The 1,044,996-nt window shown below is 42.7% G+C and overlaps 2 protein-coding genes, 2 long non-coding RNA genes and 1 other non-coding gene across 11 annotated transcripts; 3 read left to right on the forward strand and 2 right to left on the reverse strand.

Moving 5' to 3' along the window:
• Window positions 1-92,007: 92,007 nt before the first annotated feature.
• LOC112648545 (uncharacterized) lies at window positions 92,008-95,187 on the reverse strand. Its single transcript, XR_003129120.2, has 6 exons — window positions 94,989-95,187; window positions 94,643-94,749; window positions 94,034-94,084; window positions 93,228-93,429; window positions 92,555-92,662; window positions 92,008-92,194 (listed from the first exon to the last, which is right to left on the reverse strand). It is a non-coding gene; the product is annotated as an uncharacterized LOC112648545 (long non-coding RNA).
• A 199,384-nt stretch (window positions 95,188-294,571) lies between these two features.
• On the forward strand, window positions 294,572-294,678 carry LOC112650003 (U6 spliceosomal RNA). The gene has a single exon (XR_003129865.3). It is a non-coding gene; the product is annotated as a U6 spliceosomal RNA (small nuclear RNA).
• Window positions 294,679-361,510: 66,832 nt separating this feature from the next.
• LOC118351546 (uncharacterized) lies at window positions 361,511-369,843 on the forward strand. Its single transcript, XR_004807123.2, has 3 exons — window positions 361,511-361,580; window positions 363,914-364,000; window positions 369,579-369,843. It is a non-coding gene; the product is annotated as an uncharacterized LOC118351546 (long non-coding RNA).
• Window positions 369,844-381,853: 12,010 nt separating this feature from the next.
• On the forward strand, window positions 381,854-721,219 carry MGAT5 (alpha-1,6-mannosylglycoprotein 6-beta-N-acetylglucosaminyltransferase). 7 transcript variants are annotated; one of them, XM_049097328.1, is made up of 19 exons: window positions 381,854-382,039; window positions 427,525-427,565; window positions 459,687-459,786; window positions 502,496-502,878; window positions 520,527-520,691; window positions 579,051-579,127; window positions 580,066-580,155; window positions 596,176-596,247; window positions 597,879-598,040; window positions 603,644-603,813; window positions 607,060-607,194; window positions 613,707-613,840; window positions 628,666-628,799; window positions 674,071-674,220; window positions 684,722-684,868; window positions 692,246-692,362; window positions 697,545-697,619; window positions 709,115-709,272; window positions 715,163-721,219. In XM_049097328.1, exons 4-19 carry the CDS (start codon window positions 502,638-502,640, stop codon window positions 715,359-715,361), a joined length of 2,226 nt encoding a protein of 741 aa, XP_048953285.1. In that variant the 5' UTR covers window positions 381,854-382,039; window positions 427,525-427,565; window positions 459,687-459,786; window positions 502,496-502,637; the 3' UTR covers window positions 715,362-721,219. The 7 variants fall into 7 exon arrangements, with proteins under 7 accessions (XP_048953285.1, XP_048953286.1, XP_048953283.1 ...); XM_049097329.1 differs by having other exon boundaries at window positions 502,499-502,878; XM_049097326.1 differs by lacking the exon at window positions 459,687-459,786 and adding an exon at window positions 473,475-473,601.
• A 1,014-nt stretch (window positions 721,220-722,233) lies between these two features.
• TMEM163 (transmembrane protein 163) lies at window positions 722,234-946,541 on the reverse strand. Its single transcript, XM_025430327.3, is given in 10 exon segments — window positions 722,234-723,289; window positions 724,442-724,583; window positions 731,505-731,616; window positions 762,944-763,040; window positions 809,911-810,002; window positions 811,406-811,449; window positions 940,338-940,457; window positions 946,313-946,379; window positions 946,415-946,493; window positions 946,495-946,541. Coding segments are annotated over 10 exon segments (861 nt in total). The 3' UTR covers window positions 722,234-723,228.
• Window positions 946,542-1,044,996: the final 98,455 nt, after the last annotated feature.

Here is a 1,044,996-nt window from a genome sequence, read left to right on the forward strand (position 1 = left end):
ACCAACCACCCCTTAGAATTTATATATGCACTTAAATACAAACCACCATTCTCAAATACTTCCTTAGGTCTTTCTTGCCTAAAACTAATGTGAACAGCTTTCAATAGGGTTGTCTCTAGAGAACTATCTGAGGTCCAAAAAAGGAAAAGCTCATGACAAAATGACATTTGCTTGAAGGGCCTATTGATACCATTTGCAAATGAAATGTGAGAAGAGAAATAATTGTCTCAGTGTCGCCTCAAAACTGTGTTCTATGAGGGAATAGTCTTTTGAGATGCTACACACACATGCACACACGCACATACACACACACATGCACAGGCACACAGGATTCTGAAATCATTCAGGGAATTGCTGGATATTATTCACTTCATGAAAATTCTTAATGCACATTAACATTTTAAAGGTCTGAGAAAATCTACATTGAAGAAATATGTGTTTGTGTTTTTTTTTTAAGATTTTATTTATTTATTCATGAGAGACACAGAGAGAGAGGCAGAGACACAAGCAGAGGGAGAAGCAGGCTCTCCACAGGGAGCCAGATGTGGGACTGTCCTGGGACCCCAGGATCACGCCCTGAGCCAAAGGCAGAGGCTCAACCACTGAGCCACTCGGGTGTCCCAAGAAATATGTGTTTGATTAACCTATGAGTTCTTAAAAAATATAAGGGAATTTCCAACTTTAATCTGACCTTTATTTTGGGTGTATGGTGCCCTCACTGATGGATACCCTCATGGTAGAGATTCCATCTGATTCCAGAACTTCTTTCTGCTGAGCTTTAGAGTAGTCTGTAATAAGCTTGCGGACATCTATAAGAGTAGTCTCCAAATTTGTTCTGATCTGGTTGTCCACTCCCTCAGTAAGATTTTTCGAATGTCTTTACTTATTTATTAATTTATATTTACTTACTTATATATATTATATATAGACATTCAAAAATGTTTACTTTTCCAAATTTCACATGTAAATTATACATATATATGACTGTACTAATATATATATAATAAAAATTAAGTAGGCATTACTTTTTACATTTGATAATTACTGTTGCTTCTATTATCAAGTTAACATCTCAAAGAAAAGTGCATTACTGTTGTCTTTACTGAATCTGGCTGCAAATTCATTCTATCAACTAGTTGTCTTCGTGATTTTCAGAGCGTTGGTCCATTACTTGTCAGGTCTTATAAGATTATGGATGCTTTTACTTCACAATGTCATTGAAGAAGTACTTACCCTAAAAGTGGAAGCATCGTCTCCATTTTCTAGTGACCTAATTAGGCTTGCTTTTATCATCTTGGATCTATGATGTGTTCATGTTGTTCATCTTATTTGATTGCTTTGAAGAACTCATTTCATATAATTTATTCATTTTGTGACGATCAATTTAGTTAAGAGAAGGTAATAGGTAATTGTGGTTAAACCAGCACATGTAACGTGGTACGTGAAAACAAGTGAGGGCACTATTGACAAGCTCCCTACTATAGAACACCCTTGTTATCTCAGCACCTTGCCTGGCTCAGAAAGCAGAGGACCTATTGACATATAGCCCAAATCCATATATCTATATCTCAGATATTAGTAATGATTAATTCCTTTCTCCCACATTTTATAAAAATAAATAAATAGGAGTTCTAACATTTTGCTCCTGAACCCAACTGGTTTGTGTTGCTCACTGTCTAGGAGTTCTCTGCATATTCCATGACTATCTTTCATCCTAAAACTGCAGCTGTGAATTCAGGGAGGTCAGGGTTTAAACCCAAATCTGCTGTTCTAGCCCATTTTAGAGTTTCAAGGGCAAAATGCTCAGTAGCGCTCCCATGAAGATAAATACTGGACTTTTGTTTGGGAAGATCAGTCTTAGGAAGTTGGGGGCAGGCCTGTCCTAAGAGGCACTGATCTTCCCTGGGAAGACTGCACTCCATTGCTGGACCATAGACTTAATGGTTAACCCAATGTGCTAGGACAGAAAAAAAGGGGGAGTACTATAGAGAAGTATGTTCCCTTAGGCCTCAGGTCCCAAATGGAGAGATACTCATGAGGGTACAATCCTTAGTTTCCCTTGAGGAGGCAGAGTGAATTGCTGGACAGGCAGATTAGAGCACAGAAGCTGAGAGCAACAGCTTAGCCCTTACCTTTCTCTTGAGCACCTGCCTGGCCTGCAAATGAGACACATATTGAGGGGTGGGTAGTCTTCACCCCTACTTGAGGAGCCCCTATGCTGGGGCTGCCTTTGGATACATGTGCACATTTGTCAATTCTGGAGTTCCATATTGCATAGCCCACTGTTGCCACATACCTAAGTCACATTCTCTCAGATATCTCAATCGCTATCTGACTAGCTCCCTTGTTTATTTCTAAGTGATTCCAAAGTGAATCAGGAAAATGCAACACAGAAATATTGTGGGATCGTGGGCAAATTTACTCCATGTCTCTGTTTCTATGCCTGCAATATGATGTTCGTGATGCCTGCCTTTCAGGGATTGCCTGGCCCACACCTTAACCTTAACTGGCTATTTTTTATGTGCAGACACGTGCTAAGTCTCTTTCTTATATTTCTTCATATAATATTCACAATAGGTGCATAGGCAGGGATTATTATATCCCTATTTTAAAAGCAGGACACTGGTACTCAGAATGTGAATAAGAGCACATGGACCATGCCCTCATGAACTTATTTTTTAACAGAGAAGCAGAGAAAGCATTCAGAACCTACACCTCAGTTTCCTTTCTAAAATAGCAAAGCAAATGGAGGTAATAGGGTTTAAATCAGGAACTTTATACAAAAGTGATTTTTCAGCTACCAACTAGTTATTCTTATTCCCCAGTGATTCTTGGGGTCCAGAGTCCTGAAAGCCTTACTCCTGAACCCCAAAACTTCTTTGTATCAGTGTGCTTCAAATCACAACTTATGGTCCATCAGTGAGTCATGAAATCAATTTGTGTTTCAAGGCCAACATTTCTCTGAAGGAAAGAAGAGAAGGGAAGGAGAGGGGAGGGTTGCTGAGGGGAGGAAAGGGAAGGAAACAACATGGAAATGGAAACAGTGTCTACCACATAAGGACCACATTATAGTGTTTAATGAAATGGTTGTTGTTGGGACATCTGGGTGATTCAGTGGTTGAGTTTCTGCCTTAAGCTCAGGGCATGATCCCAGGATCCTAGGATCTAGGTCTGCATCAGGCTCCACAGAGAGCCTGCTTATGTGTCTGCCTCTTTCTCTGTGTCTCTCATAAACAAATAAATAAAATCTTTAAAAAAAAAAAAAAGGAAGGAAGAAATGGTTGCCATTGTGTAAGTGTGCGTGCATACTAGGTTGCAATGCAGAGTATTTTCTATTGTGGTTCATGATCCCAAATATTTTAAATTCATAGTTTCATCTTATTTAGCTTATCATAAGCTTGTTTTCATGGCGTTAAGCTTGGTTCTAACCTTGCTTAAAGCTCCCATCTATTTTTCTAAGCTGCCTCTGGAAGAGAAAAGGGAAGGGTTATGTGTGCATAAGACAGTAGTGAGAAGGAATGTGGCAGACTGTGGAGAGGGAAGTAGGAGAGGTGGAGGGGTCATTCATGACTTGCATGGACTTTGTTTTTAAGCATAAAGGAAAGCTTGCAGGGCTTTTGATTAGGGAAGTGATGTGATTCCATTTACATGAAAGGCAGTGGATGGGAGGGGGCAAGAATGGAAACAGGTGAGAAAGGTGGCATGTTCCAGAACTTTAGTAGTTGAAATGAAGAAGGAAAGTGGAAAAAAGCAGTCAGGGTTGGCTCAGAGGAATAGAACAACTAGGAAAAATATATGATAAAGACAACACTAACACAGTGGGGCACAGTGTATGTGAGACCATTGTCCCTGGGCTTGGTGCAAGAGCCTGAAGGCCTCAGGGCCAGCAATTGGGAAGGGAAACAGCCCAGGTAGTGGAGGAAATAAGGACAAGCAGGAACCTGTGAGACAGAGCTGGAAGTCACCAGGAAAGATGGCAATCTGCTCTGTCTCTTCCTACCTCCTGACCTTCAATTTGGATGATACTAGGTTCCTGAGTGAGAAGCTAGACCTGTAATCAAGGTGCTCAGATGCACCTAGCCCCAGACTCCCAGAAACTAGAGTACAAGATCTGCAGGAGCTGGAGGCTGGAGGCCTGGCCTTTTCCCAAACCAACAAGGTGACACAGCAATCACATAGGTGAACTATAATAGCCCTTGTGCTCTGCACCCACATGCTGAGTGTTAAATAATAATAATAATAATAATAATAATAATAATAAATAAAATAAAAACAACACCAAGTCTTGTGCAAAATTTTTCTTGAGGCCTGTGATAATGGGAATTACACAGGAAGAGAATTCTGAAAAATGTGTTTTCAGCTTAAATTTATGCAAAATGAATACATCAGAGGGACCTTTCCTAAAGCACAGAAGAGGGAAGCTTTAATTTTGTGCTTCCTGGGAAAAAGATGACTCCTCGGGGGAACGTAGCTAAACAGCCTGCATAAACAGTGACCCACAATATCAGCACTCAACACACTACAGTTTATGTCTTCCACAGTCTACTGTAGATCTCAGCAATTCTGCAATACAGCTCTCTGCCACACGGTGATCAAGTGATCTGGACACACCTACCTTGTGGACCCAACATTCCAACTCAAGGCACCATGGTCACTGTAACAGAGAAAAATAATGCACCTTCCATCCTTCAAACTAAAGCATTAATTGTACTTCTGTTCACAGCACTTTGACCATCAGAGGACATTTTGGAATAACAGAAACAAATTATTAATTCCGGGTTTATCATCATCATCATCATCATCATCATCATCATCATCACTATTGTCCTGAGATAAGTACAGAAGATACTCTTACCACTTGTATTACTCTTATCAGATGATAAGAGAATATGTCCCCATCAATGTCACTGTATTAAGATGGCATCTCCAAGGGTTCTGCTATACCCATTGCCATTGTTGTATGATTTCTGCATCATACATTGCCTGCCCCAATTCATGGCCTACACTAGTTTGCCACACTGAAGATGCTTGACTATTGGGAACACTTTGAAATAAGGTTTTTGAGAGCACCTGGCTGAATGTCAATTTCTTACCAGGGAAAAGAAGAGCTTCACATTGAGATTTTAACAATTTTAATATAAATCAAATTGGCCTTAACAGGTATCTGGGCTTGTCCAGTGTTTTCAGAAACCAATCCTGATACCAAAAGTGTGGCATCTGAAACCAACCAATTATCCAATTCTCTAACACCTACTGGGTTGTGGGTGTCCCTTTGTTCACTGCAATTCTGACATCTAGAAATAGCATGGACCCCTGCAAGTTAAGGACTCAGTCCCACAAGACCGCCCCAGTGCAGATACACCACAAATAAAGTGCCCACACTTCCACTTGGCCAACTACGAATTTGAGATTTCCCATGATGCCCCCTCCCTAAGATTTGATAATTTGCAATAAAAACTCACAGGACTTATTAGAGTGTTATATTTACAATTAAAATTTATTATAAAGAATGCAAATGAACACCCAGATTTTAAGAGGTGCGTAGGGTTAGGTCCAGAAAAGTTCCAAGTACAAGAGCCTCTGTTCCCCTTGGAGTCAGGATATATATCCCCTTAGCACATGGAACTGTTCACACACTTGGAAGTTTCCTGAACCCCAGTGACAAGAGGTTTTTATGAAGGTTCCTTTAGATGGGCATGATTGCTTAAATAATTGCTCACTGATGATTGAACTCAATCTCCAGCCCCTCTCCCTGGAGTCCCAGGATAGAGCTAGAAGTTGCAACCTTATAATCATGACTTGGTATCTTTGGGGAATCCCTGTCATAAAACTATCTAGTCCCTGACTCCCATTTCTTCACCCCCAAACCCCCACCTCCCCTCATGTGTCATCTCATTAGCATATAAAGACATTCTTATCACTCAGGAGATTCTAAGAATTTTAGAACTCTGCCAGGAACTGAGGAGAAAGAGCAAATATTTGTTTATTTCTGTTGTTTTATAAGATCTAAAGATCATATAACAAGTGGAGAAGAATCCAGAGCCTGGATTATTGGCCATAGGACAGAGGGTAGTGGAAGAACACCACAGTATGGGTTCGTGGAGTACTCAAGTACCATGGAATCCGGCCAGCAAGTACTAGAGAGGCAAAGGAAATGACTGATAGATGACTGCAAAGGGACATCCTACCAAAGACCACCTAGAATAGAAAAGTTGGTATTCTAATCTCTTTTAAACAATAGCTAGCCAGGTGTTCTATAACACTCAGAACTGAGCACCGCAGAACTGAGAATCCCATGTATGCAAATCCCCCCAGGTCCTCCAGGGAATAAAATATTCTAACCCAGGGTGCATTTCCTCAAAGGAAAGAAGTTTATTTTGGCTATTTTCGCTCTGAAGAATAAATAAGGAATATAATATAAGCATTTATTTAAACACTAACCTCTGGTATAGTGGATGTAATGAAAGTCGGGAGCGTGTATGTACATGTATAGGAATGACAGAGAGGAGAGAGAGAAAGAGAGAGAGAGAAGAGAGAAGAGAGAATGGGTTATCTGGAGCTGGAGAACTATAGAGAGCTTTGGCATTTTCTAATTGATGTTGTTTCCCTGGGAGCTAGAACACTCTGTAACTACTCAGGTGAGTGATAATGGACAATTAGCTTAAATCGAGTAACTAATTAGGTGCTTTCATTGTAAATGCTATACAGCCATGAAAGCACTGCAGGACAGGCAAGAAAATAAAAAATTGGAGAGGGGAGGAGGAACCTGTCTCTAAGACTAAGAAGTGATAACACCTAAATGATAGAAACAAAAGTTTTTAAGAGCTAACACGAAGGAACTCAATTAATACAAGGACTACACATTATCTATTATTAAGTGAAAAGTGTTTCTCAGTTTTAGTTAAACATTTCTCCTTTAAGAACCAAGTGTTAAAAAAAAAAAAAAAAAGAACCAAGTGTTTTAGGTGTTTTATTCCTTACCAGGACAAAGACGGACTTCACAAGTATGTGCAGGGGGTCATCCGATTTGAGGCATTTCAAGAAGTGTCTCTTTCCCAATATATCTCTCCTAACCATCACTTAAAATTCACTCGTTACCTTCTATCATTTCCAGGCCTATACTTAAAATGCAAACACCTCTGGGATAAGTGAGATACAGCTGCTTTTATTTTTTTTTTATTTTTTTAAATTTATTTATGATAGAGAGAGAGAGGCAGAGACACAGGCAGAGGGAGAAGCAGGCTCCATGCACCGGGAGCCCGACATGGGATTCGATCCCGCGTCTCCAGGATCGCGCCCTGGGCCAAAGGCAGGCGCCAAACCGCTGCGCCACCCAGGGATCCCTACAGCTGCTTTTAAGGAGACCACTGCCAAAGTAGTGATTGGACACCATTAAGAGAAAGAGGAGCACCTCTTCAAACCTTCCATCATGCCTTGAGAAACTAATCTGCTGGAACAAATCTAAGTCCTAATTTCTCTGTTTTGTTTCTTCCTGCATCCCGGCTGAATCTGCCAAATGTTCTTCATCACTGGACTCTGCATGTTTAGTGCAATTCTGCTTCTCCCTTCATCCCTTGGCCCTGACTTTGGACCTGGTGAACTTTCCCAGTTCCCTCAGCATCTGCTCCCACTTTTTATCTCTGATTTGATTACATCATTGGCTCAATTTTCCTTTCCTTCTCACACTCATGGGAAGAAGGAAACACTGGTCACGTATGACCACATGAAGGTTTTTAAATCTACACCAAGTAAATGAGGTTGGCTCTAGATATAAAAGAGGATCTGATATGTCCATCTATTGTGTCTCACAGACCCACTGATGCACTTCCTTTATGTTCATTTCTCCTCCAATGGGGGGCTTTACCTTAACATAGAAATAATATCAATAATATCAAATGGATTGATTTTATGGGAAATTGAGTTGCTGAGGATGGAGCCACTACGTTGTCCAATGCCAAGGGTGTCATCTACATCACAGTGTATGTGAATGGTGCCCATGTAGGTGTACAATGCACAAATCTATGTGCTCATAAGCAGCAGCCATCCCCAAGGGAATAAGATATTAATTTTAGATGTAAATTGTATTAAGTTTTAAATCAAAAAACACAAATAAAACTCCTCCTCATATCCTGTATAAAACTAAAAGGGCCTAGTGGCCCAGTTGGTTGAGCATTAGACTCTTGATTTCAGCTCAGGTCATGATCTCAGGGTTATGGGACCAAGCCCCATGTCAGGCTCTACACTGAGTGCAGAGTCTGCTTGAGATTCTCTCTCTCCTCCTGCCCCTCTCCCCCTTGCATGTATACTCTCTCTTTCTCTAAAACAAACAAACAAACAAACAAACAAACAAACAAATCTTTAACTAAAGGGCCTAGCATCAGTTTTAAGAGAGTACCCCTTGATAAACAGCAAACTATTAACTCCTGGGATTTAGCCTGGCTCTATCACTAAATCTTTGTGAGATCTGGTTAACACTGCAGATTCCTTATGCTTGCTGATGGCAAGTATCTCAGAGCTTTTGACGATCTTTTAATTCCAGACTCTACCATCCAGATGACCTCAGAAAGAGCAGATGGCTTGTTGACCTGAATCACAACATTTATTAACTATATCAGAACAAGCAGGCAAGATGCCAGTGCTCTGAAAGCCATTCCCACTAGATTCTGAGGTCTTTGAGGGGAGCATTCTCCTACTTTATTTTTGTTCCTCCAGGAAAAAGTGAAGTTGTTAAAGTTACTCTGTAAGTGAGAATAACATAAGAGAACATGCTAAAGCACCTGCAAACAACAGTGACAAGCACAGGTGGGTAAGATTACTATCTCAGGAACCACTGTCATGATTGGGCCCTAATAAGAACCCAACTCTTCCTAGATATGTAAGCATGCGCAAGCTACTTAAACCTTATGCTTCAGTTTCCTCTATGTAAAGGAGGGTAATAATGGAAGCTTGGAACAAAATAGTAGCACTAAGAACAGAGCCTTGTGAGTAGCCCATTTATGACCAGTACTAGTTACTGTCATCACTTTCCAAAGATTAAAGTGGTATAGGTAAAATCTCAGAGCTAAATGTCTATTTATATAAGAAAGAGTGTGGTTAATACTGTATTGTCCCAGCTTGTAGGTGATTTGATTTACTGAAATGGATTTAAATCTCACTTCAACTCAAATGACTATTTCTTTGAGCATGTACCACTGAGCAAGCTCACCATTTAATAGGGGAGACCAATAATCTATATGTGGTAAATGCCTCAAGAGATCTAAGTATAAGAGCATGTGGCATAGAAAAGGGACTAGCTCTGAAATCAGGCCAGCATCACCTTAATTCCAAAACCAGACAAAGGCCCCACCAAAAAGGAGAATTACAGACCAATATCCCTGATGAACATGGATGCAAAAATTCTCAACAAGATACTGGCCAATAGGATCCAACAGTACATTAAGAAAATTATTCACCATGACCAAGTAGGATTTATCCCCGGGACACAAGGCTGGTTCAACACCCGTAAAACAATCAATGTGATTCATCGTATCAGCAAGAGAAAAACCAAGAACCATATGATCCTCTCATTGGATGCAGAGAAAGCATTTGACAAAATACAGCATCCATTTCTGATCAAAACTCTTCAGAGTGTAGGGATAGAGGGAACATTCCTCAACATCTTAAAAGCCATCTACGAAAAGCCCACAGCGAATATCATTCTCAATGGGGAAGTACTGGGAGCCTTTCCCCTAAGATCAGGAACAAGACAGGGATATCCACTCTCACCACTGCTATTCAACATAGTACTGGAAGTCCTAGCCTCAGCAATCAGTCAACAAAAAGACATTAAAGGCATTCAAATTGGCAAAGAAGAAGTCAAACTCTCCCTTTTCACCGATGACATGATACTCTACATAGAAAACCCAAAAGTCTCCACCCCAAGATTGCTAGAACTCATACAGCAATTCGGTAGCGTGGCAGGATACAAAATCAATGCCCAGAAATCAGTGGCATTTCTATACACTAACAATGAGACTGAAGAAAGAGAAATTAAGGAGTCAATTCCATTTACAATTGCACCCAAAAGCATAAGATGCCTAGGAATAAACCTAACCAAAGAGGTAAAGGATCTATACCCTCAAAACTATAGAACACTTCTGAAAGAAATTGAGGAAGACACAAAGAGATGGAAAAATATTCCATGCTCATGGATTGGCAGAATTAATATTGTGAAAATGTCAATGTTACCCAGGGCAATTTACACGTTTAATGCAATCCCTATCAAAATACCATGGACTTTCTTCAGAGAGTTAGAACAAATTATTGTAAGATTTGTGTGGAATCAGAAAAGACCCCGAATAGCCAGGGGAATTTTAAAAAAGAAAACCGTATCTGGGGGCATCACAATGCCAGATTTCAGGTTGTACTACAAAGCTGTGGTCATCAAGACAGTGTGGTACTGGCACAAAAACAGACACATAGATCAATGGAACAGAATAGAGAATCCAGAAGTGGACCCTGAACTTTATGGGCAACTAATATTCGATAAAGGAGGAAAGACTATCCATTGGAAGAAAGACAGTCTCTTCAATACATGGTGCTGGGAAAATTGGACATCCACATGCAGAAGAATGAAACTAGACCACTCTCTTGCACCATACACAAAGATAAACTCAAAATGGATGAAAGATCTAAATGTGAGACAAGATTCCATCAAAATCCTAGAGAAGAACACAGGCAACACCCTTTTTGAACTCGGCCACAGTAACTTCTTGCAAGATACATCCAACGAAGGCAAAAGAAACAAAAGCAAAAATGAACTATTGGGACTTCATTAAGATAAGAAGCTTTTGCACAGCAAAGGATACAGTCAACAAAACTAAAAAACCTACAGAATGGGAGAAGATATTTGCAAATGACATATCAGATAAAGGGTTAGTTTCCAAGATCTATGAAGAACTTATTAAACTCAACACCAAAGAAACAAACAATCCAATCATGAAATGGGCAAAACACATGAACAGAAATCTCACAGAGGAAGACATAGACATGGCCAACATGCACATGAGAAAATGCTCTGCATCACTTGCCATCAGGGAAATACAAATCAAAACCACAATGAGATACCACCTCACACCAGTGAGAATGGGGCAAATTAACAAGGCAGGAAACAATAAATGTTGGAGAGGATGCGGAGAAAAGGGAACCCTCTTACACTGTTGGTGGGAATGTGAACTGGTGCAGCCACTCTGGAAAATTGTGTGGAGGTTCCTCAAAGAGTTAAAAATAGACCTGCCCTACGACCCAGCAATTGCACTGTTGGGGATTTACCCCAAAGATACAGATGCAATGAAACGCCGGGACACCTGCACCCCGATGTTTATAGCAGCAATGGCCACGATAGCCAAACTGTGGAAGGAGCCTCGGTGTCCAACGAAAGATGAATGGATAAAGAAGATGTGGTCTATGTATACAATGGAATATTACTCAGCTATTAGAAATGACAAATACCCACCATTTGCTTCAACGTGGATGGAACTGGAGGGTATTATGCTGAGTGAAGTAAGTCAGTCGGAGAAGGACAAACATTATATGTTCTCATTCATTTGGGGAATATAAATAATAGTGAAAGGGAATATAAGGGAAGGGAGAAGAAATGTGTGGGAAATATCAGAAAGGGAGACAGAACGTAAAGACTGCTAACTCTGGGAAACGAACTAGGGGTGGTAGAAGGGGAGGAGGGCGGGGGGTGGGAGTGATTGGGTGACAGGCACTGGGGGTTATTCTGTATGTTGGTAAATTGAACACCAATTAAAAAAAAATGGGAAATAAAATAAAATAAAATAAAATAAAATAAAAGGCAAAAAAAAAAAAAAAAAGAAAAGGGACTAGCCCTGAAATCAACACTTGTGATATTTATGATACATAGTATATACATATACATATAAGTGCATGTGTGTGATACATAATTTATATACATATGTGTATGTGTGTGTGTATATATATATATAGACACATACACACACTCTGTATATATAGACATACATACACACACACACACATATATAATGTATCATATATGGTGTGGCCCTACAAGCAGCAAAATTAAATGAACAAATCCACACTGGTACCTTTCCATTATTTTAGATGCAAAGATCGGTTGGGATAGGGACCTCCTCTAACTATGCTTAGTTGCCTATTTCACATATATATTGGTTTTGTTTTTCTTATAACTTTTCTTTCCATGAGTAGCCCCAGGGTTGAAAAAACAATGACTTTATCTTTACTATGATTCTTTAGAATTTTACTAATTATGTAGTTCATAAAAACCATTCTGAGTCCTCCCTGAATGACCCTATTCTAGTAAAAATCCTTTGAATGAAGAATTTCAGAAACTGTAACTTGGAATTATGGAAAACATTTTCTACAAACATATAGCATCTTAAATTGTGCCGTGCACCTCTTGCAGCTAACTAAATGTTAAATGCAAGAAATGTGTTCTTAGAATTCACTCTTGTAAAACATTATAAGTACTAAGAGAAGATCCTTTGGGCAAGAAGCATTCAAGGAACACAGAGTCATGAGGGTGGAAAGTGGACAGTTAACAAAGTAGAATGGGCTAGGACTGCGAGAGAAGTACCAACATTTGCACTCATGGAAGATGTGAGTGATTTTTAATTATAGAGTCAGAGAGAGCTTCAGGAAAATGGGATACTGGAGCCACTTTGCAGGGTGGAAAGGATTTTGACAAGTGCAAGAGGGAAGGGAAAGACATTGCTCGAATTGCTGGTAAAGGGAACCATGTGGGTAAAGTCCTGGAGAACAGGGAAAGGGAAAGCTGAGCAATTCCATCATCTGGGCTGACTCCCAGTGTGCAGAAGTGAAGCTGGAATTACAAAGTAATTGAAGCCCCAATATGGAGCAGCTAGGAACTATTCTGCAGGTCCTGGAAAGTGTTCCAGATGCTGAGAGTACCAGAGTGACATCAAGAGTCATATACCCTTATGGTTCTCAGGTGGAAGCTGCAATCAAGCAGACCTCAGCTTGAACCTCATTTCTTCCTCTGAATATTTAAACTTCTCTAAGTCTTGATTTCTTCATCTGCAGAATAGGAAGAATAATGGCAACTAACTAAAGGGATTTTATGAGCCGTAACTGTGATGAGACACATGAAAGACATTAGTCCAAGTGGCTCCTATAAAGTACTCAAGAGATGACAAGGATGACAGTGACCACCATGATGGTGAAAGAGGACGAGGAGGAGGAGGGCAAAGAAAGAGAAGCTTGTCAACAATGACGATAATGTTTGAATCCATTTTTATGTCCCAACACCTGGTACATAAAGCCTGGCCTGCTGTTGGCACTCAAGTGTTTGTTGAATTACACTAAAGAGCAAATTTATCTCAGGGAACCTTAAGTACAATTATGATGTCTTTTCTCTAAGATCCCCAGTAGATGCCTTAAACCTCATATGTTCCTGAACCTTATAGGGACCAGGTTTTTCCTGGTACATACCTACCTATGATAAAGTTTAATTTAGGGATCCCTGGGTGGCGCAGTGGTTTAGTGCCTGCCTTTGGCCCAGGGCGCGATCCTGGAGACCCAGGATCGAATCCCACATCGGGCTCCCGGTGCATGAAGCCTGCTTCTCCCTCTGCCTATGTCTCTGCCTCTCTCTCTCTCTCTCTGTGACTATCATAAATAAATGAAAATTTAAAAAATAAATAAAGTTTAATTTATAAATTAATCATAGTAAGAGGTTAGCGCAATAACTAATAATAAAAGAATAATTATAACACTATACTGTAATCAAAGCCATGTGAATGTGATCTCTCTCTTTCAAAGAAGGATGACATAGACGCTGTGACATAGTGGTAGGCCACTACTGACCTTCTGACAATAGGTCAGAAGGAAAATCATCTGCTTTCCAAGCATGATTAATGACAGGTAAACGAAACTGCAAAAAAGCAAACCGTAGGTAAAGGCGGAGTACTGTATATTTGTTTGATATATTCACCAGGCTTGGGGGAATGAAGGGAAAAACACGTGTAGGTAGCGAGAAGCAGTCTGAAAAAGAAAAATGTAGACTGGATAATTTGAAGTGCTTATTAGAAAACTCTATGATGAGAATAATTACTAATTATGCTAACCAAATTTATTATCTTTATATCACAATTGGGAGAAAAATGTCAAGGTCAGTGAAAACCACAGGGCTGAAATGGAAAACCTGGCACCCTTGAGAGGTAATTGGGTGTTCTTACTGGCTTCCCTCTCATTAGATTTGATGTAATTGTTTTTAAAACGTCAAGACATAATGACAAGTATGTATTTCAATATAACCCTGATGCAATAATCAAAAGGGCACTTAAAATTCACTGTACAATTACAGTCCCATTAAATCGAAGTTAACTGCCCATTTGAGTCACTAAATCTAATCTGTTACGTTGCAACACACATGCAGTGTGTCTGTGTCACAACTGAATCATAACCAGACTTTGTCAGTGACGCTGGGAAAAGTTCTGCAATAACATTTTAACAAGGGCCAAGTGAGGCATACATGCCATAGCAATGTGCCCACAGAATCACTGGGAGCCCAGTACTCAGATTGTCACATCAGGAGTGGGAAAGGGGCAGGACCACTCATGCAGCAACAGGCAGCCTGACACATGCCACTTACGCTCCTGCTTAGGACGAGGAGGAATTTGAAAGCATTGTCAGGTCTTTGCACTCAAAAATCTGACTTCAAGCCTACCCCATTTTGTCCGTGGGCAACTTCTGAAGGAATGGCCAAGATGATCCTGTCTGCATTCCTCCACCTACCACAATAAAATGACTTCAAAAGAGTCCAAAGTGGGACTGGCCTCAGGGCATTCAAAACTTTGTGCATAAGGGGTCTTAAGAGGAAATAGCTTTGAAAAGACAGCCATCAAGTGCTCTGGGGCAGGCAAGAGAAAGAAAAGATCCCGCAGGGAGGCAGCTGGCCCATCCAGCTGCAGAGGGAAGTGGCATGATGGATGGCTTCCATTGGGGACAATGGGCGGCCGTGAGGGACAAGTCTTTGTTCCAGGGTTCCTGCACCCTCTCCTTTGACCTGCCCCACTGACCTGTGAGCTTGTGCACACTGTAGGGACGCCTGGCCCTCTCCAACTTAAGGCCTAGCACGATTGCTCATGCACAGGGCCCACTGCCTGCTGCTCCCCGCCCCCCATTTCCATGTGGTCCGGCCAGATGGGGACAGGGTTGGAGGTGGGCTCTTGGACTACAGAGGCCAAGGCTTCCAATCTGCAAACTCATTTCAGGATTAGCACAAATCAATTGCACTGAAAGCTAAGAGCTGGGCGTTGGGAGTAGGCACTAGCTCTCCTCCAAAAGGGGGAGTAAGTAATCACACCCAGGTGGTTCCTGAAGGCATAATTAATTTGTGTTCCCAGAGATGTTTTCCAATTCAAAGTAGAAAGCGGGCAGATCTGGGAATCTGGGGAAATTCAGCATATTCCTCCCACAATTGCATATTTCTGGTCAACTTTGTGGGCGTGAAGGGCAGGCCTGAGCTTGTGGTGTCACTGTATACCTCTCTCACTCTGGCCTCAGGATCCTTGTCCATAAAACATGTTAATGCTTCCTACCTTTCTCAATCATGAGTACCTCACTGGAACAAGACAATACCACAGAGAAAGAAAAATACCGCATATCACTTCTACGTGGAATCTTGAAAAGTTGAGGAGTTCATAGAAGCAGACAGTAGGATGGGGCTGGAGCAGGGGATGGGGAATATGTAGAGATGCCAGGCAAAAGTACAAGGCTGCACTTACGTAGAATGAACGAGTTCTAGGGTTGTAATGTGTAGCATGATGATTATAGTTAATAATCCTATGTTGTATGCTGGAAGTTTGCGAAGAATAAATTTCAGATGTTCTCACTACAAAAAAAATTGAAAGGCAACTATGTACGGAGAAGGATATGTTAGTGAGCTGGACTATAATAAGCATTTTGTAATGTATATAGATATCAAAATATGTTGTACACTAAAAAGAACTTATTTTTAATTTAATTCATTTTACATTTATAAATTTTTAAATTAAAAAAAATCTTAAGTGAATGTAAGTGGAAAAAACATGATCAGAAACACAAGGAGGACTCATCCAATGACTTAAAATGCACAGTATTTCAACAAATATTATAATCAGCTGTGAACACCAAGGTCTGGCAATAATAAGAGTAATAGCTCTAATTGCTATGCACCTACTTGATGGCAGGCAACACGGGCACCACAGAAATCAGGCATCACTAAGCCTCATTACCAGGCTAGAGAGCAGTATTATTAATCTCATTTTACACACGAGGAGACGCGGACTCACAGGTGTTAAGTGACCTGCCCCAGGTCATGCAGCTAGTAAACAGGTGAGCTACATTTGAACTTGGTCTCTTGGCCTGAAAACCTATACTCCTCCCACTGTGCCACATTGTCTGTGTCAGACTCCAGAACCTTGAGGCTGCCCTGGAGCTCAGGTTCAAGTATACATGGAATATAAAGACCTTTCCACCCAGGGCACATGAACATGTCGTGTTGCCATTGGCAAGCTTCCATATTCACACGCTGACCTCTCCCCTGCAGCTCCATGCCTGTATCCCATGACTTTGGATCACTGCTTACAGGTGTCCCTTCTGTGCTCAAAATTACCATGTTTAAAAGCGCACACATCCTCTCTCCTCATCCTACCCACCCAACCAGAATCTCCCATGATTCATCCTCATCCAATCACTCAGGTGGAAACTCCACACCATGCCTGCTCTTGTCTTGCCTTTTCCACTCGGCTCATGCAGCACACCGCCGCACCCCCCACCCCCCCACCCTCAGCAGTTAAAGCCTTTATTATATTCCAGCTATATAGTTACCATAATTCCCTGTCCTATTTATCCTAGAAATAGTTCAACATCACTTCCTCAAGTGCAGCTGGGACCCTGTCATTGCCTCGCTCAGAAAACAATCCCTCTGTTACCTCCACAGTGAACCCTTTAACTTTTTAACAAGCATTCAAGACTCTCCTTGATAGGACATCAACCTACATTCTGAGAGGACACCTTCAATTTTCCCCATCATATACATTAATCTACTACCAGAACCAGTTAATCAAAATTCAATTGCGCAGGATTTGCTAGGGCGAAGACTATATACCAGACAGATATTCCATAGCTGAGCTGGTGGGGAGTGTGGCGAGGGGCGGGCAGCTGTACTGCAGACACCTGGTATGGCTAATGGCCTGGAGCAAATAGGTCTTGCCAAAACAGTCACACCAGGCAGTGGACCCATGTTCCATATCTGCTAAAACCAGGGGAGGTGCAGGTCTGGGGAAACGTGAACACCAGACAGGATACAAACCAGACAGGAAGGAACAAGACAGGAACACGGGACAGGAACTGCATTTCCAGGTGGGAGTTGAAGTGCGAAGAACCAGGTGAAAGAGCCCAGGTACTAGAAGAGGAACAACCTGGCAGAGAGGAAGCAGCAGCAAGGCGGCAGGTGTAGAGCTGTCAGGGAACCTGCCCAGGCACCTTCAGTGTTTCTTAGCACGATGGTGTTCATAGGTTTGTATGGTTTTGGCTTTTAATTACTGAGGTTTAAGTTACGGCAGTGAATGACAGACATACTCATTCCCCTTTCCCCTTCAAGGTGGGGGACTTGTGAGTGGGGAGGCATGAGCTGAAATGGCAGTGGTGGGGTCCTTCCATGACACGTTGGAGTATAGTTTACCCCTGCTTTTTGCTTCTTCCATGGTGAAAAACTTGAGACATTTACTGGGTCCCTGAGAAACTTAGGACTGCAAAGCAAGTTTGATAATCTGGGTGGCTGATTTTGAGCACTATTATGTGTCAGAGTTTCCTGGTAATTCTATACATACATATTTTATTTTGTCCTAGTGTTGGCATATTACATCTTGGTATGGGGAGGATAGAGAAGGCATATTATAAACTAGGGGAAGATCTGGGATTCTTTGTACCACTCCCTTCACCCCCCACACTATGACACTGATAGAACAGTCATTCTCATTTTGGAATTTGGGTTTCCGTCACTCAACAAATTCTTTTGTCACCTTCATAAACCTCAGAGCTACAGAGCCCCAAAGACATTGTTAAACACAAGGCCCTTGGCTGGAGGTATCAGAGCTGACTATTGTGTCTGATATTCTCGTGTCTGATTTCAGTAAAACAGGGTAAGCTGATAGACGCAAAACCACCTCCAACAGAAAGAAATGATGACTTTAGTCTTAATTCTGTCTGGACGTGATATAAGCCCTCCAACACTGCCACAAAGAAGGAGACAGCTTGCAAGTGCCTTTTTTCCCAGTACTGATGTAAATTAGAACATTTCCTAAGACAGGTCAGCCTGGAGTAATTTTCCAGTTGACTTGTCAAATAACCAAGGGACAAGCTCCCACATCTCAGGGTGATGCAGAAGAAAACCCCTTGTAATTTCTCTTGGGTTTTCACATTTGTTCGTTTATGGTGTGGAAAATTGTTTGGCTCATAGTATAAGCAGGCTGGTGGGAATCCATCCAAAGCTAGGCCTGGCACGTAGTGGGTGCTTAATAAATAGTTGTTGATTACCACTGTGAAAACCGAATGGTCCTTCTGGGCACTGGACACTCAAATACCCAGCAGATGCTTTTGAAAATTTCAGCCACTCTGGCAGCGCCAGGAACCCCCCTATATGTAGATTCTCCTGCCAGATAACATATGAAATAAGGGTTTGGGTCCATTTTAAAGAATTTTTTAAGTGGTTCTATTTATTTATTCATGAGAGACACAGAGAGAGAGGCAGAGACACAGGCAGAGGGAGAAGCTGGCTCCCTATGAGGAGCCTGATATGGAACTCGATCCCAGGACCCCAGGATCATGACATGAGCCAAAGACAGATGCCCAACCACTGAGCCACCCAGGTACCCCCATTTTAAAGAATTTTGAAAGAACAAATGAAGCCTTTTATTTCATTCCCACAACGTATACGTGTTGCTCAGTATTTATTCAGGCTTTGATATTTAATCATCTCTCCCACATTTGGAGACTGTGCTTCATTATGAGCCCTACCTCCTCAGGTAGATACCAGACACACATACTTTTCTCAGGCTTGGACTTCAAAAATCAGATGCACTCACAAGTGATGTTCATGTGAAGTGAGGCTAAGAAGGTACAACCCAGCGTCAGGCTGGGATCTGAGATATTTGTGCCCAGCAATGAAGGCAGTGGGGTCTTCACCGACTGACCTCATGGGGGAGAGGGGGTCCGACATTGCTCCCAACTACAGAGTCTCCAAGTCTACTGTTGGCCCTGCCGTAGATTCTGTGGACACTAAACTAACCTATTTCATTTGTCCCCCTTCTGCTTAAACCACAGGGTTAGGATGCGCTCAGCTGAGAACAATGGCCGTTATGCGTCCATTGTGCTAAACCCAATACTCAGGGTGGAGATACGAAGGCAAATAAGACATGAATGCAGCTCCCAAGATTCCACAGTCTAGAGACAGGTACAGACTTGAGCCCAGCAGTGTAAGACAGTATGTGTCACCCGGTGTGATCAGAGTTGTGGGGTGGGCTCCCAAGGACACCCAGGGTACGGCAGGGCAGAGAGAAGGGAGCAGACCCCTGTGTACCTCAGCAGTAGATCCTGATGGTGCCATCCACACCCCCTCAGAACACGCCTTTACAATGGGCTGGGTCCTACCCTGGGACTTGGGACAACAGATACTTGGATCCTATCACCTCGTGGGCTCACATCTATATACAACCACAGCCCGGGCGTGCTGGGACGCAGCCTCAGTGGTTGGACTCTTGTGTTCTTCCTTCTATCTTACTGTTCACTGTATCTGGATGTTGGACTCCCCTCCTGTCGTGGACAAGCGGTGGCCACAGGGACAGACACCTGCAGGCAGCTCTGGTCCCTCAGAGTAGCATGCAGCATAAGTGGAATCGGCTGGCGCAGCCCGTTCTCAGCTTCAGGAGGAGCAGGAAGGGGGCTGTAGCACCAAGGGGCCTGAACAGTCTTTCGGCGGGGGGGGGGGGGGGGGGGGGGGGGGGGGGGGCGGGGAGGCTAGCACTCTTCCAACACTTCCAGACAGAACTGCACAGAGAAAGAAGAGGAGGCAGAAGGAGGGCCACAGACTAGGGGCAGAGTCACCAAACTTCATTCAATAGCCTTCACGGTTCCTGCCTTATCTGTGTCCTAATAATTTTTCAATATTCAGTTTTTCTATGTTACATTCATTTACTTTAAAAAATATATTGAAAATTGGGGCACCTAAGTGGCTCAGTGGTTGAGTATCTGCCTTCAGCTCAGGGTGGGATCCTGGGGTCCCGGGATCGAGTCCCATATCAGGCTCCCCACAGGGAGCCTGCTTCTCCCTCTGCCTGTATCTCTGCCTCTCTGATTGACCATCCTTGTTGCAATCATGTTTGATTCTGGTTGTTTATACAATAATATCAACAAGTTTATAGTCACAGGGTGGGGGGGCAGCACAGCAGGGAGCCAAGAGGTTGCCAAAAGTCGGCATCAACCCTAAAGCCCCAAGTGTAGGCAGAGCAGGAAACGCAGGTGTGAAGGGGCTGGGAGGAGGGACAGAAACCCACCTGTGTGCTTCCAGGACCAGGTAGGCCCGGAGCAAGCTCCTGTACCTATCTTTATCCTTCTGTCCCGGTTGGATCCCCATCTGGGCTGCCCACGGGTACCCTTCTGGGCCTCAGGGGAGACTCCCAGTGCAGAACTGACCTGCCATCCAGAAGCCCGCTCTGTCCATGGACAGTGACAGCTTTGCCTAAACCAGCAGATGAAGTGCCCCGGACATGGTAGCCAGTAATCCTCAGCAGCAACAGCCTCCAAATTCGACGGGTTCCCAAGGGTGCCTCTGCTAGAAGAGAGAGGGGCTTCCCAAAGTACACGCATCGGAGGGGAAAATAACCCTACATCATGGTAGGAACGTGGGGCCCATCGTTTCCCTTCCCCTTCTCTTTCTGTCCCTTCTTATAGCAAAGGAGCAGTCTCAGCGAGGTGCTGGCCTGTCTTGAACACCTCACCTCACCTCCCTATTAACCTCCCTTCATAAACAAGGCCAACGGTCTCAAGGTCAGGATTTCCACTGGCAACAATAGCTAGCTAAAAAATAATAATAGTTCTGTTTTCATTGTACCGATGCAATCAATCTAAAAAACTATGCCTTTTTTCCATTTAGGGTAATAATACTGATATTAATTGCCCTTTTAATTTTCCATTTTTTTAAGGATTTTATTTATTTATTCACAAGAGACACACAGAGAGAGAAGCAGAGACACAGGCAGAGGGAGAAGCAGGCTCCATGCAGGGAGCCTGACGCGGGACTCGATCCGGGGACCCCGGGGATCACGCCCTGAGCCGAAGGCAGATACTCAACCACCGAGCCACTCAAGTGCCCCAATTTTCAAAATATTTTTAAGGTAAATGAATATAACATAGAAAAACTGAATATTAAAAAATTATTAGGACACAGATAAGGCAGGAACTGTGAAGGCTATTGAATGACTGAAGTTTGGTGACCATGCCCCTAGACTGTGGCCCTCCTTCCTCCTCTTCCTTCTCTATGCAGTTCTGTCCCTGGTCAGGGGAGTGGGGGGGTCACACCATGGGCAGCCAGCCAGAGCTGGGGTACTTGCAGTCATTGGTATTTGATTCTTTTCTCTTTTTTAAATTGTTTTCATCATTGTTTGTCTTTCACCCCATTTCCCCATTAGGGGGCGAGTTCCTTGAGGGCAAATACAATGTCACTGCTGTCTTTCCAACTTGCTTGCAGCTGCCAGTTGCAGTATTAGGCACTCAGTGGGCGTTCCATAAATGCTGCTGTCCGACATTCAACACTCAGGCAACACCATCATCCCCGCTCACACCAGACACTGGAAAAATAGGTCATCTGTTTGGCAAAGGCAACAGGATTCATCAGGACAAGATCTATGAATGGCGTAAATTACCAACAACAACAACAAAAAGAAACACATCAAGCTCAGCCTTTTGGAAAAATGACATCTCTGTTGTAAAGATGCCAGGATGTCTGAAAATGGCTAAAACCTGGGGATTTTCCAGAGATTAGTCATGTGGTTTAAATAATTAGAACTGAAGGCCCAGTAGGAGATTGCCCCCAGTGAAACACGAGCAGGTTCCAGGGTAAGTTTAGTCATGTGTAAAAAGGAGAAGCTCCACAGATTGACAGCCAGGAATTAAAAAGAAGGAAGAAATCAAGAAAGAACCTGCAGCCCAGAGAGAATGCATGCATTATGTGGGCTGGGCCTCAAGAAAGGGGTGCAGAAAACTCAGGCAATGTGGTGAATATATTTGCAACTTTATGGAAAGACCCCAGTCTACATCGAAAGCATTTGGGGTGTTTGTTTTAATAACATTCTAAGTGAAAGCCTTTTCTCAGGTAATAGAATTTCTTTCCATTTTTATGAAGTCAAAAATGAAAAATAAGCTAAAGCAAAAGAATCTAATTTCCTATAATAAGGTTTTGTTTTTAGTTACTTACAAATGCGAAATCATGGGGCCTTCGACACCAGAAGGCATATGTTGGTCACGAAAATAAAATAAGAAAAATAAAAGAAAATATTAGAAACCCACTCATAAATATTGACCTTCCCTTTTCCCTCCCTCCAGCTCCTACCTCCAGCTTCACACGTGAGTGCCCACAAACGCACACACACACTCACTCACACACCCTGGGAGAAGTAACAACACTGGCTTTCAGAGGCTACGCAAGACAGACTGTGAACTGACCTGTTCTCTAGATAGAACACATTTGTTCAATAAATTCATCACCTCTGGGTGGAAGTCCTTGGAATCCAATACTGCTGCCAAAAATGCCCATACTTAGAAGGGATCAGGAATACCTTGTGGTCCCAAGAAGCCCACGGGACACTGAGTTATTGGGGGGCCTTTGACGGGGTCATCAGAACTATACACCATGCTCTTTCTCAACAAGGTCAGACTACCCAGTGAAAGGCTATCATCTTATTGTAGGCTCTGGAGTCAATGACACAGCTTCTGCATATCTGTTCTATTTTGTCAGCAACCTAAGCCATGTATCCTGTAGTCCTTTAGTGTGTCTTCTGTCCAGCATATTATCAAAAACTGCTCATGAATCATCAGTTGCCCTCAGTTTTTCTTGTTCCTGAAATAGCAAAAGTCACACTTCCCATTTATACATATTTGAAATTGTCATCATGAGCTGTGAGCCATGTTCCTCTCATTTTTACATCTCTTTGGGACCTCTAGTCTGCCTATTTCTAGCACAAGAACTAATTTTGCAGCCTCATCCTATGAAGCCACAGGCCTCTCTCCATATTGACTGCCACACACTAGAAATAAGTATCAGTTAGGTGAAGTTGGCCAGATCTGTGGCCCCACATAGCATCCTCCAGTCTTCCCTCATTGGCTTGGCTGGACAACCTTCTCCTCATTGGCCTCCACTTGACCTCCTTCTTCTAGAGGCTCTCCAGCTTCTACAATACCCAGGCTTTGGAAGTGGTTCATACAGATATGAGGGAAATGAATCCTTGACCCTCAGAAGCCTAGACTAAATTTTGTAACTTTTTTCTACTTTTCGCTCATTTGATCCTTTATCCTTTTCTCTACTTGGGGTCAATATTCACCCAGAACTATGTACTCAAATAAAAAGAACGGTTTAGGATGACTTTTTAGAAAACTCTTTGGAAACAATTGCCCCTATGAAGGAGCCACTGGAAAAACTGGATGGATAGGAATATCAATATTCTTGTGTATGTACATTGATGTTTAAATTCATAGAGTGCCATGGAAATAGTGGTAGTTCCTAACCAGCCATGCTGAGATTGAATCGCAGCTCCACCAAGAACCTCAGGCACCATCATCGATCCTTCTTGGCTTCAATCACCTGATCCCCAAAAACCATGGAGATTATAGGAGCTATTTCAGTAATTTGGTATAAATATTAAATAAGTTCCTTTGCATCAAGTCTGTAAGCTCTCAATAAATGCTTGCAAGATGTTGGGAATATTATTATTATCCTCCTCCTCATCATCATCATCAGTAGTAGTATCATCAGCAGCAAACATTGCTGCTGTTTGAAGTGAGAAGACCTGGTTACCAAACTAGTTTTGTGAACAACTCATTTTCCTACAATAGATCTCTGAATGTTCTTTCTTCTTCTGTAATAGAGCATGAGGGTTGAGGCTGTAGATTCTAATTCTAACTCCTCACCCTCCTCCATTTAGGAGTTGCACAATGTTGAGCAAGCTACTTAACAGCTGTGAGACTGAGCTTCTTCATCTATAAAATTCAAGTGATAATAGCACCTACTCCAAAAGGCCATTGTAATTATTAAATGAGTTAATGCATGTAAAATGTTTAAAAGTGCTTGGCACATAGTAAGTGCTCAAGAAATGTTTTCGAAATCTGTAATAGGATGTATTGACATCCACCATTCAGATTATGATGGGGATTTGAGATAATTTATGAAAAGTGCCCATACCATCACACAGTCTGGCATAAGTCGTTCTTAAGCCAGTGTGTATCTTAAGAGTTACCTGGGGATATTTTAATAAAATTAATGCCTCTGTGTTGTTCCAGACCAATTACATCAGAATCTCTACAAGTGAGGCCAGGGCGTTTTCGAAACCTCTTTGTATGATTTTAATGTGCAGACAAGGTGAAAAAAATCACTTGTCTAATGAGAGAAGTTGCTAAAAGGTGGTCATTATTAGTCTCTATACACACACATGTATCCAAACCTACAAAAAAGGCAGAGCGCAGTGGGGGTGGAATATTGCCTGATTTATAGAAAGATTAAGCACTTAATAAAAACACTCTGAAATTATTCCACCTTCACCCACATTCCACCCAACCAAGTATTCATTTACTAACCAGGAGGCAGCTGCCAGATAACAGTAAGAAGCTGACAAACAATAAAGAAAGCTTTAGTAGCCACAACCAAACTATAGAGGCACACAACTGCCTTATACATTTTCGGGGCTCAACGGCTGTTTGCTAAATTCAATTGACACCATGATGTAAGCCAACGGGAGAAAGACTGATCAGTAAATGATGCTATGCTCAAAGCAAGATACATGGATGCAAGCACATGTACACAGTCTCCCCCCACACACCTCTCACTGACCCCTTTCACGTCACTGGGATTTTCCCTCCCCTGAACCCTTCTCAGCCAGCTTGACAGTAACACTCCTGCCACACAAATAACCAATATGAGGGAGTCATACTTTACCTTATACTCCTAAGCATTTATGCCAACTGTTCTTTAACATTATCTTTTTCTGCAATACACTATAAAAATTGATGCTCTTAGAAATGAAAACTTATGTCCGCACAAAACTATGCATACAAATGTTCATAGCAACCTTATGAATAACAGCCAAAAAGTGGAAACAATTCCAAAGTCCATCAGTAGATGAATGGACAAAGAAAATGTGATAAATCCATACAATGGAATGCTGTTTGGTCACAAAAATGAAACAGTGGTACATGCTACAATGTGAGTGAGTGTCAAAAACATTCTAAGGGAATGAAGTCACACACAAAAGACCACATATGATGTGATGCTCTTTATGTGAAACATCTAGAGGAATGAAATTCATAGAGGTAAATAGTAGACTGGTAGTTGCCTAGGGCTGAGAAGGGCGGGGGTGGGGTGGGGTGTGAACAAGTGCCAAAGAGCAGTGATGGGGAGTAACTCCTGATGGAGTACAGGCTTTTTTTCAGGGATGATGAAAATGTTCTACAATTAGATGGTGGTGATGGTTACACAATGCTAAATATACTAAAAACCATCAAATTGTGCAATTTGTGGTATGTAAGTTACATCTCAATAATGCTGTTAAAAAAGCAATGTTCTTAAAAGATGACCCTGATCCACCCAAAATAAGAAAAAGGCTTAAAATATTTCCTAAGCTTTAGCTAAGAAGGGGGAATAATATATAGTTTAGGAAAAATTATTTAATATTTTAGCCTTTTAAATTATGTGGACATTTTATTCATGTAAGTCAACTTCATTTTCCAGTAGCATGAGAGGAATGAGGCTGGTGGATATGGTCTTTGCTGAGCAGGGGATCACCTGCAGCTTCGCCTACTCCCAAAGGAAGAAACTGGGAGGGGAGCATATCTCTAGTTTTTCCCAAGAAAGTTCTGCCTACTAGAGTTCTCCAGCTTCAGTGGAGCTGGTCTGGGAGTTAACTCTCACCTGTCTTGTGGGCAGAGGCAGATCCCAGGAGGTCTTGCATCCTGGTAGGTTTCTCTAGGGTCACTGCTCAATAGTTGACCTGCCAGTTCTCATGTTATTTTTAAAATCTCTTAGGGAAGTCTATTATGTTACCCATCCAGGAATCACTTACTCCTCCTCCCCTACTTTCAAGAATCTGGATTTTGTTTAGGTTGCAAAATGCACAATGTCAAGGGATAGTTTGTGTTTTGCTCTTAAGTCAATTATCAATTATGGTCATCCATTTCTCTGTTAGTGAGTGGTCTAGATTTCCAAGTCTGGCTAATAAGGGGAAGTTTGCATGAGAATACATTAGAAATATGTATTAAATTAAAATTAAAATTAAATTAAATTTTAAAAATTTAATTAAAAATTTAAAAAATTAAATTAAAAAAAAAAATCATAGGGATGTTTAAAGCTAGTCCAAACTCTTTGCTCTATTCATTGAGTATAATTGTGTATAGATACTTTGAGACTATGAGGGAGCCATTTCCTAAATGCAGAAGTTGGAAGATCAGAAGAATGGCAAGAGCCTGGGTCCGTGATGAGATTACCAAGCTGTTGAATCAACTTTGGAATTGTCTACCTTCTAACTCCCTATTATATAAAATAATTAACTACTCAATTACTTAATCTATCATTACTTAAATGTGTATTACATGTAATCAAAAGGATATTAACTGCTACATCTGCCAACCTAAAGATTCATAGTTTCTTCTAGACAAAGGCTTTCTGACAGCATCAGTCAGAATTAGGTTTGATAATACATAAGTGTAGCTGAAACAAGTAGCAGAGAAAGAAGTTCAGAGGTAGGGACTAGAGATCTAGTATGACAGCTCCACAGTCATCAAGGACTCAGGTTTCTTCTATTATTATGCATTATCACCCCTAAACTGCCATTTTCAAGATCACCTCATGGTCTCAGGTGGCTGCTGGAGCTCCAGCCTCCACATTCACACTCTAGAACAAAAAGAAAGGGAAAGTATGGAAGGACAATAAAGAAGAATACTATATATCTGAATTTCCCATAAGGAAAACCCTTAAGTACCACACAACACCCTTTACAAGTCAGGACTAGGCCAGCTGATCACATTGCATTGCAAAGAAGGCTGGGAAATGTTTTCTAGCTAGCTACATTATTATGAGGCACCATTTTAAGAAATAAGGGTAAAATGGATATTGTGAAAACAATAAGAAATCTCTGCTACATAGGGGATATGTCCTCAACCTCAGTATACTCTTCCATTAACTAAAGGTGACAAGATGCTTGATGCAGACTATCCAAAGGCATTCGGCTGCTGGATTGCACAGTCAGTGGATCAAATGTGTAATAAAATGCATGTGCGTTTTAAGATGACACATTGAAAATGGGTCATATGTTTTTAAATGAAATCCAAATGAAACTCTCGGGTAACATGAAACTCAGACTGAAAACTAGTGAAATGATGAATCACTGATAGTACCCCACTTGAGATGGGGAAACGATTCCAAAGAAGGAAATAGCACCGGGTACCATAGCCGTAACTAACCAAAGAATCAGTTTATGAATTTTAATTTAAAAAAAAATGGCTCAATGAAAATAACTATATATTGAGTTGTGTGCCAATAAAACTTATTCTTAAGAAAAACTTGGGATAAAAAAAAAAAAAAAAAAAAAAAGAAAAACTTGGGATAAAATATCTTCTGCTATTTTTGGTTAATTAAATAGTATCCTGAGAATCAAGAGTAAGTTACTTAAAGACACATCTTTTACTACCCCTTATCTGTGTAAACCACCATTTTCTCAAATCTGTGGTAACAGGGAGAAACATACTGGAATTGATAAAAGACTGCAACAGTATATTCAAATTTCAAATTTTATGGATATCAGAACAGTCCCACAGTTATCCCTGATGAACTTTATATAAAATAAATGTTATACATTTATACTGATAAAATACTGAATTGTCTATTCAATATCATGGACTCTAAAACAAGGTTTCTTTTTTTTTTAATTTATTTTTTATTGGTGTTCAATTTACTAACATACAGAATAACCCCCAGTGCCCGTCACCCATTCACTCCCACCCCCCGCCCTCCTCCCCTTCTACCACCCCTAGTTCGTTTCCCTGAGTTAGCAGTCTTTACGTTCTGTCTCCCTTTCTGATATTTCCCACACATTTCTTCTCCCTTCCCTTATATTCCCTTTCACTATTATTTATATTCCCCAAATGAATGAGAACATATAATGTTTGTCCTTCTCCTACTGACTTACTTCACTCAGCATAATACCCTTCAGTTCCATCCACGTTGAAGCAAATGGTGGGTATTTGTCATTTCTAATGGCTGAGTAATATTCCATTGTATACATAAACCACATCTTCTTTATCCATTCATCTTTCGTTGGACACCGAGGCTCCTTCCACAGTTTGGCTATCGTGGCCATTGCTGCTATAAACATCGGGGTGCAGGTGTCCCGGCGTAAAACAAGGTTTAATCTGAAAACAAAATTCTAGGGACAGCCCTGGTGGCCCAATGGTTTAGCGCCACCTTCAGCCCAGGTTGTGATCCTGGAGACCCAGGATGGAGTCCCACGTCAGGCTCCCTGCATGGAGCCTGCTTCTCCCTCTGCCTGTGTCTCTGCTTCTCTCTCTGTGTCTCTCATGAATAAATAAATAAAATCTTAAAAAAAAAAAAAAGAAAACAAAATTCTGTTGCTAAAAAGTATTTGAAAGCAATTGCAAAAATGATTTGAAAGCTACTGTCTTATTCTAAAAGTGAAAGTCAGTCCAAATGTGGTTTTAACTTCTCTTCTTGAGTTCCAAACCAAAAACATTAAAAATAAGCATCACAAATCTTATAATTGGATGAAAACCTTATCCCTGGCCATATCCTAATTTATGAGTGGATATGACTTTATAGCATATCTCAGACCATATGTTTGGATTTTAACATCCTCCCCCACAAATCACTAGCATTGCACAATTTCAGACTCAATTGATAACAGGGATATTCCCTTTAATTCCCCCCACACACAACCCAAGCAAGCAGATACATGCCTCGAAATCCACCTCCTCACCATCATCTCCTCTCCATTCTATCTACTAGGCTGGCCATGTCCTCTCCCAGACTTGCAAACACAGGCTCCTAGACACCGCCCCCTTCCTCACCTTCATGTTCCAATACCGATTTCTTACTATTCTGTTGCTTGATGATGGCTCAAAGTTCTCCTGCTGCCTGATAACCAAAATCCAGCGTTGTATCACAAGATTAACATTTTTCTTGCCTGCAGACATGGAATCTGCTTTCTCTTGGAGGTTTTCATTCCTTCTCTGTGAAACTGCCTCAGGGACTGCTGTAAACCAGGAGACCCTTCCATCCCCTCCTCTCCAGCAGGTCCTCTTGATTTGTCCTATGTATCAAGTGTTCACATACGAAGTGCCTGGGTGGCTGAGGCAGTTAAGCATCTGACTCTGGGATTCGGCTCAGGTCACGACCTCAGGGTCCTGGAATTGAGCCCGGAGTCAGGTTCCACACTAAGTGGGGAGTCTGTCTGAGGATCCTCTCTCCCCCTCTGCTTCTGCTCCTCTCCCCATGCTCACACACACACACACACACACACACACACACACACACGCTCTCGCTCTCTCTCAAATACATAAATCTTTAAGTAGTTACATAAAATGTAAGAACAAAAGCTACACATTTATCTGTAAGAACATTGGAAACAATAGCTTTTCTCAGAAGTGGCTTGAGGAAGGACAATGTACTTGCTCTTCCTGAAACACTGAACGCATCCAGTGCTCACGCCAAATACCAGCTATGAGAAACATGTCCCTCTTTGTGTTCTAGAATGGGAGGGCCACCTATTTATCCTCTTCAGAATTTTGAAAGAAAAAGTTGGCGTTCACGTCGTCCAAACCCAGTGGTTGCTTTCATGGATTTGAAATAATATTCCAATGTAGTCTTTAATCTTTCTAACTGAAGATTATTTTTAAAAAAATCAGTCCTCTGGAGAAAACCCTTCGATCGTTCCAGCTGTATGTCTCATGACTATCTTGGACTGTACAACATCGGTCTTAGAGACTAGCATCAGCAGCCAGGCATGGACCCAGCACACTATCCCTCCTGGTGCCTCTGGTGGCATCCTGGACCAGCAACACACTGTCCTGTTCTTCTTCCAACAGGTGACTTTTAGCAGGCCATGCTTTGCTTTAAAGACCTTCTTCGCCTCTTGGTTTCCTTAAGAGGCAGTCACGTAGTAGCCACTGAGTACATGAACCCTGGCATCATCAGACTGCCTGAGATTAAAGCCCCACTTTGCCACTTACCTGATGTATGACCTTGAGCAATTGCTTAACTTTGCTAAACTCCACCTTTGCCAGCAGCAAAATACAGATTAAAAATATCCCCTACCCCTTCATAGAGTGCTGTGAAAAGATAACACAGAAGAACAGCTCAGCCTGTGTCTGGCAATGTTTGGTCCACATTAGCTAATGCCACAAATGAAGCCAATGTCTGTGCCTCCACTAAAACCAAAGCTACCCAGAGTCAGGGACCTGGAGGCTCCCAGTAGTACCTACTTAGCATGTGCTGAACAAATGAATGGAAGTCTCCTTCTCCCCAGGCGACCTTGAGTACAGGGAGCTAAGCCCAGATCCCCTTGGGGTCCAGGGAACACAGGCTGCTTTGGGAAGGAAGCAGATGCATTCTTAGCATAATGTAGCCTGGGTTACAGTTCTTAGGAATTAGTGTTAAAACTATGTGAATAGGGGGTCTGTGAAGGAGAGTCAGCTGGGAGGTTTGCTGCATTAGAAACATTTTAGCTGAGAACAAGCTGCAGCCAGTGTGGAAGTTCTCTTTTTGCCCCTCCCTCCCCCAATGGTCAGTACTCACCTTCTTCCCTCCCAGCCCCTAACTGGGGAGACCCTGAAACGGTGCTTCATCATCCAGACCACATAGCAGCAGAAACTGCAGAGAAGTGTGTCGGCAGTAAGTGGATAACCAAGGTTGGGAAATGTGTCAGATGCAAGAGAGAATGTGGAACTTCATGGTTTCTGAGGGAGGGTAGATGGACCCAGAAGTCTGGTGGGAGCCTCTGGAGAGGAAGAGAGGGTTAAATAGGAATTTGGTGAGGGGGTTGTGATAGCCATGGAGGTGCCACTAAGATCTTTTCGAGAAGAATTGCTGTCCGGCTTCGAAAAGAGCCATTAGCTGATGGCATCCAGCTGCTGGCATCTTCAGGCTTTGTCTTGGCTCTTTCGCAGATGCCGCATTTTTCGTAGGCATCTGCCAGCCAGTGATGGCAAAGGAATCTGACCATTTATGCCCAGAGCAGGACCCCACTAGTGGGGATCTTTGCTCCAAAACTCTCAATGGCATCAACCGAGATGGGTCAGAGCAGCATCATGGCCTGAGGTCCCCTGGCACAATCTTGCTCTTCTTTTCCCTTTCACCTTTCACAGATATTATCTCTTCCCCTCCCCCTATCAAGATCCCTTGTGCTCCGAACTCTGTCTCAGCAACTGCTGTCTGGAGCACCCAAGTAACCAGGGAAGGAATAAGAATCATTAGAAAAAGACAGAGGATACCCCTGGAAGGCCCTCAAGAGGCCTAAGATGCATCTACACTGGCTAGGACCTGCTTCTCTGTTCCAGAGAAGGTGCTTAGGTGGTCAGATTTGGAGATTAGGGCCCAGTGCTCAACTGCATATACAATATGTTTTGAACATACTGTCTGAACTCTTGAGTAGAGAAGCATTGACCTCTTCTGGTGTGTTTGTGTTGGCCTCAGTGAACAGCCAGAGAAGAACTACCTACCACAGGGTCACTAGCAGGCATAGCAACAGTACGACGGAGAACTGTCAATTGTCAAGAGGATCTCCTTATTGAGATGATAGGATGCCAATTTCATCAGCTCTGGCCATGCTCAACAATAGCTTGAGACATAATGGAGGGAAAGAAAAGGAGGTCTCGATGGAATACATAGGTCAGTGTCTGACAAATGGTTGATGCTCAGAAATTACAGTTTTTTACCTTATCCATTAATTGACCTGATCCTATGTTTCCAAGTTCATCTCCTAAACTATGTTTGATTTAGGTTCTCTTGCATGTAACCGGGTTCCTGTGTAACAGTGACCTAATATAAAAGTTTATTTTCTCGCTGGAAAGGTGTCTGGAATTGGTATGGTAGCTCCATGTTAGCAGGGGTCCAGGCACCATATGCCTCTTTCCTCTGCAATCTTTAGCATATAGTTTCCAACCTGAAAATAACCTCATGGTCATAAGATGGCCCTGCAGCTCCGGGTATCATATCGATGTTCCAGGCAGCAGAAAGGAGGAAAAGACAAGGACACAAAAGTGCTTGTTTATGGTTGCATTAGGCCCTGTCCTGGGAGTCCCAGTCCTAAAAGATTTACGCTTCTACCTCATTGACCATTTTTGCTACAAAAGATGCTGAGAAATGTAGTTTTCAGGATGGACTTATTACCTAATCTAATAAAGTGGGAGGTTTCTTATGAAGGAAAACAGAAGGTAGTAATGTGGAGGCAACTAGCAGTCTGTACATCTTCTCTTTAAGCTGGTTTTCTCACAGTTCCTCATCCCAAACAGGTCATTCAGATCCAGGACTGCATAGACTGTGCCTCCTGTGCCATCTTACCTAACTGTCCAAATCAAATCCCCTATCCAAGGTCCCAGACATGCCTCCTTTCTCCATGAAGCCTTTCCTAACCCCAACCCACCCCCACGACCTCACCTCTTATTGAGAAGTTACTCTGTTGGTTACTATTTTTTATTTATTGGTCCTACACCTCCATGAGGATATAATCACCTATAGGGCAGAAATAGCAGATTATCATCAGCTCTTAAATCAACAGCAAGTGCTAGGCACAATTTTAGGTGCTGCATGAACCATATACTAGATTAATTCAATTATGAAGCATTTCTAACCAATTTCTTATAAAGTTTGGATTATTTTCCCCTTACATGCACTCAAGTGACATTTTCTTTATCTTCATGGAGTTGCATGAAGTCTTCCTATTGCTTATTCCCATTCATTTGGCATTTCTTCTCACTGAGGGACTCTGTGTAATACATAGCCTGGAGCTTACATCCAAGCAGATGTCCTAATCAGACATAGATTTCTAACTACCTTCAGGCAGGAGATGGGGAGGCTCTCATCTTGTGCTAAACACTACCAGCTGTCTACGCCATATCTCAACTTTGTTCCTCTGATAACAGAACTCTGATTTAAGGTAGAGGGGGGATGGAAGGCAATGATGTTTCCAGCTAAAACACACACACACACACACAAACAAACAAACAACTACATTCTCACCCCTTGCAGCCATAGATGGCCATGTGACAGAGCATACACAATCATATGGATAGGTGGCCATGTGACACAGCTCTAGCCAACTGCATGGATAGATGGCCCTGTGACACAGTCCTAAGCCAATGAGCTACAAATAGGAATTGTTACAGCCTCTGAGAAAGTACTTTTAAGTTATCTGGCACTCACATTTTTGCCTTCCACCCTTACCCTCCTCTCTGACAAGAACACAGACAAATGGTGGTGGCACAACCATCTTGAAATCATGAAATAAGCATCACGACAAAAACCACATGGTAAAAATGACTAAACAGAAAGAAGCAATTGGTCCCTGCTGGCACAGAGATGCAGCCTCAGACTGGCTACCTCTTGACTTCACTCTGTGTGGTAGAAGAAACGCCCTCACAAAGTTTAGCAACTCTTACTCAGGTCCCTGTAAACTTTAGCAGAAAGCAATCCCTACAGGGAGGAGTTTCCCAGCTGCTAAATGTTCTACTTAAGCAGGAGGTCGCTTCTGGGCTTGGACACTCTCAGAGCACAGTATTTTATATGCAAACTTCATGGAGCCCTGCTCCTTTAATTGGAATTTGTGGCTGTGTTGGGCACTGCACTGCTGCTGTCACATCGCCCTCAGACATTATAATTTCTATTCCCTTCAATTTGGCATAATGTACAATAAGTTTTCATTATTAATGACGCCCCAAATGTCAACAACTTCTGTGTTTTCATAAAATCTTCAAATAAATGCAGGGAGAACAGCAAACCATGCATCGTTCAGAAGGTAACAAAGGAAAAGCAGCTGAAAATGAGATGCCATCCCAATTACCTCCTATTTATCAAGACTCACACTTCTCACCTCGATGTGACGTACTTTTGAAATGGCTGTCTTTCATCACATGATGACTAATCCAATTCTGATATGTTCAGAATATAGCATAAATCTTTTGGCCTCACTAAATTATAAGAATTTTTTTTCTTAATCATTCTAAGTAGGTGCTGACATTAGCCCGTCAACTTTCAGAAAAATTCAACTCTTCCTTAATCTGCTTCCTGATGAGAACTAATGGGGTGAACAATCAGTGGTCCTCATTTGCCGGGACTCTGTGTTACTTGTAACGCAGAAATACACTGTTACAACCAGGAAGATCCCAAAGATGGGCTGGCCACCCTGCCATAGCAAGCCTCTCCACAAAAACAGAGAGGAAACCAAAAGGGTCACTGTTCCCCTTAACTACAATTCACAATTCACCCCTTGGCCTTGTACTCAGTGCCTGTGGTAGTCACTTAGTGGACTTTTAATAAGCCTGGTGCCTTTGTTTTTTCACTCATGTTGCAGGCATTGGTATATGCATAGCCGTGTGTGTGTACACACACATGCACATCTTAGACCAAAAAAAAAATAACAATTGGTTTTGTAGTCACCCTCTAGCCTCTGGGATGCCTGAGGATTTGACTCGTGGTCAACATTACCTCAGGGAATCATCAGGCTACCACCTATACTGTACCCAAGGTGAATGGGAAACCAGAAGAGGAAAGCACACCATTCTAAGCCCCTGTGCCTCATTATTGAAACTTTATTGGAAATGGAGGAACCAATATTGATGACATACAGCTGCAGCAGAGAAGGGGCATAAGTCACACATCGCTAAGGGTCCCTGAGTTTGGAGAACGGATTCTGAGAAGGAGACTCACATGATGGAAGTTTCTGGGAGAGGGCTCCCAGGATCTGAACATACCTATGAGGGAGTGAAGGCAAGGGAATCAGATAGAGGGAGAAATGAATTGCTATTTATTTGCAAAAGAGGCCTCAGCTGATCTCCTGGAAAAGAAGGGATGGTTCTTTAGAGATATCCCATAATGGGGTAATCCCTGAAAGAGACTCAGCTATCAGTCATCAGTAGCTAACATCCCTCGAGTAGATGGCAGGGAGAAGTGCCTTGGCTCTGAAGTGGGGGATCTGAGCAGAGTGCCCCCAAATCCACCACAGAAAATATATTACTAGTTATTCATAAAGCTGAAGGAACCCCAAGGCTTATGGTTTTCTGTAGCTGAGATGGTCCCTACTCTCCTAGCCCTGTCTCTTGTGACCATACACAGTATTTTGTGTTGTTGCCTGTCCATTGTGCTTGTAATGACAACTGGTGCTTGTAAGTGTGAATATCAATCTGAACCCAAAGCCACTGCTGCTGGTCCACCAGCTGGAACATCAAAGGATTCCATTTGTACTCGTACTCCAGGCCCAGGGAGGTCAGCGCAGTCCTCAAGAGTAAAACATACAATCAGGAGGCTGGGGCAAGGCTCTCAGAAGAGGTTATAATGAGAAGTAATATATGCAAAATTTTCTTAGGTAGCAGAAAACATTGGACATAAGAGAGAACGTTACCAAATTTGACTCGGAATTTCTTTTTTCTCAAAACACATTACTAAGAGAGTGAAAAGGCAAGGTAAAGACCAGAAAGTGATAGGTGCAATACAAGTGTCTGACAATGAAATCATATCCAAAATAGATAAAGAACTTCTATAAGCTAGGAAAAAAAAAACAAGTATCAAATATTGTTTTTGAATCACAGAACACTTGATTGGCACTTTACCAAAGAGCCTATCTAAATGATCAACAAGCATATGCAATGTTGCTCAACATTATTAAAATTAATAATGCACATGAAAACCTTGATGAGACACCACTCTGCACTTCCCAGAATGGCTAAAATTAGCCAGTCAGTTCCAAGTCCTGACAAGGACGCACTCTCATACACTGAACGGAGCATTCATATGCTGCTGCTGGAAGGTACACTGTACAACCACTTTCAAAAACTGTTTGGCAATACCTACTAGAGCTAAACTTCCTGCCATTCTCTGGTGTAACAGTTCCACTCCTAGGCATATACCCATCACAATGTCCATAATAGTGCAAGTCATAATAACCAAGAACTAGAACTAAATGTCTTTCAGCAGTGGGATGGATAAATAAATGCTAGTATGTCCACCCAGTGGAATACTACAGAGCAAAAATGAGTGAATGCTGATATAAGCAAAAACCAGAGAGAGTCTCATAGACACTACATTGAGCAGAAGAATTCTGACACAAACATGTACATGTTGAATGACTGCATCTATATGAAGTTCACAAACAGGTACAACTACTCTATGGTGATAGAGCTCAAATAATTTTTTGGCCTCTGGGGAAGGGGTAAGATATTGACTGACAGGAGCCCAACTGAGCCTTCTGGGGCCTGAAGAGGCTTTAAATCTTGATCTGGGTGTTTTTTTTTTTGTGAGTGTATACACATGGAAAATTTCATCAAGTTGTGTGCTTAAAATTTGGACCCTTTAATGTATGACATTATAACTAAAAAAAAAGTGAAATACTTTTAATAATAAGGAGGAGGAAGAGAAAGAGGAGAGGAAGTGCAAAAAAGAATAATAGGAGGAAAAGGAAGAAGAGAGGGAAGAAGAAAACCATGAGCTATGAGACCATTCGGCAGAGAGAACAAAGTATTGAGTTCCTGACGCAAGAACAAGCTTGCCATAGATGGCAACAGGAAGACCAGGATGTCACAAACAAGGAAGGGAATGGTATCTAATGAAGCTGGGAAAGGAGACAGGGATGCTTAAGTAGGACCTGATGGTTACAGAAGTCTGGACTTTAAGGGCAATGGGAAACAATTGGCTGATTTTAAAGCAGTGAGGAGTAGGCTAGCACATTATCTGATTTATGGTCTTCTTCTAGAATCACTTTGGCTGCTGGGGAAAAGGGAGGTTGTGTTATAAGGGACATGCAAGCACAGAGACCATTCACAAGGCTATTGGAGTGAAAAGGCTCTGAGATGCAGACCTGATAGCAGCAATCAGAAGATGTTCATCTTTCATTCACTGCTTCACTCTCTCACCCTTCACACCCTGTCCTACAGAGGGAGCCTTTAGGTAAGTTGCCTTGACCTCTGACTACTGGTTGTCTCTGCAGAGGAGAGGTCTGGAGGGGAATGAGAGCACTGTTTATTCCCTGGCTCCAGCCCTGATGGATTACCAAAGGTTGACTGAAGAGAACAGCTCCTGTCAGGCAGCCCCTTCCGCCAGCTACATAATCTATGTTCCGGAAACTGCTCCCTCTCTCATCCCTTCAGAGATGCCTACACTTTTCTTGTAATCTCCCCCAGCTACCCCATTTGAGTGTGCCATTTGTCTCCTCCTGAATATGAATTTCATGCAATATTAAAACAGAGACCATAGCTGGATACCTCAGAATGACCCAGACAAGGGTCAAGACAAGGTCAAGACAAGGATAATGTGGATCCCACATGCCCCTAATAAAGCAAGGAAATATGTTTATCCACTTCAAAGGCCTCTTATATTTCTCCTCAGTAGTACTGATCACAACTGAAGTTAGTTACTTGTGATTTTTATGCCCATCTTCCTTATTAGACGCTAAGCTCCATGGAGGTAGTCTATGGATATGGTCCATGAAGAGGTCTTATTGCCTTCCGTATGTCCAAGACAGAATAATACCTGACATAGAATTTAATAAGTAAATGTTGTTGAAGGATGAAACTGAAGGAGGAAGAATAAGAGGATGGAGGGAAGAGGAAGAATGTGGAATTGAAAATTGGGAGAAGAGGATGGGGACCCAGCTCCCCCAATTACCATTAGCTGTGTGCTCACATGCATCTCACTCCCCAAGGCTTCCACGTCCATATGTATATAAAATTAGGATATGAACTCCTTCCCTATCTAATATTTGTGAAGAGCAAATGAAGTACTACTTAATAAAAGTAAATGAAGGAGTAAATGAGATACGAGATTATCGTTATAATAAAAGCATCAGTACGATGGGGCAGGGCCTGGTTTTTATGCAGCACATCAGCTGTTTCAGGGCATGAGAGATATTATGATTTTTACAGTTTTCATTTAAGAATGTTTCAGCTCAAGAGGCTGCAGTGTTTGGAATCTGGTAACGTGCATCTAGGTGTTAAGGAATTCAGACAAGCATGTACAAAACATGGCAAGATAACATGGGCCTTTTTCTCCCTGATTCCTGAAGCAGTAAAGTGAAGCGAGAGGCCAAGGGATGCAATCATTTCAGGCTCCAGGAACATAGCACACAGTCAGCGCTCCTCAGTTCCATCATGTCCACAACACCACTGCCAGAGGGCTATGTAACCAGGGCTGAGACTGGAAAAAAGCTGAGAAGCAGTGAGTTAACAAAAACAGAGGACCACTCCAACAGTAGAGCTTACTCTCTTCTGGAAGACACTGAAACTAAGAGCATATCTTGACGTTGCAGGTGAACATTCATTTCTAAATAGGAGCAAGTTCTCTCGAGTTTATATTAGCTTTTAAATATGAATTGCACGTCTGTGTTAGTGAGGGTGTCCAAAGAAACAGAAAAAAATTTGAATATATTTTATGTGTAGATAGACATGATATTTGCATGTGTGTATGCATACACATCCATAAATACATACAATTACGGAAGCTGGCAACTCCAAAATCTGCAGGGTGGGCCAGCAGGCTGGAGACCAGAGAAGAGCCAAGTCACAGTGCTCTGTAGGCATGTCGCATGCCACTGCCCCTTTACTGACACTATCCGTTCTTGCTAGGATGTTCTTTCTTTTTCCACTTATCAAAATTCTGTTTATTCTTTGAGATACTCGAATGTAATTTTTTCAATGAAATTTTCCCTAATATCACATTCATTCATTCTCCTCATTCCTTTTTCCTAACCAGAATTAATTACTCCCACCTTTGGGCTCTAAAGCATTGTTCATAATCCCCTGTTGAGAGGTCTAAACATGGTTTTATCTGACTTACTTAATAATTTGCTGGGTAGATGTCCCTCTCCCCCCCTCCCCTTCTCTACAAAGTCATAAGCTCTTTGAGAATAGGAACTTGGATTTCCTCTCCCTTTCTTTTCATTCCCAGTAGATAACACAATGTCTAGTGTAGAATAAATACATTTATTTAGCATTATTCTGTGTATTTATCTATCATACAATAGATACATTCATTTAGGACCAACTTTGAGCTAGGTACTATACTAACTATGCATGTAGTATCTCCAAACCTTATAAAAAACTGAGAGTTAGATATTATCCCAATGCTACAGATAAAGAAACTGAGGCTTATAGAGGTTTAACTGATTTGCCTAAGACTACAGAGTAACTTAGGTTCCAGCCCAAATCTGTCTGAGTCCACTACAGGCCTCCAGAAATCAGATGCCTTATTCATGGCAAGCACAGTGCATCTGTAAAACAAAAGAGACTAAACTCACATGAAGGGCATTTGCTATTTATTACTTTATAGTTCTGGGGAATGAAAATAATCATTCTCCCTCCCTTAACAAAACAAGCACAAACACATGGATACAATTTTGCTTTACAAATTACTCTAAAAGCAAAAATACTGCATTTTCTCATTTTGTATTATTGAATAGGAAATGTTTTATGGGTTAATGAAGTTGAGGGATGAGGAGCTAGTAAATCTAGCCATAAAAGAAGACATTCTAGATCATAAAGCATATTTTATTCATCTTGTCAGTTGTAGTTTAATTTTAAGTATTTATGATATGACTTCATAGTAAATATGTCTAATTCATGGAAGCTAGGTAATATGAGATCCAACTTTGGAAATTTGCTCAAGCTTTTGCCATTAAACTACATGTAAATGGATTTTGTGCTAAGAATTATGGTTTTTATGTAGTAATGACATGAAAATTATCCATATTCCACTCTACTATAAAAGCACTACTTCCACAACTTGTACCATTACCATTACCAAAACTATACTTGATTTTGTGGGAGTAAATCAACTAACATATCCTCTATTATATATCATTTGGGCTGAATATGAAAAATGCCACAATGGGGAGTCATTATATTAAAAAAATTTTTTACCATTTGAGCTTACTTTAAAAGATTCACGTGATATAGATTTTGTAACCTTAAGAATTACATTCTTATGTCAACAATGTTTTTACTTTTAAAAGTAGTAATTGATTCTTATAGAAAATCCTTTTTTGATATTGCACATCTTTATTTTGGGGGCTAGGGAGAAAGCAATGGGATTTTAAGTGATTTAAATCTTAATAAAGACCACAGTTATGATTCCCTACCAGCTGTGAGGGGCCCTAGTCATTGGGTCCAATGGACTGTGACATATTTACAAAAGAAAGCAGAGAACGTAACCTTTGGCTTCCCTGAAAAATCCTCACATGAACAATTTGGCTGTAATTTAGGGAGAATCAGTGAAGAGTCGTCACGGGGGTTTCTGATCATGCTCATATTTATGAACAGTTGTTAGTCATACAAACCCACTGAGACGCTCCACAATACCCATAATTCATATCTTGGATACCAAAGAGGAGAGCCCCAGAGCATAGAAGAACTCTATTTTGAAAACACAGCAAAAATTAAAATAAGAGAACTTTTGAGATTGAATTTATACCTTGTTGAGGAAAAGAAAGAAAAGAAAAGGAATATACAAACAAGGGTCCTGGTGCTCTCTGTTCACATCCTTTTACCTAAGAGATTTTCTGCATTAAATTACTTCGGGATTCCTAACCAAAGTCTCTCCATCAACACATTAGGAGAGCACCCAGAAGTTTTCCTAGTACTTCATCACTAATTCACTCTATGGGCCAACTTCACATTTTAGTCCCAGGGATGAGAAAAGTGGGCAGTGTTTGCCAACAGAAGAGGGCCCTGTTGGAGACGCTATATTCAATTCTGCCCACTTGTGACAGCACCTGGAGGGAACGGGCCAACAGTATACTGGGAACTGTATATGGGAACTGAGGTGGCCCATCCAATCAAGGAGCAGACCAATAACATTCTCAGTGGATAACTTCTCCAATTAAAAAAAAAAAAAAGTCCACTGTAGCATGTAGCTAGGCCAGAAGAACACTTTGAGCTAGGCTTTGCATTCTCTAGGGGCTTTCCAACTTAGACTTTGGAAGCCATCTTCAAAAGAGGCTTTCAGATAGTTAGAGAAATACACTGAGAAGACTGGAAAGTGAATATGAGCATCACATCTTTAATATTTTGCTCACTGGCTCAACTACACCAACAACATTAATGAGCAATGAATTGATATGTTGCATGAATCCCATGATTATCTTTTATGTTTAAGTATTTGTTTTTAATTTTAAAACTAAAAAAACATACTGTTTTAATATCTTAATCTTTTAACAACAGAAACTTAAACAGGTGAAAGTTGGGAGATCAAGAAAGACTAAGAATTGGAAAGAAAGGGAGAAAGGGAACTACCTGCATGTCCCTCTTCCATCCCTACCATGGCATAGAATGTCCTTTTCCATCTCAGTGCCCTAAGCCCTACCCAGCCTTCACATGATTCCAGCTGTCTGAGATACAACTGAATTGTATTCATAGCACATCAGAACATTAGGAGTCTTTATTTTAGCATGCAGCTATTTGATCTTTCAATCTTGTCCAAGAGACTTCGACTTCCATGTTAATTCCTTTCTTCTTTTTTTAAAAAATTTTATTTATTTATTTGACAGAGAGAGAGAGAGAGAGAGAGAGAGAGAGAGAACAAGCCCAAGCAGGGGGAGAGGCAGAGGGAGAAGCAGATGGCCTGCTGAGCAAAGAGCCTGATGCAGAGCTCCATTCTAGGACCCTGGGATCATGACCTGAGTCAGAGGCAAATACCTAACTGACTGAGCCACCCAAGCATCCTAGTTCATTCCCTTCCTGCCCAAGCAAAGTCCTACTCATGCTTCAAGACTCAGGCCAGGCACCACCTCCTCCAAGAACTCTTCCAAGACCCACTTCCCTTCGCCCCTCATCCCATTCATGGTCTGTGCTTGTGCTCCTTCAGAATCCTTAGCACTCCTCTGTCTCTGCCCCTTCCACAGCAGAGAGATGATGCCTACATGCCAGCCTCACTGGGCTGTGATCCACTCTGAGTCAGGGATTCTATCTTAGGCATCTTTTTGTCCCCAGCAGCTAGTACGGTGCATGGTACAGAGCTGGAACTCAATAAATGTTGAACTTCATGAATTACTTTGAATTATTCATTCCAATTTAAGTCTTATCTCCCTTGTCTGTCTCTCTGCTCCACAAGGGTGGGGTAAGATGTATATCTGATCACATGAATATCTCTAACATTTGGTGCATAATGGGACTTAATAAATATTTGTTGAATGAGTGAATCAATGTGTCCTGACCTTAGCCTCTCACTACAATTTCATGTTGCAGCAGAAATGAGAACATGATAATTCCATCTGTGAAAGTATTTTTCTTATTTACAACTGTATTTTATTTCTAAATTCACTGTCAAGAGGATGCCATAGATCTCCTTTCTTTGGTTTTTGCCAGAAGAGAACATCTGCTGTGGCCTAGAAGGAAAATATACCTATGGTTAAGGGTGGGACAGAGACTTGAGAGATTTCCAGATGTTTTCCACAAACTCCTGCTGTTTAACTGTCCACGGAAAGTCATCAATGAGACATAACCCATGTAGAATAAAAGACTTTGCCAGTTTCATTCACATAGTCTCTCAACAGACATTCACTGAGCGTCTTCTCTGGGCCAGGTGAGGCCATGTACCAGTTGCCAGGGAAGCAATGATGGGTAATAGACAAACCCTCTTCCTCCAAGACTTCAGAGCCCAGTAGGAAATTAAGAGCAATTAAATTAACAACCCCACATCTGTATGAGCAGTGCTGTGTTAGCAGTAAACACAGGGTATGAATGAAGCAATGGTAAGAGTTAATTAATTGACTCTGGAAATTTGTCTTTACTTCCTGAACAGGCAGGGCCACATGTGCGACCGTAGGTACGAAGAGCTGTGTGAGGCTGGCAATTACCTTGACTGGGAGGCTGATGGCGCTCAGATGACCTGGGGCAGAGTGAGACGATTACAGAGAATCATCTACGTGAGGATCTTGCTTTCCCATCCACTGAGTATAGACTAGAGACTCTAAATAAAACTTTCTTGCACATTTGAATCATCTGGAAATCTTGCTAAAAATTCAGATTCTTTTTCAGTGGGATTAGGGAAAGAGTTGAGATTCTGCATTTCTAGTAAGTTCCCAGTGATATTGATGCAGCTGGCCCGTGGACCACACTTTAAGTAGCAAGAATACTGGAGAAAGAGCACTAGCTTTCAAAGGCTAGTGGCCTGGATATCAAATCCCACCTGTAACGATTAACTATCTGCAAGGCTCTTGCTCAATTACTTTTGCTTCCTGATCCTCAGCTTGCTGCATTTGTAAAAATAATAATAATAATAAAGTCCACCTCATAAAATTGCTGTAAGGATTAAATGGAAGCATCTGAAATAGGTACTTAATAATTATTAGCTATTATTTGGAGGATTTTCACTCTTCCCTAAAATGTGTACGGAGATTATCAGAAAAAAAGTCCAAATCTCCTATGGCCAAATACAATGCTACTTATTTTTGATCAGTATTCTCAGTTTCTCCCCACGTGGGCTCACTGTCTGTTTAGGATTTCTTTTTTATTCCCAACACCTCTCAATTTAATATCAGATGCTATTCATGAACTAGCTGGCTTGTTTATCTGGGTTATTAATGAAGCTGTTAAGTGAGCCTGGAGGGGAAGCCAGAGCCCCCTGCTCTCTGCTTCCCCATAAATCACCACCCTGAGCTGAGAGGGCTTCTGCCGCTTGTCAGGTCCTATCATCCCACACATCTCAATGAATTGGAATGAATTTCATGATTAAAGTTTCATGAGGCGCCACATCAAACATTCTCTAAACCTCAAGGTCTAACACTTCGACAGCACTTGCTTTTGTCTTCTCATCCTCTGGTTTTATCATGGAAAAAGCATGCAGGTGCACCTTGCAGGATAGGATTTTTTCCTTTAGACGCCCCCACAACAGATTCCTCATAAAGCTGTTATCTCCTCAGTGGTAAGCAGCTTGCTTTCAGCCTCAGCTCCCCACCTGACAGGTGACCAGCTGGCTCTGCACATAATATATGCCTTTTACCTTGGTAATAAATCTGGTGGCTGTACGTCTGACAGCCTGCCCGTGGCTCCAGTCACCTGCATATGCATGCTGCTGGACCCAGACGGGCATTTCTCCATCCTCCTCCCACACGTGCACAGTCAACAAGCTCCTCTGCATACAACCATGTGCTCCCAGGCCCACAAAAACAACTTTGCTATGTATGATTCTGACTGCTTCGGTTCACATGTTACACAGCAGAGAAATAGGGCTATTTTCTTTTGAAAATCAAAATAAAAGGCTCCTTGCCTAGAATCTGCAAGGCTTTCCACCACTCAAGTGTATTTGCCTGTTAACATCATTGAATGACTATTTCTTGGGGCTCCCTGAACAATTCAGTATTAAGTGAGTTAACAGTCATGACCCCAAACTCTTGAGACACTTAATGGAACCCTTCAGAAAAGATCAGAGAAATGTTAAAATCCACTCTGAGAATGTTCCACCTTGGTATCTTTTCGGCTCACTTTTTAAAGGAAGCTCATTTATTTCCCAGAAGGGAGAAATTAATATAAAGGTAGGTCACTGGGTTTGCAAGTTTGCTTTAGCCTTTCTGAAAAAGAGATACGTGGTATGCAGAAAAGAGGTGTGGTCTGCAGAACCGAGGCAAGAATGCAGTTTAAAAGCTTGCAGAGGGGGATCCCTGGGTGGCGCAGTGGTTTGGCGCCTGCCTTTGGCCCAGGGCGTGATCCTGGAGACCCGGGATCAAATCCCACATCGGGCTCTCGGTGCATGGAGCCTGCTTCTCCCTCTGCCTGTGTCTCTGCCTCTCTCTCTCTCTCTCTGTGTGACTATCATAAATAAATAAAAATTAAAAAAAAAAATAAAATAAAAGCTTGCAGAGGAAATACTATTGACCAGCAGACTCATTCTTTCCCATTTGAGAGTCCAGGAATCTCAAGGCCAAAAATGCATCCTATCTTTTGTCCAAACTTTATTTTTTTCCTATCCTTAAATCATAATAAGATACAAAATTGCACTTTTTCTATAATTTCACTATTTCAAATGGAAAGCATTTGGCTATACCCCTTGCATTCTCTCTCTCTCTCTCTCTCTCACACACACACACACACACACACACACACACACACTCTGCTGCCATTTCACCATCTTCTATAACCACACTGCCCTGTATGGTAGACAATAGACACAAGTAGCTCTTTATTTAAAATTTAGGGTTAATTAAAATTAAATACAATTTAAAATTCAGTCCCTTGTGGCTAGTTGCTGCTGCGTTTAATGCACCTATAGAGAACATTTCCATCATTGCAGTTTTATTGCCTAGTGTTGACTGGTAAAATATATATCATATGACAAATATTCAGGAAATGTGTGTTAACTAATTGGGTAAATATACGAATGAACATGTACTATGGTTCTTCCAAATATATGTTATTTCCTTGTCTTTCACCAACTTCTCTAAAACTTGCTTATTTATTTAGGGGTACATGAAGTTAAATTCCCTACCTCACACCATATACTTAGAGAGCTATCCTATTTGGCATAACTTTCAATATTTTTTAAAAAGCTACTAAAAGGGTATACCTGGGTGGCTCAGTAGTTGAGCATCTGCCTTTGGCTCAGGGCATGGTCCTAGAGTACCCAGACCGAGTTCCACATCGGGCTTCCTGCATAGAGACTGCTTCTCCCTCTGCCTATGTCTCTGCCTCTCTCTGTATCTCTCATGAATGGATATATTTTAAAAATCTTTAAAAAATTAAATAAAATAAAAAGCTACTAAAAGAAAATATCCAGTGAGGAAAAGATTGGCAGATTTGTCTATTATACATTTCAAATTTCTATGAGGTAAAAATCATTAAAAAAATGAAAAAATCAACAAACATGTAATTACTTTTAATATACGTGACTAGTAAGAGATTAAGATCCTAAATAAATAAAAATTTTTAAAATCAATTCAAAAAATGCTCCAATAAAAAATGGACAAAATATAAGAACAGCCTAATTCACAAATGACTACAAAGAGTCATTTCACTCATTATAAAAGCGTAATCTTACTACTAATTAAAGAAATGCAACCAAAATAATAATAAGATATTTTCACCAACAAGTCTGATAAAGATTAAAAAATACTCTCCTAGTCAGCACTGGCATGATTGTGGGGAAATAGGTATATCCAATCTTGACATTCTGAAATTATAAATTGGTATGACCTTCTGGGAGGGCACTTTGGCAGTTTCAAGCAAAATTTTAAATATGCATCTATCTTTATCAGCAATTCCATCTATAGAAATTTATCCTACAGCAGTACTCAGGCAAATGCATGGAGATGTATGTACCTAGAAGGTTATTAAAACATTGTTTATAAGAGCAAAAAATAGAGACATCTAAAAGTCTACTATCAGGTTACATGTATCCTTTGGAATATTGTATTATTTGTTTTTTAAAGCAGTTTTACATGACTAAAATAATATATTGCTAAGCCAAAGATACAAGATGTAAAATAATTTATATATCACCACTTCCGTGTACAGGTATACACACAGAGATATAGATCTAGGTAGCCCACTTATTGAGGGTTTACCTTGTGCCTGTCTCTGTTCTCACTGCTTTATATATAACCATGTGTCATCTTCACAAAAACCTATGATATATGTACTGTTACTATTTTCATTTACAGATAAGGGCACTGAAGTATGGAGAAAATACCAGCACAAAAATCACTTAGCTAATAAATGGCAGAATCAGGATTTGAATCCAGGGAGGCTAGCCTCAGAGTCTTCCTACCGAACAATGCCAAGGAGTGTTGTGGAGGGAACTGGGGAAAATACAGATAGAGACATAAAGAGATAAATTTCAAATTTTTAACCTCGGCTACATCCAGGAAGTATAATTAGGCTTAGAGGTAGTTGAATGAAGAGGAATATGGCAAGAGAGTTTAAAAAAAAACAGCAACAACAAAAAATAGAGAAAATTTTCATACAACTTCATAATATTTAAATTTTATTATAAGCATTTCATACCTATAATAAAAAATTAATATCCAAAAAATGTCCTATCTGATTTTCTCTAAAGCATTTAGGAATATGACATTTTAAAAATGAAAAAAGGATCAATGTGATTCATGGAGAACTTGGAAATGTTGCATACATCTAGGAAGCTGGAGGGAAATCAGCAATCTCCTGGCAAAGACTGAGGCTGAGTGGAGTCCTCTGGTTTAGGGGACTTAAAACAGTCAAGAAAAACCCAAAGCCCAAGGGTGACACTCCAGCAGCTGCCTGCACTGCAAGCTGAGCTCTGCCACACATGTGTCTCTATCCTTGGGTGTTGACTTGGCCAAACTAAGCTTTAGTTTCCTCAGCTGCATAAAAGCAATAATGATTGGTCCTCCTCCATAGGCTTGTGGTGAATATCGAATAAGGTCTGAGGTAAGCGCCTCAGGAAAAGCGTGGTGCACCATTGGACTCAATCATCATTGGCCACCATGGTCATCACTGACACAGTGAATTCTCATCGTCCCCTTCTCCTTACAATTTGGACACAAGAATGCAAGTTGACCAAGTCATCTGGAGCAGCCCAGAGACCAGAAGAACGAACTTGGCACACAGAATAGGGGGTGTGACTACAAATGAGAGACTACTGATGAAAAATATTAAAAGGCCTTTATGAACACCTCTTGAAGTGCTACAGGCATTTAAGTGCTGGAAGTCCAATCTGTGTCTATCAGCTCTCAGAATATGCGAACAGTTCTGTTCAGAAAGATGGGATCTACCATCACTCTCCTGTTTACTCAGCAAGGATGAAAATTTCCCAATAACCTTATAAACTCTTCTCGCTTTCAAAGTTCTTGCTCTCAGTTCATAGCTCCTTCCTTTCACTCACAAGCAAGAATATGTATTTAGGAAATAGTCATGGCAAAATCCATTTTTAAAAAAATATTTTTAAAGAACAAAAAAAAATTACCAGAAACTCCTTTTAAAGGCAAGGGCCCCAAAAAATGCCCATTCACAATTTAATTGCCATAATGAAATGATAGTTTTGAGAATGACTATGTCAACAAACTACACCTTCTGCCCCATGGCCATCCTGCTCCACATTGCTTCCATGTGGCAACACATACATATTTGCACAGACACACACACACACACACACACACACACACACATACACAACTTGTCTCCCACAGTTTCAAAGACTGCTTTGAAACACAAGGCACAGCCAGGTTAATAAAACATGCTTGAGGCTGTGTTCTGTGTGTTCATTAAACTATAAAGCGTCTTAAACCTACAATTAATTCTAGGTAAATTAAAGGCATGACACAGCCATGGTACTACTGCAAGAGCATTTGTGCTAATATCTTACATTTTTTACATTAAATCACCCTGCTGAAAGGTTTAACAGTCATTCACATTTATAACTGCTTTCCAGATTTTTTTTTTTGCCTACCTCAGTTGTCAAAGCATTAACGAAGCTGGCTTTTGGGAAGAATTCCAATTCAGAGTTATTTTTCCATGAGGTACTTAAGACTCCACACAGCAGCTCGTGATTATGTTGGCAGTGGCTTTGCATAACTGTTGGTTTCCTGTAGTATAAATAAGTGAACAGCTAAGAATGCCAATGTTTTGCTTTGACCAAGAAAAAGCTCTCAATAAATGACAAGGAATTGTCCTCATTGGACTACTTAAGTTTTCGTGGTGTTTTTTTTTTAAGGGGGTAAGTTAAAACCAAAGCAATAGAGATAAGTGATCATATAATACATTTGACCACTTTGAGATCATGCTTCAAGTTAAAAAAAACTGAATAGTTTAATTCCCAAAGACCTTTCTAGTTGACACTCTCAACTGGACAGAGGTCATGAGGGTCACTGATGAACTAATGCAGATAGTCCAGTTGTGGCTAAATGCAATGCAGAAAAATCAGAGCCTTTGCCCTTCTGAGATTTAGACTGAGAAGAAAGAAAAAAAAAGCCTGGATAGGACAGAGGATAGACCAGAAGGTCAACAAGGGAAGCTGCAGAGGAGAAAGCTTGGTAGGAAGGGAGTGTGCGAATGGAATTCTGAGGAGCAGCCTCTGAGAGGGAGAGGGGCTTTGTTTCACATCAGCTGTCATGGTCAAGAACAGTATAGAAACCGTGGGGTGAGATGTTAAAGATCTTGAAAGAGCTTGTACCTTTTGCTTCTCCACATCCTCCAAAATATCCAGCACTAAATGTTCCCCACCAGCATCTGTTCTCCTCACTCTTCCCTCACCTACAACAATCCAGCTATGTTGAGCAAAAGCCAAGTAAATGTCTTCCCAGAACACCCTGCTCTCATTACTGCCCTTCCACCTTATCTCCTCCCCTGTGCTTTTTGGTACCCTCAAGATCAGCCTTCCAGCCAGGATACCCCTTCTTTCCAGGACCAGTTGACTGCATGCCCTTGGTGTTATGAGCTGTGTCTCACATGGCTGCTTTTCTGTTGTTCTGTGGGTTTTATTTGTCTGTCTCCCCCTCTAGAATGAATTTCTCCAGGATTGGACCATGACTTAGATGATTTTTATTCTTAGAGATCAGCCAAGTGCTGGCACATAGTGGACTCTTAAGAAATGTTTCTTGGAAGAACAAATTAATGAATGAAATTTCTGTTTTCCACAATTGGAACTACCCTTATTACGTGTTACCGGGTGATGAAATAGTAACAGGTACTGCATTAGGCAAACCCTTTTAGCTGATTATTTAAATATGTTTAAATTATTGAGATAATCTGGACAACTAGATAATACCTGTATATTATAATATATATTATAATATATGAATAAATAATTAATATTATATGCACCCCAATGTTATAATATTAAGTTATATTATACATAAAATATTATTTATATATAGTCATAGGTTCACATAAATGTTTCATAATGAATGATACAGTCATAAGTCACGTTTATCTACCTTTGAAAGAACTAGTTGAACAACCACTGTTCTTTTTGCCAAGATAGTCATTAAAAAAATTTTTATAATACCCATCAGTCAGTCATACACAAAAGTTGAGAGAGAACAATAAAATAAACCCCATGAACTTATTACGCAATAATGTTCAACTTAGAACCAGTCCTATTTCATCTCTATCCTCAGCTAACTCTCTGCCCTGTACTACTTTAAAGCAAATCCCAGACATATCATCTATAAATATTTCATTAAGTATCCCTAAAGGGTTCTTTTTAAAATACAATGTTAAATCACACCTAAAATCTTAATAATTCTTTTTTTAATAATAAATTTATTTTTTATTGGTGTTTAATTTGCCAACATACAGAATAACACCCAGCGCTCATCCCGTCAAGTTCCCCCCTCAGTGTCCGTCACCCATTCACCCCCACCCCCCGCCCTCCTCCCCTTCCACCACCCCTAGTTCGTTTCCCAGAGTTAGGAGTCTTCATGTTCTGTCTCCCTTTCTGATATTTCCTAATAATTCTTTCATATCAAATTTCTAATTGAAACATAGATATTAATCATTTATTTTAGTTTGTTTATGGAATCAGAATGCAGATGAGATCCATATATTATGGATAAATTTAACTTTTTTTCAATTCATAGGTTCCCCTCCTCATCTTCTTCTGTCTGACATTTATTTGTTGAAGAAACAAGCTCATTTATCTTGTAGAGCTTCCCAGTCTGGATTTTGCCATCTCCATTCAAGTGGTGTTGCCTGATGTGATCGTCCATCCTCTGCATTTCCTATAAATTAGTACTTGCATCTAGAGGCTTGTTGAGATTCAAGTTTCACCCATTGGCAAGACTACTTCAAAGGTGGTGGTGTGTTCTTTAGTCAGAAGGCACATCACATGTGGTTGCCTCTCTTTTTTTGATATTAGCAGCCATTTATTCTCAATGTCAAGATCCACTCATTCACTAGTGGTTCTGTCATGGTATTATTCCAATGCTATCATCCCTTCTCCTCTTATTAGCCAGATACTTCTTTAAAAATAAATTTCCCACTATTTACTATTTGGTTACTCAGTGGTACAGTTTGTATAGGAAAGACAGAATTAACCTTTGATTCTTTCTCTTTAGTGTTCATTATAATGAGTTGGTTCCCTAACATCCATCAATGGTGAGCAATTAGAGTTTTACTCCCTCAATGTCATTCTGAATTTATGGATTTAATTATATTTGATGAATATCAATCCATTGAAGTTAATGTCCTTATTTGATCCTCAAGTTGTTTCATCTTTGACCAGTGGATCCTGGTTAAAGTTGGCTCTTGAGTTCTTTTGATATGATCCTAGTAGCCCATGACAGTTACATTAAGACAAATTAAAACAGCCACAGAATAAAGATAACTTTCATGCAAATAAGCACCTCTCTTCTCTCCCAGACGGCAACATATCTAACAAAATGCCATGCTACTCACTGAACTGCACTTGGTTCAGAGATTTCCTTGAGAAATGCTACAGGAAAAAGACTAGAACCCAGGGGCTAGAGCCATGTCCTTTAACCTTGCAGACTGTCATCAAGCACTCAAGAAGTGCTAGGGTATTTTGTTAACTATGAGGCTTATATTACTGTTTTCTTGAGACTACAAAGCTGCATTTGGGCAGATGATTAACTTGTAAGAGTATATAATTGCAACAGTCAATTTCACAATGATTCCTTCTGGAAGTCAAAATAAATATAATGCAGATAATGCCCAAGTTCCAAAGGTAAATGGAATTAGTCAAGATGATCCTATGAGCTTGAGTTCTCTCTACCTCCTTCCATCTAGCAGTGGGCCATAATCATCCCTGGGGGAATGGCCCAGACATCAAGAGCTCAAAATTGAGAACCACAAAAGGACAAAGAAGGCACCAGGCCACCACTGCTAAGTGTGCAATATCCATTCCCGAAAATGTTTACAAAACCATGGAGAGAAAACTTGCTTTAGATTCCTTAGGGTAAGTTATAATTTACAATAATAGAGTGGGTAGACCAATTTAAAGCTTTCTTCCCACTAATATGGGACTTATGTTGTCCGACCAGTTAAGCAGAAAGCACAAATACAGGCATACCTTGGAGATATTGCATGTTCAGTTCCAGACTACCAGAACATATCAGCAATAAGGCTTTTTCACTTTCTTATCATTTGTGTGTTCACTAGAGTAGGACTTTTAATTTCCTTCAAGAATGTGTCCTTTGCATTCACAACTCGCCTAACTATTAGGCACAACAGGCCTAGCTTTTGGCTTATCTCAGCTTTCAACATGCCTTCCTCACTAAAATTAATCATTTCCAGCTTTTGATTAAAGTGAGAAACATGTGACTCTTCCTTTCACTTGAACACTTAGAGGCCATTTTAGGGTCATGAACTGGTCTAATATCAATATTGCTGTGTCAGGAATTAGGGACACCCAAGGAAAGGGAGTGAGACAAGGGACTGGCCAGTCAGATCACCCAGAGCATTTATCTATTAAACTCTCCATCTTATATGGTTGTGGTTCATGGTACCCCAAAACAATCACAATAGTAACATCAAAGACCCTGATCACAGGTCATCATAACAAATATAATAATAATGAAATAGTTTTAAATATTTCAAGAACTACCAAAACATGACACAGAGACACAGAACACAGGCTGTTGGAAAAAAGGTATCAATAGATTTGCTCAATGCTGGGTTGCCATAAACCATCAATTTGGAAAAAACAGAATACCTGCTGGCTCAATAAAGTGAAGCACAATAAAATGAGGTGCACCTGTATACGTATATAATATATACACAATATACATATCATATATATATATATGATCATTCTGTTTCCTATCAGTCACTAAGCATCTTCATTGTCCCACTTTAAACCTTTTCAAACCCCCTTCCTTCACCATTTTTTTCCACCTTCAAGCATTCACTCATTCATTCATTCATGCAATAACTAGTGACTGAACAACTTCTATATGTCAGCAGCTGGAGATACACTGCGATGAACTAAACAAGCAAGATCTCTACTTTCAAGTTTCCTTTCTTGTTGGAAAAAATAGTTAAAATATAAGTAGATTACTCAACAAGATAGTTTAGATAGTGCCACATGCTTGAAAGAAAATGAAACAGAATGAAATGAGAGAGCCACTACAGTGCTACCTAAAATGGCTGATTATAGGGGGTTGCAGATAAACTAGAATAGGGATCAGTAACTTTTTCTGTAAATTTCCAGACAGTAAGTTTGCAGGCTATATAATTGCAACTACAAAAGTTCTTTGATCCAGCTATAGGGTTATTATCCTGATAAACTCATCCTAAGTTGAAAATATCACAATCCAAAAATGCATGTAATACACCTCCACTACTGACCATCAGTAGTGGAGCTTAGCTTAGCCCTTCTTAAGTGTGCTCAGAACACTTACATTAGCCTACAGTTGGGCAAAAACATCTAACATAAAGCCTATTTTCTAATAGAATGTTGACTATCTCATGTAACTTGCTGAATGTTATACTGAAAGTGACAAACAGAATGGCTGTATAGGGACAGAATGATTTTAAGTGTATAGATTATTTATCCTTATAATTGCATGGCTGAGAGCTGCAGCTTGCTGCCACTGCCTAGCATTATGAGAGAACGTCATACAGCATATCACTAGCCCAGGGAAAGATCAAGCTTCAAAGTTTGATGTAGGATTTCTACTGAATGGGTATTGCTTTTGTACCATCATAGAGTCAAAAAATTGTAAGTCAAACCATTGTAAGTCAGGGACAATTTGTACTCAGCTCTGCTATTGCAGCATGAAAGCAGCCTTAGACAATATGTAAATGAATGGGTATGGCTGTGCTCTAATAAAACATTATTTACAAACACAGGTGGACTTGGCCTGTGGGCTGTAGTTGGCCAATTGCTGAACTCGAAACTATTTCATTGATGTCTTGATGGTCCTACTCAAGAGACCCAGCCATCTTTCCAGAATAACTTCTGTAGACACACTAAAGCCAACCTATTTTTATAACCACCTTGCAGGGGATGTTGGAGGTCTTGAGCTACATGGACCTACTTGGCTCTTGTCTTACTACCCAAGTGTATAATAACTGAGGATTGTGGATAGTACCCTTAGGAAAAGAAGGGATAATTACATCTTGCCTTGAGCTCTTTATTGGAATGTTTGAAGTATGCTCCTTTAGGAAGCCTGAAGATGCCACCCAATGTGTGAGCTATTTAGCAATATCTTGTACAAAGCCTTTTGGAAATCCTAATAGTTTAAGTCTATTGCCTTACAACCCTCTGCTTTCCACATTATCGCCTTCATTCTTGTTCTCTCTCCTCTCTTCTTCCCCCACCACATTTGTCAAACAAGATTTACCCTATACAAAACCACAATGGCTAGTTTTTTGTCAGTTCATATTTCTCCAGATGTTTTGTGATCTCATTGCTTCTTAATATTTCTCAGATCTTCCTACCTCTGAGGTTAGGCTGGATGGTCTATAATTTCTCATCCCCTGCCACTCTAAATGGGTCCCGGGCTAAGCAAAAGCCCCCTTCAGTGAGGTCAGCCAGAGAAAGTCACACATATCATAAACATGCCGTGAGCTATTCAGCAATAACATTCAGTGGAGTTTGCTTTAGTTCAGAGGCCAAGGGGATTTGGCAGAAAAAAAAAAATACACAAAAGCCTATTCTATTGGAGTAAGCTTGACAAAGTCAACTGCTAAAGAAAACTAGAGCCAGACTCTTGGCATCTAGAAAGGGAAGAAAAGATATTCTTCCCATCCATTTCTCTGAGGTCCCCAAAATAAGAAAACGATACTATATGTGGTTGCCTGTGCTTTCATTATGATTTCACTCTTCCATTATTAAACCACAGTGTCAAATCCAAGTTCGACAGTGACTTGACCCAGAATTATGGGTTGATTTGCTGGAAGCACAACCTGCCCCATCTTTGCGAATGGATCTGTCCCATACACACAAACTCTCATGAAAATGTGCAAAACCCAATGCTGAAGGAACACTTAGGGGATGTGCCATCTGTTCATTTCTTCCCTCTGTTTCTCATTTTCATCTTCTTTCCTCTAAGATACTAACCCAACCTGACAAGACCTAGGGACTTCTGAAATTGGTATCAGCCTCCTTGCTCTTCCAATCCTGGTTCTAATCTTCACCCTCTGACCCTACATGATGTGGTTGTGGGTAGTGGTCCTCTTGCTTTCCAATGGAAACCTGAAAGAGTTGGGCCAGCCAGGCCAGTGCCACCAGATCTCCACTGTAGAAACTGGAGGGGTAAGAAAATCTGTTACCAGAAGTTGATTTATAGGAGCATGAGAATGAGTGAAAATGTGAGACCATACATAAGTAAACCCAATTCTAGAAAGTCACATCAGGGCCAGAGCTTAGGGCTGGTGCAGTTTCAAAGAACATCAGTAAAATAGGGCTGGAAGTCTTCTAGGAGGTTGTCTAGGGCAGATAAAACCCAAAGACATTGGATATCATTACTAGGAAACCAAACCCAGGGACATGGTGGCAGCGTGGTCAGAAAACTGACTTGAGTATAGACCAAGGCAAAGCTTCGGAAACAGGGTTCCTTCCATTAGTCTAATCTACAACCACATGGGGGTCCTTGAGTAAGCAGTACAGTAGGAGACAAACTGGGGTGAGCAGAACATGATCTTCAGCTGTCCTCAGCCTTCTAGTCAGATGATCAAAAATTCTCTTTCAGCTTCATGACAAGGCTTGAAGGAAAAAATGCTTTGTCTGTGCTTGGGTCAAAGCATTCAAGAGAAAGTAGCCCTGGGTTACTTCCCAGCCCTGCCCAAGACAAAGCTGGTACTAGTTTGGGGGGGATGGGAGGAAGAAGAGTGGAGGCAGCTCCTTAACTTCTTCCAGTGCTACCCTAGGCCATCTCAGTTTTCTTTTTAAGAAAGAAAGCATTTCTTTCCCAGTGTGGGAGGAATGTGGGGTGGAGAGTCTCTGTCAGGGGAGCGTGTGAAACAAATGACTTCACCCAGAGAGACAAAGAGTTGTCTTGAGTCATTATCATTCTGGTCCCATATATACCTCTTGGTGTCACAAGCTGGCTGATTGGGGTTGAAAGGGTAGCCCAGAGTCATGAAAACTATGTTGGCCAATTCACACTAAAATCGAGCCCACAAATGCTGACCCACAGCATTGAGCAACAATGACTGAAGGTGACTTCTTAAATACAGCCCCCAACTCCCAAATCTAAAATAAAATGACTTTGTCAATTTACTCTAAAGGAGGGTGGGGGGACCTAGGCACTCATAAAAATCAAACTGTTTTTTGTCAGCAGCACATAGAGGAGAGAAGATTCCTAGAACAATGCTCAGCTGTGTAAATCAAAAGCATGATGTTCCAATCAGCAGTTAGGTTCTATCATTTAATGGAGATGAGCCACATTCAGTGTATTAACAGCACAGGACTGAGATATAACACATCATCCTGAAGCAGCATACAGCCAAATAGAAATGTTTTGGGACTAGAAACAGCATATCCTCTTTTCAGGACAGTGTCCCTATGAGGATGACATGATCCCTTTCCTCGATGCTTTTCCAGTGCCTGAGCTACTTGCCTTCCCTCTGATCCATTCTCAAATAAAGCCTTTGCCTCAGAATCTAGAAGGTGAAACTAATCTGGTCAAGAAATCCTCTGTGAGGCCAAAAAGACAGAGGCTTCCCATCTCATTCCTCTCAAAAGAAACATTTGCATTTTCACACAGCCCTTCTGTGACCTAACCCAGAAAATGCTAAATAGACGAAGAGAGGTATTCACAGGGCTTTCTGAACATAACAATTAGGAGGAAATAAAACACTGGATTTAGAATTGGACAAACCTGGTTTCAGAGCATGTCATTCTATGTGCTTTTGAGCAAATGACTTTTCTTTAAAACCTGTTGCTCCTCTTTCCCCCATTATTCACTTTTTTTCTTCTTCACAACAATAACATTTTGGTAAGCACCTTCTGTCTACTAGGTTCATGAGTAAATTGAGGAAGATAAAAACCACTTGAAAGAATTGTTGTGGGAATTAAATTTCAGATTCTACATAAAGCATGTAGTCTAGTCCCATGCCTAGCACAGAGGAGGCATTTAGAAAACATATTCCCAGCAAGGGCAGCCCCAGGCAGCTGAATGGAGTACTCAAGTAGGTCAGAAAACAACCTCATTGTTCATAGGACCCCAGACAGCCAGACACCCATCTCTTGATTCCAGCGCTGGAATATCCTAAGCACAAGTGGGTGTTCTCTACATCTGGGAGAGCATGAGGAAGCTAAATGGGTTGAGCTTTTATAGGTTGGTCCAGAGAATGAGGTGCAGGTCATGTATGGGTGTTTGGGAAACCCTCCCTTTGTGTGATAAACTTCAGGATAACCAAGGGCAGATATTAGGTATATAAACTAACTGGGGAAAAGAATGGCCAGAGGGCTAGCGTCTTGCCAACAGTTTGTGGAAGAACAGGAGTTAAAAAGCAGATCTCAGGACACCCAGGTTCTATGATATGATATCCAGCTGGCTTCTGCAATTCCTCAGGCCAAAAAAAAAAAAAAAAAAAAAAAAGAAAAGAAAGAAAAGTGACCCTGTCTTCCAGCTCATTCATAGAGGAAAAAGAAAGGGTAGATTGGTATGGCACAAAGAACATAGACCTAAAAATCCAGCCTATGGAGTCCAAGCCCCAAATCTGGCCACCAGGCTGAGAGATTGAGTCCAAGAAATATCACCGGCCTCCACATCTGCCATCAGAAGCTACTGGGCAGCTGCTGAGAACTCTCTCCTAGCTCCAGATATTACAAGCATGCAACTCTCTCCAAAATAGTAATAGAACACCCAGGGTACACTTGGCTAACAGACTCACTTCAAGTTCTTTTCCTCACTCTGTCCAAATAAAGGCAACCGCTCTCTGTCCATCTTTTGTCAATAGCATTTTTGTGCTATCGTCCCCAGGGTCACTGGTTGTTTGTTCTAGGAGTGTTTTGTGGGAAGCTTTTTTACTGCCATGCTGAGCCTCTGCAGTGAACTTAGAAGAGCCCCAATCACACAGAACATCTCAGAGAATAAGAAAAGAAAAGCAAGAAGAAGAAAAAATTTAAACTGCAATATTAATATTAAGCTGGTCTATCCCAAACTGCATGGTGTCACAAGTAGGCAAATGGGGGACGGCTAGATGGCTCAGTGGTTGAACGCCTGCCTTGGGCCCAGGGCATGATCCTGGGGTCCTGGGATTGTGTCCCACGTCAGGCTCCCTGCATAGAGCCTGCCTCTCTTTTTGCCTGTGTCTCTGCATCTCTGTCTCTCTCTCTCTCATGAATAAATAAATTTAAATCTTAAAAAAAAAAAAAAAGCAGGCAACTGGAATTGTGCCTTCTTTTGGCTCCAAAATCCCCTGTCACTAAAGCAGAAAAGAACAGGTGAAAAGCTCAACTCTTTGTTGGCTGAGACAAGAGAGTGAGTCTTTGGATTTAAATTCCTCTTTTTTTCCCCTTATATTCAACTCAACTAGTACACAGTGAGCAGCTCCTACAAGATATGCTAGTCACTGCATTAGGAGACAAAGGTAGAGAAATGTCATCCCTGCCTTCAAGGAGATTATGGTTTGATAAGACTGAAAGCGGATGAGAACAAGATTACAACCTAATACCTATAACATCAAGAAGAACATAAGTAATTCATTCAGTCATCTAAGCCTTCTTCCATTCCATAGACATGTATTGGACTATCTGTTAAGTGTCAGGGCAAAATGCTTAGCACCGGGAATTTAAAGCATAAATAAGCCAAGATCCCAGCTTTCTAGGAATTCATAGTCCTGCTGAGGACACATATATACCTAGAGCTATAAGACAAAGTCACAAGAATTCAGAGAGAGGAGAACTTTCATTATGAGTGATTAGACCAGCCCCAAAAACAGAGGTGACATTTAAGGGAGAACTTGTATATTTTCTGTCCCAGATTTGGAATCAGCCATGTCTCCAAAGACATCTAAAAAACAGAGGTCAGGAGAGGAAGCAGTCCAGGTGAGTTCAGAGCATGAACAACAGCACAGAGGCAGGAAAATAGGAGGCAGGCTCATGAAACAGCTAGCAGGTCAGTTGGGCCAGTGTATGGCAAGGCACACAGGGGAGCAGCAAGGTCACAGCTGGAAACTCAAGTTGGACCAGGCTGGGAAACACATCTGGAATGCCCAGCTGAGGGACCTGATAGATCAGAAAGGCCAATGAAATGGCTACATGAAAGCATGACATGACTAGTTCTAAGCTTCAGGAAGATCTGGTAGCAAAAATGCAGCAGTTGTGAAGATTATAGGAATCAGAACTGCTATATCAAGTTTGCTAATCGCAACTGACATTCAAAGTAATGGAAAACCCTAGTACCCAAACTGTGGTCTTGACATATATTTCCCACTACAAGAAACCAGGAGTCCTTGGAGACATGGTTGCCTCCCAGTCTGAGGCAGGAGATATACAAGATGAGTGTAGAGTATCTTGTTATGTCAGATAACAAAGAAGTTATCAAAGACTATTATTAGGTTGTGTAAAAAGAACTTGAAACCTACTTGAAGAAGCTACCACAGGCAAACATAGAGCTATTCAAGTACCACATCAGGATCATAACTGAAGGGAATCGAAACACATCATATATATTAAATCTACAATCTTGTATTTAAAAGACAAGCATTAATTGGTCACTGTTGGAAGATGCTGGAAAACCAAATGTTAAGTAAGGAAAAGGATCGTGCACTTATCTTGCCTTTCCTACTTGAAATGTACCACTGGGAACCCACACATTCAATAAAAGGAAGTTTATCTTCTTACGTTGACAAATGCATAAGGAATGATAGAATTTATAATATCACCATTTTGCCACTTCTTATGAATGAAGGTTCTAAGCATCAATGATTGTTATAAGAGAGACAAGCAAATGTTATGTGCCTTCTATACCATTCTGAAGCACTCTTGCCAAAAAATAATCTGTAAATCAAATCTGGCATTTGTACCAATCAATTTATGGGAAATACAAGGCTCAGAGGAACACATCTAATGACATCACAGGATACAATTGGCAAGATTCGGACCATGGAGAAAACCTAAAAATACAAGACCTGGTTTCTTCAACAAATACATTGCCAGGGAAAGAAAAAGAGAGATGAATAGAGAACCTGTAGCTTAAAAGACACTTAAAAGTGCTATCAACCATTCACAAATGTGGTCTTTAAATGGATTCAGGTAGAAACAAATTGTGAAAGATAAAACCATTTATGAGATTTAAGCATAATAATATTAAGAAAGTATTCTTAATTTCTTGATTGAACTGTAAATGATATGTTGTGGTCATGTTTCTTAAAAATTTACTTTTGTGTGTGTTTTAAATGTTCCATAACAAAAGCTTAATAGTAAAATCAAACAAATAAAAAAGCAATGAAGGATTGAATAATAAGGAGCAGAGGAAAGAGAGACAAAGGGCCAGAGACATATCTGTGTAGGCCTGCAGGGAAACCTAGCCCCTGGCAGAGTGCCTGGCTGGGCAGTTGCTCAGGTCCTGACAGCTCTTGGCTGTTCCTCTTCTCTTGTGTTGGCTGAAATTCTCCTTTGTTTGTATTTTCCTACCTCTTTTTTTAATATCTTCTCACCTGTAACATTCTGGTCAAGCTTCACCTCTTTCTTGCAGGCTTTCAGAGTGCCACTCCCTCCCCAGGTGTATCAGGCATGCCCTCAGTCTCCTCCTCTACCTTTGTGCATGCTTGCTGAAGTTTTCCACCACTACACCTACATCTCCCTAGCCCAAGGACTGTGTCAAATGCATGCTTGCATTCTCCATGCCTAGTGAAACTCTTGTCCCACCACAGACATTGAAATAATTGGATGGACAGTGAACGGATGACTCTGAACTTCAGGGTGATCATGACAAGCGTGATGCCACTTACAGAAGAAAGGAGACATGAAAAGTTAGATTGAAAGATGGGTGACACATTTTGCTTCAGACTTGTTAAGTCTAAAACTCAAAGGACTTGAACTCAGAAAGGAAAGTTGGGGCCAGAACTACAGCTTGGAAGCCCCCTCCACAGGGATGAGCAATGAAGCTATTGGAGAGGAGAGGAGCATTCCACAAGACAGCTATTGAGGACAGACTCAGGAATTAAGAGGATGTAACAAAGAAAAGCATGTTAAGAGAGAGAGAGAGAGAGAGAAGAAGAGAGTGATACAATTTTTAAAGAAGGAGGTAGGGTGTAGGACAGGATTCCAGATGGATCCTCGGGAGGACAGAGCCCTGTGAAAGTCTGAGCCAATCCTGAAGAGGAGGCTCCCAGTGCCTGACAAGGATGTGGCTCCATCAAAGAGCAAGTGAAGGTGGGCAGAGGCTAGAGGTCAGACTTCAAGGTCGATGGAGGCAGAAGTGGTTGAAAAGGAAATGTAACTGTGGCTCCCTTTTCATGAAGCCAGTGATAAAGAGACAGAAAGAGGAGGTAGCAGCATAAGACATATTTTTTAACACTGAAAGAAAGGTTATGATACAAAACACTCTTGGGAGAGACATGAGGGAAGGAACTTCTGACTTCCAACCTCTGAATGTCTATTCTTTGTTTTTATCCTGTGTGTGATGGAGATAGCAAAATGTTATTATTACTGGCTCTTAGAGCCATGGTTAAACTATACAAAAGCAGATATTTATGCAGCAGTTACCATTGCTGGTTTGTTCTGTTTTACTGACATTGGCTCACTGAGCCCTTCCAGTCAGGCCTGATGGGCATGGCACTGGTATTGTCATCCCATCTTATGGGGAAGAAATAAAGGCATCACAAGGCTAAGTGACCTGTGCAAGATCAGGTTGTGAAAAAGAAATCTGGACCTTGAACCTGATGATCTAGCTCCAGAGTCCATGTTCTTCACCACCACGCCCTGTGACCTACAATGTGAGGTAAGTATTATTAGAACCATCTTGCAGAGGAGAACACTGGTTCAGTGAAGATGAGGAATGTGCCAACCGGTCAGAGGCAGAGCCAAGACTCAAATCCACATCTTCCTGTGCCAAGTCCAGCATTCTTTCCATTACCTACTATTACCTCTTCTCAGTAAAGAAGACAAGATGTTACCTATAAAAAGAGAGAGAGGATTCTAGGGGAACTGGGATCCTGGAGAGAATTTTTAAAAAGAAAGCTTTAAAAAAAAAAAAAGCTTTAAAGAGCTTTTGTGTGTAATGTGATAATGAGTCAACAATACGTACAATTTCAACACATATGCTATAACCAAAAAATAAATTCAACAGAAGAGTTATAAGTAAATATTTGCTGAATTAATGAATAAATGAAACTAATAGAGACATCCCCTTTTCCTCCACCCATTGGCCTCCAAAACTATCACCCAAAATCAGCTATATCAAAATGATGGCTAGCATTTTATTGAAGCTTGTTTTGTTCCTTCCACTGTGCCTAACATGTTAAATGCATAATCTTATTTAATTTTCATGAGAATGCTATCAAGTACCATACTATTATTACTACATCCATTTTACAGAGATAGCACATATGCCTTGCCTAAGGAAGCACGACTAGTAAATTGGAGACCAAGATTTAGGCCCAACTTTGGCAGGCTCAGAGTCTATGTTCTTAATTACTAGAGATGTCAGTCAGTGTTCGCCCTGTCCACAAGGATTCTAGGAGTCTTGGCCTCAACCTTGGATATCCATGTCTCTGAGTCCCTGTTGAAACCACCTAATCCAAGTCCCTAACAATGGCTAATGGCTGGAAAGTGAGCATTTAAACCAAGTGTTGTCCTACTAGAGGCTCACTCTTGACCTATGATTTGATGTAAAAAGATAAGCTGGAACAATCAAATTGACGTTATGGAAATTTAAAAATGGAGAGCCAAGTCACTAAGCAGTTAGAAGAAAAAATAGTTTTATGAGCACGAGTAGGGTTGGACCACAGTGGCTCTTGTAGGACCATGTGTAAGCCAACTGATGGTATGAGAGAAAGTCAATGGTGATGGAGGTGGATGGAACAGATACGGGGAAAGTAGCAGCAATGATATGAACAAATAGACCAAATAGCCCCTAAAGGAGTCAATTAAAAAGTAGATTTGGTACCTTTTGGTCTTCCTGTTCCTATTCTAGTGAGGTCTGGATATTGTGTGTTCATTTCTCCAGAAGCCAGACTTCAAGATGGCACCCAGTGATCCCTACCTCCTGGTATTCATACCCTTACACAGCTGTCTCCCACAGGGTTGCCATGTATGATCATAAAACATGGCAGAAATGATGGCATGTCACTTCTGGGATTAGATTATAAAAGACTGTTTGATTTTAAGGCTAGGATTAAGTTATAAGACTGTGGCTTCTGTCTTGGCTTTCCTCTTTTGGATCACTCACTCTGGGGAAGAGTAGCTGCCATGTGATGAGGACACTCAGCCCATTGAGAGGTGTGCCTGGAAGAACAGACAGTGTCAGCCAATAGCCAGTGAGGTAAGACCTGTCGACAACCCCATGAGTCAGCTTGGAAGCAAATCCAACCTTAAGATGACTGCTGGACAGCAACTTTATAAGAGGCCTAGAGCCAGAACTATCCCGTTAGGCTGTTTTTGGATTTCTGACCCACAGAAACTCTGAGATATAAATGTTTGTTGTTTTAAACTACTAAGTTTTAGGGTGATTTGAAATGTAGCAATAGATAGCTAATACACTTTCTTAGCTCTTAGGAGATCTCTGCTCTATATATTTCCCTATAAGCTTCCTTCTAAAAAGCACCTACTTCCTTGAAATGGTTTGAATATGACTTTGTTTCTTTGGGCTGAAAGGACCAAATAGGAACCCAAGTCACTGCACTCAGTCCTTAGAGACAACTCTCCCTGGAGCTTTAGTAACTCACCTTGATTCCTGAGCCTATTTTCATTCCATCTGTTTTGCTCAAATAACTGCCTGGGTTAGGACTAATTTTGTTCCCTTCTTGTATCTGCGTCCATGTGGTTCCAAGCCAGTTTGCCAACTTTGACCTACTGACAAGCTGCATACTTGGCTTCCAAGCTTCAGCTAACTGGCCATCTAGGTGCTCCATTGGCCTGGCCTTCTAGACTTTTGTGAGTCTCCCAGAACTGACTTCAAGTAGGTCTCCTTTTTCCACCATTGCCAATGTCTCAGCCTTTACAGTCAGGAATGAGACAGGGATGTCCACTCTCACCACCGTTATTCAACATAGTACTGGAAGTCCTGGCCTCAGCAATTGGACAACAAAAAGACATAAAAGGCATCCAAATTGGCAAGGAAGAAGTCAAACTTTCACTATTTGTAAATAACATGATACTCTATGTAGAAAACCTGAAAGACTTCACCAAAAAAATATTGGAACTGATAAATGAATTCAGGCAAGTCACAGAATATAAAATCAATGTACAGAAATCCATCACGTTTCTATACACCAATAATGAAGCAGCAGAAAGAGAAATCAAGGAATCCATCCCATAGATGGATGCACCAAAAGCCATAAGATACCAAGCAATGTCCCATTCACCTTAAATGAATTTTCATCAACACCTGCAATATGGCAGGCATGGGAGACGTAGAGATGAAATAAGACATAGCCTTGGCCTCAAGGAGTTTTCAGTCTAGTTAGAGAAACTGGTGCATGAATAAATAATAATTTAATGTGATGTGAAGATCTCCATGGAAGTGGTGACATTTGAGTGGTTCAGAAAAGCTAATAAGGGATCCTCCAATTAAAGAGCAGGAAAAGGTGATTCCAGGCAAAGGGAATAGCAGAGAAAAGTTTTACATTACCAATGGAAATGGAAAAGTCTCCTTAGAGTTTGCACTGGCTACTTAGAAATGAGGCATTTCATATGCATACCATTTAATCAAGTAATTCTAAGAATTATACTTTATAGATATCTCAGAGCCTACCTAGAAATTATTTTGTGGATAAATTCAAAATGTACATGAAGACATAGATACACAGATGTTATTACAACTAGTTTTTTCAATAGAGGAAAAAAAAACATAGCCTAAATGCTCATTATCAATGAAATGACAGAAATAGACTGTGTACATTCCTACAATGAAATGCTAGGCGACTGTTAAAATAATGAGCCAACTCTACAGGTATAGCTGTAAAATACACAAAATGAAATGAAAAAAGTGCAGAGAAATATAAATAGTATACTACTGATTGTGTGTATGTGTGTGCTTACATTTCTGTTTATTCATTAACTTATTTGACAAATACTTGTTGAGCTCTTCCCTGTGCCCAGCACTATTCTAGAATCTGGGATTCAATAGTGAACATGACAAAATGTAGGACATCAAACTTATATTCTAATGCACTTCGTCTGCTATACTATCTCCGGGATGACAACAGAGAAACAGTCACAATCTTTGCCTGGGGACAGGTACACTGCAGAGCTGAGCATCAGGAGTACGAGCTTCACTGATCCTTTGTGTATTTTTTTGGTCCTATTTGAAGTTTTTACAATGCTCAAGAGTTATCTAGTCCTCCCATGTTTTTAATTAGAAAAAGACAATAATCATTTCATAGAATTAAACTACTTTCAGTAAGTCAGATTTAATGCTGCTCCAAAGCACATTCATTCTACATTCCCTACTCATTCAGTTCTCTCCATAAAGAAAAACTCAAGCCAAGAAATGCTCCTGGAAAAATCTTTCAGACTGATGGTTTCTGGTTTGAGTTTATCTCAATACCAGAAAAGGGTCAGCTGTAATCAAAATGTGTGATTTTTTTTAAAGAAGAAATTCCATCCTAAAGCCACAGAGAAAAATAAATTGATTTTTGTCATAGGCTCTGAGTTGGTTACTAACACACAGTAACCTCCTGTGAAAGAAATAACAGAGTTGGACATGATTAGTATCATTCTACAACATTGCCACAACATAACTTTACAAATGATTCCCAGCAATGAGGGAGAAAGAATGTGCCAAGATTCCGGTAGCAACCCTAATAGCGGAGTTTGGGGCTGGTTCTGGAAGGGGGCACTTGCTGAAATATCAGACATCATGCTTTCATTCAGGTCCTATGGAAACGCCCAATGCTCCCTCCTCCAGCTGAGTAGCCTGCTAACAATATATTACCCTCAGCTCAAACCAACATAATTCACTAATAACATTGCTGGTCGAGAACCATGTTTAGGCATGTATTTGGATTAGGCGTGATCTGTGATGACAAAGGTTTCAAACTAAGCACAAATAACAAGGATAGATTTATGCAGGCCAGGATGCTCACTGTGGTTATTTATCACAATTACATCACTTTGCTTTGCGGTGGAAAGAGGGAATATGAACCTTGTGAAATGAGCCTCTGGACCCCTCACACTGGATCCAGCCAGCACACAGAGAAGCACTGTTTGAGTGGCCCCCCCTGTCTTGTCAGGGCTTTCTTGACATCCTACATCATCCTGGCTGGTCCTGTCAGACATTTGTCTTTAAACAGAGGCTACCATTCAGACCTGGTCAGATGAGAGTCTTGTGATACCTATCATGTCTCTCCAGAGCAAAATGAGGTCACTAAGTACCTGGGAGTGTCACCTCTGGATTGGAGGCAACAACCTGACCTAAGATTCCAGAATTTGAGCCTCTATCTGCCAGACTACATTGAAACTCCCTCTGAGTTATACTGGCTTCAATGTCTCTTTTTGTTCTTTTCCACTGTGTTTTATGGGCAGTGGGTTCCCCTCCCTGCTGGATATGAGGTGTTGTGGCCTCCCTGGGCCAAAAAACCACTGTTGGCTTAGGAGGCTCATACTTGGCTTTCAGACAATCTTGGCAGACGCTGCCCACGATTTGGCCCAGGGCCTGCCCTGCAGACTTTGCAAAGCAACGCAGTCAACACAAGGAGACCGTAGAACGCAATGGCTCAACGTTGCAGGTTCAGTTCATCCAATTCAAAGGATAAGAAAAATATTACAGTCCATGTCAACTGTCTTACATCTACATGTAATGTACAATGCTTCTAAAGGTCTGGGGCATTTCAGAATCTTTGACATCTTCCCCTGGATCTCACAGTGTCTGAAGCATCCACAAAAGCACCATCATTGTAAGGTGGACACAGCAGCCTAAGAGAAGAGACAGGATTTGCCCTTGTCTGGGAGAGCCAATGTTTACAGCACAGCCAGGCACCAGCGCCGGTCAGGCACTCTGAGACAATGTTTGTAGGCACATGACAGTGTACACTGCCTCGCCCCTCACCATAACCTGGGTGAATAGGCCATAGAAAATATCCCTGTTTCAGATGAAAAGCTAAGAATAAGAGAAGATTGATGTTTTACGCAGAAATGTTCATCCCGTTAGCCTTTGTGGATCAGGGTTTAAAAAGCCACTGACTGTGTTTCTGGTACACAGAGATCCTGCCCAGGAAACACACATACTACATACACAAACCCATGCACCAGTTCCTCTACTTCCCCGAAGTCACTGATCAATCGCTACCTCCATTTTACCAAGAAAAACCTTGGAAGGAAAAGAAGGGGAATTCAGGAAAAAAAAAAAAAAAAAAAAAAAGGAATACAAAATAACTATAACTAGTGGAACACAAAGCTGGGGAGGCTAGGATGGTTTAATCCTGAAATTGGAGGGATGCCTGGTGGCTCAGTGGTTGAGCATCTGCTTTTGGTTCAGGGTGTGATCCCAGGACCCTGCATCAAGCTCTCTCTATAGAGAGAGAGAGAGAAAGCCTGCTTCTCCCTCTGCCTATGTCTTTGCTTCTCTCTCTCTCTCTCTCTCATGAATAAATAAATAAAATCTTTTTTAAAAATCCTGAAACAGGAAGGTTTACAGTCATATAATAAATAATTTTCAATTGAGGAGTCAAGATGTATCTCAGGGTGATTGTGCAAAAGTCATGAGAGAAGCCAAGAGGCCCTTCCACCACAAATTTCTTCCTTTAAGAATTTGCCACATGCACCTAAAAATTCCATTCCTGGAGCCCATGCTTGACATTCCTTTGTATCACCTTATTAAATTTTATTGCCTTGTCACGGATTAAAATTCACCATTTACACATAAAAGCATGGTGGTGCAGAGAGCAAGGCTATGTGAGAATGGGAGGCTGGCTAGAAAGAGAAAGGCAGGAAGGGACTGTGGGTCTGGGGGCATTGAGAGTAAGCAGGTGGACGGTAGTGGCCGACAGGGTCCATGTCATTCGTGGCAGTGGCAGAGTGATGGTGATGCTATTGATAGGCACAGAAACAAGGAATTTGGTCATATGGGACTAGCATAAGCACCCTGGAGCGTGCCCAGTCAGCCCAAGTGGTGCAGAAGAGGAGTATACATGTGGAACATCTTGCTTTCATTTTTATGCATTCATTTTAATATATATTAGAAAGATTATAGCCAGCCAGTCATTTCATAGATATTAGTGCTTATAACAAAGCTAGGTTTCTAAAAAGTGATTTGATTTAAAATCACTTTGATGAGGGGTCTGCAGACATGGCAAAAATTATGAAGGGGACGTCAAAGTAACGGACGTTTTGAAAACCCTGATCTAGACCCCCTGCCATGTTCTCAGCAAACACTGAGCACCTCCTTGGCTCCAAGCACCAGGCCAGGTCTAGGAGTACCTGCCCCTGGTGAGTTCACAGGCCAAGGGTAGTGAGGCAAGAGAAGCATTGCATAAGAATGTGCCCTGGCCACTGTAAATGCAAGGAGGCCAGGGCCCGCCCAGGGAAGCTGCCTGGGAAAAGGAACATGGAAACGGAGTCCAGGAGCATTTGTCAGCATTAGACAAGCATGGGAGGAGCGTGGAGTTGCAGGCAGAGCACATCTACATCAAGCCTCAGGCATCTGAAAGCCGCTGTTGCTTTTTGCCTCCTCTACCTCCATGAAGAGTAGTTGCTGGTGATGGAAAGGAGACAAGAAGGCAAAAGCAAGAATTGACCTCCTAACCAAGGGGACCAGATCCAGCACATACTGGAGGCCCACAGATGCTCTCTGTCAGCTGATTCTAGGTTCCCCCACTTCTCCAGTCCTCAAGTCTGGACTGTGAGTTTCCCTGGGTGCTTCTGGTACTGATCTCCAAGAGCCTTGACCCCACTTTTTGCCATTTGGGCTACTTCCATAGAATGACCAATTCTGATATTCTTAATACCACAAGCCCTGTGTCTGCACTGCTTGTATGTTTGATTATTCAGCCTTTTGTTCTTGACCTTGGACTGTACCACTAATCCAATACTCTCCCCACTGTGGCTCAGGAGTGAGGGACCAGGGGTACCTGGGTGGCTCAGTCAGCTAAGCATCTGACCAGCTTGGGTCATGATCTCAGGGTCCTGGGATAAATAAATAAAATATTAAAAAAAAAAGAAGTGAGGGACCAGATCCTTTCTCTTAGTGCCTCCTAAAGCCAGTGTGCATCTTGTCTGAGGATAAAATCACACAGACTTGAACAAATTAATGGTGGATTTTTCTTTTCCAAAACTACCATGCCTTATATTTCAGAAACATGAAAAGTTCACAATTAAAAAGTAAAATTAGGGGATCCTTGGGTGGCCCAGCGGTTTGGCACTGCCTTCAGCCCAGGACGTGATCCTGGGGACCTGGGATCGAGGCCCACATCGGGCTCCCTACATGGAGCCTGCTTCTCCCTCTGCCAGTGTCTCTGCCTCTCTCTGTGTGTGTCTCTCATGAATAAATAAATAAAATCTTTAAAATAAAATAAAATTAAAGTAAAATAAAAAGTAAAATTAATTAGAACACTTAAAATCCACCAACAGCTACATTCACAAAAGAGCAGCCAAATATAAAGCAGCAGTCACCACAGCCACTGCCTCTGACGGCTCCACCAGCTAAGAGAGATAGGCCCCAGACAGGGCCCAGGAGGCCAATAAAGGACCATATGCAGCCTTAGGATGCTGTAGGAAACTCGCTGCAATTATGAGCTGATGCATTTGGGGCAATGATGTAACTCAATACCTTTAATGAGCACCCAAATACACTTTTAAAAACATTTTACAATCATGCCATTCTTACAACCAATTTTCTCTATTTCTCCAGCCCTAAAAAGAAGGGGAATGGGGAATCAAAGTAAATGTGTAATAATAAATATATTGAATAAGTTTGCATCTCTTCTGCTCTTTGGTAAAAAGAAAAGGGACTTTATACATCATAAGTGCTGAATAAATACATGTTTCATAACATCAAGGATCTAAAGGAAACAAAAATGCAACATTTGATCCAATGCTAAGAGGAGTGTTTTCTTATAGATGTTTTAGGAGGCATCTATTTATCTATTTTTAAAGATTTATTTATTTATTTTAGAGTGTGCAACTCCGGGGAGAGGCAGACAGAGAGGGGAAGAAGCTGACTGCCCACTGAGCAGGGAGCCTGACACAGGGCTCAGCCCCATAACCTCAAGATCATGACCCTGAGCCAAAAACAAGAGTCAGATGCTCAACTGACTGAGCCACTCAGGCACCCTTGTTAGGAGACATTAAATGGAGATATTGTTCACACGTATCACAGCCTTTTATGAATATGATACTCACCTTATTGTGCATCATCTTCACACCTCAAAGAGTTTGTTCTCGCATTTACCACTCCACAACCATGCAGTCAGCAACATTGGGTAATGTCATTGCCATTCACAGATGAACAAATGAAGGCCTAGAGGAGATGATGCACCACTGCCTCATAACTCACTGAAACAGACCTCCTGACTCTGATGGGTCCTCTCCCATACTTCATTTCATGTACTAATTGTGCCTCACACCTGGTTCTCCATCATGTGAAGATGCTTCATTCTGATTTCCCAAATGGGAATAACCTTGAGAGGAAAGAATTTAAAAAAAAAAAAAAAAAAAAGAAGGGGAAGGAGAAGGAAGCAAGGAAAATAAAGAAAAGAAGGAGGAGAAAGAAAGAAAAAAGAAAAGAAAGGAAAAAAATCAAAATTACCTTGAAGCTCATTTCTAAAGAAAATCTATTTCTCAAAGATCCACTAAGCACTCACCCAATGGCTCGGTCTTGAGTGGGTATGCCTGCATGCAAGGCATCATGCTTTTAAGAAGAAAGCATTAGATAAGAGGGCCGAGAACTGAAAACGAAAACCCTACTGAGATCTCCTTAGAGGTGAGGAGCACTCCCAGTTCTAGAGGTAAATTGGTATGCTCAAAGAAAGACAATTTTCACCCTAATGTTAGCATCTACTGTGGGGACTCCAGAAATCAACAGGACATCCTCTCTTATATGTCATAACTTCATTGCTGAATCTTCAGAGCTTCCATGTTCCTCCCCAATACACAAGTTCCCCCAAAACTACCATGCTCCTGGGCTTTGCCAGCCCATGGCTCTCTCCTCCGTTTTACAAAACTTGAAGTCCGTTCCTACTGTGAACCTTTCCATCATTAATACTGTGAACCTTTCCATCATTAAACCTGTTTCTCTTTAATCAGGTCAATATGCAGCCTACTAGCATTAGGTACACACTCTGCTTTGCCCCGAATTAATTGACATTTGCTTCTGTAGATCTTACCAAATTACTCCTGACATTTTATTTCTCTCCTTACACTGTAAATTCTCAAAAGCAGAAATCAGAAACTCCTCTTTTCTTTGTGTCTGTTTTCTCAGTTCTCTGCTCCAAAATGTCTCATTCACATGGAGGCACCATTGATTCTTTATTCTCTCTCCCTCGTCCTCTTTTCTCTCTTTCATCGTAGTCGTTTTCTCACCTAAACACAATTTTATCTGACCATCAAAATTACAATTTAATAAACAAGACCCACTTGTTCAATGAGACAAATGTAATTTAAAATAGCATTATTAGTTTAATTACACTTTCTATTTTATAAATTACTTTCACGTATATGATCTCCTCATTTGCAAATTCCAGGTGCTCTTTCTGATTGAAATTCCTGTATCCAAAAGGGAAATCAAGAAGGAAAGTATCTTTAATTGCTTAATTCATTTCAGCTCTTTAGGTATTAATCTAATCTGCACCATTATGTTGGTATCACTTAAGAGCCATTTTTAAAACTAAGTTCAAAGTTCCATTTACCCCCGTGGGAAGATTATATTTCAGGACTAAAAGGGAGTGTGGGGGGGGGGGTGGGGAGTGAAGAAATGAATGCTGTCTCATCAAGAGAACTAATGTAAGAATTTCAACAATTTTTGCTTGCTGGCTAATTATCTTATTGAGAATTAAGAAAACACGAAAAAGTGTTTAAACTATTCCATCCACCAATTGTTTCTAAAAGCTCTTAACTTAATCCTGGGAGGTACCTTTTCACACCAAGTAATCCTGTTGAGAATCCTCTTTGTGTATTTTATGCGCTGCTTTCATTCTTCTAAACCTATGATGAAGAATCTAAAACTGTGGGCACAGCTCTATCTAGTGGTGGGAATGGGTAGGTCAGGAGCTTTGAATCCCTCGGCTCCCAAAAGGCTTTTGAGATCAGTCCTGCCTGCAGCTCAGCCCAGAAGCTGCGGAAAACTGAACTGTTCCCTTGCTTTGAGATACACAATATTGTTAGGGCATCTAATTAGCAGCCAACTCTTTTTTTTTTTTCTTTAGAGGAGAGGGGATGGGTAGAGGCAAAGGGGGAGAGAGAATCTCAAGCAGGCTCCTAGGGCAGGACAGAGCCTGTCATGGGGCTCCATCTCAGAACCCAGAGATTATGGCCTGAGCCAAAATCAAGAGTCAGGCACTTAATCAACTGAGCCACCCGGTTTCCCCAAGCAGCGAATTCTCAATAACAAGAGTCTCTCCTACCCATCTAGCTCTAGTAAGACTTTCTCTTTAATTACGGAGGTAAATCCTAATGGTATAGGTAAGGAATTGCTCAGGAATAGGCAATTAAGAATGGAGGAAGGAGAAACCAGGCCCTCTCAATAAGGTATGATTAGTTCATGAACAAAACACAATGTTGATCCTGCTCAGATCATAATCATCACAACTGATGATGATGGTGGTGATGGTGATAGTAATAGGTAACATTTATCAAATGCTTCTCATGTGCCACATCCTAAGTACCTATAATAACTTTATTAAATTCACTCAGCAACCCTGTGAAACCCATTTCTCTGACGGAAAAACTGAGGCAGAGAGTGGCTAAGTCAATTTGCCAGGGCCAAACAGAAAGAGGCAGATGTGAGATCTGAACTAAGGCAATTCAAATCCAGAACATGTTCCCTTAATAATGATGTTAAGAAAAGTACTAGTTTTCAATATGGATAAAAAGGATTACTTCCTGGAGTAGCATACCACCTTCAAAGTCAGAATAGAGAAGAGCAGCACTACAGATCTAAGAACCCACAGTGTAATTTTGCAGATTTTATCCTGTTTCACATTTGGCTATATATATTCAAGGACACTCCAGTTAAATCTACAATAACCTAACTGAGAATAAGTTATTAACACATACATGCATCAGAGACTTATTTTTAACAAAATAATCCTACACTTTCCATAAGTCCCTGTGTAATAAGAGACTTGTGTTCTGGTGTGGGTCCTGCCTCAGGTAAAATTCCTTTGTCTCGGCATCCTTATCTTCTACTGTCCTCCCGAACTGCTGACACCCTTTGGTGTTGGCTCTCCCAATTTGCCTATCACAGCCACTCTCCATATCTGCACCTTCTTCCTTGCCCTGGCAAGCTGATTACTGACTGATTGCTGGACTGAACCAATGGTTTCCTTGCTCCAATAGTGTTTGGTTAATGGGATCCATAGCAAGAGAGCAGAGGAGAGAAGGAAATAAAGGCCAGGCCATCCCTCTGTCCTTACTCACTGCAAGCAGATTCCTCCCTCCACCTACAGGGAGTAATAGCTCCAAGAGCCCTCACTGTCTCTGAGTTCTGGGGACTGCTCACTGTCTCACCCCGTCAACCTTTCCAGCCCCAAGGACTGCTCTTTCCTATGGTTTCCCTACACCCTGTTTATACCTTTGAAATAATCCCTTCATGAAACTCTCCTCAACTGGTGCCATTTTGTCATTCTGGGGGTCTGGTGGACAGCATAGTCACTACTTCTCATTGGCTCATGTACCCCTCCAGTTTTGCCTCCAGGCAAAACTGCTTTGTCTAAAATCCTACTCCCCATAAGCCATGTATTGCACTGTGTGAGTTTTCTGCCCACTCAGCCACAGCTGTCATCTGATAGAACATTCCATAACAGGCTGGCTATTTACCTACAATTGCAGCAGAGGGGCTCAGCCAATCAGATTCTTCTCTTAGGGATGGAGGCCTGTGAGACAGAGACAACAGAGCAACATTTGTGGCAAACTTCCAAGTTACGAGGCAGACTTGTGGAAATATTCAGGATCGTGTGCAAAGAAATGTTATGAGGCACCTATGAGCAGAATGAGAGAAAATAGCAAATGCACAGAGAGGCATAGCCATGCTGAGAGAGATAGGGAATGTTCCCCAGGACTTCCTCGGTTCCTTAGTTATGGAGTTTCATCTCCATGAAGCCCAGCCGGCCCTGAACTTGAACTCCCGTGAGATCATTATATCAGTACAAAAATATCCCTTTACTTGAACCAACCAGAGTGTCTACTGTGTGCCAGGTGCTATACAAAGCACTGAAAACAGAAGTGAACAGAACAAACAAGGTCCCAGCCCTTAGCTTACATATGTGGGTTGTTGGTGACAAAATGAGGTGGGTCAAGGGAGATACAAATGTGAGATGTCAGGATTAAAGTGAAATCAAAGAGCGGTAGGGTCATCAGCATCTCTACAAAATGTAGAGATGCTGTACAAAACATGGGTGCTAAAACTATTGAGTAAAACTATGATAAAAAATAGGATATTAATGAGGTGTCAAGGTGTGTTCTTAAAAGTTACTTACTAAAAAGGGGAAAATAATCATTTTATAGCCAGAAAACCTGGATGTCACCACCTAATCCAATGATCCAAGTCACTGTCATATTGGCAAGATGTGGACACCAAGTGCCTCCTCATGTGTTGCCCCAGGAAAGTCACAGCATCACTTCCAGGGCAGCCCAGCCCAATATGCAAAACCTGTGTCTAATCATGAGGAAACATCAGAAGCAAATTGAAAGTTATTCCATAAAACAAATTCTCTGTACTCCTCAAACTGTCAAGACCATCAAAGTCAAGGAAAGATGGAAGAAATGTTTCATGTTAAATGAGACCAAAGAAATGTGACAACAAAATGAAAAGGGTGATCCTGAATTGGATTCTGCATGAGAAAAACATTTTTTTTTTTTTCTGTTTGCTCAACAGACTCTTGGGTCTCTTACAGAAGAGGAAAATGAGATCTGGAAACTTACCTATAGACATGGGGTGAGAGCACGGATAACCTGCTCCTCAAATTCCCCTCTATCATCCTGTCTCCAAATAGCTGCAAGTTTTATTTCTAATTTTATTATTATTTCTCTATTATCATCAGCTCACCTGAAGATGATCTATTGCAATAAAATCTTAGTGATGACTCTCCCTCTGGTCTCAGGGCTTCTGATGCCCTCTGATTCTGTGCTGCTAAACATACCTATTAAATAATAACACATCACTGAGCTAAACCTAGTAAGTTGGATGAATTTCTCATTTCTGTTCAAATCCATTGTCTGATGATATTTCAGAAATAAAAACCCAGGCAGTCAATAGTTGCATTGTGGCAATATCAGTTCTGGCTGAAAGGTCTATATTTTTGGATTTAAAAGTATTTCAAGGGGCAGTGAATGTTTTGAAAACTCTGGTAGATGTTCTAGGTAGCAAATGTCTATTTGGTAACTGAGTATAAAGCACTGATAGATAGCTTAGGGTGGTGTCCAGTAAAGATAAAGGAATAAAAGCAAAACCTTCAGCTCACATTAGGCCTTATGGTGGGCTGCTAAAGCTTAATTGAGACACAGTGAGCCATACAAAAAGGTGTGTATTATATCATACAAGCTTAAATGAATAGGCATCACCAATGACTGAGAAAGAAATGAAAGTGCTTCTTGTAGTGACAGATTTACTGATTTTCGGAGCTTTTGATTTTTCTCCAAGATGAAAATATATGTTTGATCTCTGTTTTGCTTATTGGTTTTAAGGAGGTGTCCATCACTTTAATTAACTATGAGCTTCTCTTCTTCCATTATGTATTCCTAACTTCCAATATTGGGATGTCCTCAACTGCTTGACATTTTATTTTACTCTGTGGTTTTTTTTTAATATTTTATTTATTTATTCATGAGAGACAAAGAGAGAGGCAGAGACATAGGTAAAGGGAGAAGGAGGCTCTCCATAGGGAGCCTGATGTGGAACTCCACCCCAAGATCCTGGGATCACGACCTGAGCCAAAGGCAGACAGTCAACCACTGAGCCACCCGGATGCCCCACTCTGGGTACTTTTTAAATTAATTGCTTTCAACTTAATAAAAGTACTTTGCCACTTAATAAAGTACCAGATATGTATAGTAAAAACTTGGTCCTGTTGATCATTTTCATCTTTGACTTAAAGATAAGAATAAAAAATACGTCCACTGAATGCAGGGGAATACTCAGTGCAGTGTGGGGTGCTCTTAAATACACAACACAAGACTCATCTGGTGAAATAAACTGTGGTTAGTAAGAAGTCACTTTAAATAGCACATGAAATGAAGATAAACTTTAAAAATGTGTAATGAAGATTACCATATTGTCAAAATGAAACAAAGATAAATATTGAATAATAATATTAACAAATACTGGGTGCCATGGCATAATTCTAAACATTATATATATATACTTATATTTATATATAGCACCATATATATTAGCATATGCAAACTAATTAATATATATAAACTAATTTAATCCTCACAAAATCTCCAGAGGTACATGCCACTATTATCCCAATTTTACAAATGGAGAAACTCAAGACACAGAGAGATTGAGTAATTTGGTCATGTTCTCATGGATCATGAGTGTCAGAGCTGGAATTTATACCTTAGCAGTCTGGTGCCAGAGTCCATGCTCCCGACCACATTTAATCAGGCGGCAAATATTTCATGACTATTTCACGGTACTGTGTTTTCACTGGAGTGTGCTGGTCAGTTTTTGCTGTAGTAACAGATAAGTTCCATTTCCTAGTGACTTACTACAATGAATGTTTTTATCTCTTGCCCACATTACATAAGAGCTGTAGGTTGACTATGACTCTGATCAGTTCTTCTGGGCTTAGCTTGGCTCCACTGTGCTGAACAACATGCGTCTTTTCCATGCAGGACCAGAATGAAGGAGGAGTTCCTCTCTGGGACATAGAGCAGACAGAAATTTAAGAGTAGTAGAGAAAAGTTCAGCAGAGCCCACATTTACTGCCTCTTCTTGAACATAGCAAATATCCAGTCTGCTTACATCCCACTGGCCGAAGCAAGTCACATGCCCAAGCCCAAGGTCAATTAGGTGCGGTTGCCTACCTCTCCTATGGGTGGCATAGGCTAGTCACATAGTGGAAGTGAATGGTTGAAAACAATAATCCAATAGCTCAAGAGCTCTTCACCCTGCCCAGGTGATCTCCTAAGTAAGAAGGCAAGAGTAGCATAAAAATAATTAAAGAAGGTTGGGAGATACAGACCATCCTTACTTTGCATGGTATCATGGTAAGTGAAATTCAAGCACACAGAACCAGGTCCTTGCTTTGCAAGATTCTATAGTGACTGAGATTTGATCATGCAGTCCTGTGCAAAGCAAGGGCTCCTATAATTAATGATAATAATTGCTTAAAAATAAATGTTAAATTGTGAAATTCTCAGGACATTTAAAATGAAATCTAAACCATGCCTGCAAGGCCGTAAATCATTTGTCTTCTGCCCACCTTCAGACCTCATCTCTCTAGCCCTAGGACCTCTGTATATGCTATTCTCTGCCTCGTGTCCTCTCCCCCCAGATCTTCACAAGGCTGGCTTTAGGCATTGAGGTCTCACCTGCAAGTTGTATCTTCAGAAAGACCTGCTCTGACCAGGCCACCTAAATTAGCCACCCTATCACTCTCAGGTCAGCTATCCTGATTTGTTTTCTATGTAAGCCTTATCACTGCTTGAGACCCTCTTACCAGTATATGTGCTTACATGTTAATTCTTTATCTTTTTCATTGGAATATAAGCTCCAAAGAGCAAATAATTTCTCTAACTTACATCATTCTATTCTTTTTGTCTAGGTTATTAGCTGGCACATACTAGACATGAAATGAGTACTGTTGAGTGAATGAACAGGTGTGAACAAAGGCTAGATCATCTGAGGACTTGTAGCTATGGTTTGGATTTTATTACAAATGCACTGAGAAACGTGCACAATTTTCCAATTATAAACAATCATATATGGGTTCCCTGATTGTCCCTTGTGCTATCTTAACACAAATGTGTTATTTGGGACAGAGATCAGCATCCCAATCAATACTTCTCAATCTTGGTTACATTTTGTAATCAGCTGGGGCAAGGGGGCAACCTAAAAAAAAAAAAAAAAAATCCTGCTGCCTAGGTCCTAATCCCCAATAATTCTGATTTAATAGGTCTAGGCCGAGGCCCAACATAAGAGCTGTAATGATACCTGATATTCAGCCAAAGTTAAAACCCAGAGTTCCTATGGTACTAAAGTATGGTAGAGATTCCAAATATGTTCCTTGGCTCATTAAGTGTGGCTGATTTGAGTGTTTGGCTTCACTCTGACAATGTCTAACAACACATAGTAGGTGCCCAATCAATATTTGTTAGTTGTCTAGGAAATACTTGATAAATGAATAATTGAATGGTTTAGCTAAAATGGATAGGAAATTAGTGGAGGCAGGGGTCAGTGTAAGCAGAAGTTGTTAGATGAAGCTCCATCACAGGCAGTGGGCATGAAGTGAATGTGACGTCCACTTGCTGTTGTTATAAAATGTTCTAGAAACCTGGAACATCCAAGTTGGAATGGGTTATGGAGACCATCCAATACAGAGGTTCATTAAATTGTTCTGGCCACAGGTCTTTTAGATTTTAATGAAGGTTTTAGGCACTCTCTTCCCAAAAAGATACATTCACAGTTGTGTATCCAATTCAAGTGGGTTCAGCAAGCTCCTAGACAGTGGTTTCTCAAGCCAAAATCCTAAGGTCCATCTTAAAGTCTCCACTGATAGAAAATGAAACTGAGGCCCACAGAAGGTGAAGAACCTGCTAGAAGCACAAGTCAAGACAGGGACAGCAGCTGGACTGGAATCTATTTCTGGCTATGCTGAATGTGGTTGCCAATCTTGACTTCACACATGCTGAGGACAAAGTTAAGAGAATGATAGTCATTTTGTTTCCTCCTCCTTTCACACTGACATTCCATAAAATTCCAATAGGTAATCTAACCCCACAGCTGTGCCACTTCATTAAAAAGTGGAAATTGAAATTCTAGAGCAACCCAGTCTTCCAAATCTACCATGTTTTCATGCCAGTTAAATCTTTGGGAATAGAGTGCTGGAAAATGACTCCATTTAAAGCAGAGTAACCTTGAAATAACCAGGCTGTGGCTGATTTCTAGAGTAGCCTTCTTAGCCAGTCCATGTCTATGAACACATACAACTGAGGGGGGGGCAAAGGCTGAATTCCATCATGCCAGATGTCAGGATAGCAGTTGTTCTGATCAAATATGAGCTCAGAAAATAATAGGAACAAATGTAGTCAAAGGATCCATAGATTTTAGGAGTAAGAGAAGAAACCGGTATCTCCTTGTCCTGGCTGGGCTTATGTGAATTATATAGCAGAGCACTACCGCTTAAGGATGACAGCCTGAGCCTACGGAAGGTTTATTAAGCCTCATCTAAATAAAGTAAGATTCATTTCTGTCTTGGAAAAGACCATATATGGAACACACTGTCAGTATCTCAAAGGATCCAGAAATGAATCATACAATTCGGTAGCCCCCCAACCCTACCTGCAGAGAATACATTCCAAGACCCCCAGGGGATGCCTGAAACTGTGGATACTATTGAAACTTTTATGCATTCTTTTCCATACATACACACCTATGATAAAGTTTAATTTACAAATTAGGCACAGTAAGAGATTAGCAACAATAAACTAATAATAAAATAGAACAATTATAACAATATGCTGTAATAAAAGTTATATAAATGTGGTATCTCTCCTTCAAAATGTCTTATTGTACTGTGCTCACCTTTCGTTTTCTTCTTGTGATGATATGAAATGTTAAAATGCCTGTGTGATGAGATGAATGACACAGGCATTAGACTGCTATGACCTGATGACAGGTCAGAAGAAGAATCATCTGCTTCCAGACCATGGTTGACCCCACGTAACTGAAGAAAGCAGAACTTCTGGTAAGTGGGGACTACAGTACCTGGTTCTTCCTCTTCCTCCTCTCTTCTGCTGCTCTTCTTAGGGAGTCACATTTGTTACCAGCACCTGCTACAGAGGACAGGGTAAAGAACAAAATCCAAATTAATCACTTGATAGTTTGTGAGAACCATAGGAAGAGAACTAGTGCCTTTGTCTAAAATGGCCTTTGAGAATGTCACATGAACATGTCTTCTACTTACTATTATATGTTCTTAAATCACTGGGTACAGTATTAGGACTTACTACTGTAAGTACAGCATTAGGACTCAAAACACAAAATGAAATGGTCAGATTCATGGTCCACTCTGCCCAAGAAAGGATCATGGACATAGTGAGGCAATGTGGTAGATGCCCTATTTATAAATTTTCCTTCATTGCCCTTCTGCGATGCTGTGGGCCAGTCATCTAAGATCTCTATTTACCATCTTCAAACCTTTTTTTTTTTTTTTCAGTTCAGTAAATTGTTTTCAACATGTGTACTTTTGAATAATTAGTTCCACAGATTGGTTTCCCTATCTCATTTCCTTAATCACATGAAACTTGGGATTAGATTAATTAATAGTGTAGGATACTTAATCTACTAGTGGAACCCATTACAACATTAAGTACTTGTAGCCACTCCACAGGTAGACTATCTGTTTCAGCTTACAATTAAGAATACCCTTCATTTGAAATAGCTGAGCTCCAAAACATGGCACTTAGACAAAGTGTATAATTTGTCATGAGTTCTAAATATGAAAACTATCTCAATCAACATTTTGAGATATATAGATCAAATATTTCTATCTACTATGAGTATCCAAAGGTTATATCAATATTCAGAAAGGGCGGCAAGTGTGAGGGTCACATGGTAAATGTGAATTTACCCACACTTTATACCTGAGCATAAAAAACCTTACCCCATACCTTGGTAAATATATGGCATTTTATTAGAGGATATTAAATGGTAAGCCTTTACTGGTTGAGGCCCACAATCCTGTTATTTCTAAGCTTTTATTTGTTCACCTGCCACAGCCAGAGACAACTTGTTTGTAAAAACCTAAAGCATTATTGGCAAACCCCTGCTGTGTAAACAGTAGCAAAGGCTTTGGGGACAAAGCTTGGCACAATTTCTACCTGGCAAGCTCCCTAGACACCAGGCACTTGAGGCCTGAGGAGGGGCCCATTCACCTAGACTAGAGGCAGAGGCCAGCCTCAGGATCTTACTCAGTGCCTGCTTGCTCAGACCCCATACCAGCTCCTGTTCACCTTTCCAACAGCAGGATCATATCACCAACTACAACAAGATGCGCCCTGAGAAAAGAACTCAAAGAAAGCATATGATTAAGAGATTATATCTTAAAAGCTCTCATCACAAGAAAATAAAAAATGTGTAACTTTGTGGTTATGTATGTAGACTAGACATTGTGGTGATCATTTTGCAATATACAAATATCAAATCATTATACTGTATACCTGAAACAAGTATATATCAATTATATCTCAATTTTTAAAAATGCATTTGCCACTCACGGTTTCACATAAATTTCGTTTTTTCCTCCTCCTCCCCAGAGCTCTTCTCCTAGAGAGATAGCCTCATACACATCCCTGAGATGCTCCTAGAAATGGGTAGTCACCAACAGTGACATTCTACACACAGACTTGCAGTAGTGAATTGAAAATTATTAAATTTTGGTATTCCCATCTCCCCCACACCCAAACATAACTAGTAACTGGCTTTTAAACCAATATTCAGACATAAAACACTTGGAGTAACCTGGAACTTCCTGACAACTGTGTAAGTCATGATCCTTCCAGAAGGCACAGTAGGAAAAAAAAAAAAAAAAACAAGGCAGCAAACTAGCCACAATCATAGATTTTTCAAATCCCTGAAAATTGATATCCAGCCTTCAGGCTGAGAAATACTGCAGAAAAGAAGCCATTCTTGTAATATTCTTTGCATAAAGAGTCCAGTTCATCTGCAAGTGATAACAGGAAGCATTTCGGTCTAATTTTCTCAATCATTGGAGATAGTTCCAAGTCCCTCCTTTTATGAAAGTTTCTCCTTGATATTTGTCTGATGAGAATGTAAGCAATAGGCTAATTAATGTAGGAACCTCAAGGAGATCTCAAGGGGCAGAAATATCTGAAATGTCTGAGGCTCCTGCTGGCCGCCCTGCCTGGTAAGGAGCCGAGAGTCCTGTTAGTGACAAGCATCAGTAGACATTCCCCACTTTGAATCATTTTCATTCAGGCAGAGGGAGAGGACCTTTCTGAAGGGCAGACCACTGATTCCCTGTAATTTAAAGGAGAGAGCCACATTATGCAGCCCTCTCATTTGAATTATGTAAGACTCAGAGATAAGCATTTCCTCTCTGTGATAAGAGCAGCGGCCTATAATAGCCACGGAACTATTTTCATGAAAGAGTCTCATTTGCACGCTTAGCAGCTGCTAGGAAAGACATGAGCAGCCGGCCGAGGTCTAAAGTGAGCCTGACTCCCAAGCTTAAAGCAAAGACTTGGAGGCACAGCTACAGGGGAAGCCGGCCACTGATTAGACGCCAGCGTTAGTTATGCTGCTACTCTTCAGTGTCAGACCATTAGTTCCAGGATCCTGCTGAGACCCAAATGAAGCTAGAATGGGAACATTCTTAAGAACGCAGTCTGAGAGAAAGACTCACAAATGTCAGTTGTTTGGGGTGACAACTTTTTCCTACTTGAAAAACAGAGCAGCCAGTGGGAAGGAAATTATTTTGTAATGGTACCAGATATGGGTAGACTTCTGACTTGGAAGCAGAGCAGCTCTCTCATTTGTGCATCCAGCCATGACCTCAGCAGGATTGCTATGGATGTAGGGTTATGGGATCCCTAGGGAGCCTGAGAGTATGGCGGGGAAGGGAGGCAGTACACCCAGCTTCACTGCCCCATCATGACTGGGAGGTCAAATGATCAGATGTTCCCTTTTCTTCCTTTTTGCATTCTTCCCTCTTTGCAGGGATTTGAAAAATCTATAGGAAAAGGACAAAATAGATCTGCCAAATTAAAAAGAGCAAATGTGGGTATTCAAATCATGAGGAGACTTCTAAAATATAGGAAGGCACTCATTAGAGACTGGCCCACAGGAAATAAATCTGAAATGGACTGGGAGCAAAGGAAATCTGAGGGTGACTAGGAACGAAGTCCATGAACTGCATGGACAGGAGAGATCTTGGCAATCACATAGGGCAGGGAAGGCCAAAGGCTTTGTGATTCATGGGTTCATCAGACTACTCTTTACACACAAGATACGGGAAGATACTATGAGACAGCAACCAACAAAAAGGTGATTAAATAGAAATATCTAAAATCCCTAAGACACATCAACGAAAAAAGGTTTTGGATTGCAAATTAAGTAGTTGTCTATTATTCTGAATGATCATTCAAAACCAATAGCTAAGCACTTCATGCTTTTACAAAGTGCCACAACATGCATTATCGTATTTGATGCTCAGAACAAAGATGTGTGTGAGAAGATAGTTAGGATGGTTATTTTTATGTGTCCACTTGACTGAACCACAGGGTTCCCAGATGTTTGGTCAGACATTATTCTGGATGTTTCTTTCCATTTCAGGTTATTTTTTTAGATGCCACTGACATTTAAATGGATAGATTGACATTTAATAAGGAGATTACTCTCCCTTATTAATGTGGGCTTTAGAGTTTCTCAGATTTTCCTTTTTTGGTTTTTTGTTTTGTTTTGTTTTGTTTTGTTTTTGTTTGTTTTTTGACGACTGAGTTTTGAAATACAATCAGGGATTTTGTAGGATGTCCCCTATGGGACATATCCCCTATATGATACATACAATATCCCCTATATGATATTTTCTCATGATTAGGACTGGGAGGTTATGGATTCGGGAGAGGAAGTAAAGTGCCATTTTCAATACATCACATCAAGGGTATATATTCTCAACATGATTTATGACTGTTGATGTTAACCCTCACCTGGCTGAGGTGCTTTGTGTCAGGTTTCTGCATTGTAAAATTACTCTTTTTTTCTCTTTCCATACTGTACTCTGTAGAAGGAACTCATTTATGCATAGCCCACATTTAAGGATTGGGGAATTATGCTCCTAGAGGCTGGAATAGCTACATAATTTACTTGAAATTCTGCATAGGAGAATGATTTCTTCCCCCAATTTATTAATGCATTCAATGTAATTTGGGCCCATGGACATATAGATATAAACACAGATATATGCATACTTTGGGTTATAATCCAGTATTGCTTTATTTTGTTACAAAAATTTTTCCAGCTTTGGCCATTAGGAACTTTTTCAGTTCACTTCTATGTCCCTTTGACATACCCCGCCAGTGAGTTATCTTTTCGTTTTGTTTTTTGTTTGTGTATTTCCTTACTTTCTGGAACAAGATGGCCCAGGTTCGTCTTATATATTTACTGTCCCAGTCCTAGAATCAGCCATTTCTCTCTCCAAGGAGTCCTGGCACTTCTTATTAGAGAATGATATTAGAAACCATGATCTGGAGGCACCTGGGTGGCTCAGTCAATTAAGTGTCTGCCTTCAGGTCAGATCATGATCTCAGGGTCCTGGGATTAAGCTCAGCATTTGGCTCCCTGCTCAGTGCGGAGCCTGCTTCTCCCTCTCCTCCTGTTCCCTTCCCCTGTCCCCCCCTCATGCTCTCTCTCTTTCTCGTCCTCCCCTCAAATAAATACATAAAATCTGAAAAAAAAAAATCAGAGAGAAACCAAGATCTTGGTACTAGGTTTGCTCATAGTTACTGTGGTGTCATTACTTCTAGAACTTCTCAGTGGGCAAAGAAATACATGTGTGCATACTACTATCTATACACTTTTCTATATGTAGCCACTTATATCTACATTAAGTCAAACATTAGTTCTCACTGATGTCTTCAATTCTAGTCTACATGGATTATTCTTTTTTTAATAATAAATTTATTTTTTATTGGTGTTCAATTTGCCAACATACAGAATAACACCCAGTGCTCATCCCATCAAGTGCCCCCTTCAGTGCCCACCAACCATTCCCACCCCCTACCCCCCTCCCCTTCCACTACCCCTAGTTCATTTCCCAGAGTTAGGAGTCTTACATGCTCCGTCTCCCTTTCTGATATTTCCTACCCATTTCTTCTCCCTTCCCCTCTATTCCCTTTCACTATTATTTATACTTACATGGATTATTCTTTTAAATTTTTAAATTGAGGCATAATGGACATTTAACATTATCATAATTTCATGTGTACAACATAATGATTAAATATTTGTGTACGTTGTGAACTGATCACAATAAATCTGGTAAACATCTATTACCATACATAGTTGTATTTTTTTTCTCCTGTGGTGAGAACTTTTAAGATCTACTCTCTTAGCAACTTTCAAACATACTATACAGTATTGTTAACTACAACCACCATGCTGTATGTCACATCCAAGGAGTTATTTGTTTTTTAATTCTTTCTTTATGTATTTATCTTAGGAAGAAGGCAGAGAGAGAGGGGAGAGAGAATCTTAAGTGGGCTCCATGTCCAGCACAGAGCCCTACATGGCGCTCGATCTCATGACTCTGAGAGACCTAAGCTGAATTCAATAGTCAGACACTCAACTGACTGAGCCACCCAGGCACATCATGGATTTATTTATTTTATAACTAGAAGTCCATACCTTTTGACCACCCCACATGGACCATTCTAAGTTCCTGCCCTTGCTTATCTGTAAATTTCCACTCTAACAGTGAGAAATCTTGATCCCACTAGCCACCATCCATTTACTTAATTGTTCAATTCCAGTATAGTTGTATAGCAGTATACAACTCCCCCTTGTGGAAAATAACTTTATCAACTACATTATATCTCTTCTTTGCAGTTCCTTTGTCTTTAATCGACAGATTTCCATTAATTTCCAGAGTTATTTAGGTCAATATCTTTTCCTTCATCCCTTTCATTGGACTGTTTTGTATATTTCTAATGCAATTATATTCTTTTATTACTAGAATCCACTGATTTCCTAAACTAGTTTTTAACTGATGTGCATTAAGCTTCATTTTGTGCTATAAATTTTTATGGATTTTGACATATGCATAATGTTACATCCAAAATTCCAGAATCATACCGAATATTTCAGTTCCCATAAATGCCCTATACTTCACTTCCCCCACTTCCCTCTGGCAATCATGAATCTTTTTACAATCTCTATCATTTTGCCTTTTCCCATGTTTCAAACAGTTGGAATCATACAGTTTGTAGTCTTTTCAGACTGGCGTCTTTCACTTATCAATATTCAATTAAGATTTCCCCATATTTTTTTGTCACTTGATAGATCATTTCTTATCATGGAATAATATTGCATTTTAGAAATGTTCCACAGTATATTTCTCCATTCAACTGTTGTTGTTGTTTTTTTTTTTTTAAGATTTCATTTATTTATTTGAGAAAGACAGAGATAGTGAGAAAAAGCATGTGCAGGGTGGAGGGGCAGAGGGAGAGGGAGAAGCAGGCACCACACTGAGCAGGGAACCCAACATGGGACTTGACCCTAGGACCCCAGGATCATGACCTGAGCTGAAGGCAGATACTTAACAACTGAGCCACCCAGGAACCCCTCTCCACTCAAATGCTGAAGGACCTCTTGGTTCCTTTCAGTTTTTGGATATTGTAAATAAAGATGCCATAAATATTTGCATGCAGTTTTCAACTCAATTGCATAAATACCTAGGAGCATGACTGCTAGATCATATAGTAAAACTATGTTTAGCTTTGTAAGAAGCTGCAAAACTACCTTCCAAAGTGAATGCACCATTTTACATTCCCACCAGCAATGAATAAGAGTTCTTGTTGTTCTACACCCTCATCAGCATTTGGTATTTTTGGTTTTCTGGATTCTAATAATTCTAACAGTTGTGTGGTGGCATCTCATTGTTTTAATCCATACTTCCCTAATAAAAAATTATGTTGAGCAGTGGAATTCTTTATATACTTTGGATACAAGTCCATTCTCAGATAAATATTTTGTAAACATTTTCTCCCAGTTTGTGACTTGCCTCTTCCTTCTCTCCCAGTTTGTGACTTGCCTCTTCCTTCTCTTAACAATGTCTCAGAACAAAGGTTGCCTTTTAACAAAAGCTAACATTTGTTTCTTTCATGTATCATGCTTTTGATATCATATGTAAAAAATTATTACCAAGCCCAATGTCGCTCATATTTTCTTGTGAAAGGTATAAGGTCTATATATCTAGATTTATTTATTTATTTATTGGGCACATGGTTGTCTAATTTTTCTAGCATCATTTCTCAAAAAAGTCCTTCCTTTCTCTGTTGAATTGACTTTACTCCTTTTTTTAAATTTTTTTAACAATATTTATTATTTATGATAGACAGAGAGAGAGAGAGAGACGCAGAGACACAGGAGGAGGGAGAAGCAGGCTCCATGCCAGGAGCCTGACGCGGGACTCAATCCTGGGACTCCAGGATCACGCCCTGGGGCCAAAGGCAGGCGCTAAACCACTGAGCCACCCAGGGATCCCCTGCCTTTACTCCTTTATCAAACATCAGTTGACTATATTTGTATGGGTCTCCTCAGGGCTTTCTGTTCTTTTTCCACTGATCTATATGTCTAGTCTTCCTCTAATACTATGCTTTCTTGATTAATGTAGCTTTATAGTGAATCTTGAAGTCAAATACTGTCAGTCTTTCAATTTTGATCATTAGTGTTATGTCAGCTATTTGGGGTCTTTTACCTTTCCATATAAACTTAGAATCAGTTTGTCAATATTCACAAAATATCTTTCTGGGATTTTGACTGAAATTGTATTGAATCTGTAGATAAATTTGGGAAGAATCTGCATCTTAATAATGAATCTTCCAGTCCACAAGCACAGAATACTTATTTAGATCTTTGGGGATTTTTATTGGAGTTTTGTTTTCTGCATGTTTTGAATATATTTTGTCATGATTTATACCTATTTCCTTTTTTGACATGAATGCAAATTGCATTGTGTTTTTAATTTGAAATTCCAATTGTTCATTGCTGACATATTAGGAAAGCCAAATGACCTTTGTATGTTAACTGTGTATTTTCTCACTCTTGATGTAATTGTTTACTAGTTCCTGGAGATTTTGTTGACTCTGGGATTTCCTACATGGACAATCATGCCAACCATGAGCCGAGTGGTTTGATTTCCTTCTTCTCAATCTTTATACCTTTTATTTTTTTCTCTTGTCTTAATTCACCAACTATGGCTTCCTGTATGATGCTGAATAGGAGTGGTGAGAAGGGACATTGTTTTCTTGTTCCCAATTTTAGGGAGAAATCATCCAGTTTCTCCCCATTAAATATGATGTTAGCTGAGATTTTAATCAAGTTGAGAAAGTTCCTCTGTACTCCTAGTTTGCTATGAGTTTTTATGATGAATACATGGTGGATTTTGTGAAATACTTCTGCATCAATTGCTATGATCATATTTTTTCTTTTTAGTCTGTTGATATAGTAGATTACAATAATTGATGTTCAGTTTCAAGTATTGAGCTAGTCTTGCACACCTAGAATAAATTTCACTTGGTTGCAGTGTATAACTTTTTATACATTGCTGAATTTGAGATTCTGTAGCTTTTTAAGACACACCCAGGAAATTACTAGTTTCATTCTTTTTGGAATTAAAAATGGTCACCTTGGTATCATTTTTAAAGCTTTTTCTTTAGTGAAATATTCAATTTTCTGTTTTTCATTTTGTTAAGAACTTCTTGCCTCCCTAATTGCCTTGCCCCCATCTCCAGACTTAGAAACCACCGGTACAGAGGGGAGACTTCTTAAGAAGTTTGCTATTCTTTCCCATCACCTCCTTCCTTACTCATTACCAAAGATTTTGGGCCACTCCTGTGTGGGCCTGGGCTTGAGGGAAAAGGAAGAAAGCCCAGTCCCAGATGGTTCGCACAGTAGTGATGAGCCTTGAGCCTTCCAGATGTATCACATTGCAAAAGTGCCAAATCTCTCAAAAGACATTCAGAGAACCAGTTCCATACTGGGGGCTTGGGGGCCTCCCACTTGCAGTGCCTCTGCCATGAGTGATTATTCTTCTGTCCATCCATTTCTGATGATTCCCTCAGCTCTCTATAGTTCTTCCTTTTATAGGGGATTACCTCACCTCCCCAGATGGTCCCCTTGAGTCTTGAGTAGAAACCTTTATTAAAAAAAAAAAAAATGGTGCCTGTATCCCTTTCCAAAAATCCACAATAGGCCCACAGGAAGCATATATGTACACATCCTTGCCCCATCAGACTGCAGAGTGTTTCCAAGGTCATCTTGACATTCACTCTATAGAATTCAACTGTAAGCTTTAAGGGTATAAGTCAGATGCCTGTTTTTGTATCCTCAATTCCAAGGGAGTTACAGCAATCTCTCTAATCCATTTTCTCAAATTTGGCGTAAGGGGAGGAATTCACCCCTGCCCCATCTCATCTTTTCCCCAGTCAAAATGAAGACAACATATGGGACATGCTGACTGCTTCTTTCCCCTGACATCCTAGCTCCCTTTGTGTAGCCTGGAGGCAAGTGATGGCCCCATGGAGGCATATTCTTTTTTCAATAACCTTAGTCATGAGGGTACCTCTATTCCCCAACCTGCTTCTCTCCAAACCTTAGAAGTAGGCCAAGAAAAAGGTGATGAGAAGCCAGAAAGGACACCATGGACTGGAATTAGATTTCCCCTAAAGGAAGTAAATATTCCTATCATCAGTCTTTCTTGAAAGAAGTCAATACAATGGGGATAAAATGAAAACCCCTGGAGTGAGACTGAGACTCAACAAAGGGAAATCTTCTGCTCTCTGGTCCTTAGGGCTGTTGGGACCAGAGCTTTAAGGTACAGACACCATAGAACATTCCCACTGAATGGGGCAGCTGGCGCCTGACATGGGAGGCAGGCTAGCAGGCAGGCCAAGGAAGGTGTGAAAGGTAGTGTCTGTTTATGGACCCTCTGAGAGTGCTCTCATAAGAGCTCCCAGTTATTACTGAGGTATGTGACCCTTCTAGGTTACCTAAACCTTTAACTTATTATTATTAAAAGTAGGCTGCCTTGGCTGTGCTGTGAAGAATCCAGAGAAAGTTCTGTCCCTTGCTTCGAAAATGGTGGTAACAGGGAAAGCAATAGCCTCTCCCTGCCCACTGCCCCCTCTCTGAAACAAGTTGGTGGTGATAGCAGAAGCCGAGCCGCACAATGAGGAGGCTAGAATGGAAAGCAAAAGCCGGGATCCCTGGGTGGCGCAGCGGTTTGGCACCTGCCTTTGGCCCAGGGCGCGATCCTGGAGACCCGGGATCGAATCCCACGTCGGGCTCCCGGTGCATGGAGCCTGCTTCTCCCTCTGCCTATGTCTCTGCCTCTCTCTCTCTCTCTATGTGACTATCATAAATAAATAAAATTAAAAAAATTTAAAAAAAAAAAAAAACAAAAGCCAGCAGTGACCTATTCCAAAGGTCCCATGAGACAGCACCAGCAAGGATTTTTGGTAATAGCCTGGGAAGGCACAGGCTGGAAGCCAGTCTCTGAGTATGAGTAGAAACATAGCCTTGTTGATAAGCAAGGGTAGGGAGCCTCAGACTGATCAGTTATGGCACAAAGTGGTCAAGAACTTTAAGTCAGAGACCAAAACTATGTGGACTATGTTAGGCTTGTGATTTCCTCAGTGAAACTGCCATTGTCTTTTGCCCATCTTTTCTATGATGATTGGCAGTAAACTCAAAAAAAAAGTTTCTGAGTCCGTCTTTGAGGCAGCAGTAAAAGGTAGAGGGAAAGTGAAGGAGACAGATATCTCTGCTAACCAGTTTTATAGGGAAAAGAATTCCAAAGCAAAGGAGAAGGGATGCCTTCACCACTGAAGAGAGGAAAGTGGCTATCTTCAGACAGAAAAGGAGCGTAGGAAGAAGGGGCTGGGCCTGAGAGAGTCCCTATCTTCTTCAAAAAGAATTTGAAAATGGCACCCCCATTCTCCCACAGAAAATCTGTGTTTTGTGATCTAGCACTGTAGAATTCATCACCCACTTCTGAAGCTCATTAGCTGTGTGTCTTTGGGCAATTTGTCTCAGAGCCTCAGTTTCCTTACCTTTAAAATGCAGCTAATGCCTACCATTGAATTATTATAGAAATTAACTGAGGTAAAACATATAAAACACTTGAAACAGAGCAAAAATTAGTGTGGTATTTTTAAAATCTTATTTTATTCAATATGCTCTGGAGATAAGACTTATTGCCACACATGAGTGGATGCTCTTAAAGGAGATCCTGAGTTCTCAAGAAAGAGTTCACCTTAAAAAGTTTGGTACTTGAAGTCTTCATCAGTTTTCCAAAAAAAAAACACAAACAAACAAAAAACACACCAAAATCCTTTATTTGAAAGGTTTGTTTAAATGACCACAAACTTGGGATGCCTTGGTGGCTCAGTGGTTGAGTGTCTGCCTTGGGCTCAGGACATGATCCTTGAGTCCTGGGATGAGTCCCGCATCAGGCTCCTCCAGGGGAGTCTGCTTCTCCCTCTGCCTGTCTCTTGTGAAAATAAAATCTTTAAAAAATAAAAAAATAAATGACCACAAACTCTTTTATAGCATTCACATCAAGTGTTAGGGTAAGGGCACCTGGGTAGCTCAGTTAGTTAAGCATCAGACTTCAGCTCAGTTCATGATCTCAGGGCCCTGGGATCAAGCCCCGCTCTGCATCAGGGTCCCAGGGGTGCTTCTCCCTCTCTCTCTGCCTCTCCCACTGCTTGTGTGCTCTCTCAAATAAATTAATAAAATCTCTGAGAGAGTTAGGGTCTATGTCTCTCTATCCTTGTGTCTTTGCAGGCTTATAATTGCTTCAACAAATGGAGTATGATGCTCTCAGACTTCTCAGGCTGGATCGTTAAAGGCCACGCAACTTATACCTGCTTGTAAGATGGAAGGTAGAAGGTGGCCATCATGCAAGAAATCCAACTTTCCTGAAACCAGCATTCTGGAGAAGTTACGTGTAGGTCTTCAATCAACAGCTGTGGCTGGAGGAACATTAAAGGCTCTTTGGGACATCCAGCCCAGGTAAGCCTTCAGATGACAGCAGCCCCAGCCACCCTCTGACTACGACCATATGAAAGATCCCCACCGAGAACTTCTAAGTCAGTAATACCTTAAATTTCTGATGTACAATTTGGTGAGCAAAACAAATGATGGCCAGTTTAGATAACTAATGTTTGAGGTAATGTTTAGACAGGAATAGCAACAAGAGCACTTGTATAGAATCCCCATCAGCCTATGATGGACAGACTCGATGTGACAGTCTCTCATCAGACCATAATGAAAATTCACCTACAAGATTAAGAACCCCATAAATACAGTGCTTCCAGAATCTTCCCATATTTCTCCAATGCCTAATTGGTCAATGGATTCAGAACTTTAAAAATAAAATAAACCGGTGGGCGGGAGGATGGGGTGGCTGGGTGATGGGCACTGAAGGGGGCACTTGATGGGATGAGCACTGGGTGTTATGCCATATGTTGGCAAATTGAACTCCAATAAAAATATACAAAGTAAAATAAACCTCTTTCTCATGCCCATTTCTGTCACCTGCTTGATCATTTTGATGCTGATGAACGATAATTCTGTGTTTCTTATGTTCCTCCATATGCGATGAGTGTCTCTCATCCTTCAAACCAGGACAGAGCACCTGTGTCCACTTGCAGGTGGAACTGTAGTCAGCAGGAGATGTGCAGACTGGCAGCCACAGCCCTCCCATCATCAGCAGGGCAGCTCCTCTGTCAGCATCCGTCTGCGTGGAAAATAGACCATTGTTAGTGGAATTTGTGAGCTACCAATTTGTCAATAGCAATGCCTTTGAAGGGAGGAGGGTGAAGGTAGAGAGAAGAAATACAAATCCTATTTTTTAATCCTCTGGGGTTTAATGTCTGTTTCACTGCTGTTAAGATTCTTGAGAGATAGAGCGTGCCTGAGAAAAATACTATGGCAAAAGGAGAACAGTACAAATTGGTTTCCATAGCAACTTCCCAGATAAGAGTAATGGCTGTACCCAGTCTGGAGGGAAAATTGGTAAGACTAAAATATGCTCAAAATAAACACTTTCATGACTTTATTTTTTCCTTAAGTATTTAATTTTATGTGACTTGCTTGATGCACATATTAGAACCCTGACCATGGGGGAATATTTCACCATGTTCCCCCATTTCTGGGGAACTCATAAAATGCAGAACTATACTCTGATGCATAATGATCTATTGTACCCTGTTAAAACAACAATGCGTAACATTTATAATATAAGCAAATTTCAGAGCCCCCAGCCCCAAGACCTAAAGTGACTTAACAAAATCATTCTTGATTGAATATTTGACAGTTTAGTTTGTGCTCTGTTTACTTACCTGGAAATGGGTTCATTGATGTCCTCCTATCTCACAGGTCTATTGTGAAGACTAATTGAGACAAAGTATATAAATATTTTTGTGCAAATCTAAAATACAGAAGTAGTATTAACAATAGCAGCAACATGAGTAGTAGTCAGAGTGGAGGCATTATTAATATTGGCAGAACTCAAACACAAGTCACAGAGTATACCACCAACCCTGGTTTTTTTTCCTACCATCCTCCATTATTGAAGTCAGATCCTCTCAACAAAAATTTAATGGTACATGGGGTGCCTGGGTGGTGTAGTCAGTTAAGTGACCGACTCTCGGTCTTGGCTTAGGTCATGATATCAGAGTCATAAGATCGAGCCCCTCCTCAGACATAACACTCAGCATGCAATCTGCTTAAGACTCTCTCTCCGTCTGCTCCTGTGCTTCTCTCTCTCTCTCTCTCTCTCTTTTTCTCTCTCCCTCTCTCTCTCTCAGTAAAATAAATGAATGTATCTTTTTAAAAAATTTAATGGCACAGAATCTATCCAACCAAAGCCTGAGTCCCATCCCAGCCAGATCCAGTCAGGGCTTAGATAACGTGATAAAAGAAGAGTCAAAGTTTGGTGAGGTACTAACCACATCTCCTGCCATATATTGCTTCTCAGAGTTGGCCTATTGTTAGCAGTGCTTGTCTCTACTCAGAGGACATTTTAAACACCACAGCTAATATGACCCAAGGAATGCTAAATGGATTAGGGGAAAGAAGAGAGAAAAGGTGAATTCCAATGAGGAAGAACAAGAAGTTAAGAAAAAAATACTTTCAGCCCACACTAAAGACCTAAACTTGATATTTAAAAATAATTTTAAAATACACAAATATGTATCATATATAATATTAACATATATATCATAAATATATATATATATATATTTTAGGTTTTTGTACTAAAATCAATACAACACTGGACTTTAACATAATCACCACTGAGGGGGCTGTGATTTGAGGCTTAAACCTGTTAGGGCTGTTATTTTTCTAACTGACTTCAGAATTAGAACTTAAGTTCTATTACTTTAAAATTTAAAACTGTTAATGACCAAAACTGTGTTATCTCTCCTATTCCACTTATCATTCACCAAATGTGGCTATGAACTACCTTCAGTTGTTGCCAGAATTCACACTCACTCTCAAAAGGTAAGTCACCAACAGTGAAGATAAGTTAAAGTATGTGCTCTGAATACAATTAATTCCTACGGGAGCTTGAAACTGCCCTGGGAAATAAAGATTCTATGGGAATAAATCCAAGATGATTACTTTAGACAAAATTCTGGCTGTGAATACACCAGTATATTTGCTTTCCCTTTTAAATTGAGGTATAGTTGACATACTATGTTATATTAGTTTCAGGTGTACAATATAGTGATTCAACAGTTCTCTAGAGTACCCAGTGCTCACCATCATAAGCATAGTCACTATCTGTCATCATACGACGTTAATACAATATTATTGATTATATTTCCTGTGATGTGCTTTTTATCTCTGTGACTGTTTTATAAGTGGAGGTTCAAACCTCTCAATCCCAAGATTAATTATGCTACTTTGTAGTTAGAACTTGACTCATTCATTTACTCATCAATTTGTTCATTTAACAAATACTAATCTTCACCCCTAGTATATAGGTACTAGAACATGAAGCTGAATGTAGGACAGTCTTATCTATATACTGATGATTTCCATACTTGTATTTCCATCCCCAACCTCTTCTATATTTTAGGCCCATAGTTCTATCTGCCTTCTGGAACTTCCCCCTTCATGTTCCATAGATACTTCAGACTTTATGTATCAAATTTTATATCTGGCTACCATCAACGAGGAGACAGAAAAGCTTTTTTGTTTGTTTGTTTGTTTATTTGTTTTTTCTAATTAATCGCTGGAGCACCAACCTGTTCTTACCTGTAGGAAGTCCAGACACTCCTTCCTAAAACATTACTATAATTCCTTGAGATCCTGGAGCCTTTTTCAAACCCAGCCTTTTTCACTCAATGTGACTTCCAGTGTCAAACATGGAGATAGTTTTACGTTTCCATTTGCCCACCACCATCTTGAATATGGACAGACTGAACTCTGGTCCCAAGATCAATGGTGATTTGCCCTGATGATGCTTTTGAGCACAGCCATGTTCTATACACAAAGGGATACTCTCAACTTAGGTTAGGGTTGCAGCTTGCTCTGCTGTATCCTCCCATGTTCAACAAGTTTTTGAAGTATGACACCACCCCAGCATGTCCTACCAGTGTCTACTGGCCTCAGCCACACACCAGTTCCCTCACATGCAAACCCTTAAGCAGCCCAGACTCCCCTTCTCCTGTGGTATTTCTCTCCACTGTGCTGGCACTATGTCTTTTATCCCTCTTTTCTTTGTATTACAAGAGCATCTTAAGAGTGCTAGTTTGTCAGTACCCTGACCTACACATTTCATCACTGCCCTCATAGCTAAGGATGTTGAGTATCTGCTATGCAGCAGACACAGTTAGCCATAGTTAATCATAGTAATGAAAGGAATCAAATCACTATCATCAAGAAACCTGGCATTTGGAGGATATAACTGATAACTGAAACAAGAAATAAACAGGCTAGGTGCTTCAGCAAATAAGGTGCTGTGAGAACCAGAGGAGGATGTCAACTATGTCAGAATCTTCCAGAGGCCAGATGCTATATTGCTCTCCTTTTGGCTCAAACCCTTAGGCCTATGATCTTTGAACAAGACAGTTTTAGGAAAATGATCTGATACATTAGAGTCATTTTTCCAAACCAGCAAACTTATAGGGATTCCCTTAGCATATTGGAGGGGAAAGGCAGTGGCTATGACCTTGTTTTCCCCTTTCCTGAAGACTTCAATGTTCCTATCTTTAGTTCCTTTCTTTCCCCTGTGAAATAATTTAATCTTGTATGCACAAAAATGGCTTGTCAAAAATATAGCACGTGTAGGGCTGATAGCTCCTGTGAGGGATTACACCTGAGCAAAGGAGCTAACGGTTGTACACAGCGAGTGGGTTGAAATGTCTGTAGCCATAAGCTGTCTCCGAATCAGCAAATTCTGAAGTATCAGCTGTCAGGCAGTAGAATTCTGGTTAATTGGGTGAGCATAAACATCTGCAAAATGAATCTGATTCAAATAGACTCTAAAGTTGATACCATTTTAGAAAGGAAAGCATTAACTTCATTCATTTTGCTCTCCATATACTGAGGTCGCTTCTTCAGTCACATTCAGAATTTTAGAACACACGTAGCTTACGCTTAATACACATGCACAAATACCCACTGATCTCTCTCACACCACCTTTGGAGAGGCCAGAAGACCCTTCCCAAGGTTTTCAGGAGCATTGAGACTACAGCCTCCATCCACCCAAGCACAAGGAAAGAAGCTCCGTACAAAACTACCACGTCCTAGGCACCTGCTGTGGTTTGGGAGATGTTGAAGTGATAAGAAAGCTTAAAGAAAAGAGAAGATGGGTGGATGGAGGGGGAGTAAAATCAAGCCTATGCTATAATCACACAAGGTGAGCAGCTAATTGTGGAATGTCACAAAAAGTGCATTTGACCTGAAACACTACCCAACAACCGGATTGCTGAAGAGCGCACATGTGGAAATCACTCCATTTGGATCAAGAAATGAAGACACTTGTCTACGAAACTTCCAGCACAAGGTAACATAACTCATTTGTACACACTCTTGCATTGTCTTTATTTGGAATTTCAAATTAGCCAGTCATCTAGCAGGACCTTGAAGAATCAATGAAACATGCAGGTAAGCTTTCACAACAGGTAAGAACTAGAACATGGTGGACACAGAGGGAGGCAAGCCTAAGTAGGCCAACTCTATTTAGTCATTTATGCATGCCACAAACATGTATTGGCTTCTTACCATGTATAAGACACTATGTATGGAAATATGAAGATGAACAAAGCCCCACATTAGTGTGTGTGGGAACAGACACGTGTGTGACTATAAAGCAGAGGAAGTGAATCAACTAACAACCTGTTGTATGACAATATGAAAAGTGCCCTAACATAGGAATATGCCAAGAGCAAAGGCATCAAAGATGAAGAAACAATTGATTCAGTTGTGAGAAGGGGAAATAGGCACAGGTCTGAGAATGTTATTAAGAGAAAAAAGTGACTTAAGAGTTGACAAGATAAAAGCAGTGGACAAAGAGGACCAAACTCAGTTCTCAATCAAAGGAAGGTCCTTTCATGTGAATACTCAGCACCCTTTCCACAAAAGAGAACATCCTTTTTTCTCAACAGATTTCCAGTCAGAAACATATTTGCTAGCCCCACCCACCTTCATGTTCACAACTCCACCTTTTAGCTGCAACAGATCAGAAAATCTCATTCTGACTGAGGATGGAGACAAGGCAGTGGCCAACAAAGCTGCACAGCCATCAGCTCAGGAGCAGTTTCGTGGCTGGAAAAGCCTGTGGGGTCCTATGCCCTGTGAACTCCATGCTGTTGGTGGTTTCCAGGTTCTGGGTCCCTCTGTTCACTCTTACCCCTAGGCTTCTACAGACTGCCCCCCAAATTTACTATTTACACAGACTTTGGACAGCTATGTAGTTATGCACTCTGACTTTGGTTACATAACTGTCTCCTGACTAACCTCCACCTAGAACCAAGCCCCCCTCCCCTTCCAGCATCCCAATAATTCCCTCTGTTAGTTGCTAACTACAGCTATGCTTGATAAAGATGGTTCTTTTAGGAGCATAGCAGGAGAGCTTTTATGCTGGATGCTTTCCATTGGTCCTTCCAGACTTACTCTCCACACTCTGCACCAGACTCTATGCCCTAGGGGCTGACCTGATAGACCACGTCAGTGGGCTCCTTTGTCTTCTGATTCCATTGGGTTTAATAAACTTGACAGAGAAGACAGGTGACCAGGGCCTTTCTTCAGGTTGCCGGAGTCCCTTGTCCAAAGATCACACTCCTATAAAGCAAATGACTACAAATAGCTATCCTTTAGATTCTGGGAGTGGCTCCTATCTCCTGGTTCTTTTAGGCTTAAGGGTGGTACAGCTGTTGCTAGTTTCACATTTACCTTATTAATGTCCTTCAGCCCTGCCCACAATCCTACTTCATTTAAACTTTCCACACATCACCCAGCCTGAAGTGCTGGGTGTCCCCTGCTGGGGCCCCGCCTGACAGAGCTGTGTGTTCTATGGCAGAAACAGGGAAAGACCAACTCTCCCAGGATTCTTGGCCCAGGATTCAACAATTCCACAAATCCCTACTGAGAGCCTACTGAGGACCACACCAGAATGCGATGATGAACAAAACAGCAAAACATCTTGCATTCACGGGTTCTGCATCCAATGAAGGGAGACAGATGTGCTATAGAAATGGGGACAAAGGCGAAGGAGAATGGAACAGAGAGGCCAGGGGTTCTACCTGATATAACATGGCCAAGGAAGGACTGGTTGTCTTTGTGAAGGGTGTGACCATCAGGCTGCAGAGAAGAAAGAAAAAAATCCCAAATTCAAAATATGTGAAGAAATTCCCTGTGAGAAAAAATTTGGCTAACTGGTTGAAAGCAGCAAGCAAGGATTTAACATGTTATTATCTTTAGAGAGAACCAAAAGAATATCAAAATTGGCAACGTTAAACATTTTAACAAAAAAACTTTAAGTACTTTAAGAACTTCATTTACCTGACTTTGTATTCCATCCAAAACAGCACTTTGTCCTGAAAAGGTATGAGGAAAACAGGAAATTTTATCCCCATTAAAAAAAAAGGCATGAAAAAATTAAGAAATTGTTATTTCAACAGATAATTCAGAGCAAAATGGGTTTTTCCCTTTTTTTTTTTTTCTTTTTCTGATAAACTCATTCCCTCCTCTCTATTTAAGGAGATAGAGTAGTTATGGGTTCATTGCTGCAAGGGTGGTAATGTGTCAGAAAGGAAGTATTTAGTGGATCTTATGGGATTTGGATGTAAACAAGATGTATAACTGGAGAAGCATTTTTAAGAACAGCCCCTCTCCTCGGAATGCCTCCACACTTGAAGCAAGTAGGATCCTGAGTGAAGAGGTCAGTGCCGTGAAGGGAACTGGATAGCTAGGCTCCTCTATGGAAACAAATAATATTCCACTGCACCTAATCATGCAGAAATAAGGACCCAGAATGGCCTATATTTCATTTTTCAAGAGCAGCCAGAAAACCAAATCTTGACTTGAAACCCCCTGATTTTCAAATTCTAGCAACAAATGAAAAGGTTTATGTATAACACTGGGCCAGCCAAGCAGTACTTCTATAGAAGGGCCTTTGTTTTCTGGCCAGATTTAACTTGTTGGCCATAAGTTTGCTACCTCCACTTCAGAAAGAGAGGAAATGCAAACAGCAACATGGAGATGTGAAAACCCTCCCTGGCCGCAATCCATCAGTGCAATCTGCTACAAACAAACTCTATGTGCAAGAGATGCGAGCCAGAAGAAAGCAGAAGAACACTTACAGGAAAAGGAAATAAAGTGTAGGACTGTAGAAAGACTCATCTCTTGAACTATATGGCAGGCACAGGGGCTCAGAATATACTGAGAAAGCCAAAGCAATCCTCTCACCTAAAATCTGGAGGAGTGTGGGCCTCCCACTGCACAGCAGACCAGATTTAAGCCAATTTGATTTGGAATACAAAGACAGGGTATTGGAAAGCACAGGAGGGTCAGTAAAATATCCTCCAAACTGAGAAGGCAGCTTAACACCGAAAAATGAAGCAAACCACTCCACACCATTTACACAGCTTTATTCAAGATAACTTACTGACAGTGGGGGAATCGGGCAGACAAGGATCCAGCTGCCACGCAGCCATTCTCCATCTAGTTTGGACCATAACTCACAATGTCTACAGAGAGGCATGGTGGTGAAGTCAGAGAATAGTCAGTCACCTGAAGTGGAGCCTTCTGGTGCCAGTCATCTCTCCTGGTTATGTAAAGCGGGACCTTTAATGCACCACATTAAGGAAGAAGAGAACAAGCATTCCCACATTCCATTTAGGGCATACATTAACCTTCATGGGACCTGGAACACATAGCCCCAAGGGAGATCATTGCATGATCTTCTGTGCACACACAGGATGGAGAGCCAGAGATGGAGTCACTGCTGTCAGCACTCGCACTCTTACACAGAACTGGCAACTAGATTACTTAAAGATGAAGACATTGTGCTCAGAGGGATGATTTGTCTGGACTCATAGGGTTAAAAGGTGGCAGAGATAGGAGGTGAGCACTAGTCTAGCTTCCTGGGAATTGGATGCTCTTTCAGTAGCTAGGAATCCCATAGTTAGCAAACTCATCAACTAAGAAAGACAAAGATGATGAGGTGACAGAAGAGGAGGAGAAGGAAATAAAGGATGGGGAAGGAAAGACAGAGGGAGAAGAAAGGAAACAAATAAGGATAGGAAAAGAAGGGAAAGAAAAGAGACGAAAATAAATGAAAAACAGCAAGAAAAGGAAAAGGAAGAAAATCAATGAAAATGCAAAGGGGAAATGGAGAAGAAAGAAAAGTCAAAGAAAACAGAGAAAATGAGGGAAAGGAAATAAAAGAAGGAAGCAGGAAAGTTTAAGCAGGAAAGTTTAACAAAAAATGCAAGAATAAAAAGAAAGGAAAGAAAATTTGGGAAGAATGGCAATAAAATGGAGGCAATAATAGGGAAGTAAGAATAGGAAGTGAGAAAGAGGAAAGTGGCAGGAGTAGGGGGAAGGAAGGGAGAGAGGGAGGAAGAAAGGCTATTTTCAGATACACAGAAGAAAATTCAGTGATGACCACCATGTACGAACTCAACTCTGGATAGTTCTCCCCAACTCACGGTTCCTCTGGGCCCAAACCAAAGGGCAGGAGAACTGGACAGAACTCGGAGGAAGAGAGAACACAAGGAAGGACAAATGTCCTTGGCTTTCTGTGCCCGAGGACACTGTAAGGAATGGCCTTGAGCTGCCTGGGGCTGAAGGGAAATCCAACTAAGGAAGGATTGTTGTCATTTGAGCCAGGTTTAGCAACTCCATACAGTGAAATCTTTGTTATCCAAAGCATGAAAGAGTGAGGGAATTGACTGCATCCATTCATGTTTCTCCAGGTGGCCAAGGCTCTGGTTGCTTCCCCTCCCTCAAAGGGCGGGGGCGGGGGGCTGCATAGGGGCGTGTGCAGCTATGCTGGACAAGCTTTGACAGAAACACTCTTTACTCCCAAGCTGCGGTGGCTTCTAAAGAAAGTTTTAAGGTATCGCTCAGGATGTGAAAGATAAGCGCAGATCATTCCTGCCCTAGTATTGAGCACCCAGCCCACTTCTGCCTCTAGGATTTACATGAGAAGAAACAGAAAACACAGACTAAAAACACTTTCTGCCCCGTACTAGGCTCTTAGCAGGTAAGGTACTAGTGGACTTGGATGGAATGTTACTCTCTCTTCTACTTTTAAGGTCCTGGCGTTATCAAAGGATCGTAGCTGTAGTTTCTAGTTGTCTTTGGAAGGTTCTGCTTGATGGCTTTCTGACTCTGGGAAATGAAAATACCATCTATATCAACTGGAGGTAGAGTGAACACACCGTCCTCTGTTTTCAAAAGAAATGAAAGGGGGTGCATGAAGACTCCCATTTCTTAAGTACACCAAGGAGAGTTTTAATGACTTGGTCCTTACAGATAAATGAGCATGTGGTATATCCCCCACAATACCTAAAACCTAGCACAGAACTTGCAGGGTACAGATGTCTGCTCAAAACTGAAGTGGTGTGGTGTACGGGAAAGAGCCCTGGACTGGGGTGTTTTCCCTCCAGTTGGACAATAACCAAAGGTGAATCATCAGGCAAGTTACCGAACAGCGTGTTGTAGATTAGTTCTACTAACTAAATCTAATTGATTTAGGTTAGGGGGTCTCAAACTGGCAGACCTGAAGCTGAATCTGACAAGCAGACATGGTATCTGTGGCCAACACTATGTCCCCAGATTGTCCCTTGGTCTGCCTGGCCCATGAGTTGTGTGGGTGGCGTGTCCTGGGTTAGCCAGTCTGAAGTCCTTACCGTGGCAATTTGGCATCCATCCTCCCAAGTGAAAAACAGACTAGCATGGTGCCATGTTCCTTCCCACCTCGGTGACCTACTTGCCCAGGCTTCTTTGGGAGCTGCACTTCCTCTGCCCATCTCATAACTGTTGAGGTTTCTCGGGGTGCTTCTCATCCCAGTCTACACGACACAACCTGGGTGTTTGCTTCAACACCCAGTGCTTCCCTGGCTGAGCACCCAGGACTCTCCTGCCTACATTTCTACCTCTGGGCTGCTCCATTTTCCTCCTGCCTGTCTCTGCTTAGATGCTTCAAATCACCACGATCTTAACAAGTTTGACATGTAACCCACATCTTCTGCCTCCTTCTCTACCGCACCACACCTAGCTGCTCTCAGGGACCTCTGCTCTTCCAGCCTCTGAAATTCGCTGTCCTTCCATTTGCTTGGTATAACCTCTTCCACCTCTCTCTCTGCCTGGAGCCCACTTTCTCATCCTTCAGGTACCAGCTTACTTCCTCAGACAAACTCTCCCTGACCACAAGAGAGCTTCTCGGTGCTCTCATAGCAGCTATCCCATCGGGGCAGTCCTAATCTACTCACCTATGTACTATCAACCCCTAAAGACAGGCTCAGTGCCTTGTTGACTGCTGCTTCTCCTGTATTTAGCACTGCACTTGTCCAGTAAATAAGAAAATCAAATTAAAGACAGATGGTGCTCCTCTCTCCTAAAAATGTGTAATCAACCTCTCAGGATCCTTTTATTCATTTCTTTCTCCTAAGCTTAGCTCATAAATCAATGACCTGCCATGATGCATTCTTTTCTAGTTACTATCCAGTGATGTAATTTGTGCATCGAAGCAAAAACTGTTGTCTGTGTGGATTCTCCTGCGTTTAAGTCACTGTCTCTGTGATAGCAGAATGTTCACTACAAGAGAAATGTTTGCCTAGGAGGGGAGTAAAAGTTTACCATTTAATTCACAAGTGAGTTGATTTGATGGAATGGAATTCCACAGGAAATTAGACCTCCCTTGCTAGGAAGGTCTTTCTGTGCCTGGTTAACATGCACAACATGTTTCTGGTGTTCCTGAGAGTTGGTCCATTTGTGCACATTTGTGGAGGGTGGACCTCTCTCTATCTCTCTCATCTCCAGCTTCTGACACCTCAACTCTCTTTGCCACTTCAAATGGCACTGGCTTGGGGATCGTGTTTTGTGTGCATGGTGACATATTTGCAATTCACCCGCATCCTTAACTTGACCTTGGCAACAGGACTAGATGGTTGAGGTGAAGATTAATGAGACAATTATTTTTACAAGGAATATAAACAGCCTGACTTGGCTGTGTTAACAGCAGCCATGACATTTGTTGCTCCTTTAGCGTCAAGAGTTTGCTCCTTGAATTCTGAGCAGTGGAAAGTCAATGCAAAGTGTTCTTTGAGGTAATCACTTATAATGGAGAAAAGTAAATTAAGATATGGCCTGATATCATTACAAGAAACACTATTAACATTAAAGTCTCTTAAAAAATAGAAGGATAGAGGGGAAAACCTTAAAATGAGCACTAAGCACCCCTCCTTGCTAGCTCCGGTGCTCATACAAACCATTTAAAGACTCAGAACCTCAGCTTCCATATCTGAAAAATGGAAATAATTACTCATGAAAAGGGAAGGAAAAATTGGTACTAATGTAAGAACCAGCTGCAGCCACTTTTGCAAAATTAGTAATTCAAATCTGGGAAGACAGTACTTTATTTAGGAAAATACCTTAATAAGATTCTTTGAGAATAAAAGCCAGGACCCTCCAGAGCATGGTCTGAAAAACAAACAGTTAAAATAATCAAAGTGAGAGAAAATTTAAGCTCAGAGCAAAGGGGCAGAGAGCCATTGGAAGCGAGAGAAAGGAAAGATGGAGTCTGTATAGGCAGCAAGAAGGCTCCTACAATATGGCAGCAGGTGAATATGAAATGCCCTGTGGTGAAAAGTGCTCAGTGGATTTGTGTGAACAAGAACATCTGAATGGAATTTGAAGTGGTTTTCTGCCTGTGGTGTAATTACCTTCCATTTTCCCCAAACTTGAATAAAGTCTGCAACACACCACAATCTGGAATAAGCAGTGAATTGTCAGGATGAAGAAAGGCTGCTGAAGGGATAGCAGGGAGGGAAGGCCTGGCGCTCTCACAGATCATGCAGCATCCTGAAGCAGACAGCAGCCGTGTATGGTGATCAGGGGCTATGAACCTCCCTCACAACGACCCCAGAAGAAGCTCATCATCTCTCCATCTCCAGCCTCAAGCTTGCCTCCCCTGGAAATTCATGGAACCATTGGGGTGGGCCTGCTGGCAACAGACAGAAGGGAGATCCGCGCCCTCTTATTTGGCTATTCTAGTTAGAAGGTGACCCCAAAAGGCTGGAGGACCCAGACGCTCTTGGGGTCATACCTGTCCTGAGCACCTCACAGAGATGCAGTGAGGACTATATGGGCATAATAGACATGAAAGTAGCTACACAGAAACAACGTTCATGAACTAAAACAGCCATTGCAAGGAAAATAATTGTTATAAGTAGTTTCAATAACATACAAAGCAGAACACTAATATGGTAACAACTGACTATTGGATTTTGGTATGTGACCCATTTCTTCCAAGCAATTGCAAAGCAACAAGATTCATAGCTCACTGGGGTTCCTTAGAAAGGACGAGAGTAAGTTCTTTCTTGCAGTTCTTCTAATATTCAGATAACCATACATGTAGCTCCCAAGCATATTTTATTAATAAAATAATAGTATTGTGAGAGCATGACATGAGAAATGCTATGGATGGATTTACAGAGAGGAAGTACTGTTTATGGCCACTGAGCCCAGAGATTATAATGAAGAAAAAAAAAAAAAACTGACAGAAACCTAGCAAGCAAAGCATCTGTCAAATCTGAGTTCCAAGACCAGCCTTAGCACAAACTAATTGTAACCTTGAACAAACCACTTAGCCTCTCTGGGCTTCTTGTCCTCAGCTGTAAAAGCAATAAATATATCTGCTCTATCCTACCTACCTCTCAGCACTGTTAAAGGGATAGGATGAGACACTACATATGAAAACCCTTTAACAACTATGAAGCACTCTGAAAAAGAAGGCATTACTCAGAAGAAGTGGTTTTTATGAGTGCTTACTTCTTCATCTGTTTTCTAGGTGTTTTGGTGTTAGGTGAACTCTGCATTAGCCTGCTCATGCTGCATAAAATGTCTGATCTCTTTAAAAATACTCAGTGATAAATTATTCACCCGCCGTCCTCCAAGGGTTGGTTCTGCTTCCCTCCCTTGTGCTGGAGAACAGAAGGGCAGGGAACAGCCTGGAGGGAAAGTGATTCAGCTCAGGATCACCCTCTGATTGTTTTTATATGGGTAAGAACTGGAAGAGAATACAAAATACCAGAAAATAATAACTGCATGAGTTAGCATCATGAGATGGCAGGTCCCTGTTTTACATCCTCGGTGCTTCCTTTTTTATAGCTGTAATGTTCTTATGCAACAATAAAAACGAGGAAGAAAAAACTCTGATATGCACTTTGCAACATTTTGCAGTCACAGAGCATTTTCACATACAGCGATGGGATTCTGACTACTGTTCCGTGATATCAGGAAGGCACGGTCATTGACCCCATTTTACAGCTAATGAAACTGAGGCTTGGAGGGATAACACAGGTTGCAGAACCAATATATTCTTTCCTTTCTCAGGCTTTACCTCCCTGAAGAAAAGGAGACACTGTTTCAGGGAGGAACTAAAGGAGGTACAAACAAAGAGTTGTTCAGAGGACCATTCTAGAAAGAGGCTGTGACTCAAGATGAGACAAAAGCTCTGAAAACGTGGTGAAGATGGCCGGACACATGTAAGACAGTGTTGAGCTGGCCTGAGAAAAACTAGCAAGTCTTGTATTTTCATGAGTACAACAGGGGAAGTAACCCTTCCTCTCCCTAGTCTCAATGCACGGGGATGTGGTAGGGATATTGGGAGCACTGAGCTTTCCCACCTTTTCTGGGACTCATAAAATGTTTGTTGTAATTTGATGGCTTGAAAATTGGTCAAGATATTATAGAAGAGAGAATTTTCCAAGAAGAGTTGCCTTGAGACCATATCAGTAAGCAGGGCCGTCAGGGCGGCAGGTCTGAACAGAAGCCAAGCACCTCATATCCAGGTTCATTTCAAATCCAAGACTCAGGAAACAGAAAGCCTGGAACATCCCCTGAAACATCAGACCCTGAGATAAGGTGGAGGTGCAAACTGGTAGGCCACAGACCAAACCCAACCCTTGGATATGCTCTCTGGAGTCCCCAGAGCTGTTAGCACAGGTGCTGGTGTTATATTAATATGAATCAGTTGCTGACACTTTAATATTGTTGAATTTCACACAAAAATCTAAGTCTCCCACTTTTCTTGAAAATATAGGATGTTCTGGTTTCCTAAACCCAGGATGCCAGCAGGGAGGCAATCTGCTGGAACATTCTCTGCCCCCACCCCCTGGATATCTCCAGCCAAGGGCATTCATGTACCTTATCTAGATGGCCCTGTAAGTCAGGACTCTACTCTAGTGCTCAAGCAAAGATTTGGAGGGCAAGCCCAGATAGGCATGAGGTAGCTCCAAGAACCCAGGCAGTCAAGAAACTGACTCTGCCTTATGTTGTTCAGACTCTGTTTTCTTAATTACCACCTGCCTCAGACACCTAGACTTAAAGGTTGACTGTGTCCCCCTCTAAAGAGAATCAGGGGTCATGGCTGAGTACTGGTGCAGGAGCACAGTTGGAATGTTTACCAGGAGACCTCAAGCAGAATGGATGGGCTCTGGGTCAAAATCATCAGGGACAAATAAATAGACAAGAAGCAGCTGCAAGGGCTCAGTCAGGGGAGGTATGGGGTAAATCCCTTCAACTTGGGTGATTCTCACCAGCACACCTTGTGAAGGCTCTATACCATACTCCTATGGGGGTACTCTCATCCATTAAGACCAAAAATGATTGTTTCTGAATCCAATTCCAATGGAAAAGGAGGGGGCCAGGAGGTGAGGCTTCCATCAGGCTCAGCTCCATGCTTGTCACACAGAAGACCACAATCAAAGTTATTTAAGAACTGAATGATTGGATCAAGTCTGCATCTCAGAGATTGATGGTGATAGAAGCTCTAGGGAGGCCAACTTGGCCATAGTTAGCAAAACCACCAGAAGATTGACTTTCACTACAACCCATCAGACCTACTCGTTGGAGTTTATCTTATAGATATACATACAGAGGCACAAAATGACATGTATACAAGATTATATCATTTTGCTTATTCCAGAGAAAGATTGGAAAGAATCCAATGTTTCCCAAGAGAAGACTAGTTAAATAGTTTGTGGTACAGCTGAGGAATGGCATACTACACAGCCATTAAAAAAATATGATACTAAAAAAAAAAAAATGTGATACTCTCCATGTACTAATGTGAAAAAATTTCCAAAAACTGAAATGCAAAAAGCAAAGTATAAAACAGTACATATAGTATATAACCTTTTCTACATAAAAGGTAAGGAAAGATAAAAATCTATATTTCTATTTGCTTTTCAAACTTTACACACAAACCCTATAAAATAGGACGAATGGTTACCTATTTGGGGCAGTGTGGGAGGACGGGTGGATGGAGGTAGAGGCTGGGTGGGAGAAAGCCTTTTCACTGTCCCCATTATTGTTTTGCATTTTGAACCACATGGACATGTTACTATTTAAAACACAAATGTAGTGGTGCCTGAGTGGCACAGTCAGTTAAAGGCTTGACTCTTGGTTTCAGCTCAGGTCAGAATCTCAGGGTCCTAAGATCAAGCCCCATGTTGGGCTCCATACTCAGTGTGGAGTCTGCTTGAGATTCTCTCTCCCTCTGCCCCTCCCACCCATGTTTCAGTCTCTCTCTCTCTCTCTCTCTCTAATAAATAAATAAATCTTTAAAACACACACACACACACACACACACACACAAATGTATTTCTTTTCAAATGTCAAGTCAGGAGGTGGAGGCATCAGTGGGCCTGGCATCAGGTGGCCTGCTTTGATACATGGCACCAGTTCCCTTGGAGGTAAATGAGGAAAGGTGAAGACCCAGAAGCAAATTTAACAAACTTCTTTAGGACACTCATGTTATTCAGGATTTGTTATATTACAATGACAGAACATGACATTCTTATAGTTATTAAAAGGGAACTAATTATTTACATATACTGATAATCGTCAACATCCACACAAAAAACTCCATTGAATTTGAGGGAAGCAAAAGAGATGGTATTGAAGGTATCACGTGTTTGTGCACAAAACACAAATACACTGTGGCTACATGAAGATATTTTTAGGTAACTTCAAATATATTTCTCACCCTGTGACTCCTTGCTCCAGGAGCAACCTGGCCATGGTCTCGATGCTTTAGGGGGGAGTCCACTCCCTGTAGCACATAATCACAATAGATTTTGGGTTAATACGAAGCTTGAAATCCCAGCATTCTTCAGAAAGAAAGGAACATCTAGATTCAACCAGGACTGAAAGAACCAGAGGACAGAATTTCTTCAGTGGTTGTGGGAAGGAGGAGGGAGAGAGAGGAGAAGGGAGAGGTCTTCCTCTTTTATACTTCTCTGGAAGGTGCAGGCAGTTTAGAAACATCCAGATAGGTAAGGAGGACAGAGGAGGCAAGACATGGCAGCAAGTAGCAGCTCCCACAGGTGCAGAGCAAGAGACCCACAAGCGTCCAGAAGTCCTCTGTTATGGACTGAATTGTGCACCCTGCAAAATTCGTATGTTGAAGCCCTAACCTTTAATGCCACAGTATTTGGAGTTAGGACCTTGAAGGGAGTGATTAAGGTTAAATGAGGTTATAGGGAGGGGCTTTAATCCAATAAAACTGGGGTCCTTAAAAAAAGAGGAAGAGATTAGGAATGTGTATGCACAGAGAAGAGGTCCCGTGAGTACATGGTGGGAAGTTAGCCATCTGTAAATCAGAGAGAGGTCTCACCAGAAACCAACCCTACCAGCACCTTAATCTTGGATTTCCAGCCTCCAGAACTATGAGGAAATAAATGTCTGTTTTAAAAGCCACTGGTCTGTGGAATTTTGTTAGGGCAGCCCAAGCTGACTAAGACACCTTCCACTTGCCCCTTGTGTCATTGTCAGGTGCGATGTCCCAGCTCTGGCATCAGGATTAGCTTTGTGTGTCCCCCTCGTGAGACATGTATGGGCCTCAGAGGGCCTAGTGGGGTGTGGCGGGGTGATCTTGGAGATGTTGCCAGCCCAGGTGGCCCAAAAGAAACCTGGGGCCCATAAAGATGGGTTGGAACTTTGAAATCAGATACAAAAGGTGGGAGCCAGTATCTACTGCATGAACATCAAGTCATCTGGACAACCTCATGTCAGCAGTCAATGGCAACAGTCCCACGCATGCCAGTCCTGCCTGGGGCCAGGGAGCTCCCGGAGCACGCCCTGTGGATGCACCCCGTCTCCTTGCACTGCCCTCAGGTCACCTATCCCAGACGCCTCCCTCCACTCACACAAGGGCTTTGTTGTTCAAGAGAAGGTGAAGGATGGAGGCAGGTACAGAAATAGGAAAGGCAGCATTTATCCCAGAGAAGCAAAATTACCTGGAGAGACTGTTCAAACTACTGACTCAGGCTGAGATTACCAGATGGGACTAAATTAAGTCTCTTCCAGGACTTCTCACCTCCCATAAGAAGGGGCCTCATCAAGGATATCATATCAGTAATGGGCAATATAAGAAAACCATCTGCCTGCATATCTATGTGTGATAAGAGTAACCTACTACTCCACTAGGTATTTTTAGGAATACGTACATCTCTAAGTATGTGTACATGCATGTATTTTGTAAAAGACCATAAAGTGTTTTCCAACAGAGCATTCCATTCAAAGGAAGGATTGATTGCAGCCTAAATTTTAGAAAAGTTTTCTCCCTGATTTAGAATTGCCCAGGGAAGTCTCTGATAGCATATTCCATCTATGTCCAAAGCACTTACCATCTTGTCACATGCCCTGATAAATACAGCCCTTCCAGGGATATATTCACCCTTCCAACCGGGCAAAGCTGCTCTTCTCATTTCCTTGGACCATCTTCCCTCCCCTTCACAGGGGAAATCTCACTTCCTAGAGACCACACTGCCCATACACTGAAGACTGATGAGTGACAGCACTTATCTTACCGTTTAACTTTGCCACAAAATGCTACTACTGCGGGATACAGTCACATGATGGCTGATGGTCCTCACTTACATGTTAAAAATAACAGAAAGGGGAAAACAGATTGGAAGGACAGCTTAGATGCCCGTGTTATTTATTTTTCATTTTGTTTTTTCCAAAAGTGACTGCATGCATTTTACAGCTGAGAAGCAATTCGAAACAAACCAGTAATGTCTTTCTAAAATAGACTTTTTGCCAATATTAAGCAATAATCAATAAGTATTCATGGGGCCCTACACCTCATGGAAGAGGCGGACAACCCCAGAGCCCCAGGTACCTCACAGGACCTGGCTCTGACTCAGACATTAGGGGGACACCTGTGCTCACCACCAAGAGGTCAGTTCTCTGGGAGGCACAGTGGGAAACTCACCAGGTCCCGGGAACTGGAGAAGAGGTCCTAATGTGGGAACTGAGGGGGAGGGTCAAAGCCAGGATATATTAATAGGAGAAACAGGACAATGGAGAAAGAAAATTAGGGGTTCCAAAAAAGTAAGTAGAAAGGAAGGTGAAACGGGGAGAGACATGGGTGCAGAGCAGATCCAGGTGGGTTCAGGATGAATTTTACAGCCTATGCTTGCAGCCTTTCTGCTTTGTTTTTGTCTAAGTTGGTTCTTCTCCCTGTGTTGGAATGGGACTTGCCAGTAGCCTGGTGGTGCCACACCCTTACAGTCAAGGGAGATACAGAGCATACAGGGTGAAAACTAGCTATTCAGGGCAGCACACACAGGATTCGAGGAGAGTGGCACAGATGACAACTTGGGAGTACCTAGAAGGGAGAAACACTTGCACCCGGGAGAACAGGAAAGGCTTTGTGACCCTGAGACTTTGGCGTGGCTGAACAAAAGAGAGCCAGTGGGCATACTGCAATGATGTCTATCATAACCCAGAGAGGACATGATACTCTTCCACACGACTTCAGCCAAGCTCCAAACACCTTGGTCCTCTGATAGCTTTCCCATAGAATGGTCTAAACCTGCTCTGTCCAATAAGGTAGCTAATGACTACCTGTCCTATTAAAATTGAAATTAATTAAAATTAAATAAAATGCAAAACCCAGTGCCACACGTGGCTAGGTGCTACAGACAACACAGACAGTGGACATTTCCATCATCACAGAAAGTTGTATTAGACAGAACTGAGTCAAAAAACCATTAGGGAGTCAATGGCAATTCAGTAATATCAGCTTTGTTTCAGTGTAGATGGAAACTCTGGGCTGGGAAAACATAAAAGTAGTTTTAATCTAAAAAAGTCTTAAAGTTTAAATAACTTGATTAGTTTAAATCTAAACTAAATTTAATCTGATCTAATCTAATCTAAATCTAATCTAAATTTAGTTTAAAACTAAATAATCAAAATGAAGGATTATCCCAAGGAATTTCAAGTCCAGAACTCACGTGTTAACAAATTCAGGTGGTACTAACGTTCCTACAAAATAATACAAAGAAGTTCATTGATTTTCCTTGATTCTGTCTTACTGTGTGTATGGCAAATATGAAAAAAAGTTATTCCCTAACTGGCTTACAGGAATCACAAAAATTGCAGCCACTCACCAGGGAAATTTTGAAAATATATGCTTTTTTTGTCTTCACCCACACAGTCACTTAGTGTAGAGAACACAGCTGTTCATTTGTAAATGCTTCGTGGTGTTTGGGTGACCTCTGGGGAGCTCTGTGAACATCATGCCCATTAGCAATCCTAAATGTTTTGATAGATATCTGACTGGGCTCTTGCTTAAAGCAGGCAAGGCCATCCTATGGCCTCAAATAAAGACCTAGAATGTACCTGTCACATTTCACATTCCTAACCAGCCAAAAAGGTTTCAAAACTTCCACCTTGGAGCTGACAAAATATGTAATAGAGAAGAATAAATGATCACATCACTGTTCAGAAAGCCACCCTCAGCTCATCAGCAGCATCGACATCAGCCCTTCAAAGAGCAGCCCCTGATCTCAGATCAAAGAAGAAAAAGTAGAGGAAAAAAACCCAGACAAATCTTTCACTCCATTGTCTGTTGACTTCCTTTAAAAAAAAATAAATAAATAACTTATCCAATGACATGGTGGCAATATATTATGTCCTCAGTCTCTTTACAGGGCTCTCCTTCAATCATTAGATCTCTGACTAGTGTGTATTTCTTCCATGAATGAAATAATTTATCTTTTTGAATATGATTCTTCCCCCTTGTCATGAAGATGCAAAATAGCGATCAATTCTGAACTCTGGGGTCTGGGTTATCTGGTTCTCTTTTTGTTGTAATTCTCCAGGAAAAAAAAAAAAAGATAAGAAAAAGAAGTAAAAGATTGAAGACATTCACTTGGATTCTTCCAAAGGATAGTGGTTATGATTACTAGCTAGCTAACACTTAATTATTGCTTACCATGTCCCTGGCAGTATGCTGAGCACTATTTACATGTATTATTTGATATTCACAACAACCCCATGAGGAGATGCCACTATTATCCACTTGTGGAGAAAGGGGAGCCTGAGCAGGAGGGGTGAGGCACCCCTTGTGTGTGTCTTGAGGCACAAGACATACAAGTGACAGAGCTAAGGCTCAACCCAGGTCTGTTAGGTGTCATGCCCAGGCTCGTGCCCACCCAACTATACTGATCTCCTCCTCCATGAAGCTGGGAGATAATCTCTCCCCAGGAAAGAGGAAGGCAAAGAGAATAAAAAGAATGGAAATGAAGCTGGTTGCTCCCAAGGGGGTGCCTTGAACATGTCTGAGAAGGAGGCTGGACAATTGAGATGGGCACCCTTTACACTTCAGGAGGTACGATGCCCTCTATAGCTCCTACGGGGTTCCTATAATTACATAATTTAGCAAATAGTTCACCTTTTGTTTGACCTTCTTTTCTATTTCTCTGTGGCATAAAGAAATCAAAGGGGTTTTTGTAATTGTTTCAAAGGCAAGAGGATGGGAGAGAAAGATGTTGCATTCTCTGTTAGGATCCCATAAAAGAAGGGTGGGCCAGTGTCCAGCAGAAGAAGGAAGAGTGGGCCTCTCAGAAGGGCCTCAGGGGCAAGGGGAGCTGTGCATACTCCTACTTCCCCAGGGTACCTCTCTGGGCAGAGTGAGTTTACAATACTACTAGAGTCTTATGGGTCAAATTAACTCTCGTTGATTAGTTAATCTCCTTACCTACCTTGTTGATGCCTGAAATGCCACTATTAAGGCTTTCTTTTTAGTTCAAGACTTTACTTCCTATTAGAAGGAAAATGTGACAGGTAGGATAATAAGATTTTAGACCAGGAATAGCAAACAGGCTATCTGGTAAGCAGCCCGTCCATAACTAGAAAGAATAAAACAATCCTTGGTACAGATTTTGGCTCTGTGACTTAACCAATGTGATATTTGGGGTGGGTTATATAATCTTTGGGGGCATCAGTGTTCTCATCTGTAACTGGAGATGCTACCCACGTGCCATCATTTTACCATAAAAACTAATGACCTGACATATTGAAAATGCCTGGTCTCTCATTGTTTGGGCGGGAGAATAAACATGCATTAATTGCAGCCTACTATGGGCCACATTGTTTCACAAAAGTTCTCTAGTTTCCAAAACAATTTTCCATTTTAAGGAAGGGTGGAGGATTAGAGAAGTTAAATCATTTGCCCAGGTTTATATATAGAACCTAAATTCAAACCTGTATTTTTGACTTCTGGTGGAGGGCTCCTTCTATATTAACATATAATCTCTCAAATATGAAAAAGTAAAGACAAGGGAGAGGTCTTATCTGATTTTATCAAACTAGGCCACATAGGCAGTCCTCTGCCCTACCTCCAAGGAATACAGATTCTATTGTAAACACACACACACACACACACACACACACACAAACCCACTAGGGTATCTTCCCTTTTGTTACACTACAGCCCTGTTGACCTCTTGAGTGTCTCAACATCCCATGGAATCTCTGTTCCATGCCAAGTGGGCAGTATCGATTATGTTATTACAGGATAACAAGCAGATCCATGAAGTAAACACCTGAACTAATTGGGCCTGGTTTGCTATAGATTCAAGTTTTCTGGCTGAGCAACTTGTGAATTGAATTAAACAAAAATATGTGACATTTGTGACTTCCTTGGGTCTTGGGGATTGTTACGGTTTTTTGAAAGCCTTCTCTGGGCATTTGGGATCATGAGCCAAAGAGCTGAAATGCCCAAGGCACACTGCAATGACCTTTTTAACTAATACAAGAAGAAAAAATAGAGGGCAGGGGACAAAGACGAAAAAGAGAAGGAGAAGGGAATTAATATTCATTTGATGCCAACCATGTGCTAGGCACTGCATAGGGCGCTTTATATCTTTACATTTTTTGGCACCATCTGAAGCCATTTTTATTAGACCCTTTTTACACAGTGCATAATTTGAAATGCTGATATTTCTAATTTGGCCTTTAATCTTGTCAAATGAGGCCGGTTTTGCCAAATATGAAGGGAGCTCAGAATGATCTTTAGCTGGGATTCAGACAGGTCTGACACTCCAGCAGGGGAGGCCTGCCCGAGCTTTTCTGCAGTAAGACTGAGGAGCTTCCCGCAGAGAACTCATGCTCAGGGAGGTGAAGGAGAACAGGCATGTTTGTTGAGTAGCTAAGATCCATTCCTCACCTCTTTCTTATTAAGAGAACCTAAGTATTGGCAGGAATATCAATACGTGTAATTGGACATTTGTTTCCCTAGCCTTCCTTGAAGGTAAAAGTGATTACATTACTGAGTTCTGGCCAATAAGACATGAACAGAAATCTGCAAGGAAATTCTGGGAACTTCCACTTTCCAAAGAAAAGGGGATAAATGAAAGTGGTGCCTCATTCATCTGTTTTTATCCTGCCTGGAATATGGACACGATAGCTGGAGTGGCAGCAGTTACCTTATGACCACGAGCCAACAGTATAAAGTAAGAGGAGCAAAAGACTAGGCAGGGAATTTGCCTGATGTTATTACTCTGCTCATCTGCACCAACAACCATCTACCTCCAGGCTCCTTGTTGTATGACAAAATTACCTATCTGTTGATTTAATCACCTGTTGTTGGATTTTTTTTCTGTTACTTAAGATCAAACATATTCATAACTGATAAACCCAGCAATAAAGCCTTCCTTGGATTAGGAAGGAGGTTCTCATACAACACAGGTCTATTTCTTCGATTTCTCTCCCTTTCCCTTTGCACATGGGACCATCGTTGAAGTATTGAGGAAAGCAGGGCACTCATGTGCAAAATAAAAGTTAACAGAGCTCCTCCCCTGAAATTACTACAGCCCTCTCACAACCTAACTTCAAAGAGAGAGATGTGGTATGAGTTAGGGCTCTTCAGGTTCAAAGTGTTAGGAAAGGTACACAGATTGGTTTGAGCAAAATGAAGAACCAATTGCCTTGCATGATTGTCAACCTGGGGGATGGTCAGGCTTCAGGCACACTGGATCAAGAGGCTCAAATGACATCATCAGGACTGGATCTGTCCCAATTTCCCTACTGTGCTTTAGTCTATGTTGGCATTTCTCTCAGAAAAGCTCTCTTTTCACTGCAGCCCACTAGCCCCATCTTACATTCTCAAAATTGCAAACGCAGCAGACAGGGAGCACCTCTTTCCTGGTCACGCCACAAAAAAGTTGATCTTCATTTGCCTGACTTTGGTCACATGCTGCCCCCAGAACTTGTGCAAGAAGTAGAAGAATCAGGCCTACCCAAATTACATGGACTAATTATGGGTATAAGATGGTTTCCCAAGGAAAATATATTTCTAAAAGGTATAAGGAATTCTCTGCAGGCAAAAGCAATGCCATACTGCTGAGATGCTCTTCCCAACCCTAATATTTAATACTAAAAAGGCTGGGTTTCAGGATATCTCATAATTCAGTTGTGGTGGAACAATAACACTCCCTGAATTAAAAAAAAAATCAGACAATTTCAAAAAAAAAAAAAAAGAGAGAGAGGGAGAGAGACCTCAGACAGTAATGGTAGGTGAAATAAACTTTTGAGGGAGCACCTTTAAGGTATCACCTAGAGATATTACCCGAGTCTGGTGTCTTATATCAGTAAATAGAATTTGAACCGTGGCCTCTCGGGCTTGTATATCACCACAGCTTCTTTTGGTCTCAAAGGCTAGTAAGAACGATGAATTAGCCCATCATCTGACAACTACTGAGTGCTGCCACACACTGGGTAGTTGGTAGGTTAAGGAATTGTGGGCAAATCAAATACTAGAAGACGTGCCAGTCCTCACAAATTTTACAAATACATTCATTCAAGCACAGCTAATAATGCAAAGCAGAACATGCAGAGAACTGATACTAGCTGTGCAGGAAAAGAAATTTTAATGAAGGCTGAGCATGTCAAGGAAGAAACCACAAAGAATGAGTATTTAGGATGTGAAAAGAGGTATTTCCTTGTTATGAAAAGAATATTCCTCTACAAATCAAGACTTTTCTCTTACTACTTCTACTTTCTCAGCATCTCTGAGCCAGGAAGTACAAAGGCCATGTTTGACTTTCCAAAAGTTACCTGCTCCTCAGGATTGACCCAAGGGAGGGCAGGCGGAAATGACCTATAAGGACTCTGTGGAAGCTAGAGCTCACCACAGTGGGTGGGCTGAGATGGTGCTTCCCAACAGGTACAGAGTCCCGATGTCATGGGAGCACACACAGAGCTGGTCCGCAGGCCATCCCACTCTCATCTGATTGATCAAACAAACAGCAGCTGCAGGAGGGAGGTGGGCCCTACTCACAGGACAGGACGTGTGGGGTAAAGGGAGGGTACTTTGTTTTCTTAGGACACTTGAGTATGTTCCTTGAGTATGTTCCACTGCTGGGTAAAAAGTTCCATTTAAGAGGCAGACATGTGCACGCAAGAGGGATAATTGATTAGAACAGGATTTCTGAGGAGGCGGGAAGGTTTCCAGGGTGCAGAGGAGGTTTGGCTTCAGACTGAGGAGGGGATGTGTGAGTAACTCTCTTGGAAGAGGAAAGCAGCTCTAGCTGGCCCAGCCAGACTTGGTGGTCAGGAGCAGCAATTCCAAAGTCAAGCAGAAATTTCAAATTCAAGTAGAGCTAGGCTCAAATCCCAGGTCCCTGCTTCTAAGCTGGGTAAACTTGGGCTCCATTTCTTCACCCCCAAAAATAAGAATTTTATATTTCCATCACAGTATTATCTTAAACACTGTGTGAAATAATGTACACAAAAGGCTGGCCTAATAGGGAAGAGTCTAATGTGAATCCTAAGACACAGTAGCCATAAAAAATGAGGTAGATCTTTGCATGTAAGCCTGATAAAATCTGCAAGACATACTTCTGAGTTTTTAAAATAGGAAATTACAAAGTAAAATATATAGGAGCACCTGGGTGGCTCAGTGGTTGAGTGTCTGCCTTTGGCTCAGGGCATGATCCGGGGTCCTGGAATGAATCCCGCATCAGACTCCCCACAGGGAGCCTGTTTCTCCCTCTGCCTGTCTCTGCCTCTCTGTGTCTCTCATGAATGAATAAATAAAATCTTTTTTTAAAAGTAAAATATATATTAGTTGCCCATAAAGTTCAGGGTCCACTTCTGGATTCTCTATTCTGTTCCACTGATCTATGTGTCTGTTTTTGTGCCAGTACCACACTGTCTTGATGACCACAGCTTTGTAGTACAACCTGAAATCTGGCATTGTGATGCTCCCAGATAGGGTTTTCTTTTTTAAAATTCCCCTGGCTATTCGGGGTCTTTTCTGATTCCACACAAATCTTAAAATAATGTGTTCTAACTCTCTGAAGAAAGTCCATGGTATTTTGATAGGGATTGCATTAAACGTGTATATTGCCCTGGGTAACATTGACATTTTCACAATATTAATTCTGCCAATCCATGAGCATGGAATATTTTTCCATCTCTTTGTGTCTTCCTCAATTTCTTTCAGAAGTGTTCTATAGTTTTTAAGGTATAGATCCTTTACATCTTTGGTTAGGTTTATTCCTAGGTATCTTATGCTTTTGGGTGCAATTGTAAATGGGATTGACTCCTTAATTTCTCTTTCTTCAGTCTCATTGTTAGTGTATAGAAATGCCACTGATTTCTGGGCATTGATTTTGTATCCTGCCACGCTACCGAATTGCTGTATGAGTTCTAGCAATCTTGGGGTGGAGACTTTTGGGTTTTCTATGTAGAGTATCATGTCATCGGCGAAGAGGGAGAGTTTGACTTCTTCTTTGCCAATTTGAATGCCTTTAATGTCTTTTTGTTGTCTGATTGCTGAGGCTAGGACTTCCAGTACTATGTTGAATAGCAGTGGTGAGAGTGGACATCCCTGTCTTGTTCCTGATCTTAGGGGAAAGGCTCCCAGTGCTTCCCCATTGAGAATGATATTTGCTGTGGGCTTTTCATAGATGGCTTTTAAGATGTCGAGGAATGTTCCCTCTATCCCTACACTCTGAAGAGTTTTGATCAGGAATGGATGCTGTATTTTGTCAAATGCTTTCTCTGCATCCAATGAGAGGATCATATGGTTCTTGGTTTTTCTCTTGCTGATATGATGAATCACATTGATTGTTTTACGGGTGTTGAACCAGCCTTGTGTCCCAGGGATAAATCGATAAAGGAGGAAAGACTATCCATTGGAAGAAAGACAGTCTCTTCAATAAATGGTGCTGGGAAAATTGGACATCCACATGCAGAAGAATGAAACTAGACCACTCTCTTTCACCATACACAAAGATAAACTCAAAATGGATGAAAGATCTAAATGTGAGACAAGATTCCATCAAAATCCTAGAGAAGAACACAGGCAACACCCTTTTTGAACTCGGCCATAGTAACTTCTTGCAAGATACATCCACGAAGACAAAAGAAACAAAAGCAAAAATGAACTATTGGGACTTCATCAAGATAAGAAGCTTTTGCACAGCAAAGGATACAGTCAACAAAACTCAAAGACAACCTACAGAATGGGAGAAGATATTTGCAAATGACATATCAGATAAAGGGCTAGTTTCCAAGATCTATAAAGAACTTATTAAACTCAACACCAAAGAAACAAACAATCCAATCATGAAATGGGCAAAAGACATGAACAGAAATCTCACAGAGGAAGACATAGACATGGCCAACATGCATATGAGAAAATGCTCTGCATCACTTGCCATCAGGGAAATACAAATCAAAACTACAATGAGATACCACCTCACACCAGTGAGAATGGGGAAAATTAACAAGGCAGGAAACAACAAATGTTGGAGAGGATGCGGAGAAAAGGGAACCCTCTTACACTGTTGGTGGGAATGTGAACTGGTGCAGCCACTCTGGAAAACTGTGTGGAGGTTCCTCAAACAGTTAAAAATATACCTGCCCTACGACCCAGCAATTGCACTGTTGGGGATTTACCCCAAAGATACAAATGCAATGAAACGCCAGGACACCTGCACCCCGATGTTTCTAGCAGCAATGGCCACGATAGCCAAACTGTGGAAGGAGCCTCGGTGTCCAACGAAAGATGAATGGATAAAGAAGATGTGGTTTATGTATACAATGGAATATTACTCAGCTATTAGAAATGACAAATACCCACCATTTGCTTCAACGTGGATGGAACTGGAGGGTATTATGCTGAGTGAAGTAAGTCAGTCGGAGAAGGACAAACATTATATGTTCTCATTTGTGTGGGGAATATAAATAATAGTGAAAGGGAAAATAACGGAAGGGAGAAGAAATGTGTGGGAAATATCAGAAAGGGAGACAGAACGTAAAGACTGCTAACTCTGGGAAACGAACTAGGGGTGGTAGAAGGGGAGGAGGGCGGGGGGTGGGAGTGAATGGGTGACGGGCACTGGGTGTTATTCTGTATGTTAGTAAATTGAACACCAATAAAAAAAAAAAAAAAAAACCCAAAAAAAAAAAAAAAAAAAAAAAAAAAAAAAAAAAAAAAAAAAAAGTAAAATATATAGAAGCATAACATTTACATTTAAAAATACATAAAATCAATCAATCAACAAATAAATAAATAAATAAATAAATAAATAAATAAATAAATAATTTAAAAAATAAAAATCAATGTAACTGCAATGGATTGAAAATCATGATATATGGATAAATCTCTGAGCTCATTACTACAGAAAAAAAAAGTGTGGTAAGAAAAAAAAAGTGTTTAAAGAGAAACTTTCAAGGATACTAAGAAACCAATTTATTATTTTGAAAATAAGTAAATAAAAAATAAAATATTTCTCTTTGAATTCCCTACACAAACTGTACTTCAGGGTAAGGGGATAGGTTGATAAGGGGAAGGTTCTTAGAATATTCCAGCTAATAAAGAAGAAAAAGCAGAATTTGAATAGTACCATTTGGCAAGCCACAATAAATTAATGTATCTGACTATCGAGCATCAGTAGATGCCAACATCACAAAAAGAAAAACATACAGAAAGTAGGCACCTACTTACAGAACAATACAACACCTCCCGTAAAGGAGTTCTACAAAAAACTCAAGTCTGAATCTAATCCCACCTCTAGAGGCAATGACCAATTTATAGGAAAGATAAAGACAGAGAAACATGATAAATAGCACCAAGGAAATGCCAGCATTCAAATCCAGACTGTGGAAAACTCTCAAGACAAAGCCCAATTTCTCAAAAAACAAAACAAAACTTAATGGGAACAAAAAGCAAGGAAACCTGAAGCTTGAAAAGAATTTTCAAAGTCACCCAATGATATGTGTAACCCACATTTGGATCCTGACTAAACAAGCAAACTGTTAAATAAAATAATGAACACTAGAGACATTTTGATGCAAACTAAATATTTAAAATACTTAAGAAGTACTATTTAAAAAAAAAAGAAGTACTATTAATTTTTTGGCACCTGTCTGAGGTTGGGGTCCCTAGAGCCAGGCCCTGAGACAAGAATCCACATTCCAGTGCTTCATTAAGGAGCTCCTCTCCCAGGAAATATTGGTAAGGGAGTGGAGGAAGGAAAATAGGGAAGCAGAAAATGGAGCAAGGGTACAATTTGAGGCCAATTCCCAGCCTCAGCCTGACCTCTGATCCCATAGGGAGCTCTGAAGGGCAAATTACATTAGTTTGATCCACTATGAGGTAAGGGATCTGGTGTTCATAGTCAGGTACCAGTCACTGGCCGTGAGAGGGGTGTAGGATAAAAAGTACTTCTGGCTCTTGGTCAATCTGGGATGGGGACATAGTCCACATCACCCCTTCTGGAGGGCACAGTTTTTAATGTGGAAAGGCCTTGGGAAGCCTGGGTGGCTCTACAGTTGAGCATATACCTTTGCCTCAGGGCATGATCCTGGGATCTGGGGTCGAGTCCCACATCGGGCTCCCTGTGAGGAGCCTGCTTCTCCCTCTGCCTGTGTCTCTGCCTCTCTCTGTGTGTCTTTCATGAATAAACAAATAAATCTTAAAAAAAAAAATGTGGAAAGGCCACACAGGATTTCCCCAAAGCCTAGAGCCCTCTATGCAAATCAGACCCTGGAGCAGGCCAAGAGTGTCCTGGAGCTCCCCGAAACACTTATGCAAATCTACAGCTAAAAGTGGCATTTCCTTAAGCGTTTTTATGGATATATCTCTAAAATGCATCACATCACAAAACTGAGGTCAATGAAGAAAATATACCTAATATAATTTGAATTTTTCTAGATGACTTAAGGTGACTAAAATATGTCCCATAGAATACAAGTTCCAAAGAATGCTGTAGGAGACAAGCAAACAGGGCTTTCTGACCAAGGTCCCGGGAAAAGAGAACCCACTCAAAGTTAAGCAGGTGCCTTTCCCGCAGGCCCTCCTAGAACTGTTAATATGCTAATGAGCAGTATCTCAAAGGTAAGGATTTCCCAAACCAATAACGTACATCCTCAATTGTAAGATACACATTTTTCTCCATTTTAAAATCCCTGAAATCTGGTACATCTTACATGGATCTTATGAAATAGGGATGAGTGGCTACAAAGCTAAATTTTTCATTTACAATCCAGCTTCTCATGCCCCAAGTCCAAGTCCCTGTGAGGAGCCTGCTTCTCCCTCTGCCTATGTCTCTGCCTCCCTCTCTGTCTCTCGTGAATAAATAAATAAAATCTTTTTTTTAAAATAAAATCTTAAAAACAAAAACAAAGTGGCTTCCACTAGACACAGAGGAACTGATCTCTTTGTTGTACCATAAGGAATTTGGGGTTGTTTTTTTTTTTTAAGATTTTTTGAAATTTATTTATTCACGAGAGACACAGAGAGAGAGAGAAGCAGAGACACAGGCCGAGGGAGAAGCAGGCTCCATGCAGGGAGCCCAACGCAGGACTCAATCCCGGGTCTCCAGGATCACGCCCTGGGCAGAAGGCAGGTGCCACACCACTGAGCCACCCAAGGATCCCCAAATTTGGAGTTTTATATAATTTACCAGTGCCGGACATTGGGGTGGACACCTGAACTCCCGGGTTAGTCTGACATACACCTACCTCGGTAGCAGGAACCAGCCTGCAGAGGCTCCACTAGAACAGCCCTCTCAGCCTTCACGGACTGGTTGGGCCCTGCTGACAGCCCATCCATGGGGTACAGGGAGCCTCTCAGCAGTGTCCTCACCACTGTGACTCAATGCCAAGGTTCTTCGGTGTTCTTGACTTCTGTCACCTTCTCAACTATCCCTTTTCCTTCCAGATACCTTCTGTCCTGCTTTACAATGCATTGTTTTTCATCTGCTGCAGGCTGTCAGGTAACCAAACCTGCTAGAATGGAGTATAATCTGTGAATCGAAACGTTCTTAATAAAGGTCTGAGGTCATGATGAGGGTTCTGGGCTTGCTCAGCTTCACGGTGTGGTCAGTGCATAGGGAGGGGCAGGGATCATGGAGCAGAGCCAGGAGAGCCAATCTTGCTTTCGGGCTGGCCCCTGAGAGGGTGCGTATTAGCCGTCATCCAAAGGGGTGTCCTAATGTCAGTCTTAGGTCAAGCAGATCTCCTCTGTGAGGAGCTCCCACCCCAGAGGGTGGGCCTCAGCAGGAAGATAATCCAGACAATCGGGAATTCCCGAGGTCTTTCTGGGAGGGGCAGCAGGTTCCCAGTGATGAGGACCTCAGAGTCCACAGCCAGGTGGAGACTGAGGTGAGGGGCACCCCTGCCCCAGCCTGGAGGCAGGAATGGACTGGACTCTGCGGGATGCGCAGGGACTAAACAGGAGAGACAGAGGCCACGTGTTTGGGCCAGCTCGGCTGCCACTTGGTGAGGATCACCCAAGATTCTGGGTCTCCTGCACCTGAAGGTGCTGGTCTCAAAGGCCTCAGGAGCCAGGCAAGTCCTCTGGAAGCCAGATGATGGACCCACTAGTGACAGAGGATGGCTGAGAGAATGAGAGCGATTCCCGCCACACACTCTCACAGCCTCCCAATTTGAATTTTTGAAACCCAGTCTGTCAGAGCACCACAGCCCCTCTGGGGACCGGCACCACTAGGGAAACAGATTCAGGTAGGAGAGGGCCCCAGGAGCACCCGAGGCAGGCTGGGGTGCCAACAAGTCTGACGGAGGCCTCAGCTGCACAGGAGATAGCCACAGACCTCCCCCGGATCTTCCTTGGCTCATGTCCTACGTCTGGGTTCTGGGTCAAATGATCAGCCCAAGGCTTACCTCAGTGGCAAGAGGACATTCCCACGTGAAGTTCTCCAGGGACCCAACCTCTCCCTTGCTTGATGACTGACCTGGGCTAAGGACCCTGCGTCGCCCTGGATGATGAGGGTGATGACAGTGGCATGTCCCTTAATCAGTCTCTCCTGCTGGCTCAGGAGGCCCACCTGGGAGATCACACTTCTAGTTTCAGGTTTCTTGGAAAGAATCATCTTCCTGAGGCGACACTGGACTTGAAGTGACGAGGAGAGAGACAGACATTCTATCAAGCAATTTGACCCTTATCGGACTGGCACAGCTCTTTTCAAGGAAACTGTAGTAAACTTCCCTCTTTTTTGCCCTCTGCTCTGTGGGAAAGCAGCACATGGACAAGGGTCCTCATACGCTGTCCTATTTGTAGAGCCAGGCAAGCCAAAGCACTCTCTCCAGGTGTCGCCTAGACTTTACTTCCTGTTTGATTATTACATTCCTGGTCCCCGCTCGGGGGTAGGAGCCTGCCCTTCAGTGAGAACACAGGCCTCAGAGGGGCACCCTAGGCCAGCATTCATGTATTTGGGAGGAAACACTTAATGCTACACTTACCATGTGCCAGGCCCTGGCCCAAATCCTTCTTAAATGCTAATTCATATCATCTTCATAATAACTCAGTGAGGAAGGTACTAGTATCATCCCTACTGACAGATGAAACTAGGCACAGAGTAATTTATCCAGATTGCCCCAGATGCAGCCCAGGTGGCTCAGCGGTTTAGCGTCGCCTTTGGCCCAGGGCCTGATCCCGGAGTACCAGGATCGAGTCCCTCTTTTCCCTGCATGGAGCCTGCTTCTCCCTCTGCCTGTGTCTCTGCCTCTCTCTCTTTCTCTCTGTATCTCTTATGAATAAATAAATAAATAAATAAATAAATAAATAAATAAATAAATAAATGAATGAATGAATGAATGAAATCTTTAAGAAAAAAAAAAAAAAGAAGAAGACAAATTGCCCCAGAAGCCAAACCTTGCATGTTGTAGGTCCTCATAAGTTTTTGATCAAATTGAAATCTTACTGATGGGGTGTGTGTGTGTGTGTGTGTGTGTGTGAGAGAGAGAGAGAGAGAGAGATAAGAGAGAGAAAACTCACATGTGGGGTACATATACCTGCACCCACACTATTACAAGCAGAATTTAGTGTGTGCATATAGCTTCTCTTTAAAGTCTTGTCTCCATCCGGGTACCTGGGTGGCTCAATCGGTTAAGTGTCTGGCTCCTGATCTCAGCTCAGGTCATGAGCTCAGAATCCTGAGATGCAGCCCTGTGTTGGGCTCCATGCTGGGCAATGGGCACACAGTCAACTTAACAATCTCTCTCTCCCTCACCCTCTGCCCCTCCCCACCCACCCCACCCCCACCCACTCACTCTCTCTTAAAAAAAAAAAAAAAAAAAAGGAAAAAAGACAGTTCTCTATGGCTTGAGTGGAGGTTTGCTTAAGGTAGGAAACAGACCAGATGTTATCTTAAGGACTCTTTAAAAAGAATATACTGACAGTGCACGGTATACCAAGCACCAGGCTACGCACTTCCCTACCTTACATCATTTTAAATCCTCATCAATCCAGTGATGTCAAGACTCTTTATTGCATCCATTTGGAATTTGAGGAAACTGAGTCTTACAGGGACTAAATGATTTGCCCAGGATCCTGTAAACATGGTGTAACTGCGGACCCCTGTTTCTCAGCCCTTCGCATTGAATGCCGAGGTGGTAAAGGATAGGGATGTATTTTAAGTGAGGAGAGTGGTTTATTGCCCTTATTTGGTAAATACAAAAAATGCACTTATCAATTTGGCCATGATGAAAAATAATAACAATTTTAACTGTTGAGGAGAGTTTGGGGAAATAGCTGCTTGAAAACCTCTGGGGAGAGAGTAAATTGGTACACATTTTCTGGAGTGCAATTCAATGCAGAAACCCTTAAAAAGTGACTATGCTTTAATTCTGTAATCTTGTTTCTAGGCATTTTGCCTAAGAATATAATTGGACAATTATACAGACATATGTGCAAAGCTGTTTATTATAGAAGTTATTGCAATAGCAAAAATCTGGGAAAATGAACCAACAATAGGCAATTATTTAAACAATGGAAGGCGTGACAAAATACTTACGCATCCATGGGAAGTGCTGTTGTAAACCTATATGCTGACAAGGAATGACACACCTGATTTATTTAGGATGAAGTGAGCAGGTTACAAACCAAGAATAATTTTTTCATGAAAAAAGTCTGCAGAACAACCCACCCACAACATCAGTAAGGTTATATCTGATTAGTGAGATTTTAAATAACATTTTTTTCTCTTCATTAGCTGTATTTTCCCCTATAAAATAAATAATATGAAATAATAATTGTGCAATTCTCCCAAAAATAAAATATACTTTCATTTTTAAGATTTATTTATTTATTTGATGATGGGGAGAAGCAGAGGGAGAGGAAGAAAGAGAAACTAAAGCAGATTCCACACTGAGTATGGAGCCTGACGCAGGACTCTATCTCATGACCCTGAGATCATGGCCTGAGCCAAAACTGAATGCTTAACCAACTGTGCTACCCAGGTGCCCCAAAATAAAAAATATTTTTAAAAGGGAGCCCTAGAGCATAGAAAGATGAAGTCAATGGAATGGTCTTGAAGAGTAAACAGCAAGCCTTATGTCCTGAGTCCCATGGGAAATCCTATATGGCACAAGGGCTAATTGCCACCAAGACTCGTGCTCCCCTGGAAGTCAATGTGGATGAGAAAGACATAAAAGAACATATCAACCCAAGAACCATAAAACTCTTGATATTAACCAATCATGAAAGCAAATGTAGCAGAAATCAATTGAGAGGGAGCTCTTTTCTTTCCACCTGTATAAATTGATCCTAAAGCGGTAACTGCCCTTCCAGCAGAGAAGCCTGAACTTGGGAGGTCCAGCTGACAGGGAAGGGGATCATAAACATGGCAACCTGCATGACCTCAGATCAGAGAAGCAGCACCCAGCACGGACAGACACTAGGAAACAGCCTCGGCTCTGGAGTGACTTAGATACCCGGATGGATACCAGTAAACTGCCAACAGCCCCACCCCATCTCCATGGGAGCCCCATGCTTTTGGCAGCAGAAAGCGCTCACTTCCTGGGATGCTAGGGGATTAGACTCCAAGAATGCCAAGATCCCCAGGGGCTTGCAGGGAAAGGGATCATGTCACTTCTTGCTAGTGAATTGTGATGGCCTTTTTGTAAAACTGTCTGGAAACAGCCATCAAAATGAACTGCGTACATGTCCAGCAGTTTTACTGCTGGAATCCATCCCCCAGAAATAATAGCACCGGTTCAGGAAAATGCATCTCAGTAGGTCTGGTACAGTGTTGGCAGTGCATACTACAGCCAGGGTCCTGATTTCCAGATGTTGCTGGTACGGGGTTATCCAATAAGGTGACCAGAAACAAATTCCAAGGTGGGGAGGGCGGGGATGGAAATTCCAAGTTGAAAGTCAAGGAGATAGGAGGTGTCCCCACACAGGACAGGAAGCCCCATGAACTGTGGAGGCAAGGAGCATGGTCCAATCGCACTTCAGGGGTAGGAGGGCTGGAGGTGTAAAATGTGCCTCAGATTTGTTTCAATTAGGTGGGGTGAGGCACAGAGACAGGGCATGTCTGTTGTGAAGGAAGGGGATTTTATAGTCATAGCTCCCTTGAAACAGAAGGCACAGCATGCCACACAGGGCCACACAGGGCAGCACCAGAGTCCGTCGGGAGGCAGAGGGAGAGAGGAGAGAATGTGGGTGAGAGCCTTCCCTGTGTTTTTCACAGGGAGTAACTGTGAGGCAAAGGAAACGGCCTACGATTGGCCAGTCTGAATACTTACAGCAGGCTCTGGGCATAGAGGCTGTCCCTAGGTGGCGAGAACAGGGCTCTAGTGTGATTAGGGCAGGAGTGCAGTGGCCCTGGAGTATAAAAGTCTGACAGAGGAGATGGGGGGGCGTGGTATGGGCTCTGGATTGGTTGGTTTGCTTATGACAAGTGCACTCCCAGGCAGGTCCTTTACTATCCCTGGGAGTGTCAGCAAGGTCTCAGATATCAAAACATCAGGAAAAAAAACAAAAAACAAAAACGACCTGCTTAATTTAGCTGGCCAGGCCCACAGTCCGGTGGTTCAGAAAGCCAGGGGAACCAACTAATCAAGCGGCAGAGACAGAATCCTAGAGAAGTCCCCATCCTGCAGGGACCACCATGCAAGGAGAGAGAAAACCAGAAGCGATGGCTGGCTGGCTGGCTGGCTGCCGAAGTATCAAGTTGTGCATGAGAAACTCAGAGGCGCACAGAGGAGACTCCGACTGTTGGGAACTTGACTTCTAGAGTTGGGATTATGACCTCCTTTCAGGACCCAACATGCCCAGCAGAGGCCCAGGGTGACATTTCTCTCCAGGCAGTAACCTGGGAGAGACACTGGAGCCTGAAGCCCCCATGGGAATAAAGGAGGCGATAATAGAGAAATTCTTCCTTTTCTTTGCGCCAAGCCTAAATTCCAAGGACTTGGGTGGTCTTGGAGTCTCAGGGGTAGGTCAGGAAATGGAGCATGTTCTGAACGGGAAGTCTGACTTCTAATGATGCATGTGCATATGAGAGAGAATGAGTCATCGCTTCCACCACCCGCACTCACCTGCACTCCCTCCCCAACCTAGGTGGACCACGGCTTCCGGTGGGTAGACCCACCTTACTCTGCCCAATTACTTAACAGTGGCAGTTAATATTGAACTAATCTGAAAATTTAATAGAGAGAAGTTTGTCTTCCTTTCAGCCAAAAGCTGGATCCTACTTCAAAGCACTTGTAATATTTGCACAGAGGCAGATACCGGCCTCTCCTACATGACTGGCATTTGAGATGGTTGGGGGGGGAAATGGGAATAACCAATATCCTTATCTAATGGAATTCTCTTAACTGTAAGGGCTGTGCGCCTGCATGCTGTCTCCATCTGACACCTAACCCAGCCAGCCATACTGTCCCACTCAGCACCTCGAGTCCCCACGGCACAGTCTGAGGCAACACTGGAGCCTCGTGGCTACGGAAAATTCTTGATGTTCTTGGATTGTGCCTGAAAAAGTCCCAGCTTGAAATGCCCAACCCACTCTCATTTAAGGAGACATCTAATGACCCCAGGTGGTCTTTGGCTGCCTGGATTACCGTATCTGTGCCGAGACCTCACTGTTTTCTGGCCCTTTCCTGCCACCTCTCCTTCCAGGACACTCTGAGCCCACTAAAATTAATGACATGTAGAAAGAGGTAGCTCTTCCGATAATTTACACCCTGAAGTCTAAAATGCCACAGACATGTAGCCCCTGCTTGTTATTACCTGAGGAAATGTGCTAGGGGCATCTGGGTGACTCGGTGGGTTAAGTGTTTAACTTTGGGTCAGGTCGTGATCTCGGAGTCCTGGGATCCAGCCTCTTCTCAGGCTCCTCACTTAGAGGGGAATCTGCTTGTGCCTCTCCCTCTCCCCCTGCCCCTCCCGTGGCTTGTGCTCTCTGAAAGAGAGAGAGAGAGAAAGAAAGGGAGGGAGAGAGGGAGGGAGGAAGGAAGGAAGGAAGGAAGGAAGGAAGGAAGGAAGGAAGGAAGGAGGAAGGAGGGAAGGAGGGAAGGAGGGAAGGAGGGAAGGAGGGAAGGAGGGAAGGAAGGAAGGAAGGAAGGAAGGAAGGAAGGAAGGAAGGAGGGAAGGAGGGAAGGAAGGAAGGAAGGAGCTAGTACCCACTAAGTAGGCCCCTTTTCTCTCCTCAAATGGAACAACAGGACAGTTCCTGGTGATTAATAATAATATTACCCCCTCCCCACTGTGGGAGGCAGGGTCCAGTTCTGTGGTTCTCCCAAGCCTACCGGACTACTAGCCTATTAGAGTTCGCTTTAAAAACAGTCTCACCGGTGATCCCTGGGTGGCTCAGCGGTTTAGCACCTGCCTTTGGCCCAGGGCGCGATCCTGGAGACCCAGGATCGAATCCCACGTAGGGCTCCCGGTGCATGGAGCCTGCTTCTCCCTCTGCCTGTGTCTCTGCCTCTCTCTCTCTGTGTGTGTGACCATCATAAATAAATTTTAAAAATTAAAAAAAAAAAAAAACAGTCTCACCGTACTGCACTTCTCAGACTCTGAAGAACCTACAAATCTGCTGGGGATCTTATTAAAATACAGATATGGTGCCGTAGGTCTGGGGTGGCCTAACATGGTGCCTTGTCTCACAAGCTCCCTGGTGAAGTCGATGCTGCTGGTGCATGAACCACGCCTTGAGCAGCGAGGGCAGAGGAACTTGCAGCTCCAAGCTTCAGTGCACGTATATAGCTTGCACTTGCTAAGGCGGACATCAGCAACGTGAAAGGGGACCCTGCACCAACGGTCTGTTTGTGTACTTCCGAATTGGCCTGCGTTAAAGATCTCTAAATTCTCCGGATGGCTTTAAGGTGCTACCATTTTGATGACAATTTATAACCACATCTTCTAAAAAACTTCTCGCACCCAAGCCAATTTCGGAAAGCATCTGAGAGAGGGAGACGCCTTTGGGCTGCTGGGTAAATCCCCAGTGGCTGTAGGTGAATGACTGATTTCTAGATGTGGAAACTGAACCCGAAAGGGCTTCAGAAATAACAGCAGGTAGCTGACCTCACCCGGTGGCTCAGGGGAGCCCCCAGTCCAGGCTGACACTGGCCACCCTGTGCTGGGTGCAGCCGGCTGCTTTCAACTTAAGGCAGGGGGAGCTAAGTTGAGGGCCAACCTGCATCTTTGCTCATAGCCATTTTAGAGGACAAATCTTAGTGTAATTTGATCATCCCCCCCCAAAAAAAATTTTTTTTTGTTTTAGAGTTGGGTGCTTTTCTTCTTCTTTTTTTCTAGCTTTGCCTCAAGAAGAGAAGCACTTGGGGGTGATAACCGTTCAGTGCCCCGTGGCTTTTGTAGGCCGTAGACATCCTAAACATTTAGGTAACGCAGGATGAGACCGCAGGGAGCTGTCACAGTGGGAGCCACGTCCTCACCGGATGAAGCTGTTCGTTTTGTTGTTTTTTCCAACTGTTCTGCAACCAGCCTTTCCATTTTCAGAAGGAAGTCTTGCCCGTGAACAGACTGCCCCCTTCCCCAGCACCTCTGCACCAGGGCTGTGACTCTCAGAGGGCCGTCGTCTGGAAACCACGCAGGGGACCGTGAAGGGAGGGAGACAGGTGACGCGCAGGTGGCGGGACGTCCGCTGGGTCCTCCAGGAGGCTCACCTGGGCCCCGGGAGGGGTCCCCGCAACCCGGTTAGCGCTCTCCGCAGCCGATTCGAAGCTCTCTGGCACCATCGCCTGGAAACGTGCAAACACGGCAAGAGGAGGATGGCCCATGTGAGTCCCAGGGGACAAGAGACACCGCTTCAGGTCCTTTCGTGGTTGTTGCCTTCACAGATTATTGCCTGTGTTTCTGCCTCTCGTATTGGGCTCTGTGTGCTAAATTTTCTTGAACCTGAGCGAGTGCATAAGTCTTTTCAAAAGAAACATGGTTTACTGGCACAAAACTGATGCGTTTGGGGAGATCGTTAATGCTCTTGAAGCTGTCTTTGTGGAGATGAAACAAATGATGAGAAATTGGTCCCTCTTATCAGAGTATTGGAATTAAGCCTATTTATCAAGTCATGTTCGTGCTCTGATTTTATATACTGGTATCTATCAATAAATGGGATACTTGAAAAAGATAGAGAGAGAGAGAAATTCCTATTTGCTCTAAAAAGTTTACCAGTACTTGGGATCCCTGGGTGGCTCAGTGGTTGAGCATCTGCCTTCGGCCCAGGGCGGGATCCCGGAGTCCTGGGATCGAGTCCCACCTCAGGCTCCCTGCATGGAGTCTACTTCTCCCTCTGCCTGTCTCTGCTTCTCTGTGTGTGTCTCTCATGAATAAATAAAAAATATTTTAAGAAAAAAAAAAGGTTACCAGTACATTATGAGGTTTGCATAGTGTGGTGGGAAGAACACCGCATCTAGAGCCGGCTCGAACTCAGGCCAGCCACCGTAAGTGTTCCAGGACAAGTTGCCCACCTGTTAAACCTTAGCATCCTCAGTTGTACAAGGGCGATGACCAACTGCCTTGAAGGTTGTTATCTAAGTCAAATATGTTGAATATATAAACCTTCTGGGAAAAGTTAGTCTCAGAGATGGGATAAAATTTTACTTATATGACTCAGCCATGACTTTATTAAATTCTGTCTAAAATCTTGCTATCATGATGCTCGCACCACCTCAAAAATGATTAAGTTCTATCACTATACATGTGGCTCAATTTTTTTGCGGTCTTAAGATTATCTCTTTACATGAAAAGGACTTTCCCTTTACCCATATTCTGACCCCATTCTATGATTTTCATATGGATAGATAATGACTCCACTGATCTCTAGAATGATTAATATTATTTTGCATTTGTCCAGAAGATAGGAAGTAAAAAGCACGCCCTGGACACCTCCCCTTCTTTCATTCTGACTTGGCATCCTGTGGATGTAAATGTCTTACTCACCACTTGGAGGTCTTATGGTTCTAGAAAAAAACCTTTAGTGGTCCTGGAGCCATCATCTCAGATGCTGAGTGAGCTGTCACTTTATAGGAGTTTGAGCTGTCAGACGAAGTATGATTAAGGATGGAAAGGGCATGAGAGGCCCAAAGATGCTGTTTCTAGCCTCTGCCACTACATGGCTGTATGACTTGGCCTCTGAGCCTTCCAATTGTTCCTTAATCCACACCATGTAGGCAGCAATGAGTCTGTCTATGCCTGCACCAGCCCTACACCCTCTCTAAGAGTTACTGGAGTGACTATATTCGCTGGAAACAGTAAACCAAAGCTCAAGATGCATGCCCCTCTTAAAAATATATAAAATTTTCTCAGCTCCCTTTTGTGTTTATGGGTGAATATGTGACACAGCTCTGGCCAATGGAAAGCTAGGGGATGTTAACAAGTGAGAATACTGGGAAAGCTCCATTTAAGGGGAGATGTGATGAGCATTAAGGAGGGCACATGATGAGATGAGTACTGGGTGTTATATGTTGGCAAACTGAATCGAAATTAATTAATTAATTAATTAATTAATTAATTAATTAAATTGACTCAGCTAGCATGTTCCTTTCACCCCTTACCGATTCTCTTCTTCCTGCCACAAATGTAAATGAGATGGCTGGAGAATGGCAGCCATCTAGTGGTCATGAGACAAGTTTGCACTAAAGATGTTTGGAGCGGAAAGATTATAGAAACCTAGGTCTCTGATGACAGCCTGGAGTGGCCTGTTCAGTCCTGAAATGACTATATCCGGACTTCACACTATGTGAGAAAAACAAAAGCTTTAATTAGAATAAGACGTTATATTTTCAATACCTGATATTTGTAGCTGAATGTAAGCCTTAAGTGATACAGCATAGTTATTAAATAACCAACTGCCTAGTCAGTCACAAAAGAAGGAAAGTTTTTTTTTGCATTTTCATAATCGATATTATTGCAGGTACACAGTAAGACTGTTCGGTGCTAGGCACATGGTATTTGTCTACCAATTCCAAATTGATACAGAGGAGCTCATGCCTTGTTTGGTTAACACCTAAATTTTACTTCCTGGTTGCAATTGTATCCTGGCAGTACCTAAATTTGAATCATTTTTTTGAATCATTTTTTTAAAGATCTATTAATTTATTTGAGAGAGAGAGCATGCACAAGTGGGGGGAGGGGCAGAGGGAGACACTCTCCAGCAGATTCCCCACTGAGTGCAGAGCCTGATGTAGGGTTCCATCCCTTGACCCACGAGATCAGGACCTGAGCTGAACCCAAGAGTTGGATGCTTAACCAACTGAACTACCCAGGCGTCCCATGTTGTTGGGTTTTTTAGGATTTCATTTTTAAGTAATCTCTACACCTAACATGGGTCTTGAACTTATGACCTTGAGATCAAAAGTTGGATGCTCCACCAACTGAGCCAGGAAGTCACTCACCTAAGTTTGAATCTTGATAATAGAGTGAGATAAAATATGTAAAAAAAAGGCTTAGCACAATTCATGGCACATAACATTTAATGCTGTGAATGAATGCAGAAAGCTAGAGACTTAACTAAATCTGTACAGTGAAGGGATGTTATATGACAATCCCAAAGAAAATGTGTTCCTGAAATACTAATTTATTATATATTACTAAGAATTATGGGTTTACTTGATTGTATAAACTATGGTACAAATAATAAATACGTAAATAAAAATGTTAGATATATAAAATAGACAATAATAAAAGAGAATGATTTTTATTAGTTACATTCTTATGTGGGGAACTGCATAGTCCCAAAGTGGCAAAAGGAGCTACATGGGGAGAAAGCATTGGGAGTCATTAGGTGATAAATAATCACAGACTCAGGTTAGACTTTGCAAAAGCATGGTCCTCAGCAAGAGTATGAGACTGTCCTTGGTGACTGTGCACCCTAATGCACAGTTCTTTTCTCAAGAGTTAAACTGTCACATAGTTCCAATCAAGGTCACATTTATCCATAGTGAAGACAAACCGAGAAGGTGGATGCCAGGCTCATGGATCCTTGGAGCACTGGGGAATCTAAACACAGCTAGCTGGTCAACACAATCTCCCTTCCTGCCCCTTTTACTCTGTGTAGGTTCCTGCAGTGTTTGAATCTGTCAAACCAACCAGGTATGGCTCCAGATATTTTTGTTCATGGTTCTTTGTTTTGTTCTTGGAGGTAGATAAAGAAGCTCTCTGATATCTTCTGTATGAAGAGCTGCTTATAAACTATGACACTTCAGAGCTGGGATGGTGGTTGACATTGCTAGATGTGGAGACTGACATAGCCAGTCTTTTAAGACCCAGTGGATCCTCTACCTGTGTTTCTTTCAGACAGGCTCAGCCCCTTAAATGACACATTTCTTTGTTCAGTAATTATGTATCGAAATGATTTACTAAAACACCAAATAAATGGCAGAAAGAGAAGACTACAGAGGAATTAATAATCCTCTTTATGAATATACTCAGTTCAAGAAAGTGAAAGAAAAGGGCCCGTTACCATGGAAGGTTTGCATTACAAGTGCCATCTCTCCCTGCTACAGTGCATGCAGGACAGTTTCTGCTCTCATGTATTTTGAATGAAAGTATACTGAGCATTCAGAACATTGGAGAAAATATGTAATGGTAAACTACAAGGGACTTCTTTTTTAAAAATTGTATTTACTTATTTACTTATTTCTTTTGGGGGGGGTGCAGAACACAATTTGGAGTATGGGCAGAGGGAGAAGGAGAGACTCTGAGGCAGTCTTCACACCAAGCACAGAGCCTGACACAGGGCTCCATCTCACAACCCTGAGGTCATGATCGGAGTCGAAATCAAGAGTCAGACCAACTGAGCCACCCAGGCACCCCTACAAAGGACTTTTTATACATACACATTTCCATCTTTTTTCTAGAGAAATAAGTTCAGAGACAAATAATGTAATAAATTATTACAACGTAGATCCCATTAAATGAAATATATATGTATTGGCTCTAAAAAACGTATTCACTCCTCTCCCTTCCTAACAGATAAACACTATATTCCTCCTTTCAAAAACATTTCTTAAAGTTTTGCATTGTGTCTGGTCCATTGTTAGAAATTAGAAATAAAAGATGAATAAAGATAAATGCTACCTTAAAAGGGAGTAGAATAGTATAGTGGTTGAGACTCTAGAGCCAGATTGCCTAGTTGTCAAACCAGCTCTGCCATTTATGAGACCATTAGCATGGGCAATTACACCTCTTTGTGACTCAATTTTCTCCTCCAAAAAATGGGCATAATAATAATACCTACCTCACGATATTGTTATGAAGAGTGGATGAGGAAAATGACATCATCAATATGGCAAAATAAAGTTTTCTATCTTCTTTCCCCCAAAGAACACTGATTTTGACAATCATCCATGGATAATATGGCCTTTGTAGGAGTCTGGGAGTCCACCAGAGGAGTCCCAACACACTGTTAGAACAAAAATAACTCAAGACTGGACAAACCAATGAGGGTAAGAGGAACAATTTCACCTTCCCCTTGTCTTCCCTTCCCCCAGGCAGCACAGCTCAGTACTAAGAGAGAACATGATTCCTCCCACAGGGAAAACCAAGAGTATATAAATGAGCCCTCAGCTTCCCTGGATGTGTTATACATTGCCAGAGAGTTCCTTTTGTCTCTCACCTCACTGAGAACACTGAGTTGTGAGCTACAGGACTGGGGGACACTGAGTGGCTGGGAGGACATCAGCCAGGGCTCAGAATAAAACATATCAAGTAGATGCAGACCCTACTAACCATATCAGCGATTCCTTGGGAGGTCATGTCTGTGGATCCCCCACCAGCTGGTCTGCAACCAGCCCCCTGAGATTTCACATTCTTCACCCACAAGCCCCCATCCTATTACAGTGTGCACCACCTTACCAATGGTGGTAAGAGTGAGCCTTTGCAGATGGCTGGTGAGCATGTGCAAAAAGCCAGCCCAACTCTGCAGGACTGAGAGAAATCACACAGACCTAAGAATACAGCATTTCCCTGAGGAAAGCAAGCAAAGGGAGGCTGTCAACACTCATCCTGGCTTTGCAGCCATACAGTCTTAAAGTACTCGGTAAGAATTACCCCCTCAAAAGAAACAAGAAATGTGAAGCAGGTAAAATCATAGAAAAGATCTGAGAAGGCCTCAGAATCCCTAACAAAGCTGAAGTATTTCTCTCCTGAAGCCACTCAGTAAAGACTGGAGAAGATAATTGCTTCTTCTAATACAAAAACAGCAATGTAAAACTCCAAGGAAAATTTAAAAATCAAGGAAACCAAAGCCACCATCAAAGGAATACAATAATTCTCTATTATTGTCCCTAAAGAAATGTAGTTTTCAGGCCTACTGGGGAATTCAAAACATCTTTTTTAAGGAACAAAACAAAGAATCAGTACTATCTGCCAGAGAGATACAGAATTTGGATTACAATTCAATGTCAGAAATCCAATTCAGAAGCACAATTATAAATATACTGGTGGCTCTGGATAAAAGCATAAAGGAATCAAGAGACTTTATGACTGCAGAATTTAGATCTAATCAGGATGAAATTAAAAATCAATTAAATGAGATGCAATCAAAATGGGAGGTCCTAACAATGAGGGTTAATGAGGTAGAAGAAAGAGTAATATAGAAGACAAGTTGATGGCAAGGAAGGAAGCTGAGGGAAAAAGGGGGAAAACAATTAAAAGACCATGAGGAAAGGTTAAGGGAAATAAATGACAGCCTCAGAAGGAAAAATCTCTGTATAATTGGGGTTCCAGTGGACGCCGAGAGGGACAGAGGGCCAGAAAGCATATTTGAACAAATCATAGCTGAGAACTTCCCTAATTTGGGGAGGGAAACAGGCATACAGATCCTGGATACAGAGAGATTGCCCCCTAAAATCAATAAAAACCATTCAACATCTTGACATTTAATATGGAAACTTGCAAATTCCAAAGATAAAGAGAAAATCCTTAAAGCAGCAAGAGTCCAGAGGTCCCTGACTGACTTATATGGGGAGAAATATTAGATTAACAGCAGACCTCTCCACAGAGACCTAACAGGCTAGAAAGGGCTGGCAGGATGTGTTCAGGACACTAAATGAGAAGAACATGCAGCCAAGAATACTTTATCCCACAAGGCTCTCATTCAGAATAGAAGGAGAGATAAAGAACTTTCAAGATAGGCATAAACTGAAAGAACATGTGACCACCACACCAGCTCTGCAATAAACATTAAGGGGGACCCTGTAAAAGAAAGAGGAAGCCCCAAAAAAATAATCTACAAAGACAAGGACTGAATAGGTATTACAATGACATTAAATTCATAGCTTCAATAGTAACTCTGAATGTGAATGGGCTAAATGATCCCATCAAAAGACACAGGGCTTCAGGCTGGATAAAAAAGCAAGGCCTATCTATTTGCTGTCTACAAGAGACTCATTTTAGACCTAAGGACACCTCCAGCCTGAAAATGAAAAGGTGGAGAAGCATTTACCATTCAAATGGTCCTCAAAAGAAAGCTGGGGTAGCAATCCTCATATCAGATAAAGTTTATCCCAAAGTCTGTAGTAAGAGATAAACAGGGACACTCTATCATACTTAAAGGGTCTATCCAACAAGAGGACCTAACAATCATGAATATTTATGCCCCTAATGTGGGAGCTGCCAAGTATATCAATCAATTAATAACCAAAGTAAAGACATACTCAAATAATAATATACTAATACTGGGAGACTTCAACACAGCACTTTCTGCAAATGACATATCTTCTAAGCACAACATCTCCAAAGAAACCAGAGCTTTAAATGACACGCTGGACCAGATGGATTTCACAGATATTTACAGAACTTTACATCCAAATGCAACTTAATACACATTCTTCTCAAGTGCACATGGAACTTTCTCCAGAGTAGACCACATACTGGGTCACAAATCAGGCCTCAACTGATACCAAAAGATTGGGATTGTCCCCTGCATATTTTCACCATAATGATTTGAACTTGAACTCACTCACAAGAAGAAATTTGGAAGAAACTCAAACACATGAAGGTTAAAGAGCATCCTGTTAAAAGATGAAAGGGTCAACAAGGAACTTAGAGAAGAATTTAAAAGACTGATGGAAACTAATGTAAAGGAAGATACAATCATTCAAAATCTATGGGATTCAGCAAAAGCAGTCCTGGAAGGAAATACATCACAATACAAGAATCCCTCAAAAAATTGGACAAAACTCAAATACACAAGCTAACCTCACACCTTAAGGAACTGGAGACAGAACAGCAAATAAAACCTACATCAAGCAGAATAAGAGAGTTAATAAAGATTCGAGCAGTACTCAATGAAATAGAGACCAGAAAAACTTTAGAATAGATCAACAAAACCAGGAATTGGTTCTCTGAAAGAATTAATAAGAGATAAACCCCTAGCCAGACTTCTTAAAAAGAAAAAAGACAAAAATGGAAACCAAAACAAAGCAGGCATAGAGACACTTACATTAGACAAAATAGACTTTAAATTAAAAAATTGTAAAAAGAGACAAAGAAGGGCAGCCCAGGGGGCTCAGCAGTTTAGCGCCACCTTCAGCCCAGGGCATGATCCTGGAGTTCTGGGATCGAGTCCCAGATCAGGCTCCCTGTATGGAGCCTGCTTCTCCCTCTGCCTGTGTCTCTGTGTCTCTCTCTGTGTGTTTCTCATGAATAAACAAAATCTTTAAAAAAGAGAGAGACAAAGAAGATGATTATATAATGATAAAGGAGTCAACTTAGATATGATTGTAAGTTTACATACACCCAAATATCAGAGTGCCAAAATATATTGAGCAAATACTGAGAGATCTAAAGGAGAAAAAAGATAACAACATAATAATAACAAAAGCTATCAATACCCCATGTTCAACAATGGTTAGATCACCCAGACAGAAAATCAATAAGGAAATACTATATTTGAAATATACTTTAGACTTGAAGAAAATGGACCCAACAGATATGTACAGAACATTCCATATAACAGCAGAAGACACATATTCTTCTCAAACATGCCCAAAACATTCTCTGGGATATATCCTATATTAAGTCACAGAATAAATCACAGCAAATTTAAGAAGACTGAAATCATACCAGGTTTCTTTTCTGACCACAATGGTATGAAACTAGAAATCAATAATAGAAGGAACACTAAAAAACTCACAAATATGTGGAAATTAAACAATATCCTCCGGAACAACCAGTGAGTCAAAGAAAAAAAAGCAAAGAGAAATTTTAAAAATCTCCTGAAACTGGGGCTCCTGAATGGCTCAGTCAGTTGACCATCCAGCTCTTGATTTCAGCTCAGATCATGATCTGATGGTCCGGGATTGAGCCCTTCATTGAGCTCCATGCTAGGCAGATGGCTTGTGGATATCTCTCCCTCTCCCTCTGTCCCTCCCTCAGCTTGCACACATTCTCTCTCTCTCTCTCTCTCTCTCTCTCTCTCAAATAAATAATTCTTTTAAAAAAATCTTGAAACAGATGAAAATGAAAATATGAGATACAGTAAAAGTATTTCTAAGAGGGAAGTTTATAGTGATAAAGGCCTACATTAAGATAAAAGGGGTTCCAATAAATAACCAAATTTATACCCCAAAGTAGAAAAAGAAGAACAAGCTAAACCCAAAGATAGCAGAATGTCCATACTTAAAGTCATCTACAGATTCAGTGCAATCCCTATCAAAATTCCAATGGTATCCACAGTTAATATCAGCCTAAATGGAGAGAAACTGAAAGCTTTTCCACTAGTCGGGAATAGGACAAGGGTACCCTCGTCACTTTAATTCAACACAGTACTGGAAACACTAGTTACAGCAATCACGTGACAAAAAGAAATGAAAGGCATCCAGATCAGTAAGGAAGACATAAAACTTTCACTCTTTGCAGATAGCATGACACTATACATAGAAAACCTGAAAGAGGGATGCGTGGGTGGCTGAGTGGTTGAGTGTCGGTCTTTGGCTCAGGTCACGATACCACAGTCCCAGGGTCGAGTCCCACGTCGGGTTCCCTGAGTGGAGCCTGCTTCTCCCTCTGCCTGCGTGTCTGCCTTTCTCTCTGTGTCTCTCATGAATAAATACATAAAATCTTGAAAAAAAAGAAAACCTAGAAGACTTCAAACAAAAAAAAAACAAAAAACAAAAACCTGCTAGAACTAATAAACAAATTCAGTAAAGTCGCAGGATACAGAATCAAATGCAGGATCACGCGGCCGCCGGGGGTGCGAGGGTGGAGGATGCACCCAGAGGAGCACTCGGGAAGCCTGGGGACCTCTCCTTCTGCAGAAGCTCGACACGTTCTCCCCCAGCCTGGTGGGGACCCACGTTCCCCTACCTGCCGCCCTCGGGATGGAGAGAGGAGATTCAAGAGCATCATTACGGATGAGGGTGACTGCAAGGCCGCACTCCAGGGCTGCAGGGCAGTGCACTTCCCCGCGCCCTCCTGCCCCGCGCGGTCCCTCATCTTGCGCAGCAGGTGGTGGCCACCGCTGGCTTGGACCCTGAGCATACAGGCGGTGATTTCAATGAAGAACCAGCCAATCTCAGTCTTATTCCACTCCTCAAGCACCTAGTGCAGACGGAGAGGAAGCCGGTGAGAGAGAGCAGGGGCTGCCCAGAGGCTCCCTTCCCTGGCTCCCCGCCTTCCTCTGCGATAGAGACGCCCGCACTCCATCTGCTCCGCGCGAGGCCCCCAGGCTCCAGGTGCACTGCTCAGGAGCTGTTTTCTGCTCACCACCAGTCAGCTGTATTTGACTTCAGGCTGGTTATGCCGGGTGATTGCCGCAGAGCCGAGCACCCCTCCTGTCACAGGGTCGCCTCCTCAGAGGCCTTCCCTGCTCCCCTGACCTCCTCCTTCTGTGTAGCAGTTACTGCCAACGAGTTTTATGTTTGCATAATCACTGTCGTGGTTCCCAGCCCTGTGCAGACAGGGACTTTGGTTTTTTCGTTATCACATCCCCCAACGTTTAGAACAGTCCTCTGTATTTGTTGACTAGATACATTAAGTTTTAATTTAGTGACATTTGAACACACACACACAAAAGCACTGTTTCAATGAAAATAAAGTTAAAACTGTTTTGGAAAGAACAGTCAAGGCAAATCAGTGAAGCCACGTGGGGACTGTCAGGAGGAGAGGAACTGGGCAGGCTGAGTCAGTGGAGGGTGCAGATCATGATCTCCAGGTGGTGAGTTCAAGCCTTGCATGGGGTAAAGAGGTGACTAAAAAAAATAATAAACTTTAAAATGAACAAACAAATAAGGGGGAAAGCCTGTAAAAATAATTCTGGAAAGATTCTGCGGCAGGCACCTCGCAAGTAAGCATCCCTAAATGTGTTCCACGTGAAGTCACTGGAAGCAGAAATTCTAGATGGTGAGAAAGAGGACTACAGTGTTGGCCAGCAGAGCCACACTTCAAGAAAAGGACTGGATGGGTGATGAATGTGCCTTCCTCTCTCTTCAGTTAAAATAAATGTTTACCTACTAACGATGCTGACACATATCTAGAAAAGGGAGTCCTGGCGTTTACCTCGACATGTATTTTTAAAAGATCAAACTGATAGAGGGGGGACAGATAGTTGATCAAGTATAGTAAAATGCCAGCAGGAAAATCTGGGTGGTGCACACACAAATGTTCACTACCCAATTCTTTCCACTTTGCTGTATGTTTGAACATCTGGTTCACAAATAAAATGTTGGGGGAAATGTCTGTTTCCCCTACTTTGACTTTTTTTGATTAACTGTCAAACAGCCGGTCCCAACCTGACCAGGGAAGCAAGTTTCCATTCCACCTCCCATGGGGAATGATGACGGGACCAGTAAAAGGCCATAGGCCTGACATGGGAATGGTCACTAAATGGTGAGAATGACTGCTGCCAAGATAACCTGGGGACTCAGCCCAGACCAGCTATCCTATCTTACAGTATCCCTTGACTCAGGCTGAGTCCAACCTGCCACCAGCAGTGACCACATGAAGGAGGAGGAGGAAGTCTTCACTGTGGCCACCAAGTCCCTCTTGTCCTAGCAGGGTCCCCGCTGCAGCTGGGGACAGGGCCTGGGACGCACCTCTGCCATCTTGTTATGCTCCATGCCCAGCACATCTTCCATCAGGTGGTAAGCCTCACAGATGAGCTGCATATCGCCGTACTCTATCCCATCGTGCACCATCTTCACAAAGTGTCCTGCTCCTTCATCTCCCACCTGTTAGAACAGTGGGTAATACCCCAGAAAAGCCCACATCAACTTCTTTGGCAAGCCTCCCTCTCCCTATAAAAAATGACAACTGTGAAGCAAATATCTGCAGTATTTTTAAAATTAAGAATCGCTCCATAACAACTCCACACTAGCTCAGTGCAGTCCAGGGCTTACTGCAGACCGACTCTGAATTAATTTCTCTCAAGGTTTTTCCAATCATCCCAATTCACTGTGAGTGCCCACAGCTCCTCAGCCACCATCTCCCATCCTCCCCTGTTACTAAGGGCCCCGCACCCCCAGCCTGCCCACCAGTGAAACGAGCCCTCATGCTCCTAAGGTCACCGCCCTCCTAGTCACTGGGGTTACAGTAAGTTGGCTAATTAAATCACTTGTACTTTTAAAAATGTATAAATGTGTTGTAGTTGTTTCTAAGGCTACCAATGGGTAAAATGACTGTAGATCCAGGTCTGGCCCTCAGCCTGGTAGGCCCAGAAATGTGTTCCTGCCAGGGTCTCACAGCAGCCAGGACACTGACTTATAATAACCCTGGCAAGATGTATACAGTCAGAATACCAGTCTACGAATTTAGAGCAAGACACTTAACTACAGATCCTTAGTGGCTACAAGTGTTAGTCCCATTGTTCGTTCTGTCCTTGCAGATGAGCTGTGTGGGAAGCCAAATAGTCTGAAAACTGTCTAGTGGGCCAGGAGTCAGAGCAAAGGGGGTATTGTGGTCAATTATTCGGTGGCATCGGATGCTGCAGTCAGGTGCACCCATCCCGACGACAGGCATCCCCCTGCGATGTTTGCTCGACCTGCACAGTCTCTGCTCTGGCTGGCACCGCTGGGAGCTGTACTATGGATGTTTACATCACAGACCTCCACCCTCTGAGCTGCCACTGCTCGCCTGCCCCCTTAGGATTTTGACACCTTCTGCAGCTGCTAAGTAACATGGCTAAGAACATCTTACTTCACTGCATCCTTCCTGTAACTTCAAGAATGAATTAAGGCATGCCTGCTTTCAGTATCTCTACCAGGTTTTTCAATATCCTGAGACTGTGGAAAGTCAATCCCTGACTCTATTAGAACACTTCAGGGCCAGTACTGGTTTTTCTTCACAATTCTGTCTTAAGCATGTCTACAAAGAAGCAAAAGTTGAGGTCCTGTTACTGTAGCAATCAGCTACCAAGGCCTGAAAGTTCCCTTCCTAATCCTTCATACTAATGAGAAAATCCTCAACCCTCCAAATCTGGCCCAGTATCTCTTGGCCCTAAGCAGACTTTGCCCGAACTCAGTGACCACTGGTTAAAATGTATGGACCAGTGTGGGGGCCCCGACTGCCACCACCGAGCATGGCCAGGCCTCCCCTATTCCTCGTACACCTCAGGCCTCTTCCATCTCACCTCTTATATCCCTCATACAAAATAAAACTAATAAAGGGGGTTAGGAGCTAAAGAGACCTCAGAGACCATCCAGCCCACCCCCCATAGTTTATAGACAACACTGAAACCCACATACTGTTCTGAGTCGCTAATGTCGCACAGTGACTGGAGAGACAGAATTACAGGCCAGGTCCCCCAGCCTAGTGATTTTCCCACCCATGGCATGGACCGAGGCTGCGGTAGTGATAAAACTGATTTTAGCAGCAACACAAAATGCAGGAAGGGAGGCATACAGGAGTCAGCCTAGGCCTCCCTCCCATTTCATGAAGGCAAAAGGCCATATATAATGTGCTCTGTTCAAGGACAGAATACCTGTGTCCCAGGCTACGGGAGAGAGATTTTCCATATCCATGGCCAGGACATCTGATAGCATCAGCCATTCAATCTTCCTTCCATGCAGGCAGAGAAAGCCCACTTTTGATTTTGACATTTTCTTCATTTTCATGAAGTCACACAGCTAAAACGAATCTCGCTTCATCTCATCCTTGCTGTGCCTTCTTAAAGAATCCAACTTTTAGATGAAATGAGGAGGCCTGTTTTTAATACCAGCCTCAAGGCTCTGAAATATTCAGTTAAGATGCAAGGACACGTAAAACAGTCATGCATCTTGGGCCTTAGCTGCACTAGCGACTTTAAGATTGAGACGCTTGTCACACAACTAACTGCTGCCACAAGGTGGTCCTGGCTCTGTGCACTGTGTCATGTCTGCACCCAAGTTACAACCTGGTTTGAAAGAGAAGCCAGAACTTGCCCAGTCACAGCAGGGATCCGCCGATCTGACCTTAGCAAGGCCTTGGAAGATTGTCTTGATGTGGAGCCTGTGGGGTGGAACCATGTAGGTTAGCTGCTGAAAAGAAGGACTGAGATCTCAATTAAATATTCAAGGACCTCCAGCCACCCACGATTTTTTTCTCTGAATGGGAGGTGGAGGCACTCCCCTCAATGGAAAAAGTAATGAATATGCCAAGTCCATGAGGTAAGCCCGTGAAAGGCTGCACACTATCTGGTTAGAGAAGATAGATCAGCTGGAAGGATCAAAGCACCAGGAGAAATTTATTCGCACTATCAAAAGGAGTTGTGTTTCATGGGAGTACATAACTGTGCAGGATTTCCTGGAGCAGCATTCATTATTACTCCAAGGAAAGGGTACTGTGCTTCACCCCACTGACCCCCAGGACAGGTTAGCTCATGACTTACTAATAAAGCCTTCTTTACAACGACAACAACAACAACAAAAACCAAATGTACAGAAATCCATTTAAATAATGAAGCATCAGAAAGAGAATTTAAGGAATCAATCCCATTTGTAATTGCACCACAAACAATAAAATACCTAGGAATAAACCTAACCGAAGAGGTGAAAGACCTGTACTCTGAAAACTGTAAAATACTGATGAAGAATTTCAAGATGACAAGATGAAATTCAAGAATTTCAAGATGACACAAAGAAATGAAAAGACATTCCATGCTCATAGACTAGAAGAACAAATATTATTATAATGTCTATACTACGCAAAACAACAAACACTTTAATGCAATCCCTATCAAGCTACCAACAGCATTTTTCAGAGTGAGAACAATCCCACAATTTGCATGGAACCACAAAAGACCTTGAAGACCAAACCAGTCTTGCAAAAGAAAAGCAACATCACAATTCTGGACTTCAAGTTATATTACAAAAGTATAGTAATCAGAACAGTATGGTACTGGCACAAAAATAGACACAGTTCAATAGAAGAGAATAAAAACCCATAAATGAACCCACAACTATATGGTCAACTAATTTTCAACAAAGTAGAAAAGAATATCCAATGGGAAAAAGAATGTCTCTTCAACAAATAGTTGAGAAAACTGGGCAGTGACATGCAGAACAATGGACCTGGACCACTTTCTTACACCATACACAAAAATAAAGTAAAAAATATTAAAGACTTAAATGTAAGGTGTGAAACCATAAAAATCCTAGAAGACAACATAGGCAGTAACTTCTTTGACATCAGCCATAGCGACTTCCTTCCAGATAGTTCTCTTGAAGCAAGGGAAACAAAAGCAAAAATTAACTATTAGGAATTCCTCACGGAAAACAAAGCTTCTGCACAGTGAAGGAAATAATAAACAAGACTAAAAAGCAGTTTATGAAAGGGGAGAGGATACTTGAAAATGACATATCTGATATAGTGTTACTATACATAATATACAAAGAACTTATAGAACTCAACACCTAAAAAAAAATTATTCAATTAAAAAACAAGCAGAAGACATGAACAGATATTTCTCCAAAGAAGACATCCAGATGGCCAACAGACACATGAAAAGATGCTCAACATCAGTTATCATCAGGGAAATGCAAATGAAAACCACAATGAGATATCATTTCACACCTGTCAGAATCGCTAAAATGGATTAACACAAGAAATAACAGGTGTTGGCAAAGATGTGGAGAAAGGGGAACCCTCTTGTGCAGGTGGTGGGAATGTAAACAGTTCAGCCACTCTGGAAAACGGTATGGAGTTTCCTCAAAAAGGTTAAAAATAGAACTATGCTATGATCCAGTAATCATGCTATTAGGTATTACTCAAAGAATACAAGAATACTAACTCAAAGGGCTACACACACCGATATTTATAGGAGCATTATCTACAATAGCCAAACTATGAAAAGAGCCTAACTGTCCATCAACTGATGAATGTACAAAGAAGATGTGGCATATATACAGAGTGGAATATTACTGTCATTAAAAAGAATGAAATCTTGCCATTTGCAACAAGATGGATGGAGATAGAGTAATGCTAAGCAAAATACATCAGTCAGAGAAAGACAAAAACCATATGATTTCACTCATATGTGGAATTTAAGAAACAAAACAAGTGAGCAGAGGAAAAAAAGGAGAGAGAGAGAAACAAACCAAGAAACAGACTTTTAATTATTTAAGAGAACAATATGATGGTTACCAGAGGGGAAGTAGGGGGCAGGGAATTGGATGGGGATCAGGGAGTCCACTTATGACGAGCACCAAGTGATGTATGGAAGTGTTGAATCACTATATTGTACACCCCAAACTAATAACTAATATTACACTGTATGTTAGCTAACTGGAATTTTTTAAGATTTTATTTATTCATGAGAAACAGAGAGAGAGAGAGAGAGGCAGAGACATAGGCAGAGGGAGTAGCAGGCTCCCTGTGGGGAGCCTGATGCAGGACTCGATCCCAGGACTCCAGGATCATGACCTGAGCCAAAGGCTGATGCTCAACCACTGAGCCACCCAGGTTTCAAACTAACTGGAACTTAAATAAAAACTTTAAATGAATTCCAATGGCACTTTTCACAGAAATAGAAAAAGAATTTTAAAATGTATATGGAATCACAAAAGACCCCAAATAGCCAAATCGATCTTGACAAAGAACAAAGCTTGAAGCATAATGCTTCTTCATTTCAAACCATAGTACAAAGCTGTAATAATCAAAACTGTATGATATAGGCATAAAAGCAGACACATAGTCTAATAGAGCAGAATCAAGAGTCCAGAAATAAACCTTCCAGCATATGGTCAATTAATATTTGACAAGGGAATCAGGAATATTCAATGAAGAAAGAATGGTATTTTTAATAAATAGTGTTGAGAAAACTATTTCACATGCATAATAATTTAATTGGACTTCATTGTTACACTGCTCACAAAAATTGACTTGAAATGGAGTAAAGCTTGAATGTAAGACCTAAAAACTATAAAGCTCCTGGAAGAAAACACAGCGAAAAAGCTCCTTGACACAGATCTTGACAGTGATTCTTTGGCTATGTCACCAAAAGCAGAAGCAACAAAAGCAAAACTAAACAAATGAAACTACATCAAATGAAAATCTTCTGCAAAGCAAAAGAAACAATCCACAAAATGAAAGGGCAATCTATAGAACAGGAGAAAATATTTGCAAGCCATATATCCAATACGGCATTAATATTTAAAATAGATATGGAACTCATGCAACTCAATAGCAATATATATATTATGATAAAAAAATGACCAGAGGACCCAAACAGACATTTTTTTCCAAAGAAAACATACAGATGGCCACTCAGTACATGAACAGGTGCTCTACATCACTCATTGTCAGGGAAATGCAAATCAAAACCACAATGAGCTTTGGTCTCACAACTGTTAAAATGGCAATTCTCAAAAAGAGAGAACAAATGCTAAGGAGGCTAGAGAAAGGGAACTCTTATACACCGCTGGTGGAAATTGGTGCAGCCATTATGAAAAATTATGGTGGTTCCTCAAAAAAAAAAATCAAATAAATAAATAAATAAATAAATAAATAAATAAATAAATAAATAAGTAAATAAAAAGAGAACTACCATCTGATCCCACAATTTATCACTTGTGGATATTTAACTGAAGTAAAAGAAGCAATAACTCAAAAGGCATCCCCATATTCATTGTAGCATTATTTACACAGCCAAGACATGGAGGTAACCTAAAAGTCTGACGATGGATAAATGAGTAAAGAAGACGAGGTAGATATTTATAATGAAATGTTATTCCAACTTGAGAAAGAAGGAAACTGTGCCATATGCAACAATATGGATGGATCTTAAAGGAATGCTAAGTGAAATAAGTCAGGCAGAGAAAGACAAATATTGAATGATCTCATATATACATGGAATTTTTAAAAGCTGAACTCAGGGAAGCCCGGGTGGCTCAGCAGTTTAGCACTTGCCTTCAGCCCAGGGTGTGATCCTGGAGTTCCGGGATCGAGTCCTAAGTCAGGCTCCCTACATGGGCCTGCTTCTCCCTCTGCTTCTCTCTCTATCTCTCTGTGTCTCTCATGAATAAATAAATAAAATCTTTAAAAAAAAAAAAAGCTGAACTCATAGAAAGAAAGAAGGGTGGCTGTCAAGGTCTGGGGGTGGAGGAAATAGACAAATGTTGGTCAAAGGGTACAAACTTCTGGTTAGAAAATTAGTAAGCTCGAGGGATCTAATGTACTACAATGTGACTGTGGTTAGCAATGCTGTATTGTACACATGAAAGTTGCTGAGAGAGAAAATCTTGAATGTGCTCACTACACATGCACACACACACACACAGGTAATTATGTGAAGTGAAGGAATTGTTATCTAACCGTACCTTGGTATTGTTTTACAGTATATGTGATCAAGTCACCTTGAACACCTAAAACTTACAAAATGTTGTACCTTGATCACCTTTCAATAAAGCTGGGGAAAAATAATAAATAAAGATTAACTGAATTAATATTTGTTAAGCACTTAATGTTAAAATGTAGGGATGCCTGGGTGGCTGAGAGGTTGAACATCTGCCTTTGGCTGAGGTCATGATCCTAGGTCCAGGGATCAAGCCGCACATCGGGCTCCCTGCTGAGAGCCTATTTCCCCTCTGCCTATGTCTCTGCCTCTCTCTGTATCCCTCCTGAATAAATAAAACCTTTTTCTAAAAAAAGAGTTAAAACCTATAGGGTTTTTTTTGTTTATATATATATATAATATATATAATAAAAAAAATAATAATAAAAAAATAAAAAAATAATATATATAATATATATTAAAATACATATCTTTTAATTGAAGTTTGATTTGCCAACATATAACACCCAGTGCTGCTCATCCTGTCAAGTGCCCTTCTCAGTGCCCACCTCCCCTTGCACTGCGCCTTGTTCAAATCCCAGAGTTAGGAGTCTCTCATGGTTTGTCTCCCTAACTTTTCCCACTCAGTTCCCCTCCTTTCCCTTGTAAGCCCTTTTACTATTTCTTATATTCCCCATATGAGTGAAACCATATAATGTTTATCCTTCTCCAATTGACTTACTTCACTCAGCATAATAACCTCCAGCTCCATCCACATTGAAGCAAATGTGGGTATTCATCCTTTCTAATGGCTGAGTAATATTCCATTGTATACATAGACCACAGCTTTATCCATTCATCTGTCGATGGACACCGAGGCTCCTTCCACAGTTTGGCTATTGTGGACATTGCTGCTATAAACATCGGGGTGCAGTTGTCCTGCCATTTCACTGCATTTGTATCTTTTGGTTAAATACCCAGTAGTGCAGTTGCTGGGTCGTGGGGTAGTTCTATTTTTAATTCTTTGAGGAACCACCACACAGTTTTCCAGAGTGGCTGCACCAGTTCACATTCCCACCAACAGTGCAAGAGGGTTCCCCTTCCTCCACATCCTCTCCAACATTTGTTGTTTCCTGTCTTGTTAATTTCCGTCATTCTCACTGGTGTGAGGTGGTATCTCATTGTGGTTTTGATTTGTATTTCCCTGATGGCAAGTGATGCAGAGCATTTTCTCATGTACTTGGTGGCCGTGTGATGTCTTCTTTGGAGAAATGTCTGTTCATTCTTTGGAATGGACATTCCAAATGGAAGGGTCCATGTCATGATTGGATTGTTTGTTTCTTGGGTGTTGAGTTTGATAAGTTCTTTATAGATCTTGGATACTAGCCCTTTATCTGATAGGTCATTTGCAAAAATCTTCTCCCATTCCATACATTGTCTTTCAGTTTTGTCGACTGTTTCTCTTCCTGTGCAGAAGCTTTTTATCTTGATTAAGTACTGAATGTTCATTTTTGCTTTTGTTTCCCTTGCCTTCATAGATGTATCTTGCTAGAAGCTGCTGTGGCCAAGTTCAAAAAGAGTGTTGCCTGTGTTCTCCTCTAGGATTTTGATGGATTCATGCCTGACATTTAGATCTTTCATCCATTTTGAGTTTATCTTTGTGTAAGGTGTAAGAGAATGGTCCGGTTTCATTCTTCTGCATGTGGCTGTCCCATTTTTCCCAGCACCGTTTATTGAAGAGACTGTTCTTTTTCCAGTGGATAGTCTGTCCTGCTTTTTAATATTTTCGAATATTAGTTGACCATAGAGTCGAGGGTCCATTTCTTGGTTCTCTATTCTGTTCCATTGATCTATGTTTCTGTTTTTGTGCTAGTACCACACTGTCTTGAGGATCACAGCTTTGTAGTAAAACTTGAAATCCGGCATTGTGATGCCCCTGGATCTGGTTTTCTTTTTCAATATTCCCCTGGGTATTTGGGGTCTTTTCTGATGCCACACAAATCTTAAGATTATTTGTTCCAACTCTCTGAAGAAAGTCCGTGGTATTTTGATAGGGATGACATTGATCATGTAAATTGCCCTGGATAACATTGACATTTTCACAACATTAATTCTGCCAATCCATGAGCATGGAATATTTTTCCATCTCTTTGTGTCTTCCTCAATTTCTTTCAGAAGTGTTCTGTAGTTTTTAGGGTATAGATCCTTTACCCCTTTGGTTAGGTTTATTCCTAGGTATCTTATGCTTTTGGGTGCAATGGTAAATGGGATTGATTCCTTAATTTCTATTTCTTCAGTCTCATGGTTAGTGTATAGAAATGCCACTGATTCCTGGGCACTGATTTTATATCCTGCTGCACTGCCAAATTGCTGTATGAGTTCTTGCAATGTTGGGTGGACTCTTGGGTTTTCTGTGTACAGGATCATGTCATCTGTGAGGAGGGAAAGTTTGACTTCTTCTTTGCCAATTTGAATGCCTTTTATTTCTTTCTGTTGTCTGATTGCTGAGGCTAGGAATCCTAGGACTAAGTTGAATAGCAGTGGTGAGAGTGGACATCCCTGTTGTGTTCCTGATCTTAGGGGAAATGCTCCCAGAGTTTCCCCATTGAGAATGATATTTGCTGTGGGCTTTTCATAGGTTGCTTTTAAGATACTGAGGAATGTTCCCTCTATCCCTACACTCTGAAGAGTTTTGATCAGGAATGAATGCTGTATTTTGTCAAATGCTTTCTATGCATCTATTGAGAGGATCATATGGTTCTTGTTTTTTCTCTTGTTGATGTGATCTATCATATTGACTGTTTTATGAGTGTCAAACCAACCTTGCATTCCAGGGATAAATCCCACTTGGTCATGGTGAATAGTCTTTTTAATGTATTGCTGGATCCTATTGGCTAGTATCTTGTTGAGAATTTTTGCCTCTGTGTTCATCAGGGATATTGGTCTATAATTCTCCTTTTTGGTGGGGTCTTTGTCTGGTTTTGGAATCACGGTGATGCTGGCCTCATAAAACAAGTTTGGAAGTATTCTATCCCTTTCTATCTTTCAGAACAGATTTAGTAGAATAGGTATTATGTCTTCTTCAAACGTTTGATAGAATTCCCCTGGGAAGCCATCTGGCCCTGGAATTTTGTGTCTTGGGAGTTTTATGATGACTGTTTCAATTCTGTCACTGTTTATCGGCCAGTTCAGGTTTTCTATTTCTTCCTGTTCCAGTTTTGTTAATTTGTGTTAATTTGTTAATTTGTTGTCCAGAAATGTGTCCATTTCTTCTAGATTGCCTAATTTGTTGGCATATAGCTGCTCATGATACGTTTTTAAAATAATTTGTATTTCCTTGGTATTGGTTGTGATCTCTCCTCTTTCATTTATGATTTTATTAATTTGAGTCTTTTTTCTTTTTAATAAGTCTGGCTAGGGGTTTATCTCTCTTATTCTTTCAAAGAACCAACTCCTGGTTTCATTGATCTATTCTAAAGTTCTTCTAGTCTTTAGTTCATTGAGTTCTGCTTGAATCTTTATTATCTCTCTTCTGCTTGGTGTAGGTTTTACTTGCTGTTCTTTCTTCAGTTCCTTTAGGTGCAAGGTTAGCTTGCGTATTTGAGTTTTTTCCAATATTTTGAGGGATGCTTGTATTGCAGTGTATTTCCCTCCGAGGACCTCTTTTGCTGTATCCCAAAGATTTTGAATGGCTGTATCTTCATTTTCATTAATTTCCATGAATCTTTTTAATTCTTCTCTAATTTTCTGGTTGACCATTCATCTTTTAGTAGGATACTCTTTAACCTCCATGTGTTTGAGTTTCTTCCAAATTTCTTCTTGTGAGTGAGTTCTAGTTTCAAAGCATTGTGGTCTGAAAATATGCAGGGGACAATCCCAATCTTTTGGTATGGGTTGAGACCTGATTTGTGACCCAGTATGTGGTCTATTCTGGAGAAAGTTCCATGTGCACTTGAGAAGAATGTGTATTCAGTTGCATTCATATGGAAAGTTCTGTATATTCTGTGAAATCCAACTGGTTCAGTGTATTATTTAAGGCCCTTATTTCTATGGTCAGTTGTGCTCAGAATATCTGTCATTTGCAGAAAGTGCCATGTTGAAGACTCCTACTATAAGTGTATTTTCTAAGTATATCTTTTTGGTTATTAATTGATATACTTGGCAGCTCCCACATTAGGGGCATAAATATTCATGATTGTTAGGTTTTCTTGTTGGGTAGAACCTTTAAGTATGATAGAGTGTCCCTCTTCATCTCTTACTATAGACTTTGGGATAAACTTTATCTGATATGAGGATTGCTACCCCAGCTTTCTTTTGAGGACCATTTGAATGGTAAATGCTTCTCCACCCTTTCGTTTTCAGGCTGGAGGTGTCCTTAGGTCTCAAATGAGTCTCCTGTAGACAGAAAATAGATGGGTCTTGCTTTCTATCCAGTCCAAAACCCTGCAACTTTTGATGAGATCATTTATCCCATTCATGTTCAGATTAACTATTGAAAGATATGAATTTAGTGTCATTGTAATACCTATTCAGTCCCTGTCTTTGTGGATTATTTATTTGGGCTTCCTCTTTCTTTTACAGGGTCCCCCTTAATATTCTTGCAGAGCTCATTTGGTGGTCACATATTCTTTCAGTTTCTGCCTATCTTGGAATCTCTTTATCTCTTCTTCTATTCTGAATGAGAGCCTTGCATGATAAATATTCTTGGCTGCATATTCTTCTCATTTAGTGCCCTGAATATATCCTGCCAGCCCTTTCTGGCCTGCCAGGTCTCTGTGGAGAGGTCTGCTGTTAATCTGATATTTCTCCCCATAGAAGTTAAGAATCTCTTTTCTTGTGATGCTTTAAGGATTTTCTCTTTATCTTTGGAATTTGGATGCTTCACTATTAACTCTTGAGGTGTTGAACAGTTTTTATTTATGTTGGGGGGCGGGGGTAACCTCTCTATCTCCTGGATCTGAATGCCTGTTTCCCTCCTCCAAATTAGAGAAGTTCTCAGCTATGATTTGTTCAAATATACTTTCTGGCCATCTCTTTCTGATGTCTTCTGGAACCCCACTTATCCATAGATTCTTCCTTCTGAGGCTATCATTTATTTCCCTTAGCCTTTCTTCATGGTCTCTTAACTGTTTTTTTTTTCTCAGCTTCCTTCCTTACCATCAACTTGTCTTCTCTGTCACTCACTCTTTCTTCCACCTCATTAACCCTGGCCATTAGGACATCCAGTTTGGATTGCACTACATTTAATTTTGGCCTGATTAGATCTAATCCCTGCAGTAACAAAGTCTCTAGAGTCCTTTAAGTTTTTTTCCAGAGCCACCAGTAGCTTTATAATTGTGCTTCTGAATTGGCTTTCTGACATCAAATTGTAAACCATATTCCGTAACTCTGTGGTAGACAGTACTGTTTCTGATTCTTTGTTTTGTGGGGAGTTCTTTCTAGTCATTTTGCTCAGTCCAGAGTGGCTGTATGAGTGGGCTAAGTCAAGAATATCACACATGCCTTAAGTAAATTTCACCCTAGATTATTCTGATGAGGTCAGAGACCAGAAAATGAAAATGAAGACAAGAACAAAATAAAAGGACCACTAAAGTGAAAAACATATTTTAAAAGAAAGTAGTAAAAAATAAAAGGCCAAAAATCCCAAAGAAGAAAAAAAAAAAAGTAAAGAGGAAAAAAAAAGAGAAAAAAGGGAAAAAGGGGGGGGCAGGGGACTGGGAGATGGTGGTTAAGAAGTTGTAGTGGAGGGAGAATGTAGTCTAACTGAGCAGTCCTAGAGGGTGATCCTCTTGGTTGTGAGTGTATTAAATTCTGTATGTTAGAAGATGCTCAATCTGAAACTTATGTAAACCAGCAATACTTGTAGAAAGCCCCAACATTGACCACCAAAACATAAACAAGATAAAAGAGGGGGGCAGAATGGGAAGGAAGAGAGAATATAATCTCACAGAATGAACCAGCACAGTGTTCCACTTCGTTCTGGGTGTTCATGGTTTAGAAGGTATTAACTTCTGCCCTTATAGAACAAAATGAGGCAGAGAAAACAAAAACACAAAACAAAAACCCATTATCCCATATATCTCCTAAAATTAAATTGAGTATGTTGAAGGGAATTCAGAAGTGAAAAATATATCTAGGACCTGTAATTGTAGATTTATGGAAGTCAAAAAGGAAGAAACTTAAAAATGAAGAGGTGCTAAAATATTGTAGTTAAGGCAGGAAAAGAGAAAAAATATTGGAAATTTTTAGTCTGATATAAAAAAAGAGTTGTAACGGAAAAAGGAAAAAAAAATTAAAAGGGGGGGAACCCTCTAGTTGTACATACTTTATTCCCTCGGTCCTGGAGTCTCCCAGCCTGCTGGGTCCGGAGCTCGCCCTTCCCCGGTCCTTCCAGCGGGTCTCCCGGGGGCGGGGCCTGCGGTGCTGCGTCTCAGGTGCGCGCCCCTGGGGGATGCCCCGCCCCCGCCAGGTGCCCCCCAGGCCCGTGTCCTCCTGGGATCGCTCCCGGGAGCCCCCGAAGGCAGCAGGGCGCAGCCCCCTCCCCGGGGCCCCGCCCGACCCCCGGCTTCCCCCGAGGCCCCGGGTGCGCTCCAGCCCTGCCCCGAGATGGGCCGCGGTGGGGGTGCGCTCTCCCCCGGCGCCCTCCTCTGCTCGTGACCCCGGGACCTGGGGGTCCCCCGCCCTCCTGCCGGCCTCCCCGACCCCCTGCCGACGCCCTGGAGGCCTTTCCCTCCGGGGAGAGGAGGGCGCTTCCCGGGGGCTGGGTCTGCCTGTCCCGGAGGCTTTGCTCCCCTACTTGATTCTTTATTTTTTTCCATCTTCCTACCTTATTGGAAGTGAAAACCCTTCTCTCTGTAGTGTTCCAGCTGTTCTCTCTTTAAATCTCAGGTCGAATTCGTAGGTGCTCAGGATGTTTTGGAAGTTACCCAGGTAAGTTGTGGGGCCCCTACTCCTCCTCCACCATCCTGCCCCACCCTCCAACCTATTGTTTTTAAGTAAGTCAAATAAAGGCACCTGTGGTTTAGGGGCAAAACCAGGCAATCTGAGCAATGTGAAAAGTGCTGTGATTGAGATGTGTTCTAGAAACCAAAAAGGAAGAGACCTACCCTGATGGGAAGGTCAGGAAATACTTCTCAGGGAAGGCGTGGGGGAGAGTCCTGTAACTGCATCTTGCAGGATAAACAGAAGTCCTCCAGAGACCAAGGAGGAAGCAGAAACTCCGTAATATCCAGGCCTGAGTTTCCCTTCTCAATTTGTCTTGTGTCTTCACCCCCCCCCAGGTCCTTCCAGACCCAGGAAAGAGGCAAACCCCAAGGCATACCACTCGGGCTAGGCTGAAAAAGGAGAGCTCAGGAGTTTCACTTTCAAAACCTCATCCCTGACTGGTCAGTCCTCAGATGATTGGTCAGCGGCCTCCTAAATGCCCTCAGGTATCATAGTGACCAGCCTGAGCAGGCCAATTTCAACCAGAACTGGGCCGCACCAGTGAGCCCCGTGGAGCCTACAGAGCAGCTGTGTTCCCGAAGTCTGAAGGGCCCCACTCTGCAGGGATGAGGAGCAGAGCTGCGTCGAAGCGATGGAGGAAGGGCAGCCCTCGCTGAATTCCAGCCTTCCTTGGCTCCCCTGGAAGAGCTTCCTTCCAAAGAACCGAAGCCCAACCTGAAAGAACCAGGTCTGTTGTGTACAGGATGATAAGGACCAGAAACCTCTACTTTCATCCTAATCCTCCTACCTGTGTGTCTGCATGAAGAGAATTGTCCAGGCCAAACAACAACAGGCAGACCTCACTTCCTGATCTGAAGCCTCACAGGTAAGAAGACTCCAGCTTTTCTCCTTTGTAGCAGAATTTTTGTCACAAGGACTGTGGTCAGACTCCATTCCATTCCGTATTGGGGCTCCCATCTTCTACCTACCATGTCTCCCATTTATGTCAACTGGCTTCTTTTGTAACAGTCCCTACGTCAATTAACTAATGTCCCAAAGCAGCAGAGATAGGGGGACAGATGATCAGTAAGTAAACACAAAAATAGAAAAGTCTATCATTAAAGGCTTGGCTTCTTCTCAGAGAAACTGGTTTCTAGAGCTCAGAGGCTGGCATCCATGAGAGAGAATACCAGATTCACAAGTTCACCCAGAATTTAGTAATTGTCTAGTTACAAGTTAGTACCTGCTAACTATTCCTAAGGAATGTTTGCCCTTGGGTGCTGCATATTTATAGGATTCCCAAGCCCCCGCAAGTGGAGGGAGTCCTTTTATAGCCAACCTTATTTATTGAGTTACCCAAATTCGTGCAGCATGAATTCACTAACTATAACATTAGTAGCTTGGTTCTGGGTGGCCTTGGGATATATATGTATATATAATATATATATAATCTCTGAGGCAGAGTCCTTGAGAAAGAAGCACATGAAGTACCTCTCTCCCCTACCCTGTTCTGGAAATTGAAGAACAGCTCCATGCACAGCTGGTACCCATTCACTTCTATTCCCATTGGAATTTGTCTCCTCAGTATGTCTTGCCAACTATAAGCCCTAGTCTATGGTTCTCAGCTGCATCAGCATCAACTGGATGGGACTTGATAGGAATGCAGATTCATGGGCTCCACCCTAGACCTATTGAATAAGAAACAAGGTAGTGCCCAGAAATCTGTATTTTAACAAGCCCACCGTTGATTCTGAGATGCATGCTCAAGTTTGAGAAATACTGATCTCGTGGTGAGACTGGTTTTCTATTTGCAGTAGTGATATAAAATTTCCATTGTAAAGACCTTTATTTAAGTTAAAAAAGAGTCTAAGGAAAAATGCTAAATAAAAATACAGGTGGCATGCAGACGTAGCTTAGGTATGGCTATGTCTTGGCTGTCAAGGACCAAATCATGGGATGTCTGGCTTTGTGCACCGTCTATTTTTGTCACAACCACTTCACTCTGCTGTTGTACTATGAAAACGGCCATAAACATAATGTAAGATGAATGAGCTTGACTGTGTTTTTAAATGAAACTTTATTTACAGAAATAAGCAGGAGGCCAGATCTGGTCCCAGGGAGGGAATCTGCCAACCTCTGAGAGGTTTATATAGTTTCATCAATCAGAATTTCTATTTCAGCTTATCTTGGATCCTGTTTTGTTTTTTGTTTTTTGTTTTTTTTTGGCACTGTTATTCTTTGCGTATGTTCTGTAGAAATTCTATGTACCCACAATAAAAAAAGAGAAAGTATAACTATGAAGAAAAGTGCAAAGCATAGCCTTTCCAAAGGCTATAATAGCCCCATTTTACCCGAAGGAAACATGTAATAGCCCCATTTTACCCGAAGGAAACATGTAATAGCCACATTTTACCCGAAGGAAACTGAGGCACAGGGCATGATTGGGGCCTCCTATGCCACACAGTCAACCCTGTGTTCCTTGAGCACGAAAGGCTCCATTTCTATAAAACATGACAGAAACAGTACCTACCAGAATTGTTCGATGGTAACCCAAGACCTGCAGTTGAATTCAACCACACTGCTCCTCCCAGTTGAACTTCCCCTAGGAAAACAATTTCACTTTCTGTGATCTAGATATCCAAATTATGCTACCTCTCTTATGGGGGGGGGCACACAACCAAGAAACAATAAAAATGGGCAAAGTAGTTAATTACTGGCTTATGTATTTCCCTGGATTTTATCAATCAATGATCCATCTGGAGATCCTATTCTGTTTAAGGGAACAGCTGGTACGCCTTCCTCACCATTAGTAAAGTATGAACATTTTCAACAGGATAGGGACAGGTTTGATCTAGCCAGGATGGCATCTAGGTTCCATCTGAAGGCTTTTGGGGGAGGGGGTTGGGGGTGAGGCTTCAGGCCAAAAACATAATTATTAAGAAAACTAGAAACGAACGTGCCTCGGTTCCTATACTAAATACAGGAGTGGAATGCTGGGTATGAACTCCTGATGCCGGGAAAAATGTGAAAAGATATGTAGCATTTTCTCATTGCTTTTTGAATTAGCATAAGCTAGGTTATCTCAGCAACAGCTTCCAAACTTCGGTAGCTTAATGCAGCAAAGGATTCTGGGTGAGGCAGGTGCTTCTTGAAAGCAGCTTTCCTTGTGTTACGGCTCAGGGGTCAGGTGGTTTTAATCTTGCACGCAGCTCTGCCCCTAAATCCAGAGCCTCCTGCAGGATCGCATGCCCAGGCAAAGAGAGGTGAGTGGGCGACTACCGCCTCTGCTCACAAGTCACCCAGAACTAGGCACGTGGCCCTGTCCAGGGCAGGGGGGCCTGTCTTCCCCGGCTGGGAGGGGAGGAGAACTGGGTGAGATACCATCACTGCTGGGACTCCACAGCACCGAAGGGAGGTCTGCTTACACGAACGCCAATCACACCTTAGAGGAGGGTTAAATAAGGAGTGTTGTTGTTTGTTGTTGTTTTAATTGAAGTACAGCACACAATGCAGCATATTGGACAATTGTGTACATTACTCAGTGCTCACAAGGAGAAGTGTCGCCACCATCTGTTACCCTATAATGTCATTAAAATATTATTGACTGCAGTCCCTATGCTGTACTTTTCATTTCCGTGGCTTACTTGTTTTATAATTAGAAATTTGTATCTTTTAATCCCCTTTAGCCATTTCGTCCATCTCCCCGCCAGTTTGTTCTCTGTATTATGAGTCTGGGGTTTCTTTTTAAGTTTTGATTTTAATTCCATCTATCTTACAGCGCAATATCAGTTTCAGGTGCACAGTATAGTCAACACTTCCATACCACACCCGGTGCTCCCCACAAGTGCACTCCTTAATCCCCATCATCTGTTTCACCCCCCCCCCCCGCCCCATGCTCCTCTGATAATCATCAGATTGTTCTCAATTAAGAATCTGTTTCTTGTTTTGTCACTGTTTTTCTCCCCTCCTTTCTTGCTTTCTTAAATTCCACATATCCGTGAAATCCTATGGTATTTGTCTTTCTCTGACTTATTTCGCTCAGCCTTATACTCTATACCTCCATCTGTGTCCTTGCAAATGGCACAATTTCACTTTTATGACTAATATTACGTACAGTTTCTTTATCTGTTCAGTCGATGGACACTTGGATCTTGGTTTTTGTAAATAATGCTGCTATAAACCTTGAGGTGCATATATCCCTTTGAATTAGTTTTCTCTTATTCTTTAGGTAAATACCCAGAATTGGAGTTGCTGGATCAGTGGTGGCTCTAGTTTTAACTTTTTGAGGAAAACTCCATACTGTTTTCCAGAGTGGCTGCGCTGTTTGCACTCCCACCAACAGTACAAGAGGGTTCCCCTTTCTCCACATCTTCGCTAACGCCTATTATTTTTCACATTGTCGATTTTAGCAATTCTGACAGGTGTGAAGTGATATAGCTCATTGTGGTTTTCATTTGCATTTCCCTGATGATAACTGATGTTGAGCATCTTTTCATGTGTCTGTTGGCCATCTGGATGTCTTCTTTGGAGAAACGTCTGTTCATGTCTTCTGCTCATTTTTTAATTGAGTCATTTGTTTTTAGGTGTTGAGTTCTATACCTTCTTTATATATTTTGGATAGTAACACTATATCAGATGTGTCATTTTCAAATATCCTCTCCCCTTCCATAAACTGCCTTTAAAGTCTTGTTTATTGTTTCCTTCACTGTGCAGAAGTTATGTTTTTGTTTTGTTTTTTTTCCTGAGGAAGTCCTAATGGTTAATTTTTGTTTTGTTTCCTTTGCCTCAAGAGACCTATCTGGAAAGAAGTAGCTATGGCTGATGTCAAAGAAGTTACTGCCTATATTGTCTTCTAGGATTTTTATGGTTTTACATCTCACATTTAAGTCTTTAATATTTTTACTTTACTTTTGTTTATGGTGTAAGAAAGTGGTCCAGGTCCATTGTTCTGCGTGTCAGTGCCCAGTTTTCCTAACCATTTGTTGAAGAGACATTCTTTTTCCCATTGGATATTCTTTTCTAGATTATTTGACCATATATAGTTATGGGTTCATGTATGGGTTTTCTAGTCTATTGATCTAAGTGTCTATTTTTGTGACAGTACCATACTATTCTGATCACTACAGTTTTGTAATATAACTTGAAGTCCAGAATTGTGATGACTCCAGCTTTGCTTTGCTTTTTCAAGACTGCTTTGGCTCTTCAGGGTCTTTTGCGGTTCCATACAAATGGTGGGATTGTTCTAGCTCTGTGAAAAATGCTGTTGGTAGCTTGGTAGGGATTGCATTAAAGTGTAGATTGTGGGATGTCTGGGTGGCTCAGTGGTTGAGCATCTGCCTTAGGCTCACGGCATGATCCCAGGTCCAGGGATCGAGTCCCGTATTGGGCTCCCTGGGAGGAGCCTGCTTCTCTCTCCATCTCTGCCTCTCTCTGTGTGTCTCTCATGAATAAATAAATTCTTTAAAAAAATAAAGTGTAGATTACTGTTTTGGGTAATAAAGACATTATAATATTCTTCTAGTCCATGAGCATGAAATGTCTTGTCTTTTCTTTGTGTCATCTTGAAAGTCTTCATCAGTATTTTACAGTTTTCAGAGTACAGGTCTTTCACCTCTTTGGTTAGGTTTATTCCTAAGTGTCTTATTGTTTTTGGTGCAATTACAAATGGGATTGATTCCTTAAATTCGCTTTCTGCTGCTTCCTTATCGGTGTATGGAAATGAAGCAGATTTCTGTACATTTGATTTTGTATCCTGTGACTCTACTGAATTTATCAGTTCTAGCAATTTTATTGGTGGAGTCGTTCAGGTTTCCTATGTATAGTGTCCTGTCATCTGTAAAGACTGAAAGTTTTACTTCTTCCTTACTGATATGGATGCCTTTTATCTCTTTTTGTTTTCTGCTTGCCATGGCTAGGACTTCTGGTACTGTGTTATATAAAAGAGGTGAGAGTGGATATCCTTGTCTTGTTCTTGAGCTTAGGGAAAAGGTTCTCAGTTTTTCCCCCATTAAGGATGATGTTAGGGCACCTGGGTGGCTCAATTGGTTAAGCATCTGCTTTGGGCTCAGGTCATGATCCCAGGGTTTTGCAGTGGAGCCTCACATTGGGCTTTCTGCTCAACAGGGAGTCTGCTTCTCCCCTTTACACACCCCTAACCCCTGCTCATGTGCATGCACTCACCATGCTCTCGCTCTCTAATAAAAGAGTCTTTAAAAAATTATGATAGCTGTGGGCTTTTCATAGATGGCCTTTATTTTTTTAGATGGCCTTTATCATGTTGAGGTATGCTCCCTCTGAGCCTATTTTGTCGAAGGCTTTTTTTTATCATGAATGTCAAATGCTTTTTCTGCATCTATTGAAATGATCATATGGTTCTTATCCTTTCTTGTATTGATGTGATATGTCACATTGATTTGCAGAATATTGAATCATCCTTGCAACCCAGGAATAAATCTCACTTGATCATGGTGAATAATTTTTAATCTATTTCTGAATTTGCTCTGCTACTATTGAGAATGTTTGCATCTTTGTTCATCAGGAATTTTGGCCTATTTTTTTACTGGTATCTTTTTCTGATTTTTTGTATCAAGGTAATGCTGACCTCATAGAACAAATTTGGAAGTTTTTCTTCCTTTTCTATTTACTTGAGTAGTTTAAGAATAGCTAGTATAAATATTCACAGAATTTGCCTCTGAAGTCATCTGGTTCCAGACTTCTGAACTCGTCTTTGCTAGTTATTGGTCTGTTCAAATTTACCATTTTCTCTTGTATCAGTTTTGGTAGTTTATATGCTTCTAAGAATTTATCCATTTCTTCTAGGTTGTCCAATTTGTTGGGATATTGTTTTTCATAAGTCTCTCGTATTTCTTTGGTATTTGTTCTTATTCTGTCTCATTTGTGATTTTATTTGGGTCCTTTCTCTTTTAAGTATGGCTAGAGGTTAATCAATTTTATTGACTTTTCCCCCCAAAGAAGCAGCTCCTGTCTTCAATGATCTGTTCTATTGTTTTGTTTTATTTTTAGTTTATATATCATTTATTTCTGCTCTAATTTATTATTTCCTTCCTTCTTCTGGCTTTAGGCTTCATTTGCTGTTCTTTTCCTAGCTTCTTTAGGTGCAAGGTTAGGTTCTTTATTTGATACTTTTCTTATTGAGGTAGGCCTGTATTGCTATAAATTTCTCTTAGAACAGCTTTTGCTGCATCCCAAAGGTTTTGGACTGTTGAGTTTCACTTTCATTTGTTTCCATGTACTTTTTTTAAAAGATTTATTTATTTATTTATTCAGAGAGAGAGAGAGAGAGAGAGAGAGGCAAAGACACAGGCAGAGGGAGAAGCAGGCTCCTTGAGGAAGCCTGATGTGGGACTCCATCCCCGGTCTCCAGGATCATACCCCGGGCTGCAGGTGGCGCTAAACCACTGTGCCACGGGGCTGCCTTCCACATATTTCTTTGATTTCCTAGTTAACCCATTCATTGTTTAGTAGCTTGTTATTAATTTTCATGTATTTGTGCTCTTTCCAGATTTTTTTCATGTGGTTGACTTCTAGTTTCATAGCATTGTAATCAGAAAATATACACTGTATGATTTCAAGCTTCTTAAATTTGTTAGGTTTCCTTTCTGTGCTAATATGTGGTCTGTTCTGGAGAATGTTCCTATGCACTTGAAAAGAATGTGTGTTCTGTTTTAGGATGGAATGTTCTGAGTGTATCTGTTAAATCCATCTGGTCCAGTGTGTCATTAAAAGCCATCGTTTCTGGGGCACCTCGGTGGCTCACTTGGTTAAGTGTCTGCCTTCAGTTCAGGTCATGATCCTGGGGTCCTGGGATTAAGCCCTGATTCTTGTTCTCTGCTCATCAGGAAGTCTACTTTTCCTTTGCCCTTCCCCCTCCTCACCCCCACTTGTGGTCTCTCCCTCCCAAATAAATAAATAACATATTTTTTAAAAAGCCATTGTTTCCTTTTTAGGTGGTTTTCTGTTTAGGTGATCTGTTTAGTGATGTAAGTATGGTGTTAAAGTTCCCTATTATTATATCAGCAATTAGTTCCTTTTGTTTGTTAACTGTTTAATGTATTGGGTATTATTATTTTCTAGTAAGTGAAATCATATGTTGTCATCTCAGTGTAATGCTCTCTATGTCCATCCATGTTGTCAAATGGCAAGATCTCATTCTTTTCTATGGCTGAATAATATCCCATTGTTCGTGCACACACACACACACACACACACACACACCCCCCACATCTTCTTTATCCATTCTTCTATTGATGGACACTTGGGTTGCTTCTATAATGTGGCTGTTGTAAATAATGCAATAAACAGAGGGGTGCATATATTTTTCATTTTGTTTTGGTAAATACCCAGTAGTGGAATTACCAGATTATAGTATGTCTATTAACAAGGAGTGTTTTTTAGTAGCCCTGAGATACTCTGCATATATAATAAACATTGTCATTCCCAAACACCTATTAAACACTGGTCCCTGATGTCCTAGTTAGCAGCACAGGCCTATTTGGGTTTTACTAGGATTTCCTCTACTGTTTGTAGGGTTCAGATCAGCTGATAGATACAATCAGACAGGGTGTCTGTGTAAGAGGCCACCAGTGAATTAGAACCACTAAAACCAAACACAAAGTGGAAGCAAAGACCAGTTTGTCGTCTTGAGTCTTTCCACTTCCCTTGGCCCTCTCCCTTCAGACAGGACACATTTACCCTCTAGAGTCTCCTGCTTTATCCCGCTTCAGTATCTCAAATTGAATGGTAATACTGAATAAGACCCTGAAAGACAAAGGCTCCAGAACTCCCCTTCATATGTCAGTCCTCTGCCTACTTACCTACCAACTCCTCATCTGTCCAGACAATGGTTCTTTCATAAATATCATTGCCTGAGCATTTACTATGTGCCAGGCATGGTGACAGAAGTTTTATATGTATTATCTTACTTAATACCACAATAGCCCTATGAGAAAGATGTTGTATTATTTTATAGATTAGAAAACTAAGAAAGAACTTGGTTAGGTAATTCCTATACAAGTTTACACAATTAGCAAGTGGCAAAGCTGGAACCTACTCTCAGATCTGATGACTCCAAAGTCAGACTATGTTATATCTGTTGTGCTATGTTGTCTTCCTAGTCATTGATTTTATTTTTGTTTATCAAACATTTAAAGAGTGCCCACAATGTATCCTGCACTTTCACAAGGATCAGTCAGGCAGAGAGAGATGCCCTTTGGTTGCTCAAAGTCTAATGCTACAAATGTGGTGGTCAAGATGTGCATACAACTTTTGGGGAATCTCAAGATGATAGTTGTAATCTACCTGGAGAGGATGGAGAAAATTCAGAAAGGAGGTAACGTTGACTATTCTAAAGAAGAAATCTGGAGATTTAGAGTAGGATAAGGCAGAGGATTTTTACTAGGCACTCATTTGTGCCTTTTGAAATCAAGATCCCAATGTGACATTAGCAGGCATGTGGAAATTGGTGGTTAACAGGTTCCTAGTGGGGAGACCTAGATCACAAGTACTCCTGGCTGGCCATGGCCACCACACCACATCACACTTAGAGTGGTGCTTGGTTTCAGGCCGGCAAGGCCAGGTATTGGGACTTTGGTCAGGATTAACTCTTCACTCAAGTGCCCATAATGAGGATGAGGCCAGGGCTGCTGAAAAGGAGTATAATTAGCCCTGGGCCTTAGGCCAGGAGTGCTTCCAATATCTCAGGTGAAATTCATCTATAAGACTTTCCCCTGAAGTTGAGGAAGGCTGGCTCTTCCACTCCAAGAATTTTTTTCTCTCCCCAAAAGACACAGGAACTTGGAAGGCCTACTAAAGTTGTCATTTAACCCTTACATAGGCCTCTGCCTCCTGCCCCAGTTCTCTAGGACCAGCCTGGACCACCTCTTGACAACCATAAATTCTCATTGCCTTCTGGGAAACCATCACATGGCATAGTACAATTTGAGAAAGAGCAAAATAAGAACTGTCAGGTGTATTGACATGTAGAGTGATGGGCTATTTGCTTGGAGAAGAAGCTAGAAGGAGGTGAGGGGACAGGATATTGAAAAGAGAGGCAAAGAGAAGAGGTATCCTGGTGTGGACACTAGAAGGTTACTTTTAGAGGGGTTCCACAAGAACAAAGTCATGCTCTAGGCCTTGTCCTAGGTGCCAAGAGGGAGTGGCAGGTGACAGGAAATACAAGAACCCCAACAGGGAAGCAGTTAGACAACAGAGCACTTCAATTTACCCCACTGGTTATTGAACATCTACTCTCGACCAGGCACTCTAAAAGCAAAGAAACAATACTGAGGAGTGGCAAGAATTTAGACCCTGCAACTGCCTGGCTTTACATTCCTACTTGAGGTACTGTTCAGCGAGTGCTACCTGCTTTGTTAGCATCTGTTCTGAGTGGTCACAGCCTTGCCTCTGGTTTCCCAGGGCCTGGATCATCCTAGTTGTTAGATCTTTTGACCATCATCCATGATGTCGCTTATTACAGATAGAATTGAACAAATTATTGAAGTCAGTAAGCCTCTCTAACCCTCTCCTTCCTTATCTGTAAAGTAGGAACAGTATAATAATACCTCAAATGTTAGGAGGATTAAATGAGTTAACTCAAGGACTGTGCTTAGAACAGTGCCTGGTGCATAATAAGTTCTCAATAAACACTAGTTATGATAATTCTTTTTTCCCAAATCAGAAACAGTGCTTGAGTAAAGGCCAACTTCCCAGAGTTAAGGTGTCCAGATAGAGTGGCCTGAGTTGCTAAAAGCAGAAACTTGCTTCCTGTAGTGACTTAATTCAAGGGCTCAACACCCACAGTCATGTCAGAGCAGCAGGTGGTAGCTGGACAGCCACATGGCGGGAATCATAATACCATTGCTTGCCTCTAGCCAAAACAGAGCCACTGCACATGCAGACAACCCTGCTCTCCTCCAGAACATGCAGATGCTCTGGCCCAAGTGCTGGAACAGGCGCTTGGAGCCCTTTCAAATGTGGAGAAATATTTAGATCCAATTGAAACCACTCCAGATTGTTGGCTCTTATTTTAGATAAACAGGATAAGCAAACTTGGCCTAAATGAGAACTGGTAATAAATACTCTCTTTTCCTGTTTTTCTAATTCTTCAAAGTCAAATGCTCCAAGTCTAAAGGTCTCATGGGGAACAGCTGACGGATTTCTGAAGCTTATTTTTATTTGATTAATAACAAAAATTCTTTACATTAAATGGACCTTTCACATATGTGTGATGCTCACAATATTCCTGAGAAGAAAGTAGGACAGGTGACCTTACCTTCATACTGGACAGTTGGAAATTGAGGCCCTGTGAATGTAGATGGTTCGTCCTGAGGCTTATGGCCATTTCTGATGGGGAACAAAGGTTATGAAAACATCGCTCTAGACATATATAGTCCTTTCACTGACCGGTTGGATCCCTTTTTCAGTACATTACTCTCCAAAAAATCCATACAGCACAGATTTTCTTGAAGATACCCATGGGCACAGACCTCCACATATGTCAACAACAGCAAAATGTGGTTTAAGGTGGGAAGCAGAGTGACTTATCCCAGCAAAGACTGCAGACCCCTTATCATTCAACTATGACCACTACCTCCCTTCCACACTAATCATTGATAACTGGTTTAATACATATTTTCTTTGGTCACAAAAGTGAGAGATAGGTATATATCTTCAGCTTCCTAAGATAGGTATTTGAGGAGGGGGCAGGATGAAAAAAAACTTTAATATTTAAAAGACCTATGTACATCTCTAAAGACACACAGTCAACTTCATATATTAACAGGACAATATGCAAACATTAAAAAGAGAAAGGAATGAAAGGCGTAATGTGCAACTTTTCAAGCAGACATGGGCAAAAAGGTATCACAATCATGGAGAGCCACCCAGGTGCCCCTAAAACAACTATTTATCAAGAGGTACCAAATATGTATAACTTTATATTGGTACTTCTCCACTGGAGGCAGGGAAGGACCCAGTAAGACCACACAGTGCCTCTCCCTTAGTCCAATTAGGCATCCAATTGCAGCATATGATGGCATGAGAACAAGGAGTATGGCCAACAACCATCAATTCTTCCTCCCAAATAAGTGTAACTCCTTCTTGGTCTTCTGATACCACGCAAAGCCCTAATCCAGGCCCTCCTTCATCCCTTCCTCCTGTCTTTTTTTTTTTTTTTTTTTTTTTTTTTATGATAGTCACAGAGAGAGAGAGAGAGAGGCAGAGACACAGGCAGAGGGAGAAGCAGGCTCCACGCACTGCGAGCCTGATGTGGGATTCGATTCTGGGTCTCCAGGATCACGCCCTGGGCCAAAGGCAGGCGCCAAACCGCGGCGCCACCCAGGGATCCCCCTTCCTCCTGTCTTAATCAGCCTCCAGTCCTTTTTCTTTGGTTCCCTTGAATGGACTTTGGCCAGATTAATTTTCCTAAACCATACATGAGCAAACCATTCGGTGGCAGCCAAGCCTCTCTGCTGCAGGGAATCCTCTGTGCGCACTAGCTCTGCTACCCTTCAGCTGCATCAACCATTGCTCCCTAGCAGAATCTGCCACTGCAGCCAGAACAGCTTTGATGTGACTGCCCTGTCCACCTTAGTCTACCTAAAAATTCTTGCCCACCTAATCCTCACTTTTTCCAAGTTCCTTAAGCTCCACTTCTTGACTCCTCCATGGCTCTATTTGCCACCATGCTGAGGGAAAAAGGTATAAGAGAATAAAGCCAGGGCACACAGAGAAGTTGAGATGGGAAGTGTGTTTTTTGTACAAGAATCTTTCGATCCTTTCTGAAATTAGGCAAATTGATGAATTTTTTTTTCTGGTCATTTCATAAATTTATTTTTTATTGGTGTTCAATTTGCCAACATACAGAATAACACCCAGTGCTCATCCCGTCAAGTGCCCCACTCAGTGCCCATCACCCAGTCACCCCCACCCCCCGCCAACCTCCCCTTCCACCACCCCTAGTTCATTTCCCAGAGTTAGGAGTCTTTCATATTCTGTCTCCCTTCCTGATATTTCCACTCATTTTTTCTCCTTTCCCCTTTATTCCCTTTCACTATTTTTTATATTCCCCAAGTGAATGAGACCATATAATGTTTGTCCTTCTCCAATTGACTTATTTCACTCAGCATAATACCCTCCAGTTCCATCCACGTTGAAGCAAATGATGGGTATTTGTTGTTTCTAATGGCTGAGTAATATTCCATTGTATACATAGACCACATCTTTATCCATTCATCTTTCCATCAATTTTGATACAACCTTCCAACCACAATAGCTAAAATTTTTTTAAAAAGTTTCAGCAGAAGACAAAACTATTGTAGGCAAGAGTATTAAGCAAATGGATCTCTCATATACAAATAGGAGGGGAAATTGCTTGATCATTTTGAGAAAATAATAGCAAATACTGAAATTTAGCATACACTTGCTCCCTGAACCACCAGTTCTGACTAAGCCAGTGCTCATATGCACCAGGAGAGACACATTGGGATGTTCACAGCTACACTAACTATAATAGCCAAGTACTAGGAACCTTGCAAATGTCCATTGACTGCAGAAAGATTAAATAAATGAGTAAATACAATGACTTAAAATACAGCCATGTAAATGAATGAAGTTAGCTCATACTACAACATCAATTAATCTCATAGAGATAATTGAATGAAAGAAGCCAATCCCACAAAAGAAATAGAGGAAAAGTTAGAACATGAAGGGGTTTCTGGTAATATTCTATTAATTGAACTGGAGGCTGGTTACGTGGACATGTTTGTTCTGTGAAAATTGAAACTGCACTTCTGATAAAAACAATTTCTCTTATACATGTTACAAGTAAATTATATTTAGGTGTATGTGTGAGTGAGAAAGGAAAAAAGGGAGGGAGAGGGGGAGAGAGAGAGAGAGAGAGAGAAAGATAAAGGGAGAGGGAGGGAGACAAAGAGAAAGAGAGACCTAGAGCCAGACCTAGCCAGAGCACAGAGAGAAGGAAATGGTCCGGAGAGCAGGAATAGCATCCATAAGCACGGAGGGGCTGACTTCATGGGCCTGGGAGCTGTGCATTGGTGCAAGACACCGTACGGATAGAATCCTGAACTTGGATCAATGCTCTATTATTGATGTCTTACAACCCTTAATAACTTTTGAGCCAGGGACCTGTATTTTGTCCTTACCCTGAGCCCTGTTGATTTCATAGCCAATTCTGAGCACAGGTTTCTTGCCAGCTTCTAGTATCTAGTCAATCTGAGAACAGGTCATTGAATTGAATAGATTCAATCTCTAAAAACACTTTTGGATACCTTTTTGAGGAAACCATAACTTCACCATAAAGTCCCAGAGAAGTTTATGAAGGTCAAAGCCTGTAGTGGGTCAACAAGGAGTGGGGGAGGGGCTCAGTGGAGGTTAGCTGCTACCCTCTGAGTCCTGAGAAGGTTCCTGAATGAACCAGCAAACCACCCTTTGAACCAGATACTAGAAGGGAGAATTTCTTCCACAATCTTCTGGTTACCACATTTCTGGCTTCTTTTCCTATTAAGGAGCAGAATTACAAATTTAAGAACAATTGGACATGCTTATCTTAGCTCCCCCTTCTCCCTGTAGGGAATAAGCTGCTCTTGTGGAGCAGGTGGTTTCTGGTACCTTTAGGGGAAGCATGTGAGGGAGGGGGCTACCTTTTCAACGGCCACCAATTTCAGAGGAGGGATGAGTGTGCCTAATTCTGGGGGGGAGGGCACTGTCCTCCATTCTGGGGTGTTTTACGTGTATTAAAAGTTACAGTTGGGGGCACCTGGGTGGCTCAGTGGTTGAGTCTCTTGCCTTAGGCTCAGATGGTGACCCCGGGGTCCTGGGATCCAGTCCCTCATCAGGCTCCCACAGGAAGCCTGCCTCTCCCTTTGCCTATGTCTCTGCCTCTCTGTGTCTCTCATGAATAAATAAATAAATCTTTTTTTTTTTTTAAGTGACATTTGGCTGAGACCTTCCTCTCCTTTGTCTTATTTCTCAAATCATTCAGAACCTGGGCATGAAAAGGGGAGCTGACCAAATTTCTGATATTCTAGAAAATTATTATGCTTTGTCTTCTCTTTAAAAATGGCAGCAGAATTCTCGTGCAAGAGCAACTCACAAAGTTTCGTGACTGCATTCACAGGTTAAAAACCTGCCTCCAGGCTGGCCTCTGTGTGCTTGTCTTCCAGGCAGGAAGCCCTGCATCTCAGATAAAATAACCTCTCTGCAAATACTAATGAGCTTGCTTCTCCTCTCCTCTCCTCCCACTGTTGGGTGCCTTTGCAGAGAGGAATCCAGCCTCTGGTCACCCGGCAGCCAGGCCACCAAGGTTACTGACTCTGCTTCAGTCCTGGGAGCCCAACCAGTTAGGCAGCTCACCGCCAAATCACTCTGCTAAATTAAATCCAATTCCCCACCCTGGGTTGAGCAGCTGATACCATAACCTGACCGTTGCCTCTATTTTCTGCCTGAATTTTGCTCAGAGTTAATCTCCACAAGGCCCAGGAGATTTTCTGGGGTTATTCCGCATGAAAGGAAGAACTCTGATTTTCAACTGAGAATAGATAAAATTCCCAGGGTACACCTCAAATAGCTGCTCTTTTTGACTGCTGTCTGTCTGGTGGTGGTACTCAATTTCCATTTGCTCCAAGGAAACCTTTTCTTCTCATGTGATGGAAGCAATAAGAACTTTTTTCCTTCACCTGCTATCAACCTGCAGAGTTCCAAATATGAGCCCTGCATTTTGTCACTCGCCCATTTTTGGAGAACCTGTCCTTAGTGATTTACTCTATTCATGCGAACTTCAACCTGCATAATTTCATGCCACCTTGCATTCCTTCATTATCTGCTTATTCATTCAACCATCTAGCACTTAGTGGAACATGCATTCCCTCTACCTACTGTTCCTCTGTAAACTTTTCTTTTTTTTTTCTTTTAATTTTTATTTTATTTATGATAGAGAGAGAGAGAGAGAGAGAGGCAGAGACAGGCAGAGGGAGAAGCAGGCTCCATGCACTGGGAGCCCGACGTGGGATTCGATCCCGGGTCTCCAGGATTGCGCCCTGGGCCAAAGGCAGGCGCCAAACCGCTGCGCCACCCAGGGATCCCTGTAAACTTTTCTTTATGTTCTTCAATGCTTTCTTCATAAGACTTCTCCCAAAAAGTCTTCCTTAATTCTGTCCTATTCTGATCAAAGCCCTCTGACCTGATTGATTTCTTCTATGCCTACTCAGTACTAGCTGCTTAGTCTGAAGCAGATGATTTCATCTGCTTAATACTGAACTCCCAGTTCTAACCCCCAGGTATCCCCACATAGATAGCTTAAGCTGTACTCCTGTCCAGTGATTTGCAAATGGGGAGAAGGATTGGCAGTGAATCAGTCTAAAGAGAGGGTCCTTAAAGGTCCTTTGTAGTTTATAAAAAGCATATCCAATATTTTACTGCATTTCAGATAATAGCTATTTGTATTGATTTTTGCAATACAAGCTACATGAAGTGTGGCTTGATAAAATATCTCTAATCTATGGAAATACAGAGAAAATCTAATAATTCTCAGTGGGGACTTGTCTCTGCAGGGAATGACCAGACCCTGAGCCAGGAGAAGGCAAGTTGTTTCTATCTTTCTGTCTATGCTAGAAGTACTAGGTCATCTCTGTCACCAGAACAAGATCCATGTTTCATACGTCTTTGTTCAGACTCTTTACATGGAATGCCCTTCCCTCCCCATGATGAAACTCCACTGTTGTTCTCAACAGTGTTCTCAACAGTTGTTATGAACATCACTTCGTACTTTGACTTTCTTGATTCTACTAAGTGGAACTTCTTCTGAATGCCCTGTAAGATGCTTCACCTATGACACGAATTGAGCAGTGACAAATATCAACACATATTTATACACCCACCCTCATGACAGAAGTTCCTTGAGGGTAGAAATAATCCACAACAAGTTTGCCTTTTACTCTAGAACCCTAGGATACAACAAAGATCACTTGCTTCTTCCTCTAAACCAACGTAAATTAGTTCTTAGGTAATTAGGTAAAAAGCTTTACCATCTGACTGGAAATGCATTATATTTGTCTTTGCTGGGCTCCCTCCTCACATCTTCCCTCCTCCACCACCACAAGAAAAATACAACACTATTGGGTTTATATGGGACCAGGTAATGCTGATAAGGGCTTCTCCTTTGAGTAAGGCAGTGTCATCTTTGGTGCTTACTTTCCAAGCCCATGTGGGCAAGTTGAAAGAAGTGGCCCCACCACCTCATGCTTATACTCAAAGTCTAGGCTAAAGCACTGTCAACAAGGCCTTCCCAACCTTTCCATCATGCAAAATCTTTGTCTCTTCTTAACCCCATCTCCTTCACCCCCAATTTGATATTGAATGCATTTCAGCATCTGCTTTGGCATCTGTTTTGTACATACTTACCCCTCAGTGAGGCCCACCCCCCAGTCCTAAAAGGAAGAAATCCTCTTAATCACATTTTTATCCCCTACCAGTAGCTAATGTAGTACCTTAAAGTACCGAATGAATGGTTGATCATCTTCTGTTCTTTTCTCTTCAATACAAGAGATACTTTCTGGGGCGTACAACCTGTACCGTAGAACTCAGCCCAAACATGCCTCCTTCAGGGAAACAGTCCCCTGTCAGTCAGTCATTGTCACGGCACCCAGTAAATTTCTTACCTGTCATCACAGCTATTTGTGTCATTATGTAGTCATGTTTATCTGTGCCGTTATCTGTGCCACTAGAGGCCACAAGCTCCATGGGAGCAAGGGTAACATCTGTTTTTGCTCATTCTCTGTATTCCCTAGCTAAAGGTCTGATATCTTGTACCAAATAAATAATGACTTCAATAATAAAAGTCTTGCTCTCCTACCACCAAGGTGCTTCTCTTCCAGCTGTGCTTTTGTTTTCTGACGTGTCTGAAGCCACGGGACAATAGTTCTCCTCTAAGGTAAGAGCAGAGGCTCCAGGACCTCCCTTGGGAAGCAGAGAGCATCAAGATCCTCACCTAGCTGTACACCATATTTTATCACTCCACCTTGCCTTCATGCCCCCTGTCCTGTTAGAAAAAATTCTTACCCCTTTCAACTTTTTCTGCTTCTGAGAGAGATCCATGCAAACCTGAGCAGGAATGACAATTCTCTCAAATTTCCACATGAAAGCCCATTAGGAACCATTCAGGTTATTCTCTAAATACTATTTCCTACCATTAGCATGTGTAGCAATAGGGATTTTTACGTATTTGGTTGAAAACAGCAAAAATTCAACTAGTTAATGTTCTTGACACTTGAGAACTAACAGCTGTGTAATTCTAAGTGAGAATGACATTGATCACATTGTAGATTAGTCTAAGGGACTGTGAGGAACCTAGTTCTCAGTACTCATGGAAAAAATATTTGTTATTTAAGGTTTAAATTAACTTCTAGTACGGTCTAGATCTGTGCTTTTCCATACAGTAGCTATTAGTCACCTGTAGCTATTTAAATTTCAATTAAAAATTTCTCAGTCTGGGGATTTACCCCAAAGATACAGATAAAACGAAACGCCGGGACACCTGCACCCCGATGTTTCTAGCAGCAATGTCCACAATAGCCAAACTGTGGAAGGAGCCTCGGTGTCCAACGAAAGATGAATGGATAAAGAAGATGTGGTCTATGTATACAATGGAATATTACTCAGCCATTAGAAACGACAAATGCCCACCATTTGCTTCAACATGGATGGAACTGGAGGGTATTATGCTGAGTGAAGTAAGTCAATCGGAGAAGGACAAACATTATATGGTCTCATTCATTTGGGGAATATAAATACTAGTGAAAGGGAATAGAAGGAAAGGGAGAAGAAATGGGTAGGAAATATCAGAAAGGGAGACAGAACATGAAGACTCCTAACTCTGGGAAACAAACTAGGGGTGGTGGAAGGGGAGGAGGGCAGGGGGTGGGGGTGAATGGGTGACGGGCACTGAGGGGGGCACTTGACGGGATGAGCACTGGGTGTTATTCTGTATGTTGTCATTTGAACACCAATAAAAAATAAATTTATTATTAAAAAAACAAAAAACAAAAAAAAAAGAAAAAAGAAAAAAAATTCTCAGTCACATTACCAAGCACTCAGCCACATGGGACTGGTGGCTGCAACACTGAACAGTACTATATCACATGTCAGTACAGAAAGTCCTAGGGAACAGCACCACTCAAGGTGTCTTGAGCACACACCAAGTTGGAAACTGGTTCTCTACTTTTAAATAGGAAATGGTCAATAAACGGTCACCTTTTTTACTATGTGCCAGATTCTGTTGTACCTATTTCACACATAGCATATCATTATATCTTCATAACTTGGGAGAGAAGTAGTATATCACCATTCCTCTAAACTCATTTTCTAGTGCTGCAATTGCAAAACATCACAGACATGGTGGCTGTGTTTGATGGAAAATAGAAGACCAGTAAAATGAGTCAGACGAATAACTCTACTTACCCACTTCCCCTTTCTTCCTCCTTGACCATTTGACCAAATATGTCATGATGAGATGGGTTATAATTCCCAACCCAGTTCTCCTTCACAGAGATAAAAATAGCATGCAGCCAGCTCTCTATTAACCACAGAAACTAGAGCCATGAAAGCATAGGCAATTGGAGTTATAGATAAATCCTGAGCTTTTCTCTAGCAAGTGAGCTCATTTTCAGAGGCTTCAAAACCAATTCTAATGTAATAAACAGAGATAGAAATTTTATGAATGCAGCACACATACACACAGCTTGACTTGGGAGGATCCCATGGGAACCAGCCCAGATATCCATTCAGGCTTGACATGCTCCTGCTGAGCCTTTAGACTTTGTGTTCATAAACTCACCACTCTTTCAGGACCTTCGGGCTTAATGCAAATTAATTAAACTGCCATGCAGCTCATTTGACCATTATTGAGGTTTTAAAATAATTAAGAGTGAAAGCAACTGATTAAAGCCTTTCCAGGCTGCTGTAGCAGTTTATGAATTATATAAATTCCATATTAACATGACTCCTTGGTGACTGCAGATTAGCTGGGGGGATATTCATGAAGATGGAATAAAAAGGCAACAGTAGCCATAACATCTTTTTGTTTAATATCCCCTGACAGCTTTCCAGGGAGCTCATTGTGAAGGCAAAAACATACTATATTTCTATAGCATTTTACAAATAGGATAATATCATTTGCTCCATTTGATCCTCCCACTAATTCTATGAACTTGGCAAAGCTGGCATTACTCTATTTTACTTGATAAGAGACCAAAACTCAAACAAGTTAAATGCTTCACATAGTAAAAGTGGGAATGTAGTCAAATATCCCGGGCTAACTCCCAATCCAGTGTTTCTCCAGTATGCCATGGTGCCTCTCTTTCTTAAGGATCATGATTCTCCAAAGACAGTCCCACCAGTCTGAAATTTCTAAAGAGAAAGTTTCATTACTTTGGCTTAAAGCAAGGATTCACATATTAAAATAGAGCAGAAGGAATTTCAATGAGGGGAGAATAGAATATTTTTGTTTTCTCCTTCCACTCCATTACAACGACAGAGAGAAAAGATAGAGAAATAACACCATTTTAACTAAGGAAGCAAGGGCCTAAACATAATGAAGTGCACCTTGTAAATATTATAAGATCTGAGTCTAGTTGAGGGAATATGGCAAGAGTCAACCCCAGACAGTGGTGCTACATAAGTCAGGGCTATAGGTACACTTAGGAGGAATAAAGAGGTTGTTGAATGAGCAGATACACAAAGGATACTTTTAGGATGTTCGAAACATTCTTTACCTCGTTAATGCTTAAATAGGTGTGTTCACTTTGTAAACTTAGGATTGGTGTACTTTTCTAAGTCTTAGATATACTTCCATAAAAAAATTTCATTGCCATAAAAGTCATAGCCATTGATCATTACCTTAAAGCCAGTGATCTTCCCATTAAAAAAACCAGGGTCAAAGACAATCATAGAATAGGCAAAGGTCACTTCTATTAATTGAACACCTATTTAATTGACCTCTACAGAGTTCAGTTCTTCAGAAGGGCGAGGAGAGGGGAATCTGAAAGAGAAACCCTGCTGATAAACTATTCCTATTTCTTAATCTTTTGATATAAATTCTTAAGATGTAATTGACATGCCTGTAAGAGTAACTCTCTTAAAGTGTACAGTTCCACGTGTTTTGCACATATTCTTTCCCATTCAGTAGGTTGCCTTTTCATTTTATTGATGGTTTTTCTTGCTGTACAGAAGGTGGTTAAGTTTAATGTCCCACTTGTTTATTTTTGCTTTGGTGACAAATCTAAAAAAAAATCATCACCAAGACACGTGTCAAGGAGCTTACCACCTAGGTTTTCTCCCAGGAGTTTTGTGATTACTTTTAAGTCTTTAAATTATTTTGAGGTTTATTTTTATGGTATAAAACAGTGGTCCCGATTCATTCTTTTGCATGTGTCTGTCCAGTTTTCCCTTTTATTGAAGAAACTGTCTTTTCTCCATTGTATATTCTTAATTCCTTTGTCATTAACTAATCATATATTCACAAGTTTATTTCTGGCCTCTCCATTCTATTCCATTGTCTTTGTGTCTGTTTTTATCACAGTACCATACTGTTTTGATTGCTATCACTTTGTAATTCAGTTTGAAATCAGAAGTATAATGTCTCTGGGTTTGTTTAACTTTCTCGAGATTTCTTTGGCTACTTGGCATCATTTGTGGTTCCATACAGATGGTAGGATTTTTGTTTTATCTGTGAAAAAAATACAATTTTTTATAATAGGGATTGCATTGAATCTGCAGATTGTTTTGGGTATTATGCACATGATAAAAATATTCTTTCAATCCATAAATATGGAATATTTTCCCATTTATTTGTGTTTTCTTCAGTTTCTTTCAACAAGTTCTTACAGTTTCGGAAAACAGGTTCTTCCTTCATTAAATGTATTCCCAGGTACCTTATTCATTTTGATGCATTGGAAATGGGATTGTTTTCTTAACCTCTCTCTCTGATAGTTTTTTTAGTATGTAGAAATATAATTGATTTTTATATTGATCTTGTATCCTCTAGCTTTACTGATTTCTAGATATAACAGTTTTTGGTAGTCTTTAGGGTTTCTAAATACAGAATCTTGTCATCTGCAAATAGAATTTTACCTCTTTCTTTCCAATTTGGACAACTTTTATTACTTTTTCTTGCCTAATTGATCTGGCTAGGATTTCTAACACAATGTTGATGAAAGCTACAAGAGTCAGCATCCTTCCTTATCTTATTTCTGACCTTAAAGAGGAAGCTTTCAGCTTTTTATCATTAAGTATGAGGTTAGCTATGCGCTTGTCATATATGGCCTTTATTATGTTGAGATATATTCCCTCTATACCCACTTTGTTGATAGTTATTATCATAAATGGATGTTGAATTTTGTCAAAGGCTTTTTCCATGTTTAGACAATAATAGGATTTTTATTCTTTATTTTGTTACCGTGGTGTACTATTACATTGATTTTTCTGATGTTGACCATGCTTGCAACCCTGGAAAAAAAAATTCCATTTGATCATAATATATGATCCCTTCAATAGATGGTTGAATTTGGTTTGCTAATATTTTGTTCAGGGCTTTTGTATCTGTGTGTGTCAGGAATGCTAACCTCTAATTTTCTTTTCTTGTGTCATCTTTGTCTGGTTTTGGCATCAGGATAATGCTGGCTTCCTAAAATGAGTTTGGAAGAGTCCTCCTCTTCTTTGTGTGTGTGTGTGTGTGTGTGTGTGTGTGTGTGTTTAAAGATTTTATTTATTTATTCATGAGAGAGGCAGAGACACAGGCAGAGGGAGAAGCAGGCTCCATACAGGGAGCCTGACGTGGGACTCAATCCCAGGACTCCAGGATCACACCCTGGGCTGAAGGTGGCGCTAAACCGCTGAGCCACCCGGGCTGCCCATGTGTGTGGTTTTTTAAAAAGAGTTTGATAATGATTGGTATTAATACTTCTTTGAATGTAGGGTAAAATTCACCAGTGAAACTCTCTGGTCCTGAACTTTTGTTTGGAGATTTTCGATTACTGATTCAATCTCTTTACTAGTAGTTGGCCTTTTCAGATTTCCTATTTCTTCATGATTTAGTCTTGGCAAGTTGTATGCTCTTGGGAACTTATCTGTTTTTTCCAGGTTGTCCAATGTGTTGCTATGTAATTGTTCATAGTTTCTTATGATCCTTTGTATTGCTGTAATTAATATCAGTTTAATGTCTCCTCTTTCATTTCTATTTTTATTTTTCAGTCTACTCTTTTTTTGTAGGTTTAGCTAAAGATTTGTAAATTGTATTTATCTTTTCAAAGAACAAGCTCATAGTTTCATTGATTTTTTTTTTCCTATTTTTTTTTTTTTTAGCCTCTACTTCATTTACTTCTCTAATCTTTGTTATTTCCTTTCTTCTACTAACTTTGGGCTTCATTTATTCTTTTTTTTTCCTTGCTGTATAAAGTTAAGACTGTTTATTTGAGATTTTATTTGTTTCTTGAGGTAGGCATTTGTCACTCTGACCTTCTTTCTTAGAACTGCTGTTGCTGCATCCCATCAGTTTGGGTATGTTCCATTTTCACTTATCTCAAGGTATTTTTAAATTTCTCTTTGGATTTCTCCTTTGACCCATTTCATGTTTAGTAGCATGTCATTTAAGCCCACTGGAATTTTTCAGTTTTCTCCATATAATTAATTTTGAGCTTCATACTACCAGGGTTGAAAAAGATGTTTAATATTATTTAAATCATTTAAAATTTATTAAGACTTGCTTTTTGGTCTAACATACGATCTCTTGAAAAATGGTCCATGTATACTTGAGAAGAATATGTAATCTGTTGCTTTTGGATTGAAGTGTTCTATAAATATCTATTAAGTCCATCTGTTCCAGTATGTCCTATAAGGCCAATGTTTTCTTATTGATTTTTGGTCTGGATGATTTATCCATTGATATTCATGAAGTATAAAGCCCCCTACAATGATTGTATTCCTGTTTACCTTTAGGTCTATTAATATTTGCTTTACATATTTAGGTGCTCCTATGTTGGGTGCATATATATTTACAAATATTATCTCCTCTTGTTAGATTGACCCTTTTATTGTTGTGGAATACCCTTCTTTGTCTATTATTACAGTCTTTGTTTTAAAGTTTATTTTGTCTCATGTAAGTATAGCTCTCCAACCTTATTTTGCTTTCCATTTGCATGGGACATCTTTTTCAATCCTTTCACTTTCAACCTGTATGTATCCTTATATCTAAAGTGAATCTCTTGTCAGCAACATATAGATGGGTCTTGGGGGGGGGGGTTGTTTTGTTTTGTTTTTATCTACTCAGTCACTCTATGCCTTCTGATTGGAGAATTTAAGCCCAACTGGCTACCAGAACCAGATAAACAAGAGATATCCCCTGATTGTGGCACCATTCACAGAACTGGGGTGGCCGGCATAAAAACTTGGGCAGCAGACATGTGCTCTCCAGGAGACACCAGTGTGTCTAGAGCATGTCAGAAAGAAAGTGCAAAGATAGTACTCACCCTCCCAGGTCCCTGGAGAGAATTCCAGTCAGCCTATAGGTGTGTGCCCCTTGTGGTGCAACTATGAAGATAAGCTAATAGGCCTCTTCCACAGAAAGACTGGGTACCTCATCTGTTGTTTCTTTGTGGTGCTCTGAGGGGTAGTAACTACGTAAGAGCTTTTTCTCCATTTGTTTCAGTGTTTTGGGACCTACAAACATGAGCCACCACAACCAGGCTATCTAGAGGTGTTCCACGGGTGCCAGCTAAAACTCAAGATGCCAGACACCTGTACAAACTCCTTTCTAGGAGATATTGGAGACCTGGAGTGAGACCGAGGGAAATTGCAAACCCACTAGCCTCCATTGGCATTCAAAGCTAGATATTTTGGGGGCTTAGCTCACTGGTGCAGGTCATTAAAGCCTGATGTGGGGCCATTTTATCTTCATGGAGAAGCTTCAGTTTGTGAGTTCTCTCCTGGTTGTGGATTGCCACACCAAGGCCTCTGGTTTATGGCAAGATTATGTCTCAGCTTCTTCTACCAACTTTGATGTGGGTTTTCTTTTATTCATCCAATGTGTAGGAGTTGCTCAGCTAGTGCTTGGATTTTTTTCAGTGCAAATTGCTTCATATGCAGCAGTAGATTCAGTGTTTCCATGAGAGGAGGTAATTTCAGGACCCTCCTATCTTGAATTGGAAATAATTAGTTTTTTATAATTGCTAGATTAGTTTGATAGTATTTTGTAAAGGATTTTTTTAGTCTATATTAATAAACGATATTAACCTACAGTTTTTCTACATTGTCTACTTTTAGAATGACTTGAGAAAGTATTCCTTCCTCTTCTACTTTTTTGGAAGACTATATGAAAAATTGGTGTTAGTTCTTGTTTAAATGATTGATAGAGAGGAGCACCAGGCTGGTTCACTTGGAAGAGCATACGACTCTTAATCTTGAAGTTGTGAGTTAGAGCCCCACAATGGGTGTAAAGATTACTTACTTACAAACACACACACACACAGACAGACAGACAGACAGACAGACATAACAAAAAAAGTAAAATAAATAGGGGCACCTGGGTGGCTCAGTTGGTTAAGCCTCTAGCTCTTAACTTCTGCTCAGGTCATGATCTCAGGATTGTGAGATCAAGCCTTGCACCTGGCTTTACACTGGACATGGAATCTGCTTAAGATTCTCTCTCCCTCTGCCCTATCCCCACTCTCTCTAAACAAATTCAATAAATATCTATAAATGAATAAATGATTGGTAGAATTCAGTGAAGCCAATGGGTCCTGGGCTTTTCTTTGGGGGAATGTTTTTGATTACTAATTCAATGTCACTATTTGTTATAGGTCTATTCAGGTGGTCTATTTATTCTTGAGTTCATTTTGGTAGTTGTTTTTCTTCTAGAAATTTGTCCATGTCTTCAGTTTTCTCATTTGTTGGCCTCCAGTTATCATGGCCATATAATTTTTATTTTTGTAAGATCAGTACTGAAGTCCCCCCTCCCCCGTCCCTGATTTTATTAATTTGAGCCTTCTTTTTTTTTCCTCAAGTGTATAGCTGAAAGTTTATCAATTTTGTTGGTCTTTTAAAGAGCCACTGGAATTTTAAAAAAAAAAAAAGTAACATTTATTTACTTACATTGTAAGAATTCCCCGTGTAGAGAGGCTCCCTGTAGGTTAATTCAGCAGCTGCAGTGTCATGGAGGATCCAGGTCACTTGCATTTATCTGCTGTGAGATTCTCATGTTGTCTCCGCTTTGGTTTGCCCCTCCTCGTGCCTGCCAGTCCACAGGTACCTTGCAGATGTGATAATGTCCAGTAGAAGAGTATAAAACAACAAATATTTTTAAGACTTTCCTGCAGACCCTTCCTAACATTTCATTACGAGAACTGAGTCACATGCTTATCCCTGTACAGTCTCTAACAAAGCAAATGGGACTAATAGGTAGTTAAATGTAATGACTCTAATTCCTGACAGCTTTTCAGAATTTTTAAAAGATAAACTTCAACATCCTAAAAAGGAGGCTTGCTGTTTTTAAGAAACTGAAATCTCTTATGCTAGACGAAACACTTAGCTAAAATTCAGTAATTGGGATTCTTTTGCTTTGTTGTATGTAACAATATTTTTTTATTTTAGTAATATGCATACTGTAACCCCAGGTTTCTAAAAAAAAAAAAATCAAAAAGAACAAATTCATAAAGGGTAGCTATTCTTACTTAAACATAAATAACCCTAGGAACGATTATATTACATAAATGTAAACTGCCTCTAGTTATCTATGTCATTATCAGCCCTCAATATCTTGGTCTTAATTAACCCAAATCAGCTTATCTGTCATACTGGAAAGCAAAAGAGAGAATGGTGTGGGAAGAAAGAAGAGTTCAGAAAATTTATAGAATTGAAAGGATGGCAGTTCTGGGGAGGCATGGGAGTTCCTGAGCAGCTCTCAGGTAGCAAGGAGCCATTCAGGGCAGGCACATGAGGGCTGGACAGGCAATTTTCCTGTATCTCTCCCTTCCAAATGCACAGAAAGCCTCCTGTGGAACGTTCAAGATCTGAACCACAGTATCTATTTAATAATGACAATATGGCCTTGGGCCAGAAGTTGATGATACAAGGATGAATACGACTCAGTTCCTGCCCTCAAGCACTCACAGTCTAATGGGAAAGATGAACTCATAAAAAGCAATTTTGAGCACAACAATGGAGGTGCAATGGGATGAGCAGTTGCCCAGAGGGGATGGTGATTAATTCAGTTTCAAAAGGCAGAGATAACTCTATAGAGAAAACATAAAAATCACAGGATGCGTTTGAGTTCACCAAGTATACAGCAGAAGACAGGATTTTCCAGAAAATGAGAACAGAGATTTGAAGCAGCGTGACCTGCTTGGGGTACCCGAAGATAACTGATGCTGATGCTGTGTGGCTGTGGAGCGTAAGAAAGCTAGAGCAGGGAGTTGGGGACCAGACCTCAGATCACCTCTCTTGCCTTCCCAGGGACAGTGAAGCTTATCCTGTGCATTGTGGGTGTTAGTGAAAGTTTTGAAATAAAGAAATGTCCCAGTTTGCATTTACAAAGAACATACTGGATCAGGTCAAATTGGAAGGCCAAAAACCTATTAAAAGGGTGGTGCACATGGTCGATGTTGGAACTAGGAAAGTGACAGTAAGAAGAAACAAAATATTCACTGTGTATGAGGGTTGGTTGACAGCCATAAAATATGCCATAGCTCTCTGGTTTGTTCAACTAGGTAGGTATATGCTGGAAGTAGGTTCAGCCCAAAGCATGGTGAACTTGAGGTATCAGGGGGCAACCCAGTGCGGACACACATTTAGCAACTGAGCATAGGTCTCTTCCCAAAATACAGATTTAAGAGGCTTGAGGTGGCATCTTCTGAAGGTACAGCGGGGAGGTCAGATTGCCTGGGGAGAGAAGACAAAGTTTGAAGGGAAACTAGAAGGGCCTCCACAATTCAGGAATTGAAGTAAGCAGTCTGCAAAGGAGACTGAATGGGGACAGTCAGAGGGAGAAAAAAAGCAGTGACTCTGTATCCAAAGGGTGAAAAAAATTCTCAAAAAAAAAAAAAAAAAAGGACAAAGAGAAGGAAGGTGAGGAGGAGGAAGAGGCTCAGAAGGAGGAAGAAGCAGAGGAGGAGACACATCTATGGATCACTGGCAAAATGTGATCATTAGGTGTCCCAGAACTCTGCTGCTGGTTTTCCCTGCCTTTTCTCTGGGGGAAAGTGGGATGTGGTCAGATGAGGCCCACGCATCGAGGTTCTGCAGGAGGGAGCAGCAGAAGCCTGTGCTGCTTCTAGCGATCCTTCCTTCCCCACCTACCTCCTCTTGAGCAGGGGAGCTTTCTCGGTCAGCTCTGCAGAGAAAGTGCATTCTCAAATGGAGGTTTCCAGCAACTAAATATTAGGAACTTTTCAACCTACCTCATGATGGTCCTCGTCCTCCATCTAACTTTGTGAGATGAAAGCCTGGAGCCCTCCCAGAGGCAGAGGGGAAGGCCAAACAATTGCTTTCACTTTGATTTTGTTCACCTGCTGGCTCTGAGCTATGGAGAGAAGCTTCACGCAGCCTCTAGCCCAGCCAGCCTCTTAGTCTGAAGGTGGACAAGTCTCTTTAAAGACCCCCACACACAGCCTACAAACACACTGAAGACACCATCGCAGTCAATGCCTTGGGGAACTGGGGGAAAACATAGTTTTACTAAGAGCCAGCTCAGTGCCAGGCACCAGGTTAGAGCTGCATGCCTCATAGCTCATTACGTAGCCCCTGAGGCATGTGCTCTCAGGCCCCTTGAAGCAACTCAGCCGGGCATCCTCCCATTTCAAGACCACTTCAGTATTAGTAAGTGGCGGAGACACTTTAATACGGGGTCTGCATGTCCCAAAGTCCAGGATTTTTCCCCCTATAAATAGTTTCTATTACGCATTTATCATAATAGCTCCTTATTCTTCAGATTCCAATATGCAGATGAATCTGAGATAGCAAAGACATGTGTCCCTGCAATGTTGTCTGCAAACTGGGGTTTCGTAGCTCCGATCATATTTCAAGTATCTTAAGTTTTGGGACAAATCGTCTTTCTATATAAAACAACCCTTTCATAGAGCAAAGAGCCATTCCCTAATTTATCTCGTTTCGTGTGTCAAGCTTCCTTAAAGTGGAGCTCAGTTCTGCCCCTAAAGAAACTATATACCCTTTAAAAGCACCGAATCCAGAGTCTCACTTTGCTTTCAGGGAGAGGTCTTTGCAGATGTGTTTAAGAGGCAGAGCTGGGGGCAGCCTGGCTGGCTCAACGGTTTAGCACCGCCTTCAGCCCAGGGCATGATCCTGGGGTCCCAGGATGGAGTCCCACATCGGGCTCCCTGCATGGAACCTGCTTCTCCCTCTGCCTGGGTCTCTCCCTCTCTCTGTGTGTCTCACGAATAAATAAATAAAATCTTTAAAGAAAAAAAAGGCAGAGCTGGGGAGCTGTCACAGCAGCCCCTGCATAGGACCCCCTATTCTCATCTCAGGCAATTTCTCCTTACCGAGGAGCCAGCGAGACTCCAGGCCCTCCTCCTGACCCCGACTTTGGTTTCTACACATTCTCAGGAGTGCTGGGGAAGGTGTGCAGAGCCTGGTTCAGCACAGACCTGCCCCTTCTTTCTGGTCAGGTGAACCTCTCAAGCCGAGATAGGAAACTGAGATCCATCCCTGGGATGTGTCTGTAGAACTGACTCCTGTGCTCATGCTTAACTTCTCAAGTTTGTAGGCAGGTGTCTCCTTCCCTCACTCCACCCCACTTCAGGAATTGAATAGGTAAATTTGATGGCGAGCATTGACAGCTGCTCCCAGGGCCTCCCTCTGTTTGCATCTGTCCTGAATTTATGAGGAAGCTTGTATAAATCCCTGTATACTGTAATGGGCTGAGCCTGGGCTTACCTGGACAGATGCTGTCCTCTTAGCTTGGACTTAACTCTACAGTAGGCTCATTTTTTATGCTGGTCGTCTGTGTCCTCCTGAGCACAGTCCCGTACTTCCCAGCCCCTTTAAAGTTAGACATGGACATGTGACTGTTTCAGTCAATAAAATGTAAGCAGGGGTGGCGTGTGTCATTTTCTAGGTGGAAACTTCAGGAGCAAGCTTTAGAAGCAGTGAGATAAAGCTGTTGTCAGCCTGGGTCCCTAAAAAATAGCAAACAGAGCTATTTGCCAAACTCTGGTGTTCATGAAGCCAAAAGAAAAAAAAAAAATAGCCCATTGATGCCATGGAAGTCCCCAGAAAACTCAAGGAACGGGAGGCTGGTCAGGGAATATTTCTTGGAAGAGGTGCTGGTACTGGGCGGAAGTGGAGGCTGCATGAGAGTAATCACAAGGCAAAGAGACTGCCTGTGTAGAGCAGGGAAAGAGGTGCTACAGGAAGAGGAAATAGCCTATACAGAGGCCCACAGGATCAGCAGCCGGGGGGGGGAAGGGGGGGGCACAAGCTATCAGCAGGGGCCACCCATCCTCAAAGGCCTGGCTTGCTTAAGAGCTCTTCCTTTCCTGGTAAAGTTTGGTAGCACCCCAACTCCAACCAGAGGAAAGAGAGGGGGAAAAAGTAGAGTGGAAGAGAATGAGAGAAACCAAAAATTTAAGGAAAAGAGGACTGAAAAAGAACCCAAAAGAGCCCAAAAAATTCAGACCAGAGGAGACAATAATAAACAAGATGAGGCGGGGAGGGTGGCGGGATAGTGACCCCAAGGACATCAAGTCTGCATCCCTGGAACTTGTAAATATGACCTCATTTGGAGAAAAAGTCTTTGCAGATGGGTTTAATTTCATGACTTTGAGTTGAAATTGCCCTGGAGTATCTGATAGCCCTTCATGGCATCACAGGTGTCCTGACAGGAAAGAGGCAAGAGGAAACCCTCACAGAGGAAAAAGCCACGTGGCCACAGTGACAGAGAGTGCACTAATGTGACCACGAGCCAAGGGGCACTTGGTGCCAACAGAAGCTGAGAGAGGCTAGGAATGGATTCTTGCCTAGTAGCCAGCGGGAACCCAGCCCCTCAGCTCCTTGATTTCAGATGTGGTCTCTAGAACTGTGAGTGGATTCATTCCCAGTGTCCTCATCCGCCCAGGTTGTAGTACTTTGTTCGTTGCCAAACTCAATGCACAGAGTTGAGTGCATAAGAGGTAATTAATTAATATTTGCCAGTTGACAGGTAATATGGACTTGGTTATTTTTACTACAACCATTTATGAAGTGCCTGCTGAGTTCCAGGCACTAAGTAGTGAGAATAATAGTAATGACTATTGTGGGGCACTGGGGTGGCTCAGTTGGTTAAGCTTTGGACTATTAATTTTGGTTCAGGTCATGATCTCAGGGTCATAAGATGGAGCAGACCCAGAGTCAGCTTGAGTTTCTCTCCTTCTGCCCCTCAATCCACCCCACCCCCTTCTCTCTCTCTCTCTCTCTTTCTCAAATCTTAAAAAAGTAACAATGACTATGACCTACAGGCTGCTACTATGTGCCAGCTACGTGATGTGCCCTGGAAATGCATTATGTTATTTAATCCCAGATTATCATCATCTCCCTGTTACCGATGACTCAGCCAGATGGGGGTAATTTGTCCAATGTCACCCAGCAAGCAAGCCTCAGAGCCAGAGTTCAAGTCCAAACCGGACAGACCCTCAAAACTAAGCTCTAAGTAGAGTCTTTTGCGGGGGCGCAAGAAAGCCCAACGGTTTTAGATGGCCATGTCCTTGGCTGCTGCCTTAGGTGCTGCTTCAAGTTCTCACACATTTGGAGTGTTCCTTAGAGTGTGAATCCGGGTTTAGAGCCAGACAGGAGTGTCTATTCCAGAACCTGACATCAGCCACTAGGTGGCACTATTAAAGTGTGTCTGAGACCCGAAAGCCAGCCAAGCCAGGGTGTTGGGGCTTCAAGGGGTTCCTAGAGGTGAGCTGTTCCCACAGACAGGAGAAGCCTGCCCAGAAGGAAATAAGCCAAGGGTCAAAGGAATGGATTGGAAAACCTATTTCCTGAGGTGTGCTGAGTGCTGATAGAAAAAGAAAGCAGCAAATCCACGGGCTTGTGTTTCTGTGAAAATCATAATCCTGAGAAATGCAAACTATTTAAGTACATCTGTTTACCAGAAGCACACAGATATCCCCACGGGGGCCCCAAAGAAAGGAGAATTATAGGCACAATCACTGACAGCAAGGATGTCCAAACACCTTAAAAGTCCCTGTTGAAATGGCAGCTCTTAAATGATTCAACTGCCTCTTAGCCAAAACACATAGCAACAGCCATAAATACTCTGTAATTAACATCACACTCAGAGCAAAGGGAACTTGGAAAATATTTCATTTGGTATCTCCAAGGAGTCGTAGATACTCTTCCCCACGAGTGAGGGCATTGTCAAATTATTTATCTACAGCCAGCTGTGCATTGTCTGAGTGAGAAAACACCTCGAGATTGCCGTGTGTTTAGCAGGAAGAATGACAGCCCCCTGGGCAGCACTGCCTCCCTGACCTCGGGGTCCTGCTGGAGGCCTGTGTGTGTGCAAGATGTCCTGGCCAGGACCCCTGCTCCTCGAGCGTGGCTCACCGACCACATCCCCGCTTTGGAGTGTTTGCTACCATTGCCCAAGGAGAGAAGCACGGGACATGAGTGTGAGCACTGGAAACGTGGATAGCAATCAGACCTTGCCCTGACTTCAAGGTTGTGATCAGTTCAACAGGGTTGAACCAGTTGAAGTACTGCAGACATGCTGCTGAGTCACCTGTGGCACGAGATTAGGAACCAGTTCGGTGCAGGAACCAGTCCTGTGCGGTACACCCACTCTCTGATCTGAAGCAGAATGGAAGGGAGTTTGAAAAGCCCCATCCCAAGGAAGATTTCTCCAGCTCCGCCACCCCAGGGCCCCAATCTTGAGAGGCTAAGGTTGCTAACTGGGGGGTGATCCAGGGCCTGGCCCACCTGCCACTGGTAGTTACCAGCTGTGTGGCATTAGGTACAGTACCTAACCTTGTGGGTCTTTAGTTTCCTGAAGTGGGGCTAATAATATATACCTTACGGAGTGTTGGGAGAACATGAAACAAGAAATGTGGTGAGATCGTGAATGCTCAGATGGTTTTCATACCTCTTTCTCAGTCTCTCTGTGTAAACAATGCTCTTTTTTGGGAGAGTTTTCGAGAATGAACCCTTCTGGGTCCTCAAGAAAATAATGTTATCAGTACTGCCTTGGAGGTTCAATAGAACCAGAGCTCTAGATTTTTAAGATTCTATTAATTTATTCATGAGAGACACAGAGAGAGAGACAAAGACACAGGCAGAGGGAGAGGCCAGCTCCCTATAGGGAGCCTGATGGGGGACTCAGTCCCAAGACCCGGGGATCAAGACCTGAGCCAAAGGCAGAGACTCAACCACTGAGCCACCCAGGTGCCCCTCTGGATTTAATCAGCCGTCAAATTCTCTCATGAAGAGAGAATTACAGATTAACAAAAGAGGAAAGAGGAGGTCTGGGGGTGAGGAATGACATGAAAGGGAAAGGAAGACTTCTCTTGGACCCGAGAACAAAGAAAATCTTCAGACCTGACACAGAGGAAGTGAAGGATGAAGAAGGCTGGGGAACAGCTCAATGCTGTTTCAAGGAAGGTTAGCAGCAAGGGCTCAGAAAAGTGGAAGGGGTACCCTGGGCCTCGAGCTCCCAAGACAGTCTTGGCGGGGGGCGGGGGGGGTCCTTAGAACCACAGGGGAGCCCAGCGGCCCTCACTCGACTTAGGCCCTGCCAATACTTGTGTTCCCAGGGAGGCCTTGACTTTGTCCACATCCAAGACCGCATCCGGTGACCACTTGGGCAGGTGAGGCCATTCCAGGACACATGACCTTGCTGCTTCCATGTTATCCTGCCATCCAGTAAATAATTACTGAACACCAGCTAAGTGCCAGGCACTGTGTTCCTTCTGTCCTACAGCTCATCTTCCACATGTGGTGGGAGGAAGAACTAAGAAATATGAAATAGATGACAGTTCTGCCGTCATGGAACAGTGGCATATTGCCACTTCTGCATAGACACTGTGCCCCATGAGTGTTTCACTTTATACTCTGGGACAGGGCTTTCCCTGCTGAGGCCCACAGAGAGAATTCAGGGGAGTTCATGAACTTGGATGAGGAAAAAAAAAAAAGGCATCTTTTTTTTCACTACACCTAACTAGAATTAGAATTGGTTGACAAACATAGAAGTTCCTGTGACTTTGTAACCAGTAAAAGTTACAGATACTTGTATTTTATAGTACACTGTTGCAGGTGTTGTGAAATGTCATTTTTTGCTCATCACTGCTGCCAAAATCATGGCAGTTCTGAGACATGCCACCACACTTTAACACTTAACTCAGTAATAAAGAAGCCCATGTATTATTATATGGCATGCATCTGATTTTCAGAGCTTTGATGACTGTATTCAATCCAACTGGTTTCCTCCATTTGTAAATACTATTTCTAAACATTATTCTGGGAAAGGGCCCCTGGGTTTGGCCAACCCACCAAAGAGGTCCAAGGCACAGAAAAGGTTAAGAACCTCTGCTCTAGGGCCTGTTCTTTCTTAATGTTCAAAGAGCCCTTATCAGGAATCCACCCTCCAGGTGGTGTTAGCACATGAACAACCCCAGTCAGGCATGTACACTCTACAGTTCTGAGGCCGCTCTCCCACTCTGGCTATTTCCATCAGTGCTAGAACATTTATAAATTAGCACTGGGGATAGTAAAACCCATGTTTCCTTGGTCCAGTAGTGGTGTTCAGTATATGTTGAAAGAGAGTAAATATCCACAGACACGCTTAACCTTGTATGACGAGGAATAGAAGAGTTTAGTGAACCCAGAGGCCTCAACCCTCTGGAGTAGGGCACAAGGCCTGAGACTCCCATTTGATCCTGTGGTGTCCAAGAGGAATCTGTCTCTCTTGTCTGGAGCATGATCTCATTGACTTCAAGCTGAAGCTCTGTGCAATGTGTTGGGAAAGTACTCGGGGAACTGAGGGCTGAGTTTCCCCCAACATCCAACAACGTCGTATGAGGGCTTGTGTGCACTTGCTCCAGTATTTGTGTGAGTGTTAGAATTTGTCCTGAGACCTGCTTGCCTTGTGCCAAACTACCCGGAAGCAAGGTGACGGGAAGGAGACCAGAGAGAAATGGAGACCACCCATGTGAGAACCCACAGAGACTGTTTATTCAGAGCCTGCGGCAGCAAGGGGTCAGTCAGCCACCCCACTTGCACTGGGCTGAGACTCAAAGGCAGGCAGAGGGGTGTGGGAAAGTGTCCTGTGGGGAAAGGCAAGGCCTCAGGTATGTCTGACTGCTGGTCGTTGCTGCGAGGAAGCCAGAGGGAGGCTAACCAGAAGCAGAGGATCTCATGGGAGTGGTTGGAAGAGAATCTTAGGCATTCTCCACTTGGTCCTGGGTGTGAAGTGAGAACACAAAAGGGGTGTGTGTTTGGGGGGGGGTAATGTGCCTGAGTGGCTCCATGGCTCAGTCGGTTAAGCACCTGCCTTGGGCTCAGGTCATGATCTCAGGGTGCTGGCATCGAGCCCCACATTGAGCTCCCTGCTCAGCAAGGAGTCTGCTTCTCCTTCTCCCTCTGCCCCTCCTCCTCGCTTGTGATTTCTCTCTCACGTTCTCCCTCTCGAATGAATGGATAAAATCTTTAAAAAAGAGAAGTTGGTAGTCATTGGACAACTTCCAGGATTAGTCGCTACAGAGGGTGTGGGTCAGTGTTGTAGGTATTGTCATGTATGGCCTGGCCATCCTGTGCTGCGTGTCCCATCTGTCAGGGCCTAGCGAGCCCAGCAGTAAGATGCGAGGGATGTTTGCCAAACCCGACCTCATGGCTCTGAGACACCGTTCAGTTTAGGTCTGTTGACAGCGGGGACATATGCACAAGAGCATCTCCAGCCCAATAATGGTCTTGAATACCTTGTGTGGTAATGTTGAGCCAACTCCTTATACTTTTACCTGGGGCAGCTGTAGTAAACACGTCTTATCCCCCTGAGCTGATGTTGTGATGTGGCTAATGATACCTAATCCATCAGTAACGTTCTGGACACAGTCCCTGACACTAAGCACTCAAGGAAATAGTTGAGGTTTTTTTTTTTCTTCTTTTTTCTAAGGAGTTGGGATCTATGCCAGTACTGCTTAACCAGGAGTCCCCCGAGGAACATTTGACAGTGAGTGGAGACATTTTTGATTGTCACGATGGGGGTAAAAGATGCTATTAGCCTCTAGTGGGTAGAGGCCGGGTTGTTGCCAAGCATCCTACAATACACAGGACAGCTCCGCAGCAAAGAATTATCCAACCCAAAGTCAATCATGCTGAGACTACCTATCCATGGAGAAAGATGGAGGAGGTGTGGGTAACAGAAGGGTGTTCTGCTGGCAGGACAGCATAGTGATCAGGAGAGGGGACTCTGCATTGAGAGTGTGGCTGGGACCGTGCTCCTGCCACTTCCTGGCAGTTTCTTAACTCCTCTAGCAGGGGTGGCTCCCTGTTAGGATTGATTGTGAACTAACCTAAGCCAGCTTCATCTCGCATGTTTCTGAGGTTCCTTTAGGCAGATACCAGTAGGGCAGGGATGGACAGCTCTTTCTCTACTAGCTAGCTATCGGTTTAAAAAGGAAGGAAATTTCAAAATCCTGCCATGCATATAGACATTTATTAGCAAGCAAACCCCGAAGTCCTCACGGTGTCTGTCTGTAAGGCCCACGACGTCCCAGCTTCCAGTCCCTTAATGGTCCAACCCACTCTGCTTAGGGGAGTCCCCCAAGGGGGATGCACAGTGACCATGGAAGCAGAATTCCATTCATGGTATAACCGGCCTCAGGACCAGAGTCTTCCTCCTCACTCATGGCTGGAGATCAGGGATGTAGTTCTGAGTTATTTCTAAAAACTCAGGCTGGAGGTCTCTCTGCATCTTTATAAAATCTGACTCATGTGAGGGTGGAGAACATCTCTAAAATATTTTATCCAGCCCAAATATCTTGAAGATCTGCCTGCATTAGCTTAACTGCAATCTCTCTCTCTCTCTCTCATACACTCTCTCTCTCAAACATACACACACACACACACACACACACAAATACATTGTTTTATTTTTTTTTAAGATTTTATTTATTTATTAAGACACAGGGAGCCTGATGTGGGACTCGATCCCAGGACCCTGGGATCACGACCGGAGCCGAAGGCAAATACTTAACCACTGAATCACCCGGGTGCCCCCAAATACATGTATTAATTCGAGTTTCAAAAGCATCACTTAATATTTCCTGAGTATAATTGGAATTTAATATTGAGTAAATATTAGATATTATTACCACTGCTGAGATATGAATTAAAGGATACTAATAGAAGGTTAAAATGATATATTAAAGTGGATCTAATTAATTTAACTTGACAATTTATCCACAGCAAGTTGTAAAAACAACTAAAATACCAAGTTGCTGGAATCCCTGGGTGGCTCAGCGGTTTAGCGCCACCTTCGGCCCAGGGCGTGATCCTGGAGACCTGGGAACGAGTCCCACGTCAGGCTCCCTGCGTGGAGCCTGCTCCTCCCTCTGCCTGTGTCTCTGCCTCTCTCTCTATGTCTCTCATGAATAAATAAATAAAATCTTAAAAAAAAAAAAGTTGCTGTTTCTCATTTATTTTTTTTTAAATAATTTGACTCAGCTTCAATCTCAGTCTGTAGTGAGGACCCTCCCTTCCCAGAGGTAACAGAATCGAGAAGGCTTAGACAGTGTGTGAAAAGTGGTGTGGGTCCTCTAGTGTTCTGTGTGTCATGGGTGCTCCTGAGAGTATCCCTTGAACCTGCCAGTTCTTCTGCTTCCTGGCGAGGCTTGCGGTCTGTGAACCTGGCAGGGAGGGGAGGGCTGGGACCCTGATGCCAAGTGCCCAGCCTCTCTGGATAGCCAAGCAGTTTCTCCTTCCACCAACCTGATGCCTTCTTCTGGAGGCCTCTGCACAGCTGTATGAGGGGTGACACTACCAAGGGAGCCCTCAGAATTCTGCTTTCCATTCAGGGCACCACTCAGGACTCTGCATTTATAAATTCCCCCAAGGAATCCTCACTTCAGGTAACGCTCCCCTAAGGGAACGTATTCTGGATTCCTGTGTTCATTTGTTCATTCACTCATTCACCAGGTGTTTAGTGGCCTCTGCTCTGTACCAGGGACCATTCTAGACACTGAAGAAGCAGTGATCAACACAGTCCTTACCCTCACAGAGCTTGCATTTCTCTGTCGTAGGCAGATAATAAGCTAGTAAAGAAATGCATGCGCCACAGAGTCAGGTGGTGATGGGGAAACGGCATGCAGGGTAAGCGTAAGAAGGGGCAGGGGTGCTGCTTTCAGAAGGGTGATGGAGTTTCCTGGAAGGGATGTCCTCTGGGGCAAGCTCTGGAGGGAGTGAGAGCTCTCTGGCAAAAGGGTCCCGAGCAGAGCTTAGGATTTGCTCGGGCTGAGGCTAGGGTGTGTTCATGTCTCTGAAGGATGGTGGGGAGGACAATGTGGCTGGAGCAGAACAGGCAAGGCAAGACTGAGTTACGTAGTGAGGCAGGGTCAGCCAGGAGGCCAGCTGGGCCAGAAGAAGGACCTGGGTTTTTCTGGATGTTGAAGGGTAAACCCCTTTGGATCTTGGCAATGACCACCGCAGTGCATGCTGTTGGTGCCCTGCCTGGAGCCCCTGGGATTCCTTATTTGCTGCATGTTGGTCTCCCAGCTTCTATGTGTCTTCAGAGGACTCCCAAGTGCACTGGAGCCACCACTCCAGGGTAAACTGGAAATGCCAGAAGAGTCTGAAGAGCTCAAAGCCTGCCTGGGAGGCCGCACCACCCTAGGCCAAGGCTGACTGGTACGATTGTACGCAAGTTGCCCTCCTCCCCTTCCCCAGCCTGCTGACTGGCCCTCCTCTCTGTTTTGTCACTTGCACCAAATCTTGGTTCAGGTTCTGCTTCTGGGAGAACCCACGCCATGACAACCCCCAGGAAGCTGACACCCTGTTGGCTCTCCATTGATCAGACCATGTTCCCTTGTGCCCCGTGGAGAGCTTGGCTGGCGGCCTCCAGCCGTGGTTCTGTGTAATTCCCACTTGCCTCCTCCTCCAGCTTTGTGTTCTTGATCCTCCTGAGTCTGAATGTCTCCCTATCACTGGGGGTTCACAGCACGATTCTGGGGAGGCAGCAGAGGCTACTACAGACTTTCCCATCTGAGAGAGTTTCAGTCTTGGCTCTGGCACTTACTGGCTGTGTGGGCGAGCTGCCTGTGCCATCTGAGCTTCAGCTTCCTCATATGGGGACTGGTGATAATCGAGCCACCTGGCCAGGTGCTCGTGCCAGTTAAATGCCACGTGTGAAGTGGGTAGCTTCGTGGTAGCTGCTCAACAAATGCCAGAGCCTTCCTTTCCTATATTACTCTTAGATATTATAAGTGTCCTCCCTTTCCTCAAGGAGCTGGAGGGAGGCTTTAAAAAATGATCACGTTAATAACAAGCGTGTATTGTATATTTGCTAATATTCCAGGAAGAGTGCTAAATGCCTTGTACCTGTGATCTCTCTGAGCTCTCTTGTGTTGTCAGTGATTTACTTTAGAGTAGACAATGTATTGGGACGCCTGGGTGGCTCAGCGGTTGAGCGTCTGCCTTTGGCTCAGGGCGTGATCCTGGGGTCCTGGGATCAAGTCCCGCATCCCGTTCCCCACAGGGAGCCTGCTTCTCCCTTTGCCTATGTCTCTGCCTCTGTCCCTGTGTCTCTCAAGGATAAATAAATCTTTAAAAAAAAACAAACACATTTTTGAATTAAAAGATGAAGTAAAACTATTTATGTCACCGGAATCAGATTTATTTTGATACAGAGAAAAATTGATGCAGATGTCTTTTGTTTCTAACCGAGCTACTTTTAATATTCTGGGAGTGGAGATACCTTTTAAATGCAGATTCGTGGGCCCTGTCCCAGGTCCACTGAGTCACAGCCTCTGGTGGCAGGGCCCTGGAATTTGCATTTTTACCACACAAAATTCTAGCACCATCTATGAAGTTTGAGAATCCTTATGGCGTCTGCCCTCTGGTGAGTGGGAATGTCAGGATAAGCGGAGGGGAGGGGTAAGAGCTAGGCCCCTGCCACCCTCGTGCTCCAGAGCACTTGGTGAGGGATCCTGTGATTAAAAGCCCATCTCCCTGTCCCTTGGACATGGAAAAGGCAACTGCTCCCAGCTCCAAACACTGTATCTATCTCTAGAGGCCTGCTGAGGTGGCTAATTAAACCAAGTCGGGGGAGGCATTCTTGACTTCATAAGAAGGGTGGACAAAAAACAGAAGGAAAACAGAAGAATTGCCAAATAATAAAGGTTAACACTAAGAATGATGTCACTTAAGATATCTTTAGGACATGGTGGAAACGGTAAGGAAAATCTAAACTTCTTGGCAAGCGGGCAGTCTACGAGCTGGATCCAGAGAAAAATCTCTGGCTTAAGGGAAGGAGTACGTGGCTGTGGCGGAGATGCCTTGGTTTCACCCTGGCTCAGCCACACCTTTGATCTGTCCCTCTGGGAGAGCCATCTGTCTGTGCCTTGGCTTCCTCATCTGTAAACGCACAGTCCTCTCTGCCTTTCCCCTTGACCTTGGGAGAGGTAGACTGGTGGAGTCCGCTGAGAAAAAATTCTCACCCTGGCCAGTCATGCCTATGCTTCAAAGGATGAGCAGAAACAGGTGTGTCCCCAGGTGCCAGGCCCATGGTCTACTTGCCGTTGCTTGACCATGGCAGGTGCATGGCCACCAAGACTTCTTTCTACTTGGACCAGTCTTTCTCCTTACCTCCTTCTCTGCCTGGAACATTCTTCTATCTCCACATGTTGCCTTCTCATCTTCCACATATCAGCATAACCATCACCTCTTCAGAGAGGCCTGCCCAGGCCTCCTCCCGCCCAACCCCCACCCCCCGCACACTGTTGCATCATTCTCTTGTCTCTTTGTCTTAGGACTTGGCACTCTCTGAAATCATCTAGTTTGTCCCTTTGTTCACAGACTTATTGTCCCCATCTTGACTGGCATGTGAGTTCCTTGAAGGAAGGAGCCTTTTCCCACAAACACGTTCCCTGAAAAGACGCCCATACATATCCAGAGAATGAATGAACAAATTACTTGTTCCCCTCAGTCCACCTCCTCTCTGTTCCACTTTCAATTCTCCCTTTTGTCTATTGATTTTTTATCTCTGCCCTTCCCCCAGCCACCTCCCCTCCCTCTTTGGACTGTCACAATTGTCCTAGATGATGATGGAGGGGAAGGTTTTGGGGATTTCCATTCCTTCCAGGATATTGGTCTGATACCTAGTCTCAGAGGGAATAATTGAAGACAGTCACCACTTCTCTAGCTAACGCTGCTAACACAATGACTCTGGGTTGTATTTTGCACATGTTCTCTCCTTTTTTTTTTAATTTTTATTTATTTATGATAGTCACACACAGAGAGAGAGGCAGAGACATAGGCAGAGGGAGAAGCAGGCTCCATGCACCAGGAACCCAACGTGGGATTCGATCCCGGGTCTCCAGGATCATGCCCTGGGCCAAAGGCAGGCGCCAAACCGCTGCGCCACCCAGGGATCCCAATTTTGCACACGTTCTCTCCTCATCGAAGATGGCCTCCTGGCCACTCAGTCCAGGAAGGGAGGGAATGGGGAGGTGGAGGGAGGAAACTATCCTGTCTCATTGTCTGACAGGCATTAGGAGCGATATGTGGGAGCTCAAAGTGAAAAGCCCTCCAGGGGACTGAGAAAGGTGGAAAATAAGATTGCCTTCAGACAAGTAAGCAGGAAACCCACCAACATGGGATCAGGGTCGCAAGCTGGGGCCAGTCCTCTAAAGGAAGAATCTCTCTCAGACAGATGTTGGTCAGTCCTCAAATTAGGTAAATGTTTATTTAGCCTCATTACTTGCCAAACACCTTGCTGAGAGATTTCCTGGCATTATCTCCTATAATCCTCCCAACAGCCTTTTCTTTGCTGCCATTGGCCTTATCATCAATGGGAACAGGAAGCATGTCTTTTGTTTCTCATAATTCTTTTCCATAATATTTTGTCCAAGCATCACAGCGCAGAACACAATAGTAGGAGGTACAATCACCATTGGTGGATTGATTCCTGTAGCCAGAGGGTTCCTCCCTTCTCAAATAATCTCCTCCCATGGCTTCTCTATCTTCAACAGCAGTATTGCCCTTAACCATAGATTCTTCTCTTTCCCTCTGTGAGGAATACCTCTTTCACCTTTCTTTGACAAACATCATGTATTTTAAAGCAATAGAGCCTGGTGGATGGGTGAAGGTGGTCAAAAAGTATAAAGTTCCAGGTACAAAATAAATAATTCTTAGAGATATAATAAACACTATGGTGGCTGTAATTAATAACACTATATTGTATTTTTGAAAATGGCTTAGAGAGTAGATCTTGAAAATTCTTATCACAATAACAAATGTAACTGTAGGGATGGATGCTCACTAGTCTTATTGTGGAAATTTTGTAATAAATACAAACATTGAATCTTCATGTTGTACCCCTGGAACTAATGTATTATCATGTTAATTCTGTCATATATATAGATATATAGATATGTATATGTGTGTGTATGTACATGTATATCTTGGTGGCTGGGGTAATGGACATTTGAAATTAAGAAACCCACGTTTGAATTCCGGTGCTGCCATGAAATAGTCGTGTGATGATATTGGGCAACTTAACCCCTCGTGTCTGTTTGCCTAAACAGAAATAGGTCTCAGAATAGCTAATCCTAGACTTATTCCGAGTTATTTTTTTTATTTATTTTTTATTGGTGTTCAATTTGCCAACATATAGAATAACACCCAGTGCTCATCCCATCAAGTGCCCCCCTCAGTGCCCGTCACCCAGTCACCCCCATCCCCCGCCCACCTCCCTTTCTACCACCCCTAGTTCGTTTCCCAGAGTTAGGAGGCCCTCATGTTCCGAGTGATTACAAAGAGTTGAAGTGTAAAGCGTTAATTATTATAAAGAGTTAAAAGGTAAGTAAAGACCAAGCACAATACCTGGAAGGAAAAATCAAGCCAGAGAGAATATTTTGGGAAGAAGATAGTAAGTGCTGACCAAATGATGGCCAGTAGGTTTTTTGTTTTCTTTTTTGTTGTTGTTGTCGTTGTTTTGTTTTTGTTTTGTTTTGGTTGTAAGCAAAAATAGCTGCCTTTAGCTAACATAAGGGGGAAAAAAATCATGAAGATCCTGGGTGGGTTGCTAACTGGCTCACAGAATAATTAGAATGGTCAGCCTTGGGGAGAACCTCAGCTGTTGAAATTCATTCTAGAGCCTGATTCTGGGTATCCCACTAAGATGATTTAGCTCCCATTACTTCCTGTTCTAATACTTGTCTCAGTTCACTTACCATTTGAAATCCAGGAAAATCTGGGTCAGGTGGCCTCTTCTTTTTGGGGAGAAGAAGGATAAGCCCATAACTGATAGTCCCCTAGATCATAGAGAACAGGGCAGGGGTTGAAATCCCGGTAAATTTCCTGCTGCTGCTGTAATGAATTGCCACACACTTACTGGCATAAAATAACACACATTTATTATTTTACAGCCCCAGATATGAGGAGGCCAAACTCTGTCTCAGTGGGCTGTAACATTAAGATATCAGGAGTGCCATGCCCCTGCCCTCTGCTGCAGCAGCCTTCCATAAATAAGGTCATCTTGGCCTGACTATACTATTACCTTTGCCATGTACCATAACCTGACAAATGGAGCGCTATCCCATCATTTTCATAGGTCCTGCCCACGCTCAACGGAAGGGAATGTACACACCATCTGTATGTCTAAAATGTACTTTCTAGTAAAGTGAGGATAGAAAGGTAAACAGATCGTAGTGCAGCATAGGAGACGTCAGCACAAAAGTGCGTATGAGACCTTATGGGCAATTATGAGTAAAAAGTGTCTAGAGAAGGAAGGGAGAAATCGGGGTTCAGAGAGGAAGTGAATTCTGAGCTGAGTTTTGATGGATAAAATTTGATCTCTAATGCAAGCTGCGCATATAAAACAAGGAAGAAACCAAATTCAGGTTTCTCAGTAAAAGACTAATGCTTTAATCTAGACCATACTTGAATTCCATAAATCCCAGAAATTAAATCTAGGCATAATTAATCACTTAATCAGCCAGTCATACCACCCTGACTTGCTTTGGCAATTTAAGGAAGCTTAGATAATGCATCTGGAGCCCATTTCTAAAGCTTGCTGAATCTTGAAATTCTTCTTATTTTAGGATTACAGGTGAATTTTCAGAATCTTTTCACTAAAAATAAAAATTGCCACATAGTAGCAGGCACATACGAAGTTGTTGGGAGGAAAAATAGTCATAGTATTGTCTAGATAGTATAGTAGTTGAATTTGCCAATCAGCCAGTTGCCCTGGGCTTATTAGCTCCTTTTAAATCTTACACTGCAATATAGAACTGCAGGATGGCATGAAATGTGAAGAAGAAAAGGGAGGGAGGGTGGGGAGATTATTGAAGCAAGCACAGAATTTAAAGGGAGTGAGTAGGAAGTAGTGCATGAAGTCCCAGCTGGCTAGCAGTGATTGATCATGGCTCCACTAGCCAGTGGAGGAGACACAGGGGTCCTTTTTCCCTAGCTGTTTCTTTAACCAAGCCTGAAAACCTGAAGAATTCAAAGTTTGAGTGTTTTTTTTTTTGTTGTTGTTTTTTGGGTTTTTTGTTTTGTTTTGTTTTGTTTTTGTTTTTGTTTTTTTGTAAATTTTAATCCAGGTAACTCATGAGCAAGTTTTTTTTTTTTTTAAGATTTTTATTTATTCATGAGTGACAACAAGAGAGAGAGGCAGAGACATAGGCAGAGGGGAGAATCAGGCTCCCTGTGAGGAGCCCGATGTGGGACTTGATCCCAGGACCCCGGGATCACCACCTGAACTGATGGTAGATGCTCAACCACTGAGCCACCCAGGTGCCCCCATGAGCAAGTTTTTAAGATCAGGTTTACAGAGGGATATGTGATGAAAGGCAGTCATCTCCTTGTATGCTCCCTCTTCTCATCCCTGTTTTCAGTTGTTTGGAATACTTTCCATACTACCTCCACGTACTGTGTTTAGATCTCTCTAGCTTTGTGTACTAATTTGAGGGGAAATCTCCTCTCTTTAGTAGATGAAGGTTTATCTCACCTGTAGCATCATACCAACCTCTAACTTCCGTGAAGTTTTGACACTATTTGCACTGCCTCTGTTGATTATTTTTATCACTTTATTATTATTTTTTATTTGGGAGAGAGCATGCACATGCAAGTTGGGTGGCAGGGAGGGGCAAGGAGGGAGGAAGAAGCAGACTCTCTGCTGAGTAGGGACACCTCCCCCCAATGCAGGGCTCAATCCCAGGACCCTGAAATCATGACCTGAGCCAAAGGCAGATGTTCAACCGACTGAGCCACTCAGGGGCCCCTTTAAATCAACCTTTATTTCTTGTTGCATTGTCCATTAATAGTAGTACCTCTTGACTTTCTCCTTTGTGTTGAAATGATTTTTTTTATAACAAAGATGTTGGCAAGTGAAAATAGTTACACAGGATGTTAATAGATGGACCATAAAAGAGATGTTTCATGTATAAATATGTTTAAGAAATCCTGAGTCAATAAATAGAATACGTTTCTCTGTAATGGATCATCTCAGAAGCTTTGATGTACAAATACATGATGTGAAGCTTCAACAGGACATGCAATATGTAGCATTTCTCAAACTTCTGATCATAGGAACTTTTTTTTTTTTTTTTTTACTGTGGGACATCTATTAATGTCTTAGGGAAATGTTTATCTAAAGGTGAAGGAGGCAAATGTATGGGAGGAGTATCAAAGTCTCCTTTTAGCAAAACAGGAATGACTCACTCACCCACCAAGTACCTGCTATTGCCAGTGTTACAGTAAGTGTTAACACATTGCATCCCACGAGCTCTGTCCTAGTAGCACCTCCATTTTACAAAGACAGGGACTGAGGAGTAGTAATGCTGAGTAGTTTGACCAGCAACCCACAACTAGTTAAGTGGTGGAATCAGGATTCAAACTGAGGCTCAGAAAGCCCTAACTATCCTATCTCCCTCATGGCCACCACACTGCCTGAGATGCAAAAGTACTTCTAACAGAGCTTAGTCATTTTAACTAGAGTTCCGTAATCATTATGGTGGTTCTTACCTCTAGACAGCAGGTTATAATACACCAATAGGATTTACTTTCATTTTTTCATTTGAGTCTTACCCAGCCTTGTCATATACGTGGAGCTTATGCATAGATAGAATTTGAAGGTGCTGGTCAACCCAACATAGCTAAGGACAAAAATGATCAGGAGTTTGCTTTATTACTGGCTATATTCAAAAGAGTCGACTTTCCAGGTTTAGCAAATAAAAACATAGGACTCCCAGTTAACATTAGAATTTCAGATAAAGAATGAAAAACTCTTTAATTAATAATTCTTTAATGTAAGTAGGTCCCAAGCAATATTTGAGACATACTAAAACATTACCCATTGTTTATGTCATTTTTATCTGCCTTTTATCTTGCAAGTGAGAATAAAACTCAGAACAGAACCATAGGGGTGGGGGTGGGTAGGGAGGGTGATGGGGAGGGACCAGAAAGCAGTGTGAATCTGTCCAGTCTCTGAACCACTGGTGTGTGCCAATGGTGTAAGATGGACCCTGAGAGAATGATTCTCCCAGCTGTCTGCATAGCCAAACAAACCTGGGGGGGGGGGGGGCAGGAACACGGGGTCAGGCACCTCTAGCCATGGCAGTCTCTTCCAGGGCTCCCCAAAGGGTGACCCAAGTGTGGCAAGGTCCAGTGGTGGGCCAATGCTTCTCACAGGTGGCATCCAGAATAGTTCCGTCTGGACCTCTATGTCAACAGCCAGCTGCAAGGCCCTCAGCCTTCCCATCATGAATAAGGGATTCATGGACCCACTAGAGTTCATATTCCAAATGCCTACAGAGGAGGGCACACAGCTCAAGGTGCAACTTGTTGGGATAAAGGTATTCAGGGGGCTCCTGGAGGGTGCAGCTCTAGGCAATGTAGCCTGAAATCTCTATTTCATATATAACAAGTAAGTGTTGCTTGGTGGCTGATTGCTCGAACTAGCGACCCAGCTAGGTTCCTGGTGACTGCTTAGCCATGCGTGTTCTGTAAATTGGAGCTTTGTTGTTATTTTCAAATACTTGATATGCAAAAGATACTTTGCATTTGAACTCTATTTGCATTGTTATAAAATTTAACATACCATTTGTCAATAAAAGAAAAGGGAGCCTATTAAAATCTTTAAATATAACTTTAATTCTTGCAAATATTTGAGGGATCATAAAATAAAAAAAGGTTTCCAATTTTTTATCACCTCTGTGTGAAACTGTTTTCAATGGTGATGATGAGAATGTGAAGAGAACACATTAAAAAGGCAATTAGGATTTGCTTGTAACCATTCTAACATAAAACTTGATAGAAAAAGCTATGTTGGCTTCCACTTCCACTTGGGGTATAGAAAGCCACGAGAGAACATTGCTCCCAACCTAACAATAAGAAGGAGCCAGATAATCTACAAAATCGTAATTCTTTAAAGCTTATAAGAGCATTCAGGTCGTAAAGAAACCTACTGAACCCAAATACAAAAAATGGTGATGACCTCCTAGGAGAGCTGCTTTTATGCTTGGCAGCACAGTGAATGGAAAGAGGCAACTGATAAGGAACCAGCAGCTAATCCCCAAGATCTAGGACACAGGGGTCTGCACCCACCCGCTGACTCTTTCCTTGGACTTTCACCAAGAGCTCACAAAACAGCTTGGGGATGGGAAAAGAGAGAAAGCCCCTGAGGCACAAGTATGAGGAGCCTGCTGACCTCTGAGCAGAACTGAAGGGCCCCCCCCTCCCACTCTAGCACTCAGAGCATGGCTGCTTATGAGGCAGCAGCTGTCTGCCCCCAGTGGGGAGCTAGAGAGCTGAGGAAGACCTGTTGTCTTTTCCCAGGCGCAGGTACACTTGACCTACCTGCATCTAAGGAGAACTGAGAAATTCCACTGGCACCTATGGACTCATCTTACTAGGGTAGGTCCTTTTCCCTATTCAGAGAAGGCCTGGAGAGCTCGTGAAGATACCCCTGCTGAAGTCCTAGGGCAGAACAGGGACATTGAGGACAAGGCCAGGGGCCATGTGTAGTGGGGAGAGGGCGAAAGGGTAGAGACAGGCATGAGGCAAAGGCAAACAGGGCGTGAGAAAGTCAAAGACAAGAAGAACTGATAAAATAACCCCAAGCATTCACATCGCAAGTCTCACTAGAGAGAAGGTTCTGATTCCTCTATCAAAAAAAGAATGTGGAGCCCTTGGCAAACTGAATCTAACTAAAGCAGCAAAACTTCAGACCAAGATCAACTACAGACAAGAGTGTCTCAAATCTTCTCAGCAGGAGCCTGCCAGACAAGAAAGATCTACTTTTTTCTAGATATGATTATTCTTTTCTTCAGATGCTACCATTTATATGTAATTCATGATATCTAAATTCAATCAAAACCAAACTCAAAGACCCATGGAAAAGTAAGCAAAAATTACTCTTCCTCAAAGAGAAAACAATAAATAAAACCAGACCTGTAGAACAGAACTATTGTTGGAATTATCAGATAAGCACTTTAAAATAATAAATAATAAACATATAAAATTATAGAGTGAAAAAAGTGAACAACATGTTTGAACAGATGGACAATATCAGAACCAAATGGAAATGCTAGAAATGAAAAATAGATCACAGATAAAGAATCCTTTCAATGAGTTTATTAGCAAACTGGACACATTGGAGGAAGGAATCTGTGAAATTGAAGACAATCAGTTTGTTTTTTAATTCTGTTTGCATTCAAGATATCTGATATATATATACACATACACATATATACCATATATATGGTATATATAATGTGTATAAATGTAAAAAATATAACATGTTCAGATAAACATAATTCAAGTCTCAGAAGAAATATTTGAATGGCCTAGCATTTTCTAAAATATATGGAAAATATTAACTGAAGATACAATAAACTCAGCATACCCAAAGAAGGATAAACACAAATACCAATAAAAGCACTTTAGACACATCATAATCAAGCTGCTGAGAAACAAACATAAAGAGAAAATCTTAAAAGCTGCCAGTGAAAATAAAGCATGTTACATAAAGGGAACAACAATAGAAATTACTGCTTCTCACTAGAAACAATGGAGCCCAGAAGACAGTGGAATGACATCTTTAAAGTGTTGAAGGGAAGAAAAAAATCAATCTAGAAATCTAGTTTTAGTGGAATTATTTTCCAAAAATAAAGGCAGTCAAAATAAAGATATTTTCAACAAGGCAAAAGTGAAGGAAATTGTCTCACACAGACCTCTACTATAAAGAATACTAAAATAAATTATTTAGGCTAAAAGGAAACCATGCCAGATAGAGATCCAGTTCTTGAAGAAGAAATAAAGAACACCAGAAAGTGAAAACATGTTAGTAAATATAAAGGACATTAAACACACACACACACACACACACACATTTGAAAGTCTGTTGACCTTTTAAAGTAAAATAATAACCATGCTATGTGGGGTTCTGGCATATTTAGAAATAGAATATATGATAAGATCACAAAGGGCAAGAAAGTAGTAATTAAAGAGCATTATTTTAAGATTCTTATATTGTTTGTGCAATAGTAGAATAATTTATTGTAGATGAGACAAGTTAGAGATGAATATTATAATCTCTAGATCAACCACTAAAAATTGCATTAAAAGATATAAATGATAATAACTAACACAGAAAATAAAAATACCTAAAAATACTTAATTCACACATACTCCTAAAAGGCAGAAGAGGAGGAACAAAAACCATAGAGCGGATGAACAATATAAATTGAATATCACTACAGTAGATTAAAACCCACATATATCAGTAATTACATGTGGAATAAAGAGCCAAATCAAAGGCAAGAATTGTCAAACTGGCTAAAAAAAACAAAAAGTGTATATTGTTGACAAGCAACACACCTCAAATCTAAAGACACAGAAAAGTTGAAAGTGGAAGAATGGAAAGTGGAAAAAGCTATAACACTCAAATAGTAGCCATTAAAAATCTACCATTATGGGGGATGCCTGGGTGGCTCAGCGGTTGAGCATCTGCCTTCCGCTCAGGGCATGATCCCAGAGTCTGGGATCGAGGCCCGCATCAGGCTCCCTGCGAGGAGCCCGCTTCTCTCTCTGCTCTCTCTGTGTGTGTCTCTCATGAATAAATAAATAAAATCTTTTAAAAAAAAATCTACCATTATGGGACACCTGGGTGGCTTAGTGCTTAGTGGTTAAGCATCTGCCTATGGGTCAGGGCATGATCCTGGAGTTCTGGGGTTGAGTCCCACATTGGGCTCCCTGCAGGGAGCCCACTTCTCCCTCTGCCTGTGTCTCTGCCTTCTCCCTGTGTCTCTCATGAATAAATATTTTTTAAAAATCTACCATTATTATATTTTATAACCAAAGTAGACTTCAAGACAACAAGTATTACCAAAATAGAGAGGCATTTCTTAATGATGGAAGATCCAACATGACTCAACTAACAGTGAGGGAGCACTACATCCAGCAGCAGAAAAGGATTGTGTAATCTTCTCAAGTGCACATGAAAAATTAACCAAAGTAGACTATTTTCTGGGCCATGAAACAAGTCTCAATAAATTTCCAAAGTCAAAATCATTCAGAGGATATTCTCTGGCTGCAATAGTATTAAATCAGAAATCAGTGACAATAAAATATTCCAACAGAACTCTCTGCAGTGGTAGAAATGTTCTATATCTATCTTGCCAAAGAGAGTCAATATCTGTGTGTGACTCTTCAGAACTTGAAATGTGGCTAAAGTGACTTAGCAACTGAATTTTTTATTTTAATTCATTTTTAATTAATTTAAATGTAAATAACCACATATGGCCAGTGACTGCTGTATTAGATTAGTACAAATCTAGAAAATCTCCAAATATATCACATACACAAAAGATTTCAAGTGAATCACAGATCCAAATTTAAAAGCTAAAACTCTAAAGTTTCTAGTATGAAACATAAGCGAATATTTTCATGTCCTTGGTATAAGTGGCCAAAATCATAGAGAAAACAGACAAAGCAGTCATCATAAAATACGGACAAATAGGACCTCGTTGCTAAAATCTTTAGCATGCAACAAAAATACCATTTAAAAAATAAGTCCCAGGTGGGGAGAAAATATTTATAAAACAACATCTGATGAGACGAATTATATCCTGAATATAAAGAACTCTTTAAAAAGACAACCTAAAAAAAACTGAGTAAGTTTTGAACAAACACTTGAAAAAACACTTTACAAAAGAAGATTTATAAATGGCTGGTAACATATGAAAAAAAAGTGCTTAACATAATTATTTATCAAGGAAAGTCAGACTAAAATGATAATTAGATATCATCACAAACCAACCAGAATGGCTGGAAGTAAAAGCTTTAATACTCCCAACCACTGAAATAGATGTGAAAGCAGCAGAACTCTCCTGCATTGTTAGTAGCCATGTATGATGATTGAATGATTTTGGAAAACTGAGAGTTTTGTGTAAAGCTAAACATGCATCTGCTGTATTACCTGGCCACTTTACACTAACTGTCTATCCATGGAAAACAAAAATATATGTTCACAAAAACCCTTGTGCAAGAATGTTTATAGTAGCTTACTTAGCCAAAAATTAAAAATAACCCAGGTATCTATCAACAGGAGACTGGGTAAATCAACTACGGTTTATTTACACAATGGAATATTACTTAGCAATTAAAAGTAAGAAATTACCAATACATGCCACAGGCAGAATGAGTCTTGAAAATGTAATGCTGGGGATCCCTGGGTGGTGCAGCGGTTTAGTGCCTGCCTTTGGCCCAGGGCGCGATCCTGGAGGCCCGGGATCGAATCCCACGTCGGGCTTCCAGTGCATGGAGCCTGCTTCTCCCTCTGCCTGTGTCTCTGCCTCTCTCTCTCTCTGTGTGACTATCATAAATAAATAAAATTTTTAAAAAAATATTTTAAAAAAGGAAAATGTAATGCTTAATAAAAGGAGCAAGACACAAAAGAATATATGCTATATTATTCCATTTATATGAAGTTCTAGAATAGGCAAAACTTTCTACAATAATAGATAGCAGATAAGTGGCTGCATCTAAGGTCCAAACATTCACTGAGAGCAGATATGAAGGAACTTTCTAGAGTGATGATAATGTGCTAGTATATCTTGACTGGGGAATATGTGTACACTTATCAAAAATGATCCAGCGTATATGCTTAAAATCTGTATTTCATTGGACATAAATTATGCCTCAATAATCATTTCTAATAAATAATAAAGGTGTCTGAAAAATCAGGGTTTAGTTTCTCATTAAAAAGTTTAAAATACCTTTATAAATGTAGTACACACTCAATATATAACACCTTCTATGGTATGTATTCTTCCTCATAATATCTTAGGTGAATTTTTCCACCAAGCCTTATCTACATGCTCCAAAATGCCTTGCTGTTTGTTGAGTGTGCTGAGCCAATGTTATGTTTTTCCACGTGTGCTACAATCTGAAAATGCTGGGAAGCTCTGCTCTACTTAGAGGGGGAAACAGAGAGGGGTGTGAGGCCACTGGGAAGAGGGACTTGTTTCAGAAGCAGGATGCACAAAAATGTGAAGGGGATGTCTATGTCATGGGGTTCTTGTAAGAATTAAAATGAAATGGAGTCTGTGAAAATATAATGAGATCGTGCATTGAAGGTTCTTGGCCCAATCCCTGGTCCCATAGCAGATGCTCAATAAATATTTCCTCTCTCCTCTTGGGCACTATTATTTGGGGGTGTGGATCTTGTCTCTCTATATGGAAATGTACAGGTTGTATTTGGAGATTTTTTTTTCATACCTTTATTTTCCTATTATACAAGGTTGAACTAGTCAAGGGATCCAGTTTGGTCTGCTCTTCAGAAATGAGCTAATTTATCAAAAAAGAATATTCTGAGTCTTCCCAGTTATGGCCCTTCAAGTAGATGCAAATAAGTCAGAATTCATTAGTCTTTGTGCAATCATGTGGGTTGTGAAAAGGACAGTGTTCCTTCAAAACTAAATAGTTGGTCAAAATTAAGATGACAGTAGGGAGCTTTTCAGAAATATAAAGACTTTTCTAGACAATTATCAAATACTTATTTAAAATATCAAAGTTAGAAATTCATTTATTGACATGCCAAGTGTTCAAGGAGAATTTTAAAAAAGTTTCTTCAAACAGTCCTTGTGACTTAATCTCTCAAATTAATTTAGGAAGAGTAAGTCACTGTTTGATGCAAATGTCTTTCAAGACAGTTTTAAGCCAGGAAAATGTAAATAGTTATTTTTTAAATGATACTGTTGTTTTAGACTTGGGGTAATGATCAAAACAATTCCCTGGGTGTTATTTCATGCTTTGAACAGGAGGCATGGAAAGTTAGGTTTCTTTTTGGCTGTGACCTATTCTGTATTTCTCCAACATTTAACTTTTATTTTTTAATTTTGGAAGACATTTATGGGACACCCATAGTATGCTATGTCACACATATTCCTGCTTTTGCTTTGCACAGCCCAGTTGTCCCCTTTTACAGATGGTAGAGTCAGATGGTTGGTTTATTAACCTAGAGTCCAGGGCCAATAGAAAACAGAGCTGGGGTTTAAGTCTCATGCAGTCCCTATTTCCCAGTGGTTTCTAATACCCTGCCTGCCCCTCTGCACCCCCTCCCTCCACTCTGTAAGCATGTTTGTCATCATATTGACACCATGATGTCAAGGACCCTCCACCTCGTTAGGAGCCCTGCCAGGCAGTGAGACCTCAGAGCAATGTGGCTGAGAGCAGAGGCACCCAGCAGGCACATGTTCCCATCAGGGCTCTGCTGGGTGGTCTTTCTGCCTTCCCCACAACAAAGTTTTGGTGATTGGCTTTTCCCCACTAAGTGCACCTAAGAGAACCTCTGGCCTAGGATCTCTGCCCCCCACCCTCCCTGCCAGGCACAGTACCACCACCTCCCCAGACACTAGGTTCAGACAACCATACATTTCCCCTCCTATCAAGGACTGTGAGTGGGGAATGGGCCACTTGGGTGTAAGAACAAGCAGTACCTAACCCATCTTGCATGATTCGAGTGGTACAAAAGGAACCCTTGAGAAAAGACATCACACGTAACGGTTTGTTACAAAGGCATGAAACTCTCACCATTGTATTCCCCTTTCCAGGGCCTTCTTGAACCATTTGTTTTAACTAGTTTATTTTTTTTAAGATTGATTGATTGATTGATTTGAAAGAGAGAGAAAGCACAAGCAGGGCGAGAGGGAGAAGCGGACTCCAGGGAGCCTGATGTGGGGCTCCATCCCAGGACTCCGGGATTGTGACCTGAGCTGAAGGCAGATGTTCAGCCGACTGAGCCACCCAGGCACCCCTGTTTTAACTAGTTTAAATGACTTTTAGCTAAGTCTCCTATCTCAGCTAATTCAGGAACTGGTGAATTCGGCGAAAATGACTCCTGAGGAAGGCAAAAGACCAACAGATTTTGCCTTTTTACCTTGAGGTTGACATTTGGGGCACCCATCCATTCTGCCCCAGGCAAAGCTCACCTTTTTCTTAACCTATGACTTTTGGTTTTACAAAATGGAAGATGGGGTTTGGAAACAACATCTCACACCGAGCAATGTGACATTAAGACTACTTATCTATGTTTCCAAGAGGTTAATATTTATCTGCAATTATCTGAGACTTAGTTATAGAACTCTCTGAACACACTTGACTTTTGAGTGACCACTTCTAGAATGTCAGGCACTTTACATTTCTCTTAATGATTACACTGTAACATAGATATCATTTTCCCATCTTCCCATTAAAGGAGCCAAGATCAGAGGTTAAATAATGATGAAAACAACAGAGAGCTAACACTTAGCAAGTCCTTAGTAGGGAACAAGTACTATGCAAAGTACCATGTAGACTTTACAAACAGTATTCATTCCTCTCATTTCCTCTTCACAACAACCCAGCAAGATTGCTACTATTATTATCCCATTTCACAGGTGCGAAAGAGAGGTTGGAGAGGAGAGGTCACTTGTCCAAAATCACATAATTAGTGGCAAACCTGGAACTGGAACACAGGTCAAATTGATATCAAAGTCTACACTCGAAAACTCCACTAGATAGGCTGCCTTTTCTAGAGTTGAGATTCCAACCCAAATATAATTTGGGTTATAAATGCCAATTTTCCTACCAAGAAACACCAACCACAGGAAGCCACTCACAGAGGTGGTTTGAAATCCATCTATATATATCTTTTATATGTAAAAGACATATAGAGGAAAATATTGCCCTTGTTTTTAATCATAATATATGATTGTTTTTAATCCTAATCTTGCTATTATCTAGCCTGTAATCCATTACATAAGTCCCTTAACCTCAGTTTACCCATGGATAAGATAAAAAACGAAGGGTTAGAGGATTCTTCACTTACCTTCAAATGCTAATATTTGATAATTCTATGGATGTGTGTGAAGTTGTCTTATAATCTAGATATTACTATAGAATATTTTATCACCACAATCACCTTTTTTTATCATGGAGTTGGGGAAGAGAAGAGTAAAATGATACCTCTTGACTGCTTTGTGTGTGCTATTTCATTTCTTCCTCACCATCTTCCTAAGGGACTGATATTTTAAGCCAAATATCACAGAATAATCTGAAGTTCAAAAATAATGACTTGCCTAAGTTTGGGCAGTTAAACAAGAGGAGATAGCTTTCAAATTTATATCATCCTGTCTTAACCTATATTCAGCCTTGAAAGTGACGTCTGAAGAGAACTAAGCTCACCAGAGACTTCAGGAACCAAGGGGAATTATGTACCTCTGGCCTAAACAGTAACCTCACCATGGCAGTGATTTTCAGGATTGTACCTTTCCAAGGATCTCATCCCTGGGGACCAAGGGAACCAGTGGGGAAAAGAAAGAGAAATGATTTGAGGGCCTCCACCTACCACCGGGTAACTAAAATACAGACCACGTGCTCCAACAGATGGGAGCACCCACACAAAAATGAGAACACAAATTTTCTTTGAAAGAATTTGCTATTCCACCCCAACAAAAGTAAGGACATTGTCATTTAGGGAAACAGAAATAATTTACAATTTATACTGTTTCAGTGGTGACTTATAATGGGGATACCATAACTTTTTTCACTTGCAATTTAATCTATGGACATGGGACACTATCAACTTTTTGAATAGTTTTTAGTTTTAAAATCAGTTAAGCTCACAGCAAAATTGAGCAGAGGGTACAGAGAGTTCCAATGTACCACTTGCCCCTACACTTGCAGGATTTCCTCATTATCAGTATCTGCACCTGAATGATACCCTTGTTGCAATCAGTGAACCTGATGGACACATCATCAGCCAAAGTCCACAGCTTACAATAAGGTTCACACTGGACATTCTGTGGGCTTAGGTAAATGTATCCACTATTATAATGTCATACAGGGGAGTTTCTCTGCCCTAAAAATCCCCTGTTCTCCACCAATTTATTTCTCCCTACCCCCAACCCCTGGAAGCTACTGATCTGTTAACTGTCTCCATAGTTTTGCCTTTCCCAGAATACACTGTAGTTGGAATCATGTAGTATGTTAGCATTGAGATTGGCTTCCTTCACTTAGTAACATACATTTCAATTCCTTCATGTGTTTTTATTGCTTGATAGTGAAGGGGAGGAAGAAATTTTTCTTTGTCCAAGGTTCTTTTAGCTGGAATAATAATTAAATTTATAGGAGACAGATCAACAGGAAAAAAACAAAGTTTTGTTGCGTGTGCGCAGAGGCCCAATGATAAAATTGAGACCCCAAAGAAATGACTGAGGCAGACGGTTTTCATATATTTTAAACAAAGAGACAATAAATTTGTGGTAAATTTACAAGATTAAAAAAACAACAACAACAACAACAACAACCAGGTGTTTAGGAGCTTTAACTAGTAAGGAATTCTAAGGGGAATTTGGCCTGAACTAGTAGATTAGTAAAAAGTGATAACGAGATTTGTTTCCACAGCTTTCTTGCTTTAAGGTTCCTGTCTCTGGTGATAAGGATATCTTTCTACTTCTAAGTATGGGGAGGGCACTTTTCATATGGGCAATGTATTTCCTACTTTCAGTGGGACAGAGAATAGTCTGAGTGTCCTTGCAGGGCTGTTTCCTGTGTAGCTTCAACTCAAAATAATCAGTATGCCATTGTGGTGTGTTTGGATGGCCTGCCCTTAGCCCCAATAATTGTTCATTTCCCTTTAGTGCCGGATAATATTCTCTTGATGTACCACCACTTATCTGTTCACCTACTGAAGGATATCTTGTTTGCTTCCAAGTTTTAGCAACGATGAATAAACATCTGTGTGCAGGTTTTGATGTGGGCAGGGGTACATACCCAGGAGCATGACTGCTAGAACTTATGGTTAGAGTATGTTTAGTTTTGCAAGAAACAGACAAAGTATCTTCCCAAGTGGCAGTCCCATTTTGCATTCCTAAGATTAGTGCATAACAGCTCCTGTTGTTCCAGTTCCTCACCAGCATTTGGTGTTGTCAGTGTTCTGAATTTGGCCATTCTAATAGGTGCATAGTGGTATCTTATTATTTTAATTTGCATTTCCCTAATGACATAGGATGTGGAATATCTTTTCATATGCTTATTTGCCATCTGTATATCTTCTTTAATGGAGTGACTGTTTAGGATCTCTTATCCATTTTTAATTGGCTTGCTCATTTTCCTATTGTTAAGTTTGAAGGATTCTTTGTATATTTTGGTAACACTCTTTTGTTAGATGTGTCTTTAGTGAATATTTTTCCTCATTCTGTGGCTTACCTTTTCATTCTCTTGACACTATAAACTTCTTAATTCTTAAAGCTTCTAAGGTTATGGCCCTAGCTTAATACCCTCTCTACTATGTCTGAGGCTGGGAAACTGTAAGGAATATATCACTAACACTGATGCTTCCTACTCCCAAATACCAAAAGTGTTATCAAGAAAAATTACCCAAGGGGCAACTGGGTGGCTCAGTTGGGTAAGTGTCTGCCTTCGGCTCAAGTCATGATCTCAGGGTCCTGGGATAGAGTCCTTTGCCGAGGTGCCTGCTCTGTGGCGAGTCTGCTTGTCCCTCTCCCTCTTACCCTCACCCTGATTATGCCCTCTCTTGCTCTGCTCTCTCTCTCTCAAATAAATGAAATCCTTTTTTAAAAAATGCCCTGAAATTTAGATCCTATGGCAATATTACCAAGTGGTAATGAGCCACTCAAATGACCATGGCCACCTTTTCTCAAATCTGTTTTTGAAAGAGCATTGGGAATATCACGAACAGACTGCTAACTCACAAAGCACAGAATACTGCTATAAGAATTAGCATTGTATTATATCAGGGGCTGATTCTGAGCCTTTGCTCTGACAGAGACTGTTCCTAGAATTATAGGCTGGTAGGCGCTGAAGATCAAATGTGTTTGGCAAATAAGCATTCATTATTCTTTCATTCTAATATTTATCAGGGGGCCATTGTGTCTATGGCACAAATGAATTATAATGACATATTTCTCAAGTTAATTATAATCTTGTAGGCATTATATGACATGTTTGTAGCTATAAGTAGGCTTTCAGGTGAAAGAGACAATAAATCTTGAGAATAACTGTGGTTTATTGTTCATAAAATCCCAGATTAGGGAGACAGCTCATTTCATCTAATCTTCTCAAAAGCATAGATAGGAATTCTGGTTTCAAATTGCCTAGTTTTGTGGCCATAGGCAAGTTATTTAGGATAACTTAGGACTTTGCCATCTCTTCTGTAAAGTGAATATACTAAACTCCTGGTTAGATACGGCTGATGGGACACACATGTTTGCTTCAACTCTCTCCTGAAACCCTTTTAAAATCACAGCAAAGAATTTTTTTAGCCAAAAGCAGCAAGAAAATGGGAGAGAAAAGAACCATGAGAAAAATGCCTGTCAGCAGATAGAAGCTAACTTCTTTCAGGGACGAAGCCTGGAAACCAGCCAATTCACAACACAGAAACTCAAGAGTGTTTTAGGAATTGAAAGGCAGATGTGGCATTCTGAAGGAGGGGGAGTAGAATGGGAGAGAAAAGGAAAAAGAATTAGTTAAGTAACAGGTAAACCTCTGGGTTGCTGATCCAACCACACGGAGTCCCACTGTGACCCCTCCCTTTACAACAGCAGAAGACTGAAGGAAAAACAGGATGTGGAGACTCCAGGAATAGCAGAAGTGGGACTGCTATATGAAAACAAAAGGATTGAGCGAAAGCCTACATTTTGGGTGATAAGGTCCCATGCCCCCCGGTGTTGTGTCAAATAAACAGCCCCTGGAGTGCCCATATCTTAATCCTCAGAACCTGTGAATGTTTTACATTATGTGGCATGGGGAATTTAGAAACTAGGTGTAAGGGGCATCTGGATGCTCAGTGGTTGAGCATCTGCCTTTGGCTCAGGTCATGAGATCCCTAACTTATATGGGGAGAAATATTAGATTAACAGCAGACCTCTCCACAGAGCCCTGGCAGGCCAGAAAAGGCTGGCAGGATATATTCAGGGTCCTAAATGAGAAGAACATGCAGCCAAGAATACTTTATCCAGCAAGGCTCTCATTCAGAATAGTAGGAGAGATAAAGAGCTTCCAGGATAGGCAGAAACTGAAAGAATATGTGACCACCAAACCAGCTCTGCAATAAACATTAAGGGGGACCCTGTAAAAGAAAGAGGAAGCCCAAAGAAATAATCCACAAAAACAGGGACTAAATAGGTATTATGATGACACTAAATTCATATCTTTCAATAGTTAATCTGAACGTGAATGGGCTAAATGATCCCATCAAAAGATGCAGGGTTTCAGACTGGATAAAAAAGCAAGACCCATCTATTTCCTGTCTACAAGAGACTCATTTTAGACCTAAGGACACCACCAGCCTGAAAATGAAAGGGTGGAGAAGCATTTACCATTCAAATGGTCCTCAAAAGAAAGCTGGGGTAGCACTCTTCATATCAGATAAATTAAAGTTTATCCCAAACACTGTAGTAAGAGATGAAGGGGGACACAATATCATACTTAAAGTGTCTATCCAACAAGACGACCTAGCAATCATGAATATTTATGCCCCTAATATGGGAGCTGCCAAGTATATCAATCAATTAATAACCAAAGAAAAGAGATACTTAGATAATAATGCACTAATAGTAAGAGACTTCAACACGACACTTTCTGCAAATGACAGATTTTCTAAGCACAGCATCACCAAAGAAATAAGGCCCTTAAATGATACACTGGACCATATGGATTTCACAGATATTTACAGAACTTTACATCCAAATGCAACTGAATACACATTCTTCTCAAGTGCACATGGAACTTTCTCCAGAATAGACCACATACTGGGTCGCAAATCAGATCTCAACTGATACAGAAAGATTGGGATTGTCCCCTGCATATTTTCAGACCACAATGCTTTGAAACTAGAACTCACTCACAAGCAGAAATTTGGAAGAAACTCAAACACATGGAGGTTCAAGAGCATCGTATTAAAGAAAAATGGTCAACCAGAAAATTAGAGAAGAATTAAAAAGATTCATGGAAATTAATGAAAATGAAGATACAACCATTTAAAATCTTTGGGATACAGCAAAAGCAGTCCTAAGAAGGAAATACATCGCAATACAAGCATCCTTCAAAAAATTGGAAAAAACCCAAATACACAAGCTAACCTCACACCTAAAGGAACTGGAGAAAGAACAGCAAATAAAACCAACACCAAGCAAAGAAGAGAGTTAATAAAGATTCGAGCAGAACTCAATGAAATAGAGACCAGAAAAACTGTAGAACAGATCAACAAAACCAGGAGTTGGTTCTTTTAAAGAATTAATAAGATAGATAAACCATTAGCCATTCTTATTAAAAACAAAAGAGAAAAGACTCAAATTAATAAAATAATGAAAAGGAGAGATCACAACCAATACCAAGGAAATACAAATGATTTTAAAAGTGTATTATGAGCAGCTATATGCCAACAAATTAGGCAATCCAGAAGAAATGGACGCATTTCTGGAAAACCAAATTACCAAACCTGGAACAAGAAGAAATAGAAAACCTGAACAGGCCACTAACCAGAGAGGAAATTGAAGCAGGCATCAAAAACCTCCCAAGATACAAAAGTCCAGGGCCAGATGGCTTCCCAGGGGAATTCTATCAATGTTTATGAAGAAATAATACCTATTCTACTAAAGCTGTTCCAAAAGATAGAAAGGAATAGAATACTTCCAAACTCGTTCTATGAGGCCAGCATCACCTTAATTCCAAAACCAAAGACCCCACCAAAAAGGAGAATTATAGACCAATATCCCTGATGAACATAGATGCAAAAATTCTCAACAAGATACTAGCCAATAGGATCCAACAATACTTTAAGAAGATTATTCACCATGACCAAGTGGGATTTATCCCTGAGATGCAAGGCTGGTTCAACACTCCTAAAGCAATCAACGTGAATGATCATATCAACAAGAGAAAAAACAAAAACCATATGATCCTCTCAAGAGATGCAGAGAAAGCATTTGACAAAATACAGCATCCATTCCTGATCAAAACTCTTCAGAGTGTAGGGATAGAGGGAACATTCCTCAGTATCTTAAAAGCCACCTATGAAAAGCCCACAGCGAATATCATTCTCAACGGGGAAACACTAGGAGCCTTTCCCCTAAGATCAGGAACGCGACAGGGATGTCCACTCTCACCACTGCTATTCAACATAGTACTAGAAGTCCTAGCCTCAGCAATCAGACAACAGAAAGAAATAAAAGGCATTCAAATTGGCAAAGAAGTCAAACTCTCCCTCTTCACAGATGACATAATACCGTACATAGAAAACCCAAAAGACTCCACCCCAAGATTGCTAAAATTCATATAGCAATTAGGCAGTGTTGCAGGATACAAAATCAATGCCCAGAAATCAGTGGCATTTCTATACACTAACAATGAGACTAAAGAAATAGAAATTAAGGAATCAATCCCATTTACAATTGCATCCAAATGCATAAGATACCTAGGAATAAACCTAACCAAAGAGGTAAAGGATCTATACCCTAAAAACTACAGAACCCTTCTGAAAGAAATTGAGGAAGACACAAAGAGATGGAAAAATATTCCATGCTCATGGATTGGAATAATGAATATTGTGAAAATATCAGTGTTACCCAGGGCAATTTACACGATCAATGTAATCCCTATCAAAATACCACAGACTTTCTTCAGAGAGTTGGAACAAATCATCTTAAGATATGTGTGTCATCAGAAAAGACCCCAAATACCCAGGGGAATATTGAAAAAGGAAAAAAGAGCCTGCAGCATCACAATGCCAGATTTCAAGCTATACTACAAAGCTGTGATCCTCAAGACAGTGTGGTACTGGCACAAAAACGGAAACATAGATCAATGGAACAGAATAGAGAACCCAGACATGGGCCCTCAACTCTATGGTCAACTAATATTCGACAAAGCCCAACAGACTATCCACTGGAGAAAGAACAGTCTCTTCAATAAACGGTGCTGGGAAAATTGGACAGGCACGTGCAGGAGAATGAAACTGGACCATTCTCTTACACCTTACACAAAGATAAACTCAAAATGGATGAAAGATCAAGACAAGAATCCATCAAAATCCTAGGGAACACAGGCAACATCCTTTTTGAACTTGGCTACCACAACTTCTTGCCAGATACAACTATGAAGGCAAGGGAAACAAAAGCAAAAATGAATTATTGGGACTTAAGATAAGAAGCTTCTGCACAGCAAAAGAAACAGTCAACAAATCTAAAAGACAACCTATAGAATGGGAGAAGATATTTGCAAATGACATGTCAAATAAAGGGCTAGTATCCAAGATCTATAAAGAACTTACTAAACTCAACATCCAAGAAACAATCAAATCATGGAATGGGAAAAATATATGAACAGAAATGTCTCCAAAGAAGACATACACATGGACAACAAGCACATGAGAAAATGCTCCACATCACTTGCCATCAAGGAAATACAAATCAAAACCACAATGAGATACCACCTCACACCAGTGAGAATGACGGAAATTAACAAGACAGGAAACAACAAATGTTGGAGAGGATGTGGAGAAAGGGGAACCCTCTTGCACTGTTGGAGGGAATGTGAACTGGTGCAGCCACTCTGGAAAACTCTGTGGAAGTTCCTCAAAGAGTTAAAAATAGAGTTACCCTGTGATCCAGCAATTGCACTACTGGGGATTTACCCCAAAGATACAGATGCAGTGAAAGACCGAGACACCTGCACCCCAATGTTTATAGCAGCAATGTCCACAATAGCCAAACTGTGGAAGGAGCCTTGGTGTCCATCGAAAGATGAATGGATAAAGAAGCTGTGGTCTATGTATACAATGGAATGTTACTCAGCCATTGGAAACGGCAAATACCCACCATTTGCTTCGATGTGGATGGAACTGGAGGGTATTATGCTGAGTGAAGTAAGTCAGTCAGAGAAGGACAAACATTACATGGTTTCATTCATTCAGGGAATATAAAAAATAGTGAAAGGGATTAAAGGGGAAAGGAGATAAAATGAGTGGGAAATATCAGAGAGGGACACAGAACATCTGGGAAACGAACAAGGGGTAGTAGAAGGGGAGGTGGGCGGGGGGTTTGGGTGACTGGGTGATGGGCACTGAGGGCGGCACTTGACCGGATGAGCACTGGGTAATATGCTATATGTTGGCAAATCAAACTCCAAAAAATATATATACAAAAAAAAAAAAAGAGTACGGTTTAAACTATATCAAAGTGTTTCTTTGTTGACAACTCTAGAAACTCTAGATTCCACAGTAGAATTACTATTTATTTCTAGTACTATTATGAAAACAAGTTGCTATTGGGACTTGAAAGAAGGTATTCCAGAATGATAGACTCTAAATTCAGAAGCATGGTTATTTCGCACGGTCAGGGTTGGGGAGGGAAGGGGCATTCAGGAGACCCCACTGTATTGACTACATAGCTCTTTGCTTGCTATGTTTTTAATATTGTCTGAAACATTTTTAAGAGGCTAATTTCTCATTAATCTCTATTGTACACTTAAAAAATCTATTTAAGATGACTGCGAGCACATATCTCAGACACATATCACAGCCTATCTGTATAGACTTGCTTCACTTGTGTTGAGGAAACATCTTAAAATACCCTTGAAGGTCATTAGTTTCTGCTTAAGCTTATACTACATGGTCAGTTCATTTACTGCAACCAGTTGTAAAGGCACTAACCCAAATTTCAACTCTGAGAGCTTTCAGTACAAGAAATACGGTATATATGTACAAGATTCTATTCGTACTTTAACCCATATGCAGAAAAGTTGATTATTTTAATTATCACCAGTCTGTAGGGAGTTGGAAACAGACTTAATATTATGCTGTCTCTAAAGCATAATTAAAGGATTTTTTTCCTTTAGCTGATGTTATAAATACTAGCATTTGTCCTAAGTATTAATTTTGAAAAGAAATTTTACAAATTGCAGTAACATCGCCTTCTGTATAGATATGAATGAGTGATTCAACTTAATTTCATTTTTACTTTGATTTCAAAACCTTCTTATATTTATTTCATTAAACAACTTAATTTTCTCCAAATGAGAACTAGTCCCTCTAACTCCATCTTTGTATCCCTCATAAGCACATGTTCCTTTGTTAAGCCAATTCAACCACCTGGTGCTGAATATTTAATTTGAAGAGAGTCTCCAGCATCTGGCATAAACTGTCAGTTTCTCTGCATCTGGTTTAGCTGTGATCTTTGTATATTTATGTTTAGTCTTTTCCCTGACATTTTATAAAGAAAAGGAATGTGGGACAAACTAGGAAAGTAGGAGGAGTAAAATTAAAGCAACAATGAGATGATACAGCAGAATTTTTATACTATCTGGTAAAAAATACAAAATTAAATAGATGATTCTAGAAAGCTTTAAGTTTCAAAAAAATTATAGAGCTTATTGTGATAGGGTTTCCTTATTTTAAAAATAATATGGTCGGTTGGACTAGTTGTCAAATGAGGATTATCTTCTAAAAAGAATGATCCATTCATTTTGATGTTAAGCAAACTTTTAAGTGGTAGTTTTGGAATCTTTATGGAGCAGATAACATTAAAGATTTTGGGATGATGAGCAACAGCAAAATAGAAAGTGTAACTGCTTGTGTTTCTCACCTATGAAAGACAAGTAGTTGGGTTTCACAACCTGGGGACAGTAAGACAACAAAAGTCAGTTTTCCTACTATATAATAAATGAAAAGACATTATCCACTAGGTCCTGCAAATAATACAGGGGGCTTCTTGGGTAAATACAACTGAATTAATCATAATGGAAATAAATGTGCTTTAGCTTGTACTTATCTGAAAATCCAGCAGGTCACCATTTACTGTAGACTTGAGTCAAATTGAGAATGATTTATTAACTTAAAATATGCCATGAAATGGTAAAATTATAAATACTTAGGACAAAGATTGAAACTAACTATTATGTAATTCCACAAGTTATCTTTTGCATTTAAAAAAATACTAAAATATTGCCCTTACGCACAATATTTGGTATTTTCATGGATGTGATGATACCTATTTCATATGATTTTTCTGAACATGAAGTGTAAATTTACATGAAGCACATGGCAACACAGTGCTTCACACTTAGAAAGCCTTCTAATAAATCATGGCTATGGCTATGAGTTGCTACCTGTTTGTCAAACTCCCAAATAAGGTGATATCCAAGTTCTGACCCAACTTTCCCTTTGATGGAGACCTTGATTCTTCACTAGGTCATCCATTCCATTGTCAGATAATTCTAATGTTTAGAAAGACAATTTTAATACTGATCAAAAGTGTTCTAACTTTCTACTGTTGGTATCAATTTTTGTTCATTGGAGCAGCATAGAGCATCTACTCTATCTTCTACATGGCAACCCTTTAAACAATTGTACACTGCTACATCCTCTTTCTCTAAGTCTCTTTAGAAAGCTGAACCTGGGAATGACCACAGTAGTCCATACGAGAGCAGCCAGGACAGTTTAGATTAGGGTTACCTCGGGATTTAGTGTGTCATAATTATCCCACTCTTATTTCAGGCACTATAAATGGAGCTTAAGTTTGTAGTTTACTTAGGACATTTTGCATTGCAGATGACAAACACATAATTAGCTTGAGTTAAAAGGGAAGTCATTGGGTTCCAGTAGGTTATTAGAATAGAATGATAAGAAGAGAGGAAGAATGCAGCTGAGCTACAGAAATAACTGAGTAAGGAACCTAAATTTAGATGGAGGTTTTTCCTTCCAACTCTCCTCTGTTCTGTTCTCCACAGACCAGATTCCTCTGCTGCCCTAGTGATGGAGACATTATGGCTACCCACAAATATAAAGCTTTTTCTTTCTTTAGGAAGAAAACAGCTTACTGCTCTCTGACTCTACAATCATCATCTTTTAAAATTAGATGACCCTAACAATTATTAAATCAGAACTTTAAAAAGTTCCTATTTTAAAATCCTCAGAAATGGGTTCTCATTCTTGAATCACATGTCCAATCCTGAACCCAGCAAATGTGGCCAGGGGACCAGGTTGTGTTTGGACTTAAGTGCTTTTGTTTTAATCATTTGGATTAGGTAAAGGAACAATTTCTAGAAAGTAGAAATTTTCTGGAACAGAATAGACAGGTCTGCAGGTTTTTGCTAGAAAATACACTGTTCTGGTTTTCATTTTTTGACTGGCAATTAGTTAAACCCTTAGATCATTTATTTTTAAATTGCATTGTAGTCTGATGTGTCCCATTCTGTACTTGCAATACTGGCTACCTGACCCCATGACATCATTTATGCTTACTGAAATTCAGCACATCTTTACAACCTATTGGAATTTTGTGCAATAATTTCTCATCCAACATACATTATTAATGTATTCCAATTGTCTGTCTGAAGTCTGGCTTTGACGTCTTCATGAGTAGGTGATAAAATGGATAGAGTCATGGACAGCATTGTTACAATCTACTAGAAACTTCTTTCAGGGTTGACCAAGATCCATTAATCAGTACCTTTTGGGTGCAATCTTTCAACCAGCTTTGATGTCTTAGAAATGAGTCTTTCCAGAAGCACATAGATGTAAATGTCAGAAACATTGAGGTTAGAAGATTCATCATATCCTCATCCCAAGAGTGGAAGCTATCTATGTGAAGAGCAGTGTTCCTACAACACCAAAAAAGACAAATTCTTAAACAGTGACCCAAAATACTGATTTACCCTCCAAGAGGAAGTGGTGCTTGAAATACCCTGTCATACTGTGCAGATCATTATCTCAACAAATCATTTTTCTTACAAAAAGAGCTCAGAAAGCAGTTTCCAAGAAACGCCATTCCTGACAAGAAGGACAAAGGCTCGAAAGACCCAGATAGAAGGAGTTGGGGCAATGCCTTCCGTGTGATGTCCAGGTGCTGGCCGCAGGGCAGATAGTAATCTAGACTATGTCTATTCTGTGTTCTGAAAAGCCGACAGCACTCAAATGCAGAGTCATGCTTGGAAACCTCTGATTAACCTGAATTTTTTCTCAGTAGACTTTGCTGATACCATCGTATTTTCTAGATACTTAGTTTTTAACTGGTATGTTAAATGATGTTATCATTGGCTGAATGAACTATGCAATCCATAAACAGTTACCTTCAACTCAGTTTTGATGCTAAATATTCAGTTTATTCTCTTATCCTTTCATTGATTCAACAAGTATTAACCAACCATTTAAAATGAGTTAAGCTCGGGTTCCCAGAGGGGAAGTGGATGGGGCGGGATGGGTGGAATAGATGATGGGGATTAAGGAATGCATTTGTGATGAGCACTGGGTGTTACACGGAAGTGTGGAATCACTATACTGTCCACCTGACACTAATACTACACTGCATGTTAACTAACTGGAACTTAAAAAAATTTTAAAAATAAAAAGAAAAAATAATAATAAAATAAAATGGGTCAAGCTCTGGGGAGAACTCAATTCATAAAAGAGACATAGTTCCTGACTTCTTGGAACTTAAAAAATTAACTCTCTTTTAGCCAAACTGGTCTGCTCACTGACCACTGAAATTTCTAACACTATCCTGACCAATCTCCCACCTCGGAGTTATTTCTACTACAATGTCTCCCGTTGAAACCATCTCAAAGATGCCTCCCCCACGAGGCTCCCAAAATAACCTGCAGTGTTCCTTCTGCTGAGTTCCTATAACCGAGTGTCCTTGTATGCTCATGGACAGCTCTCAGCTATATTTGATAGAAAGAAATGAGCTTGAATGGGACAGATCCATGTTTAGATTCTACCTCAGTGACTTACTAGATTGTGTATTCATAGATTGTTTGATATTTCTGAACCACATCTGTGAGGATAATGCCAATTTCACAGAAAAGCTGTGAGAAACAACTTGGTCCAGGTGACCTGTCTCTAAATCCAAACATAGTTGTCGAACAGTGGTGTAGAGAAAAGAGAATAGTACCTGGAGCTAGAGCATGAGTGCCTCTACACTTTTTGGCTCGACTCTTTGGGAAATATCACCCAATATATGTGAGTCTCAGTTTCCTGAGAGGCAAAATTGGAATAAGAATTAACTTCTACTTCATAAGGTTGTCGTGAAAAGGAATCAAGTGAGTATATAGAAAAGTCCTGCATGAGTTAGAAAGCACAGCACATGTGGCAGATTTTGTCTTGGTGACCATAAATGAAGGTTTCCTAACTGTAACTAGATTGTTGGGTCAATGCACCTCCCCTTTTCCTACAGTGCACAAGAGACAGCAATCCGGTTCATATTCTATTTTATAAACTTTTAAATAAAATATATGTATGAAAAAACTACACAAATCTTATTATAGTTTGATGATTTTTTTTACAAAGTTTATAAGCAGCTCATAGACATTACCAACAACTTGGCAACCTCAACCTCATACTCCACTCGCCCAAAGTTAGCCACCATTCTGATTTCCATAACCAAAGAACAGTCTTGCCTGTGTTTTTGTGCTTGATATAAATGGAATCATACAATACAAACTCTTATGTGAGTTCACACTTATTTCATTCAGCATTAAGTCTGGAGATAGTCTTCATTGCATGTTGCATTGTTTTCATTCCTCTGTGTTATTTATTATATGAATATACAACAACTCATCCATTCTACTGTTGATGAACACATTTTTTCCAGTTTGGAGCTATTTCAAATAATACAATGAACATTCTTGTATACTTTTGTATGTATTTCTATTGGTGAGTACCTGTGAGTGGAATGACTGGCTCATAGAATATGCATATGTTCGGCATTAGCAGAGACCACAACACATTTTTCCCAAAGTAGCTGTACCGATTTACACTCAATTGACCAGCAGTAAATGAGAGTTTAGTTGCTTCATTCCCTTGCTGAGATTTAGTATTGTCCGTCTTTCTTTGATTACTCCACTGAAAGTGTAATGGAAACTCATCATGATTTTAATTTGTATTCCCTGGTGATTGATGAGGCCAAACCTGTTTGCATAGGTTTATCAGCTATTTGGATATCCTCTTTGATGAAGTGACTTTTTAAGTCATTTGCCTATTTTTTATTGGATTAACTATTTCTTAATGATTTTCCATTCTTTATATATTCTAGGTGTGAGTCTTTTTATATGTGTTAATGGCATATTTAATATTGTTTTGCTTGTGTCTTCATTCTAAGATTTTATTTACTTATTTTGAAAACAAAATACTTAACTTTGAGAGAGGGAAAGAATGAGTGGGGAGGAAGGGCAGAAGAAGAAAATCTCAAGCATTTCCCTCCCTGAGCATGGAACCCAACACAGGGCTATGAGATCACGACCTGAGCCAAAATCAAGAGTCAACCACTTAACCAACTGAGCCACCCAGGCACCCCCAAGGATTTCCTAATTTTAATATAGTCCAAGTCAACATTTTGTGGTTGGTACATTTCAAATCCCATTTAGAAAACTTTATCTGAAATAATAAGGATATCTTCATTTTTTCCAAAGGCTTTTCTTTTGTTTAACTTGTGCATATGTAAATCTATGATCCTCCTGAAATTGATTTCTGTAAGGCAAGAATAAAGATTAGTTTTTCCCATCTGGATAGTCCAACACTATTTATTTTTGAAAAAGCATTCTTTCTATACTATGCAACAGTATCCTTTAGCAAATATCGGGTAACTGGACAGAACTCTGTTCTATTCCACTGTGTTTTTTTTTTTATCTATCTTTATGCAAACCTCAATCTGTCTTAATTTTAATCACTTCATGGTTGTCTTGACATTGGATAGTCTAAGTCCTCCAACTTCTTTCTTTTCACTAATGAACTCCTTAACCATTTTGACCTCTTAACATACTTGTATGAATTTTAGAATTGGCTTGTCAATTTCTACACAAAATCTGCTGAGATTAATTGGGATTGTATTGAGTGTAAAGATTAACTTAGAATTTATATCCTAGCAGTTTTAATTCTTATCCATGAAGAGGACAATGGAGGACTCTCAACTTAAGTGTTTTAAATTCATCTTGGCCCAGGGTTTTCTTTTTCCATTTTTAAAATTTTAACTTTATTTTTTAATTTGTTTGAGTATAGTTGACATAATGTTACATTAGTTACAGGTGTACAAAATAGGGATTTAACAACTCTTTATGTTATGCTGTGCTCACCACAGTGTAGCTACCATCTGTCCACATACAGTGCTATTGCAATACATTGACTATATTCCCTATGCTGTGCCTTTCATTCCTGTGACTTACTCATTCTATAACTGGAAACCTGTACCTCCCACTCCTCTTCACCCATTTCGGCCTCCCCCGACCCCTTCCCTCTGACAACCATGAGTTTGTTCTCTGTTTTTATAGGTCTGATACTGTTTTTTTCTGTATTTGTTTTGTTTTTTAGAACTCACATATGAGTGAAATCATCTGGGATTTCTCTTTCTCAATCTGATTTATTTCTCTTAGCATGAGCCATCTTAGATTCATTCAAGTTGTTATAAATAGCAAAAAACTTTAATTTTTAAAAAAATCTCATCCTTTTTTATGGCTGTTAAATATTTCTATGTGTGGTGTGGGTGTATGTATCATATTTTTCTTATACATCATCTATTGATGAACACTTAGGTTACATATATATCTTGGTATTATAAATATGCTACAATAGGACTGCATGTATCTTTTCGAATTAGTATTTTTATTTTCTTTAGATAAATACCCAGGAGTGGAATTACTGGATCATATGGTTTTTCTACCTTTAATTCTTTGAGGACCCTTCATACTGTTCTCCACAGTGGCTGCACCAGTTTGTATTTCCACCAACAGTGCAGGAGGGTTCTTTTTTCTCCACATCCTCGCCAACACTTGTTTCTTGTGTTTTTTATTTTAGCCACTCTGACTAGTATAAGGTAGTTTTTTGATTACCAGTTCAGTTTCATTGCTAGTAACAGTCTGTTCAGATTTTCTATTTCTTTCTGATTCAGTTTTGGAAGATTGCATGTTTCTTGGAATTTATCTGTTTCTTCCAGGTTTTCCAATTTGTTGGCATGTAATTTTTTGTCGTCTCATAATCCTTTGTATTTCTGTAGTGTCAGCTGTTAATTCTCTTTTGTCCTGATTTTATTTATTCAGGTCCTTTCTCTTTTTTCTTGTTGAGTCCAGCTAAGGATTTATCCATTTTATTTATCTTCTCAAAGATCCAGCTCTTGGTTTTATTAATATTTTCTGTTGATTTTAGTCTCTCTCATTTCTGTTACATCTTTATTTCCTTCATTATACCTTGCGCTTTGTTCTTTTTCTAGTTCCTTTAGGTATAGGTAACCTTATTTATTTGAGTTTTTTCTTATTCTTGATCTAGGCCTATATCACTATATATTTCCCTCTTAGAATTGCTTTCACTGTGTCCCAAAGACTTTGGACAAATGTGTTTCCATTTTCATTTGTCTCCATGTATTCTTTAGTATCTTGATTTCTTCATTGATCCATTGGTTGTTCAGAAGCATGTTGTTTAACCTCCACATATTTGTATTTTTTTTCTTGTGGTTGATTTCTAGTTTCATATTGCTGGGGCCAGAAAAGTAACATGGTATGATTTCAGTCTTCTTAAATTCATTGAGACTTTTTTTGTGGTCTGGCATGTGATCTGTTCTGGAGAATGTTCTATGTACACTCGAGAAGAATGTGTATTCTGTTGTTTTTAGATGGACTGTTCTATGTATATCTGTTACATTCATCTGGTCTAATGTGTCATTCAAAGCAATGTCCTTATTGATTTTTCTGCCTGAATGATTGACTTATTGATGTAAGTGGTGTGTTAAAGTCTCCTCCTACTATTGTGTAACTATCAATTTCTCTCTTTATGTCTGTTCATCATTGCTTTATGTATTTAAATCTCCACTGTTGGTTGCAAGATATATACAATTATTATATCCTTTTGTTGGATTGATCCCTTTATCATTATGCAATGCCCTCCTTTGCCTTTTGTTACAGTCTTTGTTTTAAAGTCTATTTTATCTGATATATGTATTACCTTGGCTTTTTTTTTTTTTAATCCATTCTGCCACCATGTTTTTTGATTGGAGTACTTAGGTCATTTGTATTTAAAGTAACTACTGATGTGTATATACTTATTGCTATTCTGTTATTTGTTGTCTGGTTGTAGTGTTTCTCTGTTCCTTTCTCTTGCTCTCCTTCTTTGTGATTGGTGAGTTTCTGTAGTGTTATGTTTGGCTTTGTCTTTTTTATTGTTTTGCATATCTGTTATACATTTTGGGTTTGTGGTTACCATGAGGTTCATATATAGCATCCTAAGTATATAGCAGTCTATATTAGGTTGATGTCATTTAAGTTCAAACACATTCTTAAAACTTTTTTTTTTTTTTTTTTTACTGTCTTCTCCACATTTTTTTTGTAGGCTGTCATACTTTAAGTCCTTTTATTCATAATTTTCTTATGTCAGATTATGGCCATTACTTTTCCACTTAAATTCCTTTAACATTTCTCATACGACAGTTTAGTAGTGATGAACTTCTTTAGCTTTTGTTTGTCTGGGAAATCTTTATCTGTCCTTCAATTCTGAAAGATATTCTTGCCAAGTAGAATATCCTTGTTATAAATTTTTCCTTTCAGCACTTTGAATATATCATTTGGCAAAGTTTTGTAGTTTTTAGTATAGAAGTCTTGATCATCTATTATTTAATGCCTTCCTAGATTTGAGAGGTTTTGTGCTAATGTAAATTATATCTTTTTAATTTTAATTTCATTTATAATATTTGTATGGTAAGTAAAAATACAGTTGATTTCATATATTGAACTGATTCCAACAGCCTGGATAATTTACTTGTCAATTCTGCTAGTTTGTCTCTAGATTTTTAAAAATATTTTTTATGTATACAATCATGTCTATGTATAATGTTAGCTTTCTTTTTTCATTTTTTTTTTTAAGATTTTATTCATTTATTCATGAGAGAAAGAGACAGAGAGAGGCAGAGACACAGGCAGAGGGAGAAGCAGGCTCCATGCAGGGAGCCCGATGTGGGATTGGATCCTGGGCCTCCAGGATCATGCCCTGGGCAGAAGTAGGTGCTAAACCGCTGAGTGTGTCTCTGTGTGTCTATAATTAATTAATTAATTAATTAATTAATATTTTTCTATAGTTATTAAGATAATCATTTTGTTTATCTCCACTTTATTAATAAAATATTGTTAGCTTTCCTGGAATAAACTTCATTTGGTTGTAATGCATTATCTGTTTTATATGCCACTGAATTACATTTGCTAATATGTTTATACCCTATTTTTACATATATGTTCATGCTACATATTGGTCTGTACTTTTCCTTTTTGTAATTTTTGTAACTAATTTGGCTATCCAGCTTATGCTGGGACCATAGAAAAACTGGGAAGGATACCTTCTTTTTCTGATTTTTGGAAAAGCATGCATAATATTGGACTTATTACTTCCTTTAATATTTACTAAAATTCACCAAAGAAACCATCTGGGCCAGGAGTATATACTTCGTAGAGAGGTTTAAAATAAAACATTTAATTTTTTTTAGTAGATATATGTCATTTCCATTACTCTCTTATTGTATTAGGTTTAGAAAGTTATATTTTTCAATGAATTTACTCTTTTATATCTTATTTAAATTCAATTTGCCAACATATAATGTAATACTCCTTGCCCATCCCATCATGTGCCCTCCTTAATGCCCATCACCCAGCTGCCCCATCCTTCACCCACCTCCCCGTCTGTGACCCTTTGTTTCCCAGAGTTAGGAGCCTCTCATGGTTTGTCTTTCTCTCTAATCTTTCCCCACTCAGTTTCCCTCCTTTCCTCAAGGAATTTATTTTATTTAAATTGTAATGAAGTTATTTATAATGTCTTCTTTTAAATGTGTATAGGAGCTATATACTAATGTCTCTGTTCACTACTGATATTAGTTGTTTCGGTTTTTCTTAAATCAGTCTTGCCAGAGTTTTATAATTTGATCATCATTTTTAAGGAACAAACTTTTGTTTTATTGATTTTATTTTCCTGCCTACTTTTTATTTTTATAAAAATAATTTTGACAATGTGCTGTTATTTTTTTCTTTCTTCTCTCTTTGGACTAATTTTATGTATATGATATTTTGGGGTTTTTTTCAGTTTTAAATATAGAAAGTTTAATTAATGAGGTATAGAATTTTATTTTCCTTCTTATATAAAAATATTTAAGAATATAAATTTCCTCTAAGCATCGTATGAATTCTTTCAGTTTCTGTTAATCTGAAGATATGCTTACCTCACCTTTATATTTGAAGGACTTATTTTTAAGATTTTATTTATTTATTCATGAGAGACACAGAGAGAGAGAGAGAGAGGCAGACACACAGGCAGAGGGAGAAGCAGCTCCATGCAGGGAGCCCGATGAGGGACTTGATCCCGGGACTCCAGGATCAGGCCCTGGGCTGAAGGCGGCGCTAAACCACTGAGCCACTCAGGCTGCCCTGAAGAACATTTTTTGATAATTATAGAATTCTAGATTGGCAGTTATTTCCTTGATCACTATTTAGCTGGTTTCCACATATATATGCCATATATTCACTATCATTTAGTTTAAAATATTTTCTAATTTATTTGATTTATGGGTTGCTTAGAATTCTAATGCTTTATTTCAAAGCACTTGGTACTTTTCTAGTTAGTTTTCGTTGTGTTTTTAGGAGCAGTTCCACTATGCTCAGACAGCATACTCTTAATGATTTCAATCCTTTGAAATATATTTTAGGTTGCTTTATGATCTAGCATATGGTAAATTCTAGTAGTGTTGATGTGCATTTGAAAAGCACTATGTAGTCTGTCATTGTTGGATTCAGTGTTCTATAGTAGATATTTAGTATACTCCCCAGTATTTTTGCTATTATAAGTAACTATATAACACATCTTTCTATATGTGTAACTTTTTGTTCTTGCTGACTTATTTTCTTAGAGTTTACTCAGGAGTGGTATTATTAGGTCATAGGGTTAGGAATATCTATATGGCTCTTTCTCTTTACACAATATTGCTTACTAAAAGTATTGTATCTAATTACATTGTCAGTTATGATACACAGATATTAGGTGTTATAATTGTTAATAATATGGATACTAAATTGTAACTCAAAGTTGATGGTAATTTTTATGTCTCTGATAACTAGACAAGATGAACTTTCCTAGGTGTTCATTTACTATTTCAATTTCCTCTCATTTAAATTGCTGTGCATCTGTCTAACGATCTACTGGGAACTTGATACTTTTAGAATAAATTTGAATGAGTAATTTTATAATATCAGCAGTTTGCCCTTGGCTTACATATTTGGTGTGAACGTTTTCCCAGTCTATTATCTTTTTAATTTTAGCTTTGCTATTTTTCACCAATCATGTTCAATTTGTGTAGATTTGAATCTGTTCATTTGTTTGTGACTACTCGTATCACTTCCAAACTGTGACAATATTTGGTTCTTTCCCAGCTGCATATTTCTTTTTTTCTTCTCCTAAAGTTTTTGTTAATGTATAACACAGCAGCACTGTCTAATAATAATATAATGCAAGTCACATATAGGATTGAAAACTTTCTATTAGCCATAGAAAGGGAAGCAAAATAGGTGCCATTAGTTTTAATCATATATTTTGTTTAACCCAATATCCAAAATACAAGCAGATTTTGCTTTGCATGGTTCAGTATGTTCAGTTAAATATTAGTTCTCCAGTAATCCAAATTTAGTTACTATGGCATATTAACTATGAATAACTGCATAAACTACACATTTTGCTACTACACTTAAGTCCACAAATAACTACATAAACAATAAGTTTATAATGATGTAGTGTGTATCATTATCAGTGACCAGTCATATCATTTCTTTCAAAGTCTGTTGGTGGTCACTGTACATCTGTTACTCAGTTCATGCATAGATAGCAAAGTATGTAGTTGTGTTGATTTCTTGTTTCTCAGTGATAAACCCATGGGACACTTTACAAAATGAATAATCTAGAGGCAGTTGGCTAACAAAGATGAAAGAGCAGCAAAGAAACAAACAAAAATCATATTGTTGGAATGCAAGGTAGATGTGATAAGAAGACAGATGACTATGGGAAAGATGAAACTTCTGCTGCTCAAGAGACTATAGATGTTCAACTGGAGAAACCTAGTGAAGGCAAACTTATCAACATAGTGAGGAACAGTTTGTGATGAAAAGAGTGCAGCTGTTCCAGAGGAGGTGACACCAGCAAAAAAAAAAAAAAAAAAAAAACCCACATTAAATAAAAAACTTTCAGAGATTTTTCACAATGTTGGGAAAGCAAAAGATAAGATAAATCCATTGGGAGCTGATCTTAGAAAGGAATATGACAATTCACCAGGACCTAGAAAAGACACTTGCTCTAGACTGTAACTTATGTGATCAGAAGGCAGCAAGCACTGTTCAAGCCACTCTTGATAAGTTTATTACAAACAAAAAAATCACTTTAATTCTCATGCTTCTCGTGTTTTTTAATTACTAGGTACCAAATAAGTTAATTTTACTACCATCTTCTTTTCTGCCAACATTTATAATGGACAGTAACAATTTTTAATATTTTTGACAAAACTTTTTAAAGGTCACATAATAATCACAGTTTCCCCATTGATTAGTACGGTCATCTGTATGGTTTCAGCTTGTGCAGTCCCTTTTATGGTTCTGCATAGCCATGCAGAAAACACAAACTGTATTATCATTTCAACAAGTAATCAACAAAGTTTGAGGCCTATTACATTCTTTTTTTCACAGTAGGTCTTCGAATCACAATAGTTTTACACTTAGAGAACAGTTCAGTTCATAGTAGCCGTGTTCTAGGTGCTAAATAGCCACACAGGCTGATGGCTACAGTACTTGACAGCTCCGGTCTAGAGTATTCTTTCCTTTCAAACCAGAGTCAAAAAGTGTTGCTGTTGGTTGGAATACAAGTAACTGACAAGAAATTTGCTGTCCAAACAAATCAAAGTTTAATAGAGGAAACAGTAAAGAGATACACTTTCTCCTTCAGTGGTAATGAAGGCATGTACGTTAGTCCAGCTCCCTCTGGAAGAGAGGCTGAGAAAATAAGCTTTGAATTGTTCTCATAAACTCGTTGGAATCAGCCTTGTTGGAATAACACGAGAAAAGAAGAAAGAACTAGTCTTCCAGGGAAAATATTGGCTCCTTAGTCCCCCATGTGAGCTGAAATAGCCTGGCTCATCTTAGCTCTGGAATTATCTGTAAGTGCATTGGGTTAACACATTATCTCCGAAATATCACATAGTCTGAGGGCCTCTAAATAGTGAGTAATCTCCTTGGAGTTTTGAAAATACTTCTACAAGTTAGTGAAGTCAGCAAATTATTTATTTGTTTTCCTCCTCAGTTTCACATTCTGGGAATTCCCAGCCGCTTAATAGTAATGGCAACAACACCTGCTTGGCTGTCAGGTTGCAGGCATCTTTCTTCCTAATATCCCCCAAATGATCACCTTTCCTATTGTCCTAATATCGCTAGATTTTTCCTAGGTGACCAAGATCATAACTTCTATGCCACTTTCTTTCCCAGCTCCACCTGAGACAATTGGCCCATAAATATTTGTACACAGTTAACATGTGAAGTTAGATTCAAAGTGCGTATGTGTGTGCACACACACTCAAGCTACTACACCTTCTAACACATTTCTTATTCATAAGGAAAAGAATGTAGCAAGGTGGTTTCAAGCACAATCTTTGAAGGCCAAACTGAGTCCAAATTTCTTTTTTTTTTTAATTTTTATTTATTTATGATAGTCACAGAGAGAGAGAGAGAGGCAGAGACACAGGCAGAGGGAGAAGCAGGCTCCATGCACCGGGAGCCCGACGTGGGATTCGATCCCGGGTCTCCAGGATCGCGCCCTGGGCCAAAGGCAGGCTCTAAACCGCTGCGCCACCCAGGGATCCCCCATGAGTCCAAATTTCAATGCTATCAGGGGCATGTGGGTGGCTCAGGCAGCTCAGCATCCAACTTGTGATCTCAGCTCAGGTCTTGATCTTAGGGTGGTGAGTTAAAGCCCTGCATTGGGCTCCGCCTTACTTTAAAAAAAAAAAAAAATCATGCTGCTACCACTTGCTAGCTATGTAATCTTGAACATATGTTACTTGATAGTTTTGTGCCTCAGGTTCCTCATTTATAAAATAAGAATAATAATACTTCCAACTCCATATAGCCAGTAAAGGAATTAAATGAGATGCGTGTAAAGTGCTTAGTTACTGTTTGTCACACTGTAAATGCTAAAGTAAGAACGATTCTTCAATATTGGTGTTGCTATTATTGCTATTATTTTACTATTACTCTGATTATCATTGTTACAAGTTTTGATTGAAAAGAACAAAACGGGGGCACCTGGGTGGCTTAGCAGTTGAGCGCCTGCCTCAAGGTCATGATCCTGGGGTCCTGGGATCGAGTACTGCATCAGGCTTCCTGCATGGAGTCTGCTCCTCCCTCTGCCTGTGTCTCTGTCTCTCTTTCTCTCTGTGTCTCTTGTGAATAAATAAATAAAAATCTTTTTAAAAAGAGCAAAACAAAAACACATAACAAAAGAAAAAGAGTCCAACTTCAAGGGTGGTACTGAGTAAAGATGTACTTGGGTGAGGGGCATCCTGGAAGAAAACCGTATACCACCCCAGCTACCTGCACCACTCGTCTGACATCCCCTTCTCCAGTGTATCGTCCAGTAGTCCCACTTCAGGACCAATCCCTCTGGCTCTCTGGAAAGGCCTGCCCACACCTGCATGCATCTTCTCTCCTTTAGCTTCCTCTCTTTAGCACCTGCCTCCCTGCTCTTTTCAGTTTCATTTTACTTACTCTTTGACTCATTGATAACTTCACATGGTACAAAAGTTTAAATATACAAAAAAGTAACAATAATATACCTTTCTCCCACTTCTATCCTCTATATCCAGATCCCCAAAAGCAACCACAGTAACTGGGGATATTCTATGTATACACACACACACACACACACACACACACACACCTATTTTCCTTTAGAAATCCCCGATAACTTTGTTTTTTCATTTAACAAAACAGAGTTTATATTGTACTGGTGCCTTAAAAATTGCCTGATTCACTGTAACAGCCACATTACTTTCCATAAGTGGATAAACCATAATTTATTTATCTAATCTCCTTTAGATTGTTTCAACATTTTATTATTGTAAATAATGCTATAATAAGTAACTATGTTCATATAGTGTGTATATCATTTCAGTATTTTATTATAAATTATAAGATTGTTTCAATATTTTAGTATCATAAATAATGCTACAATAAGTTACAATGTAATTATATAATCTTACACATCTGTGAGATAAACTCCTAGAAATTTAATAATTGGATCAAAGGGTAGTTGCATTTTTAATTTTTGTAGATGTGGCCAAATTACTCTCCATGAAGGTTTTGCTAATATAGGATCCCACTAGTAATGTAAGAGAGTATTTGTTTCCCCACACACACTCAACCCACGTAGGTTGTGTTAAATTATATGACCTTTTCCTTAGGCAAAGCAATCTCAACCTATTCAATACTCCATCTCTCTGATCATATGTTATTATGAAAAAAAATGTTTTTTATCTCTTCCACATTCTCCCACAGTGGACTCTTTGCAATGTACCTATGGTATCTAGGTCCATAGTCTCAGACCATTGATCCTTGTTTTCTTCCTCTATGCTTGTGAAGATCTCCTCCATGATGCCTTTGGGACCTGCATGGTCTAGGTCAACCCAGTTGGTGCTGGGAAACCTTAAACTGACCTGGGAGCAAATGGCTTGGGGTAGAGACTCCTGTCCCCCACCCTGAATCTGAAGCACCTGCAAAGGAGGCAGAGGATGGCCTTACCAAATATATTTCCCTGGTGTCTTAGCCAGATACCATTGACTAAATCATGGCATCTTTCTAAATGGGAATATCAAATATCCCTGAAAAATGGGCGACTTCATGAATCAACATGGATGAACCTCATGGATATATGCCAAACATAAAAGCAAACCAGATAAAATACCTGCCACATTATACTGTGTCTATTAAGTACTAAAATGAGCAATTGATGTAAAGTTTACTGATATTTACATATATGGTAAAACTATGCAAATTGCAAGAGAAAAATAAATACAAAATTCAGGATCATGGTATTCCGGGGGCAAGAGGAGCAGACAGGATGATCTGACCAGGTGTTTCACCCATGTCAGTGATAATCTTTGGCTTAATTTGTGGGTTCCTGGGTGTCGTGTCCATTTTATTCCCCCTCTTAACTTCTATGCTACATATATACATATATATGCTACATATATAAGATATGGATATTTCATAATTTTTAATGGAAAGTTAAAGAAGCATAAATTAGGTGGTCATGACATATTAAGTACGGGAAAACATAACAAAATAATGTGTACATTATTATCCTGCCTCAAACAGGACATACACACACACATATACATTCTAGATGGATATTGACCACAGTGACAATAATGGGTATCTAGCTGTGAAATTATAATATTTTAAGACTCTTTATATTTTTTCTGGTACATATTTCCCAATTTTTCAGCACTAAACATTTTTTCCCTTTTGCAATGAGACAGATTTTAATGTACCAAGTGCCACTACTAAGTATTTAATAATAGCTAACACTTACTGAGCTCACTCCATGCCAGGTTCTGTGTCAAGAGCATTACAAATACTTTCTTATTCAGTCCTCATGAAAAGTCAAGGTAATTGGCAATAATATCCCCATTCCACTTAGGAGAAAATAGAAGGGCTCACAGGTTAAGTAACTTGCTAACAGATACGCAGATAGTCAGTGCCAGGGCCAGGACTCAACTCAGTCTGTCTTCCTGTCAAGCATGTGCTCCTGGCCAAACTGTCATGCAATGCTCACTGGCCCAGGGAAGCCCAAAGGAGCCATACAGTATCAACAACCTCACCTTACTTTTCAAGCTAATAAGCTAGCCTGTTATTTTTTCATGGATATTGGCAAAAGGCACAAGATGTATAGGTCAGAGACCAAAGCCTTTGGCAGTTGCAACCAGGAAAACATGAACATTCTGTTGGTTTGTGTCTGTTTCTCATGCACCCCAATTCCCATGGGGTGACACAGGTGGGCCTAGATGAATGCCTGCATGCATGGTCATCATTGCCCCAAGAAAGGAGCTCTAAACCTGGGGGATCCACCGCCTTGGCAGTAAGTGGAAGCAACCTGCTCTTTGAGACAGAGGTTATCTCATATCCCAAGTTGCTTGATGCCAACACAATCCTGAGAAATGTCTCAAGAAAAGATCATTCGGGGTCTTGAATTTGGGGCATACCAAGCAGGAAGGTACGAGTCCTATGGCAGATTGCCGTATTAACCTATTGTTAAGACTCTCTGAGCTGCAAATCACAGAAATCTGGCTTAAACTTGTTTAAGCAAAACAAAAAGATGGAGAAAAACCTGTTGACTTAAAACTCCTCTTTTTTTTCTCTCTCTCTCTCTCTCACTTCCTTTCCTCTATGCTGTTCCCACTCACTGACAGGCACTTTCCTTGTTATCACTGGATGGCTACCTGTAACATCACCCCCAAACCAGAACATGCCTTGTTCCAGCCCTTCTAAGAGAAAACTTAGAATCAAGCCTCAGTGGCTATGTTTAATCTGCATTGGGTCCCATGTCCATTCTAAATCAATTAGGTGAAACACTGCCCTGAATGTCCATTCTTGGGTCCCTTGCCCTCTTCGAGAGCCAACAGTGGGATCAGTCCCACCCTAATCATCTGGACCAAGAGTGGGACTTTTCCCCACAGAAAATCGGAGTCCTGTTAACAGCAGACAAAGGAGTGGATACTCTGCAGACAAAATGCACAAATTGTCCAGGAATGGGCTATCTCTAATGAAACATCACATGTAAGAGACAGCTAATTGCATTCACAAGATGAAATAAAGGTACTCTGATAAAATTTGCAAGTCTCCACAGATCTCAGGGGTACTTCTGTTAGGAATGGTTCCCAACTACTGGTACTCCCCAGGACTTCTGACATTTGAATGAATTATCCGAAGGTTGTAGCAGCTTGACTGCACCCAAATGCAGTGTGCATGGGGATTTGCCAATACAGATGGGAGAAAAAAATAAAAAGAATGAAGAAACTATTCCAGGCTAATTGGTTTATAATTGATTCCAGAGCTCTGCTTCAGCCTGATGCATCTTCTCAACCCTCCTACAAGGAAAAACCAGGAATAGTGTTCCAATATGACCATACTCACGGGGAAAAAAAAATCAATCTGAAGAAAAATTATCTAAGTACCCACTGTTGCTTTTGTTAGAACACAGTATTTTTGTTGTAAGCGGGGTATACCCTTATCATGGCTTAGCTATCCTCAGCTAGAAGTAACCAAATCAAAAAGATTGTACCACTCCCATTGCTAGGACTGAGTTGAGGTTCTCCAAGGAGTAATGACAGTTGTCCACTTGACAGTTGTCCAGTTTCTCCTTCATGGCTACTGCTGCCACCATGATCCCATTTTCAATAAAGTAGCACCTAAATTTGTTATAACTGGAATGATGGCAGATGAGAGCCACTCACTCAGAATGCCCCACCTCACAGACGGTATAAGGACTAAGGATATTGCACATAGGTACAGCTTTTCCTATGAAGATGTCCTCAATAACGGTCTATTCAGTAGACTATAGAGCAGATAATGGGGCAGAAAATCTATAAATACATGAGATGCACATGAGGACATGGTGGGCACCCCAAAAATAGTTGTTAGTTGGAGCTAAATTCAATAGCAGAACAGCCCGGCTTTCTCATCTCTACCACCCAATGCTACTTCTCCAACTTCTGCCAACCCAACAAGTGAAAAATGCAAATATTGTCGTTTGAAGAAATGAACTTTCATAATTAAAGAGAATGTGTTGGCTAGAGAAAACTCATCACAGACCTCAAAAGTAAGTCATTATTGCCTGCTCAGGATTCTGAGTCTCCCCTCCTTGCTTTCCCAGCTTCTGAAGCCTAACAAAATCCATGTCCTTATGCCCAGCTCTTCAATCTTTATTCTCAGGGATGCTCTTTCTAAAGAAATCTCATCCTAGACCAATAGTTACTAGAGGGCAAGGAGCATGTACTTCTTATCTATTGCTACATAACTAATAATCCCCAAGCTTAGCAGTTTAAAACCGAACATATTTACAATCTGTAGTTTCTGAGGGTCAGGAATCTAGGTGGCATAACTGGGTGTCTCTGGGGAAGAAACAGCTCACAGCTGCAATCAAGGTGTCAACCAGGGCTGAAGCATCTAAAGATCCAACATGGGAAGAAGCCACACTCTCCTCCATAGCTATTGGCCAGAGACATCAGTTCCTTTCCATATTGGACCTATTTATGGGGCAGCTTGTGACATGGCAGCCGGCTTCCCTTAAAATAAGCCAGAAGAGTGAATGGAGAGAGCAAGATGGAAGTCACAGTCTTCTTTAACCTGATATAGGAAGTGGCATCCCATCACTTCTAAAGTTGTTTTGTTTTGTTTTTAGCTCAAAGTGAGTCACTAGGTCCGGTCCATACTCAAATGGAGAGGACGTGGTCATAAGCACCATGATGTAGGGATCACTGAGGCCTTCTTAGAGGCTTCTTACCACCTACCACACCTCAGTTATGTGGATATGCCCCACACCTAATAGAGAGCTAGGCAAATAGTTGGTTCAACAATATTTGCTACACCATAATTAGTCCAGTCCAAAAGACTCACGCCAAGTAGAGTAAGATACAAGGAATAGACAAAGAATGGTGTGGTGGTGAAGTACATATGAATTTTACTCTACAATTCAAGTGTACAAGAATTATAATATTTTCTATACTAAATTAAACTTTGAGTCCTCTTCCTGCCTGGATGGCAAAAATGTAGTCTCAGTCCATGGGACTGACTCCACTTCCCATTTGTGCAGGGTAGTTTTTCAGCTCAAAAGAGAGTATTTAGTGCCAAGGCCATGGGGGAGGGGAGAGAAGCTACAACATCTCATGGTCCTTGAGTTACATGTGTTGGAGGAAATGTGCCTCACCCCATTTGCTCCTCAGTCACTTGTGCACATCCTGAGATTCTTGTCATGTGTCCCCTATGGTGCTACACTTCCCTATTCCACTTATGACCCATTGTGAAGTTTCTGAGCCAGAATAGGACACAAGATTCTCAATCAGGCTCTCTGTGGGCTATCTTGTTAGATATCTTGCTCACACATCCCTCATCTAAGCTCTGTGGACTCCCAGGACCATGGTCACAAAGTCTGTGGAACCCCTCTGCTCATCAGCCCCTTCTAATTCTCTGCAGCAAAATGGGCTCCTAGGTCCTGCCTTTGAATTAGGGTGTACAGCTGTCTTCTCAGACATGCTAACTTTTCTGCTCTCATTGCCACCCATCTCCTATTCCCTCTCAGCCCAACCCTCAGGCCAGAAGACACTGTTCTACGTGTTGTATAGGGCAACATAGGGAAGACTCTCTTCTGTGTTAACCTTGGGCATTTTCTCTCAGAGGCAGTTTCACTTCCTCTATCTTCACACTTTCCTATAATCCCCCTACCCTACCCAGGGCATTTTAGCCCTCCTTCCTTATGGGTCAGTGTTCAGAAACATAAAGTCAGTGACTGGCAGACTACCTCACCTTTTCAAACACTTTCCTGAGGCAGCAGTCAAGGAATGGTATCTGGTTTGCACAGGAAGACGAGAGAGGGGAAACGGAGGGACTTTTTTTATTGGTGAGCCTTTTTATTTATTTTTAAGATTTTTATTTATTTATTCATGAGAGATGCAGAGAGAGAGTCAGAGACATAGGCAAAGGAGGAACAAGGCTCTCTGTGAAGAGCCCGTTGCGAGACTTGATCTCAGGACCCCAGGATCATGACCTGAGCCAGAGGCAGATGGTCAATCACTGAGTGACTCAAGTGCCCCTGATGAGCCTTTTTAAAACATTGCTTTCCACAAAGACAAATAGCTTGCACCATCCGGAGACCTAGAAAATATTAGTCTCTGAAAAAGAAAGGAGCAGAGTCAGGAAGCCAAAGGGCACACAGAGGTAAAAGCATTATTAGTTGCATGGACTGATGGGAAACTGAGAAAGGAAAGTATGCTCATCTCTCTGGTAGATGACTTTTTCAGTTCTCTTTCTGCTGGCTCTCTTGGTCTCACTCCACATGGGCTTCTGACCCACTGCCTTTGACCACTCTTGCAATCAGAAAGAAGCTCCTGGAGCCTGGCATCTCTTGAGCTTTTTACTATTTGGACACACTCTACTTGTCCACATAGTGGAGGTACACAACCTCCAGTTGTCCACATAGACTCATGCCTCTCAGGAAGTAGATGGCCCTCTAGACCATCTGGGAATGGTCTGGGAATCTCATGAGGTGACAGGCACAGTATTATTAATAAAGAAATAGTATCCTAAAATTATTTTAAAACCCAGGACTTAGGTATCCCTGGGTGACTCAGCGGTTTAGCGCCTGCCTTTGGCCCAGGGCACGATCCTGGAGACCTGGGATCGAATCCCATATTGGGCTCCCGGTGCATGGAACCTGCTTCTCTCTCTGCCTGTGTCTCTGCTTGTCTCTGTGTCCCTCATGAATAAATAAATAAATAAATAAAATCTTAAAAAAAAAACCCAGGACTTATATTACTAAACTACTTTATTGTCTTCAAGTTTCTCCTTAATTCTCACATCCAAAAGTTAGCTGTTACTAATTATATAATTGATCAACTGAGACCAGCAAGACAGGGATTCAAGACATGGACTCAGATATTCTTATGCCATAATCAAGGATTCTTGAATTAAATTATGGCAAATGAGTCTTTGCAAGTAAAAAAGAACAAAAAGTTGAATAATTCTTTGGACTAGTATGAGCAATCATTGTACTTCATTGATGTACATTCATTTTCTGTACTTTGTTTCAAATATTAAGAAAAGTGGTAGCAGCAGGGAGATTAGAATGTTCTCCTGTGATTTCTGTTTGCTTGTTTTCTGTTTTTATGAAAAAAAGGTAACTGGAGGTATCAAAGAAAAAATTTTAAGGTATTTTTGTGGTTGATTTGTTCATCTGAGAATTACTGCCAATTAGCTCAATTGTTAGAGCATCTTGAGAGCAAATATTCAAAAGCCAGGTGGAGGCAATCAGCATGGTCTGCCCAAGACAGCAGGGACAGCAGCTCAGTAAGGAGTTTTCTTCTGCCATAAGTAAATCCATTCATCACCAGTATTGGGTTAGTTGCGGGCTGGCATTGTTATTTAGTTCTCAGAGGGCATTTCTGGCCAAGCCCCCTTCTTCTGTGGCTGAATCCCTTCTGAGGAATTCTGTATAGAAAGATGGAACTGCTCATCAGAGGGACTTTCATGCTGACCAGGGGTTCTCCTAGTCGGAGCCAACAGTGCTTTTGCAACTAGTCCAACAGCCTTAAACATACCATACATTGTCTGAAGACAGAGTATTAACATTTCTTCACATTAGGCTGATTTCTCAATTGTATATGGATGCTATTATGAATTGATAAAATAACATTTGGATAAAAACATTTTTGAGTTCATAATAGTTTTTGTCTTTGTGTACTATTGTAATAAAAAGTTATTACTAGAAAAGTACAATTTTTATCCTTTGAGGAGTCAACAGTAATATTTTGCATTAAAAAGGGATTTTGATGCTCTAAATTGTTGGAAATCATTGATACAAATTACCCAGATGATCCATGCTCACACATTCTGGAAGCAAAATGACTGAAACTGATCCTGGAATACTACCCAAGACGATTTATGGATTAATATAATCCCTATCAAAAGCCTCACTGGCTATTTTTTCAGAAATTGACAGGGTTACCATAAAATTCACATGGAAATGTAAGAAACCCAAAATAGCCCAAACAGTCTTGAAAAAGAAGAACAAAGTTGAAGGGCTCACACTTCCCAATTACAAAATCCATTACAAAACTTCAGTAATCAAGACAATGTGGTACTGGCATAAGGATAGACATATGGATCAATGGAATAAAACTGAGAATCGATTAATAAACCCTGAAATTTACAGCTGACTGATTTTTCAGTGAGAGTGTAAAGATATTAATTGGAGGAAATAATAGTCTTTTCAACAAATAGTGTCACATGCAAAAGAATGAAAGTGGATCCCAACCTCACACTACATACAAAAATTAACTCAAAATGGATGATAGACCTCAATGTAAAAATTAAAACTGTAACACTCTTAGAAAAAAGAAAACATGATAGTAAATCTTTGGATTAGGCAATGGTTTCTTTGATAGGGCACCAAAAGCACAAGTGACAAAATAAAAAATAGATAAGTAGGACATCAACAAAATTAAAAGCTTTTTCTGCTTATAACAATACCATCAAGAAGTGAAAAGACAACCCACAGCATGGGGGGACATATTTGCAAATCAGATAAGAGACTAGAATCTATGATATGTAAAGAATTCTTACAACTCAAGAATAAAAAGTCAAATAATCCAATTTAAAAATGAGTGCAGTATTTTATAGACATTTCTCCAAAGAAAATGTACAACTGGCAGATAAACACATGAAAAGATCAACATCATTTATCATGAGGGAAATTCAAATCAAAACTACAATGAAATACCACTTTATACCCACTGAGATGACTAGAATTCTAAAAGACAGGCAATAATAAGTGTTAGTAAGAATGTGGAAAAGCTTTGTAAAACAGTGCCAATTCCTCAAAAATGTTAAGCATATAGTTATTGTATGAATTAACAAGTTCACACCTAAGTATATACCCAAGAGAATTGAAAACTTATGATCACACAAAACCTGTACACAACCCTTCATAGCAGCATTATCCATAGTAGCTCAAAAGTGGAAACAACTGAAATATTCATCATCTGATAAATAAAATATGCTATATCCACACAATGGAATATTATTTGGTGACAAAGGTGAAGTATTGATACATGCTACAACCTGGATGAACCTTGAAAATAATACACTAAGTGAAAGAAACCAGTCACAAAAGTCTGCATATGGCATTGTTCCATTTATAGGAAATGTCAAAAATAGGAAAACCCATAGAAATAGATAGTAAGTTAGTGGTTGCCAGGGGCTGGGAGCTGACTGCTAATGGAGATGTCTCCTGGGGTGATAAAAATATTCTGATATATGATAATGTAATGATTGCACGATTCTGTAAATATACCACAAACCACTGAGTTGTGCAGAGGTGGACAGTTTCTTATAAAAGGGCCAAATATTAAATATTGCAGGCCTTGTGGGTCATACAGTCTTTGTTATAACTACTCATCTCTGCCATTGCAGAGCAAAAGCAACCATGGGCTGTGTGTAAATGAATGGGGTGATTGTGCTCTAAGAAAACTTTATTTGAAAAAAAAAAAAAAAAGCAGCAATCATCAGCTCACAGATGTAGCTTGCCATTCCTTATTCTAGATGGTAAACTCTTTAAGGCAGGGGCCATGCTTTATTTTTCTCTAGGTCCACTGAGAGAATAGAAGGTACTTAATACATACTTACCTGAACTGAACAAGAATGCCCTTGCACCGTTTCCCTTCCATGAACAAAGGGGGTTGCTAGCATTTCTTATCCCGCTTGGCTTCTGGTAGCACATGGGGATGTAATAACCAGCTATTCTCTGTGAAAGAAGTACTGCAGCCTACAGATAACTGGCCCAAGATTGAAAAGAAAGGGATGGAAATAGGATAAAAGCAAATACTAACCATGTGATGAAGATTAAAATATGCAACCCATTTAACACTTGAGTAAAATGCACCTAGAGCATTTCTAGAGCAATAGCACTGGCCTAAATGTCTGCTTAGAGCCACAATTTAGTGTAGATCCATGCATCTCTAGCATGTCTATCACACTAAATTGAAATAGAGATTGTGGTTCTCTTCCAAGAAAGGACTTTGACCCATTGTTCTAAATCTAGCTAAGGCTCTGTTTCAGTCTTTACCTGGGAAGCCTACTTGCAACATTTATCCAACTTCTCCAAGGAGGAAGCAGGGCAAATGCATTACATTTGCCATCCTGACTTAATGGGGTTGCTTCAAACTGGGGAGGTCCCCAAACAATTTGCTCCAGCACAGGCTAAGAAGAGAGAGGGAGCAGTATGGTTGTGTTCCATTAAGGGCAGTAAGAGAAAATAAGGGCATGTTTTCCCTCTGGGTTTTCCCAGTGACGAATGAGGAGGATGCTGCATTGATCATCTCTGTTCCTCTGCATTCATAGGTCTCAGCACTCTCCAAATAACACAGCCCTGCTGTGCTCTCTTTGGGAAGACACCACTGAGTGAGCCGTAAGAACAAGCTTTGAGCTATCTCCCTGTGTTGGGGATAGATGCAAGTCACCCTCACCCTCTGATCTATTTAGAACTAGTGACCTCAATTCAGTGGCTTATTGTAGATATAGTCCAAGACAATTAAGAATAAATACTAATTTCTATATTACTGTCTTACAGTTGTTTGATATTCAAGTAGAGAATACACTGAGGATAAATTAAAGAATGTATTAAGGAATCTTCTGTGTCACAGAACATGTCAGACAGAAATGGTATTATAAGCTGTGCTTCTGGTTTTGCACAGGGCTAATTTGCATGTTTGTTATGCTAGAAAAAACAATATTGATATTTGGAAGGTACAAGTATTCAACATATTGATCTGTGTGTCTTTTATGTCTTTTCAAGTTTAAGCAGGTGTGTTAGGCACTGAGCTAGAAGGGATAAAAGAAGTATCTGATGTCTCCTCAAAGCCCTGTGGGAACCAGGATAAATGAGTATTGCTGACTTGGTCACAAGTCGACAATTGGAACCAATGGTCTGTCTTAACTCAAGACAAGCACACATAACCCATAATAATTCTGCATGGCTGTGATGCTCTGAAATGACCAGCCTGGCCCCTTGCTACATCCTAATGGCAGGCATTTCAGAAACTGGTACTCAGGGTACCAGGTCAGGAGAAGTTATGGACAATAAAGGTGGAGCCTCCCCCATTGAAAATGTGAAGTGGTTTACAAGCATTCTTACTTACAGAATTTCTACCTTGCAATAAAAGTGCATGGCATTTTGTGAATTTTACCCCCATAAATTAAAAACAAAACAAAACATAAGACTGTGTCATTAGGGCAGTTGCAGATGCCAATTAACTGAACTGAGCTGAGAAACTTGAACAGTATGTTATTAGATCACGTAACAGGAAGACCAGAGGCAAGAAAGGGACTAAGAATGTACTGCAGTTTAGCTCCTTATCTCTGGAAGTCTTATTTTACCTAATCCTCATGTGTTGACTTCCTCCACAGGCTTGTAGCTAGATGGTTTAAGCTGGCCAAGGCATCTGGACATTAACAGTGCTAAAAAGAGGAGGATTCTATCTTATAGCCCTTTTTTGGGATCAAGAAATTATAGATGCCCCCATGTAGGATCACCTTCGTGCTTCATAGGCCAATGGCTCAAGGGCTAATGCTGACCTGAGATGGGAACCCATAAGTAGGAGGCCACCTGTTTCATTTATCCAATGCTGCATAACCAACTGTCCCCAAATTTAGTGGCTTAAAAGCACCAATTATTTTATTTACTCATAACGCTATGCGTCAGGAATTTGGTTGGACACATTGAGAAGATTCATTTCTGTTCCATGATAACTGCTACTTCAGTTGGGCCACTGACCAGGACTGTTCAATCGGGGCCATATATCTGGGACCTAGAGTTTGGTTCTTGTCTGAGTTCCTTGCTTATCCTCCATGTTGAGAGCTCACATGGCCAACTTGAGCTTCCTCACAGCATTGTGATCTTGGAGTTCAAAGAGCATAATTTCAATGAGCCAATGCTTATCAGACCTCTAATGTATCACATTTGCCAATATCTCATTGGCCAAAGCAAGTTCCCTGGCTGAGCCCAGAGCCAATATGGGAGGGACAACAAGTGTGAATACTAGGAGACATGGCTTACTGGGGCCGTGAATGTAACAGTTATCACATCAACAACCTGGTTCATCCTGAGTCCTGTCCAGCCCTGATCTTGTGCCCCAGTTCTGATTATTGTGCTTCTCCAGTGAACTGCCATCTTTAGCAGCTTTCTCTCTACCCACAACCTAAGTCACAGGTAATCTATACAAAGCAACTACACGTCTCTTCTCTTCAGCTCAGGAATTTATCCAGACTCTAGCTCTTTCACTCCTCTTTGAAGCTCTTCTCTCTCATCTGCTTATCCATCTTTCTATCTATAAATATTATTATATTCACTCTCCCTACCTAGTGTCTTTCAAATGATTAACTACTATATAGGACAACCTATTTGAGTCTGCGTTTTCAACCCATAGACTATCTCCTCATTTCTGTATACCAGAGATTACTGGAAGTGCCACCCGTCCCAGGGCTCTGCCTGGGATTCTAGGTCCAGCACCTTAGATTAGACTCTGCTTGGCTGAGGGAAGCATTCAGGTTTCTGCATTTCACCTCATGATCCTGAGCCCTTGACTCGGAACACATTTAGGACCCCAGTTCCGCTAGGGCTGTCAGCTACCCCTGTTCTCTCCACAGGAGAAGACCAGCCCAGAAGTGGAGACTTCACAGTTGCCTGACATATTTCCATGGTACTAAGAGCTACCTATCTTTTAAGATGTCCAATATCCTCAGGGCCAGAGATCCCTTTAAACACTATCTGCCTGGAAGGACATCCCTGCTGCTTCATCATGTACGGGACACTCAAACCAGCTTAAGTAGGAGATGGGGACTTATGAGCTGACATAATCAAATCATGGAAAGGTGAAACCAGCCTCAGAAATAATGGATGCCAGGACTGGAGCATAGTCAGAACCTGCTTCTAGTTCCACCTCTCACCATTGATGTCTCTAAAAGTTGGCTTCACCTTCACTCTCTTAACACACCTTTCTCTAATGTCAGGAACCACGGCCATCAACAGTCCTGGAATGTCTAGTAGATATGAATTTCAAACTCAGAATTCTTTAGTTTTCTCTCAGAGCAGATGATTGTATGCCAAAGCTAGTGAGCAATAAAGGAAGAAGACAGACAGGTTTATAGCTTCTTTTCAAGCATTTATTTTTGCTTCTCTTCTCATCCTGTTGTGACCTATGGGAAAAAAGGGGGACTAGCCGCAGGTCAAGCCCACAGGTCCTCTGGGGTCTTCAGAGTCCTCACAGTATTCCTCATGGTGGTCCCAGGGGGGTCCAAGTCCCATGAAGCTGCACCACCTTAGATAGCTCAGGAAAAGCTTTTACATACTGGTAGATATATAAATTCAAAGACCCTTAGCCAAGACCTCTGGAGTCAGATGAGTTTTAGAGCTTTTCTGATTTTAGAAACATAATATAGAATACACACCATGTATTATATATCACTCTCAGTGGGGTGTGAAGCCACACTCCATAATCAAACTCATTAACTGTTCTATGGTAAAACGTATGAATATTCACACTTTTAGGATAAATGATGTTCATATGGATTCTCTTGTTAGGTTAAGTCAGCCTTCGCTACTAAATGCATAATGTAATACCTTTTGGGTTTTAGAATCTGAGGATTTTGGAATAAGAGATAAGAGATTGTGGGATCTATACGGGATTGTGGAAAGTGATAACTAATGCCTGGACTATTGGTTCCCAGTGTTAAAGATCATCTCAGATGGGAGCTGGAGTCTGTGATTAATTAAGCTTGCGTCATGTGCTTACTCCTATGTTCCATGCCTCTACCCTACCAATGTCATACCTCCACCATCAGGAATACTACAAAGCACCTGTTCCTCAATATTTCCTGCCTTGCTGCTACCATCTGCCTAAGAATCTACTTTCAAAAAAGAAGTGACACTTGCAATGGATTGTCCATCTCTCAGCAGAAGATCATCCCATCTAACCCTACATTCCTGTTTCCCTAGTTTCTCATTGCATGTCCGCAATCTCAGATTTTTTCTCTCCACCCGGACTCATCCCCATAAAGTAGAAAACATCCCCTAACCAAACCCAATTTCATGTTTCTTCAAACTCTTACAACATGTCTTCTGAACTTCATGGTCCATCATCTGCAAATCCTCAATTCTTAACCACTGAATGTTTCCTTCTTCTTACGCTGGTGAAGGCAGGCTCTTTCTGGGAACCCTCCCCTCAAACCCACAGCCCTCTCAAGTCATAGATTTACCTTACCCCACCCACACCATTAAGACTGTGCGCAGAAAATGTCCTTACTCCCCATTTCCTTTATTCAGACCCTTATTCCTCCTGTATAAGACACACATGCTCATACACACACAGCTTCTTTGAAACTTATGCACCATACTATAGCATCTGTTGCTTCTCCTTACTGGAGTAACCTAAAAGTCTTTGGGTTACTCCTCTTCGCTTCCCTTTCTCTCCCTCTTACTACTCCTACAACACTTGATGATTTTGGTCTTCATAGAGAAGATACCTCCAGGACCTTTACCTCTCAATTCCTCAGTCTTCTCATTTCATTTACATTGCCCACCCAACCTCTACTTATCCTCAGTTTATTCTCCTCATTACCACTTCCTGAACCCTTCCATAATCTGTGTTTCAAACATCCCATTCCCCAATCACAGTCTCTCAAGTTTCCTCCCTCTAGACTCCAATACCACTGATTCTTAGACCACATGGAGATCTCTAACCCTGCTCTTGTCTCACTGTCCAGTTGTACCCCCACCTCCTTCATTAGATCCCATGCTCCATTATTATAGACATTCCTTCACAGACATAATCCATTCATTTTCTCCTTTCCTCCTCTGTCATACTCACCTGACAGAAAACTCAGTCCTGGTTAAATCCAACTTTCTGCTTGCTCCATACCCACAGAGCTGAAAGTGGTCAGAGAAAAGCATACAATTAGGATGACTTGTCTCTCTAGTTAGTCACTCCAGTGAGCCTATAGTGCTGTGTGTCACTCCTACCACATTCCTTTAGTCAGCTCACTCCCCACTCAGTGATGAGTAATTCACACCTTCTTTTCTCAAGTTGCCTACCCTCTTCCCATTCCCACTCTAAGCTGAAGACCTTGCCTGTTATTTCATGGAGAAAATAGAAATAATCAAAAGAGAACTTTCATATGCCTCCATATGCTTTTCTCACCATCTCATACTCATACTTTTTTTTAAATCCTCTGTGGTCTTTCATTTCAACTTTTCTCTGTGTGTTTAATTCACTCTTTTCCTTCTGAAGATCATTCCCATCTCACTTTTTCACTATCATGAATTTCAACCTAGCTACCTCAAATAGGTAACCTCAGCCCCCAAGACCACTTGACTTGTTTCTCAGTTTTCCAACTTCAAATTCCCGGTGTGAAAACCTGATTGGCCCCAGCCAGTTCAATTGGCTGTGGCCAAGGAAGAGAGGTTACATGGCACGTGAAACTCTTATAAAAAGACCATACTCTGAAAAGATGGTGTAGGGAAATTGAAAATATAAGACAGGAAAGGGCAGCCTGGGTGTCTCAGCAGTTTAGCGCCGCCTTCAGCCCAGGGCTTGATCCTGGAGACCCAGGATCAAGTTCCGCATCAGGCTCCCCGCATGGAGCCTGCTTCTCCCTCTACCTGTGTCTCTGCCTCTCTCTCTCTCTCTCTCATGAATAAATAAATAAAATCTTTAAATATGAGACAGGGGAAAAAAGGAAAAGAAAATATAGGACAGCAAACAGCCAAAAACAAACAAACAAAACAGAAAACCCTTCCAAAACTCTGTCTTCCACTGGGAGAAAAAAACTATATGAATACAACAAGGCATCAAAAATTTAGAGAACAAGGCTTTATGGAAACTACTGAGGAAAAGGGGGGAGCATTAGATTGAAGAGGAATCTAAGGAAAACATGGGTGTAATGGCACAAATATTTCACTCTGTATCCCCTCAACTGTAAGAGGCCCAGAGCCCAGATCCCAGAACTGATACTGATATTTATAATATAGTGTGTAACCTGGTACCTAGCATCCCTATTTACTGGATTGAATAGAATCCCCTGGAAAATGATGGGGGAAAAAATGACCACATCGGGAGCACTTCAATTCTCTTCACTTATTGACAGGTAAAATTCAGGTTTTCCTGGAGAGTCAGATTTTTCTTTAGCACTGAGTATTATAAGGAATTACGGAGAGAAATCTTTATTTGGGTGATGTTTAGTCAAATAATGGACAATGGTTTCATCTAAGACTTTGCAAAAAATTTAGGCATACCCTTCAACTGTCTGTTTCTTATATTATCCTTCTCTAAAAGCCAAGGGCATAACGCTACATCATAACTCCAGAATGGCATTTCCATAGAAAGATGAGCTAATGTGGTGGAGTGGGCTGCTTTCTGACCAAAGGCAGGAAGAAAGCTGAGAAAATCTGGAGATGTGTCACTGAGCTATGGGTGGAGGACTGGGAGGCAAAGAAGTAAATCAGAATCACCTGGGAGATTTTTTTTAAAGTGTAAATCTTCCCTCCACCAAGATTCTAATATTACCTGGGTCCCTGAGAGTAGGTAGGGGTAAAGAAGAATCAGAAAGAATACTAGCACATATATTTTGGAAAATACAGCTCTCTTTTCCCTCCTGTCCCCCTCACTATCTTGAATACCAACGACCTAGAAGGATGCATTTGTATTTGAGATGTCTTTCTCAAATATCAGTATACATTTTATGTGTGCACTCTATGTAGGTATTTATATGCCATCTCATTCCAGAAAGGATGGCAGATGGCTTACAAAGCTACAAAAAATACAAAAAGAAAAATGAGCATAAAAAATAGAAACAAAATACCAAGGAGAAAAAAAAGTTGGAAATTTAAATGTGAGTAGCCCTAAGTGCATTTTCACAAAGTTCAGTTGGCTTCAATTAAGAGAAGCTGAGCCTACTGAAAGGAGACACAGGGGCTGAATGCAAGCTTTGTGTTCAGGGAGCACATGAGCTTTAGGCACTGGAGAAATGGATTATCTATTACCTGACTTGACTTATCACAAAATGGAAGCAAACTCACCTGAAAGGGAGGTGGGCAGCAAGAGTCCCATTTTATGAAAAGGGTGTTTCAGTGTCCCCATGAGAAAGCCTGGACAGGATAAAAGTTATAACTTAAAGAGTTAGCAGGCAAAGTCAAGGATTATTATTGTTACTTGGTCTTTCTATTACCTCTCCTAACCAGAGAGATGCCTCAGACCGAGGCCCCAAGAATCCAGCCTTTCATACTAGGATTCCATCTTGACCAATGGTTGAATGATAGATTAGATAGATATCTGTGTCTTCCTAATCCTGATTCTAGTTGATTAATTTAGCTTACTACATACAACAAATTTATACTTGGAACATGACCAGGCATTTATGTAAGATCTTATGATAGGACTTAAAACATTGGTATACATGTAGAATACTGGGACTGGAAAGGCACTTAGGTGAAGGAGGGTAAAACAATTAATTCCATCTGTGGATAACAATGACTATAGCTAATATTACTCAGGACTGGTTAAATGCTGAATGCAGAATAAACCAATCGTGGATATGTCTTAATGCTCCAGGAAGAGTACCTTCTGGTTCTCTCTATGATTGCAGGTCCTTCAAGCAGTTTTCATAAGGAATGGCATATAGGCATTAAAGATATAATTTGTTGATTACATAAAATTCAGGATACATAGAGAGCAACTGAGAGCAAAAGTGCTCTCAAAAGTCTTCATGCGAATAGGATGAGAAGAAATTTTTCTCTCATGGTTAGGTCTAATGAAAAGAATAGATACCAACTATTCATTAAGTGTCTACTATATGCCAAGCTCTTTACAATCTCTCTTAATCCTTACAACTTCCATGAGGCAGTACCCCAATCAAAGAGGAAGAAGCTGGAATCTAAGCAACTTTTCCTACAAAAAGGAAGGAATAGGAATAGAATGCAAGTGACAATAGCATCCTTTCCCAATTCTGTCATCTATTCTCCTCAGTGCGGAAAGCTAACAATGCAAAAATAAACTAATTAAGGTGAAAATTAGCTGGCTTGCTAGTGATGAAGGATGCCTTACTAATCTCTTTATGATGCAGTAGAATGTAATGATATAAATGGTGACCAGTAAGATCATTAAATCGTGTTGATTCTCTATCCTACTTTTCTCTTTCACTCCTACCTTAGTTCAGGTGGAAGAAATAGAAACTTGAATCGGACTAAATTTACTGCTAAGGGCTCAAAACTTACTGGTAATGGTTAATTTTATGTGTCAACTGGACTGGGCCACAAAGTGCCCAGATATCTGATCAGACATTATTCTGAGTGTTTCTGTTGTTGGATGAGATTAACATTTAAGTCAGCAGACTGAGTAAATCAGACTGCCCTTCCTAATGCGAGTAGACCTCCTATAATCAGATGAAGGACTAAATCAATCAGAAAGGCTGACCTCAGTAGTGGAGAGTTCTCCTACCCAAGAGCCTTCAAACTAGGATATCAACTTTTTCTTGTCTTCATACTTGAAATGAAACCTCAATTCTTCCTGAGTATCAAGCCTGCACACCTTCGACCAGAATTAAGCCATCACCCCTCCTTGGTCTCTAACTTGCCAATTTACCTTGCAGATCTTGAGACTGGCTAATCTCCGTAACTGCATGAGTCAGTTCCTTATAATAAATTTATTTATTTATGTGTTTGTGTATACATCTTATTGGTTCTCTTAAGAACTCAAATACAGGGATGCCTCGGTGGCTCAGTGGTTGAGCGTCTGCCTTCAGCTCAGGGCATGATCCTGGAGTCCCAGGATCAAGTTCCACATCGGGCTTCCTGCATGGAGCCTGCTTCCCCCTCTGCCTCTCTCTGTGTGTCTCATGAATAAATAAATAAAGTCTTTTTTAAAAACCTCAAATACAGGCTCACTGAGCAGAGAATCCATATTTGATGATTTAGCTTAAGGAGATGGGAATATGGGAATAGATCTAATATTATGCTTAGTTAACCAAAACATGTATCCAGTGGTGGTCTATAGTAAAGATGAAGATGAAATGCCATAACTTCCCTGGTGTACTGTATAGGAAGGTCTTCAAAAACCTAAGGAGATTAGGATGCTAGAATGGACTGATCACATAAGACCTCTTCATCTATTCTGGAAGGGTCTAGAGGACATACCCTTCACTAAGGCTATAATATATTCGTGAGGGGACCTTCTCCCCCAGCACCCTGGAAAGTGTTGGAGTTTGCTGTTCTCTGTAGGCCAGATATTAAAGTGTGACTTGTGATTCCTAAATACAGTAGGGATGATAGGATTCTATGGGGCCAAGTGACCGAAGAGTCAAACCAGTAATCAAAATAGTCTGGCTCACAGAGATCTTCGGCATTGGCTAATTGATCATGCTGTCCTTAGTACTAAAATAGTTAGGGAACTTAAAGTCGTACTTTATCTGTATAGGCAGAAAAGCTCTAAGTCTAGTGAACTGGAATCTGGCTTAAGTCCCCAAACTAGAATGATCAATTCCCATACTTGAGCCAATTTTACCAACCCAGAGTCAGAGGTCCTTTAAAAAACAGCCTGCTACACTGTCAAAAAATGTATGTTGTTTATCTACTTCTCTGCCTTCTCCAAAAGGACCTATGGCTATTTACCAAGGTGATTGTGCACTAAGGAATGAGAAGTAATCAGACTCTCCAGGTATTGTGGGACACAGGGATTGTCACTAATTCCTGAAAGTCTGAAGTATCATTGTGGCTCATCAGCCAGAGAAGGGGGTTATGAAAATCAAGTGTCTAATGGCTTTTTGGTTCCGATCCACCTCATAGTGGGCTCGGTGGGTCCCTGAAACCATCCTGTGGTTATTTCCTCAGTTCTGGAGTACATAGTTGGAATAGACGTACTCAGCAGAGTCCCCACATTGGTCCTTAATCTGTTGAGTGAGGACTATTATGGTAGGAAAGGCTAAGTGGGTGTCACTAGTACTCTGTACTTAGAAAAATAGTAAACCAAAAATAATACCACATGTCTGGAGAGATTGGAGATATTAGTGTCACCATGAAGAACTTGAGAGAGGGTGAGCACCACTACCACATCTTTGTACAGCTAGCCTACAGTAGTGTGCCTATGAGGAAAACAGTTGGGCTGTGACTGTCTTAAACTTAATCTGGTGGTGACTTCTATTGTAGCTCCTCTTCTAAATGTAGTTTTGTTGTTGGAGGAAATCAGCACATCTCCTGGGACTTGATATATACAGCTATTGGTCGAATGCTCTTTTCTCTATAACTATTAATAAGATCATCAGAAGTAGTCTTTTATTAAGATTTTATTTATTTATTCGTGAGACACAGTGAGAGAGAGAGAGAGAGAGATAAAGAGACAGAAACACAGGCAGAGGGAGAAGCAGGCTCCATGCAGGGAGCCGTATGTGGGACTCAATCCCAGGACTCCAGGATCATGCCCTGGGCCAAAGGCAGATGCTCAACCACTGAGCCACCCAGGGATCCCAGAAGTAGTCTTCTTTCAGCTGACAAAGCCAGCAATTCACTTCCCTGTTCTACATCAAGGCTATAGGAATTCTCCAGTCCTTTCCTATAATCTAGTCCATAGGGACATGACCACCTGGACAAGTTGATGGGATGGCCTTTTGAAGACTCAGTTACAGCTCTAGGTAGGTGGCAAAATATTGAAGGAGTGGGACAGTCCCCTCTAGGATGCAGAATATGCTCTGAATCAGCACACGGTACTATTTATCCATAGCCAGGATTCATAGGTATTGAAATCAAATGGAAGTAGCACCCCTTATTATGACCCCCAGTGATCCACTAGTAAAATTTTGCTTTTTGTCTCCTTAACTTTAGATTCTGATGGGCTAGAGAGATCTTAGTTCCAAAGGGAGAAATACTTCCACTAGCAGCACGACAATGACTCCATTGAACTGGACTGCCAACTGGCCATTTTGAGCTCCTTGTGCAAGTGAATCAACAGGCCAGAAAAAGGCAGGTGGGGAGAGTTACTTTACAGTTTGGAGTAATTGATCCTGCTTATCCAGGGAAAATTGGATTGCTACTACACAGGAAACAGCCAGGAGGAATATATCTGGATTACAGACAATCCTCTGAGCTACTTCTTAGTATTTCCATACTCTGAATTAAATTGAACCACCTAATTCAGGCAGGAGTACTAATGGCCCAGACCCTTTAGCAATGAAGTTTGGGTCGCTCACAACTTGGCAGGAAAGCTCAATAAGCTGAGGTGGGTGTTGAAGGCAAAAATATGGAATGTAGTAAAGGCAGTTATAAAAACCAGCGACAACTCTGTGACCAGTTGCATACAAGACTATAGTAGTTATGAATATTCCTTATTTTAGTATGAATTCTCATTTGCATATTAGCTGAATATTTTTCTTTCTGTGTTCCCCCTAACATCTTACATCAGCTGTATTAATAGATATTAACTTTCTATTTTAGTCCTTAAAGCAGAAGATATAAAAGGGGAGTATGAATCTCCTAGGGGAAGAATGAACATTAACCAGAGCCAAAAAAAGAACTTAATAGTCTTCTTAAAGAGTATTTCTGTTTGCACACTAGATAGTTGTACTATGTTAGATGGGAGCATGACTTTGTTACTGTCTTTATTTGGAGATCAGGTATGGTTTCAGGAGCATGCATGAGTGCCAAGTGGTCAAGAAGAGGACTATAGTGACTTTGTAATGTAGCAACTTGATTAGGGTGAGCTACATTTGCTAGAATTCCATTTCCTGTATGTTTCTGGTTAGGGTGAGCCACAACAGCCATTCTTGTGGGAGATCGGAGTGCAGTGGGTGGTGGCGATGGAAGGGAAGCAGCAGGTGCTTTGTAGCTTACACATGTTCTCACTTATCTGCTGGCTCATCTCATTGGTGTGAGGGAGTAGTCAGGCCTGTAACTGCTCTAACTTCTCCTAAATCCTACTTCAACTTATATGACTCCTGGGCCAGGTGTGTGTTTAACTCCCAGACGAAGAGCCTGAGCTTCTGCAGGATGCCCATACCACCAAGGCCAGAGGCAATAAGAACTAACATGACTTTCAGTTCGTCTTTATGAGGTCCCACTCATGCTCTAGGGCCCCAGCTTGTCCCTGCTCACTTGTACTTTATAGTTACATAATTTTATATGTATATATAATGTTTAAAGGTATATGACTCTATGAAGAACAGGACGGTTCCCATTATTTATTGGTAATGTCATATATATTTTTAATATAAAATATATTACATATATTATCTATAATACACACACATATATGTGTGTGTGTGTGTGTGTGTGTGTATATATATATATATATATATATATATATATATATATATATCCCTAGTGATTTTGCTTCTCTGATTGAATCCTGACTGGTCTGATACCAGAGATGGGGGAGTTCTTGGCACCAGAGACCACAACTACCAGCCAGTGCCAGGTTCTTGACTTTTCCAGAGAAAGAATTCAAGGATGAGTCAGAGTAAGTATAGCAGGAGAAGCTTTATTGCAAATCAAAAGTACACAGTAGAGAGAGGAAGTGCGGGTGCACTCAGAGAGAGGATCTGAGTCGCCCTGAGTGAATGTGGGGCTCTGATTCTTAAAGGTGGTTATAATTTGGGCATGGAATATTCATGCAAGCTTCTGAGAATAGGAGGGGAATTCCAAGCACTCTGGATATCATTATATACGATCTATGTTAGCTACTATGCACAGCGTGATTTTTCTGGCATAGACTCCAAATATACTCTAAATATACTATTGTCCCTCTAGAACCTCCAGTGAAGGGGTCATTCTCAGTCACTTGCAAGCTAACTGGGTCTGTGTGCACCTGCATGCTGTGGGCTTGAGCAACAACAGGATTCTTGCAACCATGAGAAACCACAGGCGTATCACAAGGTTGCCTAATGGCCACAAACGCTGCCAGGTGTCAGACTTGGTTCCCAGTTTTTTGTCCCTCCTGCATTTACCCAGCATTTCCCTATTTTACCCAGTTCAGGTGCATAGGTCTAGCTCAAAAGATTGGAGATTCATGACCAGCAGGCACACATCCCATGAGACTTTGAAGAGTTCTGTTCTGGGCAACTACCACCATAAAACCCTCAGCTCTGTGTTTAGGGGAGAAGACTTCACACTTCATGGTTTCTTCTAGGCTGATCCTGTTTCCCCATTGCACTGTCTCAGGGAACAGTTTATGATAGGGATGATTCCAGAGCAAAAAATGCTAAGGAAATGAGAAATGACTGCCAATACCCTTGAACTATGTCCCAGGACTAGAATAATCATGCATCAGCTGTGTTTTTCAAGGACCCAAGATTCCTTCCTTATCTCTGTCCATCTTGGGAGAATGTCATTCCTGCTCTTTCCCAGTGAAACATGAACCTTCTCCAGCCTTTCAGTAAGAAGCACATATTCTTGTCGTGTGAAACTGCACATATCCCTGCTCTTGTCTGAGAGAGGTCTGTGAGTTCCCATTCCAAAAGCCTCTGTCCTGCCATCCACTGTCTCTAGTGCCTTCTCTGTAAACCCCACCCTTCCTCTGCTCCAGCAGTTGCCCTTACCCTCCCAAAGGCTCAATGACATCACCCTCTACCATTAATCTTTCCACTCAGAGGTAAAGGGAAAAGTGGGGCTCCTCCCATATCTGCACCCTCACTCCGGGTGTCAGAGAAGAGTGATAGGAACCCCCTCTCTCTCTCCAGACATCTCTATCCCTTTGAATCCCTCACACTTCTCCTTCCTACAGGACAGTGCCACCCCTGAGTCATAGCCAGGGGCACCTGGGTCTCAGTGAGCCACCCTGCAGCCTGCACCCAAAGAAGCCTGAGAGACTGGCCAGAGGGAGAGGTGAAGTCAGAAGTCAAGGTGAGACCAAAGTCAAAAGACCTATTTGGAGGGTAAATCCTTAACACTGCCTTGCTTAGAACATAAGAGGCATTAAAAATACCCTTGCCTCCCATAAACAAGAAAGCATATGTAAGATGTTCGTCTCGAGCACTCTTTATTTATTTTTTTTTTTTTTAAGATTTTATATATTTATTTGACAGAGCACAAGCAGGGGGAGCAGCAGGGAGAGGGAGGAGCAGGCTCCCTGTGGGGGAGTTATTTAGAGTCCCATGTGAGGCTCAATCCCAGGATCCTGAGATCATGACCTGAGCTGAAGGCAAGTGCTTAACTGACTGAGCCGCCCAGGCGCCCCTCAAGCCCTCTTTAGAATTCTAAAAATGCCAAACAAGATGAGTGTTCAGTAATAGGATATTGAGCAGCTATGAAAAACCACATTTTCACTATCTTTAGTAAAAAGGAAGTGACCACAAAATGCTAGATCTTTTTTAAGAATAAATGGCAGAATGATATAAGGCCATTTGTTTATTTGCTTCAAATTTTAAATTACTGACTATGCTCCCCACCCCCTACCAAAAGTCTCCAGCCCTTAGCAGTGATATCCTTTGGGGAGTGCGTTTGGAAAGGAGAAAATTTCCTGTTATCTACGATTCTGAATCCTTGGGTGTACTTAACAGCGATTATTATTATTGTAATGAAAAAGTAAGGATTAAAAATCATGTTTTTGAAGATTAGAAAATGTTTATGATATAATGTTAATTTTAAAAAGCTGCATGCAGAATATATAAAGGCTAAAATCCCACAAAATATCACCTAAGAATGGGGATTGGGGAGAGGAAGATATTGGAAGGAAGGAAATAACTCTGCATTTAAATGCAGATCATTTCGGGCTATTAATATTAGAGGTGACTTATGTCCTCCAGGATACATTCTGTATTCTCAAAACTTCTAAATTGTGAATGAACTTTTAAATCAGAAAAGGCAGACATTATTTATTTTTGTAGTCCAGCTTATAGTAATCTAAAGTGAAGCACCAGGGCCAGGGCAGCTGTGTGGAGCTCACATTTCCTTTTTTTTTTTTTTTTCCTCCAAATCAAAATTCTTCAGGGACAGTTTTTCTCTTGGATGCTGCAGTAGTTGTAGTTTTGTAGTGAAGGTTAAGGGAAGAGGCTTGGAACTCCAAGCAGCTCCATGGGCCACGGGGACTGTTGGCTGCGTGGCCAACACTCCTGCTGCCATGGGGCAGCTACTGCCTCCACCTTACCAATTAGCTGGATGTTAATCAACCTTCCTTTTAGGCAGACCCCCCCCCCTTTTTTTTAGTCCAATCCTCTAGCTCATTTCTGCTTTGAAGCATCATTCCCTTTGTTTTACCAATAATAAATATCAAGTGGACAGTATGTTTTTTTAAAAGATTGTATTTATTTATTTATAAGAGACCCAGAGAGAGAGGCAGACACATAGGCAGAGGGAGAAGCAGGCTCCCTGCGGGGACCCCAGTGTGAGAATCAATCCCGGGACTCCAGGATCGTGCCCTGAGCGGAAGGCAGACTTTCAACCACTAAGCTGTCCACTCCAGGCATCCGAGTGGACAATATTTAACTCCCTGCCAGAAAAGCTAATTCAACAGCAGAGCCAGAACCAGACATCCAGCCCGATTATTCCCCCATTTGTTCAAGCTCCTAGTGTGTGCCAGTTACACTGGCATAATCCTTGTCCTTGGGGGGCTCAAAATAGGTGGGTTGGAGAAGGGGAAGGGAGCCAGGGGGGAGCAGGAAACAGTTTTAAAACTAAAAGGAATCGCTAGTAGTGATGCTAATGAGCAAAGGAAAACTAGAGTCATTGCCATAGAAACAGAGAGAAACCGGCAGATAGTGCAGGGGAGGAAAGCAGGGCTTCAGGTGGTCCATTTTCTGAGAGGTGTGGTTCCAGGACCAGGAGAAGCAGGATCTCTTGGGGCCTTATTAGAAACGTGTATCACTGGGCCCCACCCCAGTCCTCCTGGAAATGAGAAACTCTGGAGATGGGGCCCAGCCATCTGCATTTTCGCACACCTCCTCCTGCCCCGTCTCTCCAGTCCCTCAGCACCCCCTCCCCAGGCTGTGATTGTAACACCTGCTGAAGCTTGAGGCCCACTGATCACCAGTTCAGTGAATGGCCGACTCTAAACAACTCAGGAAGGCAAACCCACAGCAGAAATCCTGGCACAGAGGAGTCCCCTGTGCCCCCCAGAAAGGCAGCCGTGATAGAGGTTCTCTCAAGATAAGCTCCCCAAAATGCCCTGCTCCGGTTGCAAATTGAGATCTCGGACCCTCTGTGATATGCTAGTGCCAAAGGTAAGTTAAATGCCTATTGGAACAAGCCCCAGCGAGTGCTCTATCGCCTGTACTTGGGCCATTCCCGGGAGTGCTGAGCTCGATGGCGGCCAAAGTCCATGAATCTAGAGCATCATGTCGATTCCAACCTGCACAGGTGGTGGGATGTGATAAGTGCTTCATTAGAAATGTGGACACAAAGCCACCGAGCTCACGGGAAGCATCCCTGCTGCCTGGAGACGGCTAAAGGAAGGCTTCACCGACAGACAGCAGCTAATACGGAGCTCCGATAACCAGCAAAATGTTACCAGGTGGAGAAAAGATCGGGATCAAAGGTTAGGGAGGTCCCAGAGGCCTCTGCGTAGAAGGATAAAAAGGTAGACCTGGGAAGAGCCCGGGGCCTGACCAAGGAGGATAGACTTGCTTCTGCATCAAGTGAAGACCTTGCAGGGTTTTGAAACAGAGAAGTGGTGTGCTGAAATACAGGAATAGATCATTTTGTGCGGTGGAAACGGGGTGTAGAGGGGCCAGTTAAACGAGATACTGGGTGATTTTTATTTTTAGTTCTTTGTCTTTTTTTTCCAACCACAAATGTATTTCAACCACCACTTCCTTTGCAAGTAAGAAATGTGGCCTTGAAGAGAAGTGACCCAGGGCATGGCCACCCTGGAGACCCAGACTTAGGAGACAAGGAGAGCAGGGATCAGGGCCACAAGCAGAGCATCAGCGCTGGCAAAGAGGTGTGTGTGGGGGGGGAGCCCTACTGTCCTTTGAGATCAGAAAGAAGTAGATAAAGTTCATGAAATGTAAATTTTTGGAGTCAAGATCATTTGTACCAGAGGCCTCTGTTTCCTCAGCAGTGAAAACAGCAATGTCATCGCCTGAGAATCCAGGCTCAGGCTGGAGGTGGGAGCTGGGGGTGAGGGGGGGAGCTGCAGAGGTTCGGAGCAAGTAACTGCCAACACCCTCCCCGGCCCACGTGTGTTGCGCGTCAGGCACAGTCCTAAGTGTGTCACGGGTACATTGATGTGTCTAATCCTCTCAGCAATATCAGGAGGGGATGCTATTTTATCAGACCCATTTTACAGAAGACAAAACTGAGGCCTGGAGAGGTACAGTCACACAGGTGGTGGGAGCCGAAGGCAGGCGTGGAAGCCAGGCAGTCACCAGCCAGGGTCAGGGTTCGGAGGAGGCATGCCCAGATGACTGAACCATCGCCAAGCAGTGCTGAACCCTCAGCAGAGTTTAAAACCCATCTCTGCGGAGCACCTGGGTGACACAGCCGGTTAGGCATCTGACACTTGATCTCGGCTCAGGTCACGTCCTTGGGGTGCTAAGATCAAGCCCCTTGGGGCTCCATGCTCAGAGCCAGGTCTGCTTGAGACGCTCTCTCCCCCTCTGTCCCTCCTCCTGCTTGTATGAGCTCTCTCTCTCTCTCTCTCAAATAAAGACAAAAATTCATAGAAAAATAAAAAGTACAAACCCCAACTCTGCACCATGGATTCCAGCTGAAGTCCTATTTGGCCCCCTGTCCCCCGGCAGAGAAGCCTAGAAGGGCTGCAGTTGCTGTCGGCAGGAAAGGCCTCCAGGGCCACCCTGCGCCTCGCCTGGGCCGCCGGTCCCACGGGGAGGCCGCCTGTGGGCCGCGGGCCTGGTCTGGCACAGCAGGGAGCTGGGGGGCCGCCTCCCAGCCCCCAGTCCTGGCCTCAACCCAGATGCCGCATTGGAAGTTCTTCAAGTATTTGGGGGAAGAGCAGCTGCCAACTAAGCTGAATCAAAGGATCTAAAAATAGTTAAAGAAAACAAAAAGACAGAATGTGAAAATCAGATTATTTGGGAAGCCAGGCCAAACTTAGGAAAGCTATAAGATGGGTGGGGAGCAAGAAACCAGAACGGCCACCCCCGTCCCCCACGACCATTGCACCCCTGGTTGTTGTCCCTTCGCCTGGCTGTGCTCGCGCTGCTGCTCCTGGGCGGTGGAACCTCTCGGGCCACCTTCACTGTACCCCAAAGCACTGACGTCAGGTGAGCAAACTGCCTGCCTTGTCCAGTCCTGTGCTCGCATCAAACCAAGTCCTCGGCGTGAGAGGGGTCCCTGCACATTCCCCACCATCAGTGGGACGGACCTGCCTTATTTGCAAGGGGAGTATGTTGTAAACCTAAGCCTCTCCCAAAAGTGCCCAGGCCCCTGGTCCTGACAGGCGACATTTTGAGGTGCCCCGAGGGGACCTAGCCGACGTTTGGGTCAGTTAGGATCCATGTGGTTGCCACATCAGAAACCCCTCCAACACAGTGACTTCACCCGGGTATATACTCACCCTGCATCGTCAGTGCGTCAGTCAGCGCGTGGAGTGCTGGGGGACAGAGGTGGACATCCTCAGTGTCTGCCACCTGAGTCATAATAGAGGAAGGCTCAGTCCACTCAGGGTGACTTCTCAATCCTCACCCTTCCCAGGGGGAAGCCAACACATCTCCCAGCTATGACCTGTATGAGTCTCTCTAGCCTTCTGGAGGCCACCTGCACTCCTTGGCCCACGGCCCCTCTGCCCACCTTCAGAACACGTCACTACAACCTCTGCTTCATTGCCACATCTCTTACCCCCTCCTCAGACCCTTCTGCCTACCTCCTTATGGGGACCCTTATGGTTACATTGGGCCCACCTGGACCATCCAACACAGTCTCCACATCTCAAGATCCTTAATGACATCCAAAAAGTCCCTTTCCCACATAAGTTTTTTTTTTTTTTTTTTTCCACATAAGTTAACATACTCGTAGGTTCTAAGGATTAGGACATGGACATCCTTAGGAGGGCATTGTTCAGCCTACCACAGGGGTCAGGAAGATTTCTTTAGCTATGTTCTCATGCTCTCACTCTAAGGAAACAAGCTGCCCTTCCTCAAGATTTATGTCAGATAATGCTGGAAATTTCCACATGTGTTCCTTAGCCCTTTGGCTACCCCATGGCAGTTTGGTGGTCCCATGGCAGATATAATTGGGCTAGTGATGACCCTTTAATTTGGGTCACCATGGGGATCTCCTTGACGGTGTAAATTAGGGATTTTTCAGAGAAATAGAATCAGACACCCAGGGGTCTATATAGATACAGATATAAATATAGAGATATAGAGATATATAGAGAGATTTGTTATTAAAAATTGGATCACACAGTTATAGAATCCAAAATCTGCAGAGCCCAGTTTGGTCCAAAGGCCAAAAGCTGCTATAGAACCAGGAAGAGCTGATGTCCCAGTTTGAAAGGTCCCAGGAAGGAGAATTATCTCTTATTCAGGGAGGGTCAGCCTTCTTTTCAATTCAGGCCTTCACCTGATTGGATGAGGCCCACCCACATTAGGAAAGTCAAATTGTCTTACTCAGCCTGCCAGTTTCAATGTTAATCTCATCCAAAAATACCCAGAATGATGTTTGATCAAATATCTGGGTACTTCATGGCACAGGCAAGCTGACACTTAAAATTAACCATCACTCAGTGGCAGTGTCAGAGGTGGCAGCTGTCCTCTCAAGCCCCACTGAGCCTTGCTGGGATGGATGTAACCAGGCACTGATATCGACATACCACCTGGAAGAGTGAGCTGCTGCCGACAGACTGAGATCCTGCAAGGAAGACAGTATCATAACTAGTGCCATTGGCACCAACCCCTTTACTGGGGATCCCTCTTCCCGGCAGAGGCACACAACATGGCCCACCTCACTGCATCCCCTTCCTTGCCCTTTGAACCAAACTATACACTTGAACTTTCTCTTCCCTTGGCTCTTATGCCTCCAACCCCACCATCAGCTCTGCATGTGATCAGCAAGCCTGAACACAAAGATAAACACAACCCACAATTTCAGCCAGGCTGGGCAGCCTGCTGAAGATCTCCAAGTCTTCAGGAGGAGAGGAATTAGTTTCTGATGTCAGCAGTGACCTGAGTATGGGGGTGGAGGACAGAAAAGAAGTGGGAAGTTGGGGGGCATGGGATGTGGCTGGGGGCCCCAAGTTATACCAGATAGGCACTGTCCTGTCTATGGGCTGAATGGTTTTCCTAAACAATCCCATTTCCCAGCCCTCCCCCCCCCCCCCGCCCCCAGAACCTGTCCTTGGGCAGCCTTGCTGGTCCTGAGCTGCCCTGGAAACCCGAGCATGCTCAGCCAGGACTCCCCGCCTTCCCCACTCAGTAAAGAGCAAAGCAGCTGATCAAAAGAGCAGCTCTCCTCAGCCTGGCTTATCACTCAGCCCGGCTGATGTGGATAGATACAGATTTCCCAAGACCATAGAAAAAAGTGTAAATATTTCATGGAAACCTAATCTATTTGAGCGTGTGTGGAGGTTGGATAAGAAACCCCTGGGGATGGGCAAGCAGGATCAGCACCGTGCAGGTGGCACGCTGCAAGCTGTGAGGGCGAGGGCCCCAGGAAGGAGGCTGACTTCTTGGGCCTGGCCTACGAAGGTAGGGGGCAGCAGAGCCTTTGAGCGGGCTTCAGGTTCAGGGAGCATGAGCTGCTCAGGGGCCCTTAACAGGAACCTGTCAACGGGGTCAAGAAAGGGGCTGACTTTCAGCTCCACCCCAAACATACCTATACAGCTGGTTTCCCAAAGGTTGCCCATGAGTATTCTTGGCTCACAGCTACATAGGGTAGCAGCTAAGGGCACCGGTTTGGCATCAGATAGCCCTGGGTGTCTGGAATTCCTGCCTGGCCCTTCATAATAAGAAGAAGAAAACCAATTACTTCATCTCGCAGAGTTATGCTTATGTATCCATAAAGACCTGTCTCACGTGAGATTTAATAACAGCGTCTTTAACAGCTCCACAGTGTCATTAGGGACCTCGATTTATCTTTTTTACCATGGCTTCCTAGCATGTGGCTTCCATTCTCAAGGTTACTGACAATCCAAGATATCCTTGGAGCTTCTAAATTGCAAGCTAGAAAGAGGAGGAAAGTCAAAATGGTTAAAAAAAATTTTTTTTAAATAAAAAAAATAAAAAGAGGTCTTTCCAGTTTACTTAGCTCCTTTTAGGCAGCCTGTCCTGCTCATCTGGCATGCATTTATGCTTCTCTTTCAAAGAGGGGAGCCTGGTTTCATGACCAAGCTACAAGGTACAAAGGCATCTGGGAAATATCTTTTTATGGGATTTGTTAAACTAGGTTTATTGCTCACCGCCCCCAAATAAAAATCAGGCTCCTGTTATGAAGGATGAAGGAGAAATGAATGTTTGGGAAGGCAACAAACAGTTGCCACAAAAGCCTCCATCCTCCTGAGTCCCCTCCTTGGTCACCCCCATTACAGCCACCCTGCTCACTTCCCCTTCTCCTAGGGACCTGGGGGAGGCTTCCAGACAGCAGGAGGGGGGGGTGGGGGGGGCTGAGGCACAAGATTTAAGGAGGCCCTTACGCCCGGGTTTGTGCCAGGGCTGACACTCTATTTGTGTGAACCTGGGAGTGAGATCCTCCTTAAATTTTGCCTTGCAGGCCTCACCCTTGTCCCAGTTCTGCTGTAGAGTTGCCAGTGGGAAAATCTCCTCCCTTGTTTCTTCCCACTGGTTACGCAGGGCAACTTCTTCCCATTACATCTGGTTTCCCACATGGACAAACCTTCTATGTGAAGCTCAGAATTTCAATTAGTTTAGGGTTCTCAGAGATCCCAGTCCTCCTCAGACCCTCTCGAACACGCGGGCCTCACGCTCCTGGCCATGCACCCATGCCTCCCAGAGAACAGGTGAACATGGGTGGTTTGTCAGGCTGGCAGCAGCTTCACCAGGAGGGGCAAAGCCAATCAGCCCCACGGCACAGGTTCTCATTGCTTTGGGTTTCAGATCTGCTGCAGAGGCTTGAGAGAAACAGGGGCTGCAGCTGGCCTTGTTCCCCCCACCTCCCACCTCTTCTTTTAGTTCTTCCAAGAACACACCAACCACGCTAACGCTAGCATTTCTGCACCAGCTGGCCTAAAACAAGTTTGGATATGTTGTGGCTTCCATACAGTGGGTTAATTTCCAGTCCAATTATAATAATGGTAATAATTGGCCACACTCAGGGAGCTGGCAATTACTACTATTTTTAACTTGCATCACTAAGGCAAATGGTTTTATGTACAGCTGGTTCCAAGAGGGCTGAGTTTTCTCCAGCTGGGAAAATCATGCACTAGAGTTACGGTCCATCCTTCTTTTCTCTGATGTTCTTCTTCCAGTATGGCATCACCCACGAGTCCCAGGCCCATGGGACGGTCAACCTGCTTCCTCCTTCCTGCCCTTCCTTTCCAGATGGCTCTATAAGCCAGCAGAGATCTGATTTCTCCTGTTACTACCAGTGGATACACAGTGGCTCTTGAACTCTGAGCCCCACTCAGGAGCCCTATCTTTACCCCACCATTCCCAAAGAATTCAGAATAAAACTGGAATGTATTCCCAGTTTTATTTTGACAACGCTCTTTCTGAACCCTGGTGTGGGTCTCTTGGCTCCTGGTGTTTTCCTGACATCATCATGGGCCTGATCTCCTTTCTCACAACCTTTGCCAAGAGACAGGAGGTGTTGACAGAAAACCAAGAGGCCCACACCTACTGGGAATCAGGAGGAAGGGAACAGGGCAAAGGAGACACATCAGCTTTCATCTCTTGCCCCCATAGATGAGAAAGAGTGGGTCTAGAGAATTTCTTGTGAAGAGCGGGGAAGGATTCTGGGGGAGCAGGACCCTGCTTTGCACCGCCTCCTTCTGTGATGCTTGTGCTCTTCTCTCCCCTTCTATACCACAAAATCCTTAAAGGCAGGGATTGTGTATTTTTCTGTTGTCAGCCAGCAGTTTCTGACACTGTCTGTGCCTAATATGTATCTTTAAGTGAACAAATACCACTGGATGCTTCTATAGCCTGAATATGTTCAGACCTTACCAACCGAGGATTCAAAATAAGTCACATTAATATCATTCATGTATCGTATATGTCATATCGGAAGGAGCCTATAGACAGTTCTCCTCTGTGTGTTCCTCTTTGGGTTGTTACGAACAGGCAAAGGAGAGGCCAGAGGCAGCACTAGGGTGAGGAGAGAAAGGAACTCAACTTGGGTACAAAATTTAACACGGTACCAACCAACTCAGTGACCAAGATAAGTGACATTTTAATGCACTTGCATTAGTTTCCCAGGGATGCCATTGGAAAGTACCACAGACTGGATACCTCCAAACAACAGAAATTTATTCTGTCACAGTCCTGGAAGCTAGAAGCCAGAAGTCAATGTGTCAGCAGGGCCATGCTTCCCCCAACAGCTCTAAAGATGAAACTTCCTTGCCTCTTCCCAGCTCCTGCTGGTCGCAACAATCTTCAGCGCTCCGTTGGCTTGTCACTGCATCACTACAGGCTCTGCCTCTGTCTTCACATGTGGATCTTCCCTTTGTGTCTCTGTGTATCACATGGTCCTCTTAGAAAGATTTAGAAACCGCCCTGCTCCAGTGTGACCTTATCTTAATTACATCCACAGACTCTCTTTCCAAATAAGGTCACATTCTAAGATTCAGAACTTGAGGGGGACACTATTCAATCCAAAAGAGCATTTTTTTTAACCAAAATACATGCAAAAAAAAAAAAGAGGAAGAGCAAAATTTTTAAATGCTAAATAAAGATAGGATCCATCCCTGCACTAGAATGACGACCTCATTCATCTCCACTCAGGCCCAGCTCTGATGAAAGAACCTCTGGAAAAAAAACCTCAACAATGGTGTCTGAGAGCTAGAAAGACATGTAATCATGGATTTCTTCCACCAATTTGCCCTGCACGTGTTCTCCTGAGGAATTGTTTTCAGTGTCGGGGATTTGACCTCTCAGGTGTCAAGGAGCACAGGCACGGTTACAAACACTTCCTTTCCCTCTGGTGCCAGCTGTCCATACTGACATGACTCCATTCTTAATGAAAGAAAGACATTTCAGAGAGAGGTGGGGCCCACACGCTCTGCCAGATGAGATCTAATTATTGCCAGTGAGGGTCTGAGGGAATAAGCACCAATGAGGACAAGAAAAACCCTCCCCAAGGCTCCAGCCCTGTAAGGAATCCTAGGAAAACAGACCTGTGTTTACATGGTGGACTTTCCAGAATATCCAGAGAAGCCTACCCACCCCTTTACAGAACACACAATTTCTCCTTGTCCGTTGGTTTCTCAGCAAGAAACGTAGAAACAGCACTGTCTGCGTTGCAGTGATTCGAAAAGTAGGTCATAAATATCCTTGAATCAAATTACTAGGGCTAATGGCTGGCAGAGGACAGCAGAACATGGTTCCACATGGTTTATTTTTCTTCCCTTTCTGGAGTTGTGAAGACAAAAACACTGAAAACTTGAAGTCCCTCTCCCTATGAAAAAAAAGGGGGGGCAGATAATTCAGTATTTTGAATACCTATGGATTTTTAGTATTTATAAAATTCCATGTGCTTTCTAAATGTAATTTCCATGAAATCAAACTTCTGAAGGTTGATGCTGAATCATCTTTGTGTTTGAAATGAGCAAAGTCTCAGAAAAAGAGAGATACGTGACTCACTCAGTGTTTCCCAGGCTGTAAGTGTGGTGTGAGGATTTGAATTCAGTACCTAAGCATTCCTCCAAACACCGGAATCCTCTGTCTGGTTCCCAGACTACAAGCAAAGTAGTGATTGTGATAGATTCACGATCCTTCAGGTTGACTGTTCTTCTGGGAAAGTCAAAGGTTGAAAACAAAATTGTTCTACATCTAAGCCTTTGAAATGGGCATTCCATCACCCAAGTGATCCCTCTTCCAGGAATTTACTCCAGGGACACAATGAATAATATACTCAAACTTTATCTATAAGCTGTTTATAACAGGATTATGAATGATGGCAGAAAATGAGAAAAAATACCCCAAATAAGGGATGTTTAAATAAGTTAATATATAATTATGGTTAAAGTGTCCCAGGCTCTCCAGCCTTGTGTAGTTAAGTTACCCTGTTATTTAATACCCAAATAAAATAAGTAAACTTCTCATTCTTTATGAGACAGAGATTCCAGAATGTTTCTAATAATCCGTGGGAGTAGCTGGAGTGGTTGGAGGTAGTTGACACCGCCTGACTCATGCTGCCCCTGGTGTCTGTCTAATGTCTTTTGACCATATTTTTACCCTCCTTCCACTTTACTCCAAACATGAAAACATCCCCCTTCCTCCATTTCTCAAGTCATCAATAGGATGTGCAACTGTGTGTGCAAGAGTCTTTCCTTGATTTTTATGAAAAGAAGTACAAGACAGAAAAATAAAACTGAAATGTCAAAAGCCAGATATCAGTATTCCTAAATCTGTCTTTTGTGCTTTAGCCCAATGAACTCCTTGCTGATCATCTCACCCACCTTGGTCCTGGCCCACTTCCCCCTAATGGAGTTCATTCTTACTTGTATCCATGTCCTTCTCCCTTTCCTGAGTCCTAGGCTGCAACCCTTGACTCCACACTCCCAAAGGAAGCCAAAACCCTACAACCATCAGAACTCAAGGAGACCATTTTTTCACTGTCATTTATCTCCTTCATCTAAAGCTTTGGCTCCAGTGAAGGCATTAATTCTTGCCTTCATATAATCAAAAGGCTCATTAAAGCATTTCTTTTATCCCAATTAAAACAAAATAATAATTTCTCCCTTAAATAAATTGTGCTACCTTGCCCTAGAGAAGCCAAGACAAACTGCCAATAGCTTTGAAAATAGCAATGTATTTTCCTTGCCACCACATATTTAATTGAATTCCTCAGAGCCATTAAAAGTCATATTGTAGAAAAGTATTTAATGACATGGAAACAGTGTTCATGGCATATGGATAAGTGACAAAAAAAAAAAAAGACCCATCACAAAGTACGTGCAGCAGAATCCAAATTCTGTGAACGCTGTGTATATATTTGATTATGAAAAGAGGGTAGGATTTGGAAACATATTGTTGTGTTTTTCTATTTTGCCTTCCTACATCCATCTGCCTCGGGACCAGGCATTATTACAGATGCCAAGAGAAGGAATTACTCTTTAGCTTTTGACATTCAAAAATAGGAATTTACACCTGAGATGAGCTTGAAGGCTGAGAACCAGAAAAAGAGGGTCATTCAACACATCAGTGGCTTTGCATAAGGGATTAGGGGGAAAAGAAATAGAGACAGAGTTGGGGAGACTTCAGGGAAGAGGAAGCCATGTCCCCTGAGCTGGGGGGACCACAGGCAGACAGAACCTTCCCCTAGTCTCCTCCCAGAACTCAGGACAGAGACACTTGTGCAAGGCAAGCTCAAGTCACATGACCAATAAGGCAGAGAGACACAGCTGAGTGCAGCAAGCATCCTCTCAGGCCATGGACTCCAAGGTAGGACATGGACAGGTGACAGCATGAGGGATCCAAGTCAGTCAAGAGTAAATAGAAGGTGTGGCAGAAATTCAGCAGTCTATAGTAACCGTGGGAGCTATGGAAAGACATAGATAGCAGAGAGAGGCCCCTGGGCCCTGGACAATCTGAGAAAGAATAGGACACGTATCAGCGGTCACAGATGTCAGAGGCGAATGCCAGCAAAATGTCCAAGGATGAGACCAGGCCAGCTGTCTCTCAGCACTGAGGGGAACATCGACACAAGGCCAGGTGTCCCTCTGGCCCCATGGACATGGACATGCAAAGCCCGTATTCCCAGACACCTACTTGAGAGGAGCTGGATTAGCCTGAAGGGAAAGAATCTGAAAGACTGAGCAATTGTCTCAAAACGACAAAGTTAAACCTAAATCAACTCTATAAATTATTGGCTTGGACTAAGTTTAAACTCCAGTGAGCTAAACTGAGAATCTTTCCTAGCAATCTCATAGCACAGATAGAGAAGGGGTCAGAGTGGGGCAGTGGTTCAGAGGGTCAGATTAGTCATAAAGCAGTAGTTCTCTGACTTTAGTATACACTAGAATCACCTGAGAGGTTGGTGAAATCAGACATCTCTGGGCCAACCCCTGAGTCTGTGACTCCCAGGAGGTCTCAGGTACGGCCTGAGAATTTATATTTCTAAGAAGTTCCCAAATCATGCTTATGCTGCTAGTCTGAGAATGACACCTTGAGAATCACTCTTCTGGAGAGTCAAGGAACTCCGGTGTCTCGGCACAGCTAGATGTAGTGATGTTGTGGCTTGTGGGTCTACCTACCTGCCTACCTACTTACCGTCTATAACCAGTGCATATACCGAATGGCAGTGTGGTTATAACTAGGCTGTAGGATTACGGAGGATTTGTATATTCTGAAGTTAGAAAACTAACTCAATTAGAAAATTACTTGTATATTCTGAAGTTTTCTAATTACTTAAAAGAAGCATGTAGTACTTTTGAAATGCCCCCCAAAAGATATCAAGAGTGTTACCCAAAAGATAAAAAGAGTTGTTGGTTGGGAACCATCTGTCACAATCCAAGAAAACAAGGCTGACGCAAGGGTCAGACTGTCACTGTTCCTTCCAGGCCTGGGCTGGTCCTTCCCTTACCCGAACCTTGTTCTGCGGGTGTTTGACAGCAAAGACCCGTCTCTTTTACAGACAAAGAAAGCAGTCATGAAATAGGTGTGACTTAAGTGGTAAAGCAAGTTCCACAGGCCCTTAAATATCTCCCTCACCTACCTGCTGTGGTAATAGAACTTGCTCAGTAGAATCATCCCTAAAAACCTTTTGAAGATGTGGACTGTCACCGACTCAGTCTCTGTGTTACCTGGTAAGGATCATCGTTCACTTTGCAACCAGGAAGGCTGATATAACACAACACCTGGATTGGCCACAGGTTACCAGGAAACAACAGGAGTCTTAAGAGGTTAGGACAGGTGACATATTGATTTTTCTGGCAGGTTTAGTACCAAAGGTTCAATGCACCCAGCCCAGCCTGAAGGAAACAGTGGACAGCTGTGGGTATCCAGGACTCAGCCTGTGCAAAGGGAACCTAGAGAGAGGGAATAAAGACTTGCACAAACAATGTTAAAACTGAGAAGTTCCTGCCTCTGTTGGGCTGCCTGGGATTCACTGCAGTCCCAAGCTGGACCCAGTGCCTCCGAATAGCTGACACACACACACACACACACACACACACACACAGGGGTTTGGCAGGAGGCCTGCTGCAAAGGCCAAATGGCCAACGCAGGTGGAAGTAGTACATTTCACACACGATTAAATTTTAAAAGCAGTTGGAGTGCTTGTGCCTTGAAAGTCTTGGGACATCTTAGTTTCCAAAGGCAAAATTTTCTGGACAAGAAGTGCTGGAGACCCAAATCAGACTCATAATGAAAACCACAGGATGCGTGGCGATTCTTTTCAGAAAGCAGGAACCAGGCTTGCCCCCTCCAAGCACCACTGGCCCACTTTATTTTCAGTCTATTGCCTTTGTTTATAAAAATAGCTCAACTATAAGTTTCTTAAACTCTGCTTTGGGGTACCCTAAGCTTAGAGGCTGAGCAGACTGATGTATAAGTCTGAGCAGACCAAAGGGATCCATTTAATTAAGGAATTAGAATCTGTCTTGTAGGCTGTAACACTGTGTTGATGTTATTCCCCTCTGAGCCCAGGAAACAAATCCTTCAGTGGCAACATGAACAAGCTGTGCGGTGGTTCTTTTGAATTCTGCCTAAGAGCTAACAAACCAATGCCTCTGTCCACAAGGTGATGCATACATTGCACACAGGGGCACAGGTGGCCAGCTAACAGTACAGCATTTGTCCTTTCCCTTATTATGCCCCCTGCTTGTCGGTGAGCTCCATAGGACAGGGCGGAAATCAAGTCTGAATCTTCACTGTAAGCATGAATGCCTAGCACTGAGCCTGGTGCATCGGAGATTAATGCTTGTTGAATGAATGTACTATGAACAAATACATAATAATTATAATGACTCCCATAGTGACAGCATTTACCATGTATCCAATAGTTGTTAAATGACTTGTATTTTGTAATTTCATGTAATCCTCCCAACAATCATAGAGACAAAAATATGAGTGGAGATAGGGGAGAATTAAATAGGAAAAGAAAAAGAGGGAAGAAGGATGAAAGGAAAGGAAAGAAAAGAAAAGAAACGTTGAGAGGAAGAAGGGTAAAGGGGAGAGGGAATGGAAGGAGAGAATAAGGAAAGCAGGATAAGGTAGAGAAGAGATGGGAAGGATGGGACAAGGAAGGAGGAAAGTGGAAAAAGGAAAGGAATAGAGAGAGAAGGAGGAAGGGATGGAGGTGGGGGAGAGACTTAGAGAGACAACAGCTGGCATCTACACGAGGCTTTGCCCACAGGGAAGCCCTGGTCCAGTGCAAGGTGCTGGAGGTTTTCAGCAGAGCCAGCAGAGTGTACCATCCAGAGGGGCTGACTGCAGGAGCCTGGTGTGATGCCAAGGCAGCAGTCAGCATCAAGAATTTGACGAGAGTGACCTGCTGGACAGCAGGCACTGGCAAAAGGACTTGCCCTGCTGGCCAGATTTGAAAACCAAGCAGGCAGGCTTGGTACACGTAAATCAGCGAGTAGTGAAGCCAGAGATGTTGGTTTAGGAACAAGAATGTAATCTCAATGGTACAGACAGAGAGGCAGGAATCCAGTTCAGGACAGAAGCACAAGAGGAGACCACGCAAGGTGCCAGTCAGACTACTGAGGGAAGAGGTTTAATATACTATAGCAAACTGTTCACCTATTGGTTTATTTTTAAAGTAAGGACTTCCTTGTTTGGGGGTGGGGAGATGTGGTCATTATAAAATTAAACAATGTAAAATAGAACAAAGATCACATAGAACAAAGGTCAAAGAATAAAACTCATTAGATATCATTATCAAGGAGTAAACCTTGTTAGATGGATTTCATTTCAGACAACCCTCTAAGCACACGTACACAGAGAAACATAAGATACCTAGATGGATGGACTCCTAGATGGACACTTGAACAGACAGGTAGATACTAAATGTTATGTTAAAGTATTAAAGTTGATTTTACTTGATTTTACTTAATTTAATTTGAATTTTACTTAAATTTGCAGCCCAAATTTATACTTTTCCATGATTTGAAAAACCTTAAACTAAAAATGTGTTTGCAAATTATACCAGGCTGTGATATTGCCTTAAGGCATTGAGTAGAAGCAAATGCATTTCCTCTCTGAAGGACCTACCTTCATCCCAGGTCCCTGAGAATTTCTACAAATCAAGTTCTAAGAAAAAATGAGTAGCTTAGAATTTAATATCACAAAACAGAGAAAAACAGGGTGCTATGGTTGAGAGTAAGCCAAAATGAAAGAAGGCTGAAACAATATGAAATATTTCCAATATTAGATTTATTAGACATAGGGACGCCTGGGTGGCTCAGCGGTTTAACGCCTGCCTTCGGCCCAGGGAATGATCCTAGAGTCCCAGGATTGAGTCCCACATCGGGATTCCTGCATGGAGCCTACTTCTCCCTCTGCCTGTGTCTCTGCCTCTCTCTGTGTGTCTTTCATGAATAAATAAATAAATAAAATCCTTAAAAAGATTTATCAGACATATAATTTGTAATTATGTGTAATATGTTTGAAGAAATAGAGGAACCCTTGAAAATCAGCAAGGAAGTAGAAATATAAAGTATACCCAAACAAGAAGAACCAGATAGAACCTCTAGAAATGAAAACAAAAAATCTAATATTTGAAATTAAAATCTCAATGGCCACAAAGCAGATTAGTCACAGCTGGAGAGAGACATAGTAAATTATAAAGGAAGCATAGACAAAGAGATGGAAATATATTTTTTTTAAAAAACAGAACATGTTAGAAAGCATGAGGTTGGAGTATGAAGGTAAAACATATATATACTTAGAAATCCGGAAAGGAGAATGAAGCAGAAGCAATCTCTGAAGAAATGAGATCTAACACTTTCTAAAGGCTAAAAGTGGTAAGTTACTCTAGTCTGCAGATTTTAAGAGGAGAAGGGATAAAGAGAAATTCAGCCTGAGGATACATCATGATCAAACAGGAAAATATTCAAAACAAAAAGCATCATAAAAATAGCCAGGCAGAAAAGACAAATTCATTTCAAAGCAATCAAAATTAAGCTACAAATCTCTTCTCAACATAAACGAAAATGTAGTGGGATGAGGTCCTTCAGTAATAGAGAAAAGCAACTATGTAGTATCTATAATGTGCCTAGAAATGTTCTAAAAGCTTCACTTGCATTCACCCATTTAATCTTCAAAATCACAATGAGGTAGACACTACTATTTTACTATTTTCTCATTTTGTACCCAAGAAAACTGAAGCAAAATACTTAAATCATTTCTCCACATTCATACAGCTACTAAGAATCAGAGTCAGAATTCAAATTAAGTTAGCCTTGTTTCTGAAACTATGCCACTGACCACTACATTTAAATTAATTTTCTAAGTTAAGAGAAATAACTGAATTTTTTACCTGTAAAAGTATCTTTCTATAATGAGGCCATAGGTAGCTTCTTCCTCTGGTAATGACAGGCTACATAATTCAATTAAAATCTTGAATCTGTAATTAAAACCTTTCCCACAAGGAAGACTCCAAGCCCAGATGGCTTCCCTAGAAAATTCTACCAGATTTTTAATAAAAAATAAAGCCAAACTTACACAAACTCTACCAAAGTAAAGAAAACAAGAGAACATTCCAAATTCATTTTTGAAGCAAACATAATCCTGATACTCAAATCTAGCAAAAACATTACAAGAAAGCAAAATTATAAACCAGTCTTACTCATGAACATAGATGCAAACATCTTAATCTTAGTATTAGCAAACCAAATCCACTAGGACAGTTTGCAAAAATCTGTTCAATTAAAAATGCATTTACTCATACATTGTATACATATACCACATCTTCTTTATCCATTCATCTTTCGATGGACACAATGGAATATTACTCAGCCATTAGAAACAACAAATACCCACCATTTGCTTCGACATGGATGGAACTGGAGGGTATTATGCTGAGTGAAGTAAGTCAGTCGGAGAAGGACAAACATTATATGGTCTCATTCATTTGGGGAATATAAAAAATAGTGAAAGGGAATAAAGGGGAAGGGAGAAAAAATGAGTGGGAAATATCAGAAAGGGAGACAGAACATGAGAGACTCCTAACTCTGGGAAATGAACTAGGGGTGGTAGAAAGGGAGGTGGGCGGGGGGTGGGGGTGAATGGGTGACGGGCACTAAGGGGACACTTGACAGGATGAGCACTGGGTGTTATTCTATATGTTGGCAAATTGAACACCAATAAAAAATAAATTTATAAAAAAATAACAAATGTTCAATAAACATCAAAAGATTTTTAAAAAATGCATTTACTCTATGACCTGGCAATCACAATTCTGGGAATTTATTCTATAGATTTAAGTATCGTCATATAAAATGACAGTGTTACTGTAGTATTCGTTGCATCATTGTTTATATTAGTAAAATATTGGAGACAACCCAAGTTTTTAACAATACAGTCCTCATTAAATAAATAATTGTACATCCATATAGTGAAATGCTATATAGCTACATTGAAATAAATAACATTTTTATGTATTGATATGAAAAATTCTAAGATATACTGGTAAATTTAAAAAATCAAAGCATAGAACATATATTTACAGATTGCTGGCTGTTGTAAAAGAAAGTAGAAAAAATAAAAATTTATATTCATACCTATTTGTGTATGATTACTAAGAAACACCAGAAGATTACAAAAATCATCTTTGTGGGAAAGTGTGTAAGGAGGTGGGTTGTAGTCGGTGATGGAAGAAAGAATTTTTGATTGAACTTCCTTTTTATATTTTTGAATCATGAACCTATAATTATAAAAATTAGATGAGAGGCACCTGGGTGGTAGAGTGAGTTAAGCATCTGACTCTTGGTTTCTGCTCAGGTCATGATCCCAGGGTCATGAGATAAAGTCCCCTGTTAGGCATCACACTCAATGTGGGGAATCTGCTTAAGACTCTCTCTCCTTCTCCCTCTGCTCCTTAGTCCCCACTCTCTAATTTATTTATTTATTTATTTATTTATTTATTTATTTATTTATTTATTTAAAAAAAATCAAAGAATAATAAGGTCTTATGGGAGAAAGTAAAACAAGATTACAGTGAAAATATATGATAAAAGCATATAAGGAAAGAAGAGCATGACTGGGATTAACATCATTATTTGAGATATTGAGCAAACATATTGGTTAACTTTGGAATGTAATAAGTTAAGCATTCAAGTTTTGTTTTTGTTTTTAAGATTTTATTTATTCATTAGAGACACACAAAGAGAGGCAGAGACATAGGCAGAGGGAGAAGCAGGCTCCCTGCAGGGGAGGACCCCTCCCAGGACCCCGGGATCACGACCTGAGTCAAAGGCAGATGCTCAATCACTGAGCCACCCAGATGCCTCAGAATTCGTGTTTTTTTATTCTTGTTCATAAGCTTTCTGAAAGAATATAGTATTACTTAATTTCTGAATCCATAGAAAAAACAAAAATGGAATAAAAAATGCAATTTTTCCAAAAGAAGAAAGAAAAACTACAATGGAAAAGGCACAGTAAATACAGCACACAACAGAAGAAAACGAATGAATATATAAATAGAATGAATGTTCATTAATCCACAGACTGTCAGAATTTTTAAAATCCAATTATATGCTGTTTATAAGGGCATGTAAATAAAATGTGAGGATTCAGGAAGGTTGAACAAATAAAAACAATAGAATGGAAAAGCTGTGCCAGGTAAATATTAATCAAAATAAAACTAATGAAGTTATATTAATACCAGAAACTATCAATTTTAAGGCATAAAGCCTTTCTGGAAATAAAGTTTAACCTATAGAACATTTGATATAAGATTGACTTACTTGATGTAATATGTATCTAATAACATAGCCTCAAAAAATATAAAGCAAAATTTGACAGACTTGCTAAAAGGTATAGATATATATTCATAGTCATAGTAGGAGATTTTAATATACCCATCAGAAATGTATGGCTTCAAGCTGACAAAAAATAAATGAAGATACAGAAGATTTGAACAACATAAACAATCTTGACCTAATATGTAACTCCGGACCCAGTGATTAGAGGGAACACATGAAGCACACATTAAGCATTTGTAAGAATTGACTTAATACTGGGCCATAAAACACATCTCAGTGAATTCCAAGCAACTAGTGGCATCAGTGGCCTTCTTATTACTATGCTATTAATAAAAAAAGTTACTATTAAAATGCATAGTAATATCTAAAGAAAATTAATTCCAGTCTTACCTAAACTACCAAAAGGTTATAAAATAAGAATTATAGACTCCAACTCATGTGATGAGGTGAACATAACCTTGATTTGAAAGTAAAGCAAGACACCATAAGAAACTAACATTACAGGGGCACCTGGATGACTCAATCGGTTTATCGGTTTATCATCTGATTCTTGATTTCAGCTCAAGTCATGACTTCAGGGTCATGATCTTAAGGGTTACGAGATCAAGCACCCCCTCAGGCTCTGCAATGAGTGTGGAGCCTGTTTAAGATTCTATCCCTCTCCCTCTGCCTCCTCCCAACCTCTAACGCACATTCTTTCTCTGTCTTTAAAAAATGCATATATAAGATTACAGTCCACCCCCACTCATGAACATAAATCCGAAAGCTCTATACTAAACATTATACTCTAATAGAAGAGCAAGAAAGAGATAGAAATCGAAGTGGTTGAGGTACTGAGGCCAGAATAGGGGATGGCGTAATGGCAGCAGCAGGCCAAGGAAGAAGGTGTCCATAGCTCCTGCTTGTTGCTAGAAGACTTCAGCTCTATGTTTTGCAGAAGTTCTGGGTATCAACCCCAAACCCAACTCTGATATGTGTGATTTGGGTCAGGGTGCAGAGAGGAGTCCTCACCTTTCTACTACAGGATCAACTTAGCGATAAAATCTTTGAGTCATACTATCTTTCCCTAGGAACTTTGTAGGTATTATTTCACTGTGTTTTTTCACATTTTGTTCTACCAATTCTTTTTTTCCCATGGCCTCTCTGTCCACTTCTTGGTTGACTGGATTTTTTCATGAAGGAGTTGTTGACTTCTTTGTTTCCAGAATGGCTTGCATGTATTTATTCTGTTTCTTTAATATTTGTTAATTGCTGATGTAAGTTTTCACATCATACCTTCTATCATACAATTATAGATACTGTTTCACCAAAGTCTAAGGGTAATCTGACCCTTGTTAAAAAGACTTTATTCTTCATGGCAACCTAAAGAATGATTTTTTTCCTTTCCAATAACCTTTAAAAAATATACCTGAGTCTACCATCCAGGCTAATGTTTTTTCTACAACACACCTTGTCTTTTATATCCAACTTGGGCATTCCTTTCAGCGAAATCTTTCTTCTATTGAATCTCTTAATGATTGTTCTATTCCATTTGTTGGGTTATCTACTTCCTGTTTATCATCACCTGATTATTATTATTACCTTTCTGTCATAGCTGTTATCTTCTTCTTCTCTAATTCCTTTAGTCTCTTCCTAAATCATTTAAATTTATTGAAATTACCCCTAGCTTTTCCTGGATGTCAATGATTACACATCTAGCCACACTTATTATGTTCCTTCCTATTTCTAAGTTTAGTTATATTTCTATAGTGATACTGCTTTAGTCTTCGTTTTTTTCCTTAGCTTTGCAGCCTTTATTTCCAGCTCATTCAGATGGTCTATCATGTAATTTGTGAGCTCTTCTAAAAACTGAATTCAAATTCTTGTTAAATGGCATAGAATTTAAATGTATGCGGAGAATTCTCTTCTGTTCCTTAGGTTAATTTTCCCCAGAATGGAATCTTCAGCTGTCAACTGCATTCTGTGTTCCTTTCACTTACTGTTATTATTTATATTATTACTATTATTTTTTATTGCTATAGTAGATTGACTTAGTGTCATGTGGTTCCTTTTGATCTTGCTTATGCTTAACAGGGACACTTTCTCCTCTGATGGAAGGTGGATGAATTCTCACAGACACTTGAAATCTGTTTCCAATCGCTCCAAACTTTAATTGAAGAGCTGAGTATAAAACTCTGTCCACTTGAAGACAGAGGAATAAATCAGCTTGATCTGGGTGAAGTCTTGGTCAAAAAAATGTGTCTCTGACCTTTCTCATGTCAGATTCAGTTAAATGTGTTATAAAAGTGTTCATTCCACTTAATAAAGTAGGCAACGTTATTCCTATGTGTCCGCTCTGGATTATACTCTTAATTCAGTGTGACTCTCTGGAGACTGTGTGTCATATGAGACTGTCAATTCCAGTTGCTTACTTCCTCTTTGCACCAATGTCTCCCCAGCAGCTGCTCTTACTTCTCCAGATAAAGAAGATCCTAAGCTTCCTGTTCAACTCTTATTCTTTTTCCTTACCAATTTGAGGATATTTGCAAAGCTTCTCAGGATTTTGTTGATTAATCTTCGTGCTTCACATCCTACTTCTGTTGGAAAGAGAGGCATTCAGCTTCTCAATCACTACTTTATGATGGTGTTGTGGGGTTTTTCTATTGGGTTGCTGTTAAGTTTTGTATTTGTATTTGGTTTTAGATTTTTGCTGCTCTTATTTCTTTAGACATGGAAATAAATTATATGCTCCAACTTTAGTTTACTATATTCATGTGTAAACTAGCTGGATGCATACTGACATGGAGAGATAATATGTAATTGTTGAATTAAAAAGGTTATAAAATATTGTTTACAATTTTTGTTACTAGAACACATATTTGATCAATATAGGGGTGCATGTATATCTATATTGGTGTCTCTAGATATAGATACACAGAAATAGACTATATATGTATCAATATATAGATATATATAACTATTATATATATTTATATTCTATAAAATTGTCAAGGTATATACTAAAATGTTAATATTAGTATTCCCTAAATGAATAGTTTTCACTTTCTTCTTTATCCTTGTATACATTTCATAAACTTTCTATAATACACATATATTGCCTATCTTTGTATTGCTTTTTTTTTAAAGACATGCTGTTATTTGTTTTTTTTCCCCTTGATCTTATTTATAGCCTGCTTTTTTCCAAAATGTATTTTACATGGTTTTCAGCAGAAGTAATACACAATGAGGTTAATGAAATAGAAAATTGGGACCAAGGGAAAAAACAAAGAAAGCAAATAAGAAAAGGGGGAAGAGCAAAGGAGCAGCAAGGATGATTTGATTGTGTCGTGAAGTTGCTGCCATGAATAGCCCAGCTCTGTTAGTAAGTCAGTGGGATCCAGTTAGGAAAAGGAAAGTCTTACAAGGGAATGAAACAGAGACTGAACTTACATCTGCCCTTTAGCTGGAGGTTATTTTCCCATATATCCTAGCAGAAAGTACAATATGCAGGCACGCCTTCAATAAAGAAGCTGCTTTTTATACCTAGAAGCTGCCCAGCTGATGCCATCGAGAACTATATGTGAATGTGCTCACAAGGCAATTTAAAAAAATCAACATTTGGAATAATAAATAGGACATTAAAGCAGAAAAAACAAACTGACACAATTCAGAAATTGGCTAATTATTCTCCTCTGCAGGAACAACACCTTCACACGACTGTTTGTAATGTTTGAGGTACATTATTATCTAGGCATGCGGTTTGGACAGGCAATCCCATTGTCCTTCCCAGGTACAATACCTAGACTGTTCTTTTGTTTGATGCTGCCTCATTTTTGTTAAGCAAGGCAGAGTCCATTTCATCACCTACCACCCACCCAGCCCCAATCCTGATGCCTCCGCACTGTCTACAAGATGAAATACAACTTCTACAAACTGATTTTTAAAGCTCTCAACAATCACACCCTGTCCATCTAAATTATTTCCATCTCAATTAGCAAAGACTTACTTATACTGGTAGATGGGGGTGTATAATTGCATAAGCTGCTCCCTAGAATCTGATTGCCTCACAGGAGAGATAGATATGCAAATATCAATAATACAACATAATAGTGGAGCAATTTATTCCTCTCTGTAAGGTGAAGGAGCTGATAGACAAACTTGAAGTGGCTAGTAGTCATCTGAGTGGGGTCTTGGAATAAGAAGAGGAATTTTATCCATGGGTAAGCTAAAAAAGTTGTTCCAAATAGGATGAGAAAAGAGTACAAAAGTGTGAATATACATTTTGGGGAGGTAGGAGACAGAGAGCAATACAGAGATGGTAAAGTATAGCAGGGGTATTTCTGCAAAACTCCAGGACACTGATGACATCACATGCAACGAGAGGCCGTTTTTTATGAAATACCATGTGCATGGTGCCCCCATGAAGCTGTGGAGCATCAGTGGCCTCTACTCATCTAAGTGAGAATGATTGGACATGTGATTAGAAAGCTAGATTTAGACTAAATTATGAGGACTTTGAATTCTAAGTAATTTGTGCCATGTGGAAATTAAGACAGCTATTGGGAATTGTTAAGTCTTGGAGTAACTCATATTTGAGTATTCAAAAAACTATTTTTTGAAAGATCACTCTTAAAGTAGTCAGAAAGATTTGTGTGTGTGTGTGTGTGTGTGTGTGTGTGTGTGTGTGTGTAGAAGAAGAGAGTTGAGGAGAGACAGAGACTAGAATTTAGTCACGAGGTGATTTTAATAGTTCTGGACAGTGATCACAAAGGCCTTGAGTAGAGCAGTGGGAGAAGAATCAAAGAAATAGAATGTGTGAGGCTCCAGTAAAATCAGTAACCTTCTGATGTGGTGGTAAGAGAGGAGGAGTCAAGATGTCAGATCTTGGGTAACTGGGAGGATGGAAATGGTATTCACCAAGTACAAGAAATTCCAGGTAGGAGCCCGTTTGTGAAAAAAGATTATGAGTTCCGTGTAAGATATGTAAATTTAAGAGGCTTACAGAACATCAGAATAACTAGAGATAGAGATCTGGTATTCATTAGCAAAGTGCTGGCTCAAAATAGAGACTTGACTATTATCATGTCAGCAGTAGCTAAAAGTCAAGTAACTAGGTTTCCAGCTTTTGGTCTTGATGTAGACAATTACAGTGGATCATCACACTCACTGTTACTAGAAAAAAAAGTGGATATGACTTCCAAAAAGTGCATTTTTAAATAATATTAGAGAGTTGCAGAACAAAGACGTCTAAAGGAATAAAGTGCCAGCAAAGGGTGAGACCTCTCTGAGTGAGAAAAGACTAGAGTGTCCTTCTGTGAGTCTTGATACAAATCTGTGGAGAATCCAGCATATGGTAGGTAGAGGGACTTTACAGGGTTAAGGAGAAACCAGTGAAGCTTAGGAAAACTCTGTGGCTGGCAAGAGAAATTCCAATCCGTAAGAGCTTTAAATGCAGAACTAGTTCTCCATGTGCACCAATTCTTCCTGTGTCACTTTTGCTGGGTCTGCAGCCACAACAGTGAGGGAAGTTGGAGCTGGAATGGAGAACAGAGAGGCATCTGCAGTCATATAGTACATATAGTCATATAGTACATATAGTACATACCTAGAGTCCTTCTAGGGGAAAGGGCTTATAACATACACAGATCGGGACCTTAATCTCTAGCTCTCACCATATGCAAAAATTAATGTAAGATAGACATGTGAAGTGTGAAAGCTAAAATTATCCTTAAAAATTGACAAATTGGACTTGGTCAAAATGAAAACCTTTTGTTCATGACAAAACACCATTAAAAAGTTAAAAAGTAAACCACAGGCTGGGATATATATATATATATATATATATATATATATATATATATATATATATATATATTCCAGAATATATAAAGAGTACCTAGAAATCAATAGGTAAAGCTACCCAATCAAAAAAATAGGCAAAAAATTTGGGAAGGCATTTCACAAAGGAAGCTATCTGGATGACCAAAAAGCATGTGAAAATGGGCTTAAAATAATTAGCCGTCAGGAAATGCAAAAGAAAACCACAGAGATACTACTATACAACCACCAGAATGAGTTAAAATAAAAAAGTGACAACTGCAAGCATTGGTGAGGATGTGGAGCAATTGGAATTCTCATAAATAGCTGGTATGGATGTGAAATGTAAGCCATTTTAGAAAACTAGCACTTTGTAAAAAAAAATGTAAGCATAAGCTTCCTCTATGGCCCAGCAATTCTACTCCAAGCTAATTACCCAAGATATATAAAACTATATATCCACAAAAAGGCTTATAAAAGGTTTTTCATAACAATTTTATTTGTAATGGCCAAAAACTAAAAATATTGCCCATCAACAAGAAAATGGTTAAATAAATTGTGAGAAATTCATACAATGGAATACTAAATGACAATTTAAAAAGAGAATGAATACAACATGGAAGGATCTCAAAAAATTATGTTAAATGGAGGAAGTAAGACATAAAAGAATACCAACTCTGTGATTCCATTTATATGCAATCCAAGAATGTAGAAGAGTAATATATAATGATAGAAGGAAGAATAATATTTCCCTTGGTGTGGGGAGTGGGAGTAGGCATTGACTGGCAAGGGGCACAAGAAAACTTCTAGAGTGGGTGGAAATATTCTAGATTCTAATTTTGTTGGTTATGTGGGTATATGAATATGCAAAAAGGGCATCAAACTATACATTTATGATTCATGCATTTTCCTGCATATAAATTATACCTCTAGATGTAATTAATACCCTGGAAAGACAATAATTTCACCTATGCAATATTCTGGCAGAGAATGCACAGCCTCAATCTAATCACAAGGAATATCAGATAAACACAAAATAAGAAAATTTCTATTTAAAAAAAAAAAAAAGGTAATGTCACAAAATACAAAGAAAGGTTGTCGAAAAGTTACATAACATGACAAGTAAATGTAATACCCAACTCTAGGTAGAATCCTGAACTGGAAGGAAGAGTGCTATAAAAGACATTACTCAAACAACTGAGCAAACTAATCTGCAGGAGTAGATTAAAGTATATCCGTGTAAGTGTACGAACTTATGAATTGTACCACAGTGATATAAGAGAATATACTTAGAATATACACCCTCAAGAATTTAGAGATACAGGCTCATGAAATATACAACTTTCCTTCAAATGATACAAAGAGAGAGAACAAATAGATCTAGGTGGGTTTTCTTTTCATAGCATTGTCTTAATTTTTCAAATTCTTGTTAATGTAAAATTATTTCCAAATACAAAGATTTTTAAAACAAAACATTTTGAAAGATGCCCATAGTAAGAAAAGAGTAGATTATATTGGATATATGTTCAATGATCATCCCAAATTGTTAATAGTAGTTATTTCTGTAGGATGGGTTTTGTAAAGATAGGGGATAAATGTGATATTTACTCTATTATTTGGAATTTTCTGGGTTTTTTTTTAAAGATTTTATTTATTTATTCATGAGAGAGAGAGAGAGCAAGAGAGAGAGAGGCTGACGGAGAAGCAGGCTCCATGCAAGGAGCCTGATATGGGATTCAATCCTAGGTCTCCAGGATCAGGCCCTGGGCTGAAGGCAGCGCTAAACTGCTGAGCCACCCGGGCTGCCCAAAATTTTCTGTTTTTAATATTATCGGGAAAAAGCTATTTCCACCCTCCAGAGAAAAGGTTTTTTTTTTTTTTAAGGTGCAAAATGATCATTGAAATGTGACTTGACTCATTTTCTTTGGTAGCTCAGGCTTGGAGCAAAAGCTAAAACTTAAAACACCTAAGTCCTTTTCATCATTTAAAACTCAGCTCAGATTTCACCTCCTCTGCAAAGCCTTCAGTAAGGACTTTTTTAGTTACAAGTCACACATACCGAACCCAAACTAATAAATACCAGTGGTGAATATGTTGGCTGTTGAAATACAAGGAAGTCTTAGACAAACAATGCAAGTGAAGGAAGAAGTTACAGCTGGACTGTCTGAATTGGAACCGTGGGATAAAGGCCACCAGACTCCACTTCCTGAATCTCTCTTCATTTAGGCCCATTATTTCACTGCTGCTCATTTTTCTCCCAATGGCAAGAAATACACTGCTTACAGCTTCCTACAACTTTCCCTCTTAAAATATATACTCTCAGAAAAAAACAGAAACTCTCAGTTTTAGTTTGAAGTATCTCAGAGAAGGAAGCAGATTGGTCAAGCTTGGTCAAGTTCTTTTCCCAGATCCGTCAACTCTGAAACCGGGGGTATGGATCAACTTGAATGATGTCCCAAGAGTAGACCAAGAGTTAAAATTATGTACAGACATGGAAACTCTTTCAGAAACCATAAAAGGAGATAATACAATACTTTTCCATAATTCTTAGTTTCCAACTCTCAGATATTCTACTTGGATTATGCTATTTGTGTGTTTATCATGATTCATCAGTAGGCTGTAAGTTTCATGGGGTAAGGACCATGTCTTCTTCTCCATGGATATTCTCTAAATTGATGGCACAATATTTTCCATATAATGAATGAATTACAAGCTCCAAGAGGAACTCCAAGAGTTCATTGAAACTTAAAACTATGCCTGTAGCATGGCAGACAGTCAATAAATATTTGCTGAACAAAAGAATAATACATAATCTATATAAGATGAATGTGTGGATGGATGGATGGATGGATGGATGGATGGATGGATGGATGGATGGAAATACAAGTTTTCTTCCAGTAAAAATAAATTTGCCCTCTGGGAAACCAAGTTATGCTTCCTGGGCCTGTATTGGTGGAGCTAACTGTGGCCATGAGACCAGCACAGTTAATTAGCCCTTGGAATCATCAGGCTCCACTCTGAACTTCATTATCTGCAACCTGTGCCTTGCAGCCTTTGGACTGTGGGTGAACTGGAAGCTCAATCAGTCTTCTAAAACTTTATTTCTGTGAAAGATCAAAATATATCTAAAAACCCAGCTTAGATACATTGACATATGTATGAATTCAATTAGTGAATTCTTGGATACCTACAGTGGCCAGATCCTGTTCAAAGTTTGGGGGCATGGTAGAGAACCAGACAGAAGTTGATACACTAGTGCTATGAAAGAACTAACCAGGTATGTTACTAGGCTGTCTAACTACTCCCCAGAGGAAGTGACACTTTACGCTCAGACTCGAAGGAATACATAGCTTAGCCAATTGGAGAGTCTGGAGACAGGGAAATGTTTCAGGTAAGGGGTTTGAAAGCCACAGCTCAGCATTTAAGAGAATTGAAAAATAAACAAGTATGTGAATCAAGAATTAGCTATAAGGATGACCATTATAATATTTATGAGCATGAAAAATAAAAACAGCAGGAGAATGATTCATTAAGCTGTGCTGGAGTGGCTCTTTAGGGCAGTGAAAGTGATGGGTTCATGCCATTATATGTTTGTCCAAATCCATAGAAAGTACAAGAGTGAGTCCTAATATAAACTATGGACTTTGAGTGATTAGATGTGTCAATGTAGGCTCATCAGTTGTGACAAACATACCACTCTGGTGGGGGATTTTGATATGGGGGGAGGCTGTGCATGTGTTAGGTCAGAGGATATGGAGGAGTTTAACATTTATCTATTTATTCATTTTGGCAATCTCTACACCCAATGTGGCCCTCAAACTCACAACTCCGAGATCAAGAGTTGCATGTTCTTCTGACTGAGCCAACCAGGCACCCCAGTAGGAAATCTTTGTACCTTCCCCTAATTTTGCTGTGAACCTAACACTGCTCTAAAAAAAAGTCTTAAATTAAAAAGTCTTAAATTAAAAATCTTACATAAACCACACTGTCCATGTAATAGGATTCAACAAAGCATTAAAACAACACTACGGATGACAATGCTCAAGATATTAAGTTATTTAAAAAAGTACAAAGGGGTACCTGGTAGGTCAGTTGGTTAAGCATCTGCCTTTGGCTCAGATCATGATCTCAGGATCTCGGTTGAGCTTCTCCCTCACCCTCTGACCCTCCCCACTTATGCTCATTCTCTCTCTCTCTCTCTCTCTCTCTCTCGGATAAATAAATAAGTAAATAATCTTTTTAAAAAATAAATAAAAAATAAAAAAATACAAGGGTATACAATCAATATGACCAAAATTTTGCTCTGTCTCTATTTTATTGTGTGCACGCATCGCCTATACCGGCCGATCACCCCACAGCTCTACCTGTAGTCATAGCTGAGTAGTGGAATATAAGTGACAGTTTTCTACTTTGTGCTTTTCAGTACTTTTCCAAAACATATTTTAATGAACCTCTACTCCTTTCAATGTGGAAAAGAATTTTGAAGAAGAATCAGGCTTGCCTGCCTGATTTTTTTTGCTGCCTCTCCCAGTGTGCTGTCCCCCCAAGAAGGGCATCGGGAACCCTAACACAGGCCTGGCCTACAGCTGAGCTGAGCAGGACTGAGTTGTGCTGCACAGCAGCAAATCTGCATGCCTTGGGTGTCTGTGGTACCACATCCCACAGGAGGCCCCACACTAGGGTTATCTGGGGTTGAGCTGTTCCTGCTCCAGCCTCCCTGTGTGGGCCGTTCTGCTTCTTCAAGAGGCTTGGTTTACCTTCATTACGCAAGTGCTGCTGCTTCGAAAGTGCCTGGCACAATGAAAGGAGCTTTATGAAGGGGCTTGGAGGGGCAGGAGGAACGTGGGAGATGGAGCCAAGCTGCTCTTGGGGAGTAGTCTGGTAACAGGGCCTCACCCCTGTGGCCACAGCACCAGGAACGGGCAGGCCTACGTCTGTTTGCTGAGGGGTTAGGGGCTGCTGCTTCTCTGCCACCCATGGCCACATCCCCACCCAATGCAGGAGAAGCCCCCTTTGCCCCTAGACAATGGACTCCTTCCGAAGTGGGAAGATCTCATGGGTGAGGCAGGAATGGGGTGGGTAGACACATCCTAATGTGGATGCATGCATATCTTGGTTTCAAGCGTTTGCTCTCAGCCTTGTCCCACAGTTGGTATTACTTGGAAAGCTTTCCAGAATCCTGATGCCTGAGGGCTACACCTAGAGGTCCTAGTTCAATCTGTCTGGGGTGTGACCGGAGCCTAGGGAGCTGGTGCCCTTTTGACCTCCCCTCCAAGCTTCGTTCCTGCATTGCATCTTCCCCCTTGAGCTATTCCCTAGGCGAGAATGCCCTTCCCTCACCACTTACTGCCATGCTCTCTCCTTTCCATCTTTTAAGCCAGTTCTGAAATCCCATTTCCCAGAGAAACCTCCAGTTCTGCTGTTAAGACCATGTAGTATTAAGGCAAGCCTCTTAACTCCTCGAGTGAAGTTGTCATTATAGCCCAATGCAGCCATAAATTATATGCAAGGAAATGAGCATGGCTGTGTTCCAATAAAACTTTATTAGCAAAAGCAGACAGCAAACCAGATGTGGCCCACAAATTGTAATTTGCCTGCCTCTACTTTATTTTCTTTTTACCCATTCAGTTACCTCGTTAACAATTTTACACTTAGTGAGCAATTATCCATATTAAATTCTTATTGTTCGAATAACTATTGTTATTTCTATCTCCCAACTGGACTCCACGTAATACCACTTCTCGGACATATATTTTTTTTTTTATTTAAGTAGGGGAAAATTCTTTAAGTGTTCTCTTCAACACTACTGGATTGTTTGAATTTTTTCATAAGCATACTCTTTTTTGGAAAAATTAGACTTAAAAATGTGGTCTCCTATAATAAGTACTTAGTGCTGCCTTTTGTCTGCTTTAGCAGCAGAGGGAGATTATTTATGTTAAATATCTCATTTCATTTAAATTTTCCCTCTAAGGTTGAAATCGGCATATTCTCAGAAATATCATGGCCTATTCCCTTGTGACTGTTGGCTCGGATTCTGGCAAATTTTGTTTTAAATATATATTTTTAGGAGAAGAAGTTTAAAAAAAAAGTACACTCAACCCCAGGATGGCTGCAAAAAACAAATTAGGTACTAGATGGACAAAGAGCTTGCAGAAGTGAAAAGTGCTGTGCAGATATGAGGAGGTGGAAGAAATCACAAAACCCTTTCAGCCTTCCTAATAGCGGCTCTTAATGTACCTTAGGGAAATGTTTAATCTACTTATTTTGTGGTTTGTAAGTGCATTTCTTGTATAAGCGGATATTCATTATGTGTGCTTCCTAGTCACCTGCATTATGTGTGCACAAGAGGACCCAGAGGCCGCATCTCCACCCCCAGCAGGGCAGAGCCATGGGTCGCTGAGCACTTGGTAAATTCCCTGGGACTGAGGGTTGGTCAGAGATTGGGCCCCCATCCTGCTTCTTTGTCTTTGATGTCACGTGGAAGCAATGCATTTCAGCATCATCTTTGCTCCAGAGTACCTGGGGAAGGAGGGAATTGACATTACCCCCCAGAGCAGAGCTCCTGCCTAGGGTCTGTGTCCTTGGTTGGACAAAAATACTGAAGTTAAGCGTTTCCTTCCATTCTGAGTATAGGCAACAGTGTTGGCAGTACCTGTGGCTTTATTCCTGCCCGAGCAGAAATCACAGTCATTTTCCTATCACGTTACAATTGTTATATCTGGAAATATATCCTATGCTCACAGTTACTTCAAAATCCATGGCGGTTATCAGACCCACTGCTTTTTTTGTGTAAAGTGTAAGTGATGACACACATATCTCAAATTTGTTTCCTTTTTTATTTTTGATAATTATATTTCAGTATAACTGGTTTCCTTTGTAATACTATATATTTCATTTTATGCGTTTAGAGAGACCAGTGGTCTTCACTAGACTGCCAAGCAGTACAGGGAACATAGAAGGTTAAGAACCCTCACCCTAGGAAGATATGTTCCCCAAAAATGTTTTGTTCCCATTTTCTTCTCTGTAGATGTCTTCATCCTCATTGGGTATGCTCTTCAACTCCAGATTCTTATATGCACTCATCCCAACTTCAAATCCTTTACCCGACTCAACTTACGCAGAGCTTTTACCTCAGCAACCTTGTCAGGGTGCTTAACAAAATGAGGGTCCCTCTAGCTAAAAAAAAAACTCACCTTCCTTTGAAGATAGTTGATAAATTATGGGGTTTGTTTCCCTTGAAGGAGACCTTGAGGTCTTAGCTACTACATCACAGGATGGTTAAACTACTCTGCTCAAGAGTGATTTTAAGAAATTGTTGAAGAAAATAAGATTTCAGACTCCAGGCTTTGAGAAAGTCTTTATTATTTACCCAAAAGCCTCATACAGGAACAAATGAAGGAAAAATACAGACAACACATTGTGTAACACCCAGTTCCTTAACTGATCTTTCTACACATACAATTTAAATTTATAAAAAGGAACAACAGGTTCTTTTACATACGTTAAATTAAGAAGCAAAATGATCATGGCAACAAATTATGCCAACATGGCAATACAGTATAATCTCTGCTGTACTTTTAAAACAGAGCCTGGGTTAGTCATTTCTAGACAGCCATTCATAAAGCGTACTTATAACTAACTCTTAAAACAGGTCATCTTATTTGTTCAGAAGTAAAACTTAAGATTTTTATTTGTTTTCCAAGGTCTAAACCAGCAGTATGTGATGGGCAGCTTTATGGTTGGGAGGCAAAGCAAAAGAATAGATCTCTTCTGCAGAATGTTGTGTGTCCACCTTACTATACCAAGATCACGGTGCTCTCTCTCAATGACACAGGGAAATGTCACATGTTAACTATCAAGTTAATTTGTTGCAGGGCAGGGAGAGAACAGCTTTTCCTGACAAGCAGTAACAAGCTATAAAAATAAGCAAAGATTGTTGAGAACCATATGGGCTGTATAAAAACCCAAATGGGGACAGCCCAGGTGGCTCAGTGGTTTAGCACTGCCTTCACCCCAGGGCATGATCCTGGGGACCCGGGATGTTGGGCTCCCTGTATGGAGCCTGCTTCTCCCTCTGCCTGTGTCTCTGCCTCTCTCTCTCATGAATGAATAAGTAAAATCTTAAAAAAAAAATTAGTGCTCGCTTCAGCAGCACATATACTAAAATTGGAACGATACAGAGAAGATGAGCATGGCCCCTGCGCAAGGATGACATGCAAATTTGTGAAGCATTCCATATTTTTTCTGCTGTTTGAGACAGAGGAAAAGAAAATGATTTGTGTAGGTTACTTAATGGTAAGGACCATAATAAAGGTCTCTGATAATTTCAAAAATAAAAAATAAAAATTATATTAAAAAAAATTTAATGGGCCTCTGAACCCATAATATGAGACCTGAGCTATGTGGCCTGAATCTCTGTACACTTCACTGGGACTTCTTATAATTTTCACTACTGCTATAGTGGATGCCAGAAAACAACACCTCTTGATTTTGTCCTCATACTTGAAAGATATTTCCACTGGGTACAGAATTCTAAGTTGACAGTTGTTTTCTTGAACCACACTGAGGATATGGTTTTCTGGCTTCCATGTTTGGTGATGGGAAGTCAGGTGTCAAGTTTAATAGCAACTCCTTTTGTGTTAAAAGAGAGATCTTTTCTTTTGATCTATTTTTAAGATACTCTCTTTGCCATTAGTTTTCTAGAGTAGTGGATTTCTTTCTTTTCTTTTCTTTGTAATCTTTCTTAGGGTTTCTGATACTCCTAAATCTGTGGATTCAGGCAATATTATTTTTTTTAAGAGAGAGAGTGCATGCATATATGAGTGGGGAGAGGAGCAGAGAAATAAAGAGAGGAGAGAAACCTAAGCAGACTTTCTGCCAAGTGTGGAGCCTGATGTGGGGCCCAATCTTACAACCCGGAGATCATGACCTGAGCCAAAATCAAGAGTTGGACGCTCAACCAACTGAGCCACCCAAGAGCCCCTGGGAAATACTCTAAAAAAATTAAAAAATAAAACTTACAATATTGCCTCTGTCCCATTCTCCATCTCTTCTATTTCTGAAATTCCAATTGCATGTGTGTTAGACCTCATTCTATTCTCCTTGTCTCTTCATTGCTTTTTCGTATTTTCCACCTGTCTCTCTGTGCTGCCATCCTTAATTTTCCTTTCACTTAGATTTTGGCCTGAAAATTGCATGCACTCTTGTCATCTCTTCAATGCTTTTGAGAAGATTGTAAAACTGTATTTTGTACAGCATTTCTGGTAGTTTTCATCAGAATGATTCGTTTGTACCCTTAGTCCATCACAGTCCCAGAGGCTAATGTCTGTTTGGAATTTATGATTAAATCTATAGTTACATGTTGGAAAATTTGTCCCATTAAATGGGTCTAGGTGATCTGTGGGGAACCCAAAATGTGTAAATATTTTTTACCATATGCATGTGTTTATTTTTTGACTCTGTTATATTTCATTGATCTGTGTGCCTTTTTTTTATGCCAGTACTGTACTGTTTTGATAACTATAGGCACCTGGGTGGCTTAGTTGGTTAAGCATCTGTCTTCAGCTCAGGTCATGATCCTGGAGTCCTGGGATTAAACCCCACATTAGGGGTTCCTGCTCAGGGAGAAGTCTGCTTCTCCCATTCCCTCTGCCTCTTCTCTCCCCACCCCATCATGCCTTCAGTCTCTCTCTCTCTCAAATAAATAAATAAAATCTTTTTAAAAAAACTGTAGCTCTATAGTAGAGTTTAAGATCAGGGAGTATGATGCCTCCAGCTTTGTTCTTCTTTATTAAGGTTGCTTAATCTATTTTGGATTTTTTATGGTTCCACACAAATATTAGGATTGTTTTTTTTGTATACCTTTGAAAAATGCCATTGAAATTTTGATAGCAATTGCATTGAATCTACAGATGGTTTGGGGTAGTGTTGATATTTAATGATAGTAATTCTTCCAATTGATGAACGTGGAATATCTTTCCAATTATTTGCATCTTCCTCAATTTATTTTATCAATGTCTTATAGCTCTCAGCAAACAGATCTCTCACCTCCTTGGTTAATTAATTCCTAAATGTTTCATTGTCTTGGATGCTATTGCAAACAAAATTGTTTTCTTTATTTTTCTATTAAATATTTTGCTGTTAGTATATAGAAAATAGAAATGCAACTGATTTCTTTATGTTGATCTTCTAGCCTACAACTTTACCAATTTCTTTTATTCTAACAGTTTGTGTGTGTGTATGTTTAAAATTATCACTCTATAAGATTATATCATCTGCAAGCATAAGTAGTTTTACTTCTTCCCCTCCAATTTGGATGTATCATTATTTCTTCATGCCTAATTTGGATTAGGCTAGGACTTCTGGATTTGACTTTGATGTTAGCTATGGGCTTGTCATTATAAACCTTTATTATTTTGTATTACAGTCCTCTATACCTAATGTGTTGAAAATTTTTTTATCATGAAGTGATTGCTGAATTTTGTCAAGTACTTTTCTGCATCTCCTGAGAGGATAATATTATTTTTATCCTTTATTCTATTAATGTGGGGTATCATATTCATTGATTTGCGTATGTTAAGCTACCTTTATATCCCAAAGATAGATACCAGTTGGTCATGCTGTGATATTTAAACTGGAGTCAAATGTTTGCTAGAATTTGGTTCAAAATATTCGTGTCTGTATTCATCAGGGATATTGGCCTATAGTTTTCTTTAGTCTTTAATCTGGATTTTGTAATCCAGGGTAATGCTGGCTTCATAAAATGAATTTGGGAATGTTCTGTCCTTTTTAACTTTCTGGAAGAGTTTAAAAAGGATTACATTAATTCTTCTTTAAAATTTAGTAGAATTCACTGGTCCTAGGTTTTTCTTTGTTGAAAAATGCTTGACTATTAATCCAAACTCCTTACTCATTGTTCATCTGTTTAGATTTTCTGTCTTCCTGATTCAGTCTTGTTAGGTTGTATGTGTCTAGGAATTTTTCCATTTCTGCTAAGTTATCCAACCTCTGCTAGATGATTTTTTGTATTTTTGTGGTGTCAATTGTAATGTTTCTTCTTTCATTTACAATGTTGTTTTTTTGAGTCTTCTCTTTTTTTTTTTTTTTCTTGGCTAGTCCAGCTAAAGTTATGTCAGTTTTGTTTATCTTTTCTAAAAGTAGCTTTTAGTTTCATTGATTTTTTTTTCTATTTTCTAATTTCTATTTCATTTATTTGTGCTATAATCTTTATTACTTACTCCCTCCTGCTAACTTTGGGTTTACTTTGCATTTTTCTTCCAGTTCCTTGAAGTATAAAATTATGTTATTTATTTTAAATTTTTCTTTTTTCTTAATTTAGGCATTTATCACTACAGATATTCCTATTAGAACTGCTTTTGGCTATATCCTGTAAGTTTTGGTATGCTGTATTTTTATTTTCCTTTGTCTGAGGATACTCTCGGATTTCCCTTTGATGTCTTCTTTGACCCACTGGTTATTTAGTAGTGTGTGGTTTAATTTCCATGTATTTGTGGACTTTTTAGTTTTCCTCCTGCTACTAATTCCTAGTTTCATACCAATGTAGTTGGAAAAAATATTGGATATTTCAATCTTCTTAAATTTGTTTAGGGTTTCTTTGTGGCCCAACATATGATCTATGCTGGCCAATATTTCATGTGTGCTTTAGAAGAATATGTATTCCGGTACTATTGGATGGAATGTTCCATATGTCTGTTAGGTTGGAACTATAATATTGGATCTATAATATTACTGGGTCTATAATATTATTCGGGACCACTATTTCCTGAATGATTTTCTGTCTGAATCATCTATTCAATCTTGACAGTAGACCATCAAAGTTCCCTACTATTAATGTATTGCTGTTTATTTTTCCTTTCATTGTTTTTAATATTTGCTTTAAATAGATGCTCTAGTGTTAGGTGAATATATATTTACAATTATTATTATCTTCTTGATGAATTCACCCCTTTACCTCTACATAGTGGCCTTGTCTCATGATCAGTTTTTTTTTTAAGATTTTATTTATTTGTTTGAGAGAGAGCATGCAAATAAACAAGCTGGAGGAGGGGCAGAGGAAGAGGAAGAAGCAGACTCCCCACTGAGCAGGGAGCCCTATGTGGGACTCGTTCCCAGGACCCCAAGATCATGACCTGAGCCAAAGGCAGACACTTAACCAACCGAGCCACCCAGGTGCCCCACTTGTGATCAATTTTGACTAAAAGTTTACTTAGTCTGATATAACTATTCCTGCTTTCTGTTGGTTACCATTTTCATGGAAGACCTTTTACCCATCTCTTCACTTTCAACTTATACATGTCATAAAAACAAGCATGACTCTCCTGTAGGCAGCATATTGTTGGATCTTGTTTTTGTTGTTGTTGTTGTTGTTTTTAATCCTTAGCTATTCTCTTTTGATTGGAGAATTTAATTTATTTAACTTAAAGTAATTATTGATGGAAAAGAACATACTATTGTCATTTTGCTCATTGTTTTCTGATTATTTTTTAGTCTCTTTCGCTCTTACTATCTTCTTTTGTGATATATTTTCTACAGAGGTATGCTTTATTTTTCTTTATCTTTTTTTGATCTAGTATAGAATTATTCTTTGTGGTTACCATGAGACTTACATAAACATTTTATAGATGTAACAATATAACTGATAGCAACTTACCTTCAGTTGCATCCAAAAACACTATACTTTTACTGTTCCTCCTTTCAACATGTTATGCCGTTATTGCTACACTTCACATCTTTTTATAGTGTGCACTCGATATCAAATTAATGTAGCTATAGTTATTGTTAATACTATTTTTTTAACTTTTGTACTAGAGATAAAGTGATTTACACACCACTGTTACAGTATTAGAATGTTCTGAATTTGACTATATACTTACCTCTACCAGTGAATTTTTTACTTTTATATGCTTTCATGTTGTTATTAGTGTCCTTGCATTCCTTTTGTGTGTGTGTGTGTGTGTTATTAGTGTCCTTGCATTTCCTTTTGTGTGTGTGTGTGTGTGTGTGTTATTAGTGTCCTTGCATTTCTTTTTTGTGTGTGTGTGTGTGTGTGTGTCCTTTCATTTCATCCTGAAGTACTCCCTTTAGCATTTCTTGTAAAGAAGGTCTCATGGTGATGAACTCCCTTAGCTTTGGCTTGCCTATTTCTCCTTTATTTCTCAGGGCTGGTTTTTCTGGGTGCAGTATTCCTGGTTGGCACAGGTTTTTTACTTTCTTTCAGAACTTTGAATATATCATCCCACTCCCTCCTGGCCTGCAGAGTTTCACAGAGAAATCCACTGATAGCCTTATTGGGAGCAGGGATTCCCTTGTATATGAGGAGTTGTTTTTCTCTTGCTCCTTTCATAATTCTTGCTTGTCTTTGATGTTTAACATTATGATTATAATGGGTCTCATAGTAATCTTTGCGATGATCACGTTTAGGGTCCTTTGAAATTCTTGTACTTGAATGTCCACACCTCTCCCAAGATTTGGGAAGTTTTCAGTTGCTGTTTCTTTAAATAAACCTTCTGCTCTTTTTTCTCTCTCTACTTCTTCTGGGACCCCCATGATATACATGTTTATTTGCTTAAAGTGTACCTATAATTTATGTAGGTCTTCTTTACTTTTTTTTTCATTCTTTTTTCTTTACATTCCTCTAACTGGTTATTTTCAGATGATCAGTATTTGAGTTCACTGCTTCTTTCTTCTCTGTGATTATCTGTGGTTGAAGCTCTTTACTTAACTTTTCAGCTCTGTCATTTTATCCTTTAGCCCTAGGATTTCTGTTTGGGTCTTTTGTACGGCTTCTATTTTCTTTATTAAACTTCTCATTTTTATCATGCATTGTTTCTCTGATTTTGTTTTGTTGTCCGTCTTTGTTCTCTTGGGTTTCATTTGGTTTTGTTAAGATAATTATTTTGAATTGTCAGGTAAACCATAGGTCTCTGCTTCTTTGGGGTCCGTTACTGAAGCTTTATTACTTTTACTTGGTGGTATTATATTTGATGATTCTTTGGGATCCATGTAGCCTTGCATTACTCTCTGTGCCTTTGAAGGAACAAAAATATCTTCCAATCTTTATAGACTAGTTTCATCAGATAAAGACTTTCTCCTGTCTGTTCCCTGAACTGATAGTATCACCTCTGGAATCTTAGTTGTGCTGGGTTGGAGCTACTTATAATACTGTTGCTTGGTCTATGTTGGAATCCACAATTGGCCAGCTTGTTACCAGGGGCTCAACTGGGCATGGATCCTATCTAGTTCCTGGATGGATCTAGTTCCAGTACTTTGTTCCATTGGTGGCTCTAGGACAAGAATTTCCACGGTAGGGTCCTCAGTCAACCTATTACTATGTCCATGGTGGCTATGGATCCCACCAGTTTCCTGGGAATGCTGCTGACTGTCACTGCATAGGTTCCTGGGTTAGCAAAATGGCCTTGGACTATGGGTATAAAGGGCTGGAACAAAGCTCTTGGGCTATTTCAGATTCCATGGCCATGATTCATGTCTGTAGACCTAATTCTGTTGCAAAGGCAACAAAAATAAAAATAAACAAGTGGGACTACATCAAACTAAAAAGCTTCTGCACTGCAAAGGAAACCATTAATAAAAAGAAAGGCAACCTTCCAAATGGGAGAAAATCTTTGCAAATCACGTATCTCATAAGAGGTTAATATCTAAAATACACAAGGAATTCATACAACTCAATAGCAAAAAAAAAAAAAAATCTGATTTTTAAAAAGGCAGAAAATCTAAATAGATGTTTTTCCCAAATAAGACATATATATGGCCAATGAGTACATGAAAATATGTTCAATATCACTAATCATCAGGGGAATGCTAACCAAACCACAATGAGACATTCCTGCTGGAATGGCTAATATCAAGAAACTAAGAGATGACAAGTGTTGATGAGGATATGGAGCAAAGGGAACTCTTGTGCACTATTAATGGGAATACAAATTGGTGCAGTCACTGTGGAGAACAGTATGGATGTTCCTCAAAAAATTAAAAATAGAACTACAATATGATTCAGCAATTACCCTCTGAGGTATTTATCTGAAAAAAATAAAAATGATACATGCAGCCCCATGTTTATTGCAACATTATTTACATTAGCCACAATATGGAAGCAATCTAAGTGTCCATCAATGGGTGAATGGATGAAGAAAAGTGTGTGTGTGTGTGTGTGTGTGTGTGTATGCACACAATGAAATATTATTCAGCCATAAAAAGGAAGAAAATCTTGCCATTTGTGGTAACATTTGGGTGGGTCTTGAGGACATTATACTGAACAAGTCAAACAAGGAAAGATAAATACCCTATGATCTCACTTCTACGTGGAATCTAAGAAAAAAATACTAAGCTCATAAACACAGAGAACAGATTGATAGTCACTAGAGGCAGGGGGTGGAGTGTGGGAGAAATGGATGTATAACTATGTGGTGACAGATGTTAACTAGATTTATTGTGGTGATCATTTTACTATATTTATAAATATTGAATCATTATGTTGTACACCTGAAACTAATATAATGTTATATCTCAATTTTCCAAAAGGATAATAGGAAATATAACTGAGTTTAACCAGATAAAATACATTGTAAAATAAAAAAATACTAGAAAAAAGTGACAGATATTACACTATAAAATTTTACTCAGAACAAGATAAAGAACTACATATAAAAAAAAAGAACAGTTGTTTAGTGGGAAATTTTCAAAACCTATCAAGGAAAACTTTAAAACATTCCTAAAGTGCACAAGAACAAAAGATTAGAAACAGGGAGGTTCCAACAGTAAGAGGACAGGCAAACACACTATGGCAAAGCCACACAACAGGGTTCTATACAGCTAAACAGAAAGGACTGTAGAGGCTCTCTAAGTACAAAAACAAAAGAAAACAAAAATCTACAAGTTGTATAGGAAGTGAAGAAAGCAAAGTATTTAACAGTGCCTTTATTATGCTACATTTTTATGAGACAAAGCAGAGAAATAAGAATGTTCATACTTGCTTATATTGCAAAAACAAACACTAGGATGATAAACAAAAAATTAATGTAAATAGTTACACTATCGGGAACAAACTAGTTGGAGTGGATGGAAAAAGGGTAAGAGTAAACATCTAGTGCATACTTTTTTATGTTGTTTTGATTTGATTGAACCATGAAACTATATTACCTATTCAAATAAAATAAAACTTATCCAAAATGTTCAAGTGGAAACATTTCTCTAGATGCATATATTTTTCAGATTCTACTAAAAGTTTTACTAGCACCAATTCACAAAAGGCGCCAATTTTTACAATTGTAGCTAACATAACACAATTACAATGCATTTCAGCTGAAATCCCACAGTATGTTACATTTGCATAAAGCAATTACTCCTTTCTCTATGGAGAAAAACAACAAATCACATTTTTAATATTAAAGTAAAACATTAAATTTCCCATTCTCATTATGTAATTGTTTTTTTAACCACTTTTGGAAGTTTAAAGGGATATTATATAAACATCTCTCTATTAAAAAAAAATTAGAACAAGATTCTAAAAGTCACAGAAGTCCTTAAAACAAACCAACAAAAAAACACTTCCACATTGTTGCTGTATCTAGGACTAAGGCCCTTATTCCTAGGCTTCTATTCTCTTAGTAACAAGTTAATTCATAAGTTCAAGTTTAATTCAAGTAGTTTAATTCATAAGTTTCAAGCAGTTTAATTCATAAGTTCTAGTTTAAAAAAAATAAATTCCCACATTTTTCCTGTCCATGAAAGCACATATATTTTAAGATAATATTTAAACAGAGCACCTGGGTGGCTTAGTTATTTAAGAGTCTGCCTTCTGCTCAGGTCTTGATCCCAGGGTCCTGGGATCCAGTCTCACATTGGGCGACCTGCTTAGCAGGGAATCTGTTTTTCCTCTGCTCTCTCCTCTGCTCTCTCCCCTCAACTCATGCTTACTCTCTCACTAAATTAAATAAATAAAATCTTTAAAAAAGAAAATATTTGAATAGAAGCACTTATAACTTTATCAATGGCAGCTTCATATTTTCAATCAAGTATTTTTTAATTGTTTAGCTGGAAAGAATGTTCCCAGTTGTCAGTCATCCTTGAGACTTTGCCATCACGAAACACCATTTTTATTCAGTACTCAAAAAAAAAAAAAATCTGTGTTTATTTTGCTGAATAATTGGGGAATTTGCTATGATCCAATATGTTCTGTTAGTGATCAGTCATAGGAAATTGTGAGACCTAACAGTTATATGTGACTCTTGCAGAGCTTGCAGGGCCTATATGTGACCATACTGCTGGGTGTGCAGCATCTTGCCTGACATTGTTCCACCTGTATTTTTATCAAGAGGGCTCATCCAACCCATGGAATTGTTCCAAAATGGAATATTTATAGTATGGCCATGAAGAGAAGACTCACCACAACCAAGGAGGCCATACACACAGACCCATCACTAACTTGTGATGTGCCTCTGCTGGGGTTAGGGAACTGATTACAAGACTCTTTACTGGGGGTATTGGGCACAGATGATGCAGATGAATGAGAGCTCAGAAACGTGAGGTGAGAAATGAGAGATGAGGAATGCGGCAAAAGGGCAGGAGGAAATGTCCTTCTAGTGGCCATAGCCAACAACTACAGGAAGCAAAGTAAAGACAGTTAATAATTCTATGGGAATATGGAAATTCAGCATTTTCCAGTCTGTCTCAAGTCCTGAGGTCATTTGACCTGCATCTCCAAAGGGTTGTCTGACTTCTTTACCAGCCTCACATAACCTTTACTCAGTGGATGCTACCAGGTAACCCCTTTACTCTCTAGAGTAGGGCTCAGCAAACGCCTTTTCCAAAGAATCAGATAGTAAATATTTTAGGCTTTGTGGGTCCTACTATCTCTGTTGCAACTTCTCAACTCTGCCAAAGACAGTACAAAAAGAATGAACATGGCTATGTTCCAATGAAACCTTATGGACAATAAAATTTGAATTTCATATAGTTTTCACATTTAATGAAATAGCTCTCTTTTTTTTTTTCTTTTAACCATTTTTTTTTTTTCTTTTAACCATTTAAAACGTAAAAGCCATTCTTAGTTTGTAGGCCATATAAAAACAGGTGGCAGGCCAGATTTGACCTGCAGGCCATAGTTTGCCAACTGCTGTTAGCGGAAAAGAACTAGAATATAAGTTGGACCCATCCTGGGCTATGCTCTTACAGTGTCATGTGGGCTGAGCTCTCTGTCTGCAGAACCACATGTTAATTATGATAATTGGTAAGGCCTCAGACCATTTAAGGTCTTCATTGAAAAGTCTACCTAATTCTTGCTTAGTGTCATAATTTTTGCTCTCTGTCTTGCCCAAAGCAACTCAAGCGTATGGATTTTGTGGTTAGAATTTAATGTTTAAAGCTTTACATAAAAATTGGGAAACTTATCTCATAAAATTAGAAACTTAATCTTGGTTGATGTTGAGGAATGTGTTTTTAGAGCAATGTCTTGGCAAAGTAATAATGTCTGCTTTCCTCTAGGGCAATGGTTGTTAAAGTGTGGTCACCAGATCGACAGCATCAGCATCTGGAAATAGAAATGTAGATCCTTAGGCCCCACTTTAGACCTAGTAAAGGAGAAATTGAAGATGTGGCCCAGAAATTTGTGTCTTAACAACCCCTCAAATAGTCCTCATATATAATAACGTTTGGAAACTACTCTTCTAGGGAAAATCTTTAGACCCTCCAGAAAATAAGCATATTATAGCTAAGACTTGAGGTTACCACTTTATAAGAGAAGGTTGATGTGTTTAATTTGCTGGTGAGTGTAAAGGCACCCAATTCCTGGTCACGTCCAAGATAGTACTGGACCAACTTCCCTCCCTGCATTACAAGCAGAGAGCACACCTAGGACAAGGTGCTATACTTCACATGATAATTCAGGCACATGAGTGGTCCTGATTTGTTCTTTTCCTTCTCTTTCCCAGGTGTCCCCTCCAACTGATAATATTGACTAATAGAAGGGACATGGATGTCTGGGATGACTGTATGCATGTAAACAGGTTATAAACAGAGTAAAGGAGACAAACTGCTTTCTCACTGATAGACTTTTTCTAATCAGGGACCCCATTCTTCAAGTCATCTAGTTGCTTTAGGATTGGTAAGTGACAAGAGGAAATAGATAGTCCTTAAGAAAAGCAGCTTTTGGGATCCCTGGGTGGCTCAGCGATTTAGCACCTGCCTTCAGCTCAGGGCGTGATCCTGGAGTCCCAGGATCAAATCCCGCATCAGGTTCCTTGCATGAAGCCTGCTTCTCCCTCTGCCTATGTCTGCCTCTCTCTCTCTCTCTCTTTCTCTGTATGTGTGTGTGTCATGAATAAATAAATAAAATCTTAAAAAAAAAGAAAAGCAGCTTTTGTGGCTACAACAGCCTAAGCAATTTCCTGACTAACCTCATCTGTGTAATTAATGTGAGATCATGGTAGAAGTCATGGTCATGGTAGAAGTGCCAAAAGGCATTGGGAACGAGAGGAAAAATAATGCATCGACCAGGTGAAACAACAGAGACCTTAGTTGGGTTCCTGAGTTACGAATTATGGGATGAATAGAGCTGACATATGCATTAAGGTATAAGGTATAAGGTATAGGTTCAGGATCCCTGGGTGGCGCAGTGGTTTGGCGCCTGCCTTTGGCCCAGGGCACGATCCTGGAGACCTGGGATAGAATCCCACGTCGGGCTCCCGGTGCATGGAGCCTGCTTCTCCCTCTGCCTATGTCTCTGCCTCTCTCTCTCTCTCTCTCTGTGTGACTATCATAAATAAATTTTTTAAAATTTTTTTTTAAAAAAGGTGGTATAGGTTCTCAACAGAGCAGTAAACTCATCTGCTCATTTTGAACCCAGGTTTATAGTTGCCCACAAAGAGATGGGACTTCTACAAGGGTCAAATCCAAGCTGGACAGTGCTTGTTGTCTTAGTCATTGTTAGTTTTTGATGGAAGTTTATCCAGATAGGAAGATCTGTCCATATATGTCATGTTCAAAGTGCAGAACACTGCTATTTTAATTTACAAGATAAGTCTCAATTCAATATATATACAAATCAAGGAGAAAGGAATGTTCCTTCATGAAAGGTTCAGGAATCGTTTGAAGTCATCTAGTGAGATGATGGCTGACTGCTTTTCTTTGGTTTTTATAGCAATAATCACCTCACCAGAGAGTGGACAGCATATCCAAATGACAACATTTTCTTATCTTACAGGATAAGAAAACTGTATTTCTATCTGTGATGGGATGTAGGATTTGGCAGGTGAAAGGAGAACTTTTCCTAGGCTTGGTTAAAGCAAGCTGGAAGGATGTCCTATGTCCTGTTTTAATATAGGGCCAACATGTGGGAGTTATAGAAGTCTCCTAGGACACTGGTTTTTCCAAAGCCCTGATTTTTAAAATAGCAGCAATTTATTGGATGGGGTTTAAAGAGGAGTTACTTTTATAGTGTGAGGCTATGACCCATTGCTTTGTAAGCTTTCGACTTAGAGGAACTTGAAATTTAGCTTCCTCCCTTTCGTTAGGTTTTAAATCTTATTGTACCCATGGATGGCTGCTCAAATGAATTCAATACTCACTCTTGGCTTCTCATGAAGGGCTACATTTTGGATTCTTTCAGAAACCTTGGGAAATTGTCCATAGACAGAACTTCGGAGAATCTCCCCCAAAGGGCCTTCAATATTCTCTATCATGGAAAATTACCTATACAATTTCTATTTAAGCAACCCAAAGATACAAATATAGTGATCTGAAGTGGCACCTGCACCCTAATGTTTATAGCAACAATGTCCACAATAGCCAAACTATGAAAAGAGCCCAGATGAATGGAAAAAGAAGATATTATATAGATATAGATATAGATATACAGATATCATACACCCAGTGGAATATTACTTAGCCAACAACAAAAAAAATGAAATCTTGCCATTTGCAATGATGTGGATAGAACTAGAGGATATTATGATAAGCAAAATAAGTCAATCAGAAAAAGACAATTATCATATATCTCATATGTGGAATTTAAGAAACAAAACAGAGGATCATAGGGGAAGAGAAGAAAAAATAAAACAAGATGAAACCATAGAGGGAGACTAGGAAACCATAAGAGATTCTCAATCATAGGAAACAAACTGAAGGTCACTGGAAGGGAGAGGAGTGGAGGATGGGGTAACTGCATGATGGGCATTAAGGAGGGCACGTGATGTAATGAACACTGGGTATTAGATAGGACTGATGAATCACTGACCTCTACCTCTGAAACCAATAATACTTTATATGTTAATGAATTAAATTAAATTTAAAAATTTAATTTAAAAAATTTCTATTCAAACATAAGATTGAGATAGGCAGTTCCCATCCATAATGTTTGCCAGAGCCTGGGGAAAAAGTACAAATGGATATCCACACACCATTTCTATCAATATTCGAAAGTTATAAATCAAAGTAGCAAATTATTTAAATAAAAGACGTTCTATAATCCTACTTAGAAAAAAAGATACTCTCATAATGACCTAGAAGTGTGATTCAAGTTAAAATTCTCAGACTCCTCAAAATTCTTTATCAAACACGGGAATATGGAGAAAGTCAGGCTCAGGTCTGGCCTTCCTCTTCTCAGCCCTGCTCTGTTGCATAGTCCCAAGGACTGCTTCATACACAGAGATACCCCAGGCATCTGGCTAAGCTCCCACCTTATAACTGCAAAGAGCTCCCTTCTCCCCATGCACTTGCCATGGGCCTAGGCAAGTGAATACCAATGACACAACCAAGAGCAAACAGAAGAGAGGACAGTGCAGGTTCTGGAAGCCGGCTTAGGACCATTTGCGAAAGGAATTCTGGGGTCCTGGACACCCAGAGCATGATCTAAAAGATGGTGGTGGTAGAGGTGGTCTGGGCTCCTGGAAGACAATTAGGGTGACCAAACTGGTTTGTCTAGATCTGCCTTGCTTTTAGCTCCACAAGTCCCATGTCCTGGGAAATACATCAGGATGCTAGAAGTCCCACTTTTTAGTCTTGTGACAGAAGATGAAAGGGAAAGTACAAAATCCATAGGACAGCCCTCGAAATAGAAGCTGAAAGTAACTTTGTTTTTGGTGTCAGATGAATATGGTGTAGATTATCTGTCTTCCATAATCACTGTTACTGGTCTTTCCCTTCCCCCAAAAGAGGAAAACTCTCCTAAAATTATTCTGACTTCTGTTTATACCTCACTAATTCCCGGATAATTATCTCTAATATAAAACCAGTGGGTATACTTTCCTTATGTCATGTATTAATTCTTTTCTATTCCAAGCTAGCCTATCACAGAGCTGAGGAATTCCAAAGCAATCTGAAAGTTCTTCCAACTGGGGGACCAGGATGTGGCTGGTTGGCCTCAGGAAGAATCAACTCTTACCCTTGCTGAGGCTCAAAGTTCCTGCCAGAAGGGTTTTAAGCTTCTCCTCTGTAAGATCTGCTACATCCAAAGTGCTTTCAAGCTTTGTGGTGAGTCTTTCCAGTTCCTTTCTAAGTTTTGGGAACGTTGCAACCATGGATGGCTATTCCTTTAGACTCAGCCCAGGAGACACAGAATCCTGAGGGACAGGATAATTGAAGGATTTTTTTTTTTTTACAAAGGGGTTCTTAGTGTTTATCTATAGAATTTTCTTTTTTTTTTTTTTTAAGATTTTATTCATTTATTCATGAGAGACACAGAGAGAGAGAGAGAGAGCCACAGACACAGGCAGAAGCAGGGTCCATACAGAGAGCCGGATGCGGGACTCGATCCCGGGTCTCCAGGATCATACCCTGGGCTGAAGGCGGCACCAAACTGCTGAGCCACACGGGCTGCCCTAGAATTTTCAATATCGAAATAATATTCATTCAGTGACAGCCTCCATATCTGTGTCATAGGCACCCAAGAAGGACTTTTAGTCATTTAGTGTGAAAAATAGAACTTCCTAGTATTTCTGAATGATCTATCCCAGCTGTTAACTCAGAAAAGGAATGGATGAGCCCTGGCACTGCCCCAGCCAATTGCCCTGACCCAGGGAATCCCAAGAGGTCTGGACAAATCGGAAGCACAGTACTTGGCTGGGGTTGCCAGCAGTGTTGCCAAGCAAATTTGGATAAACTCGTAGCAAAAGAAGCCAATAATTCAAGAGATGAGGGCTTGGAAAAGAGAAAGGGAGAAATTTATTTCAGACCTTGGCAGCAGGGGAAGGTGCCAGTAACCCACCTCTCTGCCTGCAAGATGGACACTAGAGGTTTCATAGAGAGGTTTGGGGCAAGGGTGGGCAGTGCACACAAGAGAGCAGGCCCAGAGCCTGTGGTCGTGAGTGGGGGTCGGTGTGCGTTCAGCTCACATTCGTAAGCAGGGAAGGGGACATGTAGGGTGTGGTGTTCTAGGCATTCCATTGCCCTCAGGGCCTTTCTGGCTTGGCAGTGGAATGTTTTGGTCATTGCAAAACACCTTCATCAACGACTCAAGAAAACACACTGAAAAATAAGAACAATGGGTTTTAATCAGAGCATGAGTTAAGCAATCTTGTCCATGCCTGGTTTTAACTATTGGGGTCTATAGTTAAGTAAGGGGGTTTGCCAACACTGGAGCAAAAAGCTCTGTATTTTTTATTCATTTTATCTAGGTAGTCTTCTCTAAGGGTCTTCTTCAGCTCTTATCAAGGTGCAGATGCCAGGAAACAGTCCCAGGGCCATACTCTGGTGGGGCTGTGAGAATAAGCACTCAGAAGGCTTTTCCAAGGTACCTGAGAAGGCATTTTTTTTTTTTTTTTTTGAGAGTTGAGTCAGGTTTTGCACACTTACTAGGGTATTTGTGTGGGAAACACTCAAAAATGTTGTATGTCACATAAGCCTCTCTTCCTGCTTCTGTCTTAACTCCATCTGCTCAAGATAAATATCCCACAGGTTTTCCCTGGTTACGGCCCGTCAAAAGGAAATTCAATAATTTCAAGTTCTCCCTTTCCATATTTTAACTAACTTTACAGACCAGGTAATCTAGTGGCTTAGCATGAAGCTAAGCCGTTAGCTTCATTAGCTGTTAGCTAATGGCTAAGCCGTTATGGGAATCTTTTTAAAATCCTTGGGCCTGGCAGTGCCTTTTCTATGGTCAATTGATTTAGACCAGGGGTGAAAATTGGACACTCAAATGTTTTACAAAGTTATTGGGGAGGAAAACTTTTTCTTTACCTTTCAAGGTATTTTTGGCTGGTCTAAGAATTAAATTCATACGAGACAGATTAACAGGAGAAAATAGAATATACTTATTCTACAAGAATATGAGGCCCACAGGCAGGCTGACAATTGAGGCTTCTGTGCCATCCAGATAAGGACAAGTGGGTAGGGAACTGGGACTTTAAAGATAAGGGAGACAAATCATAGGAAGATGCAAAAGAGTAAATGTTTAGTAAACAAATGTTCGCTGGGCCATCCAGAAACAATAGGACTTAGAGAGGAATTTTAACAAAGGCGCTTTGCAAAGTTCCTCCCTGCTTCCCTAGTTCATATTATAATGTAGTTCTCTAAGGTGATGGCTCCCTTCCTAGGGCGGGTCCTCTATCTAGATTCTTTCAGGCAATTAGGGGGAAGGTGAAAAATTCTTCATTTTGTTTGGTAAAAATAATCAGCCTAAAATAAGCCACAGGCCAAAGGAACACATTTTGTTTCCTTACAGATTCTTCCAGAAAAGAGATCTTAGGTAGAAATGGGCGACAAAGAATAGAAACCAGGACAGCCTCACTTTCTGACCAGAATTGAAATGACCAGCCTTCCAAACGGAACCTGTGCGGGTCCAGAGCGGGCCCCCAGACGGTGAGGGGAAGTCAAGAGCAGAAACTCAGAGCCCAGCAGTGGGAGGCTACAACGCCTGCCCTTGGTCCCTGTGATGCTGTCCTTTTCACTGGCCTCCAGGGCCACCAGACTGCAGACCATGCTGAGCACGTCAGATTGGTGGGGGGAAATTCCAGTGCCTCGTAATTTTTGGTAAATTCAGTCATTCACTAAAATCAGCAAGCAGGGCAAAGGAGGAAGCACATTCTTTCCCAAAAGCAAGCACTTCATTTCCCTGGTCTTAGTACTGCTTTAGAGTTGGGGGGGTGGGGGGTCAGCAAGCCTTTTTTTTTTTTTTTCTTTTTTTTAAGCCTTTTTTATAAAGGGCCAGAGGGTAAATATGTTTGGCTTTCAGGGCTATATGGTCTCCATCGTGGCTACTTGACTTTTCTCCTCCCTCTCCCTCTCCTTCCCTCTCCCCCTCCCCCCCACCTTCCTCCTCCTTCTCTTCTTTCCAAGTTTCTTGCTTTGTGTGTCTTTTTTCCTCCTTTACTCATTTGTTTTGTTTCTTAAATTCCACATATGAATGAAGTCATATGGTATTTGTCTTTCTCTGACTTATTTTGCTTAGCATAATGCTCTCTAGCTCCACACAAGGCATTACAAATGGCAAGATTGCATCCTTATTTCTGACTGAATAATATTCCTTTGTGTACATATACCACATTTTCTTTATCCACTCATCAATAATGGACACTTGGGCTACTTAGATATCTCAGCTAATGGAAATAAAGTTGCTATAAACACAGGAATGCATGTATCCCTTTGAATTAATGTTGTTTGTTTGTTTGTTTGTTTGTTTGTTTTGTATTCTCTGGGTAAATACCAGTAGTGTGATTGATGAATCATAGGGTAGTTCTATTTTTAACTTTTTGAGGAACCTCCATACTGTTTCCCAGAGTGGTTGCTCCAGTTTGCACTTCCAGACTAATGGTTCATTTTTATGTTACATGAATTTCAACTTAATAAAAAAAGAAGTTAAGGGATGCCTGGATGGCTCAGTGGTTGAGCGTCTGCCTTCAGCCCAGGGCCTGATCCTGGAGTCCTGGGATCAAGTCCTGAATCGGGCTCCCTGTATGGAGCCTGCTTCTCCCTCTGCCTAGGTCTCTGCCCGCCCCCCCCTCTGTCTCTCATGAATAAATATCGTAAAAAAAAAAAAAAAAAAAAGGAAGTTAAGCCATTTTAGCTTATGTGCTATACAAAAACAGAGACTGGCCAGATTTTGCCTATGGGCTCTTGTCAATTCCTGCCTTAAAGATACAAACATTATTTTAGATACCTTTATGTGGAACTAGATTAATATTTAATATATTTTTTATTTAAGATCTACTAAATAAATTATGTGTGATAATCAATATTTCTTAGAGATAAAGTAACCAAGGTAATGCATACATTCATTAATGTCATAATGTCAAGATTAGGTCCCACAACCAGTCAATGACAATATCAGGATTTGAACCTTAGGTCTTTCTGCATAATTTTTATTTGTGAAAATTATAAAAGTTAGCATATGTTGAGTATTCAACATGTGCCAGACACTGCTCTAAATGCATTAGACCAGTGCTTCTTAACGAAAGAGACACTTTTGCCCTCTGGGGGACATTTGGCAATGTCTGGAAACGTTGGTTGTCACAGTGTGGAGAAAGGATACTTACTTGCATGAAGCAGGTAGAGGCCAGGGGCACAAGTATCCTGCAATGTACAGAACAGCCCCTCACAGCAAGGAATCATCCAGCCCAAAATGTCAATCATGCTGAGACGGGGAAACACTACCTTAGATGTATTATCTGAGTTAATTTTCAGAACAACCCTTAGAAGTAAGTTGTTATTATTATTCCTCATTTAACAGATGAAGAAACTGAGGTTTGGGGGAGTTAAGTAACCTGCCCAATGTCACCCTGCCAGCAAACTGAATTTAAACCCTAGCAAACTGGCTTCCCCATGCTATACTTGAGAGTCACTATTGAAGTTTGTTAACTATGCATTAATTGGTGGGATTATTTTATTCTTCCCTTAGACTGAAAGGGGCATGGACCATATTCTTATTCTCATTGTCTTATTATTGTATCCCCAGCACCTAGCTCAGGGCCTGCTCCACAGTAGATACTCAGTGAATGAATGAATGAGTGAATGAACGAATATATACGTTATACACAGGTGACATCAGAACCTCTACTTTTATCATCCCTGAAACTGTCCATTTCTCTTTCTTGATAGATAAGTAGGTACATAAAATGATAGAAAGAAAGAATGATAGAAAGATGGATAGATAAAATGATGGATAGATGATAGATAAATGATAGATAGATGATAGATAGATATCCACCACATAAGTAGATTCTTCACAGAACTGGAAATCATCCCCTTCCCCTCCAAATCTCTTTTCCCCTAGTTTTGGAGACAGCGTTTTTAAATCTTCCTGCACACATTTCTTCTCCTTAAACATTGGGCTGAATAATTAAACGCAAACATTTGCTTAGTCCTTTTGAACTCACAGAGGACTTTCTATCTATATTATCTTGTCTTCACAAGAACGCGGTAGCAGGTGTTCCGCTATGATTATACACCTCATCCCCATTTGGCACATGTGCAACGGGGACTCTGAGAGGGACAGTGACTTGCTGAAGGTCACACAGCCAGTACATGGTGGAGCTGGGGCTGACCACCATGTCTCCTTTTTCTCTTCACTTAGGCCTGCTGCTGCCTCCCATCAGCTAACTTTGCCTTGAGAATTCACGGTCTCCTTCTGCCCCTGGCTTGCCATATGCAGGATCCTCTGGGCTACAAAGCCATGGCAAGTGGTTATGACCCAAATGGCTCCAGGTCTTGTGTTTTCTGTGCATTATGCATGTCTCAGTTTGTTCTTCCCCCAGTCTTGCAGTTGGCGTGCCCGTCTTCCACAGCCTCCTCTGACACACACACACACACACACACACACACACACACACACACCCTGTACCAGCCAGGTTCTCTCTCCAGAGAAACAGAACCGGCAGGATGTGGATATAGGGAGAGGTTTATCGTGAGCAGCTGACTCATGTGATTACAGAGGCGGAGAAGTCCCACATCTGCCTTCTGCAGGCTGGAGGCCCAGGTGGGCCACTGGTGCCAGAGACTTGACAACCAGAGGGGCCAATGGCATAAACCGCAGTCCAGGGGCAGGAGAAGTCGGATATCCCAGGATTAAGGGATAGCTGTCAGGCCAACTATCAGGAGGAAACAAGGGGCAAATCCTTCTTTCCTTGGCCTTTTGTTTTATTCACGCCCTCAAGGGATCAGGTGATGCCCCCCCCCCCCTCCACACACACACACACTGAGGAGGTCTGTGGACATTACTGAGTACCGGATTTGAATGCTAATCTCCTCTGGAAACACCCACATGGACACACCTAGAAATGTTTAATCAGGGCCTCCCTTAGCCCAGTCAAGGTGACACATAAAACTAACCGTCACATACCCCAGGCTCTTCTAAATGGATGCTCCTAACCTGCTTCAAGTTAGCAGCTATTTGGACAGATCGAAGTCATACCTGATAAAAATTAGCAGGTGTGAGGGAAGGCCTGAGAGGTGCTCTTTTGAGTAAGGAGTGAGAGCTTTTGTGCCTAGTTTTCAGTTAGTTGTCACGTATTTGAGCGTGCAGAAAAAAAGACCACAAACTCTGTAATTGGGACGCTGGGTCAGGAGCCCAACGCCACCAAGGATGGGGCTTGGTACAGCTTCCAGGGCTGGCCACCGGGACACAGGCAGCTAAACAATGTGTAGCCTGGAGTCTCTACAAAGGGTAGAATTAGCCTCAGAGGCGGGAAATGTTCAGATCAGCTCTTGAGTCAGAGTCAAAGATTTATTGAGGAAATGCTCTCTGCAGCCTGGGGAAGCTGTGGGAGCAGAGCTCCAGCCTAGTTGTTTCTCAAAAAACAAACAAACAAACAAAAAAAACAAAGAAACCTGGGACTCCTGCTGTCTCCACAAGACAGGTCTCCTATCCTGTCTAGATTTAAAGAGACTTCTCTACCCAAAAAACTCCCTCCTTCCCCATCCATGTGATTCTGATGGAGGCAGAGGTCTCCCTTCGAAGAACTGACATAGAATCCATATGGCCCAGGGGTTTGGTTTGAATGACGGCGTTAGTGGCATACAGTTAGCATGAAGTTTTGGAATATAGGTGAGGTTTGGTGGGGTGAGGTCCGGAGCCAACGACCAAGAAAGAATTCTTGAAATGTCTTTGGTGCAAAATGGTGGTTTCATTAAAGCACAGGGACAGGACCCATGGGCAGGAAGAGCTGCTGCCCTGGGCCCGTGAGGGGAGGCTGATTATATACCTGGGAGTTGGGACGGGTTTGGGGATAGCATACTACTCTCTAAGGAATTTTGGAAGCAAGGTTTCCAGGACCTTGAGGGGGTAGGCAGTGTTGGGCAAAGGTCATTTACTGCCATCTAATAAAACCTGAGTCATGAGACCCTTCAGATGTATATCGGTGGGCCGTATGTTTGGGGGATGATTGCCAACACATATCTTGGGGGGGGGGGTGTAGAGATAAAGGAAATTTCTAAAGGAATTTTTATATGTTAAAGGAGACTCAAAGATGCCGGGGGTCGGGCTAAGATTGCCTTTTGCCCTTAGCAAAGTATTAACATCGAGGCAGTTGAATCCATAGAGGAACGTCCCTCTGCCTGTTTCAAGGCCTTGTCAGTGTGCCACCCCGGGCTTGTGCTTTGTCCCCAGCTAGCCCTCTGTGCCCCCATCATAACTACTGTACAGATCAGCTGAAAGTATGTACATGAAGGGCTCAGGACCATTCTTGAACATTCAATCAATGCCAATTATTATGATCACTGCATTTACTATTTTACTACTTACTATTCCATAGAGAACAGTCGATTAAGTCCATTCCAATAACTCCACAGCTTTCGAGCAGCTTCTGTTTTGTTTCTTGCAGTGCTGTATAAATAGGTGGAACATCTGGACAAATGGCCTTTATAAATGATATGTGCATAATAAAATATAATGTAAGCAACACACTAGCATCGTACGTTTCCTACGTACTGGGCACTTTTTGAAGAAAGTTTCACATGGGTTAACTCACTTAATCCTCACATCACTAAGAGGCAGGTAGAGTATTTCTACCCCCATTTTACAAATAAGAGAAGGAAGGCACAAAGTAACTCAGTTACTAAGTTGTGCTGTCAGCGTCCCAGGTTGTATTTCCTCCTCCGACAGCAGCCTCCTTTTAACCCCACACCTTTTCCCTCTTATCTACTCACAGCTGAAATCTCATTGAGATTTTCAGGTAGATTTCTGATAGCAACCTCCTTCCAAGTGGGATGAGGAGATCTTCCTGACTCTGTGAGTTCTCTCCTGTTGGGGAATCCTCCAGAACTTTCTGCCTTCCTCTGCCTTCTACCCCAAATCTGACTCTGCCTTGTAACATGGCAATTTGTGATTTTGTCTATATTCCACAGGAGAGTTTGTCAAAGCACAGATGTGAAGCCAATTAAAGTGTACTGACATGAGTTGTGGGATTGTGATTGGCATTTTCTGAAAAAAAAAAAAAAAGAATAGAATAGAAATAAGGGTATAATAGAATAAAGGAAAATATCAAGAGTGTGTGTGTCCCATGTAGAGAGAGCAAGAATCATTTTGTGAGATTTTTGAACCAGTGTGTGTGTGTGTGTGTGTGTGTGTGTCCACATATGCTGTGTTGCAACATAAAAGATACTTCTTTTATGAAAGGAGTATTTTATACCCATCAAACAATAACAAAAAGAGTTATTGTTTGATGGGTATAAAGTTTCGGCTTTGCAAGGTGAAGAGTTCTGGAGATCTGTTACACAACAACGTGAAGTACTACACTGGACACTTAAAAATGGGGAAGATTGCAAATTTTATATTATGTGTTTTTACCACAATTAATCATAAGTTTTTTTAAAGATTTTATGTATTTATTCATGAGAGAGAGAGAAAGAGAGGCAGAGACACATGGCAGAGGGAGAAGCGGCTCCCTGTGGGAAGCCTGATGCGGGACTCGATCCCCAAACCCTGGGGTCACAACCAGAGCCGAAGGCAGACGCCCAACCACTAAGCCACCCAGGCGCCCCAATTAATTATGAATTTTTTAAAAAGATATTTCTTACTATATATCAAGGCCTCAAAAGTTTGAGAAGCGCTGTTCTACTAGATGAAATCATTTTAGGGCTTAGAATATGTGCAATTTATCTTTTATTCTAAGTTACACATACCTAGCATGGCACAGCTCGGAGCAAGCTCACGAAGTGGCCCGAGTTGAATACATCACTCCTAATGAATGGGCGTCGATGGCCCATCATGTGTAACCCATGCTCTTTCCCTCCCCATAGTTACAGCTGCCACAACAGAGTGTCCTACAGCAAATAGTGGAGAAGGAAAATGGGGAGACTCAGGTGGGATCCTCGAATGGAAGACAGTTCTCTGGTCCTCTGATTGTGTCCTCTGCCTTGCCTTAGGGCAGGTAACTTCTTGCCTCTTTGGGGATCTCTTCTGTGCAGCCCTCAATATTTCAGGCTGTAAAAAAAAAAAAAAAATATTTCAGGCTGTGTGCTGGGCAGGGTCAGCTGCTTTGTGCTTCTTAGGAGTTTGTGTTGTCCCTGCCAGGGAGAAGGCGTGGCTTCCCCAAGCTTGGGGAGCTTCCTGAGAACAGACGCCTTAATTCCTCCCAGGACGGACCTCCAGCGACTGCCTTTCTGCCTGCAGAGCTGACAATGGGCATAAAGGCTGTGCCCTACAAAGTGCTTGGGGCTCTCAGGGAAAGTAGAACCACATGAAGCCAGAGAATGAACGTGCCTCCCCAGAGAGTAGCATTCTTTGTATTCCCAGTAGTGGATGAGGGGTCTCTCTGTGTCCCCATTCCTTCACAAAGGCCCAGACAAGACTAAAAGGATTGGGGTGGGGTGGGTGGGAAGAGTGTTCTCACATCATCATGTATTGTACTAAATAATATAATCCATTGTGGGGTGGGGTCAGTGCATGAATGACTGTCCTATATAAGGAGACATTTTATGTATTAATACAGATCAGAGAGATTGTGAGGTCTGAGAGAATTAGCATATGTCTGAGGGGGTTCAGTCCATAATTACCCCCAGGACAACAGAAGGAACAATCCGTGTGAGTAAACCCCACTTTGACAAGAAGACCTCCAAAGCGACCTGCCTAAAGTGCCAAGGCCCACAGAGGGCCAGAGGGGGGTCCTGCTCTGCCTAATGCAAGGGATGGCTGTCTGGGGGCGTTGGGTAATCAGGCAAGACCAGCCCTTGGGGCAGGGCAGTGGGCTTTCCTGAGGCCCCGGAGGTCTGAAGGGACTTCTGGTCAGGGCTCCTGCACTGCACAACTCCAGGAGCGCTGTTTCCACTACACCCGAAGTAGATGGCGCCTCCTGGAATTGGGTTGTGCATGTATGTAGCCTCTGATCCATCCATCCTCCTTCCTTCCTTCCTTCCTCCCTCCTCTCTCCTCTCTTTCTTTCTTTCTTTCTTTCTTTCTTTCTTTCTTTCTTTCTTTCTTTCTTTCTTCCTTCCTTCCTTCCTTCCTTCCTTCCTTCCTTCCTTTCCTTTCCTTCCTTTCCTTTCCTTTCCTTTCCTTTCCTTTCCTTTCCTTTCCTTTCCTTTCCTTTCCTTTCCTTTCCTTTCCTTTCTTCTTTCTTCTCTTCCTTCCTTCTTTGAAAAAGAAGAGACGGAGGGAGCCGCAGAGGGAGAGAGAGAGAAACTAAGCAGACTGTGCGCTGAGCTCAGAGCCCAGTGCGGGACTCAGTCTTAAGACCCTGAGATCATGACCTGAGTCGAAACCAACAGTGGGGAGCCCAACCGTCTGAGCCAGCCAGGTGCCCCTGATTCTCTTTCCAAGGAAGCTGACCCCAGGGGAGGGAACAAGGCTAGGAGCTGGGGCGCGTTGCCTCTAGGAAGAGCTAATGGCTTTTCTCGAGGTTACCAGAGGTGATAATATAAAGTACAGTGTAAAAAATGTTCCCCGCCGGTGTTGCCATTTCTTTCCTTAGGTCTCCCCACCCCTCAGGGCAATCACACTCCCCCAGAAGGCCTCAGGAGGGGTAGCTGTGAGAAAGGAAGGGCTGGGGAGGCACAGAAGGCTTCTGCCCTGGGTTCAGGGAGTGGCACCAGGGGCAGGGACAGGAGTCCGGGGCTGGGGGCATCCCTCAGGGGTTCACATTGGAAACAAGCTCCCCCCCACCCGCCCCAAATATTCCAGAGAAAGAGCCCCTCCAAGGGAAAGGCAAACACTTGGGTTGCACATGCCCTTTGGGTCCAAGAGGAGTAAATTCACTCTTCTCAATTTTTCAGAATGCTGGAATATCCTGTCTGGCTTCCGATCTGGAGAATCTTTGACCTTTTTTAGTTTTTTCCTTTTCTCTCTCTCTCTCTCTCTCTCTCTCTTTAAAAGATTTATTTATTTGAGTGAGAGAGAGAGAGAGAGAGCACACACTCCTGAGTTGGGGAGGGCCCGAGGAAGAGGAGAGGATCCTGGAGCAGACTCCGTGCTGCCCCGACGGGGGCTTGATCCCACAACCCTGAGATCAAGACCTGAGCTGAAACCACAAGTCACAAGTCGGACTCTTAGTGGACTGAGCCACCCAGGCGCCCCCCGTTTTTTTTTTCTCTCAAAGAGACAGGCTTTTATTTTTTTTAAGTGATAATCTTTTAAATCAGAAGAAAAACCATTTTTCCAGCTATTGTCTCTTGGAAGTCCATCTCTTGTTCACACTCCACTCCTTTACTCTTTCATTCAAACATTCATAGAGGAAGACTCTCACGAACTTCCCTCTTGCTAGGCCTGCTAAGTGGGAGGCCCCCACCTGGCGGACCAGGTCCTGCCTCGGGAAGTGCTGACCATCCATCCAGTAGGAGCCAAATAAAAGCAACCACGCGGAAGGCAGCAGTGGCCAATGTCAGCCTCCCGTAAATGAGAACTGAGAACGGGTCTCCCTTGCAGGAATGCTGTCCCTGGAGGGAGGGAGCAGTGAATCAGAATCCCAGTTCTAGGGTGCAACCGGGGGCTCTGTCACTTAGACACCTGCCTTTGGCTGGATCATGATCTCGGGTCCTTGGCTCCCTGCTCAGCACTGAGCCTGACTCAGCGACTGCCCCTCCCCCGAACCCGTGCTCATGCTCACTCTCTCTCTCTCAAACAAATAAATAGAATCTTAAAAAAAAAAAAAAAATCTCAGCTCTGAAAGGAATCCTCATATGCCCACCTGCAGGCACGTGTCCCTGTCCCTGTCCCAGCCCCGGTCCCAGTACCGAAGGAGGCCCACCCCCAATCTCTGGAGGAAGTGACAGCTCAGCTGTCTTGAAATAAAATAGATGTTTCTCAGGTAAGGAAGGCAAGGGTGTGGCCCAGGCAAAAGGACGGCAGGTGTATACAGAGGGGCAGGGATGTGGGAAAATGTGAGCTTTAAGGAAACATCTAGATGCCAGTTGATGGGAGGATACCCAGGTGGAAGACGAGTGGGAGTGATGAGCCCTGAGCCTGAGCAGGGAGGGCCAGGTGTCAGATCCAGGCGCGAAAAGCTAGAGAATCCCTTCAGCCCTAAAGTACTTCCTACGTATTTGCAGCAAATGTATTTTCCCCTATTTGGACAATATTAAGTGTTCAGCTGCCGGGGGAGGGGGGTGCAGGGAGAACTTTCAACAAGGCTAAAAGAAACCCATACCTTGACAACTCACTCTATCTGATGGGCACTAAATTAATTTCCATATTAACGCATTATGTGGCGATAAGACGCAGCAACACGAATTTCAAGAGACACGTAGGACTCTTATTAAATTTCCGAGGAATACAGCGTGTGCATTAGTGTGAAGCCCAGGAAACCTAATGCGAGCGAGATTTGCAGGGAGCAGCTGAACAGAGATGGATTACCCTGAGAAATAGGTTTGGCTCTGGAGCTGATGTTTTCTTTTCCTCTGTGAATGGAACAAGATAAGACACATTTCTTACAAAATGTAACCATTTCTGGCACACTTTCCTCCTGATTCCCACCCCCCCCCCAAGTGCTGCCAGGCACAGTGGCCCGCTCTCAGCAGGAACCAGAGAGTTCATTATCCAGCCCGGTGGGCCTCTCTAACCAGGGCCCCAGCGACCCTTGCAGACCAATTGTGCAAATCCAGGGGAAATGCCAGCTCCTGACAGTCTCAGGCTTGGCTCTGTGCTCTGTCAATCCAGCTTAGGATGATGGATTGATGAATTTCCTACGTGGCCAAAGGCATCAAGGCACCAAAACACCATGCCACTGCACTTCATCCTAATGCCCTTTTAACTGGGCACCAAGGAGAAAAGATTGACTTGAAAAAAAATGCCCTGGACAGGCCCACCAGAAGCCAGCAGGATGAAGGCAATGAGGGTAGAAGAGTCTTTAGAAAGTACCAGTACGGGCTCCAGGCCTCCCTGGCCAGGCTGGTGGCACCTTCAGGACAGTCGGTGGCCTGCCTGGTCCTCTCTACACTCCTGCGGAGAGTCCCTCATGTGCATAGCATGTGAGCTAACTTGCCTGGAAAGAATGGATGGAGAGAAGGACAAGGATTTTGTCTGCTGTGGCCTTGCCATGTGACCCAAGGCAAGTCATTGAACCCTTCATTTTCCTCATCTGTTCACTGAACAGGTTGAGCTCCATGACCTTTGATATCCCTGTACATGTTAATATCCTATTATTCTCATTATCTTGTTTATTAACAGCAACCTGTGCCTTCATATGGCGGTGGACACTGTGATAAGCCTCCCAGATGACACTTCAATGAAACCCTTAATTTCCCAGCAGTTGAGAGCGTTGTTGAGAAGAGCTGACACTGCAAACAGCTGCCTTGCCAGAGGCCCAGCCGGTCCTGGGACAGCTCATGCTGCTGGATGTGGGGTATAAAGGCCCAGCCCATTCACCCCTAATGATACTACCATGAGAGTATAAAGCTCTCCATGCGGTTGGCCAACGCTTTCATTGGGCCTCAGTTTCTCCTTCTGCCAATTGTGCTCCAGCCCCACTTCCACAGTGTGGCTCCTGCAACTCCTTCTTAACAAGCAGCCTGCATGCTAACCCCCTTCTCAGGGTCAGCTTCCTAGGAAACCCCACCTACCATGCCATTTCCCATAGGCAACAATCTGAGCCTCTGACCTCAGTCCTACCCAGTCCTCCTCCTCATTTTGCAAATGAGGAAATAAAGACTCAGAGGGTGGCTCACCATGTTCATTTCATTGGCAGAACTAGGGCCACATCTTTACTCTTGATCTTGTTCCTTTTCCATCACACCCCCCTGCCCTCCCCAACCCACCTCATCTTCCCTGCGCCGTGGGGAGAGATGTGTAGGCAGAGAGATGAATCAATTCATCCAGACATCCCCACAGCAAAGAAGGAAAATAAGCAAATGCATGAATTCATGAGTTATTCACTGCCTCTACTTTAAATAAATAAACCATCAGTTCTCATTTGGGGATTTTTTTTTTGAACCTCCTTGTGAAGCCAGATCACGTAAAGATACAAGGAGCTGTGGATAGGAACCAGGAAATGAGGGTTAGTCTCAGCTCCTCGTGCTCACCTTGCAAACATGCTGCTGCTTGACATGAGGCTCTTTCAGATGCCAAGACTGATTGCTGGGGTGGGGGGGGGGTGGGGGGGGGTGAAGGGGCTGGCGCTAAGGGTGAGGGAGAGGGTTAATCACACTGTAAAATAATAACTAGTGATGATGGTTATGTAAGATGTCATTGGGGGAAGCTGGGTGAAGGGTACACAGGAACTTGCTGTGTTATTTTTGCAATTTCTTATAGTTACAATTATTTCCAAAGAAAAAGTTTTAAAATAATAATAACCAAAAAAATGATTTCATTTAGTCTAACAAGAAATGGATGACTTGAGGCAGGTGGAGCGGAAGGATGGGACCGTTAGCATATTCAGAGTACCTAGTTGCAAAGCTAGTATATTCTAAATGCCACTCAGTGAGATAGAGGGTGAAGAAGATTGTACCAACAGGCATGTATTTTTAAAAATACATCCTTCATGCGGCATCTGGTTGGCTTAGGCTTAGGCAGTGGAGCAGGCAACTCTTGATCTTGGGGTTGTGAGTTTGAGCCCCACACTGGGTGTACAGATTGCTTAAAAATAGAATCCTAATTAAAAAAACTTAACAACATGTCCTTCGAGTCTGAAAAACCTAAGGACTGACATTCTTTAAGTCAAAAGCTTAAAAAATGCCTATGACTGCATATGCTTTCTGGCTTGGGTTGACTCTCTCCAGATGAGTCTCCCCTGCAGCCAGGGCCACCCTCCGCTGGGTCTCACAGGCTACCTCATAATCCAGGTGAAAACCTGAGAGGTGCACAGCTTATGCAGGTCACCCAGAGAATGGCTGATTTAATATAAAAAAAAGCAACAGTTCCAAGTTGTAAACAGACACCTGGCCAGTGGTTTGAACTGCATCACGTCCTGTTTCAAGAGCCCAGAGAGGGGGGAGCAGGAGCTACACACCGCAGGCACCCCTGGCCTGTGAAATGGCATGAGGACCTGTCCCCTCTGGCCCCAGGCTCTACCTGAGCACCACCAGCAGCACAGTCAGACAGGCCATCCAGGGCAGTCTCCTGGGACAGGCTCCTGAAAGCAGGAGCCATTCACAAATCACTCAAGAATTGAGCATTTTCAGTTTTGAAACCACACCGCCTTCCAGGGTACTGTCAGCTATAAATCAAATGTCACCTTAAGAAGAAAAAGAAACTAATCAACTGAGAGGAGACAGCCACCTCCTATCACAATGCCATGCAATAGAAGGTCTGTTTCTTTCCCAGTTCTAATTTTCTCCAGGGAAAGGGAATGTTTTTGCTATTACACGATGCACGTACTAACCAAAATTGCTGTTGATTCAAAATGCATGTTGCCTTAGTCGTGTTTAATGTGCAGGAAAATAACAATGACCTTTGTTTTGTGTTTCAAAGTCCAAAGTCCCTCTTCCTTAGGACTTGAGGTTTTACCCATGCACATTTGAAGGCATATATATTTTTAACCATTTTTTATTGAAGGATACCTTATATACAATCAAATGTACAAAACCAATTAGTTTATATATATTAGATACCTGTTAATGACCATCCTGGCCAAGGTAGAGAACATTTCCAGCACCCCACAAGGTTCCTGGGGTGCACAGATATTTAAATAACATGTAAATATTATATAAATCGAGGCCACCAGCCCCCCCCATGTGGGTGGCCAGCTCATCCCAGGCCTGGGATAAATACCTCCACCCCCCCAGGTAGTCACCTGGGATGGAAGGAAAGATTTATCCTAAAGACAACATTGAGGGGGATGCCTGGGTGGCTCAATCAGTTGAGCCTCTGACTCTTGTTTTCAGTTCAGGTCGTGATCTCAGGGTCATTCTCTCTCTCTCTCAAATAAATCAATCAATCTTTAAACAAACAAGCAAACAAAAACCCCAAAAACAAAACAAAAGAAAGACATTCAGGCGCACTATTCCAGTACTCACTACCAACTGCCTTGTCAAAGTGGCCCCTGCTCTTGAGAATATTTTCTTCACAAAGTAAAAGACGCCTTAGGCAAGGGGAAAGAGGTTGAGTGAGAATGGTAATGAATGTGAGGTTTAAGGAAAACCCAAACTTGGGGGACCACAGAAAAGTAACGGTGAGATCTGAGAGGTTCAATGTGTAAATTATGGTTTTCCATAAGGAATATTAATGCTCATAAGTTTGTTTAATAGCTACTGAGTGGTAGAAACATTGGTAGAAACAGTGGTAAAACATTGCTTTTATTTTTTTTAAATATTTATTTTGTTTTATTAGAGAGAGAGCACTCACGTGAGTAGGGGGTAGAGGCCGAGAGAGAAGGAGAGCAAATCTCAAGCAGACTCCCCGCTGAGTGCAGAGCCCCCACAGGACTTGATCTCATGACACTGAGATCAGGACTGACCAGAGCTGAAACTGAGAGTCAGCCACTCAGTAACTCCACCACCCAGGCGCCCCTTTCTCTTCTCAATTGTTGAATCAAGCACCAAGTATCAGCCTTCATTCCATTCTTTCCAGTGGGAGAAAGTCAAGATTGAATAGCACACAAATCTGCTGTCAAACCAGGATTTTGGATCTGACTTTACCAACCTTCCTCATTCTAGGACATGTTTTAAAATCCTTCATATTTAGAATCTTCTTGGAAGGTTTTCTCTCTACGAGGCCAAAACTATGTAGTCTTCAAATCAGAAACTTATCTCTATCTTCCAGAATTCAAATCCTACTTGACTAGGGGTTTTGAAAATAGGGGTTCAGTAGCTTCCTCTACCTACCAAAAGCACAGCCTTGTATTGTTTTTTATTCAGGACCTAGTTAGCTGATGATCTGAGCCAAGCTATCTGGAGGACAATTTTATGTGAGATACTTGGCACTGTGGCCTGGAGGGAGGCCTTTTGTGGGGTTCTTACCCCATGTGGGGACCCCTGACCCATGGAGAAGAGAAGACTACAAGAAGACAGCATCATTTCTCGGAGGAGCCAATGCACTCTTGTAATCTGTAAGCCTACTTAGCACCCCTTGCTGTCTAGTATAAGTGAGAATTTTGAGGAAATATCAAATCTCTATGAACTCAGAACTTTCTTTTTCTTTTCCTACAAATTGGGATTTGAATCATCTCATTTCCACAAGGGTGGAAGATTGTGTGTATGCAGAGCAGAGATCTCTGTGGAGCTCCAATAGAAGTCTGGCCCCTATTATGGAACGAGTGGGCTCTGGCCATGCCTTGGAATTTCTATTTACATTGAGCTGATGTAGAGAGAGGGATTTGTTTGTTGCTGGCTTCAGGAAGGAGGAAGAGCTCTGTGCACAGATGTCTGGAGAGAGAAATCCCATCTTGGCCTGAAGGCTTCCTTCCTTCCTTGCCATTTATACCTCCTTTCTTGCAATGTTTTTCTGATTACTGTATGCAAATATCACATACTTAGTGTAAATATTTCAAACAACTTATAAAAATGTAATACTTTTAACATATAATTAAGTGTATCATACCATTCTAAGATAACCAATGCAAATATTTAGGTGACCCTTTTGCAAGCATCTCTTTATGTCTGCATACACACAACTATGTCATTGTATAAAAACTGAATCTAGAACAAATGATCATTTTTCCTGTGGACACCTTTCCCCACCTCTGCCTGTCCTTATCCATCTCAGCAGCCCACATCCATCTTCACTTTCCCCAAGTAACCTCTGTGTCTTAGTCAGAAAGCAGAGCCTTTGGCAAGGGTTTGCATGCAAGTAGTTTATTTGGGGAAGTGACCCAGAGAATAGGAATGAAGAAGTGGAAAGAGCATAAAGCAGGGTAGGAGAAAAAAGCCAGTGCAAGGGGGTTTTATTGAGCTAGTTACTCCATTAGCATCTGGGGCTCAATCTGCCCAGGACGCTCTAAGGAGGATATGAAATAGACCCCAGACTTGTCCATCCGTGGGAAGGAAGGTAGAAGCATGTATTCCTTCACTAGCCTCTATCTCCCCCTGGTCAAGGATTGCCATATGGAGTATTAATGGTCTCTTCTAGATTGCACATGAGCAAGCAGATGCCAGACTGGTTTAGCAGTTATCTCATAGACTGGCTACAGAGAAGACCCCACACAGAAAGTGAGAAATAAGATGCAGCTGAAGGAAGATGCTGGAAGGTTATATCTGCACTGGTCACTGTAGTAATTGACAAAGTTAAAGATTGGCTGGCAAGATGTAAGGCAGGAGACATGGGAGATGTCTAATATGAGTTACTCTGTACACCATTCAGAGAGAGGCACTCATGCCCTGCCTGGAGTCCAGTCAGTCACAGGGTCCTTAATGTGGTAGCTAGTAGCAATTTCTACAAAAGGATTTGTGCAGGACAGTTAGCGGACCAAGCTCCAGTCCTCCCAGCCACACTTGATCCCAATACCACTGTTGTTGAGCATCGTGCCTTCCCCCACATCCATTTCAGACTTCCCTCAACTTCAGCAAGAACTTCAACCTTCTTATGGATGAAGATGAAGGCCCAGAGTTGGGCCTTAGTTCCTTTACCTCTATTGGGTCCTGGTTGTTGGGATGGCCCATTTATACTTTCCCCTTAGATCGAAGCACATTTGGAAGCAGTGTCTCATGGCTGCCAAACGTGCTCCTTTTTGCAGCAATGCTAGTATTCAGAGTCAATTATCCCCGCCAATATAGTTCTTTATGATCCACTGGCTCAAGGAATCTAAAATGACTGGGCAAGGGGTGCCTGCGTGGCTCATTTGGTTGAGCATCTGACTCTTGGTTTTGGCTCAGGTTATGATCTCATGGGGCGTGGATTGAGCCCTTAGCCTTGAAGCTAAGGGTTTCACACTTAGCAAGCAGTCTGCTTGAAGATTCTCTCCCTCTGCCCCTTCCCGCACTCACACAAGCACTCCCCTCCTCACATAAATCAATCAATCAATCAATCAATCAATCAATCTTTAAAAAAATAAAATGACTGGGCATTAGTTGTAACTTCAAGTTCAGCAGACCCCTCTGTTACAAGCATGCCTCTAAACCCCTTACCTTTGTCCTGGGAAACTTCTAGTCCAAGGGAACATAAAGGTGGAAGCATAAATTTCTTAAGTGGGTCACCGGGAGTAATGGTGAGAGTGGCTAATCTTTCTTTTATCCCTTGGTTCCAAGATCCAGGCATTCTAACTACTGGGGACACAGACCAGATCCTGGCCATTGGCTCAGCACATATAACACATCCTGAAAGCTATACTCCAACCCTGCTGAGTGTTGCGCCCATTATATCATCGTAAAGAGTCTTTGGTAAGTCTCTAATCTTTCTGTTGAGCTGTCGACTTCCAGATGATGTGCATTACGGTAGAATCAGAGACTCCTGTAGTCATGCATTCAATGGCATAGCTCCTTTACTATCAGATGGGTCCCTCACCCCCTGAGGCAATGTTATATATGCTCTATGCTAGTAAATCAGACCTTCGGTGGCAGTGGCCAAATCAGCCTAGAAGAGAACAAACTCATGCTGTTGGGCCAGGCATATAGCCTTGATCTTTTTAGTATGGAATTCAGGGGACTATAGAAGAAGCCCTGGGGGTGGGGAGCAAGGGGAGAGGCTGGCTCTTATTTACACAAGGTGGACATTCTCTGTGATAGATGCTCTCTGGTGAGAATTAACATGAGACCCAGAAATCTGCCACACTATGCCCACTCCTATGGGCACAAACACTTCAACTCCCGACCTCGACTCATCTTCCAACCTTGCTCCTTTCAGATTCTGACCACGCAGCCAAGGTACTTACCGCTGCCAGGAGTCTATGCGCCTCCATATCTCAGGCTATCCCTGTGTCCCAACAAATTGAGTAATCAATGTACTGCTTGTAGCTCTTCCAACGAAGAGGATTTCTCTTTTCACTGTCTGTCCCCCAGAATATGCCTGGGTGGGGCTACAGTTCAGAGGAGTCCATTTTCAGTTACTGCCAACATCTTGTGCTGATCCAGCTATGAACGGTGTTCGAGTTTTTTCCTCCTGTGTCACATGTTCATAAGAAATCCTCAGGAGGCTACAGGTGTAAATTGAGAGGAGACAATGGTACAACAAGCGTAGGTGGCCTGGAACTCAGGGCTACCACATGTAACTTAATGTGCCCTGTGACTCTTCATGTGCAATCCAAAATCTTCCTTTTTTTTTTTTTTTTTTTTTGTATCATGGATGGCTGCTCTATCTGTCCAATCTTATGATCCAGTGATGCCGTAATGTCCTACTTTTGATCAGCAGCTCCGGTCACAGGTGCTCGGTCTCTACTAGAGCCGAGTTGCACATAAGAGCTGCTTTTCAAATGGTGAATAAATCTCTGCTACAGAAGGCATGACCTTGCTCCAGAACCCTAGGGATCTCTGCTGTGATTTTCCTATTAGGGTTTTCCCAGGACCCACACAAATGTCCTTATCTACTGTGGCTAGTTCTAGCACTATTGGATCTGCTGGGTCATATGACCCAAGTGATAACAGCTTGCCCCAAAGCCTGACCCTGCTTGCTGCAGAGTCTTCTCCAAATTGACAGGATTCTGAGTTACCCAATCAATGAGTCACAGCAGTATTCCCAAGTGTGTTAAATGCAGCCTCCAAAATTGAAAGAAGCACATCAAATGTATTATCTCCTACTTGATAGTAGGATGTACAAGAAAAAATAAGTTGTCCTTTACAACTTATTGGGAGTATCTTTGCATTCCTCAGAGCACTGAGCCTCAAACATTTCATAATGCACTGGATGCCAGGAGTTGCTATCAGCCCACTTACTGCCAGCATCAGAATCATCACTGTCTGCCCAGTGAGTAAGCCAGCTCCACAATCCCATGCTGAGGTTCTACTTTCTAATGTCACATCTGGAACCCAGTTCTTAGCCTACATTTCCCTGTCCCAGAAAGCAGAGCCTGAGACCAGGGCTTACACACAGGGAATTTACTTTGGGAAATAATCCTAGGAAATAGGAATGGGACCCCAGGAAGAGTGAAATAGGGAAGGAAGGAAAGCCAGTCTTTCATTTATTGAGCTTGCCCCAACTTGGGCAACTATGGCTGGATCCAATTGTGAACATTGTGTTGGTTTCCTGTAGCTACTGTTAAAAAAACCATCCCAAACTTGTTGACTTAAAACAACAGATATGTATCCTTTCTAGAGCAGTAGGCTATAGATCTGAAATTGAGGTGTTAGCAGGGCCATCATCCCTCTGAAGTCTCTGGAGAAGGATTCTCCTTTGCCTCTTCCAGCCTCTGTTTGCTGTTGGCATTCCTTGTCTTGGGGCTACATCTCTCTCTTCTTTGTGTGTCTGTGTTTCCTCCTCTTCTATCTGTTTCAAATTTTCCTCTGCCTTGCTCTTAAAAAGACTCTTGTCATTGGGTTTAGAGTCTACTCAGATAATCCAGGATTATCTCATCTCAAGATCCTTATTTTTTCTTGAATATATTTGACATACGGTATTGTGTAAATTTAAGGTGGACAGCATATTAGTCTGATACAGGTGTATATTATAATAGGATTGCCATTGTAGCAATAATTAGCACCCATATCACATTAGTTATCCTTTCTGTTTAGTGGAATAATTAAGTTCTAGTCTCTTAGCAAGTTTGATGACTATGTTACCAAATTGTTGTCTATTTTCATTATACTATACATTAATTGACATACATCTGCAAAGACCCTTTTTTCAAATAATACTCATAGGTTCTAGAGATTTGACATGGACTCTTTGGGCAGGCCATTTTGGGGCCTGAGAAGTTGTATGGAATACACCTCAGAATTGCCCACCTGCAAGAAAGAAGAGGAGAGCATTAATCTACCAGAGCCTGAGCCCCACTGGTCAAGAGATGCCATATGGTGTCACCCACTTGGAACTTCCATGTTGTGTAGTCATGCATGATACTAGGTGGGATCTAGGAGGCATTGTGCACAGTGGACCCAGAAATCCTAAGTGAGAGCAAGCAGTGGAGCTGAAGGTAGTTACACCTGCATGAAGCTGGTGGCTACAGCAAAGTTTGGCATAAAAGGCAAACCGGAGCACAGATAACAAAAGAAAAAAGATAGACAAATGGGACTATATCACAGTCAGAAACTTCCGTGCATCAGAAAACACAATCAACAGAATGGAAAGGCAACCCACAAAATGAGAGAAAATATTTACAAATTACATATCTGTTAAGGAGCCTAATGTCCAGATTATAAAAAGAACTCTTACAACTTAACAATAACAACAGAAAGACAAACAACTGGATGAGAAAATGGGCAGAGGACTTGAATAAATAGACATTTCTCCAAAGAAGATATCTAATAGCTAATCAGTACCTGAAAAGATACTCAGTGTCACTAATTATTAGGGAAGTGCAAATTAAAATCACAGTAAGATACCATTTCATACCCATTAGAATGGTTACTATCAAAATAGAGAAAAGAAAGGGAAAAATGTAGAAAACAACAAGATAATGTGAAGAAATTGGAAGCCTTACATAATGTAAGTGGGAACGTAAAATGGTACAATTGCTACGGATAACAGTGTAGTGCTTCCTCAAAAAATTAAAAATGCAATGACTGTACCATCTGACAATACTACCCTCTGGTTATGCATCCAAAAAAATTGGAAGCAAGTTCTCAAAGAGATACTCCCAGCTTCACAGCAACATTATTCACTAGCCAAAAGATGGAAGTAACCCAAATTGGGCAAATGGATAAACAAAATATGGCATCTACCTATAATGGAATATTATTCAGCCTCAGAAAGGAAGAAATTCTGACACATGCTATGGTATGGATGAACCTTGAAGACATTATGCTAAGTGGACTAAGCCAGCCCCAGAAAGACAAATATTGCATGTTTCCACTTATATAAGGTCCAATTCGTAGACAGAACGTAGAATGGTGATTGCTAGGAGCTGGGGGGAGAGCACCAGGAAGTTATCAATTTAATGGATATGGAGTTTCAGTTGGGAAGATGAATGAAGTTCTGCAGGTGGATGATGTTGATGGTTGCACAAGGGGAATATACTTAATGCCACTCAACAGTGCATCTAAAAGTTGTTGAGATGGCAAATTTTATGTTATGTGCAGTTTATCACAATTTTTAAAAAGCTTTGACAAGTATTTTTTAATTTTTATGTTTTTTTTTAATATTTTTATTTATTTATTTATCTATTCATGAGAGACACGGAGAGAGAGAGAAGCAGAGACGCAGGCAGAGGAAGAAGGCTCCCCACAGGGAGCCTGATGTGGGACTCGGTCCCAGATTCCAGGATCACACCTGGGCCGAAGGCAGGTGCTCAACTGCTGAGCCCCGCAGGCGTCCCTAACAAGTGTTTTTTATTTTTTTTTATTTTTTTTTTTTTTTTTTTTTTTTTTTTGAAGCACTGGTTTCTTTTTTTTTTTTTTTTTTTTTTTTTTTTTTTATTTTATTTTTTTTTATTGGTGTTCAATTTACTAACATACAGAATAACACCCAGTGCCCGTCACCCATTCACTCCCACCCCCCGCCCTCCTCCCCTTCTACCACCCCTAGTTCGTTTCCCAGAGTTAGCAGTCTTTATGTTCTGTCTCCCTTTCTGATATTTCCCACACATTTCTTCTCCCTTCCCTTATTTTCCCTTTCACTATTATTTATATTCCCCAAATGAATGAGAACATATAATGTTTGTCCTTCTCCGACTGACTTACTTCACTCAGCATAATACCCTCCAGTTCCATCCACGTTGAAGCAAATGGTGGGTATTTGTCATTTCTGATAGCTGAGTAATATTCCATTGTATACATAAACCACATCTTCTTTATCCATTCATCTTTCGTTGGACACCGAGGCTCCTTCCACAGTTTGGCTATCGTGGCCATTGCTGCTAGAAACATCGGGGTGCAGGTGTCCCAGCGTTTCATTGCATTTGTATCTTTGGGGTAAATCCCCAACAGTGCAATTGCTGGGTCGAACAAGTGTTTTTTAAAAGGGGAACTGAAAAGATGTGAAGTGGGACACAAAAGGCATCTGACACCTTTATAACAACCTAAGTTATGTCCTTCCATTTTGTTTTTCATACTAAGAGAATCTTCTAAAGACCATATTAGGGGCAGCCCAGGTGGCCCACCCTGATCCTGGAGACCTGGGATTGAGTCCCGCGTCAGGCTCCCTGCATGGAGCCTGCTTCTCCCTCTGCCTCTCTCTCTCTCTCTCTCTCTCTCTCTCTGTCTGTCTCTCATGAATAAATAAGTAAAATCTTAAAAAAAAAAAAGACCATATTAAACAACTCCTTTACATATACACATATGCTAAAACATATGGGGGTTACACTGCTGTGCAAAAAGGGAATCAAATTTCATATGCATTTCTACATCTTTTACTTACAGCTCAGATCCCTCCTAGTCATCTGAAAGATTTCTAATTCACTCTAAGGTCTGCATATTATTTCACGGTACAGATATATTGCAATTTACTCAGTCAATTTCTTCTCCTGATAGAAAATCAGTTTGTTTCCAGTTCTTCAATATTAAAACACATCTACAACACACATTCTTGTGCACATTTCTGACAGCTTGGTGTTGAGCTCTATGGAGAGAGGGATTCAAGGCTGAAAGTCATAAGGACTTACTGGGACTGGATATGAGCACTGATACCTCAGGGACTCGATGATGAAGCACAAGAGCTCACCACAGACCACCCAAGTCTCATCTTCGGAGCACACAGGCAGCCCAGGGGTCCAAGAAATGGTGTGTCAGGAAGAGAGCATTCTTAGGGACACCACCAGCAGGCAGGACATGAGCAGATGTGCCTCTGAGCACAAGTGAGGCACCCTTGGAGACTTCCAGAAACCACCAGGGGAGACTATGCCCAAGACTTGCATTTCCACAATTGCCCCACGATCATTTGTACCATCAGGTTGTAGCAGCTGGGGGACATCTGGGTTAAACAGGGAACATTCCCATGTTCCTTTTCAAAGTAGCCATGATTCCCATCTTTGCTTTGAAAAATTCAAGGGATTTTGGACACTTGAAATCATCACAGGGGTTCTACACTTTGCAGAGCAATCTAGAGATTTGCCTACGCAGCTCTATTTCTCCTCAATAGTAAGAGTAAAATAAATCTGGCAGGAGAGGATGCTGGGAATATAAATGGCAAGTGTCTGAATGATAAAAGATTCCATAAAGCATGTGGTATGAATAAGAGAGAAGGAGAATTTGGAGATGTTATCCATTTCCCTTCCCTTTTATTGGCTCTTAATTCTTCACTTTATGATCATCCTTTTAAATTCAAATTCTCCGTGAAGGACTTGCACTGGAGGAACTATGTCTGGATGACCCTAACCAGGGACCCACTCCATCCAAGCATATCAGTACGCCTGGATTTATCCTTCAGCTCGCAGGATACTTAAGTAGCCAGTAGAAGAATGGTTAAGTGTTCACTCTGGGAACACTGTGTTACTGCTAAGTCACTTACATAATAACTTCCATGGATCTGTGTGTTGTCTTCACCTGATTCTACTCTTCTGATGCATCCAGACATAATTTCAACATTCTAGATATGCTTAAAACTCAGAGAGTGGAGGGAAAAAAAGACAAAGCAGAGCAAGAAAGGAAAAAATAATTAATTTCTGAAATGGTCACATAGTCTTGCCCCACCATCTGCTCTGCTGTCTTTGCTGCCTCCTCCTTTCAACTAGAAGCTTGCATCCTCTCCCTGGGGCTCTGTGATGCTTACAGGATCATGTCCAGCCTCTCCTGCCAGGTTTTCAAGTCCAGTCCCAGCCTCAACCCCCAGCTTGATTTCTCACGGCCCTGTCCCCAAGTGCAGTTGCTTTGGCCACTCCCCAAGTCTCTCATTGTCTCCCACTGTCAGTATTTCCTCCGCCGGGGTTTCATACTCTCTGCCCCCCCTCCGATGTCCTCTTCTCTCTGCCCGTCAAGGCTCTTGGTCTTCAGATCAGATGGAGCCCTACCCCCTCCAGGAATATTTCCAAGAATGTAAGCTCCCCACAGGGAGGGGCTTTTCCTTCACTGATCCATCCTCACAGGGCCTGATATATAGTAGCTGCTAAATAAATATTTGCTAAATAAACAAAAAGCTAATGTCTTTCTGACTCAGTCCATTTTGCCACCCACCAACTATGAGAACATCTGTCCCTTTTACCACCTGCACTTAGATCCTTCGTAGGGCATTGCCTCTTCTGACCAAGCAGCTGTTGCATGTTTTGTCTTCTTGTCTTCCTTGTAGACAGAAGGATCCTGGAGGGTAAGAATCTCTTTCAATTCACCTTTCCTTTGAGCTGTCAATCACTACTGCATCATTTGGTTAATGCTGTCAACTGTGTACTTTACTTTTAAATTCTGCAGCATCAACAGTGTAATAAATATACACATTAATTTTCATCCTCTACCACCCCCAGGGACAGGGGTTAGTTTGAAATTTCTAATCAGGCATCCACACACCATGAGCCTTCAACCACTTTTATATCCAATCAACACTAGAGGGTTTCCTGAGAGCTTAGGGGATGCTAGAAAGTATTTTTCATCTCTGAAATGCATAGTGTTCGAGGTATGTGGATTGCCTACAAATATTGTTCAGGCATCTCTACCATTACTTAAACAGAGCACCAGCCTCTCTCTCCCTTGGAAAACTGCAACAGCTTCCTCCAAACTCCATTTCTTGAACCCCACTCTCCTGTGTAGTCTTCAAGGAGACTATTCAACTCCAATCCAATCTTTGTCATGCAAAATAATACTCTTAAAACGCGAAGATGGCCATTGTTCACTCACTCTCTTAAAGCTTCCAGTGGCCTCTGTGTGATGAACAGAAGCTGAAGAATTCCAAGGCCACTGAGGACCCGCCCCCTGCCCATGTATGCACCCTCATCTGTCAATAGCTACACCCCGCTGCGCCTCCCCCACCACACACACAGACATACAACCATTTTATTCCACGTACACTTGGACCACCTGTGCTGTTGGGGGAGGAGAGCTGGGGACTCAGGCACGCACAATGTCCCACCGTATCTGCATCTGCTGAATGAGAATTGGTGTTATGTCTACTAAGCCTCTCTAAGGCACCTCATCTACAAAGAAAAAATTTTCCCACTGCAGATGCTCCCGTGCAGTGATTTCAACGAATCCATTGAGGATTCTGTAATTTTCATTTCTCAAGGGTTGGAAAATAGGGTAACTAGAAAAAAAGAACGATTGAGCAGAGGGAAAAGCTAAGGATGAACTCTGTATCTTTGCTTGAATGTAAATTCTTTTCAGCCTTGGGACGTAGAACAGCATACCAGTCAGGAGAAGCTGTATGGTTCGAGGTCAGATCCTGGCTTCCTCCCACACTTCCTGTGAGGTCAGGAGCAAGTTATGTGATCTCTCAGCGACTCCATTTCTGGATCTGGTAAATAATGGCAATTAACAGCATCTCTTTCTCGGGATTTTCATGAGAATTGAAGAAATTAATACCTGTACTTGGTTAAATGGCCAGCACATGGTGGGAAATCAATATGGCATTAATTATTATACTTACCCAGTTGGTAATCCAGAGGTTATTTTTTGTTGCTTTGAAGGCTTTTTCATGGACAGAGAGTGATGGAGCATGGTTGAGAGAGCACTGTCTTAGAGACCTAGTCCCGGTCTCCACTCTGCCCTTATTGGGTGACATTTGCTAAACCTCTTCCTAACTGTGGTACCTGGTTTTCTCCATGAGAGTGTTGAATGAAGCAATGCTCTTCAAATTTTAGCAGTGGCGCCCTCTTTCTAATGATACCTTTTAGGGGGCTGCCAATGCAGAAATCAGAATAATGCTGCTGCTAGCTCCCAGCTCTCCCTTGCCCAACCCTCCGAGATACCTCCAGGCATCTCCAAAGTTCTGGCCACATGGCTAATACTCCATAAATATTAACTCTTATTATTGTGGTGGTTGTTGAAGATGACGATGGAAGTGCTGCTATGCTCGGCATCCCGACTGGTCATTTATCTGTCAATGCATTCAACAAGTATTTTTCGGAGAGCTGGGTCGTCTGAAGCATGTCATCGTTCTAACACAAGGATGGTAAATTCTCTCCGGTTTTGGAGCTGCAAGTCATAATGAATCTAACCCAGTGATAGGCATCCTTGAGGCCAACAGCAGTCTCAGAAGCATTTCCACAGTCACTGTACGAATTGTTCCTAAGCAAAACCAGTCTCTGCCAACTAGTCATTTCCTTTGTTAAGAATAGCATTGCAGGAGGTAACACTGAGTAAATACCCTGAGTTGTCAACCAAGGAAATTCCTAGATGACTCAATGTCCAAATAAGTCAACCTTGGGTATGTGGCCCCATCTCGTTGCTTGTATACATCAGGGAACTGAGAAGAAAAAAAGCAATGGCATCTTTGGGAAGGGGGTTCTTAAGAGGAAGTAGAAATTCCTTAATGGCTGTCATTAGTAGGGAGACATTCTGGAGAGAATAAGTCTTTGGGGCCCGATTTCCAGGCATCCCTGCACATGTGGTGTTTCTCTTTTCACTCCAACCTTGTAGGATTGGATGGTAGTTTCCTCACAGATGCTACCCTTCACCAGGGCTTATCCAGTGTACTCCCCACAAAAGCTGTGTGTTTTCCACCTATTTCTACACTGGTCTGTGCCCTTCCCATCGCTTTCTTCAAAGAACTGGTTCATGCAGAGGCAGGTGGGCTGAGGGCATTGGCTGGCTGACCCCACAGAGAGAAGGCAGATTGGGTTCTCCAAAGTTCAGATTGAGGACACTGCTAGAGTGAATGATGTCCCCCTCACCCAAATTCGTATGTGGAAGCCCTACCCTCCACTGTGACTGTATTGGAAATAGGGCCTTGCGGAGGTAATGAGAGTGAGATGAGGTCCTGGGAGGGAGGGGGGAGGTGGGCTCTAATCTGATATGGGTTAGGGCCCTTAGAAGAAGAGATACCAGAGAGTTTGCTCTCTCGCCGTCTCTGCACACACACTCAGAGCCAAGGCCAGGGGAGGGCAAGTGAGGACACAGAGAGCTGCCACCCACCTCATGAGAAGAGAGGTCTCATCAGAAGTTAAACCCTGCCAACAACCTCGATCTTGGACTTCCCAGCCTCCAGAACTGTGAGAAAATCAATTTTAAGCCACAGAGTCTGGTATTTTGTTATGGCAGCCCAAGCCGACTAAGACAGAGACATTTGTGTGGTTTAAGGGGATGTCTTGTATGAGGCTTTGGGCTGCTGAGCTGGCTGAGAAAACGTATTGGGGCGTTTTATCATTCCCTAGATGGAGACTTTATGCTGGCAATCAAAGCGACTCCATTCCACTCTTTATAACTCTCTGGAAGCGTTCAGATCCTCTCTGGAAATGCGTTTGTTCCTTTGCCGTGTGGCAAATAGGACTGCAAAAGCCTCCATGAGACCAGGTCTTTGAAAACCTGGCTTAGAGGATAAATGAGTCTTGGGAATGGTCTGTGTGGCATTTTCCCGAGAACCAACTCGGAGCCGGCCCCAGGCTTCTCCTTGCTGCAGGGTGAGTGCCAGGTGGATGGTGCTGGAAACTCACTTCCAGTCCAAAACAAACCACATTTTAAAATAAATAGCAATGCACACACATAGGCGGGCTGCTTTTAATAGTAATATATGCTCAGTGCAGAAAAATTGAAAAACCCATCTGAGCATGAAGACATTTTAAATTACCCATAATTCCACTGCCTAGATGCATTTCCTTCCAGTCTTAGGTGTACCTGCGTGTGTATATAATTTTCTTAGCAGAATTGGGATTGTACTATATATAGTAATATATCTTCCTTTGTCATTTAATGTTATGTTATCACAGGCATTTTATCAAGCCGTTAAGTCTTCTCAAAAAATATTATTTTAGTGACATTTATAAATGTCATGTGATTTTTACCTAAGTCTCTACGTTTACTAACATAAAAACACTAAAGGGTAAAGGGAAAGGGGATGATTGTAGGGGAATTTCCTCGTGTTCAGCACTCCTTAGTAATGAACGTCAGGTACAAGAATGGGCTACCAAGAGAAATTGTAGAATCTTCTTTCTCTAGAAGAATTTGAGAACAGAAAAGTCCCATGCCACTGGGGTGGCTTCAGCCCAATTTTAAAAAAAATATCCAGGCCTACCAGGAATTTGAGATTATACTATATCACTTCGTTTCTCACTTTTTTCTTCATCATGTTGTCCAGACACGGCCTTGGGAGGATGCTGACCGGCAGCATCCTCCCAAGGTTCTCCTTGCTGCAGGCTGTTACCCAAGATCCTAAGGGATTGTTGAGAAAAACTCTTCATCTGGTGAGCCAGAAAATGAGATCAACAGAGCCAAGGGTGAGTGCATGCGGGGGCAACACTGAGAGCTCAGGCTTTGCCCTTGATGCTGACTTTCTGCCTCAGTCTATTCCAGCTGCTATAACAAAACTGCCACAGGCCAGGTGGCATATAAATAATAGGTAGTTATATCTCACAGTTCTGGAAGCTGTTAAGTCTAAGATCAAGACGCCAGGAGATTTGGTGTCTGGTGAAGGCCCACTTCCCGGTTCATAGATGGCTGTCTCCCTGTGTGTCCTCACATGGTGGAAGAGGGCAGGGACCTCCGTGGGGCATCTTTCATGGGCATTAATCTCATTCATGAGGGCTCCACCCTTATAACCTAACCACCGCCCAAAGGCACCACCTCCTAACACCATCCCATTGGGGGTTAGGTTCTAACATATGTAGCATAGATCTGGGGTCACATCCAGTCTATAGCACTCTCTCATTTTTTTTTTTATTATAATGAAAGCTTTTTCAGGCATACAAAAAAGTATAGCAAAATAAGGCGAGTAAGTTGTGGCCACCACTCAATTTCAGAAATAAATCTATAAAATAAACCTCCCCTGTTCCTTTTCTCCTGTCCTGCTCTTCCTCCCCACCTGACCCCTAAGTGGTGACCACTGGTCACCATCCTGAGTATCGTTCTTCATGCCTTTGAAGATTTCAGCATCTTTACTACATACTACATGTTAGATAGTAGATTTTCTGCATGCTTTACTTTTTATATACTCACTGTCATACTTTGGGACTCTTTTGCAACTTTCTTTTTTTTTCAGCATTTTTGTAAAAATTTGCTTGCATCTTAACACCTGTAGTATTCTATATTATGGATGTCTCAGTTATATTTACTTATTGTCAGGTTATGAACGTTTAGGATATTTTCATCATTATAATAGGGCAGCAATGAATGTTTTTGCACCGGTGTCCTGATGCTTCCAGTACTTTCCACTCAGCAGTGCAGCTTGAGATAGTAGTGACTCCACAAATATGTGTAGATTCTAGTAACATTCATACAGTCACTAAATGTGTGTTGTGCCATCCTAGAGAGGGTAGAGAGGGAACAGAGCAACAATGGAATGGATGAGCTGGACCCAGAACAATGTGGCAACTGGAAATATATGTAAGAAAAACTCTGCTAAAAAGTGGAACAGGGAAAAAAGCTCCAGAAAAAACTATGTCCCCCACCCCACCCATGATCAATTCCTAAACTCCTCTCCTGGAGGAGCTCTGAGGTCTCTAGGAGATATAGGGTCATGAGTCACTATTTATTGCTTGGAAAGGGTTGAGTCTGACTCTTTGTTTTTCTTTTGACCATTAAACTTAAAAAGTCATGAATGTTCAAGTTCTTCTGAAACATTTGACTAATTACCTGGATCTGAAATTTTTTGTTCCACTACGATCTCTGAATTTTTTCAGCATAGCTATTTTTTAAGAGAACAGATGCTCTAGAAGACTTCAACACTATCAAGTAACATTGATTCATCTGAAATTCTACCCCCACTCACCTTTCTGGTTTTTCATTTTATTTTGTTTTAATCCCAGTGTAATTAACATACAGTGTTTTATTAGCCTCGGGTGTACAATACAGTGATTCAACACTTCCATACATCACCTGGTGCTCATCATGACAAGTGTACTCCTTAATCCCCATCACCTATTTCACCCACCCTCTTATCTGTTTTTAAGATTGTCAGAGATTGTTAAACATTTATCATTTCAATTTGGTCTGCTTTAGCAAGTGCTAAGATTTTTGCCCTGAGTTTGGAGATTTTAATGAAGCTGAAATTAAAACTGCTCTCCTGACCCCACTACAAAGGCTCTTCCTTTATGTAATGGCCTTCACCCACATGAGAATCAAGCTTCTTAGTCAACCATCAACCACAGAAAATGAAATTCTCTAGATCCCAATGAAACAATGTTTGTCTTTGGCCCTCTCTAACTAGAAGAGAGAAGGATTTAGACACAAAGAAAACAGTTAAAATCTGGGCTCTTTTCCTCCCCAGAATGTGCTTGCTCCAAAGTAGGTCAGACTGTGGTGCTATAAATCTTAACAATTCTCTTTAATTCTTTCACCGGTTGCACTTGGGGGCTTGGAGGAAGGGGAAGCTTGTCTAATTAATTAAAGAAAAAAATTGCAGAAGAGAAAGAAAGGTTCCTGAACTGTTGAAGATCTTCATCTCCACCCCCAATGAGTTCATCAAAATGAAATTTATTATCATAAGAATCACTGCTGCAGAGGCAGTTATACAATGGATGCTTCAGTAGCCTGCCATGGTTGACCGCAAACATTCAATCTCCCTCCTGGTGTCTGAGAAGAAGGCTGACACAGCTCCGGAGAAGGGCCAAGGCTGAGCTCCAAGAAGGAGAACCTGTCATGAACCTCACTGCTCTGAGCTTGACGTCCTTCCCCAGAAAGCCCAGAGATGGGCTTTGCAAATGAAGGATTCAGTAGAAGCTTGCTAGAAAGCACAGAATTTTTATTTTATTTTATTTATTTGACAGAGAGAATGTGTGCACAAGCAGGCAAAGCAGCAGGCAGAGGGAGAGGGAGAAGCAGGCTCCCCGCAGAGCAGGGAGCCCAATGTGGGGCTTGATCTCAGGACTCTGGAATCATGACCTGAGCCGAAAGCAGAGGCTCAACCCAATGAGCCACCCAGGCACCCATAGAAAGTACAGAATTTAATGGAAGTGTGTGTGAGCGAGGTGAATACACTAAACACTTTCACATTCTGTGTATGCATATTTTTCCTGAATCCAAACCCTTTCTTTCCACTGGCCTCTAACTTATACTCCTACCTTAACCGTGGAGGGGTACAGTTATCAACCTTGCCAGAAAGTAAATAGTACATTTTCGCCCCTTAATCAAAAGGTTGCCAGTTTAAAGGTTTTTTTTTTTTTTAAAGGTTATGTATTTGTGTCTCTAAAAACTTTTAAATCTCTTTTCTAAATCATTACAGGCCAACAAAAACTGTAGGTTTTAAGGGATTTTAAAAAGACCTGTAGTTTATTCTCTTACCATGCCTGAGTCTGCATTATTCCAGAAAAATGACTCTTCATTAAGCTATCCTGGAAAAAAAATCTTCCAGTGTTCCCCAATTAGCCAATCTAGGACAACACAGTTATCATCAACAAATTCTTACTTCTGTGTATCTAAAATATAGAGAGGCTCTTTTTCAGTTCTCATTGAAAGGAAATATTATATTATTCTGTTTTACGTCTATAAAGTTACATTCTTAACTGTATCCATCAGCTGTTCCCCAAAATATGTTGCCTAATAAACAATCCCAAAACTCAGTGACATAAAAGAAGTATTTATATCTTGTTCAGGCATTGTGGGTTGTTAGATTGACCTTAACTAAGTTGGGATCAAGCTGTGGGTTGGGATAGGGCTACTCCATTTGTCTCTAATTCTCTTCAAATGGGTGGTTTCCAATGATCTCCTGATGGAGGAAAGTGGAAGCACGATAATGAGCCCATGCCTATCAATAGATTTAAAGTCTGTGCTCACTCTATGGGTGAACTGGGTTTCATCTGTTTGTTTTGTTTTGTTTTTCTGGTTTTGTGAGGGAGGGAGAGTTGGTATTTTAGTTTGAATATTTATTTTAAATTAAAAAATAAAATAAAGTCTATGCTTACTTTCCATCCCCAAATATTCCTTTGACCAAAACAAATCACATGGCTAAACTCAATATCATGGAGTAAAAAAATAAATAAATTCCACTTCCCATGATAAGAACTATGTACTCACATGTTAAAGGGTGTGAATTGAAGAACAAATGGGAAAAATAATGTCATCTATTGCTCTAATCTTTTCTAGTTTTTTAAAGTTTTTATTTTAATCCACCAGTGCTCATCAAGCAAGTGCCCTCCTTAATCCCCCTCACCTATTTCACCACTCTCCCTACCTACCTCTGTTAACCATGTTTGCTCTCTATAGTTAAGAGTTTGTTTCTTGATTTCTCTTTTTATATATTTTTTCTCCTCTGTTCATTTGTTTTGTTTCTTAAATTCCACATATAACTGAAATCACAGGGTATTTGTCTTTCTCTGACTGACTTTTTTTTTAAAGATTTTATTTATTTATTCATGAGAGACAGAGAGAGGCAGAGACACAGGCAGAGGGAGAAGCAGACTCCCTGCAGGGAGCCCGATGTGGGACTCGATCCCAGGACCCCGGGATCACATCCTGAACTGAAGGCAGACGCTCAACCACTGAGCCACCCAGGTGTCCCATCTGACTGACCTATTTCACTTAGCATTATATCTTCTAGATCATCCATATTGTTGCAAATGGCAAGATTTCATTTTTTTATGGCTGAATTTTACACACACACACACACACACCACATACACTATGTCTTCTTAATCCATTCATCAATTGATACTCTGCTTCCATATCTTGACTATTGTAAATAATGCTGCTATAAACAAACATAGGGGCACATGTATCCCTTTGAATTAGTGTTTCTGTATTTGGGTAAATATCCAATAGTATGTTTGCTGGATCATAGGGTAGTTCTATTTTTAACTTTTTGAGGAACCTCTATACTGTTTTCCAGAGAGGCTGTACCAGTTTGGATTCCCACCAACAGTGCAAGAGGAAGGTTCCTTTTTCTCCACATCTTGCCAAAACTTGTTTGTTGTGTTGTTGATTTTAACTATTCTGAGCTGATATCCCACTGTAGTTTTGATTTACATTTCCCTGGTTGATGAATGATGTTAAGCCTTTTTTCATGTGTCTATGGCCATCTGAAAGTCTTCTTTGAAGAAATCCCTGTTCATGTCTTCTGAGCATTTTTAAATTGGATTATTTGTTTTTGGGTGCTTGATCTTTTCTATTTTATGTGAAAACACTAGCATATCACCCCTTGAGGAATCTTAGTAAGCCCACAGAATCTGATACTCTGGATTTGAATGTTGGCCTTTCCATTGATTGACTAGGAAAACTCCAGGAGATTATTCATTTTTTATAGGCCCAGTTGCTGAATCTGTAGAATGGGAGAGTAAATAACTTTATATGACTGTTGGAGTGACTAAATGAGTTAATATATGCATGAAGTTTAGCATAATGTGATGTCCATAGTAAAATGTGTTTAGTCATTAGTAGGAGCTCCCATAGGGTCATTCAATAGATATATATTGAGAATTTACGATGTGTGAGGCATTTTGCTACTGTGTGTGATGATGCAGAGATAAATGACACAGTCCCTGAAGGTGAAGAGTACTAACTATCCTTGAAACAGGTAGCTAGGTCACTAGGATGGAAATGTATGGGAAGAGGCACCTGAAGCATCAGGAAGCGTCTCCTGGTAGACATCATGTGTAAATAGTCTTAGAAAATGAATGGGAGCTTGGCAGGTAGATGAGGAAGGAGATTCAAGGAGGGCCTCCCAGGCAGAGGAACAACCAAAAAGAATCTGGTATGCTCAGAGGACTGAATCATTCAGCGGGCATGCAAGAAGGAAGGAAAGAAACTGAAGAAGTATGGTTGGGATACGAGACAAGTTCAGTAATCAGAAGTTTGCTTTACTAAGAAGTTAGATTATATTCCAAAGTCCATTAGCAACCCCATGGTGTTCCTACTGGAAGTATTCACTTAATGACATCTTTTCCAATTTACATTAATGCTGCACTATCTCATTTAAACTCCTGTGACTTGATATGGAGAGAAGTTTGGAGTCTGCTGCAGGAGCGATCTTCAGTCATAGTTGGTGGGAGGGAGAAAGGATCCTGGCTGCCCCTTCAATTCCCTGAAATTCAGCAAGGGTTTAATGAAATGTCCTTCTGTACCCAGCACTGTCCTTGGCACTTGGGATAGAAGTTTGGGGAGGGATGAAAAAATGGAAACAGATATGAGCTCCACTTCTAGAAGTTCCAAACCTAAGGATTGGGTTCTAGCTAAAGGAAACCCAAAGTATGTCCCATAGAATTGCTGCAGCTGTCGCATGTGCCCCATTCCCTCAGCCCCCAACATGTTCCACCCACTTTAGGGGTGATACTTCCTGTAGTATTAAGCAGGGATCCCCTCCACTGAGCAGGATGCGTGAGAGAAATGCTTTTCTGGTTTCCATCCAATGCTGGCCCTTCCTCTCCTCTGCAGTCTCCACTATTTTCCGGAGGAAAGAAGATGGAGTCAGCAGGGGAAGGTTGAGGAAAAGAGGAGGCTTAGACACATGATGTGTTGCCTTTACTTTGGAAAGATAAACAGCTTGTAAACCCAATTCTATTCCTCATGAGCATTGAAGATGGGGATTCTAAAAAGCTGATTCTAGGAATGAATTAGTAATGAGTTTCTGCTGAATTTTTAAAAGTTATAGCTGTCACACCATTCAGTGGTCATTACTCCTTTTTGATGAATCCACAAGATTTAGTTTTATAATTCCCAGAAAATTCTGAGCTTTAAGTGAAACTCCGTATTGTGTGCTAATGAATCCCTCAGGCCAAGATTGTTCTTTCTCACAGTGGATATGCTGCTCCCCCTCCAGAGCACTCAGGTCCCTGAGACACCTCATGCTGGGGCATCTTCCCCCAGGCTCCACCTCCCTAGATTCTTGTCAAACTTTAGGCCAAAGCACACTCTGCTTCTGCCACCTGAGTTCATGCCCTTCTTTCTGTCCATAACTGACTCCCACTCTTAGTGCCTGGACCTCTAAGAAAATATTCCTGTCATTTCCTCTTATCAATACTGGGCACCATTTTATTTCCTCTCCCCTCAAGACATTGGGAGCAAAAGGTCAGAGACTCCTTCTAGGTCTTCTAGACCCTTTCCTGCTGCCCCAGCTAAGACCAATGGATGGGATACACCGTCTTTTATGGATGACATTGATGATGCTGACCGCACCAGGAAGACTTTGGAAGCAGGACTAGCCTTGACCTGAGTCAAGGAGAATTCAATTTTCCGATTCTGTTCATTTTCTGCTACAGCTGTAACAACTTACCACACACTTGGTGGTTGAAAGGGTCAAATGGATTATTTTCCAGTTCTGGAGATCAGAAGCCTTAAATGGATCAAACTGAGCTAATATCAAAGGTTGGATTCTTTTCTGGAGGTTCTAGGAGAGAATCCTCCTTGTCTTTTCCAACTTCTAGAGGCACTAGCAGCCCTTGGCTGGTGGCTCCTTCCTCCATCCTCTGGGCCAGCAATGGCGGGTTGAGTCCTTCTCACTCTGCATCACCCTGATGCTGACTCTTCTGGATCCGTCTTTCACATTAAGGACCCTGTGATGTCCCCTGGACGATCCGGGATAATCTCCTTTTCTTCAGGTCAGCTGATTGACAAGCTGAGGTCCATCTGTTCCTTTAATCCCCCTTGCCATCTTCACAGTTTCCTGGGATTAGGAAAGGGATGTATTTAGGGGACCATGGTTCTACCAACACCCTAGTCAATGTGAAGAAGTGCCTGGACAGACATTTCCCAAGCATGGTTAGTGGGACAGATACAGCCCAAAGCAGCCCAAGGGTGGGATGCTTCTAAATCAGAAGGGCAGAAGAAATACAGGAAAGCATTTCCTCCCGTCAACCTCTCTCATCCTCTCAGTATTTCAAGTTGCCAAAAAGGCGGGGGCCTTTCCCTTTGTTTGAAGCTGTTGCGCTGACACGTTAATGATGGAGAACTTCTCGAGCCTTCAAAGAGTGGGGAGGACAGATGAGACAGGAGCTGAAGCCCTGCCTTTCTGCCATCTGCCAGAGGTTACTTAACCTTGTTCTGCAGAGGTTTTCCTCGCATATTCCAAGAGGATTAGGGCCATCTGCTTCCCTATCTGTAATTAGTCGCACACTTGTGCTTCTGCTGCTAGTGTGCTCTGTTATTATGTTTGGGGTTTTTAGTATGATGCGTGCCTCCCTTATCTGAACTAAGACTTGCTCAGACAATGGCACAGATTTTCCCTTTGATTCTAAGCCTCTGCCCTACCAGTGCCTGAGAGAGGGCACCGAGCTTTGTGGATCCTCGAGTGGCTATGGCATTGGGTGGTTAAGGACTCTCTGGGGGATGTCTGGAGTCCTCAAGTGGCAGTGAGGCCACTAGAATGCTCTCCCCTCCTGGGAAGAGGCGTTGCCATAAACAGGAAATCATCTGCCATCAGTTCTCAGTCTTGTGCAAGCTTTCTAACCCAGGACAGCATGCAAGGGCTGCTAGTCATCTAGAGAAGGAGAGACTAGGAGAGGGAGAGGGGATGGTGAGCTGGGTGTGGTCATTCTCACACTTGGCCACAAAGGGAAAAATCCTGGGATGGGGGCCAAGCAGAGGAGTGGACAGGTTCCAACCTTAGGGGTAGGGACAATGAGGACACGGACTTCATAGCTGATGAGAGAGTGAACAGGTTAAAAATAAGAGCAGCAGGGCAGCCCTGGTGGCTCAGTGGTTTAGCGCCGCCTTCAGCCCCGGATGTGATCCTGGAGACCCGGGATCAAGTCCCACATCAAGCTCCCTGCATGGAGCCTGCTTCTCCCTCTGCCTGTGTGTCTGCCTCTCTTTCTCTCTCATGAATTAATAAATAAAATCTTAAAAATAAAAAAAGAAGATCAGCAACCCCCTTTGCCAACTTTGGTGTCCTGTGCTCTTGGCATGATTTTTTCCAACATAATACTAACAACTAGCATATCGACAAATTACCTGGTGGGAAAAAAAATACTGAAAGAGCTTTGCTTTTAGAGAATGTGCTCAGAGAAAGTAACTGCTCCCCCAGCACCTGCCCCCGCCCCATCTCTACTTACAGCTCTACATCTCTAGTTCATACCCTCCTACTCACCCATCCACTTGTGAGCATGCCTCCACCTGCCCACATGACCAACCCTCACCACCTCCACCTGTCCACACCCACTAACCTACCGCACCACCTCCATCCAGCATCCACCTGCCTGTGCGTCACTAACCCACGCCACAATCCCCTCATCCAATCTCCCACCTTTTTTTCCAAAAAGGAGACTGCCTCAGGAAGATGGCAGGATAAGGGGTCTTCATTCCCAATTAAGAGGACCGGAGGCCTGGGGAGCAAGAGGGAAGCCAGAGCACATAGTCTGTGAGTCTCCCAGAGGGACATGCCCTTGCAGTGCCAGGAGTCACACAACCTGCAGGGACAGGCATCTTGTCTGAGTGTACCTGCTGGGGAGAGCTGACATGGGATCTGCCCCTAGTCCCCATATCCTGTTGCCTTGCCATTTTTTGTTGTTGTTGTTGGAAAAGCAAGGGGAGGTCACACTGAGTATTCAGAACTCAGCTGTATCATGAGACTTTAGCTAAAGCAGATTCTGGGTGTGATCATGGTGTCTATAGGTGTGATATTTTATTTTTGAGTATATAGTCACATGCTATAAAATTTAAAAGGAACAAAAGGGTATGCAGTGAAAAGCTTTCCCTCCACCCCTGACTCCAGGTGCCTAATTATTTCACTGAAAACAACTAATAATTAATTAATGTAATTAATTTCTTACATATCCTACCAGAAAAATTAAATGCATACATAAGTGAATATATATAAATATTCCCCCCTTTTAAATCTTATTTTTAAAAAATTTTAATGGATTTTTTTTAAAAGTTGAAGTGTACTTAACAAACAACATTATGTTAGTTTCAGGTGTACAATATAGTGATTCAACAATCCTATACATTACTCCATGTTCACCACAATAAGTGTAGTCACCGTCACCATAGAACATTATTACAATATTCCCTATGCTGCCCTTTTCATCTCTGTGACTTATTTTGTAAGTAGAAACTTAGAGTATTTTTAGGTCCAGAGTAAAACTGCGAGGTAGGTAGGTAGGTAGGTACAGAAATTTCCCATTTTCCCCCTGCCCCCACACGTGCAGAGCCTCCCCTGTTACCAGTGCCCCCTGCCAGGGTAGTACATTCATTATAATTGATAAACCTACATTGACAACATTATCACTCAAAGCCATAGTTTAGATTAGGGTTCCCTCTTGGTGTGGTACATTCTGTGGGTTTTGACAAGTGGCTGTCATGTATCCATCTTTATAGTATCAAACAGAATCATTTCACTGAATCTAAAAAAAATCCCCTGTGCTCCCCTATTCTCCACTGACCCCCTGGGAACCACGGATTTTTTTTTTTACTGTCTCCATAGTTGGGCCTTTTCCAGAACATCATATAGTTGGAATCCTACAGTATGTAGCCTTTTTGGATTGGTGTCTTTCACTTGGTCATATGCATTTTAAGCTCTTCCATGTCTTTTTCATGGCTTGATAGCTCATTTCTTTTTAGCACTGAGTATGCCATTGTCTGGATGGGCCACAGTCTATTTATCCATTCACCTATTGAAGGACATCGTGGTTGCTTCAAAGCTTTGGTAATTATGAATAAAACTGCTATACACATCTATGTCCAGGGGCAGCCCGGGTGGCTCAGTGGTTTGGCACTGCTTTCAGTCCAGGGTGTGATCCTGGAGACCCGGGATCGAGTCCCACATCGGGCTCCTGCAGGGAGCCTGCTTCTCCCTCTGCCTGTGTCTCTGCCTCTTTCTCTCTCTCATGAGTAAATAAATTAAAAAACCTTGGGATCCCTGGGTGGCTCAGCGGTTGGGTGCGTGCCTTCAGCCCAGGGCATGGTCCTGGAGTCCCGGGATCGAGTCCCACATCGGGCTCTCTGCATGGAGCCTGCTTCTCCCTCTGCCTGTGTCTCTGACTCACTCTTTCTCTTTCTGTGTCTCTCATGAATAAATAAATAAAATCTTTCAAAAAAATTTTAAAAACCTTAAAAAAAAAAGAAAAACCAAACATCTATATCCAGGTTCTCGTGTGGACATCAATTTCCATCTCATTTGGGTAAATACCAAAGAGTATAGCTGTGCCATTGAATGGTCCTCCCTCCCTTTTTACCCAAACAACAGCTTTCCATGCACAATGTTCTTCTTACTCTTTTCACTTATATTTTGGAGACCACTCCATATCAGTTCCAGTGAATTCTTAATGGCAGGTTTGTTTTTTGTTTTTTTTTAAATACATGGCAAGGATCATGCATCTAAGCTTATGACAACCAGGACACCTTTTCTTTTTCTTTGGTGGCTTTCTTATGAGACGTAATCAGGAAGATGAAACATCCTGTATGGTGCAAGTAGTCCATCAATCTCCAACAGCTGGGGAGGGGATGACTTTCTGGAAGCATGGACATCATCACGGGGTATGCAGGATAGTAGCAGGATTTGAAAAGGATCTGGAGTCAGAAGCTGATTCAGACTCTGGCTCCCTCTCTTACTAGCAGTGTGGCTTCAGACAAGTCATTCATGAATCAGGACGCTCCGTTTCCCCATCTATATAATAACGCCAATAAAAGTAGTTCTCTCAGGTTTTTGAAGAATCAAATGAGAGAGTGCTAAATGTCTCTATTCATTCTCTCAGCAGCATTTGCCAAATGCCTGCTGTACAACACACAGGGTTCCAGAAACTGGGATGCTGGATAGAAAGATGGCAAATTCCCCCATGCCAAAGGAGATTATGCTCTCTTGATATGGAGAGATTGAAGAAATAAACAGATAAAAAATCTTGAGGTGTGATGCTATGAAAGAAATGGGGACTCGGGGACATGATACTCAGTGGTTGGATGGGGACATTTTAGGCTTTTTCATGGGAAGGTAAGAAAACTGGCCTCCTCCAGAGCTGCCTACAGCTGGTCCTCCAACCATACAAGGGAGGAAGGATGTCGAGTCTGTGAGTAAATTCTCTGTGCCCACTCAGTGCCAGGAGAATGCCAGCCTGGGTAAGGAGGGTTCACAGAGGGACAGGGTGTTCTCTCTTTTCTCAAACTGAAGCTTCTCTTTCTGCTAATTTCTCTGCCATGAGGCGTATCTGGGGCTGATGGCACCAAGCGGGGCAACAGAGGCTGTGTGCCGGTGTAACCTTACTCTTGACCGTGCACAGATCTGGAACAGGAGACCAGGGAGAGAGCCTGTCTAGCTATGCATCTTCCTCCCATGCTGCCTCTACAGCTGCACCAAGCTGCTTGTTTGTTTGGACTGTAGATTGCTTTTCCTGCTAACACTGAGAAGCAGTGCATTTGTGTATGTTTGTGCTTGTTAAATAGTGTGCATTTAAAGGGGGAGAAGCCAACTTTTATATAAATGTATACATGTATGTAGCAGTATTTCTGAGCTCCTGCTGTACTTTGAAAGTGCAGTGAGAGAAAACAGCTTCTCAGAGTCACCCTCCATTTAAAAGAAAGACTGGAGCAGCCCCAGGGGAGACGAGAGAGGCCTTTGTGGCTAATCCAAAAAGAGCCCGTTTGGACTCCTATCCCAAAATGCCCCCGAGGTTACTGAGAGGCTCCCAGCCTAAATCCAAGTTATTCCCTAGCAACCTTATAAATAGCAGTAGTAATAACCATCCTCTATTGGCCACATGCTATATACAAAGTTCTCAGGCTAAGTATAGTCCATGAATGTCTAATACTTATAATAAAACTGCAAGGATGGTACTTCTAAGGTGGGTCTTAGGAAATGGCAGGAAGGGGAGAAACCAACATGAGAATCTGTACCATTCTGCAAGGAAGGTTGATTGAAGTAATGAAATTTGACTAAAGACACAAGCTAGTCAGTAATAGAGCCGGGATCCCAACAGAGAGGATCTGCTTCTGGATACATCTCCCTACCTGTAGCACTCCATTCAGGCTCACGGATCTCCCCATCAAGGCACTGGAATTGTCAGATTGCTGGTCTGCCGCTCAGGGACCCCACTAGACCACCAGGCAGAGCCAGTTTCCTACTGGGTGTTTGCATTCTGGCTACTGGTGGTGAGAAGTTCCGTGAACCTCTGAGTGCTGCTTGCAGCGTGCAGGTAGACCTGGCACGATCTCTGTTGCCGCTCCCATGCAGAGTCTTGCCTCTGCACGCCTCCGCTGACCAGCCTTAGCAAGTGGAAGGCCAGGAGAGAAATCTATTCTGGTCTTTTCTTTCTCAATCAAGACTTACCTAACCTATAAAGAAATTAGTGGTTGCCCAAGGCTGGGTGAGTAGGGGAATGGAGGGTGACCACTAATGGGTATGGGGTTCCGTATTGAGATGATGAAAGTGTTCTGGAATTAGATGGTGGTGAAGGCTGTCCAGCACTGTGATTGTACTAAACACCACTGGATCGGTCTGTTGTACGGCATGTCAAATATACCACAATAAAGCTATTGAGAAAAAAATTCCTGACCTGCCTCATCTTTCTGAGGCTATTGGGTGATTAGGTGTGGTGAGTTTTAAGGATGTCTACAAATCCTTGATACTCCTCCATTCAACAGATGGAGTTCAACTACCTTCCCCTTGAGTATGGGCTGAACCTAGTGACTTCATCCCACCGAATGACGTATGCCAGCAGTGAGAGTATAACTTCCAGGATTGGGACGCTGAAGGCATCGTAGCTCCCTCATTCTCTGGGATCACTCACTCTCGAGTGAAGCCCACGGCCATGTTGTGAGGGTATTCAGACAGCCCCCCAGAGAGGCACACATGGGAAGGAACCGAGGTTTCCTGCCAAGAACCACAAGAGTGAGCCATCTTGGAAGCACTCAAGGTGTCACATGCAGACCAGAAGGCCCCATGAGCTTCCTCACCACATCCTCATGAGAGGCTCTGAGCTAGAACTGCCAGCTGAGCTGCTCCCAAATTCCTGCCCCACAGAAACTGTGAGACAATACATATCTAGAGGCTTAAGGCACTAAGTGTTGGGGCGATCTAATATATAGGAAGAGATGACCTTAGAGACAGTAAACTACTTTTTAGAGAATCCATTCGATTATATTGGCTAACGATGTGGACAAACGCAGGGTGGGGTACTGCTCTATCCTTCCAAAATAACACCTTTCTATTTTAACAGAGGAACCCTGGAGACGCAGTGCCCCAATTCAGAAGCACCATGACAATGGTGAGCACTTCAGTCTTGGTGACAGGCCTGTTGGGAGGTTATTTTTGGTCCACGGCCGGGAGGTTTATGTGACTTCTAATCACTCCATGCAGCCAACTGCCTGTTCCTTGTAGGAGTGTCCCTACCCATTCCTCAGGCGGCCCAGAGAGACAATTCCTGTCAGAGGCAACGTGCGCAGAGACTCAATAATGTCACTGCTGTCCAAGTGACAGGAAAATGCTCTTCCCTCTGCAGGCTCTCATTCCCCTTGCTTTTCATGGCACCAGCTCCTTTTACTTTATCTTGTCTCCCATGAATAAAGGTCAGTCATTCTCTCCTTTATCTCCTTCACTGAGGGGGTCTTTCTATGGCAGGTAAGTTAGGTCTTTGCTGCCTGCTGACTTTTTCTTTTTCTCATTTCTCCTGTCTCCTTTGACATTTGTGGCTGCTACAGTCCTTTGGAAATCCTAGAATTCCACTAACAATTACCCCAAGCTGTGGATTGGAGCATAAGAGCCCTAGCGTCCACAGCAATTACTTCAGAATTTTTTTCTGCCTGGCTGAAACAGAAAAGATGCGTGCCCACATGCACACAGTGCACCACCACCCAAACAACAAAAAAGGAGAGTGTAAGCCTCACCAGGGTAAGCCCCACCATTGACAGGCCTTCCTCCTCATACGGAGGCTAAGGGTTATCACTGTATGACAAAACCCAAAACTATTCGTAAAGGATTAAAAATCACCTCTCAAGTACATAATATCTCCTTTACTATAATTCTTACTTCCCAGTGTTTCACTTCTCCATCGACTCTGCCTATGTTCAAGAATTTTATGTCTTTCACTAACAACGTAAACAATTGCTCAGTCTTCCCAGTTACTAACTCCAGGTTTTGAGTTTCGTGATTTCTTGCTAAACTTCTTTAGAAACCATGAACTGTATTGTGACCTGAGGACCCCCTTATGGGGTTTTGAGGGGCTTCAGAGCACTGTGGGGGAATTCACAGGGGAACTCAGGATATCTTACTTGTTTTGACGGAAATGCAGCAAGGCTCAATGTTGAGGATGGTAGCTTGGGATAGTTCACAGCTTAACATTAGGCCCAACTATATTCTTTTTAATAACATCATGTCTTTGCAGAGCTGGGTTTTTGGTGGGCATGATAATAAAAAGGAAATATCACCCCAAATTTAGTGTGGAGCAGAAAATGAAATTGGCAATCCCCAATCTGATCCCAAGGTTTGAAAAATTATACAGTGTCCAACAGCTACATAAGTCCTATTCATAAAGAATTGTGATCTTTTTTGAATAGACTAATAATATTGGGTTTTCCTTTAATTTATGTGTATTTTTTTTTCAAATGGCAATAACTGGGGCATAAACACCTATTAAGCTACTTGGATCCACCTACTTAATACATGGTATTTCTTTGGGCCTCAAGGCATTGGGGAAAAGTAACTGACATACTAAAAGAGCAGTGAACTGAGGAAGTTTGAGAATCTCTGTTGTGGTTTGTTGTGACCTAGCCTCACACCAGCCCTTTCTAACACTCCCCTGCTCCCTGCATCCCATGCCTTACCAAAGAGCACTGGGTGCTGTTCCTTGCACTCACCATGCTTCCTTGCCTCTAGAACTTCATGCATGCTCTCCTCTCTGTTGGGAATGGCTCTCTCCTCTCTCTTCCCCTCACTGTGCACTCTCAGATTACTTGTATTTGCAATGATCACAGCACCTATCACATTGTATTGCACTGATGGCTCACACATTTGCTTTTCCACTAGGTGGTGAGCTTCTCGAGAGTGAAGAACAGGTCTTGCTCACCTTGGTATACCCAGCATTGGCTGACCAAAGAATAAGGGGTAAGTCTGTTATTGAGAACTTAGTTGAAAATTCTGCTGGTTAGATGTTGCCTCTTACTTTCTCCTCCACAGACATCCTATTATCCCCCACCTCCACTGTGTCATGTGTACTGCAAGTACAGAGACCAATCATGGATCAATTGGACTTCCTTCCCCTAGAAAGCACATCATTTAACATTTAACATATTAATGAGGTGACTCTCTGTCCCTCTGAGCAAGTCTCTTTCTCTGTTGGATGCTCAGTTGAATTACCTGTGAAGGTGAGTATAAAGATACTTTCCCTGCCCAAAGAGAGCGCAGAGACCAGTTTCCTTCTGAAGGTTTCCTCATACCAAGAATCCAGGATCGTATAGTGATTTATGAACTTAGAGTTTCTAGGCCGCTGAAACAGAATCTAGGCATAAGATAAATGGACCAATCAAGTGCAAAAAGAATTTGTTCTTAATTTGAGTGATGAAATTCATTAAATAAAGGAAGCCCCTTTTAATTGGTATGTCTGGATAATTGAGGACTCTGTTCTTTGTCCTTGACCTGAATCAGTAGGTATTTTGCATGGGTGTAGGGCAGGCCTGAATCTTCAGTGAGACCTTGCTGGGGTCCAGGTGAATTCCCAAGGCCAACTTTGAATCTGAATAATGAACTCTTCCTTATGTCTCTCATGAGACTTTGCTCTAAACCACACCATGGTCTCTGTCATTACTTTCTTTATATTTTGGATTGTTTACTCAAAAATTTCACTTTTTCTTCTGAACTACTCTCTCCTAGACCTTCTATTTCTTTTTGTTTCAGCCTTTAAGCTCTGTCACACCTTGCTATTTGCCTAAACTTGTATACATATTTAAGCCTTATCCAAAAGATAGATCCTATTCCTTGGATCCTACGTGATTCTTTAGCTCTCCCACCACCCCTTACACCTAAGCTTTAGAAAAGAGTGATCTGAGTAACTGGGTTTCTAGGACTTAACCCAATCTCCATCTAGAATATACCCTTTTCAGGGCTGATGTACCCAATCCTGTCCATAGCATTTAACCTCTGACCTCAGCCTCATCTATCTCGCTCTTCTCTGATACTACTGGTTCTCAAACTTCCCAAGGAGAGCTTGTTCAAACAAAAACCTGAGAGTTTCTGACTTAGTAGACCTAATTTGGAGCTCTAGCACAATCATCTCTAATAAGTTCCCTGATGATGCCACAGTTGCTGGACTTTAGGCCACATGTTGAGAAATATTACTGGGGATGATTTTGTCTCCTCCCTGAACCCTGACCCTTTAACATTTGGGAATGTCTTGAGACATTTTTGGTTGTCACAACTTGGAGGAGGGGTGGTACCGGAATCTAGTAGGTAAAGACCAGGGATGATGCTAAACACCCTAAAATGTCTGGGACAGCCATGTACCTCCCCTCAATAAAGAATTATCTGGCCCAAACAATAAGTGATACCAAGGAACCCTTGAGAAACCATCCTCTAGAGACTCTATCCTAGGCTTGCTGGTCTCTGATCATCCCCTCTCTGCTCACCCAGTTGGTTCCTATGCCCTTTGATTCCACTTCCTACGTATGCCTTATCTATCTCTAGCTTTTAATGCCACTATCCATCCTTATTTCAGACTTCATCACCTCCCATATGGATTACTTACTGCAGTAGCTTCTAAATTGGATTTTTTGACAATAAGGTCAATCTCTCCCAAATTGACATGAACTCTGAGTATGTGGCATCCTTAGTTAAAAGCTGTCAATGCCTTCCCTCTTCATCAGTGTCTCCATAAGAAGATATCAGAACCTTGGAACATGCTGACTCCTGCCAGACTCAGCAGTCTCCTCTGCCCCACTGTGACTTCCCCATACACCATGCTTGTACCCTGCAAAGCTAAATATAATTGCCCAAAGATGCTGACTCATCTCCAGACATATATTCTGTTCTTCTATCTAGTAAGATCTTTTCATAGTCATTGCTTGGCTAATTCTTTTCCAACCTTTAAGACTCAGCTCAAATGCCACCTCCTCCAAGGAACTTTTTCTGACCCTACTCACTGGCTGAGTAAGGTGTAATATCTGCGCATCTATCCTGATATTTATCACACAGGAAGGGGCAAGATGGCACAGTATTCAACACTAAGGCTTTGAGCTGAATTGTCATGATTTGAATCCTAGTTCTGATGCTTACTGGCTATGTGACCTTGAATGGTCCACTTACCTGTGTTTCATTTTTTGTGTCGGTAAAAATGGGGTTGATGGGTACCTACCTCATCCGGATGTTGTATTAAATGAGTTAATATACAGGCATACCTCATTTTATTGCAATTCACTTATTGTGCTTCACAGATATTATTAATTGAAAGTTTGCAACAATCCTGTGTCAAGCAAGTCTACTGGTACCATTTTTTCAACAGCATTTGTTCAGTTCATGTCCTTATGTCACATTTTGGTAATTCTCACAATCTTTCAAACATCTTTATTACATTTGTTATGGTGATCTGTGATCAGTGATTTTTGATGTTACTGTTGTAATTGTTTTGGGGCGCTGTGAACCACACCCATATGACAGTGAACTCGAGTGATAAATGTTGTGCTCAGACTACTCCACGAACCAGCTGTTCTCTCATCCATCTCCCTCTCCTTAGGACTCTCTATTCCATGAAACACAACAGTATTGAAATTAGGCCAATTTGTTACCCTATAATGGCCTCTGAGTCTTCAAGTGAAAGGAGGAGTCACATGTCTCTCATTTTAAATCAAAAGCTGGAAATGATTAAGCTTAGTAAGGGAGTCATGTCAAAAGCTGAGATAGGCCAAAAGTGAGACCTCTTTTGTCAAACAGTTGCCCAAGTTGTGAATGCAAAGGAAAAATTCTTGAAGGAAGTTAAAGGTGCTACTCCAGTGAACACATATATGATGAAAACGCAAAAACAGCCTTCTTGCCAATATGGAGAAAGTTTTGGTGGTTTGGATAGAAGAGCAAACTGGCCACAACATTTCCTTAAGTCAAAGCCCTAATCCAGGGGATCCCTGGGTGGCTCAGCAGTTTAGCACCTGCCTTCAGCCCAGGGCATGATCTTAGAGTCCCAGGATCGAGTCCCACATCAGACTCCCTGCATGGAGCCTGCTTCTCCTGCTGCCTGTGTCTCTGCCTCTCTCTCTCTCTCTCTCTCTCTCTCATGAATAAATAAATAATTTAAAAAAAAAGCCTAATCCAGAACAAGGCCTTCACTCTCTTCAATTCTCTGAAGGCTGAGAGAGGTGAAGAAGCTGCTGAAGAAGAGTTGGAAGCTAGCAGAGGTGGGTTCATGATGTTTAAGAAGCAGTCTCCAGGGCATCCCTGGTGGCTCAATGGTTTAACGCTGCCTTCAGCCCAGGGCCTGATCCTGGAGACCCAGGATTGAGTCCCACATCGGGCTCCCTGCATGGAGCCTGCTTCTTCCTCTGCCTGTGTCTCTGCCTCTCTCTCTGTCTGTCTCTCATGAACAAATAAATTTAAAAATCTAAAAAAAAAAGCAGTCTCCATAATATCAAAATGCAAGGTGAAGTAGGAAGCACTGATGTAGAAGCTGCAGCAAGTTCTTCAGAAGATGTAGCCAAGAGCATTAATGAAGGTGGCTACGCTAAACAGCAGATTTTTAATGTAGATGAAGCAGCCTTCTATTGGAAGCAGATGCCATCTAGGACTTCATAGCTAGAGAGGAGAAGTCAATGGCTGGCTTCAAAGCTTCAAAGCACAGGCTGATTCTCTTCATGGGGCGAATGCAGCTGGTGACTTCAAGTTGAAGCCTATGTTTATTTACCGTTCTGAAAATCCTAAGGTGCTTAAGAATTAGGCTAAATCTACTCTGTGTCCTATAAATGGAACAACAAAGTCTGGATGACAGCTCATCCGTTTGCTACATGGTTTATGAATATTTTAAGCCCAGTGTTGAGATCTTCTCAGAAAAAAAAAAAGATTCCTTTCAAAATATTACCAATCATTGACAATATACCTGGTCACCCGACAGCTCTGATGGAGAAGGACAATGAGATAAATATTGTTTTCATGGCTGCTAACACAACATCCATTCTGGAGCCCATGGGTCAAAGTGTCATTTGAACTTTCAAGTCCTACTATTTAAGAAATGCATTTCCTAAGGCTATAACTACCATAGATAGCAACTCCTCAGATGGACCTGGGCAAAGAAAATTGAAAACCTGTGGACATGATTCACCATTCTAGATGCCATTAAGAATATTTGTGATTCATGGGAAGAGGACAATATATCGGCATTCATAGGAGTTTAGAAGTTGATTCCAACCCTCTCGGATGACTTTGAGGAGTTCCAGACTTCAGTGGAAGAAGTAACTGCAGATGTGATGAAAACAGCAAAAGAACTAGAATTACAAGTAGATCCTGAAGATGTGACAAATTGCTGCAATCTCATGAGAAAACTTGAATGGATGAGGAGTTCTTATGGATGAGCAAAGAAAGTGGTTTCTTGAGATGGAATCTACTCCTGGAGTAGATGCTGTAACAGTTGTTGAAATGACAACAAAGGATTGAGAATATTACAGAAACTTATTTGATAAAGCATCAGTTGGGTTTGAGAAAATTGGCTTCAATTTTGGAAGAAGTTCTACCGTGTATAAAATGCTGTTACAGAGAAATTGTCCACAAAAGCAGGAGTCAATTCATGCAGAAAAGTTCATTGCTATCTTATTTTAAGAAATGGCCACAGCCACCCCAACCTTCAGCATCCACCACCCTCATCAGTCAGCAGTCATAAACATCCAGTCAAGATTCTCCACCAGCAAAAAGATTACAACTCACTGAAAGCTCAGATGTTGTTAGCTTTTTTTTTTAGCAATGAAGTATTTTTTAACAAAGGTATATATACACTGGTTTTTTGGATAATACTATTGTACATTTAATAGACTATAGCATAGTGTACCCACAGATTTTATGTATACTGGGAAACCAAGAAATTCATTTGACTCACTTTACTGCAATATTCACTTTATTGTAGTGTTCTGGAACTGAATGGTAGTGATCACCATTATAATTCTTATTTACTTGTTTCTTTACCTCACTGGATGGTAAGCTCTATGGGGACATCGGCATGTCTTTGATTTGACGCTTTGTACCTCAAGTAAGGATAATAGTGTCTCTCACTTTTCTCTGTCACCATAATGTTGTAAAGCCAGCAGAAGGTAATTAATTTATGAAAAGTATAGAACAATCATCAGTGTAAAACATTTATTTTTCTAACCCACTTTTTAAAATGAATCTGCAACAAAGAGCTAGTCTGATCTATGATTATTTGCATACTGCTCTTCACAGAAAAGTTGAAGTAGATGTTAAGTGAGAAATAAACTTGCTGAAGCTGTGAAAAACTAGAACACGAAAGGAATATCTTCATGTTACAAAATCATGCTGGACAGTGATCAGCATTCTCCAAGGAGTATATCAAATAGTAATTGTTCCAGGTGATACCAACAAATGTTTTTTTTTACTTTTCAGTTTGGGGTGGGAGAGTGATCTATAGTCAAATACATTTGAGAAATACTAGATTAAATAAATCGATACAAGTTTCTTTGTGGGAGAACTTTTTAGAGACTTTCCTAAGCTAATGGGTACTTCCAGGAATCTCCAGGAGGGACCTCAGATCCATTGAGGGGAGAGAATTTCCCAGAGTTTTCCAACTTCGGAACCCTTTTCCATCAAGTGTCCTGGGAAATAAATGTTTCACTGTATACACTTTCAAAACACACAACGGAAAACATTGGTTTGGGTCATCTCTCTTATAGACATGGAAGGTAAATTACAGAGATATTAAATACTGCCCAAATTAACATAGTCAACGTAAGAGTCTGAGTCCTTTCTGGACCAGGTTTTTTTCAAACAACCAAACTAACTATCTTCTAAATGCTCAGAAAATAGAGGCCTGAGGCTTCTGGTTTAGTTCCAAATTGAGTTTCAACATCAAATTCCAGAGGCTCAAGAAATTTCAATGCAAAGTTAGTGAAGAACATAAATGAAGTGGATCTCATCTCCTTTCCAGTAAGATTTTGAATATTTCTAACTTCTCTGAAGTTCGAAATCCAGTCTCTTTTAAGACCTCTTCTTTCAATGTCTGCATATAAGAAGAGCTCAAGTACTGCTCATTGAGCATTAAGTCTTCCATAATTTCTCTTATCAGTAGAGGATCATCTCTCTCTCCCAAAACACATTTTCTGCACTCCTCAAATGGAAGTTTTCATAACATCCCATATAACTGCTTACACACATTCTCTTTCCAACACTAGATTACAAAATTCTAAAAGAGAAGGTCTTTGTCTCATCTCTCCTTTGATAAATTGATATCAAAACTTGATTTCAGGCAAAGAGCTCCTATAATCCTTTAAACATTGCTGTGAATTAATGTTCTTCGTTTCTCATCCCATATTATATAAATTAAGTGTATATTGCATGCAGATTAAGTTTATGTTGCAGTAACAAAGAGCCCTCAAATCTCAGTGATTTAACCCAATAAAGTTTCCTCATACATGTTACATATCTCACATGGATCAGCAGAGAACTCTGTTCCATATAATCATTCAAGATCCAGGCTCATGGAAGGCTTGACCAGTGGCCTCATCAGTCACTACAGCTGGGAAGAGTGCTGAAGTTCTCACACTCAGCATCTCCTGTCTCAACCCAGAAGTGAAACAAGCTACTTCTTTCTGCTCAAAGCCCATTGGTTAAAACTAGTTAAATGCTCTTTCCCAACCATAGGGAAGAGGGGGGCAGAGAAGTCTAATCATTTCATGTGACCAAAAGAAAGGGAAAAACCAGATGTGGATAAACCCCAGAAGTCTCTACTGCACTGTGAGTCTGTAAAAATTAAGCTTTGTTCCTGATAGTAGAATGAAGGGCATTGTACCTGTAATAAATGCTTAAGGTAACGTTTGATTGATGAATGGATCGAAAATTAGAGGTATTTCAAAGAACAGGGAGTGTTGCTTGGAATCCTAGGTTCTAGATTGGAATCCCAAACCAACTTTGTTCCTGCTTTCTGACTGACCTTGGGCAAGTTTGATCACCACTCTGAGCCTTAGATTTTTTAATCTGTAAAATAAGTGATTGAATGACATTACTTCTATGGTCCCTTCTTGCTCAAATATTCTAATATTCTATGGTGTAGTGGGAGGTATTCATCTCCAGTATTACCCTCTTTTTGTCTATGAAAAAGATCTTGTTAACAAAGGCCGAGCCATCCTTGGCAGAATTATCCCTTGAACACCAGTTGGCTTTTTGTCCTAAATAAATGGAGAAGCCACATAGGAAAGAACAGTGCAGAGAGAAAGGATCCAGAAATAGCCTTTCCTTTCAAGCCAGAGTCAAGCAGGAGCCTTGAGCAGACTGGAGACGTCCACTTTGCTTTGGGGAGATGCCAAAGCTGTCTCTTCAATCAAAGAGGATTTTAAGAGGAGCACAAAAATTCTTTAATGTTCTCTGAGCTGCTCTCTGGCCCTGGCCCAGGAAACATTGTTATTGTAACTGAGACGCCAGGACATTTGGCAGTGTTATATTCTTGTTTGGCCCAGTGCAGCTCTTTATTTATTAAAGCCTCAGGTCTCTTCAGGCCATGGTTCAGTGTATTAATTTATGTAGTTTGCCTCCCTAGAGAGAAGACCAATTTGAATACCCTCAGCTTCATTATGACCCAGTCTGTTGCTGAGGTATTAACCCTGAAGCTTTTTCTTTCCTCTCCTTTCTTATTAAGCCTGTAAAAGGAATGTGGGGCCCACTCTAGGCAGAAGTCAAGATCCAACACCTCACCTCTCCCCTTTCAACTGCCCCTTTCTTGCTTCACTGTCCTGATATGAAATGGACTCTGTTTCACGGGACTCTGTTTAATTCAGTCAGTTGTAAGTTATCAAACCTGATATTTCTCAAGTGCTAAATATATGCAAGCCATACATTAGCTAATTTAAATGAGACCCAGTCCCTGCCTTCAAGAGCCTAGGAATGGACAGGCAGTCCCTGACAATAGTTCAACTTACAATTTTTTGACTTTAGGGTGGTGTGAAAGTGATAAGAATTCACTAAAAACTGTGCCTTGGATTTTTAGTTTTTACCGTATCCTGGCTAGTGGTAGATGGTATACTGTCTTGTGATACCGCAGCTCACAGTCAGTCATGTGATCAGGAAGGCAAACAAGGGATACCCTTACAACCATTCTGTCCCATGCAACCATTCTGTTTTTCGCTTTCAATAGAGTATTCAATTAATTATATGAGATAGACAATACTTGGTTATAAAATAGCTTTCTGTTAGATGATTTTGCCCAACCGTAGGCTGATATAAGTGTTCTGAGCACATTTAAGGTAGGCTAAACTAAGCTATGATGTTTGGTAGGTGAGGTGTATTAAATGCGTTTGGGCTTCTGACATTTTCAATTTAGGGTGAGTTTATCAGGACATCAACCCCATTGTAAATCAAGAAATATTTGTAGTGGGGAGCCAAATGTGGAGACAAACTTCTCCAGGAGAGTGTGGCAGGTGCAGTACTAGAGGCCAGTACAAGAGGAGGGATGCGGAGGAGGGAGTGGGCAGACCTGGCCAAGAGGCACAGGTGGGGCAGATTTCCAGAGAAGGGTATTTGACTTGGGTCCTGAAAGATAGGTAAGAGTTTACCAGATGATTATATGTCCGAGCCTAGGACAAAGTATGATGGGGTCAAACCACACTCCGTGCTTGAGGAACTTCAAATAATTTCAAGTGGCTCATGCACAAATTCACTCAAGCATGAATGAGAAGTGCAGCCGTAAGAAAGGGGCCTGATCATGGTGGGTCTTGTTATTTGAAAATAATTTAGGCCATCGTCCTTCCCAAGAGTACTTGTAAAATGGGTTCCCAAAGACCCAAATGTCTCCTGAGGTCCTAAAATAAACTATGCCAAGCGGAGTCCCAGTAGGAAATAGTACTCTCACATGTGTTGATTTATAAAGGGACCGTTGAGAGAAGCATGAGTATAGAACAGCCACAGAGAAAGTGCAGTGTCCAGGAGTCCAGTGGCAAAGGAGCTGTCATCACCAGAAGGGATGAGGGGAAGGTGTGGGTCTTGGAGCTTGGAAGGGGAGAGTTGTGTAGAAGAAAGACGTATAGGACACAACCAGAAGACAAACGCCCCAACTGCCATCTACTTTTTCCCTCTAGTCTCCTGTCCCTCACTGAACCAGAAGCCAGAGCCTACTGACATAGCTGGAATCTACTCTACAAGGTGTGAAAGACAAAATACACCAGGTAATTAAAGGGATGACATTATTCAGGCTACTGCAATAGGGGAGGATGTTCATTAGTGAGCAGTGACTAAAATAATGGGAAGGGGGGGTCTGTGTTCTGTAGAGGCAAGTAAATAAGAGAATTGTAAAGAACAGTAGAGGTGGGTGTTGCCTATATCAAATGGGAAAGGATAATTCTTTGTCTTTAACTCTATTTCCCTGAACACAAAAGCGTGGGAGAATTTCCTAACTGTTACTGTTTTTGGTTAGTGTAGGGCTCAGATGAAGTTCAACACTCTCGATTCCCCTATCATTCAAGATGAATGAGTACTATTCATCTCCAAACATCTCATAAACATTCACAAGCCTCCTGAATGGGGCAAAGTGAAATCTAAGAAAATAGTCTCTCTCAAGGACTGTTGTTGGCATTGTTCCTATAGAATCAGTTGAACCATCTGTTGTTGAGGAGTGGTGGCAAAACTCAGTTTGTTTTTTTTTTTTTTTGAAATCTCGGATATCAGGCATCTTGCATGAAAAAGAGAAATATTGCTATTATTAGAATTGTATTAATTACTATTAAATAGTCAGGAGTTGAACCTTGAGGGTAACCTGTCTGGTGGAATCCAGGTCAGTGGAGGAAAATCTTTCAGTTATGCAACACCACCCATTGGGTTTCTTAAAGCTAGAATGCCAATGATCTGATGATGTGCATGGTATTGGTTACCTATTATATAAGGACATGCATGACCTGAGCATTTCACTGGAATTGCTTCCTTAGGGGCCCCGACAGAGCTTGTCCAGGAAAAAATCTGGCCCATGCATGGTCTGCTGCAGGGATGAATCCTTCAAGGTTTATGTCACATCATTGGACTTTGACTTGTGGAGCTTCTTCAAAGGGCCAGAGCAAGGCAACTTAGAGTTCTAATAGACAGGAATTGGGGTGGCCAGGTTTTAGTTCTCCATGATATCAGCTCAGGTAGGAGGGAGAAAAACTGGAAAACTTAGTGTGGAGTATGGTAGCTAGATACAGAAGGAATCTGAAAGAATTGAAAATCTGGTATTATTGACAATGTGGGCAAAGCAACAGGATCCAGTCCAATTTGTAGGTAGATACAAGTGGTTTTTCCAAGGAATGGGGAAAGACAAAAGTCAACTAAATTTCTACTACAGATGACAAAGTTTGTGTATCAATAAGTTATCTGCACTTGACATAGAAGCACAAAATAGCTCAAAGGCAATGAACAGCAGGGCCAGAATGTGATAACTGTGGAAAAAGTGCTCTGGGAAATATACAGTTTTCCACTCACATAAAAATCTCTCTTTATAGTCACCCTCCTCTTAATAAAAAATAATTGCAAAGGAAAATTATTCTTGATCCCTAAATAAGGATAGTCTCATCAGATTTGGCCAGATGATTTACATAAATGCAGCAAGAATGGTGATTTACCATTACGTAGGTCTTCTTAAGTTTGCTTTCCTGAAAGCTTTTTTTTTTAAAGCTTTTATTTTTATTTATTCATGAGAGACACAGTGAAAGAGAGGCGGAGACACAGGCAGAGAGAGAAGCAGGCTCCACGCAGGGAGCCGACATGGGACTCCATCCCGGGACTCCAGGATCACGCCCTAGGCCGAAGGCAGGCGCTCAACCGCTGAGCCACCCAGGCATCCCATTCTGTAAGCTTTTAAAAAGAATCTCAGATTGGACTTTTAAAATCCTTGGAAGCTTGGACATCAAGCCAAAAACTTACCACAAATCTCACCTGCAATACCTATAAGTTTCAGTGAAATCCACTCTTCTTAGGGTTCCAAAAAAAAATCCTAATTTTCCTGAGCTTCCCATATGTATGACTTTTCTTACTTACCTGTCACACTAGAAACTCTAGTGTAAGGCAGATATAATGACAGTTTTTCCAAAAGGGCTTTGTAAACATGAGTTCCATAAAGTCAACCTTTGTTTCTTAAATGTGTTTGGTCATATCTGATTTAATGAGCATCAGACTCAAATATGTCATTCCAAGTAAGGCCATGGTTGCATAACTAATATTTCCAATTGTCTTGCTAGAATGGAAGACTGGTAATTATTGAACCTGTCCAAATCAGTATATTGCCATGAAAAGAGAACATTTAATAGTTCCTGAATTCTAGAGAAGTCAGGCAGGGAAAAAAGATAAATGTGTTATTTCTGTTTATAAAAGCAAATTCTATTAAATTGTTATGAGTTATAGTCAGCTTAAAAGAAAAGACAACTTAAGGGTTTCTTTATATCCAGAAAATAGGATGTTAAAATATGAACAATATTCCTAACACAAGCCACATTCATCTTTCATCATTCAGTCCTATATAATTAATTCTTTTTCCACTGCAACTTGGATTAGCAATCCCATGAACCCATCTGCTTTTTGACTAATGTCTTGGAAATTCTGACTCAGTCCTTTTTCTTTTCTTTTTTTTTTAAGATTTTATTTATCCATGAGAGGCACAGAGAGAGAGAGATGCAGAGACACAGGCAGAGGGAGAAGCAGGCTCCATGCAGGGAACCCAACGTGGGACTCGATCCCGGGTCTCCAGGATCAGGCCCTGGGCCAAAGGCAGTGCTAAACTGCTGAGCCACCTGGGCTGCCCTGACTCAGTCCTTTTGTCTCTACATTGTTTAAGTGAGGCTTTATGAAGCCTGTGCCCAAAAGTACCAAGCAAAGTCCCTTTCACAGAGCTCTGAGACAGTCTCCTGTTAAAGAAAATCCTCAGGCATATACCTGAGTGGTACAGGCAAGACCACTCATGGAAGCATCAAAGCAAAACTTACCTGTAGGTGACAAAAGACCGCAAATGATTGTAGTTACTTTATTACTGATCATGTTCAAAACTGAAAGATCTAGGGGCCTGTGGCTGGCTTAGTCAGTAAAGCATGCAACTCTTGATCTCAGGGTCCTGAGTTCAAACCCCACGTTGGGCATAGAGCATACTTTAAAAAAAAAAAAAATTCAAAAGTGAAAGATCTGATGAAGGTTCATTACAAGAATAATGTAGCTAAAGAGCAAATTGGAGTGTTTCTATGTAGTGTGAAACAAAGTCAATCTAAGACAAGTTTTAGATAAAATATCCATAAATATAATGATTAGTCCTATCTTCAAAGAATAGGACTAACTACTGAAAATGGATTAACATAATCTTTACAGAGAAAAATATCTTCAAATATGACTTGTAGTAATCCTGAGATTATAATATACAATGACTACTAAGCACATAATCAGAATATACCAAGAATATATTGATACCATCAAGTGAAGAGAGTAAGTCTGGAATAGGTCTTAAATATCTGCATATAAATAAAACTCCATAGGTTAGTAATGTGAATCCTCATTTGAAAACCATTGGCCTGGATGCTAGGTTCAAATTAAAGAAGTAAAATTGCTACCAAATTAACATTTAAGAAATAAATTATGACTAATAACACTTACTGTTTTTGTTTAATATTATGGAAAGTAGCTCCAGGACTTTCAGTAATAGAAGTATATCACAGACAGTGGGGGCACTGACAATTCTCTAGCAGCTTCCCATATAGCATATCATTTCTAAATATTTATATTAATAACATTTTACCCATATGGATTTAACCTAGGGAAGGGTAAGTATCTTTTCTGATCTAATAATGTTTTCCATGCAACTCATCAACAGTAACATCAAATAAATCTAATTTTTCCCAGCAGCTCTCTTTCTACAAGGGAAAATAACAAATCTCATGATTTCCTGGGGACCCTCTGGGAAATCTTAAAGACAAACTTAAGAGTAAAAGAAACCACTTAGGATTCAATTTAGGAAAGGCAAAATACCAAAAATTTTCAGGAGAATTTGAGCACTGGTTAAGATAGGTTCATGGGTTACTGAGAATAATGCTTGGCTACCAGTGTAATCAAAGTGATAGCAACAAAATAAATAAGTAAACAGAGGAGATACCGTGATGATAAGGGGCCTTAACTTAGCTCTTTCAAAAGTGAAAGACTTTGTTCTCTTAAATAATCACAGACATGACAAAGTCAACATAAAACACAGGAAATTACTCTTATAATACACAGAATCTTTGTTATCTGGACAAACGACACAAAAGGTATGAGTAAACCTTTGCAAACTCTTATCAGGAGCAGACTGATAATCTCAGATAATTTTGTCATTTCAATTGAGAACAAAATTCTAGTTTTCTTAAGTAGAACTGATGCTAAAGCCTTAAAAACAATCTTGCAAAAGGGCTCAGCTGGTTAAGCATCTGCCTTTGGCTCAGGTCATGATCTCAGGATCCTGGGATTGAGCCCTGTGTTGGGCTCTGTGCTCAGCAGGTAGTCTGTTTCTTCTTCCTCCTTTCCTCCTCTCTGTCTGTGATCTCTCTCATAAATAAATAAATAAATAAATAAATAAATAAATAAATAAATAAATAAATAAATAAATAAAATCTTTGAAAAAAGATCTTGCAGATTAATCATAAACCTTAGCCAGCTTTGATCATGGCAAGTAAAATTCCCTTTCTGCAAAACTTGCTATAAACTTTATTCCCATTCACGTTTGTCCTAAACTTTCCTATTTCTCATTCTTGAAGAACCATTTTCTTTTAGGACAAAACTGCTGTCTCTCCTCTCTCTTCCTCTCTCTCTCTCTTTTTTAATAAAAACACATCTCTTTAGCACAATTTCTCAAAGCGACAAAAAATAACCAAATTTATTACAGCCTCTCTGTAACCTACAGGAACCCTAGGAATATTCAATTCATGTGTTTATTTCTCTCAAGCCAATCAGAATAGAGCTCTTTTTAAGAGATTTGATAATCTAATTTGGTAATACCATCTGAATATAGGAATATATTATAAAATCACAAGCGCATATACATATGGATACAGTTAGACAGTTTACAAATTCAATTTTAAAATTTCACATAAACACAGAAATACAAAATTCAATGGTTCATATCAAAGAGCTCTTCTCTTCTCATTGGGTATAAATTCTTAATTGATTTAAGCTGAAGACTGAAAAACAGAAAAGAGTAACAAGATGGATTATCTGTCATCTCTCACCCATCAGAGACAAGATCTCTATAAACCATTGATCCATTTGCAGAAATCACAAATGATCAGATTATAAAACTGTTGAAGCTGGCATCAGAAATCACCAACTTCAGGGGTCTCCTGCTTCCTGAAACACAAGGTTTTGCCCTTGTGTTTAGCCGCTTCACTTTTTTTCTTTTTTAGGATTTTATTTATTTATTTCTGAGAGACATGAAGAGAGAGGCAGAGACATAGGCAGAGGGAAAAGCAGGCTCCCCACGGGGAGCCCGATGTGGGACTCGATCCCTGGACCCCAATATCACTCCCTGAGCCAATGGCAGATGCTCAACCACTGAGCCACCCAGGTGCCCACTGCCACTTCACTTTTATGAAAGACCTACACTAGTAAAATACCGGCTTTTCCCACAAAAGTGGAAATTCTCTTCAGATTTCTTCCCATTAGTAAAAACAGGTACTAATGTTAAGTTTTTCATAAAAGCCAAGTGGCGTAACTCAAACTTTTGGAAAGTGGCCTGTGTTCTTTGTTTTATGCCATTTCTGTTTACAAAAGTTTTCACAGGAACATTCTACTTTCAAATGGTGGGGGAAACCTGGACTCAAAAAGAATCAAACTCCTCACGGTACCATTAGTGGACAAGAGTCTGGAACACAGGATCGGGAGTCAGCTGTATCAATTGGCCCTGCAGTCACCAGTGAGGAACGGAGCACAGTGTGTCAACACAGGGGTATGGTTACTTGAGTGGAGTAAAAGAGAATCTGAAGGAGAAACCCAATCTAGGAGTCAAGGCCCCTGTCAAAGAAAAAAACGCACTGGACGATGGAGCAGGTGAGTTTCTTCAGGCTGTTGCAATAAGGAGGAAAACCTAGTAATGAGGAATCCCAGGGTGCCTGGGTGGCTCAGTTGGTTAAGTGTCTGCCTTTGGCTCAGGTCATGTCTCGGGATCCTGAAATGGAGCCCTTCATCAGGCTCCCTGCTCAGCGGGAGTCTGCTTCTGCCTCTGCCCCTCCCCCTGCTCCTGCTCTCTCTTGCTCTTACTCTCTCTGTCAAATAAATAAAATCTTTTTTAAAAAATGAGGAATTCCAAAGAAAAGGAAGAAGATCTGAGTTTTATAGAACCAGGTAAGTAAGTGAATTGTGAGGAGCAGTGGAGGTGGGTATGATCTAAGTCATATTGGGAGGCGAGGGTTCTTTGCCAGCCAGTTGGCTGAAACTCAAAAGGGTGAGGGACTTCAGAAAACCAAAGGATGGGAGGATTTCTTAATCCTTGCTGTTTTCCTGGCAAATAGGGCTCAGGTACAGCTTCACCTTGTGAGGGCTTAACAAGCAAATGCGTGTAAGCTGTGGCTCTGATTGTTACTTTAGGGGCTTTGACTTTGGCATCACATGGCAGTGATCACTGTGATCCATTGTAAGATGTATCATCATTTTTTTTTTTTTTACTGTGTATAAGTCAAACATGTTTGAAGGTTGATTCATCTTTCAAAACAGAACTCAGAGTTAGGTGGGAAAGGTGAGTCTAGAGAGACAGCCAAGGACAGGGTGAGGAGGAGCTTTGGGAGAACTTAGGCTCCAGAATGAGGGGTGTGATGCTGTCTTGGCTGAGAGCCTGAGTCTTGGGGCCAAACTCTCCGGATTTGGATGCAGATTTTACCTCTTACTGCCTCTGTGATCTTGAGTGAGTTACTTAGCCACAGTTTTCTTCCACTGTAAAATGATACTAATAGCATCTGCTTCCAAGGAATTTTGAGATTTAATACAAAAAAAGCACCCAGACTCGTGTCTGCAATGTAGAATTAGCTATGCCGACTACTAGAACTTTGCTTGCTGTTGTCTCCCTTTTCTACTTTTCTTGGCTAAGTGTTGCTCTCTGGGAGCACTATCACAAGACTGATGCACCCGTCTAGGAGTGACTCATTGGCCCAGTCGGGTTGGATTTAGGGGTATAAGGGTGGGTAAGGGCTCCACTTGATACTATATCTGCATAGCTTTTTAAGCAAGAGTGACTAGAGTCAAATGATCACATCAACTGGTGAGGTTTTGGAGGTTGGGGTGTGCGTCAAGTCCTTGCTGATGCCACCTTTTTTGCGAAACAAAGCTTGACTAAGGGTTTGTTTGCACTGTATAGTTCCAGGAAGGTTCCCTTTGCATCAGTATCTACCTGGTACCCCGACTGAAACTTGCACTACAGTCAAAGTGGGGAATTCGAGTGAAATGGGCAGGAAGAAACGCCAAGAGCCTAAATATGTCTGAGGCTTGGAATGCACACAAAGTCATAAAGCAAAACGTTCAGTATGTTTATCAAAATATATAGTGTGTTTCATGAAAATATGAAAATTCAAAGAAAAGCAGTATCTCAGCCTTCTCCTAAGGATGGACACATAAAAGGAGATTTTAAGATTCTTGTCTGATAGAGATTGTTCCAAACTTCATTAGCAATGCCAACTTGATTTGCTTCTAGTTGTCAGCCCCCAAGGGAGCTGGTGAACTATTCCAGAGCATAAGGTTTCTCATATTGCTGTGCAAGTGGCTGCTGGCTACAGACAAGGACCACTAGCGTGGTTCAAAGCCAGTTCTGTGTCCCATTTCACTCAAGAATGGCTCCACAGGGGTATGTTGCGTGGATTGAGAGGAGGTCGGCAGGGACTACCACTATCTTTTGAAATCATGCAAGCAAAATACCCATTCCATTCTTTCCCTATTATGGACATAAATTGCAAATTGTAGCCGGAAACATTAGGGTGAAATACACACACACACACACACACACACACACACACACACACACACACCCTGTCCCCCAGCTCCTGCAGCTGCATGGAGGACAAAGAGAAACACAGAAACTGAACGCCCACAGCAGAAATGTCCATAGAAAAATGCCCATTTCCAAATTAATTTGAGTAGCATCACCATTTGCTTTAGTGCCCTGTCAAGCCTTGCTTCCACGGGCAGAAATGTTTTACACAAATAGATTGTTAGTACTGCAGGGAGTTGAAGTTTACTCAATCACTCTGAGAGCCACGGTTTCACAGCGTTTGACCATGACCCAGGGTAAGAAATACACTTTCTATTATGACCCAGTGCACACATCCATAACAGAAGCAAGATATCTGTGATATAAAAACTCCCACCATGGCTCATTACTAGCTATCAGCCTGATGTCACTGAGCCACCAAACATGGAGTTGGGAAGAGATGCACACAAGCGGCTGGCAGCACACAATTGCTACCTATCTACAACAGCAACAACTTTAGTTGAGACAGCTGAACTAGTGTTGCAGAAAACACTTTGAAAAAAAACCTTTCAAATTTGCAAAATTTGTAAAACAAAGAAAAGCATCCATGTGCAGTACCTGGAGGTGCTCTTCACAAAATTTTCTGGTCTTTGGAAGCCTTTTTCTGGAAGGCTGAAAGGCTCCCTGGTTATTTAAACCTCTGTTGAGGTTGTTCCAAGAAAGATGATCCCTCTATTGTAAATCACCGCCTTCTCCAATTTTTCTCTGGTCCCACTTTGCTTCAGCCCAGATATTTTCTTTGGAAGCAGTTTTAACAAAGTCCAAAAAAAATAAGTTTGGTACGCTATAAAATGAAGAGCGTGTATGTGTGTGTTAAAATTCACATGACTCTAGGTATTCTGAACAATTGGTAATGGCCATTGGTAGTTTTTCCTCAGGCCTTAAAATTATTGTGCAAATAAAAGAATTATATTGCTGGGCAAAAACCACCCTAAAACTCAGTAGTATTCAAGAATAACTATTCATTTCTTACATCTGAGGGTTAGCTATGGAGACTATCTGCTCTTACCTGGCTACTCTTTTGTTTGTAGAGAAGCTGGGGGGCTTCACTCTAAGCTAGGTTTAGGGGGGCAGCTTTTCTCCACATGTCCCTCATCCATCTTGTGGTGTCACTGGACTAGACTGATAGAGACACTCCTTCGCATGGCAATGGCAATAGCTCAAAAGACAGGAGGAAATTTGAAACCCTTTGAAGGTGTCACTTTTGCCTCTTGTCTGTTAGCCACATCAAGTCACAGGGGCAAGGCCAGAGTTCGAGTTCTACCCACAGAGAGAGGGTGCTGCAAAATGACATGACAAGGGGTATGGTTCCAAGGAGAGGAAAATAATTAGGGCCTGTGGTAAGCTGAATAATGCATGCCAAAGATGTCACATCCTAATCTCTGAAACCTGCAAATATTACCCCATATGGTAAAAGGGACTTTTCAGATGTGATTAAAGTAAGGGTTTAAGATGGAGAGATGATCTTGGGTTTTTACATGGGTCCAGTATAACCAATGGGTCCTTCTAAGAGGGAAGCAGAAGATCAGAATTAGCAGAAGGATATGGGAAGCAGAAGGAGAAAAGGTGATGTGGTATGGGGCCATGTGCTGAGGACTGAGGACAGCCTCCAGAAGCAGGAAAAGGCAAGGAAACAGAATGTTCTCCAAAGCTTCCAGAAGGAATGCTGTCCTGCCAACACCTTGATTTTAGACTTCTGCCCTCTAAACTGAAAGGAATAAATTTATATTATTTTAAGCCACTAAGTTTGTGATAATTTTTTTTATAGTGGCAATTGAACACAAGTGGGGATTTGGGTATCTGAATGTTAGGTGCTGCTGTAACAAATGCTTAAAAATGCAGATGTGGCTTTGGAATTGAGAGCATGATATTGAGTTTGGAAGTTTGAAAAAGCCTTGAACAGACTGTTAGTAGAAATGTGGATGTTAAAAACTCTGACAGTGAGGGCTCAGGAGGAAATGAGGAACATGTTATGGGAAACAGGAAGAAAGGGGATTCTTGTCAGATAGTGGTGGAAAGGTTACCTAAATTATGGCCTATATTTGTGTGGAAATGATTGGTTAGTGATGAACTTGAATATTTAACTAGGAGATTTCTAAGTGAAGTGTTGAAGGTGCAATCTGCCTGAATCTTACTGTTTGTAGTAAAATACAAGAAGAAAGAGATACGTTGAGAAAAGAAATGTTAAACAAATGGAACCAAGAATTAATGATTTTGGAAATTCTCAGCCTATCCAAGCCACATAAAAGACCCAAACTAGGAGATTTGTCATCAAGAAAGAAAGCCTGAAGAGGTAGCTGAGTGTATGGCTGGATAATCTTTTGCTAGTGCCTGGGAAGAAATAAAATGTCATAGTATTCTTTTATGCAGAGAGCTCTTTGAAGAGATTAAGCATGTGACTCATGGATTTCCTCAGCCATATCATCAGCCTCTCCAGGAAGAATCTATAGAGGAACATTTTATCTAGTGGAGGGAATCTCTATAACATACATAGGAGACCCACAAGATTCCTGATGATGTGATATAAAAAATGTTGCCACCTTGCACAAACGTGGACACAGAGGGGACAACGTTGAAAGAGACTGCTGGGCTACCCAAATTCCAAAGGCAGAAAACAGGTGGATAAAAGTACTTTGGTAAAAACATGTTCTACTCTTTATGAGAAAGAAAGAATGACTCAGGATAAACTCTTGGCCTCAGGGATTTGAACCAAAAGCCACAGAGGTTTAATCCACAGACCTTGAAATAGTTTTCACAGGCACATTTCAAAATTGCTTGGCACAAGTGACTTCTTCTTTCCCTCTGTTTTATTACTTTTTGAGCGGGAATGTCTGTAACTGTTGTCCTGGGCCTGTCTTACATTATACTTGGGAGAGCTGATAAATTGTTTGCTGGCTTCACCAATCTATAGATGGGGAGGAATTTTGCCCGAGGATGGATCATACCCAGAGCCTCGCTCATTCTTTACATAGGTGAAGTAATTTGGGACTTTTGAACTGATAATATTGAGAGATATTTTGAACTTAGATTTGATGCTGTGATAGATTGAGAATTTGGGAGACATTGGAAAAGAATGTATTTTGATGTGGGATGGATGTGAACCTTTGGGGGCAGGAAGGTAGACTGTGGTAAGCTGAATAAGGATCCTCCAATATGTTCACTTCCTAATCTCTGAAACTTTTGGATGATTCTCTATATGGCAAAAGGATATTTGCACCTATGACTGTTAGGATCTTTAGATGAAGAAATCCTGTATTTTCTAGGTGGACACTAAATATAACCACAGGGTCCTTATAAGAAAGAAGCAAGAAGGTCAAAGCCAGGAGAAGGCAATAAGATAACATAAGCAAGGATTGGAGTGATGAAACAAGACGTCAAGGACTGCCAGAGCATCTGGAATCTAGAAGAATTAAGGGACAGATTCTCCCTCAGACCATCCAGAAGGAACCAACTCTGTTGGTTACTTGATTTTAGCTCCTCATTTTGGACTTCTGATCTCCTGAACTCCTATATTATTTTAAGCCACTACATTTGTGGTAATTTGTTACAGTAGCAATTGGAATATATAGGACCAATATAAGACAATTAATACAATCTTACATAGGAATAAGCCTACCTTCCCTGCTTTTATATACAATGCCATTTTAGGCATTAGAATTATTTTTAAAATGTATACAATTATTTTTAAGATACGTACTTTGTGAACATTTGACATTCTCAAATGTGACTTGACCTTATATTGAAACCAAGTCATCTTCCAAGAGAAGGCATCTTACTGTAAAGATGAAAGTGAGTAATAGGAATCTGAAATACAGAAATGTATAAGCAACTATAAACACAATTTAAAAAGTTAAAGTAAAAAAAAATGATACATAATGGAACAAAAATTATTAGTGTAGGAGCACTGAGAGTCCCTGAAAGGAATTTTGTAGTTCACGTGCTCCCTCCTCCCTCTTCATTGTTGCTGGTTGGAAGCCAGGATGTCTACCTCATAAAGGTTAAAGCACTGGGAAAAGAGCAAGGAGAAAATAGAGAGAGAAAAAGAGCTGGTGGCCTATGGAGCAAGATGCCCTGGAGTACTCTATGCTGTGATTAAAATAGATAGAATGAGAAAGGGATTTTTTTTCTTAATATATTGCTGTAAATGATATAAATGGATCCTTTTTAAAGTTTTCAGGAAAGACAATAGCAATATATGCAATATTTGGATTTCTTCTGGGTTTTGGAAGGAGGATACATAGTACATATCTGTCATGTTACTTTGGATCCTTCCTCAAGGGTTATTTTATACTTGAGGAATACTTTAGTTTGTAAGTGTTAGAAAAAGGAACCAACAATATCTTAACAGGTAGGGTTTTGTTTCCCTTATATAACAAGAAGCCTAGAGACAGATGGTTGTGGGCATGGTCCTTCAAGGACCCAGGCTCTTTTCATTTTAATGTACTGGTCATCTGAGTAGCTTTTACACTCCTGTTTATACCCTATGTTTGAATAATAGCTGTTACAGTTCCCAGCATCATGACCTTATTCAAAGGCAAGAAGTACAAAGTGGCCAAGGTGAGAACCTATCTCCTCTTACATCTGTATTAAAAGGAAACAATCTTTTTCAGCATCCCTCAGCACACTTTTCCTTAGATCTTGGCCAGAGCTGGTTGCCCCCAAATTCAGTATTGTAGACAGGAGAATGCAAGAATCTGGCTTTCCAGACTCTGAAGTGGCATGTAGCAAAGAAAATAGGACTAGGAATGGTTTTTGGATGGCTGTCCATTGGGGTTTGCTGCAAATGTCCAGTCTCTCTTTCATTCAAGGACTCCTGGTTGGCAGTCAGCAGATTTGGAAACTGAGTGATGGTTACAACTCTGAGTCATGAGGTCCAGCTTCCAGAGAAAAGCCACAGGACTGCTCTTCAAAAATGCTGGCATTCCCCCTCACCAGTGGGCTTCTCAGTGCTCAGGCAAGTTTGTGTCTTCTGGGCTATCTTGGAGAACTTTGTATTGGAATGCATAATTAAGTCACATGTGATAAATCTTTTATATCACTTCTCTAAGTTCTCAGATTGCTTTCTTTACATTATATCAAGGTATTTCCAGCATCACCCCTTTGTAATAAGAAGAACTTGTGCATAGATCTTAAAAGCCCAGATTCTAGAACCAACCTAACTGATTTGAATCTCAGCTTTCCCACTTAGAAGCTGCATGTGGGAAATTGTTGAACTTCCAAATGCCTCAGTTTCTACTTTTATAAGTAGGGATGATAATACATATCTCAAGCTTATTCTTAGGATTAAGTAACTTGATATATAATAGTATTTTAAAGAGTGCTTGGCACCTGGTAAGAGCTACATGAGTGCCTGCTGGCATTATTTATGCTGGTCCCCGTGAGTCTGGATTTTAGCACCAAGTGAGAAATGATTAATACTACCCAGAACTGCTCATGTGAACAGACGGAGTCTGGAATTTTGATAACTGCTTCCATATCAATAGATTCAGCTCAATCTAAAGCTGTGTTCTTCCTTCTTTAGTCTAGAATTCTTAGGATCTCTCACCACATGGAGTCCCCAGATTTTTGCTTTTGCAAGATAGCCAAATGTCAAACCTCTGTGTGATGGTTCAGTCTTTTTTGAGCTTTATCTTTTCCATTGGTTTCTTGAGGTGTGGAAGGAAACTACCTCATCATGGCCTCCATTTGGTAAGGGAAGCCAGAACAGAGCTTGAGGGCCATGGGGTACATTCAGTCATCTGGATTTTCTCATGTCTCCCCATCTAGTCCTCAGAGTCCTCCTTTGTTCTAATCAATGTCCTTGCTTTCAAGTAGGAGAGTATTTAGGCTGTGCATTTAAGTGATTTTATAAGTCAGTGACCTACAAGATCAAATTTTGGTTTTAGTTTTTTATCTATCTTGACCTCTAGCTGCTAGAAAAAAAGAAATGTTGTTATTGTTGTTTTTTGTTTGTTTGTTTGACTGTCTTAAAAATCATAGAAAAATCCCTGGTATATGTCCTTTGAGCTGAGAATTTAGGAATTAGCGTCGAGAAGCTAGGAGTTACAGCTCATCATTCTCTTTCTTTAAGCTGTCCAACTCCATAAAACAAGACAAACAAAACCACCTTACTCCTGCAGTCCTTATATTCCTCAGCTGCTACTTGGTTTCCCCAAAATTGATTTCAGTGGGTACTTTGTTCTAGGTGAGCACAGTGTTAATTAAATTAAACTCCTTTGCTGCTCTATGCCATAAGCTGCCTGCATGAAAACTCTTTAAACCAATTGGATTTTCAACCCTCAGTCCCTACTCAAGCCAGATAACCCATCCTTCCGTTTTCCTGATGGTTTGCATCTGTTGGTTCTAATGTTTGTGTTAGGCCACTTAACTATAAGCAACAGAAAGCTACTGTACTTGATTTAAGGAGAAAAGTAATTTATCTAAAGGAAAGCTTAGAGTCAGGCTCAGAGGCACATGCATTTAGAAACAACTCCTCACATCATGTCATAAACCTGGTAAGGTGAAGACACTGCCACCTCTATCACCATGTAGACATATTACCTTCTAGCATCAACATCACAGTCAGTCACTGGTACCACTGCCAGCAGTACCATCCTAAAAATTTGATCAACCACCTTTACTGTTGGAGGCTTTACCTTCCACTGGAATTACATTGCATAGTTCCCAAGCTGTTAAAGATAGTTCAGGTCCCCAGCAGGGAAAACTATGTATGTATGTGTGTGTATATATATATATATATATATATATATATACACACACACACACACACACACACATATATATATAAATAACTATACTATATATAACTATATATATAATATATAACTATATATGTACTATATATAATATATATAACTATATATACTAAATATATATAACCATATATACTATGTATAATATATATAACTATATATAACTATATACATACTATATATAATATATATGTAACTATATATGTACTATATATATAGTATGTAATATATACATATTTTGTATTTTACAGAGACATGCTTCAAGACTGAATCACATGGTCCCAGCCTTATAAAGTGTACACACACAATTGTTACTTTGTTGCTTGTAATTTTCATACAATTTGAATAGGTTAAGAAATGTGGTTTGTATTTAAATATCTTAACTTATTTTTAAATACCTTAATATCTTTAATTTAAATACCTTAAATATCTCTTTTAGTTTTTAGTGTACTTTTCAGAGTGATTTCTGCCCTGATCTTCATGTCTTCCTGGTTTCCTGCGGATGGGCAGCATAGTGTAATGGAAAGACTGTGGGCTCTGGAGGTGGGAAAACTGGATTCAATCCTGACTCTGGCCCTAACCTATAGTGCCTATTGATGGGCATATTACTTAACTTTTCCAAGACTTGGTGCCTTTTTCTGTAAAATGAGTATAGTAAATATGCTCCATGGGTTGTTACGAGAATCAGTATAATTCACATAGAGCTTAGTAAGAGATGCTGAGAAACAATGGACTTGCTTGGGTGGACAGAGTTGTATTTTCTACATTTGTAATTGGGGAATTATCTGAAGTATGTTACATGGAACAAATATATGGGAAGAAGTAGAACAGACTTAGCAATACCAAAAGACACTGTTGCATTGTTGTGAAGTGATCCAAATATCTTCCCTTTTTTAACCTAACATCCCTTGTTCACAAGTAGTGGAAATGCTAAAAATCATCAAGTAAGCATGACCTTGACCATCCACAGCCAAGGTTTTCACTATTGAAGTCCTACAGTGTTATTTTCTTCTTCTCTAAGTTTGTAATGAATTCTCTCTTGAGAGGGCATGATGAAATATACAACTCCATCCTAGTAAACATCTTTATGTCTAAAAGCAATGTTCTTTAGTAATTATTAATGTAAATTATAATCCTAACTCTGTAAGAAAAACAACTGAGATAGTATTAATTTCCTTCAAAGGCATTTTAAGTATATTACTTATACAAATAACTAGAATATGTATACTATAAATATATTTGTATCATATAAATACACATAATGTGTGTACATATGAATATATGTACACACTTTCTCTATATACACATACATTTTTAAACTAGATCCTGAAGTAATAACCATATGTAATGTTCTCTGTAGCAGTGGGTCTGCGATGTTTAAATGATCGATGTCTTTCAGAAATCTCTAGGCACCAGGTGGTACAGTTATTAACCACCCGCTGGAACTTGGCTTTGAAGCAAATCTATTAGGGTTAGGATCTGTACCATCCATAATCAAAGCACAGTAAGTCTTGGCCGCCAGATGTCACTATTCTTCTATTTCCCTCCCGGTGCCCTAAGAGCTGTGAGACCTTATTTTCTGACAAGGGACTGGGGAAAATGCGTGCCTCCCAACATCCCTGGGATTTCACCAAAAGGTCTTATTAAGAGGAATAATCCTGCCCATGCTGATTTCCTTGGGGCTCTCGAATATCACCTGGACAGTTTCTGACAGCTGAGGATCCAAGTGGCTGAAAATTTGGGGGCTCATCTGGTCAAAAAAATGTTAGAGCCATTTCCTTGAGCTTAAAGTTAAAGGTAGGACTGACCTCATGCGCCTTGAGCCAAGAACTAGCCCAATGTAGGAGAGGCCATGAGGTGTGTTCTACTAAGATCCTGCAGTCAGGAGGCCTCCCTAACCCTTAGATGGCCCTGAGAGCTCACTTACAAAAGGAGAAAGTTGGGCTAAGTCAATTCGAGGGTCTAAAAATTCCATGAGCCTCAGTTTTTAAGCACCTCTGTTGAGGAGCATGGGCTGCAGAGTGGGGTGATCTAAATTCAAGATAGAAGACTCCAGGGAGGAGAGTGAAATAGGGGTGGAGAAATCCCACAGGGAAGGGAAGGGGAAGTTGAGCATAATTGTCATACAGGAATCTGATATAGGACTGGTTACAGGGCCTAAAAGGTGCTGGGGTGACGAACCTTGTCGTCCTGACTTTTAGGTGATCTAGCAGGCCACTCCCCCTCCACTCCAGATCCTACTTAATGATCTGTAGTGCTCAGTGATGTGCCTGTACCACTGTCTCTCCCGGGGCTTGGTTGGATTTAACATGTCGTGTCAGTCAATGTTTGTGGTACCTTCAGGGCATGGGATGTGTTTTATTTCACTTTGAATTTATAATAGTACAATGTTCAGCTAGCTCATTCAGAGTGTTCATAGAAGCCTGCGGTGGGAGGAAGAAAAAGGAAGAGAAATGGAATTCACTTATTGAGCGCCTACTATATGCCAAGAATACCTAAAAGTACTTTACATGTGCCTTTTTTTTTCATCTTCAGAAGAGGCTCCTGGGGCAGCATATGCATGAGGCTCAAACGTAAAGAGGCTGAATTCATATGGTTAAGTGACTCATCCAAGGTCATGAAAATTAAGTGGCGGACTCACATGGCTATGTATCCATTCTCTGAAGAAGGAAACTGAAACTCTGCACTTATTAAAGATGCGCGCATCTGTAAAAGGGTGAAACCCCAGTCTTGCCTCACTGGGCCTCATGGCTAGAAGCCCCCCCCCCCCCCCCCCCCGTGCTTCGAGGCCCCTGGACTGCACCCCTCTGGAGGATGCTTCGTCGTATGAGCACTGGCACGCCCCCCACCCCACCCGACCTAGCTGGAATATTATTTATGGCCGCGATTAACCTGTCTCCCTTGCTGCTGTCTCCCCCCGGGCTGCGGAATTGAAAGGTTGCTGGAAGTCCTCTCCGACGGGGTTGAGACTTTGCAGACGGCCCCTGAGGCTGGGGCGTTCCGAATTGGCTGAGCGCTGCGCCTGGGAGGGCGGGGAGTTTGCCGAGCGTCCCCGGCCAGAATCCCGGCCTCCCAGAGCCGCGAGCCCGGCAGCGGGGAGAAGAAGTTGGGGACGTTGGGCTCGGGGGCGTCGGAAGAAATTGCGGGCAGGCCCCCCCGCGCCCCCCGCCCCCGGCCCCGCCGAGCCCGCGGAGCGTCGCCGCCGCGTCCGGGCTGGAGCGGGCGGACGTGCGCGGCCCCGCCAGGGCTGGGAGTTTGCAGACCGTCCCTGCCGCGGCCCGCTCGGCGGCGGCCCTGCGGCTCCCGCGGCGGCGGCGGCGGCGGCCCCGGGGCGCGATCCAGCCCAGGTAGCCGCGCCGCAGGCTCCGGGCGCCCGAGCCCGAGCCCGTGCCCCGCCGCGTCCCGGGCCCCGCGGGGTGGGCGGCCGGCGGGCGCTCCTGCTGCGGCGGCCGCTGTGCAACCAGGAGGTGAGAGCCGCGGGTCGGGGCGACCGCGTCGGGCTCGCCATCCCCGCGGGGAGATGCGCGCGGAGGGGACCGCGGGCGGGGGGCGCGGGCGCGGGCGGGGGCGCGGGCGGGGGCGGGGGCGCCTGCACCCGGGGCGGCGCGGCCGGGGCTGCCGGGGCTGCGGCCGCCCTGCGGGACCCGGGGCGCCGCGGGGGGCGCGCCCTGACGCCCACCTGCCCGGGCAGCCGCCCCCGGGGAGGACCGCAGGCCCCCGAGGCCCGGGGGGGCGCTCGCGTGTGGGCTTTTCACCGGACGGTCCGGAGGAGGCTCGGCTGGCGCGGGCGGGGGCGGGGGCCGAGCGGCGGGGGAGAGGGGCGCTCGGCCGCGGAGGGGCCCGGCGGGGAGGCGCTGCGGGCGGGCCGGGCTGGGGTCCCCGCGCCCCGGGCGCGCAGGGCGGGCTCGGCCGCGGGCCGGCGGGAGGGAGAGGACGGGAGGCTGGCCCCGGGCCCAGGAGAGGAGGGATGCGGCGGGCGGCGCTCGGGGCTGCGGACCAGGGAGGCTCGCGGCGGCCCCCGCCCCCGGGGACGGCCGTGGGCCCGCGATCGCGCGGGGGCCCCGGGGCCGCCGGCCGGGGAGGCTGCGGGGAGCCGAGCCCACAGCCGCGCGCCCTCCCCGAGAGCATGCTCAGTGCGGCCCTGGGAACTTCCTGCCGAGTCGCGAGCCGCCCCGGCCCCCCGCCCCCTGCGGGCCCCCCGACCCCCCCCGGCCCCCCGACCCCTCCAGGCCCCTCCCGGCCCGCGGGTGCGGAGTTGGGGCGGCGGGGCGCGGGGGCGCGGGGGAGGCGGGGGTGCGGGGGGGGCGCGGCGCCCGCCCTCTTGCCCCGCGTGCCCTGGCGCCCCCCGCCCCCGCGGCCGGGTCCGAGGCCGGGTGGGAGGCGGGGCGCGGGGGCGGGGGGCGCCGGGGGCGGGGGGCGCCGGGGGCGGGGGGCGCCGGGGACGCCGCGCACACCCGCGGGCGCACACAAAGCCGGGCTCGCAGCTCCCGCGCGGGCGGGGGCGGAGGGGCGCGCGCGGTCCGGCCGCGTCGGGGGCAGCGGCGAGGAGTCGGGGGAACCGGGCGGGGCCGGCGCTTCCCCGAGACGCGGGGTCGAGGCCCGGGGCCAGGCAGGTCCTCCAGACCCGTTGGCACCGGCTCGGCGGCCGGGTTAGGGAGGCTGGGTGCTTAGGGCGCCGCGAAGTTGCGCAGGGAAAGCCGAGGCTTGTGTGGGCTCCGGGTGGGATGACAGCGGCGCACACTCGAGTGGGAGCCCCAAGGATCCCGTCCTGAAGAGAGGCCAGTGGGGAGTTGGGCCCCCCCACCTCCCCGTGTCCGTTGTCAGGCCCCGAGGGGCTTGCTTGGTGTAGACTCTGAGAGCATCCCCGCTCCACCCGCAGCCGCCGCCAGCTGTGGCCCCCGCACCGCACCTTGAGCCTTGATCAGGATCAGAACCACCTCGTTTTTGATTCAAGAAATCAAAAGGCAGTTTTCCATGACAGGCAAACCCATCACAGATCCGTCTTGATAAGTGAATTTTCACACACACACACACACACACACACACACCCCCACCGCCTCCCCACTTCTTCTTTCCTACAAATCCTTTTTGTTGTTATGTTATTGTTCAGGGCTGAGATGAGCGGCCTTAACTTTGTTTGGCACTGTTGGGGTTAGGGCGCAGCTCCGTTTTCCAGAGGCCTTTTTAGTTTTCTCCACTTACCAACTTGCTGCCTGGGCAGCCAGAGTCCAGTGGAGGCGTCCTGAAAAAACAAAGTGACAGAGGGAAGGACCCCTTTTTACCCCTCTTAGGAGCTGGGAGGAAAGGAGAAGGGAGCTCCGGGGCCTACACCTGACTCTGGCAGAGCTGGGTGCCAGAACTTAAGGTCTAGGCTCCACCTTTGTTCCAGCTTGCCTGGGTTTGGATCACTTAGGGCCGGGGTCACTAGGCGAAGGGAGTCTGCAGTCCCGGTTTGGTTTGCGGCCTTGCGGGGTTTGCATCGACACAGGCAGCTGCCGCAGGGTGGTGTTAGGGTGGACTGGGGTGGCAGGAGGGCTGGGGGCCGCTGCCCGGATCTGCCAGGGGCATTTGTGCGCTCCAGCCCTGCTGCCGAGTAGCTCATGGGCTTTTTGATCTCAGCAGTGCCCATTTCAAGTGCTTTGTGTTTGAAGTGTGGATACAGTACATACATATATTCACACGTATGTATGTATATATACGTTTTTATAAAGAAGTATGCGCATATGTGATGTTCTTGGGTAGCATCTTGGAGCTGGAAAGGACCTCAGGAGATCATAGGAATTCGAATTTTCTCCCTTCCCATTCAGTTTTCTCAGTTTAAAAATAACTAAAGCAGCCTTCTGCCCAGCTGGCCTCCGAAAGCGTGGAAATGCCAGAGTCTCCCTATGATTCTAGCCTGGGGGAGGCCTTTGGCTCCTTCCCTGAGAAGTGTGGCTCCTCACAATCCTTTTAACACTACCTTTCCAAATGCTCCATGTGGCTTGGGATCTAAGTCATTGCAGGGTCACCCTCAGGTTGATTTTGGCAGGAGACACACTGTGACCGGTGCACCCTGCAGAGATGTCCAGAAAACCGCATAGAGCAGTCATCATAAGACTTGCATTGGGAAGTTCATGTCCTTTCTCACACAGTGGTCATCCAGACAGCCAGTTGCCCTGTTCCTCCCCAAGAGATATAAAAAGTGGCGGGGACTCATTTTATTCCTTCCTTCTTGTGTGTCTTGGCCTCGTGGCTCTAGAAAGGTGGGGTGGTGATGGTGGTGGCAGCGGGGATTTCTGTGTTGATATCGTTATAGTGAATCTCAGGAAAGCATATACTGTCAGGAGCTTTGGCCCCGGGGGTTTGTTGTGGTGTATGCCAAAGTTTGAAAAAGGGTCCTTGTGGCAGATGGAGGGTTGACAGATAGCTTTGGCTGACAGAAGATCTATGTGTTCCAGAATCCAGGTATTTTAAAAAAAGAGAAGAAATAATTTTACATTTGGGGGAAGGATACCTTGTGGGGGAGGGTTGAAAGGTTTGGGTCACAAGTAAATTGGGTGCTTGTCAGCGCAAGTTTTACTAGTGTGCCTTTAAAGTTCCTAAGTGCTTTGAGGCATAGAGTCACTCTTAATAACCAGAAGATGGTTGTACTTTTTAATGTGTTGGAAATTGAGTAAAGATCTCCCCAACCCTTCTTAAAGTTTCTAATCTAAGTCCTCTCCCATACTATGTGGCATCTTGTTTCAACATCAAAAGTCTGAACACCATGTGACCTCTCTGCCAGCTGCGGGTGTGTTCATTGAGTGTTTGGCAGCCACCACGAGCCATACCCTGTGCCGGTGCTGAGGATAAAGATGTCCTTCTTCAAAATTACCTTTTGAACTTTTAATTTATCTGACCTTCTCTCTCAGTGTGTTGATGCAAGCTAATAGCTCTTGGAAGGTCGCCAAGGTGGGTCCCAGGAGCCTTGATACTCTAACCATGTCCTCTCAGCTGGAAGCGTGGGCACTTGAGCTCTGTTTGCCTACTTGGGCTATTTTATTTGTTTGTTTTTTCAGTGCTACAGTCAAATTCATGTTTCCCCGGCTTTGTCACATCTGGAAAGCTGGAAAGCTATGTGTGCATGAGAGGGGTTGGAAGGATCACTGGATCACTTCAAAATCCCAGCACTCTCTTATCTGAACACATAACCTTCTGGAAAGAGAACAGGAGCCTTCCTGTCAAGGCCTTTTGTACGGCCTGAGAAATCTAGACAGGCAGGGGGGATAAGCTGTCCTGGCTGGCTTTAGGGGAGTTCTCTCTGTGAACTGCACTACCCCCACTGCCATGTTTGTATTGAGGCCTGCTGGACCTTGGCCCCGGTTGGGGTGGTTATAGGGGATGGCTAAGAGTATTTCTCTACACTGTTGCCCATGAACTTAGGAGTGGGGTATATCCAAGTACTTCACTACTTGTACGAGTTAGATACTGGTGTTTGCATTTGATTTATTAAAAAAAAAAAAAAAAAGCCAGCACTTCAAGGTTACCCCTAGATTAGAATAACAGCCTCTCTTTTGCATCCCTCTGTGATTTTTTGTGGCTGGCCCTGGAGGAAATGTGTGCCGCCCACCCACTCCTGTCTCAGCTGCACTCCTTAGTGTTGTAGTTCTGAGCACAGACAGCTTATAAGTCCTGTCACGCTGGTAAGATGCTTTTCATAAGTATCCTACACAGAACAGTCTTCCACTATAAAAATGTTGGATCTCTTTCACGGCTCCGTCCACCCATGGGAATGTGTTGTGTTGGCAATCGTGACAGATATTATGTGTCCTTGTGGAGAATGTCAAGAACTGGGCAGGACAATGGAGATGGGGTGGAAAGATTTACCTTCTATAATTGACATGATTGCAAATGCTTCCTTCCTGTTAACTTTTCCATTCCCTACCATGGTAAGGTGGACACTGGTCATTACCAGTTTGTATCTTGGGACTCGGAGGTGTTTGCGAGATTGTGAAACTGTGTGGTCACCCACAGCTAGCAAGTGGCAGGGCGAGGATGTGAACCCAGGTGGTCTAGGTCCAGAGTCCACACTAGCTGGGTTATGCTTAGTGGAGGCTAGCAGGCTCACCCTGAAGCAGCCAGCACTTTCTTTCCAACCAAAGCCAAGAGGCACCTTAGCCACTCAGGGGTTGATAAGTGGCTCAGGGAGATCCTTCCAGATTCCTTCTCTTTCTAGCCAAGGGCCTGGGTGTGCAGAGAGCGAGAAGGGCTTCCTTGAAGTCTCTTCAATCAGTGAGCAGCAGTGACGGAGCCGGATTTTCAGGTCTGACCCTTGGTCCCACAGGAACAATCGATAACAAATGATAACAGTTCTGTGTCTCCTTTGTCTAGAGACATGATTCAGGAAGCAAATGCGCTGGTCATTTGGCATCTCTCCCTCCTCCTCCTAGAACTTCCTCTGCCTGGGAGCTCGCATCCAACCTCCCCTTAGAATCTGGTGGGGATCCACTTCTTTTCTCCATCCCCAAACAGGAGAATCTGAGCGACTACGTTAATGCCTTTAAGTGACGTGTCCCCTTCCTCATGTCCTTAAATTTGACATCTTAAGAATACAGTCTGGGTTGGATTTTCCATTTCACTCTTAAGTTTTCTCTCTTTCTCTTTGTGTCTTTCTGTTTCAGTAAGTGTGCATGTGTGGGTGGGTGCGTGTGTATGTGTGCATGTGTGTGTGTGTGTGTGTAGGCTCCTGGCCTTGCTCAGCATCGATTTCCGCTCTACAGGAGCGTGGGGTCAGTAAGGGGTGACCTGGCGGAGGCCTCGGGGCTATTTCTTCACAGTTCCAATAAAGGGCCAGTGAGGACATCCCCACAGTGACAATCCCCACATCAGGTCCCCACATCCCCAGTGTCTGTGGGATCCTGGAAAGATTGCAGAAGATACTCCTCTGACCACGGGGATCACTGCGCTCCGTGGGATCTTCCAGCTGGGTGTTACAGCAAGCACCATTTCCTTTTATTTTATTCCTTACCCACTACCAGGATGGCATCGGGCCTCCTAGGGCGCCTGCCTGTTCCTGATTCTGAACATTTCTGGTTAACAGCCCCTCGCTGCTCACAGAGTTTAAAGTCTGGTCCTAGTGAGGGCCCACACCGAAGAGTTCAGTTCAGTTGGGAGGCAGTATGCGAACGAAGAACACATTAATTCAGCCCATGTGACCACGTTGGGCCTCAGTTCTTATGTTGAAAAGTAAGAGGGGATTGAATGAGCTCCAAAGTTCTGTTCAGTCCTAACGTTGTATAATCCTCTACATATGGCGAAGGAGGTGTGGAATAAAGAAAGAAGATTCCCTTACTGAATAAAAAAAGATTGAGGAGAAGCTCAAGTTGTTTTTGCTTTTGCTGGTAGGCTCCCTTCGGCAGACAGTTGAAATGCTTACCTAAGAAGAACCAACCCTTTATTATCACGATTCTTTAGGGATGTTTATTCTTGTATATTTAGAAGTAAAAAGCCTTGGTCCTTCTCAGCCTAAAAATAACCCGCTTCCCCTTGTGAAGCTGTGTCTTCCTTTGGGGAGTGGAGATCCTGAGAGCAGAAGATGACCAGGCCCCGGAGTAGCGTGGTGCCGTGGCCCGGTGCCCGGGGAATGTGGTCGCGGATTTACCCTGCCACGAACTGGGCCACGGTCTGTGTACACACCTTCGTGACCGCTTCCCTGCGAAACAACTTCGTCGAAAGAACAGGGAGTTTGATATCAATCTCCTTGCAGCTGCTTTTTTTTTTTTCTTCCTTAACCATCTGTTATTTTCAATTCCGATTTTTTTTTATTTACTAGCGCTCATGCCAATGAGTTTTCTAAATGACCGACTCTTTCTCTTACGCATCTTGTTTGGGAGAGCACTGTCTCTGCCTCATGCTAAGTATGATGTTCCTGCGTTCCTTCAGCACGTTTCTTAGTGTTTTTCTAATGTGCTTCTGTGGGATCAACCTCACCCCCATCTCCTGTAATTTTTCAGAGCCACCGGGGTTAGAGGCAGCACTAAGTGGGGATTTGGAGAGGGAGGGTCTCCAGAGGTGACGTTATATGGGTGATCATTCATCATCCATTATTTAGGACATAACAGATGTAATTCTCTCGTGGCTGAATGTTAATCATTGTTCTTCTGTAGATTCACCATTCCTTATGCTTTTTCCCCCCCTTCCTGTATTTGCTTTTCTGATGTCCAATAAACTTCAGAAAGGCCCAGTTTTTTCCTAGGTCAGTAAAAAAAAAAAAAAAAAAAACCAATACATCTGACCCGAGGGACTTCTCAGAAAGGAGTGTAGAGCTCTAGAAAGCATGTGGAAGCTCCATCGCCTGGCACAGAGCCTGTGCACATGGCCAGTCACACGATCAGCGGTACAGCAAGGGCATCATGGGTAAAGTCCCACCCTGGCAGGCTGGCCTCTGCACATAGCTGGCTGTCTTCACGCAGGCCAATTCAATGTTCTAGGATTCCGGTTCCTCATGTGTCAAATGAGGCATCTCTTAGCTTCTCCTACATCTGTGGGATTCTTCTAGTGTGCCTTCTTGGCTGAGTTCAGCCTGCTTATCTAACTCTGCTTTCTTTAATCTGCCCTTCATGTGCTTAAGTATTTTTCTAGTTGTGAGGGCCTGTTTGGTTGTGCTTGTTTATGGTTCTGTCATTTAAATTAATCAGTGGACTTTGTATAGATATCTTTTTCTCCCTTACTGAGAGCATGATTCATGGGCTTATGAACCCAACAAGTTGGGACTCTGTGTGAAATGGTGTGTGTGTGTGTGTGTGTGTGTGTGTGTGTCCGTGTCTATATACCACTAGGCCATATTGCCTTGTTGTCATATTATCTACAAAAGGAAGTGGGAGTGAGCCAATTAGAGCTGCAGATCTGGTGTAGCCATCAGTTAAAAGAAGTCTCTAGAAAGTTTATGTGGAAAGATTTTGTTAATATGGCTTTTCTGTAGCACATGCTTGTCAGAGTTCTAGCTACAGACGTCTTTGAAGATTGTATGGATGTAATTTTATTGCACTTTCCTAAGACTGCATAAAGTGTTTTCCATGATGAGTTGCTTATTCTATCATAATGCCTTTTCTCTAATTGCCCCTATAACCCAGAATCAGATGCAGCTTTCCATTTTGGATGCCATGCCTCGTAGTGTTCTCCGAGTTTTAGTTTCTTTCTCCCACTCCAGTGGCTTCCAGAGAGACTTTCCTGTTTGCTTCTTCTCAGCCTTCAAATAAAGATTGCAAGATTATATACTCCTGTTACTGCTGTGACAAATAACCATAAATTTAGTGGCTTAAAGCAATACATATTTATTGTTTTATAATTCTGTGGGTCAGAGATGTAACACAGGCCACTCTGGCTAAGATCAAATGTCCGCTCCTTCTGGAAGCTCTAGGGAAGAATCCGATTCCATGCCTTTTTCAGCTTCTAGAGACGGCCCACATTCCTAAGAGTGTGCCCCTTCTTCCACCGTCCAAACTGGTAATGCTGAGCTGAGTTCTTGTCCCTCTGCCATCAACCTGGCCCCCTGACTGCAGCTGAGAAAGGTTCTCTGATATCAAGGATCTATGTGATCAGATTGGGCCCACCCGGATAATCCAGGATGATCTCCTCATCTCAAGGTCCTTAATGTAATCCTGTGTATCCTGTAAGGTAACGTATTCACAGGTTCCAGGGATTAGGACATGAACATCACTGGGGCCATTTTTCTTTGCTCAAAACTCTTTGGAAAGAAATGTTTCTTTACTCTTTATGTAGAACTCTACCTTACTGTCTTGGAGCTTTAGTGTCATATAGGACGTTGGCCTGGCCCTCATCGTTTTTGAATATATTAAAATGAACTGTTTGCAAAATGGTATTTAGGATTTGAGTCCTGCTGTGGTGGGACATTGAGCTGTGCACGTTTACGTGTTCGGCCTGATGCAGTCCTCAGCGGACCTCCTGCAGTAAGGAAACCGAGGTGCAGAGGGAACTTGCCCAGGGTCGTGAAGCCAGAAGTGCCAGAGACAGGATATAAGAGTGGATCTCACTGATGCCAAAGCCTGGTTTCTTTTCACTTTCTGCCTCAGATGTGATAATGGAAAAACAAAATGAGAAATGGTAATGGGGAAATGTAAAATAATGTCAAATCTCTCTGCTTCTGCCAAGGTGATGACAAACAATAACTGTGGCCTGTAGTAAACTGATTGCACTAATGGCCGCAATTAATGGCCTCCCTGCATCTACACTTTTTGCCTTATAACTTTGTAGTCTCCCTCTGTCACCTCCCCCACCGCTGGGATTGGCCCGTGTGACACTTTGGCTAGTGGGATATTAGCAAATTCCCGTAAACAGAGTTTAAGAGAGGCTGTGTGTTTCCAGTTGCCTTTTGCACAGCTGGGCTTGCTGTCTCAGATCCCTGCCACTGCCATGAGAATGCGCCCAGGCTAGCCTAATGGAGAGCTCTGAGAGACATATGGGGATGAGCCAAGTTGTGTCAGCCGAGGCCACCCTAGACCAGCCAGCCTCCTGCTGAACTCTTGGGTGTGCAAGTCTCCTGAGCGTGTCTTGCCAAGATCAGTTAAGCCTGTCCTAGATCATCAGAACCACCCAGCAAACCTATGGAGTTGTAGAAACAATTGATGATTGTTGTTTTAAGCCACTGAGTCCTGGGGAGGTTTGTTACATGGCAACTACTAACTGTTACACACCCATATCAGGTGTTTGAATAGCATAATAAGTATTTTTAGTGTCCTTTTGAGATCATTTTGGACTGCTCATGTAACTAGTTCATATTCTCTTTAAAAATTTAATGCATTTTGGGGCACCTGGGGTAGCTCAGTCTGTTGAGTGTCTTCCTTCATATCAGGTCATGATCCCAGAATCCTGGGATGGAGCCCTGCATTGGGCTCCGCCTCCTTCTTTCTCTTGTGTGCTCTCTCAAGTAAATAAATAAAATCTTAAAAAAAGAATTTAATGCATTTTAAAGTACTCTTTTAAGGTTATACTGTAAGCTCAAGAATTTGCCCATTGTACCCTTTTTTTTCTTTCTTTTCTTTTTTTTTTTTTAAATATGAATGTCTTTTAAATTCTTATCAGTTTAAGTCCAAAGCAGACTTGCTTTTTCTCCTCAAACTATTTGTTACTTCTAGCACCATGGCTTTGACCCCAAGGTACAGCAAGAAATACATATTAACTCTTTAACTCACATATAAATGTATATAATGGCAAGAGTTTCAAGACACAGGGTCTACCCCTCTGCCTCTGATGCCCTCAGATGCTTTCCCTTCTGTTTCATTGACTTAAAAAATGCTGGTCAGGAGTCAGCACTATGGCCTGCTGCTTATTTCATAAAGTTTTATTAGAACCAGCCACTCCTGTTTGTTCATGGATTGCTTATGGCTGCTTTTAAGCTCCCATGGCAGAGTTGGGTAGTTTAGGCCTGCAAAGGCTAAAGTGTTCACACCTGGCTTTTGAAGAAAAAGTTTTCTGACTGCTGTACTGAACTGATTCCATAACCTATCACTTAGTTGCGACCCTCCATTTGGATGACACTGTCTTTAGGTCTCATGATAGTCTTCTGGAAATTACACTAAACAAAGCTGTCACATGTGAAAACTACCCCTTTCCCGTGTCCTACTCAGACTCTCTGTTCTATTTACTTAGATTCAACAATTAACGTTTTTGCGATTTAACATCCTACCTGTCTTACATAGGACACTTTCCAAGCATTTCTAAAATGTTTCATTTTAAGTAATATTATCTACCCCCCCCCCTTTCAAATTTAAATGAGGCTTTCTTGTGGAAACTAGCTGGAATTAAAATGGACACAGATTCCATTCAAGGGCTAGTTATTTATTCATTAGATTGCAGCAGTGCCTTTTTTGTGTTATAATGGAGTCCATTAGTGCAAGTGGTAGGGAAACAGAGGTAGCTTCTTTTCACCACACCTTTCTGGCAGTTGGTCTTTATTACTGCATTTCTGAATTAGGGTGGTATTCTTTCCAAACATAAGAAAATTTAAACACATTAAATCATAGACTTTGGGGGGCTGGAAAGACTTTGGAAAACATTATTTTTTTCATTCAGATCCCAGTTAGGCCCTTAAAGGCCAAATTTTTCTGACACCTAAATTTTCCAAGCCTGTCAAGGAAGGACGATGATGTTATTTATGTTGTTTGGCTAATGAGATTGATGGAAAGGAGCTGAGGCAGAAAAGGCTTCAGAATGACCTGGATATATCTTTCTAGAATCTGTAATACCAGGTAAAGAATGGTCACTGACTCATTTATTTATTGGGAGTGAGAAAGAAATCAAAATAAATGAGCTTCAACTATAGCCCAGAGATTAGGTAAAATCTGAGAAATGACCCCTAAATAAGGTAGCTTCTTTGACGCTAGAATAGATTCTTCTGATTATTTTTTAAGGTTTTATTTATCTGAGAGAAAGAGAGAGAGAGAGAAGGAGAGAGAGAGAAAGCGTAGAAGTAGAGGGAGCAGCAGAGGGAGAGGGAGAAAGAAGCAGGCTTCCCACTGAGCAGGGAGCCCAACGCAGGGCTGATCCCAGGACCCTAGATCCTGACCTGTGCTGAAGGCAGATGCTTAACGGACGGAGCCACCCAGGCGCCCCCTGAGTATTTTTGATCTTAGCTGCCTCCCCTTAGTTCAGGCAGGTGGATGGACTGTTCTGAGTGCTAGCAACAGAAACCTGATGGAGCTTGCTTCAGTAAAAGTGGAGAATTCACATTAGGGCCCCAGGAGCAGGAGCCCGGAGCCTCCAGCAGCGTGGGCCCTCAAGGCTCTGGGAACTCCAGGAACCACCTTTCCTTCCTCTCTGAATCCTCTGCTGGGTTGGTTAATTCTACTACCCATGTCTTGTGCCTTTTTTTTTTTTTTTTTCCCAAGGGCAGGACCCTGGATAACTCTAGCTACTGGGGAAGTCTTCCAGGAAGACTAATCTTTCTTGTAACACCAATTCCAGTTTCCTGGGGAGTATCTCCTCAGTGGCCCAGCTTGACCTGACCCAGAGGTGGGCATAGCTAGGAATTGCGTTTTGGATTTTGGCTAGCTCCAGGGAGTTTTATGGGTTCTTTTTTTTTTTTTTTTTAGAAATCTGTGGGGAAGTTTTGGTTGTTAATGATTGAGAATAGGGATGCTACCCATCTGTGGCGGGTAGAATAGTTTTGTTTTTTAAGACTTTATTTATTAGGGAGAGAGAGCGAGAGCACTATGCATGAGCATGAGCAGGGGATGGGGCAGGTGGAAAGGGAGAAGCAGACGCTCTGCTGAGCAGGGAGCCCAACTTGGGGCTTCATTCCAGGACCCTGGGATCATGATCTGAGCCACTGAGGCGCCCCTAGAGCAGCCTTACCCTCTGAAATGTATCCCATGCCCCACTTGGAGGTAATCACAGACAACAAAACCTGTTTACTGCCTGAACCTAGAGGCCCTGCCTTACATGTACAAAGAACATTTTTTATGTTTTAGGTAAGCATTGACTTTCTCAGCTGACGAAGAAAGGTTGTGCTTTGTTTCATCGGGAAATGTACCAAGAGATGTTTGCCATTTTGGAAGATCACACCACCCCTGGCATCACCACGTCACCAGGTTCAGTCCTCATTTGTAGCCGACCCATTTTCTGATGTTTACACCAGAACACAAGCAACTAATAACCCCATTATGAGTCCTAGATTGGTCTTACCCAACTATTTGCATATTGAAATACCTGTTAGGTTTAGGATTATTTTCCTTTTATTCTCATTTATATTATTCTTAGGGCAACAAGTAGATATGTTTGAAATTGTGTTTAGGGGGGTTATCTAAGAAGTTGATTTGAGGCAATAGAAGGGTATTAGACGTTTGCTATAAGCTGGGAGCTTCAGGGCTGATAGAGGTTAGAACACTGCATTAGGAGAAGTGATTTTGTAAAGTTATTTTTTCTTCTAGCCTAATGATCCAACTGAATTAAATACTCTTAACACTGACCATTTAGAAAATAAAACTGTCTCATGCATTTTGTGCAGCCGACTGTGAAAAAAGGAATAGACGTGTTGGCCCCATCCAGCTCCTCCCTGTGGATGGTGGACTCTCCATGGTGCATACTGCCCACCCTCCCCTATATGTGGTTTCTGGCTCCTGCCGATCCAGGGCTCGGTTGTGGGCCTCCTCATCATTCTCTCCCATGGAAGAGCCATAGGAGTAGAGAATGAAATCAGATTATCACATGAGTTTCATATAAACTGCTGCAGACCGCGCCGTCAGGCTTCAAGCTCAAGCTGTGAGCTTACACGGGAAATTCTACACCTTGATTTTCACTAACCTTAGCAGTGTTGAGCAATTCTTATCTTTTGAATGTTGGCCAAAAGTCACATTAATATTAGTATTGTCTGTGACTATTTCACCAGTAGAAATCCAATATTTTCATATCACATTATAGATGTCTGACAGATATCTTGAAATATCAATACTTTAAAATGGTGGTGGTGATTACACCTGCTGCTAGATAGTGTTATTTCACACATTAATAAACAAGCATATGTGTTGTTATATCACAATTTAAAAGATAATTTGGTAACTGTGCTTAAATATCACTAACTTTCTCCATAATCCTATGTATTTCATTTTATGTATTTGAAAAATCACAGGAAGGGGTCTATGGTCCTCCCCAGTCTGCCGAGGGGTTGGCGGTACAGAAATCACAGCATTGAGTGCTGCACACCCCAGCTCTCCCCTGTCTCTTCTGTTTGTTGAGAGTTAACCTCTTTGTAACCCGGCCTTTCCCCAAAACTGCCAGATCCGGGTGTGGAAGGGGTGTGGGTTTATCCCCAATTGGCTTATTTTCTTCTCAGACCGGAACTGGTCAAAGAATTGAGCTTGATTCACCCTCGGCTCATTCTTTTATCAGACATGAGGAGGCAAGTTTGTCAGAACATTCCTCCGGCAAGGCTGTATTGATCAGTACAAGGTACATGATGCATTTAAAGCCAAAACATACTGATTATCTGAATCCTAAACAGAAGTGTGATTTCTGGTTCAGTTTTTCAAGTGGAGAAAAACCACGGACATTCCGCAAGACTATTCCCTATATACATACCAACTTCTGTTTTCCTCTTTGTATGCTTCAGAGTTGCATAATCACAACCAACTCTAAAAAATACCCCATTGCTTGAGAAATATGTTGCACAAATGGCTACCAGGGGTGTTCTGTTACCATCTGGCTTGTGGGGGAAGGGCATTTCCTAGAAGTTAGCGTTTGGGTGGAGGTAGACAGCTCTGTAGGTGTCTGGTTGCCACCTTGCCACCCAATGAGTCCAGCCTAAAGGGTGCTGTGCTGCAGCTATGACTGGATTCCTGGGAAGGACCTCGACTTTTTTCTCTTTCTGGAAACTTCTCCTAATAGGAAATGACTTTGCCACAGAAGAGCCCACACTGCGCTGTTCCTTGCTGTCCTCCAGACACGGAGTCATTGTGCTGCCATGTGCATCTTTTTCCTCTCACAGCTTCTAAATCTATATTTAGAGCATGAAAATGCTGAACATTTCTTCTCTAATTTTTTAGAAGTTGAGCACAGGGAGGGTTCTTCACACATTCAACATTAGTATCTTGGACAGCCATATTAAATAATAATGGGAATATTTTTTATGCTTTGTTTCAAAAAATATGCTGAAGATTAGAATTGTGTAGTTTCACATTTTTAACCCCTATTTTTACATGGGTTTAGTTATTGATCAAATTTCTCAATGAGTAAAAGCCACCCCCCACCCCCCCGTCAGGAAGTAGGAGCAGCCCCATTATGTGATATTGTTACAGCTCATGTCAGACTAAAGAAAACATACATGTATTTAATAAGCTTATTACTGAAATGACAGCATCTCTGTCTTTGTAAAAGGGAACAGCAAGATTCTGTTGATCGTGAGCTACCTACTGTCCTTAGAGATTTATGTGCCAGATTGTGGGTACCACTTGGCCTACTTCTTTTTTTTTAAGTTTTAAGTATGTTTTTTTTCTATGTATAGCCTGTTTATTATGATTTTATCTTAATTCCAATGTAATTAACATGCAGCATTCTATTAGTTTCAGGTGTACAGTATAGTGATCGAACAATTCTGTCCATTATTCAGTGCTCACCACTAGAAGTTTACTCTTTAATCCCCATCACCTCTTTTCACCCAGCCCTCACCCACCTCCCCTCTGGTAACCATGAATGTGTTCTCTAGAGTTAAGAGTCTGTTTTTTTGGGCAACCCGGGTGGCCCAGCGGTTTAGCGTCTGCCTTCAGCTCGGGGCCTGATCCTGGAGACTCAGGATCGAGTCCCACGTCAGGCTCCCTGCATGGAGCCTGCTTCTCCCTCTCCCTGTCTCTCTTTCTGTGTCTCTCATGAATAAATAAATAAAATTTTTTAAAAAGTCTGTTTTTTTGGTTCATCTCTTTTTTTTTTCCTTGTTTGTTTCTTAAATTCCACATATAAATGAAATCATGTGGTATTTGTCTTTCTCTGACTTTCTTCACTTTGCATTGTACCCTCCATCACTTGGCCTGATTTTCAAAGTGAGATACCTCAGATCCTTTTTAGCAAGGAAGTGTCCTATCATTGGATCCATAAGGCCGGGTGTATTTTGGGGAAAAAACTTGAGAAAGCAAGAAATTCACCAACTTCATTGGCTGAGGGTTGGTGAATTTGCTCAGTTTGGAGACTCTTCCCTCTCTCCTCTATTTTGAGCCACCTTTTCTTGGTCTTTTTTTTTTTTTTTTAAGATTTTATTTATTCATGAGACACACACACACAGAGAGAGAGAGAGAGAGAGGCAGAGACACAGGCAGAGGGAGATGCAGGCTCCTTGCAGGGAGGAGACCCCAGACCCTGGGATCACGCCCTGGGCCGAAGACCAGATGCTCAACCGCTGAGCCATCCAGGAGTCCCTTGGTCTGTTTTTCATAGAGGTTTGGTGTGGAATGAATTTTGATCTTAATCCTACCTTTGTGGAGGGAGTAAACAATGTGCAGAAAATCTGGAGGATAAGCATTTAAATATCCGTGAGTGATTCATCTCCTGGTTGGGTGGACAACAAATAACAGAGTTAATTGTGCAGCTGCTAGAAACAGATCCCGTTCCCATTTTAGAGACCTTATCACAATGGAAAGTGGGAAATACAAGTGCTGTCCTCCAACTGACAATTGAAAGGTGAGGACCTCACCTGCAGAGTAATGCTTTTTTCCCCAAAAGTGGACCTTTTGAGCATGTAGCTGATGTTCAGGGGAATACAGGGCACTTCTGGGAACCAAGCCTGGGGCCCATTGTCTTAATTTCATGCTGATGATAGCCCTGTAAATTAGATTCCCTTATTTTCATTGAACACATATGAAACTGAGATTTGGCAAAGTTAACTTTCTTATCTGTGGTGACTCACATAATCATAAGGTGCCCATACAATTTTATCACCCAAACTTGAACACTTGAGAATAAAAGGGGATGCTGGTAATGATTATGCTGTGATAATAGGCATCAATGGTACGTATGGTTCCCTTGCTAATAGGGTGCAGATTGGGGGTATAATTCAGGTCCCTGGTTCCAAAGCCTGCTTATCCTCCATCAGATGTATTAGATCACACTATCTCATTCACAGATGAATTGGTAAGGCACACGCTGAATAACCTTCTGAAGCTGAGTTCTGCCGTAGGTATGGAGCCAAGGAGAAATGCCTCTGAGGCTAGGTAAAAGTTCCCTTTGGCAAGAGAAATGTCTAGGAGGGATGTTCTTTCATATAAAGATGTAAAAAGGGTTTTTTTGGGGAAGGCAGATGGCTTTTCTCTTCCTAAAAAGTGGTTTTCCATTTTTCGTTTAAAAGAATGGGCCTGCTTTAGCATTTACAAGAAAGATAAAGTGAGACTCATAAAATCTCATATCCAGGGCAAACATCTTCATAGCCAGTAGCTGGTATGATACAGAGTGATATAGTAGATTCTTCTATAGTAAGGTGTGTAGATGAAATTTACTACTCCTGTTTTTAGTACTCTATCTGCAATTCTTATTATCAAGGCAGATTTGTGTGGTGTAATCATTACTGTGAGATGTTAAAATGAAATCCCAGCACCTGAATAGATACCACTGGCAGCATTGGACACTCTGGCTTGTTGAGGAGCCTCTGTGCCTCCGTGAGCCTCAGACACACGTGTGAACACACTCAGCAGAGGTGCAGACATGAAGATAAATGAAGCTCAAGGTACTTATAACTGATATTACAGCCCAACCATGAAAAGTAATAAAGAACATCACATAGCTCTCCAGGATTTATTTGTTCCCGGTGTCATGTTCTCTTGCTGACTTCTAGGCCCGTTGAGGTGTGAAAGCAAAAGTTTCCTAACAGAGCAGTTCTGTGAACACCACAGCCTCTGAAAAAGTCCTGTTGGATTGCCATTCATCATCAAGTCAGCAGTGCCAAAGACTGATGTGCCACTCAAAGGCACTGCTGGAAACTTAGAGCACGCAGGCAGATGGGTGAGAGTTACATGTTTGGTTGGACATTTGGAATTGGACTTTCAATTGCAAGCTGTTACGTGGCCTGCCTTCTACACCTACGTGCCTGGGGGCTCTGCCTTCTGGACCTTGGGACACCCCAAAAAGACACTCACCAAGTCAGCAAAATGAAACTATCAGGAATAACCAGTGGGACCAGGAGAGAGACCTGCTCCTGTGATTTGTCTAAGCTGCTCCCTAAAGAATGCAACCATGTCCGGATAGTCTTTTGAATATCCAGACCATAAGCACCATAGGCCATAAGACTGAAAAAGAAAACAGGGGAAACGTGAGAAGGGGCAGCAGGGGGGTAAATGCAGTGGCCTAGGTAGCAAGCAGCAGCGTGTCTGCTGTGGGAAAGGGCAGACCGTGGAAGATGCAGAACAGCTGTGCTGACTCGGGTAACAAGGGTCTTCTTGGAGTGGGGCAGGAAACATCAGCTGGGAAGTCAGTGGTCTGGGTTCATGCTTTCCCTGCCACTAACCAGCTTCGTGAGCCCTCGCCTCTCCTGCAAAAGTGGGCGACTTGGGTCAGATGTGCTCCGTGTGACATCTGGCTCTATAAGTCTTTGATGCTCAGATCTTTGTTGGGCTCAGTAAACGTTTACTGAGAACTTCTATCTCAGGCATAGGTATACAGAGGTGAATGCAGCACCTGACCCTTTGTCTAGGATGGGACCTGTCATAAACACTCCCACTGGTCCAATAGTAATAGGAACAGCTGAGTCTTACAAGTGTTTATTATGTGCCAGGGAGTTGTGGGTGCTTCCCATTGACTTGTATCTATTAGCTCTTTTGATCCTCCCAACAACCTTGTGAAGTAGGTATGACTGTCCTAGGTTTAGAGACTAAGAAACGAAGGTACAGAGAGGTGAAATAATTTGTCCCAGGTTGTAAAGCTAATGAGTAGTGTAATGAGCATTTGAACCCAGGGAGCCTGGCTCTAGAGCCCACACTGTGCTGCACCTGTGCATGTGCATGCACGTGTGTGTGTGTGTGTGTGTCAGTGTGTGTGTGTAGGGGGGACTGCTGTACCTTCTTGTTGTCTCCCTTGCTGGACTGTCAGCTACTTGGAAGTAGCAACCATGTTCACTTTGTTAACCTGTATTCCTAATGCCTGGCCCAGTGCAGGCTCTGGGGCATTTTTGTTAAATGGGTGGGTGGGTGGACGGACAGATGAGCTAAAGAGGGTCTTCAGGGAGTCTAAAGAAGACGAATCCACAAGCACCTAATAGTGGTCACTGTCAGGCAGGAAGGGTCTTAGTCTAATCTGGGGTATCAGGGAACATTTCCTTCTGGGCAATGATACGTGAGCTGAGCCTTGAAAGATTTGCAGAATTTGGGATAATCTGGTGGGAAAGGCATGTGAAGCAGAGAGGTTAGGTGGGAGAACTCTAGCATTGCCTCAGAGGTCAACTATTTCCGGAGCACAGAGGGCAGGGTAGGGGCTGTTGGAGATGGGGCCAGGTCAGGAAATCTGTCCTGGAAGGCTATGGGGCTTGCTCCTGAGAACTGTGGAGAGCTCCTATGAAGGTTTGAGCAAGGGTATGACATGGGCAACATTTTTTTTTTTTTTTTCCAGGAGATGGTGAGTTTTATTGTCTTGTCTGGATAGAGGTTTGATTTGCTCTCGCATGTTCCAGGGTGGAGAGACTAGGAGAAAGCACAGGATGCAGAGGTCTATTCGGTGTAATCTCCCTCGTTCTCATCTTCACCATCAATGGAGAGAGCAGCATACTTGCTTGCAGAACTGAACTTGGAAGCTGGATTTTCTTCAGGTTTCTTTGGCTCAGGTGCAGATGGGGAGTTTTGATCCTTTTTGCCTTCTTTCCTATCCGGCTCCTTCCAGTGGTCTTTGTTCCCTCCATCTCCTGGACAACGGCTGGAGTTCCCACTGTGGCCTTTTGGGACACTCACCCCATCTACTTTGGATTTCAGATGGGGTGTTCTGGCTGCTGTGTGAAGAGTGGCAGGAACAGGGATGAAATTGGGGCAGGGGAGGATCTAAGACAGTGGTCCCAGTAAGAGATCATGGGAACTTGAAGTGGAGGTGGGGGAAGGGAGGCCAGACGGAGGGGTGGGGTGGGGTGGGGGGGTGACCCTTCACTTTGGACATGTTGCATGCAAGGCATCCTTGGGCTGTGGCTGGACTGTTCAGGTACTTCCACAGTAGTGCAAAGCTGGCCTGAGTCTGGGAGGCTGAGGACAGCGGTCAGTGTGGGTTTGGGCATTGCCCACACCAGGTGATGGTTAAAGCCAAGAGCATGGGTCATATCCCCCGGAAACACTGGTTACCTGGGGAGAGCTGAGCCCTGGAAGCTGAGCCCAAAGGAAACCCTGTGGGAATATCTAGAGAGGCTTGGTCCTGCTGGAGCAGAACATGAGTTTTAGCACGTGGATAATCCTCACTGTAGTGATAACATTTTTTTTTTTTTTTTTTTTTTGAGCCTTCCCGGTTTGTCTGACACAGGTATGAGCACTTTGGGCACTTTTACTTATTCTTCATAAAAGCCTGTGACATAAGTGTTCCTCTGACTCCCTGAGGAAAAGCAGACTCAGGGAGGTTAACTCATGGTTACCCAAGGCCACACCGCACTCTGTGACCAGAGGACCCTGGTGAGGATGAGGCCTCCTCGGAGGAGTTTTTAATGTGTTTGTCAATGTGGAAATCTCCAAAGGCCTTTGCAGATTCCATCAAAAGAATCGAGAGGCTGAGGAGAGAGAGGGAATAGGAGCTGCCTTGGGGGCCAGAGGAGGCAGGGTCAAGGTGGATGTTTGTTTTGGGTTTTAAAGAATGAGAGAGAGCCTGCTGGGAAGGGTATTTTGAAGATAAAGGCAGGGGCTGGCCTGGGGTCCCAGGACCTGTAGCTCAGGTGACTGATCTTTACCCTCAGATGGAGGGAAGAGGTCTGGGGGGTGGGGGGAAGGGGAGGGGAAGGAGTCAGTGGAGGGGGAGGCAGTGGCCAGAGGGAAGAAGCCAGGAAGAGCGGAGGTGCTGTCAGAATCTGAGGGGTGTAGGATTCCATGGACAGGAAAGGCCCAGGAGGGATAAATGCCCCCAGACAGAAGGCAGGTTAGTGGCTTTCGGGAGCCAGGAGGGGGGGGAACTAGGGAGCTAGGGAGTAATAACTTAATGGGCTTGGGGTTTCTCTTTGAGATGATAATGTTTTGGAACCTGACAGAGGTGGAGGTTGCTGCAACATCATGAATGTACCAAATGCCACTGAATTCTATATCCTTAGGGATAAATTCAGTGATATATGATTTTCAGCTCAATAAAAAAAAAAAAAAAAAAAAAAAAAAAAAAAAAGGAAAGGCGAGAGGTGGGAAGGAAGTGCAGCGGGTTACATCCGATGACCAGGATTTTTTGGCCCCTGCCTGCACCCTGTTCTGTACATAACGGCTCTACTTTCATTGACTCCTAGCAGTGGACCTCGTTTTGTTTATTAGAATGTGCTAGAATGCAAGCGCTGCTGTGAGATTCATTCAGCCCTGCCTCTAGTACCAGAAGGGCACCCAGTGGGCTCCAGGTGGCCGTGATGTTTGCAAGCCCAGGGCAGTGATTTCCAAAATCCGGTACTCAGGATAAACCTTGTAGTATGGGAAGAAAATGTGAGCACTCTAATTTATATGTTTTTTCATTAAAATTAATGACTGAGGGGATCCCTGGGTGGCTCAGCGGTTTAGCGCCTGCCTTTGGCCCAGGGCGCAATCCTGTAGTCCCGGGATCCAGTCCCACGTTGGGCTCCCGGCATGGAGCCCACTTCTCCCTCCTCCTGTGTCTCTGCCTCTCTCTCTCTCTCTGTCTATCATAAATAAATCAATCTTAAAAAAAATAAAAAAAATAAAATTAACGACTGATGTTTTAGTAACATACATGTTGATTATTTTAAAATAAGGTAACATATCTTAGGGGCGCATGCTCATATTTTACTAATGGAATGTCTGACCAAAGTATTTATGAAGCATATTGTGAAGACTACTGGTTTGGGAAGTTGGGCAGGTCCTTGGATGGCCATGTTTGGAGGTAAAGTCATATGAAAGACCAGGTTACATGACTTGCTGAAACAGAAGCCCTGTCTTCTGTGTCTCTGTCACCATTTCCTGATTGACCAACTAAGGGTGCCTACCACAAAGGGCCTAAGGTCTCCCTGGCTCTTTGCAAACCCATCATGTGTTATAGACCACCTTTTTTAAGTGACCACAAGCTATTTGCTCAGTATTCGTTGTAGATCTTTAATACTCACCAACTTCAATAGTTTCTAGAAATCATTTCCACCTTTGGATCCTGCTTTTATTTATTTATTTTTTTTTTTGGTTTTGAAAATTGGGCCTTTTTTTCCCCTTTGGACTTCCTGGATATTCACTGATGTTCCCTGCTTCTGACTTCCTGGATATTCACTGATGTTCCCCGCTTTCCCCCAAGAGATTATGACTTAGGAACGTTTTTTTTTTTTTCGGGGTGCAGGGGGAAAGGTGGGAACCTGAGATACCATTTTCCTTAACCTTGAAGTTTAAAAAAAAAAAAACCTTGAAGTTTTTTAAAATTTATTTTTATTTATTTTTTAACCTTGAAGTTTGAGCTGAAATTAACTCACAGGATCTGAGGAGTTGAGGGGAGGCAGGGCAGGGAGGAAGAGTCTGGTCTTGAACCAAGGTGATCTGGCTGCCAATTCTGACTCTGTTGTTCTGAGCTGTGCACTTCTGAGCAAGTTGCTGAACCTCTCTAACATCTGTTTCATTTTAGAATTGGAGAAGTGATTATCGATCTGTTAGGTTTGGGGAAAAATTAAAGAAGTTAAGGATAGATGTGGAAGTCCCTTAACTTGCTGGGACTCAGTAAATGCCAGTTCTTTCTCCTCCTTGACCCCCATCCCCATCCCCACCTCCAGTTTTCTCCTATGCTTGCCTCACATAGATTTCCACCCTGATGGAAGAGACAGATAAGAAAAAACAAAAGGGTATCTTGCTGAGACTTCCTCTTGGGCTGGCTTAAAGGTGCCCATGATGTTGGAGAGCCAATGTTTTTGCTCCTGAGCTCTGGTGTGTTCCTTGCCCCAGCCTTTATTCGGTTTCAAGGAGAGCTTGGGGCATCATCCTGAGCTCTGTTATGGTGCTTGGCTAATGTTGAAACAACTTATTAATTATGAACCTGCCCCACCTCATGAAATGCCTTCACAAGGAACTGATTTCATAGGGGGCAGAAAACAAAATAATGCTAGCCCCCTACCCCCAACCCCATTTCAGATATTAAAGGAAATGAGTTCGGAGAACATTTTGAATCAAAATGTTTGCGTAGCATCATTTCAAATGCCCTCTTGCAGGTTTGGAAGAGGGACCTTTCTCTTTGAAGACAGTGGGGGTGTTGGTGGCCAGGAGACCCTCCCCAGCCTGTTTGGGACATGATGTAGCCAGGCCCTGGGAGTGCTGGGTGCCTGCCCTCACAGCTGGGTCTCTCTCACCTCTGGGTGCTGGCCAGCCACATGCCTGCATGCTGGTCCTGACTGTGCTTTTATTTGGAGTATTGTTAATATTTTATGAATGGAAGAAGGATAGAAGTTTAAAAATCATTCTGGAGTCCTTAGAAATGTGGTTGTGAAGAAAAATAGGCCTGTGAGCTGCTTTAGCTCAGGCTTTTGCTAGAATAAGTGGGTGTGATGGTCCCTCCCCACACCAGGAAAATAGTTTATTGTTTAGTTAAAAATAACTACCTTTTCAACACAGATGTTAATGTATTTGGGCTCCCCCCCCCCCCCCGCAAGAGTGATAACATTAGGCTCTGTTTTGAAATTCGTAGTCACTTTATTTTTGTATTAGTAAGATGAGATAAGAGTACAGCATGCTTGTGAGCATCAGAACTAAGTCCGGAAGAGAGCCTAGCACTGTACCTGAAGTATAATGGTCATTCAATACACAGTAAATGGTATTTTAAATTCAGGTTAAAGAAAAAAAGCATTCTGGTTCTATGCAGACAGCGTAGCAACGTATGAAAAGGAACCAATTGATTAAACACTTAGAAAGTTTCAAGAAACCTCCTTTTAAATCCCAAGATATTGGCATTCATGTGATGGATGTCTTGAGGAAGATAAAACAGTTGGATCTTTTTAGTAGAAGAAACAGAGATCCTTTCACAGGAAGAGGTACTTGAAAAATATTGCTGTAATTAAAATATATAGTGTAGTCAGTTTTTAGGAAATGTACAATTTTCATGGCTTGAATGAGACTAACAGAGTTGCAGAAAAAAAAGGAACAGCCTTTACCAGCCTTTTTTCTTCTTTCCTTTTTTTTTTTTTTTAAGATTTTATTTATTTATTCATGAGAGACACACAGAGAGAGGCAGAGACACAGGCAGAGGGAGGAGCAGGCTCCATGCAGGGAGCCCGATGTGGGACTCAATCAGGATCCCGGGATCACTCCCTGAGCCAAAGGCAGATTCTCAACCACTGAGCCACCCAGGCATCCCTTTTTCTTCTTTTCTGTTTTGAGATCTTTCACCTGATAGTAGAACTGATGTTGGGATGAAGGGGTCCTGGAACTCTGTGTTCTAACAGCTACTCCCCTCCTCCCTCTATTCCTTGGAATCTGTGAGCTTGAGCATGAAACACATTCCATCCCTAGGCGCAATGAAGCTAACTGGAATTCAGCGTATTCTTCACTTGTGAACATAGGCAAAAACACCAAAGTTGTATTAGAAGTGCCCCGACCTCGTCACCAGTAAGTCTACATCACATTTCAGTGGTTGCTGATATCCTCAAATAGTATTTACACTCATCACTACTTCGAAATGGTGATGGATAACGGAGCTACTTTTAGATCTTGCTGCTTGGCGTCTTGATAAAGAGCTCCCATTCTTGTATCACAGTTAAAAAATACTGTGGGGGCACCTGGATGGCTCAGTCCATTAAAGTGTCAGACTCTTGGTTTTGGCTTGGGTTGTAGTCTCATGGGTTGTGGGATGGAGCCCAACAGGAGGCTCCATGCTTGGCAGCAGGGAGTCGGCTGGAAAGATTCTCTCCTTCTGTCCCTCCTCCCCCAATAAATAAATAAATCTTTAAAAAATATTGTGATAACTAAATCTAATTTGTTTACTTGGGAATTCCTTGAATTTTATTTTATGCATTTGAAAACATTATTTGGAGGAGACGTCCAGAGGCTACACCTGTGTGCCAGTGGGGTCCATGGCATACAAAAAGTTAAGACCCTCCTCTTCTCTTGGGCTTTAAATTTTATCCTAACAGACTGGGCCCGAGGGAGTGGCTCTCTGCAGCCCTGCCTGCCCATTAGAATCACCTGTTGATTCCCAGTGCCCGGGCCATAGCCCAGACCAATGTGAACTTCTGGAGATGGGACCTTAATGATTGGTTGAGGTTGAGAACCATTGGTCTGTATGTTCAGATAAACCACCCTACTTCCCTCTTGCCTTCCTTTCTCATTCTTTAAGTAAGAAATTGAGTTTCATGCTTGTGGTAGAAAATTCGAACAGTATAGAAGAACGGAGCTCTCCTACCTTTCTAGAGAGAACTGTTGCTAACAATTTTTGTGCGTAAACGGTCATTATAGATCCGTACATCCACAAGTACATCCTCAGTGGATTGTATGTGCGTGTTCCACCCTACGCACCTACTTTATACGTTTTTTTTTTTTCACTCATATCATAGAAAGCTATCATTACAATTTCTGAGCTAGGTTGGTCCTTGAGATTAAAATTCTCTTTCTTGGGTGTTTTTGATTTGCCAGAAACTAGGGAGCCTGATCCCTGTAGGCCCAGCTCAGAAGTCATTTGGAGACCGTGAATCTTCATTTCCTTCTTTTAAGAGCTAATGCAGTGGAGAGGAAAGAACAGCATTGGGGTCAGGCCCATCTGGGGTGCAGGACTCAGGGCATATTGCTTATCCGTGTTAACTTCTTTGAATCTGTGTGCTTATCTGTCACTTGGAGACAAAGAATGCCTACTCACAAGGCTCTTGTGAAATGTGTCCAAGGTCGGTGGCTATTATTGTCCTCTTTGCAGATTATATTCCCCAAAGGAGTTTGAAATGTTCCTTGGGCTCCTTAGAGTCCTTTTTCCTATTAGCATGCAGGTAGCAAAAAGCACAGAGTAAGTGAAAAAAAAAAAAAAAGAAAAGAAAAGAAAAATCCCTGTGTAGCTACTACAGATGGGGTAAAGGTCGTACACCCATATCTCAGGATTGCTATCCGCTGCCTGGATTAGGGCCATGGGTTCAAGGCCACACTGATGATGAATTAGTCTTATCAGCTCTTAGCCTGGTATATGTACCAGGTTAACAAACTCTTAGAAAGGCCCCCACAGGCTTATTGACCCACATCTTTGCATTTCATCTTACTTGCAGAAGCAATTATGTTTAGAATGAGAGCCAGTGTCAGAGCTCCTGGCAGGAAACAGAATTCACCCTAGATGGTTGGAAGGAAGACTGATGCAAGGGAGTCACGGAGGTGCTGGCCAAGCACTGTGAGGCTCCTAGAGACTAACAGCAGTGGTTATGATGAGCCCTGGTATCATCACTAAGGCTGAGGAGGCAAAAGAAGGATGTAGAGTTGCTGAAGCCCAGTAAGATCTAGAGTTGGAAAGGGGCTGCCTAGGGACGCCTGGGTTGCTCAGTGGTTAAGCATCTGCCTTTGGCTCAGGGTGTGATACTGGGGTCCTGGGATCACGTCCCCATTGGGCTCCCCACAGGGAGCCTGCTTCTCCCTCTGCCTATGTCTGCCTCTCTCTGTGTGTCTCTCATGAAGAAATAAATAAAATCTTAAAAAAGAATAAAAGGAAAGTGTCTGCCCAGCAAGAGTTGTTATCAAGAAGAATGGTGCCCAAAGATACAGCATCCAAGGAGAGAGGGAGCTGGGAAGAGAGACCTCAGGGTCTCCAGTTCCCCTCCTGGGCCTCTGGTGAGCTGACCCAGTGGGAAAGCCAGCAGGCGGTGGAGCCTAGGTGATGAAGTCTACAGCTGTCAGGGCTGAGAGTCTGTGGGGGCGGGACAAACAGTAACCAGGTACCCAGCACAGAGGCTGTTAGATGTCAAAACTGCGTAGAGTGCCTTCTAGAGAAGTGAGCACTTAGATGGTGCCTGGTAAAATTTCCTTCTCTTTGCTTCCTAGGAGTTGGATGGCAGCTTGTTTGCTCCTTTCTTAAAAGAGCCCCAACACGGCCATTGAGGCAGAGAGAGAAGGAGGAAGAACTTCACCTTCTAGAAAGCAAACCCTTGAGTCAGAGGTTTCTATCATATTTTTCTGAGCTCTTGCTCTCTCGTTGTCCATGCAGAGAAGCTGTCTATGTAAACTGCCCCCAAGTGCGTGACTGCCACGGGACAGGGAATGCCCCAAACATGTGGAGGTCCAGTTGAGGAACTGTTAATTTGGAAATTCCCTCTCTTGTTCCTTTTTTTTTTTTTTTTTAAGATTTTATTTATTTATTGGAGACGCAGAAAGAGAGGCAGAGACATAGGGAGAGGGAGAAACAGGCTCCCTGTGGGGAGCCTGATGTGGGACTTGATCCCTGGACCCAGGGTCATACCCTGAGCCAAAGGCAGATGCTCAACTACTGAGCCACCCAGATGCTCCTCTCTTGGTCCTCCTGATGCCCATGCTTGGAGATTTCTACTAGTCTGTTAGCTGGGATCACGCTGGCACTGGAGTAACCTCATCTCTGCTCTACAGGTTGCAGCTCAGAGGCTGGGCTGCTTCCATAATTTGAGCCTTCCAATTTATTTATTTATTTATTTATTTATTTATTTATTTATTCTTCCAATATATTTAAAAAGAGAAAATGCATATTCAGATGAGAAACAGCATGGGGAATCTTAAATGTTTACATGTGAGAACTGAACTTTTTTTTAACACAGAAACATAATACAACTTAATCACGCTTCTCACAAGATAATTATAGGGGTTACAGAAATATGGAGACAGCACCCTATAGGCGGTGTGGTCTGGTAATGAGGTATCAGTTCAGAGTCATACGACAAAATGCCTTCTGTTTCAACCCCATGCTTGTATCGCTGTGAGGCTCCGTGACTTCAAAGCTTCACAAGTCTGGATCTGAGACTGCTGTGAGTTGGGCTCTTGCCAGATCTGCACCCCACCTCTCCGTATTCTGCGTCCTTTGATTCTTGTCTCTGTGTCTTCTCTGACCTGGGTTTGGAAAGAGTCTAGGTCGGAGTGGGTCTGCACTTTGCATAATTATCAGGCTACTAGAGCATGAGGACATGAACCTTGCAGGAACCTTCCTTCTGTATGCAGATGGTGACTTTTTTAGGTCATTGCTAGTCCACAGAGACTTCAGTGAAGGAAAAGAAACAAAGTAAATGTAAAATCAATGTCTTTTTTACTTTTAAAATAATGAACTGCCTGTTGAAAGATTTGGGGCTGGAGACTTGGCTGATGAATACGGCGAACTGTGTTTTATCTCTTAAGTTTCATGAGTTTGTGATTGAGATTCTCAGTTTTCTTTATTATTTTATTTTTTTCTTGAGGCTCTCAGTTTTATTTTTTTATTTTTTTGAGACTCTCAGTTTTAAAAGTATGCATCGTTTTCTGACTTCAGCTGTTGATCAGCGGTGCATTAATCAAATTGGGCAGGGATTTGGAGCCTCAGTTGTATAAAGAGGACTGAAAGAGCTTGTTCAAAAGGCAGATCGCAGGCCAGTCCTCCGCCCGGGTCCCAAGGTACAGAGTCGCGTGCCCGCCAGCCACCCCAGGTGATTCAGGAAACAGCTCAGCAAACACTGCGACATGGGTGACCCCCTTCAGGCCTTTTTTAAAGATGCTGTTGCTGGACCAGATCTTTGGCCTTTTTTCTTTCTCCCCCCCAATCCGATTTGTAAAATTACTCCGCACCTTCTTCCAGACTACACCGTCTTGTTTGGTTCCGCAGTGACCCCCTGAACTTCGCATAGGCCGTCGGCGGCGGCAGGACAGATGCACAAGGACTGATTTCCCTGGAGAGGGATCCTGCCGTTGTCCCATGGTGGGAGATGCTGTCTTGTTTCAAAACAGAGAAATAAAACCCTCCATTGAACTCAGTGGTCTCCCTGAAGAGGTCGGAAAAGTAATCCGGTGGCGTGTGTTTGTTTCCAGCCTGTGTTGTTATTAATCCCGCTACAAATGATAATGCTTTCCGTTTACAGGCTGGCTGTCTCCGAGGACTTTTATGTATTGCATACTAGACCCTGCTGGGTGATTAAGCCACTCACTCGGCATCTTACAGGCCACTCGAGGACTGTTTGCCTATAGCCGACTTCTGCACTTGCGGGTGTGCTGAGTGGGGCGTTCACTCGTGCTTATGGCTCCTTGGGAAGGGAGCGTCCTCAGGGCCTAATGCGGTGGGGTTGAGGCCCAGAGAGATGGGGTTCTCCTTCGGATCCTGTCCCTTCGTCTTTCCTACATCATCAGAAGCTTCTTGGGCAGGAAGGGGACAGGGGCAGGGCTGTAGCTATCTTTTTAAGGCATGTTATCCTTAATATGGGACTCTTCAGCGCTCCCATCTGCAAACCACGTTCACCCCATTTGTAAAAATAAATCAGGCTCTCGGCCTTGGAGTAGAAGGGTGGGGTCTGCTGTAGGTGGGGGTGCCTCCCAGCAGCCAGGTTTGGCTAGACCCAAACTCCAGGCCAAGGCCGCCAGGGCCTGCTGCCCCAGGCAAGGCCCTCTTCGTGGCCACCCCCTTCCTGTCCACAGTAAGGCAGCAAGGAGGGGCGAGGCGGCCAGTGAGGGAGAGCCTGGCTCTGCCCCTCGGGCCCTAGCCCTTACCAGCTATGTGACCTGGGCAAGCCACTTCTCTGGTCTGAGATGCCATGAACCGGACTGGGATCGAGCCAGGAGCACAGAATGTTCTCAATAAAATGGCATTTACCCCCAGAAAAAAAAACAACAAAAAAACAGGAGGGAAAAAATAACAGGAGCCCTTTAAAACACAAGAGGTGGTAAATCCGATTCTTTTGTAAATAAGAGAAAGCCATAGCATTTTTCACTCACCCCCATGTTACAGTTTCAACCTAGAAGACAGAGACGTGGTGGCTGTCAAGGGAGTGAGTGGAAGGAAGAAGCCTATGGGACAGAGGGATGTTGGGGGATGGATGGGAAGGTAGGGGAGAGCTTCAGAGGGGCGGTGTGCCTGCTTCTGTAGCCTCTTAAGACAGAGCTGGTCAAAGCTATGAAATGCATGTGGCCCTTTTGGAACTAAATTGAGTGAGGCTTTGACTGACCTAAGGAACTGGTGCTTTCACTGCCTGCCTTTGCCCCTCATCGTCTCCCGAGGGAGGCCCACCTGCCTCCACCCTTGGCCTGTCCACGCTGTGTCCAGACATGCTGGTCAGAGGGCAAAAGCAAGGCTCAGGCAGGAAAGTGGAAGCCCAGTAGTACCTACTTTGACCTGCCCCGGGAGACAAGAAGCCCACCTGCTCCACTGGTTGGTCGGGGTGTACCCACTGCCGACATAGATCTCAGTCAGTGGCTTTGATTCTCAAGCTCTGCAAGATGACCCCCGTCTTTTTTTTTTTTTTTTTAAGATTTTATTTATTAATTCATGAGAGACACACAGAGAGGCAGAGACATAGAGGAGAAGCAGGCTCCCTGTGGGGAGTCTGATGAGGGACTCAATCCCAGGACCCCGGGATCACGCCCTGACCCAAAGGTAGATGCTCAACCACTGAGTCACCCAGGCACCCCTGTAAGGGGACCCTTTCCTTTGAGGTCAGGTAACACTAATCACACCCCTCAGACTCTTAATCTAACCCAGGAAAACGGCTGCCAGAGCCCTCCGAGACCTGTACCATCTTACCAAATCACGGGTGGGACTTTTCTGGAAATGCCAGCCGCTCTGACAAATGTGCTGTCGTCCTCTCCCTAATGAGCTGCGAGGCAATCAAGGCAGTTCAATGAAACCCTGCTTGCTCAAGTGCTCGTGAGAAGGCCTCTTTTTACATCTGAGTTTGATTCTGATCAGCGTTTATGAGGGTCCCGTGTGAGGCCATCTTGACCATGTGCGGCCTTTCCCAGTGGATCACAACATCCATTCTAAACAAGGAACAGACTTTTTCCTCAAAATGCTAAAGTTTAGGAATAACAGTGGCTCGGATTGAAGCGGCCAAGTGTGATTATTTCTGTCACAATGACAGCCCTGTGTTTCGGGTCAGCCCCACAGGACAGGCAGCCCTCTTTTCAGCCCTTATTCTAATTCTGTGATGGGAGATGCAGGGGTGGGTCAGGACGTACTGATTTTGTTCGGGACTTTTAGAACTTGTTGTGCAGCCCCTAAGAGAGAGCCTGTTCTTTCTCTGCTGCCGGACATTTCTCTTGCTTCTACGGCTCTTTTACCACCACCCTGGCCCAGGTCGCTGCCATTTCCTGCCTAGATGACACAGTCCCTCTCCTCCCCTCCCCTCCCCTCTTCTCCTCCCCTCCCCTGCCCTATTCTATCCCTGGACACAGCATGCACAGAGAGCTTTTGGAAATGCAAACCAGATCATAGGCCATCATTCTACTGCTTCAGTCTCCTGCTGAGAGGCAGCCTGTTGAGGTGGTTGAGAGCTTGAGTGCCGAGGATGGTTCAGCTCTGTTCTAATTTTTTACTAGCTGGATGACACAGGGCAACTTAATTCTGTCCTCATCTGTAAAATGGAGACGATGATAGTAATGGAACCTATGTATGAGTGGTTGTAAGAATTACGTTTTTATGTGGAGCATTTAGACTAGTGCTGACTATTAGTAATTATATTTGTTGTCAATAGTCTGCCTAAAATTCAGGGGCGTCCTTATAAGCTTAGACTCCAACTCATACTCTTGACCATGCCTATGAGGTACAGCATGATCCAAGGTCAGGTGAGTCTCTAGTCCGGTTACTCCTGCCTCCTACTGTGTTTTTTACCCACACTGGCTTTTGTTAGTATGTCTAAAGCACCAAGCTCTCTTTTACCCCAGGGCTTTTATACAAGTTTGTCCTCTACCAGGAATGTTTGCTTCCTTCCCTCTTTGCCCAATCCCCTGCTCCTCCTTCCTAGGCCAGCCCTAATTGTTCCTTCCTCAGGAAGACCTCCCTTGGATGACTGAGGTGAAAGTAGGTCCCCTTCATTCCCTGAGTGTCCCTCCTCCTTCTTTTCTTTCCTAGTGTCTGCCACAGTTTGAATTGAATTCTCTATTCATTTCTGTGTAGATTTGCTTGATCTTCGAGCTCTCCAATGCTTGCAGCTCCATGAAACCAAGGACGGGCCCAGAGCACGTAGCACAGGCCTGGCTTGTGACCTGCACTGTGCTCCCTAACTTGTGATGAATGAGTACTACTCCCCAGCTGGACTTGTGAGCTTCTTCCCTGGACCCTCTGTTGTTGCATGACATGGTGTTTATTTGCAGAGACCTTTCCAAATACATTTCTAGGTCCTAGGCCAGCCACGGATCTGGGGAGATACAGCTTAGTGGTTCTCAAACTGTAGCATGTATCAGTAACACCTGGGAGGGCTTGTTAAGGCACTGATTGGTGGGCCCACCCCTAGAGTTGCTGCTTCTGTAGACTTGGGGTGGGGCCCTCACATTTGCATTCCTGACAGGTTCCCAGGTGATGCCGGGGCTGCTGGCCCAGGGGCCAGACCCTGAGAACTACTAGTAGAGTAACTCTGTGTCCAGAGGCCTGCTAGATCATGGACTGCCAAGCAGGAAATACAGGCTAGGTGAAAAGTGAGCAGGTGGCTTGTTACAGGTGATCCAGGTGAGTTGGTCCTGGTTCTGCCCTACTTAGTGAGTATAGTTCTGTGTGAAGTTAACCTCGGAGTGGGAAAAGCTTTTCTTCTTGCTTCTCTTGTAGCTTAGGTGGTACTGTCTAGGGGCTATACAGGTTTGAGGTATTAGGATCCCCGGGGAGAAGAATGTTTTAAAGGAGCTCATTCTAATCATGCTGGTAAAGCCCTAAAGCTAGGACCCCGGTGGCTCAATTGAAGCTAGACTTAGCATGGTTACTGATGCTAACTCCTGCTGCTGCTCGTTCCTCCAGAAATGCTCATTGTGAAGGACACTTGAGTGAGCCCTCTTGGGTTCCTTTTCATTGCCTGAGAGTGACAAGAAAGCTCTTAGTTTGCAGTGGTCCTAGAGTAGGTAGGCACTTTCTAGAGGCACAGTCTCCTTCCTTGTCATCACAGCCACGACCATGTGTTTTTGGGTTCCAGGGGCTTTTCATAGGCTCCAGCAGCTCCTTACTGAGATGGGGAGATGGTGTTGCCAGAGCCAGGCCTTTGGAGTCAGATACATCCAGGTTTGATCTTGCTCCTGCTTTAGGTAACTAGTTTCTCACTTTTTGCAGTCCTATAAACCAGGGGGTGATGATTTGCAGGGCAGCTTACGGTGCAGGGGTAAAGCAGAGGAATCAAATTGAAAAGTCTTGCCATTGCTTCGCTATTGTGACCCTGAACAAGCGGTTGAATCTTATATCGTGTCAACATCACCCTTTATCCTTTCAGGGATACAATGGTGCTTGCCTCGTAGGGTTTTTGGGAAGATAAAAATACTTGTGAAAGCTGGTGGAATCCAAATACAATCTGTCATTTAGTCAATGGTAATGTACAGTTATTGAATTCTTGGTTTTGAGAAATGCATCGTGGATGTGTAAGATGTTCACGTTGGAGAAATCTGGGCGAACAATATACGGGGAATCTGTACCATCTTTGCAACTTCTCAGCAAATCCAGAATTATTCCAAAAGGAAAAGTGTATGTTAAAAAGTATTTGCAAAGCATGTAGGCCAAGGGCTTGGGATTTAGTAAGACCTCAGTAAATGGTGGCCATTATCATGACTGCTAATACAGTTACTATGACTGATAACCTTGAAGGGTCATTTTAACTAATGTGTGTTGCTGGCGGACCGTTTTACAAATGGGATGTTAGTTTCCTATTGCTGCTGTAACCAGTTGCTAATGGGTGGCTTTAAACACAAATTTGTTAACTTATGGTTCCGGAGGTCTGAGGTCCAAAATAGGTCTCATGGGGCTAAAATCATGCATGTTTTCTGGAGGCTCTGGGGGAGACTTTTTCCTTGCTTTTTTCAGCTTCTAGAGGCAGCCTAGTGTTCTGTGGCTCCATAGCTCCACCTTCAAAGCCAGTAATCAAATCCCTTTGACATCTGCTTCTCTGACTCTGAACCTCCTGCCTCCCTTTTATAAGGAACCTTGTGGTTACATGGGGGCCCATTTGGATAATCCAGGGTAATCTTCCCATTTTACAATCCTTAATTTTATCACACCAGCGAAATCCCTTTTACGTTGTCAGTTAACAGGTTCATAGGTTCTGGGGGTTGGGACAAAGGTGTCTCTGGGGTGCCATTCTACCCACTGCAAGGGGTACCTGTTCTTTTTTCCTTGGATGGAGTTTATGCCCATGGGCAGAGCGAGAAGCTTTGTTATCCAGCCGTTTGAAGTCTGTGTGGGTGAGTGTCAAAGGTGCAGGCTGCTGCTTAATGTCTAGTAGATGTGTGTGATGTACAGCTGAGCATGTTACTGAGAGAGCATGTGGTAATGGTCTCTGATTCTTCTGTTGTGGGCTTGATTCTTTGGGGGCAGAAAAATGACGCCCAGATAGGTCTTAGCAAATCATGCTAATGTATGTGCTGTTGGGTCTGAAAGCTGATTGCACCAAACCCCCTTAAAAGCACAGATTGTGGTTCATTGATGAGCCTGGACATCATATTGCCTTAGTTCTTTGTTCAAGGCCTTATTCCTACCTCTTCTCTTCCTTTTACCTACCCGTCTGTCTGGTTATCTAGCATGATAGCCACTAGCCGGGTGTGGCTGTTGAGCACTTGAGATGTAGCTCATCTGAATTGAGATATGCTGGAAATGTAAAATACACATTGATTTTTTTTAAAAAAGATTTTATTTATTCATGAGAGACAGACATAAGCAGGGGGAGAAGCAGGCTCCCTGTGGGGAGCCCGATGTGGGACTCGATCCCAGGACCCCGGGATCATGCCCTGAGCCAAAGGCAGACGCTCAGCCACTGAGCTAGCTGCCCAGGTGTCCTACACATTGAATTTTATCACATGAATGTGTGCTATTAAGGAAACAAATATACACACCAGAGTTTGGAGACTTAGTATGAAGAAAGGTATGTGAACCCTTTCATTAATGATATTTAAGATCAATGGCATGTTTTACAATAATACTTTGTATATATTGGGTTAAATAAAATACATTATTAAAATGAATGTTACCTGTTCCTTGTTACTTTGTAATGTGGCTTCCAGAACTTATAAACTGATACAGGTGGCTCCCATTATATTTCCTTTGGACAGTGCTGGTCTAAATCCTACTCATAATCTGTGTGTCTGTGTGTGAGGGGTCCCCGTTATTTCTGCCAGTGTCACATAGAAGGCTTCCTTCCCCAGAACTTCTGGAGGCTCCCTCTTTATCCTGGCTCACGAATTTAGGAAGTTAATCACTACTTGCAGCTCCTCTTACTCTTTCCACCCCAGAAGATAGTTTTTTTTTTTTTGGGGGGGGGGGAAGTGGGGAGGCTGTGGTGTTGTGTTTTAAAAGCTCCTGGGGCAGGTGGGAATCGAACATCCTTCCCTCACCTCTGCTTGAAAATTGCCTCCCTGGAGAAATGCGGTGGCGAGGAGGTCGCTAACCGGCCCCGGGGTCATCTGGGGAGTGACAGTGCAGATTCCCGAGCTCCATGCGGCTGGCTTTTGGCAGGAATGAGGATGCGTTTGCACCCCCCAAATCACCCCCCTATGCCTGACTGGCGTGGAGGTGCAGCCTGGGCTACATGTATGCCTCAGTTTCCCCTCGGGCCGAGTGCTGCCCGCTCGCTGCCGCTGGGAGAGCTGCGGGTGAGGAGGGCAGCGGCTGTGCTCCCGGCCCGAGGAGCCTTGTCGTTCTTCCTTTAGCGGAAGGACAGTCTCGGTCGGGGTGGCCGGTCCGGAGGTGATGGGTGAGGGCTCTGTGGTTAGGCCGTTGGGCTTCATGGCCTGCCTGTGCCACCTGTCAGCTGTGAGACGGGCGGCTGCGGTGCCGCGGGGGTCCCTCCCCCTTCCTGCCCGCCCCGGAGATTGCCGGGGAGCCCGGCCGCTGGTGCGCCTTCAGGGGTGCCCGCTGCTGCTCTGCTGCCTCCCCGTGGCCCCCTCGCGTCGCCCGTGTGACCCCCTGGCAACCATGTCCCCCCGTCCCGTGTCCCCCTAGCATCACCTCTGTCCCCCGTCACCTGTACCCCATCACCCGTGCCCCTCCCGCACCCCTGTCCCATCACCTGTGTCCCCCGTCACCTGTGCCCCCGTCACCCATCACCCGTACCCCCATCACCCGTGCCCCTCCTGCACCCCTGTCCCCCATCACCTGTGCCCCCATGACCCGTGCCCCCCATGCACCTGTGCCCCTCCCGCACCTCTGTCCCCCCCCATCACCCGTGTCCTCCCATACTTCTGGTCAGTGCCAGGCCCAGCAGTCAGGAGGGCCCCGCCAACTTCATGGTTTGAGCGAGGGTGGCCAGGAGGGTGGCCAGGAGGGTGGCCAGGAGGTGCGCTGCTGCGGCAAGGGGAGGCCGGGGCCGGGGCCGGGGCCGGGGAGGAAGCCGCGGCAGAGCTGCCTGTGCTGCTGCCGCTCGCCGCTCCGGGCCTCCCCGGGCCTGTCAGGAGAAGCCTGCCCCTGTACCAGCTAAGGGGGCAAGAGAAGGACCCGGACGCTCCAGCAAGCCCAGGGTGCTGAGGAGCCTGCTGGGCCCTGCCCCCCCCCCCCCTGAAGCAACAGGAAGGAAGTGAAGTCATTTTCCAGCTCAGTGGTCAGGCCGCGACACATATTTCTGGTGGGAACCTGGTTACCTGGTAACTCCTGTGACTTCTGAGGCGGCCTTGTGCCCTTCCTCTGCCCTCCAGCAGCCGCTGGCCAAGGTCCGCCCCCGTCCCGCCTCATGGGCCCCAGGACCGCGGGGAGGAGTGGAAGCCAAGAACCACCGGGTCCAAGCAAGGGGGAGAGTGGGAGCACCAGGCCTCTCTCTGCTCTGACCTCCCCCCTGAGTTTGCAAACACTTGCAAATGGATCTGAAGGGGAGACTTTAGTTTTCTTTCCAGGAAGGGCTTCTGGCTGGGGACTGCCTTTAGTAGGGTTGTAACATTTTATCCAGTTGTTTGAATATTCATTTAGTATCTGTGGATTTTTTTTTTCTCTCTGCACTTTGGCCTCTTTTTTGTTAGAGTGATTTCAGTCACAGACTCATTTTTAAAAAAGTAACCAATAGTACCAGAGTGTTTTCCTCCTAGGACTGGGCTTGCTAGTGTCATGTGCAAATATGAGCAGCTATGAATATGTAGAGATTGGCAAAGCTATAAAAATGAGGATGCACATATCTGCCTTGAGGAAATGAATCTCCTTGCAGCTCTCGGTGTGATTTTTTTTTTAAATGCATTCCCTGTGTGAGGACTCTGGCTGATGACCCAGGAGGTGGGGGTTGTCCCCTGAAAGGCCCTGGTTTATGAGCTTAAAGAATGTGACCGGAAGGAGATGAGAGACGTGAGCAAGGAGCACGAGGGTGTTTTTTCCAGTTTTGTTTGAATTGAAATCATACTTAGTAAATGCCACTAATTGAGCTGCTCACTATATACTGGGAACTTTAGATATATTCCCTCATTTCGTCCTGAGGCTGACCTTTCAAGGTTGATCATTTATTCCTTTTTATAGCTAAAGGCAACTGAAGCTCAGCAGTTGAATAATTTCCCCAAGTCTTACAGCTAGCACCTGAATAGAGTTGGGATTTGAACACAGGTGACTTTTATCCTCCTAACCATGTTGTTTCTACTATGCTACATGTCCCCTTAAGGAGACTTATTAATAGTAGGAGAAGGAGGGGCCAAGTAATATTTATTGACCATCTGCTGGGTGCTAGGCACTAAGCTAAGTGCTTTTCCTTTGTGTCTTGAATTCTCGGTGCCCCTGGGGTCAGGTGCAAATATTAACCTGGGTTTCTCAGAAGGGCAAAGGGAGGCCTAGAGGTGTTAAGTGCCTCACCTGGTACGTGGTGGAGCTGGAGGCAAGAGACAGGCAGCGGGAGTCCAGACCTGGGCTCCTTCTGCAGTGTGGAGCCTCCGTGGGCTCATGGTGAGTAAACTGTGTATTGAAGGAGTCTTAGAGGCCTGAGCCTCCAGTCACAGTAATAGGCTTACAAGCATGAATTGGAACTTTTTTTTTTTTTAAGATTTATTATTTATTTTGGCGGGGAGGGAGGTGGGGAGGGAGAGGGAGAGAGTGTTAAGCAGACTCCATGCTCCGTGCAGAGCCCAATCGCAACCTGAGCCAAAACTGAGAGTCACTTAACCAGCTGGGTCACCTGGGCACCCCTGGATTGGAACTCTTTTCTGCAGATGATCAAATATTTGAGAAGCGTCAGTTTTGTGTGAGATCCCGGGTCTGAAGTATTCCTCAGAGATATAGAAAACTCTGCCATGCCCTGCTCTCGAGGGGTTGACATTCTGGTTTTGAGTGTTAACCACACAAAGAGGGGAGCCAGCACTTCAGGCCTGGGAGAGTTTCCCAGAGCAGATGTTTGTGTTCAGGAAGGGTGAGTGCATGGATGTGTTGGGGGCAGGGAAAACTTAAAGGTGGCAGGGAGAAAAGAGCCCCGTTGGCTTAAGCCAAGCAGTCCTTCCTGAATTAGGAGGGCCTCGGAGGCCAGGGTTTGGTCTTCGAGATGGTGGCCTAAGCCACCTTGTGGAAGAGGAAAAGCTGGTGTAGGGGGGTGTTTCTGAGGTTCATCTGGAAGGTTATCAAGAATGGACTGGGGCGGGGGTAGGAGCATGAGGCTGGAGAAAGTTCCACCAGATTACAAAGCTATTGTGAGCCACTGGGCAGGAAGGGGTGAACATTGGCAGTTTCGTTAGGGTTAATACTTCAGCGGGCTATGGTCCTTGAGCGAAGGTGAGTAAGGCCCGGAAGACAGACAGGAGTGGGCTGTACCGATGTGAGTGAGGCGGGAGCTCGGAGGAGAGCGCAACATTTATCCAGGATTAGATGACTCTCAGAGGCTCTAAGAGAGGAACGTGTTAGTTTATCTCCTCTTTCCTCCACAGGGATAAGTTGATTTGCATTTTTATTGGAAAACTCTCCTACCTTGATTTCTTGTCCTGGTCTACAGAGTTCCCATTCATTACTTCTCATTGTGGTGAGAGAGGCCCATGTCCACCCCATATACCATCCTGAGCCTGGGACTGTCAAGGGGAATTATCTGAAGGGGTTGGCAGTGGAGGTGGCATTTAGACTTGAGTCCATCACTTTATAACTCGTGTTGGCAGCCATGAAGACTGACTTGTCTTGGGCCTAATGCCCAGAGAGCAGGGAGAGTGGAGAAGGAAAGCAATGAAGAATGAGGAAGGGAAGAAATACTATGTGCTGGGCACTTGTAGGTTGTAACAATCGAAGGTCAGATCAGTGACCTTGATGTTTATCACCTTGTACTCCAAGCTGTTCCAGTCTAATAGTAACCAACAATATATTTTAGGATCTTTGCCTACTTTGGAGCTATCCCCAGAGTTTCTCAAGTTTTTAATTCCTGGAAATCTCTGAGGTGACTCCTTTCAGATCAGGTGTCACCTAGGGGACAGAGGCTCTCTCTTCTAACTTGCTGTCAGACTGTCATTGTCACCAAAGTCTTGTCTCATTGCAGCTTATCCAGCTTTTAGTGAAGCAGTTAGGTGAGTATGATTTAAGAAGTGATTACTTTGCACTGATTTCTTTAATAATTAGAAACAAGAGACCAGATCTGGGGACTGTGCCTTGCCAAGGCAGAACAACAGAGATTAACTTCTCAAGGAGAGAGTGATTCAGTGAGGCCACGCTTCAAGCTTCAAGGATGCTACTGCATGGGTGGCCATGCGTATGTGTCTGCATTTGCTGCTGAGCCTGTCCTGGCCTACAGTTGCATAGGGTTCCTGAATGGAAGGGCTGATGATGATCGTTTCTTCTCATTTCTGTCTGCCTCCTTTCTGTTTTCTGAGGTCAGGCCATTTGCTTTATTGATAAGTTTACCGAATGACCTAGCTTATTGAGGAATGTTATCCCTTAAAGGATGCGATCTAAAGACACATAGGTAGGGCCATGGATAGTCTGATGGAACCCTTAATGAGTTCTGTGGGGAAGAGGCTCTGTCCTCCTGTGCAATTGTGGTAGGATATTAGATGAAAGGATGCTGTCCTGATTTATCTCAGCACCAGCACCACCCAGCAGTACTCTCTGCTATGATGGAAGTGTTCTGTGTCTGTACCATCCAATAGGATAGCCACTAGCCACATGTGGATATTGGGCCCTCAAAATGTGGTTAATGTGTCTGAGGAACTGAATTTTTAATTTTATTTGGCCGTAATTGATTTAAATTGAGCCACGTGTAGTAAATTGCTCCCGTATTGGACAGCACTGCTTGAGACAGTGGCCAGAGATGACAGATTGCTGCATTAGGACTTGGATATAGGTCTCAGTTGGACAGGCTTGTTGGTGAGGGGAGGGTTAAGACACAGTGTACTGTAGTGGACATTAGATGGCCTAACAGCATGGAATCGTGACCCTGTATTGAAGTACTGGGACGCGAACAAGACTTGGGTCAGTTGGAGCTGGAGTAGGCGGAGAAGTTTCTTAAAGGCAAATGGCATGTCTGTAGCTTTCGGGTCTTCTGGAAAAAGGTCTAGGCAGCCATAAATGTTCTATTTACTCTTGCTTCAGGGAAGCAGAGCAGTATGGAAGACTCCAGGACTTGGGAGCTCAACAGATCTATGTGAAGATGGGGGCCATTTCTGGAAGCTAGGTAGCTTTCTGAGCCTCAAGTTTTTCACTTGCAAACTGTGCATAATTGTACCTCAAAGAGCCATTGTTATGTTAGGTAACTTACACAAAGTGCCTAGTGTCTTGGTACCCAGCAGGTTCTCAATTAATGTAGGCATTATTAGAGGCAATATTTACGTGCATCTGGAAGCTGCTTGTCAAACTTGAGTTTATGCTTCTTGGTACCCTCCGCAGAAGGAAATCTGTTCAATACGTATTGAGCTAGGAGTCCTGCGACGGTTGCAGAGAGTCTAGAAAAGACAAGGATGTGAAGAGGCTAAGTAATACACAGAAGGACCCTTGGAAAATGGAGAATTGTAGTGTGGTAAATCAGTTTATCTCTTCAGTCAGTGGTAAGGGCACAAGTTGATGGGGGCGTAGTGCCGTATTCAGAACTCCAGCTTTTATTCTCCTCCCCTCCTGGAAGAGTCTTCACACTGGAGTTTACAGCTTCAATACTCTGCTTTTCTGGGCATTTATTTGCATGGCACCTTGGACACCTCCTGGAGACGATTCCATTATCATTTCCTTATCTGCGTTCTCTGTTTACTTGAACATGAGGTTGATTTAGTATCTTACAAGAATTGAACATTGTCTTCCAGACATCATTAATCTCACCTTTCTTATCCAGCATACGTGTGAAATTAATCAAAAAGGAAAGGGAAATTAATAATACGCTGGTGTTCACAATTCATCAGGAGACCTCACAGCAAGTATGAAACTTCTCCAAATTAATACACACATTAACAAATTAAAGGTATGGAAAAGGGTTACTTATTATTTAGGAAATGCTCCTTAATGCTTCCTGCTTTGATAATTAGTTAGATAATGGGTGTTGTCTGGTGATAAGACCATTGAGTATTGTGAGGTTACCTTAGGACCATAGAATGTATTAAATCAACCCCCCCCCCCCATTTCATTTAGATAAATGAGATACAGCCAGCTGGCTAATGCATACTTGTTTCCTGTCAATTGGAAAAGGTGTGCCCAGACACTTGCAGTTTTGATCTCTATTTACAATAAGCTAAATTTGATCCTGGGTTCTGTGTTTCCTTGTTACGACATGTGGCATGATCAGTTTCAAAGGGTACGTTATTGTGAACACATTATGGAAAAGAATGGAGTGTTATAATTATAATGCTCTATTACAGCTTTTGCTGAGGTTGATAAAGGACAAGCTTTTGTTACTGAATTGTTCCTGTAATTACAACAGAAATAACAGGCAGCAGTCACCTTCCATTAGGGGTGGGAAAGAAGGATTCTTACTATTTAAGCAATCACATAAGGTGCTGCATGAATCATCATCAGCCTCGTCATGAGGAATTAAAAATAAAAGGAACAGCTGACATCATCCTATAGCAGGTTTTATGGATCTGAGAAATGCCAGATAGTTTAAGGAAAAGAGCTGTCTGTAGTGATGCCCCAGCACACGTGTTAGTAGCCTATTGGCAGTGGTTCTCAAACTTGCGCGAGCATCTGAATCTCCTGGGCCCCAGCCTAGAGTTTGTGATTCAGGAGGGGTGTGGTGAGGTCTGAGATTTTGCATTCCCAGCTTCACAGATGATGTTGATACTGCTAGTTTGAAACGGCATGTTGAGAACCGTTACGCTTAGGGACAGAAACAGGTGTAACTTGGGGAATGTTCAAGAATCTGAATTCTAAATTAATTCCCCAGTACCTATTAAAACAGTCTTGATGAAAATACAAATTATTCTTTGAGGTGGTGTGCAAGCTTCATCCAGGGCACCTGCTCTTTGTGACATGGTGAGTGAACAGGAACAACAGGTGCAAACCTCGCTAAACGGTCGGTCTCCTGGCTCTCCTAGCTCACTGTCCTCCTGTCTTGGTAAAATTTTGGATTAACTTTGATGGATACCAATGTCTCTAGGATTCAAGTTAGTGATGAATTCTCAAGTTGCAAGGTATAAATTATTTTTTCTTACTTGTCAATCAAACACACATTACTTGGATGCTGTCTGTAGGAGGACAGTCCTTTCAAGTAAGGGCACTCCAAGTCCTGAGCCACTGAATGAATGTCATTGTCACACCTGTCTGGCAAAATAGCTGTTAGCAAAATGAAAATATGATGTAGCAAGTGCTACCAGTGGTTGTGGTTCTAGGCTTCTGACTGGTTCTAGAACTGGCTTTTATTATCCTATTAATTTATTATCTTGTTCTAGCAATGGCAGCCATAACCGTGAGAATCACTAATGTTTGTGGAGGACTCTGAGGTGGCAGCTGTGCATGTGGCTGTGCTGTATTAGTTCATATGAATCCCACCGCCATTCTCTGAACGAGGCACTGTGATCGCCTCTGTTTCAGGCACAAGAAGATGGAGGTTGGGAGAGCCACTTGGTTGTCCTCACACAGCTTGTGAGAGTCGGACTTCTGAGTCCAGGCAGCATGAGCAATGTGGGGCAGATTTAGATTTGGCTCTATTTTGGGAAACTTTCAATGGCAGTGTGATGAGAGGCCTCGCTGAAATGGAAAGATGCTAGAAAGTTTTGAAGTATGCTGCAACCAAACGTGTTTAAGGTTGTATAATTCTTTTTTTTTTTTTTTTAAGATTTTATTTATTTGAGAGAGAGAGAAAGCAAGCACAAGCAGAATAGGAGGAGCAGAGGGAAGAGGGAGAAGCAGGCTTCCTGCTGAGCAGGGGCCTGATGTGGGGCTCGATCCCAAGACCCTGGGATCATGACCTGAGCCAAAGGTAGATGCTTAACCGACTGAGCCACTCAGGTGCCCTGGTCGTACATTCTGACATACATTCTGATGTCAAGAATCAGTCTAGATCTTTGTAACTGGGCAAAATTTCACTGTGTGGTGATTTTAGGTGCTCTGCCCCACATAAGATGAAAGCCATTTGAGGCCAGTATTGTAATTATGGGTGTTGTTTTTTTTTTTTTTCCCCTATGTGACTATCTGATATTTGATAACAAAGATCAAATTACCTAAAGCTTATAAACATGTTCATGATGTGTTTCTTGCATGTACCAGTAGGTGGTCTTATCATTTGCAGTTATTTCTGTAGGCATGATGGTACTTTGAGCAGAGTCATATGCTCTCTTCTACCTATTTTCTCACAGGAGTAGGTAGGTATGCAGGACAGCTTTGGTGGTGTCCACGAGCCACCTTTGCCTATTAGGCTCTGGAAAAGGAGAGAGGGCAAGACTGCTTTGAGCTACGTCCCTAGTTGTTTTGGCATTAAGATTCAGATTCTCTATTTAGAAAGACATGGTCCATACGGAATGAGAGGGTGAGAAACTTGAGTGTAAATTTGAGAAAGGGGTCAATCTGACAGCTTCTGGTGCAGAAGGGCATGAGAAGTGAGGAGCTGTGGGGCCCTTACGTCTGAAACTTGCCACCATCGTCCTCTGTATTGGATCCAGAGGAGGTACTGTGGAGGTGGTCCTTGAAGAAACTCCAGTGCAGACTCCTCATAGAATGCCAGCCTAGAGTGCAGAGCTGGTGGTAGGGTATTTTGTGTGTGGGCCATTTATAGCATCTTTTCTCCAAAATAACAAAAGGGATAAAATGTTGCTTGAGAATGGGATTCCAGCTTCTCCTAGCTACTTTTTCACTGAATGTCCCTGTGATCGCTGCCTCATTCTTTATAGATTGAATTGAATTCCCATGATGCTTTACAAATGCTTTCATAGTTTAGGTGTAATTAAGAAAGGAAAGAAAGCATAAGCCCAAAAAGAGCATGAGGGAGCCTATTAATCCCCAGAAAATAAACTTTGGGGTGAAATCTTGGTGAAAGCTGTGGAGTGGTGTTGCTTTGAAAATGAAGAAGGAAAAAGGAGTTCCTTCAATGTTTTCTTGATCTAGAGACCTGGCTAGAAATGGCTATAAATTTTCATTAATGTTATATATCTGGCTCCTCAGGAAATGATATTTAAGATGAGTTGAACATTAAAGCTTTGCTGAGGATAGACACGAATGGCCTTTTGGTTTCATGGTGACCATGAATTTTGCTAATGATAGAGCCAAGGGTAATGCAGTAGTTTTTACATGACTCAGGGAGTAGCTTGTCTGATGCTTAAGGGGAAATCAAGATTGAGTCCTTATTTAATGGGAGTATTATTGAAGAAAAAAATTGAGATTTGAAAGCATCGAGGGAGGTAAAGTTAAACTTTTTTTGGGTGTAGGGGTGGGGAGGAGGGCACATCATAAACATTTTTCTTGAATCTTACGGCCTGACCACGTGATCCCAGCACTGCTTCGGAAAATCGCAATGTAATATACTGGTTATGATGTTGATGAAAACATACAGTGAAGAGTAAAAGCACTGAAAGCAAGCCTGTGTCCTTTAGGGCTGAGGCACCTGGGTATTCATTTTATTAGCCTACACCAGTACATGTGAATGAAGGTGTTTCGATATTGACCAAAATGCTTAGGATTGTTTTCTTAAAATATATCTTGATGACTGGACTTGCTGGAATTAGCAGCTTTTTCTGGGTCATGATAATTGCATTTTCAGAAACCATTCCTTCACCTCAGAGCTATGTCCAGAGGCTGGTATAAAGAGGGGGCTGTATGGTCACTGCCCTTGACGGCGTTCTTTCTCACCTTCCATTCTTCTTGAGTCAACATCTGTGAGGCAAGACTGTTGGTTGGAGTTGGTGGGTTTGCTATGACCCCAGGTGGAGTCTGCTCTCCCTGGTTGCCCTAGGGCTACGGCTCTCTGGTATTGCTCAAATAGTTGACGTGGTCACAATGTTCATGCTGCGAAGTTGTATGCAGTAGACCATATAAAGAAGGGATTGGCTTGTTTTGATTAAAAAAAAAAATAACACAACTCAGACATTTTTTAGCAGAAAATGTCTTCTGTTAGGTCCTTCAGTGCTAAGAGCAGTTGGCTAGCCTTAGAGTACTTATGGGCAGTTGACTCAGAGATGGATCTATGCAGCATGGTTTTTATTTTTTCCTCCCTCCTTCTTCCCCTCCCTCCTCCCCTCCCTCCCTAGTGAACTCTCTTTCAGTTTTATAATTCTCTGCTGATAAATTCCAGTAATATCAGAAAAAAGCTGAATATATCTATTAAAGGACATGTTCCCTCCTTTTCTTTTATAAAGGAGTATTATAAAAGGAAAATACTACCTTTATCAGAAGCATATAGTAAATCTGTTTCTAAAATGGTTTTCACGCTTTTTTTAAAGATAGTTTTATTTTATTCTTCAAGGTGAAGTTGCCACAAGTAATTTGTTGCATTTGAATGAACAGGCTTGTAATTCAGTTGGGTTTATCTCCTATTGCAAACTCCTTAGTTTTTTGTGATAGAGCTATTGGTTTTTAAAATTGAGTGTGTACATATACTTGGAACTGTGTGTGTATCTTAATGTAGTCTAGTCCGGAAAGCATTAGAATTGGTAAAACCTTGGGTTTAATGCCTCCTGAGACTTGGAACAAAGAACAGTTTTGTGCAGAAGCTCCATCTTTGCCAAATGTAGCCTTAACTCCTGCTAAACTAATGATGGATTTGGATCTTAACACATGAGATAATACAATTTTTTTTGAAGGTAAATGCCTTTGGTTTTAGGTATTTCTTTTTGGGAGACTATATTGAAAGGCAGGTGGGTTCCAAAATGGGAGAAGCAAAGTCCTTAGAAGATCTTTGTCAGCCTGTTTGCAATAGATCAAGTTGTTAAAGAGGAGAAACTTAAAAATGTCTTTGTCCTTGTGATTTCAGGAGTGATTACTGTTCTGAAGTGGACATTGGAGGAGGACCAGGTAAGCACTGCAGTAAGCAGATATCTATATGGCTTTGCCTAGACCCAGGATATTTGCTGTGGGGAGGGAGAAGATCAAGTAGTTGAGTCAAATGTTGCCATTTGGAACTGTCAAAATACAGACCCCTAGTCCCAAAGCACTGAAGGATGGCTCTAGCAGTGCCACCCCAATCCTAAGGGTGTCGACATCTCCATCTATCTGGGTAAGGCCTGGTGGAGTTTAACCTTTTGGGATAATTGGGCAAGGATATTTTATCTGTCTAGCATTAGTAAAGTGACTGGAGCAGAAGGCCATTGATCACTTTATTCAGTCATGATCCAACATGACTTTAGTTGAACATGGCCAGTTACCCTTATATAGAATGGCCGATTCCTTCAGAGCAGTCCAACCCAGACCTGACATAGAGGATCATGAGGTGAATATAAGTAAAACTGATGAATTGGAGAGTGTGATTGCTAAAGATGGCACAATCTCTGAACTGTGTCTGTATCAAGGAAACAAGTATTGCTCAAGAATACTTTCCTAAGTCCTCATTTATGAACATATTTTATGGCAGAAGAAATTTGCTAAGCACTTCCTTGTTTGAACAGTCTGAATAGTGTGTAGTGCTTAAAATCGCCTCCCAGGCCACTCTTGAGAGTTAACTTGGTAAATGAGATGTTAACTTGGGAGCAGAGTATCTGGATTTCACAGCCTGATAGGATTTGGGTGTCAAGGATATAGGGCGAACAGAATGAAACATTAAACATTCCTAATTCCTGTTTCATTTATGTATGTGGGTCTTTGAACAAACTTTGTCTCTAACATCACAGGCAAAAAAACCCAAACAAACAAACAAACAAAAAAAAACAACCCACCCCAGCAACTCATAAGCAGGCGAATGTCTGATGTGAATAAAAAGCCTTAATGTTAGAGCTAGAAAATCATGTGACCATGTGACTTTTATCAGCAGCTTCTCTCTAGCTGTCACCTTGAGAGTTTGTCCTGCTGGGAGAAACCAGAGAAACAGGAAGTGTCTCCTTCAGAACCTCAAAGCGATTTTGAATTTCTGAGGATGTGGGATTTTGTCTAAGATGGAGCAAGTGTATTTAATCCACCTCTTCCCCTACCCCCACCACGTACACACATCCCTTAATTGGAATGGGACTTCATTTCAAGGACTGTACAACCGAACAGTGTATCTTCAGGAGTCTGTTTTGGCAATTAGTTCACTATTGACAGATAGGGCAAGTTCATGCACTGCCCGCTAAGATTTGCCAGGCATGGCAGCTGGGGGCAGCAGGCTGACGTCGTGGAGACCTGGAGCTGGGTCTGCAGTCACTAAGACCCAGCTGCTGTAGCTTATGCTGTGGGAAGGATGAGTATCTTTCTGCCTTTCCTGTGCTGAGATTTTCTTTTTTTTTCTTTTTAATATCCATGTCTGCCCCCACCTCCTGCTCTCAGCTCTGCACTGTGTGGGGTTGACAGCCTTCATGGAGCGGGCAGACGTGTTGGCACCATGTGGCACTCCTGGGCTGTGTCTATCTGCCACCAAATATGTTGTCACCTTCCCTCTTGAGCATGCCATATCTAGCTGTCTTTGGAGGGGCCTCTTGGCTCCTTTGGGAATAACTATTGAAAGAGCAGCTGTCTGTCAGCCTCCTCCAGAGCCTCGAATTGGGCTATTGTCAACCTGTTGTTGGAGGAGTTCCCAACACAGCAGACTTGGCTGTCATTGACATTTATAACTTGAAAGCCATACCACAAATGAGTTTGCATTTCTTAAAATCCTTTAAATAGCCCTTAGAATGTGAAGCATGTGGCCTTCATACCCTTGGGCACCCCTCAGGAGTGTGGAAATAGTTGGGTGTTCCCGGAGGAGGGGAAGTGGGTTACCATTCTCCCCACAGCATCTCCTTTCTGATTTAGGTAGGAATAGGTTGTCCTGGCTTTGTGCTTATTAAGTTTATGTATAATCATATGAGTCCATTTAGGTCAGGATTATTGGCTTCTGAGAACAAAGAACTCTTTAACTCTGATTACCACAGAGCCTGTGATAAGAGAGGAAAATTGATGTCAGAAAAGGTTTTTCAAAGGGGTTGGTAGATCTCATACCTGTTTTCTTTTTTTTTTTTTTTTTAACGCCCTAATTTTTCAAAGAACCAGCTTCTAACTTTAATTTCTTGAGACATGACCAGAAGAGAAAGATGCGGTGTTTGTGGTAAAAATAAAACCAGAGCCACACCAGTGGATCTTGTGAATACATATTGCCAAAGAAATTGGGGAAAGTGCAGAATGGAATCAGAATGGTTTTTACTTACTGAGGGACTAGTTAGACTTTAAAACCTTGAGGGCTGGGACTGGCCATCCCGTTCTTCATACCACCAGTGGCTAGCACAGAACCTGGCCCATGGCGGCCTGGGGAGCCGAATGAATGAGTCAAAAGAAGGAAAGGTTTTAGGTAGAAAATGTCTGTCTGTCTTTTTTTAATCCTGGTAATACAGACATTGAAATATGTTAATCATCAAATCCAGATTATGGGATTTAAAGTTAATGATGTTTTCCTGTTGGTGTCAAGGTTGAGTAATCTTGGAAGAGGCGGGGGCTTCCTTGGCAGGCCTAGATGCGATTAAGATGACACCCCTTCACTGCTTGGGCTCAGATGTCTTTCCGTGGTTCCCAGGACGTTTGTCATATCTTAGGAAATATCAGTGCCTGACGTTGGCTGAATGCTGGGCAGCTCAGTCTTCTGCCATGGTTTGCTAGCTCACCTGGAGCAGGGTAGCTATGGGCTCTTGAGCCACCTGGATGGGGGCCGCAGGCTTTGGGAAGAATGTTAGCTGAGGGATGGGTGTCCCCTTTCTGGCTCTTGGCCTGCGGTGCACATTGGCATCTCCTTTTTTCTCAGACACCAGCAGGTGCCCTGGAGCTGGTAAGACTGCGTGCGGGATAGCCACTGTCCAGTACCGATAGGCGGGCATGATGGATTAAACCCTGCTTCCCTGCCAGCCCAAGGGAACGGGAAGGTGGGGACATGGAGGTAGAGGGCAGGGCTATGGGCAGCCATGTGTCTCGTCACCAGGCCACACGTGGAGGAGCGGAGCAGTTGTCTTCACGAGGCCTTCCCGGCTTTGACTGGACCTAACCAGCATCCTCCGTTCATGGCAAGAGGTTTCAAAACAACAGCATGTATCTTTTCTCTGATTTTACTTGAAAAAAGTAAAATGTTGAAATATTTCAAGTATTCAGAGAAGTGCAGAGACTTGGCTAAAACACTCGCTCGTGTGTCCTCCCACCTCCCCTTCTTTCCACCATATCTTTCGGGTTCCTTTCTGATGCTGCCAATGACCTGTGTCTTATTAACTGTGAAAGGTGCTTGTGCTGTTTTATGTTGAAATGACCAGACTTCTGTCCTTGGAAATTTTAAAAATGTGGTCTGCCAGGAATCTAGGCCTACACAGAGCCCCATCCTACCCACTCTCTGAGGATGGTTGGTGCTACCTGGATCTACCCTCACCTATGGTTCCTTTTGTTCATTCTCTTGTTCTGTGCTTGCTGTCCATCTGATTTTCTCTCCTTTCAGTTTCAAGGAGCTGTGTATGTGTTTAAATCCCTCTCTGCAGCTGGTTCAGGACTCTGTAAATGGGCAATTCAGTTGGTCCTGCTCGGCCCAGCTAATACTGTCTCTACATCCCATGCCCTTCCCATGATGAGGTCTGCTCACTTAATCATACCTGGTGCCATGTGCAGATGACTCTCTGTTCAGAACCTCTCCTTTCTCTCCAAGCCAATATGCACCTTCTTTGTGTATGTCAACCTCCCTGGAGGAGAGAGGCGAAGGCCATTTGATTTTGCGTCTCAGGCTTACAGCGATGGATAGACAGCAGGTGTCCAACCAGCCTGAGGCTCTCCCTCAGGTTAGTTAACATGGGAAGGCCCACTGACAGGTTTCTAGTCATTTATTCTCTTACTGTGGCCATTTTCTGGGTCCAGAGTTCTACGGTATTTTAGCCATGTTGATGGATGACTGACCACGTAACTCTCCGTTTCACTCTGAGCCTCACAATGGCTTACGGGAATCTATGTGGGCAGCTCACGCCTCAGAAAGGCTGATGATGAGCTACCACCCTGAAAGGGTAGGGGTGAGAGACTTGCTGGGCCGAGAGGCTGGAGGAGAACCCAGGTGAAGGAAGGATTGGGGACGGTGGGGCAGGAAACATTGGGAATTTGGCTGAAGAGTTTGGAGATTTGGGGTGATTGGAGGAACAGAATGGTCTTTAAAACTTACAAACTGGGATGGGATACCTGGGAGGCTCAGCGGTTGAGCGTCTGCCTTCGGCTCAGGGCGTGATCTTGGGGTTCCAGGATCGAGTCCCACCTCAGGCTGACTCTATGGAGCCTGCTTCTCCCTCTGCCTATGTCTCTGCCTCTCTGTGTCTCTCATGAATAAATAAATCCTTAAAACTTACCATCGTGGATTGGTACACTACAAATAAGTGACTAGGAAGGGAAATAAAAAGACCAAGGAGATCCAGAATGCAAGCCTGCAGTTTTATTAGTGGATTGACTCAAAGACGGAGAATTCTCCTGTCACATCACCATAAGAGTTTCCAAAATGTTTACTTTCCAGTTTGGTACTTACCCTCCATAGGCGAAGCACTTTGTGAACTGGCCCTGCTCTGGACTGCCCTCCCCCTCCACTTGGAGTAGCACTTATTTAGGAGATGTGGGTCTCTGCTAGCCCTCCCTCCCACCCTTTAAGATTGATTGCTTAGGAGAGGGAGACTCTCCAGCCGACTCCCCACTGAGCGCAGGGCTTGATCCCACCCACCTGAGCCAACACCAAGAGTTGGAAGCCCAACCCATAGAGCCACCGAGGTGGCCCCAGCTCCATGTCTGTTATGAGACCCACCCTGACCTCTCTGCATCTTGTTTTTTTATGCTATAAAGTAGAAGTTGGTTTGCACAACAATGTTCTCCCTGATAGGAAATGAGGGGCCAGAAACAGATGCTTATTCTTGAGTGTTCCACCCAAATGGATTTCCTTTTAGAGATCTTTCTAGAAGGGACATGCTGGGGATCATTTCATATACCTTCTTGGCTGCCTGAAATGTGTGACCAGCTCATTCAAAAGACGTGTGTCCTGCATTAGTGCCCTTCTGTAACAAGTGGATCTCTCTGCGTGTGTGTGTGTCTGTGTGTACAGTCAGGTTGCATCAAGTAGAAGTTTTTTCTAATTCATAGTTTTAGGCTGGTGGCAATAGTGTGGGGTAATGATCCCTTTTGTGAAGTGATTTACTGATGAAGACAAGCAAGGTCCTGACTCTGGAGACAGGCCCTCCACGATTTAGCCCACAGTGGCATCTGTGTGGCCTATGGGATGGTGGGTGGGTGGGTGGGGGGCAGGTGCAGGAGCCAACTTGGGAGGATGTTTCAGCCGGGCAGACCTGGCAATGGATAGTCCCTTGCCATTTATATTCCATTGTCTCAGATTCAGTCACCTGGCCACACCTCACCAGAAAATGTAGTCTGGCTGCGTTTCCCGGAAAGGAGAATGTGGATTCAGGGAGTTGTGAGCATTGTCCATAGCCTCCCTGACTCCCAATTTTCTGATTCACTTACCAAAGTCGTGTTCACTATTGCATTCTTTTATCCACATGAACTCTTTTATTCCTCTTTTATGCCCGCTTGTGACAATGGTCAGGCATTACGTTTTTATGCACCGGGGTGAGAAACAATGGAAAGAAAAGAGAATGGAAGGTCCCTCAATTCACGGACGGTGATTACACAGGCTGCTGTCAGCAGCCAGGAATGGCCAGTGCTGACTACAAAGGAATATTGGCTATATGCCATAGGCTGCATTTGGATTTTTTTTTAATCTAGGTATTTATGAGTTGAGAGTAATGCTTAGTCTTTAAAAAGTAAATAGCACTTAAGCAGAAGAAAACCACTGGTGTAGGGACAGCTAGTAGCTCCTGTTGAAAGGTGGCCGAGGTAATGTAATTTAATAAAAAGCTGAAGGAGCTCTAATATTTTCATAAGTATGCTGTTTTTTTTTTCCCCCCTGCGGCAGTGAATTAAAAAAACACACAATATCCCCCCGAACACCTTTATTTGCTTTCAATACAGGGAAGCCAGTGAGTCAGAATAAGACAGAAGTGAGACTGTGAGAGGGACAGTGAGTGTGCATAGGGGAGAGTCTTTGGAGAGTTGCAGAGCGTAACATCCTTCCGGAGTCTGTGTGTGCTAGAGTGATGGGACAACTGGACTAGGCCTTTTGCAGAGAACCTACTATAGAAAAGTGAACATATAAAGGGTGGAGGAGATGAGATACCAACAAGAATATGTGGCCACTCAGATCTCCAGCCATGGGAAGATATCCCCCCACCACCACCCCTGCATCCTGCTGCAGCAGGATGGATGTTTGTTGGGGTGGGGATGGGATCAGAGTGAACGTGGAGCCCTCTGGAAAGAGCTGCATCTGTGAAGGAGATGCTGCTGGCCTCCTCCCCATGTCCACCCTCCCAGCTTCTGCTGACACCTCCCGTAGGCCAACCCTATATGGAAACCAGATGGCAAGGGGGTTTGGGAGATGTGGTTTCCTATGAAATGTTGCATAAGGGGCAGGGGCATGCGGAGAATGCATTTGAGAGCAGAAGGGTAGATGGCTGGCACAGGGAGGGTAACCTCTTGGTGGAAAGGCAGGAGAATAAATAAATGAGAGATCACTTTAGGAAAGAAATATTTGAGTGGGTTTCCTTCCTCCGTGCCATATTATCTCCTCTGTGCTTCTCTGTTACCACCTGTGTTCCTTTTCATCATTTTGTTAAATGCTTTTTACCCCACGTGATATTTTCTGGACCTCTTTGACTCTGCAGTAACAGCTAACATCTATTGAGAGTCCACTGTGTGCCAAGATGGCAGAGTTCTCAGCGCTTTATCTGTCTTAATTCTTTGAATTACCAAAGCTGCTTGGTGAGGCAGGTACAGTCAGTGCTCATTGTTTGAGGATTCAGTATTTGAATATTTGCCTACTTGCTAAAATGTATTTGTAATGACCACATCAATAGTTGCAGTGCTTTCGTGGCCATTGACAGACAACACACAGTGCAGGGAAATTTGAGTGGCCGGACGCTCAGTTCCCAGCCAAGATCAAATGAGGCGACACTCTGTCTCCTCGTTTTAAGTCTCCTCCTGTAAATAAGTGTTCTCTTTGTGGTCTAATTAGCACCCCCTTTTTGGGCCTTTTTGAACTTGTCTTTGGTGATTTTATGGTTTAAAATGGTTCCTAGGGCAGCCCCGGTGGCACAGCGGTTTGGCGCCGCCTGCAGCCCTGGATGTGATCCTGGAGACCCTGCTTCTCCCTCTGCCTGTGTCTCTGCCTCTCAGTCTCTCTCTCTCTGAATAAATAAATAAATCTTTAAAAAAAATTTACAAAATAAATAAAAATAAAAAAATAAAATGGTTCCTAAGCAGAGCATTTAAAGTGCTGTTTGGTGTGCCGAGGTACAAGAAGGCAGTGATGGACCTGACGGAGGATATGCATGTGTTAGGGAAGCGTCTTCAGGCATGACTTACACTACTACTGGCTGTCAGTTAATGTTCATGAGCCAGCAGTATATATATATTAAATAAGGTGTCTTAAAACAGAAACACATAAAACACGATTATGAATTGATCAGTTGACGGAAAGGTTGTGACCAGAGGCTCACAGGAACCGAACCCTGTGTTTCCCCTGGGAACATTAGGTCAGCATTCCTGAATTCCTTGTTCCCCGTGACTTTATAGAACATAACAATGGCAAAGAATGCCCATCAGCTGTACCGCTGTTATCGCCAGTTTGTAGAAGACCAAGGCAAGTAGAAGTGAAGAAAGTTGCCCATTGTCACTGGTCGGATCAGGACCCAGGCAGTCTGGCACCCTGCCCGTCACTCTTAAACTCTTTGCTCTACTGGCTTTTTTATATGGATGCTCCCACCCTTTTGGACCTGCTGTTGATGCTGGTGAAATCAACCCTAACGCTATTTTCAATGATTAAACCCCTGTCGATAAAGCCAAGGATTATCTCGGGTTGGGAATCCTGATATGTAGAACCTCACGATAAAGGTAATAACATTTGACATGTGTATAAAAACTTGGGCGTATTTCATGTGAGTGAGTTCTCAGAAGCACTGTGAAGCGCACATCACCTCTCCGTTTCATAAATAAAAACTGGTGTGTGTGGGGGGTGGTGATTTGAGCAGAGCCCCAGGGTGAGAGAGTGATAGAACAGAGACTCAAACCCAAGCTTCCTGGCGTCAGATCCCTCACTCTTTTTGCCGTATTGAGCAGGCCTCTCAGTGAGGCCCTGGGGATTGGGATGCTTGCCTTGCCACTGATGCTCTGCTTTGCTCCTTTCATTCTGCTTTGTTCTGGAGAAACCACAGAAATGGAGAATTGGGTATAAAATGGCTGATTTCAAGGAAGGACCAGAAATAATTTCTTGAAAATAACTGTTTATTTCCATGTATATGGGAAGTCTTTCCTGGCCAGAATGACCTTTCTGGAAAAATGTTAATTTTTTTTTTTCTGTTCATTAGGGAAATATTTGAAGATAAGTAAAAAATAAAGGAAAAATAATTCAAGAGGGCTGTTGGTATGCTCTGGCCTAAACACGGTCATGCCTTGTCTCTTTAGTTACCTTTGTGTACTGAAATTTGTGTTTGAAAAGAAATGGATGTACTTGTTAGGAGTTAAAAGGATATATATATATATATTTTTTTTTTTAAAAAAGGTGCCCTTTCCCTGGGGCCAGCTGTGCCTGATTTCTTGTGTACTTTCCCAGAGGTGTTCCAACCTCTACCCCAGTGATTCTCAGCTGGTGGTGATGCAGGGACATTGGCACATCCTGGCGGGGAAGCTGGGGGAGTGTTGCTGGCCCCGTGGTGAGCAGAGTCCTGGGGTGCTGATAAATGCCATACTGTGCACAGGACAGCCCCACAGCATAGTATTCAGCCCAAATAGTCAGTAGTGCCGAGGTGCAAAAGCCCTTCCCCACCCTCAGTGGGCACTGCATGGGCTGTCTCCATGTGCGATATACAAAAGCTTTTGTGTTTGAACTTCGATGTTCATTTTGTGTCTTCCGAAGGCTTTTGTTTGCCTGGTTCTTGCATTGGTCATGCTGCAGCTGCTGCTCGCAGGTGGGGCAGTGGGCATGGCCCTCCCCAGGTGTGGCTCCAGGGGCTTGTCAGCGCCAGAGACTAGAAGCAGGGAGACTGACTTCAGCCGATCTGGTCTCCTTTTTTTTGTTTTGTTTTGTTCTAAACAAAACCGATGATAAAATACTTCCTGGGAAAAACTCCTGTTTGTCCAAGTTCTAAATAGTTGCTGCTGTTAATAATGCTGTGTAAATATGTTAATGTTTATATTTATGTATACACACTTAAGATTAAAGCACACTTCTGCCTACCACTTAATAAACATCGTATACTACATGAAAATTAATTTTGAGAATTTCCTATCTACCATTGGCCCTGACGCATGTGGACTGAGCTACCCATGTTGCTTGGAGAGTAAGTTCCTAACAGTTCAGAATGGATGGAGCTTGCTCCAAGTTCACCTCAGGCCCCCAACCCTTGTGGTATAGCCTATTTCTGTGTTTCTGCAGAGCTGACAATAAATGACACCGCAGTTTAGGATGAAAAATATGGAACTTGAGTTTCTTCAGTTCTTTCACTTGTGTGACCGTTTGGAGTTTTTATGTGTGATTAAAATGTAAAACCGTGAAAGATTGAGAACTAGATTGAATGTTGGTTGCTAAGTGTGTATTTTACTTCATGGAAGAAGTATTTTACTCAATTTTAGAAGTCACTTTAAAAATTGACATTAGGGGTAACTGGGTGGCTCAGTGGTTTGGCTCAGGTTGTGATCCCGAGGTCCTGGGATTGAGTCCCGCATGGGGCTCCCGGTGGGGAGCCTGCTTCTCCCTCCGCCTATGTCTTTGCCTCTCTGTGTGTGTCAAATAAATAAATAAATAAAAATAGACATTTTTAAAAATGTGGATAGGGCATCTGGGTGGCTCAATCTGTTAAGTGTCTGACTCTTGATTTTGGATCAGGTCATGGTTTAGGGTTGTGACAGCCTGCTTAAGATTTTCCATCTCCCTCTACCCCTTCTCTCTGCTGCACTGGCACATGTGCACTCTCTCTCTCTCTCTCTTAAAAAAGAAGAAAATCCCCCCAGATTGTTTAAAAACTAAAAAGTGACTCAAGAATATGGTGATGATTGATTATTGCATGCACATTGTTGGAAATCAGTTTCCTCATATGGAAGAGGGACTGTGTTAGGTAGTGAACCACCCTGATCATCCCCTGTGCTAGATATACCACTCTTAGGATGGTTGAGATCTTTATGAAAAATAAATGAAAGGGAATGAAAGTGGGCCCAGGAAAGCCCACAGTTGTTTCTGTTGATCTGGTTTCTGTCCATGCAGAATCAGTGCTCTTTGAAATGCCACAGTGGATTGAAATTCTGACCCAGTAGGGTCTTTGAGAAAGTAGACAAATCTTGCCCTTTCCCCCCTTGGATGTCTTAAAACTTGTTTGACTTATACATAATGAACAGTGTACACATTGTTGGTGTACCGCTTGATGAATGACCACAGCTACACATTGCTGTGTTGAGGTACCCAGATCAAGTATCAAATGTAAACAATAACTGGAACCCCCCCCAAGCATCTCATTCTAGTTGAGATTTCCATTCACCCCCATCCCAAGCATCACCACTGGCCTGACTCCTAACCACACAGATCAGTTGCACTGTTTTTGGATGTTACATAAATGGAATTCATTATACAGTACATAAAGCGAAGACTAATTTTAACCCATCTCTCTTGATTTTGATGGTGACTGGAGACATTTGAAATACTCCAAAATGTGGCATTTAAACATCTTAGTGACTTTCAGTGGTAGATTAACAAAATTTCCAGTCTACTTCATGTGTGGTTTCACTTGGAAGAGCAGTGGCCTTCGGGGTAGTAACATTTAATATACTTGCTTCTGTGATGAAGAACACAACCAACTTACTTATGATGTCACTTGCTGGGCTTCAGAATTTTATGTGGAAGGCAGATAATTGTACGGACATTAAATTGGAATTTCTGTGGTGGAGAACTTTTCTCCAGTTCATTTGAAGCTTAGGGTAGCTTATAGGCCTATAGTGTGGTCAATAAGTTGGATACAGTGTATAGAAGCTTATAATTGGATTTAGATTGGGAACCATAACATAGCAATGCAATTTTATTGTATCGATGTATTCATGCTACCATCTTCTGAGTAGTAAGTGTGTCTTGTCTATAGAGACAGAATGGATAGAGTGTTTAATAGTTGAAGTTTGGGCCACAAGGGTCTGAAATTGCCCTTCACGTAATGGGAGAAATTCAGTACTCAGTCTGAAGGCCCTTAGGATGTTGAGTTGTTAAATTAACATGAAAGTATTATTTAGAAAAAATAGCCTTCTCTGCAGCCATCATCCACAGTGAGAATATGTATTCTCAGTCGTTTCTGGATCTGTCAGAGGCTGGCTCATTCACCATGAGCTGTGGCGGCCAATTCGGGAGGTTGGTGTGGCTCCCACTGAGGTGTTATGTGGCAGCAGGCCACGTAAGACGTGAAAAGTGTTTGCCACGCAGCTTCTCTTAGTCCCAGCAGAGATGAAAACGAACAGTTTTTGCAAAATTGCTAAGTCAGGGATGTTTGTCTCCGGGAAGCTGCCTTTTGCTCACTTAATTTTTTGGTCTATAAAAAACCATTGCCTTCTTTCTTCCTTCCTTAGTGGTTTCTAACCATCTTCTCAAATTAAAATGGGGAAGAATCCTATTTGCCTTATTCCTTGAAGCTTCTCTATATCCATTTGCTAGCTGTTTGGTTTTTGTTTGTTTGTTTGTTTTTGTTTTTGTTTTGCATTTTCAAGCCCCTGATGCAGGAGAGGCAGTACTTGCAAATAAAAACCAGTTCAGGAGATTGGATCTGAGATGGGAATTAGATCATGTCACTCCTGGGCTTTGGGCTGTACAAAGTCATTCTTCAGCTACGGGGGAGCCCTAGGGCCTGCTGTGGCATTCAAGATCCCTGGTCACCTCGTCTTGCTGCCCAAGGCTGGACTTGGCAGGCCCCTGATTCCCCTTGCGTCCCAGGCAGCCAGGGGAATGTGACTGTTCACTGATGCCTCTGCTCCTCTCCCTGTCGGGGATGACTTGCTCTGCCATCCTCATTTTCTCTTTCAAGGTTCTTACTGGGGCTTTCTTTATCAAAGAAGCCTTCCGTGATCCTCCTGGATAGGATGAGAGGCCTGCCTTCTGTGTTCTTATGATACCCCGTGTATATCCCATACTCTTTTGTATGCATCTGTATGCTGATGTGTGTGCCCAGCATTCAAAACAGTAGCCTGCACATAGCAGGTGCTCCACAGATTCCTTGTTGAACTAATGTGTGGATTTCACTTTTATGTTCTAATGATGTATCAACGTGTCTGTCTCCCCACGAGACTTTGAGAGCAGGAATTGTACCTATTAATCGTCATATGCTCCATGCCTGACAGAGGTACTCAAAAATGTTTGAGTGGAAGGCCGGCCAGGCTGGCCTGTGGGGAGAGCATTGTGGAGGCAAGGGAGAGTTTTCCTTGTATTACAGTCATTTGTATTAAGTCGTGAGTGTGTGGGCAGAGTTTCATCCTGTGGCTTTGTGATCAGATGCATGGGAATCCCAGAATGCTGTGGGGGAAGAAAGATGCTCTAATACTCCCTCCCCACCCTCTCTCCACTCCCTTGTTTCCAAGTGGGAATGCCTCTGTGTATGGGCAGGTGTTGATGGAAGTGTTCATCTCCCGGAGAAAATGCCCGGCAGTGGTGATGTTGATTCACTTGCTGATGGCCAAATTGCCAATGCAGGAAAATACCAGTAAAAAATGAAAAACTATACAAAGGGGGGGGGGGGAGGGCTTTGTGTGTGGCGTGTCTTATTTCATTTTTATAGTAATTTTGGTATTTGGCCCCAGATCATTACAGAGGTATTTTTTCATTCCCAGAAAAAGCCATTAAGTGATGAAGTAGAGTTTTCCTCTCTTTGAGTCTTGTTTTCCCTGATCTGCTCAGATCTTTGGCCATCACTTACTTGCCAGTGAGTGCCAGTGGGTGTTGACATGAATACCTAGGGAACAAACCAATTCTCCAGGGAAATGGAGAGGTGGGATTTTAGTATTTTCTGCATTCTTCTGAGATTCAGAGGCCTCTGCCCACATGTGCCTTGTCCTGTCAGTTGGATTGTTCCTGGTTCAGAAGAAGGGATTCCATATTGCAGGGTGTTCTCTGTTGTCCCGAGAGCTCAAAATGGAAAGCGCTGTGCTGCCTTCACAAGTTTGAGGACCCCTGGATTAAGAACAAATGTCAAAAGGATATTTTCTTTCCAGGGCCTGAGGTTGGAAGGCTTTGTAAGTCACCACGAGCCTGCCCTCTGCATTACTACCATTGTCCAGGGAAAAGTTGGCAGCTTTGAAAGTATTGAAGGCAGCTTTAGGGGTGAGATTTCAGATGATGGTGAGGTCCTTTTCTCCCTCCCTCTCCCCCTTCCCCAATCTGTGATGAGACCCCCAATTTCCACTCAGACCTGCATTCTGAGGGAGGCCGAGTACACCTACAGCCAGAGCAGAACACCTTTCAGTTACTGATTCCTCACACTAAGGTGTAGGGATAGACACATTTTTCTCTCCAACGTGGTTTTAAAATACAAAGCATTGAGATTTAGAGGTGGTGGCTAAAAGATGGCCAGTCTTGTCTGTCTCCCCTACTAGACTTCAGGAAGCTCCTTGACCTTGGGTCTTTTGGGTCTCATTGTGTTCCCAGGGCTGAGCCCATAGTCACCACATCAGAGGAACTAAGTGAGCAGTGGCTGAGTCTGTGCATGAAAGGTGGCCACTTGGAGACATTTTCTACCTACTTGGAAATTCTATCTACCTGTCTACTCACAGAAAGGATTTGAATTGGTAACTCCTTACTTCACAGTATGGGTGAATTTCACTACCTAGAAGCTCTTTGGGGTCTTTTTGTATAAATGTTGGGTTGTCAAATAGTTTTATAGGGTTTCTCTGTCCTCTTAGTATCAGAATCACAGGGTAAATTGGAATAGCTGGTTCTGTAGAAGGGAAGATGTTACCTTCTGAGCTTTACAGCCAACAAGAACTGATCCAAAAATGGGCTGTCTCTGCACAGGTGGTGTGGACAGTTTGGATGCACAGGATTGTGGATCATGGGTTGGACGGCTTCATCAGAGTCATTCATTTCTTCATTTGACATATATTTGTTGAACTCTTCCTTTTGTACCTGGCTCCATTCTAGGCACCGGGAATACAGAGGTGAACAAAGAGAGGAAGTAGAGAAATTGGTGGATCCTAGGTCAGGTGGAGATTGGGAGAGGAAGAATCACACGGGCAAAGGGGTAGAGAACATGTGTTGGGTGCTACTTTAGATGTGGTGGCCTTGGAGGCTGCTTCAGGGAGTGGTGTTTGTGCAGACACCCTCATGACAACAGAGTCAAGGCAGTGTCCAGGGCAAAGAGAACTCCAGGAGGAGGACATGGCACATATGGGTGCATGAGATGGGAACAGATTGGACCTATCATGAAAGCATGTGGGTAGGGTAAAGGGAACAGGGTGTGAAGCTGAAAGGCAAGTAGTACTGGAACATGCAGAGCCTTGCTGGTCAGGGTACAGAGTGTGGGTTTCATTCTGTGATGTATGTGTTCCGAGTTTTGAGCCTGGGTTTGGGGGTGGGTAGCCTGATATTGTTTGTATTTGTAAAGGTCATTTGCCTTGTGTGGAGAACTGGGTGTAAGGGATAAGGGTGCGAGCAGAGAGGTCAGGTAGAAATGACCTGTGTTAGTAGCATGGACTCAGGAGCAGAGGGAGATGATGACAAGGGGCTGGGTACCTCAGGTCAGGAGGATCTGGCTCCTCTCTGTCTTCATCTCCTGCTACCTTTCCCAGGCCTGATTTTGCCCCAGCCATACATGTCACCTGGTACTTGCCTCACATCTACACTTACTCTGTTTTTTTTTTTTTTTTAAACATCACTTATTACTTGGAACTAGATGCATGTATGCATGTGCACATAAGTGCTCACACTTACTTGTTGCTTCTTTATTTCTGCCGTTGGTGTGTAAGTGCCATGCTGGCCGGCAGGTACTTTTTGTAAACATCATTATTGTGGAGTCCTAGGGCCTGAGTACTGCCCAGCATGTAGTAGATCCTCAAAATATTTACCAAAGGAGTGCTTCAGGTGGAAGGTCACCAGATGTTGACCTTACTATATCATTTCTATTGGAAAAGTTGCCATCACGCCTGCCCGAGGTTCTAATTGTGATGCTGAAGACACCAAGAACATCAAACTGTAATAGCAATTTAATGAAAATGAAGAAGTATGCTTAAGAATGTAAGTAATAAAAAAAAGAAGAGGAGAGAAGGGGGTCTCTGTTGATCATGGAGAGGTTCTGTCCATGGTGGGGGAAATAATGGAAAGGAACAACTTTGAACCTATTACTCATCTATTGTGGTGAAATTTGTCAGTGTCATTTAAATCTAGTACCCTCTAGCTGTTTTGTTTTTGGTAGAAAAGACTTTTGGGGAAATAATGAATCTCCTCCAGTGCAACCTATATCCTCAGTTTCCCTGAGCTATGTTGAAACTGGATACTTCTCCCACCAGAGTGCACATGTTTTACCCCATAGAAATCAGTGTATGCCCATTCTAAGGATGGAGAATGGGAGCAAATGGTGATAGAGAAGAGCATTTAACCAGGGGCCCCTCAGGGGCTGGCCAGCTTTCATGACTTTTCTGCTAGGCATGTGACTCAGGGGCAGCTTCTAGAGGCAGAGGAACTTGTTTTGAATGCTGGCGCCTCTACCATGTGACTTTGGGCATGGTCCTTAAACTTTGTATACCTCAGCACCCTCATCTGTAAAATGAGAGTAACAACAGTATGCACCCCTTGAATCTCCTCTGAGGAGTGAGTGAGTTAATACACGTAGAAGGTCTTAGAACCATGTCTGGAATAGCAATTACTCAGAATATTTCAGTTATTATTAAATGGGGGAAACTTTATAGTCATTGATAGTTGGCATAAATTTTAGCAGATAAAAGTGATGTCATTTGAACCTGGGTATTGAATCCATGTACAGCACTTGAGTCAGCTGGAAACGTGTGTGCGTGCAGGGTTAGGGTGGATTCTGACACCAAGTGGTGTACTGCAATAAAATCTAATGCTAACCACCTGGAGTTAGTGCAGATCCCATAAATTAAAAGGTGCAGTCCCCAGCCAGACTGCCTCTACTTCAGATGCCAGCTGCAAGTGGGGTCCCCAGACCACTAACACTTTTATTTTTAAGATTTTATTTATTGAGAGAGAGAGAGTGAAAGAGAACACAAGCGGTGGGGGGTGGTCACAGAAGGAGAGGGAGAAGCAGACTTCCTGCTGAGCCTGACAAGGGACTTGATCCCAGGACCCTGGGATTACGACCTGAGCCAAAGGCAGATGCTTAACAGAGTGAGCCACCCAGGTGCCCTAATACTTCTAACCAACTGACTTCTAATCTAGGTGTTCCATGACTCCCTCATGTTTGATAATTCACTAGAATGACTCACAGAATTTAGGATTATTTAATCTAAAGGACATAAATCAGGACCATCCAAATGAAGAGAGGTGAGGTCTGAGAGGATTCTAGATGCTGAGCTTCCATGCCCTCTCCTTTTGGGATTTGGGCATGGCACCTTCCTGGCACGTGAACATATTTACCAATTAGGAGACTTCATTGAGTTTGATGTCGAGTTTTTATTAAGCTTTTCATTTCATAGGCATGACTGAGTTCACCCACATTGCCAATAATTTAATGAGTCTGAGCCCCCTCCACTCCCCAAGATTGGGCAGGCTCAAAGCCCCAGTGTTCTGATCACATAGTTGGTTTTTTGGTGATCGGTTTCCAGTCCGAGTCTTCTCATCTCTAATCATAAATTCAGGTGTGATCCAAGGGGCTTGTCAAGAACAAAGACACTTCAGTTATTCAGGAAATTCCAAGGATTTAGTGTCCCTTTTAGGAACCAGGGACAAAGGCCAATCACATTCTTTACTGTACAAAGGAGATTCTGTTTGAGATAGCAAGACCTAAGATGGTAGCCTGGGAAGGGAGCCCACCTCTTGGCTTGGCAGTTACTGCTCTAATCCAGTGTCAGTTGGGCTGATGAGGAGACACTAGTAACATATATTAGCTTTGATAGTTCTAGCTTTCTTTTCCTTAGAACAATTTTATTTAGTCTCAGGGGAATGAAGCAGTCCTTTGGGATTTAATAGTGCCCTCCTGTTAAATAAGTCCCAAAGACAGCATTTCTGAATTTGAGTCTTTAAAAAAAAAATAAAGCTTTGAAACTATTCTGTGGTGCTGTGTGAATTCAGTGAGCTGCTAACTGGCCCTAAGTTGTCTTTTTGAATCCCAGAAGTGTCCTTCTCAGAAAGTTCACCCCAAATCTGGGTGGACATGGGGTGCCGGCTTTTGGATGGGCAGTCTTTCTGCATCTGATGTTCTTAACACCTGAGCTCTGTGGATCTACAGGCTTGTGCTAAGACCTTTTCCTGTGGTTTCTTTGTTCTCAGTAGTCATTTGTGAATGCTCACCTGATTCTCCCATTTGTTCTTGGATTCCTGTAGCAAATGCGGTTTTACAGTCTATTTGATTCTGTTTTTTCTTTGGTATTCCAGACTGCTCACTTAGTTGAGCACAATATAAGTTGGTCCCTGCAATTAAAGACTGTTTCCAGAGGCTTTTTCATCTTTTATTAAAGCATTTGTACCATGCCCCCTAACTTCTGTTGGGTAGCGTTTCCCAGAAGGGTCTATGAGGATCTGATTAGGGCCCAAGTGACAGAAGCACCCTAAATAGAAAGTTTATAGGAGGCCCTTTGCCTTGTGAATCTTTTCTTTTGTTTTTATTGTGGTGAAATACATATAATGCTAATGTTATCATTTTAACCATTTTCAAGTGTGCAATTCAGTGGCATTAAGTATATTCACACATAGCTGTGCAGCCCTCACCACCATCCATCTCTTGAACTTTTGCATCTTTTCAGCTGACACTCTATACTCATTAAACATCTCCTCATTCCTCCCACCCGTCGGACCCTGGCAACCGCTGGTCCTTTTCTGGTCTACAACTTTGCCTGTTCTAGGTATTTAACATAGATGGAAGCATATTCCATTTGCTTTGCAAAATGCAATTGCAAACTGCATTCCAAAAGCATTGTCCTTTTGTGTTTGGCTTCTTTCACTGAGCATAAAGTCTTCAGGGTTCATCCACGCTGGAGAACACGTCAGACTTCTCTTCCTTTCAAGGCTGGATGATGTTCCGTTGCATGTATATAGCACTTTTGTTTATCCACTCCTCTGACATGGGCACTTGCGTTTCTGTCATCTTTTGGTTGTCGTGGATAAGGCTTCTGGGAACACGGGTGTCCAAGTATCTGTCCCAGTCCTTTCAGTTCTTTGGGATATGTACCTACAAGTGGAATTCCCAGATCCCAAATCATTTTTTACACCAGAAAACAAATAAGCCCATTCTCTTTCATGTGATTAGTATAAACAGGCAAATAGTCATATGCCAAAATAATAAACCTGGGTCACTTTTTGATGAGTGAGCCAGTGAAAAGTTAAAGTCTACTTTCAGATTGGATTTGCTGGATCAGAAGACTGTGTCTGTCACTTATGGGACAACCCCACAAATGGTGATGTTGAACGTATGAATAAAGATGAGGGATTGATTGGCAGGATACATTTTCAGGGACCCCTCTATCATGTCTAAATCTTGTCCCTTCCTCTCATTCTTTCTACTAGTTCTCTGTGTAATTGTATGGTGTTATGATTCAGAGTCTAGACTCTGCCACCATTGACTATCTGGCTGCAGGTGGACATATCACTTCACCCTCCTGTCCCTCATTTTTGCCATTCATATGTGAAGTTAATACACTTGAAATATGTAAAATAACAGTATGTGGCACATAGTAAGTGCCTGGTAAACGTTGTGGTTTTAATTAGCAGTAGTCTTTTACACCTATTTAGTTGGCAAATTGCTTAATTACAACCTATCTGATAGGCAAAAAACTGTCAAATTTAAAGGACAATAAAATGCAGATAGTAGAAGCTTTGATAAGAGCCTATGGCACATGGGCATTCTTACACCCTCTTGGGGAGATGGTATAACTTTTCTAGAAGACGATGTGGGAATATTACTACATCAAAAGCTAGAAATCCTCTTATTGGACTAGGCAATTGCTTTACTCTGAGGAACCACCTGAAATGGGAAAGAAGGAGTGAAAGTTTATTGTTAATTTTTAACATAGAAAAATAAATGCCTAATGCTACAGGATTATTTAAAGTAAAACATGTATATGCAATGGGGTACTATTTAGCTTTTAAATTGTGGTTGAAAAATATTTATTATCATGGCAAAGTGTTTAAAATGTGTTAAGGCATAAAAGCAGGCCTTAAGAAAGCAAGCATAATGTGAGGCATACATATGTATATATACACGCACTGCACATGGTGTGTGTGTGTGTGTGTGTGAGAGAGAGAGAGAGAGAGAGAGAGAGAGAGAGAGAGCGGAGAGAGAGAAGTGGGGAGGGGGGGAGAAAGCAAGAAATATACCAGAATCTTACTAGTGATATCTGCAGGTGGTGGGATGATAAATGTTTTTTTTTTAATTTCTTTGTGATTTTCTGGCTCTTTGGCACTGAGCATATTTTTGGCATTGAGTAAGTGTTGCATTTCCATTAGAGAAAAAAAGGCAGCAACTTCACTTGGGAAAAAGAAGATTCTGGTTGGTTATGTTGAGGTTCAAAGAAAGCAAGCCCCAGAGGGAGAACTCTGCCAAGGGGGCCTTCCAGGGGTTCCTGGCACCCGGTGATTGTCTGGCCTTGTGCCCAGACTCTACTACACTTGCCCCCTCCCGCCCCTCTGCCCAGCCAGACTCCCGAGTCCAGGCTTCAGTGTGGGCATTCCGTCCCCCTCACCAGGTCTTCTGGCATCAGTGACCGCCTCCCCACCACCCTGCCCTGGAGCAGTCCTTTGGGTCACCAGCACTGCCTTGGAGAGCCCACCCCCTACCCTAACCTAACCTGCCCACCCTCCCTACACCCCAGCATTAGGTGGATACTGTGGGGAAGTGCCGGGGGTCAGGAGGTAGCAGAGGAATGGGGCAGTTCCTGGGGGCATTGAACCCAAGTATTATGCTTTGTAGCTGTATTTGCACTGTTCTGTTCCCCTGTGTTTGCATCAGCATATGTATAACATGCCTATCTAACAACAACAAAACCACTTTGGGCATGTAAGGGAGCAGTCTCTCCTCCCTTACATGCCTGAAGTCCTAGTGGTTTCTGAAGGAGTCACCAGTGGGGACGCTGGGGTTTGCTGGGATTCCTGAATGCTGGGAGGATGTTGTTTAATCAAGCACGATGAAAGCTGGCTTTTGCGGGATTCCGTTTTTGGATCTCATTATCCAGTCTCGTTAAGCCTTCCTGGCATGCCTGATGCCAACATTGATGTCCTTGTAGTTTTGTGCATAAAAGGGGAAAAAAATAAACTTGCTTGCTGCTCAGAAGTGATCCTGAGCAATAGATCTTCCGCTGGACACGGCTGCCAGATGGTGTTGCACCTCCTACTGGTTTAATGAATAGGCATTTGCTGCAAACCTTGAATTGCTCTTGAGTCCTTCTGTGTACCTTCAGCGAGAAACTCTGCCAGGGGCAATTTGCATTTGTTTCCTTTTTTTCCTCCCCCTTTTGATTTTAGGACGGAGAAAGAGGTGACATTGTCTCTCTGGAATAATTTGCTGTGAGATGAATTAGTTTTGTTGCTAGTGTTGTGTAGATATGTCTACCTAAGTAAACATATGTTGTGCCAACTTCTGGGAAAAGTAAATTTCTTCTCCGAGCTGTCTGCAATGGAAGCTTGAAAACACAGTTCTACTTCTGCCTTAGGAGGAACAGGATGCATTAGGTATGCATGAAGGGGCCAGAAAGAGTGGTGCCCAGGGCTGTAATATCACCTCTGTTAGGATGCTCCGCCTGCTTTCTGGGTCACTCATTCTCAGTAACACCTGGGGCAGTGACAAGGAGCCAAGGGGTAGAAGATGACCTCTTGAGTCCAGCTGGGTAGGTCATTGGTTCGCAGCTCGAATGAAGAGGAGGTGGCTGGGTGTTGTGCAGTAATAATAAATGTTTGAATCAATCTAATCTTTTGCTCGTAAGCTGTGAAATAACAATAGGGGGATATATAGAATCTGGGCGTTTTGGTCCTGCCAACATGAATTTGTTTCCTGACCTCCAGAGGTGTAGACTGCTCAGACTACATGTGGAGAGGAAATACGGTTCTGTCCCATTCATTTAAGCAGGTTCTGAAATCTTGCCTCTTTAACCAGTCCTTTCTAGGGTCTTCTGCAATATTTCTACACTGATTAAGGCCCTCGTGAAATACCTTCTGTGTCTGTCTCCTTGTTATCAATTGGTATTTTGTAGTTCACAGGGGCCAGGCTGCTGTAGGAAGTCAAGAAAGAGCTGCAGGTGGGGACTGTTGTACGATATCCGGGAGTCTTTTCACATGGCCCTAGTGGGTTGCTCAGGATCCTAAGGTCCAGCAGTATTTTATTAGTGGCTGTGGCTTTGAAGGTCACATGTTTGTTTTATTTTCATGGTCTTTAATCTCAGACGTCCCAGAACACAAGTTGCCATTGGCATTGTGCTTCATGGAGTCTGTCAACCTCTAGGACACTCAATGGTTTGGATTCTTTCAGGTTCCCGAACCAGTAGTTCATTTCTCACCTACTGAAGAGGGTCACTTTACCCTGAGTTAGCAGGTAATTGTACTACAGTCGATGATTCCTTGTTAGTTTTCAACACATTTAATACCATCAGCATTTTTGACCTTAGAAAAAAATTGTGAGTATGAATTTCCTTTCTTTGAAGAATGATTTATCTTTTCAAAAGTTCTGAAATAGTCTTTTGATTTCAGCCTGGGCATTGTGCATAACAGTTGTTACTTTTTCATTCATTTAAGTTAGAGTATAATTTTCTAGAAGCTACCCTAGAAATGAGAGGGAAGAAGGATCCAAACATTTTAATCATGGAGTCAGAAATGGCCCATCACACCCTGTTTTTATCTCCAATATGGGATGTGGCTTGTGGTTTTGTAATTTATGTATGTAGGCTCCATTTCCCCTCATGTACTAGGAGGTCCTTGTGGAAGGCATTCACTTCAGTCTCATTCATTCTTAGATTTTTAGTACCTGCTGCATTAAGTGAATCTCATTATAAAGTTTGCCCTTTTATTTTTATTACTACTACTTTGTTGTTGTTATTTTAAGTAGGTTCTACTTCCAGTGTGGAGCCCAACACGGGGCTTAAACTCACCACATTGAGATCAAGACCTGAGCTGAGATCAAGAGTTGGCAGCTTAACTGACTGAGCCACCCAGTGCCCCCAAGTTTACCCTTTTAAATGTCTCTAACCTGTTTTCTATTTATGGCTGGAATGTGTATGTATACACGTGTGTTGGGAAGACCTTCACAATGGGGTGGGTGATTGCCTCTCCCAGAGTTGGTTTTATTTGTGAAGATGATTTTAGGGGGTGCCTATTAATCTCTGCTGTGCTGGAAAAGATGGCCGGATTAGGTCTGTGAGCACCGCCAGGGGTCCAGGCTTTGCTATGTTTATCAGTGGCTTGTGTTCTCCAGCAAGTCACTTAATATGTCTGGGCATCCAAAGCAAGTGGTCTCGAGGGTCCCTCTGCCTTTAAGATGCAATGATTTGGGGCACCTGGGTGGCTCAGTGGTTGAGTGTCTGCCTTTGGCTGAGGGTGTGATCCCAGGGACCTGGGATCGAGTCCCTCATCAGACTCCCCGCAGGGAGCCTGCTTCTCCCTCTGCCTATGTTTCTGCCTCTCTCTCTCTCTGTCTTTCATGAATAAATAAATAAAATCTTTAAAAACAAAACAAAAATCTATGATTTTAAGAGTAAGAAAGGGGTAGCTGAGTGGCTTAGTGGGTTAAGTGTCTGCCTTCAGCTCAGGTCCTGGGATGGAACCCCACATTGGGCTCCCTGCTCTATGGGGAGCCTGCTTCTCTCTTTCTATCTCTTGTCCTCTCTCAAATGCTCTCTCTCAAATTAAATAAATAAAATCTTTAAAAAATATATAAGAAAGACCTGTTTTACCTTTGGGAGTTCCAGGGTAAAAGGTTAAGATGATCCTCATAGAATAAAAAATAACTGTCCCAGCTTATCACTCAAGGTGGCTCCTCTTATAGGCTCTTGGTTAATACCCTTGACCTGGTATTTTTTAATAGTTGAGTTTTCTCATTGTCCATATTGTTCTGTAACCTTTGTTGGACATTTGTTTAGTCCCCATGCCAAGCTGTATGCAAATAGCAGAAGTAGAAATTTCCTTTGAACATAGACTTGGTCCAGATTTGCCTTGTGCTTGGGAATTAGGACCCATGACCTAAGCTTCATGTTTGAAAGGGTATTTTTTCTTATCTTTGAAAAGAGATTTTAGGTTGTTGCTCAGGTACTAGCATGGCATGTATGTATCAATTTTCTTTTTCTGATTTTAGGATCAAAAAATTTACACAGTATCTAAGACAGCTTCTTGAACATTGTTTAATGTATATGTGTTTTCTTTTTGATTCAATATAAGATTTATTTCAAAGCAAAATGATCACTTAAAAAATGATAGCTCGGACTTTGCTGTGTGCTAATTGTTTTTCTATTAGGTGCAAAATTGCTTTTCCATTAAGTGCAGCTCCTAATAAATGATCGTTGAAAAAAAAATAAATAAATGATAGTTGATGCTCATGGATCTTTAGCTCCACATTTAGCCTTTAAAAGCTGTGTCTCCTGTCTTAACAGACTAAGGTGTAATAGTTTGTGGGGGATGCTTGTAGTTATTGGATTTCAAGAAGATTTCCTTAAGTCATAGGCTCTGCCTTTGAATTTTCAAAATTACTCTCAAGATAACACTATTAATTCAACAGTTTGAGTCATTAGTTCACTGCACATTGATTGTGTTCTTGCTGCTGCCGGGTACTGATATGCATGCGGTGGTGGGGGTTGGGGGTTGGTCAGGGATACAGAGAGTGGTTCTTGCCATCAAGAATCTAGCAGACTCAAGGGTTAAAAGGAAAATACACCACGATATACTTCAGTCTAATTTTTAAAAGTCCTCTAAGCCCTTAGGATTTGGGACATTTTTACATTTGAACGTGGCTGTGATGTTGAGGAATTTTCTAGGTCAGGTAGGGCCTTCTAGGCAGAGGGAACAGTATTAGCATTGGCAAAGCCATGCTAGTCTTGTTCCAGAAATTGTGAATAATTTACATGGTAATTATTGGTAGAAAATTCACTTCAGAAGGTAGATAGAGGCATTGGTTGGCCAAGAGAGGAAAGCTTGTATTTTTAGGTGGGTCTAACACTTAAAATCCGAGGTTTTGGGGATAAAGAGAGATCTTTGGATCTCCGGGTATAACTTGCTCTCCTTTGGAGTCAAGGACGATAGTATCTGCCATCTTGTGATGTAGAGGAAGAAGGAGGTAAGTATGGAGGGATTGCTTCTTGGTATCAGTAATTTTTACCATATTCCCTGTAGGAAAGAAAACCTTTGTATAGGACTCAGGTGCCACTGCTCTAACAGAAACCCAACAGCAGGGACTTAAGATAGAGTTACGTTAAACTTGCATGGGATGGCACTTGTTCTACTGAAGTCTCTGGCCCCAGCTCCTTCCATCAGGTTGCTCTCCTGTCTCTGGTACTTCTCCCTTTTGTGTGGCCCAAGATCAGGGAGGAAAACGAGTGAGTCGAAGGGCCAGGGGAGAGGATGGCCTGGAACCGGTGCATGTTTCTTCTGCTTCTACCCGACTGGTACAGTCGATCACCTTGCCACTCACCGCAGGAGATGCTTTGGCTCCGCTCCCTTTTTGATTCTTCGGAAGACAGGGAGGATTGGAGGGAAGAGTAGCAGTCTAACGGCCCTTTTTGGACCTCGTCATCTGTAGCTGAAATTGTCGATAACTAGAAAGAAAAGTTTCCTTAAACCCCGCGTAACCAAGACATGTCGCCAGAGCCTACTTCCTTAGAGTTCTTTGTATTAAAGAGTGAAACTGATTTGATTATCTCTGCCTCTTTGGACTCACCGAACCTGTTAGCTGTCCTCAAGCCGCCCTTCGTGAGCTTTACCATCACGGCCCAGGCAAATGCACCGCGGGACATGCTCTCAAGGTCGCTCTGGCTCTGAAGATTTCCAGCATTCTGACCCAGCGTCCTGCCCAACTGCCAAGCAGCTGGCGGCGGTGTCCAGGAAGTTTGCTGGAGGCTGCCTTTTGCTCTTGAGGCCAGCTGGATAAGGGACATGGCTGTCTTGGGCCATCTGGACTCCCTCCAAGGTGACTGAGGTCTCTTGGGCATTTCGGTACGAAGCAGCCTGTGAACCTGGTGTTCCCTTGGTGTGGGTGAACACAGTCTACCCACCCTTGGCACACTTCTCACAGCAGCTGCTCACAAACCCGTCTTGTGATCAGATCACCTGGAGGAAGGGCAGGTTATATTTGTGGGTTCCTGTGATCTACCGTTGTAGGCCAAGCAAAGCAGGTTCTCAGGGGTATGCCTCTTCCACGTGGGTTTGGTGGTGGGCCAGGTTTGGGAACCACAGCTTTGTAACTTTTCTCTTACTACTTATAACTCTTGGTAACTGCATCATATTTCACCTTCCATTGAAGAGTTTATGTTACAGCTTAACTTGTGTCAGGCACTGGGCTGTTTCTGACACTCAGTAAGTATGAAAGAGACCAAAGTTGATTTTCTGAATGAATGGTATTTGTGTCTAGCTCTGCAGTTGCCTTGAAATGTATTCTCATGGCATATTAAGTTGTCTTAAAACATTTTGGTTAACAGAAGGTAGAAATTAGCACACCAGGAAATGCTGCATGTGTATCATTTCAGAGAAATTAACTACTTTTCATATCTTCCAAAATTGGTGATAGATTTGAAAGTAAACATTAAATTCCACTCTGGAGTTTTTCTGTTAAGCCAGTGTTTCGTGGGGAAATCTTTGCCACAGAATTTGACTAAGTCCTTAGAGTACCAAATTCCCCTCCTTTCTGAACTGCGCGTCTCTGCCTCCCTTCCTCTGCTGCTCCTGGGAGGGCAGTATGTTTTCTCGGTTCCCCAGAGGACTGGGAAGCTGGTGTATTCCAGAAGCCAGTCTCCTAGGGTGGGGCCGGAGTCTTGGCAAAGTGGTAAAAGAGGTGGGACCAGCTGTGGATTGAAAGTCACTTTCTTGTTTGGACCACCTGTGGATTGCCGGGCTCTTCTGTGGAAGCTGGTTTTTCAGGGCTGGGTGCGGGGTGCTGGCTGCAGCTGTATTTTGTTTGCTTGTTCTGTTTTCTTTTTCTAAAAACGGTAGCCAGAACCTCAGACTTCCATTCACTCTGTGGGGATGGACTGTTAAATCTTTCTTTAGAAAAACTTAGTGGTTCTTACCCTTTTCTGCATGCTGGTCCATCAACTCTTTGATGTCCACATTCTCTGATTTTCTGTGACTGTTTGATCATTTCAGTCTTCATTCTGTGGTTTTGTTCCTCTAGTCATTCTGGAGTTTCTTTTTAGGGTTGGCCTAGAATCCTTTGCCCCTTCTGTTCCTCCTTTATTGTTGGAACTTCAACTTTGGGGAAGGTTATTCAAAAATCCCTTGTTTGGGAAATGTTTCTGTGCAGTGATTAGGACCCATTGTTGCTCATGAGTCCCGTTAGTACTTGAGGGGAGCATGTATTAATCGGGTACCAATTGGGTCCCTGCATGTAGAAGTGGCGCAGATGGCAGGATTAAAAATGGTCCTTGCCAACAAAGAACTTCAGGGGTCTGATGAAAAGTACACCTCATACACAGACTGTTAAAGCCACTAATTGACCAGAAGTATATTTTGGAATGTTTGAGGATTTATTTTCTGTCTCAGGCTTTGAAATTAAGAATTGATTACATAGTCCTATATGGATACCAATGTCTTTTGTTTGGACAGTGATGACAGTTTTAGCTGACTGTACTGCCCCATGATAAGGCTGAGGAAGTCACAACTTTGGGGAAATATTCCAGAGATATATGGTTGACTGATCTTGGTAAGGACATTACTAATAGTCACGCTTGAAGGGTTTCAAGAGATTTTGTGACAAAGGAATATAGCCTTTGGCCTGAGTGCTTCGACCAGGGCTGTTGGGAGGTCCCCTGAAATCATCTTCCTTTGTGAGTTCTTCTGGAAATTTCTGTGGTATCTGTAGTGATGCTGCTTTGGCAAGGGTGCACCTGTTCTGTTCCCCTGGACCATGGCGGTTGTTGCCAGTTAGTGGGTGCCTCTGGTCACTCTTTTTTTTCCTTTCTCTATTTAGATACTCTGTCCTTCACCCTTTAAAAGTACATTGGTACGGTCAAGTGTCCTTCAGTGTCACCTCTGTTATTAGCCCTCCTCCATTTATTCATTCACTTCAGGAACAGTTGAGCACTTAATGTGCAGTAGGCCCTGTTCTCATCACCAAGGAAGCAGTGATGAAGAAAACAGATGAGTTCTCTGTTCTCATGGAGCTTATCTTCTGGCTGGCAACCTAAACAGGGGAATTTCAGATAGTTAACTGCCTGTGAAGGAGAAGGAAAGGTCAAGAGAAATAGGCATTTCCTAAAATGGTCAGGGAAAATCCAATCTCCAGCATTGGAACCACGGAGTTGAAGAGGAGTCTGCATGGAAGGACCTTGGCAGGCAGAGGGGAAAGCATGTGTGAAGATCCAGTGAGGTGCGTGTGCAATGGCCCTATGTGGGGAGGAGACAAGGATGGAGTGATGTTGGCGAGATCGTGGAGGCCAGCTCTGCATAGTCTGCATATGGCCACAGTAAGGAGTTTGGAATTTCCTTTAGATGCAACAATAAGTCATTGTAATCATGAGGCAGCCCTAGGAAGGGCTTGTAAATGGCCTCACGTTTTCCGTCGCTGCCAATATCCTGGGTTAGCTGCTTTGTATGTGGACATTGGAGATCCAAGGGCCAGTTAAAAATGTTATTTCCTTCCTAGAAGTGACAAGACTTGCCATCTTCACTGCCTTAATACATTCGTCCCACACAGTCGAGGCCTTTATCTGCCACAGCAGAAGCTATCCTGTGTGATTGTCTTGACTAGTGGAGGTGCTGTGGGAGGAAACTTGGGGCCACTCTGACTGCCCATCTGCCCCAGCTTGCAATGAACTGGTGCTCCTTCTTAACTCTTACTGGTGTAGTGACAGTAAGGGAAGCACACCTAGAGCTGATCATCGTCACCTGTACTTCCAGTCCCGTGGCTGTCTTCCTGTATCCTCTCCTTTCCTCCTTCCCCAACTGAGGCTCTGTCTCATTTGTATCTCCTCCTCTACTGTTCCTGTAAATTTTTCTCAGGGCTTGTAAAGACTTAAAGGTCATGTGCCATGTAGCATAATAAAATGTGCGTCCATGGACTTTAAGTTAGGACATGGCCTGAGTTTCCTATAAGCTACTTTGGATTCTGAACACAAATTAAAAAATGGATGCATATCGGGATACCTGGGTGGCTCAGTGGTTGAGCAGCTGCCTTCAGCCCAGGGTGTGATCTGGGCCCTGGGATCAAGTCCCATATTGGGCTCCCTGCAGGGACCCTGTTTCTACCTCTGTCTGCATCTCTCTCTCTGTATCTCTCATGAATAAATAAAATCTTAGAAAAAAATGGATGTATACTTCAATTTCGGGGAGTTTCCATGTTGTATTTATTTGTACATCTAGGGCCCATTAGATCCCATAGATGTAGGTTGACCAGTGAGCCGATAAGTACAATAAAGTGTTATGTGGTAATATAAAGGCGGGCTCGGTGGGAGCACCACGATATGTCCTTGGGGAGCACTCAAGAAGGGGTTGTCTGCTGGCTTTGAACTGGTGGACTTGGGGGGTGGGATGTCAGAGTCTTCTCTTAGGCTTTGGGCATAATAAGCCAATTGTTTTTGACCTGTCCTTTCTATTGAGAAGCTTCTTTGCTTCCATATTCTTCTCTATCAGGGAACATCTGACTAGGGATGGTGGGGAGGGTTGGAGAAGAAAGAGTTTGCAGTCAGATGCCCCTTCGAACCCCCTGGAGGCCCCTCAGAAAAGAAGCCACTATCTTCTGCTGCACCCACTCAACCTATGACAGCTCCAGTCAGGGTGGAACAATTTTTATGATTTGTCTTCGGCTCCTTTTCTCCTTTTGCCTTCAGGGTGACCTGTGCTTGTCAGATCCCCCGAGGCGTGTGTTATTGTCGAGTGAGGTAACAGTTGCACAATGCTAATGAGAAAACCGAATGGTTGTTTGAAGTGGCCTTGGTGGCTGCCGGGCGCCAGCATCTTTATCGGCCTGACACACTGTTTGGGAGCCTCCATTCCCCGTGCCAAGTGCCTGTTGCCTTTTTTTTTTTTTTTTAAGTTGTTATTAATAAGTGTATAGTCACTACCCATCCCTCCAGAAGCTGCTGATTAACACTCAGGCTTAAACTGCTCCAGGCTAATATGTAGTTTGTTCTTTGTAATACAAGCTGCCGGCATTGGGTATGGTTGTTAAATTATTTCCCTTTCTATGATTATTAATAGTTGATTGATACTAATGAATACATGCAAACAGTTTGATAGCATTATTATTATTATCATTACTGAATACCCTTGTAACCACCTAACCCCGGACCTTGGAATTGCCAATGACTTGCATCTGTATGTTCCTCTTCTCTTCAATCCCCTACCTCCTGCCCCAGCAAGCAGTAGCCAGGATTTGAAGTTGATTGTGCTCTTGCTCTGCTTCTCCAGCCCTGTGGCTGACCCAGGGCTCAGTATCTGCACAGGAGTGCTGCTCTAGGTACCCACTGCTGGCTGCCAGCTTGTCGGGCCCAGCTCGCTTTTTTTCTTTCCTTTCTTTGAGGGTGGTAGGTGGGGACTGTCCTGGGATTTCCCCTACTTGTGAGATTAGCAACAGCATCTCAGAGATGACATTTGAGTCAAGACCTCCTAAAATCATTCTCAGTCCTGTAAGGCCCATCCCCCCCTTTTAAAGATTTTATTTATTTATTTGAGAGAGTGATACAGAGCAGGAATGGGGGGAGGGGCAGAGGGAGAGGGAGAAGAAGCAGGCTCCCCACTCAGCAGGGAGCCCACTAGGGACTTGATCCCAGGACCCTTGATCGTGACCTGAGCTGAAGGCAGATGCCTAATGACTGAGCCACTCAGGTGCCCTGTTGTTTCCTTTTATAACAATTTGTCTTGTAATGCTCTCTTTGACGTCCTGAATGCAGGCGGTAGATAATAGAACCTACTAGCACACACAAGTAAAAACAAAATTAGTGCCATTTCCTAACTAATATAAAAAAAGAAATGAAAGTAATGCATAATCAAATAGGTAGTTCATTATCTAATGCTTGGGCCTGACTATACTAAGAAGACAAAATGAAGTAGTCAATTAGATCCCTAGACCTACTGATAAAATCACCTATAAATGTAACAACTCCAGACACAGGGTTGATTTGGTGACTCATATTCCAGAAGTAGTCATCAGTGATTCAATTTTTTTTAATGGTTCATAGCTTGTGGTAAAGTTTAGAACAAAATATAGTGTATTTTTGTTTCATCATACATGATAGTTGCATTCTGGGAAAATTTAGATTATGTTAAAACTGCAAAAAGTAGTTTGTCCTCATACCTTCTTATCTATTGGGTCCTGGTCACAATAGATCAGAACCTCTGGCTGTCTTCCTCATTTATAATGCAGATTCCTGGGCTCTGCCCCTGTTTTTTTCAGCAGGTATGGGGTGGAGCTCTGGAATCTACATTTTTGGGGAGCATCCCAGGTCATCCCCATGCAATTAGTGGGTCCAGGGACAAGCTTTGACTATTTGAGATTGTCCGTCTTTATTCACCTTGAGTGCTCTGTGAGGGAAGTTCTAGGGAAAGGGGCCAGCTGGGGCTTGTTCATCTTAATATTTGTTAAGAACAGTCAGTCTTCCAAGTAAGCTATGGATCAGATTCGAGAGGCATGATCAGAATTTTGGTGAGTCTGTGAGATATGTTTCTCGCTCCATGATTCTTGCATTAAGAAAAGCATTTCCAAGAAGCTGTGGTGATTAAAAAACCTAGAGTATCCAGGGTTCCTGGGAGGCATGCAAGTATGAGGAGGCCAGATGGCATCCTGGAAAAGAGTGTGTACAGATCTGGACTCTGTTGTGCAGCACTTTGGAACTTGTGGTCTTGGTCTTTGCTCCACCTCTTCACAGGGAGTGAGGGGACCTCTTTGACTCTCCAGGGCCCAAGGGACTTTGGGCGTATGGGACTCCCTTCCATTTATAATACAAAGAAATCGAAAAATACTGCATGTTGGAAATTACATTGTATAATTGCATCCAAGGTGAATTATATTCTTCTGATTTTAGAGGAATAAGAGCATTTTTGTGGCCCCCAAAAAGTTTTGTGGGCCTTAGGCACTGTGTATGCTGAGCCCTGTGGATGAGTTGACCTTGTGCCTTCCTGAACATGGATTTCTTCACCTGAAGAAATGAGGTAGTAGTCACTTTGCAGGTATGTTGTAGGCATTAGATATGGTATGAGCAAAACCCTCTAGCCTATTTACTACCTGGCCCAAATTGGAGCTGTTGTATACGGGCCAAGAGGAAACATTCAGTGTAAGAGTGAGCCTTTGTACAGGCACTTAGAAAAGGATCAAGCTTGTCCTTGTGGTTAATTTTTCTTAATTAATCATGTTTACATGGAGATCCTTTTCCCTCCTAATCTTCCTTTTCATTCACGCCAGCACTCATTGCACATATCTTCGTGATTCCCACCATCTGTTGAGTTTGACACCCCTCCTACCTCTTTGGGAGGATCATGCGGTCACGTATGCATCTTTTAAGGGAGAGTGAATGGAGATACATTTGGTCTTACTACTGGTGGGAGGATTTTTTTTCATCCCGGTACTAGAAATTCTACTTTCCGCCTGACGGCTCTTGTTCTAAACCGTGTCTCTTCCTTCCCAGGCTGCTGACGTCAGCTCTCTGGAAGGTGAATTGAGAGACTCGAAAGAAAACTTGGGTGTTGGCAAGTGGCGTGGTACCCTGGGCTTACATGAGAACCTTGGTGAGCCAGAACCCGACGAAGGAACGGGAAGTAACATAAAATGGAACACTAGGGACCTAGCTAGCTGGTAGAACAGGGCACACAGAAGGTGGGGAAGCCAGGAGGAGGGAGTGAGGATGAAGTGCAGGATCCCAGGACGGAGGGCTTGGTGCCTTCCTTTTGGAGCCCAGGAAATCATTATTCCTCAAAAACAAAGGTACTGACTAAAACAGTACCTTTTACGATAATCTGATACTGCTCTTGGGTTGTAAGTCCACTCAGCAGCTCATGAACAGGTATCTCCTGAGCTCTAGATAGGTGCCAGGCCCTGGGGGACACTGTGGCACAGAGAGGTCTGCCCTCAGCGAGCGTGTATGGTAATGGAAGAGAAATGCACGCTGCATCAGCAAACCAAGACCACTTCTGGTATTCCTACATGTTTGGAAAGTGTCAGAGTAGGTAGGGCAAAATGAAAGCCTGTGACTGCGGGGTTGCTCTCACTAGGCAAAGGTGAGACACGTTTGAGGGGGGGCTTCAGGGAGGGAAGGGGATGGTCATGGATGGATCTGATGGGAGGGCAGCAAGTTCAAAGGGCCTGGATCCAGGAGCATATTCCAGGAGATGACCGGTGGCAGCTGTGTGTGCCTGCTAGTACAGAGGGGGAGAGAGGAAGGAGAGGTTGGGGGCTGGTCACTGGCTAGATCTCATAGATCATGGTCCAGTGTGGAGTTTGAAAGCCCCTGGATAGTGTACACTTGGGAACATTATCTGATCTCTCCTTGGGAAAGATGACCAAGTGTCCTGCACAGGCTGGTGGGTGGGGAGAGTGAGCACAGCCAGGGCCTTGTTGCTGTGATCTGGGTGGGAGGTGAGGGTAGTGGGTTTGGGATTGACATGGCAGGGATGGTGGAAAACAGATTTAGGATAAATCTTTGAGGCAGAGCTGATGGAATTATGGATGGGTTAGATATGAAAGGTGGGATGGAATGGAGAGAATGTACAGGTGAAGACTAGGGTTTTAGCGCTGGGTACCAGTTACCGAGCTGATGTGTGCAGCTGTAGGAGATGAGCAGCTCTGCTTTGGGCCAGCTACGTTGCGGGTGTGCCTCCACATTCCAGTGGAGCTGACGAGCAAGCACTTGGATACTTGGATCTGGTGCTCACCCACGTTGAGGGGTCCAGGCTGGATATACGAATTTGATATCCTGGGACAGAGAGCACATACTAAAGGAGAGGAAGAGATCAGAGGTCTGAGGACAGAGCCTAGGGGGATCCTGACATGACAATTCTTGGAGAGCAGTCAGCCGGGGAATTACTGCAGTGCCTGGAGGGCAGATGAGTAAAAAGGAGCAGTTCTATAAATAGAAATACCTATAGATGACAGAAAACCAGCAGCATAACATCATTAATAGGTGCTTAAAACTATGATGTTCTGGCCCTGGAATGCTAGGAAAGCTACCTGAAGAGGCTCTTCCTAATTGAGGAATACGGTCCTGTAGAGTGTTACATTGTCTTGTATTTGTGGTAGGGCTTATTGGCTTTCTGAGCAAAGCCCTTTGACATTTATGGATGGAGTGTATTCATTATTATTAAGAGGAATTCCCTGGAATGAGTATCAGTTCTTTTTTTCCCCTAAGCTCTACTCTCTGAATTACCATACAGTTTATTTAAGGAGCTTGTGATTGGTGAGAGGAAAGAGGGAAGGGTGATTTCTGAAGCTTCTAATGACCACTTCCTGCCAAATCTTGGCATTCTTTTACATCTCATGGGGAAGAGGAGTGTCATCTGGAGAGACAAAGGACCCCCAGGACGCTGAAGTGAATAGTAGGCATGGGCTAGCTCCTTCTACTCAGGCAGGCCCTCTCTTGATCTGTAGCATGTTTGGGAGGAAGGAGGTGTATTAGTCTCCTATTGCTGCCGTAACAAATTACCACGCTTAGTGGCTTAAAACCACATAAATCGATGTTCTGGTTGTGGAGGTCACAGATCTGAAATGAGTCTGTAGCGGCCTGAATGACGCCTTCCAAAGATGTCAAGCTCTAACTCCTAGACCCTGTAAGTATTAACTGGATGGAAAGAGACTTTGCAGAGGAGCAAGTGAAGCCTCTTGAGATGAAATGAGTATCCTGGACTGTAAGGATGGACCCTCGATGGCATCACAGGTATCCTTACAACAGAGCAGCAGAGAGAGGAGGGCTGCAAAGAGACAGCACAGGGGGAGTGTGGCCACGGAGGCGGAGGGAAATTGCGGTGATGGAGTCAGGAGCCAGGGAATGCTAGCAGCCATCAGGAGCTGGGAGGGCAGGGACGCATTGTCCCCGCAGGCCTCTGGTGAGAGGTGGGGCCCTCCTGACACTTTGCTTCAACCCACTAATGGTGATTTAGATACCTCTGAACTCTAGAACTGAGAGAGAAACATTTCTGTTACATTAAGCCACTAGGTGTGTGGCAATTTATTAATAGCAGCAATGGGAAACTAGAGAGTCTCGTGTTCTTTTCTGGAGGCCCTAGGGGAGAAAGTTATCTTGACTTTTCAAGCTTCTGGGGGCTCTTCCATTCCTTATCTCATGACCCCTTTTTATCTTCAAATCCAGTCTGTCTTGACACTTTTTGATTGATTGCTTGATCCTAAAACCTGGATCGAACAGTTGACACTTTTGAGACATTGACTTTTGTGCTTCCTTCCTCCACATGTAAGGGCCCTTATGATTACAGGGGACCTACCTGGATAATCCAGTATAATCTTCTTAAGGTCATAGATTAGCAGGCTTAATTCCATATGCATCTCTAATTCTTCTTTGCCATGGGAGGCAATACATTCACAAGTTCTGGGGTCAGGACAGGGGAATTTGGGGGGGGGGAGCATTATTTGGCCTACCCAGGGGGTAGTTACTCAATGGTTGTATGTAAGGTGAAGAAATAGATCTTCCTGGGCAACCTGACTCACTCATCTGAGGTTACCTGGCATGTGTATCCTCCTCCTCCAAATACAGTAGCCGGCCAGACTTTGACATTTTGGCTTCCAGATTAGGCTTTCTGAAGGCACATGACAAAAACCCCATGATGATACTAACAGGTTAAAAAAAAAAAAAAAAAAAAAAAAAAGTTGCCTTCCAGAGACACTGATCATTTGCTTCTGCTAGGCTCCAAAGTGATTTTAAGAGCCTAGCAATGAATGACCTTGGAAGGCCTTGGCCTTGTACAGTTGTCACTAAGCTCAGACACCAGGCTGCAATGAAATATATCATTTGTGCTTTGCTGTCTACTAACCCTTTCTGCCACCAAGCAGCTCTCCAGGGGTCACTGCCTGCAGGCTTGGCGAAATGACTTGCCACAGCTCAGGGAAGTTGTAAGGAGAGGGGCCAGCATTTTTTTTTACTCTATTGCCTTGTTGCATTGTAGTCAAAACTCAATAAAGGTTCATGAATCTTAGCTGGACTGTGGGCACACCTTGTTTGAAGGTGAAAAGACCTTGTGTTCTATTTCTAAAAGATTTCGTCTTTGTCACATTGCCTTCTAACCCTATCAGTTTTGTTGCTGTCATTCTAGAAAGGCCTGCCTGGGGAAGATAAGTGAGGGATGGCCAGGAACACAGCAAGTCAGCACTTAGAAGCAGTGCTTTCTGAATCTTGGTTGATTTATTATTTTTTTTGAAGTGGACCATTATTTTCCAAACTCCAGCCAGTTTTTACCATGTCTGTGTTACCACCTGTTACTTAAAATACTTGTCTCCAAATTTATTTTAAGTCATTTATTTTTAAGTTTTCTCTCATTCTCATTGACAACCTGTATAAACTTAGGGATTTGGTGTACTTGTGCATGTTAAAATAAATACTTAACTATTAGAGTGTGTATTTATGTGTACCATAGTGTCAATGTACCATACCTGGAAAAAACTGTATTAGACCATGGTGACTTTCTCAAGAGCCCAGAGTCCAAGGAAATTAGTCTTTGAGGATCAAGTCATCAGCCAGACTTCTGTTTGCTTCAGCAGCAAAGAGGGTGGCTGGCTAGCCAGTTAAGAACTTTTCAAGTAGGGTACCTGTGAAGCAGGGAGTGGACATACCTTAATTCCCAGCAAGCAAAGGGTGCAGCTTCTTATGCTAGTATTTATAATATAAATAATGTGTATGTGTATATACAGGGAAACCTTCATCTTTACCTCCTTTGGGGATAAAGGGAAGGAAGAACTTACATTACTTTTATATGAAATGTTTAAGGAAATAGGATCAAAATAGAGCCTTCGCTGGAGCCATGGTAAGCCATGAAACTCAATATCCAAGGGATGTAAAATTTTAATAAACATAACTCTGTTTTTATTTGTTTTTTCTTGGCTGGGCTTTAAAAATATTTTATATGTTCTTTGTCTTAATAAAATAAAACATGTTCTTTGTTTTAATAAAACTTTATCTAACTCTCAGCCTCTGGTGAAAATAAAAGAACTAAATAACAAAGAGGACCAGTAAGGAAGGACCCCGTTGTTGGAATCAATGTCACTTTTTCCAGATGTCTTGAGAGCAGGGTTGCCTGGTGGTCACTGTTCCCTCAGCATGGAGGAAGCTACATCCATGGAAAGACCATGCTGCATCCTACTACCCTGTGTCACCAGAATTTACCTGTCTTCCTCTTTTTATTGCTTTGGGGTCCAGGGGTGGGAGGCATTGTGTATGGCTTCTTTGTATATCATCATAAAACACTTTAAAATGATTAACTTGATTCCTTAGCCTCATCTTGCCTAGCTTTGAGAGAACGTAAAATCAGATTTCTCTGGAATTTGGGAGCATCTCCAACTTCCTCAAAAATTAAGGACCTTTTTTTTGTTTTTTTTTTTTTTTTTACCTAGGAAATTATGAACAAGACTTCAGATTTCCCATGTTAGCAGTCTGTTTCCCTCTTCCCCATCGTCTTTTCCAGAAATACTTCTTTATGATTCTATTGTAATCTATCAAACTACTATGTTTTAGGGAGCAGGAAGATGTCAGTAAGACCTTGAGATGTGTGTGTTGAGCGGTGGTGGTAAATGAACCTGCTGGAGTGCTGAGCTCCACGTGGCATAAATGCTGATTTGCTAAAGTGATGCTTGTGTAAAATATTTGACTCCTCTTCTTCTTGACATTGAGATACTGTTTTGCTCTTTGGAAGAGCTCTATCTGGACAAGCCTTTTGAATATTTGCATTTTATTTCCAGAGAGTCTTTGCTGCTGACTTGGGTAAAGGCATGACATTACATACCCCAATCACTTCATTTTCCTGGAGGAGAGAAAGGGAGCCAAGTGACAGGCTGGCAGCAAATTGGACTACTGGGCTGAAATCGCAGTGCGACAGATAGGTGGTTCAGAGATTGAAGTGCTGTTTTGTCTAATCAGATATTAGCCGGCTTTACAAAGGTTAAACACATCCAGGTAGTGAGACTTGGGAGTCTCTCCTTTTAAATCTTGCTTTCTGTGATGAGGAGGGTCATTGTCAGATGCTCTCAGGTCCCAATTGGGCCTTAAACCCCACCCTGGCCAACCTCACCTGTGATTCTATGATCCAGAGCTGCATCATGAAAACCAAGATGGAGCAATGGATGAGAACCTTAGAGTCTGTAAGAATTAAAGCTGGGAGCAAACCTGAGCCAATATTTCTACTTTAAAAAAGCAAACCAACAATAACAAATGAGGGGGATGCTCAAAGGGTGAAAGAATTTGCCCCAGGTTACACCACCAGCTGGTGCCTACTTTTTCCAGAGAAGGCAGCATCAGGAACCTTAGAGCCACCTAACAGCTGATCCACATTTTGATAGTCATTGAAGCAAAGTCACTTAACTAAGAAACTAGTGCCCCTGATTTTATTTTTAACTTTTTATTGATATCTAATGTACATGCAGAGAAGGACACCTGGCAGCTGTGTCGCCAGATGAAATTCTGCAGAGGGCACACACTCAACCTCACCATGCTCGTAGTCCGCACTTCCAAAGCTCTCTCATGCTCCTTTCTGGTCGCTACCCATCCAACCCAGCAGCCGCCGACCTGACCTTTAGCAGCACACATTACTTGGTCTGTGTTAGTGTTCTTTCTAAAAATGAACTCCTGCAGTGTGTCCTATTTCATGTTTCACTTCTGCTCTGTGTTGGTGAGATCCATCCATACTATTGTGTATAGTTGCAGTGGCCATTCTTTCTCCTTGTAGAGTATTCCACCGTGTGAATATGCACGTTTATTGATTCATATATTGACTTGTCGATCCATTCTGCCATAGGTGGGCATTTGGATGATTTCCATTTAGGGACAGTGCTTCTGAAAGCACTAGCATATTTCTCTCGGTGAGTGTAGGTCCACATTATAGTTGAGGATAGGCCTAACGGTGGAACATCTGGGTCACCATGGGTATGCATGTTCAGCTTTATGAGCTACTGGCAGTTTCCCTCAAAGGTTGTACCAGCTTGGACCTTGGCCAGCCGTGTTTGAGTGCCTTCCTCCCTTATATCCTCAGTGTACTTAGCATTTCCTGTCCTTTTCACCTTGGCCATGCTGGCGGGTCTGCATTGTTGTGATACTGGGATTTGGGATTTTTAAACTGACCCTTTACATTGGGTTCTGAAAGACTTGGTTGTGGGCTTTTGTTTTATGCTTACCGTGGACTTTGTAATCTTCACTGTTTTCAGACCGTGACCTTACAAAGGCATTATTATTTTAAGTTGCAAAAGAGGCTGATGCATTCTAACAGACTTCATGATCTTTCAGCTGTTCTGCAAGAGAGGCTTGTGGAGTTGGTGTCTTCGATGAAATAACGTGCTGCTCTCACCATATGTTTGGTCTGTTGCAGTGAAGATCAGAAATCAGGAACCAGGGCAGCAGTCAATGAGTTTAATTTAGTCTGGTTGAATTTGTTAGCATTGAACCTGGACACTTAAGATTCCTGCATAGGAGAGTCAGCAGGTGGAATGTGGTTAAGTCAGAAGCATGTGCACGTTGAGTTCCTGAGACTGGAACTCGATTTGCAGCTCTTGAGTAGGAAGACTGTTGCAGTCCCACATACATCCAGGATAGAGCAATTGCAAAGACAGAAAATGAAGATGAAGTGACTCAGAACCACTTGACACGTGAAAACACTACTACAGTGTTAGTTCTTTGTCCAGTTTTTTTGTTGTTGTTGTTGAGGCAGTTCCATGATCTAAAGAATTTACTTTGAAGATGCTGGACAAAAATTGAAGCTGGGCTGGGAAACAGTGCCAGTGTGTGAAGCATGCTGGAGAGACCCGGCTCCCCTTATGTAAGTGGGTAATGTGAATCATTTTCCGGCTATTTTCCTGAGAGTTTCACACCCAGCCTAGGAAGGTGATTCATGAAGACAGACTTGGCATTGTTTTTATGCTGCTCTAGCTGTTTCTGCTCTTCACCGAGGCACTGGCTCAGGTGTTCTGTGAAGGAGGGTGGTGGGGTGGGGGGCAAGGTGTCTGGAGATGTGATCCCTGAGCATGGTGGCCCTTGAGTTGACGGCTGGCTGAGTAGATTGGAACTCTGGGCTGCATAAGACAGGCATCTTGCTTTAGCACAGGGATGCTTTTGCCAGAAAATATAGCCACTGTGGACTTGGCAGAAGGTTGCCTTCAGTAGGATGATGGGATGATGCTGTTTCCTAGGACCCCTCTGACTTGTTTTCTCATTACCTACTCTGTGGATTGTGTTAGGAGGTTGTTAGCCCTTCTAGGAGGAGAAAAGTCCCTGGAGGTCGGTAGGATCCTCAGAGGCCCTGTGTCAACCATGCCCAGCATGGCATTGGGTAAAAGTTGAATGAATGTCTGTGTTTTTGGGATATGGCTTTCAGGACCTCGTTATTGCTGTTACTACAAATGTGATGTTTTATTAGGTGGAAGGGGATGAGTGTGCCTGAAGGGGGTGTGTGTGCTCGTGTGTGTACTGTAGTGTAGCAAGTGTGTTTTTGTAGCCAAAAGGAAGGTAAGGTGGGATGCCTGGGTGGCTCAGCAGGTTGCTCAGGTCATGAACCTGGGGTCCTGGGATTGAGTCCCACAACAGGCTCCCCTCAGGGAGCCTGCTTCTCCCTCTGCCTATGTCTCTACCTCTCTCTGTGTCTCTTATGAATAAATAAATACGATCTTAACAACAACAACAACAAAAAGACGAAAGGAAGGAAAGGAACATTTTTTGAGCACTGATAGTTGCCCAGGACTGGGCCAAGCCTTTGGATTTTAATATTCTCTCATTCAGTCTTACTCAATACTCCATTTTCTGTATGTGAAACTGAGGCTTGCCAGGCTTCCTCATTTGCTAGACTTAGAGGTTTCTGGGAGAGCGGTGGGAAATCGGTGTGCCTAGTGGAAAACTGAGCTGACGGTTGCCCTCCAAAGGAAATTTGTTACGAAAGACACCGCTTTGGCCACCAATGCAGCAGGTACCCTCAGCAAGGACGTTTATTGAAGTGTTTTATTTCCAAAATTTGGTTGAGTTCGGGGGCTTCTGCATTATCATGGCTACAACCTGCCTTAGTTGAGAAAAATCGCTATGATTTTTTCATTTTTGAAGATAAGCCCTGGGCTTCCTGACCTGTTAGGGATTTCTGACTTCTCTAGTCAGCAAAGAATAAAGTTGGGTTCTTATCTAACCTCTTAGAGAGAGAAGAGGTCCACCAGAGTGAATTTGCTAAGTACAGAAGACCTCAAACATGTGGAGCACAAAACTAGGCATTTTGTTGACTGAAGGGGGGAAACATGGAGGATTAAAGGGAAAAAAAATGACTCAAAACATGGAAAAATGTGTTTAAACCTTCCCTGTTCACAAAAGGATTTCACCACCAGATACTGTTGGGCAGGAGCTGGTTCATAGGCAGGCTGTGTGCGTACAGAGAAGATGGACAGCATAGGCCATCAATACACACTTACTGTTACTGCTGGCTCCCAGGAAGAGTAATGGGAAGCACGTTCCTTTTTTTTTTTTTTTTTAAGATTTTATTTAATTATTCACGAGACACACAGAGAGAGGCAGAGACATTGCAAAAGCAAGCTCTATGTGGGGAGCCCAATGCGGGACTCAATTATTCCAGGACCCCGGGATCCCACCCTGAGCCGAGGGCAGACCCTGAACCACCGAAGGGTCTCAAGGGAAGCAGGTTCTTTTTTATTTTTTTTATTTTATTTTTTTTTTTATTTATTTTTTTTTTTTTTGGGAAGCAGGTTCTTGATCATCCTTTTCCACTTCCTTTCCTCAAGAAAGCTTATCAAAATGAGCAGTGGTAGTGTTATCGATGAGGGCAATGATGAATACACACCAACTTCAAGTAAATCCCATGTACGATTCAGAAATAGTTTGTTCACAGAACAGGAGACTCACTGCCCTTCCTTACAGAGATGTCACTACCTATAAATTAGAATGTTCATTCATCATCATTTAGCTATTGCCACATGACACAAGCCACCCCAGCACTTAGTGGCTTGAAACAGGAAGCCTTTTATTGGTGTTCCTGGTTGTACAGTTGAGTGGTTCTTCTGGTTGCAGCTGGATTCACCCATATGACTAGATATCAGTCTTCTGGGCTTTGAGCTGGGCTTTCTCACATATCTGAGGGGTTGGCTGGCTGAGTCTGGTCTTGGATGGTGTCCACTGGGACAGATGGAGTGCCTTCCACATGTGGTCTGCCCTCTTGCAACAGATGAGCCCAAGTCATTTTTGTGGTTTTTAAGGGGGTGAGCAGAACTATGCAATGATGCCTTGGTTCAGAACTGATATACCTTGACTTGTGGTGCATTTTATCAGTCAAAGCAAGGTGCAAGACCAGGCCAGATGCAGAGGGTAAGGCTAGCAATTCTTCTTGACGGGCGCTATTGCAGACTCTCATTGCAGGGTGCATGGGTCCAGGGAGTCCCATGATTGAGGCCATCAGTGCAATCAGTCTGCCACATTCATCCTTTCATTTATTCATCCCATAATCCTTGGGGTTCCTCAACAGTCCTTTGTTCTCCTGTTCCATTCTTTGTTAAAAGTCAGGAGAGATTCTGTACCATTTACTGTACATAGTCTCTAAGGAAGCCACTGAGTTGAGTCTCTAAGGTCCAACCAGAGGGATGGGAGAGCTGGACAAGAAGGTGGCCAAGAGTGAGAGAATGGGAGTAATCCCGGGGCTCTGTATCCAAAATGGGCTGTGAACCTAAAGGAAGGAGTGTTAAGTCTGTGAGTGGGGAGCAGCTTCCCAGAAGAGGAACGAAGTCACCCAGGAACTGGGAGCGGGAGAGGATTGAAGAGAAGGGCGGAAAGAGGGTGTACAGCAGGTAGAACAGTGCCAGGGTGGGGGTTGGAGGCAAAAGGACCTTAGGAGCTGCTTCTGGAATGCTCGGTTTACTGGAAGGGTGGGAGTGGCAGGAGTTGTGGTCAGAAGAGTGTCCTTGGGCCAAGTTAGAAAAGCCTGTCATCAGGGGCTCAGACATAATTGATGGGCAGAAGGCAGCCGGTAGCAAGTTTTTTTATTTCTCCCCATTGCGGTGACTCATGTACCCAATGTAAGGAAGGAACAGACAGTATGATTATTGTACCCTGGTGCTCTTTCCTCATCAAAAGGAAGGCACGACAGCATAGTTCTGTGGATTCCAGATCGTGTGCTGTGGCGCTCTGGTGGGGGGATCACAGGGAAGTCACAGGGATGCCATGGGCTATCACCAAGTTGTGAGCAAAACACAGCTCCATCTGCCAGACGTCACTTAACTATTACTGTGAAGTTGTTTGGACCTAACTACCCAGGAAATGGAGCTTTTACTATTTCTTTTGCTCCTAGAGGTATAATGGGGGGGAAAAAAAACTGCATCACAAACAGCACTATAAAGCGACAAAGCTTGAGTCTGGGAGGCTCTGGTGAAGTTGGCCAGAGAACTTGGTTGGAATCTTGCCCTGTCCTGTTATCAAAGATGTGACGGGCGGTGTGTGACTTTCTCTGACCTGTTTCCTCATCTGCGAAGAGTGGAGATGGCACTCCCTCCCACCCTGTCCCCTCACCAGGTCATTTGAGAGGAATAAATGAGTTCATATAAGGAAAGGGCTTTATTTTATTTTTATTTTTAAAGATTTTTTATTTAATTATTCATGAGAGACAGAGAGAGAGAGAGGCAGAGACACAGGCAGAGGGAGAAGCAGGCTCCATGCAGGGAGCCCGACATGGGACTTGATCCCGGGTCCCCAGGATCACACCCTGAGCTAAAGGCAGGCGCCAAACCACTGAGCCCCCCGGGCTGCCCAAGGAAAGGGCTTTAAAGGGAGCCTGGCATGCTGTCCGCGCTCGGCTGGCAGCGGCCTTATTACCCTGGATGGTTCGGCCTTGCCCGGCAGCTGGGCGCTCGCCAGGCCAGTTGTCTGTCTGCGAGGCCCCGAAATACAGCGCAGGTACCCCTGTGGGGACAGGAGGGCGAGTAGGGAAGCTCAGCAGCCTTGAGCAGCGGCGAGGACTGGCTATTCCTGCATGTGATCGGAGCCTGAGGGGACACTGCCACACCTCGTGTCCTCATCCACGGGATCCCCGCAGCCTCTCGTTGCAGGAAACTTTGTTTCAAGCACAGCTCTGGTGTCACGTGCTGCGCTCAGGCCGTGCATTCAAATTCTGGCCCTTTCCGTGCGCCGCCCCTGCTCTGGCCCAAGCCAAATAACCTGTCTCTACAGAAAAAGGCTCAGCTGATGGGAATGAGAGGTGAGGCCTCTACTTTGTCACCTCGTGCATTAAAGGACGGGGCAGGATGGCCTGATGGGGCGGGGGCACGGGCAGGTGGGGAGGTTCTCCCACAAGTGCCCTCAAATCCTCTCTGCAGGCCGGTGGGCTTCTGTTCATAGGGAGAAGCTGGTTGTGGTGGCTCAGTGTCCCCCACTTCCAGTTGGTCTCCTCTCTTTTTCCGAAGAGGGCTTCAGGGTGCAGTGGGGTACAGTGCTTGCTCTGAGTGTGCATGCGTTTGCTGGTACCTCTCTGTGTGCCCGCGGGGGCGCGTGCAAGGGGGCCCATGGGTGCTGCTGCGTTTGGGATCTGCCCAGGCACCCCCCTCATCCCCCTCTCTCCAGCAGCCCGTCAGTCTCCTTTTGTCCAGGGAACATTTTTTTTTTCCATTTTTCATCCCACAAACGTCACTCTGCTCCTGTCCCTGACTTGTAGCCGGGAGTTGGCCTGCGGCCTCATTTCTCATTCTGGTCCTGTTCCTTTAGGAATCTGCCAAACCTCTTCTGCATTTGTTTTTCACCTCAGCACTCTCTTCTGTCAGCAGTTCAGTGAGCCCTTTCCAAGCTCATTTTTCCCCATTTGCTTCTTAATTAGTTTTCCCCTCCTGCCTCTCCTCTCCATGCCTCCATCCTGCCACCCTTCCAGTCCATGTCTCACGATTTCTGGCCCGCTGTTAAGAAAATGTGGGTCGGAGCAATGTCAGTCACGGTTATTGTTTCCAGGCATGTGGCTTTGTCTTGAAATTTTCAGTTGTATTCGTTTGTCATCTTGCTCTGGAATAAGGCCTGCGACCTGGGTGCAGGCATTGCATTGACCTGCGATGGTGGTGAGTTTGCGGAGGCAGGGACTTGGTCTCTCCCTGTGGAGCATTTGTGGGAAAGGATTTGCATTTTAAAAATAAAGTGCTCTGAGTAAGTGTTAACCTGTATCTTTAAGTCTTTCTGAAGCCAGGAAGCCAGGCTTTGTTTTATAGATGCAGGCACAGTCTCTGAAACTCCTGAAATGTTAAATAACCATTAGTGTTTGTGTGTGTGTGTGTGTGTGTGTGTGTGTGTGTTGGTTTTTTTTTGGTGGCGGGGAGAGTGCTCATAGCTTTTATCAGATTCCCATAGGAGCCTGCAGCCTCCAAATATTGGGACACCCTGCCTGGGTAATTTAGAAAGCCTAAAGAGGTTGGAAATTATAATACGTGATCTGGAAGCAAAGGATAGAGGTCAAAGGAGCACATAAGAAAAACATGTTTCGAGGGCAGATGAAGCCCTTCTTGGGGCACCTGGCAGTGCACGTGTCCAGGACCCCAAACTGTGATATCTATACAAAGAGTGGTAGTAAAGGAGGTTGAGATTGGTTTTTGAAAGGCCCCATGCCCCCCCCTCCCCCAACGCCGTACTGATCATTACCCCTTAGGGTTGACTTGTGATAGACTGTTAGAGGTTAAGTGGAATAAAACAAAAAGGTGGTTGCCCTAGGAATTTCCATTGTGCAGCACACCACACCAAGCTCTGTCCTCTGTGGCAAGTTAGCTCGGCCCCTCAGGTGCACCGTGTAGCTGCAAGGAACAAAGATGGTCATGGTCCTTTCCGGAGCTCCTAGGTCTTTGCTACTCAAAGGGGCTGCACCCAGCAGCCACATTAGCAGTAGCTGGGATCTCTATTAGATAAGCAGACTCAGAGCCTGCTGATTCACAGTCCGTGGAATAACCAGATTCCCAGGCGATTCATAGGTACAGTCAAGTTCAAGGACAAAATTCTAGTGCAGCCTGTTTCTTGGGCGGCAGTCAGAGCTCTCTGAAGCATCGTGTCCTGGGCATGTCCTGTCAGTGCTTCTGATGAAGTTCTGATTTCCTGTTATTTTTACAAGGAATTTCCATTCCAAGCAATTTAGATACATATCTTTAGGCCTGAATATGATTCTGTACCTTTCGGATTTGTACCCTTTTGCAAATGTTCACAGGCAAATGCATAGATCAGAGTAATCCTTTTTTTTTTTTTTTTTTTTTTTTTGACTATCCACTTGACATATAGGGATAGAAAGATACCATCATACCCGCCATATGCAATCACCATAGAAGGTGCGGAGGAGTCAAGCAATAAGAAACTGGTGCTGCCTTTGAGAAAGAAGTCTGGTCCCTGGAGATAAGCACAGAGAAGGGTAATTTCATCTCATTGTATTGTATCTTGGGCTGGCATACGGGACCAGGGAGAAGAGCAGGTGGTTCTTTGCCTATGCTGAGGTGTCACTATACACTGTATATACAGTGTATCAATATACACTGATAGGTATGGCATGAAGACATTTTTAGGCCTTTACCAGACTTCTGACCTCTTCAGGGAGCTGTCCTCCCTCATGCCTTTTCAAACCTTAAGTGACTAGCACCTTTTGTGTGTTCAAGTAAGTAGTTCGAGTAGTCATTTGTTTGGTTACCAGCCTACTGATATGTAGCCTGAGAGAGAGCATTGAGTACTTGTTCCGCTGCTTTGCCCCTTGGCTAAGAATCCCTGCTTCCCAGGAAGGGGAATGACTTCCCCTGTGAAGACTTCATGTCCTCGTGATCTCCATTTGAAGGCATGTTACATTTAAATTTAACGCTTTTCCTTCCTTCCGAATTGCCTAGCCGCAGCTTTGTCACTGATCCCTGTAGCAGAATTAGCCCCATTTGAAGATGGAGGAGGTGGATTTTGGCTCTCTCCATGCAAGGTTGTTAGGAGTTTTTCAGGAGGGAGAAACAATGATCCTACAATACATTTACTTTCTGTTGACAGGTATGGAACAAAAACTAGCTGGGAAATGAGAGTGTTTGTATCAGCCTATTGTGCTATACACACACACACACACACACACGCACATATACATATATGTGGCAAAATATAATATAAATGTACAAATATATATATTTATATATGTACAAGTGTGTGTGTGTGTGTGTATATATATATATATATATATATATTTTTTTTTTTTTTTTTTTTTAGTAGAATCTCCTTTTCTATACCCTAACTTGGTTTTCCACACTCTTTTGCTTGGAAGTCAAATTTGGAATCAAATTCTGTAATCATTTACTTGCTGGGTATGCTTTGGAAGTATAGTTAGCTAACTCTCTGAACCTCATAGGTAAAGTGGGGGAGCAAATATTGAAAAATGATAATTAAGGATGAAATGAGATGGTGTATGCAGAGGGTCTAGTAAAATTTATGCAATCACTAGTTTGATACTGAGTGCTAATATTTAGCGGGCATAGTTGCTGAAACCGTGTGCTCATCACCATGTTGAAATCTACCCCGAAGGAAAGCAGCAAACATGACCTGCCCTTGGGATCTTACAGTGCTTTACTGTATGAGTGAACTAAAATGTGAGACAAGGAACACAGATGTGTAAAGCAGCCTGCATTAGCTTCCATGGAAGATTGGAGAACCATGCCCCAATTACTCAGTTCCTGCCAAGGGCCCCTCACAGGAAGGAGTTCAGTGTTAGCGGCAGTCCCATTTGTCAGGAGATGTTAGAAACCCAGATTTTTATGTGAAATCTTGTTTTTCACATGTTGGTAACTAATTAAAAAAGTCTTCCTGACCTGACTTCTAGTCTAGCACCAAACAACAAGAGTGTATCCTTATCAATACAAGTATTTTTGATGCTCTGCCCTCTTTGATTCATTGCTTCACCACAAAGTATAGCCCTGATCTTCCACCCACCTTCCCTTCCATCCTTTCTCCCACCACAAGGACACATACCCAGGGTCTGGATCTCAGAGCCTTGTCTCTACTTTCCATGTAAATCATGGGTTGCAACAGTAAAAGACTTCACCATGGGTAGTCCTTGTCTATGAAACAAAACAGTTTAAAAGCTGGATTGAGTTCTAGGTATGGTCTTTTTACTATTCTGTTTTAGTCACTGTTTGTGCTCAAACCCAAAAATTAAAACCTGAAATGGTGAATTTTAGAGACAAGCTCTTCTTGGCAGGACTTGCACTTATATCCGTTCCCTGCGAGATGTAGCATTTATGAATCCTCAAGTTCTGAGCTACCAGTTTTGCCTAACACAAATAAAAATCGCACCTCTCAAAAAACATTGGCACCAGCCATTTGGTTAGTAGGATGTTTTTGATAGGCTATGTCCTGGAAAAGCTCAACTGTAATACCTCCTTACCTTTGAATTTCACTTTATGGTTTCTGGGGTGAACCGGGCAGGGAGGGCTTCCTAAACAAGACAAGGCTATTGGTGTGCTCTAGGATCCTAACTATGATTTTCTGCAGCATCTCATGCGGCCTCAGACTGTTTTTGGTTCATGATGGGTGGGAACTGCATGTTCTTTGGTCAGTCCATGGGCTCTGGAGTGGCAGCTGCTGGTGTTAACAGGTTGTCTTGGAAATGGCTGTGGAGCATCACAAGTGGGAGGGAACCATGTTTCTTTGACCTAGACTAGGCCCTGTCATTGACTTTCACTCACCGGCCACCCATTAGAGAGATGAAGCCCCGCCTGGCTTAAAGGCTCCAGGCAGGGAAGAAATGGATCTGGAAAATACCAGGCTCATGGTGGTGATTTCCAAGTGAGAATAACAGCACAAAATTGGAAGGATTTATACAGCGAGAGTAATCTTTCTGATGAAAGAGGAAAGGTCGGGGATATTTTAGTCATGGTTTCAGGGCATAATAATGAGAATGGTACAGAATTAGTATGGGATCAGTCCCAGAAGTAGCACTTGCTGTTATAATATAATATAGTGTGTGTGTGTGTGTGTGTGTGTGTGTGAGAGAGAGAGAGAGAGAGAGAGAGAGAGAGAGAGAGATTTTGTGTGTTTTTAGGAGGGTAGGGAAAGAAGAGCTGTGAAGCGGAAGGGCATTACTTTGAAGGGAAGTGGAGAAAGAGTCTCAGTATTACAGGGTCAGCCCTTGGCCCATTGCAGGGTACAGAAGGCCCCAGTTAGAATCATTGTTTTCACTGGTGGTAAAAGCTGCGTGAAGTCATTTAGCCAGAGGGTAATACACAAGTGCCTTTTCCTAGTTATATATCTGCCATTTCCCAAATGTATTTGAGAAATGTGTCATTATTGATCTGTGGCCCCTCAACTTGGTCCCTCTTGTCTGCTCTGTGAAACTTGATCTGGGTCCCTTAAATATTTTTCCTTTACAGGTGGCACAGTGTTAAGCTTTGCCAGTAGAGGGTGGGGGTTTTCCTGCCTCATTCTGCTTTCGGGGAGGGCTCTTCCAATGGCTTGTGACAGCCAAGAGCACATGGTGGCCAGCAGCCTTCCCTGCATGCCCTGTGCAATTTTGTAGCAGAGTGCCTCTGCTGAAATTTCTGTTAGTAGCTTTCTTGGTACCCTAGAGGACACATCTCTGGATTTGGCCACCTGACAGCATAGTGGCTTCTGTGTTATATAGCAAGTCATAGCCGTACCCTTTCCTAGAAAATCAGGATCTCTACCCTGGGGTGGTGCCTCCCCCTTATGTGTTCTATCTCATGCCCAGTTAGTAGCTGGTCCTCCTATATGTTTTAGAGTTCCTTGCATTATACTAGTCAGTCTCTTGTCACCCCAAGCCCCGGTGGGAGTTCAGAATTGTTTATATTAAGAGTTTAGTGGTCAATTTTCTTGTTCATTTACTCTGTGATTTTCATCGTCTGATGGGACTCTTGAGTGATATAACACACCCTGGAAAAAAAAAAGTATTCTCAGGAAACATTGTGAAAGATGCTGAAATAGGTAAAAAAGATGTAGTATCTAGTGCACTCTCTCGGGTTATCTGTGCCTTTCATTTTCTTTGAACTGTTTTTAGTTTGGCAAGTTATAGAAAAGCAGCTTTTTGGCAAGTGATCGTAATGGAAATGATTCTTGTTCATAGAAATTCAAATTAATTTTGTGCAGTGGAGGTACTATTGATTCCTACTCCCAAGGAACCAGTTTCATATGAACAAATTTATTTCAACTTTCCTGATTGCCTGTGTATGTGTGTGTTCTTTGTATTCTTTTGAATCCCTTGTAATACCCTTCTGGTTCCCTCTCAATTAATGAGCTAAATAAAATCTTTGATGGATGTTCATTTCATATTTGTAAGAGTCATGGTTTTATCTTTACAAAGAATCTTATGACAGTATGATGTATTAAGGAGCTCATGAGATATGCCCACTTAGATTTTAAAAATACCACAGAAAATGGTGATCAGAATTGCTAAAAAAAAACTTACTTAAATGCATTTTAATGTCTTAAAACTGGACAGAAATGAAGAAATAAAATCATTTATAAAGAACCAGGTTTTGAAATGGAAGATAAGATTCATAACATACCCATAGAATGAGAGCATTTACAAATTACATATCTGATAGAGAACTTGTATTTTTTTTTTAAAAAAAGATTTTGTTTATTTATTCATGAGAGACAGAGGCAAAGGGAGAAACAGGCTTCCTATGGGGAGCTAGATGTGGACTTGATCCCAGGACTCTGGAATCACGCCCTGAGCCAAAGCCAGATGCTCAACCACTAAGCCACCCAGGCATCCCTAATAAGGAACTTGTATTAAGAATATATTAAAAACTCTTACAACTCAGTGATAAAAAGAAAAGCAATGCAATTTATAAATGGGCAAATAATCCGAATAGATAATTACCCCCAAAGAAACACAAATAGTCAATTAGCACATGAAAAGATACTCACCATCATTAGTCATGGGGGTGTGCAAATCAACACAAGAGTGAGATACCTCTCTACACCCATGAGGATGACTGGGTTAAGAAATATAATATAGTAATAACAATAACAGGTGTTGGTGAGGGTGTGGAGAAAGGAGAACCTTCATACACCAAGGGTGGGAATGCAGAATGGTGCATCCTCTGTAGAAAGCATTTTCACAGTTCTTTAAAAGGTTAAATTTGGAGTTCCCTTATGACCTAGCAGTCCTCCCCCAGGTATAAAAACAAGAGAAATGAAAATCTGTTCATACAAAAAGTTGGCCTGGAATATTGATACAGTATCTTCATTCATAATAGCCATCATCTGATGAATAAACAAGATGTGATCTATCTGTATGGGGGACTAGGCAGAATGAAGTACCCATCCATGCTAGAAAAAGGATGAATATAAAAAGCCTGATGCTAAGTGAGAGAAGCCAGTCACAGAAGACCACGTGTTTTGTGATTACATTTGTAGGAAATGTCCACAATAGAAACACTTAGAGACAAACAGTAGGATAGTGGTTGCCTATGGCTTGGGATGAGCATGGAGGGGGTTCAAGGGGTAATAACTAAAGGCTGTGGGGTTTCTTTTGGGGTGATGGAAATGATCTAAAACTGTTGTGATAATTGTACAATTCTGTGAATATACTAAAAACTGGTAAACTGTACCCTTTGGGTGAGTTGTATGTGAATTATATCTCAGTAAAGCTGTTACCAAAAAAAAAAAAAAAAGATAATCATCAAATAAACCACATTCCTTAGTGGGGGTGGTGGTGGTGGTAAATGCTGCTTGTGCACAAACTGACAAATCTCTTGTCCTCATGTCAGAAGATCTGCCTACCTTTTCTTTTTTGAGGTCCTCCCCTGTAGAACTCTTCTTTTTAACTAGGGGCACCATTCTTTCAGTGGAGATTATTGCAAAGTGAAATGAACAGCTGCATGATTGCTTGATAGGTGTTCTTTCCACCCTCTACAGCATCCATGGGGAGTACCTTGGAGAACTGGTGGTTTATCTGAACTGTTATTTTTCCTGTTTTTCTATCACTACTTGAGTGTTTAATGTTTTATTTTAGATCTTTTTTCTCTCAGGATCTTGTGGTAGTGGCAACTGAAGGAATCTAAATTTAAAATTGTCTTAAGTTATGAGTGATACAGAGGCAAAAATGGCATCTAGAGCTTTGATCGACAAAAACAAAGAAAACCAATGGCCTAGAACAATGAACCACAGTAACAATACAGAATGTATTGGGAATAAATAGGAAGTCTTGCACCTAGGTTCAAAATAATTAGTTTTACTAACCCAGAATGATATAACCTGACTTGATGACAATTCCAATGATAAATAAAGCCATGTTGATTTTTCACCAGGGTGTAGTGAGTGAGGAAGGAGGTTGAATAAGAGCCAACAATTACTATGGGTTTCAGAAAACTCAGTTTTGTTCACACTCCAGGTCAACCACTTACTAATGAAGGGTCTAGGGCGGGCTGCTTAACCTTGGTGCATCTCCATTTTCTCACCCTGTAAGATGGGATAATAGTATTGACCATAAAGGATAATTTGAGATGATAAGCCAGGATAATATTTGTGAAGCCTTAAAGCTGTACGTAGCTTTAGTAGGTACTAAATGATGAGGGTGGAGATGATAGAAATGTTATAGAAGTAAGGAGTCCAGACTAAGAGAGGTGACAGTGCCAGTACTTGCAAGACTCAAATCCCCTTGGGAACACTGGGATCTGGTAACTAGGATCATCGACTTAAAGAGGGTGTTGGTAGAGGGTGGCCCTCATCGGGAAGGGACTGGGAGTTGTGAATGCAGTTTAAGCAAATAATTATTATTTTTCATAGCAAAGAACTTTTGTGTGATGGGGATGAAAACTTCACACTAGGGCTTGCCAGAAGTGACTGTCTGGGTTAGCGCAGAAGATAGGGGCTGTGCACTGTAGTAGTGTCTCAGTCTTATGTTCCTCATTTACAAAATGGATATTACACTGGCTGTGAGGATTAAGATTTACATAAAGCACTTAGCTCAAGAAATGGTCCTTATATAGCATCATCAATAACATAATCAGAGAAATAAGACAAACACAAAAGCAACTATGACATAGACATTTAATAAATGTCATAAGGGAGCTACTCAGTGCTCTGAGATTTGGCAGAGGGAGGGATCCTGTGCTTTGACGGCTTGAGGAGGCAGTGTTTTATTTGGAAGTGCCCTTTCAGACTATGAAGATTGGGGTGGAAAATGGAGAGCATGGTAGAGGCTGATCTCTGATCACAGTGATTTTGTAGAAGGAAACCTTCTGGAGAAGGGAGTAGGGACTTACTGTTTCTCCGTTCCCTTCTACCTCATGGTAGTTAATTCTAGGAATATTCCTTTGTTGAAGGGGTTCCTAGAGTTTTAGTTCTCTTCCTTGAAGAAATGCTTTTTTTTTTTTTTTTTTTAGAAAGAGAGAGAACATGAGGAGGGAAGAGGGGCACAAGGGGATGGAAAGAGAGAGAATCCAAAGCAGGCTTCATACTCAGCTTAGAGCCTGATGTGGGGCTGGATCTCAGGACCCTGAGATCATGACCCAAGCCAAAATCAAGAGTTGGACATTTAATCGGACTGAGCCACCCAGGTGACCCAAGAAATGCATTTATAAGTGAAACTTGAGCTGTGGCAGTCCACCTGGGAAGTGTTTGCATAGGACCTTCTTTCTGTTCCCCAGTAACCTAGACTCCTACCACTAAGAAAAAATGTGAAAATATTTGTTGTAGGGTGTTCAGTTTTGAGGGAAAAAAATCTCTTTAAATCCGATTCCTTTTGTGGCAGTTAGTTCCTTTTACAGGAATGCTAGAATCGAAGAACCTCTAGATCCTGTGGGGAATCTCAATTGGGTAGCCTTTTTCTAGCTGGATTTCTGTGGGGTCAAATGACTGGATATGTGGTTGGAGGTGAGAATGAACAGACCAGGGCCAAGTGGCTGCTGTGGCAGGCAGTGGCCACCCTTGTGACCTGCTGTGCTGAGTTGCACATCTTCAGGTACTGTATGCCCAATCTGATGAGGAAGGGGGGATTTCTCCACTCAAGGAAGAAGACTGTCCTGTCAGCAATGTATCATAGAGTACTGTTGCCCTGTAGAACCTTCAGGCAGGTTTCTTCATCTGCCCCCGCAGACCGGCTCCTCCCCTTTCCTGTCTTGGTGAATGACACACTACTTTGCCTCAGCTGCCCCAGCTGTAGGGCTCTCGGTCATCCAAGCTGCCTCCTCCCCCCATCCCTCCACTGGCCATTGTCCGTTGTCCTGCTGATTTGACCTCTTAAATGTTTCTGGCTCCTGGTCTCTACCTAGTATGACTGCCAGTACCCTGCTGAGACCTTTATCTGACTCATTTGTCACCCAGAGTTGCAAGAGCCGCCTCCCTGCACTCCTGGGCTCCAGCCATGTCTTTCTTCAAGTTCTCTACATGGCAGCCAAGATCAAATATGGAGTTCTCTCCATTTTGTTGTGGTTCTCATTGAACAGGGAAGGTTTTTCAGAATCCTCTGGAGACCCTTTTCAAAGTATTTAGGTATATGTCCCATGCTAGACCCATAGGTAGAAGGGGAGCACAGAGAAGGGGGTTTGGGATTCTGACATGAAAAAATCTTCCCCAATATGTAAATAGGCAATAATTAATGCTTTAAAAAAAAAAAACCTTTATTTTGAAATAATTATTTCATGAGAAGTTGTAAAAAGAGGACAGAGTGTCCTGTGAACCCAGCTTCCCCCAGTGGTGTCATCTTACATCGTCTAGTACAGTATTAAAACCCGGAAATCAGCAAGGAGATTTTACTGTTGAGTAAACTACAGACATAAGTAATGCATCTTAACGCCTCTCTCTCTTGCCAGGTTAGAGTGTCACACTTCCTGTTACATGAACTATTGGATTATTTCTTGACTTCACCGGGATGCATTTTAATTTAGGAACGGCATGGATGGACTTGATTCTGGGAGTGGTGGCGGTGTGAGTAAGATTTTGACAGCTACCACTTGTTTATCCTTATAAAGTGGATTATATCCCAAAGAGCTTGCCAAGAATAAATTTGAGCAGTGTAATTCTATCTAGTGACCTAAGGTCATAACTTTTCTTATGTGAAAAGTCGAACTGCCACAACAGGTTTTAGGCTAGAAGAATAGTACGGACATTTATTCTTCTTGAATCTAAGATGCAGTTAGCTTAAAATTATGTCCGCATGAATTGTTTCCCAGGCATGTGTAAATCTTGCTTTGTTTTATCTTGTTTAGATTGTAAAACATAAGGGCGCAGGGCTTATTTTATTGTTGTTGTGGTTATTTTTTTTTTAAGTCGTGTTTTGGTCATAATTCTAAAATACAGTGCTTCCCGGTGTGTGGCTCTATGCAGTGAATCATAAAAGTGTAGTTTTGCCGTGAGAGATGGAATATTCTTATGGGTTGTTATGAATTCAGTGGACGTCAGACTTTTAGGTGCTCACCAAGGAGATTCTTTGAAGTAGCTATCTTTACCAATACTGGGAATCTGTTCTGGTGACCGAGTTCAGCTCGGCCTCCTCATCAGAACCGATGGACGAGATAGAAGAATCCTTTGTATCCGCTTTGGTGACATTTTGCTGACACTTGCCTGCATCTTTTGTGTTTCACACAAATGTGCTCATGTCTTCTGAGAAAGGGAACTGAAGAGCGATAGGAAAACCACTATGTGCCTCAGAATAAAACTGGGTCAGGGAAGGCAGATAGAGGGTCTTAAAATCAAGCAGTAGGGTGAATTCTCCCACCTACACACAGAGGCCTTTGGGGCTTCTTTGAGCAGTCATGAGACTTCTTCTAGAACATGCACCTGTCTTCAGGCTAAGGTGCTGGACTAGACCATTTGCAAAGTAGACAGGATCTCTGTTTCTGTAACTTCCCAGAGGGGCACAGGGTCCTTTGTTCACGCCAGTGGTGAGATTCTAATCTGGATCTAATTCTCAAGTCTTTGAACTACTTCAGATTGCCTATATCCATGCAAGACATTCCAGGTTCAGCCTTCATCCTCTGGAGTAATTCTGAAGCAGTCTTCAGAGAGAGGATCTCAAAGGCCGACTTCTTTCATGGCTGAGGAGTTGCCTTATGATGTGTATCTCTGAGATACACAGAGATTCTCTGTATTCTCTCACAGAGAGAATTGGGAACACGCTAGATAGATGCTATGTCCCCTTGATGGTGGGTAATGACCTCATTAGAGGAAGAAGGAGACTTCATGGCTCAAGGAGGGAAGGAAGCAGCCAGCTGAAAGTTATTCATCTGATTCATTTCTTTGTCTTCCTCCTACTTTGTGTTAGCAAAGTGGTGAAGTAGTTATTGCGGGCCGAGGAGGAGGCTTGGGTGAGTAAGCAAGACCTTCCAGGTTCTTCAGAGAGATTCCCAGAGCAACAATACCTCTATTTTCCAAGGACAACACCAGCCAGGCAACTTCATTGACCAAGGGACTATCAGGACTTTTCCCAACAAATATTAAGCCTGCAAATATTGACAGAGGGACTTGAATCTCATCATCCAAGGAGTTTGAATCTTAACAAAGAACAAAGAATGTAGGGTGGACATTTGAGCTCAATGGTATTTGTGAAACTAAAATGTGTATATGTATCAAGAATTACCAGATTATGGGGGTGGGGGTACATGCACAAGGAGAGCAGTATGGCTCTGTCCTTCATCTAGGACAACCAACCATCCCACTCTGCCTGTGATGGGAGGGTTTCCTCTAGGAGATGTTTCCAGTGCAAACCCTGGGCAACTCTAGTTACCCTTACCTTTGTCAGTCTTTGGTGGCCTTGGGCAGGTCGCTTAGACTTTTGGAATACTAGGCCCAGTGTCACTCCCTAGATAACTTAAGACCAGTCATCTTTACTGCTTCTTAGGATTGGCAGTTAGTTGTGACTCATTCACAAGGTGGTATTGGGTAGAGCATGTGGACTATAAAAGCTAGTGCTCTAAAACAAACAAACAAACAAAAAAAACCTAGCGCTCTGAAGCCATTGACAGTGATGATCAGGAATTGGTATTTATTTTTTTATTTTATTTTTTAAATATTTTTTAATTTTTTTTTAATTTTTATTTATTTATGATAGTTAGAGAGAGGCAGAGACACAGGCAGAGGGAGAAGCAGGCTCTATGCACCGGGAGCCCGATGTGGGATTCGATCCCGGGTCTCCAGGATCGCGCCCTGGGCCAAAGGCAGGCGCCAAACCGCTGCGCCACCCAGGGATCCCAGGAATTGGTATTTAATTAAGAACAATATTGGCTGCTGTTGAGACGTTAAGAATGGTTAGACAATTAGGATAAAGTAACAGACACTCAGAATGAGGTGGACTGAGCAGGTAAGCCAGATTCTAAACACCTTCGAACTTAGGCCCACCTGGAATTTTAAAAAATCCCAAATGAGTGCCACCATTTGCAAACACAGATCTGACCCAGAACTCTGGGTTTCTGGATTCTCTGGAAAGACTGGGCAATCTGGCCACCCTAGACTGTCTTACATTACCAGTAGCTGGAGATGTGAGGCGGTCCCCTCTGTTGATGGGGCATGTGGTCTCTGGTTCATCACAGCCCCCCTCCTCCATCACCCTCCTTCTGGGGCTTGTTCCTCCTACTTTCTCCCTGATTTCTTTAATTCTCTGTCTGGTAGGGTGGACATTTGAGCCCAGTAGTTTTCAACCCTGGCTGTACCTTAGGGTTTTGGGGTATATTTAAAATTATAATGGTTTCCTGGCCCTCCCAAACCAACTGAATTGTAATATGAGGGGAGAGGTCTGATTGGGGCAGTCACAGTGTGAGTTTAATGTTAACTGAACTCACTGGGAAAAACCAGGGAACTTTTAAAATGTAAATATCCCAGTGGTATATTCATGGCACGTATAACTAAGGTATTAATAAACTCCCCCCAGATGCTGCTGTACTGCTGTAGGCATTTAAATCATTATAATAATGACCGTAGTTTTTTTTGCATGGAGTGATTATAAAAAATTTTTTAATGGGCTTATAAATCTAGTGGTTATGAGAGGCAAGTAACATGAATTTAGTGTGTTTGAGACAAGGGATAAAAGGAAGGGGGCACGGTTAAAATGAACATTGGTGGTTTTCTGTTTGCATAATGGCTTCATTCATCTATAATTCTTTCACTGTAAATCAATTTCTAGAATCTCTTGCCCCCACCCCCTTCCAGGATCATATTCTGGTTGTCCTGAATTATTGAAAAATTCAAGGAGCTAGCAAATAAAAATCGGTTTCTCGCATTTGATACTTAAAATGGTAGGGACTTAGCACCTATTTCTGCTGCTTCATTTTAAGGACAATAAAACTGAGCTCTGAGATGTCAGGTGACTGGTTCAAAGCACTGTCCCTAGTCTTGGAATTCTGCATCATGTTCCCTCCTTACAGATCAGAGCAATTGTCTCCAGGTCTGTAACTGCAGACAAGCTGGGTATCTCTCGCCCCTGTGTGCCCTTCCTTAAGCTTGACCCTTGTAGCCAGTGGCTTCAAGGACTTCTCTTATTCACCTTCTATCCACTGATGTCTAACCCAGGACCTGGCCTTAGTGTCTAGAATTGAAGGCTGATGAAGAAAGAAACCAGTTCAGGTCACAGGTCTCCATGAAATCTTCTGGGGCTTTTCTCCAGTCCCTGAGTCTTTGGGACCCACTGGGGGTGAGCCCTGGGTAGAGTCCTAATCAGCATTCTGTGCTGCCTGGTGTGAGTGATTGAGTTGTGGGTCTTCTCCCAGGGCAGGGACCACCTCTTGAATCTTCAGTGTTTTCTCCACAATGTGCAGGACCCTGGAGAGCACACATCAAGCCCTTCTGTGAATGTTTGTCTTATGGGGTCTCACTTCTCTAGTTGACCTCTCTTTGCCCTTTCATTCAGTTTTCATGCTATGGAAAATATTCTCAAATGCCACGCTAATGTCACTTTGATGGAATAGCAAAAGAAAAAAAAAATAAGATTGATCCATCTTTCTAAACTGGTACCACATGGGATGGCTGGGTGGATCAGTTGGTAAGCATCTGCCTTTGGCTCAGGTCATGATCCCAGGGTCCTAGGATTAAGCCCCACATTGGGCTTTCTGCTCAGTGCGGGTCTGCTTCTCCCTTTACCTCTGACCCTCCCCCCTGCTCGTGCTCTCTCTCGCTCTCAAATAAATAGATATAATTTTAAAAAACAAACAAAAACTGGTGACATGCATTAGTAATTGCTCATTTTACGCAGGGTAGCCTCTGCAGTTTAAGGGGTGGATGTGCCGTCTTGCTCTGTACCTGACTGGCTAGCTCTAGTAGCATGATTGTTCTGCTCACTGCTCTAATTTTATTTGTTGTTCCGCATATCTTCAAATTAAGTCTCCTCCGTGAAAGGGAATAGAGGGGAAGGGAGAAGAAATGGGAAGGAAATACCAGAAAGGGAGACAGAACATGAAGACTCCTAACTCTGGGAAACGAACTAGGGGTGGTGGAAGGGGAGGAGGGCAGGGGGGTGGGGGTGACTGGGTGGCGGGCACTGAGGGGGGCACTTGACGGGATGAACACTGGGTGTTATTCTGTATGTTGGCAAATTGAACACCAATAAAAAATAAATTTATTATTAAAAAATAATAAAAAAAATTTAAAGAAGTTCCAATACTCAACCCATTTTGGGTTCTTCTCTCCCAGGAGAGCCAAGACACCTTGTAGGAGGGATGTTTCACTGGTAGGGGTGGAGGAGAGAGTATGAGGGAGTATTTGTAGGATTACCTGGGAAGTTGTTTTCTTTTAAAAGTGCCCAACAGAAGCCTAACCCAAAATGATAAAAACAGAATTTCAGGAGGAGGAAAAAGAAGGCCTCTGCTCAGGGATATATTTTTTGAAAATTTTCCAGGTGATTGTTCTTTACCTCCCTAGCTCCTCATTTGAAAGTAGTGGGCGTACAGGGTTTCCTTGAAGAAATGGAAGCAAAAGCCCAACCCACAATGGAGCAGCTCATATTTATTAAGTACTTATTGTTATATGCCCAATCAAATGATTTAGTCCCTTTGGGTTTTTTTTTCCAGGGTTTCTCCATTTATTTATTTTGTAAGTTTGGGTACGTTCTAGATGTCAGGCTCTCTGACAGTTACTAATGCAACCTAGAGTGCTGGTGAAGAAGCTGGATAACTGTAGTCTCCAGCATCTCTACCACTTGGTAGCTGGGTGACCCTCAATAGACTGAGTAGTTCATGCTGCAGTTTCTCCCCACTGTGAGTGGGGGCAGTTGAATAGGCTAAGAGGATGTGTTCAGGTGGTAGCGGCCAGCTCTTAGTGCAGTGACGATTGGGACAGTCCCGCCTTCATGGAGCGGATTGTTGGATGACAGCCAGGGACCAGAGGGGAAGTCCCGTGGTCAGTGTACATGACACAGGGGGCATTTGACCCCATCTTCGCATAGTCTTCCCTCTCTTTGCACCCTTTCCTCCATCAGCGCCTCATTTATCTGTAGAGGAGGAGCTCAGCTATAGTAGTTTTTCTAGAAACCTTCCAAACTCTATACTACGTCCTCTTAATGAGGGATACTGTATCGTTATTATGAAAATCGGCTTTGGTGGGAACTGTAAGCAGAGCGGTGCTCCCAGGCCCTCCTGATATACCCTATTCCCCTCTGCTAACTGGCCCTCAACCACTGTCCTTTCTGCAGTACCTTTTATGCTCTTGTCTTCCTTAGAGAGCCCTCCCTACTTCTAAGATTCCTAATCTCTTACTTATTGGAGGAGAACCAGAGGTTAGCAGGAGAAACCAAATGACCAGACTTGTTAAATCAAGGTCCTTGGTTTACAAACCAAACAGCTTTGTAAATAGCCTAACACTCCCCAAGGAGAGACTGTGACGTTTTTGTGACCTACCCTCTGCCACTCTTTTCTACTTTCAAGGGCCCGGTGATCATGTGGAGCCCACCAGGATGGTCCAGGATCATCTCCCTGTGTTAAGGTCCGCTGGTTAGCAACCTCACTTCCTGGGGCACCCTTAATTCCCCTCGACCATGTCACATAAGAGGTCCTGGGGATCAGGATGTGGACAGTGTTCTATCTACTGTGGCTGTCTCGTTCTTTCTTAATTACTTATTATCATGTTCCAAAAAAGATTAGCAAATAATACAGGAAAATAAAAAAACACATCTAAAATTTAGTCCAGAATAAAAAAAAAAAGAAGCCAGGAGAAATACAGAGTAAGAAAGTAAGAGTCAAGAATGAAGTTCAAACACAAAATAGCTATCAGTTTACCTCCAGGAAGGAGACTGTGATTTTGGCTCAGAGCTTTTCCTAGCAGCGCTCGTGAAGAAGGAAGCAATGCCAATTATGTTTTACTGTGTCATCGAGTAAAATCTGACTAGTTGTTCAGATGTCCGGATGACTATTCTTTCTGTTAAGATGAGAGCTTTCTTCTCTAGATCCTCCTGGATGCATGAAGTATAATCAGCAAAGCCTTTGCCAGGATGATAGTAAATCCAGCAATAGGTTTTTACCTGCCCCACCTTTATTTTATTTATTTATTTTTAATTGCTTTCTATTTTAAGTCAACTATGCATTGCTCTGAAGACTTCTTCCAAGATGTGGTCATGGCCAGGCCAAATCCATGGATTAGAAATATCCAAAGCCAGTAGTTCCCATCTGGCATTTCTCATGCCCTGGGCATTCTTGAGTGTATCCTCCTGCCTGAGCTTTCATTCCAAACAGCAGTGATGTCGATTTTATATTTTTTATTTCTGAAGGCCATTAAATACAACATATATTTACATATACAATCTGATGTCTTTTTAAGATGGAAGAGTTTGAAAGCCTACCAGCATTTAGCAAGAGTTAAGATTGTGGTTAGTGGCATTCAGAAGAGTGTTCTGCACTAGTAGGCTGTAAGGCTTTTGAAATGATATAATGAAAAAAATGTTTATTTATATCCCTAATGGACTGTTGGTTAAAGGCGGATGCATTAGGAACATTCAGGTCAAAGTATAAATTATTGAGCATTGAGCTGATAATTCTGCTGATTTTCCTCCAGATTATCTTCTCTCTCGCCAAAAGTTGTATTCGTCTGATCAGAATTCTTTTGGCATTACTTAACAGTAGTTCTTGAAAAATCAATATTTAGAAAGAGAAAATATTATGACGGTTATAGTCATTTCATCTTTTAATTTATTAGGATTAAAGATTCATACACCTGCAATGTGTTGTTTTGGAGAAATGCTTTCAAATAGCTGCTGGAAACCACCTGTCTTAGCCTGATATTTAGAAACAAAATGGAAAAAATATAAAAATAAACTTAAGGGGGTTTGGAGATGCCAGTTAATCACACCGTTCCTCCCGTCTGGGTTCTGAACTAGAGGAAATAGAGGAAGCCAGATGAAGACTAAAGTGCAGTGCCAGCTCTGTTATAGCAAAGCAGAGTTGGAAGATGTGTCTTAAGTGCAAGACTTTCCGTTCTGCCCTAGACAAAATCCACGCATCTGTGCCTGGCAGCCCGGGGTGGGCTCCTGCTGGGTAGGGAAGCCCCGTCCTTTTAATCCAAGGGGGCAGGAAAAGAGAGTGCCTCCCAACCCCAGCCCTGGGGCAAGAAACCCAGACCCCTGCCTCGCTCCTTAAGCTTAGATGCTGTCCTTTCTCCCCCAGGAGAGATGTAGGAGCAGGAATAGTCTCCTTTGTCGTTTCTTCTGCAGAGTGGACCACAATATTCTTTAGGAAAACATGTCCAGAGGAAGTAAAGAGTCCTCCCTTTATAAACCATTTGGGTTGTTTTTAAATTCAGGTGTGAGAAATGCAAATATTGGACAGTTTCTTTCCTCATCTTGATGTAAGGACTGTTAACTAGATTGCTAGCTGGTCTTGAATATACATTGGTTCCCACACCACATGTATAATAATAAGGATGTACTTCTGGAATTGATTTTATAGACAAATCATACTTTTTTCTTACAGATTGGAATTAAATGCTATGTTGTTTCAGGCTAAATGGGCAAAAGGTAATTTGTCATTAATCATTTTCAACATGAACAAAGATAACAAAATGAGTGAACCTCACAAATTTCACTATCTTGTTTCAAAAATGAAATGTGATTTTATTTTAATGTTCCATCTTTGTCATATAAATATATATGTAAAAATTAATAGATGACTACAAAGTTCTAAGGCATGTGTATGTGTGAAAGAAGAGAGATGGAGGGAGCGTGAGGGGGAGAGGGAGAATGTTAAAGGAGATCATTTGTCACAAAGGGTTGAGCAAAGTCCATCTAGAACAGTGGATGGATTGTGTATCCCTTAAGTCATCCTTCAAATATAGTTTCTTTCAGCAAAGCTTTGCAAGGCTTTCAGTGGCTATAAAGTCAGTATGTTGCCCTGGAAAATGTCAGATCTGGAGGCGTTTCCAGAAACTCGGTATTAGTTGAGATCATCTTATGCCATATTGAGACACCTTAGGAATATGGTTACCTTATTTGGAGGCTATTTACCAAGAAGTCGGCTGGGAAAGTAGTATGCCTGGTAGGCAGGTATTCTAAAATGAGCACCTCAGGAATTCTAAAATGACAAGAACTCAGGCCCATTGATGTCCAGACTTGAGCAGTGCAAAATGTATCTTGAGAAGCTGCCTGGGGTGACTTGCTCTATGGAGTTATTTGCTATATCAGAGTTAAAAGTTGGAGGACGTGTATCCAAATTGTGCCTTGATTTTAGCTTAATGAATCAACACCCCCCAGCTAGCAAGCATGACCAGTTATCTTGTAGGTACTCGTAGTTCACAATGATAAAACCATACCACCTGCGTATATATATGCCTCACCTTAGCTGGATGTATCTTATAGTAACAGGAGTGTCTTTAAGACTGTAAGTCTTAGTGACCTGTGTCCACCTGATTCAAAAGTGCTATCAAATCATTGAGTTCCGTGTATGTTATGAAAAATGGAAATCGTGCCATAGTCTCTATCATCCCCACTGAAAATTCATGTCTGATTTGCCCCCATTCTTACTATCGCAGATAAGGTTGAAGAGCATGCATGCTAGGCTTTAAAGTGCCAACAAATACCTGGAAATCTTGTTAGGAACACCAGTTCTGATTTGTTCAGTCTAGGACTGGGCCTCAGATTTTGCATTTTTAGGTACAGTCATCCACAGACCAGATTTTGAGTAGCAAGGTGCTGATGAGTAGAGGTGCTGATGAGTAGAAGCTCTGGTAGGCACTGAGGCCAGTAGAAGAGACTCAAATAATTTCTCATCTTTGGAGGTGAAGGGCAAGGAGAGGTTAATAAAAGCCCTAAGAGTCCAGTATTATTCTCTGTAAGTCTTTCCATGGTCTGGTGGTGATCTAACCAGGCTCTGTAGTGAAGTAGCTCTTCCTAAAAGGCCGCCTTCTTGGGCAGGGTTCCTTGTTCTTTGGCCTGGGAGGACCAGTTTGTAGTTCTTTAAGGAGAAAAACCAGTGTGCCTTGCAGAGGACTGTATAGTAAGCTAGTGGATCTGCATTTGTAGAGGGCAGAGAGTTTATTTTTGAAAATACTGGGATAGATCATGTTTTGGGTCCCACTGGATAGGAACCACAGAGTTGATAAAAGGAGCATCTTTCCAAGGATATAATAGCTCTCATGTCTGGCTGGGCATTAAAATGATCGAGGCAACTTAAAAATAATAGCCCTGCTTAGGCCACATCTGAGACAGAGTGAATCATAATCTTTGGGGGTGAGACCTGGGCATCTGTATTTTCTAAAAAGGAACCCACGTGATCACAAAGTGAATCAGGATTGAGATTCTCTGGTTGAGGCAATCTTTAACTTGGAGGGCAGGTAACTCTCCTGAGATGCTTCGTTTTAGTTTGAATTAATCCACCATTTGTATAATCTGAGGGTTTACGACCAGGCTGCTGTCAGGTTGACCCAGCATAGTTGTGGTATTTAGGAGAGTTGACCTTGGTTTAATAATCGGGGGACAAAGCAGCTTACCAGCTAGCATCTGATGGTTGAGGTTTTAGCTAAGAAAATCCAGTCCTGGAGCATTTATGACCTGGTTCTGCCAAAGCTTGGGGTTCTGTGCTCCATGTGGATTTCCTGTAGCCCCATTTTAGAAGTAATGGGAAATTCATTATAAGATTTAAATTGGATATGATTGGTCACTTCAGATTGTGTGTGTTTGTACCTTCTCATCAGCTTGTTTAAAAAACAAAAAAGTGGAAGCTGGTGGTCTTTATCAAATCCAGTGCTTGGAGGGCCATCCCATTTCTGCAGATAGTGCCACTGGAACACTCATGGGTAGGCCAGCACCCAGCCTGTGTCCCTCCGGCTGGAGAACAAGGGGTCCTGGGGTAGGGTGATTGGTTTCTAGGGTTCAGGGAGCATTTCCTGAATGAACTTTGATCTTGAGGGCCTTGCCCCACTGTTTGAAAATGAGTTTGATGGTATTTTTGACTTTTTTTTTTTTTTTTAATTACTGGTGCCATTTTGGGCCTGTTGTCATTCATGGGTGTTTTCTAGATACAGGAAGTTGCCTGAAGTCTGATTCTCAGAGAAAAAAGTTTATTGTGCATTTACCATAAAAATCTGTTGTAGCTTTACTGTCCTTTGGCTTTGAGCGAAAGTGAGTCTTTTGAGCTTTTTCTTTCAACATTGAGGAGACCTACCTAACAAATTTACACACTGTGATCTTTTCACAGACCATTCCTTTCTTTCTTCATAGTCATTATCGACCTGTCATAATGTGTGTTCCTGGTTTCTTGGGCTGGAAGCCAGATACAATCCTGCTGTTTTTAAAGGCTGGTGGTAGTGTCGTCCAGTTTTTGTCCTCTCAAAGACTTCTTCCTGTGCCTGTTAATTTATAGACGAGGATCTTTGTGGAGCAGAGCCCCAATGCCATATACTAATTAGTAAATGGAGGCACAGCCAGCCTAGGAATGAGCTTCTCAGCCGGTGCCAAGAAAGTGTTGGCGCTGAAGGATGTGAAAGAAAATGAGGCTCCTCTGTCAGTGAGCTTGGGGCAGCACCAGGAATCAGCCCCCCTCCCTTCTCCCTGCGATCTTCAGCCTTAGCACAGGGTCTGTGCCTGCTGTCTTCAGGGCTGGTGCTGATGCCTGCATTTCCTTCTTGCTGTGCAACCGAGTCCTCTAGGCTGACCTTCTCTTGAGTCTTTTCCTACTGAGTAGAGTAGAGTTAATTGGTTAAGGCAGTGGTTCTTAACCAGGGTGCTTTTTACCTCTAGGGAACATTTGGCAATGTCAGGAGATGCCTTTTTTTTTTTTTTTTTTTTAATTAAAAAAATTTTTTTTTATTGTCACAGTTGGGAGTGGAGGGTTCTAATGGCACCTAGTGGCGGAAGTTCAGAGAACATCCTACACTGTGCGGGACAGCGCCTTGTGACAATTATCTGGCCCCAGATGTCAGCTATGCCAAGGATTGAGAAATCCCTGGATCAAAGAATCTTATTTCATTATTCAGGGAGTTACGCTTTGGGCTTTGGTGTGATAGATGTTTTCAGAATTCTTGGAGTTGCTGTGGTTTCATATTTTGCAGATGGGAAATTCTGTCAAACGTGAATAACCTACGGGCTTGGTGAATGAAACTCACAGAACCTGGGAAGATCTTCCCTGACCGAGTGGCGACAGTTTGCTCTCTCACTCCCCTGTCCTGCTGCCAGCTTGGTCCACCTGTCAGTGTTGTGCAGCCCTAGAGGCTCCCTGGTGTGAGATCAAGTGTTTGTTTCCAGCTGTTTCCCTTCCCCGCGGCGCCCTCTGGTGGGGATGGCTATATGCGGTGATGGCCAGAGGACGGTTGGGAGTGGGAGTTGGGGCGGCTGGTGGGGGGCCTGCAGCAGGGAGAGCCTGTTCTGGACACAGAGTCATTAGCCTTGTTACTGTATGTGAAAGTATTTGCCGTTGATGCCAGCTGTGGAGTGCTGAACTGTGCTCCACGGCCGTGTAACTGCGAGGCATATACCCACTTCAGATGGGTGGGGTTGGATTTCTTTCCTTTCCCTGCCCACACTAGGAATGCAGGTGGAGCATAATAAATGAAAACTCTGGGCAGAGGGATCCCTGGGTGGCGCAGCGGTTTGGCGCCTGCCTTTGGCCCGGGGCGTGATCCTGGAGACCCGGGATCGAATCCCACATCGGGCTCCCGGTGCATGGAGCCTGCTTCTCCCTCTGCCTGTGTCTCTGCCTCTCTGTCTCTCTCTGTGTGACTATCATGAATAAATAAATAAAATCTTTAAAAAAAAAAAAAAAAAAAAGAAAACTCTGGGCAGAGGCCTATCTTGGTTTGATCACTTGAAATGTCGAAGGGACTGGGCCATTAAAAACCCAGACATCAAAAGCAAAACAAAACAAAACACAAAACCAGACATTGAAAAATCTTCCCCTAGTATCCTAAAGGCGTGTTGTTGCAGTGGGTATTTTTCAGTTAGTGACTCAAAATAAGACTTGTTGAGCCGGGTCTAAGGGGAGCAGGCTGTTTTCATTGAGAATGCGTTTTTCCTATTTATAAAGAAAAGTACTAGAATGTGTCCGAGGACCAAGTCACGAAAGTGGGGAAGAAGGACTCCTCCTGTTTGCACCTGTTTGAACCAGCACCTTGGCTGGTTCCTGAGCTCCTCTTCTCCCTAGGATGGGGTGTTGGTGAGCTCAGTGGTTATCACAGCTGTCAAGGATTCCTACTTCACACTGGGGGCTGCTGCTGCTGAGTGGGCCCTACAACTGGTTTCAGGATGGTGGTACTGGGCCTGTGTGTCCGGGCCCTTCTAGGGAGTGAACAACCTCAGAGCAACTTCCCAGGACTTTGGACCTACTTTGAAAGAAAAATTGGCTTTGCTTTTCCTTCCATCTTCCCCCACTTGTCTTTTTAATAACACGAGACCTCCCTAGTTAGAGCAATAATGTCCCCCCAGACTCTCTCTCTTCCTTAAGACCAGTAATGCCATAAATGTGTATTTTTCTTCCTATCTTTGATTTTACCAAACCCCTGGTGGTTGGTGGGACCTGACATTAGAACTATAGTCTAAGCTTAAAAGACAATTCCCCAGACACTCGACATTACTCTTCATACAAATGGAGAAGTAGTAGGAAATTGTTTCAGAATTAAATTATTAACATTATCTAAAGATTCTGGTTACTGCTTACAAGTCCAACAAGAAGGCTCTGAAACTTACATTTTACAACTGACCCTCATCTAGCATTTAATTAGGGTATCAGTTCTCTGTCATATAGTTTTTTATGAGTAGATACGTGGCACTGAATTTTATGGAGCAAATAAGCAAATGAGACTACTGCCGAACGTCAGTATCCTGACCAGATAACAGAGATTCCAAGTTCAAACTCCACACTTACAGAGGTAGCTAGGGAAGTTTTGTTCTGAACCTCTACAGTGTAAAAATTTTTCTAATGGATTTTTTTTAAGGATTTTATTTATTCACGAGAGACACACAGAGAGAGGTAGAGACATAGGCAGAGGGAGAAGCAGGCTCTCCGTGGGGAGCCCGATGCGGGACTCAATCCTGGGACCCCAGGATCACACCCTGAGCCAAAGGTAGACGCTCAGTCACTGAGTCACCCAGGCATCCCCCTAGCAGATTTTTTTAAAGAACATATTTTAAGTAGAGAAACATAAAATTTCAATGAAAGCATCTGTGGATTCCCAGAGATAGAAACCTCTCTGGAACCCTGAAGTCCTTTGAGAACACAGTTTGGAAACCAGTAAGTAGGATCCTTCACCCCTACTCCTCCAGGTCTGACAGTGCTCTGTGCTTCTACAACTTTCCCGATTTCAAACATGCAGAAACTGAGACAGGAAGACTTGTCTGGGATCACACAGTGCCAGTGGGTAGAGCAAGCTGTAGAGTCAAGATTTCCAGGCCTGGGAACAGATACACTTTCCAGTTCTTTCTCACCATTCCTTCTGGTGTCTTCCTGTGATCATCTTGGATAACCAACGATGAAACCAGCAGCCTCCCCCAAGGACCTACCCACCATCACTTGTTCCCCTTCACATCGCTTGTCTTAGAGACCTTTTCATTCCCACAATTACTGTCCCTTTGGTTTTTTTTTTTTTTTTTTTTTTTTTTTTTTTTTTAGATTTTCTTCATTCATGAGAGACACACAGAGAGGCAGAGACATAGGCAGAAGAGAAGCAGGCTCCCTGTAAGGAGCCTGATGTGAGACTTGATCCTGGACCTGGGGATCATGCCCTGAACTGAATGAAGGCAGACACTCAACCAGTGAGCCACCCAGGTGCCCCACCCTCTGGGATTTTTGTCAGGAAGTTTTTTTTTTTCTTTTTCTTCTCATACCTAACTACCTTATTCTCTGTAGTTGAACCCCATTTACTCAAGGGCACAGTGATTTTCCACTACTGTATGACAATATCTTAGGGTGAAAACTTCTGACAGGTAAGGGACAAATACAGACTTGGAGTGTCAGGGTTCTTCTCTGTGGTTTACAGCAGGAGGAGGTCTTGGAGATCATTGCTCACTTGTATTTCTTCATCTCATTTCCACCATCCTGCCCTTCCATCTAGCAGACACTGCATGACCATCCACTGTGTGCAAGATGTGACCGTTCCTGGCGTTCTCCATCTTTGGGGGACTTACGAACCCTATAGGAGAGATGAAAAGGAAGATTATCCCATAGAGTAGGTAAAAAGCCTTTCAGAAGAAGCACAAACTGCTGTGAGTGTTCCAAGGAGGAGGAGCTGTCTTCAGTTTAGGGAGCCATGAGAGGCTCTGTGCAGAAAGTGGGGTGTATTTATGAGATCTGGGTGGGATTTCCCAAGGCAACGTGGAAGAGCAGAGCTGACTCAGGATTTCTTGAGTGTTACTGCATAAGATGAGGCAAAAATTAGGCAAAGAGCCTCCAGTTACAGATGGATAGGACGGGCTTCACGTGGTGCACAGCGAGGACAGAAGAGGTGTGTGGATGACTGTTCGAGCACAGCTGACCCATGTCAGTGTTGAGGAGCGGTTCTGCGGGGCCTTAGGGAAAGATCACATCTCTGTGGTTGGGGCTGGCATTGCTCCTGAAGGGACAGGCATTTCCAGCTTCCTTCATCATCTGTAGAGAACGCTCCTGATGTAAGAAATGTGCTCTCCAAGGATGTCGATGGGCACCTGCAGGCACTACTTGCTTCCTCTGTCTCCACTGGAACTGGGCTATTGTTCTGTGTGTTCTCCAGTGGTTTGCAAACTTGGCATCCAGCAGGCAAAGCAGACCTTGCCTTGAAGGGGGGGTGGTCTGTGAGGTTAATGGGGGGCTCACAAGAGCAGCCATATGTCTGGTAGCCAGTGGCAGATTTTTCCATGTAATTTCCATCACTTCAGAGGCCTGTGGTCAGCCCTTAGTGATGGCACAACCTGGCCTTGGCTGGACTGTAGGGGAAGAAGTGGGTCCTTGCTGGGGCTCCAGTGGCCTGTGAGGCTCATCTGCCTGTCCCCACATACCACTCCTCTTCATACCCCCAACTCTGGAGGTAGGCTTCCCTCCTTTTTCTCTTTTCAGTAACAGCTTTATTGAGCTATGATTCATATATCCTGTAATTCTCTCGTATAAAGTGTATAATTCAGTGTTTTTAACATATCTACACAATTGTGCATCCATCACAATTAATTCTGGAACGTTTTTGTTATTCCCCCAAAATCCTGCATGCTGGGCAGTCCCGTCCCAACTCCCCTATTTTCACAAGCCCAGAACAGTGACTGTTGTACTTTCTGCGTCTCTAGATTTGCCTCCTCTAGACATTTCATAAAAATAAACTGATACAATATGTAGGGTTTTTTTTTTTTTTTCTGACTGCCTTTTTTCACTTTGCAGAATGTTTTTAGGGAACATCGCAGAACCTAACTTAATCTCATTGGTTGAGTAGTATTCCACTGTATGTGTTTTTCTCATCTGTTTGTCAGTTGATGGACATTTGAGTCGTTTTAGTTTATTATGAGCAAGGTTGCTATGAACATTTATGTACAAGTTTTTGTGTGGGCATATACTTTCATTTCTCTGGGGAGAATTTTAGGAGTGGAGTTGCCTGGGTCACATGGCAGCTCTGTGGTTAACCATTTGAGGAACCGCCAGCCTATTTTCCATACAGCTATATTGTACATTTCCACTCGCCATATTACAAAGGTTGCAATTTCTGTACATCCTCACCAACACTTGTTCTGAGCTCCCTTTTTTGAGTGTAACCATCCTAGTGGATATAAGCTAGTATCTCATGGTGGTTTTAATTTGCATTTCCCTGATGGCTAATGATGTTGCACATGTTTTCATACGCTTTTACTTTTTAAATGAGAACCCGACACGTTTCTGTGCCAAAGATCTTCGATCGGTTTCGGGAAAGGAGGAAGCCAGATTTTATTGTGTGGAGTGAATGGGGAGGAAGGAAGTGAATGCTGCTCTTTTAGGAAGTACGGGAGTAGAGGAGGTGCATATCAGGATGGTTAGTGGCAGTGATGGACCTAGAAGCTTAGTTCATTGCAAACAGACTTGGTGCAGACTCCTTTCTGGAGCACAGACTGGGTCGTGGCCTTGGGCTGGCATTTTTCTGGTTGGCAACAGGGCCTGAGATAGACTGTGTCTTTGTGCCTTTTGGCTCCATTTTGCAAGAGGATCCAGCTAAGTTAGGACGTCTGGAGGCAGGCAGATTCTTAGCCAGACCCACCGCTGTTTGATCATGACTATTCAGCCTCTTGATGAATTTTGCAACCGTCGCTGCTGATGATCATTACGTCCTTTCATGGCCCTGGCACCGTCTGGTGAGGATTGCTGTCCCCTTGCCCTCCCACTCCCTGCCCTGTTACTGTGGGAGTTAGGGGTGTTTCCCAGGTACTGATTTTGATAAGTTTTTTAAGATTCTGAGCTGGTAAGGATTGAGGAGTTTTAATTCAGTTCTCTGTGTGTGCTGGGGGTATGCTGAGATAGTTGCTGATATTTCATACTGTAGATTCCATTGGAGAAAAGAATATTCCTGGCAGTTCTGTGGTTACTTAAAATCCAGGCCCTCAGTACTCAGGACTGTTCTCTGAACTTGGAATTAGGGATTTTTTCACTCCAAATTTGTATGTCTTTGAGCTGGTACAATTTAACGTTGGCTGAGTTTCTCAACCATCTTTTTGCTGCTCAGATGTGCCACCTGGGTGGTTCTGACTGTCCCCAAGGCAGAGAAACACACTACCTTCTGCTGAGGTCCTTGCCTCGTTCTTGGACTTGGCCTTGCCCTCGCTTTGTAGCCTTGAGCAGCTTCTTCAGGGGGTTCATTGATGAAGTGGAGTGGAGTTCCCTGTCTGAAAGTTAACAGGTAATAATTCCTGTATGCATTTGGGGTCCTCCTCTAAAATAGCAAAAGCAAATTGCCAGATGACTGTCATTTTTAGTATAGCGTGTAGTTTAGTTGCCTTGGGAAAATCCCTTTAGCCCTCTGGTACAGTTGACTCACTGGTGTGGGTTATCAAACAGGAAGCACAGACGCTTCCTAAGGACCTGGGGCAGCCCTCAGTGAAGAGAAGTGGCTTTGAAGCATCAGCCCCATGAGGCTGGGATCTCAATCTTGTTGTTTGTTCAGTCCCTAGGGCCCGATGGCAGCAAGTACTCAGTATATGTTATAGAGTGAGTGGAGGAAAGAAAGATGGCAGGGGCATCTGGGTGGCTCAGGGGTTGAGCCACTGCCTTTGGCTCAGGGCATGATCCTGGGGTCCTGGGATCGAGTCCCACACTAGGCTCCACCCAGGGAACCTGCTCCTCTCTCTGCCTGTGTCTCTGCCTCTCCATGTGTGCCTCTCATGAATAAACAAATAAAACCTTTAAAAAATAAAAAGGGCAGGTGTTGCTCAGCCAGCCTTCATTTGGAAGGGCTGGATACAGTGCCCTAGAGCCTGGAGGATGAGCTTGCTTGGTCATCAGGTGCCCCTGCGGCCACTGCCCTTCTCTGAGAATGTACATGGTGGTGGGGGGAGGGTCCCTTAAAAGATGTCGTGGGATCCCATACAGAAACTGGCAAGCAACCTATATAGTCAGACAAGTGTTTTAAACTGCCAACTGGCAAGGGATGTCGTAGGCTGGAACAGTAGGGAAAGCGGTCTAAAGCCAGTGTGACTGGAGCTGGGGCTTGGGTTTGGTTTATTGGTGTGTTGTGCAGAGGGCCAGCCAGATAGGGAAAGCAGCGTGAGTGAACACGAGGAGACCCTGAAGAAGGATGTGCAGGGTTACAGTGGTAGCTGACCAGCAGGTGTGGAAGGTGTGGCCAGGACCGAGGAATTTAAGTGACACGGTATTACGAGAGGGAGTCGGAGCCCTGCTGTATGGTTAGTGCAGGGTATGGCAGAGTAACGACATCCATCTGCCTGGATTAGAGGCGCTCAGAGTGGAGTGGCCCTCAGAAGCGCCTGGAGGGCTTGTTGAAACACAGGTTGCTGCCCCTTTCCCCCCAAAGTTGCTGATGAAGTAGGTCTGGGGCCTGAGAATCTGCACGTCCCACTGGTGTTTCTGCTGCTGTGGAGTTCGGGACCGTGCTTTGAAGAGCCACTGGTCTAGAACTAAGGAGTTGGTTATCTTTTTCTGTTAAAGGCCAATAAGTAAATGTTTTAGGGCTTTGAGCTCCATAGGATTTCTATCACAGTTTCTTCTTTGCAACTTCCGACAGCCATTTAATAAACATGTACAAGCAGATGTTGGCCATAGATAAGCAGGCTAGTGGGGACAGAGGGGTGGCGAGGGAAGGCAGTGCATGGGGTCCTAGGCTGTCCCGAGATTGTCCCTCTGCCACATAGCTGGTTGACCTTGGGCAAGTTAGTCTCTCTGGGCCTTTGTTTTTCATCTATAAAGCAGAACGACAATAGTAGTTCGGACTGTATAGGACTCTCCTGAGAATTCAGTGAGCGCGGGCACAAAAAGCATTTATCACAATGCCTGGGACATACCTAGAATTTATTTATCATTTATTAGGAGCGGTCCTACCAACTACTGATAACCATTCATAGGTGAGGAAAACAGAATGACCAATGCAGATCTGCCACATTACAGATTCTGGAAGCTGATTGCTCCACAATCTCACCCTTCATTCCTTCTTAACCTGTTTACAAAGAATACTTTGAATTGAAACATATGCACACTGAATGCATCCTGAGTTAGTGCCGCATAGGAGATCATTGCTCAGCTTTTCCCTTGGCACACTTAGAAAACGGTGCCAGTCTGTAAGCTGGCTCAGTTCTTGGGCCCAAGACTCTGGTTCAAGGGCTGGAGAGTTTGGCCTCCTTCTAATCCATTTGCAACCTCTGCTTCATGCCTCCTATTCTGGGAAGACTTGCTTGGCAAAGTCTTGTGGGCTTGGTATCCAACACCAAATAGGATCTGGCTGTTGAGTATTGAAACCATGCCTTTTATTTATTTTTATTTATTTTTTATTTTTTTAAGATTTTTAAATTTATTTATTCATGAGACACACACACACACACACACACACACACACACACACACACAAAGACAGAGACACAGGCAGAGGGAGAAGCAGACTCCATGCAGGAAGCCCAACGTGGGACTCGATCCCGGGACTCCAGGATCATGCCCTGGGCCGAAGTCAGGCGCTAAACCACTGAGCCACCCGGGCTGCCCGAAACCGTGCCTTTTAAACTCACATTTTGCCCCATGGTTGTGAGTGAAAGTGAGAGCCCTACAGGAAAGGAGGCTGTCATGTGCTCAACATTTCCTGTGCTGAAGTGTGCAAATGAGTGGTGAGGTGCCTCTTTCACTCGTGGTAGCTAGAACAGGAAGACCATGGGGGTGCCCCTGGCATAGCCTCTGCTCTGGTGCCAGGGGAGAGGCCACCTGGTGGCCCTGAGAGCTTCACTTCATCTCTCTCCAGACACTGCTGATGCAAGCGGGCCATGCTTACGTAATACGGGGGCTTGCTCCCCTTTCCTGGTCTACTGACCCCTGCAGAGGCACCCACATTCTGCAGTTGTGTGCTTGAATCCTTGTCAGAGCACACAGTCATGACTTTGTAAGCTCGAGTTCCAGATGCCCAGAAGTGCCCGGTGGTGCTATGACTCCACCCTCCACTTGGGTTTTTGCTGACATTCGGTGAAATATCCTTCCATCTCCTCCCCACCTTGCAAAACAAGCTTCCTGTTTTGAACTTGGTCCAGACTGGAACAGCCCTGCTACACCTGTTAACATAGTCAGACACGCATTTCCTCCTCTGTATTTGTGCAGCTCTTTGTCGCCCAGCCAGATTTCCCCTCTCAGCTTACAGATCTGGAATCATAACATAAAGATATTGAACCAGCAAATTAAGAAAAAAAGGAAGTCCGCGTTTTGGAGCTATTGGGAGTGAACACATGGCTCCCGGTGGGTTTCCCTGTGCTTTGCCACGACCACTCTGCTAACCTGCCCCTCTCTTCACAGCAGAATGGAAACGGGGAAAGGAAATCAGCTGACGCAGGAGCCAGAGTGAGACCGGTGAGCCCGCAGACCCAGCCTGCATCATGAACTTGTGTCTTCCTTCTGAGTTTTAAGAGCCAAGGGCAGGTGAAGTTGCCAGAGAGCGATGGCTCTCTTTACTCCGTGGAAGCTGTCCTCTCAGAAGCTGGGCTTTTTCCTCGTGACTTTTGGCTTTATCTGGGGCATGATGCTCCTGCATTTTACCATCCAGCAGCGAACTCAGCCCGAGAGCAGCTCCATGCTGCGTGAGCAGATCCTGGATCTCAGCAAGAGGTACATCAAGGCACTGGCGGAAGAGAACCGGAATGTGGTGGATGGGCCATACGCTGGTGTCATGACAGCTTACGGTAAGTGCTGTGCTCCCAGGGCTTGGGGCTCCTTGGTGCAGTGTGCCTCTGCCTCCAAAGGACTCCAGAGGCTCGCCGCCTCAGTTTTATCACAGATAGAGTGCAACTCTTGCCACTGCCTTTGCAGCAGCGAGTTGCATACAGAGGGACCCTTCTAGAAACCTAAAGCCATGCCCTTTGGGACACTCTGAGTTCTTGTGCATACTGACTGATGGTCAGCACTGCGAGCAGCCGGCAGCACAGTTAGCACTCTGTTGGTTGTGTTCGTAGCTAGCTCTTCTCCCTCAACACATGTCTGGATTGCATGATCTCATCTGGGAGTAGGATCAGGGAATGTAGAAAAATATTCTCATTCTCTTTCCCTAAACAAAACTTAATTAAGATTGGGTGGGGGTGAGGTAAGAAGGGTGGGGAGGACTGTGGGGAGGAATGAGGACTTGGGGGTAGGGGGTGGGCAGGGTGAGGTAAGGAGGGTGGGGAGAAACCCAAAGCCAAGTGTGTGCCTCCCTCCAGCCAGCATGTAGGACACTAGGGCTTTCGTGCTGGCTAACAGCTTTCATCTTTGGCTTCTTGAGAGTTGACTGTTCTTGTTTCTTGCCCTTATCTCTAACTGCCCCGACTTTGAAAGAAGTCTTATTGTACACGTTGTTTTTTTGTGTCGGTACCTAAAACTTTTAGAAATGAGGTTGAGTGGGAAAAAAAAAATTGCATACAGAATATTACTTATTTTTCTTTTGGCAAAAGTTATGCTTAATATAAAAAAAGCTGGAAGCCCTAAATGTGCAAAAAAAAAAAAAAACAACAACAACAAAAAAAAAACCAAGAATAAAGAAGATCACATATAAATCCACTCTAGAAAATAACCATAATGAACATCTCAGTGTATATCTTTGTGGTATTTTATATATACACGCAAAAATATACATATATATGCAAAATACTTTAAAAGGCATAGACGCACAAATAGCAAACAAAGATTGTAAATGAAATTTGGATGATACCGTGTGATGGGGAACCCAACTCCCAGCTCTGCTGTGATCACCGAGCATAGGAGTGGACTTAATCCACAGAAGATGGCCTGGCCTGTCTTGTTGCTCATTGACAAATCTAGTCACTGAACAGAGACCTCAGTGGCCACAGGGTTTGGGACTCTGGGGTATCCTATAAATGAGATGCAAGAATGGGATTGGCCGCGGTGGACAATGTTGGAGCTCTCCTTTGTGACACATCAATCCTGGGCTCTGAAGTGTATGGAATTCAGTGTATGGCATTTTCCTGAAAATGTACAGAGCAGCAGTTTGAAGCTTGAGTTCAAACGCAGGAAATCATACTTAATTTTACATAATTTTTTTCTTTTCAAAAGGATCCAGGAAATTTGGTTACTTGTAAATTTCATACATATATTTTTGGTAAGGAGAAAATGATTGTTTTGTTTTGTTTTTAAAGAGAGAGGTGGAACTGGGGGAAGGAGCAGAGGGGAGGGAGGGAGAGAATCTTAAGCAGGCCTCAGGCCCAGCGCAGAGCCTAAGGCAGGACTCGATCTAATGACTCTGAGATCATGACCTGAACTGAAACCAAGAGTCAGACGTTTAAACAACAGAGCCATGCAGGTGCCCTGAAAATGGTTGCTTTTAGCCTACAATGTGGAAATTCTTTTTCACTGCCTACTGTTGGAATGATCACACTGTCTGCTTTTAATCTATTTGATTTGGCAGTGTCTGTAGGCATTGGCTTTCAACTTGTCTAAATAAATGCCCCCTTTTGTGATCTGATGGATTACAAAATGAGAGACTCCATTTTGAGAACCCACACTGAAAAACAGCTAGGTAGATTTTCAGAGGATGTAAAATTACTCATTGGCTTCAGTCTTCTATAATATTTCCTGAATATCATAGATAAACCATCAGAAAGAATAAATAACGCAAACTGTCACTGTTAGTGTCACTTGTGTGCAAAAAGTAAATATAACAAATAAAATCGATGCCATTTTCAAGTTTCTGGTTCGGTACATCCCATGTTAAATATTTTGGGGGAGAGGCGAGTAATCCATTACTAATTTCCTCCTATTGATCGCAGTCTGTCAAACCTTTTCATGGGGAAGAAGAAACCCCATAAATGGTAAATTTATAGACTTTAAATTTTCCTAGTTGTTTGGAGTCTTGTTTACTGCTGAACATCTCCTAGGGTAGGCTTCTTCTACTTCCCCAGGGGCAGTGATATGGTCGTAGCTTTCAATCTTGCAGACTCGGTGTATTGTAAAAGGTTACCAGAACTCCAGAGTAGTCTGATAGAATTCTGGCCACCTTATATGCTTATGCACATAGGAGTGTGGAGCTTGGAGAAACTACAAAAATGGGTTCTAGCTTCCTCCTGTGTACAGGTGACCCTTAGCAAAGTCATTATTCTTTTTCTGAAAAACACCAAAGAAAAATGTTGGCAGATGTCACACACACTGCTGTTTTTCTCTTGCATCTCATCAACGCTGCATGTCAATCAGAGTGTCTTTGGAGCTGAGTTGGTGGAATTTAATTGGACCGAGCTTATGTGCTGGAGGCCCCAGGACCATCATTTGGCAAAATCCCACTAAAACAGGATTTGTCACATTGGAACTCTTGGCATTTGGGGCTAGACAATTCTCTGTTGTGGGGACTGGTCACGAGCTATAGGATGTTGAGCAGTATCTCTGGTGTCTGTACCCACTAGATGCCAGTGGCACCACCCTAGTGGTGACCATCAAAAATATGTCCAGACATGCCTCCCTCCCCACCTTGGAGGACTGTTGAGCTAAGAGTGAGACAGCAAATACAGCATCTTCTTAGAGACATTCTCAAGCAGATAGCTAGTTTTTGTTACTTAAAATTTGACAGCCTGGCCTTCTCCATTTCTTGGTTCTGGGCATCAGCAACTGGGATCGAGTGAGATGATGTGGTCCAGGGCCAGTCATGGGAAGCTGGAGAGCTGTTCTGACATTGCATGCTTCCCCTGGAGTCCATCAGTACCAGTTGCAGGCATGTCAGCAGCCAGGCTGCTCTGTTGGTTGACATCAGGAGATGCAAAGACCACAGGATATTCAGTGGTTTATCTGGGCTGGCACAGAGGGGATGAGGATGCCTGAGACATTGGTTTGCAATCTTTTTTTCTGCCACAGATGCAGCCCATGTACAGAGCACTGCCTAGATGCTTGCCCTAAGATAGTAAAGAGCTGATCCTGTATGGCTGGTATTTGTGTCTTCTCTGAGTCAGTCCCATTATTAGATCAAAGAAAGAAAAAAAAATCTTCTTTCTCTCATCCACATATTGGCATAATCAGAGGCTCTTAGTATGATGCATGCATGTCTTCTGTAGCTGGGGGCAGGCATTTGAAGAATCATAGTACCTGACTTCAGATTTTTACCGATTTTTTTTTAAAGATTTTATTTATTCATGAGAGACACAGAGAGAGAGACAGAGTCACAGGCAGAGGGAGAAGCAGGCCCCACGCGGGGAGCCCGATGTGGGATTCAATCCCGGGTCTCCAGGATCAGGCCCTGGGCTGAAGGCGGTGCTAAACCATTGAGCCACCCAGGCTGCCCAGATTTTTACTGATTTTTAAAGAATCCCTGGCTTGAGGTCCTAGAGCAGAAGGGTTCAGCGAACTGTGACCTGTGGGTCAAATTTAGACCTCTGTCAGTTTGTATAAATAAACGTTGATTGAAACAAAACCACTTCCAGTTGTTTATAACAACTGTAATAGCAGAGAAACATGCTAAAACCAGGATTTTAGAGGACATCTAAAATATGCTGACACCATCTTTCAGAAGTCCCCATAATTCAGTCTAAAATAGGGGCCCTGGGTGGCTCAGTGGTTGAACTCAGGGCATGATCCCGGGGTCCTGGAATCGAGTCCCACATCAGGCTCCCTGCAGGGAGCCTGCTTCTCCCTCTGCCTCTGTCTCTTCCTTTCTGTGTGTCTCTCATGAATAAATAAAATCTTAAAAAAAAAAATTCCGTCTAAAATACTCATGGATCAGGTCACATCCCTCCTTGACTCAACAGTTTTGCAGGACTCCCATGGTCTAATGCCTGGGCAGCAAGCTCGCCTTGGGCCGGAGCCTCCTGTTGTTATCATCGATAAAGTGTTTGGAACCGTCGGTGCCCCTCTGTTGTCTGCGGCTGTTTTTGTGCCACAACAGCAAGAGCTGAGTCGTTGCCACAGGGACTTGTCAAGCCTAAAATGTTTACTGTCTGGTCCTTCACCAAAAACGTTTGCCAATCCCTGCTCTCTCCGTAGGGCGCTCTTTCTGTGGGATTTTGCATGGTATCAGCTCTGCATTTGAATCCACTTTTTTTTTTTTAAAGACTTTATTTATTTATTCATGAGAGAGACAGAGACACAGGCAGAGGGAGAAGCAGGCTCCATGCAGGGAGCCTGATGTGGGACTCGATCCCAGGTCTCCAGGATCAGGCCCTGGGCTGAAGGAGGCGCTAAACCGCTGAGCCACCTGGGCTGCCCCCTGCATTTGAGTCCACCCTAAGACATCTTTGTGTAAGCTGCACCTCCAGGTGTTGTGTTTCTCTGTCCTCTGGAAATGCTGCTTCTCAGTGGCAGGTCAAGAGACGAGCACTGAGGAGCCTGGCCTTTAGAGCAGCCAGTGCGGCCTTGCCGCATTCAGGCTGCCTGGCCCGGGCCCCAGGGGTGACACACGGCTGTTGGGGTGCATATCAGTTCCCGCCGCACCACCCACCACGGGATTGTGCGGTGTGAGCGAGGTGCTGCGTGTCAGGTGGTACTGGTTTGACTAGTCCTCGAACAACAGGAGAACTTTCAAGCAGCAGCTCCTCCCCGTCCTGGTTCCGTTGATCTGCGCAGAGACTTCTGAACTTCTTTTGGGATTTGGTAATTGAGAAGCGGTGCCTGAAGATGTCCCGGGCAGCCTGTGTGGGGCAGCCGGAGGATTCCCTGGTGGGGTGTGGAGGGCGTTGGGGTGCTCCTCTGACACCGCGCAGAGGCTTGCGGGGAGCCAGGCCTCCGCCGTCTCCCAGGCCTGCACGGCCGGGCCCTGCCTGTCGGCGACTTCGCGGGCGTCGTGTCACGAATGCTGTCACTCACCCGGCTCAATGGCGTTCTTGTTTCTGAGGTGAATTGATCTCTGTCTCTCATGGCCTGACCCAGATTCTGAAGCCCAGTGATTACCTCTTATCTACAGCCCTGGCCCTCGTCTGCTTGTGCTCTCTGGGCAGTTGAGAGGCCGCCTCCCTTTGTGGCCCGTCCACACCTTATTAACCGTGACCTTTCTTGCCTGTTGGCTGCTCTGGATGCTGGGACCGGGCTCAAGCTGAAGCAGCTGGAAGTCTTCAGCTTTTCTGCTACCCCCCTTCCCCCTCCCATATCCTGTTTTCCCTCCTGACCTCCTACCCCGCCTTATCGCCTGTGTCCTGGTTCCCTCGACTTCTTGAACCTCAACTGTCCGCTTCATGGGCTATTATCCCTCCAGCCTGGCACTGTGGGAAATGTCTGTGTGCCCTGCAGGTATGGGGCAGTGCTGTCTGGGCTTCGTGCATCCAGCTAGAAAAAGACAAACCAGGTCCCTGCTCTCATGGAGGCTCTGTTCATTTTGGGAGGGAGAAATAATAAACAAGACAGCATCAGAGAGTAATAAATCCCAGGAAGAAAAATGATGTCAGGATGTGTGATGTTTAAAAAAAAAAAAAAAAGTGCATAACGAGTTGCTTGGAGTGAGGTCAAAGGAAAGCCTGTCTAAGGAGGTGTCTCTTAGCCCCAGTGACATTGAGGAGCTGCCGGGTAGGGTGGGAAGAGGGCGGTTGAGGCCGAGCATGCCAGGTGGAAGGCAGGGCCTGTGCCCAAGGCCTGCATGTGCATACTAGGGGCAGAACAGAGGTTGCTGTGGCTCAACAATGTGGGCAAGGAGCAGTGCAGAAGGTGGGCAGTGCATACAGTGGCCGTTGGGCTCTGGATCTCAGTGTGATGGAAGGTGGAGAGAGGAGTAGGAGGATGGATGTTGTGTGAGTGAGCCTGGACTGCCCCTGTCTGGGGACCTTGGCCCTGCCCTCACATCTCCTGTTAACCCTTGGGCCGAGGAACAGAGGTTAAGAGGAAGGGAGTTCCTCCATTTCCTTAAGGAGGCAAGGCTTGCGTACAGTAGGCCCTGGAGAAGAAGGCTAGGATGTTTGGTTGCTGGTCAAGGGGCAGAGGAGCAGTAACCGTCGGGCTTCAGGTGGTCCTCGTTGGCCTGAGGATGCCCATTTCTAAGGCCTTGACATCATTTAGGGTTCTGCTTATTAGCCGAAGGGAGACCCCCACCGTGATGTGGTCTGGTGGCCTGACGTAGCTTATAAAAGGTGGCCCGTGCTCTGTGTGGCAGACCTAGGTAACGTCTAGAGAGTTAGACGGGCTTGTACGCATGTTTCATCCCATCCCTGCTACGAAAGAGAAGCCAAAAAAAATCTTAGGTTGGAGATTTAAAAAAAACAAAAAGCCCGTGAATGTTTTTTTTTTTTTTTTTTAAATTCATTTATTTGCTTTCTTCTTTTTTTGCCTCTGTTCCTACAAATATGGTCAGGGTATTGTTTTCTTGGAGGGCTGGGGTGATGTGGAAAACCAGCACTGCCAAAGCAGCAATTCTCTGCCCTTGAGGGAAACACACTGTTTTGGAGTGACACCAGTAGAGGGGGAAAAAAAAAGTTGCTGGGCTGTTTGGTGTGTGAGGAGGCCATGGCTCCTCTACAGGGATGCGGCTGGTGTGATTAAGGAAAGGACTGTCTGCTTTAGAAAGTTTGGAACCGAAAACAGGCCTCTCTGGGCTTGGGACTTTTCCAGGGATGTGTGGTGGTGGTGCCGCCGCCCCTCCCCCGTGCCTCCCCCTTCCCCTTCCCCATCAACCCCCCCCTGCACAGTCAGGCCCAGTCCCAAGCACGCCCAGTGAGGCCTGGCTGCCTGTCTGAGGAGGGCCTCGGGGGCTCTGTAGATGGGAGAACAGAGTGTGTGTCCCTGGGAGGGATTGGAGCTTCTTCTTTGTCAGCAAGGCCTGTCCTTTCCTGCCTTGTTGCTGCTTCAAGTCCTGGCTTGAGGAGAGAATGTGCATGAGGGGGTGTGGCTCTTGGGCTCAGGGTGTCCTGGAACCTGAAGTGGGGTTGCTCGCCTCACCTGGGGGCTTGTCAGAACGGCCTGGGCAGAGCGCATGCCAGTGTGGCCACCTTCGAGAGCCGTGGACCTTCCCACATCTGTCTGGGTACCCCAGCTGTCCTCTGGGACCAGCTGTTGGGTGGTGGCTGACACTTTCCCTGCCCCAGTCTCTGCCTCTGCTCTTCCTCCCACCTGCATGCATCCTCTCCCCATAGCTCGCTCCTCCTCTCCTTCCATTCTCTCACGATTTCATTCTCAGTCTTACAACACTTAAATCACCTCTGTTCACGGCACTTAAACCACCTTTTATTACATATTTATTGGATATGTTCATCATCTCTTTCCCCCTTGGAGCCCCCAAAGAGCAGGGATTTAAAAAAAAAAAAGATTTTATTTATTTATTTGACAGAGAGAGAGAGAGAGCACAAGCAGGGGAGCAGCAGAGAGAGAGGGAGAAGTGGGTCTCAATCCCAGGACCCTGGGATCATGACCTGAGCCCAGGGCAGATGCTTAATCAACTGAGCCACCCAGGCGCCCCAAGAGCAGGGATTTTTGTCTCTCGTTCCCCACTGTACCCCAGGGCTCAGCGCCTGCCTGGCACTTAGTAGGAGCAAGGAGTGATCGGCAGCAGCCACTTCGCCCTGACGCTATCTGTGTGGGACAGTTCCAGCTGGGGCTAGTTTGTAAGTAATGTTTTTAGTGAGACGAGAAGCCAGAAGAGATTGTCCATGGGCTGTGTGTCCAGGTGGCTGGCTCCAAGTAGCTGTTGTGCTCATGATTCTGACACAGGAACAAGCGTTTATTCTGGAAGGTCGTTAGAGAGTCTATATGTAGCTGTGGGGTTCCTTGCTGGGTCTGTGACCTTGGGCAGGTAACTGAAGTTTTAAAAGCCTGCTTCCTCTTTTATAAAATAGAGGATAAAATAATATCATTCACCTCATAGGCTGGTTGTAAGGATTACATGTTACAGAGGTTATTTAGGCACCTACATCAGTGAAATACATTCATTATTGTGAGTTATCACCAGCCTTGGCCTACATGCACCTGCATCTGTTACCACCGAACCAAAACTGTTTATGTAAAGTGGATGTTGTTTATACGTTTGGACACAGGGCTTCAGGAATGTTTATTATGTAGCTGTCCTTCACAGGGGATAAGACTTGAGAGGAAGGAAATTCTCCTCCAGAGGGAGGCAGGCAGGCTTGCCTCTGTCCCCCTAGATAAGGACAGGTGAGGCTTGTCCACAGGAATTCCCTGGGCCTGGCAACACCGGTGCAAGGCCCCACACTGGCCTGGGTTGAGAACTGCTGCCCTCGGCTCCAGGGACATGCTGTTTGGCTCTTCCCTGGGTCCCTTTGTAAAAGTATGTTAGCTCCACAGAGTGACTTTGGCATTTTAGAAACAGGAGATGTGATTGTCACCGCCCTGTTCAAAAGAGAAGGCTTTCCTTTGTGGGCTGGGAGCTGAGCTGGGTTTGGTGAGCTCACTTTCTCTCTGAAGACGGGCACTGTTGGAGGGCACTGTTTCTGGTATAGGTGGTAAGAGAGAAGGGGTAGTGTGCGGGGGCTGCCTTTTCTCAGAGGGTGGTGGTGCGGGGGATGTGGGCCCAGAATTAGGTCAGGACCCTGCGTGACGATGGGCTAGACCTCTCAGAGCCTGAATCCATTTCTGTTCTGTAAAAAGGACTAAAATGCTGGACTCTGATTCCACGCAGCTGGCCGAGTGTCAGGAAAATCGAGAGAACAGCCCAAGAGCTCCATTCTGGATATTTACAGATTCCATAACACACTGGATGTCATCAACAGGCCAAGATGTGATTTTTTAACCTCACATTCTGCTGCCTAGAAAATGCCTTGAAATACTAGCGACAGCCTCTGTAGCACCTCAGGAATAACATTCATCTCTGGAACACATCGGAGTCAAAGCTGAAGTCTGCCCTTGCAGCCTGACCCAGGAGAGAACAATAGTCAGTAATACTGAGCATCTGAGCTGCCCTTTCTCTCTGAGGTGGTTATTCAGTATCCTGCCTGTGACAGCTGCAGGGGGAAGAACACAATTGTGACTTTAGGTGGCTTTAGGGATGCAAATGCAAGAAGTCGGTGAGGGCCTATCACTGAGATGTTTGGGGGCGGGGTGTGTCTTCTTACCTGACATCAGGTACTTGGGGCCAGTATCTTTGTGAGGGTGGAATTCACTGCCCAGGATGCATTTCCAAATAGCATTTAAGTAATATATATAAAATTGAGAGCATATAGACTGTAAGGCAGTGAAAAACCTTGGACTCTCGCATTGCTTGACCTGGGTAGGCTCGTTTTCTCTGCTAACGTGAGAGAAAGAAGTTCATTTTCAACGGAAGCAGCTGTCTGAGTCACCATTTCCAAACTATTGAGCACAAGAGAGAAGGTGCTGTCAGTAAAAGGCACAAGGGCCAGGATGATGCTACGCCCATTTTTGTACTCTTAGAAATAAAGAAGAATAAAAAGTAAAATACTCCTTACTCTCAAACCCAGATAAATTTTGATTTCCCTCCAGGCCTTTTTTAAAATGCAGATACATGCACATATGCTCATTTTTTTAAAATGGAATATTTCATATGCAGCTTTTTAGACTCTTTTTTTTTTATAATTCCTCATGCAATTAGATATTTCTAATGGTCATACACTTTTTTTTTCTCATCCATTGGATAAATAATCAGTGAACTCCTGATATTAGCAGCCAGTGATGATCAACAGAGATGACAAGACACCTGCTCTGCCCTCCCCGAGTTCCAATCTAGTGATTTATTCTATCTTATGAATGGATGGGCACGTGTAATTTAATCTTTTTGTTGGGCATTTGGGTAGTGTCCAGTTCCTATCTATAATAAATAACACTACAGTGTCCTTGTACATAATGAATGGACTGGATTTTGCTTATTACTCTAACTGTATTGTCTTTCTGTGGGAAGGTCACTTTGAAATTAAAAATATATAACTGATGAAACTTGACATTCTGGCAGTCTTTGGAAATGAGAGGTTGGGGCTAATTCTTTTTTCATTAGCACTTTCCTTTCTCATTAGCGCCCTGTCTTTGCTGGTTTCCACCGAGCAGCGGGTGAAGCCGTCCTTTATTGGCGCTCTGTCGCTTGGGGCAGCCGTGGTGAAGAGGGACTTGGAGTAGGAGCAAGCCCAGATGCAAATAATTTTTGCAGTTCAGGTGTAAGTCCTTGCTCATTGCACAGTTGGTTCTGTGCCAGCAAATCATGCCGGCCACACCTTAAACATAGCCCATCGTGGTTGTGCCCAGAGCCTTTGACTCATGGGTCCTATAGATTCCGACGGAGTGCCTTGAGGACAGAGCCAGGTGCAGGTGGCCTGGAGGACAGCCGGCTGGGTAACCACTGCTTTGAAAGCATGTCCCAGGGGAACAGAGCGGGCTCGCATTAGCCCCAAGCACCCCCTTTTTTGATCATTCCTCAAATACTGATTGCCTGTGTAATCTGGCCATTCGGGGTTTGCTGCTCTGTCTCACAGTTTTAACCAACAGGTTTATAGACTCTCGGACTTTTTATATCAGCAGGACCCTGTTTCTCCTGAAATCCCATCTCCTTGGGCTCCAGCTCTAGAGGCTCATCTAGCTGGCAGTAAAATCTCCTCTGCTCTCCTGCTCCAGAATATGGCAGCCTCTTCCAGCCCCTCCTCACCCCCCTGGAGTCGTGCTTTCTGGAAATGAAAATTTACAGAAGCTGTCAAGGCACCTGTTCTGAGATTTTTGTCGATCTCGCCCCTGATCAAAGCACCTCTAGCATGATAGAAAGCAAAGTGAACTTTCCCCAGAAGAACAGTATAAATGTTTTCAATTGCTTTGATCTCATCTTTATCATGTACAGTAAGTTTTAGGAATACAGAATTGTGGTAGTAATGTTGGGATTAAATTTTTATAGTTAAGGCTTTGAAGCACAAACAAAATTTTAAAAGCCTGTTAGTAATTGAAAATTGTAATCCTGCTGAGGACACATTTTACTGCTATAATAACTGTAAAACACAATGATAAATATAAAAATGTTACACTAGAATTTGGAGGAATATTTCTGCCCTAATTTCTTTATTAAGCTCTGTAGAAATTATCTTTGAGTGTACAGTCTTATTGGATAAATGGATTATCATTAAGACTAAAACACAAAAATGTTCTGGTATTTAAAATTGTAATAAAATACAGTTTTGCAGGTTTAACTGTACAATGCAAAGGTGAGAAATAGTTTCATCACCTAGAAAGGTATAATTTCTTCAGCCTGATTGGTGAGAAGACTGTAGTCCATTTATTTGGTGGTTCATTCATTCATTTGTTCACTTACGTAACACACACGTAACCAAGTGCTGTGATGTGCCAGTTTGTAAAGACACAAAGATGGGCTTGACATCATTTTTGCCCTTGTGTGTTTTATTATATTCTGTCGAACTGTTTTGAAATAGTGACTCAAACAGCTGCTTGTTGAAAATGAACTTTTCTTTCACCCTGGGAGAGAAAACATGCCTATCCAGGTAAGGTGCCTAGAGAGTCCAGAGTTCTTGATTGCTTTATATTCCATTTTCATTTTGTGGCAGAAGATATGGAAATGCAGACTCTTCATTATTTTTAGTGTTGGAGTTGATCACAGAACAGAGGCATCAGTGGGTCATGAGGATGGTTGGGATAGGATTTAACAAAAACACATGGCAAAAGCCCAGAGGTTAATCCCTGATAAGTGTGTTCAGAAGCAGCAGGTCTGAGACGCTTGCTGGCTGGCAGGTCCATAGTGGTTCTTAAGAGGCAGTATGGTATGGTAGGTAAGAGCCATTGGGTCTGGAACCTGACTGAGATCGAATCCTTGATCTGCAATCATCCGGGGCAAATTTCTTCACTTCTCAGTGTTGTGGTTTATAATTTATTAAATGGAGGTGGTAACTATAATATAGTCCTCATATTGTCTTGGCAGGACCACATGAGGTAATCCATGAGAATACTGAGGACAGCAGCTGGTGCATAGAACTCAGTCAGTGGCAGCAGTGGTGGCAGTGGTACGGAGTAGTAGCTGTGATAGTGAACGTCAGCATCCTTATCATCATGACTTCCCTTTGATGTACCATGTCCTATAGTCACAGAGGTCATTCTCTAGTAGGTGTGGTCACGTCAGCAACCTTATCATCATGACTTCCCTTTGATGTGTACCACGTCATAGTCACAGAGGTCACTCTCTAATAGGTGTGATCAACAAGAGATAGTAGGTCACCCGTATTGGTGACTATATTTTAGGAACTGAAAAAGAATGCCTTCTTGTTTTTTGACATTCTTTTAATAGAGTTGACACCCGATATTACATTAGTTTCATGTGTGTGACTTAGCAATTTGACGAGTTCATACATTATGCTGTGTTCATCACTAGTGTAATTACCATCTCTCCCATTACATCGCTATTACCATAATGATGACTGTATTCTTTATGCTGTGCCATGTATTCCTGTGATTTATTCTGTTCATAACTGAGCCTGTGTGTCCCACTCCTCTTCACCTATTTTGCCCATCCCGCACTCCCTTCTGTATGGCAGGTGTTCATTTTATGTATGGTCTGATTCTGCTGTTTTTTAATAAGGCATTTGTCTTTTTCAGTCTGATGTAGTTCACTTAGCATAGTACTCTCTAGCTCCATCCATGTTGTCTCAAATGGCATGATTTTATCCTTTTTTACAGCTATAGGATATTCCTTTGTGTACACACATTTTTCTTAGTCATTTGTCTATTAATGAGCACTTAGATTACTTCCATAATTTGGCTCTTATAAATTATGCTACAATAAAGAGAGAGGTGCATATATCTTTTTGAATGAGTGTTTTCCTATTCTTAGAGTAAATGCCCAGTTAGTCATATTAGTGGTATACTGGATCATTACTATATTTCTATTTTTAATTTTTTGAGGAACCTCTATAGTGTTCTCCACAGTGGCTTCACCAGTTTGCATTCCCACCAACAGTACATGAAGGTTCCTTTTCCTCCACATCCTCACCAACCCTTGTGGTTTCTTGTGTTGGTGATTTTAGCCATTCTGACATGTGTGAGGTGATGATGTCTCATGGTAGTTTTGATTTGCATTTCCCTGATGATGAGTGAGGTTGACCATCTTTTCATGTGTCTGGTGGCAATCTGGATGTTTTCTCTGGAGAAATGCCTGTTGATGTCTCCTGCCCATTTTTTAATTGAATTATTTGTGGGTTTTTTTGTTTTTTTTTTTGTATTGAGTTGTAGAAGTTCCTTATATGTTGTGGATATGAACCTCCTATTGGATATATCATTTGCAAATATCTTTTCCCATTCAGTAGGTCATCTTTTTGTTTTGTCTATTGTTTCCTTCACTGTGCACAGGCTTTTTATTTTGATGTAGTCCCAATAGTTTATTTTTGCCTTTGTTTTCCTTGTTTCAGGAGCTATCTAGAAAAATGTTATTATGGTCCATGTCAGAGAAATTAATACCTGTGCTCTTTTCTATGGTTCTTATGATTCACATCTAACATTTAGGTCTTTAATCCATTTTAAGTTTATTTTTGTGTCTGGTATAAGAAAGTAGTCCACTTTCACTCTTTTACATGTAACTGTCCAGTTTTCCCAACATTATTTGTTGAAGATCCTTTTTCCCATTGAATACTCTTGCCTCCTTTGTCATAGATTAATTGACCATACAATTGTGGGTTTATTTCTGGACTCTGTATTCTGGTTGATTGATCTATGTGCCTGTTTCTGTGCCTATACCATACTGTTTTGATTACTATAGCTTTGTAACATATCCTGAAATCTGGAATTATAATACCTTCAGCTTTGGTCTTCTTTCTAAAGATTGGTTTGGTTACTCAAGGTCTTTTGCGGTTCCATACAAATTTTAGGATTATTCTAGTTCTGTGAAAAATATTGTTGGTATTTGATAGTGATTACATTAAAACTGTAGATTGATTTGGGTAGTATAGACATTTTAATAAAATTCTTCCAGTTCATGAGCACGGAATATAATATCTTTCTATTTGTTTATATAATCTTAATGTTGATGTGGCAGTTTTATGTTCTCTGTAGGGTGTGCTCCACCAGTGACTATCACCAATAACCACGGGTTGGGGGGGGCTCTGTTCAGTAGTCCTCTTGCCTTTTAACAAAAAGACAAAAAGTTGCAGAAGGTTAGCAGCCCTTGAGGGACCATTGGCATGGAATGGGCCGCTGTCAGCTCCTGTAGGGAGGAGGGCCGATTCCTTCATTGGACTTCACATTGTATTTGTAGCGGTGCCTTAGCAAATGGAAGTCATACATAATGCAAATTCAGTGACTGTCCTCACACTCCTCCTATACAAAGGGGCGGTGAGGAAGAAAGGATTGAGAGAATATGCCTAACTCAGTGGTTCTCAAATTGGGACATTGGCAACATCTGGAGGTGTTTTGGTTGTCACATGGAGGGAATGCTACTGTCATTCAGTGCTCGAGGCCAGGGATGCTGCCAAACACCTTTAATGCCTAGGACATCCCTCAGCAGCAAAGAATTTTCTGGCCCAAAGCGTCAATAGTGTTAAAGCTAAGAAACCCTAATGAAGGGCTTCTGTGTATGGCTAATCTCAATCGCTGGTAATAGTTAAATGCCATTTTTACTTGTGGGCTGTTTGACTGGTTATAGAGCCTCCAGGCAAAAAGGCTAGAGGAGTTTGGTTTTTTAACACTGCAGTCACCTCCCAGTGGTACCACTGCCCCTGTCTGCATGGCTGGTCTCTGGCAATCTTCAGGTTTCTGGAGAAGCAGTTGATGCTTTTGATTCATTATATGAGCAAAGCTGGTGGCTCCTGCATACACCAGTTAAGGATGTGCCAGGGGTAGAGGGTGAGTCACGCTAACCATGGCACTGCAGCCCCTAGAGGAGAGCAAGCTCATGACCCTTTCGATAAAGTGATAAACTCCTTCATCACTTGGGAAGAGATTTCTTGAGAAAGGATGAGAGCGTTTTCCAGAGGACAGTTTTATTTTTTTACTTTTATATGTAGCAGGAAGTTGTATAGGGCTTACTATGCACCAAGTGGTATTCCAAACATTTTATAAATATTAACTCATGAAGTCAGTCCACGTAACAACCCAAAGAGGTAAGCTTATCCTTTTTTTTTTTTTTTAAGATTTTATTTATTTATTCCTGAGAGACACAGAGAGGCAGAGACACAAGCAGAGGGAGAAGCAGGCTCCATGCAAGGATCCCAGTGTGGAATTTGATCCCAGTACTCCAGGATCATGACCTGAGCCAAAGGTAGATGCTCAACCACTGAGCCACCCAGATATCCCTAGGTTTACTTATTCTTATCACTTTTTTTAAAGATAAGGAAATAGGCGTGAACAATAAGGACGTAAACCTAGAAACTTTGGCTCCAGAGTCTGGGCCCTTCACCACAATGTTGTGAATGAGAGACACTGAATTTCACACTTGAATTCTTTTTCTATCTACCCTGGCTCTCGACTTCTGGCTGGTCCATTGAGGCATCAGGGAATTAAGCCAACCTGACTCAAGTCCCCATTCCAGTTAATTATCTCTATAGCCATGAGCACATAACTTCATGTCCGGGAACCTCCGTGTTCTCATCTATATAAAATGAAGTCATGTACCTCACCAGCCTCGCAGAGGAGATTAAGATAACGTGGGGTTTCTTAGATTCCTATGTGGCATGTAGTAGGCATCCAGGAAACAATAGTTTCTTTCTGCCCTTCTCTGTTATAATGCTATTTTGAGCTCTGTTGCCATAATGTTGTGGCCAGCTGCTTCCCACCTGTGGGCAAAAGACCCTCTGAAGACCAAAAAATAGCCCCAGGTCAGGTATTTGTTAGAATGAATGAATGGACTGCTACAGAGGCTAACATTGTGAGAAAGTCTGATGTTCAGTTTGGGGAGAGTAGTGGGGAGGTTGTGCTTATGCCAAGCTCAGAACTCACCAGACTTTCAGGAGAAAGGTGTGGGTTTGGTTCTGCTTGTAATGTTTGGTCTGCTCCAACCATGCCTCCCATTTGTAAGCCACACTACAGACTTGCATGTTAATCCCACAATCTGTCTCTGTTTTAATGGCTTTCCTCTCCACTTGACAACATAGTACAGACAGCCTAGCCTGAGTGCCTTATGGCTGAGGGTCAAGGTTGGTTGGCTGTGTCTTGGGGTTGGTGAACTGATCTGGTGTGTGCTTTTTCCTGGCAAGATGAGATCACCTACTCAAAGCAGGTTTGCCCTGTTCCCAGTAGGAGGGAAAGTGGCAATTTTGCATTTGTCTCAGTTCAGGACTTTCCATATCCTGCTACCCACACCTATGCACTTTTCCCCTGAACCACTCCCAGCTCATTAATGAGGCTGGATTCTATTCACATGGGTGGCCAGCCTGTTGTCTTTCTGCCTTCCTCACATGTGCAAATCAATGTATCTTCTTTTGATTATGCGTTTCCAGAAGAGAGAAGCTTAATCTTCTTGTGTGTGTGGAATACCTTGTGTACAAACTTAGTAAATGCTTATGTATATATGAGGGTAAAATGTCTATAATTTTGTCTGAGAGAAGTGTAGCATTTAACCCACAGTCACACGTGTACAAAAGGGAATCAACTCTTAAATGTAAGCACCATGAGAGAATATCCCCAGCGTCTAGGACAGTGCCTGGCACACAGTAGTTGTTTAGTAAATATTTCTTGAATGAATGAATGAATGAATGAATCAATCTGGTCTTAATTTAAGTATCTTTCTAAATCTCCTTATAGTTACTTCTGAGTTATCCAACATGCCTGGAATTGGGAACTGGAGTTTTTATTAAGTATTATCATAAGTAACTAACAGAAATAAAAACAGGAAAAAATTGGGATGTACTGGAGGATATAGCGCTAAAAATAACAACTTTCTTTTCAAAGATTTTGTTTATTTGTTCATGAGAGAGAGAGAGAGAGAGAGGCAGAGACATAGGCAGAGGGACAAGCAAGCTCCCTGCCGGGATCCTGATGCGGGGACTTGATCCCAGGAACCCAAGATCACAACCTGAGCCAAAGGCAGATGCTCAACCACTGAGCCACCCAGGTGTCCCAATGACAAGGAACTTGATCCAGAAGCTACTTCAAGGCCTTTCTGCACTTTGGGGTTGTCATTCTCTAGGTCAGACTACTATGCTGTAGGAAGGAGGAATTTAACAGAGTGCTTTGACTGAATGCTAAGGAATACTGGGTTTTCTCGATCAGCCTAGTGGCTGGGAATAATTTTATGTCACCTACTGCCAAACTCACATCATAGAAAAGACCGATTTGTTTTGTACTGTCTTGACCACTTGAAGATGGTCTCTGTCATCTATAAGATAGGGTTTGTTAGGACATGTCTTCAGATAGTACTTCTTGACTGTGCTACTTTCTGTTCTCCATGTCCGAGAGAGACAGAGAGGAGGAGGAGGGAGAGCGAGAGAAAGAGAGCAAGCGCACGCATGCAGCAGACAAACATACAGAGGCCAAAGAATTTTTCAACTATCTGCATTTTCTTTTACAGATCTGAAGAAAACTCTTGCTGTGCTGTTGGATAACATCTTGCAGCGCATTGGCAAGTTAGAGTCAAAAGTGGACAATCTTGTTGTCAATGGCACAGGGACAAACTCGACCAACTCCACTACGGCTGTTCCCAGCTTGGTAGCACTTGAGAAAATTAATGTGGCAGGTAAGAACGGCACTTGTGTGTCCTGACTTGGAGTCAGACTCTGCTTTGAACCAGGAAGAGAATAAAGGAGCACAGTGGTTCTTCCTGGTATCAATGTCATAAACTTGGTACGGCCCCTCTAAAGCTGATTTTGAATTTGTTTTTGATTAACATGTTAAAAGACTTTTAAAGTTTCATCATGATTCGTAATCCTGGTGGCTTCTGTGACATATTTCACATAATGAGCTCCTGGAATTCACTTTTAATGAGAAGATTCATAGCATGGATAAGTGAAATAGAGAGGTTATCTGGGAAGCTCATGCCAGTTGGAGGTCCTTTCTCCTCATTTTTGTCAGTTTCAAAAAATCTGTTCCATATAATAGATTCTCTCCTTCCCATTGTTAAAGAAGAGCCACGATTGCAGAAAATGCCTCCTGTGTGTATATGGGGAGATGCAAATTCTGGAAATGGCACTGATGAAATAAATGGACCCCACCCGATCTTGGGCTGATTCTGCTGCCCACTCATGGACACCAACCTGCGTTTCTCCCTGGGGTGGATTTAGTCTAGTCCCTTCTTAAAACTAGACTCTTGGATGAGAGAAGAAGAATAGATTAAAGAAAAAGCTCAAATCACGTACAGTGTGTATTGCCTATGGCTTGTGTCGGATACCCCCATCGCACTGTCCTGGGGTTAGCCTCTGGGTCTCTGTATTTAGCCAGGACTTGTTCTTATTAGGATGACAAAGCAGAGCCCGAGGATTAGGATAAGGTGCTTTGGGTGAACGGTTGTAGATGAGTTGTCTGCATTTCTGGTGGTGGTATCCAAACTCTAGCAAATGGATAAAATAAGGGGCTGGGTTGCTTTCGGATACTTTGAAAATCTAATTTAGTGTACTTTTTGGTTTCTCTCTACCTCTGACTTGCATTATAGAAATGTACGGACTTTAGCAGGAGAGATTCTTCTCCTTTCCTACCTCCTAGTGTCAAAACATTTAATTGTTTCACATTATGCAAGCTTGTTGTATTACCTTTCTGTTATGTTCTTTGCCCTTTAGCAAGTGTTAAATCACAAAATATATTTCTAATAATCCAAAGTGTCCAACCCAAGAAAGGTATTAAAAATAACTTTTAATTACAACACAGAGGCAGTGTCATCTGGGCCATAAATCCTATCTTCCCTGCAGTTTTCAACAGCTTCTGTAATTAGACAAGAAAACCTCCCACTGTGTTGAGCTGCTTATTAATAAATGGAACCCATGCCTCTCCAACCTCCACTCCTCCACCCCCGTCCCCAGTAGGAAACGCTACTGAAAAGGTCCTATCTGATTTCCTGGCAGTTCTGCGTTTTCCTGTTTCCAGAGGTGGAGTGGGGTGCTCTGTCTGCCTTTACCTTCACTGCTTCCCACGGCCTCTGTTGTATACGGCCCATGTAAATAAGTCAGTTGTCATTCTCTACCCTGAGAAGGGATCTTGCTGACTCTGTCCTGTTTGTGTGCCAGGCTCACAGGGAGACTCACACTGCCTGGGCTTCAGGTGCCTGGGTTCAGAACGGTGGATAGAACTTCAGGAGTGAATTGGGAGGGAGTCGGTGGCTCCTTCTTTCAAGCGGGATCCTAACTCCATGTATTGAGTTAGTTAGCTTACTCCATTAACCCCTCTTGAGCACGATTTCTAAGTTGTTGGGTCTGATGGGTCTCCTTTCCATGTGCCACTGGTACTCTGTTTTTACTAGTATTTAAAGGACCTTTAGGATTTTGTGTGTTTTGTGGGGGTGGGCAGGAGGAGAAGGGAGCCAATTTAGAGTTGTGCCTTTAGTAATTAACCTCATTGTCACTCCTTTGCATCTTTTGTATATGCTACACTCTGAGATTTTTAATGGCCAATTAAGAAGATAGCATATATGCATAAAATCCCATAAAAGGTGGCCATGTAAGGGGAGGTAGCTATGAGGCTTCTCATAGGAAGTTACATTTTGAAAGTAGGTAGTATTGAGGCATAGGGTCCTCATGAAAGAGACACAGATTAGAAGTGGATTGTGACTCAGGAAATAATTGGCAGGAAGAGGAGGAAACTAACATCCAGCAACTATCCAGGAAATACCGGTCACTGTTTGTGATCCTTGGAGGCACATGATTTTACTCCGTCTTCTCAACGTCTATGATTGCATTACTGGTTTCACAGGTTTTATGGAGTTGAAGTGTTTGGAGGGGGGATACCTTTAGTGTAGGAATCCTCTGAGCTCAGCTTAAGACCCAGCACCATTAAGAGAAGAGGTTGTGAGTGTTGGCTCCATCTTCCTGGCTCTCGTTTGTAAATCATCACAAAAGGGCAACTTTAGAAAAATATGCTGCCATTTTCTTAGAGGCTCCTAGAGAGCTGACAGTTTCCTGGGATATTTAATAACCTGTCTACTAAGGAAGTTCTCTGTATCTTAAGGGTCTGTTTTTATGGCCAGCCTGTGTAAAAACAAGCTTGTCCCTCTGTGTGCACGGGCAGTCCTCCCTTAGGCCTTAATGGCCACAGTGGATGTAGACATGAGGGAGTGGGGAGGAGGGCTTTATATTTTGTCAGTTGAACAACCTATTTCTAAACTGTTTGCCCTGTCTGTAGATTAGGGTGCCAAAGAGAAGGATAAAATGTAAGTTTGTACACTTGTTCAGGAAAAAGCCATTTATTGCTTTTGTTGCCCTCTCTCCAATCCATGGCCATATTGTCCCCAGACCCCTGCTCTGGAGCCTGGAGAGCGTTCATTTTTAGAGGGTTCCAATTTTTTTTTAAGAGGGTTCCAATCCTGAGTGAAGTTTTTCTCTTTCTTTTTGCATTAAGACATGTGGTAATTGCTCAGAAATGTTCTCCCTGGTGTGTCTTTACTGCTTACTCTGGTGTCTTATTGCTCGCTGATGTTTCTGATTGCTTACTGTTGTGTCTTATTGCTTGCTGATATATCTTCTGGTTGGCTCTAAACTGCTTCTAAATTAGGTACCCATAGCAGTTGAAGAAGGGTTCCCTAAATTTATTTTCTTTTTAGGCATAGCTCTGTATACGTGTGTATGCGTGTGCCCTTCCTCTGTTTAGCTGTATTTTCTGTACCTTGTATCCAAAATGGCTTTTCTTTCTAAATTTATCACTCTTGGGCTTTTTTATTCTGTGAAAGCAACGTTCCCCTAGAGAAATCTCGCTGGAAATGAACTCCATTGAAATCAAGAATTAGCTCGAACTGCGTTCTTGAGCTTGGTTTAACTTCTGGAAGACGAAAATGAATCGAAGAAACAAAAATCTAGATTTTAAAATATCCCCACCCTTCAACCAGTCACATAGTAAATCAGTTTCTACTCCTTGAAAGAACTTGAATCTTTACCAAAATTACACACTTTCAGAATGAGGCATTTGTTTTTGGAAAGACCGATTCTGCTTTTCTCTACTTTTATGATCTTAAATTATGAAGCAGAGTGAATAGCATTGGATCTGTTGTTCTTTGCCGTGTGCAACATAGAGGAAAGGTAAAAAAAAAAAAAAAAAAATTGTGATAATGAAAGTGCTTGCCTTTTGAGGCCTGACAGTGTCCACTTGATCTTTGTTTTGTCCTTAGTGCCTTGTCCAAAGCCTACCTGTTGAAAGTACACAATAAACGCCCCCTGGGATTGGATTGTGCTGGAGGGGACAGCATGTGGTTTCATTGCTAAAAGGAATGTCTCCTTTTGGTTCCTCTTTTCCATTTCTGCTTATGGGATTTGCATGGAAGTGGGGCTTGGCATCTCATTTCCTTTACTCAAACCTTAGCAAACACCACCTATGAAGTAGAGTTTTGTTTTTGTTTTGTTTTGCTTTTTTAATCTGTCATGTCTGAGCTTCCCACAAATGCTTCCATGCTGTGGAGTCTTCATAGAATGTGATGGTTACAACTCTAGATGGTAGTATTTTAGGGAATGGGCACTCTTTCGATCAGTTGGGGCGGGGGGGGGGGGGGGCATGAGTGCGTGTGTACCTCTGCATTTATTTACTTATGCTTTAAAGAACTAGTTGTCATTCACATCAGCTGAATAAGTCACCAGCATTGAGGGTTAGCTATAAGGCACAACTTGATGATAACATTAAGGCTGATGTCCAATAGTGAGTCTAAACCAAACTTTAGCCAGGCCTACATTTCACAAATGTCAGTAATCACACACTGTGTAGTATGTGTAGTATCACAGTGTCTGCAGGTGACGTGCAATGTATTTGAGCTTGGATGCTGTTCTCAATAAAAAGAACCATAATTATTATTCTACCATTTAAAAACTGAAAATGAAAAATGTCCCTGCTGAGTTTCAGGACTTGCATTTGGAAGTGCAATTTTCCCCCTTTTGTGCTGCTAATGAACCTTGAAATTAACTTGCATCTGTGTTGTTTTCTCACTTGGGTCCCCATGTTACCAGTTGTGTTGGAGTAGCACCTAAAGTGCCTCAACCCCCTGCCCAGCTCCACAGGTGGCTTTTTGGGGATCAGGTAATGGCCGGTGTGTGGCACTCCAGATGGCTGGGCAGACAGGAGAGGGCTGGGTGCTTTCTTATTAACATGAGTGAGAAACACAGTTGTTTCTACATCTACATGTATATCTACATGTACATGTCGTTTCCAGTTTCATTCTTTATAAGGACAGCACTAAATACTTGGCTGCTTGTCAGAGATAATTCTTTTGGTATCTTCCTAGAAAAATGTATGTCATTGCTGGTGTGGTTTTCATTTTGTGTGGTCAGGGTGTTTTGATTTTTGTCATGAAGAAGGAGAAAGGAGGGCAGGAGGAGGAAGAGAAAGAGAACTATAGTTCGAGAGAAGTGATGCTAACCTTATGAGCATGGATATTTATAGCACTGATGCTCAACTGCTGGCAATTTTGCAAACCCCTCCACCCCCCTGGCCATGCTTAGCGATGTCTGGAGACATTTCTGGTTGACATCTAGGAGGTACTATTGGAATCTAGTAGAAAGAGGCCAAGGATGCTGCCAAACAATCTGTGGTGCATAGGCTAGCCCCCACAATAGCAAACTCTCTAGCCTAAAATGTCAATTGTAGGGGCACCTGGGTGGCCCAGTGGTCACATGTCTGCCTTTGGCTCAGGTTGTGATCCCAGGGTTCTGGGATTGAGTGCCAGCATCAGGCTCCCCACAGAAGCCTGCTTCTCCCGTTGCCTATGTCTCTGCCTCTCACTATGTGTTTTTCATGAATAAATAAACATTTTTTAAAAGTATCAATTGTACGGTGGTTGAGGAGCCCTGATCTACAAGGTAGTATTGGAATCTGGTGTTTCACTTAAGACCAGTGCAGAAAGATGCTAGGATGTTGTGCTCAGCTGATGGGCCAGCCAACACATAAAATATCCTTCTCTCGGGATCCCTGGGTGGCTCAGCAGTTTAGCACCTGCCTTTGGCCTAGGGTGTGGTCCTGGAGTCCGGGGATCGAGTCCCACATCAGGCTCCCTGCATGGAGCCTGCTTCTCCTTCTGCCTGTGTCTCTGCCTCTCTCTCTCTCTCTCTCTCTCTCTCTTTCTCTCATAAATAAATAAATAAAATCTTTAAAAAAAAAAATCTCTCTTCCTTGCAAGGCTGTTGGCAAGTCCTCAGCCCCAACCACTTTTAGCTTTGCAACTGATCTTTGAGACCTCCAAGAAAGAGATTTTTATAAACTCCCGGAAGGCTCTTGGGATCCTGACCTTTAAGAAACTCCTTTCCTGGACCCACTCCAGTAAATTTTTGGCAACATGCATTTTACTCCTGCTTCTATAGAAGGTAATTATTTCTTTTCATGAAAGAGCCGCTAATTCAGAATAATGATGGCAAAGTAGTCTGAGAGAGTAGATTTAAATTACAGGAATGGGTTAGAGGAAATTCTATTTTATTAATTTTTCTCAGAGTATATAATTATCAAGACATGAGAGAGTAAATTAAATAAGGTAAGAAAAACAAGACAGGTCCCCCAAGATCCACTTTACAGCGTGAAACAACTTACGTAGCATATTTGGAGCAGTAGAAAAGGAGATGATCCTGAACAAGGTAGGTTGAGGGAGTCTGTGAAGAGTAAAACTCAGAAGTTTGTATTGGTTATGGAAGCAGTGACAACTGAGGGGACTTTAAATAAAGCAGGAGGACAATGAGACGAGACCTGAGTTTTTGGAGAAGAATTAGTGGCCAAGTGGAAGTGGGGTGCTTTAAAGGGGGAAGCCAGGTGAGAGAGTTTAGTGGAGTAGGTGGGAGAAGGCTTGAAAGGAGGCATGTGCATGATGCCCAAGGGAAGGGGGATTAGAGACCTGAGTCAGGTGGAGGTGATGTCAGGACACTGGTGGACGACAGGAGAGAACAAGGCGGGGGGTGGGGGGGGTGCTGTCATCATGACCAAGTGATGCCTTTATTGAGGAAACAAGCCCACAAAGACAGGATCTTGTGAGGACAGTAGCCATGTGTTAATGTGGGTTGCTTTACTGCAAGCCATTTGTTTAAGGAAGATCAGTTTAAAGGAAGTTGGAACATTGGTTCTAGTGCTCAGGACTTGAAAGGCTTCGTGGAAGGCAGTGGTTTGGAGCCAGGCTGTCCTAGTTCAGATCCCAGCTCCACCACTTTAATGCCTCTGTGACCATGGGCATCTTTCTTAACTTTTCTATGGCCCTCTTTACTCATTTGTACAATTGGGGAAATAATAGTAGTGCCCATTTTCTTGGTAGTTGTTGATGGGGATTAAGTAAACCACCTCAGACATATGCCTGGTACAAAGTTAGCACTAAATGAGTGTTAATTACAGTTTACAAGCCACATCGATGTAGCTTTTATTTTGTTGATGTAAGAATGGAAATTGCAGTAACTAGTTATTAGAATATCACAAATAACTAATATTTGTGTAATGTTGTATAGATTAGAAAATAATTTTGTATGTGTTAGTTCATTTGAGTGCTTTAAATTTACAGTTCCCAAATGGACCTTTTTTGTCGGTACTTAAAGGCTTAGCAGGATACCCATGTGTTGTCAATAATCTCTTTAAAAAGAGGCAAAAAAATCTTAAATGGAAAGGGAGTTGGGGGCCCATGCAGTTGACTACTTCCAGAGATGATGCTGAGCTGCCCTGCCTTCTGATTTGGCTTCATTCTAAGGCCATCTTCTCAGGGTGGTGGTTGAAATGGTCACTGGGGGGTCTAGGTTGCTGGCAACATTCTTGAAGGGGTGTGGTTCAGATCATCTTGGCTTGCTGTATATGCCTATCCATGATCTAGTCACAGTACTCGATGACATCTTGATTGGGTCATGCAGGTCACCCCAGGGTTTCACGGTGGGGGGAAAAGTCCTTAAAGAGAGCCCAGGCAGCAGATAAAATAGGTATGACTACCAGAGACCCACGTCACATTATTGGTTTGGATTTCCAGAATTGTCCTAAACCGTCTGCAGCCATACCACCCCGAACACACCCAATCTCATCATAATTGTCCTAAGCCTGACTCAAACTTTTCTTTCCTTGGTGGTTCAGAGGACGAAGCTTCCAGAATGCTAACCTTCCTTCTCCCATTCGAAATGCTGCTGTTATGGCTGAATGTGGCACAGCCCTGCGGGGAGCTTGCCTCGCCTACACCCTGCTATTTATTTATGCTGTTATACATTTACCTGTTTCTGTCCTCGGCCTGGAATGCCCTTCTGCTTTCCTGGTTCTTCTTTATCAGCTTTTCCAAGACTCCTCTGAAGCACTGGCTCCCATAAAAAGCCTTCCTGAGATCCCCTCCAGCCTCAGGAGTTTCTGGTGCCCTTGCTTTGTGTTTTCACAACTGTTATTATGTACATCCTTGGACCTTCCCATACTTTATCTGTCTCCACAGCCAAGCTCTAAGCTCTTTGAAGGCATGGGCAAAATATCCTGCATTTTTCTTTTGAACCCAGTACCTAAGTGAGAGCCTGGCAAATAGCAGGATCTCAGTAGGAGTCCAAGTGAATGTACTTCTTCCTCTCCGGGACATGAACCAGGTCAGCTGCCGTCCTAAAACTTGTATCGTGACAGTGATGGCCACGTGGTCAGTTCTAGATCAGTGTGTCTGCCACTGGCCTGCTTTGACAATTAAGTGAATACTTTTGGAATCCCCCAATGCACCTGGAAAGTTGCATTGCAGTTGACTGTTATCTTGTTCAAGGGGGGAATTGCCTTGCTTTGCTACACTTTTAAGAAAACTAGGGCTACATAACAAGACTTTATTTTGTAACTCTTGGTGGCTGGTTATGTAAGTAGGATTTAAACACTTCTAACGAGCTATAGTAGAGATGACTATCAATGAGTAGTCCTTGCAGAAAAGTGGGAACCCACTAATCCTTTAGACTTAGTACTCAACCTTCAAGAAGTACATGGCTTTTTTTCATTTCAGTAAGTCAGAGTATGTATCCCAGTGAGGAATGCTGTTTTCCCCAGCCACTTGAGGTTGGTGAAGGACAGGAGCTCTTAGGAACCTGTACTATGGGATTGGCCGTGCACTTTGCTTTTGTTGGTGAAAATTCCTCTATATGGGGCTCTTCAGTGGATTGGAGATAGGACAGGCTGAAATAGTCTCGTTTTAATCAGAAGGCAACAGATCCCACTTGCTCTTAATTTGGCTAAATCGGGTACATGTATACAGTTGTACTATCAGTCTGCATATGGTATTGATTCATTAGACATTCCACAGCCACAGCATAGCATATGCTTTCCCACGGATACTCCCTTGTCTTTACCATTCCATCCTTTACCTGTTTTTATTGACACATGTCTCAAAAAGGCAGTCTGGAGCCTGAGATTTAAAAATTCAGAAAAAATTGTAGAATTAAAGTTGTTTCAATGGGAGCAGGGGGCTGTGTCTATCTCTGGGTGGTTAAAACAGTTTCTTAGGTATGAATGCTTGTGGGGATTTTGATGGATTTCCTTTTAAGCTCTGCTTTTGACTTTGCAGATCCATAGCTGCTAAAATTAGGCAACCTAAATGAAAATCAGTTGTTAGGTTTTGTTGATGTTTTTTGCCTTCTTGGTGTGTCTCAGAAAAAGAAAAGAGAAAGCAGCCTGTATTGTGAAGGTGATCTGAAATTGTTGGCTGAGTTTAAAAAGGAAGCAAAGGGGCATCCAGTTAGATGTGTGGCCAAGAGTGGCTGAGCCGCCCCACAGTTCTGGGCAGCAAATGTCCTTTCCATTACTGTCCAGAATGGTCTCCTTGACCTTTGGACATTCAGCACATCTCACGAGCAAGATCACAGCACCCAAGTCAACTCATGTCAAGCTGAGGACCCGTGGCATTGACAGAGGCAGCAGAGGGACTATGTGTCTGGGGTCGATGGAGGGTTTAAATTGCATTTTGATTTGCCTCGTCAGAGTTGGCCAGCTATACTATTAGCTGGTCTTAAGCTGTCTTGATGTTCCATGTTGGTGAGGTTTTAGAGTCAGCATTAATAGTGGGAACTTGCTCTCTACCTCCATGCAGCTAGAGATGGGCTCTTAAAAGTCATTACAGAAGAGCCACAGTGAGCATCAAGTAAAGGACTTGTCCCCCAACAGCAGGGGAGGCATTTGCACAAGATTGAATAGCAGCCATAGGATTGTGGTTCAGACACAGACTTTGGACCCTGCCACCTCAGGTTCAAATCTTAGCTCTACCACCACCTGCCTGTGTGTCCTTGGATAAACTCAGTTTCATCATCAGCAAAATGGGGATAAAGTACCTGTGCCATGGGATCATTGTGAGGATTGAGTTCATACATGGGAAACACTTGAGGCTGGGCACAAAATCAGAGCACAGTAACTCGTGGCCTTTGGGACATGCACTTCTTAACTTGACCTGGAGGCTTGGCCTCTGAGCCAGAGTGTAACAGCACATGGTTAGTGCTTATTGAGTGTGTAAACTACATAGTCATAATGTTGTATTTTATAGAGAAAATAGTATAGGAACCTGGGAAAAGTTATTTCTGTAAGTTACTTGACTGTCACAGGCCAGACCTGGTCTGGCATTATACAGTCTTGAACAGAACTCCTGGCTTCCTTTTTTACTCACCGTTGGCATCTTATTTACCATCACTGGGCTTCAGCTTCAAGCTCTGTGTGGAGATAGTGATGCCAACACTATCCTTATGTGCCCTTGAGGATGCAGTGAGTTAATGCATCTGAGAGTCTAGCACAGTTCTTAACCCCACTTACCTACAGATCCTGCTTTTTGGGGTTAAGACTTGTTAAAAGGGAGGAGGCACAAATATAATATGGCAAACATTGTATGTTTTATACAGCCAACATTGGATGGTGCCAAGACTTGTGTCAGGCAGTGGAAAGGCAGCCAGGTAAGAAACTAGAGTTTCTCTTGTAAACAAAGGGCCACACTGTGTAGCGGAGAAGGAAGGGAGTATTGGCAGTGCTTATAATACCTTTCCTGACCCTCAGCCTAGAGCTTCTTTCATACTAGTTCAAGAGGACCTGTTGGTTTTGCCTGACCTTTTGGCCTTAGGCACGAACTCCAAACTCTCTGGCCATCTAGGGATAGGAGAGGGATAGGAGTAACCTGTAGGAATTAGCATAGAAGGAATTTTCATAATCACATGGTGGAAGGCATGCAGCCCTCGTCACAGCAAACTGAAGAAGTCTGGAAACTGCCTGACCCCTCACGGTACCTTCTCACTCAGAAGTAGGGAGGGGAATTCCTGTGCCGTGGAGCTCAGCTCTCAAGAGAAGACAGTCATTAACCTGTCTAAACTTTATGCTAATAGAACTTTCTCAATAATTGCTTTCATTAAGCATGGTTAATATGAGCTGAACAAGTTGTGGCAAGATGAGCAGAACAAAGTAAATATTTAGGACTTTATTTCAGGGTTCATTTGGGTTAGGGCAAAGAGAAGATTAGTAAAAGCTGAATCTGATGGTATCTGACACTGAAATATAGGAGACTACTTGACTGAAGTTCCAGTGGTTTCTCTTCAGTAGCTCTCTGGATACCAATTGGGTGTTTTCCAGGTGACAGTTATGAGCTCTGGTCTCTCCTTACATTTTTGGCCCTTGTCAGACAGAGTAACATGGTGATGAAGAGAAACTGCCTTCTCTGTACTTCTGGGAATGTTGTGAGGATTAAGAAGGTGGCTCTTGGCCCATGACTGTGCCATGTAGGGAGGACTGTTGTTCCCTAAAGTAGAGGGCTGTTAGTAGCCACTGAGTTGGCCAAGAAAGCCCAGGGTGAGTGCTTGCTCATGGCTGGACATGCTAACCCGTCATCTGATAGTGCCAAGGGATTTACCTAGCCTTGGTTTTCAGGCCTCTTGGCTACCGGTAGCAAAAAAGCAGCCATAACCTCTGTCTTTGAGTCTATGTAACAATAGGGTAGAAGTTTCAAAAGGAAAGATTTGATAAATAGCATTTTTCTTTTGTATTACAAAAAAGTATAAAGTTTCCTGCAAAAAAAATGTGGAAATGAAGCAATAAATCAGGTGAGGAGAGAGCAGGGAGGGGGGTACCGTTTCAGACTGGGCAGATTGTCAGGGGTAGCCTCTCTGAAATGACATTGAACAGATAGCCAAGTGAGTGAGGAAGGGAGCCATGAGGGTACCTGAGGAAGGTTGTTCCATGCAGAGGGAGCAGGAGGAGACCCAGGTGTGTGCAGCAGACAGCAGTATACAGGCTTCATGCTCAGGCTCCTGGGGCTTGAATCTGAGTTCCAGGAGCAGATTGACTTTGGCCAGCATTTAGGGAGGTCACATCTTCATCTCCTCATCTGTGCTACAGAAACCAGCTCACGGGGCATTGGGAAGCCACATGAAAAAGTGTGTAAGAAGAGCTGGCACACAGTGCTTGGAAAATATTGGCCATTATTATAATGATCAAAATGTAGTTTCAGCAAATGGGTTTAAAAGGCTCTCTGTGAGACTTTGTTCCACAGACCTTTTAACCAAAGCTAACGAGCTTCAAAATTGTATTAGAGGCACCAAAGTGGGAGCAAGTTCTATTTGTTCCAAAGAATAAGCTAAATATAGTCAAGATTGTAACAGAAGGGTCACACATTTGGGGGGGGGGTGGGCTTTTGGTCATGAAGTGGGTACAGTGTGTGGAGATCAATTTCTTGTATATATGTTGCTGTCTATTCAAATATAAAACCCCTGTTGAGGACTGTTTTTACAGAAACCATCCTCATTTGGAGATTTTGGTGTGTGATCTTGAGTCCTCAGAAGGCCACAGTAAAGTTGTCATTAGTCCTGTGTGGTATGTGTGAGGTTTGACCTACATTATAGATTCATGTGTCCTGAAAGATAGTACTCAGGTAAGTAAGTCATAGTGATATGTCTGAATCCAGGATCCATCCTGAAAGATAGTGCTCAGATAAGTAAGTTGTAGTGATACGTCTGAATCCAGGATCCAGATTTTCTCACTGTTTGAGTCAACTCTTGTGCTCCCCTTGACTCAGGGTGATAGCTTGGAAACATAGAGCCATGGGGCGAAGGTCTGGTCCCACCTCCCAGGCTCTACAGGACTCCTTTCTTGTAGATGACATTCACTCTCTACCAACTACTCTAAGCTTGCAAAGGGAAGAATCATAGAGATGCCACTGGGTGGTCTGCGTGTGTCGCTAAGGCAAAAAAGACATGGGCGTCAATACAGGAAGGTCTCTGAGAAAGCGGTGACTGGCTAGTGATTGGCTAACTGGCATTTAGAAGATTTCAGAATGTCCACCAAGTTGAGGGATGCCAGGCCTAGGAGCTGTGAGCTCTGGTGAAGGAGGGTAAGACTAGGAACCAGGAGGTCTGGGTTCTAGGCCTGCTGCTGTCAGAACTGACTGTGAGATCATCTAGTTTTTCTATTTCTTTTTTCATAGACACCTTTTTATGGACTTTTAGGAAGACATCAGGATGACTTAATCTTTCCTCCAAAGGGAGGGACTGCAACCTTCTAAAATCCTTGGTGCACAATCCTCCAGCCTTATCTGAACAATTCTAGATGTCCCACAACCAGTCGAATGGACCACATTTGCATCACAGTCTGTATGGCAGGTTAACAGACTATGGCCCATGAGCCAGAGCTGGTCCATCGCCCATTTTTGTAAAGACAGATTTCAAATACAGTCTTGCCCATATGCTTTCGTTACATGGCTGCTTTGGTGCTACTGCAGTAGAACTGAGAAGTTGTGGAAGGTGTCATGGAGACCTTATGGCCCCCAGAGCTGAAAATAGTATCTTGCCCTTTATAGAAAAAATTGAAAAAAAAAAAAAAGAAAAAGGTTGCCAGCCCTTAGTCTGAGCGAATGGTGTTCCCTGGAGTGCAGCCTGTGTCCCTGGGTCCCTGGTAGGGATCAACTCCTCAGAAAGAGGATTCACGGCAACTCTTGCTGGGTGGTCTTGGCTTCGCCTTCCAGACCAAGTCCTACTCATCTTTGCAGACATGGGTCATGTGTCCTGTAGCATATTCCTCTGGAGGCAGATTGTCCTCACCACCCTCAGGTCTGTCACCGGTGCATTGCCGGTGAGGTGTCCTGATCCCTTGCCTTCTGGTCACCCTCCTCTAAGCATGCTCCAGTTTGCCAGTACTCTCCACTTAACTCAGGAAGCCAGAACTGTGTCTATTCTTCTGGAAACTGAGTAATCCAGAACTTGGTGGAAAAGAGGAGCCTTGCCCTTGAGTCCAACACACCGGGCTTGTTCTGTGTAGCCTGAATGCACAGAAGCCACAGCATGCTGCAGCTATGATTTACAGAATAAACCTTCCAGTGCTCTCTGTATGGACTGTTGTTAGACCAAGTTGTCTCCCTATCCCTATACCTGTTTTGCCTCCTGACAACTCATGCTTTTATTCCCGGAGTATGGAATTTTACCCTTAATTCCTATTCAATATTATTTTATTTATTTTCCATATATTTATATATTACATTGACTCTTAAAGGTTTTTGTTGTCTTTTGAATTACTTGGTTTTTTTCTTCCAAGTGGGTCACCAGTATTTCTATTTTGGCTTTCAGTCTGCACTAGAGACAGCTTCCAAGATGACATGGGTTCAGAGATCAACATTGTTTTAGTGCAATCACTCACACATACAAATACAGCTAGTTAGCCTGTCACTTTCCCATCTTACAAAGATACTGTGAAAAGGTGAAGTCAGGGTGTCATGTCACAGGACATTTCGTGTTTTTCCCCATTGCTGGTCTAGTGCTCTTTCAGAAAGGGAGGAGGAGGGAGTTGTGGACTTTAGTTTCATTGGTATTGTAAGTACTGTTAAGTCATCTGTTTAATAATTTTCTCTAAAATGTTGCCAGGAATGACCAGGAATCTTATTCTAAATTTTCATAATCTTACCCTTTGCCACACTTTAGTATGAGGAAAACTTTTACCCATTCTGGTCTTCTCAGCAGTTCCTTAAGAGTGGTGCAGACCTTCCTCCTCCTTCCGATCTCATCATACTTGCCATCCCATAGATTTTTGACAGTAGGAACTAAAGGCAGAGTTGTTTAAAGGCACTACAGAAAGGACTTTAAAGTAGTGCCTTTAAACAACTCTGCCTTTAGTTGTTTGAAATTAACAGTGGAAATAATCACCTTAGGTAATGCCTGGTATGGATGTAACACGCTGACCTCGGGAAATGCCAGTCCTGCTAACACAGCTTGGATTCACTTACTTTCCAACAGTATGGCTTGTCGCCTCACTGCTGCATGTCTCTTGTATCTCTTGAACCTTCTTTTTTTGTTCTTTGTAGAAGAGAACTCACGCATCCTTTCCAAGTTGGTCAATTTCCCTTTGAAATAGCTGCTTTCTTAGTAAAGGATGCAGTTGTGAATGTGAGACCAGGAAGCTAGTCATGGTGGTACTGGTATTTGAAGACGGTCTCCTCTCAGCCATCCTCAGACTCTGCACATATGGCAATGTTGAGTCTTAAGAGAAGGAGTCCATGGATGGATGGGTACATGGTACCTATTCCTGAATGTGGCTGAACAGATCAGATTTGCTTGTGTTTCCAAAGAACCAAAAAATAGCCACTGTCTATTGATGAGTCCATCAATAGACAAGTATGTTGTTATTCTTGTCCCAGAGCAGACCTGCAAAATAATCATCCCAATTTAAAAGCAAGATGTGGCAGGGTAGGAGATGGTGGAAAATCTGCCCAACCTGGTGAAAGCCTGAGCTGGGATTTAGACCCTAGTTGGCTTGAACCTGAGGTGCATGTTCAAAGATAACTGCCCACATCTGGGAAGATAGAATTTCACTGAATATCAGGCAGAAGGACCACACATGGGGTGTTTTTAAAGACAAGAATAGTTTAAGCTCAAGAGGGAAGATAATCTTAAGAGCCAAGACCTTTTTGGTGATTTGGATGTGATTGTAAATGTTTCAGGTGCCAAGCATACTTGGTTTTGTGAATTTTTGATGTTTTTGGCCTTCTTTTTGCTGTCATGTATTAATCGCCCTTGAATTTTCTTCTTACCATTAAATATTCCAAGTGAGATCATTTTCTCTAGAGAAATACCAAGAATTGTTTTCCAATTTTCATTTTTTTCTGCTTTAAAAATTTGAAACAAAATAAAAATGCTTGATAGAGTGAAGTTAAGTCATTGTAGGAGGTGGGGAAAATAGTAGAGAAAAGAATAAATAAGAAATAAAAAGGATCTGTAATCCTGTTATCTAGAGCACATGACTGTTAACATATGGTTATTCTTTCCTGCTCTTTTTTTCTTTTTTTTTTAATTTTTTTAAAATTTATTTATGATAGTCACACAGAGAGAGAGAGAGGCAGAGACACAGGCAGAGGGAGAAGCAGGCTCCATGCTCCGGGAGCCTGACGTGGGATTTGATCCCTGGTCTCCAGGATCACGCCCTGGGCCAAAGGCAGGCGCCAAACCGCTGCGCCACCCAGGGATCCCCCTGCTCTTTTTTTCTAAGTGTGTAGTGCATAAAAACAATTGTACTCGATATAATTTTTAAATCCCGGTTTTTAAGGGATCCTGCTTTTTTTTTTTTTTTTTTTGTTCTCTAAAAGCTTTATTTTTAAAATATCTACATAATATTATCTATTTCATTACCTAGGTCCCTATTTTTAAATCCCCCGTCCCTCCCTTTTTTCCTATTACAAAGATCATTGTAGTTAACATAAGTCTCTACATATCTGATTATTTTCTTGGGAGAAATTCTCAGGTATAAAATGGCTATGCCTAAAGTGTAAGCATTTTTTTTTTTTTTAGGTTTTTAGGTTTAATTTTTTTCCTCAAATTAGCACAGATACGTCATTTTAAAACTCAAATAACATGGGTTCCTAACAGCCACCTTCCCCTGCCCTACACATCTCTGTTTCTTGCCCCTGTCGCTGACTGAGGTTCCTCAAATGCAAATACCTTTAACTCCTTTTATTTTTTTCTAAAGATTTTATTCATTTATTCATGAGACAGAGAGAGAGAGAGAGAGGCAGAGACACAGGCAGAGGGAGAAGCAGGCTTCATGCAGGGACCCCAATGTGGGACTCGATCCCAGGACTCCAGAATCATGCCCTGAACCGAAGGCAGACGCTTAACCACTAAGCTACCCAGGCGTCCCCCTTTAACTCCTTTTAGTTGCCTCTTCTACTACATGTTTTCATATTTTTCATTAACATATTTATCTTGCTTTTCATTATCTTGCAGTTTTCAACATTATCTCCTATTTTTCTATAATGGAATTTGGGAACTTAGCTTTCTGATGCTATGTACAAATCCACATCATTCTTTGCCATTCTGCACCATCGCCAATGCTTTCTCCCACACACACTTCTCCCCCATCCTCCAGAACCCTAATATCCTGATGCTGCTTTTGTGAAATCAGTGATTGGTGCTTACTCTGTATACACACTGCTTAGCCATCTAGTTAAATGGTTAAATGGTATGATACTGAATTGCCTTTTTAACACATCTTTTTGTTTCTCTCAGGCTTAATAATTTACTGCTTAAATTTCTTAGTTTTAATTAATTGGAGCAATAAATATTTACTAATCACTTTCAGGGTGCTGGAAATACATCAGAGAACAAAACAGACAAACATTCTTGGCCTTACCAAAATTCAGCCTGAAGTTTTCTGTCAGAACCCCTCTTAATATGGCCAACAGATCAGAGACTCTATCAGATACGTTTTTTAGTTGACACCTTTCTTCCCAGAACCTCTGTCCTGCTACAGTCTGGCCTGGTGGCTTTCTGCTGCTCAGTTGTCCTGAGGCTGCCTGTTCTCATATCCTGGGAAGACCCTTTGCTTCTCCTATGTAGACTCTCCTATTTCCTGGATCTGGATTCATGTCCTCTTTATTGGTTTATTCCCTCATCCTGTAAAGGTTCATCTTCTAGCAGTTTCCTCAGAGTATACGAAGAGAGAACATTTTGAAATTTCTTGCATGTTAGAAAATACCACTTTAAAAAATTGAGGGATGATTGACCTATAACACTCTTTTAGTTTCAAGTCTACACCACGGTGATTTGATATTTGTAATAAGTCTAGTTCATGGATAATATCTTTATCTTGAATGGTACATTGGCTAAATGTTAAATTAGTTGAATGTAAAATTCTAGATTTAAAAACTATTTTCCAAAAAATAAATAAATAAATAAAAACTATTTTCCGCATGAAGACCTGTTTGACTTCTAGTTTTTGGTGTGGTTTTGGGGAACTCCAGTGGCATTCTCCTATCTGAATATGACCGGCCCCTCTGAAAGCTTGTGGAATTGGCTTTCTACCCTGTGTTCTGGCATTTCTTGAGCTGCTGTGAGCCTATTTCATCCCGATTTTGGTCCTTTCGTAGACTCCTTTGGTTGGGATGTTTATATCTTTCTTGTGTGGAAAGTTTTCTTGAACTATTTATTTGACAGTCCTCCCTCCTTACCCTACCCTACTTTTCCTTTTAGAATGTTAACTGGAATTTGCACTTAAATGATGATTTCCCTTCTCTTTATGTTTACTTTTCTCTCCTGTTACCCTTCTGTTCATCTTTTTGCACTGTTTTCTGGAAGATTTCTACAACTTTATAAGCTGCTCCTCTACTGAATGTGTTAACTCTTCTATTTTAGTCTCCATTTCCAACAGTGCTTGTTCTTTCAAGGTTCCTTTATTTTTTTGGATAGCATCCTGTTCTTGTTCTGGTTTTATGAATCAGTCTATTCCTTTGCTGATCTGTCAGATATTTATTCCATTGTTACAGTATCATCTCTCTCTTTTTTTTTTTTTTTTGGTTTTCTGTATTCTGTTTCCTCCATGTTTTTGTTCTTTTTCTTCTCTGTTCATGAGTTCATTTTGATTTCTTTCATGTTAGAATGTTTTCTCAAATGTCTGGTAACCTGCAGGTATTACTTCATATTTGAGTAGGAAGCTATCTAGAATGCTGTGGTTGGCCATGCATGAGGGTTGACAGCTACTAGGCCATCTTATAGGGAACAAAAAATAATATTAGAAGACCCCATATGTCTGTATTCCTCTTTTCTCTCTTGGTTACTTTAGTCAGAGATGTATACAGAGCCCAGGGGACCAGAAGTGTCACTGCTAAAACTCTGCTGCACAGCTAGACATGGGGGCCTTTTAAAATTAAGAATAGGGAACCTCACTTCCACTTCTTTATTCTCTCTGCTATTCTAGGTCTAGAATTTTTTTTTTTTTTTTTTTTGGTTAAGAGTCTCCAGAGAGTGAACCTTTGCTGTTTATGACTCAAAATCTCTAGTATAAGTATGTGAAGACTTGATAGACGTTACAAGTTATACTCTCATCCATAAAATGAGTATTCTTGTTTTACATTCTCTAAGTACTTGCTATTTTACTTTAAAAAAAAAACTTTGGGGAACCCTGGGTGGTGCAGCGGTTTAGCGCCTGCCTTTGGCCCAGAGCGCGATCCTGGAGACCCGGGATCGAGTCCCACGTCGGGCTCCCGGTGCATGGAGCCTGCTTCTCCCTCTGCCTATGTCTCTGCCTCTCTCTCTCTCTCTCTCTCTCTGTGTGACTATCATAAATAAATAAAAATTAAAAAAAAAAAACTTTGGTGGTGTCATAAATACAAAATGATATTTTACATGTGTTTCTGTGATTACTAGAGAAGGTGGATATTTTCCATCCATTTCATGGGACTTGTATATTAAATGAATTCCTATTCTTATTCTTTTTTTGTTTTTGTTCTCTTGAGTGCTCACTGAAGTTTGAATTCTATTGCTGTTGTCTGGAAATGAGGGCCTCCCTTATTTTTGCTGGGTTTGTGGATTGTCTCCCTGATGCGGCATTAGTAGCCTCCTGTGAGGATAAAGGCACTAAAATGCTTTACCTGGCACAGACGTGGCATTTCTTTTTGGACAAGTAAGTATCAGTTCAGGTAAAAGCCTCAGTGACCATCCTTGACCTGTTTCTGCCCTCTTAAAATGTTATATACAGATTATACCAGTGGCTAGGAAATGATGGTCCATAGGCCAAAATCTAGCCTATTGCCTATTTGTGTAAATAAAGTTTTACTGCAATGCAGCCATGCTTATTTTTAGATTTTGCCCGTGGCTGTTTTCACACCATAGTGGAAGAAGTTGAGCACTTGTGACAAAGACCATTAAAATTTAGAATATTTATGATCTAACCCTTTAAAAAAAAGTCTATCATTTCTTAAACTAGACATTTGTTGGTTGCTTAATGCCATATAAGTATTTGCAAAGGCTCATGAACACTGATGGTTCCTTATTCTCATGAATAAAAACTAGGAAGTGTGACTATCATGCCTTCTATAAGAGCTGATAAATAAACTGACACTGACAGTCCTCTTTTTTCACATGATATATGTGAGTGAAACCCTTGGGTCAATCTCCCCTTTTCTACATTCCTCAAGTACCTGATTTCCAGGAACATTGCTTTCGTTGCCACATGCTACCCAAAAGCCACCCCACTTCCCCTTTCACTCTCCTTCCCTGCTCCTCACACCTTGTAGAAATGCCTGATGTACAAAAGGGTGTAACTTGCCCATACCTCTCTTTGTTGCTGTATTCACAGCATTGCAAAAGCAAATTGTGTTTAAAAAATAATAACCAGCAGATAGATGCTGGTGGTTAGCGTGTGGAAGCTGAGAGACACTTCCTATGTTCAAACCACCATTCATCCTTCATCTCACTTGGCTGGAGGTCCCCAGTCTTTATCCTGTGGTTTCACCATGTGCACTCTTGGGGTTGTCACCTCTGTCTCCTTCAGAATCCAGAATTCTCGGGGGCTGAGCTTCTCCCTGGGCTGAGCACCCTGGCTCGGCTGTCCCCCGTGGCATGGTCTTTGCTCCATGGGGCTGCTCTTCTGCTGTGTAGAGCTGCTTCTGCCTCTCTAACTTTGGGAGGAGAATCACTACTGGGCTCCCTGCTCTTGGAGACTGCCTCCCTCTTGCTGTGTGCTCATGTCCCCTCTGGCTCTTGATGAGTTGATGCCAGTGACAATGCCTGTTGGTCGTGGTGTGAACCCCAAGCTGTCAGCTACTGCTTCCCACACACTCTCACCACACTGTGTGAGGGCGTGTTGGCATCAGCACGCTGTGTGTTAGTGTCTAGAGATGGGACAGACTTGGGCATGGTGTATGGGTTAGCACAGCAGGCCCAAGACTGCTGTCCTTAGCCAGCCCTGCTGGCAGGGTTGGCCCATGGCTGGTATCCGAGAAGTGGGATATTGGGAGGGTTCCTTCCATTCCCTGGTAAGAATTGCTCACTCTGCCCAAACTGCAAATAATACAGTTTATGCCAAACATCAGCTTTCCTTCTGGGAGTCAATTACGCATGTCACCCGTGAGTCTGCTGAGAGAGGACTCTAAAGTTTGTGTCTGATTACCTCTGGACTTTGGCCCCTATGCCTTTCCCTTTGCTGACTATCCTTTTGCTATACTAACTCTTAGCTATGAGTCATCCATCAAACTTGGGAGTGGTCCTAGCTACCCACTCTGTTTTAGGGCTTATTCTCAGGGCTGGTTCTCAGAATGTCCAGATCTCTGCAGGCTATGAATTGAGGCAAGACTATTCAGTTCTTTTTTTTTTTTTTTAAGCTTATATTTATTTATTCATGAGAGACCCACAGAGAGAGAGGCAGAGACCTAGGCAGAGGGTGAATCAGGCTCCCTGCAGAGAGCCTGATACAAGACTCATCCCCGGACCCAGGGATCACGCTCTGAGCCAAAGGTGGACACTCAACCACTGAGCCACCTAGGCATCACAGTGTCTGATAGTTCTACACATGTATTCTCCTGTCCATCCTCTTTTTAGAAAGCCTGAACTTGAAACCAGTAAAGTGACATCCGGGGGAGCTGCTCCCACCTGTGTTATCTCAGCCAGTTGATGTACTCTAGCGTGTTCTTCACTTTGACTCTTTGTTTCTAGCTGAAGCTGTATGTTCTTTCTGTCCCTGATTATGTTGCTTAGTAAGAGCCCCTCAGTTGTCTCTGGAGGTTTTGTGGGAGATTAAAGCAAGCGACAAACAGGTCAATTCCACTTAACAGTGCAATAAGTTGGGGGCTGGTGGTGTGCTCATCCTCTTCCTTCCTTCTTCTTGTGTTCTTTTCACACGCACACTGGCATCCCTTACCATCTCTGATCATGGGCTACACCTTGGTTTGTACTGATCTCTAACCATCTAAATGGTTCCTCTGAAACCTCCCCTGATCGTCTTCCAGTTCCCCATTGGACATGTGGCCTCCATGGCCGGTTTGGTATTCAGAGGGATGTCCCCCCCTCCCCCCTTAAAATGGCCATCATCAGGCTGGCCAAGCATAACTTCCCTGTGACTCAGGCTTGTCGATTCTGTGGCTTTTTCTCTATCAGGCTTCTGCTGTCAGCAGAGAAGAACATACTAAGACTGAACTGCAAAGCAAAACCAAATCCTTTAGTGCTTTACAGTGGTGATAAAAAAAAAATCTAGCAGAGAACACTTCCCTTAGTAGAGTCAAGCCGAGCGAGAACAATCACTTGATGATTACGTGGGGTACATGGAGTCTGAAAATTAATTACATAACTCAGTAAGTGTTTATTCAGCCTCTCATAGCTGTTGGGGGCATCATGCAAAATAAAGAGGACAAGAACATCACTTCAGGGAGCTTACATTCTACTTAGGGAAACGGGGCAGGAGACAAACAGGTTTGCATATGATGATTATGCCAAGTAGTGATAAAAGCAATAAAAAACATAAAGCAAGGTTAAGAGAACATTGCCTTGGACTGGTTGAGCATGCATTTTGCATGCTTGGAGACAGCCTCAGAGGGAATTCACTTTGAGCCCAAATCTAAATGAGCTGAGGGAGCCACTTAGCTTTAAAGGCACAGAAGACAGAGGAAATGGCCAGCTGGGTGACAGACAGTCCAGGACTTGGTTCCTTGGCATGTCTATAGTCCAGAATGAGGCCAGTGTGGCTCCAGGACAGTGGGCAAGGGCACAAAGGATATGAGTGGAGGTGGGGAGCTTTGCAGATGAAGTTAGGGTCATTCATTGGCTGCTGTGAGTATATTTTTATGCTAATTGTGATGGCAGTTGCTATGATTACTTATATAGTCAATTTTTCCTAGAAAATTATAAAACTTGGGCCTTGCTAGAATAGTCTAATGTTCATTTTTTGGTGGTCACTCAGGTAGCATCGGACATTGCGTTCGTGTCTCCCTTGGATCAGCATAGAGTTTGGTCCTCTGGAACCTTCCATGACTGTGTATCTGGAAGGTTCCCCTCTCAAATTCATTCACATGGTAGGCTGTGTCAGGCCAGGCTGGGTTGACATATGTGATTATATCATCTTTTTTGTTGTTGTTGTTTGGTTTGACATTTTTAATTTGTACAAGTGTCAGACCTACTTAGCATGAATGAGTAAAATGGAAACTTTCCTTCATGTTGGCTGGTAAATGATGCTTCATTTAGTGAGCCATTTTCAGGTTGGGTCTGTGTCTTCAGGTCAGAGTGTCCGCCAGAAAAGGTAGAACGGGAAGCAGTACTGGAATGCCTCTCTGGTTTCTATTTTGGGGAAGAGCAGTGATGAGTGTCACCTTTTCAAGATGCTCCTGCCCTTAAGTAGAACACCTGAAACCCTACTCCATGCTCTTTCCAGTCCATTGTGAGGTATCTGGTAATAGAAGGGATTGTTTCTATTGCCAGTGCTAATGAGAGAGAGAGAGAGAGAGAGAGAGAGAGAGAGAGATCATGAGCAGGGGGGAAGGGCAGAGGGAGAAGCAGACTGACGTACTACCTGATGTAGTACTCCATCCCAGGACCCAGGATCATGACCTGAGCCAAAGGCAGACTCAACCAATTGAGCCACTTGGGCACCCTAATCGGTAGTTTTAATTTAAGGATACACTCACTTCTGGTTTCCTTAACTTTGAAATTAGGAGGGTTTGGGTTCTGTCTCAACTCCAAACTTCTACAATTTTAACAGAATTCAGGTTGATTTCCCCCACCACCTCTACCTCACCTTGGCCAGTCTAGGGTCCCAGACATCACTGATGAGTGGGTTTTTCTTCCTCTTTGCCTTGGAACATAGCTGGGGGCTGAATTTCCATTTGAAGGTCTATGTTCTGTGAGCAGCTCTCATAACCAGTGGTTATACTGTAGACTTTCCATGACACGGAGGGAATCTTTATCAAAGTATGTGATTTCCTGCTCACACAGCTGTTTGAAAAGTTGCTGTAGTTGAGACAGATACTTAAGTTGATAAGAACTGGTAGGTACCTGGAAGGCCATGTTTCAGGGCAGGGTCTCCAAATAGCTTTCATATGAAAAAGGTTATGGGCCTCCACCCCCAACTTCCCAGATAATGTTCCTGGCTCAGGGCATATCCACTGTCCACACTGCTAAAAATAGCAAGCACACATGACTCTGGGTGAGCATAGGTCCTTAATAGACCTTTACACATGAGAGGTAGCCTGTTCTCTTTTAATTACAATTCGTTTTGGGCGCACTGTGTACCCTGGCCCCTCCTGCATGTTTTTATGATATGTATATGATAATAAGTGTTACTATCTATTGAGTGGAAAATATGCAGATTGAAAATGGATGGTGGATTCATTAAATTGCAAATGAATCCATTATCACTAGGCACTTGGTTCCAAGCACTAGGATGGTTACTCATGCTGTGACTTTAGTATAAAAAAATATGGAGGGAAATAATGTAAGCCTGGAGGTGTTAATATGAGTAAGTGCTTTGCTCCTTTTTTTCCCCTTCCCTTTTCTTCCACATGTCTACCCCTACCCTTCTCCTTCCCTTCCTCCTTATTCTGTCTTTCCTCTTTTCAATTGAAGAAAAGCCAAGCTGGAAAACTGTCTATATTGATAGTGGCCAAGCCTCTTGAAGCTAGAGTTGACTGACATGGGGCCACATAGCAGTCCTGGAGCTTTGGCTTTGCTAGAATGATAGGAGAGCCCCTTCCGGCCTCACTCTTGGTCCTTTCTCACACAGAGCGCGATGACAGGTGTAAAACACAGTGGAAGGGAGTGGGAGGGCTGGACCACACTCCCTGGAAGGCAGCTTGATCCCTCAGTTCCCTTTCAGCTCCCTGCCTGCTTGTTCTCTGGATGTTTCAGCATCCAAAGAGGTGGTTCTAGCAAAGAGTAGTACTTTGATTGCCTCACGCAGCATTTCCCATTCAACAGAGAGGTCCTGTTTGTCCTGTCCCCTTTCCTGGTGCTCTCCATTCTTTTGCCTCTGAGTGAGGAGCGAAAGAGAGAGATGATACTGTGTTCTCCCTCCTGCCTTTCATGGCAGCTGGTCTACGCTGTCCCAGGTGTTTAGGACAGTAGTGTCTTGTGTATGGCTCCATGGACCTTTCAAGCAGTGGGAAGGTCCCCCACGCTGGCAGTACAGTAACTGGCTGCATTGTCATGTCTTCATTTTTATTTTCATTGTTTCCAAGTCTTGACCTGGAGTCTTAACATGAGGGTTTTATCGTAATGTTAGGTGATTTTGCCTCAGAAACCACTAGGATTCAGTATTCAGGGTATGAGATTATACTTCAGAGACAAATTTAGAAAACGTGGTCTAACAGGATTTTTACCTGAGGTAAAATCCCAATGCAGATCAAGTTCTGTCAAAGGGCATGGTGGTCCTGCATGCTGAAGACTGTTGTTTTATAAAAGACAAGTCCAGATACATGGATTATGATGCCATATACATCAACTGACATTTGGTGGCTCTGAAGGGGTTTGAAGATGCCAGAAAAGAACAACTGAAGACTTGGAGTGGGCAGAAAAATCTAGAAATATGGTTAAGTTACATGTAAGTTGAATACAGTCATATACAGTCATAATAGAGCCAGATTGTGTTAGAAGGATCTCCTGAGGTTGGCAGTGGAATAGAGACCCACATTAACTATGTGGCTTTCTTCAGGCAGGCAAGGATAATGCAGTCATTCTGGGGTCATCTTTGAGTGGTTCCCAAACATTAGGGCTGTGAAATAGAATGTTATAAGAAAGAAAGCTTCATGGTGTAGAAAATGGATTTTCTTCTAATTGGCCTTCTATTTTGTTCTCTCTCTTTCTTCTCGGTCTTAATTTTAGTAGGTAGCTTTATTAACATTTTATAGTGGGTATTTATTCCATTTTGAACATCACATACAGATTCTCTCCAAGTATTACAAGAGCAACAGTAGAAGCCTTGAATGTAGCTTATCAGTAATGTCATGGGCTTCGAGCAAATAGGAAAAGGCTGTTCAACACTGCTGGGGCAGTGTTGATACCCAACAGGAGTGGTTTCAGGGAGCTTGAGTTACATCAAGGGGGATGAGTTGGATGGTTTTGCAACTTTCCTTTCAAATCTTAGGATTCTGGGTTTATGATTTGTGGTGCGACCTCAAAATGACTGCAACCTTATTTGAGAGGTGGAAAGCCTTTGGAGGCAAAGAATGCTTCATCTAGTAATATTTGGCAGCCTCACTCACGCATGTCAGTTCATTTTTTTTAATAAATTAATTTTTTATTGGTGTTCAATTTACCAACATACAGAATAACACCCAGTGCTCATCCCATCAAGTGCCCCCCTCAGTGCCCATCACCCAGTCACCGCCACCCCCCGCCCTCCTCCCCTTCCACCACCCCTAGTTCGTTTCCCAGAGTTAGGAGTCTTTATGTTCTGTCTCCCTTTCTGATATTTCCCACACGTTTCTTCTCCCTTCCCTTATATTCCCTTTCACTATTATTTATATTCCCCAAATGAATGAGAACATACACTGTTTGTCCTTCTCCGATTGACTTACTTCACTCAGCATAATACCCTCCAGCTCCATCCATGTTGAAGCAAATGGTGGATATTTGTCGTTTCTAATGGCTGAGTAATATTCCATTGTATACATAGACCACATCTTTATCCATTCATCTTTCGATGGACACCGAGGCTCCTTCCACAGTTTGGCTATTGTGGACATTGCTGCTAGAAACATCGGGGTGCAGGTGTCCCAAAATTTCACTGCATCTGAATCTTTGGGGTAAATCCCCAGCAGTGCAATTGCTGGGTCGTAGGGCAGGTCTATTTTTAACTCTTTGAGGAACGTCCACACAGTTTTCCAGAGTGGCTGCACCAGTTCACATTCCCACCAACAGTGTAAGAGGGTTCCCTTTTCTCCGCATCCTCTCCAACATTTGTGGTTTCCTGCCTTGTTAATGTTCCCCATTCTCACTGGTGTGAGGTGGTATCTCATTCTGGTTTTGATTTGTATTTCCCTGATGGCAAGTGATGCAGAGCATTTTCTCATGTGCATGTTGGCCATGTCTATGTCTTCCTCTGTGAGATTTCTCTTCATGTCTTTTGCCCATTTCATGATTGGATTGTTTGTTTCTTTGGTGTTGAGTTGAATAAGTTCTTTATAGATCTTGGAAACTAGCCCTTTATCTGATACGTCATTCGCAAATATATTCTCCCATTCTGTAGGTTGTCTTTTAGTTTTGTTGACTGTATCCTTTGCTGTGCAAAAGCTTCTTATCTTGATGAAGTCCCAATAGTTCATTTTTGCTTTTGTTTCTTTTGCCTTAGTGGATGTATCTTGCAAGAAGTTACTGTGGCCGAGTTCAAAAAGGGTGTTGCCTGTGTTCTTCTCTAGGATTTTGATGGAATCTTGTCTCACATTTAGATCTTTCATCCATTTTGAGTTTATCTTTGTGTATGGTGCAAGAGAGTGGTCTAGTTTCATTCTTCTGCATGTGGATGTCCAATTTTCCCAGCACCATGTATTGAAGAGACTGTCTTTCTTCCAATGGACAGTCTTTCCTCCTTTATCGAATATTAGTTGACCATAAAGTTGAGGGTCCACTTCTGGGTTCTCTATTCTGTTCCATTGATCTATGTGTCGTTTTTGTGCCAGTACCACACTGTCTTGATGACCACAGCTTTGTAGTACAACCTGAAATCTGGCATTGTGATGCCCCCAGATATGGTTTTCTTTTTTAAAATTCCCCTGGCTATTCGGGGTCTTTTCTGATTCCACACAAATCTTAAAATAATTTGTTCTAACTCTCTGAAGAAAGTCCATGGTATTTTGATAGGGATTGCATTAAACGTGTAAATTGCCCTGGGTAACATTGACATTTTCACAATATTAATTCTGCCAATCCATGAGCATGGAATATTTTTCCATCTCTTTGTGTCTTCCTCAATTTCTTTCAGAAGGGTTCTATAGTTTTTAGGGTATAGATCCTTTACATCTTTGGTTAGGTTTATTCCTAGGTATCTTATGCTTTTGGGTGCAATTGTAAATGGGATTGACTCCTTAATTTCTCTTTCTTCAGTCTGATTGTTAGTGTATAAAAATGCCATTGATTTCTGGGAATTGATTTTGTATCCTGCCACGCTACCAAATTGCTGTATGAGTTCTAGCAATCTTGGGGTGGAGGCTTTTGGGTTTTCTATGTAGAGTATCATGTCATCGGCAAAGAGGGAGAGTTTGACTTCTTCTTTGCCAATTTGAATGCCTTTAATGTCTTTTTGTTGTCTGATTGCTGAGGCTAGGACTTCCAGTAGTATGTTGAATAGCAGTGGTGAGAGTGGACATCCCTGTCTTGTTCCTGATCTTAGGGGAAAGGCTCCCAGTGCTTCCCCATTGAGAATGATATTTGCTGTGGGCTTTTCGTAGATGGCTTTTAAGATGTCGAGGAATGTTCCCTCTATCATTACACTCTGAAGAGTTTTGATCAGGAATGGATGCTGTATTTTGTCAAATGCTTTCTCTGCATCTAATGAGAGGATCATATGGTTCTTGGTTTTTCTCTTGCTGATAAGATGAATCACATTGATTGTTTTACGAGTGTTGAACCAGCCTTGTGTCCCGGGGATAAATCCTACTTGGTCATGGTGAATAATTTTCTTAATGTATTGTTGGATCCTATTGGCTAGTATCTTGTTGAGAATTTTTGCATCCATGTTCATCGGGGATATTGGTCTGTAATTCTCCTTTTTGGAGGGGTCTTTGTCTGGTTTTGGAATTAAGCTGATAATTCATAGAACGAATTTGGAAGTACTCCATCTCTTTCTATCTTTCCAAACAGCTTTAGTAGAATAGGTATGATTTCTTCTTTAAACGTTTGATAGAATTCCCCTGGGAAGCCATTTGGCCCTGGACTCTTGTCTTGGGAGGTTTTTGATGACTGCTTCAATTTCCTCCCTGGTTATTGGCCTGTTCAGGTTTTCTCTTTCTTCCTGTTCCAGTTTTGGTAGTTTGTGGCTTTCCAGGAATGCGTCCATTTCTTCTAGATTGCCTAATTTATTGGCATATAGCTGTTCATAATATGTTTTTAAAATCGTTTGTATTTCCTTGGTGTTGGTAGTGATCTCTCCTTTCTCATTCATGATTTTATTAATTTAAGTCTTCTCTCTCTTCTTTTTAATAAGGCTGGCTAATGGTTTATGTATCTTATTAATTCTTTCAAAGAACCAACTCCTGGTTCTGTTGATCTGTTCCACAGTTCTTCTGGTCTCGATTTCGTTGAGTTTTGATCGAATTTTAATTAACTCTTCTTCTTCTGCTGGGTGTAGGATCTATCTGCTGTTTTTTCTCTAGCTCCTTTATGTGTAAGGTTAGCTTTTGTATTTGAGTTCTTTCCAGTTTTTGAATGGATGCTTGTATTGCGATGTATTTCCCCCTTAGGACTGCTTTTGCTGCATCCCAAAGATTTTGAACGGTTGTATCTTCATTCTCATTAGTTTCCATGAATGTTTTTAATTCTTCCTTAATTTCCTGATTGACCCTTTCATCTTTTAGCAGGATGGTCCTTAACCTCCACGTGTTTGAGGTCCTTCCAAACTTCTTGTTGTGATTTAGTTCTAATTTCAAGGCATTATGGTCTGAGAATACGCAGGGGACGATCCCAATCTTTTGGTATCGGTTCAGACCCGATTTGTGACCCAGTATGTGGTCTATTCTGGAGAAAGTTCCATGTGCACTTGAGAAGAATGTGTATTCAGTTGAGTTTGGATGTAAAGTTCTGTAAATATCTGTGAAATCCATCTGGTCCAGTGTATCATTTAAAGCTCTCGTTGCTTTGGAGACATTGTGCTTAGAAGACCTATTGAGTATAGAAAGAGCTAGATTGAAGTCACCAAGTATAAGTGTATTATTATCTAAGTATTTCTTCACTTTGGTTATTAATTGATTTATATATTTGGCAGCTCCCACATTCGGGGCATATATATTGAGGATTGTTAAGTCCTCTTGTTGGCTAGATCCTTTAAGTATGATATAGTGTCCCTCTTCATCTCTCACTACAGTCTTCGGGGTAAATTTTAGTTTATCTGATATAAGGATGACTACCCCTGCTTTCTTTTGAGGACCATTCGAATGGTAAATGGTTCTCCAACCTTTTATTTTCAGGCTGTAGGTGTCCTTCTGTCTAAAATGAGTCTCTTGTAGACAGCAAATAGATGGGTCCTGCTTTTTTATCCAGTCTGAAACCCTGCGCCTTTTGATGGGGTCATCAAGCCTGTTCACGTTCAGAGTTACTATTGAGAGATACGAGTTTAGTGTCACCATGATATCTATTCAGTCCTTGTTTTTGTGGAATGTTCCACTGAACTTCTTCTTAAAGGGGAATTTTAAGAGTCCCCCTTAAACTTTCTTGCAGAGCTGGTTTGGAGGTCACATATTCTTTCAGTTGCTGCCTGTCTTGGAAGCTCTTTATCTCTCCTTCCATTTTGAATGAGAGCCTTGCTGGATAAAGTATTCTTGGTTGCATGTTCTTCTCATTTAGGACCCTGAATATATCCTGCCAGCCCTTTCTGGCCTGCCAGGTCTCTGTGGAGAGGTCTGCTGTTACCCTAATTTTCCTCCCCATAAAAGTCAGGGATTTCTTGTCTCTTGCTGCTTTAAGGATCTTCTCTTTATCTTTGGAATTTGCAAGCTTCACTATTAAATGTCGAGGTGTTGAACGGTTTTTATTGATTTTAGGGGGGGATCTCTCTATTTCCTGGATCTGAATGCCTGTTTCCCTTCCCAGATTAGGAAAGTTTTCAGCTAGAATTTGTTCAAATACATGTTCTGGCCCTCTGTCCCTTTCGGCACCCTCGGGAACACCAATTAAACGTAGGTTTTTCTTCCTCAGGCTGTCATTTATTTCCCTTAATCTGTCTTCATGGTCTTTTAATTGTTTGTCTTTTTCCTCAGTTTCCCTCTTTGCCATCAACTTGTCTTCTATGTCACTCACTCGTTCTTCCACCTCGTTAACCCTCGTCGTTAGGACTTCTAGTTTGGATTGCATCTCATTCAATTGATTTTTAATTTCTGCCTGATTGGATCTAAATTCTGCAGTCATGAAGTCTCGAGTCCTTTATGCATTTTTCTAGAGCCACCAGTAGCTGTATAATAGTGCTTCTGAATTGGCTTTCTGACATTGAATTGTAATCCAGATTTTGTAATTCTGTGGGAGAGAGGACCGTTTCTGATTCTTTTTTTCGAGGTGAGGTTTTCCTTCTAGTCATTTTGTTCAGCGCAGAGTGGCCAAAAACAAGTTGTATTGGGAAAAGGAGAAAAAGAGAGGAGAGAAAGAAGGAAAGAAAAGAGAAAAAGAAAAAAGAAAAAAGGAAGGAAAAAAAGGAAAAAAGAAGAGAAAGAGAAAGAAAAATAAAGAAAGGGGGGAAAAAAGGGTGGGGGAAGCAATCAGAAAAAAAAAAAAAAAAAACCAACACAGGGGAGTATCTTCTGATTCTGTGTACTTTAAGTCCCTTGACCTACCCTGGAACTTGTCCGTCTAGCTGGTCTTCTGGGGGAGAGGCCTATTGTGCTGATTTTCAGGTGTTAGCACTTGGGGGAGCTGCTCAGCCCCTGCCTGGTGCAGGGCTCAGTGTGGGTTGTTTACCCCGTGAGGCCCCAGGAGGAACAACCGCAGTGGCGGGGCCAGCTCTGGAAACCTGGATTCAGCCCCCGCAGTAGCTCCAGAGCTCTCCGTCTGCAGGGCCTGGAGGCTCCGGGGCGGGGCCGCTGATCTGCTCAGCTCGGGGCAGGGGCGTCCTCGCTGTCCTGGGCCCTCCCGGCCTCTGCCTGTCTTGGGGGGGAGGCCGGATCCTGGGCTGTGTCCCGGCGCCCTGTGCTCCCGGGGCCTGCGCTGTTGGATTCGCGCTCCCGCCCTGCAGCCCCCTCCGCGGAGCCTCTTCCTCTGCCCGAACCCCACCGAGCTGCTCCCGCCCCGCAGCCCCCTCCGCGGAGCCGCCCCCGAGCCCCCCGAGCTGCTCCCGCCCCGCAGCCCCCTCCGCTGAGCCGCCCCCGAGCACCCCGAGCACCCCGAGCTGCTCCGGGTCCCGCCGTGCGCGCTGCAGCCCTTAGGGAGCTCGGCGCACTCTCCCGGGGCGCAGGTGTCTGTTACTGTCCGGGGGAGCCCGAGGGCATCCCTGCCCTCCTGGGTCCTGCTCCACCTCCCTGCGAGCCCCTTTCCGCCCGGGAAGGTCGGTGCAGCTCCTGCGTCTCCGGGACGGGGCTCTCCTGTCCTGGGGTCACTTGCCCCGGCCTCAGCCCGGGTCCTCGCAGGGCCCCTCCCCCTTGGAGGCCTTTTGTTTCTTTATTTCTTTTTCCCCCGTCTTCCTACCTTGATAGAAGCGCGAACTCTTCTCATTGTAGCATTCCAGCTGTTCTCTCTTTAAATCTCAGGCCAAATTCGTAGATTTTCAGGATGATTTGAAGGTTATCTAGGTAATTTGGTGGGGACAGGTGACTTGGGGACCCTACTCTTCAGCCATCTTGCCACGCATGTTAGTTCATATTTAAATTTTGACTCTACAGAAAATACTATGATCTCTGCCATTTAGGCTAAGAGATAGGGTGGAGGGAGAATAGAGTAGGCAACAGACTTAATACTTTAAATTTCATGAGGCATGGTAGGCAGAGCTAATTGTATTTGAGTTGCTATAGTTTTCTGCATGGCTGTGTTCCAGCAAATTGGATAGACATGTAGTACTAAAAAAACAAACAAAAACAGATCCCCTCCTCCCCCACCCACTTTACAAATCCACCACTATTGTATATAACTAGGTGAACCTGGGAGTCAATTTCTGGAATTTGTGGACCCTAAGTAAACAGTGAATATTAAATTTCTTGGTCTATTAGGGAGTGGCTGGCTCATTGAGTTTTTCTGATTTCCTGTTCTTAATATCCTCGACATCAGGTTGTCATTGGTAGAAGGTTAAATATTTTTTTTTCCCTTTGCAGCATATGACTAGAATTGAAGGTTCTTTTGCATCATCTTTCTTTTTCCCCTCTTTTGTTTCTCCCTTTCACTTTTCAGAATTAATTTTAATACTTGAAAGAAAAACCACTTACTCTTTATAGCATATATGAAAGACAAAAATAGAGAATCTTTTTAAATAGCTGACCTTCTTCTTTACATGTTGTAATCTAGTTCATGTAACCTCTCTCTTCCACTACTTATTGTACTTGCTAAAATAGACTTGCTACTGCATTAAGAAAAGAAAACAAAATCTGTATTCAAATTGTTAGAGCTGTAGAATCCAGAAAAAGTAAGGCTGATGAAGATTGTCATTTCCTGTAATATGAAGAAATTATACTTTTACCTTGTATCATTTTGTAGCTCTTTCTGAAAATGCATTGTAGGTTAGGGACAGAACTTCCAGTATGGTGGAAAAAGTTGTTTGGCAGATCCTCTCCCAAAAAAGTGATGATAAAACTGATATATTTGTCAAGTATAACCATCTCAAGACTTTGGGAATTTATGAAAGGCCTAGCCAGGTTGAGAAGTGATCAGTCATCAGAAATTTATGAACTTTGTGTAAGAACATTGATAGTTGAGTTGATAGCCTTCTGCATGGAGTTGCTGCTATTTTCAACTCAGGTTCAGCAGGGTATTTTTCTAGTAGGGCAGGACAAACTGAAAAAGCCAGCAGATTCATTGACAGAGAGGGTTGACTTTGATTTGGAGCAGAGGATAGCAAAACCCCATGTCCAGTCTATGCAGTAGTGATCTTGGAAAACAATGGGAATACCTTTGGCTTAGGTAATTTGCTAAGGTTGCTTTCTGTTTGGGGCAACCAGTGAACCAGAAGACTAGCCATATATTTAGTGTAGAGATCTGGGAAAGAAGACAGGCATGAATCTGTGCAGGAAAGAACAGAGAAGGCCTACACTGTCTACTCCTCCTTAGCTGCCTTTGAACTTGTGTGCACATACAGAGGAAATGCAGGCAGACACAGCAGAGAATAAAAGCTTGCATAGATTTGAATACTGCTGAACATTGAATGTGCTACCGACAAACCAATCTCGTACTGATACTGGTTGACCTCTAAGTTGTAGAGACACAGAGGTGATCCCTAAGACTCTAGGCTTAAACATTTTAAAAACAAAGAATTAAAAACAAACTTGAGCACAGACATCTATCTGAATGGCCAAATACCACAGAGGAAACTCATTCCACAGGTTTATTCTAGGTAAATTGCTAAATAAGCAGCAACAATCCTAGGGGTGGAGTGAGGATCAGAATTCAGAACTGCTATAATATATATATCCAAAATATCTAGTTTTAGCAAAAATTTATGAGATGTGCAAAAAAAAAGTGATGTATACTTGGGGGGGGGGAGCAGTTACTTGAAACTGTGAGTGAGCTGAGATTTTGAATTTAGCAAAGGCTTAAAAACACCTTTTAGAAGAACTATAGGAAACCATGTTTTAAAAATGATGACTATGATGCAACAGTTCGAGAATCATGACAGAGAAACTATAAAAAAGAACCAAATGGAAATTCAAGAGTTTAACAATAAAATGACCAAAATGAAAAAAATTTGCCAAATGGACCCATGACAAAATTTGAAATATCAAAAGAAATAATGAGTTGACCAGAATATGAATAGAAATGATCCAATCTGAAGAATAGAGTATAAAAAAAATGATGAAAAGAGAGTCTCCAAGACCTGCATGAATTCAGGCTTACTAATATACATATACTAGGGGCCTCAGAAAAAGAAAGGAAAAAAAGGGAGCAGAAAAACCATTTGAAAAAATAATGGTTGAAAACTTACAAGATTTGATAAAGACCAAGGCACTTGATAAACCCAGAGGAGTAAAGCACAGATATTCACATATAAACATGTCATAGTCAAACTGTTGAAAGACAAGTTTTTGAAAGCAATAAGAAAAACAACACATGCCGTCAGAAACAGTGTTAACTAGAAAATAGTGTTGTACAAAGTGCTGAAAGAGAAAAACCAGCAAGTAATTCCACTTCCAGCAAAACTGTCCTTCAGGAGTGAAGTCAAGGGGAAAAAAAAAAACATGCTCAGATAAATGAAGACTCGATTTGTTGCAAAGTAGATCCACCTTACACATAAAACTAAAATATATATCTTTTATGCTAAAAGAAAATGACAGCAGATGATAACTTGTATCCACACAAAGAAATAAAGGGCATCAGAGAAGGTAAATGTATGGGTAAAGATAAAAGACTGTGGATAGAGATGAGTATGTTTTTCCTTTTCTTAACTTGTTTACATTGTTGGGTTTAAAACATGTATTATGATTTACAAGTTTAAACATTTGTATTGAGAGAAGAAAGGTTCCAATAGATAATTTAAGCCTCTGCACTAAAAAACAGAGAATGAAGAGCTAAGTAAACTCAAAGTAAGAAGGATTCAAGAAATAGAGTGGAAATCAGAGATATAGGAATCAAAACAATAGAGGAAATCAATGCAACCAAAAATTGATTTTGGGGGAAGATCAAGAAAATTGACAAACCCTTAGCCAGACTGATGAAAATGGAGATAAAGTTACCAAAATCATGAAGGAAAATGGAACATCACTAATGACCTTACAGAAACTAAAAAGATTATAAGGGAGTACTATGAATAAGTTTATGCCATTATATGAGACAATTATGATGAGAACAAATTTCTAAAAAGTCACAAGTAATCCACATTGACTCAAAACTGTCTGAGTAACTCAATAACAAAGAAATTGAATTAGTCCTGAAAACTCTTCCTACAAAGAAAAGTGCAGGCTTACACGGCTTCATTTGTGAATTCTGTCAAATACTTAGAGTGGAAACAATACCAGTCTTTTGCAAACTATTTCATAAACTGCAGGAGGAGGGAGTACTTCCTAACACATTCTGTTATTACCTGGTTAGACAAAGACTTCACAAATCACAACTACAGATGATGGACTCCTGTGAACATAGACACAAAAATTCTTAAAATCGAAAAATGTCAAATCCAGCAGCATTTAATAAGGATTATATGTCATGCCTAATTGAAATTTATCCCAGGAATGCAAGGTTGGTTTAACATTCAGTAATTATTAATATAATACACTGTATTAATAGAACAAAGGCTAGAAATCACATATCATCTTAATAGATGTAGAAAACCATTTGAGAACATTCAACATTGCTTCATGAAAAAGTTCTCAACATAGTAGGAAAACCTGCAAGTAACATCATACTATATAGAGAAGAACTGCTTTTTCTCCACTAAGATCAGGAAAAAGGCAGAGTTGGCAAATTTTTTCCAGTAAAGATTTAGAAAAAATAACCTAGATTATAATAAAACTGTCAAATCCTTAAGTCTGTTGTGTTTTCTGTTTAGCCAAATTGTTTTAAGTCATGTAAGCAATTATTTTCTCTTAGAGTATGAATGTATGTGTCTTTATATGTTAATGTTGAATTCTTTGTATAAATAATATAATTGAAAATTTAGCATTAGAATATTATTTCCATTTGTAATAAGTCTTATCCATATTTTTTTCATCAGCCCTAATAATGCTCAGAGAATTGCAGAGCTATTTTTTAGGGAACTGGATATCACACAAATCAAAATCTGTTGTTACAAATCCTTGTTTATCGGAATTTAACATGAACAAAATAAATTTCTCGGTTTCCAGATCATGGAAGCTATTGTCAGTGTGATATAAATTCAGGACCACAGATGAGTTTGTAATCTGTTTGAGTTACATGTTATCAAAAGTATACCAAAGAACTGAACTGGGCTGGCAGTAGGGAAGGGATGGTTTTCCATGGTGGTTGTCATGATTGATTGAGTGTTCATATGTGTATGGGGGCTGTTTGTGTTTGGTTCACAGGGGCCATGGGTTAGAATTGGGACTAGCTGGGTGTAATGTGTAAAAGCTGTGATGGTTGCAAAGCAGCAAGTGTGAATACAGGTTAAAACTCTAGCTTCCTCTGAATGAGGAAGGCGAAAGAAGAATGAAATAAGAAAATGACATTTAAAAAATGATTCTTCCCTTTTACTCTGAAAGAGAGATGTCCCCACTGGAGAATAACATTTTTACTGAGGTCTTTTTGACAGCACTTTTCCATCTTGCCCAGAAAACACATGAGCTTGTTATTTCTTCTTCTCCCTTGGGTTCATATTTGACCTTCCCCAGTAGTAGCACCACCATCACCATCTTTAACAAAAACTGTTATCAGTTGTGTGAGCCATTGTTCTCTCATTCTGGGGAATCCAAAAATAGAGTGATATATGGCCACTGACCTTAGAGAATTTAGTCTTTTTGACTTGCAGTATTTCTGAGTAATGCTCATATGCACAGACAAACACTCTCCAAGTGAACACAGGACAGGGTTCCAGATGGTGCAGTACAGACTAAAAACATTTATTTTTCAGACTAAAAATTTTATAAAAGTTCACAGCCTGCCTATAGGTATCTATTTGAGCTGAAATATTCTTGGAAAGTTTCACATAAAAGGGAGAGTTTGAGCTAGACTTGCAGGCTGGGTTGGATTCTGAAACTTACTTAGGTGACCCTCACTAAGTTGAGTACATGGAAACAAGATTTATATGTAAACTTCTGTAGCTCTTTGATTTTGTTTTATTTTGAAAAATAGGTTGTATCCGAATCAGGATCTTATTTCAGCATTAAAAGCTACAAGGATTGATAAAGGGTAGTTGCGTACTCTCTTCTGACTCCACAGTGGTAGGGCCAAGCCAAACAAGAGGAAAATCTAAAAGAACTCATAGAAATTCTTTCCCTCTCTTATCTAGTATTGAGATAATATTTAGATAAACATCTAATATTTATCTCCTCTCTCATCTTTTATTCCTTAAAAATTTCAGAGCGGGTATATAGAGGCTCCATTAAAAAAAAAAAAAAAGCTTCCTCTTCAAAGCTATCTTTCTCTGACCTCATAATGTGTGACCAAAATACCCTTGGGCAGTATCCCCTTCCTATAGCAAGCGCTCACCCCTGGAACACATAAATCTTGTCTTTTTTCAGCATACTCCTTCCTGGCTTTCTCTGTGCCATCCATGGGACTCTGGGAATTTCTCTCCATCTGGTATCCTGCAATTTTTGTCATATAATTAAATCATTAGTGATTACTTTATAAAATTTTTATTATCTTTAATAATAATCTTGTCTTACTTTTGTGATTCTAAGAAGTTTCATTCCGGGAAATGAGACACTTATTTTTTTTTATATTGCTAGAATCCTGGCTTTTACTCTTATAATTTATTATCACTTAATTTTTTTTTTAATTCGAGTTATGGTTAACATAGAGTTCTATTAGTTTCAAGTGTACAGTATAGTGATTCAACAGTTCTGTTCATCGCTCATCATGGTACATGTCCTCTTAAGCCCCATCACCTGTTTCATCCTTCCCCCCCTTTATCTCTTTTTATTTTTTGTTCATTTGTTTTATTTCTTAAGTTCCAAATACGAGTGAAATCATATGGCATGTGTCTTTTGCTGACTGACTTGTCTTGCTTAGCATTATACTCTCATTATACTCTAGATGCATCTGTTACAGTTGGCAAGGTTTCATTCTTTTTTATGGCTGAGTAATAGTCAATGGTATGTATGTATGTGTATATATACATATACACACACACACCTTCTTTATCCATTTATTTATCAATTGATGGACATTTAGATTGCCTCCATACTTTGACTATGCTGTTATAAATAATGCTGCAGTAAACATAGGGTGCATATATCTTTTTGAATAAATATTCTTTGGATAAATTCTCAGTAGTAGAATTCCTGGATCATATAGTAATTCTATTTTTAATCTTTTGTGGAACCTCCATACTGTTTTCCACAGTGGCTGCACCATCTTGCATTCTCACCAAGAGTACATGAAGGTTTCTTTTCCTCCACAGCCTCACCAGCACTTGTTTCTTGTCTTTCTGATTGTAGCCATTCAGGTAGGTATGAGGTGATCCCTCATTGTGATTTTGATTTGCATTTCCCTGATGATGAATGATGTTGAGCATCTTACCATATGTCCATTGACCATCTGGTTGTCTTCTTTGAAGAAATACCTGTTCATGACTTCTGCCCATTTTTAATCAGATTATTTTTTGTGTTGTTGTATAAGTTCTTTATATGTTTTGGAGATTAACCCCTTATAGAATATATCATTTGCAAATATCTTCTTCCATTCAGTAGATTGTCTTTTTGTTTTGTTGATGGTTTCCTTTACTGTGAAAAAGCTTTTTATTTTGATACGATCCCAATAGTTTATTTTTGTTTTTGTTCCCCTTGCCTGAGGAGGCATATCTAGAAAAATATTGCTATGGCCAATGTCAGAGAAACTTCTCTGTGTGTTCTGTGTTCTTTTCTAGGATTTTATGATTTAAAGTCTCAGATTCAGGTACTTAATCTATTTTGAGTTGATTTTTGTATATAGTGTAAGAAAGTAGTCTGAATTCGTCCTTCCTTCCTTTGTCATAGATTAATTAACCATGATTGTGAGTTCACTTCTGGGCTCTCTCTTCTGTTCCATTCATCTATGTGTCTGGTTTTTACTAGTACCACAGTGTTTTGACTACTACAGCCATGAGTATATCTTGAGATCTGGGATTGTGATACCTCTTCTTTTTCAAGATTGATTTGGCTCTTTGAGTCTTTTGTGGGTCCATACAGCTTTTAGGATTATTTGTTGTAGTTCTGTGAAAAGTACTGTTGGTGTTTTGATAGGGACTGCATTAAATATGTGGGGCATTTAACAATATTAAATGTTATGGACATTTTAACAATATTTGTTCTTCCAATTCATGAGCATGGAAAATCTTTCTATTTGTGTTGTCTTCAATTTGTCTTAACAGTCTTTTATAGTTTTCAGAGTATAAGTCTTTCTCCTCCTTGATTAAGCTTATGCGTAGGTATTTTATTCTTGGTGCAATTGTAAATGGGATTGTTTTCTTAACTTCTTTTTCTGCCAATTCATTATTAGTCTATACAAATGCAATAAATTTCTGTATATTGATTTTGTACCCTGCAACCTTACTGAATTCATTGATCAATTATAGTAGTGTTTTTTTTTTAAGATTTATTTATTTGAGATAAAGGGGGAGGGGTGGAGAGAGAGGGAGAAAGAACTTCCAAGCAGACTCTGTGCTGAGCATGGAGCCCAATGTGGGGCTCGATCTCAGGACCCCGAGATCACGACCTAAGCCAATACCAGTCAGACACTTAACCACCCAGATGCCCCAGTTCTAGTAGTTTCTTGGTGGAGTCTAAAAGGTTTTCTTTATATAGTGTCATCTGCAAATACTGAATTTTACTTTTTCTTACAAATTTGGTTGCCTTTAATTCCCTTTTTGTTGTCTGATTGCTATGGCTAGGACTTCAGCACTAGGTTGAATAAAAGTGGTGAGAGTGGACATCCTTGTCTTATTCCTCATCTAAAGGGAAAAGCTCTGAGTTTGTAAATGATGTTAGCTGTGAATTTTTCATAAGTGGCTTTTATTATGTTGAGGTATATTCCTTCCAAACCTACTTTTTTGAGGATTTTTATTATGAATGGATGTTGTACTTTGTCAAATGCTTTTTCTGCATCTGTTGAAATGATCATATGGTTTTTATCCTTTCTCTTGGTGGAGTGATGTATAGTGATTACCTTTTGATCTGTAAGGCAAAAGTTACTATAAAACTAGTACCTGTGGTCTGGTGAACAGAGTGGAAGTAAAGTAAGATTAATTCCTCACAGTATTGGTTGTTCACCGTAACTTTTGCAGGAGTAACCATTCCCTAGTCTTTGTTAACCTTTGTCTGATTGCTGAAAAATGAAAAATTCATAATTACTCCTATTTCCCTCACTTAGACAAACTGTCTTCCCTTTTCAGTACTTACTTAGGAGCTTAGTTTGAGAGGAAGGAAGCACGTCCTACAGACAGTCGGAGAAATCAGGGTTGCATATGATGAATTGAAGTCAAGTGATTTCTGTCAAAGGCCACAGACAGGGAGGAATGAAATCACAACCTTTGCTCTGTGTCTTCCGGGTGATTATGTCCTAGGACAGCTGACTCTTCCTGCACACATGCAGCTACATTTTAGAGTGAAGGCTGTTATTTAAATTCCTATTCAGCTTCAGGCTGAGCACTTTAAATACTCAATTAACTAATCCACTCCAAATAAGGGACACCTCGATGTAGTCAGTAGTTGAGAAAAACACTTTACCAACAGATTGTACTTAACTCTGAGATTCCAGTTTCCAGAATAAAGGTTTAATGTCGGTTCTCTCTGTACTTTTGTAACCAGTGTAAACTGAGGGAGCCCCCAGCACACTCAGCCCACAGCAAAACAGGTAATATGAAGGCCACTGAAGGTACGAATATTTGAGGTGCTTTAAGATGCATATTGGAGAGCCTTTCTTTCTGAAGGTGGTTGGCAAAGGGTTAATAAAGGGAGATTAGCAAAGGAAAATAATGTTTCTTCATCTGTATTCCTCAGTCACAGAGAAAGCGTACATTTTTAAAGCAACTTAGCTTAATTTTTATGTGAGAGCAAAATTACATATAATGTAAGGCACAGATCTTAAGTGTACCATTTGATGAGTTTTGATAAATGTGTACATCTATAAAACCAGCACTGCAGGCAAGATACAGAACGTATTCATCACCCCAGAATGTTCCCTCATGCCTCCTTCCATTCTGTCTCCATCCTCTCATAGGCAATCATTGTTCTGATTTCTATCACCATAGATGAATTTTACCTGTTCTTGAGCTACATAAAAATGAAATCCTGTAGTATAAACATTTTGTTGTGTCTGGCTTCCTTCCTATTCTTGAGATTCATCCATGGTGCTGCCTATATCAGGATTTTTAAAATCACAGAATAATATTCTGCTTTATAACTATAGCATAATTGATCTGTTTTCCTGATAATGGACATGTGAGTCATTTCCAGTTTTGGACTGATATGAATACTGCCAGAAATACACAAGCCCATCATTTCTTCTAAGCAGTAGACATATTCCCATAAGTCGTTCATAATTTTCTCTTATTCGTTTAACATCTGTAGGATTTGCAGTAACATCTCTCTTTTAATTGTTAATATTACTCATGTATTTTCTGTTTTTCATGATCATTCTTGCTAGAGGTTATACATGTTATTCATCTTTTCAAGGAACCAGCTTTGGCTTTATTAATTTGTCTCTCAGGATTAAATCAGAGAAGTAGAACACTTGGAGAGGATGTGTGTGGGTATGTGTGTGTGCAAGTATATGCACACCCTACTGTGTATATTAAGGGATTTGTTAAAGGGCTTTGACCTTACACAATAATGGGAGCTTGTTTAACAGTTTCTCTAAGTCTTTGTGTCTGACCCTGGAGCTTGAAATCCACAGGCCAGGCAGCCAAGTAGCGAGGGTAAGTAAGAACCTGCTAGAACCCACAAGTATCAACTGGAGCCCAAGCCAACAGAGTGACACCCTTGTGTTTTTATTTTTTGCCTCTGACCTTGGGTTGTGGATGTTCTACAGAAGATGAGGCCCTTGCCTTGAAATGAAAGAGATTTGGGCGGAAGTAAATCATCACTAGTCCACCTCCTAGATACACCTCTCCCCTCCCTAAAAAAATCTGTGAATAGTAAAAGTGACCAAAGGACTCTATAGGAAAGCGTTTGACAAACTTTTTGTGTAAGTGACCAGGTAGTAAATATTATAGCTTTGTGGACCAGTGATCTCTGTGGCAGGTGTTGAACTCTGCCATTTTAGTGCAGAAGCAGCTGTAGATGATGCATAAATGAATGGCATGGCTGTATTTCAGTAAAGTTTATACAAAAATAAGCAGTGGGCTGGGTTTGGCCTCTGTACTGTAGCTTTTACATGTTCTAGAGATTTCGATAGACTTTTTCAGTTTATCACAGTCTACCTAGGGTTAATATTCCAGTTTATGCTTAATCCCATTAATCCTATATCCTTTGTACTATTATTAAATATTTTACATCTACAAATGTTTTAAACCTCATTATACCCTATTATGACTTTCACATTAGTCAATTGATAAATTAAGAGAAGGAAAAAATGATAGTCTTTTATATTTACCCCCATATTAACATTCATGATGCTTTTCATTCCTTTCTCCAGTTATAAATTTCTGTTTGAAGACGTTTCCCTTACAACAAGGAGGACTTTTTTGTTTCTTGCCATGCAGGACTGCTTGCTGGTGGTGAATTCTCTCATTTACTTATCTGAAAATGGCATTTTGGGGGGCTGGCATTTTTCGAGGGCAAGGATAGAGACTGGTGGTAGAAAACTCTAGTTCTTTAGCAGTAATGTTCTTTGAAGACTTCAGAAACACTGTTTCTTTGTTGATTTTTTTTTTTTTTGTCCTTCATCTTTTTCTGATGAGAAGTCAAGTGACATTTCTGTCTTTGTACCCTTTCATGTAATATGTCTCATTTTTCTCTGGCTGCTTTCAACATTTTATCTTTGGCTTTTAGCAGTGTGATGCTGAGAAATTTAATTGTTTTTGTCTTTATATTGCTTGTGGTTCACTGAGATACTGGATCTGAAGTTAATGTTTCTCACCACATTTGGAAAATGACCGTTATTTAAATATTTTTCTTCCTCATTTTCTCTCTTTTCTACCTCTGAACATATGTTTAAACAGTTTAAGCTACATGATGTTGTCCCACCCTGCTCACTTTTTCTCCTCAATCTTGTGTGGTTTTCAGATTGAATAATACCTGTTTTTTTGAGTTTATTGATCCTTCTTTTGCATCTCCAATTTGTAGTTAATTCCATTCTATGCATTTTTCACTTTAGATAATGATCTTTTTCAATTCTGAAATTTCTTTTTTAAAAAGAAAAAGGTGTTCCTTTCTTTGTCTTTAGTCCTACTTTAAGTAGGACTTAGCTGCTTTAGTTTGTCAATTGCCACATTATTATCGTCTTGGGATATATTTTTTGTTTACTGCTTTTCTTGACTTTGGTTCACATTCTCCTTCCCTATGCCTGTGTAATTCTTTATTATATATTGGACGTGATAATGATATGTTGTAGAGTGTCCATGTTCTGTTCTCTTCCTCTGAGAAGTGTTGATTTTTGTTCTAGCCAGCAGTTAAATTACTGACTTACTACCTTGAACTTACCAAGGCTTGATAAGGTCAGGTTTGTTGAGTGTGTCTGTTTCACTTTTTGTCCTAGTCCTAGGAAGTATTAAGTCCTGAGGCTGATGGGAGGACTTTCTGGGGTTTCAGTGGAAGACCTGAAATGTAACCAAACCTCTCTGCATTGTTAGCATTTAAATCCAGACTCCCCTGCAATGAACAGCAGCTCAATCTTTGTATACCTTTAGAACTTTAGGGGGTCATGCAAGGATTGCAGGGTAGTCTATGTGCAGATTTTAGGGCTCCTTTTTGGTTCCTTCTTTTTGGGGAATATCCTATCTCAATTTCTAGCTACCTGGTTGCCCAAACTTAATCCCAAAGCATAGCCTTTTGCTTACCTTCTAGTTAGCTCCCACCACCCAAAGAGTCCTCCTCATGGGCAAAACCATATAAATGTGGATCTTATCCAGTGCAGTGCAGTTCACTTGTTTTAAGCATCAAATTCCTTTGACTGCCTTCTTTTATTCCTTCTCTTCATTGTCTTGTTCTAAGTATTATCTGTACAAAGATTATGCCAGTAGGAGCTTCTCTGTCATTGCCAATATAGAAGTTCTCAGTTTTTTTAATAACAAATCCCAAATTAAATTGATCATATAGTTCTTGCCTAAGTTAAGCAGTTGAACAGTCTGCCCTGGCCAGCAAACCGTTTGAGGTATTTCCTTTCACTGCTCTGACACTCCCCCGCCCCTGGGTATTTATGCCAGCTCTTTCTTGCTTTAAAGACAATAAACACCATTTCTAGGTTGGTAAGGAGAGTGTGCTCTCCCCTCTGCCCTGGACACCATGGCAGGGAGCAAGTGAGTGAGTGAAGTTTGTTTTGGATACTGGCCTGGTGGGATAGGCCTTCTGAAGGAGATCTCCAGGTAGTAATCCTACCAGCAGAGGATGAGAACCTTCCAAGGACTGATGTAAAAACTAATTCCAGTCTAGGAACAGACTACTTCCTGAAACAACTGCCCAGTAGTTTCAAAACCTATGTGTTTCATACTAAAAGGAAGCTGCAGTCACGTATTTACTAGGCTTTTCTATTGAGTAGATGAATAGCATTTCAGAGTAACACAACATTTAAGAATAAGTACATTGCTCTCTCAATTTCATAAGCTAGGTATCAGTGTCCAAATTTACATGGTCTTCACACCAGGCAGATTTCCTTTCCACAGGAAGAAAAACCTGCTAGGGGCGAGGAAAGTTAAAAGGAATCAAGTTAGAAGACAGCCTGGTTTTTGAGATACATCTCTAGCCAAGCAGGCATCCAGTAGGCATAGCCTGTAGGTTTCATGCCAGTGGGCTAATGGATTTCATGCAACTTTGAATAAATCAAATGAGACCCCAAAATTAAGCAGCTCTCAAGCTCTCAATCTGTCTTCAGACTTAAACCAAAGGGTTTGATGTACCTGTTTGTGTTCTCAGTATTCTGGGACTTTAGCTTCTTTTTTTTTTTTATTGAGTTTTGATTTCTTTTTCCAGCACCAAAAGCTTATTATCAGGGTGTCATCTTAATTCTAAATTAACTTAAAATTTATTTTTCCATGCTAAATTGGGAGAAGCAGGGCTATAACCAAGTCACCAAAAAAAAAAAAAAAAAAAAAAAGCAAGTAAATCTTGGTTTGTATGAGGGAGTGAAAACAAACATTTACCTTGATCTCCTATTAAAAGAATAATCAAAATACTTCATTGTTGCCTGTAGATATCTTGGGTGGCCAATTAGAATCTCTGTCTTTTACTAGCAGCTGCATAAAGGCTTGTGACAGGCGCTTCGAGAAAGGGGCATTGTGTGATGTGAAAATAACACACCTATCTATCTTTGACAGTTTGTACAATTCAAATAGCCTAGCCCATCTCCCACAGTAACTGTGTATTTCTGTCCTCCTTTAGTTTCAGCAAAGAAACACACACACACACACACACACGCACACTGTGTATATGTTTCTCTAGTTTCCTAACAACATCCAAACTCCAAGCACCTTTGGCAATTTGAGAGAAATAGTCAGAAATGTGTGTGCTTAAGTCAACTGCTGTAGAAGAAGAATGGAATCACCTGTGGGGATGAAGAGAGGGGTGAGTGCTCCACCTCCCAGGGGCAAGCTGCTATTCCTGGAGATGGGAGCATTAGGTTTCTTTTCCTCTCCCAGTAAACCCCGTGTGAGAGGAAGACAAGGGAAGAAAGGCTGTGCCCTACCCTGTTTATTGGAAAAAGAATAGGTGTAAAAATGGGCATAGACACCCAACTTGAGAATTTGATACAGTTTTTCAAGTGTAATCTTGAATTTTTAATGACTGCCACCAACTTCCCAGTGTATTTTCTTAAACATAAATTGACAACTGAGGATGCATCAAAAGCTGTCAATACTGTCTTATTTTGAAAAATATTATATATAGAAACTTTTTTTCTGGGAATATGACACCAGTGTTTTCTTTTTTCTTTCTTTTGTTTTTGTTGTATAAAAAACTAGCATTTTATACAACAGTTTAGTGACTATTAATGCCCATTTATTATAATATTATAACTGTGTGTGTGTGTGTGTATATATATATATATATATATATATATATATATATATAAAACCCATGTGTGATATTCAATGTCCCTTATATCATTACTTAAAATGCTGAAGAAGATTTTTGTTGCAGGAGAAATGAAAGCAGAAATTAAGTATAAACTTACAGAATATGGCATTTACATAGAGATGAATACATGTAGATTTATGCGTAAAAAGAACTCTGATTATCCAAATCATATTGCAAACTCAGTTTTATTTTCTAATCTCAGAGCTATTAGAATATATAATATATGCTGTTGTGCTATTTATTTAAAAAGACTTGAACTTTTTTCCTTCCATAAATCTAAAGCATTTTAGTCGCTGACTGTATCTCACACCCCCCCAAACATTGTGACATAAAATGAATCCAAGACGGGCAACACAGACACAAAACCTATACAGACAGTAGGACAAGTATACATATTGAGCAAAACAGACGAGTTGTGCAAATGAGAGCTAGCACGGAATATTTCAGTGTGCTGGAGGCAGTCTCTCTTTCTCATGACTTTCTTGCCGTCAGCATTCCACTTTCGACTTTGAAGGTCACTCTGAGGGTTATATGAAGCCGTTGATGAACACCTGGTGCAGAAATGATAAGCCAGATGTAGGAGGTTTTGTTGACTGTGTTTATTGCCTGAGGAAACATAGACACAGGATGGTTTAGCCACTTGGCCAGGTTGTCCAGCTGGTCAGTGGCAGAGGGGTAATCTCTGCTGAGGTCTCTTAGATGACCCTTCCTGCCCTGCCCTTTACTGTACAAAGTCTGTACTCACCTTTTTCTACCGTGGACACAGCTAGGGCTGGGTGTGGTCAAAACCTTGAAAAAAGCAGTGCACCAAAGTGCTGCTCTTTCTTGGAATGCTTTACTGTGCCACCTCTAGTTGCTTCATGGTGAGAGGGCATCCAGCATGGTGGCCAGGAGGAGAGATAGCCTTTTGTGGGAGGATTGATCTACTATTTGAAGATGAGAGAGGACAGATTTTTATAGCTTTATAACTTTAGCACCTGATGTACCATCCTCTTGGAAAGACATGTGAAAGTTTGCAAAGGATTTATCACTTACTTACAAACTAGGCGCCAGTGAAAGTTTAATTAAATGGAAATGGCATTTTCAGGGGCAAATTAAGAAAGACATTAGAAGCCACTATCAACAAAAAGAAGGGGTGGAACACTGCCGACTATATTTATAGACTGTGTTGGATAGTATCTCGAGCTTTCTGACCAGCGAAAAACACATTTTGACTCCTTGATGTCTTACTTTAGGTATCAACTTTATTCATGAAGCCTTTCTGCAGTAGCATCTTTTAAAGTGCATTTGGTCAAATTTTTATCTTTCAACTGTGGCTGGCTAATGCCTTTTTTTTGTTGTTGTTGTTGTTTTTGGATTTCACATTTTTCAGCCTGTGACTTCTCTGCTCAGAGGCTCTCAGTTATTTTCCCACGCCATTCTACCCAGCTACACAAGTGTGTGTAGCCACCTTAGCTGGAATTCACGACTTTGTAGTATGACGTGTAGTATAACCTTTCCAACCTTATTTCTTACCCAAGTCTTCTGCTTTGGCCACCTGGGCCCCCCTCTGCTCTCTGTACCCTCACAGACAGTGATGATTGATTGGTTACACTTAGCCACTGGAGGTGGACTTGCTTTCTCAGTAGAACACTCTGGGAGTTGCAGTAGAAGATAAAAAACCTGTTTTCCATTTCTGACCTTTCCTTGTGTTCCATGTCCCTACCTTATTTTAACATTTGCTGTTGACTGGTTCCTCACTGCGGTTGCCCATTTAGAATGACCCGAGGTGAGGGGAGCAGAAAAAAGGGCAGTGGCTGAATCACTGGCCAGACCATTTAAATCAGAATCTTGGGAGGGTGGGGTACCTTTTTAAAAGCTCTCCAAGTGATTTTGATGTGCAGAGAGAGGCAAGGAGGGCCAATTTGTTCTGTGACCTTGGCCAAGTTACTTAATCTTTCTGGGCCCCAGTGTCTTCTATGAAATGGGGGATAATGTGCATTGTCTGGGGTTCCTGGGAGGAGGATGTGTGAGATAATGCATGGGCATGAATGACAGGAGGGTGTAGTTGGTGCTGTGTCTGTGTTGGCTATTGCTTTTCTTGTTCTTCTGTGTGCTTAACTCTCAAACCCCCTCCTGGGTATTCCTGCTTGTCCTTTAATGCCAACTGAAATCCCACTTGTTCTGATAACTTCAGATACAAACTAAGCTGCTGTAACAAAGAGACCCAAGAGGAGTCTCATTGTGCTCAAGGGAGTGCTCGAAGGAGACAGGGTGGTGTGTCCTTGACTCAATAAACCCAGTAGCAAGCAATCCAGGCCTGCCCCAAGGTTCAAGATTCTCGATTCCCCGTGTGGCTGGGCCATGGCACATCCATCTACCAGGCCACAGGAAGAGGGTCAGAACTACAGATGCAGCCAGGCAGATTGTCCTGAAGTTGGAGCCTGCCTGTCATTTCCTCTCTCATCTCCTTGGCCTGAGCATAGTCCCAATGGACGGCACGAGAGGCCCCAACAGGGTGGCCAAGTGTTCCACTCCAGATTGTTACAGTGGTGTGAAGGGCGACAAGATCTGGGAGGTCCTGGCAGATGGGCTGAGAAGTACCGCTTCCTCCTCTCCTTGCCTGCGCATCCGTGGGCTGTGTTGCTGGAACTTACTCTGTGTTGCACCGCGTGTTAACTACTCTTCCTGGCGTGCAAGTGTGCAAGCTTTAGTTAACGTTCTACACTCCCACAAGGTAAAGGTGGCTTTGTGGCCCTCTGTACTGCTGAGGGAGGAACTAAAAGCATTACAGACGTTTGTATATGTGCAGGATTTTGTTGAATGAACCAGTAGCAGGCTTTATTTTTGTCTGTGTGGTTTTTTGGAATAGCTTTATTGAGAAATAATCCACATGTCATACAGTTCACCCTTTTAAAGTGCACAGTTCAGTGGCTTTGAATATATTCACGGGCTGGTGCAACCACATCCCCACAGTCAATTTTAGAACATTTTTATCACCTCAGAAAGAGATCCTGTTAATTTTCATCCCCCTGCTCCCAGCCTCTCCTTCCCCCGGCCCCAGGCCACCGCTCATCTACTTCTCATCTCCTTCTCTCTCTAGATCTGCCTCTTCTCGATGTTTCATATATATGAAACTATATAGTATGCCATCTTTGGCAACTGCTTTCTTTCACTTAGTTTAATGTTTCTAAGGTTCATTCATGTTGTAGCATGAATCAATATGTCATTCCTTTTTTGTGGCTGAGTAATATTCAGTCACATGGATATGACACATTTCATCTATCCATTGATTAGTTGATGAATGTTTGGGTTTTGCCCCCACTCTGGGCTCTTGTGAATCATGTGACTGTGAACATTTGTATATAATTTGTGTGGACAGATCCTTTTCATTTCTCTGGGTTGTATACCTGGGAGCAGGATTGCTGGGTCAGACGGTAACTCTATTTTTAACTTTCTAAGGAACTTATAGACCGTTTTCCAAAGTAGCCACACCATTTTCGATGCCCACTTGCTAGTGTTTGAGGGTTCTGATGTCTGCACATCCTTGCCAACACTTGTTTCTATCTGAACTTTTGATGATGGCTCTTTCCCTGGAGGTGATATTGATGTGGTATCTCACTGTGGTTTTGATTTGTGTTTCCCTGATGGCTACCGATGGTAAGCTTTCTTTTTCTAGTGAGTGGCAGGTTTTCTGCCTACTGTGCATATGTGCTCCTAGGTGTGTGATAACCACCTTCTTTTGCCTGAACATTCCTAGGAACCTGACATGTTTTTATCTATAGGAATTCCTGGGGGGTTATCAGAATGTAGGTTGTGTGTGTGTGTGTGTGTGTGTGTGTGAGTGAGAGAGAGAGAGAGAGAGACAGAGAGAGAGAGATTCTTATAGACTCTGCCTCTCATACTGAAAATCTTTTAAAAATTTATTTATTTATTTGAGAGAGAGCATAAACAGGAGGAACAGCAGAGGGAGAGAGAGAAGCAGGCTCCCCACGGAACAGGGAACCCCACGTGGAGCTCTATCCCAGGACCTTGAGATCATGACCTGAGCAGAAGGCAGATGCTTAACTGACTGAGCCATCCAGGCACCCCTCATACTGAAAATCTTAAGGCTAGTTCCCCTTTATAATTCTGGTTCACCAAGAACAGAGAAAACCTTATTAATGCTGACTTAAAAGCTTTATTTGGCAGATAATCCTGCTAAAAAAAAAAAGAGAGAGAAAGAGGGCATGACAAAGGGAAGCATAAATAATCTAGGGTTATTTGCGTGATACTGTGTTTCCTTAGTCCTTACAACTTCATTCTTTTTACATATTGGTTCCATTCTTGAAAAGTACATGGAGAAACTGTACTTTGAATACGATTTTTTCATTGACTTCTGGTATGTCCAGAGTATTTGTACATGGGTAATATTGTAGCTTCAGGTACTTAGCAAGTCCACAAAGTCCTTGGAGCTGTAGAGGGAGTGAGAATTTGTCATTTTATCCTTCAGAATGGACTCTTGAGATTACCCATGCAGAACTTGAAGGTGGTGGTGATGGTAGTAGTGTGGTTTTTTTTTTTATTAAGATTTGATGTATGTATGTATGTAAGAGCGAGAGAGAGCAGGGGGAGGAGCAGAAGAAGAAGGATAAGCAGACTCCCTGTTGAGTGCAGAGCCCAGTGTGGGGCTGGTTCCCATGACCCCTGCGATCACAACATGAGCCAAAAGTTGGATGAGTTGGATGCACAACCAACTGAGCCACCCACGGCACCCCAGTGGTGTGCATTTTAATACCTACAAAGAGTGTGGTGGAAATCATCTTGGCTAGAAGACAGAGGCCTGGGTTGAACGTGCAGAATGCCTTGTATATGGGAGATACTTAATGAATTTTCATTTTCACCAGTGAATGAATAGAGCATTTCATTTCTGTAAACCTTGATTTTATGAATCAGAAGAAGTCAACCCTGCTAACAGGGCTTCACAAATCCCTTGCAACCTTAAACATTTTTCATACAGTGATTGTATTTCTAGCTTCCTAGGTTAAAAAACAAAATACAAACAATTCTTTTCAAGGTGCCCAGTATCTATCCCCGGGGATCTGTGAGGGAGTTGAACTTGTTACCCATCGTTGGTCCCCGCTCCTTTTGGTGGGCAGAGAGCTTCCTGTTCCTCTGAACCCTGGGACTGAAACAACACAGTTATAGAAATTAAATCACTGTTTTTTATAATGCAAATGTAAAATGGCCCTAAATGAATATTTGCCAAGCTGAGAATGACTGGTGAGGTCATTTTTAATGGGAGATTATATTTCACCATGGCTGATTTCTGTCCGATTTATTGCTATTAACTCCTGAAGCCAGGCCAGCTGATGGAAGTGCTGGCAGGAGCTTCGTCTCCAGCATCCAGTGTCCAGGCCGAGTGCAGAGATGGAGTTGGTTCCCACCTGGCGCAGAACAGCTGGACCAGCGGCGCGTACACATGGGTGCTCTGCAGGGGCCATCTGACAACGGGGCCTTCTTGCTCTTATCAGATGTTCTGAGAGAAATGCTCCCTTGTCCTGCACACAAAATACAATCACTGGAGACCCTTTATCTTTTGAGAGGAAATACGTGTGGGGTGCCTTCGGGTGGAATTGAACCCTCCTTGTTCATGATGATGGTCATCTAAGCTGCTGGCGAAGGAACTGGACCAGGAGACTGACCTTATTCTGTCCCCTAAACCTTCCTGGAGTGGGCAGGTGGTCATGTTGAGGTTTCTGAAATATTATTTTTTTAAACCTACTTACTATTTTTTTTTCTATTCTATTTTTCTTTCTTTCTTTTCTCTCTCCCTCCCTGTGAAGTCACTATGAGGGAATCATCCTTTACCTGTCAGATGCATGTTCAGTTTTAGGTACAGCGTGAACAGTAGTGTTCTACAAGTGTGTTCCACACTTGAAAAGAAGGGCCATTTCCAACACTAGTCCTCTTTGCTATAATTCATCCACGGAAAAGTGAGCCTTGACAGAGGAAGCTCCTTGCTAGGGTCAGCTTTCACTTTGAAATAACGATCTTCTGTGTGGAGCCATATGAACACCTCTTCATCTCTCTCTCTCTCTCCTGCTCTCCCCTCCACCTCATTCTCATTGCCCAGAATCCAGGGACTCAGGTTTCTTACAGGCAGTGCTACCTAGAAGCATTGATACAGTAGGGATTAAGGATGGCACCTGGCTACAGCCTACCCTCCCTTTTAAATTTCTAGATCTCTTTTGTGCAACAGGAAGGAATAGTTATCATTAACTTTAAATCCGTTAGTATAGGTGGGTGTTTCCTGAGGCTGCAGTTAACAGTTGATGATGTTTTAAAAAACACACAGGACAGCCTCTCCGTGTAGGTATGTTGAAGTGGGTGGCTCAAACATAAAGATATCTCTGTACGGTACCCAGTGGATCTTGTATTTGACTTAAAATACATCAAGACACTTCACATAGGACACTTTCAGATCCTATATCACAAAACCACAGCCAGTCCTTTTAAATGCCAGTAAGGTGTGAACACCAGTAACTCACTTGGGGATAGGCCACGTGCCCTCCCTGCATCAGAAAGGAATCTTCTTTCCCTGCCACCCCTTCCTGCCATTTTTCCTGGTGTCAGATGCAAATCCCCTGCAGCTCTGTTGATGTGTAATCCAGAACTTTGAATCCTGGTGCAGTGATACTGAATGAGGATCTCCTACCCCCAGTCTTCTGTACTACTTTCTCCCCTCTTCCTTCCCCTGGAACTTGAGGTTTTCACCCCTTTGTAATATTTGCTCATTCATTTGCTTAAAAGAATACTCTGGAGCTGGCAATGTGGCAGGTGCCGTGTTGGGTGCTGGGCCACAGCACGGAGGGGGCCGTCCTGCCTCCCAGGGGGCTCCACTAATGTGTGTCTAGCTCTGCTGTGTGAGATCCCTTCTCCCCCCATGCCGGGATGAGCTCCGTGAGGGCACAGACTGTGTCTTGTTGCAGGGATACAGCCTTGACATTTCAGCACATGGCAGGCAGCACATTCTTGGTGACTGTGGGCTGAGTTGCAAGGTAGATGCTGAGGACTTTAGAATTTCTCCTTTCTAAGCTGTAAGATGAGTTAACTGCCTTCCTTTGCAGGAGAGTGTGGTTAATATGAAACGTGATCATGTATGTGTCCGCCCCTTAGAAAGGCAGGTAATATTTCAGGAGAAGTTATCACCCACCTTCGTTTCCCGCTCCACCTCTGTCTGTTCTCATGGTCTCTGAGCCCGTCTGTACCACTGGCTTCTGTCCTCCCTGCTCTGTCCTTCCTTCCTCAGAGGTGGGGGAAGCATGAGTAAAAATTCTCTGGGTGTCTAGTTCCATATCCGTTTGTCTCTGTCGCTTCCAAATATTTATTGAAAACACCACTGTCTTTCTCAGCATGTTCTGCTACTGCATGTGTGCAACAGCATGCCCGTTGCATGCAACATGTGTGCATATATGGGGACTGGCCCCTTGGGGAGAACCTGACTCCACACCCGCGTTGTGTGTGCTCATGAGCTCTCTTGTCGCTTCTGTTCCTCCTGCACGTGTGTTCTTTCTGAGTCATAAGCATCTTTGATCATAAGAAAAGTGGTCTCTTAGGTTAAAACCGATATTCGAGCCCCTGCTGACTTTGTGGGTCCAGGTGACTGGTCCATAAAACAACAGAATGTTCTTACCCAGGTGTCTGCCCTCTGTGTTATACCTGGCTGACAATGCCGTAGAATCAGTGCAGAGATGAAGTTTTTTGGTGAAAAACACAACTTGGGCTGGTTCGGGAGGGTGGGAGATGAAACTAAATTCTCTCTCTTTTTTTTTTAATAAATTTATTTTTTATTGGTGTTCAATTTGCCAGCATACAGAATAACACCCAGTGCTCATCCCATCAAGTGCCCCCCTCAGTGCCCATCACCCAGTCACCCCCACCCCCCGCCCTCCTCCCCTTCCACCACCCCTAGTTTCATTTCCCAGAGTTAGGAGTCTTTCATGTTCTGTCTCCCTTTCTGATATTTCCCACTTATTTTTTCTCCTTTCCTCTATATTCCCTTTCACTATTTTTTATATTCCCCAAATGAATGAGACCATATAATGTTTGTCCTCCGATTGACTAATTCTGAACAGCAGGAAGTGCTGAGCTTCTTTGCTCATGCTAACATCTCTCCCACCCGCCCACCAACCTTTGTACTTTCACCATTCCAAAAAAAAAAAAAAAAGATATTGGTAGAACTTCAGGTGAATGAATGGCAAGGAGAAGCTTCTAGTAACAATATGTAGCAGAACTTGGTCACCTTTTGAAGGGGCTTAATGTACAGCAAGCTAGGTCTCCCCTCAAAAGGAGTAACATTAACCTTTATTGACCTGAATATTATTTTTTAACCCACCGTAGATTGAAGGGTCTTCTTCAGGTAGCAAATTAGTCTATGTACACAGACTAATGAAGACATTATTTAGTGAGTTTCCATCATTCTGATGGCAAGAAAATGGGGAGCTGCCCTCTGAGATGTGCGGAAACTCCTCCGGAACTGGGAGGGTCATGCTCAGTTTACTGGTGGCAGGTTACTGGTGGTCAGATTCAGGGAGCAGCTCACCCCGCCCTGGAAAGGCCGGCACTTCCTATTTCCCCCTTTCACAGATCCCTCCTACCCTAGAGCCTTAAGTGTTTCAACTCCACTTCTGGACATCATTGTTTACTCCTCACTGTGTGACAACTGAATGGAGAGAAAATTTGTCATAAATTAATGGAATTGCAGAGAGAACCCTGTTGGGTTAGCTGACAGACTGCCAGGTGGAAGAGAAGGAAAAACCCTGGTCAAGCCCAGATCTCTGTGCTCAGTCTAGTTCTCTCGGAGCTGGAGAGTCCATCAGGGGAGTTGGAGCAGGACTTACTTATTTTTTCTGTGAGCCAGGACTTACTGAGTGCCTGGCGATGGGGCGGGGAGATGGAATGTTCCTGCAACATCCTCACATCCCAGAGCGAGAGATGAGCCATGTGGAGGAGAGAATGGGATTGCTCACTGCCCTGGGAGAAATGGGAGCAGGAAGGCAGCACTAAATCCTAACTAAATGCTGGTTTGGCATTGGTAAGGAAGGATTAGGCCTATTTCTTCCAGAGGCAAATCTTGAACTGGGTTTTTAAGAGGGTTGTTAACCAGGTGGGCACAGGGTAGGGGCAGAGGAATGCCTGCAGGTGTCCTCCAAAAAGCCATTTTAACAGGTCTTTGCAGAAACTACGATCCTCATCTTGAGACTCTCTTAGTATAGCAGAATGGGGGAGGGGAGGCGTCTGTTTTTGTAAATAAAGTTTTATTAGGACACAGCCATGTCTATTCATTCTCTTTTATATGTGGTTGCTTTCCTACTACAACCCAGAGTGGCATAGTTGTGGCAGAGACAGTGTGTGTGCCCTGCCAAGCCTCAGATATTTACTCTCTGGTCCTTTGCAGAAAAGGTTTGCCAACCCTTGGCATAACACATTGTTATTCCTTGAAAGTCTTTATGAAAAGGCCCCACACTGTCAGCAACCAGGCTTTAATGGCAGGCCTTCATGGACTTACTGGTTTATTTTACCACCCACTGATTTCTCTTCACCCCACACCACCACACTCCAACTCTGTAGTCTCTAATTCCCATAAATTCTGGCTCTGAATGTCTGGAAATAGAATAGTGCTTGTAGTATGTGAAGGAATGGGGGCATATCTCCCTAAGCATTGCCTTAAATGCCTGATTACCCCGACCCCCAGCTGTCTCAGACCCTACTTATGTTCTTGGAACCTGTGTGCTGATTATTTGCTTGGTAAATGTTGCCACGCAAAAACAGAAACAAAAACAGGCTCAGCAGTCATTGAAAAGCATCTCTGTTTTTTTAGTGAAGCATCTGTAAGTGTGTTCTGGAGTTCACTGTCCCCTTCAAGTGTGAGAGAAGGGGCAGGGGTGCTCTGGGGAGATCCACTGCGTCAAGCCTGTATTCATTTCAAAAACATGGAGAATGCATTTCCAGAAGACCTGTGCTTTCAAAATACTGCTCCCTTAGATATACTGAGTGTAAGTTGTGTGGAATTACATAGCAAATGCCAACTTTTTTTTTTAAAGGTTTTATTTATTTATTCGTGAGACACAGAGAGAGAGAGAGAGAGAGAGAGAGAGAGAGAGTGAGAGGCAGAGACATAGGCAGAGGGAGAAGCAGGCTCCATGCAGGAGCCTGATGTGGGACTCGATCTCGGGACTCCAGGATCACGCCCTGGGCCCAAGGCAGGCGCTCAACCACTGAGCCACCCAGGGATCCCAAATACCAACTTTTTAAGCACCTACTATGGTCTATGAGCCTGCTGTTGGGAGTGCCAGACCAGGCTTTTTACGAATGTTAACTTGCCGAGTAAGAGCTGGATGAAACAGAGATGCACTTATTTCAGTTTTACAGACAGAGAAACAGAGGCTCTGACAAGCTAAGTATCTTCCATGTTAACTACTAAATGATACTGCCTGCAATCCGTGATAAGGAGGGTATAGATTTTATGCTCTAGTTATCCAAGTGGCGGGTAGAATGTTCATGAAAACGCTGAGAGGTGAAGAATCTGTTTCAGACTGACAGAAGAACTAATTTTCACGGACAGGTACAGTTTCTGGTTTAACCCCAGCAGCCACCAATGTCGTTGAAACACCACTGTCAAATGATGCTGTAGTTTGGGATCTAATTTCTCATTAGCACTTTGTATAGAAAACTGTTGGCAGTAAGTAATGGTGACATTTTCCAAGCATGCCTGGAAAATATTGTTGGTCCCCAAAGAGAAGCATGTAGGTTTAGAAGTTGTCCCAGATTCCAGCTGAAATGATCATTCCTAAACATAAGTCCTGAGCATAACTGTTCCCTTCTTGAAAGCATTCAGTTAAAAAAAAAAAAAAAAAAACATTCAGTGCTCCGCCGTGCACTTTGCTTAAAGAGTAAAAGTCTTGGGGCAGCCCCAGTGGCGCAGCGGTTTGGCATGGCCTTGGGCCTGGGGTGTGATCCTGGAGACCCGGGATCGAGTCCCACATCGGGCTCCCGGCATGGAGCCTGCTTCTCCCTCTCTCTCTGCCACACGTGTCTCTGCCCCCGCCCCGTGTGTGTGTGTGTGTGTGTGTGTGTGTGTGTGTGTCATGAATAAATAAATAAAATCTTAAAAAAAAAAGAGTAAAAGTCTTTATCAGGGCACTTGCTGGAGGCCTTTCCAGTTTGGGGCCTGCGTGATCTCCTGTCTGACCCCCCCCCCCCCCCGCCCGGTACCTCCCACCTCTGCATCCCACTCAGCGTGTCCCTGCATTTGGAGCCTCCCCGGTTCCTTGGACACCATTTCTACCTTGCCCCTTTTGCCTGATGTACTCCTGCTTCATCTTCTCATCTTAGCTCACATGTCACTAGACCTAGGAAGCCTGCTTCAAGCCTAGAGACGGGAGTGGGTGTCTATTATACTGGTGTTCAGTGGTTTGCTTATTTTTCTGTTGTCCACTACTAAACAGTAAGCGCTTTGATGGCATTCTTTTTACTTTTGACTCTGTCATCAAAAGGAATAGGAATCCACTTGAGCTAAGTAATAGAAGGACATATTTGAAGCAGTAAAGAGATCTTCGCAGAAATTTAAGAACCAGGTCCAAAAGAAGCTGCACCTCGCAGACATGTGTGGTGGCTTTCTGCTTCTCTGCACACCGGTTCCGTTTGCCTGTCTTTAGCTGGCTGCTCAGCTCAAGCACATGTCCTGAAGCTGCTCCTGACCTCAATTTGTCTGCATAGCCTGGCACGGTGGTCCCTCCCAGTCCCGTGGCTTCATTTCCTGGTCTTGTTTGTCTGATTTCTTTTGCCCAGTTGCAAATTTCCATGCAAGCAATCTGGTTGGTGTTGCTCACCCTTCCAAGCTAGGCCACAGGCATCGTAGGTCTCTGGCCATCCAGCAGGCGGGCTGTCTTTGGGTCAGATCCTCACTGCAGACCGACTTGACCTGTGGCCAGCTGGAGGGGTTCCAGGGGTCCAAGCCTGGTTCCCAGCGTAGACTTCCTTTTTCTGTTTCTTTCCCTGCCCCTTGCTTGCAAGGATGTTAGGTTTGTGTTTCACAAACTTGATGGTATCCTCTGTTCTCTTTCATCTTTACAGATATCATTAATGGAGCTCAAGAAAAATGTGTATTGCCTCCTATGGATGGCTACCCCCACTGCGAGGGGAAAATCAAGGTAAGCCAGAAGTATTATCTGTCACTCCCCAGCCATACGATGGCAAGGAAGTCATTTAAGGGGTGCCTCCACCCTGCCAGTTTGGGGCTGTGGCCATGACAACTCGTGTCTGCTTATGCCAACTCCATGGGGTTAGTCAACAATGGCTCTAACTGGTCAGACAGAAAGAGCCCAGGCCGCTTCGGGCGCCTGCTGTGTCTTTGAAGCTGCCTTCCCCTGGCGTTCCCAGCCTCCAGCAGGTGATTCTTCAAGGGCCGTTGACAAGGGGCTGCCATTATGTAGGGTCCAGCTTCCCTCTCTCCCAGTCCCCCGGCCCCTGCCATGAGGTCTCCAGATTGTGATTTAAATGTCACATTAGCATTCGCTGCTGAGTAACCAGAGACACTTGGACACTCTTTCACTCTTAACATTTCTTTCTTTTCTTTTTTTTTTTTTTTTTTTTTAATCCACTCTGTAGGGCCTGCCCTTAAGGAGACCATTCCCCTGCTCAGTAGTTTTCCGAGATAAGTCTCGGTTCCAATATATGATTAGGGTGGTGAGGCCCAACCCCGGAAACATCTGCATGGATCCTGTTTGGGACTCGTGCGTGCCAGGCGCAGGTTGCACACCTGCATCCACATTCTCTCTTCCAGGCCCTGTACCAGAGCTCGTGAAATGGTAGCTCTGTGGGGAGAAGGGGTTTTGCTGCAAGGGTCCCCTTAGGCAGTCGTTCTTCATAAAAGTCCCCTGGCCACTGCTTGTCCTGGGCTTTATGGTCTTGCAGCCTTGCTCTATCCCGAGCACCTCCGCTAAGGCCCATCTCAAGCCAGAGTCTCCCTGTGGATCATCTGGGAATGACACTGAACCCCAGGCCCCAGTCTGAGCCACGCGCCCCTCCTTGGCCTTCGTACCCCTGTGGGCTGCTCATCGATGTCCTTACCGGGTTCCTGTCATTTCAGTGGATGAAGGACATGTGGCGCTCGGATCCCTGCTACGCAGACTACGGAGTGGATGGGTCCACGTGCTCTTTTTTTATTTACCTCAGTGAGGTGAGTCACTTCTTTGGCTTTGGGGTGCGAGAAGATGTGGTTGATCAGTGTTGCAGCAAAGCCTGGAATCTGAAGAGTGAGAGGCGTGTGTTGTTTCTATGTAGCAGATATGTGGCTCCCTTCTTCATTACTTTCCCCTGTCCCTAAATAGGGCAATTTTTTTCTTTTTTTCCTTGAGGGGTAAAAAAAACAAGTGGATGGAGCTATTTATGTTTTCTTCCCCCGATTAAAAAAAAAAAAAGATCTAGTGAAATACATGTAACATAAAATTTGCCATCGTGACCATTAAGTGCACAGGTGAGTGGGAATCCACGACATTGGTGTTGCTCTACAACCCTCACCAGCATCCAACACCTGAACACTTCATCTTGCAAACCTGAGACTCTGCCCAGTAAACTGTGACTCCTCATTCCCCCACTTCCTCCAGCCCCTGAAAAAACAACCATTCTGATTTCTCTCCCTGATTTTGACTACTCTCACTATTTACATACGTATAATTTATACAGTATTTGCCTTTTGGTGACTGCCTTATTTCAGTTAGCATGATCCATCCATGTTTCAGCATGTGTCGGAATCCCCTTCCCTTTCAGGGCTCAGTAGTATTCCATCGTATTATCTACCACAGTTTGCTTATCCACTCACTGTTGATGGGACGCTTGGGTTGCTTCCATCTTGTGGCTATTGTGAATAATGCCTCTATGAACATAGATGTGCACAGAACTCTTTGAGGGCTTTCGGTTCCTTTGGTGCACCCGGAAGTGGAGTGGCTGAATCATATGGTAATTGTTTTTTTATTTTTCTGAGGAACCACCAAACTTCTCCAAAGTGATGGCTCCATTTTACCTTCCTACCAGCAACGCATAAGGGTTCTAGTTTCTCCACATCCTTGTCAACACTTGTTTTCTGTTTTGTCCTCGTAGCCCTGCCAACGGGTGCAAAATGCTATCTCATTGTGGTTTTGCTTTGCATTTTCTTAATGATCAGTGATATCAAGCATCTTTTTCTTTTCTTTTTTTTCAAGCATCTTTTTCATGTGTTTCTTGGCTGAGTTAGCTATTTGCTTATAAGCTGAGTTATTAACTTTTACTCTTTTTTAAAAAAAATCTTTTTAACTGAGCTTTATTTTCATTTCTATCCTGAAGTTTAAATAGCAGATTTTTTTTTTTAAGGGTAGCAGGACATTCTATAGGCCACATGGAATTAGCTTGTTATGTACTTTGATGATTTCTGTTTTACCTTGAAGAAAATTGAGGGCATGGGGTAGAGTTAAGACTATATAGGACAAGTACAGGGGAAGAACTGAATAGGGAATCAGAAGCTGGCTTTCCCTTTATGGACAAAAGCAGCCCTATGGGCTTGTGAAATGGGTGCTGGCTGATTTCAGAGAGTGTACACTTTGGTGTGCTGTTGCTGTTTGACCAATAGTTAATAACAGCTCCCTGGTGCTACCTTACAGGAAAGAGAATGTCTCCATTTTGAGGCTAATGACATACTTCTACCATAATTTTTCATGTGAGACTCAGGCGCCTCTCCTCTCTGTCAGAAGGTGACAGGACAGCTTTGGGGGATGGAGACCAAGCCAGTATTGCCACAGGGCATGCGGCCCCAAATTCTGTGGGGGCTTGTCCCTTTCTTTTACATTTATGTCTCTCTTCTTTTTAAGAGCCACTTACACTTTTTTTTTTTTTTTTTTTTTTTTTTTTTTTTTTTTTTTTAGCATGGTTGCACCATGGCCACCCCATAGCCATCATGAGAGGCCTCAGAGCTAATGATAGTTAAAATATCTCTTGGAAATTCAAACCACAGGTTGTTGGGTGTGTGATGCTCCTTATTAGCAGGCTGCTGACAAATTAATTCTGTAGCATTTATGTGAGTGTGTTTTTGGCCGGGGTGGCCTGTGGCCCACCTTCTCATTTCCTTTTCCAGAAGAGTAAGCCCTGGGGCCCCGGGTGAACCTGCTGCTCTCCAGTGAGAAGTCAATTAGAAGCACCTTTCCTGCCCTGAGGAAAAGGTTCCTCATTCAGTTTAATTTTCAAAAGTTTCCTTCCCCTTTCCATTTGATAGAATTTAGCCAGAGTCCAACTGTGCTCCCTGATTGACAAGCTGGGCTAATTTCACGCCTTCTTGAGAGTTTGCATGTTGGCCTTACCGCTGAGGTACAGGTAGAGAGTTACATTCCACTCCAGCCTTCTCTCCGTCTCCCGAGCCAGAGCCAGGAAGGTGTGGGAGAACAATCCAGATGGGAAGGGACCGCGATTAGTTGTGACCTAGTTCCCTTCCTTTGAAGCTGCCGCCCAACCCCACTCACAGGGGAGGAAGGATGTAGCTAAGATGAGAACCCGGAGCCTCCGGTGAGTGTGAGACAGACGCGGCGGTGGAAGGGTCTGATGGATCACACGCTCTTACCACTGGAGCCAGGGGATTTCATTTCAGAACCTGTGACTATTTTTTCCTCTTTCCAAGGTGTGGTGCTTGCTTTGCCTTTTCCTTGGGCTCTTCTTTTTGTTAACCTAATGAATTCAGTTCAGTGGTCACTTACTGAACATCTGTTATATTCACTGGAAGTCACCAGTGGGTGAGAACCCCTTTTCTTGGCACCATGATGTGCACTCATGATGAGCCCTAATGGAAAAGGAAGGATGGAGGCAGGTAGCAGAGCCAGAACAGGGTAGAACAGTTTCCCTGCGGACAGAATTAGGAACTTCTTTTTTAGTTTATTTTTTAAAATTTTTAAAAAGATTTATTTATTCATGAGAGACAGAGAGAGAGAAAGAGAGAGAGGCAGATACACAGACGGAGGGAGAAGCAGGCTCCATGCAGGAAGCCCGATGTGGGACTTGATCTCGGGATTCCAGGACAACGCTCTGGGCAGAAGGCAGGCGCTCAACCACTGAGCCACCCAGGCGTCTCTCTTTTTTTAGTTTAAATCTGAAAATAAGCTTGAAACTCTGGCCTTTAAAAAAAATTGCATTTGGGGGCACCTGGTTGGCCCAGTCTGGTTAAGTGTCTACCTTCAGCTAAGGTCATGATCCCAGGACTCTATGTTGGGCTCCCTGGTCCACAAGGGATCTGCTTCCTCTCCTTCTCCCTCTCTCCACACCCCTCCACCCCCCCCCCCAACTCATGCCCTCTCTATCTCTCTCGCTTACTCTCTAAATAAAATATTTTTTAAAAAAATTTGCATTCTATCGCAGCATCTCAATAGGTATGCTGTAAGAGCTGGATGAAAATGTCACCACTGTGGCCTCTTGGATGGGAAGTACCACCTCAGAGACTCATCCCTGAGGTCACACTGTTGGTGATGCTTTCTAAACATTGTACTTGTGGACAAGTTACTTCCTTCTTGTTCTTCCTTTATAAAATAATAGTTTTAACTTTGTTTTTAAAGGATCCTGCTGTGAGGATTCCTGAGTCTATATGCTTAGAATAGAGCCTGGCGGATAAATGACACCCATTAAACACAATTGACACCTTTATGGTTTTTGATGTCACTATTTGAGGACCGTTATTTGATGTGGGACCGTGATTTTGTTTTACAATTAGAAGCAATTTCTGGTTCTAACTGTAATCTACTTTTGATTTCTGGTGGTGTACAGATGCAGCTGCTCTCCTTGACTTCTTTTCTCTGCTTTTGACACTTCTGTTTGCATTGGAACCATGAGCTGGATCTGTGGAGCAGCAGTGCATCCATGCCATTGTTAATTTGAAATTACCGGAGGCGATTTTTAAAAGCCAATTAATTTTCTGCTAGTATTTTTTAAGATCCTGGAGAGCATCTGTGTCTTCATAGTGCTGTTTTTGGTCTAGGTTTTTATTTTATTTTGTTTTGTTTCCCCCCTCTCGCTTTTTCTTAAAAACCTTCCTTCTTTTGTTACTTGATTTAATTGCATATCCTATGCCAGGTTTCTCTTGCCCCTGGGAAAACATCTAAGAGAGACATCTTCATCTGATTTGTTCAACTTGATCAACAGATAGGCCAGTCACTTTTATTCTTTTCTTAATCCTAATCAAAGAGCCAGTTCTGGTTTCCATCTTATATTGAACCTCAGGACTTAGAAGCAAGCAAACAAACAAACAAAAAGCCACAAAGTAACTCTGGTCAGTCACCAGTTGAATCCAGGGATTGAGATTTAGCCCAGTCCTAGGGGATGGCACTCTGCTTTCATTTGTCTTTCCCTCCATTGTCTCAGTGTGCCAACTTCCACTGAATTTCAGGGCTATGAGCTTCTGCTTGTGCCCTCAACCAACTTGCAGTCTACACGTCTTTCTTGGTAAATCCCAGAAATTGCAGCCAGCAGTATGATACCCAAGGATGCTCGCGGTATGTCTGACAGTAGACCCGGGACTGGATATGGTATGTGTCCAGGCATTGCCCCTGTTGGGTGGAAGACAGTAAGAGAAGAATGACACATTATTGAGCCCACCTATATGCCAAACACCTCAAATACACCGTCTCATTTACTGCCCCACCCATGCACCCCCATCTCTGAGTAATAGCCCCATCAAAGAGGCTCAGAGAAGTTAAGTGCTTAGTGCTTCTGTACTTTGCATTACTGTTGCCCCTTCATGTCAAAGAAAAACTGAACTGAGGTGAGTAGATGATTTATTGCCTTTAACTTTGCATTCAGTTCTATGCTCCAAAGCTATTGTGTTTGAAATATGGCTCTAATTTAGCTAGTTTGCATTAATGGATCCTCATTGCTAGTTTTCTAATACTTGAAGTTTGATACCCTCCCCCAACAAAGAGAAACAGCACTGATTCTTCTGGGGCCCGAACTCATGAAAGCCAGGTGTGCAGCCTTTCCAGGTGGTGGGAGTGAATGAATGATTCATTAGGCAGCCTTGCATTTCCAGATCATCGGGCAGTTTATTTTCTATATCTGTTTTTGCGAGCCATGTAACTACTCCCGTTATAGAGACAAGAACTCTATAAAGTAATTACTTTGTCATTGTTTCAGGTATATTAACTTAGCCCTCTGCAGAGCCTTTTACTGCTAACAGATTTTATGAAATTTAGAATGAATTTCTTTACCCCTATTGCTATTACACTGATAGATGGTGCTGATAAACCTGACACCCACACATTTTTATCTCTTTACACAATTATTCTAGCAACTATCATACCCTTCTAGACTTCTTAATGTGTTGTTGATTTTTTAAACACTTCTATTGCTGTTACACGAATAGTTGCTTGGAAATAAGCAAATTACCCAGCGATCAATGGCCAGATCTCAGGATCTATACAAGCTGTTGCTTCAGAGGCCAATTTGGACTGGATGAATGAGTGCGTGGTTATGTGCATGTGTGTGTGTGCGACTCCCTCACGAAGGAACAAAAGAAGCAATTTCATGCCTTCCTCATCAATCTGTGTCTTATATTTCAGGAACAACAGGCATAAAGGTCTTTGCCTCTTTCTGTTTTCCCTTGGCAATATGTAAAACTAATATTGGCTGAGCATGCTATTAACCTTGAGTTTAAATTCAGCGTACTTAATCCCTTGATTAATGCCAAGATTAATGCCCAACAGCAAAGGTTGAAAGCTTAAATGTTTGTGAATGCGAGCATGAAATGAAATCCTAATAACCAGTACAATGATTTGGATTTATGGGCTGTGTTGGCTGCTAGAGATAACTTGGAAATGGTGTTGCATAGACTAATTTGTCAGAGGGGGTAGTGATGAAGAATTGACTGCTTCAGTTGCAGGAGAAAACCTGAATGAAAAAAACATAACTAACATTTTGGGATGGGTCAGGGGAGTATACTTTAAAAATACCCCTCGACTATTGCCTGAGAATACTAACACATACCTTATAAAGGTCTAGCCGTTTGAGATAGGCAATTTCCTGTCCATAAGATAATATTTCTGGGCAGAAAAGGAGGTGGCAGAGATTGATGATCCTTTTCTTTTTACTTTTTTGAATTCAGCCTTTACTTGTACCTTTTTCATCCATGTGTTTTCATTGCTCTTATTACCTGAATTCTAATGCATCCTTAGAAAATGGATATTTTTCAGACTGACTCCCAAGTATACAGAGAAGTATCTTTCGGGACCTGAACTGATCTGTTGGCTCAGACAAGTTTATCTTTTCAATGGCCCCTCCTGTTTGTAAGTTTGATGTACTACATCGTTGGTACCCAGATGTCTTGCTCTGGCTGCCACCTTAAACATGAGAAGGGCAAATGACAGGACTGGCCGAACCTCATACCAGTACCTCTTGGCTGCTTGAGGCACATGTGGCCGACAGGGCTTCTGTGCAGTCGGCTCCAACTTGTGTTTTGCCAACTTTTAAGTATGTCTCTTATAATTTCTATTGTACACCAGTAAAATAGCTCTAAAGTTTTTATGTTTTCCACTTCTTTAATGTGGAAGATTTCAAACATACAAAAAAAGAAGAGTATAATGAACTCCTATGTACCCATGACCAAGATTAAACGATTGTCAATTCAAGGCCAGTATCTTCTCATTTACTCTCCTGGCCCATGATTTTGAAGCAAATTCCAAAGGTCTTAAGATCCACGAATGTTTCAGTATGTATCTTTAGGACTCCTTGAGATCTGTAACTACTCCCAGTGTAACGGATAATACCATTTCATATCTAAAATTGACATAATCCCTTAATATTATAAAATACCAGTTTAGTGTTTACATTTTCCAGGCAGTCTTATAAATAAAAGTTTATTTATTTGAACAAAGTTTCTTTTAAAGATTTTTAAAAATATATTTATTCTTGAGAGACACACAGAGAGAGGCAGAGACATAGGCAGAGAGAGAAGCCTGCTCCTTGCCGGGAGCCTGATGCAGGACTCAATCCCAGGACCCCAGGATCACGACCTGAGCCAACGACAGATGCTTAGCTACTGAGCCACCCAAGTGCCCCTGAACTAGGCTTCAAGTAGGGACCATATTCTGGAATGGTTGGTGTCTCTTCGGTCTTTGCTTAAAGTTAGGTTCCCTTTCATCTCTTCCTTCCCTTTATGTTTTGTTTTTATTTTTTTAAAGAAGCTTCTTCATTGGCCTTCGTTTGTTATACTCTGAATTCTGATGTTATATATGTATCCTTGTGTTATTGTTTATTCCTTGTAAATTGATAATTTACTTGGAGACTTGATCAGATCCAGGCATAATACTTCTTTGCAGGACTTCTTCATGGATGGTATTGTCTACTTCTGTCAGGAGGCACACAATGCCTAGTATCTGTTTTTGTGATGTTAGCAGCTATTGATGATCTGTGCTTCGGTTCATTAATTGATTAGAAGTTCTTTCTTAATATGTCAGGAATAGTTTTTTTTTAAGATTTTATTTTTAAGTAATCTCTACACTCACAGTGGGGCTCAAACTCACAACCCTGAGATCAAGAGTCATAAGCTCCACCGACTGAGCCAGACGGGCACCCCCTAGGAATACTTTTATGAAGAGAAGTGACTCTTCATCTGTATCTAGTAACTATGAGAGACAGCTCACATAGGAACCCTTGTTTCTGTGCTGATTTCCTAGTATCTTCCACTGGTGACCAGTGTTGTTTGTTCGTATACTTCTTGGTTTTTATCATTATGAAGTCATCAATTGAAGCATACTTGATGGGGCACCTGAGTGGCTCAGTCACTTAAGCCTCTGCCTTCAGCTCAGGACATGATCGTAGGGGCCTGATCAAGTCCCACATTGGACTCCTTGCTTGGCAGGCAGCCTGCTTCTCCCTCTGCCTGCTGCTCCCCTGCTTGTCCTTTCTCTCTCTTCTGTCAAATAAATAAAATCTTAAAAAAAAAAAAAACCTGCTTGATATGTTCAATCGACTTCAGTTATTTATTTATTTTTTATGATAGTCACAGAGAGAGAGGCAGAGACATAGGCAGAGGGAGAAGCAGGCTCCATGCACCCGGAGCCCAATGTGGGATTCGATCCCGGTCTCCAGGATCACGCCCTAGGCCAAAGGCAGGCGCTAAACTGCTGCGCCACCCAGGGATCCCTACTTCAGTTATTTTCTTACTGATTCTCAAACTCCCACTTCTTTGACCAGCAGGAGCCAGTTAGTATTGTCTCCTGGATCCTTTTGACATGACCTTCTTAGTTTCTATTAGTTTTTACCTATCTGATATGACAAAACCTTTCAGGTTCATCTTACACAATTTCTGCCCTAGAACAGAAATTAGCCAAAGGACCTTAGAATTTGCCTAAGGACCACTGGCTTCCTCTCAGCGAAGGACCATCGTCTGGGTGCCAGAAGCCTTCATTGCTCTTGAGTTTTGTGGGGTGCTGGGAGACATAACAATGAACAGAAAGATGAACTTTCCTCATTAAGGCTATGTTTTGTAGGAGGAGACAGACAAAAACAAAAGTAAAATATTTATCCTTTAGATTGCGATAAGTGCCATAGAGAAAAATAAAATAGGGAAGGATACTAAGAAGTGCTTACGAGGAATGATGATGTCAGTTTTACATAGAGTGGTCAGGAAATACCCTACTGAGAAGATGAGAGGACAATATTGGAGCACCAGTTTGAGGAAAGTGCGAGAGTAAGAAGTGTAGATGTCTGGCAGATGTTCAGTGGGCAGTGGCAGCAGTAAGTGCAAAGATCCTGGGGGTGACCATCAACATCCAACAATAAAAACTAGTGCAAGAAGCTAATCTCCAAGGAGATTTTTGTCTGTTTTGTTCACGGGGCTAATGGTGCCTGGCATACATATTTATTGAATGAAATACTCTATTTAAAGCATTTTCAAAAAGCAGGCAATAGATTTTTGTTTGTTTGTTCTGAGTAACTTCTCCCGACTATCACCTTTCTAACCTTGAGAAAAATGTTGTGAAATGTGTAACATTAAATTCTGCTGAAACATTAAGTTTGAGACATGAAGCAGGGGTATTTCAAGCACTTATTAACAATTTAATATAATGCTCTTTCATATTAGATCTACAAGGCATTGCAGGAGATCAGATTGGACTAAGAGAGTAGAATGAGCCAATTATATTAGAAGGCACAGCTTTCTTGCCCATTTTTTACTCTCATTGTCACTTTAGCATTATTTGCCTGGATCTACGCTTCAGGCAAAATTGCATATTAATACAGAAGTGGAACTCTATCCCCTGTGTCTAGAATGTGACTACTTCTATAAATTGGGTGCCTTTGACTATCAAACGTAGATGCAGCCCAGGTGTAGAGAGTTGGTAATAGGAAGCATCTCTGTGCATCCCCGTGTGCTTGGCTATAGAGGAATTCGCTTCCTGCCTCTCCTGTGAGAAGGAAGATTGATACTGCTTCCCCTACAGTGATTTGGGATGGAGTTTTGAAACTGTGACATTCAGCCATTAGCACCCAACTGATTTTTGGCTCATGGAATATTTACTGTAGCTTTTGTTAAAGTTTTGCCTTTTCTTTCACCACCAGAGAACAATGTTGGATTGCCCCAGTCCTTGGTTCTACCTTGTACATGTGCAGTCCTGACCTTTCTGGGCATAATATTCCTACCTCCCTTGGTAGGCAGCAGTAGTACAGTATTAGAGAATACGCATGAGGCTCCATCGGCTGTCTGGGTATAGCTGCCTATTTGGCCTAGAGCTTTCAGCCTTGTTCCCCTTCAGTGAGATGAAGGGAAAGCCTGCCTCGCCTGCCTCCAAGTGTTGTCAGAAGGTCCTCATGAAATCATCACAGTGGTGCCATCTAAGTGGAAAAGAGTGTCATCGTGAGTATCTTTAGTGCTTGAGTCATGTCCTTGAATAATTCATTCACCACTCCAAAGATGATTGAGTCCCTACTGTGTGCCAGGCACTGTTCTCAGGGCTGAGGTAGAGCACTGAATAGGCAAATCAGGGTTTCTCTTCTCAAGCAGTTTCATTCGCATGGAGCGCAAAAGAATTTCCACAGGTGCTAGGTGTTCCAAGGGGGAAAAAAGGAGAGTTAAGGATACAGAGCAGCTCGGTAGGTGGGTCAGGGAAGACTTCTGAGGAAAAGTTAGAGCATAGTGTAGAAGTAAGGGAGTGACACATGGAACTCTCTGGAAGGAAGAGTAGTTCAGGTAGAAAGACTAATGAATACAGAAGCCCTGAAGTATAGGGTTACCAAGTGAAATACAGGCTACCCAATGATACTTGAATTTCTGGTAGACAATTTTTTTAAACTGTAAGTAGGTGACAAATACTACATAGAATATACTTATACTAAAATAAAAATCATTATTTATCTGAAATTCTAATTTAACTTGGTATCCTTTTTCCATACCCTCCTGTGCCCCACCACACACACAAATTTGGCCACCTTTGTGAGTTTAGAATGTCCTGGTTGGACTTGGAAAGAGGGTGTTGTATGTAGGGCAGGGTGAGTGAGGCAGCCAGTATAAAGGTTCGGGTCATATTCTGTAGGATCTTGGTATAAATTCTGGGCTTTATTCTAAGTGCAAGGAGAAAGCCTCTGAAGGGTTTGAGTTAGCGTAGGATGTGATCCAATTTAAGCTTGAAAACAATCAGTCTTGCTGCACAGAACAGACGTTGGGGCCAGGAGTTGCCAGCAGGGAGTTCTTACTGCTTTCATTGCCCTTACCGCACTGCCACGCAGTAGGAGCAGAGCAAACTTGTTTTGAAGGATTTTCTATAGAAGATTTAGGCAATTATAGTCTAACATTGAAGAGTGGACTGTGTTGGCAGGACTGCAGGACACAGAGGTCTGGGTTCTGTGCACATCACGTGGTGATTAAGCGCAGGGGCTCTGGGGTAGGATAGATGGCATGTCAGTCCTCAGCTGTGGGTCCTCCCTGTGCTGTGTCTGCATCTGGCATGGTAAGTGGTCTTTCCCAGGGGATTATTTGAACCAAATGAGGTTCTGTGTGTCAAGTGCTTATCCTAGTGCCTTGCTCCTAGTACGGTGTATCTTTGATTTTTATCCTTAGTCTCCCTTACCCTGCCCACCATATACAAGCATTTCTTACAAACAGTTTGGCCAAAATATTAATCAGCTCAGGTGTTTGGTGCAGAGGACCAGTCTAGAGAGCTGAACCACTTAGCGATGTGTAGATGTCTTTTACCATTTGCATTGGCTTGTTGAGACCTGAAAAAGGAGAGTGTGGGGGGCAGGTATAAAGTGGGGTAGAGAATGCTTGCTCTCTCTTTTTTTTTTTTTTTAAGCATAGACCTTCATGAGCAACTTCATTTGATGCGTCATCAGTATGACAAATGCGTGTATGTAGGCGTCTGTGTATATAAATTCATATGAGTAATCAGTGTATTAAATGAATAGATACCTCGTCAACTATATCCTTGTGATATATAACCAACAAGCCTGGATGGGATGATGTAGAATTATTTTTTTCTGATCTTATAGTGTAATGCAGTTATTAAAAGGTCAACTAACTGAGGGGCACCTGGGTGGCTCATTGGGTTAAGCACCGCCTTCAGCTCAGGTCATGACCTCAGAGTCCTCGGATCCAGCCCTACATTGGGCTCCTTGCTCAGCAGGGAGTCTGCTTCTCCCTCTCCCTCTTCCTCTGCCACTCCCCCTGCTTGTGTGCATGCTCGCGCGCGCTCTCTCTCTCTCTCTCTCTCTCAAATAAATAAATAAATAAATAAATAAATAAATAAATAAAATCAAAAAAAGAAAAGAGGTCAGCTAAGCCAACTCCTTCATTTGGTAAATGAGAAAACTTAAAAGCTAAATGGTTTAAGTTTATATGCCTAGTTGTTGGTAGAGCTGGGCACTCAGCCTATTTTGGCAGATTTCAGATTCGATGCTCTTTCCCCACTCAGCAGCTGTCTGTTCTCCACTAAGCTTGGCCCTTAAGGGAGGCCCTAATGTATTCTGGTCAGGGGAGCGATAGACTCCACTTGTCACCCACCTTGCAGCTCGCTGGTGAGCTTAGCCCTGGCAAGTTCCCAAGCCTTTGGAGCCTCGACTTCCTCATATGTAACCTGATGATGGTACCCACGTCACACGGCTCTTCAAGGGATTCAATGATGTAATGCATACAAGCTTACTTGTTTTTTTTTCCCAGAGATCCTGACTTACTGTAAACCTTTAGTAAATGATTGTATGCTTATATAAGGTAACTCCTTTAGAAATAATTCTATCAATAAACATTTGTTGTAAAAAATCCTAATGTGCAGATAAGCATAGAGAAGATAATGAGAAGCACCCACAACACCATCATCTAGAAATAAGCTCACCTTTCTTATGCATTTTTCTCATTTAGTTTTGATTGCACTTACTATCTGAAAAATACAGCATGAAATTCTCTAGGTCAGTGATCCATTAGAGCCATACACTTCATATTAATCATGAGAGAAGAGACCATAACAGTACCTGATAATTATTCTTTCAAAGGAGTAGAATGTTACTCTAAAGTTGCACCAGTTACATATAAATTGGTGCATATATATATCTCCTACTCATTTTTGTTGTAATTTTATTCTTTTTCATCTTTAAATTCTAACTGGAGCTGTATATGTATCTTATCCGTGGTTTCTTTTTTCTTAAATATAATGAATTGTCCATTCTACAGACCTTGAAAGTAAATGTGACCTACATGAGTTGTTGAGAGATTTTGTTTTGATTCACACTGCTCATGATTAAGCTGCAAAACCTTCTCAGATCAAAGAAGCTTAAATCATGGGGAGGAGGCATGTCAAAAGTAAAATTGGTGATTTTATATCTCCTTATTCTAGAAAGGTGATTTATAGGTCTTTGTCTCCGTGGAATATGTGTTAATGCTCCAAAGTTCTAGCGTGGCTGGTCTTTTTCTGTTTTTCCTACCTCTTCATTTTGTGGCCTGAGGATAGTACACTAAAAACAATGGGTTCTGGGAGAGGAATTTTACCCTCAAGTAGAAGGTTATTTGAGTAATGGTTTGCCTATTCTATTGATTGTTGTGTGGATGTTGCCATGAATCCAGGGGGTTTTCAGTGCTTAGATGTATTCCGGTGATTTGTGGACTATTTTAAGGCCATCCAGTTCCTTCTCTGGCAGAGGTCTTGAGGCAGGGCTCCCCAACTCCCAGGAGCTTGGCAGGGGTGGGAGTGGATGGCAGGAGGGTGCCACCTCCATGGTGTCTGCACCTGGGGCAAATACAAAATCCTGTCCCAGGGAGAGCACCGAGGGTCACAGTTGGAAAAGTATGGCCAAAGGAGTGGGCATAGGAAGGCAGCAGGCTGAGGCAGGCCATGAGAGTTCTAAGGAGAAGAGATGGTAAGTATAAGGTGAACTAGAAGAACTTCCGGAGCAGGAAGGCAGTGGACTCGTTCTAGGGTCCAGCTTTCCTGGGAAGATACTGTGCTTGTGGGATGGGGGAGTGGGGGCGGGTCTCAATAAATGGTCCTGGGTAAATCAGGAAGAAAACAAAATTAGGGATTAGGAAGTTGAGTTATTAGCATTGAGCAGGGTTTTCCCTGAGTGTTATTAATGACACTCTTATTTAGGAAAATGTTGCTCATTTGAGGGCTGTTTGTTCCAGTACTTGGAGTTATTGCCAGTATTGGCTTTCTTCCAATCTTGGTAATCTTCTGAGGTTTAGAAAAAAAATATGCCCCCCCCCACACACACACACATACACACTCTTCCCATGGAAAAATTGGTTTGTGTATAATTTAATTATTTTGTTAGCCAGTCATCCTATCACTGTGTACAAAAATTGCAACCTTAAAAACCCCCCATCTTCATTCGGTGTCAAGATGTTCATAATTGGTTTTTCTTCCATTACAAGTGAATGTGTGACAGGAAGATTTCTTGCTAAAAGCTAAAATACACTGACTCCATATTCTGTCCTTTCAGAAATGCCCTTGAAGCCTTGCAAAGTATTATCCAGTGATTTAGAGTAACAAGAACTGAGATCAATGATGAGTTTCGAAGAGGAATTAAAGTCCTGAGTATTCTATAGGGAGGTCATATTTTAGAAGATCACCTTGGACAGTATTTTCATCAGACTGAATTTTGGAAGGTTCTTTTCAGGATGGGAGAATGAGGAGGGAACATACTGTCTTTTGTCAATGTCTTGTCTCACTAATGTCTCTCCTTTTGGTTGACTGTATTTATTAGTAGTCTTATTTCATCTTGCCCTAATATGCTATTTGTGGGGAAATTTTTTATCTTGACATGTTGCCGTGAACATTCGAGTTACTTAATTTAGTGTGAGGCTGACTTGAGATCTGCCCCCGGCTTGCTGCTCCTCATCCTTTTTGTGTGGGGTTGAAGGTCTCGCTGTGGAAAATGCTAGCTTCAGACCATTTGAAGCCTTCATGTTATAAATATGCTTTGTAGCAATGTTTTATTTAGTCCATTTACAAAAATTTAATTCGAAGTAAATAATTCATTCTGGCCTAAGAATGCAAGGTACAGATGTTTGCACTGCTGCTGGGACCAGCTGAGGCTTCATCTGCTTGCAGGCTGCCTTTCCGCTGGTTTTCCCTCATTTTTCACATTTGTGAAGCTCCAGATATTGCTTCTCGTGGTGATATTGCCGTAAGGTCTCTGTAATTAGACATGGGCATCCAAGGCAAGTTAGTATTTTCGTTCCTTGTGAGTAGAAACCATTTCAGCTTTCCTCCTGGGGAGTCCTTTTGAGTCTCTGAAGTCATTCACAAATACAGTAAAGTCTAATTTTACTCCACAAGAAAAAAAGAGAGAGAGAGAATATTGCTCTTTTTCTATCCAGGGACTCCACCCTCCCCCAAGCTTTGCTGCCCTCCGTTTATTGCTTTCACATCTTTGTAGTGCAGATGGCTTTATGCAAATCACGCGGTTATTTTGGTCGTAGTAAAAATCACCTTGCATTAAGAGCAATTTCTAGATTAGGGAAACTGCTGTGTTTGTTTGAAAATGTACCTGGGGCTGGAGGGCAAACTATCTCGACCGAATCTGAGTTACTGACCAAGAAAGAAGGCTGTGGCCCTGTGTGCACCTGCCTTCTCGGTGGCCCTCCCAGGATGGCCCCCACCCGCTTGCTCCCTTGGTTCCCATAGGCCCACCTGGCCAGAGGAGGATTGTAGATAAAGGTATTTTCTGTGGCTTTTCATTAGCCATCTTCAATACTCTCACTGTGTATTTTTGCACAGGTGATGTGCCACTGTGGAATTGTACGGTCAGTTTTAACAAAGAGGCCAGCAATCTTAGTGCGGTTTTTTTCTTTCTTTTACTAGAAATTGTGATTCTGCCTAATTTTTTCCAGTAACCTTTTGGAAGTAATTCAGGCGCTTTTTCCTCTTCCCCTCAACTCTCTAAACTTTTGTGCATTGACAGAACAATCCATCTTCTAGAATGGCTCTCACAAAATTGCTGGGGGTTTTTCCCCCCCTTTTTCCTTTTATCTCTTTCTCCAATACTTTTTACCATCTTCTTACCTGAGATGAGATAGTGTGGAGTGAACAGCCAGAAAATGAGGGAAAGCCTTGATCAATTAGCCTTAAACGATCAGCTGCTTTCCTAATTCTGAGATAAATGATTGAGCTCTGTGGCTCAAATGCCATGCTGCTTCTTTTCCAGTCATGCCACCCGCAGATAATGAATCATCCCTGTCCTTCCATTCTCATTCCTCTGCAGTCTCCGTTTTTTACCTTTCTGCTGTGAGCGCCCCCCCCCCCCCTTGTGGTATAGACGCTTGAGGGAGTCAGTGCCTGAGAAGTACTGTGAAGAACAGATATAAAGTGTAATTGTGGCCTTCTTTAGACCTTTGCTATTGTTCTTCTTTTTTTAAGATTGATTTTATTTATCCATGAGAGACACACAGAGAGAGGCAGAGACACAGGCAGAGGGAGAAGCAGGTTCCTCACAGGGAGCCCAATGTGGGACTCGATCTAGGACCCAGGATCATGCCCTGAGCAGAAGGCAGATGCTCAACTGCTGAGCCACCCAGGTGTCCTGCTATTGTTCTGTTTGAGAGGTCACCTGCCTCTACTGCTAGCTGAAAGCATGAAAATCTGATTAATCATAATAACAACGCACTTAAATGTAGTGCTACTCATGTGCCAGGAATGGTGCTTGGTGCTTTGTATGGACATTACTTGGTTTACAGATGAACCGACACACCGAGTGTCTCTCGTGTATTTTTCAGGTTGAAAATTGGTGTCCTCATTTACCTTGGAGAGCAAAAAATCCCTACGAAGAAGCTGATCATAATTCATTGGTGAGTGATTTTTGGAAACTAGGCTTGTGATTTGGTTCTGATACCAAGTGGTACATGGGGAGTCTGCTAGAAATGCCAGCTGTAACCCTGAAATAATGGTGAACTAAAGGACTTCTGTCTGCAGTTCTGTGGAAATGTGGATGATCCAATCAGTTAACCAATAGTGTCTGTTTCTTGAGCAGTTCTCTGAGGCCACTGATAGGAATAAGACCTGGTGCCAGATGTGGAGGCTCTCAGCGATCTAATGAGGGTGATGGTCAAAAAATAATGATCACACCCATGTAAAGGTGAACTGCAGGCCGATGGAAATGAATGAGAAAGTGGCGATCTCAGCCTGCAGGGGTTAGGAGAGGTTGCAAAGAGACGATGACATTGGAGCTGAATTTCAAATGATGAGTGAGTTCATAGTAGATCAAGGAGAGAAAGGTGTGTCTGATGTGTAGGGGGGAAGGTATCTGTACAAGAGCTTGGTGTTTTCAGGGAGTGGGGCACAGTTCAGTGGGCCAGGCCCTGGGGTGTTGGATGAGCTTTGGTGGAAGATGAGATGGGAAAGATCAGTAGGGACCGAACATGGTTTTCTGTGCCACACTAAAAGCTCTTATGTCTTTCTTCTTTAGACCAGGGGTCAGTAGACTTTTTCTGTAAAAGGCCAGATAGTGAATATTTTCATCTTTCCAGGCCATGAGGTCTCTGTTGCAACTGGTGAGTTCTGACCTTGAGCTCAGAGGGCAGCCCTAGACAGGATATAAATGAGTGGGTCATGCTCCCTGAGGCTCTGTGTTCCAGGAGGATCTGGAACAGTGTGCTGACCACCATGCTGTAGACCATGGGGGTCTTGGGAGAACGTTGGGTCAAGGAGGGATCAGGTGAGTGTTGGGAACAAGGTGTGTGACTGCTGAGAGATGGAGTTAGCATGTTCTAGATGTTAAGAGAAACAAATACAAGTGCTACTGTTTTCCTGTTAATGCGATCACTGGTTATATCCAGATACATTAGAAAAATGTTCCTCCTGGCTTTTCAATTATTCTGGCCTGAATTTTTAATTTTATTCAGCTATGGTAGGAAAATGGTATTGCTGGCTTTTCAATCTCTCAGAAAATAATGAACTTTTGTTGGTTTGGGACTGGGACAAAACTAGAAGATGAGTATTTATTTCCCTGCTTAACTTTGTGGGCAGACAGGCTTTTTGGACACTTGCACAGTGCCAAGCAGCCTGTTAAGAATTGACTTTTTCCAAGTAAAAATCTACTGCTTTGCAGCAGATCCAAGTGGCGGTAAATTCAGGTGCAGAGAATTTCAAGGTATATCGAGCATACTCATAGTAAAAAACAAAAAAAAAAAAAACAAAAAAAATGCATTTTAATATAACTCAGTGCTTTGCAATGGCTGTGCTGGGTCTTCCTCAATTTCTAATTTTTTAATGATGTCCCTGACAGCAGATCAGCAGTCAGAGGCCTTTAATTTATAATCCTGGGGCCTTAACATAAAGCTGCCTAGCAGACAAGCCTCACTTTTGAAGCTCTGTATTTAATTGACTAGCTCTTTCAAGTCTTTAGATGTCACATCATGACAACCATTATGCTTTCTGACTTTTTATCTTCAGTTCGTTTTGATTAAATTTCTGTTTCTAGGCGGAAATTCGTACGGATTTTAATATTCTCTACAGCATGATGAAAAAGCATGAAGAATTCCGGTGGATGAGACTCCGGATCCGGCGAATGGCTGATGCGTGGATCCAAGCAATCAAGTCCCTGGCAGAAAAGCAGAATCTTGAAAAGAGAAAGCGGAAGAAAGTGAGTTTCTGATGAATTCAGTTCAGTTAGATGCCAGTTTTCTTTTAAAATCTGATTTTGCTTGGAAACAAGACTAAGAGAAATGTCAAGTCTCAAATGATATTCCCTCAGGGTGAATCTGCTCAGTCTCTTGTATAGCCATTTTTTAGGGCTTTCTTTTCCCCGATTACAATAATCCTGCTTAGTAGGGACCAGCACACATGTTTCTTGGCTGGAGCCAAGTAGACTGTAAGATTTTCCTTTGAACCATCCTGACTATCTCTCCCCATGGCATCAGGAAGCTTAACCCTCTTGGCTTTACCCAAATACAACCTTGAACTTGTCGTTACGTCATCATGGCAATCTCCTGTTTGTGGTACTTGTCGCTTCTGGGGTTTGGGCAACTGGTGACTTCCATTGTGGCTATGTTGAGTTGGTGCTTTGGCTTCTGATCCTGAGGGAGAGAGACTGTCAACTAAACTGGAGCCAATTTATTTGAAGTTCATGAGGATTGGCTTAGAAAATCCCTAGAAATAACCCTGAGCGTGAAAGATTTTATATCCTATAGTTGCAGGTTAAATGGCCTTGGCTTTTGATTAACTGTTTGGATGACAAACGACAGAGCAAATTAAGCGATCTTAATACCCACATCTAAAAATTAATTTAAAATGACTTTGTTATTCCTGATTTGAGTAATTTGATATCCTTAAAAAAGGGAAATAGAGATGATGAGCTTGAAAAACCTCAAGTCATGGTTTAGCGGTTCCATTTTGCTTAAATCTGTTGATTTTATGAGATGGCAGATCCAAATGTTCATGCACCAGATAGTCCTCTGTAGAAGGGTACGAGGTCAGAAATCTAGGTGGGCTGTAAAAAGAAATTGAGTATTTCTACATATTCCTATGCAATAATCTCTAGGATATATTGTTAGCTCAATAAATAGTTGATGGGGAACAGTGAACGTTATTTTTAAAAGGAGGAGAGGACTTTATGTATCTATACGTGTGTACATAAAGATTTGTACATCTACACACCTGTATATATAATACACATTTATGCTTGTTCATATTTTAAAAATAGAATAAACCATGAAATTAAAAATAAAAGAGATGGATAGTGGTGCTTGGATGTATAACATTGTGGGTGTACTTAAGGCTACTGTCCACTTAAAAGGTTAAAATATTAAATTTTATATTAACATCTATTACACCACAGTGAAAAGAGACAAATACAGGGAAAGAGGGAATAGCGTGGAGCCAACAGGTGTAGAAACTAGACTTCTCTAAATATATCTTTCTTGGTAGATTTGATACTAGAATCACTTGACATACTGTAAAGCAAAATTGAATTACAAAAAAAAAAGGTATCTAAAAATTACAAGGAAAATAAAACAAGAGCTGACTACATAGTTTTACAGTAAACACCCAAAAACGAACAGTTCTTAGTGACTAGAACACAGTCAACTCAGCATTTTGGTTTTTTTTTTTTTTTTTGTATTTTCTTCTTTGTATATTTTTATTGGGGTTCGATTTGCCAACATATAACACTCAGTGCTCATCCTGTCCAGTGCCCCCCTCAGTGCCCGTCATCCAGTCACCCAATCTCCCTGCCCGCCTCTCCTTCCACTACCACTTGTTCATTTCCCAGAGTTAGGTGTCTCTCATGTTCTGTCCCCTTTTCTGATATTTCCCACTCATTTTCTCTCCTTTCCCCTTTAATTCCTTTCACTATTTTTTATATTCCCCGAATGAATAAGACCATATAATGTTTGTCCTCTTCCAATTGACTTACTTCACTCAGCATAACACCCTCCAGGTCCATCCACGTTGGTGGATATTCATCCTTCCTAATGGCTGAGTAACATTCCATTATATACATAGACCACATCTTCTTTATCCATTCATCTTTCGATGGACACCGAGGCTCCTTCCACAGTTTGGCTATTGTGGACATTGCTGCTACAAATATCGGGGTGCAGGTGTCCCAAAATTTCACTGCATCTGAATCTTTGGGGTAAATCCCCAGCAGTGCAATTACTGGGTCATAGGGCAGGTCTATTTTTAACTCTTTGAGGAATCTCCACACAGTTTTCCAAAGTGGCTGCACCAGTTCATTCCCGCCAACAGTGCAAGAGGGTTCCCCTTTCTCCACATCCTCTCCAACATTTGTGGTTTCCTGTCTTGTTAATGTTCACCATTCTCACTGGTGTGAGGTGGTATCTCATTGTGGTTTTGATTTGTATTTCCCTGATGGCAAGTGATGCGGAGCATTTCCTCATGTGCTTGTTGGCCATGTCTATGTCTTCTTTGGTGAAATTTCTGTTCGTGTCTTTGCCCACTTCATGATTGGATTGTTTGTTTCTTTGCTGTTGAGTTTAAAAAGTTCTTTATAGATCTTGGATACTAGCCCTTTATCTGATATGTCATTTGCAAATATCTTCTCCCATTCTGTAGGTTGTCTTTTAGTTTTGTTGACTGTATCCTTTGCTGTGCAAAAGCTTCTCATCTTGATGAAGTCCCAATAGTTCATTTTTGCTTTTGTTTCTCTTGCCTTCATGGATGTATCTTGCAAGAAGTTACTGTGGCCGAGTTCAAAAAGGGTGTTGCCTGTGTTCTCCTCTAGGATTTTGATGGAATCTTGTCTCACATTTAGATCTTTCATCCATTTTGAGTTTATCTTTGTGTATGGTGTAAGAGAGTGGTCTAGTTTCATTCTTCTGCATGTGGATGTCCAATTTTCCCAGCACCATTTATTGAAGAGACTGTCTTTTTTCCAGTGGATAGTCTTTCCTCCTTTGTTGAATATTAGTTGACCATAAACTTGAGGGTCCACTTCTGGATTCTCTATTCTGTTCCATTGATCTATGTGTCTGTTTTTGTGCCAGTACCACACTGTCTTGATGACCACAGCTTTGTAGTACAGCTTGAAATCTGGCATTGTGATGCTCCTGACTCTGGTTTTCTTTTTCAATATTCCCCTGGCTATTCGGGGTCTTTTCTGATGCCACACAAATCTTAAGACTCTTTGTTCCAACTCTGAAGAAAGTCCATGGTATTTTGATAGGGATTGCATTGAATGTGTTATTTGCTCTGGGTAGCATTAACATTTCACAATATTTATTCTTCCAATCCATGAGCATGGAATATTTTCCATCTCTTTGTGTCTTCTTCAATTTCTTTCAGAAGTGTTCTATAGTTTTTAGGGTATAGCTCCTTTACCTCTTTGGTTAGGTTTATTCCTAGGTATCTTATGCATTTGGGTGCAATGGTAAATGGGACTGACTCCTTAATTTCTCTTTCTTCAGTCTCATTGTTAGTGTATAGAAATGCCACTGATTTCTGGGCATTGATTTTGTATCCTGTCACACTGCCGAATTGCTATATGAATTCTAGCAATGTTTGGGGTGGAGTCCTTTGGTTTTTCTATGTAGAGTATCGTGTCATCTGCGAAAAGAGAGAGAGTTTGACTTATTCTTTGTCAATTTGAATGCCTGTTATTTCTTTTTGTTGTCTGATTTCTGAGGCTAGGACTCCTAGGACTATGTTGAATAGCAGTGGTGAGAGTGGACATCCCTGTTCTGTTCCTGATCTTAGGTGAAAGGCTCCCAGTGTTTCCCCATTGAGAATGATATTTGCTGTGGGCTTTTCGTAGATGGCTTTTAAGATGCTGAGGACAGCTCAGCATTTTGGATGATATATTACAAAGGACAAAAACCCTGCAAAATATCTAAGTTTTACAGAGTTTTACTAAGTTTACACATAGTAGGTGGATATTCTCATTCCGAATCCCTTTTGCATATTGGAATAAAGCAAAGTACTGTGTTAGTATCCTTGAGAAGTGGGATTTTTTTTCCATGTGGGATAGGCAAATAACATATGTAAGATGGATAATGTTATGCAAAGCTATTGTAATCCTGAGTTTGAATGGGAAAGACCAGTGTGAATTTATGATTTGTTTTTTCCTGGAGAAGAGAGAAATTTCCAGCTACCATTGAAATTTTCCATTGAAAATTTCAGGACTACAGGAAGTGACTAACTAAAGTGTCCCCTCAGCATCAGATCTTGATCTTGAGATGCCATTTCCACTAAATGGTATAAGAGGTTCTTGGAAAAATCCTTGGTTAAGGTCTAAGATAGAAGCTGTACATGAAAACCTGGGAACACCTGTCACAGCAGAGAGCAAAGAAAGGGCTACTAGAACTGTGTCAGAAGAACTTTGAAGCCAACTTGAACAGCCTCCCATTGGCAAGATGGGACAGTTTGATAATCCATAAGGATAATAACTACAGTTTACTGAAGCACATCTAATATACATCCATGATTTTATAATGATACCTTTAAAAAGCCTGTTGATAGTCATTAGAATATGCTAAAAGAACACATTTGTTATTTTGAAAATTGATAAATAAAGGGCAAGAGTCAAATATTTACCAGACTTTTTCTATGTAAACTATACTTCAGCAGAGCCAAATAGTTTATGGGAGGCGGGAGGAGTTGTTTCTCTTCATAGAAGCATTCCAGCCAATAAATGCAGAAGGAATAATAGAATATCACCATTTTGCAACCCCTAGTGGGTGAATGCATCCAGTTAGTGATCATCACGAGCTGCAGACATCACCAGAGACCCCAGACATTGTTTCCCCTAGTGGAAGTACACACAGTACTACCTATGAAGTAGTGTTGCCAAAAACATCAAATATGAATTTGATCATGCCTGCAGATCTAATGACGAATTTACTGTAAATATGAGGGACAGAAGAACGTGTTATGTAATGAACAAACTGCAAAGTGTAAGAGACTCTACCAGAACTACAACCAGTCTCTTTGACAAATAAATTAAAACTCTCCCCACTGCCAAAGGATGGGAGTAAAGGAGCCTAAGGAATAAATGAGATGATTCTAGTTAACGCACTTTATTTGACTTCTGGCTTAAACAAGTGCACTTGAAAAAAGGAACAATTGAGGAAGTATAAACATTAACTAGATATTAGATGATATTAAGGAATTAATAGCTATTTTAGGGGTGATGGCGATGTCATGGTTATGTTTTTTAACTGAAAGTTTTGTTTCTTTTAAAGATTCACACTCAGTTATTTGCAGATGAAAGGATATAATCTCCTGGATTTGCTTCAACATAAGCTTGGCAGGGAGGTTGGGAGAAAATGAGTGTGTACATTAAGATTTACACTGAGCTGCTAATTGTGAAATTTCTGTGATGAGCACATGGGAATCGACTGCATTATTATGTCTGATTTCAGATATGTTTGAAATTCTTTTATGTTCAAACCTTAACAGTGGTGGGGAAAAAAAACCCAATATTGTTAAATGCTACGTTATTGCACTGGCTTACCCTCCTTGAATTCTGATTTCCCAATTATATTCTGCTTTTTAAAAACAGATTGTCCACATGTCATGTTCATAGCCATAAAAGGGACAGTAGTGACTTTATTTTCTTCCATTTCTTTGTACCTTCTAGAAAAATCTTATGCCATGTCGAGGTTTCATTAGAAAATAAACATCACTTTAGAATTGGTTGATTGCTTTTGATGTGTTACTATGGAGTTTGTACTTGGTTCAGTGGGAATCAATATATGCCTCTCCTTTGTTTTTGTTTTTTTTTTTCAGGTCCTCGTTCACCTGGGACTCCTGACTAAGGAATCTGGATTTAAGATAGCAGAGACAGCTTTCAGTGGTGGCCCTCTTGGTGAATTAGTTCAGTGGAGTGATTTAATTACATCTCTGTACTTACTGGGCCATGACATTAGGATTTCAGCTTCACTGGCTGAGCTCAAGGAGTAAGGAGATTACTTTTCAATTTTAAAATCAGAATACAAAAAAGAAATTGTAAACTCTTAAAGCCCTCTATTAGTGTGTAATTTCTTGTGGAGGAAAATGAAAGTGATAATTCACTAAACAGGAGATAAGAAGATTATTTTCAGGAGCTAAATACATACACTGTGAAAAGGATAATATGTTTTCATTGTAGCTGCAGGCTCCAGAGGCTTCGTAAATGAATGCCAGAAAATTCAAAGTAAGGAGCTTATTCTTTGCTATTACAGGTGCTTCCAACATGTGCAGCACAAAACATTATTGACTTTCCTAATTCCCTGTCTCTTGCTGAAATTCATACCATTCCCTACTCAACTTCAAGCTTTCCAAATCTTAAACAGGGAAGGTTCCTGTTTATAATTTAATTTGGATAGAATGAGTTTCTTGAAAGCCCTGATCCAATCCTCTTTCAATAAAGCCAACTTTCCACTCTGAGTCTGTTAACTCTACCTGGCTTTTCTGTTTCCCTGCAGTCTGCTTCTGGCTCTAGCTCTCTCTTAATCTCTTATAGGCTGACACAGCTGGCTAGGCAGGAATGCTTAGCACCCCTTCACTCCTTTTGGTTAACTGCCCATGGAGACTTTCTACCCAGCAGCCAAGTTATCATGTTGCAGTATGTCAGATGTTCCAGAAGAAATATCTTGAGTGAACATTCTAGAGATGGGTGTTAAAGTATGTCCCACCCTGCTCCTATATTATTGTATGAGACATTGATGCCCAGAGAGGTCACTTGTGTTAGGGCCAAGGTCTACACACTTGATTAGTGGCAATGTTGAGATGAAAGCAGTATTATCAAATGTCATTTTTCAAGATGCTATGTGCTAAAACTGTGATAAAAACATCAGTTACAACAGTAGTGTCAGTGGTTAAGATGACCATAGTATTGATGACTCTTAATAGCTAAGTTTGCTGAGCACCTACTGTGCATCAGATACTAAGCGTTTTATATACTATTTACACAAAGTTGGAAGTAAGTGCTATTGCTTTCTGCCTTTTAAAGATGAGGAAACAGAGTTGTTTAAAAATACATGGAGAACACGTGAGAGAGCCAGGATTTGAATTCTATGTCCATCTGATTTCAAAGTCTATGCTCTTGACCACTGTACTGCACTGCTCCTTTTGCCTTCTGACCTCCTAAATACCACCTTTGTCCCTTCAGCATGCTGCCACCTGCTTGCTTTAAAACACATTATGTGCATGGCATGTGAGGTAGAGGCATTCATACGTTCAGCAGTCATTCTTTCAGTGCTCTCTGTGTACCAGTTCTTGGTGTGGGATATACAGATGACCAGCATGTGTTCAAGGAAATGTCAATCTTTTGGTAATTACAGCTAATACATTGCATAATAATTACACTAATTGCAATGTGATTAGTACTAATTGAGGCATGGATGCTAGAATGTAAGCCAAGGGAGTACAGAAACAGCGAATATTGTTCCCCCATGGTTTATGTGGCACCTCGAATAGTGCCTAGCACCCAGTGTGTGCTTATAACTAGTTAACTTGAGCAAACAAATGAAGGGATGAGTTAAGGAATGAGTGAGTGGGTGATTAAATGGAAAACTGTGGGAACTCTAGGGATAAGTGTTCCCTAGGGAGATCAGAAGAGGCCTATTAAGGCTCTACCAGGGAGAGACTTAATTCATTGGTCAAGAAGTCTATAGGGTTCTTTAAGCACTGGTAACAGAACAAGATGTGTTTATTTAAGAAGATAATCATGCAAGCAACAAAAAGCAGTGGTTTCTGAACAGGCCTGAACATTAGAATCACCTGGGGATCTTTGTGGACTGCCAATGCCCAGAACATATCCCAGACTAATTAAATCACAACTTTTGGGGATGGAACCCAGGCACGAGTATCTCCATGCCTCTAGTTCATTCCAGTGTGCAGTCAGGCTTGGGAACCGCTGAAGACAGGGTAGACTAGGAGTCCACAAACCCTGGCACAGTGGGCCAGGTGCAGTCTTCTGTGTGTTTTTGTCAGTAAACTTCCATGGGAACACAGCCACACCTATTGTGGATCTATTGCCTGTGACTGCTTTTGCTCTACAAGGGCAGAGCTGCATGGTTGAGAGAGAGGATGTATGGTCTACAAAGAGGAAAGTATTTACTATCTGGCCCTGTGTAGAAATATTTTCAAGTTCCTGGAGAGAAATTGGTTATCCAGAACCTGGTATTTTCAGAAGGCCCAATGAGAGGAGAAGGATACCTGAAGCCGTGGCAGGATGGAGCTACAGAGCAGAGTCCTGCTTTTATGATTCATTCTTTGAAGTTGATGGCCAGAATTCGGTAAAGGATGGTTATGGGACGTGGGCAGGGGTAAAAGGCATCATGATGACTGATTTCTGGGTGAGTAGAGGTGTGGTTTGGTGAGCACATTTTACTCCTGCACCCAAAGTTGGCATAAGATCAAATATGTCGATGCTGTCTGAGTGCAAGCGTGGGTTTGTATGGATGGGTTGAAGAGATGGGTGGCTCGAAGGAAGGGTAATGAAAAACTAGCTCAGTGCCAGTTATGTAATGCAGTCTAGTCAGAAGGAAACGTTTGACAGAAAAGATTAGGAAACAGTACAAGTCAATATAAAAGTTTATGTTGTAGTGGCTAGAAATTAAAGACATTGAAGAGGTCAGGAGGGGCTGCAGTAATGAGAACAGGTTCTGTGGCAAAAAGCAATAGCTGAGTATCTAGTATACATTGGGCACTTTTCTTTTTAATACCTCATTTAAGCACCTGAAGAATCCCCGACAAGTTGCAATCTGTCTTTTCTGACCTAAATCTTGTTTTGTGGGTAGGTCATTGTTCTGTTTCTCATGAGGAGGAGAGACTGGATAAGTTAGTGACTTATCTGAGATCTCACGGCTGCTCATGGAGCTAGATAATAGAGACTGATTAAGACCCGGCTCTTCCTTGGTTTCAAAGTGTGTGTGTGTGTGTGTGTGTGTGTGTGTGTGCGCACGCGCGCGCACGCGCACACATAAGTGCATGCGTGCACATGCCTGCCCACACCACCGTTTACTTTTGCCAGAATCAGAATCAAGGCTCTGGATAGGCAGTGATGGGTGGGCAGGATTCAGATAGGCAGCAGATTGGGACAGACTGTGCCATCCTCCCCGACAACCTATTGGGATGTTTATTTTCCTATTGATGTTGCTAAGTGTAGGATCTTGAAATAATTTTTTTTCTTTTTTGCCTCTCTTCTGCTCTTTTTCTAGGATAATGAAGAAGGTTGTAGGAAACCGATCTGGCTGCCCAACTGTAGGAGACAGGATCGTTGAGCTCATTTATATTGATATTGTAGGACTCGCTCAATTCAAAAAAACTCTTGGGCCATCCTGGGTTCACTACCAGTAAGTGCTACATGCTGTCCTAAAGTTGATAGAGGAGTTTGTTTGGTTTGAACAGGGGTAACATGGTTACAGGAAGAAAAAGCCTATCAAATATTGCCTGTTGGACTGTGGGAATACGTTTCTCATTCCTTTTTTTTTTTTTTTTTTTTTTTTTTAATTTTTATTTATTTATGATAGTCACAGAGAGAGAGAGAGGCAGAGACACAGGCAGAGGGAGAAGCAGGCTCCATGCACCGGGAGCCCGATGTGGGATTCGATCCCGGGTCTCCAGGATCGCGCCCTTGGGCCAAAGGCAGGCGCCAAACCGCTGCGCCACCCAGGGATCCCCACGTTTCTCATTCCTAATTGAAATTCACATTCTCCACAGTGACTTTTTACTTTCAAAGGCTATTCATTATTTTCATTGATTTCTGTTAAGAATAGAAAATAAGTGTCCAACCACTTCTTTACCTTCCCTAATACTCATCATTCCTCTCTGTGTGCCTACACCAGTCTCATTTGTTTAAGTAACAATTTGGATAAAATGTGGAAAATATCATTTCTTATGTTGCTCTGGTTTGAGATGATGACTGTCATTTTTGGAAGAAAAAGCTGTGAATACCTTGTATGAATGTTGGGGTCTTGTACTTTTTAAGGCAAGACCCTTGAAATGGGTCTTGCCTTAAAAATGCTGAGAATGACCTGAATGCATACCTTTATCATTTTGAAGAACCTGTTGTTTCCCTCAGCGTGCTTTTGGGACCATGCTACACTGTTTGAAATGATTTTACATGGTATACAGTCATGGCATTAAATAACAGAGAATTATATAATGAAATTTATTAATCTTGCAGTTTTCCTTCAATCTTTCTACAAAGGCTTAGTTTGGTGCTGTGATACCTCCAACACATCTTGTAACGCTTACATGCATTTTTAACAAAATAAGGGTAGCTGTCAGTTTCAGCCTTCAGGCAAAGTATCCAGTTTGAATTTAATAATAATGTTTAAAGAAGAGAAATATGCTATTTTTGGTTATCTTCCCCTTACTATAGTTGGTACTGGCTTTTATTTATGGCCTCTAGAAGTTTCTAATAAATATAAATAAATTTATTGTATCTAAATGGTGACAGTGGTACATTTGGGTAAAAATCATGAACTTAATACCAACCTGACTGATAGTGAATCTTGACTTATAGTTTCCAACCAATTTCCTAGAAGAACACTTGGAAAATCTTTCAAGTAATGTAACTTAGAAATCCCTCTATGTGTTACTTTTCTGTAAATAGATGTTTTGGTGTGTTCTTCTAATTTAACCAATAATTGAATCCTTAACAACTTGAACTAGGTCCTTTTCAGGCTAGTTTATAGTTTAATATTATTTATTAAATTTAATCTCCAAGCCTGTGTCAGATTGCAAGTCCTTTAGTTGAAATTCAAAAGAAATAAAAAGTCAAAATAATCCTCTCCAATCTTATCCAAAACATAGGAGGGAAAACACCCATTGTCTGTAGAATTTTCTTGCAGTTTTCCTGCCAATAGCAATAATTGTCTCAATACTCAGGAACAGAGGGAAGGAATTGGTTGAGAAGAGACTGAGCACTTTTCATTTCCCTTTGCATACAGTTTCATAAAAAAGCAAAATAAAAATCTTGGTTTGGGCCAGGATAGCACTTTACCTTCTGCATCACATTATTCCTGTTTTTTTTGGTTTGCTTTTTCCTTGAAATCTTCATACATCACAAGCCATCACATTTGTTCTCAGTTATGTGGAAATAACCATCTTTCTTTTTGGTTAATAAGCCATGTAAGTAAACAGTCTTTTTTTTTCTTTTTCTTTTTAGCTACAGCATTAAAGAAAGAAAGAAAGGGAGAGCTATTGTTCTCTGGCATTTAGCAAATGGCAGGCATCTGGTAGACGTGCAAAAGGAACAAGGCATTACGGGCATCCCTAGATTCACATATCTTCACCATTAAGAAGGGTTGTTTGGATGGAAAGATGTCCTCAGTGGTAGTGTTCAATTAAAAAGGATGATTTCATTATTAAAATGGTCACCACTGATTGGTATTTGATTCTTATTGAATGAAGAGGCATCATCTCAGAGAAGTTTTATGGAAGGGTATAATATTTATCCTCCCTTTTTTTAAATTTATTTATGTATGATAGTCACAGAGAGGAGAGAGAGAGGGAGGGAGGAGAGGAGAGGAGAGGCAGAGACACAGGCAGAGGGAGAAGCAGGCTCCATGCACCGGGAGCCTGATGTGGGATTCGATCCCGGGTCTCCAGGATCGCGCCCTGGGCCCAAGGCAGGCGCTAAACCGCTGCGCCACCCAGGGATCCCCTATCCTCCCTTTCTTAATAAATCATCTACGTTAGTGATATTAGCTGGCAGGAAGTCCGTTAGGACTTTCGCCCTGCAGTCTTTGTTATGTGATGAAGCTAAGATTTCATCAAAAAACCAAGCAGGTCCTCCAGAAAGTTTCTTGCCCACTTCTTTTCCCTTCGAAGGCGAGACATTGTCGGAGCTCCCTGAATTCATCTTGGATGATTGTACATGGTAGGAGTTCCATTAAATGTAAAGATATCTATCATCTGATCTTTCATATAGGAGCAAACCTTGAGTCCTGTCGATCTTGGAAAAAATATTTGTAAATTCTTTCCAATTTATGTAGGGACCCAAGAAATTGAATTAAACATGTTTTCAGTGCTGGCATGCAACCAGTATACCACTAGGGACTGCAAAACTCATACCCATTTTGCTTCACATAAGATCTTTGCTGAGTATTGAGGACACACAGCAAAACGGCGTGCACATAGTGCAAGATATACTATGCTTTACATCTAACTCCAAATTAGAAGTAGGTTCTGGCAAGGAAGTTTTGAGCATCCATCTTATAGTAGTGTGGCTTAGAGCAAAGAGAATGTTCCAGGAGTCATTTGGCATTGCCACAGCAATTCCTGTTAGAAGAGGGCCAGCTGCCTCGGGCAGCAAGGCAAATATCTTTTTAAGTTATCAGTCTGTTCCTGATGTTTCAGACACACAAAAGACATTAGAGGAACTGCATAAATATTAACATAAACCCAGTTCCAAACACACAGCTGTAGAATGTGATTGAAAAAGGAAAACTATAATGTTAAACCTCTTCTGCTGTACACAGAGATCAGTCCCCTGCCTCTGGTTTATAAAACAAACCCAGGTCAGCTAAAAAATAGACAATTCCCCAAACAAAGCTTAAGTATGAGGATGTCAAATTACAAGTTTCTCAGACATTTGATTGTTCATTCTATAGCTCTCTGTTGGGAAGAAGCCCGACATCACATAGCACTGTATCAAAGTCCAGGCTTGCAGGCATTAGGCTCCCACCAGGTATCTTGACTCATCAGGGTTTGTCTTAATTATCTAAATTTAAAATAAAACCAATAAAACTCCAAGTTAAAAATAAATCACAAGCCAAAGCTAGAAAGGAATATACCCCGTTAGAGTGGATTGCAAATGAGTGGAAGTAGCCAAAGCCTTCAAGACAATGGTTCTTATGACAAGGCTGTCCCATTCTCCCTGCTGTGCCTGCATAGAGCCTGTAATCTTTGAGTCTCAGCCCTGGCCATTGGGCAGGAGCCCAGCAGCCCCACCTGCCAGCGTGTGTCCCTCGGTCCCTTCCTGCTCTGCAGCAGCCTTCTACAGAACAGGCAGTGTCTTCCCTACTGTTCTCTGAACACTGCTGACTTCCTCAGAAGAAAATACAGTGGCTGTAACCAGTGGCTTTTGTATCTTATTTTAAAATATAAGTTGAAGAGTTTATAAATATAGGGGATTTTTATGTGAGTTTTTAATGTAAACTTTGATATTAAAAAACATATATAAGTTAAGGAATGGGGATGTTTTATTAAGAGGAGAGAAGAAATACCCCAAGCTATTCAAACTAGGGAAAACACACAGGGGATGCCTGTGGCTCAGTGGTTGAGCATCAGCCTTTGGCTCAGGGCATGATTCCAGATTCCAGGGATTGAGTCCCACATCAGGCTCCTTGCAAGGAGCCTGCTTCTCCTCCCTCTGCCTGTCTCTGCCTCTCTTTCTGTGTCTCCATGAATAAATAAATAAAGTCTTTAAAAAAAGGAAAGCACACACTGGTTAGTATCTTGGCTCCCCAGCTTTCTTTTTCCCGGACTGTGGGCTCCCATTTCTGTCCATCTATTGGTTTTCAGGCAGATAACATATTCTTGAGGATAATTGTGAAAATTGTCACTGTGATGGTAGCATGTTCCTTGAGAGCCACACAGAAGTCCAAAATAAGGAAATGCTATCTGTGGTCAGCTTGTATTCCATCCCGTCCTCTTTTCCTCCTTTCCTTGGGTAGACAAAGGGTGGTCATCTCATTAGAGATGACTAATGAGAAAATCATCACAGTAAAGTGGCAGTTTACTATTGATTTTTCTGGAAAATCTAAACTGGTGTTTGCCTTTTGTTTTTCTGAATCATACATTGGTGTAAAAAAAAAAAAAGTTGAAAGAACGCCTTTAAAATAATTGGAAAAGGAGGAAAGAAACTTAATCCAGTACTTAAAACTCACTTGCCATTATCTGATTCTAAGATGTGGACTTTAATATTTATTTGCGTTTATGCTTATTGGTCCAGTAAGAGCCGTTCGGAAGTATTGATGTATAACCACAGAAACCAGACTTCATTGGCCAGGCACAAGCTAAATTTATATCAATGTTTGGAGGATCACTGATGAATTGAAAGAATAAGTTAATTAATAATGAAGGTTTCAGCATTGATTTCTGTTTCAGCATTGATTCTTACTATTGGTAGTTGTTTCTGTACTCTAAAGCAGTGATCAATAGGCTCTGTCAAGACCATGTAGTAAATATTTTAGGCTTTGCTGGCCACATGGTCTCTGTGGCAACTCCTGAAGTTCTCTGTTACTGAGTGAAAATAGCCATAGATCTAAGTAAACAATTAGGTGTTGCTATGTTTAAATAGAACTTCATATCTGAACAATGAAAAGTGAATTTCACCTAATTTTCATGTCACAAAATATCCTTTTTTTTAAACTAACAAAGATCATTCTTAGTTTACAAGCCATACAAAAATAGGTGGTAGACCAGATTTGGGTGACCCAGTTTGAATACTTTGTTGGAAGAGCCAAATTAAACATCTTCATTTTTACTTCTTCAGGCTCTGGAAGAAAGCAGTAATGCTCTGGTACTGTCAAGACCATAAAATCAACACAGCTGATTACATGAGATTCTAAACTCTACCTAAAATTAAATACTCTTATTAATTGATGAACATGCTAAATGATTGTTGAAAGAGCTAAGGCATACCATATGCTGTAAGGAGAGTAAGGCCTCTATCTTAGTCCATTTGGGCTGCTCTAACAAAATGCCACCAACTGGGTGGCTTAGAAACATTTATTGCTCACGGTTCTGGAAGCTGAAGTGCAAGATCAGAGTTCCGGCATAGTCGAGTGAGGCTCTCCTTCCTCCAGGTCTCAGACTTCTTGCTTTGTCCTCACCTGCTGGAAGGAACAGGGAATTCTGTGGGGTCTCTCTCGTTTCTTTTTTAATTAATTTTACTTATTTTAGAGAGAAAGTGAGCCAAGAGCAGGAGGGGCAAAAGGACCGGGAGAGAGAGAAGCCTAAGCAGACTCTCTCCTGAGCATGGAGCCCAACATGGGGCTCTATCCCAGGACCCTGAGATCATGACCTGAGCCAAAATCAGGAGTTGGACAATTAACCGACTGTGCCACCCAGGCAGCCCTGTGGAGTCTCTTTTATAAGAACACTAAACCCATTCACAAGAGCTCCACCCTCACGACTTAACCCCCTAGTGCCCCATTTACTAGTACTGTTACTTTTGGGGTTAGGATTTCAACATAATTCGGGAGAGGAATACAAATATTCAGACCACAGCCACTTCTACAAACAGTAGTTCTTTGTTTCTTCAACAACTCTTCATTAGGCACCACTGTATGCTCAGCCCTCGCTAGGGGTACAGCAGTAAACATGGCAGTCTGCAATGCCAGCTCCCATGGGACTTTTTATTTTGCTGGTATTTGAGCAATCTTCTGTGACTTGTCTGTCAGCTAATCTGAAGCAAAACATATGTATGTGTGATGGCTCAGCCTCAGAAGTCACACATGGAGATGTTTGGTATATATATTCCATAGTCTCTCACTTCCTGCCCACAAGTGTTTCTGATTAAAAGTATTCTCCATTTTTGGTAGTCCTTGAAGGAGGGGTTAGAGTTTTTACCTTTTTTTCTTAAGATTTTATTTATTTGTTTGAAGGAGAGAGAGAGAGAGAGAGACCGAGCATGAGTGGGGTTGCGGGGAGGGGGAGTGGGTAGAGGGAGAAGGAGAAGCAGACTCCCTGCTTAACAGGGAACCTGAGACAGAGCTCCATCCCAGTAGCCTGGGATCATGAGCTGAAGGCAGACACTTTACTGACTGAGCCACCCAGGTGCCCCAAGTTTTTACCTTTTGAACTTTGGGGTCAAGATTGTAGTTTTATCAACATCGCTTTCTCCTTTCAGGTGCATGCTCCGAGTCCTGGATTCATTTGGTACCGAGCCAGAATTTAACCATGCTAACTATGCCCAGTCTAAAGGCCACAAGACGCCCTGGGGCAAATGGAATCTTAACCCGCAGCAGTTTTATACCATGTTCCGTGAGTATTCTCGCTTCACCTCTACTTTCCAGAATGCTACCGAAGGCAAATGGGAAAGGAAACTAGAACGGGTATTTTGGGTTATGAGTCTCCGGGCTTTTTGCTGTAGAAATGTGTGCTGTGGAACCTTTCCCTTGGGAATAACTGATTTGTTGTTGTTTAATTGGAATCGAAAGGCCATGTGAGCATTTTGTGAAAAGCCTTAGAAGCATCCTGAAGGAAAAAAAAAATGTTCAATATGAAGTATCAGTAAAAACCATTTGAGAAAGGACTTTGTGTGGATTCTGGATTAGCAGGTTCTAAACACATTTCATTCTGCAAATGGCCTACTTGATTACTGATGAGAAATGAGCTCTTTCATGTAGATAGATTTTTCCAGACAAAAAGTCTTAATTATTTAAGCATCAACCCTTGTAAAGAAAAAAGCTTTTTTTTAATGAAACTATTTTAAACTCTGTTCCATACTTAATCAGCTTTTAAGCACTAGCCCAGAATGAAATCTCATGTGCCCTCGTTCACAAGGTGTCATTGTTGCCAACGGCAGTGATAATTTCAGGAGGTGTTGTCACAGATACTTAAAAAATGATGAATTAACTGACCTCAACAGTGGGGGCTTCGCATTTTTCTGTTTCTGTAACATTCTCTTTCTCGCATTCACCATTCCTTACTGCTGTTATGAATTTACCGCCTCTGGCCTCGTTTCCTTAATAATTAGCTGAGGACTGTGAAGGAAACTCCCACATTTGGTAATGATCGTGCCCAAAACAAGCTTAGAGTTTAAGTCCATAGGCCTCGGTGATGAGGTGAAGTCCTATTCTGGAAATGTCACATAAGTTAAACATGACTTCATTTAGGTGCTCAGAGTGGGGAGTTCCCATTTTCCAAAGTTGCCAGTATAATTTTAATCCCAAGATTTTCATCATAGAATTAGTATCTGAGATGTAAATCTGTTTCCTTTGTTAAAGCCCAACAGACCCGTGGCCTACGTTTTCTCTGTGTGGGCGCCCCTCCTCCTTGTATGTAGTCACCTGAAGATGACCCTTTTCTCATGTTCACTAAACATAACAAAGAATACATTGGACAAATCTTTGCATGTGATGTATGAGACAATAGAATTAAAAAGGGTTATAGCAATCGGAAGGTAGTGATTTAAAACTCAGCTCATGGTCGCGTGTTCTTTTCAGCTCAGCAGGATTTTTAAGAGCATGTTATATGTATGGCAGACTTTTTTAAAAAGATTTTATTTATTCATGAGAGACAGAGACATAGGCAGAGGGAGAGGCAGGTTCCCTGCGGGGAGCCTCATACGGGACTCTAGCCCAGGACCCCAGGATCACGACCTAAGCCAAAGGCAAACGCTCAACCACCGAGCCGCCCACGTGCCTGACATTATTATTGTTCCTGGAGCTCTATCATCCTGCTATTGTAACCTGTCTTGGGGGCACAGTTTAGAGGACAAACTAATAAATGGCACGTTGGGTGACAAATGGCTGGCCAGTATGGTAAGGCATGATTGGAGTTAGCCTTTGGTTTGACTTTATTGTATAACTCTTGAGGGGCTGGAATGAGGTGGTACAAAATAATGTTAGAAGTGACCTCTTCATTACATCAGATGAAAAATGTTAGATGTTTCTAAAATGGCCAGAACAGCCTGAATGATATGCTATATGTATGTCCTCTACAAGATGGTGTTGCCTTGTATCTCGGGAGTAGAAATAGGAAATGTTTCCAGAAAGTATAAAGTTCTCTGCGAGAATGTTGAAATTCAGAGTCCTAAAAACCCATTTTGTTCTCCACGAATGGAGGATTTCAACAGTGTTGATTAACTAAATTGAAAGAAATTCATTGCTTAAAATGTAACTAAAGATGAAAACACAGATTAATTCCTATTAACCTGGGAAGGGGATGAATTTCCTAACTGATTCAGAATTCAGCAGGAATCTGGGGAGGAAACGGGTACATTCGACTGCCTTTAAAAAAAAATATATGGTGAAAACATAAGCAAAATTCTATCTTGGTGGGTTAGTATCCTTTAATATATAAAGAGCTTCTAAAGACTGAAAGAAAAGTTTCATAATCCAACAGGAAAATGGGCAAAGGCCATTATTCATTTTGAGGAAAAAGAAGCTTATTGCCCCAAACATTTGAAAACATATTACCCTCATTCACCGTATAGAGAAATGCATATTTTAACTGCACCAAGATACCATGTCCCAAACATCAGGCTCACCAGGATCCAGAAGTTAGTAGCATAGCTATTCCAATGGTGAGGATCTATCCATCTTTTCCTGCCCTACTAGTGAGAGCATAGCATGGTACTAACAGGGGGAAGCATATTTGTCACAATCTAGCAAAACTATCAGCACATCTTCCCTTTGACTGAGCAGATCATATCTAAGAGTTTCTCCCAAAGATAAGTGAGCAGAAATAAAATATAATGCGTGCACAGGTTATTTGTTGTGACACTGTTCGTAATAGGCAAAGACTGAAAATAACCCAGATGGTCATGATAGGGCACTGAGTGAATAACATGGTCTGCTGACAGAGGGAAGTACTTTGAAACTGGGAAGAACAGTGAGGACAGTCCACACAGCTCTGAGGGAGATGACTGGGGTACATTCAAGTAATGAAACAAGAATGCAGGGCATCTCGTCAACGTACTCCGTTTTGCATAAGAAGACAGTGTGTGTGTACGTTAGTGTATATGAATTTTCCTGTATTTTCAAAAGAAAAAAATGTAAGGTTAAATAACAAGCTGATGAAAGTGACTATCCCTGGAGGAAAGGTGTGCAGGATCAGGGACAGAAAGTAGATGTCCCTTTAATGCACCATATTTTGGCCTAGGAATCATGTAAACGTTTTACATAATTTAAGAGAGAGAGAGAGATGGAGAGATTGAGAGAGAAAGCATTCACTTACAACTGAAAACAAATTGAAAAAATGGAATAGGCCTAGTGCTCTATCAGATTAATATGACTATCCCACATAGAGAAAATAATTACTTGGAGTGACTTTAAAACTCCCTCTTTGGACCATACATTCACAAGAGGAAATATTTGCACTGTTATTTGAAACTATTAGAGGCATACTGTAGGAGCCAAGATTTTCTTTTTTTTTTTTTTTTTAAAGATTTTATTTATTCATGAGAAACAGAGAGAGAGAGGCGCAGAGACACAGGCAGAGGGAGAAGCAGGCTCCATGCAGGGAGCCCAACATGGGACTCGATCCTGGGTCTCCAGGATCACACCCTGGGCCAAAGGCAGCGCTAAACCCCTGGGCTACCCGGGCTGCCCAAGATTTTCAGTATACAAGAAGGTGGGTAGTATTTAAAGAATTTAAATAAAGACTGTATGATCCTCGGCTCAAAGAGGGCATATCAATGTCAACATACATTTCTCTTTAAAAAATAAATGTTTCCTAGCTCTGTACTTTGAAAAGGATCAAAAGTAAAGACGGCCCGTAGCAAGGAGTATCCTTGGCACTTAGATTGGGAACCTTATAAATATCTTTCCCTCTCCAAGGAACCTCCTGCTGGTTAAATAGCCAATTCCAGGTCTAGGGCAGGAAATGTCCGCAAAGGGATATCTCTACATGCCAGAAAGCAAGGAAGCTAAGGAAGACCCCTGGAGTGGAGTCAGAAGGACTGAAGAACCAAAGACGGGGTGGTCTGAGAATCAGGAAGAAGAAAAGCTATGGTGGATTACAGTCACATCAGTGACAGGCACTCCAGGAGTCCAGATGATCCTCCAAACAGGAGAAGCCCACAAAGTCCATCGATCCCCCCTTTGCTAGTTGCTAGGACACCACTTCATTACTCTGAAAAATAAAGGGAAAGAATCCAGCTTTGATCCTGCCTTTCTAGGCCAAGTTGTATTTGAAGATAATCAGAAAGTTGATGAAAGAAATTTGTTAATCATGAAGAAATCACAGCTAATAAATGCCAAAGGAATGAAGAATGAGAAAATCAGCATTTTAGTACTGGAACAAGGCAGGAATCATCCACGGTTGCTACAGCCTTCATGTCACAGGTTGATGGAAAGCTTTCTCATGGAGGACGCTGTCTTAATTGGAGAAAACACGGACCTGAAGAGGACAATTAAGTAGTTTGAGACCTTTGTCCTGTTGCATTGTGTCCAGGCTGGAGAATTGGCACAAAACAGTAACTCCCAAAGCCTGCCCACAGAGAACTTGGGTGCTGCCTTGAGAGGGGGTTCTTTCCTACCTATATGACAAAAGTGTGGGTCTGGCCCAATCCAGTCATCCCCACAGAACCTCCCATTCCCTCACCCTTCAGGTACACGTGGCTATTCCAGTGATCTGAAAGGGGAAGATCGTTGCTTTGAGCGTAAGAAGGAAGTGTCAACTTATATTTATGCATCGTTGATTTTTTTCAAACACAACATATTTACTAGTGTTTCCTGTGTGGGTTGATAGTAATCATTACATACTTGATGTGTAAACACGCACGTGTATTACAGGTGTACTAGATTGTGTTCTGATGGGGGTGCAAAATGGAAACTGTAGATCCACAGGAATAGGGTGTTGTACTTGTAGAGCTCTGTCGTCTTCCAGTCCAGCTGTCCTCTGACCAGATTTAGCAGTGTTCCCGCATGTGTGAAGTGCAGAGAGGATGGGAAAGCTGGTCAGAAAGGGCCCAGCTGGAGGATAAAGAAAGAGAGAAACGCACCATTGCTGATACATCTTTAGGGGCAATGCCATGAGGTTGTGCTGACCAAAGCATGTTTTTCCTTTTAAACTTAAATTCAGATTCAACACTTCTCACTTTAACACTGCTTCTATTTCTCTAACTCATCTCCTCACAGAGTTGGTGGAGTTTCTTGCAGGTTGAAAAACCTGATTTTTCTTATCGTTTTGCTCCAGATCTCAGAATTTCACTGCAACCATCCTCTTTGTGTATTCTGTTTGCATTTGGGCATTTTTGTATGTGTCAACATCGACTATTCATGACCCCTCCCTAAGTAGCTTCTATAGGGACCATCCAAGTGGTCAGACAATGCTGAGTCCCTTTGGCTACATCTACTGAGTGATGATTTTTTCCAAGAAGTTGAAAAGTCTGATAGTTCCTGCACTCTCCTCTTGTCCACACTCCAGGTGGCCTTTGGGCTAGGCTCTACGGCCATCCTCTTGCCACCAGAGCCAGCTCTTGAAAGCTCGGCTTGGCCTGAGCTATCCCCACTCAAAGACTGTAGTGCCCTTCTTTTGCCCTCCCCCCAGACACTCCCTAACTCCTCCCTGGCCCTGCCAGACAGCCTGCTGGTCTCTGCAGGTCCTGCTAGAGGCCTCCCCACTCTTGCTCTCTTCACATCACCCTGATAGCAAAACGGTATTCTATTTCTTGAAGGCTCTATTTAAAAGACTTCCTCTATCCTTCCAAATTGAAGAAAAATGTAACCCTATGGCAAAAATAGAGAAAGCCACTTCCTCCCATGGAAAAGACCCCCATACTCAATACAAGCATTATCGTATTTTTCATGGGTATATTTTTACATAGTTGTAAATACATAATAGAATTCCCGATCCCCCTTTTTTTCCCTTCACTTAATAGATAATTTTTTTTTTAAAACTGATTTCTAAGGCTGTTTTATCATCCATCAAGTGATTAGCTCCTCATTTGTACCTATTTTGGGAAACTTCTGTTGCTTCTTGTTGAAAATTAACTGCTTGCTTTTTCTGGGCTTGACAGAGTCTTGGCTTGACCCTACAGGTAGGTGTTATTTCTGTCAGTAGCCTTTGGTCAGCCACCCATACTTCTTTTTTTTTTTTTTTAAGATTTATTTATTAATGAGAGACACAGAGAAAAGCAGAGACATAGGCAGAGGGAGAAGCAGGCTCCCTGCGAGGAGCCTGATGTGGGACTCGATCCCAGAACCCAGGATTGTGACCTGAGCCAAAGACAGATGCTTGACCACTGAGCCACCCAGGTGCCCCCACCCTACTGCTTTGTCTGAGCCCCTGAAAGTGGTCTCTTTTCTATTTCTCAATTCCCAACAAGGTGTGTTATACCTCAATAAACAAATGCAAGACATTTGCCCATACTATTTACAAAAAGAGAAAAGGGAAACACTGAAGTCCCTGACTCACCCTTGAGTTAGCCCATGTGGGGATAGCTCTAATGACCTGTTCGACACCCTCTTTCACAACTTCCCCTGGCCTCTGTAAAAACAGCAGTGGTGGTGGTGAACTGTCCTTATCTGATTGTGTTTGCCCCTCCCCTTCGCTGGAGACCGGCTGCACATAACGGTAGCAGAGATGACCAGACTCCTCTCCACTGGGCTCAGGCAAGTGGTGTCCCAGACTTCTGCTGATGTCCTGTAGTTGGAAAGTTTCAATAACACTCAGCAACCTGCTGTACCACCTCACTTTTCATATCACCGTCCTAGAATGTTCTCTAGACAGAGTCCATTGCTATTGGTTTGTTTTTAATTAATTAGTGAATTAATTTTTTGATGACCTGCAATGTTTTGGCTGTAGTTCACAATCTGAAGACACTGAACGATTTGCCTTCTGGGTGCTTACACTGTCAGGGCTGGGAAGTATTCAGCATTTCTCGGTACAGGTGGAAATTTGGGGCAGAAGAGACAGGGAGCTGTCATAGAGTTGAGTGAAGAACAGGCTGTGGGGATTCTGGAGGTGTTAGTTGAGAGCCTTCCCGTTTCACCTCCAGCCCCTCTCCGTTCTGTATGCCATCTGGCCTGCCTCATGCTGCTTGGCTCCTCTTGGCTTTTACTCATCTTCCGGGGTGCCGTGTTTTCTCTGGCTTGCAGGCCATTATGTGTGTGCTCCTTGGTCTGGAAGCCCCTAGCTAGCTCTCACCCCCGACACACACACCCTTGCTCCTCCTTCAGGGAGATGTTCTGTCCTCCAGAATCCTCCCTTCCCCGAGTGAGACGCTCCTGTTCTATGACTCTTAACCTGTATTCCAGTCCTACGAGCCTGGTCACTGCTGAGTCCTCCATACCTGAAGCGTTAACATCATTGGTGATAAGTATTTGTTGTATAAATGAAAAAAGAGCAAAAAGACCCCATTTTCCCCAACTACAGAATGGGGCTAATTAAAACATAAGTCAGATCATGACACTCCCGTGCTCACAGTGCCACAGCATTTCATTGTAGGGAAAGACCAGTCATCCCAGTGGCCTAAAGCCACCAATACTTGTCTGGCCTCATCTCTTACTACACATCTTCATGCTCACTGCTCTCTATTCCCATACCTGTTTCTTAGGTGAGTCAGGCACACTGCTGCCCCAGGACCTTTGCATTGTTATTCCATCTCCCAGACATTCTTCCCTTTAGACGTCTATGTCTCTTCAGGTTTTTTGGGGGCTTTTAGCATCTTTTTTGAAAAGATTTATTTATTTTAGTGAGAGAGTGTGTGTGTACACAGGTGGGTTGGGGGTAGGGGCAGAGGGAGAGGGACTGAGAATCCCAAGCAGACTCCCGGCTGAGCATGAAACCGGATGCATGGCTTACTCGCACAACCCCGAGATCATGACCTGAGCTAAAATCAATCATGGCCTATTTTCCTTTCATGCAAAGGACAAACTTGTTGGCTTCAGTTAAGGATCACTCCCACGCATGATTTTATTTTTAGGGCCTGACAAGCAAAGGAGCTATTTGTGATTCAAACTGCCTTTTTGGCCTTTGACTTCGATCAGTAGGACTCTTGCCTTTTACTTCTGTGCAGACCAGTGAGTGATGGGATCAGCCTTACAGTTCCTTTATCTGAGTCTCAGCCTTCAGGAGTGATGTTCTTCTGAGGAGTCCATTCCCTCCTAAATTGCTTTTTGACACTTGAGAAATTTACTCCATTGTGCCTTTTGTCAACAGTGCAGGCTCTCATCTTTTCAGCCCAGCTGTACGTGATCGTTTCCCTACTTTGCATCCTGACCTCTTCTCTCTCTCTTTCTCTCTCTCTCTCTGTCTGCTCATCATCATCACCATCTGAAAAACTTGAGTTTGGGTAAAATTTGAAGTATAACATCACTGGCTCTGGTTTTTAAAGCCAGATAACTTCCTGTGTGATGTGACTGTATCTGTCAATAAAGTTCTTTCTATCATGCCAGTTACGTCATCAGAGTCAGCATCAACATCCTGAATATGATCATAGCCAATATCCTTCCCCGCTTTAACAAAGTTTTCAATTCGCAAAAAGGGTGAAAGAAATGTCTAATAGAACCCCACAGCCTAAACTCTGCAAAAAAGTTTCCTTTCTTTGCTCTCTGACCTCTCAATCCATATGTCTGTCTACTCATCAGTCATCATTCCTTATTTTTTTGATGCATAAAAAAACCATCGAAGTTCAGCATATCTTAACTACAGTTCAGGGTTGGTCACCAAAGTAGTTGGTTTTGTTTGTCTGTAACATTGAGTTATTTTACTGTTGGTCTCCTCAGATGAATATAAGCTCAGTGAAGGGAGCTTCATTCATGCAAGCTTTATTCACTCTTCAGCTCTTCCAAGTTGTTTTCTGGCTCATAGTAGTAAGTGCTTAATAAAAGTGCTACTGTTGAATGAATTGGTAGGACTTAGGAACCCATGATGTGGGAATTTTACCACTCTGCATCACTGGTTGGTTTCTCTTCTTCCCACCTTCAGCTCTGTGACCTAGATTAAAAGATATATTAATTTACCAATTAAATATTTATTGAACACCTGTCACTTAGTATGAATGAGCTAGTTTCCAGAATAGAGTGATGAGCTGCCTTGGTTAATGATTCATCCCATGAATCAGGCTTTAGTTTTGGAACTTTGGTGCAAAAAGCCTGATGCTGGGAGTAGTTTAGGCATGGCTTCTGCTGCTTGGTAATGTAGATCTACCTATAGAGTCAATCACAGCAGTTAATTAAGTATTTCCCATTGACTTAGTCATGCATGCAAAAAATATTTGCTGAATTTCCTACTATGCTCTAGGAGACGGCATAAAACATGGTTCAGCCTCAAATAACATATAGTCTGCCATCAAGATAACAATGTGTGAAAGGAACTGTAACTCTTCACGATCTAAGAGGAGGGCTACTTATCTCAGTGTTGGAAAGTTAAGGAATCCCTGAACCAGGAGGTAAAGTGAACTGTGCCTTCAAGGGAGGGGGAGGTGAGATAAGCCAGACATGTGCCAGCACAAGAGAAGATGGGAAATCTGCATTGCAAACCCCAAGTAGGCCGTCATGGAGAGCAGAGATATCAGAGGGTGACTTGAAATGTAGCTAGAATGACTGGTAGGCTGGCCGGTGCTTCATCCTGAAGGAGGTAAAGATTTTCAGCCAGAAACTGCCACAGTTATGTTTGTTGCAAAGAATGCCCTGTCAGGCAGCACAGAGGATGTGCTGGAGTAGGGAATAGGGAAGGAGGAAGGGCAAGGCTGAAGGTACGAGAAATCCACTGCCGATGTAACAAGAATGTGGTGGTCTATAGTACTAGTTGATTTCAATAGTCAAAAATCGGAGATGTCCTAAATGTCTTGTAAGGGTGTATTAGTTAGGATTTCTGTCATGTTGACTTGGTCACAAGGGTGTGTTGGTTCTTGTCCTTGGGAATTGTTGAAACCAGTTCTAAGTTGAGCTGGATTTGGGCTTGGAGGATATCTTTATTTTTCCCTATCTTGGCTTTGCATTTCTCTGGATTGGCTTCCTTCTCTCATGGGCACACAGATGACCTCTGCAGCTCTAGATTCTACCCTTCCTGGTTGGTGATTGTAGCAGAGACACCCTGACTTCAAAAGTAGCTCTGACTAGTGTTGGAGCAGCTGTGATTGGCAGGACTTGCATCATACCCCCATCTTTCAAATGAGCCATGGCCAAGCAATGTCTTCTGTATTATGTGCCCAGCCTTGGAGGCTGGGGAGTGGAGGCAGCCCACAAGTCAGGACTGGGTCAGAAACCCATCACCTGAAGGAGATAATTGCATGGCCTTAGAGAAGTGTGGTTCCATAAAGCAGTGCTGGCAGACCAGAACCATGGGGCATCCCAGCTCATGGAAAGAGTTCATGCACTAGAATACTATACTAATTTAACAAGCGGTGATGAGCTGTGGGTATTAACCCACAAAGATGCCTGTGGCACATTTGTAAGTGAAAAAAGTTTACAAAAAAGTAGGTATAATAGGATCCAGTTTTGATTTGAGTATAAAAAAAAAAAAAAATCCATGGGTGCCTGGGTGTCTCAGTCAGGTAAGCATCTGACTCTTGATTTCAGCTCAGGACATGATCTTGGGGTCCTGGAATCAAGCCCTGCATCGGGGTCCATGCTTAGCAGGGAGTCTGCTTGAGGATTCTTTACCTCTTCTTCTGCCCTTCCTCCTATTCATGTGTGTGCTCTCCCTCCCCCCCACTAAAATAAATATTTTTTTTAAAAAAAATCCACACAATGGTGATTATTTCTAGGTGATAAGGTGATGGATGATATCTTTCTTGTATCTTTTTCTATTGTCTAGAAAAAGTTTTACAGAGGATACATTTCTATTACAATGAGGAAAACCTAAATAAGTGATCGTTTCAATAGGGCAGAAGAAAACTTACCTGTTGTAGAAGTCTTGACAAGAATCAATGAGGCCAGGAGTACCTGGGTGGTTCAGTGGTTGAGCATCTGCCTTCAGCTCAGGTCGTGATCTTGGGATCAAGTCCCACTCAGTCTTCTCCCTCTGCCTGTGTCTCTCATGAATAAATAAATAAAATCTTAAAAAAAAAAAAAAAAGAAAGAAAGAAAAAAAAAATCGATGAGGCCAGAAGTAAGAAAGGTACAGAGGAGGGAGAGGGTTGAGAGATTTGGGGAAGCTGACATCCTCACGACTGGGTGAGGACTGAGGGAGAAGCCCAGGCTGGCTCTGGGGTTTCTGCCCTTGGTGACCTGCTGGCGTGGGGGTCCCCAACATGGTAGGGCCAGCTGTAGTTAAGGCCAAAAGACCACCTGTTAAAATGAGTATTTGCACTTTTTAGCGCAAGTGCTTGTGACTTAGTGGTGGAAAGACAGACCTCAGAGACTCAGGCGCTGAAAGAAGAGTCGATTTCACTGAAAAAAAAAAAAAAAAACTTTTGAATTACTGCTTGGTAGAAATAGCATGCATCTCATTTATTAAGTCTCTAATAAGCTCTGTGAGGACAGAAACCCATCTTGCTGTTGTCATTTCTCAGTACCTAGCATTTAACCTGGTTTTTTAGAAAGAATGCTCTAAAATGGTTGTGGTTGAGTGAATTATTCAAGCCAAACTCCCAGTAGTTCTTAAAAGAAGTTATCACTGTAATCTGCTTAGGAAGCTCATCAAGCTGATTTGTAATCATTTGTAAATAGGTGCTTCCAAAATACTTAAAATATGGCTTTTCTTAAAAAACAAAACAAACCCCTGCTTGTCCTGATTTAAGACTGTCAATGTTTAGCAAATCTCCTTCCGCTTGTCTCATGTTAAAAAATCAACTTGGTCCCACGTAAGTTAGCATAAGTCACTCAAGAAACTGAAGTAATCTCATAAACAGTTTTTTTCCCCCTGGGTCTCTCATGTGTATTTTGGTCTACCTTGTAACATTATTTTCCTCTGAAGTATGTTAACCACTGTAGTTCATGGAGCCCAGAAAATAAAATATTTGGACTATGAGGCTATATGTTAGGATGCTCTAAGGAGCTTGGGCCCTGGGACCAGCTGGTCTGGCTCTGAATCCTAGCGTTGCCATTTCCTGGTGTACAGACTGGAGTAGTTTAAGTGTCCCCCCCCCCCCCCAACACCCCGCCTCGAACTTTCTCATCTCTACAAACATGGTAAAAGGTTGTCATGAAGATAAAATCAAATGGTCACTATAAATATAGCGCTTAGCACAGAACTCCACACATAGAGCTCAAATATTAGCCATTTTTTTTTAAATCACATTTGTTTATCTCCTGGATGGATTGATTTCCAAATGTGCAGGATTTCCTGTGTTCCATTTATGATGAAATTTTTAAAATTTACCTTGACATGTGGATGCCTTCTCTTTGAAACCTTCCCAACACAGGTAAATTTCCAGTTATCATCATCATCAGAGAAAAAGACAAAGCTTGGCCTGTTAGATCATCCCAGAAAGGCCATTTTGGGTGGCATCAGCCTCTCTTTCTGTGGCTTTTGACTTATCATAAGTGATTTTAGGAGCACATATGTCGAGATTAGGGTCTTGAGGGACGATGTCACCAGGCAGATACCCAGCAGCTGGCCAGCTCCTTGGAAGGAAACCACACCAGGGCCACTGGTGACTTCTGAATCGCCTGCCAGACAGCTGGCAGCTGAGTGACCCCTCCTGACACCTTTGGCCAGTGTCCCGTGACAGGTTAGGCATTCCCTGGGCAGACACACGGGGAGGCCATGACCAGTGCTAGTGAAAGGTGGCAGTGCCAGGATTTCTCCCTCAGCCATCCATCGCTTGCAGCTTGTCCTTCCCCCAGCTAACACCTCCAAGGCAGAGAGAGGAGTTGAAATAAAGAGTTTGCATGAAAACTCAGGGGAAGAGCAGGTATTTGTAATTGTTCATACGGAGTCAAAATTGATTTTGTGGGCAGCCCAGGTGGCTCAGTGGTTTAGCGCTGCCTTCAGCCCAGGGCATGATCCTAGAGGCCCCAGGATCGAGTCCCACGTCGGGCTCCCTGCGTGGAGTCTGCTTCTCCCTCTGCCTGTGTCTCTGCCTCTCTCTCTCTCTCTCTCTCTCTCCTCTCTGTGTATTCTCATGAATAAATAAATAAAATCTTTGAAAAATTGATTTTGTGCCAAATTACAGTAATAAAGCAGTAAAAGCCCACCACTTCTCGCAAGGTTTTTTTTGACTAGATCATACGCTTCCTCTCCCTCTCACTGTTCAAGCCATGAGCTATAGGAATCTTTGACACAAAAATACATGCATATATGAGTTCTTTTCTTTTTTGGGGTTTTGTCAATTTTATTTTTGGCTCTACCCTAGTATATTACATTTTTCCCACCTGTGGTGTTGTTTTAGGGGGGAGGATCAAAACTCACCTTCTTAAAGAAGCACTCACGTAGGGATTAAATAACTGAGTTTCAGAAACAATCCTGTAAAGCATGGAGCTTTAGTCACCACATAACATTTTCCAAAGATTTAAAAAAAAAAAAAAAACGCAGTCTCAAAGTTTAAAGTGTCAGGTTCTATTTCAGAATTTTCACAGTTAACCAAAAGTTCTGCAAAAAAACTGTTTTTAGCTGCCTTATTGACATTTCGAATGCCCCAGGAGCTGTCTTCCCCTCCCTCCTCCTCCTGCAAAGCCCCTCACCACCACCTCCTCAAAAAGAAAGGAGAAGCAGCCAGTGCCCCCTTGTTGGCAGTAGAATTTATTCACTAATTTACTTTCCAGCCAACTGCAGCCATTGCCTCTGGGCACTTGTTCAAAAACGCAGAAATGAAATAACAGATTGGCCAGACCGAACACAACTCCCCAGTCACAACCCTATTATCTCCTCATTCTGTCACCCCCATTAGGCAGAAGCCCGGGAGACTGGACGGTGATAACACAGTGTTTATGCAGCTCCTTCATGTCCACGCCTTGCGTCTTTCCGCTGGTGTCCCCGGTCCCTCCGCGTGTGGGGCAGAGGGGAGTGAGACCCGGGGCTTGGCTCCCAGGCCTTTGCGCAGGCCTGGCCCTGCCCACCTTAGGGGGCTTCTGTGCAGGCCCCCTGCCCGGGAAAGAGCTCCTGCGTCCCGAGGAAACCAGAGTAAGACAAAGGAGCCAACTTGCCCCGTGTGCTTACCACCTACCCGTGAAGGAGTACGGACTAGGATGGGTGAAGCCGCATGTGTGGATTTTCTGAATACCCAGTATCTCTCCATTTAGGTTATTTATAGCTGCTCTATTCAGGTCAGAGTCAAGCAGAGCAGTTGCTTTATTTAATATTGTGGGGCCTCTGCAGGGTCATCTGAAAAACACGTTTCTCTGGACAGAATGAATGTGTAGCAGGGGAAGGTCTCTGTTTCTACTGTAGAGGATTGTTCTCGGATTGTTGCCTTCTTTGTGAAACTCCTCTTAAAATTATAGGCACAAGAGATAAATGTTTGAGGGGGCCGTGGGGTTGCTTCACACCCCCCCACCTTGACCAATTATTGAAATAGAGAAGTTTTAGAACTCACGTGATGAACAATCCAGACGAAATGCCTCACTCTTCTAGAATAGTCTACCCCATAGACTAGATACTCCTCCTTGCGGTGGTTGGCTTCTTGGGGTGGCGCACATCCCAGGGAGTTTCACCTTTCATTCTGTCTTCATTTCCTCCATCTGTTCAATGCAGCTCCATAATTACATCTCTCATTAGCAATTCTTAGGAGAGGTGTAGTGTTGGGGTGTTGTTGACTGGTTTTGCCCCCAAACCCCTCGTTACTTGGCTGGCATCAGATCGGATGGTGTGGGGCTGCCAACAACAGCCTCCCCCCTGTGAGAACCCTTGATTCAGCCCCGCTCTGGCCATTTGTTGCTCAGACCTGGAGGGCAGCATCTCTGTCAGGAGTTAGTGGCCTTGTGCTGAGCAAACAGGAAGGAGGAGACCCCACAGCAGAATGCTTTTTGGATGGGTACATTTTACTGGGTTGGGGGGTGGGAGGGAGGTAGGCAGGATTTCGTGCAGCATTTGGTTCAGGTTAATCCATCCTGGCGAGAATTCTCATGTGAAGGTTCTACTGAGAATGTGTGGGAGGAGGTGGTCCCCCGCCTCCCCCTCCCCGGGTAGGGAAGAGCAGGGTAAAACAAAAACATTTAATTATGTGCAAGATGGCTTACATCAAACTTGCAATCGTCGTTTCTTCTTGCTGATTAAATCCTAACTACCCTGTCCTTTCCTTTCCACATCAGCTCATACCCCAGACAACAGCTTTCTGGGATTTGTGGTCGAGCAGCACCTAAACTCCAGTGACATCCACCACATTAACGAAATCAAAAGACAGAACCAGTCCCTTGTGTACGGCAAAGTGGATAGCTTCTGGAAGGTGAGTCAGTCTGTGTGCATGTCGCTCTCTCTGGAAAGAAGCTTGTTGGGTAATTTAATTTAACTTCGATCCAGGGAGTAATCAAGCCAAGTGCCCAGGGCTTAATGGGATCTGCCTAGAAGTAAACAAGACTGTGCTGGGATTCGGTCGTGTAGCATTTGGGTATCTAATAAAGGCGGTACCCACTCGTTCACACAGTGGCTGCACAGCAAAGCCCTTCCCTCTTCACTGGGAGTGGCACGTTACAGCCTCTTTCACATCCTGTACTTGCTTCTGAAAGCTAAGGCCCCGCGGGGGCTGGATATCTTTCCAGAGCAAGGCATTGCACAGAGAGGCCCTGTGCTAAGTAAGTGAGTCTGCCTATGCCTTATGGGAGATGATGTGTAAAGGTAGGCAGCATGCTCTAGGCGCAGCCCCGGGGAGGGCAGTGACCTTTGCGTCCCCTTCGCTGCAGTCAGCAGCATCACTGTGGTCAGGGCTGGACTACCTGTGAAAGGAAAACACCCGCCAGGGCTGACTGCAGGCACTGCTCTGGGAGGTCTTGGACTAAAAACATACGTGGCCACAGCCTGTGGCAGGTTTCCCAAAAGCGTTGGACTTTGCAGCCTCCTGGACGATTTCCAGAGTCCGTCTGGGGCAGGTCAGTAGGAGAGGAGCCAGACTGGAGCGTGACCTGTTGACGTGACTTGCAAACCTTTTTCTATTGGAAAGTCTGCCTTTATATGCCAGTGCCGTAATTCTGATTGAGGGCATGTTCACGTAGGACTAGGGTCTCCAGGACTTCAAAACATGCCTCTTCCTAAACGTGAAAGTCACCCCTTTCCAGACTGATCACAGGTACTGTGGTCTTATGTTGTTGTGCCTCCCTCATTGAGGAAGTTAGGAATCTGACCGCTAGGTGAGCACACATGATGTCTAGAGTCAAGAACTCCCTGCTGTGGGTTTTCTGACCCCATGTTCAGAAAAGGAAAAGCCGTGCTGCCCCCTCTTCAGTTCTACAATGCTAAGGATGCCAAAAGGATAATTCCATCAGCCTCTTTCCAGGGAAGCTGATTTAATTCCAGGTAACTGTCTTTGCTATAAAAGCTAGAATTCTCTCTTCATTGAGTACAGTGATTCTCAGCTGAGGACCATTTCAGCTCCAGGGGACACTTGGCAAGTCTGGAGATAATTTCGGTCGCCACAGCTGAGGGAGGGGCCGTTGGCTTCTACTGGGTAGAAGTCAGCGATGCTGCCCAAGGTGCACAGGACAGCACCCCCAGCAAGGATTACCTCGCACAGAGTATCAGCAGTGCCGAAGCTCAGAAAGCTGGGCTAGGAAATAAGATTTATTTCCTGCAGATACTATTTTGCATTTTCTTCTCTCAAGTAGAATAAAATCATTCCAGACTACAGTCTGGTTATTTAGGACATTCCTATGAATTTATCCATCTTTACTTCCTTTGCGTCAAAACCTACCCCGTGTTGACAGCGTTTTTCAGCTGACTCTCAGCCAAGCAGGTTAAAAAGGACACGTTGGGTGTTCTCATTCTCGGCTCAGTTGTGAAGTAAATGAATCATGGCACCTGCTTTAGGAAGATATAGGTTCTTAAAAAAAAAGTCCCTTTTCTCTTCTGCACCTGCTCAAAGAAAATAGTTTGCATGTCCATGTGGACTTGACCTTGCAATTATATCACTTCTGTTTTGGAACCAAGTGCAGCTTCCTTTTAGGTGCCTCTGGCAGTTTTTCAGTTTCCCTAGAAAAACAAAATAATAAATTGGTTCTGAGAGTTTTTTGGTCACTTTTTTTTTTTTTTGGATAAAGTAATACCACTAAAAGAATGATTTTCTTAGTGCCAGTCAGAATCCCAGGAATGTTAGCCCAAGTGATTTGTGGCGTGCTTTGGAAGTCCCTCTGAAACTCCATGTATGACCCAACCTTCCTCTTACTGTGCATCGTCCAAGTATTAAAAAAAAAAAAAAAAAAAACTGAGTGGCAATGTGTCTACATTAGTCTTTGTCTGGATACCAAAATTCTGGAGTGTTTTTTTGGTTTTGTATATCATCATTGCCCAGTATTCTTTGGTGAGAAAGGCCCCAAAAAGTGAAATCTGTGAAGTTTTTACACAAATTCACATCTCAAACTTCTCAACACAATACAGGATGTGAGAATTGTTAACTTTTAACAAAACCTTCCTGTGCCTGCAGTATCCAGTGAATGCACAAGGAAGACAGGTGTGCCGTAAGTGTGATGCTCCTGCACCCAAATCCCCAGAGTTGCCTTCATCACTGACTTCAGCCAGCAGGAAGTTTTTCTTTTTCTTTTTTTAAAGATTTCATTTATTTATTTATGAGAGAAACACAGAGAGAGGCAGAGACATAAGCAGAGGGAGAATCAGGCTTCCTGCAGGGAGCCCAATGCAGGACTCGATCCCAGGACCCCCAGATCATGACCTGAGCCAAAGGCAGATGCTCAACCACTGAGCCACCCAGGTGTCCCAGCAGGAAATTCTGTATATTGTTTTTCCCATCCCTTGTCCCATTCTCTTCCCACCCAGTCTCCTTTGCCTCTAACCTCTTTGGGAAGGGGGAGTGACACTATCCATCCCAGGTGGTTGAGGATTTAGTGGGGGCATGTGGGCAGGCACAGGATTAGAGCTGACCTCCTAGAGAAGGAGAAGCTCTTTCAGTTTTTAGAACTCACTGTTATTCTGAAGCTATATGCTGTGCCGTCAGTCCTGTTCCATGTCCTCCCCTCTTCCCAGGGACTCCTCCCAGCTGCTAGGGTGCTTGAGTGGGGATGCCACCACATGTCCCCTTCACCCTTGGATGATTGGTTCAGGGGGCTGTCCTCTGACCCAGGGCAATCCAACTCATTGGTGGTTGGAAGCCATGATTCTGGCTCAGAAAGCCAAGCTGAATCAATGAGATTCTTCCCTTAGTGTTGAAAGATAGAAGGACAGTGAGCCATGGAGACGGAAATCTGAAGGATATGTCCAGAGTTGTGATGAGGCCAAGGCAGAAACTTCCCAGAAAAAAGTTTGCCAACTTCTAAAATATACCATGTCCCAGGTAAACCAAGTCTCTTGGAAGACCCATTTGGCCAAAAGTCCCAGGCATGTCTCATGAGAGGTCTTTTTAGCTTGTGTCCGGGTTCTTGATTATGTTCTGTATGATTGAGGCTGATGGATAAGCAGTGCATCGGAAAATAAAGCATGACTTTACCAAAATCCCTGTTACTCCATGACGAAACCCCAGGCCCTGAGCCTGGCATATCTTAAAAGATATTCAATAAAGTCTCCCACTTATTGAATTATTAACAGCTGGGTGATAAAAGAGGGCCTCGTATTAGTGTGATGTTAACATTTCTCTGAGCCTCTCACAGTCGTCATTTACGGAAGAGCTCGCCAATTCCTTCTGATGTAGTGTGGCCACAACCCTCCTTCACCATCTTGGTTTATAGATGAGGAACTGATTCAGAGGAGTTGGAGGGACTTAGCTAAGGTCCTGCAGCATGTGACATGACAAGTCCAGAGCCAGGATCATGGTTCTGTCCTCTCCCCTCCGGGGCACTTGCCTCCCTGCTGCCACTGCTTGAGGAGCTGCCCTCTGCTCCTACCCTGGAGGGTGATGGTTACATGGTGAGAGCAGCATTCAGAAGCCAGGCAGCAAGGTCCACGTGAGTGACTTCCATGTGAGCAGGAGTCCTGGGCAAATACTGGCATCACAGGTAAAACATTGCTCCTGGCTGTTCACCACACAAATGGGGAAGTCAGCAACTGCCTTGCAGCTAGCTCTGCAAAGAGTACGTTAACAGGCCTATTTGAGCAATTGAAATTATTGCTAGCTCCGGACCGCAGGGGCCTGGCTTGCCTGAGCCCGAACCTGCTTGGCAGCAAGCAGAATCATCTTGTCTCAACTGACTTTGGAAAGCTTCTTTTTATCCAGACATCAAAGACTGTGTGGTTCTAAAGCATCCCCTAAAAGGACACCTCATCCCATAACCACAGGCCTAAGAAATCTGGCAATAGGCCTTCCAGAAATGCGATGCAGCCTTTCCCTCCCCTCTGTCCCTAACTTCCTAGCCTTCTTGTTCTGTTCTCTGTGCCACATCAGTGGCAGCAGCCCGAGTGGCCTTTTTTAAAAATGGAAATTGGATTGTGTTACCCCTTTCCTTAAAACCCTCCAGTGGCTTCATTTTAAACTTTGAGCATCTGACATTTATGGTGAAATCCAGTCTCCATCAGCTGGTTTAGTGACTCTCTGCAGGCCAGCTGCATATGCTGTGCATGCACCTCTCTTGCTCAGCTCCCAGGGCTCTAGCTACACGGATTCCCACACACTGCTCCCTACACTGGCTGGCCCCAAACGCTAGCCCCCCGAGGGCCACCCTGACCCATGAGTGCACCCCCAGCCAAATGTCACCTCTCCCCATCTCTAGCTCAGCATTTTCTTGCTTTTAGGAAACTTTCATCATTTGTGATCATGTATTTCTTTCTCGGTCAGCCTCTTCTTAATTTTTAGACTCTAAACTCTTTTGAGGGCAGAACTCATTTATTTTGTTTTGCCCAACATGATGCCTGGCACGCAGTAGGCTCTCAGTAACTCCTGGCTGAGTGAATCCATCTCCTCTCAATTTCACTTACTTTATCTGGGACTTCTGAGATATGACTTGCAGTATGTTTTGCCTTGAGTGCTGCCCTGTGCTCACTGGTCCCAGGGACACAGGAAGAAGGGACGTGAGGAAAATGATTGGCACTACCTCTGTGCCAACTCTGCAGCACACATAGAGGTGTCAGGAAGTTTTCAGCCCCCCTGGTGAAATTAGCAGTGAAACGGCCTGGGAAGAGGATGCCACACAGGAACTCTGGGGGCCGGTCTGGAGCAAGCTCTGCTGGCATCTCTGTGATTTGGGGGCCGGCACCTCCAGCCACCCCTTTCTGCACTTGTATGCATAAAGGTATTAGGGAAAAGGAATGAATTACTGACCCACACAACATGGCACACCTCAAAATAATGCTGCGTGGAAGATCTAGTCATAAAGAAAGCCTATTTTGTGATTCTGTATCTAAAAAAATTCTAAAAAATGCATATTAATCCATTGAGGTAGGAAGCAGGTGGGTAGGTGCTTGGGAGGTGGGGAGAAAGAGGAGTGAGCATGTCCACTATGGTTGATGGTGGTGTGATGGGCTCACAGTTTATCTGTATGCCAGCACGTATCAAATTGTGTGCTTGAAATATGGGCAGTTTATTATATGTCAACTATACCTCGATAGGGCTGTTAAAAATAAATTCAAGTTGGCAAACAGTGACCTGTGGGGTAAATCCGGCCTATAGCCTACAAGCTAAAAATGGTTTTTACATTTTGAAAATCCTAAAAAGAAAAGCCAAAAGCTAAAGAATATGTGACCGACCTTGTATATTCCCGCAAGGCCTAAAATGTTTGCTGTCTGTTCCTTTATAGAGAAAGTTTGCTAACCCCTGGCTGAGAACTAGAATGATTCCCCTATGTTCTTTAGATCCCCGGGGACTGGCTACTGTGGGAAGTCAAGGGGCAGCCACACAGTGGCCCCACCTCCCGCAGCAGCTCTGATTTATCTGTGCCATAGGTTTGGAATTCCCGGTAGGACTTCACTGGGAAAAAGATTTAACTGCTATAAACAACCGAAAACGTTGAAAATCTCTAGACTAGTTGACTTCTGAGATAGAATCCCATTCTAAAAACTATATAATTATCCAGCTCACTAATTTAGTTGACTTGGGCTTAGTTTAAATTAATGCAAAATTGGAAATGGGAGTAGTCTGGAAAAATGCCATCTTATTTTGCAATAGGAATTAGCTGTTCTTAGTATATTGTTTTAATGAACCCCCTTAGACCTTTGTAATTAGATATATTGGAACCCTTGAAACGAACACATTTTTGTAGGTAGGTTAAATCCTGTCCTGTTTGTTTTATATATATATATATATATATATATATATATATATATATATATATATATATATTCTTTTCTCATTTTTCTGGCCAGACTTTTCTTTCCAGATAATGTAGAGATAAACCAGATAAATTTAAACCTACCTTGAGTCAAATTGGCATACATTTTGAAATAAATGAAATTGGAATCAGTTCTATTGAATTTGCTAGAAAATCGAATGTGATCACAGCTCTTGGTTCTAATTCCAACCAGAAAAGTATTCTAAGGCATCTCTGCCTCTCTCCCAGTGTATTACCCCTTGGGAGCAAACTCAAGTAGAAAAGACTTTGTCAGGATCCCTTGGAGGCCACATTTGGCAGAGGCAGGAAGCAGGTTGCTTTTCCCTGGGAAGAGGTCTATATGTATCTGTGGGATATAAGCCCCTGCAAGGCAGATACGCAGCCATCCTCAGTCACTTGTACACTCAAGGTTGGCGGGTAGGGAACAGAAAAAGGAAACCAAGTGCAAAGAGAAACATTAGAAACAAATCATTAGCTTTTAAGACTCCAAGGACGAAGATGCAGGGGACTTCAGGATCGTTCAGGTGTAATGTGGTTGTGTGCTAACTGTAACCAAATCCTGAGTGGTGTCCATTATAAGCACATCAGTGTCTGGTAAGAAAATGAGTGCAGGTTTGAACACTATGTTTGGAGCCCAGGGAAACCGTGGGCAGCCTTTTTCCCTGTCTCGTCAGCCTCGTGGTTTGTTTGGTCTATTGCCTGTTTGAGCAAGCTTTCTGCTATCATCTTAAACCCACTGAGTTTTACTTGTCCATTGGCAGGGAGAACACATTCTCCTTGTACTTCTGTCTCAGCCCGGAAACACTGATTAGAGACAGTCTGGAGCAGTTGGAGGAGCCTGGGTGGAAGAGCAGGAGCCCAGATTCTAATTTCAGCTGTACCGCTCATTGGCCACAGGTCTTTGGAACTCATTTGCCCTTGGGTCTTGTTTTCCTCATCTGTAAAATGAGGCAGAGGACTGGATGTTCTCTTGTTCTGCTCCCTAGAGTTCGATGATTCTATAATCTAAACTCCTTCTTGGCCTTCTCTAATTCCTTCAAGAGCAAGGGCACGGAGAAGATAGCCTACAAGACAACTTTATGGGCCATCAGAAATAGGGCAGAGGGATGATAATTGGGCCAGGCCAAGCACTGAGTCCATAAAACCAACTGTCCGAGGAAAGGATGAGGTTGCTGTGACTTAGCATCCTTGTGTGTAAAAGAGATTTAAGGGATTCACTGACAGTAAGCTCATGTGAGTCAACAGTGTGAGAAGCTGCCAAGAACTGATAATGGACATTCAGTTGAGGCATAATGTGGAGAATGAAGAGCCAGTAGTTCCCATCCATTTGAAAACACCTAGCACACTCCAGTCCCTCAACATACTCATGCTCTGAGTATATTGGGGCACTTCCTTGCTCTGTATTGGTGAGAATGGCAGTGCTAAGAGCATGGACTGTAGGGCTAGACCAGTGAGGCTCCCTTCTGGCTCTACCCTGCTGAGCTGTGTGGTGGCAGGCAAGGGCCTTAGTCTCCCTGTTATCTGTAAAATGAATGGTAGTAATACCTACTCAAGGGTTCCTATGAGGATCACATGAGTTACTATAAGCTATTAGTTTCTGTTTATACAATGCCTGGTTTTCATTTAATGTCTTCTAGTTTTTGCTGTTACTCATGTTATTATCTAGGCAAATTAGAGCCTTTGGATGGAAAGGAGTAAGATGTGGGGAGACTCAGAGCCAAGCTTTAGGAAGGCTGATGGAAGAAACTGCTATATCTAGCCAAGAAGAAAGGGCTTGATTGAGTTTGTGGGTGGGTGGGCGAGGACCTCAAAGGGGTGGTGAACAAATTAGGAATCAGAAGGGTGGGAAATGGGCTGATGGTGAACTTGCTGAGCTTTCAGAGAATAATAGAGGAAGTGTAATTCCCCCATCTGCCACCTGGGAAGCCATTAACCCCTTTTCTGTGTCAACTGCAGGGACCTTGGCAAGGCTTTGGGGGAGGTATCACTAATGCCAGGGTGTCCATGCCCTGCCTGAATAAGACTCAGAGGTTCTGTGTTTGTAGAATGCAAGGGGATAGGGGCAGAAGGAAGAGAAACAGGATGGAACAGTTATTGATGGAAAAGTGAGGAAAAGCTTATTCTGGTGCAATCCAGAAAACATGTTGACCAGTTGACTGCTCTTTTGTCAAGGCACAGCTTGATGGTGTAGTAACAGATACAGCCTTGGACCCCCCAGACCAGATCTAACTCACAGACATATTTCTTTAACCAGCACAGTATTTTTCAAATTGGGGAAGTTTTCCATTTGGGAAGGTTCATCTGAAAAGCCAGAACTCCCAGCTTGTCTTGAAAATGCAGATGGTGTGGCAAATTGGACTCTCATGCCTTACGTGCCAAACATTGGCTGGAGCCTAGTGGTGGCTGTCCCGACGTATGGGTTAGGGATTGTTCCAAGGATGACAGTCCTTTCATGGCCTTCTCTAACCCCAGTGTTTGGTCCTCAGAGGATTTGAGTATCACACCCTATACCGGGGAAAAAGCCATTTTTATCTGGTCCTCTCAGAGAATAGGTTGCCTCTCAAGGGGAGTAAAGTTAGAGAAGAAACTTTGAATGCAACCGTGAATGCCATGCTTCCTCCAGGCCAAATCGTCTTTTGAATGGCCCGTTCAGAAGTCTGACAATTTTTGAAGCATGTGGGTGGGCAGAGAGGATGACCAAGCTCCATTTTTACCTCATGGAGCTCCAGCAAGAACCCCATGTTCTGAAAATCTTCGTCAGACTCTGAGACTTTTCTTTTTTTCAGAGCCCAGCCCATGAGCACTTTTCAGTTGACAGCCCAACCCTTGTACGAGCTGCCGGAGCTGCTTCTGCCAAGTTGCTTTGTGGTTAAAACTAAGTTTCCTCCTCTGGGTTGGCAGTTGGGGTTGGCATTCCTAGGGAAGAAAGCATGGCAGTAGACTCTATATCTGGGACTTGGGAACCTGTTGGCTTATTGCTCTTGGATAATGTTCTGAAATAATCAGGTTACTCCCACCTGGGAATGGAGACCTCTCCTTAGACTGGAACTCAACTGACACATCCTGTCATGGCTGCCGTTGGAAACAGTAGCTCTGCTGAAAGTCTGTGTAAACACTCGGTATGGCCCTTTGGAGTGGCATTGATTGATTTGGTCTTTCGCTGAAATGCTTTCCAGCCTGTGTTCCAAGGAATGGCTCTAATGTTTATGTTGGTTCTTAGAATCCAGGTCGATGTTTAACAAATTTGCCTGATTTTAAGTTCCACCCAGGAACCTGTGAAATATCCAGATGCCAGGGAGAGTCCTCAGGCTCATATAACCAGAACCTCCAGGAAATTGTATATACAACAAGTGCTCCAGGTGATGCTTTTAAGAAGGCAAACTTGGAAAACATTGGACTAGCTACTCACCCATTTCCCTAGATCAGAAAATCTTTGATTGCTTTCCATGCATGGTGTATGGCTGCCCTGTAGTCACCAACCACCCCATGCTGTGAATGACACTTACTCCCTTGTTTTATGAGGCCGAATCCTGGGTCTGGGCCCTTGATTCCTAGGGCCACACACCAGTCTCGTGGCTTGTCCCCCAAAGAACCACCCTCTTATTCCCATGGTAATGGCAAGTCCCCTAAATTAAATCCATGCCAAGGATGTAGTCAGCTGACACAGGTTCCAGTGAAGTGTCTCTCAGGAATGCTTTCCTTTTAGTAATTCAGATAACAATTTGTAGGAATTTGGGAGGTTATACAGCACTTTCACATAGCCGCATGAAACAGCATATTAGTTTTACAGGTGGTAAAACAGAGCCTGAGAGATGTCTAGGAGAAACAAATCCACCCTAAGGTACAGATGAGTGATAGTCTTCTTTGACGACAACGCTTACATTTGAGAGAAGTCACCAATAGTCCATGAGTTTGGTTGATGAATGACAGGATTTGAGGCCCGGTCTCAGGTGGTTAGGGAGGCATTTGAGGGGCCTCAGGGTGGAGAGAAGTTTCTTAGTGCCCCTCTCGAGAGCAGCCAGCAGTTGCCTACTCTGTCAGGGACTGGCAGCCCTCCCAGAGGCATGAACAGCTGAGTGCGAATGACTGCAGCTGTGGGAAGAAAACATAAAAGTATCATGGGTGAAAGAAGGGCCCTTGTGCTCAGCAGAGGGTCTGCCTCCCAAAGCCAGGACTGGCTTGGGGAGCGGGCAGCTGAGGCAGCCAGCAAACATCCTGAGGGCGGGGTGCTTCTGGAAGGTTCCGAAGCACTGCCTGCCTGCTCTAATTGTGCTGGGATGAGTTCATTTGTAACTCTTAGTAAACACAGCTGTTGTGGTTGTAATTTGCCTCAAGGCTTTTTACTATTACTCCAGCCCTCACAGTTTGGCAGCCGATATGGGAACAATGGTGATTAGAGGATGGGAAAAGAAGTTGCTGTCTGAGAATGAAGGGAGAGAAGAGCGTGGCTGAGCCACTGAGCGAATTCAAATGTGTGAAAGCCGTGCTCTGTGGACAGTAGGGCAGCAGCACCCCAGGCCGTGACCAAAGGCTCTTCGGTGCCCATATGCTGGGGAGAAGCCAGATGATCCAAGCAGAAAGGGGTTACAAAAGCATTGCAAGACTGTTGGTTCAAAGAAAGGGTTAAGACTATTCTTGGAGGGAGAGAGAGACCTAATCCTCTGAACCTAGAACAATCTGAGAGCCCTGGCTTTCTGAATATGATAGGGCACAGATGTATAAAATAACTGAAATAGGGTATTTATTGACTATGTTAGTTTTCCTCCTATTGGACATTAGGAAAGCACAGCTTATAGGAAAACCGTTTCAGATGAGAATTCTAGAAATAGTCTGACTTTGTCCAGAGGCAGCTCAAAGGGACATACATCTGCTCAGCCACTCCGGGCAACAGGCGATTGGGCCAGGAGGGCAGAGATGTACTGTAGATGCCTGAGGTATTGAGACCTGTACCCACACACCTCCTCACAGCTTCTCAGCCCAGCTGGAGCAGTGGCAGTCCCAGGGGACAGGAGAGGACAGATTGCCCGGGACACTGCCACCCTCCCAACTCGAGGAAGGTTTCCTGGGGAGGAGAGGAACTTAGATGTCTTCATTCTTTCTTCGAGTCAGGACCACATGTTCCTAGGGCAGCCCCAGCTTTGTACTGGGAGAATGAAGTCCACTCCCCATCAGCACTGCTGGGGAGGAGTTCAGACAAAAAGTATGCCTTTAAATGAGGTTCCTGTGGTCCTTACATTAACCTTTGTGTGGAAACTCAGCAAAGAGCAAAATCATGGCAGGAGAGAGAAATTAGAATTGTGGATTTCTGGCTATTTCTGGGAGAACAAGCAAAGGAGCTGTATTGTTTCACAGTGGAAGTGGAGAAGCCACTTAAAAGCCTGGGAATGTGGAGATGGAGAAGCAACTCAAGAATCTGGGAATGGGATTCAGATAAGCCAGTTGAGCATGTTGGGCCAGTTGAAGTAAGTTTTGACATCTTTCTGGTGCTGTCTGCATTGCCATGGAGAATAGGTTCATGGTTTGCTGAGTTGGCACCCAGGTGGCTTCCCATTCCACCTGGAATTCTTGAGAAACAATCTTTGCTAGAAACTGGAACCATGGGTTTCTCCATCACCCCAGAGCCTTATCATTGAGTCCCTGAAACAGATCCTTGCAAGGACAGAGCTTGTGGATGGAGTTTTATGTGAAAAATGCTGACTGGGAGCATATTTTACAACGTGGTGTGGTTCTTGGAAACAGAATCCATCATTGTATTATAAGAAGGTATCATAACAGTGAGAAACCAATTTAGAAGAAAATTTTAAACGTAATGTGTGTGCTTCTGAAATCATATTTAGCGTCTATATACAATTTCGTACTTAAATCAAAATCATATAAGCAGCATATGCTCATAAAATCTGGCTGTGCAGCCCTAAGTACCAAGAGAGTCCATCTGTACTCAAAATAAGTCAGGACTCCCCCTCAGGAATCCTGGTCCAGCCTCCAGGGACAGCAGAGCTCCAGGGAACACTGGAGTTATCCCTGCTCGGTGAGAATTTTTACATCTGGCTGGCCTTTGCTTCTCCCTTCCCTGATTCTATTTCTGACTAGCTGGAGTTCTTGGGGGGCGGGGGGGCGGTGACGATGGTAACTGCCAATATTTGAGCACTTTCTATGTGCCAGGCATGATCCATGAAACAACTCTTGTCAAGTCAATACTGGTTTTAACCCCATTTTCTTTTTTTTTTTTTAAGATTTTATTTATTTATTCATTTATTTAGATGACAGAGAAAGAGAGAGGCAGAGAACACAGGCAGAGGGAGAAACAGGCTCCATGCAGGAAGCCTGATGTGGGACTCGATCCCGGGACTCCAGCATCACACCCCGGGCTGAAGGCGGCGCTAAATCACTGAGCCACCCTGGCAGCTCTAACCCCATTTTCAAGGGAGATAGCCAAGGCTGGTGGAGGTGAAGGTCCCACAGGTAGTAAATAGCTGAGTCAACATTTGACTTGAAGGGGCATATGCTGTAGCCAAGGAATGGGCTCTGGTGATCTGGCAACTTCTTCCTCTTTCCCATGTGCATCTCTTCAAATATCAAGAGACTGAATTAAATCCGTGATGGCATAGGACAGATTTCACAAAATAGTTCTGTAGGATTCTCAGTGGAAAAGCCAGTGACATTGAGTGGGTGAAACTCAGTTGCCTTCGTCTCGAATCTGAAGACCTCTAAAGGGAAAACCGGACCATTTTTATCATTTGCTGTGATATGTTGGAATGACTCTTGTCATCTAAGACCAGCTAGGAACCAGCTTGCATGTGAGGACTCGCAGAGACACGTTTGCCCTCTGGGAGCTTGATCAGAGATGGAGGTTACTGACCTCCATCAGTCATGAAACATAGGGGAGATTGAAAAATGAAATCAAACCCTAGGTGGTAGAGTACCACATGGTTTTGAAGGACAAGTCAGGAGTTTCCAGACAAGACTCATAAGGCATGAGTGCTATTCCAAGTGCTGTTGGTTTGGGGAAATCCACATTTCCTTAATTAAGTTCCAACAGGCATCTCTTCAAGTGAGAGAGAGAAGAGAGGGCCCCATGGTGGTGGCTGGTGGGAGGGAAGGAGCCTAGGAAGCTTTGACCTCGGCTTTGTCATCCTCCGTTCAGGCTGCTGAGGGGTCGTGACTGCTTACTGGGAGCCTGGGGGGCTACCCCATGGGGTCCTGCAGCTTGTCTACTGCACAAGCATGGAGGGCCATTCCCATGTAATGGAATGGAGTAAAGCAGTGGACACCCCTGTCAATCCAGACCAATTGGTGATCATTGCAGGTCCTCAGAGCCTGCTAAGGTTTGGCCAGGCCTCCAGATGGTGGCCGCGTGCTTGCCGTGAGTAATGCCAGGCAGGCAGGAGCTTCTTAGCAGCCTTGTCAGGCAGCATACTTTTACCAGGACAAAATCAGGGGCTGGGAGACCTGGAATTCAGACCTACTGCCAGAGAGAGGCTGTGTCCAGTGTAAAGGCCTCCTCTTATTTTTCTCTCTTTTCTCCTGCCCCCCTCCCTACTTTATTCTTTCCTTTCCTTTCTTTCCCCTCCTCCCTGCTTCTCTGTTTTCATTCTCCCTTCCCTTTTCTTTTCCCATTTTTTAAAAAAATTAGGTTCATTCGTTAGAATTCATGTAGATCATTTGCTGCCATTGATGCAGAGAATTTATCCTAAATCAGTGTCTTTTTATTTTGTTATTTGTAACTCTATGGATGATCTTTTTTGCGGGATGAATTGGCATTTGGATCATTTAAACCAGTGGCAGTTTGAGTAACAGTTCTGAGAAGCAGAAATATAGCTGCTTTTGTGGACAGATCCCTTAGTTTGGACCACAGAGTAATTGTTCCTCAGGGATCTCTAAACACAGCCCACCTCCTGGTCTGGAAGAGGCTTGTTGACGTGCCAAGAGTAGGAGGCAAATGATCCCTCATCCTCATCCAGTGGCTTATTGGATCTTACTGGAATTAGCAGGTCTCCTTCCTCTTTTCAGTTAAGGCCAGGGTCCAAAATATCTTTTTCTTAAGATTTTATTTATTCATGAGAGACACAGAGAGAGAGGCAGAGACATAGGCAGAGGGAGAAGCAGACTGCCTGCGGAGAGCCGGATACAGGACTCAATACTGGGACCCTGGGATCAAGACTTGAGCCAAAGTGCTCAACCACTGAGGCACCCAGGTGCCCCCAGGGTCCAAAATATTACATTGGTTTTGCTTACTTATATTTTGTGAGAACGTACTGGCTCTTGCAGGGTCATAATCCAATGGGTGGTGACGCCCAGCATGAAACTCAATTGTCAGCCGGGTGGGTCTTCCTACCAATACTGTCCAAGATGAAATAAACTCAATAGATCTAGACAGATATCAACTCTGATCAAATCATATCCATGCCTGAACCATGTCTTTACCCTTCACATGGGCTCATAGCACCTGTTAGGCCTACCTCGTGGAGTTGACATGAGAATCAAACAAGAGACACTTGTGAAAATACTTGTTAAACTATTCCAAGCCAGACAGTGTGCCCATGAACTATTCTTGGATCTACCGAAAGTACGTCCGGCTGAAATGAGCAAAATGCCTCACCTACAGTGAATCAGACAGGTTTACCCCCTCACATAACAAGGTCTAGGGGTCGGCAGCCAGGAACAAGGGCAGCTTCTCCACGTTGGAGCTGCTAAAGACTCAGGCCTCTTCTGTCCTTCTGCTTCGTCATTCTTAGCATGTTGGCCTACTGCCTACTGGTCACAAGGACTCCTGCAGCTCCAAGCAAGTACCAGATCTGTGGTCAAAGCAGAACTAAGGGTAAAGGAGCTGGAGCCAGACACGTCTGTTCATTTTATTAAGAAACAGAAGCTTGGGGCACCTGGATGATTCAGTCAGTTAAGCATCTGATTCTTTTTTTTTTTTTAATTTTTTTTAATTTTTATTTATTTATGATAGTCACAGAGAGAGAGAGAGAGAGAGAGAGAGAGAGAGAGAGGCAGAGACATAGGCAGAGGGAGAAGCAGGCTCCATGCACCGGGAGCCCGACGTGGGATTCGATCCCGGGTCTCCAGGATCACGCCCTGGGCCAAAGGCAGGCGCCAAACCGCTGCGCCACCCAGGGATCCCAAGCATCTGATTCTTGATTTCAACCTGGGTTGTGGTCTCAGCATCATGAAATCAGCCCTGCATCTGGCTTTGCACTCAATGGGAAGTCTGCCTGGGATATTCTCTCTCCCTCTCCCCTCCAACCTTAACACAAGAACTCGCGTGCGCACTCTTTCTCGCTTTCTCTCTCAAATGAAATTCTTTTTTTTTTTTTTTTTAATCTTAAAAAATAAGCAAACAGAAGCTTCCTCTGGTCATCTTTCCAGTATATTTCTCAGCATCAGACCTGGGTCACCTAGCCACCCTTGGCTGCAGGGAAGGCCAGGAAAGTGGAGGCGGGGACGGTTGTGACTGGCTTATCAATCAGATTCACTGTGTCCTTGAGAGTATTCAGATTCTTATAACAAGGTTGAAGGGAAAGGAAATGGATTTTGTGTCTGTGGCACATTCACTTAGTGCTTTCTCGTTTCTCAAAGCCAGATGATAACTGTGAATGCCAGAGCACATCAGAGACAGTACTGGTAGAGACAAAGGGAAAAGTCTGTGTCCTCTGGAGGCTCACCTTCCCCAATTGATGGGACTTGATTTTTCAGAAGGATCCCACCATCAAGACCTGATAATGTTTTCCTCCTCACCCTGTTTCCCTGCTCCCTGTTTTCTAGATCAGAACCACTGCCAACTTTTATACAGAGAACTGGCCAATGCTCACACTGGCCCTATCACCAAATGTGTGTCCAAGCAGGGATTTAAATCTAGCACAGTCTTCAACAAAATCCATGCAGCTTCTACACCCAACATACTCCTAGTCACTTTTATTAGCCCTCCACTCCCTGCCGGCTATTGGCTTAATTACTCTGCTGCTTGGCTCCAAATTCATCCTTTGTAATTGCTCGGTGAAAATGGATCTGAGCCCTAGAAATATTCTTTCTCTGTAGCTGGCACTAGAATGTGGTCGGTAGAAGGTGCTGGAAAGTCATTGCCAAGAGGAAGAGGATTTTGCACCCAGTTCTCTAGTGGCTCCAGATTCTGTGGCCACAGAAGGGAGATGAGGACCATGGGGCTGGGCCAGAGGGTATGAGCTCGGAGCTAATCATCTAGGAAGCAGAGACTGTGGCAAGGTTCTAATTTTTTATAGATAGTGTCTGTCTGTCTGTCTCTCTCTCATTTACCCTTACCATGGTCAGATTTATCAGACTATTCACATAGAAGTGTTTGTAGAAAACCCTAGAGGCAGGACATAGCAATTAAGAGCACAGGCTGTAGAGACAGACCAGGATTTCTTTCCAGCCTCTGCCACTTACTGCGTGCTCTTCTCCCTAACACCTAGTTAACCTAAGCCTCAGTGTTCCCAACTATAAAATGGAAATAGTAATAGTACCAACCCACAGGGTTATCCAGATGCCTTGAGATAATTCTTACCAATAACTTACAAACATTGAAATTTCTCCACAAATACTGACATGATTGCACAGTAGCTGTTGAGGCACCGTGGTGCTCAGTAGGCGGCTGGACTGGTTCGTTCTTGAGGCCTTACCACTCCGAATCCTCGCCATAGCGGGGGTGCACCTGCCTTCAGGCCACCTGCCCTGCCTCCTCTGCACACCCACTTTCTCTGCTCTTCCCTTTTTTTCCAGTGCTTGTCTCGGTTCTGTCTCCCTATATGTAGGCTTGTGCCATAATGAATGGACGATGTTTGATAAAACAATTTAGAAATGTTTGCTCAGGGCCTCGCAGAAATACATGTGCATTTGTTCTGAATATTTCATTATCTTTTGATGACTTGCTAGTATTACTTGTCTCCAGGGTCAAGTGTTCCCTTCTAGTTTTGTTCTTTCAGAAGTGAGAGAAGAAGGAAGCCTGACTCTGGCTGTGACCCAAAAGTCAGATGAGTCACGGCTCAGGAACAGACACAAAGGTCTCCGTGTAAGCAGCTTCTTGTCCTTTTGGGGAAACATCTGTAACTTTCGAGGGCTCCCCTTTGTCAGCTGGTGTCAAGTTCAAAGAATTAGGTTCCATGCAGGCCAACCAGCAACCCACCAGCACCTGAGACCCAGGGAAAGTGGTTCTGTGGGCGGCTCCTGCCTCTGATGGGGTCGGGCTCCTATGAGTGAGCAGCTGGGGCGGCACCCCGGCTTCCTGAGGGCAGGTGCTGCATGGTCTCGTTCATATGTGCATCCCCAGTGCCCAGCCAGGCTCCTGGCCATAGCAGGAACAAAATAACATTTGAAAAGAGTAAAATGTGAACATGTGAATCAGTGGACCAGAGAAGCCTGCTGTTGATTCCATTAATAGCAGCAGCTCCAGCCTTTTCCAGCAAAAGGGGGGGGGAGGGGGGGTTGGCACCCTGGAGCTGTGTTCCTATGGTGAAGAGATTAGGCCGTGGGCTCTGGACTTGGTACTGACCTCATCAGTTGTCCCGTGGCCCTGGACACGTTTTAACCTCTGTAGCCCAGCTTTGTCCTCTGTAAAACAAGAATGACCCTGACAGTGCTCGGGTCATAGGGCTGTAGAGATGCAATAGGAAGGGCTTAATTTAGTGTCTGCCACATGGTAAGTTCTCAGGGAAGATTTGCTGGCAGCTTCGCTCCCCTTAAGTCAAGGAAGGTGTCATTCAGGCTTAGAGATTCTTAGCACCAAGAAAGGGATTAAGAGATCGTTTTCTGGTCTCTCTCCCAAATCTCTGTACCCACCCACTTTTTTAAACTTCATCTTGCAAACAGAGGTAATAGTATGCATCTCACAGGACGAGTAAACTGCAAGTAGGGATGCGGTATAGTTCCTGGCACATAGCAAATGTGCAATAAATGGTAGCTATTATTATCTTATTACGTCTTAATACTCAGCACCAGATACTCATTGTTCATGATTGCACTTAAGTTGGAAAATAGTCTTATGCCATTACAACGCAGGTGCACCTGCCCCAGAATTGCTGTGCTGCAGGTAGTGTGGTTAGGAAGGCAGGCACACCGACTAGGGGCAGACCTCTCCTCTACCCCCTCACCACCTAGCGCTTGAGCTTTCAACAAGCCGCTTGTTTTTTCTGAGCTTCACTTTCCTTATCTACTTACTATCCAGCAGGTTTGCTTGGGAGACCTCATGAGAGAAGTGAGTAAATATTGGTGCCGCGCCAGAATGGGAGCCGTTGTTTTTGTGATTCTGTCTTAATTCAGGGTACTTTCGTGGCCATACGTATGGTTAGCCGTTGCCATCTTTAGCTATTTTGCTTTTGCCTTCCCCAGCCCAATGGGTTATATTCAATTTCTAACTTTCCAGAGGGTGAGAACCTTGGTTCATTTATTCAGAAATACATGAGTACTGGATGCCAGACATTGTTCTGAGGTCTAGGAGTGCAGGAGTAAATAGATTGTAAGTTTTCCTTTAAGGAGCATATATTGTAATAAGGAAAAAGAAGGCAATACATCACTAAATAAAATTACACAGTACACTGAAATGTTCTATAAACAATAATAAAACAAGGTAAGGGCTTGGAGCATGATGGAAGCCCCCCTCTTTTTTTAAAAAAAGATTTATTTTTATTTATTTATGATAGACACACAGAGAGAGAGAGAGAGAGGCAGACACACAGGCAGAGGGAGAAGCAGGCTCCATGCCGGGAACCCGACGCGGGACTCGATCCCGGGACTCCAGGATTGCGCCCTGGGCCAAAGGCAGGAGGGAAACCGCTGAGCCACCCAGGGATCCCCAGCCCCCCTCTTTTTTTGAAGAGGCTCTTCCTTTTTTTTTTTTTTTTTTTTTTTTGAGGCTCTTCCTTTTTAATGTACACCTGCCCCTTCTCCAAATTCTAGTCAAATCCTTAGAAATAGAAGAGCCTCTGTCATTCTGTGTGGAAATGAGTTCTGATTTCTCCTTGAATCATGGGAAGGTTGAACTCCTATCTTTGCCCTGATTATAATGACTTTAGAATAGGTGTGGTTCCAGGTACCCAGGTAAACGCCTGGAAAGAGTGGTTGGATTCAGAGATGCCAACATTTTTCGGAAATCTTGCCTGGGGTCCCTACTGCTCTTTATGGTCTGAGCAGTTTCAAACCTTGCAATTGGCTTTTGTGAACTTGGCCTTGGGAGGTCTGTTCTCTCAATCATTTCAATATGCAGTTCTTAGAAGTTGATATTAGCTGCCTGCATTCCCTGGGCCCTTCTTAAGTAGGAATGCAGGTCTTTTGAAATGCTCAAAAACACATTCAAAATACCTATTTTTAATGAAAACTCTGATTTGTCTAATAAATTCTGGTGATAGGAAACAAGTTTTGGTTTTCAAGAATGTAGGAGAGGCTATATGAACTGCCCCCATCTGTCATGTTAGCCCCGGGGTACTATGGTGGTCCTCAACCCTCGCTGCTGGTCTTAGGGTACCTGGAACACTGTTAAAAATACCAGTGCCCAGGCTCCACCCAGACTAGTGCGATCAGAACCTCTGTCAGCCTGATAAAAGCTCCCCAGGTGATTAGTGTGCAAACAAGGTTAACCACCACTGTTGTACAACTTCCTTGTATCTTATGGGAAGGTTCAGGCTGCCAGGTAAGCTGTTTCAAAGGGTGGTTTTCAAATGTAGCATGCATTAGAATCCCCAGGAACTCATACATCCGCAGAGGTTTGGATGCAGTAAGACTGGGTGGAGCCTAAGGATCACAGCTATTGGAGATGATTTGGGTACAGGCAGTGGGGGGGAACCAAACTTAGAGGTTTTCAGCTTCTGTACCTCCCACCACCACCACCAGCCCCATGATACTAAGGTGTTCCAAGGTTGAGAGCCACTGTGCTGGAGAAGTGAGAATAGACGTAAGGGTCTCTTGATCAACTTGCTTCTCAAGATCTTGTTGACCTACACCTGCCATTCCATTGCCAAACGTGCTGAGGCCAGCGGCCCTGAGAAAGTTGGAGCTGGGGAGCCTGGGTGGCTCAGTCAGTTGGGTGTCCAACTCTTGATTTTGGCTCAGGTCATGCCCAGAGCCCTGAGATCAAGCCCCGCGGCTAGCTCCCCACTCAGCGGGGAGTCTGCCTATTGCTCTCCCTTCCACTCTGCTCCTCCCCCTGCACGTGCACGTGCGCACACGCACGCATGCGCATTCACTCTTGCTCTCTATCTCAAATAAATAAATTAAAAAAAAAAGAAAGAAATTTGGAGCTGCCAGGCTGCCTCCTGCCAGTGACCATGAGCTTCACCCCGAGTTTGAATTGTGTGCACACCAAGCATCAAGTGTGTCTGCTACAGAACCTATTTATGCCACATACCTGTTCAGTGATTACATAGTCTCATTAACTGTTACATAAACTGATGTACTATAATGTGAAAATTAAGAACAGTTATTTCTATACAAACTTGGCTATAGCTTTGGAAGAATTTATTCAAGGTGAGTCTCCTAAAAAAACAAAACAAAACAAAAAACAATTGCTGCTAAATTATGGATGATTGAAAAAAAACAGTAAAAGAAAATACAAATTTTGAGGCTGCATTTACGTTGCTCTGCAAATTTTTTTAAAAAAGATTTATTTATTTGATAGAATACACGCAAGAGCAAGGAGAGGGGTGGGTGGGGAGGCAAGAATCCTCAAGCTGCTAAGTGCAGAGCCCGCGCTGCTGGGCTCGAGCCCTGGACGCTGAGATCATGACCTGAGCCAAAACCGAGAGTCAGCCACTTAACCGACTGAGCCACCCAGGTGCCCCTGCTCTGCAAGTACTTTTAAGTTTACATGACACTTTAAAGAAGTTTACTGATTGCATTATAGTTCTAGGTTAAAATAAAACATTCTTGACATATATAGGTATATCTTTGTTTTTGTCTGCTTTAAGGGGTTCTATTAGCTGATCAACTACTTCTCCCTCTTATGTTGACTAAGAAACAGCAGTGATATCTGTTGTGGGTAACTGAAAGAAGCTGTGGTTAGCGATTAACATTTTAATATATTATCAATTTTCTACTTGCTTATTGAAACAGCAGTACATAATTTACTGAACTTTCTAGTTGTCTTATAAAACAAAATACCTCTAATTTAAATCAAACTCTGAAAGAAGGAATCACCCAAGGATCTATTACTAATCTAGCTAGTGAGCTGTACTTCTTTAAAAGACTTGCTTTTGAAATATTCGTCTTCCTGGCCATCCTGGGCTATTTTCAGAACTGCTCATTTCCACTTTTGCCAGCTGGTATCCAATTGTTACTTATGATACAGTGGTTGATTTCATCCCTAACAGATGTCAAAGCTCTGAATCAGGAGTTGGCAAACTGACCCAGAGGCCCACCACCTATTCTCGTATGACCCATGAGCTAAGCATGGTTTTTATGTTGTTAAATGGTTGCAAAAGAAAAATCAAGGAATTGTGATATGTGAAAAATACATGTGATTCAAATTTCAGTGTCCTGTGAAGTTTTATTGGGACACAACTACACGCGTTTTTTTTTTTTTTTTGACTACTATCAATAGCTGCTTTCACCCACAATGGCAGAGGCTAGAATTTGGAACAGAATTCATGGTCCACAAAGCCTAAACTATTTGTTTAATTCCGTTTAAATTAAAAAAAAAAAAAAAAACCCACCTATTTCTTCTACCTCATTCACCCTCAGCCTGTAATCACCAGTCTGTTCTCTGTATCTGTGAGTTATATATGTACTTACATCTATGTTTCTCTATATAAGTGAGATCATATGCTATCTGTCATTCTCTGACTTATTTCACTTAGGATAATGCCCTCAGGGTCTATCTGTGTTGTCGTAAATGCCAAGATTTAATCTTTTTTATGGCTGAATAATATTCCATTGTATATCTATACATCGTTATCCATTCATCCATTGATGGACACTTATTTAAAAGTAGCCAAGATGTGGAAACAACATAACACTGCAGTGACCATGGGAGTACATATACCTTTTTGTATTAGTGCTTTTGTTTTGGATAAATACCCAGAAGTAGAATTGCTAGATCATATATTACTTCTATTTTCAATTTTTTGAGGAACCTCCATACTGTTTTCCATAATGACTGCACCAATTCACATTCCCACCGACAGTGCAAGAGGGTTCCTCTTTCTCCACATCCTTGCCAACATTCATCTTTTTGATAATAGCCATTCTAAGACATGTGGGGTGATACCTCACTGAGGTTTTGATTTGCATTTCCCTGATTAAGGATGTTGGACATCTTTTCATGTATCTGTTGACCATCAGCATGTCTTCTTTGGGAAGAGGACTATTCAGATCTTCTGCCCATTGTTTAATTAGATGATTTTTTCTTTTAAGTTGTATGAGTCATATACATATTTATATATACATATGAATATGTTCATATACGTGTGTATGTATGATACAAGCCCCTAACAGATAAATGATTTGAAAATATTTTTCCCATTCAGTAGGTTGCTTTTTTTTTTTTTAAAGATTTTATTTATTTATTCATGAGAGACAGAAAGACAGGCAGAAAGACAGGCAGAGACACAGGCAGAGAGAGAGACAGGCTCCAGGCAGGGAGCCCGATGTGGATTCGAAGCCGGGTCTCAGGAATCATGCCCTGAGCTGAAGGCAAATGCCCAGCCACTGAGCCACCCAGGCGTCCCTCGTAGGTTGCCTTTTCATTTCATTGATGGCTTCCTTTGCTGTAGAAGCTTTTCAGTCCAGTGTTACCTTACTTGCTTATTTTCCTTTTTATTAGTTTTGGTTTTGGTGTCAGATTGAAAAAATCATTACCAAGACCTATGCCAAGGAGCTTACCACATATGTTTTCTTCTAGGACTTTTATAATCTCTGATCTTACAAATCTGCAATACATTTTGAGTTAATTTTTGTGTATGGTATAAGAAGTGGTCCAGTTTTATTCTTTTGGATGTAGCTGTCCAGTTTTTTCAAGACCGTTTATTGAACAGAGTATCTTTACTCATTGTCTATTTTTGGCCCTTTTGTCATAAATTATTTGAATACACACATACATACACACAAGTTCTCTGGTCTGTTCCATTGATCTAGTGTGTTTTTATACCAAAAACATACTGTTTAAATTACTGCAACTTTGTAATAGAGTTTGGGATCAGGAAGCGTGATGCCTCCAGCTCTGTTCTTTCTCAAGATTGCTTTGATTATTTGGGGTCTTTTATGGTTCCAAACAAATTTTAAAACCGTTCTATTTCTGTGAAAAATGCCATTGGAATTTCTATAGAGATTGCATAAATCTATATATTGCTTTGGGTAGTATGGGCATTTTAACAATATAACTTCTTACAGTTCATGAGCACCAAATATGTTTTCATTTATTTGTGCCTTCTGTTTCTTTCATTAATATCTGGTAATTTTACATACCTGTCTTCTACCTCCTTGGTTAAATTTATTCCTAGGTATTTTGTTCTTCCTGATGGAACCGTAAGTGGCATTATTCTCTTAATTTCTCTGATAGCTCATTATTATTATATAAAAACTCAACAGATTTTTGTAAATTGATTATATATCTTTCAACTTTATTAAATTTGTTTGTTAGTTTACAAAGCCTAAGATGTTTTTTATCTGGCCCAAAAAGTTGTGGACTCTGATTCAAATGCCAGCTCTGCCCAAGACTCTTGCTCTTTCAGCTTTCCTTCTAGGCAACCACTGCTCCTGGTCCTACGTTGCCCCGCTGTCCTTGAGGGCTTGGTTGTAGCCTGCCTTTAAAGTAAATGTGTTGAATGTAACTGGGTCAGTTTTTCAGGGGTTCTTTTTCCACCTACTTTGGCCAATTCTCTGGAGTGTAAGAACCAAGCTACGGGTTCTCAAAACCATAAATTATTTGTAACATCATATCTCAAGTTTTATAAAGGCAGATGGTTTCACAACTACTTGATTTTTACAAATGTACATTTATTTTAGATTCCTGAACGTTACTTTTGGTGTCACCATTACATTTTTTGAAGTTTGATGTACAAGTACTTGAGATATTACTGATATTTGCATTCCTGAGAAATTTCAAATTATGAAATCACAAGACTGAAAATAGAACTTATGAGAGAAGCAGAGTTGAGCCAGACCACTGCAAATCTAAACAGCTTTGATTTACAGCCATTATAAAACATAACAATCCTAGTAAAAATGGTAACAGAGTTTAAAAAGACACATTTAAAGCCTAAAAAGTAAATACTATAGTAAATATACAACTTTACCGTTAAACAGATCCAATTAGCATGCTTTGGGTTGTGGGGGATGTTGGAATGATTTGAGGCCACTTTGACTTCATGGAAACAGAGAGTAGGACACAATGTGGCAAACCCCCCCGCCCCAGGAGGGGCGCCTTGGGTGGCTCAGTGGTTGAGTGTCTGCCTTCAGCTCAGGTCATGATCCCGAGGTCCTGGGATCAAGTCCCACATCATGTTCCCCATAGGGAGCCTGTGTCTCCCTCTATGTCTCTGCCTCTCTCTGTGTGTGTCTCTCATGAATAAATAAATAAAATCTTAAAAAAAAAAAGAACCCTTTAGGAGCATTTCATGACAGAGCCCATGGCCACACTGAGCCAGAAGGGAGAACAGGCATGTTGTGTACTATTATGGCCCTCTATGACTTAGTCCACACAGCTAGGTGAATGTATTTTGCATTAAGCTGCTGTTACAGAGTCTATGGAATATTAATGTGCTGGGGGAAAATAGCATGTGAACCAAAATGACTTATGAGCTTCATTGACATATTCCCTACTTGCCCTTCATGTATGAGCTTATTGATGTTGTAGAAACCTGCATTTTAACAGAACTGACTGTCCCTCCTCCTTTATTCTCTCTCACTTCTTTACTTTCTCCAAATAATATTATTCATGAAACATCAAGATGGGCAAGAGTATCTGAATCCCAATAACTGACCAAAAAAAACAATCAGATTTCAAATAAGCATTAAAAACTTCAAGTCAGCATTTATGTCAAGGCAGTGTGTATATACCACAATGTATATTAAATCCAAAGGGAATGGGGAATAATAGGGTGTCTGGAATGCCATTAATCACTTAATCCTTCTTGTGCCGCTTAAAGCCCCTCACTTTTGGCTCCCAATTTGGGAAACCCTCAGCTGCTGATTGAATAGTGTGTTCACATGGGCTCCATTATGTGCAAATACACATCAAAGGGGGAAGGGGGCAACTGTTTTTTAATGTCACCAGAATTTGAGACAGCAAGGTAAGCTTCAAAGATCAGGTTATAGACACACATGTATAATTTTTTAAAGACACACAGGAGGTTGAGTATTCATAAATATATGTCAACACATGTACAGGACATGACAACAGAAAATGAAAAATTATTAACAGTATGACACCAAAGAAAGATAATAAAACCACTGATGATAAAGAATAGTGAGCATTCTCAGGAGGAAGAAGAAATACAGAAAATTAGATTTTGATAAATGCTTGTTAAAGGGAAGACAAATCTAGCATTTTTTTACTCCTGGCATATAAAATGAGGTCATATTGCTCCTAATAGGTGGAGAAAATATGGAACAGCTAAGCAGCAGCTATGCTAAGCAACACCAAAGCCTCTTGGAAGATGGGATCAGGTGTGAGTAGCATGTTGTTATCGGCCAGAAACCCATCACAGTAAGCTCTGGGAACGTTTTGGTAGGCTGACAGAAATCCTTAAAAGGATGTCAAAGCAAAAATTTGTTGCAAAGTAAAGTAATAGGTTATTTTTAAATGTGCAAAATTAGCTTATGGCTGGACTATAGAGAATCAGTTCAGTGTCAGCATATGAGCTCCTGTCAGAGGCAAAATAAGAAATGTTTGAACAAGCCATTGATGGAAAATGCAGAAGGGAGGAATAACCTCAGAAGTGTTAGAAGAAATGCCATTCAAATAAGTGACTACATAGATAAAATGTTAGTGTTAAAGTTTCCCAAAATTAGAATGTTTCAATGGGTAAAGTATATCTGTTAAATTAGGAAGGACCTGAATTCAAATGTGAGTATTAGATTACACATGCACATACCTTAAAAATAAACTCGTTAAACAAATTAAATTTTTGTTTTTCTCTCACTGACAAAAGGCAGTTTGGGGCTGTTTATTTAAAGGCCTCTCATCAGGGTCCAGGGCTGTTTCTGTCTTTTATTCTGCTCCTTAGTGACAACACTAATCTTCAAAGTCACCTCTTGGTTCAAGATGGCTGCTGGAGCTCCAGCCATTATGTCCTCAGTCCACGTAGGATGCAAGAGAAGGAAGGGAAGGTTAGAAAGGATATACTTCCCTGCTGAGGCAGCCCACTTTAAAGAGCTCTTTTGGAAGCTGTCCCAGTCTTTGCATTACTTGCTAAGAGGAATGGGAAATATGATTAGCTGGGACTACTGCTGCCCCAGATAAAAGTATGGTTCTGTTGAAATAAGAAGATAGCCACCAGCTGTCTCTACCACAAAGTCCGTATGTGCTAAACTAATCTTTGTATTAAATGAAAGGGTAGGAGGATGCTAATGCCCAGGAAATATACCTGCATGGGACACCTCAGCAAAAGCAGACATTGGGATTAAAATTAAAAAAAACAACAAAGCTCTCAGAGCAGGATTATGTCAGAGACCATTTGGCCAGAAATAAGATATATATGATGCAGTCTCTTTACCAAGCTGGCGTAGAAACTCACTTTTTTTTTTTTTTTTTAAGATTTTATTTATTGAGCAGCCCAGGTGGCTCAGCGGTTTAGCACCGCCTTCAGCCCAGGGCCTGATCCTGGAGACCCAGGATCGAGTCCCACGTCGGGCTCCTTGCATGGAGCCTGCTTCTCCCTCTGCCTGTGTCTCTGCCTCTCTCTGTGTGTCTCTCATGACTAAATAAAATCTTTTTTTTTAATATTTTATTTATTTATTCATGAGAGGGAGGCAGATCACGCCCTGGGCCGAAGGCAGACGCTCAACCGCTGAGCCACCCAGGCGTCCCAACACTCATTTTTATAGAGCAGTGGTGAAGAGCTGTGTTCCAATGCTGAGTCTGCCACCTAATTTATTAGATGACCTCACAGAAGTTTCTTGGTCTCTGTGAGCCTCAATTTGTCCTTCCGTAGGGTGGAAACAGCAGTCCATCCCTCCCTCCTTAAGGTGGTCATGAGGATTAACTGAAATGCTACGTAGAAAATTGTAGTGCAGAATTGTGTTTGAGCTGAATGCACAGGGGCACCACACCCACTAGGATGACAGTGCCCGTTGAGCTGAGAGTCCGGTTTTGCTGCAAGTAAATCCCCTGGCAAGCTCTTGCATTGTGTCACCTTGTGCATGAGGGAAAGGGAGAAGTCGCACCCATCCTCATGACTAGTTCTGAAGAACACAGCCGAGTTGTCTGTGGAAGAGGAATAAGAAGGAGTGGGAAGAGTGGGGGAATACAGCCCCTTTATAGCTGTGGAGGGTTGGGGATTCGATTATGTACCCAAGAGCTCCAGAGCCAGAAGAAAAATAGGTCTATGAATAGAAGACCGTGAGTGGAAGGCCCCATCAGAAAATGGGTGGTTAGGGGATTGTCAGAAAATCAGATCACTTTCTGCACAGACTTCTAAAATCACAGCAATCCCATTGATGAGAAATTAGAAGAGTATGAAATTGGGTTTTAGAACAACACACAAAAAATGAGTAAAAGGGAGGCAAAGAACTAACCATAAGGTCAGAGCTGTCCAAAGCTCAGAAGGTGCCACCTCTTCCCCCAGAAGTCAAGGACAATAACAAAAAAAGAGTTCTCAGTTTTGAGAGTTGGAAGAAAGCTTTTCTCAGAAAAAATTACAGCAACTCTTCTTTTCTTTAGATGGAAAATGTATCCATTTATCCTGAAAAATTCCAGTATGATGAGGTTCCATGGACCCATCACCCAGTTCCCCATGGCTCATCCGTATCCTCTACCCTCTGATTACTTTGAGGCAAATCCAAGACATCATTTCATCCCCTACAGTTCAGCATTTGCCTCAAAAGTAAAAAGACTCTTAAAAAAAACCACAATACCACTATCACACCTAAAAATCATGAAGAATAAGATCTTTATCTTGGACGCCCTGCCCGCATTCAGATTTCAGAGATGGCCTCATAATTCCTTTTCATTGTCTTCCATCAGGATACATTCAAGCGCCACACACTGTGATTGGGTCTGTTCCTGAACTCTCTTTTCATGGGAGTCTGTTAAGGAACCCACGTATTTATTCCGGAGAGTTTCCCACAGTCTGAATTTTACTCCTTGTGCACCCATGGTGTGGTTTACTGCCTGCCTCTCCCCACTCTTTTTTTTTTTTTTTAATTGGTAGATAAGATATTACAGCTTGATCAGATGGAGATTTAATTTTTGTTCAAGCCTACTTCATAGGTACGGCTGGGTCCCAAGATCAGGAGACACAGAAGTCTCTTTATCTTACTTCCCTTGGTATTTCCAGCCATCAAGGTCTCTTAGCAGACATCCATTAGTTCATTAGTGCTTGCAAATGGTGATAGTCTCATTAGTGTCTTTATGAACTCACTTAATTTAAATATATTTGATGTTTTTCAGTCTGCCGAGGTTATTCTTGCTGATGTTTTATTGACTTTTAAATTTTGCCTATTTAAATTTCATAAATGCTAAGTTTGGGAACATCTGAAAAGTCACCTAAGGGAAAAGACCTGGCTAACATCTGTACTGAGCTAGCACCCTCTGCCTTTTCCAGAGCTGCTCCTTCTATAAAGGAGGGCTTTCTCACTTTAATTTTTTTTTTTTTTTTAAGGAGAGTAAAACCTTGGCCTCTGTGCTACCTCCATATGCTTTGCCAGATGAACCAGGAGACCCACCAGCTAGATGGGTTCCCCTCTGATTAATTTTTTCTCCTGGAGACCCCGAGGCCTGCAGTCGTGTGCATATGGTATCTAATGGCTTGGTGGGTAACTGAGTTAATGATGTGTGAAGGTGACCTGAATAAATTTGAAATCAGAACTAACATGGAATATGGGCAAGCTGCTCCTGTAATAAATTTGGAGTACTTGTATTTGCCCAAGTGGGTGTTAGGGGACTGTTGGAGAGAAAATACGGAGGCCTGAGCTCAGAAATTCTGTCAAAGATGCAGGAGACCAGATGCCTCCTCCTGAGAACCTTTTTAATGAACATGTTCACTGTCCCTTCCCACATCCTGCTAGAATTTTAAAGATAAGTGTCATTCCCCTAGTAGCATTAGTCTCTCTTGTTGAGAACTGCAAGTGACCAAGACAGGTTAGGCCTTGGTGTGGTATCATCAGCTTTTCCCAGCCCTTCCTTCTAGAAAAACTAGACGCCAGCAAAATGTGACTTGTGTGCTCCATTTTGCTGTGGACAAGCGGTTGTTTGTAAGCCTCTGTTTGGGGCTAGACTGCCACTTGGACGTCAGTTTGTTTTTGATTGTTAGAGCCATGTTAATGCAAAAAAAAGAACCCTAAAAAATGAAAAACTGAGTGGGACTTCCCAATCCATGGAAATTAATTTACTTAAGATATGTGTAGTACTGTAGTAATGTTATGTGTGTTATAAAAACATTGAGAACTGTAAGCAAACATTTTCGTATTTTTTTCCTTACGTCCCGGGGAATCTTCCTGTGCACACTGCACATTCTGCAGTCCACTTCATTAGTTAGATTAGGGACTGTATGAGGTTCCGGCAAAGCCCTGGTACCCTGCAATCAGACCAGACACCAAAAGCTAAATTCAGCTTCCACTAATTTTTTATAATTGGAAAACACGGAAAGAAATTAATTCTTTTCAACATGTTAAGTTCCTCTTGTTTTCAGAAATGGAATTTTATTTTGAACACCATGGCAGGGCCACCTGACCATTTCAGAGGGAGGATTTCTCGAAGGACCTCACTCTGACTCTGCTTCCTCTAGTATCTGTCTGTGTGGAGTTGTCTGGACTGTCACCGAGGACGAATTTAAGTCATGTGATGTGTGTTCCAGTCTCCGAGAATTAATTTCACCCACTCCCAAAGTCTAAGACTGTGGTCGCTGATTTTGGCTAAAATAGTCCCTGCAGAGTCCCTTTCACACATGAAATTCTTGGGGTCTGGGTCTGCACTGCGCTGTGCCACGTCTTACCCCCAGCACGTTTGTTTTACTGAATGAACATCACCTCTTCAGTCTCAGGCTGTTGCTGCTCTTTGTCTTGAGGCCTTGCTTCTAGACTCCTGACTGCTTCATTTAGCAGGTGTTTATTGAGCAGCTTCTAGACTGATGATCACAGGTGTATTGACTAGGTCCCCCCGGGGGAGCAGGGGGCTTGGAATCAAACAGAGTAGGAGACACATCTAGCTCAAGCAGTGTTTAGCAAGGTGGGAGGCAGTACAGAGGAGGGAATTAGGGGTCTGTTTGCAGGTGGCGGGGAGGGGGGCAGTGGTGCTAGTAGTGATCTGCTTGAGGAACGTGTCAAGAAGAAATGCCCCTCTGAGTACTGCAAAAGGGACTAGGCGCTGCCTAGGAGGGTCAGGGCAGGCGGCATTTGTAAGCAGGAAGGAGTCTCTTTAAACAAAGACTGGAAGTGACAGTTAAGTGAACTATGAACATGGGAGAGAGAAGAAAGGACACAAGGTTTAGAAGTCCTGAGAGGATCCTAACCATGGCACAGCTCTTTGTATTTCCAGAACCACATCTGCATCATCTCTGGAAGGGAGAGTGGTTATCACCTGAAGAACCTGGGTGCAGGCGGGTGAAGCCACTTGCCCAAGGGCACATAGGCAGAGCCTGGACCCAGGCCGGGATCTGACTTAGCCCCCTTTCCTGTACTTTCCTAGGAAGAGTGACAGCATTTGGGTTGGGGACAGACCTTCAGAACTCAGTGCCTGAGAAATGTGAAGGGGTGGAAGAGAAAGGTATTGATAGAGCAGGAGAGAAGAGTGTAAGGAAACTCTGAGACAGGTTTTTCAAAGTGATAGTTGACTAGGAGACCTCGGCTTTACTTGCCCAGCGTATTTTAGTTGTTTCTGTTTTCAAGCCCGTTTCTAAATTAGATACTTCAGCTGCTTTTCCTTCTAAAATTATTTATGTGCAGCATTTTAGATTCCAATGTGTATGAATTGGGCTTTTATTTTATGACTTTATCACTTTTATTTTGCTATCTTTATGTTTTTAAAAAGCCAGGAATGAAGGGATGAAATTTCAAGAGATGTGATTTATTTCAAAAAGAGGGATTTATTTCAAAAAGGGTGGCTCAGCAGTTAAAGTGCCTGCTTTCAGCTCAGAGCGTGATCCTGCAGTCCGGGGATCGAGTCCCACATTGCACTCCCTGCACGGAGCCTGCTTCTCCCTCTGCCTGTATCTCTGCCTCTCTCTCTGTGTGTCTCTCATAAATAAATAAATAACATCTTTAAAAAAAAAAAAACAGTCTTTCACGTAAAGGCCAGTGGTTAGCTGTCCTTTGAAGAAAACCTTCACCACTGTGCCAAAATCAGAATCTCAACCTGTACACTGTGTCTTCCTTAAAAAGTGCAGAGAGATGATGCCTGGAATTTAGAACAGTGTTCTTAGTTTGATTGGAGCAGGGGAAGGAAAGAGCCCAAGAGAGACTTGTGTTTTAAATGGCCTGGTTTATCACATGTCAGGTCCCAGCCTTTACAACAAAGATGTGTTGACACTTGCTATTCTGAGGAGAGAGATTATGCACATTATTACAAAGTGACACATCCATCATGATGAAGTCGTGGGTATTAATGGGTATGGCGCTGGGCTGAATGCCTTGGAGAGGAAATTTACCACGCACAGGCCTGATGCATTAGAGCTCGACAGTGAAGAGGTGCAGCAGAAGCCTGCCCTGGCCCACTCAGAGGTGGGGATCCCCTTGGTCAGGCCCAGCGTCAAGGACAGAGGCCTCCTTGGGGAGGGAAGGGTCTCTATACCAATGCCCTATACACGTGGAGGCATTGTACCCTCTGGGGTCTGTACCCTGTCTCTGACATGACTGAGTGCTGGGTAGAACTCTGTGAAAGGCACAGCGGACAGTGGGGTGTGTGATTTTTGTGTGTGTGTGTGTGACAGTGTGGTGGGAATTGTGACCCCTTCATATAACAATAAAAAAAAAATCTCATTTGTTTCTGTGGATGCTCCTGTGAGATTATAGGGCAGGTGCAATATTCCTTTATTTTACAGTTAAGAAACCTGAAGCTCCCACAAGAAGTTAGTCAGAATAAAACCCCAGATTGCTTCATTCTTGACCCCACACTGCCTACTAAAATTCACACAATTGTGGATGGATGCCCAGAAAGAGCCATGTTGCTTCAGGTTAATGTGGGGGGTAGGCCGTGACGTGGAGGCCAGTGGAAAGAGACCAGATCTTTCCTCTCTTACTCTAAATAATGAATCAGAACTGGTGACAGGTGACCCGGCTGTGCCATCCATTCTGGGAGACAGTGTTTACCCTGGATGCCTACTGCTGGTAAGAGCCCCCAAGCATAAGGCCCTCCAGAAAGTCCTCAGTCTTTTTGAAGCAGTGTTATTTACCCTGCGCAGAACCGTTCCAACCACGAGTGCTTCCTGGCACACTAAATCATTTGTTACTCAGAGATGTCACCCCTACCGTGCAGATTATGCATAGGGTCTGGGACCTAAATGAATCTCTTTAGTTGTCCTCGTATCTCCAAAGACGTGCTTTTTGTATTCATTAGGGCTCCAAAGAGAAGAACACCTCCAAATACTACCATAGCGTCAGATCATTTTATTAATTCTCTTCTAGCAAATTAAATGCTAAATGAAACCTTTTCCAGCCCAGACGGTGTGTTGCCGTGTTTCTTCACAATACGATAGCTTGGCTTTGGCTTTTCTTTTTTTTTTTTTCCTTCAGAAAAGGTAATTCAGAATCAAATTAATAGAACCAGTCACCCCACCCCCAACCTTTGCTTTTGCAGAGTCCAGGGAGACACACATGTGTCTTTGGTGCAGCATAAACTGCTGTCCTTTGTGTGGGGTTCAGCAAACTCAAGCTTTCCTCCTTATTCCAAGCTGGAAGAGGCTAGCAGGAGCATGAAGCCTGTGGGGGTACCACACCTCTATAGAATGTGTGCTGTCCTGCGGCAGTGGGCTCTGGCTCAGAATTCATTTTCTTGTCCTGGTTGCCCCCCAAAACATGGCCTTCTCCAATTATCTCACTTCCCAGACTTCTATATTAGTTACTACATGGGAAATGGGCCCCTTGGGGCTGCCAACTGTGATTTTGGACATAGGTGGGTTTTTTTTTTTCCTGTTTGTAAAGTAATTACTTGTGGAAAAGTTAGAAATTGCAGGAAAGCAATTACTTTCCCAGCATCAGCGATAACCAGGTTGGATGTGTTCGTATTCGTATACCTTGCTTCACATGAAAGAAACGGTTTGAAATTAATAAAAAGCATTCCTTGATAAAAATGTAAGTAAAGATAGATGGACGAACGTGGCTACACTGTCCATTACCGTGACTATAAGAGTTGGTTTCGATGGAGTCAGTGACAGATCTGCAGAAGCTAATATGTGAGAACAGAAAATGCAAGGTTGTGCATTACTGAAAGAGACCGAAATAGATGTTTTTTTTCCCTTTTCATAGAAGAATATGTTAAAGTTATTTTCGAACAGAAGAAATTGAAAGAATTCTAGATAAATAGCAGAATTTGAAAGAATTCTAGATGAATAGAAGTATTCATCTATTATTTTTTTGTTTTCTTTTCACATCATCTTTTTTCATTCTTTATTGGCATATGCAAAGTTCAGAAAAGAAGATGTCCACAGTTCTCACTTTCCCAGCCGTTATTCATTTCATAGCTATTCCTGAAAATAATCTTTGACCTAAAGGAAGGTGGAGCTAACAGATGGGCGTCAAGCCCTCCAGGTACTGCACGTGTTTGCAGTTGGAGGTGAGCCTCGGTCTGATTCTTTGAGGAAGTGGAGGTGGAGCGTGACTTGTCCCAGAGTTGGGCATCACCCCCACCCCCACCACATCACTGGGTCTCTGCGGCAGAGGGCAGTTTTCAAATGAGCTTAACAACAAGCACTAAACACCCAAGGACTGGTGAGCTGGGAGGAGAGGGACCATCAGCAGCCCTGTGCCCCATTTCCTTTGCAGAGTACTGGCTCTGTCACCCCTGGGAAAGCAAGGGGGGGCTGTGCTTTAAGTCATAAATTTAAAAATCATGGACTTGAGGGCTCAAAGGACCTTCAGATCAACCAGCCCTTTGTTCACTTCACCATTGAGGAACTTGAAGTTGCAAAAGATAAAGCAGGTTGTCCAGGCTTATCTAGGCGGTTCCAGGTAGGCTAAAGCTTGGCCCCTGGTCTCCTGCCTCCCAAACAGTTCACTCTGAATAGCCTTGCACATGCTCACCCGAGAAGAAGACTCCTCAGGTCTTGTGAGACGGTCATTCCAGGTCAGACCAGGGTGTGTGTGTGTGTGTGTGTAATTCACACACCGTGTTGGCTGAGGAGTGTGAGGTTGACAGCTGCCGCAGGTTTATGAGGAAGCTTTCCATACCCGGACTTTTGCAAAGTGAGACAACATGAGGTGAGAGTGGCTTACCACCTTTTCCTTTTGACTCTCTGACCCATCCACCGCACCTCATCCATCTCTCTGCACTTTGCTCAGAAGCATCTTGCCTCTCGCCTTTCTCTGTCCTGTTGTCTGATAAAGGGAGTGACCTGAGTCCTCTGTCCATAATCCTGCCACCAGTGTGGCTGGTGGGATGATGAACATGGCCCTTCCTCACCTCTTAGTGAAATGAAGGCTCTCCACCTCACCTTTCTTTTAAGCATTAGGTTCCAAAGGAATGTCATCTGCCCCCAATTCAGACCACTGTTAAATACATACCCCATCTAGACTATTAATTACTTCGTGTTCTTAATGGGCTCATTTTAAGAATAATTATTTTAACTTTGTCCAGGGTGATAAATGAGCATGAAATGCCATGGGTGTGTTAGTTTTTCTAAGCCATGTGTAAATAGACTTACAACTATTAAAATTAAAAATTTTTATCCGTGCTCCGCCTAAAATCACCTTGTATCTGTAAACATTTCATTGAGAGAGTGAGATGCTGCTGAATTCAGTTAAGAAACAGCTTTTTTCTCTCTTGAACTGTACAGTTAGTCTTTTTTGCCCCTTGGATACAGTTTTGGGCAAAACTGTATAAAACTTGCAAATAAAAAAAAAAAACCCTCTATTACTTTCAGTTCCAAGATCAGTTCAAGTGCAGTAGTTAAAATAGCCCCTCTAGCTTAATAGTGGAAATTCTGCACATCATCTCAAATTAAGCTCCTTTCCTTTTCCTCCTAAGTGTTGTTTTGCCTGAGAAGCCTGACAAGAAGGTGTGGCTTCCTCTCAGGGCTGGTTTCCAGCAGCCTACCCTCCCCGTGACCCCTTTGAACAGAGCCCTTCCCCGAAGACCCAGGGGGGCACATGTCTGTGTGGTCCACACCTGCACCAAGGGAAACAGTCCTCTGTCCCTTTGAGAAACCCTGGAAGCTCTGGCCATTCTGCAAGCAGGACCTGTTTCCCGATATCTCCTTCAAGGCATCCTCTCAGCCCAAGCTCCAGCCATGAGACGTTTCAGAGCTTGGATCTGGCACTAATCTGGGTGCCCCAGAAGTTCCCAGGGATGCATGTGAAGCTCTCCCGCTGGTCCCCTAGAGCCTTGCTCACCTGGTTAGCTAGAGGAGGGAAATGAGTCAACAGCTCCCCAGGGATGACCTCCCTCATCCCCTCTCAGGCTGTAGGGAGGTGGGCTGGCTCTCTTGGTTGCAGGCCTCTAGGGCCTCAGTTTCATTGTCAGGAAAAGCCCAGTGTTCACACCTGTCACACTGCTCATCAATGTGAATGTGATTCTCCAAATCCTTCTCTGGAAACCCAGAGGACAGTCTTGCCGAGTGGCCACCTCTCCTCTGCCTCTAGATGGCATCTGATTGTTGGCCACTGGCCTGAGCCATCAGGATCCCATCTCCTCTACTCTGGCAGGAGTGAATGAGACTCCCAGGTCACCTCCATTCAGTCCATAATTCGCCAGCCCCATGCAGGCTCTATAAAAAAACACAACCTCAGTTTTGCTAAGGCAGCCTCTTGGTTTTCTTTTCCTTCCATTGTGACACCGGAGGGGGTGGCAATGGTCTGTTTTCAACCTGTGGGCCTGTTTTCTGAGGGCAGTGGCATAGCTGGTGGGCTTTGTTGCTCTTGGCCCACAGCAATCAGCAGAGTGAGGGGCACCATTATCCCTAAGTGACTGCATTTGCATTGGCGGGGGGAGGGGGTTGTGAGAGAAGCCAGCTTTACAATTTGAAGACCTCCTCCCCTTCTCCAAGTAGAATGGAGAGTTCATTGTTTTCACAAACTGGCTGGCAGGTCCCCAGGGTCCTTTGAGAGGCATTTGTTAAATTGCAGAAAGCTCCAGTGCTAAGGCAGAGAAATCCCTGAAACCTGAAAGTGCTGGGAAAATGGGAAAGGATGCTAGCTAGCCAACTAGGGTTCAAACAGAAAGATCTGAGGGTGGGGTGGGCTTGGTTTCAGGTTGGGCAGTGAGGTGAAGGCTCGAAGCCCTCTTCAGACTCATTTCTAGCTTGTCCCATTTTACGGTCTGGGGGTAATGTGAGCACCATCTCTTTTTAAATAAAGATAAATATTTAAATAGCTTTTGTATACGTTTTACTCCCAAGTCTAACTCAGCACATACAGAAGGTGTCTAATATAATTTGGAAGTGATATTATCCAATATTTATAGATTATAGATCCACCAGCAATAATAGGGCCGATTGCTCTTTTCACATTAGCGATTCAGCCTCAGCATCTTTTGAATTTCTTCTGAGAAATCTTGGGAATCTCAGCCACCTAACTGGACAGTAGAGAATAAGTCAAGTACTGGTGAATAATCCCCCCTTTCACTCATTCTACATCCATTCTTTGCCCTCTGCCCAAAACTCAGCAGTAGGTACGTTCTAGAACCATTCATATCATACTTCAGTGTGGCATACATGCGACTACTCATCCATTGTGCTGAATGAATTATAGTTTATACCAGCGGAGGTCCAATCAAGAATAAGCGTAGAGCCCAGGACAGCAAAAGGAAGCAGATTCCCTTCTTTTTGTTGGCCTGGCCACAGACCAGGCTGGAGACAAGAGCACAAGGTTCCCCTTATTATTCCCACTGTAATTATTGAACATCCCTCTTTCTCCTTGAAAGGTCAGGATTTAGGGAGGAAGGGTCAGGGGTAGCCAGGCTTGGAGAATCTTAGCTTCCCAGAGTCTTCCAGAGCCCTAGGAGGCCCGAGTGAGGCACAAGCAAGGATCCCCGTCCGCACACACAGGCAACCCAACACACACCTTAACCTTGGGTGGTTACTTGCAATCAACCAACCAGGGACCTTAACATCTAATTATTGTGTAATGTAAGTTGTTTCTGCTTCACTGCTGAAATTCACAGAGATTTGCATTTCAGAACTTCTAATCTTGGAATAAAAGAATTTTTCATCCTGGTTGAATTTAGACTTCAGGAACAGGCGGATGAGGCAGGTTGTGTGAGTGTGTGCGTGTGTGTGTTTATGTCTCCCTCCCTGTCTCCTGTCCTTCTACCTCACAACTCCTGAAAGAGCTCGGTTATAAGGAAGATGACTCAACTATGAAATACATCGGGGATCCCTGGGTGGCTCAGCGGTTTAGCACCTGCCTTCGGCCCAGGGCATGATCCCGGGGTCCTGGGATTGAGTCCCGCATCGGGCTCCCTGCATGGAGCCTGCTTCTCCCTCTGCCTGTGTCTCTGCCTCTCTCTCTCTCTCTCTCTCTCTCTCTCTCTCTCTCTTTCTCTCTGTCTCTCTCATGAATAAATAAATAAAATCTTAAAAAATATATATAAAATACATCTTATAAGATCTGCAACTCCCGTTTTATTTTCATTAAAATATACCCTGAGGTAAAGTCACAGACCTTAAGCTCATTTACTGGGAGAAGGGTTTGTTGAGGAGGGACCTAGCTTCTGAAGCAGGGCGGGAAGATGGGCAGGACTGGGTAGGGGAGTCTCATCTCAAGGAGCCTGAGTTCCCTCTTCTCCAGGAGCCCACAAATGCGATGTGCTTCATGCATCTCTGTTTCCTCATCCAGGCCGGATGTGTTTCCTGAGCTCCTGCTCTGTGCCAGGCTCCCTGACAGGCCTCCTGCCTTTCATTAGTCCCCAGCCCTACAAGGTGGGCAGGCAATGACAGGGCAACCCAAAGAGGCCAAACAGGAAGTGGCTTCAAAGATAAACTGAGGCATATGGAAAAGCTTAAGAGTTTATTTGAACAAAAATCAGTTGGAGTGAGGCAGTGCCAAACCGGGAATAGTTAGGAGCACTGCCCTGGCAGGTGGGGGCACGGAGGACTTATAGAGGAGGTGTGGAAGCAAAGATATTTCATTGGTTGTGGCTGACAGCCTGGTGGGCCATTTGTGATGGGTCATTTGCAGCGTTTGGCTCTCATAACCTCGAGGTGTTAGCTTTATGTAGGCCACCGTAGCATGAGAGCCACCTCCGTCTGATGGCCTCCTTGTTTAATGAATTTAGCACAGCTAAAGGTGCGGACGAGGGGGCAGCTCCCTTCACCCGGGTGAACCCAGGCATTGCCAACTTGCAGAGAATGAATGGGGAGGAGTCCAGGAGAGGAAAGGAGGGAGGGCGGGCATTGGAGGCCAAGGTGGCTGCAGTGGAGATGTAGGTCAGTAGGCTGACACAAAGGAGGAGAGGGAAGTCTGTAGAAGCCCGCTCTGTGAAGGGTTTGCGTAGCCAAGTAGGTGGTCTCTCACTGCCGGGATGAGCCTTTGAAGACTTTGTATAGAGGGACAAAACCTTCAGTTTTGGAAACTAGCACTGAAAATGGTGGATTGAAGGCATGAGAGCCCCCAAACAGGGGCCTAGCCCAGGACCTCTAGAAAGCAAGGCCCGATGCAGATGCAAGTATTATTTGTTATAGGGGAAGGAGGTGCAAGCCCAGAACAGTTGGGGTGAGGAAGAGGGAAGAGAGGCCAGGGGAAATAGAGGTGATGTAGTGGAGCGCACAGTCACGCAGGCTCCAGACACCACAGCGTGGCCACTGCGCACCCGGCACTCCTGGAGGATTTCATTTTTTTTTTTTTTTTATGATAGTCACACACACACACAGAGAGAGAGAGAGAGAGAGGGGGGCAGAGACACAGGCAGAGGGAGAAGCAGGCTCCATGCACCGGGAGCGCGACGTGGGATTCGATCCCGGGTCTCCAGGATCACACCCTGGACCAAAGGCAGGCGCCAAACCACTGCGCCACCCAGGGATCCCTCCTGGAGGATTTCAAAGGAGGAACTCCCGGCTTCTCCCTCTACCTGTGTCTCTGCCTCTCTCTCTGTGTTTCTCATGATTAAATAAATAAAACCTTTGGAATAAAAATAAAATAAAAGGGGGAACTTGACTTTGGTGTAGTCTGCAGAAGACAGAACGAGGGCAGTTTCATTTGCCCCGCCGCCTTCTGTGTCCTGCTTCTCAGGGGCCCTGGGAACTAGCGCCCTGCACTCCTGGGATGCTCTTCAGCGTTGCGGGCCCCGTGATGTCCCCCCAGCTCCCCGTGCGGCTTCTTCCTGGTGTGACAGTGCAGGGCAGCCTGGGTGGCATGAGCAGCGACGGAGAAAGCAGAGGAAGGGCAGGCAGTGAAGGGAATCTGAGAAGGTTCAGACAAGGAGCTCCGCTCAGAGACTGTCACCAGCTCAGGCAGGGCAGGTGGATGCAGCTGGAGATCTTGGTTCAGCCAAATGGACCAGTCCAACCCTGGGCTTTCGAGGAGTTGGGTCACAGTAGGGGTGTGTAAAGCGTTTCCTGGGTAGTTTGGGGCAAGGCAAACTCTATGGACTCGTGCTTCTTAAGGTATGCGATTCATCCCTGTGTGTCCATAAAACCACGAAGTAAACCAATCTCTGTGTTTGTAGGGGAGGAAGCGGAGGCCACCACATTAAAAATGATTAAAAATCCATGATGGTCAAAATAAAAATCCGGTCACTGTGTGCTTATTGGGACTCTTTCGGCTGAAAATGGTAAAACCCCAGCTTTCCTAGCTTTGGCCATGGCAAGGACTGGCCTACTCTGGGTACCCAGGGAAGGGCCGGGATGCCCCTGAGACATAACTGAAACAAACTGTGGGTCGAGACTCGGCCAGAACATGCACTGTCTCGCATTTAGTCTCTTCTAAGCAAAGACTTCATTCCGTTTTCTCTGTCTGGAGCTCGCCCTCCGTGTGACAGGACCTGTGCTTGCTGGGGTAGCATGGCTTTGCAGCTCACCTCTCGGACTCTGGAGAGGGGCTGGCCCTTCCGCACCTGTCAGCTCTTCCCAGGGAGGATGCCCCCTGGCTCAGCACTCACCAGGCGCTTTTCTTGGACCAGCGAACTCCAGGCAGGGCTGTATAATTCTTTCTTTTAAACACTGACAGGACAAGAACAAGGGTGGTGGAAAGGGAGGTGGGCGGGGGGTGGGGGTGACTGGGTGACGGGCACTGAGGGGGGCACTTGATGGGATGAGCACTGGGTGTTATGCTATATGTTGGCAAATTGAACTCCAATTAAAAAAAAAAAAAACACTGACAGGTCACCAGGTGCCATGTTGATGAGGGGAGTAAGGTCCAGGAGAAAGGGTGTATGTGTCTGCAGTGGGGAGCAGGGGTGTTGCTGGCGAGAAGAGTGTATAATATCCAGTGCAACCAAGAGCTCAGCATACTGACATTTGTCAAAGAACATTCTTCTACCCCCAGTTCACTGGCAAGGAAAAGAAAGGGCTTGTGGTTCTCCACTGGTGCCTTCTGCCCCTCCCCCGCTGTAGAATCGCACTAGTATTGCTTTAGATTGAATTGTTTCCCTAAAGCTCTCTATTCAAGCTCTGAATATCTTATGACCAGTTCTGAAAATGCACCTGCCTCCAGCTACAATCCTAACCAGCTGCTGAACGGCTTCTCCTTTGCTCCAGTATGTTCTCTTTTTTCCCTTTGCATCTCCCCTTTCCCCCCACCTCCAAATGAGTTTAGGTAGATTTGAATTTTAATCAGTCTGATTGGTGGTTTTTAATGGGAATTTAAATTGAACTAGAGGCCGTTGAACAGCGTTCTGGGGCTCCAAGTTGCTCAGCTGGGAGGTATTTCTCCAGCCTCCTCCCCCACCCCAGGGAGGGGGCTGCCTGGGTCTGACATTCCGCAGGAGACACTTCCGACTGCATCTCAATAACGTGTGGGTGATGGGGTTTGGGGAGTCAATAATTGTCTTTGATCTTGTCTCTTAGGTCAGAGAGGGATATGTTGGAAAACATCCTCATGCCTGCATGTCCGCCTCCCCATTTTTGTCCCTCCCATGGGTTGGGAAGAGCAGGCAGGGCCATGCTTACTTTAAGAAACATCAGCACCCTATTTCTTAAACACCAAAGATAGCAGTGTACATCGAAGAGAGAAGGGCATCCCTTGAACCTCTCTTGGTGCCCAGGACGGAGCCTTCCCATGAGATGCCAATCCAGTGGTGCCAGCTTTGAAGTCCTACAGACTGGTTTCTGTTTGTTCTTGATTGTGTGTATTTTAAATTTTTCTACTTTAATTATCTAATATATCAAATACCCACCACCCAGGTATATAGATGTTACTATTTTGTGATTTTTTAACAGGGAAATTGTATATTACACATACCATTAAAGCTCATCCACCTACCCCAAGCCCTCCCTGCCCCTCTGTCAGTAATCTGTATCCAGAAGGTGGAGTATGTCATCCTCATGCATAGTTTTGTACTTCACTACAAATTTCTGTGTGTAAGAACATTGTCTGTAGGCATAATACTGCTTTGTGTGGTTCAAAAGTGATGGTGAGCCATAGAGCCATATAGATTGTACTGTGGTCGGTCCCAAAGCTGCTGCTCACTTGGAGAAATCTTGGACAAGCTGCATCATCTTTTTGAGCCACAGGGAGATGTTTTGAGATACCAGTTGTTTTAATCCTGGCCCAATCAAGGTGAGCAAGGATCAGGGCCTTGAGAGGAGACAGATTTGATATTATGGAGGCAGAATCAGTAGGGCTTTGTGCCTAATTTGATGTGTGGAACGACAAGGGTGATTCTGGTACAGGTACCTTATTGATCTGGTGCAGATTCCTGCCAGTCACAGTGATGAGAAGCACATAGGGTGATGCTGATCTGGGAACAGAGGATGATGGATTCCCTTTTTGACCTGTTGAGTTGGAAGTGCCTGTAGCACACCAAGATAGAGTGTGCTAGGTTCGGGAGGCAGTTGGACGTTTGAACCTGAAATTCAGGCAGTAGCCCTAAGCTGGAGTTGGCTCTTGGATTCCTGTAGCACCCAGGGAGCATTACCTTTGAGAAGGGAGGCAGCCCAGTGTGAGTGGTTCCTGTGCCCCTTCCCCTGAAATCTGTGATGTGACTCACCCTCACCAGATCCTGGCAGTACTCTTGACAAGTGGCAACAAGAGACCCAGGGTGAATCACCCAGTCGTCATGTCAGCTTCAAAGGTTAGAGTTATGTTGGAAACATTTGTTTTCCTCTAATAACCTGTTTGATTTTCTCACTCATGAAATTACATAAATTTTCTCTGAAGGTAATTCTTACTTTCAGACTTGACCAGGCTTTCATATTAATAAATTCACAAACGTTATTATTGGCCCTTGTGTGTGTGTGTGTGTGTATATATATATATATATAACACATACTTCTTTTTATTTGCCTGAGGTTGCCCCCTTGCTATATTTCAAGGAGCCGCCACCTCTTCTGGGACTGATGGCAATACGTGTGTTGTAACCTGTGTATCGTCACTCCCCAGGCATTTGGTCTGGGAGTCCTAATCCTGTCTGTCTGTAGTGAGTATTCTCCAGCACAGGAACCACCCAATGGGTGGACCATCCTCTGTTCTGTCACTCACCATAGATCTAGTCCAAGGACCTTTGGTCCATCTTCACTAGTTAGCAGCTGGCTTTTTCACAGGGAAATGTCTCTTTTTGTTTAAAGGAGAGATGCCTGCCCTGTCCCTGAACAAAACCCAACAAGGTGGACCAACAGGCCTCCTTTTGGATGGTAGGAATCCACCCAGAGTAGGTCAGGCAAAAGGTTGGGGGTACAATAGGGGAGAGTTTGGGAAGATGCTATTATTGTTGGAAGGATCCAGAAAGATCTGGGAAATTTGGGATAGAGAACAGCTGTGGATGGAGCAGGACCCAGAATACCTCTGGGGCCAGTTTTTCTCTCTTTGGTATCTCTGAGCTTTCTTTTCTCACTCGCTCCTTCCGTGGTCTTTCCTCCTCCTTCTCTCCCTCCCATGGCCCTGTTCTCTGTCTTGCTTGGAGGGATAATGTGTAGGTCTCACTCACTCCCTGGGTCCCTCTTATTACCAGCTGTCTCGGTCTCCCCTTGTCCTCCTTTCAACTCTCACCTGGCACTCTTTCCACCTCCACCCCCCAAAACTGGCAGCTGGCTTCCTGAGAACTTGTATCTGGCTCAGCATTACCCAGACTCCAACACCAAGCGACCTCTCTGCTCTATAGCCCACAGCCTTCTGGCAGAAATCTCCCTGTGTACAGCCTTCTGAGCTCCTGAGAGAGGGTCTGATTGGCTCAGCTCATCCTCCTGAGCCTGGCCATTCTGTCCCAGGCTCCTGGCCAGCCTAGAGGTGGGTCCCCCTCGGGTCAGACACACTCCAGGCCAGCCAGCGGTGGCAGGGGACCAAGGTTACAGAATTCCCTCCCTATCTACCAGGGACTGTGGGTGGGGATGGAGTCCCTGAGAAGGGGATTTTTTGGGACAGGAACTACCAGGTACCTCTGGCTCAAAACCTATGTCCTAGAACCCCCCTCCCCAATTAATATATATCAGGGAGGTGATCCTGAATTTGACTCAAGCTATGAATGGGAAGTCAGGGTTTATAAACTGTTTCTAGTCACCTCTGCAGTAATTCAAGGGTGTACATCTCTGAAGTGATGAATTTAGCATCTTCCAGCCATACCAAACATGGCATGAAATTAAACTTTCAGTCCAAGTATTCATTTTATTCATGGGTCCATTTAGGCACAGACTTGGTTGATTCTGAACAAAATCATCTTGGTGCATAAGATGGAGAATGGGAACGAGGCTGTTTTTTCAGCCATGAAGACTTCTAATATGTGATTTGAAACATGCATCCCACAGAATGGAGAGTCCTTTCTCACATTCTCCACCAGGGTAGCTCGTGGCCAAGGCCAGGCCCTGCAGCGGGCTCAGAACACTGCGAAGAGGCAGGCAAGCAGGCAAGCGCTGCCTCCCTCCCTGCAGCAGAGCCCCTTCCCCTTCTCTGAGCCCTGTGGCTGCTGGTGCCACACCCCTACATCCCTTGTGGTCTTTAGTCACGGAACTGGCTATTAATACATTTTCCTGGAGTGTGTGAAAACAGGCTTAGTATGAGAAAAAAAAACTTGTCCCACTTTCATACAACTGGAAAACATTACAGAACTTGAATCTTTCAAATTTCAAAAAAAAAAAAAGTAAAGAAAAAGCAACCTACAAAATCCAGCTTGTGCTACTTAGTCACACAAACGCGAAGAGGAAGGGAAAGTGAGTCGCTTCCGCTTCACAGGTGGTTTTGATTTAGAAAATGTGCCTCAAAATTCAGTACAGAAAAGAGGTTTTGTTTTGCTTCTAATAAAAATAAAGCTACTTTTGAATGGCTCAGGGTTCATCAGGGTTGCACATTTAATCTTTTTTCCATTTTTGTCTACCTGGATATGCTCATTATCTCACCAGCTGCCGAGTCAATCAGTGTATATTGTGGGAAACTCTCAATCTCCCCCTGATCCCAAGTCGGTGGGATCCAGTTCTGACAACATGCGTTAATCATCACTAGAAATACTGGCAAGAGCTGGGGATGTTTGCATTCCTTGGGGACAGCTTAGCATCTCCAGATAAATATTCCAGTCCAACTGACTGCCTTCTCTGGGCTTTCCTTCCCCAAACTTCCTCCCCCATAAGGCACAGGAGCCAAATGCAAAGTGTTGGGTCCCTGGTAACTTACAAAGCGAGGATAATACTTTAAAACAATTGGCCTTGAGCTGTCGTTGGATATTCAGTAATATATTGCTGCATAATATGTTCCTTCTTGCAGAATTGTACAGCGGCACTATGACTATGTTTGCCCTCAAAATCCAGTCAGATTACTTTTGAAAGAAATAATACGGGTTGGATTGGCGAATTCCTACAATCTCCATATTAAGAGCTCTGTCTCCGTGGCCTCCAGCTATGAGGCAGGTTGTTACAAGAATGAAAAGAAAAAAAGAAATGCCCTCCCTTTGTGTCTCCTCTTTAGAATAAGAAAATCTATTTGGACATTATTCACACGTACATGGAAGTACACGCGACTGTTTATGGCTCCAGCACGAAAAATATTCCCAGTTACGTGAAAAACCACGGTATCCTCAGTGGACGAGACCTGCAATTTCTCCTCCGAGAAACCAAGGTAGGTCTTGAGTGATGCTGTAAAAATCCATCAGCGATGTTGTTCACAGTTTGTTTCTGTTGGTGTTGCGGATGGGATCAGAATCTCTCATGCTGTCTTTGCAATGTTAAAGTGGCTCGTTGGGTCGTTTCTGGGCAGTGGTTTTCTAGATCAGCTGTAGCTTAAGAGTTAATTGCGGAAAGTTTAACACTTATTTAAAACTGATTTTAAGTCTAAAATTATTTTAAAACTTATTTACCAAAGACCTACGCTGTGCCAGGCATCAAGTGAGGGGCTGGGGATACAGTGGCAAACAGAAAAGGGAAGGCCTTGTCTCAAGGGTCAGGCCCTTGTGATAACTTAGCAGCTTTCCCAGCAAGCCTGGGCTACTTGGCTCCCCCACCTCCCTAAGGGCACCATTCAAGGAATCGGCCCCCCACCTGGCTTTTCCTCACACCTTCTCATTCAAAAAGTTTGTACTGGACACGGAAGAAGTTCAGATGGTAGAAGGGTAGAAGCCCTTCAGGCTCAAGCAGGAAAAGCTCTGTGAAAGACATAGGAGGTGAACGATGGGCAGGGTGTGGACGCACCTGGCACTCAGGGGAGACGGGGGAGAGTCACAGGGTGGGGGCAGAGAAGACACATTCAGGGGAGAGCCACAAAGCCGCTCAGCTGCTCTATTGCTGGGAAATAGTGAGAGGAAACATTTGATAAGGGGCTGAGGGGCCAGTTGTCACGGGCGTAGACAGACTTCAGACCCCATGGTCTAGGTAACTAGGGGAGCCCCCAATGGAGAACTGTATTTTGGTGGCATGATGAAGGCATTCTTTTGACCTAGTGCCTATAATTCTTCTGTAAAAGTACAAAATGACATTAGAGGACTTGCAAGTAGACCAAGTTTGGCTTTGAAGAGCCATTCAGGGGGCAAGGGATATCAGAGTGAAGAAAACAAGTGTGATCCTTTCCTTAAAGCACAGGGCAGCTTATCTTCACGGGACAGTGGATATTTCTGTTCAGGGCCCTGACTGGTGGGGAGTCTTCATTTTTAAGGTAGGGAGAAGGCTGAGTGGGTGAGAGGCTCTGTGGCTTACCAGTGATTTCTCATCATTGTGTGATATATGGATTTGGGCAAGTGTGTTCACATATGCTTTCCTGTTTAATTCTCATAACAGCCCAAAGAGGTAGCTAGAGAAGGTACTGTTGTTAACTTCATTTTAAACAGGAAAAAGAAAAATAAATAAATAAACAGGAAAAAGTAGGCTAGAGTGTTTGGCTTGCCCACAGTCACTTACTTTGTCTGGGAGGTGACCCTTACTCATGATTTTTTTTTTATTTTAATTTTAATTTTAATTTATTTATTTTGCAAATTAAAGCTCTGCTAGGCCCTTAAGGTACCATCCTTATGAATAAACACCCAAACTGGAGAACACTGAATGGACACTCACCAGCCAACAAAATATCTAGCTCCTTTCTGCCTCAGTTTCTCCATATGTGAATATATTTTATCATTTCTACCTCCAAGTCATTTGGTGATTCCATGAATAAAATAATTGGATAAATTATCTCCTTAGCCAGAGATCTGGTTTGTATTAATTAAGATCTCATTTCCTCGCAAGATCATATGTAGTCCAATGACTATTTGTGGCAATCCAGGAGTGAAGCGTGTTCCCCAGCTTGCACTCTCGGCTTTCCGTTCTTTTTCTGTCTCAGGATGACATTTTAGAATCGTTAGAATGTCCGGGCCCTTTAGTGGCAATGCTATTTTTGCCATTTGCCTCATTTTACTTTTCCCCACATCAGATGGTAGAAAAAGCTCAAGCTCCTTTAAAATTACATTTGGCAGCGCTGGTTTTCAACAGCGTGTCATTACTGTCTCGCGCACTCCTATTAACCCAGCTCGTGAATGTCTTACTCAGCCTTGGAAATTTTAAAAGAACCCAGACTTACCTACCACCCATTTACCCTGTCAGAAAAGGGAAATAGGCCGAAGCTGAGGTCCTCGATGTCCCGGGGAGGAAAAGAGAAGTGTCCTGGGATGTCCAGGCCATGATGTGAGAGATTGCCCAAGAGCCAAGGACTGCAGCTTGAATTTTGAATGTGAGGGGCATAGATTTATCCTTGAAAAACTGGTGCCTTCACAGGATGTCACTGATCCCATTTTGTATTGCCTGTTCATCCGACTAGAATGTATTAAAGCACTCTGACTGGAATTATGGCTAAAACAGTTGGCAAATACGATGAAAATGAGGCCGTGTGTTGCAGAGACTCCCCTCATACCCAGAACACAGCAGCAGGCACTAAAATGAATGGATCTTGGGCTTTGAAATAATGACACTAAAGACCAGTCAGGCTTTGCATTTATAACCCTTTCTGCCTCTAACTCCTTCCTCTGTGTCTCTGAGCAATTTAAAAGCGATTTATTCCAATCCACGTTGAAAGTGGAGAACTGGAGGTACAGAGAAGCAAACGTCTGGAGAATGAATGGGATTCGCACACTCCTCAGACTTACTGGAGAGGGAAGTGAGCCTGGTGTTCCTTCAGGTTTGGAGACAGGTGAACTGACTGATGCTTCATCAGTTCCTCGCTCATTATTTTTCCATATGAGCCATCTTTGAAGCCCTGCACCCAGGCCTAGGAAACCCTGTGCTTGGCAGAAGTTTGACCCGACATGCCGCAAGAGTGCACTTGTCGTTCGCTGACTCCAGCTGCAGGGAGTCTGTAAAGATGGAGGAATTGGGGCAGCCCGGGTGGCTCAGCAGCTTAGCGCCACCTTCGACCCAGGGTGTTGATCCTGGAGACTCCAGATTGAGTTCCACGTCAGGCTCCCTGCATGGAGCCTGCTTCTCCCTCTGCCTGTGTCTCTGCTTCTCTCTCTCTCTCTCTCTCTCTCTCTCTCTCTCTCTCTCCCCCCTCCCTCATGAATAAATAAATCTTAAAAAAAAAAAAGATACAGGAATTGGGTGCCACACTAAAATTGGGGCTAAAAAGAGCCTGGAAGTTGTTGAATCTAAAAGACTCTTCTAATCACCATATAAATTTGGATGAATTAATTATTTATCAGAGGATCATAGACAAGGCTTTCAGTCCAACAGACTGGGAATACAGTTTCAGGCAGCACTGGGTTGCATGTTTTTATTTTGGGGTTAAGTCCTCATCTTTCTTTTTTCTCTCTCTCTCTCTTTTAAGATTTTATTTATTTATTCATGAGAGACACAGGTAGAGGGAGAAGTAGGCTCCCTGCAGGGACCCCGATGTGGGACTCGATCCCAGGACCCCAGGATCTACAACCCGAGCCAAAGGCAAGCGCTCAACCACTGAGCCACCCAAGTGCCCCAAGTCCTAATCTCTTTTAATTTGATTTCTTACTGCTTCTTCCTAATTTTAACTTCTTCAGGTCCCCACCCTCCCAATCTTAGCATGGGAGGCTCCTTCAAAAATGAGGATTGGAGGATATGCAATGTATACTATCCCTGTTCCATCCCATCCCCTTGTCTGACCCCCCTTCCCCCCCGCCCATCAGCCATGACTTTGAGCTTGGATGTGGTCGAACAGTCTCTCTGAAGTCCGGGGCTTGAGGTGGCCACCACCCAGGGACCCAGACTCCTGTGCAGTTCCATGATGGCAGAGGAGCTTTGCCCGTTCTGTTTACAGGTACAATTTCAATGCCTAGAACAGTGCCTAGCTTGTATAAGGCCTTCAGGTGATTATATAAAGAATGAAGGAAAGAGTCAGGATGAAATCCATTAGCCATTTGGGATCTTGGGACCATGCCCATAAGAGTGACTTCTTGTTTTTCTCATGAATCACATACCTAAATCTCCAAGATTTCCACAGCAAATGACACTGTCCTTCTATACCCTGTGTCTGCCTCTCCATTATATTGCCTACATATCACCCAGGTGTGGCCTGTGAGAGAGCCTACGCACTTACTTAGTGATGGAGCAATCCATCCTCCATTTCAGACAGGGAAATATTCACCCTCAGATAGTCAAGGAAGCTTCATCCAAGTGGCTGATAACTAAAATTATTCCCATTCCAGCCAGATGGAAAAAAAAGTTGTATACACACGTACTCCTTTCTCCCTCTTCTCCTCTCACCTATGTGTGTAGAATGCAGAGTGTATAGCAAGGTGATTCAGTGACTTCTCTGACACAGGAACAGAAGTACATCCACACACTCATATATACACATGAAAACATTCAGCATCTCCTCCTCACAGAGACACTTGATTGCTGGAAAGATCTAATCTATTAGTATTTATTCTTTTGCTCATGTTTCTGACAAATGTGCATTCACTACTGAATACATTCCAGGCCTTATTCCAGGCGTTTGTGCTACAGGGATGACTAAGACAATTTTGCCCGTGAGCAGTATGCAGATGTAGTAGAGGGGACAAACAAGTAAACTGGTGACTACAGCGCATGAAAAGTACACAGGGAGAAGTAGTAACAATAATAAAGAGTGATGCCAACATAAAACTACTGTGATGCTATAAGCAGGGTCAACCATTTAGTCGTGCAAAATGTTGCACTGTGACTTGTGAAGTCCTTTAAATAAGAGCAGGAGCTTACTCTGAAGGACAGAAGCCAATGATCAGGCACATTTTAACAGGGCACATCTGTGTTACTGTGGTGCACATGATCATGGGGATTGTTACAATAGTGCCAGCCATTTTCTCTAACCCTTACCTATGCCCTGTTGGTGAACTACTGCTGTTTTTTTGTTTTTGTTTTTGTTTTTAAAGATTTTACTTATTCATTTGAGAGAGAGAAAGAGAGAACATGAGCAGATAGGGGCAGAGGAAGAGAAACAGACTCCCCGCTGAGCGGGGAGCCTGATGTGGGGCTCCATCCCAGGACCCCGAGATCAGGACTGGAGTCAAAGGCAGATGCTTGAATGACTGAGCCACCTAGGCACCCCCATGAATGATCTCTTCTCACAAAAGCCTTCTGACCTCAGTATCATGAGAGCCCATCCTTAACGTGACAGTGAATAGGCCTTTTGCGCTGCCTCACACCTTACAACAGTAAACATTTCATACTGGGCGGCTGAAGATTATCAGCATCTACAGTTAAGAACTTATCCCAATATTTTCTTACCCACCCCATCTCCAAGTTAACGCATTTATAATGAAATTGCAGCCCCCTGGATTTTGAACTGGCATTTCCAAATTACCGATGTGTGAACTTTTGGTTTTGGTATTGTTGTGTTTTTTTTTGTTTGTTTTTTTGTTTTTTTTTTTTTTGTATTGTTGTGTTTTGTTTCTTTTTTTTTTTTTTTTTTTTTTGTGTTTTGTTTCTAAAAGGCCACTTTAGGGTAGTCTGGGAGCCTACCCAGTGAGCTGGTCTCTAGAAAATAGCCTTTGCGATAGCAGCCAACTCTGACAAACTGAGCACTTAAACATACTTGACTCGTATCATTGTCTTGTCTCCTTTGCCCTTCTAGTTCTTTGCAAGAGAATCTTCTTATAGTTTAGGTTAGGGACGTGGGCAGCCCGTGAAAGGTTATAGCCAAACCTAATGGGAGAGATCTTGGCCACTGTTCTCTTCCTTCAGCATCAAGTGCGAAAGGGACAGACACATGGCCAGAGAGGGACCCTTGAGGTTACATGGCAGCATCATCTCTCAGGAGAATACATTTCCTCCATTCTCAGCTGCCATATGGATCCTTTTTAAAGATATAAAGATTCTTTTCAAAGATACATTACCAATACTACAGGGATTCTCCATCATTAAATGAAGAAGAAACAAGTAAGGCTTAGCAATAGCACCTGGCTCATGAAACTGGCCTCTCCATGAGGCAGCCACCATAAACCATGCCTTCTTGCTCTTCTCATGGATGTCCTTCCCCCCTTTTTTTAGTCCAGATACTTTATGAAATAGAGACAACTCATAAATACACATACAGGTGCCGAACATCTTACAAAACCCACAAGCACAGCTCACACACATGTAAACTCCAGCTAAACAATACAAGGTCATGAGTGTGCAGCTGCGTGAAGTTTCATCTGGATTCAGACTCCTGTTCAGTGAACATTTTACTTCAGCCCCAACTCTGGAATATATCATTTCTACGAAACATCTCATTTAGTATTTGCAGCAGCCTCATGCAATAAAGCACTATTATTTTCACCATTATATATGTGACAGGACGGTTTAGAGAGCTTGTGATACCCTGAGTAAGGTCTCACAGCTGGAGAGAGTATGTTGTCAATGGACCTCAGCTAATCTGTAGGAGGAGGCATTAACCATTTCCCAGAGTTACAGAACTAGGAAGTGATGCAGTCGGGATTTGAGCTCCGGTTGGCCTGAGTTAGACTCTGTGCTGTCAGGTCCCACATTGTCCTCATCACTTTGTGCCAGTATTCAATTTACTGCATAAGCTAAGATGGATTCATTGCCCTGACTCCCTCCTGAACCAGTCCACTAATTTAGCTAGTTCAGGCTAGTCAGAAAAGCTATTAGGTTCAATGAGTGTCTTCTATTTTGGATATTTTTGATGTTCCCCATCCATAGTGACTAGAAACAGACTGAACTCACGTGGAGTCCTCCTAGGAACCACCTCTATCCATGTTGAAAGGATTCTCTGTTAACTACTCCAGATTTAGGGATTTAAAACAATTTCCGTTTCTCCTTTCGCACAGAGGAAGACTCTGAGTGGCTTTACTGAATCGTTTGTGGACATGTAGGAATGTTCTGGTCCTGTGCCGTGACTAAAATCTGTGGTGCTTCCTCCCTTTTCTCTTGCTCAGTGTTAAGTTCAAAAATTTAATTTTAGAGCATGTGATTCCCCCAGTTTAAAAATGCTTACTGATAAGGGGAGGAATTGCAGCCATGAAGATGGTTCCTTCATCTGGAATATCTTCATTCGATTCTGGGCTTCTGAAGGCCAGATGAAGTATAAATAAAATACACCCAGTTTCCTCTTGAAAAGGTAAGCCTCTGCTTGAATGCATTCTTGTGGTGTGTCTGTTGCTCCTGTGCTGCGGAGATCTGTACGTAGCACAGTGCTGGGGACTGGGGGAAAGGAAATTGAGTATGGTTAAGGCTCTGATGTGTGCCAAGACCCTGGCACTCAGAAGTTTCTGGGATGCCCTTTGCTGGTGAGGTGCTCTCTCTGCCTACCCTTTTGTGATTCAAACCTCAAGTGTGCTATTTGACCTTAATGCGTCTGCTCCATTATAATGTCACAGGTAATGAGTACACAGGAAATGAGAAAAAATTGCTTATTGACAGAAGTGACAACTGTTATTTTGGTGTTTCTGAGTCCTGCATTTCCTGCAATCCTAATTAGCGTGACAAGAAAACTCATTGCCAAGAAATTGTATGGATTTGCGTAAGCTTCATTCTCAAATTGTGCAGCTTTGGAGAGTTAGCCCCAACTATTTACTTTCTGTGTACTGAGATATTTTCGATGCCAGCAGGGCAGCCGAGATGGTGCAAATTGTTACTCAGATATAATTAAACCTAGGTCACATTCAAGTCCATTAGGCAACAGCCTCAAATCCTTTTAATTAATGGGTTCAGATTGGTTGGTCCGAAGGAGCTAATTAAATTTTTTTCCAGGATTTTCCGCTTAAATAGTCATTGTGCATCCTGCATTTCCTCCAAAGTTCCTTGTAATTTAGGATTGATGGAGGTATTGGCACTTTATGGCAGGCCCTGATTTTCAGAGGTCAGGACACATTGTGGGCTCCAGGTCTCTGGTTAAACCCACAGACAACCCACCCCCACCCCATCTGTATCTTCCAGCACTTTTCTTCTCAGAGTCAAAAGGATTTGGAAGCCCTTTGCTTTCTTACACCCAACCACCACCTGAGAGAGGTCATCTTTCCCCTGGAGAGGCTGCATATCTTCCCCCAAAACTGATAGGGTGGATCACAGGGCTCAAAAGCCTGAATGATGGCAACCCTGGATTCTTCATATTTAGTAAAGCTGCAATGTCTTGGGACTAGTCCCTCCCAGTCTTGCCTTCCATTTCTTCTGCTGTTCTCAGACATCTCCCCCAACCCACCGCCCAGTCACATGCTCAGGCCACACCCTCTACACTTCAGTTCTCTCTGATAATTTCACTCCTGTCAGCTACTTATTAAGAGTAAGATCCAGAGGTGCCTGGGTGGCTCTGTCAGTGAAGCGTCCACCTCTTCATTTCAGAACAAGTCATGATCTCCAGGTCATGAGATAGAGCCCCATGTTGGGATCTGTGCTCCGCGAAGATTCTGCTTGAGGTTCTCAATCTAGCTCTAATAAATAAACAAATTAATTAATTAAAATATTTAAAAGTTAAGAGTAAGATACAGAAACAGGGCCTCCAAGTGGTGGTGGAGATGCTTCTCCTATCCTACACCCTCCAGGCCCCTGCAAACATGATGTTCCTCACGCACACATCCGCAGAGGTTCTGCCCGAGGGCTAGTGCCCCCAGCTGGCAGTGGGAGCTCTGCTGGCCACTCATAGCTGCTCTCCTCAACTCCTCCAGCGGAGGTCCCTGGCAGTTATATTTGGTCATCTCAAGGTTTTATAGGAAATGAAAGGCTATTCCTCCAAAACAAACAAGCAAGAAAGGTCAAGTACCCTGTTTCGTGCAAAAAGAACATACAGTCATAGGATAGGGAGTCTACCCAGAAAACCTGGGATTTTTGTTTCTTGTCCCAGAAGAATCCCTGTGGGGGCTCCAGTGTTTCCAGTGTGGGCCATGCTCACTGTTCAGTCCGGGTTTTGAGCGCTCAGGACAAACTATCTGGGGCTCTCAGTGGTGCCCAGGGAACCCGCACCTGGGACCCAGGTCTCTTGGCCCCACATCATTCTAAGCAACCATTCCATTGACACCCCCTGCGAAGACGGAATTGCTGAGGAGGGGCCCCAGAGAGGAGACTCGAGCCTGCCCTGTATCCACTTCACCAGTATCCTTCACTCCGGGGCCTGGCTGTGTGGGTGTTCCTCAGCCTGATGGCAGGAGGGAAGGATGCCGTGGGGCCCAGTTATCCTTCCGTGATCTGTGTGCCTCTGGAGGCTGGAGCCATCTCAGCACTGGCCTCTGGGAGCAACGGACCTGGCGGGTCACTAGCTTACAGCCCTCCAGCCCTGGGAGAGACCCTCCGTGGAAGGTGGAGGGGGTGGGGCGGAGAAGTGAAGTGACAGACCCAGTGGGTCACTAGCTTACAGCCCTCCAGCCCTGGGAGAGACACTCCGTGGGAGGTGGAGGGGGTGGGGCGGAGAAGCCAAGTGACAGACCCAGTGGGTCACTAGCTTACAGCCCCCCAGCCCTGGGAGAGACCCGTGGGGTTGGGGGGCAGGCGGAGTGATGGACCCGGTGGGTCACTAGCTTACAGCCCTCCAGCCCTGGGAGAGACACTCCGTGGGAGGTGGAGGGGGTGGGGCGGAGAAGCCAAGTGACAGACCCAGTGGGTCACTAGCTTACAGCCCCCCAGCCCTGGGAGAGACCCTCCGTGGGAGGTGGAGGGGGGGCGGAGAAGCGAAGTGACAGACCCAGTGGGTCACTAGCTTACAGCCCCCCAGCCCTGGGAGAGGTTGGGGGGGCGCGGTAGGCAGTGAGGCGTTTCCCTGAGATGCTGCTTCGGTTTGGGGCCGAGAATCCCGGCTGCAGCAAGGCCGCTTTGTCCCGGGCCCGAGGCCGGAGAGTGTGCGTCTGCTGCCATCTCTCGCCCGGCGGCCGAAGCGCGCTGGGGCTCGTGAGGAGGGAAGCTCCGCACCCGCTCGCCTCCACTGAGGGGGAGATCAAAACAAAGTTGTTGGTGTCCCCCAGTGAAAACCCCATTACGAAAACCCGTGTTTACTGACCTACCCTCATTTTAAAGCCGCTCCATTTGAACTGTAATCAAACCGCCAAGTGACCTTTCTGTCCCTCCACCCAGAGTCCCTGAAAGGGCCTGTTGTTCCTTTGGTTCAATGAAGAAACCTTCTGTTTAGTTAAGCAAGTGTTTTTCCAGTCTTGTCTCCTGGTGAGTTACAGAAAGATTATTGTTGGGTCTCGGTTTTTGTTGTTGTTGTTTTATTCTTTGAATACCCCTGCCTCCCTGCCCCCTCAACTGTCCCACCTCCACACTTCTTTCTTTTTGTTAAGATTTTATTTATTTATTCATGAGAGACCCAGGAAGAGAGGCAGAGACATAAGCAGAGGGAGAAGCAGGCTCCGTGCGGGGAGCCCGATGAGGGACTGGATCCCAGGACCCCAGGATCATGCCCTGAGCCGAAGGCAGATGCTCAACCACTGAGCCACCCAGGCACCCCCCCATACACATTTATTTCTTTACTTACCTCCCCCCCCCCAGAAGAGGAGGACATAATGACCTGAGCAGCTTCATGAGCCCCTAATGGTCCCCGGTCCTGTTTTTCAGTTCCTGATGTGAGCTGCCTTCTCTTCACCCTACCCCCTAGGGCCTGGGAATTTTCCAGAGTCTCTGAGGTTTCCACATGGGGATGAAGCACAGAATAGCCCCCTGTGAGCCAGGGCCACCGGGCCTGATTGCTGTGTTTATATATGGTGTGCTTTTTTGTCTTACAGTTGTTTGTTGGACTCGGGTTCCCTTATGAGGGCCCAGCTCCCCTGGAGGCCATCGCAAATGGATGTGCTTTTCTGAACCCCAAGTTCAGCCCACCCAAAAGCAGCAAGAACACAGACTTTTTCATTGGCAAGCCAACTCTGAGAGAGGTAAGCCTCTATACAAAACCATCCTGCTTCCAGCAGCCTGAATCCTTGCTGCTTGCTGAGTGCTGGGGCTCATTCAGACCTCCTGGCCTTGGACAGCAGGTAGCGTCAGCTCCATTTAACAGAGCTGGGTGGGAGGAGGGAGCGTGCAGGGGCCCAGGGAGGAACCGCTGATGCCACCTCCTAATGGGGTGGTGACAGAGCCAGGCCTCACCTCCAGTTCTGCCCCTCTACAAACTGGGGCATCATCTCACTCTGCCTCAGCTCTGTCCTGTTTCCCACAGACCTCTCTAGCCTCCTTAGTGGCTGAGCGCTTTTTGAATGTTTAGAATTGGTGGAATCAGGAAATCCACTGGCTAACTTACGGCATCGTTGGAGAGTCTGCTCTCCACAATGGGCTGAGGGGGAATAAAGAGTAGGCCCTCCGTCATGAGGTTCTTAACTGTCAACCCAGAGAGACGAGACATAGGATGGGCAACTGAAGTCACATGCCTGGTGTTCTAGGCTACCATCAGCAGACAGCATCCTGAGAAGTAATCCTGCCATTGCTCAAACTGTTTGCAGAAGCCTTATTTGAATTGCTTTCAGAGATCCTCTTAAAAATCCACAGCAGGAGATGAATCACCACTGAAGGCAGTTGGATTCGATTTGGGGCAATAAACAAGTCATTTAGAGCATGTGGGTGATCAAGCTGGTGTTTCTGTAGCTAGTCTGAGACAGGTGTGTGCAAGAGACCATAAGATTGATTTTCTTATTATTTCTGTGGCTCTGTGGGCTGCTCACAAGGAGGAAGCCCCTACAAGCTGGAATCCTGGCGGTGCCCCTGTCACTGGGGGCCTTCCCCTGGGAGATGGCACTGGTGGGCACCCATGATGGAGCTGTAGTATAGCAGCACTATGATTAAAGCACATGCTTTTCAGTCCTGATACTTTTTAACCTTCCTGAGTTGATTATCCCAAACTCCCCTTTCCCCAGAAAGAACACGAAATGCGTTTTCGTTCTTTCACTCATTCTTCACTGGTCAGTCAGAGAGCTTACCAATTCACAGAGCCGATTATTTTGAGAGTTCTCTTTTCTGGCCCTCCCTGTCAGTGGCAGAGAGGCCAAAGGAGGTGGAGGAAGAGGATGGAGATCCATAAAAAATCCTCAAAAAGGAGAATCTATGGCCTGCATGACCTGTGTGTGTGTTGGCTGGCATGCTTGCTTTTCGTTCTGCTGGTACAGTACATTTGAATTCTTCCTCTGAGGGAGCTGTTCCTTTGAGGGAAGTCACTCGTCAGCAATCCTTAATGCACACTTGTGTGCCAGGTGTTGTGAGAGGTGCCAGGGCACAGATCAGGAGTGCTCAGCCCGGCACTGAAGAGCTTACTCTTTGGATTGATCTGAAGAGACGTTCCCCAGCCGTGAGAACATCTCAGTTTAGGAATCTCTGCTCTCCTGTGTGACTAACTTCTTTGAAACTTTTGGGATAGAGTTTAGGATAGAAAATTTGGGCCAAAAAAAAGAAAGAAAGAAAAAAATTTGGGCCAATAAATCATCCCTACGTTTTCAGTTAGATGTAAGAAATCTCTGAAGTTTTCTGCCCACAAGACGATAATTATCTGTAGTTTTTTTTTACTTGTGATTAAATATACATAATTTAAAACTTAGCATTTTAAGCGTACAGTTTACTGGTATTAAATATACTCCCAGTCTTGTGTGACCATAACCACCACCCATTTCCAGAACTTACTCATCATTTGAAACAGAAACTGTGCTCATTAAATAACAACTCCCCACAGCCCCTGGTAATCTCCCCTCTATTTTGCTCTCTAAATTTTCCTTTTCTAGGTTTCCAGTGTAAGTGAAATCATACACTATTTGGTCTTTCATGACCGACTTGTTTTACTTAGTGTAACGTTGTCAAGGTTCATAGCACATGTCGGAATCTCATTCCTTGTAGAGGCTGAGATCCAGTCCAGGCTCCTGCAGTGCATTTAACTGCCATGCCTCCTGAATCTCCTCCAGTCTGTGGCCATTCTTCACTCATTGTCTTTCATGACCATGACACTTTGAAAGAGCACTAGTTAGGTGTTTTTTTATACCCTTGCCCACTTTGGAGCTGACAGGTGGTTGTCTTTGTAGTCAGTTTGAGATGACATTTTTAGCAAGAATGTCACAGAAGTTGCGGCTTTCTCACTGCACCCTACGGTGGAGGGGCATGATATCAATATGTCTAATTACTGATAGTGTTCATCTTGATCACTTGGTTGAAGTCGTGTCTGCTGGGTTTCTTCACTAGAAAGTTACTATTTTTCTCTATATTGGAAAAAATATTTTGAAACTACAAATATTCTGGTTCTCTTCAAATTTTTTTTTTTTTGCCCATTTATTTTTACCATGTGTCAGCAGATCTTGCCTACAACAGTTATTATGGTAGTTCTAATGGTGGTTTTCTTTTTCCCCTCATTGTGATTTTTTTTTGAATGCATGAAAAGCTAAGAAACCTGTCTTTTCTCACTGCTGTTTCTATGTATGAACCTTTGGAAAATGATCAGTCAAAAGTTTCTTTCTTTTTTAAAGATTTTATTTATTTATTGACAAGAGACACACAGAGAGTGAGAGGAAGAGACACAGGCAGAGGGAGAAGCAGGCTCCATGCAGGGAGCCCGACGCGGGACTCGATCCCAGGACTCCAGGATCATGCCCTGGGCCAAAGGCAGGCTCTAAACCGCTGAGCCACCCAGGGATGCCCAAAAGTATCTTAGGCTACATTGGCAACTGGCACCTTTCTGTTATTGATAATTCTAAAGATTTTGATGACACTTTATTACAACTGAGTATCTTTTCCTGAAAAACAAAAACAAAAACAAAAAAACTTTAGGACACTCAATCCACTTCCCAGGGAATGCTGTAATGTTAGAGATCAGATCCACCAGTAAAAGTTATTGAGGAAAGGATGTCCATCATTTCCTATCAGTTGTCATCACCTAGTAATTTGCTTCTCGTTGGGATGGTGGAAGCTTTTCATTCTTCATGGCTTAAAAAGAGACTAGGCATTAGAGCTGCCCACATGCCCTCTCCCCATGCTTGGTTCCTCCCATCCCTTTAGATGACTCCGCCAGTGCTTAAATGGGATTCCAGTTAGAATGGCACTGTGGGATCCTCTCAGTAGTTGCTGTGCAAGTGACCTCATACAGATGACTCCATCAGTCCTGGGTTCCCACAGGAGGGCTGGATGCAGAAGGTCAGTTGACAGATGTTCATTGTGTCCCCACAGGATCCATGGTACTAGCTGCCATATTGGGGAAACTTAATAAGACACATTTCCTGTTTTCCAGGAGGTCAAATTTTGATACAGAAAGAAAGAGCTAAGTCAATCAAGGAGGGGGTGTCAACTTGGCATTGTGCCAAGTGGAGAACTTGCTGGGTTGAACTGAAAAGGGGTGGATGGTGGAGCTGTGCTGTAAAGGAAAAGTAGGGGTTTCAAGCTGAAAAGGCATGAATGTTGATGAGTTGGAGGGAAATCGCAAGAGGGTCACTTGGCTTTATGCAGGAGGGCAGGTTCCATCTGATGTCTGTCTCCTTCTCTGTGGGAGACAGTGCAGAGAGCAGGCTGGGAGCCAGCAACATCACACAGCTTTGGGAAGACCCAATGAACTTGACTTCAGGGCCAGGTGGGCCACCCACTCTGCTCTTTCAGCCCACAAAAGCCCTAACCAAAGTTGCTTTTCACTGGAAGAGAGCTATCAAGAGTTCTATAGATGTCCAGGGGTCAAACATCCCTAGAAATCAATTATTCCTTTTTTTTTTTCACCCTGCAAATGGAGAAATTTTAACCAAAGTGGACATAACTACAAAGCTGTTTTTTCATGCCCCTGCTAGTCTTTCCAGTTAAGCAATGATCAATCCATGTAAATCAATCTGTATATAAATTGCATATGTCCCTCCTTTGCCTTGAATAGAAAGAAAAAAGTCTAAATATCTACATAAGAGTTAAGAGTTTAGGTTTTTTTTTTATTTTTTTTTAAGATTATTTATTTATTTATTTATTCATGAGAGACACAGAGAGAGAGAGGCAGAGACACAGGCAGAGGGAGAAGCAGGCTCCATGCAGGGAGCCTGATGTGGGACTCGATCCCAGGACTCCAGAACCACACCCTGGGCTGAAGGTGGCGCTAAACCACTGAGCCACCTGGGCTGCCCAAGAGTTTAGTTTTATTTTTGTCTTTTACACTGGACCAATTTTTAAAACCGCAATGTATATACTCAAGGGAAAACATTCCATATGCCTTTAAGTAATGTGGTCCGTTCAAGTTCTACTTTCAATGTGATACAAATTGGATTTTTATCATTATGTTGGGAAAACATTAGCAAGTTCTTAATCATTATTTGGACATTTTGTAAACCATTAGAAATTCTTTGGCTTCAGGGGTTTTTTTCCATAAAGAGAACTCACGTTCTCCTTAGAAATTTAATAGTCGCTCTGAAGTAATGTCTCATATGTAATAAGATTTTCATTACTTTTACAAACTATACTCCAGTAAATTTACTGATTGATATACAGAGAAGTAGCTCACTTCAGATAGTTCTCAATAAATTAACAGGGGGGAGCATATCATTCAGAGGGGAAATAATAAATCATGAAATGCCTTACTCATTAAAATTAAGTAACCCTCAATAAATGTAAATGAATAAAATGATAATGGCTCAGCGTTTTGTATTTTCCAAGTGCTTAGAGCAACCTTGCAAATAAACAGGGACCTTACAAAGGAGCGGTGGGGAGAGAGATTGCCAATATGTAAGTGGCTGCAGAGTGACAGTGACAGCAACTTTAATTTACCCTGATTCCATCGGAAGAATTAATCACTTTGTTCTCCAGGCCACCAAGTGAAAACGGGGTGACATTTTGCTCATCTTCAAAAAGCTCTACTGCAGGAATAAATTCAATCCTGGGATTTTTTTTTTTTTTAAGTTTTGGCAGGTTTTAGGAGCGTGATTAAAAGATTGGAGTTTACTTAAGGCTTTCTTTCCATCTTTGTCTTAAGAAGCCAGTAGATACTTGATAATTGTCATCTTCCTTTCTGTCAAAAGCTAATGCGTTGTTGAAGGATCTCAATTTGAATTTGCTCTGTATTTCCTGGCTGTGTGGTCTTGTGGAATTGTAAATGCCTGTAAATCTCAAAATTTTCATTGATACATAGGAAATGTAATAAAAAATGTGGGTGATTAGCACAGTGCCTGGGCCAGCCAGAGGCTTCACTGATACATGTTGAATCTAAAATGTGTGTTGAGGGGGAAAAAGGAAAATGAAGCTTCCCCAGCTCCATGAAGCTGCTACAGTCACTCTGTAGGTTCTATCGCTGAGCAAAAGAGAGTCCATGTCAGAAGAACAGAAATGAACAGGCCAATGAGGGGCGTGATTCTAGCAGAGGAGGGCAGGAGCAAAGTCTAGGATATTTTCTCCTCAGAAGCATGATTTCCAGGGGCACCTGGATGGCTCAGTCAGTAAAGCATCTGACTCTTGATTTCAACTCAGGTCATTATCTCAGGGTCCTAAGATATAGCCCTGAGTCAGGCTCCACATTCAGTGGGGAGTCTACTTGAGATTCTCTCTCCCTCTGCCCCTCTCCCTGCCTCTCTCTCAACTAAATAACCCTTAAAAGAGAGAAAGAGAGAACAAACGAACCATGATTTCCATGAGAGGATGCCAGTAATGGCCAGGAGCTGAGGCCTGATAAATTCTGGGTTTCCTGCTCTAAGTAGAGTGTGCACATAATTGATGAGATAGGATAGGAAGAATGGTGGCTAGGAGTGAGATGGAGAGGGACCAGTTAAATCATCCCATTCTCTGAGTATACTAGAGTCTAAAGAAAAAGGGAACCAGCTTAGCCTTTCTAAAGCAATAGCCTCAACCCTACCAGACCGAACACCTGTTTCTCCTACAACTATGTTGTAAGATCTATTTTTCTGTCCTGAAATAAAATTCATAAATAATATACCCTGTCTACATATGTAATTTCAAAAAAGAATGATTCCCTAACTCTAATATAAAGGAAAAGAATTTACAGTAAGAAAATACATATTTTGGTGTATATATAGTCAAGAAATACCATACCGTACCCAAGAACTATGGTAGAAAACAAGTCTCATTCCTCCTTACAATGAGTAAGTTTGTTCTTAAGAAGAAGAAAACATTCAGTTGAATATGGTCAGCCCTTTTTGCTCATAAGTGATATTATAAAAGAGAAAGGTAAGTTATAAAGTGCTTATATATATGCATATAATAGCCATTGCCATTAATATGAGAGCTACAAATAGAGACTAATTTGGGGGTGTTGTATTGGAGACTCATGTAATCTGAGTGACATTGACTTTGCTGCCCTGGTTTTTCCAAAGCAGTAACAGCTTATTGGTGAAGTTCCAAAGAAAACAGTACAAACATCCCTTGATTTACATGGTAATTATGTTTCTGAGAAATTCAATGTATATTAAAATGGTGCCAAACAGTTAGATTCTGTGAGCCCACATGGAAGCCCAGCAGGGTACATGCAAGCTGTATGGGAAGAGGACAGCCTGCCTCGTGTAGGACTATAACCAGTCATGAGGCATCTGCACCCCTGTCCCTCACTCACAGATTCACAGATCAAGGTAGCACCCCAGTCTTTGTGAGAACTGAGGATGCTCTTACCAATGTCCAGAAAGTTCCCTTCACATTACTCCCTGAAAGGGATACAAGAATAAAGGTGGAAGCCAGTTTGAGTGGTAAATTTAGCTGTCAAAGAATGGACTCTTCAAGTCTGGCCCCCACTTTGTTCTTAAAATAAAAGCTCTGAATTTAGGGTTTTGCTGAATCGAAATTGTCTTTATAAGTATTGATGCTTCGTTGTTATGCTAATGATTAGTCCTGAAACCATTACCGAATTCTCTGTTTTTCTGGTTGCCTTATTTCTCTTTCTTCATATTTCACTTGTGCCATTACGTGTCCTCCTATGACTTGAAAGCTTTTGGCTTTATTGTAATTTTCTTATGCTTAACTGTGTGTCCTCACCCCTGTTTTTTAACAGACACTAGTTTGATCTATGATTTTTAGGGCTGGGATATGACCAACAGTTAAATTTTCATTGTATCTTGGTGTCGCTTTGACAATTGAAGCCACCTGTAACAGCCAATGTGTCACCTGGTTTTGACATTTCCGTGGGATTTAAGATCTGGAGCTATCACTCTTTTATTGTTCTTCAGTTATGGGTCCTCAGGAGGTTTTGATCATCAGGGAGAGACAAAAATGTCTTGTTAGCTACGCAAGTACAATGCCATAAAAAGCATAACGCTTCATCTACCACAGAAGGTGTAGGGAAAAAAGTATTTGTGAGACTCAGGTGTTCTGTCTCTCTCTTCCAGCTGACTTCCCAGCATCCTTATGCTGAAGTTTTCATCGGCCGGCCCCACGTTTGGACGGTTGACCTCAGCAATCAGGAGGAAGTGGAGGATGCCGTGAAAGCAATTTTAAGTCAGAAGGTTGTGTCTTTTATTCCATTTTTCCCCATCTGTACAATCCCAGGGAGGGATTGGTGGGTGCTCTGGCAGATGGAAGTAGAGCTGCTGCCCCTGTGTGCGTGGATCCTACAGAATATTTTGGCATGACTCCTGGGTCGCAGATACAATAGTAGGAGTTTGAATTACACTTGTTTCACTGCCTAATTATGGAGCTTTCTCAGAGGTCAGAAAACACAGACTTGCTCCCCTACAAAAAAGTTAGGATGATAGGAACTATTAAAGAAATACCAGGAAATGGGGGTTTTTTGTCGTTGTTTTTAAATATTTTATTTATTTATTCATGAGAGACACAGAGAGAGAGGCAGAGACATAGGCAGAGGGGGAAGCAGGCTCCATGCATAGAGCCCGATGTGGGACTCAATCCCAGGACTCCAGGATCACTCCCTGAGCCAAAGCCAGATGCTTAACCACTGAGCCACCCAGGCATCCCTGGGAAATGTTTTTATATGGCCTTTATTTATTCGGCTTTTTTGCCTAAACCTACCTACCTATCTATCTATCTATCTATCTATCTATCTATCTATCTATCTATGATGGAGACATACTGAGCACAAGACCGGGGGTGGGGGGGAGAGAGAAGCAGACCCCGCACTGAGCAGGAAGCCCTACATGGGGCTCCATCTTGGGATCAAGACCCAAGCCAAAGGCAGATACCCAACTGACTGAGCAACCCACACACCCCTTAGCTAAACCTCGTAATATTATTTTGTATAAGTAACATTGCTGGATTCTCATCATCAATTTAGCAGACATTATGTACCTACTGTATGCAGAGCACCCTCTTACTGCCCAGTGAAGAAGGGCCACATTAACCTCTCTCAGCTCCCAGACTGCCTTCCACACCTTGGGGGCACCCTGCACTCTGAACTCCTACTAGGACACTATTTATACTCTCTTACAATTATTTAGAAGAAGCAGTATAGGCATGGTTTAAAGAGGACAAGCTGGAATTAGCTTGGGGTTGGGATTCTAGCTCTACCACCTATAAGTAGTGTCCCTAGGGCAGTTACTTAACCTCTGAGTCTTAGTTTCTTCATCTCTTTAAGTAGGCTAGGATTACCTACTATATAGATATTTGTAAGTATTCAATGAGATAATGAATATAAAGCACTTAAGAGGAGCATCTACCCCATAGTAAGTGTATAGTTGGTATTATTAAGTCACTGTTAGTATTACACATACAATATTCTTATTTTTGTTATTGACAGTCTGGATTTACATTAGACTGTCTGCAACATGAGAGCAGGAAATCTCACTGTCGTGAAAGTGAGTTACCTAATGGATTGAGAGAAGGAGGAATAGGTATTTGCCAAATATGTTTAGTGCCAACAATAACATGCAAAAATGGAGAAGTAGAAGTCGGGGGATTCTTTCTGGAAAATGAAACACTAGGTAAGTCTTTGAGGATGAGTAGGAATTGGCAAAGCTAATACCTAGAAGGACATGGGTTCAAGGCACAGTGTGAGTAAAGGGGAAGAGGTGGAGTGGAATGTGGCCCCACTGGGCTGACACAGAGTATCAGCCACAACAGCCAGAGCTTCACCACCAGAGAGTCATTCCTGTGGAGACTGATGCTAGGATAAATATATTAAAAGGTTTGGTGAAAAAGGTAGACGATATATGCAAACAGATGGGGAATTTCAACAGAAAGCTAGAGACTTTTTCCTCAAAGCCAAAGGAAAAAATGCTAAAGCTGAAAAATATATCAGAATGAAGAACTCTTTCAGTGGCCTTAGCAGCAGAGAAAAAATCAGTGAACTTACCAATAGAATTATCAAGAGAAATTGTCCAAATTGAAACAAAAAGAAAAAATGAAATTAAAAAAAAACATACGAGACCTATGGGACAATATCAAACAGCCCAATTTATATATCATTGGAATCTCAGAAGGAGGAGAGAATAGCCAGAAGACATATTTGAAAAGATAATGGCTAAGAATTTTCTGAAATGAATGAATGACATCGACCTACAGATCCTGGGAGCTCAGTGAACCCCAAGCAAGATAATTATGAAGAAAAACAAGTATATCTTATTGCCAAAGTGCTGAAAACAAAAAAAAAATATAGGGAAAAGATCTCAAAAGCAATCAGAAAATTTTATTCCATTTAGCCGGTTAGCAATATGAAAGACCACCAGCTTTTCATCAGAAATAAGGTCCTTCAGAGACAGAAAGTATAGGGCCTTTAAAACAGGTCATAATAAGGATTCTGGATTTTATGTTAAGTATGATTGGAAGTTTTGAGCAGGGAAATGGCATGACCTAGTTTACATTTTCAGTCATCAAGAGAAATTGCAGAATATGTCTGACTTAAAATCCTATGGTTAGTAGGTAGAAGAAATAATCAGGACTCAACTCCTGGCCTTCTGCACCTTCTAAAACCATCTGTCATTGAGTGATGCCAGGCCACCTCTGTCCAGGGTCAGCTGATCTTGAGGAATTGTACTCTGACTTAGAGCAGTGAATGGGTACTAGAAGAGACAGGACCTCTCACAAGACAGGAGGTAAATAGAGAAGAAAGGAAAAGGTAGGAAGATAATAGGTTTCCAAGGCCAGCAGGAATTACACAGTGCAGCCTGCAGGCATCCTTCCTGTGGCCATGAGAGTAGCGGTTCTTGTCCCACAAAGCAGGACGGCCAAGAACATTTCCCCCATTTCTCCACAACTGGATGTGGTCTCAGCATTCCCTTCCATTCCATTCCCCAAAGAGGCTTTGACTTGTTCCTGAAGGATTATCATGCAGAAATTACCGTGTGCCCCCTGCCCCAGTCCCCACAATAGCTCCTACATCAGAAGCTCATCAGTGTTCTTTTATATCCAAAGCCAGGAGTCTGGAGAACTTTCCCATACAGAGGGCCCTGTTCCTGTCCACAGCAGGAGGACTAGTGAGACTCACTGGCTGGGGTGGTTTAAGAATGCAATTACCTTTTCTTTCTTTCTTTCTTTCTTTCTTTCTTTCTTTCTTTCTTTCTTTCTTCTTCTTTCTTTCTTTCTTTCTTCTTTTCTTTTCTTTTCTTTCTTTTCTTTTCTTTTCTTTTATAGGAAAATCATTGGGCTTCATATTATTTAAAACTGTGAACAGGCCACAAAGCAATAAATGAATCAGCATCCCTTGGTTAAGTTTGGTTGGTAGGAGGACACAGGAAGAGCCATTTTGCCGTGTTTATTACCTTCAGCCTTTTGAATTAACTCCTTTCCATTTCTAACGGCTGCCCTTTGGAATAAGTTGTAGGTATGGCCCCTGAGTATTCAGGCTGCTTCCCACCACAAAATTGAATCCGTTGATGTCATGACAGATGGCCACCAATGTTTATTTCACTCCAGAAATTCTACTTGTCATCACATAAATGAGCCTGATATGCCAAGTCCTCTGTTGTAGTTTCTTTCTTTTCCTTCTGTGAACCTTTGAGAGGAGAACCTTTCTGTAGGCCAGTCACAGAAAGCCTCTGGAATCACCCAGAGGTTGAGTAAATAAATAATCTTAAAAGGAAAGAAAAATTGTACTTTTCATGTGAAGGGCTATATCTGGGTCTGAGAGGGCACAGCACTTGCAGAAGGTTGAGGTGAGAAGGAGCTGGCTTGCCACATGGAAGTCAGTTTTCTAAGTATTTTGAGCTCTTCTGTGGTGCTTTGTTGAGGAACAAGACGACCCGTGTTATTGCACAATAGTCCAGCCCCAGTAGTACAGTACCCTCAGCTCAGCTCCCTTTAGCTCTCCCTGGATAGATGTAGGCAGGGATGGCTGAGATAAAAACTCTGTGATGCATTATATGATTGTGGGTTTGAAAACCTATTATGAAATTAACAGTCATGGTTAAAGATTTCACATGTAATTTGTGAATCAGCACACAAAGAAAGGGGAGAAGGTGCCCTGAGACCAACTGCTTGGCTGCCCATGGAAGGATGTCTTCTCTGTCAACTGCCCCGTGTTCCACAGGCCTCAACCCACAGGTGTTCTGTCCAGGTCTCCACCCTGTAAACTTAAGATAAGCAAGTGTAGACCTAAGCAGGAGATGTTGATGGTGGCCCTCTATCCTGTTGCTGGCAAGTACTCTTGGGCTCTCTGAAGTCGTCACAGACTGGATTGCTAGTGATTTTATCCCAAGTGTAAAAGTGAAATTTCCATTTCACATTGGCAGTGCTTGCTGGATGCCAAAACACAAGCCTCACAGAGTTGGCACAGATGCTGTGCAGCAGAGATCAAACCCACATTTCTTCCCCTTCCCCAGGTGTCAGTATAGTGATCAGATTGTCTCTCCCACCCCAGAGAAGCACCTTCTGGGATTTCCTGCTGCCTTCAAATAAAGCTTAAGATCCTAAGTATAGAAACCTTTTTATGGACGTCCAGTGAACCTCTTCCCTCTTCTCAGCCTTGTCTCACCATCCTTTACAATCCCAAGCTCTACCCACCTGCTGTTTTTCTCATGTGTCTCACCTTCCACTACGTGCCCTACCACCAATGTCTTCCACATCTTGGTTTGCTAGAATCCCAGCTGGCTTTAAAAGCCCAGCATGAGCAGAAGTCTGCTTTTACCTTCTCGCTTCCTGGGCACCTTGGCTGAACTCTTGGAGGCACTTTATTACTCTGATTCTGCCCCCATGAGTTCCCTAGGTACATGCTAACTTTACTGACTAATGCAGACCAGGGCTTTTGTCACCATCATGGGTCCTTAAACCACTCATCATGTGCCCTTCTCATAGCATTGAATATGCAGTCATTTACTGGGTATTTGCTGCATTCCTGTGTGGCACACACAACCCAGCAGCCATGGGGCCTGCCCTGTGAAGCTTAACTTCTAACAAATTATACTCCCTGCCTTTTGTTGAATGCCTACTGTGTTCTGGAAGCTAAACTAAGCACTGTACTTTTTTTTTTCTTGTAATCTTCACCACAGCTTAAAAGAGGTAGATTTTTCTTCCTACCATTTTACACATGAGGAGCCTGAGGCTCAGAGATGGTAGGTAATTTGCTCAGGGTCCCACAGTGAATGAGGAGCAGAGGCAGGTTGTAAACCCAGGTGTATTGACATCCAAGTTCATAGTCTTTTCCCCTCTCAAGGCTCCTGAGTGAATCAGGGGATGATTGGGTAAATGTCCTAGGTTCTGTGTCATCCTCTTTCATGAGACTATGTTCTATTTCCACAGATTGAGCCATACATGCCATATGAATTCACATGTGAGGGAATGCTGCAGAGAATCAATGCTTTCATTGAAAAACAGGTAAGGCTCTGCATTACACCAGGGGGATCTCATGAGAAGCTAAGAGCTCACCATGCTTCTCTAGTTATTTTCCTACTTGTAAGACTCCAGAAGATGGATAATGGCTGGGTGGAATTTTGAAGCATGCACTGTCATGGTCCCAAGAGACTTAGTCTGTCCTTGGGGTAAGAATGTTCTTTATGATGGTGGAAGGTTAAAATGGAAATTTGGAATGGGATGGTGGAAGGTTAAAATGGAAATTTGGAATGGGAGGGACTTGGATGGTCAAGGTAAAGACCTCCTGGACCATCAGACCTGTGTTCCGAATGGGTTCATGAGGACTTGGATAGGGAGCGGGACAGAGAGACAGTTCTCTGGTCCTGCCTGGCTTTCATTTCGCACCCTACAAAAGGCGGGGGCTGAAACCAGGGGTTCCTAAGCATTCCTTTAATATACGTTCAATAATTCCAAATATGTTAGGACTTTCTAGTGGTTTTCAGATATCTTTTCAAACACGACCCCTTTTCAAATGAAACTTTACATGAAACCGAAGTATAAAAAAAAAAAAAAACAGATAAAAGGAGGGCTTTGGTTCTAAAGTGGGGGTGGAGGTCCAGGAGTCCACCACCCCCAACAGTGCTTGCGAACTATGGCTTGTGCTCGTGCCAGTAAAGGCCAAGAGCACCACTTCCATCCTTCTGTAATATTTTAATTCCTTAGTCTTCAAAAGAAGCTCAGAGCTACAAATAGACAGAGTCAGAACCCCTGTAGGCAGGGCAGTATGAACTCCTTGACCGTATTTCAGAAATGGGGGTCTCCTCTTAAAAAGCAAAGTAGAGTGTCTTCAGATGATCAAGAGATCTCTACACAATAGGGGATGAGGACCGTGCAGACTAAAATAGAAATGGTGTATTGAAAATATAAGTAGGTGTAGAATGGGGGTCCCAGGTTGGTTTCTAAGGAAATGTTTGAGACGACAGACTAGAGAGCCCCGGACAGTCCTAGAGGCTGCTGTTGGAGAGGGAGAGTGGTGAACACAGGCTTCAGGATGGCACGCCTGATGTTCTGGGCGCTTGTTAGTGGCCAAAGGACATGCTCTGCAGCCCCACCATCTGGGTTCAGTCCCACCACAATCTTGGTTGTATGACTTGGGGTTCATTACTTAGCCTCTCTGGGCCTTAGTTTCCTCTCCTGTAGAATAAGGATAATAATAGACTTCTTGGGGCACAAAGTGCTTAGAACAGGGCTCCTGGATAGTGCTCCATAAATGCAAACTAGTACTGTTGATTACTTATTATATGATATATGATATTATGTATCCTATTAGAGTATATAATTATATTGTGATATAACGTAATACAATATGACTCATGCAACTTGACCACAAGAGCTAAGCATCTGAATCATCGCTTCATTCAGTCTCTATATAATGCCTTGATTGCGAATGACCATATCAGCATCCTAACTCAAGCAGCCTTTTACGTATAGACTTCATGGCAGTGCATGCCAGGCATGTCCCAGCACGTCGTCTCATTCAGTCCTCATGGTGTCCTGCGAGGTGGCAGGAGTAACCTCATTCTCTGGATAACGGGGACCGAGATTTGCGATCGTGGGCTCGGACATTGTGGACTCAGGTTCAGTGCTGGTTTGGTCTGAGTCCAGGCATGTCCTAGCAGCATTGCCAGGGCCGCAGGCAGTGACAGGCGTCCTGGAGCTGGGCACGGACCCATATCCATCTACCTCACAGAGCTGCTGGCCCTTCCCGAAGGCGCTGAGAGGAGTGGTGGGTTCTCCTCTGGTGGTGAAATTTAAGCTATCACCGCTCTTACCACCGTCACAGGAATGAGCTGACATTTTGCCAGGACTCCCACATCTGCTTCTGAAACCCGCTTCCTCCTCTCCTGTCCACTTCCTTTCAGGGAAAATGGGTCCTCAGCACCACATATAAAAAGACTTTTTATCAAGTTTATTTGAAGGCTTCTTCCCTAAGACTCTTGAATCCTAGCCAGTCCTTAAAAGTTCTCCTGTGGCCTGTTGTCTGTGAATCTATTCCTAGCTTTCCTTTCAAACAGGAAGGTTGCATTCCCCAGAGTGACCTGGCTAAATGCTCCACGGTGCAGGAGCATGCCTGGTCCATGCGCCTCTATGTCCCAGGTGCCCTGCCTGCCACGCAGTAGGTATGCAATAACTCCCACTTGAAGGAGCGAATAAAAATGAATGAGAGTGTGTGCACATGCTTGCACTTTTTATTCATGGGTCTCAGGAGCCAGGAAGTTCATCTTGGACTTTATGATCTAGGATACATGCTAATAAAACTGCCCTTTCACACCAGCTCCTCAGCACAGACTCCTGCAGAGTCCTGCAGTTTGCAGAAATCCAGAGCTTTCTTTTTGGCCTGCTATGATCGACTCACCCATCCACCGGGTAACCGGGTAAATGCTTATCAGCTGGAGTGCGCTATGGACCATGCTGGGAAGTAGGGGAGATGTCAGGGGATGAGTCTCGTCCTCAGGTAACTTTAGGCCTCACAGAGAAGCCAGTCACATCCACAGGCAATGCCACCACCATCACCAACGGTGACGTGACCTGGATGCTTAGGGATCGCACCACCCAGCCTGCAGCGTGGGCAAGGGGGAGAGATGGGGAGAGTCTGTTCAGAAGCGTTCTGCAGGAGATGAATCCTGACAGCAAACTGAGGGGGGCCGCTGTACAGCTCAATATGTAGAGGCCTAGGGGAAGAGAGAGGGAGGTGAATTATTGGAAGTTTAGCTGTGGCCTAAGAGAGATGATGTGAGAGACAGGGCTGAGGAGGAAACACTTCCTGAGAAGATGCGGCCGCTCAGCCGAAGAATGCGGGTCTGATTCTGGGACAGCAGGAAGCTAAAGAAAGGCTTTAATGCAGGATGAGAGCAGTGAGACTCGCAGATTGGCATTTCAGGAAAATCATTCTAGGAATCTTCTGTTTGGGGCATTTTTTGTTAAATACTCTCTCGGTGCTGCCAGACGAGCCAGAAGGAGGCCAGTTGTGAGATTGTCCCAAGCCTCTGGGCGCGGTTTTGTTGAAGCCATACTGTTCACCCAACTTTAGAGGGGACATGGGAAGTCAAGACCCATTGATTCACAGGTTGGGTCTTCAGCCACATTCCCTCCCGGCCTCGGTATTTTAGAGCTCGGGGTGTTCGTTATTTTTGCAGCTAGAATATCATCAAAGAGCAGTGAGACTGGAGAGAGGGGTGTTTCTGGTCTGAACGGAAAAGCCGCAAGCTCTGAAGAAGTGGTGGCAGCTCAGGCTTCCCGTGCCTTCAGCTGTGGGAGTGCTGCAGCCCTAATTAGGCTGATCTCTGCCTTCAGAGTCTTCCGTGTGATCTGCAAGGGGAACAAGGACACTTTTATCTCAGAACCTTTTCAAGGTTGTCCATCATGCTCACCCAAGGCAACGGGAGCCAGAGGAAGCCAATTGACAGCAATTGAGAAAGCTCCAGGCTTCAGTGTCCCGTTGAGTGGTTGACAGCTGGAAACCTACCTCATACCCAGCCAACCCCGGGCTCACTCACCCAGTGGGAAAGACGCCTGACTTTAGGGAAACCACTCACTTTTTTCTCCTGATGACCTCCCCTACACACACCACCACTGCTTTGCTGTACCGGAAATGTTGATTTGGGGTTGCATGCGCTTCTAAATCGGCACTCTGTAAGAGGCGCTCTCTCTAGCAGCAGGGGAGGACTGGGGGGTGGTGCCAAGGCGAAAATCCCTTGTAATCTAAGATCAAGAGCATTATAATTCTTCCCTAACCCGAGTGTCCAGGCCTGTTAATCTTCTCATGATGCATTTCTTGGGAAAGGTTTAGGTATTTGCCTCGGGCCAGAGTGTAGAACAGGTTCTTTTGAAGGAATGGAAATGTTCAGTTTGCTTTCTGAAAACCGTCCATTTGTTCCTCATTCCTGTTTTCTACTTCCTGTAAAGACTCTGAAAATACACGGAATGATTATGCTCTTGTTATTTTGCAAAGAGCAGGTAATTCATGTGAAAAGCGGTCTGACAGTATGGAGGGGAAAATGAGTGGCCTCCAGAGCCACTGTGGAATCTGCTGCAGCTCCTGGGAAATCTGGCTTGCCTGAGCCCATCTTAAACTCTCTGGCAAGTGTTCTAGACGCAAGGACAAGCCTGTTAGTGAATCCGGTTAGTCCAGCATAGCAAGAAGTGGTGAAGGTGACAGGTTGTAGGGGGAGAGAAAGAGGAGCTGAAAAGGGGACAGGGATGGCCCTAGTTTGGGGAATGTTTGCTCTTTGTTTTTTTTTTTTTTCCTTTTTTTATTTTTTTTTTAAGATTTTATTTATTTATTCATGAGACACAGAGAGAGAGAGAGACAGAGACATAGGCAGAGAGAGAAGCAGGCTCCGTGCAGGGAGCCTGATGTGGGACTCGATCCCAGGACTCCAGGATCACGCCCTGGGCCAAAGGCAGACGCTTAACCTCTGAGCCACCCACGCATCCCTAATGTTTGCTCTTTGAAGAAGTGGACAGCTGCCGTTGGCCTGACCACCCCTGATCTCAGAGAGACTGGCTGCGTCATGTTTAAGTTCTGAAGCCTGGAGCCGGGTCCCACGCCCACTCTCTGTGATCTTAGGCAAGTTCCTAATCACATCATCCTGTTGCTTCTTCTGTGTGTTGGCAATAACACTACCCACCCCAAAAGGTTGATGGGAGGAATCAATAGATTACTGGGGGTGTAGGGCCGAGAGCAGTGCCTGACACAGAGTAGGTCCTCAAGAAGCCTCAGCTACTTGCTGCTACAGGAGCCCAGCGCCCAACCAAGGCAGGCTTTTTAAACAGCTTCATCCATATGTGAGTTACAGACCATAAAATTCACCCCACGTAAGGATACAGTTCAACGATGTTTTAATCACATTGATAGAGGTGTGCAATCACCATCAAGGTCTACTTTTCTAGCACTCCCATCACCCCAGAAAGCTCGCTTGTGCCTATTTGAGTCTTTGCCCCAGTCCCTGGGCAGACACAGATCTGAGTTCCGTCTCTGTGGATTTGCCTTTCCTGGAGATTGCTGGCTTCTCTGACTCGGCCTAACGTTAGCGAGGTTCGTGCAGGCTCATATAGCAATACTTCATTCTTTCTTATTATTGCTGGTTAGTGTGCCACTGTGTGAGTGTACACACTTGCCAGGGGACAGATGTGTGTTGTTTCTAGCTCTGGGCTGACATGAAGAGTGGATGAACATCCACGTGCCTGTGAATGTAGGTTTTCATTTCTCCTGGGTAGCGCCTCAGTACTAGAAGACTAGAGGATGTGGGAGGTCTGTGGCTACCTCCTTGAGGAGTGAGCTTCTTGGCTCATTGATGTGCGTGTGTAGAGATCATTCCTGGAGATAGGGTGCTACAGCTCGGCGTCACAGAGTACTGTGTTCACGGTACCTGTGGAGTCCCAGATCCACACCCACTGCTGGCCATCAGCCCACTGGCCGTCTGGGGATGAAGTCCACTCCTTTGAGGACAGCACAGGCTGAGAATGGGAGATACCAGTGGGCCGCTGAAATGTCTTTAATCCAGTCAGTATTTACTGAGCACCCTTTTGTGGCAGACCCTGGATCTCTCAGCTATAACATAAATAAACACGTGTGTTCCTTACTTCTCAAACAGCTGGCCGAATTTGGTCCAAACCCCAAATTCAAGGCCTAGAACCTGCCCCTTCCTTTTTTTTTTTCTCTTGTTCATTTTCCCCAAATTCCTGGCCTTACTTCCTCTAGATCCTGCCCCCAGACCTGTATCTACACCTTCTTGGCTATACACAGTGAGTCTCTACAGAAATCCACTTGGACCTGATATGTCGTGAATGTAGTAACTGTTAACAGTTTGGCCAGGACCGAGTAGGGCTGGAGGGTTTGTGGAGGAGAGCCCATCACAAACCATCCAGGAGGGAGGGACAGGCCGGCGCCTCCACCCCATGGGGAGGGGCAGGGGGGCGGCACCCCATCATTTTCTCTGCTCTTTGGCCATTTCTGGGAATCACGTTTTCTCTATGCTGTGACTTGGCCTTCACTACAAAGACAAGCGCCCTTACTTCTTTTCCACAGTAAGTTGTCTTCACTTGTTCAAACATTGCTTTTTCTCATAAATTTGTTGACAATAAACCTTTCTTATTAGATTCACTGCAGGAAAATTTCAGAATCATCAAGAAAATTTAGGGGAATTTGGTGACCGGTTGCAATAGTTGTCAGAGAGGAATGCAGATGTTTTGTGTTCTAAATGGGCGTGTTAACCACGTTGGAAATCACTGTGTCTCACTCAGGCTGTATAAAGCCTCTCTGAGGTAGAATATTGTCCCTTTCTATTTCTACTACTGTCAGAGCCCCAGGATGCTGAAAGCATTCAGTTCAGTTCAACAGCTCTATATTGTGCACCAGTTATCTGCAAAGCACCATGTTTGTGGGAAGCCACTAGCTCCTATTCCGCCTACGAAACCCAGCCCAGAAGTCCCTGTTTCCTGGAAGCCCTCCCTGATTGCTTCCACTGCCACACGTCCCATCCCCACAGAGTTGATCATTTACGTACTCTCAGTGGCCTTTACGTCCTATTTGGCCATCTGCTTTCTGCTGTTCTATAATTCTTTTAATGTTGACCTCTCTTACCAAACTGTGCACCGAGCCTTTGAGCCCAGAGACTGTGTTTCCTAGGTATATTCAAGTTTCCAGCACTTAGCACAGACTTCAAGAGGTTTTTGGTCAGGTTAGAATAGATGAGTGAGAACCCTCAAAGCCACCACATGATATGAATGTTTCCTAGAGGTGTGTTTGAACTCAGATACCTGGGTTAGTCTGAGGCCAGCCTCTCCCTCCTGCACTCCTTCAGGGCTTCCTAACTGCCTCTGCTCTTGCCTCTACTCCTGCTCCTGCCTCTACTCCTGCTTCTGCTCCTACTCTTGCCTCCGCTTCTGCCCCTACCTCTGCTCCTGCCTCTGCTCCTGTCATCTCTTCTCGGCACATCCTCTCACTCCTCTGCCCAGAACTCTCCAGGGGCTTTCATCTTACTCTAAGGAAAAGCCAAAGCTGTACGCAGTGACTCCCTAAGGCCTCCTGGACCTCACCTTTGCTACTTCTGGCCCCACCATGCACACTCTCTGCTCCATGTAGAACTCCCTGCTCCTCTGGAAGCCTGCTGGACATTCCCTTGTCACAGCCTCTCATCCTGATTTGCCTCTGCCTGGAATGTTCTTCCAAATACTTGCATGGCTCACACCTTTACTCCTTGGGTCTTTTCTTAAATGCCCCTTCTCAGTGGTGCTTTATCTGTTTACCCTCTCCCCCAGCAGTCTCAATCCTTTTTCTTCACCTCATTCTCTTCTAGAGATGTGGACCAGGGGGGAATTCTGAGCCCTTAGGCTTTTCTGCTTCTCAGCAAGTATTTTGTTGAATGAATGAATCAGTGGATTGGCCAGAGGAGGAGTGCCCTCAGTGAGATGAGGGAGGTGGACATCGCCACATTTATCTGTTCTGAGGCAGAATGAAACAGAAGGCCTCTAGCCTCTCACAAACGCCCAAAAGGGTCTTGCACCTAAACATCAGAAGACACTTGTGATCGGGGCTGCCAGTACAGTTGTGCCTTGCAGGTAGCTGGGCCAAAGACATGGCTTCCATGTCAGTTCTCATAGCTGATCCAGGCAATTCAGCATTTACCCTCTGGACCTGGTAGCAATTAATGGTCTACCTAGGAATATCATCTTTACCATCTCTAGATGCCTTCTGAAGAGTGAAGAGGTGAAAGCAGGCAGAGAGCTCGAGGGCCATCTGTGGATATCCCCTACCTGGAGGCCAGAATCGCATCCCTGATCCCCACCCTCCCTCCTGCCTCACCCCGCATCCTGCTTACCAGGACGCCTTCGGGCTTCCCAGAGGGTTCACCAAGCCTTAAAACGGTCCTGCTGCTATTTTCATTATTTCTTGTCCCACTGGCCCCCAAAACAGACTCCTAAGAGAATGCCAGGCCAGCGCCCTGGTGAGCCATGAGCAAGGGTGTCTGGAGCCCAAAAGCTCGCATGAGCTTCCATAGGGTGGAGGAGCTGTAGTGGTTGACTAAGAGATGAGCCAGTGGGGCAGCTCCGCCCTCCGGCAGAGCCTTGAGGGCACATCCCTTCGAGCAGTCCCCGCGATGCCATCTTGCTCTTTCCCACATGAGCTGCGGGGGCCCCATTTATTCAGGGCCGCCCCGCAGATGCCCTGCAGATGCACCACACCGCAGTGTCTCAACCCCATACAGGGTAGAGGAGGGCCCAGAGGAAGGACACGAGTGTCAGTGGAGCACCTGCTGCTGGCCAGTTTCTGTCAGGTCCATCAGCCCCAATCTGGGCCTTCCCACTTGAGGCGCTTTCCCTGGTGCATCACCTCCTGGTCTGACACAGCAGAATCTTTCTCCTTGTTTTCGTTTTACGCCCTGGACCGCTTCATATAGCACACGAGGCTGAGAATGAATGAGAAACCACTTCTCAAGAGTCCACCAGACTGACCAGGTATAGGGATACTCCCCTCAGCTCTAACTGCCTGTAGGTGTCATCCAGGGAGAGACATTCTGTGTTTTCTTACAAACCGTAAAAGCCAGCATTGGAGCCTTAGCTGTCATGGGTTTCTGGCCCCCAAGCCTAATCCAGGGACAGGCCAAGCTAAGTCCTGGAAGCAAGGAAAAAAATTCTCACTTGACCTCTTGTGACATGCCATGTAATCTGATTTGCTTTCCTATACGTCCGCCCATTCTGTACAGGTCACACACAGGCTTTGGTGTTGCATTTAAAGTCTCCTTTTTATAAAATTTAAAAGCTATAGAAGTTCTCAGATTGCTTTTAAAGAATTAGGAGCAAAGTTGCTTGCATTAGCCAGCCAGAGAAACAAACCGAGAAGCAACACTTAACCTTTTCCAAATATCTGTGCACCCGCTCAGCTCTCATCAATAACCCCATTGATCATGGGGTGTTTTCCTTCTTCCTATTTGATGACAGCCATCCTCATGGGATGGACAGCATGTCAAAGGTCAGCCGATAAGTTTCCGTATGCTTCCAGGTAAGAGAGCAGCAGCCATCAGCGAACACGGTGATACTATTGAGGGTGCCGTAGGTCTGTGCAGTCAAGCCGTCACCCTTAGGAACAGCATCCAGTCCAAGGTGACTGTGCCGCCCATGGCTTAGCAAGCACGTGGATTGTGCTCAAGATTCTTAAGACTGAGGAGTCAGACAGGGTCTTCCTGCCCGGCTCCTGGTGGCTTTGGAGCGGGACACTCTGCTCATCCTCCCATCATGCCTGTGCCTCCCTCTCAAAAGGTTAGGCTGGGCCCTAATGTCTCTCAATAATCCAGGGTATCTGTAGTATTTCTGCATTGTTAGGCTCTCTGGAATGTTCTGTCTTCAGCTGATGTGAATCCATCTTCGGGGTATCTCAGACACGCAGTGAAGGGTTTCTCTTCGTTTGCCACCAAACTCACTTAGGCTCTCAAGGAGTCCAGTGATAGAGTCATGTGAGGCGGAGGGCCACAGTGGGTTTGCCTTACTTGTTGGGGTCTTGTCATGGATTGGAGGAGACTAGAATGGCACCCAGCACTGAGTACTCACTGCCTGCCAATCGCCTTTCTCAGCACGTAACAGCATCACCTCTTTCAGGAAGGAGGTAGGGAGAGGCAGGAGCCATAGGAAGTCCTCACTATCATCATCTTCCTTGTCCTAATGAGGCAGGATGTGCCCTCCGTGCCATCTGCCCACAGAGCCTAGGGAACATCCCCTTTGCTCTTTTCTCTTATGCTCACTGAAACTAATACAAGGACAAACTTAAAAAATAAATAAGTAAAAACTCAAGCAATACAAAAGGGCCCCCTCTGGCCTGTTTTCCAGGGCTGCACCCACTTCATAACTAAGGACCAGGCAGTGGCAGGCCCCACCTGCAGTGTTCCACGTTACCAGACCAGGGGTGGGGATAGCATGAAGTATTTCCTCTGTGGGTGCCAGTTCTGGGAGCCCTGGACCCTGAGATTATAAATCAGCTCTTTCTCTACACGAGCAAGGAAAGGAAACATGAGGAAAATAAAAATATTCCAGAAGGGACATTCATTGAAAGGTGAATTTCCTTAGCACTCCAGACCACGTCACTCCATTCCCCTCCCAGTGGCATCCACACCAACCTGAGAGATTCTTGTAGGAGCCCGTGCACGTTTATAAGCACCTCCGCAGCTTCTTTCACTCCTCGGGATGTCCAGAAAAGGTTTCCATGTCAGTACATAGAAATCTGTTGTGTTTTAGGGTGTTGAGTTTAAACAGCTAATTAAAGACAGCTTTTAGTTTATTTCACGTCTCTAGCTTCTACTCTGACAATGCCACTGTGGTATCCTTTGTACCCTGTGTGTCCCCATATGTCTGTAGGGTGGATTCCTACCGGTGGAATTCAGAGCCCAGGATCCTGAACACCTCTGAGCACTCCCGAGGTCGAGTCCGCCCCCAGAATGGTCAGGCGAGCCTGGCTCTCCGGGTCTCCTACACGGACAGCACATTCTGCAGGGGGCCACCCCTGGGACTCAGAAGTTGGCTGGGGTTCCAAGCCCAGTGTGCTAGCAAAGCGAGCTCCAGGTGCCACAAGGGTGTGAGTTCCCTCCACTGGTAGCTATGCAGGGTTGCCTCAGGCACAGCCCAAGTGAAAGCCTGGGGTTCCAGGTCCCAGCTCCCTGTTCCTTGTTGACCTTCTCTCTGGCCCTGCTGGTCTGTCCTCTGGTCCCCCAGGCTGCCCATTCACCGGGTCACCCGCATCATGTCCTTTTGCCCACCCCAGGTCTCCCTGGGATGTGTTAGTTTCCTGCACTCCCTCTGGATCCTGGAAGGGACTGGCCCTGCCCCATTCTGGGTACCCGCACAGGAGCTGTGTTGCTGCTGGGGCCTCTCTTTACAGGGGGGCCAGCGTACTTCACCTCCGATCACAGGTCCTCAGGCTGTTTCCCTGGCTGTGGCCTTAGTGCAGCATTACAATCGTCTTCAAGCCCTGAGCCCCCACCAAGGTACCAACCCCACAGTGGGTTCCCTCAGCCGTGTCCCTGCAGACCCCTCCGCTTCACAGTCACAAACTGTACTCGCAACATAGCGTCATGCTAGGTAACTGCCAAATTAGGTAGACACTGAACAGGTCTTTGGAATTGGAGCGAGAACAGAAGAGCTGGTGAAGGTGGACCCGACATGGAGCTTCAGGGCTGGAGGCTTCCATAGCGAGGCTGATGGTCCTGACGACGAAGAGCCACTGCTCGGCACCGGCCCGGTGCTGCACCCGTGCCGCTGTTCCTCTCGCCCTCCAGTCCCTGCGGGCCCTACTGCTGTCCCCTCGTGGATGAGGCAGCCCCTGGGTAGAGAGAGGTGAAGGGACACATTCTGGCTGGGCCTGATTCCCACCGAGTCTGCCTGCCCCCCCTGGTCTGGGCAGCTGGCAGCCCGGGGAGCCCCCGCCCCAAATCCTCGCTCCCTTGACTGATGGCTCCTTGTCGTTTCAGGACTTCTGTCACGGGCAGGTGATGTGGCCGCCCCTCAGCGCCCTGCAGATGAAGCTGGCGGAGCCCGGGCAGTCCTGCAAACAGGTGTGCCAGGAGAACCAGCTCATCTGTGAGCCCTCTTTCTTCCAGCACCTCAACAAAGACAAAGACATTCTGAAGTGAGTCCTGTGGGTCGGGAGGGCTGGGCTGAGAAGGCCAAGGTTCTCAGGGAGCAGGTTCCCCAGGCCCCCAGAGCGTTAGCCTGGCGGCTTTGTTGTCAGGTAGGTGAGGTCACCTGGTGTGCCGCTATACTTAGAACTCCAGTGGGGATGTATTGGTGTAAATAGTGTGTGTTAGGGATTGGAGATTGCAGGAACTGTTCGGTTTGTCCATGGTACACCCAGGGAACTGCAGGCGTAGAGACAGACCTAAAACCACGAGCCTGGAGGGCCCCACCCCTGGGCTCCCCCTGGCAGAGGCTGGGTGTGCAGACGGCCCCTAGCAGAGCCTGAGCGGTGCAGGGGGCAGGTGGGAATCTCCAACCCGGGAGCACAGAAGGAATGAAAAATCCGCGTCAGGAGCTGGCATCGAACTGCCCGCAGTAAATCCCGTTACCACCTTCCCCTCCTGCACCTCCTGTCCCCGCTTGCTCTCAATGCCAGCAGCCTTGGGGCATGGAGCATTGCCCGGGCATGTCTACCGGGTTCCTCAGCAGGGAGGCGGGGGCGGCATGGGGAGCACAGGCCGGAGCAGCGCCCACACGAGGCCCTCTGGGTGGCTTAAGTTCTTCCCCGCATGCCTGCGCTACTTGCAGTGATCCTGTTCACCTCCCTTGGCATTGGCATGTGCAGATCCCACGTTTCTACGTGAGGTTTCTTCTGGCCTCTGACTTGTGACCCCATGTCAGCGCTGAATCTGTGCTCCCCATTTTTATGACACCCACCCTGGGCCTCCTAGTACTTAACTACCCACGACCCTGCATAGCTCTGGTTAAGTGCTTTCCCTTGAGGGACTTGCTGTCCCGACCTGAGGTATTCGGTAGAGGAGTGGTACTGTCCAGTCCTGAAGAGGAGGGTTGAGAAATGGGCTAGACTCACTGCTCATCACTGGCCTCTCTCCGCTCTGGCTTCATGCCCTGTTACGGCCGTTGGCCACTGTGGCTATCCGGGCACAGAGGCCTGAGCTGGTGGCCTGGTCCTGCCTGTACATCTTATTATTCTCAAGCATGGAATAAAACCCTTCTTAGAGAGCTTGGCCTCTCGCTTCTCGCCTTGCAGGAAAGCTCTCCTGAGGAGGGATGTGGAGGATGCTGGTTTTTCCCTTTTTTTTTTATGTGAAGATCAAGATCAGAGACTACTTGATTCCACCATCAAAACAAAGGCCAGAAGAGAGTCAGCTTGGCACCCTACTCTGTCACCAGTGAAACTTTGTGAGAGGGGGTGGTGGTCTAATATTTAGGGAAAGACTAATGGTATAGAAGCTTCCGTTTCCGTAGCACGGAAACCTGAATTCGGGGGTTCCAGGAGGGGCTTCCTACTGGCTCCTTTTGTGGAAAACTTCCGTAGCAAGGTAGCTTTCTGAGAACCCCTAGTATCTTACCTGTTTATATGGAAATCTGGATTCGCTGGGGCTAGACCAGGGACTGTGTTCACAGATCTGACTACGTGTGGTCTCCATCTCCACCTCTGCAGGGGGAAACGTGAGAAGGTGCATCCTGAGAATGGAACCCAAATGGGCCACCTCTAAAGCACGGCCCTTCCTTCTTGGCCGGGCAAGAGTCAGGGCTCCTGCCTGGGTCCGATGATCAGGGCCTGGCTCAGGTGGCACAGGGCCCCACACAGCTGGCCTGTCTCTGGAGCAAAGGTCTAGGTCCCGTGGAGGGAAGAGAGGGGAGCCCGCAGGTTAATTTCTTCTGTTCTTTCAAGTTCTAACCTATAAGATGGGGCAGCCTGTGTGATAATGAGGGAATGTGCAGCTGGTGGCCAGGATAGAGCAGAACAGCCCCTTCATCCAGAGAGACTTGGGCAGTGGATCAGGCTCGAGGCTGCCAGGCTGAGGCTAGAAAAGCCGATCCCCTCCCCATCCTCCCTGTCCACCTCCTCAAACCCTGCAGAGCCCATGAGGGCGATGGCCTCATGGGGCTGTCCTGTGTCTAGGCCCTGTGCCTTGGGATTGCTTCACACCTGTTTCCCAAACCCCACTATAGTTATGTGGGATTTCTCCCAAGGAGACAGCAATGAATGCTAATTTTGTAATAAAGCTGTCTCAAATTAATTCCCTGAATATAAGAGCCCTATTGAATACCTTGTTCCTGCATTTGTAAATACCGATAATGTTGTAAAACCCCAGCTCTCTGGTGGTCTGTTGAGTGCCTCCTCGGTATGAGGCAATCCTGGTTCCTCCGTATTCATGGCCAGTTAGCAAAATGAGTGACTACTACAAGCCCATGCTACTTTTCCTTCTCTAGCATGGGACCTGGTTCTCAGCTTAAGCTCCTTTTAGTCTTTTGGTGCCCATGACCTTGAAGAACCATTGAAGAACTATCCATCCCTGTTGTGTAGTAGGAACTTAAATCACATAGATCAGGCCCTTTGGAGTGTCCTGTGCTGTCGTCTTGAATTAGGGGCAATCAGGCAGCTGGTCATGGAGCTGCCTTTCACTCAGGGCATGAGGTAGGTGCTAGAGAGGCGCCTACAAACTCCTGTGCACAGAACGTGCATGAATCAGTTGTGCTAACACAGACCAGGGGGCGGGGGCCCAGAGGCAGAGGCCCCGGGAAAAGCCAGAATCAGAGCTGGGATGGCCCCCTAGGAAGGACCTTGGCTCCATAAGTAGGAACACATGTTAATGTGATACCTGATTTGTAATATTGCTACCTTTTCAAGTTACATCTTCTAAAATATGAAATGGTTGAGTTTGGCAGTTCTTTTTGAAGATGGGGAATTCTAAACCGTGAAGTCTAGACCATGAGCGCTGTGGCACCTGAGTCAGGTCACGAGTGAGTTTGGGGGACTTGGTGGACTCAGGGTCAGAATAAGCAGAGCAGGGTGGGTGAGGGAGGAGAGGAACTCAGGGGCAGGGAAGGGAGGAGTAAGACCAGTAGATGGGATCCTGCTTGCATCCGTTCATCCTGTGTCTGTCTGTCTTGTTGGGAGGGAGGGATAAGTTGTTTCTATCCCCACAGGATGTCGGCAGCCCCATGGGGAGGTGGGGCTTTGCCCTTTTAATCTAGGTCTAGAGCTATAAATGTAAACCAAGGGCTGCTGGCCTCAGAAGCCCCTCCCATCCTGTGAGAGGCCAGCTGGGGGGAGTTCAGCATGGCAGGGTCCTACAGAAGGGACAGAAGGGGAGCGGCAGTGTGCTAGGAGTCTCTGGGTGGGAGTGAGAGTATGTGTGGCGGAGTGTGTGTGTGTGTGTGTGTGAAAGAGACACAGACATCACAGAACAGGGAAGCAGACGCAACAATACGCATGCTCTGAGAAGGCAAGGGCTCCCCCGGTGGGGCGTGAGGACTGCTGGTGCATGGAGGCTGGTTCCCAGATGCACTCCAGCAATTGGGGAAAATCAGCTCACCCCCCTGACTTTTGCCCCCTAATTCAGCAAGGACAGCGCAGTGCTCTTCCTCACTGCCCAGGGCTGTGAAACAGGGACCTGCACACTAATGAAAGGGGGAGCTCCCTGGGGGCCAGGCGGTTGGACGGCATCCAGAAGGGTCTGGAGCCATATATGCCCAGAGCCCCACGTTGACCGAACCGTCAGGGAGCTGCCCTGTGACAGGTCACGTATAGTTCTGGGGAACAGTGCTACTTGAGCACTTCGTGGTGGTCTTTGGACATCATTCCCCACCAGGCTGCTTCTGCTGCGGCCTCCGTGGAGATGTGTTCGCAGACTTTGTACACGTGACCTCACATCCTGGGAACACGTGCCTGGCGCCAGCTGGGTCACCAGGGGCAGGAGGCTTTCCTCATGGCTCCTGACAGTTATACCCCTGCCGTGGGTCTGAGAGTTGTAGAGATTCCCACACCCCTGGGTAGCCGTGTACTCGGCAGGTGGCTGGAGTTAAGACAGAGCAAGTCCTAGAATTCACCTAAATAAGGAAATAACCTAAGCATCACCTTTATTCTAAAGCTGTGTTCCATATAGAAACCTGGAAGGCACAGATGAATTCTGGAGAACCCTTTCTGTGAGTAGGCCAGTGGGGGTATCCTGTGAAGGACCTGGTAGCCCAAATCTCTCTTTTTTTTTTTTTTTTTTTTTTTAGAGAAATCCATAAATCCCCACTTCCTGTCCTTGTTTTCATGGTCTGTGACCTTATCCGTCTGGGTGCCTACATCTTCCAGCTGCTACACCAAGACCAGAGGTGTCACGGCTTTGAGGGAGCTCGCTGGTGACTACAGGAGCACCCTAAAAGTGGGTGCTGCCCTCTGAGCATGAAGAGCCAGGCAGGCAGGCTCAGAGAACTCACTAGAAGCCCTAACTGATGTGCTGGGAACTGTCCAATTCGTGTTGGCAAGGGCAGGCGTGGGCCAGGCAGTTCGTTGGCTGGAGGAAGACAAGAGGGGGCAGGGGTAACAGGGAATATGGTGCTTTCCACCCAGCGTTTGGAGGCTTTCCAGAGGCAGCAGGAAACCTAGAGTGCCCCATCTGGATCCCCACCCTGTCAGCAAGAATCGAGATTTAAGTGTACAAAGCAAAATGGAGATGCTTGGCATGTGCATAAATTCACAGCATGGGGCAAGGGAGGGAGGTCGCAGAGCGCATCCAGGGCTGGGTGACCATGGTGACAATGACGATGTGCAGTAAGGGTAAGGGTTACCGCTGATTGCATACCTACCCAGAGCTGCGCTCTGCCAAGTGCTCTATAAGCACTGATTTAATTTCTGCAGCTCCCGCAGGGGTTCAGGATGATTTGCCCCCCACTCCACAGAAGAGGAAACTGAACCAGAGAGAGGCTCGCTCGTTTGTCCAGGGTCTCCTGGCTCATAGAGATGAAGTCAGGATTCAAACTCAGGGCTGGCTGGACCTTCCCCCCACCCCCCCCCCCACCCCCGCTTCTTCTCTTCTCTGGCATTGGGATAGCATGCCAGACACCTGATGAGGCCTCCTTGCTCTTGGGGCCACAGGGTGGGTGGGACCAGTGTACCCCAGGCCAGAGGAGAGGGTACGCGGCTCTTCTTGGAGCTAACAGGCCGGCACAGGCGGTGGCCCCAGCCTGAGGAAGCACAGCCACATGGCTCTGCAGCCCACAGACCTTTCAGCTGTGGGGGGAGGATGACAGAGGAGTAGCAGCGCGGGTCTGCAGTCAGGGCTTGGATTAGGAGTCCTGCTGTCTGTCCACAAGCCTCAGGCACTTAGCTCTCCGGAAGGGGTGGGAGGGAGCCTACTGCCCTGGACCAAGGGACTGCGGAGGCGCAGTGGACTGATGCCCGGGACCCCCCGCCCCCGGCCCCGGAGACCACTGATGGCTTTCCAGTGGGAGACTGAGGCCATGTCACATAAATCTTTAAACCATCAATAAAAACATTAAACATTTTTTAAAACATTTAAATAAATGTACGCCTTTGTCCCAGTTCTCACTCCCCTGGAGTAACCCTTGTGAAGGCTTTAGGGTGCAGCCCTCTCCTGTTTCGGGGCGCACACACACAGGCTGAGCCACTCTACATCTCGTTGTGTTACTTGCCTGCCTCCCTCAAAGAGCTCTCCGAGGTGCTTCTTGCATCTCTACCTCCTGCTTTCTCTAGGGCCACACAGACCTCCGAAAAGCGCAGATGTGCTACAAATTATTCAGCCCTTCCCCACTTGGTGAGAATTCGGGTTATTGCCATTTTTTTCCTCCATTATGGACAGTGTTTCTGGGAGCAGCCTCGAACACATTCACACACACACACCCCTTTCTCGAGCCTGGACTCCTGGAGGTGGGGAATCACTATGTCATAGGGTGGCTACTGGTTCCTTTTGAGGGCAGGTGAACTGTCCGTGCTCCCCATACCTCCGGAGGTGGGCTGGGGGAGCCGGTGACCAAGCTAGTCCCTGCACCTCCAGTCCTCATGCCTTTCTCTCCCTCTTCAGGTACGAGGTGGTCTGCCAAAGCTCGGAGCTGGCCAAGGACATCCTGGTGCCGTCCTTCGACCCCAAGAACAAACACTGTGTGTTTCAAGGTGACCTCCTGCTGTTCAGCTGCGCGGGCGCCCACCCCAGGCACCAGAGGATCTGCCCCTGCCGGGACTTCATCAAGGGCCAGGTGGCTCTCTGTAAAGACTGTCTATAGCGGCCGTGGCTCGGCCTCACACTCACTCTGCGGGGGGGACAGTGGCTCCAACCCCACTGGGGCAGCGCCAGGGGGCCCGACGTGTCATTCAGGGACTCTGGCCAGAGCCTGAACTGTACGGTGGGAGGTTTCGACGTGGTGTCGCTCCTTCTGCGGTGGGAGAGCCCCACAGCCGAGCTCCCCCCGCCAAGAACGGAATGAGCAGATGTCAGGCCGGGTGCCTGGCTTCTCCCTGGCACAACTTCATTTTTATTTCTCGAAGAGACTGTGTCGATGCAGCTGCTCCGAGGTAGAATGAGAGTATCAAGATTCATTTAAAACAGAACCAGAGGAGGAATTGGAGCTGGTCGGAAAGAACTTTATACGGGAACATTCCTAAACCCCATTAACTTATTTATTTGGGAGGGAGGGAGGGGGAAGAGGGGAGGGCAAGGAGGGATTGATCACACGTCTTGTTTCTCTGATTTCCCACTGTTTACTGTCCACCTTCACTGTATTATGACTCCTGTCTGCTTCCAGAAGGAAGCAGGAGGGAGACAGGATGCACTGTGGGGCCGGTGGCTCGCTTGAGGGCAGCTGTGGGGACCTAGCTCCTCCAAGTAGTCGGTGGCAGAGCAAAAGCAAATGTTGTGTGTGCTTGACAGCTGGCAGCTAGGGGACAGGTAGCTCCTGGGCTCGGGAGGACAGTCCTGTGTTATCCTGAGAGCCCAGCCGGGGACCAAAGATGGGGCTGCTTTGCAGTGAGAGCTCCTTTCCTCAACCCTCCCCCTCCTCTTCCCATCTCATTCTCTCCCCCCTCCCCCGCCCTCAAACACACACACACACACACACACACACACACACACACACACCCCTTGGCCCTGATTTCTGATGAGGATCCCTTTAGGAAAGAAACGCAGGATTGGGTGACTGACATTGGCTGGTTGGTGGCAAATCCGCCCTCCCTCAGATGGCCCGGGAAGGAGGGACGTAGAAACCCGGGACTACACGTCATGCTTGCTTACCCTTGAGGAGGGTTATCCGAGCTGGGGTGTGGACAGGCATGAAGCTGGCCCCTGAGAACCAGTGTCGCCACCAGAGCTGCGCGCCAGACCGGTGGGCTTGGTGTTCTGTTCCTTCTAATGTCTGATGTCACCAGAGTCCCGGGAATGAGGCTCTCAGCGGACCTGACGTTGGCAGGGGGAGCAGGAACAGGCCAGGACGGTGTGCGGTCCTGGCCTGTCACCTGTGGGGGTGCGTGTGTGTCTTGCACAGAATTGGAGTCTGATGCTGGCTCTTACCCAAGGCACGAATACTCTGAGGGGGACATTCTGAGCTGGCAGGTTGGCCCAGCCGGGCCGTGGGGTCCCCCGCTAGCCCCGTGCTAGCAGCGCGTCCGTGCTCTGGCTGGTGTGTGTGTTTCCCTTGAAGCCCCTGGCATCTCCATGCTGGTGACCGCGAGCCCGCTTCTCCCTCTTGCGGAGCGTCGCGCGCAGGTGGCGTGGAGCGCCTTGGTCACCGAGGCAAGCACGGGTCACCCCGCGCTTCCCAGCACCCCGCCTGCCGTCCTGGACGGCCAGCCCGGCCTCGGTCTGCCAGGACAGTTCGGCAGGGCCCCTGGCCGGGCGGGCCTTCGGGAAGTGAGCTACGTCGGGAATCCTGCCTCTTGAGGACCACAGGGCGTGTGGAGCCCTTAGGCGTGGGAAGTTAGGGTGTGCCTGCCTCTCGCCCCCCCGCCCCCCAGTGCAGAAGTAGTTATCAAGTGCACAGCCAGCCTGGGTTTTTCTTAGACTCTCAGTGGGTCTGAATTTCACCCCTAATCCCAGAGAGTGAAGGGAGTGAGGCGGAGCGGCCGGGGATCTCCTCCACCCCTCAGGTGACCCCTGACCTGAGCACGTGTGCGGGGAGAGCATGAGCAGGGGCCCCTCAGGAACTAGCTGAGAGCACCCTCTGCCTGGGCCCAGCAGCAAGGGCGTAAGTCCAAAGGGAATCTCGGTGATAAGGGGTGTGTGGGGTGTGTGTGTGTGTGTGTGTGTGTGTGTGTGTGTGAGTTTTGCAAGGGTAATTCCTGCTATAGGAGAAACAACCGCCTTCCGTGTCGGTAGGAACAGCTTTTCCTTATGAAATGAGTCTCCTGGTTTCACCCTAGGTGGTGGGAATTCCCTTGAGCTCCCAGGGCTGCAGTTCCTGGGTCAGTGCTGCCCTCTCCTGGGCTCTTCTGGAAGCTTCCAGAGGTGAGGATGTCATGCAGGCACTGGGCCAGCAGGGGGAGCCGGCAGGCTGACGCGCGATCACTCTAACAGGACCAGATGAACCCATTTTGCAGAGCTGTTTCAGTAAGCACAGGGACTCAGAGCAAGGAAGCTGCAAAGCAGCGTTCCCAGAAAGATGCTGTGTCTGCCTGGTGTTCCAGAAGCTGCAGGGATTGTTGGTGACTGGCCTGTTTGCTGAGCTCAGGGCCTCTCCACCCTCCCCATTCTCTCCTCTAGTCAGGACTCAGGTCTAGCAGCCCAACAGAACACTTTCCTGCACTTGAGGATCCCTGTGCCTCCCCCCCCCAGTCCAGTAGTGGCCAGGAGGACCCCGAGTTCTGCACATAGAGCTGCTGCTCCCGGGGCAGACGCACACTCCAGGTGTCTGGGGCATTAGGCGGCGACACCGAACGTATAGCGGCTCCCAGACCACCACAACCTTGGCCCAAATCTGGTCAGTGGCCCCCAAGAGGGAATTGGGGAGGGAGCCTCCATCTGCCCGGGGTGGAGGGGGCACAGTTCCTGGCTGCCCCCGGGAGAGGACGGTGCCTCTCAGTAGGATCCGGGAGCCTTGGTGGTTTTGCTGCTGCCAATCTGAACAGAATCCTAAACCAGTTTTTAATTGATGATTTCCACAGGGACAGAACTCCCGAGTCAGGATCAGTGTCTTCCTGTGTCCTAAGCATACCTTGCCTTGTCTGTAAGTTGTTTTTTTTTTTTCTCAAGTAAAATTTGGCTTATTTACCCCCACTGTGACCCTAAATTCTTAAACATGAGAGAAATTTATCTAATTTATTAAAAGAGAGAAAGCTTTCCTTTGAAACGTAAACGCTTTGAGAAGTAAAAACTCCTGAAAGGGGAAGCACACTTCTAATGCCAGTAAAAACCTCCTTTATTTCGTGTATATAATTTGATTTGCACATGTACAAATGGAGACACTTTTTTGCGTTTTTGCCGGGATTGGTTTTGTTTTGTTTTTTTGTTTTTTTGTCACTGCTTTAGTTTGCTTTTTTTGTGTTTTCTCTATGTTTTGAAATAGTGTTTCTTTGGTATTTATTGTCTCTCTGACGTGCCTTTTCACTTTTCTTTGGGGTCGGTTTTTAGAAGGTGGGAACCATTTAAGGAAGATCATAGACTCCTCCCGTTTGAAGATAGGACATATCTTTGTGTCACCATAGATGCTCTGGCTGGGCACAGAAGTGCCCTCCAGGCCCTGGGCCACAGCATATGTGCTCCCTCACCCCCGTGAGGCCATGAGAACCCCCAAGAGAAGGGCTGGCTTCCTCCGGCCCCCCCATGCCCTCCCAGGCTGCTCCACATTTTTGGATCTGAGGACTGCTGGTTGCCCGTGTGCCAACAGGCCTGGGCTCCCTGCAACCCAGGTACTTGGTGACATGTGGTTGGGACAAAAGACCAGTGCCATCTGAGAGGTTGCACTGGAAGAGAACTGTCTCCACTGAGTTCATTAGTAGCATTGACCCCAAAACTCGATCTGATTATCATAAGGGGGAAGCATATGCACCCCTGTTGTTTCCTTAGGGAACACAGGGTTCAGTAGAGGTGATAAAACCATATGCTGTGTATAGGTGGGTTTGTGCTTTTGAGACCAGACCAAGGTAGGCCACCCCAATTCTCCAAGGTGGTTGACCTAGATTGTGTATATCTTTGGGACAGTACTACCCTCACCAATGCCCCCCCCCCCAAATCCTTGATTTAAAAAAATATATTTTTTTTTAACGACAGGCTCGGTTATGTTCCTATCCCAAGCCTGGATTACTGTATTTATTTTAAAATATTATAATTTCCACATTGGCTTCATTCTAATCCTATCCATCCCATCCCTGTAGGGCTGCAGAGCCCCTCCCTGTGAAAAGATGGATGGACGGATGTAGATTCAGATTTCTTTAGGGAGGTGGGAATTTGCTAAAGCTGAGGATGAGTTCTTTCATGCTCGTTGGCTTCAACAAAAACTGGAAACTTATGTTTTTATAGCTAAAGGCCAAATTAGCTGTATAGTCTTGGGTGCAAAAAAAAAAAAAAAAAAAACCTTACCCTAGCTTTCTTAGCACCTAGGGTTTTTGTGAGGATTCAGTGTTTAGCCGTGTCTGGCACATAGTAAACCCTCGTAAATGTTAAATATTGTTATTATTAGCGTTTCATAAAATTTGAGAAATAAAGAACTAAGTAATACCTATATGAAAATGCTATTCCAAGTTGATGGAGTGTTGTAGGAATTTCTGATTTAGGATGTCCAAGTCCCATGCCCATCCTGCTGGTTGAAATGTTACTGTATCCCTGAATGCACTGATTTGCAAATAGGCCTGATGAAACTAGGCTGTAAGAATTTGTGAACGGGAGATGAAAAGGGTGACCCACGTGCTTGACCTCGCCCCACTGATGTCTTCTGGACCATTCTAGGGTTCTTCTTTGTAGGACTTTCTGAGCTAGAAATTAAGTTCTCTGACAGACTGTACCCCTCACATCAAAATTATCTATATTCCTCTGAAATGAAATAAGACTTTCTGCGTTTTGAGGAGAAAGGCTTGACCAGGTGACTTTCTCATTCCCCAGTAAGTCCCTTTGCTGGTCCCTGCTGGCGGGGCAGCCCCTCCACAGTCCAACCCACAGGGATCAGACCCTGGGCTGGTTAGCAGTCACGTGTTTGTTTTGAACCCATTCCTTGAGAAGACCCACCCCTCCCCCAGGCCAGCTCGGCTAGCTGGGGACCCCAAGGCTATCCCACCACCCAGATGGAGCAGTGGGGGGGCAAGGGGTGCAGTGTCTTCAGAACCACTCCCAGGAGGCTGCTCATGGTTCAGTGAGGTTTCCTCAAATCACCGAAATACTATTTGCTTTTTGTTTTCTTGGGGTTTTAGCCTCTTTCTTTCCTGTTGTAGAGTTTTATCTCCTATCTTGGCACTATTCTGGATGGGCTGCAGTTGGGCATATGGAGGAGTGTGCTGGAGTCCGGGTTCTTCCTAAGTTCCTTCGGATTCTTTAGCCGAATCCGCAGTCTTATGTGTTTGTGGATGTAAGGTTGGAATTCACCTTCTTCAGAGCATCATTCCCTCTCACCCCAGATTCTGTGGCACCTTAGGACCACCCCCACCCCCCCCCCCGGGCCGCTGGTGAGGCGCAGCAGAGGGCAGCTGTGTGCTCCTGGGGCGGGGGGGTGACCGGGGGGGCGGAGGCAGTAGTGCGAGCTCGGCCAGTGGCACAGGCCCTGAAAGCCTTGCTGGAACAGCAGGACAGCAACTCCGCGCAGTCCGCCACCTCCGCCGGAGCCAAGATGGAGCAGGCTTTGGCTCACTGTCATGCCCACATATTAACAGGACAAGAGCAGAACTATCGATGCCAAAGGAGATGGTGACATCCTTTCTACTGTAGTTGCTGTCACAGCCTTGATGTCCTTAAGCTAACGGCCGTTTGCGTGTGTGTCTTCAAACAGCTCCTGGTCCAACCATTTTCTACTGTTCACTTCCGGGGTTAAGTAGTGCAGGATCCTGCAAATAAGGTGTCGCTGTCCAAATGTACTGTACCTGCATAGAGAACACTGCTTTGTTTGCCAGTGTTGTAGAGAAAACTAGGGAGAACTTTATTTTTCAATAAACTTTTGTTGTGTGACAAGTGGCAGTGGTTTTTGGGGGGGTCTGGGTTGGGTGTGGGGTCACCTGCGGCACAAACCCAGCTGCATCCCCCAATGCTGGCGTCCACCGACGACATGGCATCCATGTGCCAACGCCCCGCGGGAAATGCTGATGAGAAGGTACGTTTAAGGAGTGGGGCGAGAAAGGTTTTAGGATCATGGATTCATTCCCTTATGTGGCACCCACCCATGCTAATTTCAGAGCACTTCCCCTGTCCTGCAGTCACCTACAAGGGAATGGAATTGGAAAGTGGATTGGGGTAAGTAAGTGGGCTTTTTTGGGGGGGTAGGAGATGCCCCAGAAAGGACAGTCACATCCATGCCCACACCAAAGGCTTGTCTGAGGTAATGCTGGAGGGCCATGGCCAGCCTCCATGAGGCCAGAACTCGCAGCTACTGCCTGCCTGGAATGCAGACACCCCGCAGTTCCCATCATGCATCTGTGGGACACAAGTCCCTAAAAGTGCCAGAGAAAACTCGAGTGCTTAAATTTGGGAGGGCACTACACCATTAGCTTCCCCTCCCTAAGCTTCTGTACTGTATGCTAGACACCGTGAGGAAAGAAATCTATTGAATCTTGCATTTCCCAGACCTGCTCATATAGTCAACCAACCCTTTCTTCCATGTGACGTATCCGTATCCCTTGGAACACTCTTCAAAATGCTGTTGGAGGAAGCCACGCAGGAGGTGTCGGATTGAATCAAGGTTAGTGACCCCTCAGAACGAACCACCTCCCCTCAGCTAGCCAGAGACAGGCCCCTGGGAGCAGAGGCAAGGGGGGCAGGGGGCAAGGCCCAGGGAGCATCATCCCGCAGTCCCAAGCACCACCAAATGAATGTGCAGCCCCTGCCCCTCACAGGGCCTGCAGCACCCATCAGGACGGTCCTTCGGGGTCTCCCCACTCACCACCCCCAGGCACCAGGGAGGGACCCCTTCCATGGCAACAGAAAACCTGCCCGGCACAGTGACCACAACGCTCCAAGATAACCTCCCCGTACCATACAAAACAGGTAAAGGTCTTTATTGGTCAGACACTGTCACCTGGACAGGCAGCAGTGCCGGAGGTACAGAATGTTGTGTGACGGGGGAACATTTGTACGGAATCTACACCTAACGTTACATGAACAGAGAACATCTTGTTCCTGGAGGGGCAAGCCATCTCTAACAGACTGTAATGTACCATTACCACTTAACACAGCATATAGATATATGCATATATGGATAGATTATATAATTATTTATTACAAATAAACTGTAGTTTCACATCTCTCAAAAATGGATCCTGTTTTTACATGTATGTTCAGGTTCTGAATGTACAAGAAAGGGTCATGTGCTTAGTTCAACCATGCAAAGCTCATACGAGTATCACTAAGTACTTTAAAAATAGAATGGTCTCCTTTTGAACAAATCTGTTTAGATTCAGGATTAGTAAAACAGTATGAAACTAATGAAGTACCTTGGTAGAAATTAGAAAGTGATGTGGACTGATGGATCTGGGTATGTAAAGGGGTGAGGGACGAAAGGTATGGTCTTCCCTTAAAATCTGCCAGGAGATAAGAGACTCTGGACCTGGAGGTGGCCGGGGGGCCACGGGGAGTCCCGCGGAGGTGGGTCGGCTCGGTTGCTATCCGTTTCAGGCTGAGAGCACCACAGGGGAACTTTCTGCCAAGCAGAGATCTTACCCTACCCACAAGAATCTTTTTTTTTTTACTCCAGAAAATAGAAAAGGTCAGTTCTTGCTGGAGGTGGGGAGACCTGTCCCCGCTCCCGTGCGCGTTGTCCTAACAATGGTTGACGGGGGGCAGTGGAGCAAAGGGGAACAGCGCAGACTGACCTGCCGGGCAGACCTTGTTCCCATGAACACAAACTTTCCAAAAAAGAAACTGGATGTTCAGTGAAATATTGGCACCATCTGCCTGTGTGGAAACCTCGTCGTCCTGACGGTCTTCTGCGGACACAGAGCAGCGGGCTCTGGCCCCGCTGGCCACTGTCACTCAAACATCTCGTAGTGGCGGGTCTGCCTCACCCTGGGCACCATGTCGATGAGGAGTCTGCAAAACAGAAGCACAGAGGTCACCCCAACATGGACCCCCTGTGGCCCAGGGGCTTGAGCACTGGGGGAAGTAAACAGAAGGCTCTTTGAAAACTGTAATTCATGTGCCATAAAACTCAACCTTTTAGAGTGAACAACTCCCTGAATTCACAGGTTGTACAAACCATAACCACCGTCTAATTCCAGAACATTTCCATCACCCCAAAAAGAAACCCCAATCCCACCTGCAGACATTCCCCATCTTCCCCTGAGGCCCACTGATCTACTTTTTGGGCTATTCTGGATATTTCCTCCATGTGGAATCATGTAACAGGTGGCCTTTTGTGCCTGGCTGCACTTGGTACCTGTTTTTGAGGCTCATCCACGTTGTAGCATGGAGCAACACTTCATTCTTGGGAGGGGCTGAGGAATATTCTACTCTGTGGCTCTACTATGTTTATCCATTCATCGGTTAACAGACACTTGGGTTGTGTCTGCTTTTTGCCTACCATCGGTAATTTCGCTGTGATCGTTCATGTGCAAGTCAGTACGTGAATTTGTATTTTCACTTCTCCGGAGTAGACAGGTAGCCAGGAGTGACAGTGCTGGGTCAAGTGGGGACTCCAACATTTAACATGCTGAGGAGCTACTCGGCTATTTCCAAAGGTGCCGTCCCATTGTACATCCCACCAGCAACGTCTGAGGGTTCTAATGTCTCCTCATGCTGGCCAACCCTTACTGTCCATCCCTCTTATTATAGCTGTCCTCATGGAACACAGGAAGCCCTTTAACAGTTAAAAACCCAGTGCCTTGGGGCACCTAGATGGCCAGGGGTTGAGCATCTGCCTCTGGCTCAGGTCGTGATCTCGGGGTCCTGGGATCGAGTCCCGCATCAGGCTCCCCGCAGGGAACCTATTGCTCCCTCTACCTATGTCTCTGCCCCTCTCTTTGTGTCTCTCATGAATAAATAAATAAAATCCTAAAATAAAAAAAAGGCAGACAAAAGTAAAACACTGCCCGCCACAATAATACCGGGCCCCTGCTGGGGGCTTTTCTAGTCACCTGACCTCACCCGGGCTCAGAAAGGTTCCAGGTGCAAGGTGTGACTGTCAGGAGTGGCCAACCGAGCATTCCCGGCCCCTGGGGAAGCAGAGACAAAAGGAGAACTTACTTGACCCCGTAGGCAAATATGGTGAGGCCGATCAGCACACCTATGCTGCCGTCCAGGTACCAGACCGCCGCGTTATGCTTGAACACCTCCGCACTCAGAAGAATGGAGAAGCCCATCACGCCACCCACGAGGGAGTTAAAGCCTGGAGAAACGGCAGAGAGAGGCTGACGGCAGGGCCAGGAGGACTTTCTTGGCCACCAGCGAGGCGACCCAAAGGCCAGGTGTGCCCCCACGACCCGGGCTTCCCCCCCTGCTGAATCTGCAGGGTCCAGGCCAGTGTCCGCACAGGACAGTCACACCCTGGGCGACTTCAACAGGTGGAGCGCAGTGATGGACGGTCCCGCCGGGCCCCGCCGGCTGAGGGTTTCCACTCCAGGAAAGGACACGCCAAGCCTAGAATTTGTGACAAGGCTGCAGAAAAGGCCACCGGAACGGGGCTGGAGCTAAGGGATGCTGATGCGGGGCCACGGGGCGGAGCCGGGGCTCCCCGAGGGCAGGGTCTAGGTGAAGAGCAGCGTCAGCACGGGGGCGAGGCCGGGGTACACCCCCTTGCTCTGGACTGGGGTGCAGCCTCCCGTGGGCTCCGCCGGTCCCGGGAACCCGCCGACACCGTCGTCCCGCGCTCCGGCTGCAGGCGATGCCGTTCCCTTGGGGAGCGCCCCCCCGCCCCCCCCTTCATCCCTGTGCCTGGACTCCTGCTCCTGAAGCTTCGCCCTGGGAGAAGCCGCCCCTCCACCTCCTCAGTCTCCTTCCTGGACCCACGGCACCCACACCCCCACCCACGCACACACACCTCTGCAGCCCCTCACAACTCTCGGAAGAGCCGTGTCCCCCATGCAGCCCGGCTCCCCCGCCCTGAGGTCACCAGTGGGCATGTTGCCACCCGCCCGGGTTCATAACCGGGGCCCCTCTTCGCATGGCTGGCTGGCGCCTCTCCCCTCCAGCCACCCCTTCCCAGTCCCCGCTGCTGGATCCTTCCTCTCTCCCCTGGGGGGGGGGGGGGGGGGGGCTGTGCAATGGTGGGAACCCCTCCGCCCTCCCCACACCGAAGTCGCCCTTCGGCCCCACCTTTCTGCTGAGCTGCGGACCCGCTCATAAGCATCTCAAACTGAACAAATTCAAAGCAAACAAAATCTTAATTCCTGCCCCCGAACACCTCACCCTCTCACTACCTTCTCTGTAAACGCTGCCACCATCCACCCAGCTGCCGAGGCCAAAAAGCTAAGAGCCCACCCTTGACATCTCTCACACCCCAGATCTCACCAGTCTGGCAAGTAGTGCTTACCCGCTGTGCCCTCCCCAGCTCAGCTCAGCACCCAACCCCGGCGCACCTGCCCCTTGACTGCACCCCTGCGACGGCCTGAGAACCCTCCCTGCTTCCCCCCTGCCCACATCTCCCGCCCGCCCTACACAGCAGCTAAAGACCTCCCCTAGGAAAGCTGCCCAAGTCTGAGGAACATCCAAACTTCGAGACCAACAGGAGCAGCCCCTCCTGCCCCCACCCCCCGCAGCCCGCACAGCCCTTCCCCGGGCTCCCACGCTGCCTCCTTCCCGGCTTGAACCCTCAGAGCCCCGAAGTGATTCCTCCTACGCGTGCTCACCCTCCTACCTTCTCATTCTTGCTGTTGGTTGGTCTCCAGGGAGCCTCACTTCCTAACATGGTGTTTTTACTATTTTTCTTTTTACAAACATCTCTTTCTTCTCCCACTAGAAGCACCAGCTTAAGGACAGGGGTTTTGTCCCTCTCGCTGTATTCCAAGCCCCAGAACAGTGGCTGGCACGTCTCAGGGGGCTCGGGTGATTACCGCATTAATTAATGAATTAACAGATGGAGGGAAGGAGGGCCTAGAACATGGCCTCAGCTGTGTCCGAGAGCTCCTATGAGCAGGAGCCAGGCTGATGGGACCCGAGAGAAAGGGCCTCCCAGCCCAGGCGGGGCCTGTGGCGAGGCCCTTGGAGGCACCACCTCTGAGGGGCAGGTTCAGAGCCCAGGGGAGGCTCAGGCCTCAACTGCAGGGCGCAGCCTGCGGCTCCCTGGAGGGTCAACGTCCCCACTCCCTTCTGCGGTCTGTCGAGGTTCAAGCCAGTGGCTTCCAACCCAGCTTCCCCTGAATAAAGGTGGTGGAGCCTGGGAAAGGCAAACAGCTCCGCGTTCCGCCCACCCGGGGGCCACATCCTGGGAGAGGGAGGCCGGACTCCTGGGGAGCCAGCAGCTACGAGGGCTTTTCCAGGTGTGGCCTGCACCTGCGCCGCAGCTGGGCCACCCCTGCGGCCACCCACAGCGCGCACCTCCGCCCCTCAGCCCGAGGCCTCCCCTGATGGCTGTCCAGCCTGGCTGGGAGCTCGCTGGGGGGGCCCTGAGCGGCCGCCTTGGCTCCCCCCACATCTCCACCTGTAACCGTGGAGGCGAGGACAGGCCGGCGCCCCTCGCCCCAGCGGCGCCTGCGAGCCTGACTGCGCGGCTTCGGCACGCTCCCCGAGCTCGGGACGGTGGGGGAACTCCGCATCCTCGCGGTCTCCGCGCCGCACGTGGCCCCCGCAGCCGACCCTTCCAAACCCACGTACCGAGAGCATCCTGGGCCACCTGCAGCCGCTCGTCACCGCAGGGGCCACTCTGTGCCACTGAGTCCGTCCCAGCCCCGGCTCACGGAGCTCCCTGCACTTCCTCCCTCTCTGCCCAGCCCGTGGCCTCGTCCTCCGCAGTCCATCCTCAGCTCTGCACCCACAGCTCCCTGCCAAGGGGGGCGGCCGGTTTCCCTCCTGTCCTCTGATCCATCAGGACCCGGTTGCCCTTCTCCCGGGCTGAGGAGCTGGCATTCTGGCCGTCCCTGGAGTCTTCCTGTCTTTTTTAACACACAGAATCAAAATAGTCCTCTTGGGGGGCGGGGGGCTCTGCACACAGCTTTTCCCAGAAGGCCACCAAGAGCACCGGCAGCGTCCATTCCTCTGTCACAGGCCACCTGGGCTAGTGTACGTCTTGGGCCTTCTCCACGTTGGGGGAATTTTATTTCAGGGTGAGTAGAAACAAGGGGAAGACAAGGAGCCGCCCACTGCCACCATTTGCTCCCCGCTCGTCTTTATGGGGGGCGGCTGGAGCCCTCAGGGAAGCCCGTGAGCTCAGGGAGGATGCAGAGAGCAGGTGAGGTCCCCTCCAGCAGCCACTAGGTGTCCACTCAGCCCCACCAAGTCACCCGGCTCTGCCAGCCCCAGCCCGGCCAGCAGCTAGCTCACCACTTGGGCTCTACTCACCTTTGCGTGTGACAGAGCCTGACCCAGGTCAGCTTGACCTCTCATAAGCGTGCAGAGGAACATGGGCCGAGCACCCAGGGCCAAGGGGGCCCTTCTGGACCTGCTGTGCCACATCCTTCAGAATTTAGAGCCTTCCCAGCCAGCCTTTCCGCATGAACCCCGCGCTCACAGCAATGCCCCCCAGACCCCCCATCTGAACCCACAGCAGAGGGGGTCGAGGGCAAACAGAGCCCTACCGGCCACTCACTTCTGGGTGCTGTGCCCGCCCACCCAGGCTCACAGCTGGTCCCCATCCGCCGGTTAAAACCAGAGCTGTCGGAAAGAGTAGATGCTATTGTCAGTGTGAGAACGCAAGGGAACATCACAGGCCATCCTGATTAGAGGCTCCACCGCTCTGACCGTAATGACCGGGGCGGGGGGGCCTGTAAAATCAAGCACATTTTACCCAGAAAGAACGTTCTGATTAAAAATTTTCATGTGCTTGAAAACCATCACAGGCTCTTAGGGCTCCAGAACTTGAGGGAACGCGGAGAGTGGGCCCAGAACCCCCCCTCCTGCTCCCCACTCACGCAGGCCGCAGGCGGCTCTAGAGCCCAGCAGCTGGCTCCCCGTCAGAACTTCCCCCAGGACCTCTCCACAGTCCTCCCCTGTCTGACGGCACCATGAGCTTGCTGTGCAGAAGCAACCTACCTGCTAACCCAAAGCCGACGTGGGCCTGGGGCTGACAGCAAAAGCCTCACGTTGCCTGAATATTCAAAACCCCAACACCGAATGGGACGAGATCAACCACACACCATGGCACGGAGCGGGAGCATCTGGAATCAGCCCGTCACCCCCCTTTCCCTGAAGGTCTGCTTCTCGGCTGTAAGGACATGACCCGGGGACAAAGGGTCTGGAGGAGTCAGCCTGGCCCAGTTCACACACAGCCTCAGCGTGGGAAGGGCCACCACCCCAGGTGACGGAGAAGGCCTGTCCCCCTCCTTCCCTGCACGGGAAGCAGTTGGCTGAGCTTGCTTCCCTGTTGGAGAGGAGCCCTCGGGCTGACCCCTAGCCCTGGGCCAGACCACGAGAGGGGTAGTCCCAGGGAGGCGGCCACGGGGTGCCTTCCGGAGCCAGCCTCTCAGAAAGCCCCTGAGATTATAGGCGGGCCTGGCTTCAGAGCCCCATCCTGCCCCCGCTTCCCGGAGGCAGGGACCAAGAGAGAGAGGAGATAGTTACACGTGGATCTGCTCACCGAAGGATGAGTACAACTGGGAGCTCAGAGAACACAACTGGCGGAGGCTGTAGTTCCTGCTTGTGGCCTGCGGGCACCCCCAGCAAGCAAGGCCCACCCTGCAAGGGCCCCTCATGGGTAACAGGCTTGGGGAGGGGTCACCGGCTGCCTTTGCTCTTTGCAGCAGTGCTCTCTGCCCTTTCAGGGGCTCTCTCATCAACCCCTGCGACATTTCGACCTTGAGCCCTGCTCAAGGTCCCTGCCACCCTCCACCCTCTGCCCTCACACTGTCCCACGGCGCCCTCTGCTCCCCACACTTCTCTCGCTCCTGCTCTCCTTCCCTGGGCTCTGTCTTCCACCTTGACCACTAGAGGGCTCTTTAGAAAACACCATTCGTGTCACCTTATGTATTAAATATTTAACAGAACATCCAGAATCCCACTGTAGACCTGATGTCCTGCAGGGTCTGCCCAAGCCCCTCACCCCTTGTGCCACTCTGACACCCCAGACTCTCTATGATCCCCAGGATGGCTCCCCAACCCCGCTTTCCGCCTGTGGGTGGGACAGTTTCCACTCAAACCATCCACTTCCCTTTGTCATGACCTCTCTCTGGTTCAGGACTGTAATGGGAACACTGCTTGTGTGTAGCCGGTTTTGTGTGTGAAAATTACAAAGTCAGACGTTATTAATCAAAAAAAAAAAAAAAAAAAAAAAACCCCAAAAACCTACTTCTCCTTGTGGTCTTCTCCATAAGCCACATAAAATGGTAGGTTAGAAGGACACAGAAGCCTAAATAGAAACTTAATACGTCGACTATTGAATGTGAAGACAGACCACCAGGCAAGGCAGGGGACCCTCATTCCGAGCCCCGCTTGTGGTGGGAGAGGGTGGGCCTGACTGCTGAGCCCACACCCAGGCTTCTGGGGGGGCGCCCCCTGTGTCTCCACTGTAGTCAAGGGACTAGACACATGCTGATGTTCTCCAGCTCAGATTTTCTGACTCAGGGGCCCAAATGAGGACTGGAAGAGGTGAGCCCGGGGAGCTGTGCTGATGGGTGCAGCCTCCCCCGGGCCCACCCTCCCTGGCCCTTGGGTCCCAGGTGAAGAGACGCGGAGAGGGAGGCGTGGACGCACGGCTGGGGAAGCCACGGCCCGGCCAGGCCTCTGCTCTGTTCAGCCTGCAGGGCCCCAGCAGAGCAGTGTCCCTCCGAGCAGCACTGCAGGACCTCAAGGGTGGCTGGGGAGCCCACACCCAGACACCCGGCTAATGCCCAGCCAGCCATCAGCTCTCGGCCAAGCGACCCTGAGCTCTTCACCCCCACGTAAAGGAGGACTCCGTGTCCAAAGGAGGCCTTTTCTTTCCCGGGTTAAAAAACACCAGATCACAGAGATCACAGGGAATGAACACTCCTCCTCAGATTCTGGGTCTGCCCCCCGAGAGGCGAGGGCACCCATACAGGCCGGGCTCCGATGGGACCCTGTACTAGGCTCGGCTTAATGCAAACTGCCTAGAAGGCCACGGCATCTCGGTGGGTGACAGAGGCCTCCAAGACTGGCACGGGCCGTGGCCTCAGGCCTGCGTGCGGCCTTCTCGGGGGACGGAGCCACACATCCTTTTGATCTGGCTCTGGGTGAAAGCAAGGGACTTATAAATTCAGGTTTACGAGACAGAAACCTCAACGAGGTGGTTCTGATGGTGCAGCGGGAGCTATCGTGGCACCTAACACGGCGCCAGGCACCTACCACTCCGTAGACCCCAGCCGGCCCCGCGCTGCCTCGGCATCCCGCTCTGACCGCAGCAGACCCGGGACCCCACGAGGGAGGGCCGAACCCTGCCCTCACCCAGCCTGCCCTGGGAGTCGAGGAGCTGCCTGGGCCACCCAGCACCCACACAGGGGCCCGCGCATTGCTTGAAGGCAGAGCAGGGAAGAGGAGGGCTCAGTCCCAGTCACCGATCCTTTTACTATTTTGAGCAGCTTTTACTGCTTAGAAAGCTTTGGTTTCATATGGGCCCATGGCCTCCACAGCCCAGGGAGGAAGGGGCCATCCTGCAGGGGCGAAAGCAAACAGCAGGCCCTGCTCGAAGTGGCACTTGAGAAAGACCAGAGAGCTGGTGCCCAAAAGGTCCCGCAGGAGTGCTAGACACTACAAGGCCCATCTTCCCTGGACCCTGTGACACTGTGTCCTGGCCCCTCAGATTGGCCATGGAGGCAGCATCAAATCTCCGTGTGCCTGGCATGGACGGGGGTGCTGGTATAATCAGGGCTTCCTGGGTCCCACCTCAAACTCGCAGAATCCGAATCTTCAGGGGTCAGGCTCGGGACTCTGTACTGTTAACAGACACCACAGGCTGGGGAACCCCAATCCCCCCTGTTAAGAGGTCAGAGTGCAAGTGATTCGTGAAATTTATTATCTTCCCGGGGTGCAAGACATCTGTCCTGACATGGGAACCCTGAGGATCACTAAACAGCCTGGGGAGGGGGAGGACAGTGAGGAACAGATACCAAATTGTTGAGCTTTTCTGCAGGACAAGGCCCTGAGAAGCATCTTCCCTCACCGTGAGCTCAGCCACCGGGGATCAGGCACATTGGCCTTAACTCACCGTCTGTTATGAGTGCTCTGCTGGTCAGAACCTTCCCCAGCATAAACTTCAACACAGCCAGGATGCTGCAAAGGATCCCGCTTAAAATGGAGACGCTGAACAGGAAATCATCCTAGGAGAGAAAGTTCCAGATTTCAACAGTTCACCTCCTGCTTGAATAGATGATCTGCAAACCACTTGCCTTCAAGATCACCTTTGGTCCCAGAACAAATAATCAGTTGGGTATGCTGCCACCAGGTGGGAGTATCTTGCTTATTCTCATAGGGCAGTTACCTGTGTCACCGGGAATTGGACAAGATGATCAAAACCAGATTACATTCCCTTGGAAACTATTTCTTTTTCTTATTGGAGATTCCCCTTGACACTCCTCTGCCAAAATGTTTGGCAATCACTGATCAATAACGTAATTGGTCAGAATGCTATAAACGGGGCATGCTATGTGTAGTTTTTCATAAATCATTCAAAAAGCAGCTGGAGAATATGGGAACATGTAAGTACACCACGTGACTACGAGCACTTCAACACAGAGCCCACTGAATCGGCCGCACAGTCAATTATGGCTAAAGCGACTTAAAACCATGTTTTTTCCTTAAACTCACACAAGGCTATTAGACGTTCAAATATAGGCTTCAAGGTGGGGAAAAGGCATCTAAAAATATAGTCTGCTATTGACGTTATCTTAGCACTTCCTATAAGTTTCTACCTTAACTTTGCAAGCAAATGAGTGAGTCACACATGCAAAAGCCAGCACCGCTATCTTATGACATTAGGGCCCACCATCCTCCTCAGCTTAGTGCTCCCGTGCATCACTCCCATGAGACACAGCCTCCAGATTCTCTCCAATATTAAAACGCAACTTCCAGCAGAAATCTGATAAAGCATCAAGATACAAAAGAACTGATTCCTTAAGCATCTTATTACCCAAATCCACTAGCCTAGTGCCAGAAAGATGGGAAGAAGGAAGACATGGCCTGTTTTCCTGGCTTCAAAACTGAACGAAATCATTTGAAAAATCACCTCCCTGGAAACAAGATATCTGCAAGGCATCAAAGCATCTCCCCTAGAATACTGATCAATGGTGGTTTTAACATATGTCCCCAGATCCTCTGCTAATCCTTCTTCCATGAGGTGCGGCTTAATTCCTTCACTGTGGGCTGGTATCTAACAAATGAGGATGGAAAGGGGGAAAAGAGTGACTTTTGAGTGGAGTGGTCTGGTGAGTGATCTTAGACAAGTGATCAAGATTAGGAAGACCATTAATAAGTGATGACGGTATCATGCGCTTCCTGATAAGATGTGACCTGACGAAAAGAACGGGTCTTGGTGTTCTACTCAAAAAATCCATAACCACAGCTGAATCTTGAAAAAACACTGAACAAACCCACATTGACAGACAGTGTACAAAACTTCTGCCCTGAGCACTACTCTTCACGCATGTCAAGGTCACGAAACGCAAGGAACAAGCAAGAAACTGTCACAGGTTGGAGACTATGGAGACAGAGGACTAAATGCAACATGGTGTTCTGGACTGGATCCTGGAAGAGAAAAAAAGATATTCAGTGGGAAAGCTGGGAAAATTGGAATGGAGCCTGGAGCTTTAATACCTAGTAATCTCGGAGTTTGGGCAAACGCACCCCGGTTATCTCCATGAGATGTCAGGGAAGGCTGGATGAAGGATGTATCGGAACTCTCTGTAACATCTTTGTGACTCTTTTATAAATCTAAAATTATTTCTAATTTTAAAGTTCTTTAAAATAATTACCTCAGCGAATATTATGATTACTATTTTACCTCCTCAAATTATCAACAGGGATGATGCCAAACCTAGCATCTTAGGGCAGATCCCAAGTCCCTGCTGTGCATGAGGCCACAAAGCAGAGCCCACGAGGGGTAGGGGGGCGGGGGGCCAAGGAGCTCCAAATCACAACTCCCGCTGTGCAGGAACTCTGGCTAATCATGGGTGTCGGTGCCCAAAGGATATAATGCAATGGGTCGACATAGACCCAGTTGCTGACAGGATTCAGAAAGCCTAAGCTGGGGGAGACACAGTCAAGCACTTGGGACTCCAAATTCAGAGGCTGAATTCTTGCTTTGCTCACCTCGCTTTCTCATTCCATTCCATCTCTCTGCTGGTAATGCCTTCATCCCTAAATTCCCAGAAGTGGTGAAAATCTGTATGCACCCCATCTAAGTCCCAAAGAGCTGGGGTACCCTTCCCCATGCATCTTGAGAAGAGCCACTGTGATTTTAGCGGTCCTCTCCTGGGTCTGCTATCCCAGGGAGCTCACTGCTGAATGGGGAGGGGGCTTAGCTGAAGGGCAGTGAGGCACCAGTGGACATTTGCTCAAATCTGGACCCCAGTGTTTACTGGGGAAACAGACCCAAGCGCTGAAATCTCAGTTGTCTCTTCCACAGGGGAAAGGGTGATACCTGCAGCCCCAAGTAAGCAAACGATGTGCAATAAATGTAGCAATTGGTGCTAAAGAGCCCAAGCACATCATCCATGCACTAACCTATCCCACCAAACAGCCACACTGAGTGCTAATGGCGAGCCCCAATTTTTTTCTATTATCTAGAGAAAAGTAGGCATGGTGTAATGGAAAGAAATATACGGAGGACTATGAGGGGACCCGCAGTGGCTTGTCAAGGCTTCACCCACATCATCAAGGCTGCTCCAGTGAGGGTCAAATGCAATTCCGGTCCACCTTCACAGTACTGGTTGTCCTTGCTCTGCTTCACCCTACACCCCACCGTCTCCCCTCCAGGCAGCCCTAGTGACTTCAGGGACAACAGTCTGCCAGATGCTGCTTCTGCAGCCCCCACCAGCCTGTAAACTCTCATCCCTGCAGTAAAGCCCTATTCTCTACCATCTAGAGTGGTTCTGGTTCTCTGCTTGAACCTGAAATACTATTTCAGAAGGATGCTTAAAACAGTGCCTGACTGCTGAAGAAGGTCGCTAAGAAGACACGACTGCTGGCTGACCTACCTGCAGGCTGGACTGGCAACTGGAGGCTCCCCGTCCCCGTCTGTCCTTGGAATGTGAGTCCCACTTGGCTTCCCCACTCCCAGAAGCTGCCCCAAGGATACAGCCTTGAAACAGAAACGTGGTATTGGGACTCTCTAGCCTGGGTATGTGACTGAACCCAGGTTAAACCTCTATATAAACTTTCAAGATTTGGTGGACAGGATCGTGGAAATCTAGTCATGTTGTGGTCAACCAAGATAAGCCTCACATGTAAGATCACTTACTTATAAAACCTACCATCTATGTAGGTTTGATGAGGACTCAAGTTTTGGAATGCAAGGTATGGGGCCTCTATTTGTGCCTGTATGTTTACATACGTCTACAGATCTATGGATCTATGTCATGTATGTGATGTTTTCATACCTCCAGAGGGCATTGCCAAAGGTACTCTGTACAAGAGCCCTATTTAATTGGCTTAAGGAAAAATAAGCTTTATTATCAAACATGTTCTTATGTAAAACTAAAACACGGTTTTCTTTCATCTGCTAAAAGGACAAAGTTTTCTTGGACTATTGGTCTTTTGATGAGATTATGAAAGGTTTTTCTTTACCTTTTAAGTAACCTGCCCAGAAAATGAAGATTCTGTTTTGTCAAAATAGTTTCCTGTGCCTCATGTTATCTTTATCAGGTCTTTGATTACTCAACAAAACTGAGTTTCTATTATAAGAGGTGTTTTTCACAACTATGTAACTTTCTTATTTGCCTTCAAAGTCTTTAATTAATCACTTTGATTAAATGGATTGTTTCACAGTGACCTGTGATCCTATTTAATCAAGTGTTTTTAAACATTGTATATTTTTGAGAAGCTTCCCAAAAATCAAATTCTCAATCAAGTCTTAACAATGAACTAACTTTGGGATTTTCCAGAGAGACCCACAGTATCTCAAAAAATGTTTTCTCTCTCCTTATGAAAAGAAGATGTTTAACTAATTAGGCTTATCTGATATGTTAAATTTCATGGGAAGCATTGTCAAATATGAATGATGCTAAACTTTCTTTAGGGCATACTTGTCTGAAATTCCTAAAAACCTAATATGTCCTAGTAAAATGTTATCAGTCATCATTTTAAAATGTATATAACACAGAAATAACCAAATTCTCTAGTCAATTACACTATAATAAACTCTCTTCAAATCTTTAGCCATGGCCATTTTTAAGTTTTTTTGTCATTTACAGTTTCTGTTTTATTCTGATGCTTTGGCAAAAAGTGTTCCTGTAAAAGTGCTTCATCATCAAGGAGATTCACGGAACAGATTTTGACTAGTAAAGGTTTCTGATAACTAAGATCAATTTGCCTTCATGTGGAAAGGACAATAATGAACATTTCAAGTATCCCTCAAGGTCACCTGCATAGCCCCACAATATGTCCTGGACCTGTCTCTCTGTCTTCCTTGCCCACATCAGTAAAATGGGCACATGACATCAATGTTAACATGTGAAGACTGCCTTTGCTGCAGGACACTGTACAGGCTTTGCTGGAATATCTGCAAGGGGAAAAATGGGCAGTGAACCCACAGAAAATTCAAGGCCAAGTGCTGCAAAAGGTTTAGAGAGTTGTTTGGTCAGGTAAGATGCTCATTGTCCCGGAAGCTATGATTGATAAGATGTAAGCCTATTTATCCCTTAAGAGTATAAAAAAGATGGAAGCCTTGGTAGGGGTTTGGATTCTTAGGGGACTTATATTCCCCACCTGGCACAACGTCCCTTTCTCTTATGCCACCTGGGAAGGAAAGGGCACATATGGGACTGGGGATTAGAGCAGCAAGCCACCTTTGAGAAGGCAAGAATATTAATGAAGCAGATTAAAGCTCTGGGCATCTCCCAAACAGAGCTATGATTTGAGTTACATGTGTCTACGACTCCAGAAAACAGACAAAGGAGAGTGCCCCTAGGATTTTGGTCCCAGCTCAGGAAGGGGACAAAACTTGATAGACCCACAGAGCAACAGATCCTAGCACTGTGCATAGCATTGTTCCAGGCAGGAATGAACCACAGCAACTAGTAGGCTGCTAAGAGCTGTTCACGAACCCTAGCTCTTAACTGCTGGCATCAGCAGTTGGGCTATCCTCAAGAAATTAACCCTATGGCTTAGAAAATGAGAAGCTAAGGGATGGATGACTCACAAGTGGGGTCATAATGTATGGAGGGACTTTTGGGTCTACCTGTGAGAACCTGAGGCAGCAGTTGCTAGTAAAGCATTGGCTATCCCTGGCAATCAAGAAGCTCGTGCCCTGGGTGGGGGATTGATACCTTACCTCAGAATAAGACCCAGCAACTGACCATTTAATAGATACAGAAGATCGGATCTATAGAAGGTGGCTGCCATAATGCCAACCTGAGATGGCACATTGCCAAGGATGCCAAATTGCACTTGAAATAGAGTGACTTGATGATTAGCGATCTAACAGTCATTATGTATTATGTCATATGTATTCTAAAACACTCAAGGCAGCCACCAAAGGAGTCCAAGGCCAGCTACCAGAGCTCCCAAATGGTGAGGGTGGCAAATTGATTATACTGGCCCCCACCCTCTGAGTGAGGGTTCTAAATATTCTCTGGTTTGTGTGGACCTACCCTAAGCTTTCCCATGTTCCTGAGCAAACCAAGCTGCCCCCAGTAGGGGATTTAAAAAGCCGAGTGCCACGTATGGATACCCTTGCCAAATATACAGTGATCAAGAGTCACATTTCAAAGGTCATGATGTGCAAGACAGGCAAAAGAACATGACATGGAATGCAGGTTCCATCTTTCCTATAACCCAAAAGTAGCAGGGTTGGTAGAAAAGAAAAAATAGAATATTAAAGCAGCAGATTAAATTACTAACAAGTAAAACCACCTTGACTGGGTGGACTGAAGAACTGTTCTAGGTTTTAATACATTTAAATGATCAACCAGAAGGGTCTGTGACCCCGTATGCCAGACCAGGGACCCCTGCTGAGGGCCCCAAGATCATAAACCTACAGAAACTTCATTAAACAGCCACTGCCCTGACTCTGTGGATCAACATGCTGTGCTGCTGAGACCACCAAGCCCTATCACACCATGGAAAGGAATTAACTACTAGAATTTGCAATGTAATGTCCTGCCAAGATGGCTAAATCACTTCAAAACCCTCAATGAGGGGGAATTGATCTCTACTGGAACCCCATTACCCTGATGCACATCGGACCTGCTGAAATGCACTACCTTGGATGGAATACGCACCACTGAAAGAGGGAAAACACTGGGGATCCTGGTCTGCCAAACCCGTCTCCCAAATCATCCATCTCCACAGGCCTGACAGTGTTGCCTTCCCCAACCAACACATATAATATGTACAACCAAGTCAAGTTTCTTTCTTTTTTTTAATAGATTTATTTATGTTAGAGAGAGAGAGAGAGAGAGAACACACACGCACGAGCAGGGGGTAGGGGCAGAGAGAGAGGAAGAGAGAATCGCAAGCAGACTCCACACTGAGCGTGGAGCCTCACAAGAGGCTCAATCTCATAATCCTGAGATCAAGACATGAGCTAAAACCAAGAGTCAGATGTTAACCAACTGTGCCATCCAGGTGCCCCAACCAGGTCAAGTTTCTAAAGTTGCCAACCTTGCTATCCTCAAAACTAGATGGGCAATTTTTGTTTCCCCCTGGTACAATCATTTGACTGCCATCTTTGTTCCTTCTGTTGGCCTGGAGTATGTTATAGCCACCCAGAAAGCCTTAAATGATAACCAAAAGGCCTGTCCTTACTAAAATATCTGTAATGAGAAACCTGTCCTCCGAAATCGGAGGGCCTTGGACATTACTATTGCACCATTAAGCAAACAAAAGGTTTTATATTCATATCTGATGAGTCTGCTAATGTGTTGTCTTTATTAAATCACATGAGGGCACAAATGAATACCCTCAGTGATCTGACCCCCAGCCTAGGGCACTTAATAAATCATTTGGATCATGGGGCTCTTGGTGGAAAAAGTTATCACTGATTATGAGAATTATTAACTTCTTTTTTCTCTTGCACATGTCTGCATGGTTGCTGTGGCATCTGCGTCCAATGCAGCCCAAGAGCTGCCAAATGAGCCACCTCCATGCTCCAGAAGCCCCTTGCTTGACCACTCATGGCAAACTGTGGAACAGAGGGCACATAAGATTGTAAAAGCTGATCATGAGAGGGGAAATGTTGGAAAAAGTCACAAAAAACAATGATTGGGGGCGCACCTTGGTGGCTCCAATTCTTGGTTTCAGCTCAGCTCATGATCTCAGGGTCGTAGATCGAGACCCGTGTCAGGCTCTACACCCAGCGAGGAGTCTTCTTGAAATTCTCTCTCCCCCTCCCCTTACTCTTTAAAATAAATAATCTTTAAACACACACACACACACATAGACCACCAGTTGACCTCCAAACTGAACCTGAGCAATTGAAGGCTCCCCATCCCTCCTCTGTCCTTGGAATGTGAGTTCCACTTGCCCACCCTCCTACTCCTAGAAGGTGCTCCAAGGATACAGCCTTGAGACAGAAATATGGTGTTGAGGCTGGACTAGTTATGTGACTGAACCCACTTTAACCTCTATATAAACTTTCAAAATTCTGGCAGGCAGAAATTACTCGTCTTGCAGACGCCCAAGACAAGCCTTAAAGTTAAGTTCCCATGCTTATCACACCTGCCACCTACCAATCTGGAGCAGGCTGTCTCTCTTTGGTGTCTCCCTGCCCTCTGCTTACGGGGGATGGTTTCAGATTATACCCGGGAATCTTCCAAGGGGATTGCAAACTAACACTGGCACAGAGTAAATGCTATATTTAAATGTAGAGAAGCCAATATGCAAAACCCAGGCTTTTCTGTCTGTGGATTCTTTCTACAAACCATCCTCTGCTTTCAGGATCAGATCTGAAGGAACAACTGCCTTCCCAAAGCCTGGGAGAACAGAGACTGTGGCCATCTCAAGGCCTCACCCAGATCCAGGAGGCTTTGCTCACTATTGCTGCACTGATCTGCCTCCAAAACAAGTAAACCCTGCAGAAGAACCCAGGAAGGACCTAGGCTAGCACAGGCCTGCCAACTCCCTCTTCCAAAACCAGCTTTCAATATCCTAGAAGTCCTCTGTAATTTCCCCACTCAAGCCCACCTGGCTCCCTGCTCCCCACGTAATGTCAGAAATGTAGTCATCAGCTTGCTGGAGACATTGAGTCCCTGCTATGGACTGTTTGTGTTCCCCTAAAATGCCTATGTTGGGCTCCTAACCCCAAAACAATGGTTTTGGGGCCAAAGGATGAGGCCTTTGGGAGGTAATTAGGATTAAACGAGGTCTTAAGGATGGGGCCCTCATGATGGGATCTGTGCCCTTCTAAGAAGAAGACGACATTTCTTTTGCTCTCTCTACCTGCATATCCTGAGAAAGGGCCAGGCAAGCTACTAGTGAGAAGGCAGTTGTTTATAACCCAAGGAGAGATCTCTCCTCAGACACTGCTCCTGTTGGCACCTTGACATTGGAGTTCCAGTCTCCAGAAACAGTGAGAAATAAATCCCTGTTGTGTAAGTTACCAAATCTGTGGTGTTTTGTTATAGCATCCCAAGCTGGCTGAGATGATCCTGAGTATAATAAAAAAGGGAGTTTCTGAGAGGATTACTTCCCAAGGATCAGGAAGCCAGAGCAGATACGGCTAATGATGAGAAATTGCAACCTGAGCGGGTACGTACCACTGCTGACTTCTTTCAGAGTCATGTCTCCATTAATTCTCACAACCCAGCCAAGTGGGAATCTGAAGTGGAGAATCAGATGCACAGAGGCCAAATGACTTGCCCAGGGTCACACAGCTAATGGGGGGACCTGGATTTGTTCCCAGCTATAAAATGTACCAGAGTACCTCCTTTATGGCCTCGTAAATATCTCTCATGTTCCTAAACTGTGGACTCTGTAAAAACAGAGAAATTGCCTTTTCCTGGTTAGGTATTCTGTTTTCACTGTTAACAACACTGAGCCCCCATGATTTCTCACAGCTGAGTCTTTACTTAATCTGAGCAAAAAGGTTCAAATAAGTCAGCTACTCACTCAGAAGCCGAAGACAAATACATATAGTCAAGTTAAGTGATACATAGATTATATCCATGCAGCCAAAGCTTCTTTATGGCTCTGTAATGATACAGGCCTTTTATAACCATCTCAAAGCTATAAACAATTGATACACTTGACTACACAAAAATTAAAACAGATGCAGGGAATATGTTATAACAAGTACAAACTCAGAAAAAATATTTTCACAAAGTGTTAACCTCCCTTATAAAAAAAAGAGCTCTTAGAAATCTGTAAGAAAAAGGCCAAAACAAAACTAACAGAAAAATGGGCAAAGGACACTTAGAAAATGATAATGAATTTTAAACACATGAAAGATACTTAAGCTCACTCATAAAAGAAAAACAAAATTATACGGCAATATCATTTTTACCTAACCAAAAGGATTATTAAAAACTTTTGCTCCTTGAAAGACATTAAGAAAATGAAAAAATAGTCCAAAAAATATTTGTTAAAGGATTTGCATCCAGAATATATTAAGATTTTCTATGACTCCCTAAGAAAGCAGATGAGTCGTTCTTAATAAATGAGAAGATTTGAATAAACATTTCACCAAACAAGATATATGACTAGCAAGTAAGCGCATGAAAAGACAGCCAACATCATCAGTCAACAGTCAACATGCAAAACTGCATACACATTAGAATCAGTAAAATTAAAGAGATAAGACCAACTGCAGTGAGGATGTGGAGCGACCAGAATTCTCATATACTGCTAGGAGGAGTATACATCCGTGTATGTATATGTCACTTTGTAAAAACAGATGGGCCACTCCTCATAAGTGTAGACTTACCACAGGACTCAGCAATTCATTGGTATTTCCAAAAGAAACAAAAGCTTGTGTCCACACAGAAACCTGTCCACCAGTGTTCTAAGCGCTTTTTATAGTGTCAAAAAACTGAAAACAACCCAAATGTCCAACAACTGGTGACTGGAGAAACTGTGATGCATCCATACAATGGCCTACTATTCAGCAGTGACAAATCATTATGCTAAGTGAAAGAGAACAGGCACAAGAGACTAAATAATTTATTATTTCTCTTATATCGCATTCTAGAAAATGAAAACTATGCTGATAGGAAGCAGATCAATGGTTAGGGAGAAGGGTGATTAATGACTTCAAATGCGTATGATGGGACTTTTCTAGACTGACAGTATTCTCTGTATTTTCATGGTGTTGGTAGTTCTGTGACTATGTATCAAGGGGCACCTGAATGGCCCAGTCAGGTAGGCATCTGACTCTTGGTTTCAGCGCAGGGTAGCCTGTAGCCTCAGGGTTGTGAGAAGAGCCCTGCATCAGTTTCCACGCTCAGCATGGAGCTTACTTGTCCCTCTCCCTCTGCCTCCTCATGCCCCTCTCCAACTCACACTCTCTCTTAAATAAATAAAATCTTTAAAAAGAAAAACCAAAACCTCATCAAATTCCATGGGTGAATTACTGTATGTACACTGTATTTCAATCAAACTAATTTTTAAAAAAGAAATTTATCTCAGGGATCCTTGGGTGAAAATTAGTATTATTTACATAATTCAGCTTATGCACATTATCATAACGTACATAATCTCCATTATCATAATGTGAGACTGAAGACAGAGATCAAAGCATAGTCATTATGAAGATTAAATCAGAAACTTAGAGAGGTCAGGGGTAGAACATGGACCCAAAGGGTCTGACTTCGAATCTCATGAATTTCCTACTGATGTATTTGCACTGTCTGAGTGAGTCAACACTCCTTTTTATAGACTTATCTCAAGTGTTTCCTCCTCTAGTAACTATTTCCTGACAACTCAAACTCTACCAACTGACACTTGCACTCCACACCCCCTCACTGTGGACCAGGTTCACATGTGTCTCGTGACTCAGCCTTGCACTTGCTTCCTACACTGTTTCTCTCTCCTACAAGCTCACTAAGAGGAAAGATCATTTCTCATTCACTGCAGTATCCATCTCTGTTGCAATAAAAAACGTTTATGACATGTCCCCATACCAGTTGAATGGCTAGTATCAAAAAAGACAAGAAAGCAAGTGTTGGTGAGGATATGGAGGAAAAGGAACCCTCCTGCACTGTTGGTGGGAATGCAAACTGGTGCAGCCACTGTGGAAAACTATGGAGGCTCCTCAAAAAAAGTAAAGATAACACACACACACACAAAAAAAGTAAAGATAGAACAACCCTATGATCCATAATTCCACTAATGGGTATTTACCCAAAGAATACAAAAACACGAATTCAAAAAGATACATGCACCTCTACATTTATTTCAGCATTATTTACAACGGCCAACATATGGAAGCAACCTAAGTGTCCACTGATAGATGAATGGACGACGAAGGAATAGTATACATATACCAGAATATTACTCAGCCCCAAAGAAGGAAATTTTGCCGTTTGCAACAAACAACACAGATGAACCTAGAGGGCATTATGCTATGTGAAATAAGGCAGAGAAAGACAAATATAAGGCATATGATTTCACTTATATGCAGAATCTATAAAACAAATGAACAAAACAATAACAGTAAGAAACAGACTCATAAATACAGAAAATGAATGAGTGACTGACTGCCAGAGGGAAGGGGAATGGGCAACACAGGTGAAGGGGAGTAAGTATGAGGTACGACCTTCCAGTTATAAAATAAGTAAGTTATAAGAAAAAAAGTACATGTAGGGAATATAGTCAACAATACTGTAGTAACATCGTATGGTACAGATGGTGTCTACATATACTGTGGTGAGCATTTGTAATGTATGTAATTGTTGGATATGTTATACACTTGAAATTAATATATGTCAACTATACTTCGATTAAATATTTTTTTTAATTTCTGATATGAACTTCGACACTATTACAGGGATGTCAAAATCATAATCCGCAAAGTCTTTGACAGCCATTTTATGAAAGACATAGAAATGTGTATCCACATAGTCACTGTCATCTTAACCCTCAGTGACAGTCAGGAGCAGAGTGTTAAAAACCTAACTCAGGGGACACCCGGGTGGCTCAGTGGTTGAGTGTCTGCCTTCGGCTCAGGGTGTGATCCCAGGGTCCTGGGATCGAGTCCCGCAACAGCCTCCCCACAGGGAGCCCACTTCTCCCTCTGTCTATGTCTCTGCTTCTCTCTTTGTGTTTCTCATGAATAAATAAATAAAATCTTAAAAACAAACAAGCAAACAAGCCTAACTCAGTAAAGGCAATCTGGGGTGAAGGGAGCACACAGGGGAGAGGCCAGGCTGACCGGTTCTCTAATGATTAAATGGGATGCTGGAATATACCTTGAAATGGGAAGGAACACCACCCAGGGAGTGTTCTTGAGCACCAGCTGTTTCCCTGGACTGTTGGAGGGAAGCAGGACATTGGTGGTGGCAAGAATGAAATTCTGTGAAGCCTGACCCTCACACTCATGCTCCCAGAGACCAGACAGACATGAGCTGGGTCTGAACATAGCCCCCTGCTCTCTGCCAGCCAGGGCTATGGGACACAGAGGCTTCATGGCGAGAACACTCCACCTGCCCATCACCAGGGCGGCTGAGTTCCTCCTGCCCTGTGGGCAACAGTGCATGACCCCCCAGCCCAAACTTCAGGACAGCTTAGAAGCCACCTTGACCTGCCCTGAACACGGCCTCTACCCTCCAGATCACACATGACAAAGGCCAACAGTCCATCTGAGTGGAGTGCCTTTCCACAAGCTAGTAATGCCTCTGAGATTTTCCAACTTCATTGATCCCCAAATGTGAAAAGCAACATGTTAAGTCAATGGAACAAAAAACAAAAAACAAAAAACAAAAAAAGGAATTCCGAGAATCTGACAGATCGCCATTGTACAAAAAACCTTCCACCCCCAACTCACGGGTCTGCAGCAAAATGAACCCTGTCTTGCCTTAGAGACCAAGTCACTGAGGCACATCCCCAGCATCTCCTTGGCCAGTCCCCCAAATCTGGCCCACAACTGGACAAGAGAGAGCATACCTTCTGTATACACATGAGGTGGTCTTAAAATCACAGAGCATCAGATCTGGAAGGACTTAGAGACCATCTAATCTACACGGCAGGTGGGGAAACTGAGGCTCTGAAAAAGCAGGTGGCTTTCCCCAAAGATATGAGAGAAATAGCAGCAGAGCTCAGAGGTCCCAACCATGCTCTGTGTCTCCCTGGACAGCGGACCACTATCAACCTCTTCCGATTTTCTAAGCCCAGCCTGGAATGTGATGAAAGCCACACAGCTAGTTTTAGGATTCAAAGGCAGATAGGGGAGCGTTGATAAATCTTGACCTGGGGAGGATCCTGGCGCCGATGTGTGATATTAGCTACTGTACACCAGCTCAGGAGAGTTTGGTCTGCAAGATCCGGACCTTGGGCCCCTCGGCTCCAGGAGAACAGGGGGCCCCTGCCCTGGCCCACACTGTCCGCTGACCTGGCGGCAGATAAAAGTCACCATGACCTGCTATGCATACACTGAGAAGATGAAGATGAAGGTCTTTTCACCTCCTCACAGTAAGCCAAGCCCAACCAAACCAGCTGGATGAAGCTGACCCCTCTGCCCTCAGCTTTTCCCACTCTCCCTTTCTCTCCCTCTGCTCCAGCCACCCCCGCCTATGCCTTTCTCCTCTAACATGTGCAACATGCTCCTACCACAGGACCTTTGTTCATGCTGCTCCCTCTCATTCCCTCACTTGCATCATACCTGTACTCAAACAGCACCTGCTCGGTGAGGTGGTCATTGACTGTAATCTCATCCTCTGATCTTTTTTCTTTTTTTTAATGGCACATTTCACATTCAAACACGTGTGGCTATTTAAATTGAGCAAAACTGAAAACTCAGTTTGACTAGCCACACTGCAAGCGCTCAGGAGTCACATACGGCTGTTGGTCACTGTGCGGGAGAATGCAGGCTTAGAACATTTCCATCATCACAGCAGCTTGATTGGGTGGTGGGGACCTGGAAGCAAGCAGGCCGTGCTCTCCGACTGGCAGAAAGCAGGCAGTGGCGGGAAGGTGGTCGAGACGAGGGCAGGCCAGGCGCGTGGTCAGAAGAGGCAGGCAGGGAGGGCATTCAGCGCCGCGTTCAACACACACGCACAGGGCTTAGATCCAACACGACTGACCACACCTGGCCTCAAAAGGCTCCCAGGGACTCGTTTTGCTCCTTTGAGTCATCATAGACTGTCTTGTTGAGGTATAAGTAACAAATGATAAAAGGCACAGCTTTTAGACGTTTGACAGGATACATTCTGCCAATGGTAGCACCCACCGAACCAGGCCCAAGACGAAACGCAGAACATTCTGCTTAGGTGGGAAGGATCCTTTGCATCCCTTGCTCTGCGGCCGCCTCCTGAGCACAGTCAGCAGAGCACTTTAGTCTATTCCTGAATTTTTTTTTAAGACTTTATTTACTTATTCATGAGAGACAGAGAGAGAGAGAGAGAGGCAGAGACACAGGCAGAGGGAGAAGCAGGCTCCACGCAGGGAGCCCGACGTGGGACTCGATCCTGGGTCCCCAGGATCAGGCCCTGAGCTGAAGGTGGCGCTAAACCACTGAGCCACCCGGGTGGCCTTGCTCCTGGGTTTGACATAAATGTTAGCACCGGCGTCTGCTGTTCTGCGGGCCACTCTGGCAACTTGCGGTGTTGGGGACACGTCGGCGGCCTGCAGGCGCCGGGCATGGCCTAGGGGACCGCGTTCACAGCCCGCCCCGTGGAAGCTCTGTCCTAAGTCACTCTGAACGCCTGTTGACACCGGGCTTTGTCACCAAGGTCCCGAGGGAGAGGCGGTCAACAAGGCAGGGAGCAGGTGAAGCAGCAGGGAGGAAGCCGGTGGGGGCGGTCCCCTCCCCTGACACGGGAGACCGCCTGCCATCAAGACAGCTGTGCCAGCAGGTCAAATCCTAGGGCGAAATGAGCTCCGGGGGGCAAGCTGCTAGAACGGTCTCTCCCAGCAGCCTCTACAGGGCCAGCCCGGTCACTGAGTGAGATCTTGGCTGTTGGATGGCCCAGTGCCACCCTCCAACAACTCCACCTACCCTCCCTGCTTGTGTTCCCCCCAAATTCCTTACGTTGTAGCCGTGAGCCCCGGTGGGATGGCGCTGAGGGGTGGGGGTTTTTGGGGGGTGACCAGGTCAAGAGGGTGGCGTCCTCTGAATGGGACTCATGAGGACACAGCCAGAGGGTGACCCTCCAGAGCCAGGAAGAGCAATCTCACTGACACCCTCTACCGACACCTTGATCCAGACTTGCCCACATCCAGAATTGTGAGAAATAAAGGTTTATTGAGGAAGCTGCCCAGTGTGTGATATTTTGTCCTTGTCACCCGACACACTAAGACATTCCCCGTCACTCCCACCACTTTCCTTTACCCCCAAACAGAGGTGTGATGGGAGTTAACACCTGTCAGCCGGAGCCAGCTTCTGATGGATTCACACTACCCCACAAAATGGATAGGCCCTGTCTCTGGCTGATGGCTGGCCAGCAGCAGTTGCCAACACTGCGACACTGAGTTTCTCCAACCTTCCTGCAGCCACCCCGTTCTTCCATACAGCCCCATATCAAAGCATTTTTATCCACAGTGTTGCTCAGGGGAAAACCTTTTGTAGAAATTATTATTATTATTATTATTATTTTGCAGTACCACTTGTCACCTCCTGTTTTAAGCTTGGTCCTTATCATAGGTGATACTGGTAGTTCGGATTCGAGGTCACAGTGAGCTGTGGCCACTAACACACTCGCCCCTTCCCCCAAGACCAACACGTTCCCTCCTCGTAAGATGTGTGACAGCACGTGGGAGAAAAGGGAGGCTCACTTGCTTATGCTTGCAGAAAAAGGGGCGTCCTTTGCTTTCCTAATGAGGACAAATTTCAAATCATTCTGACACTACATGGGTTACAGAATTACCCAGGGAAATGCTAGTGCTGGCTGAATAGTAAATGGGTATCGATTTACAGCCCCAGGTGGAATTAAAAGTCACTCTCCTTCTCAGGTCTTTTCAAGGCACCCCTCCCCCAACCCAGCAGATGAGAAAAACTGGCAGATGTGGAGGAAATCACACCAAGCATGAGCCCTCAATGTCCCCCTGGTGACAGGCACTGAGGGGGGGGGGGCACTTGATGGGATGAGCACTGGGTGTTATTCTATATGTTGGCAAATTGAACACCAATAAAAAAATAAATTTTAAAAAATAGGGATCCCTGGGTGGCGCAGCGGTTTGGCGCCTGCCTTCGGCCTAGGGCGCGATCCTGGAGACCTGGGATCGAATCCCACATCGGGCTCCCAGTGCATGGAGCCTGCTTCTCCCTCTGCCTGTGTCTCTGCCTCTCTCTCTCTCTCTCTCTCTGTGACTATCATAAATAAATAAAAATTTAAAAAAAAATAAATAAATAAAATAAAATAAAATAAAAATGGGAAAAAAATGAAAAAAATTTCCCCCTGGTTATTAAATTACATTGACAAATTGCCATGGATTCACATTAAATGACTTCACAATTTTTAAATCAGCATCGGACTGCTCCGATGTCAGGAGGGTCAGGAGGTGGGGTTCAAACACTCAAGCCAGCAGCCAGGCAGTTCTGCAGCCAGTGGACTTGGGGTCACCAGTGGGACTTATGGGCAGACTGGGGAGCCCTGGTCCCTTGTGATTTCTGGCCAGGCTGGCTCACCTGACCATCGAGGCCTCATCGAGGCCTGCAGTCCTGTGAAGGGAACAGGGGCCCAGTTCTAGGGCACCCCAAAGCTCGAATGCTAGGGTCACGAGATGCTGTAGAGGAGGGCAAGGCGGCGTCAGCTGAGGCACTGTGACTGCCTCGGGACGAGGGGGCACTTTCAAGTGCTTGGCTGCCATGCCAAGATGCAGCCTGGCTTCTGTCACGTGAGGCATCAAGTCTGATAGCTGTTTTCTGATGCAAGAGAACATGCAAGACGCACGGGGAGGACAAGCGCCCTGACCCCTGATCACTGCCTGCCATGGAACTGGAGATGAGCTGTGCTGGCTGGACTCACACACCCCTCTCCCCCTGTAACTATGGGACAGCTGAAAGAAGTAACACCTGCAGGGTTCCCTAAAACGTGAACAAAGCATGGGAGCCCTTCAGCTAACCCTTCGTGACCCAGAAGGCACTGCTGCATTTGAACCACTCTGTTCTGTAAAGGAAGTAGGATCTTCCAGCTTCCTGCTTTTCTGCCTCTGGTGGTATGAATAACATGCCACACGGACACCTGGGTGGCTCAGTGGTTAAACGTCTGCCTTGGGCTCAGGATGTGATCCCAGGGTCCTGGGATCGAGTTCTGCATCAGGCTCCCCGCACGGAGCCTGCTTCTCCCTCTGCCTATGTCTCTGTCTCTCTTTCTCTGTGTCTCTCATGAATGAATAAGTAAATCTTAAAAAAAAAAAAAAAAGTCACTGAATATCATGCCAAAATGCCAAAACCCCAATCAAACTAGAGAGTTCCTTACATAACAGGCATCACAATACAAGCAGTGCTACTATTGATGCCCACTGGAGACAAGGCTCTTTTCCAAAGCCTTCATAAACTATTTCATTTCATTTTCAACATAAGCAGTTCAAGATTCCTGCTAGGTAGAAATCATGAGCCACAAACAGAAGGCTAAGTGTCCCCCCTCGGGTCAGGTCACACAGCTAGTCAGGGACACAGAAGGTATTCAGACTCCCAGCTGTCTGACCTAAACTCTACTACTCTTCACACTGAGGAACATGAAGCACAATCTTCCTCTCAAGCTGCCTGACGGCCCTGACTTTCAATGGTGATTAAATAAAAGAAACAGAATAATGCATAATGCAAAGAACACTGCTTTATGTATCTGATAATGCCTTAAAAATCGGAAGAGATGCCAATTTAAGATACTGGAATAGACACACATATACAGGTCTTATAATGGCCACTACATGGCAACACGGGGGACTTTTGGGGTTTTTTGCTTTTGCTTTTTTGAAGCATGAACCCACAAGGACAAATAAAATAAGAACAACCGCCACAAAACTGTGTGAGTTGGGAAAGGAGACTGAAGATCTTTACCTGCCTGAAAGGTGCAAAAAGTGGTGGAATCCTAGGGCAGAGCATAAGGTTGAGAAGCAACGTATCAGAACCCCCGAAGGTTCAGGGATCAATGCCACTAGCACTCCTGGAATAGCAGTTAAAGAGGTAAGACTAAAAGGAGGAGGACTAATTGAGAATTTCTGTGAGAGCCCGGACCCCCTCCCCCGCTGTCCAAAGTGTGCTCATGCTGTTCCTCAACAGGCAGGAAAGCCTATTCACTGCAGAGAGCAAAATAAAGGGTCTCTGCACCCGGTGGGCCAGGTGCAGCTGAAGGCAGCTGTTGCTGCACTGAAAACAAGAGGGCTTAAAGGAATTTTCCTACTACCCTGCAAAGTTAACTAACCCAGAAGAATAGGAGAAATGACTTTAAGTGCATAAAATATATAGACTTATAAAAGAAACCAATTTATTAGCATGCACCTACTCAGATTTTTAAAAAAGTCTACATTTTAATAAGTGCTTCTAAATGAATGTATTAAATAGCAAAATAGTGGATGGATTAAGAACAGCAATGTAGTGGTAGGCACAAAAAATATTTTGAGATATCTGCCAAAACCCATCTTAGACATTATCTGATTTCCATGGGTAAACAAAATTACAAGGACTCTAATACTACCAAGTGTGATTTATTGCCTGATTTTATGATGGAAGACAACGCAAAGTTTCAGATAAAGGCTAAATGAAAATAAAGACTTGATTTCTTTTCAATTAAAAACTTCATGGATCCTCTAAATACCATCCATGGACCCAAAAACTAGGTTAAAAACTCCTGTCTCAGCATTAAGATCATATGTGAGAAGCCTCACCACACACAGTCATAAATATATTTTTCTTAAATATCATCAGACTGTCAATAATGGCCAGAACACTGAGGACAAATGGAAGATCTTATAAGCTTCCAGAAATGGGAGAAAATGCTTTAAAACAACAACAACAACAACAAAAACTGGTTATTAGAGGAGCATTAAACTCCTAAAAAGCAACACTAGAAATTAGAAGAGATTAATGTCTCATAAACTCTTTTCCATGCAGGCAAACTAACAAATAGAGTATAGAACAGCAACATTTCAGACATTTAAAGTCTCAAAAAAATGTTGCCTTCCTTATAAGTGTTCTTAGAAAGTTCCTTAAAGATGTGCTCCTCCCAAACTGTGGAGTAAACCATGAAAGACAGCAACATGGGATCCAGTAAGATACAACCCAAGAGAAAAACAAAGTGAATCCCCAGGATTAAAACAAATGAGATCTCAAGATGATATCTGAGGAGCAGACCCAAAATGTAGGTGTGTGTGTGTGTGTGTGTGTGTGTGTGTGGTTTATATTTCATTTTATTAGTATCAGGGAACAAACAAGAGTATGTGGTTCAGCTCTGAATAGCATTTACAATCATCATCATAATAATGCTGACTATTGATCTAATCAAAATACCAATGCAAATGTACTGGGAAGTAAACAGTCAATGGGGGATGGTTAAAGAGCCAGCCGGAGGAGGAAGTCAAAAAAATGATGCCTTTAACTGACAACGCAGGAAGCGGCAACACATGTGTGTTACTTAGAGAGGTGAAGGTTGAAAGCTGTAAATGGTTGCCTCTAAAGAGGAGGTTATTTTTTATAAAGACTCTTGCAGAATAAGTGGCTGTTTAAATCATAACACATACAAGTTGGATAAAAATCAAAACTCAACATAAAGAAAATACTTCAGGGCAGTAATTTGTGAGTACATTAGTCAGAAAGAGAATCAGTAGGAGATCAATATTAAGAGATGCACTACAAGGAACTGACTTGTGGGACAATGGGGGGCTGGCAAGGGAAGTCGGGAGATCCACAGGGAGGGCAGGCTGGGGTGCCTGCAGGAGCTGAACCTACTCTCCAAGAGCAGAACTTCCTCAGGAAAGCCTCAGATCAGCCTTTTTTTTTTTAAGATTTTATTTATTAATTTATTTATTTATTTATTTATTCATTCATTCATTCATTCATTCATTCATTCATTCGAGACACAGCAAGAAGCAGAGACATAGGCAGAGGGAGAAAGAGGCTGCCTGCAGGGAGCCCGATTCAGGACTCGATCCCAGGACCCTGGGATCACAACCTGAGCCAAAGCAAATGCTCAATCATTGAGCCCTGAAAGCCTGCTCAGCTCTGCTCTTAGAGCCTTTCAACTGACTGGATCAAGCCCACTCAGATGACTGAGCATCATCTCCTTTACTGACATTCAACTGACTAAAGATGTTAATCACTTCCACGAAATTCCTTCCCAGCAACATAAAGTTAGTGTCTGAATAACTGGAGACCTACAGCCTCGCAGCTGACACAGAAATCTGACATCATGCCTGGTAACACATTTCACGCCCCTGGCCTGCTGTGTGTGATGGTTGCCTAAGAGCCCTCACTCATGGTTCAGTCACTGGAGAATGCTCACACTTACAAATATCAGGGCTCCATCAGAGGACCTCATCTGGCAGATGTGAGGCCAGAATCTCAAAACTGCCCAGGACTAAAACGATACAATGTGAAGAACACACTTCTGTGCAAAATATTTTTGCCAGCTCCTTCCATAAATGACTGTTTTGTCTCTCTCTCAGTCTAAAAACACAACAGGAGAAAAAAATGAAATGTTGACAGCAAAAACTAAAAAGGAAAAAAAAAATCCCCATCAAATTCACTTACCCGCCCCCAAAAACCAAGTGTGAACAAAATAGCAGGAACTACTGAAGATGAGAGCTTACTGGAAAGAGAAAGCACATCAACATGTTCCACGAAATCAAATGGATGGTTTCTAAGAAGAAAAAACTTTTGGTAAGCTACATTAAGAGACAAAGAGCAAGGGGAGCCTGGGTGGCTCAGATGGATAAGGGACTGCCTTTGGCTTGGGTCATGATTCTGGGGTCCTTGGATTGGGGAGCCCCCTGTAGGGCTCCCTATCCAGCAGAGAGCCTACTTTTCCCTCTCCCTCTGCCTGCCTCTCTGCCTACTTGTGCGCATGTACTCTCTTTCCGTCAAATAAATAAATAAAATATTTTTTTAAAAAAGAGAGAGAGAGACAAAGAGCAAGAGCACAAATAAACATTAGCAATAAGACGGGGCACACAAGTACAGATGGATTCAAGATTTTTAAAAAATCTTATGCAAATAGTATGAGCACTTTAATAAGGTAAATTTGAAAGCCTAGAAAAAATGGGCAATTTTCTAGAAAAACAAATTTTGAAAATTATTCCAAATCTATAAACTTAAAAATGTTTGAGGCAGCAGGGGAAAAAAAATCAGTAATAGTGGCGATAATTACAATAGAAGCAAAAACCATTTTAGCACAGTGCTGAACACTTTTTAAATGCTTTTTTACATGCATTAACTGGGCTGATTCTTACAACTCTGTGGGGTAGGTACTAATGTTATGTTTATTAAACATATTTTAGAGGAGAAAACTAGAGCCAAAGAGGTGGGGTAACTCATCCACTTGTCACATCTAATTCACCAAGGCAGTCTGGCTCTAGAGCTCACAATCTTTATTTTTATTTTTTAATTTTTTAATTTTTTTTTAGAGTTCACAATCTTAACATAGAACATACTTTATTGCCTCTCCAAAAGGCAACAGGCTCAATTTCACAGGTAAATTCTACCAAAACTTAATAGAACAAATAATTCCTACATTACTACCAGTACTCCAGGGCACAGAAAAAGAAAAGCTAACGTAACTATGTGTATGTGGTGCCCAAGGACAGGGGCTTTAGACTCATGTCACTTATGAGCATAGATGCAAAAACCCTAAATGAAATAATAGTAAGTGAAAATGAGCAATGAATTAAAATAACAACACTTTCTGGCCAAATAGGGTTTATTCCAAGAATTCAAGGATGCCTCAAATATTAAAATATTAACTCAAAATATTAACTTCTCCAAGGAAAAGAAACATCTCCATATATACAGAAATAGTACTCAAAACTCAGGATTTGTGATTTTAAAAAATACCTCCTGGCAAACAAGAAACTGAACAGTTACTCCAAAATCAGCAGCAAATTATTCAATACTGTATTGAAGACCTTGGCTAATGAATAAGGGGAAAAATGGAAATATTTGAATTGGAAAGGAGAGACGAACTGCCATTATAAATAATATATCCAAAATAACCGATAAAACAAAAATCAGCAAGGTTATAGGTTAGTAAGAGCATTATCCTAATATAGTTTTATGCATTAATAATATAGAAAATTAAATAAATAATTAATCCTTAAAATAGCAACAAAGCTCACAAAATATAAAGGAATAATCTTAATAAAAATATACAAAATCCTCCTGGAGAACAAAGTTTCACTACAGGACATAAAGATTTTATGGAGAAAGAAGAAATGGAAGGGAGGATTCCTTATTGGGTTGTTGATCTTATTATCATCAAAATGTTCTTTATGTTTTCTGAATAGAAGTCTTTTGCTTGATATATATTTGCCGCCCATGCTGTCTTGTCATTTTCCTAATGGCGTCTTGGAAGAGCAAAGGTTTTTGATTTTGATAAACTCCAATGTTCAATTTTTTTAAATTTTAATGGTTCATGCTTTGGGTGGCATATCTAAGAAACTTTGCCTATTTCAAGATTTCCTCCTTTATTTTCTTTTTGAAGTTTTAAGGGTTTTCAATTTTACATTGAAGCTTATAATCCATTTTAAGTTAATTTTTATATAAAGGTTCATCTCCATTTTTGTCCATATGGCTTTCCAGTTGATCCAGCACCATTTAAACACCATACATATGTTTATACATATATACACACATACACAAACATGTATACTTATATTTATGAGAGTGAGAGTGAGCACGAGTGGGGGGCGGAGGAACGGAGGGAGAGAGAGAAACAGACTCCCCACTGAGTGGGGAGCCTGACACAGAGCTCAATCCCAGGACCCTGAGATCATGACCTGAGTAGACACCTCACTGACTGAGCCACCCAGGGAGCCCCCAGCACCACCTATTGACAGAATTTTTCTTCCCTCCATTGAATTGCCTCAACACCTTTGTCAAAAACCAGTTAACCAGATATGTGTGGATCTATTTCTAGATCCTTTACTCTCCTCGAACTCATTCAAGCAAATAACAATTCGTTTTCATCAGTGCTTAGTTTCTTGTGTTTAGAAGCCTATTGGTCCCTGCCTATCAGATGAATGAAGAGGTCAGTCTTGTTGAGGTAATGGAATTATTCTCAGGTAACAAGACTGGGACACCACTAATGTCTGACACCACGAATTTCTGCTTTTGTGCATTACTGAGAAGATGGTGGCAGAGAAGATGTCAAGGGCCTTGAATGTGTGTGATTTTTTTTCAAGTATTTGGTAATACAAATCCCAAATAAAATTCAGAGTTTGCTTGAAAGCATGTCATACTGGAGATGAATCTCTCTATTGCTGATGGGGAATCCAGAAATCATAGATAATTGCACAGGAAGGATCCTACAGCATTAAGCAATCTGAGCTAGGAACAGGATCCCTGAAGACACATCCTAGAAGGCTGAGCTTCCAGAACAAAAGGTCCACCAACTTCCTCAGAAACTTCTTCGGTCCAACGGTATCAGGCAACATTTATTCAATAGTTATATGCTAAGCACATCACCTACATCTTTTTGTTTTCTTAACAATCTTACAAAGAAAGTGCCGCTATCATTTCTGCTTTAAAAACAAAGAAACTTAGGCAGAGAAAGGCTAAACCACCTGCCCAGATTCCTCTAGTTAGAAAGTAGCAGAGTTGGGATCTGCATCCTTGACTCCAGCTCCCACACCCTTCACCACAAGACTATGCTCATTCACCACAGAATCTTTCAAAACTCACTCCCATGAGTGGGGTGCCTGTCTCAGGTGACCTGAGGCCAGCAAGCTGATGAGTGAACAGCATCTGTGTGAAGTTACTCACCTGGCCCCAAACCGTTATTGTTGGCTCCACCCTTCCTCATTTTCTTCTGTTCGACGTGTTTTGCCTCAAAGGGGACACCCTAAAGAATGGACTTGAAAGACGACCAGGAGGGGCAGCTGAGGGGAGGCAAGGTTTGCAGTTGAGGCAACAAGAAGAACGAGAAGAAGGGATGAATGTCTTCAGAGAACTTTCAAGAGCAATAGAAGCTGAAGGAGGGAAGGAAGCGCTTGAAAGAAAATGCCTGGATACGAATTGCAGGCGGGGCATGACTAAAGATGCCAGAAGGAACGAATGAGTATAGACATGAGATTTCCAAAGAGGTGGGCAAGGAGGGGGCTCAAAGGGTTAAGTGTGGGAGGGAGAGAAGCCCTGAGGGAGAGGGAAGGTGGTAAGGAGACTGAAAACAGATGGGCAGGAGACTAGCCACCTGGCTCCATTCTGGCAAGGACTGGGAAGGATAGAGCAAGGAAAGGAGCAAGTGAGAAGGGTTTCCTTGCTTTGTTAGAAGCTCCTTTGTCCTGGTGGGTGGGCTGGCATCAGAGGCAAGAGGTTAGCAGAGAGAGATAGTCATGGGGAGGCTTGAAGGACAACCTTGCTACTCAGTGAAGAGTCAAAATTATGCTAAGCAATCATTTCTGACCCATAACACATAGTTATTTTTCCCTCTTCCTTTCCCTCTTCTCCTTTGCATTTTCTCCTTTTAATTCCTTAAAATTCCTTTTAATTCTCCTACCCAGGGACACCGGTATACATCGGAAACAGAGAGGAGAAAGGTGGGGAGGGGTTAGGGAGAGAACAGGCTTGTTGCCCCTGCTGTGCCTGTAAGGACCCCTTCCTCCTGTGCCTCACGCCCACCCCCTTCACAGCTAGAGCTGCCTTGCCAATTCTCACTCTTCCATCAGAAGTTATATGAAGCGTCTCCTCCTCTGAGAGGCCCCAACACACCTCCTCCACCTCCAGGCTTGATACCAAAGCATTTTCTGTGTTCTCATGTGATTGTTTCTATCACAACCCTTATCACCGTGAACTGTATGTATCAGTTGGTGGGGCTCTCCCCAACTGTGAGCTCCCTGGGAGCAATAGGCGGCTCCCGTGAGAAGTCAAGGGCTTTGCAGGGCAATGAGAAAATTCTAGCCACTAGTGCTACTTGACTTTGCATCCTCAGTGCCCCAGGGTCTAGGGACTAGTAGACAGTTAGATGGTAATAATTATTATTATCAGCACATGACCATGCATCATTTATTGCCAATCTCTAGTTATTACTTTTTTAAGATTTTACTTATTTATTTGAGAGACAGAGAAAGAGAGCATGAGCCAGGGGAGGGGCAGAGAGAGAGGGAGCAGACTCCCTGCTGAGCAGGGAGCCTAACGCGGGGGACCCTGGGATCATGACCTGAGCTGAAGGCAGACACTTAACCAACTGAGCCCCCAGGTGCCCCTGTAGTTATTATTTTAATTATAGCTGCAATCACTATTACTGCCACATGACCACTGAAGGAGGTTGGATGCAGACACTGGCTGAGAGCTCCAGATGAAGAAGTCCTGGTCTACTATAGGCAGGAGAAGCTAGTGAGCTGGTCCAGCTGAACAGGACACTGACAGGAAGCTCATGGCCAAGAATGGGACTTCTATGGCCTTGGGATCAGAACCAAGATCACCTCCCTCTTTTGTAAAGCATGACAGTTTACACGGCATTTCCACATTCGTTACCTCATTTAACTCCCAAACTCAGTGGTACAGTAGGTGGCCTGACACCCACTAACACCGAGGGAATCTTCCCAGAGAGGAGCCATGATCTGCCACAAGTCACACATCTGACGAGTAGGGAGGCAGCCTTGGAGGTCAGGTCTTCCAACACCGTGTTGTTGTTCTACCAAACACAGCCCAAGACTGGCTACGACCGGGAGCCCGAGAGAGCACACTACCAGCTCCAGCCAGCCTGAGGGGAGAGCAGAAGCCAAGTGAAGGGGACTGAGGGGCCCAGTCTGAAAGGACCTCAGGCCACAACTTGAGGTAACACTGACCAGCACGCTCTTCAGAGACATCAAAACTCAGAGCGTTAAGGGCAGCAGGCACCACAGTGGCACTGTCTTTTAATGACTGTTATTTTAAATAAACGGCTCATTTCATCCTTACCCTAAACCCCTGACATTAAGTACTATCTCCATTGTACATATGCGGAAGTCCAGGGCCAGGGAGGCTAAGCGACTTGCCTGTGCTGGTCTCCTCGTGGGTAAGAAGAGGCAGAGAGGGGACCCTCCTCCAGCAGGTCAGCCTGCCACACCCACATACCTTCCGTGTGCTACGCAGCTCCCCTAAAGCGCTTCCCGCCATGTGATTCCACGCATCTCCTGACTCCCCTCATCCCATGCTTGTCCCACGGCCCTGGCCCTCTCCACTGCTTCAGGGTCAACCTGCCTGTGGCGCTTCCAGGAGACAAAGAGTGTGGACGGAGAATGGTAAGGGATGGAGGTAGCCGGCGTAGCCCGAAAGGCCAGGCATGGGGCCTGCGGGGGGCCTGGCCATCCTCTCTAGGACAGCCCTGTCAGCAGCCCCCCTGAGAATGAGAACACAGGAGGGCCAGACCCTTAATGCCAAAGAACAAGAGGACCATAGAAGCCTGACAGTTCCAGCAGCCAAGACAGCCCTGGACTAGGAGACGCCGCCTTAAACCTAAGCTCCGGGGATCCCTGGGTGGCGCAGCGGTTTGGCGCCTGCCTTTGGCCCAGGGTGCGATCCTGGAGACCCAGGATCGAATCCCATGTCCGGCTCCTGGTGCATGGAGCCTGCTTCTCCCTCTGCCTGTGTCTCTGCGCCTCTCTCTCTCTCTCTCTCTCTCTCTCTGTGACTATCATAAATAAATAAAAATTAAAAAAAAAAAAAAAAAAAAAAAACCTAAGCTCCGCCAGCAGCCAGCTGACCACCTCAGGAAGATCAGAGCCTCAGAGCCCCCACATCCTACCAAAAGGAGAAGAGGCCACCTGTCCCTCTTACCTACACAGGGGGCGGCAGGGGGGAAAAAAGGAAGAGGATGATGTTCTTTTCAAAGCGATCCACAGTCATAGGGCAACCACTACATGTGAGGCACTATTAACTCTCCTCAACTTCTAGAACCACTGTTCATATAACTTCTGAGAAGGTTCTTTTGGATCCTGATTCATGAATGCTCCGACGTGCTCACGTGCAGTTTGTGTGGAACAGACGTAGACCATTTAGTCATGAAGGCCTCCCAGTAGCACAAATTCCTGTGCTGGGGCCCCTGGAGAGCCGACTGGCCTGGCTTCTCCAGGACGATGCCAAGGGCCCAGTGACAGCAGCACAGCTCAGAGTCACTGTACTTCATGGGAAATTCCAAACCGCATAGCTTTCTTATTCAAAGCTTACATGTTCTTTCGATTATCCTCACTCTGAGAGGGTTGCAGCTGCATTAAAAATAAAAATAAGGGATCCCTGGGTGGCTCAGTGGTTTGGCGCCTACCTTTGGCCCAGGGTGTGATCCTGGAGGCCTGGGATTGAGTCCCACGTCAGGCTCCCTGCATGGAGCCTGCTTCTCCCTCTGCCTGTGTCTCTGCCTGTCTCTCCCCCCCCCCCCCATGAATAAAATCCTTAAAAAAATAAAATAAATAAAAATAAAAATAAAATAAAAAAGCCACCAGGAAACAGGCCCAGGGTCAGGTAAATGCTGCTTCTGACAAACCCACAGTAAAAATAACCCTATAGAAATCATACCTAAAAAAGCAGCTCTGTTTCTATAGTTTGGCTATTAGAAATCATGCTGCAATAAGCAGAGGGGTACATATATCCTTTTGGATTTGTGGTTTTGTTTTATTTGGGTAAATACCTAGCAGTGTGATTACTAGATCGTAGGGTAGCTCTATTTTTAACTTTTTGAGGAAGCTCCATACTGTTTTCCCACAGTGGCTGCACCAGTTTGCCTTCCCACAAACAGAGCAGGAGGGTTCTTCCAAGTGTCCAATGACTGATGAAGGGAATAACGAGGATGTGATATATATATCCAATGGGATATTACTCAGCCATAAAAAAGAATAAAATTTTGCCAACTTTCCTTCATCAGGCCAAAGATGCCTCTCTTTGGGAATACGTTCAGTCCTTAGAAAACGTTCGCTTCTCTCTCCAAACTGCATAATCTGGATTGGTCAACCCAGGAGGTGAAGCTGGGCCTGGACTATGGAACCCCCACCATGAACGTGGTGGGACAAAGCCTGAAGTTTGAAAATGGCCAGTGGATAGCAGAGTCGGGGATTAGTGGAGGTGTGGCCCGGAGGGAGCTCAGCAGCTCCGCAGGCGGAACCAGCAAGTGGAGAAAGACGACAATCTCTTGAGGCTAAAGGTGGACACCCTGCTGGACATGCTGAGACCGCCACTGAGTCCCACTTGATGGAGAAGCATGGAGCTACAGAGTATAATGCTAAGAGAAATAGGTCAGAGAAAGACAGATACCATAGGATTTCACTCATGTGTGGAATTTAAGAAACAAAACAAATGGACAAAAGAAGAAGAAGAGACAAACCAAGAGACAGACTCTTAACTATAGAGAACTGATGGTTCCCAGAGGGAAGGTGGGTGGGGGGATGGGTGAAATAGGTGACGGAGATTAAGGAGGGCACTTATCGTGATGAGCATTGGGTGATGTATGGAATTGTTGAGTCACTATATTGTCCACTTGAAACTCATATTACACTGTGTGTTACCTACACTGGAACAAACCTTTTTGTTTTTGTTTTTGTTTTTTTTGGTATTAAAAAAAAGGCAGTTCTGCGGTTGAGGGCAAGGCTGTAACTCAGACCTAAAATCATGACATGGCCCTGAAGACGAGTCTCCCTGATTTCAACAGCTACAGGCATACTTTATTTGACTTCAACGAAACTGCCCATCCACTCCTAACCAGGGTTTTCAAAAATATTTAATGAGTTGCCCATTTAGTTCACATTAAACATAGGCTTCCACTCTGAAAAACCTGGAAGATCTGACGGCCCTGACAGCACAGCAAGTCTGCCTGGCACCACCAGAGGGCAGGCCTTTCTTCCAGGCACGCTCCCGCAGACCACTGGCTACACAGAGCTTCTCCTGCTTTCAGGACTGGCTTCTGGGAGTATGTGATCATGCCTCCTGACTTAGATGTGGACAAACACTGGTGCCGAATTCCCACTGGCCAGGGACTGGGGGTCCGGCTCTGGCCTGTGGGCTTCTGCAAACCTCTAGAGCAGAGAGTGGGAACCCAAAGACTCCGGATTGAAACACTGTCAGCAACTACCTGGCAGCGTTTGTCTGGACCCTCGTGTGCCACTAAGCTGATTAGAAGGCCTTCTGTCTGGGGATGGGAGCTCACGTACCCTTGTTATCTTTCCATAATGCTGAAGACTTAAACCAAAACAATAAAACCACCTTATTCTTTTTGTCAGAGTTCTGAGGAGGTGACCATAAATGGGTCTGATTCTTAAATCCCACACCAGGGCTCATCAGAGAGGCAGTGGGTGTGAGTCCTCCAAGGACAGGGCCAGTGTTGGATAAAATCATGGAGCTCTTCGCCCTCTCTGAACCCCACGTGGTCAGGGCATCAGGCATTTGTACCTTGGTGTGGAATTTCAGTTGGTGAGCTTCTTCCCTCAGGAGCATTTGGACCACAGGATGTGAGACTGTTTCCAAGTAAAAATGGTTCCACTCTCAAGAGAAAGCCAAGGAGGGCCTGTGCAAAGGTTCATGAGCACAGCTGCTCACTCCTTATCAAGTTGGCCCTGCTGCAAATTAACTTTTAATGCCTAAATGAATGAACGTGTCAACTAGCCTTGTGCTAAAAATTCCTACCCATAAATATTTCTTTGAGTGGAGGCATGTCTCCATCCCCTGTAAAAACGCAAAGACGTTATCTGGCTGACATCTTAATTAATCATACTTAATGCTAAGACTCAGGTTCTGACAGAATGGAACTTAGGATGGCAAGTCTGGTGGAGGAAAGGATGGAAAAGTCCAGAATCCTGGGCCAGAGAGAGATCACAAGGAGGAGATCAGAGCGAGGCATCACGGTGGCAAGATTAAGAACACAGAGTATGAGATAGGACTATTCCCCTCAGCTAGCTCTGCTTCCGGCAAGGACCGAAGGCCACAGCTGGGTGTCCACCTTTCCTCGCTGTTGCTGAGATAGTAGACAATAAGCTTCAGGCCAGCTGTGATGACAAATAATAGGTAAGATCCCCGTGAGTTAGGAAAGGACTGGCGTCTGATCTCATTTCAGTCGGGAGAGGGGCTGGTAACTTAGAGCACCCATTTTCATAATTCTCCTAAATGCAGTGTCAGGTCCCACTTAATTTTATTCTTTCCCATAAATATGCAAATATCTCACCCCAGAATGGATTAACGCATATTTTTCTAAAAGTGCAATGAAAGGTCCACTAATTTAGGCCTGGTATATAAGACGGTGCAGGTAGCCAAACTCAGATCACATCCTAAGAGAAGAGCCCATATTTTTGCATTTAAATCACTATGCAACTTGTATTTAGAGAATCACTGTAATGCCAGTAACTCCATCTCTTGGTAAGTAAGTCAGCTGCCTTCTATGAAGATAACCTGATAAGAGACCTTCAAGTACTTTCCCTGCCCCCTCCCCACCCCATTCCTAAAAGGAGAGGGTGGGGAAAGAATCAGAGTGCAGGTAATGGCTCTCAGCCAAAGAACAAAGCAGTCAAAGACACACTTTAATATGAAATTGCATCTTCCAGTTTCTGCATCTGAATGTCAGCTGTGCCAGAAAATCCAATGTGAATGGATTGATACAAGGTGCAAAAGAGAAAAATAATCCTGATTACAATAACCATTGACTAGACAAAGAACAACAGATATGAACAGCACAGATTGGATCATTCTGCTACATAAAAATCATCCCATCTCCTTTTACATAAAAGACATCTTGCTTTAAAAATAGTCAATAGGGATCCCTGGGTGGCGCAGCGGTTTGGCGCCTGCCTTTGGCCCAGGGCACGATCCTGGAGACCCGGGATCGAATCCCACGTCGGGCTCCCTGCATGGAGCCTGCTTCTCCCTCTGCCTCTCTCTCTCTCTCTCTCTCTCTCTGTCTCTCTCTGTGACTATCATAAATAAATTTAAAAAAATTAAAAAAAAATAAAATTTGTTTAAAAAAATAAAAAATAAAAAAATAAAAATAAAAATAGTCAATAGATCTAAGGAGAGAGACACAGAACCCAGAACCCAGTACCACCTCAACTACTTGGAAGTTTTCTCCTGTCACCCAGGACCTCACTCTACCAAGTCATTCACAGTGTGCTGTGAGTTCTTTTGGACTCCTAAAATGCTGTATATTCTCCTTCCACCCACCTGACCTACCCCAGTAAATGCTTTGTCAGAGGCCGGTAGCTCCCGGAAAAATTGTTAAAGAAGAAGGAGGACCTTACCACTTCTGGGAGCAGCCTAGTCGAGAGGTCATGGATGGCTTTGACCACTATGCATATAGATGACAGAAGGAATATCACCCCCAAGATGACACAGGCTCTGCAAAGAAACAAAACATTGAGAGTCTTAATTGGGAGAAGTCCACTCTGCTCTTTACACAATAACACAACCCAAGGTACTGGTACTCACCCGTAATTCACCACATGCCCACCATGGCCACTCACAGTCCAAGAATTGATACTGACTCACCTCTAGGGTCCCAGGCCAATTTATTAGCAAAATCAACCCCATGGAAAAGGGCTCACCATCGTACATAATCTCAGAGCATCCCAAGAACACTGGCATGGAAGAAACTTCAAGGGTGTTAATTCCATCCCTTTGGCCTGGTAACACAATATGCTGGTCCTCCTCCAGCTGGAGGGTTCAGAGTTTAACAGCACAAAAGTGAAGGCTCTGGCCTGAGACATCCCAAGCTCTACCATTTAACAAGCTTGATCTTGGTCAAGCTACTCTTTTTGGCTTCTACATCCTCACCTATCAAAATGGGAGTAATATTTCCCACCTGAGGATGAAATTAGCATCAAGAAAATTAATAATAACCCATTAATGTTGGCAAAAACAAAGGAAAAGAAAAATCCACTCTGGATATCTCTAATATGATGTGATAGACACCATTGCATTTTCCCAAAGATAAAAAGGAAGAATAATTTGGTAATGACAAAAGATAGAGTATTTATGCCAAGAGGAAGCAATTATTTAAAAGGAAAGGAAAGGAGTAAAGAAAGAATGAGTTCAGGATGACTGGGTGGCTCAGGGCGTGATTCCGAGGTCCAGGGATGGAGTCCCACATAGGGCTCCCTGTGAGGAGCCTGCTTCTCCCTCTATGTCTCTGACTCTCTGTTTCTCGTGAATAAATAAAATCAAGAAAGGAAAGAAAGGAAAGGAAGGAAAGGAAGGAAAGGAAGGAAAGGAAGGAAAGGAAGGAAGGAAGGAAGGAAGGAAGGAAGGAAGGAAGGAAGGAAAGAAAGAAAGAAAGAAAGAAAGAAAGAAAGAAAGAAAGAAAGAAAGAAAGAAAGAAAGAAAGAAAGAAAGAAAGAAAGAAAGAAAGAAAAGAAAAGAAAAGAAAAGAAAAGAAAAGAAAAGAAAAGAAAAGAAAAGAAAAGAAAAGAAAAGAAAAGAAAAGAAAAGAAAAGAAAGAGTTCAATCTAGATATCAGCACAGGAGGTAGCAGGAGATAAACCAGGGGATGCACAAACAGGGGGTACGGGGTGTAGGCTGATAGAAAGTCTGGGGGTGCTCAGGACATTGTAGTTTTCTCTGGCAAACCAGACGGAAAAATTTGTGGGAGAAGCAAAGGTGAAAAATGAAAGTAAACACGAGGAAATGACAACAGTGATACAGGAGTCAAAACACCAAATGAAAATTTTAAAAAGGGGAAAAAATGAATGCCTACAGTTGCCTCTAGTTCATTCCTATCCCAACCTCATGTCCCTGTCACTTAGCAGCCTCCTCAGCCCTCAACTCTCAAATAAAACCATTCTTCATCGTCCACCTTGGATCCCCTTCTCTGGACGAACAGAACAGCCCAAATCTGCCCACATAACATTGAAGTAACATCTACTTAGTTAGAATCCTACTCAGCTCATGGACAGACATGATCCTCCAAACCTAAAAGTCCAAAATAAGCAGGTAAATAAGGCTGCTTGGAGCCCACTGCATGTTTCCAATGTGTCCTCTAGTTGTCCGGTTTAGTTTTTCGGAAACACAGACAGAAGAAGAGATCACTGAAGACTGGTGCAAAACACAAAATGTACAGATTGTAGGAAAAGTAATGAATGGGCTGGGGAGCTTGGTACAGACTTGAGCAAAAGAGGACCTGACCTGGTCCTGTGCACCACACAGGTGATCCCCTATAGGCACCATACATCCCCCAAATGAACATGGGTTGAGGGGAACACAGATTCAAGGAGGAGAAAAGGTAATTCAGGCTGTAAGTACTGACTGATTCAGTGGCAGGAGGGAAGAACGCTGGCATGAGGCACTGAGCCTGAGGCTGGTAACCCCAGTCCTGGCAGGCTATGGGGCAAAAGGTGCTGCAGCCAGGAGGGGCGCCATGAGGGAACGAGGTACATCTACTGGAGGCTCTGCAGTGACGAGACAGTAGAGAAAAACTGAGGAATCCCAGGGCCGGGGGAAGGAAGGCTCCCGAGGCACTGGCCCCAGACACCCAGCTGTGCTCATAGGGAAGGTAGCTAAGGGCTACTGTGACCAGCACCTGAAATAACCATTCTGTTCTGCACACTGGGAGGTCCTATTTATAGGAAAAGAGCCTCAAGTCAGGACAGGCCTCCCATGGAAGTTGTGCTTTTCTCCATTCAAAAAATTCCTGAGTGTGTACCAGAGACTCTCTGATTTACGCTTTCAGATAAATTCCACCACAAACTCAGTTTCTCAACCCAGGGACATACTGCACTCACCTGGGGTGTGTTTTTGAAGTCGCCCAGGGACCACTTCCAGTTCACCTGCACTGAAAATCTCTGGGGGTGAACCCAGGCATCTGTCTGCATTTGTTTCAAAGCTCCGAGGCAACTCCCAGAGGTACTGGAGCTGAGGCCTTCACCTAGGCCCAGGTGGGGCCCTGCCCTTAAGGAGCTTCCCCTGGGGCATAGAAAGCCACAGCTCCATGGACAGAGGGCAAGGAGGGAGCAATCATCGCAGCTGGCGAGGAAGGAAGAGGGTCTCATGGTCCCTAGGAGATGTGTCATGTATTTATTCAACTGAACAGCTCTCCCTCTCTGAGACACAAGAAGGGCAGCCATCGCTTGGGTGCTAGACCTTCTACAGACAAGGTATGACACTCAGGAAGTCTTCATCTCCATACTTCTCGGAGGGTGGAGGAAGAAACAAATGTCGGGGCTTCCTGCTGACAGGTATAAGTGACGCTGCAGGAAACTATTTTCTTCAGATCACTGTAGAAATACCATTACAGTGCACCAAAAGTGGATTTGAATTTTGCTTACATTTTTAAGGAGACAAATATAAAGGACGTAATGATCTCCTTACATAATATCTTGCTTATATATCTTGAATCAAAATTATGCTACAGATCCCTATAGGGCAAGAACCCATATTTTTGTATCTCAGTATCTACAAGAGCACATAGCAGGTGCCTCATATGCATCTGGAGAGTGGATATAGTCACCAATTAAGTAATGACTAGATAACTTCTAAGTGTCCCCCCATGGAGTTTAAGGGGCACTGACCACTTACCAATACAGATGGGAAGGGGAAGGACACACCTAACACTTTAGCCAAAATGCCTATTGAATGGCCCACATTACAAAACCACTCTGAAATGGAACAAAAATCAAAAATAAAAATAAAAATAAATTGATGGTTTGGTTTGCTGAAGTTGAATTTCACCAAAGTATAATCATATTTTCTTCACAAATATACATATGATTATGTTCAAAAATGTTTTAAAGCCTGGTTTTCATCTTCTTGCAAATTCAAAAACCATAGTCACCCTTCCTTCAACACCGCTGGGAGCTTGCGTGTCAAAGCTGCTCCCACAGCCTAAACCAGCTATTATTAGCAGAGGGTGTGATGCTATTTTTTAACATTTTATTAATAATATATTGTGTTTACACGGCAGCTTTGTCCTCAGGCACTCAGAGTTCCGCACATCAGCGCATAAATGCCCCGGAGGCTACTCACCAGATCTGAGATTCTGGTTTTCTGCTATTTTTCAAACTGGGAAGGAAAGAGGTGTGTTCCATAAACACAAGTGGTCAAAATAGGAAAGTCAAGGATTAGGAGACTTGCCCAAGGTCACTCAAAGGGTTTGAAGTCCATTTAGAAATACAGCCTGGTCTCCTGACTGCCTGCCAGCAGCCAGCCCCAGTCAACCACCTGGCCACTCAAAGACTCTCGGCATCCACACCACATCCTCACTACCTCCACCACCCTGGGACTGTGGTGGCCTCCAAGATGCAGGGACGATTTGGGTCAGGAGCCAACACTACAGATACGGCTGCTTCTTTCTGCAAGTGTGTGCTGCTTCCTAGTTTGAGAGGAGGCAAGAGGAGGAGCGATGGAGGATAACTGCCCTATTAGCCTGTCGTGGCCTTCACCAGGAGAGGCTGACCTGGCAAATGAAGGACAATGAGTCCACGGGCCTGACAGCACTGAGCTGCCAGGTCACCGGAATGAACACATATTCCTTCCCTCCTGCCAAATCCTCAGAGGTGAAAAACATTATGACTCAAAAAGAGGCAAATGCAATGCCTCCGTCAACATAATCCCCCAAATGAACACAGACTGAAGTTGAATTTAAACTCCCACAGGACCACTGGTTGTCAAAGAGTGGTCCACAGATCAGCAACATCAGCATCACCTGGGAACTTGTTAAAACAGCAAATTCTTGAGTCCACCCCAGATCTGCTGAATCAGAACTCTGGGGATGGGGCCCAGCGATCTGGGTTTTAATAAGTCCTTCTGGTATTTCTGATGCAGTCAAAACAGAGTCTTCCCCAAGACACATTTACTGTCTGACAGACGACTAAGTAAAATTTAAAGAAATGACTAAAGTCATTGCGCATCTCTTTTTCTTCTGTTAAAGGCTAGAGATTACTAATTATGCACAGCATTGTAATTCTATGAATAAACTTGCAGTAAAACATTAATTTTTTTTTTTTTTTTTTTTTTTTTTTTTGCCTCTGAAATTATAAGAGCAAAACCTACTGACAGTCTCACATCCAAAATGATGTCAGGTTGAAAATTTGGTCTCTTGTCAGTTGTAGGTTTTAAGGCTCGTGGTTCACATTAAGAAAGCTTGAATCCTATATCAGTTCTAAGATATTTTCTATCATATCCAAACAGCCAAACAGGAGAAGTTTTGTCTAGTCATCCCCTAATTTACAAAAGACCTAAAACACGGTAGTCCTGGCAATTAATCAGTTCAATCCTCAGCTTAAAGTGTCAATGTTTTATTTATCATCTTTCGTCCTGGTGCGCAAAGCACTTGTAATCTGGGCCATCAACCAAATGTGAAGTGATAAAAAATAAAAGACAGTCAAGAGATGAGCACATAGTACTTAGCAATGCACAATCTCTGGTGTATTTTATTCCAGCTAGGCTCTCTCTCCCTTCGTGCGCTCTGTCATTTTAAATAAAGCCACAAAGATAAAAGGAAGGAGAAAGTGAGCAATAAATGCTTATGAGCCATTTCTCATTCTCTATAATGCCTATGCCAAACATTTGATTCAAGACCACCATCTTCCTCCTTCCCTTGATTTTCTAAGCTCCGGACCCCACCTCCTTCCCCACCAACACTCCCATCTTTCTTCTCTACCTTCATCCTCATCTATCTGCTGCACTGTGAACAGGTTGTGGTGTGAATGGTTCCTCAAGCCAGAGCTCTCCAGGCAAGTGGTCCATATCCCCTCCATGGTAAGATTATCCAGCTCCTCAACATAGAACTACCAACTCACATGTAACCACCTTCCTCAACAAATGGTCCTTTGTTTATATCTGTATGAAGGTACCAGCTGACAAGAACACATCCAATTAAAATCTTGTTTACACAGGATCCTTTTTTCCTAGCTTCAATGCTAAGGGACAAAAGTCAACAGGAGTGATTTATAAAACAATTAGATGCTACAGCAATGCAGTCCAATAGACTTTTCTGTGTCTATGAAGTGTTCTATTCTGCACTGTCCAGTATAGTAGCCACCAGGCATATGTGGCTACTGAGTGTTCAAATGTTGCTAGAGCAAATGAAGAAATGAGAATTTAATTTTAACTGCTTTCAAAAAATTATAATTTAAATGGCCATGGGTGGTTAGTGAAATATCAGTGCAGTTCTAAAGGTTGCACTGAAAATACAGAGGTTCATCAGTGTATATACAGACACACATATGAATGCTTTCTCTCTCTCTATCTATCTATCCAACCTCTCTATATATTTTCTTGGTAAGACATGTTTTAAAAAGGGAGGGTGGAAGGGAGGGAAGCCCAGAAGCTACTCATCAGGATCAGGTAAATTTATGTGGGGCTGGCAGTGTCTGCTGTTGCAAAGGAGCATCATGCCTTTGGTATTTTCCACTAATGAATGCATCACTTCCTTCCATCCAGTAAGACCCTTCAACTCCCCAGTTTACATGCTAAGTCCCACTCTTGTTCTCATCTAATGTCAGCCAATCTCAGCCACAGCTACTGCTCCACAGGGGTAACAGCATTTTTTTTTAGAAGGGGATTTGTACTTTAGTCATTCACGTCTTAGGTTTACATGCCAAGCCTTGAGGCTAAGGAAAACATAATCTATTCGCAATCTCCTGAGAGCACAAATATAGGATGGGAATCCTGAAAATCATCACAGTAAGTCATTACTCATGAAGATGAAAATGGACAGAAACAAAATGAATACAGTAATATGGTTAAATACAACCTGGAGACAGAGTGGGAAGGAAAGATGTCTCTGTGGTGTGACATTTATTTTTTTAAGATATTTATTTATTCATTTGAGAGAGAGAGAGAGAAAGAGAGAATGAGTGGGGGAGAGGGGGAGAGGCAGAGGGAGAAGCAGACTCACTGCTGGGCAGGGAGCGCCATGCAGGGCTTGATCCCAGGACTCTGGTATCATGATCTGAGCTGAAAGCAGATGCTTAACTGACTGAGCCATCCAGCCACCCCTGCAGTGTGACATTTAAGCTAGGTCTAGAAGAATGGATAGGAAACATTAGCCTGAAAAAAAATGGAAGGTTAGGGAGGACACTCCATGAAAGGGGCATTTAATGAGCAAAAGTGCACTGTGGGAACCTGCTTCAGTGAAAATGCAAAGTAGAGGTGCTGCACATAGATATGTTCATACCCCTATTAAAGATAGATCATATTTTAGGCTACAAAACAAGTCTAAATAAGTCTAGTAATTCTGAAATCATATCAAGCATCTTTACTGACCAAAATGATTTGAAACTAGGAATCAATATAAGAAAATTAGTGGGGGAAAAAACATAAACACATGAAGGCTAACCATGCTACCAAGCATCTAATGGGTCAACAAAGAAATTGAAAAGGAAATTATAAAAAGACACTCAGAGACAAGTGAAAATAGAAACACAATGATTCAATATCTTTGGGACATAGCAAAAACAGTTCTGAGAGGAAAGTTTATGACAATACAGACCTACCTAAAAAAAACAACAAAAAATCTCAAGCAATTGAACTTTATACCTAAAGGAACTAGAAAAACCCAAAGTTAGTAGAAAAATAGAAATAATAAAAATCAGAGTGGAAATAAATGAAATAAAAGGAAAAATCAATGAAACTAAGAGCTGGTTATTTGAAAAGTAAACAAAACTGATAAACCTTTAGCCAGACTCATCAGGCGAAAAAAGACTTAAAAACAGAAATTAAAGAGGAGAATTTAAAACCAATACTACAGAGATACAAATGATTACAGACGATACTATGAAAAACTATATGCTAACAGATTGAACCCAGAGTAGATAAATTCATAGAAATGTACAATCTTGCAAATTTGAATCATGAAGAAATAGAAATCATGAACAGATTACTAGTAACAAAACTGAATTGGTAACCAAAAATTCCCAAAAAACTTAAGGACCAGATGGCTTCCTAAGTGAATTCTACCAAACATTTAAAGAAGAGTTAATACCTTTTACACTTGAAACTCACATAACGCTGTATGTTAATGATACTGAAATTAAAACTCAGTAAAAGTTAAAAAAAAAAGAATGAAGAGAAGCAACTTTGGAAAAGTAAGGGGGAAAAAAAGAGCTAATACCTATCCTTCTCAAATTATTCCAAAAAACAGAAGAGGAAGAAAGGTTTCAAATTCATTCTATAAGATCAGCATTGCCCTGATAACAAAACCAAAGTCATTATCAAAAAAAAAAGTTATAGGCCAATATCTCTGATGAATATAAATTTAAAAAATCCTCAACAACATATTAGCAAAGTAAATTCAACAATGCATTAAAAGGATCTTTCACCGTGATCAAGTGAGATTTATTCCAGGAATGCAAGGATGATTCAACATACGCAAATCAACAATATGATACACCACATTAACAATGTCAGGGTAGAAATCATATCATCATCTCAGTAGATGCAGAAAGAGCATTTGACAAGATTCAATATCCACTCATGATAAAAATACTCAAAAAATAGATTTAGAGAAAATATACCTCAACATGATAAGGGCCACATATGACAAACCTACAGCTAACATATTCAATGGTGAAATACTGAAAGCATTTCCTCTAAGATCAGAAACAAAACAAAGATGTCTACTGTCACTTTTATTCAACATAGACTGGAAGCCTTATCCATTGTAATCAGACAAGAAATAAAAGGCATCCAAATTGGTAAGAAAGATGAAACTGTCACTATCTGCAGATCATGATATGATATGGAGAAATCCTGAAGACCCCACACCCCCCCAAAAAAAACAGCAAAAAAAAACTCCTCTTAGAAATAATAAATTAATTTACTAAAGTTGCAGATACAAAACTAAATCAGAAATCTGTTGTTTCTATGCACTAATAATGAGATGGCAGAAAGAGAAATTAAGAAAAAAATCCCATTTATAAATAAATCAAAATGAATAAAATAGCTAAGAATAAATTCAACCAAGCAGGTCAAAGATCTATGCTCTGAGAACCATAAGACAATGATGAAAGAAACTGAAAACAAATTAAAAAATGGAAAGATACACCATGCTTATGAAAATAAATGAAAAGATATACCATGCTTATGAAATGGGAAAATACTGTTAAAATACGCTGCTAAAAGCAATCTAGATTCAACACAATCCCTATCAAAATGCTAACAGCATTTTTCAAAGAGCTAGAACAAATAATTCTAAAATTTGTATGGAAGCACAAATGCCTCAATAGCCCAAAAAAAAAAAAATCATTAGAAAGGAGAACAAAGCTAGAGGCATCACAATTCCCGATTTCAAAATATACTACAAAGCTGTAACAATCAAAAGAGTACAGTACTGGCACAAAATTAGACCTACAGATTAGCGGAAAGAATACAGAGACCAAAAATAAATTCATACTTATATGGTCAATTAATCTACAACAAAGTAATCAAGAATACACAGTGGGGAAAAGAAAATCTCTTCAATAAATGGTGTTGGGGAAACCGGATGGCTACACACAAAAGAATGAAACTGAACCATTTTTCTTACATCATACGTAAAAATAAATTCAGCATGAATTAAAGACCTAACTGTAAGTCCTAAAACCATAAAACTATTTAAATGAAAGCACAAACAGTAAATTGTAGAACATCAGCCTTAGCAATATTTCTCTGGATCTGCCTCCTCAACCGAGGAGAAATAAAAAGCAAAAATAAATAACTGGGACTACATCCAACTCAAAAGCCTTTGCACAGTGAAGGAAACCATCAACAAAACAAAAGGATAATCAACTGAATGGGAGGAAGTATTTGCAAGTGATATAGTCAATAAGGGGTCAATATTCAAAATATACAAAGAGCTTATATAACTCAACACCAAAAATTATACTCCAATTAAAAACAAGCAGACGACCTGATCAGACATTTTACAAAGAAGACATACAGGTGGCCAATAGATGTGAAAAGCTGCTCAACATCACTGATCATCAGGGAAATGCAAATCAAAACCACAGCGAGATATCAACTCATACCTGTCAGAATGGTTAGTGTCAAAATGACAAGAAAAAACAAGAGTTGGTGAGGATATGGAGACAAGAGAACCCTCATACACTGCAGGTGGGAATGCAAACTAGTACGGCCACTGCGGAAAATGGTATGGAAGGTCCTCAAAAAATTAAAAATAGAGATACCATAGGATCTAGTAATTCCATCTCTAGGTACTTATCCAAAGAAAATGAAAACATTAATTTTAAAAGATATATGCAGCCCTATGTTTACTGCAGCATTATTTAGAATATCTAAGATATGTCAGCAACCTAAATACCCATCAAAAGATGAATAGAAAAATCAGGTGTGCTATACACACAGACACACACACACACACACACACAATATGGAATATCACTCAGTTTTAAAAAAGAACAAATATTGCAATTCACAACAATATGGAAGACTCAAAGAGTATAATGCTAAAGTGAAATAAGCCAGTCAGAGAAAGACCAATACCATATGCTTTCACTTACATGTGGAATCTAAAAACAAAAAAGCAGAAACAGACCCATAAATACATAGAACTGGTAGTTGCCAGAGTGGAGGGAATGGATGAAATAGGCAAAGGAGATTAAGAGATACAAACTTCCCAATATGAAATAAGTTAAGTCACAGAGATGAAAAGTACAGCACAGGGAATATAGTCAATAATATTCTAATAACTTCACATGATGACAGATGGTAACCACACTTACCATGGTGAGCATTTTGTAGTGTATATCATTGTCAAATCACTGCATTGTACACCTACAACTAATTTGATATTTTGTCAACACTACTTAAATTTTTTAAAATTTTAATTAAAAAAAAGTGGAAAACCAGATAAAGACCACATCAAAAAGGAAAATTACAGACCAATATCCCTAATGAACATGGATGTAAAAATTCTCACCAAGATATAGCCAGTAGGATCCTACATTAAAGGATTATTCAGCACAACTAAGTGTGATTTATTCCTGGCTGCAAGGGTGGTTCAGCATTCACAAATCAATCACAATCTCATTATTAGCGTACAGAAATGCAACTCATTTCTGTGCATTAATTTTATATCCTGCCATGTTGCTGAATTGCTGTAGGAGTTCTAGCAATTTTGGGGTGGAGTCTCTTGGGTTTTCCACATAGACTATCATATCATCTCTGAAGAGTGAGACTTTCACTTCTTCTTTGCCAATTTGAATGCCTTTTATTTCTTTTTGTTGTCTGATTACTGAAAGGAAACAGTCAATAAAACTAAAAGGCAACCTACAGAATGGGAGAAGATATATGCAAATTACATATCAGATATGTAGTATCCAAGATCTATAAAGAACTTTTCAAATTCAACACCCTCCAAAAAACAAACAATCCAGTCAAGAAATGGGCAGAAGACATGAACAGACATTTCTCCAAAGAAGACCTACAAATGGCTAACAGGCAAGTGAAAAAATGCTCCACATCACTTGTCATCAGGAAAATACAAATCAAAAGCACAATGAGATACCATTTTATACCAGTGAGAATAGCTAAAATTAACAATTCAGGTAACAATAAATGTTGGCGAGGATGTGGAGAAAGGAGAACCTTCTTATGCTGGTGGTAGAAATACAAGCTGGTACAGCCACTCTGGAAAACAGTAAGGAGGTTCCTCAAGAAGTTAAAAATAGAGCTACCCTATGATCCAGTAATTATACTACTGGGTATTTACTCCAAAGATACAGATGTAGTGAAATGAAGGGGTACCTGCACCCCAGTGTTCATAGCAGCAATGTCTACAATGGCCAAACCATAGAAGGAGGCAAGAAGTCCTTTGATAGATACACACACACACACACACACACACACACAGATAGATACACACATACACACACACAATGGAATATTACTTAGCTACTAGAAAGGATGAATAGAATACCTACCATTTACATCGACATGGTACCCAACGACTCTTAGATGGTACATGGACCAGAGTGTTGTATTTAATAGGTACATAGGAAAAAACCCAATTACCACCCCATGCTTTCAAAGATATTATTCCTAAGGCAAAGTAAAGAATACATTTAGGTAAATATTGAGTAAATAACAGCATATGTGATATGCAAATAAGGCAAAAATCAAGAGGAAACACAAATCTCTAAGTAATGACAGGAAGTCACCGGAGGATTTTAAGCAAGGGAGGCCCATGGTGTCATCTGACACCAGGGGCCAGGACAGGTGAGGATGGATAGAGAAAGACACTGAGAAGCCTAAACTGATAGAACTTGGGAACCAACCGGATATTGTCAGCAGGGAAGGACACAAGGACAACCTTGACTTTGAGACTGGCCAAAAGAGGAGAGGTGATGCACATTCATGAACAGGCAATGCAAGGCTGGAGTGGGGGCTGGCAGTGAGTCTACTTGGGATTTGCTAAGCTTGAGGAAGAATGCCCAGACAGCCAAATACCTTGAGCCTAGCCAAAGAGGTATCTCCTGAGCCTGGCTTCCCAGGGCCATTTCCTGGAGCCCCCCAGGTATCACACTGTTGTTTCTGGGGTGTGGTGAGATGAAAGGAGAGAACAGGAAACAGCCATCCTAAGAGTTGCCAAACTCTACCCAGTACCTCTGCTTCCAATATACCCTGCAAGGGGAATGCATGCTGAGACGACCCGGAATCTTTCAATCCATCAACCAATACTGATCAACACCTATTATGCTCTAGTACAAGGATTCAGCAGCCTACAAGAAAGTAATCCTTGTTCTCATGGAGCTTACACAGGGAGAGTCAGACAATAAAAAGGGGAGCAAATAAGCACATGATGCATAAAGCAGCATGAAGGAAGAGAATAATGAGAGTGTTATTTTATATACAGCAGTCACACTTCTCTTTGATGACAGAAAATCTGACCAAAGACCTAGAAGATAGGAGAGTGAGCTGTGCAGCTACCAGGGAAGAGCACTCGGGACAGAGGGAACAGAGGGCAAAGGCTCCCTTCAGGAGCGAACCAGGTTTATTCAGCGAAGAGCTATCTGGCCAGCCTGGCTGGAATATAAGCACCCATGCAGGGCCTCAAGATCCTACCCAGAACTTGGGCCTATACTCTGAGTGGGAAAGGAAACTAATAGAGGATTAATCAAAGAAATGACTTCCATTTAAATAGGATGGCTATGGTACTCTGTTGGCAACAGGCCAATGAAAGCAGGGAAACCAAAGGTAAGGTAACTCCAATGAACCTCGAAAGAGGTGATGCTAGCAGAGGGCAAAAGTGGAGGTGGAGAGGGGCCCATTTCTACCAGTTCCTGTGTGGCCCAAGACAGATTTACTGTCATTTCACTATTTACAACCTAGTGAGGTAAGCAGTGGCCAGGTGGGTTTTAGAAAGATTTGAAAAGGACTTTCAGGGTGAACCTTTGTTTCTCAGGAGAATAAGAACACCCAGAATCACTATTTAGGCAAACTGATTATTCAAAGTAAGCCACTTAAGAATTTTCAATGTCAGGTCAGTTATCAATTTCAGCTTTTCCCCAAATATTTACTCAATGTATAACTACTTGTCTATGAATAGGACATGATAACAGGCTCTGCAGAAAATGCAGGGGGAAGAGAGGCTTGCTTTTTCCCTTCATACCCTATCATGCTTTTTGTTTATTTTTTAAACAATATGCAGGTACCACTTATTAAAATAAATAAACATGGGGATCCCCGGGTGGCTCAACAGTTTAGTGCCTGCTTGGCCCAGGGCATGATCCTGGAGTCCTGAGATCAAGTCCCACATCAGGCTCCCTTCCTGCATGGAGTCTGCTCCTCCCTCTGCCTGTGTCTCTGTCTCTCTGTCTCTGTCTCTCTCTGTGTGACTCTCATGAATAAATAAATAAAATCTTTTAAAAAATAAATAAATAAACACTACATCAATCTTGAGACGGAGGGAAATACTTCCTGAGGATCTACCAAGTGCCAAAAGTTATGCACTAGATACAATGACAAGATAGTCCTTTTCCTCAAAGAGTAGAGTGGCATTTAACTCACAACAGGAATCTTCTAGAGAAGTTAAGATTCAGGGTGACTTCGAAAGAATCAAGAGAAGCTACTTGGTGGGCAGGAGTGAAGAGTCTATTCCAGAAAAAGGGAAAGTATGTACAAAAGCGTATCAGGACTCACTTGTTCAGCACATTTTCACTACAAACCTACTTTGTGTCAGGCACTGTTCATGCAGACACATGGAGTTAGAAGCAAGGCAGAGGCAAGAGCAAGTCTTTGAGGCAGAAGACTGCTTGACATGATCAAAGAACATCAAAGCAGCCGATGGGCTGAAGAGGAGTGAGAAAGAGGACAAGTAGGGGAGATGAGGTCAGAGGGTAAGGGTCATGTAAAATCTCAGGGCCATTGAAAGGATTTAGCCCTTTATAAAGATAGGAAGCCCCTGGAGGCTCTGACTTGGGGATGCTGTGATGTCACATGTTCTAAGAGGATCACTGGTGCCTCGCAAAGGCAACCAGGGAGAGCAGTTAGAAGGCTGTGCAGTGACACAGGCGAAAGAGTGACAACTGATGGTTCCTGGACCAGGACTGCAGCCTGCAAGGAGTGAGCCATGGGACATATTCTGATTTCAAGTTTTGGTCTGGTCAGGGATACATTCTGAAGGTACAGTTGACATGTTTTGCTAATACATAGTTTTAAGTACACAAGACTCAACGATTCAAGTTTTGTGACTTGGGAAAAGTGAAGGATGGAGATGCCATTTCCTGAGCTAGGGAAGACCGCAGGAGATGCAGGTTTCTTTGGGGAATGATGGGGGTGGGGTGGGGGGGATCAGGAGTTCAGTTTGGGACACGTAAGTTTGGAATGTCTGCTAGGCATCCAAGTGGAAGTGTTGAGAAGGCAGTTAGTGATAACAAGTTTAGTTTCAGAGAATAGTTCAAGTGGGGACATAAACTGGAGTCATCAGCACACAGATTGTATTTATATCCTTGAAAGTGAACGAGATCATTTTTTTTCAAGAATCCCCCCCACACTTTTTTTTTTTCAAGAATGCCTGAGTAAGGCTGGAATAAAGGTTCCGTAAAGGGCCCTAGCCAGGAAGCTGTACAGGGAGGTAGGCAAGGGTCAACCCTGAAGAACCTCATATACCAAGCTAGGGTGTAAACCGTTCTTAGAAAAACCACGCAGAACCCCTGACTACTTTGAAAATGGTGGAATAAGAGGATTAGATTTACATTTTCTTTTTTTTTATTTTTTTTAATTTATTTATGATAGTCACACACACAGAGAGAGAGAGAGAGGCAGAGACACAGTCAGAAGGAGAAGCAGGCTCCATGCAGGGAGCCCGATGTGGGACTCGATCCTGAGTCTCCAGGATCACGCCCTGGGCTGAAGGCAGCGCTAAACCGCTGAGCCACCCGGACTGCCCAGATTTGCATTTTCAACAGCTGGCTCGGGCAGGACCTGTCAAGACATCTGCTGGGGCTGCTCTGCACTGCACACATTCTCCTTTCAGTGGAGCGGCCCTCAATTGTCCCTTCTACCCCCACTCTCCTCAAGAGGACAACTGACAGTCACTGCACCCTGCTCCTGAACCAAGCCACCCAAACCAAACTTGGGCCAATCAGATACTCTTCCACTGGCCTTTGAATCCAGGATAAATGATAATAAGGACTGAAAACAGAGACGCTTCATCCCACTATAGGGGTGACCAGGAGGTCAAGCTCAGCTGGGACTCAACTGGAGTGGTTAACCCACGCCCCTCTGGACAGTCAGGCTTCCTGTCAAGCTGCTGAGTGCCCTACAGCAAGCGTTCCCTGAGAATCAAGCAGAAGCTGCCAGGCCTTCCTTGCAAGTCATGCAGCATCTTTCCAGAGCATTCTGTTGGTTACAAGTGACCTGCTGAAACTAAAGGGAGGGGAGAGAGATGTCACCTCTTGGAAAATGGACACTTCATGGAAATGGACCTTAGGAAAATGACAGGAGAATATTAAGGAAGACTACATGCTAGGTTAGTAAATCCTCTGTTTCTGGAGAATTCCTTGCACTAGGATTAAGGTAGTTCATGCCAAGAGCCAGGTTCTGCATAGCAGTGGACAAGGGGATAGATGTCAGAAGAAACGGAGGAGGTCAATTCCCAGTAGGCTTGTGGTAGATTGTATCACTGTTCTCAACAACCTGATCCTACAGATTCTTACTCTTGCCACGTGCTTCTCGGCACCTCCGTGTAAGGGAAGTGTGCATCCTACCCACTGTCAGGCTTGGACAGGTGACTTGCTCTGGCCAACAGAATGTCAGTAGAGGTACCATCCACCACACACACACCACTCCTGAGCAAAAGCTCTGCGTGGTCGGCTTGGCCCTATTCTTTTCTGTGAAATAAGTAGAGCAATCCTCAGATAGGAGCCATCCCCAGCCCAAGACCTGGAGTATGAACTCATGTGGAACGTGCCTACCAGCAGACCACAGCTTCAGTGGGAAATGACTGAGAAATTAATATGTGTGGGGTAAATCACTGAGATTCAGAGGCTGTTTGTTATGCAGCAAAACTGACAGATAAAAGGTTTTTGAAAGAGAAAAGTCAGATGGCAGCAGCAGCGCACCTGCATGGCTCAGTCGGCTAAGCACCTGACTCCTGAGTTAGGCTCAGGTCATGATCTCAGGGTCATGGGATTGAGTCCCACACTGGGTTCAGCACTCAGCAGGGAATCTGTTCGAGACTCTCCCTCTGCCCCTCTCCTGTCATCTCAAATAATAAATAAATCTTAAAAAAAAAAAAAAATCTCAGAAAAGCAGTGCCTCTACCTGGATCAGGTGGGTGCCTGCTAAGAATCATGATAGAACAACCATCTGACGGCAGCTTTGTTGCTGCAGACAGGAATCCACTCAAGGTTTAGTCCACCCTGAAAAGCAAGCAATCCCACTGTCACAGAGATAAACAGAAAACCACTTCTGAATGAACATTCTCACCGAATCAAAAAAGTACATATATATACAAGAATAAATAGAAGTTTCCTTATGATCCCTGGAACCCCCACCCCTGTGGTGGATGCATCGGGCACCAACCCTTCTGTTCTGTCTCTGTGGGAAGGGGAAAGCTCCACACCTTCAGGACACAGGCTTATCAGCATGACTTGGTTAATTGAATCTTATTTCTTTTCATCCCTAAAAATACCCTATCATTTCCTCGGTAACGTATTCTCCAGTGTTTCTAGCCTACTTGATTATAGTATTTAATGTAATTGGCTTCAACTGTACATTCACTTTGATCCACTCCTGGGAATCTATCCCTAAAGAACAAGCTTTTTGCAGAAGAATGTTCATAGCACCATTATTTATATTGAAAAGTGCAGAAGTTAAATGTGCCACAGAAGGAGTGCTTAAATAACTGTGATAAATCAATTCAGTAGACTATTAGGTACTATTTAAGAGTGCTTTTGTCAATAACAACAACAAAAAAAAGTCCAAATAAATTAAGTAAAAAAGCAGGATATAAAATCTTCCGTATACAGAAATACATAATACAAATGTATCATAAATACATAATACAAATAAATCTCATCAAGAACAGATGAAAATTCTTGGTAGAAAACATACTAAAAAGTAACAACAGGGAGAAGATGGACTTTCTCCCCTTTACTTTTCTGCATGCTGTACTTTAATAATGAGAAAAAAATTTCTAAACATGCCTTCTGTGGGTACATCACTTTTAACATTTCCTTATAGTACATCCTGGTAAGACCTCAAGTGCAGCTCTCAGTCAAGTCTCAAACTTGGTGCAAATTATTCAGGTTTTAACCGAGTGTCTACGGTCTGTCCTGCACAGTGAGGGGACGCAGGTGGAAGCTGTGCTCTTGGGCGGGTTGTGACACTGCTGCTGGGGCAATGCAGTAAGCATCTACCCAAACCTAACTATTCATGTCGTCTCCTCCAAGACATGGAATTTCAGTTATAAGTGAGATAGGAGTGATTTTTAAAAATACTACTTCCCTTCCAAAACTGCGAACATAAATAAGATGATGGACAAAATGCTACATATCAGTAAGAGGATACTGAACATGGGTAAAATGCTAAAGATAATATTTCTAATTTAATCTTATAGCATTTTCCTCCTTTACTGGGGCTTCTGGTAAAACCCACCATTTAGCATCCCCTATCTGAAGCAGAATCTTAGGGCCAAGTTCTATGGACATGAATTCCCTGGGGCAAACACCCCCCTGACACGTGAGCAAGAATTTGTGACTTTCAGTGAGCTCTCACGGACTTGTGGGCTTTCTCATCAATGCTGCCTCTGACAGGTCAGAAGGGCTGAGGGAGGAGGATTCTGGGAGATTGCTGAGGAAGGCCTCAGAAAAGTCCTTAGGATTGTAAAGCTAGTCAATAGTCGAGTTGGGACTCAAATCTAAATCTGAGTTCTTGAAACATAGACAAGCTGGAGTTTTCTTTATCTGGGTGTTCAGTCAATTTTTTTTTAGATTTTATTTTATTTATTCACGAGAGACACACAGAAAGAGGCAGAGGCCTAGATAGAGGGAGAAGGAGGGAGCCCGATGCAGGACTCAATCCCCGCACTCCAGGATCAGCCCCGAGCCGAAGGCAGATGCTCAACCACTGAGCCACCCAGGCGTCCCTGTTCTGTCAATTTTTAACACACAAGCAAATGTTGTCCAGAGTTTTTTTTGTCCAAAATGTTTTAACTTAAGCAATAGTATTGCTGGAGTCACTAAGTTGGGGGTGCAGCTCAGGAGCATGGGTTCTAGATCTATCATTGCCATTAATTTAGGGAAGAATACAGAAATAGTCAAGCCTCTCTAGAGCCCAATCTCTTCATTTGAAAGTTAGCAACTTTGACTTCATTACCAAGGTCCTGACAGGCTAAAATTCTAGTCTAAGTGTAGCAGTGGAATTCTGGCTCACTAGAGCTTTTTATTTTAAATCAATAGGTTTGAGACACAGACTTATTTGCGTAACTCAAATATAAGTGAACAGTAGGTATTATTTACTTACTGGCAAGTTAGGAGGAAAAAAAATACAAGTTTCACACTGAGCACGGTGAGAATTATGGGCTTCCTTTCAGATATTACTACAGAGCTGTCAGGCAAAAAAGACTCACCAGGTTTTTGGCTGAAACTTACTTATTTCTGCAACTTCTTTGTGACCTATACACTCTACTATTTTGAAGGGCTGACATTTCCCAGAGTTAGAGAGAAAAATAGATAATACAAAAAGAGAGTATTTTAAAAGAAAATGTTATTCATCCATTCAGCTGGGAAACTGGTTTTCTAAACGGAAAAATGATTTTAAATTTATTTGAATATTAAAATACTATAGATAACTCTATTATAACTTGAGAAAAGCACGTTAATGGTTAATCCTAAAGCCTTCGCCCAAAGGAGCCAGTTCCTAAAAATTCTGGAACTTTAAGCTACACTGCTACCTCTTATTAGAATCACAAAATGCTAAGGCTTCCCTTTAATACACAGATCTTCATTTACACATATCATTGATTTGGTTCCTAAATCAGTAGTGCAAGCTGAAAACATCACCTGTCACACCATCTTAAGAGATAAACATTAGTATTTACACATCTGTTATCATCCTATTTTAGGAATGGGGAAATTAAAGAACCTAACTCTAACTTGGATTGCTGAATAAATCTATTAAATAAATTAAATCTATTAAATAAATATCTCAAAGTAAACATGGGGTGGGGTGTTTTTAATCACTGGGCATCCCCTGAAATACTGTAGGGGGATAGGAGGTATAGTGGATGGTTTGGAAGCCATACTCCATCCCCTGAGCCAGCTCAGACTACAGCTACTGGCCCAGGGATTGGCTCCATGCTCTCTGACAGGGTCACAGCCCAGGGGTTCATTCCAGAGGCCGGTGGCATCGAGCCCCCACACTGGAAGCAGCCACAAGACCACATCTTCACTGGCTCTTCCTTCCTCCCTATTTCCCTCTCCTCCCTCCTCCCTTCCCTCTCTAGCTTTGCTCCCTGGGATCTTTCCTAGAATCACTGCCCCATCAACCACCTGCAGCCAGGTCCTCAGAGAGAACATGAAAGATGAACTCAGAGTCTGACCACAAACATCCACATGAGCAAACCAAATGGAGATCCAGGACAGCAGCTTCAACACTCTCTAGTTTTTGTAGATTTAATCTGTCCAGGGCCCTCAGAACGGGCCATTCTTCCAGACTCAAGTGTCTAACCAACTGTTAAAGGAATTTATATAATTCCCTGTTATCCTATAAGAAACTCATAGACCTAAAAGCAAGGTGATGAATACACCAAGGTAAATAAATGGGATTGGATGCCCAATAGAAGGGAGACTCTCCCTCTTCAAGTATGGTATCTGTCTCTGAAAGCCACTGCCTTCCCCCTCCTCTGGGGGCAGTCTTTAAGGTCTGGTAGGGCCCCTGACTCAGATCAGCGCAGAAAACAAAGCTGCATCTCCCAAGGGCAAAGAGGCAGAAACAAGATGGAAGCAAGGAGGCATGAGCTTCCTACAGCCAGATGAACACAGAGGGTCTGGCCACTAGTTCTCCTGATCGCTAGCCCTGTCCCAAATGGTAGGGGGGACCTGAGGGCTCAGTCATCTGGAAAAGCTCTATCAGAAAGGCAAAAAAAGGGGATGCCTGGGTGGCTCAGCAGTTGAGTGTCTGCCTTCAGCTGTGACCCCGGGGTCCTGGGATCGAGTCCTGCCTCGGGCTCACTGCAGGGAGCCTGCTTCTCCCTCTGCCTGTGTCTCTGCCTCTCTCTCTGTGTCTCTCACAAATAAAATCTTTTTTTAAAAAATGGAACAGCAGAAAGGAGAATGATGTGAGTGATCTCTAAAACAACGAACTTCCACTGCACTGCATCAACCACAGGGAGAGGCAGGTGTGTGTAACCAAATGCTGAATGGCACTCGGGGCCATGTTTTGGCACCAAGTAGAGGCAAAGACAGTTCACATGACCAGTTCCACCCTCAACATATTCATCTGTGAAGCAGACTTGCCTGCCAGTGCAAAGGAGGGATGACGGGGTGGAGGCCTTGTCATAATTTATCTAGCTATACATACTATCACCTTAGAGAAGGGAAGAAGGGACCATTCTATTTTATTTTTTGAGGTTTTATTTGCAAGTAATCTCTATACCCAAAGTGGGGCTCGCACTTACAACCCCGAGATCAAGAGTCTCATGCTCCACCTACTGAGCCAGCCAGGAGCCCCAGAAGTGACCATTTTTATAAGATAACCTGTCATTCTGTAGTTGATACAGCCACACATTCCCCCAAAAAGAGAATCAAATCGACACTCTAGAAATGATTCAATTGTCAATTCTTTAATTAAGGATGTGAACACCTCTCGTTAAGGAATAATCATACACAATTTCTGTGAAATTCCGCCCCGACTTCTGGCAACAACCATGAAAGCCCTGGCTGAGCCATTAGTCCGAGGCAGAAGAGCAGATCCCCACTTGTCTGGTTATACTGCAGTGTTAGCACTTACTGGCAATTTATGACCTAAGAGAGAGCTACTTGACTTCTCTCGGCCACGTTTCTGTTGTCTGTGCAATGGGAGAGCAGTAGGAATGCTGTGGGTTGTTAACTCGTGCTACAGAGCTTATTAGCACAGTGTCTGGTGCAGAGTTTAAAAAATAAAAAGGGAATTATTTGGATGATGCACAAAATGTAACTGGTGCAAAAGCAAACTCCTCTCATGTTCTCGGCCCACACCCCAATTTACCTGTGATAGGGAGCCTGTAGCTCATCTCCTGAAGTCCAAAATGGCTCTTCATCTAGAATCTCACTCTCCCATTACTCACCCTGTGGCCCAGTAAGAGCAGATAGTAAGCTTACCTTCAGAATCAAATTGTAGGTAAGCAAGTCTACCCAAGGCCACTGGCAAAGGGACTGTGACAGGTAACCTCTTGGTTCCCAACTGGCTGCTCATCAGAATCATTCATGGGACCTTTAAAAATTCAGACTCCTGGGCTCCACCTTAAAATTTCTGATGCTCTAGAAGGGCTTAGGTAGGGGTTGTTACTTCCCAGTGTTTTATGTTTATTTTTGTAAAGCTCTCTGGGTGTCATAGGAAGCAAAGGGCTGGAGAACTTTTGCTCTAAGGTACAGGCAAGTCAGTACACCCAACCAGAGTGATTTTTGTTCCCCAGGGGATAAGGGGACATTTATCAATATTCAGAGATATTTTCTATTGAAGCAACTTGGGGCAGGGTGCCACTGGCATCTAGTAGCTGGAGACCAGGGATGCTGATGAGCTACTATACACAGGACAGCTCCATACCACAAAAGATTATCTGGTCCAATATGTTAACCAAGCCAACCAGGTACAGGACATGTCAGCAAGTGAACCCTGCTCTCTATACTCTTTAGGGTGTGGTATTCCCTTGGTAGTCCCCAGGGAATGGATACCAGGTTCCCAATTCCAATGGGGCCAACTCCCAGAACCATGAGAACCAATTGGGTAACACATGTTGGACTGACAAAGAACAGTTTTGAAGGAGCAGTAATGAGTTCACACAAAACCACCATAACCTCTGTGCACAAAGAGTTAACATCAACTTCATTTAGGAAGAGCATCCGGTCATCTCAACATTAAAGACTCATCAGATGACAGAGCTGCTCCTTTTAACCCATGAGTCCCAGCCCTGTGTGACAAAGATGACCTCTAAACGCAAGGCAATGGGGAGAAGTTTTGTCTATACCACCCCATTCAGTGTTTACAACTGTCCTTTAAGACAGATATTATCAACCACCAGGAGAAGTCGAGCAAATCAAGGTTCCAGGAGTTTAAGGAGCATGTTTAAGGTTGTCAGGCTGGGCTGCAGATCTCATCTGTCTGTGGGACTAGAAGCCCATGCTGAGGACCTCAGTTTCCGGCTTCTCATCTCATTCTGTGTCTTTATTTCCCCAAAACACAATCTGAGGTGCCTATTAAACCTTATATGCCCGGCCCCACCCTAGATCTGGGTAAAGTTTCTGGAGAAGGCAGGCACAGGTTCTGGGGTCTAAGCTTCCCAAAGGACTCCTGAGCACCCTTGAGACTGAGAACCAGACACTGTCCTTCGATGGGCTTTCTTTGAGCATCTTACTGAGACTGGGTATCTGGGCTTTTTTCCTACAGAAGGGAGAGACTGACTCTGCTGAGAAAGTCCACCACCCAACTCCCCTGACAAGAAAAGAACACAAAACAAAAAATGCTGGCTCAATTGATTAGAGAGAAGAAAATATTTGAATTTGCAACTCTTTATTTGCGTAAGCTAGCTCCAATGACAAGAAAGGAATGTCACCTAAGCAGGCTGGTCTCCTTAGCTATTATGGCACTAATAGTGTCTGAAGGGCCAGCATGTTGGGGTTCTGCGGATCCATGGATTGGATAATTTGCTCCCATAAAGTCCCACGATGGGGGCACATTTGCAAATAATCCACTGTGCCTCTGTGCAGGCCTCAGATCTAATAGAGACTTTATCCACTGCAACCATTATTTTGCCAACAACAGGAACAGTCTTGTAGGGACAAGTTGCCAGCCACATGAGGTGAATGATTATGGGAACAAAAAGGAAAGTCGTTTATTATTCCCACCATAATATTCTACTAGCTTATCTAAGGCTCATTACAATTTGCCCTACTGCTGTAAGTACCCTATTTTGCTCTAATTTGTCTACCCAGTAATTATGAATTAAAGTAACCTGCCACGGTTTTGTTTGTTTTTTTTTTTTAAACAAAGGGGAAGATACGATCAGATCCCATACGTGTTGACAGAGAAATGCTGTGTGGCTCTGAGCAGTCTGCAATGCCCACTGCCTTCCTAATTACCAGCCCATTGGCTTCCTGACAGATGGAAAAGAATGACAATGCCCCTCACAGAGCTTATATAATGAGGCCCTGGGTAATCACAACACCACATTCAAGCTGCACCATTAATGCCAGAGGTGGGTCAGCCAAATTAGAGAATTAGGTTCTGTGGGTAAAGAATGACACATGTGTACACAGTAATTTTATTAACCATTAATATGCTTTGTGAAAAAAGGCTTCCAATTCAAAATCATGAAAGACATGTGCAATTTGCACCCCTCACTGACTTAATAGCTTGTCAGTGGGTGTGGAGGTGGGGGCTGGAGCATGTGTGCTGTCGCTGAACTATGACATCACAGAATAAAAACATCACCAGCCAGTCAATTAAGAGAATTATTCATGGACTTGTTAAAAGGTCACATGCCAAAAACTTCACTTAACAGAGAGGAGCTGAGGTGTGGCTTTTTTTTTTTTTTTTTTTAACTTGGAGATCATTGCAAATGGGGAGAAGCAAATTCTCACTTAGAAATAAAGCTATGACTAATGTCTTTAAGAACCTAATATTGAGAAAATTACTAGGGCACTTCTGTGCCCCATCTCAACCATCCCCCCAAATTCTCAGGCACCTACTATGTAGTCACTATCCTGCCACTCTCCTCTGCCTTAGGCAAAGGAGTGGATGTGTAATTCATGTTGGTATGAAGAATTATGTGGCGTCTTCTAGGCACTTAAAGGACCTGTACGGAAAGGAATAAAAGTTCCATGTGCAAAGGAATAAAGTTTCTGTTAACAGAGAAATGTGAAAAAGGGGGAAGGATCCTTGAGTCCAGTGCCAGGAGTGACCTTTGAGTAAGTCATGTGACTCTAGCGGTTTTCACCCAGGGGAGATATTTATCCCACCACCACCCTGAGGAGACATTTGGCACTGTCTGGAGACATTTTTGGTTGTCACAACCGGGTGGAAGGTCCAAGTAGTGTCTAGTGAGTAGAGGCCAGGGGTGCTGCTAAATATTCCATGATGCACAGGACAGCTCGGCAGCAAATCTTTATCCAGCTCAACATGTCAATAGACCCGACATTGATATACCCTGTTCTATTCTGACTATGGGGTCAGAAATTTTAAGAATTTTAAGAATCAATTCAATTCTGAAGATAAGCTTATTATATGCCCTTACTGGGCCACAGGGTTTGTAATGGGAGAGTGAGGTTCTAGATGAGGAGGCATTTTGGACCTCAGAAGCAAGTGTGGTTCGTTGACCAACAGCATCGGCGTCACCTGGGAGCTCATGAGACTCTCAAGTCCTTCTCCAGACCTCCTGAACCAGAATCTGCCTTTCACCCTCCCAGAGTGATTTGTAAGCTCATTAAAATTTGAGCCATACTCACTTAGAACAATGGTTCTCAAAGTTGGCTGCTCACTGGAATCACGTGAGTAGCCTGATGAGCATCAAGAGTTTTAAAAGCTCCTTCAATGATTCTAATGTGTAGCAAATATAAGAATCACCGCCTTCAGATACATTAAATTAGTGCTACTCAAAGTGTGGTCCCCGGACCAGTAACATCAGCACCACCTGGTAACTTGTTACAAACGCAAATTCCTGATTTATTCCATCTCTCCTGATCAGACACTCAGGGGTGAGCCCAACAGCATGTGCTCTGACAGGTCCTCACAGGATCATGGGACCCTAAGCACTGCAGTAATATGCCCCCAGCCACCTAGCAGTTTCTTATCATTTGGAATTATATCACTGTGTTCTTTCACTCATTACAAAATCAGTCACCAAACGGCACCGTGTGGGCCCAAGTTTCCTTTGCTGTGACCCTGTAAATATTGTATGAAGGTGTGCCCAGTAGAATAGATGGTCTGCTTTTGACACTGACCTCTGAGTTAGAGGTGTACGTGTATACAATTTGGAACTACTCAAAGGAACTTTGACCTCTAAGTCTACATTTAGGGAAAATCCCACTGAAACCACAAGTGCCCGTGATCCTGCCTAACACACCAGGGAGCAAGGTGGACACCACTTGCAAAACACTGCCAAGCCTGCCCTGGCACCTGGTGGACTTCATGAGGCTCTCCCCTAGTCAGTCTTCCAGAGCAGGAAGGTGTGGAGAGTCCAGAAAAGCTCTCCAGAGGAGGGTGTGTCCTTCAGGGCAGTAAGGTTTAGATAAGTGGAGGGCCTAGCCAACAGGAAGGAGAATTTTATGAGAACAAGGAAGCAGGAAAGCTGTAGGTCTTGCATCCAGCACAACAAATCCATCCACTAGGACTAGAGAAAGGAATATCGCCCAGGTGTGACTGCTTCCGTGGCTACCTGCAGTTCTCGTCCGTTTCAAAGCTAGATTTGTTCAGCCTATAGTTGGTCAAAACTCATGGCTACTTAAAAAAAAAAAAAAATCATGGCTACTTTCACTCTTCACATTTAGCACTAGCCTTTCTGATGCCAGTAGGGAAGAAAGCCATTTTTCCCTGGTTTAATCAAAGAAAAGGGGACACTCCAGGATCATTTCGCACAGTGACAATTTCATAAAACTATCCCGAGTTGTAAAATATTTTAAGTAAAATAGTTATCCATGTCAACCATCTCTCAGAGAGGAGCTTAATTAAAATCTGCTGTATGACTTTGCTAGACAAATCGACTGGCTGACGCGAGCCTTTATGCAGTTAATAAAATCACAGTATCTAAAACCAGAGCTAACACTACTTTAGATACGGCAGTGAAAATAGTCCAGGCAATGCAGTGGGCTGATGGGTCCTTTAGGAAATCAATTCCAAATGTTATCATGCTACAGTTCCATCTGGTTCTGTCCCAGATGGGCCATTATAATTTATTTTAAGAAGGACATGGTTAATACTCATCTCCCATGACTTGTCTTTTACTAACCCCAAATTTTCGCTGGGAAAGCTAATGCTAAAATAAAATACCACTATAAGACAGCAAGGTGCAGTGTGTGTACTGGCAGAGACAGATGAACAAATGAAGTCTCCCATAATTCATGCTGTAAGCCCTGACCCCTGAACTACATCCTATAAAAATGCCTCGCCTCACTACAAAGAAGGAGCAAATAATTCATTTTCTAGTAAGCAACTGACTCCACTAAGTCTATTTCCTATGTTCCTCCTCTTTTCCAATCATAAACTATTTTTCAGACATGACTACACACCTTCCTGGACGTACAGTGGGGTTATGTCCTGTTAACTCTTTATAAGTTGAAAGGATCTTAAGCGGAAAATGCATTTAACATGCCTAACCTACTGAACATCACAGCCTATCTGAAGCATGGTCAGACACTTACCTTACCTACAGGTGGGCAAAGTCCTCTAATGCAAAGCCTATTTTATAATAAAGTGTTGACTCTCTCATGTGACTTCCTGAACGCTGTACTGAATGTGAAGATCAGAATAGTTGGCCAAGTACAGAGCAGTTCTAAGTGTTTCAGTTGTTCGTCCACATGATCACACAGCTGACTGGGAGCTGCCACTGCCTAGCATCACGACAGAGCATCGTAGTGCATATCCTCAGCCCAGGAAAAGATCCACATTCACAAATCAAAGTGTGGTTTCTACTGAATGAGTACTGTTCTCCCACTAATATAGAGTCGAAAAATCCTAAGTGGGGAGCTGTCTTCGCCATAACTCGGAATAAATCTCACCTTCTTGGTAATTAATTCATCATCACCTCACTTCCCCTGGCTCCTTTACATATTTCTGTACATGCATGTGTACATGCATATCTGTGTGCCTACATGTATGTGTGAGCACCTGTGTGTGTATGCAAGCACTATACAAAAAGACAGAGACAGACAAGGAGGGAGGGAAGAAAGAGGGAGGAAAAAAAGAAGGGGAAAGAATTTTCAAAAGTTTGGAGAGAAGCTTTAGAAAGACTTCAGAAAAATCACAGAAAATGCTCCAGAGGGAAATAGAACAAATCCTTAACATTTGTAAAGGATACTTGCCAAAAAAAGTCCCAGAGTCCCAAATCCTGATCTAATACGGCTTGAGTTTGAGGAGTGAAACAGAGGAGTAAGTATGAAGGGAAGTTTTCAAAGTATAAGGGCTTTATAATTTCCAGAGAAGTATGGGGCCATGAGACCACCATCTTCTCATAGGCTTTCCCATTCCTCCTCTTCCAGGATTCCAGGCAAGGTTACTGCTGTTACCTCTCCTAACTTCTGGACTTGTTCTGGTCCCAGCTGGAACCATGAATATCAGATTGGAAAATGTCAAGACCAAAAAAAAAAGAAAGACGCCTATACAGAAATCATCATGACAGCATGTGAAACTCAAATGAGGTGAGATTTAAGAAAATAATCAGTCAACTTAGTCAAAGTCACAATCAAAAGGGCACCACAAAGTTCTATGTTAGACATAGGTCCAAAATAGGCTGAGCTTTGAAAAATATCTTTTTTGATATTTAAGGCAAAAAGAAAGGAAATTTTTTTCAAGGGCTATTTGGAGCAAAATCCTCAGGTAGGCTACAACCCAGGAAAAATGGTCAATGTTAGAAGACAAAGAAAAACCAAAAAAGCACCATTTCTTCCATTTATTTCCCCTGGCTTTCCAACTAGGCAAGGCACAGAAAATAAAATCTGTTAGGAGGACATGGAAGTTCAATAGGAGAGATTTGAGTCTCTAACAAGACCCAGGTCCCCAACCCCCTGATCCCCAAAACAAAAGATCCCCAAAACAAAGATGTTACTGAGCTAAATCTGCCAGAAGTCTTTGAAAAAGAATCAGGGCAAAGAAAAAACAAATCTTAAAGTCTAGAGACAAGCTTCAATATTTTTAAATAGATCTTTGAAATTAAAGATTAATAAGAGCTACTTCAAAATCTTAGATGACTTAATTCAACAGATATATTACAAACATTCCAAAATGAACAAGATTTTTGTCCAATTAATCAAGGTTAACCAAGGATAAATCACACTGGCCTAACTTTATTTCCTTTATAGATGACTTTACTACCCTAGTAAACCAAGATATTGGTTTAGCTTGTACATTCTGATTTTATGAAGGTATTTGTCAAAATAACTTTTTTATATTTGTCATAACATTCTAACAAGATAGAGAAATGAGAGTACAGTTAGGTGAACTAAACTCTGGTTGAACAGCCTTTCCAGAAATTTTTATTAGTCAAACACAATCAATTTGGAATGAGGTCTCTAAGGTACCATTTTAGGGGGAAAAATTTTTTTTTGAAAAGTAAACATAATTTTAATGGACATCACTTTGTCTCTTCAAAAAAAATTAATGAAAATATTCACTATTAGTTGGAATATAAGTTGTCATACTCTTTTCAGAGAACAACTTGGCAATACAGATCACCCCTCTGACTAGCAATCCCATCTTAAGGAATTGTCTTCCTAAAAAGTAATCAGATACAAGCAAGAAGGTACAAGGTTCTTCACTGCTATGATACAATGAAAAAAAACAAAGTATTTAATGAAGGGAGCATCATTCCTAATGGTGCATCCATAAGAGGCAATATTAACAAACACTTAAAATGAAGTCCAAGATTTTTTAATGACAGCGAAAAAGTCACTCTGGGAAGTGGGGGATAAAGTTGGATATACAACAAAACACTTAACTCAATTTTGTAAAAATGCACTGAGACTTGTGCATGTGCATTAAAGAGATGGAAAGAAAACCATCGTCCCTAGGTGGTGGGATGAGAGGTGATTTTGATTTCCATATTTTGAGATTTTTCCAATTTTAAAATAGTGATCATGTATTAATATAAAATCATTAACCATTATTTAGTTTTTTTGTTTTTACTTGGTTTTCAAAAAACATAAAAAAAAAAAAGTTACAAGTATCCAAGCCGGAGCTGATGAGCCAGCAGTCAGCTTGTAACAGCAATGCAACAGGGAGGGTTTCTACTCTGGAATCCCAACACCACATCCCATCCAGAGGCTAATCCAGGCTTTCCTGGGAAAACTATAATCATGCAGGTTAGGAAGCCCCATATCCCTGTTGGAGTGCAAAATCAAAAGTAAGAAATAATAAGGGGGTGGGAGGAGAGGCAGCCCCAACACCTCCCTCTTCAAGTTCATTCTATAAAAGTCTCCATCTCTCTAGATGCCCAAGAAACAACTTCATTGTGGATATCCTTCTTTTAGAGGCAGTTAGGAGAAAATAAGATGGACTTCCCAACATGAAATGGGCCCCTATGAAATTCCAAAAGAAGTCTTCCTCAGTCATCTACCCAAATCATTTTTCTTCTGTAAGAAGAAAAAAAAATCATGATTTACTAGTTTAAGCCTTCTAACTCAATAACATATGCCATCTTTGGAACTAAATCTAATAACTTGGACCCCCACTGGGAGGGGAGGAGAGGTGAATAAATCAAAGTAATTATTTCTGGAAAGTAGCTGATGTGCAAGCATATTTTCTCCCACAATAAAATTTTCCCAACACACACACACACACACACACACACACACACACACACACACCTTTCCTTTGAAATGAGCCGATCAAATATTATAAAGCTTAGGATACAGAGAGAAATCAATTTATATGCTTTCCTACATTTCTTCAACTGTGCTTTGATTCTTTCTGGTCTCACCTCCAACAATTTTTATCAGCTTTTATGACAGTCTGGGTTTGATGCAGAAGAGGGGGTAGGAAGGTTTACATTTGTTCTGCTTTGCCATCAAAATCCCCCTTTGAAAAGACCATTGAAATACATATGTTAGCTAATATGCTAAATCTATCCCTGAAGAGTTTCTCATGGAGGTGCCCACCTCCCTTGCCCTGGAACACGCAGAAAGGAACAGTGGACAGAGCCAGACCACGGTAAGGTGGAGCACACCCGAGTGCTATGCAATCCCTCCCCAAACATTTCCATAAGGCCAGGCTTCTGGGATGGCCACAGACACTGGGTGGAATAAAACACAGAGAAAATAACTCTTAAGTCATTTCTTTCTCCCAAGATCTTTCTTTCATTAGACAAACCCGCCTCCCTAAGCACCTTTGCTTTTAATAAGATGTGATATTTGCAAAACGTAGATTCAATAATCAGGAAACATAATCTGCTTTGGTCCCAACCATGTTTGCCACTGCCTCCAACAATCACATTTCTGGAAATGCAGAATCGCAGGTTAATTATGCAAAGGGCAGACCTGGCTTTGCATCCCCATTGTTTGTAAGTCTGTCCCCGGCTTTAGTTACTCATGATATTCGGGGAAAGCAATCTCATCCAGACCTGCAGCTGTGCCCACACAGTGAAGGGCGCTTGGGGAATACTGCCGGCTTGATGTGCATATAAAAGAGGTGAGCTTACCCTTCCCTGCATATGTTCCTCATTCACCCATGCATTTGTGGCTGGCAGCATTTCCAATTACAGTGCCCACCCCATGAACAACCAAGATTACAGATCAGTGGCAAAAAACAGTCCTACCATACTGGAGCACTGACAGGTCTCCCATGTAAGGCACGCTCTTGCCAACAAACCATCTTTCACCCCCATTCAGAATACAGGTTGGGTGAGGATGCACTCAGGGATTGTTAAAAATCACAGTTTCGTTGTCTTCTTACAGAAAAAAGTACCCCATATTTCAAACACAGGGCTTAGAGGAACACACACAGAGGTGTGCATAAATTCAAGCATGAGCAGTTAACAACACAGCTTAAAACAGCAAAAGCCGAAAGAACTCAGGTCTCCCAACAGGAGACTGCAAAATAAATTACGGTAGAGCCAACAGCAGAACTCCATGAGGCCATTTAAAAAAGAATGAGTTGGATATATAGGCGGGAGATTTTTAAATGTCCTTTTTTTTTTTTTAAGATTTTATTTATTTATTCATGAGACACACAGAGAGAGAGAGAGAGAGAGAGATGCAGAGACACAGGCAGAGGGAGAAGCAGACCCCATGCAGGGAGCTCGACATGGGACTCGATCCCGCATCTCCAGGATCTCACCCTGGGCTGGAGGTGGCACTAAATCATTGGGCCACCCGGGCTGCCCATGTCCTTGATTTAGTATCAGGAGGAAAAAAGCAGATTCCAAAACAATATTAACGAAGAGATCCTACTGTCATTCACACCTAGTCGTGTATGTATATAAAGCACATGGGTGGTTACTGTATTTTTTCTTATAAAATATTCTGGAAGCACCTGTACCAAACTATTCATTGCAATTATCTTTCATGGGGGAGCGAAGAAAGGATGAGGTTAAGTATGCATGAGACAGAAAGCATTCCCTTTCCATTTTGTTAATTTGAATGTATAGTTCTGCAAATATGCACCACAAACACAGTCAGTGAAATGAATAAAAATATTTTCATTTGTAAAGAAATGACAAAGGAGGTCATATTAACAAGAACGGCGGAATTCCCTCACGAAGAGCCACCTGAGCTCGCTGACATTAATTACATAATCAGATTGCCTCACCCCCAGTTTAATGACTTGCCCGTGGCTTCCCACTGCTCATAAAATCAAAACCCTTCCCAAGGGTCCCCAAGCCCTGGCCGCCTCACAGCATCATCTTCCCGGCCCCTCACTAACTGGGTCCAGCCACTGGAACCTACTTTTTCGACCTCCAAACACACGAGGCTGGTTCCCACCCCTTGGGCCTTCGTTTGCACCAACCCCTCTGTCCAGGGATGGCTTTCCTCCAGGCTTCTTCCTGCCACCTGAAGTAGCAGTTCAAGAACCTTCCCTGACACCCTGCAGAGGACCCCTCCCGACAATCTGGGGTCACATCAGCCTAGATTTTCTTCACAGCTCTCTCTTCCCTCTGCAGTTCTTTTTTTTTTTTTTAAGATTTTATTTATTTATTCATGAGAGACAGAGAGAGAGGGAGAAGCAGGCTCCATGCAGGGAGCCCGATGCAGGACTTGATCCCAGGACTCTAGGATCACACCCCGGGCCAAAGGCAGGTGCTAAACCGCTGAGCCACCCAGGGATCCCCAGCCCTCTGCAGTTCTTTTATTATTTTTTTATTTTTTTAAAGATTTTATTTATTTATTCATAGAGACAGAGAGAGAGAGAGGCAGAGACACAGGCAGAGGGAGAAGCAGGCATCATGCAGAGAGCCTGATGTGGGACTCGATCCAGGGTCTCCAGGATCATGCCCTGGGCTGCAGGCAGCGCTAAACCGCTGCGGCACCAGGGCTGCCCACCCTCTGTAGTTCTTTACTGGCCATCTTCTCCTTTGAGGCTCATAAGACGGAGCTGGCCCGTCTCTTGTTTCCTGGTGTCTCAAGAAGCACCTGGAACACTGTGGGCTCTCGGTAACTCACTGCTGATCAGTAAGTACATATCACAGCTGCATGTTAGGAATCTGATCAGTAAAACTGGACTTTCTCAAAATAGGTTTGGCCTTCTCACTATGAAACAAAAGGCACACCGCCAGAACACCAATCCGACACAAACCAGATGCCTAGATCATCGTTCCCCAGCCTGAATGCAGACTACCTGAAGAATCCAGAATGAGGACAAGGTTTAGAGCAACTGTGATTTCATGGAAGTCCCATCGAGACTGATTCATGTGGGACTCCTCACCGCGCTTGGCAAAAGCAGAAAGGAAGTTAGTTTCTCCATGACCACCTTTCCTCAATTGTCAATCCCAACCGTCCAAGGAGCCCTGAGGAAGAGCAGGTATTTAGCCAGGCTGGTCGTAACTGGAGCCAACAAAATAGCTTGCTTAAAAAATGGGTAAAGAAGGAGACTGAGACCCAGGGGCCTACACAGGTCATTTTTTTCAAACTTCTGTTTTCTCAGACAGGGCTTATCAGCTGACTCTTCATACCGCAGCTATTATTTTATTTTAACGCTACTCTATTTCAGACTCTAACGCATGCCTTCATATTCTGGAAGAAAGGCATCTATGATGATCTACTTTTCCCATGATGTCAGCCTCAGTCACCTTGGGAGGGAGAATCGAAACTTTAATTTAAAATCAGATAAGGAAAAAAACAAAAACAAAAAACAAAACAAAAAATAAAAGCAGATAAGGTCAGCGTATGGCTTGTTTTCAGGGTACTTCCACACTACTCACCTAGCTGTCCTGCAGGTCTCCTGATTGAGAACACATGCCAGAGAAAGGAAACGATTTCTTGGCTGCAAATGCTAAGGAACAAATTCTGGTGGGTGCCGACACTCACAGTAAACAACCCCTTTGCAGCAACACACACAATAGAGAAATCGAGAGACACGGCAACTTTATCTGTCCTCACAGTCGCTGGAGGAAAGAAAGCTCCAGAGAGCAGGGGTTTAGCCCTCCCATTTAAAGCTTGTAACAGTGTTCCAGCCCAGTACCCAAGCCCTCCAGGGGAACTGCCCCTCTGCTGGCCTGTAGTTAAGCATTTAATTTATGGAAGGTGATAAACAGGGAGCTGCTCTATCAATAGGCATAAATTTTCATCACATAAGATGAACAAGTTCTAGAGATCTGCTGAACCACACTGTGCCCGTAGTAACACTGTTGTATTGTACACTTCCACATTTGCTAGGGTGGCTGTTACATTATGTGTTTTCACTATGATAAAAATAAATTTTTTAAAGAATTTAAGTCTATTAATTTAACTGTATTTAGAATATATATTACTTTTATACATATATTTTTATATTTACTTATATCATGTATATATGAATGTGTACATACACACACACACATACTTTTTAACTCTCCAAAACATATTCCCTTTTGATTCTTTTCCTAATACCTCCAAGGCAGATAAGACAGCAGTTTTCATCTTAACCTACCAGATAAGGAAATGAAAGCAAAGTATAGTTATACTATGTACAGCAGGAACAGACCTAAAATGTGGATTTTTTTTTCCTCTCAATTTGGGGCTACAATGTGGGGCTGTTCACAGCTGTTCTCCCCTGAATCTTCTTACTCCTGAACAGTCACACCAGTCATCGACACACAATGAATCCATGCGGCTTCTCACCTGAGCAGTACCAACATAGTACAGCCCTGAAATGAAGGCAACAGCAGGCTTCGGAGTCCAGCAGGACTTGGTGCAAATCACCAGCATGAATCCCAGCTCTACCACTCTGGGCAAGTCCCTGTACCTCTCTGTATCTACGTCCTCATCTATAAAATTGGAGTAGTAACATCTGTATCTCACTGGATTGTTCTGAGGATTAAATGGGATGAATCAGAGAAAGTACTTAGCACAGTCCCCAAAGCATGGTAAGAAAATCAATAGTTAAGACTGGCCTAAAAGTTTAACCTTTAGACCAAAACCTATCAGATTGGAACAGGAATTACACAAAAGCCCCTTGGCTCCCTACCAGACCATAAAATCCACAGCTGCACATCTAGTGCCTACAGGTAGTCTGAAAGTATGCCGTGAAAAAAAAAAATAAAAAAAAGAAAAGAAAAGAAAAGGAAGCCCCCACTGCTAGCAGATGCTGATAGTCTTTCTCCTCACAGGAAGAAAAATTAAGAAAACTATGAATACCCAGTCAAGTTTCTTATGATGTACATACCATGTACCCACTAATGAACTGGCATCCTGTTTTTACAGGTGAGTTCCATGAGCTTGACTAACCTAAGTCCCCTTTGTGCCATTAAACCCAAAATTTAGTCTGTAAGGCCCATAAGCCAGACTCTGCAGAGCCATAAGGAGGTGAGGACATCGCCAGTCACGTGAAGGGCCTCTTGAAGGAAGCTTCCTCCAGACACAAACTACTTTACTAGCAGGGGTAATGTAACTCCTAAAGGGTCTATGGGAATCAAGACAAAGAAACAAACAAGGGACTTTTCAAAAGTGTAAAAACCCTCAAGTATAAATCAAAACCACAATGAGATGCCACTCACACCCACCAGGACATCTAGAATCAAAAAGGCAGATAATACCAAGTGCTGATGAGGATGTAGAGAAATTAGAACCTTCAAATATTGCTGGTAGTGATATAAAATGGTACAGCCGCTTTGGAAAGTAGTTTGACAATTCTTCAAATGTTAGCCACATACATTGACGGGCCATTTTACTCCTAGGTATGAAGCCAAAAGAAATAAGAACATATTTCCATCAAACATTTATACACCAATGTTTACAGCAGCATTATTCCTACTAGCCCCAAATGAGACCATCCAAATGTCCACCAGCTGATGAATGGATCAACCCAATGTGGGACATCTATACAGTGGATTATCATACAACAAATAAAAAGAAATACTGATGCATGTCACAGTGTGGAGGAAGGCTGGAAGTATTATGCTGAGTCAAAGACGAAGTGAGGAAGAAAGCCACAAAGGAGCACACAGCGCAGGAGTCCACTTAAATGAAAGGTCCAGAGGAGGCTAAACTATACAGACCTACACATGAGGGACTGCCTAGGACTAAGAGGGGGGAAAGGTCAGGTGGAAGGAGTTAGAGCAGTGGAAGCTTAAAGGAGTGGGACTCCTTTTCACGGTGATGAAAATGTTTTCATGAAAATGATTGTGCTGATACATGCACAATACTCTGAACATATTAAAAGCCACTGACCTGTACACTTTAAATTCATGAACTGCATGCCATGTGAATAATATTTTAACAAGGTTATTTTTTAAAAACACTTTTTTTTTTTGGCCTGGAAAGCATGGTGTTAAAAATAACCCCCATTAGGGGCACCTGGGGGGCTCAGTCAGTCAAACATCCGAATCTTGATTTCAGCTCAGGTCTTGATCTCAAGGTCATGAGTTCCAGCTCCACACTGGGCTCTGTGCTGGGCATGGAACCTACTTTAAAAAAAAAAAAATACAAATCCCCACTTATGGAATACCTGCTATTTGTCAAACACCGTGCCAGGCAACTTACCTATATTATCTCATTTGCTTCTTATAACAATCTTATGAGGTACATAAAAACTATTCTAAAAGAAAAAACACAAACAACTCAAATATTCCTCTAGATGCCTTCTATTTGGTATATGAGTAAGCTAAATCATGTTACAGAGAGATGTCAGTAAAACCCATGCTGGCTAAAAAACTCAAAGGGTGCAACTATTTAGCGAAAGGTAGGAGATAGGGGAAAAAAAACACACCAGGTTCCATTCGGTGCAGTTTCATAGACTTCCCTGCCCAGGGAAGGTTTCATGCACTGTGGCAGGTCCCTTCAGAAGAGAAGTAATCTTATGTAAAAGCACCCGGTGGTGTTGATGCTGAGTATAATAGCACCCAGTAGGATAATCACAGGAAGGCAGTATAAACATAGAGGAGAGGAGAGCTTTATTCCTTGTTCCCGGACTGACTTGCTTTTTATATTCCCCCAAGGGAAAAAGTATGCCTGACAGGATTACAAAAATAACATATGTACTTTGCAAAATATTTTTCAGAAAATGCAAGAAGTATAAAGAGGAAAGTAATCATCAGCCATAATCAGCATCAACAATCGGTGTTGATCCCTAGTCAATGGCAAGTCCCAAGCAAAATTAAATTGAGTTTAAATTGTTCAACAACCAACACACAGGACAAGATCTGGAGACCAGAGGTAGAAAAAAATGCGCCATGAACCTCTGACCTTAAAACATCAAATACAGCTGGAAAAATTGAACCCACAGAGTTGTCCTCTGAAAATACAGCCACTCAGAGAAGGCAGAGCCTGCCACAATCCCACTGCCAAAGGTGGTCACAGAAAAGAGAAGGATCCTATTCTTATCTGTCCATCGCAAACCTCGCCACTTCAAGGAGGGTTCCTGCACTAAGTCTGCTCACCACAAAGCCCCAGCATTAGAGAAGAAGGTGGATGAATGACAACTATGGGGACTTCCATGCTCAGGTTTCTTTTTTTTTTTTTTTAAGATTTTATTTATTCATTCATGAGAGACACACACACACAGAAAGAGGCAGAGACATAAGCAGCGGGAGAAACAGGCTCCATGCAAGGAACCTGACATGGGACTCGATCCCAGGACTCCAGGATCACACCCTGGGCTGAAGGCAGGCGGTAAACCACTGAGCCACCCGGGCTGCCCCAGACTCAGGTTTCTAAAGGGTGACCATCCTCAAGGTGAAGGAGCTCCAGTCACAGTTTTGGGAGCTGATGTTCTTGGGGATAGAACCCTCTCAGTTCATCACATGCCTTGTTCTGGCAGCAGGTGCAAAAGGAGAGGCCATAGACCTAGACAAAGATGTGTGGCTCTTCCTTCATAGCAAAACTGCAGAGTCCTCAACCCAGGATCCAGCAGGCCCTGTGCAGCTACCTATGCAGCCTCCATGCTCATTGAAATGTCAAGAACCAAAGTTTCAATGAGCAGGGAAGCCAAGGCTGCAGTCAAAACAAATGATCTTCATTTGCAAGGCCTTTGAGACACAGGAGAGCTGCAGTGCTTGTCATGGTGGCCATTTGCCAAGGGACCAAGACATGAATAGCTGCTCCTGGGAATGACAACCCACCCCTAGGCAGCCCTAGCAGTTTGTCTGGTCCAACCAATAGCCAACCATTTCCCCACCTTCCAGAGTTAGAACCAAAGCCCAGGGCTGCACTTTCAGTTGTATCTTGTTATAGCTTTTAATTCTTCTGCATCCATACCACTTTCCTTCTCCAGCAAATTGCTAAGAAAGGGCATTTCCAGAAGGAAGGGGAAGGTGGCGGGGGGGCTGGAACGAAATGATGGCAAAACAAAGACACACAAATGATCATTTAAAGAGGCAGTGTTGCATAATGGTTATGCAACAAATTTCAGAGCAAGATGTAGGTTCAAACCCCAGTTGTATCCATTACTAGCCATGAGCCTTCAGAAATACTATTTACCTTCTCTACCGGGGGTCAAATAATATACCTCTACCTAATGCTGAGTCCAGCATGATACTGGGCACAGTAAATACTTATCATCTTAATAAAAGTTATCAAAAGTTTACATAAGATGAAGGGCTTCCATAACTCCAATCTTTCATTCTGCAACTCTTTAAATGAGCACCTAGTAAATGCCAGCTGTTTTTCTAGGGAATGGAGATAAAAAGATTAAGACACTTAAGGAATCCCCTTGCCCTCATGAGCTTAAATTCTTCTGAGAAAACAGTCAACAAACGCACCAATAACAGAAATTAATACAGGTATTTTAGATGGAAGGAAAAAACATGGCACTGCAAAAAAGAATACGGCGGGTGTGGGGTGGGGTAGATCGGGATGGGGAGCAAGCAGAAAAGATCTGGCCAGTTATTAAGTTGTACTTTCTTTGTCACCTAAGTTCTGTAGCCAGAGGCCAGAGTCTGGGAAATGTTTCAAAAAAAAAAAAAAAAAAAAAAAAAAAAGCTTCTTATTCCCATCTGAAATTCTGCAACCCAGGTCCCACAAGAAATACAAATACCAAAAAAGCATCAGAGAATTTGTTTAGACTGATAACTGAACAAATGCACGTTAACATGGAGAATTTAATTTTCCACCTGGACAAATAGCCAAGATCAAAGAGAGCTCTAACTCTTAGTGCTGGCCAAGGTAAGTAAAAAGACAGCCTCACCCCTACCCAAGGGGAATGGAAATTAGTATGACCTTGTTGGAGCACAGTTTGACACTGGCCATCAAAATTACAGGTTAGCAGATTCTTTGACCCAGACTTTCTAGTAATTTATCCCAAAGAAATAAGAAGACAAGCATTAAAATACAAACGTGTTTTAAGCCTTAAGACACTGGAAACAACCTACATCTTCAGTAGAAAATTACTTAACAAAATATGCTAAATCCATACACAGAATACTGCCTAGCTATCAAAAAATAACATACCTCTATTTATCCAAAGATGGGAAAATGTTCAAAACATGGTGGTTAAGTAGAGAAAAACCAGTTTGCAGAGGGTATATATAGATTATCTCTATGTAGGAAAAAAAAAAAAAGCTGTATATGTAACCATGCATATGCATGCAGGAAAACACAATACCCAGCGAAACGTTAGCTCTGGTTCTCCCTGGAAGGCCCTCTAACAATCACTATAGTCTTTGTTGGGTTTTTTGTTTGTTTGTTTGTTGTGCTTTTTAGAGACAGAGTGTGTTGGGGGTGGGGGTAGAAGGCAGAGAAAGGAGAGAGAACCTACAGAGAATCTAATCTTAAATCCCAAGGCAGGGCTCGATCTCACAATACTGAGATCATGACCTAAGCCAAAATCAAGAGTCAGACGCCTGACTAAGCCACCGAGGTGCCTCTTGCTATATTCGTTGTACCTCTATGAATTACCTTAACTTTTTACAATAATCATATGTTACTTTGTCTTGCCCCACACAAATGAGATTTTAGGGAGGGATCAAGAAATGAAATGAGGAAATCATGCAATCATCTTTTATCACCTCCCTGCAATATTAACTCATGTCTAGCCTGGGTCCAAAGCAACTTTCTCAATATGCCAGGGCATGTGTTTGGGTTTTAAAATTCTTTCCTTGCAACTTCTTTTATTCCACACTGTTCCAAAGCGAATTAAAATAATAATTTCAAACTATCGTAGCATGGCTAGCGAAAAAACATTTTCAAAACTCCAGGGATGGAAAATAAGGGATTTAGCTTTTTTAAAGATGATTTTATTTATTTTAGAGACAGAGAGAGCACGAGCAGGGAAGGAAAAGGACAAGGACAAGGAAGGCGCACAATGTGCATGGTGCCTGACTCAGGGCTCGATCTCATGACCCTGAGGATCATGATTTGAGCTGAAACCAAGAGTTGGATGCTTAATGGACAGAGCCACCCAGGTGCCCCACGAGCTAACATTTTTTGAGATCTACTGATGTCACATTCAACGTCAGGTTTAATTTTTGCCACAACACCATCTGGTAGCTACTGTGGCCCATTCCCTCTTTCACAGATGAGAACACTGAGGTCTCAAAAAAATCCATACATCCCTCAGGGTCACAGAGCAGATGAGTGCAGATCTGATGAAGACTCTTCTCAGGGACAGCTGCATTTTCCCACGGCTGCTGTGACCCAGCACCACACACTGAGTGGCTTAATGAACAGAAATTTTTCCTCTCACTGTTCTGGAAGCTCGAAGTTCAAAATCAAGGTGTTGGTGGGGCCTAAGCTCCCTCAGAAACCTGTGGAATCATCCTTGCCTCTTCCAGCTGCTGGTGTTTGCCAACAATCCTTGGCGTTCCTTGGCTTGTGGATACATACATACCTCTGCACTCTGCCCCCACTGGCCGTGGCCCTTGCCTTCCTGTGCGCTTCTGTCTTTCTCCAAGGACTCCGGTCATATGGGAGTGTTATCTGCGAAGACCCTTTTCCCAACGAGGTCACACTGTGTAGCAGTCAGGGTTAGGATTTCAATGTATTTCAGGGGGACACATTTCTACCTGTAACACAGACCAAAGAAGACTACACTCCTTCCCCTAACACATCCTGCCCAGGGCAGCATGGCTCGTTAATGTCTTGCCTGCATCATAGCAGGTTTTACATGGACTTTCCGTGACTATGGAAGGCAACTCTCCTCTGCCTTCAGGTAAGACTAAAACCAAACTGTTCAAGGCACATGAGCTCAGGTCCCGCTCTCAAGACTCTCTACCTTCTACACCAGCTCTCATTACAGAAGTTACTGGGGGACTCTCTGAAATTATTTCTTCTTCCAGTACAGGTTCCGCTCTTGAGTTAAAACACACTCAAGAGCTTTGTAGTGTTACTATCACAAGAAAGATATGGAGGAAATATGGTTCACTTTCCCAGAGTCCCTGATTTAGGGTCGGATCGAATGCCCATGAGAAGAGGGGGAGACATGACCCTAGTTCACTAGGTTCCCGGTATTACTCATTGTCTTCGCAGTCCACTTAGATCAGACACCAAAAGCAAACTACCAGAAAGCTATTTCTTGACGGGATTAGTTACTTTTCTTTTTCAATTTCGAGAGCTGTTTCCAAAAGCAACAAGAATGTTGCTGAAACCAGTAATCAAAAGCCATTCTGTCAACTGGTAGTTTCCAGGCCAAGGCATTTGGCTCAGCAAACGGGGCGGGGGGTGGGGACAGAGCAAGGACCCGGCACGGGTGAGAACCAGTGTGCCCCATTTATTTCGTATGCCTCTCTAAGAATATCTACTCCGGAGCTCTCAAATTTGCTTTCCAATATGCTGCTGAGCGTAATGCCATTTGGAGGTAGATTTGGAACAAGTGAGCAACCTCCCCGGCTGTGTTTTTGCCTCAGTGTTGCAGAATTTCAAGCCTGTAAAGGTGAACAGCCTCCCATCTGCCTCCACCTCTCCATCTCGGTGAGCTGACGGATGGCCCAAAGAGACAGCTGGGACTGGGGCGCATCACGGGCCTCCCACCTGTGCTGCAATTGTGCAAAATGGCAGAGGCCTCCAACGAGCGTCAGGCTGTACCTTCCGTGGCAAGCAGCCTGATGGCCCTCCACAGCTGATGGCAGCAGGAGGCTGTACTTCCTGTGGCCTTACATGGTACACAAGGCTGACAATGGCTGAGACAGGCGTGAAATGCCCTGTGTCATTTGGCCTTGCCAAGTTCCTCCTACGCTAATTTCTCACACACCCTCCACCTCCGGCATCTCCTACCTTCCCTCCGTATCTCTCATCAAGTCCCCGGACTTGGAATTTTTTTTTTTTTAATTGGTGTCCGATTTGCCAACATATAGAATAACACCCAGTGCTCATCCCATCAAATGCCCCCCTCAGTGCCCGTCACCCAGTCACCCCCACCCTGGACTTGGATTTAGTAACAACTTTGTTTTTTTAAAAAATGGACTAAAACTGATCAAACTATCTAAAGAGGCACTGCCCAATAGGGTAGCCACAAGCCTCATGTGACAATTTACAGTTCAATTAATTTAAATGAAATAAAGTTAGAAACCTAGCCACGCAGCAAATGTTCAATGGCCACATGTGGGTAGTGGTTTAATGACATTGGACCATTCGGCTATAGGACATGTCTGTTACTGCACAGAGTTCTACTGGACAGCTCTGGCGAAAGGCTGGAAAGAGCAGATCTCCTTCCTTTCTTCTGTCCCCAGCCCCCCTCTACTCTGTATCCTTGCGACCTTATTTATATGCATAAACAGTATGTATGGATGCAAACCTCTTTTGTTAAAACTGATGAGAAAAGACCCTAAGCACTACTTTGCTCCATGTTTTCTTCACTTTGAGGATGCTCAGAGATCACAATATAAGTGTACAAATAGTGCTTCATTCTTTCGGTGGCCCTGTGGCAATCCATGGTCACCAGGACAACTGTCACCACCCCCTCTTCTAGCCACGCTCCCCTGTGTCCCCTTGCTCCCATCCCTTGCCAAAATACTGTCACCCTATCCCAGTGTCCACATCCTCAGGCTCTTTTCCAACCCTTGCCCTCACCTCTGGGTCTCATAAAAACCTGGCTCCTTCCCGAAGAAGCTGTCTGCCTCTGCTCTGAAGCTGAGGCAGTGCGTGCTCTCTCAGCCGCATTGGCAAAGCCTCCCTTCCTTGGGGTGAATTCTAAACCAAGCCTCCGGCTTTTTCCCTCGACACCCCCAGTCACCCTCAGACTGAAGCCCCCACTACATCTCCTTGCCATCAGCCCACACTTCCTGGCCCCTGTCCCTCGGTGGCTGACGGCAGCAATGCCTGCTTCACCATGTTCAGCTCCTCCCCAGATCCTGCAAGCACTCCTTCAACCCCAGATGGAGCATCCAGCCAATAGCTGGCATCACACATGACCCTGACCTTTCGTTCTCACTCTCAGATTACTGCCCCACACCCATGACTGTCTCCCTAAGCAAGATTTCTCATCCCTGAGGACTCTTTACTGACCTTGCCATGGCCACCTACACTGAGTGAAAGCAGCTAGTTGCAGAAGAACACATACTCTGTGATTCTACTTATCTGAGGTACCTAGAGTAATCCAATTCAGAGTAACAAAGTAGAGTTGTGGTTGCAAAGGGCTGGGGGAGATGGACAAGGATAGTTGTTTAGTAAGTATGAAGTTTCAGTGTTGCAATGATGAAGAAGTTCTGGGGACTCTGTTCACAACGGTATATGAATATATTTCATTTTACTGAACCAGAAGCTTAAAATGTTTAAGATGGTAAATTCCATGTTACGTATTTTTTACCACAATAAAAAAATGCAAAACAAAACTAATGAGGATCCACTCTGTAGCTGGATACCTCTTAACAATCTAGGTGCAAAATGCAGTACTCTGGTGGTGCTAGAAGCATCCTCTCCTCCTCTGGGCATCTAACACCCTATCCCATGCAGCCAGCACACACAGTATCAGGTGACAGGGCTGATGAAACTCCCTCTCCTCTGGCACTGGCAATTCCAAGCTCAAGATTCTTTCTGAAGCATAGAGTCAAAGTAGGACAAATTAGAGGAATTAACTAAGGACCATTTGGATATTCCCCCATTTATTATTCTCCAGCAACTAACTGAAAGCCAATAGTTTTTCCAGCTATGCCTCTCATAATTCATTCATGCTCATTAATATGCAAACATCAGTTTCTCAGCTGGCAATGATTCCATGAATTTTTAATTTACATGGGATGAGGCAGAGATTAAAACTTTAAACTAAAGCCAACAGTACAAAGGACTGTGGAGTGTCACCTTGATCCCTACATTTAGATCCTCCAAATGAATTCATGGGCATCATTGTGTGAATGATCATCCAGGAATTATCAAAACAACTCTTCTGTAAGTTTTTGTCTTCTCAGTATCAACAGAGATACACATTTTTTTTTTAATGGTACCTGTTTGGGGATCACTAAAAAACAGTGAGACCAATGACATGTCTTGTCATCAATCTTCTAATCTTGGAAAAACTCCAGGCCACCTGGCAAATGCTCAGAGATCTCAACTCTATAGAAAAGCCACAATAATTTGTAGATTTGTGACTAATATGTAAGAAACTCACTTCAACATAAAGGAAATCAGATTTTTAAAAGCACATTAGAAGAGAGAAATTGAGAAACATGGAACTCAATTCCTTCTGGAATTGCAAATCAAATTCTGATTAGTAATTCTAAAGTAAGAGAAGATAGAGGGAAGAGCTTTCTATTTTGAGGACAAAGCCCAAAAGAATTATCATATAAGCCGCATACGTAATTTTAAATTTCTAAAAGCCACATTAGAAAAAGGAAACAGAAGTAAATTAATTATAATAGTTTAATCCAATACATCCAAAATACTCTTTTTTTAAGATTTTATTTTTAAGTAATCCCTACACCCAACATGAGGCTTGTACTCAGGAGTCTGAGATCAAGAATTCATGCTGCACCAACTGAGCCAGCTAGGCACTCCATATTCAAAATATTCTTACATTAACATGTAATCAATATTTTTAAAACTATTAATACAATGTTTACATTCATTTTTTATGAAGTCTTTATAATGTAGTATTTTACACTTAACAACACCTCTTAATTTGGACCAGCTACACACAAGTGCTAAAATAGCCACCAGCCGATACTGTACTGGACAATGCAACTACAGAAGCAAAGAATAGGGATGCGTGGGTGGCTCAGCGGTGATCCCAGGGTCCTGGGATCGAGTCTTGCATGAGGCTCCTTGCAGGTGCTTCTCCCTCTCCCTATGTCTGTCTCTCTCTCTCTCTTTCTCTCATGAAAAAATAAATAAAATCTAAAAAAAAGAACCAAAGAATAATGTCCTTCTGACAGGAAAAGGACTAGCTCTTGAAATGTGAGCATATCTCTAGGTTGTCCTCACTGTAGTCCTCAAATAATAGTTAGCAACAACTTTGGTTTTTATACTAGCTGCTCCTTTAGCTAGACTAGTATTAATTCAACTTTAATCATCATGGTACCATCATTTGAAAATTTACAAAATCGGGGGCAGCCCAGGTGGCTCAAAGGTTTAGCGCTGCCTTCAGCCCAGGGCGTGACCCTGGAGACCTGGGATGAGTCCCCATGTCGGGCTCCCTGCATGGAGCCTGCTTCTCTGTCTCTCTCATGAATAAATAAATCTTAAAAAAAAAAAAAAAGAAAGAAAGAAAGAAAAGAAAAAGAAAATTTACAAAATCGTTACTACAAAAACATTACTACAAATGTTTTAACTTTTTTCAACTATAAATTGACTCACTTTTTAAAAAATTAACTTACTCCTAAACAATATCTATGCTAGAACAGATCTGATACTTGACATTTTTTTTATTTTAATTTTTACTTTTTCTTAAGATTTTATTTATTTGAGAAAAAGAGAGAGAGCAAGCATGTGCAGGAGGAGGGGCAGAGGGAGAAGCAGACTCCCCACTGAGCACAGAGCCCAACCCCGGGCTCAATCCCAGGACTCTGGGATCATGATCTAAGGGGAAAGCAGATGCTTAACTGACTGAGCCACCCTGGTATCCCATGATACTTTGTATTTGTTAAAAGAGCTAATGCATGTTAAAATAAAATTTAAGACTTCAAAGAAGTCTCTGTGCTCCACCTAAAGCCAACAGTGAAATAAAATCTGCTCTCACTTGTGAATCAGTTACAGCATTATCTTTCAAAAGTTTTCCATTTGGCACGTGCAACCCCATTACTATCTGAGTCCCCTAGCACCTAACATTTATATCTCAAAATTTGTACATTAAGTATGACATAGCATCCTCATCAAGACTACCTTCTGTCTGGGCGCCACCACAAACACAGCAGGGGAGCATTAACTCATTTGTATTAAGCTGTTCAAAAGCCACAGAGGTGGGATCAAACTCTTCCCTTAATGACCAGTGGTGGCTCAGTCTCAAAGGAGCCTCATTAATAATTCCTTAATAATTAATAATGATGGCTGCTAAGGCTTCCTGAACTACATGCCAAACACTGCTCTAAGCTATATTATATATATTTTTCTAGTATCTAAACATATATGTTACAACATATATATTACATTAGCATTACGTATCATGCGTACATCATATATACAACACCTCTATGAAGGAGGTATTGTTGTTTTCCTGATTTTCCAGATGAGGAAACAGGGCATGGAGCCCTTAGCAGCTTCCTACAGTCACAGAGCTAGCAAGTGACAGAGCTTTCAAAGCCAAGAAATCTGACTCTGGAAACTGTGCTGTTATCAGCTTGGAGATTACAAATGAAACAACGAGATGGGAGTTGAGAAAGACGGGTTTTATGGCCACAAACTCAAATTCCTCAAAGACAGATCATTACCCACAGGATGGAGAGGCTGGGACAAGCCAGGTCCTCAAATAGAGAAAGGAATGGAGGACAAGTAAGGTAATTTAGAATATGCTCAAGATGCCTTCCATAAATTACAGTGGAAAACTTATTTTACTTAGAAAGAAAGGAAAAATGTATGGGAATCCGAGAGAACAAAGATTCCACAGACATAAAGAGGATGGGAGGATGGTTGAATTGAAAGATGGACGGATCGATGGACAGACGGACAGAAGGATAGACAGGCAAATAAGCATACAAACATTCACTCCAGACTCAAGAGCAGAGAACAGGAGAATTATAAAAGGACACCCCATCTCTTTGGTCATCCCAAAAGGTGCCTATCATATGTCTGATAGCACAGCAGGCACTCTCAAAGGCAATTTGGGTCCTTATGCTCATCCTTGGGACCAAAGCTGTAAGGTAAGCTAGACTGACAGCCTAATTACGTGGCCTTCCTTTGCAAAAGTTCTACCGCGCATAAGATAAAAATCCACTTACATGTATTCCCTATGGGCAGAGTGCACAGCCGCAGCATTGCTGTAACGCCACAGGACAATCGCCGATGACAGGACATCGAGGATGGCATCGAACTAGGAGAAGGAAACATGGCATTAGTGCTTTCCAGAATTAATAAGGCATGACTGTGAAGACACAAGACATGGAGGCTTTGAATCTGAGCCAGTGACCTCAGAGCAAAGTGGCTTCACATCATTACGATACAGGCTACTCCTCATTCTCACGTGGGGTCCTGGGAATCTAGAGCCAAGGCCACTGGACATGCCAGCCTCATGGCAGTGCCATGACTCCTCCTCATACCTCGTGCTGTCCCCACTAACTAAGGAAACACACTCTCTGGTGCAGTGGGCTCTGCTCTCTGGGCCCTGGCTCCTAGCACTCTGGAGACACGAAGGGACCTATACTGCTCTGACACCTATTTCCCAGCAGGCAAAATAATTGCAGCATTTCCCCCCACATGCCAAGTAAAAGATTCAGTATAAGGATTCTATGCCTCTGGCTTTCAACAGGATTGTTCTACCTAAGGTTCGGGGGGGGGGTGGCGGGGGGCACTCAAGGGTCCTGGGAAATCTGCTAACACTCCAAAATTGTATACAAAATTCAATGCTCTTGTTTGAACAAATGAAGGAATGTGTGACGGACAGGGACAGAAGAAAGAGGAGAAAAGAGAGATGTGTGTGTGGTGGGGAGGGAGAGAGAGAGAGAGAGAGAGTGTGTGTGTGTGTGTGTGTGTGTGTGTGGAGAGACTGTCCATACCTTTTTCAAAGGATTCTGAAACAATCTACAACTTCCAAAACATTAAGTTCTCACAGCAAAGGGAAGAAGTGGATTTGGGAACAGGAACATGCCCTCAGGTACAGGAAACCCTAAAGCTGCGTGGGAGGATGCTGGAGCTCTCTGGATGAGTCACTGCACCATATCGTACTTTCGATCTGGAAAACTACAAGCACTAGCAGTCTCTGGAAGGAATGTGGGGAAACTTCACCCATGCTTTAAATATGCCTCTCCTGTCAAACATCTCAGATCCGTTTTCTCCGACCAATTCCCATCAGGAAGCAAGTTTGCAGCCCCTTGAGGAGAATCAAGGGGCTGCAGTCTGACTTGTCTAGTACTAGGAGCCCTTATACTAACCGCCAACATCCCTGCCTGCACCAGCAAATTCTCCACTCCAGCATGTGCCCACTGTCACGCCTACAACCTCGAGGGAGAAAAACAGGCCATAAGACGCTCAAACATCTTCTCAACCAGGTGTGGAAAATGAGGTCCCCCTAATCTGTTCTGGAGACCTGTAAGGCATCGTTGCTGTCTACTTGCATGGAATTGTAATTTTTTATAGAAGCTATTTCCAGACAAGGTTTGTTTGCATTGCTAAGCTCTCATCTGCTAACCACCCTCTGAACGGCGAGCCCAGGGTGAGATTTGTGGGCTCAGGAAAAAACGTGCAAAACTTCATAAAAGTACATTTCAGGTTACTTACTGCAAACCCAAAAGCAGAGGCGCTGTACCTCATAACGGAGACAGCTAAAAAGAAAGAAAATATTATTCAGAATATTTTAAGACCTCATGGATATTTTTCTCTCATTTCTGAGTATATTCCTAGAATTGATAGGGCCTTTTTAAACATGCCCGGAAAAGTTCCCAGAGAATTAAGTTAAAAATTAACTGTACTTGTAACACCTACAAACTAAAACAGGTAAAGAGTGAAGTGAAAAGATTGCAGACTCCACCAGCAACAGCGTCCCTTCCCACCATGTCCTTAAGCACCAAAGGGCCGGCTTCATGATAAAAATGCCAAGCACTTGTCAATCAAACGACTGCTAAGACTTTGAAAATTTAGCAATTGGGGAACAGAGAGCTGGGAACAGCACAAAACTATCAGAGCAGAAGTGCAACCGTCCACGCTGTTCCCATCATAAGGTAAATAGGGGTGGTATCTATATGCACATGCCATTGCTAACACAGTTGAGAGAAATCTCTTGCCCATCAGAGCTTAAAATCCAGCATAGGCCTCAAGAAAACTGTTTAGGAAAACAATAGCAATGATCTTAAATAAGAGAGGTCTACAAATATAGATTTAACAGTTAAAATTAAAACACTGCTCCATATTCAAAAATCTATCTACTTTTGGGGAAGTTGACTGAGTAGCACAGTTGCCTAATTCTGTGATCTGTTCTGTGCCAAAGCCATGTCCAGGTTCAAAGACTATTCTCAGTTTGATTTAATAAAGGCAGTTCTCCAAATAAAAGCATATGTCCACCCTCCGACAAAGAATGAAACTCTACCCAATGGGTCAGCAGAGCTTTGAAGTGGACTGTCCCAGGCACAGCTACGACCAGCAGCTGACTCATGGAGTCCGTGAGGTGTGAGTGTGGAGCATGGAGTCAATACCCATTTGGAACCCCCATTCAGCTCACCACATGTCCCTTCTCTGGGGCCTATTCCCTGTCCTATCCATAACATCCGCAAATGGACTCTGGACAGCTTTGCAGCCCTGCCCCCAGCCCTATCAGGTCATATGACCCAATGTGAAGCAAGTATATTTCATTTTCTGTGAATTAGGAATTGAGACCAAGAGGGAATCTAGTTGGTCAGTTAATGTTGTTGGAATTGAAACCTGGGAACACAGAAGCAGAGTTGGCCATTGTTTTCTATAAACTCCGAGAAGCAGAAACATAAGCCCGGGTTAAAAACGACTCTCGGGCAAGGGAGTCACTAGCCTCTGAAGGTTTCCAAGCCTTTCCTGGGGGTTAGCTATATTCCAGTCCTCAGTGTAAGGCAAATGAAATTTATTACACTCCTGATCATCTTTGGTTCTTGCAAAAAAGTGCTCCAGTTGTCCCTGCTGTTCTTCTTACGGGCACAGGGAGAGAGAAGAACAGTGGAGTCCACTGTATATAGTGATGGGCCGTAGCTTTCATGGGCAATGCAGCTGTGCAATGCAAAGGGGCACTAGATCTGATCTTCCCAAAAGAATCCAACTCACAGGCCGTACTGACATGGGCCGAAAGGCAGGAGATCCTTTGAGGAGCTGCCCTGAGCACCAAGAGAAGCTAGAGGACGCTGAGCCTGACTTGCACTAACTACTCCACAACTTGTTAATTAAGCTCCACAAAATTCCATAGAAATGAGTATTGTTTTTTTTTTTCTTCACAGCGTATTTTTACAGTATCTTAGCCATGTGCTTTTTGTGGGTTACTCCTTTATCAGCAGTGGAAACTTTCCAGCTCCTACCATCTTGCATGGACCCTCGATATATAGAGCAGATAAAGAGGAGCTGCCCAAGCTGGAGCTCCCACACCATCTCTACCCACCCCATCTGGCTTGGGCACCATGGTACGCAGGCCACACCTGAGAAAGCACCCCATCCGCCGGCCGGAAAGACTGCCTGCTTTCCAAGAGGTAAACTGTTACTTTAAAAAGCTTTAATCAAAAAATTGAAAATTAAAATAAGCTTGAATCAGTTATCTGGTAATACCAGACATTTACACAGTGGACTACAGATTTCAAAGAACTGTATGCCCAGTTGATTATAATTAAAAACACAAGGAACTTTATCTTAGAGATTCTGGAACCCGACGAAGGAGATGGCCATTGACGACAGATTTCCCTGACTCAAATGGAGTCGGCATCTGTGATTTCAAACCCTCTCAGAATTACATGGCAAAGTTCTGCTTGTGTGACTGATTCAAGCCTGCCCAGTGGATGAACAGCTTAGAGCACAAGTGGACTATTAACACTGTTCTAACCCCCATGCACCAAGGAAAATGTGAGCAAGTAGGCTCTAGGTTAACCCAGAGTCCTTCAGAGAAGTGAAGGATTAACATGTATCATTTACTTATAAATTGCCTCTATCTAATCTCCTTAATGAGATGGAAAGAAAGAAAATGCCAGAAATTGCATGGGGAATCCAGGGGACACCGAAGGGCCCTGCACAAGGCCGTGACCCTGACAGCTTCCCTATTGAGCAGTTCCCGCTTGGAGAACCGCAGGCCTGGGCCAGGATGACCCAACCAAAGTAGGGTTTACAAGGCAGGTGCTCCGGAAGCCACAGACATACTTGGCCGAGCGTAGCTGAAAGCCACCAGAGGTCCAACAAAAGTCTTGTGGTGCCTTTAAGGCAGGTGCACATTCAACCATGGATGACAGATAAGGACCCTCTGGGCCTTGGAATTATGCGGCCAGCTGGCAGGATGCACCGAGAGCCAGGCCGGGGGGCAGCCGTGAGGCGGAGCTCTCTCCCCAAGACTGCTCAAGGTCAAGGCAGGGGCCACAGAGCTGAAGGAAACGAAGCCACCACGGCTGTCAGCTGGTGGTGTGGGGTGGTGCGGGGCCTGGATGACAAATGCCACCGCTGCTCTGGAATGGAGTGCCCAACTGTCAAAAGCCTCCAAATTCATCTGGAGAGCACTGCTCTCAGAACCCCCTTGAGAAAACCTCAAGAAAGTCCCGTTCCTCACATTTAGAACTTGTCTCTACCGCTCACAATTTAAACATGTAGTTCAGGAGCCAGTGGCCACCAGCAGCCTCCGGAGCATGCAGTTATAGGCCATTGGAGCCTCATTCCTCAGGGAGCTGAGGCCTGGGCTTCCCCTCCTTATGACGCTCTCCCTCCCCCTGGTGAGAGTGGCAGCAGACTGCCGTCTAATTAGGCTGGCCTCACACATCCAGAAATGCATGCTTACGCTGGGACTGGGTGCCCTGCATGCCATGCTTTTTTCCTCCCCCACTAAGGCACAGGGGCCCTAAAATGTTCATAAGTAAAGTGAAGATCTGCAGTTCTGGGACTTTTCCAGTATCCATCCCCCATTCATAGAAGAGCACCCTGGGAAGAGCTATCCCTCCTACGTTCGGAGTGTGTGGTATGGGTGGGATGACATCATCACCCCCACTCCCATATTTCCTTGTCTCACAGCCAGAGTTAAAGATTCAGGGTGCCACAATTCAATGTGAACCAGTGAGAACCTCTCCTGAGTTTTTGTGAAAATACTGGGAAGGGGCTGTCTAAGATGGGACTGTACAGTTGGTAGCATGAAAACAGGCAGCAATTTTCTCCTAAATGGGGAGAAGCTGCCTCAGAATGAAGCCAACACAGAGGAAAGCATATAGGAAGGATTAGAGACACAAATCAGACCCCTAGTAACACAGACTGAACCTCTAGAATCAGCCCTGAGGCACATCCCTATATTTTTCAATTACGTCAGCCAATAATTTCCTTTAATTTGCTCAAGCCAATAATTTTAATTTGCTCAAGTCAATAATTTTCTTTAATTTGCTCAAGCCAGTTTGAGTTTATACCACTTGCAGCTATGAGTCTTAATACAATTTACCTTGTCCAATAATCCCATGTCCAAAAAACTCTTTTAGTGCTTAAGAAATGGAAAAACGTTTTATACACAGAAGGTTCATAGTAGGTTTATGTAATTTATAATAGCAAAACACTGAATGCAATTTAAATGTCCAGCAGTAGGGTGATGATTAAAGTCCAGTCCATTAAAAAAATAAGCTATATGTAAGGTATACATAACGCATTTCAAAATGTTGACCAAAAATACGTTTAGTTAATGCTTATGTGAGCATATTAATTAGAGCGATAATGGTAATCAACATACACGTGGTATGATTAGTGCCATCAGCACGGGGTGCCACGAGAAAGGATGGGCCTGGGTCAAAAGGCATTTTGGCTAGCACAAGTGCAAACTCAATGGGGAGGTCAGCAGAGGTTTCACGGAGAAGGTGACATTTGAGCAAAATGAGGAAGTGAGGGAGTGAGCCATGCAGTCATCTGGAGGGAAGAACCTTCCAGATAATGGGAACAGTCAGTGCAAAAGCCCGGAGATGGAACACCTGGTATATGTGAGGCCATTTTGCCTGAAGCAAAAAGGAGCAAGACAAAAGTCATGTGAAATAACAGACTTCCCGTTTGAGGGGGAAAAAAATGAGGTAGAAAAGGGCAAGATACAAGATAATATACGTGATATAACTAGCTTTACAGTACAACCATGTTTTTAAAATGCATTGTAAACAATTAGGAAAAAAAAAAAACCTCAGACAGTAACAGTAGTCAATTTGTGCTGGATAGAGATATTTGAGTGGATTTCTTTCCTTTCTACCTTTTTTGTATTTTTTTTAAAGACTTTATTTATTCATGAGAGACACACACACACACAGAGAAAGAGGCAGAGACACAGGCAGAGGGAGAAGCAGGCTCCATGCAGGGAGCCTGACATGGGACTCGATCCCGGGACTCCAGGATCATGCCCTGGGCCAAACACATGCACCAACCGCTGAGCCACCTAGGCGTCCCTTTTTTTTTTGTATTTTCCACGTGTTCCATAACCACCATATATGACCATTCAAGTCAGAAAAAAAAAAAGAAATCCATTTTATTTGGGGGAAAAAATTAGCCAACTCCTAAAAACACAGCCAAAGATCTAAAACAGAATAGCAGAAATCAGATTTATGACGTCCATCGAGGAGTAGGCTGCAATGCTTCTGGCTAATCAGAAAACAGACTATCATACATGTCTTTAATATGGCTCAGTTTCTGAAATCCATCTCTCCGAGCCAGACCACCTACATGAGCCAGTTGCTGATGCCACAGGACACAGGAGGGTCACGCCAGCCAAGGTGTGGCACATCCGCAAAATGTCCTTCTCTGTGCAAGGGCCCTTCTGCCTCCCAGGATTTTGCTTGTCCTACACTCTACTCTCATTTATGTGTCCAGGGAGTAATAACAGCTACACTGCCAGAGGCACACACATACAACAGAAGTCTTAAATAAATATTTATACAGGTCCTGTTCGAGACCAGACCTTCCTTAACCGAGTCACGTGCAGGCCAGAACGCCCATCAGCTGGAAACTCAAATTCAAACAGAAAGACAGCTGGAAAGTGGAGTGGACCCAGGTAACCCCCTGTCAGGACAAAGCCGAATGCAGATCACGCAGCTGAATAAGCAGCAAGCTTTGAGGGAGGATTGTGGAGGTTCGAAGTGCCTTGGAAATGCAGAGAGGTGAGGGTGCCAGCAAGGCGACTGTGGTCAACGTGGTCAACGCTGGCTGCAGAGAGCCCTCGACAACGTCGAACAAAGAATGCCATTTCAATTGCAGGCTAGATTTACAGCAACAATGAGGTCCCATCTGTCATTCTCTCCTAAGTAAGGCAATAATTATCTTGAGCCTTAGCACTCTTTAGCAATACCCCAGGCCCCATAACACCTCCGAGTTTGCTAAATTATATGGCCAGTAAAGCTCCGTTAATAAATCAATCCCACTTTAATTAGACCACCTCTGTCACTCAGACGCCTGGCAACCGCCTTGCCCGCAGCCGGGTGACTAACCCAACCTGAGAAGCCTTCTCTCCATCACCACCTTCGTCATGCCTGCGGCAGCCCAGACACAAAAGGTGGCGCTAAGAGGGGTCAAAATTAATTGGTTTATGTTCAACTCGCTTCAACAGAACGTCCATAATCTGTGATAGGATGCTGAATTCAGTCATCACTGGAGGAAAAGAGAGGGAGAAGCGGTTTGAAAAACAAATCGAAGGGCACCTGCGTGGCTCAGTGGTTGAGCCCAGTCTGCTGTCAGCTCAGGTTGTGACCTGGGGCCCTGGGATTGAGTCCCCCCATCACGCCTCCTCTGCCTGTGTCTCTGCCTCTGTGTGTGTGTCTCTCATGAATAAATAAAATCTTAAAAAAAAAAATCAAAACAGCTTCGTCCCTTAGACTACTCATTCTCCACTGCAGCACAGTGACTTCACTTTGTATTTTATCTGTCTAGATCAGAATTTGCAAAAGGGCCACCTGTGGATGAAATTTGGAAGTTTTTGTGTGACCTATACAGTTCTAGTCAAATATCAGAATTGGCTACCACCATTGTTACATCAGGAGACTTCACAAATTAATACAAAGAAGTACACTTGGATTTTTGGCTTCTCTGGAAAACCTGAGATCTGCTGGTGCGGAGCTGTCCCTCCCTCCCAAAAATACCAGTGGGGGCATGGGGCATGCACCGTTGGCCATCTGCCTCTCCTACAGCATCAGACCCAGCTGGCCTTCGTCTCCCTGCCCGGCCCCCTCTGGCCTCTGGTTGACTCAGTAGGCTTCGGTATGGGGCCTTAGAAGCAGCCCACAAGCAGCATAAGGGAAAGGACAGTAGCTTCACCTCCGTATCTGCAGTTCTTAGCAAAATGCCTGCCACATAGTCATTGTGCTGCATGGATGGTGGTCTCCAATGTTTCCTACTAGAAGGTCTGGTTCTCAGCAAATTACAGTTAGCTCTACCATGGGTCAGGTTCTCAAAGTCTGTATCATTTTTGAAGAGTTTCTGTAGAACCAAGAACCATTAGTCAGTCCCAGGCAGGCTATAGGCATTGCCCACCCATACTCCAGGGCTCTGCCTGCCTGCAGGGAAGCAAACCCTCACCAAGACACAGCCTTGGTTACCCAATTTTCATGAATATTTATGGACTATCTTCCATCAAGTCAACGATCTACCCTCACTTGTTGGTACACTAACTCTAAAGATCTCATTGGCCAGAACTAACAGTAGGAGCATGGTTCTTGCTGAATATCAATTACATATTTTTCATCACATGTAATTTTACTCCTCTTTGTGTTGTGGTTCCCTGTGATGCCAGCACAGCTCTCAAGAAAGTAGTATATTACCCATGGGCAACAGGTGTGGCCGGGCATCCTCAGGCTACACTCAGCTCCTATCCTACAATCCACCCTGTCTAGTCCAGCTTGAGCCCACCAATCATCCTTACATTCAACAAATGTTTATTGATCATCTACTACATGCCATATACTATTGCACCAAGCTGGGGATACCACAGTCACTTGCTCAACAATTTGATGAAATATGCCTATGAAAGCCCTAACTATCCCTTAATCACAGAACACTTTTTTTTTTTTTTTTTTGCCTAATAAATAAAGCATTCATTCAGAAGAAAACAGAGATGGGTAAATTTTTATAAAACAGAACCCTCACAGTTTGTCTTGTCTAGCCTTCTGTTCTGAGTGTGGTTGCTGAGAATGTAAGCCTAAATGCTCACTCTCAGTCCATTCTAACTTGACTCCGCACCTCTCCTCTGCCACCCCTTCCCAGTGCCCTCACCTTGTACCACCCAGAAATGATCCTTGTCTTCCCCAACCAGCTTATGAAAACCTTAAGTCAGGAGTTACACAGTATTCACCTCTCTATCCCCAGGGTCTGTGAAAGCACCAGCACATAGTTGGTGCTCATTAATTTCTGAGTAATAAATGCCTGAGCAATCTCTAAACCTAAACAGTAGTGTCTGGGTAATCAGAGTTAGCCAAATGCATGGATGTTGCCACCTAAGGTCACTCTTTGTCAGATCACTAAGATGGTCCTTCTTCGGACACTGCTGACACCATACCACACAAGGGACCTCTCTGGCTTAAAGAGCTGCTAAAGAACTTTTTTAAAAAAAACAGAACATATCATGGAGAAGAGGAATACAATGAATAAGACTTCAAAGACTTGGCTTAAAGAAATGGTGCTGAATAAATATTTACTCAGTGGAACTGAATCAAAGTCATCAGAAGACCATTAGCCTTATCATTTGGACAATAAAAGTCAAACATAGTAGAATAAAGACATTTTCTCCCTTCCCTTCCTCCCCTTCTCCTCTATAAAACCCACCAAAGCAATGAGAAGCATGGAACAACAGAGAAAGAATATAATGATCAAAGAAATTAGAAAATGGTCAACCTCAAACTCCCAATTATAAAGAAAATCTACAAATACATTAAAATTTACCTTACACTGAGGAAGATGTTGAAAGCTGGTAACACACCTAAATCACATCTTAGGCAGAGCTCAGAGTGCTCCACAATTTCATGCTACCATCATCAAAAGCCTGAACAATTACCCTTTAAAGGCATAACAAGTTTGGGAGTAGCAACATCCACTTCCAAACCCTTTTCTCACAATCCACACAGTAAAGAGGAGGGGAGGTGAAACCAAACAGATGCTGAGACAGCCACCAGTGTAAGAACCAGGCAGCTGGAAAACCAATGGCATTTTCAACAAGAAGAGCAGAGGTTGTACTGTCAACCATGCGGTGTTCTCTTGCTCACAAGGAAGCGAGACGCTTGATGAGGTAGAGACTACCAAGATCAGAGGTAAAGCACCTGAGGAAAGATACTCAAATTAAAGCTGTATGCTGCTCCTTTAAGGCCCCAGGTCTCCATAAAGCCCCAATTTTTGAACAGTGAGGTACTGGCAGACAGTAGCAGGGAACCAAAGAGATGAAGATGTGCATTCAGCATATGTGAGGCTACCAGGCACTGAAGTCAATACACAAGACCAGTTATTCTAGAGTAGCCACCAACAGTGAGAAAATGAAACTTTAAAATTATACATTTTGAACAGAAAACACCAAATACCTAGAAATAAACTAATGAAAAATGTGTAGGACCTCTACCTAGAAAAATAGTAAAGTGTTACTGAGAGGAGTTAAAGAAGACTAAACAAAGGGAGGGATATACCGTGCTCATGGGCCACAAGACTTGACATTAGCAACCAAAATTCTAGCAGGTTTTTTGCGAGAGAATAAGATGATTCTCAAGTTTAAGTGAAATGTGGAGAGTCAAGAATAGCTAAGATAGGGATCCCTGGGTGGCGCAGCGGTTTGGCGCCTGCCTTTGGCCCAGGGCGCGATCCTGGAGACCCGGGATCGAATCCCACGTCGGGCTCCCGGTGCATGGAGCCTGCTTCTCCCTCTGCCTGTGTCTCTGCTTCTCTCTCTCTGTGTGACTATCATAAATAAATAAAAATTTTTTAAAAAAATTTAAAAAAAAAAAAAAGAATAGCTAAGATAATACTGAACAACAACCAAAAAAACCTGGAAGACAGTCATCACCATATATCAAGATTTATTTCAGGGGCACCTGGGTGGCTCAGTGGTTGAGCACCTGCCTTCAGCTCAGGTCATGATTCTGGAGTCCTGAGATCGAGTCCCACATCAGGCTCCTTTCAGTGAGTCTGCTTCTCCCTCTGCCTAGATCTTTGCCTCTGTGTGTCTCTCATGAATAAATAAAATCTTTTTAAAAAAGATTTCAAAGTTTCAGTAATTGAGATAGTAAAGTACTGGCCTAAGTATAAACAAAAAGACCACAGAACAAAATCAGATCCACACACATGGTCACTTGATTTATAACAAAGGCACTCCTAAAGAATACTGGGGAAAAGAAAGATCTTTTCAATAAATGGTACCAAGACACTGACTCTACCTCAAACCATACACAAAAGAACAACTAGAGATAAGCTGTAGTATATATACAATAAGTACAAAATAACCCAGTAGATACCTGAAATATAATATGGGAGAATATTTTCATAATCTTGGGAAAAGAAAAATATTTCTTAAATAGGACATAAAAGCATTAATCATAAAGGAAAAGATCAGTAAATTAAACTACATTATAAGACCCCACTGAAAGAGCAAAACAGCAAGCCACAGAGTGGAAGAAGATATTTATAATACTAATAACTACCAGTGGACTATATCCAGAATATATAAAGAAGTCTTACAAATCAATAAGAGAGAAACAACCCAAAAAGAAAACGGGCAAAGATTTAACAAGCTTCTTACGACAAATGATACACAAATGACCAAAAAAACTTAAGAAAACATGCTCAACTTCATTCATAACCATGGAAAATAAAATAAAATCACAAAGAGATACCACTACACAAGAGAAAAAGGCTGACCATTTAAAACGTTAGCAAGGATGTATTCCAAATGGGACTCTTAGAAACTGCCGACGGAAGTGCAAATTGGTACAAATGCTTTAGAAAACTGGCTGCAAATATCTATTTAAAAAAATGATCATACTCTATGGACCCAACCATCCCACTCCTAGATATACACCCAAAAGAAATGCATACATACGGATATGGGAAGATGCTTATAAAACCACTCACGGCAGCATAGTTTGCACACATTTCATAATCATCACAACTGGAAACAATTGGGATCCCTGGGTGGCTCAGTGGTTTAGCACCTGCCTTTGGCCCAGGGCGTGATCCTGGAGACCCAGGATCAAGTCCCATGTCAGGCTCCCTGCATGGAGCCTGCTCCTCCCTCTGCCTGTGTCTCTGCCTCTATCTCACATGAGTAAATAAATAAAATCTTAAATAAAAAAAAAAAAAACTGGAAACAGTCCAAATGTTCAACAGTAGCAGGAGTAAATTGGTGGTATCTTCACCCAATGGAATACTATACAACACTGACAATAAATGAGTTATATATTTATCTGTAATTACATGTATGAATCCCAACAAATAACGATCAGGGGAAAGGAAGGAAAAGAAAGCTTTCACTGAACAGATGATCTATTTATGATTCTGTTTGTATAACATTCGAAAACAGAGCAACGAAGGGTAGTAGAATTCAGGATGTGATTATTTCTAGGGTAGGGAGTGGTGGGTGGGAGTGGACAGGAGAAGGGCTTTTCAAGTGAAAAGATGAGGGAGTGTGAATGGTGGTTACACAGGTATGCTCATTTTGTGAAAATGCATCAAACTATAATTTTGATCTGTGCAGTCTTCCAGATGTCTTTTATAATTTAAAAAAATACTTACAAATCAGTTTAAAAAAAAAAAACCCTAAGCATAAAAGATATAAAGCAATTTTAGAAAAAGAATCTAAAACCGCCAAGAGGGCAAAAGTGGATAATAAAAGGAAACATCAGGAGCACCTGGCTGTCGGTTTCAGCTCAGGTCATGATCTCAGGGTTGTGAGACTGAGCGCCCTGTCAGGCTCCATGCTGAGCAGGGAGCCTGCTTTAAGAGTCTCTCTGCCCCTCCCTACCTCTAAAATAAATTAATTAAAAAAAAAAAAAGAAAACAGTTCTGTTTCACCTATGAGAATGGCAAAAATAAAAGAACTTTTTAAATGCCAAGTGTTGGTGAGGATATGGGGGTACAAATCCTCTCATTCAGTGCCAGCGGGAAAACCTCTTCAATGGTAAACTTGGGAATATGAAGCAGAATTTAAGACACACAGCTACTGACCCCAGCAGTTCTACTTTGAAAAATGTATTCTATGCTTGTACTGGTACAGGGGCAGAAAAATGCATAAAAGGGTGTTTGTAACATAACAGCAAAACATTAACCATGTAGATATCCATTCATAAGGGAGTGACTTAAGAAGTTATTGTACATTCATACTGTGGAGTCATACCATTAAGTTCTTGAAAAGATTTGTAGTGATGCAAAATGTAATGAGTGACTAAAACAAGGCAGTGAATAGAATGATTATTAAAGCTTACGTGTGTGTGTGTGTACAGAAATAAATATACACATATGCAGATAAAATGTCAGAAAAGTTGGGCGCCCAGGTGGCTCAGTGGTTCAGTGTCGCCTTCAGCCCAGGGTGTGATCCTGGAGACCTGGGATTGAGTCCCAAGTAGGGCTCCCTCCATGGAGCCTGCTTCTCCCTCTGCCTGTGTCTCTCATGAATAAATAAATAAAATATTTTTTTAAAAAAGTTATGCAACAGCCTATGGATGATGATCATCTCAAGGGAATGGGAGTGGAGGTGGGAAGAATGCCCTCATTCCACAGTAAATCCTTTTGTATGCTTTGGTTTTCTTACTCTGTGTATGTGCCGGCATATACTTCCAAGGTGGAGAAAGAGGTTCATGTGCCACAACTGAAGAGAGAAGTCTAGCCACCTGTGATACTGTCACCGTGAATCAGTTATTATGTCGCAGCTTGCCATCACGGGCTTAAAGTGGACTTGGCCAAAAAGGATTTGTGCAGAGATATAAGTGACTAACATTTTAGACTACCTGGGCCTCTTCCCTAGTGAAAAATCAAATAGACCTACTATTTGTCAACATTCACAAAATAAAAAAGTCAGAGATCTCCAAAAATCAAAGTCCCCACAAATAGCATCCTTCTCCATTTACAACAAAATGTTTCCTTTCTAGTTGGGAATGATGCTAATGGAGAATAAAAAGAAAGAGGAACAAATGCAAATAATCTTAATGCCACAACTGTCCCAGATGTTCAATGGTTATCTAGATACAAAGGTCAGAAAAAAGGGGAGGAGGGCGGGGGGTGGGAGTGAATGGGTGACGGGCACTGGGGTTATTCTGTATGTTAGTAAATTGAACACCAATAAAAAATAAAAAAAATAAAAAAAATAAAAAAATAAAAAATAATAAAAAATAATTAAAAAAACAAAGGTCAGAAAACTTATTTTGCAGTGATTGAGTAGGTCAGATCTCTATTCAACTGTATTGCCTCGTGTTTTAGGACTAAAAGACTTCTATGCTCTCTTTTTTAAAGACTATCACACCTGAGGTAGTGAACTGCATAACCTTAGCATCCTTATCACCACAATAAGAAAACTAGACCCAAATAAGATTTGTAGTAGAATAAGGTAATTTACTCAACAAAAATGATTCACTTTGTTTGAAAGCTTGTGTTAACTTATGTATTTTGGAGTACCCAAGGTCTATTATGTTCCAATACAATATCATCAACTTTCATTAACCTTAAGCATGAGTCGTTATAGCCTACAAAAAGGCAGAAACAAGAATAAAAGAAATTTTAAGTCTACTCTCTAAGTCAACAAATGCATTAGCTACAATATGTACCCTGTGAGCATTCTAGAGGGAGAATATATAAGAGTAAAGAAAAGAGATCATCAGATCCACCATACAGTCAATACAACTTCATGAGAGAAGCCTGGGGATCAGTCACAGGAGCGAATATGGAAGATACAAGCCTCCGAAGTGAAATTGTAGAGACACCATGATGTCACTAAGCCAAAGACCCATAGAGCAGCTGGTTACCCTGATACAAATGACCTGAACTGGGCTCTGATAGGATGTTATAGATGGAAAGCTGTGTTTTTGGCATTTTACATCAACTGGGACAATCTCCCAGTGATATTGAACTATAAATCAAAGATGAATCAGTGCTGATGCCCCCAGAAGAAAATAAAAGTAAAGAGTCATGGTTTTTCTTGATCCTATGACAATAATTCTTCCCTGAGAGGATCAACTTTGCTTTTGCTCAGTGCTCATAAATAACTCATAACTAGGCATCAGGACAGTGAATTAAACTCTCTGCCATGGTTGGCCCATCCAGCAGAGTTTTTCAAAATAATTCCCCTGAACACTGTAGATTTATGCTTACTTCCACTGTCTCAAGCCCACAGTGATTTTCACCCCCCTCTCCACCTCATCTCAGCCAGAGCAACATCCTTCTCATCTCTGTTAAGAATTAGGATTCTGGGAAGTCCTGTGGCTCAGTGGTTTAGCGCCGCCTTCAGCCCAGGGTGAGATCCTGGAGACCTGGGATGGAGTCCCACATTGGGCTCCCTGCATGGAGCCTGCTTCTCCCTCTGCCTGTGTCTCTGCCTCTCTCTATGTCTCTCATGAATAAATAAATAAAGTCTTAAAAAAAAAAAAGGAGTGGAAAGCTTTAAAAAAAAAGAATTAGGATTCTGTTAAAAACTAACTGCAAGGATTCAATTAAAAGCAACACCTGAAAAACACTTATAGGACCAAAGACTCCCTATTCATATCAGTAAGGGGATGGTCTTCACACTACATACCACCGTCCTTTGTAGGGAGGACTACTGTTCTAACCACTATCACATCCCCACTCCCTGGCCCAAATCAAGTCTCTAGTATAATTATTGCCCATCAGGAAAGGAAGGCTGGTTCCTTCCTTTCGGAAGTATGGAATATTCTGGTTCCGTACTCAGAGATGGTCCTCAAAGATGTCCATCAGCTACCACCAACCAATGGGACCCACAACACTCTGTTTCATGGATACCATGGAATTTTTTCCTGAGATCCTCACAGACAAAGACACTGGAGCTGTTTTTGCTTGTTCTGCTCTCTTTTTTCTTCTTATAAATCTCCTTTGGAGGGCTCCTTCCCATGCCAGGAGGGGTATCGTGCCTTCGGTGATAAGGCCAGGCCACCAAATATTAGAGAGCTGGCCTGAAAATGAAGCTGACATGGAAGGAAGGTGAGAGGAGGGAAAAGGAAGGAAACAGAGGAGACAAACAGAATTCTGACAACTTCATGTGAGGCCATGAATCCAGTCAGGTGTATTCTGTAACATGTTCTCCTTCAATTTGTTTAAATTAATACAAGGGCTTTCTATTGTTTGCATCTGGAATACCCTTGACTGCTACAACATATGTGCATCTCTTTCAATCAGAACCCTCAATGCTAAGTCTCACGCTCCTCCCCCACTCATGTTGGCTTCACTTCAAAGATAAATTAGGAATCAATTCACGGGAGGATTTCTTCAAACAATAAGCTCTCCTCAAATTATAAAGAGCCTCAGTCTTAAGAATCTAATTATATTCAGTTCAACAACATAGGAGGACACACAATAGGTAAAATATACAGCTAACAGGCTAATGGATAAAACAGTATTGCCTAGTTACTGTCTCACTTTGCACTGACTCTTTCTCCCTTGTGTTTATTTTCTTACAGTCGAAAGCACACATCTAATGGGCAATGAAGCCATGGTTGACCACGGAACGAGGGGACTCCTGTCAGCTCACTCTCATTTGCCTTTAACATGACCTTGTCTCACTACCAAGTTAAGGGGGAAAAAGCCTAAGGTACTGAAATAATTTTTACTCAGGAAAAAAAAAAATTCCCAAAATTCTACTTTATAGATTTTCAGAGAGTTTTGGAGTATCTCTGTCAGAGATCCTCAGGACCACCCACCCCCAGGTCTGGTGATTCACCAGAAGGACCCACAGGTATCAGCATGTAGTTATATCCATGGCTGAGATTTATTACAGCAAAAGGATTTGAAAGCTGAATCGGGGAAGGGAAAAGATGCATGAAATGAAATGGGGAGAAGACAAAGCTTAAGTTTTTAAGAGTCCTCTCCCAAAGAATCCAGGAAGGAGGTGTTTAATTCCTCCAGCAACAAGTTGTGACAACATGTGCCAAGTGTTGTCTACCAGGGAGGCTCTTTAGGGAGTCAGCACCCAGGGATTTTAACAGGGGCTCATCACATAAGAACCTTCTGTCTAGCACAAACCAAAATTCCAGATTCCCAGAAGGCAAGCAAGCAGGTGTTCAGCATAAACCACATTGCTCGTACAGAGTTTAGGCTCAGTGAGCCACTCTTACCATTGAGAGAAAGTTTAATACCAGGGTAGAAAACTGTTTACTGGCCAAGTCCCCACATGTCACCCTTGCAAGCAGACTTTTCCAAGGACAGGGAGTGCGCATCTACTATGTGCACACCTTGTCTGCACAGGACCAAAGCTTAAATTCCTCACATCATGGTGAGAGCTGAGCCCTGAGACATGGAGTGGCTTGCCCAAAATCACACAACAAAGCTAGAACTAACACCCAGGTCTCCAGATTCGCAGGGAGGGGAAGATACGGCCACCCTCACTCTCAGCTTCCAGACACAGGCACACACATCTTCCAGTGAAGTTTGCTTCAGAGGCTGCAAATGAAGACAACACCAAGGCAGCTGTGATTCTCAGGCCACAAACTCTCCATGGCAACAGTAATTACATCCATCGGCTAAAAGTTTCACCGACAGAATAAGTATCATGTTTAAGATGCTACTGCTATCCCTCCCTCTTAGCAAAAGACACCTTCCCAACTCAATTTAATTTGAAAACTCCAGGCTCATTATCACTTTAATTAAAATCATACATTTCCACTTAAAGCTAGCAGAGGTGGCCTAACAAGTCCAATATCTTTATTAACAGAAAAAGCACTGGGGTCCAGACAGGGAAGCGACTTGACCAAGGCCACATCATCGACTGAGACCTAGCCTGCTCTCCTAGCCTGCTCTCCTGACCTCCGGTCACGCAGCCTCCTAGGGCCTCTTGCTGTCCCAGCCGCCCAGGCTCAGAGCTCCGAAGACCATATGTTTAGTGTAGGCCCTTAAGTGTTTAATGATCTGAAATGTATTCCTCTTCATGACTTGTGCAGGGAAGTCGGTACAACCCTGCAAAAAAGCCAGTATTCTTCAAATACAAGAGCTAATTAAAAAAAAAAAAAATGCCACACTGGAGTCTATTTCATATGACATTTCGATGCTGTTTGTATGCATTTCCCTTTTAAATATTCACAGTTATCCAGACGTACAACACAGTGCTGAATCCGTGAAGATTCAACATGCCCGAGACATCTATGCCCCATAAGTGAAGTCAGTAGATGGTCCACCCAGGGGCCTTCCACACCTCATCTAGCTCCCGAGCGAGCCGTGCACAGACACACGAAAGAACAACATGGGGCTAATTTACACGGCTAGAGGAAACAGAGACTCTAGGCTTCCCAGCACGTTATCGTTACTGCACCACACACAGACAGCCGGCCACAAAAGCACATGAAGGCCAGTCATTGCCCTTCAGAACAGATTCTCATTGTACGCAATCCAGCAACTTGAAAAACCCAAATGATGAGAATGTTTCCATTGTCTAATATGAAATACACGTCAAATTTAAAAACTGAATTTTTTTTTTTTTTTTTATGATAGTCACAGACAGAGAGAGACAGGCAGAGACACAGGCAGAGGGAGAAGCAGGCTCCATGCACCAGGAGCCCGATGTGGGATTTGATCCCGGGTCTCCAGGATTGCGCCCTGGGCCAAAAGCAGGCGCCAAACCGCTGCGCCACCCAGGGATCCCAAAAAAAATTTTTTTAAACTGATGGGTTGAAGGAACTCGGTCTAAAAAGTGACATGCCAGGTGAGAAAAGTATCCACCCAGTGCTTCTCAACTGGGGGAGCATGTTGGCCTCCCAGGGGACATCTGGCAACCTCTGCAGACCACTGTCTGTTGTCACCACTGGGGGAGGGGACAGATACTACCAGCACCTTGTAAGTGGAGACCAGAGACCCTGCGAAGAACCCTATGATGCACACGACAGCCTCCACAACAAAAATGTTCTGGCCCAAAGTCTGGAAAGTACCATGGTTGAAAAGCCCTGCTTTCAAGAAATAAAGGCCAATTCATAATTCTTGGTAATATCTGAATAAATTAATTCTGAGAATTTTGTTTTAAGTGTCAATCAAGTATGATGCTACGTAAATTAAATTCAAACAGTACAATGGCACTGAAACCATAATTCAATTAACCGGAGGATTCCAGTTGCCATAAATCTTATACAGCATTTCAAATTATTTATTTCACTGTTTTAAGGCTTGTGTCCTTTCATTCTGCATAATGGCAATGCCTTTTGGCTGGAATTTGATCATTATTCTTGGAATGGCAGTTGCAGGTCTGCCTCCATTATTAGAGCCCAGGGAGTTAAGGACCCTCCAGTGAACTTGGAGAGGGAGCCACAATGCAGAGCTTGCCCAGACAGTGATCAGCTGTTACTTGGCCTTCATGCCAGAGCCTCCAGCTACTGCTCAGCAGTTTGTGTTTTTAATTACATTTCTAAGGGTTGAGAGTAAAATTTTCAAAACCACTATGAAAACACTGGTAAATCAAGAGGGCAATTAGGAGCGCGAAATAAAACCCATATTGCCAAACAGTAAAGCAGCAGCAGATCCTGGTAACTTGGGAAACAGAGTAGGTGAATACAATAAAGATAAATAAGATCTATACATGGCAAGTTTATAGGAAAAAAAAAAAAAAAAACAGCCAAGCATGAAGACAGCAAAAGAGTCAGGGCAGACTATACCAAAAATCTAAGGAGAGGTGTTAAATGTTACCAGCTCCAAAATAATTCACTACCTGCCAAGGATTTTTGGTGTTCCTCAAACGTGCTCCCAGAAAGAAATTTAAAAATTTAAAAAAAAAAAAAAAATTTGCACTCAGAAAAACACCGATTTAGATGAAGAAATTATCTGAAGACCAAATGGGAGGGTAAACTCATTAACAGGAGCTGATGTGCTTGCAGCTCAAGATGGAAACAGATTGCATGACAGCTCAGTTTGATGCAAAGCCCCACATACAGCTGTGCAGGCTGTTCACTGCCCAAGGGCTTCCTGCCGGCGGAGGGGGGTGGTCAGTGAGAGCAGAAACCCAGGCCAGTGGGCTAGCCAAGCTGAGCACCCTGGTATGAAGAGCACACCCACACTTAGGAAAGAGAACCTTTTTCTAATATGCCCAAAGGTGCCCCATGGCCTAGCAGCAAATACACTACATGGTAGAGAAAGATGCAGGAACTGTTTGCCAAGGTCAGCCCAAACGTGTGGGGTTGTGGAGACAAAAGGAGCAATGTAGGGTTCCTAAGCATCCAGAATGGGAGGCCAGATGTGGGGGAAAGGAGAAAGAAAATCATCTACTTGCCATTGGATTTTTTTTTTTTTCAGCATAGCCTGAGTTCCCACTCAAGAAGGAAATAATCATAAAGCACAAGTACTGATATCTGGGGATAACTTTATAGAGATGCTTGGCCTGGATTTTTTTCACCTACAGAATGGGAGCTGGTTAAAGCAGTCTGGAAAGAAATCCACCTCAACCATGGTCAGAGCTCTTCACCCCCAACCCCCACCATCCCTGCCTCTGTTCATCCAGGAGCAGAGGCTGTGAACTGCCCCTCTGTTGTCAGACAACTCCCCGGGGGTAAGGCTCACACCCGCCCTATACACTTTTACTGACTGCCTGCCTTGTGTGCAGGGGTGCAGACACTAAAGGGAACAGAACAATCCCTGGCCCTCAGCTCATGTTTGGTGGGGGAGACTGACACATAGGCAGTGTTCTTGGGATTATTCTGTGCCATGCCACCCCTCCATGTCACATTCCCCGGAGAGTGCTCTCTCACCACAGGGGGCCACTGCCCAGCACCTAGAAAGACACCATGAATTTGCTCTGGCAGTCTATCCAGTTTGGCTGGGAGGGAACACAGATTTCACCAAGGAGCCTCGTTCTATTTTCAGTTTGGCAAGATTTCAACAGGTGAGCAGGAGAGAACACCCCACGTCAAAACAAGGCAAGTGTGGGGGAGACAGGTTTCCAAGCAGCCCTGAGCCTCAGGAGGATCATGAGGCTAATGGAAGGCCCTGGGACATGCCCTCAAAGAGGCAGACCAGGGACATGGAGGGAAGTTCTCCACGTAAAGAAGAATGAAGAAGGACCTTGGTCAATGCCCATGCTTAAGAAGTGTGCAAAGATGAAAGAATCACGGAGAAAACAAAAGGAATCACGGGAGTGGACAAATGAACGCTGGAAGGTTTGGTGCCATAGTGGTGGAGGGAGGAGTTATTGAGGGTTGACCATCAACAGTGTCCACGGGTGGACAAGCCCCTGAGGAAAGGTCACCTGGGGGAGAGGGGGATGAGGGACTTAAAGTAAGAATAGAGGGGATATGAGGATTTTGTAATCTCTTGGCAATCTGAAGGACAAAGTCATGAAATATTAGGTAGGGGATTATGACCTACTCGTGAAATTCTACAAACAGGTTTTAGTCATCCAAGGGCCTGTTCCTATTATATTTCTCACTAAGCCCTAAATTAGGACACCAAAAATGCCAAAAAGGCCTTTTTGAGGCCATGTTTTTGCGAGAGCTGCAACCCCAGTTATAAGGGCTTCATCCCCCAAGAGCCTAATTTTAGCTTGCAAAGTAAGCTCTCCCAATATAAAAGGCCACCCATTAAGTGGCAGTAAGAATTTTAACCTTGAACAAATGGCTCAGCAGGACTCCTCACCAATCCAGACAGAATGCCTCTCAGGAGGCCAAGGTTTTCTTTTTTGGAGAGAAAGGTCTCCCCCACAAACCAGCAGGAGAGGCAGATAATGGCCTAGCTTCTCCGGAGCCACTGGGCTTGCAAAGCTGAGGCCTTAGGGCGGACACACCTTCGGAAAATCTAAGGCATCTGCAAACATTTCAAGTCCCAAACAGAAAGGGCCACGTGCAAACAGGTCCACCTCCATTCTTCTGTTGCACGTGGTCTCCCCCTCTTCCTCCCCCTGCTATAAATGCTGCCTGACTGAAGATGAGAGGTAGGAACAACCCTTTAAGAGCTCCTCCTTGAAGTAGTTAAACAAACATCTGAATATGCACTCCCTGCGGATATGCTGCACAACCAGCTCTTTCTAAACTTCCTAAATCCCTTCATCTGTGCGTGATAACACTGCATCTAAACTACCAGGTTACACAACTATCTCATTCCTTTTTGTAGACCCCTCCTCCAGCCTGGTCCCAGTGCTGGGCAAAGAAGCTGTCACAAATCAGTACCCAATGATAGGTGCTTTCTGAACTTAAGGCAGCTGCCATTTTTTACAGCACTTTGGACAGATATATATAGGTCATGTGTGACCTATATAGGCCATACATAAATACACTATACACCATACACACCCATACACACACACACACAGATGTCAGCATTGACTCTAAATCAACTTCACCCAAGAACCAAAATCTGTGCCTTTTATGGGAAACACATCATCTTTCTTCTGGATGGTCCTTTCCTTTCCCCTAGGAACCCTGTCTCTTAATCAAGGTCCCAACGAGGAACAGAAGTCACCCTCGATGGTGCAAAAGAAGAGACTTTACCTTGCAGGGCAAATGGAGCAAAACTAGAATGGTGGGTCACTGAGGAGCAAGTAACAGTCAGAAGCAGTTCCACACATAGGGCTGGAGTGACTAGGGAAGGAGGCAGCGTCCCCAGAGCCAGCGGGAGCTGGAGGCCTGCAAGAGCTAAGGCCCCAGAAAGAAGTTACCACAGAGCCGCTAAGCCAGCGGCTCAGAGCCCAGGCTGAGGGAGCAGCGAAGTGAACCTCCCTCCCTACACCCTGCAATCTCTTGCAGGTGTCCCCCAGGTACTCAGGCCACACCTATACCAGCTGGGAGGTGTTTCCCCAGCTCTGCCCCACCTGTCACTGGGAGCCGCTGTGCCTGGAGTATTTACGTCTACCCTCAGTAACAGGAAATTATGACTGAAGCACTCTTTTAACCCTCCAATGTTCCTACTTTTGATAACACAGTTACGTTAGTTGCGTAATTTAAAACTATGAGGAAGATACAGGATAGTTTTCAGATGCAGTGTGCAGTCTTCCATTGAAAGTCTTGATCACAGGATTCAACTAGGAGAAAAGTCCACATATAGATTCTTCTCACACTATTTTGGGTTCTGGATTTGCCCATTTCAAAACGAGTACTCTCACCAAAGCCAGCTAGGAGAACCCAGACTTACCCACCAAAGGGAAGAGCAGCTGTTTGGGTTATGTTAACGCCTCCCTTACACTGGTATAGCCTTTCTAGAACCAGAAATGTCATGGGTGACGTTCATGTCAGTCAATTATATTTCCATCTTGCTACCTGTGCAAATTGTGAAGCATTTACCACAGGGTTAGATTTTGTATGTGTAATGTTGTATCACAGCCATTTGGAGAAGATTAATTTGATAACGATTGCAAAAGGCATCAGACAACACTTCCCCATGACACAGCTAATGTGAAAAATACTGTATATATCCGAAATAATATTAATGCAGCTGTGACTATTCTCCTTTTGTCTTGTCCCAGTAATCTGACACACAGCCTAGACATGGCAATTTTGATCATGTAAAATCTCACAGCCTAAGTGGATTATAAAAAAACTGTGTGTGTCTCCACTTGTATGTGCATACAAAGCAACAATTTTCCTATAGCTTGGCCAAGTGGAGTGTCACCATGATCTAAGGGAAGAGAGTGGTAAAAAGAGACTGCTCGCTCTATTCCCCAACAACGAGCTTATTATATTCCCTCCATCCTTGATTCCCTAGCACAGAGACACAAACCTCTACGTTGGATCCATCCGATATTTGAAGAGCTGATCAGATAAGGAAATAAAATGGTTCAGTTATTCCTACAGGAAATCAAATGAAAGAGAAGTTTCCAGCAGGTACAGTGCCTCGAAGGAGGCCAAACAGCAGGATGGGATCAAGCCTCCCTGGAGCAGGAGTTTCTGGTCAGCCACCCCCACCCACTTGACTACAGCAGCATCAGCTTCCCCAGAATTCCAGCTCCAGCTTCACTCAGGTCCATTCAGGGAGGCACTACTATCTCCACAGAAGTGCAACTGGTCCCAGAAGAGCTTTCAACACAAGGATTACTGCTAAATTTTCCAGTTTTTCCAAAGCACATATAATGTGGACATACAATTCTTTTCCAAAACTCCATTTGTTTTGTTCACACTACAAAATGAAATGGACTTAAAACCACTCCACCATAAGCCTATTTACCTATAAGTAAGACTCTGATACTGTAATTACCTCTGATAGTTTTTCAGGATGATTCCTTAATGATATTTTTTTAAGGGTTTTTTTTGTTTATTCATGAGAGACACAGAGAGAGGCAGAAACATTGGCAGAGGGATCCAGGAACCCGGGACCACGACCTGAGCCAAAGGCAGACGCTCAACTACTAAGCCACCCAGGGGCACCATGATATTTTCTTTATAAGTAAATTTAAAGTTTCTTCTTCCCTAAATACTTTTTGAGGGGTTAAAAAGATGGACGGCCACTGAAATCACAAAGTTCTGGGTTTGTCCAAGTTCTAAATGGTCCTGCTGTCATCATCTGAATCACGTTCAACCCTTTTCCCTCCTCATTTCCCCCTTTTGAGGGGGCCAGTGGAAAGGGCAAATGCTCTTTGAGGGTAGTGTGGTGAAGTTGGCTTCACAGGGCCTCAGAGACAGACACCCCTGGATTTGAATAGTCATGAACCTACATCAGCCATGGGATAGGACAAATTGTTCAGTGTCTCCAATCTTCAGCCTTCTTCTCTGAAAAGTGAGATATTGACTTGCAAAGTTGTGAAAATTAGAAGGCAGAGATGTAAAATATCAATTACCTGTTGGTTAATAGCAATGATTTCTTACACATGGCAGTAAAGATCTCATGATACCAAATGGAGAAATCTAGTCTTTAAAAAAAAAACAAACCTCACTGGTACTGTAAGTGATGAATCATGGAATTCTACTCCTGAAACCAGTATTGTACCATATGTTAACTAACTAGAATTTAAATAAAAATTAATAAAATAAAATAAAATGACAAGAAACAAAAATTACCCTATTTATCAAAGATTAACTATTAAACCATTAGAGTTGGTACCTAAAAGAAATCTCAACTCCAGGCTTTACTCAAGAACTCCAAAAAAACAGAGCAGAAGTATTTCACCTGTCCAATTACTTAAATTGAGAAGATTCATTTTCACGGCACATTAAAAGCTGCTGCTTGGACCACAGTGAAGGAAACAAAGGTGAAAAGAGTTAGAATTCATTCAAGATTGAAAATTAATTAGTCCATATCAACCCCATGAGTCACAGCCATCAATTTTAGAGACATAACAACACCCACTGGATTTTAATTATGAGGGTTACAAAACTGTTTAAGAATCCAAACCTAATTGTCAAGCCCAATTAAGCAGGTTGATAGAACATACTATGTAAAGATACAATGTGTTCCTTTTGCAAAAGAGTAAAATAAAATCCTTGTTCAGGGCTTGCTTACCAGCTCCCCCCTCATATATGTAATGATATATATATGTAAGATCATTCATTCATTCATTCATTCATTCATTCATTGTGCAAAGGATGTCAGTCTTTGAGACAACAAGAAGTTAATCTGGAAGTGAGCCTAAGATCAATGCGTTTTTTAAGTCACTACATAACCCTGGGACAGAGGCAAGAAGTAGATGCTGGTTCTGGCTCAGTCTAGCTCTGGGCAACCTTCCTCCCCAGGAGGGGTTTCGTAAGATGACCACCAACACTCAATTCCAAGATCCCGTAATGAAGACAAACTTCCTGACCATTACCAATTGTGGTGCCAGTGAGAACAGAGTCTGCATTAAGGATCAGAGACACATTAGGCAAATCAGGTGGATAAGAGCATGGAGTCCAGAATGTACCACAGCATCCTGAGACACCATCTCTGATTGACCTTGGTCTTCTTTTTCTTGTTTTGTTTTTAAACAGAGCTGTCACCAAATGCAGCTATCTGAAAAATAACTCATGAGTTTTCTTCCCATTAAAAAGCCAATTATTTCTTAAAAATTAACTAGGAAATACATACCACAGAAACAATTTTCACACTCTCTTCATAAGTGTCTACATGCAAATAGCCTCAAAAACACATCATGCTCGCCTCTTTCAGAAAATATCTGAAATCCTCCACTTAACTTTGGTGAGAAAAACTGAATGTCAACATTCACATTCATTCCAGAACTCGGTCCATTTTCAACCAAATATAAAATAGTAGCTACCATCCCACTCTTACAACATTGCTGTTTTGACCTTCCCCGATCTCATCCTCCAACAACCCCTTACCTACAGGAGCTGAAAACATTCTTTGGAGGTGGGAAGAGCTTTCCAGGAAGGTCATGAATATTTTACTTCTAGATTCCCCATCCTTGCCCATTGTGTATATCAGTACATGTACACTAATCATTCCATATTAGCTGTGAAGAATTCATCTTTACATGAAGCAAAAGAATCGAAAAGGCAACTATCCCTCCTATCTTTGGATGCTGGGTCTCCATGTTAACTATTCAGTGGCTCATCCTAGGACTACCTATATTTGAGGACTTTACCCTTCCTAATAGTGTCATGAAGCTTGAGGGGTGTTTCTGTCACCCAGAGTAGGAGTGGAAATATCAAGAGATACTTCTATCAGAACTGCTTGGGTTTGCACACATACACACACACACACACATACACAGAGAGAGAGAGAGAGAGAAGAGCAGAGCTCTCATGACAGAGCATAAGAAATGCAAGAGCTTGAAGAAATCTTCAATGGGTTTCCTAGAAAATATCATTTCAAAAAGGGAAGAAAGATAGCTGCGTGCTGTGGGAAGCTGCCTGCTGAGACAAAAAGGAACTAATGGAATGGTTCTGTCTCAGCAGAGATTGGGGCAGGGAAGAGTAAGTTTTGCAAAGGCATGTCTAAGTTTTGCAAATGTCTGTACATTGGACTAATCAGAAAGCCCAATACAAGTTGGTCTTGCTGCACCATGATTGCATACAATCAATTAGTCATAATAAACGCTCGGTCTCTGGAAGGAGGAAGAAAATTAAACTCATGTCTCATTTAATGGCAACATTATGTCACTGGCAGCTGAAGATGAGGAGGTGGTGGAGCTTTCTCAGATGGGAATGGAGGGGCAAACTCCACCTTGAGTGGAGCGGAGGCAGAGGGCAGAGAAACTGCTTTTGGGATTCAAGGGGCCTAAGTTCTCTCTTACCTGGAAGAAGTAGAAAAGAATCCACCTGCTGGAACACATGCCATATGCCTAAGATATCCCTACTTCTACTTCCTCTAAAAATGGCACCAAAACATACATCTCTATTTGAGGGGGAATTTCTGTACAGTAATTCCTTGGATAAAAGGATATACTCATTTTTGCTTACTCCTATGGAAAAGAGAGACCTTGGAGCTTCCAAAGAACATTAGTATTGGCATAGCAGTTACTTGGACTGCCAGCTTTGAGAGCCAGCTGCCTATGGTTGAGTACTCATCCCCCCCTTGCTAAAGCATGTAAAATCAGACAATTTATTTAATATTTTTATGCCTTGGTTTCTCTACCTATAAAAGGAGAATAATAATCTCTAACTCATGAAACTATCGCATACTGAAGGCATTGCCACAGGTAAAGCATTCAGAGCACACAGTAAATACCTATTGGCATATAAGCTTTTAATAATTAGCTCTCATCATGTGTACCTCTGGACTCTAACATTTGTCACTCACATGGTAAAACTTTCAGAGGACAAAAATCTGATAAGAGTTTCCTACAGATTAAAGGGGAAAAAAATCAATCAAGCTAAACCCAGGTCTAATGAGGTCCCTTACTCAAAACACCATGGAGAAGGCCACAGACCCCTTGGTCTTCCATGGAGGTGCAATTCAAAGACCAATAAAGGAGATGAAGCTAATGGAATTCTTGCAAAAGGGCCTCATGATATCCATGGGAGCTATCTTCAGCCCAGGCTCCAAAGCCTTCAACAGGCTTTTATAGGCCAGTGCTCAGACTCTCAATTACCTCAGGTGACCTTTAGCCTCCTCATCTCCCATTCTTTCTCTCCTCTGCTCAGGCCACATTGGCTGCCCAGCTGTTCCAAAAAGCCTACTGCCCCTTCAGGATGACTGCCTGGTTCTCCTCTCTGTGTGGAAAGCACTTCCTCAGGTATCTGCTTACATGCACTGCACATGCGTGGCTTTCACAGGGAGGCTTTCTCTGACCACATTATTTAACACATATCTGCTACTTCTGTCCTGCATTCCCTTTCCACTCTCATTTTTCTTGATAGCACTACTCACCATCAGATATGTACTTTCTTTCTCTTGAGCTCTGTAAGGGCAGGGATTTCTGATCTCAGCCCTATCTCCAGGGCCCAGAATAGCACCTGGAACATAGTAGGTGCTGAGTAAATGGGCTTTGAGATGGCTGCCAAGGAAATGTATGCTTATTCCTAGAACCACAGGTGAAAGACACAGCAAACACATCACTCAACTCTCCCTTGCTCTTCTAGGATGAAATCACATTTTTGGATGCCCTAAGTGATACTATGTAAAATTGCTCAACTGTTGCTGGTAGAGCTTAGAAACAATGCAAACTCTTGAAATGAATAATGTAAACATATTCACACTGCCAAGAGTGGGCTGGATCAGAGCAGGGCATCACCTTCAAACAAAAATCAGAAGCTCACTGCCCAGCCATGGTATTCAAAGCAACACCCCTAAAAGTATGTATTCATGGGGCTCCCACAAGGTCATGGAACAAAAAAATCCAGAGAGCATTTAGGAGGGCTGCCAGGTGATGCGTACAACCCCCTCACTGTAGCTCATGTGAGAATCACAGGTAGAAAATTCCTCCCCAAAACTAAGTTTCAAGCAAGATATAATCCTCAACATTTATTTGGAAAGGCAAAGTACCCAGAATCAGGAATTTATAGACCATTTCATTTTAGAAGATCTGTCTGAAATTGCTTGTAAAAAACAATCCCAAAACACAGGATAAAAACCCAGATTCTTGCTAATGAAAGAAGAAAGTATGGGCAGGAACTCGTATTGGATTCACATATGAAAATTTGTCAAGTCTATCTATAATGCGAAAACTATCAACAACATACCTGAGCATTGTGCTTGGCATGCAAACTCATGGAAGCTGAGGTCCACCAGAGGTGGTGACTCGTCTAGAATCACAGAGCAGGTATGCTGCAGGGTTCAAGGCCCAGATCCGGACCCCGACTACCCCACGGATACTTCACAGCCAAGACACCTCCAGGACAGTTGAGTGTTCTTGCTAGGAACTGGAGAAGGAGTCTCCAAAACTGCATGTTTTGCCTGCAGACATTTACATTCTATTATAACCACATCACATGTAGAGGTGTTTATTAAATGTTTACGTTTTAATTTTTATACTTCTAGAAATAGTAGTAGAAAGAGTTAGCAACCTCATTTTCTAAACCTAATCACTTCCCAGGTAATGGCTACAAAATGAATCATCTGTAAAAACCCTTATAATCCCATCTCCACTTCCTAGCTGGGTGACTTTGGGCAAGTTACTTAATACTCTCTGTTCCTCTATTTCCTCTTAGAGCACTGATGTAATAAGAACTGAATGAGTTAACACAGGAAAGTGCTTAGAACAGTACCCGGCATACTCAACGCTCAGTAAGTGTTATTTATTATTGTTTCTTATAAACCTAAGACAAAATTGGGATATTTCATTAATGAAAAGTAACCACAAAAAGAAAGGAATAGCTGCCTTTGTTTTTATTAAATATAAACAAAACCAAAATTTTAGTATAAAAGCCTTTTATCATAAATGTTCCTCACAGGGAGGATTTTTGTGCACGGGCTTTTTGAAATAAGAGCTCAATGAAGTCTGTAATGAAGAGCAAGCAAGGCTCTAAGGACCTCTAAACAGTGTTCAAAATTCAGGTTGTCAATTGTAACAAGTTTTACAGTTGAGTCAAGGTACATAAATGCCACTGAAAGTCTTTGGATGATACTTGTTACAGATAGGGCTGTTTCCAGGGCAACTTCCTTTTCTTTGGGGATCCCTTAATCTCAGCCAAGCTTGTATTAGTTGGCTAGGGCAGCTGTGACAAAGCACCACACACAAAGTGGCTTAAGCAACAAATTTATTGTCTCACCGTTCTGCTGCTAAAAGTCTAGGGTCAAAGTGTCAGCAGGCATGGTTCCTTCTGAGGCTCCATGCCTCCCCCCGGCTTATGGTGGTTTGCAGGGAATCTTTGTCTTTCTTTAGCTTCTGTTATATTACCCCAATTCTTTGCCTTCGTCTTCACATGGCATTTCTCTCTATGTGTGTGTCCATGTCCAAATTTCTTCTTTTAATGAGGACACCAGTCATATTGGGTGTCATATTGGACACCCACCCTATTCTAATACAACCGCATCTTAACCAATTATATCTGAAAATCCTATTTCCAAAGAAAGTCACATTCTGAGGTGCTGGGGGTTGGGACTTCAATGCATGAATCTGGGGAGACACAATTCAACCCATAACATCTGTTGATGGAGTCCAGGCCTGGTTCCACCAGTAGGACTGGTGAGCCACCACAAAAAACTCCAAGCCCATCATGAGATGGCCAAACATACAAGTGCCAACTGTTACTGAAGGCTTTAATTAACCACAGAAATGTAATCAAGTGGCAGACGTTACTACAGTAAGCTATCTTAAGTCAAGATTCACCTATAGTTGGTAATTTAATTCACCATAAAAATCTAAAAGTATCCTTTTATCCTTGCCACACCTAGAAATGATAAACAGAGTGGCACTTCGTCTCCCATGAGATCTGGGCAAAATAAAAAGTTGGGACACCTGGGGTCTAAGAAGGGTCAACCTTTGATTTAATATCTAGTTCCAGTGACCTGAAAAACTATGGCCTTTAAAGCCCTAAGAAGAGGGCCCTGAAAGGTGTACCCTTGACCTTGAACCAAAGTACTCCCCATCATGCAGGCAGTTGGGTTAAGAGTACCATGTACACCAAATCTGCACCTCTTTACAACCCTCAATCCCAGTGCCAGCCTTCCCACGCATGTCCAGGTGCAGATGTTTGTGCCAAAGTCCAACAAAGACCACAGAAGACATCAGAACACACAAGAAAATCACACAGCAAGGGCACAGACGAACTCGGTCTCCTCACTGTTCTAATTCTGGAATGCTAAAACCTTAAATAAGAAAGTAGTTCCTAAAAAAAAAAAAAAAAAGAAAGAAAGAAAGAAAGAAAGTAGTTCCTTAAAAAAAAAAAAAAAAAAGTAGTTCCTTAACCAAAGAGGCTCAAATACTACCCCAAGGTTTCTGGCTGATTGGACTCCCTGTTTATCACAGACCTAGATTAGCCATATCATATCAAAAACCTGGGAGGTTCCAGAGACCTCTGAGGGACCAATGAAGAGGTATTCAAACACATAACAAGAGAGAATACACTCCAAATCCAATTACTATGAAGAGTCTACATCTAATTTATTTCCAGAAGGAAAGCATCTCATAGGGTTCTCTATTGCATTATAAGAAAAATCACCCTGTCCCGTACAGTCTCTGTAAATTGCCACATCCAAAGGTAAGTAAAAGTTATAGAAGCCCACAGAAAGAACACTGGACATGAGTGCCTTTAACATCAGGTAGATTTGTACCTGACTTGTAATATATCCATAAGCCAAAGTCCACTTACCTTTGAATTCTAGATTAGCACTTCTGGAACCAAGAGAATTCACTAGGTGAATATGAGGACTGTGGTCTTTCAAAACTCCTACCACACAGAACTCTGAGAAGAACCTGGACAATCAGTCAGGCCATAGACTGGAAAGCTGCTAATTTGTCAATGGAATTACTAATGATTCTCTGACAACTCCAAGAGAAAAGAGTGAGTCACAGAACAAGAAAGGAGGGGGAAGACAACTGTGATCCTACAAGGGAGACATCTGCCACCACATCTAAACTATGCCAGTCACATCATCATTTGGCCAGATAAGCAAAGCCAAACAAAAAAGACAATGATCACACTGAGGTCCAATCTACAACTCCTAAATCAGATGAGAATGGAGGGGCATTGCATCCAAGCGGGAAGACAAGGCCATCCCAGGGCACAGGGAGGGGGCACTCAACCAGCATGTGCCATCAGCCAAGGCAACAGCAGCATAGCTCCTCTCAGAAGGAGAATCTTCCATTCAGACAGTCATTAGATGCCTACTGTGTGCAAGGGCCATATTCTAAACGGGGCAGAAGAGAGCCTACCCGTGTGTATACCCCAGAATATACACAAGGACAATGAGGCCCAGAAAATCAATAAGGCAAATGTATCACAATCTGAAGTTTGTCTATCACAAGTATATAAAGGGCCATGTGATTTACCACTTGATGACAGTAGAATCTGGAAGGGCTCCATGGAGCAGGTGACACATGAGCCAGTGTTGGAAGGTGGCAATCAGCCAAAACTGCAAAATATGGGAGAGATATGCAAAAATTTGCAGAGGAGATCTGTTCCTGGCGGAGGGTAGAGAAGCAGTGAGAGTAGAGTGCCGAGTTCCATCAAGGGTCCTTACAGCAGACGGAGGATGGGCTTTATTTAGCAGGGAATGGGGACCATTTAATGTCACAAGGAAGAGAAGATGTGCCTTAAAAAGTTTACTCCACTATCCAGGAGCCTCTAGGATGGACTGGATGAGACCAAGGCTAAAGGCAGAGAGCATAATTATGAGGCTATCACAATAGTTCATGCATAAGGGCATGATATGCAAAACGGAGAGGCAGCATAAAGACGTCAGGGTCTCTGGTGAGCTCTGATATGCAGACGGAATACACAGGACCCAGGTCCCTAAAGGAGGACAAGAGAAGGCAAGCATCAAAGGAGACAACAATTAGAGGTAAATGACCCACTCAGCCCTCACTGAGCGCCTACTGTGTACAGTGCACTGGCGGTGCAAATAGGACTAGGACACACCCCTAACCCTCAAGAAACCAAAGAGAGAGAATCAATAACCACATTACTAATGCAACAGCTATATGATTTGGGCTTTCCAGATAAATAGACTTCCTTTTATTTGTCACTTAGACTTAAATTTCCCGTCATCTTAGAGGCCTTCTCTTACCCTCCAGTCCAAGCCTCATGATTCTTATTTTTTCTAAGAGTTTATTGACAACCTACACCCAAAGCAATCTTATGAAGGTTAAGGCTGAGGTCCCCATTTGGAGACAAGGACCTAGCGGAGATACAGAAAGGTTAAGTAACAGGTCCAAGGTCACATGGTCAGTGGCCAATCCAGCTTGTCTGTCTCTCAGTTCATGTTCTCACTGCAGCCCCACCCCCCGAACCTCTCATCCAGCCCTCTCATCTCGGAGCCCTCAACTCTGCTTGACCACGGTCACTTGCCATCTGAGCTACTGTGACTGCTCTTAACCATACAGCTCTAGTCTGCTTTCTCCCAGGTCTTGCCCAGTGCCTCCAGATAAATCTGCCTAACACCAGATTTGCATCACACCACTTCCATTTACAAATGTTCAACAGCTCTGCCAAATGAAGCCCAAATTCCATAGTCTGACATTCAGGGACTCCCACCATTGGTCAAATGCCACCACTTACAATATGTTGCTACCTCTCATTTAACTTCTAGGAGCAACAACCATTTTAAGTTTTTCTGCAGCCTTCACAGCCCATAAATGTGCACATCTAAGGCAGTCATTCAGCTACACACACACACACACACACACACACACACACATACCTCATATATCATTGGAAATGAGAGAAAAGCAATGTCATAATTATCATGTATTCTCATAGTGTGCTGCTCAGCTTTTTTCCCAAGTTACATAGTATTCTAAGGCTCCAGAAGCTTCCGTTTCTTTGAGAACACAAAATATGAAGCTTAGGAAGACAAGACAATAAGTGATCAATACCTGGGTTGTGTGGGAGAGATTAAACACCTGTGAGCTCAGAGAAGAAAGAAACCCATGTGAGCTGGCGGGACGTAACATCAAAGATGGATGAGATCTTGGGCTGGCTTTAAAGATGAGGGCAGAAATGAGACATATGGAGAAGAGATGGACAGACACTCTTAGCTTCTCAGAAAACACAGAAATTCCCCCAAAGTCCCCCTGTGATTCAAAAAGCGTTCATTTCAGATTACATTAGGAACTTCCTTTCTGTAACACAGAGCCTGACAGCTGATAAGAAAACCAGACCAACAGCAAGCCATTCCCCTGGGTCTGACTGCTGAAAAGAGCCCCCCAAGCTGACAGGTCTCCCACCCCCTCCACGAACATCTCCCGGAATCTGGCAGGACCGGACACCACCAGGGTCTTCACAAAGCACAAGCCCTGGTGCTATTCTATTTGAAAGAGATAAACCTAAGAAACTGCTCTGTTGAAAATCTTTATATGTGCAGAACTCAGGTACTGAGAAGGGAGTCTGCACAGGATGCAGGGGGTGGGTAATGAGGGGAGGGCTGGGAGGTAAGCCGAGGCCAGAACCGACTGCTACTGCTTCTCCAAATCAATCAGTCTGGGTACAGGCAGTTCAGAATGCTTCTACTGCAGGGTTAATAGTTTCTAGTGACTAAAAGCTTGATTCATAAAAAATTGAAGATGACTCTGACTCCAGGATTTTTTTTTTTTTTTTTATGTGCAGAGGTTTAACTCAGGAAGATGCTGGCTGCCTTGTAGTGATTAACCCCTATGAAGGCCACTCAGCTGCCATGCAGTCTTTCTGGAGCATTCCTGCCAGGGGAAGCATGGAAACCAACACTGGAGACAAACAGGAGGGTCATTTAATGAAGTGTTCAGGTCCTCTAGGTGGAGAATTCAAAGGTTGGGGTAACTTCTTAAATAAACAGGAAAGAAAAAAATCCAGTTTTAAGTGCAATCCCTGAACAATGGGAGAGCTAAAATGGCAGAACTTTTCCCATGCCTTCCAGAAGCCAAAAACAGGTGCCATCCAGTTCACTCCAAACATGCTTTTAATCTGCATCATTCCAGTTTGCAAGAAATGAAGGAAGAAAAGAAGGAAGGAGACAGGAAAAGAGGGAACAAAAGGGGGAAATACTGGACATTACGGCAGCCTACAGCTTGCCTATTTCATTGGGTGGGGGGAGGCGTTGCAGAGGGAGAGGGAAAATCATTTTTTTTTTTAAGATTTTATTTATTTATTCATGAGAGACAGAGAGAGGCAGAGACACAGGCAGAGGGAGAAGCAGGTTCCCTGTAGGAGCCCGATGCAGGACTCGATCCCAGCACCACAGGATCACGCCCTGGGCCAAAGGCAGATGCTCAACCACCGAGCCACCCAGGAACCTTGGAAAGGGAGAACCTTAAGCAGGTGCCACGCCCAATGCTGGGCCCAATCTCACAACCCCGAGATCAGGCCTGAGCCCAAATCAAGAGCCAGATACTTAACCGGCTGAGCCACCCAGGCGCCCTGAGCTTGTCTATTTCATCACCAGGTTTTTCTTCTTCCATTATATGTGGACCTTAACATTCCTGAGATTTTTAATGAGTGTGATGCTGCCTGACTTCTGCAGAAGTGGTAATTACATCCCATAACTTATTAAATAAGATCCCATTTCAAAAAAAAATTCATTACCACTAAAAATAAAAATGGAAGCTTGCTATTTATATGCTGCCTGTCACAGTGCCCTCTCACACACACACAGCAGGATGAAAACAAAGACATATGTGACACAAAAAGTTACTCTCCCGTTCCCTGAGAGCCCGGGATGCAGCAGAACTGTAAATGGGGGAGGCACACCCACTGGCACAAATTCTGCTTGTAGAGTTTATTAATTTAGATTCGTTTCCATCATATAAAAAATAGTGAAAGGGAATAAAGGGGAAAGGAGAGAAAATGGGTGGGAAATATCAGAGAGGGAGACAGAACATGAGAGACTCCTAACTCTGGGAAACAAACAAGGGGTAGTGGAAGGGGAGGTGAGCAGGGGAATGGGGGGACTGGGTGACAGGCACTGAGGGGGGCACTTGATGGGGTGAGCACTGTGTAATATGCTATATGTTGGCAAATCGAACTCCAATAAAAAAATATACAAAAAAAATAGATTCGTTTCCATCTACCAGTTTAGATGATCAGCAAGTAAACACCATTTCATCAAGCACGCAAATGCACCGAATTCAGAAGAAAGCATGCTGGCAAATCCTCTGAATCCCACGGAACCTGCAGAATGTCAACGCCACAATGCAACACGCAGCGCGGAGTCAAGGTCACTTGCTTATGTGCACTCTCTTGCTCTTGCTCTCTCGCAGGAGAATGATGAGAAGTTTTGGCAAAGTAGGAAGGTAATGCATTTCACTGAACCAAAAGAGAAAAAAAGATGGGTAATATATACCCAGGCAGCCTGATGCATGTTCTGAGTTATAGTACATACAAGTGGATGATCGATTATATACAAAGCATCACCTCTTTGAACTGACCTCCACCTGTACCCTTGCCAGAGCAGCAGACATTAGACCCTCCATCGTACTGACCATCGTACTGGTCCTCCAGAGAGGACCAGGCTGTCCTCTCTGGATGCTGGCTCGGTTCTACTTCATGAGTTCTTGGCCAAGAAATCGTGCTGTTCTCAAACCTGCTTCTGCCATTTATATTTGTCAGTACAATTACATAATCCTCAATATTTACAGTACTAATGATAGCCAACACGTACTATGTACATTGTTCTGAGGACTTTATTTGTATGGACTGTTATAATTCTCACAGAAATCCTATGAAGTACATCTGATCATTAGGCCTATTTGACCAATAAAAAAAATTGAGGCCACAGCCTGGGTTTAAGCTGAAAGAAGCAAAGCCCAAGCTTTAACTACTACCCTTTGCCACCCAAATAGAAGGTAAATGGATACCCTTGAAAGTAAAAATAAGTAGTTTCTAGAAATTAGATTAATGATTTAAAAAGACTCATAAAACTATTTTGTTGAAAAACAAAGCTGATGTCACACCAGGTGTGGGCAAAATAATTGTAAAAGATTAGGAGGAAAAAAAAATCACTAAACATGCCTAATTCTGGGCTCAGATGACCTGACAAGTATGTATGAGCTTGCAAGCAAAAGGGAATCCGAGATGGCACATTCTAGATATGGTTTCCAACCAATGGAATTCAGAACTCCTAGCGCTGAATCCATATTTGAAGAAAAGATCTACATGTTTTAGGTGCAGACATGAAAACTTTATACATATAAAGTAAAAACATAACATTAAAGCTACATATGTTCCCAGCTTTACACTTACTCCTCATCACGCTTGGTAGAGGCTTCTGCTGTGTGTAGGTATGTTGACACAAACACACCCCTACACACGTCCAGAGAGATCAAGTCCCTCAAAACAGAAAATGCTATCTGAACAAGGCTAGCATTGCCACAATTGGAAATCAAGCTCCTTGAGAACAGGGTTTGCTGCTTCACATCCATAAACCCTAGAAAAACACCAGCCACATAAGGCAATCAACTGATATTTGTTAAGTGAATGACAACATAATTGAATGAATAGGAATTATGGACAACTATAATATTCACTAGGTAAAATGAGTTCTAGATAAGCAAACTCATACAAGAAATTGGAAAGGTCCCTCACAGGTAATGAAGGTGAATGTGGTTTTTATGTGACTTAATTGTTAAGTGGTATAATTCTTCACTTGTTTCTGATGCAAGAGAACAAGAAACAATGGCAAATAATAATAATAATAATAATAATAATAATGTACAAAAAGGACTCAAAATGCTATCTCGTGGAAGGAAAGGAAGAGAATAATGCCTGAGGGCCTACTAAGTGCCAGATGCCTCCAAATACATCTTTACTTTAAACACAAAAGTCTACAAAATAGATCTTATCCCCTTTCAGAGTCTTAGCTATTAACCTACTAAGTCTCTGACTCCTTTTAAGACTTGGCTTATTAGCAACACAGTAAATTGTGTGCTATACACAACAAAAGAATGGAATGAACACAGCCACTCACAGGTGACCTCTTCAGAAACGACTAGGGGAGGAGCATCATTAAGCAACTGCTGAATAATTAAAATAAATGACATATACTAAGAAACTACACTCATCTAAGCTACTTCTTTGGAAGATTTTTTAAGAAGCCTTAGCCAGTGGCTCAGAAGATCTGAATAAGACATTAGCAGCTCACTAGCCATGTGGTTTTCAGACAAGCGCAGCCTCTCAGGGCTCCAGTTCCCTCATCCATTAAAGGGACTACACTTGCCCCAAGAATTTGAAGACAATTTTAGACCTAGTCCACCACATTCTGACCCCAGGCAAGTCATAACCAGGGCTGCACTATGACTTTGGTGGGCTTGGCACTTTTGCACCTTTGTCCAGCAATTAAATATTAATTACACACTGTATTTTATAACTTTATACATGAGTCTTCTAATATTGTATGTTAAAACATTTTCTTTGACCTAAATTAAAACATTTTCTATTGATTTTAAGAGAAATTAAAACATTTTTCATAGACACAATAAGAAAGCATCACGGACCCTAGAGAACACCAGTGGAGACTATAGGATAAGTCAACCTAAGCCTATTCCACAGTAACATGGAAACCAGCCTTTCCCCCTCTTCAATCAGAACATATACAAGAGCCGTATTCATACAACACTTGATCATGGGATCAGAGTAGCACCACAGGAACACCCACCTGGCTGCATGTGCAAAAAGACAGGAGACCGGGCAGGCACCTTGGAGGCAGAAGGCCAGTGAGGCAGAGAACAACCCAAAGGTATCATAGTAACTAAATGATGAGCATGCCAAGGAACAGATGTCAAGGCAACTAACTGCAAAGACAACTCTTCTGGCTTCATCACCAGCCATATCCTTCCTATCCTCCTACCTCCTCCCTCCTAAACTGGCTGCAAGATTTTCTGGTCTAAGTGCTTTAAATTCAAATCACTCAACGAATACTATATACAGTGACTATTCTTTGCCAGACACAGTTCAAGACACTTGATTTGCTGATCAGGAAATAAAAACAATGATCCCTGCCCTGGGGCTCATATTCTTCTGAGACAACAGCTGATAAACAAATAAGCACAATGAATAAGTATACCGTACATCCAAGAAATATGAAGAGGTAGGGCAGAAGAAGGAAGACTGGCAATTCTTAGTGGGGTTGGGTGTTGAATGGAGTGGACAAAGTCATCCTCATAAGAAGGTGAGGTTTCAGCAAAGACATCAGTATAGTGAGAGAAATACCTGGGGGAAAAGCATTCTGGAAAGAGGGCACAGCTTGAGCAAAGGTGGAGAGAGAAAAGTACCTCTCTGACTATTCCCCAACTTGTCCCTAAAGGACACAATTAAAATCTGTTACTGGAAGCTGAAAGCAATCTCTATGTTAGATGGCACTAGGGGGCAGTTAAGATCTAATTCGAGCAAGCAGAGTCTGAAATACCCACTAAGAAACTGAACATGTAGATCTCATACCCAGAGACAGAGGTGGGGGCTGTAGGTATGCCTTTAGTAGTTTGGGAGAGAAGAGTTAAATGCTCACCAATTCCGTTTCTTAGTCTTGGCTTTCCTATGCAATTGAGATCATGTGACACAGTTCTGATCGACAGGGTGTGAGTGGAAGTTATTCACGCTGCTTCCAGACCTGGCCATACAGCCCCTGTGTGCTGTCCGTACTCTCTCCACAGCATGTCCCCTCCACAGCAACTGCAATGAGCTCATTTTTAAGATGGCAGCATCCTGAGATAAAAGGCTCTAACATTCTCAAGTCACTGCGGGAGGACTGCTGCCAAGAAGGGCCATCCATATAGGATATGATGAGAGAGGAACTATGAGTTAATTGTGTAAATCCCCAGAGATTTCCAGGGTTGTTCTTGTTAAAGCAGCTAGCTTGACTTGCCCTGACTAATGCAATAGACATCTCTACAGAGCAGATATCTAAAGTGGAAAGCAACAACATACTGAGCAGTCATGCCTTTTTTGAAACTGCCCTGAAAAGCATAATGAAGACCTCCTTATTTCCAAGGATAAAGGAACTAAGTAAACCTTCATTTTATTCAATCCATATGTCTAAATTATTTTATCTTTTCCTGCTTGAAACTCTGTTTTACTTAGGCTTCTAGAATCCAGTTCTTCCCTGGTTTTCTGCTTGACTATTCAATTCTTTTTCTGCTTATCCCTGGGGCAGGGTTCCATCTCAAGCTAACATATCTTCTCTCTGGGGATACCATTTGCTGACAAAGCTTTCAGTGCTCTTGTACAGTCAAGAGTTTCCCACCTGTACCTGCAGTCTTCACCTATCTCTTGAGCTATAATCCCTATTGGACACATCTGTCTGATAGTTACATGGTTAATTCTATGTATCAACTTTATTGGGTCGCAGAGGGACCACATATTTAGCTAACGTTATTTCTGGGTGTGTCTGTGAGGGCATTTCTGGATGAGATTAACACTTTGAATCAGCAGACTGAGTAAAGCAGATTACTGTCCCCAATGTGATGTGATTGGGCATCATCCAATTAATTAAGGGCTTGAATAGAACTAAAAGACAGAGAAAGGAAGAATTTTCATCTCTGCCTGACTACAGAGATGGGACATTGGTCTTCTCCTGCTCTTACACTGAGACTTATACCATTGACTCTTCTGGTTCTCAGGCCTTCAGAGTCAGACCAAACTACATCATGGCTTTCCTGGGCTTCAAGCTTACAGACAGCATGTCATGCAATGTCCCAATTTCTAAAGAGCCAATTCCTGAAACTTAATCTTATCTGTGCATATATATACACATACATGCATATGAATATATGTGTATGTCCTATTGGTTCTGTTTCTCTGGGGAACCCTAATACATGGTGTATGGGCACCATAAACTTCAAACTGTATTCCAATATTGATTTATCTTGCCTCCAGAGCATGCTATCCATCTACAGTCATCTGGATTAGCAATACCAGTACCTTCTGGCCCCCTGAATTAAAACTCAGAAGCATTCTTGACTCTTTAATTTTCTTTTCCAGCCCCATATCCAACAAGAGATAAGGCCCCTTATCTCTTTCTGCTGGAAGGGATCAGAATGTCTCCTCAAAAAATTTTAATTTTTAAAATGATTTTATTTGTTTATTTGAGAGAGACAAAAATCATGAGAAGGGGTAGGGGTAGAGGGAGAGGCTGAAACAGATTCCCCACTTAGCAGGGAACCGAGCTCAGGGCTCAATCCCAGGACCCCAAGATCATGACCTGAGCTGAAGGCAGACGCTTAACCAACTAAGCTACCCAGGTGCCACAGATTTTACCTTTTAACAAGGCTTTTTCCTTTTGGTTACTAGCTTCTCCCCTAAATTAGTTCAAGTTCAAAGATTCTAAACATTATTTTAAAAGATGATGGAATTTCATTTTACTACAACACTGTGGATCTGACCCTAAAGGCCACATTTGAACTGAAGAACACGAGAGAGTTTAGTGAAGTAATTTAAGATGGTGAGTCAATGTAACCCATGAACTCCCAGATGCCCTAGTTAAAGAAGCCCATACAAGAAGAGGTCTTCTGGCCCTCTGCCCAGGGTAAGGTGAGGTGACTATGTGGTATCTTCTGGAAATCACTAGAATTGCTATCCCTTCCCTGACAAAAGAAAGCCACACAATAGTCCTCAGGATTCTAGGCCAGTGGGACCACACACACACACGCATGTGCTGCACACACATATATGCACTTACCCATGATCACGGCACATGCTGGGTCCTACCTGGCAGATGATAGCTGTAACTTGTTTTTAATTTTATTTAAATTCTAGTTAGTTAACACGCAATGCAATATTGGTTTCAGGAGTAGGATTCAGTCATTTATCACTTACAAACAATACCCAGTGACAAATGTAACTCTTTTTTTAAAAAAAAGAAAGATTTTATTTTATTTATGTATTCATGAGAGACACAGAGAGAGAGAGAGAGAGAGGCAGAGACACAGGCAGAGGGAGAAGCAGGCTACATGCAGGGAGCCTGATGTGGGACTTGATCCTGGGACTCCATGACCATGCCCTGGGCCAAAGGCAGGCACTAAACCACTGAACCACCCAGGGATCCCGACAAATGTAACTCTTAACCCTCCATAGGCTAAAGGTTCTCCCCTTCTTCCTCTGGGACCAACAGTCACCCACAGGGCTTGTAAAAACAGACTCCTGGGCCCTACCCAAGTTTCTGATCCACCCTAGAATGGTGGGGTGGAGGCCCAAGAACATACACTTCAAATGAATTCCCAGGTGATGCTGATGCTACTCATCTGGGAACCACATTTTGAGAACCCCTACTTTAATTTTTTCCCCAAAGAGAGTACTTGCATCCACAAGTTCACACACATGTTGAGAGTACTGCATTTAAAAGACCTCCAGGACACATGTAAGATTTCAGTCTCAACCTTGAATGCCCACCAGTCACCTGGGGAGTTTTGCAAAAGAGACCCATCCCTGGGGTTCCCCCTGAAAATTCTAATGTAATTTGTCTGGGGCAGGGGCCCAGGAATTTTTTTTTTTTTTAAGTTCCCCTGCTAAAAGTAATGAATAGCCATGGTTGAGAACACAGCCATAGGTGATCCATAGGAGGAATGTAAAGATCATGAAGAATCCTTAAATCCAAAGAGATTCTTAACCAAGACTGTATTTTCTATTCCCAAACTGTCTTTTGAAAGAGGCAAGTCAATGGTGTTCATAAAACTAGTACACAGGATGCGTGCACAGAGCTGACAAATTAGATGTAAATTATCAAATGAGCATTTTGAAAAATCAAACAATAACAAATTTTAAGGATACATTTACACAAGCATTTTGAAAAATCAAACAATAACAAAATTTAAAGGATAGCTACCCAAAATATATACCTGCGGCCAAAAGTCAGTTAGTATTTAACTCCATTAGAAGACAAACAAACCAACCAATGATGTCCACCCAACAGAATCCAGGCTATCCCAAAATGGCAAGAATCAGGATTATTTACCCATACTTGGGCCTCATCTAATTTTCCCACACATTCATTCAACATTTATTGAAAATCTAGTAGTTCCCCCAGCACAGTGATAGCAATGTAAAAATTAATAAAGGGAAATGCATTCCTTATCCATAGGGATTGACAGACTAGAGGGAGGAGACAAGTATCTAAATAAACCAAAAGTATAATGAAGTGTTAAAGGTGCTGTAACAGCTATTTCTATGGAGAACAGTGAAACCATAGAGGAAAGTGCATTGTATGTAACTAGGAGAGCAGGGATTGGTAAGTATGATTCCACTAGAGGGATAGACAACTGAGTCTTGAAATATTGAGAGGTATTTACTGGGAGTGGAATAGGGACAATACAAAGGAAGAGCATTTCAGAGAGTGAAAAGCAAAAGATTAAAAACAGGCCAGGGCAGCCCGGGTGGCTCAGCGATTTAGTGCTGCCTTCAGCCCAGGGCGTGATCCTGGAGACCCAGGATCGAGTCCCATGTCGGGCTCCCTGCATGGAGCCTGCTTCTCCCTCTGCCCGTGTCTCTGCCTCTCTCTCTCTCTCTGTCTCTCATGAATACATAAATAAAATCTTTTAAAAATTGTAATCCTTAATTATTAAAAAAAAACAAAAGTAATATATAATTCATTATTTTCCTGAAAATAATGCTGGACTCAACCCATTTAATGCATTTTTTTTTTTTTTTTGTAATCTTTAAGAGACTTGGCATAGTAGACTCTTCAGACTTCCGCTTTACACCAAGACTTCTCATCTGACTATTCCACCCCCAGTAAAGAGCACAATATCATATTGGAGTGAACAGGTATACACAACAGGCACTCGGAGAAAAATAATCCAAACAATAACCATAACGATAGGTTCATAAATGAACCCAGAAGTTTGCCCTCAAACACTGGCACATCTGGTGAGCAAGGCAAAAAAAAAGAGAGACAGAGAGAGAGAATGTCCCAGTATTTTAAAAACAAAACAGAAAATGCACCCAATCCTATACTAAGGCACAATGTAGCTTAAGGAACAGTATAAAATCATTGACATCAACGAACACTAAGTGCTAGTTTCAACACCACTCTAACAATTATAATCTAGAACTGCTTTGTATCCAAAACTCAAGTTCCTTATTCGAAAAATGGAGATATACCACCTTCTTCACAGAGTTTTCAAAATGACTAAATGAGGAAATGTATTTGAAGGGGTTTTGCATAATGCCCAAAAACTAGTTAGAAATGTTGATGGTAATAAGTATGTTAAGATAATAAGCTGATAATAAGTAAATATTGTGTGTGTCTCTCAAAATCCCTCAGGAAATATGTAACAATACAGAAAAAGTTTTAGAGGATGATTCGCTACCTTACACTAAATATAATCTCCCATACAAGAAGACCAGTGAAAACCTGACAATTTATGAAAAGACAATGAAACGATTAATATGGAAAGACAAGAATTGTAATAAATTCAAGGATAAATTATCCCTACAAAACAGCCATGAGAAATGCAGCTGTTTTTAATAGCTTTATTGAGATATTATTCATATAACATTTAATTCACTTAAGAGTGCATTTCAGTGGTTTTTAGTGTATCAAAAAAATTTTACAATGATTACCAAATCAATTTTAGAAGATTTTCCTGACCCTAGAAAGAAATCCTATACTCATTAACAGTCACTCCCCACTTTCCCCAAACTCATCATGCTAATCTACAAATTTTCTATACCTATTCCATTTCATATATTCCATTTCATGAGCACATATTATTTATCCATTCAATGGATGATCAACATTTGGGTCATTTCTACTTTTTAGCTTTTATGAATATGCTACTTAGATCATTCCATTCAAGGTTTTTCCTGTGAATGTATATTTTTATTTCTCTTGGGTATATATCTAGAAGTGTAACTGCGGGATTATATGGCAATTGCTAAACTGTTTTCCAAAGCAGTCTTACCATTGTATATTCCCACCAGCAGGTTCCAGTTTCTCCACATCTTTATCAACATTTGTTATTGTTTGTCCTACTGATTATAGCCATCTTGATGGATGTAAAGCATTATCTCACTATAGTTTTGATTTCCATTTCCCTAATAACTAATGATGAACATCTTTTCATTTGTTTGCTGACCATTTATATGTCTTTTCATGTTCTTAGCCCCATTTAAATGACTGTCTTTTACTATTGACTTGAAAGAACTCTTCATGTATCCTGGGTACAATTGCCTTATCAGACACATAATTTGCAAATATTTTCTCCTATTATGTAAGTTATCTTTTCATTTTCTCAGGGATATTATTTGTGTCACAGAAGTTTTAATTTTGACAAAGTTCAATTTATCTGTTTTTAATTTTGTCCCTTGTGCTTCTTTAGTCATACCTATGAAGTCTTACCCTAACCCATGGTCACAAAGACTCCATTTTTTAAAAGAGTTTCATAGTTTTAGCTCTTACACTAAAGTCTATGATCTATTTTGAGGAAGTCTCCATATAAGTGTGAGAAAGAGAGTCCAGCATCAATCCACCATTTGTCAGGTGTATATCCAGTTGTTTCAAAACCATTTGTTGAAAATGGTTTTCCCCAATGAACTATCTTTGCACCCTTGCAAAAAATCAATTGACTAAATATAATCAGAATTGAGAAATCCATTTCTCAATTCTGTTCCATTCACTTCTCCATCTACCCTGAGGCAAATATCACACTGTCTTGATTATTGTAGTTTTACAGTAAGTTTTGGAATTAAGACTTAGTCCAAGATTGTCTTGTCAATTCCATATCCCTTGCATTTCCACATGAATTTCAAGATTATCCCTTGTTAATTTCTGAAATCTCAATAGGGATTGCATTGGATCTTGTAGATTTGGGGAGTAATACCATCTTAACAATATTAAGTTTTCTGACCCATGAACATGGGATGTATTCTGCCTCTGTGTGTGTGGGGGGGGAGGGGGGTGTGTCTCATGAATACATAAAATCTTTAAAAAATTGTAATCCTTAATTATTAAAAAAAAGGCCAAAAGTAATATATAATTCATTATTTTCCTGAAAATAATGCTGATTTCAATAGCTTGTAGTTTTAAGATTCAAATTGTGTACTTCTTTTGTTCAATTTTTTCCTAAGTATTTTATTCCTTTTGATGTTATTATAAGAGGAATTGTTTTTCTTAAATTTATTTTCAAACTTTTCATTGTTACTGCATAAAAATAGACTTAATCTGTATATTTATCTTGATTGTATCCCACAAACTTGCTAAACTCATTTATTCTAATACCTTTTTAGTGGAGTCTTAGTATTTTCTATATACAAGACAATAGCACCTGCAAATATAGTTATATTTCTTCCTTTCCTATCAAGATATATTATTTTTATTTTATTTACTTATTTATTTTTGCCTGATCATTGTGACTAGAACCTCAGTACAATATCGAATGGAAATGGTCAGAGTAGATATCCTGATCTTAGGGGGAAAATATTCCATGTTTCGCCATTGCATATGGGTGTTAGCTGCATGATTTTCATAGTCATTCTTTACAACACTGAGAAAGTTCCTTTCTATTCCTAGTTTGTGGAGTGTTTTGATCGAGGAAGCATAGATTTTGTTAAATGCTTTTTCTGTGTCAGTCCAGATTGTTATGTTTTTTGTCATATTCTATTAATATGAAATATTGCATTAATTGATTTATCAGAAGTTAAACTAATCTTGCATTCCTGGCTATTGTGTTTAACACTTTTACAACTTGATGGGTTCAGCTTGCTAGTATATAGCCTATATTTAATGTTAAAAATAAAACAATTTTGCCTTTTTGAGAAATGATCTTTGAAATCTCTGTCAAAAATATAATACTGCATGGACAAATGACCACTGGTCTTAGCAATTTAAAAATAATATTGCATGTGCCAGGTTATTAATTTGTGTAGTAACTCAGAATTTCGAAGCTCATGGTAGTTTTCAAAGACCAAGTAACAAATTACTAAAACATTAGTATTAATTACATTATATAAAGGGCATTGTTAAGTTAGATTATAAACTACATTGTCTTCTGTAAATTCTTTTGAAGCTTGAAGAGTACAGGCTTGAATATTCCATTATTAATGTGTGAGCAAGTAAACCAAGTCTATTTTTAATAGTATTTAACTCTCTCTTATATAACTTCCACTAATTGTCCTATCATTACAGAATATCATAGAGAAAAATAAGCACAAAAATATTTTTCTTTGTTTCTCTAAACAAGATGTATACTACAATAATAGAATAAGCATCATACAGGATCCCATCAGCCTAGAGCAGTAAATTCACTTTGAGCTCACCTTATTAAATGATCACAATATATATAATTGAGAATGCCACACCCATGCTCGTTATAAACTTTGTTGTTCTTTTTTCCACTAAGTACTCACATATCTTCCACTGTACTGTTTTTAAATGCCCTACATATTCCAGACATTTTAAATCATAGGCATGACTTCAGGCAATGAAGGAAGAGGTCACTAAATCCTTTCTCTAAAATACAACACTGTAAGTGGATAAAACTGTCAAAAAAAAAACCAATCATTTTAGGTCTCTGGAAATCAACCAAAGACATACAATAAATTGAGTGGGAGTCTGTTAGATTCTTGCCTAGAGCTACTACCATCCTCCAGCCCAGCTCAATAAACAGTATGGTTATACAAAGGCAGAGCTGGCTGTGAAAACCAGTATTATGGCAGCCAGGAAGGGACTGACCTGATTCAGACCACAAGGTGCAAAAACCCATGCCCAGTGAATAATGGTGAAAGCCCAACTATCCTAGTCTGAGATTGCAATTGTGATTGGGCTATGCCGCACACTGAAAGATAAAAGCCAGGTATTTAACAGGAACTGTCTGTGCAGGACTTGCAGAATGGTGGAGGGAAGATCTATGTTAAAAAGGAACAGTGATATTGTCAAAAGTTGTCAAAATCAACTTTTTAAGAACTCTAGATACTAACCAAAAACTTCTAATAATTCAAGTAGCATTTACTATTTATGAATACATTGGCACAGGGCATTTTAACGCAACTTAGTCCCATCCTTTTCTCTCCAGCTCCACAGTAGCCTTAAAACCCAGCAGCCCTGCCACCATGATGACTAAAAATCAGCAAACCTGAAGCCACCAGGGGGAGCAGATTGGGCTGGGGGCTCCCTGAAAAGTCCATCCCCAAGCACTGCCACTTTCTGACCTTTGTCTCCTGTGCCATCAAATCCCCAGCACCAGAGTTCTAGGTACAACATGGGTGTTCAATGTACAACAATCTCCCTTTCTCATGGTTTTGCTTTCTCTGGTTTTGGCTACCCACAGGCAACCGAAGTCTGGAAGCAGACGATCCTCCTGATGTTCAAAGGTAGCCTAACACTTGGTCAAAATGCCTACATCAACCACATCACTTCATGTCATCATATAGGAATCTTATCATCTCAGGTCGCCACCAAAAGAAAGGTGAGTATATACAATGTTTTGAAAGGGAGACCATATTCACATAAGTTTTCATTATAGTATATTGTTCTGATTGCTATTATTTTATTATTAAACAATAACAAGTTAATCTTTTAGTGTGCTTAATTTATTTATAAATTAAGCTTTATTGTAGGTATGTATGTATGTATGGGAGAAAACAGTATATATAAGATTCAGTATCATCTGCAGTTTCAGGCATCCACTGCTGGTCTTGGGACTTATTCCCTGTGGATAAGAGGGACTAATGTATTTCTATATCCTGTATTCTAATAGTGAACAATCTGAAAATAATATTTAAAAACCAATTTCATTCAAAATAGCTTAAAAATAATAAAATAAGAACAAAATTTACAAAAGAAGTTTCAGACTTACACAGTAGAAACTATAAACATTATTGGAAGTAAAGATTTAAATAAGAGATGTTCCATGATGATATGCAGTAATGTCAAAATGGCAATTGTCCGAAAATTGATCTATAGATCTAGTAAGAAGACTATTAAATCCGAGCCAAAAAAAAAAAAAACATCCAAGCCATTTTTTAAAGAAATGGACAAACTGATCATAACATTTATTTAGAAATAAAATGGGCTTAGAAAAGCCAAAACAATTGTTAAAAACAACAAAGTTGGAAGACTAATTACCTTATTTCAACAAACAATGATATACAACTGCAATAATCAAAATGATGTGGTACTGGCATAAAGAGAGACATAATTTTTTTTGAGAAACAACTCTTCCAAGATTTTATTTAAATTTAATTTAGTTCACATATAGTGTAGTATTAGTTTCAGGGGTAGAACTTAGGGATTTATCAGTTGCATGTAACACCTAGTGCTCATTATATCAAGGGCCCTCCTTAATGTCTATCACCAATTACACCATCCCCCCACCTACCTCCCCTCCAGCAACCTTCAGTTTGTTCCCTATAGTTAAGAGTCTCTTATGGTTTGTCTCCCCCTTTGTCTTTATCTTATTTTTCTTTCCCTTCCCCTGTGCTCATCTGTTTTGTTTCTTATATTCCACATATAAGTGAAATCATATGGTATTTGTCTTTCTCTGACTGATTTATTTCACTTAGCATAATACCTTATAGTTCCATCCACATCATTGAAAATGGCAAGATTTCATTTTTTATAGCTGAGTAATATTCCATTATAGATGATTGATAGATAGATAGATAGATAGATAGATAGATAGATGATAGATAGATAGAAAGATAGATAGATATCTCACATCTTTATCCATTCATCTGTTGATAGACATCTGGACTCTTTCCATATTTTGGCTATTGTGGACATTGCTGCTATAAACATTGGGATTCAGGTGCCCCTTCAAATCACTATTTTTGTATCCTTTGAATAAGTACCTAATATAGTGCAATCACTCGGTTGTAAAGTAGTTCTATTTTTAACTTTTTGAGGAACCTCCATACTGTTTTCCAGAGTGGCTGCACCAGCCTTCATTCCCAAAAACAGTGTAAGAGGGTCCCCCTTTCTCCACATCCTAACATCTGTTATTTCCTGAGTTAATTTTTAGCCATTCTGACTGGTATGAGGTGCTATTTCATTGTGGTTTTGATTTGCATCTCCTTGATAATGAGTGTTGTTGAGCATTTTTTCATGTGTCTGTTAGCCATTTGTAAGACAAATATAATTACGAATTCAATAATTAATTGAAACAGAACTGAGCATGTAGGAGAAAAAACCTTAAATTCATGGCAAATTAATTTCTGACAAAGTTGCCAATGCAATTTGGTAAAGGAAATGTTGATCTTTTCAACAAAAGCCACTAAGAAAACTGAATATCCATATACAGAAGCACAAAAATGAATTTAGACCCTTTTTTTCACACCATATGCAAAAATTAACTGAAATGGATAATAAATCTAGATATAAGAGTCCAAACTATAAACCTAGTGAAAGGAAAGGAAAACCTCTGTGACCTTGAATTGTCAAGATATTTTTAGATAGGACACCAAAAGCACAATCCACAAAAGAAAAAGTTAATAAACTAGGCATGATCAAAATTAAAATCTTTGCTTCGGACACCATTTGGAAAATGAAAAGGCCAGCCAATACCAGGAGCGGGGATGGGGGTGGACTTGCAAATCATATTTCTGATAAATGACTTGTACCTAGAAAAAATATATATGTATATGTATCTCATAGCTCAATAAGTCAAATAGGCAAATGATGTGACTAGACATTTACCAAGAAAACATACAAATAGCTGATGAGGACATGAAAATACTCTCAGGGAAAATGTGAGTTAAAAAACAATGAGATGTTACTACATAGCCATTAGAATGGCCATGATCAAAAGACAAACAATAACAAATGAGTCTTAGAAAAAGTGGAACTCTCATGACTACTGGTGGGAACGCAAAATGGTACAGCCACTTTGGAAACCAGTTTGACAGTTTCTTAAAAGGTTAAACATAGAGTTGTCATATAATCCAGTAATTCCATTCCTAAGTATATGCCCAAGAGAAATGAAAACATACATTCACGCAAAGCCTAGTATGGAAATATTCATAGCCACATATTCACAAAAGCCCCAAAGTGGAAGCAGTCTGAATATCCATTAACTGAATGAATAAACCAAATATCTATACAATGGAATACTACTCAACAATTAAAAAGAACACACTGCCCCCACTTACACAGTCACCTAATACTCAACAAGGGAGCCAAGAACACTCTCCATGGAGAAAGGACAGTCTTTTCAATGAATGATGCTGGGAAAACTGGACAGCCATATGCAGAAAAAATGACACCAGACCCCTATCATACATTGCTCACAAAAATTAACTTAAAATGGATTAAAAACAGACATTAAAAAAGGCTTAGACATAAGACCTGATACCATAAAACTCCTAAAAGAAAACATAAGGAAGGGACAACTGGGTGGCTCAGCGGTTGAGCATTTATTGGCCTTCAGCTCAGGGCGTGATCCTGGAGTCCCAGGATTGAGTCCCACATCAGGCTCCCTGAAGGGAGCCTGCTTCTCCCTCTGCCTATGTCTCTGCCTCTCTCTGTTTCTCATGAATAAATAAGTAAAATATTAAGAAAATGTAGGGGGAAAGCTCATTGACATGGAATCTTGGCAATAATTTTCTGGATGTAACACCAAAACACAGACTGCAAAAGCAAAAATCAACAAATGGAACTAAATCACACTAAAAAGCTTCTGCACAGCAAAACAAACAATAAAATGAAAAGACCATCTATGGGATGGGAGAAAATATTTGCAGAATAAATACTGAATAAGGGGTTACTATCTAAAACATACAAAGAACTCCTACAACTCAATAACAAAAACAAATCTAATTTTTAAAATGGGCAGATGAACTATATAGAGGTTTTCTAAAGACATCCAAGGGACCAACAGAATAAAAGATGCTCAACATCATAACCATCAAAGAAATACAAATCAAAATCACAGTATCACCTCACCCTTGTTAGAATGGCTATCATCAAGAAGGTTAAGACATAACAAGTGTTGGCAAAGAGTTGGAGAAAAGATTTGATGGGAATGTGAATCAGGTTAGCTAGTATGGAAAACACTATAGAGGTTCTTAAAAAAATTAAAAATAGAACTACCATACAATCCTGCAATCCCACTTCTAGATGATATCCAAGGAAATGAAAACAGTAATATTAAAAAGAAATATGTATTCCCATGTTTATTGCCGTATTCCCAATAACCAAAATATGGAAACAACTTAGTGTCTACCAATGGATTAATGGATAAAGAAGATGTGGTACATTTGTACAATGGAATATTATTCAGCCATGAGAAGGAAATCCTGCCATTTCAGACAACATGGATAGTCTCAGGCTACATGAGACGAGTCAGACAGAGAAAGACAAACATCATTTGATATCACTAATATATGGAATCTAAGAAAGCCAAATTAGGGTGAAAAAAAAAAAGAATATTATGGTAGTTACCAGGGATTGGACAATGGGGCAGGGGGGATTGAAGACATGCTGTTTAAGGACACAAACTTGCAACCAATAGATAAGCAAGTCCTGGTGGTGGAAGGCACAGCAGAATGATTATAGGCAATGATACTGTGTTATAGACTTCAAAGTTGCTAAGAGACTAGATCATAATTATTCTCACAACAAAAAAATAATAGCAATATGATGTGATAAAGGTGCTAACGTTATGACAGTAATCATATTGCAATATCTATATATATATAAATCAAATCAGTTTTTGATACACCAAAATGTCAATTCTATTTCCCACACACTAATATATATCAATTATATGTCAATTTTCTTTTAAAGGAGTAAACGACCAATACTTGCTACAACAGGAAACTCAAAAACATCATGGTAGATGAAAGAAGCAAAACAAGAAACATTCATATTGCATGGTTCCATTTATATGAAATTTCCAGGAAAGGCAACACTAAAGAGACAGCAGATCTGTGATGATTTGGGGCTGAGAGCAGCCACTGAATGCAAATGAGCACAAGAGAACATTCTCCCGTGATGAAATGGTTTAGAACTGGGTCATGGCTATGTAACTTTATAAATTTTACAACTGATAAATTTTATATGTAAATTATACTTCAATAAAAACCATAGTTTGGGCGGTATAACAAATATGTTTGTTTTCTGTCCCTGCACTGTCTCGGTCACTGCCACAGCACAGAATCAATGGCTTCACTTCCTTACAGGGAAGATGCTAATTGCTGTGATGAAAAATGCCAAGGAGATCATTTTACTAAATTACAGCAAAGGCTATGTCTTTGCATCACCAACACATGCGAAACTGAGTGGGATTGAAGCATTTGGCTTCAGAGAGTGAAAGGAGCCAAGACCATATAGTCTGCTCTCCTTGCTGGGGCAAATGATAGTGGTTTCTGCTTATCCCACCAAATCAGAAGCAAATTCCCAGCAAAAAGTACTATGAGAAGAAAACTACAAATGCAGCACAGACACACACACATTTCAATTACAATATACTTTGACTTTCATTCTACTAAATCGTTTCCTCAAGCCCCGAGAAACTATCAGCCTACTTGCTGAATGAGGCACTGGTTGCATGGAAGCACAGGGAAGGCCCTTGTTTTAATATTAAACAAAGCTTCTTTGCCCACCATGAGAAGAAAGTACAAAGAACGAAGGCAGAACCAGAGAGGTGGTATCTAAAACACACAAATGAGCAAGAAACGTTCTCGAAATTCTGACCCCAGTGCCACCAAGTTCCTAAGAAGGAGTGTCAGTGAACTGCTCCAATACTTCTCTCCCATCCTGTTGTCTATCTCTCTCTCTTCTGAAGATTTCTGATGGTGGTGCAAAAAGAAAGTAGAATGGAAGAGAAACTTCATGTTCTGATCGACACTGGCTTTGTGTGTTTCTTCCTCCGTAACAACGCAGACCACAGACAAATTCTGCTGAAAGCCACTCGAATAAGTCTACATTCCCAGTACTATACCTAAATTCATCTTATGACTTCCATTTACACTTTGTCAAGTGCACTTATACCTAATCCAACTAAGATCTCTACAATGTTAGACAAGGACAGGACTAGAAAGTTTACAACATCCAAACTCCCACATTTTATTAAAAGGGACATAGGCACATAGGGTCAAGAGAGGGGAACCAAGTTTTATGAGGTTCTGTTAGTAACAGGCCTAGAGCAAGAATTCTGGCCTTCTGACTCTGAGTGCAGTACTCTTTCCATAATTCCATGTTCCACTCTTACGGCACAAAAGAGAAAACCACCCAAGACTGAAGATAACTGACAGTAACTGAACTGCTTGCTCTTACCACTGAACATATACAAACATTTTGCTCCACAACTAGAGTTTCTTAATCAACATCAAGACATCCAAGTAAGGAAATCACTGAATGAAAACAGTAGACAAGCCTTGGTCTATATATTATTTCATGACTGCTCAGAAACAAGAATCCCCAGGTACCACTATCTACTTCTTCTATAACATAAAAGTACGTCTTGAAAGAAATACCTGTACTCTACTGACACTAAGAGTGCTGAAGACCACAATCAAGTAATCGAGTTACATGGAAAGAAGCATCAAGTGTACATTGAAGTTTCTCTACTTTCCTTAGGGAAAAAAAAAATTGTGGGACACCGGTGGCTCAGTGGTTGAGCATCTGTCTTTGGCCTTGGGCATGATCCTGGGGTCCAGGATCAAGTACTGCATCGGGCCCCTTGCAGGGAGCCTGCTTCTCCCTCTGCCTATGTCTCTGCCTCTGTGTGTGTGTGTGTGTGTGTGTGTGTGTCTCATGAATAAATAAATAAAATCTTTCAAAAAAGAAAAATAGTGTACTGCTGTATTTAAAGAAATCAATATACATTCATTGCCAAAAGTAGACTAAAGAAACAGCTTTAGACAAGAAAATAGAAATCACCCCTAACTCACCCGCCAACAATCAGTCACCAACCTTTTTTCTGCCTAGAACAACAGAGTCACTTCTTAATGGAACCATGCTGTATACATGTATTTTCCCTCAGTGGAGGGTGCGGTGGGCTTGTGATCACATGTCACATGCAGTTCCCAGAGTCATGGAACACTATGGGGGAATGAACATTGGGGGGAATCAAGAAATTGGAGGCAGGGATACCAGCAGAGTGATTTGGACTTTTCCTTTATGTGAGATGTGGCCTTGCTGAGACAAACTTTACCTCAAAAACCAATTAGGTCCTAAATGGTTGAAAATACTGACTATTGATAAAAAGATCATTTCATATGTCATTCCTGAATAGAGACAGGAAAGGGACAAAATTAAGCCTAAGCTTCTCTAATCTGGGAAGTTTATACTTTTGGCAGACAAGGTCAACAGCTTATCAGAGAGCCTGTTGCAGGGGGAGCACTTCACCCCATGAATCATCTCACTGTGAGGAGAGCCTATCTTCTGAGCCCATTTACAGACCGTGAGCTTTTCCCTAGTGTATTGGTTTCCTATTGCTGCTGCAACAAATAACCATAGATTGAATGGCTTGAAACAGCGCAGATTTATTATTTCATAATACTAGAGATCAGAAGTTCATCATCAGTCTCGCTGAGCAAAAGTCAAAGGTGCTGACTGGGCTACATTCCATTTAGAAGCTCTAGGATCTATTTCCTTGCCTTTCCAGCTTCTTGAAGGCTACCTGCATTCCTTGTCTCATGGCCCCACATCACTCTGTCCTCTGGTTCTATCATTAAGTTACCTTCTCTGACCTTGACCCTCTTGCCTCCCTCTTAAGAACTCTGTGATTCCCATGAGACCCACCAGAAAATCCACAATAATCTTTCCATCTCAACATCCTTAACTGAACCACACCCAGTTCTGCAAAGTCCCTTTTGCCACGTAAGTTAACATATTTACAGGTTCTAGGGATGAAGAGATGGCCATCTTTGGGGAGCCAGTATTCTTTCTGCCCACCACACTTCGCATTAAAACATTCTTCAGAAACATGAATTTTAATGCAGGTTTAGTAATTCATCTTACAGGTAAGTCCAATATTCTCTTCTTATTGTTTCTGTTAGGTTGTTTCTAAAAATTTTGCTATTCTCAATAATGCTGAAATGGGCACTGGAAACAGGACTGAATGTTTGTGTCTCCCTAAAATTCATACGTCGAAATCCTAACCTATCATGAGATAGTATTAAGAGACGGAGCCTTTGGGGATAATTAAGTCTTGAGAGTTTGAATGGAATCAGTGTCCTTATAAGAAGAGATACAAAAAAAAAAAAAGAAGAAGAAGAAGAGATACAAAACCTTGCTCCATCCCTCGGTTCTCTGCCATGTGAAGGTGCAGAGCGAGAAGTTGGTTGTCCACAACCAGAAGAGGGCCCCGACCAGAACCCAACCATCATGGCACCCTGATCTCAGACTTTCAGCTTCCAGAACTGAGAAATCAATTTCTATGGTTGATTTCATCTCTTACAAGTGTATTTTACAAATATCCAGTTCTTCATTTTCTTTTTGTATTGCATTTATGGAAGTTTAGGACTAAGTAGTTAAATCCTCATTTAAAAAATTGCTTAATTATCAGGCTTTTCCCTTTGGTATATTTTGTGTTGACTTCCTTTATTGCTGCTAATAAGCCAAAACCAGAATATAATAGGACACTGAATTCCAAGTAGAAAATATCACATATTTGGGTTTTACTTAATATGAAAACATTCTCATATTAAAATCAGTTAACCATATAAGAACATAATGACTTATTTTTTTAATTATTTAAATAAGGAATCAGCAAATTATGGCCTGCTACTGATTTTTTTATGGCCTATGAATTATGTGAAGGGGAAAAAAGAGGGAAACGTGATATATTTACTACCTGGTCTCTTACAGAAAAAGTAACTTATTGGAAATGTCCCACAGTGGAAGGATATGGGGGAGAAATAGAAACCTCTTTCTTTCAAAGAAATCTGCAACTTCCTCAACGCTAACATATCATCTCTTTCTCTTCTAACTGACATGCCACGTCAACTCAAAAAACAGTACATATGACCAGCATATGTCATAAAAAAATGCACAATCCCCCTATTTACAATGAGTTGCAAATTAAATTTACACGATGTCACTCTCAGACTAGAAAAGACTAGAAAGGTTTGTAACATATACAACATTGGAGATAACGTGGGGAAATGTGAACCTGACTTTCTTAGGAGTGTGAGAGCAACCTTCTTGATGACAATATTACAGAACTATCAGAGGTTGAATTCTATAGGCTCTTTGACCCAACAATTTTTTTTTGACCCAACAATTTTAATTGTATTAATTTAATTTAACCACAAAAGCTCTCACAGAAATACATAAGACAATGTGTGTGTTCAACTACTTCTTGTAGTATTATTTACAAATAATACTAGCAAGAAAATTCCTAAATGCCTATCTTGTGGAATAGGGTTAACTCAACAGACCTGGATTAGGCCGTGGGCCACACAGTACTGACTTCATCAGTTTATACTAACAATATGACATGTGGCTGGTACTGTTTTTGTTCTTAAGGACTGGACAGTGATGTGCTGAGGCCAGTCGCAAGGGCACCACATGACTACATAGTGACGCCCAATAAAAACCCTGGACACCAAGGCTTAGTGAGCATCCCTGCTTGGTAACACTTGGCATGGGCTGTCACACATCCTTGTTGGGAGACTTAAATGCATCCATGTGACTCCACTGGGAGGTTATCTGGAAGTCTGGTTTCTCCTGACTTCACCCCATGCACCAGGTGACCTTTTCTCTTTATTGATATTTAATTTGTATCATTTCACTGTAATGAACTGTAACCACTAGTATAACAACTTTTGAGTCCTTCTTAGCAAACCATCAAGGCCAAGGCTTGGCTAATACAAGGCTAAACCATCAACACACACTACAAGAATTTTGATAAGTTGATACAATACAACAACATACAGCCATTAAAGGAATGAAACAAAGATGTGTGTGAGTACACACTCACAGGAGATGCCTACAATATTAAATGATCGGTTAATTGCAAAACATGACTAGTATGGCTTTATATTTTTAAAAGTTAACATATATTGAACGTTCATGATGTACACGAGGCTTTATGCAAATGTTTTATATGTATTATTACCTCATTTGATCCTAACAATACCATAAGTACTATTATTAATGTCACTTTAAAGATGAGAAAAACAGGCACACAGAGGTTAAATAACACATCTGAGGTCACACATCCAGGATTTGAAATCAGGCTGTCTTACATCAGGGTCAGTATTTTTAAAGAATACTCCATGCAGCCTCGCCCCAAAAATATGTGCATATCTTTAGGTATCTTTGTAATATGCCTCAAAAAATATTAATCAATAATAGTTTTTTCTGGGCAGCCCGGGTGGCTCAGTGGTTTAGCTCTGCCTTCAGCCCAGGGCCTGATCCTGGAGACCTGGGATCGAGTCCCGCGCTGGGCTCCCTGCATGGGGCCTGCTTCTCCCTCTGCCTGTGTCTCTGCCTCTCTCTCTCTCTCTCTCTCTCTCTCTGTGCCTCTCATGAATAAATAAATAAATAAAATCTTTTTTAAAAATTTCATTCATACATTAATCAGAATCCTCAGAATGATTAATTAATTAATCAGAATATCACTCAAGAAACTTATTAATAAACAGAACACCAATTCAGAATTTATGATTCCAAGGGGGCTGGTTCAAAGACGGACAAACTGATGGGTGCTTCCACATGGTTGTATAAACTAATAAGAAGAGCTACATCTAACACCTATGATCCACTTTTCTAATTAGAAAATATGCTCAACTTTCTATCAGTATCAGTAGCCACAGGTCCTCTGGGGACACTGTCAGTAGCACTGAATTCCCATTCAGGCAGCACGCATGCTAGTGCCTACTGTGCATCAGGGCTGCTCACAGGGCTTGACTAACACTACAGGCGTTGGTTACAACTTCTGTCACTTAGGAGCTGTGTGATCTTAGGCAAGTTACCTAACCTCCCTGATCCTCATTTTTTTCATCTGTAAAGTGAGAATCCTAACTATATACACCTTTGGGATTACTCTAAGAATCAAACTAGCACAGGATTAGTTTCTAGAACATAATAGATGCCTGAAAATTGGAGAGTGTCATCACTCCTAATGCCCCTGACACACAACCAGCCTATTTCAAAGTCATAGCTTATTCTCAAAAAGGCAAAAAAAAAAAAAAAAAAAGAGCCTCTAAATAATATTCCTTTTATTTCCAGTATTTCCTAATCAGTGATGTCTTACTATATATATCTGAATGTCCTTTATTAAGCTCCTTATCTCCAATGTAACACTGTGCAGAGAAGAAGAGATGCAGGAAAAGAGGAAAAGCATCGGATACTAGAAAGTGGCAGGCACAGGCAAATAACCCAGATATGGGCCCAGCCAACAAAGCCACCTCCACATGGACACTTCCATTGTGCTCTTTGAGAGTCAAACGTCCATCCTGGGAGTACCTAAGAAATAAGACATTTCTGCGGGACTGAACTGGGTCCCCTGACAGCCGGGCCCCCTCTCCACTCCCCCCCCCCCAGGTTTAGTTAGCTGTCACACAGTCACCATGGCAACCCTCTGTCAGAAGACACACCACCTCCAGTCTGAAGCAGGCAGCCTGTCCTCTTCAGCACTGTGAATGCCTAGAATGCTTTTCGAGACTAATTTTTTATGTCTGTGCTCCGTGTGGAGATGCGTGAGAGAGGAGGGGGTAGTTCTGGCTGTTAATGTGTGGCTCAGCGGATTAAACAAAAACCACTGCAAATACACACAATACGGAGCTAAGACACACTATGCTAATGATAGAAGTAAAACATTTTGACAGCCTCACTCAGCTAAGTGTCAAACACTTGAGAAAAAGAAAAATTGGTTTGAAAAAGAAAAAATCAGTAACCACGTGCAAATAAGAGCTTAAAAGGAATGGATTAAAGGCAACCTAGAGCCTCTTTAAGGCACCGAGAAGGACATCTCAATAAAGAGGAAAAAGCAAACCTGAAAAGAAAAGGTTTTTAACAGATCTTTGATGGAGATGGGCTAGAGATAGATCAAGGCAGGCACTGAGGTTCTGACTTTCACAGGCAGATGATGGGGCAAATATAAATATAGCTTGTTCAGTACTCACAGCTAACAATAAAGAACAAGAAAATGTGTATAAGGTGGGTAGGCCTGTATGCACGTACCTTACAGACAGCATTTAAGACCACACAGCATTTAAGCCTGTACCTATATAGCCATCACCACTTACCAGTTTCCACAAAGCTGCCACCTACTCATGGGTAGAAAATTCCAGAAACACAGGAAACCTGCACAGCTGGGTCCTCTTCCTCTCAGAAAACATCTCACCACACACTTAACCAACATAAGAGTAGAAAGGGGCACATGCCCCTCTCCCTAAATCAAAAAGTGCCCCTGTTCTATAGCTGCTCTCCCTGGAACAGCCTCTAAAGGCCTTTTAGCCAGATTGATGCCCCAAAAGAGGGAAGTGAAAATTTTAGTCCTGGCAGGGAAGTCAAACAGCACCATGATGCTACACACAGCAAAAGACAGTTTTAAAGTCTTTCTGGCAACAAAAAGGAATCATAATACAAGACAATCACTTTCAGCCCAGCCAGTGAAACAGAAAAGCAGCAGAAAAACACAAGGCTAAACCAGGGCATTTTTTTCCCCTCATCTTTCTCTCCAAGGCCAACAAAGGAATGAGTTTGCAATCTTTGCATGTGTCTGATGGATGAGGGGCAAGAGCACCGAGCAGCAGACACTCCCAGTGCCTCCCCCCAAGATCTGTCCTCCTTTACCCTTGCCATGAGAACTCCAGTCTGATGGGACAGCAATACGCCAGATGAGGCTGCCTGATTCCCAGCCTCCCTTGCAATTAGAGGTGGCCATGCCAACCACAGCCAGCCAGTGAGATGCTAGCTGGGCATGCGCTGACCTTGCCCCTCTTCCTCCTAACAGGCCCAAGGGCTGTCCTGCCTGGGGGAGAAACAACTATCCTACAAGCAGGACAATGAAATTCCCATACTGCTAAGGCTAGCGAAGCAAAAGCAAGAGGGCCAGGACCCCTGACAGCACTGTGGACAGCCTTCGATGGACTGAACTTATCCCAAAACAGTATTCTCCATAAATTAAATTATACTTTCCTCTGTTTGCCCCTGGTAGCATTCCAAAGGTCACCTGTGGACAAGAGGATGGAGTAAGGAAAGAAGCAAGAATAAATGGTCTTGTTTTCACAACTTGCTCCAAACACTTACATAGTAAAAGGCAACCCCCCCGCCCCCTTGGTGTCTGCAATTGGCAAGAAGTGCAGACTGGGTCTCTGGCATCCTAAAGGAACAAGAACTATCTGAGTCTGCTGCAGGATTTACCTTTGTATACTTAAGCCATCACGTGATCTCCACAGCAGCTCTCTTGCTTTAGTTGGCTCTAGTGTTTTTAACATGACAAACTCTCCAATCCGTAAAGTACTGCTAAACTAGGTACATATGCTGGTCCCAAGGAATGGCCTGGGACCATCCAAGCTACCCAGGCTCCACCCTCATCAAGCTTCACGTACTCCCCCAGAAGAAACCTGAAAGTGTGGTTCTTTGGGGATAAAGAGAGGGGAAAAGGTTTCCCCTTTTATTTAAAGGAATTAAAGACTTTTAATTCCTCTGGATATTTAAAGCCCATGCACATTCTGTCCACATACACATGGTTTCCATTTCTTTTGAACTTCCTTCCCATAAATTCTTTCAAATGCTCTAATAATGAGATAGAAGCCTGGAGAATTACTGACCCAATGTGATGAAGGTAGATATTATTTTAAATTACACACATTTTAAGCTTCCATAATGATGTTAATTATCCCCATTTGCTTAAACACTAAGAAAATGAAAACAATCTTGCATCTCAGAATGCCCCTTGAAAAAGAAATAAGTCTCCTACTAAATTAAATTATAATTAAAATATCAGGTTTAATAATATGCATTCAATTAATTAAAATAAGATTTTGAATCACAGTCTGCTCTATCTCAGGACTTCTCAACCTCAACGCTACTGACAGTTTAGACCAGATATTTCTTTGTTGTGAAGGCTGCCCTGTGAATGAGAGTTTAGCAGCATCCTGTGGTAAAGACAGTATGTCTCTAGACATTGCCAAATATCCTCTGGAGGGGCAAAACCACTCTCTGGTACTGCTGCTCTACCTGAAAAGGGTCATTATTCATATCAACTTTACAGATGATAAAACTGAAGCCCAGAATGGCCAAAAGGGAGGTCTAATGTCATACAGCTGAATGAGCAGCCAAGACAGGCTACATGTCATTGGACCTACTCCTTCATTCTTTGTGTTCCAAACACTGAACTGGCATGTGTTGTGAATTATGCTGAAAACAACAGTATTTTAACTTAAATGTTATCAAAAGCATGTTTTATTTGATCTTTTTCTAGTTCCTTTAGGTATAAGTTTAGGTTGAGATTCTTCTTATTTCTTGAGGTAGGCCTGCATTGCTATAGATTTCCCTCTTAGAATAGTTTTTGCTGCATCCTAAAGATTTCGAACCATTATGTTTTCATTTTCATTTATCATCAGGTATTTTTTATTTGCTCTTTGATTTCTTGGTTATTTATTGTTCAGTAGCACATTATTTAGCATCCGTGTATTTGCATTCTTACAAGACTTTTTTGCGATTGATTTCTACTTACATACCACAGTGGTTGGAAAAGACACATGACATGAGTTCAATCTTTTTGAAATTATTGAGACTTGGGGAACCTGGGAGGCTCAGTGCTTGAGCATCTGCCTTCAGCTCAGGTTGTGATCCTGGGGTCCTGCGATCAAGTCTCACCTCAGGCTCCCAGTAGGGAGCCTGCTTCTCACTGCCTATGTCTCTGCCTCTCATGAATAAATAAATAAAATCTTTAAAAAAATTATTGAGACTTGATTTGTGGCCTAATATGTGATCTATTCTTTTTTTTATTCTTTTATTATTATAATTATTTGAGAGAGAGAGAGAGCACAAACAGGGGGAGTGGCAGGAGGAGTGGAAGGGAGAGGGGAAGAAGCAGGTTCCTTGCTGAGCAGGGAACCTGATGTGGGGTTCAATCCCAGGACCCTAGAATCATGATCTGAATGGAAGGCAGACTGCTTAACTGGCTGAGCTACCCAGGTGCCCCACTGAGATCTATTCTAAAAACTGTTCCCATGAGTACTTGAAAAAAATGTGTAATCCATTGTTTTTGTATGGAATGTCCTGAATATATGTTAAGTCCATCTACTCTAATGTGTCATTCAAAGCTTATTTCCTGGATTTTCTGTCTGGAGGTGTTAACATCCCCTATTATTAATGTATTACTGTCAGTTTCTTCTTTTATGTCTATTAGTAGTTACTTTATATATTTTATATATTTAAGTGCCTCACATTGGATGCATAGGTATTTATAACTATTATATCCTCTTGTTGAATTGTCCCCTTTATCATTATGTAGTGTCCTCCTTTGTCTCTTGTTATAGTCTTTGTTTCAAAGTCTATTTCATCCTATGTAAGTATTGCTACTTCAGCTCTCTTTTCACTTCTATTTGCATGGTAAATGTTCTTCCATCCATCATTTTCTTTTTTTTATTTTATTTTATTTATTCATAAGACACAGAGAGAGAGAGGCAGAGACATAAGCAGAGGGAGAAGCAGGCTCCTCAGAGCTTGATGTGGGACTTGATCCCAGAATGCTGGGATCACAACCTAAGCACAAGGCAGACACTCAACCACTGAGCCACCCAGGCGTTCCCCCCATCCTTCACTTTCAATCTGGTATGATTGGTGACACTGCCCAAACACCCTGCAGTGGCCCCAGACAGACTCTCTAACAGCAGAGGGGCCAAACTCTGCCCAGTGATCCCACAACAGGCAAAGTGGGCCATTAAACTCAACTGGACTAAAGACAAATATGGCTCAGCCACAACAGCAAGGTGCACACAGCCCACATAGGAGATACCCCTGAAGTGCCTGGTTCTCGTAAACAGGAGTATTGCACTGGAGGGTACCACAGGACCTCTTCCTTATAAGGCTGTTACCATCAAGACCAAGAGAGGTAACTGACTTTCCTAAAATATAGAAACCAACAGAGAATTAGACAAAAGGAGGTGACAAATGTCCCAAATGAAAGAAAAGAATAAAATCACAAAGAGCTAAATGAAATAGAGATGAGCAATATGCCTGATAAAGAATTCAAATTAATGGTTATAAGGATACTCACTGGACTTGAGAAAGGAGTAGAGTATCTCAGTGAGACCTTCAACAAAGAGATAGAAAATAGAAAAAGGAACCAGCGAGAGATGAAGAACCCAATAACTGAAATAAAAAATAATAAGAAGCAGCGGAATGGAACAGCCAGTTGGAAGATGGAGTAATAGAAAGCAATTAAACTGAACAAGAAAAAGAGAAAGGAATAATAAAAAGGAACTCAACAATACCATCAAATGTAATAACATTTGTATTACAGGGATCCTAGAAGGAGAAAATGGGCAAAAGGGTGCAGAAATTTATTTGAGGAAGTAATAGCTGAAAACCTCCCAAATCTGGGAAGGAAAGACAAATACAGATCCATGAGGCAGAGGGATTCCCCCAACAAAATCAACCTAAGAGGGCCCACACAAAGACACATAATAACTAAAATGGCAAAAAGTAGTGATACAGAGAAAATTTTAAAAGAAGTAAGAGAAAAGAAAAGTTACGTATAAGAGAAACTCCATAAGACTATCAGCTGACTTTTTAGCAGAATCTTTTCAGGGCAGAAGAAAGTGGCATGATATACTCAACGTGCTAAAAAGAAAAAATCTGCAACCAAGAATATCCTATCCAGCAAGACTATCATTCAGAATAAAAGGAGAGAGAGTTTTCCAGACAAACATAAGTTAAAGGAATCAGTGACCATTAAATCAGCCTTACAAGAAATGTTAAAGGGAATTCTTTGAGTGGGAAAAAAAAGGCCATAATCAGGAATAAGAAAATTATGTAGTAAAGTATTCTACAGATAAATGCCAACATATGATAAAAGTAGATTAATCACTTATAAAACCAAAGGAATGTTTTGAAAAACTCAATACTATTAATCAACAATATTTTAGAGGTACTGGCATGAAAAGCTCATTAAATTTCATGGCCAACCATATGATTTTTCCCCTATGCTCTCATTCAGACTAATGCAATGAATATTTATTAAGCATTTTTGAGGCACCTTCAACATTAGTTAAGCAAAGAAGAGTTCCTGCTTCAGCACATTAGCAGTGCAGTGAAGTGACAGTGGGACAAGTTCACCAGTCACCATGGCACAAGAGCCAAGTTCCATAAGAGAGTTTCCAACAAAGTAATATGGAACCTCAGAAAGGGGAAAATTCACATGAGCTTGGATATCAGAGAAATCACAGAGGATATAGCAATGGAGATGGGCTTTGAGAAATGGTCAAGGTATTCTAGGAAGAAGGAACTGCATGGAGGTGGGAAGTAAGGAACCACTTACTGGACCACTGAATTACCTACCTGCCTAGAAATCAGTGAGTTTCTAAACAGATAAATGACATAAATACTGCTGCATTTCCAAGAAACTATTTCACTATAACTGCATAAATAAGTTTGGGAAGTGATGGACTGGAGTGCTGTCACTGATTGTGCTGAGAAGCCTTCTAGAGCACAGTCCAGTCTGGCCAAAAGAAGAGATCATCATGAGACAATCTGTCGTGCCTGCCCCAGAAAACTAAAGACAGTTAGAAAGCAAATATTCTACCAGTGTGAGCAAAAGGCATGTGAAGGCTGGGCTAGGCCTGAAGTGGCAAGAACGGGATGCACTGGGACAAACACTGACGAAGATGCAGACATGAGTTGATGGAAGGTGAGGGAAGAGGATAAGGAGGAACGTGACCATCACCTCCTAAATCTTTTTTTTTTAAGATTTTATCTATTTATTCATGAGAAAGAGAGAGAGAGAGAGAGAGAGAGAGGCAGAGACACAGGCAGAGGGAGAAGCAGGCTCCATGCAGGGAGCCTGACGCAGGACTTGATCCCGGGTCTCCAGGATCAGGCCCTGGGCTGAAGGCAGCGCTAAACCACTGAGCCACCTGGGCTGCCCACCTCCTACAACTTAATGAGTGGAAGAACTACAATACCATTAACAGAAACCTGAGTTTGGGGGAAGAATTGATCCTAGAGAAGAAAATGAGTTTGCAATCTCAGGGGGCACATCTTAAGTCTAAAAGGACATCTGAAAGAAGGGGATGGAGCTCTGAATAAAGATCAAAATCAAGATTTTGTTCATAAAGAAAAGCAGGTTACAGATTTGGAGTTTTCTGTATAAAGTTGGCTCTTCAAGCTTTAACCATACATAAGATCCCTAAGAGAGGAGTGAGAACGAATTCTTAAAGAATGCCTAGGTTTAAGATGCATAAGTAAAAGGAAGAGTAAGGAAAAGAAGCCACAAAGGAATTTTTCACTCTAGGTGGAGGAAGAAGGGAAGCCAAATGTAGGCAAAAGTCCAAAGGCACCAGAAAGATTAAGTAAGATGAGGCATGAACGTAAGCCTGTGGTTTACCAGTGAGGTCAAAGCTAGGTTGAGGCATTAACAGACCATAAGGCTAAAAGACTGCTATATGGAATCAGACGGGCTTTGACTCCTATCTGGTCTTTGGCACTTTGCCAGGTATAGGACCTGGGACAAGTTACTAACCTGTTGTCTGCCTCCTTTTCCTCAATAAAATCGGGATAATACCATTCTCTACACCTAAGCTGTGGGAGATTAAGCATGTAAAGCCCTTGGCCTAGTGATGGACGCTTACCAATAGCAACAGTTTTTCAACACCCCCACCTCCTCCTCCACCAACACCACAGAGGCCAGGTGAGGGAGTGACTTGGTTCTCCTCTCCGCCAAGATCTAGGTGAGGGAGGTGCTGAGAAAGGTAGATCTGTACTACTCCAGCTAGTGGCACCTGTTGTATGGTTGAATCTATGTTATGACATGAACACTGAGAAGCACCAACCAAAAGAAACCATGATCGGGGGGTAGGCATGGGAAAGGAGAACGGGCAAACAATTTAATACAATACAACAGGGATCAGCAAAACTTCTTCTGAGAAGTGCCAGATAGTAACTATTTTAGGATATGAGGGCCATATGGTCTTTGTCACAACTACTTGACTGTACCTTCCAGTGTGAAAGCAGTCACAGATGATACGTAAGTGAATGGATCTGGCTATGTCCCAATAAAGCTTCATTTATAGAAACAGGCAGTGGTTGGCCTGTAACCCACTGTGTGTTGATCTCTGCAATAAAAGGTAAAATAAGGCCAATATTCTTTTTTTTTTTTTAAGTTTCAGTTTATTTTATTTTATTTATGATAGTCACACAGAGAGAGAGAGAGAGGCAGAGACACAGGCAGAGGGAGAAGCAGGCTCCTTGCACCCGGAGCCCGACGTGGGATTCGATCCCGGTTCTCCAGGATCGCACCCTGGGCCAAAGGCAGGCACCAAACCGCTGCGCCACCCAGGGATCCCTTAAGGCCAATATTCTTAAGTCTCTAATTCTAGCTGCTAAGTTTAGAGAAGGTAACACATATAGGAGAAAAATATTGAGATTAATAAGACCAAATTTTAAAGAATCTCAACCAGCAGAATCTCAAGTATAACAACTGGTTTCATGTTTAGTGTTTCATTATTTCTGGAGAAGAGGAAGGAGGATGAAGAGAGTTGCTGAAAAACATTAAAAGCTCTCATAGAAAATAACAAACAAGGGACATCTAGGGGGCTCAGTGGTTGAGTGCCTACCTTTTTTTTAAGATTGCATTTATTAATTCATAAGAGACACAGAGAGACAGAGAAGCAGAGACATAGGCAGAGGGAGAAGCAGGCTCCCTGCAGGGGGCCCGATGTGGGACTCAATCCCAGAACCCCGGGATCACATCCTGAGCTGAAGGCAGAGGCCCAACTGCTGAGCCACCTAGGCTCCCAGATTCTTGGCTCAGGTCGTGATCCCAGAGTCCCGGGATCAAAACAAAAAACAAAACAAAGAAAATGCTTTTAAAAAAATAACAAACAAGTTAGAGAACTACAGAAGTAAAAACATCTATGAATGTCCATCTTCACTGTGAATTGAGACAATTTAGTCCCTGATTCCTTGCTACTCTTCCTGGGCTGATTTAGAAAACAGAAATACTACTACCTTATTTCCTGGTGATAAGAACTTGTACGCAATGCTCAGCGGAGGGTTCGTCCAGCCCTTGGTTCAATCAATCCCTGAATTTCTCCACTCTTCCACTCATACCCCAGAAATGTCCCTTAAGATGCCTCTGACCTCCTTTGCTAAAGGAACAGCAACTCATTCTTCTCTGTCTTGTCCCATCATTAATTAGTTGGGGGCCATCTGAGTTATCTCAGAGTGACAAAACCTTGCAACAAGAAGTCAAAATCATTGGACTGACAATTATTACTATACTTGGAAAGATCAGACCAAATATAAAATACTGCAAGAGTCCAGGTGATACACAGATGAATGACTAGTTTTATCAGCACGTCGTTACTGTCTTTAGCAGGAGAGATAACACAAGGAAACACACAATAAGCTTATGTAGAAAAAGATAAATGTGGAAACCCAGAAACTGATAGAGATCAGTTCCTGAAAGCAAAGGGCAACTACCTACAGTCAGGAGCAAGGGGAAATGAAGATCTCAGCCTGCCTTGAAAGGTAGGCAGGATCTGGAAAGACAGATTAGGAAAAAATGTACCAGAGGAAAAGACCACACAGGCATGGGCATACACTTAGGTCAGCAAGCAGAGACCATGCAAATGACAGAGGGTTGATACCCAGAGGAAAGAGAGCAGAATGGTGTGCTGATTGTTAAAATCTCCCAAAACCTCCTTACCAGAAGGTCAAAGGCTGCTAACCTGGCCCTCCCTCTCCTGCCTTATGCAACTCTGTCACCATCACCTGCTCACCACCCGCCTCTGTGCTCCCCTCATGGAACTTTCCAACTGTCTTCTCAATCCAGTAACTAAAGTGAGAAAACAGGGTCCACCAGGACCTGGACCAGCACCAAGTCCAATGTCTGTTCTGTCCAGGCTGTGCCCACACCACATCATACCAATGGTCAGCAATTTATGCCTTTATTTGCTGAGCTTAGGCTAATAAAGACCCTACGAAGTTTAGGAGTAAGAATGAGGCTTGAAATACCCATTGATACAAAAATCTAAAGGCATATTAACCAAAAATCTGGATCAGAAATCCAGACTTGCTTCCGCAGTCCATAAGAAGTGCTTATAAGTTCTGTTATTTTATGTATTAACTAAGTTTTCTTTAGGAAAAATGTAATACGCCTGCTTTAAAAATAAACTGTACAAAACAGTGTTAAGTAACCTTCTACAAACACTTTACGAATATTCAAAAGCACATATAAACCAATCCTTTTTTAAAATACAAATAGAAATATATTAATATATACTCTATTGTGCTCCTTACTCATTTTTCAACTTACCAGTATACCTTTGAGTTTGTTCCATATTCATAAATATATACATATCTCATTATTAATATTAGACACAAGACATTCTATTCCTTATATGGACCTACTGCAAGTTATTCAAGCAGTGCTCTATTGATGGACACAGAGGTTATTACCCCCATTTGCTATTACAAACAACATGATGACAGACTCATTGTGTCTTTGTGCATAGACATCTATGTAAATTTGCAAGATAAATCTTGCAGTATTTTATATTTGGTCTGATCTTTCCAAGTATAGTAATAATTGTCAGTCCAATGATTTTGACTTCTTGTTGCGAGGTTTTGTCACTCTGAGAAGTAGAAGTAGAAATGCTGGATATGCATCACTGAAGAGAATGTACCATTAAGGTTCCTGAGTAAGTAGGAGAGGCAGGAAGACAAAATGGGGAAAGGGTAAGAGACATCAGTATTTTGAGGTGGGAAATCTGGACTGAAGACTCTAAGGAATTAAAGGAAGGAAGATGATGGAGAGAGATACTTTCAGGCTCTAGCAATGTACAAGTGAGAGAAGAGAGGAAGTGGGAAGAAGAGAGGAATGGGATTTCAGGACCAACACAAGTGAAATCACAAGGGAAAAATTAACTGAGTTAATGAGTAATGACATGGAGATAGGAACAAGGGAAAGAATAGGTAGGACAGTGAAGAAAGGAGGGAGGAGAAAAGCAAAGGTTCATATAGTGCCCCCTAAGCCTGAGATACCAGGACATGGGAACCAGACAAAACTCTCAACCTGGGGTGCTCTGTCTTGAATGGAGAAGAGTTACATGTTGCACGTGGTGATGCTCAGATATCTATGGGACAACCAGGTAGGCTATTTTCACTGTGGCTGGAAATGTCTCACTGAGCTCAGGAGAGAAGACAGGGATGAAAAGAGGGATTCAGGCATCATCCACAGAGATGGGGAAATCAGGACCACCCAGGGAGAGAAGGGTGCAGAGTGCCAAATGCCACCAACATTTACAGAGCCAGGATGAGGCAATCAGACAGAAAGGGATGGGGCAGGGCACAATGGTGTGGCATGAAAGCCAAGAGAGGGGTGAGTTTAGGTTGAAGGTAGCCCAGAAGAGTAAAGTCCATAGCAGAGGAGGAACAGGATGATCTGGCAGCCAGGCCCACAGTTTTTCAATACAACTAGAAAAGACACCAAAGGAAGGAAAAGAAACAATAAATAAATAAATCTTTAAAAAAAAAGAAGGAAAAGAAGCAAGACTGGAGTTACATTCAATCAAGCTAGCACTAAGCAGAATGGACACAGGAGCTGAAGAATAGTAAAATGGAAGTGGATTTTTCTTAGGATAGTTCAGAATTTATAAGCTGAAAAGAAGGCTTAAGTGAAAAGAGCAGAAAACTGACAAAAAGACAAAGAAGGTAAAAGACATAGCAAAATCTCAGAACTACTGGCCCTGAGTGCGTCATTAGCATGACCAATAAGAAATTCTGATCATTTGAAAATCAGCCTTCTGTAACACTGTTTAGACACTGCCATGGTTTCTTTTTTTTTTTTTTTTGTGGTTTCTTGTTTCAATTTCAATTTCCCATTTCTGTTAGTCTTTTGCTACCAATGGAGATGCTGTGAGCCACTAATCCCCAGTGGTGTTTCTGCAGTAAGAAAAGCTTCTGAGAGGCTCACAGCAAAATGTCACTGACACAAGCTGCCATCTAAATGTGCTGTATTTGTGTATAATCTTGTTCATGGAGGACTCTTTTGTCCAGTTATAGCAAACCGTCTGCTAAATCAGAAATAAAGATCTAGAAAATGCCACAAAAACAAGCAGCAATGCAAAAGATGGCATGTAACTCTTCCCAAGCTCAAGGTATTAAATAACTTCCAAACTACTGCTGGAAATAAAATAAAATAAAATAAAATATTTAATATGCCTCATGTCTCCCAGGGAAGGCAAATGTTAATGTCTCTAGTTCATTCCTTCACTGTCAGGTCAGTAACATCATTAAATTTAGCAAGTTCCTTCTTTCAGATATTAACTCATCATGTTACTTTTTTTCCAAACACAAAGAGTGCAAGCAATTCAATTTTCCTTAAGAAAATCAATTCCGAAAAAAAAAAAAAAAAAAAAAGAAAAGAAAATCAATTCCAGGCAGCCCCAGTGGCACAGCGGTTTAGCGCTGTCTGCAGCCCGGGGTGTGATCTTGGGGACCCTGGATCCAGTCCCGCTTCGGGCTCCCTGCATGGAGCCTGCTTCTCCCTCTGCCTGTGCCTCTGCCACTCTCTCTCTCTGTGTCTCTATGAATAAATAAATAAAATCTTAAAAAAAAAAGAAAAGAAAATCAATTCCTCCAGATTATAGTTTATCCAAGAATAGTTCTTTAGTACTATCTCTACTTACTTTTAAAAATATAGCTCTAATTTTTAAAGTACCAGTTCTGCAATCAGTACCAAGGCAAAGGTTAAAATCCAAGTCAACAAAATGAGAAATGAAATGCAAAATCAAAAATTACAAACAGCTCAAACATAAAAAAAAAGGATGAGCATTCTCTGAGACATATGTGTAAAGATGGCAGAATTGAAGGACCAGGATGTCCCTCCCTTCTATAATACCTAACAAAATGAGGAAAAGTAGAACCAAAAAGGCAGAGCGAGTGAGGGAGGGAGGGGAAATTGGTAAATTTTCAAAAAAGAAATATTACATGCTATTTATTTTCAGTGTGGAAACATACTGAAAATTCTCATCAACAACCACCAATTTAGAGAGCAATTTAGAGAGAGGTGAGATGAGGAAATGGTTAACAGCCTAGAAGAGCCAAACAAACTGGCATTGGCAGGTATGAGTTTTAACCATCGCCATAATATCTCCAAGACCTCAGAGCTCAGAGCTCCAGGACCTCAGAGCTTGTTATTTGGACAGCTTTGTGTGAACTGGGAAAAGCTTTCAAGTCTGAGTGTAGCCCCTTTCCATGGGAACAGAAACATCCCTAACTCTGAGGGTGTAAATCCTGATTTAAGACATTTAACCAAGTCTCAGAAGAGAAAGTGCAGCTCAGATCACTTTAAAAAGCCTGTGTCCAGGTTCAGCCAAGCTCTATCTCCAGCCTCCTTTCACCTACCATGTGCTTTCAGATCCCAGAAATTTAAGTAAAGACAATACTCAATGTCCTCAAACAGCAGCTCGGAGAAGCAGGCAAGCAAGCCACATTTAAGATGGGAAGGTATCATGCAGAAATCAGCTTCGCTTTATTAAAACAAAGAATAGGTAGAGCTGTCCATGCCAAGCTGAGCAATATGACAAAAGGCAAGCAAATCTTCAAATATATTATCAACAGGAGAAAAGAAAGATTCATAGCATTCTTTAGAAAATTTATGAAGGACTCAATCCGAAAACATAACTAGAAAAATAAAAGGAAATTGCACATGAGTATAAATGTTCAGTAGTAACCAAAATTGACATAGGATAGTCATACAATAGGACAGAACATCAAAAACAGAAATAGGCTCACAGAAATGCAGTCAACTGATCCCCAACAAAGGTACAAAGTTATTTCAAGGGTAAAATAAAAACTGTTTTAACAAATGTTGCTAGAATAACTGAATATCTAAAAGAAATAAAAAATGTAATTCCACTCTTAACTTGAAATAGATTGAAGGCATAACCATAAATTCTACTATAAAACTTCTAGAGATGAGGGGCACCCAGGTGGCTCAGTCGGTTAAGCATCTGCTTTTGGCTCAGTTCATGATCCCAGGGTCCTGGGGTCAAGCCCCACATCAAGCTCCCTGCTCTGTGAGGTTGCCTGCTTCTCCCTCTCCCTCTGTCTGCTGCTCCCCTTGCTTGTGCACTCGCTCACTTTCTCTCTCTCTCTCTCTGTCAAATAAAAAAAAAAAAAAAAAACCCTTCTAGATGAAACCATGAGAAAATATATTCGCCAAGTGAGGATAGTCAAAGATTTCTTAAACCAAATACAGAAAGAAATTCTACCTTTAAAAACTTAGAAATTAAACTTTAAAACATCTGCTCAAAGATATGCTTAAGAAAATAAAAAGGTACACAGCAAACTAAGAAAATATATGTAACACATATATCTGACAAACTACTAAATAAATACACACACACACATATGCACACATACATATAATCAAGAACACAACAGTTAAGTTAAAATGGACTACCAGAAAATGCTCAAATAACTCTAAAAGGGTCAAAAAAGGATAGCAACAGACGCAGAGCAAATCAGAAAACAAATGGCAAATCAGTATGCTTAAAGAAAAGTTTATCAATAATTACATTAAATGTGAATGGTCTAAACACACCAATTAAAAAACAGAGATCATTAGAATTACATTAAAAAAAAAAACCTGAGACAGTACATATACTGTCTACAGAAAACACATTTCAAATATTATATCAAAACATTAAAAGTACAAGGCCAAAAATATGTGGCACATAAATCTGAATCAAAAGAAAGCTGGATATAGATACATTAATATCAAACACAGTAGATTTCAGAGCAAGGAATATCACCAAGAGGGACATCACGTAATGGTTAATGAGTTAATTTATCAAGAAAACATAACATCCTAAATGCATATGCACTTAACAATAGAGATTCAAAACACATTAAGGAAAAACTGAAAGGAGAAATAGACAAATCCACAATTACAGTAGGATACGTCAATGCTAGCCTCTCAGTAATAGGTAAAATTAATAAGAAAATCAGCAAGGAAGTAGAAGTGACTTCCTTCTTCCAACAGAAAGGAACTTCCAATATCCAACAGGAACTAATTGACTGATTTATAGAGTACTCCAACCCACAAAAGTTAGAATATACATTTGTTTCACATGCATACAGAACATTCACCAAAATAGATCATTATCCTGAATCATTTAACAAATCTTAATATAAAATAGTTAAAATCATACAAGGTACATTCTGACCATAATGGGATTAAATTAGATATCAATAATGGAAAGATGACAAGAAAATCTTTAAACATTTAGAATTTAAACAACACAATTCTAACCCTTGACTTAAAGAGGATGCCCCAAAAGAAATTGTCAAGTATTTTCAATTGAAAAAAATGAAAATACAACATAACAAAATTTATGGAATGCAGACAAAGTAGTGCTTCAAGGAACATGCAGGTAATTAAATGCTTATATAAGAAAGATCTCAAATCAACAATCTTAGTGCTCACCTTATAAAACTAGAAAGAAAATAACAAAATAAGCAAGGCAAGCATAAGGAAGGAAATAATAATAAAAAAATCAATGAAAATGAAGGAAAAATCAATGAAACCAAAGCCAATTCTTTGGGGGAAAAGAATCAATAAAATCTACAAATCTCTAGCAAGGTTGACAAAAACAGAGAGAGTGAAAAGACACAAATTACCATGATCAGGAATGAAAGAAGAGATGGTGGTACAGACCTCATAGACAATAAGGTAATACAATAACAACAACAACAAAAACCCTATATATATGAATCTTTCGATCTGAATGAAATTCATCAGTTCCGAGTAAACAAAAAACAAAAAACTACTAAACCTCAATCAATATTGTATTACAGTAAAATAGAAAGTATAAAAAGAGAAAACTATAGACCAATATCCCTCAGAGAACCCAGATGCAAAAACCTTCAATAAAAACTAGTAAAAAGTGGGATCCCTGGGTGGCGCAGCGGTTTGGCGCCTGCCTTTGGCCCAGGGCGCGATCCTGGAGACCCGGGATCGAATCCCACATCGGGCTCCTGGTGCGTGGAGCCTGCTTCTCCCTCTGCCTGTGTCTCTGCCTCTCTCTCTTTCTCTCTGTGTGACTATCATAAATAAATAAAAATTTAAAAAAAAAAAAAAAAAAAAAAAAAAAAACTAGTAAAAAGGACCCAGCTATATATATATATATATATATATATACACACACACACACACACACACATATACCACAGATAAGTGTGGCTTATTCTATGAAGGCAAGAGAGGTTCAATAGTCAAAAATCAATGTTATCCAACATATTAACGGCACAAAGAAGAAAAAAAACACGATCATATTAACTGACAACTGTGAAAATTCAATATCCATTCATGTCAAAAACTCTCAGCAAATTAAACAGAAGAGGATTTTTACTCTCACCACTCCTATGCAACAATATACTGGAAGTCTTAGCCCATGTCATAAGGCAAGAAAAAGAAATGAAGGGAAAACAGATTGCAAAGGAAAAAAGAACATGGTCTCTCTATCCAGATGAAATATTGTCTACAGGGATCCCTGGGTGGCGCAGCGGTTTGGCGCCTGTCTTTGGCCCGGGGCGTGATCCTGGAGACCCGGGATCGAGTCCCACGTCAGGCTCCCGGTGCATGGAGCCTGCTTCTCCCTCTGCCTGTGTCTCTGCGCCTCTCTCTCTCTCTGTGACTATCATAAATAAATAAAAAAAAAAAAAGAAATATTGTCTACATAGAAAATCTCAAGGAACCAGGACACCTGGGTGGCTCAGTCATTGAGCATCTGTCTCTGGCTCAGGGCATGATCCCAGGGTCCAGGGATGGAGTGCCATGTGGGGCTCCCTGTAAGGAGCCTGCTTCTCCCTCTGACTATGTCTCTGCCTCTCTCTCTGTATCTCTCATGAATAATAAAATCATATAAAAATATATTTACAATAGTTCCCAAAAATTAAACACAGGTAAATCTAATAAAATATGTGTAGTAACTGAAAACTGTAAAACACTGATGAAAGAAATCCAAGAAGAATTAAATAGTGAAGGAACGAACGTACTGTAGTCATGGACTGAAAGACTAAACATAGCAAAGATGCAATTCTTCCCAAGTTGATCTGTATCTTTTAACAAAATTCCAATCAAATTCCAGCAGGATTTTGGGTGGTGGTTTTTTTTTTTTTTTTAATAGACAAGCCGACTCTAAAATTCATACAGAAAAGGAAAGCAACTAGCTGAAATAGTTTAGAGACAGAAATACATGGTTAAAAAAAAATAAAAAAAATTAAAAATTTAAAAAAAGAAATACAAGGTTAAAGGAATTATACTACACATTTTGAAAACTTTCTATAAAGCTATAGTAATTATCACTTTAATTATTTCCATTGTCCTTTTTCTGACTATCAAAATCAGAAACTTTTTTCTACATAAAGAGAATGAAAAACAAGCTACAGACTAAGAGATATTTTCAAATCACATATCCAACAAAAACTTGTATCCAGAATATATTTCAAAATTGTCAAAACTCAACTATAAGAAAACATTCCAATTTTTTTTTAATGTGTAAAACACTTGAAAAGCCACTTCAATAAAGAGGATATAGAGACAGCAATTAAGCACATCAAAAGGTATTCATCACCATTACCCATTAGGGAAATGCAAATTAAAACACTGATGAGATACCACTACATATCTATTAGAATTGCATAAATAAAAAATACTGCTTATACCATGTGTGTAAGAGGATGTGAAGCAACTGCAACTCCTACAATGCTGGCAGAAAGATAAAATGACAACCAATCTGGACAATAGTTTGACAGTTCCTTACATAGTTAAACACATACTTGTCATATGGCCCAGCAATCTTGCTCCTAAGCATTTACCTTTGAGCAGGGTTCAGCAAACTACAGCCCTCAGGCCAAATCCAGCAGCAGCCCAAATTCAGCCAAGCTCATTTGTTCAAGTATTGTTTATGGCTGCTTTCTGCCACAAGAGCCAACTGTTGGCATGCAAAGCTGAAAATATTTACTATCTGGCCTTTTACAGAAAAAGTTTGCCAACATCTGCCCTGAAGAAAAGAACACGGAGGTTGACACCAAAACTCATGTAACAAATGTTTATAGCAGCTCTAGTCATAATTGCAAAAAACTGGAACCAACCCAAATGTCTGTCCTTCAACAGGTAAATGCATAAACAAACCGTGGTACAGCTGAACAATACTATACTATTCAACAATGAAGAGAAATAAGCTATTGATACAGACAATGATTTGGATGAATCATAAAGGCATTAAGCTGAGTGAAAGAAGCCAGCCTCAAAAGGTTATTCAGTATGCAATTCTATTGTAGGGCATCATCGAAAAGAGAAAACTATAGAGACACCAAACAAATTGATGGTTGCCAGGGTATAGGTGAGGGGTGAGGGTAGGTACAAAGGGACTTTTGGAGAGGTACTAAAACTGTTCTGTATCCTAGTTATAAGTGGTGGTCATACAAACCCAAACGTGCATTAAAAGTCACAGAACTGGGGCATGTGGGTAGCTCAGTCAGTTAAATATCAGTTCAAGTCTTGATCTCAGGGTTGTGAGTTCAAGTCCCTCACTGGGGCTTTAAAAATTAATTGACTTTAAAAATTAAATTAAAAAATAAAAAATAAAGTTATAGAAGGATATATACCAAAAAACGAAGGAAATTTTACTCTATGTTAATTAAGTTTTAAAAAGATAAGCTCTGCATCTAATATGATCCCTTTGTATAAGGTATTTAATTGCTTCTTGTAGCTAAGAATTAATATACAAAACATACTTTCAACATGTAAACATTTGTTACAGCTTTTTTTGGTGATGATTTGTTTGTTTTCAGCTTCAACCTTTATTCTACTTCTTTCAATTAAAAGAAAAGCCAGGGGGCAGCCTGGGTGTCTCAGAGATTTAGCGCTGCCTTCGGCCCAGGGCGTGATCCTGGAGACCCGGGATCGAGTCCCACATCAGGCTCCCTGCATGGAGCCTGCTTCTCCCTCCGCCTGTGTCTCTGCCTCTCTTTCTCTGTGTCTCTCATGAATAAATAAATAAAATATTTAAAAGAAAAAGAAAAAAAAGAATAAAATAAAAGAAAAGCCAGGGGCTCATTCATGATGAAGCCACACAAGAAACTGTGGGATTAGGAGCATAACCAACTGTTTATACTTTCTATCCTAAGGAGACCTTAGGATAATTCATATTTATAAACAATTCATCACAATTTCCATCTAACTGGAGTTGTGTAATTGCTAGAGGCAAATCAGCTGAAGTCCATTCCCAGCTTGGGTCCTTTATTCCAGTTTCTGAGAATGTTCTGTCGACACTGACAGAAAGCACAATAGGGCAAGGTTCCATCTTAAGAAGGAACAAAAAAACAATGGACTAGTCTGCCATTAATCTGTTGTCCGTTCTTGGCCAAGTCATCCAACCTCTCCATGGCTCAATTCCCTCATTCATAGAGGAAGGCCTCCAATATCCTCTACATTCCCTTCCAATTCAAATTGAGTTCATTCTGTTCATTAACTCATTAATCAAAATGTCTAGGAACCACATTTATTAAGCATTAAAAACTGAGGAAGCATTTATGCCCCAAAGAAAGTCATAGGAAGAATACCCTCAGCCTTTTTATAAAATTTAAAAAAAGAAAACTCCTAGGTTCCCCAGCAGCCCACACCTCTTAAAAGGAACTAGAATCTAATGGTCTCTGAACGTCCTATCAACCTCTAAAATAACCTATGGAGAGTTCTCTTCAGCAACTCTGGAGCACTCGTGTACAGTAGGTATTACAATTAGACCCTCATCACGCCCAAATGTACATTAAGCAATCAATTTCAATGTAAATTGTGGAGGTTGTAGACTGAGTCTCTTGGCATAACTGATAAGGGGAATTATGTTCTCTGTGCCCCACAGATGTTAATAACCAACAGACCAAAAACACTTCACCCCCCCTCCAGATCTGCGTGTTCAGAAAACTCTGCTGAGGAGGAGACGAACACCTACTAAGGATACGAAGAAGGATACCATCAAGCTGGTAACAACAAGAAATTATTATATTTACATTTCTATTTGAATCACTTGCTCAAAGATGTAAAAGCAAAAGACGACAACTCCACACACTTTAAACTAGTCAATCTGTGTTAGCATTACTTCTTTTTTTTTTTTTTTTTTTAATTCCTGAGAGACACAGAGAGAGGGGCAGAAACACAGGCAGAGGAAGAAGCAGGCTCCCTGAGGGGAGCCTGTTGCAGGACTCGATCCCAGGACCCCGGGATCACACCCTGAGCCAAAGGCAGACTCTCAACCACTGAGCCACCCACGCATCCCAGCATTGTCACTTCTAATTATAATAGGCTTTCTGAAATGGGCAGCATGATTCATGGTGCTAAGAATTTGCTTCCTGCCAATAGTATTAAATTGTGGTATTTCTTATATCCTTTTAGCCCTTGGTAATATAAAACATACCTGATTCACCTCAACCATTAGTAAACACTTCCTCAGGGAATTACTCGAGCTGATGAGTCATGGCAAAAACTTCCATGATGCTGAAGAATCATTTTAACCACTAAAGAATTGGTATGTACCCATTTATTTATAGAGGGACAAAACGAAATAGAAAAAAATGAATGTCAGAACTGACATGTCAGGGCTGAATGTCAGAGCTCTTGAGACATAACTCTCTGACCTATAGCCTATCAAGAGAAAACTTTTTTGAATCCATCAAATATTTTAATCTATCAAAGTTTGTACAACAACATAACAAGGCAAAAAGTTTGAAGAAAACATTTACATGAAATGTACCAAAGCATAATAGCTATAATACATAAAATTTTCAATCTCGTAAAAAAGAAAACTTCAAGAAATGAATGAACAAAATAAATACAAAATTAAAAGAAAAGTAAATAAACACTTGAAGTGTTCAGTCCCAATTAATAACCAAACAAAATTTGAGGGATCCTCTTGCTTAGAAGAATACAAACACTCTCTCCTCCTCTTCACCCTTTTCATGCCCCAGGGCTCATAAACAAAATCAGTGACCAATGCATCCTCAAAGGACTGGTTGCACTGGAAATGTTTACAATCCCTTTGGCAAACAATAGCACAATAATATGTGTTGAGGCATTCTCTATAGTAATAAAAAGGTGGGATTAGGAGCACAACAGTTGTATAATGTTTAGATGCTTTATGCATTGAAAATGTTACTCTTAAATAATAACTTAGAGGGATGCCTGGGTGGCTCAGTCAATTAGGCATCAGACTCTTGATTTCAGCTCAGGTCATGGATCTCAGAGTCCTGGGATGAAGCCCCACCTTAGGCTCTGTGCTCAGCAGGGAGTCTGCTTGAGAGACTCTGTCTCCTTCTCTCTCAGCCTCTCCCCTGACTCACAAACTAATTAAGTAAATTTTTGAAAAAAAATAACTGGAACAGAAACATGGACAAATGTTTATAAAGATGAAAAACTTGTAAGTACACTGAAATTACATTAAAATATAGATGCATATTTTACTAACCCAAAATTTGAAACCATGCAAATGTCAACCAGTATTGAAATGGGTAAAATAAGATATTTCTATAGAACATGCACCATGATAGAGAATACAGTAGATCTGTACTGCACTCATGTTCCAGCATTTAGTATATTCTTGAAAGAAAAAAAGAAGGTGTGGGGCAACATGCACAATATGATCATATTTTTTAATTTAAAAATTACACTATACGGTATAGAATTTATTCTGTGTATGTGCATAAATGGTCTAGGATTATATATTTCATATCATTAACACTTAAAGTGTAGAAGCTTTAATGTTTAACTTTATTCCCTGTTCTATCATATATATTAACATAAAGTACTTTCAAGTTAAAAAGAACAATTGTATATTCAAATATCAAACTGAAATCACAAAAAAATAAAATAATGCTGAAGCAGTGAAGTCACAGAGGATCATATAAGCAAACTTCAAGTTTATTTCTTAGTAAAAGTCTGTTCTTAAAGTCACTATAACAGGTAGGAATGAGAATCAAATATTTTATCATTACTTTTATTCATTGGCAGGCTGATCATAACTATCCACTTGCAGATTCCCAGAGATGTCAGAAAGCTGCCATGATATGTGGGTAGAAGCCTTGAGGGCACAAAGTGACGCCCCCAAAAGATCAGCAGAACTTGCAGAAAAAAAGCAGCTAAGAAGAAACTCAGCAATGTTCACCATCACAACTTAATGGCTCTAAGGCCACAAAAACTTAGTGTTCAATTCACAATTCCATTTGCTTCAGAGAACAAAAGGCCCCTGTGTAGTTTTATTTAAATGGTAAGATCCCCCACCAGCACTATGCCAAAAGGTAGTCAATGCATAAAACTAAAAAAATAAGTATTTTTAATGAGTTTTCAGGACAAATATCCTGGTCTGGTCTTGAATATTAGTACAAGCAAAATAACTGTCATGCTAACGGATGAAAAGTGAAATGCACAGTCCAAAGCAGAAGGCAACATAAAAATCATTTGTTTTTATGAAGCTCTGGTTTGCAAAGAAATTCAAAATACTTCAAAAAAAATGAGGACAACAGGCTTTGAAGCCTGAAACTCAAGAAGCCAACTGAGCCCCCTCCCCGCCCCCGCAACCAGCCCCCATACTGAGCACAGACCCTATGATGACTCTACAACTATGGCATGGGGTTGACTCAAAAGCAGCTCTTGGGGTGCCACCATCCAAGACACTCCATCAATAACTGGGCACAGGCAGCAAACTCGCTCGCTCCTCAACAGGAACACCATCACCTGCTGGTTTGTTAGCTTATTTATTCCACAAATATTTGCCATGTGCCTTTTATTCGTTCTAAGTGTTAAAGATGGCCTGGTGCAAGAGAAAAACAAGTCCCCACCACAGTTCAGGGAGCTTACATTCAAGGGAAGGGAAACAAAGTCAACGGGAAAAAAAAAAACAAAAACCTTTCACATAATGTTCAGTTTATGAAGAAACAGAACAGGGTGATTTGACCAAGCAATATCGGCAGGGATGTGCTTCTCTAGATGTGGGTCAAGGAAGGCCTCTCTGCATAGGGGCTATTTGAGTCAAGACCTGAATGATGGATGTGAACATACTGGAGGCCCACAGAAATTAGCTGTAGTTGGCGAGGAATGAGCAAGGGAAAGTGCTCCTGTAGGCCCAAAGGGAAGGCAGGGGTCAGACCACTCACCATGGTGAAGGGTTTAGACTTTAAGTGCAATGGTGAACCACTGAAAGACTATAAAGGAAGAGTGGGATGATTTCATCTATAATTCAAAGAAGTGGTCTAGCTGTTATGGCAGGGGAAGGGGTAAGCCAACCTGGAAGGCACTGGAAGCAGGGTTTGTGGGAGGTCCTAGGTATGGTGCCATCAAGAGAGAACAGCGGCCTGAAGAGCAGCAGAGATGGCAAGGAGTGAGTGGATCAGGGACACATTGTGGATGGCTGCTAAGAGAATCTGCAGATGGAGTGGATGCAGCCGTAGGAAAAAGGAGTAAATCAAAATCTCAAGATCATTCTGAAAGTAATTGCTTTAAAAAAAAAAAAAATTACTTCCCTGATGCCCAAACCAGCAGTTCATGCTGCATGATGTCTCTCTGTAATGGTACCGATTCACCTGATCTCCCAACCAAGTCCCCCTGGCCCCATGCAGCCTGCATTAGAAAGTCAGCCACCCGAGGTCTACCATGGAGCCAGTTCAGTTCATGTAAATCTTTAAAAAAAAAAAAAAAATGAAGAGGGAATCAAGAGAAACCAGTCGATTAGAAGAACCCAAGTCAGACCCTCTCTAGCTCTGGACTTGTAACAGCTGATCCAGGCGGGCACAGGCATGCCCAGTGGTGTTGCTGAAGAGCTCCACAATTGCCCACCCACTTAAAAAGGAGAAAGAGTAGTTTTTTCCTGGTGGTTCAGAAATAAAAAGACCTTCATAAACAAATGCATCGTTTTCGCCATGTGTTTGTTTCCAGAATTTACTTCATGAGGCTGATGAATGAAATCTGCAACCAGGTTCCCTGTTCTGTGACAATGGCTTCACTCGGGGGAACTGCATCGTTCCCAAGTGTTCCTTCAGAGCAGGTCTAGATGAAGCTCACACAACCAAACCCAAAGAGGGTTCAATTCTATGGCTCCTCAATTTTTCTGGTGGAACACAGCGACATTTGTTAAGTTTCAAGAGGCTCATAAGGATTTCAGGGGAGCCATCTGTAATACATACCCCATTTAAATTTTACAGGTTAAGTTTAATTTTTTTCATTTAGACATTAAGCAAATGTGTGCAGAGCTCACATGCTCATACATTTTTTCTTTTTTTTAAAAAAAATATTTTATTTATTTATTCATGAGAGACAGAGAGAGAGAGAGAGAGAGAGAGAGAGAGGCAGAGACAGGCAGAGGGAGAAGCAGGCCCCATGCCGGGAGCCCGATGTGAGACTTGATCCCAGAACTCCGGGATCACGTCCTGGGTCGAATGCGGCACTAAACCGCTGAGCCACCCAGGCTGCCCAACTTTTTCTTTTTTTAAGATTTTATTTATTTATTCATGAGAGACACAGTGAGAGAGAGAGAGAGAGAGAGAGGCAGAGACATAGGCAGAGGGAGAAGCAGGCTCCATGCAGGGAGCCCGAGGTGGGACTCGACCCAAGAACTCTGGGATCCAACTTTTTCTTTTTTTAAGATTTTATTTATTTATTCATGAGAGACACAGTGAGAGAGAGAGAGGCAGAGACATAGGCAGAGGGAGAAACAGGCTCCATGCAGGGAGCCCGAGGTGGGACTCGACCCGAGAACTCTGGGATCACACCCTGAGCAGGAGGCAGATGCTCAACTGCTGAGCCCCCCAAGCATCCCTTGTACACTCTTGAAGAAACATTTTGCCCGTTAGGATTTCCAAGGCTCTAGTCCTACATATTTTTTGGAGAATTATATGATTTTTAAAAAGGGTTGTTTTTTTTTTTTTACTGGATCTCAGAGTTGGTAATACAATGTCCAAGTATTTCAAAAAAGTATTCGTGGGTTTATTACTTTCCATTCAGTTTTCACCCTTCAGCCAAGTGCATCATATTATATAGTTCCTCTTTCTCTAAAATGGGTATCTGAACTGGCTAGAATGTGATCTCTTCCTACACAGAGATATAAAGAAAAGGTATATAATACAGGACAAGAAAGATGAATGCCAAACTCCTAAAAGTGGGTATCTTTACATATGCAAGAGCCAAGGCCAGAATGGGGATGTTAATCAAAAACAACTTTAGCTTTATCTGTAGTATTCTGTCCATGAGATAATTTTTCATGTAATTTCCATTTCTGCATGCACACAGGGAAAAAAAAAAAAAGACCAGCTACAAATATGATGAAAATGTTAACAGTGATTCATTCTGGGATTGTAGAGGTGAGTCATTATTCTCCCCTTTATATTTATCTCCTAGGAAAGAAGAAAAGAAGGGAGAAAGGGCACCATTTATTTGTTTTAATCTCTTGGCCTTGCTGACCGGAAATACACCAAGACTTCACAGATCTTGGGCTATCTAAGGAGTGAGGGAGAGCAAGGAACTTTCCAAGACCTGTAGTAACACATTATACATAATAACCAAATTACATGTCCGCTGTGCCAGGCCTGGCTGCCTGGGAACTGTCTGCCCAGCTGAGAAAACCTCCCTCTGGGAACCAGCATGCACCAAGCCCACTCCAGGGGGTGCCTGGTGGTGACATATCCTCTCGGCCACTGCTGACAGCGTGGCTCAATCCAGCCACCCGCTGCAGGCCAATCAGACTCTTGGGACTGGAAACCCCCAGCTGGCTCTGCAGGACCAGCTCATCTCCCTGGGTGACTGACACCCTCGTAGGCAGCCATACTTCACCCTGTGGCCTGGAGAGTGAAGGAAGCCCCCGGGCAGAGGAAGAAGAATTAAACCAACCCAGAGAGAAGTGGGAGATGATGACTGGAGCCCTAGCAGCTTCCTAGGGCCTGAAAGGGCTCCGAGCTTCCAAGTCCTCTTCCTATAGGAATAAGGTTTATGATTAAGCCCTGATTTGGGCTCAACACAGCTCAGGCGGGTTTCCATTACTTAGAAATATGTTAGTCCTACCATTCCGAAGCCTGCTGGGTGGACCCCAAGGTTCTTGGTCTGATTAGTGAGGCAAACATGCAGGACAGAATTCAGCAGAAGGGATCCCTGGGTGGCGCAATGGTTTGGCGCCTGCCTTTGGCCCAGGGCGCGGTCCTGGAGACCCGGGATCGAATCCCACATCGGGCTCCCAGTGCATGGAGCCTGCTTCTCCCTCTGCCTGTGTCTCTGCCTCTCTCTCTTTCTCTCTCTGTGACTATCATAAATAAATTAAAAAAAAAAAAAAAACAGAATTCAGCAGAAGTTCCAGAAGGTCTTCCAAATTCAAAATTCCTCATTAACTTCTTGCTACTTCCTAAAAATTCAAAGAAAATAAACCCCTACAGGAGGCCCTGGCTTTGATGATTCAGACCAGTATTGCACTGTATTCTGGGATGAATCTGGAGAGTGACATCTTCAAAGCTGTGGTCAAGTATTTTTCCTGATGGTTCAGAAATAAAGAGAGACCTTTGAAGCAATGGTCAAGTGCTCTAAATCCATGCACCACAGGTCCCTTTCAGCCCGGTGTCCCCGCTACAGTCTCAATTTGAAGCACCACCAGGAGGAATAAGCTGATCTTCCCTTCTGTTGGGCATAGACACTGGATGCTCCGCACACAGCCTCCCCCATCTTCCTATACCCCCCCTTCCACCCTGCACTGTAGGAACCCCCTCCATCCCACAGGTGAAGAGGGAAGATGCTGTGATGCTGTGACATTAGGCAGGATTCTCAATATCTGATTCCTGCCCTTGCCACCACATCTTCTCCTTTCTCAGATGCTCTGGAAGCTACCAGTGAGGAAATCCTGCCTCTGCAACTCCTTAAAGCCATTCTAACAAGTACACTCCCAACCTGGAAAACCTGCTGACCTTCAGTGACCCTGCAGGTATGGTCTTGCCTGAGAGACCAAACCATGTCACCTCTCCCATTTTTGTTCCATGGTTCTTCTCTTTTCCCACCTGCACTATGGCATTTTCATCTAGACCCATGTGCCCTTTTTCCTCCATACAACTAGGTCTGTTGTTTTCAGACTAGCTTTCCTCATGAGCAGCAAGGACAGGTTCTCATCGTGGCTGGTGCATACTATTTCGTGTTACTACTTTATATCCCTGTGGAGAAATTCATCAGGAACAACCGAAGATGCCCACAGCTTTAACTACCCCTTCTGAGCCCCTGACTCAGTGGATAGTTTCCAATTACAGGCTGAGCTGTGTGGGCTCAATGCCAACCACAGCATCCATAGTGTCATCTGCGGCGCTCGCTAAAACACAGATTGTTAAAACTCTAGGTGCCTCACACCTAGAGTTTCTGACTCGATAGCTCTGGGATGGAGTCGAAGAATTTCTATTTCTAACAAATTCCTAGGTATGGCAAGCTGCATAACAGCCTCCCCAAAGATATCTAGATCCTATCCCTGGAAACCTTATTTGTTACCTTACGTGGCAAAAGAGACTGAGTGAACGTGATTCTGGTTAAGGACCCTGAGATGGGGAGATTTTTCTGTTTCATCTGGTCAGTCATAAATGCAATCTCAAGGGTCCTAAGGAAAGGCAAGTTTCAATGACAGAAGAGGAGAAGGCACAGACTGCAGTAAAGTGGCCACAAGCCAAGGAATTCTGACACCGGAAGCTGAAAGAGTCAAGACTGGACTCTCTACTGGAGCTCCCAGATGGAACCAGCCCTGCTGATACCTTAGTTTTAGCACTCTAAGAACTAGCTCCGACCCCTGGCCTCCAGAACTGTTAGAGAATACAATTTAATCCACTAAGCTTTGATATTGATAACAGTCACAGGAAACGAATTCAGCCAGTGACTGATATTGCTGGCTGGGTTTCGCACTTTGAGAATCCTGCACTTCATCTATCCCTGACCACACCTAGGGCCACTCTGAAGATTAGGGTCAGCAGGCACGGTACCCTGAAAGATCCAATGACACGTCTAAACAGCATACTACAAAGTAAATACACACCACGCCAGCCCCTTCCCTTCTCTCTAACTCATACAGGGGGAAGGAGCACAGCAGAGTGGTTACAGAGCTGAGTTCAAAACATGACTCTGCCATTCATTAGCCCTGTGGCCTGGCCCATCTCCTAGCCTATCTATGCCCCAGTTTCTGCATCTATAACTTGGGGAGAGCATCGCCAGCCTCAAAACACCACCAACAGCATTCAAAGAGGTGACCTGTTTAAGTTCTGTCTAACTCATATAAAGGACTCACCAAACCTTATTTTACTTAAAGTAGCTGAACACATGTGCCCTACTCTGATCAACAGAAGCCTCTTTGATGAGGTGCTTTAATGGATATAAATTAGTAAGTAGCTTCCTCCACGATCTGAGCAGATCATCTATAAATTATCAGAGATAGTAACAAAAAATAGTAAAAAAATAAATAAATAAAATAAAAAAATTAACTCAGATCCTCTACCCTGACCATCCGGCTCCATCATGGGGCCTCTGCTGGTCTCTCCAGCATAATTTCTCACTGTTCACTCACACCCACACAGACTTTTCCAAACCTACTAGACTACTTCTTCAAAATCAACTCTTATTTCTGCTTCCACATGTGTCTCTTCCTCTGCCATGAAAGCCCTTCCCTGATCCTCACCTTCTCTACCTTCAAAACACCCGTGACAGGCTGACCATCTGTAGGGAGGAGCCCTCTGTGTTCCTGCTCACAGTTGGGAGGCAAAGGGAGGTCTAAGCCAGGCTATCACTGTTTGGAAACAAGTGGAGGAACACAACTGGGGAGTTTCACTGTCCAGAGGGGAGAGTTTCACTAAAGGCTAAGAACAGGAACTCTAAAATCCCATTCCACCACTTCCTCATTTTACGACCTTGGGCAATTTATTCCAGTTCCTAATCTATGAAAAGGAGATTAAAACAGTTTTTGCCTCCCATGTAGGGATTTTATCCCATATGGCAAGGATGACTGCCATAAATGTCAACTGTTACCAGAACTTGCACCTCTGAGCGTTCGTTCCCCCGCTGAGATGTCATCTTGAGAGGCCATCCTCTTTTCTACCAAAGCTTCTAGCCCTCTGAATGTTACTAAAGCCCCTTTGTGATGCTGCACCTTTCAGAACCAGTATAAGAGCCACATAGAAAAATCCATTTATCACTCACTGATGGACTCTTGTTTATCCCAGCAGGAGTATGACCAGTGCTTGAACATCTTTATTCGCCAGACTTGGCTCAAAGGGCCAAATGATACCCAAAATCAAACTCACACCCAATGACACACTCCTTCTGAGGATAATTAAAAATAATATTGTGGCAGAGGCTGCTGGTTATCCTCTGATTTATTGCCTCCTTCTTTCATAGTAATACAACTCTATAGTGTCCAGAAGAAAGATTTTATTTCCAGCCTCTCCTGTAGCTAGGGATGGCCATGTGAGGAAGTTCTGGACAATGAGATCTGAGTGTGAATTGCAGCTTCCAGGTGTTTCTGCAAAAGAAAAAGGATAATCTTTCTGCTCCCTGTTTCCCTTCATACTGGCTGGCATGTGGACATGATGGCCATAAAATGCATAATGTGGAAATCTCTTCTAAGCACACAGACACGATCAACATCCTAGAGTTAACAGAGCAAAAAGAAAGGAAAAAGTGTCTTTGATACCAGAGGGAGCATCATAGCAAACTTGGACTGCTTATGCCCAGGCTATATGTTTAAGCCACAACTATCTGGCATCTCTTATAGAGATACAACCGAATCTGTATTCCAACTAATTCAAACATGTAACAGCTTCCTAAGGTATCTTCAAAAGCTTAAAATATTTTTTTAAGCAAAGATAACATCATGTGAAATTTCCTAAAGTGACTACTTGGAAGGGAAGGAGCACTTGTTCTGCTAGCGTATTAGAGTATTATTTGTTTAATGAGTCATACTGTGTACAGTTAATCATTACATCTCCTGAGATGGGAATTAAAACCCATCCAATGGTCTAAATCCATCCAATATCACCCCAACACATCCAGTGATATTTACAATGGTTTTTTTTTCCTAACACACTTTTGGATCACGTCATTGGAACAGTGTGGACCGTTCTAATGAACACAGCTCTGGATCAGCTGCTGGGAGGCTCAGGCTGTGGACGCAGCCTTCTGGCCCTCATCTTCTATATCTGTAAAATGATGAGGCTGAGATGCTCAGAAAGAAGGAGGAACCAAAACTCCACAACCAAAGAAAGAAATGGCCCAAAAGTAGCAACTGGAAGGAGAAACAAAACTAAAGGACAAAAAAATGAAAACCCTGAACCTAAAAGAACGGCCCATCAAAACGATAAGCCAGTGCCAGAGTACCACCCATCCCTAGTCAGCACACAACCCTGCCCTGAAACAAGCCCAGAGATTCCATCCATGTTGATTACTGGACACATCTTCCTCTCACCCAGGTAACTGAGAAGGAAAGGGAATGTGGCGATGAGGTCTACAGAGTCTCATCTCTTGCTCACTGGCATTAACATTCTTCCAACTACTCAGATCCCAAATTCAAGCCTCTAAAACCCAGATAGCAGGTCCTTACCTTTTGTAGGGGTGCAGAGTCCTTTCCTGGTTCCTCTTTACTAGGTTTAAAGAACACAGAGATTATAAACAAATGGGCCTTCTGGAGCCCTCTCTTCTCTTCACACCATAATGCGGGCTTGTACACGGTAAGTACACAGCTAATTTATTTTCAAGAAATGACTGATGCCCTAAGAAACCAACCACAAAATAACCTACAAAGGAGGTTAATTGTATACATCATTTTCCTTTGGAGGCAGGATGAGGCCATGTCCGTTTCACACCAGGAAGGCCAACATCTACCACCTGGAGTCATGTCTCCACTTCAGTTACTAAACCACAACATTTCCGAAAGAAACTCTTACACCAAGACAGCTGGGTAGCTCACAGCCTCCAATGTGTGCTACATGAAAGAGACCATGACCAAGCAGGGAATCAAACAAGAGGCCAGAGCCCCCGTGGCTGCTTCCTAACCACAGCAGTATCCTGTGAGAGCAGAGCCTCAGGCTACTGCCCCTCACTTCTGAAGAACAGGATGGGGCAGTGAATTAAAAGTCTTTTGATCACTCCCAAGATATACTGGCACGGTAAGGACCAAAAAAGTCCCTCCCCAGAGCTAAGACTGTCCCCGTTTGAAGCCTGCTCATGTGTTCCTGAGCTGCTTCTTCCCTTTGGAAAGACTTTTCTTTGCTTGGTCAATGGCCACTAGGGGCTTTCAAGGTCCCCTTCTGTCCTCCCATTACATGGAAAAGAGTCAAGAATCAGAAGCTCTGTCCCCCTCTATGTCCTTTTTCTGTTCGCTCTCGCTTCTGATCACCTCCCAAGGGAAGAAAGAAACAAAAGAAGATTCCCTAACACTATCATCCCAAAGCTCAGCAGCTTTAATAAGGCAGTTTCCAACAAAATTCCCTGTCCAAGAGGATGGCAGATTGTATTTTCCAAAGACAGTTACACCAGTATCTTTCCCATCCTTTGTGTGCATCTCACAACATAACACTGACACTCCCCATTGAGAAGGGGGTCTGTGTTCCCTCCTTGAAGGTGGGCAGATCTTTCCAACTTCCTCGACCAAAAGAAGGCAAAGTGATGCAGCACAACATCCAAAGCAAGGGCATACAAGGCCAGTCAGCTTCCACCTGGTTCTCTTTCAGGACACATGCCTTCAGAGCCTTGTGCCAACACAGAAGTCTGGTGACCCTGAAGCCTCCATGCTAGAGAGAAGACATGCACAGACGATGCCGGGATAGAGCGAGATGTCCAAGGAGCCCCATTTGTTCCAGCCTCTTGCTATTCAAGGGTTCCCTGACCAGACCCTCACCATGTGAGTAAGGAAGGCTTTAAGATGACCCATATCCTAGCCATTCCCTGATGGCAACCTCACCAAGGACCCTGGGCTGGAAACTACCCAACTGAGCAGCTCCCAAATTCCTGACCCACAGAAAGCTTGAGCTAAGAAGGTAACTGTTTTCAAGCCACTATGCTTTCATGCAGCCACAGGGACTGGAACACAGGATCTTTAGAAGACATGGCCCTATTTCCCAAGATAGCAATTTCCCACCTCTGTGGTAGGTTTAGAACATCTCGTCAGTGTTTAATTTCACAACTCCATCTTCTGGTGGAATAAATGGGACTTTTGTTTTCACATATAAGAGTTTAAATTTTTACTTCAACGTGTCGAGAATTTCACAACACCTCTTTCAAGGTTACTTGAGAGACTTTGAAGTGTCTCAAACAGGAGTTAGGCAATCTCCAAGGCTAGAAGTGTGTGACCCCCCTGTGCTTCCCAAGGGCAGACCCACTGCAGGGCAGGGTGAAACAGAGCTGGGCAAAATTTGGACCTTCCCACTCCTCTTGAATACTCTTGCCCTAAACCACCCTTCCTCCCCCGTGACACCACACCAATGGAGCAGGCCTCTAAAAACCAAGAACCAAGGCTCACTTATTAATAAAGAACAGAACAGGACTGGCGACATTCACTGAATTGGCTACAGTTACAGGAATCCGATGGCTGTGGGCAACAGCCACAAATGACATGTAAGGGGAAGAAAGGCTTATTATTAAAATAAGCTGAGGCCAGAGCTGGGAAGAAGAGAAAGGAGCGTGTGATGGGAGTGGGGAACTTCCATTTCAGAAAACCAAAGCCCTTTTAACTGAGTTTGGCTGGAATCTGAGATCACCTGCTCCCTATTTGTAACTGGAAACCTTTCCATAAAGAGTCAATTACTTGACATTAAAGTCCCCGATTTTAAAGGGCTTTGAAACCAATACCACCTAAGTGCTTGCATCAACAAAATATCTGTCTGTGAGATTCTGGTTCATGTCCTTTCTTTCCAGCGCTGATCCCTTCTTCCTAATAGATGGTGCATCAGACTCAATCTGGAAGCTCAGTGCCTTGTCCTGTGAAGGGCCTGCCCTCTACACACCACACTGTTCGCAAAGGCTTCCCTCTGCAGAGGATTTCTTTCTGTCTTCTCACCAAGCAATGCGTGCAGCCCTTTGACTGGGATGATGTCCTTGTCTTTCCTCACCAGCAGTTTGTGGGCCATAAAACAAAGACTGGCATCAGACCCACTGTGCTCAGGCTCCCAAAGGCTGGGAATCCAGCCTGCTTTTCAGAAGCCTCACTAATAGCAAAGCCAGTACAACAGGGCCAGATACTACTAAGTTGATTCCCAAGAGCTCAGAGGCCAGCCCAAGGAGCTCCATCAGCGAGGAGACCCACCCCTCCCCGACTCCTGGTCCTAACATCTATCACTACTACTTCTTCCAAAACTATTTTGGATCCAAGGAGCTGCATGTCCTCCCTTGTGCCTGACATCTCTCTCTAGCCTGTACCGAGGAACACTGACCTTCCTGGGCTAACGTCCAGATCAACTCATCTGCCCGTGGCTGGTGACTGAGACCTCCCCCCAACCCTGTCATTCTGCAGATCCCGGGGATGCCTCTCTGCTCCTTGCTGACACTGCCTTCCCATCCTCTTCTGGAGTTCTTTCCTTCCTGGCACTGGCTATCAAACAGAAATATTATTAGCCTCCCTCCTAGAGTCCACTTAACTCACACCTCCTTGGAGAACAGCATGGCAAAATAGAAGGGGCACAGGAAGTGGGGTGATCATCATAAACACAGGCTGAGCCCCACCAGTGATGGGCCTCACAGAGGCTTTAGCAGTCACACTGACTGCGTTCAAAGCCGAGCTCCATCCCTCACTAGCTGTGTGACTTAGGGCAAGTTATTCAGCCTCTCTGGACCCTGGCTGCCTCATCTGCACAATGGGATAATAAACTATCTTACAGGACTATAGTGAGGATGAAAAAAGCTGATAACTAAAATTAAAAAAAAAAAAAAAAAAAAAAAGCTGATAACTAAAAGTGCTCAGAACTTGATTACACGTGGTAAATGCTCAATATATATTATCTATGATCATTATTTATTGTCATTATCCTCACATGTTAGTTACAGTTCACCCAGCACCACCCTTCACACAATTGCTTTAGGGATAAAATGAGATTTGGTTTGTGAAAAGGATCTGGTAAATTACAAAAGTTCACAAACACTATCATCGTTGTTATCATGTTGCCACTATCTCAAAAAAAATTCCTAACCTGGGTCCTGCTCATTTTTAAGGTTTAGTGCTACTATGGAGGGACAGAGTGATGGGTATCAGGCAGGAAGAATTTAAAATATAGATATATAGTTCAGGAAGATCTATAACTCTATATTACAAAAAAACTCTAGGCCTATATATTGTATTCTACTTACATCCTTTGTATGGCCTTGTAGCCCATATGATACAAATATACACATTTCCCTCCCACCCTACAATGACCCTTACACCTGATCATCATCCTATATTCCTGAAGGTCATTAACAGGGCCTCCATTCATCCAGGCCCTGGCAAATTGCATTTCACACCCTCCTCAGGCAATGTCATGCAAGTCCTGTCAACGTCACCTCCCTCACCTCCCAAAGACCAGTATCACTGCTCTGTTCCATCACCTATCTAACCTCATCATCCTCAGCTCTACTGTTGGAGTCTCCTAAGGATGCCTCTGCCTCTGCCCGTGTACCCCAAACTCCACACAGGACCAGTGTGCCAAGGTGCAAATTTAATCATTTCTCTACATAAAGTCTGCCCAGTCTCCATCCACGACAGCTGTGGCATTGAACTTTGGGTTCACAAAACCTCACTGCTAATCTGATGAACATCATGGACCCTCTCCACAAGAAAATGCACCCACAAGCTTGCACAAACACTAGCTGGCCTGCCTCCAGTTACCTGCCACCTCTCCTTCTAGCTCTTTCTTGCCTTGTGGTCAAGTGATACTCCAGCACCCCACATTCTTTCATGAGTCCCCTTCTCCTTTCAAAGCTCTGAAGCCCATTCATTTCTATATCCCAGAGCTCAGACATGGAAATAGATTAAAGAAAATAAAGCAGTTTGTTTTTAATTGTATGGTCGAAAGACTCATGCCCCCCAAAGATGGTCACATCCTAACCTCCAGAACCTGTGAAGATGTTACCTTAGTGGGAAAGGAGATCTTGCAGATGTAAAATCAAGAATGTAAAGGATCAACTTTTACTTTCCGTGTGCTAACTGTATTTTAAATTTGTATTATCAAAAATAACTATATTAATACATTTCCGTTTGAGGAAAAGACTCATTCTCCGAAAAATTTCATGCCAAAATTTCATTTTGATCATTGCACCAAGGAAAAGGTCATCCAATACTAGTAAAATTTAGGGAACACATCATCCTGCTCCTCTTCTTATTAATAAAAAATAGAACCATTGAGAGAAATCTGAACCATGCAGGCACAAAGAAAATTATGCCTGGGCTTAAACTCTAGTCGCTTGTACCACCTGAGGTCTTCCCAAACCCTCTAGTATTTGCACAGTTTCCAGTGTGGCTGGCTGTCTAATTACTAACCTCACTGAGAGCTGTTGACAAACTACACATGGGAACGGCACTAAGATATATCACACTGATTTCTCAAGGGACAGATATGCACAGCTCATAATGGGAAGGATATGAATAATTCAGATATTTCCTGTCTGAAAAAAAATGACTTTTAGGTATCTAAGCCTAAATCAGATAGAATTAATTAAAGAGGATGAATAAGAAAGAAAGTGGATCCTGGGCCTTGGCTTCACAAATTACAGTCGCAGATTTCACCAGGAGCTCACAATAGGGAGGGCAGCCTCTGAGGGAGAGAAGGGCGCTCATTAACAAATGTGCCCTCAGGATCTGGGAATCCAACCGTCTTCTTCCTCAAAAGCAAAAAGACCTGCTAAGGCAATCATCGCTTAATAGCAGACAGTCCACAGAGCACAGCTCCCCCCAGAAGAGGAGACCCCTCAGGTTCACCCCCAAATCCTGAAGAAACATGCTTTTTTTTTTTAAGATTTTTTTTTTATTCATTCATGAGAGAGAGAGAGAGAAAATGAGAGAGGCAGAGACACAGGCAGAGGGAGAAGCAGGCTCCATGCAGGGAGCCCAACGTGGGACTCGATCCTGGGTCTCCAGGATCACACCCTGGCCCAAAGGTGGCGCTAAACCGCTGAGCCACCCGGGCGGCCCTGTCAGATGCTTTCTGACAGAAGGAATGCAAGAGCCAGGAGAGTTCCACAGACTCAATCCTCCTGACCTCCTACCCTCTATCAAGACAATTTTCTTAAATCCAGCTCTTAATTCAATTGCCAGGAGGAAAGCTGACCTTGTTTGATACAAGGTACAACGGTCTGTGGTGCTATGGTAAATGTTTAACTGGCTCTCAGGGAACATAAAAGGCCCTGACTTACAGCTCAGACCAATTTCCATGGTGTAAACACACCCACCACTGCAGATTTCAAGCTACCAACCTGATGTCACCAGTTTATAAAAATCCTGAAAACCGAACAATTGGCTTTCACAAGCCAGCAAACTCCACTGAGTAGCTCTCTATCCATGCTTGAAAAAAAATAATAAAAAGTCAGTCTCTCACATCCAGATGCCTAAATTTCCACTCATTCTTATGCAAAAGGAATTTTTCCTTTAAGGGACATATCTTTCCAAAGGGTTATATATTAACCGCATTGTTTAGTACTGCAGTAGGCATACATAATTCATATTTTTTCAGTTTGAGACACAATTTACACAGCATAATTCACAGAGTTTAAGTGTACAATCCTATAGTTCTTGGTTTATTCAGAGGCGTTCAGCCATTACCACATTTAATTTTAGGACATTTTTATCACCCCAAAAAGAAATTCTTTACTTTGGGAGTCAACGCTCACTTTCCCCCACCACCCCCAGCCAAAGACAGCCATTAATCCACCTTCTGACTCCACACAGTTGCCTGTTCTGGATAGGTCACATATATGGAATCATATAATATCACATATAATATCACACATGTATTTGAGATGAACAGATAGATGATAATAAATTAATGCTGTATGAGGCAGTGGTAAGGAAAAGAAATCACCATATTCACATTATCTTACAGAACCAACTGATAAAACACCATAAATAGGGTAGGGGAAAAAAAGAGAATGTGACACATTCATGTTTCTGTCCACAATTGGTCTTCTAGAATTCTTGGAAAAAGGCATTTTAATCAGACTCAGGTACCTCAGAGAAAGATGCCAAGTACCATTAAAAGGTCCACATCCCACTAGGATCATGTGTGATGCTCCAAAATCAAAGCGGGCCAGCTTCTGGTGACCCTGCTTTCCATCTGTGTCCCGCAAACACCATGACTGTGACCTTGCAGAGAGAATGACAGCTCTGAGGCTGTTCCAGGATGCTCACATCCGGACAGAGTGTGCAGAGGGAGGGCACAGCCCCACGGGGCTGCCACGTGGGGCTATTTTTAAAAGTGCCTCCCAAGTGTTAGCTGCTGCTCTTGCCGTGCCCCACCCGCAGAACAAAATGCTATTCCTCGTAAGAGAATCACTACAGGCAAAAAACTTACTGCAAAATCTGTGCAGGAAAAGGCACGGGGATATAGAAAATAAAGGTGCCTTTTGAAACACACCACCTGCTTTCAGTACCTTTAAAAAAGAAACAAAAAAACAAACAAAAACACCTTACGCTGTATCACTTTTGTAAGCAGAGGACAAACTTTACATTTGAAGGGAAAAGGAGATAGTTTCAATCTCTGAAAAGTCTTTTTCTATAAAAAGTCACCCCAAACCAGAATACAAAAGTGTATTTATAACACGACCACAGCTAGGTTTCCTAAAATGGATTAAAAAAGTTGTAGGGATGAACCAAAAATATTAAAATGACTACCGTGGGCTATAGGAGAAGGGAAGATTATTTTCCAGGTTTTTCCAAAATGACACATTACTTTTGTAAAATTACTGTGCAATAAATACCTAAATAATCTTTATCTTTCTAACTCAGTTCACCCACTTGTCACCTGCTCCTAATGTAACAGGCAGCAGCTCCTCCAGTATCGCTGGACACATGGGGCTGAATGAATGAGGTCTCTATTCTCTGCATGCAGTTCGACAGCAAGGAGAGCACTTGGGCTGTAAAAAGTCCCTCCACCTTGGGAGAACCTTGCCTGCAACCAGATGCAGCAAAGGAGTGAGGGCCCCACTGCCCTAACTCAAACTGCAGGATGCCCTCTACGTTAGGGTTTCTCTCCCAGGAGAGCAGACTAAACACAGCTAATAGGCTACTGCTTCAGTTCCAGAATGCACATTTTGTAGAACTGCGCTGAGCTATTTCCAATGACTCTGAATACATTTGTGCTGTCCCCGGGTCCACGAGCCAACACCCACAGGTAAAGACAGCTGGGAGAAGCTCTGAGGAGTTCTGAGGTATCACATCCAGGGAGGAATGTCAATGCTCTAGAATCCAGGAAGATGTCAGATGACCTTGAGAATTCAGGCTCAAGGTCAAAAGGTGCAAAAGACATGCCCATATATCAGCACATGAATTTGTTGCTCTGGCTACCTTCTCAGATTTATAGGCTACAACTGGTCCTGGAGGGGGTAAAAATGTAAAAGGTTTTTGCCTTTTTCTAAGTAATGTAGCATGTGGGGACTATTTACCCTTCCGTCACGATCCTTCTCACTAGAATGAGATTCTATGGGAAAGGATGGGGCATTTCTATCTTATGAGCTTTTCATTCATGTCACTTAACAGGAGAGAAGCTAAAGGGTACCAAGGAGGTTAGAGCGGCAGGTCTGGAACCTTCAAGACCTGGGTTCAAACCTGGCCTTTGATTCTCCAAAGCTGTAAAAGCTGTACCACCCTGGGAAGTTTTTTCCCATCCCAGAACCTCTAAAACCAGAATCCTAGCAGGTACACTGGGTTGCATGTACCCGGAGCAACCACGAGCTCTGGCACATCCACATTAGGCAATCCCATGGTAACTGTTTTAGATAAGTTATTATTTTTCCAAGCACAAAGCAGGTGATCAATAAATGTCTGCTGAATAAATTAATCCTTTCGAGTTATTGGGTTTTAATTGCTTCAAAATGATTTTTTATTGAGCTGTTTTGTTCTACTCTAACTTCAAGCAAATCAACCACATTTTAATGAGGGTACTGTATTTGAGCCCTGTTACTTACTTCAGGAGTATGGCTGCTGTCTTTCGTGGAGTAAAAAAAACTTTCCAAGATCCATCTATTTACATGAAAATAATGGATTTGTGCACAGAGGCCACAATCAGCATATTTAAAAACTGGCAGAGGGCAGCCCCGGTGGCTCAGCAGTTTAGCGCCTGCCTTCAGCTCAGGGCGTGATCCTGGAGGCCCGGGATCGAGTCCCACGTCGGGCTCCCTGCGTGAAGCCTGCTTCTCCCTCTGCCTGTGTCTCTGTCTCTCTCTCTCTCTCTGTCATGAATACATAAAATAAAATAAAAAATAAAATAAAATAAAAAATAAAATAAAATAAAATAATAAACTAGCAGAACTCAAGCTCCCACCAGCCACAAGGGATAGCATCTGCTCCCTGGTTGGGCAGGTCCAGGAGGCCCACACCAGGCATTAGCCCTTTCGGCTGCCAGCTTAGTGCATATGACCAGAGGAGCTAAGGAGCAGGGTTTCGGAGGCGGGGGGGGGGGGGGGCGGGTATGCAAGGGTGGACTCGAGGCAGGTGGCTGATTACCAAGCCACTCTGGAATTTTAAGAACCAGCCCTCCTGGTAGGTACCCACTGACCACCAGCCCCATGGCTGGAGTCTGTTGCATACATGACTCTACATGTATGCCTACCCTCATTTACTCATTTCATCAAGTTTAAGGCATATTCACTCATTTGAGGTCACACATAACATTAGCAGAGGTCTCCATCACTTAGGGCAAGACTGGCATTTCAAGCAGGTGACAGGTGTGTGCCACCAGCCACCCCACCTACTTCACTTAGTGTCTCTTGTACCTGCCTGGCCCCTGTGAGAATTTACAATTGGAAAAAACAATTTTACCCTAGTATGAGAGTGAGCCACACAGTGCTCTGAGTTGGAAGGAAGAGCCCAAGGTGAAGAAATACAAACTAATTCCAGAACTTGCCAGTACTCTCAAAAGCATTTTATTTGATTTGTACGCCTATCTTGGAAGACACCCATGGTGAATATCACAATCCCCATTCTATAAGTGATCAAAGAGGCTCTGAGAGGCGCCGTGTGTTGCACAAGATCACAGACCTAGTAAGGGGTGCCCTGGCTAGAAACAAGCATCCTAACTCCCGGATGCTGGTCCCTGGTTCCCACTGCCGCCCTATAACTGACTAATAGAGCAGTGAGGGACTCACCCACATGACCCTCAGCACCCCTCACACTCCTACCCTACCCACCCGCAGGGTCCTCTTCTAACCACATTTCCTTCCCGCTCCCCTAACTACCCTGCCCTACGCCAGCCAGAATGAACCTATTCTGACTTGTTCCTTTTATCACCAGTTCCTATGAAAATACAAAGCAACCAACAAACCACAGAATGGGTGCAGGAAATACCTCTGGTTGTGTGGCTCTGTGCCTGAAGGCACAATAGCGAGAAAGGGGACATTGATGAAGTGACACTTCCAATCTGTTAAAGTCTCTTAACCTTGTCAACAGTTTCATGAGTAAATCAGTTTTTCTTTTTTTTTTTTTTAATTTTTTTTTTACAGATTTTATTTATTCATTCATGAGAGACACAAAGAGAGGCAGAGACACAGGCAGAGGGAGAAGCAGGCTTCACGCAGGGAACCCGACGTGGGACTCGATCCCGGGTCTTTAGGATCACATCCTGGACTGAAGGCAGGCGTTAAACTGCTGAGCCACCCAGGCTGCCCGTAAATCGGTTTTTCTACTTAACTTTTGGGACTAAAAGATTTAAAATGAGTCCTTAAAGGGGCACCAGAGTGGCTCAGTTGATTAAGCAAATCTTGATCTCGTCTCAGTCTTGATCTTGGAGTAATGAGTGTGGGCCCTATGTGGGGCTCCACGTTGGGCATGGAGCCTACATTTCATAAATTAAAAAAGAAAAATGTTTTTAAAGAATTTTTTATCATTTTCTAAATAATTCATTCCTGTTATCTTTTCTTTTCACTGAGTCCTCATCTTAAACAGATGTTTATCCTCAAGGGGTAGGTAAAAGGATTAAATAAGAAGACTAGAGCAAATAAGGATTTCACACACCAAGAAAAAACCCAAGTAGCCTTTAGAGCCATTGGTCAAATTTAGCCAAATATTCACCTCCCAGGAATCCTTCACTTCTTCACACACTAATCACCAAGGCTGATCATTCCCTTCCCGCCTGGTATTCCCAAATGCTGGTTAGGGATCAGATCCCAGCGGGAGCTTCCTATCAACCCTGGGACCGCGGTCTGCGCCTTGGGCAGCTGGCTCCTTGCAGTCCACGGCAAGGCTGTGGGGGGTCCCTGTCCCTGCTGTCCCCACTCAGAGAGTCAGAGAAGGCTTCAGGCCAGCTGGGCTTCTCCCAGGTCCGGAGACACACAGAACGACCACCCGCTGCCCCCGAGCAAGGGCCCGGGTTCGAACCCACGCCAGCAGGTGAGGGGTACAGCCGTTACTACAGCGCTAACAGCCTCTCCGGGCTCGCATCTCTCTACAGTTGCCGTGAGAATCGCGCAGAAACGTGGGAGCGCTCAGAAGACCGCCGGGCACACAGTAAGCGCTCAGAGAAGGTTCGCTTCATCCTTATCACCGCTACAACCGCTGCGGACGCTGGAATGAAAAGCAGTGAAACAAGGCATCTTTGATGATCTGGCCGGAAACGTCTCCTCTCCCCCCTCGATCGCCACTTCAGTCACCTGCCCGAGACAGCTACTGGAATGTCCCCAGTCCTCCTCTTGTCCCCGGCTCACACGGGGCTCGCTGTCCTGCCTGTCCTGCTGCACCCAAACGACGGCAGCAGCTCGCCAGCAGGACGCCCCGCGCACACCACCTGGCAGCGGCCATCGCCCGCCCCGGCTGCACCCCAGGCTGAGCCGTGCTCCAGGCGCCCCGCCCCGGCTGCACCCCAGGCCACGCTGTGCTCTCGGCGCCCAGGCCCAGCTGCACCCCAAGCTGAGCCGTGCTCTCAGCCCCCCACCCCAGCACCTCGGCACCCTACCACACAGAGCCCCAGCTCACACCAAGCCTGTGGCCCTGCGGCCCTGCGGCCCTGCAGCCCTGCCCCCATCTCCTCCCCCATAGCTTCTCATAGTCCTGCTCACGGCACCCCATGCCTGCCCTTGCCAGACTGATCTAACCTCCTGCTGTTCCCCAGAGGCACAAGGCTTTTGAGGAACTCAGCCCATCTGTCCCAACACACACACACACAGGAAAAGAAGAGCCCATCCCAATGTCCCTCTATTCAGCTTCCATAACTGGGCTCCGCCCTCCCTTAGCTGAGCAGCCTGACAGCACACAGCACACTCCGGAGGGGCGCATCATGCCTGCCTGCAGGCCCCAAGACAGCGACCCTGGTGTCTGGCACGCAGAGACCTCAACCAGGGCCTGCCGCGCAGACAGATGGACAGGTCACCAATAAGCACCTTTTTTCCTCTAGGAACAAAAAAGATCCTGATGGTCTTAATATGGCCATTTAGTTTTCCTATGTCCAAAAGCACCCTCATAGCAGGCATATTTTCTTAAGTGTAAATTTGGAACTCAGATATAGAGGGAACTTTAAAAAACTAATGGTTTGAGGAAGAGGATGTACATTACACATGGCAAATAATTTTTACTTCATCAAATACCTATTTAAGAGATGACAGAAAAAAAAATACAGATTCTACATGCTATTAACCCAAAAGATCCACTTAGCCTCATAAGCCTTCTCAACCAGGAGTGCTCATCTGAGCCACATACCACAAAAAATGATGGGAGTCGGTTTTCTCAGTTTCCCGATTCATGGTGTGCACCTACCATGGTTCTAGATGCACGGGTCAGAAGTGAATTCGTTGCATACATCCCTTTAGTTAGAGCATTACGGCTTACTTCTCTTGCACAACTGAGGTTGAAGAAGACTGGGGGAAAGGGACTTTCCTGCAAATTTTTATTCCCTTTCCTTTACCACTTTACAAAGACGACAACTTCTCTTTATGTCCGTGGAGGCCAAGAACATGCACCGTATGTATCATGCCAAGCTTATTTGGAGAGTCAAAACCACAGCTCAGTGAGCATTTTGTGCCTTGGCATCATCCACAGTAAACCAAGGCAAATGGGGCCCATCCCTTTGTAAGAGACATATGGAAAGAAAATGAGTGAGAAATGGGCCCAAGTCCTTAGAATCACTAGCTATGCAAGCTGGAGGATACTTGAGACACTCTTTTAACCTCAAATAAACCTTACAGAAGAATACGAAAGCCAAGGCTCCAGGAGCTACAGTGGCTTGCAGAGTCCCAGAGCTGGAGCCTCGAGCCTCCCAACTTTCCACTTCATACTCTTCCCACAGCTATCAACAATGAGAACAACTTTTCTGACGGAGTAAACACAGTGATTACAAAGTCTGAATCACCTGACACAAGAACCTAAATTTCTGTGTATTAAAGGTTCTAATATACTATTCACCAAATCTGTAATAAGTCACGCTTGTTTCTGGGCCTGCTGAACGGTAGGTGGCTGGTTTTCACGATGCCTGAGCCTCCAGCACAGCCCCTGCTTAAAGGCAGGTGCTTGGTAGACATGTGGGGGAGCAAGGAGGATGGGAAAAGTTTATCAGATTTGGTTATGAAAATAATATGGCTAAAAAAAAAAAAAAAAAAAGAAAGAAAATAATATGGCCAGTGGCAGGTAAAGGGCAATGAGAGCACTACAGTGACTTGCTTCAGCAACTCCCTAAACTTGATGTGTAAACACTAAAATCCTCACCACCGGAAACACAAGACAAACACTTTTTTCACACTATGCCCTCCGCTTCTACTGATCGGTCTCTAAAGGGTATGGTTTAACTCATGGTAAATTCCAAGCAGCAAAACAGGCAATTTATTAACAATGACTGATGATAACAGCTGCCACTTATTTATGCTATAACAACCTCAGCAGTGGTACACATTGACCCCAGTACTTGCTACAACCCTGGGGTAATTACCATTATCTTTACAGATGAGGAAAGCAAGACCTATAGGAAGATTCACTAAGTTGTCTAAGGCCACAGAGAAAACAAGCAATACTTGGTCTTCGCCTTAAGCTACGCCCAGCCCCCATTCATTCATTCTTTTAACAAATGTTGAAATGAGTAACTTCTATCCACTAGTAATTGAAAAAAAATGGTCAACACAAATCTTCCATTAAGGGGCTTCTCTCATGAGGGTTACATATCCAACTACCACCCACAAGGCAAAATGAAATGAGCACCAACTGATACCTTAAGTAGCAGTGCTCTAAGAGCATGAGTGCAGGGGAAATATAAGTAATTCTGACTATGAGCATGAGTAAAGGCTCAGACAAAGCTTTGAAGGAGAAGGTTCTCTCAAGGCCAGGGACAATGAGAAGGGGGTTTTCTCCTAAGGGAAGCCCATGAGTATGGGGCACCCTTGGGGAAGAGCCATCAGCTGGTGAGGCTGGAGTCCAGGGGTACCATATAAAAGGGCACAAGAACAGATGGAACCCTACAACCCTAGCATTCTGGAAACACAGAGAGATGCCATAAGAGCAGAATAAATCAGATCCCAAGAACTAAGTCTATACGAAACAAGGCACTCCAACAATTTCCACACCCTCCTGCCTAAAGGCAGCTTCCATATCCTCACCATGCTGGTGTTATAACTAAAATAAAACAAGAGCTACTTCTCCACACCTTCCCTTGGAATGGCTGAGTTGGCAAATTGGCTGAAGTTATGCCCAGTCAGGAGTCAAAAAATGGTATTATGTTTAAAGATCTTGGCTGAGCCAGCTCCAGAAATCAGTCATCACATCTTAGAGGTGTCTGATCCTCAAAATTAACCATTTCCGTAATTCCTGTTTAACTACCCTAGAATCTACCATCACCCCAGTACTCAGGATTTTCTCCCCCTACACAAGTCCTCAAAGCATGTGTTACATCCTAAGTAACACAAGAATTTCTGTGTAGTAGGTAGAAAACCACAGATCAACAAACCAATCAGTAACTGTAAGTTTTTACCATGAGCAGTTTTGAGGGGAACAATTTGCTCTTTGCTATAAAGAGCAATTCAGAATGCTAAGAATGTCAAATTATGGAAATTATTTATGAGTAATAAAGCAGCATTTGGCATCATGTTTACACCTCTATGAGTTATAAAGTAAGGAGTTTTCCAGAAAATTCACTGTAAGGTTTGGCAGAAGCTTAATTAGATCTGGAGCTCCCCCTACCATGGCCTCTACAAGCCACCTGTCTCCATCAGCATTTCACGCAATCACTACAAAACTATCATGAAAGGAGTATGTAGAAAGAAATAGTCAAAACAAGGGAAAGATTTCCTGTCTACAAATCAATCAATAATCATTAAACCTGTTTTCTGAAACTATCACCCCATAGATTCTTGAACATGATCATGGCTCTTCATTACCTATTCAGGGATGGCAAATAGGTTTTATATTCACTTGGACATTTTCAGTACAAGAGGTGGAAAATCCCAAACTGGCCTAAGTGAAAAGGAAATGCATTGATTCACGTTTAGAAAAGTCTAGAGCAAGACTAGCTTTAGATATGGTTTGAGTACACGACTCTACCATCCTGCGTACTCATCACTCCTGATCACAGAAATGGCTGCCAGGTATCGTGCCCACATTAAAGCCAATAGAAAAGGAATACCATCTGGGTCCTTTCTGTGCTTTTTTTTTTTTTTTAAATCAAAAAAGCAAAAACTTTCCCTGAACCCAGCACTGGTCTGATAAACCTCTGCTCCTGTATCATTTGCCATAAGTTCTGCACAGCCACCCCCCGCCACCTCCATTGCAAGGGAAGCTGGGGAAGAGAAGACACACTTTATCCAGTCTCTAAAGCAGACAGAAGAATGGAGATGAGGTTATAAGGGGGGGTTGGGAGCCTGCCATCAGGCTCAGCAAAAGCACCTATACAGCGCAAAACTCAGTACATACTAGAGCAGAACAGTCACTGCTCCAAGAAGTAGGTCTCCAGCATGAAGAACTGATAGATAATCTGACAGTTTACCCATGAGTTGTTTCTTTATATATTATCAAGTAGTTAGAGAGCAAAGGAAGAATTGACCAGAAGTTAAGGAAAAGTCATCAGCTGAATGTTTTTAAGACAAAATCATAACTGTAGGAAAATCGGGGATGTGAAAGTGAAAAACATCAAGGGTCTGAGATTTCACCTGACTTGCAAGCTAACAAGTTAACCTCCCAGTGTCATGGATGCAGAAGGCATGAGATTTGGGGCAGAGACAAAGGACAATTTTTTACTCACAGCAATAGTGGCAGCCAGGGAATCCACACATTTGATTCCCCGGGTTCCTGACCATATACCGAGGTCCTGGTGATACCTATACACCAGCGGGCTGTGTTATAGGAGAGGCACCCCACGCTGAGAGACGCTGAGTCTTTCACCGTGGGCAATACGTAAGCCCCGCTCTGTGCTTTGGAGCAAGACATCATCTCTGCCTTCCAAGGCCGTAAACCAACCTGCTCTCTGCTCTGGAGGAGATACTATATCCACCTTCCAAGGCTGCTCACTATAAAAATATCTTTGAAAAGAGATACTGAAACAAAAGGAGTTAGTACCTTTGCTTGCAAGGTATGTAGAAACATGAGACACCCAGGAAGAACTATCTCCCAACAGGGAAGAGAGTTAAAATCTCTACCTACTAAAATAAGTTCAAAGAACTTATTATTGATGACCTTTAGAAACACAGGGTTTACACAAAAGCACAAAAGAACCATTGAAAAGTGGCGGCCTCTGGAGTAAGAAGTAGCTGTGTGAAATGACAGGAGGGAAGGAGATACAATGGGAAGAGTTTTATTTTTATCAACCTCAGCACTATTTGACTTAAATCATGAGCATGTATCATTTTGATAAATAAACTTTATCTTCAAATATGCGTATTCATTCTCTGGATACAATTTCAGCGATGTTATGCAAACAGGGAAAACCAGAGACCTCTCTACAAGTGATACGGTGCGGCTGTGATCAAGTGCATCCAGAAGAGGTGGCAAGACTCATTCTTAAATTCATCCAACTGTGAAATGCATGATCCAGCTGACAGATAAAGCTATTACAATGGGAGGTCAATGCTTTATAAATCACACATGCTATGATCGACATTTATGTATCCCATGTTATTTTCATCAGAAAATGGATCATTGGTAAAAGGCATTTCCTAATTTATCAACCAAAGAACAGAACACCGAACTATGTGCCAAGTCCCATGGGATGATACGAGGAAGTAGCAAAACAATTCCCAACCTCAATGGGCTTATATCTAGGCTGCCAATACCACCCACCAAGTCTGATTTACAGAGAAGGGACTTGCCCTGGAAGGAGTTCAGAGTTCAGAGAGCGGACCAGAAGACTGACAAAACAAGCTCTGGCAGCTGGGGGAACCAAGGGAGGCCAGGTGTTGAGAACGTTGCTGACAGCATGGCCAAATCACTCAGGTGGCAAAGCCTCCAGTGGTTGCTCAGCACCAAGTACCTGACTCCTGGCTGGTACTGCTGTCATCCCCAAAGCCGGAGGGACTCTTAAAAGGCACGCCCACCAGATTCAAAACCCCACAGTGGGAATTTTCAATTGGTTCAGCCTCACTTAAGCCTCGGCCCTGGCAGCAAGCATCCTGGGAAAAAAACTTTCTTCAGCTTCCCAGAACCCTACCTCCCCTACCTACTACCCCCTTTGAGTGTCCTCAAATAGAGGAAATGGGTTCAGAAGCTGGCAGACAAAAAAATAAAACAAAAATGTCATCAAAGCAGGTATACACGACGCACCATGAAAAGTCAGCAATCGGGACGCCTGGGTGGCTCAGCAGTTGAGCGTCTGCCTTCGGCTCAGAGCATGATCCCAGGGTCTTGAGATCGAGTCTTGCATCAGGCTCCCCGCAGGCAGCCTGCTTCTCCCTCTGCCTATGTCTCTGCCTCTCTCTGTGTGCCTCTCATGAATAAATAAATAAAATCTTAAAAAAAAAAAAAAAAGAAAAGTCAGCAATCAACCAAGGACAAAGGAGAAGTTACAAACTCTCTAACCCCTATAAATTTCCTCTTTATACAAATTCCCATATTCTGCCAAATTAGAGCCAATGCGGGGCTCTATCTCATGACTCTGACATCATGACCTGAGCAGAAATCAAGAGTTAAATGCTTAACTGACTAAGCCACAAAGGAGCCCCATCCCAGTCTTTATATATGTGAATTTTACTCCTCAAAATACACTTAAATAAGGTAAGAATAATTAGTCATATTTCACTTGGAATTTAGGTAGGAAATAATTTTAGACTTCCCATCACCCATTGCTGTTTCTCCAATAGAAGCATTCATACACACTCTCCTTTACATATTTCCAGGAGAACAATAGACAGCAGCAATGGGAAAAAAAATGACCTTCAATTTTCATCAAAGTTTAATCCTACTCCCACGTATCTTGTAATACTGAACAATGGAGTATCGTCCTTCAGGAAGACACACTATGTGCCATGCAGTCCAACATGGTAACCCTTAGCCACATGTAACTACTGAGTCATGAAATATGGCTTAAGTGTAAAACACACAGTGGACTTCAAAGATTTAGCGTGAAAAAATGTATAATATCTCAACAATTATATTTCATTGCTAAATGCTGGTATGATATTTTAGATATATTGGAGTAAATTAAAAATATATAAAATGAATTTCACCTGTTTCTTTTTTACTCTGTGTAATGTAGCACCTGGACAAATCTTAATGGCATATGTGGTTCACATTTGTGGCTTGACTCTTGTTTCTATTAGTGCCACTGCAGACATGGTTGATCCAACCCATACCCCAAAACGACTGATGCTGTAACATCCCCTGCAAGCTGCCCCTTTCGAGGAACTTGCCACTACTCAGGGGAACACGGACCTAGAGGCTTTCAGGGGAGCCCTGCTCCAGGACTGGGAGAAAGAGTCAGGAGAATGTTTGCTTCCTCTTTCACGGTACAAAAGAAAGATGCAGTTTGAAAAACTACTAGTTTGAGCTTTTCTGACCAAATATTCTGGCTTCCTATATTTCAACAACCTAACACACCATAAGGTTACTATATGTTGACTTTATTTCAAACAAACATGCAAGTATAAGCCCCCCTCCAAAGTTTCTCCAAAGGGGAGCTGGGGTGGCTCAGTCAGTTAAGTGTCTGTCTTCAGCTCAGGTTGTGATCTTGGGGGATCTGGGATTGAGCCCCACACGGAGCTCCTTGCTCAGCGGGGAACCTGCTTCTTCTCTTTCCCTCTGCCTGCCACTCCCCCTACTTGTACTCTCTCTGTGTCAAATAGATTTTTAAAAAAACTTAAAAAAAAAAAAAAAAGAAAAGAAAACATTTCTCCAAAGAGCTGCATGTATAGCCCAAGAGTACAGTGCACCCTGTCCTTTTGCTTTTACATAAATGGAATATCCTTTGATTTATCAAACTTTAGCTACATCAGCAATTCATAAAAGAGTCACTAATCAAGTTGAAGGGTGGGTTTAATTCATCACAGGAAAAACCCCTGATTTCTTCAGTCTTGAACAAACGATCAGAAAACACAACCCTTACCTCAGCTCAGTACTACGAAAAATTTCACGATCTTGGCTCTCTTTACACTGCTATTCTCCAGACTACCTAATCAGACCTTGAACAATCAAGATTTGGGTTGTTCCTACAGTGTAAAGACTAATAGTAGCAAAACGCAAATACCAATGAAACCCAAGTACACTACTAAAATAAAGATAAAGCCCTAATACCGACTCTGAGAGACACCTTAATCATTAATTTATTCAACAAACCCTGACTGCCCATCCACCTCCTCCAGGCAGACAGTGTGTCCCAGTTGCTGGCAACAGAGAACAGATGAGAACAGGTGGCTGCTCTTGAGGTGCTCACGGAGTGATGGGGGCACGTGGAGGAGAGACACCCTGATAACCAAGGAGGGACACATTAGGGTGGTGGTCCGTACGAAGGGCAGGGAGGACCCATAGCAGGGTGAGACTTTTGGGAGAACAGGAGAGCAACTGAAATGCCTGGTGAGTTTCAAGAACAGGGGGGACAAAGCCCCCTCCTCTGCAGCAGGCCCCCCTGCGAGAAGCCTCTGAGTCAGGACCTCTGTTCAAGGATCCGGGCAGGGCAGTCTGCCTCCCCGGAGGAGGCAGCAACCAGTTCACTAAGTCGGTCTGGTTTAGGCACCAAATGTGAAGAAGTCATCATGACCATCTCCAAAGCCCCATTCTCCAGGCTGCGTGCATCAGCAATACGACTGATAGTTTGCTCTCCATCGACTTCTCTTTATCCTTCTCTCAACTGGCTCTGAACTTCAGAAGAGAAAAATGGAGGTTTCACTGGATCGCCAAGGAAAACTCTAACATAAACAACACACCCATACACACAGCCTTTTGTACACAACCTTGAGGCACCCTCAACTTTCTCCAACAGATAACACTGTGCTGACAGCGCCTCTCCTTTTCCAGGGCCCACTCCCATCTCTTGGCAGCCTGCCGTCCCAGGTTACCACTCTGACATCATGTGGCCTGCAAGGTCACTGGCTTCCTAAATACCAAATCCGATGGGCAGTCTCCTCAAGCTTCAACACACAGCCTGTCACATCACTAGACACATCTTCTTTAAGTGTTTCTTCAACATCTGTGTCCTTGTAAATAAAGTTCTTATTCCCCCATGGAAGGCTGAAAAATGGTCCCCAGAAGATACTCACATCTTATTGCCTTCAGCCTGTAAATATTATCTTAAATGGGAAAAAAAAGTTGAGGGGTGGTGATTAAGTAAAAATCATTAGATAAGGAAATCACCCTGGATTATCCAGGTGAGCCCTAGATGCCATCAGAAGCATCCTTACAAAAGGGAGGCAGAAAAAAAAAAGGAAAAAAAAAAAGGGAGGCAGAAGGGCACCTGGGTGGCACAGCTGGTTGAGGGCCTGAGCCTTGGTTTCTGCTCAGGTCATGATCTCAGGGTTGTGAGATCAAGCCCCACATCAGGCTCCACCCTTAGCACAGAATCTACTTAAGATTCTCTCTCCTTCTTCCTCTGCTCCTCTCTCTGCATGCACATGCTCTCTTTCTCTGTCTCTCTCAAATAAATCTTTTTTAAAAAAATATTTTTAAGAGGAAGTAAAATGGGACGCCTGGGTGGCTCAGTGGTTGAGCATCTACCTTCAGCCCAGGGTGTGATCCCGGGGTCCCAGGATCAAGTCCCACATTGAGCTCCCCAAAGGGAGCCTGCTTCTCCCTCTGCCTGTGTCTCTGCCTCTCTCTGTGGGTCTCTCATGAATAAATAAATAAAATATTTAAAAATAAATAAATAAATAAACAAACAAACAAAATAAATGAAATAAAATAAAAGGGGGGCAGAGGGAGACTGGACACACACACAGGAGAAGGTGGGATGAAGATGGAGCAGAGAGATCTGAAAATGCCTGAAGACTGGAGAGATGCCACCATAAGCCAAGGAATGCCAGCAGCTTCCAGAAATCGAAAGAGGCAAAGAACAAATTCTTTCCTAGAGCCTGTGGGGGCGAGCACTGTCCTGCTGGTCACAGACTTCAGCCCACTGACCCCAATTTTGGACTTCTGGCCTCCAGAACTGAGAGAGAATAAATTCCTGTTGTTTCAAGTGCCCCAGCTTGTACTTTGTTACCACAGCCACGGGAAGCTAACACAGTCTATTTCAACTCCTCTGGCCTCTGAGTCTTCTGCTATTTCCTTACTGTCTTTCCCAAAAGAGTCATTCTCCAAATTCTGTCTTCTCCACTATCCTCTCCTGTCTCAGTCAGTCAGCTCGGGCTGCCATAACAAACACCACAGGCCAGTGACTTAACAAGAATTCATCATGTCGGGCAACCCGGGAGGCTCAGTGGTTTAGCGCCGCCTCAGCCCAGGGCGTGATCCTGGAGACCCAGGATCAAGTCCCACGCCGGGCTCCCTGTGTGGAGCCTGCTTCTCCCTCTGATTGTGTCTCTGCCTCTGTGTGTGTGTGTGTGTGTGTCTCTCATGAATAAATAAATAAAATCTTAAAAAAAAAAAAACAAGAATTCATGTCTCACAGTCTGGCAACTCTCCCTCTCCCTCTGCCTCTGCCCCTACCTACCTCCTACCCCAGCTTGTGCATGCCCTCTCTCTCTCAAAAAAGAAAAGAAAAAGTCTCCATCTACAAATATGGGATGACAATGCCATCTCAGAGTGCTCTTGTGAGAATTAAGTGTAATCACATACATAGAGTCCTTAGCACAGTGCCCGACATGTGTGTGCTTATAAGCATTAGCTAAAAAAAAAAAAAAATTACTAAGAAGCAATAGTTAGAAAAAGGCAAATTCCAGCTGACCATTAAAAAATATTAACTTCAGGGGCAGCCCGGGTGGTTCAGCGTTTAGCGCCGCTTTCAGCCCAGGATATGATCCTGGAAACCCGGGATCAAGTCCCACATCAGGCTCCCAGCATGGAGCCTGCTTCTCCCTCTGCCTGTGTCTCTGCCTCTCTCTCTCTCTCTCTCTCTCTCTCTCTGTGTGTGTGTGTGTCTCATGAATAAATAAAATCTTTAATAAATAAATAAATAAATAAATATACTAACTTCAGATTGGACAACATAAACTGGATCTCACGAATTACTAGAATTCCCAATACTAAATATATTCAAACAAGGCTGGAGGACCCTTCGAATTCACCTAAACAGAGTTAAGAATCTCAGTGATGGCAATTTAGACATGCTGGTATCTGGAAAAAGGCAACTTTTCCAGCACCCTGTGGCAATGAAAATATTGGACAACTAGAGGACAAATGTCATTATAATAGTGACTTTATCACTTAAAGGTAATGAGATTTACTTATAACTAAGAACTTATTCTTATTTCACCAGAAATAAATCACATCTGTCCTTGTTTAGAACAAAAAATAGCTATCCTTTGTCATTTAAAAATCATTCCCTAAGAATGCTCTCTTTATGGGTCATGTAAAGTTTAAGCTTCTGCTTTCAGGAGCCTGGTACATCAATAGCTCCATGATAAATATCTATTCAGTTCTGATACTATATCTCTTCATTTGCACCAAAGAATAACCTGGGATCAGATCCAAACTGTCACAAAATGACTATATAGGCACATATTCTTTCTCAAAAAAATAGTAAAAAGTCTCCATTTTGAAAATGTACTTCACCAAATAAATCGACTTGTCACCTAAAACTGCTACTATGTCTGTAATTGCTATTAACAGGAAAGCTAGAAACCTCTCTGGATAAATAAAGGCATAATGGGAAAGGTATCAAGTTAAGAGACAAAATCCAAGATTTTCTGGAAAAAATAGAAATGGTGGTGAATTTTTTTTAATCTCCCTGAATTCCCATTAAAACATCAGAGAAAACTAGGATACAAAAATCAAGAACTCAAACATTTACAACAAAACTTAGGTGGACAGCATTGCCACAAAACAAAATATGACACTAACCTGTATACCACCAGCAATGTTCAGAAAGAAGCAGAGGGAAGGGAAGAAACCCCAAATAAATAGATGATTACTGGAATGAACAGGTCAATCTGAGAAAAGCAGCCAAAAATGATAGAAAGTTTTACAAGCTTCAATCTGTAGTCACGTACACAGGAGCGGCAGTCTGATGGTGCTGAAGCCGTCTGTGTACCCTGAACTCACAAAACAAACTCCCTTCTAGGACAGATTCCCAAAACTGAAAAGAAATTAGTAAAAGTAAAATCCAAACTGAATAGGCCAGAGACAATTGGGACCAAAGAAAGCACGCTCATAATGGAAAATAGGGAAAAGGAGCAAAACCAAAGAACAGAAGGCAGAACCAAAAAAAAAAAAAAAAAGAGGCCATATTTTTTAATTACTCTGTGAAAAAAAAAGGAGAGAAAAGAGTTCCAAAGCCATCATGCTCAAAAAGCTCTTCAGACTTACCTCTCCTTGTAAGAATACAAGACTCATTTCTCTTAAACAGTATTAACAAAAGAAGATCAAACTCAGATACTACACAATTAAAAAGAAAAAAAAGGAGAAAGATGTCCCTATATATGATGAGCACACACCGAGAAAAATATGCTTACAAAACTGATGTATACTGTAACACAGTTTCTCAAAGCAAGAAGAAATGAAGAAAATAATACATGTATGGAAATATACATATAAATCAGAAATTAAATTTCACAAATGTGTGACTGGAGAAATAAAACATTGAGGGAAAGATAAAAGAACTCAGAAAGGCTTAAAACCAAAGGAAAATGTGCAATTCAGCAACGAATATAAAACTAGAAAAAAGAGAGGAGCAAAAATATAGTACTACTTTTAAAGAGCTAATGATGGAAAGGAGGAAAATCCTTAAACTCAAAATGAAAGATTTGAGGAAAATGAACAGAAAGAGATGAAAGACAAGGAAGATCCAACACACATATACCAGAAACTCCTAAGGTGTAAAACCAAAGCAACAGAACCAAACAAATACTAAAAACTATAATAGATGCAATAAAACTTCTCTGGAATAGAAAGACATGAAACTATACCTTATACCTGGGAAAAGTTAATCCAAAACAGCCATCACCAAGACATTGTTTGGTAAAACTCTCAGACATTAAGGAAGGAAAAAGAAGAAAAAATTATTTGGATATCTAAGAAAAAGATCAAGTCACTTTTAAGAGAAACAAAAAACCGGTCAGTAAACATTGACAGCCGTGCTTTATGCCACAGGCAACAGTGTAATATTCTTAAGATATTTCTCCTCTTGGAGGAAAAAATGTGAACCAAGGATTTTACATTGCCAAAATCTCCTTCAAGTATAAAGACCACAGAAAAAAAACATATAAACATGCAAGAGCTCAAGAAATATGGTTTCTGTGAACTCTGAGGAATCTAGTGGATAAGTAGCTGAAATTAAGCATCAGTATAACAACTGGCCATGATTATTAAAAATATATTAACCTGTGGAACTAGGGCTAAGTGATAGTTATAAGGAAAGCAGCAGAGTGCGTAATGTGATCTGATGAGGCTATATACTGTTTTTAAAAAGGGGGAAAGCATTGTAAAGAGTATGTGAAAAGAAGAATATGTCCCCTGATTGCCTTATTGATATAAACTTTGAGTAAAAGGATATTATATATTTCAAATTAGATGCTGTGGGAAAAGGGTAGGAGGGTGGCGGAAGAAAGGGTTACTGACTCAGCAAGGAATTAAGAGACAGTAGCCAACTCTACTGGGGGAGAGAACAAAAGGTATTATCACATAAAGGTTTAGATACAATGGTAACCATTTGACATTTATCTTACTCATCTCTTTGCTTTGTTGCTTCACTTGAGATTATTCTATAAGGTTTTTAAGGCATATAATGACCTAAAAAAAAAAAAAAAAAAAACCAACACCAGTATATTCTCCACCTAGTTTTGACAAATCTTAACACTTTGCATATTTGCTCCAGAAATGGTTGGGGTTTTGTTTTTGTTTTTACAAACATCACCGTTAGGATTGTAGCCTTCTGTATCTCCTTCATTGATGCCTTGTCTTCACTGCCTCAAGACATTCACCATCCTCAGTTTAGCTTATCATTCCTATGATCAATGTTATTCTCTACTTATGTGTCCACAAGCAATGTCATGTTTGTTAAGGTTTCATTATCAATAGGGTCTTACAACTGTTTTATTCCTCAGCATTGTTTTTCAGATCCCTCCCAGTCAGAAGTACTACCTACTTTGGTGGTTCTCAATGAAGCAGTACTAGAGCCTAAGTGGGCATGTTGGAAATCTGCAGGGCTGTTATTGGTTGTTACAACTTGGGACTAGGGTGATCATGGTATTTAGCAGGTAGGAGGGAGCCAGGAATCTCAATATCCTAAAATTTCCAAGAGAGTCCTCTACCATGAAGAATTTTCTCTTGTCCTGCAGGGCTCTCAGATAACCCATGACGTACTCATTTAGGTGAAAATTTATGTGACCCTAGATCTCAACTCTGTTTTACCTTAACAGGAGAGTTTGATTTGTATTGCATAGTTTTATTTATTTTTTTAAAGATTTTATTTATTTATTCATGAGAGCCACACAGATAGAGGCAGAGACACAGGCAGAGGGAGAAGCAGGCTCCCTGCAAGGAACCTGATGCAGGATTCGGTCCCAGGACCCCAGGATCACGCCCAGAGCCAACGGCATATGCTCAACCAGTGAGCCACCCAGGTGTCCCTGTTTTGCATAGTTTTAAATATACACCGATTTTGTCCAGGAGTGTAACTACCAAGTAAATCAAGAGAAGAGTGTGTTTGGTTTTATTCAGACCTTTACAGAGAGTTATAAACTAATTCACCAATATAACCAATGGCAACTCCACTCCAGGTACTCAACACACAATACAAACCACTCATATCAATCTGTTCTTGCAGCTGTCACATGCATGATGTGACATATGTATACCAGTATACCTGTTTAGCCCATATTTCAAAATGTCACACAAAGGAAAATGTCAACAGTACACTCGGACTCTTTTCTTAAGATCCCAACTTCCTCATTATATAAAGGTGTAAGCAACTAACTACTCAGTTGTACCTAACAATATCATCAAAACAAATATTTATAGATTTAAATATACACTATTTTCTTTATAATTACCTTGCTTTGATATCTCCATTATATTGTATTTGGGATATAATACCGTTTTTATAAAGGGTATGTATTGATAAAAGTTCATTTGAAGATAGTAAAATTGGTATAAAATACTGGTTATAAAAAGGGTACACTGGGTCTGATAGAGCTGAAAACTTTATACATAGACCAACTATATCTAGCTCCACTATATTAAGACACTAAGACCCTATAATTTATTAAATCTCCTATTAATGGCCATCTGTCTCTCTCCTAGGTTTTTTGCCATTATAAACAAAAGTGCTGTCAGTAATCCGTTTATCTCCTTAAACATATAAAAGTGGCATGTTTTGCAAATATCTTCACCCAGTCAGAAGCTTATCTTTTGTTTTATATGGGTTTTCTCATGCTCAATGGTCTTAGTATGCTTGTCGTTAAATTGAATGATGTCTACTTTCTGGGTGTATATTTACTGATGTTAAATTTACTAATGTCTACTTTCTGGATGCATATTTACTGATGTTAAATTTACTAATGTGTTTTATTGTAGTTTTTTTTCTACACAGTCAATTGTTCCAGTATCATCATTGTCTTCCCTGATGTGTGATATGCAATGCTACGTCTCTCACATATCAAATTTCTGGATATGTGAGGCACCCTATTCAACTTCATTGGTCTATTAGAACCAACTTCCTTGGTCTCAAAAAAATATCATAATCTCAACTACTCTAGTTTTCAAAGTTTTGACAAGTACGTTTACACTTTGTTTAGGAATTGTACATAAATTTATTCCTTGTTTACTATAAGAAATAGTATCCTTATAAAAATTAAAAGGTTTACTTCTGTGTTGCCATTATAGAACACAATTGATTTTTGTATATTAAACTTCTATCCATCCACATTAACCTTGCTGAAATTTGTTTCTCCTAGTAGTGCCTACAGATTTCCTAGGCTTTTCGATGTAGAGCAGACTATAATATCCATGAGTAATGGTTACTTTTCTTCCCTCTCCATTCCATATACCTTTATTCCTTTCCCTTCCTTACAATACTAGGACTCCAAGAATAACTTTGAGGATAAGTGGTAATAGCAGGCATTCTTGTCCGATTTTAAGGGACTGCTTCTAATATTTATGACTTAACAACTGTTGATGTTTTAGGTTAGAAAATATCAGATTCAAACAATTCCCTTTTCTTAGTTTGCTTCAAGTTTTTATCTTGCCTTGAATTCTATCAAATACATGTTGCATATTTACTAAGAGATGCCAAAATTTTTCCTCTTCGCTTACAAACATGGTGAAGGATATAATATGCCAATTACACCATTCTTGCATTCCTAAAACAAACACAACGTGCTAATCACGGCTATTTATTTATTGTTTTGTCTGTTACATAAACAGAGAGATTCAGTTTGCTAATATCTTATTTAAGATTTTTGCATCTGTATGAAGGATACTGATCTATAAATTCTTCCCTATTATCTTTGGCTTGGGTATCAAGTTAGTACTAGTCTCAGAATGATGTAGGAAGCTTTCCTTCTTTTGCTTTGGAAAGGGTACATGAGGTTAGGATTATCCTGATCCTTGAATATTCATAAAAAGCACCTTTAAAACCATGTTGGCCTGGATCAATTCCTCAACCTCAGCACTGCTGACATTTCGGGCCAGATAACTCTTTGTTGTGGGAGCCTGTCCTGTACATTGTAGGATGGTTAGCAGCAACCCAGCCTCCGCCAACCAGATGCCAGTAGCATCTCTACCTCAAGTTGTGACAATCAAAAACATCTCCTCACATTGACAGAAGTCCCCTGGGAATGGAAGGGGATGCAAAACCAGACCCGGTTAAGAGCCATTGGCCTATATTAACTGTTTAAATCAAGCATTTTGGGGCATTTTTTTTCCCATGAGACAATCTTGGCAGATTATTATTCTATGAAAGTATGCAATTCACCTAAATTTTCAAATTTATAGACATAAAACTATATTAGTCTGATTCTCTAATTTTATTTAATTATGTACTTCATTTAATTTCTAATTACTTTTCATTCGTTGCTTTTCTTCTATGATCAGTCTTACGAGAGTTTAGCCTATTTTATTATTCTTGAATAGCTTTTAGTTTTGTTGACTCTATTGTATCTTTCTCTTTCGTTTGTACTCTTAAATGTATTATTTGCTTCCTTCCGTCTACCTTGGATTACTGTTTTCCTCTTAGCCTCGTGTTTTAAAGTTTTGCTCACCAATTTTCAGTTTCTCATTTTAAGTTCAAAATATATTTTATTATTTAATAAAACTTTTCTCCCTTGAAATACTTAGAAACGTGTTCTTCAATTTCCCAACATAAATCGTGATATACATAGTGTTATTTTAGCATATTTGATTTCAAATGATCATTGCATCATAGATAGAAAATACAGTCTATAAAATACCCATCTTAGTAATTTGATGAACCTTTCTTTCTGACCTTCAAAGTGGTCACCTTTTATAAATGTTCCATGATATTAAAATATATTTGTTGAATGTATGCTATATTGACCCACTGGGTTCAGTGCTTTTCAAACTAAAAGTTAAAACCCACTAGTGGAGCATAAAATCAATTTGATAGGTTGCAACCACCACTTTTTTAAATAAAAGGAAAAGTGATCATAGTACACACTTTTTCTCTAATTTTAACACCTCTGACATCAGGTCAGTCACACAGTGAATAGCATGATATAGTTCAATGGTAGCACTTTTTTCTTTTTTTTAAGGATTTTGTTTATTTATTCATGAGAGACACAGAGAGAGAAGCAGAGACACAGGCAGAGACAGAAGCAGGCTCCATGCAGGGAGCCTGATGCAGCACTCGATCCTGGGACTCCGGGATCACACCCTGAGCCAAAGGCAAGTACTAAACCTCTGAGCCACCCAGAGATCCCTCAATGGTAGCATTTTTAAAAAATTTCCTAGTGGCACAAAAAATCATGTTGCATGTTATAATCAAAAGCTTACATATGACAACATCTAGTATACACACACACAGAAGTTCATTTATACTAAGCCACATACACATTTCTCACTATGGATAGCAGTCAAAAATGTTTGAAAAACATTGAATTACAGAAATCAAATTTTCAACATTTCACTAATTTTTATCCTGTTAATTATCAGCTAGTAAAAAGATACAATAAAGTCTACCGTTATGATTATTTGTTCATTTTTATCTCTAACTCTATCAATTTTTGGTTGAGTGCTTTGGAGCTTTTCTGGTGCATACAAACTCACAAAAGTTTTCTCTCCAGGATGGATTGACCCTTTTGTTTATACAGTTACACCCTTTATGCCTAACAATGCTTTTTGTCTTCAAGTCTATTTTTCCTTATTAATGTAACTACACCAACTTGCTTTTTCTATCCCTCTACTCAAGCCATTGTTACCATATATTTCCAATTTATCTCCTATTAACAGGATAAAGCTAGATTTTAAAATCCAATCTAGTCTGGTTTTAACCTTTTGGATTTAATCCATTTATACTTTTTTTAACTACTGAAATGTTTGGATTTATTTCTACATTTTATTTTGTTTTTTCTGTGTCACCTTTTTTTTTTTTTTTTTTTTTTAATTTCAGCTGTCTACAGGATAGGGACAGGTTCCCAATTTATTTCTCCTTCAATGGCTCTGAGAAGTATGTATTCCATCCTTGAGAAGTATGTATTCCATCCTTCCCATAAACTCTGAAACAGTCCCAGATACTTGTCTCTATTTCCTCTTCTCTGCTTTTGGAATTCTTATTTGTTTCTATTGGAACTTTTCCTATCTCCCATGTCTCTTGAATAGAAAATATGAAAGGGAAGTATCACTTTGTACTATGTTCTGGTTAAGTTCCTGAGACTGTATTTTGGTTCACTATGTCTCATTGGTTGCTGATTCGCTTACTATATTTTTCATTACAAATTGCTCTGTTTAACATTTCAAGAGAAATGTGGCAGCATGGTTCCTCACGTTTACTTTTGCTTCCTCTAAAACACCCGCTAAACTAAGAGTAGAGGGATTTTTTTAAAGAAAACTCATTAGAAAAAGAAGATGGAAGAGGCAACAAGAACTATTTTTAGCAGCTAGAAAACATATGGGCAAGTAGTAATTGATTTAACAGACTCCAAAAAGCAAATTCCTAAGACAGCCCTGTGAAAGAAAAAAGGCAACCCAATTTACACCTCAGGACACCCAGAAAACTGAGAATTGGTAGCACAATGTAACGAAAAGAAGTGAAGACTGAAAATAGTGTGATTAGTTCAAGGCCTGTTGAAAAAGCAGTTCTCTAGAGTCCCTCTCCAACTCTGCACAGAAGGGCAATACCCTTCCCCCACCCCCAAATCTCCTATCAGATGACTGGAGGTTTACTCCCTGGATGAGGTATGATAGCTTCTTATGTGAAAGATGCCAGGCTTAGCTAAAGGTAGGAGGAAAATCAAACTGAAAATAGCAAACAAAGTTAAGAATTTCAAGTAGAATGCTGAGATCCCAATCCTACTGTCCAACACAGCTCCCAAAATTCAGGCAGTCAGGCAGGCGTTCACAATTCCAGGCAGATCAGGAGGCCCTTCTCTGGGCAACGTGGGCAGCCCAAGAGGATGGATCTGAAAGTATTAAACCAGAAACTCCAATGAAACAGTCCAACCATCTCACTCTACAGTAAAAAGCCATCACATGCTCAGAGCTCCAGTCAGTTGAATACTCACTGTCACCATGAGCAGAGCATCAAGGATCACTTCTCACAGGACCCCTCCCTAAATGAATGATGAAACCAAGGCAAACTGGAGGGGTCGGGGGTGACTCTTAGAGGAAGACAACGTAAGAAAGAGAAAAGATTTTTTTCAAACTGTCGTCTATAGTTTCTCAGAAAGACAAGATATATAAAAAGGTCAATAAGACAAGAGTTGGGGACGCCTGGGTGGCTCAGCAGTTTAGCGCCTGCCTTCGGCCCAGGGCATGACCCTGGAGTCCCGAGATCGAGCCCCACGTCGGGCTCCCTGCACGGAGCCTGCTTCTCTCTCTGCCTGTGTCTCTGCCTCTCTGTGTGTGTCTCTCATGAATAAATAAATAAAATCTTAAAAAAAAAAAAAAGACAAGAGTTGGGTAACTTTTAAAAGGAACACTCTGACAATTTAAAACAGAATTTGACAATAAGAATGGAAAGTTCAATAGAAAGGTAGGAATGTAAAGTTGAGTCAGTTTCCCAGAAAATGGAGCAAATGCAAAGAAAACAAAACTGGGGATACTTGTTAAAAAAAAAAACAAAAACACTGCAGTGAGTCTCAGGCAAAGGATTAGGATTTACGATAGTTTAGGACTTTAATACTAACACCAGAATGGAGCAAAACCTTTAAAACTCTTAAGGAACATTATCTCCTACTGAGAAGTTTCTATTTAGCCATCAATCAAGTGTCAGGATATATTAACGACATTTCAGGCTTGAAAGCTTCACCTCCCATGTGCTCTTTCCCAGGGAGCTAGGAGAAGATGTGTTCCCTCCCAAGGGATATAAACCAGAGAAGACAGGAGACAGGAAACTCAGAGGAGACAGATAAAGGGAATGCCCAAAGAGGTGGTGAATCGCAGGCAATCCTAGAAAGGGCAACCAGAACGAATCTGAGGATGTCAACTGGCTCGGAGCGATTTCTTGAAGAAGCAACTGACAGAGTAATCTCTGCATCTGAAAATACCACAAAGAAGATGAAGTTGGGATAGAAATGCTGAATTAGACTTTATTAAGAAATAGATTCAGAGAAAAGCAAACACAGGAATAAATAAAACATTAAAATCAGAGGGAAAAAAATGGGGCAGGCAAGAAGTAAGCATTCCTCACCATATGGCTCAGTGAGCAGGATTTATATAGTCATAATAATGCAAAGTAGGACTCATACCCAAGGATAAGAACTCAGAAAGTCAGCATGTTTGTGTGGGGCCTGGAAGAGGGTAGCAGAGTAGATTATCTTCTGTTGTGGTGGTAAGTCAATAAATAATGGCTAAGGAAAAAAAAAATCCAGAATCCTGTTATTTATCCATAAACAGTTGACCCTTGAACAACTCTGGGGGGGGCGGTGAAGGTGGGGGGGTCAAGGATACTCACCCACCACACAGTCAAAAATCCACACTAGCTTTTGATTCCCCCAAAACTTAACTACTAATAATAGCCTCCCCTTGATCAGAAGGCTTACCACTAACAAAAATAGTCCATTAACACATATTTTATACGTTACATGTGTTATATACTTTAATCTTATAAAATAAGTTAGAGAAAAGAAAAACCTTATTATGAAAATTGTAAGAGAAAATGTGTTCATAGTACTGTATTTCTCATTTTAAAAATCTGCATATAAGTGGGCCCATGGAGTTCAAATCCATGTTGTTCAACGATCAACTGTAGAAGTAAATAAGTCAACTAGAAGAAGTAAAATGGTTGTTGAGAGAGAGATAAGGGAGAAATAGAGGGGAGAGAGTATTTGTCAGGTAATTCTCTCAACTGGAATTTGACTTGTAATCAAGCTGCCTGAATGGCTCTCAGTCCCGCAGACCTGTTCCCAGGAGCTTTCCAATGACAGACTGTGAGCTCATCTTCGGGGGAGACACACTATGACATCCATGAGACACCGCTGGGACTTGGTTGAGGTTCTGTATGTGCTTCTTACGGACACTCCAGAGCATTTCCAACCTCAGACCACACCCATGTCGTGTCTCAGCTTGAGGGTTCCTTGGCTAAGTGGGTCATACAAACTCCTATAGGGAACACCACAGCCTATGTCCTAGATCCTCCCTCAAGACCTGGGTACTCATTCCCCCAGATGTCAAGAGTGAGGGTTGCTGATGGCCCACAACTTCTCCTGAACTGTCCTCTCCCAAGGTTCCATGTCTCCCTGGGGCAGCCCACACCAATGACTGGTCCAGTCCCCCTGCTTCGGCTGGACAAATGAAGGGCCATCCCAGCTTCTAGTCCCTATGGGGAAAGCCAACAAGGCAAGAGCATGGAAATCCAACTTCCTACTCAGCCCCATCCTGTTTTCCCTTGCCCCCTTTCATGCGTTATTACTGACAACCTCCTCCGGCCCCCACCCCCAATACACCTCCTGCAGTAAATCTCAATCTGAGTCTATTTCCCAGTAAAGTGACCTGTGAAAATTCCAAACACAAATTTATATGAAGTCAGTCTTGTGGTTGTGAATTCTAGTGGAAGGGTCCCACCCCCCCCCCACAACCCTTACTCCACAAAGAGCTAGGCTGAGACAACCTTCCTCACTGTCTTCTTGGTGGGTAAGCTTCTCATGATCCACCCTTTCGCTGAAGGTAAAGTCTTCCCATGCACTTACTCTACTCTGAGATGTTAGTTTCCTCTACCTACCTGGGCTGGCCAAAGCCATTGTTTCAGGTCAAATTGTGTCCTTCTTCCACCAACTCCCAATCATGTCCTCCGCAATACCACCAAATCCAATGTTGATGACCTAACCCCCAGTACCTCAGAATGTGAATATGTCTGCAGATGGGGTCTTCAAACTTCTGCCACTATGTCCCAGCCCCAGGTGACATCATCACCCAAGCCCCTCTGACTGAGTCCCGCAACCTTCACACACTCCCACGTCAGGGGAACACCTTATTCTGTATTGATAGCTCAGATTTTCACCTCATGCTTTTTGGGGAGCAAGGGGATTCCAGGGTTGTAGACTGCTCTTTCTCTAACAGGTCAGTTGGGTCCTTTCTTGAGCACTCTATCTAATGTGGGGCGGGGGGAGTGAGCAGGTTTCAGGTTATCTATCCTAATCTGTCCTACCCCACTGCCCTGTCATCTATAGGATTCATCATCCCTTTGGACCTGAACTCTTGGAGGGGACATGGACTGTCCTTCTTCCTAACGTCTTCTGCATCGTCTAGCACAGCAGACTGTGCTTCGCCCGCAGGCACTCAGTAAGGACCGGATGAACACATTCACTAGCTGGGAGGATGCACGGTTCGCCGTGGAAGATGGTGGAAGATGGTGGAAAGAGAGGAATGGGCTCCTTTCCTGAGGGCAGAAGAGTTTTCTGTATTGCTCTGGCTTCCTCTGGAATTTCCCAATCCCAATCCACCTGCACTTCAGGCCTTGGGGACAGGGCATCAGAAAATAATTTCCCATCTGGAACAGCTATGCCAGAAATGCACCTTCCAGAGGCACTTCCCCGAGGATGAAACCACAGCCCTGGAACACAGGCAGACCAGATAATCCCTTCTTGTCCACCTGGCTCACCAATGATGACTACAGAGCGACTGAGAGGCAATGGGAAAAGCCCTCCCGAACGTCCCCCCAGAGCACTGGCTGTATCCGAGTGGAACCCGGGGCCCCAGGGAGCAGGGGCAGGGATCCACTGGGCCCAAGTCCAGCTCCCCAGCTACTACTCAAGGATACCCCCTGTGACCCTAGCCACGCTTTTCATTAAATGCTGTGTGCAGAATGCCAAGAGAGAGAAGACAAGCAGGCAGCTGCTGAGACCCGTCCTCCGCTCCTGGCTCGAAAGAGCAGCCCACTGCGAGCAGAGGCGTCTGGGAAAGAGGTGCTCTCTTAACAGCAGCAAGGGAGGCCCGTCCATCCAAGAGGCGGCAGAGGAGATGTGGGGGGAGGAGACAATGGGCTCTGGCATCCCCACCACCTACAAAACTAAAGGTGTCCCTCTTATTTCCATTCACTTTAAAAAAAAAGCCACTATTCGTTTTAATGAGATCTTTATCTGCAAACATACGGCAGCCGCGGTGGCCTCAGCTCAGCTCAGGGAGAGCGCGAAATGAGGCCAGTCTACCGGCGTCTGAGTGTCAACTGTGCTGGGGCAGAGAATACAGGCTGGGGAAGACAGAGGCCCTGCCTTCGAGGAGGGCGCACTGTTGTGGAGCAGTAATTCAACAGTTCAAGTGTTGTGCCAAGCTTCTGACTGATGGAGGCCTGCGGGACTATGGGAGGCCGGGAGACCTACTTCAGCACAGAGGGCCTGGGAAGGCTTCCTGGAAGAGGTAGGTCTTCCATCTCAATTTGGAGGGGCAAGTGCAAGTTAGCCAGGAAAGCAAGGGGGTCAGGGACCGAGGGTATCAAAGGGCAGGGGCAGAGCAGGATGTGGGGCTTGGGGAACCACAGGGAGCCTGGAGCATGGAGGGAGCGGCAGGAAGCTAGGAGATGAGAGGAGAAGCGTCCAGCCAGGGAGGCGAGGCCGAGACCACCAGAGCCCCCTGGAAAGCCACAGGAGCTGACTGAAACGCCACTCCCCATTCCATGTGCTAGCAGTGCAGGGGATGGAGGTGACAGGGCATGGAGCCCTCGAAGGCGCGATCATGAGGGGTACGGAGGACCCCAGAGCACTGGGAGCCGGGGAGCACTGTCAGGATGAGGTCCCGGCGCGTTTTGGGGTGCTCTCCCCTCCTGGTTCCCACCCCTCGGCAGCAGCGTCCACGGTCATCATCCGGCCAACACACCTACGGAAGCAAGTTATCCCACTGAACACCCCCAGGATGTGGCTCCCAGACTTCCTGCCCACATCCTCCTCACCGCGTCACCCGCCTCGGCAGTGGCAGCCAGACGGTGGTTGGGAAGTTGCTCCTGAAGGTTCTCCACATCAAATCCACTTCACACAAAGCTGTGAAAACAGCAGCCTGTGAAGAGGCCCGTGCTAACTCCAAGACCAGCAAGGATAAGACGTCGCAGCTGACATAAGTAGCAACCAGAGAAGGTGCGTCTCCCTGGGCCTGGAAGTGCACAGAAAATACCCTGAAGAAGATACGAGGCGCTGGCACCAAAGCTCGTCCACGGGAGCAGGAATTGGGCAAGAAAGAATTTAGGATGGCACAGAGATGTGCACTCTGTATCTCTGGTCTCATGACCTTTTATAATGAGCATATACTGCTTTTATCGATAAAAAAACAAAACCAGCCAAGCCAACAGCACAAAGGATCATTCTGTGACCAGAACGTGAGGTGCCTGTTTAAGGGGCGCAGCACAAAAGACGAAGGCCTCACATCTGCCATTATCTAACACAGGTGGGGGTACAACGAGAAACACTGAAAAACACACAGTGTGGTGGGTAAAGCCAGTCCCAGGGAGGGGCGGGGGCGTCCAGTCTGTGTGGCTGGGACGCCTCCGGGAGGAGTCAACCGCGTGCAGACCTGTGAGGAGATGAGCTTGGCCGAAAGACGGACTCTCCAGCCCTGAGGAAAAGTTGAGGTGTCTGAGAAGGGTGAGGAGGGGCGAAGGCCAGGTCAGGCCAGACCTTTTTGGACACAGTCACTATTCAGATGTCACTCTCAAGGGTCATGGTATGCCAACTGAGAGATTACCCAAGAAAGTTCTCACATGCGCTTTGTTGAGTTTATGGAACACTGAGGTGATTTCATCTTATTTCTCTCTCAGCTCTTGTCCGCACGATTTAAAAATAAAGAGAATTAAGTACATTTAGTCTATCAATTTTTAAGGGATAAGAGTTTATGCTAATTTTAAAATATACTCTTTTTTAATTAAATTCCCCACATTCAAAAAGAAAACCATCCCTTTCAAAAACTTTTTCTGATTCTTAAATCTATTGATTCACTAAATTTTTGAGTGAGCTCTCTCTGAGAAGATCTTCATTTGGAGTACTTTTTTTTTTTTTTTTAATTTAATGGAGTTATGTATCTTAGGAAAGGTTTTCTTTCCCCTGAGAATGTTTCAAATATATCTTCATTTCCCACAGAGCATGTATTGAGTGACTAAAAATTAACTTGCTCTCATTCAAACCTCAAAAAAGAATCAGAATGCGTTTTCCTAAATCATTCTAACAAGGACATTAATAATGTCAAAACTCTGAGTTTTGAAACAGAACTTCTGTTCTCTTTCTAGATGTATTATTAAAATAGACTTTTTTTAAGGTTTGTTCATAACATGATTGCCATTTTCCATGCTGCCTACCGATTATAAACAGAACCAATTTTAAAACCAAACTAGGACTCTCTCCGCAATATTCAAGATGTATTACCATCTGGTTTTATATCAGCATTTTTAACAAGTCCAAAATCGCTATTTTACCAAGTATTGTCTGAAATGGTTCATATCCCTTTCAAAGCACATATTCTTTTCAAAACACTTTCAGGTCCTAATCTTTGAAAGTTCACTTAATTTTTCAGACATGTGAATGTCACAGTTACCTACACCCCTGATTTATCACGGACAACTCAGTTATACTGACCGAAGCTCATTTGGTCATTATGTCTTTTAAGAATTACTAATCTGAAAAAACACAGTATACCTGATTACCTGGAAGCCTACAGGAGGTGGAAGGGGGAGTCTTTATTTCCAACGTACACCCTATGTAAAAAATATGAACCCTCCTGTTGACTGAGAAAAGCAGCATCCCTACAATTCACACAATCCATCACCCTCCTTTCCAAATACAAAAAAAGACAACAGCATTTCTTTAGAAGACGTTCAGCAAAAATCAGCATCCATGATAACATAGAAAATGGCAGGTAAGTAGATGACAGAAACTCCACCTGACCCTGGCAGGTGTGGCTCCCAGATGCTGCCCTCAGCAAGAGAATGCCATAAAGACGACGCGATTGCCTCAAAAATTCTTCAATTGTTTGTAAAAGACATGAGCTCTAAGCCTGATACGTAAATAAACCTTTGGATCAAATATTTTTTTTCTAATAAATATTTTCCTTCCACCTAACCAGGAATAAAGGAAGGAAGGAAGGAAGGAAGGAAGGAAGGAAGGAAGGAAGGAAGGATCGATCTTTAAAAATCTCTCGATTCATTTATTCAACAATCTTGCACACGGATTGCATGCAAGAATGGATGCTCCTCCTTCCTCCCAGAGCTCACCATCTAGCAGTGGCAAGACGTAATGATCAATATGATCTTCTCCTCGCCATGATTATCAGCCCCTGCCAACACACACACACACACACACACACACACACACACACACACACACACTGCAAGGACTCAGCTGCTATCTCCAAGCATCACAGGTAGTAATTTAAAGGGCAATTCCCTTTATAAAGACTAAATGGGGGGAAGGGAGGGAAAAACTAAATGGGAAGTCATCAGAGAGGGAGAAAAACCCTGAGAGACTCTTAACTATAGGAAACAAGCTGAGGGTTGCTGGAGGGGATAGGGTTATTAGGTGATGGCTATTAAGGCAGGTGCTGTGATGAGCACTGGGTTTTTTGGTTTGGTTTGGTTTGGTTTTTTGCATATTTTTTATTGGCGTTCGATTTGCCCAACACATAGCATAACACCAGAGCACTGGGTTTTATACGCAACTGACAAATTACTGAACACTACATCTGAAACTAATAATGTGCTATATGTTGCCCAATTGATTTTAAATTTAAGAGAGAAAAAAAAAAAAAGACAAAGTGGTCCAAGCTAACCATTTCCTTGGATGGCACAAGTGTTCACCAAACCAGCCTATCCCATTTCATCCCACATCTCTGTCAACCACCTCCCTAGACAGTAAGACTGGGGGAGTCTTTGTGACAATTTTTCAATAATATATTCATTGCCATTCCCAAAACATACCATTTTCCTTTAGATACTAATTTAAACATAATTTCAAAGTCAGCTTATATTGCCTAATCTGTATTTGATCCTCTGTCCAGTTAAAACTATGAAAAAGACTGCACAAAAGTCTGCCAATATATAAATGATGTTTGAAAAGGGTTTTAAATATTTCATATTTCAAATTTACTTAGGAACCTAAAAGGTAAAAGGGGACAACCCTAAACAACACAGCCAGAGACCACCATAAAGGTTTAAAACATGAAATACACACACACAATAAAGCTACTCTTCATAGTTAACGTAGGGGAAAACGTAACTCCTACATTTTTTGGTTGAACTTGAAGCCAACTTGGGAAATAAATCATATTATAGAAAGTCACACAGATCATGATATTATAGGCCCATGTCAACATTTTACAGGCAAGACTTTAGAGTATTTAAATCAAATACTTGCTAAAGGGGTAAAATCATTTTTAAAGACAAAGAAAACCCTTTTCACAAAATGACGTTCTAATTCCATACGCATTATGCAACAGGCTTTTCCTATTAAAGGAAATGGAACAAAATTTAAGATAACCCAACTGGTCGGGCATAACATATGAAACCAACATTTCCTCATAATTCTTTCCTATTATGAGATTAAGTACATCAAATGTAGTATTATTCTCCCAAAGGAAAGGCTTGTTCAGTATTTCTTCACATTTGCGTCCTCATTCAAACACCCACAAGATAAAATCATAACAGCTCTATTAGGCCCACCGACAACTATTATTCCGTTGGTAAATCACCACCCCTCATTCCAGTCCTCTTTCTTTACATATGTAAATGATGGTGTCTGATCCAGAGCCCACCACCAGCCACCACAACTGAATTACCCTCCAGGGACATCAATCGGATTTGTTATTCTTGTTTCAGCATAAAGAAGAGGAGGCAAGAGGAAGGAAGAGCTATTTTCAGGAATCAGAGTTTCTTCTGATTAGATTTCTGGCTCGCTGGTAAATGTTTATACTCTGAAATGCATTACACTCTGCTTCTAAATGTTTGGCTTTTTTCTAGAGCCAAGATATGGCACAATGTTTCCAATATAAATTGTGTCAAGTAATATATGCCTAGTTTTGCAGGGAGCATTTGGTCAAATTCTAATATTCCCTCTTGGGAGCCAACACCAACTTCCAGCAGCAGGTCTAACTGTGCAGAATAGAATTTTAAACACACACAGAGCAGTATCTTCCAGCAGACACAGCCCTTTCTTCTCCCACTCTGAGGAATGTCACATGAGACATCTTGCATGCTACTTCTCACTAAGAATATAGATCTTTCTGTTAAGGTAATGAATTAATCACAAAATCCACAAGATATATTCCTCTTTGCCCCAGCATAAAAAAAAAAAAAAAAAAAACACCGTGGTTTCTACCAAGGTTAAGATGAAGCTTAATGTCCTTGCTTAAGCTTAGAAACCACTGCACGATTAATAAGAATAAATAGCACATGCACATTTCTTTAGGCTGCAAGTATTAGCTGAGAAAATGCGTGTAAGAGGGCTTGCTAACACCCAAACGGGATTATCCATAGACAGAAAGTAGATTATCCATAGGCACAAAGTGTTCAATTATCTTAGTTTTTCTTGATTGTAATAAATATTTTTGTTTCCCGTGCCACTGAAAACTGACAGAGGACCCTCCCATTTCTCTTTCATTAAAAGGTGCACATGATTTTCACCCAAACCTTCCACAGATATAATTGGAAGGTGGGGGGTGGGGGGATGTACTGCAATATTGCACTCATCCGGCAGCATTAGGCTCAAAATACAAATCTCAAGGATATAGATTTGTCACTTGTCAGCCCAAGCTGAAGGCATCCACCGAGAGGATATATCCCCTATTCAGCTGGTGGCCAGAGTCCACTTCCACAAACCCGAGTCCTGCTGAGAGCCACGGCTCCCAGGCTCCCTCCCCATTTCTCCTTAACCACCTCTTCCCTCTGCAGAGAAGAGAAGCTATTTTACTAATTTATAAGTGCCATGGCTCTCCCACCATCTAAAAAAAAAAAAAAAATTCTCATCAATAATAGTCAACTAAAAGCAAAAGCACATCCCACAGGAGTCAGAGAATAAAACAGACAGCAGCACCGCGTATTGACCGGCAGGACTCCGGAGACTTACTAAAAGCAGCCACCGCCAGGGCCAGTGTGACAATAATGGAGAACCAGGAGACCCACAAGGCCTTCTTTCTGTAGTTCTGGGCTTCATGAGGTTTGAGTCGAGTGCTACTTTCTAGTAAGCCTGGCAAAAACAAGGAGGAAAGGAAGTTAGACATTTCCTTATTAAGAAACCCACAGCCAGAGCTACACTTTCTTATCCGAGGACGGCAAACAGACAGGCTCGTGGGCCAAGATGTGTTTTGTTTGGCCCAACTGTGTCCTAATGATTAGGAGAGTTCATACAGCAATCGGGCCTTCTGGCACCTCTTGAAAAATCATAGGCTCTGGCTACGTGGGGCATTTATTCCTGCAGGGTGAAAGCGCCTGTACTCTAGAAAGTCCCCATAGCGTCGCTCACTGGACCTTGACCTGTCATCCCCTGTCCCTGGTATTAACTCAGCTGTGTAGGGGGTGCTCTAACAAGCCCCTTCCATTAGGAAAACAGCACAATTAGCCCACATTCAGCCGGGCATTCTGGCTCCTGAGCTACAGGCATTGATTTGCATTGATCCTGGCAGCAGTGGCCACAACTTGGTGAAAAGAGGCTTCACCCAAAGCAAGAGTCAGGGAACGCAAATACCCCCTCCAAATACCCCCTCATTGCTCCCCTCAACAGTTAACAGGAGGAGGAGGGGGACTTCTCTTCAATCACAACCAGTGACACCCGCCAGGCCTCAATTACATGCCACATTTTCTTCCCTCCTTTCGGCTCAATAGTATGCATCGCTTTGTACCAAACATAGGGCCAACAATTCTCAGATTATTAAAGGGAGGGAAACTTGATAAAACCGGGGGTAGCCTTCTGGGCTAGGCCAAGTGCAAGAAAGGTTTGATTTCTGTCTCCAGTGCTTTCAACATTGAGAGTCCATGTCACCAACTGAAATTCCTAATGTCTTAGAGGCAATGCCCAAACTCCACTTGCCTTGGGTGGAGGATCAAGACATCTTCAGCATGACCCTGATTTCTATTTTTTTCTTCTCCTTTGAAAATAGATCATATATGGCATCTCTTAGTTGCATGAAGAACCAAATTGTCAATCATGCATTCTCTATTGACAGGAGCTGATGATACCATCTTGGGCTAAAGAGCCCACAGCCTATCTTTCAGAGGTGGAGCAGCAGCATCAGGCCAGCTCCAAATGACAAAGAAACTGGTAGTCAAAGCTCGGGCACCCATTTGTAAAATACCACACAGCATGCCACATATCACACCTGGCACATCACGTACAAGATGTCATCCCATCTGACCAAATGGGCACCATGCTCAGCCTCTGGCAGCCAAAAACTGCCTCCTCTTCAAAAATTATAACAAGGACCCTGTTAAAACTTCTCAGTTCCATTTCCTACCCAGACTCAAGGACCCTCAACACGTCCTAAAAGAAGCAAGAGGAAACTTCGAGGAGGCTGCTTAGCAAACCCAGACTATAGCCCAGAGGTTTTTAAATAATCAAAACCCATAGATTTGCATAGAATCAGAAGGTAGATGAGATTGCAAAAGGTAGGTATAATCACGTCCCCATCACCTCACTGTAAAAATCTCCCCAAATCTTCCTTAATAAATGTACTTGGATGAAAAAAGAAAAACCTTCTCTCTTGTCACATTCTGCCTTTGGTACACGTGATTTCAAATTAAAATCCTTTCGTCCACCTGTTTCTGTCCCTTTGTCTACTTTTTCCCTAGCCACCAAACAACATCCCATTCAAATTTTCAACAACAATCAGCCTTGTCTCCTGTTTAAGTCAACCTAGAACGAGCTGGCCCCACACCCTCCCAATCATTTATTTTCTTTTTCCCAAATGATATAAAAATCTTCCTTTCATTCTGGCCAATTGATTTTCAGGAGAAGTGAAGCTGTAACATGTAACTACTGACTCAAATAAGCAGTTCATTTGCTGCGTATTTTGACAGCAACAATCTCAAGAGGTTTATCCACTGGGGGTAAAAACAAGATTCCTTTCAGAAGCAGATTTAATTTTCTAGGAGAAAGGACAATGATCTGGGTTTTTCATTCTGCCACATAACGTTTACTTTTTTTTCCTTCCAACACCAGCTGTTTACAGGGACGTGACTGGTCCTGACCACACAGACCACTACATGCCTCACCCCACTCTGGACCAGCACACTCATGAAGGAATTTGGGGTGTCCGCTCACATGGGTTGGACTGCCCCACTAAGAGGATACCTGAGTCCTCTAAGCAGCAGGACTGGTGGTTCTTCTCCAGACCTGATCGTGTCTGTGTGTGTGTGTGTGTGTGTGTGTGTCCCATGAAAGATTTTAAATTTAAAAAACAGGGGTAAATGTAATGTGAAGACCATCCAAGAAGGCAGGACCTTTCCTGTCTCTGTCCAATCTTTGCTTATTACCTGTTTTTTTTTTTTTCCTTTCTAAAACTCCAGCCAATACCAAGAATGGAAAACATCCCCCTCCTCAAAGGGGAGTATGACCACCTACAAAGACCCACAAATGACTCCTAAATGAGTGGTCCACATACAGGTGCCTCTACCTCGGCCTCCACATTGGCTTCATGTGTACTCACAACCAATGATGAGAATTCCTAAAGTTTTTTTTTTTTAATATTTCATTTATTTATTCATGAGAGACACAGAGAGAGGCAGAGACACAAGCAGACTCGTGTGGGGAGCCCAATGCAGGACTCAATTCCAGGACTTGATCCCAGGACCCCGGGATAAACACCTGGAGCCAAAGGCGGATGTCCAACCACTGAGCCACCCAGGCATCCCTAGAATTCCTAAAGTTGACAGGAAGCTGTGCTTCAGAAGTAGAAGGCAGCCCAGCCTAGAGAAACTAAGGAAGGCCACACATTTGCATGGAGGGCTGTGTCCCTCCCTAAACAAAGTGGGCCTCCACATTCAGATTTCTAACCTCAAATTCCACCTATCTGTAATCTGGGCCTGACATCAGTAAGCAGAACAGTTGTATGAATGGAAGACTGATAAGTTATTATTTGGGTAGAGGAGGGAATGCAAATACATGTGGTTAAGTTGAAGCCATCCGTCATTTCCATGCTAGTAAGGCATTAGTTCCAATTGCTTTCTCCTAATAGTCACACTTGGATTTTCTGAAGGAAGGGGATATTAGATAGGATGTTAGTCAGAAATGCAGAAACATGTAACACTGTAAGCCTACTTGGGGCTTAGGGCAGGATGATGAGAAAACCCTTGTATAGAGAAGAGTGGATATAAAAAGGGAGGAGGTGGAAAGATCCAAGATAAACATGACTTCTTTTTGGGGTGTTAATCCCCAAAAGCCTTAGACTACAGAACTCTTGCTCCCTGACCACAAGGCTCAGCCAAATGGCACTGCATTATCAGCTAGCTAGGTTTCTGGGAAGCAGCCCCTATCACTTCTAAGGGGAAAATATCTTTAAAGTCCTAAAACACTAGATCATAATACCTGCCTTTGATGGGAGTTAGACGCAGTCTGTAACCAGTTTTAATAGCTCAAAAGGAACTGAGGACAAGAAAAAAGGCCAAATATAGACACACATCCAGGGTACTGACCCCACACACACCCTATAGGTATTTAGGCCTAGGAAAAAAGCAAGCCAGGCGTGATGGAGAGATGCACAGCAGGCAACCGCTTCAGCTTCTTCCTCCCCAAATCCTCTCACCATTAGGAAAAAGGTACCTGCAGTCGAATCATTCCCAGGCGATAAAAGAAAAAAAAAAAAAAATCGATACTGGAAAGATGCAGCCCCGTAAGAAAAACTAACACACGCACAAAATATTATAATAAGGCTCCCCAGGTAACCTGATCTATTTAATAAAGATGATTTATTCGTCATTACCTCTTCGTTGTCAGCAATAGGTCAAACAAAAGAATGTCACACTGACTTTCAGCTTTCAATGCCACTCGGCACAGGGTTCTTTGGAGGACAGGGTTCATCCTAACAGAGAGGCTGTGTGTGATATGCAGTGCTTTCACACAGTGACAGTTTATGAACAGTGAATGCTTTCATGCTATCATATAATGGAAAATGAAATTCAGTTGACCAGTGAAAAATAACCCTAAGAATTAATTCAGAAGGGCTTTTTACACTTGAGCATGAGCTACAGAACGATGCTAAATATCAACTCCCCCAGCACTCTCTTCCCTCCCATCGGTTTGTGGGGTGGGGAGAAATAGGCCAGCTTTGACAAACGACCTGCAATGCTACAAAAATCAGCTCAGTCCAGAGTTCTGTCTTTCTTCAATAGAAAAATCTTTAGACCCGACAATATTGGTTGCAGAGGAAAAGGTGATTAACGTGACATGGAATAGAACTAAGAGGTTCTGTTAAACCCTCTAAACCTGGAAACCTAATAGGTTTCGTAGGGGTGCCTGTGATGTCACCCATCCTCGGCTCTATAGTAGTATCTAGTTATGTTGCAATGGGAGGAGAAGCCGCAACATAGGTGCAGAACTCGTTGCAACTGGAGGAGCTCCGGTCCTCCCCGGCCGTCCCCGCCGGTTCCCGGGGTTGCTGTTTCCATGTCATTCTATTTCACATGCTACAGTTTTAAGATTTCTATAGAGGAAAGAGATCGTGCATCGAAACACTAAACCGGAATAAAAATGTACAGGAGATACTAAGAATAGGACCGAAAACCTGCTAAGACTAAAATACAAAAATCCACCAGAGCCAACAAAACAAGGCTTCCAAGAAGAGGGGGCGGAGCGGCGCGGAGCCGGCTCCCGCTCCAGGGCCCGCCCGGCTGCAAGGGCCCCGCTTCGGCCTCGCACCGGCTTCAACCCGAACGGCCCTTGCTGGAGGGGCCCGGACCGAATTCGGACTCCGAGAGCGGCCGCGGAGGTCTAGACGGGGCCGCGACCGCGGCTGCCTCCACGCCCGGGGGACCCTCTCCGCGGGCCGCGGCCGCCCACGGGGCAGGGGTGTGGCGGGGGGCGGGGCGGGGGGCCTCCGCGGGGTCCCGGCCGGGTCCCCAGGGGGCATCCGGGGCGCGGACACGTGCGCTCAGGGTCTCGGACCGCGGAGGTGGCGGCCCACACCCCCGGGCCCGGGCCTCGCCACAGCGGGTCCCCTGCGGGCTCGGGCCGCGGACGGGGGTCCCCCGGGGAGCCGCCGGGGCCCGGGGGCTGGGACCGGGGCGCTTCCAGGGGAGCGGAGCCCGCCCGCAGCGCCCCGGGAGCCCGAGCAAGACGAGCCTCCCGCAAACTTTTCCACCGGGCGCCGCCCGCCTCGGGGGCTGGGGCTGCCGCGCGCCTCGCCTCGCCTCGCCTCGCCCTCCGGGGAAGCCCCGGCCCCGCGCCCGCGCCCGCGCCCGCGCCCCGAGCCCCGAGCCCCGAGCCCCGAGCACCTGCGGAGGGCAAGGCGGGCCGGGGGCGGGGCCGGGGACGGGTTCCCGAGAGCCGGGGTCGGGGCAGGGGCCGGGTGCCCGAGGGCCGGGGACAGGGGGCCGGGGGCTGGGGCAGGGTGGTCCCCCTCGGTGCCCGAGGTCCGGGTTCCCGAGGTCCGGTCCCCGAGCTCCAGTCCCCGAGCTCCAGTCCCCGAGCTCCAGTCCCCGAGGTCCGGTGCCCGAGCTCCAGTCCCCGAGGTCCGGGTGCCCGAGGTCCAGTCCCCGAGGTCCGGTGCCCGAGCTCCAGTCCCCGAGGTCCAGTCCCCGAGGTCCGGTGCCCGAGCTCCGGTCCCCGAGGTCCAGTCCCCGAGCTCCAGTCCCCGAGGTCCAGTCCCCGAGCTCCGGTCCCCGAGGTCCAGTCCCCGAGGTCCGGTGCCCGAGCTCCAGTCCCCGAGGTCCAGTCCCCGAGCTCCGGTCCCCGAGGTCCAGTCCCCGAGCTCCGGTCCCCGAGGTCCAGTCCCCGAGGTCCGGTCCCCGAGGTCCAGTCCCCGAGCTCCGGTCCCCGAGGTCCAGTCCCCGAGGTCCGGGGTCGGGGTCGGGGCCGGGGCCGGGGCCGGGGCCGCGCGGCCGTGCGCTCACCTCGATCCTCCAGCCCGTCGCTGAACTGGCCGCTCTCGCTGATCCGCAGCTGCCGCTCCTCCTCGGGCTTCGGCGGCTCCCGCGCGGGGTGGCTGAGCGGGCGGGGGCCGGGGCGGGGGCCGGGGCGGGGGCCGGGGCCGGGGCCGGGGCCGGGGCCGGGGGCGGGGGCGGCGGCCGGGGGCGCGGGGCCCGGGGGGCTGCGGCGCTCGCTGCCCGCGGCGGGCTCCATGGCGCGGGGCGGCGGCTCCGGGCGGCGGCGGCGAGCGCGGCGGGGCCTGGAGTCCGGAGCGCGGGCGGAGGGACGGACCGCGGGCCCGGGAGGCGGCGGGCGGCGGGCGGGCGCGGGCAGGGTGGGCGGCGGTGTCGGGAGCCGCGGGGCCCGCGCGGGCGGCGGAGGCTGGGGCCGCGCTGTCGCCGCCGCGCTCCGCCCACGGGGGCAGGTGCGGGCGGCAGGGACCCGCCCCGAGGCCGGCGGGGGGAGGCGGGGGGAGGCGGGGGGAGGCGGGGGCCCAGCGCAGACGGACGCCCGGGGCCCGCGGGAAGCCGACGAGCTGCGCCCCCCGCGCCCCGCGCCCCGCGCCCCGCGCCCCGCGCCCCGGCTGCTGCCCGGCTGCTGCCCGGCTGGTGCCCGGCGGGGGCGGTGCTGCGGCCGAGGCTGGCGCCGTCCCCCCCGACCCCGGGGCTGCGCGGGCCCCCGCGGCTCTGCGGGGTCTCCACCCGGGCTCCCCGCCTCGCCGCGCTCCCCGGGAAAACGAGGTTCCCCGCCGCCACGCCCTGCCGGCTCCAGACTTGTAGGAGCTTTCGCTGCTCCGCCCCCCTCCCCCAGTTTTTCTCTCCAGCACCAGTTTAGGGGGACCCAGGAACCCTGCAGCCTCCGGGAGCTCTAGGTGTTTGGACGCCACGGTCCCCCCATTGCGCCCATCCCTGGGCCTTGGTCCAGGCTCGTGCCCGGCAGCGCTCCGCTTCCCCGGAGTGTCCCAAGGTTGGCATTTCTTCAGGACTCGGATGGAAGCCCCCCTCCTACGGGAAGCCCCCCTGGCTGCGCGGGAGCGGCCGCTGGAGCTCGCCCCCCGGCGCGGTCGGGCTGGTCCCCGCGGAGGGAGCAGCCACCCAGTGCCCCCGCGCCCCGCGCCCCGCGCCCCGTTATCGGGACCCGCCGGTTATCAGATCAGGCTGGAACTGAACGGCGTCAAGCCCCAGAGTCCCGACTTCATCTTTAGATGGCTATCAGTCTTCACATTTAACGAGTCCCTTAAAATGCCAGTTCCTCACTTAAAGCCTGCCCGTTTTATCGGGGGGAGCACCCTTTTCTCGAAGAGTAACTAGTTTGCTTTCCCATTCTCACTTTGCTTACGACCGCACGCAATCAGAGTGGACTTTAAATGCTTTTGGGGTGCAGTGGACACGAATAATGGGGAGGAGGGTCTCATTTTATTTTGTGTCGTCGCATTGGGGTGAGAAGATCTTAGTTGACCTTGGCCAACTTGCTCTACCCTTCCGATCACTAATTTCTTTAACTACAAACTGAAAGGGCTGGACAAGGTCATTTCAAATGTCCCTTCTTCCGAGAGAAAGAGGGAGGAAGGGAAATAAGAAATGGAAAGAAGGAAAATCGCTACGATTATTTGACTAAAACAATGAAAACTTGTACACACCAGTCCTGATTCTGTTCTAGGATGTAGACAATCCTTCAGACATTGCAGACCCTTTCCCCCCCACCTCATTGCTCACCCAGACGTTTTTTCCTCCAGGTTATCCCAATTGATCCCTCCCTGAGCGGCTGTCAAACATCAGAATCACCTGGGGACCTTAAGGATAAAAAATACCCAGGGCTCTGTCCCTGCTAAACATCTGATAGCATAGATGATGAAATGGGTCTGATCTGGGACCTTGGCTTGGGTATTTTTTTTTTTAAGCTCCCTTCCTATTCTAAGAATCATTTGGGAAGTTATTTGTTTAAATGCTGATTCTTTGCAGCTCTTCAAGATTCTGATTCAGTAGATTCTGGGATCTGGCTAGGAATCTTCCTTTGTGTATCACACACATACCCACATACACATTCTGATGTCGATTGTTCCAGGACCACATTTCAGTTGTCACTACCGAACTGCCCTCTCTGACGCGGACAAGTCTAGCTCTGCCCCTGCACGCACACACCCACCCTGGCTGGCTCACTCTGTCCCGAGGTTTGCGGTTCTCTCAAAGGAGCAAGTATCATTGTTCTTTCTTCTGGTTCCTCAATTGATTCTGTACTCCAGCACATCTGAAACGTGAATATGCAGATGAATGCCTGGGATTCTTGTGAAAATGCAGATTCTAACTCAGTGGGTCTGGCTGGGATAGAGGCTGAGATTTCTTACAAACCTCTAGGTGCTACTGAGTTGCTGATCTGAAGGCCACGCTTTAAGAAGTAAGGATCTAGGAGTTATTTATTATTCATGGAATAAATATATTTTCCTTCAAGTTCCAGCTGCCCTAGTTCAGTAAGCCATTCCTGTCTCCTCCAGAAAGATTTCTCTGACTCCAGCTCCCCCTGGGCGCTCTCCTTTTTGTGAACTATAACTGTTTAATAATTCACTGCTTATTTCATGTGTGAGGCAGGGACTGTGGTGCTTGTCTGAGCCCTGTTTTCACTCACCCACATCTACCTGGATGCCAAGGACAGTTTCCCCAAACAACCTCTGCTGGTTGACAGGGAACTAACATTAGCTTACATTCTTGGAGGACACACCATGGGCCAGGCACCTTGCTAACTGTTTGACATGCATTGACTGGTCACTCAACTACTCCTGTCCTCATTTTACAAAGGAAGAAATCAAGGCAAGTCGCCTATGTCAACTCTAGCACCACAGCCCACAATGGTACCGCCCCCTAGGGGATATTTTGGAAACTCGCAGGTGCTTTAAATTGTTATTCCAATGAAGGGAGGAGCTAGGCCACTGGCATTTAGTGGGGGAGGGTCAGGGATTCCAGAAGTCCTGACCTGCCCAGAACTTTGCAGCACTATGAAGACTGTTTGTGTCCCACATGGCTTTTATGTGTCAGGCTGGACATTTGGGTTAAAGTGTGCTTCTAATTACATTAGGATCCTAACTCTGTCTTACATATAAACACAAAATATTTTGCACCACACTGAATTTTCTGTAAATGCAACCAAGTAAGTCCACGGTAGATTGCACCTTGCTCACTGTTTTGGAAAATCAGGACGCTGAAGCCAGTTCCACTCCTGGCATCTGAGTTAGCAATCAACACATCTTTGCCTGTCGAATGTATAAGTGCCACAGGCCCAGTAATTCCATATGTGTATATGAATATATTTAGCTTTTATTTCAAAATGTCAAAAATAAAGTGCCAATAATATTCCAGAGTCTTTTTTTTTTTTTTTTTTTATGATACTCACAGAGAGAGAGAGAGAGGCAGAGACATAAGCAGGCTCCATGCACCAGGAGCCCGATGTGGGATTTGATCCGGGGTCTCCAGGATCACGCCCTGGGCCAAAGGCAGGCGCCAAACAGCTGCACCACCCAGGGATCCCCAATATTCCAGAGTCTTGTCTTACTTCTCTTAAATTATAAGTAGGTGCAAATACCGGACTACTTCTTTCTTACTTCTGAGGTGATTCTAAGCATCTGTAAAAGTAAGGACATATTAGGTATTTTTGACTTTACTTTTACCTCCCTCCGTTTATTAAAATTAGGTCATTATATTGATGTTTTTGTGTGTTGGTATTAGCTATGAAATCCATTCCATGATCACAGTGTGAATACAAAATAACTATTCTAAAAAGGCAGTCTTAATTGTGAGGGTCAAAAAGAGCCTAAGAAGAAGACACAGTGACTAGATATAACGTGATGTTCCGTGATGTTCCGGAAGGCATCCAGTAACAAAAAAAGAACATTAGGTAAAAATTAAGACTATCTAACTAAAGCATGGACTTTAGTAACAGTATGTCAACAATGGTTCATTTGTTGTTGCAAATGAGCCATACTAATGTCAGGTGAGCGATACTAAAAATAAATTCTATATATAAAAAATAATAAAGTTGCAGGAGAATAGGGGGAGATGGGAAGGCTTGAGTCTGAGAGGTAGACATCCTAACCTTGAACTGTGAATGCTCATTGCAGAAGAGAAACCTTGGAAAAACAAAACGCATGAGGTACTTGGAAACTTTAATATGGTCATCAAAAGAGCACTGTTCACCAGCAATGGTAAGAAAGATAGAATATGACAACAATTAGGCTGATATTCATAATTTTAAGCCTATTCCATTGGCTTTTACCAAGCTGTATTTTTAGTATATGTAAGGACTCAGAAATTTTGTGAAATCTCAAATCTTCAAATTACCAGGCTTCCACCGGGACATTTTAGAAAGGCACACTTGGCTAAGAGCAAGTAGACATATAATTTGACTGGTAAAAGATGATAAGGAGTTGAGTGACATCTTTTTTTTTTACTCTTATCTATTCCTTCTTACACTTTCAGTAAATGTCTTTAGATCCCTAACCCTAGAAACATACACAAGTAAGAGAAGAAAAGTCAAGAAGCTAAAAGAAATGAATCAGTCAGGAAGAGCCTCGACTGGCCTAAAATTCACAGTTAATCCTGCTGGAGCCACCTGCTGAGGGTCATGAGTCCTAAGAACAGTCCCACTGAGGGTCCACTTAGTCCTCACAATCCTACAGAGCAGGAATTATCAGCATCCCCATCTTAAAGATAAGGAAACTGAAGTTCAGGTTAAATACCATTGCCAACGACCCCAGCAGTGGAGCTCCCAAGACAGTGCTCTTAACCACAACACTACAAGGCCACTACGGAAGAATCTAAAGATGACCAAGAAGATGGCTTCTACACCTGGTTACACTACATCATGTTTTAGGTTAAAGTCTACTTGTTTTATTTTATTATGCATGTAGACTTTGGAAACCCAACAATAAGCATATTATTCTTCTTTTTCAAGTCTTGGGGGAAATACACAGGACACTTGGAGCTACCATGCCTTGCAGTAAACTGTCCCATGAAGGAGACTCTAAACTGAGTGCCAAAGTCAAGCCAGAACAGCATCCATATAAAAGGGCCCTGAAATCTTTTCTCAGATAGTAGGAAGTGTCTGCTTATACGTGTGCCGGCAGGTGTGACTGTTCAACTGTAAACTCGCTTTCCCATACAAAAATGATTACTGAGAGCATTACTATGGAATATTTGGAGAAACACCATAATAGTGGGAAGCATTATGAAGAGGCTTGGTGTGCTAAATATTGTAATTCTAAGGCATACAAAAGACCTGTTAGATGCTTGCTCTGCCTTTAAGGGACTTCCCTTCTGAGCAGGGTAGCATAGTGGTGCATTGCCCACCCTTGCCCTGGGCTTTCTTCAGCACCGTGTCTTCACTCAGCCTGCACATTACAATCACCAGGGCTGGGAGGGACCAACTTGTTCTGATTTGCAGAGGATATTCCTGGTTTTAGCACTGAAAACTCTGAATCCTGGAAGCCCCCCCTCAGTCCCCAGAAAGTTGGAACAGTGGGGCACCCTACTGGAATGCTTTTTAAAAATCCTGGTGCCCAAACCAATCCCCTGACCAACCGCATCAGGCTGCACAGGTGACTGCAGGCCTAGTAGGAAAGGTCTACTGGCACGTCCATACCTCCTTGTGCGGTCCCCACTGCCAAAGCCCACCTGGCCCAACTCCCGCTCTGGGCTTTTCGGACCTCTATTTCTGAATGGCAGCAAGTAATCCTTCCCTTCAGGAGGGCACTGGGCTTCTCATGGCAGCAGAGGAGAATCCAGCACCACTCACAGTGTTCTTGGACCCGGCAGCAGTGCACCAGCACACACATGATGATGAGGACAGCCAGAACCATGAAGGAGACTGTCACCAAAGTGGTGATGGCCCACTCTTTCTGGTTGGCAGCCACGACAGCCAGGCAGGTTTTGGAAGGACCCCCTCCCCACCCAGGTTGATTGCATTGTGCAGCCAATGCCAGGAAAGCACTGCTCAAAGGCAGCACTTCTCAACTCGAATGCACACAAGAACCACCTGGGGATCTTGGTAAAATGCAGAATTCAGTAGGCCCGGGATAGGGTCCAATTTTTTGCATGTCTAACAAGCTCCCGGATGATGCCAGCATTGCTGGTGCACAGACCACCCTCTGAGAGCCAAGGGTCTGGATCGTCCTAGTGTTTCTACTTCGCAAAAATCTCCAAAATCATCAAGAGGGAGGGAATATGGGGACAAAATTGACAAAAGGGAAAAATCAAATAAAATATAAGTAACTCATGATATACAACTTGGAGAGCAAGCAGGTTCTAGAACACATTCCTCTTTTGAATTCCTCAATGCTCAACACACACCATGCACATTCAACATAAAGAAAAGGGTAACTGGAAATGTTTTGTAGGGGTGAGTGCTAGCAGTGGCTTCCGAGGGTGGAGGGCAGCCCAGGAAAGGCCAGTGATAAGCATGAAGATTCTGTGATAACATTAGCTGAAACTTTGTAGAAAGGCACAAATCCACAATTCTGACCAAGTAATGGGTACCCCAAGGGGAAGTAGTGGACTGGGATTGGGATGCGGCATATAGAAGGGGCTTCTGTGTTTGTGGGAAAGTTCTAGTTCTTGACTTGGGTAGCACTTGCTCTGTAATAATTTATTAAGCCATACTTTTGATTTGTGTGGTTTTCAGTGTCCATGTTTTATTTTAAAGTATTGATAAGAAATTTTATCCAAAACAGCCATATATATTTCAAGGGCTGGGTCTTCCTTGGCTAAAGCAGTTTGTCCTGCACCCAGAGGTTGCTAGGGGAGACTCCTCGGACAGGGCTAAGGAGTCATCTCACTCAGCTAGATTAAATGTCAAAGATAGGGAAGAGTAGTAGGGTATTTAAAAGAATTAAGTTAGGGGGATCCCTGGGTGGCGCAGCGGTTTGGCGCCTGCCTTTGGCCCAGGGAGCGATCCTGGAGACCATGGATCGAATCCCACGTCGGGCTCCCGGTGCATGGAGCCTGCTTCTCCCTCTGCCTATGTCTCTGCCTCTCTCTCTCGATCTCTCTCTCTCTCTCTCTGTGACTATCATAAATAAATAAAAATTTAAAAAATAAATAAAAAATAAAAGAATTAAGTTAGTTAAATCTGACAGGGGAAAACAGAGTTATATAAGCTTAAAAAAAAGACTGTTACATTTTCTTCACTCATGTGAAAAAAAAAAAAAGTTAGTGGCATCTACTCTCCCCTGATTCTCCTCCTACCCCTCTGACCTCTTCAGAGCCCTGGGCCCATGAATCCAACTGTCCCTAACGTTCTCCAACTGAATAAGTCCCTCAAACTGAATGTGTCCAAAAGCAGAACTCCTTCTTTCCTCCCAAACCTGTGCATCTTTAATCTCCCTTTACTGGCAAATTGCAATACCATCCACCCTGCCATTTTGAGACAGGATCCTAGCGATACCTCCCCTTGACTTTACTTTTCCTCGTCCCTTCCAAGCAGCAGGGGACTACCTTCTGTTGACTCTACCTTCTTAACACCTCCTTATATCATCCCATCTTTTCAACGATGTTCCTATTATTATAAGGTAGGACCCACCACCTCTCACCTGTATTATTGCAGACACCTCCTGGCCGGTCTGTCTTCTACTGGTCCAGTTCCTTCACCACCCTCTGCACTCCGGTTACTTTTACCAAGAAGTCACTCTAGCTAAGTTGCTCCTCTGTAGGCTATTGTTTAGGGAATAAAGCCTTAAATCTTTCAGGTTGGTAGAAAAAACCCTCTTAACCTATGTCTTGCTACCTTTCTCTCCTACTGAACGGACCCCATCCCCATCCCTCCAGCCCCAACCTCTCTACCTGGGCAAAATTTCTATGGTTCCCTGAGGATTCCTGGAGAAGTCATGCCTTTGTGCTTTTGTCCCTGCTATGATCTCTCCTGAAAGAATCTTCTGTGGCCTCTCTCAATCCCTGCCAAACGCAGGGACACTCCAGTACCTTCTGCTCTTTCAAGAGTCATGTTCTTTACGAGCCTTTGCTGACATATCCACCTGCTAAGGAGTTCTGATCTGTCCCTCTACTTCTCTCCAACTATTTATGACTAATAACATTTTATTTCTCTAAAGGTGTTTATATACCAACTTCTTTCTGCCTTATGGTAAATTTCTCAAGCCAGGAGCACAGGTGTGTTCAATCTAGTACTTCAGGTATTTGTCACATGCATGAGGGGGGTTAAAGGGGGAGGGGGTGGGGACTGTTGAAGGGATACATGAATGAACTCTTAGTTGCTCCCATAGCACACCATAGATAATTGAGTTGACCAGATTACTTGTGACTGATTTCACAGCCAGCCACTGAAGCTGTTCCCAAAAATTACATCTCCCTCCCATCTTCCTCCATCAGTAGGAAAAGAAAAATCCATGTTCTCTTTTAAACTACTAAAATGGGAGAACTTACAGGGGAAAAAAAGTATCATTTGCCCATCCTCTTAAATACGGCAGACCACCCCTCCCATCCAGCTCTCAATAGTAGATGCTGTTGAGATTATGTGTTTTGGGTTCCTCTTCCCAAAGCCTGTACTTTTAAGGTACATATTTGTAAATATTTTGTTGAGGCTTAACATACATTTAGAAGAGTATACAAATCTTAAGGTTAAAGCTCAATCAATTTTCGCAAAGTAAAAAAAAAAAAATTTCACAAAATGAACATGGAGCCATTTCAATAAACAGAATATTATCAGTCCCCCAAGAGTTCCTCCATTGTCCCATTCCAGTTACTACCCCACATCAAGGGTAGACTGAAATAGTTTCAACATTGCTTTGACACAAACTACTTTGTGAAAGCTTGTGTATTTTTATATTTTATATTAAAACAAGTAAGATATGGGACACCTGGATGGCTCAGGGGTTGGGCGCCTGCCTTTGGCTCAGGTAGAGATCTCGGGATCGAGTCCCTCATTGGGCTCCCTGCAGGGAGCGGGCTTCTCCCTCTGCCTATGTATCTGCCTCTCTCTCAGGCTGTGTCTCTCATGAATAAATGAATAAATCTTAAAAAAAAAAAAAAAAGTTACCATCCCTTTAAAAAATTAAATACAAAAATGAAAGAAGTAAGATATGCTCATGGTAAAAAGTTAAAATTAAACAGAAGTGCAAAAAGTAGAAAGAATTGGCAAGAATTTCCCCCACTAGCTTCTGACCAAATACACACATGTGCAAACACCCCATTCCCATGGTTAAATACTTAGAAGTTTAGTGCATGTATCAGTGAAGACCATATAACAAGGAAGAGATAATTCTATTCAAAATGGATGAAACAATAAGATAACATATTGACTCATAATTTATTTAATAATTTTCTGAATGAGTGAATATTCAGGTTGTCTCCAACATTTTGCTGTTACAAATAATGTCATGTCTACTATTTCATTTTGAAATGTAAAGTGATCCTGAAAGTCCAGAGGTAGGGAGGCTTTGAGATTTGTTTCCAGCCACTCATAAATGTCAACAAAGCCTGGGTTTCTCTCTATCTCCTTGCTCTGTCTTCCAGGATACCAGCTCTTTCCTACGTGTCTCATTTCATGCTTGAAAGGTGACTTCCAACAGGGCCACGTGCTTCATCAGAGAGGAGTAGTGAGGGAAAGGAAACAGGGAAAAGAGAGAGAAACTCAACAACCATGGAGTGAATATCCTAGGCTTCATTCTGATTGGACCAAACATGGCCATGGGCTGATTTATAAACTAATCATCGAGGCCTGGGGAATGCCATGTATCGATTAAATCAGTTCCCATTCCTGAATTGATCTGTGTGGCAGAAAGGATGGGATTATCCTAGTTGGCTCCCTGAATAGTGCCAACCTCTGGAGTCGGGCACAGAATAATTCTACCCAAAGTGAGTAAATGGGGTAAAGTTGGAAAGGATGCTGAGAAGGTTACTACAGTGAATATTCTTTGAGACTTTTTTTGGTCTAAACATACATTTATATATACATAAACACATATATTCAATTTTAGCTAAAATGGGATCACATTATTTTGTAACTCACACTATCCTACAACTTTATTTACATATAAATCTACCTCAGCTTTTAAAATTGTATTCTATCATATAGGCAAACAAGAATTTATTTAACCATTCCCCTAATTGGTGAACATTTAAATTGTTCTAAACATTTGTTTCACAAAAATTCTATGATGATCATATCATTCTGAACAACATCTTAGTGTAATTTTTGAAAGAGACATTTTTAAATGATTTTGTATCTAAAGTTCATGAACCCAAGAGGACACAATGTTCTCTTAAAGTTAGCTAGGGACATCTCTATTGGTCTTTAACCAAAGAATGATTTACTTTTCTTTTATCCTTTTGTTTAATATATATATATAGGGTTCCCTGGGTGGCGCAGCGGTTTAGTGCCTGTCTTTGGCCCAGGGCGCGATCCTGGAGACCCGGGATCGAATCCTACGTCAGGCTCCCGGTGCATGGAGCCTGCTTCTCCCTCTGCCTGTGTCTCTGCCTCTCCTTCTGCCTGTGTCTCTGCCTCTCTCTCTCTCTGTGACTATCATAAATAAATTAAAAAAAATTAAAAAAATATATAGATAGGATCCCTGGGTGGCGCAGCGGTTTGGCGCCTGCCTTTGGCCCAGGGCGCGATCCTGGAGACCCGGGGTCGAGTCCCACGTCGGGCTCCCTGCATGGAGCCTGCTTCTCCCTCTGCCTGTGTCTCTGCCTCTCTCTCTCTCTCTCTCTGTGTGACTATCATAAATAAATAAATAAATAATTTAAAAAAAATATATATATATAGATAGATATAGATATAGATATAGATATAGATATAGATATAGATATAGATATAGATGTGTGAGCTATAGTGCCTCTGTCAAGAGAGTAGTAAATATTTCATTGGTGCTTTATATTGAAAAGAAATAAAACCAAGCTGCAGAAGCAGAATTCAGACTGGCATATGTGGAAATGTTATTTGGCCAAGGAGAAACATGAAATTGATGGAATCAGAGGATTGAAATGAAGCCCGGCGGTCACCCAGCTGTTTCCCTGCCTTCACACTGGAATTCATTCAAACACCCGGAAACTTAGCTAGAAAGTTGCCTGGAAGCGATTTGGAGCCTTAATACAAAATATGTGATTCAAAGAACTTTCCATGAAAACCTTCCCATTACATTCAACCATAAACACAATTCATTATTTTCTCCCCTCCATATTTTTCTAGTTTTCTTAACTCTTGTCTCTTTTATTTATCTCCCTGACAGAGAGTTGATTCAGTCCTTGAATGAAGATTCCAGTCTCCGTTCCCTCCTGTCAGAGGCTTTCTGAGGTCTAGTCTAAAAACCCCTCTTGTCCGTTCAGGCCTGTGTTCTCTCGCCCTTTCCTTGATAGAAATATTCTATTTATGTGCTCTCCTTTCTTGTGGGTGTCAGAACTTTGTCTGCCCTCTTATCCCTTTCCAGCCTGTTATGGGCTGAACTGTGGCCCCCAAACATATGTATTAAAGACCTAACTAGCCCTCAGCACCTCAGACTGTGACTGTATTTGCAGATAGGAGGCATAAAAGAGGTGATGATGGTAAAATGGTAAAATGAGGTCATTAGGAGGGTTCTAATCCAATATAAGCACTGTCTTTATAAGAACAGAAGATTAAGATACTGACACAGAGGGAAGACCATTTAAAGGCACAAGGAGAAGGAGATCATCTACAAGCCAAAGAGAGAGGCTTCAAAAGAAATCTACCCCACTGACACCCTGGTCTTGGACTTCCAGCCTCCACAACTGAAAGAAAAGAAATTTCTGTTGTTTAAGCACCAAATCGATGGTACTTTGTTATGGCAGCCTTAGCACATTAATACGATGCCCAAACCCAAGGATGCAGTGGAAACCCCTTTACTGGACCAGATAGAGCCACTTTGATCTCCCAGCCCTGCCTGGGTAGTCCCCGGGTCATGTCTCTCGTGTCCTCCCAGACTTCTGATGGATGGTCCTTCCAGCTCTGCCCCTCCCTGGTTCTGCTGGTTACCTCCTTCGTTATGCCTACAGAGCAGTGGTTTTCCAATCTTGGGGAGCTAAGAATCACTGCCTTTTGAATTCAGATACCCAGACCAGGGCTCTAGAGATTCAGAATCACTAGCACAGTGATGGGCCTGGGGAATCTGCACTTTTAATAAACACTCCTGGGTAATTCTGAGAAAGCCCATCAGAGATATTTCCTCTTTCCTGTCTCTCTGACTCGGTGGTCTTCCACCCTGACTGCACAGTGGAGTCACCTGGGGAGCTTTTTAAAACCCATGCCCAAGACTACCCAAGATTTTCTGAATTAATTCACCTGGATCAGGCCTGGGCATCAGAATCTCTTTAAGTTGTTCAGGTGATTCTTACACGGAACCAAAGGGAGAACCACTGGTCCAGCCTCACTGCCGTGTTTCCTAAATCAGGCCATCCTCATAGTCGCTAGATTGAGCAGGAGCCTCCTGATATCTCACTGAGCTTCCCCCTTTCCTGCTCTCCCCACTCTACTCATGCTTCACAATGTAGTCAGAATAATAGTTCTAAAACACCAGTTTAGTCCTCATTACTTCAGGTTAGAGTATCCAAGCTCCTTGGCCTGATAGCCAGCGCCTTCCACGTTGGGCCTCTAAGGTCTCTGCACCTTTACATCTCTCCCCCTGCGCTCCCTCAAGTCATCAAGCTCCCTCCTACTTCTGTCATCACTCTTGCTTTCCCCCTGCCTGAAATGCCCGTCGACTTGGCTGATGCCTTCAGTTCAGTGGTGGCGTGGTCTGGGAAAACCCCTCTCCATGCCCAGGCTGGGAGATGAGCCACTCCCTTTCCAGAAGCCCACCAGTTCATGCATCTCTCAGGGCCCCCATGACTGCTGTGTATGGTAAATGCTGCATGTCTAACTCCCCCGATTGCGCCTATCTTTCCTCTCAGCTTCTTTGAGTCCCAACAGCGTGTGTGTGTACATTTGCTCTTGGTGAACATTTGTGAATAAGCGAATGCATGAGTCAGTGAACACCTTGCCCTCTCCCGCTGTGCCCATTGCCCAGTGCCTGCTGTCTCATTACCATCCACAAATGGGCTTGGCTCCCTCAGTCCCAGCATTCCTGCTCACTACTGTGTTCCAGTCTCCTTTAAAAACTATTTGCCTCAGGGCTGACCCAGCCCAGAACCAGGAGTGAGAAAGAACTAGGAGTGAGAACAGATCACAGAATCCTAGCTATTCTGGGCTTAGGCACTTGTCATTCTTTAATACAACAGCAGTACAAAGTAATTATTATCCTCTTTACTTTACAACTGGGGAAACTGAGGCTCAGAGAGATTGAAAGTGACTTTCCCAGGTTGCAAAGCTGGGGTGGCTGAGCCAGAACTGGAACCTCAGAATCTGGCTCTGGAAGTTCTAGCCCTTTCTGCTGGCCACGTGTACATCCATTGAAAGGAGATGCAGCTGGGTGAGTGGGAGGGAGGAATAGCTACCCAAGACTCAAGCTGACAAAGCAACTCAGTTCCTATGAATGGACTCTGGGGCAGACCCCCAATTCCACAGCCATCAGAGCTTCGTGTTGTACCCAAATGACCTTCCATAATGCCACCCTCCATCAAATATGTTTAGAATGAGTAGTCCATATGAACATGGGCTTTTGACTACATTGGTCACTGTTGCATCTAAAGTGCCTAGAATAGTGCCTGGTATTAGATAAACATAATATTGTTTGTTTGTTTGTTTGTTTGTCTAATGGGGGAAAAAACAATAATCATCCATTGAAAATCCTCAGTGTAGTTCTCCTTAGTACTGTGCAGGCTTTTAGAACCCAGTTCTCCAATTTAAGGCTTAAAATTTTGTTCACCTCTCTCCTCTGTGATGTATTCTCCCCCTTTTCACATGTGGAGCCTGAAAATTTTAAGAACTCATTGGCAGAAATACACCTTAAGATCTTCTGATGAAAAGCCCCTTAATAGGCGAAAAAATGTCCTAATGTTACTTTAATTCCAAAATAGTAATCCTGGGTGGCACTACCTCATGAGACTATGAGGCTTTGTAGCTGTTTATAAACCTGAAAATTGGTTCTAACTCATCACCATGAGCTATTTTGCTCATTACCTTGACTCTGACTTTCAAGTCCTCGGTCTGACCTTGAACTCTCATCTCATGATACCAACACCATTGAAATAGGATCAGATTGTTCTATATCCAAACAAAATACAAGCAGGAAGGACCTCTTCTATGACTTTAATCTAGTGGGAATGAAGAGAGAAGTGACTGGGCTCTCTAGTTCACCTCTGCCATAGCAGTGTGTGCTCATTACATCTCAGCAGACCTTGGTTTCTTAATGTCTGAAAAAGGCAGGCACTTACTCTCTCTAGTGCAAAAGAAAGTCAGGATAATAACTATAAAATGCAAATATGAGAACGAGAACTATACGGGGCCTCAGAGGTCACCTCAGTTTGGCTGAGCACCCCCCCTCTTTATAGATGAGGAACTTGAGACATAGTGGGGTACACTAGTTTCCTCTGCTGCCACAACAAATAACCACAAACATGGTGGCTTAAAATAATATTAATGTATTCTCATACAGTGCTGAAGTCAGAAGTCAGAGATTGTCTTACAGAGCTAACATCAAGGTGTCAGCAGGTCTGGTTCCTTCTGGAGGCTCCAGGGGAGAATCCATTCCTTGCCTCTTCCAGCTTCTACAAGTTGCCAGCATGCCTTGGCTTCTGTCTGCATCACTCTGGTCTCTGCTTCCATGGTCACATCACCCTCTTGTCTCCAGCTTTGATCCTCCTGCCTCCCTTACAAGGAGACCTTTGTGATTAAAATGTAAATATTCCAGAATGATCTCTTTATCTCAAGATTTGTAATTTAACCACATCAGCAAAGTTCCTTTTGCTATCTAAGGTAACAACACAGGTTCTGTTGTTTAGGACATGGACGTCAGTGGGGGACATTATCCAGCCCACCCCATAAAGAGATTTGCTTAAGGTGAAACCAGCAGGAAGCAACCAGGCCTAGGACTGAAGGTCTCTCAGCTGCTCCTATTTATCTACCATCTGGGTGTCAGCAGAGGCCTCTCTGTCATTCAAGATTAAGTAAAACTGAATCCAACCCCATCCTGGATGCGCTCTGCAAAACTAGGTTAATACCTCCATGGTACCCTCTCAAGGTCACCTGTCCCTGACAGGCTCTGAGCTCCTGCCACCACTGAACTCCTGATTTTACGGCATCTCAATTCATATAGCAGTTCTCTTCTCTGGGCTCCTTGATTCCTCCATTCGGTATTGATCCAGGCATGGGGCTCAGCCCAAACCTTGATCTAGCCCAAACCACTCACATGGGCAATTACTGTCATTCATGCATATGTTCATTCATTCATTCATTCATTTATTCATTTAGAGTTCTCCAGGAGGACTGAGGCTCTGCTGGGCACAAGGATAAGTGACTTGATAACACAACCCATATTTGTTACCACCCTTTCTCTGCCTCACTTTCCTACCACTAGCAGCACTTCTTAGATTACTTCCAAATGAATTACCTGTACTCAGATTCTTATCTCAGGATCCGCCTCAGGAGCAATTCAAACCAAGGCAGTAGGCAAAATCAGTCCACTAGAGTTAGCAACATCAAGGAGGATAGAGTCTCCAAGTGGCACCCATGATCTTGCACGTGTACTTCCAGAAAGGGTAGAACGACCCCCATAGCACCTTTAGCCAGAGCTATCTTTATATATAAAACAAAAGGTTCTGAAAGAATGTTTTTTTTCCACTCCCACCAAGAAATATCTCTTATATTCATTACTCCCCAAAGTCTTTTAATGAGTAACAGCATGTTTTATATCCAAATATATGTATAGCTTCCATATTCTCCTGGAGAAAAGTATGTAACATTCCAAATTCACATAAAGGTATAGTTGACTGATGCCCAAACCTCTCTTGAGAAGAGACTTCAGTGCAGGGATGGCTATAGGTGCAGAAGATGCAGGCCACGTGACACAGGAGGACAGAGAGGGAAACTGGCTAGCACTTCCTGCTTCACCCAGACCAGCACTGTGGCTGGATCCCACCTGCACAAACTCTGATCAGAACTCCTAGGTTCACCCTGAGTATTAACTCCTTCTTCCAACTTCAGTTCCAGATTTTTCACTGCTGAAAAGACCCGAGACAGATGGCTCTGCCTATGGGATTCTGACTGAATCAGATGCTCCTATTCCTCAGCTCCAAGTTCCCTTCCAGCTGATCCTGGTCATTCACTAGCAGATGCAAGGCCTGGTAACTATCTCCCTGGGAAAGCTTGGGGAGCGGGGAGTGGAATAAGAATAGGACCTGGAGTCAGGAGACCTTATTTCTGGTCCTAAGCCTTCCCCCTCTGATGACTGAGCTGCTGGGAGAAAATCTAGCCTATCCCTCGGAATTCCTGCATCTAGATGTGGCATCCAGTTGTGCTCACTATTGATCCTAATTTTTTCAGGTGCCACAGGCAGAAATCAATCACTTTGGCTTGTGTAAGCAGGAAGGAAAGGGTGCATTGGGTGTGAAAGACCTAGGACTGCTTCCATTGTCAAGATTTCTTTCTATACCTCTTGATGCTTTTGGTCCCTAGGTATTGGCTTTTTCTCCTTGACCTCATAGGGCTTTTTCCATGCAGCAGGGGAGATGGCCACTGACAGCCTCAGATTCAAATCTTTCCAGCATGTCAGAAGCAGAAGGCTATGTTTCCCCTTTGGTGTCTATAATACAGTCCCAAAGAAGGGCTCTGATTGGCCTGGCTTGGTCATGCATTCATTTCTGAACCAATCTCTGCAACCAGGAGGGGATGGTTCACTGATCCAGCCTGGGTCACCTGCTCACCCTGTGACTGAAGTAGAGGGTGGGTGTACTATCAGTGGAAGGAACAGGGGAAAAATCAGGCTCGGCAGCCAAAATCCATGGCTACCGCAGCCCCCAGCTTGTCTACATGTGTTTGATAGCCATGATCCATGGCAGATGCTGGGAGAGAATGACAACACAAGAGCTGGGAAAGAATGAGAATAAGGAAGAAGGAAGAATGGGTACAGAGGGTGTAGAGCTTGTAAAATACAGATAGTTCTGAGCTCCTGGACTTGTCTGAGGTTCTGTAGAAGCAAGACCTGAGATGGAGGTTCCTGGTGGAAGTGCTCTCAGGAGAAGAGTAGGAAAGATACAGGATAGAATAGAGGAAGAAGGGCAGCCCGGGTGGCTCAGCGGTTTAGCCCCGCCTTCAGCCCAGGGCCTGATCCTGGAAACCTGGGATCGAGTCCCACATCAGTCTCCCTCCATGGATCCTGCTTCTCCCTCTGCCTGTGTCTCTGCCTCTCTCTCTCTCTCTCTCTCTCTCTCTCTGTCTCTCATGAATAAATAAATAAATAAAAATCTTAGAATAGAGGAAGAAGCCAAGAACAATGCAGGTTCAGCTGAATTCTAATTTCATCCTGATCCCACAGGGGGCTCAGTAGCACCGATGGCACCAGAGAGTTATCCTGCCTCAAGACAAGGAACTAGGCTTTTGCAGTTCATATCTATCCATCATTGGCTGAGGGTCACTTCCGGAGGGAAAGCAGTCATTTCTAGGCAGCCTAGAGCTCAGAACAAGGAAACAGATGAAAGCTGGGAGCCGCCAAAACTCACAGTGGGTGGCGAGGAGCAGGGTGCATAGCAAGTTAAAGGGTATCCAGTATGCCCTAACAGCATCCTCTATTCAAGTGCCCATCACAATGCTGGGAGTTATCATCATCTTCATCATTATTTTATCCCTTGTGCAAAAGTAACAGTAAATATCAAATAATGCATGATTCTCTGCCTGACGCTGCACTCAATAACGTAGGCACACAGGCAAGTAAGAAACTAGAAAAACCTAGGTTCATATCCTGTGCCAGCCCTGCCATGGACTAGTTATGTGATCTGGGGTATCTAACTTAAGCCCTTTGAGACTCAGAGTTGTAACCCACAAAATGATTAATAACCAGGGGCAGGGGCTGTTGTGAGGATGACATGAGATCATCTCTCAGAAGCTCCTGGGGTGGTGATTGGAGCAGGGGAAACTCTCGAATGATTCTTAGCTATTATTAGCTTCTGTGGCTGGACTGTCTAAAACAGCCAGCGCTTTAGCTCACAGACATGTGGAGATCATGAGGACACTGGCTGGTTTCACAAAGATAGGAATAAGAATTTGCATCATCTAAAGATGAAGCCAACTGTGTTTAAAAAAGCAAATCCAGTTTCAGAAAAAAGGATGTGAAAGCCCAGCCTGAGTACAATCTGAAGATGTAAGCTATTCAGCAAGATGATATGGGGTGTGAGAACCTTTGCAGCAGTTCCTTGGGTTCTTGCAGATCACCGCTCACAACAAAGGGACCTCACCCCTTGGCTTTCACAATGATTTGTCAGCTCCAGGTCACCACCTGTAATTGCTGGGTCAGCTTTGCCTGCCTGTAACCAATGAGGAAAGATGTCCAGGTACAGATTAGCTCAGGCTCTGACATCAGACAAAGCCACGGCATGTCCTGGCTTTGCACTCTGACAGCTACACGGCCATAAACACATCATTTAGCCTGAGTTTCATTTCCCTCTCAGTTAATAAGAGGAGATAATATCTGCACTTAGAGTTATTATAGAGAATTAAATTAAGTGATATTTATAAACACTTCAATCAGTGCCTGATTCTTAAATCAGTGCCTGCTCACAACGAGCAGCAATTATTGTTGTTATTGATGTTCACGTGTTCAACCACTATTCCTGATCACCTACTATGTGTCAGCACTGTCCCTGGTAGTAGGAAGACATTGGCAAGAAAAAACATGAGGCTCTTGCTCTTAAGGAGCTTCCATTCAAATGAAAAGAGATAGTAAATAAACAAGAAATACTCCAGGGCATGGTTAACTGTTGCACAGGGAATTAAAATAAGGTGATGTGATAGAGTGATGAGATACTTTAGTCTGGTGTCTTCGTTAGAAAGGAGGTGAGCTTTAGGCTGAGATCTGAAAACCAGGATGGCACCAATGATGAAATGTCTCAAGCAACCCACAGACAGGCAGAGGTAGCAGCTAGTGCAAAGGCCCAGAGCTAGAAACAAGTTGGGCATGGTTAGAGCAAGGTCCATATGTTTGAGAGACACACAGGAGGCTAAGGTGGCTGGAGTGCAGTGGGAGACTATGGTGGACAGATAAAAGATGAGTTTGGAACATTGCAGAGAAGAGACCATGTAGGATTTTTGTAAGTGAAGTGAGGGGTTTGGATCTTAATCGAAATGGGATAGACAGCAACAGAAGGATTTTAACTCAAGAGAGATATTATCCGAAATAAGTGTTTAAAAGTTCACCTCGGGATCCCTGGGTGGCGCAGCGGTTTAGCGCCTGCCTTTGGCCCAGGGCGCGATCCTGGAGACCCAGGATCGAATCCCAAGTCGGGCTCCCAGTGCATGGAGCCTGCTTCTCCCTCTGCCTGTGTCTCTGCCTCTCTCTCTCTCTCTCACTGTGTGCCTATCATAAATAAAAAATAAAATAAAAATTAAAAAAAAATTTTTTTAAAGTTCACCTGGATTATTTCATCCAATTTTTAAAGAAGTCATAAAACCATGCTACACTATCTTTCAAAAAATTAAGGACACATGAACACATTCTAATCATCATATAAGGCTGGTATTATCCTAACAACAAAGCCAGACAGACATTGTAAAACACTAATACCCATAAGAACATAGATACAAAAATCCTGAACAAAATATTAGCAATCTGAATCCAGCAGCATGTCCTTAATGACTTTTCCTCTCACCCTTTAGCAGCAGACTTCCAGAAGTCCCTCTCCTAGCTCTACTCATGGCAATACTGATACTAATTCCAATACTAAGCCTATTAAGTCACTAAAACTTGAAAAAATGCATTTGACAAAATACAACATCCATTCACGATAAAAGCTCCCAATAAAATTGATGAGACTTCCTCATTCTGAAAAAGGATATCTGTAAAAAATCTACAGCTAACTCCATACTTAATATGAAACTGACTGGTTTACCACTGAGACCAGGAACAAGGCAAGGATGTCCCCTCTCACCCCTCCCATTTAACTTTATACTACAGGTTCTAGCCACTGCAATAAGGCATCAAAAAGAAATAAAACACATCCAAACTAGAAAAGACAAAGTAAAACTGTCTTTATTTACAGATGACATTATTCTTATGCAAAAAATCCTATGGGAACTATCAAAAAATGAACATACCAACAAATAAACCCAAACTACTTCAACTAATAAATTCAATGACACACAATCCAACTTTAAAATGAACAAAGAATTTGAATAAACGTTTAAAAATGATATTTGAATAGCTAATAAGCACGCAAAAATATGCTGAACATCGTAAGTCACAAAAGAAATGCAAATTACAATTAAAATGAGCAAACTGGTGCAGCCGCTCTGGAAAGCAGTATGGAAGTTCCTCAAAAAGTTAAAAATCGAACTACCCTATAATCCAGCAATTGTCCTATTAGATATTTACCCAAAGAATACAAAACTACTAACTGAAGGGACACATGCACCCTGATGTTTATAGCAGTTATCAACAACAGCCAAATAATTGGAAGAGCCCAAATGTCCATCCACTGATGAATGGTTAAAGAAGATACCACACACACACACACACACACACACACAGGAATATTACTCAGCCACAAAAAAGAATGAAATCTTGCCATTTGCGATGACATGGATGGAGCTAGATAGTATTAGGCTAAGTGAAATAAGTCTGTCAGAGGCAGACAAATACCATATGATTTCACTCAGACATGGAATTTAAGAAACAAAATAAATAAAGGAGGAAAAAAGAGAGGCAAAGCAAGAAATAGACTTATTTTAAAAAAGATTTTATTTACCCATTCATGAGAGACCCAGAGAGAGAGACAGAGACAAGGGCACAGAGAAGCAGGCTCCCCACCGGGAGCCCAACATGAGACTTGATCCTGGGACTCCATCTCAGGACCCCAGGACATGCCCTGAGCCAAAGGCAGATGATCAACCACTGAGCCACCCATGCATCCCAAGAAACAGACTCTTAACTATTGAGAATAAACTGAAGGTTATCAGAGGGAAGTGGGTGGAGGGATGAATGACACAGGTATGGGGATTAAGAGGGCACTTACTGTGATGAGCATCAGGTGTCATATGTAAGTGTTGAATCACTAAATTCTATACTTAAACTAGTATTACACTATATGTTAACCAACTGAAATTTAACTAAAATCTTGAGGGGGGGATCTAAAATGAGATACTACTACATTCCTACTAGAACTATCAAAAAGATTGACAATACCAAGTATTGGCAAAGATGTGCAGAAACTGGAACCTTCAGACATTGCAAGTGGGAACACAAAACACATAGCCACTCTGGAAAATATTTTGGTGGCTTCATAAAAAGCTAATCATGTACATACCACAGCAGCTGTACTCCCTAGATATTTACCCAAAAGAAATGAAAACATGTCCACATGAAGACTTGTATGGAGATTTTTATAGTGTTGTTCATAATAGCCAGAAACTAAAAATAACCAAAATGTTCATCAACTAGTAAAGAGATCATCAAAATGTGGTGTATTTCAGAATACGATTGCAGGGGATAAGAGTTAAAGAAGGGATTATCAGTTAGCAGTCTGCTGCACTGGTTCAAGTTGAAGGGGATGGTGGCTTAAACCAGCCTGGTAGTAGTGGAGGTGGTAAGAACTGGTGGGATTCTGGGCACACTGGCCTCATAGAGTTGACATGACTAGTCATGATTTAAACAGACAATGAGGAAAGAAAAGGATAGAGAGAGATTGTGCTGTGATAGTTTGTTCTATTTTGCAGTTAAATTCTGAAGGATCCCCAGCACCCACTGCTGAGGGCTTTGGACTGCGTGAGTGGACAGATGGAGTTGGGAAGGGGGACTTCTAAGTGCAGATCCTGTGGTCTGATTCTAAATTACAATTGCTAAAGGTTGGGCCATGCTATCTACATTTTTGCAAATTCCCTCAGATGATTCAGAAGCACTGCAAGGTTTGTAAACTACTCTGTTGCAGGCATTATTTTATTTTAATGTGTTGTTTTGTTTGTTTTATATATGTTACATATAACATACCTATGTCATATACATTTATTTGGGTCTTCTTCAATTTCTTCCCTTAATGGTCTGTAGTTTTCAGTATACAGGTCTTTCACGTCCTTGGTTAAATTTATTCCTGAGTACTTTATTATTTTTGACACAATTGTAAGTGGGATTGTCTTCTTTATTTCTCTTTCTGATAGTTGTTTATTAGTGTAGAGAAATGCAACAGATTTCTGCATGTTGATTTTGTAACCTGCAATTTTACTGAATTCATTTATTCTAAAAGGTTTTTTTGGTAGAATCTTTAGGGTTTTCTTTATACAATATCATGCCATTTGTAAATAGTGACAGTTTTGCTGCTTCCTTTCTAATGTGGATGCCTTTTTCCTGCTAATTGCTCTGGCCAGGACTTCCAATACTATGTTAAATAGAAGTGGTGGGAATGGGCATCCTTGTCTTGTTCCTGACCTTAGAGGAAAGGTTCTCAGCTTTCACCATTGAGTATGATGCTTGCTGGGGACTTGTCATAATGGCCTTAATTACATTAAGGTATGTCCCTCCACACCCACTTTGTTCAGAGTTTTTTTTTTTTTTTTGCCATAAATGAATGTTAGATTTTGTCAAAAGCTTCTTCTGCATCTATTGAGGTGATCACAGGATTTTTATCCTTCATTTTGTTAATGTGGTACATAATATTGATTGATTTTGGATATTGAACCATTCTTTCATTCATGGAATAAATCTCACCTGATCATGGTGTATGATCCTTTTAATGGATTATTAAATTCATTTTGCTAATATTTTGTGGAAGATTTTTGCATCTATATTCGTCAGGAATATTGGCCTAAAATTTTCTTCTTTATGGAGTCCTTGTCTGGCTTTAATATAAGGGTGATGCTGATATCAAACAATGAGTTCAAAAGAGTTCACTCTTCTTTTATATCTTGCAATAGTTTGAGGAGAATAGGTATTAATATCTCTTTGAATGTCTGGTAGGATTCACCAGTGAAGCCACTTGGTCCTGGGCTTCTGTTGGGAGGTTTTTGATTACTGATTCAATTTTCTTACTAGTAATTGGTCTGTTCAGATTTTCTACTCATTATGATTAAATCTTGGTAGGTTGTATGTTTCTAGGAATATACCCATTTCTTCTAAGCTGTCCAATTTGTTGACATATCATTGTTCATATTAGTCTCACAACCCTTTTTCATATTAGTCTCAAGACCACTTTGTATTTCTGTGGTATTGGTTGTAACTTCTCTCTCATTTCTGATTTTATTTGAGTCCTCTCTCTTTTTTTCTTGGTGAGTCTAGCTAAAGGCTTGTCAATTTTGTTTATCTTTTCAAAGAAACAGCTCTTAGTTTCAGTGATATTCTCTATTTTATTTTTAGTCTCTATTTCATTTATTTCTGCTCTGGTCTTTGTTATTTCCTTCATTCCACTAATTTTGGACTTCATGTGTTCTTCTTCTAGTTCCCTAAGTTATAAAGCTAAGTTGTTTAATTGAGACTTTTCTTGTTTTGGGGGTAGGCATTTATTACTGTAGACCTCCCTCTTAAAATTGCTTTTGCTGCATTCCACACATTTTGTTATATTTCCATTTTCATTTGTCTCAAGACGTGTGATGCCCTCTCACTAGGGAACATTTTAAAGTGCTCTAACCAACTTCTGGATGAACCACAATAAATTATTCAGAATTCAGTAACTTCACATGCATTCCCACGAATCCTTTTAATTGGTCTTCCCTTCTTTTCCCTCAGGCAATGCTCCCCTCTTTTTAAAACCACTGATAGAAGATTTGTGAAACCTGAGTTTGAATCCTCATATACCACCTACTGAGTCGTGTGGCCTTATTCTAATACTGGGACTCAATGAGTTTATCTGTAAAGGAAAAATGGAACAAAGTCAGTGGTTCTTAATCCTGGCTGCATGTTAGAACCACTGGGGGAGAGCTTAAAAATTATCGATGCCCTGACCACACCCCAAATAATTGCATCATAATATCTGGTAGTGGAGCCCAGGCATCAGTATTCTTAGAAGATCCCCCAAATTCATTCCAATTACAGCCAAGGCTCAGAACCATTGATCTATGTGATCATTAAGGATTCTCAAAGTTCTTTCTCTGATTTATATTTTCTTTGGCTCCCATGACCCTACCCATGGCCACCACTGTAAGGCAAGGGTGATTAGGGATACTGTCTTATAGTTGTGTGGTTAACCAGTACTCCAAGGGTGCATCTACTCAGTTTGATAAGGACCACATCTGGCCTGGCTGCTAGAGAACCAGTATTTGAGGGTGTGCTGTTGACTGGGTAAGCAAAACCACACTCCCTGAGCTGCATCCAAGACCTACTCTTTGGTATCCCCAAAATTAAGAAAAACTACCACTCTACAGAAAGCAGGAATTGGAGCTCTTAAAGACATTGCCCAGAAGCCTCCAGGGTCTACAGGAAAGCAAAAACGAGTTGATTTTCATCCTTTGTGCCAAATGGAGTGAGTCAAAGAGAAGGCATGTTGATATTACAAAGCAGAGAACATTTATTTCACTTTTTAAAAGATTGATCAGATGTAAATATTAGGTAGCAGAATCTTGAGAAAAATTATTTTACTTTTTTGATAATTAAATGTTCTTCAAGAACGTAACAATAATACATGAATAAATGCTCATAAAACATTAAAAACACATAAACAAATATGTTATTTTTGTTTACATAAATGAGATAATACAATGCTTATTTTTCTGTGACCTGTCTTTACTACTTAGTAATAAATATTTTGGATTATTTTTAAATTTTTTTAATTTAAATTCAATTTAGTTAACATATACTGTATTATTAGTTTCAGGGGTAGAATTTAGTGATTCATCAGTTGCATAGGACACCTAGAGCTCATTACATCAAGTGTCCTCCTTAATACCCATCAATTACCCCATCCCCTACCCACCTTCCCTCCAGCAACCCTCAGTTTGTTTCCTATAGTTAAAAGAGTTGCTCATGGTTTGCCTCCCTCTCTGTTTTCATCTTATTTTATTTTTCCTTCTCTTCCCCTATGTTCATCAGTTTTGTTTCTTAAATTACACATATGAGTGAATCATATAGTATTTGTCTTTCTCTGACTGGCTTATTTCACTTAGTATAATCCCCTCTAGTTCCATCCACATTATTGCAAATGGCAAGATTTCATCCTTTTTCTTTTTAAGATTTTATTTATTTATTCATGAGAGACACACGGAGAGAGAGGCAGAGACACAGGCAGAGGGAGAAGCAGGCTCCATGCAGGAGCCCAATGTGGGACTCGATCCCAGGTCTCCAGGATCACACCCTGGGCTGAAGGCAGCGCTAAACCGCTGAGTCACCCGGGCTGCTCGATTTCATTCTTTTTGATGGCTGAGTAATATTGTGTGTGTGTGTGTGTGTGTGTTTTTGTGTGTGTGTGTACCACATCTTCTTTATCCCTTCATCTATCGATGGACATCTGAGCTCTTTCCATATTTTGACTATTGTGGACATTGCTGCTATAAACATTGGGGTTCATGTGCCCCTTCGAATCACTATGTCTGTATTCTTTGAGAATACTGAGAAATTTGTAAGAAGCTAAGTTGCATGGAAATCTCCAAACATCTTTTATTTCTATGGATTTAGAAACTTCCCATTATTCTATATGATATAAATCATTCTTAAACCTGTAAAACAAAGAATTTGAAGATAAGAATGTTTGAAAACTTCAAACTCCCTTCTTCCCATCTTAGCCACAGTAATTCTAACCACCACCTCTTCAGTCCACCCCAGGTTTCCCATCTCAGCACACGGCAACATTTTAAAACCCTGAAGCATCCAGATTTGGCTCTTTCACACCTATATGCCTAAACCATCAGCAAATCCTGATAGTGAGACTTTCAGACTGTATTCCTAGTCTGATCTTTCCCACACTGTTTTCTAAGCCACTGTCATCTCTTTCCCGCATCTGGCTCTAACACCCATTTGTTCTGCAACCTAAAAAAGGAAGAGTTGGTGTAACTAGTACTAAGAATCTAGTCTAGTCTCCTTTATAGGAAGGAGTGAACTAAGCACTCACTATGTCCCAGGTGCTCTACTTCTGTTATTTCATTTCATCCTCATTCCAACCTAGTGAGGCAGGGACTGTTATTCCCCCTTTGAAGAGATGAGGCCATAAAGAGGCTTTGCCTCCTTGTTAACAGAGCCTGATTTTGTTGAGGGGAAGCAATGAGCCCAGCTCACAGTGAATCAGTAAGACTGAATTAGTCAAAGCCAGTTTGGGTAACCATGCTCCTCTCTACCCATGATTGCTACAGACATGGGCACAAGACACATAAGGAGAAATCTGCTGGGAATTCCTGGGCAAGTATTTTCTCCCTGATGAGAAAAGCGAAAGTCCTTTATGACTTGTCCCTGTTGTTTCATGCTTTGGATATTATCAGGAGAGAAAATGAAGCTGATAGCTTTGTCATTCTTATGGCTGTCATGAAGTGTGTGTGTGGAGGCAGGGGGTGGGGTGGGGGAACGGTGATGGGATGTGCCTAAGGATGGAAGAAGTGAAGGATGAGAAAAGTTTGGTCTTCGATGATCTTGTTGAACCTGGTACTGCTTATCTCTGAGCTTCTTCTCAAGTAAAGCACAATGGCTTTATAAATTAAGCCAGGCTAGCTGAGAATCCTGTAACATGGAACCTAAAGCATCCTATTGCAGAAACTGCTTGCCTAAGGACATGCAAATAGGAAGTAACAGCACAAGGCTGCAAAGCCACCTTCGTCTGTCTGTAAAGCCAAGGTGGATAGGTTCTCGCCTCCACCCCACCTCTTAATTCCAACTCTATACCTCTGCAATAGCATGGGCTTAAACAAGCACGTAAGCATTTATCCTCTGCCACAGCTAACATGGACTCTGACCTAAACACAGCTGCACCTCTTACCCTTCTCGGTAGGACCTTCCTGAACGTCAGCCCTCTGGGAACCAGGATGTCCCCTCGGCACTGTGGAGACAGTTATCAGATGCCATCATAATAAACAGTGAGACTCATATGAAGCCTACCACCATTCTCACTCCTCTGCCTTCATAGCATCCCTTCATTTTATTGTGCTTATGCTTGCAGCTTGATTGACTACATTTGGCCTGTTTTCTGGAGTTAAGGCTCAACAGGTAGATCCTGCCCTCCAAACCAGCATGTTCTCATTAGAGGCCTCAGAAATCAAGCCACTCATTTTGATACTGGACCCAAAGGGCTTGGGGTAGGGGGCAATAATTGGAATGTCCTCTCTCCCCACTCCTGACCTAACCCTGCACGACAATATTTGGCCTACAGGTGTTTAAACAAATAGATCTGAGAGATGCCAGGTTGGGCAACCTCAAATATCTGTCCCATTTACCTGCTCCAGTATTAGAAATTCCTACTCTTAGTCAGTCCTAGGAAATACAACATTTCCAGGGTACATTTTTTGCAAAACAAATATATTGCTTAACAGGGATAGCAGATCATCTCCCTTGCTATACATAAGACTCTCACATTTTGCCTCCATTTATGTGAACATAATTTGTTTGAAACTATGTACTTTTTAAATGTGATTTATTATTATTTGTTTCTCTTTCTCAATAGTCTGTAAGCTTTATTTTTTTAAGATTTTATTTATTTATTCATGAGAGAGAGAGAGAGGCAGAGACACAGGCAGAGGGAGAAGCAGGCTCCATGCAGGGAGCCCGATGTGGGACTCGATCCTCGGTCTCCAGGATCACATCCTGGGCTGAAGGCAGTGCTAAACTGCTGAGCCACCCAGGCTGCCCGTCTGTAAGCTTTATGAGTGTGAGGAGCCTTATATTTTTTAATTTGCTTTTGGGGTCTGAGCATCTAGCATGACACTTGGCATTTAATAGGTATTTACTAAATCTAGATGGGAAAAATAAATGAACTGCAGCACAAGGGAGAGTGAAAAGAGGCTAAGGAAGTGAAGATGAGTGTAAATAACTCCTTTAAGAAGACTGTCTGAGAGAAGAGAGAATGAGCAGTAGTTAAAGAGGGACACGGAGAGAAGGGAAACTATTGTTAATGGCCTACTGGGGAAAAAGGGATAAAGAGGAGTAGGACTTCCAGGTCAGCACTGTCTATTGCCAACTCCAGGTGGCATAATTTACGTCTCATTGCATGTGACTGGCCCTGCAGTGAGCAGCACAGTTAGTAAGATAGAAGTAATAACTGACGGAGAGAAAGATGGACAGGACAGGGATGTAGAGCATAGAGGCTGGATGTAGAGCATAGGCTGGCCTTAATTGTAGAGCATAGGTGGTACTCACCTTTTGGGACTGAACATGTGAATACATTAGGGCTAAAGTGGGAGGCAGGAAATTAGGGCAGTTTTTGTCCCATGTAAGCCATTTTTTTTTTTGCTCGTAAAGGAGACAAAGCCACCCACCTATGAGAGAACTGGGGTTGTGTGAAGGACTTAAGGAAAGTAATGAGGGTTTGAAAGGGAAGACAGAGTGGACTAAAGACAAGTAAAAGGATGCAACTAAACCACAAGGTATGTTCTAGGGATCACAGACTTATTCTGGCACCAGTACAAGACTAGGAGACCTAGGATCACCCAAAGGAAAAAATAGGAGGCTGGAAAATGCACTGGGGGAGGTGGTCAAGGCCAGAGGGATTTCTTCCATGCACAGCTTCTAATTCACAAATGCTTGCAAAACTCAGTAAGTTGTCTCAACGCAGACAGCATATTCCTATTGGAACCACTGTTTATAAAAGTTTGATTCTCTAGCCAGCAACCTGCCAAAGCCCATTTACTCCTCAGAGTCTCTGAAGTCATGAACTAATGCTGTTTTAATCCTTCAATGTCACCTCCCACTATTCCGAATTAAAACTTTTCTATGGGAAAAATGTATTCCAGTTTACAGATCAGTAGATCAGACACCCCTTCCCCCCCACCATCCATCTCTGAGTCTCTCCTCTAGCTCCTCTGCCCAACATGTGGTGAGAATTCAGAGCCAGCCTCTTCAGTGGGAACAAAACTCTATACACCCAGAACCTGTTAGCTGCATTCACTGAACCAGTATGCATTGTAAAGGGACCAAGAGCTCCCCCACGATTCCAATTCCACACTACTGGCAGTGCCACCACTTGGGCTTGGGGAGGGCAGTGTTAGGAAGGACACAATCTCAGCCAAGTCTCCCTTTGGTGGAGAGATCACTCCTATGTCATGCATAACATTTCACTACTGAAAGGGCCTTTACACTCTGACCTAGCAGTTTTATTTCTAGGAATGTATCTGGTTAAAATGCCTGCACAAGGGTGCAAAGATAATATTCAAAGCTGTTCCCTGCAGCATTGTTTGTCATTTTAAAAGCTGGAAACAATGCAAACATTCATCGGGAGTGGGGAGAGGATGGGTAAATTAATTGTGGTATCCTCGTCCCACCATACAGTGGGCCACCATGTGACCTTTAAGAGGCTATGTGGTAGATCTATAAGTAGCAACACGTATATGACTGATATATTATGACATAATTGATTTTAAAAAGTGGATTAAAACAGGATTGTGATTTGAAATTAGAGCTTTATGACAAAATATACATATTAAAATGTGGGTGTGTGTGTGTATATATATATATATATATATATATATATGATTACAAATGCACTTATTAAAAACACCTTCTAGGATGAACGTCTAATTATTAACAGTGGTTATTGAAGTGGGGGGTGATAGAGAAAAGGAACTTTCATACTCTATACCTTACAGAATTGCCAGAGCTTTTTTACAGTGAACTGTACTATTTCTATGACAAGAATAGCGTTTAAACTAATTTTTAAAGAATATTAGGCACTGTAAATATGTCAGTGCATCATAAATTAATCTACAAATGGAATGCTTCCCCAATGAAAATATCACAAGGGCTTTTTTGGGAATATAACAAGCTGATTCTAAAGTTCATATGGAAAAACAGACATCCTGGAATAACCAGAAATTTTTGAAAAAAAAAAAGAGAAATGAGAGGAGACATATTAAAATGCACTATCAAAGCCACAATGACTAATAGAATTACCTGAGTAGTGATCTGTGATTAGATAAGTAGATTAATTCAATAGAAAAGAGCCCAGAAAGAGACACAAATGCTTACAAAAAGTTGTTATTGGATAAAGAAGGCATTTCAAACCAGTGGGGGTAACAGATCCTTCATTAAATGGTATCAGGACAATTAAGTTGCCAGCTTAGAGGGGAAAAAAGGAACCAAATCCTTCATTTGATCCCTATATCTAACAAATTCTAGATAAATCTAGTTATAAACATTAAAGATAAAACCCATAAAAGTATTAGAATAAGTATGAGACTCTTTGAAAATATTTTACACTATAGGATTGGAGAGTGCATTTTTTTAAGATTTTATTTATTTATTTGACACACAGAGAGAGGTCAGAGTACAAGAAGGGAGAACAGCAGAGGCAGAGCGAGAAGCCAATTCCCCACTGAGCAAGAAGCCGGACATGGAGCTCAATCCCAGGACCCCGGGATCATGACCTGAGCTGATGGCAGACACTTAACCAGGTGCCCTGAGAGTGCATTTCTATGCTATATGCAAAGCCCAGAAGCCAAAGAAGAAATCACTGATGTATTTGACTTGATAAAATTAAAAATTTTCTGCATGCTAACAAATATCACGAGCAAAGTAAAATAGATGAACTATAGGCTGGACAAATACTTGCATAATAAATGTCAGGAGCCTAATTTCCACCAGACATATACACACACATATACACACAGACACACACACACACACTTCTTCTAAGTAAGATTTTTAAAAGGTCAATGAGCTTACAGAAAAGTGAGAAGAACCATGAATAGGAAATTCACATAAATATAAATACAAAGGGCTCATAACCACATAAAAAAATGGTCAACCTCACATGAAACAGCACAGTATTGTTTTTGATCTGTTAGCTTGATAAAGTTTCTTTTTGAGTTTAGTAATAGAGTTTTAGTAGGGCCATGAGTAAACAGGGACACCACAGTGTCAGGGAGAGGAGGTACATCCTCTTTGGAAGGGCACTTGGGAGTATCAGAATAAAATGGGTACCCATCCCTCAACTGTGGGATTGCATCCACTGCAAATATGTATTTCTGCAAAGATGGATACTCAAAGATTATAGAAGCAAAGACTAGACACAATTTATCTACTGTCACTACGGAACTGGTTACATAGACTAAAGTATATCAATGGCAGGAAATGAAATATGATGTAGCTCTGCAAAAGAATGAGGGAATTCTAGGTATGCAGATCTGGGACAATCTTCAAACTGTATTTTTTTTAGTGAGAAAGCTATGAGCAAAGCCATGTCTATAGTATACTGCAATCTGTGGACAAAGAGAGAAAGAATATCTGTGTTCATGGAATCTCTGGAAGCATGTAGAAGAAAGAGGTACAGTGTTGGCATCTGGGCAGAGACCAAGGACTACCTGGTTGGAGTAGAAGAGAAATTTACCGTCATTACACTTTATTCAGACTATTTAAATTGTTTACCAAGAACATACATTCATTTTTCAGTTAAACAAACAAAATATGGTTTAAAATACAGCATCAGAGAGATGCCTGGGTGGCTCAGCAGTTGCGCACTCGCATTCGGCTCAGGGCGTGATCCTGGGGTCCTGGGATCAAGTCCCACATCGGCTCCTCGCAGGGAGCCTGCTTCTCCCTCTGCCTATGTCTCTGCCTCTCTCTCTCTCTCTCCTTCTCATGAATGAATAAATTTTTAAAAATTTAAAATACAGCAATAGAGGTCACTAAGTCCAAGCCTCCTATTTCACAGAGAAATGGAAGATTTCTCTGAAATGCATTCATGCATTTCTTCAACAGATGTTTTTGAGTGCTACATTGCTGCCAAAGCAAATGACCATAAACTCATTGGTTTAAAACAACACAAATTTTTTTTCTTATAATTCTGGAGGTCAGAAGTCTAAAATAGGGTGCTAGGTCTGTAGTCCTTCTGGAGCATCTAAAGGAGAACCCATTTCCTTGCCTTTCTCAGCTTCAAAAGGCTGCCCATATTTTTTGGCTCATGTAACCTTCCAGCAATTGCATCATTCCTATCTCTACTTTCCTCATTGCATCTTCTTCTCTGACTCTGCCCTCCTGCTCCCTTGCCTCTGTCTGCCCTGGTTAATCCAGATAATTCAGGACAAATTCCCCATCTCAAAACCCTTAATTTAATTACATCAGCAAAGCCCAAAAGGGAAAAAGCCACGTAAGGTAATACAGTCAGAGGTCTCAGGGATCAGCATTTGGACATCTTTGGGGGCCATTGTTCTGCCTACCATAAGTGCCTTCCATGAGCTGCTCCCTACTCCTCCTCAAGCACTGAGGATACAGCAGTGGAAACAGACACACAATTCCTGCCTCATGGAGTTCACATTCCAGCTGGGTCAGGTGAGACAATAAACAACACCTGTAAGTGAAATAAATAATGTTAGATGATGACTAGTGCTATATAGAGAGAGTGCCTGAGCAAGAATGTGGATAAAGGAGAGTTGGGACTTGAGTAGAGGGCTCTAAAACTAGAAAGTCCTCCCTGGGAAAGGGACACTCAGGAAGGGTGTGAAAATGTGGAGGGCAGCCTGGGTGACTCAGTGGTTTAGCACCGCTTTCGGCCCAGGGCCTGATCCTAGAGACCCGGGATCGAGTGCCATGTCAGGCTTCTTGCATGGAGCCTGCTTCTTCCTCTGCCTGTGTCTCGTTCTTTCTCTCTCCCTCCCTCTCTGTCTCTCTTGAATGAATAAAATCTTAAAAAAAAAAAAAAAAAAAGAATGTGGAGGACGTGAGGGAGAGGCCATGCTGACATCTGCAGGAAGAGTGCTCCAGGCAGAAGGGACAGCAAATGCAAAGATCCTATGGTTACCGTGCATCTGCCACATTCATGGAGCAGAAGGCTACATGTGTGGCTGGAGAAGGTAAGGGAGATGGTAGGAGAGGAGGCCACAGAATCAGGAGGGGCACATGGTACAGGGTCTTCCAGCCTATTATAAGGGCTACCTTTTCCTTAGAGTGAGATGGAGCTTTTAGAGGAATTTGTGCAGAGACAGTAACAAGATCCATCTTACTAAAATTCTGCTCAAATGCAAGGGAGAAGTCAGGAGTTTACTGCGGGAATCTGGGCATTAGATGGTTGGTAGTATGTTCGTGGCACTACCAGTGGAGGTGAAGAGAAACGATTTGCTTTTATGGTATGGCAGGATGTGACATATATGCTAGCCAGATTTACAGACAGATTGTTTGTAGGATGTGAGAGAAACTGATAAGTCAAGAATGATTCGAAGGATTTTGGCCTGAGCAGTTAGAAAGATGGAACTCCCATTATTAGAGAAGCAGGTTTTAAAGAATAGTGGACTGGCGGGGGATAATTAGTTCAGTTCTGGAATTGTGAATTTGCAGATTCTATCAGACATTCAAGTGGAGTTACTGAATGGGCAGCTGTAAATCCACATCTCGAATCAGGAAAGAGGATCAATCACAGATAAAAATGGGGATCAGAGAAGTGGCCATTAAAAACATGAGATTTGGGGATCCCTGGGTGGCTCAGCGGTTTAGCGCCACTTCGGCCCAGGGCATGATCCTGGAGTCCCAAGATTGAGTCCCACGTCAGGCTCCCTGAATGGAGCCTGCTTCTCCCTCTGCCTGTGTCTTTGCCTCTCTCTCTCTCTCTCCTGAGTAAATAAATAAAATCTTAAAAAAAAAAAAAAAAAACCATGAGATTGAACATCAAGCCATCTGTTGGCAAAGCCAAAGCCTGAATCCAGATCCCCCCGCTCCTGCCCTTCTACACTGGTGCTTTGAGGTGAAGACTGACTATATTCTTTATTCTTTCTTTCATCTATAAAAGGATTAATTTCTATTTTTAATAGGAAAGTATATCAGGTTCAGTTTATGGAAAACCGATAATAAACATCAAAAACAAAAGACCTATAATCTCATTCACTACGGATAATCACTCTGAACCATTTGACAGATTTCCCTTTTAGACTTGTGGTGTAACGTGTATACTTTGCATGTTACAAAATATTCAAAAAGTATTCATTAGTTTTGCTTTTTTTACTTTGTAAAGAAATATGAAAAAGGAAACGAAGGGTCCCATAGGAAGCTCACCTGGGTTAACATCCATCCATGAAAGTATCATCATCGTCCCAAATGCAGGTTTTCTGTCCAAGCAGGCTGCATTTTGCAGAAGGATGGCCAGTGCCTCCCTTTGGGCTGTGCGGCCACTCAGCTCTGCCATCTGCTGAGCTGACAAGGGAGCTTGGTTTTCATGCACGCACCTCTGGCACCCTAGTGAATAAATACATAAATGGGCCCTTGGTTGATATGACGGTCTTTTATACAATACACCTCGCCGCCATGGAGCTCCTACCCTACACCGTAGCTGGGTAAGTCAGAGGCTGTTTCTGTGGCAGCAGGAAATTTATTTCTTTACCCAAACTGTGAGGTTCAGGAAAGGTTATTGAGCAGCGGTTTCACAGTGGAAAGAGAAAATTGTCTCAGACAAAAGGGGGGGGGGGGACTCATGGGAATTCATTTTGTCTTTTCAGCTCCCAGAACATCTTATTCAGAGGGGAATTGTTACCTTTCTATTTCAGACCTGGTATGATGCTCAGAACCAATGACCTGCCTGTCTTTTGCCTGAATTTCTTTGAAAATGTGAGGTCCAAAGACAGAGTCCCCAGAGAGCATCTGCTCCAAATACTGAATGCCAAAGGAACAGAGGGTGTGGGACAAAATCTGCTGGCCCTGTTTCCTGCCCCCCAACACACCTTCCCCACTCCCTGCCTTATCTTCCCAGCTGCTCCCACCAGGATAAGGTGAAATTGTGGCACAAGCACCAGGGCCCCTGAGCCAAGGTTTTCATCTCTTATCACAATGTCTTTAGGACATGAAGCATTACTCAGCCCTGCCAAGAACCCGGCATGATGTGGTGGTAAAAGCACAAATTGCAGAGGCAGGACATCTCTGCTCAAACCTCACCTAGAGCAGGTTCAGGTTTCTTTGTCTCTCTCAGACTCAGTTTCCATACTTGCAAAATGGGGATGATAATACTCACCTGTTAGACCTGTGGGGGCAAGACTAAACAAAATGTCTGCAAAGCCCCTGGCTCATATAGGGTCATGGCAAACATTCCTTCCCTCCCTTTCACTGAGGCCAGCTTGTTGATATAGATTCCCCCTCTGTATGCTCCTCTTGGAGACCTCAGAAGGTCATCTGGTGACACACTTCCCCTTTAGCATCTTCAATGGCACTCCAGAAAAGGAATCACACGTCATTACCTCGACATTTGCAGTCGATACTAAAATAGATGTGATATGGAGTGCAAACACTCCAAGTCACAGTTCAAGGCCTAAAAAGGGTTCAAAATAAAACTGACCTGGGGCAAGACATTTAATTTGGGAGAATGTGAGTAACTCTTTTTGGGGGAATATATAGATGCTCTCCAAATTTGCCTCAACAGCAAAAGTCAGTAGGAGGGAAGTGTGTGGGTAGCCTATGTATAGAAAATAAGTTCCTGTCCTGTGGCCTGAGGGGTGTCCTAGGATTAGATCTGCTGCTCTGGTCCAGGTGAGGCTGTCAGAAGAATTGTGCATGTGGGTCCTGGGAAAAATGCCTGAGCCCTGCTATTATGAATGGTTTCCTCAGATAATCTCACGGACACCTCACAGAGAGAGTCCTCCCCAGAGGAAATGGGAAAGCATGTGATAAGCAATCTCATCCTTTTCTATTTAGGCATCATTAGAAGACACCCACACAGAGGACAGCAGTGGTGAATAAAAAACAATTTCAATTTAAAGTAGAGATCTAGTTTCAAGGTAATTCCTACAAATGAGTATTAAATGCATAGGGTTTGACAGGTAAGATAAAGGCCAACTCCTCCACATGCCATGCATGCTATGCCCCTGCATCCTTCCTTTGCAAGCTCCCCACCAGCTGTCCTGAACTTTATTCACTTCCTTGAACACACATGTTGCTCACACTTGTACACCTACACAAAAGCCCTCATTCTTTCTATTTCAGCCCCAGGGGCAAATAGCAGTTGTGTCCAAGGCCAGTCTTGGGGGATCCATTTCTCACACAAGCTATTGGTCTGGATGTAACCTTGAAACAAGCCGTGACAAAGAGATAGAAGGGAAATGTGTTGCGGGGAAAGAGGATTCAGGAAGGAAATTTCTTCACTGATTAAACAAAAATGCACATTAAGGGACGCCTGGGTGGCGTAGTTGAGCATCTGCCTTCAGCTCAGGGTGTGATCCCGGGGTCCTGAGATCAAGTCCTGCATTGGGCTCCCCGCGAGGAGTCTGCTTCTCCCTCTGCCTATGTCTCTGCCTCTCTCTGTGTGTCTCTCATGAATAAATGAATAAAATCTTTTAAAAATGCACATTAAGCAAAAAGCTCTTCTTATTCTTCCAGACAGTGTCTTGTGTGAAGCCTGGAACCACGGCAGTCATTTTGACAGGGAAGGTGATAAACAGATATGATGAGGACTACAAAATGGGAAGATAGAAAGAATCTGGAATTTTGACATTGTTTGAGTCATTGGACTAATTAGCCCAGCAGCTGCCCTATCTCAGGACGTCTTGCTAAGTAAGATAATACATTTTCCTTACAGTTGTAGCCATTTTGGATTTTCCATTCATTGCTACTAAAAGAATCCTAACTGATACACGACTTGAAGTCAATTTTTAATCACATAAATTTTAATCATAGAAATAGTTGCAAGGCTAAATTGTCTCTCTCTGAATTTTCTAGTTTGTTTTTTGAGGGGGTAGGAGAAATTGAGGGCACAGTGAGGGAGGGAAAGCACAATATTTCTGGTCTGTCTATAAACTAACACTAACATTTGCCTGAATGTTTGTTCCTGAGGAAATGAACAGCTATTTTTCTACATTTTGTTAGGGTGTGTATACGTGTGTCCTTTAAAGATAAGGATACACTTGGACAATTGTTTGTAAAAGATGAGGAGCTGAGGGAAAAGGGAAAATGGGCTGTGTGTGTGTGTGTGTGTGTGTGTGTGACAGGTTTTATGAGAGTCTACACTTCAATAGTCAAGGCCCTTCCTCCATGTGGCACAAGGGCACCTGGCCAAAGTGGTGAGTGGGTACAAAAATCTAGCCCACTCTGCTCATTGAGAAAGTAACCTGGCAAAGGTTACATCCACTTGGAGGAAGGGGTACATTTTTCTAATCTGCATAAGGGCTAGGATAGCCTGATGGGCAATATTGACCCAAGGCCAGTAACTAAGTGTGGCATTTTTTTGCCCAAGACTTGGGCATTTTTTGCCCAAGATGGTTCTAGAAGTCAGGAAGTAAGGACTTTGGCAATAGCAGGATAGTGCTCCTTGAAAGAGATATTCCTTGTAAGAGCACTATAAACAAAAGCCACATTATGAAAAGAGCCCAAATGTCCATCAACTGATGAATAGATAAAGAAGACATGGTATATGTATGTCAGAATATTATGTGGTGATCAAAAAGAAAGAAATTTTGTCATTTGCAACAACGTGGATGGAACTAGAGGGTATTATGCTAAGCGCAATAAATCAGAGAAAGATAAATATCATATTATTTCTCCCATGTGGAATTTAAGAAGCAAAACAGATGAACATAGAGGAAGGGAAAGAAAAGTAAGATAAAAGAGATATTCTTAATAACTCCAGGAACATGCTGCTGTGTCTATAAATTGCTTTAAATATTTCATCATAGACCAGGTGTGATTACATACATGCTAGTTAGCTCAAACTCTAAATCTATCAGTTGTCCAAATCAAGAATATGTGTTCTATGAATGATCGGTTGGCTTTATATCAGAAAGACCATAACAAGCGCTTCTGAGATCAGTATTTCCATCAATGCTTCAATAATTAGAATAGCAAATACCAGAAATTGCTTTTTCAAAAAAGGAAGGAAATATGTCCCTGAGAGTTAATAGCTCTTCCTGAAACTGCCTCCAGAGCTCAAGGAGATGATAGCTGAACTTGGCAGCATACGAAGACCTTGAACTCACCTCCTATGAACACACCAAATTGATACCTTTCATAGAACAATTCCTCCTGAAGAATATCAGAAGGCTGAATGAACAGCTTCTGCACAACAAATGATACAGGGACCACACAGAGAAAGGTAGGAGAGACTGAGACACAGTAACGAGAATCCCACCCATGCCATGGCAACCTACAATAGGAAAGGATATCACTGAGGGGCCTGTGTGTACACTCACCTACTCTGGGGCACAGTGGAAGAATAACAATTTAAAGGGTCACTAGACTATAAGTGAAAGAAATCCATTTACTAACCTTAGAGTATCACCAAATAGGCAGAAAAATACTGCAACTCTCTCCAGGTTCAGAAGCACCAGCAAGCACCATTTTTGGCATTCCCCATCCACCTTGAAAGTATAGACAAGACCAGGCTCCAGGCATTCTGGCTGGCCTGCTAAAACCATCCCAGTGAGCTCCAGGCCCTGAGCCCATACCAGCTAGTCCCCAAGGTAGCCCTGGAATGGCATACCTCAAGCCTACTGCCTGTGCTTGCCCCAACTCCAACCACCCTGCTACAGCAGATGCAATGAGGCATGTTCCAGTGCCTTCCTGGCCTTGCCCAACCAAAGTGACCCAAGCATGGCATACTCCAGAACTTCCTATCTCAGCCTATACCCACCTCAGCAACAGCCACCTTGTCAAAGTAACCCCTTGACAAATGTGGCAAGCTCTGGGCTAGCTCTTCCATCACATGCCCATATTAGCTCATCCCACCAGGGTGACTATGGTATAAAGCACTCCAGGATCCCCTGGACCATATGTGCCCCAGCTCCAGCTAACCTGCCAAGGTAACCCTGGCAAAGCATACCCTGGGACACCCTATATGCTTCCTGCAACAGCCATTCTGCCAAGGCAACCTTAGCATGGTGTACACAGGGACCCCAAGGCTGCTCTAACTCCAGTCATGCTGTCAGGGTGGCCCCAACACTGCATGTGCTAAAACTCCACTGGCCTGTACCCACTCCAGTTCTGGCCAGCCAGCTAAAGCTTTCAGGTACAAACAATCTACACAGAGGATGCTCACACTGCCAGTCCCTCAAAATCAAGAGAAGTAGCTGTTCCACTTAATTCATAGAAATACATAAAGTCAAACAAAATAAGGAGACAAAGGAGTATGTTTCAAAGATGAAAGAACAAAATAAAACACCAGAAAAAAAAACTAATGAAACAAAGTTACATAATTTACCTGTGAAGAGTTCAAAGCAATGATCATAAAGATACTAGCCAAACTTGGGAGAAGATTGGAGGAATACAGTGAGAACATTAACAAAGAAGAAATATAAGAAAGAACCAATCAGAGCTGAAGAATACAATAACTGAAATAAAAACTACACTAGAGGGAATCAACAACAGATTAGTTGATACAGAAGAATGGATCAATGATCCAGAAGACAAAATAGTGGAAATCACCAAATTACCCAGTCAGAACAGCAAAGGGGGGAAAAAAGGAATTTTTTTAAAATGAGGGTAGTTTAAGAGATCTCTGGAACAAACATTAAGCATAATAATATCATTCACAAAAAAATAATAATAATAATAATATTATTCACATTATAGGGGTTCCAGAAGGAGAAGAAAGAGAAAGGGGTAGAAAACTTACTTGACGGAATAAATGGCCGAAAATTCCCTAATCTGGGAAAGGGAATAGACATCTAGGTCCACAAATCACAGAGTAATAAACAAGATGAACCCAAAGAGGTCCATACCAAGACAAACTATAATTAAAATGGCAAAAATTAAAGGTAAAGAGGGACACCTGGGTGGTTCAGCAGTTGAGCATCTGCCTTTGGCTCAGGGTGTGATTCTAGCGTCCTGGGATCGAGTTCCACATCGGGCTCCCTGCAAGGACCCTGCTTCTCCCTCTGGCTATGTCTGCCTCTCTCTTTGTGTCTTTCATAAATAAATAAATAAACTATTTTTTTTAAAGAAGTTAAAGGTAAAGAGAAAACAGCAAGAGAAAAACAAATAATCACATACAAGGGTACCTTCATCAGACTATCAGCTGATTTCTCAGCAGAAACTGCAGGCCAGAAAGGAGCAGCAGAATATATGTAAAATGTTGAAAGGGAAAAACATTCAACCAAAAATATTTTACTCTGCCAGAGTGTCATTCAGAAATGAAAGAGAGATAAACAGTTTCTCAAATAAGAAAAACTAAAGAGGGTTCATCACCATTACACTGTCCTTATAAGAAATATTAAAGTATCTTCTTAAGCAGAAAAGAAAAGACCATAACTAGAATTTTTTTTTAAAATGAAAGAAAACAAATCTCACTGGTAAAGGAAAATATATAGTAAAGGCAGTGAATCAGTCACTTAAAAGGCTAGTATGAAAAAAAAAAAAGGCTAGTATGAAGGTGAAAAGACAAAAATAGTAATATTAGTTACAACTATAATAAGCTATTGAGGGATATACAAAATTTTAAAATGTAGAATATGATGTCAAAAACATAAAATATGGGGGGAAGGGAATGTAGCACTTTTTTAATGCAATTGAACTTACACAACTATCAGCTTAAAAACAGACTGCTACATATATAGATTGATATATATGAACCTCATGGTAACCACAAACCAAAACCCTACAATAGATATTCAAAAAATAAAGAGGAAAGAACCCAAACACAACAACAAAGAAAGCCATCAAACCACAAGGGAAGAGACTAAGAGAAGAAAATAAGAACAGAGAAGAACTACAAAAACAAGCAGAAAACAATTAACAAAATGACAAGTGTATATCTATCAGTAATTACATTAAATATAAATGGCCTGAATACCCTAATCAAAAGACATAGGGTGGCTGAATGGATACAAACAAACAAAAAACAAGACCCATCTGGAAGAGATTCACTTCAGATCTAAAGATACACATGAGGGCAGCCCCGGTGGCCCAGTGGTTTAGTGCCACCTTCGGCCCGGAGTGTGATCCTGGGGACCCGGGATTGAGTCCCACGATGGGCTCCCTGCATGGAGCCTGCTTCTCCCTCGGCCTGTGTCTCTGCCTCTGTGTGTGTGTGTGTGTGTGTGTGTCTGTCTGTCTGTCATAAATTAAAAAAATAAAAAAAGATCTTTAAAGATACACATGAATTGAAAGTAAAGAGATCGAAAAATATATTTTTTTAATGGAAAAGAAAAGAAAGCTGAAGTAGCAATACTCATATCAGACAAAAATAGATTTTTTAAAAAGACATTAAGAGAAGACAAAGAGTATTATGTAATGACATAAGGGCCAATTCAAGAAAAGAAGACAACATTCATAAATATTTACATCCCCAACTTCGAAGCATCTAAATATAGAAAGCAAGTATTAACAAACATAAAGGCAGAAATTGACAGCAAAATGCCCCACTTACATCAATGGACAGATCATCCAGACAGAAAATCAATAAGGAAACATTGACCTTAAATGACACATTAAAGCAGATGGATTTAATAGATATATACAGAACATTTCATTCAAAAACTGCAGAATGTACATTCTTATCAAGTGCACATGGAACATTCCCTAGGACAGGTCACATGTTAGGGCACAAAATCAATCTCAATAAATTCAGAAGATTGAAATCACATCAAGCATCTTTTTAAACCACAGGAGTATGAAACTACAAATCAATTAAAAGAAGAAAACTGGAAAAACACAAACACATGGAGACTAAATAACATGTAACTGAACAATCAATATCTCAACAAACAAATCACAGAGGAAATTAAAAAATACCTTGAGACAAATGAAACTGGCAATACAATGTTCCAAAATCTGTAGAATGCATCAAAAGTAATCTAACAGGAAAGTTCATAGTGACACAAGCCTATCTCAACAAGCAAGAAAAATCCCAAATGAACAATACAACTTTACACCTAAAAATTTAGAAAAAGAAGAAAAAAAAAAGCCTAAAGCTGGTAGGAGGAAGAAAATAATGAAAATCAGGCCAGAAATATATTAAATGGAAACTTCAAAAAATAGGAAAGATCAATTCGGGCAGCCTGGGTGGCTCAGTGGGCTGAGCACCACCTTCGGCCCAGGGCATGATCCTGGAGACCGGGGATGGAGTCCCACATTGGGCTCCCTGCATGGAGCCTGCTTCTTCTCCCTCTGCCTGTGTCTCTACCTCTCTCTCTCTCTGTGTCTCTCATGAATAAATAAATAATATCTTTTTTTTTAATTTATTTTTTATTGGTGTTCAATTTACTAACATACAGAATAACCCCCAGTGCCCGTCACCCATTCACTCCCACCCCCCGCCCTTCTCCCCTTCTACCACCCCTAGTTCGTTTCCCAGAGTTAGCAGTCTTTACGTTCTGTCTCCCTTTCTGATAATAAATAATATCTTTAAAAAAAAATAAAAGATCAATTCTTTGAAATGATAAAATCAGTAAACTTAAACTTCTAGCCAGACCCATCCAAAAAGTAAATAAATACATACATAAAATCAGAAATGAAAAAAAGAAGTTACAACTGACACCAGATAAATACAAATGATCATAAGAACTTACTATAAACAATAATATGCCAACAAACTGGACAACCTAGAAATAAGTAAATTCCTAGAAACATGATCTTCCAAGAATGAATCATGAAGAAATAGAAAATCTGAATAGATCAACTACTAGAAGTAAAATTGAATTAGTAATCAAAAAACTCCCAAAAGAAGGCAACTGTGTGACACAGTTGGTTAAGAGTCTGACTCTTGATTTCAGCTCAGATCATGATATTGGGGTATGGAATTGAGCTCAGAGCCAGGCTACACACTCAGCATGGAGTTCTGCTTGATATTCCCTCTCCCTCAGTCCATCTCCCTGCTCACACACATGCACCCTTTCTCTCTCTAAAATAAATAAATACAATCTTAAGAGAAAAAAAGAGAAATTTCTTGTCAATGATGACACTGGTGACTTGTTAATTAACATAACTCATGATTAAAAATAAATTCTCATTAGTGAAAATAATGGTATTTAAGATATGCAAGCTGAACAAAATATTTTGCCGACATTTCCCATCTTTTACAAGAAGTAAGAATTCTACATCCTGAAGAATTGTTCCTAAATGACCTCATCTCCAGCCATTGTTTTAGAGAGTTGTTGGTTGCCAAAGTCAACCCTAACCCTAGCTGAATTTAGCCTCTGGAATATTGGAGTGACTTCCTCAATTGAACTTTTGGGTGAGGATGTGGTCAGAGTAATTTATATGGCAGACAGCTGGAACTTCACTGAAATTACCAAAGAGGTTTTAGGGACCTGTTTGGCCTCTGCTGCTTGCTAATGAAAGTTTGTGTAATAAATGTCTCCAGGGGTGGCAGAGTTTGGTCAGAGACTTGTTTTTTATTTTAACAATATCGTGGGGACCCACTGAAATCTCCCATAACCATTCCTAAAGCTAGTTTGCAATAGGGAACTATCATCGATGGTGAAATGCAGTGAGGTTACTTTAGAAAGTTTCTAGATCAATGGATTTTTTTAAGATTATTTATTTATTCATGAGAGACACACAGAGAGGCAGAGACATAGGCAGAGGAAGAAGCAGGCTCCCATGGGGAGCCAGATGTGGGACATGATCCCAAGATCCCAGGACCATGACCTGAGTCAAAGGCTGATGCTCAACCATTGAGCCACCCAGGCATCCCAGATCAATGGATTTTGGCCAGAACATGACAGAATGTGGTAGATAAAAGAGAATGAAGATGGTGATGTTGAATGGTAACTAATGGACAAACAGGTTTGACAGCACTTGTGAAGCACCCCTCTAGAAGTTCCATAAAAAAACAGAAGGCTCTTGGCAAGAGGCTGCTGAGATTTCAGAGTACAGATGGTTGAAGCTTGAACCATTTTAGTTTGGGTATAAGGCAAATGTAACTTCAAATGTACCTACCTACATAGTGGAAAGGCCTGAAATATTAGTTACAGCCACTGATTAAGCATAGTCAAATACAATAAATCATTTCAAATGTACAGTGGTTTTGGTTATAAGCTATCCTAGAAAAAAAAAAGAACAGTTGAAGCAATCCAAGAGTGGAGGTTTTGATACAAGCTATGGCTTCTATAAGGTTTAATGGGGACATAGTCCCTTTTTTTCTACTAAACTTGTAAGGAATTTATATCTACTACTTCCAATAATTTTATATTCCTATATATATTGCTATACACCTGGGAAGGGTTGAGGAGTAGAATAGGTGGTAAACGTCCCAAAGGTTTGTCATGGAAATCCTCTGGCTGATAGTATCAAATAACAATTAGTGAGAAGACTGGGAGATTTGGGGTGTCTTGGATTTTCATTTTACCTCAAGAGGCCATTTTGATATGGTGACTATTCAGGAATATGGGCAGACCACAAAGAGAGAAAATTTAGATGGGTTTTTAAGATGGGCACCTCACTATCACAGGTTAACAGGATTTAGCTGACCTTAGTTGACTGTGTCCTAGAAAACAAAATGGAAAGTTGGACTAATCAATCAGCAAATAGGTCTTGCGCTTTTGTTAAGGGCTAAGCCCTGTGTTGGGCACTATGACCCAGTCCTGCTATGAATAGTCTTATTAATAGCAAAGACAAAATAAAACATGTTAGTAGGTGCAAATCAAGTAAGGAACAAAGTCTATGCCTTTAAAAGTCAGTGTTTATCATTCTAGCCAATTTGTTAGTACCAATATGTAGAATATATTTAGGGATAAAACTCCTGAGCCTTGACATACAGCACTCTAGATTCTCTCCTCCTTCCTTCCTTTCTTCCAGTAATGGAATATTTTTGAGCATCTGATGTGTCCTCAATACTTGTGCTTGGTTCTGATGATACAAAGATTAAAACATAAGTTATGGCCTTTCATAATCTCATGTGTGTGACTATGAGAAGACTGTGGTAAAAAAAAAAAAAAAAAAAAAAAAAAAAAAAACACCTAAGCAATTATCTTGATAAAACAATAAAAACACAGCTTGAAAAACACATCTAGAATAGTGGGAGCCACGGGAAACTCAGGGGAAATACATCAAACTCAGAAAATACAATGAGGCTATAAGGACAAACTCCCTGGGTGGGGGGTGATCCCACTTGAGCCAAGTCTTAAAGTACAAGCCAAGCAGCCAGGGCAAAATACCAGGATGAAAGACATTTGACTAGTTTGGGAGCATGTGCAAAATTTGTTATTGTGACTACAGGAGGCTGGAGGGGGCTGGACACAGCTGGAATACAGGATGCAGTGGGGAAGGGGAGTGCAGGGAGGTGGTGGCATCAGAGAAAGTCAAAGCTTTAGGCCAAGCCCAGATCACAGAGGAAATTCAACTTAACCCTGAAGGTGATAGAAAGTCAAAGGATTTAAACCAGAGAAGGAACAAAATAATTTGTTGGAAGAAGACAGACTGCAGTGGAGAAGAAAGATAGAGACAATGCCATGGAAGGAGTTTATGTTGGAATTTTTTAAAGAGCCATTCAGGTGTATTTACCCATATTCAGTCTACTCCTATAGGTAGTCTCTAATTTTTTTTTAAGGCCTATTTATTTGTTTGAAAGAGAGAGTGCATACATGTACAAGTGGGGGGAAGGGATATATAGAGAGAAACCTCAAGCAGATCCCCTGCTGAGTGTGAAGCCCAATGTGGGGCTCAATCCCAGGACACCAAGACCATTACCTGAGCCAAAATCAAGAGTTGGCCAAGTCAGGAACCCAACTGACTGAGCTACCCAGGTGCCCCTATAGGTAGTCTATAATTAAGACTTTTAAGTTGAAGTCTCCTTACTCTCTAATACTGGTATTTGAATCAAAGAATACCATTTATCATTATCTTCAATGGTTCTGTGCTTTAGAAGGAACCAGAGAAATCATAGCTCAGTCTTAAGTTTCAAATGGATTTGAAGTCTGTGGTGAAGATAATAATTTTGAAAGCTGGTTTTGTGGAGTGACAAAAGTTTTTTTTTTCCAAATTCTGAAACTTACCCTTTATTTATTTTTTTAAAAGATTTTATTTATTTATTCATGATAGTCACAGAGAGAGAGAGAGAGGCAGAGACACAGGCAGAGGGAGAAGCAGGCTCCAAGCACCGGGAGCCCGATGTGGGATTCGATCCCGGGTCTCCAGGATCGCGCCCTGGGCCAAAGGCAGGCACCAAACCGCTGCGCCACCCAGGGATCCCGAAACTTACCCTTTAAATAATAAGCAGCAAAGCTTTGATCATAAAGGGAAGAACTAGAATAAAGCAAAACATTTTAAAGGGGAAAAGGAAGAGAGAGCCAAAGGTCAGATGCTAATCTGGCTTGTCTTGTGTGGAAGAAACTTCCAACAGTGACATAAGGAGCCCAGTGTGATGTTTTCAGAAACCTGAGAATGCAAGAGTTCTATGCCAGAGGAGACTGTCAGGCATTCAAAGAAGTCCCACACTAGACAATGGTTCTGCATCTGATGCCTCAAAAGGAGTGATGGAGCCACTTCATTAAAGTAGAGATAGTGGTCCCAGTGGACCACAGTCTACATGCCATATGTAGGCTCCAGAAGGACCCACAGTACCAGTGGTGGATGTTGGAGTATGAAGAGAATCAGTAGACCAAAGGTAGACCTGGGCATTGAGAAGAGGAGGCCACCAAACACAGGGCTTTGTGACTAAAGGCTGTAGCACAGGCTCTCAACTTCAGCGGTGACATAAAAATTCTAGCCAGGACCCAATACTTCTCTGAATAATGGATAGAAATGGCTCAGAGACCCTGCAATATGAGGGCCATCTAATGAAAGGCAGAGGAAGCCCAGAGTAACCCCAAGGTACCCCAGGAGAGAAGAGATACAGCCCTAAGGCAGAATATGAATTACAATTCACTAGTTATTCTGAATTGATTCACACAGAGACTTAGACAAAATGAGAAGACAAAGAAATTTGTCCCAAATGAAAGAACAGAACAAGGCAACCGCTGGAGATCCAAGCAAAACAGATATAAGTAACATGCCTGATGAAGAATTTAAAGTAATGATCATAAGGATATCCACTGGACTTGAGAAAAGAGTGGAGGACAGCCATGAGATATTAACACAGAGATAAGTAATAACAGAACTGAGATACTAGGCTTAATAAATGAAGTGAGAAACATGCTTGATGGAATGAATAGCAGGCTGGAAGAAGCAGATGAATGAATTAATGACCAGAAGGACAGAATAATGGAAAATAATCAAGCTGAACAAAAGAGAGGAAAAAGAATCATGCAAAACGAGAATAGAGTCCACTGTAACAGCATTCGTACTATAGGAGTCCCAAAGGAGGAAGAAAGAGAAAAGGGGGCAGAAAATTTATTTAAGGAAATAAGAGTTGAAAACTTCCCTAATCTGGGGAAGGAAAGATATCCAGTCCAAGAGGTACAGAGAACCCCTGACAAAATCAACAAAACCTAGTCCACACCAAGACATATCTTAATTAAGATGGCAAAATATAGTGATAAAGAAAAATATTAAAAGCAGAAAAACAAGAGTCACATACAAAGGAAACCCCCCTATAGCTATCAGCAGATTTTTCAGCAGAAACTTTCTAAGCCAAGAAGGAGTTGCATGATATATACAAAGTGCCGAATAGGAAAAACCTACAGTCAAGAATATGAATACTTTTACCAGCAGGCCTATCATTCAGAATAGGGGAGATAAAGAGTTTCCCAAGCAAACAAAAACTGAAGGAGCTCATCACCACCAAAGCAGTCCTGCAAGAAATATTAAAGGGGATGCTTCAAGCAGAAAGGTAAGACCAAAAATGACAGTATAAAGGTAAAAAACAAAAAAGCAGTAAAAATGAGTATTTTTGTAAAAAAAAATCAGTCAAGAAACTCACAAAATATAAAATATGGATATAAAATATGACACCATATACCTAAAATGTGAGGAGAGGATTAAAGAATAGCTTCAAACTTAAATGACCCTCAAATTAATATAGATGCTATAGGCAGAAGATGTTATATACAAACCTGACAGTAACCACAAATCAAAAACCACTAATAAATTTGCAAAGAATAAAGAGAAAGAAATCCAAATATACCACTAAAGAGCACCAGCAAACCATGAAAGAGAAAGACAAGGAAGGATCAGAGAAAATCTACAGAAGCAACCACAAGACAAGTAATAAAATGGCAATAAATACATATCTATTGATAATTACTTTGAATGTAAATGGACTAAATGCCCCAAACAAAGACACAGGCTAACAGAATGGATTAAAAAAATAAGATCCATCTTATGCTACCTACAAGAAACTCATTTTAGACCTAAAGACACCTGCATATTGAAAGTGAGGGACAGAGAAACATTTATCATGCAAATGAATGTCAAAAGAAAGCCAGAGTAGCAATACTTATATCATACAACTTTAAAACAAAGACTATAGGGGTGCCTGGGTAGCTCAGTTGGTTAAGCATCTGACTCTTGATTTCAACTCAGGTCATAGTCTCAGGGTCATGGGATCAAGCCTTGTGTCAGGCTCTGCACTGAGCATACAGCCTGCTTAGGATTCTCTCTCTCCCTCTTCCTCTGCTTCTCCCCACCCTTGCAAAAAAAATTAAAAATAAAAATAAACAAAGACTGTAACAAGAGACAAAGAGGGATACTATATGATAATAAAGAAGATAATTGAAAAAAAAATATAACAATTTTAAAATTTATGTATCCAACCTGGGAACACCCAAATATATAAAGCAGTTAATAACAAATATAAAGGAACTAATTGATCATGACACAATAATAGTAGAAGACTTTAACACCCCACTCACATCAATGGACAAATCATCTAAACAGAACATCAAGAAGGAAACAATGGCTTTGAATGACACACTGGACCAGATGAACTTAACAGATATATTCAGACATTCCAACCTAAGACAGCAAAATACACATTCTTTCAAATGCACATGGAACATTCTCCAGAATAGATCACATATTAGGCCACAAAACAAGCCTCAACAAATTCAAAAAGATCAAAATCATACCATACATCTTTTCTAACCATAATGCTATGAAACTAGAAGTCAGCCACAAGAAAAATATCTGGAAAGGCCACAAATACATGGAAGTTTAATAACATGCCATTAAACAATGAATGAGTCATGAACCAGGAAGTCAAAGAAGAAATAAAAAACTATATGAAAACAAATGAAAATGAAAACACAATAGTTCAAAAACTATTGGGACACAGCAAAAGCTGTTCTAAAAGGGACATTTATAGCCACAGGCCTATCCTGAGAAGCAAGAAAAATCTCAAATAAATAATGTAACCTTACATCTAAAGGAGCTAGACAATGAACACAAACAAAACCTAAAGCAGCAAAAGGAAGGAAATAATAAAGATGAGAGCAGAAATAAATAAAATAGAAACCTAAAAAAACAACAGATCAATGAAAACAGGAGTTGGTTCTTTGAAAAATCAATAAAATTGATAAATCTATAGCCAGACTTTTCAAGAAAAAAAGAGAAAGGACTCAAATAAATAAAATCACAAATTTAATAGTAGAAATATCAACAAACACCACAGAAATATAAGGTAATTTTATGAAAAACTATCAATCAAAAAATTGGACAATCTAGAAGTGGATATTCCTAGAAACATACAAACTACTAAAACTAAAATGGAAAGAAATAGAAAATTTGAACAGATCAAAAACCAGTGAGGAAATTGCATCAGTAATCAAAAAAATGCCACCAAACAAAAGTCCAGGACTGGATAGCTTCACAGGTAAATTCACCAAACATTTAGAGTTAATACCTATTCTTCTCAAACTATTCCAAAATAGAGAAAAGGAAGGAAAACTTCCAAATTCGTTCTTTGAGGCCAGCATTACCCTAATACCAAGATCAAAGAAACCACTAAAATAGAGAACTATAGGCCAATATCTCAGATGAACATAGAATTAAAATCCTCAACAAAATACTAGCAAACTGAATCCAGTAATACATTTTTAAAAATCATTCATCCCAATGACATGGGATTTATCCGGGTTGCAAGTTTGGTTCACAAATTCACAAATCAATCAACATGATACAACACATGAAGAAGAGGAAGTATAAGACCCATATGGTCATTTCAATAGATGCAGAAAAAAACATTTGACAAGGTAGAACACCCATTCATTATAAAAACTTTCAATGAAGTACATTTAGAGGGGAAATATCTCACCATAATAAGGGCCTTATATGAAAAACCCACAGCTAACATCATCCTTAATAGGTCAAGAAGAAGACAAGGATGCCCACTCTCACCATTTATTCAACATAGTACTGAAATTCCTAGCCACAGCAATCAGATAACAAAAAGAAATCAAATGCATCCAAATTGGTAAGGAACAAGTAAAACTTTCACTCTTTGCAGATGACATGATACTATATAAAGAAAACCAAAAGACTCCACTATGACTCCTGTTGCTAGAACTGATAAATAAATTCAGTAAAGTTGCAGGATACAAAATCAATGAACAGAAATGTGTTGCATTTATATACACCAATAATAAAGCAGCAGAAAGAGAAATTAAGGAATCAATCTCATTTACAACTGCATCAAAAACCAGAAGATAGGGCAGCCCCGGTGGCGCAGCGGTTTGGCACTGCCTGCAGCCTGGGGTGTGATCCTGGAGACCCAGGATCGAGTCCCACATCGGGCTCCCTGCGTGGAGCCTGCTTCTCCCTCTGCCTGTGTCTCTGCCTCTCTCTCTCTCTGTGTCTATGAATAAATAAATAAAATCTTTAAAAAAAAAAAAAAAAAAAAAAAAAAAAAAAAAAACCAGAAGATACCTAGGAATAAACCTAACAAAAGAAGTAAAAGACCTGTACTCTGAAAACTATAAAACAAGATGAGAAAACTTGAAGATGACACAAAGAAATGGAAAGACATTCCATATTCACGGTTTGAAAGAACAAACATTGAAAAAAAAAAAAAAGAAAGAACAAACATTGTTAAAATGTCTATATTGCCCAAAGCAATCTACACAATGCAATCCCTATCAAACTACCAACAGCATTTCTCACAGAACTAGAACAAATAATCCTAAAATTTGTATGGAACTATAAAAGACTCTGAATAGCTAAGGCAATCTTGAAGAACAGCAAAACTGTTCACAATTCTGGACTTCAAGTTATATTTCAAAGCTGTAGTAATCAAAACAGTATGATACTGGCACAAAAATAGACACACAGATAAATGGAACAAAATAGAAAGCCCAGAAATGAACCCACAATTAATATTTGACAAGGCAGGAAAGAATATCCAGTGGGAAAAAATGTCTTCAACAAATGGTGTTGGGAAAACCAGACAGAAACTTGCAAAAGAATGTAACTGGAGGGATTCCCTGGGTGGCGCAGCGGTTTGGCGCCTGCCTTTGGCCCAGGGCGCCATCCTGGAGACCCGGGATCGAATCCCACATCGGGCTCCCGGTGCATGGAGCCTGCTTCTCCCTCTGCCTATGTCTCTGCCTCTCTCTCTCTGTCTGTGACTATCATAAAAAAAAAAAAAATTAAGAATGTAACTGGACCACTTTATCTCTTTCTCATTTTTTTTCAGAGGTGGAGGGGAGGAACAGAGGGAGAGGGAGAGGGAGAATCTTAAGCAGACTCCACACCCAATTCAGAGGCTGACACGGGGTTCAATCTCACAACCCTGAGATCATGACTTGACCCAAAATTAAGAGTCAGGTGCTTAAGGGTCCTAAGTACCCTGGGACCACCTTCTTACATCATACACAAAAGTTCAAAATGGATTAGAGACCTAGAGCCATAAAAATTCTGGAAAGAGCACAAGAAGTAATTTCTCTGACATCAGCTGTAATAACTTTTTTCTATATAGGTCCCCTGAGGCAAGAGAAACACAACTGAAAATAAACTATTGGGACTACATCAAAACAAAAAGTTTATGCACAACAAAGGAAACAATCAACAAAACTAAAAACCAACCTATGGAATGGAAGAAGATATTTGCAGATAACACATCTGATAAAGGGTAAGTATCCAAAATATGTAAGGAACTTATAAAATTCAACACCCCCCAAAAAATAACCCAATTAAAAAATGGGCAGAAAATATGAGCAGACGTTTCTCCAAAAAGGACATCCAGATGGTCAACAGACACATGAAAAGCTCATCATCACTTATCATCAGGGTAATGCAAATCAAAACTACAATGAGCTATATCACCTCACACCTGTCAGAATGCCTAAAATCAACAACACAAGAAACAACAGGTGTTGGCGGGGATGTGGAGAAAAGGGAACCCTCTTGCGCTGTTGTGAGGAATGCTAACTGGTATAGTCACTGTGGAAAAAACAGTATGAAGTTTACTCAAAAAGTTAAAAATAGAACTACCCTATGATCCAGCAATGACCCTATTGGATATTTACCCAAAGAATACAAAAACACCAACTCAAAGGGATACATGCACCCCTATGTTTATAGTAGCATTATTTACACTAGCCAATATGTGGAACAGCCCAAGCATCCATCAGTTGATGGATGGATAAAGAAGAAATGGTATATACATACAATGGAATATTATTCAGCCATCAAAAAAGAATAAAATCTTGCCATTTGCAACAGTGTGGATGGAGCTAGTGCGTATAATGCTAAATAAAATCTGTCAGAGAATGACAAATACCATATGATTTTCCTCATATATGGAATTTAAGAAACAAAACAAATGAGCAAAAGGGGGAAAAAAGAGACAAACCAAGAAGGAGACTCTTAACTATAAAGAACAAACTGATGGTTACCAGAGAGGAAGGGGTGACAGGATGGGTGAAATGGGTGATGGGGATTAAGGAGTGCACTTGTGATAAGCACTGGGTAGTTAAAATAAAAACTTAAAAAAAAAAAAAAGAACTGTATAGCATATGTTATCTCAAAAAAATAAAGGTAATATAATTTTTGAGGCACTTTTTTCACAATCCTTAACATTAAATTGTTTCATCATTGTCTTTCTTCTAGCATTCTCTATTTCCCAACTGAAAATAAAGAGAGGGAATAGCAATCAGAACTACGGTATGTTTCATGAATGTTTGGCATTTAAATTTCATAAAATTTAGAACTGAATGGCCTTCAGTATGCTTTTGATACATGTGCTAGTAGATTTTTTTAAATATATACGTTATCACCAGGGTAACATTTAACACATGAGAAGGAATTTCTGTTAGACTTGAATCCAGAAAATTAATCTGATGTCTATCTAAAAATAGAAATGTTTTTTCTTCTATGTCCTTTTCTCTATTTTTAAAAGCCTACTACTTATTCATTCGCCTTCCCAGATGTTAGCTGGGAAAGCTGAATCTTTTTTTCTTTTTTCTTTTCTTTTCTTTCTTTTTTTTTTTTTGCAGCCTCACTAGAAGAACTCATAGATACACAAAAGTGTTAATCACACCAAAGGTGCAAATCACATCAAAATCTTATGGAATTAAAGAATTTAAGTATCTGTTGTTGCCACTTCATCTTCCATTATTAAATGCATATAAATCACAAGGTGTGTACCTGTGAGAATTTTGTAAATTAGCAAACATCCAAAATGTAGTACTAATGGGAATGACATTTAGGCTTTGAGGCAGAGCTAAATTCAGGTTTCTGAAAGGTTGGTCAGCTGCTCCATGCAGATGTTGTTTTTATTTAGTGTTATGATCATTTCGTCATATAATTTCTTGAAGTGGCAAGAAACTTGAGGCTTGAGACATTTTTAGAAGAGGTAGTTCCTATGATCCTCCTGGATGCACATATGAATTACAGTCATCTGGGTCCACACCCATGACCTAAAGAAGTGCTTTTCAAACTGGGTCATAATCCATTCATAGGCATGGAAATCACCTTATGAATTAAAGCCAATATTTTAAAAAGTAGAAGATAATAGAAAAACATAATATCATAGTTATGTATTTATTGTTGAAAAGGGAAGCTTTGTTTCAGTGTGTGTGTGTGTGTGTGTGTGTGTCTGTGTGTGCTGGGTTATGATACAAAATGTATGTTTGGGGGTGAGCCAACAAAATATATTTTAAAGCCATGGATATTATGTTACTAATGTATAGTTCCCAGTCAATATAAACTACCAATACTAGGAAATTAGTACAAACCTAATGGAAAATAATATTTCAGAAAGTTTCATAGAATTTGAAATTATGCGCAACCTCTGAACCAGTTATTTATTTATTATTTATATATAGTTATTATTTTTTACTATCCATCTTAAGAAAATACTCCAAATTTCAGAAAATATTTTTGCATAAGAATATTCATCACACTGTCATTCATTATACTAGAAACCCCAAACAGTTGCAATGCTCAATAACATAGCAACATTAAGTCCATTTTTAGAACATGAACCAATCGAGCATTGTGTCATCATTAAAAACACTATTTTCATAGGATTTATAATGATGTGGAAAATGTTTATGACATAATATTAAATAGAAAGGATTCAAAATTATATTCTATAACCTTAACAATTGTAAAAACTTGTTAGAAGAAAAATGCTAAAGTAGTGGTGCTCAGAGTGATTATGATTTTCATTCTGTTTTTCTATATTTTTCAAGTTTTTTACAGTCCACAAGTGACATATCTATTGTCTAGGGTAAAGAGTTTTTCTTAAAAAAAAAAAATAAGACACCCCCTCACTAAGATAGCCAAGTAATAATGTGGTGTTGGTCGTTTGCTTTTGCAAAGATGCTACCTTGGCTGACTCTCCCTGTTGGGTCATGGAGAGTAAGACTGCCCTTCCTTTAAATGCATTTTCATAATGTAATGATTTTCAAGGATCTGTTTCCTATTCTTCCTGTGTGATTAACACCAAAGCAATAGCACTAGAGTCAGGGTTTCAGGCCTCCCACGCAGAGTGTCCAATACATGTTCTTTTCCTTTCCTCAAGACCAGTGTATTAGTTTCTTACTGCTACTGTAACAAACCACCATTAACCTGGTGGCATAGAACAACAGATTTATCTTAGAGCTCTGGAGGACAGGAATCCAACACGGTTCTCACTGGGCTAAATTTAATGTATCACCAGGCCTCAGGTCCTTCGGAAGAGACACTGTTTCCTTGCATTTTCCAGCCTCTAGAAGCCACTTGCAGCCATGGCCATTCCTCCATCTTCAAAGCCAGCAGTTTAGCATCTTGAACTCTCTGCTTCCATTTCCACATTGCCTTCTCTGACTCTGACCCTCTGCCTCCCTCTTAATAAGGACCCTTCAGATACAATGAGTCCATCTGGATAATCTAGGCTAACTCCCCATTTCAATATCCTTAAAATAGTTAAGGTCATTCGCAAAGTCCCTTTTGCATTGTAAATCACACATTCACAGGCTCTGGGGATTAGGACATGAACATCTTTAGGGGGGCCATTATTCTGTCTACACAACCAGGCTTGACAGAGCAGCTTGAAACTGGGAGTTTATTTCTCTTGCATTACAGCTAGAGTGGTCTGAAAATTGCACTGTACCCAATTAGGGGTCCCAAATGTGCATGGACCTGTGATTTTCCACTAGGGGGCAACATCCTGTAGGAACAGGATCTTCACTCAGTTCTTGGCACCTGCCAAAGGTTAACTGAAGAGATGGTTCCGAGCTTTACTGTTACAGTGCAAGTCTACAGCACCACAAAAATGTAGTCAAGGTGCCCAAGCATGCATAAATAGATGCTGGAGGATTTGCAGTTGCAATCATAATCCCTTCATATTGCTACCTCTTCGGTTATAGTTGTGTAGAAGCAAATGAGCCAGAGGAGGGAGATTAAGAGCTCAAAAAAATTCAGAGGTTATTCCAAGTTGCTTTTGTTTTTATTTTAAAACTTTTTAAGTTTCTGAAGTAATACCACATTGTAAAAAATATATATTGGAAAATACAGTTAAGCAATAATAAAAGTATTGTTTTTATGTCACTTTTGGCTCTTCAAAGCTGAATACAAAACAACTAAGTGTCAGCCTTTTAATTGTTAAAGACCTTTTCACTGAGTTATGGATTTAGAAAATTAAAGTTCATGTAAACAACTAAATTAAACTTCAAAGTAATAAGAACCGTTGGTTATTAGCTTAACTACCTTCACACCTACTGTTTTTGGTTTGTCTTAAACTCAATAGTATGTTATTTCTTGAAAGTTAACTTCACTGACATTAATTTAGAGTCATGGTATTCTCCAGGTTTGAGCAGACCTCTCAGTCTTGCAGCTTTTCTTTTTTAGATCCCAGTTCGTGTTTTCTCTGCTTTTCTTCAAAGCTGATAAATGAAATAAAATGCCAGCATTTATCATAAGCCAATGAGACTTTCCTTTTATTCCCTCATTGTGGACAATAAAGAAATTTGATTCTTTCCTGTATGTCTCTTCATTTCCTTTAAGCTTTTCCTTCTCAAAAAATTCCAGCTTCCTCTCCATTTGTCTAGTTTCTGCCCAGCCCCTCAAAACTCAGCTCAAACACTGCTTCTTCCCTAAACCCTGAGAGAACGCAGGGGTCAGTGCTGATTTCTCCCCTCTCTGAGAGAACACAGGGGTTAATGCTGATTTCTACCCCCTACAAGTTTCTCTAGAACTCACCCACTACCCCACATCTGACACTTAATCACTCATGTGTTTACCGTGCACGCTGCAGTCAGGTCTCCTGGCCCTTTCCCCAGGACTTCAGTCACTCCTGCTCATGCCACCTCTTGGGTCCACTGTTTTGCCCAAAACAGGTCTTTACATTTGATAATGGGATTAAACTTCCAAATACTTACATCTTTCACCCTAGACACATTACAAGCTGTTGGAAGGTGGAGATCACATTTATTCACGTAAAATACAGCAAATGTAGATAGAGGTCCTACTTTTTGCCAGGCAGGGTGCCAAGCGCTAGAAATATAAGGATAAACTAAGATAACCCTTACCTGTAAAGTTCTTAGAGTTTAGTGTAGAACAGAGAATGACACTACAGTGTGAAAAGCATCTTAATACAGGAAAATGCAGGGGGTCGCCCAGAGGGCCGAAAGGTCAGGAAAGCACTTCCAGAGGAAAAACCCTCCAACTGTGAGGCTCAAAAGACAAAGGAGGGCAAAAGTGAGGGGATTCGCATTCACTCAGCCGGCACTCTGTGTTCCACATGGACCAGGTACCACTCATGTAATCCTTAAAGCAACCCTGGGAAATACGTAGGGAGGACAGAGGAAACCAGACAGGTATGATTCACTTATACATCTCACCATCCATTACCAGACCAGCAAATTCCCATGTAGTGCTTCTTACGTGCCAGCACTATTCCAAATACTTCACATGCGTTACTCCTTTGATCATGACAACAACCCTGCAAGGTAAATACTGTGGCTACCTTTATTTTACACATCGGTAGAGCAAGTACAGTTCTCATAGGCACCCAGCAGATATGTGGGTGAGCTGGATTTAAACCAGGCAATCTGACCCCAGAGTCTGTGCTCATAACCACCACACTACACTGTGTGACCTCTACCGGACTATTTTATCATCCCTTGAATGTGTTTATTAGAAAAGGTAAGGAACATTCTCACTGAAAAAGTCAGCAACTCAAAACTGTGTAAAATATAATTTCCACACTTCTCCTGATTCCATTTCCAGTATTATCGGCGAGTTTTGAAGCTAAATATTATTAACCTCTGAGTGAGTCTCAGACATGTTAAGAGATTTGCCTGGGGTCACAGCTGTTAAGTGGGAAACTGGGATTTAGAATCAAGTCTTTGTAGCTTTAACAACTGGGGGGAACTACCAAGCAAACTGGGGGATCTGGGGAAGGGCCCCCAAGTAACAACTAGCCCGTGCTCTGTTGGCAAAGCCAACAAGAGCTGCACATGCCCTGCTGATGAAACTGGGCTTCTCTCATTGGTGATGCACAAGCTGGGGGACATGAGCCTAATGGCCTTTCAGGAAGGTCTTTCTGGTGACTGTGGAGGATAGAAGGTTAGAAACCAGAACATGGAACAAGGGAATGGGAAGGACTGACAAATACTCATGATACTGGTAGACAGAATGAGGTACTTGACACATCTCTTATGGGGAGGGAAAAGTTAAAGTTTAAAGTTAATTAAGTTAAAGGAAATACCCTTAAGGCAGAACAAGGTCAAGTGGCCCTATCTTAATGGCCTGTAGAGGAGGGGTGGGAGCTCTGAGAGGCAGACAGAACCTTCTATCATGGGTTACTTGAGAGAACGGAGGTTAAGGATCTGAATCCACAAGCTGACCCCACCAGGGCAGCCAGAAGAACATTTCTGCCGCCCCCTTCCATAGACTGTACCCTGTTTCCTGTGATTTCCCTCCTCTCCAAGTCTCTTTTTTTTTTTTTTAGAGGAATTGAATTCTTTTTTTTTTTTTTTTTAATTTATGATAGTCACAGAGAGAGAGAGAGAGAGAGAGAGAGAGAGAGGCAGAGACATAGGCAGAGGGAGAAGCAGGCTCCATGCACCGGGAGCCCGATGTGGGATTCGATCCCGGGTCTCCAGGATCGCGCCCTGGGCCAAAGGCAGGCGCTAAACTGCTGCACCACCCAGGGATCCCTCCAAGTCTCATTTAATCCAATTCACTTGGATAAATATAACCCAGTCAATGGTTTCTCAGACCTGCTCTTGACAGAAGATGTGCATTACCTTTGGCAAACCATGTTTAAAAATTCCAGACTCCCATCCCTCACTGGCCAGGTACGTAAGGGAAATGTGTGGAGCAGTCAGGTATAAACTGGAAGTGGGAGAAAATGTGGCAAGCTCAAGAATACATTTCTGCAAGCCTACTCATTCCAGTTCAATTTTTTTTTTCTTTGAATCAACATGCTGGTCAAAGAAAACACCATGAAGCCTCATTATTTGGGGATTCTGAATCTGTCAATTTGCCTACTTGCTGAAATATATTTATGACCCTAAAATCAATACTTACAGCAACTCTTTTTTTTTTTAATTTTTATTTATTTATGATAGTCAGAGAGAGAGAGAGAGAGAGAGAGGCAGAGACATAGGCAGAGGGAGAAGCAGGCTCCATGCACCGGGAGCCCAATGTGGGATTCGATCCCGGGTCTCCAGGATCGTGCCCTGGGCCAAAGGCAGGCGCCAAACCGCTGCGCCACCCAGGGATCCCCTACAGCAACTCTTGTAGTCATTTGTAGACATGGACAGAGTGGTGAAAATTTTGAGTCTACTGGCACACATGTTCCCAGCTGATACCAAACAAGCCAACACTCTGTGCCTTTTTGTCTCAGCCCTCACACAATTAACAAGCATTCATCTCCCTGGTCTTATTGAGTGCCATATTTTTCTCATTTTTGTGCCTTTTTTTTTTTTTTTGTCAGTGTTTTGCTATTTAAAATGGCCCCCAAGTGTAGTGCTGAAAAGCTGTCTACTGTTCCTAAGTGCAAGAAGGCTGTGATGCGTGTTATGGAGAAAACACATGTGTTAGATAAGCTTCATTTGGGCTTAAGTTAGAGTGCTATTGGCTGTGAGTTCAATGCTGTTAAAAGAATGTTAATTTTTGTATTGTATTAGTTTTTGTATACCAACAATATATATTAAATAAAATAAAGATAAAATAAATAAATAAAATAAAATAATAAAAATAAAATAAAATAAAGATTTTATTTATTTGAGAGAAGAGAGAAGAAAGAGAGAGCATGATCAGGGGGGCAGAGGGAGAAGCAGATTTCCTGCAGAGCAAGGATGGGGTGGTGGGGCTGGATCCCAGGAATCTGGGATTGTGACCTGAACTGAAGGCAGCCACAGGTAGCCACTCAACCAACTGAGCCACCCAGGTGCCCCAAATAAGCGGTCTTTAAACAGAAACACACATTTTTTTTTAATTTTAAAGTTGTTTTTTTTTTTTTTTTAATTTGAGAGAGAGTGAGAGAGAGCATGAGTGGGGCATGGGTAGAGGGAGAAGCTGACTCCCCACTGAGCAGGGAACCCAACATGGGGCTTGAGCCCAGGACCCTGGGATCATGACCTGAGCTGAAGGCAGAAGCTTAAACGACTGAGCCAGTCAGGCGCCCCAAGAGAAACACACATTAAACAAAGTTATATACTGACTGGTTGACAAAAATGTGACCAGAGTTCTCACAGAGATCTAAATCTATATTTCCTCTGGGAGCAATGGTTCAGTTTCTGATGAAACTTTATAGAATGTAGCTACCAATAATAATGAGTATCATCTGTATCTGAGAGCCTCTCATTCTGCTACAGTTGGGGAGCTCCTATTCAATGACTTTATCCTAGTTCTCAAAGTTCTCAGAGTCTCAATCATGGACTTCTAGGGTATGGTGTGTTGTCACCTGAGACTCATAATAAAGCACTAAGAGTTTGTGTATGATTTTTTAATTATTAAGCAAAATTTGAAGTTATCTCTATAATAATGTCACTTACATTCCGGAATGCTTTCCAGAGTGGGAAGATGTACCAGTCACATCCCTCACCCTCTAAAAAAGCCCGGAAATGCTTTCAGGTCTCCTGCCAGTGCTTCCTTCCCATTGACCAAACCCAACTGGAAACCAGCTGACAAAGGAGCCTGAGGTCAATCTTTAAAGCAAAGAGAAGGACAAAGAATGAATCTGAGGGAGGGGTAAATGGAGAATTAAGCCAATATGGGGAGCCAGATATTAATCAGGCAATCCTTTAACTAATGTAGAGATACGTACTAAATACTCTGAACAAAAAAGACTTGGTGTTCTGACAGTTTAGGACACAGGAGCATGACCCAGACCGGGAGCGAGGGGAGACTCCCCAAAATAAAGCTTGATTGCCACGCTCACATCCACAGAGCCCTTTACAGAGAGGGAGGGCTTCTGACAGCAGAGGGAAAGACTTAAAAACAAAACGGAGATTCCTTGAACTCCTGAGGGCCCTCTGGCTGCCCAAGGCCCTGGCCATCATCCACTGTCCGGGGCACCAAAAGGCAGACACGCCAGTAGCCAGGGGAAACCGGCTAGCCGATTTAAAAGCAAAGAAGGCAGCCCTTTTGGTGACCCAGGTCTTAGCAACCACGCGACCTGATCGGGGGCACCGACCCTGCCTGACACCCCCAACTATACTGATGCTGATTTACACTGGATCAAACGCTTGCCTGTGACCCAGTGCTTGCGTGGCTGGTGGAGGGCCGCAGACTCCAGCATCATCCTGCCTGAGGAACTAGGACGATGAGTCCTGTCCAAAATGCATCGGAGTACTCCTGTGGGAACAAGGAGGATGGAAGACCTCATACGACATGCAAAGATCACTATTAAAGACTCTCGAGCAAAGATCGAGCAGATCGTGGCGAGCTGCCACGCATGCCAGTTAACTAATGCCTCCGCCCATGGATCTAACCCAGGCACCCGGCTCCGGGGGGGACCGCCCAGGAGCCTCCTGGGAAGTGGACTTCACTGAGGTAAAACCTGGAAAATACTGATACGGGTATTTACTAGTGTTTGTAGATACTTTTTCAGGATGGACAGAGGCATTTCCCACCAAACGTGAAACGGCACAGACCGTGACCAAGAACCTGCTGGAAGACATCATACCGAGGTATGGTTTTCCTGTTAAGATTGGGTCAGACAACAGCCCAGGATTCGTCTCTAAGGTAACACGGGGAGTGGCCCTAGTACTTGGGGCACACTGGAAATGACATTGTGCACATAGGCCCCAGAGCTCAGGACAGGTAGAGAGGATGAACGGAACAGTAAAGGAGACCTTAACTAAATTAGCCCTGGAGACTGGCGGGGACTGGGTGACTCTCCCCTCCTTTGCCCTATATAGGGTGAGGAACTCTCCATGTAAGATGGGACTGACCCCCTACGAGATCATGTTCGGTCTTCCTCCACCCGTTATCCCCAATTTAAAACCCGAGGTGCTTGCTGAATTTGATGATCACCAACTTCTTTTCTCCCTCCAAATGTTACAACGAACCCATGAGCAGGTGTGGCCTAAGCTGAGGGCCCTCTTGCGGAGATACCAACACCAGATACTTCAACCTCGCTGGAAGGGACCCTACATCGTGATCCTGACCACTCCCACCGCTCTCAAGGTCGACGGGATTACTCCCTGGGTCCACTACACCCACGTCCGGCCAGCTGACCCACACGCCGTTCTCAAGGACTTTGTTCCAGAATGGAAAAGCCAACCGAACAAGGACAATACCCTAAAGCTAAGACTGCACCGTTCTCACTTATTTCCCACCTCCAAGACTCCCTAGTCTGAGGTTGTCTTTCAAAATAGAAGGGGATTAGACTTAGTCTTCTTACAACAAAGGGTGGGGTGGGGATGGTTCTGTGCTGCCTTAAACGTAAGATGTTGCTTCTTCCCTGGAATGTAAATGGGAGCGAGAATAGCAACAAGGTTGGTTCGAATCCTGGTTTAATCATTCCCCCTGGCTCACTCTGAGAGCAACCTGGACCCATGATTGGGTCCTTCCTTAGGTTCCTCTGAGAGGGGGAAATGTGGAGGCCGAGAAAATGAAGGCCATTCCACTTTAAGTTCAGCGTTAGCACAAGTACAGCCATCCCAGGCCCCTGTGAATAAGAGCTGAACTTTACCTTACTTCAGTTACAGGAAGAAAACAGCTTACAGCTTAACATCCTAGAAAGCCCCTATTAGAATGAGAACAGAGCCAAAGCCAAGGGCAGGAAGCCCCTATTAGAATAAGAACAGAGCTCAATGCTCTTGAAAGCCCCATATCAAAATGTAAACAGAACTTGAGAAATTCCTCCACCTCTTCTGAAGATCCCCTACACCAGCCTATAAAAACTAAGCTGAAACCCACCTCGGGGTCCAAGTCCCTGCTCGGCTGTGTCGGGTGTACTTGGACACAAGCTCGAGCTTGTAAATAAACCCTTGTGTGTTTGCATCGAAAAAAACAAAACAAAATAAAGCTTGAGAACAGATTGAACTGAGATCTGAAAGATGAGTAAGGGACAAGCATCTTAGTTAAAGGCAACAGCATGTGAAAGGCCCTTACAACTAAGGCAGGAGCAGGGTACTCAGAGAGCTGCTAAGATGTAAAATCAGTAGAATTCTGAGAGGTAATTTGGCAATTGCTATAAATTTTTTAACGTGCTTCTCTTCAACCCACAAATCTTGTTTAGGTTTCTATCAGAAAAACTACTTGCACATAGGAACAGAGTAGCATTAACCCTTTGTTGAAGACAACAGTGTTTATCATAACCAAACTCTGAAAACAGCCTAAATGCCCATGAATAAGGAAATGGTGAAATAAACTATAAATATCCATCTTATGAAATGCCAGACAACAATTAAAAGGTAGTTTGGAAATATGCAGAAGATGTAGTGGTTAAGAAAAAAAAAAAAAAAAGGCCGCACGGGTGGCTCCGCGGTTTGGTGCCGCCTTCAGCCCAGGGCCTGATCCTGGAGACCCGGGATCGAGTCCCACGTTGGGCTCCCTGCATGGAGCCTGCTTCTCCCTCTGCCTGTGTCTCCACCTCTCTCTCTGTGTCTCTGATGAATGAATAAATAAAATCTTTAAAAAAAAAAAAAGAAAATTTGAAAACAATATAAATAGCATGTTCACATTTATATAAAAAATCTATATTTATAACACATATAAATATAATAGCAAATATAATAGCACTGGAGAGTCTGAATGGATACAAATCATAGCAACAAAGGGATTATCTCTGGAGTGGGGAAAGGAAAGAACATTTTTTTTTCTTTTTTTTTTTAAAGATTTTATTTATTTATTTGAGAGAGAGAGAACAAGCAGGAGGAGGAGTGGAGGGAAAGGGAGACAATCTCAAGCAGACCCTCATGAGTGCAGAGCCCAACTCCAGCTGGATCTCACAACCCTGAGGTCACAACCTGAGCCAAAACCAAGAGTCATATGCTTAACTGGCTGAGCCCCCCTAAGCACCCCTCTTTTTCTTTTTATCTACATATCAACTTCTAAGTCATTTGAAACCTTATAATCTGTATATAATTAGGTATATATTAAATTATTATGTCAAAAAAAGAGAAAAGGAGTTTGTTTTGTTTTTGTTTTTTTACTTAAGCACTGTTAGTATCTATCAGTGTCACCCTGGAAAAGGCAAGCTTTCACAGAATAATTACTTCCAAAAGTTCATCTTAGTCCTCAAAGATCCTTTAGGCCATTTTCAACCTTGGCTGCACATAGGTTTTAACCTAGTGAGCTTCTTAAAAATTCTGGTGCTCAGGCCCCAGATCCATAGATTCTAGTTAATTAGTCATGGTGGGTGCTGGGCATGAGAATTTCTTAAGGTTCCTCAAGTGATTCCAGTGTGCAACCAACACTGAGAAACACTACTCTCTGACATCTTTATCCAATGGGTTCTTAGAGTCAAAACCTGGCTGAGAGGTTTAATCACCTTGGAATTGGTACTCTGTTGCACAAACTAGTGGCTAGAAAGGGTATTGGTAAAGCTGTCATCATCCAACACTATGAGTTATTATCAAAGACAGCAGGCACACACTTTGGCCTTGGAGTTGAAGGCCAACGACTGACCATCCTAAGACTGTAACAGGAAAATGTCAATGTTACCCAGGGCAATTTACACATTTAATGCAATCCCTATCAAAATACCATGGACTTTCTTCAGAGAGTTAGAACAAATTATTGTAAGATTTGTGTGGAATCAGAAAAGACCCCGAATAGCCAGGGGAATTTTAAAATGGAAAACAAGAGCCGGGAGCATCACAATGCCAGATTTCAGGTTGTACTACCAAGCTGTGGTCATCAAGACAGTGTGGTACTGGCACAAAAACAGATACATAGATCAATGGAACAGAATAGAGAATCCAGAAGTGGCCCCTCAACTTTATGGTCAACTAATATTCGATAAAGGAGGAAAGACTATCCACTGGAAGAAAGACAGTCTCTTCAATAAATGGTGCTGGGAAAATTGGACATCCACGTGCAGAAGAATGAAACTAGACCACTCTCTTTCACCATACACAAAGATAAACTCAAAATGGATGAAAGATCTAAATGTGAGACAAGATTCCATCAAAATCCTAGAGGAGAACACAGGCAACACCCTTTTTGAACTCGGCCACAGTAACTTCTTGCAAGATGCATCCACGAAGGCAAAAGAAACAAAAGCAAGAATGAACTGTTGGGACTTCATCAAGATAAGAAGCTTTTGCACAGCAAAGGATACAGTCAACAAAACTAAAAGACAACCTACAGAATGGGAGAAGATATTGCAAATGACGTATCAGATAAAGGGCTAGTATCCAAGATCTATAAAGAACTTATCAAACTCAACACCCAAGAAACAAACAATCCAATCATAAAATGGGCAGAAGACATGAACAGAAATTTCACCAAAGAAGACATACACATGGCCACCAAGCACATGAGAAAATGCTCTGCATCACTTGCCATCAGGGAAATACAAATCAAAACCACAATGAGATACCACCTCACACCAGTGAGAATGGGGAAAATTAACAAGGCAGGAAACCACAAATGTTGGAGAGGATGTGGAGAAAAGGGAACCCTCTTGCACTGTTGGTGGGAATGTGAACTGGTGCAGCCACTCTGGAAAACTGTGTGGAGGTTCCTCAAAGAGTTAAAAATAGACCTGCCCTACGACCCAGCAATTGCACTGTTGGGGATTTACCCCAAAGATACAGATGCAATGAAACGCCGGGACACCTGCACCCCGATGTTTCTAGCAGCAATGTCCACAATAGCCAAACTGTGGAAGGAGCCTTGGTGTCCACCGACAGATGAATGGATAAAGAAGATGTGGTCTATGTATACAATGGAATATTACTCAGCCATTAGAAATGACAAATACCCACCATTTGCTTCAACGTGGATGGAACTGGAGGGTATTATGCTGAGTGAAATAAGTCAATTGGAGAAGGATAAGCATTATATGGTCTCATTCATTTGGGGAATAAAGATAATAGTGAAAGGGAATAGAAGAGAAGGGAGAAGAAATGGGTAGGAAATATCAGAAAAGGAGACAGAATATGAAGACTCCTAACTCTGGGAAATGAACTAGGGGTGGTGGAAGGGGAGGAGGGCGGGGGGTGGGGGTGAATGGGTGACGGGCACTGAGGGGAGCACTTGACAGGATGAGCACTGAGTGTTATTCTGTATGTTGGCAAATTGAACACCAATAAAAAATAAATTTATTATAAAAAATAAATAAATAAAACTGACATTTACAGAAAAAAAAAAAAAAAACTGTAACAGATGCCCTGGCAAAGTAAAGAACTTCAAAGACAAACATAATCACAGACACCTTTACTCATGCAGTTAGTTACTGAGCACCTACTATGCTCTTGGTCCTTTGAAACAGAACACAGATTCCATGCACAATGTGAGGTGAGAGGGTCAAGAGATATTTCTTTTTTTTTTTTTTAATTTATTATTTATGATAGTCACAGAGAGAGAGAGAGGCAGAGACATAGGCAGAGGGAGAAGCAGGCTCCATGCACCGGGAGCCCGACGTGGGATTCGATCCCGGGTCTCCAGGATCGTGCCCTGGGCCAAAGGCAGGCGCCAAACCGCTGCGCCACCCAGGGATCCCAAGCTTTCCTTATAGCAAAAGAAGCTTCAGGTGTACTTGAGACTGTGTTTACAAAGTGGACAGGACACTTGTTTTAGCTCCAATCTTTTGTTCATTTCTTATTGCTGGGACTTCGTATTAATGGGCATCAAACAAGAACTTAAGGTCTTTAGCTTCAGTGATTTTTATTTTATATGACAGTTAACTGTCCCTTTGAGGTTTAGTCAAAGTGGGCTGAGTCTGTGGGAAACTGAAAAGAGAAACTAACATCTGTAGGCTCTCTCTTCTAAGAAATCTGAAGATGGGGAAGGTGGGTCACCCATGGGTGACCAACTGTCTCTGTTTGCCTGGTATGATGTGTTGAATGTCTTTGTATCCCAGAAATCCATTTGTTGAAGCCCTAACCCTTTGAGAGGTAATTAGATTTAGAGGAGGTCTTAAGGGTGTGGTCTTTGTGAAGGGACTAGTGACCTTATAAGAGATCAGAGATCTCATGCTCTCTTGCGCACATGCTCTCTCTCTCTCTTTCTACCCAGTGAGGACTCAGAAAGAAAGTAGCTGACTATAAGCCAGGGGGAGGGTGCTCACTGCAACCCAACCCTGCTGGCAATTTGATCTTTGTCTCCTCTTCCCCCAGAACTGTAAGAAATAAATGTCTAGGGTTTAAGCCACTCAGTCTATGGTATTTTGCTACAGCGGCCTGAGCTGCTTAAGACAGGCACCCAGGACTCAGGACTTTAACTTTAAAACAAGGACAGTCCTGGCCCACCATTCCAGATAGCTTGGCACTGACTGATTCCTGGGACTTGCACTTTCAGGAAAGCGCAAGTAAGCCAGGACAAGTTGGTTACCCCAGTCACCATATACAACACTCCTCTTTCCAAATGAAGTTTTTCTCCCTTTATTAGACAAGGGCAGAATTGTTGACAGCTCTGCTCCAGATGGTATCCCAGATTCTACCACTCCCCATGACTTGGCCTCTGGGCGGAGGAATCTGCAAAGTAAAATGAATCCTCCCTTGACATGAGACATGTTGCTTTCAAAAAACTAAAGTGGAAGGCTCTTTGATGAGTAAAACCTCCGTTGCTTTCAGGACTAGTCTGACAGAGGGAATGGTCTACCGAGGTATACATTAGGCGTGCCTAATATTGTATTTATTTTCTATAAATAAATCTGGGCTTCTCTCAAGACACCAACATAAGCCAGATTAAAGTTCCCTTTCAAATGATCCTGGAGTGATAGCTTCCTTGCCTGTTATTCAAAATCAAGTGTGGCTCCTTGTCAAATGGTTGCCAGGAGATAGCATAAGAGCCAACTCCTCACCTCCTCTACCATGGCAACGCACCCTTATTTCCTAATCCAGCTTCTTTCTGCGAGAGTCTAGATTTCTGAGAGTAGTATGCTACCCTTGATTATTTAGTTAGTCTTGCAGACAGATACCAGCCCTTCTAACCTTCTGCACGGAGACCTCCTCATATGCAGTAGCAGCCTACTGCTGGCTTTTCCTTTGTGACTGTGCGCTATTGCTGCCATCATTCTTTCTTATTGTCTCAAGGCCTCAGAATACAATTGTTGACTTAAATGGTGACTTCACAAAGAGGAGGCAAGGTCTTTGGAATATTAAGAGCAGAAAGTGTGTTTAACATGAAGTTGATGGAAATGAGGCTCCCTGAAATGCCTCGGTTTACCCATCTGTAAAAGAAGGATATATTCCCTTGTAGGTTACTGTGAGGATGAAATGAACAAGTGCATGTAAATCTTAAACAGTGTCTGGCACATAGTAAGTGCTCAATAAACATTAGCTATTATAGTATTGTTAGGATTTGTTCCCATCGGTTTTTACCAGGAAATTTAACCAAATATATAGATAAAAGAACTGAATGTGAATTGTCAGGACTATTTTGTTTGTACGTGATTACTCAAGTTAGCCTATGTAAAAAAGGCATCGTGCTCATGTGGTTTGAAGTAGTGAGGTTTGGAGCTGACAGCCAAGAAAGAATTCTTGAGATGTCTTTGGTACAAAAAATGTGGTTTTATTAAAGCACAGGGACAGAAAAAGCTGCACTGGGGTTGTGAGGAGTGACTGATTATATAAGGTTTTCTATCCTATGGAGGGGATGGTAGGGGTTCAGGAAACTGAATCTATAGGTTTTGAGGATTGCTTTTTAAAAAGATTTTATTTATTTATTTGAGAGAGAGAGAGTGGGAGCACAAGCAGTGTCAAGGGGAGGGGACAAGGGCAGAGGGAGTAGGAGAAGCAGACTCTCCCACTGAGCAGGGAGCCTGACGTGGGGAGTTCAATGCGGGCTCAATCTTAGGACTCCAGGATCATGACCTGAGCCAAAGGCAGACATTTAAACCACTGAGCAACCCAGATGCCCCTAGAGATCACTTTTTTCTTGTAAATCATTAAGACGGTTGTGAACTGATGGAAAATTATGTCCTGTATGACTGTAATCTATATCAAAAAACAAAAACCATTTGTTTTTCCCTTTTCTTTGTTTTAGGATAGCCAGGAATGCCTGAGGAATGTCACATATATCCCACTCTGGAGAGGGGGAGGGTTGCCAGGTGTCAGCTTGTGCTTTGCCCTCAGCTTGCCTTCTGCTCCCTCATCAGTACTGGCTCCAAGTGCATTCATTCATTCATTCATTCATTCATTTCTCTCTTACTCTCTGTTTGGTGTGAGGGATACAGTGATCAAAGATACCACTTCCTGCCCTCAAGAAGTTCCTGAATTACTGGAGAGAGACACAAAAGAACCCAGCCATTGACAAGACAATACAAAAAGAGCTATGATATATAATTCTTGCATGGGGTGTAATATGGGACACAGAAAAGCATTGTGTGGGGGCTGTGGGAAGCTGCCAGTATTTACCTGTCTGTATCTCCCCACTAGACTCTAAGTCCCTAGAGTGCAGGGTTTGTGTATTTTCATCTTCAATTTCCTCAGGTCCAAGGGAGGATGGGAGGAGAGCAAAACTGAAGGAAATCCAGGTTTAGTAGAGCCTAAATCTTATATCATTGGGAAGTCCTCCTTAAGAAAATACAGAATTATAAATGCATAATTAGATATAAGGATGAATATGTATTTAGAATTAGAAATCAAAACAAATTACTTTCCCTTTAATATGAGGTCTTTCTAGACAATTTATCAAAAAATGCTTATAGAGAAATATTTGCATTTGCTAGCTGGTTTTGCTTCCCTACACAGCATACTTTCTGACTCCCAACAGTAATCAGCGCGCAGGGGCCCATGTGAATGAGGGGCCTTCAGGCTTCGATCTCAAGAGCTTCAGTATGAGTCCATTTCTGAGGGAGCATTTCTTCCCCTGCTCCCTTCACTGAAGGTCACAGCTCCGCACAGTTCTCCCTGCCTCTGGGTTCTGGGAACTACTCCTTCTCCTATCTCTTAAGGCTTAAGAGAAGTAGCTACACCCTACTGTTTCCAGCCTTGGGGTATTACACTATATCAGCGGCTTCTCCTACCTCTCTGCTCACTACTTTGTAAACAGTCCCTTAATTAAAAACTCTTAAAAAACAAAAAACAAAAAAACAAAAAAACTCTTATGTTTTCTAATTTGAATGTGCCATCAGTTTCTACCAGGACCCTTGATTGATACAGAAGAAAAAAATGTGTTTCTTTTTATGGCCCATGGGTAAACAGTCTCTAAGTATTATCACACTATGTGTACCCCATATTACGCATGATATGCCCCATATTCTGTATGTCATTATTATGACTATATACACCATTGCTAGCTCCTTCTAATTCACTAGCATGAGAGTTTATCATTTCTATTGCTCTACTGACAGAGATGCTAGTGCCAATAGAGACCTAAAACCTACACCAGAAAAGAAGCAATTCAGGCCATTCAGGTCAATGGAGTAAACCTCTTGAAGACCTGAAGAGTGAGCCATTTCTTTCCAGTCCCTATAGGTGAGCCCCAAAATGGCAATTAATATCACCTGCAGTTCAGAGGCTTAGGTTGCTCAGAGGGCAAGAAAGCGAGATCTTTGCTTCAAGCAGACACAATTCATCAACAGATTCCAGCAGGATACCCCACAGGTCAAATCACAGCAACCAGCACTTTTTAAATATGCCAAAAAGGGTGCCTGGGTGGCTCAGTCAGTTAAGCATCTGCTTTCAGCTCAGGTCATGATCCCAGGTTTCTGGGATCAAGCCCCACATGGGGCTCCTTGCTTAGCAGGGAATCTGCTTCTCCCTCTACCCCTCTCCCTCTGCTCATGCTCTCTCTCTCTCACTCAAATAAATAAATAAAAATAAATATGCCAAAAGAGATAGCGGTAGCAAGTGGAATGAATAGGAGAGTCATCCTGGAGCTTCAAACTTTAGCCAGTAACAGAATTTTAGTATACCAAGAAAACCAAGTTTCAATATCAACTTAAAGTGCCTTAGGATGAAAGTAATGCATTGCCTCATATCACAGAAAAAGTCCAGGGATGGATTTTGCTTCAAATGCATTGGGATTTCCTTCTCCCCCTCCCCCTCCCTCCCTCTATCTCTCAGTTTTCTCTCACTCTCTTCTTCAGTTCTGCTTTCCTCAGAGTTGGTTTGCTTCTTAGTCAGGATTTTCCCAAGTGGTGGCAAAATGAACATAAATACTTCCAATTTTACATCCTTCCAAATAATCACCATCTTCTCCATAGCAACAAAGACTGGAAATTGAATCTGATTGGCCAGATTTGGTCACATGTCCATAGCTGTACCAATCACCTTGATCACTACTGTCCAGGCTGGAACCAAGGACTGTGATGAGTCCCACTGAAACCAGATAGACAGAGTGGGAGAGAGGAGGAGATGCTATTAGGTAGAGGGAAAAAATCCTGAGGAGGAAAATACCACAAATGTCCATCACACCATGGCTGCAGTGGCACCAGGCTGCAGCTAAATGACCCAAATCTAGTAACTATAGACAGCTCCTGGATCTAGGTCTTTGAGGCTCCTGCAGCTGTAAGGTAGTAGAAAGAAAAGAGACTGAGCATCCCAGCTTGACCACTGTATGATCCTAGACTCTCAATTCACTTTCCTTCTCCGGCTTTGATGTTTTCAGCAGCAAGTGATGGTGTAGGACCAGATCTGAGAGTCTTCCCAGATCTAAAAAAAAAAAAAAAAAAAAAGAAAAAAAAAGATGCCTGTTTATATTCAACAGATATTTAAAAATCCCCAGATCTCAGAGGAGAACAAAGCAAAATTCGCCACTAGAACAGAAGTCAGAAATATGAGCTCTTTTTCACTTTGTTTTGCAGCTGCAGCAGCAGATTAGCATCCTCAGGCAACCACCAAATCACCCCTCCTGAGGTCTCATCTGAGCAGGCATTAGTGAGACCAACACCTATTTCTTTGTCACATGCTGACTTTAGCAAAGCAACCAGAGACATTTTCAATGATCTGACTTGGGGTTGGCAAAACTGGATGCAAAAACAAACTCATGCAGGAAAATGAAGGGGACTTTGCAAAATACAAATGGGATGATATAGTCTGACTTTCTACTACATTTTGGTAATCTAAATTCAGACCAGATTTTCCATAGTTTGAAACCCATATTTGATATTAACTACCAACAAACACAGGAAAGAAAAGTGACCGGATGAAGACTGCTTGCAAACAGTAGTATATAAATCTTGATATGATATTGACTTTCATTTTGCCAGGCCTGCCATCCTTGGATCACTGTCTTTGGTTTTGAGGGTCAGAAGACCACTGACAGTGCCAAATCAAGTTTACTGTGGGAAACTGCACACCAATATCAATGATGGGCAGAACTAGAATTTCAGTCTGTCAAAAGTAGGTAAAGACCTTGAATATCCAATTGAACCCTTTGGGCACCAATTGAATTCCATTTGCTACTGAAGCTAAATACCTATCGATATTGTTGCTTCCTTTTCTGTAGAAGTCAACAACTATCCTTTTTTTTTTTTTTTTAAGATTTTATTTATTTATGAGAAACACAGGAGGGGGAGGCGCAGAGACACAGGCAGCGGGAGAAGCAGGCTCCATGCAGGGAGCCCGACATGGGACTTGATCCCAGGTCTCCAGGATCTCGCCCCAGGGCTGAAGGCGGCGCTAAACCGCTGACCCACCAGGGTTTGGCCCAACAACTATCCTTTAATTGGATGACCCCACTGAGACCCTGAGTTGGAGCTGGATCCTACACATGGATAGCGGAAGATTTGGCCTTATTATATTTCCATTTTGGTTTTTCCCAAGAGGGTAATATAATCAAGGGATGATCAGAACCAGAATATTTAGGCAGTTGCTTGCCTGCTGGTTTCTGGTTAAATTGATTACCTGCTTAGTTACCAATGCAGTTAACTACATGTTATTTAAATGTATTTATCTCCAAAATGCTGCCCACCAGTAAAGAAAATGACCTTTATTACAACGGTTCTTTGTTGCTTTAACTCTACTCTGACTTTCTGGGTAAGGGTTACACTATCTGTCTTGCATTATATTAGTGGTTCTCAAACTTTTTGGTCTCAGCACTTTTCATACTTAAAAATTGTTAAGGGCGGGGATCCCTGGGTGGTGCAGCGGTTTGGCGCCTGCCTTTGGCCCAGGGCGTGATCCTGGAGACCCGGGATCGAATCCCACATCAGGCTCCCGTTGCATGGAGCCTGCTTCTCCCTCTGCCTGTGTCTCTGCCTCTCTCTCTCTCTGTGTGTGACTATCATAAATAAATAAAAATTAAAAAAAAAATTGTTAAGGGCCCCAGGGCACCTGGATTACTCGGTTGGTTAAGCATCTGCCTCCAGCTCAGGTCATGATCCCAGGGTCCTGGAACAGAGCTCCACATTGGGCTTCTTGCTCAGTTGGGAGCCTGCTTCTCCCTCTGCGTCTGCCTGCTGCTTCCCCTACATGTTCTCTCTCTCTTTGTCAAATAAATAAATTTTTTTAATTAAAAAAATTGTTATGGGCCCCAAAGAGCTTTTGTTTATGTGCCTTATATCTATGAATATTTACTATGTTAGAAATTGAAACTAAGGGGCCCCTGGCTGGTTCAGTGGTTGAGCATCTACTTTTGGCTCAGGTCATGATCCTGGGGTCCTGGGATCGAGTTCTGCATCAGGGTCCCAACAGGGAGCCTGCTTCTCCCTCTGCCTATGTCTCCACCTCTCTCTGTGTGTCTCTCATGAGTAAATAAACTTTTACAAAAAATTGAAACTAAGATTTAAAAGTTTTAATTCCAGTATAATTAACATATAGTATTATATTAGTTTCAGGTGTAGAAACTAAGATGTTTTAGAAATATTTAATATTTTATTATTTAAACTTTTTTTGAGAGAGAGAACATGCACACACTGGACTTGAGCAGCAGGCAGGGGCAGAGGGAGAGAGAGAGAGAATCTTAAGCAGGCTCTAGGCACAGTGTGGAGCCTGATGCAGGGCTCGATTTCAGGACCCTGAGATCATGACATGAACCAAAATTAAGAGTTGGATGCTTAATTGACTGAGCCATCCAGGGATCATCCAGGCTCAGTGGATCATCTAGGCTCTTTTAACTCTTATTTTATAAATATATTATTATATATTATTAATTTAAATATTTAACTCACATTTTAAAAATTCCATTTTATGTTACCATAACATTTTATGAAAACCCATTTAAAAAGGGTGGGGGAAAAAAGTGTGGCAGTATCTTTAATTTTTCAAATCTCTTTTTAAAAAGATTTTACTTATTTATTCTAAGAGACGTAGAGAGAGAGGCAGAGACATAGGCAGAGAGAGAAGCAGACTGCCTGTGGAGAGCCCAATGAGGGACTCGATTCCAGGACCCTGGTATCAAGACCTGAGCCAAAGGCAGACACTCAGCCACTGAGCCATTCAGGCGCCCCTTCAAATCTCTTTAATATGTGGCAGAGTAAAACACTGCTGGATTCTTACATCTGTTTGTACACTCAATTTGTTATGATATATAGTTCTGGTTGAAGGATACAAATATTATTAGGGCTCATATAGTGGGAAAAAGAGAAGACAATTAGAGTAGCCTTTTCAGATAATTTTAGATATTCTTCTTTGACAGTACACTGAAACTTGACAAGTGGTAGTTTCTTAAAAGTTAGTTGCAACATAGAATCTGAAACCACGTCAATGAATTTTTTTGTAGTCTGTTACATTAAAATTCACTGGTCTATCTTGTATTTGGAATGATTTTATAATGCATGTATTTCAACACCTGGAAAATATTATTTCTCTGAATTATGCAGATCTCCCAAACAGTGACACATTTCATTATATAGCATTTTAGAAGTCACATTCATTTATATCACTATCAATCTTACCAGAAAAGTCTTTAAGTATTGGGAAGCTATTAAATTCATGGATGTGGATGCAAGTTTTACAAAATTAGAATTTTGGAAAGCTTGCTAGAATTCTCTCATTGGTAAGAAACATTGCTGGTTGTTTTCTTTAAAACAAAAGATTCATTTTGTTAATTTTCAAGAAAATGTCAGCTATCCAAGTCTCAATAGCCATAGTTTATCTACCACTCATTCTTTTAAGTAAAAATGGTAATTCATTAACAACATGGTTAATTCAGCTCATAACTCAAAAAATCACTTAAGTACTTGCCCTGAGATATGAATTCTTCAGTATGTAGCATAGGTTCTTTATGCAAATACCCTATTTTACCACACAGGGTATAAAAGACATATAATCAAGACCTGAGATAAGGAAATCAATAATATCTGCTGCCTCATCAATGACATTCTTAAGTTAAACTGGCTTTTTCTTAAACTGCTAGTGTGTAATGGGGAAAGTATAATATAGTGCAGTTCTTTTTTTTTTTTTTTAATTTTTTTTTTAGATTTATTTATTTATTCATAGAGATGCAGAGGGAGAGAGAGAGAGGCAGAGACACAGGCAGAGGGAGAAGCAGGCTCCATGCAGAGAGCCCGACGTGGGATTATAGTGCAGTTCTATACTCTTGTCTTGATTCCTGCAAAGGCATCAACAGTCTTACCCATCATTTCTTTGGCAATATCACTGCAAACAACAACACAGTGAAAAAGGCAAATAACATTTTGGTATGATCATTTAAATAGTTTTGATGTGCACCACTGTGATATTTCTGTTTTTTGTCAGCTGCTGGGTAGAAAAGTAGTTGGGCATAAGCAAGGCTAGGATTCACCCAGGCAAGTACAAGAGAGATGAAGAGGATCAAGTAAGTTAAGGGTGTTTTAAAGGGAAGGTGTGTAGTATGTATTTGGAATCTGAATTGAGAAAAAAGTACCTGAGAACCAAGAGGCTCTCAGAGAACCAAGTAGCAGAGAACCAAGAGGGTGATGGAAAGTAAGAAAATGGTGTGGTCAATGCAAGGATGGAGGTGATGGTCCAAGTGGGATGGTTGCCATTGAGATGTCTCAGGTTCTATAGTTACTAATGATTTCAAGCCTCAGTTTTGACCCTATGATAGAAAATAAGAATGACTGATAGTAAGAACAGTCGCTAGCATTTATTGAGGTACTATGCAAAGTACTTTATAAATGTTGTATCATTTTATCTTTGTCAGTTCCACAGGAGAGGTGCTATCTTTAACCACATTTTGATGGACAAAAAAAAAAAAATTGGTGGGATTAGGGAGGTTCAGTTCTTTACTCAAGATCATTTTGTATTGGAATTGGGTTTCAAATCCAGATCTGCTGATCCTAGAGCCCATCTTTTCCACCAATATGCAATAGTTTCCTATCGCTAACAAATTCAGGCATTTGGAACTCAGGCTTGGTCACCTTTTACCTTTATAATGAAAAGAATGTTTGCATTTGTGAGGTGATGAAAGTAAGAAAACACCAAAGTGAAGACCTAGACAGACAAATAAGAAGTGGGCACATCCAGTGTTTTTCCTAGAGGCGACATCATCTCCAATTTCTTCTGCATTAGTTACTTTCATTCCATGCACAGAAACTGAATTCTTCCTTGCTTGTATATTCTAACCTTTAATATAGTCTGTTCCTTAGTCCATAGACATGTGACTCAGAACATGAGTTTAGAAAAAGTGGGACAGACTATTTGCATGTTAATTTGAAATTGAAAATCTTTTTTTATATATGGGCAGATGCATTTTCTTCATTGAGGTATACAACATATGTTTTGAATATGAACAGATTGTATTACTGATTTGCAAAAGTTGACAAAATAATGGCTCAAGAGTTCACAGTTGTCTTTACCACAATTCTCTATCTAATGAGACAAGCTTTCTTTCCAACTGGGATACAGATCCCCTTTAAAAATAATAATAATAATGGCTTTTTTTGCATAATGCTTTATACTTTTTCCAAAAATCTCATTCATTCTTTGTATGTTAAAACTTAAATATAAATATAAAATATATAAATTATAAAACAATGATATAGAAAGCCTACACTCTGACCAAATGATATCTGGCTTAAACAGAAACTAAAGGGCTGAATCAAACACACCCCTCTATTTTTATAGTCTAGTTGGGAAGATGATCAAAGAAACAGCAAACTACATAACTTTCCATAGATAATTTCTCTATCTTAACTCTCCCAACATCCTGCAGAGGAGGTAGTTGTGATGGGCGGAATAATGGCTCTCCACAGAAGTCCACATCCTAATCCCCCAAATCTATGAATATGTTACCTTATATGGCAAAAGCAATTTTACAGATGTGATTAAGCTAATGATCTGCAAATGGGGAAACCATCCTGGATTACCTGGGTGAACCCGAAGTAATGACAAAGGTCCATCTAAAAGGGAGACAGGAGAGTCAGTAGGAGGAGATGTGATAATGAAAGCAGAGGTTGGAGTGATGCAGGGCCACAGACCAAGACATTTGGATACCTCAAGATGCTAAGAAAGGCAAGGGAGTAAACTATCTTCCATACCTCCAGAAGAAATGCAACCCTGATAATACCTCCATTTTAGCCATTGAGACCCATCTTGGACTTCTGACAATAAATCTGGATAATAAACTTGTGTTGTTTACAGCTGCCAGAAAGGAGGTGGGGTTGGGTAGGGCAAAATGGGTGAAAGGCAATAGGAAGTATACGTTTCCAGTTATGGAATGAATAAGTCACAGGGATGAAAGGTACAGCATAGGGAAGACAGTCAATGGTATTATAAAAGTGTTGTAAGGGCACAGATGGTAGCTACACTTGTGGTGAGCATAGCAACACATACAGACTTGTCCAATCACTATATTGTACACCTGAAACTACTGTATAACACTGTGACAACTATACTTCAATTTTTTTTAAAAGTAAGCTTGTGGGATTTTTTTTTGGGGGGGTTAGTTTTTCAAATTTGCAAGTATTTATTGGATATGCTATGGCAAGGCCGTGTGTGGGTCCTGGGAAGCAGTGGAGCCAAAGAGCCCTGCTCAGTCTGGAATATAAAGCAAATGTAAAATCGAACACTAAGCAAAGATTTAAATAGCTAACAAAAGCCGAGAGGAGATGTCACCAGACAGTCCCTTGTCAGTTTAACTGAGCAAACACACATGCAGGCCTGGTTTAGAGGTGAGTTTATATTAAACTGAGGTGATCAGAAAAGTCTTAGAGCAGAACTGCAGGTGGATATTGAAATGCAGGTATGATTTGCTGGGAGAAGAGAAGAGGAAGGGCCAAAGTTTCAAGGAAATAAAGATCTTAATGTATTGTGCTAACTTTGGCACCATGAAGGGCTCTAGCGCATTATAACAGAACGCTCCATTGCTCCTTGAAAAACCCCTGTTGGAGTTCTCCCTGGTTTGATCTCCTCCACCCACTGTGCAGAAGGGATATTGGAAAGTAGCACTGGATGCTCTCCACAACTCCCAGTGGGCAAAATGTGCTCATCTTCTGAACATGGCGGTGCAGGGAGACTTGGCCCACATCTGTGGTGGGTGTGTACAGTTTTGCCCAGGCTTGGTTGAGGGAAGATGCGTTTCATCTCAAGAGTCTTAGGTTCTATAGGAAATGTCCTTTGCCATCCATCTAGTTGCCTTGGTGTGTTTGATGGGAAGGTACAAAAACTTAGCCAGTGTCCCCGAGCTCCCCTCAGCATGGGCATGGACATCATGGTCCATCAAAGTTTCATATGAATACCAGGGGCTGGGAGTGACAAAGCTCTTCCCCATTTGCATTGGAGACTCTAAACAATAGCAACAAATGATTTAGTAGGAAACTAAATTACAGGAGAAATACATGCTTGTAAGAAACGGAAACACTCCTGAAGCATATATAATAGAGAGGATAAAGTCTCTGTTATTATATCCTCCAGTATTACTTCCTGCCCCAGAGACAGCCAGTATTGAAAGTTTAGTGTTTACTTAAATAAAAACACAAATGGAATCATGATACATTTTAAAAAATTTAACAATATAATTGGGCTTTCCACATCAATATATGTAGATCTACTGCATTCTTTAATTGGTTGCATCATTTTCCATAGTTTGATTGAATGGCAATTTATTTAATGACCTTTCTACTTGTGGGCATTTAGGTTGTATTCGGTTTCCACAGTAATAAACAATACTACAATGAATATCTTGTAATATATTTTTGCTCCCCATTCAAGTATCTGTATATTTAGTTGCTAAGAGTGCTTGTCACAGTGCATAGACTTAAATGTTACATCTTCCATATTTAATGTTTTATGTCACACAGCATTAAAACTTTAATAAATATTGCTAAATTGACTCAAAAAGATGGCACCAATTTATGTTCTCAAAGAATTTACGGGAGGACCCATTTTCTCATATTCCTAACAGCAGTACATGTAATCATTTTTTTTTAATTTTAGGACTATGATAGGAGAAAACACATTTTTGCTTTAGATTGTAGTTTCCATCAATTATATATAATTTCACATATTAACCGGTAATTTATATTTCCTCTTCCATGAAGCATCAATTTGTGGTCTTTATAGAACTTTTCTATGTTTTTTTTTAATTTATTGACTTCAAATCTTTATTCCCTTCAATTTATTTTATATGCCCTTTTTTTTTCACCAGCAACAGGGAACTAATGCAGCTGGTTATCATTATTGATCACTATTTAAAATGAACAAATGAATGAAAAGTTCACATGACTTAAAACTCATACATTCTGCAGGGAGTGCAAAATGGTATAACATCCATGGAGGACATGTTAGCATTATGTATCAAAATTATCAATGTATTTACCCCACTTATCCCAATGCTACAGATACATCTGTTTGCATGAAATGACACATGTTCAAGTTCATAGTTCATTCACAGCAGCATTGTTCATTTCACAAAATACTATAAACAATCTGATTGTTTATCTCCAGGTAAGTAATGAAATAAACTTCACAGTGGGATGTTATGCAGCTGTGAAAAAAAGAATGAGGAAGCTCTCTATAAACTGATATGAAAAGATCTCCAAGATTTATTAAGTGAAAAAAGCATATAGTGTGCTAGATTTTGTGTAATAAAAGAGAGAAAATAAAAATATACATATTCACACCTACTTATATTTGAATAAAGAAATACTGGAAGGATATACCAAAAGCTAACAAAAGTGGTTACCTATAGAAGATAGAACTGTGTGGGATGAGGCAGATGGGAATAGGGGTGGAAGAAAGATTTTTCAATGTACATCTTTTCATGTCTGATTTTTTAACCATGTGAATGTACTTCGCTATTTTTTTCTAATTAATTTTAAAATGAGTTTAAGTAACTTAATGGTCTTAGGTTGCACAATTATAACAGTAGCAATAAAAGCAAAAAGAGCAGCAGTGGCAGCAGCTACCCCTTATTGAGCATGTTGTCTGCCGGGTTCTTTCAGGTCTTTCTCATTGAGTCCTTACACTACCTCAGTAAGGCAGGGATCATTATCCTATTTACTACAGATAAAGAAACTGAAACTCAGAGAAGGTGAGACTTGCCTGAGGTCACCCAGTTTATAAGCAGAGGAGTTGGAGTTAGGTCTCTCTGACTCCAAAGCTGAGGTTTCTGGCCACCAAGTTATAGTGCCAAGAAACCACATCTTTGACTTCGAGTGTTAGTGCTTTCAATATTACAACTCAGCTTCTCACAAACAAGTTTTTGACGGGCTAAAGTGAGAACCAAGTTGGCTAAGTGAAACATGAGGGGTTTTGGTGGGGAGAGGGTGGCTGGCCAGGTTCTCCTGTATGGTTTTGGAGAACTTGATTTGGGAAGAATCCATTGTAAATCCATAAAATTAGATAGTCAAAGTGGTATCATTAGTGGTTACTTCATGGAATTCATGATTCTTCCTTACTCTCTGGGCCAATATCTGGGTACCTGCCTTTTGAGTTTTCCACCTGTCCCCCGCTCCCAGGACAATCTCTAACATTTATAAGGTCCGGGGCAAGGATATAAACAGAGATCTGTGTGCCATGTTTATGAATATTATAAGTTATGATCCAAGCTAAGAAATGGCCAATTAGAATATATTCTATCCACTCACCTTAACACGCAGAAGCATGTGGAAGGCCATGTTTGAAGTTAAAATTCTTGGGCTCCTAAAATTTCTGTACCCAAAAATGCTATTGCAGAGAGCTCCAGTCCCTCCAGCTCCCCTGGCCCTGAATTATTCCCTTTCTCTTCTCACCCCTAGATCCTCCTCCATGCCACAGTCAGCTTCAATATCCTAGCCTACATATCCTAACTCCATTTATATACCCATAGCCACTCTCTGGCCTTCCTTTGGGCCTAGAGGTATGTATTCAGTGGCACATTTTGTCCTTGGGAAAATGGACCCAGAGACAAAGCCCATACAGAACCTAGATGCAGGCTCAGGGCCACAAGAAATTCCAATTCCAGAACCATGGTCTAAACGGTTAGAGGAAGGGCATGGGCTCTTGGTCTCTGGAAACTCTCACCCTATGGGCAGAGTGAAGCCAGAAGAGAGGCAGAGCCAAAGTCCACTAGATCATAGGGTCAGAGAAGGTAGCTTTCTTTCTAAAGTGCAAAAGAAATACTGCCTGCCCCAGAAGTGTTCATAAAAGTGATCCTATGAGATAGACAAAATTTGGGGCTCAAGCTCAATCAATCACTTAGTGAACAGGAGAAAAAAATCACATGGTTCATGGCAAATTCATGTGTTATACAAGCCAATAGTGGGGGGAAAGCAACTAGAGTAAACCCAAAATTCTGGTGCAGTGATGATATTTTGGTCATATCATATTTTGATGATATGTCTAAGTTCGATTTTAAAAGAAGAGAAGTTTCTTTAAAAAAAAAAAGACAAAGCAAAAATAATAGAAAAGAACAATGAAATCAAGATCTGGTTTTTGGAGAGATAAACAAATCGATAAACTCAAGAAAAAAAGAGTGCTCAAATAAATAAAATCATAAATAAAAGAGGAGAAGTAATAACCAACACCACAGAAACACAAAGGGTTATAAGAGGTTACTATGAAAAATTATATGCCAACAAATTGGATAACCTAGGAGAAATGAATAAATATCTGTGATAAGCATACAACAAAAATTCTCCACAAAATATTAGCAAACCACACTCAACAATATACCAAAATCATTCACCACAATCAAGTAGGATTTATTCCAGGGATACAAGTATAGTTCAATATTTGCAAATCAATCACATGATAAACCACACTAACAAAACATAGAATAAAATAAAAATCATATGATCATCTTAATAGATGCAAAAAAGACATCTAACAAAATTCAACATTTACTCATCGAAAAAACTTTCAATAAGGTGGGTTCAGAGGGAACATATCTCAACATAATAAAGACCATATATGAAAAACCCACAGCTAACATCATACTTAATAGTGAAAAGCTGAAAGCATTTCCTCTAAGATCAGGAACAAGACAAGAATGTTCACTATTGCCACTTTTATTCAAGATAATACTGGAAGTCCTAGCTACAGCAATCAGACAAGAAAAAGAAATAAAGACACTCAAATTGGTTAGAAAAAAATTAGCTGTCACTATTTGCAGATGACATGATACCATACATAAAGAACCCTAAATACTTTTAGAAGTAATGAATTCAGCAAAGTCACAAGATACAAAATTAATACACAGAAATCAGTTGTGGTTCATACACTAATAACAAAGCAGCAGAAAGAAATTAAGAAAACAATGCCATTTACAATTGCACCAAAAAGAATAAAATATCTAGGAATAAACTCAACCAAAGAGGTGAAAGACCTGTACTCTAAAAACTAAAAATATTAATAAAATAAGTTAAAGATGACACCAAAAAAAATAGAAAGATATTCCACGCTAATAGAGTGGGAATAATCTATATTGTTAAAATATCTATACTACTCAAAGCAATCGACAGATTCAATGTAATCCCTATCAAAATATCAACAACATTTTTCACTGAACTAGAATAAATAATACTAAAATTTCTGTGAAACTACAAAAAACCTCACACAGCCAAAGCAATCTTGAGAAAGACCAAACTAGAGGTGTCACATTCCCAGAATTCAAGATTCTTTGCTACAAAGCTGTAGCAATGAAAACAGTTTGGTATTGGAACAAAAATAGACACATAGATCATTAGTACAAAATAGTCCAAAAATAAATGCATTCTTACATGGCCAATTAATCTTTGACAAAGGAGGCAAGAATATACGTTAAGGAAAAGACAGTCTCTTCAATAAAGAGTACTGGGAAAACTGGACAGCAACATGAAAAAGAGTGAAACTGGACCACTTTCTTACACCATACACAAATGGATTAAAGATCTAAATGTGGGACCAGAAACCATAAAAATCCTAGAAGAGAGTACACACAGTAATTTCTCTGACATCAGTCGAAGTAACATTTTTCTAGATGCATGTGCTGAGGCAAGGAAAACTAAAGTGAGAACAAACTATTAGGTCTACACCAAAAGAAAATGCTTTTGCACAGTGAAAGAAACCATCAACAAAATGAAAAGACAACCTACTGAATGGGAGAAGACATTTTCAAAATATATATCTGATACGGGATTAATATAAAAAATATATAAAGAATTTATACAACTCAACACCAAAAAAAAAAAAAACCAAACAAACAAGAAAACAGACAATCTGATTTTTTTTTGATAATCTGATTTAAAAGCAGGCAGAGAACCTTAATACACATTTTTCCAAAGAAGATATACAGATGGTTAACAGACACATGAGACAAGGCTCAACATCACTCATCATCAGGAAAACACAAATAAAAATCACAATGAGAAAAAATAACAACAAAAACAAAATCACAGTGAGATACCATGTCACACCTGTCAGGATGACTAAAAATAAAAAAGACAAGAAATAACAAGTATTGGCAAGGACGTGAAGAGAAAGGAATCCTTCTGCATTGTTGGTAGGAATGCAAATTACTGCAGCCACTGTGGAAACCAATATGGAGGTTCCTCAAAAAATTAAAAGTAGAACTACCATATGATCCAGTAATCCCATTACTGGGTATTTACCCAGAGAAAATGAAAATACTAATTGAAAAAGATATATGCACCCCTATGTTTATTGCAACATTAGTTACAACAGCCAAGATATGGAAATAACCTAAGTGTCCATTAATAGATGAGTGGATAGGGGAGACATGGTATATACATACAATGAAATTATTACTCAGCCATAAAAAAGAATGAGATCTTGCCATTTGCAACAACATGCATGGACATAGAGGATATTATGCTAAGTGAAATAAGACCAAGAAAGACAAATCTAGAATTTCATTTATATGGGGAATCTAAAAACAAAACAAAAAGCAGAAACAGGCCCATAAATACAGAAAACACACTGATGGTTGCCAGAGAGGAGGGGGTAAGAGATGAGCAAAATAGGTGAAGGGGAGGGGAGGAACAGGCTTCCAGTCATGTTAAGGGTTAAAAGGTATAGCATAGGGGATCCCTGGGTGGCGCAGCGGTTTGGCGCCTGCCTTTGGCCCAGGGTGCAATCCTGGAGACCCGGGATCGAATCCCACGTCGGGCTCCCTGTGCATGGAGTCTGCTCCTCCCTCTGCCTGTGTCTCTGCCTCTCTGTGTGACTATCATACATAAAAAAAAAAAATATTGTACACCTGAAAGTAATGTAACATTGTATGTCAACTACAGTTCAGTAAAAATTTTTTCATTAACTCCCTAAAAATACCCAAATAACTTATTGTAAAGGAATTATCAATTTTAAACCTGTATTCCCTATTTAGCAAACAATAACATTAGTATTTGGGGAAAATAAATGAATAAAATATTAGCACTTGAGCAATAATGAAAACTTACCATTTTCCTTCTTAATGTTATCTGAGTATTTAAGCATCACACACACATTCTTTACCTTAGACACCATTCACGCTTGGTTTCAAAGTCCATATCCAAGTTTGACTCTGTTGATTACAAAGAAGTGAATGTCTCTCAGGTGTGTAAAGTAATGGGGGTTTGTTGTTAGCCTGTGGTGGGTCACATTATTAACCTACACATATCTTTAGATTTTCTTCTTCCCACCACCATAGAGGAGTCTGCTGGAGCTGATCAGGTTGGTCCTGCCCTTGTTTTGCTAAACCAGACTTTTGGGATTTTGTAACGGACAACTGTGAGTAAAGGGAAAGGAGAAAAACTAGAAATCTAAAGTCCAGGGCTAGAGAAGAATTGGGGGCATGCAACTTTCTGTGGAAAATAACATTTTAAAAAATTTTAAGGTGTTTTATCTTGGTCTATGTCTCCCCTTCATAATATTTGAGAAACCCAAGTTGGAGACTCAAGTTACTTTGCAATTACATTTAATTGCTGGGATACACTCTCTTGGTGGTAACTTGGTAATGTGATGACATCCCATAGGTGAAGGCTTTAGGAGCTTACAGGTAGTTATGAGAATAAGGATCTTGGGAATCTCATGGGGATGTGGGGATATTAATACATTTCATGGTGACCAGAACATAATGAAACAATCTTAAATGCAGGTCAGGACCAAAAGCAGCTTTGGCCACTGTCCGCCATTACATCACTCTGTTCATCTCCGCTTCTATCTCTTAACTCCTCCTGCCACTACCAAACAACCAGCCAGGGTTCCCTCAGTTCATGGCTGTGATGGTCTCATGCCCTATGCATGCTGTTCTCTGTCACTTTTAGTTTCAGCCTCTATGTGGTCATTAGAAAGCAGTATGCAAATCTTTTGGCTCGCTCTCCTCAGCAAATGCTCAGATTGTATTTATCTGTTCTACTGAAGTTATGTATAGTCATATGATTGTCTTTAACCAGTGAAACTAAGTAGAAGTGACATATGTCACTCTCAGGGGGTAACTTTTTTTTGTATATTTTTTTATTGGAATTCAATTTGCCAACATATAGCATAACACCCAGTGCTCATTCCATCAAGTGCCCCCCTCAGTGCCCATAATCCAGTCACCCCAACCTCCTGCCCACCTCCCTTTCTACTACCCCTTGTTCGTTTCCCAGAGTTAGGAGTCTCTCATGTTCTGTCTCCCTCTCTGATATTTCCCACTCATTTTCTCTCCTTTCCCCTTTATTCCCTTTCACTATTTTTTATATTCCAGGGGGGAACTTTAAGAGCCAGGACATGCTTCACAATGGCCAGAATGGTCCATGCAGTGGCTGCTCCATCAATCTGAGTCTCTCACGAGGAAGTTGACATTGCAGAGCAGAGTACCCAGCAAACTCATGACAAACATGTGGCCCAAACAAGAAATAAACCTTTGTTTCCTTCATCCACTGAAATTTGGAATTTGTTATTACCACATAAGCTAATTCAGTAATTCTCAAAATGTGGTCCCTGAATCTAAAACAGCAGCATCACTTGGAAATTTGTTAGAAATGCAAATTTGAGAGCTGCAGCCCTGAGCTACTAAATCAGAAATACTGGGGGTGGGGCCCAAAAATTCTGTCTTTCAATAAGCTCTGAAGATTAATCTAAAGCTCATTAAAGTTTGAGAGCCAGTGACCTAAGCTATCCTGAATGATTCTGCTTCCATTACCAATAAGCTGACACTCTGTTGCCAAAAATAAAATACCCAAAGAAAGAATCTGATCTAATTTAATTATAATCAACCCACTGGGCAGAACTCTTGTAACATGCCACCTCCTAGGCAATTGTCCAGACTATAAACTAGAAATCTTGGTTCATGTGCCTTCCCCAGGTTCAGCCAACCCTGGCCCCAGTAGCCAAAGTTTGGAAGGGAGCAGAAAGGGCCACTGATACAGAACATGGCTATACATGCCTGCATAACTACCTAGAAACACCGACTCAGCAGCAGCCAAGGTATAGTAGTTCAGAAGGGGCTGTGGATGCAACAGGCACCATGACTGCTTTCCTGAATAAGTTATAATAAATACAGAATAATATACAGAATGTAGGACAACAAAATAGAATACTCTAAAGGAGTTGCAATAGATTCTACTGATCTGTTAAGGATCATTTCCCAACCTCCTTTTTTCCTGCTTCTGCCAACATTAGTCTACAGAGAAGGCCTCTGAAGCTTTAGCCAGTGGTTTCTGAATCGACACATATTAGAATCACCTGAGGAACTTTTAAAACTATCAGAACTGTTAATTCTGAATCTGGATGGGAAGCAATGGCAGGGATCTGCCAGATATAACAACTAAAAAATATAGGACACATGGTTAAATTTGAATTTTAGACAAATAATAGGTTTTTTTTTTTAGTATAAGGGTATCCCATGAAATAGTTGAGATATACTAAAAATATTATTCATTGCTTATGAGTTTAAACTTAATCAGACCTCCCCAGACAGAGGGAGCAGGTGGGTCAGTCTTTTTAATCCTCAAGTGATTACCATTTGAGGTTTAAGATTGAGAATCTCTGGTTTTGCTCAACTTATCCTTAACCCCATAGGATACAAGTTATTATTATTTTCTATTATCAGAGCTTTGAGTAAGTCTGGAGTGGAATTCATTCTTTTCTAAACACACTTCAGGTTATGGATTTCACATTCATTTATTTCTGCTTCTTCTCTCCATTGCACTGTTAAAGTATACAATGATTGACAACCCTATCATTGCCATTATGAGTGAACAGCACATAATCCCCCATTATGCAAATACCTACCACCTCATTTCTGAATTAGACATCAATTATGGCAACAGCGAGTGAAGAGGCTTAGTCAGAGAGAAGAGCTGATCTCTGACTCAAAGTTGCAGGGAAAAAGAAGATGAATAAAATTCAAGTGTACCACTAGCTTTTAGGTTGATGCTCCTAAATCTCATTTAGAGTGAGCCAATCATTTTTCCTTAGTTCCAGTAGTCATAGCTTTTAATGAATATAGAATTTTATTAAGTTATTCTGATCTGATGAAAGCTAATGTAACCAGAGAAGATCCTGGATTGAATTATAATTCATGGTTTCTGAAGTTTTGATTTAAAAATAGTTCACAGGGAAACTGGAGTAGAATGTATATTGCTATGGGATTATTGATTCAATTACTGAAGCAAACAGGTAGGCCATATCATATCCAGGTTATCATAGTGAAACATGAATATCAGATTAACCTATGAAAAAATAGGTAAAGGGGATTAAGAGACACAAACTTCCAGTTAGAAGTAAGTCACAGGGATGAAAAGTACCGAATAGTCAATAATATTGTATATTGACTTGTTTATTATATGTCAAATATTACTGAATATAGTCAATAGCATTGTAGTAACTTTGGTGACCAATGGTAACTACACTTATGTGGTGAGCATTGTGTACTATATAGAATTGTCAAATGACTATGTTGTATGCCTAAAAATAATATAATATTGTATGTTGACCATACTTCATTAGAAAAGAAAATTGCTTAGACAAGACAAACCATTATGATTCATGGCCAAAGATGGTATTAGTCATGGTGACACTTGAGAACACTGACAATGTGACACATCATACATTCTTTTTACATATATTTTATATATATTTCCAATGATTGGAATATTATACCTTCACTATTAAATATTTGAAAATATAGAAATAAGTCATTCAGAATATCACTACTCTAATAAAACCATAATGTGCATTAGGCTGCATTTTCTTCTAGACTAGAAATTCCTTTGTGTGTTTTCAAGTGATTGTCTATCAATTTTTTTAAAAGTTCAACCATACTGTAGACCCAGTGCTGCTCTTAATCACTTACCATGCAACTCGAATGCCATTTTATAACTATTCTTTTCTTTCCTTTCTTTTTAAGTCTCTAACCCTATCTTGGTGGATGACCTCACTTCCTACCTCAAAAAAGGTACTAGATACCTTTTTAGATACCTTTTTTACCCTAGATACTAGCAACTCTTGAGGGTTGATTACCTTTGGTTCAAAACATCATGGTCCCCTCACATCTTTCCCTTTACCCTAAAAAAAGAGACAATCCCTCCTCTCTTAGGCTAACATTCTACTTGGTCCCCATCACTTTCTGTACCCTGAGTTAACCCTCCACCTGTAACCCAGTCTCCAACCCCCCCCTGCTCCCTTCCCCACAGTAAGCTAACCCTCCACCTATACTCTGGTCTCCATTGCTGCATATTTCCTCAAGTGGTTCACATCCATTCATAATATGGCTTATACATGATGGGATTATCAATCTCAGCCTCCCCCAAAAAACCTTCCTATCATATAATAATACCTGGAATTTCTAGCTGAGCTTGCAAAAATTTCAAGTGTCTCACTGCACACATGTATGCAAAATGCAATTGTCCCTACTTTTCTAGAATACCTCTCAATTGTTAATACAAGCCCTCAAGCCATCAGATGGCAGAAACAATCTCAATTACATCAAGATTGCTCTTGTACACTTTCTTAGAGGTTTTATCTAAATTCTGGCAAGCCTGTATGACAACGATAATATAAAAACCAATAACTAACATTTACATGCCACTTACTCTATGCTAGGCATTGTTTTACATGCCTTCCATGTCTTAACTCACTTGATTCTTTTTAAAATTTTTTATTTAAATTCAATTTAATTAACATATACTGTATTATTAGTTTCAGAGGTAGAATTTAGTGATTCATCAATTGCATAGACCATCCAGTGCTTATTACTTCAAGTGCCCTCCTTAATGCCCATCGCCTAATTACTCCTTCCCTCCACCCACCACCCATCCAGCAACCCTCAGTTTCTTTCCTAGAGTTCAGCATCTCATATGGTTTGCCTCCCTCTCTATCCTCATCTTATTTTATTTTTCCTTCTTTTCCCCTATGTTCATTAGTTTTGTTTTTTAAATTCCACATATGAATGAAATCATATGGTATTTGTCTTTCTCTCACTGACTTATTTAAGCTTAGCATAACATCCTCTAATTCCATCCATGTCATTGCAAATGGCAAGATTTCAGTTTTTTAAAGTATTTTTGATGGCTGAGTAATATTTCAGCGTGTGTGTGTGTGTGTGTGTGTGTGTGTACCACATCTTCTTTATTTACCCATCTGTTGATGGACATCTGGGCTCTCTCTATATTTTGGCTACTGTGGATATTGCTGTTTATAAACATTGGGGTACATGTGCATGTGTTTGTATCCTTTGGATAAATACCTACTAGTGCAATTACTTTGAAAGAATTAATAATATTGATAAACTCTCCTAGGGACACTTATCAAAATAAGAAGAGAAAGGACTGAAATAAATAAAATCATGAATTTAAGAGAAATCACAATCAATATTGAAGAAATACAGTTATAAGAGAATATTATCAGCAATTATGTGCCAACAAATTAGGCAATCTGGAAGAAATGGAGCGATTCATAGAAACTGCCAAAACTGAAATACCAAGAAATAGAAAACCTGAACAGATCCATACCAGCAAAGAAATTAACTCATTTGATTCTTATGACAGTCCAAGCTAGAATCGAGTATTCTCCTATTTTATGTATGGGAGAGGAGTACACAGAAAATCAGTTATTTGCTCAAAGAAACAAAGTTTTATAAGTCATGCTGTAGTCCACACTCTAAACTATTACTCCAGATCCCCCTTAGTCTCTTTGGTAGCCCAGGGCATTAGCAGGCAGAGGTAGTATGTGCTTGGACCACCGTCTATGTTGGCATCTGCTGGAACATCTTCCTTCCATCACAAACATGTGCAGGTGTCTGCTGACTCACCCTAGGCTCCTTCATGACTGGCTTGCTTTCAGCTACTTTTAGTCTCCCTTTGGGATCACTCTGTATCTCTCTTGTCTTACTAAGCTTTAGGCACTATGCTTACCTACCTGAAGCCTTCTCTGTCTGGGTATAATATTTAACCACATTTCCTTGCCACCTTCCTAGGCACTGCTTGGGAATGAAGGCACAGGTCCTATCTATTACCAGATCAAGGTCTCATGATCTATCTAGAGTTTCTTCTCCCACACAGCCCCCAGGCTTGGCTGTGGAAGGATGTCCTCCTCAAGGACCCACAGTATCTAACACACTCACCTCTCCTCCTCTGACTCCTTTCTGCCTGGTCTGAGAGTCTTTAGTTAGTTAGGGTGGGTGAAAACATCATCTCAACCCTGTATCCTACAAAGTTTATGGCTCAGTCTTTCTATCAATGACTCAGGCTAAGGCTTTTAAAACTCAAAATCCAGGGCACCTGCATGGCTCAGTCAGCTGAGCATCTGACTCTTGATTTCAGCTCAGATCATGATCTCAGGGTTGTAATACTGTGCCCTGTGTCCATCCGGCTCCATGTTCAGTGGGGAGTCTGCTTCTCTCTTTTTCTCTCCCTCTCTCCCTTTTCCCCTCCTCCCTCAAATAAATAAATAAATCTTTTTTTTTTTAAATTTAAAGATCTCAAAATCCAAGAACTGGAAGAAGCTCAAGTTTTTACTCATGAACACACCAATCTTTCAAATACAAAAAGGGCCACAGAGTTCACAGAAATACTAAGACAGCGCCTGTTGCTGCATGATATTGAGTAAAGGCTAGATCTTTCACATAACAGTTTCACATGAGACTTAGAAATGTTCCTGAAAAAGATACTTTATCCACTTATTCATGTTTATTTACTTATTAGTTTGTTGAGTATGAAATACTCAAAGCACTGTATTAGTCAAAGTTTCCAGACAAATAGAACCAATAAGATGTATATATAGAAAGAGACTTATTTTAAGGAATTAGTTCATGTGATTGTAAAGGATGGCAAGCCCAAAATCTGTGCGATAGCCTGACAGGTTGGAGGCCCCAAGAGAGTTGGTGCTGCATTTAAAATCTGAGGGCTCTGAGAAGTCCCTCTTCGTGCACAGCCTTTTCATATTGAGGCCTTCAAGTGAGTAGAGGAGCCTCACCCATGTTATGGAGGATAATCTGCTTTTTTCAAAGTCCATCCATTCAAATGTTAATCCCATCCCCCTAAAAAACCTTCACAGAAACATCCAGTTACTGGATACTGTGGCCTAGCCAAGTTGACAGATAAAATTAACCATCACAAGCACCTACACAGTTGTTTTTCACTAGGGATATAACAGACAACAAGACAAACACAGTCCCTGGTCCCATGGTGTTTACTCAAAAATTCATTAATTCAACAGTGCCTGGAAGTAAAAAAAATTCAAATTCACGTGCAAGAGATTGAAACTAGCTCTTTTCCAAGTAGCAAGAACTGATAAGGAAGAGAGAGATAAAGACATCCTTGGGTGCCAAAATCTAGAAGCCTGGGAAAAGGTAGTAGAATGGGATTCCAGTGTCTTTTTTTTTTTTTTTAAGATTTTATTTATTTATTCATGAGAGAGAGAGAGACAGAGGCAGAGACACAGGCAGAAGGAGAAGCAGGCTCCATGCAGGGAGCCCGATGTGGGACTCAATTCCAGGACTCCAGGATCACGCCCTGGCCAAAGGCAGGTGCCAAACCGATGAGCCACCCAGGCATCCCATGGGATTCCAGTGTCTTTGCAGATATCATTCACAGCTTTTTCAGGGTCATTCCTTCTCATTCCCTCAGCTAACTCTTCCAGGAGGAGGTAGTTCTCTTTTGTCATTTGGAGATTGGTATTGTCAGAAGAGGCTTCATAGAGGAGGCAATGTTTAATATTCAGTGATGGATAGATGTACAACTGGCAGAAAGGAAAGGGAAAAATTATTCCAAGTGTTAGAGGTCAAAGAAGGCATTAATAAAGACCAAGAGAAAAATATATCATATTTGGGAGGCACAAATATTCCTTGTGACTAGGGCACAGAGCACAGTAGCAAAGCACAGAGACAAAAGAGGTTAAGTACCCATGGGGCCCTGTTTCCCATGCATGCTTGGACTTAGCAGTGAAAAATTGTAAAAAGTGTTACATTGAAGGAGATGAGATTGTTTGGTGTTTTAGGAAGATCATGTTGGTCAAGAGCCCTGTGGATGGATCACAGTGCACCATGATGCGATTAGTGGGCAATTAAACAATCCTGGACAAAGATGGTATGAGCCTCAAAGTAAGACTGGAGAGAAGAGAACAAAGTTGGAAGATGCAATGAGATTAGAATAAAAAGATTTGGTAAGGGGCACCTGGGTGGCACAGCTGATTAAGTGTCTGACTCTTAGTTTCAGCTCAGGTCATAATCTCAGGATACTTGGACCAAGCCCTGCATCAGGCTTCATGCTCAGCATGCAGTCTGCTTGAGGTTCTCTCTCCCTCTCCTTCTGCCCCTTTCACTTATTCTCTCTCTCTCTCCTTTTCAAATAAATGGATAAATCTTTAAAAAAAAAAAAAAAAAGAACTTGGCAATTTATTGATTGTGGGGGTGGGGGGAATTGGAGAAGAGGAGTGGTCCTTTCAACCAGTGGAGCTGCCCACCTTCAAGTGGCACACACAGGTCTGGCCAAGGAGCAACATAATCCTGGTGACCATAACAGAGGGTACACCCCTACCCCATAGTCCTGGATCACAGAAACCCAGGGTTTGGGGTATAATATAAGAAAAGGAAAGCAAGGTCCTTCAAATTGACTAATATCAAACTTCCTGCCAGTCTTTGCATATGGCAGACTAAGAAATAATTGGATTACACATCATGGTATAATTCATAGCTGATAGTTTTATATTACTCAAGTTATTATTTACAGTAATAACTCTTATTTGATCAATTCTGGTATCATTCCTATTTGACAGAGACAATGTAACTTTCCCAAGACCATCCAACAAAGAAGCAGTAGTCAGGAGTCAAAGCCTGGTATTTACGCTGACTCATAGCCATCAGATTAGAGCCAGTAGAGAGGAGCCACTCAGACTTAGTCTAAACCATTTTTTTATTTTTATACACTTCAATACTGAATAATTTAAGGACCTCTTGCCTTTTCCACAAAGGAATGCCAGTATAAACGAGTATAAAGCTCATTTGATTTATAATTCATCTTCTTAAATGTGAAGATGAGATCTTCTATAATTTTCCTTTTTTGTTGTCACCTTCCTCATCACTGTAGTGGGAAATGAAAGGGTCAAGGACTCTATAACCTCCTCTCATTTAGCCAAAAAGTTTGCCTGTCTTCATAAGCAAAAATAGAACTATTGCTCTCTTCTTCTGTGATAGGTACACTAAATACACAGAGCTCATCAGATGTTACATATGCATCATTTCAAATCTCCCACTTTCCCTTTAATACTGTTTGGTGAAGGCAGTCCTCCTCCTCCCTCTGGATGAAAACCTATGCAGACACCATGACATTTCCATTCATTTTTATGTAATAAAAATTTCCAAGCTCATTTTAAATTGCAAACCCAGTCTCATTTGAAAAACTGAAAAATACCCACCAAAATACATTAATTATCTCTTCAATCCTCATTGAAAGGTAAGGATTTTCCTCCCACAGGTGGGGACACATTTCTTTTTTCTCCTTTCCCAACTGGCAATTCTCCTCTTCTCTGAGCTTGATCTCCTTTCCTGGGAGAGCCGAAGCAGGGAGAGAGAAAAAATGTCAGGGCTTTAGAACAATTGCTAATTAAATGACCCTGTGGTAAAATGTCTTAGGCTCCAGAGTGGGCAGGCTGGAGCTTAAAATGCTCTCTTTCTCTGTGGAATGCTTTTGAGGTTCTTTAGTGGCTCCCCAGTGTTGAGGCCTTCCTCTGCAGCTCCCTATAGACAATTTTTATCTGACTTATCAATAATTGAGAGACATATGTTGGAAAAATTTTCAAATATATATATATTTGGAATATGTGTTGTGTGCATTGCATATTTTGAGGCAATCTGGTATACCAAATTTAGAATTATTATGGCTTTATACTTAGCTGAACATTTTATTATTATAGTGATCCTCCTGTGCCTTAACAATGCTTTTTGTATTATGGTCTCTTTTAATTGAATTAATGTGAAGGAACTAATGTGAAGTGTTATGACAGACATGGCTATCATGACTTTCTTTTAGTTAGAGTTTGCTTCTGCTATTTTCTCTTTCCTTTTTACTTTCAAACTATATCTTCCGAGTTTATGTTTCTAATAAACAATATTTAGCTGGATGTTGTTATTTCTGTCATTTTATTGTGTGCTATTTGCCTACTTTTTCTATGTTTCTTTTTTCCTCTCTATTGCCTTCTTTTAAATTGATTTTTTTTCTTATTCCTGTTTCCACTTAACAGGGTTGAAAATTATATATTCTGTGTATATTCTTCAGTAGTTACTCTGAAATTTTTACCATGCCTAATTGTGGTAGGCTGAATAATACTCTCCACTTAAAGATTCCCATGTTCTATTCCCAGAACCTGTGAAAATGTACTTTACATGGTTAAAAGAACTTTGAAAATGTGATGATGTTAAGGATTTTGAGATAGGGAAATTATCATGAGTTATCTGGGTAAGTCCAATATATCTTAAAAGAAGGAGATGAAAGAGAGTCAAAAAAAGATAGTGTGATGACACAAATGAGAGAAAGACTACAAGATACTATACTGCTAGCTTTGGACATAGAGGATGGGGTCTGAGCCAAGGATGCAGTTTCTAGAAAGACAAAAAAGGCAAGAAACAGATTTTTTTTCTAGAGCTTTCAGCAGGAACAAAGCCCTGCTGACCCATTTTAGACTTCTGACTTCCAAAACAGTCAGAGAATAAACTTCTATTGTTATAAACCACAAAGGATGTAGTTTTTGTTATAGCAGCAATTGAAAACTAATACAGATTTTGGTACCCAGATGTGGGATGTTGCTGTTACAAATGCAAAAAAAAAAAAAAAGTAAAAGTGGTTTTGGAACTGAATAGGGTAGAAGGTGGAATAACTTTGAAGTGTATGATAGAAGAAAATGCTAGTTTCCCTTAAACAGACTGTTAATAGACATGTGGATGCAAATGATGCTACCAGTGAGCACTCAGAAGGAAATCATGGCAGAGAAAGCCTATATTGTCTCAGAGAATACCTAAATCATCATAAATAAATCACTGATAGAAATATGGTGAGGGCTCAGAGGGAAATGAGGAACATGATAGAAGTAGAGGAAAAGGGTCCTTGTTATTATAGTGGCAGAAAACTTAGTCCTACTGTGTGTCCTGCAGTTCTATAGAAATAAGAATTTACAAGTGATGAAACTAGATATTTGACTGAGGAGATTTCCAAGAAAAGTGTCAAAGATTCATCCTTGTTCCTTCTTGGTGCTTACAGTAAAATGCAAGAAGAAAAATACTGAAAAACTACTAAGAAAAAGGGAATCAGGACTTGGTGATTTAGGAAAGTCTCAGCTTATCCAGATTGCAAAAATGTCAAATTAGGAGATTTGCTGTCAGGAGGGCATACCTTGGAGAGAAAACCAAAAAATGTATGGCTGAACAACCTTTTGCAAGTAATGTAACTCCTTAATGAAGGCATTATCATTGTTATGACTGGCATTATTCTAAATATTTAATATTATTTAGAATTTCTTATACGACCACCAGTTTCTTTGCTTTTCACTCATTCTTATATTTCAGACCTTCTTTCTGGAGTCTTTTTCGTCCTTTCTGGAGTACATCATTAGGAATTCCTTAAGTGAAAGTCTTTTGGTAGCAAACTCAGTTTTCACCTGAAGATATCTTTATTTTCCCCTTATCGTTAAAATTAAGTTTTACAAAGTATATGATTCCAGGTTGACAGTTCATGTATATCAGCCTTTTGAGCAAATTTTCAGTTGTCCTATGGCTCCTATTATTGCTGTAAGAAGTTGGCTGAAAGTCTAATTGCTGAGTTTTTAAGGCATTCTTTTTCTTTCTAGCAGTTCATAGGATCTAATCTTTATTACTGGCGGTCTGCAGTTTCACTACAAGGTTTCTAGAAATGAAGTTATTTTTGTTAATCTTTCTTGATATAGCTTTTGATTCGTGGATTTGTTGGCTCGTCAGGTCTGGAAAATTCTCAGCTATTATCTCTTGGTATATCTCTCCTCTAACTTCTCTCTCTACTCTTTTAGCACTTCTGTTAGACTCTATTTATTTATTTATTTATTTATTTATTTATTAGACTCCTTTTAGACTTTCTTATTCTATCCTTTGTACTCTGTGACACTCTTAAATATGTTCAATCCCTTCATCTCTCTGTGCAAGTCTCTTCCAGTTCATTAATTCTCCATTCAACTGTGTCTATTCTGCTGCTTAATCCACTGCGTTTTTTATTTAAATTATTACGTTTTCCTTTATAAAAGTTTTATTTTGTCACTTTTCTTTTTTTTTTAATTTTTATTTATTTATGATAGTCACAGAGAGAGAAAGAGAGAGAGGCAGAGACATAGGCAGAGGGAGAAGCAGGCTCCATGCACCGGAAGCCCGATGTGGGATTCGATCCCGGGTCTCCAGGATCACGCCCTGGGCCAAAGGCAGGTGCCAAACCGCTGCGCCACCCAGGGATCCCTATTTTGTCACTTTTCAAATTTGGTCGGTCATTTGATAGTCCATTAATTTGTAAATGTTTATTTATTTAAACATTTCATATAAAATAAATTTATATTCTATGCTTAATAACTCTAATATTTGTGTCCTTGGAGATTTAAATCTATTAACTATTTCTGTGGGCATTCCGTCATGGTGGCTTTTCCCCTCATGTGTATAGAATTTTTTCCTGACCTTAATCTGTGCCAATACTGAGGGGGCTAATTTGGGGTGTCTTCAAGAAAGATTTCTATTTTCTCTTTCTGTACATGGGTAGAGATGGAGTAGTCAAGGATTATCAACTTTCTACCACTTTAACTAAAACCTTTAACTAAAACCTTCAGTAGCTGTCTTTGGATAATACTTTTCAAAGAAATTCTCAAAGAAAATTGTTACTAATTCTTTTCTTTTTCTTCCTTTTTTTTTTTCTCATAATGGAGACAGACAGGTGTCCTTACAGACTCCCATTGTTGACCAGTGGGGTTTTTTTTTCTTCTAGTCTACTTATTTGCTAGAGGTTTAGCTCGTTCAAGAATTCTAGTTTATGGGTGCCTGGGTGGATCAGTTGGTCAAACATCTGCCTTCAGTTCAGGTCATGATCTCAGGGTCCTGGGATCAAGCCCCAAATCAGGCTCCCTGATCAATAGGGAGTCTGCTTGAAAGATTCTCTCTTCCTCTCCCTCTGCCCCTCTCTCACTCAAGTTCTCTCTCAAATGAAATAAATAAAAATGAAATAAATAAAATATTTGTTAAAGAATTCTAATTTAATGAACAGGTCTCCATTTTGTACAAGCCCATGGTATGCTTTCCTACTCCCCTGTGAGATATTAATCCTCAAAGCTCTAGAATTCTGAATCTACAATCCCTGGGTTCAAATTCTGTCCCTACCACTTTTTGTATGCCCATGGGCAAGTTACCTAACTTCTCTGTGCTTCATTTTCCTCTGATACAAAAATGGATACTAGTAATTAGTAACAGTCACAGGACTGTGATAAGGAATAAGTGAATTGATATGAGTAAAATGCTTGGAAAATTTCCTGCAACATAGAAAGTGCTCTAAAAGTGCTTACACCTACTTTGGGTATTGGCATGTTGATTTAAGGCTCACTTATTCAGTTTTAGCTCATCGAACTTTTTAAAAATGGATCTTGAGGATTTGCTTTATTTTCTTTCAAGTGGAGCAGCATTTTAAGGAATGTTTGTTATAATTTACCCAGAATCTAGGTTAACTGGTTATAATTTACCCAGAATCTAGTTGAAAAGAATGTTGGTTACAGTTTACCCAGAATCTAGTTGAACAGCCTTGTAGGAAGGCTTTTTTGACAATTTAGTCTCTGTGCTGTGGAGACTGAGATGAAGGGAGCATCCCAAAGCAGTTTCAAGGCTGCGCCAGGGACCTTAGATCCTTGAACATTTTAAGCTTTCCAGGAATAGAAAAGGTTAACAGAGAAT

This window comes from Canis lupus, chromosome 19 (assembly GCF_003254725.2).
Source record: "Canis lupus dingo isolate Sandy chromosome 19, ASM325472v2, whole genome shotgun sequence".
Classification (NCBI taxonomy): Eukaryota; Metazoa; Chordata; class Mammalia; order Carnivora; family Canidae; genus Canis; species Canis lupus.

What these genes read in the sequence shown, in the direction of transcription:
- MGAT5 (XM_049097328.1), top strand. Translation starts at nt 502,638, where the DNA reads ATGGCTCTCTTTACTCCGTGGAAGCTGTCCTCTCAGAAGCTGGGCTTT. An exon ending in AAGCTGATCATAATTCATTG is followed by an intron (nt 596,248 to 597,878) that starts GTGAGTGATTTT and finishes TTCTGTTTCTAG; the next exon opens with GCGGAAATTCGTACGGATTT. An exon ending in AAGTGGATAGCTTCTGGAAG is followed by an intron (nt 628,800 to 674,070) that starts GTGAGTCAGTCT and finishes TCTCCTCTTTAG; the next exon opens with AATAAGAAAATCTATTTGGA.